Below are 951,549 nucleotides of genomic sequence, written 5' to 3'. Positions count from 1 at the left end.
CCAGCCTTCCTGTTTATTCCAAGTCAGTAGGGAAAGCCAGAACACAACCTTGCTACTGAGAGATCACTGCCAGAGAAGGCCAGCCCTGGTCTCCTAAACCAGGGAAAGCCTTCCCCTGCATAGGGAAGAACAGATGCAACACTTCTTTTTAAATATTTGGGTATGTTACTAGTATCTGGGTATCTGATACACATACATGCACTTACCACTCCCATTCATGCCAAGTAGTCTATATGCACACACCTTCTCTTTGCGTCAAGAAGCATGTATGTAAGCAGGCATACACGCATGTGCACACACCTTCCCCTTCACATTGAATTTTGTTGAAAAAAAATCAAGATAACATGTTTCATTAGGTGGCTAATTCAGTGCAAATCATATTTTTCTCTTTTTAAGTGGCCCAAAACATTTCATTCTGATTTGGTTTAAGGATACAGGCACTCAGCTGTATTTTCCTAGGAGCATACTACCTTAAGGGAGATCATGTTCCAGCCCCATTTTCTTCTATGGGGGTGGGCTTCCTGGAGGACTGCATTCCCTATAATGCAACGTTGGACTGTCTTCTGTTTAAAATGGAAAGAATATCCCTGAAATCAGGTGACTGTGTGCATTACGAGATGTGTGGTTTGGCCAAAGAGCCTGTCCCCTAGGGCAGTGGTTCTCAATCTTTTTTGTACCAGGACCCATTTGTAAATATTGATGGCCAGTCCCGACCCAGTGCCCCTCACTCTCGACCCACTGTCCCTTGCCCCCAGACCTCAATCCCCCAGTGTGTGAGGCAAGGGGTGGGTGTGTGGGGCATGAGGGTCCCCAAGCAGCCTGCAAAGGAAAAGCACTGTTTCCCATGTTTTTCTACTTTAGAGAAGAATCCATTTTTAAAGTTTGTTCATGACCCTTTCATATATTCTTGTGACCCACTTTTAGGTCGCAACCCACGGGTTGAGAAACACTGCCCTAGGGGACAATTGGGGTATATGGCTTCTGAACTGCAGTTCCTACAAGGAAATGTACCACAATGCAAAAATAAAGTTTAACATTGAACCAATTCTCAATTCTCTGTCTAGAGCAGTGGTTCTCAATCTTCATAGCCTCATGGCACCCCTCTATAAGTGCTTGGGATTTAGGGGCATCCCACGGACAAACCCTGAGCTTAAATTTAGCTGGTGCCCTGCATGGCTGACAGGGTCAGGACCTCACCCCACAGTGCCCTGACTCCTCCACACCCCTGGTTTCCTGAAGGGGAAAGCACAGCCCCCATCACTGTGGCTGTTCCTCGGGCAACATGCATGCCAACAATTGGAATTACATGCACCCACAGCCCTTCCCACCAGCCTTGGGAGCATGGAAGCAGTGGGGCATGAGCCAGGCTGTAAGATGCAGCCTCATGTTCAACTGAATGGATAGCCATCCATGCAGGCATTCAGCACACCAGGGGCAGCTGAAGTAATGGCTGCTGTGGTGTAGGAAGCCACTATAGGTACTGCTTGTCCTCAGTACTCTGGGGCACCTGGTGCCATGTAGGAGGGGGAGTGACCACTTATCTCCTGGCACAGGGACCAGGTGCTACATAGCCTTTAGAAAGGTTTCTCAGTACCTCAGTTGAGAATCACTGGTCTAGAGGCAGTTCAATAAACAAAACTGAAATTTTTCATTTTGGGGCAGTTTGAAATATTCTCTCTCAAGAGAAAATGTAGAAACTAAACATTTCAGTATTTCCAAACAGAAGTTTTTGAGAATTGCCATTCAGGGGGAGAGGAGGACGCAATATTTTAATTATCATCCTGATCTGAAGTGAAAACAAATGTGGAAACGCTGGAAATTCCCAATGTCACTTGCTTCTAATAAATAGCAATTTCACAGGGACTGTTTCATAAGCCCTGGATAGAAAGTGCCTCCAGAAGTGAAAGACTCTATTCACTATCTGTCTCCTGAGCTGTCTTGTCTCACACTTGGAGAGAGAATCAGACACATCCACTCCGCCTCTCAGTGCTCACACAGCACACACTGTTCAGCCATGTTATGCTTCCAGGACAGAGCTCACCATCTCTCAGTCAAAGCCACTCTATTTCCCCTTCAAAATCTCCTGGTTCAATAAAAGCCTTTGCAGCTGAAAACAAAATGTCTAGAGCCAACAAGTGTCATGTGCTTGAATTCTACATATGCCGCAGCTGCAGCGGTTCTAGTATACAGTGTCTTGCCCTCCCTTCTGCCCAGCACCAAAGTGAGATTCTTCTCCAGCTGCAACTTGGAAAGGCTTCTCTTCACTTTATTGCTTCCAACCACTATCTCCAAAGAGGGCCAGAATATGTGAACACAGGGACACAGCCTGAGCTTCAGCATTCCCAGCTCACAAATGTACAAATGTACAGTAAGAGATAGAGGGATTGGTTTGGATGTCATCAGCATGCTCATGGCACCTCACTCCAAATCTTCACAGTGGTCTCATATACACATTGAACAGAAGGGGCAACAGTAGCATAACTGAGTAGTGTGGGAGGGGGTTGGTGATAGGCAGCAGCCCTGGGTGCCACCTTTACAGGGATGGGGACAGAAAAATCACTGCCACTGCAGTAGGTGGCCGGTGGTGCCACCTGCCCTGCTACACCCCTGGATGGAACCCAGGGGGAATGGGCAGTTCCAGGAGGAGGACGCAGGGGATGGTGGTCACACACACTTTGGCTTTGTGGTATGTGTGCAGGGATTTCTCTGAGCACATCAGGTTGTCAGCACAGATCCTGCTAGAACCTGTGCGTGTGTACAGATCTAGAATGCAGGGGAGGAATGCCACCCCGCTCCCCCAACCCTTCCCCACTGCTGAATTCAGTGACAGGGGAAAAGGAGGGGAGGGGTGGAAGCATCAGCATTCACCCCCTAGTTTCTGGAGCCAGGCCAACGAGGCACTTCTGTCAGGAGGCCTACTGACAAACTGGTGATTTCAGAGAGCTCACCATACATGCTGAAGGTGCAGACCCCCCCTTACATACCCTGCAGGCCTGCCCTTGACTTAAGACCCCACAGGAAAGGTCCTGATGGGGTGATGAGCACTCACCCACCACCACCCTCTGGGGCATCTCTACTAGGGAATTTTAAGTGATTTAAAATTAATCTAGAGTAGTCCCCATGAATACCCACCAGGCCATGAAAATAAACTGTTGATACCTGAGAGCCAACCTACACCACTGAAAGATCTAGTAAGATGAACAAGGCATGATTTGCCCATCAGCCATAGATCAGGATCTCCACTGGCTATGACCCCTACAGAGACAGAGGCGCAAGACAACTGAAAGGCACCTTTTCTCTCCCAACTGACATATCTCCCCCTGTCTAGCACAACCCCAGTAGGCACGGTGGCTGGCCCACTTGGTCCCTCCCCGTGCTCACACTCTCTAACTCCATATAGTCACCACCAGGTCACTGGGGCTGATGGTCCACATTAGACAACAAATTCCCAGGGGAAATGGATATCTATGGGGGTTGGACCCACTTGGAGGCTGATCAGGCAGACAAGCTGGTAATGGGATGCACCTAGCTTTCTTTGAAGATCCAGGTTCAAAACTCAGCAAAGAAGCAAAATGAGTCTGCAGAAGTCTCAGCCTAATAGCAAATGAACAGTTGTCCATATCACCAGTCCAGCACCCAACCTATGTAGCAGTGCCAGGACTGTAACTGAAAGTATTGCAAGCAAGAACTGAGATGCAGCTTTAGCAGAGGGGCTGGACAGAAGCAGATCCAGGGGTTGCACCAGTGTGGTCACACCCCTTTCCACCACTGCTACTGCTGTCCCCAGCTAACCAGGGTGCAGGGGGAGCCTTAGAACCCTGCTTCAGCCATGGGCTGCAGATGCCTGGGGTACCAGAAGTGGCAGCAAACAACTACTACCTGCTGCCCCACCCACAAGGTATCCCCCAGTGGCCAGAAGCAGACACTGGAAGGTGGACCTTGTCCCCCATTGCCTCTGGCTGACAGGCACAGGGGGAGCCCAAGAGCTGTTCCGCCACTCCAGCCCCTGCTCCCAGCCAGCAGGGAGCACCTGGGGAGATGGGCAGTCAGGGAGCAGGCAGTGGAAGGAGGAACCTGCACACCACTGCTGCTGCCACCAGTGGAGCCCAGCTCCCCAGGCAACTGTTCCCCATAGCCCCAGCTGGAGCAGAACAGGAGTGGCTGAGCTCCCCTGACCCCTGGGTCAGCTGGGGACAGAAGCAGTGGCAGCAGGTGGGACCCCCCCCCCCATATGCACACACTTTGTGTGACTGCTCCCTGCCTAGCTCTTCAGTGTCCCCTGCCAGCCCAGGGGCTCCATCCACACCTCACCCCATTCTGCCATGGTCTGAGGGGCAGTATGCCACACACCTCTTTAGTAAATCATGAATCTGCCCAGAAGCCTGTATAGAGTAAGTTTGCAGAGAGTCTCTAAGCCTGGCAGTGACATTGTACCTCATGTCCTCTCACAAAGAATGAATTTTATCTAAGCTGGTGTCTTCCTGAAATGTTCTGTTAATGTTACACCCCTACAGTATCACCATATCCATCCATATGCAAAACCACCACCTCTCTCTGAGTGTTACACGGAAATACTGCTAATTAGAAACATAACTCAGGACATGAATTCTCACTTCACTTCCTAGAGAAGAGGTGTTAACCATAAAATATACATCATACCTGGTATCTGTTTTGAAACACTCACAAGAGAGACCAAGACTGAAATGGGGAAACTGGTATCTTAATTCTATCCCTACTACAGTTAATCCCTTAAGGTGAAGGTAGAGATACATGGCAAAGGAAAAGTTGTACTGCTAATGTTCCTGCCCATGCTGTGCTTATTCCTTTAAGCAAAGAATTTTAATCCTGGGCCTCAAACAGCAACTTTCCACCAGTGCTTAAGTTCATAAAAAATCAAGTCCAGTGCCACATATGCACAAATGCATGTGTATTAGAAATTCACTTAGCCTCACAGGCTGAATAAACCCATCCTGCATGGCTCAGAGATTTTCAGCCTAACACATTAGTTTTAGTGGCTGTTTTTTTGCTGATCACTTTGTAGCTATTTCTGTAGGCAGCTGTCAGGTGTCAGTGAACTTCAAGCAGCTTCAGAAAAACCACAACAATGAGCTGTTACCAAGAGTAATCAGGGAGAAAAGAAAACTAAGAGAAAAATAAGAGTCTACAAAAAAAGAGGAAATCAGAAGGGAATATGAGCAGTGAGAGGGAAAAAGTGATAAAAATTTGTGGTCACTTATTATGACATTATTATGTGTTTATTGTGGCACAGTCTACACATCTAATCCAGGTCTTCCCTTGCTGGACACTCTACTGCTCTTTAAACAACACTTGGCACTTGATGTTCATACCTGCATATCCCTATAGCCTCACAGTAGCCCTGGAGACATAGAAGAAATATTATTCCCTGCCTTACAGTTGGGGGAACTAAGCCATACAATTAAAATGCTTTGCTTTGGGTCAAGGGATTTCCACAGCAGCTTCACTGCCTCATTTCCAGGTTTGGCCTTTTCAGAGTGGAAATAGGTAAGCAGGAAGCCCCTCTTCACAGTACTTTCAAGAGCACCATGGGGGTGATTTGTGTTGTATTCTCCCCAGGGGTGATGAGAAACAAGATAACTCAAGCCATTAATGCAGGTAAGAGTGTCACCATGCTGGCCGGCACAGAATGCATTGTGGACATAAAGGAAAGCTATAAATCAGTTGCCAAGAACAGATTCAACAACAAAAAATTTAACTGTAAATGCTCATAAGTACAGGTCAAATATCTGACAATTTGAACACAGCCCTAGCTGTAGGGAAGTACTGCCAAGACAGTGAGTTCCAATGGGAAAATACACCTCTGCTTCCTTCAGATCACTGCCTACAGCTCTTACCTAGCTACAGTGTGGGAGCAACTACACATGCATTAATGCACATGAGTTAACGTGCATTTAGTTTAGTACTTGTTTAGTGAAGTACTAACTAAATGAGCAGTAAATACAGTTACTGCACAGTAGCACCAGTACACGGTTTTTTTGTGATGCTTACTGTGCAGTAGCCTAATAACACTGCACAGTAGCATATTAGCAGGTTTTGACCAGCATGCTACTGCACAGTGTTATTAGGCTACTGTGTAGTAAGCATCTCATGTAGATGTGCCTTTTGGGGACTGTACCTAGTGCAGTAGAGTCCCAGGTAATAAATGAGACTCCAAGGTACTTCAGCAGCTGGTGCTTTTTAAGCCATGTATTGGTCTCGCCAATGACAGTGGTAGTTTTCCCAGTGACTTCAACAAGGCCAGGATTTCATCTAGGGAATTTGCAAAGACGTAATGATACCTGCTCAAAAACTTGCCCACAAAACTTTTTCCTTTTTGAAAATGTTGATTCAGCGAAGTCAAAGTGTTTTGCCAGGATGTATTGATTTCATCAGTTTGATGAAAAGCTATTGAATGCATTTATTTTGATAAAGTCATAGGGCTTCATTTTGACTTTCTCATTTCAGCTAAGAAAATATAATACCATCTATAAAAACAAATCAAAGTGACAAAGACAAAATAAAGATCCTGAGTAAGACTCTTTCTGTCACAACATTTTTAAGTTTTGTTCTGTAGAAAATGTCTAAAGTTTGAGTTTTCACTATGACTCAGAAGGACAAGAAATTTCATACTTTTGGGGCATGTCTACACATCCACTTTAAAATGTAGTAGTCTACTTTATTGAACATTAAAGCATGGCATAAAAAACCATGTATATATGCTAATGTGCAGTAAAATTGTCTATTGCTCATTAAGCGTCACTTAAAAAGTGTGAGCTTGAGATACTGCACATTAGGGCAGCCTAATTCTCATTTATTTAGTACCTCACATTGGAGATACTAATTTTAATGCGCACTAGGAAAAGCACATTAATGCATGTGTGGATGCGCCCTCTGAATAGTGACCAAATCTAAATGTAGCGAATAGTGGGAATCAGGGCTGCAGCAAAAGTGTTAGCCAGATATTCCTGCACCCTGGGCAGAGCCAGGGGTGGGATGGGGTAGAGAGAGGGTTGTACTAAATGCAGGAGAAGCAGGGGTGGGGCACTGTCTTACCTGTCATGGCCAGAGGCATACCTGGCAGGGGGTTAAAAGCTCCAGCTACATGGAATGGAGGCAGGAATACCTTCATCAACCTAATTCTGTCCCCCTTGGGAGATGTAGCTGCCACCAAGTTACCCTTATATGCCAAGCAACCCTGTAAAAGCCTTAATTCTACAACAAAAGAAGGTACTCTAAGAGCATTAACCTAGTTGTTGCTTGGCCACACCAACATGTCCCCCCAGATGAGCAGCATCTCCCATGGGGAGAAGGAGGAGGGGGGATGATGTGGGAACTTCTCCTCCCCTGCCTCCATTCCTGTCCTGCTGCCTCCATTCTGGATCCCACCCCAACCTTGGTCAGCACCCAGGGCTTATGTCCCACTCACCCAACCCTAGTTACACTACTGAGCTTTAGAACCTTTGTCAGCAGCAATGATGCAAAAGTAAGGCAAAGGCCAGCTTGGCTGTGAGAGCCCAGGCTGATGTGGAAGTCAGATTAAAATGTCTTTTCACTTGTGAACTGAGCAAAACAGCACACCAAGCCCCTGAGACATTTCACAAGGAAGCCTGTGATGCCTCTTCTACAGAATCACTCTTCACAGCATATGGAAGGAAGCACAAAGCTGTATATAGATGGAAGATCCAAAGACAGCAATAAAAAAGGAAGGTTTGTTGGGAGTCTGGCAGAAGGCACAAGAATGGAAACAGAAGTCACACAATGGGGAACAGAAGATATAAGAATGGAAATGTCAGCAGGTGTGGAGTTGTGCAAATCATTGAAGGTGATGACGTTGGGAGCATGCTGGCAAGTGGTGACCCAGCAGAGCCCAACATGAGAAGTATGAATGGCAGGATTTGCCATCAGCAAGCACTTGCTCCAGAGAGGTCAATGTTCCAGAAGACCCTCACTGGAGTGTGTGGTAGGAAGATACCAATCACATAGTCCTTCTCTACCAACTACATTTTGCGAGGTGAGGGGGGGTCTTTACCTGGACAAGCATCTTCTTGTTTTGCCTGCTGGAAGGATGCACTCTCCTTGGCTGGCATTATGATGTGTTCACCATACCATCATCAACAGCCATATTAGATCAGGTAAACCAAAATTCACATAAGCTAGGGTTGGCCAACTTCATTACAGGTGGTGCTTGGAGGGTTTGGACAGTCTGAAAAGCCCTGTCTACTGTAGAACCTGTAGAACACCTCTTTTCTCCAGATTTCCAAACAGGAAAAAGGATAACTAACAGTTAACCAAGTATGCCTTCAAAGTTGAATTAGTCTGTTTCATTCCATCTCTGTGATTTGCCAAGGGTCACCTTCTATAGCGGATTATGCTGGTTGAAGAGCACTACTTACTCTTTTTTTGTGCCAAAAAACAATACTGGGTCATTCCCCTTTTCCTATGTTTGGGTTTCTCCCTTATTCAACATGTCTGGGACCACCAAGATCAAACGATTTATGACTGCTGTCCTCATGAGCACACAAGAAAAGCTTTGCCTCAAACAGGAGGAATGCTCAGATTCTTTCTGAAACATTAGCCATGTAACTGGCAGTGACCTAGTGACCGCCACGGACATGCTCCATTCTCACATGAACCACAGCCCTCCAGTATCAAGGGTAATGAAGTCAATTGTGCACGGAAGTAACAACTCCACCCTTCATGGGTAACAGCTTTCAGATGGAAGCCAACATTAAAACAAACACCCTTTCACACATGTCAATACAGGGCTATCATGTTATGTTCAGGGCCTTTCCTCTCCTACCCCTACCCTTTTGTATGTTTGTGCATGTGGTAGGGGGAGAGAAGGATATGTACACTGAATAATGAAAATAGAACTTCAGAAAAATTAAAAAGAAATGTGAAGTGAGGGGGCAGATTTTCTCTGCAGAAACATAACCCTTTACAAGGTTAAATGCCACTTCAGTAAATGAGAAGGTAGTTCAGAAAACCACCTTCTAATCTCCACACTATATGTCCAGTTTGTACCCTTCTGTTCTGGTACCAGCATCGTCCTTTAACTTAAATGGCTCTACTCCCTCCGCAGTACTTACCTCCCTGATGTATTTGTACACAGCACTCCTGTCTCCTCTCAGTGTTTGCTAAGCAATCCAAGCTCTTCTAGTCTCTTCTCATATATAGTAGTCTCTCCATTCCCTGATTTTGTTAGCAGCCATTTTCTACACCTGTACCAGTTTGAATTCATCTTTCTTGAAAATGGCTGACCAGAATCCAACATCATATTTCAGCTGAGGTTTCACCACAACCTTGACTAGTACCAGACCAGTACCAGACAATGTCACTAACATTCACTGTTACAATTCACTGATGCACAGCTAGGTGTTTCTGTTCTCTGGGAGCGTGGGGGTGGCAGCTGTAGCCAGCCTGCCAGTGACATTGCTGCACCAGCAATGTGGGAGCTGCTCTTTCTGCACCAAAGTCAATGCTCCCCAGTCACCCCCCACCACAGTTATGACTGAAAATTCATCCCATCACCATTAATCCAGTCTTAGCAAATGTCATCAGGATACTCCTACCTTTTGTGCCAAGGGCTCAAGAAGCTCCACTAGTCACCTCTTGCCTCTCTGATATCTTTCCCTTCAGCACCACTTAGTCTCTCTTCCAAACCATAGCCAATTTTTTGCCACTTTACAATTCTTCCACTACCGCCCAGCTTCTTCATCTTTATTAATAATTTCTTATGTGGCACCATACTTCAGGGGTGTCAAACTCATGTGGCCCTACAAGCTGGATGAGGGGCCTGGGGTTGGTGTGTAGGGCAAATCAGACCCATAGACTGGCCCTGTGTGCTGGAGCCAGCCCACAGGGCCAGTCCAGTGTGGGCACCACACGCAGAATGCACCCTGGCCCAGCCCCACATGCTGTGTGCAATGTGTACACTGGCTTCAGTCCCACACACTGCATGCAGGTTGTGTCAGCCTCAGCCCCGTAAGTGGCACAGGGCTGGTCTGAGGCACGCACTTTACATATCATGCTGGGCCTGTATGCAGGACCCACTGCATGTGGCTTCTGCACTGGACCAGCCCTGCATGCCAAATCCACCACACATGCAGCACTGGACCAGCATGGGTGCTATACACAGACTGGCCCCATGTGCTGCATGCTGCATGAACCAGCTCCAGCCCCTAGACTGTGTGCAGCTCATGCCTGGGGCTGAGGCCAGTGTATGCAGCATGCAACGCACCAGGCCAAGATGCACAGACAGCACTGTGGCCGGACGATAGGGATCCATGAGCTGGATCCAGCCTGTGGGCCATATCTGTGACACTCCTGCCGTACATAAAGCTTTATAGAAGTCCAAATAGATTACATCTAATGCATTTCCTTTGTCTAGGATATCAATTATCTCATCAAAGCAAAATATCAGGTTGCTCAATTCCTACTCAGGAGCTTCCCTACAGTGATTCCTGATCAGGACTGAAACAAAAAATCCTTGCTTCTGGTACATTTTCTGGACTCTTTCTGCTATAACTACAAAGTAAGAACACTCCCTTTCCAAACAGCTCTTCCATACCATTTCATATTGTGACTGCTGCTGGACAAGGCGGGGGTTTAATAACCAGAGACTTCATACTCTGGTGAAATTTACTTGAGCCATGCAAGAACAAAACAGCAGAAACACATGCCTCCATCCACCTATGCAGCAGTGGGGTGTAGGGGAGAAATGATGTGGCATGAGCCTAAATCACAAGTCCCCTTTGCATAGTTGTAAGGTCACTACAGGGCTGCTAAGCTGGATCAGAACTGTGGTCCATTCTAGGCTAGTACCCTGTATCCACTGAAGGCCTGTCCCAATACTTCAAGGAAATCACAGAATCCCTGCAGTGAACAATTTTAGAATAACTTTAGAAGAAGTCTTCCTAACTCAATTAATTGGTGATTAGTTTAGGCCCTAAAGCATAAGGTTTCATGGCCCTATTTTTTCATTTGCATTTTTATTCTACCTAATAACCTCCCTTTTTTAAGTCTACCGAGTTCTTGGCATCCTATACAAGTGAGGTCTATAGATTAATTATGCTTTATGCAAAAAATTATTTCTTTCAATTAGTTTTAAGTGCATCACCTTTAAATTTCTGTAGCATGCCAATTTTTGTATTATGAGAAAGTCTGAATGAATACCACATTTGCTCTCTGCACAATTCATTATTCTGCATAACTCCATCATATTATCTTCATGGGTCCCCTCTAAACTACAGTCTCAAGCCCCATCACTCATTCTCCAAATGGAAGTATTTTCATGCCTCATCATTTTCAGCACACCTCTGGGACATCTTGTCTTTTTTCCATATATTTCTAAAATGGAGTGACTAGAACTGAACACAGTCTTTTAGGTGAGGGCATACCTTTGATTTATACAATGGCTGTCTAATACATGCAGTATCATTTTCTATGCCATTCTCTATATACATATAACATTTTGATCACTGTTTTTGTCCATTCCTGAGCAGAGGTTTTCACTGAGCCATTATCTCATGACACTTGTCTTTTGATCTTCCTTGGTTACACTTAATTGAGTACTCAGCAGTAGACTGTCTTACCTTGCATAAGCCACCATGTTGCTCATTCATCTAGCCTTTTCTTTATTATGTATGTGGTAGTAGTACACATAGAATAGTAGGGTTAGAAGGGACCTCCGGAGGTCATCCATTTCAGCCTCCATAGCAGTTACAGACCAGGTTTCTCCTGTGCTAAGGCTGTACAAATACATCACAGATGGCCCTGCCCCAAAGATTTTGCAAGGTAGACAAAAAACAGTAGGCAGATACAGGCAGGGCCAGATTAACCCTTTAGTGGACACTAGGCAAAGAAACTTGTGGGTCCCTACTTAATACTGTATATTTATATTATTTGTTTCATTCAATAATTATAATATGTAAAATAATATGTAAAATAATTATTCACTTAGGGCCCTAGACATGTGCCTAGTTTGCCTATACATTAATCCAGCCCTGGATACAGGCAGACGGATAAAGGAGCAAAAGAAACACTAAAACAATAGTGGGCAGTATGATAGGTAGCAGCCTCAATCCCTAACCAGGACTGTCAAGATTTAGTAGGTATCACAACAAAGGAGAGAGTTTTGAGGGCAACAAAAATGGGAAGGGGGTTTGGGCACATGACTTACGAGGAGAGCCTGAGGGAACTGGGCTCATTCTGTCTGGAGACGAGAAGACAAAGAGGATTTGATAGCAGCCTTTAACTGCCTGAAGGGCAATTAGACACTAAGACATGTTGGTGAGTGACGGGGAGACTGTTCCCAGAGCAGGCAGGGCAAAAAAGGGACCTTCAGAGGCTTACAGCCATTCCTGGGGATGCCACCCTGCTACACAATGAAATAACTTGCCCTAACACCTGCATTCAGGGCTGACCACTAAGGGGGGGCTTACACTTACCTGCTATGATATGACTTGTCCCATGCATCTGGAGCCTAATTGGCAATACTGTCTTAGATCCCCATTGGTTCACATCACACAAGAAGCAGGAAGCTGCTCGCCCATTTAAGTGGCATGCAGAGAACTGGCAGCAGTTTGCATAATATTGCCTTTCCATGATCAAGGAACTACAACTCCCAATCTTGCCTGTTGTCTAGTCCTTGGTCTTGACATCCTGGCCAGTTAACAGGACTCATAATCTTGTCTTTCATTTGCCATTTGGGCATGACAGTCTGAACCAGTACCAACTCTAAATCTGCCTCTTCCCTTGGCAGTTTAAGCAGCCAGCTACTGCTTCTTTGTTCTGAATTCCTGTGTGGTGTGGACCTGAGGGAATCAAGGACAGGATAGCCCATGACTGTCTTTGTACGTGACATATGGCAGATCAGAGAGGGGCCAAGCAGCGCAGCAGCAGATAGGCAGGAAGCAGAAAACAGAGCAGGAGATGACAGGGAGCAGAAGGCAGAGCAGCAGATTGGGCAGAGAGAGGAGATCAGAGTAGCACTCAGGGAGGGTGCAGGATTAATTTGTGACATTCCTGACAAAAATGTTGGCCCCACCAGTCAGGCCATGGCCATATCAGGCTGTTATCTTGATGCAAGTGTCAATGAATCCTCCTAAGGGATAAGTCACCACCACCAGTGGAGGGATGCAAAGAGAGGAGTGATAAAAGTCAGAATGACAAGGTAGCAAAATGATGTCTACAACAGCATTTGGAATAGCTAGGAGCTGAGCAAGACTGCATTGCTGAAGACCAGGGAAGAGAGTAACAAACAGGATACAAGTTGATGAGAACCTAGAATGTGAGTTTAAGCTGTGTGACTGGACAGCAAAGTTCCCCACAGTCTTCTCAGCTCTTGGCTAATCCAGAGTTGTGTCCTCTGCAGACTTTTACCCTTTGCTTTTCCAGATTACTAAATAATATCAACTCTACAAGGGATGGATCCTTGATGGCACCTACTGTTAACCTTTAGACGTGTTGGAAACAAATTGGTTGTTCCTCTGTTTACTGTCTTTTATTCATCTATGGCCAAACTATTTCTCATCCCATGTCCACTTAACTTCCTTAATACCCTCCTGAAAGAAGCTTTGATCACAGGCTTTCAGAAAGTCCAAATAAACTACACAAACCAGTTCTCGTTGGTGACATGCCAGAGAGAACTTACAAACAAAACAGAGAGCACCTTTTCTGTCATCCACCTATATATGTGTTATTTCTCGGGTTCCTCTACTGACTCAATTTGCATTTTGCTTTCATTTCCACAATGTGTGGGTTCTATTGACAGTTCAAAGAATTTGCAGAAGTGGCAGCTGTGCAACACACCCTGCTGAGCCTCTGAACCACAGCTGCATCCTCCCCAGGGGAGTTCCAAGGGAGCTCATTAACAAATGAGCTCTGTAGGGGGAAAGCCAAGAGCCACATGTCAACCATGAAGTCCATGGTTAAGTGGTATTGAGTTATAATGAAATTGGAGATCTCAACCTAGGTCTTAGAAGACGGTTCCACCAATTCCAAAGATCTGCATCACCAACTCACTATATACTATTTCTATGATTGGTAGTAACTGCTCTGGATGGTGCTAAAATTGTAGGTCCTGCTGCAGGCCAGAGTTGAGATGCACTGGTCCAAACATGGGGACGCTGGATCCCAGAATGGAATAGTAACACTGTTTGCACTGTTGAGCAGGGTGGGAACGACATATAGAATTGCATAGCAGTGAGTGCTTGCAGGTAGGTGCCAGGACTAGAATAGCAGATGGTGCTGAGGGTCAGGTGATGGGCATTAGCAGAACTACAACACACAGAAAAGCTTGGTAGTATTCAGCAAACCTTCCACCTCTCCAGCTTCACAAGCTACATACTTTAAAAATATTATTCTGTATCCCCCATCCCTGAACTAGGCCAAGGGAGCAAAGGCATCTCTGCAGGACACAAAGACAAACAAGAAGGGAGCAGGAAGAAAGGCCATGTGAGTCAAGCTTCCATGGGGGCTTGTTTCAGTGGTGGTGTGGTGAGCAACAGCTGCATTAACAGCTTCAGTTCCCCAAGCCAACAACATCTCAGTCACCCACAGTAGTTAGCATCACCACTGTTCACCGGCTGCTGGTTGTGAGTCCAGATACAGCCTATGAGAAGACCCACAGTCCAGGTCCAGACTAGGGGCCAAACAAGTCTGAATCCCTGACTTAGCTTGAGTTTCAGGGGAATCAAGATGAGGCTAGCCTTTTGGGTCTGAACTGTGGGTCATCTGGCAGGCTGTATCTGCTAATCTATTTATCAAGACAAGCAAATGTTGTTATATCTCCTGACTCTTCTAGCTCTTTCTGCTCCTTTTCTGCCCTTACATTTGTTTTATTTGCCACTGGTGCTGAAAAGAAGGCTATAAAAAGGCTTTGGGCAGCATCTGGGTGAGTCAAAGGAAGAGCTGTGGGGAAGGGAGTCCTGCCAGAAGAGTCTTGGATCCCATACAAGCAGGAACTGTTTTTTACCTAAAAGCAATATCAGGAGCCATCAGTGAGACCCTAATGCAGAAACCAGGTGTTCTGAGCAGCAAGAGAAAGTAAACAAAGCCTAATTCAGAGGTCAGATTCATTAACCCCTGGGGAGCTAGAATGAACTGCATCAGTTGAGGAGGGTGGTTGCACTTCTACTGGAAAGCAAGGAGGGACTGAGCCAAATCAGATAGGACAACCCTGATGGAAAAGTCCCATAGCAGCAATTCCCAAGCTGTCTCAGGGCAAGAACCAGAAACAAGATCACTCTTCTTCCCAAACCATGGCCTAGTTTGCAACCACTTAATACTCCTTTTGCAACTACAAAGCCATTTCTTCCACAGAGGACATGTTAGTGTAGGACGGACTTACTCTCACAGAGGCACAATATTTGATACACTGCACAGAGATCAGTGGTTCCCCTTACCAGGTTTTTTGATCCTGCTGCCTCCAGGGATGCCATCCTCATTACCTTCCTAGAATCACAGAATCATAGAAAATTAAGGTAGGAAGGGACCTCAGAAGATCATCTAGTCCAACCCGGACTTGGGAGCCAGGAGCAGGGAGGAGAGGAGGGATCTAGCCACACGTGTGTCCCACACACACATGTGCCCCCTTACCTGATCTGAGGCAGAGGTGGACACAGCAGCAGCAGAGCCAGCAGCAGGGGCAGCAGCAGCTGATCCCCCTAAGATAAGTGGGCAGAGGGACCAGACACAGCTGAGCCGGATCCGGAGGGGAAGCCCCCCCCGATCTCTTTTAGCTGAGCCAGTAGGGAGCCACACTCCTGAGCCTCATGTGCAAACAGGTGTGCTCTGTAAGAGCATGCCGGCATTTGCTCTGGCGTTTGTGCTGGTGGGTGGGCAAGAAGGGCCAGGAGAGAGACTCCTGCTGAGATAGGGCGAAGGCACCACACAAAACTATAAATAACAGCAACTCCTATGATGGTGTGGACGTGGAGTGCTGCTAGGCCCCTTTCCGGGGGGCACAGCCTACCCGGGGCTTGTCTGAGGCCTCCACCCAGACAGAGCCCATGGGGGAGCTGGCATCTCCCCGCCCCTGGCCTGCAGGGGATACCCAGTAAGGCTGGGGGGGGCAGGGATTGGGGCCCCCCACACCTGTCCTGCAGGCGCCTGCCTTAGGGCCCTGGAGATGCATGTGAGGGAGCTCCAGGAGGAGGTTAGCAGGCTGAGAGGATCAGGGAGGCGGAGGATGAATTTGATGGTTATTTCCTTTCCCTGGAGGACCATGCACCCAAGGAAGAAGCACCCCGGGAGGTGCCCTCCACTGCAGGGTGGCAGACGATCACCTCCAGAATCAGGTCTGCTCGTAACACAGCAGTACCACTTCCTCCAGTCGGGCTGTAGAACAGGTACAAGGCCCTGGCAACACTGGAGGAGAAGGAGGGAGGGGAGACAACCAGAGAGGAGGCAACTCCACACTCTCCATGCTCCAAACAGGCTGAAGGAGCTAAGCAGTCCTGGAGGAGAAAGTGTTGAGTGATCGTCATAGGTGACTCCATCCTGAGAGGTACAGAGGGCCCCATCTGTCGTCAGGACCCCTCAACACGCGAAGTCTACTGCCTGTCCAGAGCAAAGATTCATGACGTGACAGGGATGATCCAAGCCATGATCCAGCCCACCAATTACTACCCCATGGTCCTAATCCATGTGGGCACTAATGATGCGGCCAGGAGAAGCCCTGATCACCTGATGGCGGACTACCACGCTCTGGAGGGCGTGCTGAAGGAAATAGGTGCATAGGTGGTTTTCTCTTCTGTCCTACCAGTGAGCGGACGTGGAAGACAGCATGCGACGTGCATCGCAGAGACCAACTGGTGGCTTCAGGAATAGTGTCTTGAGGCGGACTTTGGCTTCCTAGACAACGACCTGCACGCCACGATGAGAAGCATGCTCGGGTGGGATGGGCTCCACCTTTCCCCCAAAGGTAAGCGTGTGTTCTCTTCTAGGTTGATGGATGTCCTCTGGTGGGCTTTAAACTAGGCTCGTCAGAGCAAGGGGAAGCTGAGGGTGGAGGAAGCCTTGGACCGCTAAACAAAGCGGCACCCGCAAGTACAGCCCAGCCTAGACCGATGAGCAGAACAAATACCCAGGTAAGCAACAGGAGCCAGGGCAATGCTGAGATTAGGGGGCCAGTGCACACATCTTCAGGAGGCCTCAAATGCCTCTACACAAACGCTCGTAGTATGGGAAACAAGCAGGAGGAACTTACATAGCCCCAGACATAGTGGGGCTCACAGAAATGTGGTGGGACCCAACGCACGACTGGGCGGTGAATATCAAGGGCTGTACAGGAGGGACAGGACAGGGAGGAAAGGTGGGAGTGTGGTGCTCTACATTAAGGAGGAATACACATCCTCATCAAGTAGCACAGGGTCAGAGGAGGGGAGGGGAGCCACGTGTCCAAGGAGAGTGGTCGCTCCTTAAGGAGACGATCCTCCAAGCCCAAAGGGAGGTAATCCCAACACGGATCAAAGGGAGCAGAGGGGCACAAAAGCCCCCATGACTCACCAAAAGCATCCGGGAATGTCTCCTAGCTAAAAGGGCGCACACCCAATGGAAGGGAGGGGCCGTCACCAGGGAGGATTATACTGCGGTTGCTCGGGGATGCAGGGAGGCGGTCAGGAAGGCCAAGGTGGAGATGGAACTGGGACTAGCTTCCCAGATCAAGAACAACAAGAAGTCCTTTTTAAAATACATAGGGGGTAAAAAGAAGGTACCGGGTACCGGGTAACGTGGGGCCCCTGCAAGACAGGCTAGGAAACAACAAAGCCAACATGTTTAACAACTTCTTTGCCTCCATTTTCCTGAGCAGGGATCGGGTCAGCCCCCCCACAGGGCCCTCCTTAGGCCCCAGGGGAGGTGCACCTAGGCCAAGGGTCAGGGAGGATCTAGCCAGGGAACTTCTGGAGGGAATGGACTTATTTAAATCAGCTGGTCCAGATGATCTCCACCCCAGAGTGGTGAGGGAATTAGCTGAGGTCATTGCGGGACCCCTGGCATGGCTTTACGAGCACTTGTGGTGCTCTGGTGTGGTGCCAGAGGACTGGAAGAGGGCCAACGTGGTTACCATCTTCAAAAAAGGGAGGAAGGAGGAACCGGGAAACTGTAAGCCAGTTAGTCTTTCCTTGATCCTGGGTAAGCTTTTTGAGAAAATTATCCTGGCACATGTCCACGAGGGGCCAGTGGGGGAGATTATGCTTAGGGGCAACCAACACGGGTTCATTAGAGGCAGGTCCTGTCAGACCAACCTAGTGGCCTTCTACGACCAGATCACCAAATCCTTAGATGCAGGGGTAGCAGTGGACATAGTCTTCCTGGACTTTAGGAAGGCCTTCGACACTCTCTCACCCTGTTTTCATTAAGAAACTAGGGGACTGTGGTGTTAACACCTACACAGTCAAATGGGTTGCCAACTGGCTGGAGGGCCGCACCCAGAGAGTGGTAGTGGATGGGCTATTTTCAACCTGGCGGGATGTGGGCAGTGGGGTTCCCCAGGGCTCAGTCCTCGGGCCCGCACTGTTCAACATCTTCATCAGTGACTTGGACAAGAGGGTAAAAAGCACCCTGTTCAAATTTGCTGACGACACTAAGGTGTGGGGGGATGTGGGTACGCTAGAAGGGAGGAATAGGCTGCAATTGGACTTAGACAGGTTACAGGGGTGGGCAGATGAGAACGGGATGGGTTTCAACATTGACACTCCTAGTGAGAAAATTCTTCCTAATATCCAACCTAAACTGCCTGTGCTGCAACTTGAGAGCATTGCTCCTTGTTCTGTCATTTGTCACCACTGAGAACAGTCTAGCTCCATCCTCTTTCGAGCCCCCCTTCAGGTAGTTGAAGGTTGCTGTTAAATCCCATTCAGTCTCTTCTTCTGTAGACTAAATAAGCCCAGTTCCCTCAGTCTTTCCTCATAAGTCATGTCCCTCAGCCCCCTCACCATTTTTGTTGCCCTCCACTGGACCCTCTCCAATTTGTCCACAACCTTTCTGTAGTGGTGGACCCAAAACTGAACACAGTACTCCAGATGTGGCCTCACCCATGAACACCACGTGCCCCCAGAGGCTGGGGGGGGCATGGCAAGCTCTGGGAGGCAGCAGCACTGTCGGCAGTGGGAGCGGATGGCAGTAAGCAGGGAGGTCCTGCAGGCAGCCATGGTGCTGGCAGTGGCAAGGGTGGTGGTAGCGAGCACTGACCAAAGGGCAGTGACCACCCACAGATGCCACTGGCAGCGTCGGCAGTGGCTCGTGGCAATCATGGACTGCCCACAGCTGCCGTGGTGATGTTGGTTGCGGGGGGAACGGGATGGTGAGCAGTGATTGCTCGCAGGAGCCACTGGCAGTGTTGGCAGCACCTTTTCATAGGGGGTGCACCGCCACACTCAGGGAGTGCACGTGAACCTGCGTGCACCCCCTATGTGTCGCCAATGGCCTCACCAGTGCTGAACAGAGGGGAATAATCACTTCCCTTGACTTCCTACCAATGCAGCACAGTATACTGTTAGCCTTCTTTAAAACAAGGGCACACTCTGTGCTCATTCACCTTATTGTCCACTGTAACCCCCACATCCTTTTCTGCAGAGCTCGTCAGTCCCCAGTCTGTACAGATGCACAGGGTTGTTCCATCCTAAGTGCAGGACTTTGCATTTGTCCTTGTTGAACCTCATGAGATTCTTTTTGGCCCAAGCCTCCAATTTGTCTAGGCAACTCTGAATCCTAGCCCTACCCGTCAATGTATCTACTAGTCCCCGCAGCTTGGTGTCATCTGCAAACTTGCTGAGGGCACACTCTATGCCATCTTCCAGGTCACATCAAACAAAACTGGCTCAAGGACCAACTTCTGGGGCACTCCATTTGATATCAGCTGCCAATTAGATATTGAGCCATTGATTACTACCCTCTGAGCCCAATGCTCCAGCCAGTTTTCTATCCAACTTACAGTCCATTCATCCAGCCCATACTTCCTTAGTTTGCCTGGGAGAATGTTGTGGGAGACCATCTCAAAAGCCTTGATAAAATCAAGGTACAGTAAAAGATCTGTTATCTGGCATCCCCTGGGAATGGGGGGGTGCTAGATAACAAAATATGCCACTTAATTGAGCGGCCCGAGCAGGTGTCCTTGCCTGTTTGGGCCGACAATTCTCCCAGTGTGTCTGGGCATCGCCGCCCCTCCCATGGGCCCCACAGGACAGGGAGGCAAGCCCCGTGCAGCCTGTTATGCCCCCAGGCCGTGGAGGCTCAGCAGTGCAGGCTGCTTTGCCCCGGGCCATGGGGGTTTGGAGAAACCAGAAGTGTCACAGTGGGCACTTCTGGTTTCACTTTACCTTACAAGCCGGCATGCTGGTTAATAGAGTATGCCGGCTCATAAGGTGCCAGTTAATGGAACTTTTACTGTATATCACATCCACTGGTCTCCCCGTATCCATGGAGCCAGTCACCTTGTCACAGAAGACAATCAGGTTGGTCAGGCACGACTTGCTCTAGGTCAATCCATGGTGACTGTTCCTAATCACCTTTTTGTCCTCCAAATGCTTAGAAATGGATTCCTTCAGGATCTGCTCCATGATTTTTCCAGGGACTAGGTGAGGCTGACTGGTCTGTAGTTCCCTGAATCCTCCGATTTCCCTTTCATAAATGTAACAGACTGCCAATGTGGGCTCACCAGATGGGCTTGAGATACTTACCCTGAGCTAGAAACAGTGCCAGTGAACTCTGAGCAACCCCAGAGCCCTGCCCTGTGGAAAAGGAGAAGCCAGTCGAAAGAAGGGGTTTTCAATCCCCTCATTTGCATGGAAGGGGGATGGCGGGAGTTGGGGGCCTACCACCCGGAGCCCTGGTTGGCCAGTTTGCAAGTCGGGGGGGACTGCCAGTGGGGATAAAAGCAGCAGCCGAACTGGCATGGGGGTAGCTGCTGACAGTGACTCTGGGGAATGATGCAGGAGGCCTAAGAAAAGCTGGGTGAGCTGACCCAACAGAAGGAGCAGAGAGACCCCTCTGAAGAGCCTCGAGGGCCCTGAAAGAAGAAGGCAGCAACAGTCAGCCATGCCTCCAGCTCTGCAGCAGAAAGGGAGCCATGGCCAGGACTTGGGGCAGAGAGCTAGTGGCCAAAGGCCCCATCGCAGCGTGCTGGATGTGTTGGGCATCCTGGAGGCTAGGGGTGGCAGTCAGACCCCCACTCCACTGCAGAGAAGAAGCAGTGGCCAGGAGCACAGGCAGCATCCTTATCCAGAGCAGGGAGCTGGTCCAGTGAGTTGAGGAAGCCCCTTACCTTCCCCAGGGAAGCGGGACAGCAGCAGGCAAGGCACTGGGATCCTGAGGAGCAACAGAGCACCAGGAGGAGGGTCCCCAGGAGCTCGGGGCGCAGGCCGGCGCTCAGAGTGGGATTGGCAACCTGCGAGGCATGTGCAGTGCCCGGCCAGTCATCTGGAGCAGGGGTTTAGAGCAGTGACCCCTGGGAGCTGCCTGTGCTGCTGACCCTCTGCCACTGACTGCCCCAGAGGGGACTCAGTCCTATCCCTTATTCTTCAGCTGATTGTCATTGCATGGAGTCCCTGAGCTTTGTGCTTCGGTCATGCCGATTGCTGCAAGAGCCTACTCTGTTGCTTGTTGCTTGCCTTTGTGGTTGCCAGCGAGGGTCACCCTTCAACCTCTCCTGATTGCCATGAATTTTCAGAGATGATGGCCAATGTCTCTGCAATCTCATCAGACAACTCCCTCAGCACCCTCAGGCACATCCCATCTGGCCCCATGAACTTGTATACATCCAGCTTTTTTAAATAGTCCCTAACCTCTTCTTTTGCCACTGTTGGCTGCTCACCTCCTTCCCAAACTGCTGCCTGGTGCAGTAGTTTGGGATCTGCCCTTTCCTGTGAGGACTGAGACAAAGAAGGCATTGAGCACTTCAGCCTTTTCTGTATCCGCTGTCACAGGGTTGCCTCCCCGATTCAGTAAGGGACCCACATTTTCCCTGATCCTCTTCTTCCTACCAACATACTTGTAGAAACCCTTCTTGTTACCCTTCACGTCCCTTGCTAGGTGCAACTCCAATTGTGCTTTGGCCTTCCTGACTTCATACCTGCAAAACCAAACAATGCTCTTATACTCCTCCCTATTTATTTGTCCAGGTTTCCAGTTCTTATAAGCTTCCTTTTTGTCACTTAGTTTACTGAAGAGTTTCCCACTAAGCCAACCTGGTCTTTGCTATACTTGCTAGTCTTTCTGTGCATCGGGGTGGCTTGTTCCTGCACTCTCAGTAAGGCTTCTTTAAAGAAGCCTCCTCCTTCTCATCATCACCTGAACACCTGTCTAACCTGTCTGAGCCACTGGAGACATCCTACACTTCCTGCTATACAACATTCTTTCTTCTGGGCCATTGTGGAAGTGCCTTTGACACAGGCCTATTTCCTCCAGAAGGTTTGTATGGCATCACCGAGGCTAATGTGACAAAATGACACTCAGCAGAGTGACTCCACCTGGCCTGCTGCTCTTTTTTAAATGTATGGGCAACTATGTTTGCAAAATCATCTGATGATCCCAAGATCATTAGTGCTTTATACATGCAAAGCCTTAGTATTATTTGTCCCATAAATATACTTTCCTCCCCCTCTATATGAGGCTGGGAAGTTAACAGGGAGGGAGATAAAGAGAGAGAGAGATTGTTAATGAACACTTCGTTGATGCTGGTACTAGATGTACAAACACCCATTCAAATAAAGGAAGCATCAGGACACACTGGACAGCATTGAAGAAGCGGGTGCCAGCCATTAACAGAACTGGTTTTGTCCTTCAGCCTTAATGAGGCTAATCATTAGATGATTCCTAAATTAAACACACAATGTCATCCTGCCTGGACTTGCTCACCCTCAAATCACCACCACACTTTGCCCCACCTCTCTTGGCTTCATGTCTTTTTCCAGCCTACCCCTCCTCTTTGGCCACAGAACCCAATGCGCTTTGCTTTTAGGATTTCCTCAGGAAGGAATTTCTGTTCCTAAGCCAAAAAAAAATCATCAAAATAACCAGGACTAGCAGAAAAACAACCACCCATGACTTTCTTTCTGAGTGCTGTAGTCTATATACAAATACATGTGTGCACATACATGCACTAACACATGCACATACAGAGGAAAGAGAGACTTGGAGACATTACTAGGGATGTTGCTGTGTGTTCCCTATCCTAGAAATCATAATGCTTTGTTTCCCTGAGCCCTTGAATCACTATATTTCCCTATCTAGAACTCAGCTCTCACCAGAACTTTGTTCTTCTGATGCTGTCTGGCAATGCTATAGTCTAATGCCATGGGTCTCCATATAGTTTGTGTATTTATATGGCCCCTATAACCACTGTAATGGAGCACTTTTACAGCCTTTGGTGCATTTCATCCCTGTAAGGTATGGAAATGCCATTATCCCCACCCTACAGATGGGGACCTGAGGCACCCATAGATTAAATCAACTTGCCCACAGTATGATTGAAAGTCTGTGGAAGAGGTGAATTCAGGCAGAAGGCAGGGTAGAGTTTCACTTTATATACTAAATCAAAGATGTATACCACAAACTTTCATAAGCAGAGGGCTTGCTTCATCAGATGCTGTAAAGGTAACGCAGGAAGCAGAGCTGCTAAAGGAGAATTAAACCTGAGTCCCCATCTCTTGGTTGGCACTCCAGCCACTTAACCATCCTTCTTCTCTGGTGATATAAGGTTATTCTCCCTCCTATTCTGCTGACCTGCTGTCTATCAGTACCCTTCTAAAATGGTGAGAACATGTACCTTGCTGGGTAGTGTTGCAAGTAAGTATTGGCAAAGCCCTGTGAAAGGTCTTACTTGATAAGAGGTGATGAGAGCTAGTTGAAAAATGGAGGAATCCTTAAGAAAAGTGCTCCCTGGTTCATCAACAAATGTCAGATTATTTTATGCATCTCCATAGATGTTCTGTACAGTGGCCTTAAGCCCCTACCTCCTTATACCTTGTGTCATCAGTTACACAGGGGCAAAAGGAAAACAGTATGCTGATGTTCTGACTAGAGAGTACTTCACACTTATTTAGCATTGCACAAATATCTGCCCAAAGGCAATGTGAAGGAGACCATGCCTACAGAGTGCAAAATATTATTATTAACTTTGGCAGACTTCATGAAGCTGCTGGAAGCATAAATGGGGCCTTAAAGTGCATGTAAATGCACTCTCAGATCCCTTTTCAGGTATCTTGCCAGTAGCACGTAAAAGAGGCTTGAGTATATCTGGGAATCAAACCCAATATGCTCCACTCTATATTAGCATAGGAGTAAATAGTGCAAAAGGGTCAGAAGCAGTAGAACAGCTACTGTTCTACAGCACAAGGAGGTTTAACACTATCAGCAAGCTGCAGAGCTCTGTTGGACAAGGGCTCCCTCCTCCTCAGTGCACAATGGGCTTTGGAGGGCTTAAGGAGGAGATTATGCTGTTATGCACATCCAACAGCCAAAATCCCATCCTAAAGATACTGCAGTCACAAAACTTGCAGAGGGGAAGCTAGGTGCCTCTCTGCATCTAGCTCTGCATCCTGCATACTCTGGCTGAATGCATGTTACAAGAAGCAGGCCCTATCATGTGTCATTGTAACCTGTCACGGCTGTATGTTGTTACTCCTTGCTCACAACCAGCAGCACAGCTGGGAGATCCCCAGAGACAGAGGATCTGATCTGCCCAATGAATTTCAGGACAGGTAGAAAACAAACAGGAACAGAGAGGAGGCAGTAAGATGGATGACTCGGAGCCTGCCGGTCCCCATCAACATTGACTTCAGCCAGGATGGAGCTTGTGTTTATCCATCTGAGGCTGAGCTGCTCTCTGAAGGGTCACACATCCCTTCCTAGCGCCTGGTTTTGGAGTTTTGCTCTGGAGCAGCAGCAGTAGGAAAGGCCTTTGCTGATTAAAAGTAAATAACTAAAGAGTCTATTTTTAGCTGGCCTACAGCTGAGTGAGTTTTATTTTTAGTTTTTAGTGTTTGGGATAGAGGGAGAAGAGAAGGAAACATCTTAGAAAAATGAGAGGAATGTGTCTCTGGGAGCAGAGTTTTCCATTGCCTACTTTAACAGCAGTCACTATATGCAAATAAAACTTATAGCCATCTAGAAAGTCTGCCACACCACCAGCCTTGGAAAAATGGTGTGTTCTGCCCAGAACTGGACTGTCTCCTTCGGTCTGGCTCAGATTCAGACATTTACATAGAAAGTAGGTTATATTACCCATGTATTTTTAATATGATACAGAGATACAGGGCAAAATTCTCAGCTGGTGTAAATGGATGACACTGCTTTGAATTGAACAAAGCTTGATCTGTGTGTACCAGCAGTGAGGTCAGTCCCTGGATGTCATGAGTCTCATCCTGCTTTCACTTTCATAGGTGTAAATCAGGAACAATTTTAATATAAATTGGGTAAGTGAGATGTGAATCAACCCTCATATGAGACTGCATGCATTTGACAGTTGACAGTAGTGAGACAGAAGCAATGAATCATAGAGATGAGTCCAAAGCAAGCCACGAAGTTTAAACCTTTCCTACAGGATGGAAAGGACGAGTTAGACCTGGACTGGCCCGTGACAGAGATGGAGATTACAGTTATGTATGAAACCAAATGCAAGTCAGAGAGGTTTCAGGTCTTTGGGTTTGTGTTTAGATCTAGGGGACAATCCAAAGTATAGGTTCAAAGCCAAGGCTCATCTCTTAAAATGTGATACTACCCTGTGTATCACAATCTGACCTCTTGCAAATGTTTTGTTCCAAAATCTTCAAACCACGTCAGACTGAGACCCAAAACCAAGGCTTATCCACATCCTGAGCAAACCTGGGCAGAGGGTAAAAAATGAGAACAGCAGAAAGCTCCTCAGAGTCAACTGTAAAGACTTGATTTATCTGGGAAGCAGCTTGATATTATAATAATGCATGCTACAGAAAAAAAAGAAGGTAATATTTTGGTTCCATGTAACATTTTCCCTGTTTGCGTGCATGCAGTCTGTAAAAATCAGCTGTAGGTAAGGGAATAAGCTCACTCTGAGAGGAAAAAAGAATGAGCAGGTGTTAGTTATGACATACTCAGTACCTGCAAGAAGCTACACTACAGATAACAATAAGCCTGTCTCATATCCATTCAGGATCCTGCTTCCTGACTGCCCTTTGCTGCTATAGGAAGGTCTCACAGGGTGTGAGTGTAAGAGATTCACTTCCCACATATCAGAGAAAACAGAGAACTAGGACTGGAAGAACTGGAAGAGATCTCTTGAGTCAAGCCAAACAGCAGTATGCAGACAGGTGAGGTGTGTTTGTGTGAGGCAAGAGGAACCAGCTTTCACTTCTTCCTACATACACAGGTACTCTTTCCTCAGGGCTATAAGCCACATAACTCTCTCATGTAGCTGGACTACCTTTGAAATTCAACTTCGAGATTTTTTTTCTGGGGATTGTTTTGTTTGTTTCATTGATCATCAACCTAAATCCTGTTTCAGTTTGAGCCAAATCAATTTCCCACCTATTTTTTTTGTCTGACAACTGAACAAAAAAAGAATGTCATCTGACTAGTTCTAGGTATGGGGCTTTACCTCCTCACCCACTCAACTTATCTAAGGAACCTTTATGGCTCCCACTATTATAGTATCTGAGTAGCTAACCACCTTTTGGTGTATTTATCCACACAGCAGGGCAGTGCTATTATTCCCATTTAATAGATTGGGAACTGAGACCAACAGAAGTTATGCAACACACCCAACATCATGCAAGGAGTCTGTGGCACAGCAGGGAATTGAACCCAGCTCCCAAGGAAGCACCTACTCTATTCATTATCTCTCCTCCCACTCTATCCCCTCCTGGCTTTCTGACATAATCACCCAAACCTACATGTTGGCACCTGCTACCACATTTATCTGCATTCTGTACCGGTGTCAACACTCATACTCTGCAGCCAGAGACTTTCCTTTGTCTTCAAGGAAGTTCTTTGTTAATGATAGTTTCCAGCCAACTGGCAAGTCAGGAAGAACAACTTCAGAGTAGTCACTGTCTGAAGCAGTTTCAGCAATCAATAAAAAGGAGGCAGGAGTATGCACTTGTACATGTGGATTTCAACTACATATGGTAAGTGCCAGACAGCATTTCAAAAGAACAAAAAGCTGAGGCCCATAGTGGTGCTCAGCATTAGCTGCCACCTCATAGCTACACACTAGAGGGGAAAACACTTAAGTTTCATTCTCCTCTTGCCAGGTAGTCTATTTCATAGATTCATAGACATTAGGGCTGGAAGGGACCTCAGAAGATCATCAAATCCAGCCCCCTGCCCAAGGGGCAGGAAGTCAGCTGGAGTCATAGGATCCCAGCAAGATAAAAATCCAAATTTCTCTTGAAGGTGTTCAATGTCAGTGCATGAACCACCTCCGGTGGTCAGGCTATTCCAGACCTTGGGGGCTCGGACAGTGAAGAAATTCTTCCTTATGTCCAGCCTGAAACAGTTTTGCTGGAGTTTATAACCGTTCAACCTTGTCATCCCCTGGGGCGCTCTGGTGAACAATCGTTCCCCCAGATCCTGGTGGCCACCCCTGATAAACTTATAGGTGGCCATCAGATCACCCCTGAGCCTGCACTTTTCCAGGCTAAAGAGCCCCATGGCTCTCAGCCTGTCATCGTAAGGTCTGTTTTCCTGACCTCTGATCATGTGTGTGGCTCTTCCCTGGACTCTCTTAAGCTTCTCCACATCCTTTTTGAACTGTGGAGCCCAAAACTGGATGCAGTACTCCAGCTGTGGCCTCACTAAGGCCAAGTACAACAGGAGAATAACGTCCTGGGATTTGCTTGAGAAGCATCTATGGATACAAGCCAGCATTTTGCTTGCTTTACTGGCCACAGCATTACATTGAAGGCTCATGTTCATCTTGTGCTCAATCATGACCTCCAAGTCCCTTTCATCCATAGTGCTAGCCAGCGTAGCACTGCCGAGCCTATAAGGATGCTTCAGGTTTTTCCTTCCAAGGTGGAGAATCTTGCATTTTTCCATGTTGAACATCCTCAGGTTCTCGTCTGCCCAATTCTTCAGCCTGTCAAGGTCAGCCTGGATCGCCCTCCTGCCCTCAGGTGTGGATGCTTTACTCCAGAGTTTGGTATCATCAGCAAACTTGGCCAGTCCACTTCTCACTCCAATGTCCACATCATTAATGAAGATGTTGAACAATATAGGTCCAAGGACAGAGCCTTGAGGGACCCCACTGGTCACAGGGCACCACAATGATTGACTTCCATCAACCACCACCCTCTGGGTCCGACCACAGAGACAATTTCCCAGCCAGCAGATCATGATGGACCCGAGGCCACAGTTGGCCAGTTTTGCCAAGAGGTGGTCATGGGATACCAGATCGAAGGCTTTTTTGAAGTCAAGATATATGATGTCAATCACTTCTCCCTTGTCCAGGTGATAGGTCACTTGGTCATAAAAGGAGATAAGATTGGTCAGGCAAGACCTACCCACAACAAACCCATGCTGGCTATCCCTCAGGATGTTGCCGTCCACCAGTCTGTTGAGAATGGCCTCTTTAATAATCTTTTCTAAGACCTTCCCCAGGATAGAGGTCAGGTTGATGGGCCTGTAGTTTGCTGGATCGACTTTCCTCCCTTTCTTGAAGATAGGCACCACATTGGCCTTCTTCCAATCTTCGGGCACTTCACCAGAGCGCCAGGAGTTCTATTGGTTTATCATGTAGATGTGGTCCAGCAGATCTGAACACAGCATCCTCCAGGGCTGAGCCAACAGCATCCAGGACCTGAGAGCAATGTTACCACTGGTCACTCACAATTAGGCTTGAGTGCACTTCTTTCTCCATTGCTCCCAGGTGGAGCAGCCACCTGTACTGAAATGCAAGACAACTGTTTCATTTGCCCCAAAGACAAGTACATACGGACAGGAACGCAATTCTCAACCATAGGATCCAAAGCACCAAAATACTGGGATGTGGATTCTGATTACTGTGCTGCTAGTAGGTTGGATCCAGATCTAAACTAGTCCAACGAAGGGACTAAGAGCAAGATGCTGTATCTAGGACCCTTGTTTGTGAAAGCAGTTTTCTCCTAGAGTAGCAATAGGGAAATATGGTGATTTCCAGTTTATAAATCCTTTGTTGTTTTTCAGATACACCAGTTGTAATTATAACAGTCTGGAAGCCTTATGGCTGAAGGATATATATTCACAAAGGAGTCCTGGGGACTCTTCAAATTGAGGCCCCAGTTCAGCTAAGCACTTAAGCATGTGCTATTGAAGTCAATGGGCTTAACTGCTTTGTTAAGTAGAGATGAACTCACACATGCGCTGTGCTGAGTTGGGGCCCAAGAAAGGAACTATACACAATGGGAATTTTACAGGCCAGTTTCTCCTCCCTCTGAGAGACCTGTGCCAAAAACCTGAGATCCTGAAACACTGTTTATACTAAGAACAAAGCAAATATGTCAATCACTCCAAAAGACCGAACAGCAACGCTGGCTTGCTGACATCCTCTGCCACTGCACAAATAGGAAAAACTCTGAGCCGGATGTTACCTCATCATACCATAAGAAAGACAGAAAAGGAAACAAAGAGTAGTTAGGGGTTGAAATCTCATTAAAGCACCTAAATGAACCAGACAGATTTTCAGAAGTGACCCACACACAGCAGCTCACACTGAGAGCAATGGGGAGTTTCCCACCCCCACGCCAGCAAGAACACTGGGGCATGCTGGTCAATGAGATGGTGCACAGGTGACCTAAGTGGTAGCTGAGCTGTCTTGAAAAGTCTGTTTCTAGTGGTGAATGAGCCTCCATCTTACCATGGTCACTAGGCAACCATTGGCCATTTCCCCTTTTCTTTATGCATAGGAGAAATGCTTTTTGTATAAGATCTCTAAACCTAAGTAGTTCTATTACAGTAATTAAAAACTGGGTAGCAGGGACCTAGAGGCAAGCCGAGGTTTTGCTGTTAGCTGCCCAACCCACATATGCACAGATACTTGGAGAGGTAAATCAACACCTTTTTTCCCAGTTACTCTAGATGCCCTTTTAGAAATTAAGCATTGGCTTAAATGAAGTGACTCATTTTACAGTACTCCCAAGACCAGCAAGTAACCAGGGGAGAAGGATTCCATCCTCAGAAATGAGAGACAGACCAATTACCATAATGCTATAAAACCGTATGTCTTTATGAACCTCTAAGGCAGCGTTTCCCAAACTTTTCCTCAACATGACCCCTTTTCTGACTCCATTTACTCAGCATGGCCCCTCACTCCCAATCCACAGCCTCCCACCCCCGAGACTCCATCCACTGATGTTGCAACCACATTTGGGGTTGTGACCCACAGTTTGGGAACTGCTCTAAGGTGCCATCCTGTCCTACCTTCTGCCTGACTTCAGACTAACATGGCTAACCACCTCTCCTAGCTCGGAAAGGAAACAAGCTACAAGCAAGGGTAAGAGTTGCCAATCTAAGGTATATCCCAGCTGGAGATTTCTTTCCAGCCTGCCTCATAACACAAAGCCAAGGGGAGACAGAAAAACTAACAGGCAGAAAAATGTAAAGCAGACAAAAAGAAGTATTCTTTTCTGCAGAATAGAAACTCCCTACCATGTGATGTTACTGATGCAAGTAAAAATGGCTTACTTATTTTTATGTTTATTGGGTCCTGTGAAGCACAATTCACATCACCAGTGCTTAGCAAATTATACTGTAAATAAGTTAGGAAGGTTCAAAAGAGTCTGGTATGAAAGAGACCAGTATCTATTATTCTAACTAGTGGTATACAATGTTCAGGACTAATAGTTCAGCTGCTTTAGGGCACAAATGGATCCCCAGCTGTTGGGTGGGGGAAGAGAAAGGAATAGGAAAGAACAGCATCCTGGGTTGTATTAACAGAAGCCCCACACTTCAAGAAGGAAGTGGACTGTTTGGAAAATTTCCCACACAGGGCAACAGAAATGACCAGGGGCCTGGGAGACAAGATTTATGAGGTCAGACTGAAAGAACTAGGGTTATTTAGCCTGGAGAAGAGAAGACTAAAGAGGGAGTTGATAACAGCCGTCAAATACCTGAAGGGTGATTATAGAGAGGATGAAAATGTGCTTTTCTCTACAGCTGTAGGGGACAGGACTAGCAGCAAAGGCCTCAAGCTGTAGCAAGGGAAATTTAGGTTGGAGATTAGGAGGAAATTTTTGACTCTGAGGGTGATCAGCAGGGATCCTGGTTTTCTCTGATTTAAAAAAATCCCCAATTTTCAGTTTTTAAAAAGTAACCAAAAATCCACATTTTTCTGGTTTAAAATGAAACACCACTAATTTACAGATATATAGATATATATATATATATATATACACACACACACAGTGGTGTTTCATTTTAATCATGGAAAAATGTGGATTGTGGATTACTTTTTTAAATCCAAAAATTGGGGATTTTTTTTTATCAGATAAAGCCAGGATCCCTGGTGATCAGGCGGTGGAACCCGCTACCTAGAGAAGTTGCGGAACCTCCATCCCTGTGGGGAATTTTCTAAAGCAGGTTACACAGGTCTGCCTAGTGATAGACACTAGGCTGGGATGTTTTAGCCAGGGATGATCCTGTCTTGAGCAGGGAGCTGGACTAGATGACTTTATAAGGTCCCTTCCAACCCCACTTTCCTATGATTCTGTGATCTCCACCACTATGGTATGATATTGCACACATATGCCCACCTACTCCATCTATGAAAGTGTATACCCCCGGCCTCTGTTGCAAGACAAATACTGATCTGGATGGTCTGGGCTTTACTAGTGTAACTGTGCCAATGTTCCCATATTTCCTTCCATGCATCTCTCTATTTTCATGCTCTTTCCTTTTTCTTCATATCCCTTCTCCCATGTTATTCCCAGCACCTCCATCCTCTTCTTAGTTTGTATTTATTTTCTCTTTCTTGACGTGGCACATTGCTGCCAATGACTGAACCAGGGTGCAGGAAGAGGAAATGGGTAACGGTCACAGGCGCTTAGTTGAAACAGCAGGAGTTCTGTTCCAAAACAGAGAAAAAGTGTGTATTATAGATTCATAGACTGTAAGGGGCTGGAAGAGACTTCGCAAGATCATTGGGTCCAGCACCCCTGCACTAGGCAGGAAAGACAGCTGGGGTCAGCTGACCCCAGCGAGGTGACCGTCCAGTCTCCTCTTGAAGATTTCCAGGGTAGGTGATTGCACCAGCTCTGAAGGGAGTTTATTCCACAGTCTGGACACCCTGACTGTGAAGAAGCTTTTCTTAGTGTTATTCCTGAAATGGTCTTCCAGGAGTTTGTGGCCATTACCCCTAGTTTTCCCTAAGTATGCCCTGGTGAACACCGAGCCCTTGATGTACTCCCCTGATGTAGCGGTAAGCTGCTACCAAGTCCCCGATCAGCCTTCACATTTTTAGGTTGAAGAGACCCAAGTCCCTCAGCCTTTCCTCACCTTGCAAGTCTCTGATCATATGGGTGGCTCTTCTCTAGACTCCTTCAAACTTTTCCATGTCCTTGTTGAAGTGCAGCACCCAGAACTGGACACAGTACTCCAGCTGCGGTCTCACCAATGCTGAATAAAACGGCAGAATCACTTCCTTGGTTTTGCTTGAGAGGCATCAGTTGATGCATGCCAGAGTATTGTTTGCCCTGCTGGCTACAGCATCACACTTATGATTCATTTTCATACTATGGTCTATTATTTACCCCTAGGTCCCTTTCAGTCATGGTGCTAGTCAGTTTGGTGCCATCAACCCTGTAAGTGTGTTGGGGATTGTTCATCCCCAGATGGAGCACTTTACACTTCTCAGTGTTGAACTTCATCTGGTTCTGATCCACCCAACTTGCCAGCCTGTGTAGGCCTGCCTGTATCTACAGTCTACATTCAAGCGTGACCACACTCCCCCATAACTGGGTGTTGTCCGCAAAATTGGCCAGTGAGCTCTTCACCCCCACATCCAAATCATTGATAAAGATGTTGAAAAGCACTGGACCAAGCACAGATCTCTGAGGGACATGACTGGCCACTTCTGTTCACAAGAACTCTCTGGGTCCTACCTCATACCCAGCTTCTTACCCACCTGACTGTCTCTGAGTTAAGCCTGCAATCATCCAATTTTCCCATGAGAACATCGTGGGATACCAGATCAAAGGCCTTTTGGAAGTCTACATATGCACAGAAGGAGATGAGGTTGATAAAATAAGACCTGCCTGCAATGAAGCCATATTGGCTTCATTCAATTCTCATAAATGTAAAAAATGGGCTCCTTTGCTCAGAATGAAAAGCAAAAGGAGACTTCTTAGATTTGAAAACCAGAAAAGCCAGTTAGAAAAATCCCAAATAAGCTCTTTGTATATATACACAAATTGCTGATATAGAAACCTAGAACTTCATCAGAGTTTAAATGTTTTGCTCAGACCATTAATTCTGACAGATTGTTCCAATGGGCCCAGTAGGAACCAGGGACCAGGCCCCTTGTGACATTCAGCCTCTGTGCCTCCTGAGCAGCCAGACAGAGAGATGATCATTTTTGTCAAGTGTCACTATATTTAGTTTTCACTCCAAATAGAAAGAAATCGAAAGTTCTGAAATATTGAAATCATCCATGAAACACTATGACCTTTTTCTGCCCAGTTCTTATCATTATTGAACACTTGTACTGTGGTATCAACAGAAAAACCCCAGTGTGGACCAGGAACCCATTGTCCTAGGTGCTATACAAACACTAAACAATAATGCTCATCTGGTCTGAATTTTTGCATCACAAAGCTCATAGCAATTCATGCAGATTCCTGCACTATGACCAGTATTTTCCAGTTCAGCAAATACATTTCTTTTAGAGGGTCAGTCAGTTTTCAGATTTCACTTTCTTATTTCTGGCATACATGATAAGGGCTGGGCATGAGCAAGCAAACTGTAACAGAGGTTACTTGGTATCTGCTAAATCATGGGATGGCTATTACCATACCATGCTGTAGTGCTGTTCAGGACAGCCCTGGGGCTTAAAACATTTTGCAATGTGGCTGAAAAGCACAGTCTGTACATGTGAGCAGAGGGGAAGGCCCAGCATCAGAGGATATTATTGAAACAAATAGCTTAGGCAGTTTAAAAAACCACTCTGCCAGGAGCAATTCCTGGGCTAGAGCACTCTGAGTAGAGAGAACAGGCATTGTCTGTGCCTTGGAATACCCCCACCATGATCCTGCATTTCAGATAACCCAAACCTGAGTATTGGACCATCCTGCAGAGCCCACATTTGGGAGAGGGAGGAAGAATCAGGGCTGACCTATGGGTATGACTGATGGGGTTGTAGTGGGGGATGGGGTTTTGGTCAGAAGATTCTGGTTTGGAAATGTTGCTTTTTGCTTGTTGTTATAAATCTAAAAGCCATCTGACAATCTGCAGTGGAACTCACTGGGATAAAAGTCACAGCCGCTATCAATCACTCATGAGCAGAAGCCAGGTCAGCAGCCCAGTAGCCCAGTAGGGATCAGGAAGAAACATTTGCCTTGGTGCAGGACTGCAGTGGGAGGGGGAGGAGGAGTGCGTTATTTAGGTGTGGGGAACATCTACAAACAGCAGCTGTTAGAGATCAAACTCTGGGCTAAATGGCACTACAAGACATTTCTATTACAGCACCCCTGATGTTCTCAGTACAAAGGCAGAACCCTGTGGCAGCTATTAACCTGCACTTACAGAGTTCCTGATAACTGCATAGCTTTCCAATCAGTAGAGACACCAGTAATATCCACTCTGCTTATAATATGAGTACCTGCTAACTACTTTGACAGACATGTTTATATGGATTCTTAACTAAAATAAAAAGTCTGCATTCCCAGTGGCAATAAGAGACAAGTCCTTGGTGTCTCCGCCTCTGCTACAGGTTACATATATTATGAAATTAACTGATTAATCATGCAATAATTTTAGACCAGCCACATGTGAAAAGTAATTATCACAGGATAAAAATGACTGTTCGGCTATAAAAAGAGCCAACCAGCTATAATGTTAGTGATTTAATTTGAACATGTAGCAGGGCCTGTAAGTTTACTGGATTAGGTACGTGGTGACCGTGATGAAGATGAAAATGGAGTGCTCCATAACCCACCAAGTAGGCAAGTATCCTCTGTAGGGTACATGATGCTCCTTGTGTAGCTGAATTCTCAGAAGCATACAGACTAAACACAGCCCAAGGTTATTCAGAGGCTGCTCTGTGTTTTTGAGTGGTAGAACTCTAGCCACAAGACCAGAAGTTATGGATTCTTATGCAGTGCTGGGCTGATACTGCAAGTCAGCATTAGGGGTGCTGCACAGCCAGTGGAGGCAAAGTGAGGGCCCTTCCCAAGCGTGTGGGGGAATGTAGAAGTTAAGGATCCCACACTGGGTTCCCAAATACCATTTGCACCTATAAGTTCTAGTTGTCAGGAACATCAGGCACAGTGTTGCATCAGTAATGACTTGCAGCAATAATTAATGCCATTTGCACATCTAAGCATTGATTGTACCCACAAACCTGGATAGCATGGAATATAAATCTTAACTAATAAATAAATAAATAAACCAAGAGGAGTAAATCTATGGGACAAAATCGCATTTCTGATTCTTTGCATCCACAATACTGCAGCTGCAAAAACAAAGTCCTGACTAAGGTCAGACGGAAAGATGAGACCTTTTCCTACTTTCCCAGTCACCTCAGTCTTCCAACCAGCATTCCTCCTCTCTCTCTCTCTCTCTCTTTCTCTCTCTCTCAAATGAGCAGCAGTTCCCAAAGCTGGAGGTGGGTAAGAACTGTTTGCAGCTGCTGTTACATTTCCCTTTGCACAGCCACAGTCATTGCTTGGTAGTTCAAACTCAGATCCATTTTCAGATTCTCTACATTTAATGCAAAAGAGGACTGAACTGCACAGCCACACAGTCTGAAATACTTGCATTAAGTCCCCATGCCAGCTGGTAAGACCGACCACATACACGTCATGCTCTTTCATCCCCATGAGCTACTAGAATCCTTCACCCCTAGGTTGTTTTTTTCCCAAGTTGTTCTGTTAATACAGTGTCCTAGCCAGGGCAGCTGCTTCCAGGTTTTAGGGTCTGCGTACCTCTGCCCAAGTGGCGCATCTCTTCCTATAGCATGTGCATACATCTGTGCCCATAGGCATGTGTGTGAGACACTGGGTGCATCTATACAAGATGCTATGTAACCGTAGTGATAAAATATGGCAACATAGCATCAGTGGGGATGAATTGTGATGCCAACACAACTGCACAGTAGCTCAGTAGGGTCAGAAACAACTCATGCACCACCAGGACTGCACAGTAATGGCAGCTACTGCACAGTCATTTAGTATTTGCTAAAGCGAAGTACTAAATGTACTGTGCAGTAACAACTGCGCAGTCAGGTGCACATGTAGACATGCCCGCTGTGTATTTGTACCAAGGTACACAGCATGTGGGTCAGTATGTGATAGTACATTCTTGTATGTACACTTTTTTGTGAGTCTGTTGTACAACCCCATGGAACCAAGTGAGTGTAAGCACTTTGGCTGCAGTTTCTTTGGCTGCAGTTTCAGTGGACAGTATATTTGGGTACGTATGTGATAGTGGTGTCTTTTTCTGTGGTACACATGGGAAGTATGCATATCAGCGCTGTGCTGTGTGAGTGGCAATGCCTCCTTATCTGTACTGCATATAGATAATAGGTTTGTGTGCAGTAATATGCAAGTATGCTGTGTATCTGCTTTCCTGTAGCGTGTGCAGGTAGATAGTTTGTGTACCTGTGTGCAGGGGTGGAGGGGGGGGAATTAGTGGTGCATTTCCCACCCCACCCCCCTTTGATTCCTGCTCCACTCAAGATTAAAACCAACCAGTGGCAGGAGCATTTCTAGTCAGGCAGTGCCGAGGGACTCACTTGACTTAAAGTCTGCCTGACCCCTTCTGAACTCTTCATTCTGTGGGTGTTAATGACCCTCTCTTCTTTTTAACGGTCTTGATGTCCCACCAGTCAAACTAGCCTTTCTTCTGCAATTCTGCTGTCTGTTACCTGCTCCTGGTCATGAAGTTCCAATTTCACAGCCCTGCAGACTTTTTAACTCATTCAATTAGGTTATATTTATTTTTGCTTCAATCTTAAACTGAATAACCCAGCTCTAGGCTCCTAGCTATGAGCAAGGCTTCTAGTTTTTTTTGAACTGGAGAAAAACACATGTTGGGTTATATGTGATGATGATGATGCACCTTCCCATCTCCACCGCCCTTCCAAGAGTCTAGATGCACCCATGCCTGTGTTGCATCACAGTACACATGCATTGCAGTGTGGGGTCCTTGCAGCGTGCGTGGCGGTAGACTTGTGTGTGTGTGCGCTTGTGTTTATCTAAGCAGGTGGCGTAAGTGTGTCTACCTGTGTGGTGGCGTGTGCCTGTCTGGGTGTTTCAAAAGCACTGAGAAGGATTCAAGACTGAGGAAGTTGTGTGTCTGTGAGAGAGATTGGGAGAGAGAGCGCGCACTGAGAAGGGTTCAAGACAGGAAATTTGTGTGTGCGTGCATGTGTGTGAACACTGAGAATAGTTCAAGAGTGAGGAAATTGTGTGTGTGTATAAGAGAGAGCACGTGAGCACTGAGAAAGGTTCAAGACAGGAAATGTGTGTGTATGTGTGTGGGCACTGAGAAGGGTTAAAGAGTGAGGAAGTTGAGTGTGCGGGGGAAAGAAAGCACTGAAAAGCGTTCAAGACAGGAAATTGTGTGCGCGCGCAAAGAGAAGCGTTCAAGACCGAGGAACTGTGTGTGAGAGAGAGAGAGAACTGAAGAGTTCAAGCGTGTGTGTGTGTGTGTGTGTAACCAGCAGAGGAAGTTGTGTGTCTGACATCAGCGGAGCTCAGCCTCAAAAATGCAGGGCGTGAGCCAGCTGGAGGGGAGCGCACAGACCGCTTTTCTTGTGTGACAGCCGCCGCGAGCCGCGAGCCGCCCAGGTAGGAGCGAGGCGGGGCGGGGGCCCCGAGCCCGGCCCGCGCCGCGCGCACCATTTCCTCCCCGCTCGGAAAACTTGTGCGCCTGCAGCGGGCGGCGCCGCGGGTCGGGCGTGCGGCGGGAGCCGGCGAGCTGGAGGCCCCCGCGGGAGCTGGAGGGAGGTAGGATTTCTTGGACTGTCCCCTCGCAAGTTTCCCAAGGGCAGAGATTCCCGCCGCGTCCGCTTGTGCCACTGCGGGGCTCGGGAGCGAGATGAGGGGTGCCCCGCTCTCGTGCTCCCATCCCTGTCCCCCTCCCCCAGCGTTGGCAAGCGCCGCCTGCCCGGTGCAGCGCGGCCGGGCTCTGTCCCAGTGCCTCAGCTCCCCGTCCCCAGCTGCCCCCGGCATCCTGTGCATCCAGCTCCTGTGCTGCGCCCGGTGCCCCCTGCCGAAGGAGAAGGGGCACCGCCATGGGGGTGCCACTGGCTGAGCCACCGGGGACAGACCGACCCTGCTTCCGGGTCACCTGCCGCCCGGGAACCTCGGAGGGCTGTGACATTCCCTTGTGACATTCCCTGGCCAAGTAGCACCCCCCTTTCCCAAATGGGGAAACTGAGGCAGAGCGCAGGGACCTTCCTGCTGTCTGTTGCAGTGGTACAGGGCTGATGATGACTTTCCTGCCTTCTACTTGACTTCAGATTAACACGGCTAACCATGCCGCAGTGCTAGAACTGGGAGCTCAGCCTCTGGGTGCTTCGTCCCATGGGCTGACCGCCCTGAATTGGTCAGCCACACTGAATGTTTTCAGCCGAAGCTCAGCAGCAGGGTGGCAGGAGAGACAGGCTCTGTTCCAACCTCTGCTACAGTCTTGCTGCACAACTTTGGGCAACTCACTTTAGCTCTGGGCCTCTGTTTCCCTCTTACTCTTACCCTATATACACAAATTGCAAGATTTTGGGGGCAGAGAGTCTCTCACTGCATGCAGTGTACACGTGTGTGCTGCGTGAAGGGTCCCCTCCCCCGGGGCTGCAGTTTCTAGCTGCTCCATAATACAAGCACAGCACAGTAAACTTGCAGCACCCCGGGTTCTGCAATATTGTTCATCTCTAGGTTTAGAAGTGATAACATGCAACATATACGGAAAAAGCAAGCAGCTAATTTCTCAGACTGGTACTGAGAGAAAGCCAGCTTTATTTTTACCGTGCTGCACCACATGTTGAATGTTTGAGTGCATGAACCTACGTTCATAAAGGACAGCTCAGGTGTTCTTGATTTATATGGACATAGTGCTGCTTCCGTTGTGAACAGTTCAGATGGCAAGATAGACTCCATCTCCAATGGGTAAGAGATCCACTGCTAATTCCCACAGGAAGGGACCCCCATGCCTCTGACTTCTCCAGCCTATAAAGCCTGTCTGGGATCCTCTGCAGTTTCAGCTCCGGAAATCGAGAGAGGTTTAGAAACAGACATAGCCTTTGAAGTCTAAGCTTTGGGCTTTTTAAAATAAAATCACCTGTTTTTTAATGAGCAACAGCATCTCCCCTTTACATCCATTCCCCAGCCCTGAGAAACAACCCAATTCAGCTGCCGTCAGAGACAGTGGGGTTCTTACCTCTAACTCTCTCAGTGAAATGGCTTGTAGTTACAGGTAACTTTTTTTTTAACCACATTAACTGCACCACTCAGAGGATATTGTTGGTCCAGCCCAGAGGCTCAAAAGGCCTAAGAACTCCAGGCTGCCGTCATTCAGGGATCCTGATACTGTGCCTAGGTCCTTGGAACAGAGAGCTACTGACACTCTGAAAACAAATGCTTATGGTTCAGCTGAAGAGAAAAGATAAGGCGAGTGCCTTGCACCTACCTCTAGGGCCCTGCTTCACCATAAAGTGTCACACATATGCAGCAGGGTCTGGTCACAAAGTGTTGGACCTTCCTGGACCCATGCTGCACAGGGGCCTATCCCCTGGCTAATAGTAGTAACTGTTAAGAGAGATGCAAAGTGATGATGTGTGGAAAAAATCTCTGATGCTGGAGAGGGCTATATATCTAGCTCTAAGCTGAAGCAATCATCCAACAGAGGCAGGGCACCTCAAGAAAAGCCCTGAGAGACCCTGGCCAGGTGGGAAAAGGACAAGAAAGTCTGCCCAGCCTTCAAGCATTCTGTGTTGCTGATCATTCTTTGACATTATGGAACCGTGTCGTTGAAAATCAATCATTTCCCTCAGGGAACCATGGGTCACAACGAGACCTTTGCAGAGCATGAGAGTGTCAGTTCAAGGAGAGTCACATGACCTAGATGGGGCTGAGCTACACATTTTAATAAACTTCTCCAGTCTTGGAGGAGGTGCAAATCTCAAGGCTGCTGGTTCAGGCTGACCTCGAAACAGAGTCCTCATTCCACTTTGTCCGCTGCCTGGCCACCACATATCCTCTCCAATTCTCTGGATGAATGATATCCCAAATGGCAAAGCAGAGTTTATCTAAAGCTTCCAGGATTTGCATGGAATGCATCCCAACCGCAAAGAAGCCCAGGCCCTCTGCACAGTTTGCCCAGACCTGCACAAAGGCTTTATGAGCTTCAGTGAAAACCCTCAGCTAGAGCAGCAGCAGAGGTTTCAGACTGTTAAGAGAAAACGAAACTCGGAGTGTCACGCCGGGCTTATGACAAAAGCTTTACACAGGTCTACTTAGGCCCACATGAGCTTAGATAAATATGTATCATACATAAATATCCTTGTGGATACAAACAGCTTATTCAGATAACCAAAATGGCTCTCTCAGACCATAGGAAGGGATGGATCATCCCTATTTAAAGATCATCTTGAATTAAAGAGGTTCATAGATGCTTAGTAAGAGCCCAGTGTGCAGACTGGGACCTAAATATATGTATCATGTACAACATATATCAGAAGAATTATTGAGGGGTAGCATCTATACCATTTAATGGATAACAAATTGTTTACCAAGCCTGATTTTATAAACTGTCAAAAAAGCTCATTAGTAACATGGTGAACATAAAAATTGAATAGCAATGGTACCACTCTCTTTTAGGTTCAAGTTCTGTCATTGAACTTTACTGCCATATCAGAATGTATCTACGCATAGACTATATTTCTGTGTAGTTACTGATATTATCGCAGATTCTAGGTATCATTTCTATGGTTAAATTTGCAAAACAGTTTTGTTTTTAATGTCCTGGGTTCAAACATTCATAACTTTTCAAACCCTTCACTTCTGAGCACAGCCAACCCAAGCAGAGTGTGGGGCCCAGGGCAAATTGGCCCCCGTGGGGCCCCGTCCTGATCCCGTGCACCCCAGACCTGAAGAAGTTGCTATCGGCAGCGTCAGCGGTGTGGGGGGTAGCAAGCAGCTGGATGCAAAGCTGGTGGCGGCGGTGCAGAGTCACTGCAGCTGGTCTGCCCAGCTCTGTGTGGGCCCCCAAAGCGCAAAGCCTGTGGCGGTCGCCCCAATTCGCGCCCCACTAGGGACGGTCGTGCTTCTGAGGATAGAATTGGCCACACTTAACGTCTATATAATGGTAGCATTTTTGATGGAGAGCAGGAGGAATCTGAGTAAAGTTACTTGTGACATTTGTGAGTTATAGGAGTGACAGGAATGTACTGTTCACCACTTGAATCAACTCTAACTAGGCTTTCCTAGTTAAAAGGAAAACTAAGTGAGCATGAACATATGCTTTTAGTCTACAGGTTTAAACCAAAGACACATTAGAAATGCTTGTACAGCTAGGTAAGTCTATGTTGCTTTAATCAAAGAGCTTTTAAGCCTTTCTGAAGAAGTCAGTGGAATCCTACACCAGTCAAAGGTAGTTCATCCTAGTGCACACAGATCAAAATACTGTTTCTTATGTGCTTTCTCTAAATTATCCATTACTTGTAAGAGGCAGAACAGTGAACTAGATGGACCCTTAGTCTGAGCCAATGTGGTGATTCAGTGTTCCCATTCTAATGGTTTGTACCAGTGTAGTAGATAACACACGGTGCAGGGTGCTGAAGGCTGGCCTATCAGTTAGGCCTTGTCCACATGAAGAAAAACATACATCCATGCAAATTTATTGATTTGGCATGAACTTTGAATGTTGGCAGGCTGCTCTGGTGCTAAGTGGGCCACATATCAGAGTGGCTTATTAGTAACTTAATCACATTGAAGGTACCTAGGATAAGCCCTGCATTGTGTCAGTTATGCAGCCCCAATGGGGATGGGCTCAACTACATCCATGCAGTTCTACCAGGACAATGTTTTTTAATGTTGGCAGGATGAACAGTTTCATGATTTGCAGTATCAAGCCAACACCTTCCAGGTGTTCTGTTTTCTTGGTTTTCCCTCTTTAAGTATTCCCCCCAGCACATTAAATATACAAAGGTGTCTTTATTGCAGTATAAGAGTTGCAAGAACAAAAACAAGTCAGGACAGTTTACATGGTACAGCGTCTGTCCTGCAAAGGCATCCAGATTAGCCAGCAAGGAATTTTGCTGAAATCAGTGAGATTGTGCAGACATAGAAGTCTGTCTCCATTGATTGACTTTCAGGATCAGGTACTGAGACCCCCAGCCCTGTCACTTCTGTCACATGGAGCTTAAATCCTTTTTCTATTCATTTTTTGCTTTGTTCTAGGTCAGGGATACCCAACAGGCAGCACATGCACCACAAGTGGTATGGGCAGCCTTTGTGTGGCACATGGCAGATCAGGGAGGGGGCAAGCAGCACAGTGGCAGATAGGGTGGGAAGCAGAAAGCAACAGATTTATCCCCCTCCCCTGCCCAGAGTGGCACTTGATAAGGGTACAGGGCTAGGTTGTGGCACTCTTGCCAAAATGGTTGGCCCCCACTCTTCTAGGTAAATCTAAACTACTACTGCAAAATATATGGTTGCTACAAAACATATAGGATGTGGAACATTAATTCCTCCTGAGCAGCCTTTATATTTTAATTTCTCAACTCTTTGATGCTTGATCTTATAGCCTGAGCATTGTATTCTGTAGGTTCAAACTGGAAAACACAAGCGAGCCACAGAAAAGTGACCAATACATGAGCTCATTTTTAAAGGTAAAAACTGGCAGTTCCCAGCACCTTTAACAGGAGCTGTGGGCACCTAGCACCTCCTAGAATAAGCTCACTTGTTGAGATGTCTGAACAGAGGTCAAGAAATGTAACTTTTGGACATTTCTTTGACCATATGATCTAGAATGGAAGCACAAAATGCAAACACTAGGGGCCCTGCTGATGTAGTACCTTACATCAGGCCAAGACCCAATCCATAGCTGCGGCAAATTCTTTAGAACAAATGACTGTGTCAACTCTCTTCTGATATCCATTCTTTATGCCTAGCAACCTGAAGGGTTTGTCCTAATCTACTCATTTTTCCCTATCAAATTTTAAATGACTATTTTACAAATGGATTTAGCAGCTCTCCCGAAAATGTGCTTCTGATCCCACAGTGCCTGCCTCTACCATGCCCAGCTCTAAACAGGTCTAACTCTCCTGCTGCAAGTGAATTTGGACCTGGGGCTCCTCTTCTGTTCCTAGCTTGAGAACTTATGCACACAGCTGTGCTACCCATTCCCTGGCTGGGGACAGAAGTTACACATAAACCAGTTTAAGTGATTAGAAACTGGTTCAAACCTATAACAGAACATAAGTTCTGCACACATAAACCAGTTTCAAAATGGCTGAAACTGGTTTAAAATAAACCTGGCTGAATATAGTAACAGACTTAACTGATTTGGGTCAAACCAGTTTATGCAACTTCTGTCCCAGAACCCTTCCTGATTTAAGTTAAATCAGAGTCCCCCAGGATCCCAGATGCTTTGCAGTCATGGATGGGGCTGTGCTCTCTGCTCCAGCGAAGAAGGGCTGACCCTGCCCCTCTGCTCTCTAGCCCAAGCAAGGGTGGGGGCATGGCCCGACACAGGGCCCCCGTAGAAAAAGGGAGCAAGAAGGGGGTTTATTCCCCTCCCCCACCCCACTGGATGACTGAGGCCCCTGTCAGCCATTCCCCACCTCAGCAGGGGAGGGAGCATGGCCAGAGCCGGCTGGCATGGCCCCTGCCATTCACCTGCCTTGCCAGCAGCTGGGGCTGCAGGGCTGAGCCCAACCAACCTACTAGTCCTGCTAAGGGTGGAGGCAGAGGGGCCAGCCTGGACTTCCCAACCTGCTATGGCTGCATGTCTGTGCTTCCCATCCTGCTGCATGACAGCCTGGTCTGGCAGCACAGGAGTGGGCTTCCCAGGCCAACTCAGAGGTGCCTGTGGGCCCCCTATCCTGTGCAGCACCCAGGGCTGCAGCTGCACAACTAGCAGTGGGCTGGCTGGGGAGCTATTCTGCAGCCCCTCGCCTCCAGCTCCCATGGCCATGCCACGCCATGCCACTCTGGGTGGAGGTGCAGGAAGCTTCAGCCCCGCAGCTTCTGCCTAGCGCATGGAGCGTGCCTCTGGATGCCATGGAAGGCAAAGGCATCCAGAGCCTGCAGCCAGAGCTCCATGTGCGGGGCAGAAGCCACCAGGCTGAAGTACCAGCCTCCCATCCCCCCTCCCAGAGTGGAGCAGCAGCAGCAGGAATGGCAAGGGAGTAACTGAGGGAGGTGAAAGGAAGCTGGCTTGGCCTGACAGAAATGTTTTTCTCCCCCTCACCTCCAGGTATGGTTCCTGCTCCTGCCGCATCGGACAGCACCTCTCAGGGCCCGTGGCTTTAGCCCAACAGATGAAGCTCTGGAAGGGTCCAGAAGCTAGAGGCAGAGCTCCATGAGCTGGGCTGAAGCAAGCTCCCCCACCCCCACCCCAGCAGTGCTGCACAGTGCAGCAGGAGCTGCAGCCTTCATTTCCAGAATTAAATGTGAATGCCTGTGCACTTGCAAATCAGTTCAGTCTTTGCAGGTTAGACAAACCTACAAAGATTGAATCAATTCAGGCTCCAGTTTTTTGAATGTCTGTCTCTAGCCCCTGTGTCTAGGCCTCCTCCCCACTCTTGTGAACCCTGGGTTTCCTACAAGAAGGCATTGTTTATCATACCAAGCAGAATGTTCCTATACAGGGACCTTGCAAAATAAACACCTTCTTACTGCACAATTTAACTTAGGGTTTAGACTAGTGATGTACAACCTTGGATAATCTTAAATGACATCTTGGTATCCAAGCTGCCAGTCCAAAGGCAAAAAGCCTCACAGCCAATGTTTTTTTTGTTTTTTTTTTTAATGAACAAGCCTTTTATGTCACTGACAAGCAACTCTAAGTCTACAAAATTACAGGCTTTAATGGGTGTGCTAAAAATAAATTATTTTAAGTCAGTTGTGTATTAAAGCTAACAGAGGGTCAGATTATGATTCAGGCATAAAGTTGCCCTTACTTCCCTGTACCAGTTTCCTTTTCTTCTAGAAGTGTGAGGAGAGAACTTCTGAACTATGGTTACTGTTTCTTCCTGAATTGTGGTTACAGGCGGATGGGAATGGGGTATGGCTTCAAGTCTGCTCTCACACAGTGCACTCCCAGCACTGAGCCAGGCTAGGGAACAGGGAAGTAGCTTACAGGGCTGGTGCATGATACTTCTCCCTGGAGCAAAAGAAAGAATCACAGTCTAGTTTGTGATCTGCTTCTTGGGCAGAACAGTTACATGCTATCCGTGACTGAGGCTCAGAGCCAGCAGCCGAGGGCTTCTCTGGGTTAGGCATTTTATGTAAACATAGTGAGAGGCATTTCAGTTTACCAAGCTATATTTTAAAGGGAAAGAGTAGCCATGGAAATGTTTTAAATGGCTCTGTTTTTCTGTAACCAATTTATTACAATTGAAAAAGGAAGTTCCAACCCACTTAAAACTTTAAAGGGAGTAAATAAAAAGAGTCTCAGGACAGGTATAAAATTATACATCCTGTTTGGTCTGAAAATTCTTTTTATATGTAGAAAATTATTTTTATATATGGAGAACAGCACATCAAGAGTCAGTGTTGCCTCATATTATGAGCTGTCAGGAAGTTTATGGATAAGTGACAAGCCTGCTTTACACAGAATATCCAGACAAAAACTTCCCATGCTGTGATATTTGTATTGGAATACCAGGCAACCCAGACTGAAAAAAAGAAGATAATTTGCTTGTTTTGCAGATAAAAGCAATATGGTCAAGCTTACAATTGTAAGTATTAGTGAAACACAACCCTTTCCAAACTTTACTGCATTTGCACAAAATAGGTCCCAGGAGAAGACAAGTGTTGTGATAACAATATTTAAAAAATAGAAGACTCAATATTTTCTTGCTGCCACTGGCATGTGATACCCCTCCACTGCAGTTGTGGGGGCCTACAGAATCTATTTAATTTATCTTCTCCTTTAAACAGGGACAGGCTTTTTAATAACCACAAGCCAGGAGAGAACCACCAAATTTGAGAGAGGCTACATTTGCTGAGACTTGAGGAAAAGTGTCTTGCATTCAAAAGCTCATCTAACTGTATCTCAGCTATATAGTTGGTCCAATGAAAGATCTTGCCTAAGAAATCACTGCCTCTCACACACATTTGCTATATGCATTTATGCTTTATTATACCTAATTCTGCATTATATTAATAGATTCATAGATGCTAGGGTCAGAAGGGACTCCAGTAGTTGCTTGTCCAGTCTCAAGATCCCCAACATAGGGGAGAGCATCACCCCCCTGGGAAGCCCATTCCAGATTCTGGCAACCCTTACTGTGAAGAAGTTCTTTCTAATGTCCAACCTAAATCTGCTCTCTGTCAATTTGTGGCCATTGTTCCTAGTTACTCCAGGGGTGCCCTAGTAAACAGAGCATCTTCTATTTCCTGCTGCCCTCCCCTGATGAATTTATAGACAGCCACAAGATCACCTCTAGCCTTCTCTTGTGAAGGCTGAAGAGATCTAGGTCTCTCAATCTCTCCTTGTAGGGCCTTGCCTCCAGGCCTCTGACCATACGAGTGGCCTCCTCTGAACCCTCTCAAGATTCTCTGCATCACTTTAAGTGCAGTGCCCAAAACTGGATGCAGTACTTGAACGGTGGCCTGACCAGTGCCACATAGAGGTGAAGCATCACCTCCCTGGACCTGTTCGTCATGCATCTGCTACTGCATGATAAAGTACAGTTAGCCTTGTCGATCATTTCGTCACATTGATGACTCATGTTCATTTTGGAGTCAACTATGACTCCAAGATCCCTTTCTGCTGCTGTGCTTCTGAGAAGGTCATCCCCCAGCTTGTAAGTGTGTTGGTGGTTCTTTTTGCCCAGGCACAGCATTTTGCACTTGTCTTCATTGAACTGCTATCTACTAGAACAGCAGGTAAAGGTCCCAGCCAAAACCTGGACCCCTTATGCTCCATGCCACACATTCACCCAGAGAGAGAGAGAGAGAGAGATTTCTCTCCTCTAGAATGTGGGCCACTGCGTTAAATCCAGGCCTTCACCCTCAAGTGCTGGTTCACAAGGTACAGCTGCTATCCTAGAGCTGGCTCTGAAAATGGTGTGTACCTCAAGCCTGTTCCCAACAGGCACACAAATCCAAATCTTGTTCTTCCGTTGCCAGGATCCACTCCCACAGCCTTGATATAAAAATCACGGTTCGTTTCTTTGGAGGCTCACGAATAATAATCCTTCAGGCACACATTGTTAGTAACACAAAGGATATATTTGCAAATAGGGTCAGAGTGAAGACAAAAGACCACACTCTGCCCGTGAGGAAAACTCTCAGCTGGGTTTTATCCCTTCCCTCCTGGGCACGTGTGCAGAAGCAGGAACTCTTACAACTCATTTCCGGTTCATACAAACATATATGAAATGACGTCACGTCATCCGTCACATGTGCATTATAATTAACTACTTAAGTATGCGGGGTGGATAGGCATATATGCATTAGCTAATTACGCATGCTTAGAAAGCTCTCCAGGTTACCAAAAGTTCAAACCCCCCTCTTTCCCAAGGACACAGTCAATTAAATCACAGCCTTTGTAGTTTACAAGAGTAGAGGCAGAGGAGTTTGAAGGTATGTGTGATTTAGTGTTACAAAGAGATAGTAAATTAGCGAGATGTCCTTGGTGGTGTTTCTGCTTATCAGGTACGAGATACAAACTGTGCAGTTTTAACAACACTCTATTCACTATACATTTTTAATAATATTTCTATTTTAATAATATTTCTAACAGCCTGTCCAGGTAGCACAGGAATCTACCACAGGATTTTCACTTGTTCCAGGTGCGTGTGCAATCTCCCCTGTGTCACAGCCAGAGGGAAATTCTAGGCAAGATAGTTTTCTATATAGAGTTCTGCTCTTTCCTCGGTGCCCCGTATATAGCAGTCTCTTTTCTTCTTCTAGTCTCTTTCTTACCTTGTGGTTTGGACTGGATGTCATCTTCAGGGGGGCACAGAGTGTGTGTATGCCCCATACATTGACAAGGTGAACACCAGCTCTGTGTGTGTGCAGGTGCTTGTATCCAGAGGAAGGGACAGTGCACATGGACAGACCTGGGCTGCACTTGCCTTCAGACAGGTGTGAATGGACTGGCTCCTTCTACAGAACCCAGTAACTGGGTAACTCTATTGAAACCTAAATGATTTTTTCTGGTAACCAAATAGGCTTCAAGAGGCAAATGGAGATACATCTTGCCCTGCAGAGACACATGAATGGATACAGGTACCTCACTGCTTCCACTAATGTCACCTGACATCCCAGTTGCTTTAGCAAGGCCGGTTTGCCTTGCCACTAGGAGAAGAGTCAAATCATCTGTTGCAGCATGGTACATTTAGCTCTGGATGGGACAGTCTGGCATTAAGATGCAAACATCACAACATGAGGAGTTTGCTTCTGAGAACAAACATTTAAGAGCAGCAAGGCTACAGCCCTTGGCAGGATCACATCACAATAAAAGCCCCTCCTGATCAGTTAACAGAGTACCAGCAGCCAGGAAATGGAGAGCAGGCCAGGGCTCTGTGATCTGTTTGAGTGTTGCTAAGGCGGCTACAGTCACTCTATCTGGCAGCACACAAGGCTGGAAACCCAAGGATTTGGATGCAGGCCTGATTCACCTTCTTTTTAAAAAATCTTACTTTACTCATCAAATAATATTTAACCCCTTGTAGCTGTGCTCTGATGGCAACAGAGCAATGTGCAGCTCCTGCCTTGCCTGCAGTGTAACAGATCCTTTCCCTCTGTGACAGAGGGGCTTGGGGCTAAAGTCATTTTATGGAGACAGAAAGCATTTTTGGCTTGGTCAGCTACTAAGTCACCCTGATCATCCCTCAGACTGGCCACGGATACCCACAAACCTCAGCCTGCTTTTGGATGCTTAAGTATATAGGGCTACCACTTAGAATGATGCTGACATAGGAAACACCACCCAGAAGTGTTACTGCTCAGTCAGGCGCTCAGCATCATACTGTACTATACAGGGCTATATTCACTTTTGGAGGCAGCATAGGCTGAGGTATGGCCCCAGGTCAGGCAGTCATATGTTTCATCACTAGAGCAAATGAAAACTTTCATTATAGCCAGTCTTAAAATGTTGATGAAGGAAACTTCACAGTCCCCCTGGGGAGGTAGAAAACTAAGGTCAATGTCACTTTACAGATGGGGGAAATGGAGTTACTAAACAGGATCAAACTAGTCAATGGCAGAGAAGGGTATAGAACCTGAACTACTCCTGTCTCCCAGACCTGGGCCACAGCCACTACACCATTTTCCCCAAGAGCCTCCCCTCCTGGTTTTCTGTTGTTGATCCTAGCCTCATCTGGACAGACACATACAAATAAAGCAGTAAGAAATGAACATGCATATAGCAGACACAAAGTATTTAGTACAAGCAGATCAGATTGGGTTGACATCATCCATTGCACCAACTTTTAACAGACAACTCTGGATGTGAGCAAGCAGGCCACTCACAGGTCAGGGAGGTGCCAGGGACAGATGTTCCTGCCTCCTACCCATGCCAGCTGTGCCTCCTATTTTTGTCCTTCTGTCCTACTGCTTGTAGAATGCACTGCCAGAGCATCAATTGCCATCTTAGAGCTGAGTCTACACCAGACTTGTGACATGAGGCTTTGGGCCAGGATTCAGTGGCAGTGATATTCATTAATAGCTGACAAAGCAGCACAGGGCATGTTGCATTGCCCTGTATGCTGTTAAAGGGATAGAGGGAGACTAATCACCTAGGAAGCAAGGGACACTAACCAAAAAAAGTTAAAGTTCATCACAGGAGAAGTCTACAAGATAAGGTTTGGCTGACACAACTACATCAGCTGGGATGTGGAAAAAAGTCTCAATATATACCAGCCAATTAGCACATCCCAGTAAAGCCCATGGTGTAGACTAGGGGTGCCCAACCTATGGTATGCATATAACAAACAGCACAGGCAGCAGATTGGCCCAGACAGTCCAATTCACATATATGCCCCACCTGGCAGGCAGTCTTGCTTTAGATGTAAGCATGATGTGTGACCAGTTAACACCTCCTTCAAGAAGCCCACATCCTCTCAGCAGTTGAACAGATGACTAAAATCCTGGGACAGGCAAACATACAAAGTCAATCTAATTAAAAGAACAGACCTGTTTTGTTGATTGTTAAAACATGAGATACAACTGCAAGTCAAGACTAGGGAATGTGTACCAGGTGGCTGGGCAAGACATAGTACCCACCCACTGGGGGCCGTCACAGATATCACCAAGCATCCAAGAGACGTTAACATTTTTGCACAAGAGGTCTTTGTTTATGCAGAACAGTAAGAGGATAAGAGGACAATAAGTATGATGCACATCAGGGAAAAGTAGCAATTAATCTGGGTCCTTTAAAAAAAAAAAGCCTGCAGCTCCTGGTAATCCCTTTTAGTGAAAACTGACACAGAAGAAGGAAAGTTAGCAGTCACTGTCACATGAGGGAAGTTCTGCTATCTGGGTTCTATTCCTGTGTCAGCTACAGACCTCTGGTGTGTGCAAGGTCTGGTCATACTTATTAGTGATAACTAAGGATCTGCTACCATCCATCAAAGGCTCTGGATTTGAGCTAAAAGTTTACACGCCTCTGAAAAAGTGGGCCTACCTTCCTCTGTAAAATGAGAATCCTAATATTTGACCAAGAATCTGTGGGGCTTGAATCATTCTTTCAGAAAAAGCAGTGAGGGCATCAGAAAAAAACTGTGCAATAACTGTGTTGCAAACCGTACATCACCTACTGGTGGCTCCCAGCAGACACTCTGCCTAATCCGTAACCTAGTCACCTCAGTGGGAGTGGCTCAACATTTTCAGATCATTTAAATGAGAGTGTGCAGCATCTCAAAGGGTTTTGTGGGGTTCCTGGCAAAACCTGCCCTTTTATCCTAGTGAAAGACATCTGCAGGAGGGTTTCCCTCAGGTAATTTGAAACTCAGCAGCAGCACTCCCTCCCTGTGCAGGGAAGAAAGGCTTATATCACAGAGCAAAAATGCTCCTCAGCCCTACCCACCTCTTAGAGCAATCACTAAATGAGTCAGGGAGGCAGCTTCATCAGTCATCAGACTGACCCCATCCAAAGATACTCATCACAGTGCATGTACTTCTGACTCTTGGTGGTGTGACTCATGCTCCGGGTGAAACGTTTCTCACCAATACCTCTGGAGACCAGCAAAATACCAGCAAAGCTCCCATCCAAAGCTCTTTAAAGGCTATAGAAAGATTTCCTCAGTTTCAGTGAGCTTTTGGCCAGGACATACATACCTCATCCAGGACTTGCTATGCCCAGCATTAAAGTAGAATTCAGTCCACATAGCCCATCCCTTGCCCCCTAAGCCTGCCAACCAGAGCCAGGTATAGTTGCTGTGGCACAGGCATCTGTCACTACCCTCATCTCCTACAATCAAACAGGCATCAGAGGACAGCAGTGTTCAGTCACAGCCAACCTCAGTGTGAACCAGAAAAACTGTCTTGCACCATCCTGCCCCTGTCATCTCTAGTCAGAGCAGCCTTCCATAAAGCAAAGCAACCTACAAGGTTAAGCCAAGGTAAGGCAGACTAGCAGTAGGAAAAGTGGGGAGATAAACATAAACCACAATTCCTTAGGGCCTGGGATTGTGCTGACCCACAAAACCTGCTTGTACATCCTGGTGGGATCTCGGGGACCAATTAGGATGAAGCTATAGCACCTGTAGAATCACTTTGAAGCCAGCCTCATGGATTAGACAGGAGCTTGGCCATAGCCCAGAGCAAACACTATGCTAATGACCAAAAGTAACGCAGCTGTACCAGGAAGAGCCAGGAGCATGTAAATTACTGAGAAGGAGGAAGTGGTCTGTGACACTACCATGAATACAATGTTATGTAGCTTATACCCACAGCTAGAGGAATGTCATGGAGCTGACTTTCATTTTGAAAAATGTTTGATCCATGAGTCATTGTCTACAACATAGGGGACATGAACTGTGAGAAATATTCAAATAAAATCTGTACTTATGTGAGGAGGGGACTAGTACTAGTGAATGGAGCCTTTCAAGTTTTATGTGCAAACCTGAGGGTCATAAATTCCAACCTAAGTCCAGGTAGCAAAAGCTGACCAGTGTTACTATCTGAAAGCTGTCGGGTAATCTATATGCTGGAGGTGTCAGCTCTTTTTCTAATGGAAAGATGTCCTTGTTACAGAAGATACTGTCACAGCTTCAGTGGAGAACCAGCTATTGGTAGGAGTTTGTAGACTGCAGTCAGGTTTCACAAAAAGCTGTCTTGCTTATCATGCCTCCATGAGCAGTGGGGGATGCTGTCTGGATTCTTCTACATATAAGGCAGGGGTCAAAACCATAGGACGTACAGATATAGGTGGACTTCGGTGGTGTTCCAGCAACAGGCAGCTTCACCCATGGCCACACCGGGCTGGGCAGCAAGGAGCTGCACCCATGCCACAGCCAGGGGTGAGGAGAAGCATTGGCAGGAAAAAGTGGCAACTGGGTCAGAACACTGCCCTGCCTTGGATCCAAGCCAGGCTGTTCCAAGCCCACATCTAGAAAATGTTGATGGCTGATTGTATAGAGCAAAAAAAACCAAAAAACCTCAGCAAACAAACAACCCCCCCCCACCACCACCACACACGCACACACAAGTCTAGGCATTCCTCACAAATGTCACCACCTTCCATGCCAAGGGCATTTCTCTAACACACACAGAGCAATGTAATCAGGGCATTGGGGGAGGGAAAGGTGGGGAAGAAGGAGGGAAAATAGTAAAACACTGCACTGAATGCACAGTTTTCCTCTGGGAAGAAGATAAGAGTATGAACCAGATGTGACAGATGTTAGTCACACCATTTAATGAGTAACTGAAAGGTGCTAACACAGTGTGGTGGTGAAGGTAGTAGAAGAATCTGAACAAAACTGGCACCTTCCCCTGTTCCTAAAATTGTCTGAAAGGGATCCTGTCATTATAAAAGCAAGGAACAAATAGCTTTGTCTACCATTTCATTGTCTGCCATTGTTCTAGTCTGCATCATCTACCATTAAACCAGCTACTGCCATGTCCAACACCTTTTCCTGGCAACCAGTGTCCTGTATAATATACAGCCTTGTACTCAATATAGTATGAGAAAACTTCAAGTCTTATGAAAAGCCAGTCTGAAAAAAAACACCCAAACATTGGGAAAACTATCTTTTCATCTTAGGGATGAAAATCTGAGATCATCTTTTTTTGTGTTTTGCTGCAAACCAGAAATACAGAGATGTGTGAAATGGGAGACTAACAAGAGAAGAAAGGCTATTCAAGCTAGTTAAAAGTCCTTCTTAGAGCTGAGCCCATAACAAATCCCACATGCATACGTGCCCCAAACTGGAAAAAACCACATGCAAACATCAAGTTTCTAGTTATTTTATTTAAACCTACACTTAGGATTCACTACTGCCATACCAGAGGCATGAGTTGCATTCCTGGTCCTAGCCCTACACACAACTTAGGCTCAGCAGACTGGACTGCAGCTGGTGTGGCCAAGCGATGTGGAGGACATGCTGATTGGCCTAGGCCTGCCTTCTGATTTCTGGTTATTTTCTATGTCCTCACAGGTGCTGGTCCAAAGAGCTTCTGAATCCTGTTGACTACCAACCAGGGCTTGAACATATCCCCAGGGGACTCTGAGGGCAGGCAGAACAGGAGCCAAGCCAGCAAGCCACCATGGAGCAGATCCGCTCTTTCTTCCAGTCAATCTGGGATCTCATTCTCAGCAAGCACCAGGAGGGCATCTTCAACACAGTCTGCCTGGCAGTGCTGACTGGGCTGCCCTTAATCGTCCTGTTGGTCTTCCTCTTCATCTGTTGTCACTGCTGCTTCTGTAGCCAAAGGGGCAAAAGCAGCAGCAATGGAGGTTGCAGCAGCAGCAATGGGCAAGTCCAAGCAGAAAAGAACAAGAAAAGGAAGAAGAAGAAGGATGAAGATGACCTGTGGATCTCAGCTCAGCCCAAGCTGCTCCTGTTGGACAAGAGGCCATCACTGCCAGTCTAAATAATGGGAAAGAGAGAGGACACTCCTCCTCAAGACCCAGTGAGTCCTTCAGGCCATGCACTGTGAGGGGAAGGAGCTACAGCAATGGCTCTTTTACCCTTTAATAATGACTCTAGACTAAATAGGATTTCCAGGGCAAGCCAGACTCTGGCAAGATCACTAAGATGATAAACAGAAAACATAAAGTTGGGCATATGTTTATATGCCAGCAGTGTGTACAAGGACATATGCGCACACACACACACATGCAGTGACATACATGCACTTCCATGTATAACTACTCACATATTCATGAGGACATGGCTATGCAGCTTCACGTGCGTAAAGATGTACATATGCTCACACATAAACATGCCTGCTGTCACGTGCATGCAGATACCCATGCACAAGGTCATGTGCCTTCATGAGTATGACGCACATAAATATAGTCATGTGTACTAACATGTATAAAAGGTGGTATATAAATTCATGCATTCACACATGCACCTGAAATCTAGTACATCTTGAACTCCCCTCTACAAACTGAGGCATGTGTAAAGTACACAGGACAAGCCTGCATGCTTGTATGGGTAATACATAAGTATCAAAGCAGACTAAACGGAGATACCACCCTGGCTTAGAGGTACAAGAGGAGATGAGCATACAATCATATCAGAATGAGAAGTATTCTTCCCCCAAATCCATGGCAGGTAACAGTTTTGCTGCTCCAAAAGAGAAATTTTCTATCCATCACAGGACTTTCCTAGCAAATGCAGTAACCTGATCCAACCTTATAGACTCCAAGACAGCAAAGCAGAAAATGACATTGCTGCACAGGACCAAGGCAGGCCAGAACAGAACAGATGTGGCATCATACAGGACTGAAAACTCTACATGGACATTGAGAATCCTGCTTAAAACTGGTCTTTTAAGAGCTCATCATGCTGGGGTTGAGGTGGCTTCATTTCCACGGTACAGTGAGAGAAGAGACTCCATGTGGAAGCACGTCTACAGCATTAATTTATCTAGTGACTACTAGAAATGGTTAACCCTTGGACCAAAGGCCCGCACTTTTCACTGAGATCTACAGAAAACTGGCTCCAGGCAATAACTCAGGGCATGCCCCACTCTTGCATACAGAGACATGCATGTGCATGTCCATGTGTGCACATGTGCACGCGCGCACACACACACACACAGACCCCCTAACACTCAGCTGAGCTGCTGGTTTTGAGTGCATTTCATTCTGTCACTGTAAGGGCAGCTGAGTCTAGGATAAACGGGGGATGACGTTAAATGACATGTAATCCACATATACTTCACTTCTTTGCCCACTAAAGCTTTGGTCCCACACTGCTCACCCCAATGAGAGACTGTCATCACCAGAACTTCAAGATCTGATAGACTCCCCTTCCTCATGAGTTAAGGCAGCTCACTCCATCCCAGCTAACCTTGCCCCGTTCCACATAAGCATACTCAGACTGCCAAACCTATTTCCTAAGGAACCAGCCTGACCTCTCCCTAGTCCGCTATTGTAGTTATCAGCAAGGTCTGTTGAAGCCTCACTGACATGTTTTGCAAATAGTTGGAGTGTCAGGAAGCCTCACTGTATCTGTTCTTTGCACTAAGGTAATGCAAGAGCCAAACATTTTCACTCTAAAGGCTCCATTGGAAACTTTTTGTTCTCTTATTTTTAATCTCCAAAGCAAACTGACCAGGAAGTTCAGAGAGGAAGAAATAATACACACCAACCCAGACAAGTGCTGGTAGAGCCTGCCACACTGCAACCACCAGCATGGCAAGCTCAAAGGTACTAGCCTCATCTGTAGCAAAACAGGTCTTCCATGCTCCCTCTAGGAAACCATTCCTAGTGGATGGGTGCATGGGAAAGGAGGAGGCAGGGAGCTGCTTATGGACTGAGTCTTTTGTTCTGTACCCTCACAGCATGGCCCATTTTGTCCAACTTTGAGATAATGGTGATATAATATAATCCCATCACTGGGATTGCTGTTCACCTGTGTTGTTGGGATCTCAACCCCAGAGTTCTCACCACTTAGGCCCTTTCAAAGATCTCACTTGGGCTCGGGACAGACATTACATATAAACCGGTTTAAGTGATCAGAAACTAGTTTAAACCTGTAACAGAACTGATGTTCACTGCACATAAACCAGTTTGAAATGGCTTAAACCAGTTTGAGATAAACCTTGTTGAATGTGGTATCAAACTTAACTGATTTGGCTCAACCCATTTTATGCAATGTCTGTCCTTGCTGATTTAAGATAAACCAGACTCCCCCAGCATCTCAGCATGCTCCCTGGGATAGGTGGGGCTCTCTGCTACACAGCACGGCTGGTCCCTCCCCTCTGCTCCCTGGCTGGAGCTCCAGCAGAGACTTGCAGGCACAGCAGGGTCTGCCTGGCTTCCCCCTCCCCTCCCCCTTCCTTCCCCTTCCCCCTCCCTGCTGAAGCAGAAAATCCCTCCCTCCCATCTCCCACAGCAGGGACCTCAGCCCCACGGACCCTAGCTATGTGGTATGCTAGCTAATGAAGACGTGTGTATGTGTCTCCAATTTCACTGGGACTGGCAGACAGAACAGCAACTGCTTAGAGCTGTTTGGAGCTAATCAACAGGTCAGCTGGTAAGCTGTTTAAGAAGGGTTTTAAGTAATGGAGAGAGGCTATTGTTTTGCTGATGGGGTGATAAACACTGTTATCATCCCCCTGCAGACCATATAAAGAATCAGGGAGGGAGATTGAAAAGCTCGGTATCATCAATAAATGCATGTACTGCACCTTCCCCCCTTGCTTCAGAGTGCTAGCAGAAGGCTGGGGTCTGGCAACACTCGCACCCCTTGAGCAGCAAGAAGGAAAAAGCCTGGGATGGTGCAGGCAGACCCCCCTAATCAGAGGTCCTGTCCAGGCACCGGCCACACCCCCATCAGCTCAGCATTATATAAGGGAAGTGGGGGCTGCTCTGCACCCCTGGCTTCTAGCCTGAGCCACTGTAGGCATGTGCCAGCATTTCCTCAGTCCAGAGAGAATGTCTGTCCAGTTACAGACTGGTTCAGCCTAGCCAGGTTAGACTAACCTGCAAAGATTGAATGAATTCAGGTTCAGGCTTTTTGAATGTCTGTCCCTAGCCTTGGTGACATTTCACTTCCATTTTAAAAAAATGGTGACACTGCCTCACCCAAAATCAAGCCTAGGGTGAGCTTGAAATTTGCATTTAAAATGCTTTAAGGGGAGCTCAGTCCTAGAGAGAAACGCTCCATGAATAGTTCTAGTGCTCAGGTCCGTATCCTAGCTCCTGACTGGAGCTAAGCCTATTTAGCAAAAGAGTGGGATTTTGCAGTCTTCTTCATTCCCACAATCCCCAGGGTAAAACAGGTTTTTCTTCTGAGTGTCCCACTTCCACAGGTAGAAAAATTGCCTACTTATTGGTTGCTACTGCTCAGACACAACAATTCTGAAACTTTCTAGAATGTGCCGTTATTCTCAGGAATAAGACAGGCAAAATTAAGGGAAAATGTAATCAGAGGTAAAAGTACTTACCAACCAGCAAAGAGGGAGATGCAGGCAGCAGCACCAGATTATAACAAAGCTACTTTAAGGCCGCAGCTGTTTTTCTCAGCCAAATTGAAAGGCTTCATCTCAGAAAGGCATTCTGGGAAATGTTTTCAGTAAGGTTACTCAAGCCTGCACTCACAAGGGGTAGCAGGGAAATAAATGGTTTTGCCTGCATATCGAACCACAACCTCCAGTCCAAACCTTCCCAATTTAGGGGAAGTTTGAATGAAAACTTCATGGCTGAACCCTATTTCTATAATGGGCAGCATGCAAAAAAAGCCACAACCCCTCACCCCGACATACAATCTTGCTCTAAGACGCTCAGAAGTAGGTTCATGCTTCCTGACTTGGACTCATGTCTAGCCACTGGCAGCAAAGATCAGGGAGCTGCTAGCAAAACAGGGGACTGAACTGAGGACATCCATAAAGCAAAAGCAACTATAGCTTAAGCTTCAGCAGGCTCATACCTACTGTGGACTGGGCCCAGAGATCATGTTACACATTGTAACCAGCAGGCTGCACTTGCAGACAGTTGATAAGGCAATGTCTGATACATTGTTACTCACTTGACTGGGACTCCCTGGGCCTTTGGCTCCTTTAGATAACTCTGCTCAAGCACTTACGGCAAGAGCCTTGTCTGCATTCCACCCTTAGCCTTTTTTCTGCACCGTTCATGCAAGAGGAAAACAAATGTTTTCAAAATAAATGTATTTTTGGAAAACCAAAAATGCCTGTGAAAACGTCAGTGTCTCTGCCATGCATTTCTTTGGGAAAATCTTTTTATATCATCTCCCTAGCCCTAGAGCAGACAGATATTTGTAGACATCAGTAAATAGGAATGTTAAATTCTTACTGGTTGGAAACAGTTGCAGGTCACAGAGGAGTTAGTCTTTGGCAGTTTACTCTAATGATGTTTCTTTGTTAATAAATGCAAACAAATGATGTTTCTTTGTTAATAAATGCAGACAGATGCCGCTCACAGGAAAAATAAAAGCCGTTGGGAAGGAGAAAGGTTAGGCTTCTGCCCTATGTTATTTAAGGTGCACAGAATGTTTTTCTATGTGGGGTTCCTTGGTACAGTGAGGATCTTAATTGTAGCCTGGATTAGATCATGTGCTCAGGGACACTGTGTGCATCTACACGAGATTTTTACTGCGCAGTAGCCTAATAACTCTGCACAGTAGTGTGCTGGTCACAGTAGCATATTTGCACAGTTTTTGCAGTGTCATTAGGCTACTGTGCAGTAAGCATCACAAAAAAAACATGCGCTGGCACTACTGCACAGTAACTGTCGTTATTGTATATTTAGTTAATTCAGGCAGTCCTTGATTTACAACATTTCCAGTTACAACGTTTCGCACTTACAAGTTTATAAATTGACACCCTGTTTCAACTTTCTAATGTCAGTTTTGACTTTACAACACTTGATCTGATGCCAAGCCACGCCAGCGAACAAGTTCGCTGCATCACCCATCTCCCTGGAGAACATCTGTCCAAACTTCCTTGGACATTTTCGTTAAGGAAGCAGACAAGACTCCAGAAAAACCTGCAGCCAAGACTCCTGAGAAGACTCCAGCCAAGAACCCTTCAAAAAGTCCAACCAAGAGCCCTTCAAAACATCCAGCAAAGTCTCCTAAAAAAAGTCCTTCCAAATCAATATGATTGCTATTTACAATATAAATACATTAATGTAGCTATATTACTCATCTATAACTGATCAAGTACAACATTCTGGGTTATTTTTGTTGAAAACACGGTATCAGGCCTTGGTTCAGGAACCAATCCCCCATTTATAACATTGTTTCCTATGGGAAAATCAGTTCCAAGTTACATTTCAACTTAAGATGTAGTTTTCAGGAACCAATCGTGTTGCAAGTCTGAGGACTGCCTGTATTTTATTAAGCAAATACTAAACTAAATGCACAGTAACTACTACACATTAATGAATATGTAGATGCACCCACTGAGGATCTAAATTTTGGACTTGGCCACCTACATGGCAGTCACGTGTCTAAATCCCATCTCTGCCTCTCTGGGGACCAGACCTAGGTGCAAATCTGTGGCAATAAGCAGAAAAGGAAGCTTTCACAGCACTAGCCTGTCCTAACCTCACTCTAAACTAGTACAACCAGACCCTCCCTTTCACGCTTCCTTTTGATGATGAGGTATTTAGCAGAATTTGCAGATTCATTGCAATCTGAACCAGTTGCACCATGAGTGCTTCTGCTATGGCCTCAAACTTGTGACCTCTGGGCTGCCACCATGTGTCATAGTGGCCACATCGTAGCTCCCTTCCATGAAAAGAATTCACTAACTCCCTGAAAACAGCAAAACAGCTGCACTGTTGGAGCTGCACAGAACACTGCATCAAAGGTACCTTTGTAAAAAGTGCTTAGCTCCAAAAGATCTTCTAGTGGGCTATAAACAGATGTCTTATTTGATTGATCCCAGCCAAAAACCTGGGACAAAAGAGAAGCAGCATAGCCCTTCCAAGCTGTGTTGCTGACAGGCTTGTCCCTGGAAAAAATGGCAATTAACTTGAATGAGCCACAATTTGTTTAGTATGCAGCACTGTCCCAGGGGAAAAAAAGCAGCAGCACATTTTATCTTGTTACTACACAGGTACTTAAAATGGGACACTGGGTCTGTACTCTGTAGGATCCCAGGACAAAAGGCTCTCTCAGGGGAGAAATGGGACATCTGTTTACACCCACAGAAGTCAAATATTTAATGTCTGGATTCCCTGAGCCCGATATGGGCCCAGGTTGCCATCTTCTGGCTATTTTGAAACACTGCACTGTTCTAGTTCGTACATTTTCCAGGTGATTAAGGCAAAACCCAAGTTGACTGCCCTTTCTGATGCAAGACTGGGGCCCAAAAGAATCAGCAAAATTAGACTTCTCACTCTTGAACTGCAGACACAATACCTGGTTCTCTTTTTTTCCTCCCAAATGCGGGAACACCAAATAAGCATAAGCTCTTGGATGTCAACACAGAGCCCACATCTCTCATTAAAAAGCTCACTGAACTAACAGCCCTTCTTAAGATTCAGCTTTCAGAGCTGAGGGTTTTCATCCCTGAACTTTGTACGGTGGAGAGCTCCTGGGAATAAATGAACTCCTGGTTTACACAAGACATATGTGGGCTTTTACAGCTGATAGTGTGTGGCTCTATAGCCCTAATTGCAAATCAGAGTCCCACCCCACCCCAGGCCCAATCACATTGACCCATCCACTCTAGGACCTTTAGCTGAATGAAGTATTGGAATTGCTCAGTATCTGGAGGTCATTGTGGGGGTTGTCGCATCCTAATAGCAAAAAATCAGTCACTTTCCTATGACCTTCTCAGGCACCCATGCACTCGAGCATTCACGGTGTTTTGGCATCTCTCATGCTGTAGTCAATAAAGCTAGCTGGGGCAGTATGCCATGGGCTTGCACTTGTCACTCGATAATTGGCCTCGCATGGAGTAGCACCCTACTGAGTTTGTAGCTGCTGGCAATTACTGAAGCAGCAGTAGAGTTGGCAACATGATAAAGTATCAATAATTGGAGAATGTGTGAACTGAGTGCCAAAATTAGCTTTAATATGCAGCAAAAAAAGTTTTAGAATAAATATTAGGGAAAACTTCCTAGGCGCCAGAGAATGCTTCATGAACTTACCAGGGAAGTTATAAAGTCCCCTTCTATGGAAGGCTTTTAGGAACAGACTAGACAAATGTGCTGGAGATGGCCTAGGTAGACCTGGTGCTGCATCTGAACATGGGGTATGAGCTAAATGACTCCAAACAGGGGAGGCTGCAGTTGCTCCCCCTTTCAGCTGAGCAGTACATGCACTGTGAGGTCTCTCAGCTCAGCAGATTGCTGGCATAGGCTCCTGCCAGAGCCACTGCTTTTGCACAACTGCCACTTGTCTCTTTTTCCCTGCTGATAAATTCAGGGGACAGGTGGGGGGAGTGAACTGCACACCCCAAAATGGGTGTGGCCATGCATCTCTTGTCCCTCCTGGTTCTGCCCACAACTTTTGAGGTCTCTCCCAACCCTACTTTCTACAATCTTCAGCTGACGTGAGTTAGCACTGATATCAAGGGAGCTACACTGATTGGCAGCAGCTGAGGAACTGAGCCAACTTCTTTAGGGCCATGTCACACATTACAGTTGGTATGTGTTAAATGTACTTAAAGCACAAGCAACAAAACACATGCTAAGCGTGCTCATATCATAGCAAACATGTTTTGTATGAGAAGTATTTGCAGATCATATTAAATAACATGTTGAGGTATCATTGGTCTGCTTCATGGAGATAGTACAAGTGATTTGCAGTCCTCGCCCAGCCAAGACAACAGCCAGGGACCCCTCTGCTGTACCAAGCTGCCAGGTGGGATAAGGAAAGCCACACAGGAGGAAGCAACCTGAAACTTTTGCTTGTCAGATTCCTCCAGGATCAAGTAGAAAGCCGGGTGCCCACAGCCCTGGAGGGTCACCAGGGCTGGGACAGATGATCAGTGACCTGTGCATGCTGGAGATTGTAGTAAACATTACCAGGCAACTGCTCAGAACATATTCCAACTGTAATACTGCACAGATTTAATTCATATTAAGTGTCCCATGCAACAAGGCCCCTGGACTCTTCAAAGTGTCCTTCTTGGCTTTCCTTCCATGAATGAGAGAGTGTGTCTGGAAAGACTCTGGCCTTCTGAGCATAGGTGACATAAATTTTTGGGACAAATGCTTATCAACAGGAGGAACTCTCTCTATTCTGATGGGTACCAGTATTCTCCCTCACCAAGAGAAACACCAAAATGCTCAGAGCCAAACAACAGGGTGAGGGAGGTGTGACTGCCTGCTCAGAAGCCCTGAAGTAGCCAGCAGGAGGCACTACCATAAAACTAGGTCTTGCCTGAAGCCCTGCCATTGGGTGATATTTTGGCTGGGATGGTTTACAGTGTTAGCAGAAGCTCAGGTCTCTTAGGGTGATCCTTGGAAGATCTTAGGCAAGGAATGGGGGGGCACCCAGACAGACTGGCACCAGTAGTGACCAGGAGGTGCTGCAGTGTAAACCTTGGTCTGGGGTTGAATACAGAACTTTAAATTATACAAACGGGCTGCTGGCAATCACAGGAGGTGCTGGGATGGTAGCAGAAATAAACCCTAGTGGGCCCTCTGCTTTTACTCTAAGTTTACTTGACTCTTCTCACCTTAAGTGCTTGGAATATTCTCCCAATACACAAAAGAGACAGGAAGTCATCATCTGTGGTGGACACTCAGCTGAAAGGGGATCAGTGGCAACACTTTAAGGTCCAGTTTGGACTATGCAATGCTCTCATGCTGCCAGTGACAAGTACACCCAGAAACTACAACAACTCTCCTGAGAGACCCCAGGGTAGGTATTCTCCACCCAACCTCCTCCTACTCCAGACAAAGACACTTCCTGTAGCTCACTTGAATGGGAGGAAGGGTTTAAGATCTCTCCACTTGGTGCTTTGTTTTCAAGTTCCAGCCTAGTTCACCCTGACAGCAAGGCCTGGGAAAACTCACTTCACTGACACCCATAATAAGTACACCACCCCCCCCAACAGATTCACCTTAAACTCCTAGTCTGGATTGAGTAGCATATAGTTATTCCTGGCTCTCCCAGACCTGCTGATGAAAGCTACTGGCCATCACTCCAACCATCCTGAAAGAAACTCACTATTTCCAAACAAATATTATCTATCTTGTAGAAGACTTAGGCTGAAACAGAGAATGGCTTTGAAAGCACTTAATAAAGGTCTTAGTCACACCTGTCAGCAAAACAAAGCAGCAGATCTAGATATGTCCGCAAATAAAGTGATTGCTGAGAAACAGGTATGGTACTATTCTCATTTCCAGGAGTCCTCTCTCCAAGACTCAGCTGTTCCACCAAATCCAACGCATACCAGTGTACCCAGGTCTGTGGAGAGTTATTTAAAATAACAGGCCATATAAATTTGCCCAATGAGACCCAGCTTAGGCTCATCACCTTTGGCCAAACTGAAACACCTGCTTCAGAAAGAAAACTAATCCTGACCTAAATAGGCCAAGCTCTGGAGTATTTACTACCTGTTGTGGGAAGCTAGTTCCTGTCATTCCAGCAGAGCCCTTCTAGGAATCAATCTGCAGACTATTTGTCTCCTCTCCTTTTCTTGGCTCTAAATAGAGATCGAAAGTACAGCACACAAGGGCTGGTGTTGTGCAATTGCTATTTGTGTATTTCTGGTGCTTGTGCCCTGAAAAAGCACAGCTGAGTTTTGAATGCATTGCGGACAGAGGTTCATGTTCAGGTCCTGACCCTTATCCGAGTTCCTGTGTAAATGATCAGTGAGTTTTCAGTGACTTTAATTAGCACCATATAGAAATACAGTAAGTACTCCCAAATGTCCTCAACCCCATTGTAAAAGCAGGCTAGATCTAGATCAGTGATTCTCAGCCAGCGTATTGTGAGATCCTTTAAGGTTATGTGCCATGTTAGCAATGGTCAGTGTGCAAACACCTACACATGAGTCACAAGACTAGTCCAAATATTTCAGATAGGAGTCAGAAAGTGTCAATAAGATTCTGACTTATTTTGGTCTTTCTAAGTGCTTTTCAACAAAATAATTGCTCACTTATTTTTTTGTAGTCAAAAAAGTCTGAACTAAGAGCTGGCATTTTCTGAAGGTCTCTTAAATCTAATGAAGGGTATCTTGAGTCTAAAGAGATTGGGAACCACTCCTCTGGATTCTCAGTTTTCCATTGCCCAAGACCTTTGTGCTTGATCCTCATTTACACTAGGATCCCTTTATATTGTTCTGCCAATGCAAAGGGACCTTAACATGTTTTGACATTTCTTATACTGCTTAACCAGTGTAAATGAAATCAGCTTCCTTATTTCATCAATAATACCAGTGGTGAGTAAGTAAGAAATGCTCCCATTCTGATAAGAGATTTTGTTCTCAAAGGGCTCTATGTATAATGTTAAGGCTCCCTGGGCTCTATGTATAATGTTAAGGCTCCCTGTAAATATCTATGAGTGAATGATTATCCTAGGCATTTTATATGTATTTTTTAAATTCCATACAACATTCAGGTTAGAATAAAGCAACAAGATGCAGGAGGACTATGTTCCAACTTGCAGAACCATCAAATATGACTGGTTTTCATCAGTGTGGTGAACTCTTTACTTTCCCAAGTTTTCCACATCTTGTGCTTCAGAATCTAAGTTTTTCTTCATAGAAAATAATTTAATTTTTCCCTTATGATTGTGAAGAAAAAAGTTTTGTAGTGGGAACTGGTTGTAAACCCAGGCAGCAGTACCTACAGAAAAAAAGTCTGAGAACAGCAAAGATTACTTTTATTGATCCTGATGCGTTAAATTCAGCATTGTTAATTATTTCAATGCTAGAGAAAAGCATACAAGAAAGAAGGACAGCCACCATTCTTCGTAGTCATGGCTGGGACAGCAGAAAAGGAGCTTGGACAGCAGGCAGAGTTTAGGAGAGTACTGACATTACACCCCCTTCCCTATTTGGACCCCTGCCTGATAATTTGAACCCTACCATACTCTACACTCCCTAGGCATTTATTTTGGTTGAAAGATATTGGCATTCCAAAAAGTTTAAATTCAGTTACATAGAAGAATTTTAAACAGATAGGGACAGGACAGTGGAGTCGGAGGACCCAAATACAGGAGTTTAACCTGAGTTAATGAACCAGACCAGCAGCGTAACAGTTCATGTAGCCCAGTTCTTAGGCATCCAAGCCCCTTCAGTTAAGAGGTTAGGCTATGCGAAATGTGAAGCTCCTGGTAAGGTTTATTACCCAGGTTGAAGTCTCTTGTCCTGGGTTTTCCAGTTCCAACATCCTGTTTCTACCTGCCTGGATTGAGGACAGAGAGAGGATGAATTAAGAGACTTTTCCACCCTCTTCCTTTCTCTGTGATCAGTGGCACTATTTTAAGAATTAGTTCTTGTTATTAAAATAATATTTAGTATTTAATGCTTATAGAGTGGTTGGAAGAGCATTGACCATTTAACACAAAACACAATGTAGGAGGTAGGCTGGTAAATTATTACCCCCATTTTAAATATAGGAAAACCAAGGTAGAAGGGTTATGATATTTTTAAAAGCCACATAATGAATCCTTTTCAGAGAATACAAGGGCACTCCTCAGTGGATTCCAGCTGGAAGAATATGACAAATCTCCTATTTGCATATATTCCTGAATCAATTCCTTATTTTCCTTTTTGCCAACCAGAGCTGGAGATATTCCCCCATCAAAGCAGAGCATGTCAGCAATGAAGCATTACTCAGGAAAGCTGGCTTTGTACTACACCAAGAACTTGGCTCTAAAAGAGCCAAACTATGTTACAGAGCAATTCAAGGGCCAGCTAAAGTAAACTCAAATTTAGGCCTCCCTTCCATAACAGAGGATTGAAAGAGACACTGATAACTGATAGGAAAATGTAGGTCTTTATAAAAAAGAAGACTATACAAAAACCTAAACTAAGGGAAATGTTCCCAAGTGGTTTTTAAAATCCCAGTGGAAGTAGCAAACCTTCCTTTGCAGTGTCTGCAACCCAGACACTGCAGCATTTTGCTAGTGCTCAAGGACATGAAAGAGAAAGTGATTAAAGACTAATTATGAATAGAAATGAAACTCACTATTCTCTTCCCATCATCCAAGACAGAAAACAGGGAAAGAAAAACAAGCAGGAAAAGTTGATGCAAGTACATAACAGCCTTGATAATATTGTGTTTAACAATCCAACCAAGACCAGAATAGTTGTTTTTCAAGATGGTATTTTTACCCTGACAGGACCCTCTTGAGGCCTGAAGCTTCAGAACAGCAGATGGTGGCAGTATCAAGCAGAGGAGAGCCTTTGTTAAGATGGGAGTTTAAGAAGCAGCATCATGAATTAAAGCTTGCTTGTAAAGTTCACAAAGATCAGTAAGGAGAGATCAACTGTGTACACTGGGCTAGTAAGGTCATTGTTGAGTTCAATGAACCAAGAGAGTTGTAAGTCCTTAACATTCCCCATCTGTCCCTTCCCACCTTCTTACTGATCACCTGTCAAGAATCTCCAGCAGCTTAAAAGCAGGCCAGGTTGCAAACCCAGAGAGCTCCAAGTGGGGACTGAAGCAGGTTGGTCAGTGATTATAAATGAGCTGGAACAAGCTGCCTGAGGCCTGACACTGTTACAAAATAAAGAAATGTCATCATTGGGCATTGCTGTGAATTGCCAGGAGGCTATTTTAAACCCTGATCTTCTTCCTCTTCCCTGCCAGAGACCTCTTTTTCCTCCCCAGGATGGGCTCATTGCTGGATGATTGAGGACGGATCTTCATCTCAGTGAAAGGAATGGAGAACTCGTGACCTTTCCATGGCTCCCAGTTCACCCCCTGAAAAGAGAACAAGAAATTGCCCTTGTTAAAGCATGCATATATTAGGGGGCTAAGGAGAGTACTAGGATAATACCAGTAACCCTTATCCCTTATATTTACTGGAAGAATTACTATTGGCTTTCTATCAGAATAAAAAGGAAGGGGAAATCTTATCAAGTCTCTAGACATTTCTAATATAACTTAAATACATACAGGTAGGCAGTAAATCAAACATCTTCCTGTGAGCAAAGACTATGGAGCAGCTCACAAAAAAAAGATGTACTTTGTAGCATGACCTGAACACTAGCAGACCTGGGCTGTTTTGCTATTGGGTGAGGAAATCATGTTCCCCAGCTTAGGCTCCCATTCATGAAGAATGTTCAACCAGCAGCTCTGTCTCTCTAAAACAGGGTGTGGGGAATCCTGCTCCAGCTTCTCTGCCCATCATAATAGTGTGGCACAAGGGGAGAAGCAGGGGAGAAGTAAATGACAAGGTCCCAAGCATTTACAGCTTTGTAAGTCAATAGCCACTTCTAAAATTCAGCCCAGCAGCCAAGAATCAGTCAGTGTAGAATATGGGGCAGCAGTGCCATGTGCTGCCACCTCTGTACAAGTAAGCCTTTGTACTATGCATCATATAATCAACACAAATAGGGCTGGAAGTGGCCTTGAAAGGTCACACAATCCATATTTCTGGGTATTGATAGACATGCAAGTCCCTGCTCTAATTCCTGGCACTTCACATAAAGTGCCATGAGTTAAAGTAACACCCCCCTCCCCTCTAACAAATGTTTGTCTGTTGGGTCCAAATGGAGGAGACGGGGGACAGGGGTGGAGAGCAAAATCGAGCTCCACTTTGGAGCTGATCCAGCAGTGGACCCTACCTGCAGTCTCTCTTCCCTTGCCCTGACCCCCACTCCCAGCTCTGGTGCTGTCTGGGAAAGGGAGGGGGAAATAGGAGGGAGAGGGAGCTGTGGGCTGGGGTTTACCAGACCTGAGCTGGAGTGGGAAAATGCTGGGGTGGAGGGAGGCCACCAGGCGGGGGGGAGGGGGAGGTTCCAATCCATCTGCCCCCTCCAGTTTAGGTCAGGCAAACCCCAGGATGAAGCTCCCTCCCAATCCCTTCTCCCCACTCCCCTCCCTTCCTGCAGATAACACTAAGGGCAGGGCTGGGCTGCATCAGCCCTGCCCTGATCATGCTGACAGACTGACCCTAGGGAATACAAGTTCCCTAAGGCGCTCCACAGTGAAGTACCTTCGACTGATCCCTCATTAAAAGATGGTTAATTTGTCATATGATCAGTCACTTTTGAAGTGCTCTGCAGCCATGCACATGTGTCACGGTATGGCTGTAGAGCACTTTAAGGAGGCCAATAACAACAAATGTCACTTCTATCTAAGACAGGATCATCTATCCCACTTTTCACCTGTGAATTCAAATTGTTTTGCAAAAGCTGGCAGGCATCAGGTGGCAAAACATAGGAATCGAGAGATTAAGGGTGACTATACATGAGCAGGGCAGTTGTTCCAACATACTATAATTCCAGCATGTCGGGGCAGACTCAATTAATCGAGTCTATGGGAGCGTGGTCAAACAACCTTCAGATAAAGTGCCCCGCCACCACTTGAAGTGCAGGGATACTGATACACGGAATGCTCCAGGTGCTTTAATTAGAGCGGCTCTCAGGGCCGTTCTAATTAAAGCACACACCCCCTCCCCACCCCCCAGCACGTGTATAAAACACTGTAAGAGACTTCCCCAGCAACGTGCACTAGCCTTTATTTCTAATGACAAGGGTTCAACTCCTGACTTAGATCATGAAAGAGAGAGTCTACTTTCTGTCATCCTTCCTCTGTGAATAAATACAAAACTCCAGCCTCTCTGGCTGTCAATCTGGTACCTTTCAGCAGCACTAAACTGACTATTCAATTCTCTGATCAGCAGACCAATGCCAGGGCACAAACAACTGTTTGCCATTGGATGAAATCAGAACACCTCAGTTGTACATCACAGACCCGACACTGATTACAGCGCCTTTATTTCAACCAAGAGGAGGCTGGGTGTGCAGAACAGGAGATTGTAAATAGGATCCTATAGCCATTCTCAGGTTTCAGTTGGCTGGAGCGGGTACCATAATAAACAATTATGAAATTACTTGGTTGCTATGGCTTGTACATGACATTAGAGTTGGCCATGCCCACTTGAGTCCCTGAGGCTGGTACGAAGACACACACATACATCAGAGCCTTGGCACTCACCTCACTGTGCTTGGTTTCCCCATATTTGCCATTGAGATTAGCCAAGTGGCAATTCTTGTACCACCAGGCACCACGATGCGCAAGAGCACAGTTGCTCAGAGCCACATCATTGTCTCTGTCCCACGTTGTGAATTTCCAGCCATTGTGGTAAGTCAGCGCATCCCCTCAAAAACAAGAGGAAACAGTAAGCACAGCAACTTGGGGGTAGTATTATTGCACTTTTGGAGGGATGGGATGCTTAGAGTAAGCATTTCCCAAAGTATAGTTCCAGGATGCTGAAAAGGAAGAGTGGTACAAGGAAAATGGCAGACAACATGGCTTAAGAATCAAGGGCATTTAAATCACTATAGGAGGGAATTGCCTGGAGTGCAGATGGCAAAGTCCATTATGTTATCATGCTGGGTATTAAGCCTGAGTGTACTGTCAAGGAATCTAAATTTCAATTCAGTTTAGGTCAGCTTTTCACAGACTCTTCCTTCCTCCACTTTCGAATGTTGTTTGCTTTGGCTGGGAATGCCCAGTTGCCATTACAGTATCTTCATAGGATAATCAGCTGGACCTGCCCTCCAGGAAAGTCTGAGGACAGTCTTACGGGTTTCTCCCTCACCCCTGCCTACTTTACCTCCTGATCCAGTGGAAGGCAAACTCATTTTTACATTCTTCTTTTTCAACAGAGACCCTCTGAACTCACTGTCCTCAGTCCCAGAAATACCAGTAAATACACTAATACCTCTGAAGAAACCTGGCTTTAATGCATCCCAGTCTAATCAACCCCTCATGCCACTAATGACACAAGCATCCCCAGTAATAAAGTTTATTTGTACTAAGTGAGAGAGGATCAGCATTTCTTACCAGCAGTGCCTCTGTAATTCCCTACAGACAGCTTGTATCTATCCCTGCTTGAGGCAACTTGGAAGAAATCATAGACAGCATAGGCAGACTCATTGGAAGTCCGCAAATCCACCCGGATCTCATATCGGATGGGTGTGGCACTGGTGAGACTGTGCAGCTTGTCAAGACCTAAAAGAAGCAGCCAAGGTTATTACTCCAAAGAAGGAAAACAAAGGTTAAAAATGCATTCACTTTGTGTTCCAGTATTTCTTTTTGGCCCATTTGATGTTAAATCAGTGGCTTGATCCTTCACAGCCATCTTCTCCCCCTCCTTGATCCTGAAATGGCATCATACTGAATCAAACAAGTCAGACTAAGGGAACATTTTCTGTCTCTGAAAAAAGATCTAGAATCCCTACCACTGTACTACCAAGGTTCTGGATTCTCCCATCCAAGCATAGCCAGGTGGTATGCCAGGAAAAAGACACAAAAATGATGGGCTGAGTGCATTATGTTTTTCATAAATATCCTATTCTTCACATTTGTCTAAATGCCAGTTCCTCCAAATCAAGGTGCTACAGCCTTATAACTCCTCTCTTGGCTCAAGCTCATGCAAACCCTAAACTGAGTTTTTGCCAGAGATTTGGAAAAGTTTGGCTCAACCAGAACTTGCTTCAAAACCCAGCAAATTCAATAAAAAATCTCCCATCAGTAATTTCAATGAGGCCTTTGCACTTCCATTCCAAAGCAAAGGCACTGACAGCTCCAGTGGCATTCCCAACCTAATTCTTCAGACCTCTAAGGTCTGGACACATCTAAATGCTGGACCACTTCTACAATGCCAGTCTCTGGCTGTTCATCCTTCAACAGTCAGTCACAGATACTGTACCAAGCCAAAATTCCCCCATAGGATCTCCAAAGCCTTCTACGTAATTCCTCCAACGCTTGTAGAAATCCAGGTCCCCTGTATTCCGCCTCTGAAAAACCTACAAAAAAAGTATTGCTGAGTAAGCAATGTGGGATAGCTAGGGGGTAGAAGGACCTGATTTGTTCTGCCTGTGGGATACCCCCAGCAGGTTGTTTTTATCTTCCTATTATCCATGTTTCAGATGTATTCTACAAAGCCCAGGTGTCAATGAATAATCAGAATTCAAGCTCACAGTAAGTTGTGATTTGATTGCTGATGCATGTGGGTTTGTTTCTGTTCCCTGACTGGATAAGCACACAAGCGTATCTACTGTGAATACCCGTGCATATAAATTTAAAATTAGCTTTCCACAAATGCTTTGCCTGGTACACCATGAATCACATTAACATGAGTATATTATGAGCACAAACTTGATAGATGGGTAAAAATAACTAAATTTAATAGGGAGTACATACACAATGGGACCAGAATTTGTTTTAATATAGGAATGAATCTGCATGAAAAACTGTTTTCATCTATGGCTAAAAACAAAAACAAAAAGGGCAACTTCCTTTGGTAGAGAAGGGAGACACATCTCAAAAAAAAATCTTCTGGAGTGTTACAATTCCCACCTCTGTGTACAACATCCCCTGGCCATAGCTTCTTTGCTGTGAGCACAGTCCATTATGAAATGGATTTAAGAGTCTTTGTTCACTTCACACAAGCCTCTCTGACATTGCCAGGTGGTAATTATATTAATTAGTTGCCAATATAGGCCTGAACAGAGTGAGAGCCCAAGCACTGAATGACTTTGTACCTGTCATACCTTTGAGATGTCTTGTCCCCAACACCACCAGAATTGGGAATAATATTGGGTACAGAGAAAAGTGACAATTTTCACCTGATCTAGCCACAGAAACTAGCCTACAGCCATTAGAGGTGCACCAATACATCAGTCCGATATCAGATTGGCACCAATATAAAGAAAATTGATTGTATTGGAAAACGGCTTAATATGGCCAATAATTTGGCTAATAAATGCCCATGTATGTGTGCAGCCTCCTTAAAAAATGGCTATCAGTATTGACCCCCAAAATCTCTATCAGTGCACCCATACGCAATGCATAGGGAGAGCATGGGGGGCATGTGCCTCCCTGAGAATGCCCGCCACCAAAGCCACTGCCATCTTCTGCGGGAGATAGCCACGTGCCACCCGCCCTCCCCACTACAAATATGGCCAGTGGCATCTGTAGGCAGTCCCAGCTCACCGCTTGCCAACCTGCCCCCCTGCCACCAACACGGTCACCAGCGTTTGTGGGTGGTACCCACTCGCCACCTGCCACCCCACTGCCAACACCGCCACCAGCATCTGCGGGTGTTCACCGCTGCCACCTACAAATGGTGACCCCCCCAGTCTTGGGAGGCACCAGTTGTTCATGGGTGCACCCCTAATAGCCATGACCAAACACAGCTGCAGACCACTTCAAAAAAATGACCAATTGCACAAAAATCTGAACCCTCAGTGAATGAGGGGTCAAATGCACATGTTTCAAAACATAGTATCTTCTATAACTTCCATCTGCACTGCCTTCCAGCCTTGAGCTATTTTCAGGATGGAAGTGGGAAAAGGGAGCAGAGGAAGTTTGATCTGGAGTTTTTTCAACCCGTTGGAGGGTGGGGCAGGTGTATGGGAGCCCCTCCCCCACCCCCTCCAATTCACCCACTCCACTCTCCAGTGCTAGGTGGGAAAATGGAAGAAGGAGCTCCCTCTCCTCCCTTCCCCCCTCCCATTCTGAAACAAGGACAGGCTGAGAGAGAGGAGGGGCCATTGCTAGGGGAAACTGGCTGCAGGCTCCCAGCCAGCAGCTAGATTCCCCTCCCCACCTGGAACCAACAGTGAACTTCTTGGTTTGGGGGTGGTTATAACTCAGAATACTTCTTGCAAAGTATTCTCAGTTACACTAGGAACCTGCACTTCTGTCTGCACCCACTAGACATTCTCATTGGCAATCTAAGCAGGGAAGCCATGGTGTGAGACAGCTTATAAATCAGCTTTCCTCCTTGCTTCTGATAGGTGGTACTCCCAAGGCACGGATAGAGGTATAAAGGAAAAGCAGGGCAAGAGGGGTTATTTTCAGTGACACTTCCCAGGCCACATTTGTGCTTCAGATAAACAGATGGACTTCAGATCCCCCAGGATGCAAGTCCAAGAGTATCAACCAGCACTGGACTTATGAAAGTAAACAGATCCACAGCATCACTCACAATCCATCCGCCTCCATCCGTGGTCATGTCGCAGTACACCTCCATGGGCCTGCTAGCATCACCATTCAGGTAGATGGTATACATGCCACTGGTAGCATTCCCATTTTGTTGCATCTGGCTGCAGTCTGCAGGGTAGGGGTAGAGGAAGCCAACTGTGGGAACAAGGTAGGGAAAAACTGACATCAGCATATCTGATACAGATGGGAAGGAAGCATTCCCAAGCAAGCCCCCTGGAAAGTGTGTGGTCTGAACAGAGGCACAGGACCAATGACAGTCATTAGGCTCACAGGACCATATACAACCCCCATGTCACATGTGTGTCTACAGACATCTGTCTGCTCTTGGACTATTGCTTGATGCCATGGATGCTGCCATATTGTAGCAAGGACTGTCTTCTTCCACTGAGGACTTGTCTACATTACAGAAGAGTCACCACAATAACTACCCCAACATAGGCATAGCAGCAGAGCCCCCTAGTGAAGAGAGTGTATGCCAACAATACAGGGTTTTCTTCCACCATAAGTTCACCCCTTCCAAATTATCTTAGCCCTCTTCTGTTCACAAAGCTGCATGACAAAGGGGGGCATTAGTGGTATAGCTATGTCAGTTAAAAGTATAATCTTTTCACCCTCCAGCTGACAAAGGTAAGCCAGCAAAAATTTCAAGCATAGACGAGCCCTTATAAAGCTGTATAACAGCTTTATCTGATGCCTACCCACTCATGAATGGTGCCATGAAAGGCTGGAGGAGGCAACCTTGTCCTTGAGGAGTTCTCGAGCTATGTGGGAGACATCTCTGGACACTGGAACTTTGGGTGCATGTAAAGGTAGGAGTAATAGCCATAGATGGAAAGGGCACTTGCAGTCCCCATCTCCACTTTTTACCACCTGTCTATGATGGACAACATTTTTGTGGGTTTGTCTGACCAGATACCACACTGTCATCAGCTGTACATCTCCTGGAATGTATAAGTAATTAGGCATCTGAGTTTATCCTAACACTAATGACAAGGCAAATTCATGGGATTTCCTTCCTCAGGCAGGGGTTGGACAAGATGGCCTCTCAAAGTCCCTTCCAGCCCTCCAACATACAGCTGGTTCCAGGAATGCAAGATCAGGCCGGCATATGGCCACAGCTGGTACACAGCTGGCACTGGCCAGATCAGGTGTGCAGGATCACACCCATGGACCAACCCCATACATGATCTTGGGGGCCAGAAGGTTGGGCATCACTGCTCTAGGCCTATGTAGAATGAAAACAGCAGCACTTACCCTTGCCTGTAAAATGTCACAAATGAAAAAAGTGCCACACAGCAATATTACTGAAATACCCAGTGCCAAGCCTTACCTGTCGAGAAAGAATTGCTTGCTTTCCTGCTCTGGCGGTCTCCCTTGAAAGCCAGCACATAAACTGTGTATCTCACCCCTTTTCCCAGTCCTTCCAACATGAACCTTTGGTCGTAAGGACCCAACTGTACTTCCTGACAAACAAAGAACAGACAGGACAGCTCCACATGCTGCTTGAGCTCTCTCAGGCCATGTTGCTTCCCTGCTTTCCAGGCACTTATAACTTCTCTTTTAGAAGTAAGCCTGATACAGGCAAAAAAATACTGGTCAGAAGTAGGACATTATCACAGGACTGTCCACATATCTGCAGGCAGACCAGCAGTTCCCTCTCTCTCTGGAAGAAGAATTTGAAGAAATGCTGAGCTTGCCCAGTATAAACCTTAGTACTACTCTAGGGACAGCAGGGAATAGGCTTCATGTACTTACCTGAATGAGATACCCCATGATCAAACTGCACTTGGCCACACAGAATGATATAAGAAATGAAAGCCTGGAAGCACACCACTGTCCCCAATTTGAATGGGAATGTTCCAGCTGTATAAAAGAAGCATCTCCCCACACTTTACCCCCCCAGGGCAATTGCAATGGTATATGCCATTCAGTGAGACACCAGCAGGAGTAGTTAAGATGGAATATCCAATTCCTAATGACCCCTCTTCCCCTAGTTAAATTCTGTGCACATGCACGTGCACATGATTTCACTAATGGGAACTGACTGACTAAGCTCACTTGCCAATTTGTGCTTTGAACTGGGGAAGTTTGTAACATGCAGGATTAAAAAGTTCCCACAACCTTGCTGGTGCCATCTACACTCTGATAGGTCAGAGTGTAGCCATCGATTTGTGCAGTTGGTGGTGTCCAGTTCACTATGCTAGTAGATTGTGTAACATTCGACACACGGAGGTTCTTTGGAGGGTCAATTTCTATATGCAAACAAAAAAAGAATAAAAAACATGCCTTTATTATGCAAGTACCTTCAAGGAGAAGCAGTGCATAGAGTGAACTTTCAGCACAGACCCTAGGGGTAAGGAAACTCTTAAATCTGGGTATTGTTTACATGGTGCAAGCAACCTATGGAATGTATATCCATGGTTAACAGAGAAGAATGTGTGAAGTACAGTAAAAGAGTGAAGGGGGTTCAGAACTGGGATATTAAAGTTTGATACAGATCAGGTTTTAGATGTACTGGCAGCAGAGTTGCAACTGGAAAAGCACAAAGTATTGCCCATCAAAGAAATGATAGATTAGCTTAGCAATAAACAGTGCCTTAGAGTGAGCACAGAGCACTAAGTTACACCGGCAGAGCTGCCAGGGCTAGAATGTTACAGTGTCCTGGTGGCCTGAATCTGGATGTCACAACAAAACTGTGTTTGAGAGGTGTACAATGCATTTGCCTTCCCCCTGTGCCCACGTCAAGCTGATCTTCCGGTAGGGCTGCCAGTCCACACTTGCAGAACCACTGAAGATCTTCAGTATAAACCCTTCCCTCCTCCCTTTTGAAGAACAAGCCACACTGAAAACAAGTGTGCACTTCTGCCTGCTAAAGATAGAAGTGTCAAGGGAACTAGATGGAAGGATACAAATTAAGCTGGTTCTTCTCTTTCTTCAGAAGTAAACACCACAAAGTACTTGGGGTTCTGTTCTCCTGCCATGAAACATAGCAGGTTTTACATTTACCCACAGAACTCTCTACCAACAAATCTCTAGGTATGAGAGCATGCATGGGCAGATCTAGGATTTTGAAAAGGAGCATGCACATTGTAAGGTGCATCACCACACATTTTTCTCCAGGTAAAAAGAAACTAGAGGCTTTACTAATATGCTAGGGCCTAGAGCTGTATTATTCATCTTAAGATTGATGCAAATAAAAATGTAACTTTCTTGGAAAGAGTTAAAAACAGTCTGTTGGACTATGACATAGGAGCTACATTACCAGAAGCAGCAAAATTGTAGAATAAAAACTAACTTAGTGGAACACCTCAAGACCATTAAAAAGGAGAAAGGATCATTAACACCTGTGGGATGAAGAATTTAGAAGAAATCAGGTAGATTTTAATAAGCCATGAAGTCAATTGACTCCCTCACTGTTGCCTGAATGAAAGTCCTGCTGCCACTGCCAGGAAGTTGGTTTTAAACTTGGGTGGAGCAGAAATCAAAGGGGAGTGCAAGTGCACCTGTCCTCCTAGATCTGCCCCTGGGAGCATGGGTCCCTTCAAACGTATTAAAATTAAACATTTTTCTATACACTTGTTCACCTTAGCAATATACAAGTGCAAAGTAATCCACATCTCTGTTGTTCTGGTCTTTTTTGTAGGGTGGATGTGACTGAAACCAAGTGAGGAGATTGCCTCTTGCAGGGACAACACAGGCCCACCTACACATACAAGATTTGCTGTATCTTTGTTTTCTAAACATGATATATGAAATTAAACATGAAGACAAGGGCAGCTTTATTTTTAACCCATAGCACTTCATGGCAATCATGAATCATAGAAAGTTAGGGCTGGAAGGGACCTTAGGAGGTCATCTAGTCAAAGCAGGTACATCCCCAACTGGATCGTCCCAACCAGAGCTTTGTCTAGCCAGGTTCTGAAAACCTCCAAGGATGGAGTTTCCACAACCTCTCTGGGTAATGTGTTCCAGTGTTTTATTACCCCCCTAATGAGAAAATTCTTCCTAATATCTAACCTAAACTTCCCTTGCTGCAACTTGAGACTTGTTTCTTGTTCTGTCATCTGCCATCACTGAGAACAGTCTAGCTCCATCCTCTTCTGAACCCCACTTAGGGTAGTTGAAGGCTGCTATTAAATCACCTCTCAGTCTCCTCTTCTCTAGACTAAATATGACCAGTTCCCTCAGTCTTTCCTCATAAGTCATGTTCCTCAGGCATCAGAATTGCCTGGCATTATTCTCTACTGGGCATACAGATGTGGTATCATTAGAGCACAACAATTTATGAGGTTTGCTCCCTGGAAAGATGCTTTCCTAGTTTCTGACCAGAAATTTTGAAAGAACAGAAGTGAAAGCAGCCTTTGCAGACTCTATTTGCAGGTGCTTTGGAAACATGTAGTTAATCTCACAAAGATCTCCACCCAAGTTGTCTCACTTCCTCTATTTCTTCTTATTTCAACCTGAGCTATTTCATAGGAAGGGCTGGTATTTATGGAAGAGTGCTATCTAGCAACACAGGCAACTATGCACTTAGGACACAGCACCTCCTAATTTCAGTTCCGTGTTCTTCCAGAGCAGTTTCAATTCCCTGCTCTGACAGAGTTCCTGTGTGAGGTTTGCTATATCACCTAGCTTCTCTGTGCCTTGGTTCCCCCCAAAATCAGACAGGTGTTCTGAGTACAAGCACAATAGAGACTGAGGTCCTCAGAGACTATTGTCATAGGGTGCCATGTAAGGAGGTAGGTAGAATTAGTACAGCAGTAGTAGCCTGCACCCAGAGTTAAGAGCCAGTAGCACCTGAATTCTGTGTGTGTAAGGTTTTTCTTTTATAAAGTAGATAAGTAAACCTACATAGGTTAAGACACCTTTAAAAGGAGAAACAGACAGGAGCAGGGACATTAGATTATACCTAGAAAGCCATTATTAATTATAAGACACCAGATATTCATTTTAAGTAAAATATCTAACCTTGGGAATTCAGTGAATAAGGAGAGGCCCAACATCCTATTACATATAAATGCAGAAATCCTGCCAGATTAGAACAGTGGAAGTTTATTCCCCCTCCCCATCTTGGGCAGCAGAGGGAGATCAAAATATTGGATTCACAGGATGGAGAGCGAAACTAGCAGTGTTGTACCCCCATGATGCTACAGCTAGCATCTGTAGCTTGGAATGCACAGCAAAATGTCCATTATCTTAGGAGACTCTTACAACTTGGATGCCAACAGAATTGCCTCTGGTCTAAACACTTCCATTATTGGATCTCCACTACATGTCTCCTATTTTAATGATAGGAAAGGATAAGGAAAATCACAGGGTATAAGTTGACTTGAATAAGATTTTCACAGTATTAATAGAGCCAGTTGAAAAATGTCTTGCTATTTCCTTAACATTGAAATGTTTCTCAGGAAGTGTGAATTTTAATATAAAGTTTTATCTAGAAAAAAAATTAAATATTTTAATTTTCACCTTGAAATGACTGCACTTGGGAAAGCTTGTGGTTTTTAAATCTAACTTGGAACAAAATATTCAGATCATCCCAGAACAGACATGAATTTCCTTTCAAAGGATATTTCAGGGATTCTCGTTATAATTTGCAGGGGAAAATCAAAATTTGAAATGCTGGAATTCCCTGCATAAAAATTCTATATGCTTATTATAGCTAAGTGTCACCTGAGACCCTCTGTCTCAGAGCTTAGCCCATCTAACTTTGCTCTTGATAGTTCTCCAAATGCTGGAGAGCATTTTGACTCTAAGGCATATGTCTAGGCTCAGGGCTGCTTTGCTTTCCAACTACTCTTATTTGTATTAGGACTCAGGGATCATACAAGATGGGATCACTGAAGTGCAGAATGTTCTCCAGCATCCCAATGTGTCTTTAGGTTGGATGCCTGAGTAAGGCAGCTGAAGTTTGGTTTCCACTTCTCTAGAAGCATGAAGTCCCCTTATGTTGGATGATTACTTCCTCTGATGAAATAAAAGGGGCCTAAGTTCCTGGTTGTGCTGTACCTTGTACATTCATTAACACCACTGCAAAGGTGTTAAATTCTACTGGGTCAAAAAAGCAACAGAGCAATCTACAGGCCATTAGAGAGCTAATGCATTATCACTTAGATCTGTTCCATCTTCCATGCTTAGCAGTCCATAATTACTCAGTAATTATGGCCGCTAGACTTCCATTTGCCATATATTAATTGGCAAAGTTACTGCCACACAGGAATACAAAAATAAATAAATAATATTGAAATATGAAATAATGAAAGAATAAAAGTATTTTCATATTGCTTCCCTCCTGCCCCAGGATACCTGTCAATGCTTTAGTGTTTGCCTTCTTGCTTTGCTGAGCTCCCTTCTCAGCCCAGATGTAGATGACGTACTCCATGCCTGGCCTCAGTCCAGTCAGAGTGGTGACACTCTTGTCCTTCCCCACTGCCATCTCTTTTGCATCCCCAACAGGTAAGGTGTACCTCACCATGTACCTGTCTATGGGAGCCTGGACTCCCTGCCAAGAGATGGTGGCTGTGTCCTCTGTCACTCGGTCAGTCACCAGATTAATTGGGCTGTCGATTTCTATGAAGAAAAGTGCAGATTACTGGAATATTATGAACATACTCAGAAGCATCTTGTTGAAGCTTTGGTTACTACTACTTATTTTCATACTCTCAAGAGATGAGGAACCATATATGGATTAACCTACTTTTATGTTCTAGTATCCATGTCTCAGTGTCTAAATACTCATCTAGCTACTGACATTTCAAGATGTGAATAACTGGCTGGATGAAGGTCATGGCTGAGGAGCACTGGCAGACTTGGCCATAGTAGGGTAAGAAATGTTGCAGGTAGAATGGAAAAGCTGAATTCTCTAGAAGGGCCAGGACTGTTTTTGTTTTTTTGGGGTAAGGCTCAACTCAAATCTGAGCTGTGTAAGGACTAAGGACTGCAATAGCAGAGGAGCTGCAAGTCAGAAGTAAGATTCATTAGTAGATCTGTCAGGGAAAGGGGTAGGACTGCTGTAACAGGAGGTGCTACTAGCAGGGGCTAAGACATGATACGTTGACAGATGTGGGGAGACAGCAAGCACAGCATTTACGCAGGGAAGCTCTTATTCATGGCAACTCATTTACCCGCCACAAAAGCATCTGTTTCTGAGAGACATAAGTTACTTAAAGGATGGATGTTTCTCCCAAACAAAACTATGCTGCAACAACTCTTATGTAATATACTCTGACTTTCAAGTGAAGGGAAAGACACATTCACAGCTAATGCACCATATTGCAATAGCAGTATTACATCTGCTACTATAGTATCAGGTCTGAAAAATTCCCCTGGGTTACCTGTCACAGCTCTAGTGTCTGCCTTCTTGCTCTGCTGGGTTCCCTTCTCAGCCCAGATGTAGATGATGTACTCCACACCTGGCTTCAGGCCTGTAAGGGTGGTGATGCTCCTGTCCTTCTCCACTGCCATCTCTCTGGTGTCTCCATCAGGAGAGGTATAGCTCACCATGTATCTGTCTGTGGGAGCCTGGACCTGCTTCCATGAGATGGTAGCTGTGTCCTCTGTCACTTGATCAGTCACCAGATTAGTTGGGCCATCAATTTCTGTGAAGGGAAGTACAGATTATGAAGATTCCCAAGCACCCCCTTGAAGGTTTTGGTTTCTATGCCTTATTTCCATACTCTTAGTCAATTAGCCTTCTTATAGATGATGAAACTTCTCAGTGATGAAACAGCAGTAGCCAGAATGCTGTTTAAGGGCTGTAATAGTGGTCTGGATGAAGGAGAAATCTGAGGAGCCCTCACAAAGTGTTCTTGGAGCAGAGGCCTTAGCCATGGAAAAAAGAGATGCTGCAAATGAAGGGGAAAGTTTGAATTTCTTGAAAGGCCAAGACTATTTTTTTTCTGTGTGAGATAGGGGTTTCAACTCAAATCTTAGCTGTGTAAGGACTATGGAGCAGAAGAGCAGAGGTGTTGCAGTTCAGAGATGAGATCCATTAGTAGATCTGTGAGCGAAAGGGACAGGATTGCAATAACAGGAGGTGTCAGTAGCAACAGTAAAACACATTGACAGATGTGTGAGGGAAGGCATGCACAGAATTTATTGATGCTACATTTTACTTGTGGTAATTCATTTACCTCATAAAAAGCAACTGTTTCTGAGGGTCTCGAAACACCTACATGTTCTTCAAAACATGGCTCTATGGCAACAGGTCCTATGTGATATTCTCGACATTGCAAGCTAGAAGGAGGTTGGTCACATTCTCAGCCAAAGCACCATGCGGCCTCCCTACAGTTGTAGCACTATGTCCCCAAATTCCCCGCAAGTTACCTGTCAGTGCTTCAGTGCTTGCCCTCTTGCTCTGTTGAGTTCCCTTCTCAGCCCAGATATAGATGATATACTCCATGCCTGGCCTCAGTCCCATCAGGGTGATGCTCCTATCCTTCCCCACTGCCATCTCTCTGGTGTCCCCATCAAGAGAAGTGTAGTTCACCATATATCTGTCTATGGGCGCCTGTACACCTGTCCAGGAGATGGTGGCTGTGTCCTCTGTCACTTGATCAGTCACCAGATTAGTTGGGCTGTCAATTTCTGTGAAACAAAAAAATGCAAACATTAAAACGTTATGAAGATTCCCAAGTGTCACAGGGCACTAAGGTGCCTGCTTCTATAAGAGCAGAAACTGTTGGGGAAGAGGGTCCTAAGAGCCAGACAGAATCCCACAGGTACAGGTTACTGTGGCAACGGGCCAATGAGTAAATTAGCCTGCACCTGCACTCAGTCAGCTCACTGGGAGAGGCAGGGCCCTGGGCAAATATAAAACCCAGGGCTGGGAGTAGGAAGGGGGTTCTCTGTCAGCAGCTGAGGGGGAAGGAGCTCTCGGAGAAGAAGCTCACAAGAGAGGCTTGGCTGCTTCTTCTACCTCGGGTAGGATTAAGGCGCTCCAGGAGCTCACCCGAGACTCTGGCTTACAAGGCACTTAGTGCTGGGAGAAGCTGGATGTTTTAAAGGAACAGAGCACACCCAGAACTGCTTATATTAGGTTATAGCCCATGGGCTCAGATTTTAGTTGCCATTTGACGGGTGGATTGGGCTGAGGTTGTTAGGGAAGGAGGAAGCCTCATTGGGGTCCCACAACAGTGTGGGGACCCCAGCGCCAGAGAAGGGTGCAGTGATCAGAAGGTGAGACGACTCCAGCACCAGTATGGGGCACAGAGGCAGGGCCGCGGAGAGCCCAGCGCTAGTGTGGGGTGCGGAGACAGGGCTGTGGAGAGCCCAGCACCAGTGTGGAGCACGAAGACGGGGTCATGGAGAGCCCAGCGAGGACAAGGGGGTGAGTTACAGCAAGGCCCAGGAGAAACAACATCAATACCATCTACAAGGCTTGGGGCATGCTATAGGGGCAGTTTGGAGCCACACATCTAGTCCATAAAGCTGAGGGTGTCCCGTAAATCATCCATTTTGAAGCGGGATGCCAGGGGGTCTAAGAACCCACAGGGTTCAGAGGGGTCCACCAAGACCGAGTCCAGGCAATAAGATCAAGGGCAGCCTCCCTATATTAAAAGTACCACCAAGACGTAGTGGGCAAGAAAGACGGTGCCTGTTGGGCAAGATTGGCATGGTCAAGGAGCCCTAGGGGTATCATGACCATCCCTGGGGACCCCATTCTGTGACACCAAGCATCTCCATAAAGCTTCTAGTCTCAACACTTTATTTTTCCTATTCCTAGGAGGTGAAAGACCATATATTTGTTGACCTACTTGTACATTTCTGTCTCAGTGCCTAAACATGAATTTTACTACTGGTATTTCAGGACAGGAATAATAGGACAGATGAAAGACAGGGCTGAGGAGCACTGGCAGAACTGCCCTGGCTAGAAGCATCAGTGGTGGAACAGCAAGGGATGCTCCTGGTAAAATAGTAAGACCAGCAATGGATTTTTTTTCTGGATTAGTGGTTTCAACTCAAAATCTAAGCTGTGTAAGAACTAAGGGCCAGAATAGTAGAAATGCTGTAGTTCATGAAAGGAATCCATTAGTAGATCTGTCAGAGAAAGTGGCTGTACTGATATAACAGGTGGTGCAACCAGCTACAATTAAAATATGTTAATAGATTTGTAAGTAACAGCACTTACAGCATTTATTCATACTGTATCTTATGCATGCCAGTTCATTCACCCTCTCACAACAGCAGCTGTTTCTCGGAGCCTTAAGGTGCCTAAGGGGCATACATTTCTTCAAAACAAGACTGTATTGCAATAAGTCGTATATGACACTCTATGCAACAACTTGGTCATGGGAAGGGAAGACAAATACATAGCTAATGCACCACATGGAATCAATAATGCTCCACATGGAACTACCAATGCTCCATTTACTACTGTGGTATCATGTCCCAGAGATTCCCCCAAGTTACCTGTCACAGCTCTAGTGTCTGCCCTCTTGCTCTGCTGGGTTCCTTTCTCAGCCCAGATGTAAATAATATACTCCACACCTGGCCTCAGTCCAGTCAGAGTGGTGATGCTCTTGTCCTTCCCCACTGCCATCTCCCTTTTGTCTCCATCAGGAGAGGTGTAGCTCACCATGTATCTGTCTATGGGAGCCTGTACCTGCTTCCAAGAGATGGTGGCTGTGTCCTCTGTCACTTGATCAGTCACCAGGTTAGTTGGGCTGTCAATTTCTGTGACCGAAAGCAGATTATTAGAATATTACGAAGATTCCCAAGTAATTCCTTGAAGCTTTTAGTCTGTACACCTTATTTTCATGCTCCTTGGCTATGAAGCATCATATATGGGTTGATCTACTTTTATGTTCATGTCTCAGTGGCTAAACACCACTTCTCCTGCTGATTTCTATAAGCAAAAGCTTTGATTATGACAAATATGATTGACTGATGCTGAAGTTACTGCCATTCAGCAACTCTTTTTCCATGTTCAAAACTTTTCTATGAGGCAGGGTGAGGTGGAGACGAAAATAGTCCTGCTTCTTTGCAAGTCCCATCATCCTAGCCTTGCTGAGTAAGCATCTTTTTCACTACAAGTGGTTCAGGACTTGGGTACATTGGAAGAATTTATAGAGGTTCTGGTGTGGAGTAGTAAAGTGTATCATGGGTCAGGATCAAGATGAATTACAGAGCTGTGCCAACCAAGGAATACTAGGGAAATAGTACATCAGCAGTTCCCAGATTTTCTGGGTACATGACTCAACTTCCAGTCAGCTTGCATCCCAACTTCCAGAACAGACTCTTTCGAGAGAATTATATGAGGCTCACAACTCTGTTTGTAAATGCTGTGGCCCTATTAGGAATGATGTTACTTAATTTGGGAACCACTAACATAAGCAAAATCTGCAACAGGTTGTCAGAGCTCCATGGGGGAAACTTGCACAAAACTGAGGTGCATCTTGGAACTGACAGCACAACCTATTACAGAAAATCAGAATTGACTAAATACAACTGGAGCTAGGCTCTAAATATCACACCTGAAGTTTACTGAAGCATGTAATGTGTCCATGTCATATATGGGGGAATGACAACTCAGTGTATGTTGCAGATTGCACAACAGACTGGTAGATGATGGACCAAAAAAAAAGCAAGTCTTCAGAAAAGGTTTATGATATGTCTTCTGTTAATATTACATCACAAAGATCCTCCCCCAGGTTACCTGTCAGTGCCTTAGTGTCTGCCCTTTTGCTCTGCTGGATTCCTTTCTCAGCCCAGATGTAGATGATGTACTCCAGGCCTGGCCTCAGTCCCGTCAGGGTGGTAATGCTCCTGTCATTCCCCACAGCCATCTCCCTGCTGTCCCCATCAGGAGAAGTGTAGGTCACCATGTATCTGTCTATGGGAGCCTGAACTGCCTTCCAGGAGATGGTGGCTGTGTCCTCTGTCACTTGATCAGTCACCAGGTTAGTTGGACTGTCAATTTCTTTAAGAGAAAGTTTAAACATGAAAAATCAAACTGTGTTAGAGCAAGGTTCCTTTGCCTCAGGGAATCCATCAGTTTATTTTATCTTTTTTTACTCTGATTTCTGAACAAAGGTGGGTCTGTACCACAAAGTTTGACAATGCCTGAATCTGATGTTTTAACTTAGGTACACCTTCACTCTTGATAGTCCTGGTGGTAGGCTACTAGGCTTTGCTTTTTAAAGCTAACAGTACAGCCACTCTCTGAACCAACACACAGGAAAAGCCACATGAAGCAAGGTACTATTGCCTTTTGGTCCCCTTCAGATCACATCCTCTGTGGAATATCTAAGCACCTTCTAATTTAGAAGCAGAAGTGAGAGAACCAAAATTTCAGATACTGGCTGGGGTCCTGCCACTGGGAGACTGCATGGATACCTTATGCTGTTATCTCATTATGTCCTTTCCTCCTTCAACAAAGGTAATGAAATAGTTAGTATTACTGGTATTATCACAGGGATGACCTGAAGGTTAAAGGTTCAAGATTGCTTGCAACAGATTAAAGAATCAGCATCATAAGATTATGATGGCAACCATAACTGTGGTGAGCAGTAGTGTAACTGGCAGGGGACGGGTGGTAACCAGGGCATAAGCCTTAGGTGCTTCCTTTGAAAGAGGTGGGATGGGGCACAGCTAGTGGCTGCCCATGTTGCTGCCACTGCCAACACAGCAGCCAGCACTGCCCCATCTGCTGCCACTGCACAGGGCAGAGTGCTGCCCAGTTATGCATCTGGTGGTGAGAAAAATGCCTATCCATAACTAAGGCTTCCCAAGGAAAGAAAAGGAAGTCAAAAAGTTAGAGCACCAACCGGGCACTTGGGAAACCAGGTTTCAATATCCTACTCCAGCACAGACTTCCCATGTGACCTTGAACAGATCACTTAGAGCCTTTTCTACCTATCTGATGCCTAAGTAGACCAAGTCATAAAAATGTGGTGAGAAGGAGATGGACCCACCCACTTTTTTATTAGCAGATGTACTTACCTAAGTGCAATCCTATTCCACCCTCTCTGAGTGTCTGAAAAACTTAATACAAAAGGTGGGTAGATCTTCCTCCTCTTCCACACTGTTCTTTTGTGACTTCATTTTAAAGATAAGATAACAATGTGTTACAAAAGTATTAACAGATTTTCAGGGACCTGAGCAGCACAGGGACTCACACTTTGGCATCTAATTAATGGAATAGGAACTGAGTATCTCTGTCTCAGTGTCCCATTTAACAATGGGGATATCTGCCCTACCTCACAGGAGTGTTATCAGAAAAAATACTTTAAAAGATTCTGGAGGTGTCCAATCGCTATAAAATAATGGGTGTCCTAGAAGTACTTAAGACAAACAGTTGGAAAGGCATTGTTTTCACAAATGGAGACTGCTCATTCTACCAGTAATTACAGTAGATCCTGTCAACAGTGAATTAGAATTCTGTCATTTTTTTGTGATGATACTGAATAGACTTCACTGCAAGAGGCATTAGGCAGCAAACAATTTGTTATACTGAGCCTCTCCTCAAAATGAACCTGTGCTTTAACAAGAGACACTTCACTCAGAAAAAAACTTGATTGTAATCTTGTAACTGGATTGGGCCCCAGGGACAGCCATGACCTCCCCCACCCCGGTGGCAACTCAGCTCCTGCCCTGCTCGGGCTCCTTTGGTACCCTTCCTTTTCCTCTTTCCTGCCATGACTGATAAATTAATTAGGTTACAAAAAGGGAGGTTGCCCCAGGGTCCCAGAATGAGACCTCTTCTATTCTTGGTCCAGTAAGTACCTCCCAGACCCAGCTGATCTCAGTCTTACCCTCAATATTAAGTGAGGCCCTCCTGGCCCTATCCGTGTTCCCAGGGAACCAGTTGCCTTAAGGCCTATTCATGTCCTCCTTCAACCCTTACAGCCATAGCCATGCCTCATAGATGTTACTTTAGATTGTCCACTGGGCCTGGTAGCCCCGCCTGTTAACCATCTAGTCCTTCTAGCCCAGGGGTCAGCAACCCCTGGCACGAGTGCCAAGCATGGCACGCAAGGCCATTTTGCTTGGCACACCACCACCAGCCCAGTCTCTAAGCAGCTGTTGCCAGCCATGGAGCCCAGGCTGCTCCCAGCAGGCAGCTGGGAGGCTGCAAGCCCTGCTGCAAGCAGACTGGGCTCCATGGGCTGGCTGCAGCCGGGAGGCTGCAAACAGCTGCTCTGGCATATCAGCACTTCAGCACCTTCCAGGGTAGACATTGTGGTTTTTTCGGCACTGCAGCCAAAAAATGTTGCCTACCCCTGTTCTAGCCTGTCATATCCCTGGCCCTGACAAGACTCTCTTCTCCCCAGGCCCCAGTCGACTTCCATCTCTCCTAGACTTCAGCCTCCTAGTCCTTTTAGCCTGCCATGGACTTAGCCTTCTGCTCTCTGGGCCCCTGGCCCTTGCCATGCTGCTGTAGTCTATCCAAGCCCTCAGCCTTCTGAGTCCCTAACTCCAGCCTCTGCTTCTGCTCACATTCCAGTCAGCCCACTGGGCCCCTGTCTCTGGCAAAGCTCTCTCTTTTCTCTAGGTACCTGGCCCTAATCCCTTTCTAGGTTTGACCCTCTTGGTTCAAGTCTGCTCTGACCTTAGCCCTGCATTCCCTGGGCCCCTAGCCCTTGCACAGTGGCTGTAGCCCTCTCTCAACCCCTGACCCCAGGCTGGACTATTTCCACCACCCCAGGCTTCTGCCCTTTTAGGTCCCTGACCCAAGCTGAGTTTCTTCCACTACCCCAGACTTCTGCTCTCAGGGTTTCTGACCCCAGGCTGGGCTGTTCCCACCGGCCTTGACCCTGCTAGCCTCAGCTTGTGCCAGACCACAGCCCTTTGGGCCTCCAACCCCAGGCTTAGCTGCCTGACCCTGGCCTTAGCTCTCCTAGACTTGGCCTAATGCAGCACACCTGTCTCGGCACCCTGAGTCCCTGACTGCGGGCTAGACTGCCTGCTACTGAGTACTTGCGAGGCATCCCTCCATGGCCTCCAGCCCTCCCCTGATAGCCACATCCGGTCCTCCAGTATTAATATAAATATACACACAAGAAACTGGGTATCTAACAAAAATCTCCCCTCACTGGGGCTTAACTATCCTGCAAGCTGTAAGTCCCCCTTTCACTTGAAGCTCACGGGGACTGGTCAGTTCCTCTCCTGACCAGCCGGCTCAGGACCTCCTTTCTCCTGCTGTCTGTAGGGCCAGATTGACCCTCCTTGCTTCTAGTGCTGGGTTTATATACCCTGGAGCACTGCCTGTTCTGGTCACGTGACCCTAATTAAGCACAGAGGATGCCCTTTGGGCTTAATGGGATGCCTGCTTGTTGTAGTACAGCTAGCTCCTGCTCAGCTGCCTGCTGCAAATTTTCCTTAAAGTAACAGGAGCCCCTGGCTCCCTATTACAAACCTGAACTCTCCACTTCATTCTTTTACCCCATTACCTGTCACAGCTGTAGTGTTCGTGCTCTTGCTCTGCTGGGTTCCTTTCTCAGCCCAGATGTAGATGGTGTACTCCACACCTGGCCTCAGTCCTGTCAGGGTGTGGACACTTCTGTCCTGCCCCACTGGCAGCTCCCTGGCATCACCATCAGGAGAGGTGTAGCTCACCATGTACCTATCTATGGGAGCCCGGACCCCCTTCCAGGAGATGGTGGCTGTGTCCTCTGTTACTTGGTCGGTCACCAAGTTAGTTGGGCCATCCATTTCTGTTAAGAGAAGGTTTTAAAGTGATAAGTTAAAAGATGCCCTAAAGGAGAACTCTGATAGAGGCTCTGACATTCAGAATCAAACCCCACATATCTTCTCCCTTGCTAACAGTTACCTGTCACAGCTTTAGTGCTTGTCCGCTTGCTTTGATGGGCTCCCTTCTCAGCCCAAATATAGATGATGTATTCCATGCCTGGCCTCAGTCCAGTCAGAGTGGTCATGCTCTTGTCTTTCCTGACTGCCACCTCCTTGCTGTCCCCATCAGCTGAGGTGTACCTCACCACGTACCTGTCTATGGGAGCCTGGACCCCCTTCCAGGAGATGGTGGCAGTGTCCTCTGTTGCTCGGTCAGTCACCAGGTTAGTTGGGCCATCTAATCCTGTAAAAAGAAATTTGAAAGTACAGAGTTCAAATTCTCAAGAGAGATATCCCAGACTAACCAGTTAGACAATTTGTTTATTTATTTCTTTTCCTTCAAATTGTCCGTAGGCACTTGCAGCAGGTCAAAATATTTTCCACTGCTTTATGTCACTGTTTTCTATCTGACAAACATTAGCTCATACAGGCATACCTTGGAGATATTGCGCGTTCAGTTCCAGACGACCGCAATAAAGCAAATATCGCAATAAAGCAAGTCACATGAATTTTTTGGTTTCCCAGTGCATATAAAAGTTATGTTTACACTATACTGTAGTCTATTAAGTGTGCAATAGCATTATGTCTAAAAAAACAATGTACATACCTTAATTAAAAAATACTTTATTGCTAAAAAATGCGAAGTGAGCAAATGCTGTTGGAAAAATGGCGCCGATAGACTTGCTCAACGCAGGGTTGCCACAAACCTTCAATTTGTAAAAAACACAGTATCTGCAAAGCACAATAAAGCAAAGTGCAATAAAACGAGGTATGCCTGTACTTATCTGTTTTGAAGCAACTCAAGTTTCACTTGGCTACATCCTGGTCTGTGCACCCAAGCCACCACTGAGACCATTCAGAATGCAGAAAGATTTAAGGATGCCAATAGTGAGTCAGTTAACTTCTGAGGCTGGACCAGATAGCTCAAAGTCCTTCTCTGATGAATCAGGCACATACAGTGGCTCTTTAAAACTTTAACTTTTTTGTGGAAAAAATGGCACCTTTTGCATTAGTAGCTATTTAGGATCCAGGGGACCAGTCCATATTAGATTGACACCATTTAGAGAGAGGTGGAACTTGAGGATAATAATGATACTTAATTCAGTTCATCTTCAAATTACTGGTTAACAGCAATAAATAATTTGTCCTCAAAATAGCATCCCTTGTGAGGCAAGTACTGTCATCCTCATTTGGTAAAGGACAACACTGAGCCAAAATGGCTAACTGGCTTCCCCAGGGACATGCAGAGTCATGAGTTCCCAGTGCCCACCTTTGTACTCATCTTAAATAAACTATTCCATTTACACTGTTACCTGACACAGGTCATCCTAAAAAAACCCAATATTCTTCAGTAGAGACTTCTAGGCTAAGGACAGAAATGACACACAGACCACTATAAGTAATTGGAAACTGGTTAAAATCTGTAACACAACAGAAGCTCAATACACATAAACCGCTTTCAAAATGGCTGAAACTGGTTTAGGATAAACCTGGATGGATGAATTATTAGACCCCTACTATGCCAATAACAAAAATATGAGAGGGACTGGATGGTGATTCCATGTGGAGATCTCTGTGGTTCCACTAGCAATGGACTCCTGGCCAGCTCAAGGATGGAAAACAGATGTACTCTGAGCATGTACAAAATGAAACTGCCTTGCTCAGTTCCATGCCCTGCCAGCTGTGCAGCCCCAGCCCCAGCCATTTAGATGTAGTATTTTTACTCCTAGAATTAGAGAAGTCTTCCAGCTATCTGCCTCTCTGTATAGTAGAATGACATAAAGCAATAGCCTCATTATCTCCCTTCTTCAAAGTCCTAGAAGTGGGAAGATCATTCATACACCCCAGCTCCCATATTTACTTGAAAACAAAATAAGACTTTCTCCCCTGAACAGCATAAGGGTTTTTTTTGTTTGTTTTGTTTTTTTATTATTAAAAACATTTTATTAGAAAAACTGACACTATGAAACTCATTAAGAAAAACAACAAATAAACGAAACCCACCTGAGGTTTCACAAAGTTAATACAAACTCATTTTCACAAAATTTCCTAACATTCACAGGAGAAATAATATCACTTGTGACTTGCTGAAAACCCATTTAGAAATCATTTAACTTGTTTCTTATATAATTCCAAGTTTCCTCACCCACTCTTGGAGTCCCTTATCCATTTTATCAGAGGGGAAAAACAAAAACAGGCACTATTAAACACATTGTGGAACCAGAATCCCACCTTATTACATAATATTCACATATTCAATGTCGCATTCGACCTGCTGAAAGCCCCCCCCCCACCCTTGCTGGCAAATATGCTGTCCCTTAAACTATCCTATGCCTATGCGGGGCTGAAACAACCCTCTGAAGTCCAGCCCTTCCCAGGGCGTTGTATCCCCTCCTTGCGTTCTCTGCTTTCCTCTTCCGCTATAGAAATACAGCTCGTGCATAGCTAATTGCAGACATTCTACCGTTGAAAAGCACAAGCCCTTTAGTGCTAGCAGGGAACGCACTTTCCAAATTGCTACTTTAATACATGTGACAAGCACCCTCACACCCCATGACCCATCCGTCCCCTCTGTCAAACCATAGAGCACGTTTTCACTCGTGATCCCCGTTGCCCTCCCTGTCTCCTTCAAAAAAACCCCTGCCCTCCCCCACACCTTCTGTGCATAAAAACAACCCCACAAAACGTGCACCACGGACTCGGGTTCGTCACAAAGTTCTCTGGGGCACTTGGGGGACCGTGAGAGTCCCCATCGATATAGTACTTGTCGCACTGGCAGTGCGTTTCTCACGGCCCTCCATGCCAGCTCCTCGTGCTCCCCTTTCCATTCCTTCCCCACCAACCCTCTCCACACCCTGCTGACTTTGTCCGTGCTCAACTCCCCGACATCAGCCATTCTCTGCTTCCCCCTGAGGAACTTAAGGACTTTCCTGGCATCCGCCAGTCCTTCCATCCCTAACCCTGCCAAGCCTTCCCTGGCAACAAAGGATCCAAGGCGTGCATAAGGGAGTGACATCCGCCAAGCCCACGCCCCCCGCCACCCGCTCCCAAACAGTCCCAGCCTCTGTAGGAGCCTTCCCCCCCAGAAAACGCAAAGGTTAGAAACCGGTCCCGCTGCGCCCCTCGCTTCCCTCACGACCATCTTCAGAAAGTGCACATAAACAAAAACCTCTATATTCGGGAGAGCCCATCCCCCCAAGCCCTCTTCCTTATATAACTCTGTCCTGGCCACCTTCTCTGTCTTCCCCCCCTAAAAGAAGAGGCATAACGCCCGCTGGACCCGCCGGGCCTGTAGCCAGGACGGGGGGTACGCCATCGCCGTGTACAAGATCTTTGGCAACAGGCACTGTTTGATCACTTGCACCTTTCCCCTTGAGGATAAATGCCGGGTGCTCCACAACCCCACCGTCTGGTTGACTCTCCCTTCTAACACTTCCCAAGCCCGCTTCCTTTCCCATGGGTATCCATCCACACACCCAGGATTTTCAGTTCCTCCCTTTCCACCCTCAATCCAAATTTCCCCAAATCCCCCCAGTTCCCAACCGCCAGGACTACGCTCTTGTCTGTGTTCACTCTTGCTCCAGATACCTCCCCAAACTCCTTGGCGTGCTTCACCACTCTTTCTAAGGACACCTCGTCCCACACCACGCATGTCACATCGTCCATGTACAGGAGGACTTTTAATTCTCCACCCCTCGGCACTCGAACACCGCTAATCTCCCTATCACTTCTAATTCGTTGTGCCAGCGGCTCAATGGCGCAAACAAAGAGCCCTGGTGACAGCGGGCACCCTTGCCTCACCCCCGAATCCACCGCAAAGGCTTCTCCCAGGAAGCCCCTCACCAGCACCCTGCTCGTTGCCCTCCCGTAGAGCGCCCACAGCCACCCCACAAATTCCCCTGGCATCCCCATCCCTGCCAGAACCCCAAACAGAAACTCGTGCCCGATGCTGTCGTACGCCTTTTGCAGGTCCAGACTCGCCACTATCGTATTCCACTTCCGGTCAGTAATGTACGACAGCGTATCCCGTAGCAGCCAGTGTGTGTGTGTCGTCCGCCGCCCCCCCACCACGCATATTTGTTCCCCGCCCAGCACCTGCGGTAACACCTCCCCCATCCTTGTCGCTAGGATCTTGGAAAATAATTTATAATCCGAATTCAGCAGGGTGATCGGCCTCCAGCTCTTAATGTCTTCCCGTCCCCCTTTCTTATAGATCAAGACCACGACTCCATGGGCAAAGCCCTCCCCTACCCGACCCCGATCCATAATTTCCTTAAACAGGGCCAGCAGATCCCCCTTCACTAAATCCCAAAACTTCCCATAAAATTCCACCGGGATCCCGTCGCCTCCCGGGGTCTTCTTTAAAGGCATTGTCCTCAAGACCCCCAGCATCTCGGTTTCCGTCAATTCCTTTATCAGCCCCTGTCTCCCTTCTTCCCCCACTTTGGCTTCCAAACTCCCCACCAGCCCCTCCAGGTCTTCTCGCCTCCCCGCTTTTCTACGAAACAAATCCCCGTAGAACCTAGTCACCTCCCGCAATACCCCATCCACATCCTCCACCCTCCCTCCGTCGGCCGTGCGGACCGCCCCCATCACCCGCTTCTTCCTTCTCACCCGCAAGGCGAAAAATCTGCCCCATTCCTCTCCCTCCTCCACCCACTCCGCCTTGGCCAGGAACATCCGTTCCTGCATCCTGGTCTGGAACCAATTTTTCACTCCCTCCCTCGCCCTTTCCCATTCTCCCTGTACCGCTGCCCCCTTCTTCCGCTCTTCCCACAACCTTTGAACTTCCCCTTGTAAACTCACTAACTCCTTCTTCCTCTGCCACGCCTGCTTCCTCCCCACCGCAGTAAACCACTCCCACACACGTTGCTTGATTTCTGCCCACCAGTCCCACCGTGTTGGAAAAAGGGGCTGTAAGGATTGCCACTGGCGATACGCCCTTTGAAAGGCCATGCATTCCTGTGGGTCATCCAGTAAGGACACATTTCATTTCCAGACCCCTCTGCCCTGTTTCAGCCCCTGCCTGATGCCCACTTCCACCCACAGCACGCGGTGGTCCGAGAAGCTGACATCTATCAGTCGCTTGCCACAGATTGCCAGTCCCTCCGACACCAGCACAAAATCGATTCTCGATTGGCCCCGCCCACCGGGATCCACGCTTGTAAAGACTCCTGTCCCTGCCCAAATATCCTGGAGCCCCTCATCTTGAATCCACCCCTGCAACCACTTCCCTGTACTATCCATCCCGACTCCCTCCCCAACCCCTACCCGCCCACCCTCTTCAAGTATACAATTGAAATCCCCCATCACGATCCGCAACCCTCCACCCCCCATACACATCCCCATTTTGCGGAAGAAACGCACCCTCTCCGTTCTCTCGGCCGGGGCGTAGACGTTGTACAACATTACCTCCACGCCCTCCACCTCAACCACTGCCTTTTGCAGTCGCCCTTCTTCCAGGACCTGCTGCCCTTTGATTTTCAAACCCCGCTCCCTCATCAAGAACCCTACTCCTGCCGCTCGATTCTCGTTTGAGCCCCCCCACCACGACGGTCCCACCTCCCAGCACTTCTCCAGATAGCCATAATTTCTCCCCCAGGGGATCCCGCACTCCTGTAGGCCCAACACCTGCGCGTCCAGAACTTGTAAGGTGGTATACGTTGACTCCCATCTCTGCCTCCCATATACACTTCTTACATTTAAGGATGCTATAGTCAATGCCATCATGGCTATTTTTCAGACAAAAGCCTACCTCGTTAAACATCCGATCCGCTACTGGGATCTGAGCTGTCTTCCCCCACTTTCCGCATCCCCGTGGCCCTAGCCAGATGTTCAACAGCAGTCGGGCTGAGGTAGCCACAAACGTCCGCCCTCCCAGACTCCTCAACCTCTTGTCCCTTCCCCAGCAGTTTCCCGCTCTTCCCCTTGTCTCCTTCCTGTGCAGTCCCTTCTGTCCCCTGGACCGTTCCCCTTTCCTCCTCTATTCTCTTTTTCATAGGTTTAACCCTCTGCTTCTTCTTTCTTTTTACAGGGGAGGGTTCTTTCCCCTTCTCCCCAGACAGGTCCAAGTCCATGGTTGCCAAATCCAATTCGTGTGCCCCTTCTCCCGCTGCCTCGCTCTGCTCCTCGTCCATGTGTTCCTCTCCTCCCGACTCCAAAAGCTGTCAGCCGCCTCGATCACGTCGTGTCTCTGCTCCGCTTCCGGTGTTTCCTCCACTAGGAAGGTGTCTACATCCAGGTTGGTGGACTCCGCCTCCTCTGGCATTTCTTTATCCCTCTCCTCTGCTGCGTGTGACTCTCGGGCTTTGTTCGCGTAGGACAGGGGGCACTGGCACTGCAAGTGCCCCTCACCTCCACAAACAGTACTTTTCAGTTCCTCTTTACAGGCTTGTGCCCGGTGCCCCCTGCCGCCACACCTGTAGCAAACTGTCAGGCTACAGAAGGCAGCCAGGTGCCCCACCAAGCCGCACCTGCTACACAGTTTCGGCTGGCCATGATAAGTCACGTATCCGCGGTAGGGCCCTATGGACACGACAGAGGGCAGGTGTCTCACCCTGCCGGGGTGTCTGGGGTCTTCGTCCAGGATGACTCTGGCTCTCCATGCCCCGGTCCAGATTTGCCACTGATCCAGGACCCGCTGAATATCGAGGATCTTTTCGACCCGCCCCTCCAGCCACCTTCTGACATCTGCATACTCTAGAGGTCATCTGTATACATTTTAAAATATAAAACTCTCTCCCGTGCCTTCTGGCCTGCTTCAAAATGCAGACCCCGTAAGTCCTCCTTGTCTGCTACGTCCACATACCGGGCCCAGAAGGCCGCGTACGCCTCTCGCCTCCAAAAGGTGATATTCCAGTGGCGGAAATTATCAAAAGCCACCACGCAACTTAAATTTTTAGGGTTCACATGCAACTCTTCAAAAAGCACCCTGGTCATAAAGTCTGCTCTCAGCATAGTTGTTTCTCCTTTGACCCCTTCTGGGGTCAGAGTGGCCTTCACCCACAGCTTCAGCGTTCTTCAGGGGTCTCCTTCTTCCCACAAACAATAGGAAGGTTCCGGGCCCTTCCGGGCAGATTTACTGCTCTCTGCAGAGCTCCGCCTCCCTTCTGGCAGCGGGACCGCCCCCTCTCTAGAACCTTCGTGCCCAGCAACATTACCACTCTTCCTCTCCGAAGACACCACCTTGCCTCTTCAGCCCACCGTGGACCAGTCCCCAACCACCTCCGATGCCATGCCGCCAGGACACTCACCAGAAATGCTCTTCATTGTCGAAGCCAACACTACCTCGCTCACCTTGTTGCATATGATTAGTGGGACCCTGTGCCCTCCATAAGTTAAAGCCAGACCACATTGCTTTGTGCTTTATCTGTACATAAGTTTTTGAAAGATGCCAGGACTAATGACAAGAACACCCAGTTCTAGTCATGATTGGGGCACTAATTAGTACATGGATCCTTTGTTGGGGGTATCTGGAGTACACACATACTGAGCAGTGCTGAGCTGTGGGGTTACCATAGCTTAAAATGCTGTTAACTGCTGGGGCCAAACCCAGTGACCTATAGGATACTCATGAATCTTTTGGCTTTGGACTAATTTTATACATAGTTTGTATTATATATAAGTAGGTGCCAAAGTGCTGCTTAAAAGTGTGTTTATGGAGTGCCTGTATTAAAACTTGCAGCAGTTTAAAAAATGCAATATGCATAAATTCTGGATGAACTAAATCTATAGGAATTATATGCAAATTGCTACATGTGTGTTTTTCCTAAGGTCAGTGTTTCCAAATTTGCCCCTGAGTTTGGGGAGAGCAGGGTCTGACAGTAAGGAGGGAGTGGGGAAGGGGCTGAAGGGGGAAAAAGTTGGAGGGGATGACAAAGGGGCTACCTGACCTCCCAGATTTATTTTCTCTTCTGTAGCAGTGGGAAGGGAACAAATTCAAGGCCAACTTCCAATAATTAGATTATATACCTAACAATTTATAACAAATTTATAAAATTTTCCATATGTAGAATCTAATTATTGCATGGTAATCTTATATTCAGGGTTATCTTATATTCAAATACATGCAGTACTTTTTGCTGCTGCTCCCCACTCCTACCTCCCACACTCTTCTGGGCTAGTGATGTTGCATATGGTAAGCCCCCATACAGTATAGTAAACTCTCATAACTGCATCAGGAGTTTTGTGATACTGGTATTTGCTGTCTGATTCAAAGCTCCAGATCTCCAGTATTATGTAAGAATGAGAGGGATATTTTTTTTGTCTTGCATATAACCCTATGTCTGTGGTGGTGGACAAAAGCTTGGAGAAATAAATCAAATGTATTCTAAATGCTCATCGTCCTGTAAGGAAATAATAACCACCCAAAATTGGGGGTATTTTTAAATTTCCTGTTTTCAGCCAATTTGTAAGCCAGAGTTATATTTTTTTCTATACTTTCTATACTTTTTTCTAACCCTACCCCTATTGTAATACAGATCAGATTCATAGCCCCCTAAATCTTATATAGAAAAAGAATTCAGTTTCTTCAAGCCTCCCTACTACTGTACAGTAGATCCAATATATTCTGTCACCATTCAAGGAACTTTCTGCATCACTGAATTCCAGAGAAACAGCTTTTCATGTCAGTTTTAGCATTCATATCTGAGATACCCAGGAATAGCTTTACTGCCCTGGAAAAAAAACTTATCAAATAATAAACCTAATCCTTAGGGCTGACTGATCAGTGTTCAGTGTAGGATATGAGTGAAGGTCAAAAGGGACTTAGAGTCATTTCCCAATCTGGCAACTGGTTCTGCCCCAGCACACTTCAGAGAAGATTGAAGCCATTATAGCTTACACTAGCTAGTAACCACCCCGCAAAGGGTCAACCTTCCTTCCTCTTAATAAGAAAGATTCAAAACAAGCTTCTCTTTCTCATGCTTGTTTTGATGTCTGTGTTATGCATTGAGCAATAGAGCTTTGATCTCAGTGGAAGGTCCTCTGGACGTAGTAGTAATATATAGTAACAGAAACCTTCGCACATACCAGTCCTGCCAGTCACTGATGATGGTTTCCCCTCTATATTGTCCTTCATGTATATGACAGTAATATTATACACTGTGCCAGGTTTCAAGCCTAGAGAGAACAAAAGAAGCAATGCCAGCAATTAGAGAAAAAATTAAATTAAGCTTTTCTTAAGGAAATTGCATTTTTGGTATACCCTCCCTGGACATACTTGAGAAATGAGTCTGAATTGTAGTATTTGGATCAAAACTTCCCTTTGTCTGGGAAATCTGAGTTTGTGGTTCAAGTCCATCTTTGTCTTCTATGTGTGTCATAATTTGTGAGAATTTATATTTTACCTATTATTATTAGTATTCGTAGCTCTGAAATTAAAAACAAACTATTCTTGACATGGGTTGAGCTTCAGCTGTGTGAGTGTGCACTGAAATTTACTATCCAGACATCTACAAGATACCCTTATGTTGCCAAATTCCTGAAGATCTTAAGAGCGCTACACTTGGTGTAAACATGTAGTACCAGATCCACAGCTGAGACCCATTGAAATCACCGGATTTCACCACCATTCCAGTTTCCACCATGTGGATCTGCCTCATGAATGCAAGATACTCCAGGTGTACTCTTTTGCTAGAAGAACAAACCAAATTTAAGTGGCCTGGTCATTTAAAAAAGGTCTTACTATTTCTCATGATTATAAGCCAGACTGAAGGACTTAATTAGAATGGCTGGAAAGAGTTAACTGCTAAAATGCTCTGAAAACTTAGAAGCAGCTGAAGTTGCTCAATCTGGCAGTGTCCAATACTCTTACAAAAAATCCGGGATGTTTCACTTAATGAAATCAAAGGCCATGGTACAGTGCCTAGAAAAGGCAGTGAACAACAAGTCTTCCTTGAAGAATGCAATAAACAAGATAAGAGAGAATCAGGAGTTACCCAACAAAACTAAGAGAAGAGAACCAAAGGTTTTGTACAGAATGGTACAGAACAAGATAACACTGGAATGTGCTTATTCGTAATTAGGCATAATCAGTATTTGATTGGGGTTTCGGCATGCCACAACAAGCCCTGCATCTTTACCAATGTGCAGATTTATGTATTGGATTGTATTCTAAAGCAGTGGTCTTCAAAGTGGGGTCCGTGCACCCCAGGGGGTGCACAAAACGATCCATTGGGGTGGGGGAAGAAAATATTAGACCTTCTATTTAGATGTATATTTATATAAATATACATATATTGGGGGTGCATGTTCAAAAATTTTTTACTGATGGGGTGTGTGAATATAAATATACATATATTGGGGTGCTTGCTGAAAAATTTTTTACTGATAAGGGTTCATGATCAAAAAAGTTTGGAGACCACTGTTCTAAAGGACAAGAAAAGTAAAACGTATACAGTGCTTGCCTTGACAGCAGTCTGATTAACTGTCTGGCTCTGATTATAAACTGTTACAGTAACAAACTCATGGCTCATGCTTTGTGTATTCAAACTTAGGAAGAAGAGATTGTGCTGGCCACAGCAGAGGGAAGTACATCCAGCTCTGTGGTTCTGCCAGTTGGATTCCAATTCAAACCCTCATCAGTGAAGAGATGTTTTGAAGGAAACCCAAATTTGTTTCCAGCTGAAGTGAGAGTGAGATATATTATAAAGGACACTCTTGGCCCTGTTCTCTCTCTTAGCTTGGTGATCAGGTGCTAAAGTGTGGCTCACCTGCCAGACTTCATCCATGTTCCACAAGGTTTATGGCTCATATTATCTGTGCATGTTTGGAGTTTGCTGCAAGTCTCACAGGGCACCAGATTGGACACAAAGTTAAAGAGTTCTACTAGCCTAGTGGTTCTCAACAGGGGTGCTGGAGGCCCCTTCCAGGGATGCCATGTTACAGGTACAGAGGAAGATGGAGGAGCAGCTGTGGCTGGAGCCCATTCTCTTCCTGCAGATTTTTACAGTCAGACCCCCACATGGTCCTCCAGAAACAGAGGCATGTCAAGCAGGTGGGACTATCCTGTTGCCCCACTGTTTGTGGGAGGAGCATACAGGGTCAGACCTGGAAGGGCTGTGGCAAAAGCATGTGCTCTATCTTCAGCCCTTTGCACTGCTCAGCCACAGGGGTTAGACTGGGCTGAAGCAGCCCATGATACTGCTTGGTTGAGAGTCAAGTACAGGGACAAGCATAGAAGGCAAAACCACCCTCCTTCCTCCCTGCCCTCCAGGAGCACAGGGGAGTTTTTCCCAGGGCACAGAACTCATTAGTTACACCTCTGCTTCTGCCTGCTTCAGGTTCTAGATAACCCTAATACAGGCAGAAGCATCCAGCAGTACTCTGGGTGAGAACCACTGAAGCAAGCAGAGGCAACTTAACAGCGGTCCTCAACCAGAGGTGCTGTCAAATTCAAAACAGTTTTGGGGGGGGGGTGCCTGACTGAAAAGGTTGAGAGACACTGTACTAACCATTTGTCTCAACTCTAAAGATCAGTCACACACACATACAATGGGAAATTTTTGCTAGATTATGGCTCATGAATCAGCTGCCCCTGCCCTTGTGCAAGCTGAGCTGTACACAACCACTTACCAGTGATGATGTATCTGCTCTTTGGTTCACTGCTTTTAGGCACCATCACCTCCTCTTCACCTTGCCCAGGCAGTGAGCGGAACCTTAGCTTGTAATAATCCACCTCTGCTGGAGGATTCTCCCACTCCACTTCCAGTGAGTCCTCTGTCTCGTCTGTCACCCAGATGGCACCAACCACAGACAAGGCTAAGGATAACGGAATAGGGAGGGCCAAGAGGACATAGCACATTAGCATTTCAGAAATATTAAAATCTTTCCTTGTCCTGTAAACACAAGACAAGAAGTGGCCAAACTGCTCCCCACCAGTACACCTGCTTGTAAGCGCTAAGATGGTTTTCTGGATGAATTGAGGGGTTAATTAGAAAGAGCACAATTATTTCATCAACAAGTCTGACTTTGACTCGTTGTAACACCCCACTCCAGACACAAAGGACTCAGGCCACCAGCTCCCATATAATCTGTTAAAAATTAATTAATACCTCACAATAACCAAATCTTTCACTGGGTTTACCAAGGACATGGAGATGGTACAGTGACACCTGTTAATAAACTGACCTTTTAGTTTTAGGTGGTTGCTTCAAATCATTAGCCTTTCAACTCAGGTAGGGAACTCATCAGAACTTATCAAAGAAGTAGTCAGGCTTGCTCAGTTCCAGCTGAGAGATGTTGGAGGAAACTTTAGACACTATATAGAGTAGTGCTGGCAGCTCACTGCTAATCTTCTGCCCTCTGAGTACTTAGAATGCTCCAGCATGATGTGACAAAGTGCTGTACTGTGCCATGCATGCAACTGAAGTCCTTACCACTTGTGGTCTTTGAAGGTCATTATGGCATAACTTACAATAAATAGCTTCAGTATTAGCTCTCATCTAGACAAATCCCACCTGGGTTTTGCCAGTTGTAAAAGCCCTCCCACTTAAATTGAAATAGTTACACTATTCTCAGTAATATTCTGCATTTACAGCACACATTTCGCCCCAAATAATTTTTCAAATTATGAGCAAAATCTTACCCTTTTTAAAGTCTGAGCCTTCATGCCCAAAGTCTCCAAAGGGTTATGCTGTGGCTGACAGACAGAAGGCAACTACATTGTGTTGAAGAGTGGAAGGCCCAAAAAGTGAGATCAAACTTCTCCACTCCCAAAGGCAAAAAGAGCATGGAGAAGGCCAGAATCAGAAGAGTGGAATGAAGAGGTGCACACTGAGGCAAGAGACCTCAGCTAGGGTTTGATGAGGAGGAATGAGCAAGCAGGGACAGTAAGGCAGTGACACTTCAGAGGCATCAGGTGGAAAAAGTCCATGGAGAATGCTGAAAAGGAGCAGAGCAATTGAGAATGACAGGAGGCCAGTGAAGGTGATAGAGGAGGGAAAATGAGGTCATACATTTCTGCATCATGTAGTAAGACAATGGACAGTGTTCTGTTGTGCTCTCCTTGGAATACAGAACCATAAGCCAATGGCTGGCACTTTGGGAGAAAAAGAAATTTGCCCCTCTCCCCTCACTCCCCCCTTCCCCCCCCAAAAAAATCTATTTGGAAAATAAAATCCTTAAATGGGAGAAGAAAGGCAAATACCCAGAACTTGGATAGGAAATTAAATGGATTCTTCCAGTATTCAAACAGAGACTGATATAAAGCGCACCCACCTCTAAAACCTAATGGTTTGCTCCACTGATATAGTTTAAATCCAACTTTGCAGAGCAGCAAATCCTTAGCCTGTAATTTGCTAATGGTCTCACCTGTGCTTGCTTGTAGATTTTCTGGGTCACTGGAAATCCCCTTCTTCACATGGCGAAGCGTGATGTTATATGTTGTGCTGGGGCGAAGGCCCACAATCTCATAGCTGAGTTGTCCTTTGGGCACCCTGACTTGTTTTACAGAGGTCTGGTATCCCATTGGATAATAGCTGATGAGATAATAATCCACATCAGTCACCTCATCCCAGCTAAGGGTCAGGGAACCCTCTGTGGTCTTTAGCAGCTGCAGATTCTGAGGGGCAAGCACTGTGGAAAAAAAGGAAGACAATATTAGAACTGATATCTCCTCTTGGAACCTGGCCCAAGTCAATAAGAGCCTTTCCATTGTTGTCAATGGCATTTGGAAAAGAACCGTACTTTTTAATTGTTAAGTGAATGAACTTCTGAACAGGACTTGACTGGCAGCCTTGGAGACTGAAGTCCTCTGTTTATTCTCTAACAAGTTACTATCAACAGCCAAATGACAAATGGGTATACTCAGCACTGTACAGAACTGGGCACACTCAGAGCTACACTGCTGCACCTGACAAATCGATTATATCAAAAAAATGCCAGAAAAACCTCCTTAACATTGTCAATATCCCTCAAAGTACTGTGCAAGTTTGTATAGGCAATATATGTACCTTCTTGCCTGAGTGGCTGACTACAATTGCTATTTTATTATTCTAGTTCTGGAATACAAAAGAATTCAGTACTGGTGCTACAATGCCCAGAATATAGGTAGATGCAGGACTTTTTAATTATCTGTTCAAGAAGGTTTGAAAAACCTTGTATTGACACAAAAAGATCAAGGCTGTTTTCAAATCTGGAGGCAAGAGTATGAACAGGACTTAGACACTGTGAAGCAATGCCAGCTTCACAGCCCTTCTTATACCTTAAGCAGGCCATTTAAAGCCATTGTTCTGGCATTGCAGCCCCGTGTATATAGTTTAACTGGCATCCATAGCAACAGTAAAGCAAATGTCCTCTCCATCCAGCTGCAGCTGAGGAAAGACTCCATCGCTGAATTTGATAGATGAATTTGCAGGAAAAGCAGACCTTAATGCTTCTCATCACATTCAATACAGAAGCTCAGAAAGAATTCTTAGGTACCTTGACAGATGAAAACTGATATTCTTCTCACACGATAATTGCTCAGTCGCTTACAAGCAGCTGAAATGCAGTTCTGAATGTAAACCAAGTTCTTTCTCATGCACTGCCTGCCACTATTACTGGTGGAAGGAGGCCAAACACTGGGACTAGTTAGAGCTGTCAGTAACATTGTACTGCCATTGAACGAACTGCAGATTGGGGAAGTAACTTCAAGGATGTAGAGAGAAGTGTTCAGATATAAGGGAAGAGGGAGGGATAGCATGTGAGAATGCATGTGAATGTGTAAAAACAAGTATGATGGGGTAAGCATGTGTGGGAATGAGAGATTTACATGGACAGATTCAGGACCTCTAGCTGGATGGTTATAACATGTCAGTAATTTTTATAGCCCTGCTTCTGTTGCAGCTGGGTTGAGCTGAGTGGCCAGGGTAGGATTTACTCTGTGCTCAATAAGAAGACCTAGGATTTTTCTTATATTTGGCTGAAAGCTTCTGAATTAGACTAAGGCCAGGAATGTCAAAGAAGCCTAAAGGAATGGGGTGCCCAACTCCCATTCAAAGCCAATTGGATCTGGGCACCTTGTACTCTTCAGCTCTTAGAAAAACCCTTAGAAAACATGTGGTTTTCTAGTCACATTTGTATATAAACTGCACTGTAAAGCATTCTCCTTATGGACACCCTCACTGGCCTGCATATGATAGGTGATAAGGTTAATTGTTTTCAACCTTTTTATTTGCTGTAAAACCAGAAAATGTAGTTTAAGAGTAACGACTCAAAGAATAAGGCTACGAATACAGCAATAGAGACATTTTAAAAGGGGCTCCAAGTATGGCATTTCTAACCTGAGAAAGTTCTGCTCTCTGTCTAGTTTAGGTGGAGCCTCTGACAAGGGTTAGGCTTAACTCATACAACCACAGCTGCTTTATAAAGAAACAGCACAAGAAAGAGCTTCTCAAATGTTTCAGTCCCAATGTAGGTTGTATGGTTCAAGTTATTATGATGGATACTGAATCCATTGGCTTATTGATAACTAGTGCAGACTGCAGCAGGCAAGAAGGAATAAACCCTCCCTAGCTCTATTGTGATAAGCTGGTTATGGTTGGTTAGCCTCCCTCTTTGTTCATAGTTCTCCGTACCCAGATTTTGGATATGGAGTAGAATTAACTCCTATCCCTATTCTGCCACTGTCTATGGTTTTGATTTAGCTGCAGAAGGAGCCAAGCAAGTGCTTCACTGGGTGGAGAAGAGGGAGATACAGGGGAAACTTCTGCAAGAAAGGAAGAGGATATAAATAAAATAAGGGTGCTTCTCACCTTGGGAGCAATCAAGGCCAACAAAGCCATCATGGCAGTAGCACTCGCCTGTGTCACAGAACCCATTGTCATTACAGTCATTGGGACATCTCTTCTCACTGCAGTCATCTCCAATGAACTCCTCATAGCACTGGCAAACACCATTGTTGCAGATGCCATTGCCACTGCAGTTCTCAGGGCACAGACGCTGACTGCAGTCCTCACCAACGTAGGGCTCATGGCAGATGCATTTGCCATTGGCACAGCGTCCATTGCCACTACAGCTGTTGGGGCAGCTGGGACGAGAGCAGTCGCTTCCTTCCCAGCCTTCGTCACAGTTGCAGCTGCAGATCTCTTGGATGAAAGTTCCATGGCTACTGCAATCTGAAACGCCTGCTAAGCGGGGGACCCAGGACCCACATCAGCAGGTAGCAGGCAGAAAAGAAACAAGCAGACAAACAGAATTAGGAACAAAGCCATAGACAAATATGGAGAATGTCCATTCTAGACTACTGGAGGAAGAAGAGCGACTAAATGGACTGGTATTAGCCACCCATTCCTTCTATCACAAAGGTGGTCATTACAGCCTTCCTTTCTTCTAGACAATGCACTTGTCTATCAAAGAAAAAAAATGTGAATTCTCAACAATTTCCTTTTAAACGTAAAATTCCAGCACTGAAAACAATGCAAAACAAAAGAAAATTGACTGGGAATTCCACAAGCTAGCCTCCTGCTATAGGGAATTCCAGAACTCTAAACTGAAGAATCTCCCCACAACCAGAGCTTCTCAGTTAAGAAACCAAATCATCGACATTCTGCGAGATTCTAGCCCAAGCTTCAGCCTTTACCAGAAACTCCAGAACTTCACATCCCAGTGAAGAGTATGAGGAGCTCCTTGACAGTATCAAGAATCTTGAAATTATTTCCCTCACCCATCATCACCTGTGCGTACAGGAAACCAAGCTCACCATCACCTCAGATATACCAGACTTCTATCACGGGCCCTGAACCTGAGCTTCCTTCATACAGTCTTGAGCCAAAGTGCATTGAGGTCAACGGTAGCCTTTCCATTGGCTTCAATAGGACTTGGATCAAGCCCCATGTCAGGAACTTCAAGATGCCCCATGTCCACCCCATAAACTACTTGTTCCCATTGATCCCTCCACCCAGGGGCCTCAGACTTTCCAACTCATGTCAGAAACCCAGGATCCAGTCTGCTCAAGCTTTTCCCAGTGCAGAGCAGTACAGCACAGCTCAGCACAGCACAGCACAGCGCAACGGATGTGCTATTGAAGTTATGTAGGAGCTAGAAAAAATATACCCCAAAATAATGCACACCTTGGCCTCCCCCACAACACTTCTGTGGATTGCAGGCCTCTCTCAGCTCCATCACTTCTTTCTCCAGCTTCTCCATCCTTTCCAGAAGGGCTCTGAGGTGGTCCAAGGCTTCACAGTCACCTTTCGGTGTGAGGACTCGGATGTTATGCCTGAATATGATATTCTGCTCCTCACCCTCTGTTTCTCCCATATCAGGCAGAGTATGACTTTCATCTTTGAGGGGCAATGGATCTTCTTCTACCTGGATCTGGGATGACTTGGGCAGGTCAATCTTGTATGAGTGGCTGAGGGAGATTTTCTGACCTTTGCTGGTGCAATTCTGAGATCCAGGCAGTTGAAGAGCTGCTGTTTGGAGAGCATTATACAGTAACACCCCCAGAATGAAGGACATATTATACCAGTAACCCATCTTGTAGTTCTTCAGAGAGATGGTTGGTCTCATAAAAATAGCAAGGCTGGTTTCAGAGGAGGAAAAAAAAAGAAATTCTACCATAAAACCATTTTTAAAGCAGTTTCAAAGACTAAAGATAGCTACCATGACCTCTTGTGGTGCAATCTTCAAAGTTCAGTGTCTGTGGAACAATATTTGGATGAGAAATATATAGACAGTGTCTAGGGCAGTGGTTGCTAACCCAGGGCTTGCAGGTAGCCCAGAAGATTCTCCACTATTGCCTGTGACCACCAGAAATTAAAAGTTTAAAATTGAGATTGACTGAAAAAGCAAACTATGATGTTGATTCAAACACATTACTTGCTCAGTACTGCTGCTCAAGCCAACACAGACTGCTGGCGTAGGGTGCAGGAAGAGATAATAATAATATTCATCAGTAGGTGGCTCTCTTGATTAATAGGTGGCTCCATGAATCAGCTCTGAATTAGTGTCCCAGACTGTTTTAGTAGTCACTGTGCTAAGAGTGTGCCCTCTTTAAGACGAAATTTAAAACTGATGATAACCATAACGGCTATTAAATACCACACATCACTTCCATGAAGCTTGTGGTGCTGACCTTGCTTATTATACCCAGCTACTGCAATTTAAGTGGACATGGCATTCTCTCACTTATTACATTAAGTTGATGCACAATGTTGTGGTGTGCTGTTAAACACAGTTCACTTCATAAAGGGTTTCATTTCACAGATGGAAGTACAAAGAAGCCTGTTTTAAGGTAATCTTTCAAGTGTCTAATCAAATCAGCTCCTTAATGTAGGATATTTTGAGACAGTCTCTTAAGAAGAGAGGTTGGCTAATGTAAGTAGGATCTTGTACAGGTGTCACTCTATTAAGTTTATATATCAGCTTGTTAAATGGAAAACAATTCAGAATCTGTAGAATGAACCTCCCTGCATAAATGTAAAATATTTGTTTTGGTTTTAAAGTGAGTGAATGGCTGATGTTAAATAGCTGATTCACAGCTCTGTGGCTAGGTCCAGTAAGGGACTTCCAGGCTTAAAGCATGACTTTAGGTGTCTCAGTTCTGCCTAAATCTAAAATCATGATTAAAAGCATCCTGTCTGACTGTCACCTAACCCTGAAGGAATTTAAATGCAGTATGGATCTTTCAAGTTTTCTGGGCCCTGAGAATCCTGCTTCTGCACAGGCTCAAAATTGCCTCAGTCTGAGCAGCTCAGTGCCTCATTTCTACAAAGAAGTTCAAATGGGATCCACTTAAGTTCCCTCAAGGGTCTCAATCCAGTACGCCTTCTCTGAGTACCCCTACCAGTAATGTACACTGACAAGATCAGGCAGGGATTTACCACGTGTTAGCTGATGTATGGTAAATGCATACACCCTCTGTGGTAAATCAAAGCTAAACTGGGGTAGTTTAGCTGTCTTTTACTGAGATCTACGCTACCAGAGTAGCAGTTAATAATTTGAGTGCTTGCTCTGAAGCGGATATCTGATTTACTATGTAGCCACTTGAAAAGTCAGACCATAGATTACTACATGTAACCTCACTGTTAGTTGTTCAAGTGAGAATGGAACTGGCAAACAAACAATTTCTGGGTGATGGTAAAAGCAAAAATAGTTCCTGGCATGGGACTTGTAGGTAAAAGTAAAGCTGTTTTTTAGAGACATGGCCACCCCTGCACCACCTCCCAACCACATACACACAACCTGAGAACATCTCTGCTTTTCTCTTCCCTAACCATGCCCAGGAAAATGGATGGGCTTTCTGCATGACATTACAGATAATCACATTGATTACCCAAAATCTGACATCATGGCACATGGCATTATCATGTAGTTTCCTTGGCTTTACCTAAGCAGAATATAAGAAAGTTTCCTACATGTTCAGAAGCATGATGCTCTTGCTCCTAGATAAAAATAATTCTGTACATGTTCCAAATTTGGTGTAACTTAGCATAGCAGAACATGCGCAGAGTCCAGTTCTGAACACCCTACTCTCCTTTGTTTACTAAAACTGTTACAGAAGTCAGTGGGAATTTTGCCAGGGAAAGAATGAATGAAACAGGGGGAAACCTTCAGGCTTCAGCCGTTATTATATAATAAAAAAATGGAAAAAAATAGCAATCTGCAGCATTTTTCTCACATGGCATCTGTCTCATGCATTTCTCATCTCTCAGCATATTATTCTGCTGAAGCAGAGCTTCTTCCCCTTCATCCTTATTCTGAGGTTTTGCACCCAACCTGTCAAGCCCTCAACCATCCTCAATATGCTATTCCATTTTACCATCTTTCTCTAGGACAGTCATAAAAATTGACCCCCTTCAGTTGTCTTTCTCTCTGTCGCATTCTGAGACAAATCAAGTAATGAGTATTTGCTCTGAGACGTTGTACTTGAAATATAGTACTTAAGATGCACAGATTCTTGTCATAAACCACTTTAGAAATATTGAAAGCCTCTTTTAACAAGGTTTAATTTCATATTTCTAAGGATTTACATTTCCCCACTTCCCCAAAACAAATGCACATATCCATTCTCTCAGCTCGGGGAATTACATGCCATTCTGAATCGTAACATGATGTCCCTACTAATTAGGGCCTTTTGAGTGCCACAAATTGATCTCAGATTTTCCTGGGCAGGCAGATCATTCAAAAGAAAAACCTCTGAACATAAGCACTTCTGTCAAATCTAATGAGAGAGGAGAGCAGCTCTTCTGGCTTCTACATCATGTAATAAAGAGATTTTCCCTGCTGTTTAAGAAGAAAAAGGGGGGTTTAACTGAACCTACATTGAGCATATGATATCATGTGTGTAAGAAAACATAAATGGAAATAACAGGATGAAATTGAGCAAAGGAAAAGTTTAGACTGAAAACCAGGAAAAATTTCCTACCAATAAGAGTTATTATACTATGGCATAATCTCCAAAGAAATGTAGTGGAAGATACACTGCTTGCAACATTTAAACCTAGAGTGGAGAAAGCACAAGATAACTGGTCCAGTAAAGCAACAATAGTATTCTGAGAAGGATAACATAATCTAAGTCCATAAGTCTTTTCCCTTCCTAACGTTGATGCCCAAGTATTTTGGTGTATTAAATTGTATAACATGCTCTTTTCCTTGGGCAAAATGCAGGGAGGCTAATATAACATAAATGGGGAACAAGGAATTTGAGAGACAAAGGTCCAGACTCTTTGACTGGTTTAAATCATCATAGTTGCATTGAGTGCCTTGGAATGGTAGTGGTATGCACGAGCTGAAAATATGGCCTAAAGATCTATTAAATAAGCTGAAGGAGGCAACAAAGGGCTTTAAAAAGAGATTTTGAAAGAGGTTCATTTTCAGCTATGTCCTAAAATAGAAGGAAACAGAAAAGCTGCTTGTGGAGGCAGGTGATGTGGTCACATATCTTCTTACATGTGCAAAAGCAGCTAGCATCTTTTATTACATGCTAGACCAAGATAAAACATGGAGAGGCTTCAGGGACGGAAGCTGCTATAGTCAAGGTAAGAGATGACAACAACATGGACATGGTATTCAGCTGGGGTGGGACTGACACAGGCAATGCTGCCAAGGTTGAAAAAATGGAGATTTGCAGATGAAGAACTATGATCAAATGACAGAGGCTCAGCAAGCCAGTTTTGTTAAGGCACACCAGTTTCTGTTATCAAGAGCACACAAAGAAATGAACTGTTAGCACCACATCCAGCCACCTTAGAGCTGGGGCAGCTAGGGGCAGTCTTTGACAAAAGTCCAAAAGCAAGGCTCAAATATACCTATGGAGCCATACTGAAGCCATAATAAGACACTTCAATTTCAGTGAACTTCAGTGCCACCCACATGTTCAGCCCCCAGTTGCAACACCCCACTGGAGCCCTTCAAAATGGCTATGAGGGCATTCCTGGAAAATATCAGCACTGCAAGGGGTACAGTGGATCAGGGGCTTACTTGGCCCTGCAGCTCTGCTCCCATCTGCTCTCTACTTGTTTTTCATAGATTTTCATAGACATTAGGGCTGGAAGGGACCTCAGGAGATCATCAAGTCCAGCCCCCTGCCCAAAGGGCAGGAAGTCAGCTGGGGTCATAGGATCCCAGCAAGATAAGCATCCAATTTACTCTTGAAGGTGTTCAATGTAGGTGCTTGAACCACCTCCGCTGGCAGACTATTCCAGACCTGGGGGGCTCAGACAGTAAAGAAATTCTTCCTTATGTCCAGCCTGAAACGGTCTTGCAGGAGTTTGTGACCATTCGACCTCGTCATCCCTTGGGGCGCTCTAGTGAACAAACGTTCCCCCAGATCCTGGTGGTCACCCCTGATAAACTTATAGGTGGCCATCAGATCACCCCTGAGCCTACGCTTTTCCAGGCTAGAGAGTCCCATGGCTCTCAGCCTGTCATCGTAAGATCTGTTTTCCTGACCTCTGATCATGCGCGTGGCTCTCTTCTGGACTCTCTCAAGCTTCTCCACATCCTTTTTGAATTGTGGAGCCCAAAACTGGATGCAGTACTCCAGATGCAGCCTCACCAAGGCCAAGTACAAGGGGAGAATGACGTCCCAGGATTTGCTCGAGAAGCATCTATGGATGCAAGCCAGCGTTTTGGTCGCTTTACTAGCTGCAGCATCACATTGCAGGCTCATGTTCATCTTGTGGTCAATGATGACCCCCAAGTCTCTTTCTTCTGTAGTGCTATCCAACGTAGCACTGCCGAGCCTATAAGGATGCTGCAGGTTTTTCCTCCCAAAGTGGAGAACCTTGCATTTTTCGGTGTTAAACACCATCAGGTTCTTGTCCGCCCATTTGCTGAGCTTGTCCAGGTCAGCCTGGATCACCCGCCTATCTTCTGGCGTGGATGCTTTGCCCCAAAGTTTGGTGTCATCGGCGAACTTGGCCAGTCCACTCCTGACTCCAATGTCCACATCATTAATGAAGATGTTGAACAGGATGGGTCCCAGGACAGAGCCTTGAGGGACCCCACTGGTCACAGGGCACCACGATGAGTGACTGCCATCAATTACAACCCTCTGGGTCCGACCACGGAGCCAGTTCCCCAGCCAGCGGATCGTGGTGGAGCCAAGGCCACAACTGGCCAGTTTGGCCAAGAGGTGATCATGGGATACCAGATCAAAAGCTTTTCTGAAGTCAAGATATATGACATCAATCTCTTCTCCCTTGTCCAGGTGATAGGTCACCTGGTCGTAGAAGGAAATGAGATTGGTCAAACAAGACCTACCCGCAACAAACCCGTGCTGGCTGTCCCTTAGAATGTTAGCCTGGGCCTCCTTAATAAACTTTTCTAAGATCTTCCCCAGGATAGAAGTCAGGCTAATGGGCCTGTAGTTAGCCAGATTGTTGGGAAGGGGGTGGGATAGAGGGGAAAATGCAGGATGGACAATGAATGATCTCCTGTGCATTCAGCCTACAGTCTCTTGCTTTGGTTCCAGAAGCCAGGAGACATGCAAGGAATCCTTTATTCCAGCTCTACATATAAAAAGCAGGATTTTCTGCCTGCCTTTCAGCCTCTGGAGATTGGTGACAATGGCCAAGCACAAAGGAGAGCACACTCTGGTTGGCTGTTCTGCTTTCCTATCCTTCCTCTGTCAAGCACTGTGGGATGCTGGAAGACTACGCAACTCCCTGGTAGAGTGTACAGATGTTTCAGAAAGCATATCAAAAGGAAGTGCTTAAAAATATTCCTCATTTTTAAGGATAATTTTTCAAGCACTTTGGCCATTTTTAGGCACTTCTTTAGCTGTGAATGTGTGCACACTTTATGTTTGGAGTGCTTCAAAGGCATATCAAATATTATGTCAGTCCATGGCCTAAGACATGTTATTTACTCTAACACAAAAACTCTCAATAAGAGGTAAGGGAGGAGCAGGAAAGTCCAGAGTCAGAGACTTCTCCAAGATTGCAGAGAATGGAAGTAAATAGAAGCTCTGACTCCAGGACAGAAATGGAGGACCTAGATTAATGTCTGTGGTTGGCTCTCCTCTACCCAGGGAGCACATCTCTGTCTTTGAAGGCACACAGAGAAGTGACAATTTTCACTTGATCTGGCCCCTGAAAGTGCTCTAGAGCCATGACTAAACAGACGTGCATGGCTGCAGAGTGCTTTTCTAAATCCTCATTGCATGAGGGTTAGATGAAGATGCTTCAAAACAGAGCATCTTCAGAAACTTCTGTTTGCACCATCTCCCAGCCCCAGCAGTGTTTTCAGAAGGGGAGAGGATAGGGAGGGAGCAGAGGGAGTTCAGTCCCAGGCTTTTTCAGCCAGCACTGGAGGGTGGGTAGGGTTTATTGAACCAAGGTGGGGGGGGGGCTCCAAACCATCCACCCCACCCTTAGGTCCCAGCTGAGGAACCCCTAAAATGAGCTTGCTCCACTCTGTTTCCCCCTTCCCATTCTGAAAACACTGCCAGAGCTAGAAAGGGGGGAGGGGTGTTGCTAGGGTAAAGCATATCTGGGCTCACAGCTGCTCTAAACAGCAGCTGGGATTCCCCAACCCCTGGGACCCAACAGCAAACTTCTTCCAGTCCAGGGAATCATTGTAACTGATGGTGGTTCCTACAAAGCACCATGAGTTACAACAGGGAGCTCTACGTCTGTCTGTACCTTGAGACATTTAGCTAAAGGAAGCTGAGACAAAGTGATTAAGACTAGCTGTAAAAAGAATGATGTTCTTACAGGGGGTGAATGTGTACATACAGTATCATACTAGAGCCAAAGAGCTGGTTCTAATAAATGGCTGAGGGAAAATGGCCATGAGGCAGATAGAAAAGAGGTGAAGGCTAAGAATGTGACTCCATAAAAATCAGGGTATTTGTGCTAATGCCAAGGAAAACAGTTCCCATGCTAAGTCCAGAATGAAACTGGCCTGGGATATTGAGGCTGCTTCTCAAGCAGTCTCAAGGGAGATTGTAGACAGGTCTGGAAGGTTTCTTGACAAAGAAGGGAATGGCAGATATGAGAAAGAGCACCTAAAAGGTCTCTTTTCTGGGCTAGTTTGGCTGTAGTGTCTGAAAAGCTATCACTATGTGCAAGCAACATTATGAAAATAAATTAACACCGTAGCTGCCAAGGCCCCCAGGAAGGTTGGCATAGTGTGCTAGACACTCAAGTGTTAATGAATACAAAATGTTCCATTAGTTTCCACTAGTGTCCATAATAGATAATTATAGATATCAGCTATAGAAACATTTGCAGTATTAAGACCACAGAGATTAATAACTCTGAAGCAGGGTGGTGTGCAATAATAGCAACTTTCAGGTAGGAAATAAACATGTCTTCAGAACTACCTGGCAAAACCTGCTCTCAGTTATGCAAGAGTAGATTTGAAGTATCTGCATGGAGATTGATTAAGTTACTCCTGACTTATCCCAGTGTAAATAAGAGCAGAATCTAGTCTGTTACGTCTCTCAATACTCTAACAAACTTTTTACCAATTAAAAAGTTTTTTAACAGAAGCCAATAACAGTGAAAAGCAGAGGTCATTTCTGAAGGCTTTCTACATTCACTACCAGCTCACAAGTTTCCCTGGGTGCACAAAAGGTGAGAAAATTTCACAGAATCTGGATATGGAAAATACCTAGTCACTTTTTCAGCATCCTAGTCCATCTCCCTGCCAGTTGCTTCCTACTATAGTTACTTGTGTCTTGCCCAGTCTAGCAGGGCGCTCAGCCAGGTTGACTTCAGAGACAAAGTACTAATTTTACAAAAGTTCCATAAATGTAATTTAATTCAAATGGTTGAATTCCTGTCTTTACTTTTTGTACTGGGGCTTTGCAACTATTTCCAAGCCATTTCCTTTACAAAGCTGCTCCTAACAATTATATTTTCCTCTGTGAGCTACATGTGTGTGAATAACTCTTACTTTAGTGAAACACAGATCATATATTGGGTCCCAAAGAAATGGGTCATTGTGGCTACAGCATAAGCCAACCATGTTCCACTTTGGCTGTTAGTACAAACCAGCAAGATTTCTTCTTATGCAGAAGTGCCATTGCCTTTTCTCAAGAATATCACTCACAGCTTCCCCACACTCTGCTTAAATCTATAGACATTTAAGAAGATTCCAAACAGTTATTAGAATATGAAATGAAAACTAGCCAGGTAAGTATTTGTGCTTTTGGCCTTTCCTTTCTATTTATCTTTCATGTATTATTTCTTCACATGTGTTCTCTCTCCTACAAAGACTACATTATTATGTGCTTGCTTTACTGTGTGTCTAAATCTCCTTTCTTTCTCTGAAAATCTGTCAGTATCTTTGCTTTCTCTTCTTTATTTCTTGACTGAGTTAATTAACATATTAATAATTCTGTAGAAAGTGTATAAGGTCAGGTTCTTTCTCTTATACCGATAGTAACAAACCAGATACTTGAATTATTTGCTCAGCATGTGGTCTGTATTTTAACTTGTGGAAAACTGGCTTATAACAGAATTAGGCCTCGCTTTAAGACAGGTCACTTTTTGAATTCATAATTTGTGTAATTCTTGGACTCGTTCAATTGTTTTCTTTCATTTTATCTCCTGAATTTTATCTTTCTGAGATAACTATTAAAATCAAAACAGTACTTTTCATACAAAAATGTGTTTAATTTTACATAAAGATCAAGAGCTCAAAAATTTTTGTTTTATGGAATGTGTGAACTGATGCCCATGGGGTGTGATGCACATGCTGTAAGTGAAAGGTCATTTTAATGATCCTCCTAGTACTTAGCTTGCACTACAATTCTAATGTGTAAATATGAATAAACATAACATATGAATCCATGACAATTGGAAAAGCCTTTACAACAATAAAAATGACATACAAATTAGTATCTGAAATAAAATCTGGAAATAGCAGAACTCATTGTGAAACAGACTAGTTTAGTAACAAAATCCTGGTTTCATTAACTTCAATGCCAAAAATCCAATGGACATCAATGGAGACAAGTTGTCAGACTAAAGATATGATTCTTTGAAGAGATACACTCTGTGCAGTTTAAACCTTTTCATTTAGAACACCACTATTCTCTCAACTATGTATTATAAAGTAGTACTTACCAACCACCACCTATAACTATGTATTATAATACTAATACTTACCAACAGGTATGTTGAAAGGCTTATTTCATTAGGGCATAGGAAGTGTTCTAACGTTCTTAAGTGAAAGACACTATAGAAAAAACAAAGAATAAAATTCATGTTTCATTCATCTATGTTGCTTGTCCTAAATTAAACTGGAAAAAATAAATGCCTCCCTTACCTCTGGGATAGTCTTTAGTGTTCTGCTTTAGGGCCCTTCTAATTCAGGTGTCACTTGCAAGAGCAAGCTGAAAGCTACCACTGCTCTTCTCTTTCCAGTTCAGCTGCTGATGCCACCAGTCCCCACTGGGTTTAAATCTCTTTTGGACCAAATGAAAGGAGCCAATAGAGACACTTGGGTGTTTCCCTTCTAATATTTTCCTAAGGGATGAACAACAGTGGAGAGAGAGAGAGTGAAAAATTCTTCACCGCCTACCACTGTAGGAAGGAAGGTCCAGCAGCAAGACTTGTGACTAAAACCTGACAGACATCTAGAATTTTGCAAATGCAAAAGCAGAGATCACAGAATATATTATGAAGAGCCATAAGCACTTTTAAAACCTATTTTCTGGAGGCGTGAGTTTTTCAACATACAAAACAAGATTATGGTACACATAAAAGAAACCCCAGTTAATGTTAAATCACAATACTGTAATAACCTATCACATCACTAACAAATCTCAGGCACTTGAAGAAAAGCAAAATATAAGTAAAGGAACCATTAATCTTAAACACATGCAAAGAACCATGTATTAACTGGTGGAGTTCCATAGAATCTGCCCTATTCTGCTTATGAAGTGCTAGAGCTTGCTGAAAAATAAAATAAAAAGAAGTTTCATTAACATTTTCAGAACTTTGAGGTTTAAGATTCAGAGGTTTAAATTTATTCCTTACTTTTTTTATTTGCTGCCTGTTTTTTATTCATATTGGAAACTGCTTTGAAGTTATTTTAATGTCAAAGGATTTGAAATGGCCCCTTTTAATGATTTTATATTTTAAAATATATACATATTTATACTGAAAATTGTATTACAATATTTTGTTTACAACCTGATTTTGCTAAACTGCATATTTCTATAACAATTCTTATAACATAGATGACATTTTCAATAATATTTTTCATCACTTTCATGCATTGAAAAGTGGCACATTTTTCACACACAAAGTAAAAAACTTTGAGAATCCTTTGCAAAATAAGAAATATAATTTATTTAAAAATTCCATTTTTTAATCATCATTAGTAGATTTCCTAAAATGGTTCTGAAATGAAGCCTGCATCCCACACAGCCCTTGCCAGCTTTATTAGCCACCCTCCAGGACTTTGCCCTTTTCTTGGGTGGAGTGTGGCAACTGTTATTCACAAAGGGCAAACCCACAAACTAATGACAAGCTTGATACTGGCCAAAGGCCTTTTGGATACACACCACAGAAGGAGCGGGGGCACAGAAAGGAGGGCAAAAGAGGCAAAGAGCTTATGCAACATATAAAGGCACCCTCTGAGGGAGTGAATTACACCACTTTCCTCCCATACAAAATGTAGCCCTGATTGTAACCAGAGGCTGCCTTGGATAGTTATTGCTGAGGTTTCATTTTCTTGCCCTTTATGTATTGCCTGTTTTGCATTCCTATCAGGAACTGCTTAGTAGGAAGCAATATGATCCAGCGTTCTAAGCAGAGAACTGAGAGAGCCAGGAGCATCTATTTTCTTGCCCAACTTTTGACACAGAACCAGCATTGCCTTGGGTGAGTCAGTTAATCACTCAGTAAATCAGTGTCCCACCCAGTGCATGATACGGTGACAATGGCCCAGACCCTCTGGTGCTATGCACCACTTTATGCTTCCACACTTCATCAGTGTGGCCCTAACAGCAGGACAGCAGGCTAAAGCAGATTTGCCATAATATAGTTTGCCACCGCCTTTGTCCTTTGCTGGTTTGAAAAGACAGAGTCTAGAGAACAGCATGCAGATTGTCTCCATGCCCTTGTGATTTTCTTCCGCCATGAAAGCCTCTTGAAATCCCAGGAAGCTGGAACAATGTACAGTGCAAGCTATCCCTAACTTATACTGAAGGACCAACTTAGCTCAGAGTGGGCTCCAGACTTGAACTAATCATTCTCACCTTAACTATGGGGATATTGAACAGTCCTGTGCTCTGGGTCAGACATTATTATGTGCATGCTAAGTGTTATAGATCTGTCAGCCAGCCATTCAGTCACCTGTAAGGTTCTGATAGTTAACTCAGAGATCTGCCCTGCACACAGCAAGTCTTCCAAGTGCTGGATATGACTTCAAGGTAATCATGAGCATACCAAATAACTCGGTTATTATGCAGATGATAATGCTCCCTAAAAGGATTCCAGACCCAGGGTTTCATTCACTAGCAGATTCAAAACTGCTTCTGCACTACTTATGTACTGGAAGATTCCTTCCACACAGGAAATCTTCAGCTGGTGCAAGAGCAGCTGTATGGGCTCCAAGCCTCAGCTGCTTTATGATGTCAGTCTCCTGAGCCCTTTGCATTGTAAAGTCTTTGCACTACGACTGAGCCCTGAACCTTTTACCTCTGTGGTCAGAACCATCTCTGGTGAGCCTGACTGAAAATTGGCAGCGCTGTTGTCTGTAAGGTGTAAGTTAGTGATCTCAATTCAGTTTATAGTGACATATGTCCATATGGCAGGAACCATGACCACAGTTAGTATCCTGGTCAGTAGGGAAACCAAGGACTGAATTGTCTGTGGAGACTGAACTGATGTCTTAAATCTAATGAACAGTTGTTCCAAGACATGGACAGAGTTGGTGTTCATGGCCTTGAGTCATTCTTGAAAGTTTGTGTCACTTATTGTGGTATGGATAAACAAGACTTCAGTCTCTGTTGCTGTTATCTAGCACTTTTCTCCAGGATTGAATTGTGTGCTGAAAAAAACTGCAAATCTCAAGTAATATGCAGGAACCCTTTTCCCGTTGTTCAGGCATTATACCAGACATCTCAGTAGAAAACCTTTCACACAGACAAAGGGCAACGTGACAGACCTATGAAAGGAGCTGAATTCACAAGTGAGACTTTTTAGATGCTCCATCTGATCCATATGAAGTTCTAGTTTCATTCAGATGATTTGTTTAACCTTAAAAGTGTGATGAATGTTCCGTCTGAAACTCATTTTACTTCAGGAACTCACAACTCAGTTTACTTCTGAACAGTTATTTTAACTCTGCTCAGTCGAGATCCTACTTAGTACAACAGAGCAGTTACTTTTATGAGGCACTAATAACACAGAAAGAAAACACATCAAATAAGAACTTCTCAATCATTTTTTTACCAGTGAGGGTCACTCATATATGTAAAATTCATGCAGTTAATCAAAACTGTTGAGCTGAACAGCTGCAAGGTGTTGCCACTATAAGTTAGCTACTGAAAAAAGAGGGTAAGATCTAGGAATAGGTAAGACAGATGGAAAAGTAGTTCAGGAGAGACAGAAGAAGAAAGCTGAGGAAGAGATGGATAGATAAGCCTGTTACATAGTAATTATGGACATGCAGTAAGGACAGACTCAAATGGAAAGTGTCCATGTTTTGTGGTGTATACTTCACTTTGGTTGCATCAGATTTTCCTGCTGGAACTTTACCCCTGTCATTTGTACCAGTTCTTCCCTCCCAACATCAATTCCTTGTGGTCTGCACAAAGATTTATCCTGAGGTTTTTCAGAGGCTGCCAGTTTAATCTAATGAGGGATGTACTTACTCAAACTGACATCAGCACTGGGATAAAGTTCTTATACAATGTAACTAACCCTCTAGAATGGTTTATGTTTAATTCTTCCAGGAAAGCACTTTAAATGGCGTTTCACTGTAAAAGGAAAGACTTAAGGGCAAAAGATCCACCAGCTTTATTCCTAGTGATAGCAGGAGCTGTCTCCATTCAGCTGTGGCATAGGACACCAGTTGCTCTGGTAGTGATAAGCTCTAAGACCAGTCTCTTCACTCACAATGGATCAAGCCTAGCCCATAACTCTTTTCTCCCTGCTTGTGGAAGCAGCTACAAGAATATAAGGAATCACAGATTTCTCTCCCTCTCCCTGCAGAGTTACAACTACCAGCCTCTTTGTCCTTGTCTGCACTAGCAATCTGCTCCAGTTCCAACTGATGGTCAACCACAAATGTACCTTCTTTGGTAGAAAGCCTAGGTATAGCCAAATGACGCCAGGAGTAGTAGTGGTGAAACTTACCCAGAATTGGCACTGCCACAGGGAAAGCCCTGGAAGGTCATAAGATAGCTTGGGGGAAAGAGTATTTTGCAGCCCTGCTAGGGACAGAAGGCAGAGTCACTGCTACCTTCTTCCCATTCCCTATCTGGTAAATTCCTCTGAGGGAAAACAACTCTGTAGAAGCCCATGCACTCTGCAGACCTAGCCAGCCATTACTCAAGTCTTCCTCCACAATCTAATCCTCTCTGGACCTGTCCAGATGAACCTGCACTTGTATTTCCCCAGGAACAAATAACAGTGGCACATAGTTGTGTCATTGCTACCTGTTCCTGGGGAATGCTTGTGCATGCACGTTCTGGCATGTAGCAAGTTGGGGTAGGGGAGGGTGACCCCAGCAGCCTTACAAGGGGTCCTGGGGGCTTTCCAGGGTTCCAGCAGCAGCAGTTTGACATGCACAGCCTGGCTGGCAGCTGGAGTGTGGCTCCAGCCAGCCAGGTTCCAGTTTCAGGCTGTGCATGCTGCTGCCACGTGCACTGACCCACTTTTTTCAGGCATGGGGTTTTTTTGACACTGGGATCTCCTGCCTTGTGCAGGGCACTAAACTAAATGAGGTTACCTCCAGTCCTAGTTTTCTATCCTTCTAAGTTAAAGTCCCTGCAGTCTTTGAGAACTTTGACCCTAAAGAAAACAATGCTTGTTACACCTTTACGCTGTTAGTCCCAGCAGCCTCAGGCACTGCCTTTGTGGGTGGGGGGGGATGGAAAAATACCTATTATTATTGGCATGGCAGCACCCTTTACTGTCCCATGTGCCAGCCATGGCTGCCCAGGTGCAGAGCTGCCCTGCTACACCTCTGCTGCTTGAATCCCCATGTTTTAACTGACTTAAACCTGAAGCAAAAGAGTGGCAGAAGGTCCTCAAGGTCCATCCAGGCTGGTAGTTTGGCTCCAACAGCAACCAGTGCAGCATTCTTCAGTGGAAGGCATAATACCCTTCAATACACTAAACTGAGCAACATTACAGCCTGAGGGAATTATCCATCTCCCTGCAAACAACATATGTTACCCATAAACATTTTCCTCTGTAGCTTCTGCTTTGGTGTGGTTTTTATGTGACTGTCAGGGACAGTTTATATCTCTTGAGCACAGTTAAAGCTTCTCTCTTGCAGCAAGAGAGAGCAAGAGAGGGAATAACGTTTAAACCATTTCAGTCTCTTCCTACAAAGTGCTTTGCATGTTACAAATGTAAATCAAAGTCAAACTGGTTTCAGCAGGGGTTACATCTGCTGCCTGGGTGCATGAGGAGGCCTGAGAGAGAGCAACAGGCAAGTTTAGAAACAGTGAGAGAGCAATCCAGGCTGACATGGTGCAACCCTCCAAGCTCTCATAGGTCACACAGGAGCAGTGAACTCAGCTCTGGCATGTTCATATTCTCCACAGAGAACCAAGGTGGACATGAACTCAGGTCGTTTCATAGTTTCTAGGGTCGGAAGGGACCTGAGCAGATCATCTAGTCCGACCCCCTGCCATGGCAGGAATGAATGCTGGGGTCAAACGACCCCAGCAAGATGTTCATCTAACCTCCTCTTAAGCACCCCCAGGGTAGGAGCCTGCACCACTTCTCTTGGAAGTTGGTTCCAGGCCCCAGCCGCCCTGACCATGAAGTAGCGCCTCCTGATATCTAACCTAAACCTACCTTCTGCCAGCTTGTGACCGTTATTCCTGGTCACTCCTGGTGGTGCTCGGGGGAACAGTGACTCCCCCAATGCCTGCTGGTCCCCCCTGACTAGTTTATAACAGGCCACAAGACCCCCCCCTCAGCTCCAAGCAGCAGACGCAAGGGCAGCCCTGAGGACATATGACAGGTCAGCAGACGGTAAGGCAGCAGCACTGCCACGGCTACAGAGCAGGGCCGGGAGAGCCGGGCACGCGGACCAGGGGGCTCCAGCCCCACAGGCAGGTCCCGGCCTTCATGGCTAGCACGTGGGCCTCGTCACGGAGGCAACACCGGATCTCAGCTGCTGCCCACCACAGCCTCTCTGTTCCGCAGCACCTAGCTGTGGACAGCCCCGTAGTGAACACGGGAAAACAGCTAACGACGCTTGCTCCTGCTTGTCCCACCACCACCACTACGGGCTTCAAGGGGGGGGAGGGGGAGAAAAGTAATCCCTCACTCCAGGCCCCACCCCTTCCGGTGGCGGTGCGCTGGCGCATGCGCTTTGCTCGGCTACAAGATGGCGGCGGTGGCGCTGGGCTGGGCGCTGCGGGCGGCGCGGCAGGTCAGAGCGCGGGACCCGCGGCACTGCTGCCGGGGCGGCCCGGGCTGGACCCCGCTCCCCCGGGTCGCGGAGAGAAATAACAAACTGGAGGCTGTTTGAGGCCGGGGAAGCAGCCCCTGCGCGGGCGGGCAGGCTTGGCTTCCCGGCAGCACCAGGGGAGCGGCTCAGGCGCAGGAAGTCCCCAGCGGGGACGAGGAGAAGGACACTTAGAAGCGAGGCCGACAGGGTTATTTAGCGGGGCTGCGTCCCGCTTCTGCCGGGGATTAAACCTCTGTGGGAGCCGGGGGAGCCCTGACTTTGTGCTCAGGGTCTGAGGAGGTGCTGGCAGATGCTTCGTTTTTTCTGTCCGCGAGCGGGATTAGCACTTGAGTAGTAGCGGTGTTACAGTGAAGCCTCACCTGAAATCACAGCAGATATGAAGGCTTTGACACAGGTGCTTGTAAGTGGTAAAATGTGTAAGGGAGGGAAGGCGTGCAGGAGTCAGACTAATCCTGGAGCTCAGAGTGGTCCCTGGAGGTGAGTGGGTTTGTTACTACTATTGAGGACTGGAGGAATTGGGGAAAGAAGTGACTGACAGGTAGAAAGAACAGTCCCTTGGAATAAATACTTGAAGGGAGGAGGAAGAACACAAACAGATGCTGTAAATGTTTTAATTTTTGTATTTCTTCTTTGTTAGATATTCCCCTTATCATGCACAGGGCAGGTGCGTGGTTACTTTGTGAACTGGAGGATGCTACGTGATGCAAAAAGGAGGAAGATGGCTTACGAGTATGCAGATGAGAGGCTGCGGATCAACGCCCTCCGGAAGAACACCATCTTGCCCAAAGAACTTCAGGTTAGAGTGACCCCACCTGCCTGGTCCTGCTGAACTACGACCTAGGAGGTAGAGGACAAGATATCTGCACAGCTACAGCACCTGAACCTCCTTAGCCACTCAAGTAGGGATCTGACCATGTGGCCAGTCCCACATTTGTCATTCACAGTTTTAAGATCATGTCACTTCTTGTAGCTAGTATTGAAACTTGCCTTCAGAGCCTTGTCCTTTCAGAGTCATTATCAACCAGAGGAGGGAAGAAAAATAAAAAACCCCTCTCGACTGAAACTTCTTTGCCAGTGCTGTGCTCCTGAAAGAGTGATCAGCAGGAATCCTGGTTTTCCACGATAGAAAATTGCAAATTCTCTGACAAACTCCAAAATCTATTATTAAAATTAAAGTACCCCCCCCACACGCACATTCACTCACTCTGCCAGCCCTGCTGATGCCCCTCACTTCCACCCCACAGCCTCCCCAGCCCTGTTCATGCCCCTTGCCCTGCCTGAGGGGGCCCCCCAGCTGCCAGGGCTATGGGACCAGGGACTCTGGTCCACTGTTCCCTGCCCCCCAACAGAAGCTAGCTGCAGCAGGAGCACTGAGCCAGCTCCCCCACTGCTGCTTGTCTGCTACTGATTTTGCGTGGGGCTGGCTCCCAGTGACTGCACACACTCCGTGGGGCAAGGGGGACCCATGCCTCTCAGGCAAGACCTGGCACAGCTGGGAACAGTGCAGCTGCGCCGGGAGCACCTTGCCTTCCCTTGTGGCTGGAGTGCCTGGCCAGAAGCATGTGAAACCAAACTGGTTCTGGCAGTCCTTAAGGGAAGCTGCACATGGAGGTGCTGGCTAGGCACTCCATGTATTTCCCCAACACCTCCCCAGTCCCTCAGCCTCCAGCCACCTTCCACCCCAGTGCTGCCCCACAACTTCCCAGTCCCCTGCAAGCCCCACTTACCACTTCACAGGCTCCAGGAAGAAAGTGAGCCTGACCTAAGCCTTGCCACTGACTAAGAGCTGCAGGTTCTGCCCCCACCTATTCCCCTCTGGAACTCTCCCAGCCTGCAGACCTCTTTGCAAAGGGGGAAATCCGTAGGTTTCTTTGCTAAAAGAGAAAATCCGTGTTTTCTGTGATAAAACCAGGAAATCTGTGGTTTTCTCCATTTTTTCTGTGGGAAATGGGAAACCTGGATTCTCTTGATCAGAAAATGGCTGCTTTCTGCTGGGTTACATTGAACTAAGATACTAGGTTGTTTTGGAAGACTCTAGTTTTTCTTCCCATAACTACCACTAACAGATGTGTTTAATGGCCACCTCCCCATGAGAAGTCAGTTCACAGTCGTCTTCTCCCCCCCACCCCAGTTATAAGTTCCTAAACAAACCTGGTACTGACCTTTTCTTACATATTAGGAGTATGAGCCTACAAAAACTTACCTGCTTAATTTTAAATATATGAAATGCCATTATCTTCAACAGACCTGTCTGCATGATTCAGTTCATATAAAGGAGTTTTTGCAGGACTTGGTCCTTCAGGGAAATTTCACAATTTGAGGCTGTTTAGTACTGCTTTGTGCAGCTTGTCTGAAAACTATCACAGCCAGCAGGTGTCACCATTGTTGCAGAAATTGCTACAGGGTGAAAGTGCCAGGAGAAGAGAAAAAAGCACTTTTCTGAATCTTTGGGGAAAACTTCCTGCTTGGAAGTTGCTGTCTCCACCAGCTGAGCTGTCAGTTCCTTGGTTTCTGAGAGTTAGCATTTATGGCAGGAGATGCTGGTTCAAACTAGCCAGGAACTGGCAAAACAGCAAGGAAGCCCAGCTTTCAGTACCTTGTTTTTGGCAGCTGTCTATATTTAGGATTAGCCTGATGTTTTATTTATATTTTAAAACAAAGCTTAAAAGCTAGCAGGTTTGTAAGGCTCATTGTTTTCTTACTGAGGGAGTATGGTACAATAAATGCAGCTGTGATAGATGAACAAGGAAGCATCACTTATGTGACTAGGAGTCCTCAGACCTGACAGTCATGTCCTTTTTCAGTACCACCTAATGTCCCTTAAAAATAACCTTGGCAAAATATGGTTTAACTCCTTGCTGTGTTCTTTTATTCCAGGAAATGGCTGACAAAGAGATTGCTACCCTGCCCCGGGACAGCTGCCCTGTGAGAATCCGGAATAGGTGTGTCCTGACATCCCGTCCTCGAGGTGTGAAACAGCGCTGGCGGCTTAGTCGAATTGTCTTCCGCCACCTGGCTGACCATGGTCAGTTGTCTGGGATACAGAGAGCTATGTGGTAAATCACCACCAGGACTTCTTTGTTAGAAAGAGTAACAGACTGGGGCCAGTTCATGCTTTCCAGGAATTACAGCAAAATTGTTTTTGCTTCTATGTCCAGCATAGGTGTTATAGCAAGGAATAGAAGCAGTGGTCCCACTACAGTTCAGTCTTAAGGGCCCCGACAATTGCCAGTTGGCAGAGAAAGGGGCAGGAGAAAGCATGAATACATTGAGCCAGTCTGTATGAGACAGCTTTATTTTGATGCAGAATTGCTACCTTCTTATTAAAGACAGCTGAAATTTGTAATGAGAAACATTAAAAACAGATATAGCACAAGGATGGTTTACTCCTTGCATTATGATTGTTGTGCACTTTTCTCCATAAGTTTGATCAGAAGCAACAAAAACAATCATACAATGTAGCATGGAAGTACTCTTGCTAAATGCAGTCATAAGCCAACTGCTGATTCCAATTTGGTGTGAGGTTTGTGTGCACCTCCTGATGTGGATAGTCAGAAGCTGTGCAAGTGTGCCGTACAGATTAACTAGTGGACAAATAGCCCACCAAGCTAGAGCGAAGCTGAGACTTCTCGCAGCATGCTTGCAGTTACAGAGCTGGGTATGGTGGCTCAACGTGGTAACTAACAATTGGTCCTAGGCCTCACTAATCAAGTCATTTAATTTTTCTGTGGCTTAATTCTCTTCCACATTAGACAAAGGCTTCAGTCAGGGAACATTACATAGGTCTCCTCAAGTGCAGCATTGTTTTTGTACAGACATGGAATAGAGTCAAGTGTGCTGCCTATCTTCTAATCTTTCCCATTCCTTCCTGTAATCAAGTATAATGGAGAAGCATACTCAGTTCTCCTCTTTCAGTGGCCTGGTATAAAAGAATATGCCATTTTGAAGGGAACTACATTAGTGAAATGAGTCAGAGCCTAATTTTCCTTATAACACTGGGAAAGCAACGTAGGCAGTTAATTTGGCAGTGACCCCTCCATTCAGGCAGATTGAGGGGGGTAATGAAGGGTGGAGGGGGTTTGTGATTGTCTCTTCTGCAATTGATATGCCTACTGTCACTTGACTAAATGATGGCACATTATATCCTTTTCCCCATGTACAAATTTAAGATTTTCTCTAGGACTCCTAGCAATGCACACTTACCACAGACCCCCCCAAACCTTGCTTCTCATATATTTCCTGGACCATTGTGGCTACAACACCCCATCCCTTAGACCAAAAGCAGCTGAGCAGCCCCTTATTGATGCCAGCCTGAGGTCAATCAACATAGGGCTCCACAGCCTGAATGGAGAAGTCAGCAATGCAGTAGGCTACAATAGCCTCACATTTACAGTCGTAGCAATCTAAATATTTAGTGTTTGGTACTGTACGTTCCCTACAAGACCCAAAAGGTAGAGGGTAGTTACATTTTATTTTGCTAGGCCTGGAATTGGTTTGGCATCTTGCTTTTCATGTGGTGGCTAATTGTGCCTCAGCCTGCTGGATTTGGGAGGCATGAGAAGGGAACAACAGCTACATTGCTGGATACTGATAAAATCAAAGACTGCTGGCCAGAAGCAGCCACTGGTTAAGTCTCTTGTACACAAATTCTGCTAGGCACACATAATCAGTCTCTGGACTAGCAACGGGTACATGCCATATGGTGCTGACAGACATGTGGCTTCCTGGTCTAATTCATGGCACTTTACAGAAGGTGCCATGAGTTAGACCAACCCTCTTGACCCAACAGACATTTGTGTGCTGCACCGGAGGTGGGGTGGGGAGCTCTGATCCATCTACCCCCACTACAATGCAGGCTGGGTAAACTCCAGCCCAAGTTCCCTCCCCTCCCATTGTGGAAACAGCACGGGAGGCAGAACTGGCTATCAGCCCAGCCACCCAATCAGACAGAAGTTAATGAAGGGGCTCCACCTTAGAATTCCTACATCTGAACACTTACATAATGAGGGTTCATTTGTCCTGTGATCAGGGACTCTTAAAGCACTCTGCAGCTGTGTGCTTCTGGAAGGGCATGACTGTAGAGCACTTGCAAGGGGCTGATCGCATGACAAATGTAACTTCTGTCTCTGCCCATAAAGAAGTGTGTGCTAATCAGGCTTTCTACAGAACTCTTACCATTGCACTTCAGCCTGAAACAGTGTCAATACCAACAGATCAGAGCTGTTTTTCAGTTCACCTAGCAGACTTTTTGTTGCAAGACAGAGGTTCCTCTTCTACCATTACATTTTCATCATAAATGCAGACATGCCTGTCCTTTTGGAGCATGTGAAAACATTTTCTTCAGCACGTAGAAAAATTACTTAGGCTGCAGCTGTTACAAGAGGGCTAGGAACTAGACTAGAGAACAGCAGACACTTTGAGTTTGACCAACAACTTACTTTTATTTTCCTTTGTAATGGTTGCATGTTGTCAGTTTCTCAGATGAACAAAAAATTGTGAAATGCTATTGGAGGCCATGGAAAGACAAATACCCTGTACTCTTCAGGAAAGAAGGTCCCACTTGATTGAGGGAAATGGGTTTTAAGCATACTTTATTTAAATTTCTCCAGCCTGAAATCAAAAACAGCTAAGTGTCTTTGCTTGGAAGTAGGTTATGTAAACAATACACTTATAAGACATGCCCTCTGCAGCACACCAAGTCCTTGGAAGATCCATATTAAGGCCCTCTTTAGAGTAGTATCAAATATCCATTGGTATGTCCCCTTTAGATTGTTTTTCTCTACTCTCAACCCAGGCCTTATTAATGGTTCTTTTCATGTCGTCATCCCCCTCTGAATACATCTTTTTCAGAAGGTTCATCAGCCCTTCACCAGGGTCTGAAGTGTCATATGCAGCCTTCCTGCAAGACAAAACGGATGGGTATGAAATAGACTTGTCATTTCTCTGCTAAATTTGAAATGCTTTTAACAATTCTTTTGCAAAAGGATCAGCAATATATAGGATTTTGCCTCTGGTTTTACAAACTAACAGGATGTAGTCCCTCACTATCATACAGACTTGGAACCTCTAAAAAAAGAATAGCAAGGTGAAAGCTCTAGTAGGTTTAGTGGAATAAACTAAAATCTTGGAGCTGTTCCTCATTAAAGAGAACAGCTTCGTAGTAAGAGTTAGGGTTGGAAGTGTTTAAACTTCATAGAGATGTAACAAATTATTACTGGACCTAGGGAGTGCCACAACCCATGTTTGCTTTTGCTACAAAAGCTGTGCGAGTGATTGTTTCCAGCCTCCTAAGTGAAAATTGCATGGTGTCCCCCTCCCTAAAACAGAGACACAGGTCTGTACCACCTTAATAGATCGTGTTTGTGACACCATTGGATTGGCTCCTTAAGATAAGTTTCACTGAGTACTTTTCACAGCTGAAGTAGTCAAGTGACAAGAACCTAAATTAATTTTTTTGGTGCCACAGATGTTACTAAAATCATACACATCTGAAATACATAGGATGGAGAAAACCCACCCAATAGCTACATAGCTACTCCCCTTAACCTGCCTTCAGAACTCTTTGGCCATACCACCAGCTAGCTAGTTTAAAGTAATGGATTGAACCATGCTCTAAGACAGAAAGGAGTAACTTCTCCATATGGGGAGCCCATCTCTGAAAGCTAAGCACTAGTCTCACAGTAAAATCATCCTAGGTGATTTCTAAAGTGACTTGGTCCTGCACATATTAGAGATTTATAGATTGACACTTTGCATGGGAGCCAGCGCAAATCTTTGCAGGACTGCCTAAATGGTGCACTGCTGCACTGCAGAGACGGTTTCAATACCTATTTCTAATCCTCTATAATAGTTTGCTTTGCTTATGTCTTTGTCATTCCATCTCTCACACTGAAAAAAATCATATTTGCGCTCACTTTAATGATTTATTTCAATTAGTTATGGTATACTTTCGGTATCCGAGAAAAAATAGTCTTTTAACACCCTTACTTTAACCCATAACACCCTTACCAAGGTGAAGCTGTGAAAAGACGGCAATGGAATGCAGAAAGAATGGCAAGAGTAGGACAAAATGAAACAAGTGAGCAAAGAGGATGTCATAGAAGAGATGCAATAGAAAGGCAAAGGGTTCACAGAGACAATAGAAGACAGGCTGAAAGAGTAGACAATAACAGATTCACTGAAAACGAGACTGAGGAACATAGTTTTGGATTGATGAATGTGGTGTTCCACTTTTGTAACTCTTTAAACTTCCAAGCTGAAAGACTATCAGATGGCCAATTCCAGAGTTGTTGCCATAAGAGTAAAGTGATTCTGCCTCCAGTAAGACCATTTTCAGAGTATTTGCAGGATTTGATGATGAATTGGAACAACGAGCATTACTAGAAGTGTAAAACATGCATTCGATCGTACAACAGTGCATTGTCTGTTGAGCAAAGATCATTGTGATGAGCTGTATGATTCACGGACCGTGTGGAGGACTGGATCCAAATGCACTGTGCATAGAAAATCATCGATGTCTGAAGACATACCAAAGGAGTTTAGAGAGAAGACACTTGGAAATGGTGATGGCTACCCATTGTGTAGAAGAACAGGCAGAACAGCTCAAGTTGGTAATGGCACAGTAACAGAAATGTGGTACCATGTAACAAGTAGCCTATTTTTGATGGGCTTTTTTGCTAGTAATCTGTTTCTTCGTAGGCTGCATTAATATAAGCTCTGCCAACAGATCAAGCAAGGTAAATGATTCTTCCCCTCTAATCAACACCGGTGAGGCCACAACCGGGAGTACTGGTGTCCAGTTTTGAGCATCCCACTACAGAAAGGATGTGGACAAATTGGCAAGGGCAGCAAAAAATGGTGAGGGGGCTGGGCCACATGACTTCTAAGGAGAGGCTGAGGGAACTGGACTTATTTAGTCTGGAGAAGAAAAGACTGAGGGGGGGATTTAATAACAGCCTTCAACCACCTGAAGGGTGGTTCCAAAGAGAATGAAGCTAGACTGTTCTCAGTGGTGGCAGATGACAGAACAAAAAACAATGGGCTCAAGCTGCAGCAAGGGAAGTTTAGGTTGGATATTAGGAAAAAATGTTCTCACTAGGAGGGTAGTAAAGCACTGGATAAGGTTATCCAAAGAGGTAGAAACCTCCAAGGATGGAGATTTCACTAAGACCTGGCTAAACAAAGCCTTGGGAGGAAGGATCCATCTGGGTAGGGAATGGTCCTGCTTTGAGCAGGGAGTTAGACTAGGTCATAGTTTCTCAACCTGTGGTATGTGTACCCCTGGGGGTACATGAGACACGCAGGGGGTACACTGGTACCCCAACACACTCTCTCTCTCACCCTCTTTTCCTCTCAAAACAATGGCAAAAAAATTGGTGCTAAATTCTCCAGTAACAGTTTGGTGTGTTGCGCTTTGTGCGGCACTAGGTTCAGCCCTCCTAGCTTTGGCCAACATCACCTCTAGCCCAGGTCCATACTTGAGTTATGCACCTCTGGTGTAAAAGATGGCAACCCACCCTACCCACACCAGATGAGACATCTGTCCTATCATGGCCTTACATACAAAGCCCTTCTTCTAACATATGGCACACATTAGTCTAAGTATAAAATCCCCTGGAAAATAGTGTTGGGGTATTTATTAAAATTTTCAGAAGTTATGGGGTACTTGCTACTTAAAAGGTTGAGAAGCACTGGACTAGATGACCTAGTCCCAGGATGTCCTTCTCCCCCTGTACTCGGCCTTGGTGAGGCTACAGCTGGAGTATTGTGTCGTTTCAGGCTCCACAATTCAAAAAGAATGTAGAGAAGCTTGAGAGAGTCGGGAGAAGAGCCATGCACATGATCAAAGGTCAGGAAAGCAGACCTTATGATGACAGACTGAGCGCCATGGGGCTCTTTAGCCTGGAAAAGTGCAGGCTCAGGGGTGATCTGATGGCCATCAATAAGTTTATCAGGGGTCACCACCAGGATCTGGGGGAATGTTTGTTCACCAGAACGCCCCAAGGGATGACGAGGTTGAACAGTCATAAACTACTACAAGACCGTTTCAGGCTGGACATAAGGAAGAATTTCTTTACTGTCCAAGCCCCCAAGGTCTGGAACAGCCTGCCATTGGAGGTGGTTCAAACACCTACACTGAACTTTTAAGAGCAAATTGGATGCTTATCTTGCTGGGATCCTATGACCCCATTTGACTTCCTGCCCTTTGGGCTGGGGGCTGGACTCTATGATCTTCTGAGGTCCCTTCCAGCCCTAATGTCTATGAAATCTATGAACCTCCTGAGGTCCCTTCCAATGCCCACTTTCTATGATTCTATGAACCCAACCCCTTAAGCATATATTAAGTCATTTCCCTCTACAGATGGGTCCAGAGGGGAAGGTAGTTTTGTTCTAAATCCCAGTGTTGTAGTTAAGACCAATCCCTACACGAAGTTTCAGATGACCTTACTGGTGTTGATAGGTTCTGAGGGACTGCCGTCAGGTAATGTTTTTTAGTTCTTTGCTATAAGGCTTCAAGGTAGAGCCAGAAGGGAAGGACAAATAAGAAGAGCTATATACATATATGAATATCCTGGTGAAATCCATGATTCTAATGCAGATTCCCACCTAAATTCTTCAACAACAGTAAAGCAATCAAGGGTGGCAGAACTTAGCAATGTAAAGCAAATTAATTCAAATGGTACTAGTCGTGAGTGGGTAAGAAATCTCCATCTCAACTCTAACAACAAACCTACATGCTAGTTCCCTAGATCAACACTTCTCATGTTGTATTTTGGAGATGACATAGTACATAATACTGATGATAGTACATAATCAGCTTGTTTGGTGATATTAATGCAATTTCCGTAGAAGCTACTGGAATAGATATACACTCACTCTTTATCTTTGCTTTCTTTTTCCACTCGGGTAAGGCATTCCCATTTGTCTTCCTGTTTCTTCTTACATAACACAAGGATCATGTCTGTCTTGATCTGGAAAAAGAAAGTAAATTTAAGTTAAAGGGCAAGAAATGAATTAAAGGTATTTATAGCAGATGTAGATTGCATCCACAACAATTCGGGTAACAGAACAATTTGTTATAAGCTCCTGGTTCTGGATGCTCCTAACTTCGTGAAATGTTCCGTGTTTAAGCTAGCTTTTTCTAGCTAGTACATATTTTTAAATCTGTATTAAGCATTGACCTTGGGGGTACAAAGGATAATTTGTTTCGAATCATTTAAAGAGAGGCATAATTATGTGGAACAGCACTCAGTTAAAAAACTGGAGACAAAAATACTCTTTACAAATTCTACAACCCTCATTATTGTAGGAACAGACTGGTCCAAGGTATTTGGCATGCTGAAAGCATCCAGTCCTGTCTAATAAATAACCTCTATTTTTACCTTTTCAAAGGAGCCAGACCAGTCAATTTTAACTTTTTCTCCCTGGTGGTCTGCAAACAACATACACCAATCATAATCTGGAAAAAGCAGTTAGTGATCCTGAAGTGGGGTGGCACGAGATCTTTTAAAGGGTGCTACTGCATCTGGCTCCCATGCAAGAGGATAAGTGCTCACTCCTTCCCCAACACAGCACCCACAACTGCTCATCTGGGCACTCACTGCTGCCTCTCTGGAAGCCCACTTAACAGTTGCCCCCGCACTCCAGGCTGCTGATGGGTGGGGAGGCTGTGCTTTTTAGCTTGGTTCATTCCCTGGCTCCTCTCTGGTCTGTGGAGTTTTGAGGACACAGCCAGGAAGGGTTTTGTATGGAAGTGTCTCTTCTTTCCCAATGAGTAAAGTGTGTATGTGTGTTAAAGTTAATATGCAAAGTTTCTGGGTTCTTTAATGTATTAGTTATTTATCTCTGACTAGTTAAACTTGAAACCTGAGTGTGGGTAGAGCTCTATGAAACAACGTGCTGGAAATCCTGGGGAGATTTAGAGGACGAGTCAGAGTTTGAACTGTTCAAGGCATATGGCAGCTACACTGCAGTGTCCCACTTCTGCAACGGAGAATAAGTCAGCACATACATTCCAGTGGGGCTCTGGGGCTAGGGACAGAAATTCCACACAAACTGGTATAAGTGATTGGAAACCAGTTCAAATCTGTAACACAACAGAAGTTCAGCGCACATAAACTACTTTCAAAACTGCTGAAACCAGTTTAAGATAAACCTGGATGGATGTCGTATCAGACTTATCTGATTTAGGTTAAATCAGTTTATTGAACGTCTGTTCCAGACCCTCTCCAGATTCAAATTAACCCACAGTCCTCCAGCATCGCATGATGCTTTGCACCTCCCTGCAACCCCTACCTTACCCCCAATTCCCTCGTAGGGTGGATGGACTAGCCTTCACCCAAGTTGTATGCTCCAGCTGAGCAGGGAGGTGTTCTCTAGTGCCCCCTGGCTTCTGGCCTGGGCCACTGCAGGCATGTGGCTGCATTTCCAGAATCAAAAGCCAGTGTCTGTTCACTTGCTTATCAGTTCAATCTATGCAGCTTACACTAACCTGCAAAGACTGAACTGATTCAGGTTAGGGCTTTTTGACTGTCTGTCCTTAGCCCTAAAAGCAAGGACACTGCCTGGACACTATTCAGATTCAATGGGTTTACGAGCCTATGAGATCCAAACCTTGAATCCAAACTCAGCAGGCACACCAAAAGGAGACTGACCAAGCTTAAGCCATCACCCAGCTGTGGTGAAGCAATATAGGTGGGTTACTTTTGCACAGTTTATGTACATTTATGACAAATACAGAGGAGATACAATTCTGAACTGCTCTGGGGAAAGGGAGAAAGCAGGGAAATCACATAATACCATTACATCACAACCTTCTAGCTCAAAGGAATTTGAGAACTCATGAATTCTGAGGTCTTTTTCCCCAGCTATTTTCAGTTCTGGACAGTAGATCAAGATCAGTGATTCCCAAATTGGGTACTGCAAGATCCTTTTAAGGACCCGTGCAAGGAGGTAAGAGCTTGCTTCCTCCCCACTCCCCACTAGATTAGGGTGCTGTTAAATTCAGAAGTTACAGAAACCAGGAGGGGAGTCTCAAATATTTTTTTACATTTGAGAACCCCTGGGTTAGCGTGAACTTTTGTAAGTGCCATCTCAGACAAATCAGCAATGCAAGAGAAACATCCCTCTAACCCTTTCATTCAAAACCATCAGCACCAGTTACTTGTGGGTATCTACCTGCACAACTTATGCTCACATCATATCATGTTGCAACCCAGCCTGTGGATTCAGCCATCACTGCACTTTTTTTCCTCAGTGCAAAAAGACAAAAAATGCCATTTTCAAGAATATGCAAATTCTGGTTTTAAATTACAGAAAAATGAAGTTACCCAATGCTATCAATGCACCTGTCTAGACCTCTGCACTTCTAGTTCATGCCCCAAACCCACTTTTAACCTAATCTGTATCTCATTTACCATTCCACTGTTTTGTGATAAGCATGAGTGATCTAAGAGTTCAATACAGCTACTAGTGAATTCAGGAGAGACCTTATTTGAACTGATTTTTTTCCAGGGATGCCAAGTTAGTTTCTGCCTTCTTTCTGTGGCACTACAAGCAAGGCCCATAAATTCAGCTGCAACCTTGATCTACGTTCTGCAGCCAGACCCAGGCATTCTGCAGCAAACAGAACACTCTGCTGTAGCTCCAAATTAATTCAATTAAAACCTCATGTTTTAAAAATGTAAAATTAAAAGGAGCATTATCACTTTGGTATATACTTAATGTTAAATTCAATTTACTTTACATTGCCTATACTTTTAACACATTAATTGTGGATCACTACCATATGTTATATATGTCATATAGGCAGGTGTGCAGGGGGCGTGCAAGGCATTTGGCACTTATGGTATTGATCTGAGTTTGTAGATAGACACATCAGCTATATATTAAAATAATCAGTACTGAAATAGGTAATGAAGCTGTCATCCTTAACTTTCAAATGAAGCAGACCATCCAGATGAATTGGGCACGTATGGCTCTAGCTATTGTTTCAGGCTGTATACAAACTTAAGCCACATACAGGCATTCAGCTTCTATTAAGAGAATCACCATTCTCCTGGCAGAAACCAAAAGTGTGCAGATGTTTAAACTTTTTCTTTCAGAGCATAAAAAGGCCACTTGGGGAAAAATAACAGAACTATAATAGATAGAAATCACCCCCAAGGCAAGTTTCTCCTGGGAGAAAGAATGCCTGCATACTTTCCCCCAGTTAACTCTTCTTGGAGATCAGGAAGAGCAGAGGTACGATAAAGGCTCCTGTGCCTTCCAGAGACCAGTCACCCCAGCCTGGAAAACACGCAGGGTACAGCTGCTACCACCTCTCCCATAAACCAGGAGGGGAGCCAGCTGTTTCCCCAAATGAGAAGTTTGCAAGGACTTTGTTCCACAGCTCCCTCTACTTGGCTGCCAGGCACTGGAGCAACGCAACCCCTAGCCTATCTGCCACACCAGAGTTCCTGGTGTGAGAAGCAGGCAGGAGGCTTTGCTCTAATTCTGCAGTCTTCTGGGAACAGGACAACTGGAGCAGCCCATGCTTTCCCCAGACTGGGATCACCTTGGTCACAAGGAACAGGGAAGAAGGGGCAGTTGAAGACTGAACATTTGTACTGCTCTCTCTTTCTTCTGTAACTTTTCCTTTGCTAAAACTGAATGTTTCTATGTAATGTTCCCAAGTAAGCCAAGATTTTTTTTTTCCGAAATGTGAAGACTAGATACTTGGGGTGAAAATTTTAAAGGGATTCAGAAGCCTAAAGATGAAAGCAGGTTTCTAACAGAATATTCAAAAGCACTAATGCAGGTTAGACACTTAATTCCCATTGATTTTCCTTGAAAATTATACTAGACAACATCTTTAATGTTCTGTATTCTGCAGCCATAGAAAATGTGAAGTCATGATGAGAGCAAGCAAGATGGTTTATGGTTAGAGTGATTCTGTAAGGCTGAACTAGAGAATTCTGCTGAGCCATGAAACAAAGTCTCAGATGAGGAAGGGGTCTAATTCAGTAATGCCAAGCCTTTTCACCCTGTGGGCTGGATGGGCAGTGCTAGGTCCCTCTGTGGACTGGATATGGTTGATAGGCCGGATCTGGCTGCAGGGGGTTGCGCAGCCCAACATTGATCCATCTGCCTGGGGCAATGATGGTGGCAGGGTTGCTCCAATTTGGAAGCACGGGGAAGAAAAGGTGGACAAAGTGACCCCAATCCATTTGTGCATGGGGGAGGGAGAAACAGAACATCTCTGATCCAGATACATGGTGTGGGGGCAGCCCAGTCCCAATTCCAATCTGGATGTGTGCTGGGGAAAGGAGGGAAGAATGGCTCTGATCCAGATGTGTGCCTAGGGGAGGGGAGGGTAGTAGTCCAGCCCTGATCCAGATGCGTGGGAGGGACAGGGTGGAGCAGCCCCAATCCAAACAATTGGGAGGAGGGGCAGCAGCCTGGTCAAATCTGGGCATGCAACTTGTGGGGGGAGGGGGATCCTGGTGCCCCTTCACTGCAATGGCCCAAGTGAGACTGGAGCTAACTGCATGAAGCTTCCACCTCTCCCTACTGCCAAATTTCCCTGACCCATGGGCAAGCCCTACATGCTGGATGTCATGGTTCCATGGGCTGGATTTAGCCGTGGGCTGAGGTAGAGCTCCCTGATCTAAACAAATACCTTTCTTGAACTGCCATCCACAGAAATGGGTTTCAGCAGGTTGTTGAATGTCATGGAGTAATTCCGTCCATTCAGATGTTTCACCAACAAATCAAATGACCTAGAATGGAGAAAGAGTACATCTGTATGCCCCCATCATCATACACAACATGTAAAATGACATTTAAATAATACAGAGAGGAGAATATTTGTTTTTCCTGGGATTTTCTCATCTCCAGCTTGCTACAAGATTGTACAAATCCTTGGAAAAATAATTATCTAGAAGGTATAAAAAAAATAAGAGTAGTCCTGTTCAGGGTTTTCTTACAGCTCTGTCACACCAACTTTTTGCAGAACCTGGACAAATGATAGCTCTGTTTCAGAACCCCAACCAAGTGTTATGAGTCTTAGTTAGAATTTGTAAAATGTTTTGAGATTCTCTGAGAAGAACTACACACATACATACCAGTACGTACTAAAGACAATAGACCATTTTATATTTTGACCCAGAGGAGCGTTCAACAAAACAAGCCCCTTCATCTGAGATGTAGCTTTTCCAAATGTGTTTTCTGGCTGGCACAGCAGATGTCTGGACTCACCTCTCTGAGAACTGCACTTGCACATTCTCAGCTGGGAGCTTGTGGACACCATTTAAAGTGATGTAAATCTTCACAAACTTATCTGACTGGTCCCAACCTGCAAGAGAGAAGGACAGGTAGGTTTCTTTCAGCCTTCCTCCACCAGTTCAGGACCTGCTTTCCCTGAAGCAAGTACAGTATACCACAATAGATAATGTTCTGCTGCAACTATCTTCAGATAGCTGGGGAAAGACACCATGAGAAGCATAAATGGAACAGAAGCAACAAGGTTAGAAACACAATTATCAGCTAAGTTCTTTCGTTCCTCTGGTTCTTCACAGAGAACCAGGGCAGCTCAGCCTGACTGAGCAGGAAAGGATGGAGAGGATCAGAGCTGGGTGGCTGGTTTGACTAGTCTACCTGGCTGCTTCAAAGACCCACTCCTGGAATGGGGGATGCTGGATAACAAAATATGCCGGTTAATTGAGCGGCCCCAGCCACTGCTTCTCCTGCCCACACCAGGGGCGTCCCATCACCGCCACTCCTGCAGGCCCCGAGGGCCCATGGGACAGGGGGGCGGGCCCCACACAGTCTGTTATGCCCCTGGGCTGTGGGGGCTCAGCAGTGCAAGCTGCTTTGCCCTGAGCCATGGGGGCTTGGAGAAACCAGAAATGCCACAGTGGGCACTTCCAGTTTCACTTTATCTTATAAGCTGGCATGCCAGTTAGTAGAGCATGCTGCCTTGTAAGATACCTGTTAACAGATTTTTATTGTAATTCGGGAAAGCATCTCAATGCTTCACAGGAGCAACCGCTGCGTAACATATCCTGCCCCCCTCCTACAGGCTCGGCTTCTTTTGCTTGGGGCTAGGAAGAGAGATGAGGAATTCCAGAAACTCTGTCCTCCCCTCTTCTAAACATCCCACATTTCAAACCTCACGTTCCATACTGGGCAGTTATTGCCCCTATATTTTAAAAGATGCAAACACACAAACTGAGCATGACCTCCCTCTGTCACCTTCATGATTACACAATTATAATGCATTAACCACTGGTTGGCACTAACAGTGTCCTCAGTTCTGTTAAAACGTGTATTTTCTCAGCAGGAATTTGGAAGAACAATCTTACCATAATTGTTGATTTTCACAGTATATCCTCCAGCTGGTGGTTTCTCTTCCTCTACTGCATCACCTTTGGGCTTGGGTCCTGGCTGGTTCTTGATTTCTGTCTCTATCTTATGCTCTTCTGCCATCAGGATATCCTGAATTCTTTTTCTTGTGGCTTTGTTCAACAGCTCTTTAACCTCTTCCAAGTCTTTCTGCAGCTGGGTTTAAGAATAAAAGACCATATATGTGCATTGGATAACATGCTATTTCACCTGAGGCAAACTGTTGAGCCCCTTCACTCATCAAGTGTCCAAAAGAAATAAAGCGCCTGCATATGTATCCTCCAGCAGCCTCTAAAGCAGCTCTAAATAAAAATTTAGGTTACCATGTAGACCCAAGTTTTGCTGAACTCACAAAAGCAGCTGGAGAATACAGACCTGCTACAAATACTTGGACTAGTTTCACTCCCTTATCCCCAGGTTAGCAGAACTGAGAAGTGGACGAATTTTAGAGGTGATATTTTTCTGTCCTTTAACATAAAAAAATGAAAGTTATCTTGTTGAGTTTGCATTTTTTCTAGCAAGACCTCATACAGCCATATTTTAGATTTTAGCTGAGCAATGCTTTATGTATGTTTTGCCTTTGCAAGTCCAATTACTCTGGCCTAAGAGAATCACATGTAATAACTTCAAGAAACTTGCCGTGGCACGGTTGATCTATTTCACCGGGTGAAACAAATGTTGCCCCTTTTCCTGCCCTTGGTGGCAGGCACAAGAGGCCATGTGATCTCCCCACTTTCCCCACCCAAGCAGACCCGCACCCCAGACCTGGCTGAGCAGGGAAAGCAGGGAATAACTTTTCCTCACCCAGCCAGATCCACGTCCTGGATCTTACTAAGCAGAGAAAGCAAAACAGAGGTAATCGATAGAGGTGGACCAATATATCAGTCTGGCACTGATAAAAGGAAAATTAACATTATTGGCTATCAGCTTTTTTTGGCTGATGTAGCTGACAACATGTACTGATAAATAAAATATGCCTTCTGGCCCAGGCCCCAATGCCACATGCATCCGCAGTGTAGCCAGGCAGTGTGGAGAGCAGCTCCCTGCAAGTAAGTCTGTGGAGAGAAAAGGGTGTGGGGAGGGGGAAGGAACAAGAGATCAAGGTCCCCACAGTGAGGGAGGAAATGGGGTGGGGGCACTGCCCTGCCAGGGCAGTCAGTGGGACCCTGAGCCCAGGGCAAGGAGCAGGACAGAACTGCAGGCAGCTCATCCAGCGACTGCAGCGGGGAGGGGAGGGAAGGAAGCTTCCCGCCACTGCACATACCCCAGGGGGGCTGTCTGCTGTGGGCTCAGGACTTTCTGCCCTGCTGCCTTTTGCCTCAGGAGACGCATGCTAGCCTGGCGTCCCCTGCCTGTCTGGCAGCAGTAGGGGCGGTGAGTTGTGTTTCCTGCCACCAGGCAGGCAGGGTACACAGAGAGGACAGCACGTGGCTCCCAGTGCAAAGACAGCAGGATGGAGAGCCTAGAGCCAGCAGCCTGCCTCTGCCCTGCACACAAATCTGGGGGGCATATGCATCCCTGCACTTAAAAATGGTGGTGTTGGTCCTTAAACTACAGCTAATTTGATGTCTTCATGCCCCTTCCCCTCCAGACTTACCTGCAGGGAGCTGCTCTCCACGACATCCAGCTATGCCCCTGTAAATCGGCTACTGGATCAGTAACAGCCAATATGGCTAATGAATAATCAGCTGTTGGTATTGGCCAAGAAAATCTCTATCGGTGCAGTCCTAGTAATCAACATTAATTGCATTAGAGCAGCACAGTCTATTACCACCTTTTGTTGTGCCACCAATTTTCTTTTCATGTGGAACAACAACGGGTATCAACACTTAATTGCTCAGCATTTATGCTGCCATAAAAAAATTTATGACAGTGCAAATGAGACATCAGGTGACATCTGTTGCCACCCACACTTGGTCATAGTGTTGCTTTATGTTAACTGTTTGCATGTTGGTAGAGGCCTAAAACATCTGGTAATCAAACTTCATACTGTTGTAGTTTATTTACCTATGTAATTCTAAATTAGCAATCTTGTTAATAAATTAATAACAACTCTCTCTCAGGCCTTGACAAACATTTGTCTCCTAGGTTTGGAGATCCAATTTCCAAAGTCAGGGAGCCCAAGCTCTCCTGCCTTCTAGAATTTTGTGTTTTTTCCCCCAAAGGTGTTGCACAAGAAAGACGGATATATAAACAATTGTTAAGCCAGATGCTCTGGAAAGTTTTCTCCCCCTTCTTGTTCACTGTATTGGTCCCAGGCAGGTTCCTGAGGTATACTGTAACTTTGTTATGCTAGTGAGCATTGCCCACCTTTGAATTTCACTTCTCTGAAAAAAACTATTGCAGAATTTTCCTTTTCCCACCAATTGGAGGAGAAATCTGCCTTCTGACAGTGTCCACCTTTATTATTCTCCTCCTGAGAATGCAATTTTTTGATGACTTTGTGATTATTTGGGGCGGGGGGGTTCTACACAAGGATAACTTACACAGGGATCTATATTAGTATAATTATGCTGGTAAACATGCTCCAAGACAGGATGTGAATGTTTTCTAAGTGTAAAAGTTAAGGCGTATGGTAGCACCAGATCATGAAGGTTAATAAAGCTAAGTAACATAGTACATTACATTAAGATTGTTTGGTGATGCATTTCACAGCTACACATTCAAACTTAACCTCACACATTAAAATGACCGTGAAGAATTTTTCAGTATAACTCAGTTTCACATTTTTTTCTAGAACCTGACAGATAAGAGGCAGGTAACTTGTTGGTTGTTTTTTTTAATTTCCTACATATGTCAGTTCCATAGTCAAGCCACTCTGAACACACTCTGACTTTGGTTTTACCTCTGGGCTATTTGTTCCAAGGATGCTGGCCCTGATCTTGCAAGCAGAAGTACCTGCCCAGAGCTCTCAGTAGTGGGATCACCAACAGTGCCATCAGTACCACACTCAGCACCACAGCCCTGCAGTCTTTTTGAAACCAGCAAAGTAGCCCCCCCAGCATGAAATTCAGTGAGCAGTCGCCTCAGCCAGCCCTGTTTCCCACGTGGCCCAGGCAGTGAACAGAGGAACATACAAGAACTGCCCTGTACTGGGTCAGCCCATGAGTCCATCCTGCCCAGTTTCCTGCATAACACACGACAGCATTTCACTGGGAAGCGCCCACCGGCTCCTCGGACTCATCTCCCCTCTTGGTGCACTAGTCTGACTGGCACCCCCATCCCTATTTTTGTTATTTGTCCCCAGTAATCAACTCTCACCTTTTTTGCAGCCTCCCGGGGCGGGAGAGACCAGTAGGTTACTCGGGGAATCAGCCCCAGGTAACAGACGGCCGGTCCCGCAGGGGCAGTCTCCCTGGCGGGGCCCAGGACTGTCCGGGCGCGCTCCGCTCCCCGCCCCGCACTCGTGACTGACTGACCTCGGACCCCCGCGCCCGTCCCGGGCTGCTATCACTAGACCCGAGGGGCCAGCTGCCGCTTCCCCTGTGGCCGCCCTTTCGGGGGGCGGCTTATAGTTTCCCGCGGTGTCGGAAGCCTTGGCCCACGGAGCCCCAAGGGGCAAACAGCGCCACCCGGCACCGGTTCACTGGGCAGCGCCCGCTGGCTTCCGCACTCACCGAGGGCCATGGGGCACCGTGTCCCCCGCTGCCTCCCCGCCCCGCCAGCCGGACCCCCAGGTGCTACTGCCACCGGCTCCTCACCTCCTCCCGCGCCGACGCCATGTCTCGAAGCGGCCCGACCCGGCGCGCCGCGCGCTGGCTCCGCCGGGGGAGGGGAGACAGGGTGCGCGCCCGCCGCACTGACTCAGCCGCGCGGCTGCTCCGCCCTCGCTCCTCCCCTCCCCCCGCTCTGGAACTTTCCCGATAGCCCCGCCCCTTAGTTACACGCCACTCGAGGAGCCGGCGGGGACTTGCCCCCTAGCGACGAGATCTGCATAAGCCCCGCCCCTCCTCCGGCGCTCTACCGGAACAACCATAGAGGTGGTAGCCGAGCTAGAAGGTCCTGGCGCAGAAGTCCACCAGCCCGTCTCACTCTAGGCGGGTTGTAGGAGTAGGCGGGGCAACCGTGTTTCCGTGGAAACGGAGGAGCCGGTGCGGCCCTGCGAGCGGGCTTGGAGTCCTTGGGCGCGGCGCTTGCGGGGCCAGCGGTGGTGCTGGGCGCGGTACTTACCATATTTATGCAATAATGGCAACCCTTGCACGATGTACAATCAATAATAGTGAACGTGTCCGAAATGTACACTGACGTTTGAGGTAGCTCCTGGATGCAGCATGGCCAAAACTCTCTTTGCTGACTTTTGGGCTTGCTGTCAACACGGCCTTATGACTGCATGCCTCCAAATAAAGGCGGCCCCTTCGAGGCCCGGGTTCTCGCTCACTGGCACTGGCAGCAACACTGAACAACAGAAAGTAAATAAGACTTGTTTGCATATTTTTCAGTGTACAGTAGTTTTTCAGCAAATATGGTAATTTTGAGGTTTGAATAGTATAACTTCATGTTTAAGACCCGGCAATACTGGGGTGCTCAGGCACATTACTTCACCTGGTCGCAGGGTCAGACGGGCCCCGCGGGGCTACTGGAGCATGAACTGCAGCTGACCTGGGGTCCAGGGCCTGCTGGGTGTGGCCATCGGCCTCAGTGTGCCAGCAAGGGCTGTGCTGCTACTGCCAGGCCCAGTCCAGACCTGCTCAGGGTCCAGGGGAGTTAGGTGCCCTGGCCATTAGACTATATTTACTGGAATACAAGTTGGCCCTCCAATACTTATATGCTGTATATGAAAAGTGTATAGAGTTGTATAGTTTTCTAGGTAAAGAATCTAAGTACTGGAGGGTTTCTTGAATCCCCTCCACCCCACTACTACATCAGCCTGAAGCAGTGGCTGGGAGCATCAGGAAGTGGTTGTCAGTCTGACTCTGGCCCTGATCCGGGCTCAAGGCCAGAGTTAGACCCACAGCAGGCTCCTGCTCCCCCTCTGCTTCCTATGTGAATATAAGGTTCAAGGCTTTTTTTCCCCCCATGCTGATGGTGGGAGGACACCTCATCTTATATTTGATGAAATACAGTAAGTGTTTGGGGACTGAGCTTTAGCTGGTCAATGCATTCCCAATCTGTACCCCACCAGAAGCCGTTGCAGTACAATGGGAGCACAAGTATAAACTCTTTCAAATGTCTGCACTGTACTGCAAGGGGACACTTCCATTAGCCCTGAAAACTCTCAGAAGCCAATGGGATTCAATTGTCCCTGAGGATAGAAAGGAAACAAAGCACTGTCCATATAGGAAGGAAGGCACTTCTCTGTGTCACATGTTTATCCCGTGGGAGGGACCTAACCTGTTCCATATAACTATCAGTCTTCAATTTATACTGCCTTGGCCCATGGTCAAGGGAAATTATTTAAGTTGTCTGACAACTAACCCTTAGGCACACCTCGTAGGAAAAAAAGAAAAATCTTTTAATCAACTCCAGGGCCAGAGGACCTTGGACAGTAAAACCATTTCATCTGTGAAAAGAAAAACTGCCACTCATGTAAACTAAGAGCTTTCTCCATAAAGAAGTTAAAAAGGAGTGGGGCCTGGACTGACATTGTTTGTGACAAGTGAACTGAACGTCCTTATTTCTTTCTGCCTTTTCCTGATCTCGGCCACTGTTTGACTATAGAGGGTAAAAAAAAAAAAAGTTGTCTAAAATCTATACTAGTCCTTTCAAGTTGGTCCCGTAGACTATCTAATAAAGTAAAAAAAGCATTGCAGATCAAAGGCCATATAATATTTTCCCCTCTTGAGCAGCCATTGCCTACAAATCAAATGAAAGGACAAAACAGCAGTAGCAGTACAGCCATTCCTGAAACTGGCTTTTTTGTTTGTGAATATATTTAACAATTCCTGTTATCTCCCTAGGAAATATTTAGTATAGTTTTTAAAAGTCACATCTAAGATGCTAATTGGGCAATAAATCTCAGGATCACATCATCATTTCTCTGGACTTTTTATTAGTAAATCATTTTGCTAACACAATTAATTTTATCCTTACTTCCTGAAAGATGAAATAACATTATAAATGTCAGGAAAAGGTCTCTCTCCCCAGCATGCCTAGAGATAAGGACTTTGGTATTTACCTTAATCTCACCATAGTGTATTGCTACCAACTTCCAAATAAGAGACTATTTTTTTCTCTGGTTCCAAAAGTTAAAATGCCTTCTGAAAGGTCTTATCGCAGTATAGCATTTCTTATTCACTGTTTTTAAATATTCCTTTTTAGAATATCTACTGTCTTAATAGAATCGGGAGCCATTATGTCAAAGAGTTTTTGGCATAATATGAAGCCATTTCTTACAACCAAAGCAACTAAAATGGTATATATTTTTTATTCTTTAAAAGATAATAAATACCCCTTTTTAGTCTGTATTTTTTAATTATCTTAATAAATAGCATGTAGATTTACTCTGGATCATCAAGGTACAAAACTGGGATGCTCTGTTATTTTTTAGACTTAGCTAAAGGATTCCACTTAATTCACTTTGAGTTTTAAAAAATCCTGAATAAGACACAATCTCCCCAAATCCCTCCAGAATAAAGCTTCTGAAGAGTAGAAATGTACTTGCAGGGATTGGTGATTGCTGTCAGAGTAAAGACCGCCAGTAAGAAATTAGAGAAACAATATTGCAATGGCCATATAATCAAGCACATTTCCCCCACTACAAAAAGAGATTGTAAGATGACCCTCGCAATCATTGCATCCTCTGTACTTCAAGACCTCCAACAACAAGAATCCTTATAAAACTACACCTGATGCATTTCTCACATTTGTACTTAGAATATATGGGAAAAAGTGGAAGTATCCCACTAACCAAGTTGAAGGAAGAATTAAACCACATCAGATGGAAAATTTTCTATACATAGATAAAGGAGGAAGCTCTGCCCATGAAAATCATTATAGATACTGGAGTTCCAAGGGAGAAATAAACAAGGGTAATACAAAGGCTGGATGCTGAAAAATAATACTGTACTGCTGTAAGGAGAGGTTTGCTGGGTATTAACTTGCTTAAATTTAGTAGATTCAAGAAGAGCCAGAACATGCGACAGTCTGACTGGTTTTACGAATGCTACATTGAAAAGGGACTTAAAGCCTGACAAATAAAACACTTAAGTCATTAGAAAGCTAAGTTTCTTGGGGGAATACCAGATCAAGTTGAAATAACTAAATCCTAATGTCCAGATTCTGGAACTGACTTGTAAGGATAGCAGCGTTCCATAGAGCAGTTTTAACAGATTCTCAATCACACCTGGCCCATCAATCCATATTCTTTTTTTAAGTCTTCAGCTAAACTGTCATAACAAAAACTACACTGGTAATTTTGTGATTCATTTTACCACTATCACTGACAATGCCTCCAAAAAATCCTTTGCATCAAATGTTCGCTGCACAAACACCAGCATCATTGAAGCTAATGTTACCAGCATAGTCTGTGAGCCACAAGGACTGACTTCTCTGGAGTGGACATCATATGCAGATGCACAACTCGCAGCTTCCAAAACAAGTGCCCTATTCCTAGCTTAGTTGCAGCCTGAAATCTCACAGTTGCCAGAGAAAATGCTATAAGGACACAGCAGGAAAACAGACGCCTACAATTTAACTAGGGACAGACTCTTCCTTTCACTCCTTCCCCCTCCAGGGCAGGGGGAGGCTCTGTTCCATGTGGGGGGGGACTCTTCCCCCTCCTCTCCCCCCAGAGGGGCAGCAGGAGCCCGGAGCTCAACTGGGCAGGGTGTGTACCTGGCAGAGCCTGCAGCTCCGGCCTCGGCAGCGGGGGGCAGCCTGCGGTCTCCGCCGCTCGCGGCTGCGCAGTCCTTACACTGAGAGGAGTGGAGGGAGCCCCGCTCCTGCTTCCCCAAGTCCAGCGCGGGGCTTCCCTGCTGCGAGTGTGCAGGTGCCGGCGCCCAACGCGGAGCCCCAGGGGTGGGGGCAGCCAGCGCTGCGCGGGGGCAAGGAGCACAGCCCCGCGCAGCCTGCCCCGCTGCCCCTACAGCTCCACACTCGCAGCAGGGGGTCCCCGCGCTGGCCAGCAGGCCCCAGTACAAGGTTTCCCCCGCTGCCAGGGCTGCAGTTACAGGCGCAGGGAGCAGAGGCTCGGGGATAAGGTAGGCTCCACTCCCTGCTCTGCGCCTACATCAGGCACGCACCTGCCAGGCAGCGGGGGCTGCACGCCCCGGGGAGAGTGTGTGGGGTCCCTACGCTGCGCACCCCAATCCCCTGCCCGGCTGAGCTCTGCGCGCCCGCTGCCTCTGTGGAGGGAGGCAGAGGAGGAGGAAGAGTGCCCCAGCACGGAACAGCCCCTCCCCCGCCAGCTCCAGGGGCCACCGCTGCAGCCCCTCCCCCCTGCGCCCCGCAGACCCCGGCTGCGTGAGGGAACGGAAGGAAGAATTCACTCCCTCCCCCCCTCCGCTTCGCACTGCCGGGCCGTACGGGCCGGTCCCTGCTCTGGCCAGGGCGCAGAGGGGAGGGGCCAGCCGTGCTGTGGAGCAGAGTCCCACCCAGCTCAGAGCATGCCGGGAGGCTGGGGGTACCCGGTTTATCTTAAACGAGCAAGGGGGCTGGGAACAGGTTTGAGCCAAGTCAGTTAAGTCTGATACTGCAGTCGACCAGATTTCTCCCAAACTGGTTTTGGCTATTTGCGACTTGTTTATGTGCACTGAATGTCTGTTCTGTTACAGGTTTAAACTGGTTTCTGATCACTTAAATCGGTTTGTGTGTAATGTCTGTCCTTATCTCAAGAGTTTGGGAGGGGCTAGCTGCTAACTGACTCCAATGGTGCCATAACCTCAACCAAGCAGCAGTCTGCTTCTGAGGATGGATCTGAGACTCAAGGATTAGACTCTCAAATCACCTCGAGATCAGTCAACCATGGTAGAGACCATAGATCATACTCAAATCAAGGACTTGCTGCTGCCACCAGCCATAATTGTGATCGTCAGATCTTGGATGCTTAGAGCAATGAGGTCACCAGTTTTATTTAATTAATTTTTAAAGGAAAAAGGGGATCTTTCCCATTGTCTGTCCCCAGCCTGATTCCTATGAGTGCCTAGTTGTAACTGCCCCTCTCTTCTCCAGTATTCATGTATTAGGAAGCTATATAACTTTAGAATTTGAGTTTTGGACACAAATGAAAACATCATTCATTCCAGTAATCCACATGTATGGTGCTGTAAACTTGTGCTTTTCACTACAGACATTCTTTAGAAACAAGAACCACTGAACTGAAGTGCTGAGAATGTGTCACATTTAAATGAGGAGTCGTTTCAATTAGACAGTTAAGAGAGTGATCCTCCGTCTGACATCTGCAGGACCCCTTTAGGAAGGTTTGTCTACCTGTTCTCATACCTAGGGAAAGAAATCAAGGAGCTGCTTCAGGGATTGGATACTATGTGCAGTTTGCTAGGGAGGAAAAATAACTCTTACTGGATTTAGGTATCTTCTGTGGAACTCTATTAGAAAGAGCCAAGCGACAGGCACTGAGCCAGAAACAAAGCATGAAAATACTCAGGAAAAATAAACCAGAGTCCAATTGGAATGGCTGAGAGCACAAAGTCTGTACTGAATGACCACCATCCTTTTTTCTTTATTTGATTGATTAAATGCTGCACATCAGGGAGCTGTGCAACCCCTACCTCAACTGGTGAAGCAAAGTAGCAAGTGTCAGGCTCCTTGAAGGGCCTGGCTCCTCCTCCAATGGCAGGCACGCCCTATTCTGCACACTTGAGATTGGTAAAGGCTGAAGGGCAAGCGTCCATGGACCTTGTTAGGAAAGAGAATGAATGAGAAACATGTTGCGAGTAATTGGTTGGTTAAAATTACTTGACCAACTGCCTACCCTAATGTCATCATGTCTGCTTTCCAAGTGCCACCCACTGCCTCTGTGGCAGCGACTACACTTCCCCTTGCCTCAGTTCCAGGATTCTTAAGCTGCACAGAAGAATTGTCTTCTTCTACTTATGGCACCTATGACTATTTTTTTACATGAAAAAAATAGCTTTAAGAAAAGTATTGGTGTACTTTTAACCAATGTAATGTCCACTTATGTTTTTAATATTGTCTTCTTTTTTTTTTTTTAACTGTTGCTTTCTTTCTCTCTCATCTAGGGCTTTGAACTGCCTCATCCTCTTTGTTGTGCTTACACAGCTTTTCTGGCTGGTGCCTTCATATCCTCTTCCTATGCATGTGTTTCACTTTATTTTCTACTCTGCTTCCCTGGCCATTCTTTTCTCCTAGGTATACTACTCAGCTGCCTCATTGCCTACTCACTTTGCATATACTTCCACTAGCCGTTCTGGTCTACTTCAATTGCAACATCCTCAAGTATTATGTGTACTATTGACTAGAAACTTCTCATTGTTTCTAGCAGTTTTTTAAGTATGGGATCTTCTCAGTAATGAAGATGATATCCACCTCTAGCAGCTTTCAGAGAGGAAAAACCACATGACCTACCAGATCTTTCCATTTGCATGCCAGAATGTTATCAGTGGATCCTTGCATTATCAAAGGGCCTTGCAACAAGTCAGCTGGTATGAAACATTGAATTTATTGATGGAATTTAGTAGCTAACACTGCAACTGGAAATAACCAAAGTGAGTTACTGTAAGTACATCAGCAAAGCAGGTGTATCTGTTTATAGTAACATTTATTATTTTATGTGGAGTCAAACCACTTAAGCAGACCACATGAAGGTATCAGTTACACGAGTGGCCTATGAAAGCAAGCACCTCATTCCCATTTTGTTTGCATTTCCGTTTATTTTACAAGGCATCATTCACACAATGATAACAAGATACTGATCAAACAAGTCTGTAACATTTAAAAAAGTAAACATTTCTTGTGACCATGTACATTAAATTGCACTTTTAATAACAAGCATTACATTTATATTTCTATATTATACTTTATATAATACATGGATTTCTTACACAGCAAATAATTGGTAGTTCTGAAATATTCCCAGTCACGGGTCTAATGCCACACATCTGTTTCTACCAAACCCATTCTCAGTGCTTCTCTTAGGGATGGACCAAAATTAATACTGAATGGTTTTAACCCCAGCTTTTGGGTAGTTTCAGTCTTGAGCAAACTTTTGCAGGTGGCCCCTATTTAACTAAGTTAAATAATACCTCTGGAACTAACCACCCCCCTGGTCTTTGGAGAAGTAGGGATAGGAGTCCAGATTTCTTGGCTTAGGCTCTCATCTGCTTTCAGCTGTCATCTTTTCTCTTTCTGATTAAATAAATCTCAAAAGGTGATTCTTGCCAGAGTCATTTTATTTCATGAGAAAACAATGGGTATAAGTGAAATGGCTCCCAGTATAATTCTTGAAAACAATATTTACAATGGTTTCATTCTGTGGTTTATTAGATAGAAGGAATCAGGACAAGAGGGAACTGGAAATAAACTGAAAATTTTTGCTCTTTACAATTAGCAAGTGGATCCATGTACTATACAAAATACAAAAATAAGAGAAACTGAAAGGAAATCAGTACAGCCCAGGATTCCAGTTGTATTAAATCACGAGTGAAACATTACACTAGACCCTTTTGATGCATTTATCCCCTTGTAATTCAGTTTCTTATATATTATTCTATATAATATATATAGTTTCCCAAAGATACATATATACTCCTTTACAGGTTAAATAAGAGCAAGTCTCAATGAGAAAATAAAGAGAAGAAAGAAAAGTTCTAATTGCCTGCTCATAGTTTTCTTGGTAAAAATAAGTATGAAATACATTCAAGAGCAAAACAGCAGGAGTCTGGAAGAAATTACAAACAGCTCTGTAGTCCTGTGGGATAAAAATGTGCATGGTAGATAACAGTTCTGAAATAAATTCGTTTTGCTGTCCTCTGAACTGGGAAAGGTATTAATTAATTCTGTATGATTCTCTGTTGATGCGGTCTACATTTAAGTCCAGTTTGGAGACAATATTGTTGTATGTCTGCATGTTCAGAAGTCAGTTCACTACCTTTTTCTAATTAAAGGGTCCAGTAAGAGAGGGGATAATATTTATATATGCACTATTAGCACTGAAGTATTTGGATGGAGATGCTTTTTGTGATGGTACAGCTCCCCATGGGATGTTAGTATAACAACTAGAAAGGAAATGCAGAATAAAAAAGTATGTATTTATTAAGAGAAAAATCTATGGTGCTATGCTGTGTTCACATCCCTGGGCATACGCAATGCCATGCGTCTGCCAAAGCCCATTATTGTACAATAGATTGCTTTACAGTGCATCAACTTGTTGATCGAAACACGGATTCATCCTTTAGACAAAGCCATTACCTGGATCTTCAACATACTGAAAGAACATATGCTGAAGGATTCTCTCTACTGATTGAGAAATAAAGACAGCTTTATATAATGAACAGTTCACATTTTCAGTGCTGAAAACTATTTAGGCTTATTAGATTATATGATCATACACTGATTAGCCCAGGATCCCTCTCATTGCTTCATCACCAAAGAAAATACAAGTTCCTACCATCCTTGCTTATATAAGTTTTGCCATGAATTTCAAGGGTTTATTTCTCTCTGCATCAAAATTTATTCCTGCCTGTTTCCTAAAAAGCAACTGTGACACATTAGCAAAGACATTTTTATTCATATTTAATTACATATTTAATTGCAGCAGTTAGTACAGCAATGTTTTCTATATCATAAATGAGCATGTCCATTTTCACTAGTCTGCATGTTTATGATATGTACTGAACTCTGTGGATGAAATCCTAGTCCTGCTGAAGTTAGCAGGAGCTTATCCATTGATTTCAGGTCAACGTTTTGCAGCAGAAACATGATGTGGTAGTCAATTTTTCTCTATGTAGACTACAAAAATTCACTTGACTGGCATGACTACTAAGACCCTCATTTCAAGAGGAGAGCTTTTGATCTGCCTGATGCTCCATTCTTTAATGGGAGAAGAAACCTCATCTCTGCTCTTTGTTCCAAATGGTTAGGATTTTTAAGGAAACAGCAAAAGGACAAAACGGGAAAAAATCTGGTGAAACAGAAAATGTAACAGCTAAATAACAAACTCTTCCACATGGTTTCCCATAAAAAAAAAATATTCCTTTGTCTGTTGATCAAAATGTAACTTAGCTGTAGCAAGGACAAGAACATATTATTTAATGACAACTACAGAGAAAGGGATATGTTTATCAAGCTAGGCAACTGATTACAGGGTTGATTACTTTTCCTATTATTGGTTCCAATCAGTATTAATGCTTCAAACCCTGAGCAACCGACCATTTCTCTGAATTAAGCCATATAGTTAGATTTCCAAAGGTTCATTTAATTCTCCACAGCCAATTTGGGATGTGTTAAATCATGTAAAATATGCATTATAAATAAAGGCTGATCCACAAAGATATTTAAGATTAGTTAAGAGATCTCCAGTGCAACTAACCTAACTTGCTTATTTATCTTGTAAAGTGCTGTCCCCTAATTAAAAACAATTTCTGTAAAGTGAAAACAAGTTCCTTTTCCTTCTGTCTTGTGCATCCCAATAAGAGATTAGTACCCAACAACTGCACCAAAATATATTCTTCACAGAACTGTTTTCCTATGTAAAATGAAGGCCATATTTTAGAATGATTTATTCTTAATGGGAAAAAAATCTATAATGCTTAATCCTTACATATGAATCTGAAGTCAATCTTATACAACTGTTGGGTGCAGACATGCAGTACTGAGTTTAAAAAAAAATCTCTTAACTGTCTTGAAGGCTTTGAGCTATGTTCAGCTGGAACTGAAGTAGTCAACATATTCACTTGTGTGTGATTTTGACTTTGTTCAGGTTTTCAGTGGGAAACTTTATAAATATCAAGCTACCAGACAGGTCAGCCAGCATATGGCGTTCCTCTTGCCGTTATGTACCTAGTTCTGTCATTCAGCACTGAAAGGGCTAAATAAAACCCAAATTTTAAATCACTATTACAATATTAAATTACTTGTATTTAAGCTAGAAGTAGGATTTTTTGCTCACCTGTTATTACTTTGCAATCTTATCAACTCTTCATGTTATTCAATATAACAAGGTCACCATCATAAAAAGTGGCACAGAAATAACATCAAGTTATTTTGATTATTCTCTTTCAGTAATTTCAAGCAAGATTTGCAATTTCTGGGTCAAAATATTACTCTTTTAATTGCCAGTGCTACAAAACTCAACCTTCAGAGAGACAGAAAAGACTTAAACTATATTCTACCTTTTTTATCATTACCAGGAATGAAGATTCTGCCATCAGCCCTTTTATTGCTAATATAATGCACATGAGTTTCCAGCTGCCACTCCTAAAGCTGTTAAGAGTTCATCATGGCTAATGAGGAGCAAACATGTTTTTGACAAGAGAGATCAGAGTTGGAAGACCCACAGAGAGCTGCTACATTGGGTAAAATGAGTGCCACCTTTAGTCAGTTTTCTGATTGGAATTGCATTTACAAGCTTCATCAGAAAAATATTACAAATCAAACTGCAGGCATAACTTAAAAAATTAGAATATAAAATGGGAAATATTGGACAATGGTGGTGGTTTGATACCAATAATGCTGGCTACCAGCATGGCACTTTTAAGTAGTTCAGTACAGAAATTATCATGGAGGCTAGTAAGGTATATTTAATAATAATCCAGTTTTCTAGAGAATTTAATTATGCATGAGATGGCACTGGCAAGCGAATTAACAGTTTTGGTATTAGAGATTCTACAGGATGGGAATATGATCTTTGAGCATTCTGATAGGTAGTAGTAGTAGTAATAAATTGATGGGAGAAACACAGTTTTATTTGCAGAACTCTCTCGGTTTGATTTCACTATGTAACAACATTCAGACAATCACTGTTCTTGTGGGTAAATTTATAAATTACTAATCGCTACAGGAACTTTTAAACTTTCTATCCATCTCTGTTCTTAGAAGGAAGAATCTACATCACCAAGTTGTTGGACACTTGCTGCCTGAAAACAGTGACTGTCTTGATCTCTACTTAAAACAGCTGACTGCTTCTCAGAATGACTCATTTGGCACAGGTAAATGTTAAAACGTGTACTACATGAGATGAGTATCATTAAACTTTATTGTACAAATCTGACATTGCATTACGTAGTTTAATAAAACAAAACAAGACTAATGTCCCAAAAACAATTTTATAACATGGGAAACTTAACACACAACTAACCTCTTGTCCAGGAATTATATTTACCTGCAAGACTTTCTTAAAGACATGTTAAATATAATTCAAAAAATATTTCCATCAGTTTAAGCAATAGGTTAATTTTCCACGAAATATTTTTATAAACATGTTTATGTTCAATCAAAAACATAACAAATGCTTTTGCACTTTTTTGTTTTAAAGATATAAAACAATTGCATTTTCAGACAGACTTGGAATCATCAGAAAAGTTTACCCCATGGAAAAAGTCTAGGTTTTGTTTCCTATTTAAATATTTTTCCTCTTAAAAAAACAAAACAAAACAAACAAACAAAAAACCACACAGCGACTTAAGTGTTCTGTAATCTATCATAAAAAACAAATAGATGTTTTTTTCCATGGCGTTTTATTTTCCTATGCAAAAGAACTTTCTGATTCAGTGCCTTCAGTTTTGTGTCAAATTCAATGCTTAAGCCTTGAGTTTCTTAGGAAGATGCTTCTATCAACTCCTCTCACAAAAAACACCTGCTGTTGTACAGGGCAAGCCGAGTATCAAACCTACTTGGAAGAAAAAGAATAGTTTTACCATTGTTCTAATGCAAGGAATCATTTCTGGAGTAGTAAGAGCAGCAGAAAGTAAGAAGGGAACAAAAACTTTTTATTTTTTTTTTTTATTTTTTTTTTAAATTCCAGTCAGCTGTTAAACTAGTAGTAAAAACAATGCTGCTGTTTAGTACCAGGAAGACCTGCACTCCTTGCATTTGTGCAGAAAAAAAAAAGAGTAATCAAACACAGACTATTCCCAGGGAAGATTATATAACCACTTGTGCTATAACAGAAAGAGCAGATCTTCCTGGCTGTAGCCTATGACTTATGCTTGATAATAAAGGGAAAGTGCTTCTCTGGGGATGCAATCACAGCTAGAAAACTTTTGAGATGATTCCATGGCATGAGTAATCCTAGACACCAGAGTACAGCCTGGCATTACACTGTGCTTTCTTTGATATTTATGTTTCAATACTCTAATGCTGCCCTCTGTCTCTTCCCCCAGAAGGAAAAAAAATCTGGTTTATGCAAGACAAAAATAATTTTGAATAATTATAATTAGGCATATACTAAAGACTTAGTTTTGAATTATTTATTATTCATCTTAACATTCAGGCATATAAAATAAAGTGTAAAAGTATGAAGGTATCAGAATGTGGCTTTCAACAAGGCAGCTGGGAAACAGGTATTCAACATAAAACAGGATTCTTTAACTTCCCCTTGAAAAGGGTTACACCAGAATAAACGGAAAACACTGAAGGATTTCACTTCAAGGCCTGCCTTCCATCCTTTCCCCAAGAGGACAGACTAGTGAAAAAAATCCTCCAGGGTTCAGTTGCGTTGTTTTTTGTGCTCTTGTGCCTAGGATCTGGCTGGAACTATGTACTGCTCTCTTTGGGTGGCTGCGATGGCTGAGGCTGCTGAGGTGGCTGTGTGCCTGTGGCTGTTTTGATAGAGTTCAGGGTTTTGCTAAACCAAGAGTTTCTGGCAGCTTGGATTTCATTCATAAGGGCTCCTCTCTGGTGCTCCAGCTCCTAAGGAAGTAGAATAGTCAAGATACAATCAGAAAACCATTTGTTACAGAAAGGCATCTTCAAAGTCAGTCATTTTAACCCAGCTGTCCGTCACCACATCCATGCAGGGGAAGAGAGAGTTTGCTGAATGGCAGAAGATATTACAACAAATTATAATCCTTTTTCTTTGACAGCATGGAAAGGAGACTGAAAATTAACACCTCATGGTTCTTGGAGCTCACAAAAATATTGGTTAAATTCAACTATAGGTCAGCATAAGATAAACTCTCACTGGTGATATGGGCTGGTGTAGCACAGGTACAGGTGAGAGAGAGCGAGAGAGCGTAATACACACACAGTAAGCTCATGAGGTTTGAAACTGGATAAAGGATGATGTTAGCACCAAATTATCACGGCACACAAGTCAAAATGCACAGCAGAATAACATTATAAAAAGGAAGGAGCTGTCATATGCTACATCTGAACCAGTGAAGGATGAACACTGTCTAAGGGTGCCTTACTCAGACAAAACTTCTTACTAATCAGTGTTGAAGATACCCCACAAGATAGCACAACCTGAGGCAGAGGTTACCGCTACAAGTAGTAGTCCCCACAAGCTAAGTAGAAAAGAGAGTGTTCCAGATAGAGATGGGGCAAAATGGGGCCATAAAGTAAGTTATATTTCTAAAACAGAATACTATGTTTGTTTCAATTACTAAAGGCTGGAATGTCACTGAATGGGAATGGTGTACAGCTGTATTACCCCAACAGAATTTCAAAGAAGTTCTGGGTCTCAACCCTCCCAAAATTCCTTGTCACTTATTGACCTTCAAGATGATGCAGTATGCACTCTTCTATACTATGTTCATGTCTCCAAGTCTTATGCAAGGATGGCTACATTCAATGCCAGTACAAGAGTGAAAAGACATAAGATGTCTCCCCTTATGTCCTAGGATAAGAGCGCACTATGACTCGAGCCCAGAGTTTCAAAGCACTAGCTATGGTCAGATTTCCTTTTCACATGGAGTCACTGTAGAGATGTAATGTGCTATATTTCATATAACCCATTAATCAGTGTCAAGTTCTTAACCACTTTACATGCACATGCAAGACAAGCAGGTTTAGTCTTTAAAAAAAAAAAGAGAGAGACACCATGTATTTACAGAAATTTTAGGCCTATATAACGTCAAACTCAAGTGTAGCTCTTGTACCTCTTTAGATTACCCTTGAGAGTAACTGTTTCTATGAATCATTAACACTATTAAAATATCATCTATACTACAGAATGTGACCAGCTCAGAGACAGTTTTTTGCAACTGGATTCCCCATGCAGTTGTAGGATAGCCAGGTTTTAATATAATCACTGCATCTTTGTGGATGACAAAAAAACCCAAAACAAAAACAAACCCCACACATACCAGTTTTCTGCAGTAGGAAACTAGAAGTTATGCATACCTGAATTTTGCACTTGGCTTCCACAAGCTGCAGTTTAGTCTGCGCCAGTTCCAGCTCCATCTCCCTCAGCTGTTTCTTAAGAGCATCCTTCTCATCATCCACTTCTGTTCCCTGGTTCTCTCTGCTTACAGCAGGCAGCTTTAGTGCCCCCTCCTTACTGAAAATCTCACTACAGTGTTTGCAGGCCATCACTTTACTCTGGAAGAGGCACAGAACCATTTTTAGTTGTGTTACAAGCGAGTATTCCATTTCTCAAGCTGCACTTATATCAGATTTCCTTTCTGGTGGTAATTAGGGAGCCATCAAGCATGTGACATTTCACACTTAGACATACCTTAATGGAACCACAGACATGGACTCCTACAACAGGATAATAACCCCTAATAATCCATTCAGGATGCTGTTTAATTATGTATTTTTTCAGCACTGTGAACTTTGAAACTCATGCAGACTTTCTTGTTGCCAAGACTTGCAATATTTCTGCAGCATTCATATTAGCATGTTTCAATAGAGTAGGTTTAATTTAAGAATTTTTCTCATTTTCTTTTTTTAAATAGAAGTGAAGCCCTTGACCAAAAAATAAGGTTAATGCAGCTCCTGGAAAAGAATTATTGCTATGTGACACTGCTCAGAAACCCATTCTCACTTGGATTCTTCTTAGCCCCTAGAAGCAAGAAACCGCTTCTGGATACAGTGGTTGCTACTGCACTATTAAGTTTTAGGGTCTTATATGGTGTACCAAGTATTTTTGTCATACAACAGTAAATTGTGTATGATGTTGATCTGAAGAGTTAGGCAACTACCAGTGGCTGCTAATAGTCATTTTTCCATGGCTTTCACAACACTTATCAATGGTAAGCAAGCAAAATTATTTATTGAACTATTTAAAGATAATAGTAGAACATTAAGCCTAGTCTTTATTCTTGTGAAACTACTTTTAGTACCATAGAAGTAACCATAAGAGTGGATGACATTCCCATTTCAGAAATATTACCACTTTTTTAATAGTATATGATAGTGCCACTTGCTTGTAAGCATGTGTAAAATATCTGGTTTAATATGCTATACTAAGCAGTAAAATATTTATAACCATACCACAAGACAGAGACTTGCCACTAGAGAGCAATGTGTGTATTTTTCAGAAAGCTGGAAAACTACAGAAGCAGAAGGAGGAAGTCTTCTCTCTGTTATAATGCTGCACACATTGCTGTGATGGTAGAAACAGGCTGTAGAAGTCCCTTGACCAGCTGCAAGTCCAAAAGTGTGAGTACTGCATAGGATAGTTATAGGTTGCTCTCTGCAAGTCCCCTTGGAGTCCTGAGGGCACATTGAGGATGGGAGAAGTATTGATACAGATACTCTAAGGAGCCCAGGTGGGACCACTGCAAATAAAAGCAGTTCTCTGGTCTGCCTAAATTACACCATGGGCCAGCCCAGAATTTACACGATACAGAGGTAACTTCAAAGCTCTTTTTGTTTCTCCATCCCCAACCTTCAGCTGTGCAAAATGAAGATAAAGGTCAGTCTCCTACAAAGGGAAACCTTTCCCTCATGTTTTATTAGAAAATGTAATGTCATTCCTTCACAATTTTTGCCAATTCTACAAAGGAAAGGAAATATTTGAGTTAACGACATCTCACATGCAGAGACTTCATTCTCACCTTCACAACCTCTAGTTCATCTTTACTTGCTGCCTGTTGTTTCTCCAGCCTAGTACTCAGCTGGGAACAAATCTGAAGGAGAGAAAGCATATATTTTAATAAAGTTTAATTTGCTAAGAAAAAAATTATTGCAGTACATTTCAGCAATATTTATTATTAGAACCTCCTTATGGCTTCACTTAACTCCTGCGGCAGAAAATCAGCACATTTGTTTTCTTATAGGGAATCCATCATTAGTGATAGCAAGATATGGCTGTATTCAAGATACAACCTTAATGTGCAGATTGATTTAGTCAATTTATTGGTGCAACTGGACTACACAGTTCAGCCTCACATGCAGGAGAAGGACAGAAAAAACATTACAACTTCAATGTGCTGAGAACAGAATAATGGATGTAATGAAAGCCATCCTGAACCTTTATTGGGAATGGTGGCATATAAATCCAATAAATAAATGATTAGCCACAGAAACTAGGGGATTCCTGTTGGACAACTGCAAGAAGAATTACAACCATCTCCAGAGTATGCGTCCAGAAAGCCTGAACCAAGATGTGCAAGAATAGTGGGACTAGAACTCCAGAGGTACAGTATGCCTGGGGTAGAGTGGGGGGAACCTTAAAATGGCTTACAAGAAAGATGTATGAAAAACAATTTCTATATAAACATTACTTGTTTATATTCTGCAATAATGGCAGTAGTTTTCTTTATTTCAGACTCTGCCTTCTCCAGCTGCTTCCGGAAGACTTCCTTCAGCTGGAAGTTCAAGGAGAGAAATCAGATTAGTGGGTTGCTTTGGGGAGTAATCACAGTGCTCTCTCTTGAAGGTATGCTGCATCTACAATACTACTACAGTTCTTCACAACCAGTTCCCATCACCTGAGAAAGTCTGGCATTTGAAAGCCTCTAAAAGTCTGTTTTTCTCAATATACAGATACTTACTATCAACTTCAGTATGGGGGCCTGGCACACATTCCATCTGTGGCTTGATTAAAGTTAAAAATCACCAAGGAGTTAAAGCCAATTTATGGCATGACAACATGGCAAATGAGCCACAAAGACTTCCACATGTAACGTGAACATCATGTAATGTGCAACATTTTTGTGGCTCATTTGTATCATGCCTCAAATTGAACATGTTGCATGTTGGAGCTGACCCATGACAAATCCCAATGCTCAGATCTGACATGGGATAACCCAAGGGTCCTGGGCACGGCCACTCCCTGCCCAACCCCCAGAGGCAGACAGGAGGGACAGCATTAGTCTGACGTCAGGGAGTCTTGGGGTCAGTGTGTCCTGGACCCTTAAAATGTGGGTATGCAGTTGGCAGCCCCAGCAGTGTGCCCTGTTTTTTAAGTTTCTGTGGCACTTGTGGAAGTGGCAGCTGGGAGCCCCCTGCTTCCCAGCTGCAGGTGCAAGTTCATAGTGCAGGGCATTGGCAGCTGGGAGCTCCCGGTGTTCTGCACTATGATTCCTGGTACAGGAGGACTTTTAAAAATGCAGCTTTGTTTGTTAAACCTCCTGGTTGATGGACCTAGATACTGGGAAAAGGTTCCCCAGGGTCTGGGTCCTAGTGCCCAGAGAGATTTAAAAAGCATGGCTGCAGCCCAGCTGCAGGTGCTTTCTTTAAAGTTACCTGGGTGCCAGGACCCAGAAACCTCTCTCTGTCTTGTATAAGCACCTGCTGGGGAGCTGGGAGCTCCTCACTCCCCAGTTGTCACTTTTGGGGGCATCTGGCTACCAGCTTCACTCCTGCTTTAAGGTGCAGAGCATTAAGAGATGCTGCAAAGTTGAGCTTACGGTAACCTGCAACTTTAAAGAAGTGAACATGCAGTTAACACCCAGGGCCTGTGGAAATGCCCATGGACTGGGATCTAAGGAATTTTATGGCCCACCCCCAAAACTGCATGACTTGCCATGACAATCTGGCATGCACATTTGGCATGGCAAGTTATGCAGCTCTGGAGGTGGGGCATAAAAATTCCTCAGATCACAATTGCACATTTACCTTAAAGTCTACCAGCAGTTTAGGTCTCCCCCATTTGTCACATGATTAGCACATATCCTTTACTGGAAAGTTGTGCTATAGAGTAAGTGTGCCTCCATGCATATTGAATGCCTGATCCTGTTCTGGTAAATATAAACTAGCCTGTTAAACACAGCTAAACATAGTTTAACACTTGGATAATCCTACCTCCACTTATTCAAATAGCTTGTCCTGAGTAAAAAGAAAAAAAACGTCCCAGCATTATCACAGTGACTGCCCACAGTTCTGACTCTCCAAGTGCCAGTACATTACAGAACCACTAATCCCGCACTTCCCCACTCTACTGTGCAGTATTATAAAAACTAAAAAGACTTTTCAATGGAAACAAAGGCCTCCTTTGCCAGGCATAGCACAGCTCAAGCATAGATGAAACTGATCATGGGACTCAGTTTTAGAGTACCTAAAGTGATGCATGAAACCTTTATTATGTGTGAACTGAGTGTGTCCTGTTAAGCAATGATGCAAATAAGCCTAATTGCAAGCTGTAAAAACCACTCTGAGATAAAAGGGACTTTTGCTATCAAAGCACACAGAAGTCATTGTTCAGGATGTAAAATACCATGTCTGTAACCTCACACATGCACATAAAACATTCTGCAAACTAACATCAGGTGATGCCCAGGTAGGGAAAACCTATTCTAAATTCTGGGAGTACTGAGAAGGCAACCAGCAGCTGGATTCTGTATGGCCAATTTATGCATAAGCAATCATTCCAGCTCCTTTCTAGGTACTAAAGAGGGTCTAATTAGGTGGCTGTTGTGTCATGAAAGTGAAAAGGATGGTCACTATGTTAGGTAAGGAAATGGACCCCTCAGAGCTTCAACCTGAAAGGGAACACACTAGGCAATAGAGAATATTTCTACTTGGGCATTTTTTTTCCCCCTCACTTCAATTTAAAGGAATCCTTTGTAGGGCTTTAAGAAATGTTTTGTGCGTTTCTGCTGTGTTATGGATCCTCAAATTCCTAGTGTTCACATGTGTATTGAGAAGGTGAGAAAGCTCAAACATGTTTTACCTGAGCGGTTTCCTCTTCCTGCTTCCGCTTCTCTTCTTCAGTTTCCACTAACTTCTGTTTGGTAAGGAGAAGCTCCTTGTTCAGAACATCTGCTTTGTCTTCAGCCTAAGTAGAAGAGGTGAGCTAAAGAAAACTGCCTTCCTCATGTACCAACAGCACATGTGTGTCAAGATACAGGCCACAGTTGTTATAGAATGAGAATCTGGATGCAACTGCTGCCTCATGCACTCAGATACTTTATCTATTATGTTCTCAGCATAATTTATTTTTAAAGGACAAATATATTTTAAATAGCTGCTCACTAGGTTCTTGCATTGCGTTTCAGCTGCTGTGCAAAAGACTAGGTATGGCTGTTCCTATTAGAGTACCAAAGAATATGCCAGGGTATGTTAAGGGTGATTAAGGATCCTGAATCATGTTTATGGCTCTTCCTATATATATGGGCATGCTGTACATTTCTGATGTTTGGCAAGTGAATACAGAGAGCAATTTCAATTACAAACAGCATGGTTTAATGGGCTATGGTCATAGGCAGCCTTAGGTAACCAGTCCCATTTCTCCAGGCTTCAATTTTCACATGTTAAATGGGAGAAGATGCTTACACTTCAGGAGAGATTTTGAGTTTGAAAGAGTAAAGTCTTGTTTCTATAGCAAAACTCAGTGTTCAGACCACAGTGCATGGCAGAAAAGAGTTATTTAAAACTGTTCAGTTAAATACTGCAAGAGAAATACTACTTATTAGAGAAGCTAGATATTCCATGTCTATTAGGAGTATGAATTTACTTCCCCATTTGAAGCGCCAAGCATGATGGGTTAGTGAAGTGCAAATGTCTTGGTTTTGCAAGCGCTTCTTGTTGGCCTAACTGTGTTTCCAGTGAAGCAGATGTTTTATCAGGGTTTAAGATCAATCAGCTGGCTAGTTCCCTGCTTGGTAACTAAATATTCATGCAGCCCATTCACTTCGATATATGTTGATGGAGCAGGCAGTGGGCAGAGTCAAAAAATAACTCATTAGCTGAAAAAGGGTAGGAAAAGTGTTAGAAAATGATTACTTGAATCTGCACATTGCTTTTCCATGATTGCTGGCATAGTGGCTCGCTGCTTTGCCATTCTGCTTTTGGTTATTAACCAGAGGGATTACTATGTGTGTGTGGAAGATCTCTACCAAGCATATGAATGCATGGAAGGCAGAAGGCATGGTAAGTTGTTTCATGCACAGAAGGTAGCACAGAAGAACGTTCAAGGGAGGGAGTACTGAAAGGAAAGGCTGGGGGTAGTAAGACTGGTATAGTGGATCTTAAAGGTGACCTGGCTTGTTTAATAAAAAATCACAGTATAAGGTCTTAGATCTGCATGATTCAATATGTTCTTTGAGAAAACTATGTGAATATCAATCCCAGGGACTAGTCCTCCTAGTACCATTACTGGTATTTGATACCAGTTCTTACAGGGAAGTAATGGAGCATTTATCTAAAAAAGGGTAAGTGCCCCTATGTGGGTGAATTGCTGGTAAGAGAAGATAAGGAGTTACTACAATCCTTAGACCTCCCACAGAGGAGACTATATATAATGGGAGATCACTGAGGGGCAAGGCAGAAAAATATTTGCTTTGGAGACAGAAGGGAAAAAAAGTTGTGTGTGAACTGTAACTGCTGCTGGGGGCAAGCACCACTCAGTGTCCCACAAGGCATCATCACAACCCTCCACAGCATAATGCCTGCAGCCACAGCTAAGTAGATAACTCTGTAGAGATATCCCGTTTGATATTCTCCCTGTATAACATCAACTTCTGCTACTGGGCTAGATGGGTTCCTTATCTGACCCAGTACGGCATTTCTTATATTCTTATTCCCCGCCTATTTTCCCTCCACTAGCATGGCTCAGGCTCTTAGAGCCACATGAGCACCAAACAGCAGATTCTGATTTTTTAAAAAGTATCTGCAAATTGAAACATGATAGCAGCAGTGTGGCATGGACAGTATTATTATATGAGAGAGGTATATATAGTATACCTATGTGTGTAGTATATAGGTATAGTTTCCATATTAGATATAGACAGACAGACTCATAACCAGTGAAAGCCAAATTCAGATACCTTGCTTAAGTCGAGATGCAGTTTACCCCACAAAATCCCATTGATTTGGTGGGTATAAAGGGCTGATCGCTGTAAGTAAGGTTAAAATTGTCCCCTATGAATTATTTTTAACAGTACATCTGTAAAAGGAATTTCAGAATATTACATGAAGTATTGCTGCGCAAATGGACAACACCCTTAGTTTTGTGGGTAATCCTATGAAACCTGCCCAGTAGTGCCAATATCTCCTAAGAACCCTTTATCCTCTCAAACAAACACCTTAGGCTTCATCATGGCATCTAATAAGATAGGTTACCTAGCTCATGCCTTTCCAATCCAGTTTGTCTCTAAGGTGCCACTCTGTCTTACATAGGTTTCTACTTTTATGTAGAAAGTAACTGACTGCAATTATGAATCAGGTATCCAAGCAGATAAATTTAGTCAAGATTTAAGGGCACAAATAATGTTGCTTTTAATTTGCATCCATATTTAATTGTGCTCATAAAGTAGTGTTCCCAAAGTAGAGTCTGTGCTGAGGCCTAGCTATAAATCAGTGTCTGCGTTACCTGGTCCAAGTCATTTCGTAAGGCAATTTTGCTTGTTACAAGTTCATGGGCAAGGTCATCGTTTTCCTGTTCCAGCCGCATACTGGCTTCTTGCAGCCTGCGGTTCTCCCTCTGCAGAAAGACAGAAACCAGAAGTTAATTCTTACCCATTTTAAAGGAAAGAATAAAGACAAGTGAATATAGGGTGCGTGTAAAAAACTGAGAAGGCAGCAGTGCACAGTAAGACAATTTGCTGCTTTAGAAAACAACAGTGAATTAAGCCAGCGGTGCAGATGCAGTATCCTATATGACAGGGCGCTTTTAGAAAAATGGAGCCAAAACACTACTAGGAAAGTGTATCCTGAAAGGCAGCAATTCCATTTATATCCTTACAGTGTTTCTTATAAAGCAAAGGCTATTTGTATTTGAGAGACAGGAATGACACACTGATTATAGGTTTTTCCTGCTGAAAGCAAGAAGCACCTCTCTTTCTGTGGTAATCAAGGGAAATTGGGTAGATAATAAAATCCTAGACAGCACACAATGATAACAAGAGATGCTCTTAATAGTGTTTTCAGGTCCAGAGTAGAATCTATCTTGCTCCATTTTCTTCAGTCTTGACCTCTAGTGTTCCATAAGAATAATATGTTCTGTAAATGATGTAATATCAACTGTCCATCAGTAAAGAATAGCACTCAGCAGCAAAACCTTCTGCAGCTCAAGTGACCTGAACTCTCCCTCTGCTCACTTTCTTCAAGATATGTGCAAGTGATACTGTGTGTGCATGGCAAGCAACACCTGCAAAGAGGAGTGCCAATATAGATGTTTCTAGATAATACATATTTCTAGATATCTGCTGTTTCAGTGATGCAGATCAACTTAGAAATGCAAAAATATTTAGCTTATAGAAGACTGCGGGCTTGATTCTCCCCCTGCTTCATGCCTTATATAATTGCTTAGCCTTGTGCAAAGTAGCAAAAAAATGCTATCAAAACAAAATAAGAATACTGGGAAAGAAGGGAGAGAGGAATAATTACTGGTTTTTAAAAATTCACATTCAGAATGTTGTTCCTTCTCAAAGAGCTGAAAAGCCAAGACATTTGTTAAAAGATGTGTCAGGGTGAACAGAGACAACTTGTCACCCTTCCAGCTAGAAGGGGCTCCCACAGTCCTCTTAAGCCAGACTAAGACAGATACAGGGACTGAAACTCAAATAGATTTGCAGGGAGCAAAGGAGTTGCTTGCTTTCATCCTGTTTAAAGTCCTACACTCCTTTACACTGTGGAAAGGGACTGGGAAATCTATGAATAATACAACATCAAGAGAAAATGTCGTTTTTTTATATGAAGGATTTGCTCATGGTTGAGAAAGGAACAATCACCACATACTGAAATTTCAGAAAGACTCTTTCATTACTTGAGGACAAGTAATAGATTGCCAATTTTCCATACTGAACAGAAATAAAAATAAATGTATTACAGCATCTGGGTCGGAAATAAACCAGCTTGTTAATAAAATTCCATGGGTTATTCAACCAATACATTGCTACAAAATATGAATTCACAGCAATCCCAATAAAAGTATTTTTTTTTGTTCTAAACCCCAACAGAGCAAGCCAGTTCTGCTTCTGCTCTTCTTGTAAGAGCATTTCACATACTTGACCAATAGAGAAAAGGAGAACTATAGTAAAAAAGTAAATAAAACAGCTTGCTTGCTCTATGCCAAGAAGTGAAGTATTTGTAAATACTTAATTTTCTGTGTGATCTTAATTAAGCAACTGCAGGCCCAAAATGCTTTGCTGTGCAGTACAGTAGTCTAGTAAATTTGTTTCTTTTTAAAAGAGCTCGTACATTAAAAAAGCCTTACTTTGTCACACAAACTTTGACCTAAAGAGCCTGTTTCTTGGGATCTGATGCAATCAAAAAACACTTCTAGAAACCACATCGCTCGTCTGCTTTTTGTACTTAAATTACACTATATTCTGCTATAAGTTCTTAAAACTATAATTCTTCAGGTAGAGGCAACATACACTTCACTACAAAGCTAAATTCATTTTCAGTAAAGCTATCAATTGTCCTTAGTTCAGACTTTTGTTCACAGTATCTAAGAAATGCTAATTAAATTGGCAAGGATAGATACCTAACTGCATAGATGAAAGACACTCAACTTTACTTAAATCTTCAGACTAGATAGAAATGGTAATGCCACAATTTTATAGCAATTGTAACACTGATGCCTTTTTAAAAAGGAATTTTTCCCCAAAAAAGAAGATGACATCAGCCAGATTCCTCAGACTTACATGAAATAACCCTGAAAGATGATTTGCTATGCTTTTGCCAAAAGCTTGAGTGTTCGCAAAGCAAGCAGCATAATGTGAGGTTTCAAACTCCTGCTCCGCACTTGCACAAAAGTGGAGAAGCAAGCTATGTGGTTGGAAATGCACTATCCTCCTCCCATTAGGAATCTGCATGACAAGTTTTAAAAACACTGATGTGTCCTACCTCTCATTTCAGCTGCTGGCAATCATCTGCTTAGTCTCTGCTTCTATATGATTTTGTTTTCTATTTTAGAATTATTTCTCAAGTTGATTTTAATCTTCCTTTTCTTCAGAACAATGAATGCAAAGTCTAAGTGTGATTATTTGCGATATGTCTTCTCCAGTCTTTCCCTACAGCCTATCAATAAATAACTGCCTGCTTCCTCAGGAGGAAATTCTTGATTCTATTTAAGTTCCACAAAGCAATTATATTAACAGTGAAGAGGAAGATACTAAACTGTGGCTTGCACAAAAGAAGTAAGCTAACTTTGATGCTTCTGAAGTATTTTACAGGGTTCAGCCCAGCCTTTGTGCACAGGGAGCAATTTATAAGCTCAGTTTATGTATTATCTGCAGCAGGACTCAGAGCAGATCAAGTATTTTGTAACCTCCCATGAGCCAACCTGTCAGACCTGCTACATGTAAACAGAGACTCCCAAATAACTTCCTGCCTCTTATCTTTAACTAGCAATACTTATAAAAGTTTGTAAACTGCACTGTTTTTATTATCACTCAGTTTACACACTCCGTAAAGTAAAAGATGTAGTTTTCCCCAATAGCCTGCTCCTTCTCGCCACAGAGGGCAGCTGATGAAGTTTAGTTATAATGCTGTTAAAAGGAGGATACTGCATTTCCAAAAAAAAAAAAGACAAACACCAGTATCACATACATAAACAAATAAACTTACCTCCTGAAAAGTCATAGACCAACTACTGCTTTCAACCATTCGTGTAAAGACAGTGAAAACAGGATATACAATGAATTTTAAATACCAACAAAAATAATCAGGAAACTCAAAAAAACTGAAAATCTTAACTTGCTGATTCTTTTTGTTTGTTGTTTTGGTTTGGTTTATAAAAGTAGGGTCTATTCCAGCTGCTGTCTATTAAAGCAGATGTTTGATTGAAAGAGGAAAGCTGAACTGAAACCAATAGGCAAGTCGCAACTCAGGAAGACTAAAAGGCTAAACTCCACCCTCTGTTATCCTCAAGTTAGCATGGAGGAGGAATATAAGACATGATTAGCGATGATGATGCAAACGATTCTCACTGGTGTTATTTGAACTGGGTGTGGCTCAGGTTCACAAACCTTGCTAAAATCTTAACTTTCCAAATTAGTAGGACAAAAAGAAGATCACTGAACATGGACATTTCTTACTGATGGGGAAAAAAAGATGGATTAAAATTCATATTTCTGGATGTCAGTAAGACTCAAGTCTTGATGAGTCAGTGCAAAAGAACAGTTGATTCTGAAATGGATTCCAACAAGGAAAAATAAAGGAATATAAACTCTCTAAAAAGCCACAATGATTTAACAAAAAAAAAAATCCAATAAGAATAGACTTTGTGGAAAGTGGCACAAAGTTTTTCACTGTGCTGTCTGCTACTATGATGATTATTTGGCTCTGTTTTTAAGAAAACATTTCAGCAAGTGTCATGTTGTAGTTTGTTTCAACTACACATATTAATAGTGATCCATTTATATTTCTCTTGCATGCAGGCTTTCCACTACACCAAAATGTTAATTACGTGGTTAATTTTTATTTAGTGACACTTTAGATCTACAAAAAGGTCAATTTTTGGGTTACATTTAAAGTCTGATTATAACTTCTCCTTTATACAATAAAGTACATACAGCTGTCGATATTTCTAAGGTCCAAAGGGCTCTGTGAAGATGCAGAGTCTGCCTGGAGGATCCTGTCCTTTATTTGTGCAATTACACAAGTTACTTTTGCCAGGATTCACTAGTTTTCCTCACCAGAGATCAGGCCATAACCCTGTGCCAGATATGGAAATGTCTCAACAGTTTGGAACAATCACCTGAAGTATGGGGAAAATATCAGAACTATTTTGCTGCTTTTCGTGGAAATGGAACTGTTTTTACTGGCTTTTACTGACTAACTGGAATGCGTTTTAACTGTCATTAAATTCCAGCAACCAAATTCCAGGGAGCAAAATCCAGGACACTCCCAGATGCACCACAATCCTCTGCAACCTGGGAGTAGTTTACACAATTTCTGGTTCTGGTTAGAGCAGCCACTTTAGCGTGGGGCTGAAGGAGGGCTAATTAATCCTGCTGAAAGGCGCAGCTAATTGGCTGGGCTGTGAGGGGTGGGAGGGTGCTGGATGTATGTGGCTATATTGCCAGGGTCAACTAATGCGCTGGATTCAGCCCAACAAACAATTTTATCAGGCCCATGAATCTGGAGTTTTTGCAGTTGGGGGGCAATCAGGAATCCATGGTGGCATTCGGTGGTGGTGGGGAATCAGCAGCAGGAGCTGGGGCAGCTAGCTTGCAAGCTGTGGCTCACCTTTCGACTGAGCTGCATTAATGCAACCCACTGTTACTAGAAGCTTACTGACCCCAGTACTAAAGGACAGCCATTTAGCCTATACTTCTTTTTGAATCTCTGTAAAAACCAGCTGTGAAAAATGTCAGGTGTTATATTTTTTTAACATAAAAACTGAACAATAAAATTATCCCTCACCAGAAATATGTCTATAAGAATTTAGTAATTCTAAATAAAAGTTATGAATTGAGCAGGAAACAAATTAAATCCCTAAGTGAATTTCTAAGCCCTCTTTTCCAAGTATTGTCCCTCTGGCAGTGAATATCATAATTCACATGCAGAGGATAAGCATGCTCAGTACACAGACTTATTCCTTAAACTGCTCACATTCAACCTGTTCACATTATGTGGGTAGTTCATGGTTAAACAGATACTGTAAAAAAAGTCCCTTTTAAAAGATATCAGAATTAATCGATAGTTTGGGGTTCGACAGTCCTTAGAACACACTCACCATGAACAGAAATACTACCCATTCCTTAGAAGACCCTTACCAGTCTTTGTTTAGACATACAACTTGATCATCTCTGGTGAATGATTTAAAAAACCCAATTAAATAGTATACATAACATTTTACTGCCGATTTATCTTGCTTTTCAAGCATAAGCTGTCCTGAGCCTTTCTGGGGGAGGAAAGCATATAAATCTAATAAATAAATAAGAAATTAATCTCTACATCCAAAATTTTCCTCTGGGGAGCTGTGTGTGCTCAGAGGGAGAAAGGAGCCCTTCCTCAGCAGCTCTGTTCCCTGCAGTAACTGGACTGCCTGGAAGAAATTCTATTAAGTACTGAGTGGGAGGAAGGTGAAGCAGACCAGCCGCTCTTTCTATCATCGCTTGATGTCCAGTGGATTTCTGTATACAAATCTGACTAAGAATTAAAACACCTCAGAGCTGTATAACTCTCCTGGTTTCCTCCTGGACTCTCACTGAATAGTCCCAATATGACCGTGCCAAGGGCTGCATAGTTTCTACTACAGCCACACTGCTAGGAGGAGAAGAAGGAGGTCGACTCAGCAGACAGCTCTCAGCTATCACTTCAGAAGTTCTTCCCTGTGGCTCCTCACAATCTGCAGAGTTGGGAAGCTTTTATTTTTCCTTGCTGTACATTTCAATTCCCTTCAACTGAGGGGCCAATTAAAAAGGAGGTGTTACTACTCTTGAGCAACCGTAATGGGTCTTAATTACTGATGGGAGTGATGGCACTCCCTCAAAGACAAGTAGGTTGCCCCACATGTTTTCTTCTCTGGTGGCTACTTAGTCCAATTCTTGAGACTAAGGGCACTTCTACATGTGCTCGGGGGGGGGGGTAGTGCTTTAATTAGAGGGGCTCCAAGAACCACTCTAATTAAAGCACTGCTACGTCTCCTATAGCAGCGTCCCCACACTTGAAAATGGCAGCAGAGGCAGCTGAACTAAAGCTCATTCGACAAACTTTAGTTCAAGTGCCCCGCCACCATTTTTAAACATGGAGATGCTGATACACACGACAAAGGAGGCTGCTGGAGTGTGACAATTAATCAAGTCTGCTCCGATGCACTGGATTTCCAGCGCATTGGAGCAGCGTTGCTGCTCGTGTACAGGCACCCTGAGATTCTTGAGGCCAACCACAGACTAAGCAGAGAAAGGAGGAGGTTGTTTCTGATTTTTCAAATGTGGCCACACCCAACTCTATTGTAGCCTGCCAGTATTGTTTGATAGAAGAAACAACTTGCTAAATATCCATAGGAAATTTCGCACTTTTTTCAGGTGACTTTCACATTACCTTTGCATTGTTGGTATTGGCCACCTTAAGAAAGGCGGCCATTCCATAACTCACCATGTAGTAAGAACTTGGGTAGTCTTGTGTCAGGCATGCTCTGAACGTGTCCTACCCAGCAAAGCTATGGTTTAGCTAGCATGATCGCTAAGTGATTTGTTTTGGCTTTCTGAAGCACTGTTGTGTTGGTGAGCCAGTCTCTCCAGTAAGCAGAGAGCAGTGTTTCCCAACCTTTTCCAGCCGAAGGCACATTTACATTAATAAAAATTTTCCACAGCACACCTGTTAAGACATTCTTCATCCTCATACCTATTGTAGCTCATTGCCATGGCAAAATTCTGCGGCACACCTGTTCATTTCTGACGGCACACTTTTGTGCTGTGGCACACTGGTTGGGAAACACTGGCATAGAGGACAGTATATGATGTGGGCTGATGGAAATACTCTGTTTGATATGATTCTGGTAAGCAGGGTGAGCTTCACATCCATGTAACAGTGCTAAGAATATCATTCATCCCTTGTTTGAGCTCGTGAAATTCAAAAACACAGATGTGAAAGCATCCATAAACTGCACCTCTAATGTCTAGAACAACATCTTCACAACAGGTGATTCTGAAAGAACACTTTGAAGAGGGAGCCTGAAATGATGGCCCTTCTTTTATCTCGTTTCTTCTACCATGATGTTAAATCATGGGGGCTTTGTCTTTGGAGCTGGTTAGAGAAGCACTTGAGTTTCCTTTACATTTACCATGGGCATGATGATGCTGTATGCTTCTGTTATGGGAGCGAGTGGCTCAAAGTCACTATGGTGCAATATTTGGTGCACTGAAGTTTACAAGTGTTTGTATAAGATAACCTGGTTTTGGCTGCAAGCCTGCGTAAGTTGAACAGGCTTCCATCCAGGTCATATTCGAGAAATGCCACTTTTGAACTTTGTGTCTGTGTGGTGTACAGCAGCAAGAAAGAACACGAAGAGGGGAGCAGCTAGCATATACCCTGCTTCATCCTGGTCTGCATGACAACAGGATCTGTTTTGATGTTGTGTAACTGCTTGTCAATGCTGACAAATTTGGGGAAGCATCTATATCATTTGAGAACTAACCACAATGTCAGTCTGCTCACCTGATAACAGACCTTCGTCAGATCTATAAAGCCTATGTAAAGATCATAGTCTTGATCCCTCCATTTTTCAGGATCTGTCACACGACAAGGATTATGTCTGTGGTATTGTACCCCATATATGCAAAGGCAACAAAACAATGCTTAATGTGTACTGTGAAAAGAAAGAGGAACCAAACATTCTACATTTAAACTAATTTGTTGCACAGATCTCCATTCTGCAGAAACTAGGAGAAAATCACCAACAAAAAAACCTCCTGCTCCTGGATGGGGACCTGAAAAGATGAGTTATTTTTCTTGTTGGAAGAAAAATCTGTAAAATTATAGAACAACATGGGCTAAATAGGGCACTTAAGCAATAGCCTAAATGAACAACATCACCCCAAAAGGCGCTCCCAGAAGTAGGGAGACATTCTGTGCAGAGCCATCCTGGCTCCTTTGACAAAGTACAGAGAGTGTCGGAGCAGTTCAGGGGTATCTAGCTCTGGCCATGATGGAAATGTAGTCCTTAAAGGTTACAACAGATTACAATGGTACCACTGAAGCTGAGTTTTATTTTGTTTCATTTTGTTTAAGATAACTCCTTCCCATATGCATGTATACAAACTTCATTCATAATTGAACCCTGCATGCACAGATCTCTATCGTTCTTAGGCTAACACAGTGGGTGTGTGGAGATGAGCACGGGCATGTGGTACTGCTCATCGCACATGCTGCCCCTGCACTACTAATTTGCAGTGCGGACGGTTTATTTGACATCAGAAGTTGCCTGTCCAGCTGGAGCCACACTGTCTGCTAGCCAAGCTCCCTGCTGCTGGACTGCTGCAGCTAGAGCCCTGGGAGGCCCACAGAACCCAAGTTAAGGCTGCTAGAGCCAGCCCAAGTGCCGGTCCCAGCCTCTCCTACCCAACCTGGGGCAACTTGTCACACACCAGAGCATGTGTGCACAGGCATTCCTCAGGGACATTTTGTGCTGCTGCTATTTGTCCCCAGGGAAATGTACATGCGTGCTCGTCTGGACGTGGCCAGTGACAACATTAAACATACAAAACTGGGATCAATCAAGCATAAACAATATCTCCTGCTGAAGAACCTCTTTTCTTGTACTGAAAGCTATCGACTAAAGACTATGGCTTTAGACTGAATTGAATGTGACTTAACTGGTTGTGAGGAATCTCCCTACTTATCAAATCAGTGTGTCAACAAAAAGTTGACCAAACCCAATCCAGATAACAGAAGTCACAAGAGTTGTCCTACTGCAAACCAGAACCCTTTGCTTATTACTGGCTCTGACAGGGACTCACTGTGGGCATTTTTACACCTGCAAGCGCTGTAGTGCCAGGCGCTTTGAAAAGTGCCTGGTGCTGCAATGCTTGCAGTTGTATAAGCAGTGAAATGTACATCAGAGCTGAGAAAATAGTGGTGGCACACTTTTGAACTAAAACATATAGAAGGTGCTTTAGTTCAAAAGTGCACCGCCGCCATTTTCTGCATGCTGATATGCATCTCATCACCTATACAACTGCACACAACATAGCACAGTGCACGTCAGCTTGCATGCGCATTGGCTCGCTCCAAAGCAGCAGATATTTAGTGCACTGTGGGACCAAAAAGTATGTGTATAAATGCCCTGTAGTTGTGGCCAAATAAGTCTTTTTTTTCCTGTTTCCTCATCTGCAAAATAAGGGCAATAATCCTTGCTCATCCATTCCCCAAGTTTTGCTGGGTTAATTAGTTACAAAGCTTGCATGGTGCTTTGGAGATGAAAAGTGTTCTTAAGCATGATTTTAGTTCTGTATTAATATAAATAAGCTAGAGAAGGACAATATGGTCAGAGTTAATGAGCTGGAAACGGATTATTTCTAAACAGAAAAAATAGCTAATACTTTCTTGGCCACAATTGCAGTACTATTTCTTACAATAAAAATTCATATCTATGCTATATTCCATAAAAAGAACTAAATTTACAGAACATTATTTTGCATAGTTAAATATTCCAAAATCAAGAAATGTATACTTTCAACACAATCTTAATTCTGCCCCACTTTGTGAATGCATTACAGTACAGCCTTTCACTAAAGGACTGTATTCAAGTCTTCAGTATCATACACTTTTTTTGTACAATCTTAGATACAAGGGCTGCTGACAGACATGACCAAAAAAAAAAAATCCCCCCAAAAACAGTGCTTTACCAAAAGAGGCAGCATGTTAGTTCAGCCTGGCTCTGCAGAGTCTGTATAGCTCAGGCACATCAGCGGGGTTTTTGGCACTTTTATCTAAAGCTGATTCAACCAGCTATTAAATAAAGGCACTAAAAAGCCCTGCTGTACCACAGTTCTATACAGATGTTGGGTGAGGTGGGTCCAACTAAAGCAATGCCATCTCTGGGGACGTGCTGCATTCAGTGCAGGGGCACACCAAGTTTAAATTAAAGCTTCATTTTTGGGGGTTTTTTCATATCTGTAAGCAGCCAAGATGTAGCATCTTGTAATGTACTAATCAGTGTATGCCCAATGGAATCCATTAATGTCATTTACATAGGGATAATACTTAACATACTAAGCATAATATTAAAAAATAGTTAAAAAAATGCTGGCATGTATTAGCCTTATTATAAGAGTTCACAGCTAAGTAACCCATTAGGCAGTTAAATGGCCATATATCTGAAGGCTCCACCTAAGGAAACCTAAGCTTCTGGTTGAAAAGAAAATATACAGTAAATAGGTCCTGAATAGTAAATAAAATAAATACAGAACTTATCAAAAAAATTAAGTCAATATGAGGACAAAAAATGCAAGTATATAACAATAATTAAAAATTACACAGTTCCATCTATGTTTATCAGGACTTATAAATATAAATCTTCTTACTATATAAGAACAACATGTAGTCATGACATTAAAGAAAAGGGCATAGGGCCTCTGCTCCAGCTGAACTCTTCTAGGAGCATGACCAGAAGTGGGAAATGGTGATTTTATGCTTACTGAGTGCTTCCTCTGTAGTTTTACAGATGCTATCATTCTAGTTAAACTAAGGATCATCTGCAATATTCCTTAATAAATCTTAATCAGTGTTTCGCAGTGCATTTGCACTTACCATGGCAATTGCTGTTATGTAGCAAAAGATACGCTCTGCACTGAAATGTTAATCAATCAACCAGAATGTGGTTTCTTGGACTTGTGTTTCAGTTAAGATGTTATTACCTATGGCAATGGAGTTAAACAGACCTAGATCCTATAATGAGACATGAGTAGGTGGGCTCCAACATCTGCATGGAGCCCTTCTGAAGTCCACAGGCTCCTGTAGGTATAAGCATCTGTGCACCCAAGTTTGAGTGCAGATTCAGGCTTTTAATTTGCAATGAGTAACTTATTCACCACATTTCTGCCTTTTCCATCTGTTTGCAACTGTTCATGAGTAGATCATGGAACAGTCAAATTTATTCATTACTGGAAATTATTCACGCGTTGTTTCTTTGAATAACTTTGGATTTACCTATGAATGTGGCATTTGAAGATAAACATAAGAAAGGGTAGCGATAAGAATACTCTGCCTGCTTCTTGGTAATATGGTACTGGAAAAACTTCAAATGAACACAAATATCAGGACGAAAGTCCACTCTGTGTGAAAATAATTGCATGTCCTCGGAATCTAACATGAGTGCAGGCCTCTACCCACAGAGAACAACTTGAAGGAGGAAGACCCAGTTTTAACTTGGAATTCAGAAATTCAAATATGTTACTTCATAAGCACTGGTGAACCACAGCAAATAAGCTATTCCTTTTTTGTCAACCATCTCTCTAATCCTGGACCATACAACAGTAATTAAGATATCAAAAAGAAATAATTTGACTTTGAACCAGTGGCCAACTATTGCTGATTCAATGAATATGTAATTGATATCAATTATGATGCATGCAACAAAACCAGACATTATTCCATTTCATACACAACTGAGGCTTTATTTTGCTTCTCCTGTAAAGGAGGATATTTTTCATGGTTATTTCTATTGTGATAGTACCTAGAGACCCCAAACATTGATTTGGGTTCCACTGTACCAGGCACTGTGTTGACAAATAAAATGTTAACGTTTGCTACAAACAGATACGAATGAATGAACTTTATGTCAGTCTTGGAAGAGTTCACCTTCCAAAAGTCTTTGTGGATGTGACCATGCACATTTTGACTAAAATAAAATGCATTTCCTCCTTTTTGTGTCAGTAGTTGAGAATGACCCTTTCTTTCTCAGCATCTCACGCAGATTCCCGTAAAAGTGCAACAGCAGGAGCGTTACCTAAAAACATATAAACTGAAAGAAAAAAAATATTATATGTGGCTACTTGAGGGCTGTTTAGAAGTTGTTGGGTTTTTTTACTGAAATATTCCTGGAAAAAAAAAAAAGAATAACTCCATGTGTCCAAAGTGATCACTATGGAAATGGGATGAATCTGAATCATAATCTTAGTTCCATGTTTCTGGAGTGTGTTGGTGTATGCTAGTATGGATGAGATACTGGCATAAACACCTCTTTTTAACTAGTGAAATCAGATCACTTTTCCATGTCATTTAGCCAATGGGGTAGAGTTTCATAGTTTCCCCTGTACCTTGTATCTGTCCATAGGATCTTCTTGCTGTAACTGACTCTCCCGCATTGTCTGATACTCTCTCTCATACTTCTTCAGCTTCTTTGTGGGCACCTGTGGAATACATTCAGAAAAAACATCCTCTTAGAGATGGGAGGAGCACAGGAAAAAGCTGCTAGAAGTTTATACTTGCAAACAGGAAGCAGAGGAAACGTGGGACATTCCCTGCTAAATAATCCTGCGCACTATCATCAACTAGTGAGACCAGTGTGAAAGATGGGAGAAGGCGTGGGAAGTTAAAACAACAAGCACTCTTTCCCTTGTTCTGCATTTTTGTTGAAAGCAAAACAGTCACTTCAAACAGTTATCAGTAAATTGACAAAATCATTACTAAGTTTAGGGTAATTTTTTTAAATACTTTTAGGTAAAACAATAAAGTAAAAACATTTTTTAATAAGAATAAGGAGGAACAGCATGGCAAAAACATGGGCATTAAAAGAAAAGCAGAGGGGAGAACATGACTCTGGCCTCTGGATCCACTGAAAAACAGTTCCTCAGCAGTGGCACCAAAGTGAAAAGTCAAACAGCCCCACCCAAAAGAGTGCATGCCCACATGGGTCAGTGGTAGGGATGATGGAGGCAATAAGTTGGAGGAGACCTGTGATTTTTTTTTTGTGTTGATCATGGGTGCTCAACCCCTTGCCATGTCATCTGGCCTGCAGGACTCCCTACAGGCCTGGACATTTTTAGGGGAGCAGTGACACTGCTCAATTGGGAACCAAATCCCAGTGCACAGGGCCAGGCTGTGGTGGCATAGGGCCCCTACTCCTGGCACGGGGGCCAGGGCAGGGATGGCACCAGGCTTCTAGAGCCCAAATGCAGCGTGCAGGACTGGGAGTGGGTGGTGCTAGACTCCTGGGGCACAATCCTAGTGCCCAGGAGTGGGAAGGGGTGATTACAGGCTCCAGGACCCAATCCTGGGCTCAGGCCAAGGGGGAGGCAGTGCCCGGCTCCAGAGTCCGATGCTGAGGCATGGGGCCCAATCTGGCTTGTAGACCAGTCCTGTGCCACTCATCTAGCCCAAAGCTTGAGCACCACTGGTGATGATCAATGTGAGCAGTTACAGCCAGAGCCACTTACTTGACTCATTGCTGTTTAGACTGAGCTAGGATCCATCCAACTCTGTATGAAGTGTCCCTGGGGAAAGGGCTGGTGCTTTTGTGATGAAACATTATTGGTAATTGAGGTGGCTCTGCAATCCTGCACTTTGCCCAGCTCGGCAGGATTGGACACTCTCCAAGGAAATCACTGATAAAGTTACAATGCTCACTTCTAGCCACAGCAGGGAAATAGTGAGGCAGCTACACAGACTATCATCATAGGCAGATTTTGTAAACAGCTCAATAGTCAAGTCTCAGACAGCTGTTATATGAAGACAGCCTTTTAGAAACAGTCATGATTTAGAAAGAGTATTTGTATTTTATTAAGATGCCAAATGGAGGTGCAGCTTTACTTGTAGTTGTTAATTGGCTGTAATGTACTATATAAATGGCACTATTACTCTCTTACCTTGGCTGTCCCTGGACAACCAAGAACAGACACAACAAACAGTACGCATTAGGGCACAAGTTCGAAAACATCAGTAAATGAATGTCATAATGATTTATAAACAGGTATATGATTTTCCTTGATCTGTTCTTATGATATATACACCATTTTTCTATAAATTCCCCCTAATTTTGTTTTAAAAATGACTGAAATAGTGAGACTTTCATGCTAGCACAGAACTCCAACAGAACAGGACCATCCCACAACCACCCCAGCTGCAGAGTCCCCTCTGGGGTGAGTGCTGGGCAGAGGTTACAGTTGGGGCATACACATCTATATGCTCTTGTGCATTAGGATTAGTACAGCTTCACTTTTCATTTTCCTTAAGGAGACTTTTCACCTGCTGCCAGAAAGACACAAAAAGGGGACAAGGATGTTCCCAGCAGCACACCAGAGAGGTCACAGGAGATGTGGACACCAACCCTGCTTGGAAGTGCAGTACACTGGCCCCTGCTTGGAAGTGCAATACATTGGCATGGAGAGTTTCATGGCAAAGCTAATAAAACACAGAGGATTACCCAGGATTACAGCTGCAGCTTTATATTAATTAAATATTGGTCCAAAGGCAAAGACACTGAAGAGAGTAAGGAGAAAGAAAAGCACATGAATGTTGCAATAATTTTGGAGAAAAGTAAATGAAAAATGTATTGTGGTACCTCTTAGATGAAGGGGTGAAAAAGAACTGAATATAAATGATTTAGCAAGAGATGCTTGTTTATATGCCAACAAACCAATACTAAATATCTGAAAAAACAGCTTCCTGGGTACAGTCAAAGCAAATCATTTCCTCTTTCCTATGCATGCTTTGGCTGTTAAGATGACTTTAATATTCCAAATGTCCCTTCCCAGACACAATTTTAAAGAGAAGAACTAGTCATAAACCAAACCCAATCTATTCCCACCCAGCTGCATTTCCATGATGTTTACTTTGATTTTTGCTCAGAGAAATAGAGCAGGTTCCTAGAATGATGTGTCGCTAGGATACCTTCCAAGCTTATGTCTCTTGTGCTGTTCTGTGCTGCTGTGCACCAACCTGCTACTGAAACAAAACAGAGAAAAAGATGGGAATGCAGGGAATGGAGCACAAATTGACAGACATGTACTGGTATTTGTGGGGCAAAAAGAGAAGTAAACAATAGGTTGCTGGCAAAAGTGCTGTATTCCAAGTCAGACATAATTCTTTTGGGCAGTACTGGGAATTTTGGATAGAAGAGAATATAGGTGCTGGACTCTGATAAGTTAAGGGAGCCGGTCTATTTCTTCAATCTGCTTCTTCCTATTTTTAGATTAGGGGATCAAATCTTTAAAGTTGCACATGCAAAACTGTGCGCTGAACTTTGATACATACAGGGAGGTCTGGGTTTGTAAGCACATGCACACACACAGGCACAATTATTCTCCTGTCATGGATGTGAACTCTAGATGGTACCTTCAAGCATTTCTTGAGTCAAATCTTGACAACACATGAATGCCAGCTTGTTATTTGGGCTTTTAGACTTCTCAACAGAGCCGACCCATTATCAGTACTCTGAATATTAAGCACATTTCTTTTCCATTCACCGCTGCAAGGGGTAAAAGGGATTTGCTGTGGCATGATAGTTGAAAGCACAGCCTCATTTATATCCACCAGCACCCCAGAGGGCCAAACACATAAAAGAGCTAAGAGTATTGCTGTACTGTTACACTACAAGTGCAAGGCCTCGACCCTGAAAATTTGCATTTTCACAGAGCTCAGAGGCATCTCAACACAAGAGAAATTCCTTGCCCAGGAGAGCATTTCATCTTCCTACTTTCTTGTGAAATATAAAATATCATAACCAGAAGAAAACATAATTCTACATCCTGCTTGCCACCAGTCAACTTAAGAGGTAAAAAGACTGTTCTGACTTTTATCTGAGCCTAATTTGCACAAAATGAACTACTCCAACGAAGAGATCTTACACCATCTTCAGCTCTCCTGTGAAATACAAATTTTCATTTCCACCTAGGATAAATTTCACAATCTTTTGCATTCTCCTATGCCTAACAAAGGGTGTTTGCACCGAAAAGCTTGCAAATAAAGATTTTTTTTTTTTGTGCAAATTATCTAGTTGGTCTATCACCTCTGCCACAAATTCTGATTCCTTAAGCCTTGACCCTCTGCTCTGTATCTAGGCAGGTACTTTATCTGTAGCATTCAAATGCCTTGCAAACATTAACGACCTCAACCTCAGCAGTGTAGAGTTTAGAGCCCCTGTTTTACAAATGTGGCACTCAGGCACAAAAAGCCTAAGGTAATGCAGAGGTTGTGGCAGAGTGGGAAACTGAACCTCAGCACCGCGTCCCAGACCAGTGATATAACAGCAACATCAGTCCTTCTGGCTTCTTAGACTCCAGAACAGTTGACCAAAAGAAAAACAGCATGAAAATGATTAGCTGGATAAGAAACCATCTGCACTGGGATGCTTAAGGGGAAAAGATGGGAGATACTGCCATGAAAAAATAAATACAGAATAAATAATACTGCACTGTGGCTTTATGTTACCAAAACAACACTTTCTTCAAAATGACATTTTCTAAGTGGAATAGGTGACGAATGGTTTCCTTTAGTAGACAGTGGCCCACCAGGAGCCTGAACACAGTAACCAGCAGAGGGCAGCTCTCCTTTTTTCTTCTTTAAATAAACTTGCCCACCAAGCATCATTGTGTTTGGAGACAGAAAGTACAATTCTGCTTGTATGGATTCTGGGTGATACATCAACCATCTCTCCCGAGGGCAGCAGAAATCAATCTGAACCTGCATGTTAAAACTATCAGCCTTTATCAAAGGCAGGTCAAATACAAGGAATGCTAGAAACAGGATAGTCTACTACTTCTTAGGCCTACTCTCTTTGTTTTCTTCATAGTTCTCATTCCATTCACTGCTTTGTATTTTATAACCCACCATTAAAATGTTTGTATCTACAATCTCTCTCTTTCCTCTGCTTTCCCATGATGTAATCACTAGCTGCAGACAGGACTGTGCCCTGAAAGTATGGCTGCACAAGGGAATAAGGCTCCCCCCTTGTCTGTGTAGGATTTTCCTTGATTGCAGCTGGAGTGTTAGAGGGAGAGCAGGGTCTGTGCACCTGGTGCTCTCCCCTGTGAGCAAATGTTGTAGTGCTATTCCCTTACTGACATCAAAGGTGAGTAATACAATCTCACTATCACTGTCACTAGAATAGGAATAGCACTATGCTGGAAAGTACAAGGGGATATGTTATAATGCAAATAGAAAAGACTTCAATGCCAAAGAAAGAAATCCAGACTCAAGAGAAATTAATCTCCATTTATGCTACATTCTAATCCAAACAGAACAAAATGCTACCCTAAAGATTTGAGATGGGACTATTAGGGAAACATTTCACACCCAGGCATTAATCCCAACTATTATAAACATTATATATAGTTGGTAACTGCTATGTGGCCTCTACTACAATCCACCTATAGCGCCTCAAAAGAGTCTGCCTAATTGTATAACACTTTATTTTCCTGGACACACTCTGAATAGCTTTAACAAGTACTTATTTCCATATATTGTCCAACTTAATTCCTCAATAGTTTACCCAATTCATGATCCCAAATTGACATGTATTAGTTTCCAATTTCATTTACATACCATTGACATACTTCTAGGCCCCTTCATAAATAATTGCATTATGTTAGCCATGTTTCAATCTTCCTGGATCACTGTTGAACCGAATGTGCTCATAAAAGTGTTCAGGAAAGCTTCTGCAATATTGATTTCTGCTTTCTTTAGCACCCTGGGATGTATACTTGCTGGAGCTGCTGCTGTATCAAATTTAGGAGCCTCTTATGTTTTATAAACCTTGCGTATCTGTAGATCTCAATATCTCATAATTTATCCTGTACATCTCATTCTTATTTTATTGTCTTCTGGCATAAGATACTGATACAGCCAGTCACAATGACAATGACAGAGTAAGTTGCGCAGCAGATCTCAATAAAGTGCACAAAAGGAATGGAACAAACTTCTCTCTCAAAATATATCAAACTCTCACTGAACTAGGGTTACCATATGTCTGGGTTTTCCCAGACATGTCCTCTTTTTGGATCCCCCACTCTCCATCTGGGCGGTTTTTTGAAATCTGAACCAATGTTTGGGATTTTGCTCCACTCCTCTGGTGGGAGGGCATTAAAGGCAGGGGGCACCACACGTGGCCAGCATGCAGCCAGGCAGGGAGGTGGATGCAGCCTCAGCAGCTGGATGCAGGTAAGTCAATAGGAAGCAGGGGTTGGAGAACCAGGGCTTGGGGACTGTCTGGGGGCCTGTGGGGGTAGGGATGGGTGTGTGAGGGGGCCAGTGCCTGCCGGCACTGTGGGAAGGTGTCCAGCACTGAGGCTGCAGCAGGGAAGAAGGGGTGGGGGCAGGCACCTGCCCCTCCAGTGGGACAGGGGTGTGGGGGGGCCCTTTGAGGGCAGTGGGGAGCTTCACGGCCGGGATGGTGGGGCCAGGCCGGCTGGGAGACGCTACCCAGAGGGGGTGTGGCCACAGTGCTGGAGTCCCAGTCCAGGGTGAGAGTGCCACAGGCATCCCCCTCTTCCCTCCCACTCATGCTGGGGCCAGACTTGTTCTGCTGCTCCCCTCACAAATTGGAGCTGCCATGCTCTGGCCCGGTTGGAATGGGGGAAGTTGGGGGGCCCCTCCAGCACACCTGGGAGGAGCAGGGGGCTGTGGGTCAGGAGTGAGGGGTACTGGCAGGGCCGGGGTGATGGGGGACTGTAGGTCAGGAGTGATGGGCACCAGCATGGTAGGGGGAGAGGGGGAGGGACTGTGGGTTGGGAGTGAGGGGCACCAGAAAGGCCAAGGGTCTGCAAGTCAGGAGTGAGAGTCAACAGCAGGGATGGGGGGCTGCGGGTTGGGACTGAGGGGCATCAGAATAGCCTGGGGGGTGAGGGTCTGTGGGTTGAGAGTGAGAGGCACTGGCAGGGCCAGGGGGTTGTGGGTTGGGAGCAAGGATCCCCCTGACCACGAACACTGCATGCTTCCCAAGCCTGAGGGGGCATGGCAACCAGCCACAGGCAGCATCGCCGGTCGGGGCATGACAGCAGCAAGTGCGGAGTTTCTGCAGGTGGTGTCAGCAGCAAGTGGGGGGTGACAAACACCAACCAGCGATCACCTGCAGTGTTGGCAGTGGCCAGTGGTGATCAGCGACTGCCTGCAGACACTGCTGGTGGTGTCAGTGCCAAGGGGGGGTGAGCAGTGATTACCCGCATGCACTGCCAGCAGTAGCCAATCTCAGGGGGTGCACCTGTGTGCGCCTCCAATGCATCGCCAATGCCCCCGACAGGTGTACTCTTTTTTGCAACTGGAAATATGGTAAATCATACCATTACCTAAAACACTAAACATTCAAAAAATCATTGCAATGAGCTGTCACATGGCATGTGGCAAAAAATAATACTTTGCATCTTCACCAGAAGTTGATCAACTTTTCAAACAGAGAAATTAATCTGGCTCTTTCAGCAAACAGATCCATATTTAGTAAACTGTCTTGCAATTTTTGCTTATAAGGCTGAAGTGATCAGAGTTAAACATCCTTTATTGTTGATATGACTGATAAATTTTATCACTATATTTGATTTTACTGTGTCAATTGTGGACCTATATGCAATATTTTTATACATTCAGGATCTATCACTATATTTATACTTTAACCATTTATACTACATTTGTCCTTGATTATGTTAATTCTAGGAGTAGGAATAATGTTTTTATAATGGTTGGCTCTATTATATTATTATATTTGTATTTCTGTTATTTTTACTTAAATTTATTTATATTATGGTTGTATGTTTCATAGATTTCATAGACATTAGGGCTGGAAGGGACCTCAGAAGACCATCGAGTCCAGCTCCCTGCCCCAGGGGCAGGAAGTCAGCTAGCTTCAAAGGATCCCAGCAAGATAAATGTCTCCTAAAGGAGTCCAGAGTAAGCGCTTGCACAATCTCTGGTGGCAATCTGTTCTTCCTTATGTCCAGCCTGAAACAGCCTTGGAGGAGTTTGTAACTGTTTGACTTTGTCATCCCTTGGGTGCTCTGGTGAACAGGCGTTCCCCCAGGTCCTGATGGACAACTCTTATATACTTGTAGGCAGCTACCAGGTCCCCCCTAAGCCTGCTCTTTTCCAGGCTGAAGATCCTCATGGCTCTTATCATAAGGCCTGTTCTCCTGACCTCTGATCATGCACATGGATTTCCTCTGAACTCTCTCAAGCTTCTTCACATCCTTTTAAAATTGTGGAGCCCAGAATTGGATGCAGTACCATCCTTTTTTAAATTGTGGAGCCCAGAATGTTTGTTATGTTGTTTTCGGGAGCATGGCTTTTAGCCAGAATCCTTAATAAACTGAATTGAACTTTGTATCTTTAGATATTTCTCCTGATCCAGACCAGAATAGAAAAGTCTGCAGTAGCTGTGAGATGACCCTCTTTGAAGAGTTTGAGGAAAGGTAGCTCATTGCTCCTTACCAGCCACATGCAGCCAGTACAAGACGGCTTTGGTATCTCCTGTACGTCTGGAGAAATTTCTTAAGCCCAACCATTTTTCAGTCATTTACATGCAATCCAAACTGACCCTGCTATATTAACAATTTGCAAATCTACTACCACTTTCCTCCAAAGATCTCCGAGTGCTTTACAAATGCTACCTAAGCCTTAGTTCCTCTATGTGAAATGAGCATAGGGAATGCCTCACACCTACGGAAACTGAAGCAGAAATGTTGTGACCTAGTAACAGTGACTTCAATGAAAATACTAATAGCTGAGCCAGAATGAGGACTCTTAGTTCCTGACCCCAAATCTCCAGCCCTAGTCAACAGACCACATTAAGCCAAACACTTCTACTTCCTATTCCTTGTTCATTACCGGTCTTCCCTTCCTACAGTTACTAGCCTTTCTACAGACTCTCTCATGTACACTCTGAAAACTGAGTAGTTCAATCAATTTTTGACAGCTAATATTCAGTTAGATTTATTTCTTTACTCTTACACAACTTTTTTCTGTTTTTTTACCTCAATTTGGAAAAAAAACATTTGCCATTTTCCTTTCATTTTCTTCAAAATACTTCAAATATTCTGTTCCATTCGTTAATCTTTTCCTTGGTATCTTGAGTGGGGGCAGGGGGTAGAAATCAAAGTCATGGTGCCATTGTATCCCAATGATTTAGACGAAAGAATGTTCAATTTTCTCTACCCTTTACAGCTTAAAAGTACCTGATATTCAAAGCAGTCCTTTTTAAAATGCTGTTTGGTTTACTGCAGTACAGCATGTCATTTGAGGATTAGGAAATTTAAGGAAAACTCAGAATACAGCGTACTGCAAACAAATTAATATCATACATAGTATATATTTTGGTTCATTCTGGAAGTTATTGTACCAGTTTCTTCCAGTATTATCCTGTATTAAAAGAATGGATTCAACCAAATTAGGGTCAAGAAAGGATAATACAGCTCCATTCAAACAGTTAATTTAATGTATTTAAGCCTTGAATGCAACAGAAAGACTTGCAATGAAACTGTCTTAAAGCTTCATTGCTTTGTGTAATCATTGCTGTAGATAAGTATATTTTCCTTTCCATACGAATAAGATTACTAAGAGGGCTGAAGTAGTACCTTAAGAGATCTATCTATCACACTGGATTAAATTTAAAATGTGATAAGTAACAACTCTGTCCAAAAAGAAAAAAAATTAGCCATAGTGGGGCTTGGACAGAACACAATGGAACCCATTCATCTTTCTCTTAAGCAACAAGAAATTGCATCCAGGGAAAACCAATTTAGTTTGAGTTTTGGTTTTTATTTTATCTCAACACATGATCATCAATGCATTATCCAAAAACCTAGGTTGCAGTTACACAAGAAAGAGAAGCCTCCAGGTTTAACAAGATATTTCGTAAATATTACACAATAATTTACTGTAATTTAAAATGGCTGTGTCAACAGCCAATGAAATTGTATGTTGGATTTAACCATTAAAAAGGATTTCCACATACCTAAACCTGAAGTGCCTTGCATACTAACTGTACTTCCAAGGGCCTTTCATCTAAATTTGTCATTAATCAGGTTACATAGTGTCCATGAGAGAGAGTTAAATCATAACATTAAACTCAGGCCCACAGATGTCCAAGATTGCAGAGCAATCAGCTGGCAAAGCTGTGCACAGACCCTAGGAATCCAGATGCCAAAACCTGTAGCTTTAAAGACTGAGTTGCACTCCATTTATATTCAGTTAAAGTACTTGCTTTTCTAGAGACACGTCCACTGATTACAGATGGTCCCACAAGGGATTTGTAGAAAGAGAGAGAAGCCCTGAAAAAAGGCATTTTCTCTTTGTAGCTGAGATTCTTTAGAGGACTCAAACTCATAAACCTGAACTAGCTATGATCATTCACAATCCCTTTTTATTTTCATATATATAAGAATTTTTTTCCACTTGAACTGATTTGTTTTAACAAAGAAGATGCTCTGGATGTTTTAGATACATGCTTAGAAATGGGTGGATTATTTTTATATACATGCAGCTGAAGTGTAGCAGCTCATACAGCTAAGGAGTTTAGAAGGTGAAGCATACAATTAAGGAAAGCAGTTATACCCCGTTTGTCACATAATTCCTTTTGCACTTAACTGATATAATACAATAAAGGATAACACAGTCTAAACATCCCAGGTGAAAAGAATAATTTGTCTACACGATTTTTCATTGTAGCTGTGTTGGTTTAAGGATATCGGCAGGCCAGGTTCTTTGGGTAGATGTGATATCTTTTGTTAGTCCAGCTGAGTAGTTGGAAAAAAGTTCTTGGCAAGCTTTTGGGCACAAACATCCTTCTTCACAGCAGATACTCCCTATTGCCTGAAGAAGGGTAATTGTGCCCCAAACCTTGCCAAGAACTTTTTTCCAACTTACGTACTCAGTTGGTCTAATAAAAGATGCTACATCTAGCCAAACAACCTGGCCTGCCTATTTGTATACCGTTCATTTTTATCTCCATTCATAGGTAAAGAAGGCCAGAACCAACAGCCCGGACTATACTCTGAATAAGATTATCTACATATCCTGACAGACATGGAATGAAATCAGGTAACTGAGGGAACTGTTACTGTGGCTAGATGCAGAAGACACTCCTATTTGGTCACAAGTAACGGCAGTTCTTTCATCATTGGATTTGCTCACTGGTTTCTATCTTGTTCCAATCTACTTCCACATGCTTTTAATTATTTTAAGTGTTAGATTTACACATTTGTAAATATAAGAGTCCGTACATGTAAATAGATGCTATTGTTTCTGTTTATCCTGGTTGCATCTCACCCTTAACTCTCACCCCCTTTCTAAGGGAAGTCACTCCTTTAGGCTCAATTTCATCCCGCAGCTAAGTCAGTGAAAAGTCTATAGCAATGTTACCATAATTTATGAGATGCAGCTGCAGAGATTTATAGGGAAATTCTGAACTGTCCCTTGGGCAAGTACATAAGGATGTCAAACAGGTGGGGTTGCTATGGTTCTGTTATACTTTGGAAGGAAAAAGAAGCCACAAGAAAGTCACAGAGGAAAGCTACAATGATATATGCCACAGAGCACTGCTCTATGATGGCACTAGAGTACATTCCAGCAGCCATATGAGTCCACTGGCCAAATACCCCGAACAAAAGGTATGTTATATTGCAGGCTGCAGTTACACCTCCAACCTGTGGAATTGAGTACTGCACTGGTGCTCTTTACTTGGTTCCAAACTGCTTTACTAAGGCTCTGCAGGGATTGGGACATGGAAGACTACATGACAATAGAAGGATTGCTCTGGGACAACTGGAAGACGTCACTTTTCATTTTGTTCAGAGACCCATCAATTCTTCAGCAAGAAAATAAAGGCAATAAACAGTGTCCAAAGAGGCCTTTCTCACAGCTCCCCCAATTCTGCTCATCCTTCTGCTTGACAGTGTAGTGAGGAGAGGAGCTGCAGGGAATGAAGAGGAACGCAGAACAGAACAGTCTGTGTACACATGGATGGGGAGGAGGAAGAATAAGAAGTAACACCTGGTGTAAATACAAGGCTGATCCCATGGATTGGAGTCATTCCCAAAGGCCATTCATTTTCAGCAGCTTCCCAAAAAACATCCACACCATGAAATACACTGCAGAGGTGAAGCCAACTCTATTGTACACAAGGAACCACTGTGGATCAGTGTGTTTCTGGGTAACCAGTCAAGCTGGCTATCAGGGAATCGGTACCTGGGCCACTGCAGCTAATAAAAGCAATGAGAAAATCTGGTGAACTGAGCAATTTGTGAATCCTGTTTAATTTCCAAATATAGAACCGGTTGTGTCTCTTGACTGTCAAAGCAACAAGGTAGGACCAGTCAGAAGGGAAAAACTGTAAAGCTGGTTTGCCAGCACTATCCAGGGCAAACACAGAAAATAAGAGCCCCAGAAATGTATTTTTATTTTATATCCATCAATCCATCCATCAACACACACACACACACACCTGCACAACTTTCTGATATTATTCTTGGAAGAAAAAACATCTCTGGATACTCAAAGAACATGCCTGCTCCATGGCAGGTTTCATTTCCCAAGCTCCTATTTACAGTGCATTGAAACTACTGCAAATACATTTTATCTTCACACAACACATGGGTCAGCAGTCCATAAGTGACCACCACCCTGACAGCTATAGAGCCCTAACCAGATTCAACACCTCTAAATTATCAAGGCTGCAACACTTGACAGTAAATATATTTAGCACAGCCAACAGCTTTCAGCTAATAAGCAATCAGCTGAGTGCCTCTAGTGAAGTCTGCTATTAAGCTAGGGAAGCCACCTGCCCAACAGGCCGAATTCAGAAGCCTTTGAATTATCCAAGTCATCATGCATTGACTGTTGTCTGCAGACGATACAGGAAATGTTACAGAAAAACTGCAGTTCTTGACATGAGGGTTGATTTAACGGTCAGAGCACTAGTCTAGGATTCAGAAGACCAATGTTCAATTCCTTGCTCTACAACAGACTGCTCTGAGCAATCACTAAGGCTCAGATCCTGAAAAGTATTTTAGGTGCACACTGATGTTAATGGGAATTAGACACCTAAATACCTTTGAGTATCTGGGCCTGAGTCTCTGTGGGTCTCAGTTCCATATCTATAAAACTTCATTAATAGTACTTCCCAATTTCCAAGGGCTACTGTGAAAATAAAAACAAATAATAAAAAATTAGGTGCTCAGATGTTAGCAGGGGCTACAAAATATCACAAGAGACCACCTGTCTACTGAATATATAAGGCAGCATATGAATTTTTCCTATCTACCAGGTAAAGTACATTCAGTAGTTCTCAGAGGAATACAGTGGTCTTTATATTAATAAGAGAGTGTCATGGCTTGAGTTCAGAGATGGACATTAGGAGTGGCTAATTTCTAATCCTGACTCTGATATCTTATATTCTTGGTCAAGTTTCCTAATCTTTGTGCCCAGGGTTTTTCATTTAATAAAAGGCAGTAATAATACACAATGTGCAGAGGCATGATGGAATTAAATACATTTTGTAAAGCGCACTGAAGAAGAAAATTCCTGCACTAAGTATGCTGGGCATAAGTACTCCAATGACAAATGCAAACCTCACTTATATCTTCATGTTGATAAATGCTACCTTACTGGAAGCATTACCATAAGAAAGGAGTGAGTTAACTAAGAGGACAAAAGCAAGCTTATCTAAAACCATTTTCCAGTGGAAAGGCAATAAATCTCTATATAGAAACCTAACTTCTCACTAGCAAGTGGGTGGAGTTTAATGTAAAACTTAGGTAAAGCTCTAAGTTAAAAATAAGTCAGCCCTCAGTTTTAGTACTTATGAACCCATTTTTCACAAAGAGTTTATCAAGTTCCTCATCAGTACAGAGCAGGCAGTATCTTTTGATCTTCACTGTTCAGTTTGTGCTCCCTGCTGTATTCACTGAACACCATTCAATAAATACCTGTTTGTTCTACTCCTCCCATCTGACTGTGTCAACACTAGTTTCTTTTTTTTTTTTAATTCCACTATTGTGTTATATGGATTACAGTACTGGTTAGACCAGATGCCAGGGTCAGTATTGTAGGCTTGTCTTCATTGCTAAGAAAAGGTAAATTTTTTGCCTTAAATTGACTAACACATCAACTGTCCTAAGATAAAATACAGTGAAGACAAGCACTAGGTAAATTCCCTGAAGTTCAGCAGTTGGAAGTTCTGTGTTTTTTGCTTGTTCTTTGCCCAAGGTGGTATCTTAGGGTAAGAAACAAAAATTAGCAGCTTAGAACAAATGTGTGGGAAGTGTCAACATTAGATTTTAATACAAACACAATTATCTTAAGCTGACTGGCAATCAATTAACCCATGGTATAGTAGACATAACTCCAATTTGAGTTGATCTGGATGATCAAATCAACAACATGACTGAATCCTGTCTACAAATGTAACCACTGTTGCCATTGCCATTGCATCTGCAGCAGTACAATAGTGAAGGTTTTCAAGAAAAATGCTCATACAGAAAAGCCTTTAGGCTCACATGCCTGCTTTGCTTCAGACTGGGCCTGACCACTGCTGTGGCCTCTCTTCCTTCAGTAAGGCTACGAAGCCATTATTTTACACTTTCCTAGAGGATGATTTGCACACTCCCCTCCTTTTTTTTGGCCCAAACTTCCATCCATTTACTTTCCAGCTCTATGCAGCATTACCTTGTCAAACAGTTTTCAGGGATGATAAAAGGAGCAGTGTTGCATATCTTGAAGGCTCCTTTTAGAGGTGTCAGGTTGTTTTAGTTTCCTTCTACAGGGCTCATTTCTATCTCATGGTTCAGCTTACTGTCTGTTTCTCAGCATTCAATATTACTAATATGGCATTCACATATGCACGGTACTTTCAGAGACGGAAGAAAAGGACTGGACTTTCCCTGTTGTATCCTGAGACCATACTATACTGCTTTTGCTTTGAGACAGGGAATATAATGTGGTTAAACTATTGCAACTGAGAGTCACAGTTTTTGGTTCTAATCTCTACTGCCTTCGCTCACTTTTGACTGTCTTGGTTTAACAAGAACCTTAGGCCAACATTTTCAAAATGTGGTTGCTTAAAGCTGCCTTAGTGGGGAACTTCTGGATGCTCCTCATTTTGGAGAACCAGGCCATACGTGATTAAATATGATTTGGAGGCAAAATGTTAAACCTTGGCCACAATCTGATTTAAGTGTTTAAATAAAAAATGGCTAGGATTTCAGGAGTACTGAACACCTACAAATTTTGTAAGCTCAGTAGGAGCTCTGGGTACTCAGCACCCTTAACTATTAGGCCAGTTATTCATGTAGGTGGTCATGACTGAAAGCACTGATATATCAGCAAGTTTGAACCATTAAATCAGTAGGTAAAAAAAAAAAGTACAGCTGCATGCACATCTCATGCATACACTTTAAAAGGGACATTTACAAGTTGAACAGGGTGTAATGAGGAGCCACAAAAATTATTTGAACACTGGATCAAATACAGCAAGAGTTTTAAGAATATAATCTGTTTATTTATCAAAAGGAAGGCTGAAGTTGGTAGTAACATATAAAGCAACTTCTTTGAGAAGGGTACTACAGGGTTCTTTAGCAGCAAAAAGCACATGAAGAACCAATGGAAGCTGAAGCAGGACAGATTCAAATCAGAAACGAGTAAAAAATTGTTATTAGTAAAAATGATCCACATACTACTAAAAAAAAAAATGTCAGACTGTCTACCTCTCTCCCCCAGTATCTTCAAATCAAGGCTGGAGGCCATGCTAGAAAATAAATTTATTCAAACACAAGCTATGCTTGTTATTAGGTTTAATATGGAATTAGCTGGACAAAAATGTAATGGCTCGTGATATATACGTGGTCAGATAAACTGGTCTAATAGCCTGTTCTGGTCTTAACAACTATTAAATTATGAGAAGCATAAACTTGATACATTCACTTACAAGGATGTTAACTCTGAAACCTAGTGAAATATTTAACTGTCAGTGTTATTGTCAATTTTGCTGCAGAGCATTTAACAGAACCACAAAAATTATCAAGTTAATGTGTTCAACAACATGCAGTGGATACAGCAGTACAGCCTGAAGCAGGGCGCAGTAGACAGATGACTGCTGTCAAGTGCTGATGTGACAAGGAATAAGGAGCAAAAATTTCTCTAAATGTCACACTAACTCTCAAAAAGATGGAAGAATGGAGGGAAGCATTTTCACACCTCCCACAACCTAGCAGATGGGTTCCCAAAAACCAAATAAACTCCATTGTCTTTCTACATACCAAAGGGCTCAACTGTCTCCACTCCACATGCCAAAGGTGATAGCTTCAAATTAATGGCTCTGTAAGAGCAAAACTTGTTGTGCATTAAACACTGAAAACTTAGGACAGTGTAAAATGAATTAAATTCAACATAAAAAAGTAAATAGCCCAAATAAGTTTGAACTCATATTCATTTCAATGTTTAATTTATGCAATGAAAATGGTTCAGAATTTCTACTCTTCTGGTGAATTTAGCCATAAAAAGATGGGAGAAACTAGATCTGCTTTACCACAGAGTTTACAGGCCTCATGAGTCAGTGGTGAAACCAAATAAGCAGGAAAAAGGGGAAAGTTATATACCACCCACACAAGACCATTATGGAAAACATACCTCAGCATCATTTGTAAATCCATGACTGGGGCTCAATTTACATATATATGCAAACAATTCTGAAAATTTTACTAGACATGTGTCTGCATCTTCATTATGTCCTTTCCATCAATCTCAGGAGAGAGACCATGAACTGAACGATTACTGGAAAGTAAATTCTTCCATGGCCCCTATATAACTTTACACCCTGGGATACTACAAGTGGCAGACCTGTGTTGCCAATGTGTGGACAGGACTTATTTCTCAAGGTAAATGGAAATAATGTAAATATACAGTGTGACCAGTCTTAGAAGAGAGAGGAATTTTATTAGGACCATTAAACCTCCCAAACCTGTCAACACAACACCTCTGACAAATAAGGAGTCACTTAAGTATATTAAAAGCAATGTATTTCTAATGAAATATTTATAGAAAATATTTACCAAGACTCTGAAATTAAAAAGTTAAGAACTACCGCAGGCAGTTTACAGCCTGCTCCATCCACAGGCTGTCTACAGCTTCTAATGTCTGGGCACCAATCATCTTATTAGCTCCATTTGGGCAGACTCCTTTGCCAAGGATGCTAAGTGGGTTTTCTGAGTAGCAGAGTTCCCTGCAGGACAGAGGCCTTTGTACCTAACACATTCCCCACAGGTCCTCTGTGCAAAACTACAGCTCTGTGATGCTGGTCTTTGTGGGTAAAATGATGTGCTACATGGCTAAAAACTTGACACAGTGAGATGGTCAATTTCACATGCAAAAAAATATCAGTGCCTTATATCAGGGGTGCTCGACTTGCAGCCCACAGGCCAAATGCAGCCCATGGAGCCATCACATCTGGCCTGCACGGCTCCCCATGGGTCAGGAAATTTGGTAGCAGGGGAGCAGTAGTTATTAATACAGCCAAGCTCCCATTGCCAAATTCCCAAACCCCAAGCCTCATGTACCTGGCTGGAGCCAAGCTGTACCCTCTTCCCCTAGTAGGACTGGGCTGGGACCAAGCCACAGTCCGTCCCCCACCCATCTGGGTCACACCCCAATTTGCATATACATTTGCATATACAACCTTGCAGGGCAAGGTTGAGGCCAGATCACACCATGTTCCCACCCCACAGTGGGTCTAGGTCATAGCCCTTTCTTCCCCCACCACCCATGGGGCCAGGCTAGGATCGAGGCATGCCCCCTCATCCCCCCGCCAGCTGGGTCACAACCCCCTGCCCCACACCAGGCCTGTGTGAAGCTCCCTTCTCTGCTGTAGGGCTGGGCTCAGGCCAGACTGCCGCCCACCCCACTCCATGTGGCCAGACGCTACCCCTGTACCAGCCCCAGGCACTAGATCAGAACCATCACCCCATCCTGTAATCCCAGCTTTGCCTGCCCCTCCTGCTCTGAATACCACTGCCCTGGGCCCCATCCCACATTGGGAGTTTTGGCAAGTTACAGGGTAGGGGGTGGGATGCTGACCCAATCCATGCCAGCTTACCAAAACAGCACATGTGGCCCTCGAACCCAAATATTTGCCTATCCCTGCACAAGATGCTGACAGAAAAAAGTACCACCTGATAATGCCACAGCAATACTACTCATATTCTGTTAACTACTCTGGTAGAAAAAGAAGTCTCAAGATAAAAAGAAGCACTTGCAGCATATATTTTTTAAATGCCCTGGCAAATTAAATTGCCTGATTAGAGTTAGTGCCCATGGAAAACACCAAGGTGATATGGGCTAATGTCTAACAATGAAAAAGCTCTGTGAAATGGCTGTAAATCTTGCAGAGGTGCAAATACAGGCAGCCAGATGAAATTACAAGTAAACTTTCCAATGGAATATCCCTCAATTCTGGCTTATGCTAGATTATACCAACTAACCCCCTTTGATCCAAGTTTTGTACAGATAAATTGAGAATTAAAATGCCCTACAGTAAAGCTACTCAGTTCTTGTAACAAACTGCACCATGGCCAACTTTCATGCACTTCCCTGAAGCTCAGAATAATAAGTGCACACTAGCTTCAAACAGCGATATAAATCAAGCAAGATTTCAGCCTAAATGACAGAATTAATTAAAAGAAAAAGACACAACCCAGCCTCATGCTTGTGTCTGCTGAAACTGTTTTGCTCTTTCAGCACATTTTCCTATTTAAAAACCTACATGCTTGATTCTCCTCACTGCCCTGTACTTTCTACAGTCATTCACACCTGTGCAAAAAAGAGCAAAAAGTGGCAAAGATTAATGACATCTTAAGATCACATTACACAAGGTGCAAGACAGTGAAGAATCATGTCCAGAAATCTCTTTTTAATTAGCTACACCAGTAATACAGTTAGTTCTTCATTATCATATCATAAATGAGGTCATATGCAATACAAGAAACTTTCAAAGTAAAAGAAACACACACATATTGGTCTCACCCAGTGATGTTTTTGGAGCATAATTTAACAAGATCTTTTGGATCTTCTCCAAAGGTGACACCTGGTGTTTTATTATTATTTTCTGTATTTATTGTAATACTCAAAGTCACCAAGTACAATTATGATGCCACAGTGTGCTAGGTGCTCTATAAGTATATAGCAATAAATGGTACCTTGAAAAGTATATTTATATAGAATAAACATTCCCAGTTAACTCTAGCATTTATATGGGACAAAGAAATGCTTTACAAATGCTGCTCAATTTCCAGTGAAAAATGCAGCTCGGATGTGCACTGCGGAATAGCAAAGAGATGGAACCATGGGAAGTAGGCTGTGAGCTCATGTAAGTTCATTACTGCCTGTAGTAATTACAACTCAATAGCATTAGATGGTTAAGCAAGGTTGGCTTTAGGCCTAGTCTACACTATAATGCTTTGGCAGAGGAACTCTACTTCGCTGGAAAACTTCGAGTGTAATCACCCTCAAAACTTCTCTGCATTGATAAAACCTGCCTTTCTGCCATAAGAGTTAAAAACCACTTTGGTGCAACAGAGTAAGGTTTCTGTTGACATTCTGCAACAGGCAGAAGAAACGTGTAAATACCTCAAGCTTTCTGCTGGCTACTACTGCCTAGGTCTGTTTGTTCCCATTCCTCCTACAGTTACAAGTACTTGAAAACTGACAGATTTTTAGGAAAAGTATTTTCAGCGAACCCTGATTCACCTTATGGTACCAGAAGAGTTGAGCACCTGCATTTCTCGATCTCTTTACCAGCAGTTGCAGGTTTTCAGCACTACTAAGTATTTGGTATAATGTGCTGACAGAAGGTAGGGCACAGTGGCACCATTAGAGACTAACTGGTTCATAAAGACCAGAGCTTTTGCAGGCAACAACCTATTCTGTCAACGAAGCAGCTGATGAACCACCTGGTGAAGTAGGCTGTTGCTGCCTACACAAGCTTGTGCCTCTCTGAACCAGTTTGTCTACCTTCTGCCTGACTTCAGTCTAACGCAGCTAACCACCTCAATACAATGGGCTGAAATGCATGTAGTATGCTTCAGAATAAGATCAGACATATTTGATAAGCCGATATGTAATAAATAATACAGTGATAATGATATTTTATCTTTCTGTAATGTAAGTTATGGAGACTGGACATACAACTTGCTGGGATCATTTGATCTCAGTACCATTCCTGCCCAGAGCAGAGGGGGTTGGACTTGATGATCTTTTGAGGTCCCTTCCAGCCCTTAACTACTGATTCTATGACTCTATGAAGAGCTTTACCATACCATGATGTAATATTCATTCCATTTCACAGATGAGTTAAAAAAGCATACCCTGTTGTCACTTCCTCATACAATCAGCAGCAGAAATCAGTCAGGGCTGTAATTCAGAATTTGACACCAACTTTCCCTCTGACTACTTGCATGAATGACTCACTCCAAAGGAAAAAATGTGCAGAGCATTGAAGACTGAACTGCATACAATGTGTGCTTTGCTCTTCTTTGGAATTACACAAAGCTTAGATGTTCTTAACAGGTCCATGTAAGCAACATTTTTCAAATTCACCTATAAATTAAGTCCTATATACAGTATATTTTTTCACCATAAAGATTTTGTCTACATTTATCAGAAATGGCCCAAAAGCTTGGACGCAATCCAACACAGGAGACGCTCAGGCAAACAATGCCTATCACCTATAAAAGCTTGTGCCTCTCTGAACCAGTTAGTCTTTAAGGTGCCACCCTGCACCCTCCCCTGCCTTCTGTCTGAGTTTCAGAGTCCAGGTATAGATACGTGCATTGTATCCAACCATTCTCTCACTATTGAGATTACAGCAGGGATAACTGAATTTTTGTGAGGACAACAGGTGTTCTCATGGCAGCTGTCTAAGACAAAGAAGAGACGAGATGCTAAGCAAGGATTCAAAAGGTATGTGATAAGAACATGCCAGCAGTGACTTTCAAAAGTCCAGTGAGAGTAATGCACACAGACTTTAGCTCAGGCTAAACTAATCTGAGTTAAATCCTAGGAAGATGAAAAATTGTAACCCAACCAATTTAGTATTTGAAAAATGCACACTGTCTTGTCTAAACTGGACTTTCATACATGTCAGCTAACATATTCTAACCCACTTAAAATCTGTGTCTAGGCAAGGGCTAAGGCCAGAGACAACGAAATGCTGTTTTAGCTGTGGAGTCCTAACTGGTGTAATGTGAGAGAGGTGAAGCTGAGGATTTTCTTGAAGAAGTTGGGGGGGGGGGAAAGGAGAAAAGACAAGAGACGGCTCAACCTAGTCATGTGTTTAATCTTATTGTAAAATCCAGAGATAAGACATCTTCCCCTTGTGAAGATTCTCAATCTTACATTTATGGAGGAATCCAAGCAGTGTTACCTATGCTAATATTTACTTAACAGAGAGTAAGTATCTGTGTAAACTCATAGAAACCAAAATTTGCAATCTTGGGCACCTTCAGTTAAGCTTCTAAATACCAGCCTGGTTTCCAGTGGAGCTGAGCATCTTTATTTGCCACCGATGTTAAGCTCAGCACCTATGAAAAATTTTTGTCTTTTTTTTTTCACGAGGCCTTGGCCTAGTGATTCATTCAAGGTAAGCAGACCCTTACATAAAGTCATTTGCAGAAGCTGAGCCCACATGTGGATTTAGAAGCACACGTTTAAGGAGCTTTTAAGGGACACCTTTTAAGTGAAGGCAAAAACTATTAACTTCAACCAGACTGTACTGGTGTAGAAGTTCATTTTAGAAATTTTTAATGCAGGATCATACTGTGCATGCAGTGAACCTAAATAGTGTGAACACATAACTATGAAGTTTCAAAAACAATGATTTGGAGATTTATGTTAACTAAGACGCTTATATAGATGCTTCTGCTAACTTCAAAATACAATACCATATATGAGAGCAATTTTAAAACTGCATGCAAAGTTTATGCTTTGCTACAAGGGCCAGATTCTCAGCTTAAAAAAAAAAAAAAAAAAAAAAATCAATGGAACAATGTTGATCTACACCAAAAAAATCGAGGCATGCATTGAAAATGTGGCTCTGAGTCTCCTAAGAGGTAAGCAGATCTAGAAGTGTTGGGATCATTTACTACAACTGGGATTATTTTACAGAATTAATTCAATTCCCCTTTTCTACTGGGGAGCTCAGAATACTTCAAAACCATACATGGCACAGAGAAGCAGATACCATATACAACCATAAAACTAACTTTTTCTATTGAGCAATTCCTTCTCTCCTAACCTCAGTATCTCAGAAATATATCAACACAGTATGAACAGCTGAAATTGTTATTGTAAATTATTACTATTGATATTACTATGTATATTTCTCAATACCTATGGGCAATACTCAGATTGGCATTTATACAACTCTTTAAAATAACTGCATTGTCAGGAACAAAATAATTTCTCTGCTACTGTAAGTTAGCATGTGACAAAGCAGGTTATAGTAGAAGTATCACCATCACATGTTACAGTAAAAGAATCAACAGTAGTTTACAAACATAACAGCAGCACCTACCACAGATTTGGGTTTACTGATTGCCACCAGATTGGCCAAAAAATCTTCGTCATACAGCTGGCTAAAAACGTGGGCATCATAAGCCACCATTATGGAGACTTCTTCCATCATTTTGTCAGCAAGCTCCCGTTACCAGCAGCAGGTTCACTATCCAACCATGAACCTTAACTCAGCTCTTTGGCTGCCCACACCCACCTAAAGAAGCTACAGTGGGTGGAGTGTCATTAAAAAAAAGATCAGCAAATCAAAGCAGCTCCTGTATGTAGCTGGCCTCTGGAGATCCCTCTTATCTTTGCAGGAAATGTATACATCAAAAACACCTATTCATTCCCTTAAACAGAGAACTTGGAAAAGTCATTTATTGAAATCCTGGGAAAAGATGCAATTTTCCCAATATGCTGAATGTGAAAGGCAGCAGCCAGATTACTATTGAAAACAAAACACCAAACCCTCAGTTCTTGAAGGTAGTACTGAAATTGCTCCTTTTTTGTCCCAAAAATATTTGTAACAATTCATTCTTCAAAACCAGTATTTATCCTCAGGAAGACAATTCTTCTTTATTGAGAGAGTATGGCTTTCTAGTGAACTTCTTGTTATGCTTACTCAGCAGATTCATAGAAAAGGAGTGTATGATGAGCTCTTTTATGCTTTCCTTGGAATTTTTCAAAAGTATACGAGTCTATCCTCAGAAATGTTTTTAAAAAAGCCACTTCTTCTTTTGTACAGTTTTGGGTAGGGCTTTTTGTGCCATCTAAGGTTTTTTTTTAAACAGCTATACTAAAATTAAAGAACCTGATAGGTAACTCTAGTTATATCAAATTACATGTAAATCCAGTTATATATACTTTGAAAAGCTAACAGAAGTTAGTTTCTTGTAATTCAGTGCAAAACTGCCACCAAAGATGCAAAATATAATGAAAAATCCAGTTTTATCTAAGCAAATTATATTCTAAAAATGCAAGCAAGCATTTTTGTTAAAACAAAAAAATGAGAGAAATTCAAATAGATTTTTTTCTAGAGTTTAGAATGAAATACCCCAGACTGGTCTTGCTTTCAGTTACAAACGTAATATGTTGCTATGGTCCAGTAGTCTCAAATAGATTTCATACAGTAGCCCAGTGAGTTGCTTCCTGAGGATCTTACTTGCCAAATCATTTATCGTAAGTTTCCATCTGACAATAAAAACCAACATACCAAAGCTAAAAAAATGCGTTTAGAAAACAATACAAAAACCTGAAGGTTATCAAAATTTAAATGTAGCTCTACAAAAAAGCAAGAAGAAGGATTTTAAAATCCATTTTACAAGGAAGACTAATCCAAGGCAGATTAACACAATTAATTGTATAGCTCGGTGCCTTTAGTCTCTTCCATTACACTTTGATCCTTTCCAGCAGTATTTTGTTTCAGTGATGAAAACTCTGATCAGCCTGAGAAATGTAACACCATTTCAACTGTGCATTTGTCCCAAATCAGAGGAAATGCTGGTTGCCATAAACCTTGTGACGCTTTCCAGTCCAAATTGCCAGTAGCATATGGTCACAAGCTTGCTTTCCAGAACAAACAGGATAAGACCAACCTTGCTCTTCTTTTTTCCTGTTTCTCTTGAATATCTTCATCAAAGATTTCATGGATATTTAAACATCACCAGGTTCTAGTTGCATTTGAATAAGAAACTTGAGCAACAGCTGTAGTGTTCAGGATTAAAAACCAACATTGCTTTCACTAAAATAGGGGGAAAATGATACGTTATTGCTAGGAAACAGAAGAGAATTCTAATAGGCTTAGGGCAAACAAAAATGCAGCACTTTAGGTGAAATCCTTGAGATTAGGACAGCTTCTGTTCATGTTTAACCCTTACAGGAGCAAGAAAAATATTTTCCCTTGAAGTATATCTGCAGTGCAGTTTTGTGGCATATATTTCTGCTTTGCTAGGATGGTGATCCCTTGTAATATTCCTTGTAATTAATCCCTTCAGCAGAGATGATACAGATGAAAAGATAAAGTGAAATCCAGGAAATAATTTCTTCCTCCAAAAGTCCATCAGTTAGAACTGACTTGATATACAAAAATCACTTCGGATTTTCAAAAGTACTTTAAACAGGTATTGTCCTCCTCTGCTTTGTGGCTTCAGCTTTCTCAGGCAGCAATACGTGATGTTGGTGGAAGCCGGTTCTTCTTGCTCGACATAGTGACTCAGTGAGTGCATGTATAATGTCTGCATATGAGGTGTGCCGACAAAGGCACCTGTTGTAGGAGGTAAAGAAAGTAATTTCCCATAATTCCACACTCCTTGCTGGCAGCTGCTCAGAGGCTGTGTGCAGGGAGTGGAATTGCATTTGAACAGCCATGTATGCACAGAGGGAATAAGCGTACAGTGCAACAACAAACATTCCTGTGTTAATGAGAGTGCAATTTCAATCTGAGGTTAAGGAAGGATGTGAGATTGCAAAAATGCAAAATAATACCCAGCAGCTAACAGAATTCAAATAAGTAAATCTTTTCAGTTAACCAGAAATGTATGCCACTAAGAAATTATTGGTCATGTTCTACTCCATTTTACTCTCACGTTACAAAATATTTCCACTGACTTAATGTGCTACTTCGCGTTTGCTCTGACATACCTGACAGGAGAATGTGCCCCTTATATTTTTAACCAGGGGCTTGCACCTTTGACACGTTCTACTTGGATATTACATATTACTTACCCCATTTTGATTCCTAATGGAGCTTTTATCATGTTAAACTAACCCAAACAAGTTAATTTGATTGATGAACATATATCTCTTTTGTCCATAGGACATGACCCTTGTGTACCCAGACTATTATTCCACTGAAATTGGAAAAGCAGGGTGTATGTGTGTGTGTATATATATATATATATATATATATATATTCTATGGAAGCAGCCTGTAATCTCTTTAGGCCTGACCACACTGGTATTCTAAGCTTGAGTATCGAGTGCCTCATCAGCAAGGATTCTTAAGCACTTCTGATGAATAATATATCAGGCACACGATGTAAAACCCACGTGCAGTGCTAGCTCACGTTCCTTCTCCTTTGAATCAAATACAGCTGCTCTACACAATGCCAGTTGGGTATTGCAACAGTCATCAAGGGAGTGGTAAAGCAGTTTTTGTTACAGCTGGTTTTAAAGTACATCCCCAAAGTGGTATATTTGGTAAGAAATTTCACCTCTGTGGTGAGGGGGAAACAGGAAGGCAGTATTAGCCAAAAGATGAGTGGAAGAGAACCGGAAACTACTTTGCTAATGTAAAAAACCTAACTGCATTTATCAGGATTTTACACACGCTGGAAGAAGACAAGCTATGAATGGAAAATTACCGATTTCTCTATATCTAGTTAGTGCAGCAAAATTCTGCTTACTCACTAGATAAAATTCTCTCCTTCTGTCCTGCAAGCAGCGACATATGACAAGGCATCTTTCTTCAGTATACTAGCTAGGGGTTTTCTACACTGTTGCTGAGCATTTACTGTTGCCTTTTCATATATTAAGCAGAATTTGGAGTTTCTTCAGTCACCATTACTGGCATTTCATGCATTAATGAAACTGGAAAGTTTGTAACAGGCTTCAGACAAGGAAATTCACACCTATTTGTAGAACACCTGATGTGTTATTTGATGGCATTTAAAAGAAGTTTAACACAGTTTTTCAACAGATACAGCATAAACAATGGCATCCTTTTCCTAACCTTCCTACCAAGTAATAATATGCAAAAATTTGTTTCAAACACAACCATTAAAATGGATATGAGCTGATAACAATAGAAAGTTTGTTTACCCTCCCTGCACTTCCATCCTCCTTGTTACCCAAAAGGGATTGCTGGTAATCAGTGACTCAGTGAGAACAACATTAAGCATAACAACAACAAAGTTGGCCCTTTGTTTGGACGGAGAATAAAATTACTTCAGGCTCACAGGAAAGCCCTCACCACTGAAAATCTGTGATCAAATGAGGACAATATTGCTGCCATCCAGAAAGGCTAGAGCCAGAAGTGACAAGTAAACCGGTTTAAGTGAGCAGAAACTGGTTTAAACCTGTAACAGAACATAAGTTCAGTGCATATAAACCAGTTTCAAAATGGCTGAAACCAGTTTGAGATAAACTTGGTGGAATGTAGTATCAGACTTAAGTGATTTGGGTCAAACTGGTGCATGTAATGTCTGTCCCAGACCCCTTCCTGGTTTAAGTTAAACCAGAGTCCCCCAGCATCCCAGCATGCTTTTCAGCCCTGGGCTGGGCTGCGTTCTCTGCTCCAGTGGAGCAGGGCTGGCCACGCCCCTCTGCTCCCTAGCCAGAGTAGGGGTGAGCTGTGGCCAGACACCAGCCAGCATGGCCCTGAGGCACAGGGGGCAAGGAAGAGGTTTATTCCCCACTCCCTCCCCTATTCCACCAGCATGAACTTCAGTCAGGGTCAGACAGGTAGGGACACAGCAACCCCTGCCAAGCTTTTCTCTGCTTGCTGCTCCAGTGGTGGGGGTGTGGCCAGCCCCCACAGCAGTGTGAAACAAATGGAGACAGGGGTTTAATTCCCCCCTCCATCCTCTGTCCCAGTTGGATGGACCCCAGCCGGGGTCTGCCTGGCCAGAGTGCAGCAGCCTGTGTCAAAGTCCCCCCACCTTGCTGCTGCAGGGGCGGGGGCATGGCCAGGTGACAACTGGCATGGCCCCCTGAGGTGAAGGGGGCAGGGAGGGGATTTATTCTCCCCCTGGAACCTGTTGGGGTCTGCCTGGCTGGGGCAGAGCAGCCCCTGTCAGACGTTCAACCCCCCCACATTGCTGCTTAGCTCAAGTGGGGCTGCCCTAGCCCTAGCCAGGGAGGGGGTTTAATTCCACCCTCACTGTCCCACTGGCATGGACCTGAGCTGGGGCTTGCCTGGTGCTCTCCCTTCACTTCTGCAGGGGTAGGGGCATGGCCAGAGGCCAGCTGGCATGGCCCCCCTTAAGTGAAGGGGGCAGGAAGGGGAGTTATTTACCCCTCTGGCCTTGGGGACCGCAGCCAAGGTCTGCTAGCCCTGACTGCTGCCTCCGCCAATCACTCCCTGTGTAGGGTGAGAGGAGGAATAAGTCCCCATCCTGCCCCCTTCACCAAAGGGAGCCGTGCTGCCAGTCCTCTGGCCATGCTCCTACACCCACCCCTGCCGCTGGAGCAGCAGGCACTGTGATGGTGTCCCAAGAGCACAAGACTCTTTTTGGCAGGAGGGCTGCACTGTGGGTGGGAGCGGAGTGGGGAGAGCTGCTGCTGACTGCACTGAGTGAGCAGCGGTGGTGCACTACAGAAGGCTTGGGGACTATAGCCACCCCTCTGAGCCCCAGTGCCACCGCTTGCCTCGCACAGTCTGCGGCATCTGTGCCCACCCCACTCCCGCCTACAGTGCAGCCCCCCCTTCCAGGAAGAGGCTTGTGCTCATGGGACACCATCACAGGGGCTGTTACTCCATCAGGGCTGCTCCCCCCTCACTGCTCCAGCGGCTGGCTGGGGGCATGGCCAGAGGCCGGCCAGCTTGGCTCCCTTAGGCGAAGGGGGCAGGGAGGGAGCTTATTCCGCTGCCTGCCCCATGCAGGGAGCAATCAGTGGAGGTGGCAGTCAGAGCTAGCAGACCCCGGCTGCAGTCCCCTGAGCCCCCACGTACTCGGTGCCTCTGGGGCACAGACATTCCCAATGTTTGCCAAACACACTGCATTAATAAGACTTGACTGTAGGCAAAGTTCTGTGCTCACTTTTACAGATTTAAGCCAGCTAAGCCTATCTACATGACAGACTAAATAGTATTCTTATGGTGGTAGCAGAGGTCAGCAGGATTGGAATTGCTGAGGCAGGACCTTTGCCAGCAAGCCAGAAACCCTGGAATGCTCATCTCCACCCCACACCCTCCACCCCCTGTAAATCTGTAGCATGCTTTAGGGAAAAGGTCAAAACTTCTGTTTTTTTTATTTTATTTTATGCCTGTGCTCTGACTGTGCTGTTTGAATTATTTATTATATGCGTGGGTGGGGAGGAGGAGAATTTTTCCCTGCATTGCTCCATTCTTATTTTAAAGTAGGAAGAAAAAAAGCCAGCATGAAGGGGGAGAAAGCCTTTCGAATTTGTTCAGGCCTTTACTGTAGACTAAAAGGAAGCATTTAAAAAAAAACCAACCAATTCCCACTCTTTCTATCACCTCTTTCAAATCAGTTCCACACAGAAAACTGGCACTGACCTAGCTTCCCAGTGTAGTTAGTGCTGTCTAAGGATTTATCTCCACCCAGCCCCCCAGAAGAATTTTCCAGGTCTGTAGAAGGCAGAGCTTCTCACCTGCCTCAGCACCTGGGACACAGGAGAGACAGCAGGCCAGCTGATGGCAATCCAGGGGTATTGAAAATAAAAAGGTCTTGAAGGTCCATCCCACACCACATGTCTTTTGCCTTAAAAAATAATCCTCAATTAATTCTGGTGTTTTTTCTGGGCAAGGAGTAGGAGCAGAAGAAGAGGGTAAAGTTACAGGGACTGGTTATTACTGCTCAGGCTTTAACTTAACCTGAAATCCCCTGTATTGCTTTTAGCTGAAACTTCCAGGGAATCTGATGGGTGTGAACCTGACCAAAACTAATCCAGCCAAGTTCAGCTTCTGAAAAGTGGTGTGAACTGAAGTGGTGTGAACTTTCAGCTCTGTCCATTTTGGAAGATTTTATTGCCTTTTCAATGAAATCATGTGTTTTTCTTGATTTCAACTGAATTAAATCTTTATTGAGTTTAAATATTTGGCATTTCTGGTCTCTACTCCCTATTTTATTTTTGTTTTAAGGCATTAGCAGTTAGTTTTTGACTTTCCATCTCCCCTACATAGATCGCTCAGGAAAACAATGGTTTGAAATGAATTCTTACTTTGCATTTTCATTCTGTCCCTTGAAAGCACACATTTTTTTAAAAATCATTATCTGCTCAAGTCTATACCTGGAGCACTCTCATGTCTGAAATAATTTTTTGCCCCCAAAATCCACCTACTTGTTGGATGGGATTTAAGGAGGTCATGGAATTTGAGAGCACAAATCCTACTGAAAGTCGATGGAACCTATACTCCTAAAAGAGACCCCTGAAATCATGATATAAACTATAACAGGGCATACTTCTGCCACCTTCCCTCATTCTTCTTTAGGCAAAACTAAACAGTGAATGTTTCTACTTGCAACAGCCAGAGATAACCCAGTTATGCTATTCTAATAAGCAAAGGGCTGTTCTAGCTGATAGATGTTACAGGATAGCTGATATATGTTAAATTGGATCACAGTAATTTACACCACAGAATTCCCCTCAGATACTGGTCAGATAAAAAACCTGACATACTCCAAACAAAACCTGCTTTGACTGAGTCAATCCTGGAAACAAGCAAGACACTAAAAATCCATGTGTCATCAGTAAAAAAAAAATAGCAGTATGTATACTAATTGAAGGGCTAGATAATGTGCACACAGCACTTTAAACACTTAAAGCTACGTAAGCGCTCATAATAAATACGCTGAAACAATCATCTTTAAATTGAAAACTATTTTAAAATGGCAATATTGTCCAGCTGATAGTTGTTTTTTTTTAAATTGAGGCTCAAATCTATTTTTTTCCTAGAAAACTGTAGCACCATGATGCTTTGTAATAGAAATGTTTTAATGGACTCCAGCCTGGCCTAGACTGACTGCAGCACAGTTCGACTCCTAGGCACTAAACTGTGCTATTTTGGAGGGAGCTTCTCAGAAGCTGGAATAAGTAGAATCTAATTATATAAGATTTATCTGAGCGAAGCAACAGACTTAAAGGTGGGTTGGGCTCCTTTCAAGCAGTACCATAAGCATATAACTATGTTGCTGCTACTGTCCATACATTAAGATTACTCAAATGCACACTGAGTTTATGAACAATTGAGGATGAATATTATTAGTATTAACAGCAGCTTACAGAGTGGAATTCATCAAGAAGAAAAGACTTGGGATACATCTAGACTGCACACAAGTGCCACACAGAGGTACCTGACCTACTTCTAAACCAGTGGAAGCCAGGTTTTTCTGCAGGTGTGCTACTAAGTAAGCCACACCTCCTCCCTGACTACCTCTCTGATCTCCTTCCCCTGCCTGATCTGTTGCTCTGCTCTCTCTTCCCTGCCCTATCTGCCAATGCTCCCTGCTGAATCATTTCTCAGCATTTTGGCTAAGCTCAGGTGATGACTTGTTCATATACATTCACGATACCTTTATCAATAAAAATCTGCCGTATGCCATGCAAAGTGGTTCCACATGCCACTTGTGGCATGTGTTCTGTGGGCTAGCCGCCCCTGCTCTAAATCAGTGTTTCTCAACCCGTGGGTCACAAGAATGTATGAAAGGGTCCTGAACAAAATTTATAAGTGGATTTCTTTAAAGGAGAAAAACACAGGAAAATGTGGCTTTCCCTTGCAGACTGGCAGAGTACCAGTCTGCAAGGTGCTGCTTGGGGCCCCCCATACCTCCCACCCCCCTGCCCCACACACTGGTGGGGCAGGGAGCAGGGAGTAGCGGGTCAGGAGCAAGGGGAACTGGGTTGGGACTGGCCATCAATGTTTACAAATGGGTCCTGCTACAAAAGAGGTTGAGAACCACTGCTTTAAATAAACCAGCTCAGATACTGAGAACAGTACAGCCAGAGAAGGGGGTTGCTCTACCCAGGTTATTTTACCTGCTTCTCTGCAACGTAGCCTGGGTGAAGTTCTGTGCTACTGTGGCTATGCTAGTACCCAACTACTCTAAACAAGCTGGTGCTCTGAGCAAGCCGGTACAGGTATCTCTACCTGGCACTGCTTTGTAGCAGAGTGTAAATCTACCCTAGGGACTGGGTATGGGACTGGGATTCAGGAATCCAGGGTTAATCCTAATTCTGCACCTGACTTCCTGTGCGGCCTCAAACTATTTGGACCACTCAAATTCACAAAAAAGAGTTAATGATACCTGCCTAGCACACAGGGAGACTAATGTTTGCACAGTGCATTGAAAATGTAAACTGCTATGTATTATTATTCTGAGGTTATCTGTCATGTTCTCCCCAGACTGTTTATAAACTGGCAGACTGCCACACTGCACAAGGAAACAGGACGCTGTAAAGAAATCTGATTAAATATTTATTTGGTTGACCTGTTTGAGGTGCCTCATACCACAACAAGTTTTATATAAAATTTGAATCTTGGGGTTGGATTGCTACTGACTCTTGCACTGGAGCACGAGGGGAGGGGTAGGGAAGGCTGGAGGGCCAAGCATGAGGGAGAATCCTGGCACTCACACAGAGCATATGGGTTCTGCTGGGCTAGCAGAACCGCTTTAATTCGTGACTCCAAAAAGAGGCATGATGGTACGCTTCCTATGCAGGGGTGGCAGCCAACCCCCACCTGAGCCTGAAGACTGCAGCAGCAGGAGCAGGAGCAGAAGTGGTGGCCGGGCAGAAGCCTGCAGGCTGGGTATTAACCTGTGAGCCACCAGATGAACAGCTCTGTTATGGTTTATTCTAGTTTAAAAATAAATCCTTTAAAACATGTTTATCTTTTTTAAAGAGTCATGCTGCACAAGATGATGCCAGACAGCTGATGTTGGTCCTGGTGATATGTATACACATCTAGGCATAAACCTAGGCAACTTAGGAAAATTTAGGTGGGAACCAATGATGAGGAAGAACAAGAATGACTAAACATGTACAACAGTCAAGTGAAGAAGTGGACAGAATAATCTGAATCTGCTAACTGTAGCAAACCCATTCAAAGCAGAGTTGCCAACATGTAAACCTAACGTGGCACCTGAACCTGATATAATAGAGGAAGAAGTGAGAGATATATGTAGTCTAAAAATTAAGAATGTAAAGGTAGTTTGACTTGATCAAATAATAGCAGAGCTGGTGAGAGTTCTGGGCAACAGAGGCATAAAATGAAAGACCAGAAGGGTTAAAATTATATGACAAGATAAGAGATTTCCTGAACACAAGTGCAAATCTATCACGGTCCTAGTATATGAAAAGAGAAACACCCATGATTGTAGACACCATTGTGTGGTAAAGCTAATGTCACATGAAGAAGAAAGATACTGGAATGTGTTGGATACTATCATTATCTGAGTGCTTGAACTCTTACTTGAAAAAGAACAGTTAGGCTTTCATAAGGAAACACAGATGTCATGTCTGTGATTCAGCAGATGACGCAGAAACCCTTAGATCACCTATCTGAGAGCTTCTTGGCTTTTATCGATCTAGAAAAATCATATGACTTTGCACATGAAGCATATCAAGGATGATGCTTACAGCAGTGGCTAGGAACCGCAAAGTGGGATATGATGTCTACCATCTGAAACAACTCTCAGTCTAGTACTGTCTATCACACTGAGGGACCATCAGCAGGAAGAGTCACACGGAAAGGTACAAAGTTTCTCTAAATAGTCAAGGAGCAATAAAGTGGGTATCTTCTAAAGGCAACCTACAGAAAATGGTAAACCTGTAGTTTGACCAAGTAAACATACACGAGACAAAGATGAGTGGAACAATGACTGAAATGCAAGGCAGTTGTAGCAGATTAATGAAATCTGATTAAACCAGACTGACTGGGTAACAAAAAAGGGGTAACTTGCCACTGAGATGCTGTCCTGGCTGGGAAGTACTAGAAAAGTCTGGAAAAACAACTCAGACGTTGTTGATGACCACTGCATGCCACTGAGACAGAAACCTCAACTATACAAAATAACACTGCCATGCTGCATGGTGCAGAAGCATGAGAGTAAAGAAACATCAAATTCAGCCTCTACAGGTGTATAAAATGCAATGCTTGCACAATGGAAAGAGTTTGAGGCCCCTGATCTGAGGTTCAAATTATCCTGTGCTATTAAGTCTCAGTTCATCACTGAACATCAGTACAGCACAAGGAAAGTAGCCCATACTTTGATGAAAGAAAGATTTCAGAACCAGGTCTATTTTCTCCTCAAAGGCTTGTATTCCCTCAGAGGGTCTCGGTAGACAAGTTACTTCAATCCTTAATTATACTGAGACAGTTTCCTACACAATGTAGAAACCACATATTCTACCCAGTGCTTTAATAAAATGTATGCAATTAAAAACACTACAGATTTTTATATGATTTAAATATACTTTTTTAATTTAACTCTTACCAGTGTTATCTTTGGACTTGGGTGGTATGTACAGAAGAATGGGAAGAAAGGGAAGGGAAGGTCTTACACAATTTACTGAAGCAATTATTTGCATGCAAATGAAATAATTCTCTACTCAGACTAAAACATCAAAGAGAATTAAGACATTTCTAAACACTTACATACACTGTTCTCATTTTTCTTATACCAGTTTGTCTTTTATCCATGTAAAATACTATCTGGATAATAGCATCTGTATTATGACTTCTGTTATATTATCTTTAGCCAATTTTCATGGAAAAGGGAAGTGTCCAGCCTAGCACAGATACCAGCAAGGAAAGAGATGAGGGTGTAATATAGCAACTTCCTCTTGCATCCAGGTGGAAGGACTCAGCAAGAGGTACCAGTTGGACTATTTAAAGTGAATACTATGTCCATGTCTGCTGGCTGGCTGGCTGGCTGGCAACAAAAAGAGTACATGCATAGCAGAAAGCATGATTGTGGGATTGTGAATCAGATCCCATCACACCTTATTGCTGGTGCAGGGGGACATGCACTGGCAAGAACCAAGCTCCTGCAGCTGGAAGCCCCCTCAGCTGACAGAACTCCCAAGCTCCTACTCCTGGGACACTGTGTCAGCTGCAGTTTTGCAGCTGCAGAGGTCTACGAGGTGCCCCTGCAGCTGGGAGCCCAGTCAGCTGAGGGGATCCCAGATACAGCAGCATGTGCTCCCTAAGCTGGGCACCAGTGTCAGCTGGGAGCTCCCAGGCTTGGGGGTGCACATGGTCCCTCCCAAGCTGGGAGCTTTGATCAGCTGACAGGGCTTGTAGCCACAGAGCCCCGGCCACATTCAATTAATGGCATGTTAAGAAGCAGATACAATGTTATTATACATTTATTCCACAAAATCTTTGTAGCGTATTTCTCTTTTTATTGCATTATTAATTAATTGTGTGGCCAGGTAATCACTTAAGACATGATTAACTGGTTAATCACACCCTAAGTGTAACATGTACAAGCTCAGCAAATGGGCAGACGAGAACCTGATGGTGTTTAACACCAAAAAATGCAAGGTTCTCCACCTTGGGAGGAAAAACCTGCAGCACCCTTATAGGCTCGGCAGTGCTACGCTGGTTAGCACTACAGAAGAAAGAGACTTGGGGGTCATCATTGACCACAAGATGAACATGAGCCTGCAATGAGATGCTGCAGCTAATAAAGTGACCAAAACGCTGGCTTGCATCCATAGATGCTTCTCGAGCAAATCCCGGGACGTCATTCTCCCCTTGTACTCGGCCTTGGTGAGGCTGCAGCTGGAGTACTGCGTCCAGTTTTGGGCTCCACAATTCAAAAAGCATGTGGAGAAGCTTGAGAGAGTCCAGAGGAGAGCCACGCGCATGATCAGAGGTCAGGAAAACAGATCTTATGATGACAGGCTGAGAGACATGGGACTCTTTAGCCTGGAAAAGCGTAGGCTCAGGGGTGATCTGATGGCCACCTATAAGTTTATCAAGGGTGACCACCAGTTTCTGGGGGAACGTTTGTTCACTAGAGCGCCCCAAGGGATGACGAGGTCGAATGGTCACAAACTCCTGCAAGACCGTTTTAGGCTGGACATAAGGAAGAATTTCTTTACTGTCCGAGCCCCCCAGGTCTGGAATAGTCTGCCAGCGGAGGTGGTTCAAGCACCTACATTGAACACCTTCAAGAATAAATTGGATGCTTATCTTGCTGGGATCCTATGACCCCAGCTGACTTCCTGCCCTTTGGGCAGGGGGCTGGACTCGATGATCTCCTGAGGTCCCTTCCAGCCCTAATGTCTATGAAATCTACGTAGATGAGGCTCGTGCCTCATTAAAGTTGACACAGTGGATATACTACATACATGCTCTCCAGAGGCTCAGCAAACCCTAGAGTTCTGGCTAGTGTGATGTCTTCTCCACAGCAACCCAAGTCAGGGCTGTGCCTTAGGGTAAGGACAGAAATTACATATTAAGTGGTGTTGCAGGGCACTAAGGTGTGCCTGCTGCTTTAAGGGAAGAAACTGCTGAGAGAGAGGGCCCTAGCCGCCAAGCAGAAACCCCACAGGTGCAGGTTACTCTGGCAGCAGGCTAATGAGGAAATTAGCCCGCACCTGCACCCAGTCAGCTGGCCAGAAGAAGGCAGGGCCCTGGACACATATAAGCCCCAGGGCCGAGGCTGGAGATAGTCAGCTCTCTGACAGCAGCCAGAGGGGAAGGAGTTCATGCATGAAAGCTCCATGGAAATGCTTAGCTGCCTGTCCAGCTGCAGGTAAGACTGACAGGCACTAGGAGCTCCTAAAGTGCCTGGGGATAGGAGGCACACAGTGCTGAGGGAAAAACTGGCCCTCTTAAAGGTACAGAGTGTGGCCTCCAGTGTCATTGGTATTATTATTGTTTGGCTGTAGCCATGGGGCCTTTATTTCTGTTGCTGTTTAATCTGGTGGACCAGAATGAGGCTGTTGGGGAAGAGGAGGCCACATTTGGTGCACACTACCATACAGACCCCCACCACCAGGGGGTGCAGTTCCTGATGCTAAGGGTCCAGGGACAACAAGAGGCTGAACTAAATTCATGCCTCATTGCTGGAGACAATGTTTAAATACCATCTGTGAGGCATAGGGTGTGGTAAAGGGGTTGTTTTAGAGCCATGCATCTAGTCCATAAGGCTTGGATTCCTTGCCAGGACTTATTCAAAGTCTGTGCTTTGAGACACCCCAAGGACAGCAAGATCTAGTGGGATTTAGCAGAGCTATGACCACCCAAACTTGCAGCCAGCCTCCCAACATATTTCAACCAACAAGATGTGGCAGCTGAGACTAGAGGGTGCCCAAGGGGTGAAGGTGGCATGGTTACAAGACCCTAAAGACATCACAGCCTCTCTAGTGACCTCGCCCCATGACAACTGGTATATGTGTTAGACTGGAACCAGTTTCCAATTGCAACAGAACTTCAGTGCTCATAAGCTGTTTTCAAAATGGCTGAAACAGGTTTAAAATCTACCTGAATAGATGTAGTATCAGGCTTAACTGACTTTGGTTAAACTAGTTTATTGAACTTCTGTCCTGGATCCCCTCCAGATTCAAATCTAATGCATAGTCCTCCACCATCCCAGGATGCTTTGCACCTCCCCTGCAAAACACCCCCTTCCCTTGCAGCATGGGTTGGCTAGTCTCATCCCAAGCTGTCTGCTACAGTTGAGCAGGGAGGTGTGCTCTAGCACTCTCTGGCTTCTGGCCTGGACCACTTAAGTCATGTGGGTACATTTCCAGAATCAAAAATGAATGCCTGTTCACTTGCTTGTCAGTTCAATCTATGCAGCTTAAACTAACCTGCTAAGATTGAGCTGATTCAGCCTCATGCTTTTTGACTGCCTGTACTTGCTCTAAAAGTACAACACAGACATAACCTTTAATCCTATTCTGAATTTCGATATATCTTCTACAAGATGGAGAACTTTGTGTCAAACTCTTCCCATGTTGTATCCAGTAGAAGTCCCTGGTTTAATTCAGAGGTGACTTTGGATCTTATAATACACTCCTTTGATTTGTAAAGTGACATTATCAACAACCTAAAAACCAAACTTTTTCTAAAATGATTTTACTTTCTACTGTTAAGAGTAATGCATAGGACTAAACAATGAGGAAAAACTAAAGATTATGTTTAGTTTCTGTGTGGCTAGTCTCATCGTTTACACTGTCTGTGCAGGTCTGTCCCAAAGCAAGAGAGAGACTGAAACAAAGTGGAAAATTCTGGGGCAGTTGTGCACCTGAAGTGACATTTATTTCAAAACTGGTTATATTTCGTAGTGATGAAATTCCCTTAACCATGAGTTACTCTTCTGCTTCTACAAGTCAGTTTGAAGGATGAGTAAGAATCATAAGAATGTGGCACTGCCTGCCTAACATTAATTTGGAATCTAATAGAAAGCAAACCTTCTGCAAACAAGTCTCTGTTCCCCATTTAAATTTAAGGGGGAGGGAATCAGTCTCAGTCCTCAATTGTTCACTTTTTGGCTCTATTTGGGACCTTAAGGAGAAAATCCCCGTGGTCAAACAGGACCTCTAACAGCACTACTGTAAACTAAAGGATACTGCTGGTCAGAAAATGAAGGAAAATGAGGTGCTTTCAAGTGAATATTAAGCTTAATGTAAAGGAGAAATTGTATTGCTGCCCCCCATGTGGCTGACTCCATGTAATGTAAATCTGGCTCTGTGTGTATGTGGCATAGTGAATGGCAACAATGTTTGCCATCTTAAGAACTGTTCATGTTTTGTTCTTGGGAGAATGACTCAGTTTCTAATTATGTTATGAAACTGGTGAGGGAGTTGAATCTACCCAGCCTAGTTGTTTTACTGGAACCCTACATCAGCATATATTCTTTTGGAGCAGATGACCTGAAGTGGAATGTCTTGCTTATGGTCATCATAATAGCATGGAGGACTACAAATAGCCTTAACAACCCTACAGGGATTTGAGGGAGCCCTCCAAGACAATGGTATCTAACTCATCAACCCTGGGCCTCACTTGGCCCACAGGGCTAGATCTGTGGGTCAGGAGGGTCCACAGACCAGCTCCACACACCACAGCCAGCATGTGACCTAGACTGTCCTCACACACTGCATGCAGCAAGTGCCAGCCACAGCCCCTTTCATATGGCTGAATTCTCAACTGATGGTGTCACAAAAGAGAAAATAATTGATGTTTTGCTAATAGTACTTACAGTGATGAAACTGATATTCTGGGTTCTCTCTAAGTAAGGGGCTTGGCTTCCTGCATAACACTATACTATAACAGCAATATCAGTTTAAAAAAAAGAAAAAAAATTCTACGGTAAGGTAAAGGCTGGAAGTCCTATTCAGCATCTCAGCGCTTTTTGTCAATGTGTATTTATTTATATTGCAATGATGTGAAGATCACTTTGATGGGCAATGTTATATATTAACTTTCATTTATTTTATACAGGTTTCAACTAGGAGCATGTGGTATGTCCTCTTTCTGTCAATACTGCTTAGTCTTGGAACTGTCTTCTATTGCAGCTGGACTCTTAAGCCATGTCAATACAGAGAAATGAAAGTTTTTTGTTGTAACATAGAAGAGAAGGAAAGAGACATGGCAGCATGTCCATTGGCCAGTAACCCAAGTATGATCCTAGGATCCTGACAGGGCTTGTACATTGAAGCTCAGACTGCTCTGGCCTCACTGCTATTGTTACCCAGGGTAGCTAGACTAACAGTAGCATATACACACTTACCCATGCTACAATCACACCTTCCTCTTGCTATACTGACATACACTTGGATTAAACGGCAATAATGACCAATAGGGCCTTTTATCACTTAAGCCACAAGATTGTGACTCTTCCTCAGTGACACAGACCATGCTAATGTTTAGCTGGAGCCCTGAAACTTCAGTGCTGAAATACAAGATGGTACTGTGTGAATGTGCAAGTCTTGAAGAGGGTGACCCACTGTGAGTACAGAAAACCAGTAATCTTCTTGCTGCTCTGGTCACCTGTTTCTAAAAGCAATTCAGAGTGTTGCTCCTGACCATTTTTAAAGCAAGACAAGCTTTATAAATAAAGTCTCTTGATTCACATTTGTTCATATTAAATTGAATGTAAGCCACCCAAAACTCATCGCAATGGTGGCAATGTACATTGTTAAATAAATTCCCAGCCAGCTGAGAATTCACCATGTACATTATTTATCCTTTAGTGTGCTATAATCTATCACATAGTCCAGGACTGTCCAAATTCTGAGCAGATGTGGGGGGGGGGCACATACAATGGGGGTGGGCCCCCCAAGACATCCTCACTGTGTGGGCAATGCAGGTTACACCCCTCCATTATGTAGGCTACAAGCTCCCCAGGCCTCCTCCTGCCACACTGCTCCTCCATCCCTAGGGGTGAGGGCACAAAGCTGAGGCCGGAGGTGGTGTGGGAGCCCAAAGACCCCAGCTGCTAGGGGCAGAAGTCTATAAGCCATGTGTTTCAATGCCTTTCAAACAGGATGTGGTCCATGGGCCTCCAGCTGGAAAACCCTAATGTAGTCCATGTAAAAAATATATAATGCTCTAAACATAATGGAGTTAAATTCATGTAACTCTGCTGACTTCAATGGAATTATCACTGTGGATTGGTTTTGGTCCTCAAAGGTGAAAAGTTCAGCAAACTAACAATACTACCAATTTCTCAGCAATCAAAAGCTTTCTGCCTTACTTGCAACTTACCTAAGGCCTATTAGGCAAGGAACCCTTTCCACTTTACTAATTACAGCATTATAAACATACTTGCACACACCTATAAAACAGGTCTGATGCAGCTTTAAAAATTATAATGACTTCATAAGATGCACAGCAGGACACCCCATCAGTAGCATGTTCTAGAGGCATTAGCTCTCTGGATCTAGGCAGTCAAATGTCCCTAGGGATACTATGGAGAGCTCTGTCTCCCTGGAGCCAAAACTGTGGGCAAAGATTTAATTCTAGGGATTGCAGAATATAAATGTTTAGTGTATATACAGTTTCTTGATTAGCTGAGTATTTCAGTTCTTCAGATGAATGGTTAAATAAACAGGGAAAGAGAGATGTGGAAAATTCTTTGCAACTTAATACCCTGCCCGCCCCTCTACTTAATGTCAAACTTTTATGTGATCTTCTATACAAATCCTGTGCCACAGAATTTGAGTCAACAAAAAAAAAGCATTTATCTGCTTCTCTTTGTTCTCCTCGGGAGAAGGCCAACTGAAGGATGCATCATCAAAGCTGAAAAATGTTTTCTTACCCAAAAGAGAGTGTGATGAAAATTACAAGAGATAAAGAAACAGTTAGTGTGCAGCCAAGGGCATTAAGATGCATGGGACAAGAAAGCAAGGACCCTGGGGAAAGTGGAGTTCAGAGACTCCACTCATGAACTGTTTGTGTTAAATACACTTGTATGGGATTTGCTCTTCCCTTTCAAAACACTATGGAATTACACACTACAGCAATGGTATAAAATTCCACAGCTTATAATATGGTTCATGTAGTATTTTGAGCCTTTATTGTAAAATCTGGTAGTTCTTTTGTTGATATTATTGCAACCAGAGGTGCAGCAAACTCCTTCAGTGCCCAAGAGGAGGAAGAGGGAGAGGAAGGGGGGCAGTATGGTGGCGGGGGAAGGAAGGTCTTGTTTGTCTGGGCTTTCTGCACAGTGAGGGCAGCTGTTATTGCTGCAACTGCTGTAGTAGCATCAGCCCGGTGGTGTAACCTCCATAGAAGCTGCCCCTGGAGCACTGTTTGCTTCCCCATGCTTGGGCACAGGGCTGCACCTGCCATGACAGACTCCCTGGGGGTGGGGGTGCACCATTTAGTTCACCTCTCACTCACAGGTACATTGCTAGGGTTGGGGGCTCCACTGCCTGGCAAAGACTCCTTTGTATCTATGTTGTATCATAGGACCTTTGCTCTGTTTTAACCTGGTGCAAAATGACCATAAAGTCATGGGCCTGACCCCTGGGGAAACATCCTCAACATAGGCAGATTATTTGTGTGGTACAGAGCCAAAATAATAGCTTAACCCCTCTCCCCTCACTTTGTGGCTGCCCACAGTTCAGCGGTGAGTAGGGGGAAAGACGGTGGGAATGATCACCACTGCACTCCAGGTATCCCTGTTCTCTGGAACAGCACCATGTGCAACTGAGGGTAAGACATATGCTATTAGCATCTTGCTTATATCAATATGCCAGTACAACATACCAGCAAAGTGATCCTAGCGAAGACACAGTTCATACAGACAAATCTGTGTTTGTGCTTGTATCACTTATTGCAACCACACCCTGCAAAAATGCAGTTTTACCAGTATAACTGGATCTAGCCCAAGGCTTCTATTGGCATAGCTGTGTTGGTCAGGGGTCACACTCTGGCTTGATCCACATTAATACATTTTCCTGGCATAACTATGTCAGTCGTAGGGCATAAAAATATGAAAGCTCCTAGGCAACATGGCTGCCAGCACAACTGCCAGCCTGGACACAACTTAGCCAACAAAAGATGACTTATGCCAGCAAAGCTTCTGTTGTTTGGAAGCCAGCAGAAAACCCCCTTCTGCCACTATATTTTGCAACTTGACTAGAGAGCGCTGTAAAGCTGTCTGTCACAGGGCTCCTGATAAGCCCTAATTTACACCACCAGCCTAATGATAGGCAGACCAATAGGGTGTTGCCTAAGAAGGTGGCACCAAAATGGACTTGGTGGGACACCTCACCCCTCTGGCTCTGGCAGTAGAAACAGCAGAATAGCAATGATGGCACATGGTGTAGGAGCAATAGCTAAAGGTTCATTGCTGTGGGAGGGAGATAATATCTCCTTCTTTTGTCTCTGAAAATTGGTGTTCTAATGGCTGCTTAACACATGTCAGATGAAAAAAGGAGGTGAAAAAAGGAGGTGACATCTCCCCCAGCAGCAGCAATGTACCTCTAGCTGCTACTCCTACACTGTGTGCTGTCACCATGCAGGGTGCAGTATTGGCCAGTTATGCCTCTGAATTACATCCCTAGCAGACACTGCTATGCTGGCAGAAGTCTGAATTGTACATACTTAAAGCACAATCTTTGCTCCCCTCTGCTTGTTTCTCTTACTTCAAGAGTTATCAAGGCAAAGCAGAGTCATGGTGGCAGGTGCCACCCTGCCCTAGCTTCTCCAAGACTGAGCAAATAGATGGAACCACTGTCTCTCACCCAGAGACCTTCAAAAGGAGACTGGACACAAACCTTGCTGGGGTTATTTGACCCCAGCAGTCTTTCCTGCCCAGAGCAGGGGGGCTGGATGTGATGATCTCACAAGGTCCTTTCCAGCCCTAAGTTTCTGTGAATCTGTGAAAGAGACACTCCCTGGCTGGGGCAGGCCATGCTTCTAAAATTCACATTCAGCCTTTTCACTCACTTTCCTGTTCTGCAACTATAACAAGAAGTTACTAAGAGGATGAACAAAAATAAAGGGTAGGAATGTGGTAAATAATGCTGCTAGATGACAAACGGGTGTTCAGATAATGCTATCATGCTCCAACATGGAGGCTTAGAGCCTTAAGTTAGGAAGAAATCTGTTCAGCTCTGGTAGCTGAGAATGAGAGAGAGGAAAATAGAAATAAATAAATAAATAAATAAAAGCAACCTCCAGGCAAGTAGCTAGATATTGTCCCATTCATTATTTTGGATGTTGCTAAGCAACAAACTCTCTGCTGCAGGTCTAAAGCAGCATGAAATTAGCAGGTTTTCAGAAAAAAAGACAAATTGAATGTAAAATTGGGGAGATGTCATTTGAATGGGAGAAGGGAAAAGAGCATTAACTTGTTAATCAGATAAGGTGGGCATCTTAAAAGGGCCTTAACTGAGTATACTTTAATTGATGTGGAAAAAGGGCTTTGTTCTGGATGTGCAGTGATAGAATCCAAGAATGACTGGCAATTGAATCTTTATTAAAACGATGTCCATTAAAGTTACCTCTTGAGCTAATTATTTATTAACTTCCTTAAGAGGCTCGAACCCAATCATACCAACCTACCTACTAAGTAAAGTTTGCTATGTATTGTGTTCATAGTTACAGAGCAAATCTGTTAATTATTCTTTCTCCAGCATTTTGGCTCTAGGTTGTCCTGTCCTCATCCTTGCATTCATCTGAGAACATCGTTTTCTTTGTGCCACTGAAGTCATACAACCTCACTCTCATAGGCTTGCCCTTTCTGTACAAGAAAGTCCTTTAAACCTCATTCTCTCCATGTTTGGCCCTCTCCCTAGTCTTTTCAAGCATCAGAAGAATGTATCTACATGCACACTGCACAACTGTTACAAAGAGTAGCTATTATAATAACCAATAAGAACTTGTGTAATTGATACATAAAGAAATTAAATAAATAATTATAAAGAAGAATTGGTCTGTGGGGGTTCAACTATTAATTTATGGCCAGGTTGTGGCACTTAATTGCTATTCAGTCCCTCAACAAGACACTAGGAAGTGCTGTATAGCAGTATTTGACCCCATGGGCCATTAGTACCACTGACAGGCACAGAGGGGTTCAGGCCAATACAGTGCAGGAACTACAGCATAATGTACTCGAGAGCAGAAAAACTCCTTGATCCCTTCCCTCTCACACACCTACAAGGGATTTATTAATTTAGGCCAGAGGTTGGCAACCTATGATCTGTTGGTTGGATCTCACCCATGGAGTCATTTTCTCTGACTCATGCAGCTGGGGGGCTTCCGTGGCATTTCAGTAACAGGGGGCTTTGTCTACAATGATGACAGTGCTGCTACATAAAGCCTTGACTGCATCTCTGCCTCCAGAAGTGGTGGCATGGGCCAGGCTGAAAGCCTGTGCTAGGAGCTAAGTTCTGTTAAAGTGCCCCCTTCTCTCCTCCTAGTATGAAAGACTGCTGACCCCCGCTGTAGGACAGCAATTCTCAAACTGTGATCCACCATGGTAAGTGGCCTGCAGTTGGTCTTATGTTGATAACACTGAGCCCCAAGCACCTTTATAGTATTTTCAGTCAAAGACTTGATGATATTGGTGTGTGATGGGCTGCAAGAAATTCTGAGAGTTGATAGTGGCAAATTATTTTTCTTAAGCTTCATTTGCAGAGTACCTCAAATTAACATGACTCTTCAAAAACAGGGTAAGACACATTCATTGCCCACAAGAGTTTACCACTTGTTGGTCAAAACCTGTTTTCAGTCGTAAGAGCATTCCCACTGACTTGAACTATCTGCCTGAGTAAAGCTACTACATTTCAGCCTTAACTGAGTATAAGAGATGCACGAGAAGTTCAGGATTCAATCAAGTGAGAGACACCTGACAGCACTGAAAAAATAAAATCTCCTTCATCTGGGTGAATGGATCTGAAATATATATAAACCACCTGCAAATACCCAGGCAGTCAATTACTGCTTTCAGAAAACTAGGATATTGACACATTTCAATGCATGTAATGACAATAGGGCTTGCATGTCCTTGGGAGCTGAAGTCCTGAGGCATCAGTGGGAATATTTCACTTTCCAGTTTGGCTGGAGCTAAATGGAAAGCAGCTGAAGCACACTGATGAGGCAGATAGTTAGGACAGATGGCTTCCATTTCTGTAATAAGCCAATTAAGGCAACATATCAAAGAGGTCTATCTAGTCTTAAAGGAGAAAAAACAGAAATGGCTGCCCTGAGAGATTCCTAGTCCATACAAACTAGAGGAGTGAGTTATGAAATATAATATTTTATTGGGGGAAGCTTGGTCTAGCAGCTAGAGCAGCAGATTACATCAATACACCTGGATTCTATTTCCAGCTGGGCCACAAATTTATATACTCTTGTGCAGTATATAAAGGTCACTTCTCTACTTCGGTTTCCCTCCCTCTGAGATGGGGATGATAAGAGTTTATCTCATTGGGGGTGTACTAAGCCATAATTGATTAATACCTGTGGATTATTCAGTGAGACTCAAATGTCTAGCAAAATTGGTCGCTCAAGGTATTCGAACAAAATAAGTGATAGTATAACTAAAATATTTACTTTGAGTCACAAGGGTCAACAACTACATCAAGGCACAGGAGGAAGATTCTTTTTTAATCCACTTCATTTAGTGAATTTCTGAAGCTGTAGTCTTCTGACCTTCCTCCATCACATTTCTTGGACTATACAAACAGTAAGTTAGGTGTACACCCCAAATTCATAAGATTACACTCAGCACACTGCCCCACACCACCTTCTACTACACAGGCTTTTATTTTTTTAAACTGAAGATAATTCAGTATAATGCATTTTCTAATGATTTGCTCTAATTTGTGTTACTATTAATTAGACCAGTGATTCTCAACCAGGGTACCACAGCACCCTGGAGTGCCACCAGATTCTTTGAAAAGTGTCCACAAGTGTGAGGAAATAAGCAGGTAAGCAAAGCTTAGGCTTGTTCCTGCCTAGCCAGTCACCCACCCCCATTGGCCAGCCCTTCTGCAAGGAGATAAACACTGTAATATATAAAATCATTTTTGAAACTGGTGGTCACTCAAGTCGCAATTTATGGAGTGGTGCCTCAAGTCCAAAAAGGTTGAGAATCCCTGAACTAGCTGCTGAGGCAGCATGCTGAACTTTGTAAAATGATACTTCAACTGCATAACATACCAGGTGCAAAGAGGCCAACTTCTCTTTCAGAAATCCCATTCCAAATGGACATGTCCTTGGGTTAGGTTACAGGGTAGAAGAAGGCACTCTCTTATATTCGTAATTTTTTTTAATTTTATCAAATACACAAAAAGTTTACCAACTGGTTTAACAAGAGCCCTCAAAATAAAATCCTACAAATTGGTATTTTCAAAGGGTCTAACACAGGGGTGACCAAAATGCAGCCCACCAAGCCATTATATCTGGCCCTCAGGGCCCCTAAAAAAAAAAAAAAAAAAAATTAATATTAATCTGCTCTGGGCTGCCTATCATGCGGCCCTCGATGTCTTGCCAAAGCTCAGTAAGTGGCCCTCTGCCCAAAATAACTGCCCACTCCTGGACTCTAACAGCTTAGATGTCCATCTCCCACTGACTTTCAGTGGGATGTGGGCATCTAATTCCCTACAGCACCTTTGACATTCCAAATCACAAATATATCAATGTTTAAAAAAAGATTAAACAACATTATTTTCACTTACAGGATTTGATAGGCTTTTTCCCTATTCAGCTAAATGAGACCACACCAAGTTAAAACTCAAATTCAAGTCATATAGACATAAAAATAAACATGTCACCTTCTTCCTGGAAAATTCAACTGATTCCCTGCATATCTATTAATATTTATACTGTGGTACCAAGAAGAGGCTCAAACTCAGATTTTTCTGGACACTGAACAAATGTGTCCCCTGCCATGAGATAAGACAATAAGCAACATGGTAAAAGGGAAGAAAGAAGGAAAACATCAAATATATTATTTTTTATAAAACCTATATGGCTGTCAATAGGAAGGAGAGGAGGGGAGTTGCTTTGAAACATTAAGTTCCAGACATATGATGAGGCATAGAAGAAAGATCAAAGACACTGCTGCAGGAATGGATAAACAGAAGACTGAGGAAGGTATAATAGCAGGAGCAGAAGAGGCAACATGACAAAGAGGAAAGAGAGATTTTTATATTTGTTATGAAAGTATGTATTGCCAAGACACCTTATTTAGGGCCTTTCCATTACTGATTAAATTCTTCTGTCATTCCATCTCTCACTAACCCTCCACTCACTCTGTTCTGCCAGATATAGTCTCTCAAACATTCCCTAATTCCCTCCTTCACTAAAGAATCCTGAATTGCTTGTACTGAAAACAAACGTAATAGCTGCCTGTAGTGCCTGTGTGCCCCTCTTCACTGAGAAAGCTAAAGACCTGCAGCAGGTTCAGTGTAGCACAGATGGCTCCAATGCCTAAGACTGCTGGCAGCTGCTGTGCCACCACTACCAGCACAGTGCTGGAAAGGGAAGACAATGGAGGTAGGAGCACAGGGGAAGCCCTCCTACTTTACAGGCTGGGGAGAGGGGTCTGTTAAAAGTCTGCCAGCACCTGGAATGATGCAGGAGCCTTGAGTATGGAGGCAGCCAGGATTTTGGGCAATGGAAGGAAGAAATGCAGGGAGCAGGGTCCCTAATTTCTGTGGGTACACATTTTGTTTGCAGTGGAAACTGTGTTTCCAGCCTGTGATTCTCTACATATTTTGGGAGTGGTTGGGGGGATTTAAAAATCAGAAGAGACACCACAAAACATGACACCTTCCCCAATATTAGTAGTATTGTTATGGGAATTTTATTATTTGTGGATTTTAAAGGTTGGCTAACACTGAAAATTACATCCATTACATGATTTATATGCATTATTTAATTCAAAGCAATCAACTACAAACTGGACAAGGTCACAAAAAGAGAAAATCCAAAGCCTTTCCTATTCTATAAATAAAGTGCACTTAACTTTTCTGTAGGACTAGCCAAATTCTCCTTTTCCAATGTTGTCAAACTGGCATTTACAATCTGAAGCGTTTCTGATTTCTAAGACTGTTTTTAAGCCTCTTGGTGGATCACAAGGAATATTAAATTGTTTAGTGCCATTATTACTGGCATTTCTGAGCAGCTAGAAGAATAATTCCCCTAAGCACAATTATTTACACTCTCACTAATCCTTTACAGTTATTTTTTTTTTTAATCAGTAGTGGCAGTTGATGTAAACTGGACATTAATATCCGGATATACATGGTCTAGCAAGTGCTCTTTCTAAACATCACCTCACCATTCTACAAAGCTCTTTTGGGATCCCTTCTTTATCTTAAAGGATTATAACCAATACCGTTTGCTACACTTCATTACACTCTTTTTAGGTAATGTTGTTATAAAAAAATGTGGTGCTTGGAAACCATCGTTTTGGAGGAGAAGAAACAACAAAAATGGGATGTGGAGGGGCTTTTAAGAAAGAAAAGAAAAGAGATCCTTCATTCGCTCCAATGGAGCCAGGATTCCTAACAGACAGATGCACAGGCTTTCAACTCAGCAGTGAATCTATAAATATGTTGCTTGTTTCCTGCTCACTTAGGCCATTAGGGCTTTAATCTACTTCCTGAGAAGAAACTGGCTAATGGAGAGATATTTATAATAGTAATCAGAACACAAGATGGACTTCTGGCAGCTCCCAGGCCTCATCCATTCTCATACTTCACCTCTGCAGTTAGTCCGGTTCCTGTAAGGAATCCTTCCACACAATACAGTGCAAGTCCTTTGTTACCAAAGAGGAAGGAGAGAAGGAGGATTGTCAATGGTTTCTGAGCAAGTATCTGAGACATAGCACTTGTTTTCCTTTTTGGCTTTCATCAAGTCACTTCCCTGGACCACTGGATGTATTTTATTTCTGAAACCACAAAGTGCTTAGATTTATACCACTGGTCTGGGTGGACGGTTCTGGCTAATCGCATATGAACAACTGAATTTTAATTAAAAATATTTTCCATGGACAGGCAACAAGCCCTCCAAATCCACTGCTCTGACAACAGAGAAATGAAAAGCCAGAAGTGGGGAATGTAGGCAGCCTGAGCATGTCAGGCACCTGTGTCACCACTGCAGGCACTGCACTAACAGAAAGCCTCATTTTCCTTTACTTGTCCCTTCTCTGTAAAGGGTGTATATTCTGCTTTCTCCAAATTGCAGCATATGTGGGACAAAACCAAATGTTGGCATTGGGGTAGGATGTTATAACTAAATCAACCCAAATCCCACTTTATTACAAGAGGCAAGGAAGGGTCACATTCTGTCCCTGCATGTGAACAACTGTTGAAGACAGTTGTGATTGCCACAGGTGCAGTAGCCTAACTTCTTTTAAGACAACACCTCACCAACAGTAAAAAATTAAGATTTTTCCTTCATAAGGGGTATTCATGTATAGTGGATTTAATGGGATTTATTCTCTGTGGACATCAAACTTTAGTAACTTTCAGGATAAAGGTAAGAGTTTGTTTCCATTTCAAAAAATGAGAAAGCATATGCATTAAGTTAAGGAGTTATTTGGTATGTTAAGATAATTCAGACAGTGGTGAAGAGAGGCTTTTCCCCCTCTCTGCCAGCCAAGCCAGACTGCAAAAAAGTCATCAGAACAAGCAGCCTGGTGAATCTTCCCTTCTGCCATTGCAGACTTAAGAAGATAGTGGGAGAAAGCTAAGAAAATACTGTATTAGATGCTTTATGCAGTGTTTACTGCTAGTTAGCAACAGGCTGCTTGGGGGGGAGAAAGTGAAGTATGTCTAAGAATGTCATTGTGTGCCTGGGAATCAAAGCTCTAATTAGCTTCAGTTTTATGAAATTACAGCTGACTTCCTGAAACTATAGTTATCCTTTGCTTACTATTTAAAGGCCAATTATTCCAAAAGCTAAAATCCATATGGATACTTGGTTTACCTTGAAATGTGTTGGTCCCATGGGAATGAATACTAGGGTTAGTAGTTTGCATGTGAGATTGGGAAAGATATTCCCCAAGATAAAAAAATCAGCCATTTACAGAACTACCTGGGGTTTTTTGGGTTTTTTTAACTTTATCCTGTGCTACAGGCGCTAATCTTCCCCAAGTTGATGTCAAGCACTTTTAGGATCTATGTTACTGCAGTCACCTGCCATATTGAAAAAGTTATTGAAAGTAAAATTGGGTATTCTAGGTGACGTGAGCTAAATTTATGCCCCTTAAAGACTGAAATGTCCCATGCTGCAAGTCTAGGCTTCTGCTGAAGCTAGAGACTTTGAGGGTGGTCCATTACTGCAGTTACTGTGAGCCTCAATAGGACTGTTATGGTCACTGAACCTGAGCTATATACATACTCTAAAACAGGGCTCTCCAGCTTTTAAGCCCTACATGTATGGGGTCTGCACCAGGCAAGGCATAGGCTGCCAGGCTGCATGCCATCCAGATGCTCCCTCCCCGCCTGCACTGCACTGTGTGCCCACGCAGGAACCCTTTTCTCTGACCACTGCACCAGATATCCCAACCATCAGTTCTGCACTGCAAGGTGAAATTCCCCGCTACATAATGGGTGCTGGCCCTGGACTTGCAATCAGCTCCCTGTGCAGTGTGCTGCACTGCCCCATCCCCTGGAGTATAAGCAGAAAGCAGCAGATGGAAGGAGAGGGACTTGGTGATTCCAGCTGTGTTGTAGCTGAAGCAATGGGAGGAGCAGCAGTTGGGCATGAACTGGGGGGGGGGGAACAACCTAACCCCTTGCATGATGCATGAGGCCCACAAACTGCCATTTGGACAGTCCATTCTAAGAATTTGAGACCCTGCTTTAACACGGTATTTAAATTTTTTCACAACTCACAGGCAAGTTCTGATTTGACATTAAAACTACTGCTGAGGACACTGCATTCATTTAAGAAAGGAAGGTTAAAAGGCTCTAGGAAGAAGTTAGGCTATAATCAAGATATATTTCCTGAACAAGGGAACTGAGTGTGATTGAAGGAAAGCCAAATACAAAGTCATTTGGTCAAAAGTTTGCTGCCATACAACCCCTAGCATGAACTGCTTGTTACATTTTCATATTCTTATAACTTTTTTTGTTGTTGATGCAGATTGAAATAATATGGAGGGTGGGTCAGAGCAGTGAGGGGCTGCTGGAATAGCTACAGAACTAGGAATTACAAGGTGCAGCATGGAGTCTCTGTTTCTTTGCCAACCTCAATCCCTTAGGGCTCAGGTCCGACACAATAGCTACCACACCCCACAGTAATGTCCTTTATTTAGTGTAAAGGATCAAACATGTTTTTGAACTCCAGTTTGATGTCTAGAGCTTTGACAGGATTTCCAAAAACTGGTCATTGTTCTTTCAGAAGCTGCAGCAGCAGATGTGAAATGTCTTAGTTTGTAGTCTGTATACTGTGGACCAGAGTTGACCCAATGTTGAATCTACTTCCCAAGGTGCTTAAGATGTTGTAGAAAAAAATCAACATAGAACACTAAAGACTTAGAACAAAAAAAAATAAAGATTTCAAGTTTAAATAAAACTAAAACTCCTTAAAACATACCACTATACAAAAGGCAGGAAAGGAGTGAAGTCTTACATTACACTTATTAATTAAAAGAAAACACCTCTGTAAAAGGTGATAAACATACTGTGACTTCTCTGTGTTGCTGGTTATTTAAGGCACTTTACTGAATACTTCAGCACCTCATCCATTAGACACTTTCTATCTCAGTCCAACAGCCCCAGCCCCCTACTCTTCTTTGCACTTGTATTGCAGCCTGATATAATGTCTTTATACACAGGGTACAATTTAACCCTGTCATCACTGTACCATTTACTCCCCTGCAAGAAGCCAGTATTAACATAAAAACAAAGAAGTTGTACAACTGGAGAAAGCCAAAGCAGAAATATGATGGCATTGCTTTCAGCAGGGGGTTGGACTAGATCAGGGCTTTTCAACCTTTTCAAAGGAGTGTACCCCTTCTGGATTTTACCCTCTTCCACATGGGCTGGCAGGCAAGTGGGGGGGGGGCTTGATAGCCATCTGGATGTGAAGCCAGTAGTTTGCAGCAGCACAGAGTGCTGAATGGTGGGGCTGGGGGGCGGGGAAGTGGTGTGTGGCAGCAATGCAGAGTAGTGAATAGCGGCAGCAGGGGGCAGGGAGTTTGCACATCGTGGCCGCCACCACCATTCACCACTCCATGCCGTCGCCGTGTGCTGCTTCCCCGTGCCACTGTGCCACCCCAAGGGGTACGCATACTCCCAGCTGACAACCCCTGGACTAGATGACTTCCTGGGGTCCCTTCCAACCCTAATTTTCTATGATTCTATGATTTCTAAAGACATTAACACTAGTCTTCAATATCCTCCCCCTTCCCCTACCTTCTCCTTTTCTAGCGCAGTGTTATTTGTCCACACCAGTGAATGCACCTGATGATTTAATTATTCTGTGCTAGAACATGAAACTGTTGGTGGTTCCTTTTTTAAGCTCCCACGTGATACCAGTAATTAGTTTTGGATTATCTGACCTGGTGTATTGTAGAACTGTGACTGAAGCTGGCAAGAACATGGGCTTCAGGTATTACCAGGGCTACAGAAATAAAATATGTGCAACCAATAATGATGTAGAGTGTTTATGATGTACTGGTGAAGAATGTGTGCTGAAAGGCTGTTCAGGCTTTACAGTACAGAAGGCCTTACCATTTTGTTCAGATTTAGGCATTTCCAAATTACTGGGACTAGAAGACAAGAACTGACCAGATTCTATATTTGTGAAGGTCTGAAGATTTCTAAGAATGTGGGTAAAAATAACCCCATCTCACACCAAGACTCTACAAGATCTCAGTACTGTGGAATCATCCCACAATGCTCAGAGAAGAGTGAGGTCAAATAACTAAAGTTTCTAAAAATGAAGAAGAAATGGGAGCAACCTTCATGTAGGTCTTAGCATGTTAACATCAGCTTTTTTGTACCTGCAGGAGTTACTTTCTTCTGAAGTTCCCTTTTGCTAGTGCCTGCCTTCATTCTGTCAGCTTCCCCAGATCTGACTTCTCTGAGAGATCCAAAGAAAAAAGTGGGTGTAACAAGGAGGATTTTTCACCTGTTAGAAGCTTTCTCCATCTTTAAGTCAGTAAGAGCACATTTATTCCAGAACAACTTCTGTGATGAAGAGATTTGGTCAGGGACAGGTGTTAATTTCTACCAGCAAGAATTTCTCTAAGATTCATACCAGCAGAAAAACAGCCTGGGAGCTGGAGCATATGTGAGTTCCAGTCCCGTGGCTGCACAGCTTCATAGGCCTGCTTTCCAGCCGAGGGGCACCCCTGTCCTTAGGGGAGCCATTAATTGACAGCCTGTCCTCTCCCCTGCCTGGGAACAGGGCAGGCTGTCAACTAGAGAGCCTGGGGAGGGTTCCGCCCCAGGAAAAGGACAGCTCCCACCCCCACCTTGTCAATCAGCTGACTGCCAGGAGGAGGGGGCCATTCTTCCATGGTGAGATGGGAACCCTCCCGGTTTCTGCCGCAAGAGGACAGCCCGCATTCCTTGCTTTTCTCCAAGCAGACCCGAAAGAGTGGAGGGGGAGGGCAAGGCACACTGCCACAGTGGCAAAGCTCTCTCAGCTGAGCCACAGCAATGCAGTGTGAAGAGGGGGCATTCTGCCATGGTGGGAACCCCTTCCAGGAGGGGTCCCACCTCAGGAAAATGCTCCCTCTTCTGCCAATTAGCTAATTTTTCAGGGCAGGGTCCCTACGGGGCTCCCTGGCAGCTCACCCCAGGAAGGCCATCAGAGTCAGTGCGCTCTCTCTTTCTCTCTCCCCTCCAGAGGAAGGGAGGGAGAACAGAGTACTGTGGGATATTGGTTGTCCTCCACACCCAAGAGATGCATATAACCATTCAAATTAGATTGGGAGGAAGAAAATCATCCTTATAAGTATCCAATCTAAGTTATTGTGGAAAAGCCAATTCTCTCTTTCAAAAACTCTCTTGAATGTCTGTGCATTCTCTTTTTGTGCCAGGAGGAAGGGTTTTCTCTCAGTACAAATGTAATTCCTGTTTGTGGCTGTTGTCCAGAAGTACCTAGGACTGCAAAGGAGTAGAGAGGTGTGCTCGATGTATCTTTGGAGTCAGGAGTCTCCCCAGTTGACTTTCCCAACAAGATATTTAAAGTCCACTTGTTGCATGACAAGAGATACTAACCCTGGGAAAATATTTAAGTTTACCTAGAGCTTCCTAAAACTTGGAAGTGTTTTTATATGGCATCCATGTTACCATTATGAATCACATGTTCTATGGACCTAAAGGTCAACCTTACTTCAGTTGTCTTATATACTGCAAACTAAAGGTAGCCCTGAAAATATCAACATCAGAATTGTATGTTCTTTTCTTTTTACTAAACAGGGGAGAAGATTTCCTCCTTAAAAGAGAAGACCATTAACCTGTCAAAGAAAGTCCTACCAGACTCACACCAGTACCAGTATTCTTTGCAATACTGTAATTGTCCCTTTTAATATTATAAAAGTCAGATGGGCTGCAAGAAAACCTGCATCAGACCCAAATTTGGGATTCATACCTCTTCCATTCTCATTCTGGAAAATGCCTTCCTTCTGTTCACACAGAATGGGATAAATTTACACCTGACAAACAAGCCGTGCAAGTGGCAGAAACCAAACATACCAGGTAATCCCAGCTCTATGACACCTTCCACTTCTGTTCCCTGCAACTTTTCAAGGATCTCTCTCACAAAGAGGTCACAAAGATTTCATTCTTAACTGGTGTATGATCAAACAATTTTTAAGTTGTATGTTTTGTTATGTGTGGAACCAAATACTGACAATGAAATCCCTGCTGAAAACATAATAACAAGCCAAGTTTAGATTACCTTCAACAAAGGCTGACAGTGCCTTCAGGGCTGAAAAATCTCCCCCAAGTAGTAAAAAGCATCACATAAGCTCCACTTTCACACCTACTACACAAGTGATTAGACTAGACCAGTGGTTCTCAACCTGTTTAGGCTCAAGCCACCCTTCAGAAAATGCCAGGTCTTAGTTTTCACTTGTTTTTGGACTATAGAAAATACTAGAGTAATTCTTACGCTGCAAAGAATTCAGAAGATCATAACAGGTTAGAATGTTTTTTACACCACAGATTCCTATTTAAATATCTGGGTTTATCTTGTGACTGATGTTTGCACATTTAACAGAGCTAACATTGTGTAGTACCCGAAACCACTCTTGAAAGGATCTCATGGCACCTTGGTTGAGAATCACTGGACTAGAACTTTCTGAATATGGGTCATTTATTTTTTTTAGTTTGCTAGCCAAACCAACAAGCAAACAAATCACACAAAAACAAAAGCCTAAAACAAAACAAAAACTGTTTTGAGTCAACCCCAACCAAGAAGCTTTTATTTTTCAGATGAAAAGTCAAAAACACTGCATTCTGGATGTCGTGATATATTTTGTCTCCCTTTCAGAGATTTTTGCTTGTTTTTTTACTAAATTGAAATACAATTAATTTAAAAAGGGCAGTTTGAAAATATAAAGATCGTTTCAACTTTCACAAAATATTTTCATGTTGTGACAATATTTTGTGAAAGTTCATGTTTTTCTAGCCAAAGTAAATTGATGCATTTAACAATTTTTCAAGTAGTTTCTACTGAACTAAATCTGCACTTTTGTAGTGAATAAAATATTTAAACAAAATGATTTGCCTAGTTCCAGTGGTGGGCCCAGATGCTTGAATCAGGGTTAGAGCACTAAGGGTTCTGGAAAGGTGAAAATCTAAGGCATTCAGAAGGAAAATATTATATAATTTTGTGCTATTTGCTTAGCCCTGAAGAAGTTTCCTTATCAGGTAAGAAATCTATAGAAAAAGCATCATGGGGATGTATCATGTCAGTTGTCAAGAAAAATCATGTAGCTTTCCTAACATGACTATGTTATTATTCTTCTATCAAGAAAGTGCATTGTTCTAAAAGATAAAACCTTTTGCCATTTCCTCTGATTTATTTTCCCTCATCTAAATAAGCAAAAAGGAACAGAGGAAAGTAGGTGCCACAGTGATGCATAGATGTTTGCACCAAATGTTTGCTTCTTCAAAGGAGTCTATGTATAACCCAGAATCACAATTTTCCAGATACTTTTGATCTCAGGGTGCCAAAGAAGCTCAAATCCCAAGAGCAGGAATTTGAACAGAGACAATTCTCAATGGGAAATTAAAATTCTCAGCATGAAGCTATGCTGAATCAAATGAAGCTATACAGAATCCAATTTTGGATGAGTTCTGGCAAAATGGCCAACCCGACTGGTGCAGTATCCCAGGATCATCACTTTTGTCAACTAGAACTGTATTTTGCTCACACAAAACTGTTGAGAATATGCATTATGGATTGCAAAACACTTAGCTCGCTTGGTGTGATGGAAAATGAATTCTTCTATCCACTTTTTAAAGTTGTTTTGAAAAGCCATGCCTCCAAAAGTAATCCCACCCCTCCATTTTTACTACTCATATGTGTACAACTGCTTAAACAAAAACATCCCCCTCTGCTTAGAGAACACCAAGGGTGTGTCTACAGTACATCAGGTAGTGCTCAAGAGCACTGCCACAAAAACACACCCCACCCTGTCACAATGGTGCCATGCATACCACATACCAAAAAAGCATCCCTTTTGGGTACATACCTAGAACATGCTATATAACATTTTTCAGCAAATGGCATTTGTTGAGGAACACGTGCGAATTAAAAAGGCGTGTTTTCATGTGTGATGCTGTAAAGACATGCCCACATTTTTTATATTAGCTTTAAGAATTTCCTTACCATTTTTAAAATTGGAATGTTCTCATTATTATATTCCTATTCTTAAGAGTTTAATAAATATTTTATTTGATGTAGCATGTCAATAGCAGTTATAAGCAAATAAAAAACAGAAGCTGTCTTACTGTTGTTTAAGCGCTCGGAAAATGCAGGCAAGCTATTCAACTGGGCACATGCTCGTCATTGCACAGTGGAGCACTAACATGTAGAATTTAAATAAAGGAGACTGTAAAACTATGCAAAAAACTCAAGTTAAAATTATTTTGTTAATGGGAGATTTTCAGTAACTATTTTCAACAGCTTTGAAGCCCATGCTACTACAGAGTCAAACATTAGCTTTCATAGAGACCATCTTTAGAAAAAAAGATGGGGTTTAGAGCAAAGAAATATCAAACAGGTATGACAAATTCTGTTTCTACACACACACACACACACACACACACACAACAAAGAAATAAATATACGACATCTTCACACAATGAGCCCATTTTAGCTACAGTAAGGGATACTCAAAATCTGGAGGTTCCTGCAGGAGTACTACTTTTGTAAAGGTTCCATCTGATTTTCAGAGATGTCAATTCATTGCACTATGTTGTACCATGAATCAGCAGTCAACAAAATGTGCAGTAAAAAACATGACACTCCTTATGACAACAGGATAGCAGCTCTGCAAATTGGAGATAACAGCAGAGGGATAATAAGTGGAATTGAACACTGGCTTTTAATAAGAAAATCCTAAACAGGCTCAGCAGCATTTTCTATAAATCTGAACACAATTCTCTCCCATTTGATTTGGCTTCTCTTGAGAAGTTGATAAATGAGTATTTTTTCCTGTTCCTTATATTAGAAGATTAATTTGATGCATTATTGGCAGAGCCAAGGGAATAAACAACACTTGCAATTTGTAAGCCTTTCTACAATCACCATCTTCACTTTTCTGCTGGGTTTGGGTGTCTCTCCCTCCCCCCACATTATGGCAAAGTTGGAATTTTTAGCTTTTTCTGTTACAAAGATAATCACACATATCAATACATGGCTGCTTGTTAAGACAGCCCTGCAGAAAACTGCAGACAAAACAGCAAAAGAAGTGTGAACAATAACACTCATTCACCTCAGTAAGGTGTTAGCTTCAAAGCCTGATTGGAAATATTTAAATAGCAGCATTATTAAGCAATTCAGTTTTTAAGTTATGTGAAGAACAATTTTCAGTTCAGGCAAGTTTAGCACAGTTTCTACCAGCTCAGCTTTTTTTATTTTTGGCTTAACTAGCAAATCTAATATGTGTGTGTCATACAAAGGCCCTGGTTCAAGAGACAGCTGTGGTTCTGGCCAAGAGGCACAGATAACCGTGTCAATAAGCACATCAGTCTGCATATCTGTTTCATGTTGAAAAAGCCTCAATTTAGTCAAGACCATTTGCTGCTTTCCAGGTTAGCTGTTGTGAACAACTCAGTGGGGGGATATATGAATAAGATTTGCAGGCAGAATAGGCAGTGAAAAGATTAGAAAGGCTAATTCCTCATGCAGCAGGTCATAATTAGATAGACAGTTGAGGACAGGAAGGAAAATTCCTCCCCTTAACCATTTTATTGACCTCCAGTATTGACCAGGTACATTATGCTTGACTTTCCACAAAACACACAAGATAATCTTCTTTTGGTTAGGTGCCTGCTATACGACTGGAAAACAAAAATGAAATATCCTAAATTTCCTATGCTTTGTGCTGATTATAATAATGAGTAACTGTCATTTATTTGCTGTTGTGCCTAGCAAAGAAAGTACTGAAAGGTTCTGTGTTTTGCATACTCTTACTGAAGCAGTAGAGAACTTCACAATGCCCAGCCTCTCATACCTTACAACAAAGTAAATCAATTCTTGGATTCCACAAATGTGGGGCAACTACCTTTGCCAAATTTTCAATGAATTTTGAAGATTTATGCTGACTTAATAGTTGTGTAACACATATGTGCCAAAAGCAAACTATGAGAGAATTCTGTAGCAAATCTAATTACATTGTATGAGTTACTCTGAAGCATTCCACCAAAAAATATAAAATACAATCCCACCATAGCATGCAAGAAAACAGTAATATTTCTTGCAAATTTCTGCTGACCTTAATCACTAGTGAGCACCTAGTAAGAAAGCTATCCATATCCAGAACCACCATACTTGGCATTGGTGAACATGTTCCAGAACTTGTGTAAATCAGTCTCATGGACATTTCCTAAATGAATCAGTCACAACCACATTTTTATTAAATCTTCAATTAGTAAGCAGCTTCTCTCCATTTTGTCAAATGTCTCATGGCACACACTAATGCCAATTTTCCTCAATTTATTTTAAAGTTATAATTGTGTTTGCTTTAATGTATAGCAGGGACTCTAATTTGAATCCTAGTGTAAAGATGGATCTTAATTTGTTAAATTATACTTGTGTTTAGATAAATAGCCTGACATCTTCTAAAGAACTTTATAAACATAAGCTAGTGTACTAGCACCCAAAGTATTTAAAAAATATGAGGTAGGTTCCAAAATAACACTTAAAAAGTTGGGTCTTGTTTTATTTGCCTTCTGGTTACTTAACCTTTAGGGTTCAAGTTCTTAAGCTTTTCTCTGCTGGAAGCTTATTTTTTTAAAAGCCAAGATTTGCTCAAAAGTTATATGAAAACCACCAACTACTGCAAATTTCATAGTAAGAACAGGAGACTTGGTTGTACTGTGACCATGCTTTCAGTCTCAAAATGATTTAGCATGGAACGGAGCTGAGGCCCTACATCCCATGCACACATCACATACACAGCAGGGAGAACACGGGGTGCTCAGTCCTGAGAAGGACATAGAATCTGTTCCTTTCCAGATAAGACTTTGTCATTGTATCTCCAGTCCAACCTTTCTGTATGGTCTGCTCCCAATACTCTCCACAGGACACTGCTTCTGGTGTTGCCAAATGTTGTGGGGTATATTGTGGTGCTACAGGGTCTCTCAGGAAATGATCCATGGTTTACTTCTCCTGACAAACACATTGTCCAGATATGACTGTCTACATATTTTAGTCATCTTTCTAGTGTCTAAATATAAATTCCCATTCTTCTCCTCAAAACAGTTAGCGATGAGCCAATGGCAGCCCGATGATATCTGTATGGTGTTTATAAGTTTCTGCAATCAGCTGATCCCCGATGCTGAAACTTAAGCAACACGAGCTCAACGCTTATAGAAAGTTCTCTAAATACCCCTGCATCTCAGAAAGGCTCCTATTATCCACTCAAGAGGATCTGTACTATTGTGCCAGCTTCTAGGGCAGGGGCAGGCAATTATTTCAGGCAGAGGGCCGCTTACTCTGTTTTGGCAAGCTGTGAAGGGCCGCATGGGTAGCCCTGCCCCTTGACAGGTGCCCCGCCCCCTGGTTGCCATCTTGTGACCAGAAGTCCCACCCGCTAACCCCAACCTCTATCACCAGAAGTCCCTCCCCTTACCCCTGGAAGTACTCCTTTCAGCAAGGGGTTTTGCCATCTCAGAACCAGAAAATACCAAATTATATTCTAAAAAGTGAACATCTAAAACAGTCATTAATTTGATTTCAAAAAAATATTTTTGTCCTGATTTACATGCGTTTGTGTAGTGGACTCACCCTATGAACACACGCACACACACACACTCTGCCCCTATGCCTGCAGACAGACACACCCACTGCCCCTGTGCCTGCAGACACACACACACACTCTGTCCCTGTGCCTGCAGACACACACACACGCTCTCTGCCCGTGCCTGCAGACACACACACTCTGCCCCTGTGCCTGCACGCACACCCCCCCCGCCCCTATGTCTGCACGCACATATGCACACACACCCTGCCCCTGTGCCTGCACACACATGCACGCACACACACATACACCCCCACCAGCCAGTCCCATGCTCTGCTGATTCGGTTCGGAGGAGATTCGGCCAAATTCAGTGGCTAAATTTCTGAATCTGAATTGAAACAGGGGACTCATTAAAAGGTCTGAATCAATTCAAAGCTCTCCAAATCGATTCAGAAAAGATTCAGAGAGCTTCGGTGATTCAGGCAGTCCCTGCTTGCTGCAGCAGGGAGCTGGACCTGGACTCCAAGCATGGGGGTTCCCTGCCAGGCCCCATTCCCTGTGTGATCCCCCAGCTCCCCCGAGTGCCCCACAATGCCTGCCCACTCCCCCAGCCCCTGCCATGGCTGCCCCACATGACCCCAGCTCCCAGTGCTTTAAAAAAAAGCCCCCGCTCACCAGCTGCTGCCTGGTAAAGGGGTGATTCCCCGCTGCTTTCCACTGCATGGGGGCTCTGCCACGAGCCCCCCAATCCCCTCCCCTGCTCTCCCAGCTCCCCCATGGCTGCCCCGCAAAAAAACCCCTAAAACCCCCAGGCTCACCAGCTCCTGCAGCAGCCTTGGGGCTTCTGGGGCTCATGCAGAGCCCGCCATGCAGCTCTGGGCAGTGGGGGGCAGCAGGGATAGCCCTCCCAGCCAGGCACGAGCCGGTGAGGTCGGGGTTTTTTTGTTTAAAGGGCCAGGAGCTGGGGCAAGCAGGGCAGCCATGGGGCAGGGAGGCTGGGACAGCAGGAGGTGGGATTTGGGGGGTTTGTGGAAGAGCCCTTCCATATGGCATGGGGCATTGGGGAGCTGTGGGGATTGCCCCCTGACCTGGCAGCAACCAGTGAATCAGGCCTTTACTTTTCAAACTGCCGGGAGCTAGGGCTGGGCAGGACAGCCATTGCCAGGGCTGGGAGAGCAGTGGGGGATGGGCCTGTGTGATTCAGATTTGGCTGAATTGATTTGGGACAGAGATTCGAATCACTGTCCCCCAAATCATCCAAATCTGAAGCGAATACTAGCCGCTTTGCACAGGCTTAATGTCCACCACACCCTGTCTATGTTTAGAAGGCTCACTTTAAGCTGTCAAAACACAGACCAGGAATGGGGCACATAGCTATTTGCCGCTTCTGGGAGCTGTGTGACAGCCCAATGTAAGAAAGTCAGGGGCCCAGCAGAAGGAGAGACTGATGGATCCTAGGGGTTGTTTGGCATGTCGGGGAGTGGGTGGTAGCTCTGCAAGAAGGGTTGGTAGGTCTGTGGGAGTGGGGGGAAGGAAGGGTTGACTGAGTAAGGAAGAAGGGAGGGGAGAAGTGGAGTGCTAAAAATAGCCAAGTCAGGTTTGGGGGTGGGAATAGCATAGCCTAGGGCTGGGGCAAGTGGAGTTGTGCTGGCGAAGGCTTGCAGCCATTTGGGAGATCTGGTTACCCTTTTTCTAGCTCAGGTTAACCCTTTCTCAATTTAAGTTAGTGTACCTCCAGAGTTGCACTTGAATCAAGTGCACCATTTTTTGGCCAAATTAAACCCTATGAATGCCTTCATGATTGGTTATTTAGACTGACCTACTGATGGTGAGGTTGATATAAATTTAAAGCTGGTATGTATCCTTGGAGTGCTACCTCAATGATGTAAACTTTGAAACTCACCATGCTATTTTTCCTAGTCACAATGTAGTAGTTGCAGGTAAAAGACACAACTAGGTTAGAGATAACATAATGTAGAAGCTACTACATCCATAAAAGGATGAACAATTAATTAACTAAAATATTATGTTATTTTTTAGCAGTTATGTACATATATTTCTGCTACTGTGGTGAAAAGGCAGTTGGCAGAGCACTGACTAAAAACTGGAATATACAAAAGCAACAACACTTTAAAAAGTGATTCAGTTATTAGCAGCAATGTCACCTTTCACACCATTTGGGCTAGGGACAGACATTCAAAAAGCCTGAGCCTGAATTGATTCAATCTTTGCAGGTTAGTCTAACCTGACTAGGCTAAATCAGTTTGTAACTGCCAAGACCTCCCAGAAATGCAGGCATATGCCTACAGTGGCTCAGGCTAGAAACCAGGGTGTGCTAGAGCAGCCCTCCCTTCTCTTCCATAGTACTGAGCTGATGGGGATATCGCCAGGCCCAGCAGGACACTGCGATTAGGGCTTCCCCCCCACCCCACTTCTGACCAGCCCAGCAGGGAATTGATAACTCAGGGTTTACCACCCATAACCCAGTGTTTATCACCCCATTAAGAAAATAACAGGGACATTACCAGCTACCTATTGATTCTGCCTTTGTCCTGTATGCCACAGCATGACTGTAGGCAGCATGTGGTCTGCTAGCTAATGCTTAGAGGTGTCTGTGTAAGGCAGAAGGGATGGGACAGGGAGTGGGGTGGGGAGCAAGGGGAAGCCAGGCAGATGCCTGCAGTCTTTGCTGGAGTTCCAGGTAGGGAGCAGAGAGGAGGGGCCAGCTTTGCTGTGGAGCAGAGAGTCCTGCCCAGCCCAGAGAGCATGCTGAGATGCTGGGGGAGTCTGGTTTAACTTAAACAAGCAAGGGGTCTGGGACAGACACTGCATAAATGGTTTGACCCAAATCAGTTAAGTCTGATACTATATTCAACCAGGTTTATCTCAAACCAGTTCCAGCCATTTTCAGACTGGTTTATGTGCACTGAACATCTGTTCTGCTACAGGTTTAAACCCATTTCTGATCACTTAAACTGGTACATTTATAATGTCTGTCCCTAGCCTTGGAGCCTTAAAATATACAAGCAAGACAATGACAGAATGACAACTTTAGATATATGTAAGGTATTAGTCATATAGTCTGATTCCAAGTGATTTTCAGCATGACTTTGTACAACAATTGTTTAAAATGAGGAAATAAAACAGTTTTCCTCATGTTAGCATCTCAGGTCAGCATATTTGCCAATTATCCTTTTGGGTATACCTAGAGGACACTGAGTACATTTAGAAACACTTGCTTAGCAATCTACAGAAAATGCTCCCTGGTACTTACTAAGATTTATAAGAGAATCATAAAACTTTGATCCACTGGAATAGCTGCTTTTAATTTTAATGTTAGTATTACTAAACATATATGTTCTCTCTCAAATAAAGGACATAATTTTTAAAAATTGTTTGCTGCTTACACAGTAGACCCTGAAAGGGATTTAATCAGTATATTCTGGGGAAAACTAATTTCCACTATTTTCAGTCAACATGCCAAGAAAGATATCTTCCACTGACTTGCTTGGACAGAGGTGGTTTTAAATGCTACCATATCTGAATAGCAGCAGTTTTCTCCACACATGTAAAGGATCAGATAAGGGGCAAGAGACCAAAGAATCAGGTCTTTCATGTATACTTGCAAGCACTCAGAAAATGAATCTTCTGGAATTAAAGAAAATATGCAATAAATAAATGATTATAAGGTTTTATTTTACAAGTTCTGAGGAATACTTATTAATATTTTAGTATCCCCCTAATTTTGAATATGAACGGTCCCTTGAGGCTAAATTGTGCCACTGGATACACATACACACAACTCTCTTTGAAGAAAATGAGTTGTATGAAGTCTTCCATTTACTTCTGTTTTGCAAGAGAGTTCTAGTGCAATACTGTGCAATTGGATACATGACCAAGCAGAGACCTTTCTATGTTCTTGTACAGTAAATGCTATTACTTTGGAAAACAACTTTGTTTGCTACATCAGTATGTAACCACCTTAGAGACACAAAACAGAGAAGACTTTCAGATAACTTCTGCATTCCCTATGTCTTCACATTATCAACAAGCCATCAAATTACAGCTTCTTAATTGAAAAGCATTTTTATATCCCACATAAAACATAGAATACTTTAATGATCTGCTCGTTTGTAAATAGGTGTAGTGGCATAACTAGGGGAGAGGAGTGTAATTGGGACATCAGCCCTAAGTGCACACTTATGGAGGGGGCACAAAAATTGCAGCTGCTGTTATTGTGTCATAGTTTTATAGTTTGTAGGGTCGGAAGGGACCTGAGCAGATCATCAAGCCTGACCCTCTGCCATGGCAGGAAAGAGTACTGGGGTCAAACAACCCCAGCAAGGCGTTCATATAGCCTCCTCTTAAAGACCCCCAAGGTAGGAGCCAGCACCACTTCTCTTGGAAGTTGGTTCCAGACCCTAGCCGCCCTGACCGTGAAGTAGCGCCTCCTGATATCTAGCCTAAATCTACCCACTGCCAGCTTGTGACCGTTATTCCTAGTCACACCTGGTAGTGTTTGGGGGAACAGGGACTCCCCCAATGCCTGCTGGTCCCCTCTGACTAGTTTGTAACAGGCCACTAGATCCCCCCTCAGCCTTCTCTTGTGGAGGCTGAACAGGTTCAGGTCCCGTAGCCTCTCCTCATAGGGCCTGCCCTGCTGCCCCCCGATCATGCGGGTGGCCGTCCTCTGGACCCTCTCCATGTTGTCCACATCCCTCGAAGTATGGCGCCCAGAACTGGACACAGTACTCCAGCTGTGGCCTGACCAGTGCCACATAGAGGGGGAGGATCACCTCCTTGGACCTGCTTGAGATGCATCTGTGGATGTATGACGAGGTGCAGTTGGCCTTCCTGACTGCATCCCCACACTGCCGACCCATGTTCATCTTGGCATCAACAATGACTCCAAGATCCTTTTCTGCCTCTGTACTGATGAGAAGGGAGTTCCCCAGCCTGTAGGTATGGTGCTGGTTCTTCCTCCCCAGGTGCATCACTTTGCACTTGTCGGTGTTGAATCCCATCCTATTCTCATCCACCCACCCCTGTAACCTGTCTAGGTCTGATTGCAGCCTATTCCTCCCTTCTAGCATGCCCACATCCCCCCACATCTTAGTGTCATCAGCAAATTTAAACAGGGTGCTTTTTACCCCCTCGTCCAAGTCACTCATGAAGATGTTGAACAGTGCGGGCCTGAGGACCGAGCCCTGTGGAACCCCACTGCCCACATCCCTCCAGGTCGAAAATGACCCGTCCACCACCACTCTCTGGGTGCGGCCCTCCAGCCATTTGGTGACCCATTTCACTGTGTAGGTGTCGACACCACAGTCCCCCAGTTTCTTAATGACAGACAGTGTCTAAGGCCTTCCAAAAGTCCAGGAAGACTATGTCCACTGCTACCCCTGCATCTAAGGATTTGGTGACCTGGTCACAGAACGCCACCAGGGTGGTCTGACAGGACCTGCCTCTAATGAACCCGTGTTGGTTGCCCCTAAGCATACTCTCCCCCGCTGGCCCCTCGTGGACATGTGCCAGGATAATTTTCTCAAAAAGCTTACCCAGAATCAAGGTAAGACTAACTGGCCTATAGCTTCCCAGGTCCTCCTTCCTCCCTTTTTTGAAGATAGGAACCATCTTGGCCCTCTTCCAGGCCTCCAGCACCACACCAGAGCACCACGAGTGCTCATAAAGCTGTGCCAGGGGTCCCGCAATGACCTGAACTAATTTCCTCAGTACTCTAGGGTGGAGATCGTCCGGACCAGTTGATTTGAATACATCCAGTCCCTCAGAAGTTCCCTGACTAGTTCCTTACTAACCTTGGCCTAGGTGCACCTCCCCTGGGGTTTAAGGGGGGTCCGGGGTGGGGGGGTGGCTGTTCCAGTCCCTGCTTAGGAAAATGGAGGCAAAGAAATCATTAAATAGGTTAGCTTTGTCGTCTGGTGTGACGACCAGATTTCCTAGCGTGTCTTGCAGGGGCCCCACGTTACCTGGTACCTTCTTTTTGCCCCCTATGTATTTAAAAAAGGACTTCTTGTTGTCCTTGATCTGGGAAGCTAGTCCCAGTTCCATCTCCACCTTGGCCTTCCTGACCGCCTCCCTGCATCTCCGAGCAACTGCAGTATAGTCATCCCTGGTGACGGCCCCTCCCTTCCATTGGGTGTGCGCCTCCCTTTTAGCTAGGAGACATTCCCGGATAGTTTTGGTGAGCCATGGGGGCTTTTGCACCCTCCTTCCCCCTTTGATCCGTGTTGGGATTACCTCCCTTTGGGCTTGGAGGATCGTCTCCTTAAGGAGCGACCACTCTTCTTGGACACCTGGCTCCCGTCCCCTCCGGGATCTCAGTGCTTCCCTGACTATTCTTCTTAGCTCATTGAAGTCCGCCCTCCTGTAATCTAGGGCTGCTGCCTTGCTGTAGGCCTTTGCCACCTTGCGCTGGATGGTGAATTCCAGCAGGCGATGATCGCTGTCACCCAGGTGGTCGAGCACCTGCAGCCCCCTCACCAGGTCGTCGCCGGTGGCCAGCACCAGGTCCAACAAGGCGTCTCTCCAGAGATCCTGGTTTTCTCTGTTTAAAAATCACATTACTATATATATAGATGTAAGTTCAACACAATGTTTTATTGATATATTTACAATTTTAAAACAATGTGGAAGCCTACCAGTGCCTCAATCACTATAATAAAATACATTCTAAGTACCTAAAATGTTTGTATTTGATTTTGCGTTTTTTTCTCATGGAAAATCAGAGCTCCCCCTAACCCCTTTGTTCACCAGGACACAGGTCCAGGCCCCTCACTCCCAAGCCACAGCCCCCTGGCCCTGCTGGTGCCCCTCACTCCCCACCCACAACCCTCCTGACCCCAGCCCTGCTGAAAGGGGCCCCCAGCTGCCAAGACTATGGGGCCAGGGACCCAGGTCTGCAGCCCCCTGCCGCAGCACCCGAGTCCTTCGTGTCTCCTGTGGGAGGTGGAGGGTGCTGTGGTAGAGCAGAGTGCCGAGCCCAAAGCCTAGCTCTCCCTCCCCCTTGGGCAGCACAGCTGGAGTGGAGCCTGTGGTGGAGGTGGGTGCAGGCTACCCACTGAGGGCTCCCTGCCCTGCTGTCCTCCCCATGGGGCCTCCATAGCCCAGAGGATGGGACCCGGTGCAGCAGAGCAAAGAGGGGTGGGGGAACTTGATGTTGCTGCCACAAGCCCCTCACTGCCATGGCAAAGCGCCCCCTGCCCACCTGGCAGCAGCAAGGGGCACAACACAGTGCCACCAGCCCCACTGCTGCCAAGCAGGCAGGGGGCACTTTGCTAGGGCAGCACAGGGCTTGCAGAAGCAAGGAGCTTCACCACCTGGCCCCACTCTGCCCTGCCATGCCAGGTCCCACCTGTTGGGCTGCAGAGGCTCTGGGGGGAAGGCAGCAGGGCAGGGAGCTTGAGCCTGCAGTGGACAGTCTGCCCCAGCCCCATGTACAAATCTGAAGGGCAAGTGCACACCATGCCCTCCACCCCAGAAGCGTGACAACAGTGGGAAACCAACTTCTGGGACCCCAACCCCATGGACAAGTCTTCTGCAGCTCTGTCCCACTTCCCACTGGGGCCCTGCAGCTGTGCATTCTGGCCCCAGGTCCCACACACCACCTCAGCTGGACAGCAGCCCCAGCCCCACCCAACTCCCTCCCTATGGGAGGGATCAATCCCCTCGCTGCCCTGCCCCCCACAGCTTACCTGTGGGAGCTGCTCTCCAGGCTGCCTGGCAACCATGTGCATGTGTGAGTCCGCAAATGCACATGGTGCCCCCTGCCTGACTGCCCTTCTCCCACTCCCCCCAGTCCCTTGCAGGCTCAAACTCTACTAGCCTGCATAGAGCTCTTTGCAAAAGTGCAAAATCCATGGGTATTTCCATTAAAATGGAAAATCCACAATTTTTTTCTGTTTTTCTACAGGAGGCCCAGATCCCTGGTCACCACCAGCAGCCTGGCTGTTGCCCCATGCACCCAAGGTGCAGAGCTGCCTAGTTTTGCCTCTGAATAGATGCGATGAATAGAAATACTTATGAACAGACATTTTTCCCTTGTCCTGCTGGACACACTCAGTGTGGTACCTGGAAGCCAAACTCACTTTCCCCTCTCCTTAGATTTGATTGAGGGCTTTACACAGTAATACTTGGGGAAGTTAATCAAGAGTAAGCAAAGCTTTGAATTTGAAGTAAATTAATTAAACAGAATTAAATCCACACAGTGTCCAGACGGGGGCTTAAATAATCCACTTTAAACTTACCAGGTAGGTTAATTTAGATTGAATTTCTAAAGTGTTCCCATATACAAGGAGTGAAATTCAGCTCAAACCCTTTCACCAGACTTGGCCATCTCGGGCTTCCCATTGCAAGGCTGGTCAGTTCACACAGATCCCTTCCGATGTCTTTTATACCTGAGTGCAATTAAGGGCCACCTCCCTTAGTGAGTTAGCAGAATGCACTTAACACACTTTAGAAGGACTTAGATACTCTACAGAGGGGGGCATATTCAGACTAGAACAGCTGGCTTAAAAAATATTACGATTTTAACTCATATCTTCTTCTTCCCTGCATTACTGATAACTTTTCAGTATCATTCTTGACACTGAATTCTCCATTCCTTACAACCCTACCTATGTGGGTGCGTAGACTTTTAACAGTACTTCAGTTCCACGTCTCAAACTCCTCTGTCCCTTACTTTCACTCCACCCACTCCAGTGTGTACAGAATTCTACTTTTTGCTTGTTACCCATACAAGAAATTGTGCCCGCAGAAGATTCATTCTTAAGTAACTCTGCTGCTTGCCCATCCATTCTGGGATTTCGTTTAGAATTCCATGTTATGTTTTATAAAGGCCTAATATGCATTTCGCTAAAGCTGACCTCTTGTGCGTCTCTTCATCATTTACTCTCCTTTCTTTTTCATAGGTCATAGCTGTTCCCTCTGGCCCATGCCTCTTAATTTTTCTCTCTCCCTGTTAGTGGGTCTTTTGACAAGATTTACTTATTTACCATTCACCATTCTTGGTAGCAATATACCACCAGAATATCTTGTATTAGTTAATGCTGTGAATCATTTACAAGTACAGTTTGATATCCCAATAGGATAACAGACAAAGCACATGCAGACACACACATACACACACAAAATAAATTTGTACACTATTGAAATTTACTACTAAAAACTAGAATTAAATGCTCTTTTAAGAATAATAAGTTGGAAGAAATGCTGCACTGTTCTGTAGCCATTTATTAAGTTTGGGGTTTCCTTTTGCATGGGATGCAAAACTATGTAGCTATTTTAACTGCAAAATAGTACACTCTTTGGCTACACACCAATTAATATGTACTCAAACAGCAACCCTGCAAGAAGACAAAATGCAAAGGATAATGTATTTTACCACAAAATCTTTCAAAAGACTAATGAACAGACTGGAAGAAGACTGAAACAGAATATTACCATAATCATTGTTTTAAGCAGTCTATATCTTACATAGATTTAACGTATAAACTATAGCAAAAGTCACTCTAAGTTTAAAAAAAGTGACAACTCTTATTAAGTATAACTAGTCAAAATCACAGTTGCCATTAAATTGTGTAGTGATAACACTGTACTATATGCAGCAGTAAGTTAATGTTAAGTTAATGTTACTGTACTTTCTTTTTTCTGGCATGATCTAGTGGTATGATCCAGAAAGAAGAAAATATATTAATATTAACTTGGCATGCTACCTTTTATTGGATCAACCGTATGGTTGTGACAGAGACAGACAAGCTTTCAAATGTAAGACATTGTTCACTGAAAGCTTGTTTAACTCTATGCCAACTATACAGTTGGTACAATAAAAAAATATCACCCTAAAAAATCTTTGCCTCTTATATAACTTCTGGACCATCACAGTTATAACACTGCTCTTACACTGAAAGGCACAATACAGGGCATGAAAATAAGTTGAGGTATTTTGGAAAGTATCTTCCATAACAAAGCACCATGAGATGCCTGCCAAGAGCTGAAGGACTTTAGTTTTTAAATCTCCTCAGGAAGATGCGCACTAAGTAAACAACATAGAAATAATTTTATTTAGCTCAATAGAAACTGGTCCTGCATTTACACATGCCAGAATCTGAACCAGCTGCATTAAGAAATATATGCATGTTGAACCTGAATATTTGCTTTGTAAGCCCTTTCCCTCAGCCCCACATTAATTTCTGAAGGAAGTGTTCAAGTCTTGTTTCAAGTAACCTCACAAACCCCACAACGAAATCTCCGGCCAATAGGAAAAATCTTTAAAATTTGTCCAATATAATGCTAAAATGCCATATCCAGACCGAAGTGAAGTTTTATGGGAAAATATGCATAGCATTTGCCTTCTCTAGAACAGATCAGACCTAGTGCTGAGAGGCTCTCACCTTCATGAGATTTGTATGACTTATAAAATGCCTTACCTAGAAAAAGGAATTATCAAAATAAATCATTAAACTAGACAAAAAGGGAAATAAATGTGTTTTAAAACTGTAGTAAGAGTAAAATTGAGTTCTGTTTTCTCAGCTTTTTCCAAATGTAAGCATCATAGCCTCTGCAGATACATCCTTGGCCAATTTTGCTGGGCTTTAGCTGTCATTCCAGTTAATACTAAACCCTCAATATTTGCACATATTTCTTTTTGGATTTTTTCAATTTCTAACCAAGATATCAAGCTTTATTTTTATTATCACTTTGACTAGGGACAGAAGTTACACATAAACAGGTTTAAGTGAGGAGAAACTGGTATAAGTCTGTAACAGAACATAAATTCAGTGCACTTAAACTAGTTTCAAAATGGCTGAAACCAGTTTGAGACAAACCTGGTTGAATGCAGTATAAGACTAAACTGATTGAGGTCCAACCAGTTTAGGAAGCTTTGCTTCCCAGACCCCTTCCTGCCCGGTCCTGGCCATGACCCCCACCCCCACCCCCACCTGTGCACAGCTTCCCTGTAGCCATGGTCTCTCTCTAGCGCCCCCCAGCTTCTAGCCTTAGCCACTGCAGGCATGTGCCTGCATTTCCGGAATCAAAAGCAACTGTCTATCCACTTGCAAATTGATTCAAACTATGCAGGTTAGACTAAACTGCAAAGATTAGATTGAATCAATTTAGGCCCAGGCTTTTTGAATGTCTGCACTTAGCCCTAACAGAAAAATTCCAGAATGAAAAGATGTTTAAAATCCCAGCACTATGCCCTCTTGTATTTTCCCTAGCAGATTTAGTGAAGTAGTATAAGAAAGTCCCCTGGTAGGCAATTTGAATAAACGCCCATTGTCTTGGTTAGAGTAAACTGCAAGAGAAATTGTCTTCTAGTCCAAAAAATTTACATTATAAAGCAGTATCTTACAGATGAATCGCAAAGGCAGCACACCTGGTAGCCCAAACTAACAGCTGAATATAAGATTATTTGAGATGATCTTTTTAGTCTTTTGACTATTTACTAATCAGCTAATTAACTAATTAATGAGAAGACACTGATGGTCTTGCTTTTCTCAATAAAAAATCAGTTTTCCCATGTTAATTAGTTATTTGATTTAAGTAGGTTCTGAGGGAGGAAAAAGTTTATGTAAACGCAAGCAAAATAGGGATTTCACTTCGAATGCCATGTTCTGCTGCCACTCTTCAGCCTCTCTTTCCCTGTACTCACTCTAGGTAAATTAGAGATAATGAGGATCACTCCTACCTTAATATTGCAGGCCTGTTCCATCAGTCGTCTGGCGTTTTCTTCTGCCCTGTATCTCTTGGGCAATTGAACTCTGAAGAATTTTAAAGCCCCTTCAAAATCAGCTTGTAAAAGGTCTTCCTTTGAGGTCTACAATAAAACACAGAGAACTACTTTAAACACAGAGAACATTTCCACTTGCGCTATTAGTGGATTTATCATCTGCTGAATTTATTCCAAACAGCCAGTATTCACATTAACTCAAAACCATTCTCTAGGAAAACAGCTCTCTAACCTGTATCTCAAAAGATGAAATAAAAGTCGGAGCACGTCCAAAGAAATCCCAAGCAAAGCACTGTGATAAGAGGACTTTAACAAGCTGATGTACTTATCCTTCTATACCTGGAGGCTGAGAAAGGAAATCTGGCAAAGCCTGTCAAAATGGAATTCAGTGAAAGTGAAAAAAAACCTAGAAGAACTGTGGTATTTTTTAGATGGTTTGTGTTTCTTGACTGTTGCTGATTTTTGCTCTACTAGGAAGACATTATATATGACTGCAGACATGATTACCAGAAGTGAAAGGGTTTCCAAGTTATAATAAGAACCAGCTAGTCACAGTTCATATACTGTACTGTGACAGGAAAATAAACTTGTACCCTTTTTTCTACATGTTAATATAGTGCCTACCTTTGTGGTATCAAACCATAACTATAGCTAACACTTTAAGAGAGGAAGAGATAAAGATTCAGTGGAAATCTACTATGGCTGCTGATAACAAACTGGAAAAAACACATTCTCAGATTTACTAAAGTCTACATTTCATGCCTTTCTAAAATACAATACCAACCCTTTAGATATTTTGCTTAAGATATTCTGGATGTGAGTGTTCAGAAAAAGTTTTTCAGCTGCAATCCCTGAACTTGAGTTTCAATAATATTTGACAAATAACGGTTAATACAAAAAACTACAGAAATATTATGAGAACTAATAACTGCTTCCATTATTTATACTTCAGTAAGAACATAAGTAAAGTTTGGTAAGGTTAAGTGCTGCACTTGAAGGAATGCTAGGGTCTATAGTCAAAACTGAGGATGTCAGTTAGTGTACAAACCGTGCCACATGAATGCTAGCAATATTGCTTATTACTGACCTGTATTTAATTTCCCATGTTGGAAAAGGTCATTATTAAAGTCATTAATCAGGAATAAAGGGGACACTTAATTTCTTGGGTCTCACGATTTCCTTAGTCAGGATTTAAGCCAAATGAAGGGACAAAACGATACTGAATATGCTGATTAATTATCCCTCTCCGCAAGGCAGCAGATGATTAAATGATACACTCATTCTTCTGGATCTGTTTGTAGACTTTGTGTCACCACTGATCACAAGGTGTGACTAAAGTAGATAGAGTTATTTGAGTGGCTTGGCTCCTTTTTGTGTGCAACTCCAGAGGTTAGTTCTGCACAGGCATTAGTCTGCCTCCAAAACACTCACAATTCTGAAGAGATCTACTTGGTTGCCTTTCTGTTTACCGCAGAAGAGACATGAGAAAAGCTGTTTTCAGGATGTTGATGACACTCTGCTCTATAAACTATTACATCTGATTCTGTCCACAAAAAAATTGGCAGGAGAGCTATCTGGCTGAGACTCAGTCAGACAAGACTGAAGTAATGTTGATAGAATGATGCTGCATTAAGGTGTCTTGTGGATCTAGGGCTGCTCACAGATGCTACTTCGGCCAACATTTTTGTTTTCTTTTCTCTTCAGCTGCACTTGCAACTGTTTAATTTAGATGTAGGCTCTACTACAGCTAATCTGCATTTCTGTCACTTAAGACCAGTTGACTGGAGTGTATGCCACACTGGGCAAGATTATGGGACTATCTGAACATTACAGAATGTGATGGTCAGTGTATTAAGCAGCCAATTATGCAGACAGCACGGGGCATCAATATGCCAAAATCTGCCCTGGCTACCTGTCAGCTTCTGGATAGAGTTCAAAGTGTCAATGTTCATCAAAAAGCCGTAGATGGTTTGGAAACTGGCTATTTTCTCCCTGTGTGCAATATTCACACAGCTGGGATCAGTGGAGGCATTTGAACTGGAGATCACTGTTGCACTGCAAAGCCACCTTTTCTGAGAAAAATCCCACTGTAAATGATGCTCACAGTTCAAATGCTCCTTTTGCTCTCAACATCCCCACCAGATAACCTACCCCAAGCAGAAGTCTGTTCTCAGGAAAGAGAGAGCCTCTGGTTTATGCTACTGATTTTATATGGAATGTGCTCATCAGGGGCAGATGCAAAAGCAGGGTGCATGGGTGAGGTTGCCTCCCCCCCCCCCCACACCCACAATGCTGTGGAAGCAGCAGCTGGGGACTTTTTAAAGTCCCAAATCAGTTAAGAATCCCCCCATCCCTTCCCCTCCCTGCTCAGCAGCACATCCTCTTCCCATCCCTCACCGCCACTGTCCCTGCTGTCTCTGGCTGCCCTTGCGGCATGAGAGTTCCAAAGCCTCTCCTTCCCAACTCTAGACAGGCTGCATGGGGAGCAGGCTCAGCCTGGAACAGTGGCAGCAGGCAGGTTCCCCCTCCCTGCCTGGTCCCTGGGTGCTCCCTGCCAGTCCAGGAGCAGGTTCAGGGAAGAGGAACTCACCCTGCCCCTGTTGCTGCTGCCATTGTCCCCAGATTAGCTTAGTTCCCTTGGCAGCCCAGTAGAAGCAGAACAGAAGCAGCCCCAATGCTCCCTGTCACCCCTAGGGCAGCTGGAGACAGTAGTAGTGGCAGGTGGAGGAGGACACAGGATGGGGCAAATGTGACGAGAGGAGGACAAATGCACTATAGGTGTGTGTCTACATGAGATGCTAAATGAGCAGTAGACTAATTCTACCGCACATTAGCACAGCAGGCAGAAACCGTGTTAATGTGCAGTAGAATTAGTCTACTGTGCATTAGCATTACCTTAAAAATGTGTGCTGGCATTACTGAGCTGTAGTGCCAATTACGGTTCATTAAGTTAGTACCTGTTCTTACATGTACTAAACTTTATGTGCCATAATTACAGCACGTTAATGCACATGTAGACATGCCCACTGCATATGGAGAAGGGAGAGAGAACTAATAGTAGCGGGTAACTTCTTACCTGAATCAGGGACTTAAAAAAAGACCCTGGTTTTTGTTCCTACAGCATAGTCTGCCCATCCTGTGGAGGGGACAGGGGGAGAGGAGGAGAGTTGAGTGGAATAGCTGCAGCTACCCCTGCAGCACCAGTTCCTGCACCCCACTTTATAAAATCCTGGATCTGCCCATGATGCTTAGCTATTATAGTGATGGGTACTATAATAAAACTCTAAGGGCCGGTTGACATAGCAAACTTATTGTACCTGGCATCATCCCCTTTGAGCATGCCATGCAGCTATGCTCAGGCTACCTCCTAACTGAAAGTAGTATTAACTCAGAGGTTCCCAATCTTTTTCTTATTGCATACTCCCTTCCAGATTTACCAGCTGCCCATGTACACCTACCAACACACATTTTATATTTTAGCCCCTTAAATGCCAATTATTATTATAATGCAAAATTAAGTCTGCCATTGCATAATTTCTCCTGCGTACCTCCCAGAGATGCCTTGCGTACCCCAGGGATATATGTACCACATTTTGGGAACCTCTGGTATAGTTGCATCTATGCAGCAATTCAGGGTGAATGACTACCCCATGCTAACCCACCCATGGCATTACACAGAAGCTGGTACAGTACTTTCTGTCCAGAAGAGGGCAGTGTGGTGGAGGTTACCATTGTCAGGCATTGTTTGTTTACAGTGTAGGCATAGCCTAACACAGGTAGGTAGGAGGTTTACATGGAACGGGTTTACTGGGTGGGTGTTTTCAAATACTATTTCTGGAAGGAAAAATATATCTACCCTGCACAATGCAGTGCCATGCAGCAGTAAAGCTGAGTTAGTGTGGAAGTCCATCATATGAAGTAGGAAATATTAGATCACACAGAGTGTCAAACTAATGTAACTACACTACCTTTGGTGTCCAAGTTAGCTCATATACAGTTCTACACAGCACTGCATTGTGTAGTGAAGATATACCCAAAGTTACTCCCAGAGTCTGGATCTCTTAGCCTTCTGGATAACCAACATCCTCCATTTTTTGCCATGTTTTTAATACGGAGGCAAACCAAGTAGAGGTGCACCAATGTATTGGTCCATATCATATTGGCACTGATAAAAGGAAATTGACATTACTGGCAATTGGCTTTTTTTGGCCAGTGTAGCTGATAATGTCACCAATAAATGCTGCATGCATGTGCACAGCCATAGCATGTAGGCAGGCAGGAATGCAGCCCGACAGCTTAGAGAGCAGCCTCCTGCCAGTAAGTCGAGGGGGGGAAGGAATGTGGGGGGAGAAGGGGTTTAGGGGGCAGACTGAGGCCCCCACAGTGAGGAAGGGAGTGGGGCTGGGGCAGGGGAAAGTGCTGCCCAGCTGAAGCAGGGCATGGGACAGAGGTGCAGGTGGCTTGTCCAGAGGGTTTTGGGGTCACTGCGGCATGCACCCTTGGGAGGCATGGGGGGCATGTGCCTACCACATTTGTGCACGGGGCAAGGGGAGGCTACCCACTGTGGGCTCAGGGACAGGAGCTACACCGGCCTCTTTCTGGCAGAGGGCTTGGCCGGGGCTGTGCTCAGGGTGGGGTAGGCAGTGGCACTGGGGGGAGGCAGGCTACAGGAGAGCTATGTTGAATTTTGGGGTGGCTGTAGCCCACCCCATAGCCCCCCCCCCAGCACCACCACTGCCCACCCACCCTGGGCGCAGCCCCAGCCCTCTGCCAGGAAGAGACTGGCACTGCCCCAAGCCTGCAGTGGAAAGCCTGCTCTCACCCTGCATACAAATCTGGGGGTTGCATGCCCCCCATGCATCCTCTGGAAATGTGTGCAGCAGCAGCAGTGAACTGACCTGTGCTGATGACCTGACCCCCCCCCAGATGAGCCACCCGCAGCTCTATCCCACACCCCACCCCAGCCTTGCTGGGCAGAGCCTACCCTTGCCTCTGTCCCAGCCCCACTCCCTCCCTCACCTTGCGGGCCTCAATCTGCCCCCCATGCCCCTTCCCCCTAACAGACTTACTGGGCGGATGCTGCTCTCACAGTTGCGGGGCTGCATATTGGCAACTGGATCAGTATCAGCCAATATGGCTGGTTAATAATCAACCATCCGTATCAGCCAAATTATCAGTGCTGGAATCAATTTTTTATTATTCTATTTTTGAGCTGAATATTTTCAGGTCGAATGGTCTTGGTTAATAAGTTAATTATTGTTGTCTGTATTTTGTAGCTTATTTGTATTCTTAACTAATATACTGCACTTTAAACTACTGCTTTATAAATCAGTTAAATCAAATCAAAAAACATATTTAAAACTGCCCTGGAACATCTATGGGACACACTGAAAGATAGTGATTTTTTAATACACAAATATATGAAGACATATTTGAATCAAACTAACAATCTTCAAATATGCTTTTTGACACTTTTGCATTGCCAGCAATAGGAATTTTAAAATTTATTTAATTCTTGAGGCTTATTGAACTGCTGGGACTATTCTGAATAGGTTTTTCACAGGCAGCTATAAACATTGGATGTGCAGGTGCTCCAAGCTTTTACCAACATAGCCCCTTATTAAAAATAAATAAAAAATTGAAGTGATAGAACCAAATTTGGATACCAGAAATATACATGCAAATCATTCAAAACAGAATTTACGACTTCAAAGCTACTGATCAAAACCCTGATCGCAACAAAGCTTTTCTTTTCAAATCAAACTAGACTTTTTAACAGCCTTTGTAAGTCTGCTTTCAGGTTCTCTTGCTATTGTGAAATCGGTGAGAATTTTTAGAAACCACAAGGCCTAATCCTGAAAATGCTTAGTCACTTGAGTAGCCAATCACAATAACAACTACTTGCATGAATAAGAATTATGTGCACCAGACAGAGTTTGCTGAACTGAAACTACAGCTGGTGAAAATGATCAAGTTTTAGAGTAGACATCAAGTGTTTAGCTGAAGCCATAATATTTGGACCTTCCAACCTCACTGTGTGCAGTTAACATGAAGAACCTATTCACTGAAATATTAAAGTTTTACAGTAAAAATGATCAAAAGTCAAGAAATACAAAAGCTATGCCTTCAAAAATAACATTAACTGTACTGCATCTGCAAATGTTTTGTGGCATATATTCTGCAACAGGCGGAAATCTATTCATTGGAAAGAAAAGGAAAGCAACAGAGAGCAATATATGGATACGGCACAAATTAGTTTGGTAGTAGAATCTTAAGTTTTGAATTGCCGCTTTGTTGTGTTTTTAACCATGCAACCCTCACACTTCAGATTGTAAAGTCTTGTACATTCCTTGGCCTGCAGTCATTCATCTTGTGAAACAGATCTCCATTTCATTTTGTAGGCCTCTCAAAATACCAAGTCCAGTATAACTACTGGAGCCGCTATACTGTGTTGTACACTGGTAGATTTAAGAATATTTTTGAATGCTCAACAAGCAGTTTTCATATAGTCCTCTCTTGGTTAAACCATTTTTTTCCAACCAAAACCAAAGCAGATTTTTAAGATGAATATGGTCATAACTAGGTTCATGTATTCAAATGAATGGCTGTGTTTTAAAAAGGAGTGGATATTATTTCAGGGCGTCTCCCACAAGTTTCTCCCAATGGGTTAAGTATTTTCACAGATGTCCGAAACATTCAAAAGGTATTTTGCTAAAACTCAGAAAAAGCACTTTTTGCTAGGGATAATGGAAACTCAGCTTCAAAGGTACAATTTTGGAAAATCATACGTATTGGAAAACCAAATAAACTATAAAAACCGTTTTGAAACTGTGACCATTATACTGAATGAGCTGTAATTACTTGTTGTTCTGAGTACACACGTTACAATTAAGCTCCCCAAAATAGCTAAGAATGTAAAGAGGTAAAAAATAATCATGATTTGGCTTGTTTCTTTAATTCTTCTATCCTGATGTGCAGAAATCTCCAACCTACTTCATTAAAATTAACATCAACTAAGTCTCTTCTTCTCACCTGGAAACTGATAAACCATGTGAGATTTGAATCAACTATACTGTATCTCTCTGGGTTTGATTCTTCATGGCCTTGCATCTTCTGCAGGCATTTCTATCTACAAAGGCAGAGTCTAAAATGCCACCAAATCAAAGAGGTGGCGTTTAGGACCTTCCTCGAGCAGGTGTCAATAACAGCACAAAGTACAAAAGAAAATTTGCCTGTTCCCTGTAATTCATTACTAAATTCCCTGCTACCAGATCTGTGCTTCCTTTGATGAACAGATCTTACCTTGATCTCTCAAACTACAAAATGTACTCTCTATAGTAAATACATCAGACTGTGTGTCCCTTCTTTTAACCTCTTATTCTGAATCTGGCAATCTAAAAATCAAGGATTATCTGCTAATTCTTAATCTGTTTTCTATTCCTTTTCTACTAGTAGTAGGAAAACTGCAAGGATGTATATTACGTGGTTCCCCAATCTATTACCCTATAAGCCAGCGGTTCCTGAACTGTGGGTCACAACATCAGCAGATGGGGTCATGGTGGTGGGGGGCTGTGGGTTGGAAGTGAGGGGCTATGCTGAGAAAGTGGGATCATGCTGAGGAAATGGGCCCACAAATGGGGTCATGCTGAGGAAACGTTTGGGGAGCACTGCTATTTATGGTGTTGGATACATAGCATTAGCTATGTATCCAACACCATAAATAACCCCAGTAAGATAAACCTGGACTACTGTATTTCCTAGTGGTGTAAGAGGATAAATTGTAAGAACTAAGGCCTAGCTTAGACGGGGAAAGATCTGCTGATGTAGCTCTACAGGTAGAGTGATTTTTGTCAGCATCGCTTATACCACTTGTCCTCAAAAAATAAATTGTACTGGTGAAAGCATTATTTCCAGGTATAATTTTGTCTATGCCAGGGTCTCAGTTGGTATAAAAATCACACCTCTAACCCACATTTCTATACGGGGAAAAGTTTGTACACTCTTGGCTTAAATGTTATGCATGGTAAATTAACAAATATAACTGAACTGCTAATTTGTAATTCTAAACATGTACAGTAGTGTCTCCCTACTCAAATGTCTCTAAGTTGATACATGCTATATGCAGATACTGACTCCCAGAAGGCAATGTTAATTTAGCCTTGTATAATTTTTGTGACAATGCACAAACCCAAACACAAAATCTACTCATTTTTTATGCTGGTAATAAAGGAAAAAACCCACATAAAATAATTCTGTGTCATCTGCCTATCATCAGATGTACTTGATTCAGATGAGTGGAACTGCAGAATTCCACAAGGCTAGTTACAGAATTGTTACAGATTATATTTTTCATGTAACTCCACTATGATAGGTATTCCGTATATTTGGGGTATCTATTTGCAAAATGACTCCAAGGGAACATAGTTCTACATCTACAGAAGAAATCAAGCCTTAATTTTGCAGAAAAGCAAATACAGTTAGGATTATATACCATTTTTAGCTACAACATTGGTTTCTAGAGCCACCACCTTCTTTTTTTTTCAGTCGTAAGTTCCATGCCTTTATTTATAAGGGGATGTGTAACACGAGGAATTTATTTCATTAATAAAACCTGGACTGGATGAGTATATATTCTCACTGCATAAATCAAGACCCTTTACTGGCAAGAGTAATCTTTTTTAATACACACAATAATGTCAAATAGCAAAGCTAAGGTGACTTGGTGATGCACTATTATTTCACTGATCTTTCATGTCTAGAAACCTGAGTACAAATCCTGATCAAGTTGCAAGTAAAAAAAAAAGGAGCTTGGTGGTTTTGCCTAAGCTTCCTTCAGCCCCATCACAAAATGATTGGGTTTGACTTGGCAGTCCATACTTAAGTGAGGCTTAAGATTGGAAAAGAAGGGGTGACAGATCAGGATTTAGGTGCATTAGTAGTGTTACTGAGGTAAGCTTGGATAATGCTTACAAGTATGACTGATTTAAATCTATATAATTAGCCTCTGATGGGTCCTAAACCCACCCCCACAGCAAGTGATGTTATTTAAAATTGTCCTCTCTCCAAGTAATTGAAAGTAATTGTATTTTGACTTAGTATTTTACAAATGCAGGGAATATCCTGGTGTAATCGCCACACATCATCTTATCCATTAAGCATCTCACAATGAATAGATTGCATTTCATACTTAGGTATGCTGCAGAAGAGGGAGATAGATTTCTGTAACACAAGATAAAAACAAGCCAGGTCACTCTAGGAAGCTACAGTGCAGGACTAGTTAAGAGTATGGCAATGAAGAAAAAACTCCATGCCAACTCCCTAGTGTAAAACTGTGCAAGTCCAGTTACATAACTGTAGTACACACAAAAAACAGACTAGTCAAAATATGTATGTTCAACTAAGAAATACTGGTATAGAACTACCTGGGACCAATTACAGTACAGCATTGTAGCTAAGTCTAGTTACCATACCACAGAAAATAACTGGACAGGACTGGGTACTGATTTTCAGCATCTTTGATCTTAACTATTTTAGTTGTTCTAGCTTTGTACAGCAGCACAAGTGATAAAGCAGGTCAGACTTGTCTGTATCATAACAAGCCACACCAGCTTCAGGCCATTTCACAGACACACAGTTCAGTCATTCCAATGGATAAGAGTACTGTTAACCATTTTCTTTCTCTGAAACATTTTTAAGGCATGTTCAGATTTCCAACTCTGTTAATCATAGTCAACCAGAGAAACAGTTGAAGGAAGCACATATCCAGCACTACTCCTAAAAATATGGAGGAAATTCTCTGTCTTGTAGAAATGAATATCTGGCATCAGAAATTAAGCATTCCAAACGCTACGTACCAGTGCATCTTACATTTAGGATCTGACAGGGCATACCACTGTACTTGCAATCATCATGGAATTGAGAACACTAGCATTTGTGGCTCTAAGGGGGGGAAAAACCCTTTATAATACAGCCCCAACTGTGACCCTTCAGGCCAGTTAAGGAGTGGCACTAGTGGGCTCAGATGGGAGCATCATCCAGTCATTGCACAGAATGGCAGAAGGCAGGAATCCGTGTTTTGTAGGTGGGCTGTGTAAAGCAAGGGAAAAATGGGGAAATCCTCACGTCTCTAGTAGATGCAGAGGATCCCTAGAGACAGAGGTAGTGGAAAGGAGGGTGGCAGGTTCACTATGTATTAATTTCAAGAAAAAGTGATCTCACCGCAAGTAGCCGAGGCACAAACAGGCGATGCCCCATCCCCAGAAGTTCCAGCACTCGACATGCATACTCATTCACCAGCTTGCTCCTCTCGTCATGCATGTCCTGTGACTTTTTGACAGGTGGTGTGAGCTTGGCAGCTGGGGTTGTGCAAGGTACCCCTTCTTCCATGAGCAGTAAGCAGTAAGTATCCAGAGTGAGAAGCACAGGCTTTTAACCAATTTCAAGAACTGCAATATTATGGGAGCCAGCCTCACTTCTCCCAAATAGGATCGCACTCCGGTCTATAGCAGGGAATCACAGAGAACGTCTCAGACAGAGAAGAGCATCTTTGCTAGGAATCAAGGAAGAGTATGATCCAATGTTCTGACTTAGCCTGAGTCCAAAGTAGATTTAAAAAACAAACCAAAGAAAACGTGGAATAAATATATCTGGAAAGCAGGAAAATGGCAGAGAACGAGTGCAGGAAAGCTCTGATGAGAGAAAAGCAAAGGACAGCTAGCAGGGCCCACAGTATCTGTGGATGCGTGTGTGAGCAGACAGCAGCAGCAATAAGAGCAATAAAGCCAGGGCAGTTACGAAGCTGCAAAGAGAAAAGGATGAGCTCATTGCAATCCCTGATTCGTGACAAGCGTGGCTGCTGCCGCTGCTGCCTCTCGCTGTGAATCAGTAATGAAGGGGTAGGAAAAGAGGGGGAGGGGAGAGAAGGAGGTGGGTGAATGAGCATGCAGAGTGTGTCTCGGGGGAGAATGCTGTAATAAGAAGCCAATAGTGAACTGCTGGACAGATGAGGTCCCCCTCCCATTTTACCTTAAATCAATGCAACTCTGACAGTTTTTGCTGTTGAATCCTGAGCTCACAGATATATGAATTACATCTTCTTAACATTTGATGCTTACGGGAAATCAGACAGACTGTCAACCAATATATTGAGTTTTATTCATATCTGATTTCAAATAACAGAAACAGATTCAATATTGTCCATATATGAGTGGGTAAGGCAAGACACTCTGGTCTCTCCTGGATTCTTGCATGGAACCAGTAGATTTACAAGGACATAATGAGAGACTAGAGACTAGCACCCAGCTTCTTAGCTACTGAAGTGACATGGCTTGCATGTCTACTGTTTGTGCAGAGCTAATTATAATTTCAAGTGCTGTGTTTGCAGAGGGAGTTTCTGAACATGGGGATGATCTGCAGTGATGGAATGGAATTTCAGCAACGTAAAAAATTATTATGCTAGAAAATAATTTCAATGTGTGCGCGGGGGGAGGAAGGGAGAAGGAGTGTTAAAATGTCAATCCCTTAAATTGTTGCATCTCTCATAAGCATGGAACAGGCCAGGTGCCTCTGCCATCTGGCTAGAGATATTGTACCAGGTTCTGCTTCATTTCATTGGGACTGTGTTTGAGAAAACATGCCTTTTATGATCCTCTGCTTCCAAACTGCTTAATTAGAAAATGGACTGTACACAGAGAAACAATTGGGTGAAAAACTGAAAATGTTTCTGCTTATGCAAACAGACAATGGAATTCCACACATTTGTAATTTATATAAGGGTGGTCTTTTTTTTTTTTTTTTGTAAGTAGATATGATTCTTGGATACACTAATTATACATTTCCACAAATACAGATGATCTTAGGAAAAGCATTTGTCCCCAGGCGTATAATATCCATCACATTCAGAGGGGCTAGTACTTAAAATCATATTTGAAAGAAAGTGAAAATCCACAGCACAAATTGAAATAGTAATCAGAACACACCAAGACATGTAATCAAAATAAGAAAATGATTTGACTTAACATGACAGGACAAGGGATGGATGGTGGAAACTGTGAAAAATGCTAAAATGAAGTGAATGCAGTTCAAGATCAAGCATCATCTATACCAGACACTTTTCAACACATTTTTGAGGACTGACAAAGAACTTCAGAGGAAAAGTTTACTGTGGCAGATGAAGTGTGGGAAGATGGCTGGGACACGAGTGGCAGAAATCATGGGCTGATTATGACGACTGATTATGATAAAGAAACCTTGAAAATGTATGCCATGGCTGTGCAATAGGTAAAGTCTGTTCTTCATATCAGTCACTGCAACCACAGATTTGTTTGTGGTAGGAAATAGTAGGGCGATGCAAAGCTTCAGTCTCCAATTCAATTCAGCTGAGATTCAGCCCGATTCAGTGGCCAAATCTCTGAATCTGAATAGAACCAGAGTACCTTTAATCTCTCCAAAGCGAATTGGAACCCTCTGAATCGATTCGGAGAGATTCTGAAAGATTCGGACATAGACACAGCTTTAAATATTTTTTCTACATACCTCTGGGTAGCAGGTGGCTTGTGAATGCTGTGATGCTGGGGTGGATAGAGCATGCCACAGGAGTGCAGGGGACCTCCTAGCGCATTCAGCAGCAGACCCAGAAGTGGACCAGAAGCACTTCCAGTCCAATTCTGGGTCTGCCAGAGAGCACGCCGGGGGGGCCCCCACATCCCCTGGCTTGGCGACTGGTGCCTCCTTGGGTCCCCCTGCAGCCAATCGCTGAGCCTGGGGGGCATGGGCAGCCCCCCTGCATGCTCCCTGGTAGACCTGGAAGTGGACCAGAAGTACTTCTGGTCCACTTCCGGGTTCACCGCCAAGCACATGGAGGGCCCCCCCACGATCCTGTGGGATGTTCCATCCACCTCAGCATCGCAGTGTTCACAAGCCACACTGATACCATGAGGTATTTAGAAAAAACTTTTAAAACTGTGTCTATGTCTAAATCGCTGATTCTCTGAATCAGAATCAAATCTCAGATTCAGATTCGGCCGAATCGAATCAGGGACAGTGATCCAAATCAACTAATCAAATCACTGTCCCTACTTTGGGCAGAATCCGAAACAAACAGGGCCCGCTGTGCACACTCCTAGCAAATTGTCTGCTTAATCCAAGCAGTCTCCTGGTAGCTGACCTGATTATCTCCTCTTATGAGATACTCCAAGGCCATTCTGCAATTTTGTAGAGAAAAGCATTCATATATAAACTAAACTTTTTACAAAACAAAAATTTTAAAGGAGTGGGGACTAGGTTGTCTCTGAGTTATCTAAAGTTAGGAGTGCTCATTTAAGTCCCAGAGGCATATGGACAAATTCATTCCATAATCTGTGCTTGGGTGGTAAAGTCTGGTGGGGAACTAGTAAATCAAGCCTGTAGTTGTTAGAAACTGTCCTAGCTCTCTTAAAATACATTGTTTATAACTTTTGTTCAAGAAACCATCATTCATATCTACAGGCATGATGATAACCTTCCATTTTGAGTTAGGATTATATAGAAAGTAGTGGTAAGAACTCTGAATAAAACTTCCTAATCTCTTTATTGCTTGTCAATTTGGCCTCAGACCAGTTACAACAATGAAATGGCAAAGAAGTTACTGAGGCAGATCTGCCGATCAGGTGGTCCATATTAGTAGATGTGGCAGCTGACTTCATTACTGCTATCAGGTGGTATCGACTTGCTTGAAGCCTGAGCAGGAATATATGGCTTGCAATAGGATTGCAATTGGAATATAAAGGGCTGGCTTGTGATAGTTCATGGCTTGTGGTTCCACATTAACCCTTCTCTTATACAATGTGTAGATAAGGCCATTGTGGTATTTAGTGAGGAGAGATGGATTATCCAAGACTGTAAAAAATATGTGGAAGAGGTCTACTCAGAAAAACAATCCCATATGGGTTCTTCTGAAATATTTATATTTATTTACCTTATGTTGGAAAGTTTACACATATTGTTAATATAAAGCTCCAGTTCCAGTCTAAGAATTAAAACTTTTATTCTAAGAAGAACATCAAAAAAGAAATGATGCGACTGTTAAGGTTCCTATTGTGCCTATTAAGAAAAAAACCCAGAAAGTTTATTAAACTATCTAGAAACCAGAAGAGGATGGAGTCACTGGCAAGGGAGTCAAGGCAAGGGGGGACTCAGATAGGGAACCTGGTTATTGGAGCTTTGTTTATTTTGGAAAAGGTTTGTAGTTATTATGTATAAAGAACGGATATATTTCCAAAGTGAACATGCACTCTGCTCTTTAATCTGGGAGGCAAAGACATAATGAGATCCAATGGCTGGAAACTGAGGCTAGACAAATTCAGTCTAGAAGGGGTAAATAAAGAGTGGAACAGTTTCACAACAGATGTGGTGTATTCTCATCCTTTAAAATCTTTTGTTCAAAAATGGATGTCTTCCTAAAACAAGGTGTTGTACCTCAAGCATTAAGTTATAGGCTCCATGCACGAATCACTGACTGAAATCTATGGGTGGTTTTACTCGGAAACTTGAACCAGAGGGTCATAATGATACCTTTGGGCCTAATGACATATGAGTCAAACAGTACGTTGTCTGATTTTCATTTTACAAAACCTTTTAGGGACTTTTTTTTTTAAATTCATTTCACTCAGGCTAGGGACAGACACTCAAAAAACCTAAGCCTGGATTAGGTTAGGTTAGTCTAATCTAGGGGTGGGTGAAATATGGCCTGTCAGGCCATCCTATCCGGCTCACAGGGACCCCAAAAATTTAGAAAATTAATATTTATCTGTCCTTGGTTCCAGTCAAAGATGACAGGAGCCAGGGGCAGCAGTACCCAGGGGAAGACCCAGCAGGCTCCTACAACAGCAGGGCCCAACCCCCAGTCTGGTACCATGGGGTTGTTCATGGCTGTGCCAGCGCAGAAAATTCAGGGAAGAAGGGGGGCAGGGGGAGGCAGGGGAGGACCATGAGGATCGCCCCAGTCCTTGGGGTTGGGCCAGCTCCTGCTGAGCTCCACAGTCCAGCCATGCAGCGGGGAGCTGGCAGGTGGGAAAGCCATCCTGCCTCTGGTCTAATATGCCTAGGCTGACCTGGTTTGCAACTGAACAGACATTCCCTCTGGACTGAAGAAATTCAGGCACATGTTTGCAGTGACTCAGGCTAGCTAGAAGCTGGGGGGGAGATGGAGGGGGAGGGGGGAGCACTAGAGCAGCCCTCCCTTCCCTCTCACAGGGCTGAGCTGGGGTGGTGGGGGTCATGGCCAGGCCCAGCAGGAGCTCTGATTAGGGAGGGGTTTAAACCCGCACCCTGGCCTGCACGGTCCCAGGCTTTTCCCCACTCGCTGCTCAAGGAGTATGTTGCCAGGCCCCAGCACCCTGGCTAGCACTCTGAGGCATCTTACAAGCTCTAATTAAAGTGCTCCTCATCTCAGTTTAAACCAGTTTCTGATCACTTAAACCAGTTTGTGGGTTTACATTTTTTCAATAAGTCAGTGATGACCCAGTCCTCCTTTCCACTTTGTTCAAACCATACAGTGCAATCAAATGTTACTGTGTATGGCAGTAATCGGGGCTTGAATAAGAGTGAGCTGGTTGAGGCTTAATCTGGACTGAGAAATCATTGGTAGAGAGAAACAGTGGGAGGACACAGTAAAGATTGTATCAACTCTTCACACAGAGAGTGTCTGCTGTTTTTCATTCAGATTTGTAATCTGAGGTTTCTGTTATGCTCTGGGTCGCTGCTAGGTAATTGTACACCTATTTCCATTTGTGTCTGGTCAGTAAATTGCAATCCTCTCTTTCTCTCTCTCTCTCCTTCTCTGATGCAGACTTCACTACTGCCATCCTTGCCTTTGTCACAACTAGAATATTACAATGCACTTTTCAAAGGACCTCACCTTAAATCTACTTAGATTTAAACTGGTGCCATATGCAAGAATGCAAGTTAAGCAGTCTTCGAGTAAGCACACAGCATTAGTGTTTCAAAATCTGTGTTGACTGCCTATTAGTTTTTGAGTGGAGTTTAATGTATTGGTTCTGACCTAGAAACACTAAATGGCCTACGGCTATCTTATCCAAACAACTGCTTCTCTGCCCATGTGACACTGCCACAGTTGAGATGAGCAGAGAGAGAGGAGGCAGAGGTCCCTGGGTCTTTAAAAGAATAGCTGCTAGCAAGATAGACTTTGTGAGGACTCCTCAACTTCAGAGTTCACTCCCCAGCTTGGTTCAAAATAGCCCGTAATTATTTGACCTTTGGGGTATGATACAAAACCTTCTTTTTGATGCACTTTGATAAACAACAAATAAAGACAAAGAATAGGTAGCTCCATTCTGGGAAGCAAATGTATAAATCAGTGTTTCCTAAACTTTTGATACCCGAGGCACAATTTTTTTCTGGCCACACATTCCACTAACCAGTTCATAGGCCAGATCTGGTCTGTGGGCCTGACCCCACAACATACAGCTGGCATGGCCAGAGCCCAATTCTGCCATGTAAGGCCAGGGCTGCCAGAGCCTCATCCAGCCCATTTTTCACAGCACACTTCCACTGCTCTTGTGGGACACTCTTTGGGAATCACTGGTATAAACCAACATACATATAGAGGGGGAAAGTGTTTATGGGAAGTGGTGGTGGGTTCAGGGGATTTCAAACAAGGTGGTGGATATTTAGCAGGGAGATAAGTGTTGTGTGATAGCTGAAATAGAAAATTTTAGTTCTCTGGAAAAAAGGTTGCTGGCTTCTACTGCTGTTTGTCTCTTTCTGTCAAGAGTGCTCAGAGCCTGGTGATACATATCTTATGCTTTTTCAGATTGGACTAACATTCAAACTCTGGTAAAAGGGCTGAATACAATATGGGCATGGAACTCAACTAAACAAAATATTGCCATTATAGTTGACACTTCATAATTGTTTTTACGTGATGGTTTCCCTACTACAGGAGCTATCCAAAGAAAGGGGTGGTGGTGGGCAAGGCCCCTGTAGCCCCACTCAGCTTTTGTCACTTTTACTTTCTTTAGGCAATCTCCCCTTCTACTCTCCTGCCAACCTTAGTGTAATTCTGCTTTTAAAAAGAGGGAGGATACCCCAGGGCTTCCCCCCAAGTGAGATCTCATACTCATGAACCCAGGTGTCACTGCTCATTGCTAATTATGTGGCTTCATTTCCCCTTTTAGCTATGCCCAAGCCTCCCAGATGCCACCAATCATTATCAAGCATTAAGCCCCATCGTCCAACCCAGTCCATCTCTCATCCATGGGCCTTCAACCCCAGTGTCAACCCCAGTTAATGTAGGCCTCTAAACCCAGAACAGTCTCCGATACTGTTGGGGCCTCTGGTCCCTATGATTTAACTGTCCCAGCCCCTGCTGGGCTCAGGCCTCTGTACCTCAAATGATCTCAAGCTCTCTTGGGCTCAGGCCTGCATTCTCTCCCCACCTGGGCTCAGGTCTCATCATTTCCAACAGATTCTGCCCCTCCCAGGCTATGGTTCCCCTAGCCCTGCTTGTTTTCACCCCTCTTGGGCTATGGGTCCCTGGCCATGGCTCTTGCCCCTCACTGACCCTGGCTGCCCATCACTGACCCTCTTACCTCCCTGACAATGGTTCTCACCCCTCCTAGGCTACAGGCCCATTGGCCTTGCTTGTTCTTGTTCCTCCTGGGCTATGGGTTCCTGACCCTGCCTGCTCTCATCACTCTGTGGCTGTGCTCCTCATTTTTGGTCTCTATCCCGTGGGCCTCAGCCCTACTCCTGGACTAATTGAGATCTCCATCCCTCCATGGCTCCTTGACCCTGCCTGCTCTCACCCCTTCAGCTCTGGCTCTGCTTCTTGGCCTTGGCCCCTATCCCATAGGCCCTGGCCCTACTCCCAAGTAAACTGAGATCTCCACCTCCCCTACAGTCTCCATCCCTAAGCCACCAGTGTCATGTAGCCCAGCTCAGGTGTTAGTCCGGAGCCTTCCTGCTGCCCTTCTGCTCAGCAGCTCTTCTCTCCACGGCTCCCAGGTCAGACTGCCAGCCCAGCTCAGGCCTTGAGCTTATAGCCTGCAAACCTAGCCCCTTTTGGGTCATGTGGTTTCCTTGCTTGCTCTTCTGCCTCATGTGCAGCCTGTTTCTCCTGCAGCCTGCCTTCCCTTGAAGTAGCAGGAGCACCAAGCTCCCTGCTACAGCTTATCATTAGCATTTCAAATGGCAAAAGTACACTAAAAGGCTAATGAGAAACCAATATTGAAAAACTGAATGCTCTCCAACATGAAAATTCTTTCCTCTGAAAAGATAACATGCAGGCTGCAACCCAGAATAAATCTGAGAGTGCCTAAGAACTATATCATTCGCACACTGGGAGACAGAAGGAAGAATAAGCCAGCCTTCTCTTTCTCATCCTCCTAGTCCCTTTATACACTTTACTGTACAGTTCTGATGATAGTTGAATGTTACAGTATTTGAAATTAGTGAGGTCTGAATCATTTTATAATTCAATGAGGCATGAATCAGTAGGACTTTTACATTTACTTTACCACCACTTATATTTCCCCACAAATAATTTCCACCATTCCACCATTTTACTAGAACATCTAGATCTGAAAATCCAGGACACTGAAATCAAATGCTTTGGGGCTAGGCAATCTCCAATATGTACAAGCTGTGAACAAATAACAGAATGAGAGAGAGGGAGAGTAGAAGGACAGGTGATATTTTTTACTCTCATGCAAGATACTCTCATGCAAAAGCCAGGGATCTGGGCTACTGGACGACTGCATTCTGATGAGTTTTGAGTTACTTTTTTTGCTTTTCTCCCATCATTTTACAGAAAAAAACCTATTTGAATGTCTGCACAAGACACAAGCACGCTGTCCTTATATCCCTAGCTCATTAGACAAACTGTCCAAGGCAAATATTTTTTAATTTATAAAAAAACCAGCACTGTTACTAGGCATTGAACTAGGAATCAAATAAACTAATGAAGAAGTCAGCGCGAGACAGATTTAAGCATGCATATAAAATTGGATGTATAAAAATAGAAAACCTGCTCAAATTAGAAAAATGGCAGGTTCAGGACACATTGGGCGCCGATACACATGCAGTGAGGCTGCTCCAATGCACTGTAATTATAGTGCGTCAAAGCAGACTTGATTAATCTGCTCAGCAGGTAATTATCGCACTCCAGTAAACTCAAGAGTCATGTGTATCAGCATCCCCATACTGAAAAATGGCAGTGGGGAGCTATAACTAAAGCTTGTTTGATGAGCTTTAGTTAAAGTGCCCGCACCACCATTTTTCAGCACGGGGACACTGATACACATGACGCTCCAGGCACTTTAATAAGAGCGGCTCACAGAGCTGCTCTAATTAAAGTGCTCCTCACCCCCAAGCACATGTATAAATGCCTACTGATCTTCAGATTTCTGCACCTAGCAATGCAGTTTGTAATAAACACATTGAGAAGAGCTGAACTATGAGTCAAGCAAGCCCAGTAATGTGGAACTCCTTGATTTGACAGAATTTGGAATTGGAAAAGAGAATCCCAGCCTTTTTGTTTTTTGAAACTAAATGTTAAGCCCTTCCCTTGAGAAGGCAACCTGGAAAACACAGAGCGCTGATCAAATAGCTAGCTGGGATCCACTTCTGCAGCAGAAGCTTTGAGAATGAACCCAAGTCTTTTCTAAATGGGGAAACTGTTGCAAAAGAAGCTAAGTATGAGCACAACAGCTACTTCACACTAGCTTTCTATGTAAGCACATTCATTTTGCACTAAAGAGTATCTTTGTGGTTCAGCTTAACCACTTCCAATGTGAACAAAAAAGACCTATTCTGGGTCATTCATAATGTACACAAGCCCTAACACACCTCTCTACCTGGACACCTTACACACAGATGATGTATAAATCAATCACTTCATGATATGTGTAGGACCATGGTATTAGTCAGGGGCAGGTCCAGGATTTGGCTAAGGGGGTGTAGGAGCAGCCACCTGTGCTGCAGGGGTGGCTACACCCTCAACTCCCAGTCTCCTCCTTTGTAACCCTCAAATGTGGACAGACCTCACCACAGAAGCCTTTGGGGAATTTTTGAAGTCTCCAAAGCAGGTAAGAATCCCACTTCACTTCCATTCTCAAAGGCATGTCCTCTCTCCTCTCTTTCCTCTATCCCCCTGCCTTCCCCTGCTGTTCTAGGGATGGGGCAAGTTTCAACACCTCTCCTGACCACTCTAGCCAGGCTGCTTGGGGGCTGGGCTCAGCAAGAGGCAGCATTGGTGATGAGCTAAGGGATGGGCTCTCCACCCTGCCCAGTCCCCCAGGAACAGGGATGAGAAGTGGGAGCTCACCCCCTTTCCCCATTGCTGCTGCTGTTGTCACTGTTCCCAGCTGAGACAAGCCCCTGCACAGCCCCGCTGGAGCACGTGAGCAGCTTTGAAGCTTCCCCTGCCCTGGGATACTAGGGAAAAGAGTAGCCAAAAAGCAGGAGCAGGGGGAGGCGAAGGGACTCCCCTTAAAGCATAGAGGGGAAGGGGGGGATTCTTCCCAGATTGGGGAATTTAAAAAGTCTACAGAGGCTCCCCCACCATGGTCCAATCCAAAAGGGGGGCATGCAGTCACAACAATGCACACCCCCTGGATTCACCCCTGGTAATAAACAGTGGGAATCAATTATGTTTTTCATATTTGTGGGGAATAACTAACTTCTTATTGTTTTACAGGGTACCCAAATAGTATACCTGGCTCTATCCTTCAGCAGTTACTATAATTTGCTGAGAATTAAGCTGTGTCTCTTGGATGCATCCAGAGATGCAACCAGCAACCTAAAAATGATGGCAGCTCTGAAAAATAATCAGATTCCTCGTGTGCATGTTTTTCCTCAGGAAACTGTAGTGGCTTACAGTTCCTGTCAAGCAAGTTTCTGAGCGTCTGTAGCTCATCAGGAAGAATATCCAACATGGCACCAATGCTGCCAAAAAACAATCAAGGGAAATGACTGTCAAATCCCACCAGCAGTGCTCAGAAAGTGCCTCATGTAAAATAAAGGTCAGGCAAGAAAAAGTGATCCCAGTCTCCCAGAGCAGCCTGACTTACAGAGGAAGTGGTCTTTGCCAGCCTAAAACCCCGGCATGAGAAAATACCTTGGCCAGTCACAAAGGACAAAACTGCCCCTATTATCCATACTCAATCCTAACGGTTGGTAAGAAGTCTATATAAAGAACTACAGCAAGACTTATGTAAAGGCCTATAACCCTGGCACCTATGGGCAAGTTCAGTGCTGGCAGTTCATATACGTTTTTTGGGAGTCTCATCATATTTTCTCCTTAAATCTTCAGTACAAGAGTTATGTTTTATATGAGAATATCAGCTTTCATTATAAATATATTTTAGCCCTTGTACTTGTGAAAAAAATTGAAAATGTGGGCTAAGTCTACTCTAAAGGCTCAAAAAAACCCGGAAGTCAAATAAAAAGAACACAATATCTGTATACAGATATGTGATCTCATAATTGTTTGAGGCCTGACTCATGATTTTTGAATACTGGGCATTGGCAACACAGCAAATTCTCCACATAAATGTACAAACATACAACTGTCTTTAAATAAATCATAGGAGAAATTCAGCTAGAAAATTCATCTGTCCTCTCCTAACTCTTTTTTCCATATTACTAAAGCAGCTTAGCTGGTTACTCTTTGTCGACCCCTGTCCTTTTTGTAGTCTCCTTTGACAAACATATTCAAAACAGGGATAATGCAGCCCTCTGAATATGACAGAGATAGACTTTGTTGCATAGTAAGTATCTCTAACCACTAATGCTCCTAACCCAGACAAATCAACTGAGAAAACCCTGCATGGGAAATGTGGCAAGGGAAGGTAAGAGTCAAGATCTTAGCAGATGCCACTAAAGTGATTCTGGCTTATGCTAAGCCACAGGGTAAACTGAGGAAACTGTTATAAATTAGATGATTAATTAGGTTACATCAAGGGCTGCCTCATCATAGTAGTGATCCAGAAGCTTAGAAGTACAAAAATAATGGAATGGCACATCCACCTTTGGGCTTGTCCACGTTCCATTAAGCCTGATGTTTTGTGCTATGCTCTCAGTCACAGAACAAAATTTTACCTTGGGGTTTTAAACTGCTGAGCTGAGAAAGAAGGTAGGTCAACTGACAGGAGACACACAAGATATAGAACAGAGTGGTGGAAATGTCCTCCCAAAAAACTGACATGCCAACAAAATAAAATGAAACCTATCTCAATACCAATAGCAAGATTCCCAATAGGAGTGAAATTTACCCCCATGCAGAAGACAGGCCTCACACTGATGCAGCACTTGCAGTCCACCTTAATGACCATTAAGTTGAGCATTTATCTTGTGCTGACCCTTGGCAGAGGTACATAGTTCATTCTACAAGAACACACTGCCACAAAAGATTGGTCTGATCATGCAAGAGCAGAGGGAGAAGGGAAAAAGTGACAAAAATACAATCCTTGGATGTAAGTTGCAAGGTATATCCATTAGCAATAAAACAGTATTTAATCACAGCGTAATGAGACCTCATCTAGGATACTGTGTACAGTTATGGTCACTCACATTCAAGGAAGAACTCAAATTCAGTTGGAGCAGATGCAGAAAGCTCTTAAGATGATCAGGAGACTGGAGCACCTACTCTACAATACAGGACCTAAAAACAGCTGACTTGTTTACTCTAGCAAAACAAAGGCTAAGAGAAGCTGTGACTGCTATATATAAATATATAAAAGGAGTACATACCAAGAAGATAAAAGAACGGTTTAAGCTGAAGAATAATACCAGTACAAAAACAGATGAGTATAAACTGACCGTGAGTAAATTTAGACTGGAAATTAGAAGACATTTGCTAGAACATCCTCCTAACTGAAGTAGTGTAGACAAATAACCAACAAGCTAGTTGTAAGATGGAGCTTGATCAGTTTATGGAAGGGATATTTCTTTAGGTGGCTGCCTGCAGTAGTAGGATACTGGACTTAATGGCTGGAAACAGACGTCCTCTTTACAGCAGGATCAGCTGTGCTGCAGTATGTCAGGTCACAGCTCACCTGCCTCAAGGATGTCTAACAGATGTCAAGGCTGTTGTTCCCCAGAGTTGGTCCCCTGCCCTTCCCAGAGCTTCAAGGGCCTGATCCTGGGTGGCCCTGGATGCCCCACCCCGACTTGGGGGGGTGCACCTGCAAGCAGGGAAACACCCACCTGCAGATGTGCCCCCATGCTGGGCTGTGGGGGTTCCCCCAACATGGGATTCAAGAGCTCTCCCAGGAGTTTCCCCCTCTGCTTGCAGGTGGTGCCCTCACCCTGGTGCAGCAAGAAGAAAAGGGAGCTGGTCACCAGCACATCTACCATGCTTCTGCCCCATGGTCAGGGCCCATGTGTAAGCAGAGGGAAACACCTAGGGGAGCTCCCCCTTCTGCACATGCAGACCTGTGCCTGAGGAATCATTTTCCTAGTGTGTGTCTGCATGTGCAGAGGGCTTCTCCCCTCCAGTTGCAAACCACAGTGGGGGAATCGTTCCCCCAGTGTGGCTCTGTAAGCACAGAGGGCAAAGCTCCCCTAGGGAGTGGGGGTTTCCCCACTTGTAGGCACATGCCTCAAAGCAGAACAGGGCACCCAGAGTCCTTGCCTCCCCAGGATTGGGCCCCTGAGGCCAGGGGAGTTTCTGGCAGCCCACAGTCTCCCACCACAAGCAAACAGGCATCAGTGGCAAAAAGGTGGCACAAATTATTACTACCTTTGTTGGTGCCACAAAATTTACTATGACATCATTTCATTTAGTTTTTGTGTCATCATAAAATTTTTTATGGTGGCACAAAGTTGACCTCTGTTGCAGTCAGTGACTCAGAAGACCCCTTCCAGTCCTATGTTCCTAAGCAGAGGGAAGTATAAAGATATTAAACAATCTACCCATTCTATCCTAGTTTTTATTTATTTTCTGAAAATGGGGAGCCTCTGTATCCAGTCTTTTTCACCAATTTACTACGGTTCTCACTAACTTTCTGCTTGTTCCAGACTACTAACCTCTGTTAAGATTCCTTACCCGCATAAGGAATTTGAACTTACTGGTAATATCTTTTGCAGACCAAAGCAAAAGTCCTGATTTCATATCAGCCAACATTTTCCTAGCACTTGCCTAGATAAATGTTTTTGTTCAAGACTACAATGAACTTTGGAAAAGGCACCTGATTTGTCAACAGCTTAACAGTAACTTATCCCTATAAAGAAATCAAGTATGCTATTTGAACAACATTAAATAATTTTTCCCTAGAGTTTGAGTTATACCTATTTCCCTTGCCTTCCAATTTTTTAAATTTCAATTTTTTTTTTTACATCCGTACTTTATTACGTGCTTCATTTTGCTATCCTTATAGTTTCATAGTTTCTAGGGTCGGAAGGGACCTGAGTAGATCATCTAGTACGACCCCCTGCCATGGCAGGAAAGAATACTAGGGTCAAACGACCCCAGCAAGATGTTCATCTAACCTCCTCTTAAAAACCCCCAGGGTAGGAGCCTGCACCACCTGTCTTGAAAGTTGGTTCCAGACCCTAGCCACCCTGACCGTAAAGTAGCGCCTCCTGATATCTAGCCTAAACCTACCCTCTGCCAGCTTGTGACCGTTATTCCTGATCGCTCCTGGTGGTGCTTGAGGGAACAGTGACTCCCCCAATGCCTGCTGATCCCCCCTGACTAGTTTATAACAGGCCACAAGATCCCCCCTCAGCCTTCTCTTGTGGACACTGAACAGGTTCAGGTCCCGCAGCCTGTCCTCATAGGGCCTGCCCTGTTGTCCCCTGATCATACGAGTGGCCCTCCTCTGGACCCTCTCCATGCTGTCGACATCCCTCTTTGAAGTGTGGCGCCCAGAACTGGATGCAGTACTCCAGCTGCGGCCTGACCAGTGCCGCATAGAGGGGGAGGATCAGCTCTTTGGACCTGCTCAAGATCCATCTGTGGATCATGGCAAGGTGCGGTTGGCCTTCCTGACTGCCTCCCCACACTGCCAGCCCATGTTCATCTTGGAGTCAATGATGACCCCCAGATCCTTTTCCGCCTCCGTGCTGACAAGAGAGGAGATCCCTAACCTGTAGGTATGGTGCCGGTTGTTCCTCCCGAGGTGCATCACCTTGCACTTGTCTGTGTTGAAACCCATCCTATTCTCGTCCGCCCACCCTTGTAACCTGTCTAGGTCTGATTGTAGCCTGTTGCATCCTTCCAGTGTGCCCACATCCCCCCACATCTTAGTGTCATCAGCAAATTTGAACAGCGTGCTTTTTACCCCCTCGTCCAAATCACTGATGAAGTTGTTGAACAGTGCAGGCCTGAGGACCGAGCCCTGCAGAACCCCACTGCCCACGTCCTTCCAGGTTGAGAAGGACCCATCCACTACCACCCTCTGGGTGCGGCCCTCCAGCCAGTTGGCGAACCATTTAACTGTGTGGGTGTCTGCACCACAGCCCCTCAGTTTCTTAATAAGAACGGAGTGAGAGACAGTGTCAAAAGCCTTCCGGAAGTCCAGGAAGACTATATCCACTGCTACCCCTGCATCTAATGATCTGGTGATCTGTTCGTAAAAGGCCACCAGGTTGGCCTGACAGGACCTGCCACTAATGAACCCGTGTTCATTGCCTCTAAGCATGCAGTCCCCTGCTGGCCCCTCCTGGATGTGTGCCAGCATAATTTTCTCAAACAGCTTGCCTAGGATCGAGGTAAGACTAACCGGCCAATAGTTTCCCAGGTCCTCCTTCCTGCCTTTTTTGAAGATGGGAACCACATTGGCCCTCTTCCAGTCCTCCGGTACCTCACCAGAGCACCACGAGTGCTCGTAAAGCCATGCCAGGGGACTTGCAATGACCTCAGCCAGTTCCTTTAGAACTCTAGGGTGGAGATTATCCAGACCGGCTGACTTGAATACATCCAACCCCTCCAGAAGCTCCCTAACTAAATCCTCGCTAACCCGTGGCCCAGATGTGCCTCCCCCGGGGCCCGAGGGGGGCCCAGCAGGGAGGTGACTGTTCTGGTCCCTACTTAGGAAGATGGAGGCAAAGAAATCATTAAACATGTTAGCTTTGCCATCCGGTGTGATGACCAAATTTCCCAACGCGTCCTGCAAGGGCCCCACATTACCTGGGACCTTCTTTTTACCCCCTATGTATTTAAAAAAAGGACTTCTTATTGTCCTTAATCTGGGAAGCTAGTCCCAGTCCCATCTCTGCCTTGGCCTTCCTAACTACCCCCTACATCCCCGAGCAACTACAGAATAGTCCTCCCTGGTGATGACCCCTTCTTTCCATTGGGTGTAAGCCTCCTTTTTAGCAAGGAGACATTCCCGGATGCTTTTGGTGAGCCATGGAGGCTTGTGTGCTCTCCTGCTCCCTTCGATTCTCGTTGGGATTACCTTCCTTTGGGCTTGGAGGATCATCTCCTTAAGGAACGACCACTCTCCTTGGACACCTGGCTCCCCTCCCCTCTGGGACCTCAGTGCTTCTCCAACTATCCTCCTTAGCTCATTGAAGTTTGCCCTCCTAAAATCTAGGGCCGCTGCCTTAGTGCAGGCCTTTGCCACCTTGCGTTGGATGGTGAATTCCAGCAGGCGATGATCGCTGTCGCCCAGGTCGTCGAGCACCTGCAGCTCCCTCACCAGGTCATCACCCGTGGCCAGCACTAGGTCCAGATTATGAATGATCTGAAAAGTATGTATTTAATGGAGGTGTACCAATATAATCGGTCTGATATCAAATTGACACCGATATAAAGAAAATTGTCTGTATTGGAAATTGGCCCAATGTGGCTGATAATTTGGCCAATAAATGCCCATGCATGGGTGCAGCCGCAGCACAGCACATAAGTGGCGAGGAGCAGAGCCCACCAGCTTGGAGAGCTGCATGCAGTTGGTAGGTCTATTGTGGTGGAAGGGGAGAGGGAAAGGAAGGGGTGTGGGGGGGAAGATCAATGCCCCTCATGGTGAGGGAGGTAGGGAGTGGGACAGAGCCAGATGCTGCCCAGCCGGGAAAGGACACGGCAGGGTGTGGGATGGAGCCACAGCTCATCCGAAGGCTGGTTTTTGCTACTGCGCACACTCTGGGAGGGGCATGTGCCCCCAAACCTGTGTGGGGCAGGGCGGGGCAAGCAGACTACAGCTGTAGGCTAGAGCTGGGGCTGCACTGGGCTCTTCTTGGTGTGGGCTGGGCTCAAGGTAGCAGCACTGGGGGCGGATGCCCCAAATTTTGCCACAGCCCCCTCCCAGCACTGCCACATGCCCCAAGCCCAGCCCTCACCAAGAAGAGCCTGGAGCAGCCCTAGCTCCAAGCCCACAGCTGCAGCCCACCCATTCTGTGCAGATCCGGGGGCACATGCCCTTTCCCCCCATGCTCTCCTGTGGTGTAAGCAGCAGTGGGAGCCATCCCCCACATCCCTCAGAAGAGCTGCGGCTCTGGCTCTGGCCTGCGCCCCACCCCAGCTGGGCAGTCTGCCCCAGGCCCACTCCCTCTCTCACCGTGGGGGGCATTGATCTGCCCCCATGTCCCTTCCTTGCCCCCTCCCCTTCCACCACAACAGACTTACCAGCAACACGCAGCTGTATTGGAAATTGGGTCAGTATTGACCAATATGCCTCCTTAAAAATCGGCTGTTGGCCCCAAAAATCTCTGTCCATGCACCCCTAGTATTTAATTCTCCAACAAATTTTGTAACAGATAATTCGAGAGCAATGCATAGAGTGAAACCTCAAGTTCTGCAATAAATGCTGACTCTCCTGAGTCTTCCTATATTATTTTCATGTTCACATCATGAATAAGCAAAGATCTACTCCTATGTCAGTTCCACTTTTCCTAACAAATACAATTACCTTAATGTTTAGTTTGCAATCTGCAACAAAGAAACTGGCTTTACAGACAACAAAACATTTGAATGTGTGCTGGATATTGGAATCAGAATTTATTTTTTCACCACTCTGAATCAACATCCTTAATAAGTGTCCTTTTAATGAAAATGTCAAGATAGTCAGCAGTTTCTTGAAGGTACTCCATCCTTATATCTACCTTTTAAAAGTGATCATTCATTTTACACTGCTATGTACTATTGTCTCATGTTTGGAAAATGAGATGAGAAGAAAAACTATTTGGGTCAAGAATTAGTTTACTAAATGATGTTTCAGTTATTGTTTCTATATGAAATAACTAAACAATTAGTTAGGAATTGTATAATACTGCCACCAACTGGATAAAAGTATAACTAACAGTCATATGGATGCTTCGATTCTATATCAATATCTAAAAGAGAGTACCTGTTGGAGTAATAAAAAGGTGAACACAAATGAAACAATACTTCGACACTGGGAGAATCTTCTTCTTCAATAAATGCTATTCCAGATCGAATTAGACAAATGCTTCATTAAGTATGATTGTCTCAAAAAATGAGGTAACCAATCACCAGTTCACTGCTGTGAGAGTGGCTAAAAAGCAAGGAAGTGGAGATAGAAGAGGATTTTTCTCTGACTCCAGGGGCTTTCATTTTATTCTCTGAAGCCTGTTAGGATAGCATACCAAGATTGCTGAGCAGAAAGGTATCACTGCCATTTTAAAATCCTCTCACAGTTTAGTTTGAATCAAGGGAGCTCATAGAGTACCAAAAGTCTATTAGGCTAAACTGGAATTGAGGATCAAGTTATAATTTTGATGGTACTAAGAGAAGGAAAGTGATTGATATTGTTCAAATAGTCAAGGAGAAATGACATTTAGTAGGTAAAGGTTCTGAAATAGATTACCAATCAATAATTCCTAAAATTACAAATAAGATGAACAATCATGTGGGAGGAAACATCCGAAAGTTCCACATTCAAGTCTCTACTATTAATAATCTAAAGTTAAAGTCCAGAGTAATTAAGGCCAGAGGCAATACTTACCTAGAACAAGGACCTGGAAGTTATTGAAACTAAACACAGCTTCCAGTTCCAGCTCTAGCTCTAAAAGAAGCAAGATCTTCAGCAGCTGAGTTTTTACTAAGTTATTGTTCTGCTGCACTCGTGTGCAGTTACTATTATTTATAAGATGAAACCAAACAATCATTTTGTTCCTACACTAGTAACATGGGGACAAACACATTTAAGTGACAATTATTTATTCCAGACTTTAAACAGAGCATAAAATTCCTCTCCTCTCTGAGAGGAGACCAGTTCCCACTTACGGCAAAGCAAACTCTAATTAAGAATACAAATAAGCATGTTGCCACTGCCATGGAAATGGAATCTTTTGAACACACTAAACAGTACATTCTTATTAACTAATGAGCTTTCGAATTTAGAGCCTTATTGGGCTTGATTACATTCTCTTCATGGTTATTTTCTGCTTTCCAGTAAAGAAATATTTTGTCAAGGTAACTTTATTATTGTCTATTGGCTGCAACTTCCATAACATGAATATGAGTGCAACATATTATATCATCATAATAACAGCTGCTATGAGCAGAGTAAACAACAGATGAATTCCAAGCTTATAAACTACTTAAAATAAAGTAATTCCAAAATCTATTTTTAAGTTACTCATCTTATCTTCTAGAGCAGTCAGCCTGGTCATTTGTCCAGCATACTGGGCTGCACTGATAGGAGTGTTGCCAGCAAATCAAGGGAAGTGATTATTCCCCTTTATTCAAAGGTGAGGCTGCATCTAGAGTACTGTGTTCAGTTCTGGACGCCCCACTACAGAAAGGATGTGGACAAATTGGAGAAAGACCAACGGAGGGCAACAGTTAGGGGGCTGGGGCACATGACTTATGATGAGAGGCTGAGGGAACTGGGTTTATTTAGTCTAGAGATGAGATGACTGAGAGGAGATTTAATAGCAGCCTTCAACTACCTGAAGGGTGCTTCCAAAGTGGATGGAGCTAGACTGTTCTCAGTGGTGGCAGATGACAGGAGCAAGAGTCTCAAGTTGCAGCAAGGGAAGTTTAAGCTAGATATTGAGAAAAACTCTCTCACTAGGTTCACAGGTTCAGTGCTAGATGCATGAGGTCTGACAACCATAGCTACTCAGCTGAGTTTTCAGCAGGGGTATCAAATTAATCAGGCCCTGTAGATCAGACAAGTACCACAGAGCTGATCCACAGAAGGGATGGGTAGTGGGAGGCTGGTCTGCAGGCTGGATCCTTCTGGATCCCTACACACTGGATGCTGCATGCAAGGCTGATGCAGTACGGATGACACACACAGCATGTACAGACGGGCCCTGCATGCCTTGTACAGTACACCACACGCTGCTTCAGGCCCCATACACAGCTTGCAGCACTTGCCAGATCCATCCCCATGTGCCGTGTAATGCACACATGCCAGCCCTAGCTCCATGCACTGGGTGAAAGCACATGGGGCTGGTCTGGTGTGTACATGTGTGTGGTCCCAAGTCCAAGATCCACAGGCAACACTGCAGACCAGATATCAGGGCTCTATGGACTGGATTCAGCCTACGGACCAGATCTTTGGCACCTCTGATTTAACTGCAAAAGAAATTTGATTCTCCCCTGGCATTATAAATGCATTTGAGATGCAACAATACCTTTCCTGGATGTAAGTACAAGTGAACAATTCTATGAAATACCCCATGTATGAAGTAAAGACCTGTAAAGTGAATCAGACTTGTTTACTTCCTAGTAGATATATTTGTGAAACAATAATCATTATATACATTTTTACCTCCAGGAACTCAAATGTATGATGGAATAGTTTAACAAAAATAGAACAAAACAAGGTAAATGGTTTTAAGGGCCACGCTGACCATGCCTACAAAAGCAAAAATTTAATTACCCCTTTTCTTTCCTGAAAACTTTGGGGCTTCAAGAATTATAGCCCAAAGCCTTTTGATATCATTTTAATATAACGTGTGCTCTCCCTGGACTGTCACCTTGATGGGGTGGAGAGGCGTGTACATACCGAAGGCCCCAAGAGCAATATCATTGGGAGTCTTGTATTCCTGATAGGGTGACCCACGGTGGTAAGGTCAATGGTGAGGTATCAGACAAAAAGCAGTCCAACACAACATAAAGACCTCAACTCAACAGTGGATCAGGCAGATACAGAAGGCATATTTATCAACAGCTGTGAAGGCAGATGAAGGCTGCAGAAGAAGAGTAACTCCAGTCATCTTGGATCTCCTTGCCACTGGACACAGATTTCTCCTCTGCCAAGATCCATGTGGTTTTCAATGCACAATGGCCTCCTCACATAAAACAAGTCATGACCAGTCTTCTCCCAGTAATCCAACATCTACTACAATAGCCAATCAATACATCTACAAAGTCCTGAAGCAATGGACAAGTGGTGACAGGGACAGATAAAGTGATCGCTGGGAGTCCCTAGCCACGGATTCACATGCAGGCGGCAGTCGCATCATGGTCACTTCACCCTTGGAATGGGACAAGAGGGTAATTTAGCACCTGTGATTGTGACTAAGCTGTCCTTTTTAGGATCCCTTCTGCTCACCCCACATGGGGAGGGGACTAGAAAAGGTGCCTTAAACATAGGCTGTCCTACTTTATCTCAACTGACTGGATAGCCACTGCCAGGGGGATCATTCAAATTGCAGTCGAAACACAAAAATGTCCCTTGCATCCTGGAATGTACGAACCCGACTAGTTGACGAGGATAGTGACAGACCTAAATGTAGAACAGTGACTGTAGAACAGCTATTGTTACCTCAGAACCCTTACAATATAACAATGATATTGCTGTTCTCAGCAAGACCAGATATGCAGACGAAGGCCATGGTAGAGAGGATGGGGTGGCTAAACTTTGTTTTGGAAAAAGGAACCTGCAAACCACAGGTGAATACATGGCATTGGTTTTGCCATTAAGAATCAGATTGTCAGCTGAATGACTGAATTCCTTATTGGCATTAATGAGCATTTCATGACTCTCCACCTCTAACTGACCAATAATTCATTTGCTACCATCATCCATGCATATGCTCCAACACTTGATGCCAAGGAAGAACAGAAAGAACAGTTTTATGCTAACCTTCATGAAATTCTGATTATAATCCTGAAAGAGGACAGGATCATCCTCCTTGGAGACTTCAACGTGAGAGTTTGCCAGGATTTTAATATATGGAGGAGCTCTACTGAAAAGGAAGAAGTGGGCAAGGCCAATTTCAACAGCATCCTTTGACACAGTAAATATGTAGAGCATGACCGTGTCACTGTTAACATTATCTTCAGACAATGTGACAGGTACAAAACAAACAATGGCGCCTCTTTGACTACATCATCATAAGAGCGCATGATCTAACAGATGCATGTAATGAGAGAAGCTAACTACTGCTGAACTGATCATTGCTTAGTGAGATCAATCCTGTCCGTCAGGGTTGGGCAATCCAAATCACTCTGATGACAGTGCAACATCAAATCCCTTCAGACCCCTAGACATGGTGAGGACTTCCAAACACATTCCAGCAAGAACCTCTACAATTTTAGGATTGAAAACTTGTGTTGAGGAAGACTGGCAACTCTAAAAGAGACCATCCATGAGGCTTGAACAGGATCAGTTGGCTTTATCACCCAACAACATCAGGGTTTGATGAAAATAACGCTGAGATCAAAGCCCTTCTCGACTGGAAGAGAACAGCTTTCTGTCACTGGCAAAACCATCCTATGTTCAGTCAGAAGCAGGGAACCTTTCAATGGTTTAAAGCTGATGCCCAGAGGAAGATATGAGAAATCAAAACCACATGGTAGGAAGAGAAGGCAAAAGAAACTCAACAATTCATTGACAATCATAACATACGGAGCTTCTTCAATGCAATCAAAGCTGTGTATGGACCAAGTTTTTGTGGGCTCACCCTGCTTAGATCTGAAGACAGCAGTACACTTCTCAAACATGAGTCCATTAAAAACTGCTGGAAGCACTACCAAAAACTCCTGACCTGAGACTCGACAATGTCCGATGAAAGCACTGATTCTAGCCTGTAGCATCCAATAAGGGAAGCACTTGCCAGTCCACCAACCTCTGAAGAAGTCCACCAGGCAATAAGAAAGATGAAGAACAACAAAGCATCTGGCTCTGATGGCATATCAGCTGAGGTCTTCAAAGTTGGTGGGGAAACTGTAACCAAGTTCCACACACTGGGTGCATCTACATAGGATGCCAACTGTGCAGTAGCCTAATAACACTGTGCAGTAGCATGCTGGGCAAAAACTCTACTAATGCACTACTGTGCAGTAGTATTATTGATGCTTACTGGTCAGTAGCCTAAAAGCCCATGTGCTGGTGCTACTGCGCAACAGTGCAAGTTACTGTGCATTGATTTAGTACTTGGTTAACTGAGTACTAAACTTAATGCACAGTAACTACGATACATTAATGAATGTGTACATGTGCCCACTGTTTCTTAAAATTTGGAACACTGAGGAAATTCCCACTGACCTAAGGAATACCAATATTGTCATTATTTTTAAGAAGGGAGATAAGTCTGACGGTGAAAACTATTGGTGTATTGCCCTCCTCTCCATCGCCAAGAAGATTCTTGCTCAAATTCTGCCAAACCAACTGTTCCCTTTTGCTAAAGAAATCCTTCCTGAATCTCAATGTGGCTTCAGACCATCGAGAAGCACCGTGGACATGATATCTGTGGCCCAGCAAATCCAGGAAAAGTGCTGAGAGCAACACTAGGAATTGCATATGGCTTTTATTGTATGACCAAAGCCATTGATACTGTTAATCATGAGGCTCTATGGAAGATCTTATCAAAGGTTGGCTGCCCAGGGAAATTTAATCACCATCCTAAAACTCTTTCATGACCAGATGACTGCCTCCATCTTAATGCAGTGGCTCCACTACACAGCCCTTTGCTATTCAAATGGGTGTCAAAGAGGGTTATGTAATCACATCTTCCTTGCAGTCATCAAAATGCTCATCCATGACGTCTGCTACATGGCATTGGCATCAGGTTCAGGATGGATGGAAACCTTTTCAATCTCTCCTGCCTCCATGCCAAAACCAAAGTTACATTGGCCTCGATTGTGGAACTTCAGTATACCGATTGTGCTGTTGTAACACATACTGAGGAGGACCTACAGACAGCTCTTAACTGCTGCCGTCAAGCATACCAGTGCCTGGGACTGACACTCAACAACAGAAAAGCAAAGGTGCTTCACCAGCCTGCTCCAGGCCAATCAACTCTCCCAGCAAAGCTCTTTACTGACAGACAGGAGCTAGACAGTGTTAAACAGTTTGCATACCTTGGCAGCCATCTTCCAAAGAAAACCAACATCGATGAGGAGATCTAGTATAGGATCCAATGTGCTAGTGCTCTGTCTTCAGAAGACTGTTCAATAATCACGACAAAAGCTCCTCCTATTTAAGGCTTTGGTAATCCCAACTCTTCTCTTTGGCTGTGAAGCTTGGCTGACCTACAGGGACTGCCCAAAAACCCTGAAACGCCTTCATCACCACTACCTCTGGAGGGTCTTTGGCATGAAGTGGGAGGATTGTCACATAAATGCTAGCGTCCTCACCAATGCTAACACCACCAGTATGGAAGTGTTGATTATTCAACGCCAGCTGCGATGGACAGGGCATTGTGTCCATATGCCTGATGTGCATTTACCAAAACAAGTACTTTACTCCCAACTCATCCAAGGACAAAGGGCATGTGGGGGCCAGAGGAAATGCTTCAAGGACACCCTCAAGACAAACATTAAGAAGTGTGGCACTGACATCATAAACTGAGAAAAACTAGCCCAGGACAAAGATGCATGGTGACACCTTGTGAGAAAAGGCCCATCTCACCCTGGAGGCAGAAAAATGACAGATCTGGAAGGAAAGAAAAAAAGATCAAAAAATCTGCAGTCCAACCTTCCCTTTAACCACCACCTGTGGTGTCTGCCAGAGAGCCTGACTCTACGATCAGCCTTCTTAGCCATCAATGGACTCATCTATAACCCTTAACTTGCCCCATGGGAGTGATCATCCTTGACCGTGAGGGATTGCTGATGATGAATGCAAGGTATAGTATATTCAGCTAAGTGACAACAATAATTGCATAAATACCCACATGGTTTTATTATAAATTAAAAGAGTACAAGGCTTACCTTTAAGAGAGCCAAAGCAACATGAAAGATTATGTTCAGACCCTGAAAATGGGGAAAAAAAAAAGTCAAGGTAAGTCCCATTGTGCCAGATATAATTTCTTTGTTAGATGCTGGCATTTGATGCCATGAGCTTTTAACATTTTTGTCATTCCTGAGAAACTCTTAGCTCCCCTCTGCTTCAGACCTCGGGCTTAAGGGCCCAAGATGGAGCTTCTAGACCCTTAGCAGAGAACTGAGACTCTCTGGACAATAAAGAACTTGCTCTTCCACCAGTGAGACAAGTGCCATTGTCTGTAACAAGTCATCCCTTTGTCCCTTGGTTGTCATGGTCTGTCACAGAGGATTAGAAAATAATATAATCAGAGACTATTATGTCAGAGTTTGTTACAAAACAAACTAAATGCACAGACTATGCAGCAGGCAAAAAAAAGCTGCTAAATAGTAAGTAAGACTGTTTTTAGATCTTGAGAAAGGGGGCAGTGCATCAACTGCAATGTACAGTGGAGCTTAATTAACACTACAAATGCTCCTACTGATCTTTTATACATGACATTAAACACTAACAGCTTTCCTCTGCCTGCATCCAGTGCATTCCTGAGCTGAGGATAACAAACCAGAGGCACTTTCTGAAGACCTTGTTTACATCCGAATATTGTATTGAGGTAAAAAGTTATAATACTATAGCTACCCTAGTGCAGGCATCATTATTTCAGAATACAGGGTTATGAGCATACAAACGATCTACCACAAGGTTAAACCAGAGTGGGAACTTAAGAGTGCTTCTGCTTCTCCCTAGTAACTACCAGTATGCTTGCTCTTGCTCCACAGTAAGGAGTGGGCAGACAACAATGCAGCAATATCAGCTGGGGTCTTTGAGTGCCCAAGGTACTCAAGACCCCACTGCCACCACTCTCTGGTGCTTGGTGAAAGGGGGTTTTGTCCAGGGCACAAAACTTGCTCCCTGTACCTCTACATAGGAGACCAGGCTAAGCTGCAATACTGCTGGGGGGGAGGTTGTTATATAGCTTATTTTACTACTATTTTGGCTTTTATAAGTTACTTACTTTCTCCTGGCTTCTTCACTGGTTTTATAAGCTACTTTGCTCTCTTCTTTAAGTCACCCTGAGTTTTTGTTGGGAAGGGCAGCATATAATTCTAATAAATAAGCTTTCAAACAGAGACCAAGCTGAAAAGCAGGGGAGAGCCTTATTGTGCAGCACAAACTCTCTCAGTCAGTTAGAAAAAGATCTCCTGTTTGTCCCTACATTGCCTATAAAACTTTATACTGAATTTTATAAAATGGCTCTGAGATGCTGTGAAAGTATTGACACACAAAATTCATAAATTGGTATAAATGCAATTTAATCCTGAAACAGACACACAGACACACACACAGAAGTCCATTAAACTAGTTTCAAATGTACTGGAACAGTTCAAAAGTGTACCTGGAAAATCAAGTACTCTTTTATACTAGTGCACTGTGAACAAGGTAACGTGTTATCTGTGGACACCAAACGTTCTATGACCCAATCTGGCTGCTTCTCCAGGCATCCTACACTGCACCACTCCTAACCCACTGCAACTGTCCACTCTGGTATTTGGCCAGACCCCTACTGCCCCCCTTTTTTTGCCTTCTGTTGACACTTACCACCCTTTCACTTCTTGTTCAGTAAAGGCTATCTTTCCAATGAAGAGCTGTGTCCTCATTTCCTACTTGACTGTGGCCCCTTATTATATCCTCCAAGTCTCTGTGAATCCCAAAACTCAGAGAGATCCCAGTAAGCCCTCTGACTCCCCTTCCCAGGGCACACCAAGTCAGGCAAACATACTGCAGAGTTCAGTTGAATGCCAGCTACTGAACTTTACTGTATTAATGTTTAGGAGAGAAGGGAACTAAACAGTGGAAACGTCCCTCACCCACCTGGGACCCCCAAAGCATGGCTGCAAGCAGTCCCTTCCCACTCACCTACTACCAGGCACGATGAGATGGATGCTCACTTGTCTCAGAGCCACAGTACTTCAGTGCCCCAAAACTGACCACTCTACCTGGAGTGCTAGGGCACTGTACATGTGGACACCTCTGACCCACAATTGTAAAATGAATCCCAATCAGTGACAATTAGGAATGGTTCAATTGTTACATGTGTCCATCCCCTCAATGTGAAAGACATCACACAAAACTCACACTTGTTGTATTATTTTTCCCTGTGTTTCAAATCTGTAATGCTGAATGTTTAGGGGTTTTTTTAGCAAACACTGTAGCTTGTTTGTTTAATAGCAAGGTAAACTTCTATTATATTACTTTACTTAGAATTAAGCACCTAAAAGTATCTCAATAGCTTTACACACAAATAATGTCATCATAATACACACACTGTATTAAAGGATTATAACAGGATTTCCTTAGTAAATCTCCCATTGTACCATAATAAAGATTTCAATGAGTTCCTTGCTAATCTGTCAGTAAACTTATTTCAATGATACTTTAAGAGTTCCAGCTGTAATTTCACAAGCCTTTATTAGCTAGGGATAGGTAAACTGATTTTGCAAGAATAATGGCCCTTAAAACAGTAGTTCTCAATCTTTTTTTGTATCAGGACCCATTTGTAAACACTAATGACCAATCCTGACACAGTGCCCCTCACTCCTGACCCACTGCCCGTCACTCCTAGGCCCACCACTCAGTATGCGGGGTAAGAGGGTGGGTATGAGGCACAGGGGGGCCCTAAGCAGCCCTTTGCAGGCTAGAACTCTGCCAGCATGCAAGGGAAAAGCCATGGGTTCCCACATTTTTCTCCTTTAAAAGAGAATCCATTTTAAAACTTGTTTTTATCCATTTTTAAAGTTGTTCCTGACCCTTTCATATATTCTTGTGATCCACTTTTGAGTCGTGACCCACAGGTTGAGAAACACTGCATGAATCCATTGCCCATTCCTTAAAGCAAGCCTTCTTAAAAGTTAGGATTATTACATAAATTCCCTGAGAATCAAAAATATTTTTGTGATGTCTCTTATTGGACCAACTATATAGCTGGGAGATGCATTAGAGAAGTTTCCAAGCACAAAGTGCCCTTCCTTACATCCTCAAGATCTCTTCAGAATATTTCACTTCTAATATCAGGGTAAATCCTGCTGTCAAGAACTCCCTGTTAATGACACATCAGAGTGTATAACTTATCCAGGAAAATCAACTGCATTCTTTACAGAAATGTGAACTTTATGAAGCATTTGCTAGAAAAGCCCGGAGGTGCAAAATTCAAGTGAAGCAGCATTAAGGTGACCCTAACTGCTGCTGGAGTGAGAAGAAGGTGGAGGCATTTGCTCTGTCCCTTAGAAAAAGATTGAGGGAGAGAGAACTAGATTCTTCCTTGAGAATTCTGCTGCCTCTGTCATTGGATACCCTCACAGAAAAGTAGGAATGGAAGGGACCTATAGAGGTCATCTAGTCCAGCCTCCTGTATGTGATGGGATTTTCCCTATCCAAACCATCCTATACAAATCCATTGTCTAACCTATTAGCAAAACTACACAATCAACCAGGGCACAACCACAAGACATAATACCCTAAGCTACCACAGGTAAAGCAGGGGGACCACAGTGGCCAACGTCCTGCTACTACAAAAGCTGTTAAAATGTATTCAAGAGATCCAAGGAACAAGGCCATGTCCGTCCGTCCCTCCTACCATAGGTTAAAATTCCTTCCTGACCCTAAATATAGCAACTGGTGTGATGCTGAGTGGAGGGAGAAGACCCTCTAGCCAGAAAACTCATGGCTGAAGTTCCAAAAGGGCACTGACACCCCAGACTTGCTGCAGCCAACATTCAATGCTTCTAAGGAAGACTTAAAAAAACTGTGGTACATGTAGCAGCAGGAGGGGGAAAATAATTCTTTCCTGGCCCCATGTAGCAACAAGCAAAGCTCAGTAGCATGGGAAATACCCACAGCAGAACACAGGCATAGCTACTCCTAGATCATCCCTGACCAATGCTAACCCAGTCTCTTCCTGAACACCGCCGATGGTGGAGGTTCCACAACTCCCCGAGGCAGTCCATTCCACTGCTTCACTGTTCTACCAGTGAAGTTTTTCTTGATATCCAATCTAAACTCACTTAGCTGCAACTTCAAGCCATTTGCCTGCGTTTCATTCTCTGCAGCAAGAGAGAAAAGGTGTTTTCCTTCTTGTTTATGGCAGCCCTTCAAATGTTTGAAGACTGCTATCTTACCTTGTAAGCACCTTTTCCACAAACTGAACATGCCTATTTCCTTCCATCTCGCCTCACGTTATTTGCCTTCCAAGCCCTTTGTAATTGTTGCTGCTCAGCTCTGGATCCTCTCTAACTTCTCCATGCCCTTTTTAAAATGCAGAGCCCAAAATTACACACAATACTCTAGATGAGGCCTAACCAGAGCCACGTACTTAGCACTTCTGTGAAACAGCCCAAAACCATATTCACTTTTTGTGCAGCTGCCTCACACTGCAGACTCATACTGAGTCTGTGATCTATGAGGACTCGCAGATCCCTCTCTGTAGTGCTGCCATCCAGACAGGTGTCACCATTTTGCATTTGTCTTTTGACTATTCTTCTCAAGGTATAGCACCTTGCATTTGTCAGCACTGAAATTCATCCTGTTAGGTCCAACCCCGCTTTCCAATATGTCAAGATCCTTCTGAATTCCACTCCTGTCTTCAAACATATTAACAATCCTTCCCAGTTTGGTGTCATCTGCAAATTTGCTTAAGCATCTCTCAATTCCAGCATCCAAATCATTAACAAACACATTGAACAGCACTGGCCCAAGTCAGACCCTTGTGGGGCTCCTCAAAACTCTTAAAACCTTCTGACATTAATCAATTTAAAATTACCCTTTCCTTATGGCTATTGAGCCAGCTATCCACCAAATAGTAATTTTGTCTAACCAACATTTCTCCAATTTATGAGAAGGTCACATGGGACTTTGTCAGAAGCCTTGCTGGAGTGTAGATAGACTATATTCATGGAATTCCCTTCATCCATCCAAGCAGTTACTTTGTCAAAGAATGAGATCAAGTTTGTTTTGGCACCCTCTAAACCTGCCAATAAAAACAACATTTTGTTTATTAACTAAATGCAAAGTTGCTGAGGTTTTAATTTCTGATGCAATTCAGACTTCTTCAACAAGTGCAGAATCTTTTAGAAAGATAAAAAGTTTTCTTAGGAGGTAAGTTTTTTAGGCAAGTACTGTCTTTTTGCTGCATTTACATACTTCCCAGGTACAGTGAGGTCCTGGTCCAGACCTGGGGCTCCTACATGTTACCGCAACATAACAACACATGCAAATAAATTAATACCACCACAGTTAGCTAGCATATTATTGGTCATTCTGTATTTAAACACTAAACTATTAAATGGTGCTTCCTCCACTAGAGGTCAGAATTGTAGCAACATTCAAAATCAAGTGAGCATTTATAGCATTTCCATTGCTTTGAGTGATGCCACCAGTTTCAAAATACACCAAAAGTGATTGCTTATTTTTAGTAGCAAAACACTTGATTTGTCAGCCCTGGTAGCTTACACAACAGAAAAAGCATTGGTAGCAACAGTGAAAACTCTCAAAACTATCATAACAATCTCTCAACTCTCTGTCAACCAATGTAATTCAGAACAGCCCTGACACTGCTCCAATTTAATTTGGGCAACCAATCAAGTTCAGGGGCTCTGGATTAAAATTAGTTTTAGAAGGAAAAACACTCTGAAATAATGCACACAGCTGGAAATAAACAGGATAGAAGAGAGGAAGCTGCTGAACAGGTGCATAGACTTGTTAGGAAGCAATGTTGCTAAAATGAATGCTACTAAACAGCTTTCTTGAAACAAATGTATCATGAAGTATAAATAATGTAGCTGATGAAAATGGGAATACTTTTCCAACTTTTGGTGCATTTAGAAAAGATTGAGATTTCTTAAAGAAAAAAAAAGTATCACTCCTCTTGATCAAAATTGGAGCCAAGCATATATACACATTATTTGAAATGAGGGGAGCCAGCTGCAATGGCCAGCAGTCTCAAAACCACACTATAAGCCAAACAGTTGTCACAGACCTTTTACTCGTGCTCTCAGTTTACGGTGTTATTTTAAACATTTTCTTCTTACAGATCAAACCAATTAATCCTCAGTGAAGTGCTGGATGGAATTAGGTTTAGTTTATCCCAGCATGGGAAAGCTTACACATAGCACAAGAAGTTTAGCCACATTCCCATCATGGACCTTCTTTTGTATCATTCTTTCAAAAGGCCAGAAGATCAATCCCCTATGGAACGGGCAGGGAGTTCAGTCTCCAAACACCTGGGATTCATACATGTATAACTGCCTTTAAGATGGCCCCATGTTTAACATCTTTCACAAGGGGCCCAGGGCTCCAGCAGAGTCCTATATTAGTTCCTATACTTTGAACCTTCCCTGGTCTATAGTGGGTGTCATGGACACACAATATTTTGAGGTGTTCATGGAATGTCATACTTGTTTTCCTGAAATCATTTTACTGATATGACATGTGTGGTCTCCATGGCCACACATCCAGACAGGCATGGCCATGCAATATGTGGCACTACAGACCCATCTGTGGTGCTATACACCGCACTTTCAGGTATCTTCCACACCGCTACCTTGCAGCATGGTGGGGAGGGGTTGGGGGGGTAGAGGGAGGGTTTGACCTCAGGAGATCCTAGGTTCAGAAAAACCCATGCAGAAAAAAAATGAGGCAATGCACGTAGCTCCAGCATGTGCTGCCCAAAACTGGAGCCTGGGCTGCCGGAGCCACGCTTCAGTTGCCGGCCAGGCTCCAAGCTGCAGAAGCACCGCACCTGCAGCTTCTCTGGCCCCCAGGACAGGCTTCTGGGGCTGGCACAGTTGCTGGCTCCAGTCTCCCCTAGCCCACCCAGAGTAACCTGCTGTGTGCAAGAGGGCACATGACATAGGTGTTCCCTGGAGACAAGTAGCAGTGGCATAAGGTGTGCTGCTGCTTCTTGTCCCTGGGAAATAAAACGTCCGTGGTCATCTGGATGTGGCCATGAATAAGTGATATTTAGCTATATTTACCCTTATTATTCTTATGTTTGTATAAATTATGGTATTTGTTATGAATGTAGTTTTAATTTTAACCAGGACTGGTTAACAGAGCAATGATTAGCTTATGTGTTCGTTCTCCATTCACACTTCAGAAATAATCACTGGGAATTAACATCCGACATAAGCGTGTTTAGTAGTCAGTCAAGTAGGCACTCTGCAGACATGGTTGGGGCATATGAGCCAGCCCCTTCCAGACAATAATGAATTTATATTTTAAAAGGAGTGGCTTGTATTAAAAATGACACCTGGAAACGGGCTATTCAGAGAAGATATTTCTCACAGTGAGGAGAATAAATGACAGACTATATCCCTAGGCTAGTAATCTTGATGTCTGTAAGGATACAAATATTCTCTTGGTGGAACAAGCAAGACATAGTCTAAGATACTGATGCACATCTAGGGGCAGAAAGTTATGTGCATAGTATAGGCTCCTCAAGAATTTGATTGAAGAAGTATGCAGTTGGCCAGCTAAGAGCAAGTACCTAAACCGTACCATGAGAGTAGGTGCCTATCTAAAATCTCCTGGGCTTAGGTGCTTTAGTCGCCCAACAGCTTAGCTGGGCAGGGGGAAAGGACTTTGGCTAGTATAGAAGTAAAAGGTGCACTCTTAGAGCTTAGGCTAAGACACAAAGATAAGGTAAAATCATTGTTCTGATATTTTCGTTTGTCTATTTTTATATCTCTGTCTGTATCTTAACATACAGATACTGGTTTCTTTTGACTTCTTTTGTAATTAATATTTTTGTTATTTCTTATAGCTTATTTACTGTTAGTGGCAAGTATGATTTCAGAACATTTGACTGAAAAGGAAGGCAATTTCCAGAAAAGAGGAGGAAGGGGGAAGCAGGGAGAAGGGAAACTATAATTTCTGAGCATATGACCAGACAAGAGTGTGATTCTTCTAAAAAAATCTCCTCTGCTAAGATCTGTCAAGACACCGATGAGACAAGCAAGATAGTCTGGTGAGCAACTTGAATATAGAGGGTAACCTGGGCATCAGAGATCACAAAACCATCATATTCACTGTCCATTGCAAGGCAGGAAATTAGCTAGCAGGGTTGAAAGTTTTGGACTTCAAAAAAAAAAAAAAAGTGAATTTCAACAGTGTCAGGGCAATAGTAGGGGAAGCACTGCAGGACCAGAGACTGAAGGTAAGGAGTACCTGAAGAATGCTTGTTCTTCAAGGGCACGATCCTTGAAGCACAAAAGAAGTCCATTCCCATGCCAAAGAAAGGTAGCAGAAGGGCTGGGAAGCACACCTGGCTTAATAGGGATATTATGGTCCTCTTGAACAAGAAGAAAGAGGCATACAAACAATGGAAGCTTGAGACAGCTCCCAAGGGAACTATACAACAATGGCCTGCACTTGTAGGGAGTAGACTAGAAAAGCTAAGGCAGCAACTGAATTTAAATTAGCAATGGAAATCAAGAAGTCCTTCATTAGGTATGTAGGGAATAGAAGGAAAACAAATGGAAGCATGGGGCCATTGCTTAACAACTCAAGACAGCTGGTTACCGACACTCAGGAGAAAACTGAATGACTAGACTACTTTGCTTCAGTATTTCACCGGGCTAAAGGGACTGGATCAACTTCATCCAAGACTGCTGAAGGAGCGGGCCGAAGTCATCATGGGAACTCTGATGAAACTCTTCCAAAACTTGTGACTCTCAGAGGAGGTCCCTAAAGACTGGAAGAGGGCCAATTTTGTGCCCATATTCAAGAAGGGGAGGAGAGAGGACCTGAGCAACTATAGGCCAATTAACATAACTTCTATCCCAGGGAAAATCCCAGAAAAATTCGTCAAGGAGTCTATGTGCGATAGGCTTGCAGAAGATAGGATTCTGAATGACAGCCAGCATGGCTTCATTGTGGGCAGGTCTTGTCTTACCAATCTCATCTCCTTCATGACCAGGTACCAGGAAAGCCAAGGCTGCAACTGAACTCCAACTAGCTTCAAGCATCAAGGAAAACAAAAAGTCCTTTTTCAGATATGTGGGGAGCCGGAGGAAAAGCAAGGGCAACGTTGGACCCCTGCTAAACCAGATGGGGCAACTGACAACTGACGCCCAGGAAAAAGCCAACCTATTAAATAGGTACTTTGCGTCAGTCTTTCATCAGTCACACGGGATGCCCATGCCTGCTGTGGGACAGGGAGATCTGGGTGATGGGGATCCGCTACCCTCCATAAATGCTGACCTCGTGAAGGAACACCTTGAGAAGCTGGATACCTTCAAGTCGGCTGGCCCTGACAATCTGCACCCCAGGGTACTCAAGGAGCTGGTGAGTGTCATAGCTCAGCCCCTGGCACGGATCTTTGAAAACTCCTGGCGCTCTGGTGTAGTGCCCGAAGACTGGAAGAAGGCCAATGTGGTGCCGATCTTCAAGAAAGGGAGGAGAGTGGATCCAGCTAACTACAGGCCCATTAGCCTGACTTCTATCCTGGGGAAGATCTTAGAAAAGTTTATTAAGGAGGCCATCCTTGAGGGACTGGCCCAGGCTAACATCCTAAGGGATAGCCAGCACGGGTTTGTTGCGGGTAGGTCTCGTTTGACCAATCTCATTTCCTTCTATGACCAGGTGACCTATCACCTGGACGAGGGAGAAGAGATTGATGTCATATATCTTGACTTCAAAGAAGCTTTTGATCTGGTATCCCATGATCACCTCTTGGCCAAACTGCCCAGTTGTGGCCTTGATTCCACCATGATCTGCTGGCTGGGAAACTGGCTCCCTGGTCAGACCCAGAGGGTTGTAATTGATGGCAGTCACTCATTGTGGTGCCCTATGACCAGTAGGGTCCCTCAAGGCTCTGTCCTGGGACCCATACTGTTCAACATCTTCATTAATGATGTGGACATTGGAGTCAGAAGTGGACTGGCCAAGTTTGCCGACGACACCAAACTTTGGGGCAAAGCATCCACGCCAGAAGATAGGCGAGTGATCCAGGCTGACCTGGACAAGCTCGGCAAATGGGCAGACAAGAACCTGATGGTGTTTAACACTGAAAAATGCAAGGTTCTCCACCTTGGGAGGAAAAACCTGCAGCATCCTTATAGGCTCGGCAGTGCTACGTTGGATAGCACTACAGAAGAAAGAGACTTGGGGGTCATCATTGACCACAAGATGAACATGAGCCTCCAGTGCGATGCTGCAGGTAGTAAAGTGACCAAAACGCTGGCTTGCATCCACAGATGCTTCTCGAGCAAATCCTGGGACGTCATTCTCCCCTTGTACTAGGCCTTGGTGAGGCCGCAGCTGGAGTACTGCGTCCAGTTTTGGGCTCCAAAATTCAAAAAACATGTGGAGAAGCTTGAGAGAGTCCAGAGGAGAGCCACGCTCATGATCAGAGGTCAGGAAAACAGATCTTACGATGATAAGCTGAGAGACATGGGACTCTTTAGCCTGGAAAAGCGCAGGCTCAGGGGTGATCTGATGGCCACCTGTAAGTTTATCAGGGGTGACCACCAGGATCTGGAGGAACGTTTGTTCACTAGAGCGCCCCAAGGGATGACTAGGTTGAACGGTCATAAACTTCTGCAAGACCGTTTCAGGCTGGACATAAGAAAGAATTTCTTTACTGTCCGAGCCCCCAAGGTCTAGAACAGTCTGCCAGCGGAGGTGGTTCAAGCACCTACATTGAACACCTTCAAGAGTAAATTGGATGCTTATCTTGCTGGGATACTATAACCCCAGCTGACTTCCTGCCCTTTGGGCAGGGGGCTGGACTCGATGATCTCCCGAGGTCCCTTCCAGCCCTGATGTCTATGAAATCTATGAAACTCGCCACCTGGATAAGAGAAAGGAGGTCAACATTGTATACCTAGATTTCCAAAAGGCCTTTGATCTGGTACCCCATGATGTTCGCATGGGAAATTGGAGGATTGCGAGCTTAACTGTTTGACAGGTGGGTAAGAAGTATGGTGGCAGGGTAGGACCCAGTCCTGGAGAGAAGGGGCCAGTGGTGTCCATCAGGGGTCCATGTTTGCTCCAGTGCTTTTCAACATCTTCATCAATGATTTGGATGTAGGGGTGAAGAGCTCACTGGCCAAGTCCACAGGCGACACCAAGTTATGGGGGAGTATGGTCACACTTGAAGATAGGCTGCAGATACAGGCAGACCTAGACAGGCCGGCAAGTTGGGTGGATCAGAACCAAATGAAGTTCAACACTGAGAAGTGTAAAGTGCTCCATCTGGGGATGAACAATCCCAACGTACTTACAGGCTCGGTGGCACCAAACTGACTAGCACCATGAGTGAAAGGGACCTAGGGCTAATAACAGACCATAGTATGAATATGAATCATCCGTGCAATGGTGTAACTACCAGGGCAAACTATATTCTGGCATGCATCAACCGATGCATCTCAAACAAAACCAAGGAAGTGATTCTTCTGCTTTACTCAGCACTGGTGAGACCACAGCTGGAGTATTGTGTCCAGTTCTGGGCACCACAGTTCAACGAAGATGTGGAAAAGCCTGAGAGAGTCCAGAGAAGAGCCACCTGTACGATCGGAGACTTGCAAAGCAAGCCATAAGAGAAAAGGCTGAGGGACTTGGATCTCTTCAGCATAAAAAAGGGAAGGCTGTGAGGGACCAGGAGTTATGGTCACAGACTCCTAGAAGACCATTTCAGGCTTAACACTAGGAAAAACTTCTTCAGTTAGGGTGCCCAGACTGTAGAATAAACTACCTCCAGAGGTATTTTACCCTGAAAATCTTCAAGAGGAAACTGGACAGTCACCTTGCTGGGGTCACCTGACCCCTGTTGTCTTTCCTGCCTAGTGCAGGGGGACTGGACCCAATGATCTTGCAAGGTCCCTTCTAGCCCCCCATAGTCTATGAATCTATGAAGAAAGGCTGAGGCACTGCAGGTCAAAGAGGTGGGTCTTGGTGTTTTTCCGTCTGTCGTCAGTGGTCAAGCCACAGATGGCAGACAGGGATTTAGGGCTGAAGGACATGCCAGTAGGTGTAAGAACACTCCAGGAGCATCCCTCAAAGGCATATCTGTCTGAATGTAGGGTCAGGATGTGTCACACTGGTTCCACAGTGTTACAAACAGAAGTTAGACACAGATAACATTTGTAAAGTAATAACTTTGGAAAGAATAACGATCACGGTTTGTGGTGTAATGAAGCATGAAGGACACACACAGCCCTTTTCCCTCCCATTCCCTTTGCTCAGATTCCAACACCACAAAAGGGCCACTGCAGCATACAGCTAGTAGTCCACAGTAGGTAGTCACATTTGTATGCAAAAATAGCCTCTGACCTTAATGTAACATTTTAAAGTCAATTCAAACCATTCCTGACTTAGACTAAACATAGAAATCACAGAATCACAAAAAATTATTATCGGACGGGACCTCAGGAGGTCATCTAGGCCAACCACCTGCTCAAGCAGGATCATCTCCAACTAGGCCATTCCCACCAGGGCCCTGTCTAGCTGGGTCTCAAAAACCACCAAGAACTGAGAGTTCACAATCCCCCAGAGTAACCCTGGTTCCAGGGTTTTACTACCCTCGAGTGAGAAAATTCTGCCTAATATTTAACCTAAACTTCCCTGGCTGCAACTTGCTCCTTGTTCTGTCATCTGCCACCACTGAGAACAGTCTAGCTCCATCCTCTTTTTAACACCTCTTCAGGTACTCCTCTTCAGGTACTTGCAGGCTGCTATTAAATCCCTCCTTAGTCTTCTGCAGACTAAATAAGCCCAGTTCCTTCAGTCTTTCCTCAGAAGTAATGTGCCTCAGCCCCCTAAACCGTCTTTGTTGCCCTCTGCTAAACCCTCTCCAATTTACCCACATCCTTTCTGTAGTGGGGGGCCCAAAACTGAACACAGTACTCCTGATGTGGCCTCACCAGTGTCAAATAGAGGGGAATAATCACTTCCCTTAATCTGCTGGCCACACTCCTACTAATGCAGCCCATTATGCCATTAGCCTTCTTGGTAACGAGGGCACACTGCTGGCTCATATTCAGCTTACTGTCCACTGTAACCCCCAGGTCCTTTTCTGCAGAGCTGCTGCCCAGCCAGTCAGCCCCCAGGCTGTAGCAGTACATGGGATTCTTCTCTGCTAAGTGCAGGACTTTGCACTTGTCTTTGTTGAACCTCAGGAGATTTCTTTTGGTCCAATCCTCCAATTTGTCTCGGTCACTCTGAATCCTAGCCCTACCCTCCAGTGTATCTACTACTCCCCCCAGCTTGGTGTCATCTGCAAACTTGCTGTGGGTGCACTCTATGCCATCTTCCAGGTCATTGATAAAGATGAACATATGGCAAGACTATGATACCTGGAGGAGCCTGCATTCTAATTAGCAAACAAACCAAACCAAATTCCATAAAATTGCAAAGCATGGAAAATTTCAGGCAAAAATTATATGCATGTACTTTTGAGTTATAGCAGGCTAAAAACAACAGGGTTTAAATGGAGATTTGCCTTAGTGCCCTCCAGAAAAGGTTTGTGTTTTTGTTTTGCCACAGAATTAAAATAAAATTCCTCTGTAGCCAAGATTCCCTCTGCAAAATAGTACATATTTAGATGATCATAAGCAGAAAATTAAATGATTCCTCAATAGGAGTCAAGCAAGCCTCAGTTTTTAAACTAGAACAATATAAGAATCACTTGGCTCAATATAAGCCAATGCTTATAATTTATCTTCTTAGGAAGATAAATTACTCATGTATGTAAATTCCATGAAGTTTCTCTAACTAATCTATAAACATCAAAATGTACTCAAATACACTACATTAGTAAATTATAATGATGTGATTTAAAACACCGTTAAATTCTCAAGAAACAAGGGTTTTTGGATGATACCTTTTATTGAACCAACTGTATCCAAAAATCTAATTTTTGCATATTTCTTAAACCATTATGGCTACACCACCACCCCAATCATACTTTAAACTCTCTGATGGTCAGGAATAATTAACAGTTTCACAACAAAAACAATAATATCTTTTGAACTGGTAAAAATAAATTTCCAATTGGAAAATTAACTATATATTTTTTTCTTTCTTGAACATACAAGTGACTTAATGGTCACAGTTCATGGGATATCATATATTTTGCTTTTATATAGCATGAAAAAATCAAAATGAAGTGAGATATTTTATGACCTTTTGTTTTAGAGAAGACAAAATTGTTTTCCTTTTCAAAGGTTTAAGTAAAGAGAAAAATTAAATTGGTTATTATGATTTATGAGCCATGCTATTCTGTGAATTCAGGAGCAGCTGCTGCCACGGCAAAAGCAGATAAAGGAGTTAAAAAAATGTTTGGGTTGGAATATTGATGTGCCTTCTTGTAAAGCACCACTGAGTTGAGCTATACTATTCATTCTACTTTTCTCCTTTATGTATTATTTCATTGCTCAATTTGAGTTGCTATTTAAGAAAATCTCCTCGAAAACAAATTAGTTCAAATGATTTTTTTAAAGACCAACAACCTTCAAAAATTGAATACAAAGGTAAATAGGTTCTTTTGAGTAAGGCTATTTTATCCAATGCATACTCCTATGAAGAATCAAAAATAAATAAAAACAACAGAAGCAACCACACTCAACAGCTCAGTGTAGAGTTGGCTGGTGCATCAGGAAAAGGGATGAGGCTAGATAATCCAGTGATGCAGCACATCTCCTAGTAGGGTTTTGGGCACTTAGAAAACCCACTCAGAATTGGAAGCTGTTCTTATATAGCAGACGTCCCACAGGATATTGGTGAAGCTACTGGCTCTTACCTTTCCTGGGGCAGATCCCCTTTCTGACAGTTGCCTCTGTACTCACAAAAAAATATGTTTTTTTGCACCATCTCAACCCCCACAGAGTGTGAATCTGGCCCAAAAGGGTTTTATTTAATTAATTCAGTATATTAGTTTTTCATTTGGGACTGTGTGGAAATGAGTCCCTGTGGCTTTACTCCTATAAAAGAATGTTTTCTTGGAAGAAATAAAGAGGAGATACTGACATAATATTCTTTGTAGCTCAGTATGAGACATAGCAGGTACATGTTTGAGTCAGCAGAGCAGCTCTTAAATATGATTTGGAAAGTTTCCGGCTGGTATGATGGATGCTATCTGGAAAACCAGCCACTGTAATGCCATTTTGAAGCTCTGCTATTTAAATCTTTCCAATTTTTTTTAAAGAGATTTGGCTATTCAAGTGAAGTTAATATGAAACTGTTTTGTAATTATGTGTTCGGTTACACATTCTTCAAAGGAGCCATAAAGGGTAATTGGGGTTACAGATTCTAAGGGAATTAAAATTCTATTTGCATTTTGGATTGGCTCCAGATGAATGTCTGATGGTTGTGAGGAACGTGGAAAAATGGCCTTAGTGATATAGTTTGTTGATGGTTGCTGTACAGAGTAAAAGATCATCCGTTCTGTATCTTTACTTTGTAACAGATAAAGACCTGCAGCCCATCTTTTTGAATTATCTTATTAAGTAATGATAATATATAAGTATCACTTTTCACAGCTGGATAAGTATGTTTCTCCTCATTTTACTGATGAGACCATGGGTAGAGAGGTTAAATCCCATTCTGAAAAATTACCATATAAAAATACTGTCTTATTCAAAATACATGTTCTTTGTGTGCATTTAAAATCACAGTTGCTTGTTTCACTAACCAAGTAAATCATTAGACTATAAGAACTGTCATTCATTGAGTCAGACTAAGTCCATCTTGCCCAGTATCCTGTGTCACACAGGGGCAGAGAGTGGATGCTGAAAGGAAGAGTGAACTGGGTATGACATGGGTTTTTTCCATTGTTCCTCTCTCCCTTGCAGCCTCCAGCATTTAAGGTCTAGGAAGCTCCGATTCAGAGGCCGTATCCGTAACTCCCACGCTCAATAGATACTGATGCCTCTTTCCTCTAAGAATTTGTCAAATCTCTTGTTGAATTTGGGTAAACCAGAGGTGGACAATTATCTTAGCTGGAGGGCCACCTAATAAGTTCTGGAGGGCTGTTGAAGGCCACAAGGGTAGCACCGCCCCTTGACAAGTGCCCTGCCCCCTGGTCACCATTTTGGGACTGGAAGTCCCACCCCTGACCCTTGCCACCGGAAGTCCCTCCTCCATGCCCCTGGAAGTACTCCTTTTGGGAAGGGGGTTTGCCATCTTGGAACCCAAAAAAACCTAAATTATATACTAACAATCAAACACCGCATATGGGGAGCAGTGTGGGGTTTGTGGGGGGTGAAGGTATGGGTGGGTGTGGTGTCTGTGGGTTGTGTGATTGTGTGTGGAGGGTGTGGTTGTAGGGTTTGGTAGGTAGCCTGGGTACAGGCTCTGAGCAGCTGCAGCAGGAAGGGCCCAGCAGCAGCGAAGGGGAGGGGCTGCTTTTCCCCTGCTCTGAACAGTTTCTGCCCAGCCGCCACTGGTACTGCTGAGCCTGGGTGGGGAAATCCAGAGCAGGAGCATGGTAGGCTGGGTTAGGGCTGTACCTGTGGACCCCCACCAGCATCATGGGGTTCAGACAAGCAGTGGCAGCAGCCGCCACCACCTGAGCTGTCTAGGAAGGCAGTCCCGCCACGGAGCCCCCCTAGCCCTGCTGCATGGTCAAGAAGTGGCAAGACGCACCACGGCTGGACAGTGCCTGGGCCAGGCTGGCCCAAGGTACCTGCCACAGGCTGGACAAAGACCCTCCAGAGGCTGGATCTGGTTCACAGGCCCTATTTTGCCCACCCCTAGGCTAAACTGCCAGCTTCCACAGCAGCTTGTGGCAGAGTTCCATACTTTAATTACACACACTATGAAAAAGTACTTCCATCTATTAGTTTAAAACTTACTACCTGCTAGTTTCATTTTGTGACCCCGATTCTTGTATTGTGACACAATAAATAATAAATCTCTATGTACTTTTTCTTCTCCATTTATTATTTTGTAAACCCTTCTTATGTGCCCCCTCAAGCATCTCTTTTCTAAACTAACTAGGACTCGCTAGTATCTTTACTCTCTCATCATATGGAAGCCCCTCCATATGCCCTTCTCTATACCTTCTCTAGTTCTTCTATATCCTATTTTGAGGTGTGGGGGTCAGACCTGGACACAGTATTCAAGGTGTGGATGTACCATAGATTAATAAAGGGGCATAATGACACTTTCTGTTTTGTTTACAATTCCCTTTTTAATAATTCCTAAAATTTTGTTTGCCTTTTTGACAGCTGCCGAGCACTGAGCTGATATTTTTTAGCAAACTGTCCATAATGACTCCCAGATCTCTTTCTTGTGTGATAGTAGCTAATGTAGAGCCCATCATAGTGAACATATAGTTATTTTTGCCCATGTGCATCACTTTACACTTAACTATATTGAACAGTCCACTCATCTTAGCATAGCAGAACCAATGCAGCTCAGATCATTCTATTCTGGCAATACATTATGTAATTACTGATTTTAATTGAGTAATCTTTGTTTTACTTTGTTAACCAGAAAGAATCCTACTTCAGTCTCAGATTCCAGGTCAAGATTTCAGGATTGACAGCTAGAAATAATGTGACTTTTTTTGTTAACTTGTAAAAGTGAGACTTGCACAAGCAAACAGACAGTACTTTCTGGGTAACCAGCTCTGAATGCTGGAATAAGTTTCCAAAAGAAAGCAAAATAACCTCTAACTTCATGTCTTCAGAGAGCAAAGTACAGCCCATTTCTTGAATACAGTCTCTCCTTAATAAACCTCAAATCACCTATTAATAAAATTTAGTAGTGGTAGCAGTAGTAATAGTAACAGGAAGTCCTTCAGTATGGAGAAAAGGAAAGGGAGATACAGAAATCTACATTCACATACTATGGTGATAGGAACGATGTATAATCTCTGTTAGAATAAAGTGACTGGATTAAAGAATAGACATGTTAGAATGAAAAAGCTAAAAATGGCATCATGGGATTCTGTTTATTAAGTCACTCTTCACAGCAGAATTACTAATGAATATTTTCAAGTGTCCAACATCTATACTGGGGCTGGATTCTAAATGTGTTCTGGATGCAGGATGACTCTATTGTAGATTTCTGTGTCAGATTTTTTTTTAAAATCATTTTCTAAAGAGCTAGAAATCAGGGAATATGGCCCCTAATTTTGAAGTCTAACTTAAAGCTGTACTCCTTGAAATTTTTTTAATAGCAAATTGCCTATATTTATGCAAGTCAGTTCCAGAGTAGGGAATATAAACCAGAATTCCTAACTCCCATTTTTACATCTAATCCACTAAAACACAGGTGCCCAATACAGCTTTTAATTTTTTTCTTGTAAGCGCAGCGTAACCCAGAACAACAAATTGGGATGTTTTGTTTATCAGGTCATACAAAGGGATATAGGTTTGTGTGCACTGAGTACAACAGGTCTAGATAACATAAATCAATGAACTGGTTTAATGTGCATTTATTTACCTTACATCACTGTATGCAAAGGATCTCAGTACATGGGTATAACAGAACCCTTAAAATCCCTCCTTTTCTCTTTCTTAAACCATGGCATTTCCAGCTGTAAACTATAGGAAGAAATCAATATGACTATGCATGTGGAGCATGCATATGACTATGCATATGGAGTAGGACAGATTCAGAGGGGATGTGGCAGCAGGGTCACATCCCCCTGTAGTTTGCTCACCGGCTGGTTTGCCTGGAGTCCCTGTCTTCAAGCAGCTCCAGATCCTGCTGCTGTTTACTCTTCTGCTTCCTCTCCCCCGGCCCTGCCAAATTCAGTGGCAGAGGAAAGGAGGGGATTACTGGCAGCTGTGCTTTCATGGGGCCCAAGTGCTTTGCACCACCACCACTCATGCCCTCTAGTAATGAATTAGGAGAAGGGGTCAGGGAGGGCAAAATTAAACAGCAGCAGGCTCCAGAGCTGAAAGCAGGGACTCCAAGCAGATCTTGTGCCAGTGAGCTCTGGGCTTCAGAGCTTCAGTAACAGGCTGGTGAGCTCTGCAATCACAGCAAGGGGCTACAGTCTCTCCCCCTTTAGCAGAATGGCATATGTTCAATGAGCTCCTTTCACTGCACATAAGCCACACTGTCAAAGGGGTGTAGCCACTAGGGCTGTGTGAAGCTTCGGTTGCTGATCTGATTTGGCAGAGAGTCGGTGGCCAAATCTCCAAATCCGAATTGAATCAGAAGACCCTTTAATCTCTCTGAACTGAATCAGAATCCTCCGAATCAATTCAGAGAGATTCGGAGACTCCAGCATAGACACAGCTTTAAATGTTTTTTCTACATACCTCAAGGTACCAGGTGGCTCATGATTGCTGCAATGCTGGGGTGCCTGAAGTGTCACATAGAGGCATGGGGGGCTCTCTAGTGCACTCAGCTGTGGACCTAGAAGTGGACCAGAAATACTTCCGGTCCACTTCTGGGTCCACCAGGGAGCACATGGGGGGGGTCCCCTTGTGCCTCCCCCAGCTTGGTGACTGGTGCCTCCTGGGTCTGGGGGGGGCACCCAGGGTCCCCCTGTGGCCGATCACTGAGCCGGGGGGGAAGGGGGGGAAGGGAGGGAGAGAACGGGTGTCCCCCCTGCGTGCTCCCTGGCAGACCTGGAAGCAGACCAGAAGTACTTCCGGTCCACTTTCAAGTTCACCACCGAGCATGCAGGGGCCCCCCACTGTGCTCCTGTGGGACACACCATCCACTCCAACACTGCAGCATTCATGAGCCGTGCTTGCTACCTCAAGGTATGTAGAAAAAACATGTAAAGTTGTGTCTATGGCTGAATCCCTGATTCTCTGAATCAACATTGCATCTTCAGTTTCAGCTGAATCGAATTGGGGACAGTGATCTGAATCAAGAAATTGAATCACTGTCCCTGATTACGGCCGAATCCAAATCAAATAGGGCCCATTTCGCACACCCATCACTGTGAGCCTGGATCTGCCCATGCATATGGGGCAATGCATGTTGAGTTTTTAATATTATCAGCTGTACCGGGCATATTCATAGGATCTGTTCTTAACTCTTTATTCCTCTATGTATCAGAGAGTATCAGTCTCCAGATTCACTGAACAACCGCATTAACAATACAATCATCAAATGGACTGTAGGCTTGGGAGACCCTTACTCAAAATGTTTTTCAGTCACCTGCTTGCTTTTTAATTATTCAGTGACAAAGAAAAAAATTATTTGTGAATGCCATCAATTCCCACTGGTTACCACCAAATCTCCATCACATGCAGTGGGCAGGAACTGCTGCTCGCACGTGCCCTTCCTCCAGACCCTGACAGCGCCCTTGCATCTCAGTTCATGTGGGGAATAAGGAGATTAATGTTTAAATTTACCCAAAGAGATCACCAGAGGGGAGTGGGGCTGGGAAAGAGAAAGTGTGAGAGAAAGTGAGAGTTTTAATCATGCTCCAAAGAAAAGAGGGCTGCCAAATCTTAGCACACCCATGGGAAAGGAAAACGTAAAGATGATAGATGCCCCTCAGATTTTCACCTGATCTGGCCACAGAAAGCAGCCTATAGCCATGACCAAACACAAGTGCATGATGGCAGACAGCTTAAAAAATGGCCAATTGGGTGAAAATGTGAATCCTCATTGCATGAGAAGTCAAATGAAAATGTGTCAAAACAGAGAGTCTTCTGTAACTTCCACTTGTGCTGCCTGCCAGCCTATCACTGGTTTCAGAATGGGGGTGGGGTGGGCAGAGGGAGCACACGGAGTTCAGTCTTGCAGTTTTTCAGCCCTTGCTGGAGGGTGAGGAGGGTGTATTGGAGCTCCCCACCCCCAAAGTGGAGAGGCTCCAGTTCACACACCCCAGCCTCCAGAGCCAGCTGGGGAATCCCTAGAATGCGTCCCTTCCCCCCTCCCATTCTGGGACAGGGACAGGCTGGGTGAGGGGACGGACCATTGCTAAGGGAAACTAGCTGGAGGCTCCCAGCCAGCAGTTAGATTCCCCTCCCCCCTGGAGCCAACGGTGAACTTCTGTTTGGTCGGGGAGGTCACTGTAACTCAGAATGCTTCCTGCAAAGCGTTTCCAGTTATAGCAGGAAGTTGCACTTCTGTCTACACCCCTAATCCCTTCAATATGTGTTCTTTCCTCAATGTCATCCTTCCCAGTGTTGTACCTCTCCAACCATCCATCCCAACAATTCCCTTTTACCTCACCAAAGCTCCAACCCCTCCTATATTCCCATACTCCTCCATCCCTTGAATCTCCCTCTCCCCCCTGAAACAAACTGAAGTTGTAATTTATTTTTAAAAATAAGGTGAGCCCCATCTGAATTTCCAGTTATACTCATCACATTTCTTTACCCTAAGAAAATCTTTTACACAAAAGCAGACTCTGTCAAAATGCACCCCTTTCTACTACCCACCCCTGCAGTTTTATGCAGAGGTCAGATCTGAATCTACACTAGTTGGCTGTAGTTCATGTTTTATGGTTTCTGCAATTCCCCTGGAGCATGAGTTCATAGGAAAACTAGCTGGCTTGAAAGCTTTCTGGCTAATCTACTTGTGTATACACAGAGCAATATTGGTAGGATTATAAATTAGGATCGATTCTAACTAGAGAGCTGAACTCACTTGTACAATACCATCTGCAATGTCACTGTCTCAAATGGTAGTGGGTACCATGAACTAACTGAATAAATCTCATGTGAAGGAGAGTATCTGGGGTACGATCAGTGGTACCTTAGAGACTAACTGGTTCAGAGAGGCATGAGCTTTCATAGGCAACAACCTGCTTCAACAGATACTATAAATGATATGGTAGTGAGAAAGGGTTTTATCTAGAAGGGAAAGAGAAGTTTGGGGGTAGGGGAGACACTGCTGAGAGAAAAGTAAAGAAGTGGGTTGACTGGATCAGTTGAGAGATACTGGGGTAAACAGCTAGTTCTGGTAATGGGATAAGAAACCAGAGGCGCTGCTGTGACCACAGTTAACACAATCCAGTCTGTAGTTGATTTCTTGTTCTGCAATTTCATATTTAAATTGTGGGGAAGGGGGTTAATTAAAAAGATAACCTGCTCTGGTACACCCATGAGGCATACCAAATTTCAAGGTAATCTGAATAAGTATATGGATTTGAAGGCATTTAAAGTCAACCTTTAAATAGCAAGGAGCTCTTCATCTTAATTTTAGCAGAGCTGGCACTCCACTATAATGAGGGCTGTGAATTCAAGCAAATCAGTAGATTTCAACTGACAAGGCAAAGGATTTCATAATCTGGGTAACAAAAGTCATATCTCAGAGACTGGCAGCTTTCCCTCATATATGCAAGGAAGAAATATAATATATACTCAAACATCATCATCCTTGAAGAAATAAAGCAGCTGCTCTTGTGGGACTGGTTGTCACTTCCCTATTTGTAATACTTTTTCCAAAGTTATTTCTTGAAGCTTTTTTTTTCCTGTGTGGGGGGCCTGGAATGCTTGCTTCAATCTACAAGCAGCAGATGGCACTGTATGCTAGGTAAGACTTATGGAAATTTACTGTATTCCTGGAAAAATTGTCTAATTGGCCTCCAGCTAGAAACAGGCTAAAAATATTTCAGTGGCATTATAGAGACAAAGATAATGCACTATATGATGTCAAAAGAAGAAAGGCAAAAGTAGAAAAAATCCACAGTACTCAAGAAAAATGAAAACTATACATATGTATGTATGCATGCATAAAATAAATGAAAGTATTCCATTTAACTGAAAAATACATTAGCAAAAACTGGGGTCCCAGAGATGACCCTTACTTTACCCTTCTGATACTTCACCATTACCAGGAAGTATTGTGCTACACTAATGAGCAGATCCTTGAGAACTTATAAATCTCACTTTGATCTTTAACATATATCCTTTAATTAATAATTAAAGAGAATAAATAGAAAAAGATATTACAGAACAAAAGAAGGCAAAATCTCCCAGGAAACTCCTCTATGTTACAGCAAAGATTTCCAGTACTGTAGATGTGAAGGCACACAATCACCCAGCTGATTTGGACTCATACAGAATTACCTAAAGTTTCTCTATTATTATATGCTGAATATTACTATATGCTGATAGGGCTCCCAGCCACAGTGCATTCCGTGGCCACCAGGCACAAACTTATTACACCTTCTTTGTAGAGTCACTTTGTGGCATATTCCTCATTTTATCACACTATTAATTGATTGAACACGTGACCAGGTCACAACTTAAGATGTGATTAACTGGTTAATCATGTCTTAAGTGTACTCTGTGGCATAGGCCAAAGATACACACATTATAAACCAATGAATCTCAACCAGAGATGCTACGGTGCCTTGAGATCCTTTTAAGTGTGCCACTATCAGTTGTGCAAAAATATGATTCATAAGATAAACCCAAAGCTTTCAAATACAAATCCATAATTCTGGACTTTGAGTTCTTTGCAACAGAAAAGCTGCTTTATTATTTTCCTGTAGGCAAAAAAAAAGTGAAAATCAAGAGCTGGCATTTTCCCAGGGGTGCCTCAAGTCTATCCAGGGGTGAATCAAGTCTAAAAAGGTTGAGAATCACTGTTAGACACACACAGAGGAACAACTGGGTGGCAAAATTAGAAGCCATTTCAAATGCTGGTTTCATTGTGTGGGACAGGGACATTCAGGGGGGCATTAGGTAAATAGTCCTTTCTCAGACCCCAATTTTATTACTATTATTGTTGTTGTGCTATTAATATTGCTGCTACTATCATCATTGTTATTTGTATTATTATCCTCACTACTATCACCATTATTTTTTAGTTTGGCTTTAGAGATGGATAATCCTAGTCTGTTGTTTCCTGATTTAGCAGGAACACAAGGCAATACAATTCTATTGCTCCTATATGCTGCTGCAATTTTATATTCAGTACAACGATCTAGTTTTCCTCAGCCTCTATGAGCATCATCTTGAAGTTCGTTTAAGCCTTTTATGATTCTAATATGAATGATATTAGAATGGCAAAGGTGGCAAAGGCCTGCAGCAAGACAGCAGCCCTAGATTTCAGGAGGGCAGACTTCAATGAGCTAAGGAGAATAGTCAGGGAAGCACTGAAGTCCCAGAGAGGAGGGAAGCCAGGTGTCCAAGAAGAGTGGTCGCTCCTTAAGGAGACGATCCTCCAAGTCCAAAGGGAGGTAATCCCAACACGGATCAAAGGGAGCAGGAGGGCACACAAGCCCCCATGGCTCACCAAAAGCATCCAGGAATGTCTCCTAGCTAAAAGGGAGGCGCACACCCAATGGAAAGGAGGGGCCATCACCAGGGATGACTATACTGCAGTTGCTCGGGGATGTAGGGGGGCAGTCAGGAAGGCCAAGACAGAGATGGAACTGGGACTAGCTTCCCAGATTAAGGACAAGAAGAAGTCCTTTTTAAATACACAGGGGGCAAAAAGAAGGTTCCGTGTAATGTGGGGCCCCTACAGGAGACGTTAGGAAATTTGGTCATCACACCAGACGACAAAGCCAACATATTTAATGATTTCTTTGCCTCCATTTTCCTAAGCAGGGACCAGAAAAGTCACCCCCCCCCCCCGCTGGGCCCCCCTCAGGCCCCAGGGGAGGCACACCTAGGCCAAGAGTTAGTGAGGAACTAGTTAGGGAACTTCTGGAGGGACTGAATGCATTTAAGTCAGCTGGTCTGGACAATCTCCACTCTAGAGTACTGAGGGAATTGGCTGAGGTCATTGCAGGACCGCTGGAACGGCTTTACGAGCACTTGTGGTGCTCTGGTGTGGTGCCAGAGGCCTGGAAGAGGGCCAAGATGGTTCCCATCTTCAAAAAGGGGAAGAAGGAGGACCTGGGAAACTATAGGCCAGTTAGTCTTACCTCAGTCCTGGGCAAGCTTTTTGAGAAAATTATTCTGGTGCATATCCATGAGGGGCCAGCAGGGGAGATCATGCTTAGAGGCAACCAACATGGGTTCATTAGTGGCAGGTCCTGTCAGACCAACCTGGTGGCCTTCTATGATCAGATCACCAAATCATTAGATGGAGGAGTAGCAGTGGACATAGTCTTCCTGGACTTTCGGAAGGCCTTCGACACTGTCTCTCACCCCATTCTCATTAAGAAACTGGGGGACTGTGGTGTCAGCACCCACACAGTCAACTGGGTTGCCAGCTGGCTGGAGGGCCGCACCCAGAGAGTGGTGGTGGATGGGTCGGCAGTGTGAGGATGCAGTCAGGAAGGCCAACCACACCTTATCATGCAGCCACAGATGCATCTCAAGCAGGTCCAAGGAGGTGATCCTCCCCATCTATGCGGCACTGGTCAGGTCGCAGCTGGAGTACTGCGTCCAGTTCTGGGCACCGCATTTCAAGAGGGATGTGGACAGCATGGAGAGGGTCCAGAGGAGGGCCACTCGCATGATCAGGGGACAGCAGGGCAGGCCCTATGAGGAGAAGCTACGGGACCTGAACCTGTTCAGCCTCCACAAGAGAAGGCTGAGGGGGGATCTAGTGGTCTGTTACAAACTAGTCAGGGGGGATCAGCAGGCATTGGGGAAGTCCCTGTTCCCCCGAGCACTGCCAGGAGTGACTAAGAATAACGGTGACAAGCTGGCAGAGGGCAGGTTTAGGCTAGATATCAGGAGGCGCTACTTCACGATCAGGGCGGCTAGGATCTGGAACCAACTTACAAGAGAAGTGGTGCAGGCTCCTACCCTAGGGGTGTTTAAGAGGAGGTTAGATGTACACCTTGCTGGGGTCGTTTGACCCCAGTACTCTTTCCTGCCATGGCAGGGGGTCAGACTAGATTATCTACTCAGGTTCCTTCCGACCCTAGAAACTATGAACCTATGATTTCAAATTACATTTTAAGGATTCACTCAGCCATGCAACATGTACAAATAAAAGACCAAACTGATTGTTTTTTTGTTTTCATTTCTGTTCTGTCCTCAGCAAAATATGGATGTAATCTCAAAATAAATTCAACAGAATGACATTTAAGCTACACTTAAATGTCTTACCTAAACCCATAAAACAAGACAATCAAGCCAGAAAACTTTAGTTAACTTTGCTGTCTTAACTCAGCTTTCAGTTGCAGAAAGAAGGACACAGCAATGTGAAGGATGTCAATCATGCTAGCAAATATTTTTCACCTATAACGTTTTACTTTCAAAATGTACTACATTAAAATGCAATTATATGGCATGCATCACCACCGTGTCTGGTACCCTCTTATTAACTGATATTCCAATATATCTACTTATTTGTTGCTGCCTCATATTTATTTAACCATATATGAACACATAGATACATACCTTTCTATACACCAGATATATTCAGGATAACTTCGTTTTTTCCAAAATATTACTACACATCAGTAGTAACTTTAATGGAACCTGTAATCATCAATGAATTTTTAACACTGAAGATGCTTTGGCATGGACAAAGCTTTCAGATAGAAGCCATCTATTCATCTGCATTATATGTATGATGCCTATTCAATATTTTTCCTGATTTGTGAGTCTGTTATTATAAGAGGTTGTGATATGAAACCCTGTCTACCAGCAAATGAAACAAGACCTGAAACTCATTTCACTGCTTTTGAAAATAAAGTAACTAATTTATTTACACTTTTTCTTCAAATCAACAAATAGTCGATCTAGTGAATCTGGATGCGAAAGTTCAAGTCCTAACCTTTGCACCTAAGCCTGAGTGCTACAGAAATAATCTATCTACCTGGCCTAAAATGGTTTCTTAGATCAATTAAGGACTAGTCATAATGGACTCAGAAGAAAATCGCATTCAGACATCACTGGATGAAATGACAGTTGCTAATACACAACTTAAAGGAAAACTGGATCTTGAGAAATGTAGAAAGTTGGGCTATGGAGAGAAGGTGGCAAGAGTATTTAGCCTAAAGCCTGAATTTCTATAACCCCTTCTACAGCTGTTTTCAGCTTGCAAGAGTGAATAAAACAGGGACTCTAACTCATACCATTTAGTCTTGTAAGCAAAACAGACTCTCTGGTTTTTGGTTTTATAAATACTGGTGAAATAGTGCAGAGTTTCAGCATGGAATGAAACCAAGTTAGGATCTAAATTGAATTTATAAGTCTTCACAATTACACTTCTAAAAATAGGTTTTATTTTTAGAGAATCCTGTCTATCATTTAATAAGCTTTATTAAAACACGCACAATTGAAATGCTGATAGAGGCATATACAAATTTGATGGACAAGAAAGCTAACGATGAAATGTTCCAGCTTTTTTTGTCTTAGTAATGTTGGTAAGATAAAATATACTGCATACTATTTTTTTAAATTCACATCTCAGCTCACTGTAGATTTATAGAGGAAATGGTGTTGTTCCAGACCCAATTCCTGAGGAAGTAAAACAAGTTAAAATATTAATCTGTTCTTTTTCAACTTGGCTTTGTTGATGGAATCATATCAGAGTCTGACAATAATAAGTAAAAAATAACAGACTTACATGATTTCTAGTACTATTCAGAACTAATAAGCAGAGACAACTGATCTTACTTCTGAGTTATGCCATACTGCTTAGTGTTTTCCAGCACACTGATTCTCAGCAACATGAACAGTGAGAAAATCAAATCTTGTGTTACAATCCCTATGAAATTTTAACTATTTCATTATACAACATAGTACCCTTCGTAGCACCACATATATACAATAGAGCCCTACACTTTAACCCTCTGAATACATTGCCCACCCCTAATCTTCAAATATCATTTTCTAAAAATTTGTTTACAACCAAATTTCATCAGCCTCTGCTACTGTATATAACCTTTCAAGGTTACTTACAAGAGTTACTTTACACAAGTTCTGAACTGACCATTTAATAAAAGAGAATGATATAATACAATAGAAAGAGACATGAGAACTAGGTTCTATTTCCAGTTCTGCCACTACATTACCAGATTATCTTGGGAAAGTTATCTTTACCTCTCTCTTATTTGAATTTCTCTATCTCTAAATACTATAGCTAATTATAACAATTAAAACACATAATTTACACGTAGCAGGCTAAATTTCCAAAACCTTTTAGTCATGCAGGCCTGGTAATCAGAAATGTTGATCTCAAAGTGGCAGTGCAATTTCCAGACTGTTCATTTCTGTCACACCTATCTTTGTGTTGCTTCCGACACTAACAAATATGTACCAACCCTCAGCAGATAGTGAAGGAAAAAAATCTTAACCCACATGCACTTTAACATCCTGTTTTTCAAAAAACTAAATGCAACTAACAATTAAACATAGTATTAACTTTGAATTTCTTGGCTTTTAACAGCTCTTGACAATACTGCATGTAGCAAGACTCTTTGCCTTGAACATTTTCTTGTAGCTGAAAATTTTGTGAAAGATTATAACATGCTTATAATTTAGCTGTCAGCTGTTTTGCTCTCTGATAAATACTAATTAGAATTGTGTAAACATTTGCAGCTTTTTAAAATGAGTATTTATGTAAAATAAAGTAAAATGCCAACTAGCTGAGATCTGATAATTATCTAAAAATGTATTACGCATACCATACTTGACCAAGACTTTTTTATCATGTAAATGGAAAGTACTCTAGGGGCGCATCTACAAATGCAGTTAATGCAGAGCAGTACAATCCGGAGCATATCACACCAGAGTGTATTGCTCCTGAGCGCCATGTTTACACATGCACCTGGAACCGCAGCAGACTGAGCCAGGTTGGAGCAGTCCTTGCTGGCAAGAGTCAGGGGGGGGAGAGGGGAGCCTGCCAGCTCAGGGCTGCTCTGATCTGGCTCAATGTGCTGTGGAAAGGCTGGCCAACAAACAGGCAGCTCCTGCACTGAAGCACCCTTGTGCGCCAGCCAGCTGTGTCAGCATCTACACATGCGGTGCTACAGAGTAAAAAAACACCTCCGCAGCAGTATAGTCCTTGTAAATACCCCTGATGCAGAGTTTATTAGTTCACTCCAGCCTAATATCCCTGCATGTGTAGATGCCAAGACATTTACTGCAGTTAGTCAATTCCGCAGTATACGTCTCATGTAGATTGCAACAGAAAGAAATACCTAGAAAGATCACTCATACAATGTCAAATTAAACCAGAAAGAATAAGTTGAGAAATCCATGATCTAGTAAATATTTTGAAGATTTCTGTAACAATTTATGTATGTCACAATAAGTAAGTTATTACTTACACAGCATATACAGTATTATTTCAAAATGAAAAAGTACCAGGCCTACCTAAAGAGAACATAATGTGCAGAAATGAACTGATCTTCCTGGGCAAGGATTTTAAATGGTTTACAGTTTGGCAAAATAAGGCCAGGAGACGATGGCAGAAAAGAGCAGTCTCTCATAAACCAAGCAATGGAGTGCCATTAAAATGACACACAAAATATGCAAACTCAAAGATAGTTCTGATCCTGCTGACAGACTTCTCTTCCAAATGTAGATATTAAAATGTATGCTAAAATTCTAGCATCAAGATAGGAAACCAAAGTGAAGTAACTGATACCTATACATCAGAAATGCTTCATAACTGGAAAGCTATCTTTAGATAAATCTATGATATGGAATGAAATGCGCCCACATGCAACCACTTTGAACATGTATGATTCTTTCATGGATACCACTGAATGGTTTTTAACAACTGAATAGCTTTAAATAGGCTTTCCAATTAGTAGCCATTTGGCTGTCTTCAAGATTCAAATTGGGAACCTTGTGGTCGTATTTCTCCCATATTTCAATTGCCCGTATAAATTGCATAGATTTCATAGACATTAGGGCTGGAAGGGATCTCGGAATAGCATTGAGTCCAGCCCCCCTCCCCAGAGCCAGGAAGTCAGCTGGGTTCAAAGGATCCCAGCAAAATAAGCATACAAACATTTCTTAAGAGTCCAGAGTAGGTGCTTGCAGCACCTCTGGAGGGAGTCTATTCTAGGCCTTGGGGGCTTGGACAGTAAAGAAGTTTTTCCTTATGTCCAGCCTGAAACGGTCTTGGAGGAGTTTGTGACCATTGGTCCTTGTCATCCCTTGGGATGCTCTGGTGAACACACATTCCCCCAGATCCTGATGTACACCCCTTATATACTTATAGGCTGCCACCAAGTCACCACAGGTCACCCCTAAAAGAAGGTAATGCCTGATTATGGGATGGGAAGCACCCAAACGTACTTTCTTAGGACCTTAAGGGAGAACAAGGATGACAGACCAGTGTAAAATAGCCAGTTTGTTTTGCTGAAAACCTTGTGGAGAGATTTTCAAAATATTCATAATCTGTTGTGAGATGATTTGACCAAGCATCACCAACAGCTTAAGACCTGTTAGAGAAAGTGTACATTAGGTTTTCTATCTTAAAATAAATAATCAAGTGTGTTTCCAAAAGAGCCCTCCTACTGCCACGTCTCTGGGGTTTTGTAAGAAGAACATGAATAACTGGGCTATCTCCACTGACCAAGAAAAAACAGCAATTTGGATATTGTATAGAAACTGCACTACCCCAAAACTCATCTCACCTAAGGATAGAGGGAGAACTACCCAGAAAACAAGCCACTTAAGAAGGTTGTTATGTTAAAAAAAATTAGATAGGAGGAACCTGTTTAATTATGGGACACACCACTCTCCTGTCCCTGGTTTCACCTAACTGTTTTAATTTCCAGATCTTCACCTTACATATACATATACCAGATGCACTTTGGTCCAAAACAACCCAAATTTTAACTTTCTGGGCATATGACAAAAATCATTTATTTGACAGGATTTGTGGAGAAGATTAAGGGTGTTTATTGTTCTTATATGTGATATAACCTGTTCTTGGTTGGAATTAGTTTGTTGTAATATCTAATTGCTTAAAGTTACTAATTGGCTAAGTTTTTTAAATGTTGCTACACTGTCATTATTATGTGGCTGTACAATTAGCAGAGAACCTAGCATATAAAATTCTCTTTCTCTGTCTGTCTTTATCATTAAAATCTAAATTTATAAAGCAACACTTATGACACAGAAACTCCTGACCGAGGCCCAAACTCTTTCTAATCATCAGCCTCTCTGCTTAAGAAGCTCTTTGATGTAAAAGCTTTACCTTTTCCAGAAAGGGGCATGTGATGGACCCTGTACTACTATTATTGAAGAATTCTTATAAGGCATTAGTCCAGAGAAATATGGAACACTTTGATGCATCATCACATCTCAACAGCCTGGAGAAAGGTGAAGAGTATATATACAGACAGAGATAATGATAAAGCTTTATAGGCGCAGCTATATAGATACAACTATATTTATACATCTGCGCCTCTGCATTTTTATGCCTTCCCACCCAGTTGTCTTCTTTGTGACCATATTATTTAAACAAATACATACACACACACATACACACATACATAGATGAGCTTCTGAATACATAACTATGAGATTCTCCCATCATTCACTGTAACCTTGCACAGTAAAATCCAGACCAACATGAATTTTAACAATGAAACTGTCATCCCCATTAAGCAGGCTTATAAGAAATTATTTAAAGACCTCTGCTAGAAAAGAAAGCACACCACGATAATGCTATAAAAACCTCCTGAATAGCCATTCACTCTTATATCACTACTGTATCAATTTAGTTTTCTTTTTCCTGCTGTTTTTCCCTAAATGTTGATACTCTCCACATATTTAGTTGGTTGGATTCCTTTCCTATGACATATTTAGGGGAAACAAACATATTTGCTAGTTACAAGATGCTGAAGTCTCTAGGGGATAATCTCTCTTCCTGGAGTGAGAATTTAAAATAAACTTATTCAGTGATCAATATTTTTTTCTCTCCAAGCACGGATAAGAACTGGAATAACATACCCCAGGCTAAAGAGTCCCCATCTAGCAGAAAGTGTTAATTCATTAGTACTACAATCTGAATCATTTTCAAGGGGAAGACGGAATATCATTGAGAACGACTACCTTGGACCATCTATTCAGCAATGTTTCCCGTTCTTGCTTTTCAAACATTTTTCTTACATAAATGAGTTGCTTAGGATGTAAACATTTTGTCAGCTACAGGCAGGATAGGGAAATGGGGACAGCACAGTCAGGAAGGAAGTTAAGGGCTATTCAAAATTCATCTGTATTTATGACAAAGACAAGTTAATGAGAAGGCTGGAAACCCATAAAAAACCACAATGCGGCTCACTTCAAATGGGTTTTTTTTAGAATGATATTTTCCACCTCTAACTACAACACCTTTTTTTCTTCTTCTAGTTGCTGGAATTACAGACGTGCTGTATTCTGAGAGATAAAACAAAGTGCTATTTAATGCAGACAAAAAATACGTATTTAATTGTTGCACTGTTCTTTTTTGGAGGATAGTTAGAGAGAGAATTCTATAGCATGACTGCAGTCCCCATTAGACATCTGTTTGTCTCCTCTCCTATCAAGCCTCACATGTTCTTTCCTGTTGAGGGCTAACTAGATTTTTAATTTAACTACAGGTCAACCCTAGTTTTGATCCTTAACTTCTCTTAGACACTCAAAATCTCAGGTATTTTCAGACCAAATTATTCCTGGAAACTGGAGTGACATTCCGGCTGGTCTGTATTATTATTTGGTTTGTGTTTATTTATCAACATAAGACCCCTTTAGTTCCTGAGATACCTACATATAGCTTTTTACTTGCATTCTGTTTCTTTGCCATTTTAATTAAGTTTTAAGCTACCATTAATTAGGCTCTTTCAGCTGGATTTTTCCTTCTCAAATGCTGAGAAAAAAATTCTCATGTAGATTCTAATTTTTTTTCTACAACCTTATTTGTGTTCCTAAAAAGAAAGATATATATTTAATCTTTTCATCAAATGATACTACGCAGAGATTACCAGAAATGACATACACGTTTAAATGATTCTTAGAGATTTTTCATATTTTTACATGTTTTAATTGGCATAAAAAAATTCCTTCAGCATTTATATTTTATTATGAGGGTTAATATAATAAAAAGGTTGACTACTTGTAAAGTGTAGCTACACTTTCAGCCTTGCAATCACTGCAGTGAAAAGCTGTAGATTCTTGTTTGTACACCATTTCCTGAATGTTTAGTATTGAACAGGCTGGAGTGAATAGACATGAATTTTCTCATCAAGAACAGAACAGGCATATCCTGGTGTGACAGGGACTGATCAAATTCTCACTCATAATTTTGTTCTGAAAATAAACTTACTAACTTAATTCCAAAATGGTAAAACAAGTGAACTAAGCTACTGTTTCATTTACTCTGCAAAGAACAGGACAAGAAAGAGCAACTAAAATGTGTGGAATTAATTTTGTCTTCTTGGTTTTATTAAACCAATTAAGAAATATTTAAAAAAAAATGACTGAGTGTTTTAGATCCAAACTAAAATGTATTTTTTTTTTGCAATGCTAAAAAAATAAATAAGATCACCCTTCTCAACAATTTCTGTGTGTGCAGATATCGACCTGACGCTTTTTGAGAAACAAACAACATACATGAGAAGTTATATTTTTAAGAAAGTCAGTTTCCTACAGTATAAAACTATATCAATGACTTATAGCTCAACTATCTGAAAATTCAAAAGAAAAATGCTTCACACTAAAAATAAATGACAATGAAATTGAAGCCACCACTTCACACCCATAAAATATATTTCATTTGTGAACTGCAAAGTTGTTTTGTTAAACCAAATACTATGCAACCATCCCTGTGCTGGATGTAGGCAAACAGAAATACAGAAGTGTTATGATTTACCTAAAGTCTAACAGCAACTCAATGGCAGACTGAAATAGAATAAAATCATCTAGTCCCAGCAGTCTGATATCCTGCTTCAACTGCACTGTGATATAGTAACATGTTAATTAAAATAGACATTCCTGAGAAGACTGCAAGTTACAGCCATCTAGTTAAAAAGCATGTTCCTTGTCATACACATAGTACCAGAATGCAAAATAAGATGACTTGAATTCTGCACTTCAATACTTGTATAACTAACAAAAATACATAAAAACAAAAAGTGTTTGGTAAAGGTATAATTATTAGGGCTGTGTGAAGCTTTGGGTGCTGATTTGATTCACAGGAGATTCAGCCCGATTTGGCAGCCGAATCGCCAAATCTGAATTGAATCAAAAGACCAATAAAAAGGTGTGAATCGATGCAAAGCTCTCTGAATCAATTCAGAAAAGATTTGGAAAGCTTTGGAGATTTGGGCTGGACCTGGACTCCATGCTGTTGAACAGAGGGAGGGATGGGGCACAAAGGACAGGGGAGGGGACCATGGGGAGACTGCCACCAGGCCCCATCCCCTGCCTGCTCCCCTAGCGTCCCTGAGTGTCCCCTAAACCCCACGCACTCTCCCAGCTCTTCCCAGGGCTGCCCCACCCGGCCCCAGCTACTGGCTCTCTAAAAAAAAAAAAAAAAAAAAAAAAAAAAAATCCCACACTTACTAGCTGCTACCAGGTAGAGCAGTGGCAGGCAGCTGGGATCACACCCCACACCTGGCAGTACCTGGTGAGTGGGGCTTTTTTTTAAAAACTGGGAGCTGCAGCAGGCAGGGCAGCCATGGCGGTGGCTGGGAGAGCAGTCGGGGAGTTTGTGGCAGAGTCTTCCATGCAGCATGGAGCAGCAGGGATCATCCCCACACACCCACCCTGTGAGTGCTGTGCTTTTTTCTTTTTTTTAAGAGCCAGGAGGCTGGGGCCAGGCAGGCAGTCACTGATGGGGCTGGGAAAGCAGGTGGGGGATGGGGCCTGTCTAATTCAGAGATTTGGCCTATTTGGTGGTAGTCGAATCTCTGAATCAGATTCAGCTGAATCTATTTGGGACAGTGAATTGAATCAGTGTCCCCCGAATCAGCCAAATCCAAAGTGAGTACTAGCCACTTCTCAAAGGTCTAATAATTATTGTTACAACAGATTGAAAAATTATTTCTAATCTCCTTCATACAACTTCCTACTACCCAAGCAAAACTGCTGCAGTTTTCATAGTGAGGAACCCATAAACATGCCCAGAGGCACACCTAGGATTTTGAAAAAGTGGGGTGTGAATGGTTTGATGCATCATCACATATAATACAACATCCATTTTTCTCCAGATAAAAATAAACAAGAAGATTTACTAATAAACTAGGGGCTTAGGGCTATGTTATTCAGTTTAAAACTGAACCAAAAACAAATAAAACTTTATTAGGATATGCATTAATTTGCTAAATCATATATTAAGTATAAAACACAACCAACAAGGCAAAAATTATCAAAAGATGTTTTTTTCATTATTCCTGCAGTTGCTAGAATGATATGTACATCTTTTCAGATTCATAAAACAAAATCTAGCCTTCTAGAGTGTCTTGACAGTGCATCTAATAGTTCACTGAAATTACTTCCACACCTGAGTTAATGTTTCTAGCTACAGTTAAAAGCAAACTGGAGGGCTGTGAAATAAGTCCTACATTACCAGGAGCAGCCTAACATACAGTAGAACTGCAGAACAAAGACGATCTTAAATAGTGGAAACATTAAAGACCATTAAAAGGAGAGAGGGTCATTAAGACCTGTGGAATGAAAAGTTTAGAAGGAATCAGGTAGATTATAATGAGCCATGAAGTCAATTGACTCCCCACTGCTGCCTGAATAGAAATACTGCTGCTACTATCAGCTGTTTTTAAACTTTGGACCGACCAGAAATCAAAGGGGGTGAGACTGCAACACTGCACCTTCCTTGGATCCAGCCCTGAACATGCCTAAAAATACTAATTTCTATTTTCTGTTTGCCAGATACAATGCATCTTCTTTTCCCACAAAACGTGAGAAAAGTTTCATATTGTTCAAGGCTAGGGACAGACATTCAAAAACCCTGAGCTTGAATTGATTCAATCTTGGCAAGTTAGTCTAACATGGCTAGGCTAAACCATTTTGTAATCCCACAGGCATCCCAGAAAGCCAGGGGGGCACTAAAGCAGCCCTCCCCTCCCTTCAATAGTGCTGAGCTGAGGGGGTAGGGGGTGGCCAGGCCCTGGCAGGACACTCTGATTAGGAAGGGGTTCCCCCCCACTGCTTGATAACAGAATATTTATCAGCTTTGTTATCAGCATTTAACACCCCATCAGAAAACAATTAGTTCAAGCTCTTCTTAAAAACCTTTTTCCAAGGAATGGAACAGCCAAGGAGAGACATAACCAGCTACCTGTTGATCAGCTCTAAAAAGGACACAGCATGAACCGTAGGCAGCATGTGGTCTGCTAGCTAATGCTGAGAGGAGTCTCTGTAAGGCAGAGGGGAGGGGGAAATCCGTGCTTAGCAGGGAGTGGTGAGGGGAGGAGAGGAATAGGAGGATGCCAGGTAGACACCTGCAGTCTCTGCTGGAGCTCCAGCCAGGAAGCAGAGGAGAGCAGCCAACCCTGCTGTGGAGCAGAGAGCCCCACCAAGAGAGCATGCCAGGGTGCTGGTAGAGTCTGGCTTAACTTGAACCAGGATGATTGTCTGGGACAGACATTGCATAAACTGGTTTGACCCAAATCAGTTAAGTCTGATAGTACATTCAACCAGGTTTATCTCAAACTGGTTTCAGCCATTTTCAAACTGGTTTATATGCACTGAACATTGTTCTGTTACAGGTTTAAACCAGTTTCTGATCACTTAAACCAGTTTGTGTGTAATGTCTGTCCCAAGCCAATATATAAAAAAAGATGAAGCTGTTTTTAATAAGCAAAAAACTAGATCCCAGACTATAAAAATCAATAGGGAAATAGGTGGTTTTATGTAAGTAGAAGCCTTTCCTATCTTTCCTAATGATGTGCTGATCTGATTATACTTTCTATCCTTGCTGTGGACGTTTTTTGGGGTTTTTTTAAAGGCAAAGAAAACTGTATTTCTCTGTAAATGAATGGTGCCCCAGGAAATCTGCATCCTTTGCCATGTAACCTTGCAAGCACCTTTAAAACTATATAATACTTTCAATCAGCAGTACATGAAGTAACCAGCTCCCTTGCTGTCTCAAAGTATCTCACCAGAAGCAGCCCTGTAGTTAGGTAGTATAATGTTCTGGTTATCCAAAAACCATAGCTATACTGCAGTCACTCCTGTGAACATGGTGTAGTCATACCAGAACTAGTTTTAAACTAGCTAGCTTAGGCAGTGGCAGGGGCTCAAGGCTAAAGAACAGCCATGGGGGCTCAGTGGGGTCTGTAAGAGCTACCTGAAAAGCTGAGTTAATATTCCTATCATGTTGCCACAGATTCACTACCACCAGTATCCAAGCCAGCTTAAGTGTAGACATACTTTTTGTTGCCTGGAATTTAGCAAAAGCAGTCCCTGATTATTTCCACCTGTCATACTATATAACTCCATATATCAACACTGTTTTGTAATTTGTTACTACTACCCATTTAATGAGGTGACAGACTCAATATGTAATATATCCAATTCCTTTGGATGTCCCCATGTGGAGAAATATAGGGCTCTACAGCATCATCATAACTGAGCAAATGGCAAGAAGCCGGAGTTCTTAAATCTGTATGATCTAACTGTTTTTAAAAATACATGTCTAAAAGAACTGTGCAAGAAAAACATTTATTTATTTACTGGAAGAAAATCAACAAAACTTTCCAGCAGTCCAGAACACCCATTTAAAAAATAAAATGTCTCATTTAGTATCCTGTGTTGAAGCTATCCAGCATCCATGTGTTTTACAGATTTGAAAATAAAGCTTCCAACAAAACAAAACAAGAACATATAGCATATTTTGCCCAAACAGTTACTTCTGATTCAGGCAGATGTCATTACCTCACAAAGTAGTAAGTCAATGATGTGGAAGACCATGCAGAGTGGGAATTTGGCAGTGAAGAGGGTAAGAAACCACTGGGATGCATACATATGAGCTTCCAGGTTCAGGTCTGTGAAACGGCTATACAAATCAGGTAGTTGTTCCTAGGGTGAGGAAAAAAATAAACCCTTAAATATCATATGATCTTCTGACTTCAGAAATGTATTGCTGACAAGTAGTAGGTTACAGAAGGTTTGACAAAAGAGAGAAATCCTGGTTCCACTAAAGTCAATGGGACTTTTGACATGGACTTCAGAGTGACCACTGATTCACCCATGTTAATTTGAGAATTTCTCTACTGTGATATCCATAATGGATTCTATCATGGAATCAAATCAGTTATTTTCAGAGGATGACAGGAAAAAATTTTATGAACTTCAATGTGAAAAAGCAGAATAGTGGTGCAACGTATACCATGTATGGGGATCTCATATTTTAAAGAAATCCATTAATCACTTAAACTATAAAGTTTTTTGGGAGGAAACGATGAAAAACAGATTCTGGGGCAGGAAATGAATGAGAAATGCTTCAGCTGTAGGACCTGTGTAAGACAAGACACACAATTCCAATACATATTTACAACTCGATAAGGCAAGTTTCACAGCTAGGAGCTTATAAACACCACCACATAGGAAGAAATACCAATTCAACTAGCTGATTATATAAATTTGTCATTAAACCACACTTACTACATAAAGGTCACCATAGCTGTCAGGTATTAATATTAAAAGAACAAATTAAAAATTAAAGAGGATTTATGTAACACCACATAAATGCTTTAACTATTATGTGTTGGTATATTGTAAACACAAACAAACTGACACTTGGAAAGTGAGCATTAGATCGCAAAGTGTTTGCTGACACAAGACGATTTTTTAAATCTCAGAAAAGTATGAGGAACAGTTGTATTTGTACTCTGGGTAACCAATTCAACAAGCAAGTTCTACTACTGTAACAAAAGCAACAGTCAAAACTTAATGGACTGCTAATACAATTTTTTATAGATTTCATATTTCATAGACATTAGGGCTGGAAGGGACCTCGGGAGATCATCGAGTCCAGCCCCCTGCCCAAAGGGCAGGAAGTCAGCTGGGGTCATAGGATCCCAGCAAGATAAGCATCCAATTTACTCTTGAAGGTGTTCAATGTAGGCGCTTGAACCACCTCTGCTGGCAGACTGTTCCAGACCTTGGGGGCTCGGACAGTAAAGAAATTCTAGTTAGGGTGATTATATTTAGAACTATGAGTTAAATAGCTTTTAATATGAAAACATTAAATCTGAGAGAGAAACAAGATATACATCAAATAACTACATCTATAAAATGTTTCATAATTACAGGAAAGTCAGAATTTGTATAGCGTCTTATCTCTTAATGCAATAGGTGTTGGAGTCTTCTTGTAACACGACTGTCCACAAAATGTATGAAAGACAAGGATCTTTTGTGGAATTTTTTATTGGCCCAACTGTACAGTTGGCAGAGCTGTTGGACAAGCTTTCAAGAACCAAGTATCTGAGGAAGGGCATCTGATGCTTGAAAGCTCTCCTTACTATACAGTTGATTTAATAAAAAATATCACAAAAAAGCCTTGCCACTCTTAATACAAGCTATGTAAATTAGGAATAAATGTATGGTACCACGTTCTGGTGAAACTTCTGTGTTAAGGATGACTTCATCATCTTTATTAGACATGCACACTGAGTAATCATAAATATTCTCCTTTGGGATCTAAAAGGCTAGCAAGAGCAAGTATATGAAAGCCAAAATAAATCAGAAAAGGACCTGAGCCACAATGCCTGAATTAAAATCCTAAGTTCCCCCCCAGTTTTGGACCTGTTGGGTCCAAAAATTTAGTTCAAGCACACTTTTGAAGGGAGACTTGAACTTTTCTACAGTCTGCAGAAGGGAAAGATTTCCTTTTCTTCAACTTACCACCTATGCTTATGGTAGGACTAGAGACCTGTACTTACCTGAATTAGTTTCTCCAGCTGGTAAAATTTGCAATGAAGATCTTCAAAATTATTTTTGTAAAGCTCCCGCAAGCCATAGTTATACATGATATTCACCAGTACACAGAATGCCTGTTCTTCTGGCATCTGCAGAGCAAAATAAGATCATACAAAAATAGAGTTGGAAGGTCCTTAAAGGGTTATCTAGTCCATTCAATATGCAAAGTTCGTTTAAATAATGTAACTGGGAACCCAGCTGAAAGCTGAAATACTTTAGCCATATAAAACTGATTTTTTTTTCTGCAAAATTGGTTCTAAATTAGGGATGTGTAAAACTTAATGCATCTTTTATCTCTGAATGAAGATACATGTTAGACCAGGGACAGGCTATTATTTTGGGTGGAGGGCTGCTTACCGAGTTTTGACAAGTTGTCAAGGGCTGCAAGAGTAGCCCTGCTCCTTGACAGGCGCCCCCGCCTCCCCTGGTTGCCATGTTGGGACCAGAAGTCACACCCACTAACCCCTGACCTTTGCCACCAGAAGTCCCTCCTCTTGCCCCCCCCCCGAAGCACTCCTTTCAGCAAAGTTTTTCTGTCTAGGAACCAGAAAAATACCAAATTATATTCTAAAAATCAAACGTACTATATTATTCATTAACTGCATTTCAAGAAATGTATTTGTCCTGATCTACATGCATTTATGTAGTGTACAAAGAAGTGGTTGCATCATAGCTTAAAATGAAGTCTTACTTTTACATATTGTGGAGGGAGTATAGGTTTATGGGTATATGGGGTGTGAGGGAGGGTGTGTGTGAATATGGGGTATGTGTGAGTATGGGGTTTGTGGGGGGCTGTGAGTGTGTGGAGCGAGGGTGGCTGGGAAGGGTTCTGGCATGTGTGGAGGAGGAGGGTTTGCCCACAGCACCCTCATGACATGCAGAGCCCCCGCCAGCGCTCCTCCAAGCCCAGGCTCTGCACTCCTGGAGCTCCTGGCCCCAGGGCACCAGCGCAGCCCCATGTCCCACTTGCAAACACTTCCCCCTCTATCTGCCACCACTGCCCTTCTGCCACTTCTCTGTCCCTCCCCCCAGCTCACCACTCTGGCACACCATGTCCCAGCTGCATGGCCTAGACTGCAGGATCCAGCAGGAGCTGGACCGGCCTGGCTAGCACTGCACGGAGCCAGCCAAGAATTGCAGGGGTCAGGCCAACTCCTGCTGAGTCCTGTGGTCTGGCTGGTGTCCTGGGGCCAGCACTGGGTGGGCCCAGCTCAGGGCAGCAAGAGCACAGGGCAAGGGCTGGGCTGTGCCAGCAGAGAGAGGGGGGAGCTGGCCTTGCTCCAGAGCACCTCCCAACCCAGGCCCTGCACTCTTGCTGCCCCACCCTGGGCCCCCAACTGACCCTGGCCCCAGTGCACCAGCATAGGCCCTGTGCTCTCGCCCAGCTGTCACTGAGCTTCCTGCACCCACTCGCTGCCACTTCTCCCTGCCTGCTGCCACTTTCAGCACTTCCCTTCTTGTAGTTGCTGCCACAGCTCTCCACCCCCCAACTCCACCCCAAGTGGTTCCCAGCTGCAGTGCTGGTTCTGCAGCAGCTGTCTTGACCCGGCCCTGAGGACTGGGGCGAGCACTCATGGTCTTCTCCCCTGCCTCCACCTTCCCCTCCCCCCCCAACCCTATCTGAATTTCCCTCTGGGTTAAATACTTTGGGCCTAGTGCTATAGCTCATTGCCACAGTGGCTGTGTCCAGGCATGCATGGGCGTTTGGTTCCCAAGGACAACTAGCGGCAGCGCACCTTGTGTCAGCACTAGTTGTCCCCAGGGAATATCTGTCATGTGCACTCTGGCATGCAGCAAACTACCCCAGGTGGTACAGAGGAGTCTGGGGCCAGCACTGGACTGGCCCCAGCAGCCTTACATGCCTGGGGGTCTTCCAGGGCTGTACCAGAGATGATCCTGCTGCACAGAGCCAGGCCAGCGGGGGATTGTGGCTCCAGCCGGCCAGGCTCTGGCTTTGGGCGGCACATGCTGCTGTCACGTGTGCCACTCTGCTTTTTTTTCTGCAGGTTTTTTTGATCCCTGGATCTCTACAGGTCAAAAAACCCTCTGCACTGCTCCCTTGTAGCCTGGAAAACAACTGAACATGCAGTATGCGGTACCACACACATCTGCATCACCACATACCACACAGCCACGCTCATCTAGATACAGCCAGTGTGGTATTGACCCAGGGTTGGGGGAACTTTTTTGTTTGGGAGCAGATGCTCACATTTCTCTTTTATGTTGAAGTTGGACTGGAGGACTGGATTGTGGCTGGAGGGGAGGAGAAGCCCACTGAGAAGGGTGCCAGGGCATCCCAGGTACTAAACTCTTCAAAGGGTAGAAGCACTGTCAGCAAAAGGACTGTAGTATTGGACAAAAAAGACCAGAGCTGAGGAGCCTGCAGCCCACGAAAAGCAATGCTGGAGCTGGGTCTTGGGAACCTAGGGTCCTGGACTGTGGACCTCAGGTAAAGGGGCCCAGTCAGAGTAACATGGGCCAAGGCCAGAGGGGTCTCAACCCAAACAAGGACCTAGGACCTGAAACGAAAACCCTCTGCCCTCTAGGGGCAGCCTCCCTGTCCAATTATAGCATCAAAGCATGGCAGGTGAGATAACAGGGAGAGACCCTGAGAGGCAAGCCAGGCAGAAATCCAAATGGCTACTAGGGGGTGACTTTGCCACCCCAATGGCAGATCCACTACAACCCCCCAAGACCACATAGAGAAAAAAACTTAAAAGGGGAAAAGGACATCCAAGTTCCAGATGCACTGACTGGTCACATGGTAAGGGAGAAAACAATGAATGTGTCCCTGTAAAGATGTGACTCCTTCTGAGATCTCATAAGGAATGAGTATCTTTTAGCGTTAGGACTTCCATTTCCTCACTGCAACATCTTGGCTGAACCTCCAAATGTTAACAAAAGCTTTAAGCTTTGCTGTGACTCTACCAAAGTCCCACCAGGGAGATGCAGTAAAGCAAGCTGCCCTCATTTCTGGAGCTGTGCTGGCTGGTTATCAGCCCTCTGGGAAAAGGGAGTATCATAACAAGATACACATGAGCAGATGCCACTGCAAATCTAAATCAGGCCTCAAATCATAAAATTATGTTATTTTTGTAGACACCAAATAGGTACCAATGAAAACAAACTACTTTTGAATATCAGAGTGGCAAGTCTTAACCTTTTATTATTTCTAGACTCTCTCTCAGCAAATGTCAACTGTGGATAAAAGCTGGATATTTTTCTTCAAAGAGAATTTCAGTCTTTTCTTTTTGACTTCCAGAGTTTCACATTTTAACACAAAGACTAAGATTGTGCCCTGTCTTCAGGCCTATAACTGGTGTTGAATCTTTTCTTTTCAGTGAGTTTACATTAGAGTAGCTGGTTAACCATAAGAAATGCCAGCTCAGCTACTACCTGCCTGAATAGACTATGGTTAGCTATAAAAAGCTGCTACATATCTCAGATGGCTCACCAGAATTTTTTTTGGAAAGATTAATCCCTATCAAAACTAGATAATAGCTGCAGACAAACTGAACAAGAGAAATGAATAGCTTTATCTCACATGAAGAATTTGGGGATTTGGGAGCTATTTTCAATAAAGCAATGCATTTTACTTGTACACAGACTAATAAGGAAAGTATTTACAATGAATATGACAACTGATGCTTACACACACATACTCCTGGCATGCTCATGTACATGCACACTTTTAATCCCTTCCCACACCTATGGAGAAGGGAGAGAAAGAGGGAGTTTACTGTTAGGGTGTCTACGGGTAGATGCCATTAACACCACATTTACAGTGGATATAGTTGCCCAGTATTAGCAACATCAAGAGTCTAAAATCTTAAGTCAGTCTCCAAAAATCATGCAATTTTTTTTTTTTTTTGTATATTTGCTTTCTGGTTTTTAAACCTTTCAAATTTACCTCTTTAGGTGGTTTTGTTTTTGAAACCACATGATAGCAAGAAATTTTCTATTTTTTTAAAGAAAATTTAGATTCTTTCATATTCATGACTCCAGGACTTGGATTTAAAGGAAAGCATCAAATATTGTTAATGTCTTAATGTAAAGCTTGAGAAATAAAAGGGCACATTATTGACGGCTTTGGTGAAAACTACAAAGTTCAATGCAAGGAGGAAAAACTAGCTCTCCTGTTTAATCCAAACTATGTCAAAGAGAGGTGCTTCCTTCCCTGCCAACCATTTCAATTTAATTTCCTATCATGAATCCAGAATATGACAGATATATTATAATAGGTATAAACTTCAATTTTGTATTCCACAGGTACATGGGAATATCTTCCTAATTTTACCCCAAACTCTCAACACTGGAAGGCAATTCTTAGCTACAATGGGACCAATAACACTAAACAATTACAATTTAAAAATTACGGGAAACAAAAAAATTATTACATATTTGGACTCTGAGAAACTTTATTCACTTTTAAATACCTGGGTTACTGTAAAGTGGGTTGCTTTATTGGGGGCAAACTTATAAACGTTTACCTTTGGATAAGGACTGTCTTGTAAAACATCTAATCGACTGGTTTGATTTTGAATTATTTGGAATGGTTTTAATGTGACCAACTTTCTACTTTAACCTTCTCTGTCATACATAACCAGCCAATTCTCCTACTGGGCGTGATGCTTTTTAGGTCTTCAAAAAGTCACAAATGCCTTTACGAACTAAAACTTATGCCTGAAATAGGCTGAATTTTGCTTTTAGATGCCTTATTTCATTTCTCACAGACTGTATATACACGATGGATAAATCTTCAGAGGTCACATAAAGCAGCATGCTCTAAAGGGAAATAAATTCTGATAGTTATTAATATGAAGTCCAGAACAAAAACCTGGTAATAAAAATATGCAAGCTGGCAACTGTTTTTTAAAACATGTTTTTCACAATATCCCTGTCACTTAACTACTGATTTATCAGTGTATTTGCCAAGAAGCCTGTAAACGTATCTTATGTTTCAACTGTTTTAGGGTCTTGGAAGAGAAATATGATGATATAAATTGCCCAACTTGCATATTAAGTACGTTTTTCAATGAGAGGATCAACTTCTAAGGTCCCTCTTCAATTTTCATTCAAGAGAAGATTTTCGAATGTGTCCACTAGGAAGGAGCAAAATATATCACTAATGTCAATGAGACTTATAATTCTCTTGGGTGCCTCTGAAAAAAACAAACTCTCAGCAACTTAAATAGGAGTCTCTCTAGGTGAGAATCAAGTTAAGAAATAAATAAATATCAAAGAAATCCATGATTTGCCACAAAAAATCATTCAAAACAGGAACCTTTAATCATCAAATAAATAAAACTAAACTACAAACTATATTTGCTTCAGTTATTACAAAATGTAGCTAACTCCTGACTTAATGGAGTCCTACTTGATAGATGAACTACACATTCATAAAGGAATAAACCATATGCACGCTCTCTCTTTGTCACTGAGTAAAAAGGATTCAACAGGGAAGCAAAAATGAACACAGAAAAATGAGCACTGGGAAATATTTGACAGACAGCAAGCTACAGACCCAGAATTTTTAAAGCTAGTTTGACTTCATTATGTCAGAGCTTTCATTTTTATAATTTACTCACATGCAGCAGCAGCACAGCAGCAAGGAAGGACTGTCCCTGACAATAGCCAATCTCTTCATCATAGACAGAATATGCCTAGAAAAAATAAATGCAAGTACTTTATTGAATATTTAAAATCCAAGGATGCTGTCATAATGCAGTACAACTAATGCAATGACATCTTATATCATAGACCTTGGTACTGAAGAGAGTGGAATTATAACCACTGTTATATAGGTTTAATGTGCACATAAACTACATATATATCACTATTCACATTCTGTATTTACAAAGGTTTGTTTTATTTTAACTCCATAAAAATATTGGGCCTGATTCTCCTTTTACTTGATTAAGTATTGATTCCTCTGAAGCAAATGGTACTACACCAGCACAAAACTGATATTCTTAAAAAAAAAGAAAGAAAGAAAAAGAAAAACCAAAACCTTTACATGATTTTATTTTTAAAATGACCTGGGGGCATTTATAAGAAAACCACTAAGGATAGTTTTATAACAAAATTTTCACAAGAAACAGCTTTCCCTTCCCCTAGCATGCTTAAATATAAATAATACAGTACAAAACAGGATGATAATTCCACTGAGATTTTCTAGGAGCACTACAGAAGTGAGACTTAAGATAACATTTTCTCAAGCATGGAAAAGCTGAGTCCCGATACAGCAAATGAAACTAATTGTGCCTCGTTTAAAAATCATGCTTGTATTTTTAAGCAGTTATCAATATTTCAGCATTGCAAGTGAATCATACTGAATTGTATTTTAAAATATATATTTTTATACAACGGAAGTGTCTTTGCTTCTGTTTAACCCTTTCTCCACCCATGTAAGGGTCCTGAAACTGTTAACGCTGCCCTGCTACACAGCTTTAACTGGGACATCTCTGAATCAGACAACTGAAGCCAGATTCCTATCGAGCCCTCTTATTCCACGGAGAAGCAAGCTCTCTGTCAATACACCTTACAGACATGTTTTGAGCAACTGGATCCCACATGCAACCTGGTGATACAATTTGCATGAAGTTCCATCTTGTCTCTATTCCTGAGGGCACACTTGAAGCAAGCAATAATGGTTTTATTATAGCACTATCTATTTCTGCATCAGTCAGCCGAGTGTCTGACCAGTGTTCCAAACATTGCTGTGACTATGCGACTGCATCTTCGAAACAATTGGAACACATTATTTCAACATGATTCCGTATACACATTTTCATCATGTCTTTATGTTAAGCGAGACATTGCTTTCTGCACTGGAACGATCTCTACTACAGAGATAAATGCACAGGCTAAACACAAGAATAATATAACAGGCTTCTGAGAAATTCTCTCCATCTGTTTCCAATTGCCTGTTAAATTTTTACACTTTGCTTCAGCAGAATGTTTTTTTTAAAACATATTTTCCCCATAGGAGATATTATCTTTTGAACATCCAGAAATTCTCCATAAAATAATTTAGCAGTCTAAACCCCAATGAACACAAAAAACTGGTGCCTCCTGAGACTAGGGGGGGCACCATTTGTAGGCGGCAGCGAGTGGGGAGTGCCCGCAAACACTGGCGATGGGGGAGCGGGGTGGCAAGCAGGGACCACCCGCAGATGCCACTGCCAGCCACGAGCAGCAACCACCTACAGATGCTGGCAGACGGGGAGGGGGAGGCGGGTGGCGACTGTCTGCAGGCACATGTCCCTCTGTGCCCCCTCTATGAGTCGTCTATGCCAATAAATAAGTCTAAATGTAACACAACACAAATAGCAAAGATCATAGGCAAAGAAGTAGCATTAGCGGGTTAGAAGGAAAGAGGAAGAACATCAGTGATATCATAGAATCAATGAGTGGGAAGGGACCTAGACAGATCATCGCGTCCGACGCCCCGCCATGGGCAGGAATGAGCACTGGGGGTGGGAGGAGTCATAAGACCCTAGCCAGGTGCCTTATGGCATCATCCCATAACTCTTTAGTACGGGAAGACCACCTGCTAATGATTACTCCCATTTTTAAATAAATGTTGATTCTTCTTTCAGATGATAGATCTGATTCTATTTTTTTGAAGAGGCAGGAAATGTTAAAATCTGGTAAATAAGTTTAAGGAGAGCTTTCAAAGTTTAAGCAGCATCTTGAAGCTGACTGAAGAAGGGAAACACCTAAGAAAGAAGAATAACCAAGCTAGGATGTGGCAAAATACCCAGAAACCAGGTCAGAGGTACAGACAAGGGCTGTCAAACCAAGGGCTTTGAAACCAAGGACAAGTAACATGAATGAAAATCTGCTCTTAATTTTATCAAAGGACTGTTCCACTAAGAGAGTAGCTGGAATGAGGAAACCTATCTGGAATTTTCCATTTCTGAAATCACTGACACATGTTATACTTCATTGGTTAATACCATCTTACCCACACATTCATTCAACTGATGATGTGATAAAATGAAGAATATGCTGCAGGAATTATACAAAATACATGTAATAACCAGGGATATGGGTTTTCCATTTCCCACAGGAAAAAAAGAGAGAAAAATGTGGATTTCCCCTTTTAACTGAGAAAAATGCAGATGTTTTATTTTAATGGAGAAACACATGGATTTTGCACTTCTGCAAAGAGCTCTCTGCAGACTGGCAGAGTTCCAGTCTGCAAGGGCCTGGGGGGAGCAGAAAAAGGGCAGTCAGGCAGGGGCTGTATATGCATGTGCTCACACAGGCACAGGGTTGCCAGGGAGCCTGGAGAGCAGCTCCTGCTGGTAAGTCTGTTAGGGGGGAGGAATTCAGGCCCCTGTAGTGAAAGATGAAAGGAGTGAGCTGGGCAGGGCTGGGGCTGCTGCTCAGCTGAGCCAGTGCATGGGGTTTGGGGCCCAATGTTAAAATGCATAGCCTCTGCAGCCCAGCAGGTGGGACCTAGTGTAACAGGGCAGAACAGGGCCAGGTGGGGAAACTCCTTGCTGCTGCATGCCCTGCACTACCTTGCAGCATGTAGCTCTCAGCAGCAGCAATGAGATTTCCCACCTGGGTCCTGATCTGCCCTGCTGTGCCAGGTCCCACCCACTGGGAGAAGGCAGTAGGGCAGGGAGCCCAGAACCTGCAGCCCACACCCACCCCACACACAAATCTGGGGGGCATGTGCCCCCTCCACCCTAGCCCACAGCAGGCAGTCCCTGCCTGCTCCTGCCATAGTCTCTGCTCCAGCAATGGTGCCTGTTGGGGGAGGAGGAGCAGAGCTCTGTGCTCCACCACAGCAGCAGCCACCACCTCCCACGGGCAGCAGCCAGGGTGTAGGGGCTGTTGTGGGAGGCAGAGGGCTGTGGACCCAAATCCCTGGTCCCATAGCCCTGGGAGTCTGGGGCTCCCTCCGGCAGGCCTATTGCAGGCAGGGACTGTGGGTGGGGAGTAAGGGACACCACCAGAGTCAGGGGGGCTGTGGGTGGGGACTGAGGCGCACCAGAGGCTCAGGGGCTATGGCAGGGGAGTGAGGGGCCTGGACCTGCATCCTGGTGAGCTAAGGGGCCAAGAGAAGCTCTGATTTTCCATGACAAAAAACCCAAAATGAAATACCAAAATGTATAGCTACTTAGAATTTATTTTATCATTGTGACTGAGGCACTGGTAGGCTTCTAAACTGCTTTAAAGTTGTAAATATATCAATAACACATTGAGTTCAATTGATATCTGTATATCTATAGCGGTGTTTCATTTTAATCCCAGACTTTGGGCTTTTTAATCAGAGAATTTGCAATTTTCGAACAGAGAAAACCAGGAGCCCTGGTAATAACTTTGTTTCATAGATTTCATAGACATTAGGGCTGGAAGGGACCTCGGGAGATCATCGAGTCCAGCCCCCTGCCCAAAGGGCAGGAAGTCAGCTGGGGTCATAGGATCCCAGCAAGATAAGCATCCAGTTTACTCTTGAAGGTGTTCAATGTAGGTGCTTGAACCATCTCCGCTGGCAGACTGTTCCAGACCTTGGGGGCTTGGACAGTAAAGAAATTCTTCCTTATGTCCAGCCTGAAACGGTCTTGCAGGAGTTTGTGACCGTTCGACCTCATCATCCCTCGGGGCGCTCTGGTGAACAAACGTTCCCCCAGATCCTGGTGGTCACCCTTGATAAATTTATAGGTGGCCATCAGATCACCCCTGAGCCTACGCTTTTCCAGGCTAAAGAGTCCCATGGCTCTCAGCCTGTCATCGTAAGATCTGTTTTCCTGACCTCTGATCATGCGCGTGGCTCTCCTCTGGACTCTCTCAAGCTTCTCCACATGCTTTTTGAATTGTGGAGCCCAAAACTGGACGCAGTACTCCAGCTGCAGCCTCACCAAGGCCGAGTACAAGGGGAGAATGACGTCCCAGGATTTGCTCGAGAAGCATCTATGGATGCAAGCCAGCGTTTTGGTCGCTTTACTAGCCGCAGCATTGCATTGCAGACTCATGTTCATCTTGTGGTCAGTGATGACCCCCAAGTCTCTTTCTTCTGTAGTGCTAACCAATGTAGCACTGCCGAGCCTATAAGGATGCTGCAGATTTTTCCTCCCAAGGTGAAGAACCTTGCATTTTTCGGTGTTAAACACCATCAGGTTCTCGTCTGCCCATTTGCTGAGCTTGTCCAGGTCAGCCTGGATCACCCGCCTGTCCTCTGGCGTGGATGCTTTGCCCCAAAGTTTGGTGTCATCGGCGAACTTGGCCAGTCCACTCCTGACTCCAGTGTCCACATTGTTAATGAAGATGTTGAACAGTATGGGTCCAAGGTCTTGATGGACCCCACTGGTCACAGGGCACCACGATGAGTGACTGCCATCAATAACAACCCTTTGGGTCTGACCACGAAGCCAATTTCCCAGCCAGCGGATCGTGGTGGAGTCAAGGCCACAACTGGGCAGTTTGGCCAAGAGGTGATCATGGGATACCAGATCAAAAGCTTTTTTGAAGTCAAGATATATGACATCAATCTCTTCTCCCTTGTCCAGGTGATAGGTCACCTGGTCATAGAAGGAAATGAGATTGGTCAAACAAGACCTACCCGCAACAAACCCATGCTGGCCGTCCCTTATAATGTTAGCCTGGGCCAGTCCCTCAAGGATGGCCTCCTTAATAAACTTTTCTAAGATCTTCCCCAGGATAGAAGTCAGGCTAATGGGCCTGTAGTTAGCCGGATCCACTCTCCTCCCTTTCTTGAAGATCGGCACCACACTGGCCTTCTTCCAGTCTTCGGGCACTACACCAGAGCGCCAGGAGTCTTCAAAGATCCGTGCCAGGGGCTGGGCTATGACGCTCGCCAGCTCCTTGAGTACCCTGGGGTGCAGATTGTCAGGGCCGGCTGACTTGAAGGTATCCAGCTTCTCAAGGTGTTCCTTCACGAGGTCAGCATTGATGGAGGGCAGGGGATCCCCCCACCCAGATTTCCCTGTCCCATAGCAGGCATGGGCATCCCGTGTGACTGATGAAAGACTGACGCAAAGTACCTATTTAATAGGTTGGCTTTTTCCTGGGCGTCAGTTGCCCCATCTGGTTTAGCAGGGGTCCAACGTTGCCCTTGCTTTTCCTCCGGCTCCCCACATATCTGAAAAAGGACTTTTTGTTGTCCTCGATGCCTGAAGCTAGTTGGAGTTCAGTTGCAGCCTTGGCTTTCCTGTTTTGGTCCCTGCAGGACTGGACCAGCGCGGAGTAATCCTCCTTGGAGGTGAATCCCGTCCTCCATCCTTTGCAGGCTTTCCTTTTTAGCCACAGGAGGTCCACTAAGTCCCTGGAGAGCCAGGGGGGCTGCTGTGCCTTCTTGCTGCCTTTCCTCCTTGTTGGGATAGATTTAGCTTGTGCATTGAGGATCGCTTCCTTGAGAAGCAACCACTCTTCTTGAACTCCCATCTCCCTGGGGTCATGGTCCCTGAGGGCCTGACTGACTAGCCTCTTGAGCTTGTCAAAGTCAGCTTTTCTGAAGTCAAGGACTTCTGTGTTGCTGACTGACTTGCCAGCTTTACGGTGGATGGTGAAGGTGATCAGCTCGTGGTTGCTGTCACCCAGCTTCCCATCGATCACTAGGTCACCGATTAGGTCGTCCCCCGTAGCTAGTACCAGGTCAAGCAGCGCTTTGCCTCTCGTTGGCCCATAGACTTCTTGAGTCAGGTAGAGGTCATCCATGCACGAGAGAAAGCTTTGCGCCCGCTCAGATTTAGCTGAGTGATCTTCCCACAAGATGTCCGGGTAATTGAAGTCACCCATGACAACCAAGGTCCTGGAGCAAGCGGCCTCAGTCAGTTCCCGGGCGAACTCCTGGTCAAGCTCAGGACTTTGAGTGGGAGGGCTGTAGTAGACTCCCACCGTTGTGTCCCCTGTGCCGTATTCCCCACGAATTTTTACCCAGAGGGTCTCTAGCTGTCCATGCCGGTGGTCAACATCAGCTTGCAGGGACATGTAGCTTTCCTTGACATAGAGAGCTACACCCCTGCCCCTTTTGTCAACACGATCCCTCCTGTACAGGGTATAGCCCTCTATCCCCGTGGTCCAGTCATGGGTGGAGTCCCACCAGGTCTCCGTTAGCCCAATGACATCGTATTTCTTTGCACTGAGCAGGAGGACGAGCTCGTCCTGCTTGTTGCCCAGGCTCCTGGCATTAGTGTACAGGCAGGCAAGTGTGCCCTTGGGGGCTCTTGCCTTGCCCACAGATTGTGCCAGGGCTGGGGCAGGGGTGGGCTCCCTTAAGTGCCTTGGTCCGCTGGCTTTGCAAGGGCCGCTCTGCAGGCCAGCAGTGGCAATAGTCTCCCCATCCCCCAGCGGGCTTAGTTTAAAGCCCAGTGGAGCAGGTCAGCCAGCCTGGCTGAGAAGAGCCTCCGCCCCAGGGGAGAGAGGTGGAGGCCATCTCTTCCCAGCAGCTCGCTGCCTCTCTTGCCAAAGAGCGGGCTGTGGTCATGGAAGCCAAACCTTCCTGATGACACCAGCGCCACAGTCTTTGGTTGACTGCGTGAATCCTCCTCTCCCTCCTTGTTGTGGGTTCCTACCATGCCTTTAATATACTGTGTGGTCCCTCAAGACTCCTGTGTGCTCCAGAAGCTGGGAGCTCCAGTCAGGTGACCAGGGCTCCCAGCTGCAAGAGTGCATGGTACTCTCCTGAAGCTGGGAGCTCCAATCAGCTAATTGGGCTCCCCATCAGAGAAGCACAGAGATCCAACTTTGCACAGGCTCCCCCTGCATCTGCAATATGGCATGATGGGATCTGATGCTTGATCCCACAATTGTACTTTATGTCATGAATGGGTGGCATGGCAGAAAGCATCATTGTTGGGATCGTGCATCAACTCCCATTGTGCCTTTACATTAATGTCTGTGGGGCCTAAATCTCAAATAAGACAAGGCTGCAAGTCCTACTTTGCTGATAGTATGGATAGATTGGGAATGGGTAAGAGAGTTTACTTGAACAGCTTTTTGAAAAGCATCCTTATACATAAAGGTATTTATTATTGCAGCTGCATCTAAGATTGGAAGCTTTTAGGCAAACCTTTTCATATCTGTGTACCAAAAATGGCACTCTTAGCCTCAGGAGAATTATTACAAGTCTTTTTCTCACAAAAAAATCTGTATGACCTATTCCTTTTCCAGAGCCTCCTTACCCCCATCTACAAAGTACAAAGCAAGGCATGTATGTGAAACTGCCATGCCTAATTAAGACAGGAAGTTAGTCTGAAGTCAGGCAGATGGCAGAGTAAATTTGCACCTTTAGGCCACATCCCCATGAGCAGGGGCATGCGGTTGCCGTGGGGGAAAAAACAGCAGCACAAATATGTGCTTATGATTTCTGCCTCAACACATGCCCCTGCACGTGAGGTTAGTACATGGAAAAATACTCCTGGTAGGATAGAGGAGGCTGGGGCCAGCACCCGGGTGAGGTCCTGGTGGCCTCCCAGGGCTCCAGCAGCAGTGATCTGGGTGCATAGAGCCTGCCCAGCAGCTGGAGTATGGCTCTGGCCAGTCAGGCTCCAGTTTTGGGTGGCACACACTGCTGTCACATGTGCTGCTCCACTTTTTCTGTACTTTTTTTTTTTTTTAAATACCGGGATTTCCTGGTATCTATCTTTGGCACTGTGTTGCAAATATGCAGCACAAAGAACCACATCACGTGTACAGAGTGTGTTTTGCAGTGCCTGAAAAGCCTTTGAGGCACCACAAAACATACCCATGTGGATGCAGCTTTAGAAACTGACTAAATCAGAGGTGCATAGCTTTTGTAAACAGAGAGCATACTTCAGATACTATCTAATGAAGTCCTCAGCTTACTACAGTTATACATCAATGATTTACTTAGTTTTACCTGCTTTTATCTGCAAATCTAACCTCCCTTCAACTTTTGGTCAGTGAGCCCTTTTCAGTGAAAATGTAATACTGAAATAACTGTCAATGGTAAATCCCACACTGCCGCTAAAACATCCTCTTCTATACCACTGACTGGCACAAGGAGGAAGTAGCTGTGGAGTCTTCTTTATAGTACCAATTCATAAAGAAAAAGAGTTTCTATAAATACTATTCATTTAATTTTTTCTTAAAAGGAGCCCAGTATATCTTTCTTAAAAGATATACTATCCAGGAAAACTCATGAATCCATATTTCCTAATGCATTCACAGGTACCCTTCACAAAATACTAGGCTGTGGCTTATAATTACTATGCTAACCTACTATAGCACAGGAGTAGCCAGACTAGAGCAAACAGGCCAAATCTATTCTTCAATATAATCAGGGTAAATTTAAGGAAATTAACCACAACAGTTAGATAAAGAAACATTCACGTAGGCAAACTTATGACCAAAACTGCAACCTGGATTCAAGTTTAGTTAGTTCTAGCTACAAAGATTAGTAAACAGGAAAAATTTGTAAGTGCACAGCCCAAGTCACCATTTTCTTAAAGGGAGGCTAGGTTTGCTAACAGTTTACTTAAAAAAAAAAAAAAAAAATCTCCTAATTAGCTTCAAGCTCTGATCAATAAATAACATGTTTTAATTAATGTTAATATGGGATCTGACCAGGTCTTACTACTGCCAGAACTGTTTTAAAAAACTGAAGCATCAACTAAGACAAGGTAAAAAAGGGACCCTTTTTTTTCCCCATGAGTTCACACTGGTCTGTGAGTTTGTGTATGCTTAATCTTTGTTATTTAGTACTTCATCTTTGTTTCACATCTGTCATTTAAAAGGCTGTTACTTTCAGCAGTGAATACCCAAAGAAAAACTGTAATTTATTTTCAGTTTTTTAACTTAATTCATTTTTAGTACTTCAAAGAAAAAATACTGTTACTATTTTACTTCAAACTTTATTTCCAGGCATAACATACAACTAACAACAGGTGACTTACACTGTATAGGCTTCTGTTGGTTGTGAAACCTATTAACATAACAGTTGATAATTTGTTTAAAATAAAAGCTAAATAGTTCAAAGATGTTTTAAAACAACTGTGTATTATTTTCAATTAATTAGTAAGTTTCCAGTACAAGAACAAGAAAGCATTGTTTTGGTAAATATTCCCACTTGACAATCAGGTTCTTTAATGAAAAAAATATATTGTAGATAGGGACACAATTTTTCATAACAAATCTGACTAATATTTCATCTACTTCAGAACCTTGTCTTCAGCAGTAGCCAGTAACAGATGCTTCCAAAGAAAGTGCAAGAAATCACAAAATGAACAATTATGAAATGACATGCCCATATGAGTTTACATCCTTTTAATATTCTTATGCTAGCTAATGTTAACTGTGGGCGTTCTTATTGTTCAGAGAAATTACTAATCCTTTTTAAAATTCTGGTGCTCTTGGAACATGCTGCTAGAGGCCCATGGCACACATAAACAATATGGAAGAAATGAAAAAAACCTGTAATGTTTAGAGATTAATTAAAGAAACAGCAGACACATTTAGCAAGAACTTGTACAACCTACTGACAACTTGCTAGCCTGAGTACTAATGCACAGTGAACAAGGACCTTGGCTGCCATCCTCCAGAGCCACAGTTACGGCATCTAGAGATTTATGTTTTAAATGAACTCTTAGTTGCTACAGAAACTGATGGCTTTTTCCCCAAACAATTGTAATTTTGAAGGATATTTCAAACCATATTTAACTTGTAAAATTTTGCTTTGCTGAACATAACTACCTGGTTTAATCAATCAATTTACCATCTACTAAGGCAGTAGTTTTCAACTCATGGTCCACAGACCTCTGAGGTCCACAGCCTGTCTAAGGGATCAATGAAAGGTGACTACGATCAATCAAAAGAATGTGAATGTCCACGCTTACAATTCAAAGGGGTCCACACATCCATCTGAAACTTCCAAAGGGGTCTGTGCTTCCATTCAAAAATCTTTAGAGGTCCACAAATGAAAAAATGTTAAAAACCACAGAACTACAAAATCTCTCATACCACTACACAACTAACAAGGGAATCTGGGACGTATGTTTCAAGACAGTACTCCTTTTAGGAGCACCCATGTTCCCCATCCCCCACAAGTCCTCTTAAGACAAAATCATGGTCCTATGATTAGTTGAAACACAATTTGTCTCATACCAACCAGAGACAATTTAGCAAACCTTTATACCAGTATTCTTTCTTCACTGCTATCAGAAGTATTTGCTTGCATTCCTCAGTGAAGAGTAAGATTCCTCTACCCACATAATAAGATAGGATATTTAAATTTAAACACTGACTTTTAAATAGCCTACTGAGTGAAGACTTACAATCCACTTTGTTCAACTCAATACCTAAACACAGAAGCTAAGCCTCACCTACAGGATCAGTATCCTCTTTATAACAGCTATCAGTCTTCTAGAACTGGTGAGGGATTTTCCAGTTATTACTACCATCAACAGAAAATGAATCCTTTGGAAGCAACACAGCTTCCTAAAATAATGCCACTGATGTGAGCAGTCTGCTTACCCAAGCTGATGAATGCTGACTCTGCAGTTGAATAGAAGTGTTTTTAGAAAAGTCACTAAAGGAATTCAGCTGAGACCCAAATCCTTAACCAAATATGTAGGCATAAAAATTACAAATGAATACATTTCAAAGTTGAACTGAACCAAAGGCTTCTAACCTAAATTTAAACCCTTATATGTTTGTGTTTCTGCTACTGTGGGGGATATCACTAACACTAAAAAGCAGGGTAAGAAATACATCTCCAACTTCAAAATGACTTGGGCTTTGGTCATTTTTCCTTCACAATCAAGAAAATCAATTTAGACATGACAGCTCAGCTGTCTCTCCAGGTTTCAGTGTACTTGGAACCCACAAAACTGCAATATGCTAACTATGAAATGTCAAATTACAGTCACGTTGCCAACTTGCACAGTGACTCAGTCACACTAAAGTATAACCAAGCAGATTCTAATATCTTTCTATAGTTTCTTCTCAGGAAAGTCACTTGCATTTTTTGCCAGAGCTCCCACATTCCTCCTCTTTTTACCAGTTCAGCTGCATAACAAAGCTATTCTTCTTCTGGTAAAAGTCATAGATGGAGTTTCATCAAAGCTGGGTACAGGTATCTTTCTTGCCTGAAAAGGTCTTCAGTAGCAGAGCAAATTCACTGGCTACATAGTGTATCCAAGTTCTATTTGACCCAAAGAGAAAGAAGACAGACCAGAAGTCAAATGTAGGCTTTAAGGACTATTATAACTTTTCTTGACTTTTTATTATTTTTGTGCCGGTACCAAACTGATAAGGGTCAAAGGAATATGCTCACAAGATGTGATAAAAGAAACAAGCCCAACAGAGGTAGATTGAGTTAATGACACTGTGATGATTCACCCTTCCATATGATGAGTTTGAACCAACTTTCTATTTTTTGTTACAAAACTAACATATCTGAGACTGTGCTCTTTGCCATTTACTTACAGGCAGGTTCCTATCTAAAGCCATGTTAAAGTAGGAATTGTATGGTTTTCATCTGGCTCTCCCTTTTATGAACAGTCTTCTTCTGGACCTTGAATAATTCATCTCTCTCCTTTTCTCCAATTGTTCTTCTCTATCCCACAGCAATAATCTGGTTATTGCTCTCCTGATCTGGTTGCAAGAAACAGCTTTAGTCCACTAGCTCAAACATTTCAGTTCCCAGGCAATGACTCTTCCAATGTTATACCTGAGCTTGGCTATGGACCGCTCTTCTGACAGTTATTTATCTCATGTGGGGTTTGTTATATTAACAAACTATATTTTGTCCCCCTGCTATTCTCTTCCTGATTTACTTGTGGCAGGTTAGGATACTATGCCTGGGGTTATTTGATTGGGTTGACTGCACAGCTTTAGCAATAGATTCGACAAGGATTTGTTTGAGATGGTTCGGATAAGGATGATCCTACTTTAGGCAGGGGGTTGGACTAGATGACCTCCAGATATTCCTTTCAACCCTACATTTCTATGATTCTATATAATTATATATAGCTTTGCATCCAAGTCAATGGTGCAACTAATTGTTTGTCCAGGATATTTTCTGAGTAACAGTATTCCTACTACCATATGAAGACCTCCTGGCTGCACTATATTATACACACTTATACAGAAACTAAGTTTGTTGAATCCTTTTATCCATTTTTTAAAGTATTCATTATGAAGCACTGAAGTTTCATACAGTACTCCTCCAGAAAGGCTGTAATTACAGTCCACGGCCAAGAGAGAGAAGAAATCGTTACAGTCTCTTCAGACAGGCCTCCTAACATAATAAATCACTTAATCTCTTTCAACCAGTTTCACAAACCTGACCTTTTCACTGAAGTCTCAGAAGAAATTCCATATGTGAGAACAGCATTACTGCTTCCTGGCTGAGCACAGATGTACAAAGAGGGAACCTTATTAATATGTAAATTTAAGAGGACAAGATAACATTAGAAAAAATCCTTGTCTTGAAACAAGAAAGCAATATTTACAAAGCTGCTTTACAGCCCTGCAGTAAAAAAACTATAAATAGATAAAAAACATTCTCTAAACTGATACTTTTTCATGTTTCCAAGCTTCTCCTGAGGCTGGCAAAAAATTGCTGTAGGAGTGAGACAGACTTGCTCATTGACTAACTAGTAATAGAAATGAGGTAGACATTTCCCAAGCTGTAAAATTTGTAGGGATTATGTAGGGAAAGGAGGGTTAAGTATATGTAAAGATAAGGTGAGCATCTAAATATGAAGATGCTGCGATGGAACAAATCAGGGAAGAAACTGAAGGACAAAGAAGTGACTGAACAGAATAAAGGAGTAGTTTTGCCACACTGAAGGGTGAGCCAAGAGTAATCAATCAAGCTTGGCATACAAAAGTTATAAACCACGACAGCAAAAAAGCAACAACGACATTGTTCAGCATTTCAACACTGCTATCTCCTAAAGTAAGAAAGTCCAGAAGAATGCATGGTGGGCACCACTGGTATTAGTTTCTTCTAGAAAAATAGCTTGTATTTCTTCTCCCATGCTGGGCACAACCAGACAGACAGACACATGAACAATTGCTGCAGTGAGAGGCTTCGTCACAGTAAACCACCTGTCACACTGATTTTTCTCATGAATATTTTATCCCTATTTTGAAAAGTGCAATAGGTTCAGACAAAAGCTACCAACTAAATAAGCAGAAAGGAACAGAGTATCCAGTACTGAACTATCCCATGATACAAGTTCTGGTGACCCTCCTGCAGTGTCTCTTATTAAAGGAAACACTGACACAAGTGTTTGAAATAAACAAAATCCTATTTGCAAAAACAGACAGGTACTGCATTTACTTGTGTTCGTTGTGCAATAAGATTATTAACCTAGATAAACTGGGATATTGATTTCCCTGCAACTTATTCAGTTCCTCCTATTAAAGTCACAGCAGTTGTTTCTCCATCAAATAGGAGCTACTGTAACAAGAAAATGAGAAAAAACAATGTCTCAAATTAAACTGTGTACTGTAGGCACTCCAATCCAAACACTACAGAGGTCTATTTCTGCCAAGTGCTTCGATTCCCTGTAGCATGGTGCTGTTAACTACACATGTAAGCATGGAAGGAGGTCACCAGTACTATTCCATTATGCATTGTGGCACAGAGAATGAACTCTTCAAAAACAGCTTGAATTTTCATATTCTTTACAAAAGACAGAATACAAGAAAAAAATCTTGTCAGAATCCATTTGATCTATGTGAGATCAAACAATCTGAAGCACCCAACAGTCTCAAATTCAGAGTTTGTACCTGCTAGTTCTTTTCTTTTCACTCATCGTCACCAGTCAGCCTCACAAGTTCATTTTTAGATACTCAACTTCATCACAAAAATGTTCTACAACAGAAAAAGCTTTGAGCATTCTTGATTTTCTCCTGGTCTAAAGAAAAGATGAAGAGAAGAAACTAAAACTGACAGACCCATTAAAACATGGCAGTGAGCTTTTAACAGCCTTCTTTCTTATCTGACAGCTCTGATCATTTCTCATTTCACTGGGTCACAGAGAAACTCTCTCTCCTCCAGCTTTCTATCCTCCCACTGCAGAAAACAGACCTTTCCTGGCCCTATTAAATAGCAGCATTCTTCAAATGTCTCACATATTCACGCTAGGAGAGCAGCGGGAGTACACAGTATCTCTGTTAAAAGATCAGAATATAAGACTGCCATGCCACTGCGTTCAGTATTATTTCTTTTAATGAAATCGCATCTATCATAAGCAAGTTTGTTAGCCTATACAAATCTTTTTTTTTTAACGTATAAGCCTTTTTTCTAACGTATAGTTTCTTGTACCATTTGACAAAACTTGGTCAGGTTAGACACAGGCTCAGAAGACTCATCCTTAAGGTCCCAACTCTCAAAGATGCGATATTATGTTAGTTTTGAGCTTTTTGGTTTCTTTTAACTTATGTCTATAGTACTTACAAGTGGGGAGAACAACATGAAAACATAAATGAATGCAACTAATGCACTGGGCTAGGGACTGATATTACGCATAAACTGGTTTAAGTGATCAGAAACTGGCTTAAACCTGTAACAGAACATAAGCTCAGTGCACAGAAACAAGTTTCAAAATTGCTAAAACTGGTTTAAGTTAAACTGGGTGGAATGTAGTATCAGAATGTTCTGCCAGAAGACTGGAAGAAGGCTAATGTGGTGCCGATCTTCAAGAAAGGGAGGAGAGTGGATCCGGCTAACTACAGGCCCATTAGCCTGACTTCTATCCTGGGGAAGATCTTAGAAAAGTTTATTAAGGAGGCCATCCTTGAGGGACTGGCCCAGGCTAACATTCTAAGGGATAGCCAGCACGGGTTTGTTGCGGGTAGGTCTTGTTTGACCAATCTCATTTCCTTCTATGACCAGGTGACCTATCACCTGGACAAGGGAGAAGAGATTGATGTCATATATCTTGACTTCAAAAAAGCTTTTGATCTGGTATCCCATGATCACCTCTTGGCCAAACTGCCCAGTTGTGGCCTTGGCTCCACCACGATCCGCTGGCTGGGAAATTGGCTTCGTGGTCGGACCAAGAGGGTTGTGATTGATGGCAGTCACTCATCGTGGTGCCCTGTGACCAGTGGGGTCCATCAAGGCTCTGTCCTGGGACCCATACTGTTCAACATCTTCATTAACAATGTGGACATTGGAGTCAGGAGTGGACTGGCCAAGTTCGCCGATGACACCAAACTTTGGGGCAAAGCATCCACGCCAGAAGATAGGCGGGTGATCCAGGCTGACCTGGACAAGCTCAGCAAATGGGCGGACAAGAACCTGATGGTGTTTAACACCGAAAAATGCAAGGTTCTCCACTTTGGGAGGAAAAACCTGCAGCATCCTTATAGGCTCGGCAGTGCTACGTTGGATAGCACTACAGAAGAAAGAGACTTGGGGGTCACCATTGACCACAAGATGAACATGAGCCTGCAATGTGATGCTGCGGCTAGTAAAGCGACCAAAACGCTGGCTTGCATCCATAGATGCTTCTCGAGCAAATCCTGGGACGTCATTCTCCCCTTGTACTCGGCCTTGGTGAGGCTGCAGCTGGAGTACTGCGTCCAGTTTTGGGCTCCACAATTCAAAAAGCATGTGGAGAAGCTTGAGAGAGTCCAGAGAAGAGCCACGCGCATGATCAGAGGTCAGGAAAACAGATCTTACGATGACAGGCTGAGAGCCATGGGACTCTTTAGCCTGGAAAAGCACAGGCTCAGGGGTGATCTGATGGCCACCTATAAGTTTATTAGGGGTGACCACCAGGATCTGGGGGAACATCTGTTCACCAGAGCGCCCCAAGGGATGACGAGGTCGAATGGTCACAAACTCCTGCAAGACCGTTTCAGGCTGGACATAAGGAAGAATTTCTTTACTGTCCGAGCCCCCAAGGTCTGGAACAGTCTGCCAGCGGAGGTGGTTCAAGCACCTACATTGAACACCTTCAAGAGTAAACTGGATGCTTATCTTGCTGGGATCCTATGACCCCAGCTGACTTCCTGCCCTTTGGGCAGGGGGCTGGACTCGATGATCTCCCGAGGTCCCTTCCAGCCCTAATGTCTATGAAATCTATGAAGAATTAAGTGGTTTGGGTCAAACTGGTTTATGCAATGTCTGTCCCAGACCCCTTCCTGGTTTAAGTTAAACCAGAGTCCCCCAACATCCCAAATGCTTTGCAGCCCTCAGCTGGGCTGTCTGGCTCCAGAGAACAGGGCTGGCCCCACCCCTCTGCTTCCTAGCAAGAGCTTCAGTGGAGACTGCAGGCACCTCCCTCTCGCTGCTCAAGCAGGAATTCCCCCTTCCCTCCCTCCCATCTCCCATAGCACGGACCCCACCCCCACAGACCCTAGGCATGTGGTATGCTAGCTAATGCTGAGAGATGTCTGTGTGTCTCCAACTTCACTGGAACAGGCAGACAGAACTGTGTCAGCTTAGGGCTTTTTGGAGCTAATCAACAGGTCACCTGGTAATGTCTCTCTGTTCCTTCCTTGGAAAAAGCTGTTTAAGAAGAGCTTGAACTAATGAGGGAGGCTTTTGTTTTGTTGATGGGCTGATAAATGCTGTGCTATCAGCTCCCTCCCCTGTAAGGTTTGCAGACAGTATGATGAAACAGGGAGAGGGAGATTGAAAAGCTCAGGATCATCAACAGATGCATGCACTGCACATGGCCCCTTTGCCTCAGAGAGCTACCTGAGGGTTAGGGTCTGGCAACACTCCTGCCCCTTGAGAAGCAAGTGGGGAAAAGCCTGGGATGGTGCAGGTAGGGTGGGAGTTTATACCCCTCCCTAATCAGAGTGTTGTACCGGGGTCTGGCCATGCCCCCCCCCCCCAGCTCAGCAATGTGGAAAGAAAGGGAGGGCTGCTCTAGCACCACCATCCCTGGCATCTAGCTTGAGTCACTGCAGGCATGGGCCTGCATTTCTTAGTACAGAGGGCACGTTTGGACAGTTGCAAACTGGTCAGGCTTTTTGAATATCTGTCCCTAGCCCTGATGTCCACATCATTTTGCATACTACCTCCAGCACAAGAAGCACAAAGTCAGTAGGGCATGATAGAAACTCACTACTGGAACAGACAAACCTTCTCTAGGATGGCCAAGACTTGGAAAGCATCTATCAACTACTCACAGGGCCTCACCAACACTCTTGTTCCTGACAGAAAAACAGGGCAAAGGATTCAAAATCAGATTTCTTCTAGCAGGTCCAAAACCTTCCTCTAGACCAATAGAGAAAGGATCCCTATGAGCAATGCCCCATTTAATGGAAGAGAGGGTAATGTTCTAGATGTCTCTGGCATTCTTCAAAAGTGGGGAAAAAGGTCATTGCCACTGGATGCATACAGACATTCATTTCTACTAGCAAGAATATCTCCAAAAATTCTTACTAGAAGAAAAAATAACCCAGGAGCAAGACAGCATCTGGCTGAGAACCCCCTGCTGTTCACTCACCAACTTACTATCAGGAACCCAGCCACTGAATCCCCAGGTGTTTTAGGCCTGTGGAATCCAAACAGTCTCTAGACACAGCTTTTGAATCTTGGGGCAATGTTACTAGCTACTGTTTAACAACTATGTAGGTAGTTGTTGGAATGAAGGATATTTTCGCATCATTAATGATATGAATAATATCCCTACATTTTTCTCCAATACAGAACAATATTTACACACGCTTCTGTCTTTTCTGCGATATTACAGACAATTCTCTCACTTTCACCTAGTAATGGAATGAAAGAAGACAGAGCACCAGTAAGAGAGAAGCAGAATAGCAGAGACTGTGCTTAAGGTACTTATACATTATTTATTCTGTGTAGAAAGAATAATGTGTAAGTTTACAACTACTCCCACCCTCTTGCAGTCAAGGTCCTCGTTTTCCTCTCTTACATGGCTTCTGACTCCATCACAATAAAGGACTCCATGAGAGATGTTATATTTAGAGAGATGGAATTCTCCTGCTGAACCCACGGAAGAACTGCACATCCTCTATACTCCCCCTATATAGGCCTTCCAGTAAATGAATCCATTATTTATGCAGGTACCCATCCAATCCAGGCCTGTTTTTCTCTACTGTCAAAGAATGAAGAGCTGCCTAAAGGATCTCTCTTTGGCAGTGGAAACACAGTTGTGTTACTAAGCTTAGGGACTTGAAAACATGGAAATGGGTCAGGGAAGTAACCCTGTTTAGGGAATGCAAGAAAAACAAGGACAGAGGGAAGGAAAGTAAAGTCCCTTTTACAAGGTATTTTGGATTACAGAAAGTTTTAATTGCATATCAGCTCAAATTACATGTTGAAAGTCACAGAACAGCTAGTAACCAATTCTACCTGAGGGGAAGTATTTCAGTTCACAGTAGGATGTATACATTGAGAAGCTATTTGATGTGATATAACTCAGTGTAACTAATAATTCAACAGACTTGTTAAAATAATCCATACTGCCAAAAGGTAATTATAGAAAATTATGGCACTATAACAACACACCTAGTTGTGGTGTCATACTTTCTGCATGTCTCCATATGGCAGAACTACTTGTATACTAGGGCTGTGTGAAGCTTCAGGTGCTGATTTGATTCAGAGGAGATTCAGCTCAATTTGGTGGCCAAATCTCCAAATCTGAATCGAATCAGGGGACCAATTAAAAGGTCGAATTGATTTGAAGCTCTCTGAATCAATTCGGAAAAGATTCGGAGAGCTTGGGCAATTTGGGCAGTCCCGGCTTGCTGTAGCAGGGAGCTGGACCTAGACTAAGTAGGGGGCAGGGGAGCTGGAGGAGGCAGGAGGGGACCATGGGGGGACCCCTGTCAGGCCACATCCCCTGCCTGCTCCCTCAGCCCCCCTGAGCAACCTCTGCCCACTCTCCCAGCCCCCCCATAGCTGCCCTGCCCCCCAGCTGCTGGGACTTTAAAAAAAAAACACGAAGCCCTGACTTATCAGCTGCAGCCTCAGGACTTCTGGGGCCTTGTGGCAGAGACCCCCATGCAGCATGGGGCAGTGGGGGGCAGCAGGGATTGTCCCCCCACCTGGCAACAGCTGGTGAATGGGTTTTTTGTTTTTGTTGTTTTTTTAAAGAGCTGGGAGCTAGTAGAGCAGGCAGGACAGCCAGAGAGCGGGCGGGGCATGGGGCCGATTCAGAGATATGGCCAATTCGACGGTGGGTGAATCTCTGAATCAGATTTGGCCGAATTGATCCAGGACAGTGATTTGAATCACTGAATCGAATCACTGTCCCCCATATCAGCCAAATCTGAATCCGAATCGAATACTAGTTGCTTTGCACAGGCCTACTGTATACCCAAAATCAAGTCCCTTCACATAGTGCAATAGTCTCCCCTTCTGTAAAATGGAGGTAATGATATTTTCCCTCCTTCACTGGGTGCTTTGAAAGCTATAAGCGAAAAGCACTAAATAATGGTATCTGTGGAAGTCAGATATCCTATACCTTAGTGCCACTGCTGCAGGGAGGCTTTTTACTATATGGTTACTGCAGAACTAGCTCTGGAGTTCTACTGCCCTGGAAACTTTCCACAAGAGAGCCAGCAGCAGTCCTGGGCCACTGCTGTAACAGACTTGTGAAACCTTATGGCCCATCAACAAAACTGACCTGAGGTCATTCAATTCCCAGTCACACGTTGGACAATACAGAATATCCCATTACAATGTCTACTTGATAGGCCTTATCCTGAGAGAACACTAAAATTACATGTGTAATTCAACTAAAGTTTTTAAGATCCTACTGACTGGTGAACTGAATCAGGTCAAAATTACCAGAGAGAAACAAAATAACAGGAAACCATGCAATCCCCTCTGCTGTCTCCCTCCCCAGACACCCCCCCCCCATCCCACATACAAAAACACTTTTTTTTGTAGCTTGAGATTTCTCTGTACCTTACAGATCTTGTATAATGATTCCTGCCCGTCTCCCTCGGTATCTTTGAAATAATCATGTGCTGGAAATGTGCGATGAATGTCTCGTGTAATCACACTCTCTTGCACAGAATCCTGTGAAAGAAAAAGAAATCAAGAGTATTAGCAAAGTTACAGTGTAATTAAATATGCAGAATGTAAAATCCAAACTGCAGTCAACATGGATCTATTTGCTTACTCTCTCTGACTCAACTGTCAAAAATGCACTTAAAAAAAAACCCAGACTCAGCTTTGATAACCAGATGACAACTGCATTAGCAAAAGCAACGTGGCAAGTTTTGTCCTTCAGCCTTAGAGTCCAAAAGCTTAAATTTTCGTTACTACTTTAAGACTTGTAGGAAACAATCAGTCATTTCACTGTAGCTGATTTTTTTCTGGCAAAATTTGTTATTATATTTCTCTGAATGCCAAGAAAACAGAATTAGAATACCTCTAGCAACCTCAGAGATGCAGATCTTCCACATGCATCAAACAAGCACAAAAACAGTGCTGTGTAATTACAAATTAAAAATGCTAGTTTGATAATGACTGCTACTTGATAATTTTTAAAACTTAAGATTTAATCATCTCAGCTAAAAGTAAAAAATAATTATACTACTAGAATCCACAGCAAACACTCACTAATATTCTTTCTCTTTCAAAAAAGCAAAAGGAGAGTCTGGGCGACTATTTGTCAGGTAAGTCCATGCTTTCTCTTGCTACCAGAATATCTTTCATTTAGCTGCATTTTCACGCTGGCTAGTAATTAGACCAAAAGAACAGAGACTGTTTGAAAAGCTGTTTATCAGGCAAAACCAACCTTTAAAATGCTGCATGTCGGTCTTAAGAAAAGTTTAGAGAATGTATCAGGCAGTTCTAAGCAGGCATTGATGCTATAATTACAACAGTAGGATAAACATTCGTCTCTTGGTCATGTTACATTTTTAATTAAATCTTTGAGGATGAGGGAAGAGAACAGTGTCCTGACCTGGATTATAAATTAAATTTTATTTTTTGTGACTTTTTAGGTAAAATTTCACAGAACCAAAGTATGTTACATAATGTGAAATGGAAAATAATTCCTTTAAAATACATTTATTATAAAACTGAACAAAAACCTGTATTCACTGTACAGGAGGTTCTAAACTCTGGGGCTAGAAAAAGAAATTGTGATCCTGAGCCATCTACACAGCTGCCCCCAAATCTCCCTACTTTAGGACAATCCTTAGGTCTCAGAGACTCTGTAATAAACCCATGCCACCCACAACTATGGCTGCTAGTGTAAGGGTAAATCAGATCTCCACATGCAACCCTAGCTACAGTAACAGCCTCCTGGAGGCATTCTCAGCTGATACACATGAAAACATCCTGCAGACTATTTAAATCTGCATCTAAGTTTTGGAATGGTGCCCAATCCTCTGCATGATTAGGAGAGCACAAGACACATTTGTATGCCTCCACTCAGCTGGCTTGAGCATTCATATACAGCTGAGAAGGCTTCAATTTTACGGAGGAATAATACAGCCAAACATAAAATGTCAAGCAAGTTCGTAACTTGTGTGGAGGACAACTTTCTGGTCCAGAAGGATGAGGATACAAAAAGGAGATCATCTGTCTTGGATCTTGTCCTGACCAGTAGGGAAGAATTGGTGGAGGATGTGAAGGTGATGGGGAACTTCAGAGGAAGCAATCACAATGACAGAATTCACGATCCTCAGATAGTTCTGCTGACCTCATGCTTTTTCTAAGATACTAGATTTCAAAAGGGCAGATTTCAACTGACTCAAGGAGATAACAGGCCTGGACCAACTGAAGGATACAGGTGCCCAGGAGGGCTGGAAGCTTCTGAAGGCACAGTATTGGAAGCCCAACAAGAGGCTATTCTGACATGATGGACACACAAGACGAGTGGTAAGAGACCAATGTGGCTGCACAAGGAGATTCTAGGATGCCTCCAGTGCAGAATTGGGCAAAATGCAGCCCACAGGTCAGATGCGACCTGCCAGGCCATTCTATCCGGCCCGTGGGGTCCCTAAAACATTTAGAGAATTAATATTAATCTGCCCTGGGCTGCCTGTAATGTGGCCCTCGATGGCTTGCCAAAACTCAGTAAGTGGCCCTCCACCCAAAATAATTTCCTGCCCCTGCTCTAGCGCAAAAGAAAAGCATTCAGGCAATAGAAAGATGGGCAGGTCACCAAATAAGTATACCAGGAAACAGCAAGAACTTGTAGGGATAAAATCTAGAAGAAAAAGGTAAAAAATGAGCTGCCCCTGGCAAGAGAAGTTAAAGACAACAAGAGGTTCTATAAATATCTTGGCCAAAAAAGAAAGACCACAGAAGATACAAGTCTACTATTTAATAACCAAGGTGAACTTTAATCAGAAGATGCAAATAAGGTGGAGCTATTAAACAGCTTCTTTCCCTCAGTCTACACAAAAAAAGTTGTACTCAGAGAGCGAATAACACTTATTTGGATAAGGAAGGGGCAAGTTGAAAGATGAGATTAAAAAAAAAATAGGCAGAGAGCTTTTGATGTTTCTGAATAAATTCAAGTCAGCAAGGTCTGATGAACTTCAGCCCAGGGTACTAAAGGAACTGGCAAAAGATCTGGATTTCAGAGCCATTAGCAATAATATTTCATGAAATTGTGGGAGATAGGCAAGGTACCAGAGGACTGGAAAAGCGCCAACATAGTACCACTCTAAAAAGGCAAAAAGTGGGGCCCCAGGAATTATAGACTGGGTTGCCTCACCTTCATACCTGGGAAGTTACTGGGAGCATATCATAAGGGAGTCATTGGCAAGCATCTGGAAAAGGAAAGGCTGATAATGACCAACCAGCACGGATGTACTATGAACAAACTGTACGAAACAAATTTGATTTTCTTCTTTGACACAATAACTAGGTGGGAGAATGAAGGGAATGCAGCAGACTTTAGCAAAGCTTTTGACAAAGTGCCACATGTTCTTCTCATAAACAAATTGGAGAAATGTGGGCTGGACAAAAACTTGCACAAGATGGATCGACAGCTGGCTCAATAGCCACAAGCAAAAGATAATCATAAATGAATCCATGTCAGAATGGCAGGAGGTTTTGTGTGGAGTCCCACAGGGGTTTGTCCCTGTGCTATTCAGTGGGTTTATTAATGACCTCGATACTAGAACAGGAGAGCTTCTTGAGCAAATCTGCAGACATAAAACTAGGAAGCACTGCAAATATACTAGAGGCCTGGTGTGCAATTCAGAAGGATCTTGACAGATTGGAAAGCCAGCCTGGTGCTAACAGGATAAAGTTCAGTGCTGACAGATGCAAGGTGCTGCACCTTGAGAAGAATGATCAAAGACACAAATACAAAAATACAAAATAGATGACATCTGGCTGCAAGGCAGTGCTAGAAGAGGATCTAGGAATCTTTATAGATCAGACTCAACATGAGTTTGCAATGTGAAGCAGCTACACAAAAGGTAAACAGGATTTTGACTTGCATCAATAGGAGGTGCAAGATACAGCAAGTGGTAGTGCTCCTTTACTCAACACTTGCTAGTCCTCATTTGGAGTACTGTGTACAGTTTGGGACTCCACATTTTAAAAAGGATATGAGGAAGCTAGAAAGTGGCCAGAGGTGGGCAACAAAAATGATAAAAGGCTTGGAAAGCCAGGCATACAAAGAGATGGAAGGAAATAGGCATATTCAGCTTGCAGTACAGACGTAAGAGGGGACATGATATAGCTGTCTTCAAATACCTGAACGCCTGTGTAACAGGAGCCTCAACCCCTATTATTGGGAGAGAGTTCATGCAATAGAGTTAAAGGGAGGTAAAGCCTCAATTTGCAAAAGCTGCAAGCAACTAACCTAGAGCAAGCTGCAAAAGAAATATGCTACAGTAGGGGTTGGCAACGCTTTCGGGCAGTATCAAAAGCACCCCAACCTCAACTTGTAAAATATTAGCATGCCGGGGTGGGAGGCGGGGGAGTGACGAGGGGCCTGATCTCTGTTGTGGCAGCACAGCCCAGGCCCCTTCTCCACCATCCGCCCCAAGGAGTGCAGGCCAAGTAAAATGCCTTTGCGTGCCATGATCTGGCACATGTGCTGGGGTTGCCTATGCCTGTGCTACAGAGGTAGAGCTTCAGACAAGCTAGGTGATGGTTGCAGCACAGCTGGGCAGACTGCTGATGACAGTAATATATAACCTCTGCATCCAGTTAACAGGTTAAGAGATCAAGTGACTGGAAGGGGGCAAAGCCTAAGATAGGGATGAGCAAAGTCTGGCCCACAGGCCAAATCTGGTCAGCAGTGAACTCAATTTCCCAGCCACCCTTGCGCATGACTGGGGCTGGGCTCCATGGAGACCCTAGCTGCAGCTGCGCTGTGACAGTTCAAGGCTGAGGTTGCCAGGGAGATCAGCCCCAGGCATGCTGGCAGGGCACACAGCAGAGCCAGGGCCTTGAACTGCAATCTGTAGCTTGCATGCTCTGGGCATGGGTGCGCAGGCAGGGGATTGTGGCTCTGCACTGGCTCCTTGCAGTCGTAACAACCTAGTCTGGAGCAGATGCAGAGCTGCTGTCCCCTGCCTGCATGCCCTTGCCCAGAGTGTGCAGGCTACAGATCGTGGCTCTGCCCTGGGTCCAAAGCAAGCTGCCCCCATCACAAGATCCCAGAGGCTCCAGAGCAGCCCCTGCCCTGCTCTGCCATGTGCCCTGCAGTGTGGCTGGGGCTGGTCTCCATGGCAACCCCAGCCTTGAGCTTTGAGGCAGCTGTGGCTGGAATCTCCATGGAGACCAGCCCCAGCCATGAGGGGAGGAGCTGCTATTAAATGGAGTCTGGCTGCTGGCTGGATCAGGCATTTTGCCCACCCCTAGCCTAGGACTGTATAAGCCTGGCTCCTGGCCTGAGAGGAACATTTTGGCTCAGAGTATAGAAAAAAAGGCAAGCTTCCCGAGAAAAACTGCAAACTGAAGAATTCACACACAGTAAGGTACCTTGAGCAAGTGGGAGCCAGCTAAGAGTGGAGAGGGTTTTGTCTGTGGTAAAGGTATCTAGAGAAGTTTTGTAATTTCAGTATTAGGTTTATGATTTATTTATGTTGGCTCCATTTATTTATGGAGTGGCCAGTAGGGGAGCATGGAGACCACTAAGGGTGCCCAGTAGAGGGGTGCTGTGCTGATTACAGTAACTGTAGAGCAGCACCCCTGCAAAGGCACTAAGGGTGGCTAGAGAAAGCACTGGGTATGCTCTGTTTGAGACAAAACGGATATCAGATTATTACAACTAAGGGGAGCTAGAACTGCTCCATAGGCCACCCTGGGGAGTGCTAGGGTACCCTGACTAAAATGGGCAGTGTATAAGCAGGTATGTCCAGGGGGCATTCACCCTATGAGGATACCAGGGTACCTAGAGAGGGCACTGTGTGCATTCCATTTGGGACAGAGTAGGCACAGGGCAATTATTTCCAAGAGAAGGTTTGACCGCTCCAGAGGATACTTCAGGAGTACCAGGGTAGCTTGTCCATGACAGGCAGAGTGTAGGTGTCATGCCTTCCAGGGGGTGCTTACTCTGGACTGCTATGGCCTCTGAGAGTACCCCTTGAAGCCAGTCTGGGATTAACTTCTAAAGCAGGAGGGGAGCCTGAGAAACCTCCCACACTGAGACCACAGACTTTTTGGTCTCACCTTTCCTGGTTCTCTGTGGCTCTGACTCAAGGAATCAGCCTCCAGTTCTGCTCCTGAGAGAGAGATTTCACCTCTTCCTGGGGCAATCCAGTGCAACCCCCAGTTCCAAGCAGCACAGCAGACTGTCTTCAATAAAGGCATTTATTGGGACAAAGGCTACCCAGTCAGAGGTTCTCCATTCTCTCCAAAGGAGTTAAGTAGTCCCTTTGTCCCTAGTTTAGTCCACATAGCCCTGAGCACCCCCCAAAAATACTCAGCTATCCCTTTCCAGCTCTCCCAAGCTCCTTTACTTTTCTCAGTTCCCAGATTCTTCTGGCCATGAGCTGCCAAACTGCTGTCTTCCAACCTGCTCTCCCATTGTAACGGTTATCTCCTGGACACCTCCTGGATGTTGGGCATCTCACTTTTGATGATATGTCAAAGCCATTTAAAACTCTGCTGATGCTAAAGGTCTATCTGGCCTCTCTTGGTCCTGCATGTAGCTGGACCTGGCTCTTAATCCTTCATTTTTTGTACGAAGGCTAATAAGTTGAACTGAGTCACACAAGTTTATAACAATGTGAATAAATTTAACACAGGAATATCACAAGAGAAACTGTAGTCCATCATAGCAGGCAAGCACATCCAATGCACTGAGTAGAGTAGAGTGAGGGCAAGCATGCCTAGGGAGAAGGCTGAGTCTGAGACATGCACACTATGGAGAGGGCTAGAAGGTTGAACCTGAGTCAAGAGCATTGTAAATGGAGCAGCCATGAGAGGAGGTTGAGAGTTCAGGGAGCAAACTGTCCAGAGTGAATGGAAGGTAGGCAAGTTGGCTTGGAAGGATAGCGTTAAGATGAGAAGCCCAGAGGACCTGGTTAGGGGTAGAAGCCCTAAGGTGGATGCCAATTATAGGCATGAAACCCTGACACAACTAGTTGTAAACTCACCAAAACCTGAAATTGAGGGCAGGGCCTGATAGGTAAATCAGAACTCAGTTACAATCTGAGAGGGCCAAAATCTGGTTGGGTCCAGATAGGCTATAGAATAGTGAGAGAGAACTGAACCTGGGATGCCAGCAGGCAGCTACTTGCAGGGTTCTCCTACAATGATTGCTGATTGGGCCAGATAAACTGCCTATGATAAGCGGAGTGGAAGAAAGCACCTATACGCAAGCAGGGAACTGCTCTGATGCACTGGAATTCCAGCATGTCAGAGCAGACTTAAATTTATCAAGTCAGCTGGAGCGTGGCAACTGCTGTGCTCCAGCAGCCTCCTGTGGCTCAGGTACCAGCGTCCCCACTCAAGCGCCCCTGACACCATTTTTAAGCACAAGGATGCTGATACATGAGATATGGCAGTGCTTTAATTAGAGCAGCTATCAGAGTGCCAAGAGCCAGTCTAATTAAAGTGATGCCCCCACCCCCCCATCCCCAAAGCGTGTGTAAAAGTGCCCTCAGGTGCCACTCAGGAAACTGAGGCCAGCCTCCCAAATTATAATAACTAACAGCAAGGGTGTGGCAGGAAGGATAAAGGGAAGGTAGCTAAAAGGCCAGAAGGCATAGTAGGCTGGGCTAATAGCCAGCCTGCTACAGACTTAGTTGTAGTTCTGAACCTGCTACAGACTGCCACAAAGGAGAACACCTTTTCTCTTTTGTTGCAGAGAGCAGGACCCCAGGCTACAGGCTTGAAGCTGCAGCAAAGTAGATTTACATTAAACAACAGGAGAAACCTCTTCACGGTTAGAACAGGGATGCAGTGGAATGGACATCATAGGGAAGTTGTGGAATTTCCATCACTGGAGTTTTTCAGGAAGAGATTGGATAAACAGTGATTAGGGATGATCTAGGACTAGCTATGCCTAGGAGTGCTCTGTAAAGAGCAACAATGAGAAGCCCAAGAGCCAACCCTTACCCTCAAGCTCCGCAATACTGATTGCTTGGAGATAAAAAGAAGAGCTCTGCAGCCTGAAGCAGGTGAATATTGAAGAGTATTACACTTAGCAACAGGAGAATGAAACAGAGCTCCACAATCTGATTTAGTTATGAAATAATATTAAAGGATCTGGGGTAAGATTTATAGTGGGGATTCAAAAAAAGGAGTTCAGGCTGTCCAATAAGAGAGTCTGATGTGGTGGCTTGCTGTCCCCAGGTTGCAGAGCAGAATGGAAGGCGTTTAGTATTTCTCATGCTTTCAGGCTTTGTTGGTTGCCACATGAGACCAGAAAGGAATTTTTTTCCCCTCTTGTTGCTATATGTATTAGGGTGTTTATATTTTCCCCCAACCCAGCTCAGAAGCATTGGGTTTTGACTGCAGACAAGGCAGGAGATTTTGACTGGGGTATGTCAATGCTCCTGTTCAGCCTAAACCCAAAGGTTCCTGCCTAGAGGGTCTTGCCCTTCTGCTCAGGTCAGACCAATCACCACATCTGGGGTCAGGAAGGAATTTTACCCTGTGGTCAGAATGATATGGACTGTCGGGGTTTTGCTTTCCTCTGTGGAAGAAGGTATGGTCCTTTTCCCTGAATCTCTTGAGGACAATTTAAAAACCCTTGAAGCACCAAGACGCTGACCACCACTGTCCCCCTGCTTTACCTAGGTCAGTTTAGGGTGCCATACCATGGAGCTGTGTAACACAGTTGATTACACAGTTGTAGTAATAGGTTAGAAAGCAATTTGTATGGGATGGTTTGGATAGAAATGATCCTGCCACAGGGTTGGACTAAATAACCTCTAGAGGTCCCTTCCAGCCCTAGTTTTCTATGATTCTATGCAACTCTGCACAAATGCAGTCTAAGCGTAACTTCTTTCCTAACAGAGTTCAGCGGGCAGCACAGACAAGGCCAAAGTGCGTTTTAAACCTATATTTTAGCTCACTTCTTGGTTCTCTGCTCTTATTCCCTTGCTGTCATCTTTTGTATCCTCTCACTATTTTATATCTTCCTCCCCACTCCACCCAGCACTTGGAACAGTCTTCTAAGTCTTGAGTGGCAAAGGTATTTGTGTTATTATTTATTGGACCAACTGTACAGATCTTTTCCAACTATACAGTTGGTTTGATAGAAGATATCACAGAAAAAAACCAATTGCCTCTCTCATTTCCTCGACCATTGTGGCTACTTCACCACTCCAACCCTACTTTCAATTATTGTCCAAACAAGTCTCTCCCTAACCTTTTTTTCAAATCCCTTCTTAAAACCCATTTCTTCTTTGAATACTTCCTATACCAAACTCCCCACCAATCTCCAAACCCAGAGTTTCCCAACTCCCATGCTGCAGCCCGGTACACGCTAGCTGCCAGACCAGAAGTCCAGAAGTGACCGGCATACTGCGGACTAGCAGCCAACCCTTTACTCAGTATAAAAAAGGGTTGGCTGCCAGTCCGCAGTATGCTGGTCACTTCAGGTCTGCTGGTCTGTGGTTTGCCAGCCTGTGGTCACTTCCAGTCCAACATTTGCCAGTCTGCAGTCTAAAAAGGTTGGGAACAACTGTCCTAATCCTCAGGGGTCTAAAGAACTGTTTTGCCTTTAACTAAGTTCTTCAGAAGAGGGACTATAACCTCTGTATCTTGAAATGCACAAAGCATGTTGATTTATACTAAGCATTTCTAGGGCAGCCATCAGTGTGGTATCTGACAACTGCACAATAATTGTAGAAGTAACTGACCAGGATTCATAAACATATAAAGAATAAAGAAAAAAAATTAAAATAGTAATAAAAATGTGTAAACACTGTTTCTTAATAAGACCGTCCATCTAGCCTGGATATCCAGCTGCATATCTTCTCCTTCTCCCTCCAACTCTGCCCCCACATTTTAATGGGTATTTTCATATATTTAGCTCTCCAAAAAAGTGAGGGAATAGGCTTTCAAGTACAAATAAGTTAGGGCAAATTATATAAACTGCAATCCTTTTCTTGTTCTCTTATTCAGAATCTATTAATTTGATTCCATTTGTTATGTAACCCCTTTCATGCAAGTTCAGTTCAAGAAGTTAAAAAAAGATCACTGAAATAGCTCACTACAGCTTTCTGCTAGTGATCAAAGCAAGTCAAGTGGCAATTCTGTCCAACCATTAGTGTTAACAATCAAACTCCTGTTCCTTGACATTGAGAATGAAATTCTGAAGTATAGTCATCATATTTCTAACTCATATTGAAAACAACTTCTTTTATAATAAGAACACCTGGTTTTGTACACATTCTTTATAAAATGCTGAATCCTTGACCTAAGATCATGATGAATCACAGGAAAATGGTAAAGAAAAATTCCAGGACCTCAGAAAAGATATTCTAATCACTACATCTTATTCAGAAGAAGGCAGTAAATCAGGATTTGGTAACAGTTAAAAGGTGTCCAATATTAGGGCATATTTCAACGTTGTTCACATGGTGGCACACGGGGATAAGGAAGCAAAAAGTGTCTCCTTCGTGCCCTTGCACTGATAACTTGCATCACAGTGGCAGGCTCCATAGAGTTGCTACTGCCCTTCTCTAAGCAGGTTGGAGAGAGTAGAGCCAAAGCTCTACTGGCCCACTACATCCAGCGACATAGCTACACACACACACTGGGGAATTTTTGCTGCAACAGGTATCTCTATATATCTGATGCAATTTACTCCCTCTCTTGTGTAGCAGAGACATCATGAGGGAAGTTACAACTTCCCAAATCACAATCTAAGCAGTGCCATCCTCAGAGTAGACTGTCATCTCATGATCTAGCCTGGGGTGATCAATCCCTGGCCTGTGGACAAGATCCAGCCCCCAAACCAATGTCATCTGGCTTGCAGGGCTTCGCATGGGCTCAATTTGGTGGTGGGGATATGGTTGCCACTCCCCTACTGCCAAACTTACAGGTCTGTGGGATGGATAGTATGGCCCTAGATCAAGCATGCAGGACCCAGTTTAGGCATGGGCAACATGGGGCCAATCCTGGTTCATGGCAGCAGCATGGAGTGCCATATTCCCTACCCCACCACCCCCCGGATACAGCCAAACTTCCCGTGATCCTACAGACTACTCTGGGGCTGGTTTTACTGGCATTCACTGGTCACAGGAGCCCAACTGAAATAATTTGGGGTGGCGGAAGGAGTGTACAGACTGGCGGGGGTGCAGTAAGACATGGGGGGCTCTCCCATCCCCACATTCCTGCCCTCCCCTCCCCCTAGCCTAACTGACTTCCATCAACTCTTGGCACCAGTGAATAACAGTAAAACTGGCATCAAGAGTGGCTTGAAGGACTGGGGGGGTTAGGGAAGGGGAGAATAGGACTGACTGGCTCATAGCTGAGGGTTGTCCATCCACTGGTGGGAGGAGTGGCCAGCGGGGCTAAAAATAACCCAGTGCTGGAAGTGTGGGGATGATATGAAGAATGAAGCCCAAGGGCTCGGGCCAGTGGCCAGGCTTTCCCATTCCCAGGACTGTGCTCTGAATGTGTACAGAAGTTCAGTTAGATTGATCTACCCATACCCGATCAAACTTAGTGCACCTCCGAGGTACAGTTAAATTAGATCAGGTCAGCCAATTTTTGACTGAATTAATTTTCCTACAACTTCTGTACAATCTTCACCTAGACTGACCTAACTAGAGATCAAGTGTAATATTTGCACATGGACAAACTAAATTAGATTGGGTGGCCGTTTTTAATGTGATCTAACCTCCACCCAGACTCCCCAAATGTGTGCATGTACCCTAAGAGTTAGGGACAGAAAGCAAGAGCAACAAGTACTTGTACACTGGTCTCTTTTGGCCCTACAGAACACACCAGGAAAAGTCAGGACAGCACTGGCCCATATAAACTCTTCCGTAGTCTCTTTTCCATGGCTGGCACCCTGTTTTAAGGAGCAGCCACCAGGACCTTTCTTCCCCTGGAGATATCCTTCATAGTGTAGCTTTCCAAGACATCCCTCTGTTAAAAATCGTAGTGGGTGTCAAGTGCTGAGTTAAGTATTGCACTGAGATGTGGGGTGCTAAACTGACAGCTTTAACCTCCCACAGTAAATTTCTAAGCAGTTTCCACATCCAATCCCATGGGACAAGCAGAGCCACATCCCCAAAGGACAATGTAAGACAAGCTCTAGAAAACGATTTTTGTTTAAGCCTATTTCCCAAGCCACTATCATAGGAAGTTAATCCAAAACACAAAAAATTAAGAGAAATAAACCCTGGTAGGGCACAGTCTTCCCAACCAGTGTTAGATCAATCTCTGCAGTATATTTCTAGTATACTGTCCAATCTATCTACTATATTTTGGAATGCTTTTTCTGGGGTAGATACAATTCCAACTTATCTAAAAAATCTACTTCTCTTTTGTTTATTGGTTCAGATATAGTGGTGACTGTTCAAGCTATTCTGCAAAACATTTACGTATCAGGAAAGCAGCAAAAACACTTAGTAGAAAATCTAGTATCTGGAATATGCCATATTTTGTTCGAGTTTCTTCATCTACTTTTTCTATGAACCAAAATAAATGAACTCACACATGGAAAAAACTTCCATGTCCATAGATACACTGTCTCAGTATCTCTCTTCTTATATTAGTACATTTCTAATGACCAATCTGCTTCTCCATATTAGTGTTCCCAGTTTCTCCCCTCTATCTATTCTTGAGTGTGTATACATGCAAGAACAGCACCAATGGATTTTTTTCTAAGGTACATTACTGGAAAAGTACCCATCTTTTTCATTGTTACTGTTCTATCCAGAAAGACATTCAAGTTTTCTGTTCATATTTCTCTCCTCCTTTTTATTAAGAACATAGCATTTAATTAGGTATGTAAGATTTAACAATGTAGCTCTCCAAAGAGACAGGCAAAGACATTTTCTGAGGATAAAGACACAAATTCAAATCTTTTTTTAGTGAGGGAGACCTGACAGGAGTCAAGGTAGAATCAGTAAGCAGTATTAAGGGTAGGTGTTTTCAAAATAACCACAAGGAAGCAATTAGATGGTACAAAAGTAACCTGGGCCAAGTGACACAGAAATGAACTTCTTATGAAAAAAATCTTAGTTGTCTGAAGGTTGGGAAGCGCAAAGTCATGCATGTAGGAAAACTAACCCGAGATGCAAATATACACTGATGAGGTCTATACTAACTGTTACTACTCAAGAATAAGATCTTGGAATTATTGTGGATACTTCTCTGAAAACTTCGGCCCAATATTCAGCAGCAGTCATGAAGGAGATTGAAAATAAAATGGTAAATCATTATACCACTCTATAAGAGCACGGTATGCCCATATCTTGAACACTGTGTGCAGTTCTCATCCCCCACATCCAAAAGGATGTAATGGAACTAGAAAGGAACAGAGATGGGCAGTAAGATGCTATTCAAAGGCTTCCATACAAGGACACAGTAAATAGGCTAGGACTTTTCAACTCAGAGAAACTATAAATGGGGGAGTGTGGAGGGATATGATAGAGGTCTACATAATAACCAATGGCATGGAGAAAGTAAATAAGGATTTACTATTTACTGTCTCTCTCAGTACTAGAACTAGGGGACATCTTTCACACAGTGTGCAATTAACCTATAGCACTCATTGCCACAGGATGTTGTAGAGGCTGACTATTTAAACAGGACTGGTTAAATAAATTGCTGAAAAAGGATTGCGCAAATTCATACAGGATGGGTAAGTCAGTAGGTATTAAACAATATGATTTAGGGTGTAACCCACAAATTAGGACTTCCTAGGCCTCTGAATGCTGAAAATTATAAGGGAAGAAGGGAGGGGGACAGATCAGACCGGAAACCCACTGCATATACACTGTTTACTTTACCATCCATTCTCTGTCATCGTGAGATACAGGATACTGGGCTAGATTCACATGTGGTCTGATCCATAGTCCAACAGAAGCCATATGTGAGTGTGCAATGAATGCCACTGTAGAAATACATGGTAAGATGCATAACACGCAATTTGATTAACTTTCTAATCCATTCAGTTTACCACTTCCCTCTAAGGAACATTACCTTAAAGTAGTTTATGTTTATCACAATACATGTTTTTAGAGGTGTTTATCATTTTAAAAGCCATCATCATTGTCTTGAGAGAAAAAAGCTTAGGAATTCAGGTTGGAAAGCATCAAGAACAATAACTTGAATGATCTCAGATACTAAAACATAGCTCCTTGCCACCAATTCAGAGGAATTATAGTCTGTTAAGGGAAACCGTTATCTCCATGTGTCATTGTAGCAGGGCACTAGGGTGCCTGCTACTGAAGATAGGGAATGGCTTAGCTGCGGCCAAGCGAGGAACGAGCAGCACAGGTAGGCACCCAAGGAGCACAGATAGAGAGCCTCCAGGACCTGGAGAGATGGAGGATGAGGTGCTTGGGGGCCGAACACATAGTGGATCAGCTGCAGAAAGAACTGAGTGAAAGTCGTATCCAAACGCAACAGAATAGTGAGATTATAAAGAGAGAAATGGAAAAGATACAGACTTTCATGGATAACACAGAAAGGGAGAAACAGGCCCTGGAGGACAAGGTACTGGGACTACAGGAGACGAATACCCAGCTGGCCCTGGAAGTGCAAAAGGTCAGGGAAGCTGAGGTGCAGACTGTAGAGATTATGAACTCAATAAGGCAGCAACTGGAAGGTCTTGAAGGACGATTAGCCAACGAAAGGAAAGCTGCTGCGAGGGAGTTGAGCGAGAGGGAGGTACTCAAACACGTTAAAGCAAGTGGAAACACACGTTGAGGGTACCTGGCCTAAATTAATACAAGACCCAGTGAGAAAGGGGCTGCCTGTGGCTGGGAACCCCGAAGGCCCTGAGGAGGGAGCTCGCCCAGAGGAAGTTAGGGCAGAGCTGAAGTCAGGAGTGCAAGAGAGTGAGACAGGGGAAAAGAGTCCTGTGGAGAAGGAACTAGGGACCCCACATAAGGAGGCTCTGTTAACGTTCCTGAAGGAATGGGGCCTGAGATGGGAACGGTGGCAAAGGCAGAGCGTTATGGAAAGAGAACAGCTGAGATGCCAACTGGAAGAATTACTCCGACCTCGAGAGGAGGGGGAGAGTGTCCAAGTTCCCCCAGGAGGTGAAGTGTCTCTCGCATCTGGCGGACAGGCAACACAATCGGCCAGGGGCCTAAAACGGCAAAGGCCGAAGGAATGCCAAACGAAAAAGGAACAAGTGGAGCCCCGTGAAAAAGGAGGTACCAAGAGGCAGGAGACCAGAAGTAGAAAGCCATTGCCGAGAGGGGACGCAAGGCAGGAGAAAAGGCCTGAGATTTATGTTAACGGCACCCCCAGGCTCGTTGGGTGGCGCATGTTGAGGGCTATCCTTGAAGAGAAAGTAGGAAGGGTAGCCTACATTAAGATCTATAAGGGGCCCCGGGGAGAGTTTACGGGGCAAGGAAAAATAGAATTCTGGAGGAAGGAGGATGCCCAGAAAGCCTTAGATCAGCAGTGGGAGATCTGGGGAAGAATCCAGGATCTCCAAGGGTCTATGGAGGGGTGGCGGCCCCCACGATGACTTCGGAGAGGAAGGCCAGGAGAGGTGGGGGCAGACCAAAGAAGGGAAAAGAACCCCCAGGGGGAGGCCGGGTCTGTGACGGTCAAGGCAGGTAGTGTACTAGGGTCTGCTAATGTGGGGGGACTGCCTGTGGCAGGGCAAATCCCGAGAAATCCCACAGATGGTGCCCTGGGTAAAAGGCAAGCAGGAGGCGCCTTAAAACCTCCGCCAATGTAGGTTGCAGACGACCGAGGAAGAAAGACCCGAGCCGCAGAAGATTAGATGCGTAGGCGTGAACGGAGAACAAGGAGAACGGCTCGGTGAGTTGTGAGCTGAAGAGGGGGAGGTGCGTAGCAGGGCACTAGGGTGCCTGCTACTGAAGATAGGGAATGGCTAAGCTTCCAGTTAGGAAGGCAGCAGGTGTTAGGTGTTGGGAGCTGATTAGATCAGCTGACCACCAGGGGGTGAGGCTTGGCCTTCATAAAGAAGGGAAGGTGGAGGCCAGAAACAGTTCCCCTCTGGCAGCCGCAGGAGCAGGAGCTCTGCGGGAGAGCTGAGCAGCCCGAGTCAGTGGTTGCAGCCTGACCGGCTGCGATGATGCAGGGGTGGAGAGAACCCTGACAGAGGTTTGTGAGTGAGCCAGCATAGTTGTGGAGTTGTGATTATTACACCGGAGGACCGGGCGAGGCTGTAGGGGTGGAGGAGGCCTCAGCAGGAGCTCCCCAGTAAGGTGGGGGAGTTCCTGGCACCAAGGAGGGTGCCGCGTGTGGGGTTGTCCTGACCCCAGCCCATTGGGGCGACTTCAGGAAGAGTCTAGCCAAGGTGTGGGCCCAGGAAGGCGGGCCTAAGCAGTGGTGGGTCCCGACCCCAGCCCAGTGTGGGCATTACCAGGACAGGCCCCAATTGGAAGCCCCAATTGGGAAGAGCCCCAGTCAGGTGCAGGCCCAAGTTGGGCATAGAAGGCCCGACTGCGGGCAGCGAGCGAGGGCCCCAGTGGGGGCATAGAAGGCCTGAGTGCGGGCAGCGAGCACAAGAGGCGCGAGCGAGGGCCCCAGTGGGGGCATAGAAGGCCCGAGTGCGGGCGCTGCCTGAGAGATACGAAACACCGAGAGGGGAGTAAGCCTGTCGGGGTTCCGGACTGGGCGAGAAGGGGCACAATCAGAGAGAGAGCCACCCCGGGGGGGGCGTGTGTATTGAGTTGGCCCCGGGAGAAGACCAGCACCAGGACTCGGAGGAAATCCTGGCCGAGTAAGACTGGCCCCGTGCCAAGAACGGTAGGAAGGCAGCCTCCTTCACTGAACGAACAAGATCAAAGACGTGGTGGGCGAGACGGAGGATGTGTTAGACCCAGACTTGGCACGGTAGACAAGGACACTAGGGGAGGTCACGGCACCCCTAGGGGCCGTCCTGCCACAATCATGTATACTACAAATACGATCTGAAACTAACAACCTGATGAATGAAATCTCTGGCTGTACCTTGATTCCTAGTGTTCCCAAAATAGCTCAGTAAATTCCAACATTTGTGAATTAATTGCATTCAGATACTTCCTAACATTGCACTTCAAAGTACTGAAATGCTACTTCATATTAAGTGTTGCTATCATCAATGACAGAACTGTTTTAAAGTGGAAAGGTTGGTGTATAAAGTAAGTTGGTTATTTAGTGTCACCCTTAAAATTCGTTCCCTTTTGGAGAGACACGGACTCCTCTCCTTCAATTTTAAAATGGAAGCAGGTCTGTTCCCACATTACTGGTAGGTCCGCTCTACAATGACACTTAAAATAGCAGATCTGATTTGTACAACCCTGCTATCTACTGATAATCAGAACATGTCAGAAAATAAAGAATATGTCCAAGAAGTTCTTTGTTTGAAATATCTCAGAGTTAAAGTAGAAGCATTATCTAGTTAAAAAGTGGTGAAACAAGAATATTAGCATTCTTTGTTACTTGCATCTTCTTGAGAATGGAGGGAGTTTTTTTCTCTATACAAGTTTAAACATAATCATAATTTTTTTAATTATGTGAATACTAAAGCAGTAAAGTAACACCTGAATAAGTTCATAAGGAATAAATAGCTAAAAATGCACTGCCAACCACAGGTTACTAATGATGCACTACCAACCATAGCCTAAGCGTAGATAATCTGAGACACAGACAGATGACAAGCAGAGGATGCACGTGTAATAATTAGTACCTAAATTTAATAGCTATCTATCAAAGACTGCATCAAGTTTGACACCAAAAGATAAAAAAAAATATGGAGTCCAACTTCTCAGCCCACATTAGTACTTCATAAAGCTAGGAGAGGAATCATACTACCTGCCAAAAATTTACATATTGATGACAATGGTCAAGAAACAATTTGGAAGCAGTGACTCGATGATTTCTGATTTGGTTTTTTGTTCCCATATAATAAGACTGAATTAAGCCCCAATTAACATATAAAAACCATTAAACACAAGCTGTGATACTACCAATACTTATACATGAAAGATTATACCTTGGTTCAGCATTTCAGATCAACCAACAGTCATCTCGGATATGATCAGCTGTACACCTATGAAACTCATATTTTATATCTCAATATTACTACACAATGAGCTTGGAACAGTTGGGGAAGGAGGGTGGACCAGAAGCGGTGGTGACAGGTTGGAACAGAAGGGGCAGAAGAGTTTCATTAGAGCACATTCCTCCAGAACTTGGAAAGAAAGTCTGGAAACTTCACCATTCCTTGCTGTCAGCAAATGTTCATGAAACCCACTGGCAAAGTATCCCATTTACTTTGAATGCTAGAAGATGATAACCTACTAGTTTTCCCTTTAGTTCAGAAGTCTAACTAGGAGATCTAAAGATTGCAACCCCAATTTTTAACCAGGCTGGCATCAATAAGATATTACATGAAGTACTTTTTTTTAATCCCAGGAAATCTCTCTCTCACGCACGTGCGCACACACACATACACACACACTGGAGCTGAAGTCAAGCACTATAAAAGCCAGAATTAAAATTGCCTGTACAACCTTATTTTGGGCCCCTTGGGCAAATGCATTATGAAACAGGTTTAAATACTATGTTCAACTGTTTTCCATAGGACTTCAGCGTCATGTGGTACGCAGACTATACCAGATCTGGGGATGAAACAGGGCTCTGTAGTGAAGGGAGCTGCTTTGTGTAGGACCTCCTTTTCAACTGCAACAAGAAAAAGGATGGTTTCATGGGTAAAAACTGTCTTGGGGTATAGACAAATGTACCTTTTAACCACCTGGAAAGGAAAGGCGATGGGGGAAACTGAGGCTTTGGAGCAAGCATTGGTTGTTACAATATAACTATTTTATCTGCCTGATCCCCAGCTGAATCAAGTTAGGAAAACTGCTCTTTGACTCTGGATGAAACAGGGTTCAAATTGGAAGGTTCTGCTACACATGTATGGATACAGAATCATGGTAAAGTAATACTTACATCATAATAGCTTACTTCAGTATCTGTCCTTTGATATACAACTATTACATCTTTTTCAGGGTTTAGGAACATATATCCCACAGGTTGGATCCAGCTCAGCTCAGGGGACCCACAACATGAACCAGTTGGGCACCAAAGGGGGCATCTCCAGGTCCCATAGTCTTTGGGTCTTGTTTGCACATGCACTGTTCACTGACAGCTACAACTGAAGTCACTGGGATATATACTCTGAACATATTAAGTGTTAAGTATCCTGAAAAATCAGGTCCTAGGAGTCTTAAACTGGACTCCCAAAATGAGAGGATACCTCCGATCTTAAATGTCTCTGAGGCTCAGTTCTCCAAATAATATGGCCTCATTTCAACAGTGTATTGTGAAAATCAATTAATATCTGTGAAGCATTCAGATGATGAGTACCACAAAAAAGCCCAAGAGGAAATTCTTAATTAAGTCCTTAGAGCAGAGTTTAAATAGTAAATAAGGCCTGGGATCAAGTGAAAAAAAATACTTAAAAGCTGCTCACTGAGTGAACACTATTAATTATGTGCACTGAATGAGGCAGGGGTCCTACTGGAAAATAAAATATGATCTTGAAATGAAAGCCCACATTTTAGTACAAATGCACAGGGTACCAGATTAAGGTTGCACAGGTCATTCTAATTCTCATACTTTCTAATTTTTGAACATTTGATTTGGCAACCTTAATAAGTTTTGGGGGTTTTAGCTTTGAATATTTAAAGCAGTGTCCAGTGCTAAACAGCAAACGCCTATGCTTTAGCACATACCTAAGCCAAATGTAATACATCTGCCTGAGACCTACTCTAAGCCCCCCTCTATACATTACAGGTATTTCACAAGTGACCGGTTAATTGTGCAATTACCTAGAGACCAGCTGCATGTACAAAGTAGCTATCACACCACAAAAAAGCTCCAACCAGCTACAAAGTTAGACCTTGAAAATGTGTACTAATTTTATAGCTGGTTGCTATTGAGCTTTAATTTGAAAGTGTAGCAGGGCCCCCTATCTCCCCCCCAGCTAAGAGATCTGTCAGCTGATGGGGCTCCCAGCATCAGGGGTGCACCATGCCCAGCATAAAACCTCCAAGTGCAAGGGATTACAGGAGTTACAATCCCCAGGGCCCGGTGGTTTCCCACACCCCTGAGCCCTAGGGATCACAGCAGCCATGATCCCCAGGGTCCAGGGTTTTCCTGCTTGGGAGTGCAGGAAACCCCCAGACCCTGGGGATCACAGCTCCCACAATCCCTAGAGTTGTGGGGTGCAGGAAATCCCTGGGGTCAGAGGATCATGGTGATCTTCCAGTCCTAGGTGTTTCCTGCATCCCCAGAGTGGGGAGATCTCTCTTGCCCCAGGGGGATTCCCTCACCTCTGGGGCAGGGAGATAGACATAGTTGCAATCTTCCAGTCCCATGTGTACATAGGGTGCCCCCATTGATAGGAACCCCTCACCTGGGAGACATGTGGCATGGCAGGAAATGCACTTGTGTGAATTGCGCATTAGATCCTATCACACTTTCAGCTTCACAGGTAGAGGGGGCCTAACTCTCCAAACCACTAAGTAGTTTCAAACAATTGAAATATTTTGTCAAAATGGCCTAATCCATATTTCCTTTTCCCAACCAATATCACAATTTCCAGACGTCCAGCAAAAGCAAGATTCAGTCCAGGACCTGTAATGAGCTTTCTGTACATAAAATTGTGATGCGTTTCAGATCTCAAGTTCCTGCAGGACTACACATGGAAATTCCATAGGATGAAAAACAGGATTCCCAGGCTGTCACAGGTGTTAATCTTATGTGTTTATTCTAGAAGGATCAAACATTAGACATCAGGAGGCACTACTTCACAGTCAGGGCAGCTAGGATCTGGAACCAACTTCCAAGAGACGTGGTGCTGGCTCCTACCCTGGGGGTCTTTAAGAGGAGGCTAGATGAACACCTTGCTGGGGTCGTTTGACCCCACTACTCTTTCCTGCCATAGCAGAGGGTCGGACTTGATCTGCTCAGGTCCCTTCCAACCCTACAAACTATGAAACTATGTTTTGACCTTTGAAATGGACTCTTTTTATATACTAAGACATTATTTTAAGACACTTTCAGAGGTGATTTTTTTTTTTTTGGTTGGTTGGTTGTTTTTCTTCTTCTGTTTTGTTGTTTCTCTCTCTGAGTTCTGTGCACTTGAACAAATGTAATTAAAAGCTCCTGGCTTTACAGGAAGTAAAAAGTCAAATTTCATAGATTTCATAGACATTAGGGCTGGAAGGGACCTGAGAAGATCATCGAGTCCAGCCCCCTGCCCAAAGGGCAGGAAATCAGCTGGGGTCATAGGATCCCAGCAAGATAAGCATCCAATTTACTCCTGAAGGTGTTCAATGTAGATGCTTGAACCACCTCCGATGGCAGGCTGTTCCAGACTTTGGGGGCTCGGACAGTAAAGAAGTTCTTCCTTATGTCCAGCCTGAAATGGTCTTGCAGGAGTTTATGACAGTTCCACCTTGTCATCCCTTGGGTGCTCTGGCGAACAAACGCTCCCCCAAATACTGGTGGTCACCCCTAATAAACTTATAGGTGGCCATCAGATCACCCCTGAGCCTACGCTTTTCTAGGCTAAAGAGCCCCATGGCTCTCAGCCTGTCGTCGTAAGGTCTGTTTTCCTGACCTCTGATCATGCGCGTGGCTCTCCTCTGGACTCTTTCAAGCTTCTCCACATGCTTTTTGAATTGTGGAGCCCAAAACTGGACGCAGTACTCCAGCTGCGGCCTCACCAAGGCCGAGTACAAGGGGAGAATGACGTCCCGGGATTTGCTCGAGAAGCATCTATGAATGCAAGCCAGCATTTTTGTCGCTTTACTAGCCACAGCATCACATTGCAGGCTCATGTTCATCTTGTGGTCAACGATGACTCCCAAGTCCCTTTCACCCGTAGTGCTAGCCAGCATAGCACTGCCCAGCCTATAAGGATGCTGCAGGTTTTTCCTCCCAAGGTGGAAAACCTTGCATTTTTCAGTGTTAAACACCATCAGGTTCTCGTCCGCCCATTTGCTGAGCCTGTCCTGATTTTTCATATTGTGTAAAACATACACAGTGTATGTGAAAGACACAAAATAAGTAAAAATATGGCACATTAATAAGTTTCATCAGCACTGGTTTGGAATGGGCTGAATAGTTCACACGTGACTTTGCCACTTGTGTTTAATACGACCTTCTCAAACTTGTATCTCCAGTTAGACCTTCACAGTATGTCATGCCATTACTCCTGCACACAGACTCATGCTTTTTCTTCTCACTATTATCCACATATATTTAAATTCACACATGTATGCAGACCCATACAAATCTCAAAATTACTATCAGTTAGCTTTTAAAAAAACAAGTTCTATATTAGAACTTGCTTAGAGAACTTTTTGCCACATACTGATGTGTTCTGTACTAAGTAAAAAAAAATTAATAATAAACCTTTTATAGTTCAGCTCCTTTCCATAAACAGAAAATCTCTCAATTATCATCTGTTTTTATTCATCAGGGAGTATAAAATGCACTGATCGAATGGTGCTAATTAAAAGAGAAACAGGAATTGAGAAAAAGCAGAAGGACCTATTCCTAAGAGCCTTTTTAATATAGCTAGACATCAAGACACTAGGATAAAGTGAATGTTGTGCTTAGCACAATATATATTTTGGTCAATTTAATGCTGTAGAATGGTAGTTTAACCTCCACTGTGGATACTGCTGTCATGGCAAATGTCTTGCTAGAAAGGGGCCCAAACCAAAACCTTGAATTAGAGCGGCCCAGAACTACTAGGGCCAAACTTGAACCTGGGTTTTGTGCCCTTTGAACTATTAATTCACCTTTGTTCTAGAGGCCAGAAATATTCTATCATTCTACTTTCTCCCATTCTATGTAGCCAGTATCTAGCAAAAATTTAAAAATAACAGCAATTTTTCATGCCTTAGCTTGTGGGTGGCCAATTAGAGACACCCAAAAAGACCCCAATTTTCAGGAAGTGTTGAGCCTCTATGCCAAGGGCGGGCAATTATTCTGAGTGGAGGGCCACTTACTGAGTTTTGGCAAGTCATTGAGGGCCGCATGACGGGCAGCCATGGGCAGAAAAAGAATAATTTTCTAAATTTTTTAGGGGCCCCGCGAGCTAGATAAAATGGCTTGGCAAGCTGCATTTTGCCCACCCTGTTCTATGCTCTCTAAATCCTTTAAAGACCTTCAGTTCAGAAATCTAAAATTACCAGTTGGCCTTTACCAGCTCTCAGCAACCAAGAAGAATTATTTTTAGACAGACCAGGATTGGAACTGAACTCATCCCAAGTAAAATAAAATAAAATAAAATAAAATAAATAAAAAATTTAGCTCAAATGTTTAATAAAGTTGATTAACCACTGAAACAAAATGTTAGTGGAAGTGGTGCATAGTCCATCTTTAGGAACCTTCAGATCCAATCCAGAAGGTCCCTGAGATGCATCTTTCCACATTTCAAAAGAAATGGGACAGTACATTTAATTGAAAAAGATGACAGGAAATACTTCTTTTACCCAGCTAATTTGTATACGATGCATTTACACAACACACAAATTGTTGAACTCACTGCCATAAGTCAACTTTGGTCAAGTCTAAAAGGGCATTATATATTTATATGACAAGCAAAATATAAAGAATTATGATGACACATTTATCACCAGCAAAACTTGGAAGGTATATTACACCTCATGCTACAAAGGCTTAAACAGACAACTAAATATTAGAGATCAGGATAAACCCTCATGTGGGGGGAATATCCCCCTGGCGCTGGCCCCTGTTAGAGACAGGCTAGAGGATTAGGCAAGATATTGGTTCTGCTCCAGTATAGCTATTCACGTTCTTAAGAACTTTACAAAACGTACTACTTTTACCCAATTCCAAGACAACTTTGAATTTAAGACAACCCCCCAATAATTAGATTCTATACATGGAAAAGTAGCAGCAGGGAGGGGGAGGGCAGGCCACCTGACCTCCAACCCTTGCCTCCCATGGTCCCTGTGCTCCACTGCCTCTACTCCCATAGCCTCTACCCCCCCATTTACACCCAACAGCCTATGGCCTCATCTGCAGCTCCACCCTGCCTGAGGTTGCAGAAGCAGCAGTTCTAGGATGATAGAGCTGCTGCCACTATCCTGCTGCATGGCTGGGCCAGGCTGGAGCTACCCTGTGCTCTGTGACCTCAGCCAGAATGGGACCAGTTGTGCTTGATGCTAAGTAGTAGTGGAGGGGGAGGCAGGAAGCATAGCGGAGGCAATAGATGCCAGGTGTGGAGGGTAAGTGGTTGCTGTGGCTCTGACCCCAAGACTGGGTCAGTGCTGAAGTTGGAGCCACAGCAACAACCTGTCCCCTCCTCCCCACCTCTCAAACCCAAGACAAGGGCCTTTTTCTCCCTATGGATTTGAGCAAATATAATAAAACAGTGAAAGAGAGAGAATCCCATATTTCATACCTCTTCAGTTTTCAAAAGGAAAAAAGGAGAGACTAGTCAGGCCCAGGAAAAGATTATCATTCACCAAAAGACTGAGCAAATTTCCAATTTTTGTCATAAAAATTCCTAGTTGTAGTAGGTCAGATACACTACAATGACTTCTGCAAGCCCTCCCCCCGAATCTCAAAAAATTAGTACTGTCCTTAAGGTTTTCTGCCTTTTTTCCCCCCAGTTATGCATCCTCTTTTTCTGCTTTGTACTGTAGGTACTTTCTTTACACTCTTTTCAATTTGCTACAATGAGTTCATCCCTTAAAAAAATCTTAAACCCAATACGCATCTTGTGTTTCAAGTCAATAAGGACAATCCTTGAGTGCACTGTGGTCAGGCTGTGCAATTGGGAGGGTGTGTTTGGAATTTAAGTGGTCCTAAAGCCTACCACAGAACATCCTGAAGAGAACTACAGCAGACAAGAACTCTGCACAGCCTCTGATGTTTCAGCCTCTGGCACACAAGAACTGAAGCTATGGCCTGCATGAAAAACTCTGTGCGTCTGTTTGGCCTGACATAACCGTGGTATACATACTCAGTGTCATCAAGCATTTCTTACATATGTAAGAGGAAGCACTTTCTCACTTTTACTTTCTAACGTGCTCTTTCTTATATTTCTACTTTTTTACTTTTACAGTGCATGTCCCTTTGTGGTGAAATTTCTGGCCAACAGCTACCACAAGCCATAAGAAATTCTGTAAGACCGCAAACAGAGACAAACGAGTCCCCGTCTTCTTTAGCGCGCTGCATATTGCTTTCATGCCTGCTTCCATGAGCCGTGATGGTCAGTTTGAAGTTTTATTTCATTAAAAAGTATTGATTTGATTTATCAAATTATTCTGATTTTACTTAGTAAGGACTCAGTAAACACTACTAGAAAGTTTAAGTGACTGCACTGGACAAAATCAGAAAAAAAGCTTTGGTTCAACATTCAAGGAGAAAACTGAGGGCATAGAGATAAAATGATTGAGAGTACCAGTCGCATTCTTAATGAAACTACCTTGGCTGCAAGCCACTGAGAAACTGAATGAATGCTCTGAATCTTAAACCAGACTGTTATGTCAGAACTTGATCCTGAGGTTCCTGAAGCTATAAAGGCATGGCACGCAATCCTGTAATCAACCCTCCCAGTTCCAACACACAATGATTCTATTGCAGGTAGGGAATTTAACTTTGCCTCAAATTTCAAGAAAAGCCATATAGACATCACCTGAAAAATAACTATAGATGCAGAGATACAGTTCTGAAATTAATACCAAGCTCCCCTGACTTTATTGGGTGGACTAATGAGATAAATTATGAAATCACGTTAAGAACCACATTTTCAAAGCTATGAACAGCCCAAGTAGAGAGGGATTCTGTATAGGAAACAACTAAAAGTGAAGACTAATAAGCTATAAAATGCACCTAGGGAAAAAAAAAAGTTTTTGAGATGTGTGAAAATAGAGACGAGGAAGCTTGAAGGTATTAAAAGGGTAGTAGCTATTATACCACAACAAAGGAATGTCAAGCAAGTACCAATCTCATCAAGACCAACAAAGACTATTTCCAATCCAGATGATCAGGTTTATAGTTCCCTGCAATGTGTTGAATCTTCTCCCCTTTCACAAAGAGATCATCTGTGCCACCCTCTAGGACAAAGCTCAAATCCATTTTGATTCCCCTTATAAATGCATATGGTTTGAGTGGGGTTATTTTAATACAGAAGAGAGATGATAGAAGTTTATATCCAATTTTGTTCTGCACTGTGGTTCATTTGGGTCATGCCACCCAGCATGCAGTATACCCGTCCCCACCCACAAAGTGTAACGAGGCTTTGGAGCAGCACTGGACCCTGAAAAAGATTAACTTAGAATCACAGAAAATTAGGGTTGCAAGGGACCTTAGAAGGTCATCTAGTCAAACCCCTGTTCAAAGCAGGACCATTTCCAACTATATTATCCCATCCAAGGCTTTTGTTTATCTGGGCATTAAAAGCATCCAAGGATGGAGATTCCACCACCTGTTCCAGTGCACCTGTTCCAGTGCTTTACTACCCTCCTAATGAGAAAGTTCTTCCTAATATCCAACCAAACCTTCCCTTGCTGCAACTTGATACCATTGCTCCTTGTTCTGTCATCTGTCACCACTAAGAACAGTCAAGTTCCATCCTCTTTGGAATCACCCATCAGGTAGTTGAAGGCTGCTATTAAATCCTTCCTCAGTCTTCTCTTCTCCAAACCAATTAGGCCCAGTTCTCTCAGCCTTTCCTCATAAGTTATGTGCCCCAGCCCCCAAACCATTTTCACTGCCCTACACTGGACTCTCTCCAATTTGTCCACATCCCTTCTGCAGTGGGAGGGGGGGGTACAAAACTGAACACATTACTCCAGATGTGGCCTTGCCTGTGTCAAATAGAAGGGAAGAGTTAGTAGCTGGCAACACTCCTACTAATGCAGCCCAGTATGCCATTAGCCTTCTTTACAACAAGGGCACAAGTGCTGGCTCATAGTCAGCTTAGTGTCCACTGTAAACATCCCCAGGTACTTTTCTGCAGAGTTTCTGCTTAGCCAGTCAGTCCCCAGTCTGTACTGGTGCATGGGATTGTCCCATCTTAAGTACAGAACTTTGCACTTGTCCTTACTGAACCTCATGAGATTTCTTTTGGTCCAATCCTGCAATATGTCAAGGCGTCTCTGAATCCTAGCCCCACCTTCCAGCATATCTACTATTCCCCCTAGCTTGGTGTCATCCACAAATTTGCTGAAGGGGCACTCCATCCCATCTTCTAGGTTGTTGATGAAAATATTGAACAAAACCAGTCCCAGGACCGACCCCTGGAGCACTCCACTTGATACCAGCTGCCAACTAAACATCAAGTCATTGATTACTACCCTCTGAGCCCAACATCCCAGCCAGTTTTCGTATAGTCCATTCATCTAGTCCAGACTTCCTTAGCTTGCTGTCTTTACCAAGCTATAAGACTTCCTTATCATTAGCTGAATGGGCTGTTTCAGTACATGCAAAACTCAAATAATGGTTGACTCTATACATACCCACACTTTCTATTTTAATTTTAATGCCGTCTATCTATTATATTTGGTTCTCAGTCCCTTCTCCATGAATAAATTTGTGTGTACTCTTCTGAACAGGCAATTGAAAACTTACTGCACAGCTGTAATGTCCTTTGTATGAAATACAGTTAGCCAACTTATGGTCAATATCCAAATTCAAGAAATGTAATATGAGGGGAATGTTCTTGTGATTAAAGCACAGTAGCCCGAATCAGAATATGTCAGACTGCCACTGAATCATTATGTGGCTTGGACAAGTGACTTGATTCTACCATCATTGTGCACTAGAAGCAGAATCAAGCCTTAAGCCACTTGTTCAAGTTGCATTTGGGCCCTTAGTACCTCTGTACCTCAGTTTTATTTCATCTCCAAAATGTTGGTGTTGCTATGCTTATCTCACCTTTTATAAAGGAAATTTCATTAGAAAATGCTTTGCAAGAGAGAGAAATTTTTACTGTTTCATAAGACATCTTTAGTCAAACAAGGGGTTATGGCAAAAATGTTAATAAAACTAGGTCTCTGAAGCATTTGACAATTGCTGTGTTACTAGTTGAGAGGCTGAACAGCTGGGCAGCATTTCTTTCAGCATGTTTTTACATGTTCTGAAATTAAACCAAGTGCTGGCAACTGAAAGATGAGATGATCAGCACAATTGGTTAATTAAGATTTCAGGGAACTGTTGCTCTCCAGAGAGTTGGTTGCTTTTTCATTTACAAGCTCAGTAACTCCAGCTCTGAGAAATGGCCCTTATAAAATTCACAGTTAAACAGGCCTTCAAATGCATTTCAGCTGTTAACATCTGTACTCCCTGCTGCTAGCAAAATATTAATATTTGATATTATAATTATTTAGCTCCTGTCATCAGTGTTTCTGGGTTTGTCACTGAGCACCTCATTTATAAAGACTTGAAATCTGCAAGGTGTACAGACTGATGATTTTGAAATAACTTCTTAAGCTTGCAGTTGTTCAAGTGCACATATTGATTCTTGTAAAAAGAGAACATAAGCCTTTTGTATCTTTTCCTACCTTTCATGGACAGTCAAGTTCTCAATAATACAAGCAGAAACCCTACGGCAGTAATTCCAATCAAGTACAACAATTTCAATCAGTACAGGTACCCAGCTGATCGTCTGTCAGCTCTTCTACTGTTAAGCTTACAATCTAAACAATCATTGTAATACCCTAGATACATTTATGTCACTGTTTTCTATTCAAGATTTCTTTCTTTGGGTGGGCACCCCCTATGCATTGCCAATGACCCAAGCTATTAAAGGCCAGAACTCTCATTATGGGTTAGTTAGACTAAGCTCAATAAACTGCCAAGAAGATGCACTGACACAAGATCAGCTGGAAATCTTTTGTACAAGGATAACTATTTGGCATAACTCCTCTCTCTATTTTATATAAGAAAACCCAGTGTCAGTAGTGTCCTGATATTTCTGCTTTGAGTTGGCATCTATTTGACAATACATGGCAGCGCCACTACCTTTGGCAGAGACACTAGCTGCTTGGGCTGCTGGAGTTTAGCTACATTCGTCTTTCTACATTACATTCCAGTCCATTACTAAAGTACTTTTTAGTCTTCTCTCAAGAAGACTGTCTCAAAAGACAGAAGATAGTTCTTTGGTTAAAGAACAAGACTGGGAGTCAGGGAATGTGGAGGTTTTTTTGCTTTTTGTCTGCCACACTCTGTTTGACTTCTGGACAGTATGACAGCTTGATATCTACTTCCAGGCATCAGTTCCCTCGTTTGTAAAATGAGGTGATCAGATTCATGGGGTAATTTGTGTTTGTAAACATTTTATGTTAAATGAAAGACACAATATTGGCATTATTTTTAAAAAGTAGCAATATTCAGCTTTTAAATCATGCTGAAATTCACATTAGAAGGCACTGCTAAAACATTTACTTGGTTTAATTGCTTTTCCACACTCTTCCTAAAAACCTAAAAAGAAGGAGATTTCACAGCTAACATAGGCAGCTTCTTCAATTTTTCCAGCGAGCTCACAGCTAGGAGGTTTTTCCAGAGATTTGAACTAAGTTTGCTTGGTGTAATTTAATGACCAGAAAGTAACAAGAGAGCACAGGGGAAATGGGGAGAAGGGAAGAGGTGGGATGAAAACATATGTTCATCTTTACCTTCTATTCAAAACTATGCCAATTTATCATTAACTGATATCTTGGTATCTAAACACAAACTCAGAGATCCTTTTGCTCTTCTCTCTCTCAGTTAGAGGTGCTTCTTCCTTTCTCCACCTCTATTTCATTTATTTATTAGTTTAATTCATTCCAATTATTTTATGATGGAGTAGGCCTCTTTATATGGACAATATTGTCAGTTCACAGTTGCTTCTCACTGAATAATGAGATTTTCAAATAAATAATACATAACACAAAATACATTCCTCTAATATATTAATGGTCTGCCTTGACTAAAATAAAATTGTCCTAATTTAAATGTGCAAATGTATAAGTGAACTGATAATGCTCTTTTCCTCCTTTGTGTACTTGACATTCATGTCAGTCAGCAGTACAGACAGAAAAATTGCTGATCTCCTACAGCATCAGAAACAAAGAATAACCATAAGACACATGAAAGCTACTACTTTCATTACATGCAGTGAACCAAGTGCAGTATGTGCCCTCAGGCATGGAGGAATGAAAAATTATACTGATAAAACCAAACCATAAAAAGATGCTAATCCCTTCATTGAAAATACATTGCTGGGAAAACAACACACAAGGACTCCTCTGAAAACAAAAAATAAAACACCTTTTATTCATTTGATATCCTAGTAACACCCAGTCACATATTTTCTTACATCAAAAGTCAGTGTATATACAATGTGCTTCAGTAAACTTACAATGAGAAACTCAAATTAAACATAAAAGACCTCTGAACTGAAGAACCCATTATCTTATAAGAAAACACACTTGTTGTGTTCTTGTTTTGGGTGGTTGTTTTGTAGTTTTGGTTTTTTATTTAAAACATTACCAAATTATTTTAAAGATAGGGGAAATGATTTTCTCATTTTTTCTTTATAAATGTGTTTACTTTATACAGCTACTACTGTTTTCTACAAACAGTATCATTATTTCCTCTATACAGGGTTAGCCTATCTTCACCTGCTATTTTTGTGGGTCTTTCACACAGTATCTGGGAACAGAAAAAAACAACTTATTAAATAGGAAAATGTGACTGCAGAGACATATGTAAGTACCTGAGAGTACTTTAACTCAATTTGTGTAAGTGATTAGATTTCAGAGGGAAAAATTTGCTGTAAGGATTTCAATCTTGATCATCTAGAAATAGCGCACTGTCACATACAGCTCACTATCAAAAACAGGTTCCTTAAGACCTGGGTCAATGTGAACAATCATACAAGAGTAAAAGGAATGAGGGTTTCCACCAAGATTCTGATTTTGTTCCATTTTGTTTTCAAGGGAGATTCTACAATAAGAAACCGCTCTCCTAAAAGGGTAACATCAGGGCTAGGGACAGAAGTTACCCATAAACTGATTTAAGTGGTCAGAAACTGGTTTAAACCTGTAATAGAACAGAAGCTCAGTGCACATAACCCAGTTTCAAAATGGCTGACGCTGGTTTAAGATAAACCTGGGTGAATGTAATATCAATCTTAACTGATTTGAGTCAAACCAGTTTATGAAACTTCTGTCCCAGACCCCTTCCTGGTTCAAGTTAAATTACAGTCCCCCAGCACCCCACCATGCTTTCCAGCCCTGGACTGACTGTCTGCTCCAGGAAGCAGGGCTGGTCCCACCCCTCTCCTCCCTAGCTGGAGCAGTGAGGGCTGGCTTACAAGGGGGTGGGGGTGGGCAAGCCCAGCTGGGGATCCAGCCCGGTCTGCAGGGAGAAGAGGGGGGACTGCCCCCCCCCCAGCAAACCCCAGCTAGAGTCTGGGGCCAGGGAAGGGGGTAAACACCCCTTCCCCCACTCAAACTTACTGCTGGCTGTGACTGCACTACAAATCTCAAAGACACCTGGAAGCAGGAAGAGGACGTGATGAGCAACCCTTCAGAGTCCTGCTGCTATGATTTTGGACTGCAAATCCTAGAGACCTTGGAGGCAGCAGGAAGAGGAAGCAAAAACAGCCCATATTGCCTACATGCCAGAGAGCAGTGACCTAGAGCTCCCCAGCTTCTGGTCTGAACCACTGCAGGAATATGGCTGCATTTCCTAAAACAAAGGTAAATGTCTGTTCACTTCTGGTTCAATTTAATCTCTGCAGTTTAGACTAACCTGCAAAAACTGAATCAATTCAGTCTTGGGCTTTTTGACTGTCTGTACTTAACCCTAGGGACAAGGTTGCAGTGCTACCACACAGCTTTGATTTAGCTTCTTTTCCCCTTCTTCTATTCTGTTATAACTTTGTAGGTAAAAATTACTTTGCTGTAAGTTCCATTTCTTTATAATAAATATATCTTCTTTTGGTTAACAAGATTCAAACCTGTGACATTTACTACTTTGTAAATGTAATAGTATGAGGTCAGTGTTAAAACAGGAACAGAATTCTATGAGATACTCAATGTGGAGAAGACAAACTGAAGGACAATAGAAGGGAAAAGGGAAAAGATAGAAGAGAAATCTGAAGAGAGAGAAGAGAAAAGGCTGAAGGAGTTGGAATAAGACTGAAGTGCAATACAGACAAGAAATAGTGGGAAAAATAGGGGAAGGAAGAAATAGAAGGAAACAGAACACAATAAATGATGGAAATGGAAAAGACCAAGAGGAGAACTGCCAAGTTCTAGTTCACTTACACATGGAAGCAATACCACATTTACAAGAATACAAGATGAGGTTCCCCCACTCCCGATCAGCCTAGGGGAAAAGGCTCCTCACCTTACCCCCTTCATCTTATGTATACAAGGAAGACTCGTTAAATACACTATCTATCATTAAATTGCTGCCCAAAACAGCATGTGCTCAGTAATGGAACCCAACTGTGAAGCAGATGAAATGCAATCATCACTGAGTGTGACTATAAAACATAAGGCCCATAATGGGCAACCATACTGATGGGAACCCACCACAAAGCTCGATTAGTACATCCTATCTGAATAAGATATATGGCAGTGCCCACTGAATGCAGTACCCATCAGCACCAATTCTTTTTCAAGTCATAGTGAGCCACTACACTGCATACATTTTGACTTCCTCTGTACTCCCACAGCTGAGCTGCACCTTCCATCATTTCCAATGAGTCCTGTTTTTTTAACCAGCATTAAATTTCTGATAAACATCACCAAATGGGCCCACAAACAGTTCACCCAGAATTTCTCAGTGACCACCTCTCTCAGCCTGTCATATATAATTATTGGTCTGGCTCCATGAAGTGGAGCCAGACCAGGATGCCCTGTGCCTCATCTGCATAAGGTTTTGGAGGATCCCAGGATTTATGACAAGAACACCCAGTTCCAGTGATGAGTATGGGTTTAATTAATACTTGGCTCCTTTGCAGGGAGGGCAGTGGTACCTGGAGTATACACGCATACTGGGCAGTGCTGAGCTGTGTGGTTACCATGGCTTGAAATACTGTTGACTACTGGGGCCCAACCCAATTAACTATATAGTAAACCATAAGCCTTTCGGTTTTGGACTAATATTGTGCATAGTTTGTACTATATATAAGTAGGTGCCAAAGTGCTGCCTAAAAGTGTGTTTATGGAGTACCTGTACTAAAATTTGCAGCAGTTTAAAAAATGCCTCAATTCTGGATGAGCTAAGTCTATGGGCACTATATGCAAATTACTACAGCTATATTTATTTACTTAATTTAAAGGTCAGCATTTTCAAATCCGCTCATTTCCATGTGCTCAGAGAGACCATGGTCTGACGATATGGAGGTGGGGAAGGGGCTGCAGGGGGAATAAGTTGGGGGGGAGGCAGAGGGCAAGGGGGCTGATTTATTTTCCCTGCTGTAGCAGTGGGAGAGGGACAAATTCAAGGCAAACCTCCAATAATTAGATTCTATACTTGGAAAGTTATAATGATTTCATAAAATTTCCATATATAGAATCTAATTATTGGGTGGTTGTCTTATATTCAAGAAAATACAGTGAACCAGGTATCCCACTTTCAGTTTGTATCAATGCAAATCAAACTGAAACACAATCAGATTTCAGAACAGTTTTACTGTTACTCTGACAAGTCTAAAAAACCTGCAAGATTTCTTACTAGATGTAATAAAGGAACAGACTTCTTTTACAAGATGCTGCTTACTTTCCAAAATTCCCAAGACATTGAAATCTAAATCATCAGATGCTGATGTGGTTACATTTAAGCTTTTCTTCCCTGAGTTGTTTGTCTGCCTGGGGCTAACATTGGTAGATGCTCCTGCCTTGCATACTACTGCTCACTTCTATACTGAATTGTTAGGAGTTAGTGGAAAACTAGATTGTAGGACATATGGCTCACCCTTCTGACATTTTCCTTTTTGAATCTTGTGCATTTACGCGGAAGGATAGTGCAGATTACAAACACTCTAGCTTGCTTTCAGTTTATTTGTCTTTCCAGCAATTATTATTTGTGTCCTGCATTTGAACACTGCATTTCTGAATAGCTTGTTATGGCTTTGGTCTGGTTATCAGGTGTGCCTGTTTATCTGGTTGCCCACAGTTCATTTTGTATTTATCCTATAGTATCTTAATAACATGTTTGACACTTCTGTCTGTAGGTTTTAGGGCTTAATTTGTAAATGCAGAGAAATATAATTCCTTTAACAAGATATCTATTTTAGACTTATAAAGGCATCAGAAAAATATTACAAAATGAAAGATAAATCATCTTGGTTTTTGCTACTGTGGCATTCTTTTTTCATTCATCTAGCATTTATATTTATACACGGAGGTTATTTGTCGGCCACATAACACCATTTGTAATTATTTGTTTTCAGAGGATTTTTTAGGATATTTAAGGTATTTCCTAGGTAGGTTTGCCTAGACTTTACAGTCTAGGTTAGTTCAGATGGTGTTGCATATGCAATGAATCTGTCCAAGCTTTAAATTTTAAGTTGATAAGTTTAGATTGGAAAGGTCAAACTTTATAGATATTTAGTTCTGTTCTGAAAAGGTAGCTTGTTAAAAGTAGGATGCTGTATATCAAACATTCCTTTTTCCATATGGCATAAAATGTGGCCTCAGGACTAAAGAAGACCCACAATGATCATAAAATGCTTGCCCCAATGCATTCTTTTTGACAAACTCAAACAAGTAAAGTATCTGTCAAGAAAGGCTGAAGTACCAGCAAACACTCAGGTTGTGTGCATCTTTTTTAATTCTGGAGGGCAGTTACATTCATAACTCATTCCATCCCAGCATCCCATAGCGATGCAACTCACTGCCACAAAATGTCTGGTTTAGAGTAACAAGGAACATTTTATGAAATATGTTTCCTCCCTTCAGGTCAGTCAAACTTTCCAATCTGATAAAGGAGCACATCAGCTTTTCCTAGATCTTAGCTGGCTTGTTTAAGAATGTGTGGAATAACACAGTTTATCTTCTGCATTATTAGACAGATGCATAAAAGGAAGAAGCAACAGAAGAACAACATGCAGTTGAATAAGTATTCCGTCATATTTTTACTTCATAAGAAAGTGCTTAAAACAAATGCTCCATTACTTCATGGTAATAAAATTATTTGTTCCTGTGTAAGTTGTATGCAGCGAGGAAAACAGGGCTCTGATTTGGTAAAGCATTTATGTATAGGCTTCACTTAAAAGTTACAGGCTTTGTAGAACTGGAAACAAGGTAGAGGGATGAGATATACTGTCACCGGTTCGAAGCCAATTGGTATCTTGAGCCTGAAGAGCAAAGTTTTGCTTATACCAAGTACACTACTAATACACAGAAAGCATTGAAATATATCATTCCAAAAAGCGCAGAAACAGTTTTACAATGACATTTATTTTCTAGTGCCAGCAAAACCTACCGTAACAACTTCTTTTGTCTACCCAGGCTGATCTCCAGCTGGAATTAATGAGGCAACCTGAAGGCCAAATAGATGGATTCCTATAGGTTTCTATATTGTTAATACCCATCTAAACTGAAAATGAGTTATACTCTGTGACTGTGGCTTTGTTACACATAACATATTAGTAAATTCTAATACTTATTATAGTTTCAAACATAGATCAAAGGGCAGTGGCACCAGAAAGCAAAATTACTTCAATATTGTTATTCTCAAGAAGTATTATTTTCCAGAGGCCCACCTTCATATTTCATGTCTTTGTGCACAAGTAGTACAGAAGTCACATGTCCAGTTTCTAGAATATACCACACAGAAAACTCCCAAAGAACTGGTCTTTTTGGACCCAAAAGTGGTACTAACAAAAGACAGGCTAGGAAACATCTCTGAATTCTACATGGTACAACATGCTTACAGAAGATAGAGATATTATACTCAGAATAGTAAAAAGGACAATCATGGGTTCGTAATTGTGTGTAGTTCAGATACAGGCATTCTTTCTTTATCCTTGAAGACTGCACAACTGGATTGATGAGCACTTCAGGTAAAGAGGATGTCAGTAAAAACATGTTACCCAAACAAAAAAAACCTTCTTCTCTATACTATTAGGGGTAAAAACAGCTTCTTTCATAGATGTGGTAGATGACTGAACAGCAGAACTGATGTACATCAGAGCAGATATGGAGACTGAATGGGAGGTAAACAGATCCTAGCAGCAAGAAACCCTGTGCTTTGCATAGCTCTGTACACAGCACTAACGAAAAGGCAGAGATAATTTGAGATTAGGTAAGCACCACTGTAATAATCCTCTGGTGTTCACTGCTATCAGGAAGATGGTATGTGGTGGGGACTACCAATCACTACTGATCTGATCGTAGCCTCTGCAACCTATGAGGAGGAGTTCTTATTCTTACATACGTGTCCTTTGACCTGGTGAACTATTAGGGTTGAGTATTCTGAGGATTTGACTTTGTGACATACTTAAGGGCACACAATAGATACAAACAGGGCAAAATCAACTTGATATTAAAGATAAAAAGCATGTTTTGATGGGGTTTTTTCAATAATTATTAAATGCCAAAAAGTTTCTTCTTTCAGCAGCCTGATTTTCCATAATGCACATTATAAAAAAAGAATTATAGGCTGATCTTTCCAACAACAGGTGTTTGTGTCAGACTAAAAATTTATTTAGAAAAATTAATGGCAAAAATATGTTGTTATATCATCTTTAAAAAATTCTTGCCACCATTTCTTTGAGAAGTTAGTTGCCAGAGATGTGTTTTTAATGCCTAGGAAAACTATCTGAATTTGGCCAAGCTATGCACCTTTAAAAATATCTCAATACTGAGTAGAGACTTACTAGAGTTTGTCAGCTAAAATCTCTAAAGATTGCATCTGTTCTGAGCATGCTTTAAATTAAGGATGCAGAGACTGAGTAGGAGGCAGCAGCAACCCTCAAATTTGGAGATGATGTCCATCAGGCTTGATGAGTCCTCAGGTGACTGAGGAGCTCAATTCTGGATGCACATGTTCTTTGGCAATGGGGGCATGTTGTTGCATGGGGGAGTGGGATTCAAAGCCCCAGGTTGGTCTCCTTCCTCCACCACCCCCATCCCGCCTCGCTATTGAGTCATTGGGCCTCAAAGTGGCACACATCTTGGTGAACCAGGTGGCACCACACCAAATGGTCAGCAGCTTACTCCTCCCAGCCGTTGGTGTCGATGCCTCTCTGCTTGAGGGCAATTTTGAGTGTATCTTTGTACCATTTCTTTTGGCTGTCTTTTGAGCATTGGCCAACGGAGAGCTGGGGGAAGAAAATCTGGCAAGGGAGGTGGTTCTTGGACATCTGGACACAGTGGCCCGTCCATCGGAGTTGATTTCTCAAGAACAAGGCTTCAGTGCTGGTGGACGTAGCTTCATGGAGGATGCTTGCACTGGTCCGGCGGTTCTCCTATTTGACCCCCAGGATTCGATGCAAGCACTGCTGGTGAAAGCTCTTAAGGCTCTTACATGGCATTAGTAGATGGTCCAGGCTTCACTGCAATAGAGGAGGGTGGTCAGCATGACAGCCTTGTAAACCAGGACCTTCGTCGGCTTCCGAAGATCTCTATTTTCCAAGACACGTCGCAGCTTGAAGAAGTGGCACTGGCACAGTGGTGCTGAAATTCTTCATTGATGGTAGCCTGTTGAGAGAGGTGGCTGCCAAGATGCATGTAGTATGAATTTTTGCATATTACTTATTATGTTTAAATGATAATAGTATTGAATTGATCAACCTCTATGATTGTATTAACAACTAAAACTCCATTTTGAGCTTTTCCCTGCTTGACATGAGTAGATGAACTTTGTATGCTCTGTGTACGTGAAAGTCTGTGAGAGAGAGTGAATGGTGAAAGAATGGTAACTATTTGCATGAACACAGAACAAGATTTAACTGACTGTGTAAGCAACAAGGCACCAATGTATAAGTTAGTAGACAGTAAACTAATTAAGCTAATTAATGGATGGCTGAAGAACTCATCTGTGATTAGGTGCAAAGAAGATAGTAAGAAAAAGGAATTTTGCATATCCTGCCATTTGAACTACACAATAATTCAAGGCAGAGATACCAACTACAATGCTTCAAAGACACAATGCTTCAAGGCAAAGATCAAGACTGCAATACCAACTTTACTGGAATGACTTCAAGTTGAGATAACCAGAAGAAACAACTTCTAATTAAAGACTGAGCATGGAAAAACCCCAATAACTGAATAAGGACTTGACATCCTTATAAAAAGTGAGATGCAAACAAGCCAAGATGGGGAATCCACTTTCTACAACCTCATGGAGGACAGGCATGCATGTCTGTTCTTCCCTCGCTCCTATCACCCTCAATAAGCCTGGACCCAGCCATCCAGTGCTACTATTGAGTAACATCTGGTAACTATAACATCTTACTGGAGTGGTTTTGTCTGTATGTCTGTGTATATCTGTTTGTATGTATGCTTGTGTGTGTCTGTTTGTATGACTGGTGTGGCCACCAAGCTTATTCTGCTTCATGTAACCAATAAACATGGCATTTTGCCTTATCCCCCTTTTTAAGGTCTCGCTCTTAATTTGAGCTATTGGTAATTTTAAGTAACATATGGAAAGTGCTCCACATACTCCAGAGCCTCCCCATCTATGTAGATAGCACAAGGGTTGTTCAACTGGCCTCGGGGGGTTGGGGGTTGGTGGAGAGCCTTCATCTTGGTGACATTCAAAGAGAGACCAAGTCTCTTATACGAAGCACTGACAAGATCTAGGGTCGCTTGCATATCCTGTGCAGAGTGAGCCATCACACAGCAATTGTCTACAAACTGAAGGTTGTGGATGTCCTTGGCAGTGAGTTTTGTTTTGGACCAGAAGCACCCCAAGATTGAAAAGCTTCTCATCCAATAAATACCAAATACCGACGCCAGATGGTGGATCATCTCGGATGAGGTGGATGAGGACTGTTAGTTAGGTAGATGGTAAACAGGGTGGAGGCAATCATACAACCTTGTTTGACCCCGGTCCAAATGCAGAAAGCGTTGGTTTCAGATCTCCCACTCAGGACAGTGGCAGTAATATCATCATGCAGGAGTCTAAGCATGGTGACAAACTTCATCAGGCGGCCAAGGCACTGGAAGATGGTGTACAGAGCTTCACAATTTAAAAAATAAAAAAACTGAACTCCTTGGTCAGGTCAATGAAGGCGAGGAACAGTTCTTGATTTTGTTCCCGACATTTTTCTTGGATCTGCCTGGCAAAGAAAAGCATGTCTGCGGTACCCCAGGATGGTCGGAAGCTGCACTGGGTTTCCAGAAGGATCTCCCTGGCAATGGGACAAAGGCAGTTCAGGAGGATGCGGGCCAGGATCTTACCCGCAACGGACAGGAGGAAAATCCCTGTGTAGTTTCCACAGTCACATTTGTCCCCCTTCTTGTAGATGGCCCTGATGGTCATGTTCTTGAGATCCCTGGGGATGTCATCTTCATCCCAAAGGCAGAGGATAAGTTGGTGGAGTCGTGATGTGAGCTGGAAGCCGCTTCCTCTGTAGGTATACCAACTGACCCACAGGCTTTCTTAGTTTGGATGGCCCACTTCAACTCGTCGATGGCTGGTGGATCGCCAAGGGAATCCACCACAGGGGATGACTTGGGTAGTCTCCTCCAATATGGTGGACTTCTAGTTAAGGAGGAGTTTGAAATGCTCCTTCTAACACAGGCAGATAGCATAATTGTCCTTGAGGAGCCAGGAGCCATCCTGTAATGGGAGGGGGTTTTGTCCAATGGAGTGGGGTCCATAGGTTGTCTTGGTAGCCTGGAAGAAGTTACACATAGGAGTAGGAGGACCTCCCTGGCAATTACCATGCCCAGCTAACATGGCATCAGAACTGAGAGTAGATACCATCCTTCCTCCAAGCTCAGTGCTTTCTCTGCTGGAATCCAGGCAAAAGCAACAAGACCAGACAAGGAAAGGGGAAGCAGATTAACGGGAGTAAACAGGAAACAAGGACAGGAAGAGGAATGGAGGAGGAGCGAAAGAAAAGCTTTTACTCAGTGCAGCAAATTCTGTGTTTGTGTGTCTACAAATCTGCATGGGCTAAGTATCTTTAGTTGGGAATTGCCAATGTTCATTATCATTTTAAAACACCCATCTTAATAGAAAATCTAATAGCAGCAGCTTTTTCAAGGTAATTCAGTTCAAATTCTGTTGCTTCCTCCACTTTTCCTTTATGTGACTTTTTCTGAAGTTCTATAGTTTTATCATAAAACTGAGATTTTACTCAATAATAAGACTCCAAATTGCCTTATCCACAGTATTATCTGCCTCCCATTAATAAGGTGGTTGTCAAGCATTGTTCAAATTGACAAAACTGTTTGGAGAACAGGTCTCTTTTGTCATCGCTTTTATGTAGTTTTGCTTTAATCATGAAATAAATATGCTTGGAGCATATATCTGCTTGAGTCAGGTATGTGGAATAACCCCCAGGAACTGAAACACAACAGGGAGCATCTTTCTTACATTTAGTAATTTGTATGTGTTGCAACTGCTACTTGAGAAAAATCTCATTAAACTGTTAAAATAAATGATGTTATAGATCACTATATGATTTTTAAAGGAGCACTTCTTAAGTTAGAAATGAGAAAAATCACTCCCAGAATTAACACTTCTCACACTGAAAATGTAACCTTAACCTCAAAGCTCAATTATGAAACATCTCAGTATTAAAGCATCAGATAAGTCATTCCATTGGAATAAATATTATAATGAAAAGGTTATGTTCTAAATCTAACTTAGAATTCTAATAACTTTTGAACAAATAATGTGATAATCAATAGACTAGTAGGTTTGTAAGAGCTCCATCAACTTGATTATGTCCCTACTCCTCCTCACTAAAAAGCATTAAGGCACTTATCGATGACATACTTATACCTTCACCTTGCTATACTGAAGTTGTACCTAGAGGTGCACCAATACACCTGTCCATGTCATATCAGCACCAATACAAGGAATTTAACATAATCGGCAAATCGGCTTTTTTGGCTGGTGTAGCTAAATGCCATGTGCATGAGCACAGCTGCAGCATGTATTTGGCCAGAAATACAGACCAACAGCTTGGAGAGCACTGTCTGGCTGGTAAGTGTGTGGTGGGGGAAGGGGCATGGGAGAGGGTAGATGGAGGCTCCCACAGTGAGGGAGGGAGTGGGGCAGAAGTAGGTGCTGCAGTGGTGGATCTGACCCCAGGGTCAGAAGTGAGGTGGAGCCATGGGCAGCTCATCTGGGCAGTGTGGGGAAGTGGGGGCAGCTCCCCACCACTGTGCGCACCCCCAGGGGAGGCCTGGAGGGGCATATGCCCCCCAGATTTGTGTGGAGGCAAGGGTGGGCTTGGGGCCAGGGGCTTGTGATGGCCTCTTCCCAAGGCCTGGCCACAGCTGCGCTCAGGGTGGGCAGAGGCAGGGCAGGGGGCAGCAGCACTGGGAGGGGTAGCCATGGGATGGGGGCTACAAGAAATTCTGGGGTGGCTGTAGCCCACCCTGTAGCCACTCCTCCCAGTGCTACCACCGCCTGCCCCACTGCTACCTGCCAGTCCCCCTTCTGGGAAGAGGCCAGCACAGGCCCTGGTCTCACCTCCAAGGCAGGTCAGAACCCCAGGCCCTCAGCTCTGGACGTCCCTCGCAGTGGGCCCCTGGACCTTTTGACCGTTCGGGTCCTGGCCACAGCATTGACCAGTCAAGGGTGCCTCAAGTCAGGCTTCTGAGCAATCTAGCCCACTCTCTCACATGGGTCCACCTTCTCAGTCCTACTATGGGTTACCCACCCAGTTGTGGGAGCTGGGGTTAAGGCACCATGACCTGTCTTTCACTGAGGTAGTAACTGGCCTGGCATTTCTTGGGGGCTCCCATGCCACTAGGAGCCCCACCAGGCCACTCGTTCTCAGCAGGGTGCAGTTTTAGGTCATGCCCAGGACCAAGAGCCTTCTAATCATCCCCATAAGCTCTTGCCCTTACCTCCTGGATGTTCCTGCTGCAGCTCAGCCATGCCACATTTCTACCTGGGCTTGCAGCAGCAAACTGCAGCCTTTATATACTAAGTTCTCAAAATGGCTGCTGCCATGAGGCAACTGCTGGATGCCTGACCCACCCGTTAAAGTGGCAGGCACCAACGGTGCCCTGCCATACAGTCTCTTTCCTTCAGTTTCATTCCAACAGTACTTCAAATTCCCACTTCTTAACTCCTCTGTTCTGTTATTCACATCCTCTCTTTTCTTGTCCTTCCATTTACTGACCTCCTCTCAATTAAACTTACCCCCCAAAACAAAAATATCCACAAAAATAAAACCAACGTGATGTGTGCTGCCATGACAATGTCTACTCTACTTGTTCATTATATCCCTTTCCTCTCTTTTTTTTCCCCTTCATCTGTCCTGTCCAATTCAATTGTGGATATTATGAAAAAGGAACTGCTACTGTTCAATTATAAAGAGTTGGTTGGACATGTGGGTCTGGAGTCCTGCAGAAAGGCATGGGGGCACCTTAGATACAAACTGATTCATGAGCTCTTTGTTAGCAATGACCTATTTCATCAGCTGTTATGATAGTGCTATGAATCACAGCAGCTGAACCAGGTTGTTACCTATGAACATTCATGCCTCCCTGAATCAGTTAGTCTGTATTAGTACCTTTTACTATTGTACATGGTACAGTGCCATCCTGATCTTGATTGGCAACCAAGTGATTCCATAATAATGACTGCTATTGTTAATAATTTAAATTAGGGGTACAAAAATGCAGTCATTAATTATTAAATACATTATAAAATCATTTATAAATTCTAGAAGATAAAGGTCAGAGACCATATAAATTATCAACTTCTTACAACAGGTAATTGACCTGTAGAAGACATTTAATTCAGTAGGCCAAAAGGGTCAAACATACCACCTGCAGAGCTGTATGATCCAGTCCATGGATCTCTGGATCAACCCCATGCACCACCTGAAGCATGTGCCAGCCCTGGCTCTATGTGCTGCAATGAGGCATTAGGGCTGCACACAGCATAGGGGGGTAGTCCAGGGCACATGCTGAATTTGGTGCCTGAGCCAGACTGGCTCCATAAAATAGCTTTGGTCTGGATTAGGCCACGCCAGAGGCAATGCACAGGGCTAGTCTGACAAGGCACCACATATAGCACACAACAGCCCTGAAGCCAGCATGCACGGCCAGTTTGGCAAGGTGCTATATGCAGCATATGCCCAGGCCCTCCTGTGCACTGCATGCGCCACAAGCCCCAGAGCAGGGCTGGCACATGCTGCGTGCAGCACATGGGCTGGACCTGGCACCACAGGCACTGCATGCAGCACAGGGGCTTGGTCCTAATCCAGCCCACAGACTAGTCTAGTGACCCTCATCCAGCCCTGTAGAGCCAAGTGAGTTCAACACCCCTGGAGCTAGCCGTACACAATAACCTGCACTTCCAGCCCAACTAAGATAACTTTGCTAAGTTAGAATCAGCCCCTGCGATGGGTTTTGAAGCCAAGTTTCTGCACTATATTCTTGCCAACAACCAAACTGACCTAGAGTAAAGGTTTGAAAACCAATTTTAAAGTCCTTTTTAATACAGTTTGTTCTAAAACAGAGAGTTTATAGATTCCAAGTAAATCTGTTTAAGAAACTACAGTATGGATGGTACTGAATGAAGTGCAGAGGTTTTTATTAGAAGGCATGTTGCCATAGAGATCTTCTTTGAGCTGCTAGCTGTAGTACAATTGTGCTATGACTAGATAAATAGTTCCAAAGCCAGATTAAATTTAATCTTGGTCACTAAAAAAAAAAGTAAAAGAAATAGATTGCTTCCCTAGGACAATACGAAATAAACTATATTGGAAATTCTGTGCCAGGTTAACTACTAAATGCTGTAAAACTGTATCTATAAAGAATTATTTCATGCCCCAGCTAGAGCTCAGCAGTAATTTTACTTGCAGAATTTATTCAGAGTCAGGTCACACAGCCTAAGAAATAAAAAGTTCCTCACCAGCTATTACAGTTTTTCAGTAATATAGTCAACAGTCTCTCCAGAGCTCTGAGCAATGTTGAGTCTTCAGAGGTTCATCCAAAAATTGTACCACCAATTTGAGAGAAAGTAAGGATGACTACTGCGCTCTGATGGACTCACTGTCTCTCTGGACATTGCCCAATTATCCCTACCAAAGATAACTTACCCTGGGACCCATAAAAATAGACAATACTCCTGAAAATCAACTAAAGTATGTACATTGCTTATTGTTGCATTCGGAAAAAAATATTCTTAGACTAAGATGCCCAGGGCTCCTCTGTGAGGTCTTTGATACCCATTTCAAGCAGAAAAGGTTAATGCTGTGCTATCAATAGACTCAATGCAGTCTCTCAAGAACACAACAAATACTGTCAGTAAGTGACACTTCACATGTTTGTTAAATGAACTTGCTTATTGTTATAGTTTTATATTTAACCTGAAGATTCCTTTGTCCTTCAACCCCTTTTCTTTGTACACACTAGAAACACTGGTATAATAACTGAGAGCTAGGTGCAGAAGCAAGAACATGAATCTACAAAGCTCAACACCCGCTACCTGCACTTACTAGGCACAAATGCTTTTTCAGGCACAATTGTTCCAATAACATGCACAGATGTACCTTACTTGCAATTAGATTTATGGAAATATACCCACGGTAAGCATTCAAATATTTTTATTTTTAACCCCCAATTCCTGTACACAGTGCAAATGAGAGTAAATGTGTAAACTAGTCCAGAAAGCTTGAATGTGACAGACTTTCAACATTCAGGAAAAGTTTAAAAAAAGGAAAAGGATCTTTTTAAAATATAAAAGCAGCTTCTTGGTATCTAGTGTTAAAATCCCAATTTCAGATGAGACTGAACAAAAGTAAAATATGTTACTAGCTTTATCTTCATATCATATATAGTCCTTACATTTTATTTTAAGCATTTTTAAGAAATTTGTATTAAACAAAGATTGACCATACTAGCCTTATTTTTTAGATTTAACACTTTTTGTATTCTGATAGTAACAATATGGGTTTTTATACCTATTTTATCCAAAAACATATACAATGGCAGCCTTATGCCTAGACAGCCAAACCAGCTCCATAAGATCATACTTCCATGAACCACATATGCAGTTCTTTGACTGGCAGAGAAGACATATCTCCAGTTCTCCAGTTATGATGGTATCATGCACTGATACCCACAGTCACCAGAGATTTAATTCCCTCCTTGACTTACTCTTCTCATCCAGTCAGTAAATCACTCTTCTCCTTCCCTTCCTGAATTCCTAAGTAGCTGACTTCCACACATCAGCAGCATTTCTAAAATATCTGGCTGGCACAGAGCAAGCTAGACCTTTGCATCTGGAGTCTGTATCAGCCAGATGGAGAAGGGAACGTCAGTCTCATCCTACAGTGAATTGCAACTGAATGTCGTCTGGTGGTGTACATTTCCCAGACCACTTGCATTAATTATTCAGTTTAAATTAGCTTAGGGGAGAGAGGGAGAAGTTAGTTGGACTCAGAATCCTAATTTCTCACCTGTCTGGCAGGTTCTCTCTTTCCTATTAGCAAGCACTACCTGAGGAACTGAAAGTCTGTATTTTTTTTTTATTTTGTATATTATTGTATTCACTTGGTCCTAATTACCAAGAATGGGCCTTTTTCCTCCCTTGTTCTATTGCATAAAGGTAAGGCTTGGAAACCTGCAGTATGCACCAATGCATCAAAGCAGCAACCCTCTCAGCATACGATTTTTTTTCAAATCACAGCCTTTATTTTGGGGATAAACATTTTCTAGATGTTACGGTTGTGCAAAATGCACTAAAATATGTGAACTAACTGGAAGACAGATAGAGTCGTCTATATGAGCTTTCAGAAAGATGGGAATAACAACTCTGGAAGGTACAAACTCCCCCAGTAATCTCAATTAGTTGTTTACTCATAGGTCCAGTAAATTCAGCTAACAATGTTGACTTTTAATTTACTTCATTCCTCTTATAAAAAAAGGAAATGGCAGAACATCTATCTGTACAATCTATTCTTAATGTCATCTCATTTTGGTGATTCACGTGGGTGTTTATTTTACTGGCAGAATTTGGAAGAAGACCATTACTCCTGTTCAAGTCTCATTCAAGCTCTGTGTAAAGGCTCCTGCTTTTATGTCACTAGAACTGGTTAGCCCTATGATACACACCTTACCTGGGAAGAAAGATTTTTTTATTTTACCCCTCTTATGCAACCTGTTATGTTCCTCAGTCTAACAGAAAAAGGAAAGAAAGATCACATTCACAACAGAATACAAGGAATAAGCAAGAGGTATCCAGCAACAGTGGGCAACCTATGAATGTTAAATACTAGTCTCTAACAGAGGAAACGGAGTGGATCACTTGCACAAAATGCCTGATACCAAACTCAAAGAAGAGTATTATATATCTATATAGTAGAGTTCCCTGACAGAAACAGAAACAGAAGCATGTAATTAAGGGGATGTAAAAGTGCCACACTTCTTTTAATAAAGACCAATTAACATGCAGAGAAAGGCTGTTAGCTGTGTTACACTACAGCAGGGGCAGGCAAAGTTCGGCCCACAGGCCAGAGTGGGCCCATGGCAAACTCCATTTCCCAGCAGCCCCTGCCCACATCACTGTAGCTGGTTTCCATGGAGACCTCAGCAGTGACAGAGCTGTGACATCATGGGGCCAAGGTTTCCATGGAGACCTGCCCCAGCAGTACTGGTAGATTGAGCAGCTGGGCGAGGAACTGCTCCGGGGCTGGGATCTTGTGGCAGCGACAGCGTGGTCCAGAGCCAGGGCCAAGTTGTGATCTGCTGCCCGCACGCCCTCGGCATGGAACCCCTGGCCCCGAGCTGTCATAGCACCACTGCTACTGGGGTCTCCATGGAAACTGCCCACAGCGATGTGGGCAGAGACTCCTGGGGAATGAAGCCTGGCCACCAGCTGGACATGCCATTTTACCCACCCCTGCTCTAAATGCAGACAGAAGTCAAGTTCTGTTTACTGCATTTCTTTTATAGCATCTGATGAAGTAAGCTCTTGCTTACAAAAGCCTACGAATCTCTGATTTAGCTAGCTTATAAAGGTGCAACTCTATCCTGCCTCCTACTAATATAAAACATGGCCTTTGGAAGGTGATAACTCCTTCCTTACAACACATTTTCAGAGTCAGCATTTGATATGGATTTCCTGCCAAAGAAAATAATATATTATACCTGCTGTAAGGGTTTAATAATATAGGGGCCCATAGGGCAGGTTTTCAAACAAAAAGATTGCTAACCGGCCTGAGTCATACTCCTATCAACAAGTAGACTAATTAATTGGCAGCAAAAATGCTAAACAATTTATGAAGTGGTGCTGGGAAATCTGTTTGAGCCTTATCAGCCTCTTCAGCTGAAGAGATGCAACTAAGTGTGGTGTCACACAAAAGTAATTTTTGGCTTCGGACGGGGAGGATAAGCAGCCACTGAACACTTTTGCATATAAATGTCCATCAAGATGCAAAAATAAAGGATGGAAAAGATTCAAAATATTATATATAACCAAATCTTATTCTAAATAAAATGTGATGCAAAAGTTTCCTATGAAGTATCTGCAGCTCTTCCCAGGATAAATCAGTCAAAGTAAACACGGATTGCTATTCATAGGCAACAACAACAACAACAACAAAAAGTGTCAGGAAAACTCCTGGAGTCTCTCATTCTCAGGTCCTGTGCAATTCACTTGAATATGACACACATCAGAAGAATTAACAATGCTTTCAAATTTAATATCCTCACAGTTCCTCTCACAATTTGAAAACATGGAAATTAATTTCTTTGTATCCAAAAGTATCATCTTTAACACTATTTTGCTATAAACAGTACTGCTATTAATAGTAGTTAAATACTTAGCATTTTAGGTTCTCTTACACCAGAGAATATTCAGAAATGTCTTAGAAATAAACTGATTTAGCCTAACAATAGACCTGCAAGATAGACATTCTAAGTCAGGGGTGCACAATTATTTCAGCTGGGGGGCCACTTAAAAAGTTTTGCTGAGCTATTGAGGGCCGCACACATAAAATCCTTCAGAATAAATCATTTTAATACATTATAAATAAAAAATAAGTCATCTACTAAAATCAAGCATCTACTATAACATTTTAATTTTATTTGAAAATAATTTTTGTCTTGATTTGTTTTGAGTAGCGTATGCATAGGCAAGTGCATAATAGTGTAAAATAAAGCCTTACTCTTGTATATTATGTGTGTGGGGAGGGGGTACATGTGGGAGGGGGTGATGTGGGGGGGAGGGTGTGTGCGTATGTGTAAGAGAAAACGGCAATACAATCATAAAAAGCAGATGACCCTTGAAAAAGCAAATGATCTTTTTCCCCCAAGATTAAAGATCGCCTCTTGCTGACAGCAAGCAACGTGTACTTCTCGCTGATAGTAATGTGTAACCGCAAAACCAGTCTAAACTAGCCCAAGCTTGCTCTGTACTGTGTTTTGTAATTTTGTAACGGCAAGAGGAAAAACCTAGATGCCGCGCAACAATGTAGCAATTCAGTGCTTAATGTATAAGTACCAAGCTGAAAACTCAGTTCAGAGGAGAGCACTTTGTCTTTGTGACACTGAGTACCCCTCTGCAGAGCAGTAAACTTAAAACAGACACTCTCTCGTTCTTTGCAAATTGATCGCAGCTAGGAACGAGCCCAGAGACGGGACATGGCCAGTGCTCCTCGGTGTATGAGCACACCCTTCGGTGTATGGGTGCTATGCAGTAGCTGACCAATTTCCCCGACAATGTGTGTGGGGAGACTGTGCAGTGCCTGTGTCTTGGAGGATGGGTGGCTGCCCATGCACTAGATGCCAGGAGTTAGCTGGGTGTGGGAGGAGGGAAAGAGAGGCAGGGATGCCTGCATCAGCGCTCACCCAGGCAGTGTGGTGCAGTTGCAGTCTACCTTCCCCTATCTGGCCTGCAGCTACCCCATGGTACTCTGCATGAGACTAAACCCCACCCACTCTCATCTCGGGTAGCTTGCAGCACACTCCCACTCACCAACCCCAAGCTCTGGCTCACGCACAGGTTCCTGGAAGGGCTGCAGCTCCCTGGGTACTGCTCAGCTCTCCCTGCTTTCAGCAGCTCCTCCACCCCTTCTCCTGCTCCTATGCCGCTCCAGGTGAGGGGGAAGCTGTCGCTGGGTGGCTCTTGCTCCAGCTCCCACCACTTTCCACCTACTCTGCCTGCCCAGCATAATGAACAGCCAAGTGAGTGGAAGGCAGCAGAGAACTGGAGCCGTAACCCTGTGCGCTGGGCAGGAGCAACCCAGCTGCAGCTTCCCCTCCTCATCTGGAGTGGCACGGCAGGGGCAGGAGCAGGAGAAGAAAGAGTTGCTGGAGGCAGGGGGAGCAGAGCTGTACCCAGGAGGTTGCATCAGCAGCAAGAGCAGTGCTGGAAAGCTGTGTGTGCTGGTTGGGGCCACCCAGCGGACGTAGGCAGGAGTGTGGTATGGGCTGTCCCAGGCAGGAGCAGGAAGGGGCTCGGCCCTATGCAGAGCACTGCAGGGATAGCCACGGGTTGGATCCAATTGATTGGTGAGCACCCCCCTGCTGCCGGATCATATCAATTGGTGGGCACACCCACCCACGGGCCTGATGTAATCAGTTGGTGGGCTGGATCTGGCCCATGAGCCATATTTTGCCCACTCCTGTTATAAGTATTATTTTCATTTTACAGGTAGGGAAATGCAATCTACCTTCGCACCCTTGTAAAAAAGGAGCAGACAGATAATTTGAATCTCTATAGTTACATATCTTTGCCCATTCCTACATAGAACTATCCCCAAAAGACTCTAAGGTAAAACTACGTTGGTGTAAATTAACCTGGTGAAAGTGTCATCTGTTCACCTGTAACCTGGTGTAGGCATTTGCTACTAGGCAAACAGACAATTCCCTGCACCTAGTAGCAAGGCACCATAATAGCATTTACCACATGCAGCTACCCAGGAATTGCTGCTTGTCCATCTGCTCCAGATACCGGTATAATTTAAATCAGTGTACAAAAACTGACATAAGTTACACTGTTATAAAAATCCTAACTTAAAGATCATGTTTGCTTTCTTAAGGTTAAGGCTGCCTTTTTTCCCCTGTAACTTCCCTCTACCATAACCTGCTAATACTCTCTTTATCCTCCCTGCATTATTGTTACATATCAAATGCTATCCTGTCATACAGCCCATCCAAAACTAATATGTAGTCAACTCCAATGATGTCTGAAAAGTGAACCAGTCAGCACCCTCTTTTCTAAAAGGTCAAGAGTTCTACAAACTCCACAAAGTGAAAGGATATTTGCTCCTGATCCTGACCTTGAATTTCCCGCATTACACCACAAATTGCTAAGAAAATTCCAAGCCTTTCAGAATTAGCCCTTCATTTATTATACTTTTATTGAAAAGTTAATGACTTAAGAAACAATAAATGCATCATATATCAAGCCAAGCTGCTGGTTACCTAACAAATTATTTTAGCTTTAATTGCTAGGGAAGCTTTACCTAATTTTCAACTCCTTTTAAATGTCTCTGCTCTTTAGTTATCCTAAAGATATGCACTGCCACAGCAGCTTGTTCAGCAATCACCTACATTTGACTTAATACTGTATTTTAAGTTCAATATTGCTTTTCATCATAGAAAGCAAACACACCATAAATTCAGTTTGAATGATAGGTTTGAAATTACCTTTATGGTTTTCTTGGAGAAAAATTCAGGACTTTAAAGAAAGCAGCAACATAAAGTGACAAAAGTATTGGCCAATTTAAGAAGCAATACCAATTATGAAAAAACTAAAATAGAAAATTTAACAGTATTTGTTGTGAGAAAAAAGTGTTCTCTTTGAAACTCCAAGCAACATGTAAAATACCTGATATGATACAAAGCTCATTTTAAATTGCTAAAAAATACTCCATATACCCTGCCTCAAGGGTGATTCACCTGCAGATGGTGTTTCTACCAGGTACTTTGCCTCTAAAGTGCAACCAAGGAGGACAGCTTTAAATTGTGGCTGGCATCTCACACACATACACATATGCATGCATGCACACACGTAATATCCAGAAGACACGTGAATTCAGTTCACCCCCTACCTGCACAAGTCACATCCCTTCAGCAAACAAGCACTGTTCATATTCTGGGCTGGCTACCAGGTGCAGAAACAGAAACCATCACCATTCAATCATAAATGAAGCTCTTTTTCTTTAAAGAAAACATGGGTAATTGGACAGTCTTGGTTGACCCTAATCCCCAGGCTTGACATATAATTAGTCAGTGTTCCAGATTTTAATTAAACTCCTAAGGGAGAGAGATTACCCATTGCACTGAAAATAAATAAGCAAGTCTTCATGTAAAAGGCAGAAAACCCATATCATCATAAAAAATGTTTCTGATTATTTGTTTTCACAGAAGGTTCTTTGGAAGATTATTTTTCCTTGTGCATAATTTGCTTATAATTCTTGCTGATTTACCCTCTGCTATTAAACATACAGCATTCCTTGTATGTATGGAAAGCAATAAAACTGAAATAAAATGCCTGGCTAACAAAGGGAAAGCATTTTCCTTTCTATTTTGAGACTAAACAATAATGTATCATTCTTAGTCATCCTAGATATGTCATGCATTACACTTTCATGGAAGAAATACACAGTGTACATTAAATTTCAATCAAAACAAATTGCTTTTACTTTGGAATTTTTCATTCCCAAACTCAGCATTCTAAGAAAAAGCAATATAAAACACTACAAAAGGGCAATGCATTAAATTTGCAGAGTTTTTTCTGCCTTTGAAATTATTCATTACAAACAAATGCTCCAAGTGCAGACCTCATCAATAATTGATATATGATGGAAGGAAAACTGCAGCAGGGAAAAAAACAAAACCCATATAGCAATGGAAGGGTCTGGAGTAAATCACAACACAAAATGCTTATAAAAACTACAGTATTACAGGTCAATTTAATATTCTCAGATGTCATTAACACTTCAATAGTTACATGATAAAGTTGTAAATAAGATATATCCTTTGTGGTTCATAAAGCAGTCTATGTCCATGAAACAAAGCAAAGTCTGACAGCAGATGCAAAAAGCAAATGCTCCATCCAGGGTTCACTGGGAAAAAAAATTCACTCTTTAAACAAGCATATTGAAAGGATCACAAGGACAAATAAAGTGACTTAAAATAATGTCACAAAATTTTAATTTTTAGAGATTTTTTTTCACAATGCTACATTACCATGGAGTGGTAGCAGATTTTTTTAATAGTCTCCCCCATTTTTATTGGTAAAGAAACACAAAGGATTACTTGGTCTTTGCAGTCATAAAAACCTGGCTGAAGACATTAAAAAACCCCCGAAACAAATAAACCGCATTTTACTGGAAGCAGCAGCAGCACAAAGTGCTTCAGCAGGGATTTTTGGCGGTTTTACCTGAAGCTGATTCAATCAGCTATTAAAAGCACCAAAGACGCCCCACTGAAGCACCTAATCTTTACAGATGCCAAGCAAGCCAGGCTGAAGTAACCTGCTGCCTCTTCTGGGCATGCACAGGGCTTGGCATGGGAATGTGCCAAGTTTAAAGTAATGCACGGTTTTGTGGGGTGGGAGGGTTACATTTGTAGACACCCAAAATGTCTGAAATATTTAACACTGTCAGTCCTCCTTCAGTTAGCCCTTTGGCTAGGGAGAAAAGTTGCACATAAACTGGTGTACATGATAGGAAATCTGTTCAAATCTGTAACACAACAGGGCTAAGTACAGTCAAAAAGCCCAGAGCTGAATGGATTCACTCTTTGCAGGTTAGTTTAAGCTGCACAGATTGAACCAATAAGCAAGTGAACACACATTCGCTTTTGAGTCTGGAAATGCAGCCACATGCCTTGGCCCAGGTCAGAGACTGGAGGGGCGCTACAGCACACCTCCATGCTCTGCTGGAGCAAACAGCTTGGACCAAAGCTATCCAGCCTACCCTGTAAGGGGGTGGGGGGTACAAAGCATCCTGGGATGCTTTGGGGACTGTAAGTTTAACCAATTTAACTTAAACCAGTTAAGTCTGATACTACATCCACCCAGGTTTATCTTAAACCAGTTTCAACCATTTTGAATGCAGTTTATATACAAATTCACAGATTGTTAGGGGGTGGAAGGGACCTTGCAGATCATCAGGTACAACTCCCCCCCCCCCACACACACACACACTAGGCAGGAGGACAACTGGGGTCAAGTGACCCCAGCGAAGTGACTGTCCAGTCTCCTCTTGAAAAGCGCCAGGGTAGGTGACTAACTGCACCACATCTGTAGGGAGTTTATTCCACACTCTGGACACCCTAACTGTGAAGGCATTTTTCCTGGTATTAAGCCTGAAGCAGCCTTCCAAGAGTTTATATCCATTGGTCCTGGTCTTCCCCAGGGGTGTCCTAGTGAACAGATGTTCACCAAACTCCTGATGCACTCCTCTGATATAGCGGTAAGCTGCTATCAAGTCCCCTCTCAACCTTCTCTTCTTTAGGTTAAGGAGGCCCAGGTCCCTCAGCCTTTCCTCATATGGCTTGCCTTGAAAGTCTCTGATCATACGCGTGACTCTTCTCTGTACCCTCTCAAGTTTTTTCACATCCTTATTGAAATGTGGCACCCAGAACTGGACACAGTACTCCAACAGCTGTCTCACCAGTGCTGAGTATAGCGGGAGTGCCACTTCCTTAGTTTTACATGAGGTGCATTGGTTGATGCATTTCTGTGTTTTGTCTGCCCTGTTGGCCACCAAATAGCACTGACGGCTCATGTTCATGCGGTGTCAATCATTACCCCAGGTCCCTTTCAGCCATGGTGCAGGCTTTTGTGTTACTGATCGGAACTAGTTTCTGATCACTTATACTGGTTTGTATGTAACTTCTGTCCCTAGCCCAGAAGTTCAGTGCACATAAACTGCTTTCAAAATGTCTGAAATCTGCTTAAGATACACCTGGATGGATGTAGTAACCAATGATTTAGCTTAAATCCGTTTATTGAACTTCTGTCCCAGATCCCCTCCAGATTCAAGTTAACTCACAGACAGTCCTCCAGCATCCCAGGATGCTTGACACCTCTCCCAGCAACACCCCTCCCTGCAGGGCGGGCAGGCTAATCTTAGCCTAAGCCTTCCTTTCCAGTGAAGCAGGGAGGCATACCCTAGCACCTATTGGCTTCTGGCCTGGGCCACAGTAGGCATGTGGCTGCATTTCCAGAATCAAAACTGAATGCCTGTTTACTTGCTTATTGGTTTAGTCTTTGACTAACCTGCAAAGATTGAACTGATTCAGCCTTGGGTTTTATGATTTTCTGTACTTAGTCTTTATGACCCAGAGGGAGTGGGGCAGAAGAGGGGAAGAAGGTAGGTAAGGGAGGGGGACTACTGCTCAGACAGGAACAGAGTCCAAATGAAAATATCACACTCTAAACAGGAGAGACTACATGAAACTAATAACCTCAGCCATACCAAAAGGGACAGGAAGGCACTGAGTAACAATCGGTCAACCTATCTAGCCCCAAAAAATTATACATACTGTAGAATTTTAAGGGGCACAGCAGCAGGCAAATGCTCTGAGACTAGGATGGTGCTGATAGGGCTGAATTGTGTCCTTTATGATATCAAACACATACAACACTGGAGCACAAATGGGTTATTTAAGTAACTCACATCAGTCAGGAGACGCAGCCTGGATACTGATTTTTTTCGTTTGTCAGCAAAACAATAACACTCGCTTTCAGAATTTTGTATATGAAAAAAAAAATTAGCACATATTGTTGAGCAGCGTTTAAGTAAAGAAAAATATTAGTTTACAAAGGTATATGCAGCCTTTATAGAAAAGCATGCATCTGCTATCTTCTGGCTTATTAGCTCATAACTATATTTCATCTTTTATTTCCAAAGATTGCAAGGACTGCAAAAGCTTGGGCCAACAGTTCCATGAGTGTGATTTGGGGCAATCAAGCCGAGGCAGTTTTATTTGATGTCCAGACAAGCTGAAAAGTCACAATTCCAACCAAAGTTAACGTGAATTATAGGTGCTCAGCACCTCTCGAAGTCAGGGCTAAAGCATGTCATTTAACAGCAAACATACAGGAACCCCAAACCAGGACTCATTTTCAAAAGTTTGGCTGGTTGCACAACTATATGGTAATCTCCTTGTACATGCTCAAATGTATCCATCTTAAAAGTGAAAAAGACTACTCTCTCTTACACTACACACCATTTTAAGGCAGAAAATGGAACACCTATTCCAAAACAAAGAAAATGAAGGTGCCAATATATACGAGTTGGAAACTGTAAAAAATGCTAATACATCTTTAAAAATCATATTACCACAAATAAAATCTCATGTAAAAAATCTCAGCCTTCATTGAGAGGGGTGGGGTAGAGAATAGGATAGGAGTCTTGGTACTAATTTTGACCGAAATTGACATTGTCCAAATAATAAATGATAACATACAACTATTTTCTACAGCACCTAGGTTCTCTTCCAATATTGCTGTTTACTATTATCCTGTTTATGGTCTTTCAGATGCATTCAGTCTATGTCAGAATGCTCATATACAACTAATATATACACAGAAGACAAAGATTCTACATTCAGTCTTTTACTACAATCCAGTTATGTTTCATTCCATTAATTTTAGAATTCTATCATTCAGACTGTATTGTAAATTCCAAGAAATTTCTGTTTACAAAACACTATGACATTTTGTTGTACATATATGAAAAAGATGAGGTTTCTATGGCAAGATACAACTTAATCTCTGTGGTGCCACTAGCTGTTAGGAGTTCTGCATATATTTTTTGAAAAAAATCACTATTACTCTTTTTGTTTCCTGGTCTTCTTGAAGCTTTCATGTTGTCTAAAAATAAATAATTTGTCATTGTTTTTCTAAGCTGGTATTTTATTTAGCAAATATGGGGCCGGTCATATAAACCACCAGTTTGTATTGCAATTATTCTCAGTAAGAGATTCTCAAATACTAGCTGTTTTCTAAAAATAAGTAAATATTGTTAAGCTTGCAACTTCTTCTAACAAGCCATACTTTGTAGTTTGGCTAACAAAAAGATTTTAAAAAAGAATTCTGTATATCAGCCATGTTAGAATTATTTTAATCTTCCCACAAATGTAGCCTCAACATGTTGCTGTATTGCTCAATTCTGTACTACATTAAATACAAGTCAAAGTTTTATAAAAGGAAAAAAAGTCAGCAGTAACCACCTCTGCATGTAAGACCAGAATTTGATACCACAAAGTATCACAACTTACCCAAAGCCAAATATAAGAGAGCTCAGACGCAAGAAAATTAAGCCTGCCTAAGTCAAGTTTGTGTAAAACCACACATCAAAAATTGCAACTCGATTTCAAACCTCACATCTTTTATATAAAAGATACACAGTACCAACAGCATATGGTACAAACTCAGTCATAATCAAAACTAATGAAGCTGATCTTGACACACAACTCTTTAATGAGTAGAATGATTTTTTGCTTCCTTACCAATTTTAAAGTTATCATACTATATCTGGAACCATTATTCTAGCAAACTAAATATACAACCATATGATAATAAATTAACTCTTCTAAGAGCACTGAGGGATACACAGTCATGGCAGAATAATTAATTACGTTTTTTTAAATTACATTATAGATGGTTTTTCCTACTTAAAATTACAATCATAGAGAGGTATTATAAAGCAATAATAGTTATTGGGCACAGATTTAAAAGAAAGGAAGCTTTACAAGTCAACGTACTTTGAAACTAGTCCATTCAATGCCATGGTCACCATGTAATTACTCTATTGTATATACATTGCCTTCAGATATGAAGCATTACCAAGAATCATGGTAATGACTTCTGTAACATTTCTACTTTTACAAGTAGGACAATGTTTGAACCCTGAACATGCAAGGATCGGCCATGATGGATATTTTGGAGGCAATTAATTGGGCTAACGATCATTGGACTAACATTATAAAGACGTGAGATCAGGGTTTCACACAATATTCATAAAACGTAACTCTCTAATAACCTTTTTTATTATTATTCCTTTAAAATGAAGCTACAAACACAACATAGCAAAATAAAATTGGCTACTAACAGGAGGGTATAGTTAAGATATGGGTTATAGCTGAAGGAAAGGGAAATTGTCTTCTTCTGTCAAATTTGATTAAAATGAGCCTTTAAGTGAACACTGGTGTTAGCCTACAGCATATAGATCATATGCAGTACAATGTTACACTATTTTAAGTAGCTGACAGTAAACAGCAAGTCTGATTTGGTTTAAACGTATGAAAACATGTCTGTCTTGTACAAAGCAATGATAGTGAGAAGGAGGGAATGCAGCAAGCACAAGACACAGAAGCACAGGAGACAGACTAACCACTAAGCCTAGGGACAGAAGTTACACATAAACTGGTTTAAGTGATCAGAAACTGGTTTAAACCTGCAACAGAACAGAAGCTCAGTACACATAAACCAGTTTCAAAATAGCTGGAACTGCTTTAAGATAAACCTGGTTCGTTGTAGTATCAGACTTAATTGATACGGGTCACACTGGTTTATGAAACATCTTTTCCATACCCCTTCCTGGTTCAAGTTAAATCACAGTCCCCCAGCAGGCTTTCTAGCCCTGGACTGGTTGCTATCTGAAAGCAGGGCCAGCCCCACCACTCTGCTCCCTAGCTGGAGCAGTGAGGGCTGGCTGATAAGGGGCCAGGAGAGGGGAGCAAGCCCAACTGGGGATGCAGCCCAGTCTAGAAGAGGGAACTGCCCCCTCTCCAGGCAAACCCCAGCTGGGGTCAGGGAGGGGGGTTAACCACCCCTTCTCCCACTCAAACTTACTGCTAGCTACAACTGTAGACTAAAAATCCCAGAGGCACCTGGAAGCAGGAAGAGGAAGTGATGGGCAACCTTGCAGAGTCTTGCTGCTATAATTCTGCACTGCAAATTCCAGAGACCTCAGGGGCAGCAGGAACAGGAAGTGAATACACAGCCGGAGAGTTGTGCTCTAGCACCCCCTAGCTTCTGGCCTCAGCCACTGTAGGCATGTGGTTGAATTTCCTGAATCAAAGGTAAATGCCTATTCTTTTCTGTTTAATTGAATCTGTGCAGCTTCGACTAACCTGCAAAGACTGAATCGATTCAGTCTCAGGCTTTTTGACTGTCTGTACCTAGCCTAAGTGGAAAACCTGGAAAATGGCCCTAGTATGTTCCAAATAATCTCAATGAGGAATGGCTAGATGGCCCAGGGAAGTGAAGAGATGGTTTTTCCCATCATATAATGATGTTGACAGAAGATACAAAGAGAGAAACATATTGATCCTTTCTGCAGCAGGAAGAGCAGGCATGAAATGAGGTGCACTTCCTGTGTCATTTTCCTGCTTCTCAAAATATTCAGCCAGGCACACACACAATGGCTTGTAGACCTTACTTTTTGTCACTACTACTTCACTTTCTTTCCCGTACATTTCATACTTATAAAAGCAGAATTTTGTCCATGGTCCTTTAGGAATGTGTATTATTCATGAAACATAACTTTAGAAAAAACAAAAAAATGAAAAAGAAAAACAGAACCTGATGCATGTTTGCTAGTATAAATTATTTTTCAGACGCATCAAGTAGACCAGATTTTCAAAATTCACATACGCAATCATCTCCAAATGTACTCATGCAAGCAGCGGCTTACAGTAGCTTAGAACTAACATTTGCAAACCTCAGCTTGTACATCCTAAACCAGGGCTGCACACTGAGAAAAGTGTATTTTAAATGTACATAACTTCAACAATGTAGGCCTATATTTTACAAAATAAAATAAAAATCCTCAGGTTGGCAGGTGTGCTGATGATTACTCACAACAAAAGCATTAATGAAAAAAGTGCCCCTCTATCTTCCCCCCATGCAAATAATAACAGGTGTGAAATAACGAGTAGGAAAGAAGAAATACATAATAACAGTGTCATTAAAAACATCCCCAACACTAATTCCTGATAGTTATTCTCATAAGTCTATATGGTACCTTGCAATTATCAACATGCCTAAGTTACTATGGCAGCAGAACTTCTAAAGAACAATAAATCCTTCAGGCTCAATCATGAATTCTGCTGCAAAACTAAAATGAAGTCTGCATTTGGAAGATTTGTGGAGGATTGGTATGTGTATGTGGAGGTTGGGGGGTAGGGAGAAGCAGTGAGAGAAAAGATGTAATATTTCCAGTTATAAACTGAATAATCAATATTTGGACCTACTTTCCCCATCACAAGCAAGGCTCCTGGAGTCTGGAAATGCTGACTTTCTATCTAATTTTCTTTTTCCTTATCTCTTTAAGTAGCTGGGAACATTCCTGATAACTATTTCAGCAGTACTCACCTCAGGCAGATTGGCTCAAGCTATAAATAGTACATTCTGCCATCTGCCTTTCTATTCTTGTGCTGAATGCGGAGCTGGCACTTACACTTCAGTGGTGCCAGGCCTGATGCTGTACAGCCAGCAGCAACAGAAAATAATACTGAAAGACAGAGGTGAAGAACTGAAATGGTACTACTATAATTAACCACTGTTTTGATACTCTCCACTACAAAGAATTTACACTAAGGGTATCTTTAAGAACATAGTTTTTAAAAGCACTATAGGCACTGATTTATTTTTGACAGGGGGGAAGGGGGGGGGAGAGGAGGATGCGCAGGGGAGAGGGAGGGGAACCTAATATGATGGGCATGTGCCCCCTGCCCCCGCATGTGGGGAATGGGGTGGGTATGTGGAGAATGGGTCCTGTGGGCACAGGCAATGCATGGGGGGGCAGGAGGCGGCAGAAGTGACACGGCAGGGGTGCACATACCCCCCCAAGATTTCTGCATCCAAAGCGGAGTACAGGGCTGCAGCCAGGTTGGACCATCTCCAGGCAGGAGCCGCCTCTGCGGCACAGCGGGCAGGACCCAGCACGGGAGAGAGTTCCACACTGCCATGGCTGCCAAGGTTAGGTGGCCCCAACCTGCCTGGCAGCAGTCAGGGTACAACTCCATGCTGCCACTGCCTGTGTACCTCACCTTAGCAGCTGTGGTGGCACAGCACTCCCTCCTTCACTGGGTCCCACCCACGGAGGCAGCTCCTGCCCAGAGTTGATCCGGCTTGACTGCAGCCCTAAACCCCACTCCCCGCTGTAGGCACACTCATGCTTTCAGTACCACAAATCAGCAACACAATAATGCATCTCAAACTCTACTTGCAGCAGCTGCCTCTGTTACTCCAGTAAGGGACTAAAATTAACTTTTAAAAAGAGCAGGTTTCAACATTTTGTGGTATATTATGAAAGGTCTTCTCTCCCATTCCATGTACTCAATTCTTGTCCATTATTTTTTCACCATTATGCATAAATCCTGGCTCAAGATTTTGCAGGGGTTAGGTAATTTTCAAACACTCAAACTTATATTTTACATACAGAGCTAGATCCTCATGCTTAACTGCCTAAACCAGCACCTAGTGTAATGTAAAGCAACTAGGGATGCACCAATATTTTTTAGGCCAATACTGATGGCTGATTTTTAACAAGCTATATCAGCCAATACTGATCCAATTGTTGATATGCAGCCAGGCAGCTTGGAAAGGAGCATCCAGCCAGTAAGCGTCCAGCCAGTAAGTCTGCTGTGGAGGAAGGGGCAAGTGGGGGCACAGATCAAGGACCTTGTGGTGTGGGGAGTGGGGCTGGGGCAGGGGCAGGGGCAGGCACTATACAGCTGGGGTGGAGCACGGGACAGAGCCGTGGCTCATCTAAGGGGCCCACTGGGGGGTGAGTACCCTTGGATCTTCATGTGGGGTGAGAGTGGGCTGCTGCTGTGGGCTGGGGCCAAAGCAGCACTGGGCTCTTCCTGGCAGGGGGGCTGTGCCAGGCTGCACATATGGCAGGGTGTGGCAGCACTGGAGTGGGGAGCAGGGTGCAGAAGGGGCTGCAACCACCGCAAAATTTACTGTAGCCCCCCCCCCCCCCCCCCCAGTGCCAACCCCCTACCACAAGCACAGCCCCTAGCCCAAGCCCCATCCTACAGCAGCAGCCTGCCCTTGCCCTGTGTACAGATCCAGCGGCACATGCTCCTCCCACCCTCCTCGGGTGCATTCAGCGGCAAGAGCAACCACACTCTCCCCACGCCTCCTGGAAAAGCCAGTCGCTGCTCCATCCCATGCCCCGCCTTGGGGTGCACACCCCCCCAAATGCCCTCCTGGGGTGCACTCAGCAGTGGAAGCCAACCTCCCCCCTGCATCTCCTAGACTAGCTGCTTATGGCTCCATCCAGCACCCTGCCCCGACTTTGCAGCTCCTGCACCAGCCCCAGCCCCACTTCCTCCCTCACCACTGGGGCCTTGATCTGCGCCCCCTGCCATGCATCTTCCCTCACAACAAACTTACCAGCCAGACCCAGCTGCACTCCTGGCCACCTGCATGCTGCACTACAACTGTGCGCATGCACAGGACATTTTTCAGGGAGATTATCAGCCACATCAGCCACAAAAAAGCCGCTTGCCAATACTGCCAATTTTCCTAATATCGGTACTGATCTGATATGGAGCTGATTTGTCAGTGCACCTCTAAAAGTAACAGATGGTTAGAATCATTGCTGTGGACAGTTTGGCTTTCCAGGGTTTACAGAAATTAGTACTCCTAACATACAACATTCCACCTCACATGTCTCTGGGTTGGCATTTTCTCTGCAATTTTTAGGAACAGTAGAGTGAAATTCAAGAGACAAAGACAAAAGTTTTGCTGGCCTTATGACATCCAACAGTCCTATATCAAGAGAATCCCCTGATGCCCTGTTCTCCATTGTTTTCACACCATTTCTGCCAATGGCCAAACACTGAATCCAACAGCACAAAGAAAAAAGGATATGTGTCCCCCTTCAAGCTCCTTCTGAAGAGTGGAACCCAGCTGCTTGTTCCTACAATGTATGAGTTAAGTTTACAATTTATATTTGTGTGTTCAAAGCTGCATTTACAACAGACAAGTGTTAAAAATTTAGACTGTGACTCAGCAAGGTACTAAAACATATGCCTGACTTCAGTGGGACTAAAGTCATATGCAAAAAAATTAGACATGTGCATTCATACTTGCTGAATAAGGATCTTAATTTTAACAAAAGCTGAAATTCTCATTTACTTTCTAAAAGCAGCAGGTTTTAAACAGCCCAAAAGCTAGCTCTGTCCATTTACCTCAAGATTTGACCTCTTAGCAGAGACTGAGGAGCAATTTGTACTTTGGTTTTAAGATGCAGAGATATCAGCTGTGAAATGTCAATCACAAGCTAAATTAAAATGATCAACTTCATTATCACTACTGATATAATCCACATGGTAATACAAGGTATGCAAAGAAAAAAAAGGTCAATTTCACTTAAAGTCTAGCCCCAGAACTCTATTAAGCACTGAAGTAAATAATTCCATGTAAAATGTGTTGCTTAACATCTTCAGCTGTAAAATAACACTGCTACAAAAATACAGTCACAGGCTAATACACAAATGACCCAATTATACAATTAATTGCAATGATATTCAGAGAACTATAGAAAATAGAGCTGAAAGAGACCTCAAGAGGTCAGGAAGTCCAACACACTACTCAGAGCAGGATCAACCCTGTATAAACCTTCTTAGCCAAGTGTTAATCTAATCTGCATTTTAAAACCTCTGTGTTAGAAATTCCACAATCTCTCTAGTTAATATATTTCAATACTTAACCACCTAATAACACATCTAAATTCCCCTTGCTGCAACTTAAAGCTGTTATTTCTTGTCCTGTCTCCTGCAGACACAAAAATAGCTTGTCACCATCCTCTTTAGAACAGCCTTTCTTGTACCTGGAAAATGTTATCTTCCAACCCCTCTCCACCTTCTCTTCTCCAAACCAAATGCTCCAACCTTTCTTCATATGTCATGTTTCCCAGATGTCTAATCATTTTTGCTGCTCTCCTCCAGATTCTTGCCAAATATGTATTACAGGTAAGATCTCACTAGGAGGGGGAAGAGTCCAGTGGTGCAGTTGTACACCTCTTTTGGACCACACCATGGGAGTAGCAGCTGGGCACTTTAAATCCCTGAAGAATGTGAGAATCCAACCCCTGGCACCCTCTCCCTTCCCCCCATGCTCAGCAACACATCCCCTCCCCTTCCCACCACTGCCCTCAGCTGACCTGAGAATGGAGAGAACTCCAAAACTACTTCAGCCACACTCCAGCTGGGCTACATGAGGAGCTGAGTTCCCCCAGGGGACACTGGCAGCAGTAGCAGCAGGAAGGCTCCTCCTCCCAGCCTGATCCCACTGAGTTTTCCCTGCCAGCCTGCAACCAGGTGAGGAGAGAGAACCCTGCCATCACTGCTGTTCCTGGTCAAACATGGTTACCCCACTCCCTGCAGCCTCAGCTAAAGCTGAGTGGCCAGGACAGCAATGGCGACATGTAGGTCTCCCTGTGTCCAGAGGAAGAAGTAGAAAGGACAAAGGAGAACATGGGAGTCGCTCCCCTATGACTTATAACTAGCAGTCCGATTAATACATCCTAGTATGCTATTGCATTTTTTGCAATAATACTATATTTTGGCTCATATTCAGCTTGCTATCCGCTATTAACTCTAGGTCCTTTAATGCTGACAATGGGGCTGACAGTCAGTTGATTGTTGGCCCTGGCCCTGCATAACCACAGATCTCAAACCGGCCCTGAGACTGGCAATCTATTGATTGTCAGTTTGAGCCTTGGACAGCCCCATCTTCAAAGCAACCCCTAACCTGATCCGTGGGAATCGGGCTGGGGGCAGCTGCACTGCATGACTGAGATGCAAGGAATTTCATGCTGCATCCCAAACACTGAGTATCCTGCCATGCATGATCCATATCATGCCATTATGTTAATGTTTGCTATGGGGCTCTATTTCCTGAGGATACTTATGAAAATATCATGGAAGTCTATATCAAAAACCTTCCTAATGTCCATGTGCATCATATCCACTACTCTCCTACCATCCTGTCAGAAAAGAAAATGAGGCTGGTAAGAATTGCTACAGAAAAAATGACAAATGAATTTGATATAAGAATTAGTGTAATTTAGTACCAGCACATTCTGTATCTGGTTTGAGTTTTAAATCACTATCATACAGACTGACTTAAGGGGGGTAAAATAGAAAGGAATTGTTTTTTGATTGAGTGTTTTAGCAAGTCATAAGACCTGACCCTGCTCTCATTGTGGTCAATGGCAAAATTCCCTGAAATATCAACAAAGTGGGATCAAGCTGCTAAGAAACTGATATCCCTACAGCGTGCTTCTGAATTATTTCTTATATGTTCATAAATGCACACTTGACAGGGCTGTTACCAATAGACTTGACTGGATTTATGTTACCTTGTTTCTTTTCTCTTTTTTTTTCCCCCCCACACATAGACGCACTTTTCTTCAAGTTTTTCATATTTCACACATCACTTGCCATCCCATTTCTAATACCTTCAAAGCACAATTGCCATTTATCTACATTACACTCAATTTTCACTTTATCCGAATGTTCTGACTCTTTTGAAATAAGTAACTTCTTTTTCTTCATTGATATCAGTTAAATGATCTCAAAATTATTACAGTATAAGAAGTTCCCAAAATTATCACCTATTTTGTTAGAGTGGCACTTTCTGTTTTGATCCAGAGAGAGTACTTTACTGTTTTATAGCCTTTAACCTAAAAATTGCTTTACTCCCAAACCATAATTGGCTTAAGCCAATGCATTTTACATGGAAACCATGACATTAATTGAGTTTTCTTTATTTACCATGGAAGCAAGATCTTTGAAGAATGATAAGCTGCTTTATAGCCCATGACAAGCAGTTTTATAGCCTTTCCTTATATAAATCTATGAAAAATATATCTTCACTTAAATAAAAAATTGTTATTGCCAAATCAAGCAGAACTGTTTCTAATATTTTTCCACCAAGGGATGACCATAGTTTAATATTGTTGCCATATCTCTTCAAGCAAAGTCATTAGCCTGAAGTTTTTCAGTCTTCTGGAATCTGACTATAAGAATTAAAATCTCAGATTTTATTATCAGAAACTGAATCCGCAAGATTGTCCACATGTGCACAGAACATGTAATAAGCTACAGGATAAATTTACAGGGCATTATCTACTTTGCACTGGTTCCCCAGGCAGACACTCTTCAGCCATATCCACACCAACAGAATGAGCAGAGGCCCTCCATAATAAAAGCCTGAATGTAACTACCTCGGGACAACTCCACCATGAATGAAAAGTGTCCTAAAGAACTACTTAACTGTAGGAAGGAATTATCTTGGCTTGGAACTATAGAAAATATCTTGTATTACTGAAAGTGTTGTGGTCATATGGTGAAGCTTGTAACCCCCTGCCCTCCCCCCACTTCTTGCCAGGGCAGATGACATTTTCCAAGAATGTAGCCACTTCATGCATCCATGGCCTTAAGTATGGATTAAGGGCCTGTTTACACCATGAGTTTATTGCACTGGGAGAAGCACCCTCAAAATACATTGTAGACTCCACACATGCTCTTCACTGAACTGAAAGCAACATAGCCACATTTGTGTGATGCTGTGAACAAGCCAATTAGTAGTATGTACCAGAAGTTCTAATTAGTTTGTATATTGTGGCCATGAGTTTGGATGGATACATTGCTTTTGAACCAGGAGGTGGCCCACACAGAGTAGCAAAAGTATGTCTGAAGGCATCGTTGCCCGGGCAAAGTTTTCTGTTTAGAAAGGACCTGATATCAACTTTGTGCTGTGTAGCTAATGTTGTTTTGCAACTAGTGCACACAAAACATCTACACAGAGAGATGGTGTGGAGTATGGAATCAATTCTAGAAGCCCCCAATCAGAAACCGGTTGTGCTATGCACCAAAAAAAAAATACAGAAAAGACTGCCTAAGACCATCCAGAACTTACAATTCTGGTTACTGACAAGGTATAATAAGCAGACAAATCAAACAGTAGAGGGCTAAACAGGGCAGGTGAAAAAAGAAAGAGAGTGCAATGGCTTACTTTTACATGGTAAGCAGTAATCACAATTCACCACCTACCTAGCCATCATCATCTGGTAGGATTTTCTATTCTGCAGTAAATGTGTCAGTGCTGGCAACAATTATGTTAGTGCACATATTAATATAAAATTTAAACAGCAATGACTGTCGGTTAAAAGAGATCCAAATGTCATAATAACATTATTTTTGTCATATACCAATATTAGGGCTTACTTCTAAAAGGTGATTACATATAAGGACAAAAGCAAGCCCAATTCTGAAATCTTTCTATATGCTTCATTCTTAGTAAATAAAAAGCAAACTGTGAGTGTAAGTGGGATGTTCACATTAGGAAGAATAAGGAGTTTGAGTTTTTCTTCATATCAGGAGTAATTCCAAATGAAAGCAATAGCTACACTGCCATAAAACTGCTTGAGAAAAAAAAGAACTCTTTCCTTGTGCATATTACGGAAAAATAAGTGAGCAATTAACATTCATTAACACTAACTGTAAACACTTAGGGCACTTTTACACATGCTGGGGGGGGGGGAGGGGGGCGGGAGAGACGGCATTGTAATTGGAGCAATTCTGAGAGCTGCTCTAATTAAAGCGCTGCAGCTTCTCATGTACCAGCATCCCCATGCTTTAAAATGGCAGCGGGGGCGCTTAAATGAGCTTTAGTTCAAGCACTCCCACTGCCATTTTGAAGCATGGGGGTGCTGACACACAAGACAGGGGAAGCTGCTGGAGTGTGGTAATTGCCATGCTCCAGCAGACTCAATTAGTCAAGTCTGCTCTGACATGTAATTACAGCATGCTGGAGCCGCCTCCATGCTCGTGTACAGGCACCCTGAGGCCCCAATTCTGCCAGTGTCTCTGTGCAGGTAATTTGCCACACATTAAATCATATGTAGGAGTGCACCTTTAATTCTGTGTGCTTGCTATTGAAAATCTGTTATGATGCACTTATTGCATCTCCATCCTTCCTCTTGAAGCTGGCCCACCTAGCATCTAGGAGAGGAAGACACATGGGCCCAGCAAAAGAGCAAGCCATAAGGACCAAGCTAATGCTACCCAATGTGTGAGGGGCCCTAGAGCCCAGGTCTCCTGCTCTATTGGAAACGCCCTAACCACCAGGGCTAGCCAGAGTGCTCTCCAATCTTCATCTAGAAGCTGGCCTATGCACTTTGAACTTAAAATTCATTAGATAAAATGAATAATCAACACTGGGATAGTTTCTGGCCCATTATGAGCAGAGATCCAAGATAGAATCCCAAACCCACTCCTTTCCAGGGCAGCATCCAGTATAGGCTAAAAGGTGAGAAGGCCCTTGTTTCAACCACCCACCCCCTTCCCGTTGGTATGCCTCATGCAAGTTGCTTTTTGCCACAGGTGGAAAAAGAATTCCAAACTGTGCATAAGTATTAAAAATTGCAGTGATGTGGCCACATATACCCCACTTAGGCTTGAGGAGGAAATAGTCCTACATGAATTGAGAAGTTAATCTTTCAACCAAAAGAAAAATGAACATCTTTTTCTGTTCCCCAAAGTGAATAGAATAATAGCGTATGATTTGAGCTTGTGTTTTCCCTGATTAAATTACCTGCCTCTCTATCAAGTCCTCTGGGTAATCTCTCTCCCAAGTGAGCTAATGAACAGCACTATACTTTTTCTCACTTCTGATAATGTTGTGAGGAGAATACTTTTACATTCTGCTAGTGAACAATACTTTATACAGAACAAGTAGAGGAAAGCACAAACCCCCTGCCCCCCTTTTCTTTTTAAACTCAGTCATGAAATTTTCCTATTTCATGTGCACTGACAGGAAAACAATTTATCGTATTAGATAATTTATCCAGCTCCCCTTCTCCAGCAGTGAGCTATACCTGATTATTCAGAAGCCAGTGGCATCATACAATCCCAGCACTCAAAATTTGTAACTGTGAGATGTTGAACTCATTGTAGGAATAACAATTACTCAAAATACCCTCAAGCATGATGTCTGATTATTCTTCTAATTATTTATATCTGCATAGCTACAAATGTTAAGTCATTAATATTACTCAATCTTCTTTAAAATCCACATTGTCTGTCTTGATGACAGCCTGAAGTATTGAGTTCTGCAGCATAAGTATATGCTATAAAAAGACTTATTTTCACCCTGATTTTATTTTACCCAATATTACAGGATAAAACATGGGCTCCAATCCTTTAAACACTTACACATTTGATTAACTTTATTCAGATGAACAAGCCTATTGAAGTCAGACTATCTACTCATGTGGATAAAATTAAGCCAGTGAATAATTACCTCTAAGGTGGGGCACTGCTGATTACTGGTACTTTCACTGTACTCTTTAGCACTTTGAAAAGTCTCAGACAAGCCTCTTAGTTGCTTTATTTCCAAGCTTAATCATCTAAGCCTTTTGTAATCTCTCTCTGCATGCCATGATTTAAAGTGTTTTTATCACCTTTCCTTGGGACTTCTCAATCTCCACTGCCTCTTTTTTTTTTTTTGAAGAAAGCTACTTTTCCCCTATTTATATTTACACTGAAATTGCTAGAAGTTACATATAGAAGACTGCCTGAAAGTACAGCTACTGCTAAGACAGAAAGCACTAGGTTGTCCAGACTTTGTATAGTATGTTATTTGCTTCATCATACAACAATAACCATTTTTCTTGTAATACTATCACAATAATAAAATAAAAAAGGATGGCAGGTACAGGGATGTGGGATGCTGCTGAGTCATTCTAATTGCCAGGCATCTTAACTATGAAAGTACAGTATAATTCCTGCCAATTCACAAAACCAATAGAATCTCTCCAACCAAGATGTAAATCCACATGTATGGAAACATTTAGGAACAACAACGTTTGAGGAGAAAAATTAGGCATATGTTTGGTTGTTATATGAATTACTAATAAAACCAAAAGCCGGGAATGTGCATGTGCGCATGTGTTCTATTCCCAGCAGAGTATGAACTCTATCTGTTGGCCATAAGTTCTAAAGACCTTTATAACAATAACTACTGGTAACTGTTACTATTACAAGAAAACATTCATTCATCAATATTTATATAACCTGTGACACACTCCTTTGTAGTATGTTCCAGCACATAAGGGAAGCTCTGGAGATGAAACATCAACAAAGGTCAATACACATCATTTCCTTTATACAGCACTTTTCCTAAAATTAATATAATATTCGTATCAAACTCTAGCATAAGAAACTTTTGTATAATAACCTTTTGCTGGGGTCTGCTTCCACGCGGATATGCTAGATAGATTTTATTAAATAAGTCCATACATATACTGCCCCTTTCTGCAAGTTAGTTTCCATTATGCTGAAGCTTCCAAGCTTGAAGCTAGTGTTTTGATTGTAAAACGCTGTGCCTGAAACAGTAAAGGAGAAGAGCCAAGCAAAAGGTATTTACTCTTCATGCATTAATTACCTTTCTTCAACACGATTTGAGACTGGCTATTTTTAAAGATCTCTTCTCTCCAGTGATACTGTAATTACCGTCCCTTAAAATAGATTTTGCCCTTCTCTACTCGTAGCTCTTTCTATATTTAAAATTACTGTTATATTTCTGTAGCAAACTCCCAACAAACTGAATTCAAAACATCAATATATATTTTTCTAAATTTCCGAAACCATGTAGGAAGAAGTCTAGGCTATAAGAATTGGAGACAAAGAGAAAAGCAGAAAAATATTTTAATAAAATAATTTAGCACTAACACATTTATAGTAGGGATTTTTATTTATATAGTTTACTTGGCATCCTAAAAGAGCTACCATTAAGTTATGCCACTTGCATCATTTTTGGATCATCATGGCTACTACTCTTATACTTCTGTAACATGGAAAAATATCAAAATCCACTGCTTACAATGGAAAATTCGCAACCTAAAGGACCTGAGGAAGAATGTCTTGCATTCAAAGCTTGTCTAACTTTACCCTAACTACACAGTTGTCCAGTAAAAGATATCACCCTAAGAAATCCTTGCCTTTTGCGTGATGTTAAAAAACATTTTCAAAAAATCCTTACATATACTATAAAATACCTTCTGAGCATTTAAAGTGCAAAAATTGAGTGTATACTCTGATTTCTGCATCTGTAAGCCTGGACAACAAAAACAAAAAGTGTAGAGGTGTACCGATTAAGTTTTTTGGGCCGATACTGATGGCCAATTATTAATCAGCCATATTGGCCGATACCAATTCGAATTCCGATATGAAGCCTGGCAGCTTGGAGAGCAGCATCCGGCTGGTAAGTCTGTTGCAGGGACAGGGGGGCAGGGAGGGCAGAAGAGAAAGGTCATGGGGGGGGCAGACTGAGACCTCCATAGTGAGGGAGGGAGTGGGGCAGGGGCAGGCACTGCACAGCCAGGGCAGGGCAGGGTAAGGGACAGAGCCATGGTTCATCTGGGAGGTGTGGGGGGGGGCCAGACGGTGTACCCTGTCCCTGCCCTTGCCCCAGCCCCACTTCCTCCTTCACCATGTGGGTCTCAATCTGCCCCGCCTTTCACCCACACAAACTTATGGGCCAGGCACTACTCTCTAAGCTGCCAGGCTACACTCCTTGCCATGTGCATGCTGCAGGTGTGCACATGCACATAGTATTAATCAGCAACATCATCAGCCACATCAGGCAAAAAAAAGCTGTATGCCAATACTGTCAATTTTCCTTTTATCAGTGCCAACACAATATGGAGCTGGAGCTGGAGCAGGAGCTGCCACAGGAGGAGCAGAACAGCACCCAAGTGGGCCAGGTTGTGGGCACTAGCAGGAGCGCAACCTGGGCTGCCCCAGCATTAACAGACAGACTCAACCCTATGTGGAACTCTGTGGGGGTAGCATGGACCACACCGCCCAGGCAAACACTGCTGTATGTACCCCCCCCGCACGGCAGGTTCCTGAGACCTAGCACCCAGGCAACCCCCTCCCACACACACCCTCCACCCCAAGCTGTCACCACCCCATGATCTTGCCCCATGATCCCAGCCTCACCTGCCTTTCCTCTCCTGAACACTGGTACCCACCTGCCTGCAGCCCATAGTGAGTTTTGACGAGTTGTTGTGGAGAGGAGGGGGAGGAGACCTGCACTGACCTGGCCTGCGACAGCTCACTGAAACTCCCTATGTGGCACTCACGCCCAAATAATTGGCACCCCTGGTCTATATTTTCTTTTAAACTGCAGTAATTAAATGAATAGATAAACATGACTACTAATTTACAACATGAAAAACTAGAACAAAGTAACTGCCTATTTGAGAGACAACCATGAAAAAAATACCACAAAAATACAGACCAGAAGGGCAATTTTTATGAAGAAAACAAATGCAACAATAAGCACAGACATAAATGAAGACACTATTAATTTACAGTAAACGTACTTGCATTAAAGCATGACTTGCTGGATGACTATATTTGAAGGATTTTGTCTAATTGTACCTACAAATACAATCACACCATTAAAAACTTTGACATGTTACATATAGAGAGGAAGAAACACGGGAGCCTGACATCAGCTATGTGCTATAAAGTGCTGCTGACAGACAGAAAAGAAAAGAGGAGAAAGCAAGAATCTTCTGTGGAGTTTAGAGAATAGGGCCCATATTTACAATGTAAAATTTGTCATTTGAAAAACTGGATTCATACAGCTTTTAAAAACCTTTAAATTGAAACACTAGATAAAGATGCATAAAATATAAAGAAAGGAAGAGGAAGAGAGACACAGAGAAAGAGCTAGGAAGGAAGAAAGGAAAGGAAAAAGAAAGGAAAAAAGAAAAAATTGGAAGATATATATAATATATACATTATAACCTCATAAATCCAGCATGCTTGGGACCGAGCACCTGCCAGAAATTTAAAAATTCCAGATTTTTGAAACAGGAGCGGCAGCCAGTCCTGGAGCAGCAGCTGCACATGGAGCAGTGGCATGGGGTGGTAGACAGCAGCGGCAGCTGCCGCATGCAATCTTCCCCCTCCACTGCTCTGGCACCCGCCACGGCTTCCCCCTCCACTGCTCCAGAACTGGCCACTGCTACTCCCTGATGTGCCGGATTTTCAAGAATTCTGGATTTTTTGATATACGAGTTTACGAGGTTATACTGTAATATTTATACTGAATAAAGACACAATGCAACAAACGACATACAATATTGGAACTGAATACATAATCCCAATGATTAATTACAGTGGATCTAGGTTAATACTACTTGATTTATAGAGCTTCTATTTTTTATTTGTTTTTTATATTACTGAACTTTCACATATTTTAAACTAAATCAGTTTTTAAACTTGGAAAGACTTTTCTGGTATCGCATGTTCACTAAAATATAATGTAAAATGTAGAACTCACTGTTTTGGGGTGCTACACAGATACTGAGTACAGCTAAGAGACTAGCAACATTTTAAAAACATACCTAACTAGTTACTAATTTGTCCTTCTCCTTTTTTAATTTTCATAGTACATTAGTAATTCCTTATTGCTCTTTATTTTGTTGGTCTTGCTTTTCAAAATTGCATCTAAACTTTATCAGCTATCACAATATAAAACCACATGCTACTAAGTAGTTTTAGTAGCTCACAGCAATCCAGTGCAAAGAAATTCTCAAGGTTTTTCTTCCTTTTTTATATTTCTTCAGTTTCTAAAATTAACAATAATTTGCTGAACAGCAATGATAATAGCTAGAGAAAAGTTGAATGAAAGATAGTAACCAGAGGTTCATGCTGGCACATAAAACAGCCTTTGACTTCAGGCAGTCTGAGGTTTTTAGTTATGGAGGAATACTGAGACTTTTTTTTTAATTACAAAGAAAAATAATGAATGCGTACCAAAGTATTCTCAGGCTGGCATACAATGATGAAGCAAGTCCATCAAAACAGCCCCACTTCTTGCAAACAGACCCGCTTACTTTACCCTACTGAAAGGCTGTCCAAGATTCTTGCTCTGGAAAAGAGGTTTCCTTAAATTTGCAGTGCCATGCAGGAGTCATACTGTAATAACATATTTAGTGTGTTAGTATGCACCTTACAGGAGAGGCACAGTGGTTAAAGTGTCTCGTTAGAGTTCTAGAGACATGAGTTCAAGGCTCACTCATTATTAACTTCTAGTTTTCAGAAGCAAACAATGTATTACTCAATATAAACGGCCTTTTAAAATGCTGTTAATCTGTGGTATTTACTCTGAATAAAATGCTACAATAAATGCTACTGTGGCAGGGCACTGTGTGTGCCTGCCACTTTAAGAGCCTGGAGCTGGCAGTCACCAGGTGCCTAATGAGGGCAGCCATGTTAGATTCAGAGCTGCCCATATAAGCAGCACAGTTCAGCTGTTGGGCCAAGGAACAATATTGCCTGGCTGGAGGGGTGCTGATATCATCTGGAGGTAAGGGAGGATCTGTAGGGGATGGTAAGGAGGCTCCTGGTCCTAGGTAAGACCTAACACTGCACCCTGTCAGGAGTGGGTGGCCTGGTGGGGCTCCCAGTGGCACAAGAGCCCCCAGGAAATGCCAGGTCAGTGATCACCCTGGTGAAAGGCGGGTTAGGGCACCTTAACCCCTAGCCCCCACAACCAGATGGGTAACCCCGTTGTTTGTAGGGCCTGGAGAGCAGACCCCAAGAGAGATGGGCTAGAGACTCAGACCTGATTGAGAGAGTGTCCCGGGAGTCAAAGTAATGACTTACCAGCAGCTCAGGATGGGACATGCACCAGGCAGAGGGAGGAACCCGCGCGGCTCATTAGCCACCTTTTTGTTCAGTTATGGCCACCTGATGATGTCAGTGTCGGACGCTGGCCAGCAGCTATAAGAACGGTGGCCGCTGCCGCGGAGGGGGCAGATAGTATGAGCGAGAAGCTGCAGCTGCCATCGGCGATGTTAGGAGCCTCCGCTGCTAGACCCACAGAGCCAGGAAAGCTGGCAGGGACATGGGCGGAGCAGGGCCGAACCTCCTGACAGGAGCCCGTGCTGGACAATGTGGGAACTGTAGGCATGGCACCTTAAGACGCGGCTGAAAGAGTACCTGGGAGTGACGCAACCCACAGGTGGGGTGCCGGGATGATGGGGCATGGAGAAAGCCGTGCCAGGGAGGGAAGACCACTGGAGAGCCCTGAGGAGGTACAACTGGGCGGGCATTGCCGCCAGGCCCAGATAGAGTGACGGGCAGAAGGGAGGAACGCTGGAGGTGATTGGTCTGGGTTGGGCCAGAAGGAAACCCAGGGAGTGTTCAGGGTAGACCAATAAGAGGGTAGGGAGAGACCAGGCATTTCGTTTGTTTAGTTAACCTTGGCTAAGAGGCAGAGAGCTAGGGGAGTGTGCCCCAGGGACCAAGGCTGAAGGGAAGCATCTGTAAGTCTACCTTTTTCCTTTGAATACCTTCCCCTGAAGGGAGAGGTGCAGGGGAGGAGGGCCGTAGGGCAGGTCTTTACGGTGATCACAGTGTCTAGGGGCCGCAGGCACTTCGAGGCAGACCAAGGGGCGTTGCCCCACAGTGGGGAACAAGAACAATGGACGAGTGACGCCCTGAAGGTGGTGTGAGGCTGGGGTGTAGGGGTGGCGGAGCCCCATGAGTGACCGCCGGGGGAATCCTGGGCCACAGGGTACCCCGTCAACCAACCCCTCCTACTGAGGAACATCAAGTTGTGGCAGACGAGAGCGGGGTTGGGGACATGGGAAGAAGAGAGCTACTCCAGCACAGACGTGATCCCGACAGGTGTTTGACATTGACCTGCAGGGCAAAGGCCGCTCAAGAGTGGTTGTTCAAAGCCCGGTGGTCACAGAGAGTACCCTCAACTGGCTCATGCTGCGGCCAGGACCAGGATGGTCAAAAGGACCAGGGGTCCACCACGAGGGACGCCCAAGAGCCAAGGGCCTGGGGTTCCGACTGGCCTGGAGGTGGGCGAGGGCTGGTAGCCAAAGGTCCCAAGGGGACCACACCTGAGAGGGGAAGATAGTTTCAGGGAGCTATATTGCCAAATGAAGGCGTGGTAGGCCACCTGAATGGAGGGATCTTGGAGGGGTCCTGATAAAAGGATTCTGGGGCCCAGTGTGGGGCCAGTGATGACGAACACCTAGATGTCACCTGCGAGGCTTGGGCTGTGGTGTAGGGGAGGAATGGAGCCGCAGATAGCACCCCCTGGCATCAGGGCAGTAAATGGGCAGCCTCCTGCTAATTAATATCAATTAATTAATTATTGACATCAAGGCATGGCAGGTGAGAACGTGGGTGGTTAGCCCAGGAACAGGTGGGCGGGCCACTCTGAGAATGGTCCTGAGCTGGCCCCGTGTTAGATACAAAATGGAAAAAATGAATATTCATGACCATCTACTAAGATGTGCTAATATAGTACAGAAATTAAACTTATCTTTTGGCAGCTAAAATTCTATCCATGTATATTTGCTTCTCCTTTCTCTACATCCATTTTTATATCCAATTTTAACACAAAGTCTGCATTCGAAAATTTGAACAATGTCCTTCCAAAAAAAGATTGTGTGTCATAACTTGTTTTCCCTTGCCCTAGCCTGACCTCCACACCTACTGAGAATAGGAACATGGTCATGTTTCAGAAGTAAAAGTCTAATCCAGCAAAGGCTCAAGGCCCTGAACTCACTTCAATATTAAAGAAGAATTAGGGACACTTAGCACTTTGTAGCTCAGGTCCTAAATTAGGAGGGGAAAAAAATCAATAGCTTCAAATCCAATAAATAAAACCTAATAAACACTAAATGATATTATCTCTAACCTGCCAACACAATTTGTATTTTAAAGAAGAGAAATTAAATAAATGTAGCTTTGTTTCTCTAAATGAGGTTGAAGTCAATGAAAATAACAAGATCTAGAAACAAGACTGTAAGGTAATGAGTTGCAGGCATTTTGTGTTCCCTTCTGGGAGAGACTGCTGTAATTACAGTACTGTTAAGGCCAGGGAGATGGGAATCAGAAAGACTGGAATGAATTTGAAAGTAATCAATGTCAGAGTTGTTAATACCACAGCATACATCTCTCTGACATTAAGAGAGATTCACAGCCACAAATTAAGTGGAGATGGTAGATAGGCTATTTATATTTTTAGCCAGCTTCTTTAGTTAAAAAGGCAGACTATAAAAAAAAAAGAAAAGGTACTGTGGCAATCTTTATCCTGCTTATACATCTTCGGTTGTAGATGCCACTCTCACAGAGCTGCTCTAATTAAAGCGCCCCTCCTCCTCCCTCCTCCACTCCCAGAGCACATGTATAAATGCCCCAAATGTACAGAAATCCTCTTTAGAGAAAAAAACCACCTGGAGCTGCTGTCCACGGTGCTGCTGTTCACAGTGCTGGCATTGACCTTAATTTAAGTAATTACCGTTAACAAATCCCAGCAGGTAGCGTAGGTTCTTTTTAGAAATGTGGCATCTATGCTCAGAGCTCCACAAGCAGTTTAAATGAATAGGGGCTGGAATATTTAAAAATAAAGGAAAGGAAAACAGGACCATGTCTGCTCTTTCCCTACAAACTTCATTATTCTAAGTGTGAGCCACAGCCCAAAATCACGAAGTTTTACAGTATTCATAAACTGTATGAATAACCCTTCATAATCTTGTCTAATCTGTATAAAGTTACGATGATACATCTTGCATTATTTCAAAGTCCCTGAAGGTTCTGATCAATTTAAAGTAGCCCCTATTACTTTTACAGCTGCTATCCTCCAATAATTAACATAACACCAGACTAGTTTCAATATTTTTTGTTAACATCATAGAAATATGAATTATGGGGGGAAAAGGCAAAATCATAAAGATTTGTAGTAGCAGATCTTTTTCAGACTCTCCTAGAGCTGAGACCTCTTTCTGGATACAGTAGTACTTGGGTGCAACTTCCCCATGTCCTTATGCACTGACAGTTCCCCTGATTTTGCTTCTGAGCCTGATGATGGGCATCAGGCAGAAAATGATTTTTAATTATTTTATTTTGCAGTTTCTCGGTTGGTCTAGAAAAGGTATAATCTCTGAACCAAGTGTTATAGATGTTTGCATTTATTTTTGTCTCAGACCAACACAGCTACCAAATACATCCCTGAAACATGGAAGATACTGAATTTTAGCCAATTCTGGATTATAAACTTCATTGCTGAACAATAAGAAAGATTCCTACACCACCCTGCCTGCCATCTGACACCACCAGGGAAGAAATCCTGTTTGATCTGCAGAGCAAAGAGCACATCATAAAAGCACTCTCATGGACCCAGAGGGACAGAATTCCAGCTTCTGCTTCCTCTGTGCAAAAATGAAGTTTATTTTCTACATATGGGGACTTTTTACCATCTTTAACTTTCCCTGAGCTGATGAAGGGTGTGTGAACCTGAAAGCTTGCAGGAAAAGATTTTTTAGGGTTTTTTTGCAATTTCTCAGTTGGTCTAATAAAAGGTATCTCTGACCCAGGAGTTCTAGATTTTTGCATTCCTAATTTTGCTTGTAATTTTCATTTTAATTAAGAATCCTATGGGCATTTTTGGAGCATACGAACTGTTTTGATCTCCCAAATATTTATTTGAATGAATAGTCCATATATTTTCATTTACTTTTGAATAAGTACAAACACAATAAAGTAACAGGGAGGGGAAAAAACACCAGTCTTTTATAATCCAATTTTCCTATCAACTTGGCTGGCAGTATAATAGCTGTAGAATTCTGAAGTGTAAGGAATTCCTTTCTACAGCTTCAACTTCAGGAAATGATAAACAGTAGATAGAAGGGATGGGAGCCAGCAAAAAAAGTTCACAACTCTTGTGTCACCACAATACAGCTTTAAAAAGGCTATGCAGTGAATGGATATGCACCCTCAACTTCTAAAATCTACTTATGCAAAGACTTTTGAAAACATAACTCAATTTTACTTTTATTGGAAAATATCATAAATGCTTCGGACTGCAGCACAAACATCAGGACTTAAAATGCAATGCTATGGCTCAAGATATAGATTCTAACTGAGCAAATTAAGAAACAATGAAATGTTGGTTTGAAAATTGACAATTCTCCACAAGGGATTCTTCTAGAGGAGAAAATAATACTTAACATAATTACTCTGATCTCCACTTAAATAATCAATACAGTGCACGATGCATGTGTGAAAACTCAAGGCATTCCCTATCTCAAATAGGAACAAAATAATACCACCTTAAAATCTACCATATGTTATGTAATAGCCAGTATGGCCATGTCCAGATGAGCACAGCTATTTTGTTTCCCTGGGGACAAGTACCAGGAGCACACTTTGTACCACTGCTACTTATCCCTGGGGAACCCCTGTGCAATGAACACTCTGGCACATGGTAGGTCACCCTGGGTGGGGTAGCGGAAGTTGGGGCCAGCAACTGTGCTGGTCCCAGAAGCATGACCTGAGGGTCTCAGGGAGCTGCAGCCATGGCACTCCTGAAGCTGGGAGCCTGGTTGGCAGCCGGAGCATGGCTCTGGCCAGCCAGGCTCTGGTTTTCAGAGGCATACACTTCTGCCATGTGCACTGCCCTGCTTTTTGTTTTTTCATGTGGGTTTTTTTTGGACCCCAGAATCACCTGGAGTGAAAAAAAAATAACTCATGCTGCAAGGTAGCAACGTGAGGAATACCTGCATGTGTCGTGTGTGGTGCCACACACGGGTCTGCGGTCCCACATTTTTTTATACAATGTAAAATACAATGTAAGAAAATCTAACTGCATAGATCAGACTAACATTAAAAAAAACCTGTTCTAAGAATACAGGGGCATGTATGAAATGAGTATTTTCAAGCTTTTTCCTTTGGTTGTGAAAAATGATGCCAATAACAAAAAAGAAAACAACTTTCAGTACCTGCTTTCCACACTGCTTTAAATAAAATATATGTAATACACACAAAACAACATGTATGTTTAGAAAATTAAAGTAGTAGGGTCAAGCACTTAGAAGTCTGTATAATCTTAATTCAGTCCCCTTGTACATAAGCATTATGATACAGGCTTTAATTAATCACATAAGACCTGCTCCCCACAACAAGCTAGAATATGTCCAGTAGAATAGAGTCATAATGCAATTTTGCCATTAAAAGCATAAGAATTCTCTACTGAACATATGCAAACTAAATTTTTTAAGTCAAAATTTGGCCAAAATCTGGACAGATTTTTATGGGGGTACCAGAATGCCACCTCCATGCCAAGTGTCAAGCCCCTATTCTAAAACATGGGAACACAAAGTTTCCCAGAATGTTTTCTGCAGGCAAAACAATGCATTTCTTGGTCTCTTTCTCAGAAAAAATAAATCATTTTCAAAAGTTCAGTTTAAAGGAAATGGGCAAGCACATACAAGCTTGCAGACTTTCAGCCCAGACTGTTAACATTTGGCAAAGTTAAAAGCAACTAAAAACAGGGTTTAAGACAGATAAGGCTTGTATCACTGCCCACAATATGGTAATATGTTAAAAAGGCAAACTTTGTAAAGAGATTCCAACCCACACTGTATAAACTGGTTCTTGCAAATTTTACGTGAATGGGTTTTACATGTGTAATCCACATATTTGTCTGTGGAAATATACTAAGTGTATGCAGTTGTAAGAATAATGATTCAGCATTTGGAAAATTTGACCCTTTTCCCAATTACATTTGATAGTGAAACGATATTTGTTCATTCTAAGAAGTTCACCTAATCAGCTATTGTGTTTAAATATTTATTAAATACTTGATCAAATCAAGTAAAGTTGGAAAACAATAGAATTTTTGTACTTTTACATTCTCCTGAGAGAGATTCTACTGAAATTCACTGAGACTAGGGTGTCAAACCCCTTCTGCGCTTGGAAACCCACTGTTTTTTCTTATTGCCAAAGGCAACTTAACATGGCAAAACTAGGAGTCAAATGCTGAACCAAAACCTTTGTCCCAAATGGTGCAGTTTGATTCTACCACTAAACTAGGGCAACAATAAAAGGCCAAGGACTGACAGGAATAATGGTCACCAGATTCCAACTACATATTTTTTCTTTTTATAGAAAATAAAGTAAAATACATTGTAAAGAAGGTATATGCAAGATGTGTGATAGCAAAAAAATGCAAATGATAATAATACAAATGGTAATAATAATAATGAGAAGGTTCAGAGAGAATAAAAAAGATATGAAAAAGCAACTGCAAATATCAAAGTTTGATTATGGCACCAATAAATAAACAAATAAAAAAGAGACCTGCGCTGCATAAAAATAATAAAGCAATAACAGGATTAACAACTTTTCATTGTTTTCATTTCCTTGTAATTATAGCAATCTACTTTAATTTATATTATGCATTACCTTAGTATTAAGAATATTATAAAGCACTACAGGTTTTTTAATGTTTTAAATTAATAATTCTTAATAGCATATCAATGTCATTTCTAGATGACTGCTACAAATGATCACTTGCAATAATCTGAAAGCATTAATGATAACAGACATTGCTGTACTTCTTCTAGAGCTTAAGGAAGTGACTTCCTCTATTCCAGTCTTACTTGCTTGAGTCTGCACTACTGAATGTTACAGAGTTAGAAAAATGTCACTATGCCCTGGTACCATGCTAGGGTAGATGCGCTTATTTTTGTAAGATATCAAAGTACATTACTAAAAAAGCAATGAACATAAAAGGAATTTGTGAACCTGCTGGTGATCTTGATAAGTAAGCCTGTCCCACTGTAACCTGAAGGTATTTTAAACAATGTGAATGTAGAATCTTGAAATTAGGTCACAGATATTCTATTCACTTCTCTCCCCCGCAAAAAAGACACATATATACATGCCAAACCTACATCAAAAATATAAAAGCTCATAACAAAAACTACCCAACATAAAAAGAAACTGAATTTCAAAGAGCCTTCCCCTTCTGATTCACCAAACAACCATTCCCTCCACTTCAACACCCCTTTTCTTCAGCATCTTTGTTTTAATCTGCCACTGGGACGAAGCAACCCTATTTCTTTTCATTTGTAGTATTTGTTCTAAATCAACTACAAACACCTCAAAAAATGAACCCTACAAATTGCTGAATACACCCACAATGGTAATCATTAGGTCTTCTTCCAGAGTAAGATAAAATATAATTATATCCTGAGCTGCTTCAGAACAACAAGATTGGGAACCACAGTGGAAGGTCTTCCATACCTAAAGAAACTATGGAGTCCCTTAGATGAGCTGAGGAGATCTTTGACCATCCTTTCTCGCTGACAGCTCAACTAATGAGTGAAAATCAACCAACTCCTCAAGCTACTTAATTTCTTTCACTCTTTTCCTGCTACTCATTCTGGTTTCAGCCTGGGCTGCCAGCGGGCCGAGCAGTCCCTGAGCTGCATGAGGGCCCACAGGCAGCACCCAACCTGGGTGGTCCCAGGGGCCACCACAGCTGCAAAGGGAAGCACCGGGCCCCCACAGCTCAGGCAGGCAGCCAGGCTCCAGAAAGAAACAAAAACATTGAAAAAAGATCAGGCTCACCAATTTTTTTTTCCTTCAGTGGAACCTGCCTGCACAGGCTGCCACCGTTTAAATATTCATTAAAATATTGCATTTAAATATCCCACAGCCCCTGAACTGCACTGGGCCCACCAAGCCCAGAGCACATCGGCTTTCAATGCCCCATGTGCCATTGTGTTTTGTTAGGTAGCCAACTAAAACACCTTGGAGGTGCTTTATCTTGCTATGTACCAAAGTCATTTAAAGCAGAATACACCATCAAACAGCAACACCATTAAGCGGTACAAAAGGGCATTTAAGTCACTTTAAATGCCAATATTGCGGTGTGTACAAAGGTCCACCACAGCACATCCTTTTGACAACATATTAATACTAGTAAAGGTTTTAGTGTTTTTGAAGCACTCTTTTAGCAATTAGAAATATGGAAGTGAGCCAGTACTGTGGCCAGCCACCTCAATTCAGACCACCATTAAACACCCAATACAGCAGTTTGAGAAGTACTATTCTGTAACATTCAGAAATGAGCTATTAATAAAAATTATATTTCCTTTCTCAGAGAAAATCTAATAAGAAAACTCCTGTCACCTCTCCAGTCCAAATGAGAGACCATGGAGTACAAAACAAACAAAAGCATTCAGAGAGGTCCATGCTTAGGCTTAAAGCTACATCTACAATCACACTGTTCACTGACAAAAAAACCAGCAGGTACGGAATATCAGCAAAATGAGTTTTCAGGTTGCACATACCCCTCCCATAACTGACACTACAGCATTTCTAAACCACCGCTTCAAGGTCTGATACCAAATACCAGCTGGATCCATAATGGATTATCCTACTATTTCCTTCAAAAGTCAGACACTAAATAGAGTAGGAATCAATTTATTTGTTAAGCACCTGATACCATGGGAATTTGATCCTGATTAGGAGCTGCACAAGCTGTTTTAATATCTCAAAGATGTTCATTTATTATGTCTATCTTATAAGAAAGCCTTAAAGTAGATGTAATCTTAGCAATACCTAGAAGCACATCAGTGTGTGAAAATGTGCATCTTTGAAAAAGGTAGATATGATTTAAAATGAAAAATTAATCATTTGCCAAGCAATCAACAGAATGAATCCAAACACAGATAGCTAACATACTGAATAATACCGGGTTAAATTCTGCCCTAATATACAAATGCAACCTGCTGAATCTAATGCTTCAAACTACATGCAGAATTACGTACTAATGAGGATGAGGACTGCCAAAACAGTTATACTGTTTTTTGTCTGTCCACTCCCCCATGAATGGAGGCTGAACCACAGTAAATTTACCACTTGTTTTCATCAGAGAACTATTACATCAGTTTCACTTTGCTTACTACCGGAAAGGAACACACAGATGAAACAGTTATAATTAATTAACTGACAAGTCCTTGTGAGTGATTATACCCCTCCTCATATATATAATTGTTCCATTTGGCCATAACAAGAATGTACAAAATCCATCGTATTTCAAGGTATCAAAAATGAAAACAATAGGACTGAGGAGGACATGACAGTTTGAAGGCATCAAAGAGCTCCACCTACTCTGACCCACTACATCACATTTCCTCCTGTATGCCAACAAAATGCCCTATCCAGCCAAGCCAACTCAGTCAGGCTGCACCTAGAACAGTAGGACCAGGAGTCAAGCAGGTGAAAGAGACACCAATTATCAGAATTTATATACAGGCAGTCCTCAACTTATGTTTCGCGTTATAATGTTTTATACTAACAACATTTATAAATTGATATCGTTTCAATTTTGAGACATTAGTTTCAACTTTACAACATTTGATCCAACACCACACGATGCCAGCGAAAAAATTCACTGCATCATCTATCTCACTGGAGAACATCCATCCAAATTTCCTTGGACACTTTCTTTAAGAAAGCAGACAAGACTCCAGAAAAACCTACAGCCAGGACTCCTGAGAAGACTTTAACCAAAAAATTTCAGCCAAGGGCCCTTCAAAAAGTCCAGCAAAGTCACCTCAAAGAAGTCCTTCCAAATCAATATGATTGCTATTTACAATATAAGTACATTAATGTAGCTATATTACTCATCTATAATTGATTCTGGGTTATTTTTGGTGAAAATAGGGTATTGGGCCTTGGTTCAGGAACCAATCCCCCATTTATAACATTGTTTCCTGTGGGAAAATAGGTTCGGAGTTAAAACATTTTGACTTAAGATACAGTTTTCAGGAACCAATTGTGTCGTAAGTCTGAGGACTGCCTGTAATCTATACAAAGGTATGGACAATACTATGCTGGGAATTGAGAAAGGGAAGGAGAACAGAAACTCTGATCACTTTCTGACTGAGGAGAAACCGCCTGGATTTCAATTCATAGTGCTGATTCCTCCCAGCAAGCTCCCAAAAGTAATAACTGAGCCAGCTCCACTTCTGAGTGCAGAAGTAGCCTTTTGGGTTAAAGGAAAAGATCATTTGAGAATCTGGTTCAGCTGTAGGTAGAGGTTACTGAAGGCAGAGAAGATCACAGCTTTTCCCTTACCCTCAACGGAAAATATAAGTTCCACTGACATATGCAACATGCTGTCAAAAAGCACAAAAACCTGAAGCCTGACCTCAAATTCCATGAAAGAGCAGTTACCTGTCAGTTAGAGAAAGATATAAAGAAAGCATGAATCTAACAGGCTAGAGGAAAAGAGAGAAAAGGGTAGAAAAAGCAAAAGCTAATGAGACAAGATTGATTAGAAGCAATCTATTTGGTTATTATTGATATATGAACAATAATAGTTCACAGAGCACACAGCACACTACGTCTTCCTGACAAACAACATATAATTAATGCTAATAAATATTGAAATAAGTGTCCTTGCTGAGATAGCAGAGACCAAATAAAATAGGAAAAAAGTGAAACAAAGATACCAAAGCTAAAAACGTATCTAACGTACAAACCAAACAGATGAAGTGTGGGCCTATATGGATTTCTTTGAAAAAGAAAACAAAATGTGCAATTATATCTACCATCATTCAAAACCATTCAAGATACTGCTAAGAAAATGAGGCTAGGTAATAGTTTAGTTCATAGACCCAAGAGAATGATTTTCCTAGAAATTAAAGTGTCCAAAAGTTAGAAGATAAGGACAGGAAATGCAGAGATGGATATTGTGTAAGTCACTCTCCTGTTTCATATTCAGGCCTGCTAAGAGAAATCAATTAATCAGCCACAAACACAAAAAGAGCACTGCTGCAAGAGACAACATTTCGACAACTACTTCAGAAGACAGGCTCTTAAAAACAAGACAGAAGCTTAAAGCCAAAATATTACTTAGATACAGAACTGAAGGCATGTTCCTCATACAATGCACAAATATGACTCCCTCACATACCAGTCACATAGCAGGGCTGTCTGAAGCCTAGCCCATGGGCCACTGTTTTGTGGACCCCAAACTAAAAATAATTTTTATACTATATACAGTTTACTGGATACATTTTATGTTGTATGCTCCTTTCCCCAAGCTACTGGAAGTCTCCCCAAAAGCAGTGCCACCCTAGCATGGTGCCAGTATCGGCACCCATACAGCACTGCACTGCGGTGGCTACACTACTTTCATTTTGGGAGCCTACTCCATGTATGCTTCTTCCCAAACTAGGAGCTGCCATAGTGCAGCACTAAGCATGCACCAATAGAGTCTGCCCTCCATGCATCACCTTAAACTTAGCTTGGCCCTCTAGCTCTATAAAAGTTTTTACAGAGCCCTGCTCTATAGCATCATATACATAAAATATGGGAAGGACTAATAATCACCTCTGTCAAAGATTTTTTTATGATACATCTTCTTGTATTTTACCCACTCTTTCAAGAATCTGTGAAGTTTATCAGAAGATATCCCAAATACCCTAAAATTATCTCCCTGTAAGAGAGAGTAAAAAGTACCCTTCCTCCCCCACTCCTAATTACACAGCTGCTGTAGTGATTATAGGAGCCAAAACACATCCATCTCACGGGGGGGGAAAGAGTGGACAGGTGGAAGGATCCATGCTGGAACAAGGCTGGAGGATCCACTCTTAATTGTGCCACATGTTGGTGCACAGGCAATAATGGACTGCGCATTTACACACTACACAAAACTGGTATGCACCTGGTATAATTTGCCCACACATAATCCAACCCTGTGTGATAAAAACAGAGGTAAACAAATAAATGCTATGTGTTAAAACATGCCATATTATATATATATAACTCATAAGATTTCATTTACTGTCATGAAAAGTATTACAGCAGAAATAACTATTTAAGAGCTTTCTGTCAAGAGATGCAGAAGAGATGCTGATGACAGATGTTTAGACCAGATGTAATGCCAGGTACAACAATATTACTTTCCCATACAGAAAACATACATCATTGTCTAACTTTAGATCTACAAGGTCAAATGATTAGCTTCCAACAAAAAGAAGGAAATATAGTTGTATAGTTTCCTCCTCATGCTTTTGGAAAAAAAAATTTATAGCCCAATGTTTTCAAACTTGGGTGAGCATATAGGAATTAATGTTTGCAAGAGGTTAAAATTCTTTACTAGTAGTAATAAACACATCAATCACCTGCCAGAAAAAAAAAATTGAACCTATAAGAGAGAGACTAGAGTTAACCCTCTGTGACAGATGCATACAAATACAGGATTAATTTTAAGATATACTATATCAAACACAGATATTTACCTGAATTAGACATTACCCTGTGGTGTTTATTTGCAGCTAATGTTGAGAGATGTTCAGTTGTTATCATTTTTATGTTATTTTAAACCATGGTTTTTGGTAGGAAAGTACCTTGTATTTTTGTAACATGACTTGTTTCAAAAGACTGCAAGCACAATCATGTGCCAGGGAGATAGTAGCTACCAGCGTACCAGAGAAGATGCATTCTGATCAGTCAGGCAAAACTCTGAGCCTTTACCTGAAGGAAGACATTAGACTCAAACAATAACTTAGTTTCATTTCAAAAGCTGAAATCTCACTTTACCCAGACAATGATTAAATTACATTTCAAAAGGAAGCCTCATGCTGACAGTTTCTATCTTCCTCTTGCATACAGAATAGCAGAGGAAATATGATTAGAAGTTTACCTGTCTGGAACAGGGGTATCATATACATGTTTCATGGACTGAAGGTGGTCTGCAGAGCTGGTCATCCCAACTCCTAAAGCTGCTTGTCCCCCTATGCACCACAGAATTTCAACTTTTCATGGCTGCTCGGCATACAAACTGGCAGTCAACCAGGAATGCTGACCCTCACATTCTGGTTGCACTTGACACAACAGCTCCAGCAGCCAAAGCAACAGGACTTGAGCATTAACAGCATTAACTCCTTGGCTGCCACTACTGGCACAGTAGTTCTAGTACCTGTGGCAAGAAGCCCCACATGCTGGATCCAGAGGTGGGGTGTCCAGTCTGCAAGAAGTCCTGTGGCCTGGATCTAGCCACAAGTCCCCCTCTCAGTCTGGATCAGGCCAGACAACTCAAATGAGATTGATGCTTCTGATCCGGAGGAGGAAAATCATTTGCAAGGATATGTATATTTCCATCCTCCTTAAATACAATACTGAATTAGAAAGGATACCTGTTTTGACAGATAGATGCCTGTCTTGGGGAAGGAAGTAATCTGCATAGAATCATATAGAAACAAGACTGGAAGGGACCTCAGGTCAGCTAGTCCAACCTCTTGGCCTGATCTTTCCTATCCAAACCATCCCAGCAGGAGCAATGGCATACCTCTTTCAAAATCCTCAACTTTGGCTGCAGCTGACACCCAGTGCCTCAAAGGAAGACTTTAAAAAACCCCTGATATTATGTAGGGGGAGGAGGGAGAGGGCAGGAGGGAATTCCCTTTTGGCCCAATGCAGCAACCAGCAAAGCATAATATATATATGTACCCCAAGAATTGAATAAAGATGAGTAGATAATGCGACCATTTTAAAAAAATGCTTTTTGAGGGAAAGCTTGGTCCAGAAACCCACTGGATGTTTAGCACATCCCCAGCTAAGAAAAGCTGGAATGATGTGATGACAGCTAGCAGGATCTTTGGTTTGCAAAACCATTTGAAGAAATCTCTGAATTGCTGAGTCTAAACTAGAAAAACAGGGTGAATTTGTTCCCCCTGTTTACATCTATGGCATTTTCTTCCAAACCTAACAGTTACTTTTGCTTTTGTGATCCATCTTCCTTGTGTAATACATCTTCTTTCCTCTTTATATAGCTATTGAGCATCTGTAGTAAGGGTAATTCCTCTGAGTCACTGAGGATTACAGGCATTTTGTTTCCAGAGAAAAAAGGATCTGTATTTTGGAAGCCAATGATCTATTCAATCCATAGGCTGATGAAGTTTCCTCTACTGGAGCTGCAAGGCCTGGTCAGAGGCCGGAGAGAGTGAGATTTGCTGGAGTGAGGAGTTACCCCAATGGCAAGATCTAATTGGCTCCTTACAGAGACATGCAGCAGAACAGCAGGGAGAGACTTGGAGCTCTGGAATCACCTCATCACAGATTTCACACCCTTAATATAGTATTATACTTGTAAGCCCAATAAAAATGTCCCCCAGATATAACTTCTAAATATAGCAGGATTAAAAGGTCCATAAATTAGTCTATGAGACAAAAAAGAAAAAAAAAAACAGTAATATTTTTCATGCCAATAAGAATATCAGCTACTTACTGGAACTACAAGACTAATATATATGTCCATGTTTTGAAAACAGCACAGTATATTTAGCTGCTGACTAACAAATATTCAGGATGAACTTAAATATGCATGTACTAAAATTCAGCAAATAACAACAAGAAACAACACAAAAAAAATCAAGGAGAAAAACCATAAATATGGATTAGTCTTAGTAAGCGAGCAAAATCAAACAAGCAATTATTCTGAAAGATCTCCCTTCTCTGTGATGAATCTGAAAGACTTTAAATCTGGAAACCACAGGTAAATAAATCTCATTATAGCTGCCTGATGATTCAGACATGTTAGAAGTAGCTGGGAATACAGCTCTCCCTTACTTGTCAGCAGAAAAGGACAACTTCCCTCAGTTCTCTGCATTGGGTACACTGAAACCACCAACAATTGTGCACTTTTGTCTTGCTCTCTCTAATCACTGTAGAGCTGTAAGACTGTTGCTTTACAAACTTTCAGCACAGAAACCCATCTAGTAATGCTGGTGAACAGGAATTCCAGAAAATACCTGTTCAGTTCAATTAAAAATAAGTTTTGCTGATGACAAAAATGTAGGATTACTAGAGATATTACTGAGCACATCTCTCTGTTCATCACCATATCATACCCAAATTTATTTAGAGGGAAAATATTTTGTAAGCTTTCATCACTATTTTTTAAGAATACAGTCTTAAAACCGATACACATTGTGTAAATAAAGGCATAAGGCTGGGTCAAATGCTGAAGATAACCCCTTACAGACAGGTTTCACAGCTCAGCTATAACAATAAGATAAAGACTATACGTTACAGTCACTTCTGTTCAATGGACCACAGAGACTGATAAACATCTAGTATTGTTCTCTTGGTTCAAGATTGAAGCAATACTGCAGAATATCATGGAGAAACTAGGCTAAATCTATTTTGTGGATAGTGGGCTTCTGCAGTTATTTTGGCATCCTGTCACCTTGCAAGGAAAAGGATCTCCAGTAAACCAACTTTACCCCTCTCATTTTGTAGCCTGTGAGGAGTATCAGCTAATGGCTGCTGCACAGAGCTGTGACTACAGACTGGAGAACACAGCCACATGTCAGGACTGCAGCTTCTCTTCTGGATCTTCAACAACTCTCTTCTGAGGATCTGGTTGCACTTTGCTGCACATATTTTCCAGTGTAAACTCCACAACAGTGGTCCCATAAAGCCGTAAGATGATCTTGACAACTGCCTCCTGATGCTGGCCATAACGGCTATCAGTGCAGGAGGGAAAAGCTGGACAAAGAGGTTGTCTGTATAGCTGATATCTTTTTCCTTCCCCCACTTCACCACCCCAGGTTGTCTCACATATCGGAGCCAAAGTCTTCTGAAAAGTATCCACTGATTCCTTGGACTACTTCATGCAGCAATGCCCACTGTCCAGTACTCTCTGCTAATTGTTCTTATCAGTTATTTAACCCACACTCCCTTGTTTTAATTTTATCATTTCTGAAGTTAATTGATTCCTATTCAGATGGCCCCTCCCTCACCCAAGCAGAAGGACCTTCCATTTCTGATGGATGCTACTCATTCTCAAGGCCCATTTTATGGTCCTATGGCCTAAACTGGCACATTTTTATTGTACTTTTATAAGCTTAGTCTGTGCATCCCTTTTTCATTTGGTAAATGTAGTTCACTGGCTTGTTTCTTTGAGGTTTTCCCATTTTCAACTCTTTTCTAAGAGGAAAGAGAAGATCATTCAGGGCCCCCTCTATTTCCACAAAAACGAAATGGGCCCATTTCTTTATTTGCTGTGCCAAAAGGCTTTCAAGGACCTTGCCTCCCCCGCCGTGTGTGAAGAAGCTTTACTGGACCCTTTTCATTTGCATCTGTGCACTTTGCAATTCAGATACGTCAGTTATAGAAGAGTATGCTGGAAACAGGAGCTATGCTGTGCTCTTTTCTTTTCAATAACTTATCCATTTCCTATGTACAAAGAAAACCTGTACTAAGGGCTTTGGTAATCTTGTACAATGAAGCAGTGAAATTCCTACAAGTTTCATCTCTATTAGATGAGTACAGGTTAATAAAAAATTAATATCATTTCAATCTTTGAGCAATTAAGTTGTCATGAAAATGCAATGAAAATACAAAGTACGAAGTAGAAAACTGTAGCTACTACATACTCTTTTTAATTTCCTGTATTGTGAATTTCAAGAATTTTATTGAGAATGAAGTAGATTTTTAATGTGTTATATATTCTCTTCAGTGCAACCATGAAAACATTCAAGCAGATGCATCATTTTACTCATGTGATAACTCTGTACAAATAGTCTAATTAATAATGCTTCTGTGCACTCCCCTCCATTATAAAAATGGAAAAAAGACTCATAAATAATGTTATATATCTACCTAAAAATCTGAAGGATTACAACTTAATTTCATACATTACCATAGATTTCATAGACATTAGGGCTGGAAGGGACCTCGTGAGATCATCGAGTCCAGCCCCCTGCCCAAAGGGCAGGAAGTCAGCTGGGGTCATAGGATCCCAGCAAGATAAGCATCCAATTTACTCTTGAAGGTGTTCAATGTAGGCGCTTGAACCACCTCCGCTGGCAGACTGTTCCCGACCTTGGGGGCTCGGACAGTAAAGAAATTCTTCCTTATGTCCAGCCTGAAACGGTCTTGCAGGAGTTTGTGACCGTTCGACCTCGTCATCCCATGGGGCGCTCTGGTGAACAGATGTTCCCCCAGATCCTGGTGGTCACCCCTGATAAACTTGTAGGTGGCCATCAGATCACCCCTGAGCCTGCGCTTTTCCAGGCTAAAGAATCCCATGGCTCTCAGCCTGTCATCATAAGATCTGTTTTCCTGACCTCTGATCATGCGCATGGCTCTCCTCTGGACTCTCTCAAGCTTCTCCACATGTTTTTTGAATTGTGGAGCCCAAAACTGGACACAGTACTCCAGCTGCGGCCTCACCAAGGCCGAGTACAAGGGGAGAATGACGTCCCGGGATTTGCTCGAGAAGCATCTATGGATGCACGCCAGCATTTTGGTTGCTTTACTAGCCGCAGCATCGCATTGGAGGCTCATGTTCCTCTTGTGGTCAATGACGACCCCCAAGTCTTTTTCTTCTGTAGTGCTAACCAATGTAGCACTGCCGAGCCTATAAGGGTGCTGCAGGTTTTTCCTCCCAAGGTGGAGAACCTTGCATTTTTCGGTGTTAAACACCATGAGGTTCTCGTCTGCCCATTTGCTGAGCTTGTCCAGGTCAGCCTGGATCACCCGCCTATCTTCTGGCGTGGATGCTTTGCCCCAAAGTTTGGTGTCATCGGCGGACTTGGCCAGTCCACTCCTGACTCCAATGTCCACATCGTTAATGAAGATGTTGAACAGTATGGGTCCCAGGACAGAGCCTTGAGGGACCCCACTGGTCACAGGGCACCACGATGAGTGACTGCCATCAATCACAACCCTCTGGGTCCGACCACGAAGCCAATTTCCCAGCCAGTGGATCGTGGTGGAGCCAAGGCCACAACTGGGCAGTTTGGCCAAGAGGTGATCATGGGATACCAGATCAAAAGCTTTTTTGAAGTCAAGATATATGACATCAATCTCTTCTCCCTTGTCCAGGTGATAGGTCACCTGGTCATAGAAGGAAATGAGATTGGTCAAACAAGACCTACCCGCAACAAACCCATGCCGGCTGTCCCTTAGAATGTTAGCCTGGGCCAGTCCCTCAAGGATGGCCTCCTTAATAAACTTTTCTAAGATCTTCCCCAGGATAGAAGTCAGGGTAATGGGCCTGTAGTTAGCTGGATCCACTCTCCTCCCTTTCTTGAAGATCGGCACCACACTGGCCGTCTTCCAGTCTTCGGGCATTACACCAGAGCGCCAGGAGTCTTCAAAGATCCGTGCCAGGGGCTGGGCTATGACGCTCGCCAGCTCCTTGAGTACCCTGGGGTGCAGATTGTCAGGGCCAGCTGACTTGAAGGTATCCAGCTTCTCAAGGTGTTCCTTCACGAGGTCAGCATTGATGGAGGGCAGGGGATCCCCCCACCCAGATTTCCCTGTCCCATAGCAGGCATGGGCATCCCGTGTGACTGATGAAAGACTGACGCAAAGTACCTATTTAATAGGTTGGCTTTTTCCTGGGCGTCAGTTGTCAGCTGCCCCATCTGGTTTAGCAGGGATCCAACATTGCCCTTGCTTTTCCTCCGGCTCCCCACATATCTGAAAAAGGACTTTTTGTTGTCCTTGATGCTTGAAGCTAGTTGGAGTTCAGTTGCAGCCTTGGCTTTCCTGGTTTGCTCCCTGCAGGACCGGACCAGCGTGGAGTAATCCTCCTTGGAGGTGAATCCCGTCCTCCATCCTTTGTAGGCTTTCCTTTTTAGCCACAGTAGGTCCGCTAGGTCTCTGGAGAGCCAGGGGGGCTGCTGTGCCTTCTTGCTGCCTTTCCTCTGTGTTGGAATAGATTTAGCTTGTGCACTGAGGATCGCTTCCTTGAGAAGCAACCACTCTTCTTGAACTCCCAACTCCCTGTGGTCATGGTCCCTGAGGGCCTGACTGACTGACTAGCCTCTTGAGCTTGTCAAAGTCGGCTTTTCTGAAGTCAAGGACTTCTGTGTTGCTGACTGACTTGCCAGCTTTACAGCGGATGGTGAAGGTGATCAGCTCGTGGTCGCTGTCACCCAACTTCCCATCAATCACTAGGTCGCCGATTAGGTCATCCCCCGTAGCTAGTACCAGGTCAAGCAGCGCTTTGCCTCTCGTTGGCCCATAGACTTCTTGAGTCAGGTAGAGGTCATCCACGCACGAGAGAAAGCTTTGCGCCCGCTCAGATTTAGCTGAGTGATCTTCCCACAAGATGTCCGGGTAATTGAAGTCACCCATGACAACCAAGGTCCTGGAGCAAGCGGCCTCAGTCAGTTCCCGGGCGAACTCCTGGTCAAGCTCAGGACTTTGAGTGGGAGGGCTGTAGTAGACTCCCACCGTTGTGTCCCCTGTGCCGAATTCCCCACGAATTTTTACCCAGAGGGTCTCTAGCTGTCCATGCCGGTCGTCAACATCAGCTTGCAGGGACATGTAGCTTTCCTTGACATAGAGAGCTACACCCCCGCCCCTTTTGTCAACACGATCCCTCCTGACAGGGTATAGCCCTCTATACCCGTGGTCCAGTCATGGGTGGAGTCCCACCAGGTCTCCGTTATCCCAATGACATCGTATTTCTTTGCACTGAGCAGGAGGACGAGCTCGTCCTGCTTGTTGCCCAGGCTCCTGGCATTAGTGTACAGGCAGGCAAGTGTGCCCTTGGGGGCTCTTGCCTTGCCCACAGATTGTGCCAGGGCTGGGGCAGGGGTGGGCTCCCTTAAGTGCCCCTTTAAGTGCCTTGGTCCACTGGCTTTGCAAGGGCCGTTCAGCGGGCCAGCAGGGGCAGTAGTCCCCCCATCCCCCAGCGGGCTTAGTTTAAATGTTACTATGATTAAAGGTTGAATATGCAAAACTACTGAACTGAATTTCCTTGTACATTCAAGATTCCCATTAAAGTTAATGGGAGTTTTGGATGTGTAAAAAATGCAGGATTGGGCCTTTGTTGCATGCAGTATGTGAAAGGTAATAAATATGTTAAAAAGACAAATCTCACTTGATGAGAAGGTGGCAGAACTGTATGAACTATTTTTAAATGAAATTATTGCATGTAAACATTGTAAACACACACACACTTGCTGGTATACATACAGTCAACACTTGAAAGTGTGAAAAAAGAAAACATCTTGCCAAAAGGGGGGGACAAAGGCAACATACAGTATACTCTAAGAAAAGGGTGCAGAAAATAGCCTTGAGAGATCAAATTCTTTTACTTCCAAGCGTATATTTATTCCCCTAATTTGTTTGATACCTAGAACTGTAATTCACATGAGCACATAGCCACACCTCTTGAAATTCCCCCGTAAAGGAAATCTTTAGAGCAGGATAATAGGTGATCAGCCAGAGGCATAATGGGCCAGTACTCCTGTCCCCCACTTCCAGCCTCCGGCAGCCGCTGGCGGGGGCGGGGGATAGGGAGGGCAGTGTGGGAGCAGCAGCTGAAGGTATGCTACTGATGGGGGAAATACTACCTCCTTTTTAACCAATGACATGTGTCAAGCAAACAAAAATGCTGGTTTTTGGCAGCAAAAACAACTGGCTTTTTGGTAGCATCTTTCCATGCAGCAGCATACATCCAGCAGCTGCTCTTCTACCATGTTGCTGCTGCTTCTCTGATTTCCTCAATGATGGTACTATTGGGGGTAGGAAGGAGACAGAGACAGAGGACAGGAATGGAGGATGAGGGAGGTGCTCCTCTAACCTCTGCCCCTCTCCCCAGGCAGTGTGTCTAGAGCTTGTGTCCTGCTTCCTCACCCATCATTACAGTACTATGACCAATTTTTAAGTTAAATCTTTTACTTGCTGGTGCTAAGACCATATGACAGTAGATTCATACTGATACCTACAACACGCCTAAGTGCCCTACATAAATTAATAGCTTAGAAGGGTAGTTGTGCCCAAAAGCATGCAAAGAACTTTATTCCAGCTTCTCCGTTGGTCTAACAAAAGATATCACATCTACCCAAAGAACCTTACCTGGCTGAGCACAAAAATTTGAAATGCTTTAAGGCATTGCACGCTTATATTTACCATACCAAAATGTGTGTGTAGTTTCTGCATCTCTACAGCCTACAGTAAGTATTAAATCCATAACACATACTTTCATATTTCACTTAGACCATGAACAAGCATGCATCGTGAAACATATCAGGAGGAAGAATGACCGTAAGAGGTTGAGGGCTATAACATAAGCAGCAGGTTGATGTAGCAATGAAAATACTGGACTGGGAGCTGACAGCTGATTTTATTGTTCCCAAGCTTGGTCACTGACCTGCAATCACCCTATATAACTTGCTTCAATTCTGTGCCTGTTTCACCTTTGTTGTCTTTTTCTTTTGGAATGTATACTCTTTGGGGTAAAGAATGTATCGCACTGCATTTGAGCAATGGCGCTCTGGTAAGAACAGAGGCCTCTAGCCAACACAGATTAATTCTAGCTTCCTGAGTTCTCTTAACTGCTCATCATCATACTTCTTGTTTTGGCTGTTGGCAGTAACAGAATTTATTGAAAAGTTAGCAATAGGTTTTGTTTGTTTGACTGATTGATTTTCTAATGCACATACAAAAACAATTACATTGGGCTGACAATTTCCAGAGAAGGAAAGATGTGCTTCTGCAGATGTCTCAAATATCACACCAAACCTACATCTAAAACGTGTGAGTTGAATGAAATTCCCAGCACAGACTGTTGCAGCACAAGAGGAATTTTCAGAATCTTAAAAACTTCTGAAAAAAGTTACAGTGGAAGCCATTATGCAAGCTGAAATAAAACTGTTCAAAAAGACATACCCAGTGGTCAAAAAGACATACCTATTTAATAATTTCAGTGGGTAGAGCTGCTTCTTCAAACCAGCTGGAATTTCCCCGCCTGTCAGCAGCATACCATCTATACGCACCTCAGTAGGACATTTGGAATGCATTTATTTCAAGCCTGTAGATCTTTCTAGGGCAGTGGTTCCCAACGCAGTGCCCACTGGCACCATGGTGCCCTCCAAAGTTTATTCAGGTGCCCGCGTGCATTTTAACTATCAGTAAAAATCATTATTTCAACAAAAAATGCTGTCATATTGGCACCCGCTGCTTTTGCTTTTAAATTTGAATGTGCCCTTGGGCACATAAACATTGAGAACCCCTGTTCTAGGGTCTTTCAAAGATTCTTGTTCCTTGCAAGATACCAAAGACAAAGAACTGGGGCTAGTAATGGAATAGCAAAGATGAAATATAATAACGTAGAGCTGCAGTTATTTTACCATTAGCATTCTTTAGTATCTTACCTATCCTACCAGGCAACTGAACCCCATGATAACCTGTTTTCTTGATCAAAAACACCTCAGATTGCTTCTAGTTTTTTTAATACATTTACAAAAGGATAGCCAAAAGAAGCTAAATCCACAAAATATGCACCATAAACCTGAAATCTATTGTGCAGGAACAGATTTGCTCAGATAGAAATTATGCTCCTTTTGGTCCCTCAAAAATTATTTTAAGATGAAGAATTTAAAAGTTTTATAAATCTGTAGGGTGGCACTGGTTGCAATGGTGGCAGCTCCAGCACCAGGAGTTGGGGCCAGAGCTGCCATTGCCACCTTGCTATTGGGTGAACAGGCAGAGGCTGGAACCAGCACGAGCTCTATGCCTCATGCCCTGGACCAGAGCAGGGCCCTAGCAGGTGCTGGACCTGCAATAAGGATCAGTGGTGCCAGTGGCAGGGGAGGGGCAGAGGTGGTGGAGGATGGTAGCAGAGAGCAGAGGCAGGGAGGAGCAGGAGCTGCAGAGGGTGGGAGGGGCAAAAGAGTTAAAAGCTGTCCCCACTAGGATTTAAAACTACAGCTGTAGCAACAGACGGTAGCTTCAGCTTCTGCTGAAAACCTCCCCTCAAGATGCTTTTAATTGAAATGAACAACTAAGGATGAGAGTACTAGAATTCTGTTCTTACAGCTATCTCCCCACATATGCAACAATAAAAATACTTTTTTCTTTATTTTTCGATCCACAACTTAATTTATAAGAACAATACAAGATCTTCCCTTCATTATCTTGTTGTAAAAATTATCACATTCCTGTTATTATAACAAGTTCCATGTCATAGCTCTCAACCTGTATAAACCAAACAAAACAGGCAGAGGAAGAAGAGGTGCAAGATATAGAGATAACAAGCGCAGAATTATGATTGAAGGGTGGGTCCTTCAAATGCCTTCAAGTACAGGCCTACCTATTCATTTAAGTTCATTCAATTAAGTTCATGGTAAAACCTAGAGCAGAATTAGACCAATACAGAGTTCTTCTAAAACTCCTAAATGCTAGGATTTGAAAAGGGTATTTGAAACAGTATTTGAAAAAGGAAATATATTCTAATCCTGAACTCATTAAAATGTGAAGATTTTCTTTAAGCAGGATTAGACTTCCAAGCCATAGGAGTGCATGGTGCCACCTCTCCGGGTGACAGGCTGTCAGTTAATGGGCCTCCCAGCTGCAAGAACTTGCTACCTGCCAGTAGAGAGAGTACCCACTGCCCGGGATCATGTTCCTGGGCTCCCCCTAAACCAGTACTAAGGCATGAGGCAATAAGGCCCCACCTGTCAGCAACATACCATCTTGGTAGATAACTACAAGCATCTCAGTAGGACATTTGGAATGTATTTATTTATTTCAACCCTGTACTAACATTAACATTTTGAGCTTAAAATTCATTTGATTCAAACAAGGATATCAACACTAGGCCAAAAGATACCATGTCCTCCTAGTTACTGTAATTTTTTAAAATCATTTTCCTCCTCCCGAGGATTTGCCCATCCAAAGCCACGCTGGTCCAACAATATAACTCCAAAATGAATTCTTTCAAATATCAAGGCTGTTTACAACAGCAACTACATGCAAGAGATTAGGAACAACTTATCTGAATCTATATATGAGTCTTATTGTTTATTCATCTATTATAAAATTGCTAATAGGGAGCTAAGCAATATAATTGGTTAATAAACATTCCAACCTCTGTGGGTATCCCAGATGCCTGTAATGGCTCCAAACAACTTTGCCTAATCACTGAAAATGTGATCAGTCCATTTACAATTCTAAACCTATCATACCAAAGAAGGAGAACAGCCTGGAGCAAAGCTGAAAAAATTAAATAATATAACATACACGTAAGTTAGATAACATTTTAGAGGACACACACATATGAAAAACTTTCCATAATCAGGTGCAAGCATCTAGAGAATCTCATATCAGAGGTGCATGAAAATCCAGAACTGAAATGAAGACTATAATTAATAACATACCTGCCTTTTTCCATGAAACTCCATGCACGTGGAATATTCTACTATACTCCTCCAAGCTACTAGCACATCCTTATTTTACATACCTCCTGAACGTTGTAAGACCTAAATCCACGATGCCCAGAATAATTTATTTTTCATTTAATAAATTCTGATAATATACCATAGCCTCTTTCTCTTTCTTTTTAAATTAAATATACAAAGAAGGGGAAAAACACAAAGATAAAAAAAGAAGAAAAAAGTAACACTACCAGTATGTGCACATACCTTAACTAAGTAACTACAGTTGTTATGCTGCTATCTCTATGCTTATTTAGGTCCTGCTGCCTTACAACCATCATCCCCCATTAGGAATGTAATGTGTAAAACTTAAATTGTAAGAGTTCTGTAGTTGGCAGTAGGAGAGAAGGGAATCACTTCGTCTTTTCTGCAAAGCATCAACACGTTTGGGCACTGTGAAACAGCAAAGAAAAGCAATAATACACGTATGCCTATCACATATAAATTTGTCTACGTTAATGCAACAAAAATGTAGTTTAGCTGATTAGTAATATGATATAACATCCTGTGCAGGGCATGAGCCAGGCTATGGCGATAGCCCGGGTGGGTTCTATCCCCTGATGTTAATTTAGCGAAAGGGAGAGGTGGATTTGTAATGGTTGCAAGGAAAACTTCTCGTGATGGTTCCAAGGAAAACTTTATTTGGGTTCTTACTTACACCCCACTGATGCAGATGTGGCTGCGCAGGCAGTTACACTTAGTTTAGTCCCAGTCCTAATAAGGGACGGATATAACGAAAACAAAACAAATCGGTGATCTGCTTATTTATGCACCACCTGGTGTTGAATGTGGCTGTGCGTCCCGTCCCGGCTTGGGAGAGGGACGAACAAACGCCAGACAATCAAGGGATCCAACACGATTAAAGCAAATCGATCCATCCTGGTTCAGGTGAGGCAGGGAAAAATCGAATCTTGGGTTGGGTAAGGGCGAAAACAATAAATTGGTGGATCGTCCGAGATTAAATCGAACCGGTCTGCAAACCTGTCACTTTGGAAATCGGAGAAGCCATGGAAAGCTGGCCAGGCCTACCCACCAAGCGGTGGAAGCTCCGGCTCCTGTCTAGCTAGTTGAGCAAGCGATGGACGCTCTGGTGTCTGCAAGCTGCTCTGCTCTCTCTGCTCTGCTGGGTGGAAAATTCCGCCCCAGTCTTTATAGGCCAGATGACAAGCCCCATTTTTAAGCCCCCAATTGGTCTAAAATGTTTGCAGGTTTTTTCACAGGGGACGGGGCTTCCCCAGCATATGGCCAGGGGCCATGAAGGGCTTTCCCAGATCGCGAGGAGAGTGCTTGGCAGCAGCTGTTGCTGGGCAAGGCTGGCAGAGCCCAGCCGGAGCGTGACACATCCCCTCTTACATAATAACCACAGGAAAAAGGAAGTGGAGCATTCCTTTTGGTGGATTTTTGTTGGATGCTGGTGTGTTTTCTCTCATCCAAACTTCCCCATGGAACAATTACAAAGATCTTCAGAATTAGCAAATATTGGCGGATCAGTGGGAATGGTCATAACCATGTTCATGGATGTTTTATTTCCTGAGAGTATCTTTGGGCCCATATACTCCTGGCTCCTCTCCTTGCCAGAATAGCTTCATTGCAATTGGCTTTGGACTCCATTAAATGACATCCCCACTGTGAGCAAAACCAGGTCCTTGGAAATGTAACAGCACTGTCAAAACCCCACCACACATACTTATTTGCTTGGATGCATCTTTAATGATATAAAAACATGATATAGCCATATCATGTTGGGGAAAACTATCAGGAGGTATCTGATGTACTGCCAAGTCATCTTGATGTGCTGTTACAGCAGCTATATTTTCTTTATATTTATACTGCATTTGTCATAAATGATAATTGAGTAGAGTAATAACTAATCACATTGCAAAGATATATTTTTATCTGTAACTAATCTGTGATAATGTGTGGTGTGACTTGTAAGTTACTTTAAAGATATTCTAATCAGCTTTGCTGAAGGTGAAATCTAAATGTAATCGTGGATATTCAGTAGGGATATACTAATGAACCTTAAAAAATATTCATAGAAACAAAGTAATACATTATATTAAAGAGTCTTTGCAAGCCAAATCTATGACCACTCAGTTCACGAGAGGGGAAAAAAACACTTTTTGCAGAGTACTGAGACTTTGTACAAAAACAAAGATCTATATGCACAGCACATCATACTTCCTAAGGTATTGCTACGTTTTAGCTTTTTTATTTGTACATCGACAATCTTCCATTAAGACAACCAGTAAGAAAAGATTTAAAGCTGGTATTGTGTCTTTCACTACTATGGTTTTCTCTGTCTTAATGAACAGATAGTTTAGAAAAAGATTAAAATATATCAATTCAGGAAAATAAGGATACACATTTCCCTTAGAAGAAAAGTTGCCGTATTTTTTTTTATCATCAGAATATGGGTAGGCTACCATACCAATTCCTCCTTTACACCAACATTCAGTCCTTCCTGCTTTAGAATGCAGGTAGTTTCACCTCAGTAGAGGTCAATCCTCAGGAAATGCAGATCAGAATTAATCAAGTGAATGGACTCAGGAGAAATATAATAGCAAAAACCAAAGCATGGCATAAGCAATTTATACACTAGGGAGTTTTGTACACAAATTTAAGCAACATTTGCTTTGACTAACCTACACATGTCCTCATTTCAACCTTTTTGTTCTAATTTTTATGTCACAGGCAGCTAATTTTTTCATGACTGGACATCTCCTAAAATGCCCTGAGGTTTCATATGACTCCCTAATTCTGCTGGCACTGGGAGGAACTGTTATGATAATTTTAATATTCACATCAACTCAGTTGGGCATATTGATTTTCTGGGTTTGTATTTGTCTAGTATTTTGCTTTAATTCTTAAAAAGTTTAGGCATTGGAGGTAAGAAATGTTCCATTAACAGTTTTATATGACCTACGATAAATAATGCTGTGAGTTTAAGGACAAAATCCCCAATCTTTAACAGACTTTCATGCAAGAACATGATAAAACTTAATACTAGAGAATTTGTGGAAATTCAGGATGCAAGGCAAAATGGGCAGGTGTCTGACATAGGGGTTAGGCAGACATAGACATTCAAAAAACCCAAGCCTAAATTGATTCAATCTTTTCAGGTTACTCTAACCTGCAGAGATTAAAGCGATTTGCAAGTGGATAGACACTGACTTTTGATTTATGAAATGTCGGTACATGCCTGCAGTGGCTCAGGCTAGAAGCTGGGGGGCTGGTGGGGAGGAGAACCCTCCCTTCCCTTCCACAATGCTAAGCTGAGCAGGGGGTGTGGCCAGGCCCTGACAGAACAATATGATTAGGGAGAGGTTTAAACCCTTGCCTCTAGGCACAGTGTGCCTAGAGGGACAGGGGGAAGCAGCCCTCCATACCAGGCTTCCCCCACCCCTCACTGCTCAAGGGGTTGGAGTGTTGCCAGCCCTCAGCCCTCAGATAACACTCTGAGGCAAAGGAATGGGGAGTGGAGGGAGGACTGCTTGTGTGTAGTGCATGCATCTGTTGATGATATTGAGCTTTTCAAACCCTAACCCTCTCCCTGCTTTGTCACACTGTCTGCAGCAAAATGATGGCACTTACAGGTCCCATGCACTGCAAACCAGGTCATTTCTCATACATCTCTCTGTCTCCTCTTGAATGCTGTCAAATTGCAGCCTCTGCAGCAAGCCAGCAGGGAGCTTATCAGAACATAAAGCTTATTAGCCCATCAAGAAAACAAAAACATGCTTTTTCCAAGGTATTTGTAAAGAAGAATGGAGGGATATTACCAGCTGACTTGCTGATTAATTCCAAAAAGCCCTAAGTAGACACTGTTCTGTCTGCCTTTGTTCCAGTGAAACTGGAGACACACACACACACACACACACACACACACACGGATACCGCTCAGCATTAGCTAGCATGGTGGTGGCATGACTGTGACTAGATACCAGTTGGAGTTCATGCCACTGGGGTCCATGCTGTGGGAAAGGGGAGGAAGGGAAAGAGGGGACCCCTGCTTGAGCAGTGAGAGGTGAGGTGGGGGGCAGGGCAGGGGGAAGCCAGGCAGACCTCACTGTGCCTTCAGTCTCCACCTCCTATGCAGCCAGCTGGAGCTCCGGCTAGGGAGGAGAGGGGCAGCGCCAGCCCTGCTCTCTGAAGCAGACAGCCCAGTCCAGGGCTGAAAAGCATTCTGGGATGCTGGGGGACTCTGGTTTAATTTAAATCAGGCCTGGGTCTGGGACAGAAGTTACATAAACCAGTTTGACACAAATCAGTTAAGTCTGATACCACCTTCAGCCAGGTTTATCTTAAACCAGTTTTGGCCATTTTGAAACTGGTCCTATTTGCATGGCTCAAACGACAAAACAAATGCCTTATTCAGATCCAGTTTTCCACAGATCTGCCTCATTTCTCAAACCAACAAACAGTTCTTGCAGCATGCCACAATGGAAGTGAAGGAAAAGCAGGGACCAAACATAAGGGAACTACGTGATCTCCTCCGAAACAGTGTCTTGATTATGATCAGAAGAACTTCTGACATATCCTACCCCCTCCACTCTTGATGGCCCAAGGAAAATAATTTTCTCTCTCAAATAATATCTCCAACAGCTGAGAAAACCAGTGCAGATATTAGTCTCAGATTCTTCTGACTGGAGAGGGAGCGCAGTATGCTGCCAACTGTAATGTTCTGCTGCAGTGTCTTTCAGATCCTTCTTCGGAATTCCATTTGCCAGACAACAGAGTTCCAGGCTGCTCTATATTAAGGAATCCATTGTGGTCAACCTGTACCTCTAACAGAAGAAGGGCTACTTTCTCTCTGTTGCTACCCATTTGTGCTACTAGAACTTGCAGCTAAAGGGTTACAAGTTTAAGTAGGTAAAATCAAAGGTCTGTAAATTATCATATGAACCAATGATGTCAAGTAAAAATCTCCTAAACTACTTTAGTTTTTAAAAAGTGAGTTCATCTTAAAGGAATTTTTGTAACTTGCTGGATAGACAAGTTATTTTAATAACATTAAAAAGCTATAATGATTTTTAAATGCCCACTGTTATGCAAATATAATGACTCTTCCTAAAACACATTACCTTTGTTTTACAGCATTTCTTTCTGCTTATAGCCAAGCTAGATTTCCAGTAGAATTAAGACAATATCCACTTCTTTTAAAAGCCTTTATTTTATTTTCTCTTTTTAAAACTTTTCATTCTAACTCCAACCAAGCAAACAGACATATAGTAGTACATCTGGTCTTTTTCATTAAAAAAAGCAGCTTTCTGGGTTCCATAAACATCAGTAGGATGCATGCAACGCTTGTTGACCAAGTTGACCATGGAAGAAAGACAAGAACATGAAGGAGAAACATATCCAATTGTTAGGGACCTACTGAATTCAAGGTGGAAGTGGGCTGTGTGGCAGCTCCTTGAATCTTGCAGGTTCCCCTGTGACCCCCCCCCCAACCCCCAATGCCAAATGGCAGTGGCGTCTTGGCACTCACTCCTGATCAGCAGGGAGGCAAAAACCATAATTTTAAATATGTTGCCTTTTTTGCCTCCCAGCTGGTCAGCAGCAACCAGCACAGCTACCAATCAGCACTGGTGGGGGGGATGCAGAGGGGAACCTGCAAGGTTAAAGAAGCTGCCGCACAGCCCACTTCTGCCATGAATTCAATACCAACTGCACAGCTTGAAGTTACATAGCTGCTTCAGACATGACATGGGACAGGCCAGGAAGCATAGCTAAGTGAGATTTTTCATTTGCTCCTTGACTAACTGGTTAACTAACCATTTCTTGCACATCAGGGACATGCAGAACAGGGCAGTGCCTAACTTCGTTTTCATATAAATCTACTTCTGAAAAGGATAGAATTAGGCAGCCATACAAAGGTAAAGGGAATTTTTTGAAATAAACTTCAGCTTTTGCAACTGGGAAGCCCAAGAGACTCACAAAATATATGCAAGCTACTCAGCCCTGAAATAAATTGCAAAGGCTGAATAGGTATCATACTCAAATGTCCACAATACCAGCAGACGTTTGTGCATATTAAGATGACTGTAAGAAGTAGGCAAACTGGTTTTAAAAAATGATCAGCAGTACCGAACAAAAAACTTACATTCATCTCAGTCTTGCAAGCCCTTAGTTAGCTGGTTCTATGGATTATATGCTTTGACAATTAAGGCCTCAAAAAATAGATTTAGAGAGATTCAAAAGATGTTAAAATCTAAGAGGGCATTTCAAGCCAAAGTAGACTTAAAGGGTTTGTTAACTGGCTTAATATTATCACACACTATTAAGGATGTATTATATAGAGAACTGGCTTTTTTGCCAGTTTACAAAGGCATCTCTCCTTCCATTCTTAATTACACTCTTCCTGGCTGTAGTTTAGATTATACATTTATGCCTTGTCTTTCATGTTTATTTTAAGTTGTATAACATGTTTATATTATGTTACAATGCCATAGAAATATGGTCACCCAAGGGACTGAAGGAGAATGACTGCTACTCAAAATGTTTTCTTTGTTGTTTTACCATCAGTTTAACACAAAATATCCAAAAGAGTTGACAGATAAGCATTTTTGGTTAATTGTTTAACCTGTTCTTTCAATTAGGTGTTACAAAAGCTCTTGATCCATTTCACGATCCTCCAAAGGATGTGGACAACAAAACTGGGAAGATGAGACCTGATGTTCTTCATACTTCAACAAATCCATGGAAGCTGGATGCTTAACCTGCTTAAATGCTTTTGAGAATACCAGTAGGCACCTACCTGCATGTTTAATCACATGAAAACCTCTGAAAATGTGACCCCATGTTCTTCAACTTTCTAGGATTAATAGATCTCAGCTTTTCTCATTTGGTTTTCATCCTTGAATTGTAATGACAAAACAAACTTGCCTGTTTTTTTTTAACGCTCAATACAATTTCTCAGCTTTGAGGGAACTAGTTCAAATGGAGAAAATATCCTCACTACAGTTGCTAAATAAACTGAAGCCAAAAGTCATTAAAGCAAAATGCTTTACTACATATCAGAAACTGAAAGTGCTTATATTTGGAAATATGTATATACTTATCATCCTTTCCATTTTAAAAGGCTGGTGTTTATATATATACTTAATATAGCATGTGACAAAGACAATTTTCAAGCCTAAACTAATTTCAGAAGTTCAAGATGTTCTCTTCCTGATTCTATATATAATAAAAGGAGCATTCTTTATTCCATGATAATTTAAATAGGGCTGTTTGACAGATTCATACAGGTCATAAAAAAGTTAGAACTAATATTTAATTTTTAACAGATTTGGAACATAAAAATATATATTTAAATCTTTTTTTTAAAAAGAAAAAACTTTTTTAAAATCTACTTTGTGTACTTAAGAATTGAAATCCCATTGACTTAATGAGTTTGACTTCTATGTCCCTACATTTTGATCTGCTTGGTAAAAAAAATACCACACACACCCTTAACCAGCACAGCTAAGCTGGCAACCACCTAATGTACATACAGGCTATGGACAGACATGCTGCTCGAAGCACTCTAAGCTGATGGGCTCCAACCAGCAAGGGTGTAGACATTCACCTCTGAAGAAGTACTTAAAAATGACCAACAAAAAAAGAATTACAAGTATGAAGTACTTTCTGAAACAGCTTCAGTGCTTTTCTGGCATCCCACAGTGCCCCCTCCACTGGGGGAGAGTAGGGGGCCAAGGAAGAGGGTAGACCACAAAAGACTCCTTTCCTGTCCTTGCAAACTTCTGGAGACTCAAGCCTGAGAGGGCATTCAGGGATTCCTCCTCTACAGCCCACATGTCTTCACAATGCTGAAGCGCACTAGGGCTGTGCAAAGCTTTGGATGCTGATTTGATTTGGAGGCAATTCAGCCTGATTCAGTGGCCATATCTCCAAATCTGAATCAAATCAGGGGACCAATTAAAAGGTCCAAATCAATTCGAAGCTCTCTGAATCAATTCAGAAAAAATTCGGAGAGCTTCGGCAATTCAGGCAGTGCCCACTGGCTACAGCAGGGAGCTGGACCTGGACTCCATGCTGGTAAGTAGGAGGCAGGGTACGGGGGCTGGAGGAGGGGGAAGAGGACCATGGGGGGGATCCCTGCCAGGCCCCACCCTCCCAGCCCCTCCCCCATCCCAGCTCCCAGTGGGGGTTGTTTAAAAAAAAAGCTCCCACTTTCCGGCTCCTGCCTGGCAGGGTGCTATCCTGCTGCCCCCTACTGCCCCATGCTGCATGGGGGGGCTCTGGCACAAGCCCCTGACTCCCACCCATTCTCCCAGCCACCCCCCCATGGCTGCCCTGCCTGCCCCACCTCCCGGCCCTTTAAAAAAAAAAAAAAACAACAACCAGACTCATCAGCTGCTGCAGCTGCCTCAGGCTTCTGGGGACTTGTGACAGAGTCCCCCATGCAGCATGGGGCAGTGGGGATCGCCCCCTCCCCACAACCTGGCAGCAGCTGGTGAGTCAGGGCTTTTTTTCAGCCCCGAATCGGCTGAATCCAAATACAAAACGAATACTAGCCACTTCATACAGGCCTATGAAGCACACCAAATTTGAAACACTTGAGGATTTGGAACACTTCAAATCCATGGCTGTCTATACCCATAGTTATACTATCAGAATTATTTTTATGGCAGATCTTATTCCATTTGGGATCCTGATTTAAGCGCTGGCAACCAAAAGCACTCTTGCTTGTATAAACTGCATTTTCATTAGACAGCTTGGCCAGGATAACGTTATTGATACATCTATACCACCAAACCATTTTTCTATTAAGCAATCCTAAGTGAGTTTTGAAAATTATACTAAGGCTCTTAAGCTACTTCAGCCCTTCTCTTCTGAAAACAGTGGATGGAATTTTCGGAAGTACAAGACCTAGTGTTTTACAAAAAACTATGAGCTGTGTGAGGTAAAGACAAGATATTCCTTTTCCTACTTTATGTGGATTATCTATCATAAATAACCATCAACATCTTAGCTAGTCATGTGTTCTAAGTGGCATTTAATTCTGTTAACTATTATATGATACCACAGACAATGAGACAGAGGTACATAAGCAAAACAAAGCAAGTACTAAAGACTTTTTTTTTTAATTGTTAAGTCCTTAGTTCTAACCCAGTAGAATTTCCAATAAGAACACAACAAAACATCAGGGAACTAAAGGCAAGCCTGGTTTTGATATACATAATACTAGTTTATTCTGTTTATTTTTCTCAACTTTCTTACAGTTTTAAAAATGTACAGGGGTTCAGTACCACCTCATCAAAACAATTCATACACGTTTTTAAAAGGGACCACTGGAATCAAGCCAGCAGTGTTGGCTTCCATTAGTCATAGGCACAATTTCATTATATGCATTTTGGTAAAAGAAGGAATCATAGTGCAGCTGTTAAAAAGGACCAACATTCTATAATTGGGCCTTTAAAAAAATCTAAACAAACAACCATCAGAGAAAATGACACTTGGGTCAAAAACAACATTAAGTATTTCACTGCCTGCCATGCTGTATCTGAACCCCTAGCAATTTATTACACAAACTCACGTAGCGCCCTTGCAAAATATATTTTATTTAATTGGTGAACCTGAAAGGAAGGGAAATACTGAGGTTCTTACCTGTATTTGATACTAAATGGTTTCCCCATCTCCTCTAAGAACACTTGTCTAATAAATACCTATAACAACTGCACAAAAGTGTTTCTCTTAAAGCAAGTAACATTTTTTTAATCCTGTAGACTTAAAATAGCATTGACCTATTCCATGTGCTAGGAAAACATTAGGCACAGACCACATCATTTACATTTTCTTTTTTTAAAAAATACAATATGTGCAAGCTAGGTTCACACAAAAGATTGGCAGCTACAACGGTAAGCTATTTAGACCCCACAGAAAAAGTATCTTCTTTTCATTTTTGTTTTTAATTCACTAAGTAAGCAGTGATGTCACGCTGCTATGTTCCCTTATACTATTTGCATTAGGATTATTTGTGGAGCTGATCAAGAAAAAGCTTTAGCATATCCTAAAGGACATCACATCAATACTGTGTGCTAATTTTTTTGGATCCAAAGAATTAAAGTTTACAGAAGTCAATAGAACATGGTGAATGCAATCTTCCAAGTAGCCAAAGGGACATTTCTTTTTCAAGGAAGAAATAATTTTAAATGAAGTTTATTCTATAGTTTCCTTCATACCTAAGTCATTTCTACATGATGGGACCCAGGGAAGGATGGCATGAAAAATGGAAAGGGGGCGAGGGGGAAGTAGGCTATGTGGTGGTTACACCAAAAATATAGAAGACAAAAAAACTGTAATTTTATCCACAAAGCGTGCCCAACAGCTTAATTTGTATGTAACTTTAGCCAATTATTTGTATAACAGAAAATAGTACAATACATGAGCAAAGACAAAGTGCAGCTGATTGTTAAACTGCAACATTAAGAATCCTCTAAGGAGATAATTTATGGACAGCCACTTACTGTGCTTTAAAAAGTATATTTTAATGCAAGAGGCTACTGTATATTTGGCCACATATCTGACAATTTCTCTACAAGGGAGAATATAAACAGTAAATCACCTATTTTTCCTAAGAGGGACCTACTCTGATGTGCCAGTTATTTCATGCCCTATGGAAGATTTGAGATACTGACTTTTCTTAATCTTCTCTGTTGAATTTCTCTCATCCCATTTTCCTAGTTTCACAATTAATGTGTGTATCCCTTTGATGCCCTTTATATAGCAGCCTTTCCTTTTTACAAATGGGTTTTAAACCTCTCCTACTTCATAGCAAACAATTCAAGTAAATATTTCTGTTGTGGCAAATTTCCAGATATATCAAATACTATCCAAACCGAATGTCAAACTGCATTTGATTAGTTGTCCCAGTTTTTTTTTTTTTTAAATAGAGCAGGAGTTAGCTCGTTTTCTAGGTTTTGGGTCCCGTAGATCCTTGTCTTTTAAACACATACAAGATGAACATATTGTCTCTGACAGTCTCCGGAGTCCCAGCCTGAAAACGCTATTGGAGAGGCTATATATCACACAGTTACAGAAACTATTGCTTATAGCAAGCCATGTTGTTAAGAAAGAAAGTGCTGGATTTTCCAGCACCCTAAAACTCTCCAGCAGAAAGTATATGATGTAAGGAAGCCACAGCATGTAAAACACGCTGGTTATCCGAAATAAAACCATGGCATAGCGACGGTCAGGGCTATGCCCAGTCTCTCCAGCAGCATCCACTTCATGGCTAGGAAAACGAGCTCTCCGGTCATTTATCTCTTTGGTGTGTTGTCGACAAATTTTAAAGATGTGGAAATATGTGAAGCAGATGACGAAGGCAGCAGGAGCATATAGTAAGCATACAATAAACCCAGTAAAATAGGCATTGGTGAGCCAGGAGGTAGCACACCATTCAAAAATATCGCCATGGTAACCAGGTTTTCCCCATCCAAAAAAGGAAGGCAAGAAGATCAGACAAGAGTATATCCAAATCAAAATGATGCAGATTCGCAATCGACAAGGTGTAACCAGTTGATTATAGGAGAGAGGTTTTGTAATAGCTAGGTAACGATCCACACTGATGCAAGCAAGACATGCCATAGAGACACTCTTCAGCACAGAGATGATATATCCAAAAACTTGACAAGTCAAGGACTCATGAACACCTGTAGAATAATGAAGCAATGACAAGGTAGGAACCAAACAGCTAACTCCAACAAAAAGATCAGCATAGGCCATAGTCTGAATAAAATAGCTGGTGGTATAATGATGTAAAAGTGGAGCACAGTGAAAGACAAATATAACAGTTAAGTTACCAGCAATAATTAAAAATGTTAGCAAAACAATAATGACCGTCTCAAGGATGCAGATATCAACTGCATTGTAGTGGCCAAAACCAAGAGGGCAGGAGAGATGCTCAGACACATTCACAATGCTACTGCTCATATTCAGAGTCTTCCATTCAATCCATCTGGACTGGTTCATTGTTTGCAATCTGGGAACACTGCAATCAGAGTTCTAGCAAGCAGGTGACTTGTTCAACACCAGCTAAACTCTGCATCAGTGTCTCAAGATCTCTTTTTGCGGATGCTGCCATTTGAGACATTACAGTCTCACAGCCGTTGGTGCCGCTTCAGCATTAGTGCATCACTCTGACACACCTTAGCTTCAAGGAAAGAAAAAAGCCAGAAAGGAGGAGAAGAAAGGCCACTGATCAGCTTCCTCCAGTGATCGTGATCCATCTTGAGCAAACACAAGGCACTTCTACAGAAAGCAGGTACTTTATGCTGAACTTGTGGAGGACAGAAATAAAAACTAAACAAAACAGAGGAAATAAAAAGTCAACTGCCTGGGAAAAAAAATTCCGGGGATGTTTATTTTCCTGAGAAGTCAGTTCCTTTGGAATTAAATAGAAAAATATAAAAGGAAAAAAACTCAAAGTTTCCTGAATCAGCAATTATTAAAAAATAATTTATGTTTTATGCTCATTTAAAATCACAGACTGGCTGGGAACCCCAGGAAAAACTTCACTGTATTATGCTGTCTCTTTTGGCTCCATTCAGGAGATGATACTCTCTCTCTCATCTATGGTATTTACTAGATAGGTAAGGAAAACATTATTGTCAAGGTTAATTCCAACAGACTCACCAGTATTTGGGTACAGATAATGAATTTTATTTGGAGGGTGATGAATGTGGGGTGAGCCAGCTTTGTCTCAACACCCAGAAAGGAAAATATGTATCTAAAGTACAGTGAAAAAAACCACATATAATCAGTTAAAAATTAAAGAAAAAGAAGTAAGAATTAATGTTGGAGCTTTAAGTCAATATTCACAACTCTTTGAACAGTTACGGTCCATTTCAATGTCAGTGTCAGCAGCATAATCCACGATCCCAACAGACAAAATAAAATCTTGCATTTAATTTCAGCAAAGATCATTGAAAATAATTTTCTTTAGAAATTATGCCACACCTGCTACAGTGAAACAGTACAGTGAAGTTTACAGGTATAGCCATGTTATTCCTTAGCTTTGTAGCAACACCTGAATTGTTTCACAAAAGCCCCATACGAGAACAGAAACTTCCATCTGCATTCAGCTGCGAAGCTAATGAAATGCTGATTTGACTAGAAAATCTGCCATTGTTTACTACTCCATTATTCTGTCACTCAGCTTCATCTTCTAGGTTCATCCTTCTATTTTCATCAGACAATTAGCATAATAAATCACTGCTTGAAAAACCAAATCTTCTAATATAGCAGGACATTACCTTGTTCATTATATTTGCAGCTATGGAGCAGACGTATGTTAAAAGAAAGCCTCTTCTATGCTCAGATTTAAATAAATGCTTGATTAATGCAGGGACCATTAGGTAGGTTACTAAGTGTATATAGTCTTGTTTTTAAAGCCCCCTATAATAGTAAAACAATCTTTAATCCGAGAGTTCCTGAGGTTAGGAAACAGGCGGGTGAGAATGAATCAATCCAAATAAAAACAGTTTCCAAGGTCATTCAGATATTACACTACCATTTGCTTAAAGTCCCTTTAAGAAGTACAGGCATCTTTCTGATGCTTTTAATAGCCAGTGCTGTGTCTTCCGAAGGAATTTCACACTCTAGAAAAAAAGCTTTTTCTCCAGTTCTGATGCAGCAGTTTGATAGAAAGCATTCTTTTGGAAGTTAATTTTCTGGTGTGTACTACATTCTGAAGAGAAGAGATTTTATAACATCCCAGAACACTGCCGGTTGTTCATTCCCTCTGTTTATAAGCAATATAGTAGGTTACAAAAATTACTACTTCGCTGAATTTTCTTCTTACAGCAATAATGCAACGTTTCTCACCTATGTTCATTCTTATCAGCTTCTATGGTGAATTGCTTGATATAGAAGTCCTGTTTATTGTGGTGCAGTTAGAAAGATGCTGTCGCTATTTCTCACATTCTCTCTCGAAATTACTGCTTGCACCTGAGTCTGCTCCTCCTCTTTATCCATAGCTGATGCAGAAGAACTCACCATTAGAAAGGTGACTCGGTCCTTCTACCCCAATCAACAGCACAGCCAATGGCTATTGCAGCTGAAATTGTCACTAGGTAACAGTTGCCAGGCACAATGCAGGCTTATAGCCTTACACGGCAAGCTGCGAATAAGAATGACAAATGGAGACAATGGAACTGACCAATCCCTATAATATATTAAGGCATTTAGGAACTTCCAAAAGGGGCTCCCCTTCTAGTACTTCCATAGGTTTATATCCTGCAGATCAGCCAGCTATCAAATTGTTCATAGGTACACCTTTGAATCCTACAAAAAAACCCTCTATAATATTACTACAACATTCTCCAGCTAAAGCAAGTCAGCAGTAATCTAATCCTTATCGGCAGGAAAGACCTATTAATTATTAAACAAATAAGTGCTAAACCTTCATAAATTCAAACTGATTTTTAAATCAAAAACCTGTCATGCTATTTTGATTAGTAAGTTTGAAATATTTTTGAAATCTCTTACCAGTTAAATTACTGAACACTTTAAACAAGATAGGTAGCCCAATGCTAATTATAAAATCCTAAAAAATATATATTTACTATGAATCTTAAACATTATTTCATTTAATGCATCTTAAAGTGCATGTGTGTTTAGAGTTGAAATTGGCTACTATCTAAAGATGCAGAGAACTCAGAACAGTATATTTGTGTAGTACAGTGAATTACCTATTGTAATACTGAGAAAGTTACTCTCACAGTATAAGCCTGGAGTGAATTTGAAATCTATCATTTTTAAATGTTAGACTTATTGAACACAAAACAATTCTTTGATATGTTTTATGAAAATGAGGGATTTTTAAATAGTAGATTTTAATGGAATAAATTAAAACAGGTTGCTAAAATGCTTTTAAAATTTTAACACTATTTTAGGCAGTTTTAAAATGCAGATTTTTTTCATCAAAATAATTTTTAGTAGGTTTGTGACAATATAATAGAACACAGCAGTGCTAAAGTCTCTGAACATATCAATTACTTTTCAGACAGTTGATTCATTAAAACCCAATTCACTACTAATATATATTCACTCTTTTATCCTGATTATGAACACATTAACTATAACTGAGATCTACAATTCCTTAACATGAAATAAGTAAACAGTATGGTGATTAAAAGACAGCATTTCACATGTGCACTACCTATATTAATGCAAACATTCAGTATATTTAGGTCTGAAAGTACCAAACACCCTAAATCGAGGTGAAGGGCCAACTAAATATCAATATCAAGTTCAGTATTAGAGGGTGCATACAGTACATTTTAGAAACTACAGTCATTCTAATTCGTGTAGTTCTGTGACAAACCACAGACCAAATTTGGCAACAGTTGCTCCCAGGTCAAACACCTTGTATTCCAAGTTTTGCTTGGAACAAGTTTTCAAGGAGAAATGTCTGACCTGCAAAGATTAGAACTCTATTCTGAACGGAAGTAGCACAAATGCAACACTATAAACGTGCTGGCATTATTTTGGCAGTGATAGGTCCAAATTACTCCACTACAGTATTGAAAAAAAATTAAATTTGGTATTTTAGTGTAATTTAAAAGACATACCAATCATTCATTCACTGCTGTAAATTTCTGCAACACATTGTTTTAGGACCAGATACAGCCTTTAGCCTTGGCTCTGAATAATGTCCAACTACGTCAAAAGAGAAGTTACTGGAAGAAATTTGGGTCTCCTCTCCTGGACCACTTCCCTGCAGGGGAAAGGGGATTGAACAAACAGGTGTGCCTACATAAGAGTGGAGGTTGGGAAAGGAAAACCGGATAAGCAGAATCTACTCCTCTCTCTTTACCCCACAGCCAGAATCCAAACTACCAAACCAGAAGTGAAGTATAGTGGCATCAAACTAAAAGTGAAGCACACATTATCAATATTTAAAAATAATTAAAATAAGAAAATTAATTAGGCAATTTTTACTGAACTATTTAACCACGATTAAACCTAACAGATGAAGCATAAAAAAGTGCATTTTCAAAATTACCCCATAACTGTTTTGAAATATGTGGTTTCTAACCTTCCAAATGCTGGCACTTATTAGAGATAAACCCACCTCACTCCTTGCATCTGATCTAAAAATATTCAAGACTTAGGACTTTCTACTGTGCACAGTAGGCGTCCTGTTCATGTCATAAGCACCATTATTGTCCCTTAATTTTGTACACTATGAAAGGAGTCTAGGAGAATACTAACTAATAGCCTCACTGGCCGGCATGCAACACAAAGCGCAAACGATGTCAACACACTGGCCCATATTCAATGCATGTAGAATTATTCTGTCGCATAAATTATAGTAAAAGTGATTAAGCAGCCAGACTGAACTGATTACAAACACATCTTCTCCCCCAGGCAAGAGTCAGCATACAAATATAGAAAAGTTTGAATTTTCAGGGGAGGCAGGAGGGAAGATGGGGAAGAGATGGAGCAGATTTTACTTCCCATATAAGCCAAGATGAAAGCTACCAGTAACTTCTTGACCTCAGATGCTCAAAGGGCCCAACTTGCTTTATGGTTTTCTAAACTGCACAAGGGGAACCACTTCAAGTTATAACAGACCATCTGTAGTAACTTATGCTCTGTTCTTATACATGTTTGGAGGCAAGCTTGTCTCTTTTTTTGTTCCCTTCCCCCCACACGTCCCTTTAAATAGTGTTATACTGCAAGAAGTATAGTGCCGTCAATGAGCCTTTATTATAGTGACAGATCTTCTTAAACCCAATGAGTAAATCAAACATTCCTCTTTCAAGCAGAATTTAAATAATCAATATGTAGCGAAACAGCTCAAAACAATACAAATAAATGCTTAGACCAATAAGTCTGGAACTGTTCTGAAAAGTACTGGGACTAGTTGAATCTGCATGTTTATTGGAGACAAAATTCCACAAGAGAAGTAGAAGCAAGTATGACTCAAAGTGAAACCAGAAACAGCTTCATGGCACAAAATTGTCGGAGTGGCAGACTTGGAAATTGCAAGCAAGGAAACTATCTGCTGTGTCTCTACTTTGTTCAACAAGGTCTTCATACATAGTGTATAAACAAACAGGAGTGTACCTAAGAAACATCCGACTTCCACTGTTAATCTCTCCACCTAAAACAAACGGTCCCGCAAGGACTAACCAGGTGGGCCAAATAGGCAGCAATATTCATTTTTTTCCTATAACAATTAATTTTAATAGTTTACTTGCTTTCTATTAAATTTTAGCTTTGACTTTTCTAAATATTTTCTTCCTTAATTCAGGTTTCCCTTCAATTGGCTTCTGTATAGGCCTGTGCGAGTCAGCAGCAATCCGATCTGGTTTCAAATCCAGCCGCTTCGGATGGCAGTGATCCAATCTGGACCTCTGGACTCGGTTTCCACCTCAATCTGGCCGAAGCAGCTCTGAAGCTTCAGCCAGATTGTTTTTCGTCCGATTTGGATGAAATGTGCAGGGATGGTAGCCTCTGCTGAGAGCATGAAACCTGCCAAGTTTTAAGAAGATCAGTGCAGGGGTTTGGGGGGGAACTGTACCCCAAATTCTTAAAAGCCAAACTCATGTCACGGCTGTGTGTCACACCACAGGGGAGTAAAAACTGCAGGGGTGGTAGTCCCTGGTGAGGCCACGAAGCCTGCCAGGTTTCAAGAAGATGGGTGCAGGGGTTTAGGGGGAAATGCACCTCAAGCTGCGGACAAGCAGAACTCATGACATGGGTGACGCTGTGTGTGTTAAGGCGCAGCGGGGTGACAGCTGCAGGGAGGTGGCCCCTGTTGAGGTCATGACACCTGCCAGCTGTGGAGGAGATCGGTGCAGGGGGGTTCTGGGGCCCTGCACTGCTAGCTGCTGACAGGCAAAACTCGTGCCATGGGTGCTTGTGGGACTGACTGTGTCTGTCTTGGGGCAGTTAACTGTCTTCTCTCCTCTCCTTGGCCTGGTTTTGTAAGTGCTAATTGATGGCAGTTAACTGGCTACATTAGCTAGGTCCTGTGTATTGAGCTGGTCCCTGAGTGAATCACGATTGATTGGTAACTGGTAACACAGTAGCTTAACAGCCAGGCCTACAGTAGCGTCTCCCACACCCCAACACAGACACAGTCCCACAAGCATCCATGGCACGAGTTTTGTCCGTCAGCAGCTAGGGGTGCAGGGCCTCAGAACCTCCCTGCACCGATCTCCTCGACAGCTGGCAGGCATCACAGTAGGGGCCACCATCCCTGCAGCTGTCACCCCGCTGTGCCTTAACACACGCAGCGTCACCCATGGCACGAGTGTTGCTTGTCCACAGCTTGAGGGACAGTTCCCCACAAACCCCTGCACCAATCTCCTTGAAACTTGTCAGGCTTTGTGGCCTCAGTAAGAGCTACCAGCCCTGCAGTTTTGACCCCCCTGTGTTGTAACACATAGATGTGACAGGAGTTTTGCTTTCAAGAATTTAGGGTGCAGTTCCCCCCAAACTCCTGCACTGATCTTCATGAAACTTGGCAGGCTTCACGCTCTCTGCAGAGTCTACCACCCCTAAAATGTTCATCCAAATCAGACAGAGAACAACAAAGTTATAGCTATTTTATTGTTTCCCCATTATACCCTATGGCTGGATCTCCGAGGTGGCTCCAAAGCACTTCAGAAGCTCCGAACCGCTTCAGGAAGCCAAACGAGGCAGCGCTTCGACCCCAAAGAGTCCGAAGCTTCTCTGGATCTGAAGCTCTGTCCGAACCCTTGCACAGCCCTGCTTCCTTAGTGCCCCATTATCCCAGATGTCTATTTCTTCTCTAGCTTTAAACATACTGATCTTAACAGAATTCAAAGCCAGAAGGACCACCAGACCATTCAGGTGAACTTCCCATATATCAGTGGCCAAGACTGTGCAACTTTGGAGTGTCCAGCAAGCATGACGTGCAGGCAGAATACCCGCTGGTTTCCCCCAGTGCCCTGGGGGGAGGCATGCAGGCATGATGTGCAGGCAGGTTCCCCCCACTACACTATGCTATTGCCCCACATACTGTGCCACAACACGCCTCCCAACACTGTGCCAGTGGCTTGAATGATGAACCTTATGGTCCCCCCACTACCATGCCATACCTCTGTGCCACACCGCGTGGAGTCTCCAGGTCACCCCAAACAATGGGTTCCCACAGACCAGGCTGCCTTGTCTGCCCCCCCTGCATAGCGGCAGGCAGCAGAAGCAAGAAAACAAGCCTGTTGATTCTGGTGACAGCAGCAGCTGGAGTAGTGTAGGGAACAGTGCCCAGATCAGGAGGCCTGAGGGCCACAAGTTAACCCTTCAGGGGCCAGATGTGGCCTGTGGGATACCACTTGGACAGCCCTGTCATAAGGCCATTCCATTTAATCTAGAAGCCATTTATCAAGTCCAATGGCTTTTTAATCTTACCCTTCTTTTCTTTACCCTAACCTCAGACTTCTCCCTCCCTTCCATCACTTCTTTCCCCCAATCCCTTAACATCCTTTTTCCTTCCGCTCTTCTCAACTCTGTTCCTTCTCTTGATATTTACTCTGCCATTTTTCCTGTTCTTGGTTCCAAAAGTAACCTTGCAGCTGTCCTTAGATCTTTAGATTTTTTTTATGTATACCTTCCCTTTTACAGTGTCAGACTTAACTCCCTGTTCTTTCCTGTCTTCAGGGTATATCCAAGTCACCTCAACTATCACCTCATTCTCTTCTCTATGCCAAGCATCTCTCACCCACCTCACTGTCCCATATTCTCTCCACCTGCTGACTCTGCAAAGACTTTTTTTTTTTAAACTGCTTGTTACTATCAGGCACAGGTGACACGCAAGTGCTGACAGTGGGGGGTGGGGGGGACACACAACTCCATACTGCCACTGCCCTCACTGCTGCCGGGTGTTGGGTCCAGCTAGGCTGCAGCCCCATGCCCCACTGTTGGCACAGAAATTGCACTGCCACCACCACCCCCACTGCTGCCAGGCCCTGGTTCCAGCCAGGCTGCAGCCCCATGTCCTGCACCCTGTTATCAATGCAGAAATTGTAGCGGGGGGAACATGCCCTCCCAACACAACACCTATGCTGTCAGGGAGTCTTCGGATTTGCAGAAAGTTATGTAACACTGCCTACCCCAGAGAAGGGATCTTTTAACAAATCACCTGGATAAACAGAACTTGTCAAACAGCAATCCTCAAACTCCTGAGTGACTCCTGAAAATTTGAGAACTGATAAAAAACCAAATGAAAAAATGTGATCAGCTAAGAAGCCTGATTCGAAGTCTTCTCAGGCAGGACATGATTTCTACTTCATGTTTTATACACACACACACACATATATATATATACACACATACATACACTCTATATTTAGTTCCAGTCACTCACCCAGATATGGTGTTGGCAATAAGTGGGATATGCCCATAAGTATCAAAGGTATTTACTACTCCACCACACCACATGGAAAACCTGCCAAAAATGATACCTAACATCACAAAAAATTACCAAGGGAAAACCCTCTGCTACACAACTGGCTGTAACCTCAGGTCAAACGCATACAGAGACAGAGAAAAAAAGTTGGGAAAAAAAAGAGTTTCCAATATATTTGGGACATGCACACAATTGGCTTCAAACCTGTATCTGACAGCTCTCTGATTTCAGAGTGCATCCTGAAACTGATAGTAATGGCCTTGGGGTCCCCTGTAGTTCCATATATTTTATTTATATAGATATGGAACTACAGGGGACCCCAAGGCCATTGCTATCAGTTTCAGGATGCACTCTGAAATCAGAGAGCTGTCAGATACAGGTTTGAAGCCAATTAGATTCACTACTTGGGATGGAATATTTCCTCCTACATCCACCCACAGAGAATCCCCTGCAGCTACATATTTAGCAGTCTACCTCAGTAATTCAAATGAGGTACTTAGATTATACAGTGGATCTACACCTGAGTGTGCAGTTCCCTAATGTGAAATCTAACATACACATAAATATACAGGCAAATGTATTTTAACTCACTCAAATCACGTAGTCAGGAATAAATAAGGGCAAATGGAACACAAACTGTGGATTCTTAAACAGTGACATTACTTTTTAGGGAGTCCAGCAGGTGAAATATTTCCCTTTGATGTGTGATACGTTCATACACCCTTTTCCTGTTCTTTAAACCAGTGGTTCTCTAGCTTTTAAAAACAAATCACTTCACAATATAACACACCCTACTATCCTTTGTGACTAAAAAAGAAAAAGAAAAATGGCAGAATGTTTGTTACTTGGTGACATGGTCACAGGAAGCTTCCTCATGCTGTTGAGGATGTGTCAGTAGAATGTGAATATTAATGCAAATGAATGAAGGGTTTGAGCTTATACCACAGTAAGCATAGGAGGAGAGCAGGTAAGTAGCCTCTGTGCAGCCCACTGCAGAATATGCTTAGACACCTTGATCTGGCATTGGAAATACAGTAAAGTTAGGCTCCTGTGGAGGTTGTATAAGGCATAATTGTAGGGGCTGAATAATTCTCTATATCCTCATAAAGGTCTCAACTGAAAAGCTGATTTTTTTTAAAAATGTCTTCAATATACTTTTAAGTTTATTTTGATGTGAAAGGACAAAAAACAAATCTGTCTAACTTTTGCGTATTAACTCAACTCTCTACTAGCTCATCTCAGCAGGCAACATCTTGCTTAATGCGTTTCCAGCCACCTGCAGACCTGCCCAGCTGTGCACTATAGTCAACCAAAGGCAGTTGAAAAGGAAGCTGCTTCAGTATCAGTATTATTTCTAATCTGATGTTATGGAGAATTAAACTTTCGAATAGTTTTGCATTATAACATGCTAACAAAGTCCACCAAGTCCCAGAATACTAGAACTAGGGGGCACAAACTGAACTTAGTAGGAGACAGGTTTAAAACTGTCTTATTTACTCAGTGTGCAGTTAACTTTCAGAACTCACTGCTATAGGAAGTTGTAGGGCAGAGGAGGGCAAAATACAGCCCACAGGCCGGATCCAGTCCACCAATTGATTGTATTTGGCCCACACCCCTGCACATGAGGCTGAACCCTTCCTACTCCCGCCCAGGGCAGCCCACACAGCACCCACTGATGGCCCTAGCCCTGGATAGTATGCACAGACTCCCAGCAAGGCTACTCCCACTGAGACTGCAACCACCTGGGTACAGTTCACCTCCAGAGGTGACAGCTCCTTCTCTCACCTCTGCTACACCACTCTGGGCAGCACAATATGCTGGGAAGCAGCAGCAGTGGCAGCCATGGGGACATGCACTAGGCACCACATGCCCAGCCAGGCAGGAGGGAAGTTGCAGCCAGGCAGCTCCTGTCCCCAGCACACAGGACTCCAGCTCCTGAGTGGCCAGGAGCTGGAGCCATGCACACTGGGCCAGGAGCCACCCAGCTGCAGCCTCCCTTCCTCACCTGGCTCAGCATGTTGTACCTAGCAAACACCCACACAGCTGGCACTTCCCAGTGCTACCTGCTGCCCAGAGCAGCGCAGCAGAGGCAGTAAAAGGAGAAGCCATTGGAGATGGGGAGAGCTGAGTAGTACTCAGGTGACTGCAAATACACCAGGAGCAGCTCCATTGGGAACCTGTGTGTGCTGGCTGGGAATGGGGCTTAATATTATACACAGCTTTAGTGTATGGAAATCAATTAGCGTCAACTGAAATTAATTAAATAATCTATATACCACTTTCACATGGCAAATAAGTCTGAACTGCTAAGTATACTACTGGACAAACAGCAACTAAAAATTAAGAGAACCCAGAATATTTAGCAGAATTATGAAACCTTAAAACTGTTGCTAGTTGTAGTTCCTTAAGCCTTTCTTGCACCAGCCATTCCCCAGCTTTTTTAAACAGTTCATCAGTAATTACTATGTCAAAATCCTGGAACTTATTGGCTAAGTACAGACATTAAGGGGCACTAGGGGGAAGTGAAATCAGTTCACAATGGCTGCCCAATATCAGGTAAGTCAGGATCGGGGGAGGGGGCTAGCAGAGGGTTGGCGGTCCAGCAGGCTGGAGGGGATGGGGGGTCTACCAGGGGATGGAGGGACAGGCACAACTGGCAGATGGGGTAGGTGCAATTCATGAGGGGTGGGGTAGGGGAGGAAGTGTGATCTGCAGGTGGGGGGGAGGGGCAAGCATGATCCATGGGTGGGGTGGGGGGCAGGTGCAACCCACATGGGGTTGCAGGGAAGGCATGATCTGCAGGTGGGGAAGGGGGGCAGGCACAACCCACAGGGTTTTGCTAGGGTCCAGGAGTGTCTGGTGGGGTCCATAGGGGGTAGGGGTTCGTGGGTATCAGAAGCTACTTTTCGCCCCCTGAGAAACCTCCACCCCATCCCTCTTGACCCTCCCCACACCAGGACTTACTTTCTCAGCTCTGACAGCGGCAAATGCTGATAAAAGTGGCTGTACCTGGAGTGGCTTGTGGGCTGAGGGTTGAGAGGGCTATCTAGGCTGGCAGGGGCCAGGGAAGGGGGTGAAAGCAGTGGCCCCAAGGATGGGGCCAGTGGCTGAGTTTTCCCAGCTCTGTGGTTGTGCAGGGAAATTGTACAGAAGTTCCACGCACCAATTTGACCTAAATCAAGTAAGTTTAGATCCAGGTTTATCTTAAACTGGGTTCTGCAATTTTTAGACCAGTTTGTGTGCATGGAACTTCTGTTCAGTTACAGGTTTAGGTTGTTGGTCACTGAGACCAGCTCTGTAACCGTAAGGTCAGCACCAGGACAAGCCAAGTTTAAACTGGACGGCCATTTTGAACCTGATTTAACCTCCCTAATATCTGTACTTAGCCATTAAGGCCACATTTTGCTGTATCTGTGAATGTATTCATGTGCTTGCCTGTGCTACTTCAGCAAGCAAATTAAGACCCCGTCCTCCCTGAGTGCTACTCTGATCCCCTTCCCCTGCCCAACCTGCCACTCTGCTTTCAGCTCCCCGCTCTCCTTGTTGCTTTGATTTCTGCCCAGTATGCTTTCTGCCACATGCACAAGCTACCCAAGCCACACATACCATGGGTTGGCCACCCTAACTTGAAGATTTCAAGACAGCGAACCAAACTGCATCCCTAAGTGAAAAGGCAGAACAAGTCCAGCTAGAAAATATCTAGTGAGTCAGTCTGCAGATCAGATGTACAACCTTGATATTATTTGCACAATGTCCTACACAACAGAGCTTACAGGATAATATCAACAAACTTACATGTTCTAAAAAAGTAAGATGAGATTAGAATTGATGACTTTAAAAAAATACATACATGTATTTATTTGCTTTATTTTTCTTGAGATTTTGAGGTTCATAATTTGGATCTATTCTTTTTGTAACTATGACTGATGAAAATTTTTATTAAAAGAAGCACCTGAGAGTTTCAGAAACTCACTTGACTCCATAAACTGTGGCTTAAAACAAAAAAAAGTAATAAATATCATAAGCCTCATAATAACAACATGATTTGGCAAGACTGGACAGCAGCCTTCTTAGGCATAAGCAAGTCATTATGGAAAACAAGAACTAGCTAAATGCTAATTATAGGATGACTATCCTGGTAGCCATGATTTAAAGCAGACTGCGTGCAAGCTTCTCCCCAACAATAATTATAATTCTTATAAATACACAGCAACAGTACAAGTGTCACAAACAAAAATCTCTACTGACACTGAATTAAATGTGTCCTGTGGTATTTCATACCCTTTTACAACACTGAGTTTAGCAAAATTAAAGCTGCTGGAAACCAAGAAATACAGAGTTAAACACATGCCATAAAGTACATACCTAAATTCTGCCTACCCCTGGAGATTATAGTATCTACTGGGAAATATCTGTGTGCACTCCAGTTGTTCTCATTTTGTTAGGTATATGTGTATTAAGTTGTGAAGGGATTAATTGGAGAAGCTCAGAAAAGTTGATTGTAACTTAATATGACATAGGGGGCCCAGGCCCTCAAGGGGGTAGACGACTAAGTACTTTTGCTTACATCTCACCCCATGTGAGCAATGAAAGGAAACAAGTGCCTGTGCACCCTGAGTAATGCACAATGCCCTATTTCTCCACTGAGCTGTGTATCTGTGCGAGTCATGATACACAAGGATCTTCATCCCATAAGGACTGCCTGCAAAAATGTGAGTATAAGACATGTGTGCAGGTATTACATGGTCAAAATATATGGGTGAAAGTAGAGGTGTACCAATAAAGATTTTTTTGGCCAATGCCAATGGCCGATTATTAATCAGCTTTATTACCCAATGACGATCCAATAGCCGATATGCAGCCTGGCATCTTGGAGAGCGGAGTCTGGACGGTAAGTCTGTGTAAAGGGAAGGAGCATGGGGGAGGCACACCAAGACCCCCCGCAGTGCTCCTGCATGCACCACCTGGGTAGGCATGGGGGGCATGTTCCCCCTGGATGTGTGTATGGGACAAGGAAGGGCTACCTGCTGTGCACTGGGGTCAGGGGCTGCACTGGCCTCTTCCCAGTGGTGGGGTTGGGCTGTGCTCATCAGGGTGGGTGGCAGCAGTGCTCGGAAGGGGGTATTGGGGGGGGGGGGGCTGCAGTAAATTTTTAGGTGCCTACCCCATTGCCCCCCCTCCCAGCACCACTGCCACCCAGCCTGCCCCAAGTGCAGCACCAGCTTAGGTCCCCCACTGGGAAGAGGCCAGCACACCCTCTGGCCCCAAGCCCGCATCAGGCGGCCTGCCCTTGTCCTATGTACAAATCTGTGGGCACATGCCCCCCATGCCTGCCCCAGGGGTGCATGCAGCATTGGGGAACTGCCCCTGCTCCCTGCTCCTCCTGGACAAGCTGCCTACATCCCGCCCTGCACAGGCAGTGCCTACCTCTGCTCCAGCCCCACTCCCTCCCTCACCATGGGAGCCTTGATCTGCCCCACCACACTCCTTCCCCTCACAGACTTACCAGCTAGATGCTGCTCTCCAAGCTGCGGGGAAGCATTCATGGCTGCATGCTGGCTGCGATTGCATGAATGCACATGGCTTTTATTGGTGACATTAATCAGCCACACCCACCAAAAAAAGCCACTTGCCAAAAACATCAATTTTCCTTTTATTGGTGCCAATCCGATATGGGCCGATATAAAGGTGTACCTCCAGGTGAAAGGACTGTTAAAGCAGATGAAGTCAACTGGGGAATAAGCTCAATGTTTAAGTGAGAGACAGATATAGAAAGCTCCAATTCAGTGCATCTTACCTAAATATAAGTTTTCTCTTTGCAAAAAGAAGGCACTGAAGTCTTCCTTATTATTCATCATACGCATTCTGCCTTACTGCTTGATATTGTCTATGAAGGCTGAGTGCAAGTGAACAATAAGCTGAATATGAGTCAACAATGCTTCCTTGTTGCAAAGAAGGCTATCGGCATACTGGGCTGCATTAGTAGGAGTGCTGCCAGAAGATCAAGGAAAATGATTATTCTTCTCTATCCAACACTGGTGAAGGCACATCTGGAGTACTATGTTCAGTTTTGGGCCCCCAACTACAGAAAGGGTGTAGACAAATTGGAGACAGTTCAGCAGAACACAACAAATATGGTTAGAGAGCTGGGGCACATGACTTCAGAGGAGCAGCTGACGGAACGGGGCTTATTTGGTTTGGAGAAGATAAGACAGAGGGAATTTAATAGCAGCTTTCAACTATCTGAAAGGTAGCTCTAAAGAAGATGATGCTCGACTGTTCTCAGTGATGTCAGAGGACAGAACAAGGAGCAACGGTCTCAAGTTGCAGCAAAGGAAGTTTAGGTTAGATATTAGGAAAAACTCATAAGGACAGGAGTAAAGCATTGGAACAGGTTACCCAGAGAGGTTGTGGAATATCCATCCTTGGAGGTTTTTAAGACCCGGGTAGAAAAAGCCTTGGCTGGGATGATTTAGTTGGGTATGGTCCTGCTTTGAGCAGGGGGTTGGATTAGATGGCCTCCTCAGGTCCCTTCCAACCCCAATTTTCTGTGATTTTATGATTCTAAGTAACAACACATTGGGGATCACTGTTGAATAATTTCTTGTGTTATGGTTTTCAGAGATTAGAGTTCTATTGAATTCTGTGTTTCTAAAACTTAAAATATCATCCAGCAATCATAATTTTGTGTTGAAGGGCTGTGTCATAAGTTTTCTAGAATTTTTTTTTAAACAGAAAGAATATTTTTAGTAGCAGTTAGTGTTCATTTGGGCAATTGTAATTATGTTGGTTTGCAAGTTAAGCTACTGTAGCTTAAAGGAAAGAGCTTCCATACAATTCTTAAATAATCCACAACCTTCCTGTATTTTTTTTCTTTAGTAGAACAGTGAGAATGACTGGTCACTTTGACCAAACAGGCAGAAAAATCAAAGACATCAGTTTATGTTCCAAAATGTTGATAGCTTTACACATGTTGGTAACAGTAACTTTAAGAATGAGAGAGGAAACAGGTGTCATTCCTGATAATCTCCACGTGTGTGCACTTTCACACATTATACCTTGCATAAACCACATGCAAAGTATATTCTGCCTGGGAATAAATTTAATGCTTATGATCAATATTTCTACCTTAAGTCTTGGCAACAGAAGGACTCAAGCATGTTGTTGTCAGTCAGTGAATATAACTAGAGTTCAAATCTAAAACACAGAGCTCGGAGCTACTATGTCTCAAATCAGATGTTTCCACAGATTCTTTCCCATCTTAACACAACACACGTCTATTTCAGTTGGACAAAAATCATAAGATAGAAGCAGTTCCTCACAAGCGGCTTTTGCCCACTCAGTGTGAAAGGGCACCACACAGACATGCAATATACAAAACAGTAGTATAGTTCAAAATGTTTTCAAAATATGCTGTGCTACTTGTGGCTCCATTGTTAAATTGCTCTGAAAAGAGCAACGTACACAGCAAACGGCTGCATATATAATTTATTTTCTTTATAATATAGTTTAGGATCCTTCTGAATTATTTTGAGATACTCAGATTCCATTTCCTAAAAGTTAAAAACCCATACTATAGAGAATGGTCTTGACAACATACTGACTGAGCCCTTACAAAGTCTGCCAAGGGAATGGCTCTAATACACTGCATGGATGTTGTTCAGGTTTACAAGTTGTTCTACAAGTCCTTGATTTAATACAAAAGATGGGCCAACTGAAAATGGCTGGTCTTTTACATATGAACACTTCATACTCTTTGGAAGGTAAGTGGTTTGTGCGTACCATACTAGAGAGGTAAGTGCTTTATTAACAGTGCTTTTTCTTGAGGCAGCACAGGGTGGCATCTTACTACCAGTTAGTCCCTAAGCTGCTAGCCCCTGGCCTTCTGCCTAACTTCAAATTAGCACAGCTAATCACCTCTCTCTACTCATGGAGTGCTTTTCCAAAGAGGCAACTGGGAGTAGTTCACTGATTGTTAAGAACCATAGTTTGAACCCCAGATAAACATGAAAAAAAAAACAAAACCTGACATGAGTAAAATGCTAAAATAAGTATACAATTTATTTCTGTGTAAGCATGAATCAGGAATCATTTGCTTAAATGATCATAAACCTGGATCAGTAACCCACAAACCTAACCCCCTGAGACACAGAAAGTTACAAGGCAATCTAAGTAAATGTGAAAGTCAGAACCCTTGGAAAAGTTATCTTTACACAGAAGTTGCTGCTCAGCCTTAACTTCAGCAAAGCTTGTGCTGCACTTTTTTCCTTTGTGAATAAATGGGAAAGAAGAGATTGTAGAGAATATGAGGTACAACAAATTTCACTATCATAACAAGAGAGGGGGCAATCAAGGCAGCAGCCACTTTTTCCACAGAAATCCTTTCACTTCTTGAAGAAATTAAAATAAATCTTCATGCATTTGGCACTAAAAGCAGGTTAAATATTTATTAGTTCAAAGGTAGATCCCAAATCAGGACCTTGGGAGCTGATTTCAGGCCAGATGTGTAAAGCCAGCAGCAGCTGTGGTAAATCCAAGTCCAGGCCCAGTAGCGCAAGTCCACATTCAGGTGGCAACATGGGTCAGGAGGCAGAAAGTAGCATAGTTGAGGACTGGGAAACAGTGCAGCTCCAGGGTTGGGCACCAATGCATGTGAGAGATCAGGCAGCTGTGCAAGTCAGGGATCAGGTGGCAGTGTGGGTCAAGGGGCAGGCAGCAACATGGGTCAAGGATCAGGTAGCAGCAGGACAAGCAAAGGTTTTATCTGCACAGCCCTTGCTTGCTTGCCACCTGGCTGCTGACGGCCAAATCCATCAGGATGAAAGGACCCCAAATTCTGTGGCACGCCATGGCTCTCCCAACATCTGGTAGCCTAGAAGACTACCAGCTGGAATAGTTCCATAGGCTGGATTCAGCCTGAGGACCATAAGTTTGACACCCCTGTATCAACTAAAACAAGTTTCTTTTGCTCTCTCATTGAAACAACCTTGGATAATTAAAGTTGAGAACTGAAGAATGTACTTGTCACTGCTCTCTGCTTCTAGCCTTCATCGGTTCCTCCTTGAGCAATAAAAACTAAGCAAAGTGTTTCCATTTTTGGACATATAATTTTACTTCCAAGTATTTCTATTAGCACAGTAGCTTGTAAATTCTGCAAGGGAATATTTACATTTCAAAGCTATTTTCCTCCTTATTTCATGTAAATTTTTCTATTCCAGATCTTGTAACACTTAAAGTTTTGCAGTCAGGGTTAATCTGCTAGCACCTTTTTAAAGTGACATATGAGCATGCACAAGACTTGCTGCTGCAAATCTCGAGGAATTTGCTGTGACTAATTTCTGTAAACAAATACTGGTTGATAAATAATTTTAAACCAGCATAAATTCTAACATATACACCAAGAAAAAATATGCCCCAAGTATTCTCCTCCTCATAACAAAGACAACTTATATAACCGCAAGTGAAGACTGAATTGGAATACCTCTTTCTCAAGCACTACAAGTTTAAACAATTTTAAGTTGCTTGAAAGGGTGACACCTCACCCCCAAACCCATTCCAAGTAACCTCCCAAGAACACACACTGACAACCTGAAACACAATTAATTTACTGGTTTTGATATATGTCAATATGGTGTCAGGTACTATTTTGTATGCCTTATTATTTCTAGCTTACCTTCCAGTTTAAAAAACTATACAAATATTAAATGCCAAGCCTAGTCAGTTAGCAATGAAAACACAAAAGACCAAAAAGAAGTCTCTAAGGCAACCTTTATAGTATGAAAAATTAAAATGGAAAACATCACATTGAAATAAGACTGGCTTTCAGCAGAGAGAGAGAGAGAGTGCAAGTGAGACAGTAAGCAAGCAAGCAAGCGAGTGAGACGAGAAAGAAAGCAAGCGACTGAAAGCAAGCAACAAAGTGAGAGAGCGCAAGAGAGCAAAAGCAAGGGAGCGAAAGCGAGAGAAAGAGAAAGGGAGAGAGGAAAAAGCTGGGAAGGGGGGGGAAGAGTGAGAGAGAGACAAACAGCAAGAGAGAGAGAGATTCAGACAGCTGTTAGTTATCCCTTCAAAATTACTATTAATTAGAAATAAATAATATTAGAGAAGGTTGGATTTCTTTTTTTTCAGTCAAGAGGAGAAAATATTTTCAAAAACATGTAGTGCACATGAAAAAAGACAAAAACAGCAGTAATTAATAATCTGGGGGGAAAAAAAAAGCTTTAATGCAGGTACCCTAATCAATTCCCTAAGACACCTGTGCCCAACTCTGTTCAAGTTCATGAAAATAAAAGATAAGTCTTCAAATATTGTTTAAGAGTATGAAATCTCACAACTTTAATATTCTAGGTATTCATATTGCAGGATGAACTTTGCTATACATTTAAAACTTCCCCCCCACCCAAAAAAGATTTGCTATAAAACAAAGAGGGTAAAAAAAGGAGAAAAGTGGTTACATTCAAAAAGCTATATTTTATTGTTATGGCAACTGACATGCTAAAAATAAAGAAATATCAAAGTTGTTATGGCAACTGGAATTTTAAAGGCAGTCAAAAGTAGAATAATCAAACCTTTAGCTGGCTTAAAATGTAACATCTATGACTCAATTTTCATATACAAGTTCTCTTGCTTTTATGAAATCTCCTTTGGAGATCACAGTTGCCATGTAAGCCTCAGAAAACTCTTCAAGGTAGTAGAATAAAGGAAAATAAAGGGAAACAGAAAATAATAAATTGGTCATACTTTTCATGTTCAGCTAGTAAAATGCCTCAAAAGTGTTTTGCTGAAGTCTTTCATCTAGGCCAGAGAATAATTTCATTTTATTACTGTAAAACAAAAATTAAAAATATTTATGGTAGTATTAGACTGATGTTGCAGCCCTGATAGTCTGGGAATTATGCAAGAGGCAAGGATTTCTTAGGGTGATATATTTCACTGGACCAACTGCATAGTTGGTGTAAAGTTAGACAAGCTTTTGAATGTAAGATATTTGTCATCAGGTCTGGACTATGCTGTGTTGGCTGGTACTACTCAGACCTGATGTCGAATGTCTTGCGTTCGAAAACTTGCCTGACTCTATCCCAACTATGCAGTTTGTCCAATAAAAAGATACATCATGCTAAGAAATCCTTGCCTCTTACATAACAATATTTATGGCATTCATCATGCTGATGGGAGGGGGGTACTTTTCTCATGTCATTAACAATTATGTTATGCTATCAATATTCAAGAAAAAGCTAAATTAAGTCTGCTTTCCCCAAAAAATAATTCTGTCCCTTTATACATACACATAAGATAAACTAATCACCATATCTCAATTTGTTATACACTTTGTTTCATAATTTTAGGACTCTTGTATTATTAAGCAGTAAATCTTAGGGCAGTGGCTCTCAATGGTTTCAGATTTGAAGCACCCCTCAATAGATGCAAGGCACCCCCCAGAAAATGTCAGCTCTTAGTTTTTACATGTTTTTGACTACAAAAAAATAGTATAGCAATTCTTGAGTTGCAAGGAACTCAGAAAGGTCACAAGTCACACTGCTTTCAATACAACGGAATCCTATTTGAAATCTCTGGGTTTATCTTGTGAACCGCATTTGCACACCTAAAAATGCTAATATTGTGTGGTGCCTTGCAGCATTCTTAAAAGAATCTCAAAGCACCCCATGGTGCCAACGCAACCTGGTTGAGAATTAATACACAATCCTCCAGAGAGATGGATCATATTTTTGAAAGAGCTATCCAGTTACCACAGGAAAAATTGATGCAGTTCCAAAAAAAAATCCCCACAAATTGCACACCATTGTCATGCAATCCTTCCATGGAACCTATATGGAAAATCCTCAAACAACTGCAACCCAGACTAGAAGAAGATCCAATTCTCAAAGAGATTTTTCCAGAACTACCCACCATAGCCTTTAAACAAGCACCAAAACTCACCAACCTCATCACCAGAAGCAAATTTCCTATGGCCCAAAGCACACCAAAAGGATCCAGAGCATGTCGGGACAAAAAATGTAACACCTGCGAACACATCTTCACCACTCCCACAATAATGACACCCCACAACAGAACCATCACCATTCGTGGCTCTTACACCTGCACTTCCAGAAATGCAATCTCTCATCCAGTGCACTAAATACTCTGATGGAAAATATGTAGGAGAAGCTAAACAACAACTGCGTACCGGAATGAACACACACCGAAAATCTATCAAAGGCAAAAATACCCAATTACTTATGGCTGCACACTTCTCAGAAGATAACCACTCTTTCTCCAGTGTCTCAGTTCTAATCCTCAAAGGGAATTTACAAAACCTCTTTCATAGACGAGCTAACGAACTTCAGTTATAAATCTACTGGACAAAAAATCATGGACTGAATATAGATATTGGATTTATGGCACATTGTAACCTGCCTGATATCCAATAACCCCAGATAACCTGCCTGCGTTTTACTAGCTACATTCTATCACTAGTTCTACATTCCTCCTCCACCCCACAACCTGTCTCTCATCTATTGTCTCCCATTCCCTCTGATCCTCACTGCCACATATTTGCATTTTCACAGACCTACATTTTACATATTGGCTTCTATTCTACCTAGTAGAGCATGCAAACACCAAAAGACTCTCCCTACTGCCAGAAGAAGGGCCTTTGTACCCAAAAGCTTATAAAGAACATTTTTTTCAACTATTTAGTTCGTCTAATAAAAGAGATATCACATCTACCCCAAGAACTTTGTCTGTCTTAAGGTATGAACAGGCCTCTCATCAAACCTTTCAGTCTGGGCAAGTCTGTACAGACTGAGGATATGAGTTAAGCCCAGGTACCACCTCTATTTGCTCTAGTACTTGCTCTTCTGCAAAAAAGATTCAGGCTAAACCATCCAACTACAAATAATACTCCAGTGTATTCCCATAATTCTTCTTGTTTACCCCGGAAAAAATAGACATACTCCTTCACGATTCACCAGGAAAGAATTGGAGCACCTTAACATACTACAGCACAGAGCCTTGGGATATCCCTTCCCAAGGAACAAGCTCAATATTTCTAGCTAGATGTGTCAGCTAAGGAACAAGCCCTACCAACAACCCCAATATTGCTGTCTTTCAGAAACTCTTCTGTTTAACAAATCCCCTAGATAAATCATCTTGAGTTATCAGGATTAAATCTGAGACACCTGAATATAAAAAAAGCATGACTTTACCGCCTGTGCTAAAAAGCCGGATGACATAGCTGCTGACCCAACCTCTCTATAAAAGGACTAGTCACTAGAGATGACAAAACACTGTTTAACACGGGTTCAATAATGTTCCATAATGTTATTTGTATATTATACTATGTTTGGGTCCAATTTATTAAGTGTTTGGTTTCCATATGGTGCTTCAGAACACAAGAGACTATGGTACAGTCCAAATATTAATCTTGCATAATCAATATTTATATCAGCTTTTAGCATCTATCAGCTGTACTTATTTTTACTAGAAGAGTGGCCAAATGATTGCACATAGGATGCAGATTAAACAAGCATCCTAAGAGAATAATTTTTGTACTGCTTGCAACATGCACTTTACTTCCAAATACATATATTATCCACAAAGAAAAATTAGTTATCTGAGAGGATACAGATACTGTAGAAAAGATTAATTAAATAGTTAAAAAATGTCAAATGAGGACAAAATCAAGATGTGGACTATGAGTTACCAAGATTTTGTAAGTGCAGTGAGGGAATAAAGCACTCATACCAGTGTATTGCTCACTCTTTTAGAATATAACTGCCAGAAGGCTTGCTCAATTTTAAGAGGCAATCATTTCGTTTCATATGCTATTGATTACACTACCAGGGCAACAAACGGGGCTGCCTCTGAAAAAAACCGGTTGCTCCAACATCTATTATCCTACAGTATAGAATTTATTTAAATATATATATATATATACACACATTACAGTTCCATGCCAATAACTTTCAACCATTAACTTCAACATTACGTGACTAAACTTTCTCTCTTTGTGATGGGAAAATATTAGCAGGAGCAGTCAAAATGTTGAAATTCTCTGTGGAAACTTGCATAAGAGATGATTAGAAAGTATAAAAACACTGTCTCGATATATAGATATGATCATGCTTCCTTTGGGTAGGTTAGAATCAGCAACTATTAAATCTGTTACTTAATCATAGATAAGAGAATTACTCCTTTACCTTTAGAGTCTGGATGAATAAACTAATATTATATCAAGGGGAAAAGAAACACATTAAGGAATATGGGTACAAAATGAGGGCTACAGACCCCCCCGCCCCCCAATGCTCTTCTGCAGTAACTACTATAATATTCTAAGCTCCCTTGCCTCTTTTTTTTAAATAAAATTTTAAAGCTATCCCAAAGGATGTACATTGGCATTTCTGGTTTATTATCAATCATAAGAAATCATGTTTTTCATTTTTTCACCACTTCAACAATGTGGTGAAAAATGTGGGGAGCATTCTGAAATATCTGAAAGTCTATGCTTGAATGACAGTAAAATAAACTTAAATTTTCACCAAGGTTTTTAAAATGTTTATGACTTTTAACTATTGAAAGAACATGTGTACTAGCTGTGTTTTCAGTTTACAAATCATTCTGTTACAGTGCAGATCACCTATCCCACTTGGCCACACAGATATCCTAAGATTTATTTTGTATACAACAACAACATCTTAGCACAGGAAGCTAAAGATGAACTATAAATGCTTATGTATTTATTTCATGTAGCATCTGGTGAGTTGTTTTGTTCGTTCTTCAGCGTATGTTTGATTAACTGCCACAGGAGAAGGTATTAGTGTATAGAAGCTAGAAATAAACAACAGTACAAATCTTGAATGTTTTCTTCTCCTCCCCACAAAGAAATGGCTTTAGCCATTAACCTATGGAAAACATTCACCGAAAATTCACAAAAATTAACTTACATAAAACATTCACAGTATATTTTAAGCTCTGGCTTTCATCTTTGGAAATAGCTGTGAGACTCCAAGTTGAGCATTTCTAGAAAGCTAAGACTTCATGTCTCAGCTAGTTCTAAGCAGCTTTAAAATTCTCTCAATAGAAGCTGCGGGCAGGTTCCTGTACAGTTTTTATTCACACGCGAGACGGTTCTAAAATACGATAAAGATCAGCCAATGAGCAGTAGCACAGGAAATTATCAGGTACGTTCTCAAAAAAGTAGCAGGATATTACTAAACAAACATTGTTTCACAGAAAATATAAGATGAACTTTCAACAGGCACCATCTAATTTTGCATAGAGTCACTGCATTTGCACATACAAATTTGATCTCGTATGAGCAAAGATTGTAGCTCGTCATTCAGCTATCTAATGGACAAGCACATATGAGATTACATATTTAAAAGCCAAGTTGAAAATGACAGAAATTTGCCTTCATTGGTAAAACCAGCATTTATTTTACAAGCTATATTTTAAGAATGGAAGTGAATTACCCCTATAAATAGAACCTTAAATCTAGATGTACTCTGATTTTCAATAATACCAGGCATTACGTTTCCAAAATGGAAAACTACCAGAATATATAATATGGGATATAGTCTCCAATTCCCCTGAAGGCACAAGTTTCATAGTAACAGTTCAACACACTGTAACACAGAAAGATTCGTGCTGTTTTTCTTTCACCTTCAAACAACTCTAACCTGTTGGTAATTCAGTCCTCCATGCACCAATTACACAACCTTTGTTTGAAGATGGGGAATGGTTAGGAAGGAATCAGCACACGAACAATCTTAAATAAGACCATACTACTAAAGGGTAGGAAAGGGGGGTTAAATTTTGTGTCCTCAGAAATTATAGTACTTTGTTAATGTTCTACATAGGGGTGGGAAAAATCCAGCCACAGGCCAAATCTGACCTGCCAATTCATTGTATCTGGCCCATGGCTGCCCCTGCAGCACTCTGCATGGGGCTGAGCTGCACCCACTGATGTGCCCAGCCACCTGCCACCCACTCGGAAGCAGAAGCCAGAGACAGAGCCCTGTGCCCTGGGGCAGATGCCACCCAGCTGCAGCTTCCCCCCTTCCTGGCTGAGCAAGTGGTACCTGGTGCATGTCCCCACAGCCAACACTACTGTTTCCCAGTGCTACCTGCTGACCCAAGCAGCACAGCAGGGAAAGGAAGAGGAAGAGGAGCCACCTCTGGAGGTGGGGGCAACCGCATGGAGATCAGCCAAGATCCATGCGAGTAGGGCCCAAGCCCCAGGCTCAGCGCACAGCCCCAGTCCACCCCATGCAGGGGTCAAGGTCCCTTCAGCACCTGCTCCAAACCCACCCACCCTGGCCATGATGAGCTGCAGCCAAGCAGATGCTGCTTCTGGGCATGAGGAAAAAGCAGGACCTAGCAGCAGGCATGGCTGACCCCCCCTTGCCACTTCCAGACCCTTCTCACAGCAGCTGTCTGGACCCCGCACAGGGCTGCCCTGCAGCTCCTCCCCACCGCCGCTGCTACCACCACCACCAATGGCACCTCCAGACTACCTGAGGCCCCCAGGCCTGGCAGAATAGCAGCGGTAGGGAGGAGCCACAGGGCAGTCCCAGCACAGGCTCAGGGCAGCCACAGTTGGTAGGTCCTAGCAGTGGTAAGAGGGAGGCGGCTATGCCTGCCACCAGGTCCTGCCACTTCTTCCACACACACAGCGGCAGCTTCTGCCTGGCTGTCAATACCTCCGTGCCCAGGCCACCAACACCGAAGCCAAGCAGGAGCTCCAGCCCCTCCTCAGGATAGAAGAGCAGTCCAGAGGCAGCGCTGATGGTGGTGGGGGCCCCAACTGAGCCACCACCCATGCTAGGTTCCCATCCACCCGTTGCCCCCTCCCACACTGGGAGTTTTGTTGAACTGCGCAGGTGGGGGCACTGACCCAGGCTACAACAGCTCCCCAAACCTCCCTGTGGCCCATGTGCCCATATCATTGCCCACCCCTGACCTACAGAAATGTTTTCTAGACTGCAAAAAAGGCTATCTGTGTCCACTGTAGCCCTTTTTAGTCTGTTGCTTCACCCTATTTTACAGAAAAGCATCACATGTATCAGCATCCCTGCACTGAAAAATGGCGGGGGGTGGGCTTTAACTAAAGCTCATCCAATGAACTTTAGTTAAAGCACCCCTGCCACCAATTTTCAGGGTGGGGATGCTGATGCACATGATGCTAGAGTCTGCTGAAGCCCAGTAATTACCACGCTCCAGCAGACTTGATTAATCGAGTCTGCTTCAATGTGCTATAATTGTAGCGCATTAAAGCAGCCTCCCTGCATGTGTATAGGCACCCCAAATGTCCCAAGACACTTTCACAAAAGCAGGGCTGTTAATCCATATATCCCTTTGTCTCACATCAGTTGGTAAGAGTTTTGTGGTAAATGTGCATCATATTGGAAGAAACTAGTCTCTTTAGAAATAATGACAATACATCACTATATAGACAGACTGTTGAAAAGAGAAGGACTTGAAAATTAACAAAATCTTTCCTACTTATTACACTCTCATGAACTTTTAATGCTAGAGAAGAAACTACTTAATTGTTAGAATTTTAGTGGCAAGGCATATTTCTTAGAGCACTGGATTCATCCACTCTCAGTTAGGACAAGGTGTATCCTGTACAGGAAAAACTGCCGAAAATGTTACTAAACAATTGTCCTATCATTTCTTTCCTTAAAACAGCCTGCAATGGCAGCTGGTGAGCAGACTCCTTTTAAGAGTCCTTTGTTGGTTAATTAGACCCAAAACATTTAATATAAGACTGTACTATAACACTGTGATACAGACATTTCTCTTCCTCATACTATTTACTATCCCCCACTGCTGCTAATGGTAACAAGTTTGATTCATTTTCTAACCATATCAAAAAGGGTCTGTCCATAAGATATGTATTGTGTTTTTTTGCACACCACATACCCCCAACTAAGACATGCACCTTGTTTTTTAGGAAGGCAGAATGAAGGAAAAAGGTTTTTTTCCAGAGTTGACTTCATAGAGCAGGAACAGAGATTAATCTTCAACTCATTTACCCTCCCTTTCCTGCTTAGCTAAAAGCTGAAACCCTAGCTGCTTCTGAAGACTAGTCTTCATCTATGATTTTGACAAGAGCTAAAGAGTATCCAGAACTGTGAAATAGGAGGAGAGAGACCAGGAGCAGTTAGCAGACAGAAAAATTACATTTAAAAAGGTTAGTCTGATTAAAGGAATATCAAAACCATTAAAAAGAGAGATTATCATTAATGCCTGTGGAGTGAAGAACAGTGAACCTTTAAGTCAACTGATTCTCTCAGATGCCTGAATAATAATGTCACTGCTGCTGCCCAGTAGAGTAGGAATCAAAGCAGGGTGCTTCTATTCTGGGCAGAAAATCTGCTTCCTTCCATAAGGGATGCACCCCAATCCTGGAGGGCTGATTTATTGGGGAAAAGGTACATGTTATTATGTAAGTAAATACAGTAATTCTCAAATCCACAGCTGAATGTCTCAAAGCTACTTTTCCAGACAGAGATTAAGACAGGTGCTTTCTAATAGGAACAAAAATTACAACATCTGAAAGGACGATAAAGTAGATTGCCTTTATTCACATTTGTATAAGCTTTCGTTTATTTCCAATTTCTGTCATGTTCTACCTTCCAGTTACACTAGCTAACTTAGAGATACTAAGCCTTGCAAACATGTGAAGTAAGCAGCAAAGATTTTCCCATAAAATGGACATTGGAAATTGAAAAGACAAATATTTAATACAATCTGAACTTTTCAGGGGATATTGGCAGATTGATCTTTACCTTCAAATATTTGAATGCAGGTTATGAACATAAGCAACAGGAAAATGCCAAGAACTAGTTTATGTAAAAATTGTATTACAAAATTAATTCAACTCCATAGAAGAGGATGCTGATGTAGAGGATGGAAACCAAGCACAAAGATTATTTTTAAAAACCTAGTACTGGTCAAAATGTAAGGAGAAAATAATCTTAGCTTTACTTATATCTACACCCTTCGATGTTTAGAATGTAATGTTTCACTTTAAGCCCTACGTGTTCTCTTATTTTGAATCAGATATTATTATTCTATCCAACATAGAAAAATACAAGCTTTCACCCATCACTCCCAGGATGTTCTGCTTTGAAAATATTATTTAACATAGCTTGAGTAAACTAACAATGGTAAAGAATTTTCATATATTTGTATCCAATCTCTGTGGCATTTCCTTGTTCACATTTTTTACTCTGACCTTCTCATACATTCTGTATGTTATTTAATAACCCTTTTGTCACAGGGAAAAGACAAGGTACGGATCCCGAGGGATCAAGGGGGACCCCTGGGGGCCGGAACACCCCAGGGGAGACATAAAGAAAGGAAGAGTGAGGGAAAATCCCTTACCTGCAGCTGGAACTGCGGCGAGACCAGAAGCGGCCGCGAGACCCGCATGGCTCATTAGCCGCGTCTTTTTAAAACTGCGGCCAGCTGGAGAGAGGGGGAAGAAGAGCCGGCACAGGGAAATAAGAGGTGTGGCAAGCGAGGCAGAGGGGGAGAGCGTAGTGAGAAGGTCGACAGGGGAGGTACTCCCAGGACCCCTCCCTGAAGGTAGAGGGAGTAGGAACGCCTCTCACAGGGCAGAAGGCTGCTTCCGAGTTCTCCAGGAGGAAGACGCCAGCAGCAGGTTAAGAAGAAAAGAAGCGGCCACGATACATCCTGACGCAGGACCCCTGGGAGACAATCCGGGCACCAGACAGGAGAGTGGGGTAACCAGGGTGGGCCCCAAAGAAGAAGGAAGAACAATGGGACTTGAGGCGCCGAGTCAAGAGGGACCAGTACAAGTTTAACCTGGCTCCAGGGACAACCCTAAGTGGGAGGCGGAAGGCTTCAGCAGCAACAGGGGCTGCTAGAAATAAAACCCAGGACGTAAAATGGCCCTTCAAGGAACAGAAAATAGCCTGAGCCGGAAAGGACGTTGAGGGTCTGCTTAATTTGTAGAGCACTTTCTGATAAAAGGGGAAGAGAGTGGCACTAGGGGTGCGGCCAGGCGTGGGTCAGGGCTAATTAGGGCACGTTCGGACCAAGCTGACCGACTGTGGTAGTTAGGTCACAGGTGTTGTAAATAGTCTTTTCTTTTAGGTTTTTGGTTTCCCACCTTTGGGAGGGCTGGGGGGTGAGCAACATAAAGCCCTAGGGCCAACCGGGTAGGAAGAAGGGCTCTGCCAGGTGGAGAACCAAGAGTCAGGTGGGCCCATAATGGGTAGCTTGGATTTGGGTGAGACCTGACGCACAGTCCCGGGGGAAACTAAGATACCTGCAGGTGAGGGTAAGGCCAAGAAAGACATCAGCACCCCATCATGGCTGGGTTCAGGGTGAGGTACAGGGGAGGTTGAAGCCTCACAGAAGACTTCTACCCGAAGGCCTTGGGTATAGGCAAGCCCCAGTAGTCGGACCCCACCACTGAAAGAGTCGACGAAGCCGTAGCAGGCGGGATTGGGGAAAAGACTACCCCAGGGAGAAACATCTATTTTCTAAGACCAGAGGGACGGCCCAAAGAACAGCCATATATATCCAAAGCCCGGCAGCAAGGGACCGAATGATCGAGGCCCGATGGGTGCACCTTTAATATTGACCTGTTTGGATGCCATGGTCTCTAAATACGATAGATCTGTTAGGGGGTTTTTTTTGTAGCTTAAATGGCTTGCATGGTATTTGCATGGAAATACACCAATAAACTGGGAGGTATTCGTGAAACATGAAGATTTCAGTCCCAAATAGCTAACTTAGGGCATGTCTACAAGTTGCCCTACAGAGACATTGTTACTGTGCTGTGCTTTAATACTTCCTTTTGCAAGTACTGTGCCATATGAGCAGCGCACAGTTATTTTTAGCCACTACGTTTAGCGCACTGTAGTGGTGCGCTATAATGGGGAAGTGTGCCACTACAGCGAAGTAGCTCACAGTCACCTGTAGACACACATGGTTGCTACATCGCCAAAGCATGTCACTACGGTGACATAGCATAATGTAGACATGCTCTTAGTTATCTAATTTATACCACCTCTCAAAGTTCACCAATTCCAAAATACTGTTTAGTTCACAATCAAGGACATCTGTAATAGTTAACAAGTTAATCAAGAAAATTTGTTCAAAACCTTATCCCAGAAATCAGTCAATCTTCTAAATATTCCATATGATTGAAGGATTTACACTTTTATGGTATCCATGGGATTGTATTCAGCTCTACATGAGTGCATTCTGATTACTTTTACTGCCATTAATGCTGTTTTCAATTTTGGTGGAACCAATATTTTTTCAGAGGACAGGACTGAATGTTTAATAGTATATGCAAAATTAAGAGCCCACCTAACTTAAATGATCTACAACAATGGTGCTCATGCTTATTCCTCAGTAAGCCATATGGGCAGTGCCCAGTCTATCCATACAGGCCAGATCTGGCTGGTGGTCCTGATCAGGTGCGTGGGGCAGATGCAGCAGGCACCATCCAGCCATACAGAGGACAGTGGGAGACAGCCTGGCCCTAATGCAGCCGTTCAGGGGAAAGGAGCTTGACTGGGCCCCATGGGGAGAGGGGAGAAAGGAGGGAGAGGGGGCAGGGCAGGGCCTGACCCTGATCCAGACGCGGCTGGGAGAGGGTGTAGCCCAGATCCAACAGCTTGGATTTGGGAATTTGGTAGGGAGAAAGATGGCCATATTAATGTCCACCACTCTCCAGCTATTAAATTTCTGGGCCCATAGGGATCACACTGGGCCAGATTTGATCGCTCCATGGGCCCTGTTGGGCCCACAGGTCAGAGGTTGAGCACCTCTAGTCTATAAGGAACTGAAGTTTTAATTCTCAGTTTTTTCCTTTTCCACTGAAACTGAACACTTGTGTTTCATACCATTAAAACTTCAAATGCCACATACAAATATCGGTATTTCTTGTAACAGAAAAGATAAATCAGGTATTCCACTCGATTTAATCAATAAGATTCTAACCAGGACAAGGAACAGTATAATTAATTATTCTATCCTTCCACAACTCTCCTGCTCCATTTCAGCAATGGTATATATATTTACCTTCATGTAATTGGCCCCACGTGGATGGATATTGCTCCCCAAGGTGCTTCATGCCCATTTAAACATGTTAATTAAAAAGATGCTTTTTTTTTTTTACACTGATTTAGAAATCTTTAATACCAGACTATTAACAACGCATTTTAAACCTTGGATGAATCTGCAGAATTGTTACTCTTGTTGAATTGTCTGCAATGATGTCCTTGGCCTAGATTCAAGAAACATTGCACAATCAGCATACAGAGCTCATATTTGGCTAACTCTACCCAGTCCTACCTCCTTTAATTAGTTGATTATCTCTAATTTTCTAGGCAAATACTTCTATTGCCACAGCAAATAATGGCAATAATGGATAATCTCTTCTGATTCCCATACACAAAAGTCAAATCTTTTGATGTACTGACACTAAAAATAATTCTTACCTGATACCTATCATACAAAGCTTTAAACCATTTCACAAAATTTAAATTACATTTGCATAAAATTTATCTCCTCTTGCAGGTATGCCTAAGACCTCCATACAAGAGAACAATGTTGCTTTTTTCTGAATATACTATATGAAAATAAGCCTGACTGGCTTTTTCTCATTTTTAATGGTCTTTCCTTGACAAACTTTTAAGTCCCCTACATAAGCAGTTTAAAATATTTAATCTTATCTAGCAACTTAGCAAACAGAGAAGTGTGATTTTTAAATTGTGTGTCCCACCAAGGACTCACAGCTTTGAAGAACAATTAATTCTCTAGATAATTCAACATGAGCAACACTATTAACAGAACAAGCCAAATTAGTATAATAGCCTTTTCCTTACATATCAAACAGCCTAAAATAAAACAGAATGTAAAATGTTAATTAGAAGCATCTGGAGCAGGAAAGATTTTATTCAATTTCAAGTCCAGCAACTCCTCTACAGTAGAATATTTTTTTTTTTTTCTAAGCAATAGGGCCAATTTTTTTTCTTCTAAGAACATAAGAACTACCATTTACTAGGTCAGACTGTAGGTTTATCTTGCCCAGTATCCTATGTCACACAAACTCCCTCTATACATTATATCTATTGTGCAATTAGCTTGTTAATTACGCAATAAATTTAGATAGTTAATTTGCACGTGTAGCCTATAGTGCCTATGACAGAAGTGTCTCTTCGGGGTCTATCCACTAGTGGCGCCGCCCACCGGTTATGGGCCAACCGCCCGCCTTCTCTCCTGCCATGCCTTGTTGTTACTTGCTTAATTAGAGCATGTTAGTTAAGCAGGAGGCTGCCCATTTTCTGCCCCAATGCAGCTCCTTTCCTCCCCTTACACCGCAGCCCAAGCCTTGCTGATGTACCGGACATTGTTTGGTCAGTCTTGCTCTCTGCGCCCTCTGGTGCTCAGGCTTTCTGTAGCCTTGTCTCACAACTCCGCCCCCTCTGGGGCTCGTCAATCATCCCTCCCTCTGCTCTGGGGCTTCTCTCAGCCTCAGAGCTCAGGGGGCTGTAGCTGTGCCTGGCCTCTTCCTTGGCACCAGGGTCAGTGCACCCCAAATGCTGCATTCTCTCTGGCGCCGGGGTCAGCGCACCCAAAATGCTGCTCCCTCTCTGGCGCTGGGGTCAGTGCACCCAAAATGCTGCTCCCTCTCTGGCGCTGGGGTCAGTGCACCCAAAACTCTGTGCCCTCTCTGGCGCTGGGATTCCCACACTACTGTGGAGCCCCTATGAGGCCTCCTCCAACCCCTAATAGCCTCACCTGGTCCTCTGGTCTAAACAGCAAACACAAAAACACAAGCCCCTGGGCTATAACATAAAATCAATGCCGTCCAGCTAAACAACATTCAATCCCTACCAGGGAATTCTCCCCCCATAACAATCAGGAGCTGCTCATGCAGTCAGGCTTCTCCTCACTGTTTGCTCTGACAGAGCTCCTTCTCCGTTGACTGCCAGCAGGGAACTCTCTGCCTGGCCTCGGCCTGGGGTTATATGGGAGCCAGACCCTGCCCCTTCCGGTCAGCTGACTCCCACTAGTTACCCTGGCAACCTGCAGCTGGATTCCCTACGGATCGTTCCACAAGTAGCAGGCACCTCAGTGCCATTATAGTGCCTGACAAAAGTTCCAAGCAGTTATAAAGTTATTGCTAAAAAATGTGTAGTAACTTTATAGCTGGTTTCTATCCAGCTTTCATTTACATATGTAGGCAGTCCTGTAGTCAGAAGTAGTCCCACGCCTGACAGGGCTCAGTCCCAGCTGTACATAGTCCCTACCATCAGAGCCTGCTTCTTGCTGATGCAGGGGGAGCCCAGGATTGGGCTCCCTCTACACAGACAATAAGGCACAATTGGAATGAATGCCTCCTGCCATGCACGTGTGGCATGACAGAAGGCGCAATTGCATGGGTAATGCATTGGATCCAACTGTACCTTTACCATCATATGTAGAGGGGGGCCAGAAGGGCAGAGAGTAGATGCTGAGAGGGAGAGTGGACTAGGTATAACCAGGGTTTCTTATACTGTTCATTTCTTGATGGCTACAAACTGGTATTTAGAGGTTTGCTTTTGGGCACTGGCTTGTAGGTAAAGTAGATACGTATTAGAACAATGGTCCAGGGCAATGGCAAGGGTAATTGATTTCTAAAAAGCCTGTTTGTGAAAGTTTCCTCAAGGCCCACTGTGTCCAACAGGCAAGCAGCAAGCAGACACACAGGCTGGGAAATTAAAGACATGATATACCACACTGTTCCATAACATAAGAAGGTGGCACCAGGTCACAGTGCCCAAGTGCAGAGCCCTTGGGATTTCTGGTTTTGGGGGAACAGAACAAATTAGAAGGACACTGGTAAAGCCCAAATTAGGATATGTGCCTGTGATGGGCTTGTGAAACAAAGGAATATGCTGATGGCAGGGCAGAACGTGGACAGTATGAATGATAACAGAGACCAATCAGCAATAGCCAGAGATGAAGAGTCATCACAAGAGGAGAAAAGAATACAAAAGGAAGGATTTTAGAGCAGCAAAGGGTCCCCAAGAGGGGAACCTGAGCCCACCATGAACAGAGGGCACACCACCAACCCATCTCATCTACCCCACTGTGGCAGGGAGATAGTCTTGGCCTCCGATCTCCCAGTTGCTGACATCTGACATACAAACTTCATGGTGAAGCTCGCGTACTGGCCAGGTGAACCTTCTCTCTGATGACAGCTCTAGGACAGGTAGATATAGAATTGTTTACATTATTCTTGTCTACTATTACTGTGTATAAATAAAATTCGCCTACTATCAAATGGAAAGGTCGTTATCAGTCTGAGGGTTTGGGGTCTGCCAGGAACAAAGTATCTGGGTCATAAATCCAGTGCCAACACTGTCACTTGTAGCCTCCAGCATTTAGGTTCAAGGAAGTTCTGATTCAGAAGCTGTACCCCTAACTCTTATAATCAAGATCTATTGATGTACCTTTCCTCCAAAAATATGCCCAATGCCTTTTTGAATCTGGCTAAACTATCAGCTTCCACAATATCTGGTTGCAATGAGTTCCACGCTTTAATTACACACTGCGTGCACATACATGTTCATTAATGGGTCATAATTAAAGCACATTAAGTTTAGTACCTGTAATGATAGGTACTTAGTGCAACATAATAAGCGCTACTGCACATTAGTGCAGATGAATGCTTTTTTAGTGATGTTAATGTGCACTAGACAAAATCTACAGCGCATTAGAATGAGTCTTCTGTGAATTAAGCATCTTGTACAGACACACTCACTGTATGAGAAAGAGCTTCCTTTTGTTGGTTTTAAATTTACTACCTACTAGTTTCATTTTGTGACTCCCTAATTTCTGTGTTGTGAAACACTGTAAATAATAAACCCCTATTTACTTTTCTTTGCCATTTAGTATTTTGGAAACCCTTATCATGTTCCCCCTCAAGCATCTCTTTTTTTAAACTGAATAGGCCTAGCCTCTTTAGTCCCTCCTCATGCTGAAGCCTCTTCATATCTTGTATCTTTGTTACCCCTCTTTGTACATTCTCGAGTTCTTCTACATCCTTTTTGAGGTGTGGGGACAGTATTCAAGGTGTGGACACACTGTGGATTTATAAACTGGTATAATGATGTTTTCCAATTTGTTTACAAATTACAATTTGTTCCCTTAATAAACTCTTGGGCATTTATAGACATGCTCCAGGAGGCCGGGGGATGGGAGGGGCACTTTAATTGGTGCAAACTTAAAAAAAATTGTGGTAGGTTCCCATCAGCATCTCAACCCTTTGGATAAGATCAAGTGATCAGCTGAGAGTCTAATTAATGCCTTAAGGGCAGAGAAAGAGATCAATGGAGCAACGGGATGACACAAGTGGAAGAGAGAAACCTGAAGCTCAAAACAATAGGAGTGGGAACTAATAACTAGGAGGTGGAAAAAGAAATGAAGAGTGGAAATAAAGATTGAGACAGAGGGAGAACAGATAAAGGTGGAAAAGCAGAGAGAAAAGATGACAGTGAAAATGAAGGCAGGAGCAACAGCAGAGACAGTAACAGGGGCAGCAGCAAAGAAGGTGGCAGTGAGAGATGAGGCCAGAAGGATGACAGGAGCAGAGGAGAGAGGGAGACAGAGTGAGAGCAGCTAGAGAAGGATAGTCAGGAGCATGATGAAAGGTCAGCCTACTGGGAGTGGCATGGCAGGAAGATACGGAAGAGAACATGGGATGCTGGTCTGGAGCAGAGATTACAGATAAGGGCAACATTAACTGGGGATAGGGTGCAGAAGGAATCAACAATGAACAGATATGATTTTGGGGACAAGGTACTGTTCGAGATATTGGGGTTGCAAACAGAGCATGTCACCTTGAAAGCATGATCTCTTTCTCCAACCAAAAGACATGACAACTGACTTATTTAAACAAAGAAAAATATGATAAATTATGTGAGAAATATGCAGAGAAAGTCGGGGGGAAGGAATTAAAGGGGTTAAACTTTGTAACACCAGAACAGTCAAGGGAAAGAGTAATTGTCTGAATGTATACGGATATATTAGAGGCAGAAGACATAGGAATGTGTCAGGAAAAATATATGCAAAGAATTCTGTGAGTAGAAAATGTAAAGAACATATATGGTGTATTTGGATGGGGTCTTGGAGGACTCGAGCAGTGTTAAAACCAAATCAGTGGATCCCAGGTGGGGTGCAGCACCTCCCATCGGTGGTCCAGATAAGGACAGTTCGGGGTTTTATAATATACCACAGAGAAATGAAGCAATGTAGCAGATGGGGGAAGGAAGACACATGGTGGCACAATGTCCCCTCATAGTCCAATGCTTAATTGCAATGCAGCATGGCAAAAGCCCCCCTCTACCAGAGCTCATGACGCCCAACAGTGGCCCAACATAAGCAATGCTCCCCCCTTCATTAGAGCCCCAGGCAGCTGACTGTGACAGTGCAGGAAGAGTCCCTTGTTTCCGAATACCACTAAAGCCATGGCTCTGTGGGCTTGATCCAAAAATCCTGCGGGCTGAATCCAATCTGTTGACTTTAGGTTGCTGACCCCTGCTTTAAAAAGTTATTTGAGCACTCAGTAGTGTAAGGTGGGTAACCAGGGCAGCAGCTCCAGGTGCTGACTTAGGGAAGTGCTCCAAAAATAACTACCACTGCACACCAGCTGGCTGGCCCTAGCACCACTTCCCTGCTATGGGCTCTGTAAGCCCTATGTACAAGAAGCAGTACCACAATCCTTTTCTTCTCTCCCTAGAGAAATTTTCCTACTCTGATTTCCCTTAATTACCTTTTGCTTATAGAAATCATAGACAACAGCAATGAAAGTCACCTTGAGAGGTCATCTAGGCTAACATCCTGCTCCAAAGCAGGAAAGAACTTAATTAATTTGCTCATGAAAATCTCCAGTGGTGGAGATTCCACATACTGCCAAGGCCACTGCCACAGCAGGCAGCTACCTGGCCTATGGCTGCTTACTGTACTGCCAATACTGTATCAGATCTGCCCACAAGGAGTCCTATGGTACAGATGTAATCCAGAGCTAGTTGGCACCCCTGACAGAGGGCCATACAATGCATCTGTCCAAGAACAAAGAATAGCATTTATTTTTCTGTGAAAAGGGAAAGCTCTCCCTTTCCTGTGCTAAAGTTTAAAAATCCCCAAAAGCTATTCTCTCTCATGAAAATTAAAAAAATAATCTTAAAAAAGGCAAAACACAGTGGTAGAATTCCAATTTCTTTGTATTTAAAATACTGGTTTTGATATAGATTCACAGTTAAAAATTAAAGTCATGCAGAAGGCAGGATAGATTTCCACCTTAAAGATTAACTAAATCAGAGATGTACAGCATAAGCTTTTGGGAGCCTGAGGAGCTTGCTTTCCATTCTATTTTGTCTCTGATCTGCATGAAGAAATGTAGATACAATATTTATGAATTTATCTAAACAGTGGTTATCCAAAGTATTATTCTTGCAGTACTGTTTACCAAAAATATTATAATTACTAGAATCTCAAATTAAATTAACAGTTTGTTTGAAATCTGCTATAAGATTATGTTAGCATCCATATGCATTTCCTGCCTGTCTATAAATCTATCTTATATAATGTTAAGTAATTACATTTTTTCTATGGGTTAAGTGCTGAAGTAGTTTCAACATCTCCAGACAGTAAAATATCTGAGATCATTTCTGAATGTATTCAAGGTAGTAGACAAACAGTAATGGCTAAAAACCATATTTAGCACATTAAAGTCTTCAGAGCACTAAAGGTAAAGTTTTTTTTAACTTTCTGCCTCAATATAGCCCCCTAAGAAACCATGTTTGTGAATATAATTAATTTTAATTTACTCTTTTGTATCAACTGCCTCTTACAGTACTGGAAGCATCTTTACTTTGCCAGACTATGACTGTGGAGCTCAACCTTTTAGAGTGATGGGTCAGATTCTTGTAACCTACCCAGCTGCACTGTGAGCCAACACTCCCTTCTAGGAAGGGAAGAGGAAGAGAGGTAGCTGCCAATATCAAAGGAAAGGGCGGGAAAGAAGAAGAGAGCTTCATGGTGCAGGGCAGGGAAGGGAATGCACAGGGCTGAGCTGCTGATCCCACATGCCACATGCTAAATCTAGGCTGGAAGCCATGGGTTGAGCACCATTGGAGTATGACAATGAGAAGTCAAAAAACTCAAGAACCTAAACATGTAAACCAAGGAGCCCCAAGACACACATGAGATTACTCAAAAAGCATGCAAATAGAACAGGATAAGAAAAATAAAAATCAGAGGAATGCAGAGACTTCCCTCTGATGAAAAATTAAAAGATGACAAATAGTGTGATGATGATGGTAGATATATTGTGTAGGAAAAACATTAGGTAGGTGTTCTTAATTACCATCTGGATACAACAGCAACAATGACAAATTCAGTGAAATTAGATGGTAAATTTAAAATCTGAAACTGACACACGACAAAAACCTATTAGTTCCTTGCCACAAGATATTATAGCACAGCATTTAATATTTTAATTCAGAAAAAGATTAGATATTTATATAAATGAAATTTCTTAAGATACATTATCCAAGATTAGATTTTTTTTAAAGGAAAAGATCTTCAAGACATACATCATGTCCAACTGTATGGGGTTAGGGAGAAACTTTACCTAATGGACTAATATATAATAATCTGTCCACATAAAGTTTTATTGCAACTTTTTCTGAAGCATTTGTTATTGACCATCATTAGGGAGAAGCTACCAGAACAGGTGGACTTCTGAAGTGGTTCTGTACATAGTTTCTATGCTCATCTCTTTCCATGTTCACAAATCACTTTATCCATCCTATGACAAACAAAATCACCAGCAGCAGTAACATAACTATGAGAGGGAAGCCGGGCACTAGCAGGAGGGGACAGAGAGCCACCACTGCCCCATGCATTGTCACTGCACAGGGTCCAAAACTGCCCAGCTACATCTCTGATCATCAGCACTGCACAGTCATAATCTACAGGCCACAGTTTATGCCTTCAGAGAAAATGATTTCCATATGTGAAAGCTGAGCTTACAAAAATTGTATGGATTTTCTACTCCATATTGCTAACCCAAGTGACAATGAAGTATTTCATCTGAATTGTATCCCTAAAGAACCCTGAAAAATAAGCCATGTCAAAATATATATCTTCTACTAGGATCATGAACAAACATAGCTAAATATTTGTAAGGCATTAGCTTAGAAGGCCAGACTCAGAACATAATCGACTTTGTTTATACCAAAACAACTTCACCACTGTTGGAATCAAAGGGACTGATCTGTGGTTTGATACAGTACACAACAAAACATTTGTCCCCGACTGATTCCCAGAGGAAACTGAATATATCTTTTCAACGCAAGACAATGCCATGCAGAAATATCTCAAGCTAGTTCTGCATATGCTATCTCTAGGAGTATATCCATGCTACTGGACACTGCCTAGGCTAATTAACTCAGTTAAGAAACAAAACTTATTAGTCCAGAGCAGCACTCAGCTAAGAAACAAAACTTATTAGTCCAGAGCAGAGTCAGATCATAGTATCTCTGCATGCCTTTTGCTCTAGACATACCCACTGGCCACATTCAGACAAGTGAGGGCATGCATTTTGTGGCGCCACAATCCTCTTTATGGTGCTACAAACTCCTTGTATGCAACGTTAAAAGCTTGCCCTGTGCTGTAAATTTGCAGTGTGGGGGCAAAATTTGCTACCTGGATTTCCCAGTAGCAAAAACAAGTGCCAGGGAAAAAAGGCGGCACAGAGCATGCTACAGCAGCACACACTAGAACAAATGGAGACTTGGTCTTTCAGTGAGATGATCTGGCTGCCAGTGAACACATCTCTACTGTTCCATTTGTGCCTGGCTGCTCCAGCACGCCAGGAGGAGCTGTGCACGGGCAGTTTGCCCAAAGTGGAACAATTTGTCCTGCAACAAAGTGCATAGGCAGGGATGTGCACTGAGGCACAAGACACAAAGTAGTGGCACAAATGCGTGCTGCTACTATTTGTGCTACTACTGTTGCATGCCCTGGCTCATCTGGATGTAGCAACTGTGTTCAAATCGCAAAAATACATCCTCAAACATGGCACTATGGATGGCAAAAGCTAAAGAGACTATAAAGTTAAAAAAACTCTCTCCAGGGGGACTTCTCCATCTTAAATTCCTGGTCAGATTGAAAGAAGGAAGCAGAAGTAAAGTTTCATAACATTCTGATTTTCAAATATTTTCATTAAAGCCTTTAAAAGACCCCCGCATTCTAAAGCAAACAGGCATTCTAAGCATGATAATAATTACTACTACCCATAATAAATCAGTGAACCTTTCAGGTCAGTATTCAAGGCCATACAGAGAAGACACTGAGGAAGCTTGTACTTCTGTTGACTATCCCATATCATTTTTTTAAAGATATTTTTAGTTTCCAAGGCTGAGAAACTAGCACATTTTACAAGTAGCACATAAAACTGCAGTCATTACTTCTTCCCATTACGCTCATTTGTGTGGCTGATGCCTCAAAGGAAATAATGTGCTACTATATGATATGGTGCAATGAGTTTTAAAAACGCAGAAGAAAAATAAATCTCATTAAGTAGGATGACTGAACACTGCAAATCTGGATGTTCACACAGACTTTGTAACTGTACACCAATGGCTTCCAACCTACTATCCATGATCACTGGTAGGATACAGGCAGGCATTATATCTGTGCCAGGAAATGCCCTTTTCCTGGCACAAAAAGTAAACATACAAGCATTCAACCAGTCTGTGGCAGAAAAAAGCACAGTATTTCCATCACAAACTGTTAGGTGTTTCAACTAGCAACTATTCTGGAGAGCAGTGCGACATAACAGTGATATGGCTTCATATAGCAGGATGGGGGTCCCTAACATCCCAAGTATCCCACAGTCCTCTGCTCTCCCTCCCCCTGCTTATTGGGGTGTGGGGAGGAGAGGGAAAAGAAGCAAGTGTGGTTGTTTCCCTGATAACTTGCCCTGTGGCAAGTTGTCAAGCCCTGCAGGGACCCCTACTACTCCAGCTACTTGAATAGGTCTAAGCTGTCTCTGGGAGTCCAAGTTGAAGGGCAGGCTGCCAATCATCATATTCCTTTGGGGTCAGCCTTCTATTGCCATCTGGCTGGAGAACTCACCAACAACATGCCTGTGCAGCTCTCCCACAAGGAAGCTGAAATGTCTGTACAGTCCCATTCTTACCACATTTTTTTGCAGCACTGGAAATTACTGGATCTCAAACTGAAAATGTATCCATACCCTAAGTCACCTTTCTCAAAACACAATTATTAAGACACTGTGACAATAAAGGTATTAGGGCATGGTGAAGGGAGATAATCTAGAGGGTCTTCCTCTAGATGAAAAGATTGTAGGGCTCAGCAGTATTGCACTGTTGAAGTTTTTAAAGACAGTAAAGCTAAGTCTCCTTGTTCTTAAATATGATCTTTTTATACCCTTTGCCAAAACAACACTTTTCAACAAGTCAAAAAAAGTGTTAGGAATGGGGGCTGCTGCAAAAGCAGTACTATAAATAAGGACCTACCCAAATTGTGATTGCACAGATTTCATGGAAATCCTTGAAAATGGCAGCCAGCCCCATGATCTGCCTGAACAATCAGCTGACTGCCTACTCAAGTTGGGTAGATCCCTAACCATAAATATAAGCAAGCCAATAAATCTTCATTAAGAACCAAAACTAACAACAGGCTATGAGGTTCCTACAGAAAGTTGTGTCAAACCCTATTGCAGGCAGGTGGGCTATTTATATTAATGCTATCCAGCAACTATTTGTAGCAGGGGATAAACATTTGTTAACTATCATTTCAATTCCTTTTCAGTATTTCTGTTCTCTAAAGCTACTTTGCAGCCGTAGAAAACTGCTACTCTCCATATAATTTGTCTTAGAAAGCAAAAGAATAAATAATTCTTACCTTTGTGATGAGAATTCTGTATTTCTCCAACATTGCCTGGTTGTCATGGCATCCTGCAAGCAACTGCCAAACCTCTGCCCTTAGTGCCTCTGGAACACCACTCTTAACCAATGTAGACAGTCCTTTTGGTCGCACACCAAGGTTACTGTGCCTGAGAAAAACAGACCACTGTTATTTACCTCTGCTATAAGAATTTAGACACAGGCATATGGAATAAGAAAAACATGGAAACTTTGAGTTCATGTTTTGTGCTGAAAAAACAATCACACTACAAACAGATGTTTCAACACTCATATCTGCAACTGCTTCTCATGTTAATAGCGAGGGTTCCAAAAAAGTCATAGATCAATGGTAAAAATATACCATTTAACCATAATTATTTAGATTATTCAAGATGAGAAAGCATACTTGAGGCTGGTAAAGTGAAGAACTGCAATAAGAACTAAAAATAGGACAGAATGCAACAAGCAAAATTAATGTTCTATAAGGCACAGAATAATTTGAGCTATCCATATATGCAGATGAGCTCAAAATTAGAAGTTTTCCACTAGCAACAATCATACCTGGGTTGACCTTCACGGGCTACAAAATGTAACCACTAAGGAAAAGGAATCGCCATTTTGTTGGCAACTTAATTAATATTTGCTCAATGTACAGCAGCAATAAAAAAACACAAGCAAAGATGCTGAACTGTATAAAGAAAAGGATTGAGAATAATTTTGAAAAATACTTCAGTGCCATTATTATGAAGGTACTACTTCCAGCTACATAGTTAAGGCTGAGTTGAGTTGTACATGTAAAACTGGGATTCAGTTTCTGTTATGCATGAATTCCACAATTTACTGGACCACTGAATTTTCTTCTATGTATTTAGAAGTAAATCTGTTTATTATGATCTTAAATGAATAAGCACTTTAAAGAAATATAGCATTCTTCATCCCAATATCTTTTTCAACTGCTTTTGTACTAGGTCAGTGGAAAGGGCACATGAGCAACTGGGAAATGTATTTAAAAAAATAACAAATAATTAAGATTGTGGATCTTATAAACAAATTATTATTGAGGCTTTTAGAAGGATAACATGAATAAGGATATGCATTATACAGAAATACATCAAATTGGTTAGAGGCAGAAAACATATCTAAAAAGCTAGAATGAAATTACTCCTATAAGCCTAATATTATATAATTTTCAATTATGGAGGTTTTAGAACCTCTGAACAATCCTGTGTTATCCACTTTCAGAGACAGAATCATTTTGATTTAGCAGGGCAATGTCTTTGAGCAATGCTGTGAGAAGGCAATGTTTGAATCAATTCTTTGGCCTGTCTTCATTAGAAAGTGTTAGCAGAAATTTTGCTTCGTTACTACCACCATTTTTCAGCTCCACTGGTAGTAGCACCAGTTTAGAAATAAATGCTAGCAGCCTGCTGAGAGTCAATTACCACGTCATTTTAACACAGGCTTATGTTAAGGTTAAAAGCAATGACTATTGCTTTAAGCTAACCAGCAAATATATATAGGAACTGCTGCTACTATCCCAAGCTTAACTTTTTCGAGCATGACTCCAAATAAGCCAGTCATTCCTACACTCAGCTAAACTAGTTTTTCCTACAATGACTGATCATAAAAATTATATTTAAAAATCCCTATAAGCAGCTCAGTGGATAATTATTATGGAATTTGAAAAAACGTGGTTTGGGACAGACCACTTCAGCTCCATTGTCCAGTTAGCCAAATGAAAAGCATGTCTCCTTTCCTCTCTGTTAGTATGTTTCATGGGAATGGGGGGGGTTGTTTTTAACAAATTTTTGATGGTAAAAGTGCTATGAAGAGAAACCACTAGTAAACAGAAATATTTTAAAGGCTAAATACCCTAAGTGTCTTCAGAATTTTAAGAAAAGGTTCTTCAGGAGGAAATGAAAAATCAAACTGAACTGTCAACTCAAAGAAATTATGAGAGCATGAACCATCATTCATCATGCATTTCAAGATAGCCAAGATATATCCATATGCATAAGAAAACAGTGTTAGATGGGTATGGTAATTAGTTAGTGTCATTCCTATTGACAAGTAGGAAGACAAGATCCCTTCCCCAAGGACATTATAAATCTAATTTGAACTGATAAAGAGAAACAATAGACCAGATGAGGGGGCTGGGGGTGAGAAATCACAAGAAAAAATAATTGAGTACTCCTGTCATAAATAACTGTGCCTCAAAAATAAAAAATTTGAAAGAGATTGAAATGGGATGTGGAAGCTCATCAATTCTGAAGCAAATTTCCATAAGACACATGCAGTACTTAATAATATACCTTCCACACCTGCATATTTAATTAAATTACTTGTTCGTATTTTTAGGTACATTACAGACACCACAACAGACTCTCGCTTTGTAACCAAACACAAAGACCTACATAATTTGGAGCCTTTTAACATGTGAATAAATCAAATGAGAGCTGGCATAGTAAGTTTTCACATGCACATGAAGAATGGTAAGCAATTCTTTACTGCTATCAAGAAAATATAGGTAACCTAGAGTAACAGCTAATGGAGATATACACCCTATGTAGTAATATCATTCTTTATTTCCTAGCATGATCACACCAGAGTACTGCCACACTATAAAGCAGAAGATCATATTGTATTTGTTACATGAATATTCAAGTGTATTAGCTTTACATTAGAGATAAGACTTCATCTGATAATATTAGACAGTTCAGTTCACATTATAAAACCAACATGCAAGTCAAACAAAACTGTACCTTTAATTAGTGACTCTGCAGGTATCTGAAAATCTGCCTGGGAAATAATTTAATTATTAATAACCCTTGCTATTTTATATTAGTAAACAAATACGTCTGCTTTTTTCCTTGCTATAATCATCCCCATCCGAGGCTAGAAACAGACATCATCAAATGAAGTAGATGGGCTGTGCCAGGATATGCCCCAGCCCAACTGACACACTTCACTGGGAAAAATATACATTTTCCATTGTCCCCTCCATTAATCTCGTGGAACAACAGGAAACATGTTCCCTGCTTCCAGAGACCTATCCCCAACAATCTCCAGGGCCATATCTCTGGAAGTAGGGAAAGCATTTCCCTGCATCTGAAGACATGCCCCAGAAACTGTTATGGGCATACCGAGAAGGGAACCCAGACTTTCCCAGCTTCCAGAGACATGCCCCAAGTGGTAGGGGCCCAAGATCCCAAATGATGCATCTCTGGAAGCAGGAAAAGCCAGGTAGACACTCCTGAGGCTTGAGGAGCCAATCTGGCACAGAAATTCCAGGAGCACGCAGTACCAAGCCCCGTAAGCCCCAACAGCACCTGCCTGAGGTGGCTGGAGAATGTGGGCTGCTCCAGGCTGCTTACACTCTCCTTCCATAAAGCAAATAGATGTCTGCTGCAATAAAGTGATACAAATTATTACTACTTTTTGTCGCAACCAGTTTGTGGCACAACAAAAAGTGTGGACATCTATTTGCTATCTCTTTGTTCTACCATACATATTTTTATGGTGGCATGCAAACAATGTCTGTTTTCACCCCGAAAGACCAGTCTATTGTGGAAACACTGCCCTGTTTCCACCAACAAGCTTTACTTATCTGCTTCACATATAAATTGGCATCTAAAGAGAACTGGGTCACTCCTGGCAGCTGCTGGATTCAAATCCTTAATTTCTTACGGATTGAATTCATTATCCTGGCTACAATTCAGCAACTATTATTGCTTATTAGGTCAAAGTGCAGAAATATATTATCATTGATGCCAAAAGTGTGTGAGTATGGTCTGACATGGCAAGCAAAAAGAGCAATACAGAATTATAGCTACTATAAATATTCCTGGTTAAAGACTACTGTGTGTGGCTATTATCTTGATGCACAAAATCAGAAGCTGTTTTCTGCATCCTTTTGAGCATTCAACTGGTATTGACACAAGCTCAATTTGCAAAAATATGCCTCATCCTGAGGATGCCCTACATACTGCAACTTATTTAATAAAGGAGAAATCATTCTTCTACTTTCAATTTATTTGTTACATCTTATTTTAGAGTAAGGTTTTTCTTATCTTGTTTTGACTTCCAGTTGTATAAATTATCCTTTGAAGAAAATTCTTCTTACAGGCTACATCTGTGCATTTTTACTGCTGAGTCAGTTCATTAGTTTCCAATGACATTTTAATTAAATGACAGGAAGCAATTAAAATGGAAGAAGTTTTTCATCTCAGACACAATCAGCGCACCCTCCCTCAAAATGGAAATGTTAAGTTCTTGCAAGTGCACGTGCCTTCTTTTGGCATATGCTGTAGTATTTGACACATTAAAGGAGATTATTTTACTCTATTTTAGTTTTCTATTTCTTATCAACTGTTATATTTTCCACAGTTTTTTTTCAAAAGAACAATATCAAACTATTCTTCAAAAAGCCAAATATATAAACAAGCCAAAGTAGTCTCTAGTGGCATTGTACTACAGCTGAATTTGGCATGGGACATTTTAGGCTCAGAACATTTCCTTCTACTTCCCTCCCTGGATCAAGGCAATCTGGGGTCTTAGGCACATTTCCACTTAGGATTCCAATCCTCATGACACTGCTTCTTATTTGAGATAGTGGTAGCAGTGCCCATCCACAAATTATTTGCTGGAGCAGTAGAAACCATACTCTTTCTATCTTCGTTGGATAATTTAAATCTCCCTTATACCTACCCCATCTCTTTATACATTTAAGCAGGCTGGCATCTTTCAAAGAGGAGGAAGGCCTGAGCCCAATCTACACAGACAGCTCAAAGGAGAGGTTTCTTCTCCACTCCCAACCTAATGGCCTGGCAGAGAACAACACCTGCTACTATTTCCTTATCGCCTAAAAAGTTGCCTCTATTGTGTTAATTGTGGTAGTAGGTTCTCACAGGCAGCCCTACAGGAGACCATCAAGGCAGGTCCTGGCACTAGTTCTTAAGTTGGGTGAGCTCTTCCACTCCTTATCTACTACTCCAATATCTTCAAAGTAGGAGGGAAGCAGAGGCAGGGTCCCATCCATGCCTAGAGTTACTCAAGCAAAGCAGCTTTGTATGTTCTTGAGGTTATATACAAGACTACCACATCAACTCTAAGGCTTGTGAATCTAACCACTGATGTACAGATCACATCAATCTCCTCCTGCACTAAAAATACTAGAAGAAATGAAATTCAGTGTGTAAGAGCCCCTCCAGATGTTCAAGTAAAGATATGATGGGATCTGATGTGTAATCCACACAACTGGGCCTCCTGCCATGCCACACACGCATGGCAGAAGGCATGACTGTGGGATCGTACATCAGATCCCATCATGCCTCATAGCCATTACAGAGGAAGCCCAGGCTCCTCCTGCATCAGCAACTAGCAAGCTCTTGAGACTGGGGAGTCCCCTCAGCTGATGGGGCTCCCAGCCACAGGGATGAAACAGGAACCCACTCAGCTGGGAGTCCAACAGCTGAGCTGGGCTCCCAGCTGTGGGGGCCCAATATGCAGCCCCATCGCTTGTGTGGATGCATGGTACACCCCCATGGCTGGGAGTCTGGTTCAGTTGCAGGCTCCCAGCCACAGGGGTACATGATGCATCCCCATGACTGGGAGCCCCCAGGGCTCCCAGCCCCATGGACATGTACTCCCATGGCTCGGAGCCACATTAGCTGCAGACTCCCAAACTCAGGAGTGCGCAAGGTGCATCCCTGCAACTGATGGGGCTCCCAGCCACACGGGCATCCCTGACCACATGTTTAATTAATGGCATGATAGGAACCAGCCACAAAGTTATGCCACAAAAAATGTGTGTAACATTCTTCCTTTTATCATGCCATTGATTGATTGAACACATGTCCAGGTTACAACTGAGGATGCGATTAACTGGATGTAATGAGCTATATCCTGAAATCTTTAAGGGTATAAATTTACTGTTCAATTGTGATAGCAAGTAATGTTAATAGTAGGACATATTGGTTCATGTGTACTAACTCCTAAACCAGAAAGCAGCAGTCACCTCAGCTTTGCACAGCATGCACACCAATAAGGTCTGCCTCTCTGTAAAATTTACTGGCACATACATAGCACTCGTCCAAGGCAGATAAACTCTTTTCCATTCAGGAGACAGCATGTGTGACTTGTCTCAATATAGTACTGCCTTGTGCTGGTACTGAGTAGCACAGACATACCTATAACTTCTCTGAGGGTGAAGCAGAGGTGTGAAGTCTGTGGGGCTGAAAGAGTCTGTAATCAGAGAGCCTGGAGGGACCAAAGGACTCTAAATACCATCCATCTGGTACGGTGCAGAGGGAGCTGTCCATGGGGGTGGGGGACAGATGGCAGAAGGGGGCCGTGTGGTATGGCACATCTGTGTACATAGGACATCAACATTTTTAAGCGTGGGGATGTTTGTAATCGGAGGGGAGTAGAGCCAAGTAGAGCAAGGCTGGATGTGGGCTGCCTGCTGTGGGCTCGGAGTTCTCCACTCTGCTACCTTTGCCCTGGGGGCCGTGTGCCGGCCATGCACCCCTGCCCACCTAGCAGCAGGAGGCACAGCTCACCACCCCCATTGCTGCTGGGTGGGCAGGGGACATGCGGCTAGCGCAGGTATCCCAAGGGAAAGGCAGCAGAGCAGAAAGCCTTGAGCTTACTGCCCTGTGCACATATCTGGAGGGGGTGGGCACTCCACAGGGGGTGGGCACAGCAGCAGGGAGCTTCCCTCCTCCCCTCATGCTCCCTTTCTCCACCTCTCTATGCCCCCTCCTCACCTCATCCTGCACCCCCAGACAAGCTGCCCATGTGTCCATCCCATTCCCCACTCTGGGTCCCACTCACTGCCATGGCTGGGCAATGCCTCCAGCCCCTGCCCCTATCCCACTCCCTCCCTCACTGTGTGGGCCTTGATCTGCCCCCCACCCCACCCCCCATACCCCTTCTCCTCCACAGACTTACCTGCAAGGCACTGCTCTCCATGCTACCCGGCTGCATTCCTGGTCACGTGCATGTGTGCTGCTGCATGCATGCAAGTGGTGTCCAGGGGCCCTGGCCAGAAGGCATATTATATCCATCAGTGACATTATCATCTACACTGGCCAAAGAAAGCTGATAGCCGATAATGTTAATTTCTCTTTTATCAGTGCTGATTCATTATGGTACCAATATATCAGTGCAGCTCTACAAATCATATCCTTCACTTGTACCACAGTTCTATATCCTCTTACTGAAGGCTTTCCATACACTTTCCCTATAGACATAACAAGCCAAGGTTTCTTCTTTTTCTGTAGTTCTCCTCTTCTTTCATTGTCCACCCTGCCATTTTAGTCTATATTTTATGATTCATCCATACTTAGAACTTTAGCTCCCCATGAAAAAGGGCTGTTTTTTATATAGCTCTGGTGCATTTCAAGAGCTGTATAAACAATACATAGAATATATTATGGGATATTTTTTAAACACATTTTTTAAGTTAAAAATTACCAAAAAATAAGTTACCTATCCAGTCATACCATGAAGTTCAATAAATAGCCAAGGACTATGAAAATTCTATTAAGTGTTCATCATGTTTCTCCCACAGCAGGAGCAGAGCTGTAGCAGAAGGTAAGGCGGGAGGGAGGGGAGGAGAAGCAAGGAGTGAGGGGAACAGTCATAGCTAAGGTGGGCGGGGAAGAGGGGGCAGGGCTGGGTTGGGCATGTGCCACATTGCTGCTGATTGCCCTAGAGGAGCAGAGCTGCACCAGAAGGTAAGAAGGCGGGGGCAGGCAGAAGATGCAAAGAGGAGCGGCAGGCTGCAAAGAGGGGAGCATGGGGTGCAGGAGGCAGGGAGTGGGGGGCACAAGGGGCGGGGGTTCTGGCCCTTACCCACCACTGCTGCTCTCCCCAATACAGACTACCTTAAGACTACCTTCTACTAATCAGAACTATACATAAAATATATAAACAAATGTATAATTTTCCATGCACAGAATCTAGTTACTGGATAGGGGAGATCATCTTAAATTTAAAGTCATCTTGGATTCTGGCAAATACAGTACATGGACAAAAAATATTCAAATATTTTATTATATATTGCAAGCCATCTTTTATTTTACAATTTGAACTATTTTAAGATTACTTCTTGAATTTTAACATTGCACCTGTCTTGATATTTATATAGCTATCTAATATCCATGTTTATTCTCACAAGTAGGGGTTGTACCTGTTGACACACAATCTGCCTATGGAAAGTTGCTCAGGTTCTTCTTAACCTCACCACAAGGAGGAAGGAGAGCATATCCTAAGAATGATTTGAACAAAGGTACCTTAAAGAACTCCAATTACTATAAAGTAAGTAATCCCCATGTTTTCTCAGAGCATTTGTCTACATGGATTTTACTGTAGGAAAGTTATACCTCTTACCTAGGCAGGTGAGAGATTTGAGCCCCTACCTAAATAATTACTATAGTGTGGGGGGGGGGCAATTATTTGGGCTGGAGGGCCACTTAGGGAGTTTTGGTGAACTGCTGCAGGCTGGAGGGGTGCCCACACACCTACATGGTCCAACATTCCCAGTGGTGGATGCAGGGCAGATGGACTGAAGTATCTGGTCAGGTAGGCTGGGTCCAGTGATAATGGCTGGAAGGAGCGAGCCACTTCGGCTAGGAAGATGAGTCCAGCTCCCATGCTGCCTCAGTCTCACTGCATGCCTGGGGGTGGCGGGACTGTTTGCATGCACCGCGGCCTGGGCTACCCGCTACATATGGGCCATGCAGGGCCAAAAGACTTGCTGCAGGCTGTCTAAAATGCCTTGGAAGGCCGCATTCGGCCCACGGGCCATATTTTGCCCACCCCTGCTACAGAGCAAATTGTGCATCTGATCTAGAAGCTCAGACAATGGGGTAATGACTGGTAAACATATGATTTAATCCTTAAATACATGCTCTACAGATTTCAGGAACAAGATCTTCACTTAAGAAAAACAACAACTTTGAGCCCTACTGGGTAGGACTAGATGATCTGCTCAGGTCCCTTCCGACCCTAACAACTACGAAACTATGAAAAGGAGTCTAACTCAAGAAGAATGGTCGATCTTAATGCAACCCATAATTCATTTTAAGAGTCTGAGATCTGAAGATCAGAATGATTTCTATTTGCTCCCAAAGGATCTCAGAGTTATCAGAATGTTCTGTCTTATAGATATAGAAAGATAGCAGTCCAGCAAAGGTACAACATGTAGAATTTAGTCTCTGAATAATAACTGGTTTTAATGCAAATCCCGCACTATTTCTGGTAAAAGTTTAGGGTCTAGTTGGAATGTTACAGTAGCTTTTAGAAGAGCAATATTTGGTAAACCTGACCTAGCAAAAGGCAAGAATTCTTTTGGGTGATATCTTTAGGGGACCAACTGTATGGTTGGTCTAGATTAGTGGTTCTCAACTTGTTTAGACTCAAGGCATCCCTCCAACACTTTTTAAAATTTAATGGCACCCCATATTATTACAGTGTGTAAAAAATAATCTGACTGGAAATGCATTATTTAAACAAACTGGAAAAAGTATACACAAGACAGTATTTCTTTACTTGTCTGGTACTAGATTCCTTAGATTCAAAAGTGGCAGATGAGAAAAAGAAACTGGCCGGTTTATGTAGTTCATCCTCACAGAGATAAAGAACCTACCAAGACAAATCTTCTACCTCTTCACAGCTTTGTGCTTCTGACACTGCAGTCAGATCGGTGACTGTTATGAAAAGAGTTTGTTGGTTACAGACCACTGAGGGTCATCATCTTGTCAACTGTAAAACTAATACAGCACTGATCTTTCTTAAGAAGTGCAAGGTGGCACAATGTGGTTCCTACATCTATGCAAATCACCTGAGAAAAAGCCAGATCCTGCTTCTCCTCTTGCCAGAGGACTCTATCTGTGTCTTAGCCAAGCATGGGGCTTCCAGGTCTATAAGAGAAATCTCCCAATTCTTAAAGTTCTTCTCCTTTAACTATATAATCACACCTAGCATTGGACCCTAGTGTTGGAGCCCAAGCAGCAGCATAGCTTGTTTCCATGGTGGTAGCCAAGTGCCTGAGTGACAGCTGTGGTGCTGGAGCACCCATAGCACCATGGGAAGAAGCCTGGCACCAAAGCTTGTTTCCACACTAGCAGCCAAGCACCCAGGATGCCAGGTCTCTCCCCGCTGGGTTCCGGACCAGCCAGAGCAGTTGCCCTGTGTACTGGTTCCACCATGGTGATGGGGGATCCTTGGGCCCAAATCAGTCCCACCATACATCTGGTTAATAGACCAGTCCCAAACCATTTATTCAGCCCTTAGGGAGTGAGTTTAACACCCCTGGCTCAAAACATTTGCTAATAGCGTAAAGTCACTCACAACTAGAGATTTTTGATCTTCCAAAGTGGCTTCTCTTCTTGTTAGAGCACTTGATAAAACCAACTTTTGATAAAACCAGGAGGAACAATTTCACATTAACACTGCAACCCTCTTGCATTTTTTAAAAAAAGAATTACAAACAGAAAATGTAGAGGGAATATGGAATATTTCCCTGAACATAAAAAGCACTTAAAAAAGAAGCATATGTGGTGCTGCAGGCAGGGTAAATCATAAAAGCCTGAAGATTTAAACTCTACCAGAGACTCAGATCTCAGTATTGTCACAAAAACACAGGCTCTTTTTCTTCTCTTTCCATCAGGCTTTAAAAATATATATATTAAAATCTAAGAAAACTCATGCTAAACCAGAAAGAGTGCTAAACCAATTAACTACACTATAAAAGAAATCACAGAAGGTACAACACTAACACAGGTAATGGAAAGGAACTAAGTGGCATTTAGGACTTCTGTGCCCTTTGTCTTTTCAGAAAGGAACATCAGAGCATACAAGGATACACGTGGCCTCAACAGACACTGCTAACCAAAAAATTCTGAGTTTCACTGAACACGCCTCAGGTACACTCCTATGTGGAGAAATGCTTGAAGAACAACAAAAGGACCAACACTGGTGGAAGCCACGTCAGAGATCCCCAAAATAACTTCCAGTTAAAAATACAATGTTTAAATCCATCATGTTCCAAGTTACAGTGCAACATACAACTTCACATGCAGTACATCTACTGTATATCACAGGTAAAATGTTGGGTATTTTAAAGGAAAATAAATTAAAACTTAAGCCTATGTAACTTTAGGCCTTGTGTTGTATTGAGATGCAGTTGGTTTTTCTGAAAGGTGAATATATCAATATTTAAAAACCTAAATGAGAAAATGAATGTTTACCATTTCCCCAGTAATTCTCCCCAGGAATACAAAATCTTCTCAGGGCAATCCTTAGACACATCCCCAGTGCCACTTGAGAGTTCGTTATCGCTCTCTGCAAAAAAAATAAACAAAAGAAAAGAAAAATAGACACATGCACAGATATACCAGAGATAACAGATTTTTTAAAGTGCCAGACAATTTCTTCTAACAAAAAAATGACTGTGAAACTACAAAAGAATATGTAAAATACAGATGGATTTGGAAAGCTTAGGGATTTGACCAAAGGAGTGGTGCATAAGATTTAGCATGACAAAGTTTAAAATATCACTTAGGAGAACATGCAGCATGGATGTAAATAGGGAGCTAATATTTAGAAAATCAGATAGGGGCAATCAGCTATATACTAAAAATAAGTTCCCAGTGTTACACAACTGTGAAAAAGTCAGTTCAATTCCAGGTTGTGTAAGACAGCGCGCTCCCCTCAAAATAAAGAAGATTAAATTACTCTTTTACATTGCATGGGATATCATGCACAGTTCTCGTCTGAAGAACTCTGCCCACACTTCACGATAAAATCATCTCATTGAAGACAGTTCACAGAAGAGTCTCAAATGATAGTATAAGTTCAAAGTACAAATTATATGGGGAGACAAAAATGCTTCAAAGTGGCAACCATCTCAGGAACTATACAAGTAAATGGCTTTAAAGGAGAACTATATAAAGAAAGAAAACGGGTGGTGTGCATCTGGTAAACTAAACTTCCGTTGAAACGAAGACTTCCATTACGGTAATATTTTAAGACGTGTTCAAGTGAGTTAAACACCTCAATTCCATTCTTAAAAGTAACTTAGGAGTCCATAGAACTGAAAAGCAAGGAAAAGACCAGTTTAGGTATTTTAGGATAGTTTCCATGTAGGTATGGTACTCTTAAGTGATTTTATTTCAGTACAGTTAGCCCCATTTTTAAAATCAGGTGATTATGCTGGAATAAAATCAATTTTATTCCAAAAGAGCCACATAAGGAGCTATTCTTGTTCCCCTGCATAGAGAAGCCATAAGTGATATTGATTTCAGATACCAAAATGACCATTAACTATGAGATTTTCTCCACCCCTTCTTGAACATGAGCTATTTCACAGAGGGAAGTCTGGTGAAGCAGAGACCTTTGAGGGGAAAAAAAGCATACAATAAGACTAGATCAGAACTATTCAACTGGTATCCTGTTGACCAAAGGGGGTTAACATGTGATCTCCTGAGTCCCATCTGGCTACCACTGCCCAATTGCTCCAGCTGGTATTAACTGCAAAGGGGTCCAGGCTCCTCCTCTCCCCTTTGACTTCTGCTGCTTGACCCAACCCCAGGGGGTGGGGTGAGGTAGGGTGGAGTAGGGCAGCGTGGTGTAGCCCATAGTACTGGGAAGCCAGTGACCTGGAACGCTTACACGGCATGACACAGCAGGGAAGCCAACAGCCAGGCAGCTAAAATGTTAGCCAGGGCACTACATGCAGTGAAGTGGGGAGTGCCCACCAGTAGTGGTGGGAGAGATGAGGGCTGTTGCAGGGCCAGTATGTGTTGGTGCTGTGTGGTGGTGGAGGAGCTCATGGTAGAGGTGCTGGGTGCAGCTCTGTGGCAGTGGGGCATGGCAGTGGTGCCAAGCAGCACTGGGCACTGCAGGATAGCAGTGCCGTGGTGCTGCTGCTGTCACTGGTTGCCACAAAATTAGTTTGTGGGGGGGGGGGGGGGGGGCGGGCGCTGAGCCCCGTTAGCTCTGGCCTTCCACCGCCTAGGTGCCCAACCAGCTGTGCAATGCAAGGAGAGCACCTTTGCCCACAATGCAATGCAGTGTGGGGAAGGGAGGGAGCACTCATGCATGTGCAGCATGTAGCCTAGAAGATCTATGGCCTCTATTTCACATGGTACCAACTGGTGTGGGCCATGGGGCATGTGACCCTCAGCCACTTGGTAGATGGATAATCTTGGACTAGATTCTTCTTATAGCAGGCTGCCTGGGAACGCCAAAAAAATGAATGAACTATGTTGCCAGACAGTGAGTCAAGATCCTTCTCAACTACAAGATACAGGCTACATGTGCTTCATGTACTGGGAAATCGTGCAACTATGCCCTTTATGTGCACTTGAAAGTTGGTCAGGCCCAATCCTTCACACAACCAAGACCATGTGAGAATATCATGAGTGACTTTCAAGGCCATGAGTTAGATAAAAAGAGTTCAAGTTTTGCAAGAACTGAACTAAGAGCTTTTGAGGAAGAAGTCTACTTTAAAACATTTATAGTTTAAATAGACAAGACAGAGGACTATCCTCAATTTTACACAGGTAGAACTAATGCCCAAGATCATACAACATTTGTATGAGAGCTAGAAAATGAACTGAAATCACCACAGTGCTACTCTAGGTCTTTAACCATTTGACCATCCTCTCTGGGCTCTCTGACACAGTTCTCAGCTGACTACAGAGTAACATTTGTGGATTTATGGGTATGATGTGGCCAAATTTTATAGCTTTTTCCAGCTTAAGATACCAAACCTTGATTGTTATCATGAAGAAAGACACTATATTCTTTCAAAAGATATATGTCCCCCAAACAACACACTCCTTGTTTTCAGGATGCAGAAAGTAAGGAAAAAGAGGATTTTCAGAGTCATGGCCAACTGTGTGACAAAGTAAGTCCTATTGGAAACAGAGTGTCCAGGAAGTATGGCATTCCAGGATACGGTCTGGGTGAACCAGCAAGTAGCAGGAAATTCCCAGTGTGGCAAATTGTCTTCTGAAATGCCAACATTTCCTGGATATCCCATGTTTCCAGATGGACTTACTCAAATTTCACACAAGGTTAGGCTCCAGGGCACTGACGACTTATTTCTTTGCTGTAAGTAGTTCTTTAAGTTCTTGTAAATTAAGTGTTGTTTACACCACACAAGCCTCATCAGGATACTACCAGCAGCTCACTTGCTGCTTTAGGCACAAGTTATAGTGCTCAGCCAATAGCTATAGCTATGAGAGGGTTAACACACAACTACACCATCTTGGCAGCAGCATGACATACACAGTGGGCACCTATAGACACGCCCGATACCTGCTCCAATATGCTAATTAGCATACGTCAGGGTAGACTTGATCAACTGAGTCTGATAGAGAATGCTAATTAGCACGCCCCAGCAGCCCCCGAGTCACTTGTATTCAGCATTCCTGTGCTTCAAAATGGCAACGGGAATGCTTAAACTAAAGCTTGTTGAATGACCTTAAGTTGTAATCTCCCCAAGATACTGCAGGCACTTTAATTAGAGTGGCTTATGCTTCCCCCTTTCCCCACCCATAAAGATACCCAGTGTTTTCAGGCTTGTTGCTTTTCCCACCAAGAAAGCAGCTTCCCTGCTATTCCTTTCTCCCCCTCTCCCCGATATGAGGGAGCTGGTTTTGGGGAGCAAGGTGCATGCTGCATGTAAGAAAATACGCTAATAAATTACACAACACCAGATATCAACAGGCACAAAGGAACGCATGCCACCATTTGCACAATTATTTCCTGCTTCCAGCCTCTAAAAATACTGCACATTTCTGCTGTTTTTGCTACTATTTCAAATAATAAAACATGCTTAAAAAATAGCCAAATATTAAAAACCAGTAGTTCAGAAGATACTGGGTTTGAGATCATAGGACCAATTTGTAGTTCTTCTGTACCAGTCTGACAAGAAAGAAAACTATACACATGGAGGGCAATGAAATGAAGCTGAATTTAAAGCAACCTGAAATATCCTTTAAACTTTCCCATGGAAGAAACTGTCCCTAAGAAACCAAGAAACACAAACATGAAAAATTAAAAATACATCTGCTTCAACTCAGCTCAGCCAGATTTTGGATCTGGTCTAACATCTTTAATGACCTGAGAATTTTAAACATTTGACATTAGAACCAAGATGATTTATTGTAGACATCAGCAGTTTATGGAAAGGAGGATCAGTCCAACACACCTGCATGATTTCTGTCCTAACCAAATCTTCATCACTGTCACTCTAATTCCCATTACAAGTTTCTAATTAATTACAGTATCTTAACAGCTGCCAAGTCCAACTCATTAATAAAAAATGTATCAGTCTTAAATTTAACAACCAAACATGAGGATGAAGATGGTACGTGTACTGCACCTCAAGGACAATCAAAGCAACATTAGCCAAAACCTTAATTTGGAAGACTTGAGCTCTGCACTCCCTTCTCATACCAAACTAAATATGGTTCATGCAATTTGTTGGGTCAGAAACAGTTTGTTTAGTTTTTGTCCTTAAAACAAGTCTCCTTGTATCATCATTTCATAACTTTAAGAGCACAATTTTGACTTTAATAGGGTCAGACACTTTTGCATAAAATAACTGGAACCAGAAATAGAAACAACACTAGGCTTAGGAAAACAAGTCAGCCCTAAAAAAGCTAACAATATGGCCTGTCCTAAATTATGGGTTAATAATAAATCTCATGGAATTATACTGCCTTTTAAGGACAACCTGATTAGTAATTAAACTTAAATTTTTTAAAAATATTTAAAAGCTTTAATTTTCCTTAAAAATTTATTCCCGCCTGGACCAAATAATTCTGTTACAACACTGTCCTATGTCTGAGAAAGAATAAATGGTTTCTTCTGAGCAGACCCACTCTTGACCACATGGGAGTACTTCAGCTATTCAGGGACAAACAAGAAGTAATTTCATATAAGACAGATTATGAATCTGAAAAATGTAACTAGTCCAAACTTGAAGCCCATCACAAACAGAAACTTCAAAAAGTATGCAGAGCGCAGCCAATTAAAATCAGCAAACTTTTTTGGAGAGAGATTTTTAAATTATGTGAGAGTCTGATTAAGACAGGATAAAAAAGTTTTATGAGTAAAAAAATTCTAATGGACCACTAATAACAACAAATCACAAATTAATATTTTGTTCTGAGCCAAACAATGATTATGCTCCACAAGACAAACTTCAGTCAGAACAGAAAAGAAACCCTAAAACTGCAGATATATTACAAACTTTTAGAAACCTAAGAATGGTCATCTCACCTGGCCAATTTTCAATTGTTTGTTGTAGGGTTAGAAACACCTCGGTTAAAAAAAACTGTATAAATATTTTTCTCTTCTGGTGTCACAGGAATTTTCAAAAGACTTCTGCATCAATTGTTCAATCTGATTGATTGTGTGTGGTATACACACAGTAAGGTACATCAGAAGTCAGTAGCCTAAAACTTTCAGCTGTGGAAACCTCTGCCCACTCTAAATTATAATAGCATTTGAAACACGTGGACATGTCAAAAGATTATAGCCATGGACAAGAAATGTTAAGTGATTTTTGTTTTAACCTTAATAAAAGGTCACGTTCCAAACTAAAAGTGGGGCCAAGAATATAGCAATCAAAGGAAAATCTTTAGAATGCAAACGATAAAGTAGATTTTAAACCCATTTAGATTTTTTTTTTTAAGAATTAGCAACACCTTTCTAGCAAAAAACATGTAGGAAGTTACTAAACCGTCTGAACACAGAATGCGTAGAGAGTAGAATGTAGTGAAAAAGTTGGACAGCTTGTTAGATATTTACAGTTGTGGGTCTGTTCCTTTGAGATAAATCCTTCATTTGGATGCTTCATACACACAAAGTTTGTAAGGAATCACACATAGAAAACAGCAGTATTTCAAAGGGCCCAGCAACAAAAGTTGTATTCTACAAAAGTTCTGTTCTTGTATTCGAGATTCAATTATGACACACTTAGTTTCTATGAGGGTGGTTAAGCACTGGAACAGATTACCAAGAGAACTTGTAAAATCTACATCGCTGGAAGTTTTTAAAATGAAGGTTAGACAAACATGTGTTTGGGATTATCTAAACAGGGTGTTGGACCAAATTATTTCCTGCAGTCTCTTCCAGCCCTTTTTCTAGACGCCTTGTTTTTTAATGCATTAAACTTTATGGAATTGTGACCACTGGCATGAAATATTCCAAGGCTTTTATTTAACCACTTCTGTTTTTCATAATGTTGGATCATGTTACTCTTGAGTATGTATGGGCATGGACTATCCATCTCATACCAGAAACAGCTGGGCTGAAGGTAAATTTTTTTTAATCTAAAAACATTAAAAGCTGCCTGTATCTGGACAAAAACAGATGTTTGAGACACGCCAGGCATATCTTTGACATAACCATGTACTGAAATGTTTATAATTAGGGGTCTACCAAACTGGAAGCAGCTGCTGACCAATTTCAAATGCAGATCACAAGGCCAGGAGCCATTTTTGCAAACTGAGCACAGCGTCCCCCACTCCATCTCTGATTGGGCAAGACCATGCAGTGGCCTTACCCCTCACCACTAATTGGTTGCAAGGGCTGCCCATCATGCAGCCCTGCTCTTTACCACCAATTAATGGTAAGGGGTGGGACTGTATGAGACAGCCCTTACACCCAATCAGCAGCAAGGGGAGGAGGTATCAGCCATCTTGCTGTGCCAGCAGCACCCTTCCCCCCGCCGGAGCCTGCACTTTCACAGAGCCCACCCAAAATTGTAGTTTCTGCAAAAATTGTGAAATTGCAATATCAGTGGGTCCCTATTTATAATAAAGCATTTACAAATCTCACAAATTACTATACCTGCATACTAGCTAATCATTTAAATATTAAGCATCTGCATAGGACGAGTTTTGTTGCAGTTTCACAAATGTACTTTAAAAATAATATATGCATAGACTACACTGAGAACTATTCATCCTTATGACTTTCCCCAATGTTGAGTCTGAAGTATCTGCGGCATTCAAAGCATTTTTATTATTATTATTAAATAAAGTAGTATTCCTCTAGAGCAGATCAATGCACTAAGCACAGCTAAAAACATTGCAGCAAGGCAATTTTGACAACACGTGTCCTTCAGAAAAGGCCTTTTATAAACCTAAAGGCTGGCTTCACCTCTGGGTCATCCCTAATCCCATACTCAAGGGGACCCATGCTCTCAAGAGCCTTAGCTCAACACCTTTCAGGGGTGTTGGTTGTACCTGTGTTGGTCCAAGGACACAAGCAGACAAGGTTCTTGAGGTAAAAGTGATATCTTTTATTAGACCAACTAAATAGTTTGAAAAATTGTTCTTTACAAGCTTTCAGGCACAAACCCTTCTTCAGGCATAGGGAGAATCTGCTGTTGTTTTGTGTTCTCCTGGATGGAATAGAAGCCAATATGCAAAATGCAGGTCTGTCAAAATGCAAATGCATGGCAGTGAAGATTAGAAGGCATGAGAGGACCTGGTCCTGGTTACTGGGGATGACCTGGTGAGGGGACTGCAGATCCTTTACCACCCGGGTAATAGCAATCATTACATCCTGGAATTCACTATCCAGTCCAGGGTATCAAGGGCTTATAGCAAGACTAAAGCCCTTGACTTCAGAAGGGCCAACTTCAATGAGCTTCAGAGATTAGTGGGGGAGGCACTGAGGGCCCAGAAGGTAGAGAAGTTGGGAGTATATGAAGGATGGTTGTACCTTAAGAGGGTGATCCTCCAGGCCCAAAGGGTAACAGTCCCTGAGAGAAGCAAGGGGGGTAAGAGTGCTCAGAAACCCCCATGGATCAGCAACGGCATTCAGGAATGTGTGAGGACTAAAAAGGTGGTGTACAATCAGTGGAAGGGAGGGGCTATCATCAAGGAGGAGTACTCCGCCTTGGCCCATGAGTGTAGGAGGGCTATTAAGGCCAAGGCAGAAATGGAACAGGATTAAGGACAACAAAAAGTCCTTTTTCAAGTACACTGGGAGCAAGAAGAGAGCACCAGGCAATGTAGGGCCCCTGCAAGACTCAAATGGTAACCTTGTGGCTATGCCAGACGAGAAAGCCAATAATTTTAACAGTTTCTTTGCCTCTGTTTTCTTGAACAGGGACCTGGACATCCCTCCTACCAGAGGTAGGGACAATCTTGGGGATAGCTCTGTCAGGCCTTGGGTCAGTGCAGATGTAGTTAGGGATGTTCTGGAAGGGCTGGACATTTTTAAATCTGCAGGTCCAGATGCCCTCCACCCAAGGGTGTTGAGGAAGCTGGCAGGGGTCAGTGCAAAGCCCTTGGCCCAGCTATATGAGCATTTGTGGTCATCTGGCCAGGTGCCGGGGGATCGGAAACTAGCTAATGTGGGCCCCATTTTTAAGAAAGGGAGGAAGGAGGACCCAAGTAACTATAGGCCCATAAGCCTCACCTCGGTCCTCAGGAAGATCTTGGAGAAAATCATCAAGGAGCACATCTGTAGGAGGCCAGCAGGGGAGATCATGCTCAGGGGCAACCAGCATGGGTTCATCAAGGGCAGGTCCTGCCTGACCAGCCCGATTGCCTTTTATGACCAGGTAACTAAATCTTTGGATGATGGTGTCACCGTGGACATAGTCTTTCTAGACTTTAAGAAGGCCTTTGACACCGTCTCTCACCCCATTCTCATTAATAAATTGAGCGACTATGGCACTGATGCCTACACAGTTGGCTGGGTAAAAAAACTGGCTGATGGGGCGCACCCAGAGAGTAGCGATGGACGGGTCATACTCAACCTGGCGAGATGCGAGCAGTGGGGTCCCCCAGGGCTCAGTCCTTGGGCCCACACTGTTTAACATCTTCATCAGCGACTTAGACAAGGGGGTTGAAAGTACATTGTCCAAGTCTGCTGATGACACTAGGATGTGGGGTGAAGTGGGCACACTTGAAGGGATAGAGAGGCTGCAACTAGATTTAGACAGACTATAAAAGTGGGCAGATGACACTAGGATAGGGTTCAACGTGTAGATAAATGCAGGGTGCTGCACCTTGGGAGAAGGAATCCACAGCATACATACAGGCACAGAGGCAGAAAGGGATCTTGGAATCATTATTGACTCCAAGATGAACATGAGCCGCCAATGCCAGACCACAGCCAGCAAGGCCAGCCATACCTTGTCATGCATCCAAAGATGCATCTCAAGCTGGTCCAGGGAGGTGATACTGCCCCTCTATGTGACATTGGTCAGGCTGCAATTGGAGTACTGTGTCCAGTACTGGGCACCGCACTTTAAAAAGGATGTGGCCAGCCTGGAGAGAGTTCAGAGGAGGGCTACCCATTTGGTGAGAGGGCAGCAGGACAGGTCCGATGAGGAGAGACTGAGGGACCTGAACCTGTTCAGCCTCGGCAAGAGGCTGCTGGGGGGGGGACCCGATAGCTGCTTACAAACTCATCAGGCGAGATCATCAAAAGGTAGGAAGAACCCTATTCTCCCCAGCACCACCTGTATTACCATTACAATGGTAATAAGCTGATGAAGAATAGGTTTAAGTTAGAGATAAGGAGGCAGTATTTTACAGTTAGGGTGGCCAGAATCTGGAACCAACTTCCTAGGGAAGTGGTCCTCACCCCTACCTTGGGTAAATTCAAAAAGAGGTTAGATGATCACCTGTCTGGGGTCTTGTGAACCCAGCATTCATTCCTGCCTGTGGCAGGGGGTCAGGCTAGATGATCTGTTCAGGTCCCTCCTGACCCTAGCTACTACAAAACTATGAGACAACAGGCATGAGACAGGTAGATTGGGGAAGGAAGTGGGGAATGTTGACCTGGTGATAGAATACAGCTGGTAAAACATAGAGAGGTTCCTTGGGGTTATCAGATGGCAGGCAGGTTATAATATGTCATAAATCCAATGTTTATATTTAGTCCGGGGGTATTGGTTGTAGCTGAGTTGATTTAAGGACACAGGCAGCCAAGGTTCTTTGGGTAAATTTGGTATCTTCTATTAAACCAACTAAAATAGTTGGAAAAATTCTTTGCAGGCTTTTGGGTGCAAACACCCTTCTCCAGCATAAGGAATTTTTCCAACTATTTTAGTTGGCCTAATAAAAGATACCAGATTTACCTAAAGAACCTCATCTGCCTATATTTAGTCCACGGTTTTTGTATCCAGTACATTTATGAAGTGAAGTCTGTAGGCTCGTCTACAAAAGGTGTTTTGTACATTCCCTTTAAGGATAAGAACCAAGAGATTGGAGAGAGGGTGGCTATCTTGTGAGAAGTGTGCACCCACAGGTAATTGGGTATTTTTGTCTTTATTAACAGAGTTTCCGTGTATGTTCATTCTGGTATGCAGTTGTTCTGTTTCTCCTACATATTTTCCACCAGGTCATTTAGTACACTGGATGAGGTATATTACATTTCTGGAATTGCAGGTGTAAGATCCAGGATTGGTGACAGTTCTGTTGTAGGGTGTCCTTATTATGGGAATTGATGCACTGACAAGTTTTACATTTTTTGTCCCGGTATGGTCTGGATCCATTCAGTGTGCTTTGGGCCATAAGAAGTTTCCTTCTGGTGATGAGATTGGCAAGGTTTGGTACTTGTTTAAAGGCTAGGATGGATGGTTCTGGGAAGACCTCTTTAAGAATTGGGTCTTCTTCTAGTATGGGTTGCAATTGTTTGAGGATTTTCTGTATAGATTCCAGGGAAGGACATTATGTCATAACTAATGGTGTGCGATTCATGGGGATATTCTTTTTGTGCTGCAGCAATTCTTCATGTGGTATCCAGGTGGCTCTTTCAAAAGTGCAATCTCTCTCTCTGAAGGAGTGTCCTTCTGGAATGAAAGCCCTTTTGAGATTGGCAAGATGACAATCACAAGTGTTCTTCTCAATGCAAAGCTGGTGGCATCAGACAGCTTGGCTGTATATTACAGCTTTCTTGGTGTGTTTAGGGCGATTGCTGGTTCTGTGTAGATATATATGTTATTCTGTGGGTTTCTTGTTTATGGTGGTTTGTATTTTACCATTCTGGATATTGATCATAGTGTCTAAAAAGAAAAATGTTGGTACCGGAGTATTCGAGAGAGCATCTGATAGAGGGGTGATAATTATTGAATTTGTGATGGAAATCAATCAGAGATTGTAGGTTTTTGGTCCAAATGATAAAGATGTTATCTATATATCTTAAGTATAGCATGGGTTTGATGGTTCATATCCTGGTGCCATTTTGGTGCCCATGGTCTGGAAGAAGTGTTATTGGTTATCGAAAGTGAAGCTGTGTGTGAGGATAAAGTGTATAAGTTCACTAATATCTTTATGTCTGTACTTTGAGTTGTAATCTTGCTCCTGTAAATATGGAAGGCAGGCTTGGATGCTATGTGTGGGAAGTTGGCATATATGCTGGTAACATCCATGGTGGCTAGGAGGGTGTTCCTGGGAAGGTGGCCTACATTTTTAATTTTTCATAGGAAATCTGTTGCATCTTGGACAAAACTAGCTCTTTGGGTGACAAGAGATTTTAGGATGGATTCAATGAAACCTGGTATCTCCTCAGTTATGGTTCCATGGTTGGATATTATAGGTTTGCCTGGGTTCCCTTGTATGTGGATTTTAGGAAGCATGTAAAAAGTCCCTGGGTTGAGTAGCGGAGGAATCAAGTTTCATAGGGTTTTGTTGTTTTTTTTTTATAGTTCAGATGGAAATGGTCTGATGGTAGTTTTGAGCTTTAAGGTGAAAAGAGTTGGATCTCTGTCTAGTTTTACACAGTAGGTAGTGTCAGAGTTGCCTGTTGGCTTTTTATGTAGTTATGGATAACTATAGCTCCTCCTTTACCTGCTGGTTGAAACTTAAGAGATTCTATGGACTCTCTCTCTGAGAGGGCGAGGCTGTTATAGTGGTGTTTGTTGTTGATTATTTCATCGTTCATTCTTTCCCTAAAGCAGTTAATATAGTGGTCAAGGTTTGAATTTTGTCTACCATGGATTTAAAGGGTTGATTGGTTCTTTCAATAGAGTATGGGGTTGGAATGTTGTAAGTTATTGGTGTTGTTTCACTGATGACTGTTTTGTGGATGGGAAAGATGTTCCTGTAGTAATTGGTTCCATTTCTTCTTTTTATGTTGGATGGATAACATAAAACGTTTTTGGCAATCTCTTTGTTTACACTGTATAATGCTCTCTTTTAAGTTGTTGTAGCGTGTGTCAATTTCCTTCTTGAGATAACTTACTCCAAAAGAGATCAATCATGTGAAAGAGATGATTTCTAAGTTTTTCTGACTAAATATAGACATTGGATTTATGGCACATTATAACCTGCCTGCCATCCCATAACCCCAGGTAACCTCTCTACATTTTACCAGCTGCATTCTATCACCAGGTTAACATTCCCCACTTCCTCCCCCTCACACCTGTCATCTCCCATGGCCTCTGATCCTTACTGCCACACACTTACATTCTGACAGACCTGCATTTTGCATATTGGCTTCTATTCCATCCAGGGGAACACAAAACAGCAGACACTCCCTATGCCTGAAGAAGGGTATGTGCCCAAAAGCTTGCAAAGAACAATTTTTCCAAGTATTTATTTGGTCTAATAAAAGATATCATATTTACCCAAAGAACCGTGTCTGCCTTATTTCAACATGTGCATTAATTTGGAGTGCAACATTACCACAACAAAGCGATTCTCCTGCATCTTTCTAAGGTAATTGTGGAAGGGAGTGAAAAAAGACTAAAAAGACCTTTGAGGAAAGACTTCAGTAGTTTACCTAAAACTCCTTTCTACTTAAATTGGTAGATTTCTTGTCAACCAGTCTGACATGAGATATATTGCAAAATTTTCATGCTGTTTTTGACTTGTGGTACTATGTGCTATATTCCTTGCAGCAGAGATTAATCACTTGCGGTACTTCAGTAAGTGGAGAGGAAGAAAAAGGAAACAATTTTGAAGTTAAAAGCTGTAAGAATACTAAATCAGTAAACAATATCTAAAACCCAATAGCTAAACACACTTTTTAACCGATAAAAAACATGCTCAAGCTGAAACTCTTAGAGAATTCTAGATTTTATCCAAGAAGAGATTTTCAACTAGGAATCACCACCATTTATATAGAGTTCAATAGCAAAAGTTACATAAACATTTAACAGAAACAAATCTGAAAAACCCTAAGGAACCCAGAATAAAGGAGTAGTTTAGGAACAGAATTTTAAGACTCTACTACTACAGAGCATTAGTGAACTTGGATGCCATGTCCCTAGCACTCAAGAGTAGCACTGGCAAGATACGCAAGGAGGATCTAAGAGGGTAATTCAGAAAAGATTCTAGAAAATCACTCTCCCCCACATACTCTCTTGGGCATGCTACTCATTAATTGACCTTATTTGAATTTTCCACTTTAGACTGAGGAAACAGACTGAGCCAGACTTGTGATCCAAATTTATATAAATGGATGATGCATTTAAAATGCTTGAGAGTATTTATAATGAAAAACAGCTCTATTTTATATAAGCCTTTTGTTGAATAAATGAACATTTGTCAAGCTGAAAAGTTATTACTCTGAGTACTTAGGACTACATTTTCAGTTACTTCAGCTTTCTTTAAAACAGCAAGCATAGTAGATCTAATTCAGTAAGTATGACATGCTCGTAAGAGAATAATTATAATCCTAAAATACTAAGTGCCAGCCACTGACAAATGGAAATAAAAACAAAAAAACCCTACATCCTTGCCCCAAAGAGCTTACAATCTGAAGGCACATACACATGCAGTGCACAAGTGAGTAGCACTGCATCACTACCACCAACTGCATAGGTAGAATCTTGCTGGTGATCTGAAAGTGGAGATAGGGTTCCCAAGAAGGTCTAAACTAGGATACTATTAGAAGTGAAAGAAACTTTGAAGTGTTGAAAGGAAAAGAGAAGCCTGAGCAAAACATAGGAAGTGGGAAGAAATGCACATTAGGTCAGAGATATAAGAGGGAATAGAACTGGAGTGATATGAAAGCAGGATGAACTAAATGCAGAAGAACAGAAACAAATGGAGAGAATGAAGGGGCCAGGATATGATCAGAGAAATGAGAAAAAAATATTCCTGGAAGCAGCATTCAAAATATACTAGATCAGTGGCTTTCACTCTTGTTCTACAGAACCCTGGGGTTCCCCAATGGTCATCAGGGGTTCCCCAAAGAACGGGGGGTAATGGTAGAGCAGGTCATTACCACTACCGTACACCACCATTGCTGGGCCAAACCAGGTTACCTGGCTCTACATCAGCTTACAGGATAGGGGTGCAGGTTCCATGACAGAAAAAGTGACATGAAAAGTTTTTTGACTTTAGTCAAGTTCAAAGACTACTGCACTAGATTAAAGAGAAGATAGTGACAAACAAATTAGTTACCAGAGCACAAACTAAAGTTTTGGTAGCAAGGACAGAAAAGGACAGGTTCTCAGAACAAATCAAGAAAATACGTTTTATTCAATGTTGTTAAAAGTTCTTCCATTCATGTAAAAAAGCTGGAATTCTCAAAGACTCCAATCTGACTTTGTAAACATAAAAGCAAAATGTTTTGATAAAAGCTTCTTACAAAACTCTCCATTTCTCTGAAAAAGCACTGTATATGATAAACTGATTAGTGCAGTCCAGCAAAAATTATGATGGTAAATTAAAACAAATATACTGTAAATACATTAACTTGCAGTGTTATGGTTAAACTTACAGGGACGAGCATGGCTTTATAGATGCAGATACCAACTATATTATGAATGTGTACAAAAGGAAATCCATGCTGGCTTCTTCTACAAAACTAGGCATCTAAAAAGTCACATCTTAAATGGATATGAAAATTTTAAGCATCTATTATACCTAAACAGAGAACAAAAAGGGGAAAGCTACTTGACAATACACCTAAATTAACTGAACTAATGAACTAAGTGAACTAATTGTAGCAAAACCAAAGTATTTTATATGAACAGGAACGAGTAAAGAATAAATAGTTTGATCAAATTTGTTATTCAAAATGAATCAAGGAATCTTTCATGGTGAGAAATTCTAATATTTTGATTACATGTAACATGTTAAATATAGGTTAATTTTATTACTACCATATGATTTCTCATTCAAGTCAAACAGCATTAGTACCCCTTTCAGAGTAATTTTAAAAAGAGTGTGGGGGAGGGTTCAAAATTACTATAAACTGCGATACAGATTTAAAATAAACCCTCTCATCACATTTACACAAATTAGACTTGTATATCCTGTGAGATGCCCATCCATGAATGGTTGGGTTATATTCTCTTAGTCAATATTAACAAAACCACATTTGTTGAGAATCAAAGCTGCAGTAGGATCCATCTCACCCTCATAAAATCTTAAAGCTTTGAAAAAATTTAAGGGAAATCTTCCTCCACTCTAGGTTACTTCCACACTGCCTACAGTGCTCTCAAAAACTCGTTCCCTTTGTGATTTTATTTCGACTTCCAGGTACCATCAGGTATTCCAAGAAAAATGTAATTCTGTACTTGACTGCAAACTGTCATATAAAGCTTTAACAGTGACATCACATGCACATAGTTACATCAGACTCGTGCCTATCACAGCACATTTATATGGAAAGTCATAACACTGCTAGGGTCGCTATTAGGGGTTGTGTGCAAATGCTCTTTGGAGAAAAAAAATTATTTTGGTAGGACATACAACTGCAGAAAACTGACCAAAGGACCATTAAATTAGGTATGTGTATGTGGTATCCAAGTTTAAAATCCCACAGATGTATTTTATACCAATTTCTTCCTGATCTTTCCTTCCCCAGGGATGACAAATAAATAACTGGAAGTAAAAAAAAAAGCAATGGACTGGCTAAATGCAATCCAGTCATCAGGCACGATCTTGCTGTTGAGAGGTGTGCAAAAGCAGCATGACAGGTACAGTTCGGAAGTGAAGAGGTCCCTTGGGAGCTGGAGAACTTCAGACTCGATGACATTTTCCCAGCACTGCTGGCAGATTCAGTTGATGCCAGGACTGTGCAGGTGGCCCCAGAATATACTGGTACTTATAATCATCTTCATAACCATGTCTTTGTCCCTCATTCTTTCAATGCAGAAAGGATAATCTGGAAGGTCCCGTTGTTGAACTGGCCAATATAGACCCTCGGTTGTATTCACATAGTAAGATCCGTGTCTGGACTGTTCCACATGCACAGCTAAAGTTCTCTCCTCAAGCATTTGTTCTGAGTGTCTTTTAGAATAGAGGTGCTACACACAAGCAATGTAAAGAGAAATACTTTCAGCAAAAAAAAAAACATTATTTTCCATGCATTTACTAAAAATAGAATGCATCTAATAGCAGCAGGTTAAAACAAAACATGGAAGTGGGTATGAATCCGTACATTAAGTGACTGAGTACATGCTCATTAGTGCTCAATTACATACGCTTAGGTGAAAATCTGCAAAACATTGTATTAGCCTTAAAAGAACCTATGCTGCTCTTTTGTGTAGGCCATTTGACTTCAGTTATGCAAATGTATGGGAGAGGATGAGAACATGTAAGACAAAGGCAAAGCAAATACGGAAGTACTATCTTCAGGACACAAGGGCTGGCATTTGGCAGGAAAACAAGAAGAACAGCTCCAGAACTGTTTCAGTTTGATGAAACTTTTGCTGTTGCCTCCAATCGCACAATGTGGCTTACATCTGCATGTTTGTACCCACATGGTCAAACAATTAGTAGAAGGAAGGGAATGAACACATCTTATTTTTGTATATTATTAGTTTAGTTTTATTGTATGTTTTCAGAACACGCAATTTGTGGAGGGAAACTACTGTGTACTTTCATAAATGTCTATGATATGTTGTAAAAAAAAAAAGCAGCACATTTGCCTATTTTAATAGACAAGGTCACATTAGTGTTAATGCTAAAAAAATCTGCTCTAGAAACCTGGGAAATTACACTTGAAGATCCACAGGATGCTAGGAACAGTTCTCTAAGTTAATGGTTAAAACCGCTCTTGTAATATTTTCCATTTTCTAGTCACACCAAAACATTATAGGATCATAGTCTGGAAGGGATCTTACAAGTTCATCTAGCCCCCTGCTCAAGGCAGAACCATCCCTGACAAACTATCCTAGCCAAGTGTCTTTTCAACTTTCTAGTGGAAAATTTCCAGGGATGGAAAATCCATAACTGCTCTAAGTAGCCTGTTCCAAGGCTTCACCACCCTCAGAGTCAGAAAGTTCCATCTAATCACCAACCTAAATTTCCTGTACTGCAGCTTGAGGCTATTACTCCCAGTCCTGTCCCCTACAGCCACAGAAAAAAACCCATCTCCATCCTCTCTATAACTGCCTTTCAAGTATCTGAAGATGTATCAAATGCCCACTCAGTCTTCTCCAGACTAACAAACCAGCCTGTCCTTATAAGATCTTTCCAGACCCCTAATCATTTTTGTCACTGCACGGGACTCATTCCAATCTGTCCTTGTCCTTCTTGAAGTATGGGGCCCAAAACTAGATTCAGTATTCCAAATAAGGCCTCATCAATCCCAAACAGAGTAGAAGAATCTATTCACATGTGCTGGATTGAAAAAAATCTTGAAAAATAAGATCAAGTAATTGCTAAAGCAAGTCATGCATGGGCTTTAAAGGGCAACTAGCATGGTGTTATGTTCTTGTTTAGACCACACATTTTAAAGCAGACTGCACTCTTACTAAACAACCTGGGGTACATAACAAAGAAGCTTTTCAGCAGGAAGGGGTGTTAAATTAGATCCTTGAATTTTCACCCACTCCTTTAAGACAACTGTTTTCCCACCCCAACATACATTCCTTTTCCCTTTCTTGATGCTGAGAATGTGGCTGAAACAAACCTTCCATCTAAGAAAGTGGTCCCCAACCCTGGGGTCACAGTGATAAAAAATGGGGTCAAAGACAATGGCAGATCTTCTCCTTTAAAGGAGAAAAAAAGTAGGAAACAGCAGGTTCCCCTCGCAGGCTTCCATAGTTCCAGCCTGCAAGGAGCTGCTTGGTACTGGGGGGAGCAGGAGGAGGGCAACCAGGCAGGGTGCCACATGCATGTGCATGAGCACACATGCATGTGGCAGCCAGGCAGTGTGGACAGCAGCTCCCCCAGCTCCCTACAGGTAGGTAGGGTCTATGTGGGGAGGAAGGCAGATTGAGGCCCCCCGTGAGGGAGTGGGGCAGAGCTGGGACGGGAATGTAGGGCCTGGCTGGGGGAGCAGGATGGAGCCACAGATGACTCCTCCAAGGGAGAGTGGGAGGGGGGCTGGCTCCCCCCCACTGTGAGTAGTCCCAGGGTGGGAGGCATGGGAGGGGCACATGCCCCCCAGATTTGTGCGTGGGGTGGGAATAGATGTGGGCTGCCCACTAAGGGCTTGGGGTTCCCCACCCTGCTGCCCTCTCCCCAGATCCTCTGTAGCAGAGTGGGACAGGGAGGCTCTGTGTCAGTTGTGCTGCCACGGTGAGGTGCCTCTTGCCTGCCCAGGAACAGCAAGAGGCACAACTCCTCGCTGTCACTCCCGCAGCAGCATTGAGCCTCCCCAGCTACCACACTGGGTCACACCTGCAGGACTGTGGAGGCCCTGGGGGGTAGGGAGGGGGAAGGCAGCAGAAAGCCCACACTGTCACCCCTCCCCACCCATGCCTCCATTCCAGGTAGGGAGTGAGGGGCACTGGAAGGGCCAGGGAGTTGTAGGCAGGGAGTGAGAGGCTGCAGGTTGAGAGAGAGAGACCATGCTGAGGAAATGGGGTCATGCTAAGGAAATGGTTAGGAAGCACTGATCTAAGGGCACCATTTGTAATATCAATACTAAATGCAAGGCCAAGGATAACTATGCTTAGAAGTTGGGTCACCAGCCTTAACTAAAGATAAAAGCATGCTACACAAGCGAACTTTAAAACAAAAAGACAAGGCAAATTAAAACCAGGGAGGAAAGTTTCATCTAGTTCAGACCCTGCAAACACTTTCCAGGTTTTAGGATTAGGTATACTGTGGGATGCTACAGGTGTGATACATTTCCTATTTACAAAAATGGCTCCTGTAGCTGTAACGCTTCGTTTGTATAGGAAGATTTAGGTATCACATAATAGTGGTGATCAACGATGGGATGAATCTGTACAGCAAGCATGAGCAGAGGAAGTGAGGAGGGACTGGGTCCTTCCCTCTTAAAGCTAAAAAGGGCATTTTGAAAAATGAATATTTTTCCTCCCACAACGGTGGAACTCCTTTAAAACCCAGCAAGGTCTGTCACTAAATCAACTGAAGAAGTATAAGCCTTAATACTATCAAAACTACTTCCTCTTCAATAAAATGTTTGAATACTCCACATACTCAAAAATTAACAAGGCTCATCTCTTCTGTCTCAAATTCCAGATGTCTGTAACAGTAAGGAAGTTACCTCACCCTAAAACATATCTGCTTCAAAATTATTTGGAATAATGCTAGCAAAATTTAACCACGACTATTCAAGTGCAAATGTAAAATATGAGGAACGTAAATTAAACACACAAACATATACTACTCCTCCAGGAGCAGATCTCCTGCTCAAGTTGAATTTGTGAGCAAGAAGTACCTACCACAAGACGGATGCAAAGAGAAACTGCCAGCAGTGGGTTTGAGGAAAGGTATACTGATGGAACGCAAATAACTGAATGGGGGATGCACTAGTTCTAACTCAAGTGAAAATATACTCACCCACTAGTTAGAGCATGGCTTTGAAGAGGCCAGAATCTGGGGCAACATGGAATCATAGAATAATAAAAAAATACGGATAAATGGGACCTCAGAAGGTCATCTAGTCCTACCCCCTGCTCAAGCCAGAATTGTTTCTAACTATGTCAACTCCCAGCCAAGGCTGTGTCTGCCCCGGTCTTAAAAAATTCCGAAGATGGAGACTCCACAATCTCTGTGGGTAGCCTGTTCCAATCCTATATTACCCTCCTAGTAAGAAAGTTCTTCCTAATACTTAAATTTCCCTTGCTGCAACTTGAGACCATTGCTCCTTGTTCTGTCATCTGCCACCATTGAGAACAATCTAGCTCCATCCTCTTGGGAACCACCCTTCACAGAGTTGAAGGCTATTAAATCCCCTCTCAGTCTTCTCTTTTCCAGACTAAGTAAGTCCAGTTTCCTCAGCCTCTCTTCAGAAATCATGTGCCTCAGCTCCCTACCCATTTTTGTTGCACTCTGCTGGACTCTCTCCAATTTGTCTATATCTTTTCTTTAGGTGGGGGGGCACAAAATTGGACAGTACTCCCGAGGTGGCCTCATCAGTGCCAAACAGAAGGGAAGAATCACTTCCCTCGATCTGCTGGGAACACTCCTACTAATGCAGCCCAGTATGCCATTATCTTTCTTCACAATAAGGGCACACTGTTGGCTCATATTCAGCTTATTGTGCACTGTAACCACCCCCACATCCTTTTCTGCAGAGCTACTGCTTAGCTACTCAGTCCCCAGCTTGTACTAGTGCATGGGATTGTTCCATCGCAAGTGCAGGACTTTGCACTTGTCCGTATTGAACCTCATGAGATTTCTTTGGGTCCAGTCCTCCAATATGTCAAGGTCTCTCTGAATCCTAGCCTCTCTCCCCAGCATATCTACTACTCCACATAGATTGGTGTCACCTGCAAACTTGTTGAGGGTGTATTCCATTTCCCCTTCCAGGTCACTGAAGATATTGAACAAAACCAGCCCCAGGACTGATCCCTGGGCCACTCCACTTGATACCAGCTACCACCTAGACACTGGGTCACTGTTTACCCTTTAAGCCCGACAGTCCAGCCAGTTTTCTATCCACCTTATATTTTATTCATCCAACCCTTCCTTACTTAGCTTGCTTCCAAGAACGTATCAAAAGCATTGCTAAAATTAAGGTATATCACATCCACTGCTTTCTCCACATCCATAGAGCCAGTCATCTCATCATAGAAGGCAATCAGGTTGATCAGACATCCTCTGGCACAGGAAGCAGTGTTCAGTTTATCTTTGATAATGTTTTCCACTCAAATTCAATTTGTAGGGAATGTTACTTCTATTTCCCTCTTCTCCACACTTCTGCAGTAATTTCCTGCATTTGGTCACTAGCTAAGGCCTATTCCATCCTGAATGCCACCAATAGGCAGCAACAGTGCTATTGGGGCTAGATGACTGTCTGTAATTCAGCGCATGTTAAGTGCGGATGTTGGTTGCTGCCTGGGCAAGACAAACCATTGTGGGGGTTCCCATTGCAATCTATCACTCCCCCCTAGGTTAATAGCTGCTGGATCACCACTGCCAGTGAGAACTGGACTGACTGCAAGTTCTGGCATCTGAAAAGGTTTTCCCATGAAAGTAAAACTGGCAAAATACTGTGTGCGGTTTCTCTTCCTTCCTCCCTTTCTCCTGCGCCCCCTCTTCTTCCATTCCACTGAGCCTATAGGTGACCTAAGGGTAAAAAAAGATGTCATAGAATAGAATCATAGAAGCAGGGTCAGAAGGGACCATGTAGATCTTCAAGTCTGATCCCCTGCCTGGGCAGGAGAAAAACTGGGCTCAAATGACTCCAGGCAGGTAGGCATCAAGCCTCTTTTTAAAAGACCCCCAAGGTAGGAGCCAGCACCACTTCCCTAGGAAGTTGGTTTCAGATCCTAGCTGCCCTGTGAAGTAGTTCTTACAGATGTCTAATCTAAACCTACTCTCCAACAACTTGTGGCTGTTATTCCTTGTTATGCCAGGGGGCACAAGGGGAAACAAAGTCTCTCCCAAACTCTTCTGGTCCCCACCAGTGTGTTTATAGATGGTGGCCAGGTCCTCCCTCAGCCTTCCCCTGTGAAGGCTGAACAGGTTCAGGTCCCGCAGTCTTTCATTGTAGGGTCTGCCCTGTTGTCCCTGGATCATGTGGGTGGCCCTCCTCTGGACCCTCTCAATGTTGTCCACATCCCTCCTGAAGTGGGGCGCACAGAACTGGATGCAGTACTCCAGCTGTCGCCTGACCAGTGTCTCATAGTGGGGGAAGATCACCTCCTTGGCCCTACTTGAGATGCACCTGTGCATGCTCGACAAGGTCCAGTTAGCCCTGCCAACCGTGACCTCGCATTGACAGCCCATGTTCACCTTGGAGTCAATCAAGATTCCAAGATCCCTTTCTGCCCCTGTATTCTCAAGAAGCGAGCTTCCCATCTTATAAGTGTGCTGCTGGTTACTACTGCCCAAGTGCAGCACCCTGCACGTGTCAGTATTGAATCGCATCCTGTTTTTGTTAGCCCGCACCTATCCAGGTCTTGCTGCAGTCTTTCCCTCCCTACTAGTGTGCTCACCACACCCCAAATTTTGGTATTATCAGCAAATTTAAACAGGTTGCTTTTCACCCCATCATCCATATCGCTGATAAAGAAATTGAACAGCACGGGCCCAAGGACCGAGCCCTGGGGGAACTCTGCTGCCCACTTCTCCCCAGGTTGAATATGACCCATCCACCACCATCCTCTGAGTACAACCTTTCAGCCAATCTGCAACCCATCTGACTGTGTAGGCATCAATGCCAGTCGCCTAGTTTTTTTTAATGAGGATGGGGTGGGAGACAGTGTCAAAGGCCTTGTTGAAGTCCAGGAAGACTACGTCCACGGTGACACGTGCATCCAATGATTTTGTGACCTGATCATAAAAAAGGCAATCAGGTTGGCCTGACATGACCTGCCCCTAATGAAACCGTGCTGGTTGCCCTTGAGCATCATCCCTGAAGCTGGCCCTTTACAGATGTGCTCCATGATTATCTTCTCAAAGAGTTTCCCCAGGATTGAGGTAAGACTGACAGACCAATAGTTGCCCAGGTCCTCCCTCCTCCCTTTTTTAAAGATGGGGACCACGTTGGCTATCTTCCAATCATCCAGCACCTGGCCCGAGCACCATAAGCGCTCATAAAGCCATACGAAGGGCCCTGCAATAACCCCTGGTAGCTCCCTCAACACCCTGGGGTGGAAAATATCTCGACCCACTGATTTGAACACATCCAGCCCCTCCAGAAGCTCTCCAACCCAGTCCTCCCCAACCCAAGGTCTGGAGGTGTTCCCCTCAAGTCCATCTTGCATCACAGTGGGGAAGTCCCGGTCCCTGCAAAAAAAAACGGAGGTGAAGAATTGGTTAAGTTGCTTTCTCCTCTGGCACAACCACCGGATTGCCCAGAGAATCTTGCAGGGGCCCCACATTTCCCAGGGCTTTCTTCATCCTCCCTAAAAATTTGAACAAGGACTTTTTATTATCTTTGATCTTGGACGCTAGTCCTAGCTCTATGTCCACCTTAGCTTTCCTGACAGCTCCCCTACAGGCCCAAGCAGAGGAGGTATACTCCTCTTTGGAAATAGCACCCCCCTTCTACTGGTTATACACTGCCTTTTTGGCAATCAGGCATTCAACAAGGAAAGCAGATTAGCTATGGCAGGATGTATCCCAACACATTCCCCTTGCCTTGGGATTCCCCGTGTCCCTCACTGCCCTCCCATTCCTCCTTGTTGGAACCTGTGCCAACACATGCTGGCATGAGCTCAGCAAAGAAACAGAGTGGGACAGGACCCGAGGAATTCCTGGCATTCCAAGCCTCCACACAGGGTCCCATGCTGACCCATGACTCCGCATGAAGCATGGGTCAGTGTGGGTCTCAGCAAGGAGGTGCGGGGCAGCATCTGACGCAGGGAATTCCCAGTGCCCTGTGCTTTTGTGATTCACATGAAGACACAGGTCAGTGCAGATCATAGCACAGAGACAAAATGCGCTGGGAATTCCCCAGGTCAGACAGCAACCTGTGCCTCTTTATGAAGCACAGAGTCAAGCAGCAGAGGCATGAAACACTGGGGATTCATGCTTCCATGCCAAGACCCACTCAGGCTTTGCTTGCTTATAGAGAAGCACCCTGGGGATCCCAGTGGATCTCCATAGGCAGGGAATCTTGACTTTCCCTGCTTAGAGAAGTGCTCTGATACTCCCTGTGGTGGATCTCTAAGTGGGGAAAGCTGGGTAGGTGCTTCTGGGGCTTGACAGGCCCCATCCTGTGCAGGATTTCCAGGGTATCCAGGATGGGGACCCCTAAGCCCCTGGAGAACCTGACTGGGTCAACTGAAGTGTGAGCCATCCACACTTTCCCTGCAGCTGCCAGCTTCGGCACTTTTCATTCTCTGAATGAAAGCCAGTCTCCCAGCCCCAGTAGCTCTGCTACTGCTGACAAAGCAAGCACACACCCACTGCAATAAAGTCGCACTATTTTATACTACCTTTTGTCATGGCCACCGGTGTAGTGAGACAAAAAGTAGGGACTTTTTTGCTTATAATTTGTGCTGTCATAAAAACAAATTATTGAGGCACAAACGCACTGCCAAGCGACAACGTTCATTTCTACCCTGAGTTTAGGATTTGTTACAAGTGTGCCTCTTTGGCAAGCCCCAGCATTGGTTTTGAGACTTCTTGCTTCCACTATGGCAGTGATAACTTAAGATTCCTCTTGGGGTCCTTGGGCAAGATATGAAAAGGCCGTGGACCTTCACACCAATTCTCAGGTTTATAAAGAAGATGAGGCACTGGAGATATCAATTCAGACTAGCACTGACATGACCTACTGCATACTTTGGAGTTGTTAGCTCAAATGGCTGATAGATTCATGTAAAAACTTTGTTCTTTTAATACAAATCATAATATGACTCCAAGTCCGTATCAAATGCTTTCCAAACAAGCAGTTCTCTTCTTCCCTCCTCCTAGGCTCCTTTCTCCTCATACCCTCTTCTCCATCTGAAGCTGAAAAGAGAATCAATTCCACTTTACAAATAGTTACTGAACCACTGCTGGTAAGCACTCCTTCCTTCTCTTCCTAAAGTACTGGGATGGTAGATCAGATCAGATCCTCTCACTGCAACTTCCCACTTGCCTATGGTGCAACCCACCAAAACCTGCTGATAACCCTTACTCTACTTCCACTTCAAACACATTTTGTTTTACGATTAAACAAATTTCAGCAAGACAGAAAAGACCTGCTTGTAGAAATGGGCACAAAATGCTCATAAATGGTAAACAAAAGGGATGCTAACATGGTAAATCAAAATTTGGTGTACATTTCATCTAAATGTTCATAATTTCCCCAGCTCTTCAATTCAGCTTTCATCTCTTCAGTTCTGTAGTTTTACTCCCACACTTATGACAAAGTCAATTAAGTACTGCACAACAGATAAGTGTTCTGTAAATATAAATATCTTCAAACATACAGTGCTGTACTAGGAGTTCAATATCTCTTTGAAAATGCAAAAAAAAAAAAAAATCCAAACTTAAGTCAATGAGATATACTGTGCCACAATTCAAAGGCAATGCCCTTTTAAAGAAATTCTTCTTTCCAGATATATAATTTGTAAATCTGTTGAGTTCTACATATATGTAACTAACAAATTGCCCATCGGGGGTGGGGGGAACAGAGGCTGTGTCCCTTCCCCTGCCCACCTCAGGCTGGATCTGGGGCCGCTCCCTGCCTCCCCCACACCTTTTTGGGCCATGGTTGGGGCCTGGGCCATTCCCTGCCCCCCCCCCCCCCATTTTGGTGGGAGGTGGGGCCTGGGCCACGCCCCACCTCCCATCCACCGCTCTGGGCCAGGGCCGTTCTCCCCCTTCCCCCTGCCACTTCAGGCCGGGGCAGGGGCCTGGGCTGCTCCCCTTCTTCCCACCCTGCCACTTCAGGCTGGGACTTGGGCCATTGCTCCCCTGTTGTTTTGGACTTGAGCCAGGGCCATTTCCTCCTTCCCCGCCCCACCCACTGCTTCAGGCTGGGGCCAGGGCTGCTCCCTGCCTTTCCCTCCCTGCCACTTCAGGACAGGGCTGGGGCCATTCCCCCACCACCGCCGCTTCGGGCTGGGGCCAGAGCCACTCCCCACCTCCCCCTACCGTTGGGCCAGGGCTGGGGCCGGGGCCAGGGCCACTCCCTGCCTCCCGGCTGCTTCAGGCTGGGGCCGGGGCCCATGACTGCAGCAGCAGTTGTGGTTGCAGTGGGGCACAGTCATCAGTAACCCCTGCTCCCCGTACCTCCCCTCCCTGCCGGGTGCTGTTGGGGGTGGGGGGGGAACAACCAGCTCCTGACTCCAAGAAGCTGACCCCCCACTCCATCCCCTCTGTCATGGCAGCGCTCTGGTACCTGTCTTCCCCTTCTGCCTCCAAGGAGTAGGGAGAGGCAGCGAGGCCAACAGAGCTGCCCTCGCACCCCTCCTCTCTGACCTCTCAGTCCACATTGTCATGGTGGCACTCCGCTCTCTGTCCCTGTCTGCATAGGGCACTCTGACTGAATGCCGAGACAGCCAATCAGAGTGCAGATAAAGTGTTACAGACAGACAGACAAACAGACTTAGGCTTTTATAATGTTAGAATGCTTATTCATCACTACAACTAAATATTAAAGCAGTGTACTAAACATTTCTTCATCTAATAACCTGTACTATATGACAGATATATTTAAAAGGGGGAACCATGTCTCAGAACACATTCAAACCACTTCAGTCAGAAGCAGTTATACCATTTTTATAGGCAGCCAAAGTAAAGAATACAGCACAGCCATAATATTGCAGCTGTTCAATCTCACAGGAGGGCTTCTTTCTGCATTCTGCACAAGTTGCAACTAGCAATTTACTGTCATCTATTATTTAAAAGATAAAAATGTCAAATAATTTTACACTGCATAAACTGAAGTGGCTGTATGGTAGCCTTTGATTAAATTAGCAGATAAATAAAACTTTCTAAACCACCTTTTTAAGCACTCCAGAAAGCTGAACTAAGCTGAAACCAAAGCAGCAGATATTCAAATTATTTTTTTTAAATATAGGTGGCAATACCTGTATATATTTGAATATTCCATTTCTTCTCAACTTGCATTACTAGTGGATAAGTTTGGCAATTTAAACTTAAACCTCTGCACACATGCAATGTGCAAGTGTATGCCACTTAACAGTACACACAGATGCACATGCAGGCACTAGATTAAAAAAATTACATCTCAAAACAGAATAGAAATTCATAAAGAGAATTCTCTCAAGCCCTTAGTATCCAATTGTTGCCTATTCAAACAAAAGGACTACAGTAACAAATTCAACAGTTAGAGAATTACTTCTCACCGTTCATTAGAAGTAAGACTTTCCCTAAGGTGAGTAACTACAGAATTAGTGCTCACAGACTATATATTCCCACAAGATGCTCATGAAGCTCAGGAGATGCACCAATGGGCAGGTTCATTTAAGGAAGGGGTGGACAAAATACAGTCCTCAAGCTGGATCCTACCTACCAACTGATTTTATCCAGCCCATGGGGAGGCAGCACACCATGACGCAAGCCCTGGGCAAGCCACATGGGCCCCTACCTCTGCAGGCAGGTAGCAGCTCTGGCCTCTCTACTTGTGCCACAGGAGATGCTGAGCAGAAGCAGCCCCACCCACCTGGCACCACGTGGCAGCCTGGGAGATGGAGTTTGGCCTACCCAGGGCCTGCAGAGCCAGACTCCATCACCCAGGCACTGCAGTAGAGAAGCAGTCCTACCTTTCCATCCAGCACTGCACCATACAACATGTATCTGTTTCAGATTTGGATTCGGTCAATTCAGAGAGACAGTGATTCGATTCGGCAATTCAAATCACTGTACCAATTTCATATGGCTGACTCTGCTTCAGAGATTCAGCCATAGACTATACGGGCAACAGTCCTCAATGATGCTGGACACGGCTGCTTCCAGCTGTAAGTCTGTTGTGATGGGCAGAAGGGGGGGGGGGAAGGGGCACAGCAGGAAAGAGATTGGGGCTGGGACAAGATGCCCAGCTAGGGCAGTGTGTAGGACTTGGGGAGGGGGACTCCCGCCACTGCGCATCGCTGCACACCGCCAGTACAGGAGCTGCTCTTCTGGTGGCTCCTTGGGAGAGCATTGAAGCGGGCTTGTGCCCCCAGATTTGTGCGGGGCAGGCTGGGCGGTGCTCCAGATGTGCAGCGGAAGGCGCTGGGAGTAGGGATTATGCCCGCCTGCCATTTGCCCATCTGGCACGGGATGGTGCCACTGCACTGCCTTGGACAAGAGACAAGCAGCAGCGGAAGCTACTTCAGCCTCCCCATGGAAGCTGGAGAAGCCACGGCTTTGCTTTGCCCAGCCCCGCCCCAGCTGGGCAAGCAGCAGCAGGGCATGTGGGCGGGCCCATGCATCCAGATCAGGGCAGGGCCAGCAGCAGGGTATATGGGGAATTACAGGGTGGCTGCAGCCCCCTCTATAGCTCCCACTCCACTGTGCTCAGGGCAGACTGAGCCAGGGCCATGCTCCGGGTGGCAAGCCCTCACTGCCAGGCTGCACTTTGTGGGATGGGCAGAGCCAGGGCTGCGGCTGGGGCTAGCCGCCTGCAGCACAACCCTGGCTCTGCCCACCCCACAGCGCAGCCTGGTGGCAGGTGGCCGGGACTAGCCTCCCAGAGCACATCCTGGCCCAGCGCACCCCGCGCAGATCCGGAGGCACATGCCTGCTCCCATGCCCTCCCAGACCAGCAGAAAGAGCTGCCAGAGGAGCCATCAGAAGAGCAGCTCCTGGACCAGTGGCATGCAGTGGCACGCAGTGGAGAAAGACCCCTCCCAAAGTCCCACGCCTCCCCACCCCAGCTGGGCAGTTTGTCCCAGCCCCAATCCCTCCCTCGCTGTGGGGGTGTTGATCTGCCCCCCTATGCCCCTTCCCTCCCCTCTCTGCCCACCGCAACAGACTTACCAGTTGGAGACAGCTGTGTCCAGCATCGTTAAGGATTGCTGCCTATATAGTTTATGGCCAAATCTCTCCAAATTGGCACCAAATCTCTCTGCATCTGTTCAGACCTTTTAATGGGTCTCCTGATTCGATTTGGACTCAGAGATTCGGCCACCAAATCAGGCCAGATCTCCCCCAAATTTAATCAACTTGACTACCAAAGCTTTGCACAGCCCTACTAAGCATAGCTCACCAGTAGCCTGCTATGCAGTGCTTGGCGGGCAGGGCTGCTTCCGCCCAGCGTCCCCCGTGGCACCTAGAAGATGCAATCTGGTCCTGCAGGCCCTGGGTGAGCTGTGCTCAGTCCCCAGCCTCTGTTGGTAAGTGATGTCTACGACCTACAGGGCAGGACTGCATCTCCCAGGCACTACAGGGGATGTGGGTGGAAGTAGCTACACCCGCCCAGCACCACATAGCAGACCCTGGCTGAGCTGCACTTGGGCCTTGGCAGCTCCAGCTCCAGCTGCTGTGCCATTCTGAGCAGGCAGCTGGGCCTGCTTCCAGCCAGCAGCCACTGGAGCCTGAACAAAGCTTGTCCACTTGCTGCCCAAAGGGGATAGAGCCTGGCCATAGGCCTCCATGCTGACCCATTCCACCCCACTATCAGGGCTTCTGGGAGCCATAGAGTGAGGGCAGGAAGCACGCATGTGCATGTGTGCATGAGGCCCCCAACAGCTCACCAAAACTTAAGTAGCCCTCCTGCCCAAATAACTGTCCACGCCTGATTTACAGAGACACACTGTGCCCACAAAAATTTCATATAGAACCATCTGGTGATGGAGGCTATCAAAGGGAGAATCCCTATAGGGTAAACCTAGTTGGCCACATCTTGCACTCTCTTTTTCTGTGGAGATGGAATGAAGGAATGTAATGCTACGTCTTTCCCATCCTACAGATCACAAAGTCCTACAGAAGAGCCCGACTGGGCCAAGGAGGTTGAGTGAAAAAAATAAAAAGATGCCATGCTGCTAGAACCTGAGCTGCTATTTTTCACTGCCTAGCAATTTTCCTTACAAAGAAACTCAGAAGACAGCCATAGTACTTTCCAATTTCCTATTTGATACTAAAATCATGTAATTTTATTATGATTCTAGATAGGTTAATAGCCCATGGATATATTTTACACAGAAAAAAGCCAAAGTAAAAATATTTAATTTTTTTAGCTGAGAGTCCACACTTGAATTGTTAATAATTTAAAAAATGACAAATTAAACTACAGAATGAATGTTATATCATTCTGGGCAAGAAAAATGTAATATATTGTACTCAATTTTTCACCAGTTAAAGGATTAAGAAACTATTGAACAGCACAATAATGTTGCTGCAGGAGTTGATTAAATGTATTTTTAATGACTGAAAGGTTAACTTGCAATGTTACAAAAAGGTTTAATGCTGGGGAACAGAATGTACAACCTCCACAAATGAGATAGGGGAGTCCATTTTATTTATTTATTTTAACAGACATGCTATCTATTTGCATTCTTTAGAAATGATAGCATTAAAAAAAAAATCAAATCCTGTGGGGCTGCAACAAAGATCGATCAAAAACAAAGGCTAATGTTGTCCTAAAAAATTGTCCTTATGAACTTATCTGGGTATATACTGGTATAAAGGTTATATAAAACAGGTAAATTCACAAGGACAATAAATCAACCATCAATCAAAATCCTCTTCTAACTGTACCTTCGTTTTACTTTTAGTTCTTGAGAAAAGCCTCCAACACCATACCTTTTTGGGTCCACTTTTTCAATACATATGATCTGATCATAAGTATTATAGATCTTTAAACAATGTGTTCACCCCTCCACTACTCCAGCCACCTTTTCTTCATGGGCCAACCACCACACTAGCTTCTTCCATCTCTTTAGGGCTCTGAAGCCCCTCATCCACTCTGAAATCCTCACCTTCAGTTTCCAGTCTCCACAGTTAACTCCAACCTCTACTCCACTCACTCATTCTCCTCATACACAATTCCTCTATTCTTGATCCCAAAGAGAAAATTAATCTTGCCAGACACCAGGGACAAAGGAGAATTCCTCTGCTTCACATTCCTCTTTTCCTTAAATTCTGGACCTTTGGGCTGCTGCCCCCACAATTTGTTAGAATAAATCTACTTCACTGTCTTAGAAGAATCAAATACATTCCAACATGGTTCTGCATATCTCTTGTTCCTCACTTCTCTGCCACACTTGAAAGAGACTCATGCCATTGACACTGCAAGACTCCAGTTGATCTCTAGTGTCTTAACAAAGGTGCAGGTTTAACTGTCATTAAGAAATCTGGTACCAGATAGTGGAAGGCTACATCTGTGCTTCCTTTTTCCCCATCAGTAGTGCATACTACGAAATCATGCAAAAAAGTGTTCCATAAGAAACTGACCTGTCCTCTTCTGGAGACAGAAGCTTGGTAAACAGTATAATCTGACTAAAACTATGAGCAATTCATTAAAAGAAGAAACAACTTTTTGAAGAACATTCTTTTAAGATCTTATTTACAAAACTAAGGAATTACTCTCCATTAAAATTCCTTAGGAATTATTCCTAAGGAATTATTCTCCATTAAAATTGCCTTATAATTGCAATACACTAATTAAATTTGACTTTGCATTTTGGCAGCTGTCTGTCAAAAAAAAGGCACGATAACTTACAATCAATTTCCTACTTTTTGAATATTTTCTGAATATAATGACTTTACTTTGCATGATAAGCATGATATATATGGGTCAGGCCGGCATCTGAGAACTACAAGTGTGGAGTCATATAGATCTGTATCTTGAGAGCATCAGTCCAAATTGCAATTATTCTAATGACTATAGGAGGTAGAAATAACAAGTTATTTTTTCTTTTAACTTTACACCTAGCTGCTGTGATGATCCTCAATTTCATGACAAAAAGCACCAAGTTGATGGATTAATTTGAACAAAAGGACCAAGTTTTCCAAGATCATCTTCAAATGGTAATTTGAAATCAAAACAAGGTAACAGGTAAAACAAACTTCTCATGGCCCCAATCTCAAAATCTCATGCGTATCTCCTCACAAGCGGTCTTCCAATTTGTTAATTTTAGTCTTTTCCCTTCCCACAACCCTTGCACAGGTAGCTTGGATGTTTAGGCAGAAACTTTTACGCCAAGGAATAAACAATGCCCCAATCTATGACCAACATTCTTAAAAGCTATAGAACCTTCAGTAGAAGGAAAGCAGTATAGCCACTATCACTGTAACAGTCAACATTAGGCCAAGAAATAATATATAAAATCCTTTCTACTTATTCTTCATTTTTCTGTAACATCTAACATAAGAAGTGAACATTAAGCAGAACAAAGCCCCTGCTGTATCTCCTGGATCTGAAGACAGCTTGCTCCACTGCAAGCTTTCCAAAGAGTAGATTTGCTTTGTTCTAAAACCTGCACAAGTTCAAGAGGAAGCAGCAAGGGAGGTATTTAAGGTTTAAGTTTGGATTCATAAGGGAATTGCCTTTTCATCACTAGCTATCAATTGCCTCTGTTCATTTCACACTGCCCCGGACTGGGGTCAGCTTCTATGACCCTTACCACTTCATGTTCCCCCTTCTGGATTGACTCCAAGTCCTCATATTTCACATGCTTCATACAACTCCCTACTACATGTTTAGTATAGGATCCTATTCCCATCATGACCACTTCTGCTGATCCTATTAAGGAGATTCCTCTAGCTCCTGTATATACAAAGGAACTAACAGTTACCTCCTGCTGCTCCTTACTTAACACTACAATGGCTTTTCCCAGCTACTGCCATTACACAACCACATGCTTGTCATATCATACATCCCATATCCCAACCACCTGTACATTCCTCCTCATCCAGTCCCCTTTACCCAGATGTACATACTTTCATCAAAATACTAATATAACAAAGGGCTTAGTCTGTCTGTGTCTTTCTGTCCTTAACGCTTTTGGTCAACTGAGCGTGCACCTCTGAGAGGACAGGCGGCAATTGGCTGCATGGGCCTGGGCGAGGAGGAAGCAGAGGCAGACAGGGATAGGGGTATAGGCAGGTGCGCATGCACCCAGCAGGGAAAGAGAGGGGAGAAGAGGCAGGGAGGTGTGGGGGGGGGAAAGCCCTGCTGCTCAGGGGAGGAGGTGGGCTGGGGGGGGTGGCGACGCTGACACAGGGACTGTTTATATGGCCGGCCCTGAAGGTTGAGCCAGGGGCAGGGGGGCGTGGCCATGTAAACTCTCCCTTGTTATTTTAAATCCGTCATTCATGACAGGCAATTGGCTACTAAAAAAATAATTATACAATGGAATGTCCTTGAACCAATCATGTCATGTCCCTTGTCAGAAATTTCTATATTCAAAAGTTACACATTAATAATTCACCCCCAACTACTCATGGAAAATGAGCACATCTCTTAATTCATTCTACTCAAGACCTCTTTTGAGCACAGAACAGTTTAATTGTCATGTATCTGGATCTCTTTTGGTTAAATTATAGTCTGAATTAAAGCAAGTATTGAACCTCACACTTTCTGCTTTGACATTTGCTTAATATTAATTAAATAAGAGACTATCATGATCCCATAAGCAGGAGAATATTTCTTTGCCAGCTCTAGCTGCAAGTTTTGATGACTGAGTTGACAGAAATATCAACTGCAGTGCTAATAATAAAATGCAATGAAAATGTGATGATCAAAAAAATCCCTAAAATGGGCACTTCACAATTTTGCAGAGCTTTCTCTCTTTCAATTAAGGTACTCAACTTAAAAATGAAAAATAAAATGAGTGTGATCAACAGTGATCCAGGTTTTCAGTTTGCTGTGGAAAAATGCAGATTTTCTCCTTTAAAGGAGAAAAATGTAGGAAAGCACGAGTATCCCCTTACAGGCTGGCAGAGTTCCAGCCTGCAGGGGGCTGAGGAGAGTGAGACTCAAGGGATGCGACATGCATGTGCGTACGCACACACAAGCACATGTCTGGGAATACAACCCCAGGCAGCGGTGGACAGTAGCTCCTGTGGGTAAGTCAAGGAGTGGGGTTTGGGGGAGAGCATAAGTGACACAGGTTGGGGGCAAGGGGTGCAAATTGAAATTGTGGCAGCCATGGTGAAGGAAAGCAGGTGGCAGTTGGTGCTGAATCACAGAAAATTAGGGTTGGAAATGACCCCAGGAGGTCATCTAGCCCAACTCCCCCCTCAAGGTAGGACTATCCCCAACAAGCTGAGGGCATTGCCCAGCTCAGGCAGTGCCTGGAGCCAGAACAAGAATATATGACCATGGCACGAATGGGCGGCCATGAGGCCAGTAAGGAGGCTGGCTCCCCAAAACATGTCAGGGGAGCATTGCTGGGCACAATGCCACCACCAGTGCCACCACCGCTGGAAGCCCCATGCCAGCCAAGCCATTATGGCAAGGCACACCTTGCCCATCCAGCAACAGCAGCACAGAATTGTGCCCTGTCACTGCTTCCAAGTGGACAGGGAACGCCTTGCCGTGGTGGTGCAGGGCTTCCAGAAGTGGCTGCACCGAGCCTCCTGGCCCCACTCTGCCCTCCCATGCTGGATCCCACCCACTGGGCTATAGAGGCCCCTGGTGGGAGGACAGTAAGATTGGAAGCCCAGATCCCCACAGCAATCAGCCTGCATCCTCCCCCTCCCCTGACTGCCCCCCTCCCCCAACTGGCTGCATTCCGCTTGGCTCTGCTCCAGGTTGGGAGTGAGGGGTACCAGCAGGCCTGGGGGGGGAGAGGAATAGGGGGCTGTGGGTCAAGAGTGAGAGGCAACAGCATGGGCCCAGCACCAGCATATCACATTTGCTGGGCACCACAAAGTAGCAGGAGAACAGCCGCAGCTGGGCCCACACATCCTCAAAAAGCCAAAATACATAGATAGGTATTGTAATGACTGAGGTACTGGTAGGCTTCTAAATTGCTTTAAAATTGTAAATATATCAACAAAACTATGTTCAACTACCCTCTGTGTATATTATATAGAGAATTTGGGGGGTGGGGGAGGTTAACAGAGAAAACCAGGATCCATGGTGGTCAAGCAGAAACTACTAAAAAGCAGGATTTAGTAAAAAAAAACCCCAAAAACCGCATCATCTCAATTTTTTCTACATATTTTTACTTTTACTACAGCTGTAAAATGCTCCTCACATTAAAATGCAAATGATTTTAAATTCATGACAGAAGGAAATTCATGCATGGTCTACCAGTAAAACACCACAAAAGTCCTACTGGGAAAAACTGTCATGTGGACTGAAAGAATTCAATAAATTTATTTCTTACTGGTGTCATTTTCCCCCCCTCAATCATGAGATGAGACACCTGGATTATAATGAACAAAGGAAAGCTTGCTCTTTCAGTTAGCTGAAGTTTAGATTGTTGCAAAAAAGACATGGAAAATAGGCAAAAGGTGCAAGTTAAAGTACTGTACCCACAGCATATTTTATGGCATTATACAAATACTTCAAAGACTTCTGGCATCACAAGATGCTTGATGAGAAAAATGAGCTATTCTATAAGGCTGTATAGGGAATACAACACAATGCATTACAAAAGAATAGACAAAAACACCAAATACCTAATGCTGATGGATCAACTAATTTTTTGGCCTACAAGATAATCCATCCTGAAAGGACTGTCCTATATGCCCTAGTCAGGAACAGGTGGGAAAAAAAGAAAAAAAAAAAATCTGAGAGACCAGGTAGCTATGTTTGACACAGAGCTCAATAGTTTAAAAAAATCTGTAGTCCAAGGTCTTTCATATAAAGATAAAACGGAACTAAGATTGTGTTTCCTTGTCTCTTCCATTCTAATAATTAGTACTCTGCAAAAGAAACATAAGAATGGAAGAAATGTAATTAGAACAACTGGCAGTGACTCATTTAACCTGCACATCAACCAGGATGGATAACTTCTAGAAAACCACTCTAAATACTGTTTCCATGAGAACAGTAACACATCATAGTGACATTTTAAAGACATCTTTTCCCTAGCAAGTATTCTGCGTTTAAAATATGGAAATTAGCATTAAATTAAACTCACTTTATTTCTTCCTATATGCCCATTTCTCTTGTTTTATTTATCCTATTTCTAAATAAAGGTGTTTTACAATATTATCAGGAGGACAATATCAATTTATTTTTTAATAAAAATCCATTATTAAATTCTGTAATAATCCCTTGTCATTTTCAATAGCAAATAGGGTAACAGTAATATCCAAGCCTGTTTTATCAAACAAGCTACTGAAACGCCTCTCACTATATTTGTTTAAATACATTCAGGATACATTGCCAGAATGAAGAAAAATATTTTTTAAACTTATACAGAAATGAACCAAGGGGCTTTAGTTAATATCATTACTGCTATTGGAAGAGCTTCCCAGTATCACTTTACTGCAAAAGTAGTGTTGGGGGGGGGGGGAAGGGGGAAAAGTCTCTAATTGGAAAAAAACCCTCTAGCAGAGGTTTGCTATTTGTTAGTCTAGCAGGTAAGTAGGTATTGATTCGTTTTTGATGTACAGGGCTGTGTGGACTCATCTTTTTTGCTGGTGCATGTGGGGAAAAACCTTGCTTAGAGAGGACAATGGTAAAAGTGACATTACCACACTACAGCTGGTAGTGCAGAATGATGGGTGTATTTTACGGTTTGGTGTTGTAGGAACATCCCTTGGAGGCACAAGTATGAAGAGTCCTATGTGGGAATAAAAAAGGCAGAAATACTATGAGAATAGTGGTAGACATGAGAAGTTTACATGCTTATTTGACTCTTACCTTCTTCTACTTCATCCTCCTGTGGTGATAATGGACCCCCTCCACCCACTGAACTGACTGATTCTTCATCTCTGTCAGACTCCCGCTGTAGACTTACAACTTCATAAATTGCATCTCCAGAACTTGTATGGCTTTTTCCTTCAGACTAAAAACATAAAATAAGAGTTTAATGTAAGGCCCTTGCATTCATCAACTACAGTTTCAGTGGTAGTCACCTAGTATGGGAACAGATTATAACACTGCTGAATACAAGGTGAAGAAATATTAAAATACAAAGAACAATACTTTCCAAAGCTTTCTTTTCAACCACCACCTTCAACGCAACTTTAAAATACTTCATTATTCTAAATTATCTATACTGAGATGAGGTGAAAAGGTGAAGAAAAAAATAGACTTGGGAAATTGTAGCAATAGTAAAAATCGAAACAAAATATTTAAGATAAAAATGTAAGTTTGTAAAAGTGATTACAGTTGTTATCAGGTAGGAAGTCTGACACCACAGGAACTACAATATCCCCAGTAAAAGCTATGTTCCCAGGATCCTTCCATAAAGTTGATTGCATGCAAGTACAAATAAACCTGCAGACCTTGAAGCACAGCTGAAATGTCTGCCATTTTATTTCCCAAGGCAAATGAAGGTGACTGCATTTATCTGTAAAGCCCTTCAAGGTTTGTGTCCTGTGCACTTATGCTTTAGCCGGTACTTGAAATTAGCAGGACGCACTCAAAACTGAAAATCTGTTTTCTCCGTGATCTGACTTAGTAACTTCCCAGACAAACTGCAAGGAATCCCTAAGTACCTGCACCTTGACCACTGTATATATTAAGTCTAAACTTAAAACCCATTGTTTTTTTAGTATGTCTACATTAACTGCTAGGAGAAAAGAATTGGAAACACCTGGAGTGTTCCTGAATCTTTTCCATTACATGGCCCAGTTCACTATACACTTCTTTACCCCCCTCCATGCAGACCAGTAATGTTTTGTACTAAAATTATTCCAACTGCTGTGAATTCCTGTATTTTTATAAGGCTGTGTAATAACACAACCAAATGGTGGCATTAAGTAAACTGGAACTAAAGGGAAGCCAAAATGAACATTTAATGCCCAAATTTAGATCAGTTTTCAGACTGCTTTATCCTCCGCAAAGTTTACATAATCAGTTAAAATAAGGTCAGTTTTCATACAGGCTAAAAATGTCCCATCAACATCAAATAGCAAAATGAATCAGTTTTGCATAAGCAGTGCTAGCATGTTTTGCTTTTGAACCAACTTTAAGTATATGAAAGAAAAAGGTGAACGGGTTTAGATAATGTATTAACTTGATTTATCTTGTCAGCCAAAAAAATAAGTTAACATAAATTATAATGCAAACCGAGGGCCTGACCACTTATCAATGAAGAACCCATGGCACCTTTTCAGCTTTCTGGCTGCATCAAATAGCTTCTGCTGTTTCATTTCCAGTTTCTGGAACTCTTGCACTAGATAGACGGAATCTGGAGGGTCTATGCTTACAGCTGAGTGTTTTGCACCCTTGGCAAGTAGTATTTAGTAGGGCTGTGTGAAACGGCACCATTCCATTTCGACTGAACGGCATTTCGTTTTGAAACTACTGTTCTGTTTCATTTTGTCGAAACAGTTTCGCCCATAGGCTATAATGGGGAAGCTCGAAACAGCCTATAACTTTGTCATTTCTGGCCTGATTTGGATGAAACTTGCAGGAATGGTAGCCCCTTCTGAGGGCACAAAGCCTGCCAAGTTTCAAAGAGACAGGTGCAGGGGCTTCAGGGACACTGCACCTCAAAGTGTTGAAAACAAAACTCATGTCAAGTGTATGTGGTAAGCCATAGTGGGATCAAAACTGCAGGTGTGCTAGGCCCTGCCAAGGCAATGAAGCCTGCCAAGTTTCAAGGAGATAGGTGCAGGAGTTTGGGGGAAACTGCACCTCAAGCTGAGGACAAGCAAAACTCGTGACACAGGTGACACCGTGTGTGTTAAGGCGCAGCAGGGTGAAAGCTGCAGGCTTGCTAGTCTCTGCTGAGGCCACAAAGCCTGCCAGCTTTCAAGGAGATGGGTGTAGGGGCTTCTGGGTTATGGGGCCCTGCACCTGGCTGCTGACAAACTCATGACATGGATGCTTGTGGGACTGTGTCTTGGGGCACAGGGCCGTGAAAACTAGAAGCCTGCTAGGCCCTGCTAGGGCCACAAAGTCTGCCAGCTGTCAAGGAGATCAGTGCAGGGGGAGTCTGGGGCCCTGCACCTCTAGCTGCTGACAAGTAAAACTCATGACGTGGGTGGGTAACACTGTGTGTGTGTTAAGGTGCGCCCTCACTCATCTGACACCAAGGCAGAAAGCAGGGCAGTTCAAACAATGCTGCCTTCTTTGCAGCTTTTCCATCCTTCCCCCAGAGTACTGGGATTGGAAGGGCCCTCAGGAAAGGATGACAGTCACTGGCCAGCTACAGAGTCAATAATGAGAGCACTCCTTGCTTTAGTTTCTGTTTCCCTGCAAGCAAGCTCAACTTGAGCTTTGAAACTTGAAACATTTTGAAAATTTCAAAACATTTTGACTTGCCTCGTTTCATTTCAAGGCTGTTTTGAAGCTCTCTGTTTTGTTTCGATTTTGCTGTTTCGAGCTCAAAACGAGTTGAAACAGCTGGCAAAATTTTGCACAGCCCTAGTATTTAGCAAGAAAATACTGTTTCCATTATTAGTTTATATGATGTTAATCTCCCCAGATACCCATGTCAAGTACTTGCAAAGCACTTGTGCAAGAAGGCATCTCTTGCTCTTGATTATCTTATTTAGCATGGTCTGTAAGCTTCCTTTTACAGGAATGGAAAGAAAAGGTAAAGATAGTGCAGCACCATGGCTTTTGCATTACGTGGAATCCCCCCAATAATATTCAGAAATCTGTTAATGTTGGAATTTCTAATTCCACTTTCAAATGTGTTCCAAAGTTCTAGACAGGCACAATACACATTTTTAAAAAATCATTAAGAAGCCAACACTTGAGAATCATTATGACCAAACCATTGCAATATGCCTAGAAATCAACCTGCCCAACCATAAAGTGGTCAGTTCGATCCAAATGTCCTTTGAGGGCATACATCCTACTTCAGAAGCAGGCAATTATTTCAGCAGGAGGGCCACTTAACAAGTTTTGATGAGCCTTGGAAGGTCACATGGGTAGCCCTGCCCCTGAGAGCTGCCCCACCCCCCTGGTCACCATATTGGGACCACAAGTCCCACCCTCTAGCCCCTGACCTTTGCCACCAGAAGTCCCTCCCCCTTACTCCCCAGAAATACTCCTTTTGGGAGGGGGGTTGCCATCTTAGAACCAGAAGAAAACTAAATCATACACCAATGAAAATATATTTTAATAAAGAAGTCAAACACCTACTAAAATACATTTTAATTTTATTACAAAAATATTTGTCATGATGTGTTTGTGTACTGTATATAGAAGGGATTGCATAATAACTCAAAATAAAGTTGCACTCTTACATTGTGGGGGGGTGTATGGTGAGATGTAGGGGGTGTGGCTGTGCAGGGGGGGAATAAGGTATGTTGGGCTGTGTGTCTACATGTGGGAGGTTGTGGGGGCAGGGTGTTGGTGTGAGGTTTGTAGGGTGTGAGGGAGGGTGGGGACCACCCACCCACCTGGCTTGCTGCTGCTGCTGCTGGCAGTGGGGGCTGCAAGGAGGGGGGCTCAGGGAGCTCACGTCCAGTGCAGGCACTGGTGCCCGGTGGGGCGCAGCTCTGGCTGGGAAGAAACACAGGCTGTCCAGCTGCCTCTATTACAGAGGCTCCACACTGTATGCCTGTAGCTCTCACACTTGCACTGGGGAAAGCCCTGCGCTGGACTCCTCAGGGAAGCAGGGGACAGGACTCCCTCCACTCATGCTGGAATCTGCAAACCTGTGCAGCAGGGGGTGGGAAAGACAGCTGATGCCTGCCCTTGCATGCAGCCTCCCCAACAGAGGTAGCAGCAGAAGCCAGCTGGGAACCACAGAGGTTGGGCTGGCTCCTGCTGCATTCTGCAGACCCAGCATTGCTGGGAACTGGGCACTGCTGTTAGGTGCCCAGCCAGCTCTGTGCCACACCATGCAGTTCCTGGCTGCAACGCTGGGACCACAGAACACAGCAGGAGCCAGCCCAGTCCCAGCAGTTCCCAGCTGGCTCCTGCTGCTGCCAGCCCTGACCCTCAGGGCCCTACACTCACACCTGCTTCCACTTTTCCCCCCCACACTTGGCACTGCTGCTTTTCCCCCGTTTTCCCTTCCTTCCCCCACAACTGACACCCCCCTCCCCACCCCCCCAGCAGCATGTAGTTCCTAGCCACAAGACCAGAACTGCATGGCTCAGCAGAAGCCAGCTGAGAACCACATGATGCCAGCTGGGCCAGGATGGCTCCTGCTGCACCAGCGATCCTCCGCCCCCATCCATTCTTATCTGATTCTCCACTCCTGGACAGAGGAAGGTGGGGAAACAGCCCCAAGTTCTCCAGGCCAGAAGCCTCTGCTAGGCAGAAGCTTCTGGCTGGAGGCTGGAGCTGGGGCAAAGCCAGGTGAGCCTTGCTCTTACTGCCACTGGGTCTGGCCACTGGCTCTTCCTGGATCCTGCTGCCACTGGTGTCTTGTCATTTTTGACAGGCAGCCATGGGAAGATAATAACTAGTTTTCTAATTTTTTTAGGGGCCCCATGGGCCAGATAGAATGGCCTGGCAGGCCAGATCCAGCCCATGGGCTATATTTTGCCCACCCCTGCTCTACTTCCTATCTAACTGGGGGGGGGTCAAGTAGCCCAGCTCATATTAACTCTCAGGATAAATCCATACACTGCTTCTCAGATAAAATGTCCAAACCTTGATATTGATATATCAAATTGTTTGAGTGCTTTAATTTCAGTTGAAAATCAATCTGAAGTCAATGGAGTCTCAAGACTACAACTCTAACATGTTCCTTGCAAGACACACCATTTAGCAAGCAGACAGGTGTTCTGTCCAAGCTGAAGTTTCCAAGGGTTCTTGATGTGCAGCCACAAGAAGAATGCTTTATAAAAACACCAGCCTCAAGTTAACTAGCCATGATTTAATGTGATATAATATGCATCCAGCAGACGGACACAGTGATCTAGTAAAGCACATGTGGAAAAAAACCCCTTTGTTTTGGCTACTGGCATTATTTCAACTGGGAAGTTGCTACATTATACAATCAGGTAAAAATACAGTTAATTGGCATAAAACAAACCACTGTGTTGAGCTGCAGGGAACAAATGGCATGGAAATTGACAGATACTAATTAGGTCTCCCTGACAATTTGTTTACCACGAAAAAGTGCATTTTTTGCAACACAAATGAAACCACTTCATTTTGAAGACAAAACTGGCATTCAGATAACCCAAAACAGACATGTATGTAAATCATAATCACAGTAATGTCAAAACTAGATATTTAAATACATCTAAACACCATCATGATAAATGCTCCTGAAAAAAATTAGTAAAGTCAGACCCATATATTATCACTCCTCTTTATATCACACACAGCCTATTATCAAAGTGTGCATCATCAATGACTGATTTCCACATACAGTAATGCAAAAAGCCTATTTGTTTCCACTCTGAACTTGTCACAAACTGCTTAATGTCAGCAAATTATCTCCACTAGGTAAATTGACCATTTCTTGCAATGGTTTTAAACCAAGGTGTTGCAGCACTGTTAGGTGTGCAAACATAATTGCCAAGATAAATCAAGAGATTAACAGGAAGTCTGACCTAGTGTAGTCTTTCTAAGTTCTCTGCAATGGAAGAATTACTCTATAATTTTTCTGCAGTTAAAAAATGAGTGAAAACTCAAGAGCTGGCACTTTCTTAGGAGTACCTCAAATCTAATAAGGGGTGCCTTCAGTCTAAAAGAGATTAGACTAACTGATTTAAAGACTCAATTATCAAATGATGTTCCCAGATCAAATGAGTTAGCAGACAATTACTGACAAAGTAATTTGCCTCATTGAAGAAATATATAAAGTTAGGCAACATCAAAAATATTTTTATATATGTTAATAAGCTAACTAGGCCCCTGCTCAGTGCCTGATATTTAAGTTATTGCTAGAGTCTAAGTGTGGCTTGTCTTGGCTTTCATGCCATGCATGAAAATTATCTGGTAGTTAAGCTGTAAACGGGTGCAGGATGTTATGCCGGATATTATAACTTTTTGGCTGTGCTTACAATATTTGGGGGAGGGGGGAGGTTGCAAGTTTTAAACAAAGGCTCTGAGTCAGCGAAGCACAGCTGGGGTTGCTAAAGAAAAGGGGCAGATGAGGGGCTTTTTAGTTCAGTGATACAGCTTCTCCACTCCCTTCAATTAGTACATAATTTTTAACATAGAATAAATGTTATGCTTGTTACTTCATTCCTCATCTTAGATATTAAATAAATGCCATACTTAGACATTACATAAGTTCACAAAGTGCACAAAATGAGTAGGGTATAAATTCTGATCCCTGCAAATATGTATCCATGCAATTGTCTTTCTAGAAGCAATTAGGACACAAGTAAGTTCCACCTGGTATTCAACCCCAGTTATTGTCAGCTTCACTTGATACCACAGGCTTCATTCAGTCCCATAATGTAACATTATCACAGTCTGACTGTACTATAACAAGAATGTAAATCCATAAGAACACAGGAAAATTTAAGAGGTGAATATTTCAAATAATAGCATGGACTGATAATTACACCTATATTTCTGAGAAGTTGTGGTTTTCCATTTAATAAATTTAAACTGATACACTTAAACACTGTTGAAACTGTAACCACAAACCAATAAACACATATCACTAAGCAGATATTTAAGACCAGATGTTTTCTACCTATTAGGTACCCGAGTGTAATCCTGTTCCACGCTGCTCAAATCCCAGAAAAACCATAAACATAAATAAGGGTGGGTCCTTCCTGCCAGTCACTGCAACTCAAGAGGAACACTAAGAGGAAGGTACATTCCAAAATAATTTTTCAACAAAGTACATTTAACTCATACCAATTCCAATTTGCAGCAATACTGGTGGAGCCCAATTTCACAATATCCTAAATTAAGCTAATTAGTTCATCAGAAGATGAGTGTAGACTTGGTCTGTACATCAGATCAAGTCTATATTGATCTACATAGTATAGAGCAAAACGGAAGAAGCCTGTTGTCAAGCCAGGAAATGAATCAATTTCAATTGGCTTCCAATGCAGGCTACCTTAACCACAAGACCATCGTTCCTCTCTATGGTGCAATACACTTCAAGTCCTATGCTCTTGTCCAGGGGCAAGTAAAGTGAGTTTTATTTATAACCAGAAAAAGAGCAGCCATCTCCAGTATCTGCATGATACTAGTAATTTGTAGTTCTTCATAAATTCCAGTTTATTACACTAATCTCTGGTGGTAAAACTGAAGATTGCAAGAATGAAAGAAGCTTGCATAAAATTTAAATCAGCAAGATAGACATTAAGTAAATTCTATGTCATTATGATATAGTAAAACCACCACTTTTTCACACTATTTCAAAATAAGATGATAACTATGATACCCTTGCTTAAACTCAGAAAATTAAGTCACTCTTACTCATTATAGTCAGCCAAAGATTGTGGTTCTAACATATTCCAGTGTAAATTACAAGGTCTACTATTCAGATCCTGAGTCAATATCAGTGTACAAATCTCAACAGAAAGTAGGTCAACGCTTACTTGCAAAAGAATAAAACTATCAATCCAGAATGAATAAAACAACAGTGGTAAGCTGACAGCACTGAGGAACAGGCAAGATCACAGAACTAAATTTGGGGACTTTCGGATTCCACTCTACTGAAAAACATTCAATAGAGGTTATGGAGCAAGGAACACATAATCCCTTCCAATGTTTGAGGAAATAAGCAAAAATCACATCAATCACATAGGTTTATAAACAGGGAAGCCCTACAGAGGAAATATTAATCTACTCAGTGTACTACAACTTGACCCTCACCTCTCCTGTGTAGAAGCCACATGAAACGGAATATTTGTGGGGTGAGGGGTAAAGGGGGAGGAAGAGAGGAGGGGCACGACTTACAACAAGGAACATCTAAACCTATATTAAGGAATCAGAACTCAGGGTAGAGGAGATATCTTTTATTAGACCGACTAGATTTTTGTGGGGAAAAAATTCTTTATATGCAAGTTTTTGGGCACAAGCACCCTTCTTCAGTTCAACTTTTACAATCTTTTCTCCTATGCCTGAAGAAGGGTGCTTATGCCCAAAAGCTTGCAAATATTTTTTTCCCCCCTTGCAAATATCTAGTTTGTCTAATAAAAGATATCAACTGTACCATGGGTTCTGATTCCCTTTGCCTCTAGACCAATACCGTTACAACTTGGATACCTAACTTATAATAAAGCACATTGCGACAATTTACACAAAATCTTGTCAAATAATCATTAACATAAATGGTCACATTACCTCCCTAACCCCACCACCTGCTTCCTTGCAGCAGTGGAGCAATAATGGCAAACGTTCAAGTTGATGCACAGGAACATACTGTTACAGCTGTAGTTTGAAAGAACAGTAGTAGCAGCCTCTTATTTTTATATAAACAACAGACAAACAACACCACACACTCACCAGGGTTCTCTGTCTCTGCCTAATCACACTCCTCATGTTAATTATTCTTACTTTAATATACTTCTGGGATTCTAAACAACAGGAGACAGAGCTTTCACCTATTAAGCACCATAATGCAGCAGGGAGAAATGCATTTCTGGACTTAAACAGTTAGATGGTCTTAATTTTAGACACCTCCATGCAAGTAGGAGTGCACAAGTTGCGTGCAAAAATTCTCCAAAAGATATACATTAGATTAGGGTTGTTCAAGCTTAATCACGTGACATGTTAAGATTTGCAATTGGATGCTTTGTACCTGGCTAATGCACAAGCATTTTTAAACTGTTATGCCAGTACAATTGAGGACCCACCACCATAAAATAGTCTGTAAAATTTATGGAACCAAACAAGAAAAGATAGACCTGATACTTCAAGTCTGTTTTTTATTAAAATACAGTACCTGTTTTATCTTCATGTAGAAAGTTTCTGTGAATGTTTTCCTGCTGAAATACCAGAAACGCTCATTAGCAGGATAAACACGCACAACCGTCTCCAACAAAAAGCGGACTGGCTCTATTACTTCTGTGACTACCATGTCCACAGCCACAGTCATGTAAACACGTTTGTCTGGAACACAAAAATAAAGTGAAATGTACAACAACAAATAAAGTTAGCTTCAAGAGGAAAATTTCTCAAAGTACCCAAAGACAAATTAGAAAAACAGACTTCTGTTTAAATTCAGTCCCTTCCAGCTATTCATTCTGCAGCATACCTCTCACATTTGTTATCTGTATTTTAGATTTTGCATATCCATGTTAGCCAATGAGCTTTTTTCCATTAGTGCCAAAATGGTCCAGCAATATTCCAACAAATTAACACTTGTAAAGATGAAGGAAAAATGGATCATACAGGAAAAAGCAGCAACAGTCACATCTGACATCATAAACAGGAAACTGAACTGGACCAAGATCCCAAATCTGATGGGACACTCTACTGCTAAAGAAAGGAAGTTAAACATCTAACTTAAAGGATCATCGACATGTCCTCCATTTGTCCCAAGCTCTCTCATAGCACTGATGTACAATCCAGATCCATGATGCCTATGTCTTATCAGGTAGATGCTTTATCATAAGGGATCCAATCCCAAGCCTCAAGCAATAACCCCACACACAAACACCACACACAAAACTCCGGAGACAGTTATCTGATTGGACCATAAATGGACACAGAAAACACAGTGCAGCCAAATCATGAATTGAAAACTGGGTCAGGCTGTTCAGCAAGATCTAACCTACACTATACTAGGACACAAATCACTTTAAAACATTATGAAAAACGCTAGTAAAAAAGCTAGTAAACAAAACAAAACGCCCAAAACAGCAGAAACAATTACAAACTTGGAGGTCAGCACTATGTTAAAAGTCTCAATGAAAATACAAAAGAATGGTGACAACTTAGTCCACATTTAATCAAAGCAGTAAGAGAGGTAAAGACATCAATAAGCATGCCTGGAATTGAAAATTCAAATTCCCAAGGGCAAGTGAACATAATCCCAGACAATGTTTTATCAGGTTCTGAATGGCAACAATTCTCACACCAATACAAGCAATTTTAATCTCTTCATATTATATGTGTTCATATAGTACTTAACACAGTTCTGATGCTAAATTAAAGCTTCTGTTGGTTACCCTGATGCATACCTATTAAGTACTATTCAGAATGGTCCCCAAGAGCATCTATAACCTTTGTCAGTCATAACTATACAACAACATTTTAATAAAAAATACTCAATTTAATTTATATGACGTAATTAAGTAAGCAGTACTGTTTTTAAAAAGTTACCTTTAGGAGTTTCCTCATTAAGTACTAGAAATGTAGGTGTATTAGGATTCCACATTCCAGTAATAACATAAGCTTTCCCATCAGAGCTCTTTCCCATGGACTCCTAAGAATAACACATATATTATTTGTATTACAGTGGCCCCTAGAGACCAAATAAAATTAGGGGCCTAGCTGTGCTAGGCACTTCACAGTGAAACAAATGCCCCCTGTCCCAAAGCAAACTATCTAAATAAGAAAGTTAAAAAAAAAAAAGCATGAAGGGAGGGAGAGAAAAAGAGCTAAAACATATAAGCAGAACAAACAAGTTAGTTCGCAACCCTAAAGATAAACAGGTCAATGACTTTTCATACTGGTATTTTGGGAGCTATTTGCAGTCATCATTGCTCACCCACCCCACATTCCCCCCTCCCTGTTTTTTTTGGAGGTAGATGACCCCTACAACAAGGAGGAAACAGGAAAACAAAGAAAGGAATTAAAAGATGATGATGGGAGGTGGTGGAGGGAAGCAGACATGGAAGATGGTGCCAAGAAAACTGCCTGTCCAGAAGTAAACAAGCCACTAATCATGGGAAAAAGGGGAAAAGGAAGATTACCAATGAGGTAGTTAGCAGTGATAGTATGAAGTCAAGGAGAAGGCAGGCCAGGGTTGTACCTTGGGTTTTAACTCATTCAAATAGAGGCAACAGCTACATAGCTGACAAAGTAGGCAGTTGCCTATGAAAGTAAAGTCTATGCCTTCCTGAACAAGTTGACCCTTAGGGCAGGGCAGGGCAGGGCAGGGCAATGGGGTCAAGTGACCTGACCCATGCCCCTTGCTCCGTATCCCCCCTTCCACCACTTAGCCCTCTCATGCCTGTACACCCCGGCATTTGCCCCCATAACTTCCCCTTCTCTTTCCCATCCTCACAATGCCTTCCCCCTCCACATGACTACTTGCCCACTCTGCCTGTCCTGCCACTGCCTCAGCCCTCTCCCTATTACCCCCCAGCCACTTACCCTGCAACTCCAGCTCCAGCCCAGGACAGGGAAGACATGGTCACTCAGAACCCAACCTGGCCATGCAGCAGAGTTGGGCTGAACTTGCTGTAACTGTCATTGCTGCTGCATGGCCAGGCAAGAGCTGTAACAACCAAGTGCTCTGTGCCCTGTGCTGGAGCCCGGGGGAAACAGCAGCTGCAGCTCTGACTCCCAACTCTGAGCCCAGGTCATAGATATAGTCAGAACCACAGCAGCCACCTGTCCCCGCCACTGCCACCACTGGCTTGTACTCAAATCCCCAGACAAGGGCTTTTTAAAATGTTGAAGGGGGGAAAAAAGGCAGTGGGGAGGAAGGGCACAGGATCTCATCCTGGACTCAAATACAGCAAGTTGGAGATAAGGAGGCACTATCCAACTATGAGGGTGACCAAGCCTTGAAACAGGCTACCTAGAAAAGTTGTGAAATCTCCATCCAGGGAAATTTTCAAAAGCAGGTTGACAGACACTAGGCTGAGATGGTTTAGTCAGGAACAATCCTGCCTTGAGCATGGAGCTGAATTAGATGAATTTGTGAGGTCCCTTCCAATCTGCCTTTCCTATGATTCCTATTTTAAAGAATCTACAGACGATTTTTAGTATCTTTCACTTCATTGTTTTATATCAAGGGGCAAAATTTAGCTGTAATGTAAATGAGTACAATTCCACTGAGGAAACATCTTAATAAGGTAACAAAATCCTGTATTTCATGTGTCAAGTGAAATTATCAAAACCAAGAATTTTACCATTAAAATTATATGGGCACCTTGAAATTGCCCTTTGAGAAAAAAAAAAAGCGCAAAAAGCTATCATCATATAGCTTCTATTTTGCCAGACAAATTGATTATTACCATATCCAGTAAATGCATGTCACTATTCTTCACATTTCGTCCTGGACTTAGCAGCATCCCAAAGCATCTGCAAAAGTTTTTCAAAATTAAAAATATTAGAAAGCTCTAGAAAAGTATAAGCACCTTCTCATACATACTTAATGCCACAGATTACACAGTTTTCCATTTAAACAGGAACACAGCATTTGCAATAAGTTTCTGTTCACACACATGCAGTAAGTGACACAACATGTACAAAGAAAAGCCACAAAGAACAGAACAGATTAGGTATCAAATTGTTTTCCCCTACCATTTTTTTTATTATGAATAAGCTTTAAAGCATATATAGTCAAGGATCCCTAAACAATGCTGATACAAAAGGAGGTAGACTGAAACTACAGAATTCGACATTTCACTAAAACTGAAGGTAAGAAGTATTAAATCTTATTTCTAATATTCCTTTACATTTACAAAACACAGTGTCAGGGCTGTTTACAGATTAAAATGCTGTTCTTTACCGTGGAGTTATATTCTTTGCTAACTGTGGAGTTGATTAGGAATAGGACAAAAATTAGGTTATTCCCTCCCCTTTCCATACTGCTTTAGAGATGCATAAAACCACCAGAAGAGTCAAGTTCAAGCACCTAAACGGGGAAATTAAACTTTTTAAAACTATTTCATTTCTATTTCCCAACCATCTGGCAGAAATTACAATCTTCTTTAACATTCATTGCCCTCTGCTTCCTCTAGTAAAGGACACAAATTCACAAAACACCATGAATTAGCATTCAGATATCCCTACAGAAATTAGGATCCCACTGTGCTAACTGTTTACATCTTCCCTAATAATGTCTGCAGTCTAAATAGAAATGGTAGAAAGAAGTACTATCATCCCCCTTTACGTAAAAGTAAGGGAACAAGAAAGGTACAAACACAATATTTTAAAAAATCCTATAAGTGTAGCCCTTCCCCTTTGAACATGTACCCTCACAAAACAGAAAAGTTCAGCTCGGCATAGGTTTACAACAGAGACACTTAATATATTATATGGAACATTTTTGACATACAATCTCACAATAAGGAAAGTATCCGAGAACTATTGATTATAAAGAGTACAGGAAATATTTTACTCTTTTGACAGAAATTTCTCTCTGCACAATTGGCCAATTTTCTTTAATGGGAAAAAATGCTCAACGGCTTTTACTATGAAAATTTAGGCTTTATAACAAATGAAGATTCAAAGGAACACAGTTTAGATGCTTAGTATTCTCATGATAGCACTGAAGACAAAAGCAGTTTCACAGTTTTCAAATGACTGACAGCTAGCTAATTAATATTGCAGTGAGCATGGTATGTTATGAGCAGAAATGTAACAAACAACAATGCAATTACACTCCTAAAACCTGTTACAAAACCAGGTTTTTTACATTAGCAATTAGCAGGCTATTAAATAGGTTTGTTCCCATTTAATGCATGCAATTTTCTTTTTCTGCTTCATTATAAAAATAAGGCAGGGCAGTTATTTATATCCAAAACTCATTTTCTCTCTCTCCCAATAATGACAGAGAAAATAAACAGCTACTTTTTAGTCTTCAAAAAGCAAGGAAGTAAATAAATGTGCAAGTAGGATTACCAGGGAGGAAACAACTAAAATATACCAACATGCCACAATGCAGTACCATACAGAGATACCATACCCAAGTCAGTTTAGTTACTCAAAGCAGCTCATCCCCAGTAACATGATACTTCACCCAGCCTAATTAGGCCTGGTACACACACAGCTATACTTCCTTGCAAAGACAGCAATACTCAAGTAAACGGGTTTATCTTTACACAGAGGTACTAAATTCAGTCTTAGGCCCTTCTTGGGCAACTTGTTCCATAAGGGCAACCAACCCGCGTGAGCACAGAGACCAGCAGAAAACAGTGGGGTTACATGTAGACACACAAGCTTGCCTGGATACAGAAGGATGAAGTAGCATGCTCAACTTTAAAATAAACTGGGATCATACTCAAATTAACACAGACTTCTGTTTATAGAAGCAAAAAGGATATTCACATATCAACCCAATGGTTTTAAGGCAAAATGAACTTTAACCACATTCTCCTGCAATTTGGAAAACCCACAGTTTTTACTTGTCAAATGTAAAGATACTGGTCGAGGCTTCAACCCAGTGGTTCTCAACCTTTTTTTGGATTTCAAGGCACCTCTCCATAACTGTTCTGAATTGTAGCAGCACACTGTCACTGCAGGAGTTAGAAGGGGGTCACAACAGTTGCTGGAGGTGTACAGGTTGGTGCTAGGTGAGGAAAGCAGAAGCAGAACCTGCCATGCCTGGATCTTTCTGCTATCTGCCCCTTCCTTACCTTCACTTTGAATCTGAAAGCTTGTGCATGGCCCTTGCTGTTGTGGCTGCTCTTCCAAGAATTCAGAAGACTAGCTACCAGAGCCATATGCCCCTGCAGCTGCTCCCACCAACTCCAGGAGCATGGGAGGAGTTGGGGGGGAAATGAACTGGGTTGAAAAGTGCAGCCCCATGTCTGCCTGTCCAACTGTGACAGTGCACATGGCTTGAAGCACAAAGGCAGCCACTACAGGGGTAGGACTGGAATCAGTGACCCAAATATGAAAAACTAATTACAGAGCATCAAATTTCTCCTCACCTCAAAGTTCTACTACTTGAGGTATACCCTTCACCAGTTCTTTTTACAGCACAGCAACCAAAACAAAATACAGCTTTCCAGCAATGTTTTCATTAGTCATCATCCCATCCCACTTCTACATCCAAGGATCATATATGGACAATCATAACCACTGCACCATGTTAAAAGCTTATGTTCAGTTGATTATCCACTATGACCATTATGCCCTTTTCCAAGTCACTGTTTTCCAAAAATGATCTGCACCATACAAACATCACCTAAATGCTTGTTTCCTAGGCGCAGGAAGTTGCATTAACCTTAACAAAATGCATCTTACCTTTGTATGGGCCAGAGTGGCACACAATCAGATGGACAGTACACAAATGATCTGTCACTGCACACCACTCAAACCTATGTGCGCCATCTGTAAGTTTTACTAGGAACATATTACTTCCAGATCATTAATGAAAGACATTAGCTACGGCTCAAGCAAGGGCCTCCTGCAAAATTGCATTAGAAATACCCTATTTACAATTACTTTGAGATCCATCAGTTATCCACAGTTTTTATTCCATTTAATGTACGTTATGTGATTTTGCAGAGTCAATTTTTAAATCTGGTTGTTAGGCAGTACTAAGTCAAAGGATGCACAGAAGTTTATTGAATGCCAATGCAATTATTTATCAACCACACTTATAAAGCACCCCAAAAGTTCCAACAACTGTTATAAAACCTAGTTTTTAAAACTCTAAGTAAGTTTTGGGAACAATCTCCAATTTAAGCTCTCCAGACTAAAATTCCCCCATCATCCTACTCCCAGTCATGAGTTTGTTCTACATATAGAATCAGAAAAAAATTGGAATGAAATCTCAAAAAACCCACCTAGACCCCTACCTGCTCAAGACAAATCATCTAATACAAGTTTAAAGGAACTGTTTATCCTGCACAAATGCAGCCTAATTTGGCAGTCTATAGCAAACTCTCACCAGTACCTACCTTGTGCTTTCTCATGTAGAACAACGAGGCACAAGAATGTCAGGTACTGAAATCCTGATAAGCAGCAGTCTACAAATTTCTTATAACAAGTTCCTTGAAGCACTTGTGGAAAATAAGGTATAAAATACATTTATAAAAATAATGCTATGATGTCCCAGAATCTTCATGCAAAGTTTGAAATCTACCATATTTACTCAAATATAACATGACCCTGAATACTAGAATCTAACTGTTGGGAAGTTGTCTATATATGGAAAATGTATAAGTGTGTTATAAATTTCCAGGTACAGAATATAATTTATGAAAGTTTAATTTAAATTTGTTCCCATCAAACTGCTACAGAAGGGGAAAAAACATCTGGGGAGGAGAGTATTAGTGGCTCTCTTGCCCTCTGCCACCACAACTTTCCCCTGCAACCCTTTCTCCTCCCCCATACTGTCATACCCTGCTCTCCTTGAACCCATGGAAGTGAAGGGCAAATCTGAAAAACACTGAACTTGAAATAAACATGCCTGTAGTAATTTGCATATAGCCAAATCATTATGAGTACCCATCAGCTTAGTTCATCCAGAATTGATGTATTTTCCCTTTTTGCAACTGCTGCAAGTTTTAGCACAGATACTCCATAAACACACTTTTAAGCAACACTTTTTTACCTACTTGTATATATTACAAACGATGCATGATATCAGACCAAGGCCAAAAGGCTCATGATTTACCAGTTTGTTAGGCTGTGCCCCAGCAGCATCAACAATGTTTCAAGCCATGGTGCTCCCACAGCTCAGTACGCATGTACACTCCAAATACCACCTACAAAGAACCCATGTGCTAAGTACCCCCCTACTCATGACTCGAATGGGATGTTCTCATCACAGGGCTTGGGATCCTCCAAAACTTTATATGCAGGTGAGCTGCAGGGCAACCTGCTCCAGCTCCACCTCATGAAAGGCAGCGTGGAGCTGTATGTGACAGGCTGAGAAAGGAGACAACAGAGGAATTCTGGATGAACTATTTGGGGCCCTGTTTTGCGATGTTTGCCAGATTTTAAGGTTGGTTAAGAAACAGGAATCATTGGAAATGAGAAAGAAAGGCACAGCTCAGCTGTGGAAGTGAAGAGGAAGTCAAAATGTATTCAAAGTAGCACCTCATCAGGACGTGGAAGAGTTGGCACTGAGAGGGACAGAGGATAATGGGCATATATACCTTACTCAAATGGACTGCACTAACCTATCCCTGTGATGGGTTCCCATGACTATGTTTGCCCAATATGGGTCACGTGTCTTAAGTCATGATCAATGTTGACTGTACTGAATCAGCTTCATAGCTGGTTTCCATTACTAAGCACATGCAGCTTTAGAAGCAGTTTAATGAGCTTTCCTTGTATGCAAATAAAAGGCAAGGAGCTTTTCCCATGCTAACTGTTGGGGCACCTCATCTTATATTTGAGTAAATATGGTAATTTGCTAGCCTTCAACTATAGGAACTTGAAAGTGTCTGAATGACAGCAAGTGTGAACCCTTAGATGCTAATGTTTTTGTAGTATAGAATAAGTTGGGGTAATTACTGGTGTTTCTTTAAAAACATACAAACAGCTAAAAGTATTTCATTTTTGTAAAAATGAAACAATAACGCAACAAATACTCCTGGATTATCCCTGATTGCTAGGAACTATAGTACCAAGACTCTGGGGACACCAAACAACTCAATCAATTAATCTAAAAGGATTTTCCTTTCTTCTTCCCCACCAGCAACCCAGAGTTATATAACCAAAACAAATCTCCAACAAATTGGAGTACAGGAAGGCAACAATTAGAGGTGCAATAATATACTGGTCACATATCGATCAGCACTGATAAAAGGAAAATTAACATTACCAGCTGTTGACTTTTTTTGGCCAGTGTAGCCAATAATGTTACCGATAAATGCTGCATGCATCTGCACAGTGGCAGCATGCATATGGCCAGGAATGCAGACTGGTAGCTTAGGGAGCAGCATCCTTCCAGTAAGTCTGTGGAAGGGAAAGGGTGTGGGGGAGGGAAGGGAAAAGGTGGGGGAGGGGAGAAGATTGAGTCCCCCACAGTGAGGGGGTGGGGCAGGGGGTGCCCAGTCAGGGCAGTAAATCAGACCCTGGGGCTGAGAGTGGGACGGAGCTATGGGTGACTCATCCGTCGGGTGCAGGGGACTGGGGAGGGGAACATTTCCCTGCCGCTGTGCGCACCCCTGGAGGAGGCAGTGAGGAGCATGGCCCCCAGCTTTGTGGATGGGACAGAGGTGGGCTGCCCACTGTGGGCTCAGGGCTGTGCCAGCCCCCTCCTGGCAGACAGTCTGAGCTGGTGAGACCAAACCAGGCTCAGTGGCACAGAGTGAGCAGGTAGGCAGCAGTGGCAGCACTGGGAGGGGTACCTAAGGAGGGACTAAAGTGAATTTTGGGGTGGCTATAGCCCTCCCCACACCCTGCCAGTGCCAGCCCCACTCAGAGGACTCTACTCTGCTACCTTTCCATTGGGAGCCCCCCACTGTGGGGCCAGCAGGGGATGGGAGCCCTGTGCTGGCTACGCAAGGGAAAGCAGCAGAGTGGAGTGACCGAAGAGGGGCTGCGCTAGGGGGAAGGTTTTGGGGGGGCTATAGCTACTCCAAAACTCACCCTAGCCCCCTCATAGTCTCCCACAGTGCCACCACCTGCCCGCTCTGCACAGCTGAGCTTGCCTTGCTCCATCCCATTCCAAACCCAGCCCCAGCACAGTCCCCCTACCAGGAAAAGGCTGGTACAGCCCCTGGCCCTGAGCCTATAGCCCACCTCCACCCCATACACAAATCTGGGGAGACATGCCCCCCATCCCTCCCCTGGAGGTGCATGCAGCAGTGGGGAGCCACCCTCCTTCCCAGCACCCCCAAGCCTCCTGGACAAACTGCCCATGCCTCTGTCCCACTCTCAACCCCAGGGTCCCATTCACTGCCCTGGCTGGGCAGCGCCTGCCCTTGCCCCACTCCTTCCCTTACTGCGGATGCCTTGATCTGCCCCCCGCCATGCCCCTTCCCACCCCAACAGACTTACCAACAGGATACTGCTCTCCAAGATGCCTGGCTGCATTCCTGTAAATCGGCTATTGGATCAGTATCGGCTGATATTGTCTGGTTAACAAATCAAGCTATTGGTATCAGCCAAGAAAATCTCTATTGATGCACCCCTAGCAACAATATATATGATCATCTTTGTTATAAATAGATTTTGCTCTTTGCTGACTGTAGTCATCAACGGTAACATAAACGGTTAGATGAATTTCTAACAGAAGCATCAGCCTGTACCCTTCACCAGCTCTGCAAAAAGTTAAGTGCCCATCTGAGAATCAAAAATGGAACACTAATTAACACATTTCAAAACACACCCTGATGCTGAAATCCAAGAACAAAGGATTTACCAACTAGGATCAGTGAAAAACATGAAAGGCCTCAAACAATTCTATTACGCCTGAGCAACACCCTTGCATTGTACTCCAGACCCAACTAAATACCTTCAAAACTAAAGTTTTCCCATAGTCTGCTTCCTCTCAAAGGGTATTTTTTGAAACTTTAAATCTTTTTATAAAAAGAAATCCTGTTTAATATGAAAAATTAGAAGTCAAATATTTTAAACAGAATACAGCTTTGCTTTTCTCTTGTATTGATATTTTTTTCTAGTCTATATTTCACATGAAAACTACAAAAGTTCTTTAGATTGCAAGTTCAAGCACACAAAAAAGTTAGTAAATGTGGCATTTCTAATTGCCTATGCAATCTTAATTCTGCTGTCCATTGTAGCCCCAACCTATAAATTAAAATTATTCAGGGGTCATGTGGAAGTTATCAAGTAGGAAAAACTGAATAAGTAAGTACATTTAATAAGACTGTATCATAATGGTTCCCAAGCCAAATAATAATTATGTTTAATCTTCATTTGTGCTTTCAGGCTGCTTGATACTCCATTGCTAAATCAATCAGCAAATAAAGAAAGTTTTTTATGACTATGAATTCACAAGCTATAACTAAAAACCCCACAGATTTAAAACAGCATATTAAAACAAAAAAAGCTCCTGAAGAACAAGAATGGAATTTCAGGCTATGGAAGCACAGGCTACAGTAGGTATTTATTGTATTTTAGCTAACCAAAAAAATCTTTAAATTTTCGTCTTAGAAATATATGACTTCTAACAAAATTAGGAAGAGACAGTAATGAGTTTTTGCTTTTTTCTATGAGGAGAAATTCGTGGTTATTTTATGACTCTTTTAGAGTGACATTATAACTCTTTTCTGGATTCTTCACACTATTGGCAAGACTGAAAGTAAACTCAAAACTCTTTTGTAAGACTGCCACCTGGTGGAATATTTTTAAATACTATTAATAAAGACAAAGCTATACACAGCATTGCACAAACTACAGGCCAGTTAGTATGCTTTATGATGAAACGACAGCTACTTACTTTGCCATAACTATGATTCTTCAAAATGCATTGTCCACCAAGGGTGGGATCCATGTGGACATGTACCTTATATGTGAACTCAAATTCTTTTGGCTCACAGGGCTCATTCAGGGACACGCTGCCCACTACATATCTGTTCTAACTCCCCACCAGCCAAAAGGCATAAAGGAACAGTGCGGATAACTCGCTTGTACTGTTGAAGAACTAAGTGTCAAAACTAAGTGACAGTCACAGCCGAGAAGGACAGGCTGTGGAATCCATCAACATGACACAGGTCAGAGAGTTAATGCAGGCTAGACATTCTTTCCCTGAGCAACTGTCCACATAGATTCCACTCCTAGGGACTGCCTACGCTTTGGACACCATAACATTATGGTTATGCTGATAAAGCTATGTTGGTGGCACCTTCTGGCAGATGTATATGAACTTGCAGTACAGGTCCATTTCTTCACCCCACTGCACCCAAGTACCACATATGAGTGCTTTGTTCTCAGCATAAATGTGTCCACATGAGGGCTTTGGCCAGTACAACTGGTGGGGAGATACAAATCTTGTCAAACACCCAGCAACCATAGCTAGGCCAGCAAAATCTCTGTAATGCAGAATGGACCCAGATGTCCATTTACCTGGAGAGAGATGCTAGGAGTCTCACTTACACAGCCCTATCAGTAAGGACATCTCATCTGGAAGCCTCTACTAAACAATACCATCTTACAACCGCCCTACAAATTTCAACTATATGGACATTCTTTTAACAGGGTTATCAAACACACTCCACTCTTCAGGCCAGATCTAGAACATGGAGCTTCTCACAGGCCGGATCTGCAAGGTCATGCAGTGGCTACAATAGAGGCAGTGGCAGAAGCAGCCTCAAATCGTCACAAGGCAAGCAGAGCTGTGATGGCATAGCCCTTACCTACCTGACGGCCTCTGAAGGCCATATCCAATGGGGCTATAGATTCTGTGACAGGTCACACCCACTGCTAGCCATATTTCCAAATTTTCTGGCCTGCCAGTAGCCTGGCAAGCCAAATGGAGCAACTTCATAGGTCAGATCCAGCCTGCAAGGCCATACGTTTGACACCCCTGCTCTAGCAAACAGCAGAGGCTTACTGAGATCACTCACAGCTAGATGCATTATACTACACAAGTGGAGTTCCATTTTGATGACTTCTATAAGAATACTTCCTGATCTTTGACTTCATTATAGCTTTCTCAAGATGATCATGATATGACAAGTATATCTGACACCATGATTTTATGCTTAAATTAGCATTATTTCATTATTAGTATGCTTACCTTTCAATGGCCAATTCTTTATTTGAGAGTTGCTGGATTGTGATTACCACCTTCTTCTCAACTCCCTGTTTCAGTTTGAAATAAAACTTCTCTCTGTCCTTTGGCACAGGGCTGAAAAACAAAAGAAGAGAGTTCTATTAGCACAAATAGTTATATAGTTGAATAACTTACCAAAATCTAGGCCTTTAACATACTTCTAAAACATGATTAACACTGCTTTGAAAATAAGTGGTTTAAAACAATGAGGCTTTTCTTTAAAAGTATATTTGAGAACTACAAAAATGAAGGAAAACTTCTTAAAAACTTAGTATAAAGCAAGAGAATAAAACTATATTACATTTATTCACTACATGCTAAATAATCATGCACCCCTCAAAAAAAACACTACATACATTTATAACATAAGTGTGTGCATCTTTCTCCATTTTTCCAGCTTACCTAAAATTTCCTTTTCCATCATCTTCTTTAACCTCTAAGGAGACAGTGAAAGTATACACATCACTATCTGGGGTAGGAAGAACAGAGTCTTTTACTTGATCCGATGCTTGTTTGGAAGAACGTTTGAATGCCGTTGAGAAACTATATAAGATTCTGCTGACCTGGAGAGAAAGAGAAAAATAAGTTAAGAACATTTATAATATCCATTTATTTTACTATGATGAATATAGACCATTGTAACATAATCTCTCAAGGGACAGTTTCTCATTGTATGGATAGGTTTAGAAATATATCCTCCAGGCTCTTTAGTAACAAGTTTACACTCGTGATTTATTCATAGATGAAACTTTTCTTGACACGATGAATTCTCAGTATGCACTATAAGTAGTGAACACAGTATACTTTGACACAATGCTGTCCAACATCTAAGCCCCTGGAGGCCACATGTTCCAGGGACTGCACCTGATATAGGCTGTACCAGGTGTGTCACATGGAAGCGTTCCTGCCCCCACTGCACTGTGGAAATGAACAAGTGCAATTCTCTCCTTCTGCACTGCAGTAAGCATGCCCCCAACCATTGCTGCATCATGTGGGCACAATCCCCACCCCCCACCCTCACATACAACTCCAGTTACCACATGCACCCAGTGCAGCTGCAGGCTCACACATCTTATTTCCCTGTGCTGACACACTACCCCATCCCCAGGGCAAAAGCAAAAAGCAGTCAAAGGAGAGAGGGAGAGCCTGGAGACACCAATTGCTATTGCAGCCAGAGGAATGGGGGAACCGTGGTGGGGTGAGAGCCAAGGGGCTGGACATTAAGCCCTTTTCAGACAACATGCAGTCCATGGGTCACCTGGTGGACAGCCCTGCTTTGACTAAAATGTATGCTACTTCAACACTCATTTTTCTGATTAAACTTCTGAACTCAAGTATAGAGGACAGAAAAAAGTGGAATTGCTTCCTTCAATAGATTTCACATTTGCACACAGCCTGCCCAGCTTACTGTCTGTCAATAGCAGTTCTAGCTTTATTAGTGTATGTGAAGGGTCATCAAAAAAAAGAAAAATGACAAAGCCATAAGGAAAATACAAAGCACCTGACCAAGGGACTAACATAGGAGGGATGGGGGTGAGCAAGGGAATGCCACTAGGTTACTTAAATACAATGTTAGTCAACTAAGACCAGGGGGTGGGGGAGTCACGACGCTGAAGAAAGAAAGAGGATAGGTACACACATACTAATTGCCATAGGTGTCCACTTTTTCCTCATTGTATAAGGAGGCAGAGTGAGTGAGCATGAATGGAGACCAATGGTGGACTGAATTTGCCATGGTCTCAGACTGGGGAGCAATTATAACCTAGATGCTACCCATGGGGCATGGGCCACGCTGTAGGGAAGATTCAGAGCCATGGATAGCATCCCCTGGCATCAGTGTTGTGTAAGGGCACCCTCCCACATATTATATTTTAAAACATTCAAGTTGTAGCAGGCGTATTAGGGCAGACTACCCTAGGCAGGAGGGCAAGCCAACTTGAGATCCAGTCTCGAGTTTGCCTTCTGTCACACTATGCATCTCCAGCCTCAAAATCTTGGTCCCTCAAATGTCCCAGTGCTCTAACACCTCAGAAAAATCTGTGTTACTTGAGAGAATACATTAAAGCTCTAAAATGTAAACATGTTTCCACCTCAATAATCTCAACCCTACTTTACAACAGGACTAAAGCACTAATAATTAACCTTCAACTCATTCCTCACAACAGTGCAGCATAACATGACTATGCAGGTCCTACTGAAGGACTATCTTTGATAAGTATTAAAGTAACTTCTGAACTCTTTTAATATTCAGGAATCAATAGCTATACATACATCTTGTGAAATCTTCTGGATACAAAAATAAAAAGTGTTTAATATAATTTTACATCATGTGACTGACACACTAAAAGATTGGAAATGATACTAAAAAAAAAAGTTTGTTATGTTAAGTTATTTTGGTAAAGTTTATACTTACTGCCTCTTTAATCTCACAGGAGAAAACATGAACCTGAAACTCCTCTGTTCCACAACAGCTCTCAGTAAATGAAAAGCAGTCACACTCTGGAGTCCCATTTTGCCCCCGTGCGCAGAACACCACTTTGTAGATTGGGAAGGAAGCTATCTCCATATTGCTGGACTGGTCAATTATTCTTTTGGGGAAGAAGGGGGAGTAGAGGAGGAGGAAACATAAAATCATTTAAATCAATCAATATTATATCAAACTATCTACTGGCCTCTCTGTAACTGAATAAGCTATTGCCCCAAAAAAATACAACAGCTAGTACTGAATAAAAGGACCCAAGATTTTTAAAAGTTCAGAAAGATATAAAACATTTTTTAATACAGTACAAGCCAGGGGTCAGCAACCTTCAGAGCTATGGGTCAGGCAAGTGCTACCCAGCCACTGTCAGGGGCTGCCAATTCCCAGCACTCCACCTCTGCTTACTGCGTGTCACCTAAATGCCAACAGGGCACACCAATTCAGCAGCAAGGGCACAGAACAGGCAGCTCTTTAAGTCACCGTTTCAATACGGGCCCTTTAAATCAGCTCCTTTCTAAATACAGATCATGGACATGTATCTTGCAGGAATCTGAAACAAAGTTACTTGAAAGTTTAACTTCAGTTGGCACACCTAAAAGCTCCTCTTTCTAGAATGTGTACAAGGTTACCAATATAGCAAGCATGCTTTCCAGCTATCCAAATATTTTCTATGCATACTATAAATTTAATTTTCCCAACTACATTGATTTCCTATTTTTATTTTTCCAGAGTGTGTTTAAACTTTTACTTCATTTTATAAATCAAAAGCTCTTTCTTACATTCTGCTGTGTACTGCCTTAATATTTTATCCATAAATATACAGGAAATAGATCTAAGTTTTTTTGTCAAGTGGGTCAAAAAGTCCAAAGATCAGCCATAAATTCAAGTATAAATGATCTGCATACTCTGTTTGAAGTCAGCTCAATACAGGTTTCCCTTGCTTTATGCGGGTTCTGTATATACAAATTCACCCTTATGCGATGACCCTTTTTATATACAAAATTTGTTATATGCAAGATAAATTAACTCTCATGCAATCACCAGCAGGTACATCTGTGGGGGGAGGGGAAAGGGCCATGGGCAGGGGGCAGATCAAGGCCCCAGGCGTGAGGGAGGGACTAGGACACAGGCAGGAGCAGAGACTGGGGTGAGTAGGACCTCAATCTGCCCCTCTGCTGGTGGTGAGGGAGGGCATGGGGCTGGAGCTGGGGCAAAAGGCAGGACAGGAGACACAGCTCCTCCTGCTATGGGCTGCCACTGTGAACTGGGGCTGTGCCCCAGCCCCAGCTCCACTCCCTCCCTCACCACTGGTGGGGAGGCAGATCGAGGCCCCACCCACCCCAGCCCCTGGGGCCAGGCTCTTCTCAGCAGGGTGGGGTCAGGCCATGCTGTGCTTGGAGCAGGCGGTAGGGATGCTGGGAAGAGGGTCTGGGGGCTACAGCAAATTTTTGGCTGCAGTCCCTCCGTAGCCCCTCCCAGAGCTGCCACCACCCAACCTGGCTGTTGGGTGCAGGGTGGGAGTGGAGGGGCAGCTCCTGCTGCTATGGGCTGCCACTGTGGGCTGGGGCTCTTCCTGGCAAGGCCTGAGCCAGGCCATGCTTGGGGCAGGTGGTGCTGGGAGCGGGGCTGCAGAGGCAGGGGGAGACTGCAGCCACCCCAAAATTCACCATAGTCTCCCCTATCCTCCCTCCCAGTACCACTGCCACCTGCCCCAAGCTCAGCATGGCTCAACCCTCCCACCAGGAAGAGCCCAGCCTGGCCCCCAACTCACAGCAGCAGCCCATAGCAGCAGGAACTGCACCCACTGTCCCCATGCCCTGCCCCAGCTACGTAGCACCTGCCTCAGCCGCATTCCTTCCCTCACCACTGGTGGAGAGAGGATCAAGGCCCCACTCTCCCCAGCCCATGGGGCTGGGTTCTTCCCATCAGGGGGATTGGGCCACACTGCACTCAGAGTAGGCAGCAGGAGCTCTGGGAGAGCAGGTTGAGGGGTGGGCTATGGAAAATTTTAAGGTGGCTGCAGCCCACCCCCCACCATAGCACCACCACTGCCCACCCCAAGCAGAGTCCGGCCCAGCACCCCCACTGGGAACAGCCTAGCACCACCCCGGCCCCATCACACTTCCTTGCTGCTGATGCAATCAAGGTCTTGATTACATAGGCCAGGCAGCTATTTATTAGCTTGTAAAGTGCATTCCCTTTATGCATATTCGAGTTATGTGCAGTTTTTCAGGAATGCATCTACCACATAAAGCAAGGGAAACCTATAACTCTTTCCCCTTTGCATGACCTCAGCACTCCTACAAAGGTCAGATAATTCCCAAAAATATATGATCACCCTGGAAACACTGCCAAGGCACCACACCTTGTGGTTTCCATTTAGAATACTAATATTTTACCATGCTGGAAATATTAATTCACTGACAGATTTTGCCCACTCAACTTACTGAAATAAAAACAATGTTCCTTATGTTTGTTTCAAAACAAATGATGTACCAGGGATATTATAATAACCACAAAAAGAAGCTAGTAAAAAGGAAATTGACAAAATAGTGTTCATATTTAAAGGAAGATAACTTCTTAATAAATAATTTCATTATGGAAAAATACCTCAGATACTAGCATTATATAACTGGGCCTATGCCTAACATGAATTTATATCTCAAGAAAAAAGTTAAAGGACAGTATAGTTATAAAACCAACCAGACTAAGTAAAGCATATGCTGCTTCCATTTAAATCATTTGGAATTTTAAGCAAAATTCAGAACTTAAGTACCATGATTTCATCATAAATAAGACTACACTTTTAAAGGTTATTGACCTAAGTTAGATGCATTTCTTCACCTATGATTTGAATTGCAGGTCTACCCAACTCATCAACAATATCATCTTTACAACTGTCCTTTTATGAATACATAATATTTTTGCAGTCTAGACAAACCAGAAATAAAATAAGGCTCTGGATAGATGTGTTGTACTTGAACACAGACTTCAATTGTAACAAGGCGACTTTCACTATGACCTGGCAGTCCTTGCAGAGCAGCAAAACTAGGTGCCAATTCCTCACATCTGGGGTTTCCCTTTTAGGGCAGCAGAGTCAGCATGGCTCTCTTGCATGATGGAGGAAGCTGCCCATCCTCTTTAGATCTGGAACACACTGCAGCAAATTGCAGCCCAACCACATCCCAGAACATAAAGTAAAACTCCACTGATGCTGACCCAGTAAATGGCATTACTTATGTTCTTTTAGAAGTTTGAGCATGATTTTAAGTATCCCATACATGATGTTCTGGAATTTATCAAAAGGTGACACTCATTGGTATCAACTTGAGATATTTTGCATTGACAGGCTGAATACTTATCTCATTATGTAGTGCAGTCTACTGTTAAACACAACTCGGAATATACAGAAAAATAGTCAGATCTCACAAAAGCATCAAAGAGTTCTGCTAATTCAATCTCTGTCTCACAAACACTCTGAAATAAAGAGCTTTAATATTAAAAATGTTGAAGATTTAAAATAAAACTTGTATATTCTCTAGGGCTGTGTGACGTTTTGGTTGCTGATTCAATTCGAAGGAGATTCGGCCCGATTTGGCAGCCCCCAGAAACACTTCTGGTTTACTTCCAGGTCTACCACGGAGCATGTGGGGGACCTCCACCCCGCCCCTTGACTCAGCGACTGCTGCCTCCAGGGTCCAGGGAGCAGGGGAGGGCCGCACTCAGCAGCAGACCTGGAAGTGGATCGGAAGTCCACCTGTGGTCCTGTGGGACACTCCATCCACCCCACCATCTCAGTGTTCACGAGCCACACCTGGTACCTCAAGGCACGTAGAAAAAACATATAAACCTGTGTCTATGGTCAAACCGCAGATTCTCCGAATCAGAATCGAATCTTCCGATTCAGATTTGACCAAATCGAATTGGGACAGTGATCCAAATTAACAAATCGAATCACTGTCCCCTGAATTGGGCCAAATCTGAGTCCAAATCGAATACGGCCTGCTTCACACACCCCCTAATATTTCCCCCCATTCGGAAATCTTACCGACTTGGTTAAAATTCCTGGATTTTCAGTTATTTTGTCAGATTATTTAGCAGGCTGAAAACTGATTTTTTGATAAATTAGCTTTTTGGGCCCATGTTGCTCTTATCTATTTCACTGAAAACACCGTGCTGGAACAAGGTTGCAACCCAAGTTTTTTTTGTTCGTTTAAGTAGTAACTCCTATAGTTTACCTTACAGAGCCTTCTGGGACATTCGGAACATAGAGAGTCACAAGAAGAGGCGAATGGCTTGAGGATTTCATAGCTGCCATTGCACACTGAGCTTCTGATTCATTGCGAGGGGCAGAAACCTTTCTACAGCCTAGGTATGTCAGTTTATTAAATAATACACTGTCCTCTTCTGGTGGTTCGCTGGGAGAAGAGGGTCTGGGAGCAGAGATTTCTGAAAAGGAAGAAAAGAACAATTAAACTCCTACCTTTAGTATAAATAAAGTATGACTTGCCTTCCAAATCTAAGGATGTAAACCTGAAAGAATTTTTCAGTATACTAAAGCAAACTCCAGGAAGTGCTACCCTAGACAAAAGTCAGGAGGACATTGAATGGCATTTATGAAAGGGCTGTAATGCAGTACATTTGTGAAATGTTAACAGTGAAAAAGATCCACACTGATTTGTTTAGTTATATAAACCATTCTAGAAATACCTTTACATTTACATCAGCATCTTTATCTACTGTCTGTGGGTCCATCCTGTTCAACAGTCAGGTTAAATACTTTGAATAAAATACATGTAAGCTACCCTACCACTGCTGCTAAACCTGAAGCTGGTGGACATACCAAACCATTTACCTCTCATCATCTTCACAGAACCTCATCCACTGGATCCACTTCATAGTGGAACAGGTTTATCCTTTAACCAAGCCTGCAACAAAACACATCTGAACCCATTTTAATCCTCTTATATTCTCATAATACTTCATGGTTTACATCCAATTATGAGAAGTTTGTTATTTAATGGCCCAGTGTTCCAATGGGATTGGTAGGGTAATCTCATAGCCATGATGGTCCAGGAATTATGCAAGGCAAGGATTTCTTTGGGTGGTGTCTTTTACTAGACCAGTAAAAAAACAAAACAAAACAAAACTCTATCTTTGACTTGGTAGAGTTTGACAAGCTTGAATGTGAAATACTCTTCTTTTCCTAACACCGAGGCATTGCAGCAACCTCTCACAAAATGCTGAATTTCACCTTTAACATGTAATACCTTTATACTCATAAAACCTATATCTATATGCATCTAATACAGGGAAATGTAAGTTCACACAAAGTTAAGATTGGTAACTCCTTACTGTCTGACAGCTGTTTTTCCAGCACACTCTAAAATTCACTTATTTATGTTGCCTTGAACTCTGTACCTCAGTGGCACAGGTTAGAGTTGATCAAAATTTAGGGGCATTTATCCAATTGTCTCCCACAACAAAAAGAATATTCTCCTAAAGCTGACAAATTTTATCATCTTTCTTGCAGGCATAAGGATCAAACTATAGCTTAAATCACACCCTAAACTGTCTGTTTTTCAACACTGAGCCTACTTAATTCTTGACACTCAGACCCCTTTGGAAAAGCAGTACAGAGCACAGTACTGCTGGGGTGGACCATGCAAAGAATTGAATGTCTATTCTGCGCTGGTAACAGCATCTAGTTCCTTTCAATTTTAAATTATAATAGATAACATTTTTAGATTAAAAGTTTTGGATGCTAGATTTCTAAGTATTACATGGGATATCTGCCTTTCCCTACAGCAGATTCAGAATCCTAAGGGCCTAACCACAATCTTTTTGCCCCACAGGCCAGATGGGCATTGCCCAGTCCCTCCACAGGCCAGATGCAACAGTGAAGGGGAAAGGAGGTATGGTCCAGTCCCAGACTGTCATACAGGGCTGGGTATTTTGGCAGCAGCAAAGGCATGGCAGTATTAATTACCACCACTCCTCCACTACCAAATTTCCCAACTTGAGAAGCCAGATTTGGCCTATGGGCTAGGCCTACTATAGTTCTTCCTCCTAATCCTGAACACCTTCCTCAGAGATGGTAATGTTAGGTTCTGCATCTGTAAGAGCCATGTAAAGGGACTAGGAATAATTACTACTAACTGTGGCCAACACGTTATTTAATTTTTCTTCAGTTTTACTAAAACAGATTTCCACCACCAGAGCTGACTGAATCTGTGCCACAGTTCAACCAGACATCTCTATGACTTGCCAATTCTTCATCTGACTCAGATTTTTTGTTTTCTACACTGCTCGCACACTTACTCTTAATCCTCTTCTCCCACCCCTTTATGTTTGTAGGTATCTGTAGCAGGGCACTGAGGTGCCTGCTACTTATGGAGCAATAAGTAAGGAATCCAGCTATGGGCTGCCAGGGTAACTGGTGGGAGTCAGCTGACCAGAAGGAAGGGGCAGGGCCTGGCTCCCATATAACCCTAGGCTGAGGCCAGGCAGGCAGTTCCCCGCCAGCAGCCAAGGGAGAAGCAGCTCTGCCAGAGCGGAGGGGAGAAGCCTGACTGCACGAGCAGCTCCTGATTGCTGTTATGGGGTGGAGAATTCCCTGGTAGAGCTTGAATGTTGTTTAGCTGGACAGCTTAGATTTTATGCTATAGCCCAGGGGCTTGTGTTTTGTGTTCACTGTTTAGACCGGTGGTTTGGGTGAGGCTATTAGGGGTTGGAAGAGGCTTCATAGGGGACCCCCAGTAGTGTGGGGACCCCGGCGCGAGCAGGGCCATGGAAAACCCAGGGGGGACAAGGGGGCCAGAATATTGTAAGGCCCAGACTAACCTATGTGAGTACCATCTGCGAGGCTTGGGCTGTGGTGTAAGGGAAGGAAAAGAGCTGCAGATAGTGCCCCCTGGCATCGGGGCAGAAAATGGGCAGCCTCCCACTGAATTAACATCCTCTAATTAAGCAATTAACAAGGCATGGCAGGCTAGAACACAAGCAGCTGGCCCATAACAGGTGGGCAGGGTCACTAATGGACAGACCCCGAAGAGGCACACCTGTCACAGTATCAAATAATCTACTCCACATTGCTAGAATAGGTACCTTAATTCAGGGATGGCCAACCTGCAGCATGCATACTACAAGGGACAAAGAAGGCCTCTGTGCAGGGCATATGCCAGATAAGGGAAGGGGAAAGCAGTACAGCAGCAGATAGGGCAAGGAAAGGGGTCTTGTGTGGTATCTAGGGAAGACACAGGCTTAATTTGTGGGACATCTGCCAAAAAGTTGGTCCTCACCATCTTAACTGCAGAAGAAGAAATTTTTCCTTTACTACATTCCCCCTTGAACTCACTGATAAACTGGAGGCACTCATCTGAGACCAGTTTTGCTGTTTCTTGAAGCCCTCCATGCACTAAGACACGGGTTTTCAATCAGGGGTATATGTACCTCTGGGTATACTTTGGAAAGCTCCAGGGGATAAGTTGAAATGGCGCAGAGAAGCTGGCAGCACTTCTGGTTTTGCTACAGCTCAGGGGACCTCCCCCTCCCCCCTGCCGACTGGTCCCTGGGGGACACCACCCCCCCCCAGCTTCTCGACAGGCTGCTAGGGAACTCCCTGTTTCTTGACCAGCCGCCAGAGCACCCCAACCAAAAAAGGTTGAAAACCCCTGCACTAGGAGAACGAGTCACAACTTCACTCAACCTCATCTTTCCAGAAAGCCAGAGAGCTGGTGCTAGTACCACATTAAAAGTGTGTTTAAAGTGGGTGGGTGGATTTTCTGCAAACATTGTTAATGTTAGGGAGCTAGGATAGAGTATTCTCACTGCATCTGTTTTCTTCACACCAAGACCCATTTCGCTTCCCCTTACAATACCAACCATAGAAGTTCTCTTACATTTCTACTTTCCCTGACTGTAGTTCATTATTGTTTGTATTTAATCCATTAAACTTGTAAAAGGGACTTAAAGAGAAAAAGCCATTTGAAGTAAGGTCTGAAAACACTTCAGTTTGTGACATATCACATTTACAGATACAGCTGGCAACAAACTATACAAGATACTCTATTGCTTCCTTCACCCTGCTTGATATTTCTCTTACGCAGACCAAGGCTCAGGCAGTTCTTCCACTGACACAGTAACAAAATGAGAACCTTGATTGAGATGGTAATACAGAACTGGGTAACAAGACATAAATGAACTATTTTTGTAGTTCGTCTTGGCCCATATTGGACAAGATGAGTCTTCATTGCTTTGTCCGGTCTAATTTTGAATACTAGGAATTTTTAGGTTTATTTCAATTTTTCAGAACCCTGGTTCATGACCTAGATGCAACTTAACCAGTACCTGTAATAGAAGGGTCCAGAATTAAATGTAAAGATGGTGATGGGTGATTTGCTTGACAGGATGACACATCTCCAGCTGCCTGCTTACAAGGAACACTGGAGCTTTCATAGTCAGTAGCATAATTGTTTTGGCCTTTTTCAGAATCCCTCAGTATCTCTTCCATGGCTTTCTCCAATTGTTCATCTCCATTTGAAAATATCTGGACCCAGGAAAAGAGCAAACATAAGGCAAAAGTAATAGATAGTTTTTCAGTATTAGTAAACAAGTACTTTAAAAAGTATTTTAGAACACATTGTTTTTTTCCAAAAGTTTTTAAAATTTGGGCAAAAAAAACCCACTGCATGTAAAGTAGTTAAAACACATACCCACACAACTCAGGTAGATGAAGACAAGGCACCTGAAACTCACCCATCTTCATTAAGTTCATCTGTCAAATAAGCTAACAACATCCTATACACCTACATAGGTAGGGACCACTAGAATTCATGCCAAAAGAGTGCTATGTGGCGGCTCCTATAATTTTGCAGTTTCTCACGTGTGCCCCCTCCCACCACCACTGATTGGCAGAGGGACTCCATCAGCTATGCCACTTGTGACCAATAGCCAGAAAGTGAAAACTAAAATTTTAAATATAACTAAAATTTTAAATATATCATGGTTTTTGCCTCCCATCCAGTCAGCAGCAAGCAATGGGGCCACTGGGGCCCCTCTGCAATTCAGCCTTAGGAGGCAAAAACTGAGGCATATTTAAAATTGCAGTTCTGACCTCTCCACCAATCAGAGACGAGCTCTTCTACCAAATCAATCAGTGGTGGGGAAACATGCAAAGGAAGCTGCAAAATTAAAGGATTCGCTGCACAGTGCACTTCTGACATAAGTTCCAGTGGACCCTATACATAGGTCATGACAATTTATATTTCCCAAATCTCTGTGATTATGTAGCAGTAATGTGACTGTATAAGAGTAATAAAGAGTAGTAACTTCTAACCCCAAGCTCTGCGCCTGCAGCTCCACACACACAGAGGGGAAGCCCCATGCTGGATTCCACTGGGAAGCAGGGGGTGGGTTTTCCTTCACTACCGGCAGAGCATGGGGCCTGCACAGCAGGGAGAAGGCGGAAGCAGCTGGCTCCAGTGCAGGGCTTCCCACGTTGCAGCTCAGGCTCAGGGGGCAGAGCTGCAGGGATAAGGCAGGCTCCACTCCCTGCCCCTGTGCAGCGCTGGCCAGAGCCGGGCACGAGCACCTTGACCTCCCCTCCTGCTCCTGCTGCTGCCAGGCGGTAGGGGCTGTATCCCATGGTGGGGAGTGTGGTGGGGTCCCTACACCCCCAACCCTTTCCAGCTGAGCTCTGTGCTTCTGCTGCCCCTATGGGAGGAGAAAGAGGAGAGGAAAGAATTCCCTTCAGCATGGAACAGAGCCTCCCCCTGCCCTGTGAAGGGAGTACTGGGGGGGGGGGGGGGGAGAAGAGTACCCCTTTGGGACTGACCAGCATCCCATAGTCCCCCTACCCCACAACAATGGGGGGAAAGCAGGGGGAAGAGTCCCTCTCTGGGGCCAGGCAGCCTCACAGAGCCCCCCCCTCCCCACCCCATGGTGACAGCGGGGGGGGGGGAGGGGGAGAGGGAGAAGAGCCCCTCTAGTATCGAACAGGGCCCACCTCCTGGCCCTGCAGTGATGCAGGAGAGGGAGGAGGAGGAATAGTCCCCCTATGGGGCCAGGCAGCCTCACAGAGCCCCTTTCCCCCCACTGCAAGGTGGGGAGAAGAGAGAAGAGCCCACCCACCCCCAGCACTGACCAGGGCCCCCCTCCTGGTGATGGTGGTGGCTGTGTGCCGCCCGGCCAGTCAGCAGGGGCAGGGGAGTTTCGCACACAGCAGCCTGCCACCACCTCACACCACTGCTGCAATTTGTCTGAAGAGCCAGACCTGTGGACAGGGTGGGGCTCATGTGCAGCTGCCACCTCCAAGCGCGCATGGCACCACAGGCAAGCAACAGCAGTGGTGGCTGCCATATGTGAGACTCCCCCGAGAAAAATGAAAACATTGAAAGATCAGACTCTCTCCTGAGTTCTGTTTTAAGTGAAACTTTATTACCTTGACCACACCCAAACATTTCAGGGCTTCTTGTGGTTCTGAGAGTAAGCCTGGTATAAGAGGAGGGCAAAAAATGGATAAATTCCATTTTTGTACAGCAAATTCTTAAGCTGATCCAAAACTATCACAGTCCAAAAACAGTTCAATGGATAATAGATTCTACCTCTGGTACACTAATGCTCCTTTCTGGCATAATTAAAGAGTGAATTTTCCTTTTTATAATGAAAAGGAAAATTATTTCCCTTGCTCAGATTTCTGGTATTCACAAAGCCAGACCAAGACTTCCTTGTTCAAATAGTTTTTTTTAGCAGGGGGCTCTAGCTAGATATTATTTCTAAGAAAACATGTTTTAGGAGAGACTCAAGTGTACCCAGTTACTGTGACTAAAACTAAGAAGTTCCTTCGTAGCGAACTATAAAACAGGATTCTGGACAGTCCTGTTGGTACAATCTTCTGCAAGATGCCAACTGGATACAAAGTCACAATTTTGTCAACTATGTCATTGTCTTCCCAGTACTAGAAAAGGAAGGACAAAATTTACAGGAGGATTAAGTTGGGTGGCAACATCCAAAATATTTGAAGTGGAACAAATCAGATTCAAAAGCTTCACCCTAAACAAACAGGAGGCTTTAAGCAACAGAGGCAGATTTATCTGATGCTGAGAATCAGAAACCTGAAATCTTAGATTCTGATGCCATAAACTTTCCACAGAAGGCATTCTCAGCACTTTTTCTACCCAGGATGGGATTTGTATATCCAAACCCTGCACTAACACATGGAACTACAAAGGCAACTCATTTGATCTTCATATGGGGCTCTACTTTGAATACTTCTAGCACTGAGAAAGACTGCTGGGGGAGGAAGTCTCTAGCTTCCCTTCACCCTTGAGTAGAGTCCCCTGCTGTACAACACTGCTGCTAAATTGAAAAGAGGAAGTAAGTTTGAAAAGAAATGCCAGCCTGGGAAGACTGCTTATGAATAAGCTAGCCTGAAACACAGTGTTTCAAGCATATCTAAGCATGACAGCATGGGAAGTTGGGATATTCTAGATGTTTCTATCAATAGTATCACCACTCCAGCTATACCAATGGTAGTCCTGTTAGAAATGTTAGCACAGACCAGGCTCGCAGCCAGAGCCAATATTTACCCAACTACTCAGAGAAACTGATTTGGGATTCAAGCATCTCCAGCTACAGTAGCCTTGTCTATAATAATTCTACCAATACTCGCATCAGCTGGATGTTTTTAGACATTTTTTTTTTTTTTTTTTTACTAACTGCATAATACCATTCTAATATACCAATGGCACTAAGCATTTGAATCCTAAATCCAGAGCGTTTCCCCAGCTGGAAGCATCTTGATTTTAAAAAGTTGTTTTTTTGTTTATTTTAAACATCTAAAGAATGCTAACAAGTCCTGATCATAGACGCTTTTGCAAATAAACAGACTACTCATTTCACCAACATATACACAGGAAAAACAAAAAGGTGAAGGATTTCAACAATCTGGCCATAATTAAAATACAACAAATTGCAAGTTAATACAACAGATCCTTAACTTCCGTTTAAAACAAAAACAAAGAAGAAAAGTACCTTTAGCTGAGGTTTCTCATCTTTTGCAGAAGAATCCTCAGATTGCTGATGAACCACAACGAAGTCTTCGTTACTTAATGTAGATGCAGACTCAGATGATCTATTAATTTTGTCAAATGAAGATTTAGCTTCCATTTCAGATCTATAAACTCCTCCTGCTGCATCAACCTAAAATCTGCAAAAATGCCAACAAATCAGCAAGCAGCCATTTTTAGCTGTTAGAAAATGCGTCAAAAAACGCTTTCCATTAGAGAGAAAATGTAATAACCACTCCCACAATTCGACTGGTCTGGCTTCCAAAGACATTTGTGTGGCAAGTGTAATGATCCGGAGAATCCACATACAACTTTTATCAATTCTGGTTGATTCTTTAATACCTCCATATGAATGGGTATTTAACTGTGCTGACCAGGTCCTTTGCAGCTACAGTGGAAAGTTATTAAAACACTTTATTCTAACCAGACAAAAGGTCTGCAAAGGTGGTTAGCTGAAGCCTAGGAGAACAACTTCACTCTTCCCTGGGGAGCTGGAGGTTAGAATGTAAGTTATCAAGTAAAGAAAGAACTGAAGCTTTGGTAAAGTGATAACCACAGATCCTGGTTTTCTGCAATTAAAAGTCCAAAATGCTGATTAAAAAAAATCCAGAATCCACCCTTTTCCATGATTAAAACGCAATGCCACTATATATGTAGGTATCAGCTGAATAGAATGTTTTTTGATTTATTTACAATTTTTCACTAATTCAGAAGCCTACCAGTGTCTCAATGAAATACATTTTAAATACCCACTTACACTGCGTAGATGGAAAGGAGAAGTCATACTCAGATGTTACGCAGAAAAATTCCACAAGATCTAGACCAGGGGTAGGCAAAATGGTGGATCTGGTTGGCAGCCGGACTCCATTTCCCAGCAGCTCCTGAACCATGGAGACCAGCCAGGAGCTGTGTGGGCAGGGCACACATCTGGGTGGGGACTTGCTCCAGGGCCACGGGCAGGACCTTGTAGCAGTGACAGTGCCGATGGCAGAGCTGTGATCCACTCCCTTTACGTTCCTGCCCACAGAACCCATGTTCGTCACAGGGGCATGGAGGCAGCAGACAGGCTCTGCCCTGGCTCCAGCCCTATGCTGTCACTGCTGCGAGATCCCAGCCCCAAGCAGCTCCCAGCCCAGCTGTGCACCCTGCCCACACAGCTCCTGACTGGTCTCCATGGGGACTGGCTGGGAACAGCGCAGACAAGGGCTGCTGGGAAATGAAGTTCACCCATTCTGGTCTGGGGGCAGACCTTGCTCACCCCCTAATCTAGACACGCCCTGACTGCAAGAACATTTTCCAAGTCATCCTCTTCAGGCTTTACTGGAAAGCCTCATGTCTTTTCAAGATGACCTTGAAAAGAGCCTTGATATATTGCTATATGGCAAAAATTCACAGCAGGATTCTGTAACTGTATCCATATCCTGGCATTATACAAAATTTCTCCCACATTCTTTCACATAGAGGATCAAAATTCAAAAGCAAACTTGGCAGATTCATCTGACAAAACTGAACAGTTTATCAAGTACCTTTTAACAACCAGTACATACAGTAAAGATAAAAGACAATACTTCTACCCAGTGCTAGGAAAAAGAAAGATGGAATTCAGGTATGGAGTATTGACAACACAATATATATGCTATTCAATTACTGCTTATTTAATCGCAAAAAACCCTCCATATGTAATTCGGTTTCCCTCACTACTTTGGTTCTAAATTTAAGTTGTTCCCTGACTAAAAAGGTCAAAAAGTGATTTGACCTATCTCATTTCCTTAACCCACTCCAAGTCAGACGCTAATCTGACAGCAACAGCTTCACATAATTACTGGACTGATTCACCAGTCATCCAAATTGGTTTGACCCAGCCTCCAGAATGTATATGGATTATAGTCCTAGAATTCACAGAATCACCAAAATTTACACCACCTTGAAAAATTAAAACTTATTTATTCCATGCTATAAATATTTGGATTTTGATACCAGCACTTATCAAACAGGATGTTAAAAATATAATAAAACCTCTAAGTGATCTACAGAGTTTAAAGATACCTTTTGGAGTCAGTTGACTATTTTTGGAGGGGGGGGGATTACATTCTAGTCATGTATTGTACTTTTATTACAAGAAAGAAAGAAAGACAGACCTTTTCTTTCTAGCCTTTCTACTTAGCTCTAAACAACAGAAGATTGTGATTGTTCTCTCTTCTGTGGCTATAGTTTCAATCTTAGTAGGTAGCTCAGTTTCCCTCACTACCTGGGAACAGACTTTAAGTTCTTCCCTGCCTAAAAAGGTCAAAGACCTATGCTTGGTTACTTACAACTAAGCCAGACTGGTTATTAATATGCCACAATATAAGAACCTGAATAAAACAGCAAGTGGAGTTTAACTCTTGAAACACAAAGTGGAGATAACCATGCAACAAGGAAAATTTCAATGGAGCAGAAACTAGTGTAAATCTTGTAAACAAAATGTCACATGTACAAGTTCAGCACATTATAATGTACAAGGGATGTTGGTTGTAGCCGTGTTGGTCTACAACATGGCTACAACCAACAACCCTGCAACATGGAAGATAGGGAATTTTGCCATTTGAAACAGAAACTTCACAACATGAAGAAAAAAGAACAACTGTTCAGTTGGACTAATAAAAGATATAGCATCTACCCAAAGAGCCTTGCTTGCCATATAATGTACAATACATTCACTATACTACTATTAATGTGCTCTAGTGAAGACCTTGTTTAACAGTAACAATTATGGGGAAGCATCTGTCCAGTAAAGTTCAGGAGGAAAGAGGTTTTCTGCTTCTGGGTAAAGAAAGATGACCATAGCCAGCAATTAAACTCAAAGTCTAAGTAAGTCTAGTCATCCTGTAGCCTCATTTTTAGGTCTTCCTTTCCTAGGAAGAACTCTAAATTGTAATTATAATCATATAAACTGATTATTGAAAAATTGGCAGACAAAAGTAAAACAAAAGCAGTTATGCTCAGCAGAGTCATATTCAATTTAATCTGCTGCTACTATCAAAATTACTGATGGAAGAAGCACTGGAACTCTGACTGCAGACTCCAACAAGTCATTTCTTATATTTTGGAAAACTCTGTTCAGTCATAAGGACTGATGATGATGTAGTTGAGTTTAAAATCGTTACAAGATAATGGCTTGGACATTCTCTCTTCCTTCCACACAAGTGCTTACTTTTTCATGACTATTATAATCAGTGATGCTTCTTCACATAGGACAATGGCAAAACCTAACCAAAAAAAGAAAGTCCTATTTAGTAAAAAACTCCATTGTATTCAAAGAACACATACAGTCCCCTCTTTGAAAAACCAAAAGGTAACAATTTCCTGATGGAACTCTACCAAATAAGTCATCTTCTGTTTATTTATTCATTCATTTTACTTTTAAATGTATATGGCAGCCTACTGAAAAGCAGCCCAAGGCAGCTTTGGAGTCCTTCCGAGTAGAAAACAGGGTAGATTTGCATTTTATAGATTAACCAAAGAAGAGAAGGACCACAAAAAACTTGTGTTGTAATTTATAAATTGCAAAAGGATTAAGTATTTTGAACCTCAAAAATTAAACTACACATTCCATCAATTTTTAAAATAAAAGGCTATGCAAAAAAGTCTGTCGAAAGAATGGCTTAAGAATTACGCTGACACTACAAGGGGCTAGAATGATCTTGCGAAGAATGGATACAGGAGATATAAATTCAATTAGTGGCTTTTTCTCCACACACATGCATACAAACATGCCTTTTTTGGAGTACAGACTCCCTTAGCTAATTTTGTGCAAATCTCTTTGTGCCAATTTCTTGTTGAATCTGGTTTCCAATCATCTAATCCTCTATGTTTTCTACTTGGAGTGCAAGGCTCTTTTAGGTGCAGAGACTGTTGCAGCCCGCATAGAAATGTACAACAAGACAACAGGGCCCTAATTTTGATTGGAGCCCTCAGACACTATAGCTATGGAAACTAAAAATTGTTCATGTTTACTGCTATTAGGCAGAAAGCTTTATTAAAATGAAATTAACTTTGTTGATGCTTACTAGAAATAGAAATTATTGGGTATAAAAATAATGCTCTGACATTTCTAGCAGGAAGTCAATTTCCTGTGTTCTTTCAGAGCAGCCAAAAAACAAACTCCAAATGTGCAAACCTCCCCCATCACACCTAACAAGAGGTGGTCAACAAAGGTGATCTGCTGTAGCCTCATCTATAGTTTAACTATTTAGTTTAGCCAGCTAACCAAAAATCCAACTATAACCAGAACATAAAAGTATAACCCAAAGAAATTTTTGCCTCTTGCATAATTTCTGGAGCATCACGGTTATATCACCCTTACACTACCAAAAACAGAAAAAGCTTCTTTTTTTTCCAGCAGCAACTGGGACACTTTAAAAGTTGTCCAAACACATGCAACTATTATTTGGGCAGATATGCCATGGCACCAGAATTTCAGAAACTTTCTGAAGTGTATCTGATGTGGGAGTGACGGAGGTCATACAAAGACCTAATCAACAACAAATCAGGTATCAGTAAGCAACCTCTTAATTCAAGGGCACCTGCATGCTCTCACTCAAAGGATCAGTGAATAGTACTGATTGCTGCTGCTGAAACACAGATTAAGATGTTTATTACAAAACCAACCTCAGAACAAATTATTTAAGACTGGAGAGTTGACCTTAGTATACATGCTGTGTCTACCACAACTGCTCTGCTTATTTCCTCTGCAGAGATGCTTAACTCACACCATAAAAGCCACCACAGCTCTAAACAAGTGAACTCTAAACTCTGTATATATGGGAACTTGGTTATATTTTATCAAGGTTTCTGAGCAGTATCACATAGTTCCATGAAGGATCAACAGTTTCTAACAGCAGAAAAAAGAGAAAAATCATACTAAGTGGTGGTAAACACCTTCCTCCATTGAAGTCATTTCATTAAAATATTGTCCTTCCATGCTCCAACACTATCCACTTACTTATCTGAAAAGACTAAATAGCCTGAACAAGATTTGATCATACTGAAGATTTTGGCTACAATTTTTCTTGAAAGATGGTTAATAAAGGTAATCCAAGAACTTCTGGCAAAGCACTGTATGTTTATGGAGAGATTAAAAGTGACCAGGTTTCTCTTCTTCCCCTGTACCCACAATAGATTAATATTTTCATTAATGAAAACCAACAGAAATCAATTTATATCATTAATGTTTCTATACAGCATAAAAATTCATGAAACAGTGCCTTAACCTGTACTACAGTATATATGTCTAAAGTTTGTGATTATGTTAGAAATGGAATATTGTTAGAAATGCGCAGCTTGCATCTTGCACCTGATAAGAAAGAAATACTGCCCAAGGCTCCTTTCTCCCCCTCACCCGCTTAGCCTTTCTCATGCTGATTACAGAAGCTGGAATTCAATTGACTGGGGCCTTGGGGTATGAACTTTTGGCAAACTGTTGTAGTTTCTGGGCATGCTTAATGAACTGTTGCATATTCATCTCTCTGCCCCGCATACTTAAGTAGCTAATTATACTATACATGCGATGTATGTAATGATGTAACTACATGTATGCTTGTATGAAATGGAAGTAGCTGTAAGAGTTCCGGTGTCTGCACACGTGCTCAGGAGAGAGAAGATAAATTCCGCTTGCAAACACAATTAGGGGGTCAGAAGCTGATTTGGGCATCAATGCCCCACTCTGACCTTGTTTGCAAACAAATACATCCTTTTGTGCCGGCTGATGTTTGTGTGTCTGTGATCTTTGCGGGCCTCCAGAGAAATGAACCGCTTTTGTGCAACAAATTGGTGAGTTAGCCAGGAGTTCTTTGGATCACCCCAGAATCCAGTGACAAGATTGTCCCTGCCACCACGGGGAGTGTGCACCGAGCCACCTTTTTGGGCTCGCTCAGGGGGCTTGAGACGTGAGTCGGGGTATCCGGGAGATTAAAGGCTACCTGTGCAAAATTTTTGGTTTCTGAGGACGCCAGACACACATTCCGGCATTCTGATCAAGATCTCTAGGATACCTGAGTAGAGTATACGAATTCCCTTGCCCAATTTGGTTTCTGGATCCGGGGGCAAAGATTTGTTCGATTTGCTTTTGTACCGGGGGATTTTTGGCCTGGTATTTGGTGTGCGTAAGACATACTTTTGCGAACGGTCTGTGACTAGGATCTTTTGGTATTTGGTGTGCGTTGGGTGCACTCTTGTGGGCATTAATACGGGTGCGGGAAGCTCCCGTGTAGAAAACTCAGGTACTCCTTTGGGTTGTGTTTTACGGAACTTTAGCAAATTTGCAAAGCAGGCAGATTATGGGGTGAAGATGAAAAAGGATGATTTAATTAAGTTTTGTCAACTCGAGTGGCCAACATTTGGGGTCCACTGGACCCCAAAAGGATCCTCTGTAGTAAAAGAAGTGATAGCTATCCATGAAATAGTTATGCAGGATGGACATTGGGATCAATTTCCTTATATAGATTGTTGGTTGGGAGTGGTTCAAAATTAGCCACCTTGGATTAAGAAATGCTTAGTAAAGTCTCATGTGATGGTTGTTAAAGGAAAGACTCGAGGAGGACCGCCTGTACTCCCCGAGTCTGATGGGGGGGGAGAGATCCTGAATTAGCCAAGTACCAGGCTCATTCTCCTGTCACCCTAACAAGTAGCGAGGATGAATCAGACACCTCCTCAGGATCCAGTCCCTCTGCACCACCACTCCCTCCCTCAGGGAAACCACCACTGGCATACCAAAGCATACCTAATGATTCAGAGCGTGTGCCTCAGCCAAGCGCCCCATCTGAATCAGGGAATAAGGGCTATTATTTGCGCAAGACTGTAGAATCACGGCCGGTGCTGAACTGCCCGATGCGAGAGGTTATTGGAGAGGGGGGCAATGCAACTTTTGTCTACACCCATTTAGTACTTCAGATTTATTTAACTGGAAGAATCAGAGCCCCTCTTTTCGTGAAGACCCTGAAAAGATGAGGGACTTGTTTCGATCCATTGGGCAAACCCATCGACCCACTTGGGCTGATGTCCAGATGATGCTCCAAACCCTCCTGACCCCGGAGGAGAGGAGATTAGTTTTGGGGACGGCAGAGTGCATTGCAGGAGCCAGGGTAGAAGCAGAGGGAGCTGCTGGTCGTACCTTGCGTGATACCTGCCCTGTTGAGGAACCGAGATGGGATAATCATACCGCAGAAGGAAGAGAGCTGAGTGCACGGTATCTGGGGATTATAGTGGAAGCAATGGGGAAGGCAGTGCCTCGAGTTACTAATCTGTCTAAATTGTATGAAGTGAGACAGGGAAAAGAAGAGGATCCCTCAGCTTTCCTCGGGAGGCTTTACGAGGCGTTCCGCAGGTTTTCGGACCTAGATCCAGAAGCCCCAGATAATCAACGCATGGTAAATCTTATGTTTATTGGTCAATCCGCTGCTGATATTTGTAAGAAGCTACAGAAAACTGAGGGAGGTCCTGGGAAACCGATTTCAGAGCTGGTGGAAATTGCATATAAGGTATATGGGAATCGTGAGCAGGCACAGGAGTGCAAGGAGGATAAAAAGGCTCAGCAACAGATGGCAGCGCTGGCAGCTGCTATAACTGAAGGTAACCCTGGAAAGGCTGGGATACAGAAAGGGAAAGGAGAAAGAGTGGGAGCAGACGTTTGTGCTTACTGCAGAGAGAAAGGACACTGGAAGAGGGAATGCCCAAAGCTGAAGGAGAAGAGAGAGGGTGAACCAAGAGGTCACCTCATGTGGGCAGAGGAAAAGAGTGAGGACACAGAATGAAGGGGACAGGGATCTAAGACCACTACCCTTTGGGTTGGAGCCCGAGAAGATCCCATGGTAACCATTAGGGTTGGTGGCAAAAACTTTGAAGCCTTGGTGGATACTGGGGCTACATTTTCAATGATTCCAGAAAAAAAACCCTGTGCAAGAGCTAGTGAGCAGCATGTTCTTGTGGAAGGGATTGAGGGAACGCAATCCCGACTCCCCGTTTGTAAGCCACTCCTCACCAAAGTGGGGGACAATTTGCTTGAGCACTCCTTTGTATATTCTCCAAGTTGCCTGGTTGCACTACTTGGGCGGGACCTACTCACAAAACTGCAAGCTGAAATATTTTTCAGAGACGATCAGATGGTGGTCCAGTTACCTGTCAAGCAGAGCTCGAACTATCAGATGGCTCTCCTGGAGGACCGACGCCCTGTAGTAAGTTCTGAAGATCACATGACTGGAGTAGACCCTTCGGTATGGGCTGATGGAACCCCTGCGCGAGCTAAGTCGGTCTCCCCAGTAAGGATCATACTCAAGGATGGGGAGGGGCCCGTTCGGGTATAGCAGCATCCACTCAGCCAAGCGGCCAGAGTTGGACTCAAGCCATTAATAGAAAAATACAAGGAGTACAGATGGCTAGTGGAAGGGTCCTCACCATATAATACCCCCATTCTTGGAGTGCCGAAGGCAGATGGGGTCTCATACAGACTGGTCCAAGACCTGCGAGCAGTAAATAAGAAGGTCCTTTCAGACCACCCTGTAGTCCCAAACCCACACACGATTTTGACACAAGTACCGGAGGAAGCTGAAATATTTTCAGTGCTAGATTTGAAAGATGCTTTCTTCTCCATTCCCCTTCACCGAGAGAGTCAAAAATGGCTTGCTTTTGAATGGGAGGTAGACCCTGGGCAGCGTACCCTGGACAAGCATGGCAAATTGATTTTGCCGAGCTCCCACGGTCCGGACATCATAAGTTTTTACTTGTCATGGTAGACCAGCTCTCTGGTTGGGTCAAGGCATGGCCCACCAGGACTGCCACTGCGGCTACAGTAGTAAAGTATCTGTTGCAGGAAATCATTCCCCGGTAATCTCTGCCCAAATCCATCAAGTCGGATCAAGGACAACACTTTGTGGGAAAAGTAGTTCAAGAGGTCGCACAAGCCCTCAAGATCACTTGGAAACTACACACACCATGGAGAACACAGAGTTCAGGACAAGTGGAACGCATGAATAGGACCTTAAAAACTCTACTCACCAAGATCTGTATTGAAGCACACCTTAAGTGGCCTCAAGCATTGCCGCTAGCTCTTACTTGCATTCGAAACACTCCCCGACGGGGCATTAAATTAGGTTTGGCAAGCCTCCTTGAGTCTTACCCCCTGGGATGCGAGAAAATGTAACTTTTGAATTAGGTAACAGCGAGCTTCACATGTACGTTATTGCTTTGCAGTCTGTCTTGTCTTCTCTTCACAGATATGCAGCCTTCTTTCAACGTCTGCCTTTAGACGTCCCGGTACATGACTTCCGCCCGGGAGACTGGGTCTTGGTGCAGCGGTGGAAAAAGGAACATTTGACTGAGAGGTGGAGTGGCCCTTTCCAGGTACTTCTAGCAACCCACACCGCTGTAAAGATTGCTGGCCATGACCGCTGGATACACCATACCCGTGTGAAACGACATCCACGAGCGTCAGAGGACATCAGCTCCCAGGACGAGCTCACTCCGGAAGCTGAGCCGTCCTCGGAACAAGAAGCCAGCAGGTGGAGCTGTGAACCTACTGGTGATCTCCAAGTTCGCCTGAGACGGCTTAATCAGAGTCCAGAAAATCAAATAAGGAAGTAACAAAGAAAAAGTTTAGGCTGTATTTGATCTCAAGAGAGGGAGGATATGGTGGGAGTCTTAATATGCCTTGTTGTTATCTATGTAGTAAAAGAGGCAGGATTGAGCAGCCCTAGCCACCACCCTATATCCCTGTTTCCCCCAATTGCTCCCCCAGAAGCAAATTTGTATGTTGACATGATGGAAAGAATTGCAGGTACCTTCAATCTCACCAACTGCTGGGCCTGTGGGGGACTCCAAGAGGCCGGAGGCCAGTGGCCTTGGAGGGCTTTTCCTTTGGCCCCAAAGTGGCTAGTGAGTAGTAAGGCAGATGTTAAGAGTACTAGTCAAGAATGGGATGAGAACCGCAGCTGGGATCTTTCCCAAGTGGCAGTAATAATGGCACAGGGAGGAGTTTGGGACATAGCCATTGCACATGGACATTGAAATGGGTCCGAACATGCACTACCTGTTATGCCCTTAATTGCAGCAGGTATGTGGGTCAATGGAATTCTACTGCTATCAAACTTCCAAACTCCATGTGGATGAAATGTAAACCACCCACTCCATAATCATCCCTGCATGATGAGGACACCTGCTTCCAAAAGGCCAAAAGGGCAAGAGTATCACATTTCGATCCTAACATTACAAAATGTCAGGCATATAATGAGACCCGAAGTGAGCGATTCATACCTTGCTTCTATAATTGGCAATGGGTGCACCGGAATGGCACAATAGCATGGTTTAATAAATTTTGGAGTACCTCAAATGACACAAATGAGGTAACCGAGTGCAAGTATAGGGATAAAGATGGCGCATGGAGAAGTCGGTTTAAACCGAGTGACCTTTACACCGGCCCTTTAGGGCACAGGGACAACAAATACTATCCCCCTCTTTACTGGTGGAACCGTGACCCCCTGGCCTTGGGAAGGGAGAACAGGGCCTTAAAAGGACATTATTGGATTTGCGGATGACGGGCCTATACAATACTACCACAAGGGTGGGTAGGAACCTGCTACATTGGGGTGATTGTACCAGCTTTCTTTTTTCTACCGTCCGAGGTTGGAAATAAGTTGGGAATCTCTTTGTATGATGATTGGAAAAGGACGAAGAGAAGTATTGATGTAAGTTTGACACAGGGTGGCTCACAAACGTGGAAGGAGGATGAATGGCCCCCTCAAAGGATTACTGAGTATTATGGACCGGCTACATGGGCTGATGATGGGAGTTGGGGATACCGGACACCAATATACATGTTAAATAGAATTATCAGGTTGCAGGCAGTCTTAGAAATAATTATTAACCAAACTGCCACTGCTCTCGAGTTACTGGCCAGACAGAGTTCTCAAATGAGAGAAGCCATATACCAAAATCGAATGGCCTTAGACTATTTACTCACAGAGGATGGCAGAGTCTGTGGAAAGTTCAACCTTTCTAATTGTTGCCTCCAAATAGATGATAACAGGAAAGCAGTCTTAGAGATTGCCAAAGAGATTAGGAAAATAGCTCGTGTACCAATACAAACGTGGAAAAACACATGGGATGAAGACTGGTAGTCTAATCTGTTTGGAGGAGCTTGGTGGAAAAAAGTAGGGCTTGTATTTCTGTGTGCTTTGACTGGATTGATTTTTATTCCTTGCCTTACTACCTGTTTCATAAGACTGATAACCACCACAGTTGAAGGAATGCAAGTTGCAACAGTTCCCCTCAAAGGGCAGACTGTAGCAAAAGTCATGGTACTCAGAAAAATTCCTCGTAATTATCTTAATCTGTCTAAATAAAAATGGGGAGCAGAAAGCATCTTGAGGGGGGAATATTGTTAGAAATGCGCAGCTTGCATCTTGCACCTGATAAGAAAGAAATACTGCCCAAGGCTCCTTTCTCCCCCTCACCCGCCTTAGCCTCTCTCATGCTGATTACAGAAGCTGGAATTCAATTGACTTGGGGTATGAACTTTTGGCCAACTGTTGTAGTTTCTGGGCATGCTTAATGAACTGTTGCATATTCATCTCTCTGCCCTGCATACTTAAGTAGCTAATTATACTATACATGCGATGCATGTAATGATGTAACTACATGTATGCTTGTATGAAACGGAAGTAGCTGTAAGAGTTCCGGTGTCCACACACGTGCTCAGGAGAGAGAAGAAATTCCGCTTGCAAACACAATTAGTTTGTCAGAAGCTGATTTGGGCATCAATGCCCCAACTCTGACCTTGTTTGCAAACAAATACATCCTTTTGTGCCGGCTGATGTTTGTGTGTCTGATCTTTGCGGGCCTCCAGAGAAACGAACCGCTTTTGTGCAACAATTATGTAGTTCAGAATACCACTCAAAAAGAACACAAAATATCTTCTACTCTCCTTCATCAACCCACCTATACCCATTTGCAATTTACATAACTACATAAATTCCATTTGTGAAAGGATCTATTTGTAGGAGAATTAAATACAAACTGTTAGCAAAAAGTTTAAATCAAAATATAGATTTTGATAAGTACCATCCAGAAAAGTAAATTAATTCATATGCTGGGTAATGAAACAGAAGAAGTCAATTTAAAAACATTCCAAAACACACAAATAAAAGCAACAACTAACTTTTTTTCTATGTGTATGGACTGAGACCACCTGCACTTACATGCAATGTTTCTAGTTTTCTAAAGGTGCATCGTATACTAACTTAATACCTGGGAAACCAGAGACTGAACAAAAAGTGACACTGTTCTATAAAGTTGGCATAACTGAAAACCAAGGCCCTGAAGTCAACAAGCAAATACATTCATTTACTTTTAGATTTAAAGTATCAACATTATTAGACCCAATCTCTAAACATTGTTTCCCACCCACTGTGATCATGTCAAACAAGTTAAAATGGATGGGGAAGTGATATAGTGCACGTTCTCCACTGATTTAACAACTGGCTTGAACAAATACCTGAAGTTATTATTTTTAAATGCTTTTTTACTCAGAGACAAAACCACTTCGGCAAGTTTTTTGTTGTGTTGTATGCTCACACAGCATATCAAACTACCTTCTCTATAGGCTGCATGTCTTCTTTAAACACTGGATGTACAGTCATGATAGCTGAAATCAGTTGGCTATTTCCCATTGACTTCAATAGGTCAATTATTTGTTCCAAATCCTGGTTCGTTAAGTCATACATTATTCCTTCATGTGCATCTTAAATTCAATACTACGCAGTCTGATGAAAACCAACCAACTTAAAATTTTCTCTATTTCTCAATACTGTTCTAAGGGGTAAAGTAAATTTTCCTGTACCTAGAAGAAACCAATTTATACCAGTGATGCTCTTATACGGCATAAAAAGTGTTTAGTTCTTGGTAGTTTTCGACCAGGAAATATTGAGGACAGAGCTTTTTAAAAAAAACCTTCACCACACAACTGGAAGAAGAAAAATCATATGCCTAATTTTGGCACCAACGACAACATAAGTCATTGGTCTGTTCACAGACAGCAAACGGTGTTTTATAACTGTTATGCTGAGTTCCTAGAAACAAAAGACCAACTGTTTTTACATGCTGTATCTTACACCTAAGAATCAACCACAGAGGAAAACAAAATCAGTATAAATGCCAAGTATGCAAACTGTTTTATTAACCCTAAAAAAAAAATGCTTCACCCATAATACACACAAGATGTTACAATCAGAACTTTGTACCAGACCATGTCATGAATATCAACACATTTATAAATAAGGCAAAAAAAAAAAAAGTTTTGTTTGGTTGACTGGAGGTTCTAAACTACAATGCTGAGTCACTGGACTATTTAGACAATACAGAGATTGATAGTCTGCGGTCATTCGTGGATAATCACTGTTCTTACTAAATTTAACAATTGGATGGGGAGTCCACAGCAGTGCCAGATGTGTGGCTGGCACTGATTCAACCTGCCAGTTCAGTGCAATAGGCCCCATGCAGACAAGAAAACATCTGCAACCACAGAGAAAGCAGCAGAACAAGCCTGCCCTTTCCTAAGTGTGAATTATCTACTGAAGTGAAAAAGGAGAGAGACGGAAGAAAAATGTTAAAACTCTAAGCCCCAAAAAACAGTAAGAGTGCTAATCACACAATGTGAAATACAGTACTAGTCCAGGGCCACTGACAGATGCATGTTGAGTGGTGGGAGGAAGGCGCAAAGAAACAGTGCTTTACCAGAAGAGGAACCACATCAGTTTGACCCAGCTCCCCAGCATCTGTATAAATCAGATGCTTCAGCAGAGCTTTTTGGAGCTTTATCTAATAGTGGTTTGTCTTCTGGGCATGTGCTGCACTCAGGTGCAGGGGTGCACCAAGCTGAAAGTAAAATGCATTTCTACCCCCGACTCCCCCCACATCTATCAGCTGCCTAGGTGTTTAAAATGAAATCAGTTAAAGTAGTAAAAAGCTGGGTTAACTGCCAAGATTAGTAACTCAGCACTCACTCAAAGCCAAACTGGATCATTTCCATCAAAAAAGTGTGTCATGCAGGACAAACCACACCCTTAGTGACACCTGTACATCTTCTCCATTTCCGCTTATTACAGAAGCTGATTGGTTCTGTAACATAAATGTATTATAAATTACTTTATGCATTTAAAAAGAGTTAAGCTAATGGGAAAAAAAACCACTGATTTTCAACCGTGTGTGCTGTAGTAAAAAAAAGTTGTTTTGTATTTTTATTGTTCTTAAAGAAAAGGTAACAAGAGGCATAGCTTCGGCCTAAAATTTTCTACATACAGAAACTGCACTCAAGAGCTGATACAGTTAATAGTGGAGACTTTCATATAGATCCAGGAAGGCAAAATGCAGCCTGTGGGCCAGATGTGACCCACCAGGCTATTCTATCTGGCCCACAGGGCTCCTAAAAAATTTTGAAGATATTTATCTGACCCTGGCTGCCTGTCATGCGCCCCTCAATGGCTTGCCAAAACTCAGTAAATGGCCCTCCGCCCAAAATAACTGCCTGCCCCGATATAGATTCACACCACTTTAAAACTGGTTGTACTCCTTTAGCCAATACCTATAAATTTATCAGCACAACTAAACTAGTAAGGCAGGTTTAAACTGATTTAAGGGATGGCCAGAGGAGTTTATTTTGTTTTTGTTTTGCTAGCTTCACACACCTTTTTCCACCCCCAAAACCAACACATGCTGAAGACTAGCAGCAAAATTTCCCCCAACCTCCAAAAAACAGATCTATATAATTAGTAGGGTTGTGCAAAGCTTTGGACCCCAATTCAATTTGACAGAGATTCGGCCCGATCTGGTGGCTGAATCTCCAAATCCAAACCAAATCAGAGGACCCTTCAATCTCTCTGAATCGCATCGGAACCCTCCGAATCCATTCAGAGAGATTCAGAAAGATTTAGTGATTCAGACATGGACATAGCTTTAAATGTTTTTTCCACATACCTCAAGGTAGCAAGCGGCTCGTGAGCGCTGCAATGCTGCAGCGCGTGGAGTGTCCCACAGAAGTACAGGGGCTCCCCAGCACTATCAGCAACAGACCCAGAAGTGGACCAGAAGCACCTCTGGTCCACTTCCGGGTCTGCCAGGGAACACGCAGGGAGGGCCCCCATGCCCCCCCCCAGCTCAGCAACTGGTGCCTCCTGGGTCTGGGGGGCACCCAGAGTCCCCCACAGCTGATTGCCAAGCCGGGGGGATACAGGGAGGCCCAGCACACTCCCCAGTGGACCCGAGTGGATCAGAAGTACCATCGGTCCACTTCCGGATTCACCACCAAATACGTGGAGGCCCACCCCCACCAGCACTCTTGTTGATCGCTCCATCCACCCCAGCATCGCGGCATTCATGAGCCGCACTGGTACCTCAAGGTACGTAGAAAAAGCATTTAAAGTTGTGTCTGTGTCCAAATAGCTGATTATCTTCAGATTTGGATGCAGCCAAATCGAATCACTGTCCCTGATTCCGGCCAAATCTGAGTCAAATAGGGCCTGCTTCACACACCCCTAATAATTAGTGATAACCAGCGATCTGGGTTTTCCCATTTCCCATGGAAAAAACGGAGAAAACCACGGATTCCCCGTTTTTAAATCGGCAAAAACGCAGATTTCTCTTTTTAGCAGAGAATTCCATGGATTCTCTGCTTTTGCAAAAGAGCTCTTGCAGGCTAGCACAGCTTCAGCCTGCAGGAGCCAATTGAAAAAAGGGTGGGAAACCCCCAGCCCTAGTAGGAGGGAGAGGGAGAGGACAGAGCCTGAGCCTCTGAGGCAGCCAAGGCCAGGCTCAGGCTCAGACTTGCCCTTCGCCTCTGGAGCATGGAGGTAAATGGGGTTGTAGGGCAGGGCTGGGGAAGATGGTATGGGGGCTGAGGGAGCACAGGTGCTGCCGGCCCCAGGCCGCTGCATACAAAACCTCCTGCTGCCGTGGAGCTGTGCTCAGAGCTGTGCAGCCAGTGGCAGCGGCACAGCGCGGAATGGTGGGGCTGGGAATGGCTGCGTGCCACCTGGCCACCACCACCCCATGCTGCACCGCTGCCGTCAGCCGCACAGCTCCAAGCTTGGCTCTGTGGCAGCAGTAGGAGGTTTTGTATGCAGCAGCAGTCACCGCTGGCACAGGCAGCCCCACCAGTAGGTGGCAGTGGCCACCCATGTCAGCGGTGACTGCCTCTGACTACAAAACCTCCCACTGCCGCTGCAGAGCCATGCTCAGAGCTGTGCAGCCGGCAGCAGCTGCATGGTGCGGGGTGGTAGGGATGGCTGCATGCTGCCCAGCCACCACCACGCTGCCGCCTGGTGGCCGGCCACACAGTTCTGGGCAGAGCTCCGCGGCAGCAGCAGGTTTTGGAGGCAGTGGCTATCACCACCATAATGGGCCTCCAGGTAAGCGGCAGCGCCGCACGCAAGCCCAAGCTCCCCCCCGGCACTCCCATGCCTTGCGCCATGGCTGCAGAGCCAGCCACAGAGCTGTGCTCCAGCCGCATGCCAGCCTCCCTCTCCCCGGGGCAGCCGGGAAGGTGGCACTTGTGTGGCCTGCACGTGGCAGGCACCACCACACTGTGCCCCACATCACTTGCCTGCAAAGCCCCCTGCAGAGGGGCACCCCTGCCCTTACCCCCTGCCCTGATCCCAGCTGCGTTGTGCCGCCTAGGGCTGGCAGCACCCCCCGCTCCCTCAGCTCCCAACCATCTTCCCCAGCCCTGCCCCACAGCCCCCAAGCCCCATTTACCTCTAGGATCCAGGGGTGAAAGGCATGGCTCCACAGTGGCAGTGCTTGCCTGCAAAGCCCCCACCCCCCGCATACAGCCGCCACCGCAGAGCCGTGCGGCCAGTTGCAGGGCACGCCACTGAATGCAAGCCCTCGTTTCACCCCCCCCGGCCAGGCAGCACATATGTGGCCCGCACACAGTGGTTGCCACCCTGCTGCCACACCCTGAGCCACTTGCCCAAAGTCATTCAGGTGGTTGTGGGATGGTAGCGCAGGGCACAGTGGCAGAGTTGCGGTAGCAGCCACTGTGTGCAAACCTCCTGTTAGTCCAGCCAGCATGTGTGGCCCATAGAGTGGCACCTCTGCCCTCACCACCCCAGCCCTGCTCCTGGGAGTGGGCACAGGGGCACACTTCACCCTTTCTTGATCTACCCCCCCATCACCTTCCCCTTCCCCCATCCTGCCCCGCCTCTTCCCTCCACACACAGTTACCTGCTGGGGTGGGTATCAGTGTCTGTCTGCATGCCTGTGGGTCTGGGGGACTGTTGTAAGGGGCATCAGGAGAACTGTTGAGACTGTGGAGGGAAATGCAGGGCACCAGCAGCACTGGGAAGGACTGTGGGGGGCCTTTAATTTTTATCATGGATTCTGAGTTTTTAAATCAGAGAATTTTCAGTTTTTAATCAGAGAAAACCAGAATCCCTGGTGATAACTAGCACACCATACTCATAGTCTACTCCAAGGCTGTCCAGATTCAAAGCAGCTGGGTGCCGCAACCCAGACAGGTCATGAGCCCCAGACTACATGACAGAGGCCTCACAGGCTCCCTGGGAGCCCTACCACATTCAGTCCCCCTGCCACACAGGCAGCATAAGCCTCCACTGCCACTACCATGTGGACAATTCCCCACCACTGCACCCACACATAGTCTGCAAGTGCTGCAAATTAAAATATCCGTAGCATTTCTTCAAACTGTTGAATTGTCATCAATCACTGGCATTCAGTTTGGTCCATTAAAAAATATATATGGTTAGCCAGCAGTTCATTTCTACTCTGGAAAGTAAGAGGTGGCAGGGAGGATAGAGTATCCGATTCTTTTTGGCTGAAGTTCTTCTAGGCAAAACCAGGAAAAATAATAAACCAGTGCTGCTCCTTGGTAGATGATGTGTTCAGGGAATCAGTCAAACTCAGTCTAAGCATCATAGTTAGTTCACTGAATTTTAAGGCCACAGTTTAAAGTCTGATGGACTATATTCCAAAGTGGAAGGCAACGAGCCAGGAGGTTCATTCCTTTTTCAAGGAGCATATATTTCATGTTTTGCAACTTCAGAAAATAAGAAAGTACTGTAAACATGGTGAAACAGTAATTTAAAGTGCCAAAAGCAGCTCTGACAGTTAAATACATTGAGTGTCCTGCCAGCTTTCTCCCTGCAGGCTGTTATTTCCAACAGAAGTTGTGTCCAGTAATGCAATGGTAATGAAGGTAATGAAATAGCAATATTTTACGTCACTATAGCTCTTTTCTTCTTTATGTGCTTTATAAAAGAAAAGCCACTTCACCCACCATTGAAATATATTTCTCTCTGATGTGGAGGAACAGTTGCTGGGCAAACAACAGTTACTATCATCAGCTGATAAAATGTTTTGGCCAAACAATGTGAGAAGTATCTTTCATTACAAAGGTATTTTAGCTCTACAAACAAAACATACTTGACCTCACTGTTAATGTGTCCTCCAAAAAAAAAAAGCCCCATAAATAGGGGTACAAAAAGCAAGCTGCAAACATTCATAGGATATGCACATATGTATATTAGGATAAACCACTTGACTAGAGTGATGTACAGGCAAATGAGAGAACTCTATACTAAGGGTATCACTCCAATAGTATCATTATTGTAACACTTGAATTAAACCATACAGACTCGAACTAGAAGTTCTTGTAAGTTAAATTTGAAAATACATTTGATTTAATACAGATACAAGATGGAGTACTAAAGCCATGTTTTATTCCTCCATAAAGCAAAAAGAAAGTTTTGTTTCTGTAAACAATGAACATCGTATATGCAGAATATGTGATGTCCCATGAAGGTATCATTCATAATTAGAAAAAAATGGATTTTTTTTTCTTTTTTTTTTTCTTTTCTTTTTTTTTTACTTAAGTGGAATATTTCTCTTTTAAAAAAATAAAACGTTAATTCGAATTTAGTTTAAATGAAGTATGTTAAAACTGAATTTGTTATACTGATTTTGAGCAGCAAAAAAAATTAAATTTAATTAAGGAAAAATAAGCTTTACATTTTGATGCATGTTTACTTCCATTTACCATCTTAATACAATTTATTTGCAAAGAGGAAAAGGTAGCTATCAAGTAAATAAGCCATATCTAAATTCAGTATTTTCTAATGTACTACAGCATAAAAGAAGAATGTGACAATATAAAGCTAAAGAACTTCTTTGAAAATTAATAGGTTGAGTGTATACTCAGAGGCAGCAAAAAGCCTACTTATAGATTTCATAGACCTTAGGGCTGGAAGGGACCTCGGGAGATCATCGAGTCCAGCCCCCTGCCCAAAGGGCAGGAAGTCAGCTGGGGTCATAGGATCCCAGCAAGATAAGCATCCAATTTACTCTTGAAGATGTTCAATGTAGGTGCTTGAACCATCTCCGCTGGCAGACTGTTCCAGACCTTGGGGACTCGGACAGTGAAGAAATTCTTCCTTATGTCCAGCCTGAAACGGTCTTGCAGGAGTTTGTGACCGTTCGACCTCGTCATCCCATGGGGCGCTCTGGTGAACAGATGTTCCCCCAGATCCTGGTAGTCACCCCTGATAAACTTGTAGGTGGCCATCAGATCACCCCTGAGCCTGCGCTTTTCCAGGCTAAAGAGTCCCATGGCTCTCAGCCTGTCATCGTAAGGTCTGCTTTCCTGACCTCTGATCATGCGCGTGGCTCTCATCTGCACTCTCTCAAGCTTCTCCACATGCTTTTTGAATTGTGGAGCCCAAAACTGGACGCAGTACTCCAGCTGCGGCCTCACTAAGCCCGAGTACAAGGGGAGAATGACATCCCAGGATTTGCTCGAGAAGCATCTATGGATGCACGCCAGCATTTTGGTCGCTTTACTAACTGCAGCATGCAGGCTCATGTTCCTCTTGTGGTCAATGATGACCCCCAAGTCTCTTTCTTCTGTAGTGCTAACCAACGTAGCACTGCCGAGCCTATAAGGATGCTGCAGGTTTTTCCTCCCCAGGTAGAGAACCTTGCATTTTTCAGTGTTAAACACCATCAGGTTCTCGTCTGCCCATTTGCTGAGCTTGTCCAGGTCAGCCTGGATCACCCGTCTATCTTCTGGCGTGGATGCTTTGCCCCAAAGTTTGGTGTCATCGGCGGACTTGGCCAGTCCGCTCCTGACTCCAATGTCCACATCGTTAATGAAGATGTTGAACAGTATGGGTCCCAGGACAGAGCCTTGAGGGACCCCACTTGTCACAGGGCACCACGATGAGTGACTGCCATCAATCACAACCCTCTGGGTCCGACCACGAAGCCAATTTCCCAGCCAGCGGATTGTGGTGGAGCCAAAGCCACAACCGGCCAGTTTGGCCAAGAGGTGATCATGGGATACTAGATCAAAAGCTTTTTTGAAGTCAAGATATATGACATCAATCTCTTCTCCCTTGTCCAGGTGATAGGTCACCTGGTCATAGAAGGAAATGAGATTGGTCAAACAAGACCTATCCGCAACAAACCCGTGCTGGCTGTCCCTTAGGATGTTAGCCTGGGCCAGTCCCTCAAGGATGGCCTCCTTAATAAACTTTTCTAAGATCTTCCCCAGGATAGAAGTCAGGCTAATGGGCCTGTAGTTAGCCGGATCCACTCTCCTCCCTTTCTTGAAGATCGGCACCACATTGGCCTTCTTCCAGTCTTCGGGCATTACACCAGAGCGCCAGGAGTTTTCAAAGATCTGTGCCAGGGGCTGGGCTATGACGCTCGCCAGCTCCTTACTTAGGTGTAAATCTGCATTTTAAACATTGTATCGGTCAATAAGAATGCATCTTTCTTTAAATAATAAACAACTGAAGTGCAAATGGGAAGACTGAGAACTTGAGAAGACCAGACTGTGTGCGACACTGGATTGAATTTTCTCCTAGAATGTTCTTGTGAAGTATCCCCCACAGTAGATTTCCCTGGCATAGCAGGTAGTAATTAAAGAAAAGCTAAAATGCATATGGGAGGAAAGTACTATTGAGCAGTAATGTTGCCAACCCTCCAGGATCTCCCTGGAGTCCCTAGGAATTGGCTATAAATCTCCAGGAAACTGCTGAGAGTCACCCAGGAGACAAATGATCAGGCATTCATTAAAAATAAATATTAAATGTTGAATCCATTTTATACAGTAGTCCAGTGGGTTTTTTAAGGCAACAGTAATATGCATTTGCCTTCCTGATGTAAAGTGTACCTGCTGTAATCCGTAACTGATACATGCAGGCACACAGGCACATGTGTGTTGTGCACTGAAGTCATGCTGGCGTTCTGGAAACCTCCCAGACTAGATTCAAACCAAGATGGCAACATCACCTTGCGCACATCCTGAATTATACAGGCAGTCCTTGACTTACGACTTTGAGTTATGATGATGGTACTTAAGACATTTATAAACTGACACCCTGTTTTGACCTTCAGACACCGGTTTTGACTTTACGATGCTGGATACAGTTGCATCCAGCTGGTAAGTCTGGTGTGGTGGAAAGCGAAGGGGAAGGGAAGGGGTGTGGGGGGCAGATCAAGGCCCCTGTGGTAAGGAAGGGGCTAGGGTGGGAGCAAGTTGCTTATCTGGCGACTCGTCTGGCATCTCCTGCCAGTCGTCTGGGAGGTGGGCCCCCAGATCTGCAAAGGGTGGGGTGGGCAGAGCCAGGGATGCAGCAGGCTGCACTGGAAGTGGGGAGCTATGTCCTGCAGCCATTTTCCCAGCTGGGGCACGAAACATGGCCACTGTGCTGCCTCTGCACAAGCAGCGCACAGCGGCGAGTACCCCCCACCCAGACAACCCATGGCTCTGTCCTGTGGGTGCCCTGCCCTGGCTGGGCTAGCTGCAGCAGGGCATGGGAGGGCACGTGCCCCTGGATCAGGGCAGGCGGGGCCAGGGCTGTACCAAGCTATGCTCCAGGCAGGCAGTGGAGTCTATGGGGGTGGACTACAGCCCTCCATAGTCTCCACTCTGGCACCCACCCCACCACGGGGGCACATGCGCCCCCTCCCCCATGCCCGCTTGCCCAGCCAGGGCAGGGTGGGCATGGGGGGGGGGAGGAGGTGGCTCTTGCCGCTGTGTGCCACTTGCCCGGAGGCAGTGCAACAGCCCCATCCCATGCCCACCCCAGGTGGGCAGGGGCAGCAGGGCATAGCCCCTGCTCCCAGCACAGCCATGTGCAGCCCTGGCTCTGCCCCATGCAGATCCAGGGGCACATTCCTCCCCCACCCCATGGCCTCCCAGACAAGCGGCAGGAACCGCTAGACAAGCAACTTGCCCAAGCCCTAGCCCCTCCCTCACCGTGGGGGGCCTTGATCTGCCCCCCCCACACACCCTTCCCCCTCCCCTTCCATCACAACAGACTTATGAGCTGGATGCAGCTGCATCCAGTGTCGTAAAGGGACCAATCTCCCATTTATAACATTGTTCCTATGGAAAAACTGTTTCCAAGTTATGAAGTTTTGACTTAAGACAGGTTTCAGGAACCAACTGCGTCATAAGTCTGAGGACTGCCCATATCAGCAAAAAGCTCAACTGATACAATTCACAGACAATTCCAGGTAATTTCTCATTTTCTCCCATAGTAGACATCAAGACAGAAAAGCAAAAAGTCAAAATGTTTTTGGTTTTTATTTCATATCCAGATACCATCACATTAAACTGACAACCAAAGATGAAAGAAACCTGGCCTTGTAACACCCTATAGGCTGTTTTTAATTGTTCAGAAACGCCTTGCAGATTCATGGATATACCATGGACAGTTGTGAAGGTAATAAATGTTTTAACCTATGTTTTCATAACCAAAGACTTCTTCACATATTTAGACAGGGGAACAACCATGAGTGACTGGTGCCTCCTGAATCTGGGGGGGTACCCACAGAAGCTGCCAATGGCACCTGTGCATCGGGGGGCACCAGCCCTACCGACAGTATCAGTGTCAGCAGACAGGGGGGCACCAGCCCCATTGGGGGGGGGCATGCACACCCCTGTGCACCCCCTGACAGTCACCTATGGGAACAACACACACAGCTTTTGAGCTAATCAAGGAAGGACTTGTACACTGTTGTTTCATCAAATACTCACATCCATTTGTGGTGAGCTACAACACCTCAAAAGTTGCTGTTATTTGCACTTACACTAACTCAAGAGCTCAACAGATGCAAGCAGAGGGCTGCTAGAGATTTTAAATTAAATTGAGAAAGAATACAAGTATTAAGCTAGAGAACTAAACAATACGGCTATTGCAAATACCTTCAAGTCTTATCCTATATACTAGGTAACAAATTCAAACTCCACAGACCATAATAGATTTCAGTAGTTCCTAACAAAGCATGACCCAGAAAGATGCCAGTGGAGATGGATTCAAATGCTGTTCAGAGATGTATATATTTGCAGTGCACCATAAACCAGAAAGCCAAGTATTTCAGATGTTCATAAGGTCAGGACTGAGGCAGTTGTGAATGCATTGATGAAACACATAATAATGTAGTTCAGCCTGCAATGATCCGAGACATTGCAGAGAGGATCCCAAAGCTCCTCCAGCCCACAGACCACTATCCCATGCTCCTTATTCACGTGGGCACCAATGACACGGCTTCGGAGCACCCCCAGCCAGGTCATGAGGCGCTACAGGGATTTGGGAGCGGGGCTTAGGGGTCTGGGAGCTCAGGTGGTGTTTTCGTTGATCCTCCCAGTCTCGGGCTATGTATGGGCTGAGGAGGGAGAGGAGGATCCACGTAGTGAACCAAAGACTGCGGAGCTGGTGTCATCGGGAAGGCTTTGGCTTCCATGACCACAGCCCGCTCTTTGGCGAGAGAGGCAGCGAGCTGCTGGGAAGAGAAGGCCTCCACCTCTCCCCCCTGGGGAGGAGGCTCTTCTCAGCCAGGCTGGCTGACCTGCTCCACCAGGCTTTAAACTAAGCCCGCTGGGGGATGGGGGGACTACTGCCCCTGCTGGCCCACTGAGCAACCCTTGCAAAGCCAGCAGACCAAGGCACTTAAGGGAGACCACCCCTGCCCTAGGCCTAGCACAATCTGTGGGCAAGGCAAGAGCCCCCAAGGGCACACTTGCCTGCCTGTACACTAATGCCAGGAGCCTGGGCAACAAGCAGGATGAGCTCGTCCTCCTGCTCAGTGCAAAGAATTATGACGTCATTGGGATAACGGAGACCTGGTGGGACTCCACCCATGACTGGACCACGGGTATAGAGGGCTATACCCTGTACAGGAGGGATCATGTTGACAAAAGGGGCAGGGGTGTAGCTCTCTATGTCAAGGAAAGCTACATGTCCCTGCAAGCTGATGTTGGCGACCGGTATGGACAGCTAGAGACCCTCTGGGTAAAAATTTGTGGGGAATATGGCACAGGGGACACAACGGTGGGAGTCTACTACAGACCTCCCACTCAAAGTCCTGAGCTTGACCAGGAGTTTGCCCGGGAACTGACTGAGGCCGCTTGTTCCAGGACCTTGGTTATCATGGGTGACTTCAATTACCCGGACATCTCCTGGGAAGATCACTCAGCAAAATCCGAGCAGTCGCAAAGCTTTCTCTCGTGCGTGGATGACCTCTACCTGACTCAAGAAGTCTATGGGCCAACGAGAGGCAAAGCGCTGCTCGACCTGGTACTGGCTATGGGGGACAACCTAATCGGTGACCTAGTGATCAATGGGAAGCTGGGTGACAGCGACCACGAGCTGATCACCTTCACCATCCGCCGTAAAGCTGGCAAGTCAGTCAGCAACACAGAAGTCCTTGACCTCAGAAAAGCCGACTTTGACAAGCTCAAGAGGCCTGTCGGTCAGGCCCTTAGGGACCATGACCCCAGAGAGATGGGAGTTCAAGAAGAGTGCTTGCTTCTCAAGGAAGCGATCCTCAGTGCACAAGCTCAATCTATTCCAACACAGAGGAAAGGCAGCAAGAAGGCACAGCAGCCCTCCTGGCTCTCCGGGGACCTAGCGGACCTCCTGTGGGTAAAAAGGAAAGCCTACAAAGGATGGAGGACGGGATTCACCTCCAAGGAGAATTATTCTGCACTGGTCCGGTCCTGCAGGGAGCAAACCAGGAAAGCCAAGGCTGCAACTGAACTCCAACTAGCTTCAAGCATCAAGGAAAACAAAAAGTCCTTTTTCAGATATGTGGGGAGCCGGAGGAAAAGCAAGGGCAACGTTGGACCCCTGCTAAACCAGATGGGGCAACTGACGCCCAGGAAAAAGCCAACCTATTAAATAGGTACTTTGCGTCAGTCTTTCATCAGTCCCATGGGACGCCCATGCCTGCTATGGGACAGGAAGATCTGGGTGATGGGGATCCCCTGCCCTCCATAAATGCTGACCTCGTGAAGGAACATCTTGAGAAGCTGGATACATTCAAGTCAGCCGGCCCTGACAATCTGCACCCCAGGGTACTCAAGGAGCTGGCGAGCGTCATAGCCCAGCCCCTGGCACGGGTCTTTGAAAACTCCTGGCGCTCTGCTGTAGTGCCCGAAGACTGGAAGAAGGCCAATGTGGTGCCGATCTTCAAGAAAGGGAGGAGAGTGGATCCGGCTAACTACAGGCCCATTAGCCTGACTTCTATCCTGGAAAAGTTCATTAAGGAGGCCACCCTTGATGGACTGGCCCAGGCTAACATCTAAGTGATAGCCAGCACGGGTTCGCTGCGGGTAGGTCTTGTTTGACCAATCTCATTTCCTTCTACGACCAGGTGACCTATCACCTGGACGAGGGAGGTGAGATTGACGTCATATATCTTGACTTCAAAGAAGCTTTTGATCTAGTATCCCATGATCACCTCTTGGCCAAACTGCCCAGTTGTGGCCTTGGCTCCACCACGATCCGCTGGCTGGGAAACTGGCTCCGTGGTCAGACCCAGAAGGTTGTAATTGATGGCAGTCACTCATCGGGGTGCCCTGTGACAAGTGGGGTCCCTCAAGGCTCTGTCCTTGGGCCCATACTGTTCAACATCTTCATTAATGATGTGGACATTGGAGTCAGGAGCGGACTGGCCAAGTCTGCCGACAACACCAAACTTTGGGGCAAAGCATCCACGCCAGAAGATAGGCGGGTGATCCAGGCTGACCTGGACAAGCTCAGCAAATGGGCAGACGAGAACCTGATGGTGTTTAACACCGAAAAATGCAAGGTTCTCCACCTGGGGAGGAAAAACCTGCAGCATCCTTATAGGCTCGGCAGTGCTACGTTGGATAGCACTACAGAAGAAAGAGACTTGGGGGTCATCATTGACCACAAGAGGAACATGAGCCTGCAATGCGATGCTGCAGCTAGTGAAGTGACCAAAACGCTGGCTTGCATCCATAGATGCTTCTCGAGTAAATCCCGGGACGTCGTTCTCCCCTTGTACTCGGCCTTGGTGAGGCCGCAGCTGGAGTACTGCGTCCAGTTTTGGGCTCTACAATTCAGAAAGGATGTGGAGAAGCTTGAGAGAGTGCAGAGGAGAGCCACGCGCATGATCAGAGGTCAGGAAAACAGATCTTACGATGACAGGCTGAAAGACATGGGACTCTTTAGCCTGGAAAAGCGTAGGCTCAGGGGTGATCTGATGGCCACCTACAAGTTTATCAGGGGTGACTACCAGGATCTGGGGGAAACGTTTGTTTACCAGAGCACCCCAAGGGATGACTAGGTCAAATGGTCATAAACTCCTGCAAGACCGTTTCAGGCTGGACATAAGGAAGAATTTCTTTACTGTCCAAGCTCCCAAGGTCTGGAACAGTCTGCCAGCGGAGGTGGTTCAAGCACCTACATTGAACAACTTCAAGAGTAAATTGGATGCTTATCTTGCTGGGATCCTAAGACCCAGCTGACTTCCTGCCGTTTGGGCAGGGGGCTGGACTCGATCTCCCAAGGTCCCTTCCAGCCCTGATGTCTATGAAATCTATGAAATCCACAGGAAGGAATATGTAATGGGAAAAATGCACAGTTTTTAGTGAGAATTCCAGAAAACTAACAAAAGCTCCAATGTTGTTAAATTATTTCAAATAACAGGGAATTGAAAGAGAGTATGGCATACCACTGGTTCCATGCTGACAGCCTAGTCCCAGAGTGAGCAAAGTCTGACCCGTGAGCCACCCTGGGACCATGGTAGACTCCATGGAAACCAGCAGGGGCTGCTGGGAAATGTGACCCCAGAAGCAGTGGGACCATGACAGTGCAGGGCCAGGGACTCCATGGAGACCAGCCTAAGTGGCACTGGCAGGGTACATGACCAGGTGGGGAGCTGTTCTGGGACTGGGGCCAGGAGCTTGCAGTGGTGACAACACAGGCTGGAGCCTGGGCAGAGCCACAATCCTGCCCAAGGCCAACTTGAGAGTTAGGGGATAGAAATGGGCTCACATCACAGGAAAAAATCCTAGGGGCATCTGAAGGAGCACTGAACTTAATTCTTAAGGAATTACAATAGGTCTCAGCTACTGTGATGGATAAAGCAGAAACTGAAGAACAGAGTAAGAATCAGCGCAACCAGATAGCTATAGGTACATAAAGAAAGGAAATGAATGTCATAATTAGCTAAGGAGATATAACAACACTTGCTCTGACCTTCAAGAGGCCAAGAAGCAATTTTCTCCAATCTCTACACCTTGATTTTCTCTGCCAGAAAATGATTCTGCTACTATGGAAAACCCTTAATTTCTTCTTTTAAAATCCATTCCCCTTTCAGGCATTTCTGATCAAGTCTTATTTTAATATTTTAAAATGGCATTAGAGCTTCATAACTTGTTCTGGGGTATAAGTTAAATATACTGCTTGCAGCAAGCAGGAAATGGCAATTGAGCAGTCAAGGAGATCAGTAAATAAGAACTTACTGTTTACAGAGCAGAATATAACTGCCATTTATATAGCCAAACTGGACTGCACAGATCTGCCACCAGCTTAGGATATAATAGCTAAAAAGAGGACAATATTCTATTTCATTTAATTGCCTCATTTATAGACAACTAAATATCATGATCTGGCCTACCAATTTGAAGCAAGCATGCAGGCTTTAAAGAGATATCCCTTTCAGTATGAAGATTTAACGTTTTGACAGACTCTCCCTCTTACCTTTTCAGAGAACATTTAAAAGTTTAAAACTGTAGTTCAGAAGTTTCAGGTCAAATCTTCAAATTTAGACAGCTAACTCCCATCGAAAAAAGAAACACCCAGTTAAGTTTGGGGGTTTTCATTTAAGTGAAGGTATGGGTTTTATTGATAGAAAAGAAGAATTCTTCCTGCAGTGTACCCCTGCATAAGTGTTTTCCCTGTTTCAGGGCTTATGCCTTGTCTACACTGGAAAATTTTGCTGACAAAAATTCTGTTGGCTCCGAGCAACCATTTACATTTATGTTATTCTAGCAGTGCTGTAATCTTCACTTGAGCCAACAGAGCATGAAAAGTACCCTAAAAAGGCATCCTGTTGGCCTTGACAGCACACTCCAAATCAGTGCAACGTGCAGTGCAAGTGAGGCCTGGCATTGTCCAGAGAAGGGAGGTCATATTATAGAATCCCACAAATGGGGGCTGAGAGTAGGTAGCATCTTACATTAATGATGGATGCGAGTGTGAGTAGACTTCACCCAACATTTTCCAAATGCTTGCATCACACCCTGGTTTCCTCCCCCATTCTAACATGGATTCTGAAGGGCTTTTAAGTGGAACTGTGGCCCTCCTAACTACGCATCCTGCCATACTTATGTGAGCCTGTACACGAGGCTTGCTTATCACATAGACAAACTAGGTATATGCCTAAGGCCTTAAGTAAAGAAGGGGCCCAGTTGTGTTTCTTTTACATATTATAATTATTGAGTGAAAAAAGTAATATAAATATAATCCATGCCAGCAAACTAAGGCTGGGTGATGCATCAGATTTTGGATCCTCAGGGTGCCAGCAGACCTGGGAGCCCCTCAGGCAGACTGCTAACTGAAGGGTCCCATAGAGAGATATGTCCCTCACCATCCAGGAATCAGCTCTGAACCCAATGAACACATTATTCTTCATTATACACAACTAATTTGTAAGCAAGAAAAATTAACAAAGAAATATAATAACAATAGTTAATTAAAAAAACTAACAAATTACAATAAAAATTCACAAATACAACCTTAGGTGGATAATTTCAGCACACTAGGCAGTCCCACTTCTGTCAAACTACTTAAATAACTAAATTCACCTTGTTATAACTCTTTTAAACATTCCTCCCCCCCCCCCCCCATAACCCAATGGGTTTCCTTCTGGTCACAATCCATTTCCCATAACAATAAATGGCAACAGAGCTATAACTATGTTCCACCACTAGATGGCAGAGGGAAGGCTTCTGCTGCTCTGGGGAAAATGGACTCCTTTATTCTTTGGTAACACAACCAAACAGACTCTGAACAGCTGCTGTAGGCAATAGGCTCCCTGTGGTTTCCTTTATTGGCAGATAGAAACTGCTTAAGAGATCATTCTAGAAATACAAATACACATACTGCAAACACTACTGATTAGGGGTCTCCTCACACACCCAGGTTGGTTTGTTTTCTCTCAGCCCACTCCCTCTAGGGGCCGTCTCCCCCCTTCCCCCCAGCAATCCACCCACAGACAGGGGTTTCCCTCTGCAGGTCTCTAACTCTGCAGCTGGAGCCTTTCCAACTCCCAGCAAGCTTACCAGCCTTGCTTACCAGCCCCTCCCCACTCTTTCCCTGGCACCTGTGGCTCTGGTTGCACAGCTCAGAACCTGGTGGAGAATCAACTTCTCATGGGATGAGGCAGGCTGTCTCTCATCCTGATGCCTGCTCCCTCAGCAAGTTTCAGCTCACTCTGCCTCAGCTGAGGGCTGAGTCTGCACCCCCCACCCTCTCCAGGCCTGGAGCTGGCTCCTCCTCAGCTTCTCTTCTTTTCCCTCCCTCAGCTTTTTATGGTTCAGTAGCAGCCAACCAGAGCCCTCGATTCGTAATGTGTGCTCTGGTCACAGTTCAAATGCTCCAATAAAAATCATGCACTGTGCACTGCTTACTCTGTCTGGTAAAGCTTATACACCCTCTGTAAAGTTGCCACCCTTTTCTTGCAGAGCTCTTAAACACAGCTCACCCACTCAGCCTGTAGCAAGGCAAGCTTCGCAGCTGTTACTAAATATGCAGTATTAAGTAGGGGTCCATGAGTTTGTTTGCCTAGGGCCCATAAAAGGGTTAATCCGGCCCTGCCTGCACCACTCAAAAGACTTTAATGAGCAGTTGTGTGCATGGGATATTAGTATGACTCCAAGTATAGGAGAATAAGTTCCTATTACAGTTACTTTTCAAGCATAAGGCCACTTTTCTTGTTTTGTGTACCAAGCATGTCAAGTGTGACCCAAGGATGAGAAAAGTTCTGCCTGTTAAGAAGTGAGTGGTGATTGTGCTTTAGAACCTGAACACTAGACCTAGGGTTGGAAACCAGATTTGGCTTACAAAGACACTGGATCCGATTTGTGGCAGCTTGGGGAACAGGGGGGAGGCCAAGGCAGAAATCAACAGCATGCTGCAGCCCAGGCAACAAAGGAGATGTCCTCAGCATCCTACTTACTGCCTTACTTCATCTATTTCAGTTATTCTCAACCAGACTGCCTGGAGAACCAGGGTATGAAGAGATATACCAGGTGTTGAGGTGATAGCCAAACACAGGCTCAAGCTTCTCCTTGCCTGGATGCTCCCCTACCTCCACTGCCTTGCCCCTCTGCAAGAAAGCTACTATTACTACGTAATTCTTTGAAATGGCATGCTGTTAGAGGCTGCTTTGAGTCTAATGAGGGGTGCCCTGAGTCTAAAAAGGTTGAGAACCACTGATCTGTGGCCTAGGCAGCAGGGGGAGCATCCCCATGATTTTACCACCTGCCCCATTCCATCTATTCCCTCCCACAGTGCCTCCTGGCTGCTCAACCCTGCCTGCTCCCACTATGGCACTGTCAGATTTACCCCATTCCATTATCCTTGGCAACTTAAATCAGTGACAGAGGTCAGCAGAGGCATGTTAGTCATTCTGGAGGCAGATTTTTGGCTGGCAAGCAGTGGCCCATGGCAGCAAAAGGCTTCCAACCCCTAGACTTATTACCAATCAGTTGGGAACCACTTTGGTAGTGGGAATTCAACAGTCAAAGCTGTAATGCCTGAGGTCTGTGTCTGCACATCCTACTGCAAAGAGTGACTTTGGACAATGCCTTAAATTTCAAATAGCACACTCTGTTTGCAAGTGTGACAGGATCAATTATAGTAATTGTTCCTAATCCAGACAACCCAAATATGCAGGAATGTTGCTAGGCAGAAGGTGGAAACCAGATGCCCAAATTTAGTTTGCAAGGAGGAGTAAGAGAGAGGAAAGGTTACATCTTCTCCAACCCAGGTATAACAAGTAAAAAATCTTTCAGCCTCTATTCAGAGCGCATAAATATTGTATAACTTGTTTTTATCTCTTGCTTCCTGGTCTAACCACAGAGGGGGAAAGAAAACCAAAATAACTAAAACACTACATGCACTTAAATCTGAGTTTTCTCCTGTGGGGTTTAGCTTATCAACTGACATAAAGCTGAAGCTCTAACATAGGATGCAACTTCTTCAGATGTGCCACAAGGGAATTTGCTTCCGAAGTCAACAAAATGAAAACCTGCATTGTCCAAAATACACTTACCTAATGCTAGCATAGTTTTCCCCTTCAGACTGCTGCTATTTGAAAATAATAAGCTTTTGCTGGTAGTATCAATCACTGGAAAAAACAAATAGCACCAGCTAAAATCTTTACTTCAATACTTCATTTTGGGTACTGTATGATATCCAATCAAAGCTACAAGCTTTTTCAATTTAATACTTTTATCTTCCATTAACCTTAATTAGATCTCAATAATTTACCAAGGAGAAAACACCTTTCCTGAAACAATGACTAGACCATCCATCAAGATGACAAACAGGAGCTCCCCCACAAAATTCTGAAATCTGAGTTAACACTACTCAAAGTACAAAAGCTCCATTAGGAGCTAGTATGCAATGTGCATATTAAGTATTTGAAGGGCAGACACTAAAAAACAGCCCAAAAGTCTTTGGGGGGGGTGGGGATGGAAAGGTCAAATTTTTTCCTTAATTTGAACTAGGCCAGTTCCAAAATCTTTCAGCTAATTTATTTTTAGAAGGATTTTTATCATGTTGCAGCTTTCCCACATAAGAGATCAAACCACTTTGTGATATAAGGCAGAATTACTATTAACAAAATAGCATGAAAATTTACTAGCACTAGCAAAAAATTATTTGACCAACTTTAGATACTAATAAAAGTATAAAAGAAATTTTAATGCATCAGGAAGTTGCTTGCCTTGAAAGAACATAGTTCTTCAAAGCTATAATGATACCATATATTAAAGTTTCATGCAGAAAAAATATCTTTCCTTTTACATCCTAAAGCCTGGACTTCTGATTGCCAAATCATTACTGCAAAATAAATTTAGGGTGTTAAATATCTTACGGAGACAAAATGGTTCTACAGAGGCATGTTTCTGTTCTTCCAAAAAGCCATTTTCATATATTCACAACTATCTATTAGTTTCAATATTCTCTCCGAGAACTAATTTGACTTGTATCTAATCCCAGGTCCCCAAAAGATATAAATGTTGTACAATTCTCACTTTAAATATTCCACAAGATGCATATGAGCATCTTCATTTCCTTCCTACCAACTATCAGGTCTCATCACTTTTTTTCCTGCTAGAGGACAAGAAAAATAGTACTATGATGTTGTACGATATAGAAACACAAACCAAAAGATAAAGGAACTTAGGTCATTAAGTTAAATTACTTAGGTTAATTTTTTTGATGGCTACCAAGAAGATTTGGAGATATTAAAAATATGAATGAAAAGCCAGTGTTGGACTAAAAGCTAGGAGAAAAGTTTTCTAATTGTATAGCTACCTTACACCGTATTTCTAATATCAGTATCTGATACAATTGACAATGACTCAATAAACCAGTCTCATCTTATAACAGACTCATGACAAAAATGTATATGGTTTTTAAGGGGGGAGAGGGGGGGAGTAGTAATAATTGTCCCTGAGAAAAAAACTTCTCAGAACTTCATTGATCATTATTTAAAAAAAACAAGAAAATGTTACTGTGTTTTAGCTGTTAAAACATATCCTCTAAATAGATAGCAAATACATTCATTAGCCTTTAATCCAATTTTATGACTCAGTTCTCATGCCTGAGGCAAATTCCGACCCTCTAGGTTAGAAGCTAACACAGTAGCAATAAAATATTTCTGGAGAAAAAGATATTCAATGCACTCAACTTACATACCCATAACATCAGAACTAGCACTTGAATGCATCCATCAGTGTTGTGTAATACATTAAAGTAATAAGATTAGATGTTTCTTACAATTTCAAATGACAAAACAAGTTGCATGTGAACATTAGTCAAGACCACCCCCTCCCCCCCTGCAAAACAAAAATTAACGTTTTGTCATTGGGATGGGCTGCTCAATAGTTTAACTGGAATTCAAGAGTTGCATTATATGAGGGATTTCTTTAGATAGTTTCCCTACACAAGGTCTTGTTTTTCTACTTTTAAAATTGGTGCTTAAATAAAATCCATGTGGCCACAGGAAACGAAAAGTATCAAAAGCCACCAACTTGTGAATCTAATTAGCTTCTACTTCTTATATTTGTATATATAAATGTTTACATGGAGTTTTTTTGTTTTGTTTTGTTTTTTACACATCTAAACATGAACCTGATGTAATGGTGTCTTCAACACACATTAAGTTTCTTCATATTACATAAGGACTCTTTTTAAAGATTTTTACTTCAACACTGAATCTATTAAATATTTTGGACAGAAGTCTTCCTCCTCTACCCCACCCCAACATGAAACACTTCCAGCTTGTATCTAGGACAGTAAGTTACAGATGCTCTTAATCCTATGACTACTTATACTTTAGGGATAATAGGAAGAATCTTGCTCTACTCCACAACATAAATACACCTACTCAAAATTCTGTTAAATGTCCCAACTTCTGGTGTCTACCTTTTTTTTTTTTTTTTTTGCTTTAAGTTATGAGCAGGGATCCAGGTTTTCCATTTGCTGCAGGTAAAACATGGATTTTCCTCTTTAAAGGAAAAGAGCATGGGGCAATGGAGACCTGCATGGCCAGGCTGGCAGTACCAGGACAAGTGCCTCGGGTCCTGTGAGGCTCCTCTCCTATACCTCACTCCTTTCCACTCAGGCAGTCTGGCTCAGTTTTGATGGTATCACAGGCACCATCTGTTCCCACGGACAGCCTGCCTTTAGTTCTGGGCAGGTACGCGGTTGTGGCTTGCCTGATCACCAGATTGATTACTTAACTAGACTCAAACTGAAGTCATGTACATGGCGCAGGGGAGCAGGGCAAAAATGCTTACTGCACCAGGAGATTTTTTTCAGCATTCTGCACTCCACATAGCACAGCCTGTGTAGCACGTGGTCCCACATTGTGGGTTGGCCCCGTGGGGCTGATGCCTTGGATTGGCTGGCACCTGGCCACACACTATAATGCCCTGAGGGCCCTTTTCTTACACTCCCACGAGCCTTGAGGTCCTGATGCTTGCCTGCTCAGGAACCGCTCAGGCAGCCTGAATCAATGGGCTCTCAGGTGGATTCTCCCCTTGGATGGGTCCTATTGAAGCCCTTTAAGCTACCCTGGGTATACCTGCTGGCAAGGTTTCATGCAGATGGGGGCATGGTTAGGTCCATTCCCTGCAGTCCCTACAGCTGCTCCCTTGTACATACCCGAGTCCTCTCTCCCTGGTGTCTGGACATTTGTGGTGTCCTCTGGCTGTCCAGAGATCCCTGCCCTGGGACATGTCTCCAGCTTCAATGATGAAAGTGAGTAAGAGTTCAGATGCCGCAAGGTTTTCCCCTCTGCGCTCTGAACACATGTGCTGCTGTGCTGCCATCATATCCAGTCCGTCTCCAGCATGCGGAAGGGTTTCAGAGGTGCGCCTGATGCCTCCTTTCCTCTCCCCACAGACATCAGCAGCGATCTCCTCTTATCATGGGAACTCTGAGGGTCCAAGCAATCTGCTGTCCCTCTTCCAACCATGTGATGCCAACTGAGATACCGGCTAGCATCCAGCTGGTTAGTCTGCAGCACAGGGGCCTGCCACAATTATATATTCTACCACTGAACTGACAGAATCAGCTGAGATTTGCACAGAATTTGGGAAAGCATGGTTCAATTCCCTGCTCTGCCATAGGCTTCGTGCACAATCTTGGATAAGTTACCTAATCTTTCCATATCCTCATTTTAAAGGCTGTAAACTGAGGTAAAAGCATTTCCCCTACTTCCATACTTCAGCTTGCTACCCAATGAATAGGGATTCTTGCACTATCACTACAGGAGCAATGTAGAGATAACTACTAGAAGCTGGAGGTGCATCATAGGTATGTTTTTGACTCACATAAACATAAAAAAAAAATCTCAAAGACAAGGATTTTTGTGGACAATACATTTTATTGAACCAACTGCCTCATTTGCAGAGATTTAGTCAAATTCTTTAGATACAAGAAAACGTCTTACTCCAGAATTGGCCCAAGAAAGGTCAACGCTTTTTTTTTTTTTTAAACGTATACAAAAGTACATCAATTCCAGGTCAACAGCTAGTATATCATTCTCTGACTCCTTTGCATACAAAGAACATGACAGCAAAGAAGGGAACAAACCACATACAACTTAAACTACACAAGCTAAGTACAGATGCTTGGGGGTATTCAGGGCCCAGGAGCTGAGGAGGGAGCTAGGCACACCTGAGCCCCCACACACACGTATGCCCCCTTAGAATCAATGAGTCAGAAGGGACCTAGACAGATCATCTAGTCCGACCCCCTGCCATGGGCAGGAATGAGCACTGGGGATGGCAGGAATCGGAGGCACCAGCAGCTGATCCCCCTAAGATAAGTGGGGGCACAGGGAACCAGCACAGCGGATCCACAGATCTGGTGGAAAAGCCCCCCAGGTCCCTTTCTGCTGAGCCAACGGAGATCCGCGAACAGAGTGCACCAGCATTCGCACAGGTGGGTGAGCAGGAAGGGCCAGGAGGGAGACTTCAGAAAGGGTAGGGCAAAGGCACCACACAGAAATATACATAGCAATTTATAAAATGGTGTCGACGCAGAGTGCTGCTAGGACCCCTGGCCAGGGGGTGCCACCTACCCAGGACTTGTCTGAGGCCTCCACCCAGACAGAGCCCATGGGGGAGCTGGCACCCCCTGCCCGCAGAGGATGCCCAGCAGGGCCAGGGAAACAGGGCCCCCACACCTGTCCTGCAGGCACCCGTCTTAAGGCCCTGGAGGCGCAGGTGAGGGAGCTCCAGGAGGAGGTTAGCAGGCTGAGGGGAATCAGGGAGGCAGAGGATGAAATTGATGGGTATTCTCTCTCCCTCCAGAGCCATGTATCCAAGGGAGAATCACACCAGGAGGTGCCCTCCACAGCAGACTGGCAGATGGTCCCCTCTAGAACCAGGGCTGCTTGCAGCAGAGCAGCAGCAGTTCCTCCAGTCCGGCTGAAGAACAGGTACGAGGCCCTGGTGACACTGCAGGAGAAGGAAGGAGAGGAGGAAACCTCTGGAGAGGAGGCCACTCCACACTCTGAACAGGCTGAAGGAGCTAAGCAGACCCAAAGGAAGAAACGTCAAGTACTCGTCACAGGCGACTCCATCCTCAAAGGTACAGAGAGTCCCATCTGTCACCAGGACCCCTCGACATGTGAAGTCTACTGTCTGCCCAGAGCAAAGATCCAAGATGTGACAGAGATAATCCCAGCCATTATCCAGCCCACTGATTATTACCCCATGGTCCTAATCCATGTGGGCAATAATGATGCAGCCAGGAGAAGCCCTGATCACCTGATGACAGACTACCATGCTCTGGGGGGTATGCTGAAGGAGACAGGGGCACAGGTGGCACTCTCTTCTGTCCTACCAGTGAGCGAACGTGGAAGATGACATGAGACCTGCATCAGAAAGGTCAACTTGCAGCTTGGGAAATGGCGTTTCAAGGCAGACTTCGGCTTCTTAGACAGTGACCCACGCATCGGGACAAGAGATATGCTTGAGTGGGATGGGCTTCACCTTTCTCCCAAAGGTAAAGCATGTGTTCTCTTCTAGGTTGGCTGATCTCCTCCAGCAGGCTTTAAATTAGGCTCGTCAGGGGAAGGGGAAGACGAGGGCAGAGAAAGCCATGGACCACTAAACCAAGCATCACCCACAAGAACAGCCCAGCCTAGACCAATAACAAGCAGAACAAATACCCAGGTAAGCAACAGGGGCCCGGGTAGTACTGGGATTAGGGGGGCAGCGCATGCATCTTCAGGAGGCCTCAAATGCCTCTACCATACTACGAGCATTAGTGGGAACAAGCAGGAGGAACTTACACTCCTGCTAGCTAACACCAACCCAGATACAGTGGGACTCACCAAAACATGGTGGGACCCAACGCATGACTGGGTGGTGAATATCAAGGGCTATAGGCTGTACAGGAGGGACAGGGCAGGGAGGAAAGGTGGGGGTGTGACGCTCTACATCAAGGAGAAATACACATCCTCAATGAGTAGCACTGGGTCAGGAGGGACAGACTGAAGTGCTCTGGGTTAGAAGACAAGGAGGTCAAGGGGAAAAGGACTTAATGGTGGGGGTCTACTACAGACCACCCAACCAAGGGGAAGAGCTAGACCAGGAATTCTTAAGTCAGCTCACAGAGGCAGTTAGGTCAAAGGATGTGGTCATCATGGGTGACCTGAACTTTCCAGACATCTACTGGGAGGAGCAGTCAGCCAGGTCTGACCGCTCACGTAGGTTCCTAACCAAGATACAGGACCTCCATCTAACCCAGGAGGTGCACAGCCCCACCATGGGAAATGCCTTGTTGGATTTGGTCCTGGCCATGGGCGATGACCTGGTGAGGGGTCTGCAGGTGCCCAACCACCTGGGCAACAGTGATCATCACCTCCTGGAATTCACCATCCTGCGCAAGGTGGTAAAGGGCTATAGCAAGGCAGCAGCCCTGGACTTCAGGAGGGTGGATTTCAATGAGGTAAGGAGAATAGTCAGGGAGACACTAAGGTGCCACGGGGGAAGGGAATTGGGTGTCCAAGAAGAGTGGTTGCTCCTTAAGGAGATGATCCTCCAAGCCCAAAGGAAGATAATCCCAACACAGATCAAAGGGGGCAAGAAGGTGCAAACGCCCCCATGGCTCACCAAAAGCATCTGGAAACATCTCCTAGCTAAAAAGGAAGTCCACACCCAATGGAAGGGAGGGGCCATCACCAGGGAGGACTATACCTACGTTGCTCAGGACTGTAGGGGGGCGGTCAGGAAGGCCAAGGCAGAGATGGAACTGGGACAAGCTACCTGGATCAAGGACAACAAGAAGTCCTTTTTTAAATAGGTAGGGGGTAAAAACAAGGTACCCATTAACATGGGGCCTCTGCAGGACATGCTAGGAAATCTGGTCCTTGCACCAGACAACAAAGCTAACCTATTTAACAATTTCTTTGCCTCCATTTTTCTGAGCAGGGACTGGGTCATCCCCCTCAGTGAAACCCCCATAAGCCCCAGGGGAGCTGCACTCAGGCCTAGGGTCAGAGAGGACCTAGTCAGGGAACTTCTGGAGGGACTGGACATATTCAAATCAGCTGGTCCTGACGATCTCCACCCCAGAGTGCTGAGGGAATTAGCAGAGGTCATTGTAGGACCCCTGCCATGGCTTTATGAGCACTCATGGTGCCCTGGCAATGTGCCAGAGGACTGGAAAAGGGCCAGTGTGGTTCCCATTTTCAAAAAGGGGGGAAGGAGGACCCAGGGAACTATAGGCCTGTTAGTCTTACCTTGGTCCTGGGTAAGCTTTTTGAGAGAATTATCCTGGCACATGTCCATGAGAAGCCAGCAGGGGAGATTATGCAACCAGCATGGGTTCGTTAGAGGCAGGTCCTGTCAGACCAACCTGGTGGCCTTCTATAACCAGGTCATAAAATCCTTGGATGCAGGTGTTGCAGTAGACATAGTCTTTCTGGACTTTAGGAAGGCTTTCACCACTGTTGCTGACCCCATTCTCATTAAAAAACTAGGAGACTGTGGCATCGATATCTAGTCAGATGAGTCAGTAATTGGCTGGAGGGTCACACCCAGACAGTGGTGCTGGATGGGTCTTATTCGACCTGGAGGGATGTGAGCAGTGGGGTTCCGCAGGGCTCAGTCCTCGGGCCCGCGCTGTTCAACATCTTCATCCCTGTTCCCCCGAGCACTACCAAGAGTGACAACAAATAACGGTCACAAGCTGGCAGAGGGTAGATTCAGGCTAGACATCAGGAGGCGCTACTTCACAGTCAGGGCGGCTAGGATCTGGAACCAACTTCCAAGAGAAGTGGTGCAGGCTCCTACCCTGGGGGTCTTTAAGAAGAGGCTGGATGAACACCTTGCCAGGGTCATTGACCCCAGTACTCTTTGCTGCCGTGGCAGGGGGTTGGACTTGATGATCTGCTCAGATCCCTTCCGACCCTACCAACTATGAAACATTGATTCAAAAAGGCTGCCTAATATCAGGTAAGTTAGGATGGTGGGGAGCTAGCTGGGGGTCCATCAGACTGGAGGGAAACTGGGAACCCACCAGGGGATCAAGGTCAGGTGCAACCCATGGGTGGGTGTGGGGAAGAAGGCACAACCTGCGGGGGGGAGGGGCCAGGAGGCATGACCCATGGGGGGGGTTGTTCCCACCACAAACCTACAACCCCATTCCTCCTGTCCCTCCCCACACCGAGACTTACTTGCTCAGCTCCACCAATGGCAAATGCTGGTAAAAGCAGCTGCATTCCAACCAATTTGTAGGATGGGGGTTGAGAGGGCTGGGGGGAAAGAGGGAGGGAAGGAAAAAAATAAACCAGTGCAGGGGAAGGGAGGTTGTGAAAAGAGCCCCAAGGGCTGGGTTTTCTTAGCCCCCAAGGTAGTGCAGGGGAATTGGACAGAAGTTCCATGCACCAGTTAGACGTAAATCAAATAAGTCTGATACTACTTTAGATCCAGGTTTATCTTAAACTGGGTTCTAGAATTTCTAAACTGGTCTGTGTGCATGAACTTCTGTACAGCTACAAATTTGGATTTGTATGGCTGAGAGTCAGAAAACAATACCACAGTTTTTAATCATCAATCTTAACACGTTTGTCAAAGATCAAAGTCTTTGATTTCAGATGCCGATGGCAAAAGGTCAAATGGCAAAAGGTCAGAAGCTAACACAACAAACTCTATAATTCTAATGTATCCCTCTGTATTAACAGTGTTGCATATACACACCACTATCTGTGCCTCATTTCAAATCACTTGAGCTTTTCATACAAAAGAGAGAAACTGACCTTGACACCCCAGCACAAAAGATAAAGTACCTGTAGTAACGAGATTAGCTGACTTTAGTAAAGTTGTAAAATTAAATATACTATGCATGCCATCCTGTGACCAAACAGAACCAGTACCACCCAAGTAAAAATAACCCCCCTTTTTTATGAAACCTGAGCAAACAAAGAAAGCACAAGTGCCAACTCATTAATTATTTATGATTGGCGTATAGCAATTGGTCACCTGTGTCAAATAAAACTTTGAAAGAACTTCCACCCAAAGCAGAGAACGGAGAACCGTGTATGCACTCAAGAAAAACAGATTGTGCACAATGAATGTTATCTCTTCCGCCTACTTTTTTTTTTTTTTTGGCGTACCCCCATCTCCTCTTACCAGTCCATTTATCTCTTTATCTTGACTAAGAGCTCTCGATAAGAAAGATAATGTCAATCTGCAGACTGCAATGGCTTATATGAATCACTCAGAAGCAACTGTCCTACCCACCCTGTAAATGCTGGGTAACATGATATCTGTATGCTGTAACTAAATCAATCAGCTCCTCTGCCTACACTGCAGCACATCAGAAGCATAAGTAAAATAAATCTTTTGTGAAACCATCACACTGTGTTTAAATCATACTGACTCCTGCTCACCGTTATCACCCACCTGCCTGGTCATAAATCCCCTCTTCGTGCCAAGCCGGTCGTGCCGACCCAGGCTCGCAGGTCAAAGGTGCACGGGCATTATGGGGCGCGACAACGTTTAATATGGAAATGTAACAACGATGTTGTAGTCACAGTATAGTTTTACTCTAAATATCATCTTTAGCTACGTTGTAAGGATAAAATTAAAACCTGCCTTCTTAATTACTATGCCAATACTGCAGATATCTAAATTTACTCCTAATCCCCTTGAAATAAAGCTGAAATCTCATTTGAAGAGCTTCAGGGAGATTATAACTTTTTCTAGAGCCACTGTTAATATCTTTTACATACACTAGGCAAAAATAAACTGTATTGTATATTAAATCTACTCTGTAAAAGTAAAAATTTGAATACGCTTTTGTAAAAGTAATATTTATTCAGCCAGTAATATATTAAAATGTAACTTTAAATCAATTATGGTACTCTTTTTAAAGATTTCTAATTTACCAAATAAAAAGCAAACTCACTCAAGTGACAAGTCATCTACTATAAATGTAGGTGTCATCTAAATAGTAGGAGAGTTTTACAAACACACCCAGGCACATAACTCCCACTGAAAGCTATTCCTTAAATAAGGTCTTCTTTTCCTTTAAGAGTTTTCCTTCTCCTCCCCCACCCAGAAGAAAAGTAAGAATTTTAGCTATTAAATACTGAATTATCCATGTGTATGCGTACTTAAGATTGGTGAAATTTAATTCAAGTATAGTAAGATTTGTGTTAATGTGTGTCAATTCTCTGTGCTTTAGGAGGACATAAAGCCTAACTTTTTGCATGAAGAAACCATTCAGCTCAGTTCACATCATGAAGCTCTAGAAATTTAAGGCTCACTCAACACTGCTAGAAGTAGGCAGAAATATGGAAAAAAATTGGAACAAACTTACTCTTTAATTCCTGAAGTTGTAGAGTTAACAAGGGACAAATAACTCTAGTTTTGACATGTTTAGAAAACCCAGCAATACTTGAGATCCTTTGAATAAAAGCTACAACTCCAACAATAGATTTCACCAGTCTAATGGAACAAAGATTTCACTACTGGTATTTTTTTTATAAAGCTTCCTAGTACTCTCCATGGAAATTAAAGACCTGTTCAAAAACTGCTTCTGAAATGTTAAGTATTTTATTTATACAGAACATACTTGCACACTTCTTTGGCTTTCTTGTATTTTCTTTGTATTTCTAATATTTACAAAGGTAATATATTAATTCCAGGTCAACAGCTAGTATATCATCATTCTCCAACTCCTTTGCATACAAAGAACATGACAACATGCACAGAAGGGAATAAACCACATACAACTTAAACTACACAGATTAAGTACAGACATTTGGGGACATTAGGGGGAGGTTACAGTGATTTAAAGTGGCTGCCCGATATCAGGCAAGTCAGGATTGGGGGGGGGGGGGATGGCCCCATATCAGTTAAGTCAGGATGGAGAGCCAGCAGTGGCTCCATACATTTCAATTATTCCTTGTTTGATTGTACATTTAATTAAGAGTCCAATAAAGGCTCTTAAATGGAGTAGGGTAATGCATCACAAACACACCTTCTACCACATCTAAAGAGCCAGGAAAGCAGGAAGCAGGGTGTTCCTGATACAGAACTTCAGACATGGTAAAAACTCTCTGAGAAAATGACAAAATACATTGAGCCTCAAACCTAATGGTGTCCAGGGAAAACCTCAAAATCCACGCAAGAAAAAAGACAAAGAGGAAATGCCTTTCTTCTGGAAATCAGAAGTCTCAGAAGGCTCTCAGGTGTCAACAGAGCTATCCCCAGCTGCCAACAACTCAAGTTTGCATCCTGAAAATTTCTACATAATGCTGACATACCAGAAATTCAGAAATGTGCTACAGAGTTTGCGAAAAACAAAGAGTAAAGTAAGTTATTTATAATATAAAGGATATTATACCAATTATATTACCCTGGTAGAAAGGATTGAGTATAGAGGTTTTCAATTAATATAACTACAAGTTTCAGGTGGAATTCAAGGATCACAACTGCAGAAGATAAAAGCAACTTGTATACAAAACTATATCCTGTCAAGTCTAGTAGCAAGTATCAAGAAAAATAGTTCTTGGATTAATGAGTCACTCTTTTTTTTTTTTTTTTTTTGAATAACCAAGTTAACAAAGTTGCAGCCTTATCATCAAATGCATGCAGCTCTAACCCACTCCTCAAAGGCAATGATTTATAGGGGTGTGCGAAACGGGCCATATTTGATTTGGATTCAGACCAAATTGGGGACAGTGATTTGATTAGTTGATTCAGATCACTGTCTGCAATTCAACTCAGCCAAATCTGAATCTGAAGATTTGATGCTGATTTAAAAAAAAAAAAAAAAAAAAAAAAAAAGAGGCCATAGACGCAGCTTTAAGTGTTTTGTCTACATACCTTGAGGTACCAGGGGTGGGTGGCTTCTGAACACTGTGATGGTGGGGTGGATGGAGCGTCCCAGAGAAGCGTTGGCGGCATGCTCGGCAGCAAACCCAGAAGTGGACTGTACAGTACCACTGCACCCCCCGGTGCAGCAATCAGCTGTGGGGGGACCCCAGGTGCCCCCCCAGACCCAGGAGGCACCAGCTGGCAAGCAGGAAGGGTAAAGGTGGGGCCCAGTACAATCCCCAGCAAAACTAGAAGTGCTTCTGGTCCACTTCTGGGTCTGGTGCCAAGTGCGTTGGGGAGCCTCCCACAATCTTGTGGAACACTCCATGTGCCCCAGCATCACAGCATTCATGAGCCACCTGGTACCTCAAGGTATGTAGAAAAAACATTTAAAGTTGTATCTATGTCCACATCGATTCAGAGGGTTCCAAAGAGAGATTAAAGGGTCTCTGGATTCAATTCAGATTCGGAGATTGAGCCATCAAATCGAACCAGGGACCAAAGCTTCGTGCAGCCCTACAGATCTACAATGTGGCACTAGAGCATAGAAGATACAATTTGCAGAACCATACTAACTGTAAAACAGGGATAATGTTAGGCCACTTTCTTAATGTGCTGAGATCTATTTTTAGGTTGTCTCCAACTTATCTGCGATTGTAACCAACTACAACCAACTAGAACTAGGCTTAAAACAAAACAAAAACACTCCATTTCTATTTTCTTTCCTTCGTATTTTCTGCCCTTATATTTTAGGAGTGCACCAATAATGATTTTACTGGTCGATACCAATGATTAACCAAACATATAGGCTGATGCCAACCAGATAACCAATACTTAGTAATAGTGCAAGGCACTTTTAAACTACTAACATAAATAACTCCCCCTCACACACACATACTGCTCATTGGGACCTCTATTCTGCTGCGGGCTCAAGCTGATAGTGGGGCATGGGGACCAGACTACGCTCACTAAGGTACTCTGGGCACACAGCCATAATTGATTGGCTACAATGACCCAAAAAAGCCAATAACATCATTTCTCCTTTTATCAGTGCCAATTCAATATCCAGCAGATATATATAGTCAACCCCTATTATTTTACCCCGTTCAGTTCCTTTTATTATCTCCCCTATGATGATTTCTAAAGAGATTTAAACATGTAGTTGGCTGCCACAATTATAAGCTTGCTTTTTTGCACTAGCAAATGCCAAAATACCGAACTAGAATGAAGGAAGTATTTTTAAAAACATAATAACATGCAGACTGCAATTTTGCAGTGAACCACACAGCCTATATTAAGGTCTTTCATTGGAAAAGTAGCTTCACAGTTAATACTTCTGGGCTATTTGCTTGCATTAAAAGTTAAAATAAAACAGACCTTCAAACCATTCTATGTCTCCCCACAAAAACTCCATTAACAATATAACTTCAACTGCAATAATTTTACAATGAGAGACTCTCCAAGCTAAATCAGATCAACTTAGATGCTTTGCCTACTACTCTACCATCACATTAAGCACTAATCCTTTTTAAGCATTTTGATCAAATTGACTTCTTAGCAGCTTTCTGCAATACCGCACAGAAGGCCCTGATTGAATTTCCAGTCCCCAATACTGACTTCTGGCTGAAAAGAGCTAGTAATAGTTCTTTTTGTCCCCTTGGAGCTGGCTATGCACACTGAAAATAACTGCTCTGGTTAATTTAGTAACAATGACAGAATCCGAGGTCAATCTGTGCATTCTGTGACAAGGACTCTGTTTCAATGGGAGGCAAGTTGGTTACATTTTTGAGCTTGACATAACATGTAGCCAAGTGGAACACCAACCCTGCATGCTCCTTCCAGAAACAGAGTTATAGAAAACAGTTACATCTAGTGGTGGCAGCACAGCATCCTGGAGATGTCTTTTTCCTGCATTTCCCCAAGCTGCTGCAACTACCAGGTGCAGCTTTCCATCATACCGCTGTTTCCAGGAGGAATAGAAAAACCTGGACTGGGAAGGGCTGTAACAAGAAGTTCCATGGGTTGGGTTGGCACTCCTTCCTGCATTAGGTTTATAAAAAATAAACCTAATGTGGGCAGAACTATCTGCATCTGCTACAGCTACTTCCTGAACTGGCTCCAAATGAGGTGCATAGAACAGCTTCATCTGGCTGTGGCCACAGTACCCACACCATGGCACCCCCGCTGAAAACTAGTGAACTAGGAACTATCAATTTCAAGACTATTAGAGGTATGAAGTACTGTGAAAAATAAGGCAACAGGCCTTAAAGAAGTGCAAAAACTTTAGCACAGGCTGTTCCCACAGTTAATGAACACTGATTATATGGAGTTTGGGTAAGTGCATAGCCTTTTTTGAGACACAAAACTATACATTTAAACAGGGCAGTCTGTAATTTTAACTGCATTTGAACTTTGAAGACTGATATTCAAAAATAGAATAGGTTAGTAAAATTCAGTTTGATCCATTTATATATTTTCATGGGTCCTTTTATAACAACTAATAGCAGATTTCATTCCTGTATACATTATTTCCTACCACACTCTAGTCCTCTCCTCCTCAAATCTGGTTCTAATGAATAAGAAAAGGAACACCAAAACATTAACAATTAAACATTGTAATTTGTGAAAGCAACCATGAGACTTACTAATAAAACTAGAATTAAATGTTTTGTGCAAAAAAAAAAGTTTAATATGGGAATTAAAAATTAGCCATGTCATCTTACATTACTACAAGAATTAATATCTCCAGTATGGAATAAAATGTAATGAACAACAGAAGATCTACATATCTTAAAAGCAATTTTGTGAGTTATATGGTCACCCTGGTATCTAAATAGCAATGCAGTTGAAGTCGCATGAAGCTCACAGAAGGACTCCGGTAACTTCCCTAACTTGAACTGTACCATCAAAGGAATACCATTCAAATAAAGATCAAGCTAATAGCAACTAAATCAAGCAATTCAACCCAACTCAAATACCTTACTGCTGAGTATCTAAGATCTAACTGATATGCAAAATTATATGCAAAAACCTGGTAGTCACAATTCAAACTCTATTAAGTGCCCACAATGCTGAAATTACCAACCCTCATCCCCCCCCCTTGTTGGCAGAGAAACCCAAGGCCCAAACTGACAAAAAACATGTTAAGTTTGAAGCCTGTCCCCCATCTCTTCTGTAAAACACAGCACCAAAGTTATTTTCAAAAAACTATAAGCATGACTATCCTTATCCCAACAGGAAGTCTGACAACTAGATATACAAGGATGCGTTTTGCCCTTTTACAATATTTATCATAAATAAAGAACTCATGTTTCTCCCCCATCTATTCAGGACTTCCCTACATACCAAAGGCGCACTGCTTTAACTGTTACAGCAATATCCTGCAGCAGACATCTGGTTCTCTCTCTATAAAGGTGGTTATGCTGATCAAACTTACTCCTATAAAGGGAAAAATAAGCTTTGCCAATGGTTATTATATAGGCATAACTGTGTAAGAGTAGCTACAGTACCGATATAACTGAATCCATACTGGTAGCATTTTAACTGGTACAATGATTTCACCAACAGAATCCCTCCCCCTAGCCAGAATACCAATGCCAATTAAAAAAAAATACCATGCAAAGCAAGCCAACAAGCTTGAACATGTAAACAGAGATTAAATCAATGAAGTACTGTCTTTTGGTGTATGCATGAGTTTGAAGTAACAGTTTATGCTTCTGAGAACTAGCCCATTCCTCTTGATAATTTGACAAATGTAGGACTTAAAGATGACTTAAATGCTGAATTAATTTTTCCAGAATACAAATCTCTCCCACTTCAAAAGGTACCATACAGTCCAATCACAAAAATTTCAACTCACTGCTGATCATATCTAAAGTGCAGTTTTGCATCAATACTAAAAACTGTGGCAGGATGAAAACTAAAAATACAGGAGGCAGAGGGGAAAAAAAAGCCATTTTAGGATAAAGAGCCATTGAACTGATTAGATTAAATTTGTTATTTAATTCAAAAACCTTCTTGCTGAGTCCTTACAATCTCATAGCATGGCAAAGAGAAGGGTGTGCACAGAAACCATTAGTTTCTACTTTAAAATATTTCTTTCAATTGTAATAAAAATAGTTCAGGTCTGGTTTATATTTCCTGCAAGCATCTCTCTTTCATCTGTACCTCACTATAAGTTGTCACACATTTTAAACACATATTATTGCCAAATCACCGAAGCCTGCTTTGTTCTCTGTTTACTCCTCCAAGTATGTGACAATTAATTCAATTTTTTACTTCAGTTTGAAAAAGTGTTCAGTGTCAAGAGTAACTCCCTTTTGAGTTTCTACATCAGAATAATAGATTTTAAGGCCATAAAAGACCATTAAGATCACCTGATCTAACCTCCTATACAACACAGACTGCTTACACCAGAAAAAAGGCCAACAGTATTTTTAAAAGACTATCCACTTAAAAAAGGCAACAGAAATAAAAGTTGCCACCTCTATTCTCCATTACCACTTAGTCAAAAAACTAGCTCTCTCACCAAAATGAGCCAAAATTGTTCAAAACGCAAAACTGCCCAACTGGTACAAAGGAAAAGGGGAGAAGGTAACACGAATAGGGATTAATTAAAATTTAAGTCCATTTTGGAAGAAATAGTGCTGAGAAATACAGAAACCAAGAGAACTGCTCAGTCTTAAGCACTGATAACTGTATTACAAAAATAAATTTGGCTAACACTGAAAGTCTTAGGAAAATGGAGGAAGAGTAGTATTTGGCTTTTCCATATTGACGCCCGAGTGTATAACATCAAGAAGCACATATATATGTCAGAATGGGTGAAGATTTTATATGTGTGCATCTTTCAAAAGCATAGACCAACACAAGAGCAATAAAGAAGAATCAGCAGAAAGGGAGGCAATGAGAAACCCCTCAGATTACCAAGTGCTATGCAGAGGTGGAATTCTGCCACTATTTAATAAAATAAATTAACGCTACCTGGATAGTCAGTGTATTAACATGTGCCAAATATCTCAACTGAAGGATGCTATATTTAAGTCGTTTAACATGTTAGAACACACCCTAAACAACTAGCCTCAAGGCTGCTTCTGACCCACTTTGGAAAGTCAGATATTTGTATGCATGTGCACAATGAAAAAAAAGATTTTAGCCCCTCTAGATGAAAAGTTAGCCTTGCAATCATGAGCCAGGGAGAAATGATGCTGTATTACCTGCTCAAATCTGCATACTTCTTGAAATGATGGCCAAATATATTCTTACCTTATTAACTGCACTGGAGCATTAACTATTTAAAAATCTCATGACAAGTGAAACATATCTGAGGGATAAATGATAGGAAGAAGGGCAAAAATAAAGCTCAGAGAGGAACTATTGCTGGGAAAACAAGTGAAAAAAACTAACCATGAGTGAGTTTAAGACAGAAATCAGAAGCTTCCCAACCATTCAAACACCGAGGGCTTAGAACAGCTTTCCATTAGATGCAGTTTGATAAATGTACAAAGGGATTATACAAACAACATGGTACTTGGAAGGCTCCTTCCAGTCCTATGTTCCTACAAAAAAAAAATGCAGAGAAGGCGATACATGTAAAACAGACAGAAGGATGAGGAAGAGCAAGAGGGGTAAAACTAGGAGTGGCCATAAGACAAGTAAATTTCCCTGTTCGTTGTAGGCCGCAAGTGAAAACAAGGAACTAAGAATTAATGATGTTTCCTAAAAGCTTTGTTATAACACTAGGGCCACACATACCTCTGCAGAACCCTCTACTGACATTGTTGAACAAAAGTAACACATGGCCCCCAAATTAATGCCTCAGTCCTTGAACAATCACAAATGGAGTTCAATGCCCTAAACCAGGGGGGTTCCCAACTCCAAGGCCACGACTCAGTACTGGGCCACAAAGGGTTGGCTGCCGCAGACTGGAAGTGACTGCAAACCAGCAAATTGTGAACTGGAAGTAACTGGCATACTGCAGACCAGCAGCCAACCCTTTTTTATACTGAGTAGAAAAGGGTCACTTCCAGTCAATGGTTTGCCAGTCCTCAGCATAAAAAGGTTGGGAACCCCTGCCCTAAACCAGTGGTGCTCAACCTTTTTACTTGACAGACCACATGGGCAGCGTCTGCTCCAACCACAGGCCAGATGGCAGTGCCAATCCAGTGCCCAGGACCAGCATGGTAGGCACCATCCAGCTACATGGAGGGAGATACAGGGCAGCGTAGCCTGAGCTCAGTCCTGCAGTGGGGTAGGGAACTTCATCCTGCCTCTCCCTCACTGGGTGTAGACGGCATGGCTCAGTCTTGCAGGGAGGCAGGAGATGTGGCTCAGACACAATCCAGCCACGTGGGCAAGGCAAGATACAAGTGGAGCTTGACCCAGCCCCGTGGGGGGGTGGGGGAGAAGAATATGACCTCGCTCCACCAGGCATGCAGGGCTTCAGGTTTGGGAATTTGGTAGGGGGGAGGGTGGACATATTAATGGCCACCACTCCCCTGCCACAGACTTCCCAACATGTGGGGAGCCCCACAAGCCAGATCCAATGACTCCATGGGCCTCATCCAGCCCATGGGCCAGAGGCTGAGCAACCCTACCCTAAACAAAACAAGATTCAGTATTCCACCATCTCTCTTAACTGGAAGTCTACAGAAGTACTTACACACATTTTTAAGTTTTGCTTCAGTTATAGGGACAATTTTTATTAGCAGTCCATTTCTAGACCACTCAGGTTCAAAATGCAACTTACCCCACACAAGCACTATTTGATGGCTAATGTGTGCCATACAATCCAGATGGCCAAACTTTTGTAGCCTCAATTGTACACAGACTTCAGTAAATTTAACTTCCAAAAACTACTCACACAGCATAGGCATGTACACAGAATAACTCCTTCCTTCAGTACAACAGAAAAGTCCAGTATATTAATAAACCTTTAAAAAGGCTCAACACAGCACTGGGGAAATCCAAGTGCCCACAGTCGCTGTGCGACAACTATTTGCAGCTGGTTTCAGTCCTCAAGTTCTGCACGCGCATAGACAGGCAAAACTTGGCTTCAGTCAAGGGGACACTTAGCTCACATCATATCAGCTCCCACCAGTCACATGAGTTTTCAGAGAAAAGAATTCATTGCTCTCAACCTTCACAGGCAGTAACTTTGTCAAGGATGTAGGAGGTAAAGCTGCCATTACCAAAGCCTGAGCTGGCATCACATGCTACCAATATCATCATGAGACTGAAAACCAAAAGTTTTTCTACATAGTCAATTTCTGAACAGAAAGGGTTTTATTTTGCTGGCTCTCACTATGTTATCTGACGAAGAGTAGGTATTTCACAGCTTTCCTGGAGCTCAGAACAGAGGATGTCCTAGGAGGAGAAACGCACAAGCCGCAAGGAATCGGAACTCATGGTAGAGGTGAGTGATACTTTTTATTAGACCAACTAGACAGCTGCAGAAGATGTTCTTGATTTGCAAGCTTTTGGGCACAGGCACCCTTCCTCAGGCATAGGACAGTGCAACTATCTAGTTGGCCTGATAAAGATACCACCTACACGAAGAGCTCTAACTGCTTCTGCCTGTAGACCCACGCAGCTACAACCTGCATCCCTGAAACTGCAAGAAGGAGACACAAGGATCTGACTCAATTTGCCAGAAGGGTGCAGCCCAGTCCTGAAAGAGTGGCAGCAAGAGCAAAGTACGGGCCACCCTCTGGAAGCCCAGAGACACGCGTCCCTCTTCTCAGAGCAGAGGTGCAGCCGGGGCCAAGCGCAGCAAAGTTTAGCTGAGGTGTTTCACACAGGGCTGGGGGGCACGGATGGGGCCGGGGGGGGAGGGGGAGAGGCAGTCGTGCAAGGCGTGGAGATGCAGAAGCCTCCTGCGGCAGTTTGGGTCTTGGGAAGTGACTTCACCCTTCCAACCCCTTCCACCTCCCCCAGCCCGGAGCACAGCCGCTAGAGCTCTGCTCCCGCCCCGGCAACCTCGTGCCGCTCCCGCGGGAGGTAAATACCGAGGGCACCGGCCGGCCCCGCAACTGTGAAGCCGCCCGAGAGACGGGGCCCCACTCCTCCCTCCCAGCCCCGCGCAGCAGCCCGAGCCCCGTAGCGGGCAACGCAGCTCCCCCACCCCGCTCCGCCTGTCCGTCCGAGCCCCGCGGGCAGCCCGGCCACAGCGCCCCCCAATAGCGCTCACCGGCGGCGGCAGCTCTGCACTCTCGGCTGGCGGCCCCGTCCCGGCTGCGCTCCGCCCCGCCACCCAGCACCCGCGGAGGGGGAGGGGAATAGCACGAAGGAAGGAGGGGGAACGAGGACGGGGGAAAACACCCGGCGCAGGCGCACTACCGTGTTCTGGCCGCCGGCAGGTGCGCACGCGCGCAAGGAGGAGGGAGGAGTCAACGGTGCTGCTGGCGCGTGCGGAAGAGACAGTGCGAGTTCCGGTAGGGGCGGGGCTAAGGATCTCGTCTAACCTTTTTTGTGCCAAGACTCATTTGTAAACATCAGTGGCCAGTTCCCATCGAGTGTCCCCCATTCCCAGCCTGCTGCCCCAGCCCTGGGGGGGGACAGCCAGTGCCTTGCAGACTGGAACTATGCCATCCTGCAAGGGAAAAGCCAGTCTCCCACTTTTTTTCTTCTTTAAAGGAGACCCTTTCATATGTTCCTATGACCCACTTTAAGGTCCTGACCCACAGGTTAAGAAATGCTTGTCTAATGTAAGGTGCCTGAGTTTGAAAAATCCTGAGAAGTGAGATTTCATAGGTTGAAACCTTTTTATTGGACCAGCTACATAACAGAGGTGCAGTAGTCACACATCAGATCCACACCGATAAAAGGAAAATTTACATGATCAGCAATTGACCTTTTTTGGCTGATGTAGCAGATAATGTTACTGATAAATGCCGTACAGGGCCAGGAGTGCAGCCCAGCAGCTTGGAGAGCAGCAGTAAGGGGGGGGGGGGAAACTGAGGCCCCCACAGTGAGGGAGTGGGGCTGAGGCAGGAGGAGCATGGACAGGCAGTACCTAGCCAGGGCAGAGCAGGGTGTGGGACAGAGCTGCAGCTCATCCAGGGGGCAGCTCTTGTTGCTGCACACACTCTTGGGGGAGGCATGGGGGCCATGTGCCCCCCAGATCTGTACACAGGGTGAGGGAGGGCTGCTGCTACACACTCAGGGCCAGAGGCTTTGCCAGCATGGGCTGGAGGGAAGAGGGGATGGCACCCCCTGCCCTGGGCTGGGGCTTCTGCACCGTGACAGGTGGCGTGGCCACACTTCCCCCTCCGCTCCCCTTCCAGACAGCATCTCCTGGATACCCCACCCCCATGAGCACAGGCACTGGCCCCTGTGCTGCCCACCCAGACACAGAGTTCCCCACTGCCCTCAAAGGGCCCCCCTGCCCTTTCCCCTGCTAGAGGGGCAGGCACTTCCCCCACCACCAGCCTACTGCAGTCCCAGGCCCAGGCCTCCAACCTCCTCCCCCCTCACAGACTTACCTGCATTCAGCTCCCAAGGCATGCACAGATGCAATTAGGCCTCCCTACCTCCAATTACCCTTCCCCTGCTTCCACCAGTGGAGCAGGGTAAAATTCCAGACATTTGTTCAGATTTAAAAAAAATGACCAGATGGAAATAGAACAACCCAAAAATAGGACCGTCCAGGAAAACCCGGATGTATGGTAGGCCTATCTATGCAACAAGTAAAGCTTTCTTTAACATCAACAACAGATCAGCAGTGGTTACCTAAAGCTGCAATATATCAACGAAGGTCAAATCGGCATTTTTAAGTAGTGACTGTTGTGTTAATGACAATGGGTGGGGTGAAACAAGTCTTTTCAATTAGTGTAGGATAGCAACATTCCTAGTGACAGCACCATGACTTGAACAGCTCACTATCATGCTCTGGGGCTTATAAGTGGCTGTGCAGGAAGCACTACATTCTCCACAGCAACATGTAGAAAAGACTTGCATTCAGGTAGCTCAGCAGGTTCAGATGACACTGTTTAAAGACCATGTGACTGCCAGCATCATCTCTAGATCACCACTCCTAAATGCTACTAGCAGTGGAGTGGCTCTGGTGTGAAATTTTAGGGGTAAGAAATTACTTGTATTAGTAGATAAAACATTTACAAATGGGAATGAAATTTTGAAGGTCATGGGATTCTATTAAATTGTTTCCATAGTGTTATTAGAGTTAATATACTCAGGGTGTGTCTACAAATGCGTTTTAATGCACATTAGCCCATTTTAACATGCATTAAAGCATCACAAAAAAAACTGTGCTCTTTTGCTAATGCACATTAAAATAATCTAATGCACATTTTTCTAGTACCTCACAATGGAAGCATTAGATTTCATGCACACTACCAAAGTGTATTAGTGAACATGTAGATGTGCCCCCAGACATTCTATTCAGATAAATAATCATTCAAACACTATGAGAAAAGAACATGAGGCAAGGATTTTTGTCTATATATCACTTCAGCACTACTAAGAAAAGGATGAAAAGTCATAAATTGCCCTTAAAGCTAGTCAGTGTGGCAAAAAAAAGAGAACATTGCCAATGGAAAGGGAGTAGTAGTAGGCAACCATTGATTCAGCTTTACGGCACAAGTGTAAGAGGTCTCCAGGACCGGCAACACCAAGGCAGGAGTATGGAGGAAAAGAGGCTGCTCAGACCTCTCATCCCTGCTTTAGATAGTATTCAGCGGACAGATCAAGTACAAATGTTCAGTGTCTTAATAGCTGTAGTTATATACATATTCAGGAATCAAACCCATCTTTTGTGTGGTAGATAAAGATTGTAGTACTGAACCACAATAGCTGATGGGAAGAACATATGATTGTACTAAAAGTACCCAGAGTTCTGCCAGCAAAAGTTTGTAGTGTAGACTAGGCCTGAACTGCTTACTACAGCCTCTTGCATTATGTTCATGCTTTGCAGGATCAAGATCTTATTTCTTAAATAATTTAATTTAATCTTTACATTTCAATGTAATTAATGTCCATCGTTCATACTGGCATTACTAACAAGTAGGGAACTGAAGAATGAAGTTGTAGTTGCAAAGGCTGCAAAATGATTGCAAAAGCATTTCATTAGTTCTGTACAACCAGTGGTGCTCAACCTTCTGCCTAATAGGCAGATAAGTGTCACAGAGCTGATCCCCAGGCCAGAGCCCACAGGTGAGGTTGATCTGCAGTCCAGATTGAGTGTGGGATCTGTTTGTGGGTGCAATTCAGTGCACCAGATCTGGCTGCAGTGACCCTGCAGGCCAGCACAATTCAGCACATGGGATTGGCTTTGGGGCCCCCCACAAATCCAGGAACTTTGCAGCAGTGGAACTCTGACTGCCCTAGAAGCCACAGCAATGTGCTATCACTCCCCCAACACCAAATTTCCAGACCCATGGGGAGCCCCACAGCCTGGATTTCATGGATCCATAGACCAGATTTAGCCCACAGGCCAGAGGTTGAACACCATTGATCTAGGAAACTTTTTAAGAATTTTATTTTCATTGCTGTGATGCATGTATTTAGTTGTTAATGGAAACAGTTGTTTACTGATATCCAGCACCAAGCATTAATAAAGTCAGTTATTGTTTGATTAATTTACAATTCTTATAATGCATTGATACAATGAAGACACCATCTATTAATTTGTACATATTAATATACATCTATTAATTTGTATACCATCTATTAATTTGTATAATAAAATATACTGTATTAATATAATTATTGCAAAATCTACTAATTTGAAAGGCATATTGCCAATTAATTTCATTGTTTATTTTTGTCATTCATAAGTAATACAATGTGGAATGCATATCAAACTACTTGATTCCTAGACAGTATTTTGTCATATGTAGCAACAGTGAAAGCTATGACTATATCACAATTATTAAACCAGAAAAAATCAGTGATTTGTGCATTTAGTTCCTTACAATTATTTTGTGGTTTATTTTTCTAATACAGCATTCATATTTATCTTATGCGCCTTGTTTTTCTTTGTGCTTTGTTTTTTGAGTTTTTAAATGCTATTAGCTGTTGCTATAGATCAGGGGTGGGCAAAACATGGCCCACAGGACAGATTTGATCCACCAGCTAATTAGATCCAGCCTCCAGGCAGGTACCCATCAATTCACCGCATCTGGCCCATGGCTGCCCTGCCGCACTCCACATGAGTCCAAGCCCCACCTGCTTTTGCCTGAGGCAGCATGTGCTGCACTCTCACCCTCACCCTCACCAGGTGGGAACGTGGGGCAGTCGCAGGTGGATGTATGGTGTGGGCTGCCCTGGGTGGGACCAGGCAGGGTTTGGCTCCATGCAGAGTGCCAGGGAGCAGCCACAGGCTGGAGGGGAGAGAGGGCCCAACACTGTGCCCCAACCTCCCACACATCCCAGCCAGCTCCCAGGATCTAGCTTCTCCCCCCACACACAACCCACCCCACCCCACCCACTCCTACACCCTCCCACATACCCTACCATACCCATACACATACTCCCCACATCCCACCATACCCACACACACACACATACCACCACACAACCTTCACCCTACCCCCCAACCAGCTAGGGTGGCCATTACAGAGGACAGTCCAGTTGTCCTCTGTCTTCTATTGATATGAAAACCAATGCTTTATGACAAAAAGGCACCAGGTTTTCTATCATTAGAGGACAGAGTAGGAGAAAACTGAAATGTCCTCTATGGTGGCCACTCTACCAACCACACACCACACACTCCCCACACACACTTCTGCTGGCCCAATGCACAATATACAAAAACAAGACTTTATTTTGAGCTGTTATACAATTGCCTCTATATATATACACTATTCAAATACACACATCAAGACAAAAATCTTTTTTGAAATAAATTAAAATATGTTATAATAGATGTTTGTTTTTTAGTATGTGATTTGTTTTTTATCTATACTTTGGTAAAATTATTTCTTTTGAAAGATTGTATGTGTGCGGTCCTTGACTCAGTTGGTTTGGCACTGTTCTTGGGGAGGTCCAATACCCCTGAAACCCCCATGGTTTGGTTAAGGGCAATAAGGCAAGTTATTAGAGAGGTAACAACCCCTTGCTACCTGATAAATTGTGCCTGTGCCTCAGGGCCTAGAGGGCAGAACATCTGGAGCCTAGGGGCAGGCCATGCACCATGAGGATGGGCCCTGTAAAGGGGTACTGTTTCCCAGTCAAGGGGTGTGTCACAGGGTACTAAGCCATGCCTGCTTTTTTAAGGGCAGAAGCAGCCTAGGCAGAGAGCCTTGCAGGCTACCCAGAGCTCCATGGCTGCAGGTTGCCTGAGCAGCAGGCTAATGAGGGAATTAGCTGGCATCTACACATGGTGACCGGAAGGAGGCAGGGCCCCAGGCATATATAAACCCCAAGGCTGGTGCTAGTAGGGGCTAGTTCTCTGGCAACTACCAGGGGAAGGAGCTCCTGCATGAAAGAGCTGCCCTGAGAGCTTTAATTGTCTGGTCTGTTGCCTGGAGGAATCCTAAGGTTCCCAGAGCTCATATCATAAGGTACCCTGGGTTAAATAACATGCTAGACTAAGGGAGAAATTTGCCTTCTTAAAAGGGCAGTGTGACCCCATTGTTATTGTTATGTTATAGCCCTGGGGCTGATGTTTATGTTGTTGTTTGTGCTACTGGTCTGGGATGTGGCTGTGAGTAGAGGTACAGAGGTACTCATTAGTTCCCAGAACTGGTGTGCAGTCACCTTGGGCCATGTCAGCAGTCAGCTTAGGGCTCAAATTGTTACACAGCCTGTAAAAGGAAGGTGTGTACAAGCACAGAGCACACAAGAGGCTGGAGGGCCTGGTGCCAAAGGAGCACAGCAGTCAAGGGCCTGAAGACAAGAGCTTGATCAGAACTAATGCCTCAAAGCCAGGTCCAACACAGAGGGCCTAAGCTAGAAGGTCTAGCTAGATGATAGCGGCAGGGGCTGAGTAGGTCAACAGCGGTAACAACAATCACATAGCCCTTGCAAGGCATAGGGCATAGTATAAAGTAGGCTTGGAGCCACACAAGTCCCTTGCGACCACAGAAGATTATACAGATGAATTATATACCTAAGCCTCCTATAAAATGCATCAAGGGAATTAGGTGCCTGAGAAGAGGATCCACAACAGGTTAACACATTAAGTGGGAAGCCACCTAACCTAGCCAATAAAAAATATTAAAGGAGAAGAGTGTTTTAAATCCTGACTTGGGAGTTTAGGTGCCTGATTCCAGGCTTCAAAGCAGAAACATGCCTAGCAATTTGTGTGCCCTGGGGAGGGATGCTAAGCACCGGAGTTTTACCTGACCCTGACTGCTGCTGCTGTAGTGTGTGATCCCCGCATGTGGGCTGCTGCTGCCACAACACAATCTCCCTGGCAGCTACCCTTCTACACCCCCTCTAAATCAGTGCTAGGGGCTAGTACTGCACTCACCCACCCCTAGTTACAATACTGCTTCAGAAATGTACTTATCTTCTGAATTTAGAGTTCAAAGCCTATTCCTGGATCAAGGATTACTGTTCTCTTTTAAAATACACCAGTGGAAGGTGGTTAGAGAACTCATCCTTGATATGGAGGACCTGATTCAATAGTCCCTTTATCCTAAAGGGGTACAAATCCTTGGATTCTGACCACAATTTCCAGAAATACATTTTTCAATAGTTCTAGGAGCAGGGATAAGAACCCAGGCCTCTGCTTTCCCAGGTCAAAGTCGAGGTGTTTATAACTTGCTGTGTCTGTCTGCACACTTTCAACAGAAGGGAATACGATTGCTCCCACACTATCTGAATAGTTTACAGTCTTGTGGTTAAGGCGTTCCCTCAGGAGATGAGGTGTGGGCTAGAAATCTGCCAGGCAGGCTGTGGGGATCACTGAATTTATGACAGATTTCACACATTTTGCAAGACTACTGTAGACACTGAGCTGTTATCTAAACAGATAGCAGTAGTACCAGAAGTGCTAGGTGTGGCTTGAACTTGTCTACAGGCCTGGGCCTTTTGGGAGATTTAAGACGAGGAATGCTTAGTTGGAGAATCCTGCTTAAGCTGAGGTCTGAGGTAAGTGTCAAGATAGTAGGATTTTTAGTCAGGAAGAGAGAGAGAATATTAAATTCTAAGAAATTTTACAGGTGAAAACTGGGACAAGAATTTTTAGGATGATACTTTTGGATTTAGGCACATACATTCTAACGGTCATACTCTAGGAGCCTATATCTTTTTGTAGGTCTGGGCGTGTATGATTAAAGCATTGAATTGAGACCTATTAAAGTCAACAGGTGAGCTTTTATCAATGCATATTGATGTTGGTCAGGCCCTTTTATAGGATAGAAGAGGCCTTAGTTCTAACAACAAAGGGTTTTGGGTTAATTTCAACACTTGAAATATGCTCAGTACCTTCTAGGATTAGCCTTCTATAATTTGATAAATGGATACAGTTGTTCCAAGTAAGCTGGAGGGGGATATGCTCCCATCTCCAGAAAAAGAAAAAGGATTTAATTGCTATCCTCTGCCATTAATACATTCACTTTAAAACACACACACTTTCTTGTTTTTCCTTTTGTGGGTAGGGAAACCAACTGTTCTGAAATTTTCTCTGAAGGCATCATACATGCTATTCTGGAAATCAGGCAACAGGTGTCAGTCTCTTATCTTTCATGTGTGCAAGAGAAAAAGCACAGAATTTGATCATGGTTTCCAACATAACAGAATACAGATTTCTGATTGACGCAGCAGACCACGTTGCTCCCTTGAACATAGCTGTTTGGTAGATTTGAGTTGAATTTTATTTCCTACTTTCTGGCATTAAACAATTTGAATATCATTTGTGATCTTTATCTTATCTGTGAGCACAACAATTTGGAGAATATGACAGGAGCCCATATATGTCCTTTGTTAGCATTAAACATCACCCAAATAATTAAGCATTGACAATGTCAGTATTTAGCAGTGGAAATATATATTTTTCCTGGTTATGCATGTAAGTTTAAAATGTAAACTATTACCCTTCATGCAGTTAGGAGACAGGCGTTCTTTTAATATACCCAGATCTTGAAGTAGAAAACATCCTGTGTTCTAAAAACAATCTGATAATACCATGTAACTGTGAAATGCATTTCCAGAGATATAATATCAAACACTTTAAATATGGAAATGTCATCTTAATTCAATATATTCTTTTACCATCATTATTTATTCTGGTTATCATTTTATACACAAGCACCAGCAATATGAGATTATTCAAAGGCTTATTAAAAGATTTCACATTAAGGCTATACTTTTAAATTTTAATCTAAGTATTTCCTAATGATTACAAAACCAACTACAAGTACAAAATCCTTATATAATATGCACTATGGGGAGTTACAGTGTAACATATTGCCAGGTAGGTGGTGGGGGGCCAAGCCATACAATTAAAGGGAGTGGTGCAATCCAAATCTGTAAGTTTATTAATTATCCCATCTTGACCTTGTGGCATTCAGAACTGGAACTTTCTTTGTACAGCTGTAGTAAGAAAGCAGTGTGGTTATGGGAGTTAACTCCCAGAATGGTTTCAGAATGGGACAAGGAAACACTCCTAGTTAGGAATGAATTAGGGAAGGTAGTCAGAACCAGTACTTTGCAGGAGAGCTGTGTTAAGGAGAAAGGTTTTGTTGACTAATAGTTGAGTGAGGGGCTCTGTAAAATAATATCCTGGTGCACCTCTTTGGAGTATACCAACTGTTAATCTCTATGGAAAAAATGCATCTAGATACTTTTAGCAAGTTTGTATAATTTTAATTAAACCTGAGTTCAGGTTTAAATCTGATCCTTCTGTGAGCTTTATCACCAGCTGCTGTGAACCTGGCTTTATTGTAAAGACTTTGCTGTCAGTCCTCACTGTGTATACATGCAGCAGTTTAATGTATTGATCTAGCATGACTGGAGACAGCAGAACAAGGGCCTCTTGCAGCTCCTTATTGAGGCAAGACTTGGAACTTGATGATCAAAAGCCTGATTTGCTTTTGCCCTACTCTTTGTGTAATTATTTATAATAGGGAAAAGTGGGTATTCTTTTAATAGCATTTTAGGCTAATTTGCAGTGGTATAAAAACTATGAACGGTACAAAATGATAGAAAGCATGGCTTTCTATCTTCCTAAAATGCAAACTGAGTATTGTTTTACACTCGCACAGTATCATATAACACTCATTTTGCACTTAGTATATCTATATAAAGTACAGGGCATCGGAGCATTGGGTTTATATGTTTCTAAAAGCAGAAAGAAGCATTTTCAGGCCTTGTCTAATAGTATTGGCAGTGGCAGCGTGGGTGAAGCTCATAGTATGATTATCTTTCCAGAGGCTTAAAACACTGCAAATCATGGCCATTGTGTTGGTCATGGACTACATCAGGTACTGTAAACTAGTGTTTTTGAGACACGGGAGTGGGGAGGTAGAGTGGTGCCGGAATTGTATCTAAAAACTTTGTTATTTTCCAAAATACAAAAAAATACTATGCTAGGGAGAGGGAGGGGTTCAGTTGCACATGATAATGTCCCCATACATTTAAAGCACATATTGGTTTTGCTTTTGTGGTCAGCTCAAAACCTGCACCATCATATAGTGCAGCAGTCCTGGTTTTACGAGGTTGTAGTAGAGCTGAAACTCTACTTAGTTTTATCTACCTTGTCAAGAGCAGATCATAAGATCATAGTGTTTCACAAAAGCGGTTCATTTCTCTGGAGGCCCGCAAAGATCACAGACACACAAACATCAGCCGGCACAAAAGGATGTATTTGTTTGCAAACAAGGTCAGAGTGGGGCATTGATGCCCAAATCAGCTTCTGACCCCCTAATTGTGTTTGCAAGCGGAATTTATCTTCTCTCTCCTGAGCACGTGTGCAGACACCGGAACTCTTACAGCTACTTCCGTTTCATACAAGCATACATGTAGTTACATCATTACGTACATCGCATGTATAGTATAATTAGCTACTTAAGTATGCAGGGCAGAGAGATGAATATGCAACAGTTCATTAAGCATGCCCAGAAACTACAACAGTTTGCCAAAAGTTCATACCCCAAGGCCCCAGTCAATTGAATTCCAGCTTCTGTAATCAGCATGAGAAAGACTAAGGCAGGTGAGGGGGAGAGAGAAAGGAGCTTTGGGCAGTATTTCTTTCTTATCAGGTGCAAGATGCAAGCTGCACATTTCTAACACTATTCCATTTCTAACAATAGGAAAATGTACAAAAAATACTGTTGTTCCTATCATAATTGCAGCGGCACTATAGAGCTGGCATTTGGTTTGTGTGGCAGTTACAAGTTTCCCCAGATTTATGAGGTAGATACGTTCGAGAGAATGGCACATCAATCACACTTGCATAAAGCGAACCCAGTTTCCAATGAAACAGATAGGGATGCGTTCCCAGGGCAGGCAGGGAGGGAGGGAGGGAGTGAGGCCAGGGCCGGGGCCGGGCGCGGCACAGCCCAGTGGCTGCAAGCAGGCGGTGTCTGCCGTTCGCGGGGCCGCAGCAGGGGCGGGCAGCCTCCTGCAGCTGGACGGGAGCAGGCTGGGGCCGGCTGCACTAGGCTCTTCCCAGCACTCGCGGTGAGGTGAGTGGGGCTGCCGAGTCTGCAGTGGCTGCCGGCCCTAGCCTGCTCTCGCCCAGCTGAAGGCGGCTGCCCGCCTCTGCTGCAGCCCTGGGAGCAGCAGACGTCGCCTGCTTGCGCCGTGCCAGGGGGAACGGGGCACAGTGCCTCGGGGGAAGCAGAGCCCTGGGGCGTTTGGGGCACAGTGCAGCCCAGCGACTGCAAGCCACTTGCACCAGCCGCTCCCAGAGCAGCGGCGGCAGGGGCGGGCACCCGCCTGCAGCTCAACGAGAGCAAGCGCGGGGCGGCAGCCGCCACAGACTCAGATCGGCAGCAGCGCCATGCTCTTCAGGGGCGGGTGAGTGGCACCCGGCCCCAAAGCCCTTTCCCTCTCCTCACAAACGCACTTACTTACCTGCTTGGGGCAGGGCGGAGCGCGCCTATGCCGATCGCATATGTGCAGATTTACGTGGCATATGATCAGTTTCAGGTCCAAAAGTGTCATCGCATAAGAGTGAATTCGCATAACTCGAACCTGCATAAATCAAGGGAAACCTGTATGTCTGTAGACTGGGAAGCAGGACTCCTGAAAATAAAAATCAAGACATGCCAGTAATTATGTGATTTTGAGTAAATCAATACAAGTTCTGCACATCAATTTACTACTTCATAAAATTAGAATACTACTGATGATATCTAATTAACTATTGTACAATGTTCTGAGACCTTAAATTAAGGTCTCCAAGTACAAATCATTATAAATTAATTGGAGGCTAGATGAACACCTTGCTGGGGTTGTTTGACCCCAATACTTTTCCTGCTATGGCAGGGGGTCAGACTAGATGATCTACTCAGGTCTCTTCCGACCCTAGAAACTATGAAACTATGAATTTTAATTTAAAATGCAAAACTGTCTCTGCTGAGATTCTGAGTAGGAAAGGAGTGAAATCTTGTCTGTAGAGGTTAAATAATTCTTTACAATTCTTCTGAATTGATACGGGATTCTACTTTTGGGGGGGTTTCTTTAATTTTTTTGGCATGTTGTAGGTATGTACATTTTAGGGCTTCACAAGTTTCTAATGGTGAGTGTTACTTTTGTGTGATTCCTTAGCAATTTGATTATTCTTTTCATTATTCACTAGTGCTTTGTAGTTCAGGTATTATATTAAAACTGCCTATCATTGGTATTATGACTAAAGGAACAGACTGGTAGACATTTAATTAAGTAGTTCAAATACAGAAAAAATGGAAGGTAAGCAGAGCCTACGAAAAGTAGTCCAACTGATAAGCGAGTTGTTCTGCCTCTAAAAAACATACACTTTTATGTCTAGGAAAATACTTGAACATTCATTCCAAAAGGACTTTTGTGACAATGTATCTAGTTGTTTAATCCACATTTGGCTAGTCATATTACATGCTTGCCAAAACTGAAGTTTGTAGGTTCCAAATGGTAGTTGAAGGCAGCCATGAAATATCATGAATGTACTAGATGCTATTGCCAGCAGACAACACAGGTTTTGTCAGTCCAGGAAGGACAAACAAATCGTTCTGGTCTTGCTCTTTTGGCTGAGCAGGCATTTTCCTTAGGTACCAATGTTGAATCTCAATGTGATTTCTTTCTATTTTTAAACCTCTAATTGCAAAATTAAATCCAGTTTATGTCATCCGTTTGCCATCATTTTGGATGCTGTTAATTTAATTTCCCTATATCATACCAATACTAGTATGTGATGCACTATAAAAACCTTACAGAAGCTGGGGAGGAATTAATGCTAGGGGACTAATCAGCTATACCCTTCAGCATCTGAAGCAGACTTGAAGAAAATTGTTAGTGAGCAGGCTTATCTTGGCTGCTGGATGGCTGAGAGAAAGAAATAGCTCTTGGTTCTTGTGCTGATAGAATAAGCTTGGATAGGGAATCAAGAAAACTTTCCCAGTTACAGTTCTATGGAAAGGTAGGCCTTGCAACTTGCTGAGTACTGAGCCCAGAAGAACAGAAAAGATTGGGGGAGGAAGGTTTGTTTTTATTTTTTTTAAGACTAAGAGCTGTTATTTTCTGAAGGTCCCTTGAATCTAATGAGGATACCTGGACTTTAACAATGTTGAGAATCACTGCTCTACAACTAAAAAAAGTTGCTGACTTGGATAACTTTGGGGATGCTCTCACATGAAGCAACAGATGCCAGACTTTTTAATATAAGCTCACTAGAAAAGCCAGGGGAGGAGGTGGGGTGCGAGGAGAGACTTCTGCCACAAAGAGATGAATACAAAAAAAGAAGTCCTGTATATTTTTAGCCTGTATGTCCATCACTGTTGGAGTGGCTGCATATCTACTTCTCAGCTAGAGAATTCCCTGGCCTCCAAAGTGATCTGCATTGAGGCTTTCACCCTAACGAATGAAGAGTGAGTGAGTGGAAAAATGTGACCAAAAAGTAGAGGAAAGCAGACCCTGGTGAACTGCTGAGGACAGTAACATAACTGAGGAGAGGTGAACGGGGAAGAATGCAAAAATAACCATGGGTGCTGTCCAGGTGAGGAGCTGCTTCTCTGGCTAAGGAAATCCTGGCCTACTGAATATAGAAGCAGAAACAGAGACAGCAGTATTGGTGTAGTTTACCATGTGCCATGAATGCTGACAATGTCTAAAATGAAATCCGAAAAGAAAACTACTCACCAGCCTTTGGGACTTGAAAAAAAATAGAATGACTCAGTAATTTCATTATGAAAGAGCAAGGGGTCCCTGAAAGAGTGAGAATTTGCAAAAACTGTCTCTGAGAAACAATGAAAAGAATCAGTATAAATAGTTGCTTGATGCAAAAATTTTAATTTTCAGTTCCATTATAATAAAGTTGACGCCATTATGTTATTGATCTGAAAGACAAATGAAGAAACTGGTGAAGAATGGATAACTTACTTGTTGACTCTGATAGGCTCTCACATGCTACCTGCAAATGATCAGAGTACTGAAAGTATTGCAGACAAATAAACTGGAGACCCTGAACTGTTGTGTATATGCAAGAAGGCTTTTGTAGGTATGGATTTGTACCACTGTAATAATATAATTCTACCTGATAAAACTTTCCTATATAAATGAATCCTTAGGCTGAACTGGGCTGGATGAGAGAATAGAATGGCTTTGTTTTTGCACTTCTTGCCCTCTCATTGGCCAAAAGTCTCTGGAAGTGACAGCCAAGCAATTTTTCAGAATAGGAGGATGAAGGAAGAGAAATGTGACATCCATTCTGTAGGAAGTTGATGCGAGAACCACCAAAGACAACCATGGAAGAAGTAAGCTTTCGGCAAGTGACTAATCTAAAATAATTCAAGTCTCTTACCTCACTAAGGCCGGCCTGCCTGCAGTGGACTGGTGACTGCTTTAGTTTGATTGTGCTTGTCCTTGAAATGTTTTAGTAGTACATGTATATAGTCATCCTTTCTTGTGTGAACAAGCTCAAATAAGTTGCACAGCAGTGTTGCAGGACACTATGGTGTGCCTGCTCCTTCAAGAGCAGAGGCAGCCTAGCTAGGGAGCCCTGGGAGCTAGACAGGGCTCCACAGCTACAGGTCGCCTTGGCAGCAGGCTAATCGCAGCATTAGCTGGCACCTGCACCCAGTCAGCTGACCGGAAGGAAACAGGGCCCTGGGCACATATAAGCCCCAGGGCTGGGTTTGCAGGGGGTTAGTTCTCTCTCTGTCAGCAGCCAGGGGGAAGGAGCTCTTCCAGAAATGCTACTCAGAGATGCTTGGTTATCTATTTTGCTGCTGGTAAGACTAATGGGCTCAAGGAGCTCCTAAAATATCTGAGGCTAGGAGGCATACATTGTTGAGAGAGAAGCTTGCCTCCATAAAGGGGCAGAGAGTAAGGCTGTGTGAAGCTTTGGCCACTGATTCGATTCGGCCTGATTTCAGTGGCTGAATCTCTGAATCTGAATATAATCAGGAGACCCATTAATCTCTCTAAGTCGAATTGGAAGCCTCTGATTTGATTTGGAGAGATTTGATGATTTGGGTATAGACACAGCTTTATATGGGTTTTTTTTCTACATACCTCAGGGTATCAGGTGGCTCGTGAATGCTGAGATGGTGGGGTGGATGGAGCATCGCACAGGAGCATGGGGGTGGTCACCAGCATGCTTGGCGGCAGACCCAGAAGTGGACCAGAAGCATTTCTGGTCCACTTCCAGGTCCACCATGGAGTTTGCAGGGGACCACCCCCTGGATAAGCAACTGGTGCCTCTTGGGTCTGGGGGGCCACCTGGGGTCCCCCCCCCCCATGGAGGAACACTGAGCTGCAGGGGAAGCCCATGTGCTTGGTGACAGACCTGGAAGTGGACTGGAAGTACTTCCGGTCCATTTCCGGGTCTGCTGCCAAGCATGTGGAGGTCCCCCCCATGCTCCTGTAGGATGGTCCATCCGCCCCACCTTCTCAGCATTCATGAGCCGCCTGGTACCTCGTGGTATGTAGAAAAAACATTTAAAGCTGTGTCTATGGCTGAATTGCTGATTCTCTGAATCGGAATCAAATCTTCAGATTCCGATTCAGCCAAATCAAATTGGGACAGTGATCTGAGTCGACAAAGTGAATCACTGTCCCCTGAATCTGGCCAAATCTGAATAGAGTACAGCCCACTTTGCACACCCCTAGCAGAGAATGACCTCTGATGTTATTACTGTTGTGTTATAACCCAGGGACTTCTGTTTATATTGTTATTAGAGTCCGGTGGACCAGAATGAGGCTAACTGGGGAGAAGGAGGCCTTACTGGGGCAGACTACCATGTAAACCCCCAGTGCCAGAGGGTATGCTACAGGGGGTGAAGAGTCCCCAGTGTCAGAGCGCCAGTGAGAACGCAGCAGGTACAGGGGGTGAAGGGACCCCAGCGTTAGAGGGTGCAGCTACAGAGGGTGAAGGGCCAGTGACAATAGGAGGCTGAGTTAGACTATGGCCTCATCAAAAGGAACAACATTTACGTACAATCTGAGAGGCATGAGGCATGGTAAAAGGTTTATCTTGGAGCCACACATCTAGCCCATAAGGCTTAGGGTGTCTCAGGAGGCACTGACTTTGAGTGAGACTCAGCAAGGGATCTAAAATCAGCAGGGTCTAGTAGGGGTCAGCAGGACCATGACTATACAAACTCATGGGCAGCCTCCCAGCTTAGTAGTTCAACCAACAAGACGTGGCAGACAAGACTAGAAGGTGCCTGCAGGGCAGAGCAGGGTTGGTCACAGAGCCCTAGGGTCATCTTGGTCATCCCTGGGGACCCCATGCTGTGACAAACAGACAAGTATATGTTTAATGTAGGTTTATACTACTATATTCTAAGACCTCTGAAAACTTCACTATTTTAACAGGGGAGGAGCATTTTGGAAGTGGTGGGCAGTTCTTAACCTAGAATACTGTAAGCCCATCAGAATCTCTACCATAGTAAGTATTAACTTTAAACAAGCAGGATCACATTAAAGTATTTTTTCATTGCTTCTCTGTGTCTCATTAAATAAAGTGCTGATTTTAAATCACATCCTAGTATAATATACAAAAAAAGTATTAGAAATAAAGAAAGATGTTTGCAAAGCTTAGGCTAGCCCTACAATTTGTATGTAACTATATACAGTTAAAATTGTAACGGGTAATACAACTATAGGTTGTCATCAATAATCTGATTTTATTTATTTATTTAAATCTGCCTTATTTGTTTTGTACCAGTGAGTATATGATAATCCCAGATGTCTCTGTGAGGTCATATATCACTCTTTGACTCTAGCCATTTGACTCCCTTGAACTGAGAAAGGTAGGTAGCCATGTTAGTTAAGCAGAAGGTAGGTTAGAGTTGCCATGAATGGTCTTTATGGTGTAACTGACACTTTTTTAATTCTCATACACAATATCCATTCACCATTGTTCAATATCTTCTAGCAACTCTTGGTTGTATGTAAAAATAAAATATTTTAGTAACTGACTGTGATGACTGTAGGTGTTGTAGCGCTTGCTACCACTGCCCTGAGTTTGTTTTCCTACAGGCAGCAACAGAGTGGACCTCAGCTTTACATCAGCTGGTTTGCCAGGAAGTTGGTCTTGTGTTTCTCTCTTGTCATGACTTGGATGAAATTATATTTCCCAGGAGGCACTGCCTGTGGTGATTCTGCCCTGGTCTTGATCCCCGTTTTCTTCTGTGGGGCTCCAAACCTCTCCTTTACCCCAGCCTAACTTCTCCAGATGATACTCAAAGTCTCTCTGCAGCCAGGTCGCAGTGCTGCCTGTTGTTCAGCCCTCTACCACCAGGGTGACCTTTGACTTTGGTTAGATGCACCCCTTCCAGGGCTAGTTTTGTCCTGTGCTCAAATATCAATGAAAAGGGGAAAAAAAATGAAGAAAAACCCTGACTGCTCTCTTACTCCTTGCCAGGCTCAGTCTATGTCCCCTTTCACCTGGGGTCAGGCTCTCAAAATCCCAATTGTAATAATAAGCAAAATCATTTAGTCCAGCTGCCTGTTCTGCACAGGCCTGCCTGGCTCCCTTGTGAACATTCACAGCCCTAGTGGGATCGCTCTCATGTGCAGCAAGGCTCTAACCTGGAAACACAGTTTCCTCAGGCCTCTCCTCCAGGTCCTCAGCTGACACTCCGCTCCAGAGATTATTAACAGCCATGTGCATGCAGGCCTTCACCTGCCTCCTGCTCAGGGTCACTCCTGAAGGGTTCCTCTGGCAAGTTTTGCAACCCTTGCCTGCCAGGACGCTCAGGTGCTCCTTTCTCCCTGCGGCTTGCAGGGAACTGACGCCACTCTGCCCCTCTCTGGGCAGGAAATACCTCTCAGCAGCCTCCTTCCTCCAATCTGGAGTGAGATACGGCTCTGTAAGTGTGGTGACTTTCTCTCCCCTTCCAATCTCCAGCTGCAGCCCTGCCGGCAGCCCTCCATGCTGTGAGTGTTGTTTTTACTCTCTCCCTGTTGCTGCAAGCTGCTTTTCTTCTCCTGACCTCCCCTGCCCAGCATGTAAGGCACCCCCAGGCTTGTTTGTTTTCTCTCACTCCTTTACACTGACCAACATTATCAATTATAATTAATTAATTTACAACTTTATCATGCAATGTTAGCAACCTAATGATCAGTGCAAGTTAGCTTGGACCATAACTTTAGACAGAAAGGGAATAATAATGCCCTATTAAAATATACAACAGGTATCTTAAACCAGCTGATTGCTTTTTGGGTGATGCATTCTGGCTGGGATGCTGGAGTTGAGATGCAAAAAATCTCATAAAATAATTAAGAAATTATACAACTACAACAACACAGTTATTGAAATCATAGTCTAAAATGTGTTTTGTCACATTTTTATAAGTGGGTCATCTTATCAGCAGTTCATAGTGGCAGTGGACATCTGATAAACATACTTAGAATTGTTTCTTTTGTAATTTTGTTCTCCCAAGATGCTAGTAGTTGGTATGGGAGGAAAGCAGAGCAAGATTACCCTGGAAAGTATTTATTTCCAGTGTGCAAAACAATGTACTTCCTATATGTAACAGCTCAGATGTATGAAAAATCAAGTGATTAGCACCTGTAGTTTTAATAACAATGCTTTTTATATAGTCAATTGTACTTTAGGGTAGTCTATTTTGTAACTTTTTAGTATGTTTCTTTACATTAAGAAGGGGGGGGGGCAGGGTTCTACTTGTAGCAGTGTGGGGATAAAGTCCCAGCTACATTACAGATTAACTTTGCCCTTTGTTTTAATTTTTTGAAGGGAATTGAAGAATACATTTGCTGGAAGATATTTTTGACTAACCTGGTGATAGGATCAAATATGAAAAATCCTAGCCATATGAGCTACTTTTCGTAGTTATTTTGTTTGCCCCCTGGGCAAATCTAGGGTTTCCTAAAGGGGGTTGCAGCAGACTGTCATGTTATAGGGGGGTGGGAGTGAGGCAGGGGTGATGTGTAAGGGGCGCACGTGGGTGCACATGCACCCCCTATGCATGGCAGTGCACCACCTGCAAAAAGGCATTGCTGACACTGCTGGCGGCGTCTGCAGGCAGTCCCTGATCACCTGTGGCCACTGCCACCAGTGCCTGCAGGTGGTCATCAACCCATGGTCAGCGCTTGCCACCCCTACCTCTCCCACTGCCAACAGTGCCAGTGGTGTCTGTGGGAGCTCCCTGCCACCAGGCTCATGCTGCCGTTGGTACAGCCGTGCCCCCACAGCCATCGGGGGCATGCGGTACTCATGGAGCAAAGCATGGCTGGAGCCCTGGGCCAGTAAAGGACCAGGAAAGGAGCTGAGCAGAAAGAAGGCACAGAGAGGAAAACATCCTCCTAGCACCACTACCACCTCTGCTGCCACTGTCTCTAGCTAACTTATGGGGTGGGAGGAGCCCCAGAGCCACTCTGGCTTCAGGGATCAGCTGTGCAGGGTGCCAGCCTCAGCCAGGGACAGCAGCAGTAGTGGCAGAATAGGGGTGCATCTGCACTACTGATACTCAGAATCTCTGTAGAAGGCGAGGACAAGTTCAGCTGCAAGGAAACATTTTCAGGAAGTAGTTCAGCAATTCCATTATTGTTATCACTTGTTTAGTGGTTAGAACATGAGACTAGTGTGATCTAGTCTTAACTGCTCTACTTGCCTCTGCTCACTGGGTAAACTGGAGCAAGTCAGTTAATCTGTCCCAGCTTCTCCATCTGTAAAGCAAGGATAATACTTCCCTCATGTAGTGGGACTGAGGGGCATATGAGAAATATATAATGTTCTGGAACTCCGAGTGCTCACCAGAGACTATTTCAGGAAAGTACGTTTAAAAAGCATCTGTTTAATCAGCTTTATAACCTTACTTTCTAATTGCCAATTTAAACTTTTTAAATCTTTCAGCTAAATGTATGTTGGTCCCAAATCACCTATTACATGAAATCTGTTTCTTCTTTGGAGAACCCTGTAATGTGCTGATTTGAGAGAGCCAAGGATCTAAATTGGAATTGTTTTAATTATGGCCCTAAGATTAAAAACCAACTATGCTAGACAGAGTGAAAATATAAATTGAAGATAAGCTGTGCTCAAAAGAACTTGGGGTTTAGATAGATGATAACAATACAGATAAATGAAGAGGTGCACTGATGAATCGGATCAGCACCGATTAAAAGGAAAATTAACATTATTGGCTTTTTCTGGCCAGTGTAGCCAGTAATGTTCACCAATAAGTATAATATACCTCCTGGCCCCATGCATGTGCACAGCTACATGCATATGCATGGCCAGGAATGCAGCTGAGCAGCATGGAGAGCAGCACCCTGAGGTACATCTGTGGAGGGGAAGGGGTGTGAGGGAAGGAAGGGGCAGTGGGGGGCAGGTTGAGAGCCCCATGATGAGGTAGGAAGTGGGGCAGGGTGGTGATTGGGACCTAGGGCTGGGGCAGGGAATAGGACTGAGGCATGGGTGGCTCATTCAGAGGGTGCAGGGGGGAGGTGGCTCTCTACTACTGCATGCACCCCCCCAGGGGAGGCATGGGGAGGGCATATGCCCCCCAGATTTGTATGCAGGGCAGATGTGGGCTTCTCACTGTGGGCTTAGGGCTCTCTGCTCTGCTGTCTTTCCCTTGGGAGCCCCACACAGGCCACATGTCCCCTGCCCACCCAGCAGCAGTGGGGTTGGTAAGCTGTGCCTTTCACTGTCAGGTGGGCAGGGGACGCACGGCCAGTGTGGGGCCCCCAGGGCAAAGGCAGCAGAGTGGAGAGCCTCAAGCCCACAGTGAGCACCGGATCTCCCCTCTCCACATTTCGCTCATCTTAAGTTACAAGTGTTCACACGCTTAAAAACGGGGGTGGTGGCACTTGAGCTATAGCTCATTAGAGCTTTAGTTCAAGTGCCCCTGCCATAATTTTTAAGCACTGAGACACTGATCCCTGGACAAGCTGCCTGCAGCTTTGTCCTGCTCCCTGCCCAGGCCCCAGATCCCATTCGCTGCCCCTGTCCCACTCACTCCCTCACCATGGGGGACTCAAACTGTCACCCCCCCCATGCCCCTTCCTTCCCCCATTCCCCTTCCCCTCCACAGACTTACCTGCAGGGAGCTACTCTCCATTCTGCCCAGCTGTATTCCTGTAAATTGGTTATCAAATCAGGATCAGCTGATATGGCTGGCTAATAATCAGCTATCGATATCAGCCAAGAAAAAGTCTTTATCGGTGCACCCCTAGATAAATAGTAGGCAAGGAAGTGAAACAGAAGAAGGAACTTGCCCAAAGTCACACAGTGGATCTGTAGTAGAGCGTGGGACAGAACCTGTGTTTTTGTTTTGTGGGGTTTTGTTGTTGTTGCTTCCATGGTGACCTCTCCATTAGAGAGCCACACTATCCCCTTTCAGAGAATGTGGGGACTGTGGATGGAGGGTTTTCCTCACAAAATAAACTGGTTAATTCAGAGAAAATGTTTATAGCCAATAGGCATATGTTCTGTCTTGAGCTAAAAGAAGTGCTGTTACAGAATATTAGCAAATGTTTTCTACAAAGGAAGGAAAGAGAAACAGTTCACAGCATTGTACTACATGAGGAAGAGTAAGAGAAATGCAGGACGGTTGCCTCAGGTTAAGAAATGGTAGAAAAAGGAAATCAATCGGGGAACTAAATTGCCCCATATTAACAATTGCTACATGAAGAGGCAGTAGCATATAGCCCTTGACATAGGCAGTTGTTCTTTGGGATAGCAGAAGCCAAATGGACAGTATGCTGTGGCTACTTCAGCAGAGAGCACCAGGAAAACAATCATGCAAAATGTGACTTTCTTGCCATATCTGTTTTGAATATTTAACCAGATATTTCTCACAATGGGACCTACAAATAGCCCTGCCTGCTCTTCTGTGCTATGACTTTCATGGCAGGCACTGGCATACGTGTGGTGGTGGTAGTGTTGCCATAGAATAGTGGTTTTCAAACAAGTGGTTGCAAGATCCTGTTAAGAATGCCATGCAAAGTTAACACAAGTTTCACCTAAAAATTCACAAGATAAACTTTGATTTCAAATGAGAATCCATAGTGTCAAGAACATTCTGCTCTTTTGTGGGCTTTCTGAGTGATAAATGGAAAAATTGCTCTGTTTTTTTCATAGAGAAACCCAGGTGGTGGCTCAATAGTTGCCACCCCTGCCCAATATCAGGGATGGTGTGGTGAGTGGGGCAGAGCTGCTGGCCAGCACCAATTTACTTTCCAGCCGGCCCCTGCTCCCCACAGAGCAGACCATGGTCCCAAGAAGGTCTAACACTTAACTGATTTAACTATTTACACTTTATTTACAAAACAAGAAAAATAGGAAAGTTTATTTATAAGTGAATTTAAATGGCATAACCAGAATCACAAAACAAACCAGAATACATTAGTCAACCCTTGACTCAAGAGCCACAGGTAGGGTAACTGGCAGCTTTCAGCCACGGCTAAGGTGCTACCACAAGGAAGCAAGGTGGTCACTCCCTGCAGCTCCAACAGGCTTTCCAATAAGTGACAGACTGCAACAGGTTAAGCTCTTTTGGTCTGCAGCAATCAAATTGTATGAAACCCCAACCTGCAAAGAGGCTGAAGGGTGACCCTCTGGGGCAAAGAAAAAGGCGAGCAACAAGCAACAGAGTAGGCTTCTGCAGCAATTGGCATGACCCAAGCACAAAGCTCAGGAACTCCATCCAGTGACAATCTGCTGCAGAATAAGGGGCAGGACTGGGTCCCCTCTGGGACAGTTAGTGGCAGTGGGTCAGCAGCACAGGCAGCTCCCAGGGGTCGTTGCTCTAAACCCCTGCTCCAGATGACTGGCTGGGCACCCCACACACCTCACCAGTCCTGCTCCGAACGCCAGCCTGCACCCTGAGCTCGCAGAAACCCTCCTCCTGGTGCTCTGATGCCCCTCAGGATCCCAGTGCCTTGCCTGCTGCTGTCCCACTTCCCCACGGGAGATAAGGGGTTTCCTCAACTCACTGGGCCAGCTCCCTGCTCCAGATAAGGATCCTGCCTGCACTCCTGGCTGCTGCCTTTACTCCACAATCCAGTTGGGGGTCGACTGCCACCCCTAGCCTCCAGGACACCTGCCATATCCAGCATGCTGCGATGGGACCTTGGGGCACCAACTCTCTGCCCCAAGCCCTGGCCGTGGCTCCCTCTCTGCTGCAGGGCTGGAGGCATGGTGAACTGCCACTGCCTTCTTCTCCCAGGACCTTTGAGGCTCTTCAGAGGGGTCTCTCTGCTGCTTCTGTTGGGTCAGTTCACCCAGCTCTTCTTAGGCCTCCTGCATCATTCCCCAGAGTCACTGTCAGCAGCCGCAGCCCCCCCCCCCCCAACACACACAAATTCAGCTGCTGCTTTTATCTCCTCCAGTAGTCCCTCCCTGGCTTGCAAACTGGCCAACCAGGGCTCAGGGTGGTGGGCCCCCAACCCTGACCATCCCTCTTCCATGCGAATGAGGGGATTGAAAACCCCTTTTTTCAATTGGATTCTCCTTTTCCACAGGGCAGGGCTCCCTGGCTCCATCCCTGGGGTTGCTCAGAGTTCACTGGCACTGTTTCTAGCCCAGGGTAAGTATCTCAAGCCACTCTGGTGAGCCCACATTGGGAGTCTGTTACATCAGTCAAAAACAAAAAAAAAAAAACAAGTGAAAGCTAAGAGATGGTATTTTCCAAGGGGTGCCTTAAGTCTAACAAAGGTTGAGAATCACTGCCAAACAGTGTCCACAGATTAGGATCAAGAATTAAACCTATGTCAAACAACTAATTTATAGGCAGCCAGTTTTATATTGTATAGGTTTTAGTGACCTGTAAGCTTGGCGGGGAGGAAGGAGCAGATGTCGGTGTATAATTGGGCGATCAGGTCAGGCAGGTGTGGGTGAGTTGGGAATATGTCTCATTTAAAGTACTACAGATGAGTTTTGTCAACCATTGATTTTGACACATAGTTCACATTTAAGGGTAGTATTGTAACCAAGTAATACTTTGCAAATCTGTAATACCTATCTGAGAATTGTGGAAAGCCTTACAAATATGTGAAAAGGCCTCACCATATCGCTGTAGTTAGGTTTTATTACTTGGCATGGGTAGTAAACCGAAGTACTGAGAGAATTAATAATAGATAAATATATACTCTGGGACTGATACTGATTGACACTAACGCTGTTTACATTGCCTGATTTTATATTAAGGTGATTTCATGTAAATCGGGCTCTCTAACTTTTAAGGCACCAGGGGCCACAGGCCCTGGGGCTGCATCAGACACACTGCATGGATGCTCCCCACCTCCCACCCACCACTACAGTGTGTGGCTGAGGGAGCACCCCCTTACCACTGAAGGGGCACCCCCCTTAGCATGAGCACATGGTTCAGATCCAGTCACCGCCTTGGACTTACCCTCAGCTCTGTCCAGTTCTAGCACGTTGTTCGGTTCTAAACCTGTCACCAACATTATGGGCCGTTTGGAACATGTAAATACCGAGCTAAATAAAATCTCTTAAGATTTCAAAATCTTTGATTTTTAAGGTCTCCTGATTTATTAATAAAGCTGAACTCTTGCGTTATGGTTGAAACTTCTGTTGCTAAAATATTCAAGTTAGACTGCTGCAGCAAGACTTCATACACTTCAACAACCTTTCCATATGTCAGATATCTACAGATTTATATCTGTCAGATATAATTTTGTAAAAAGTAGGACTGTGGGCCTACAAGCGATCTTCAGAATTAGAACAGAAATGTGACTACAGCAGACCTTCTGCAAAAAAAAAATAAAGAATAGAATGGTGGGTTGAAGGCTCAAATTCTTGTGGGTTCTGAAAGACCCTGTACTTCAATGTAGCAGCATATGAGGCTGGGAGATAAAAAACTGACAGCAAACATTTATAACTAGCTTGCAACTAGATGCTAAAAGTAAATGCATTTGTGTCCTGCATATGCAAAAACATTGCATCCGAGGCAGAAGTAGTAGTTCCCTTTTGTATAGGGCTCTGGATCTGAAACTAATTGCCTTCTGTCCTGGATATATCAGTTCTAGAAAGATAATCAAACCTGAAGACTAGAGGATAAAAAAATGTGTGTATGCTTTAAAAACATGATCTGGAACCTATTGGGATCAAATTGTGATGGTGAAGGGGACAGGAAAATCTGCAAAGACTGAACAGTGAAACTACAGGGGAGAAAGGAATTGCAGAGTAAGAGTTTATAGTCTTGGGAGAGGGGGTTCAAACCAGTGTCAGGATCACAGCTAATTTGTCATCCCTGCATTACTAGTAGGGATCATCTTGCCTCTCTGGAAGTAGGGTGTAAGCATGGTCCCAAAATAGAAAAAGGGTTGCAATATGGAAGCATTTTGAGAATGACTGATTACTGAAGCCTTATGAAAATGTAGTGCATTTCAATTCAGGAGAAAAGTGTAGCCTCCATGAAAGTGAAACCTTACTAATAAAATGATGGAGGCCTGCTGCTGAGTATTTGAAAATCAGATTGTCAAGTCTCTGTTCCCTGCAATGTACCGCAGGAAAACAGCTTGCATTGGCAAGAATATAAAGTCAAGTTCTTAGCTGTTTCTACAACTCTAAGCTACGATTGTAGAGAAATAAACTGGAATACTTGTTGGACTGGGGTGCAAAAGTCATGGCACTTATTTAAAGGAATTGGTGTGGATGTTGTATGTGGGTTGTAAATTAAACTATTGTGATAGTCTCCTTTGCTGACTATTAGGAAAGATCTATTACTTTATGTAGTAATCTTTCTGGAGAAGGGACAGGTTGGAAGCTTAATGGCTTACACATGTGGTGATAAAGGAACAAAAGCAAAAGACTCTCTGATTGTGATCCACAACAGAGCTGTCCAACTGGTGGCTCATGGGCCAAGGGATTAAATTGCAGGACACAGGTTCTCACTCAGCCACCAGCAGAAAGTATGGCGGGGCATGCAGTACAGCAGTGTTGGGGTGCGTCCACATGAAACAATGGGGTGGGGGGGGGAGCATCTGAGTGGCCCAGTGGCTTGTGGCTCACTTGGTGCACACCATTTAGCCCTCATTAATGTAGCCTCTGGGGCTTAGAAATTGGACAGTCCTGACCTACAAGATTGCACTTTGGGTAGAGGACTGTCTTTGTTATGTGATTTTTTTTTTTATTATTATTTTTTTTAATGGCACTTACCACAGTAAGACCCTAATTTCTGAGGTGGGGGCTTGTTCAAAAGTAATGCAAAGTATAGTAATTAAATTATTATTTGAGTATTGATCAAATAATCATTTTATAAATTGATAACATGTCATTTAAAATTAGCCCATAAAAGATAATCTTGGACTTCCAAGTCTATAAATGGCATGTGTGTGAGTGAGAAGTGCCATTTACTGGGTTAGACTGGAGGTCCATTTTCCCAGTTTCCTGTGGACATGTTGGGGGTGGCAGCTGGAGCTTCTGGGCAAGGAGCCACATGCCAAGCTCCCTTCTCTGCTGCTTTGCTTTCCTAGAGAGGGCTCCAGCCAGCTCCCTGTGGGTCCAGGCCCCCTGCCTGCTCCACCAGGGTTGGCCCCTGGACCACTGCTGCCACCACTGCTGGTGGTGCTGCCACCCCCTGTCCCTGTTATAGAGCATCCTCCCACACATGTCCACTACTACACCCAGCTTCCCACTCACCCCCAAGCATAGTGCAACCACAGGAGGCACCTGCCAGAGCCCTCCTGACCCCTCAGTTCCCCACCAAATGGAGGGGAAGATTAGTAGCTCCCACTCCCATCCTACATCCGCCTCATCCCATAGCAGGGCAAGAGCTCGCTGAGGGGACTACTGCCCCAGCAGCCCCCAACATGGGGGCTAGCAATGAACCAGGGGGGCATCAGCCAGGCCAGGGGACCCTCCATAGCCAGGCTCCCCCCAGAGGGGCCACAGACCTCCCCAAAGGGGGCAAGGGCTCCTGAGGAGCCTCTTCCACAACTGGTTGTGGGAAGGGCAAAGGGCCTATCGCCAAGCCCAAACCACCAATATTTGAAGGGATCAGGTAGTCTTCATCAGAGAGCACTGTATTCACTCAGCCTGTTTCTGGCCTGACCAATGTGAATGTGGCTTCCCAGGTGGGAAGCTGCAGCTATCTAGGCCCAAGTCACTGTGGGTAAGTCCTCAGCTCCTGAGTCGGAGGTCCCCACTGTTGCTGTCTCTTCCACCTTGGGCAGCTGGGCCCCCTTCCCAGTCCTCACCTGCAAGTATGAGGTGAGGTGCTGGCTGTCTGAGACCTATGTGCAGGCCCTGGCTTGGGTTGTGTGCCCCTTCCACCCCTGCTAGATTGTGGGGACCTTCAAATTCCATGGCAAGGAAGTCTTCTGCCCTGCCATGGAGGCTGCCATGCAGCATTCCCTCTAAGCTGTGTGGCATGGGCAGCCACGCAGGCACACCTGGCAGCATGGCTGTGTACACTGCGCAGCTTAGAGGGAATGCTGCTGCCATGCACAAGACAGTGGAGAAGGGGGATGCTGTGGGAACATGTTCCCCTCAAGCCCCTGGAAGAGTTGAGACTCTAAGTGGTCTTAAGCTCTGGTCCCCTATATCTCTCCAGTTTGGCCCTCCTGCCCCAGCTCCACACGCTGGGGACAGTCATTTCCCCGGTCACTCTTCTCCCGCTGGGATGCTGAGATCCCAGCCTCTGCCATCTGTGGTCCTTCTGCCAGCAAGTAACCATCCACCTGGTAGGGGGCTAAAGTAGAGGCCAAGGGAGCCCTCAGGGTCCCCTTCCAGGGGTCCCTCATCTGAGTCTACTATATGGTGGGGGATCTGAGGTGCTTCCAGTGCCACACACTGGGGTACCTGCGTGAGGAGGCACCACAGGCCCCCACCAGCATCCCTGGCACTAGCCACAGCACCCAGCCCACCCTAGAAGATCAGGAGACCTCATGCCTCAACCACCAATGGGGCTCCTGGGCAAAGGAGGAAGCAGGCAGAAGAGGGGGAGTGAGCAGAGCACCACCACCCCTGCTACTAACTCCACCTCTCCCCAATCCCATGCTATCCCCTCCACCTGGAGCTGATCCATCCATGGACCACCCCATGGTTTGTGTCAAGGAAAGCAGTGGACTGGTTGTTTCAGTTGGGGCTCCTCCAGTCCTCTCCCCCCACCGGGATGGAGGAGGGGAAAACAGCCCCACATCCCCCCTGCCTCCCAGTAATCAGGATGAGCTTGCTGAACCACAGGGCCAGGAGGATAACTGGGAGTCCATTGGCTCTGTGTATTCAGTGATCCTCTTGGCCCCAGTGGTCCCCAGGGAGGAGCTGCTCCAGTTCCTGGAGAGTATGTGGTACTCCAAGAACAAGGTGTGGCTTGCCCTGACCTACTGGGGAGATTTCTATGGGGTCCTTATTGCTATGAGGGCATTGGTGGGGGAAGGCAAAGGACCAAAGCAATGCAACACCAGGACCTACATGGGGACGCACAACTTTCATGATACCCTCTACATATACGGGTGGAGGATGGAAGGGTTGCTCCCATGCCCCAGGCATGGCATTGCTGCCTGTGAGGCCCCTGCTGAACCTGTTGTTATTCCCCAGCAATGAGGTTGCTTACCATCACAACCTTCAACATCTGCAGCTGCAGGACAGGTCTCTGCAGGTGCAAGGTAACTCTCCTTCCTTTGTGGGGGAGGGGTACTCTGTGCTTTTCCACATGACTCTGGCCACCTCCAGCCAGAGCTTCCAGCTCCCAAAGTCAGCCTGCAGCTGGAGTGGGGAGATATGGTGTACTTCAGCCATTTCATGGAGATGTGGGGTGGCTACCTTGTTTTCCCCAAGCCTGCAGCCAGAAATCCCTCAGACATTGAGTTGGTGCCAGGTTGCATGCTCCATCTCTGGGTGCAAGCACAAGGGCTGCTTCTGAACCTGCTAAACATCTATGCCCCTGTGCATGACTCTGAGGTGGCCTGGTTCTACCAGTGGGCAACTACTTACCTTGGCACCCTCAACCCTTACAAGGGCCTGGTTCTTAGCAGGGACTTCATTGCCACCCTCAAGGTACAGGATCATATGGATGGGGAGTAAAGCCAGACTGCTGCCAACATCCTTGTAGTCTCAGACCACGCCCTGGTGGACATCTGGCATTCCTGCCACCCTGATGACACCACCACCTTCACCTTTGTCAGGGTGGAGAAGGAGTAGGTGTGCCACCCTGGTTTGGACAGAATTTAAATCTCAGTGCTGAACACTAACCAAGTCTATGCTTCCAGCCCTAAGTGGTGATCTCTTTCAGCAACGGCCACCCCATCTATGCTCGGGTCACACTGTGGCCCAAGCATCCAGGGCTGGTCTACTTTAACAATAGCCTGCTGGAGGATGTGGACTTCATGGCAGCTTCCAGGAGTTCTGGGTAGCCTGGCACGAGCAGTGGTCAGCATTCCTCTCAGCTCAGAGATGCTGGGATGTGGGGTACATATTTGGCTCTTTTGCCACTGCTACATCTGGGGGCACACCCAGCAGACATGGCCAGGGAACAGCTCGAGCTCCAGCTTGACCTCCATTCCCATCCCTGTTATGTTCTTAGTTGTCCCAAGCAATTAGTTATTGCTTTCCCAGTGGCCTCCCTTTGTAAGTGAGGCTTATAGCGTTTCTTACTAGGCAGTCGCCCACAATCCCTCTAAAGCAACAAATAGGCCTGTGTCATGCAGGGGGAGAGAGTGAATGCTGAAAGGGAGAGTGAACTGGGTATGACCAGGGTTTTTTCCACTGTTCCTCTCTCACTTTCAGCCTCCAGCATTTAGAGGAGTTAGGGAAGTTTGAATTCAGGGGCTGTATTCCCTACTGATGTCTCTTTCAACAGATACTGATGCCCCTTTCCTCCAAGAATTGCCCCATTCCTTGTTGAATTTGGTTAAACTGTCATATTCCACAGCATCTGGTGGCAGTGAGTTCCATGCTTGAATAACATGCCAAACGAAAAATAACTTCCTTTTGTTAGTTTTAAACTTACTACCTACTAGTTTCATTTTATGGTTCTAGTATAGAGAGAGTTAGTAAATAATAAATCTTTATTTACTTTCTCTTCACCATTTAATATTTTAAACCCTTATAATGTCCCCTTATGTCTGTTTTCTAATCTGAATAGGCCTAGACTCTTTAGTCTTTTTCCTTATATGAATGCCTTTCCATACCACTAATCAATCTTGTTGCTCTTCTCTGTACTTTCTCTAGTTCTTCTAAATCCTTTTCTGAGGTGTGGGGACCAAAACTGGGCACAGTACTGAAGATGTGGATGCACCTCTGATTTATAGAGGGGTATAATGATACATACTATTTTGTTTACAGTTCCATTCTTAATTCCTAACATTTTGTTTGCCTTTGTAATGGTTGTTGAGCACTGAGATGGTGTTTTTAGTGAACTGGCCACAACTACTCCAGAACTTTTTCCTTTGAAGTAGCAGCTAATGTAGAGCCCATTATAGTATAGGTATAGTTTGGGTTATTTTTGCCCATGTGCATCACTTAACAGTTATCTACACTGAATTGCATCGGCCGTACACACACATATACTGTAACTGTATAAATATTGTATTTGATAATGGTATCTAAGATTCTGAAGCAAAGAATAGCAGATATCGCTGGAAGATCCCACTTGAGGTAGGTTCCAAAGATGATGCTAAAGCTAGTTGTTCTTTGTTTTTGGTAAGCTGTTTTGGTTGCATATCACTTAAGTGTTAAACTTTTCAATTCATGACTACCGTGAGCAATGAAGCCGGCTCTCACTGTAAGTGCTATGATTCACCAAACCCTGGATTTCTCTCAGCATGATGAGTATACCACAAGCTTGGAGGTAAGTGCTGTAGATGTTCCAAATTCCAGGCTGTTCAGGCTCTAGTCTTTGATAGGTACCTAAAAAACAATTGCATACTTTGAATGAGGGATGGGATTCCTTTACTAAGATTCCTAGAACTAAAAAGTGGTAGTTAACTGTGTTAGTCTGAAGTCAGTCAGAAGGTAGAGCAAGGTGGCACCTCAGAGACTAACTTGTTCTCTTAGTCTCGAGGTGCTACCCTGCTCTGCCTTCAGTCAAAAAATGGCAGCTATTATAGCTGCCTTTGTTCAAAATTGAAACGAGTCAAAACAGTCCAACCGCCCAATACAAGGGTATGGAAGTAAGAGTCCAATGTAACCCCTCCTCACTAGCCTTCTGCCTACAAACTATAGCTCTGTGTACTTTTTGCTGATATCCTACCTACTCTGCAACCATAGTATCATAAACCAGCTTTCAGGCCACCATTTGCAGACAGCTCCCAGACTGCTGTGCCAACTCTTCATCACCTGCAGTTTATACTGCTCTTTCCTAGACATTGAAGGGTGTGGCGCCCACTGTATCTCAAACTGGGATTTAAAACAGTGCCAGGTAATGATTTGGTAGGTTCATTGCAGGGTTATAACTGACCATGAATCAATACACAACATGAATGTCTGCATTACTTCTTCACTAAAGGGGGTAAAACCTTAGGGCCTTTCAATCAGGGAACTTAAAAATATAGTTTATTGGCAGATAGCTACACAAGATTTACCTATAGAAGAGGGAGGATGCAAATGTGTTTTTATTTTTAAACCCATTCTGAAAAAACAGTGCGAGTCAATGGACTTTCTGAAGGGACATAGTTGTTAAAATGGTTCTAGTCCTGCAACTGTCTCTGCATGGAGCCCCACTGTGAAATCAGTATGTCTGTGTGGGCATTGGACACTGGTTGTATAGACAATTACAGTCGACTGTTTACAAATGATTTTATTTAAAGATCAAGTCTTGGTAAGAGGGGCTGCTGTTTTCTGTTGCCACGGATCTGTGTATGACCTTGGACAAGCTGCTTAATGTTGCCGTGTCTCCCTTCACTGCATTTGTAAAATGGGGATACTATTTACCTCCCTCACAGAGGTGTTAATATTTAGCTCTCCAACCACTTTGAAGCTTCAGAGCACCCCACACATGGTTAATTAAGGGAGGCTTCATTAATGCTTGAAGTGTCTTTGAATAGAAGTGGTCTGTGGGGCCAGCTATTCTCTGACAAAGGACCCCTTTGTAGGAGAGGGAGAGACCTTTCAACTCTCCTGCCTTTATGCAGGAAGGTGTGTCGCAGCTTAGCTCATCTGCTGAGGAAATGAAGGACTGGGCTTCCCTCGGGTAGGGACACCTGGCATGTGCTGCAGCCCTAACAGCTGAAGCCTTCTGTCGCGCCGAGGTTCCCCTGGAGTGCAAAGGAGGGGGAGGGGGAGGCATCTCATCTTCCCATCCTCTTTGCACACAAGCACGGGCGACCCTTTGAGGGGAGGGGGAGCCGCTTCCCCTGCCTATGAAAGCCTGAGGTTTGGTGGTGAGGGTCAGTCAGCAAAGGAGCGGGGGGCGGGGGTGTTACATTAACTTCTCCCCTTGTGAGAGGGGGCTCCGGCACCGGGGGGGGCAGAGGGCACCGGTTGCAGGGTGTACGGCTGGGATGACTCGTTCTTCTCGAAGAGGGGCAGGACAGGGACGAGTGGGTGCTGGAGGAAGGCCCCGGAGCGAGGGGCAAGTCCCCTTCCCCCTGGGGCAGGGCTTCGAGCCGAGCCAGTGACTCGGCTTTTTTCCTCCCTCGCCCTGCCCCCTCCTGCCTCGGCAGAAGGAGGCCGACGAGGCGGGGGAGGAAGACGTGAAGGGAAGGGAGAGGGCAAGAGGAGGAGGAGCAGCGGGGAGAGGAGGAGGAGGCGGCGGCGGCGGCAGAGAGAGGCGGCAGGCGCACAAGATGGCCCCTGCTGCAGAGGCAGCGGCGGCGGGGCGGAGGCAGGAGGCGGTGGCCCAGCGGCCCCTGCTGCTGCTGTTGTTGCTGCTGCTGGAGGCGGTGGGCGCTGCAGCCGCCTCCGTGCCCCGGGGCTGAACGGAGCGGCCGCTGCTGCTGCTGCTGCTGCGGGGAGCCCGGCTCGGCCCGGCCCGGCCTGGCCTGTGCGGTGAGTGCGGCCGCGGGGTCTGCGGGCTGGGCGGGGAACAAAGGGGAGGCGGGCTGTCCTCGGCCGGCTTGTGCGCGGGGCGACGGGCCCCTCCGCGAGCGCCGGCCCCGGGGGATGCGGCGGACGTGAGGGCCGTGCTGTCGCTCGCCTGGCTAGGCCGCAGGCTTCGGCCGGCTTCGATTTCGCGGTTCCCTTGGCGGGGAGGGGGAGGGCGCGGCCCGGTGCCCTTGGCCGAGCGGGTGGGGCACGCTTGCGTCTTCCCGCGTCGGGGGGCAGACAGGGGGCGCGTCCTGCCGCCACCAGCCGGACTGGGAACAGCTTTGTTCGCCGCCGTGCTCCCCGGGCGGGCTGGGCCCTGCAGATGGCGCACAAAGAGTGGTGCGCAGCGCCGCGCTGTCTTTCTCGGCCCGGTCTCTCAACCCCGGGGCCGCCCACCCGTGGCCCTGGGGGAGCCGCAGGAGCGATAGATCCCAGAACTGTAGGGCCAGGGGCAGTGCGATGTGGAGCCGGCACCCTGCGGTGCGTTGTGGGCAGGGCCCATAACCCCGCCGGCCGAGTGATGCGGCCTGTGAAAGCATCGAAGCAGAAGTGGGACAGCTTCCTCCAAACTGGCGGTGTATTCCGTTTTCTCCTTGCCCTTCCTTCTCCCCAGCTGCGGTTTGAAAGAGAAAATGTGCAGATACACCCACGGTTGTTTTTATCAGTAACTGATAGGGGGCCCTGGTGCTGTCGAGCACGCTTGCTTCCTGCAGGTAAAAGGCAGCTTCCGTGATTTCCCTGGAACGGAGAAGGGCTGGGCAATCCCCGTGCGCAAAGGGGTCCGTGTTGAAATTTCTACTTGAACCAAACTCTAGCAACAGTACCTTAACCGCTGTAAAACATGGAGTCTTGGGGCCCCCCCCTTTGTTTTACATGGGGATGCAGTGAGGAAGGAGGCTGCCCTGTTATTTTATTTTATTTATTTTTTTCAGGCAGTAACACCTTTTCATGTTAGGCTGTCTTCCTGGTGATGACTCTGAAGCCTGTGTGGCTACTTTTTTATTAATAGGTAATTGAAATACATAAAGTCTGCCATGCTGAAGGGTTGGCAGGATCTCTCATCCATCAGTGAAACCAGCTTAGTAATTAGCAATAGGTAATTTGAACATTAATGCAAACTATACACACAATTGCCATTTTTGGAGCTGGGTGCATTGAAGTTAGACTCTCCTCTCTTTCCTTGAAGTTGCCCTTGCTTATTTTTGCTGTCCTAGAAAAGGTCTCTTCAGAGTAGACACGTTGGCATGTTATTTTGAGGGAAGTTGTACTGCTGCTACCAGAGCACTCACTGCACATACAACTGTAGTTTCTGGCTGTCAGACTTTTTGAACAGCATTGTAATTCATGGAGAAGCAAGTTGTCTGTCTTTTCCTTTTTACCAGCCTCATACCAAATCCAGGTTAATTTAAAACAGCATGCAGTAGATATTAGGCTTGAAGCTGGTTGGCTTGGTAGTAACTGTAAGGTCTGATGCTTATTTGAATTTCATGAAATGAGATGATGGCCTCAGTACAGTTCTAAATAGTGAAGTGTCTGCATTACTGAAAAATTTAACCACAAACTGAAACATTTAACAGAGTTAAGGACTCATTATAGATAGACATTTATTAACTAAATGTGGTCACTTGAGCACAGAAGTGAATTAACTCTGACAAGACTGTTTGAGGAAGCTGCAGTTGCCTGTGTTTTCCATTTAGATAAAAGGTAAACCATTCCACTTGATGATTTTTCTCATATCTCTCACAGTGTATATTTAATGTGTGTGTACATACAAGATTTTTAATGAATTGCTTTATTGTCAGTGTTTGGAAGAAACAGGGAGACCAATGGCAGAAATCGAAAACTTTGCTGGCCTGGGCTTTTGGACTATGTCCAATACCATATATACCAGAGAAGTACAGCTAGATTAACAGGCCAGTAGCATTATGATTCAATATCTTATGCTTCACCATATTTAAAAGGAGTGCTATGTGCCATTTAAAAAAACAGGAATTGTTTTGTTTTTTTTCTTTCCCATAAAACTGCTCCTAGTAGGAGCCAGTGCTACACCCTGAAAAGCTTGAACGTCCAGCTTTTGAATATAAGGGATGAAGCTGAATTTTTTTTTTTAAAGGATGTTTGAGGTTGGGCTTTCAAATAAGTGGCCCAGCTTCTCAAAAGTGCTAATCACAGCAGATTCCCCTGGACAGTTTCAGCACTTTTTTTTTTTTAACAACCCTTTTCTTGAGTAATGAATGAAATATTGTAATTAAAATAGGAGAGGAACAAACAACAAAGTAATCAGAATAGCATGATTTTTTAAAAAATGTCTTGTATTTGTGGTGTTCTATATTTTAGTGGATAGATGTCTTAACCTGTAAAAGTTTAAATTTGCTGCTCTTGGACCCCTGATTAAGAAGAAAGACTTTTAAAATCCAAACTGAAGGTTTTTCACTTTACAAAAAAATAACTCTATTGTGGTTTTAAATACACATATAAAAATAGCTAAATTATGTACAGAAATTCAGCAAGCAACCCAGTGCCAGCCAATGATAACTCTTCTACCAAAATAATTCTTACTTTCCACCCCCTCTAACCATTCTTTAGGAAAACCTTGAGTTGGCATATAGGGCTTACAACCGTGCATTGGAAGTCAGTACAGTTCGGTTCTGTCAGACTGATGGAGGAAACAGATTTTTCTTTCTGGCTAGAACGCTACTAAAAATTGTTTGTATAAATCAAGTGTTGTGGTTATTCCAACTTTGAGAACAAAAAGAGAGATATACAAGATATATACAATAAAGGAGTTTACCTGTCAAAACCAACACCTTGAGTTGCCCCCAGTTATGAATGGGTAGCTATGAGAAGCAAAGATGCTTTCTGTATGAACTGCTACTAAGTAAGCATTCTGCACTTGCTGAACTTTCAGTTTGGTCTTTAAAGTTGACCCTGTGTAGGGCACATTGCAGCAACACAGTTTGAAGATTAGGAAAGGTTGGGGGTAACTGAAGGGATCCACAAATAACTGCTGATTGTGCGCAAGTCTCTTGTGCAACATAATGAGCTGTAGAGTAAGTTCTCTTTTTATTTGGTCAGATAAAGCTTCTATTAATGCTGATGTAGTCATAAACATTTATTGAAAGATGATTGAGCAGGTTCTCCCTAGCATACTGTCTCATTATTCCTCTCAGTGGCCTGTCTTGAAATTAGTTTAAAAGGAGTTAATGTTCTGTAATGATGTCTCATTCACTTGTAAAAAGACATAACTGTGAGAAGCCTTAATGTTTGTAAAATTGAACAGACACCAACAGTATCAATTTGGATAGACTTTGTGCTTTGGAAAAAATCCAGTTAGTCCTCCAGGGAATAATTTCCCTGTTACTGCAGAGCAGTTAATCACAATCTAATACCAGCTATGACAGGAACTTGTTTTCATGCTTGATAAGTGAAGATTTCTAGGTGGTCATTCATTTGCTGTTCTGTGCTGTCAAATATGGTGCTAGTTATGCAACCCGCTACAGTGAAAATTGTAGGTAGGCATGATTTATATGACTGTTTATTTCTAGAAAGAAACAGAGCCTGCTCTGAGAAAGAGAGAGAATGAGACGGGGGTGGGGGTTGGGGGGTGCCTAGGGTTTTAATTAATCTTTTAGGATTTACTGGTAGGGATGGCTTATTGTTCTAAACAGGTTAAGGCCCTCTTCTGGTGCCCAAATGTGGGCTATGCTGTTATGTGCTATATGTTTTTTCTTTCTTTCAAACATGCTACAAAACTGTATTTAGGTAAGGATGGTTGTGGATGGTTATTTTTGTTTATAGTGATCAGTGAAATAAATAACAATGTTGGCTTTGGATGAGCACACATTATTATTCTGATGTTTATTTCTGATCGTTTGAACCAGCATTAACAACACTGAAGCTTGCTCAGTTATTTGGGTGTACAAAAGGCCTGGGAAATCCAAAGCTGCTTTTGGATCTGGGTATCTAGTACTGTACAAGAATTTAGGACTATTGTAGGCCCACCAGGTGGGAGAGGATACCATCTTTAATGCAACTTATTTGGGCCTTGTATATTGCAAGGGGTGAAATCTAAGCCTTGGCATAAATAAAGTTAAAAAGTATCGCTAATAAATGAACATTCAGACAAAATAAAACTGAGGTTCTGTAAGAGATTGTAGTGTCAAAAGAGGGCCAAGTCCAGGTAGGGTACATCCAAAAATTTCAGAGTAGCTGAAGTATGAAACTGACTGAATGGCTTGCTAAAATATGCAATCTCTTTAAAAGCAGCTACTGTATATGAGTTATGGAGGGTTGTATCTGTATTTAATTTCCTGAATCATTCCTAGGGCCTCTTTTAAGGACCTGTAAGATTTGCCTGTTTTGGACGATCATTTCTTTGCATTATAATGAAAAATGGAACAATAAAACTCCTCCTTGAAAATGTGGTATTATGTTTTCTAACTAACACAGTATCTTCAATGGAAAGTATTTAACTAATCTCTCAGATTTCTTTACATAATAGGTAAATCCGTAATGGTTCTTTCTATTTTCTTTAAGAATTTCAGCAAGCCTTTGGTGACATCCCTTATTAGATGCTAATAAATACTTTGCAAGTCATAATAGGTTGAGAGGTAAGGATCAAGAAATTGGCTAAGAGAATGGAGAAAAAAATGGCTGATTTCCATAGAATCCTTGGCTTGAAAAGGATCTTTTGGATCTGTTTGTCTAACCCTTTGTGTAGATACAGGCAGGAAATTCACTTTAAGCGTCCCAGAGTTTTAGCAGGTTGTAGCCATACTCATCTAGAGGAAAAAGCAATTGGGGCTTGTAGTAGAGACGATATCTTTTATTAGACCAACAAGATTTTTGCAAATAAAATGTCTTTAATTGCAAGCTTTGGGGCACAAACACCCAAAATATCTTGTTTGTCTATTAAAAGATGGCATCTCTACTATGAACCCTGATTGCTTTTAAAGTTTTAAGGATATATAATATCATCTGCAGGGATCCTGGTTTTCCCTGATTAAAAAAAAAAATAAAAAATTGCAAATTCTCTGATTTCAACCCCCCCAAACCTGTGATTAAAATGAAATGCTTCTCTCTCTCTCTCGATTATATAGATATATCTATATATATCAATTGAACACAATGTTTTATTGATATATTTACAATTTTAAAGCAATTTGGAGCCTACCAGTGCCTCAATCACTATAGTAAAATACATTCTAAGTACCTATACATTTTGGTATATCATTGTGGGTTTTTTATCATGGAAAATCAGAGCTCCCTCTGCCCCCTTAGCTTACCAGGATGCAGATCCAGGCCGGGGCGACTCTTTTTTCCCCCAGGCTTGTGCACGGGACAAGGGCGAACTTTAGGCTTAGGCTCCCAGCTCTGCTGCTATCCCTGGTCATCTGGAATAGAGGGAGGGTAGTGAGGTAGTAGACATTACCAGACAACACAGGGTTGTTTCTATTAGTCAAATCCAGAGATCGCTGTTGACAGCTTCGGAGGGATTTAATCAAGCAAAGTGAATAGACAGCACAATGGCAGATTGAAGTTCAGTGTCGATAAATGCAAAGCTGTGCAGATTGGAAGGCAAAATTTGAATTGCTCATATTTCCTAACAAGTTCTCAGTTAACTATCAACTTAGGAAATGATTTGGGTGGTCTTGCTGACAGCTCAGTGAAAATTTGTACTTATTGTTCAGTTGTAAAAAAGCAAACAAAATGCTAGGAACCATAAGAAAATGTACAGAGTAATACAGAAAAGAGACCCCTACCTAAATGTAATGGTATACATTTATATAGAATGTTGTATGTAGTACTGATCATCACATCTGAAAAAACAGATGGGGAATTAAAAGTGGAGAAGGGTGACACAAATTATTAGGGGATAAAAAGGCAGTTCATGTGGGAAGTCAGGAGAGAGAGAAGGAGACTCCATAAAATTGTATGCAATAATCTAGTCCCTTTCTGGCTAGATTATAGACTAATAAATTGAGTGGTGTATCTTGAGTTTATTTTGCTTATGGCATCAGAATGCAGAGTTAATTCCAGAAACCGTTCAATGTGTATAAGTGTTTCACTAGTAACCAGAACTATTTTTTTCCCTTTTGATAAGATGATTGTGCTGTCATTATCCCTTCTGTCTCTTTCTAGTATGTGACCTAACAGTTCCTTAGGCAGTGCTTCTTTTTTGTTAGGCAAAAGGCAGTACTTCTGTGAATTCTTTTTTCTTCCCTGTCTCACAGTGCAAGAATTGGGGACACTCAGTTAAACCATAAGGTGGAAAACTCATAACCACTGAAAGGAAATGCTTTTCACTTAATTGTGAATAGGTTTGTGAAACTGCCACATGAAGTAGGGGTGCACTGATAGAGATTTTTTGGGACTGATACAGAGAGCTGATTTTTTTTTTTTTTTTTTTTTAAGGAGACATATTGGCTGATACCGATCTGATTTCTGATACAACTGCATGCAGCTGGTAAGTCTGTTATGGTGGACAGATCCGCACTCCCTGCATTGGGAGGGAGTGGGGATGGGGTAGGTGCTGCCCAGTTGGGGTGGACATTGGACAGAACTGTGGCTTGTACGGTGGGGGGGGCTCAGCTCCTGCCACTGCTCCCACTGCTCATTGGGGTGGGGGGAGGGGGCATGTGTCCATGGATCTGTGCTGGGTGGGCCAGGCAGGCTGCAGCTCTGTGCTTGGGGTAGATGGTGGCGGTGCTGGGAGGGGGGTTTGGGGGTGGGGCTGCAGCCACCCCAGATTTTGCTGTATCCTGCCCCCCATAGGCCTGTCCCAGCACCACCGCTGCCTGCCCTGAGGATAGCACAGTGCGACCCGCAGCTGCAGCCTGCCCTGCACAGATCTAGGGGCACACATCCCTTCCCATCCGGACGAGTGGCAGGAGCTGCCAGATGATGCGTACACAGCAGCAGGTGTTGTCCCACCCCTTCCCTATGCCTCCTGGACAAGCGTCAGCTTTCTCCCCTGCCCTGGCTGGGCAGCACCTACCCTAGCCCCACTCCCTCTCTCACCGCAGGGGCCATTGATTTGTGCCCCCCCCATGTCCCTTCCCTCCCCCTCCCCTTTCATCACAACAGACTTGCCAGCTGCACAAAGCTCTGCACACTTCTGGCCTGTGCTCCTTGCTGAGTGTGTGCTGTGCTGCGGCTACACGCACGCACAGGCATTTATCGGCCAAATAATCAGCCAAATCAGGCTGATTTCCGATGTAGTCAATTTTCTTTATATCGGTGCCGGTCCGATATCGGACTGATGTATCAGTACACCTCTAACCTGAAGCAGTTGAGGCTAAGATTTTGGCCTTCTGAGAGAGGGGAGACGCTGACAAGATCTTGTATGATGGACTAGAAATTATAAGGTTGCATCCTTTAAATTAGAGATTTTAATGAATGCAAGATGAAATGACTAATGGTGAAGATGTTTAGTCTTTTATATGGTACATCTGGTCTGTATAAATCTCTCAGGTAATTAAGAAACTTTTATTTTCTTCGATGGCGTTCACAAGGGATTGAGCCTCAATTACTGAAAGATTTGGGAATTGGGAAGACTATGATGGTGCTAGCTTTCATGTGTACTTTCTATGTTGGCTGTGTTATACAGCTGTCCCTGCTCCACAAAAATCTAAACCATGAAACAGATGATATTTCCAACCATTGCTGTTCTTGTGTATTGTATTAATTCACCCCATTCCTTTGTCTTTGGTTTTGATTTTGTGTTTTTGTCTGTTTATATATGTCAGATTAGGTACTGTTTAATATTTTGTACAGGCCCTTATAAATGAAAGCTTTCAAAGACCTTTTATTCAGCTAATATCTAAAATGGCTTGATTTTAAAGTATTCTCAGTTGAAAAAGACATGGTAAAATGTTGCCTTAAGGCAAGACCTAAAAATGACTAAATGAATTATCAGTATACCAAGAAAGAATAAAAAGCACCTTTTCATACAGTGCTTAATCAGGCTGTGGAATCCACTCCCACAGAAGGTTACAAAGTCGAATACTGTGGCTTAATTTAAAACATATGTGTTTGATCAGTTTACATGGGGCTCTGAACTTGTGGACTGCAGTATAAACACAAAGCATTTTATGATTATTAGTAACAGTGGCAGTGATGAAGCTTATCAAATCTCATGTTTCAAGGTGTAAACTGTTCAACTGTTCTTTTGCATGAGGTCTTGAGAAATCCTTTTCTGCCTTGGTAAATGCAACTTTGCACAATTGTTTAATCTTACACTTTCTATACAGCCATTATGTACTGACTAGTGCCAGAACTGATGGACTACTTATCTGACAGAATATAGTAAATCCTACAATCGATACAAAGAAAGCATGGCAGTTTCTAAGAATGGGGGAGCTATTTGCTACCCCATCACCAGCACTTACCCATGTGACAGCTCTGACTTCACCTCTGGTTCCTTGGTTCCAGCCAGGCAGTAGCAGCAGCTCTAGTTCTAGCCCCAGGTCAGGAACCACAGCCACAGCAGCTCTTCTGCTGCTCTGTGGTCTCCCCCATGCTCCCCCTGGGCCATATACTGCACAGTTTCCTTTTCCCCTGTGTGGTCTCCCCTGTCATGTATGGTCTCCTCTGGGTTAAGGCTGTGTTCAGAGTTAGAACCACAGCAGCTACCTGCTCAAGTTATACTTGAATCCAAGACAGGCTTTCTCTTTCTCCATGTTGAATGGGGGAAAACACTCATCTTGGATTTGAGTAAATATAATAAATTAGGTGAACATTAGAGTTCCTTTACACTTTGACTTTTCTCATTCTTTCAGTACTGGTACCACCAAACATGGAAAAATTTTCCCTTCATTTCTGTAAATTGAGCTTTTCACAGTAGTAAATCCTTAAGCAACCACTAGCAAAATATTTCCTAGGTAACCGTGTATATATGTATAAAGTCTTGGAGATGTTCTAATACAATTGATATAAAGTATATAAAATATAAAAAGGTCTACTTCAGACCATGCACCCAGTAAGCAATTGGTCCTGAGTAATGGTGATGTATGTATTTAAAATTCATAAAACATTCTGCCCATTGGCAACTCTGCACTGTTTGTATGGCATAGTTAAATATTCTGAGTGCTTTTGGTCAAGTGGTGTTCAGGCAGCATGGGTTTTTTTAGTATTAACAGCGTACTTGCTTATCTAGTGCCAGGTTGAAGACAACTTTTCCAGTATTTCAGAAATCGAGAACAGTATTAACTTGTTCACTAATTCTTCACTTTCAATGGTAATGACCAAATCATTTTGAACTATAGCAGCATAGTTCTGTTCATCTCTTCCCTGTAACCATGAAATAGAGTATGTGTGAAGGAAGAAGGATTTAAGAATTTTCCTATTTAATAAAGGCCAAATAAAGCATAAGTAGAAGGGCTTGCAAGAGAGGAATATGTGCATGTTAGGAAATAGCATGTTTTTGTTGCTTTTTTGGATGAAGGTCTTGAAGATAATTGGGGAAGGAATCTTTTATCTGATTCTTTTTTTTTGTTTTTGTTTTGAAGAATATTTTTCTCACTTGAATATGTGTTGTGTTAAACGATGGTGGTAGTTATGCACTTGTTCTTTGTTCTTTAAATAGCTCTGGAAACTCATTTAAGAAAAAATCTCAGGATAATTTCAGGACTCATGGGCATACAAGAGTAACAACCATTGTTTGAAAAATCAGGTGGAGAGTTTAGTCTTTGTTCTATAAAAAGGCATAGGATAGGGGTGCTCACCCCCTGGCCTCTGGGCCAGATCTGATCATGCTTTTTGGGCCTCGGTTCCCCACATGTCGAGAAATTTGGTGGCAGGAGAACAGTGGCTACCACACTTTCCAGCCTGTGGGGAGCCTCAGGCTCTGTGCATTAGATCGCAGGGCCAATCCCTCTGGGTAGGGCCTTCTGGGGGCAGTGCTGGGCCCCAGGGCCTACTTCAGGTTCCTGGGTCTTGCTCCATGCCACAAATTAGCCTGAGGGGCCAAAAGCTTGAGCACAATTGGTATAGGATAAATATTTCCACAGCCTGAAGGACTGTAGTAGCGTTAGAAGAGTAATCCCGCTGCATCAATTCTTGCAGAAAAATTCCAAGTGATATGCCTTATGAGTGAAATTTTGCATTTGATTGACTGAACTGTACTTTTTTTTTAATCAGAGTTTTAAAAAAATTGGTTTGGAAGCAATGGCTTGAATAGTTTTTAGATTTTTGTTTGAAAACTCAGATATTTACAGACAATATGTAGACAGGTATTTCAGTTTGGGAACACATTTTTATAAAGGATAATTTATCAAAACAATTGTGTTGATGGTTTGCTTTTTTAGTATTGTACATACTGGATATGAAGGTATCTTTACAAACAGTAGAGTCTTCAGATAGCTCATAGAAACCATCATACTGTAAAAGCTGCATCTTGTGTTGGTCATTGTAAAGGAAGACATAACATTCCCACTGTTTCTATCATTGTACCACTGAGCAACTTCGTAAATGCCGGAAGCAGTCTAGCTGATGCATTACTGCATGAAGAGCAGGGGTGGACAATCATTTCTCCTGGAGGGCCACTTAATGAGTTTTGGTGAACTGTGGAGGGCTGCAGCAGTAGCCCCACCCCTTGCTAGGTGACTCACTCCCCTGGTCACCATCTTGGGACCCAGAGTACCAGCCCCTAACCCCTGACCTTTGCCACCGGAAGTCCATCCCCTTGACCCTGGAAGTATTCCTGGGGGGTGTGCCATCTTGGAACCAGGAAAAAACCTAATCATGCACTAAAAGCTAAACATCTACTGTAACGTATTTTAATTTTTATTTCAAAAAATATTTTTTTCTTAATTTGTGTGCATTTGCATAGTGTATATAGAGGTGATTGCATAAAAGGTCAGAAATAAAGCCTTACTCTTGTATATTTTGGGGAGGCTGTGGTGTAGGGGTGGTGGGGGTGTGTTTGTGGTGTAGTTTATGGGGAGCTACGGCTGTGTGTGAGGGGGGTGTAAGGTATGTGGGGGTTGTGTGTGTATGTGGGCGTGTGTGGTTTGTGGAGTGTGACGCAGGGTGCGAGGAAACCCCCAAGTTCTCCCCCAACCATGGAGTACAGCCCCCACTGCTAGCAGCAGCAGCAGGTGTTGGGCCCTCTCGGTGCTTACAGCCCATGGAGGCATGGCTCCAGCCAGTTTGAGGAGCTGCATGTGGTGGCAAGGAGTGGAGCCAGGCTGGCCTGCCTTCATTGCACACGGCTCATGTGCAGCTGCTAGGGTTCGTGCATCAGTGTGGGGAAGCCCCACATAATGGAGCTGGCAGCTTTCCTACTCCCTGCCACCATGTGCAGCTCATGGGATTCCACCAGAAAGCAGGGCTCTCCATCACTTCCAGCAGAGTCCCAAGAGTTGCATGTGGTGGTAGGGAGTGGAGCCAGCTACCTAGCTCATTACATGGGGCTTCCCACCTGATGGCACACAAGTACCAGGAGCTGCATGTGAGCCTTGCACAGTTGAGGTGGACTGGCCTAGCTCCACTCTTTTCTACCACGTGCAGCTCCTGGAACTGGGTAGAACCATGTGCCACTGGGCGGCTGCGCCTGCACAGTCCATGAGCATCCCAAAGGCTTGCTGCCTACTGGTGCTGACAGTTGGGTGGGGAGTGTGTGTGTGTGTGCTGGGGGGGGGGGGGTCCTCACCCCACCCCACCCCACAAACCCCGAAATGCCCACAACCTTATCAGCCTAGGTCCATGCTTTTGCCGCCCTGCTGTGTGCTGGCCCTGGGCTCCATGTTCCTGCCAGCCTCAGCCCCATGCTCCACACTCCTGCCCAGCTGCAGTTTCCCTACCTGTTGGCCGGAGCAAGTGCTGCAGCCAGGGGCATGAGGAGGAGCCACCAGAGGCCGGGGAAATGGAGAAGGTCCCCGGGCAGCTGCAGCAGTGAAACCAGCAGCCCTGGCCAGAAGTTGTGCATGCTGGCTGGGGCCAGGGCTGAGGCCCTCCAGCGCATGTGGGTGGAAGTGAAACAAATGGTATGGGTGGGGTACAATTAATTATCAGGTGCCTGTGGGCTGGATGAAATTGCCTGGTGGGCTGAGTCCAGTCCACAGGCAGCATTTTGCCCACCCCGATGAAGAGTGATGATTCTTGGCTTTACTTTAAGTCTTGTTAACTCACCAGCAATGGTATTTTCAAGGTTACTTAGTAGAGCTTGTCAGTGTATTGCAAGTGATGAAAATATTTGTTTCTATTGTATGAAATGATTAAATTGTCACAATTTCTTATGTCTTTCTAATGTCTGAATTTTTGTAGGCAGTGTTTTTTGTTTAACAAGGCAGTATTTCTAATGCAATACTTCTTTTTTTTTTTTTTTTGTTTGCATTACATTGACAGTTCAGTGATATTTTCAACTTGGCCTGTTCAGTTGATAGAATTGCAATATGGTGTGGGGGATCTTGGTCTTACAAGCAACTGTGGGACTTGGTTCTCAGGCTGCTGTTACTATCAAGGGTTATGGCTTCCTCTCTGGAAAGGTGAGAAAGTACTGACTATTGTTCATGGTGCGTTCCCTTGTGGCTGCTTTGGCCATAACTGTAAATTTGAAAGGTGAAAGATAAAATTAGCTTTGGTTGAACTGGTTTTAAGTAATATGTTCGTGGGTTAAAACAGAGGCCACAACTCAGGCTGTCCTTCCTGTGTATGAGTCATTCATCTATTTAATTTCATGAAGTTGCCTGCTGTAGAATTAATTAAAAAGAGGACCTAATGTAGCAGAAAGCTCAGAGATTGGGTTTTTCTTATTGCTATGCAGAATTTTAACTTCAGTTATACTTAGTAAAATTCTAAGGCTTTGCAAACAAGAGCACCATATCTGAATAAGCTGTAAATTGTAGAATAAGTAAAAAGAGAGCGCTTTGTTCATTCAGAGAAGCACATTATTTGAGCCATCCAATTCAGTTTAGAAAACTTATAATTTTTTTTATTGCCATCAAACTTTATTGGCAGCTGTCTTTGGCTCTTGCCATTTGCACTAGAGAGCAGGATTCATCAGGAAGGTGGCTTCTAAATTTGACTAGTTCTATAAACACAAACAAACAAAAAACACATTTATTACCAGCCTGCATTAAGTTTGATTGTATATATTACCTGTTTCAGTATTTATGCAATTTGTTTTGTGGATAAGCTTGAAGTGTACATTATTTATTTTGCATTGCTAACCTTTTTTCTCATCTTTGGGAGAACTAAGACATGGTCCTCGATCTTTTAAGAAAAAAAAAAAAGACTTTCTTGGCAGGAAACATGCCATATATTCTGCAAGCAGTTGTCAATATAGCATCAGTACTAATTTTCCTATGCTGTTCGAACAGTATTTTCAAGTTTTTGTCCAAGAAATATCTTCCAGGCATGACAAGCTAGTTTAGTCTCCATTCCCAGTTCAATTGTTTTCTGGAACTGTCATTGCAGGTGCGTGTTTTGACTGAGTATTTGTACAGATAAGTGTGAATATGAAACCTATTTGTTTCACAAAGGTCATGGAACATCATGTACTTGCTACTGGGCTAGGATGGAACTGCTGAACAACTACTGATCTTTTTTGAATCAACCAGCCCTCTTTTTTTCTCTTCCTCTCTTTCTCCCCTTTTTTTTTCTTTCTGATTTAATAAATGGTATTGGGAGTTGGGATGCTTTAGGTGTTCTTTCTTTGACTGACTGTGGTTCTGGGTCAGAAGTCTGTCCACTTTAGTTGACATCCCCCGCTGCCGCCACTCAAAATGGTAATATGTGGCCACATTCTGTAAATGACTTTGATTCAGGGATGAAATAGAAAGTGTTAATATCTATTATAAAAATAATAAGATTAGGTCAGAAACAACAACAACAAAAGCCTGTACTGCTGTTGGGAGCAGAACTTGGAAACCAAAGGCATAGTCATTTCAATTGTACATAACCAGGTTCTTCATATACAAAATCTAGATCTGATACTAATGAAGGGAAAAGGAGACTAACAGACTTTCACTTTTTTTTCCTCAGTTCTGCTGTTGTCTGAAAAGTAAGAAGGGAATTTTTTATAAAAACAAAATTTTATCTGCCTGACGAATTTTCATGTGCCATTGACATATGACACTTTTTTTCCCCTTGTGTGTAACCCAAATAGTCATATTTTTAATTGTTTCTGTTTTTAAGGGTTACCTTGCAAGCTATTTTCAATAAAATGTTAGCTTTTTTCTTATTTTGGATACATCTGATACAAAATACCATGCATGTTTCATGTTAGGAATGGGAAGGCTTTTCCATATAGCTTACAGTGGTAGTTTTATTTCTTACATTTTTTGTTCCAAGTTCTAACATGTTTTTATGTAATAAAGGCATGTACTGATCTGCAGCTGTGCTCTCCTGGTCATTCCCCTGTCAGTGGAATTTTTCAGTACATCATTTGTAGCAAAATCAAATGCAAATGCAGGGTGGGGTTGTCTGTGGGTGTGTTTCTGAAGAGGAATTACTTGATTGCATCCATTTTTGTACATGGGTTGTTGAATAGTTTCATTGAACCAGTTTAGACTGGAATTATTTACTCCATTTTGAGCTGGAGTTCAGTCATGGTGTGAAGTGTTTTAGGACACATTGAACAGAAAATATGTCATAGGAATGGAAACTGTTGGTAAGAGAAAAGTAAATGTCTTTGGAGGTAATGGTGTTGTTTGCATTATCTCGGTCATTAGGCAGTTTGTGATGGGGACAGGGTGTGGTATCAGTCTTGCTCATTTAACATGAGAATGATCATGTGCTTGGTTTCTCATGCAAAATCTGAATAGTTTTGTTTCCATTGCTTCTTCCTTTGAGCAATAAGTATATTCACTGACTACATAAATATTTTGCACTTTGGGAAGGGATGAGGAAATAGAGGGGTACACTGTTGGACTGGTTCATCTTGCCAGTTAGGTCTTAGTGGTAGTGAGTCTGATTCATAGAAAGGAAATGCATGACGGCCAACTCGTGAAGCCCACAATCGATCCTGAAACTGTATTACATGAATCAGTGTAATTTTTAAAGTGGGGATCATAATCATAGTCATGCTGGTGTGACATGCTAACGTGAGTTTTTGGTACGCAGTGAAAGTTGGGACCTAGCTTTTAAGGGGCAAGTGTCTGGAACATGTTACCTTTTTCAGAATGTTTCCAACATGGCTTTTTTTTTTTGTACTGTAAAGAAGGTATTACTTGTCTAACTTTACCAAGTTCATAGTTATATGAGGAATGATCTTGGTTCACATATTTTTCTTGTCCTCTTTCAAAAGGATTGTATCATTTATTTTCTCTTTCTGTCCTTAGTAACATGTAGCTAAATATAGGGACACTGAAGGGATGCTGAAGTGTGGGTGGACTCACTGCCTAGATTTCCTTTCTTATGCTTTAGTCTGTCTAGATGCTGCTGTCTTAATGTGGTTCAAAAAAAGAAAGACATAATGAATTCAGCTGGTGTAATCATGCAGATAGGGATATCTCAAGACATTTTTCAGTATTCGGTGTAGTTCATGTGGATACTGTTATGCTGCTGACATGTGTAACAGTTGTGATCAATTAATTATGGACCACACTAGCATAATATTTTAAATTTTAGTTGCCTGGTACCACATACTTGTTGAAAAGCTCTGGGCGCCATACCATCACTGTAAGGAGATTTCAAAGGCATAATAAAATTTGGGTGTTTAACTCCTATGAAAATTCAGCAGCCTTTGGAATCTGACCTTCCTTGGTTGCCTTTTAAATATTTGTACTAAATCATATAAAGGAGTATTCTAGAATAAACTATTCTGTTGTTCATATTCCTGTCATACTTTACATTTGTAGTTTTGTAAATAAACCCATTTACTATTCAGTTTCTAGCCCTCCCATTCTTCTCAAAAAACAGATGAGATTTGTACCTTATCTTCTAAGATTCATTAAATTGGAGTTGGTTTAGAGTGAGCTAGAGGGAATTTCAAAGCTGAGAGGTCTTTTTTGAGAAGGCATGTTGATTCAAACAGAGATGGACACTGGACAGTGAATTTCACAGCTGAGGCAAATTTAAGTTGGAATTTTTGCCAGCCCGTTTTAAGACCTATGTTTACTATACTAAAATCAATTAAAGAATATTTAAGCAGTCACCTGCTGGAGTTTTAAAGGAAGTCAAACCAGTAAAGTGATGGAAGTTGCTGGTTATGCACCTGAAACCAGAATTAGCAGAATTGCTAAACCAGCTGATTCTTTGGATGTAATATGAATGCTTTCCTCTTTCTGCTTTATACACCTAGTTCGGTTCAGTGATCAGTTTATTGAAAGTTCAAAATGGGGAACTAAAAGTAGGAAAGTTTGTTTTCTACTCCTCATCCATGAGTACGAAGAAGGTAGGAGGGGATGAGATTTGATTCTAAAATCTTGAAGAAATAGCTTGAAACGATTAGTTCAATTCACTATATATAGATAATACTTCACTTTTTATTGTATCAGATTGTTTTAAATATAAAAAATTGATAACTTGTTTCTTTTTCTTTAACTCAGTACATTTATGGTAGTTTTCATTAACTAATGCAAAAACATTTTACACTGGTTTTGTGCATTTTTTTTTAAAACTGAGTTGCAGCTTCCCTCTAAGTGCAGTGTGACACAAATGAGTCAGAAAATATATTAGGCATATTATGTATGATTTCATAGAATCAGAAATGTAGAGTTGGAAGGGGCCTCAGGAGGTCATCTACTTCAATCCCTGCTGGACCATCCCCAACTATATAATTCCAGCCAGGGCTGTGTCAGTCTGGGTCTTAAAAACCTCCAGGGATGGAGATTCCACCACCTCTCTAGGTAACCTGCTCCAATGCTTTACCACTCTCCCAGTGAGTTTTTCTTAATATCCAACCTAAACTCCCCTTGCTGCAACTTGAGCCCATTGTTCCTTGTTCTGTTATCTGTCAGCACTGAGAACAGTCTAGCTCCATCTTCTTGGCAACCAGTCTTCAGGTAGTTAAAGGCTGCTTTTTTCCTAAAGTCAACTTAAGTCTGAATAAATGTTTACATATGTAAAAATTATACTTTAAGCTTTAATGTATATTCCTAGTTAGTTAAAAATCCAAGTTTATTGTAAAGGCTATATTTAGTTGCAAATTAGCATATTTTAATACTTGTATCCTACAAGAATTAACTTTATTTTAGGAAAATAAATGCAAATTCAAAAAAAGATCAAAGTAGTGTCATAGAGTCAATGAGTCGGAAGGGACCTAGATAGATCATTGAGTCCGACCCCCTGTCATGGGCAAGAATGAGCACTGGGGGTGGGAGGGGTCATAAGACCCCAGCCAGGTGCCTATCCAGTCTCCTCTTGAAGATTTCCAGGGAATGTGAGAGCACCACCTCTCTGGGAAGCCTATTCCAGGCTCTGGCCACCCTTACAGTGAACTAGTTCTTCCTAATATCTAACCTAAACCTGTCCTCCCTCAGCTTGTGGCCATTGTTCCTGGTGACGCCAAGGGGTGGCCCTGGTGAACAGACTTTCCCTGAGTCCCTGCTGGTGGCCCCTGATAAGGTTGTAGGCAGCCACAAGATCCACCCCCCGAGTCTCTTCTTGCGGAGACTGAAGAGATTCAGGTCCCTCAGCCTCTTCTCATAGGGCTGGCCACGGAGACCTTCAGCCATACGAGTGGCCTCCTCTGGACCCTCTCCAGGTTCTCCACGTCCTTTTTGAAGTGCGGTGCCCAGGACTGGACACAGTACTCCAGCTGCGGCCTGACCAGCGCCGCACAGAGGGGGAGCAAGACCTCTCTGGACCTGTTAGTGATGCCCCTGTTGATGCAGGACAGGGTGCAGTTGGCTCTGCCTATTTCTTTGTCACATTGGCGACTCCTATTCATCCTGGAGTCGATCACAACTCCAAGATCTCTCTCTGCCTCTGTGCTGCTGAGAGGGTCAGCCCCTAACCTATAACTATAATGCTGGTTCCCTCTCCCCAGGTGCAGCATTCTGCACTTGTCCTTGTTGAACCGCATCCTGTTCAGATCCACCCACTTCTCTAACCTATCCAGGTCTGCCTGGATGCGGTCCCTGCCTGCCTGTGTATTCACTTTACCCCACAGCTTGGTGTCATCAGTGAACTTGAACAGGGTGCTCTCCACACCCTTGTCCAGGTTGCTAATGAAGATGTTGAACAGCATCGGCCCAAGGACTGAGCTCTGGGGGACTGCTGCCCACACCCTCCCAGGTCAACATCGACCCATCCACCACCACCCTCTGTGTGCTCCTCTGGAGCCAGTTTGCCACTCATGTGACTGCATTCGTCAATGCTGCAGTCCCTCAGCTTGCCCACCAGAATTGGGTGGGACACTGTGTCGAAGCCTTCTGGAAGTCCAAGAAGATGACATTGACTTCCTCCTTCCCATCTAAGCTCTTTGTTACCTGGTCATAGAAAGAGACCAGGTTAGTCAAGCAGGATCAGCCTTGCATGAACCCATGTTGGTTACCCCTCAACATCACTTCCCCTGCAGGGCTCTCACAAATGTGGCCCTTGATAATTTTTTCAAAGACCTTCCCCAGCATAGAAGTGAGGCTGACTGGCCTGTAGTTGCCAGGCTCTTCCTTCCTCCCCTTCTTGAAAATAGGGACCACATTGGCCCTTTTCCAGTCCTCAGGGACTTGGCCCAAGCACCAGGAGTCCTCAAACAGCCATGCCAATGGCTCTGCAATGACGTCAGCCAGTTCCCTCAGCACCTGCGGATGAAGGTCATCTGGGCCTGCTGACTTCATCTGAGCCCTCCAGGTAATCCTTAACTAGGTCTGAACTAACAGTCGGGGGACTCTCATCCTTCCCGGGCCTCTCTGCGCTATAACCCGAGAGCACCCTGTTGTCAGCAGACAGGAACACGGAGGCAAAGAACTTGTTGAAGAGTTCTGCCTTCTCTTGCGTGTCCGTTACCAACTGCCCTGCCCTGCCTTGTAGGGGTCCATTGTTACCCTGAGACTTCTTCTTGCTACCTATATACTTGAAGAAGGACTTTTTGTTATCCGTAATCCCAGAAGCTAATCTAAGCTGCAATGCTGCTTTAGCCTCCCTTACCAAATCCCTACAAGCTTGGGTCAGGGAGATGTACTCCTCCTTTGTCCCTGCCCCCTGCTTCTACTGCCAGTACGCTTTTTTCTTTGCCCTCAGGCCAGCCTGGATATCCGTGCTCAGCCATGAAGGTTTCTTGGACCCTTTTCCCGCCTTCCTGCGCAGAGGAATTGTGTCCTCTTGTGCCCCAAGGATAGTCTCCTTGAGGAAGGCCCACTTTCCTGGACCCCCATAGTAGCTACCCCCTGGGCTCCAAGTGTCTCCCTGACTACTGCCTTGAGCACATTGAAGTTGGCTTTCCTAAAGTCAAGCATTTACGCTGTGCTAGTTACCCTCCCGACCTTTCTCTGAATAGCAAACTGGATCATTTCATGATCATTGTCCCTTGGCCTCCCTTGTACTAGCACATCCCCTACCAGGTTGTCCCCAGAGTCTAACACCAGACCCAGTATGGCATTTTCCCTAGGGACGAGTACACGTAGAAAGTTAGGGTTGGAAGGGACCTCTGGAAGTCATCTAGTCTAACCCCCTGGTCAAACCAGGGCCACCCCCAACTATATCATCCAGCCTTTGTATAGCTGGGTTTTAAAAACCTCCAAGGATGGAGATTGTACAACCTCTCTGGATAACCTGGGTTTCACTACCTTCCTTGTGAAAGAGTCCCCCCCCTCCAGTATATAACCTAAACTTCTCTTGCTGCAACTTGAAACTGTTACTCTTTTTTCTGTTATCTGCCAACACTGTGAACAGTCCAACTTCATCATCTTTGGGGCCACCCTTCAGGTAGTTGCAGGCTGCTATTAAATCCCTTCTCAGTCTTCTGCAGACTAAATAACCCCAGTTCCCTCAGCATCTCCTGATAAGTCATGTGCCCCAGCCCCCTAACCATTTTCATTGCCTTCTGCTGATCTGTCTCCAGTTTCTCCACATCCTTTCTGTAGTGGCGGGCCCAAAACACTCCAGAAGTGGCCTCACCAGTGCCGATTAGAGAGGAAGAATCACTTTATTCCATCCACTGGCAGCACTCCTAATGCAGCCCAGTATGCTGTTGGCCTTTGCAACAGGGGAACACTGTTGGCTTGTATTCAATTTACTGTTCACTGTAACTCCCGGGTCCTTTTCTACTGAGTTGCTGCTATAGCATGTCCATCTCTAGCCTGTAGTGGTGCATGAGATTTGTTCCATCCTAAGTCCTATATGCAGGACTTTGCATTTGTCTTTATTCTTCTTCTCATGTCTCTATGCTACGTTTGACAGTTTTGTTACACATTATTGCTCATTTATTGCTTGCTGCTCATAGGCACAAGTACAATGAAAGATCTTGCAACACACATTGCAGTCGGTGTGTTGCATAGTTTGAAGCTCTGTGCCACAGTCACAGGTGCTTGAACCAGTGGTGTAGTCCGTCTTCATTAGTTTCTTGGAATGTCTGACTTCGGTACATAGACGGTTGAGACATCACCACCTTTGCCATTGTTAGTCAGCCCCTGGTGGTAAGGACTCGACTGCTGGAATATACATTTTTTTTGCTGTCAGGTATCTTTTTTAGCTTCATTCCACATCTGTAATGTTTCTCTGGGTGTGGCGTTGAGAGGTTGGGTGCAGGTGGGAAAGCTCCTGCATGGTTTCAGACACTTGTGCTGTAGGATGGTCATATGGCAGGTGTCTTGCATCTTCAGTTTGTCTTGATCATTCTATCCTGCTGGCTGCTGCTCTTCAGATGTCAGGTGGAGTAGTGCCAGCCAGCAAGTACATGCTGTTTATGCTGGTAGGCTTCAGATGTCTGTGATCCATCAGCAGCTGTTATTCAGAATGGGGTCAAGGGTGTACATGATCTCTCCTATACAGGGCATGCATCCTCAGCAGAGGAGAATTTGAGAGCCAGAGCAGTGGTTCAGATGGCTGAGGGGCTAACTTCCCAATTCAAGTTTGTGAGCTTATATAGAACGTTGTTATGAGTACTCACCTTTGCTTTTGTCTCCATGATTTGTTCTTTGTATCAGAGGGTTTGATGCAGAGTCACTCCAAGCTAAACTTGATTTGGACAGTGGGATAGTGAGGTCCCAGACCATGTCATGTTGAGGTGGTGGTTGGTCTCGTAGTTTTTCGGATGGAAGGCACATACTTGTGTTTTTGCTGGGTTGGCATGTAACTGGTTTTTGGTGTAGTATGAGGTTAAGCCAGTTAGTGCCTGGGGATTTTTCAGTATGGTCAAAGCCAGTGTTTTGGGCTGTTATGTACGTAGATGAAACATTTTGTTTCCAAATCAATTGGTCAGTCATTCATATAGATGTTGTATAAGAGTTGTGCAAGCATGCTTCCTTGGGGGAGACCATTAAACTATCACCTCCATCTGTTTCGCTTCCCATCCAGTTTGACAAAAAATGTCTGTTTTCAAGCAGGGTTTGTATCAACTATATAAGGTGTAGATCTTTTGTAATTTCCAGGGTCTTGTGGAAGAGTCACTGGTGGTTAACTGTATTGTAGGTGTCTGTTAGGTTGATGAACACAGCTCCAGTGATTTGGCCTCTTTCAAAACCATCTTCAATATGTTAAGTTAAATGGAACAGCTGGCTCGCTGTTGATTTGCCAGGGTGAAAGCTGCCTTGTTTATGGGTTAGGTGTTTATCCATGTATAGGCCAAGCTGGTTCAGTATCAGTTGTTCATACAATTTATATGTGTGTCATAGCAGAGAGAAGGGTCTGAAGCTTTTTGCGTTAATGGATCTTTCTCTGGCTTTAGAATTGCCTTGTTCTTATTAAACTTCATGAGATTTCTTTCGGTCCAATCCTCCAACATGTCAAGGTCTCTCTGAATCCTAACCCCTACCCTTCAGCATATCTTCTACTCCCCCCTGCTTGATGTCATGTGCAAACTTGCTGAGAGTGTACTCCATCCCATCTTCCAGCTCATTAATAAAGAAATTGAACAAAACCAGCCCAAGGACTGACCCTCGGGGCACTCCACTTGATACCTGCTGCCAACTAGACATCAAACCATTGATTACTAACCTTTGAGGCTGATGATCCAGCCAGTTTTCTGTCTACTTCATAGTCCGTTTATCCTAACCCATGCTTCCTTAGCTTGCTTGCATGAATGTTGTGAGAGACTGCATCAAAAGCCTTGCTAAAGTTAAGATGCATCTGTTTTAATCAAGATCGTGCTTGCTGACTTAAATCACCCATGGTAATAATGACTTAAATAAGTTTTTGATTTTTAAATCCATCTCCCCTGGGGTGAAGAGTGAGAGAACCACTTGTTGTTTTTTTTGTTTGTTTTTTTTTCTGTATGGCCATACAATAAACATTTATAGAAAGAAAAAAGAATTTAAACCTCAATGCAGATTTGATTCCTAATTTAATATGAATCTCCAGGCTCAAATGTACTCTGTTTAATTGAATATGAGGGGGCTTTTTCTTCCAATCAGTGTAGTGAAAAACTCCTCATCTTACATTTGCATTCAAGGCAACCTCATGAAATGCGTTGTCTATCATTAAACAGCTGCCAAAGGCAGTACCTGCTCATTAATGGAACCCACCTTTGTATCTGATTAAATGCAGCCAACGCTGAGCATGACTATAAGGCGTGACGCATACTGGGCAAACATATATTTATGGGACACCTCCCCCTTTTTTTTTGGCCCTTAAGAAAATAGGGCAGAGATGTTCTCTCCAGGGAATTGGCACTGGGTCTGGTGTACTATAATACCAAGGCAGCACTGGGAGGGCCAGCCCCAACACCCTCCTTTTGGTGCCAGAAATGTTACATTTGATCTTAACCAAAAGGCCAAAATGCCAATGAGAGCCTGCCACAAGATAGGTTAGTACAGGCCATCTGAATAAAATATATGGTAGTAACCATTGTGATCAGTCTGCCTCAGCACTGACTTTTTCAAGCCACTACACTGAATACATTTCAACCTCTTCCTCACTCCTACAGCTGAACTTTGCCTTTCTTTCCCATTTCCAGTGGTTCCTGTTTCTTCATGAACCTTTGGTGTCTGGCAAACATCACCAAACAGGGCCTTGAACAGTTCACCCATCCTTATGTTGCCCTTTCAGCCCTTACATATGATTAGTGTGAACCTACCTTCATGAGGTGGAGCTGGACCACGTTACCCTGCACCTCATCTGCTTATAAATTTTTGGAGGATCCCAAGCCTTGTGACAAGAACACCCGGTTCCAGTCATGAGTGGGAGGTTAATTAGCACATGGATCCTTTTTGGGGGGAGGCATATCGGGAGTACACACACGTGCTGTGCTGTGGGGGCACCATGGCTTGTGCTATGCTGTTGACTGCTGGGGCCCAGCCCAATTAACTGTATGGTATATCGTGTGCCTTTTAGCTTTGGGCTGATATCATGCATAGTTTGTATGATATATAAACAGGTACAAAAGTGTTGCTTAAAAGTCTGTGTGTGGAGTGTCTGTGCTAAAACTTGCAGCAGTTGCAAAAAAGGTAAAATGCATCAATTCTAGATAAGCTAAGTCTATGGGCACCCATGGTAATTTGTCTAAATGCGGTTTATTGCAGGCCTATTCATTGTTTTCAGCTTTGTCCCTCACTTCCGTGTGTTCAAGGAGAGTAGGGTCTGACAGTAAGGAGGTGGGGAAGAAGTTGCAGGGGTAAAAGACAGCAGGGCTACCTGAACACCCCCCTGCCCCCGATTTATTTTCCCTTCTGTAATGGGAAGGGGACAAATTCAAGGCAAGTCTCCAATAATTAGATTCTATACCTGGAAAATTGTAAACAGATTATACATTTGTTACATATGGAATCTAGTTATTGGGAGGGTTGTCTTATATTTGAGTAAATATGGCGTATTAAAAACACAGCCCCAGCTGTACAACTTAACACCTAGGGATACCTTAATTGTATGTGCTTGATAGGTTCTAGTTAAGAAGATAAATGTTTAATAAAACAGAGAGTGTTAACTTGTCTTTCACAGTGTTTTAACAGACCTCATTTTCAAAAGCAAGATCTAGCCTGTTTGAAGAAGTTGACCTAAATATATCTATCTCCTAACCATCTGGTTAAAAATGTTGGGATTGCCTCAATATAGTGTGTAAAAATCTTGTGCTTTTTATTAATAGCACTTATGATTTCCCACAGGGTGAAATCCCATCATTCTTGTGAGTTCAGGCTTTTTTTTTTTTAGATTTTAGCAATGGCACTGGAATTAGTGATGGCAACTGTATTTTAGCAAAGTTTGTATTGGCTGCCTAACTCTGCAGTGTTTTGATATATTAAGGGGAGATTATTGTTGTGCTGAGAATCAGAAAAATGGAGCTTTTAAAAAATTAATCCCCTTCTGTAGTCTTGTGTTGTAAGAATTGTATATCAGAGAGACTCCTTTTTTTTTTTTTTTTTTTTAACATGGCTTTATTATTTACAGTTGATTTTACTGTTTGAAAAAAGACTGATTGATCTAAGTATCAAAACACTTAAATAATCCACTAAGACAACAATGTTGATTGGAGATAACTTCCTTTCATTATAGTCCACTGATTTGCGTGAATTGTTTTTCAAGTTTTATAATTTTACTTTCATAGAATTGTGTGCATAGCTTATAATTTATATCAAGGAGTTGAGGGACGCTTTCTCTTCATCTTTCTAATCAAATTGATAATGTTGCATTTAGAAATGTATTGATGCTGTCTCTTACATTAAATAAGAGATTCAATGTAATGTTTTCATTTGATGGATCATCATGTACTTCTGCTGCTAGCTAGTGCTTTTCTTAATAGACTGGACTTTTTTATTATTTCATTTTATTGTGTCTAAAAAAAATGAAGCAGCATTCTTTTCGTGGTTAAGTTCTAAAATTTCTGTTCATCAGATATGAGTAGGTTGATTGGTAGAAACCCTGAGACTTGAGAACCTTTTGTTTCCATTTATCAAAACCACAAGAGCACTATTTTTAATCATGTTTATACCCATATAGAGAAGGGTCTGTTTGTGAAGCTGGATGGTAAATGGGCCAAAGTAGCACTCCTTCTTTATTTTCGTTAAAATTATATATATATAAAATTGATAAAAGGTTAGATGAAAAGTCTTGCTCTGAATTAGTGCCTTGCCCAAGCTATTTTCAATTTCTGTAATAGCTCTAACTAACCTTTTTACAAATTGAATCACCAAGTGCCAGTAGCATCCAAAGCAAACAGGGCTCAATTACACTCTTTTTGTCAGAAGTGTCTGAAGAAACCTGTTTTTCAACAACCTCTCCCAGTGAATGATTACTGATGTAGACTCCACCTACAGTTTAACACTTGAAAGCATCTAGCAAGTTTGTCTATGCTATTCACTGTTTAACATGTGCTTCAAAGTGCTGCCTAGGGCCACAGGGATATTCATGACAGTGGTGTCAGCAACCTCTTTGTTTTCTTCATGCTATACTTGCAGCAGAGTCTGGATTTCCAGCCCTTTCATGTTGATTCTACTATAAATGTTTATTCTAACCAAGCGAAGGTCCTGGACATGTACAAACCTCTAGTCATAGTCCCTGGATGGTGTAGTACATAGCTGCAGCTTGTAGTACAAGACCAGGCATGTTTTGGGGACAGTTTTTATAATTAGATCACCAAATAAGGTTGTTCTGGTAAGGTAGCTAGAAGTGTTGGTCCAGCATATGCCACAAAAGTAACTTCAGGAAACATTTTTGAAATATTACTGGTGCAGCTAGGGAGGAAGTAGGCATGATGGCAACTCTAGCTTCAGCTGCCCAGTCATTCAGCCCATCATGTTGTCTAAAATTTTCAGAGCTGGTCCAGGCAGCATTATGGTTAAAAGGCTCTTAACTGCATATTCTGTATATTAGCACTCCCATCACTGCATCTGCTTTGGAAGCATCAGTGATTGCTCCCATGAGAACATTTTAAAAGCAAGACTAGTAAACTAGTTAGACAGTACTTCTTTTCTTGGTACTGTTTACAGAAGATATAGTGATAGGGTTACTATATGTCCAGGTTTTCCCAGACATGTCCTCTTTTTTAGACCCCTGTCCTCGTGTCCAGGTGGGTTTTTAAAATGAGAGGAAATGTCCAGGTTATTGCTCTTCCTCTGCTTTCCCAATTCCCAGGCAGGAGAAGCTTTGGGCTGGAGGCAGCAGGCAAGGTAATTAGCTGTCAGGGGTCATGTGCTCTGTGTGTGGGCCCTGGCAAGTAAGTGTGTGTACATGTGCATTTGGGGGGGGGGGGGAGGGTGCCAGGGGCTGCAGGTCAGGAGTGAGGGGCACCGGCAGTGCTGGAGGAGTGGGGGGGGCAGGTGCTGCAGGTTGGGAGTGAGGGGCACCAGCAGAGCTGGGGAGGCAAGGGCCTGTTGGTAGTGAGGGGCACCTCCAGTGTTTAGGGGGCTGTGCGATGGGAACGAGGGGCACCAGCAGGGTGTAGGAGGGAGGGGCAGGGGACAAGCATAACACTGCCCCGCACAATCATATACGCCTCCCTTTCCCCCTTTTCCCAACAGGGTCCTTTTTTGATTCTGGAAATATGGTAATCCTGAAAAATAACTTTTCAGAATGCAGTTACATTTTTCACTGTACTAGCAAAAATGTAACATACTTCATAGCTGAGTTTATGTATTTTGTAATATGGATGAGTCTTTAGGCTTAACACAGTGGTAAAGATGTACATCTAGGAGAATCTTTTCTTTACTAACATTTTCTCCCATCTGAGCTATTACAGTTTAGTGGTTCGTTGAGGCCTTTGCCTACACTTGTAAGGCATGTCATGTTGGTTGAGATTTGAAGCTCTTGTCTGGACTCCAGTTTTAGCAGATGTAAGAAGTTAGCATGTTCTAACAGATTTCCTTTAACACGTATATAAGACGAGGCCAGTGCACTTTATATACTTTTCCAGCTGTAGCTGTAGAAAATTAGGCATCCTAAAAAATAGTACAAGGAGGAGGCATTAGAGAAGTCCTATATTAAATCATGATCTAGTTCAAATTGCAAAATCCAATCAAAAGATGCAAGGCAGAGTTTTTTAAGCTGGCCCTAGGAAGTTTATATTTTGTAATAACAATGCAAGAGGTATATTTATTAGTGGCATTTAGTGCTTTTCATCCACAGGTCTCAAAATGGTGTAAAAGATTCATTATCAGGGATCCTGTTTTTCTCCAATTTAAAAAAACCCCAAATCCATATTTTTCTGTTATTAAAATGAAATGCCACTAATATATAGGTATCAGTTGAACACAATGTTTTATTGCTATATTTACAATTATAAAGCAGTTTGGAAGCCTACCAGTGACTCAGTAATCATTATTAAAAAAACCCAAATCAAATGCTAAAATATATAGGTATTTAGAATTTATTTTATTATGGAAAATCGGAGCTCCCCTGTCCCCTTTGCTCACCAGTATGCGGATCCAGCTGTGGCTGTCCCCCTGCTGCTTTGTGGTGCTGAGCAGTCCTGATATGCCAGTGCCCTGGCCCTGCCCATACCAGTGTCCCTCACTCCAGTCATGTAGTCCCCTGGCCCTGCTAGAACGCCTCACTCTCAACCCATAGACTCCCCAGCCCTGCTAGCGCTCCTCACTTGCAAACCATTGCCCCTGCTCCCAGTCCCCCAGTATGAGGAATGAGGTAGGTGAGTGGGGGGTGTTGGGAACATGTGATGTATGGGAGCAAGTTGGGGGAGGTGTGTGCTGTGCCCCCCCTGGTTTTTTCTGCAAAATCTGGGTTGGTGCAGGAGGGAGTGCTGCGTTGCCATGGTGGCCATTGAGGTGAGGCATGGGAATGGTGGTGACGGTGCAGAGTTGTGCCCTTCCTGCTGCTGGGTGGCCAGGGGGCACCTCACCTTGGTTGCCATGGTGATGTGGTGCTCCCTTCTGCCCAGAGGTGGTCTGGCCTGGCTGGAGCCCCATTCCTCTGCTGTGGTCACAGAAATCTGGGGGGAAACATGCCCCCTGCCCTACACACACACTGGCAGTATCCCTCCCATCCCCTCCCTGACCCCCATAGACTCCTCCACTGCCTGGCTGCCATGTGCATATGTGTGTACGCATGCATGTGGCACCCTCTGATCCCACTTGCCCACAGCCCCTTGCAGGCTGGAATTCTTGCTAGACTGCAAGGGGAAACCCGTGGTTTCCTGGGTTTTTCTCCTTAAAAGGAGAAAATCCACACTTTTCTGTGGCAAATGGAAAACCCAAATCTCTGTTCATTACTGTCCTGCAGCGTCCTTTGTTAACATCTGAAATAGGTTCCTAAACTGTTGCAGGGGAGTTACAAGTTTGAAGACTTGCAAAAATAATTGTTTTGCCTTTGCTTTGTTGTTTGCTCAGAAAGCAACACTGACTGAACTGTAAAACCAAAAGGGAACAGAAACCCCCCCAAATGTTTCCTTGTTGTGAATTAAAAGTAAGGGATCCCTCTTGTCCTCTGTAAAGGATAATGTCAAAGAATGTGCTTAGAAACAGTTATTCCTATCTATTGGGATGTGGGGGGGGAAGGGGAGTAGTCTTTTTCAGTGTTTCAGAGGTGCTAACATACTGTAATGATGGACATCTTATAAATATGTAGTAGAATAGATGGATACCAAATATGTGTAAAACTTTGAACCATGAGTATCTAGATTTTAGACCTGTACTTTGCTCAGAGCCATTCCTTTGGTTGTTGAGAGAGAGATGTTCAAACTCTTGTATGACTTGGAAAACAAAAAAGGTTACTTGATGTTATTTCTACCATTCTTTTGTTCTTCAGGTATTTAGTTCTCCTCTGTATCTCTTTCTGCATCTAACAGCCAGTTAGAGCCCTGTAGACCTATTTGTGTTGCTGCTAGACAGACTACTGAAGGGGTCAGAAACTCCTGGCATGTGTGCCAGAGGTATGCAAAGGCGTTTTGCTTGGCACGTGTGTCTTGGGGCAGATGTTGGGGAAAGGGCCAGGGCTGTGCTGTTGTAACAAGGATCAGGCCTCTCGCGGCTCCCTGGCCATCCACCCCGAAGCATGTGTGCACCAGCCATCAGGAATGAGCCAGGCCAGGGCTTCACGGACTCTGGTGGAGCTGCTTGTAGCATCACTGCCTCCTGCCACAGTCAGCCTGGCTCCGTGGCAGGAGCCTGCACAGAGGTGGACTGCTCTCAGCAGGTGGTGGGGACTCTGGAAGCAGCTGCATCAAGGTCTGTGAATCTCCAGCCGCTTGCTGGTGGCAGGTGCACACATGCCTCTGGCCAGGTGGTAGGGAAGGGGCTTAGGCTGCACTGCCACAACAAGGATTGGCCTCCTTACAGCTCCCCTTCCATCCACCCCTGGCATGCCAGCATCTTCCAAGAGAGGTTGTGGGTGTTCTTGGCTCTCTTCCCTGAAACATTGCCACCCCCTGTATTTCTACCCCCCCCCCGAAAGTGTCCTACTTCACAGGTATGTATGGAGTCTTTTACAGTAAAAGGGAGAAGTTCTGGACATTCCCTCCCCTGTCAACCTGTTTCTCCTTAAACTTTCCCAAAACTTGTTTTGATGACTCACAGAAAAGTTTTGCTAACTAATGACCTGATGACTTGCAGAATTTTTTTTGCTGACTAATGACCTGTGAGGTCTCCTTATTTGTAAAGGCTTGGCCATTTCCCCTTTCTTTTAACTGTAAACTTTTCAGGGCATATAAGAACTGCCATTTACTGGGTCAGATCATAGGTCCATCTTGTCCACTATTGTCACATGGGCAGAGAGTAGATGCTGAAAAGGAGAGTGAACTGAGTATGAGCAGCGTGTTTGGTTTGTTTGGGGTTTGTTTGTTTTTTGGCCCACTGTCCCTCTCTCACTTGCAGCCTCCAGCATATATGGGAGTTAGGGAAGTTCTAATTCAGAGGCTGTATTCCCTAGCTCCCATGCTCAGTAGCTACCGATGCCCCTTTCCTCCAAGAAAGATTTTATCCAATCCTTTTTTGAATCTGGCTAAACTGTCAACTTCCACAGCATCTGGTGGCAGTGAGCTCCATGCCTGAATTTCACGCTGTGTGAAAAATAACTTCCTCATGTTAGTTTTAAATTTACTACTTGCTAGTTTCATTTTATGACCCCCTAGTTCTGATGTTGAGGGAGACAGTAAATAATAAAGCCTTATTTACTTTCTCTTTGCCATTTAGTATTTCGTAAACCCTTATCATGTCCCCTCTCAAGTGTCCCTTTTCTAAACTGATTGGCTTAGCTTCCTTAGTCTCTCCTCATACGGAAGCCCCTCCATACTTCACCATCTTTGTTGCTCTTCTCTGTACCTTCTCTAGTTCTTCTGTCTCCTTTCTGAGGTGTGGGAACCAGAAGTAGGCGTGGTATTCGAGGTGTGAATGCACCATGGATTTATAAAGGAGCATGGTGATAAATAGAATCATAAAAAATGAGGGTTGGAAGGGACCTCCCTCAGGAGGTCATCTAGTTCCAGCCCTCTGCTTAAAGCAGGACCATCCCCAGCTATATCATCCTAGCTAAGGTTTTGTCTAGCTGGGCCTTAAACTCTAAGGACAGATTCCACAACCGCTCTGGGTACCGGTAATCTGTTCCAGTGTTTTATTACCCTCCCAGTGAAAAAGTTCTTTCTAATACTGAACATAAACTTCACTTGCTGTAACTTGAGACCATTGCTCCTTGCTCTGTCATCTGCCACCACTGAGAACAGTTTGGCTCCATCCTCTTTGGAACCCCCCTTCAAATAGTTGAAGGCTGCTATGAAATCCCCCCCTCAGTCTTCCTTCTCCAGACTAAATAAGCCCAGTTCCCTCAGCCTTTCTTTGTAAGTCATGTGCCCCAGCCCCCTCACCATTTTTGTTGCTCTTCATTGGACTCTCTCCAATTTGTCTTCATCCTTTCTGTAGTGGGGGCCCTAAAACTGAACACAGTACTCCAGATGTGGCCTCTCTAGTGCTGAATAAAAGGGAAGAATCACTTCCCTTGACTTGGTGGGCAACACTTCTACCAGTGCAGCCCAGTATGCTGTTAGCCTTCTTTGGCAACAGGGATACACTGTTGGCTCATATTTGGCTTATTGTCCATTGTAACCCCCATGTCCCCTTCTGAAGAGCTGCTGCTTGGCCTGTTTCGTCCCCAGCCTGTACGGTTGCATGGGATTGTTCCATCCTAAGTGCAGGACTTTGCACTTGTCCTTACTGAACCTCAGGAGATTTCTGTTGGTCCAATCCTCCAACATGTCAAGGTCTCTGAATCCTAACCTCACCCTCCAACACATATACTGCCAGCTCCTGGGGCACTCTGCTTGATACTGGCAGATAACTTGACATTGAGTCATTGACTATTACCCTCTGAGCTTGATGCTCTAGCCAGTTTTCTATCCACCCTGCAGTCCATTCATCCAACCTGTTCTTCCTTAGCTTGCCTGCAGGAATGTTGTGAGAGACTGCCCTCTATGATGAGATGACTGACTCTGTGAATGTGGGAAAACCAGTGGATATAGTATACCTTGACTTTTAGCAAGGCTTTTGATACAGTCAGGTTGGTCAGGCCTGACTTGCCCCTGGTGGATCCATGCTGACTTGTTCATAATCACCTGTCCTTCAAGTACTTAGAAATTGGTTCCTTGAGGATCTCCTCCCTGATTTTTCCAGGGACTGAGGTGAGGCTGAATGGTCTGTAGTTCCCTGGATTCTCCTTTTTTCCCTTTCTTAAATATGGGCAATACGTTTGCCCTCTTCCAATCACCATGAGCTTTCAAAGATGGTGGCCAGTGCAGTCGCATCAGCCAACTTCCTCAGCACCATCAGGTGGATCCCTTCTGGCCCCATGGACTTGTGTATGTTCAGCTTTTCTAAATAGTCCCTAACCTGTTCTTTTGCCACAATTGGCTGGTTACCTTCTCCCCAGACTGTGCTGCCCAGTCTAGGAGCTGTCCTTGCCTGGGAAGACTGAGGTGGAAAAGGCATTAAGCACTTCAACCTTTTTTCCTCATCCTCTGTCACTAAGTTGCCTCCCCCATTCAGTAAGGGACCCACACTTTCCCTAATCCTCCTCTTGCTACCAGCATACTTGTAGAAACCCTTATTACCTTTTGTGTCCTTGCTAGCTGCAACTCTAATTGCACTTTGGCTGTCTGACTTCATTCTTGCTTGCCTGAGCAATACTCTTGTGCTCCTGACTAGTAGTTTGTTCAAGTGTCCACTTATTAAAAACTCCCTTTTTGTGATTTTTAGCTTACTGTTGAGTTCTTTCCTAAGTCAAGCTGGTGCTCTGTCATACTTGCTAGTCTTCCTTTGTGTCAAGATGGTTTGTTCCTGCACCCCCAGTAAGACTTCTTTGAAGTATAGCCAGGTCTCCTGGACTCCTCTCCCCCTCCGACTGGCTTCCCAGGGGATCCTGCCCCTGAGTTCCCTGAGCAAACTGAAGTCTGCTTTTCTGAAGTTCACTTTGTTACTCTCCTTCCTTCCTTTCCTCAGGATCCTGCACTCAGCCATCTTGTGGTTGCTGCTGCCCAAGTTGCCATCTGCTATTACACTCCCCACCAATTCTTCCCTGTCTGAACAGCATGGCTCCTATTTGGCCTCTCCAATACCTGCACCAGGAAGTTGTCTCCAACACTCCCCAAAATCTTCCTGGATTGCCTGTGCACTGTTGTATTCTCCTTCCAGGAGATGTTAGGTTGACTGAAGTCCCCTATGAGAACTAGGGCTTGTGTTTGGGAAACTTCCCCTAGCTGTCTGAAGAAAGCCTCATCTACCACTTCCTCTTGATCAAGTGGTTTATAGCAGACCCCCACCACGACATCCCCCACTTTGACCCTAACTCTGAGGCTTTCAACAGGCCAATCGCCAGTTTCATACTGGAGCTCTGAGCAATCGTATAGCTCTTACATGAAGTGCAACTCCTCCTCTTCTCCCCTGCCTGTGCTTTCTGAACAGTTTATAACTGTCTATGATAGTGTTCCAGTCATGCAGGCTTCCACCAAGTCTGTTATTCCAATCCCGTCATAGTTGTGTGATTTGTACATGGACTTCCAATTCCTCCCGCTTCTTTCTTTCCGTTTTATTTGCAATTCCCTTCGTAATGATCCCTAACATTTACCAGAAATTGTGAAGCTGTTATGTTCAGTCATGTGAACTCTTCTTTACTATTTTAAGAATTTACTGGCCATTAGCTTTAAAAAAAAATGTGTAAGGTTCTTCGAAAAAGAAGTTAAACCACAACTTCTGTGTATTGGATGTTAACGTACTTGATTTCAAAGGTCTGTATCTGAAGCACAGTATTTCTTTTTTTTTCAGATGTCTGTAGGAAGCCAAATCTATTAGGATTTTTTTCTTGTTTGTTTGTTTGTTTAGTGTTGTTTCCAGCTCTTCTAGTGTAAAAAAAAAAAATGTGTAAAGTAGTAAAGTGTTTCTGTGCCTTGGTTTTCCAACCTGTTAAAAATTAATGCTTGACTTGCAGGATGTTGTGAATCTTAATTATTGTCTGTAAATTATTGTGAGATTTTTCTAATGAGAACTGCTATACTAGGGAGGGTTTTGTTTTGTTTTTTTGTGGACTTTTAGAATCTAGGAAGCCTTAAGGCAAGGGCGACATCTTGTCCTTAAGTGGCCCTCCCTGCCCTAAAATATTTTAGTGGCTACTGAACAAGTGCCTTTCACATGACAAGAGAAAGCCCTACCTTTTTATATGCTGCTCTCTCAACACAACTAAAGGGAAAGAAAATTCAGTTCTAACTCATATTTAACTGAGTTTCCTAAGTTGCAGTCAAAATTTTGTTTGTGTACTCCTTGATGTTTTCTATTTTAGCTTAATATAAATGAATCATGAAGTGGCCCCAGAACAATTCATTATTTTAGTAGGAATGTGTTTTCTACCTTTATTCATGTTATTTTATGTCATTTATTATCTGATATTTTTCAAGGCACGAATAGCACATTTTGGATAAAACCCTCTGGGTCTGCTTCTTTTTTCAAGACTGACTTCTGTTACAGGGCTCCTGCGTCTTTGAACATTTGTAAGATGTGTGTATAAAAAGAATGAGGAAGTAAAGCACTTGGAACTTTTAGTCAGTTGATGAACACTATGTATAACTAGTCCATAAATTTTTTTTCCCTCCCCCTCATTGTTCTTAAAACACACTGGAGATATTTCTGATTGCTGTTTTATTTTCATGAAACTCCAAAAGCAAAGGTAAGAAATTCTCTCCCCTCTCTTTCTCTTTTTTGTGCTCTTCTATATCAGAAGATTGTTTGTGATTAGAAATAAGCTTTCATTTTCAGAGGCTGTTCTGCAGAACTGGGTGTGGAAACATTGTGTAATGTAATTTTCCCTTTTTGTAACTGCTGCAGTTGGCTGCTGTTTCTACGTGTGTGTGGTTTTTTGTTTTTGTCTCTCTTTTAAGACAACACAGTACTGTCTGCCTCTTATCAAATGATCAGTTTCTTCTACCTAGTCAAAAGACTAGTCATGTTATTTTAAGTGAAATTTAAGTGTTACAAAACCTCTATATGAGCCTAAGGGGAAGTGAGAGAATATTGCAGTGTTCTTTTTCAAAGTGGAAGTTCTGTTTGCTTAAAGAATTTAACAGTTGGTAAAGAGTGATTGAAAAAAAAGTAACCTGTAGCTCCATGACAGCCATGTACTGTCATCTCAGTGTGCTTAAACCTTGTGCAGGAGGGACCACCCTATGTCATATTGGAAAGGTAGTATATTTTATAGGTTTATTTAACCCTGGATTTGTATCCTGGCAAAGGATTTGGTTGTCATGCTGGTGTTTCACGATTTGGCCATTTGGGAACTGAAAAACTAGCAGTTAATTTAGTTGGAACAGCATTTTATATTTATTTTTCAGTAATCCTGAGTACAGGAAATACCTTAAATTAAATTAATGCATCATAGCATCAGTTCTATCATGTAAGGGGAAGGTGTAGTAAAGGACATAAACTTCTGATAAAACCACCTGACTGAAGATCTATAAGGTAGACTGAATGATAAGGAAAACAGGGAGTATATCCAACTACTTGAACTTCTCTTGGATACAAGTTACAATTGGCTGACTAATTTGTCCCTTTCCTGTATTACTGAGGCAGTAACAATTCTTTAAAGTTAATACCATTTTATCCCTTCTTTTAAAAAAATGTAATTATAAAGTAGCCAAAAAGTGTATTCATGTGAGTAGTTGAATTGGTAATGGATGAAAATGCCAGTGATTTGGTGGTGAATAAGAACTTCAGCATTACACTTTGTACTATGTAAATCTGATTGATATCTTACTTTGTCTCACTGTGAACAGTTTAACAAGTTTTGATTGCTTTACTGCAAGGCAAGAATTGGCAAAAAAGGATGAGATTCAGGAAAGAGCAACCAAAATTATTATAAATAGTGGGAAGAATGCTGTATTAAAAAGTCAAAATTGAGCATGAGAGAGGTTATTTAACTTGAAAAGAAGATTAACAAGATGTTGGACATTGTAACATATAAAGATAATGGGCCAGCTTTAGCAAAAGGTAACTGCAGATCCTGATTAAAGGATCACTAGGAGCACTGCATGGGAGTGCATGAGATGTGCTGGGTCATCCATCACAAATTCCACTTAAAAGTGATCTCTCTGAACAGAACTTTTAATGGAACTCCATTCGCACAGAGTGGGGAATGAGAGGCATATAATTTGTCCCCTTGCAACAACATATGTGAATAAAACCCCCAAATTGTGTTTGTAATGAAAGTTAATTGGTATTCTTTACAAACACACAAGGACCAGGGGAGATCCAGTTCAATTAAAAAAGGTAATGAATTTTAACTGAAGATGGGAGGGAGGCTTCCTGTGTTAGAACAGGGGTGGACTATTATTTCGGCTGGAGAGCCAGTTAATGAGCTTTGATGAGCTGTCAAGGGCTGCAGTGGTAGCCCTGCTCCTTGACAGGTGAGCCATCCCCTGGTTGCTGTCTTGGGACCAGAAGTCATCATTGACTCCAAAATGAACATGGGCCGGCAGTGTGGGGATGCAGTCAGGAAGGCCAACCATACCTTATCATGCATCCACAGATGCATCTCAGGCAGGTCCAAGGAGGTGATACTCCCCCTCTATGCGGCACTGGTCAGGCCACAGCTGGAGTACTGCATCCAGTTCTGGGCACCGCACTTCAATAGCGATGTGGACAACATGGAGAGGGTCCGGAGGAGGGCCACTCGCATGATCAGGGGGTAGCAGGGCAGGCCCTACGAGGAGAGGCTACGGAACCTGAACCTGTTCAGCCTCCAAAAGAGAAGGCTGAGGGGGAATCTAGTGGCCTGTTACAAACTAGTCAGGGAGGATCAGCAGACACGGAGGAAGTCTCTGTTCCCCTGAGCACTACCAGGAGTGACCAGGAATAAGAGTCACAAGCTGGCAGAGGGTAGATTTAGGCTAGATATTAGGAAGCACTACTTCACAGTCAGGGCGGCTAGGATCTGGAACCAACTTCCAAGAGAAGTGGTGCTGGCTCCTACCCTGGGGGTCTTTAAGAGGAGGCTAGATGTACACCTTGCTGGGGTCGTTTGACCCCAGTACTGTTTCCTGCCATGGTGGGGGGTTGGACTAGATGATCTACTCGGGTCCCTTCCAACGCTAGAAACTATGAAGTCCTATTCCTTGCCCTGGAAGTACCCCTTTGGGGGGTTGCCATCTTGGAACTGAAAAAGAAACAAATCCTATGCTAAAAGTCAAACATCTATTATAACTTATTTTAAGTTTACTTCAAAAAATATTTTTGGCCCCTGATTTTTGTTTGTTTGCATAGTGTATATACAGGCAATTTGCATAATAGCTCAAAAATAAAGTCTTACTCTGGTATATTATGTGGGGTTTATGAGGGGGTATGATTGAGTGGGGGGTGTGTAGGGTATGTTGAGAGGTGTGGGTGTGTGTATATGGGGGTAGTGGGGGATTTGTGGGGTGAGGCAGGGTAGGGGTAGTTGAACCCCCTCACATACCCCCCCATGACGCACAGCCCCTGCTGCCCATGACAGTAGCTACAGGTGTAGTCCCGTTGGGGTGCTTGTGGCCTGCACAGGCACAGCTGCCCAGTGACCTGCAACTGCAGCCAGTTCTGGAAGCTGCACAAGGAGCAGAGCCAAGCCAGTCTGCCTCTATCGTACAGGACTCGCATGCAGCTTCTGGCACTCAGAAGCCCCACGCAATGAAGCTGGCTACTGTTCCCGCTCCCTGCTTCTGCATGCAGGTCCTGGGACTCTTCTAGGAAGCAAGGAGCAGGGCTTCCTGCCACTTCCAGCAGGGAGCGGGGAAGGCAGCCAGTTCCATCACATGGGGCTTCCCTCCTCGTGACTTGTGAGTCCCAGGAGCTGCATGTGATTTGCTAGGAGCCCTGCGTGATAGAGGTGGGCCAGCCTAGCTCTGTTCCTTGCCACCGACAGTAGGGGCTGTGCACCATGGAGGGGAAGGGGTGTGTGAAGGTGCCCCCCGCAGCCCTTCCTTACACCTCACAGACCCCACACCCTGCCCACCCAGGCTGTGTTCCTGATGCCCTGCTGGGTTCAGTGTCCATGCTCCGGCCCAGCTGCAGCTTCCTTGCCTGCTGCCTGGACCAAGCAGAGACATTAGGAGGAGCTGCTGGAGGTCAGGGAAACTGAGCAGGTCCCCCAGTGGCTGCAGCAGTAGCAGCAGCGGCCCCGCTTGGAAGCTGGGCATGCTGGCCAAGGCTATCCTGCTTATGGGGGTGGGAGCAAAGCATGTGGGCTGGGCAAGGTACAATTTATTAATGGTCTCCTGTGGGCTGGATGAAATTGCCTGGCAGGCTGGATCTGGCCCATAGGCTCTATTTTGCCTACCCCTGTATTAGAGATTGCTCCCTAAAACAGGCAAAATGACAGACTTGATTGGTCACAAATATGATTATTACAGTATGACACTTACTAGGGTATTTTGAGGAATGGAACCTTGAGTGAAAAATGATAGTTCCCAAAGAGGAGCAAAATATTTTTAGGAAGCTGTTCAGAATCATTTAGTAATGGTTAAGCAGCATGGATGAATTCTCTTGCACACTTACATACACACCTATATACATGCATGTATGTGTATATAAAATAAAATCTAGAAGTATCCGTCTGGTTCCAGTGATAACATCAAAGGTGTATGGCTTGTGGGCTGTTTTTGCTCTGCAAGTCAGGAATAAGAGTATAAAATTACCTATTTTGATTGGAGAAAATGAAGCATTCTACAGGCATTGTGCTCCAGACTGCTATTCCTCTTGCCTTTCTTGAGTCTCGTCTAGCATTCATAAGTAGTTCTTACGTTGCATCTGCAGACTTTTACAAATATTGGTAGATAGCACTTGTACTACTTCTGCATGTAAAATTGTATTGCTTTAAACTATTGCACAAAAGCTAAGCCAAAAACATGTTCTGACTTCAGTTTTGTGTCTTCTGGTGCTATGGTAAAATGGCATTGCATCTGAGTTCAAAAATAAATTTGTGGTGGAAAGCTGTTGGTCATTCACTATGAATTCTGTTGCCCCAACAATAGTTAGCCACCTCCTGTTTGTTCTGGTAAGAAGCACATGGAGATTATCAAAATGAAACCATTCAGGCCTTGCTCATTGTTGCCAGCTCTCATATATGGTAGAATAGGCCTGTCCAACTTCTGAGTGGCTGAGGCTGCAGAAGATTCTTGAAAGAAGAATCCTGCTTGTGCTAATTCCTAAATATTATTTAACCTACGTAAAGTAAACAGACAGGAAAAAATCATTGTACTTTATGCTTCATTCTTTTCTTCGGTATCATCTGGCTCTTTTCACCTCTTTTTGGCATTAAGCGTTTTGTAGGCCATTACAAATGTGATCACTTGCTCCATTCTTAATCCAGCCTTAGTTTATTTTGGATGAAATCACAATTCGAGAAATTGTTTCTACTGAAGCAGATTATGGTTACAGATACTTTCAGATGAGTCACAAAGTAATGCCAACATTTGTTATACCTGTTTAGCAATGTGACACTCAAAAGAGCAGATTTGGGCATTGGTCGGGGCTTTGAAGTAGATAGAAATTATGAGGTAAATTTATAGAATATTAAAAATTACAAATGAAAGTTAACATGGTATAAATATTATTAATCATATTCATTTTACCTTAACTTTTCCTTGGAAAAAAAAATACAAGCAATCACCAAACATGTGCTTAAGTATCACTCTTCCCCTTCAGAAGCTTCAGCTAAACTAATTCAGTTCTTCTGGTTGGTTTATTATATGCAATATAAGACAACTTTCTGGAATATTCAAGAATGTTTGCTTGATGAAAGCCAGTTTCAGTGTATTTAAAAAGTGCTGTTTTGTCATCCTTCATATAGATGACTCCAGCCTGGGCTTTTCAGGACCTCTGGGTTCATATCTGTTGGAATTGTCATGAAATGTGGGCTTCTGAAACTCAGGGTGGTATGGTGTGTCTTAAGCACTATGTTGTCCAGGCCCCCACAGCTGTCGTGTACAGATATTCGTTCACAGACCATCCTTTGACTATTTATTACATCACCAGACAAAGGGAGGATGTATTTCTGGGGGCTGGTATGGAGAAAACTTTGGGCTTTTATGAAATCAGCATTCTACTCACCCTCTAGCTGTATACCTATAACAGGGCAGGAGAATATATAGGCTGATTCTTGGGAGAAAACCATGCAAACATCTCTAAAGATCCCTAAACCATCAATGATATCCTTACTTTTTCTCAAGTGAGAGTAACCTCTAATTAGTATTTTGTGTCCAGACAGAATGCCAGATATTGCATGTAATGCATGAAGGCTCAGAGTTAGTGGATGTGTTTTTGCTAGATTGGAGCAGTCCTCTCTTGTACCTTCCTTTCTAATCCCTTCTAACTCTGTAGGTTCAGAAGGAAGATCAGATTTGAAAAGGCCCAAATCATACCAATAGCACTGTTGTGGATATTGAGTGTTTATATTGATATGGAAATATTTTGAAGCTGTTTAGAGACCATCATATTCATCTCCATCCTGTTTTCAGACCTTTTTCTTCCTAGTAATAGATAATCCTCCATCCGATCCAGATATTTCATGTAGAGCTAAGGCAGTGGTTCTCAACCTTTTTTAGACTCAAGGTATCCCTTCATAACTCTTGTTAAAATGGGGTACCACTTGATTAAAAATGAAGTCTTTTTATTACAGTACTTACCTTCTTACAGAGGGACCAGGCAGTAGGGGCAGGGCAGCGAGCAGTTAGGCATGGAGAGCTGACATTATCAGCTATACTGGTCAAAAAAAGCCAATTGCTGATAATGTCAATCTTTCTTTTATTGGGCCGATCCGAAATGGACCAGTTATATCAGTGCACCTCTAGGAAACAAAAACCTTTCTTTGCTCATCGTTTACTATGGAACCAGCCATGAATTGCAAGTATTTGTTTTACTGTGTCTTTTGAACCAACAGTGATAGTTGGGATAGATATTAGACATGTTTTTGGACGTGAATTGCCTTTTTTACTTTGTCTGGAAGCTTGTTAAACATCTCTTCCAACTATACAGATTATTTGAACCCATAAAGGCAAATAAATGTGCTTCTTTCTGACTGTGGGGAAAATCAGTGTAGCAAGGAAATGGATTTTAGAATCTCAAGAAATTAATTATGAAGTGCAAGACAGAGGGAATAGAAAATGTTATGTAGCTTGCCAGCAGTAATTAATCTCTGTGATATTTGACTAGAGCTTCTTAATTTTTATTAGAAGCCTTTTGATCATAGTACTGAATGGATACAGCCTCCACTGACACTTGCCAGCTTGGTAGAAGACAGATTCCAGTCTGAAAGTATTATAGTGTCTGATCGCAGTGCTTTCCCCTGATAAAAAGAACTTACTTTAATCATTCCATTTTTAGTTTGCTCGTGTTTAGTCTATTATCATATTTCTCATAGCATGCATGATGTAGTGTTGTTTATGTTTTGGACTTTGTTAGTATTTTCATAGGAAGGGGATGTTTTATCTTATTCCCCCTCACACTTAGAAACAAATCACTTCCTCCCAGGTTATTTTTCCTTGGGGAAAAAAGTGTTCCCTGAAATCTGTCAGTGCAGTAGGGATTATATTACATCTTTAAAAATGTATAATATAAATAAAGGTGGTTGGATGATGATTTCCTGGGAACAAATTACTGCCACTTCTTTGTAGCCTAGAGTGGCTTCTGAAAGAATCCCTCTCCCCCTCCTTCCAGTTCACTGGGTTATAGCATTCATTGCAGATGCAAGCTGAGGCGCCCTTATTTGCTAAGGCTCTTCAAAACCAAGGCACCTTTTCTTAAATGCTTGCAGTGATATATTCTGTATGTGTTTAAATGAGCAACCTTCTCCTTTTCTAATCCTCAGTCCTTTAATCAGAGTATTGTTGAATTGGAGCTATTTCAGCATCTAAAGTTTAAAGTCAAAGGTCTGTCCAGTGCTAGAAGCCCTTTGGGCTAGCATAATTGCAGCACATTAGATTGCATAGCCAGTGGTATGCAAGGGAGTGATATGGGTAGTCCATAAAAGCATGAATTTGAAAGGTAAATAAAAATGATTTTAAAAATGTTAATTTTTGTCCTGTCACCCTCACCAGGTTATGAGTGGTGAATAGGGTGTGAGCATAGACCACAGGTAAAAATTTTGACTTGCCTTTTTAAATTCTTGTTGTCTTGGTACTTCCTCGTTCACTGAGGGCATCTCAGAAGTGATATCATGTCTACCAGAAACCTCATTTGCAATCAGTCCAGAGTATTTGTAATGTCACTGAACTGCACATTCTGGGATGTCTTCATTTACCAGGAAGCATAAAAGTAACTTCATGGAAGGAAGGGAAATTTTTTAACTTTGTGCTTATTACTACTAGAAATTTGTGACATAACCCGTTTTGCTTTGCAGTTGGCCTTTGTAGGAGAATTTTTTTGAGAGGTGTATCTGTGTACATGTGATAACTTCTGGATCACTAGTAGGACAGACAGTGTTCTTGTTCCTTAGGTTATTTGTTTGAATTCATTTGTGACTGGTCTTGTTTCAGATGGCTGTGTTGGACAATACATGCGTGTGTGTCTACACTTTGCCTAATCCAAACCTGTTCCACCCAGTGGCAGCCTTTCTGTTGACTTGGTTAGACTGTGAATCAAACCTGGTCTAAACAAAGTTGAAAGTTTAATTAAGCTGTGTCTTTTTTTTTTTTTTTTTTTTTTTTTTTTAAATGGATTTAGTTAAGAAAGTTCATGTGTTTGCACTGGTATATTCAATTCATGTTTTGATCATAGTGATTTTCTCAGTTTCATTTTCATTACCTTCTATTTCTTGGTAAACATAATCCATTTTTGCAACATTTCTGAAAGGTAAATAATCATTCTGTGTTTTGTTTGCAATGCAGAGGTTAATTGACTTGGCCAAATCTAGTCAAAGCTGGGAGTATAATATAGTTGATGATTCAGTCTCCTGTTCTAATCATAGAACTACACTCCCACTTCCAGCAGACCTTTTCAGGGATTAATTGGCGTAAAGGATTTTAAAATGTTGTATCCAGTTGAGTGAGAGAACTTTTTTTCTTTTTTCTTTCAGGTTATGTTTCACACTATGTGCTGACTGTCTGTACTTACAGAAGATATTTAAAAGCAAGCAAAAACATTTTTTCAAAGATTTTGATTCCAGTGGAATCTGTTCTTTTTAGATTTTGTCTAGTGAATTAATTCCTGAAGCAATGCCTGTACAAGCTCCACAATGGACGGATTTTCTCTCCTGCCCAATTTGCACACAGACTTTCGACGAAACAATCCGGAAACCTATCAGTTTGGGCTGCGGTCACACTGTCTGCAAGATGTGCCTCAACAAGCTCCACCGTAAGGCATGCCCCTTTGACCAGACCACTATCAATACGGATATTGAGCTCCTTCCTGTGAACTCAGCATTGCTGCAGCTAGTGGGCGCTCAGGTAATCATATTTCTCTGTTCTTTCAGCTTTTAAATGGGCAATTAGTGAATGAAAAATGTTGGACTACAGACAGCAGGTAGATAGCTGTAGAGCCAATGTCCATCTGTGTGATATGGTCAGTTCCAGGGTCCTGGCTCTCCGCATGATGAAAAAGTTGCCTAGGAAAATGATTTTTAACCAAATTCCTTGGAACATGTTGCCTGTGTTATCTTTCTGTGATTGAGACAATCTCTGGTATTTTGTAGCCATAAAAGATTATGGAATTTTGGAAACCTGTGGGGGGGGGGGGGGGAAGCTTGTTTTGTTTTGGGCATGAACCAGCATAGGGGAAGGAGACTATTTTATAGGGCTACTACACTGAGGCATATTGAAGGAAGTGTTTACTGGTGATCAAGCTTTTTCCATTGTTTTACCTTCCATGTCTACCTGGTGCTCCATCTAGTTCAGGGGCAAAATATGGCCCACAGGCTGGATCTGGCCCACGAGGCCATTCTGTCTGGCCCATGGGGCCCCTAAATAAATAAATAAATAATAAAAGCTGAAAATTTAAAATGCATCTGTTTTTGGTTCCTGTCAAAAATGACAGGAATCAGGGGCAGTAAGATCCAGGGGAATCCTCAGTGGGCTCCTGCAGCAGCAGGGCCTGTCTGACCCCACCCCCTCAGCGAAAAGCCCTAGCAGAGACTTCTGGCCTGGGACCATGTGGCTGCCCTGTGCCAGACCCAAAGATAAGGTGGGGGAGGATCCTGGGCAGGGAAGGAGCTGTTCCTTTCAGCCTCCCCCTCACCTGTTCCTCCTATCCAAAAACAAAATGGGTCATCAGTACAGTGTCACATAACAACTTTGATGCCTCCCTCCTCTTTGCTCCCGAAGAATGCTTTTCACCTCTCAATTCCCTGCTGTAACATTTCAACTAGATCAGGAACGGGCAGTTATTTCGGGCGGAGGGCTGCTTACCCAGTTTTGGTGAGCTGTCAAGGGCTGCATGGGTAGCCCCACCTCTTGACAGGTTCCCTGCCCCCGGTCACCATCATGGAACCAGCATATATGTCCCAGGCCAGCACTAGTGGAGCCCAGAGCGGAGAGCAGGTTGGCAGGGGTCTGTGGAGCCAGGCTGGACTGCATCAGCAGGGAGAGGGAGGAGCTGGCCCAGTTCCACAGAGCCCCCGCCGGCCGGGATCCTGTACTCCTGCTGCCCTGCTCTGGGCCCTGCTGATGCTGGTCCCAGGACACAGGTGTGGACCCTGTGCTCCCGCACCCGCTCACTCCTAGTGCCCACCCAGCCCCGCGGTACACATGGAGGGGCAGTGCACAGCCCCAACCCCCTGCTTGCTGGCAGGGAAGGAGCTAGTGCGGAGCACGGGGAAAAATAGCCCCTCCACTGCTCCGGTGCTTCCGGCTCACCTGTTGGGGCTGCACTGCGATGGGAGCAGCTGCAGCCCCCCTGCTTGCCACGGTGGACAGCACTTGCTGCTGCTGCCCACCCAGAACGCACGCACTGGGCACACCAGGGGCGGTGGTGGCAGCCTGACTGCAGCCTACAGTGGCACAAGCTGCGGGTGGGCGGCAGCAGCAGCAGCAAATGCTGTCCAGCGTGGTAAGCGCAGGGGCCACAGTTGCTGCCGCTGCAGCACAGTCCCAACAGGCGAACCAGGAGCCAGCGCAGCACCCAGGCTGGCAGTGGGGGTGGATTACAAGCTGGTGCTGAGCGCAGAGGCAGAAAAGCAGGCCACCCCCGCCCTGTGCCCCGCACTGCAGCCTTTCGTAACCCGCCTGGGGCTGCCAGTGCCTGCTCAGGACCGCCCCACGTGGGCTGTGACTGGTAGCAAGAAGGAGCGTCGGCCACGGGGGGGTAGAGGGGCTGATTTTCCCTGCACTCTGCACCAGCTCCTTCCCTGCCAGCAAGCAGGGGGTTGGGGCCGTGCACTGCCTCCAGCCTGTACCACGGAACTGGGTGGGGGGGACATTGGAGCACAGGGCCTGCACCAGTGTCCCAGGGCTAGTACCATTTTTTCCTTTTTTTTAATACAGTACAGTTATGTAGATCAAGACTATGGGTCAAAGGGCATTAAAGGATAATGAATGCTACTGTTAAGTTACTTCATTTTTCATTTTTTTCCACTGGTTTAGCAAGCAAAGCTTGATGAAGCTAGTTTCAGATTGGCAGTGAATGTATTAGATTCTTTGGGAACTGCCAAGAGTAGTAGGAGCTTTTTAGGTGAGTTGATCAGGCAGTGAATGATTTTATTTCTTTTTTCTTTTAAGAAAAATTTACAGCACCTTTTAGCTTGGCAATTTCATTGATTTTTAGTTTTAAATCCCTATCACAAAAAATCTTTCTGAATAAGATGGAAACTCACTTTGTTGAGTGACTGTGTAGGCTGTCACTTTCCACTATCTTCTATTAATCTTTCTCAGCATGGCCTTGAAATCTGCTATGGAGAATTACATTTCAGTGTTTAGAAAAAAGATTTTTTGAGAGAGACCGTAAGAACTTTGTGCTTTCACCTGCTAAGGTGTACTGTCTTTGGTGCATGCCCACAAAATGAGTTGTGAACAAGTTGCTTTATGAAGTGCATGTTCCTCTGAACAAGGGGCACTCGGTTTGAAGGCCAGATCCTATCTGCAGAGCCATGTAGTTTGGCCCATAGGCCTCCCTCTGGGTCCAAAAACTTAGAGGGGAGGAGGGTAGCAGCAGCAGCATTAATTGCTACTTTCCTGTTATCAAATTTCCAGACCCATATGGAGCCTCATTGCCTGAACAGCATGGCCTGGTGAGATAAATGGGGTGCATAGGTACCGTGCAGGGCCAGGCTGAGGTGAGCCTGAGTCCACACCTCTCATTCATCCCATAGAACCAAAACACTGAGCACTACTGCTCTGGACTGTCATTGCTAAACATCACAATTACATGTTGACCTCACCTTGACTTCTATTCCCTGATATGACTAGGAGTACTTTGGCCTCTTTATAAATTGTTGAAGTTTCAGCCCTTATAGCAACTTAGCTCTAATTCCTTAAAAAAAGTAGTTTATATTCCAGAAAACTGAAGTTTTGTCAGAGTAGGAAATAATGTGAGGTACATTTGAAACTTTTATCTGAAGAAAATAAGTCACTTGTTTTTGAGTTCAAGATTTTCCAAAAGTAGTAAAGATCTATAAATGTCTGGTCTTCTTGCTGCTTCATCTCTCCTTCCTCTCCCCTCCCTTTTATTTTTGTTTTGAGAAAACAGGGTTTTAAGAAACAAAACTTTGTAGGAATAGCAGTGATGATTAGATTTTTCTTAACTAAATGTCATTGGTTTGTTTGTTGTCTCACATAATAGGTGAAATAAGTAGAATTGTAAGTGTTTCTAGGAATATTGCTTGCTTATTCCCAGTAAAAGAAAATATTTTGATAGTTTTTACTACTGTTTCACTAAAATGGAGGATATAAAATTTATTTCAGGAGTCCCTTAACTAAACCTTGGCTACTTAAGTATCCCTTTTTCATGTTTGCTGGGCATGTCTACATGTCACCCTATGGCAACATAGCAACGCACCGCATAGTACACTATAGCAACATAGCAGTCACGTGGATCTACATGTGATCACCAGCTACATCGCTATAGCGACATGCTCCCTCAGTATAGTGTGCCACTACGGCCGCAAGGTGGTGAAATCTAAGTGTACACCACACGCACAGTACAGCAACTGCCCATACAGCAATGTGTAGACACACTCACTGTGAACAGCCATCTTAAAAACAGCCATAAGAGATGGTTTTTGAAGGTGCATAGTCACTGATTTGATGTCTAGTCTCTCTGCCCCCCTGATTTTTCTTTGACACATGAAACTACCCGGTCCGATTCCAGATGGACTAAATATAGTTGTGCCTTACACAGGAATCATGAATGTGACGACAAAATAAGTGTGGTATGCTTAATGGATAACAAACTACCCTGTAGTATTATTATTATTTCTTCCAAAGTACCCTTTTCTTTCCCTTACAGAAATGAAATTTAACAGTTATTTCCTTTTTTGACATCTGCTACAAGTCCTCCTATACTGTCTATTTCAGAAAATATCACACAGCATTTAATTTTTTAACTTGCAATCTCAAGACTTTTGCCATTCAAGTGTCATTAGTATTTTTATTAACAGGATACAAAGGTAAAATAACATGGAATAGGTTGTTTCTTTGTTGTTTTTTTAATTAAAACCTTGTGTAGAGAGGATGATGATCTGTGGGAGAATTTACACTACCACACTGCATGCATTGTGGTGTGAAATTAAATCATAAACTTGAATGCCTTTTTAAGGAGGAGTTTAGTCCTAAGAAACAACCCCTTGCATAAATGTTTCTGAAATTTAAAGCATTGCATATGGGTTTTTTTCCTATGTATCTGTTTGCAGGAAAAGTTTAAGGACAAATATGATTTACAAAACTGGCGTAGCTCTGTCTGCACTTAATGAATCTTTATTTTATTCAGTTAAAACGTGTTTTTGCGACGGTTACTGCAGTGAATCAGACTGATCAAAAACATGAAATGATCAATTCGGAATCTCTGCCTGACATGAAGCTTTAACGTTTTTTCCTGGACGCACCCCATGCGTTTTGATATAGACCAGTATCTCCCCTGGAATAGGCAACATTCCAGTGTCAGTCTCGATATTAATTATTGTAGAGGAAGAAGCATACAAATCAAGAGTGCATTAAAGCACCAAATATCCTTTTTTTCCCCCTTTTTCTTGCGCTAGCCCTATCTTTGGAGCAGTTGAGTATATTAAACAAGCAGGGTGGATTTGATTTAAATTATATTGATTTTTAAATCATGATTTAATCCTTTATTCATTTTAACTTCTTAAAACTTTTCACTTTTAGAGAGAGGCAAGGGCTTGACTCTGTACACAAACTTGCAAAGAGGTGATAGGACTGATGAGTAGGTAATCAGGTCTGTTATCTTTCATTTCCATATACTGCTGTTAACAAGGATGTTGTCTCTGGAGACACAGATCTACAGTTTGAAAATGGAAGTGATGCTTCATAGGGTCTTCTAGACTGAGAATTGAGTCCCATTGGGTAGAGTGCTTTTCTTTAGTCTTTACTAATCTATAGAGGAGCCTCTGGGAACCCTGTAAGATTGGGCCTGTAATATAAGTTCATGGCCTGTTGTGATCTATTTATAAAACATTTCTAAAAAAGTTATATGAATATCTTATCACAAATGGTATATAATTAGAAATTATAATATCTATGCCATGATGATATCTTTTGAGTTTTAACATATTTTAAATTAAAACTATATATGGGGGGGTGTTAAAAAAACATCTTTAAAATGCGATTAAATTAAAAAATGTATTTATTTTTTAAATTGTTGACTTTTATCAACCCTCTACACAAGGCTAGTTAGTTATGTGAATCTTGAAAGGGTTGGAGAAAGATTGGAAAGGAGGAAGCAGTATATTGGTGCTAAAGTAAAAGTAATAAAATAAATCTTCAGTACCATCTATTTTGAGACTCTCAAAGTATTTTATTATACACTAATTAATTAATTTAATGCTTTTTCTACTTTGTCATGAAACTTTATATTAGGACAACATAAAGTTTAAATAACACATGCGAAGTGAAGTAGCAGTTCTGTGCCAGGCACAGCCAGGAGTAAAATCCACATCTTCTGTGCCTGGTGAACAATAAATAACTGTCCTTTTGTAAATGCAGGTTTGCTTCTTTGTTTACTTTAGAATGAAAAAATACTGAGATTTACACTGTTGCTACCATACTAACCTGATTCTAAGGTGAGCCCCCCGCCCCCATGGGGAAAAACGCTCCTTATCTTAGAACTATGTACTGGGGGGAGGGGGAAGCAGGCAGCTGCTGTGGGTTGAGCTCTAGTACTTAGCTGGGGTTGGATTTGTAGCCATAGCTGCTGCCTATTTTCTCTCCTCCCCCCTGCCCATCTCTGCACCCTGCCATCTTCTCCCTGCAGCCTCTGTCTGTTCCTTGTGTGAAAGAAATGCATATATATGTTTATCTTGTGGCATTAGGATGAGAAACTAACAGTAATACTTCACCTATGCTGTAGTTTTTTAAGCTTAAGTTGAGATAAGGTCAAAGCTCTCTCCGTAATGCCCATCTTAATGGGCTGATGCATGGTTCTTCTACTTGCAAAACAAATACTAAGTAAGGGTAACATTAAGATTTCCCCTGGATAGCAGAGAAATAAAGGGAGACTGAATCCTGTCTAGGTAACATTTAAAGTATCTTTAGATTTGGAACTGTTTGACTAGTCTGATTAACTCCTTGACTTTTTTTTTTTTCTTTCTGTGTTGCCTTTTTGTGGAAGAGGAAGGCCACTTCATGGTGGTTTGTCTAGGCAGAGCTGGTCTTTCCTTAGACCAGTTTTGCTGCATGTGGCATTCCTGACCAATGCTGTGAATGTATACTAAACCTACCCAAATTCAAGATAGAAGTCCACTGCTAACCACTGTTCATGTTTCACCCCTATTCCCAGCTATTTCTATCTGCTAAACATAATGCATAATGGATGGATGGATGTCAAGTTGTCTCATAGTCCCTAGACTGAACAAAGTGAAGTTAAATGGAAACTTGCACTCAGTATTGTACATAGGTCAGGGATTGTATAGGCTGTCAGTCTTAGCACAAATAGAGATGTACATGGCTGGACTGAGACGTGTTCTGCTTATTTAATTTCCCAAACAGAAGGCAACTATTCATGGCAGAGCTTTCTAAGTGAGGCTTGTTACACTATTACAGTGATGGGTAACATTGAGGTTGTTGGTTTGACTGATTTGCAGGTGATGAGCAGGGATCTGGGTTTTCCATTCACCACGGAAAAATACATTAAAACCTGGATTTTGTGATTTTAAGAAGAAAAACATGAGAAGTACTGGGTTTCCCCTTGCAGGCTGGCTCAGTTTCAGTCTGCAAGGGGCTGGGGAGAAGGGCCATCAAGTAGGGGACACCAGGTACACACATGCACATGGCTGCCCGGTAGCCTGGAGAGCAGCTCCTGCAGGTAAATCTGGGGAGGGGGTGGGATTGAGGCCCCCATAATGAGAGAGTTAAGCAGGGCTGGAGCTGCTGCTGCTGACCAGCTTGTGTTGTGCATGGTGTTTGGGGCTGGAATGCACGGTTACAGGGCCTAGGTGGAGAGCAGGATGGAGCTGTGGGCAGCTTGTCCAGGGGTAAGTTTGGGGACTGGCTCTCTGTTGCTCTGTACACACTTAAAGGGGAGCACGTGGGGGCATGTGCTCCCCAGATTTGTCTGTGGGGTAGGCTGCCTACTGTGGGCTTGAGGCACTCCACACTGCTGCCCTCCCCACAGGGCCTCCATGGCCCAGCGGGCAAGACCCAGCAAGGCAGACAGAGCAGGGCTGGGTGGGGAAGCTCAGTGCTACCACCATGAGTTCCACACCGCCATGGCAAAGTGCCCCTTACCCACCTAGCAGCAGTGGGAAGCATAGCCCCTCACTGACACTCCCACTGCTGCCAAGTGGGCATGTGGTGTCTTACCGTGGTGGCACCTGGATTGTGACGGCAACATTGAGCTTTCCGCCATACTCTGCCCTGCCACACTGGGTCTTGGCTTCTGGGCTGCAGAGGCCCTGGGGGGAGGGAAGCGGGGCAGGGAGCCTGAGCCTGCATCCTGTTCCTGCCCCTACCCCATGAGCTGTGCTCTCAGCCATTGCTGGCCATGGGGGAGGAGAAGCTGGGCTCCATGCTCTACTCTGCCACAGCAGCCACCACCTCCCATGGGCAGCAGCTGGGGCTTGGGCGCTGCTGCAGGTGGCAGGGTGCTGTGGACCTGGGTCCCTGACCCCATAGACCTGGCAGCTGGGGGCCCCTTCCAACAGGACTTGGGAGCGCAGGGGGTTGTGGGTGGCGAGTGAGGGGCACTGGCTGGGTGGGGGGGGAGGCTGTGGGTGGTAAGTGAGGGATATGGGGGGTTTTAATCAGCATTTGCGATTTTTCAGATGGAGAAAACCAAGAACCCTAGTGATGGGGGAGAGGCAGGTGGAGGGAACTGCTTCTGTAGTAGTGGTAATAAACATAAATACTCTTAGTTGTACAGTCTTCTTCACCCAAAATTGTTTTATTGAGATATCCACTGGAAAGTGCATGAGGAAATTATGATTGTTTTTTGAAAAAAAAATATAGCACTTATAGTATAGAAACAATACTCTGAAGAAGCACATAGGCTTCCTTACTAGGATTAAACTTGTTTCCTTTTCTGAAAGGAGATGGGTAGGGGACAGGGGAACATAAGATGCTTACCTTTCCTTATATGAAGGAAATTCTGCTGTTCTGACTACACTGGATTCAGATAAAACAAGTTCAGGTTTATTAGAGTACATGCATGGCAGAATGTGCAATTTTGGGATCAAAGTTTGGATCCCAATTGAATTCCTTTTGCCAGTACATGAGGAGCCTGGGATCATGATTTCAGGCTCCACCTGCAGTGAAAGTCAGGTCCCTGTTTTAATCAGGTGATTGTCAGCTGGCTCCAGCACTGTACTAGGGCATGAACTGCCCCCAGTACAGTTCCAGGAGCTGGCCCAGGACCGGATCCTGGGCTTGCCCTGCACCAGCAAGTTGAAAGCCAGTTTCCCAACAGTCGGCTGATTTATCATCTGGCTCTGGGAGTTCATACTAGGGCTTGAACTGGCCTTACTATAGTCTCTGGAGCTAGCCTACAATCATCTGGTGCAGTCCAAGAACAAGCTGATTGGCAGGGACCACAGCAGGCTGACTGGAGACCCCCAGTGTAGTCCTAACCTTGGCACATGTTGAATTTAAGGCATGATGGAAACCAGTCACAAAAATATCACACATCTTTTTGTATAATATTATTGTGGCTGGTTTCCCTTTCTGTGGTGCCATTAGTTGCCTGAATGTGTGGTTGGGTTACTATTTAAGATGCAATTAACAGACTAATTGCATCTTAAGTGTAACATCTGCCAAGCGCCTAATGCATAATAGCTGAGGGTATGAATTTAATGCTCACTTGCATTTTCTGACTCTGGGGGCCCCTCTACACGTGCAGGTAAAGGTGTGGTGGGATCTAATGTGCGATCCACACAATCATGCCTCCTGCCTTGCCGCACGTACATGGTAGGAGTGCAACTGTGTGCATTGTATATTGTATCCCATTGGTACGAGGGGAAGTCCAATCCTGGGCTCCTCTTGCATTGGCAAGAAGCAAGGTCCCCCAGCTGGGAGCCTGGGTCAGCTGATGGGGCTCCCAGCCATGGGGGTGCCCCACATCCTCCCATGGCTGGGAGCCCCATCAGCCGACTCGGGCTCCCAGTTTGAGGGGCACCCAAGGGACAGAGGCAGTTGCAGTCTGCAGGGGGTGGTCTTTTGTACCCTGTGGCTGGGAAAACATAGCTGCTTCAGCCTTCCAGCTGCCTGGGAGGCTTCAAGCAACTTCATTCTCCCAGGCATGGGGGGCCTGTGTGTCCCATGGTGCCTGGGAGCTCCCAGCCTTGGGGGGGTGTACATGGTTCCCCCAGCTGGGTACTCTGATGGAGCTTCCAGCCACAGCGGCCCCTAGCCACATGTTCAATTAATGGTGTGATAGGAAGCAGCTACAAAGCTGTTTTTATTTTTAAAATCAAGTTTTTCCATGCTTTGACTGTTCCCTTTTAAAAGGCATTCTCTGTCTTAAATTGAAATTTGACTTGAAACTTCAAACTAATAGAAATGTAAATGCCACAGCAATGAATCGGAAGTAAAACCACCTCTGAAAATGAAACTGCTTCAGTGAGTTTCAGGGGTTTTAGTTATCCAAGCTGCAAAAATAAAGGTTCTGCAATCTAAAATTTATTTACTTTAGATAAACATGATTGAACATAATTGAAGATACTTTAATAACAGGCTAGGGAAAATTTGCTTTACATTTTTTTACATCTTGCTTAAAGCATTCTAAAACCAGGACTGGCAACCTCAGTAATGCCAACTCTCATGAAAAAAATCACAAGACTTCTGATTTCCAAGTCAAATTAACTCTGACTTATGATCTGAGACAGCTCAAATCTCAGGACTTTTTTCTTCTGGCATATGTACAAAGCGCCAAGCTGGGAAGTCTGTGGAGGGGGGGCAGGGTGCAGCTCAAGGCCCCCACATTGAGGGAGGGAGTGTGGTAGGGGCTGGGGTGAATGAGGTGCTGTGGCATGTCATGCAGCAGAGCTGTGTGAGTGTCTGCTGCTGCCCCTCACTCCTGACTCTCAGTACCCTACATCCTGCCTTTCCCTAGACTCCAAACCCCTGCACACACATTCACTGCCCCCTACACCATCAAGAATAACACCCCTCCTCCCCTCACACACACACTTCAAAAGTAGCATCTCATGATTTCCGTTCCAAATGTCTTGATTTTTTTTTTTAAGAGTTTGTCTCATGATTTTTGACATGATGGGGTTGGCAATACTGTAACTTACGGCCTACAAATGGGATCTGGCTCAGTGAGCCATTGGGTTCAGTTTATGGTACCGGGGTACTTTGGGAGCGTTCTGGGCATGGGTTTTTTTGTGGCAGTGAGCCTTGCCTGCACTGCAGCTGGGTGTCAGGCAGAGATGGTAGCAGCAGCTGGGGTGGAAACATCTGCTTTGGGTTTGAGGTGGGTTTCAGCCTCTTGCTTGGAAGTGCTGCCAGCCATTGCCCTGACAAGTCGAGATGAGTACAAGAGGCTGCAGCCTTGAAAATAAGTGTTCGCCGAGTGAAAAATGATTTATAAACTTCCCAGAGTTTCTCTGCTCTTTCTCTAGTGTTTAGGCCCCATGTAAAGGCTGAACAGCCTAGAATTTTCTCTTAACTAACGAACCCAGATCTCTAATTCTTGCAGCAGAAGCTCATCCTTTTTAGATCTACCAATCATGGGTCTGATCCCAGATTATCTGTGCATGGGCAACTGGTGCCTCCCAAGTCTGGGGGGGGCACCAGATTGCCGACCTGTGGTGGGGGTCCCTGCAATGGCCAATTTCCGAGCCAGCAGCAGAACCGGAAGTGTACTTTCATGGGGTGCGCATGCACCCGCGTGCACCCCCTACACATCACCAGTGTCTGCAGTGGTGGCATTATGTTGTCATTGGAATACTTATGCTTGTTGGCAAGATGTTAGACTAAACTCTCACGCCTGTTAATGTTCTAAAGCAATGGTCTCCAAAGTGGGGTGCGCAAGATGATCCATTGGGGTGCAGGAAGAAAATATTAGAACTTCTATTTATATTTATATAAATATATTGGGGGTGCATGCTCAGAAATTTTTTACTGATAGGGGTGCGCAGTCAAAAAAGTTTGGAGACCACTGTTCTAAAGATTGCCCCCTTCCCTTCCCCAAACAAACAAGAAAAGTTAATTTGACCTAAAGTTCCATTCTTCCCTTGGAAAGTCTTGCTTTCTTATGACTTAGTTGGAAAGTGCTGAAATTAATATAAATGAATGGTGCAGTTTAAAACAGCCCCAGAAGAGGTAAAAGTCTAGCTTACGTGTCATGTCAGACGCAGATAATGTACACATATATGCATGCACAGTGCAGCATGTAAAATTCATTCTGTTTATAGTCAGACCCTGTATTTTAAGAGGGGGGCCCAGTACATGTGCCAGTGTTTTTTATACCCTTCACAACTAAGAAAAAAGATAAGCCTTTAGTCCAAACAATTTGTGTGCTGCTTGTTTGGCATATATCTGAGATGCAGCTGTTTCAGACTGTTTTATCTACTAGTAAGCACTTTTGGAGTTGCCAAGTCCTTGGTGTAGTTTTGTGTGTTCCTGTAAAACAAAATCCAGCTGGTCTGATTTTAGGCTTGCTAGCTTTGAGAGCGCCTTTCTGAATACTTTTATTTTAGACAGCTTGAACAGTGTGGACCTTTCTAAGGAAAAGGAGATTTTTTTTATATAAAAGAAGCTCCTTGTTTGTTTCCTTTATTATCTGATATCATAGATGCTTTGGCAAATGAGTGATTTAAAACATTCTGATTTTTTAATTTCAGCCATTAATTAGAAAAGCCTTTGCAAATGTGTTCTTAAGTAAGCCTGAAATCGATGTAAGGTTTATTATTTCCTTTAAACATTTTTCTAAGGTAGGGGTTTTCAACCTTTTTGGATCAGTGTTCCCCCGGCAACCGGTCTTGCACAGCAGTATATCCCTGGCCTCCAGATGCCAGGGGGAGGACGGTGGCGCATGGCCGAACATGGGGTGTAGGGGGGGTGGGCAGGGCACAGCTGAACACAGAGTGGTGGCAACCACTGCATGCAAGCTGCCTCTGCATCCAGTGGGACAGTGCATGGTGGCACTCCATTCCTGCCTGCGCATACCCCCTAGGACTTTCTCAAGCACCCCTGGGGGTATGTGTACTCCCAGTTGACAACTCCTGTTCTAAGGTATAAATGGCTTAACCAATATGGTATATAGTATCATTGTGAAGCAGTATGATAAAACAGACTATCTAGCTAAATGTTGCATTACACGTGAAAACATACTATATATTCTTTGGCATTTTTGTTTAATCCAAACAAAAAAAAGTAATGGTTAAGAATAAAATAGATAAAGTGAAATGTCAAGAATTCTAGAGGTTGGAGTAGATTCATACGTTTGTGCTGTAGAAAGTTGTGAGGAGGGGAATAAAAAAGAAAACACATGACAATCATTTTGATATGACTGTATGCATATACATGCATACACGCATACATCTACAGTGTCATACATACCTGTCATCTCTTTACAGGTTCCTGAACAGCAGCCAATTACTTTGTGCAGTGGAGCTGAAGACACCAAACATTATGAGGAAGGCAAGAAGTGTGTAGAAGAGCTAGCATTGTACCTCAAACCACTCAGCAGTGCAAGAGGCAAGTCCTTTACTCCCATTTCCTTTTGAAACTGAGAAATGGGACCATATAAAGATTCATCTCAATGTTTTTATATCAAAACAAAACTAAAACTATTACAGTAGAGCCTTCCTGAAAAATAGATTTAGATCTAATAAAGAAATATGTGTTCCGAGCTTTTGGGCTATGTCTTCACTGCAGTAGAAGTAGTGAGTGTGTGTGTGTTTAATTTTATATAGAGAGAACTATTCTAGTGTAAAATCATATTGAGGGAAGGCAAAGATATAGTTTTGACCTTTGCCATAGTTAGTTGAAGTAAATTCAGAGCAGAAAATTTATGGTCAACATTATTACTAGCTGCATCAAGACGGAAGTAACTTTATGCTTTTTTTTCTTCTCTGAAGAGTTGATGTTAAGATGACTGCCTTAGTGTAAAATGTAACCTTTTTTTTGCATAAAGCATGAAAGTGAAATTCTTTGAAAGTGAAAATCTTATGCGTCTTGTGGTCAGAATTATCCTTCTTTCCTGCATTTAGGAACAGGAAGTCAAAACTTGTTCATTCCTTTTTGTAAGTGTTGGATCCATCTGAATCAGGGGTGGGCAAAATGTGGCCCAGGGGCCAGATGTGGCCTGCCAGGCCATTCTACCTGGCCCACCAGGCCCCTAAAAAAATTTAGAAAATTAGTATTTATCTGCCCCTGGCTGCCTATCATGCGGCCCTTGATGGCTTGCCAAAACTCAGTAAGTGGCCCTCTGCCCAAAATAAATGCCCGCCCCTGATCTGAATAGTTCTGTTTGAGAATGTAGTAATAACTATTATTACACAAAGTAACTTTATTACTTATGTAAAGATCTATCTGATAGGTTAGGAGAGGTGAAGTCCAGGGGAACAGCGTTTGGGAAGCAGGGAGTGGATAAGAGGATTTCCACTAGTGTGCTTTTAGACCTGCGTGTGGTTTCTAACTTTCATCTTGGCCAATAGTTAACTGGTTCCCAGTTACATTTTCAGCTTTGCCCCATGCATCTCCCAAGTGTTCTGTCTGCTTGGAATAAGGGAGGCTTCATCCCTCTGCTTTTCCTCTTCCCTTGCCTGAGTGTCCTAATTGCTGGAGGACATAGATAGCTAGCCAACATTTCTATACTGCCACCCCAGTTTCCTGGCTCTTATGAAAGAAGTCTGGATGACACTTTCTACTTTTCCCCTACTCCCAGCAAACAATATTTTTATATTCTGCTGGTCTGTGAATATATCTGGAGATCAGAAAAGCTGAACAGAGAGAGAATGCAGTCAGTTGAAGTTTGATATTGCAGTGGCTTCAATTGGAGCAGTGAAGTTGACTAGAATCTTGTTCATTTCAAGGAGCTGGTACACTTTGAAGCTTTGAGCAGCAGAAATACTAGACTTGTCTGTCTAGTGCAGGGGCTGTCAACCTTTACAAGCTGCAGGCTGGAACAACCGGGCTCCAGGCCAGCATGTGTTGAGTGGCTTCGGTGGTGTGTCAGCAGTGAGGGGGGATTTGCTGGGGCCAAGCAGCTGGGAGCTGTGCTTGCACTGCCTCCATTTCTCCTGGCTCCTCGCTTCCTGGCTGGGGTGCAGGTACAGCTTCCAGCTGTTGGGGAACTGAGCTAGGGCTGGGCACCTGGAAGCTGTGTCTGCACTGCTGCCGGTTCTCTCCCATTTCCTGGCTGTAGCGCAGGTTCAGCTAGAAGCTGCCCAGCCTGGACTCAGTTCTCCTCTGGCTGGGAGCTTTGTCCGCACTGCAGCTGGGGAGGAGGGGGTAGGGAGAAGGAGCAGCAATGTGGAAGCAGCTTCCAGCTGCCTGTCCCAGTGCAGCTTCTTGCTGCCCACCCCCAGCAGGGGTGTTGGCAGAGGCAAAGCCTTCCAGCCTCTATAGGCTGGATTCAGCCCAGTGGCCATGTGTTGTTGACTCCTGGTCTAGTGGGTAGACCTGAAGGGGGTGGTTGTTTATTTGTGGTTTTTACTTTTTTCCCTAAGCAGTGCCTAAAGTGAACCCACTGGAGTTTTAGAATGATTTTTTTTATATATAAACTTTGGATGGAAAATTTAGCATAATTAAATTCTGTGCTTCATTTTGAATTGGGAATTGAGGCACTTTTTAGAGTCGTGTAGAAGTAGAAATATAACTCTTTCCTCACTTCTCCCCTTTTGTTGTGAAGGTGTAGGTCTGAACAGTACCACTCAAAGTGTGTTGAGTCGTCCCATGCAAAGGAAACTTGTGACATTAGTCCACTGCCAACTAGTAGAAGAAGAAGGGCGAATCAGAGCCATGCGTGCAGCAAGGTCACTGGGTGAAAGAACAGTAACGGAGCTTATCCTTCAACATCAGAATCCTCAGCAACTCTCTTCCAATCTGTGGGCTGCAGTGAGGGCTAGGGGCTGCCAGTTTCTTGGGCCAGGTACGTACAAACCAATTCACTAATCCCACTGTTATAACAATACAGGGATTGGGGGGAAAAAAAAAAGAGGATGTACATCACTTATCTAGATGGTGCAGGCAACTGAACTCCTTAGGCCAATTTACTGAGCAGCAACATCATTCTTATGAGGTGTTACCAATAGGTTTTCTGACTTCAATGATAGGTCTTTTGAGTTGTTTTTATTGTCTGTGGAATACTGTCTGTTCAGTAGGGGTGTGCAAGTCGGGCCTTATTTGATTCAGATTCAGCCCAAATCAGGGACAGTGATTCAGTTTGTTGATTCAGATCACTGTCCTTGATTCGATTCGACCAAATTGAAATGTGAAAATTCAGCGCTGATTCAGAGAATCAGCGATTTGGACATAGACACCATTTTACATGTTTTTTCTACATACCTTGAGGTACCAGCACAGCTTGTGACCGCTGCAATGCTGAGGCAGATGGAGCGTCTCACAGGAGTGCAGAGGGGCCCACCCATGTGCTTGGTGGTGAACCTGGAAGTGGGCCGGAAGTGCTTCCAGTCCACTTCCAGGTCGGAAGGGGAGGGGGTCGTCATGTCACCTTGGCTTGGCAGTTGGCCATGGGGGGACCCTGGGTAGCCTCCCCTAGACCCAGGAGGCACTAGTTGCTGAGCCACGGGAGGGTGAGGGGGCCCCCAGCGCACTCTCCAGTGGACCCAGAAATGGACCAGAAGTGCTTCTGGTCCACTTCCGGGTCTGCTGCCAAGCATACTAAGCAGCCCCTTTTGCTTCTGTGGGATGATGCATCTGCCCCAGCATCGCAGCATTCACAAGCCACCTGGTACCTAGGGGTATGTAGAAAAACCATTTAAAGCTGTGTCTGTGTCCAAATCGCCAAATCTTTCCACATCTTTCAGAATTGATTCAGAGGGTTCTGATTCGATTTGGAGTTGGAGATTCAGCCAACGATTTTTAAGTCTAAAAATATCCTCAAACCCCTGTGTTTTAATGTCATGAAGAGATGAAGTTGAGTGTAGTTTGTGCAGTGAAAAGACAGAATGCTACGCTATGATTAGCCACTCATACGAGTGGCTATGATTTTTCCAGTTCTGACATTGACTATGGATGTGCTCAGTCAGGTTTCATAAAACTGATTTCTCGTGTGTGTGTGAGATGTATGTAAATGTTTCTATTTAAATATTTTTTCTCTAATAAAACATGTCTGTTTTAACTTTTGAAACGTGATGTGGTTATGTTAAGGCATACCCTAATTACAGTTATTAAATGCATTTTTATTGAATATTACAAGCAATACAAGTGTTCTGACAAAATTTTAAACAAAGTCAATCCACTGAACTGGTAGAAGCAGGCTAAGCATCTGGAAACAGTTTCTTGAAATGCTAAACCAGCTTTTGGTAGCAAAACCTCTTTCCACCAGTATCCTTATACAACTTCTTGTTCCACTGCATGGAACAGAGATGCTCAGTGATTTAGAGTGCATCTGGTGTGCTCTAGCTGCTTTTTTATGCCTACTACAAATATAAAAGCTTTTCTTATAGTACTTGTTTTCTTTGAGGGTATATGCTCTAGTCCCTCTTTGTGTTAGGGTGTCTTAGTAGAGGAGAAGGGGTTACTGGTTCTTGCCCCTACTTTAACCTGTTCTCCCTCTCTCCGTTAATACCAGAGTGTTTTGGAATAGTTTTTTTACATTCCCTGACATCTTTTGAGAGAACTGTAATGATTTTCTCTATTCCACAGGACACAGCATTAGACTGGCTTCTGCATCTGTTTCTGGGGAAACCACAGTAGAAGCACAAGATTGTCCTTGGTCTTGCTCACTTGTTTGTTTTTTTTTTGTGCTGTATTTTCTAGCAATGCAAGAAGAAGCCCTGAAGTTGGTCCTTCTAGCTCTGGAAGATGGATCTGCTTTGTCGCGAAAGGTCTTGGTTCTTTTTGTGGTACAGAGACTGGAGCCACGATTTCCTCAAGCTTCTAAAACCAGTATTGGGCATGTTGTCCAGCTCCTTTATAGAGCCTCCTGCTTCAAGGTATAAAGTAGACCCTGCTTGGTGCAGGAAGCTCTTACCTGTTATATTACAGAAAATATTACACTGGAGCTACAAACCAAAGTCTTATAAAAAAAGAACTTCTATTTCTTTGCACTTTTTTATTCAGTTGTCTAGTTCATAATAAGTATTATAGGCACTTGTATTTATAGGAAGCATTTCTACTTTTGTCAGATCCCAAAAGTTCAGTCTTTTGGTTTCACTGAGGAAGCGGGGGACTTAGGCTGAAGTTTGGTTTCAGGTGATGCGTGAAATGTGAATTCGGTCTCCATCTGGATTCTAAAGCAGGGGGTCAGGAACATTTTCAGTCAGAGTGCCAAAAACACCTGCAACCTTGACTTGAAGAATGTTGGCGTGCCAGGGGCAGATGGTGGGGGAGCTACGAGGGGGCCAGTCCTTGTTGTGGCAGTGCAGCCCCAGTCCCTTCCCCATCATCTGCCCCAAGGCGCATGTGCCAACCAAATGCCTTCACATGCCACGCCTTAGCCCTGGTGCTGGCGGTTGCCCATATCAATAACACAATACAAGTTTAGCGTAATTTTTTGCCTAGCAAGAATTAGTAGTAGAAGAATCCCAGTATATATTGACTGAACAGTACAATTTAAGATTTGAAATAGCTTGGGGTGCTATAAGTTGAGAATAAGGTGCAAGAAGCCTATGGTATTGTTGACTCCAACCAGTATTTATAGTGTTGATTCCCTTCTCACAGTAGCATAATTAGGGGTGGGAGACTGTGGCATCAACCCTGGCACCAATTTTGAGGGGACACAAGAATGGTGGCTGCTGTCTCTGCTGGCCCAGCCACTGTCAGTCTAGCCAATGAGGCCAATTCAGCATGTGAGCAATTCAGTACATGAGTATATAGGTAAGCAGTTCAGGATTTGAGTATAGGTAAGTTTGTATAAGGACATAATGCATACACATAGTATTATGATAGCAGTTAATACCTTTTCAGAAGGAAGACATATAATTTGGTAATTAACCTGAAAATTCACTAGCCATTGGCTTGGCTCTGCTATTCAGTTTAACTGTATTCGTTATGGTGGGCTGATTTCTTTCCATCAGGTTACCAAACGTGATGAGGACTCCTCCCTGATGCAGTTGAAGGAGGAGTTCCGAACCTATGAGGCTTTGCGGAGGGAACACGATTCTCAGATTGTGCAGATTGCCATGGAGGCAGGTTTACGGATTGCACCAGATCAGTGGTCCTCACTGCTGTATGGAGACCAGTCCCACAAATCCCACATGCAGTCCATCATTGACAAGGTAAAGCAAATTCAGATCAGCCCTGCTCTTGTCTACGGGTCTCGGTAACTTAACATCAGCAATGTACTGATATATTTGATGGACAGATAATCAAACTTAATCAATGTGCTATATCCTGTCTTAAGTTGACTTAAAAGTTTTTAAAATTGGCATATGTGCATCATAACCAGTTTAACATTGGTCTGTATGTCTGTGACTTGTACACTTTCCTGTCCTTCTGTTCTTCCCTACTGCTTTCACCAAATGGAGAAACCATCTCACAGTGCAGAAGAGCATTGATATCTAGCTGGTTTGATGGAAGTTTGCTGTCCTTTGTGAACAGCAAGCTTAAAAAAAAGGGAACCAATTTTAATGATTTTGACACTGAAATTGCAGGGTTATCGCTGTTACCTTTGTCCATGTTCCATCTTCGTTTCTTTTGTCTGTGTTGTATTACTTTTGTTTAAACTATGTTGCCAGTCTCTTGGTCCAGGAGCTGTGATACCATTTGATGTTTCTGCATGCTAGTTGAATACAGATGCTTATAAATATTCATACCCTATTATTAAGGAGAAGCACAAGCAGAGGGTTAATGTTATGGAGTAATCTTACATCTTAAAGATCTTTAAGTACACTCTCTTTTCTAGGAATAGTGAATGATGAAACTGTCATAGGTGAAAATGGAATGAAAGCTTAGGGAAGATGAAATGGTGGAACACTTTAAAACAGCAAGGGCTGCTTTACCTGTAGAAAGTTAATTATTATAATTTTTTTAAGTTGCAGACCCCGGCCTCATTTGCACAGAGTGTTCAGGAACTAACCATTGCTCTCCAGCGTACTGGAGACCCAGCCAATCTGAACCGGCTTCGACCTCATTTAGAGCTCCTGGCTAACATCGATCCTAGTCCAGGTAAATTGGGGGGCATATAGTGTCTACTTTAATAAAAGGAACTTGCCCTTTCAGGGTGGGTAAAAGGAGGATTCTGTTTTGAAACTAGCTTGGCAGAGGCAATAAGTACTGAGAAGCTAGGTTCTTATTTTGGAACCTAAATTAGTTCCAGGTAGAATATCTTCTCAGTACAAATGGTGAAAGTTCTTTTATTTGAAACTAGGCTTCATGTACTTATGGAGGTATTAGTAGCGATTTCAGCGATTAGTAGCAGAATCTTGGTTCCTTTCTTAGATATTGTACGTAGTCAAATCCAAGATGACTCCGAATTTAAGATAATTAAATTATCTTAATTATAATTAAATTACCCCAATAATTAAATGTGGTATATAGAAAATGTATACATTTTGTTAGAATTTTCTATGTATACAATCTAATTATTGTAGGAAGGTCATCTTAAATTTGTCCCCCCCACCGCTGCTGCAGTGAGCCAGCAGTGGGAGGGAGAGAGGATGTGCCAGAGGAAGGGGAGGCAGGTGGCTGTCTTGCCTCCCCCCACAGTTTGTACCCCTGCAGCCTGTGTCCCCTTCTCTGCCTGGCCCCTTGCAGCCTCTTGCCTCCCCAAAACATTAGGTGATTTAAGGTTTCAAAGAGGACCTTCCTGAGGAGGACCAGTTTGTTCTTGATATCATGACAGTGCCTTCTATCTGAATCTGCCAAAAAACTCTACACGCAGTTGATGTGCATGTCTGATATTTTATAGCTTTGGAAAGGAAGAATGAACTGAGATTAGCAGCATGATTGCTATTCTATCCCTATGGCAGCAATGACACTATCAGATATGATAGTTTGCTTGTTGGGGGCTGACTTTCTCATGGGAGAACAGATAAGGAGAGGTAGAATGTTGGTCAGGTTCTTTTTTTCTAGTGGCCAGAATAGTCTTGGAGGAGGATAGGCTATCAAATATTTCCTCCACCTCTTTCTCACTAGGCAGGAAATTTTGTGGGGAACTGAGATATGAAAGAAAGTTTCTTTTCCCTTTCTAGAACTAGAGAAGAATGGGACTTCAAATGTATCTGATGCTTATTATCGAGGAGTTGGTACATGAAACTACCACCACCCTACCTCCCCTTTTACCACCAATTAAGATCCCAGTCGGGCAAGATTTCTTACCTTGATTTTGCAGTGGGCCACACTTGGTTCAGTTTATATAAATATTCCTCCTACCTGTAGAAGACATCTGATAAATTAAAGACCTAATGAGGATAATGAAATTCAACTACATTACGAAATTTCTGGAGGCACTTAAATGTAAATAAAGCCCTCCTAAGGTCCTTTTGAGTCATTTTCAACCTTGTTATACTCAAGGCACCCCTTGGAAAATCACTGAGAATCACTGATTCAAAGTATATATGCATGGTGGTATATTGTCAGCTGAATTTATGTTAAGTAGCTGGAAAAGAAGCTAACCAACTAAAAGCATAAACGCATACCTTTTTCATAGTGACTATTTAATTTATCACCATGCTTTTGATTATAGTTGTGTTTATCAGATAGCTCTGTTTTACATTGAATGGCCCAATTTGTGTTGCCATGTAGTGTCTTCAGTTCTAGACTATCTAGGTTAATGTTGATACGGAATGCTGTTACCTAAAGGGATGTCTGTGTGACATGAGGTTTTGCAGAGAGAGCAGACTGTTGGATAAGAAGACCTGGACCCAATCTTCATAAAAAAAATTCACTAAATATTAGCACATCAGGGAGCTCTCTCGTCACAGGATTAGCAAAATTAAACCATGTCCCGAATTCCTGAAATGGTGTTAAATAGTGGCTTATTGATGTGATGCTTGGTTGATACGAAGCTGTTTGATATGAAGCTTGGTTCTCTGACCACGTAAATAATTTAATTCTTTAAGCAATTGGTGCCCTTATGTGATACCTTTTTAAGTTCTTTGTTGATATTCCTTTTAAGTTCTCTGTTGATTATTTGTTAAATTTTATTTAACATTTATTGATTTTTAAATGTGTTGATTTTTGTGACTGTATTTCTTGCAATTTACTACTTTTTTAGTTTCTGGGAGTGGGTGGGTTGGTTGGTTGGTTTGTTTTCTAAACTGAAACCTTCAAAAAACAGTTGTGGTAAATTCTTATTAAGAATAAAGTATTGTCTTGTGGATATTTTAGATGCCCCATCCCCAACTTGGGAACAACTGGAAAATGGATTAGTTGCAGTAAGGACTGTGGTACATGGACTAGTTGATTACATCCAGAATCACAGCAAGAAAGGAACAGATCAGCAACAGGTAAAGACTGTTTCTATTCGTATGTCAGATCTGGGAACATGGGTTCAAATGCATGTTGTTAAAACACCTTTGGAAGTCCCTAGTGAACCTTAATCATACTAGGAAATTTGTCACACCACTTTACACAGCATATCAGTTTGAAAAGAGAAGAAAACAATCTACCTGAAGGTAGAGGGAAATTAGCAGGGATCCTGGTTTTCTCTGTTTTAAAAATTACAAATCCTCTGATTAAAATGGAACACCACCAGTGCCTTAATCACTATAATAAAATAAATTCTGAGTACCTGTAACTTCTGGTATCTCATTTTTAGATTTATCATGAAAAATCAGAGCTCCCTCTGACCCCTGTGCTCACCAGGATGCAGGTCCAGGCCCCTCACTCCCCACCCACAGCCCTGTGCCATGCTGCCACTGTGAGCTCCACAGTGCTGTAGTGAAGCATCCCCTGCCTGCACAGCAGCAATGAGGGGTTCAACTCTGCACCATTGCTTTCACTGCTGCTGGGTGGGCAAGGAGTACTTCACCAGGGTCTTGTGGAGCTTGCAGCAGTGAAAAGCATCCCCTCCTGGCCACTCTGCCCTGCTGCACTGGGTCCAACCCACTAAGAGGCACTGGGGGGAGGGCAGCAGGGCAGTGAGCCAGAGCTTGCAGCAGACAGCCCACTCCCACCCTACACACAGATCTGGTGGCGCATCTGCCTGCCCGGGAGTGTGCACAGCAGTGGAGAGCCAGCTCTGCTCCTTTTTCCCCTTTCTGGACCAGCTGCCTGTGGCTCCCCACCGGGGCCCTGCAGCCACTCATTCTGGCCCCAAGCCCTATGCACCGTCCCAGCTGGGCATCTGTCCCAGCCCTGCCCATCCCCCAGCCCCTCCACCAGAGTTACCTGCAGGAGCTGCTTTCCCGACTGCCTGGTGGCCATGTGCATGTGTGAGCATGCACATGCACATGGGGCCCCTGCCTCACCTCCTTCTGTTCCCCCCACCAGTCCTTTGCAGGCTGGAACTCTGCTGCCCTGCAGAGAGCTCTTTGCAAAAGTGGAAAGTCCGTGTGTTTCTTCGTTAAAATGAAAAATCCATGTTTTTCTCAGTTTAAAAGGAAATCTCCATTCTTACTCCCCCCACCCCCCGTTTTCTCACAGGAAACGGAAAACCTGGATCCCTGGAAATTAGTATGCTAGTCCCCAAAAAGAGCCTATGTGGTTTTGTCTAGTGGTACTCTGTTTTTAGGTTGGTTTGGTTTTAAAGCATGTTTCAGCTCAGTGATGGCTTTATTTAGTGAAAAAGTATTCCCTGCATTTGTTTGTAATGATTCTCTGAGTTTAAGCATTTGCAGAATTTTAGATGAAAAGAGGTGTTATAAATTCCTAGGGTGAATATCTTTCAAAAACCAGGTAAGATAACTAAACTGTAACTGTAGCTAATAATCACATAATTTACCCAACCTAGTCTCTTGAAAACAAAGAGGATCAAAATTTGCTTTGGAAATGGGGTTTTCCATAGTATAGTCCACAAATGGGGTACTTCTGCCTCCAAAGTAAAACAGATAAAAACAGAAAAGAAGAGCCCTGTTTATCCATCTTTTATAAAAAAAAAAACAAAAAACAAAACAAAAAAAACCTTCTGATTCTTTGCTGCAGTTGGCCAGTAGAGGGCAGTCCATTCTCATAGCCTAGTCTTGTTCTTTCTGATTTAACTATAAAAATAAATAAAAAATCTCAGAAAACAAGCTGACACCTCCCCTACACCACTTTGACCTAAACGTGAGCAGGATTGGGTCCTGAGCTGTCCATGGATAATAACTAATGTTGTCTAACTACAAATCTATTATGCAGATACAAACAACACTGGAAAGTTCAGTGAGATCTAACTACGTAGGAAGCTCAGAAGGGTAATAAGTCATTGTCAACTAACAGGAGAATGAAGAAAAATGTAATAATTGGCAGAATTATAATCCGTAACTCAAACAGTTTGATGAACTTCTGCAGATTTTGCACAACGCTTATTCTTTTTTTGCTTTCTCAGTAAATAGGCAATTTTTAGGCAAAACCAGATTACCAAGCATTATGCTAACTTAAGCGGATAGTTATTTAGTGGGGCATAATGTAGACTTACTTTTACTTGTCACTGAACCACAGTTTGTTCCCTTTAGGGGTGTGCGAAGCTTCGGTCACTGACTTAATTCGGCCTAATTCAGCGGCCGAATCTATAAATCCAAATTAAATCAGGAGACCCTTGTAATCCTCTCTGAATCTAATCGAATTGGAACCCTCCAAATTGATTTGGAGAGATCTGATGGTTTGGACATAGAAAAAAACATTTAAAATAGTGTCTACATACCTCAAGGTACCAGGCAGCTTGTGAATGCTGAGATACTGGGGCGCATGGAGTGTCCCACAGAGCATGGGGGGAGGGTTCCCCAGTGCGCTCACTGGCAGACCTGGAAGTGGACCAGAAGCACTTCCAGTCCACTTCTGGGTCCACCGCAGAGCTCCAGACTTCCAGTCCACTTCCCAGTCCCCCCAGCTTGGCAACTATTGCCTCCTGGGTTGGAAGTACCCGATCAAAGTACTTGTGGTCCACTTCTTGGTCCGGTGCTGAGCATGTGGGGGGACTCCCCCACTCCAGTGGGACACTTCATCTGTCCCACCATCTCAGCATTCCTGAGCTGTGCCTGTTACCTCAAGGTATGTAGATAAAACATTTACAGCTGTATCTATAGCCAGATTGCTGATTCTCTGAATCAGCATTGAATTTTTGGATTTGGATTTGGCCAAATCGAATCGAGACAGCAATCTGAATCAACAAATTGAATTGCTGTCCCCCAGTTCGGGCCAAATCCAAATCGAATATGGCCCATTTCACACACCTCTAGTTCCCATCCAAGTTTAGTAAGAAGTTATATTATATGTAGCAGCAGCTGGCAAAATACAGCTGGCAGGCTGCATCCAGGCCTCCAAGTCCGCACTGCACACTCCCCCACACCCCCCATACAATATACAAGAGTGAGACTTAATTTTTGACATATTATGCAATCACCTCTATATAAACTACATAAATACATGAATTGCTACAAAAATATTTGTTAGGTCAAGAAAACTCTTAAGTGGCCCTTCAGCTGAAATTATTGCCCACCCCTGGTATATTGAAATTGCTATAAATGTATTCTACTGTCAAAATATCTACTCCAAAGTGCAAGATAATCTTTTATCAGACTCAACTTTTAAAACTTCTCCAGTCACGCATTTCAGTTGAGGCCATTTCTGATTAAGTTAGTAATATGTTCATTTTTGAATATTCTAGTGGAAGAGCATTGTAATCACATTCTCTGTTAATTTTTTATGGTAATTGATATTAAATATTCTTTTTGTTTAACCTGGTCAGCCTCCTCAGCACAGCAAGTATAAAACATACATGTGCCGAGACATGAAGCAAAGAGGGGGGTGTCCCCGTGGGGCCAGCTGCACCTTTGCACACTCGCAAGAGGAGCTAGAAAAGTAAGTCTCTCCTGTGCTAGAAAATGTTTACTCCTTTGTTCTGCCATTACATATAGGAATAATTTATCAGAACTTTAGAAGTTTGTGGGAGGGCTTCTCTACATGTTACCCTAAAAGCATTTAAACTGTTAACTTCTTGAGAGTATAACTGGGGGGGAGGTGTTTAATGTAAAGTTTAGCATGTATATAACCCTCAAGGTAGAATGCAAATTTTGCCTCATCTGGCAATAATAGATTTATAAATATTTTAAAACCTGAAACAAGCATGCACTATACAATGTGCTGAAATAAAAAAAATAAGTCTTTGTTGCCTTTGACTGCATTCAAGGGGGCAGATCCAGGATGGGTGCAGTGGTATAGTTGCACCCCACCTTCCACAGTGTAGATCAAGTGCCAGTGGCTCCAGTTCTTCATGACCCTAGATGCTTTGGTCCTCTCTGGAGTCCCAGGTGTGGCTGGAGCCCTGGGCTAGTGTGGAATGTCCAGGGGGACCAGTCGGGGAGCAGGTGAAGGAGGGACCTGTCCACTGCCATCACTGTCCCTAGGTGACCCAGAGGTGGGGTGGAAGCCCCAGGACCACTGCTGCTCTGCTCCAGCTGGGGGCTGAAGGAAGCAGCTGTGCAGAGTGCTTTCCCAGGCTAAGCCTAGCACCCTGTGGTGCCACTCAGAAGCCCTGGCTGGAGTGGAGCAAGAATGGTTCTGGGGCTCAACCCCTACTCCCTGAGTTGGCTGGAACAATGGCAGCAGTGGGCGGGTCCCCCCTTCCTATGTCCAGAGGCAAATCCTGGGTAATTGCTGCTGAAAAACGGAAGGAGGGATGGAAGAGATACCTTTGATTATTGCAGGGGAGGGTGTTCTGTGAGTAGGCTAAGGGAGATGGATGGAAAAATTAGCCTGCTTCAGGGACAAAAGTCCCTAGCAACTGCTGCTGTGACATGGTCGGTCTGCTAGAGGGAGTGGGCTGCACTCTCCTTGAATTCTTAGATCTGCCCATAACTGCATCCAGGTATGTATACTTACATTTTCCAATTTTTTTTGCTGATCACTTCAACTTTTTAGTCAGGTGAGAGAGTGTTTGGATCTTGTCATCATTCAGATGTATGCATCTTGCTTAGTCATCTTTATAAGGCTTTTATATGATTTAAGAGTTGGAAGCTTGGAGCAGGGCCTGCTGAAAGCTGTCTTCCTTTACCAGAAACTCATCTGAACTTGTCAGCTTGTCTATTCTTCAGTGACTTATAAACAGTTAAGTCTAAGGTTATAGCATACTGAAAATAGCAGCTGGACAAGTGAATTCTGTCATATAGTCTTAGTACAGCAATTGGACATTTGAAAGATTGTAGCTATGTTGGGATGAATTGCCTGACTTAAGATGGCATTTTTAATGGAAAATATGAAACTTGTGTTGCTTGGTTTAGAATTTCTCAGAAGTCCTCCATTTTGGGGCTGGAATTACTTATGATTGTTTTCAGTCCAAAAGTTAATATTTATAAGTTAGTTAAAATGCCAGTCAGATATTGAGAAATGTCACATGGATGTTTTAGGAGAGTTTTATATATTTTCTTTCATGTAAGAAAGAAACAAAAACCCAGTGAAATAATACAGGTGTGTTTTGTTTATACAGAAATAATGAAATCCTTGTTCTTGCCTCTTTTCATTAGACTAGACTAGGGTTTTTTGGGGAGAATGAATGCTTTACATCTAATTGCATGCTCTAGTCATCATTTGGAACAGGGATAGGCAACCTGAGCCATGCATGCCACAAGTGGCATAAGTAGCTTCTGTGTGGTACGCAGCAGATCAAGGAACACATCAATAGATAGGGCAGGGAGCAGAAAGCAGAGGAAGAGATCAAGCAAGAGTGTACAGGAAAGGGAGCAGAAAGCAGAGCTGCTGCAGAGCAGAAGGGGGAAGAGGACTGGAATGGTATTCAGGGGATTATCTGGTGGTGTGCCTGCCACAAAGCTTGTTTTCCACTGGTTTGGAAAATAATTCTCTCTTGTCTTCCACCCTCTTCCCACCCATCTATTTATATTGGCATGCACGTAATAAATGTAACTGGAGCAAGGATAAGCTAAAGCACTGGGGCTAGAAATCTTCATGTTACTAGTTTTGATCAGTGATGATACAGATATTCAAAGTTTTGCGCCCACCATGAAGGAGACTTACTTTCTTTCCTTCCATTTCAGTGTTCATAGAATTCTAATTGACCAAGCTTTTTGGGATGGTTAGTACTTTGGGGAGTCTGGTACTTTAACTCTGAAACAGTTATATGTGAGGGGTCTCCCATCTATTTTGCAGATGAAATCTTGTGTGTCAGGACTGGATTTGGCTGCATCGGTTACAATTCTGCTTAGAAGATGTAAAGTTGGTGTAAAGTTGTGGTTTCTAAAGATGGCTTAAGAATGTTGAGCTATAATTCTGACCTGGGCTTTTGTCTAGTTAACTCCAATGAAGAGAGGTTGCATTCATGATTTAGAAAGTAGTAAATTTCTGAAGAAGAGCAAAGTGCTGGCATATCTTAAAATAACATTTTCTTAGAGAGCTGCTGAAGGAACTACTACTTGCCACTTATTTCCTATGTCTTTTTTTCAAGGAAGCCATTGAGACTGTCATGATAGAGCGGCTCTGGGACTGCCTAGAGCACTGAGATTTCTGTGGTACCATTACAAACTTGGTTTTAGATCTATTATTGAGATGGTTAGAACTGTAGTTTCACTGGCAGATGGATTCCCCTCTTGGCAACCAACAAAGGCAAAGTGTCCATATTTAAATATATTAGCTGGCTCTTAAAGTTTTTGATGCATTTGTTCACACAACAGGATTTCATGGTGTTGCTTGAGTGCTTTTTTCTTCTGCCTTGAGGGAACCCAAAGGGTGGTATGGTGTGATTGCTAGTCTGGCTGAGGACTTCCTCATGTATCATGCCAAAAGGATGTATTCTGTCACCTTTTGTTGAATGTGTCTGTTGGGAATACTGTGTTGTGTTCAGATCTGTAGTGCTTTCAGTGTGGTAATGATACTGCTGTGTTAATCCTCTTCATTATATCCAAATGCCATACCTACTCCACATTTTCTGTCCAACTGAAATCAGGACCAGGAGGAGGAGTTCAGTTTCTGGATGAGGGTTGAAATTAGTACCTGGATGAGAGTTTAATCCAGTTATAACATGATGTAATGCTGATTGTTGGAACTGGATTACAACCAGAGCGGGTGATAGAGTTGATAAGTATCCCCTTGATGGAAAGAATTTTGCCTTTTATGAATAGGGAGCACGGTTTTGGGATCCTAATCGATTCCTCCCCCCCTTCCCCTTAATTACTCTGACATTACAGCTGCTTCTCTTGATGCAGATTTTGCCTTATGCGTGTTTTTGTTGCCTCTAGATTAAGTTATTGTTTATGCTGTATTTTTCAACAATACCTGAAGACCACTCAGAAACTTCATCTAGTAAAGAATCCAACTATACAACCTTTTTAGTGGTATTTTCCACAATCTGCTGGAATGCCATCAGCTGTATTAACTTCTTTCTTCACTTTTGAAGGCACTTTAAAGTGCTGGTTTTGACCTAAAAAGCCTTTTATATTTTAGAGTATGCCAACCTCAAAAACTTACTGTTAGTGTTCAGAACAGGAGGGAACAGCTCTGGCACCCAAGGTAGCACACACGTCATCCCACTCAGATTGTAACAAGTGAGCTGATGCCAGGACACTTAAAGCAAAATTCCATCAACTCTGGCATTTGATCTCCTTGTTCCAACAACAGAGCCCCAGCCTTCTGATTTTCATGGCACAAGCTTCATGTTTGCCCAGGCTTTTGTCAGAGGTGGCTGGAACAGGGGAGAAATAGGATTCTGAATTTGATCAAGTTTATTGTGCAGCAACAATGATGTATGTTGAATAATATGCATGCACTTAAATCTTGGCAAGGCATGTTTTACAAACCTCCAAAAGTATAATAAAAATGAGATCATGCAACACTGAATAATGGCTATTATTAGGCAAGTATTAAAATAAAAAGGAGTCCGCTTCCCTTCTATTTTTTCCCTTTGTAAAGCTGTACAAATAAACTAGATGTCCACTGTATGTTACCCTCTTTCTAAAACTAATCGCATACAAGTAGTGTCTTTATACACAGATTTTGTTTCTCTTGTAATTGAATGCCCAGTTCTTACACAAGTTATATGCTAGGGGAGCCAATTTTTAAGTTTATTGTGGGTTATTATTAACTTTGATTTCTCTTGAATGCTTTTTATCATTAGATATTTCATTAACACCTTTTTGCATCTTAATCTGTACAAAATTTGTCCTAAATATTTACCATTCTTCTGAAGGAAAGCATTACTAAATGTTCAGATAACACCACAAAACTCCTGTCAATCAGATGCTAGCAATAAATGGCTCGCAAATCTTCAGGAAACTTGAATTATACATTGAACCTCTTTCTGTAGCACCCCTATGAAAAATCTTGAAACCCAACTCCTTTTAGTTTCTTGTTTCATTTTTTGGTGTGTGATTTCTTTTTCTGAAGATTTCGTAAAATGAACAAACGTCTGGTTCCCAGAAGACCCCTGAGTGCCTCCTTGGGTCAGCTCAATGAGGTGGGCCTGCCTTCAGCAGCTATCCTCTCAGATGAAGGGGCAGTGGACTTGCCCAGTAGAAAATCCTCTGCCCTGCCGAATGGAATTGTGTCAACAGGCAGCACAGTGGCGCAGCTTATCTCACGAGGGACCGACTCCAGCTATGATTCAGCTCTGAAACCAGGGAAGATCGATCACCTGAGCAGCAGTGCCCCTGGATCCCCTCCTGACTTGTACGGGTCTTCCTAAATATTGTTCGAAGTGTTGTGTGTGTAAATGTGGTGGAAAAAATAAGGAACCCTAAATCCACCATAGAAATGAAACACTAATTTTCTGCGGTTTGCTTAAAAATGGTATAGAAAAATTCTGCTTGCTTCCTGATTTTTTTATAAGGGAAAAGTGGTTTGAGCCATCAAAATACAGAGTTTTGAAATGAAACAATATTTACTTTACATTTTCTGTTTCAAGTGCTTTCAGGTGCATGATGCAGCCTAATTAGTAATGATGTCTTTCTACCTTAGGCTGGAGTCTGTCCCTAAGAGCTCACTTCCACCCTTACCAGTGAACCCACACCCTGTGCCCACTAGAGGTCCAGCAGACCTGCCTCCGATGTCTGTCTCCAAGCAGATGCAAATGGTTCCACGAGGGTCCCAGTTATATCCTGCTCAACAACCAGATATGTTTTATCAGGATCCTAGAGGAGCTGCCCCACCCTTTGATCCAGGACCTTATCAACAAGGTGAGTGTGCCAGGAACAGCCCTTTAGTCTTTTGCCCTCTTTTCAGTTCTGCTGTTCCCTCCCATCTTGGTTTTTCCTGATCTTTTTTACTTGGCTCTTCAACTTTATGTTTTCTTATGGTGGCATGAGGGTTAAAGGCTTTCTGTGCTAGCATGGAGTGAAGATTGTGGGTAAGCTTTAGTGTTGCACTGTTCAGTCAGCCAAAAAAAAATATTTTTTTTGTTGTAGAAGTTCAGCCAGCCACATACAAAGAGGTTTTTTTTCCTTGCATTAAGTGAGACTTACTCTTTGTTTTATTTTTGTTTTTTAGCGGTGTGTGTTCACTTAGTATAACAAATCATTCTTGAGTGATCTTTTTAAGTGCGCTATGTAAGATAGAGATCACAGGTTGTTGTACCTCAGTTTACTTATGGTAAATGAGGTGGGGGGGGAAATTGTGACAGGTACATATAAGGTTTCACATGAAAATTACTTTGAGGTCCTTAAATGGAAGGTCCATAGGTACTTCAGTAATGTTTGCATCAGAGAGTAATAGGTGTGGAAGCAAAGAAAGGAAAAGATAGGAAGCAAAAGAGGGATAAAATAGGGAAGCAAACAAGGAAGCAGTTATGGATGAATGACAGATTGGAGGAAGAAGAGGTTGCTAGAAATGAGAGAGACAAATGAAGAAAGTAAAGCTTTAAAGAAACGGAAGGGTTCTCGGGATGTGTGGTAAATTAGGAGAGAAGAGAAAACCAACATAGAGCCAGAAAAGAATTAAAAGTGAAGCAGAGAATAAGTTTTCTAGAAAAGAGCAGGAAGAAGTGAGAGACCTAGAGTAATAAAATGTTTGTTTGGCTTCATCTCTAAGTGAGAACCCTATCTATCTACAAAATTTGACCCAAAACATTTAATTTTATGCATGTGTGGATTATCCAACAGATTGGGAAAAAAAATCTGAAACTTTCACAAAACTGGGAACTTGAGCCCTGTTTAGCTTTTCCTCTACAGGGCTTGAAGTCTATTCTTACATCTAGGGAGTAGAGTAGAACCAACTTTTTTTTCAGTTCATCTGGAGTCTTGGAAATCAGTTTGTGTGACAGCAGTAGCAAATAGAGAGAGGCAAACTATGTTATAATTTTGTTGATTTCTTGAAGGATATTGCTCAGATTGTCAGCACCCATTCATACACTCCTAGCCATCAGCACTCATAAAATGTTGAAGAGACCTGTACTGAGTTCATCCTTGTTGGAGAGAGAATATTACTCCTTTTGATCCATGCAGAAGAGAATACATAGACTGCAGCAACTAATCTGTGCTGGGCTCAGCATTTGCTGCTGAGGCTCCTCTCCTGCTGTCTGCTAGCTTTTCACTTTCCTGATGCCTTGTATGGTTCACCCTCACTTCCTGGATTGTGGTTTATTGCTTTCCATTTATGTGGAAACTTACTATTTACAGCACTTGGAACATGCAGATATGTTCAAAAATTATTTGCTGCTCCTCCTGTTTTTCAAGATGGCTGTAGATTGGTATATTTTGAGGAGTTAATGACAGCAAGCAATTGATGATCAGTGATGCTTTTGTTTTGTTTTTTCCATTCTTGTTTCATATATTCAGGAGTGTACTATCCTACTCAGTCCTCGCAGTGCATGCCTCGTTTTGTCCGACCTCCATCAGCTCCTGAACCTGGTCCTCCTTATTTAGAGCATTACCCGGCTTATCTCCCGGACCGCGTGGTGAACTCCCAGTACACGCCACCACAACAGTATCCTCCAATGGGGCAACCCATTTACCCACCACACTATGACAGTCGTCGTGTGTATCCCCCTGCTCAACCATACCAGCGAGAAGATATTGTCAGAGGAAGCCCTGTGCCCATTGAAATTCCCCAGACAGCTGTGCCTCCGTATGTACAGGAATCCAGGGACAGATACCAGCAAATGGAGGGTTATTGTCCAGTGGCTCCACATCTTGGTCAGATCAGACCTTCATGCCACAGAGTATGACTTAATAAATATATTATATTTACTTCTGTCATCTGCTCAGAAAAAAACAAAGTTATATTTAGCACATTTTCCTCCAGAGCTGAAATGCATTTCAGGGGGGAGTTAAACTAAAAACTCAGCTTTACTTAGGGCTGCATATAGAGGAGATGAACTTATTTCTTCCATCATATTTCTCCCTAAAAGGCAGTTTCAAACATACTGAAACTATTTGTGTATTGAGATACAATTCAACAAAGGTTTTTTTGAGAAGGGGGGAAAAATCAGGAACTTGAGTTGGTATTTTAATTGGAAATTGACTTAAATTGTTAAAAAAGGAGTTAAATAATCTGAAAACACTTCTGTTTTGGAGTTTGCCAAAAATCGTTATTAATGTAGTCCTAGTAAGGCAGGTCATGTTCCTCCTTGTAGCCAAATCTCTAAATTCATCAGCACCTCTTATGAATCAGCAGTGAAGTTGAATCTTGATAAAATGTAGGACCGTGAACTGGTGACTTTAAGTATAGAAACGTTGTATCATCATCTTGGGAGCCCTTGAGGTCCCTGGCTTTTTTTGAGCTTTTATTTAGCTAAACTTAGTTTTATAGAGATTTTATTGCTGGAGATGGACTCTCTCTCATATGCAGAACAGGTACAGCATGGGCAAATAGTGCTGTGTCCCTCCTGGCACAGACCATCTTTGACCTGAAGGATATTTCAAGAAGAGGACGTTTGTTAGGGAAGTGGGAAAGTAATTCATGACCTATTCTGTATTTGGCCCCTTGAGTTGAGTGAGATTTGTCAAGTGGAATGGCAGTACAATATACCATTTGGTGCTGAGGATATCCATCTGATCAAAACTGGAAAAAGGTCAAATTTTGCTTTCCATAAAACATGAAACCGAATGAAAGCAATCATTCCACAACACAGCTGAATCCAAGGGGCAATGTGGAAATGAAAAGTTTTCTATCCTATTACCCAGTCTGTGAATTATTTTAAAATAATTCATGGATTAAAATTTGCTATTCTGTAAATTTATTAGGCATCCAAACTGATGAATCTGTTTGAGGTACAATCCTGTTCATGAAGCATGACTACTTAGGAGAACAAGATATAACTTATACTGCTGCTGTTCTGTGTCTCAGGAATGACAGTTTGCCATTCTCTGTCTTGGAGCATTATGGTCATAAATGCACAAAGTAGTGTAGATTAAATATTAATTTTTGGTCCTGGTGTGAATTTTAGAGTTAAAAAAAATGTTAGAACCACTGGGCTAGATGTGGGGTTTTCAACCTTTTTTAAGGAGGGTGCCTCTTCTAGAGTGTACCCCTCTCCAGATGGGTGGGGAGTGGAAAAATGAAGCTGGCAGTGGCAGAGTGGTGAATGGTGGCAGTGGAGGGCAGGGAGCTCACATGGCAGCCATCACCACCATTTGCCATTCTGTGCTGCCGCCATGCACTGCTTCCCCCCACCACAGTCCCAAGTACCCCCTGGGACCGTCCGAAGTACCCCCAGGGGTATATGTACTTCCAGTTGACAACCCCTGGGCTAGATAGAGCTTCAAGTATTTTCGGTAATTTGATACCCAGTATTTTCGGGGAAGCTTGCATTATTGTCCACTTGAACTTTCTGTGGAGTAAATAACATTTCAGCCCACAAGACGTGCAAAATCTGGTATGAAGAAAAGTCTTAATTGGTGCTTTTGGTGTTAGCTTATCAATATTTTTCCCCATATTTCTCCTTTCTTTGTAGAGTGGAATTGTGTAGTTGTGTGTAAAACAGCTTTTTACAAATGAATGTACTTTTTATGTTTAAAATTTTTAGGAGCCTTGTAACAGATTTCCATCTTCACCTCAGCCCCATCCTAGTCTGGATGAGCTTCACCGCCGACGGAAAGAAATCATGGCCCAGCTAGAAGAGAGGAAGGTGATCTCCCCACCTCCCTTTGCACCCTCACCAACTCTGCCTCACACTTTCCACCCAGAGGAGGTAAGCACATTTTTAAGTAAGTTTTTGGGTTGCTGATGTCATCAGAAATGGTTGTAGGGAGCTAGGGGGTGGTCAGAGGAAAGCACGCATTAACGGCAGACGTTTTTCACACAACTTGATCTTCTGAAAAGCTGAATTGATGGGCCTATTAAATAGGAAAGGAATTTTTTTTAATGCTATGAGGGACACCTCTCCAGGTGTGAAGGGTCCTTATGGTGCCATCTTGAGGAAATTATTCTTGGCTGGCCATTAGTCCATTGGTCTGTCAGTAGTCCTTAGTTATGTACAGGGATCTGGGTTTTCCATTTCCCACTGGAAAATGGAGAAAAACACAGATTTCTCATTTTAGCAGAGAAATGCGTGGATTTTGCACTTTTGCAAAGAGCTGTCTGCTGGCTGGTAGAGTTCTAGCCTGCAGGGGGCTGGGGGAGTGGGAGGAGGGCAGTCAGGCAGGGGGTGCCATGCGAATGCCAGGCAGCCTGGAGTGCAGCTTCTGCAGGTAAGTCTGGCTGGGGGTGGGGGATTGAGGCCCCCATAGGGAGGGCGTAGGGAAGGGCTGAGGCTGGGGCTGCTGCCCAGCCAGGCAGCATGTGCAGTTTGGGGCTCAGGACTGGAATGTCACGGAGTTGCGGGTGGCTTGTCTAGGGGATGAGGGTGGGGCCAGCTCCCAGCCACAGTGCACACTTCCAGGGTGGGGGAGGCAAGTGGCAGGGGGACCTGTGCCCCCCAGATCTGTGCACAGGGCAGGGGTGGGCTCAGGCTCCCCACCCTGCTGCCTTTCCTTGGGGCCTCCACAGCCCAGCGGGCAGGACCCAGTGTGGCAAGGCAGAGTGGAGCAGGGAAGCTACTTGCCACTGTGAGCTCTGCACTGCCTTAGTGACACAACCCTTCCCACACTGGCAGCAGCAGGGGTGGTGGTGCAGGGTTGTGCCCCTCACTGATGCAGGATGGGCAGGAGGTGTCACCATGGTGGCAGAGCTCACAATGGCAGCAACAAGCTTCCCTGCTCTGCCCTGATGCACCAGGTCTCCCCTGCTGAGCTGTGGAGGCCCCAGGGGAGGGCAACAGGGTGGGGAGCCTAAGCCCACAGCAGGCAGCCAGCCCCCACCCAACACAGATCTGGGCAGGCATGGGTCCCCCTGGCTGCTCCAGGAGTGCGTGCAGCAGTGGGGAGCCAGGTCCCCTGAACCCACAGGAGGCAGCCTGCACCTGCCCCCTTCATGGGCTCTCCTCTGGCTGTGCTGTCCATGGAGGAGGGAAAGCTGGCATAGGCAGAGGAAGGCCAGGGCTAATGGAGCTTAACCCCACCAAATGCAGGCAACCCGGGCACAGGCTCTGGGTGGCTGCAGTGGCATGGCAGGGGCACACGCAGGCAGAGATGAGTAGCTGGAGCCTGCAGATGGCTGGGAACTCAGCCCAGCCCAGCAAGTGCAAGTGTGGAGCAGCACCCAGTAAGTGCATGTGTGGATGGGAAGGGGTGCAGGGGAGGGAAAGGGCATAGTGGGGTAGAACAAGGCCCCTGCTGGGGGGGAGAGGTAAATGGGGCCCCGGGGCAGGTTGTGGAATGCTTGGTGTCTGGGTGGCTCATCCAGGGATGCAGGGGGGTTCCCGACACTGCGTGCATTCCTGGGGCAGCCACAGAGGATACATGCCCCCCCAGTCTGTGCTGTTTGCAGGGCAGAGGCAGGCTGCTGCTGCAGGCTGCGCTCCACACCCCCCGCCACATGCCTCCCACAGCTGGGCAAGCAGCGCAGCCAGCGTGCAGGAGGCACATGACATTTGCACCACTCTCGGGGCACTGGCAGCAGGGTGCAGAGGTCAGCCCACCTCCACCCTGCATACAAATTGTTGGAGGCGCATGCCCCCATATCTGTCCCAGGGGTGCGCATAGCGGCAGGAGAAGAACTGTCTGGGCTCCAAGCTTCTCACAACCACTCCAGGGCCCTATTCACCCCTGCCCCTGTCTCTGTCTTGCTCCTTCCCTCACCACAGGGGCCTTGATCTGCCTCCCTTATACCTCTTCCCCACAACAGACTTACTTGCTGGGAGGGAACGGTGCATGTGCATGCAATATATATAAACTAAGCTTCCTAGTGTGGCTCTGGTCAAAATTCTGCCAGCTTCAAGTTAACTGTCACAGAAATCAGCAATTCCTGTGATACACCTCCTTCAACTTACTTACAAAACTAGGTTTTTTCTCTACAGTACTTGGAGGAAGACCTGAAGGTAGCTGGGAAATACAAAGGAAATGACTATAGTCAGTACTCTCCCTGGTCATGTGACACCATTGGCTCCTACATTGGAACCAAAGATGCAAAACCCAAAGATGTTGTGGCAGCAGGGAGTGTGGACATGGCGGTAAGTTGAGATGTAAGAATGTCAATAATAATTTAAATTGTAGAGACACTCCTTTTCTTGCTTTGCAGAGTGACTGTAGCATGTTTATTTGAGCCCTAATGTATCATGCAGTCAAAGGGATAGTGTGAATGTTTGCAGCAAAGTGCCAGTACCCAGAATTACTTTCAGGGCAGTTGCAGATGCAATGTAATACTGAAGTTTGATACTGACTCTATGCATTTCAGCACTTTTCTGACTCTTTATCGTGTGGTCAGTTTGCCATCAAAACCATGACTGTCTGCCAATCATCTCCTTTATGGGATGAAAATACTTAACACTTTTCATTAAAATGCAATAGCAACACAGGCGATATTCATACAGCCTACTGAATAGGAAGGTCCTGGTGCTGCTGTATTTTTTTGTAAAGATTGTTTTGCCTGAAGGCTTGTCAGGGTATTGCATTTACCAGCTATCCCTGGTCTGAACTGTACATTTTTGGGGGTTTTTTGTGGTCAGCTTCTGTTCCTCCTCTACATGTAGTCAGTCTTTCTTAGTTCCCTCCTGTCTTGTTGGAAGCAGATGCTTGGAGCTCCCCTCTGCTTAGTTTACCGTCTTTCTGGACCTCAGCTGAGCGATATGAGGAAGGTAATATGAAATACATACCCGTATTTTCTTGCATACTAGATGCGCCTATCCCTCAAAATCAGCCCCCAGAATTGGGGTGCATGTCTTTGATCAACTGAAACAGGGAAGCTGATTTTTCTGCCTGGAGTAGAAGCGGAATTCCACCCTGCTGACTGTCACCCACTTACATTTCTGCTTTAAAACCAACTACTCAGTAGCAGCAGTGGCATTTCTAGTCAAGTAGCTGAGGGAGGACATTGACCTGGTGGCTTTTGTTCTTAATTCCACAGGTGTGTCTTTCCTTTTTAATGGTCTTGATATTCCACTAATCAAGCTAACCTTTATTCTGGCAAAGATGCTGTCTGGTAGCTACTCCTGGTCTCTCCTTTTCTATTTCCCAGCCATATAGACTTTTTAATGCTTTTCAGAATTATAGGTCCGCCTATGGAGACCAGTCTTCAGAAGCAACTAGGGTTTCAGTATTTCACTAAGCAAGAGAGAGAAACTTAGTAGAATAAAGATTAAGCCCTGTCCCTGTTCTGTGAAGCCATAACATTTGAAAAATCTTTTTTTCTTCATTCTCCCTTCTCAAAAGCAAGGTGCATGTCTTAAAGCATGCACTGCACAAGAAAATGCAGTATATAGCAATATGAGCTGTATGAAATAGTGGAGATAAAAGGGGGCTTCCTCCCAGAAAAAGCAGAAAGAGTAAGGAGGGCTGAAAATTCCTTTCCTCAGCAGCTTTGGATAGTGGATTCATTTGGTTTAATTTGCAGTTTTCTGCTATCTGTTATGCTTGTATTTGGCAGAACTGTTAAATTCTAAACTTGAAAAATGGTATGAGATATACCCAAAATGGAGCAAGTGGTATTTGAGAGGGAGAGAGAGAAAAGCCTCTTTTTCTTATCACCAAGAAGGAAGTTCCTCTCAGACCTACACATTGGCTAGATTAGTATGGTTGTTGCCTCACAGCTCTCAGCTTCCCACTGAAAATGCTTCCCAGTAGACTTCTCCAGCCATAGCAAGTAAACTCCTAGGCCTTTTCTGCACGCTCCGTTCAAGGTACTTGCATTTTGTATTGCCAATGTCCTCCCCCTTTTACAAAAAAAGATACCCTGGTCCTTCCATGTATTGATGATGCCTCCCAAATATTTGTCACCAGCAGATTTTATTAACATATACTTAACCTACGTTTGTCAGTCACTAGTGAAAATTATTTAGTAATATTGATATCAAACCTGATGTTGTAGAACTCCACTAGTAATCACCTTCAAGTCTTGTAGGCTCTCTGCTTATTCCTAATATCCTTTTTGAATTGGTTATTCATTCAGTTGGTTCCTTTTCCACACAAGTTTTTTTTCCTTTACTTTGGATGCAGGTAGTATCCTATGCAAGGTGCACCAGCACCTTTTTAAAGAAATTCACAGGCTCTCCTACATAGCTCCTCAGTCCAGCTAACATCTTTAATTGCTTCCTTAAGTTTATCAGTCATCTGAAAATAAAAAAAAAAACCCTTGGAAGAACAAAAAAAGTAGGTTTGTAACCTTTTAATAGAAATGGACTTATGCTGGACTGTGAGTTCAGATCTTCTATAATGTCTTTACTATTTAAAAACAAGTCTAAAATAACAAATCTAAAATCAAATCATGGCTCTTGATCTTGAGAATTTAAGGGTAAGCATTCGACTTCTCCTTTCCTGGGTCATTTGTATTTGTGCTGGAAAAGAAACAAGTATGAACCATCTCCTTGATTAGAGAACACTTGTCCATGCACAGATGAACTGGATTCTGACAGAAGTACTCTATGAAACAATGACTGACATTTAAATGTATGATGAGGCCATTGGCTGTATAGGCGGCGATCTTTGGAAGAAGGTCCCTTTTACCTGTGCTCCTCCTCCCCTGGTATAATGCATCTGATCATCTTCTGGTCTTCCTTTCTTTTGTCATGGTTGGCCTTGCTCCTTCTTAGTTTCTTCATAGTTATTACTTTCTTCTCTGTCTAATCGCTGCTCTTCAGACTCCTTTAGTTAATAGTGGTGGTAGATAACATTGCAAGTTTGATCAACTGAAGTGCGTATGTCCAACTGTGGAAGTTCTGAACTGTGGAACAGAGAGCCTGGCTAGAGACAAGGACTAAGAGGAGGAACAGAAAACAAAAATTCCATATATAGTAAACTTCTTTCCCCTGCTGCTTGTTGGTAAATCATGGAAAACACCAGTATGGACCATATTTTTCAAGTCTGTCAGGTGAACAAAAATTGCATATACTAATATTTTCCATGATTTGCCAGCAAACAGCACAGAAAGTTCTTATTCTCCTTAACTTAAGTTGTTGGCTTTAATTTTTTTTAATTTCTTGTTCAGAATGTAGATAATAAAACCATTCGTGATCAGCGGTTGGACATGCAGAGAAGAGCAGCAGAGACAGGGGATGATGACCTCATCCCATTTGGAGACCGGCCAACTGTATCAAGGTTTGGGGCCATCTCGCGTACTTCCAAAGCGATGTACCAGAGTTCTGGCCCTATGCAGGCCATGGCAGTTCAGGGAGCTTCCACCAAATCTATGAACATATCAGGTATAATATGTGTACAGAAATATTTCTTTTACCATAGCTTCTTTTAATTTTTCAATGTAGTTTAAGTAAAAACAGATACCCCTGAAAACTTATGCGAAAATTTAAATGGTAGTTGATACCACCAAGCTCTAACTATGGAACATAGAAATGGAAAAATATGTTATCTCTGTAAATACAAGATATATTTGGAGGCTTCATGTTCTATATGGAATTGAGCCTTAACCAGTGGGGCAGCTCCCAGCTTCCCTTGAGAGACTGTAGCAGAACCAAAGGGATCTCAGTATTTAAAAACATTTTTTTAACAGGTTTCTCAGTTTCCTCCCATTGCATTCTCATTCTGATACTAAAGAACCTTTTCTCTCTGTTCTCAACCATCTGGATGTATATCTGATATAAGACAGAGAGGTGATTAGCTATGTTAGTCTAAAGTCAAGCAGGAGGTAGGGCAGGGTGGTAGTTTAGAACAGGGATCAACCTTTTTAGACTCAAGGCACCTCTTGGAAAATGCATGGACTTAAGATTTTTTATTTTTTACTATACAGGGTCTTCATCCCTGCCTGCGTGTACCCCCTAGGGCCTTCTAAAGTACCCCCAGGGGTCTGTGTACCCCCAGCTGGAGATGACCTGTGCAGGGTCTGGGGTAAATCAGCCTATGCGGGACCCCACCCCAGACGCAAGAGAGCTGGCGGCAGATTTGGCAGCAGGGAGGGGGGTGTCACCATGGCCACTCTGCCTAGCTCCGTGTGGCCACCCAAAGTGCAGGGGCTGGGGTGGTTGCCCCAGTTGCTGCCCCCTCCCCCCCAAGCCAGATGGCCCTACCCCCAGTTAACAACCCCTGTTCTAAGGTGTCATTGTGCCGTACTTCCTTTCTACCTATACTAAATTGTTACAGCATAGCATTCCTACACCAAGAATTTTGGCAACAGTTAAATTTCCAGGATATATTATTAGGGTGGTCTGTGACTGGTCTCATTTATGTATTCATCTCTGGATTATTTATCAGATGCTTTTTTTTAGCCTGAATCACTGTAACATGGAATTGATTTTTCTGGATAAATACTCCTGTTTTGCAGATTACAGTCCATATGGAACTCATGGCAGTTGGGGAAGTTCTCCATATTTACCCCATCAAAATATACCTTCTCAGGGACGGTTCAGTGACAGGTGGAAATATTTTTATATATATTTACTTATTCTGTGTACACTAGTCCTTTTTCACCAAATTTAGCAAAGCTATTAACTGCACATCTTCTCTTTTCTTCCCGATCCCTTTCCTGCAATGAAAGAGAGAGGTTATCCATGTCAGACATTACTGGTCATGGGAAAACTTTGCCCTCAGCTGAGAGAGAGCAGCAGCTCAGATTGGAACTGCAGCAGCTAAACCATCAGATCAGCCAGCAGACACAACTTAGAGGACTAGAGGTTTGTACCTGTGTCTTTGAAGAGACGAGAGATGAAGTGGGGGGAGAGAGAAAGAGAGAACGCTGAATTTAAATATGCCTATGAAAAGCCATTTATTCTTCCTTTAATATTTTGAACTCCATAATATCTTGCACCAGGATTTTCCAGCACTTGAACAGAAAGGAAAACTGCCTTACTGTACATCAACAGGAACTGTAGATTTTTTTTGCACTTAAAATCTTTAAAAACATTATTTGCAACTTAGTATGATAGCATATGATGTTTGGACAACATTCATGCTTGTCCTCTTTCTCTGTCTTCTCTGGGCTTAAGGTCTGCAGGAATGTTGGGGGAATACATGTAGATTATTTTATTGCTCTTGGCTTTTCAGCCTTTGTCAAAGTCAGTTTCTGTATTCAGAAAGCTGAATGTTTTGTCTGTGTCCTTTGGCTTTGTTGTGGAAACCTTTTCTTCCTAAACAGCACAAGCCACAATCCTGAACAAAATGGATATTGAAGACATTAATCTTTTGGGCCCCAAAGATTAAGTTTGTTTTGAAGTCAGCTCTCCCTAGAATAAGAGTAATCTTTCTGGGGAGGATGGAATGGAAGTGTATTTATAAAACAGATGATGAGCAGTATCTATAGCGTTTTCATTTTGTAGGATTTTGCAGCAGGAGAAGTTTTTAAAACACAGTGAAGGTGAAGGTGTTTTTGCTGCAGCAAAGTTGCCATCTCAATTTAGTAATGATTTTCCTAGAAAGGGAAAGAATTAAAAGGTACCTTACAGCTAAACAAATTGAGGTTTTTCCCAGCAAGAACATTAGAATAGTTTAATTAGCTGAGACTCTGCTTTCTAAAGCAGGGGCTCTTATTGTGGCTTTATTATGGAGTTCACAATATTTGAACATCAATGAACAACTGCAAGAAGCACACATTTCTCAGTTACTTGAAAAGTGACTTGTGTTCTTGTTCAGGACCAAGAGGAGAAATTGCTTCTTTTAAAAAGATGTCCCTGTTTGCCTTTGATGCCATAATGGAAGAGTATTGAAAAGTTCCAAAACCCCTACTTTGTTTGGTTCCCTAAGTAATGCCGTAACTGATTTTGTTTGCCTTCATAGTCAAAGCATAATCATTTAGGATGTAATTATAATGGTTTTTGACCCTTTGGCATAAACCTGTCATTTGGGTCTTTGAGATTGGCTGTTATCCTGGGTTCAGATGCAACCAGATATTTAGAATTCAGGGGGCTTCTTCCATTGAACTGCTACAAGATTAAGTGAAAGCTGGGAATAAAACAATTGTGATTGCATGCATTTTGCTCATATGACCAGAAGAATCTATGCTAGATTCTCAGTAGTTCATACTGGAAGGAAGGGTGATCTTATATTAAATACTCCTTTTTTTCCCCCACTCTTTAAAAAAACAACAACAACCCTTCCAGTTATATGTAAGATAGATTTCCTTTAAAACTGTGTTTGGAATTGTTTTCAGTTGAGACCCTTAACTCGTAAGGGAAGAGAAGGCTTCAGTTTTGCAACTAGGCAATACTCCTGAATTATGGCCTTGTCCCTCTTTGTGCATGGAGTGTTTTGTGTGCTCAGTTGTATGTGCTTGGCTTTATGCATTTAGGCTGCTAGTAACAGGCTGCTGTTGCAGAGGGAGGCGACTACCCTGGCAGGCCAGCCACAGCCCCCACCGCCACCTTCTAAGTGGCCTGGAATGATCTCAAGTGAACAGCTGAGTTTGGAACTTCATCAGGTGGAGAGGGAAATTGGGAAGAGAACTCGTGAGCTGAGCATGGTGAGTGCTATGGGTATGGGAGGCAGTGAGAATGGATGCAAAGCTGCTTGGTTTGCCGCAGCACTATAACCCTTGTGATAAGGCTCTCTGCTGGATGACTGTTATCACTCTCATCCACTTCCTGTTTCCTGTTTTTTGTCCAGAATTTCTTGATAAGCATATTTATTTAGAATTCGAATTATGTACTCATAATTTATCTGCTTAAAATACTCATTTTTTCTAGCCCCTTGAAAGCAAAAGTAGAGCTGAAATTATAATTGGGCCACTAGGCACAATGTCTTACGCTCAAATTTACTGCCCAGTTATTTTATTTCTCTGAGACCATGGATGGGCTAGTTGTGACATGTGCTGTATAACTTGTATAATACTTTTGATATTCCATCCAGGAGAGGGCCAGTGTCTAGTACTCTGTCTTTCAATATTACACATCCTTATTTTTGCTTCTTGTAAGGATCAGTCCTTTCTTTGGGAAATTCTGTATCCTGAGAGAATGGACAGATTCTACTGAGTCGACTTCTGTGTCTTATGGCTTTTGTCAGTTGCTTTGTGCAAGATTGTTAATTTACAGGCATTCTTTTCTGGCCTCATGGAAGGAAGTAACAGTCTCTTTGTACAGCGCCACAACATCATTTTCTTTCATCTTTTTTTTCAAAGGAGAGCCAGTCTTCACTGGATATGAAAAGCAAATTGGGCACCAGTAAACAGACAGAAAATGGACAGCTCGAGCCACAAAACAAGGTTCCGGCTGAAGATCTGGCACTGACATTCAGGTAATGGATGGTCATTTCCAGTGATCCATAGAATACGTTTTCTGTAGATAACTAATAGGTTAGTTAGGACTGTCCCTTTGTATACAAGGAGCAGCTGCTGCATTTTCAACATGCTTTATAAAACTATATGGTAGTGAAGAATGGAGTGATTCTATTTGTAGTGTTAACATGAATTTAGGATGATTCTATCTGGCAAGGATGATTCCATCTGGCAGGAGTGCAGTGAAGTTGCACATAAATTGTTAACTGTTTCCAAATAGAAAAAAAAAAAATTGTCATCTTATTAGTAGGATTGTTTTGGGGATTTGCTCCAAAATTGGTGTAGTCTATGAAGATATTCATAGACGGGATAGAATCCCCTGACTTTGCATTGCATAATGACCACTTTTGTGTATTTTAACAAGTGGGCCACATCTGCACTAGACTGTCATTACAACACACTGTTGGCTAGAATGTTACAGGAACCATCTTAGAAGCCTCTTAAAGCACTGGTTATAGCACTAAGGCTGAGGTCATTGGTTCAGATCTGATTAAAGTGTTTTGAAGAGAAAGGCACACATTTTTTAGTTATTTTAGGTGAAACAAGTCTAGGTAAATTTAGTTTGAGTATGGGACCAGTCTGGATAAGCCCTGCATACTCTTCTTCAGCATCTCTTCTCTGCCACTGAGATATGGGATGCTAAGCTAGATGGACCTGTGGCCTGACTCAGTATGGCACCTCTTATATTCTTATGAGCAGTTTGAATCTAGGTAGTGTAACTCAGTGAATGAAAATCAGTTTTTGGTTGTCTGGGGTTTAACTTTACAACCCAATTGGTACAAATCTGATTTTTTTTATTTATTTATTTTAAACATATCAGGTAAGTTGTAGGATAATGCTGAACCTGGGATGTGATGTTGCTGTATGCACACTAACTCTACTTTTAAAGAGAAAATTCAATGCAATATAGAAGTCATTCTGGTCTCTAAAACTAACTATAAAGAAAAATAAATCACTAAAATATTAACATTTTAGTTTTTTAAAGACAATTCAGACTTCAAGATGGTAGTTTCTTTAAAGTTTAATACTATCACTGTTTTATGAGCCTCTTAGAGGCAGTGTAGAAAGCATTTAATTACCCAGAGAAATGAGACTGTTTCAGTGTGGTTTAAGAACCATAAATTCAGTTGCATATAACTTACATATGGTTTGCTTAGAAGTATTTAACACTGTAGTAGTAATACAATTAGAGTTTCCATCTGAGCTATGGAAACAGTGACAAGTATTTTTAAATACTATTCTGAAACTTGGCTATTTTTAATACTTTAGGTTTAGAATGGAGTTTGTGACGTATATAATTTGTGCACTAATGTACATTTTATGATATATAAATTCTAAAATTATTCCTTTACAGTAGTTTTGTTTCCACTTCTTACCATCAACACTTCCTCTTTCTGTTGAGTATCCAGGAATCATAGAAAATTCATCTTCTAGGCACGCATATGCCAGTTTATGCAAATTCACAAATGTTTGTTGCAGCACTTTGGCAACAAATATTCAGGGCTTGTTCTTTCACTCTTTAAAATCTTTTAAAATCCTCAACACCTTTTTCATTCCACATCATTCCTTCAGCAGTGATGTTCCAAATGGATCAGCCTTGACACAAGAGAATATCAGCCTCCTTTCAAACAAGACCACATCTCTGAGCCTGACAGAGGACCCAGAGGGTGGAGGAGACAACCATGACTCCCAGCGAACAGGAGTTACGCCCACCTCTGCTCCATGAAGTGAAGAAAGCATCTCCCAGAAGTTCTGCTGGGGGGTGTTGGTAGCTTCTGTCATGTTCACTTCCAGGGGTGATCAGAGAAACCCAAGAATAACAGCAGCAGCAAGTCCGGAGGCAATGTGCATAAACACCACTCCTAGAAACAAACCCTGCACATAGTTCACATTAATGCGTTTTTTAATTAAAAAAAATGAAAATTAGCAGTATCTGCAAGCAATTCAAATTAAATTTGTTTTTGTTCTGTGAATGAACTTTATTTTAATAACATTGGACGCCTTGGATCCCAGGGCTTAAAAAAAAAGATATTATATATATACTCTGTTTGATTAATTGTATGATCTTAATGAAGTAGGTTTTTTCTTTTACTTTGTATTATTACATATCCAGTGTATTATTTCTTACACCTTCACTTCTGAACAACCAAAACAACTTGGCCACTTCCTTGTATGCATCTAAAGGTGAATGAGGGTCATGAAATGGAGGGAGGCCAGGAATTGCAGTGTCAGAAAATATGCAGCAATCTTCATTTCTGAAATAATTTCTCTTTAAGTAGGAACTTTCTCTTAACTTCCGCAGTACATCTTTCTGACTATACCTGTTGGCTTTAAACAGCAATCAATACAATCTTTTCAGTTCAGTGTAAGCATTCCATAACACCTACCCCACTACAAAATGTATATCCTAGTTTATAAGTTAACCAACAGTAAAGAGAATTCAGCATTTGCACATCATTTTACTTGGACTAGGAGCCAGTATTATGTGTCATTTTGTTGTTGGGACTAAAAAATTCCTTGCAAGACAGGTAGGCCTAAACTATTCAAAACTTACATGTTTTGGATTTCCAAGAGAAATTGAAGTTGCATTTCTTGCCCTGAGCTTTAAGCACTTGGCTAACAAGTGATTGTAATGGTGTAACGTGACAGGCTACAAAATGTGTCTTCCTAGAAAAAGGAAGAAAGATAACGCATGTCATGAAAGGAAATAATTAAAAATCAATTTGCAAAGACTTGCTGCCATCCATTATTTAGGAAGATGGAAGTTTCCTCTTTTTTTCTTTTTTTAAACGAATGGGGTGGTATCAAGGTTTGTCTCAAAGAAACGCTCCATTAATTATGGAGCTGATCCACAACCCATTGAGCTAAACTAGTGAAAAAACTTCCATTCCTTTCTATAAGCTTTGGGGAACAGGGTTTTCATTTGTATATTTTTTTCAAATTTAAAAAAAAAAACCCCACCCCTGCCTGCCTTCCATGTTTTTGTCACTGCTGCTCGTGTATGTATATATACACCACTGATGCATACGTATATATGTCTTATGCTTTTATAATTTGCTTTTCCCAATCTGATATTTTTTTAAAGTCCCTAGTATGTCAGTCATTTTTGGCCTTGAAGTTCTCTCACAGAAGGAGACGGAGAATAAAATTGATGTGTAATAGATTTGGCAATTGGTGAAAATAAAGGAGGCTGATCAATAGGACTTGGTTAGCTCATATATACTATAATTAGGCAGCAATGGCTGAAAGTTCAGTTACTGTACCAGGGCTTTGCCTGTTGTTGTCATGGAACCTTCCAGGAGCAAGCTGTCTTTTTTTCCCGTCTGAGAAGTTTCATCCAGAAATTGTTCTTCAGGTGTAACTGTAATACTGTCAGAAACATTTACAGGTACTTGAAAGTTGAGAATTTTTATGACAAATGGAATCTTCTCAATCTTCCGTAGAAGGTGGATAGTAAGGAGATGCTTCCTTAAGTGGAATATGTTAACAGCATTTTTAAAGAAGTTATAAACCTTCCCAGCTGTGTGCTGGTAGCATTCCATTGAGGAGTTCTCCTAAAAGGTCACAGAAATGAATGAGGTTTTGCTGCACATATTTTGACCTTTTCTGCCTGTACTGGGCTGAGATCCTTTGAATGAAAAGCTCAGTGGAGACAGATTAGAGCAATACTGGTTCCTCCTATTTCCTTGTTTTCCTTTTGGGACTAGACTACTAAAAAGAAAGCACTGGTTATGTAATAAATTACTGCATTGCTTTGGTTGGGTAAAGCAAGAGTTAATAATTTTCTTGGTTTTTCTTTTTTTCTGTCTTGATTTGGTTTAGCTTTTTTTTTTTTCCTTCCCCCTTAACCCTTAACTCCTGCTGAGGTCATAGCAACCTTGGGCTAAGCTTTGCATCCATCATAATGTTAATTAAAATAAATTTGGGGGGGAATACAATCCCACTATTGCCTACCAGTAGGAGAGTCCAAACAGAAGACTCTTTTGAGTAGCGAATATTTAATTTGCCCAGTCAAGGCACCGCATTTATATACTATTTCACATTGAATTTGATTATGCCCTACAGACCTGGCTGGTCAAGGATTTGATACACATATTGGCTTGGGATTCGAGCTTTTTTATTTAAATGAAATTTATATATAAACATATATATACATATATACATAGTTATATCTGTATATATATTGGGTATGTTTTAAGAATTTTTTCGCATGAGCGCAGCTGTTGTGATCAAATGTCTGGGAGGAAGAAGCACTGAACAAAGATAAGGCATTTTCAGCTCCCCTCCAAACTCTGCATTCATGCGCAAGTTTTTCATTCTTGATTGACTTTTAACATCTTTATTGCCAGAGAAGGTAGTTTTGAGGTTTTATTAATTTTTTTCCCCTTAATTTATGGTGAAAAATCTTTTCTGCCCTGAATTCTTTCCATCCCTGCTACTTTCCCCCAGTCATGCATGTTTGCGCTTCACATCCTGCTTTGAAGCCTTTTGGTATGGTCCTTATCTTTCCATCTCTGTGGAAAACTTGTCTGCTCTGTTCCTTCGGTCTCCCTGGTACCATAAGCTTTGTGCACTCCTGGCATTGCGCTGGTAAATGAACTGAAGTGGGGGTCCATGGTATTATCTGCAGTCTTTAAATGCAGAAACCTACCAGCAGGTCTGCCATCACTTCATTAATTTTTATGAAGCTGATCTTTTGCTACATCCTTATTAATGCTGGAGCACATTTTAGTTGCAACAGTTAGTGCACTATTTTAATCTAGGAGGACAAGCTCCAAGTGCAGATACTCTGTCTCTCTAACTACAGAAATCAACTTTACATAAAAGGTTTTAGTGTCTTGTTACAGCAAATTCACCTTAAATCTTAAAGACTACTAATAATAATCTGGTCCATCATCACTTGTGCCAACTGGTTTCCTATTCAGAACTGACCTGATTGTTTTTGGCTTAGGGGAAATAAAACCCTACAGTAAGAAAAGGTCAGATCATCAAGGTTAAACATTTCTCCATTTATGGATTTGAAAGGGGACCTTAATGTTGATTTTTTTTTTTTTTTTTTTTTAATTTTTTTTCCCTCCCTCACCACATTTTTACTGTACTTTGTGCATAGTGTCCTTGTGATGATCAATCAGTCCAGGTGAATGCCCTGTTTGCGCAGCATTGTGGTTTGGCTTATTAACTGTTTTTGTTTAATATCTACAAACTGTATTGATTCTGGCTTTGTTTCCTGTTGTCCTTTCCCAGTGTTTCTTTACAGAACTTTAGTTGCTGAAACCAGTCAAATAGGGAATCAGAAAAAAGCTTTAAATCTTTACAGAGATTGTATAAAACTTTCTGTCCATGAAAAATGCCAGAAGAGCCGGGAGAACTGATAATTGTTCACGTTGTATAAGAGGTGATTGTGAAGCAGACTGAATTTCAGAGTTCTGTCTGTATTTGCTGCTTTTTTGTTGACTCCTTCACTTGTGCCCCACGTCCTTTACCCATGCCCAGTCTCTGTTCCAGATATACTGGAATTCTACCTACTTTGGTCAAATGAAACCCTGCTATACCCTGATTTTAGATCCTCCTGCTCAGACAAGAGCAAATCGTGTAACAGTGGTGCTTGAATACTATTACTGTGTGGTAGGTAAACCAGATTTCTTCATGCAAATAGCACCTTCAAGAGAGAGGGCTTTGGTAGCCTGGTTTCAGTTACAGTGGAGACAGGCTGTGGGGGCAAACTGGGAAGCTTCAAATGGCAGGCTAGGGTACACAGTGCCAGATATAAATTATTGGTCCACTCTAGTTTAGAAACATTTAATTTGTCTTTTAGTAGCATAGGTGAATTTATTACCCCCAGCACATACTTCTTTCTTATTCATTTCATGTGACCTAATTCATTAATAGTATAAATCTGTAAGTTCAGTTTTCTAAGCTTCCATACCCTGTTTCAGAATAGAAATCCTATATATCTGAGGACCTTTCATTCTTGCAGCACTGTTACCCGCTTTAACCTCAGATTCTTTTTAAGCTGTCAGCTTCTTCTGAACCTAATTCTCTCTCTCTCTTTTTCCTTCTATGGCTTGCCCATTATCCTCCCTGATCGTGCAACAGTGACAGCTTGCTGCCTCAAAACAGAGCATTCAAATGAATTCGCTTAGCCAATAACTTCTGTGAAGTTGCCTTTTCTAATGGTGTTATTACTCAGTGATGCACAAATGTGATATTGCCCCTACTGGTAGGCAAACGGGATCTGTATAAACATGGTAAACTATTGTTTTTCTTTAATGGAGAGCCAAAGACTTGTGCTTTACACTTTATTTTTTTCTTTTACTGGAATAGTCATTTTGGTTGTGAAATATTTTGAGTTTTGAGAGTTGACTGTATTATCCTAATAGAAATTTGCAAAGTTGTTGATTGTCAAGCCGTATACATATTTAAAATAGTGGGAAGTCATCACTTCATCTGGTTGCACGATGTGTGAAGGGTGTGTTTAAGCACCTAATGTGTTTGGAGATTTTTAACTTGTTCCTGTATCCACTCCCATGCACTCTCCCAGCCGAGGATAATTTACAGGTAGGAGGTAGGCTTAGAAGTGTCAGTAGTCTTAAGCCATGTCTATAAAAGTTAAGCCTAGACTAATGTGTTGATAGCTAGTTTAAAGATAAAAATTAAAAACAAAAAAACCCCCCAAGAAATGCTGGTGAAAGGCAAATCCATATTGCAAATGTGACTTTTTGCTGACTTCCAAAGAAGTCCATTTAGACTGAGAAGATTTTATAGCATTATGTTAAATCTGATATGGTAGAAGCAGACTTATGCAAGGATATTGCCTGTTGACAACAAGAATTTAATATTATCTGTGACGCATTCATTGAACCATAAAAAATGGGAATGAGCAGTTTAAGATGATATACAGTAAACCCATTTGTTTCTACTTTCCTTGAGCTCATTTATTCTCTTGCAGATTGTTCTTAGGGTTCAGAGAGGAATCCTTAAGCAATAAAAGTAACAAAGCCATCACCTTCTTGCTGTTTCCATTCATGAGTGCAGAACTTCTTTAAAAAAAAATATATAAATAATAACATAGTAGCAGTTTCAGGTCTGTAATAAGTATGTAACTACAGGGGTAGCTTTCATAAGAAAAAGAATTCTGTCAAAAAGATGTATTCAGTTAAATAAAGACAAACTCAATTCTTAGGGTTCATGATACTAAGTGCAAAATGTCAGAGGGTTCAGCAGCAGAACTGTTAGCTATCCTCTGTTTAATAAAGGAAAAATTGAAAACTGTATGAGACTAGAGAAATATATAGACCAGATGCAATGAGCAGGCAGAATCACTGTCATATGACTGCATCTCCATATCCATCCTACTAGTCATATTGATTCCACATCTCCTACTAGTAGTCTCTCCTCATCTCCAAGCATGAACACCCAATATTAGCAGTATTGATAGTGAACTTAACATTACTGTCTCCTAAGTTTTACACACTTGTATTATACTGTAAGATGCTTCCCCTTTAAACAACTACCTGTCTCATTTAGAGCAATGATCCAAACAGTAAACTGAAGAAAATCCCATCTTGCTAAATGTGAATTCTGAATTTTGTGTTGAAAATGAATCAACATTTCTAAGACACCTTCTGAATATAGCTGTGGTACTGAAAAGAAATTGTCATTAATAGTGAGTGTATAACATGGCCAAGATTATTCATTTCACTTTGAAACCGATGTACTCTGAGTACATTTTAATATGAAAGGTAGGAAATCAAATGCTGATCCTAGTTTTCCATATTGCTGCTGTCCTTAATTGCTTGCTTTCTCCCTGAATGATAATGCTGGAAAAAGGTTTCAAAGTATGAGTTAATTCCAGTCACCCTACAAAGGTTTTGGGTGGACCTTATTACAACACAATGTTTCCTGATGTTGCCCTGTCATAGCAACAGTTGCAGCGTAGACAAAAACATCTCTGTATCCCTGAATCATGCCACAGTTTCAGAAGCAGCTGGTTCTTGTGATACAGGTGGACCCTAGATTGGAGTAGAAAGAAGAACATAGTTTATAAATATTTTTATAAAAACTTATGAATGGTGAGAGTTGTTTTATGCTGGGGAGCTCTCTGAACACTAAAAAAAAGAGGATGGAACATCATTTGATCCCTCCCAGAGAAGTGCATGGAGAACCTGGCTCCCCATCTGCCTATGCTGGACTTCCTTCCCAAGAGTCTCCCAGTAGGTTGAACTTTTAAAGCACTGTGCCCAAAATGTTTGGACATGGACATATAAAGTCTAGCCATATAAATAATTGCCATTCTCCAAAGCTTACTGAGTGCTTGCAGGTTCCCAGGAGACTACTTGAGAAGTTCTGTGGGAGCTGCAAATGCCTGGGAGCTCTGAGAAGTGTGCATCTTTTATTTAGCCATCTAGCTTCAGGCACTGAAGTCTGAACACTTTGGGCCCACAGGGGTCTGGCATTGTACAGGTTTTCTGACATCTCAGAGACAACCAGTTCTTTCTGGATCTGGAATTTTTTGGCCAAAAGGAAAATATTTTTAAAAAGTCTTGGGAAAAATACAGGAAAAAAAAAGGATGCGATACAGTTTCCCTGAAGAGGAAAAAGTACTAGATATACTGAAATATATATATATATATATATATATATATATGTTTAAAAACAATCCTGTGGAGTTATCTGATGTTTATGGTATAAACTAAAAATTGTTTTCTTTGTAACGTTGAAGTAATTTTATTAATAATTTGTAGCAGACAGTACTCACAAGTCTTTGGCATCCGAACTGGATTGTGTACTGGATGGATCCCACAACTGGACCTGGGCACCAAGCTCCTTTCTAGATTTTTATTAGATGTGATGGAAACTTTCTGTGCATGCAAAAAGCAACTTGAGTAGGGAGAGGAGAGAGAACCCCATTCACAACACAGTTGATGCATTGTTTACAATTTGTGCCATTGCTTTGCAGCCTCTCGAGTGCAAGCTGCTGCAATGTGGACAAAATAGCCCATTAAATGACTCTTAGCTTTTCTAGTTTAAGGAGTTTCCATTTCCCTTTGGCCTGTGCTTGCCATGTAAGCAGCTTCTATGCTAAGAGGGGCTTTCCTTGAAGGTCAGCTTATCAGCTGCAGTACAGCTTGATTTTTCCTGTTTGTGGTAACTGGTAATAGTAATGTTATGAGCTAGTCCCTAGTTGTATTCAGCTCTGGGGAAGAAGAGGGAGGTAGGGGCATGCAGGAGAACAGAGTTACAAGAGAAAACATGCATGCCAGCATCCATCCCCTTGCTTTAAAAGTCACCTGTTTCCAGTTGTGGGATTTCTCTACAAAAGCTTGTTTTCTCTATGTAAACTTAGTTTTCTTTGATCTTTTTTGGGCTTATACCAGTCTCCCGGAGACATTCTGCAGTCATTATCACCTTTTTGGGTGGAGTTTATTTTATTTTGTTGGTTTGTTTGTTTTTTTTAAATAACTTTTTAACATTGGTGCATATATGCTTGGGATAGAGCTCATGTAATTTTCCAATCGTATTGATTGTATGTGATTGTGCCCTGCAGAGGTATATTTAACAAAAACAATAAAAAATAAAATGAAAAAAGGATAGTCTAGGATAATAAAGGAGACCATGCAATTTGAGTCAGATTATGAATGACTTCTTGAGTTTACTTAGGAATTTGTATAAGTAAGGATCCCCATCTGCTGTTCTTATAAAACAGTACTGAACAAACTTTTTTTTTATTTCCCTCCTCTGTCTTTTGAAGTGATCCCTTTTGACTTTTTTCTCCTTTACTTCCATTTTCTTCCTATCATAAAAAGGGACAGCTAACTCTATTTGCTGAATATTATGAATATTTATTGTTCTTATCTCCCCAAACACAAGAAGAGTAGAGATTTAAATAAAAGGTGTGAGCAGAATTCCATAAATTGTGAATTCTTTGTGAGCACAGTTGAACATTGAAATCTCATGCGTGAAGGCTGGCAGTGGAAGAGATCTTCAAAGGCATATATGGCAGTTTTTGTATCTTTTTGGAAGGTCCTTTTGAGATGACAGAAGAGGGAAACAACAGAGCCTGCTCTATCCTACTCCAATGGTGTTTTGATCCTCCAGTATTTGTGTTTAAACCTTAAGTAAAAACCTTTTTTCACACAGTATGCTGAGGAGGGAGGGGATTGGCAGATGGAAAGGCAAGAAAGATCACTGGTCTTGAAAGTGATTGTTCCCTGTGATTTCTTTTTTTAAGTACAAGCCCAACACTCATTTTGTGTTTAAAAAAAAAAATGTGCATGATTATATAGAAAATGCCACGTGGAAAAACACCGTATGTTGAAATGCTGTTTCCTCCCTCCCCTCTAACTTGCCTTCCTCCCTTTGGAAACTGACTCGGCCTCATGTTACTCCTGCATAGTGTTTAAGGCTCCTATGAGTTGCAGATAAAAAAAAGGATTTATTTTAATTAGTAGAAAGGAGGTGATTCACCTTTCAGTCTGTAAATAGATGGAAGTGTCTACAAGGTCTTATCTGCTTTTCTGTCAGCATTTATATTAAATGATAAATTAATGGCTTACACATTTGAAATATCTCTCATTTTCTCTCTGCATTGTGAGCCTCTTGACTACAGATCTTTCTCCAGAGCAATATGTAATCCTTCCTGACCACAGTGGAAAATTAAGCACTGGACAAAAGCACAGCACCCTATGTCCCCTTTTTTAAGTCCCCTTTTCTCCCCTATACCCCCTTTCCTTCTCTGGTCGCTAAGACCAGAAAGCTTGCTCAGTGCTAATACTTGGTATGAATCCTTTATTTTTCAATGAAGTGGTTTCCTTGGGCAAGAGGCATGTATATCCACCAGACCTAAACAATAGAGTGGTCTTTAAGTGACTCCTTTTATTACTTGTTCCAGAAGCCTGCGCTTTTAAAGGCCTGGGACAAACATGCCACTTAAGGAAGCACTGGAACATTTTACCTGTTACATTACGCCTTTTTAGAATGAGGAGAGTTCTGGCCCCAAGCCTGTTGTGCGTGTTTTGATCTCTCCTCGCCCTTGTCCATTGTCAACATTAGATGGCCTCAGTTGAGTGCAAACTTCAGCCCTTTTGAAGTATGAGGAACGTCAGTTGTGGAACAGGTAGCAGCTTCTTCACCGAAAGTTCTGCTTTGCCCACCCCTTCCCATTCAGGAAAAGGCAAATGTGGCTCCCTCAGTGTATGTTTGCCCCAAGATGACCATCTTCCTGTCTAATGTGCAAGTTTCTTAACTATGGAGCCAGTTGGTATGGCTGCATCACCATCCTGTTTCTTCATAGCCTTAATAACACTTGAGCTGTGTAAGCTCTTGTAGGGTGAATAATGTTTACAGTGCGGCACACCGTGTTGTCCTGCTTTCCCAAATAGTCTGTGGGCCCCAGAGTACGCCAAACACTGCAGTGGTCTGAAGAATGTGGGTGTTTGCACGTGCACTGCTTTCACATACTCCAAATGGTGAGTTTGGTCACTTAGGAAGGCAGTGATGGCTGTTCTGAAAGATTGGCAGCTTTCATGTTTAAAATGCTTTTGACATGACTTGGCAGTGAACATTTATTTTCCCCATTTTATGGGTGTAGAGATTAAGGCAGAAAATTTGATAGGGGCAAGAGTCTTATCAAGATGGGACCTATGTCGCAGCAAACTAAACTTGGGAATCCAAGTCCTCTGCTGTAGGAACTGGGTCTGCCTACAACTCTCTGCAGATGTCCAGCAAAATGCACCTAAAGCATGAAATACCATTGAGCATGTATATGGGGAACAGAAGGGTGGCCCTGTGCAAAGCCTTGTGACACTAGACTAGGCAATCCTAAGTGAATGGTACATGGACTTTGCAACAAATAAGAATGGTACTGGGAGAGACTTGCAACATCCCTCCCTTGGACTGAGCATAGACGAGACCTTACTTAATGGCAAATAATATGGCTGATACCTCTTGCTCTAAGCTACTAAAGTACTAAGGACTGCAAAGATGGGTCACTTGCTTGAAAATTTTAAGATGACTAGTGCAACAAAGCACCATTACCAACTTGAGGCTACATATTCCATCATGACAAAGTTACTTGCTCCACTGACCCACACAGAGCAACTAGCAACGTTGTTATTGATGCATTTTTCATATTGGATGCTAAATCAGTGCGCCATCCAGGGATGTGAGTTTTGTGGATGCTCTGCCTCCATTTGCTATTTAAAAAAAAAAAAAAGTGCTAGGCACCTGCCACTCAAAAAAAAAATCAGTTTTGGGGTAGAGCAGGGCTTGAGTTGCCCATATATGTGTTACATGGGGTAGACTAAATGACTCCAAGTCTGTCTGGCCTGTGCACTGGAATTTTGGAGTCCTACAAGAATTCAGCAGCTTTGCTACAGTACTAGCACTGGATTTTGTATCTACCACCAATGATCCAACACCCACTGGAAGAAATCTGGACATTTTTTGTGTATTTCAATATGCATTAAGTCCATCTTTTTTTCCCTTTGCTATAGGATCGGTTGGAAATTCCTCAGTCATACCAACCTCATTTCTTTGTCCAGTGGGAATCTTCATGTCCAGTGAATACCCACTGGAAATATGTGGAGAGGAGCCAAGATGCATGATATATATATATTTGGCTACACTAGAAATATTTTAATTTGCTGCAGTCTCGATTTAAAAGGTTTGCAATGGTCAATGGAGGCTACTAATGTCAAGGGTTCTCAGTCCAACTGGTCGTCTCTAAATCTTTAAGACCTGATGCTCAGCCTCTTGGAAAACTAATCTGGTAGCCCTTCAGAGTCTGCTTTCTAGGTTACCTCTGCTAAAGTAATCCAGCAAATAGCATGGTGCACCACTTCTCTCGGGGGAGCGTTTTAAATCAGTGCATGTAAAAGGGTGATCTGTGAGTTGCTCGCTTGCCTGACAGCATTATTCTGGTTTGCCTGGGTTTTTTTTGCCAAGATCTCCCTTTTGGCAGGAATGAACACAACTGTGATTCCTGAGACACTGGTTTCTTCCTTGCAAAACTGGGTGTGTTTCTGGTAGTATCTGGGGAAATTGCTTTTGTGGCTTTTTTGCTGGCCTTTGATGTGAAGACACTGCTGATTACAGCACTGATACTTCATGGCAAAAATGGGGCTGTTGTTAAATGATTTACTTTGGGACAGTATTGGGGGTAGTGACTTCTCATCAGTCATTACCTTCAATGCTTACTGTTCTATTCTGTCAGCAACTTTTCCCAATGCGTGTCTACACACCCCTTAACTAATGCACGTTTTAACAGCCACTGTTTTTTAGCTATGTGCACTACAGAACGTGACTGGGCCCAGTACAGAACCCAGTAGCCCTGCATCTCATCAGCAAGAGAGGGATTTTTTTTTCTGGCCCTGAAACTTAAGCACAACCCCAACCAAACAGCTCTTTTTTATTTTTCATAAAGTGGTGATTGTGATGTTAAAATTACAGAGGAATTGAATCTGCAATCATTAAGTTACATTTCTCAACACAGCTTTCATCAGTGCTGTTTGTGTGTAGTGGGGTATCATTATCTTCAGCTTATTAGGTACAAACTTGGGGACAGGAGCCAGTGAAGGCAAAGAATGGTGATCTTGCCTCTAGTTGTTTTGGGAGAAGTAGGGGAGAGAGTTACTATCCTGAGCTACAGAAGACCAAAATGTCTGGAGAAATGTGTTTTCTAAATCTGTATTTGAATTATTGAACATTTCTCCCATTGTTTTATCAGCATGGGGGGGGCAGCAGGCCTGCAGTTTGCCTAGAGCAGTTGATCAAACTTTCTCTCATCAGATTGAACTTCAAAACTTCTCTCAAATTAAACATTGCTCAACCTTCCCTAGCTGGTCATCCACCTTTGACCCCTGACATCCCACTCCACCTCCTGCCCTCCTACATTCCCTTTGAGCTCTGGCTAAGTGTACAAACTCAGTGTGGAAGCTAGTACTGACTGGTTTGGACTCCCTTTTATTTTCGCTGAGCTAAAGAAATCCTATTTACTATCTTGCACTGCTGCTCACATCCTCAAGGGAAAGCATTGGAGACACTAGAGGCAGGTAAGAGGACTTTAAGTTCCAGTGATGTTCTCATGTTTGTTAACCCATCTCCACATAGGTTCCCACGAAGGGAAATGAATCCAGGAACCCCTCACCACTACTTGTGTTGTATGTTTGTGGGAGTCCTAGTTTCTTAGATAGTGTGTTTGATGCTACGGCTCTCTTTTTGTAGGGTTCTGCCTGGATACCATAGATCTAGGTTGTCATGTCTTGCTTGCTAGAACATCTGCAAAATCTTGGTTTTGAGGAACCAATTCATAGTGGGAAGCAGGCCATGTATTAGGGATCCTTAAAACTTTCTACTGCCCAATACTCACTTTTTTTCTGCCTCACTTTAAAGGACTTTCTGGGGGGAGGGGGAGGTCCTCCCTTTCTAAAACACATCCTAGAAAGTGAACTTCATACACCAACTGAAACTCCTCAAATCAAAGCTTACTGGACTCAAGTAGCTCCCCTGGACATGGGCTGGAGAGAACTGTATACTGAGTCCAACAGGTTCATGCTTGCTAGCAAATTAGCCATAGATTTATGTTCAGAGTCGAGGGGGTTTTTTTGGTGATATATAGTTGGGAGAGCTGTTTCAGGGATCAGGCGCCCCTCCAGGCTGTCTAACAGCACTCCCTACTATACAGTTGATCCAATAAACGATGCAACAAAAAAGCCTCATTTCTGTTTCCTGGACTGCCATGGCTACAACCCTCCAACCCCCATAGGTTTATAACCCTAATGCCTGTTGCCCTTTGTTAGGAGAAAAGAATGCTGAGCAAAAGTAACTACTACAGCAGTGGGAAGAGACTAATGCTTGCAGCCTGACTCTGGCACGTACCGCTTGGGGCTGGAAGGAAGAGGTGCTCACTATGCTTCATTCTGGGTCTTGACTTGCCCCTAGGATTCCTTTTACCAGAGACCCCTAAGGATGGACATGGCCCCTCATCCGATTTGGTATCAAGTGAACTTTTAATAGTAACCCCTAGGCTTATTACAAGTATTCTTCCTTGCAATATGACCTGACAAGCCGTTCATTCAGGCTTTACAGCAGTGACCTTTGGTGGTACAGGCCTTGGAGCTTCTGCTGGGCGTGTGGGATGTTAGTTTCTGGATTCCTCGTTGTTCAAACAAGAAGTCCAAGGTTGCTCCTGTCCCCCCAGGGTGGCAACACAGAATACGTGTGTGTTCCTTTGTTTGTCCATCATTTTTGTAACTACTCTCATCTGGAATTGTCCAATCCCTTGGCTGTGTGCTAAGCATTCCTTATATGGTGCACCAATCCCCTGGCACTGTGCTAGCCACATTCCTTATAGGGAAACTGCTGGCCCTTGCTTGCCAGCTCCCCACTCTCAGCCCTCACGTCTCCCATCACCACAGAAGGCACTCTGTTCAGTTGTGTTGCTTACTTCTGGAAAGGCCTGGACTATGGCTAAAAGCCTTAGCATAACTCAGTTTGCCTACTACATTGACTCTACTGAGCTTCCCTATTAATGATGCAGGAGACTGCCTGAAACTGCAATGTTGAGCTGACTCAGTAGTTCACTGCCTTCCTCCAGGACTGGGTTAGAAAGAAAGAAAACTTTTTTAATCTGCCGTACGTACTCCATTCTCTTGCCAGAATCCAGTCAACATAAAAGCATTATATGCCTTTCTAAAACACTTAGTCCTGGAAGAATTTCAAAGCACTCTCTAACTTCTATATGCAGTACAGTCTCTACAGGGATGGACTGTGCTCATCAAACAGCAATTCACACATCAGTGGAAGAAGAAGGGATATACTTTAGCCAAGCTTTCCAAAACAGATCACTGTCTGAAGTGATCAGGGATCTTTCATTGTACATGACAAATCTCACCTCTGGGAAAGATTTTTTCCCCGCAAGGTTTCAATAGGTGAACAGCCACATAGTACACACTTTGTCATTATGATGTATGAAAGACCAAGCTAAGTCAACCCTGCTGACACTTGAAAAGGTTCCTGGAAAGACTCTAGGCATGAAATTATCTGCTTCCCTCCTCCCACACCTCCTGGGTTTGAAATTAGTGGAAGTTTTACCTCTTGGCTTCAGCACTTCATCATCCCAAACGTTTAGCTAGTATATATGACTCCATATATGCAACATAACCATGCAGAACCTTAGGAAGTATTGAGAAACTTTTTCTTCCCTTAATCTACTCTATGCAGTTAATCCAATAAAAGATATTGCCCAAAGAAATGCTGGGTTAGGACAGCACTTTCCCCTATATCTGTTATTGAATTGCTGTTAATCATAAGTGTTCTACATCTTGTGCAACAACTGGACACCAGACACTGGGCCATTATTTTGGCAACCTGTTTTTTTGCTCTGGGGCTCTAGCTTGACAGGTAGAAAACATCAAAGAAAGTCCAGACAGACTATAGACAGACATATATAGAACAATTCTTATTCTGCCTTTTTGGAAGCACTTCTTTGCAGCGTTTCAGTAGCATATCATTATACAGCTGCCTCCCAGTGATACCATCACTGTGAAGCACTTCAGAGTTATCCCTGTTTCACTAAGGGCCATTTTATAGAGTTCTGACTAATTTATAGCACTATGACACAGTCATCTATCTGATCAGTATCTATAGTGCCTTTAAGTTGTTTAAAGTGCTGTAAATATTACAGCTGTCCATGTTTCACATTATACAACAGGCAGCCTTTGTACAAGAGGAGAGGTGTGCAAGCCCTTCCAAAGGGAATTTGAATTTCCACCTTCATAGACAGCTCTTTGAGCTATGTATGTTATTTCACCACTGCAAGATATTTCCAGCTGCCTGTCCATCAGTCCCATTTCCAACATCTGGAAAGCCCAAACCAGGATAGCATCCTTGACATGGATTACCTTACTCCATAACCTAACCTGTAGGGAGGAATTAAATGAGAGGATGTGATACTGAGGAGCCCACTCAGAGTGATGGCTTTCAGAGCAGGGCTTCCACCTGGATTGTAACATTTCTTTCTGGTTTCAGGAGGATGCATCTCTTTGTGGTGTTGATCATCAGTATGTGGGGGGCAGTTGCCCCCCAGCAACATCCAGTGGAAGACATCTGTACTGCAAAGCCAAAGGACATTCCTGTGAATCCTATTTGCATTTACCGTAACCCCGAGAAGAAACCACAGGAGGGCGAGGGGCCAGAGGCAGATCAAGCCAAGGATAAGATCCCTGAATTTACTAACCGTCGGGTCTGGGAGTTGTCAAAGGCCAACTCCCGCTTTGCCATTACCTTCTACAAGTACATGGCAGACTCCAAGAGTGACCTGGCAAACATCTTCATGTCACCCCTCAGTATCTCCACAGCCTTTGCCATGACCAAGCTCGGTGCCTGTGGTGACACTCTAAAGCAGCTTATGGAGGTCAGTGGCATCTCCTCAGTTTCCAAGTCCTTGTGGTTTAAGTTAGAACAAAGGTGCCAAATGCTAGCTGCTTATAATAAAGCTCTCTCTTTTAATGGCTCCTTTGCTCAAATCACCTCCTTTGTAACCCCAGATTTTGAGAGACAGACCCTTCTGCTAAACAGGTCTCTGGCCAGGACCCTTCTGGAAGATGACCCAGACTACTTCCCTCTGGGTTTCTGTAGTCCAAACCCTTCTCCAGTGATCCAAGTAGATTCTTCTGATGCACATGCTGACACGCAGGTTATAGCCTCTATCTGGAGGAGAAGAAACCTGCTTTGGATGTAAGGAAGGAAGGTGAATACTTTTTTTCTTCTGGACCTAGGCAGGTAGATGAGCAGGGACAGGCCTCTACACAGGAAGCTGAGGGAAGCCAAGCAGGCCTTGGAGTGGGGTTTGTGCTAAAGGCCCCCTATTTCCACCATCCTTATGCAGAAGTCCAAGTGTGAGATGTTCCTATTGAAATAAGTGCAAAAATGCAGCTGGAACAATGCAGCAGCCCCTGGTTTGCGTGGGATGAGGAGGAAGAGATGGAACAGGGACCCCAGGCTGAACTTTTTGTTTAGACAAAAGCCCCATCAATAAATTAACAGCACTGGTCATTCTTAGCAGGAGGCTCACCCCCTGACCTCCAGGACTTTGCAACAATGGGGAGACATGTAGCCCAGTTATCACAAGCCTTGTCTACCCTACCAATCCTTGCTGTACTAGCCACCATGTGACTTTTCTGCTTACTTGCCTGTAATAATCCCACTGACTTTAACAGTGTAACTCCCACTGATGCCAGTGCTGCTGTACTAAGCCCTTTATGAGCATGTACACACAAGCCATCACTACATGGAATGGACTGGCAAGACATGCTTACTATCCTGCTTTGTTGGAAACCTGATTAGTAGCAACAACAAAAAGTATGTTGGGCCTCCTCTTAGAGCCAGCTCTACAGGAGGCAGTCATCCCTCTGTGTGAAAAGAGCCTGCTTTTAGCCCAGTGTCCTGGCATCAGCATCCAGTTACCTGCATGATTCCTTCCTTTGTTAGCCATCCTTTCATAGGGGCCAAGGACCAAGTGGAACATGGAGAGTGAGCTGCCCTTTAGCACCTGGATCTGATCCTTCAGGTCAGGGTTGAGGCATGCTGGCAAAGAAGCTTCCCCCCCTGCTTCCTGCTGTGTGGCTAGACAGGTGACTTTTGGTTCAGAAGGCTGCATCTGTGATACCTTCCAGTGGTATATGATTCCCTTTAGAAGAAACTAAACTTCATTTGGTTTATTTTTTAAACCCAGTGTAGCACAAATGATGAGTTTTTTTCTAGACCATAGTATTCTTACCTAAGCGGAATTTTATGCAAAGGACCTAGTGATCCATAGCTTTGGAAGATCCAGTTTCCTAACCTGTGAAGTTAGTTTTCAGTAGGCTCCCATACAGAAGGCATAAAATCTACAGATAAGAGCAAAGTAGGAGGAGGGCAGGCAAGAACAGAAATGGCCAGTGTTATTTTGCATGTTGTGATAAACAGAAATAAAGAGACAGGCTTGAGCCTTATAAGCAGTTGACTACATAGGCTGTAGCAAGAGGACAGCTCCAGAAATCAAAGCCTTCTGTTATGGTGTTGGCAGCTGGTTAGAACATGAACTGAGATTTGGTGTTCATTCCAGGTGCTTTTCTTGTGCTGTTGTGCTTGTCACTGCACGACTTATCCAGTTAGAAGTGAACTCTGAGCATGGCGATGAGCGAGAAATTCCAGAATCCTTATCCTGGTGTGGACACCTGCTTCCTCTCTAGGGGAGTCTGTCTCAAGTACTTGTCTGGCCCCTGTAACTGCAAAACCTGAGTACCTCTTGGTCCTTAATGACTTATTCTCCACAACACTCCTCCAAGGTGAGGCAGTGCTGTCATTTCTGTTTTAGAGATGAAGAAATTAGGCCAATCCTATTTCACTCTGGTCATGCTGCCAGTGGGACAAAAGTGGTCTTGTTGCTCTCTGTCCATTGTATCTACTGGCTATTAATGTAGAAAAGCCATCTGGAGCAGAGACCCAAGCTATAACCTGAGGCTCCCTGTCTTCAAGGGCAGCATCCATCTCCCTGAGCCATCTTCCCTCTATCTTGCTGTCTTTTTGCTGTTCGCTGGGCCAGCTTAAAAAAGAGGACTGGGGAGTGGTCTGGACAATGCCTAACCCTACCCTATGCCTGAAGGTTTTGCTGGGAAATGAGAGAAGTTGAAGGCTCCTCTAGGTCAGAACCAAGGTCTTGTGCTTCTTGGCCAAGTTCCCTAAACACTAGGCTGTTGGGTTAGAAAGTAGGGAGGGCTTTTCTATTCCTCCTCCTCTTGCATCAAAGAATTGCTAATCACAGTTTTTCCTCCAACTGAACCTGAGGACTTACATGGGCATGTGCATCTACCTGGGCAATGCTGTTCCTCAGCAGGGTATTCATGGCCATAGAAGAATTTTCTGAGATCTCTCACAGGGGCAAGTATTGCTACATAGCTGGAAATGAGATCTAAAATCTACGTAAGTGCCCCAAATGCCACTACATTAGGTTCTGTAAATAGCACTTACATACATGGAGGTGGAATAGTTTTTGGCCTTGAAGGCTTGCCTATATGGAAAAACTTATGCCCTGGTATATTTTAAACCAGCCTAGATCCCCAAGCAGACAATCTAGTTCTAGAATTAGGGTACCCACATAGGGTGTTAAACCAGTCAATAATTAGACTGGTATAACTGGAAACATTTCATGTATAGACAAGTCCTTAATATCTCATGTCCTAACCACTGGAGCATCCCCCTCTATAGAAGTCAATTCTGTTCCTATTGAGGTCATCAAGAGGAGTCTTCAGAGAAATGGGATCAGGCCCCTGATCTTTCTACGTTAACTTTTCCTCTTGTAAAAACAGCTCCATAACCTTGGAGATGGGTTGTGCAGATTAACTAGTTTGCGTCTGTAAAGGATTGGTAGAAAAATATGCAGTAATTTTCTGTTCATATTGGCATGTCCAATGATAAATCAGTATATGCCATCCTACCTGGCAGCCACAAATAGATGAGAATCAGTGTGCTACAGAAAATGAATTTCAAAGCAATGACTTAATCTTTTTTTTTCAAAGTGGCTATTGCTTGCAAGTGTCTACAGTATGTACCACATTTATCTGATGGGAGGAGATCTCTTACTTAAGTCTGGGGTTTCCAGACCTATACATGTACAACATTGTTTACAGCTAATATTGTAGGTTCTCTCACTGTAGGGAGTTGCTGAGAGGCCCATGTTTAGCAACTTGTCAGCAACATATTGTGTGACCCTGGTGGGGATGCTAGAAAGTGTGTGATTGGTACCATAAAGCATTAACTCTGTTCAAACAGTGCCATAACATTCACAGCACCATACCATAGACAACACATGATGAACCAGAATTCATGCACGATGTAGAAACGATCTGAAAGTGTGTGTCAAAATACAATAAAACCAGGAAGTATTCTGTTGCCTTCAGGAGTTCTGCACAGAGCTTTTAAGTGTTTATGTGCACTGTAGTAATTCCTAGAGGCTCCAGTCAGGGTTAGGTCTTTCTTTTGCTAGGCACTATACAAATGCAAAGTGAGGTACTGCCTGGCCCAGAGAACTTACATTTCACTCTGGTTGAGTGGGAAGGGAAAGAGAGGGGAAGGGACTTGTTGACGGTTCCCTGTCTGGTCAGTGGCAGAAGCTGGAGTAGAATCCAGATCCAACCACAAACCATGGCAACTTTATGTGCTTTCTGAAAGGAGAGGGATGGGAGCCTGGCAAGCAAAAAACCAGGGCCCCTCTTATTATAATTTATGGCTTGAAAAAAAAGGTAGTAATTGGACCATGGAAAGAAACAATCAAGGTGGGGACAGGCAGGGCATTGAGTATGGAAAAGGAGAGGGGGTCAGAGTATTAAAGAGCTCTGAAGGATAGGAGGTGAAAGAAGAGCAGCAGCTTCTTGGCTATGTCCATTATTGTTTGTCCTGGAATCTTCAAAGCCTGGGCTCAGCCTAGCTGTGCTTCTTCTCCCAGTGAGACAGGCCTTGCTGCAAAGGATGCTCATGCTATTTTTAATCACAGCAAATTTTAAGCATTCTGCCCTGGTGACAGGGTTGCCAACTGTTTGTAAATTTATGGGCGGTCTAAAAAATGCAAGCTAAATGCCTGTCTGTGATGTCCATAACAAAAATTAAGCCATCCATAAAAAACAGAAACACTGATCTCACTTCAAGATATGTCAAAATGGAGCCAAATAAATACAAATGCTGATGCTGGACAGAGAGAGCAGAGCAGTGCTACCTGTTGTTTAAATGGGAGCCCAGCTTGGAGCTCTACAGCGAAGTGAGTGTCAGGATTTTCTGGCCCACTAGAGCCTCCATAGCGCCTTTTCCCTTTTCACTAGCATGTACTGCCACTGATATCTCTGAGCTAGGCAGGACATGGATGGAGCTGTGGGGCAGGGAGCAAGGGAGACATAGGGGGTGAGGGTCTGTGCCAAGGAGCAGGGCCAGTGGGGGTAAGGCAGGGGAGGGCAGTCAGGGTAAGGGGGTGAATAGGAGATCAATGTGGGAGGAGCAGCATGATATAAAACCACTGTTGCAGTCACACAGGGCTGTCAATCCAAAAGTTGTGGGTTTTTTTCACTGACAGTAAAAACGCATGCAAATTAAAGTGTTTTGTTGTCAATAAAAAGTTTGTGGATGTCAGTAAAAAAAATTGTTTGGTTGCCAACCCTGCCTGATGGTCAGGCCTGTTTGGTTCTACAGGGAAAAACAAACCAAGAGTGCCAGCAAAGTGGCCACTTCCATACTGTCCTGAGTGAGCAGCATTATAACCCTTTGTCTATAAAGCTGATGAGCAAAACCCCTCTGCCACTGCTACAGGAAATGGGGAGCCTGGGTTAGGATTCATTCTCTCTGTTTTTGCATCTCTAGGTTTTTCAGTTTGACACCATTACAGAGAAGACATCTGACCAGATCCACTTCTTCTTTGCTAAGCTGAACTGCCGCCTATATAAGAAAGCCAACAAATCCTCCGAGCTGATATCTGCCAACCGCCTCTTCGGGGAAAAATCCTTGGTCTTCAATGAGACCTACCAAAACATCAGCGAGGTGGTTTATGGAGCCAAACTTCAGCCCTTGAATTTCAAAGTGAGTTAGAATTACTTTGACTTCTTTCTTTCTCCATTCTGTTGTGCTATTGGCATTTTTATCTCTCTCTGATTTCTTTGGACTGACCTGAAAATCCCCCACTTATTTTCTTGTCTGTATCTCCAGGAACAACCAGAGCAATCCAGGACTGTCATTAATGACTGGGTCGCCAATAAAACAGAAGAACGCATTAAAGAAGTGATCCCACAAGGAGTCATTGATGAAAACACTGTCCTAGTTCTGGTCAATGCAATTTACTTTAAGGTATGGCAAATGAAACTGGGGAGAGACTGGTTCCTTGGGGACTTGGAGTGCAATGTGTCCAGGGTTTTGAGGGATGACAGGAAGTCAGGAGAGAAATCATTCTCCCAAGCCAAACACCCTGAAGCTCTAAGAAATGGAGCAGCTTCTCAGAGCTGTCAGCCTGCAATAACTGGTATAGAAATCAAAGTCCTCAATCATGGGCAATAGCAAAAACTCAAACACATCAACCCTGGTCCAGAAAAGTTGAAACTGAATCTCTGAATCCTAGAGGTGGATGCATATCAAACCTGGATCTGCCCAGCCCTCACCTCAGTGCCTTGGGAAGGCTCAAAGCCTGGAGTCCAGATGGGAATTCCCTACTTGGACCCTACTTCTACAATGAAGCCAGAATCCCAGATTCAAATACCCCAAATTACGGCAAGGTTCTGAAATGTGAATTTGGCTCCAAATTCCATAGTGCTGGGTCTAGCTCCTTGACAGGTTAGAACTGACTCGTCTGATCACATTGCCAGGATGGGTGGGACAAAGGCAAGGAGGCAAGAAACAGCAAAACTGGTTACAAGCCAAGGTGTTTTAATAAATGATTACAGCTTCATGGGGAAACCAGAGATTTAGGAGCCCCATTCAGGGAAATAGACATTCTGAGAAACAGAAGTAATGGGTTCCCTACCCAGTGCTGAGAAGGAGCTAAGCCTTGGAGCCTGCTTGTGCCTTGGTCTATCAAACTCGCCTTGCAGAGATGTGGCAAAGCTAAATCGATAGTCACTTTGTAGATGGGGGAGAGCAGATGCAGTTTAGAGTGGGGTTAGTACAGCCTGTGTGCTGCCTTCAGGCTGGGGTTCTTGAGTCTGTGTGGAGCTGACTGCTGCATCTGTCTTTGCCTTGGTCCCACAGGGACACTGGAAATCAAAGTTTCCTGTTCACAACACAAAACTGGAAACGTTCTATAAAGTGGACGGTGAGACTTGCCAGGTCCCCATGATGTACCAAGAAACCAAATTCCGTTATGCTCTAGTCCAAAACGATCAAGTGCACATCTTGGAGATGCCTTACAAAGGCGACGACATCACCATGGTGCTCATCCTGCCTGCCAGGGACACGCTGCTGTTGGATGTGGTGAAGGGACTGACTTCAGAGAAACTGCAGGAATGGCTGGGTTCAATGAAAGAGATCTCGCTTTCTGTCTACCTCCCCCGCTTCCGCATTGAAGACAGCTTCAGCCTGAAGGAGAACCTGCAGAAGATGGGGCTGCTTGATCTTTTCAGACAAAAAGCAGCCAAGTTGCCAGGTCAGCCCAGGTGGGGTGGGTGGTTGGGGTTCTCTCCAAGAACAGGGGCAGAGATATTAAACAAAGCAGATGTTGCCTCAGATTTGGGGGTAAAGGAGTGCACAAAAATACTTTTAAGGGTTGCTAGAAGTGTGAGTGGTCTCTCTGCTGCTCAGGGCTTAACTGGTAGACTCTGTACAGAGGCCTAAATTGGCTGAAGGGTCACGGGGATCAAAGTCCCCTCTTGCCCAAAGGGTAGGGCTTAGGAGGGGGTCTCCAGGTCAGGGTTGAATGCGTAGCAAAAGATCAGTCTCCAAGGTAGGTCAGCAGGTTGGTACCTTCTACCAGCACTGAACTTATCTGCAACTTGCTGAGTGTTAAGGGCCAAAACCCACACTCGGGTACAGATATTCATGGATTCCACTGAAGTCAGCTGGAGTCCTGTGGAGACCACTGCAGGGCAGAACTTCTTTCTAAACTCAGTTTGAGCTTCGTCCTTGTCTCATTTGCCCTTCCCGCATTGTTCTTGCCTTCTGCCTTGATCACCTTAAGCTGGACAAGTGAAATGCTTTGGTTCTTGGGATGCTGTCTTCTCAAGGTAGCTCTTAAACTGTCTCTCTGTTCCCGGCTTGTTGGTTTCTAGGTATAGTTGCGGACAGCCGTACAGACCTGCATGTGTCGGATGCTTTCCACAAGGCCTTTCTAGAGGTGAGCCTGGCTTTCCAGCACCGCTTTGAATCTTTTCTTTTAATTTACCTCATTTGTTTAGTCTTTAAAAAACAAACAAAAATATGGACTTAAAACTGTGGTACCCATCTCCTACCTAGTCCTGCAGCAGTCCTAGCTTCTAGCCTATGGTAGAAGGTGGAGAGTGTAAAAAGCCACCAAAATTTCCGCTTCCCTCTCTTATCAAGTCTAAAAACCAAGAGTATAAAGGTGTAAAACATATTGTTTGGATTCTGTCTGCAAAGAACCTTTTGCAGTAAAGTCATCAAGTAGCTGTTACATGCTGGCTAACTCTAGGCTGTTGCTTGCCATGTGCTCTGGCTTTAGGCTGTCGCCTGCTGGATCCCCATTCTGAGTCATCGGACTCTTCCCAGTACAGTGAGGCATTGCCCGGTCTCACAGCCCAGCTACAGTCTCCGGTAGTGGGGGCTACAAACCTGAAACATCCGTCTGGTTCCTCTCTGGGGCTGGGTGCTTAGGTGTTAGATGTTGCAATGCCTAAGTCCTTTACTGGATCTGGCCCCTAGTCCCTCTCGCTGTTGATGGAAGATTGTTAGCATATTGGCAACAACAACAAATTGCTGACAGGGGAGTGGGGGGAGGTGAGTTTCAGGCCCCTGACAGATGTTACACTTAACACATAATTAACTGGTCAATCATGTCTTTAGTGGGCTGGCTACACATTCAATCAATTAGTTAATGGCATAATAAAATGAAGAATAAGCTGCAGTTATTACACAAAATATGCATTTTGTTGTGGCTGGTTCTTATCCTATCTTTAATTGAATGTGTGACCTGTGCCCAACCTCTAGAGCACATGGGAGCTTTTCAAGACTCCCATGTGCACCAAAGGCTGGGAGGCCCCTCAGATGATTGGGGTTCCCAACCAGGGGTGCACCATGTGTTCCCTGGATGACAACAACCCTGGTCAGCTGATCAGGACCCCCCCAGTTGGGAACTCCAATCAGCTGATAGGGCCCTCAGAGGCAGGAGCTCATAGTCCACTCCCATGACTGGGAGCCAAGGTTGCTTCTTGTCAGTACAGGGGGAACCTGGGATCAGGCTCCCCCTGCACCAGCAAAATGTCACAATGGGATCAATGCAGGATTCCATGATTGTGCCTCCTCCCATGCATGTGTGGCATGGGAAGTGAGATCCTTGGGACCCCACACCAGATCCCATTGCATTTGTACTTTAATGCCTGTCAGGGGCCTTAGGCACGCACACGCTATTCTGAGTCACGCAAATGCGTGAATGTATGACCTTGCAAATCAAACTCTACAGATGCGTCAGAGCTTGGATGAGGATATGTTTAACTTTGTAGGTATGGAGCCATCAGCCCCTCAGTGTAAAGAGCTGTGTAACAGCATGTTCAGAAAGTGACATGATGCTTTTATGTCCTTGAGCTTCAGGTCCGTAAGACAATGGAAAAAAAAGCTTTTAAACCAACTTAATGAATCCTTCTTTAAATGCACTGGCTGGGTTGTGGCTTAGCAGTGCCCAGGCAGCAGGGCTTGGAGTTCTTCAGCGAAAGCCGCCCTTGCTCCATGGGGGAATGTAGGTTTCATGGATGTGTGAATGCTCCCAGCCAGCTGAAGGAATGGGATTGCCAGGCTCCCAGGGGTACTGAGTTCCCACTTGGAAACAGGGTGCCTGTATGGTGGAGGTCTGCCTGGTATGACAGAAGACCGTTTTTAATCCAGTCTCCCCTCTGATTGGCAGGTGAATGAGGAAGGCAGCGAGGCAGCAGCAGTTACTGCAGTCATCATCTCAGGCCGTTCATTTCCCTTGAACAAAGTCGTCTTCAATGCTAACAGGCCCTTCCTGCTCTTCATCCGGGAAGCTGCCCTTAACACCATCATCTTCATGGGCAGAATAGCCAACCCTTGCCCTTAAAAGAGCCACTGTTGGGTCCCTGTTTCTCCAGCCCTAACTCCCTGGTGTGTGGCTATCCAGCCAACAAAACACCCCCAACCCCACATCTTTGTTTCTCCCAATACTGGCTAGCAGTTTAGAAGGCCTCTGGGGAAGTAGCAGAAAGGAAGTAGCTGCCCTGTCACACAGACCAGCTTCAATCTCTGGTAGGAGTTATAACTAGTTATACTGCTGTGCCTGTGGCATCAGTTCGATGCAACACCTGAGGGACATCTTTTGGTGTCCCGTGGAACCTCCCATCTTGGATTTCCTTCATCTAAAAGAGGCTCCCCCCCACTTTTTCCCCAGTGGTTTGTTCCAAGATTAGGCTGACTATAGTCATCTCGCTTCCCACCCAGCATTTTGTGGCCTCAAGCTGTAACTCTCATCGCATCTTGCATTAAAGCAATCGGCAAGGTGAACTCTAACGCATTAGAACGTTTCCTCCTCTTTCAAAGTTCTTCAGCCTGTTTAGCCTTTCTACCGAGAGCTCTTGGGCTGAGGAAAATTCAAAGACTGCATGAGTTCTCGTACGTAGAAAAGAAACTTCATTTTGCAAAGGGTGGAAGTTTATTCCCCTGGGAACCTCGGAGTCCTTTTGTGAGAGGGCTGCTCTGCCATGTGCACATCAGGCAGGCTTCTTCCTCCACCTCCCCGTGCGAAAGGGAGTTTCATTTCCACCTGGGAGGATTCTTACAATCTTTGGCTTCTCTGCTGCCTGAAGAGGGTGCATTCAGAGGCACGTGAAGGGGGCCAGTGCACCGCACCCTGCAGGCGCGCAGGACGAGCACTGCCCCGCTCTGCCACCCCACGGCCCTCCTGCAGCAGCCGGCGCTGCGCAACAGGCCCAGCGCCATGCTGCCCCCGCCGTCCGCAGCGGGAACAGCAGTGGGCCGCGCAGACGCGAGCGGAGTGGGCGGGGCCGCATGCAGATGAGCCCGGCGGCGCCGCGGGGCAGTGTGGGAGCGGGGCGCCGAGTGTGGCCGTTGGCGGCAGCGCGGGGGTGGCGCCGGTGCGGCGGGGTGTAGGCGTGCTCCGGGGCTGCGCTCGCGTTGCTCGTCCTGGCCAGTGGGCGGGGGCGGGGAGAAGGGGAGTGTAATTACCTGGCAGGCGAAACACCATGACCAGCCAGGTGGTTTTCCCAGGGCGAGGGTCGCCCCCAGCGTTCCGGGCCTGATGACCCCTGCGATTTCCCCAAATGCGGGAAACTCGGCTGCACAATTTGTGGTAGTGGGGGGCTGTGTCCGCGCTCTTCTCCCGGATTGGCTGGTGCAAAGACAGACGGGGGGTGGGCGGGGGTGGTCTGCGAGCTTTCTTTCCCCTGGCTTTTCCTCGGCAGCGTGTGGTGCAGGGAGCTCTGGGTTCACCATCAGCTGCAGGCCCCTGGGCAATGAGCTGTTTTGCTATGGGGGTTTCCCGGCTTCTGGCCTTTCCCAGATACGTGTCAGTGTGTTTTTAAGGCAGGCAGACTTCTTCGAATAGAAATTACATCTTTTGTTTAGACCGAGTACCAGTTGGTCTAAAAAAAGACGCTACATCTACTCAAAGAACCTGGCCTGCTGATGTCCTTAGACCAGGGGTTCTCAAATTGTGGGTTGGGCCCCCCGGGGTTGTGAGGAACTTAAAAGGGGGCCGCAAACTTCCCAGGGGGTACGTGCGGTAGCGCAGGGAAGCAGCATGTGGCGCGAAGCGGTGCATGGCCGTGGCAGCTGCCGTGTGCAAGCTCCCCGTCCATCCAGCACTTAAGGTCCTGGTATCACAAAGTTTGTGAACCCATGCCTTAGACCAACCAGGCTACAACGAAAAACCCAGCAACAGGTTTTGAAGGTTCTTTTGGTAAATCCAATATCTTTTATTAGACCAACTCATAATAGTGGGAATAAATCTTACAAAGCTCTTGGGCACAAACACCCTTTGTCAGGCTGAGGGAGCATCTGCAGATGACCTGTGCTCTTCCTGGATGGAGTGGTAAAGGAATGAAAGTGGCTGTAGTCAAAGGATGGGAGACTGGAGGGTGGGGAAGGGAATGAGAATAGCTGGTAAAAAGTGAAGGGTTTACCTGGGGATGGTGTTTTTAAGGGATTTAGGCTGTAGCCATGTTGAACTAAGCACAGAGGGAAACCAACTTTTTGGGTAGAGGAGATATATTTTATTAGACCAACTAAATAGGAGACAAAGGCAGGTTTACCTGTAGGTATCAGATGTCAGGCAACAGGGGGAGGGGAGGCATAAATTGATGTTAATTTTAGTCCAGGGTGTTAAAATTTGCTTTGTTTTCTTCTTCATGTTGTGAAGTTTCCATTTCAAACAGCCAAATGCGATATCTTCCATATTTCGGGGATCTAGGCTGTAGTCATGTTGATCTAAGCACAGAGGCAGACTAATTCTGGGTAGAGGTAACACCTTTTGTTGGATTTGGTTGGTTTAATAAAAGATATCACCTCTACCCAAAGAGTTCGTCTGTTTTTTAAACCTCCCTCAGAGGCACTGAGTATTAGCTACAGCAAAGGCTGGGGATTGACTGGGCTGTGCCAATGCTCCTGCCGGGACCAAAGCTTGCTCCTCCACCCAGGGTCAAGCTGATTGCATGGGGTTATTTGGGGTCAGGAAGGAATTTTACCTCATGGTCAGATTGCTATTGATGGTGGTGAGGGGGACATGACCCTCTATCCAGGACCTCTTGAGCATATATTGACAATATTTCATAGATGCCAGATGTTGGCTGCTGATGTTCCCCTGCTTTATCCCTGGCACATTAGGTTTGTGTTGTGTCACGGTTGACTGTAGGCTTATGTAGAGTTTAGATTATGGTTGTCTGGGATAGGGAAAATAGGAATGATCCTGCTGTAGGCAGCGGATTGGGCTGGAGCAGTGTTTCTCAACCTGTGGGTTGTGACACAAAAGTGGGTGGCAAGAATGTGTGAAAGGATTGCAAACAAACTTTAAAAATGGATTTTCCTTTGGGAAACCAGAGCTTTTCCCTTGCAAGGTGGCAAAGTTCCAGACTATAAGGGGCTGCTCAGGGCTGTCTGGGGTCCCCACTGCCCCATACACTGGGGGGTTGGGGCTGTGGGGGGGGGGCAAGTTGGGAGTGAGGGGCACTAGGTTGGGACTGGGCATCGATGTTTACAAGTGAGTCCTGGCACAAAAACCCCACACTGGACTAGACCTCTGCAGGTCCCTCCCAGCCCTGCTTCTCTGTGATCTGGCAGACAGAAGAGTTGTCAGATGTCCCTTGTCTGCTTTGAAATGGAATTGACGTGTTAGATGCACTTCAATCCTGTTAAGGCTGTGAATCGTTGTCAGTTACTAAAGGACTTTTTCTCCTTCAGCTCTGCAAATGCACCACATTAATGTCAGATCTGTAGGACAGGGCCAGAAGGAAGGGGGTCCCCAGACATTCAACACTATGGAACTGCACAGCTAAAGTCGAGGTCAGTAGAGGTCTGACTAGCATGGTTTGTCCCCTGGGCAAAACCCTGCTGGAGAATGGGGGCATGGAGGAGATGATGAGTACAGAGGGGTTAGGGTGAGGAGCAGGGTTCAGGCAGGCAGGAGTCTTACCTTCTCTGGGGATTCAGAGTCCCTGCCTGGTGCTTCAGGGCAAACATCCTTACCCCTACCTGGGGCTTCAGATGCTTCCCAATCATTAGGCAGGTATCCTATGTGCAGGAGGCTTGGGCCTGCACATAGGATACCCATCAAATGATTGGGAAGCATCTGAAGCCCCAGGTGGGGATGGAGGATGTTTGCCAGTAGAAGGGCCAGATATGGTTCTTGAATGACTCACAGATTTGGAATTGATTTGGCTGATTTGGGTTGGAACACGAAAAATATTCCTTTAAAAAAAAAATTTAAAGTCTGGTTTCGTGCCCCCGTTAATTTAGCACCTAGGGCTGCTGCCCCACTTGCCCGCTGCCCCACTTGCCCACCACCCCAAGCTACATCACTAAATCCTAGCAGCCGTTAATTTGTCCTGCCTGCAGACACCTGTTACATTGTGGGTGAATAGAGACATTTAGTTATGGGCTTAAAGAATTGCTGCATCTACTTAAACTTAATTTGCATGGTTTGCTGTAGCCCTGAAAATCTCTGACCTGCCTGGCTTTGTTTTAATGCCTCTCTCCATCTATCAGAGCAGGCTCTGCTCCTTATACATAAGCTAACTTTAGCTTCAACAGTGAACAGGTCTGTAAACACTAAAACGAAGTTTCCCACTGTGACAATGCGCTTCTGGCTGCTTTTGATTCCTGAAGAATGGTCTTGCATATGGCTCTTGTTGACTAAAATGGGAAAAGCCTGGCTCCTACCAGTCATAGGAGTATCATCCTAAAGCAGAAGCATTCTACTTTGTGTCACAGAAGCAAGGGTGCTTTAGCTGAAATTCTACTTTGGCCCTTGTTATGGAAGTGCTATATAACTTTGCATATGTGTAACTGGCTGATAAAATGCCAGCTAGTGACCTGCCATACAGCAGATTTTCTGTCTTTTGCTGAACCATAGCAAATGGCTTCCTTCATTCAACTTTTACAACCACAAGCCTGTCAGTAGCTGTAAGGATTTAAATCAGATTTCCCTATTTCTGGAGTTGCTAACACAGAAAGGAGTGTTCTGTTACAGGTGAGATATCTCTGTGGTTCTGGGTGTAGAGTTAGTTGCAGCTGTGGCTTCAGTAGTCTGAGGTGGTGCTTATTAGGTGTGTGTGAAGCGGGCCTTATTCGATTCGGATTCGGCCCAAGTCAGGGACAGTGATTTTATTTGTTGATTCAGATCGCTGTCCCTGATTTGATTCAACCGAATCCAAATCTGAAGATTCAATGCTGATTCGGAGAATCAGTGATTCAGACATAGACACAGCTTGAAACGTTTTTTCTACATACCTTGAGGTACCAGGCATGGCTTATGAATGCTCCAATGCTGGAGCGCATGGAGTGTCCCACAGGAGCGCGCAGGGGCCCTCCACGTGTTCAGTGGTGAACCCAGAAGTGGACTGGAAGTACTTCCTGTCCATTTTTGGGGTCTGCTGGGGAGCCCAGTGGGGGGGTTCCCGCAGACCCAGGAGGCACCAGTCACTGAACCAGGGGGTGCTGGGGGGCCCCCGCATGCTCCCCGGCGGACCTGGAAGTGGACTGGAACTGCTTCTGGTCAACTTCCAAGTCTGCTGCCAAGCACATTAGGGAGCCCCTTGCACTCCTGTGGGACACGCTATGCGTCCCAGCATTGCAGCATTCATGAGCCCCTGCTACCTAGAGATATGTAGAAAAAACATTTAAAGCTGTCTCTATGTCCGAATCTTTCTGAATCTATTCAGGGGGTTCCAATCGATTCGAAGAGATTAAAGGGTCCTCTGATTCGATTCAGATTTGGAGATTCGGCCACTGAATCAGGCTGAATTTCCATTGAATCAGGGACTTTGCACAGCCCTAATGCTTATCCCTGTGCAGAGTCCAAGTTACAGTCCACAGTTTGATTTTTAGATTATAACCTGTTTGGAATTCCAAGTTCCTTCCACTTCAGACAGTTAAAATGGTGCATATCAAAACTCTGGGATTGACTGCTTTTATACTATGTCTATACCAGTAGGTAGGCTTTATGATCATCCTCTAGTCCATGTCTGCTGACTGATTACATTGTAAATCCCTCTGTGTGAACCCCAACAGTCATCCATCCTAATGTTGGAAGACTTGCTGAGGCAATGAGGGGTATGAGGTCACCCAGGTCTCTCTCATCTCCTTGCCGACTCTTCTCTGCAGTATGTTGAGAATTTACTTTGGCAATCAGACCTAAAAAAAAAAATAAAAGAGTCCACTAGTGGCAATCCCACTGTTCCCTCTTCCTTTCTCTATTTCCTTTCTCTACTGTCTGTTGGACTAGGCAAGCCTGGAAGGAAAGGGAGTCTACAGACTGATACCTTTACAAAGCCCTTCTAGGAAATCTGGGATACAACTATAGAAAGAAACAATATAAACAGCTATGGTGCCAGCTGAAAGGTATGATCTAGGTGGGAAAAGATGTCGGTGTCAATGTCTGGCCATGTCTTGACACTCATATGAATGCTTACATTCCCTTAAATTGCTAGGTTCTGCCTGTTTGAACCTAGCCTGAAATATAATCTGTTTATAGTTTAAGGGAGGAAAGGCTAGTGGAGAACTTTTTATGTCTTCTGCTGCTACTCCTCTGTGGGCCTGAGGGACCATCCCTAGGGAAGAAGAGGAATGGGCTTGTCTGGAGCTGTGTGGAGCTTGAAAAGATCCGGTCTCTGGTGTTTTCAGGGCAGACTCAATCAGTGGTCAATCCTTCACTTGCATCCATTGCTTTTCTTCAAGGCAGCATCTTCCCCATGTCCATTGTACTTCAGTTTGCATTTCCCAGGATGCATCTTTTTAGCAAAGCCAGAGGCTGCTGATCTCAGTCAGACCCTGGTGTGAGTGGGGGATGGCCCTTCTGTCCACTTCAATGAGAAATAAGTGGGGCAAGCAGGATCTTCCTTCTAATTCTGTTGCTTGCTCTGTGACCTCAGAGGCTAGGAAAGAGTCTGAGAGGAAAAAGTAGTATTTGCAAACAGTCCAGCAATCCGTAAAGGAATCTCAGTAGGTGCATACTGCACAAGTTAAAATAATTAAGTCTGCAACTGGCAGGTGGGAAAACCTGTTGCCCAGCAAGGCCCCTAGGACTTTTGCAGATGAGCTGAGAGTGTCTTGCCCCCAAGGACAAGCCTGGAGCTGCTACCTATTTGAGGGAAGGCAGCAAAGCACAAGGCATCTAAATGCGCTTGGTGGACACCCTTGCCCGATGCTCTAGCCAGAATGTGTTGTGTCCCTGGTCCGGTTAGCATTTCAATTTTTGCAAGAGGGTGTTGGGGGAAAGCGAGGGTCTTGTATGGGCTTGAGTGCTTTTTTGGGCAGAATAGGATTGTAAGTGACTGGAGAGAAGCCAGAAGGATAAAGTAAGTTGTGCTGGGGGATTTTGTTACTAACTGACTATAAATATTCCTAACTGGCATTTTCATGGCTGATGTTAGCTGCATAAGTACCACTTGCTTGTCTAAAGGGGTAGCTGGATTTGGTGGCTGAGAAGCAATTGTATCCCATTGGCAAGCCCTTGTTTCATTTGAATGAATGATCTTTTGCTTGGCCTATAGCCAGTTTGTCAGTGATTCACATTTGCACACTGGCTTGTAAGATAACTGCAATGGAAATGCACATCTTTGCCAGTCATGGATATGGGGTGAAGATGTAATAAGAACAAGGACTGGATTTTAGTAACTATTAATCTCCAAATAATCCTCCACCTTGTGTGCTCTTTGACTGTGGCAAACCCAAAGCTGGTTGCTAACTGCAGGTTGTGACAGGGGCTGTTTAGCAAATGCATCTCTTGTCAAAACAAGTAACAGCAGTCTCACTGGCAGTGCTCAGTGTCATCAAACTGCTGTCAAGCCTCAATCAAGGGCACTGATCTGAACTTGCCTTTGGCTGCAGTTACTGTCATATTAGCTCATCTGTGAAGAATTGTTAAGGTTGTGGCTGTTGACCAGGACTGGTGAATTTATTCTGCCTGTTGGCCCATCAGTTTTCCTAGTAGGTGCCCGGTACTAGGAAGGAGGATAGGGAACAGCACAAATGCTGACCTCTAACTCTCCCACTGAAGATGGTGAACTCCAGCAATTAAGAGCCTTATTACCTGTTACACTTATGACATGTTAACTGCACTTAAAATGTGAACCGTGACCTTGCATTCAAGCAGTAAAACATGCGCTGTGTGCAATAAGTTATTCGCTGTTAGGTTTTGTTCAGGGGGGAGCATCTCCACATCATATTAAGTAGTATGTGTTCAGTTACTGTTCAGCTGTTCCAGGGAGATGCTACCAGCATGGCATATTGGTCCCAGCCCAGGCACCACACCAGCCTTGAATGGGCTCTGGTGTGCGGCCACACCATACAGCATTTCACGCTAAGAGATTGTAGTAAGTGTGACTGTGCAAGTGCACAGAATGCATTCTGATTGCAGTAAGAATGACCACGCCGTTTTAAAATCTAAATAAGGTATGCAAAGTGTCCTGGGCAACAAGACCCTCGCTTTCACTGCTGTTATACTACCATGCCTCTGGGGTGCGGATCACAAAGTACTTTTATAAGCTGAGTGTCAAGGCTCTGTTGAGACAAACATATGTCTATTACAGTGTGGGTGACATTAAAGGTACAGTTGTCAACCCTTTCAGAATGGCCACTGATTTGGGGTGCCCAAAGGGAGTGAAGTGTACAGCCCTTCCGACCTGTCAAGTCAGGCATCCAACAAACTGGCCACTGCTAAAAGCCTCCAGCTATAAATTACCGGAGTCAGTGTCTGAGCAAGGGGACCCCAGCTTGCCTGAGTGCCATTCTGGGCCTTAGTCACAAGACTTACTTGACCTTTTCCTTCCATTTACTGGGTAAGGAGCATGAAAACCAGGCCCAACATGTACTTGTTCTCAGACTGTCATTTCCTTTCAGCACATGTACTTCTGGGTATTCAACAGGAAGAACAGATGGAGGCCCAGATTTGGGAGGGGGAAGCACCAGTCCCATTTGTTGGCAATAAAAAATTCTGTATCAACTTGCAAACAGACCTTGGCTGCTGCTCCCAGCAGTGGTCCAGTGACGGGGTAACTGAGCAAGAGCGCTGTGCTCGCTGCAGAAGCACAGAAAGGAATTTCAGTCTCTTGGCCATCCAAAAAAACCCAAGACTTCAGGAGAAAGATCAGAGCTCCAAAGAGCCAGAATCAAAGATGGGAAATAACCTCTTGCAGACTGAAAATGTTGCAGTTCAAGCTGGTCACTAAATGTTGCAGTTCGAGCAGGTTCCATACCCAAGGCAGCAGGAAAAACAAGGTGGGTTCCACCAAGCGCGATTATTTCCTTACCATGTGGCAGGTAACAATGAAATCCTAGGGAATGGGGAAAGTCAAAAGTGGAAGGCTGTGCCCAAGGTGGCTTTGCTTTGAGGACTTTTTGCTCAAATGGCCCAGATCAAACGTAACAGCATTAAACTGAACTAGTCACCTACAAGAGACAGACCAGACAGAACTTGAGTATTAAACCATTTAATTCTCAAACCACTCACATGCATAATGTTCTTTTACACAGTGTTAAAAGAAAGAAGAAAATGCAATTTTTAATACAAACAGAATTTCAAGTAATACATTTATAGAATTTTCAAAGATTCCTAACCAAGTTGCTAAGTTTTCATTCACATTGTTCTTAAAGCTGTTCAACGAGAGAGCTTTTTGCTAAACTGCTTTAAATGCATTTGTACACTTCTTTATCTTCATCCTCATGTTTTACTTCCCCCTGCCCCAAACTCCAGTCCTTCTGCCTCTCTTGTCCCATCTCCTCCAAACACGACCAAAAATTACTGTGGGCTACTTACCATCTTGGCAACAAGTAGCCCCCAGCAAGTGCTGGTGGGTGCCTGGGTCACTGGGAGAGGAAAAGGGAAGGAATGTTAGTGGACTGGCCTGGGATAAGCTTGTAAAATCATTTAAGAACAGTTCTGATATCCACGAGTTACACACAGCAGGGTTGCTTCAACCTGCTGCAAACTAAGTGTGAACACTGACTTCACAAAATCAGGACTGCAACAAACAACCAAAAAGGGGTGGGGGGAGAGGAGGGAGGGGAAGAAGAAAGAAAGAGAGAAGAAGAAATTAGTACAGCAGGAAACTTCAAACCTGTGAAAAATAAATCCCAAGTGTTAGGTCATGTGTTCTAAAAAAGGTTGATACGTTGGTGAGCATTTGAAGGTGACATCCCAATTCTATAATATATATATTTTTGGTTACTCTAAAAACCAAGCTGGAGTACAATCCGTATGGGAGAAAAAAAAATTGTATTCTTAAAAACCATAGAAGTGACAAGGGCCCCATGTACACTAGTGAAAAAAAGAAGAGTTGCAGCTCCATTGTGGCTCAGCTGTGTTATAACATAGCTCAGCCAGGCACCCACAGACAGTGCCATCTGCTGTGTTATAACTATGTGTATAACTCTGACCTATTATAAATGGATTTCAAATATGCTTTACAGGCAAGGGCACTTCAAACCAATTATAAAAGGGTTTGGACGGGTCAACACATGCCAGTCCAGATAGTGCTACACTACGACTGAGCTGCAACTGGGGTTTGCTTAGGTAGTTTGACTCCTGTTTTTAGTGTAGACGGGGCCTTGATCTCACAGTAGGAGGGTGTGCTGAGGTAGGAGGTAGAGCTGCATTTGCTTGCTATGCTGCAGGAGACAATGGCAGCAGCCGAAGGTCTAGCAACATCACTCCCTCCTCAATGCTCCTGCTAAACCAATCCATCTGCACATGCAGCTGGCTCCAGCGCAGCAGCTGTACACACCTTCCGCTTTAAAGTGCATTTCTTCAGTAATGGGGATTTTTTAAGCAACCGAGTTAAAGTGCTGTTCTAGTTTGAAAAGGGACGCTGGAAAAATGGCACCATCTAACCAAGCAGCTCTGCTGACTAGTGACTGAAAGAAAGGGTTTTATTGCTTTTCACTCCTGTCAGCTCTCCAGAACCAGCTGCACTTCATCAGGGGGCAACTGCTTCTACTCCTGCTCCTCCCTCTGGCAGGGCTCTCTGCTACACTGCAGCTGGAAGAAGCAAAGGCCTCCAAGCTGCAGGTCTCACCTGGGATTTATCCAGCAGAGCCTTCAGGATTAGACAGGTTGTACAAGCAGGAAGGAACCCAGCTTGTCTTTCAGAGCCCAAAGCAAGTTTGCAGGGCTGGATGTTAGAAACAGGCAGAGAGCTCTGATGAATGCAGAACCCCAGGGAAAGGGGGGAGGAGGCACCATTTTCACAATGTCGCTTTACAGAGCAGACTTGCATTTTTAAAATGCAGGGGAGGGGAGAGGGAGTAAAAGGGTGTTTTACATGAAAGCTTTGACAAGAGCAAAGTGTATAGCATGACAACCTCAGCACTCAGAGAGGGAGGTAGTTACCGGTCTGTGAATCTTCAGCTGCTTGATGCAACTCAGCTATGGAGTGATTGCTCCCAGGAAGAAAACAATTCCTATGGGTTTTTTTTTTTTCTTAAGCGGGGTGAATGCCTGGCTCCGGCTGCTGGATGCAGGTTCACTCCGCCCCTTTGAGGGGCTTTCACTGTTAGAAATTGATTGTCAGTTTAGTTTTCTTCTTACTCAGATCGATTAGCAAATTGCAATACAAAGCCACTTAACAAGTTACCCTTTGTTACAATGCTACTGTCTGCAAGTTCCTCATGTGAAAGCGCCCATTCAGCACTGTCCACATTTGTTGGTTATAGTCTTCACCTGAACTGTTTCCTCAGTCACAGCAATTCTTTTACAGTGCTTCCATCTGACTGCGTTTAACAGCATCTTATGCTACAGGCAGCTTTAGTGGATGCACTGTAAAGAGCCATTGGCCTTGTAGCCAGAGGTTAAAAGTCACATTCACAGCTTCACACAGAAAGGTTGGGGTTGAGGTTAGGAAGTAGGGGCTTCTTTGAAATGAGGTGAGGGCACCTTCAAAAGCCAATGTGGACCCTGACTGGGGACAGAGGCAGAGAAGTACCAAAGAGATGGGAGAAAACTAGGTGCACGCACATTCACACACCTGTGCGCACCCCGCTCTCTCCCCACCCCCAAATAGCCCAAGACCTCTGCTACTTTGTCTCCTCTTGCTCCTTATCCACCTTCTATTGAAAACCAAGCACAAGGGAAAGAATACAGCACATGAATATTTGGTGGCAGAGTCAGCTTACCATGCTCTTTCCATCTCACATTAAAAAGAGCCTGTGTCACTTGGAGACTTCCCTGGTTCAGGTGCCCTGCTGACAATGGGGTTGTAGAATCCTTTCCAAGTCAATGGTTGCCAAGGGAGGAGTCTCAAAGCTAAACCAAGTTCCTAGGGACTAGGAAGAGCATGACAGGTGTCATGTGGGCAGGTACCTTGCCCTGGGACAGTCCCCTGTTGAAGTCAAGAGTGTATGTGGCAAGTCTGAGCTTCAGATTTTGCCCTAAGCCTGCGTTCTGACAAGGTGTTACCAGCCTGCAAGCTCTACTAACCGAACACAACTGATGTTTAACAAAGTAAAGCTGCCATGCAAATCACTGTAAAGTGAGGTCAAATTATGATGCTGCAGCAGGCGTGAAAGATTTACTGTGGGAGCAAGATGGGAAGGTGGGGGGAACAAGTAGCAGAGTGCATTCATCTGCAGAAACAGATCAGAACAGAGTATAAGCCTATGACAACATGAGGAGCTGTCATTTAAAGGAAGACTTCTCTGTTTTGGTAGTGTGAAGCTCCTAGAGTTTCCAACTTCCAACATAAAAATGAAACCTCCTTTTTCCCAGTACTCCCAGACTCACTTGATATCTTCACATCGCAGTAAATAAAAGCTTTACAGTTATTTCTAGAGCTCCCTTATGCGTGAAAGCCATACAGGGTGTAGTGTCACCAGAGGCACAAAACTGCCATTGCTGCCAAGTGTCCTCAACATCTGGATAAAAATGTACCAGCAGCCCTTTTCTAAATCTGTGAACCTCAAAATGTAACCTTTCACCAAGGAGGGCACATGAGCAACCACTAAATTCACCGTAACAGATTAAAAATTACTATAAAAGGATTTGTCTATTTTCAACATTATTTTCCAGATTTAACGCTTTCAGATTTTGCTTCTCTCCATTTATGCCATTACTTCTACGATCACCAGTGAAACTAGACTGGTCAGTTTTACTTTCCATTTCCAGTACATTTCACAGTTTCTTGTGCTCTTGCCAATGGTCTGGGGTCTGAATTTCAAATACAAGAGGGGAAGGTTTAAATAAATATTTGTACTGCAATATAAAAATAATTAAAATACTAATGAATAAAGTTTCTGGGCCTTTAAAGTGGATCTTCAAGAATTAAACTAAATTCTAGGATTTAATACATTTGATAATGCCTGGGGAAAAACAATGCAGTGATTTTTAGTAGTGCCTTAGAAAACTTGGAAAAAATGTTACTTAATCATAGTATGTAAAAGTTTAAACAAGCAAGTTACACAGCAGTATTTCAAGATGTCTGAATGTGTTTCAAAAGGTTCACCAATACATACTGGACAACCCTCCTAGAAGCTATCATTTTAAGTGACAATGTTAACAGCAAATACAGCCTGATTTACTTTTAATCAAAATGGGAAGATCAGAGCCATGACCAGAAACTGGAAACAGCAGATTTCTACAGCATCTTTTAAGCAAGATGACCTTAGAATCACTGATTCATCCAAAAAAAAAAAAAAAAAAAGTTTAAATCTGAAGACACTAAAACGAGATTAGATTTTTCACGCTCAGTCCCTTGTTCCACTAAATTACTCCCATTGTACAATGGAACATATGATTAGAAGCTATTTCATTTGCAAAGGTCTGAAGCAAAGGCAAACTCAAGCTATCAGTTACTTGGAAATCCCTATGACAGTGATTCTCAAGCAGGGCGCTACACAATATTAACACTATTAGGTGTGCAAACATCTGCACATGATTCACAAGACAAACCCAGGGATTTCAAATAGTGTCATAAACATTCAGACTTGCTGGGGTCTTTCTGAGTTCAACAGAAGAATTGTTCAATTTCTCCATAGTTAAGAAATGAGTGAAAACTAAGCTGGCACTTTCTGAAGGGTGCCTTGAGTGTAATAAAGTTGCGAATCACTGCCCCATGACTTTCTAAATTTCACAAGTGCCATTTTTAAAGCCAGTTGGGGGATCTGGGTGATTGATTCCCATCAATTCTAATACATTAGCTTAAGAAAATCTCAGCCAGTGACAAACTCCTGAACCAGCCACATAGCCACCACTTGCCACCTAAAAAATTCTGAATGGAGGTCTGGAATCGTGTCTGGGTATTCACATAAGTTTGATTGATCAGTGTCATCTTTTGCAGACCCCTCAGATATAGTCTGTGGACCCCTAGGGGCCAACAGACCACAGGTTGAAAACCACTGTCCTAGCCAGACAAGGTTCTTTCCAGTCAAGCTTTTCTGGTTTACTTCATTCCTCCTCTGTCCAACCCCTCTTGCCAGCGACCAGTTAAATCAGTCAAAATAGCAAAGGATGGCCTGAAACAGAACTATGGCACTGAAGGGGTGAACTCCTTATGTGGACACAAAGACGTACAAAAAACTAGAACTCTTGGTTCCAAAATGATACCTTTTATTAGACCAACTGGAAAATGGTAAGAAAACTCTCCTTTTCTGCAAGCTTTCGGGATCAAAGTCCCTTTGTCAGGCTCTGGGAAAATGTCTTTGTTTGTCTTTGTATGTCTTTTTGTCTCAGACCAACACGGCTACCAAATACAACACTCTTATCTGGACACACACATCTATTCTTCTTGCTCTTTGTCACTAGCCTTCTTCTTTTTTTTTTTTTTTTTACCAAACAAACCAGCCTACTTGCTTCCAGCTGTGTTTCCAGACACCCTCCAATGTCCTAACACACAACTCAGGAAATATGGACTGGGACCAGGTCCAGAATGAAAGGTATTTCAGCTAGCAGAAAGGCATTCCCTTTAACGCCGGGTGCTAGCATCTGCATTCTGCCTGCACAAATGCTACAGTTGTGCGTGCTGCACTATGCTGGCTTCCAGAAGTGCTTTTCCCCCTGCCTCTGGAAAGTCACTGGCTTCAGGAGAAGCAGAAGCAGGCTCTGGTAAGCTGAGCCACAAGGGCAGTGATGATACAGCTCCTGACAATTCTCTTGTCCTCCTTGGGAGTCTATGGCAGAGCACAGGGAATTAAATGTACCTCTTAGACTGAAAGGGGGCCAGTATGTGGAAGAGTCTGTATTAAGGGATTTGATCCCTCCCTGTGTTGGTCACCAGGATCAGAGGGGCAAGGGGTGATTTTCTGTCTGCAGGAGGCAATATTTTCTTGCCCACTGGGAGCCTGTGGCTGCGTACATGGGATGCCAAAGCTTATGTAAGAGCTCTAACAGAAGTGGGGGCGGGGGGGGAGAGGCTTGTACGCAGCAGTGGCAAACTGAATCACATGCTTTACACTGTCAATGTGCTGGTAGGCCATCACACTGGAGCACTGTAGTTTTCACTGACATCTAGAAACAACTATCCTATTGCTTTTGTCAAGCAGTAAGACCTGCCACCTCCCTGTGCCCCAATCTCACAGCCCCTGGACTCTAGGAAGCTGTGGCCTGCAGTGAAGTTGAGCTGTTTCTACCATATTTATCTGATTTGTACCAGCAGGTCTAGGTGCTCTAACTCAGTCTCATTTCACAAGGAAAGTGCAAATACTTGAGCTCCTCTTCCCAGATGGGAATAAGCACCTAAAAAGCACAGCAAATAAGCTCTCATCGCTCCAACCTGAACTAGCATCTGCACTACCTGATAAGAGACACATCTTGTACTCTGGCCTCTGGCATGGGAACAGAAGTGAATCCCAAAGCCTACCAAATCCCAACCAAATAACTGGAGCTCCAGCACCTCCACTGAGCCCTCCTCTTGCCATGCTGCCACAGCAGAGAAGCAGTTTTGCATGGAGGACTTACTGTATGTTGCTACAAAGCTCCACAGTTTAGACTATTTGCCTCACAGAACTGATGGACAGTTGTTCCCTCTCCTCTTATAAGGAGGGTCCACCAATCTCAACAGCTGTGTTAATGACTTTGCTCTTGGTATCCCTACACAGGTGAGCTGAACACCTCTGACTTCAGCTGTCTTCAGAGCGGATGTGCCAGTGCTGTGAAGTATGAGCTTAAGGACAGTTCCTGGATTTCCAGTGGCTGTTGCTGCTCTAATGTGAACACTCCTGTACAGTCCCCTGAAATGCAATGGTGTCGTTTCTTATTGATGTGACCCTCTGTAGGTTCCACCACCAATATCCCTATACATCTCATGGCAAGAGGGCCAGAGAGAAATTACACTTCCTCTCTCCTTTGTGGCACAAATGTACAAATTGCTGCACAACCTCAGCCCCTGCTATAGAGACCAATATCTACTACCCTGAATGCGTACATAGAGGGTTTGCATTTTCACAGATGAAAAGCCCCCATGTTAGACCAACAGATGCATGTGGATATGCAGACAGGCAAAGACTCAGGCAAACACACAGGGGCACATTAAATGGGTAACTACAGAAGCCTGTTTGAACAAACACGTATTTACTTGTACAGCTTAAGGGCCTTTAAACTGGCTTAGATTCTCTAACTGGCAGCCCCAGCCCCCAGCCAGAGGGCTAATAAAGATTGTCAAACTTCAGCTATACCCCTATCCAACTGCCTTGTGAGACTTCTAAAATAGCAGTGGGTCAGTTACCTATGTATAAAATAGAAACTGAAACATTGGAAAAAAAAACACCTACAGAACACAAGCTGGTATTTCTGGATCTATCCTGAATGATCGCTGACTTGCCAGAAATGGATTTTGCTCCTCATTTGCAACAAACACAACAAAAGAACTGAAATGTCTTTTTTTCTTTTAGGTTGCAGATGTGAACTAGGGACCTGGGGTGGTGGTGGGGGAGTAGGGAATGACTAGGGCACCAGCCCTGGGTGCCAACTTGGGGAGGGGAGTGTGCAAAAATAGCAGCCGTTGTGCTTCCAGTCTGGCCTGGCTATTGCCCCATGTGCAGCCACTGCCCAGTTTACAGAACTGCACTGGTGTGCCTCTGTTGCGCTGGCCCTTCTAGGTCCCTTATCAAAGCCTTAGTGTTCCCTGCTACAAGGCACCTGCCACCCAGCTCAGTTGTAGTTCTAAGACAGCTGGAACCATTAACCCACTTGACCACTCTGGCAACAGTGGACACACTTGCAAAGCACATACCAAATGGGGATAAAAGAAGGATTTAGTTTCTTCCTGGGGAAAAAAGTGCGTCTGTTTTCCAAAGCTTTCAAATAGCAGGGGGAGGAACTGTTTCAGGACTCCATCCAACCCATGGGAATGGCCTGACAATTCATCCATATACTTGGCTGCAGAAGCAACCAAACACATGCTTGCTCCTGAATTCACACTAGCAAAATCTGTAGACAGCCATCAATATTGCACATCAGCAAAAGCGCTTTCTTAACAGGGGACTGCTTAATGTGAGAGGACAATCTTATGATTATCATTAAAGCATTACGCCAAAGCCAGCAAGTTGCAGAACTAAGGGATGCCACCCCCCTGCATCCACTTCAGTTACATGCTGGCCCATGCTGCTGCAATCCCTTAAACTCCTTCCTCCATTTCACATGCCTCTGACTGTGACCCTGAAGTCCCTCCGCGCTAAAGAACTACCTAACGGAGAGAGCAGACGCTAGACAACAGGAGCTAAAGGTAAGTGCAAAAAATACTGCATCAAGAATAAAGAAGTCTAAGATTATTCTTCAGCCACAATTTCCACATTGAGTCTTAATGTTTTAAAATAATGTGGAGCATTGACGTTAATGCCTCTGTGTCATCAAGTCACAGCGAACAAGGAAATCTGGCTATAAACATGCATTTACAAAAATAAACCACCCACCCACAACCATTTACTTTAAAAAGTATTACAAATGACAGCTATGGGAGATGGGTGGCTATAGCTAATTGAGATAGTGTCATTTAAAGTCAATTTTGCCCATTTTCAAGGAAAAGGAGCTGCTCTTTGCTAACTTACATAGTTTAAAGTTACCGTAGCAAAAATATAGAATACCCCATACTCCCCAAACATGCGAGTCCCCATCTGACCCATTGGTCAGTAGCGGATGTTTGCTCTGAAGCGAATATCCCTCTGCACCTCTGTTCTCTAACTGACTTATTACAGCAACTCCTGCTGGAGACAGCAAAAGCTCAGAAGCCACTAATATTTCTATTATGGCCTCGGAGAGGGAGTTTCTAAACTGCCTTCAACTACTTCCCTCTATGTTTGTACAGTGCCCAGCACAATAGACTCCAGTCTTTATGAGGCAGAGCCAAGACACCACAATTAGAAACAGGCTGACCTAAATCCCTTTTTGTATTTACAAAAAATAAGCTGGAGAGCCTTCATCTGCTCTTTACTCCATAGGGATCAGTAGATTAAAATTGGACTGTATGTAGCTCATAGGGTTTGTCTGAAACACCTCGCCCCACCAAGAGGCACCGACTCTAGATGAATGTTAGGTGAGTTCTGACTCACAGAGGTAAGTGGATCATTAATCCCACTAGAGAAAGGGGAAATGGGAGAGGATCTAGAGTGTGGGCTGAGCAATGCAGCGAGAGGATCCTCAAGAGAAGCGAAGTTAAGCCTGCGGAGAAGGTTTGAACAGAGCTCTGTCATGTTTTTAGTTTCTAGGGCGATAAAGAAACTCTGAATTGGGTCATTTTGGACTCTTGGACTTGTGTCTACAAGCTGTTTGTGAAAATCACCTTGTGACACAGACTGAGCACTATTCATTCCACAGTGAAGTGGTACAGGACCATTCCATCATTCCTGTGAACTGGTTGGTACAGGACAAGATAAATGGGATGTTAAGGCCCTCCCTCCAGTCTGAGCATCTAAATAACTATCTTCTGTGAGCCAGAATCTCCAGCCTAAATCACAAGGGATGCACAGGCTGTTATTCCAAAAGGAAAGCACAGTGTTCAGAATACACTGCTGGTTATCTGTATGCAACAAAACCTTGGTGCTAACACAAAGCAAATGGAACTGGCGTGGCCTCTACTAGGGGAGAAGACTAACAACAATTAACTCTGTACAGGTAGACTTCTGTACAAATGAGGCACTTTCAGTACCTTCCTTAGGACCCAATTACACTACAGACAGTCACTATAGACAACACAGCTCCAAACTACAGGGCAAGCAGTACTGTTCCAGAACCAGGCTGCAACCCTGACTCAGATGTACTGTTGAGGTAGATGGTCAATTCAGGAGTGCTGCAGGCTCAGAATATATACTATGGTCATCCTGTATTTAAGGTAGGTTAATAACCGGTTGCCCACTACCATACCTAATCACTTCATTAATGACTAGTCTTAGTGGCTAATAACTGATGATGTGCTAAGCCACAAGAAAGCCAAAACATCTCTAGCTTTCTTCACCAGTGTCATCTCTCACTTTTTCATAGTGCCAGAAGGATCTGTCAATAGCCAGTGGATCTCAAGAGGCCAGATGTCAGGTGCAAAAGAAAAGCAACTTATTCTAATTCACAAAAAGAAACAGCAAAGAACTTAAGTCATGATATTAAAGCCAATATACCAGACACCAACCCTTCCTAATCTCATCTTCTGAGCACATTTCCTCTTTTCAATCAGGCCAGTAAGCTGTGTGAATGCAAAGCCATCTTTCAAGGTTGGTACATGTATGTTCTAGAGAGGCCATCTGTTCCAGCTAGCTAGACAGCAGCAGCAGAACCAGGACAAATCATCCTCTACCATTTCTTGTTGGCAGAAGGTAGGGTAGGGTGGCACCAAGATTTGTTGGCTCTTTCACTTTGGTTCTCTCATGTGCCATTCATTACAGAATTGTTTTAAGGTGGGTAAAAAATGCAGCCTACATGCCTTGACTTTGACAGCTTCACTGTCATACTTCTAAGCAAAGATGACCGGGGGATTTAAAAACCTGGAGAAAACACCTTGTAGTCATTCAGGGATTGCTCTACTCATTGCAGCAGGTAAAGTTAGCCGCATCCTTTTGTCCAAGCCCACTGGTTCCCTACTGAAGTTGCAGTTTTACTCTGCTAGACATACTGCTCAGACCCAAAGACTCAAATGAACACTTCCACTGCACAGCACAGCCAGTGATGCAGCAACAGTGTAAGGATGGTTTCTGCAGACTAAACTCAAAACTCAGACAATCCTTCCCACCTTCTCAAAAGGAAGGTGTGTCAATGCCTCTTAACCTTGCATTCCCAAGAAGTTGCTCAGATAAGGAGCACTACTGTGACCTGGCCAGATTATTTTAGTTTAGTGCTCCAGAGAAAGGCATTCCTGCTTCATTTTCCCCTTGTAAGGGGTTCCCCCAAAGTCATTTTGGTGAATATAGCCTTTATTACATCCAAGGTCCTCAGATTGAAGAGGTAAGTATCACCAAGAAGCCAGGAATCAGTTGCCTGAAGTATTAGCTGGCCCTTCATAGTCAGACTGCACAGAATCTGGAATAAGTCCTTGGTAAAGGTAAGCTGCTCAAATCTGTAAGAAATGATGCTTGGAAGCACTGGTCTAGGCTACTGATCCCAGGAGTTATATTTAGATCCCATACAATCATCTACATGCCTGTGGAACCTCACTCAAAGCCACTGACAGCAAAGTTCATACAGCTGAGCTATACTATATGCCTCTATGGCACTGTGCAAAAGAAATCCCAAATGTGTTACTTGTTGAAACAGGAACTAACAGTGCTATCCTGAGATCACAGCTGATGCACCTCACTGCTAGTTCCAAGCATTTCAATCTACACCAGTACTGAGCTGCTCATGTTTTAGGCAGTGTCCCCCAAACTATCAGTTGTGACACTTAACCAGTGGGACTGGAAGCCCTATGGAAATTCAGCTATAGCTCTCAGGGTAGGACTTCGAACACTAGCTCCCCAGCCTGCTAAATCACCCATTTCTGTGGACTCGAGATTGACGTTACCTCCTCAAACACTAGTTGCTTTCAGGAGCACTTGTAAACACAAGGGGCTCTGGCATTTCCCTTTGTATTCTTAGCAAACTGCACAGCTTGTGAGTGGCACTAAGAAATATTCTGAGTGCATGTGGAATGCTGCTCAGGCGTGGGCAGCTTTCATTGCCTATAGTAAGCAAGTGTATCATCATCTTGATTAATTCAGGTATATGGCGGGCTGGTGGCTGAAGAAACCAGGAAATGATTCAAAAGAGGAAAACCTGTTTCTCCAAAAATATAAATAGTTGACTATTCTGGAGGAGAAAAACAAAGTGTAACAAAATGCTAATCGATAAAGCATTCTCATCCTTACCCACAGTCTCAAAAGGTTTCCGAGTGACAAGTGCTAAGAGGTTCATTAACAATGATTCTCAAGCCAGAAATATGGATGTAAGTAAAATGTTGAAGACCTCTTATATTCCTCCCTTTGTCACGCAGGAAGCTGTAATACTTTGGTGCATAACTAGATTACAATTAATAATAAAATTAAATAATAATGCTAAATGGATTAATATTGAAAGTGTTTGTATATAGTTAAAGACAGCTGGAATAAGCAAAATTCTGCTACTTTCTTTGAAAGCTTCTATTCTCCCCACCCCAGCATAAAAAACATTTTTATTCATTGCAACCATTCCCTGTGCATAAAAGCTACCCAAGCACTGGAAAGTGGCATTGGACAACACCTCTGAAGCAGACAGAGCCACTTTAGGAATAGACAAAATAAATTAAGGGAAACAGTAGTAACTTGTTCACAGTTGGGACCTGGTTACCATCATTGGAAACCTGACACTTCAGAATCCCCAGGAGTGGGAACTAAAACAGGATAATGAAGGTTACAGGTAGGGATAATTTGAATGTACATGGAAAATTAAGACAGGATTTGCACCTCAGAACTCACACATGACACAAAGAAATTATACAAGCCAAACTGTTTGCTTTCAATGTGCTAAATTCTGGCCCCCCAGAAGTCAGTGGTCAGATTCACAGTGATTTCAGTGTGACCAGATTCAGCCCAGTGGACAGTGGATGCTAACATCCCAGCTCCCAGATGTCTCCATAAAAACCTACTCAAGCCTAGGACCAAAAGATGCATTAAAACTCTTGCACAGATACGGAAAATTTCACTGATTGTTTCTCTATATCTTCTGTCCCCTTCCACCAAGAATCCCAAATACTTTCAATCCTCTCCAAGTACCAGGCTCTATTACTGCCACCGAGCTTTTTCCAAGAGAGCATTTTGGCAATAATGGCCAAGATGGCTGGAAATATTTTGAAGATGGGAAGACTTTTTTGGCAGAGTTTTAAAATCCATCTAATATTGGCAGATTCTAGGTTGAATGATTTGACATCTCAGTTCTGCTAGCTGCAACAAAATGAAAGCTCTGGGTGGCTGAGTTTTCTATCCCAAAACAGTTCTAAAAGGTCCAATAAAAATGCCTTTTGAACAAAAACCTGTAGTGTTTCATAACGTTAGCTTCTACCTGGATAAAGATACATTTTTTAATGTTAAAATACCCCTTGAATGAGAGTATCTTAAATAAAAATTATTTGTTCATCTCTAGAACTTCCCATTAAAGATCTTAAAGCATTTTGCAAACATAACCAAATTACATCTCACAATAAGCACTCACCCCTGTGAGTATTGTTACTATTTTACAAGTACAGAGAGGTGGTAAAAGCACTAGCCACTGAAGTCACCTTGACATAACTGATGGAAATCTCTCTCTCTCTATTACGGAAGTTACGTGAAACCTGGAATTTAAAATTAGAGACTTCAAGAAGTAACACCTCACTGGCCTCTCCCCATACCAAAATATTTATTCAGGAGCAAGAACAGTGTTTTGTGTCACTGGAAATGGGAACAATTTGCAAGCTCAAATTGCACATCAAAATTACCAGGCATCCTCATGTGCAAAACAGCAGACTTTTATAAAGTTTAATTAATAGGTGCTAGTTTTGCTGCTCATTAAGATGTGTGATCCACAGCCTCCCTCCTGCAGGAGAATTTGCGCAAAACAAACAATCTTTCCAATGGTTTTTCACTCATGCAACAGTTTTGGTTGGTAAAACAAGGTCAGGAGTAGAACAAAGCTAAAGCCCCAGTCTTACAAATGGATCTGCTCAGATGGCTCTCCAAAGAAGCTGCAGGGATTCTAGCTTGCCTGAAATCATTTACAGGATTGGGGGCCAAACTCTTAGGTGACTGTTACTGAAGAGAGGTGTGAGATTGGTCCTCACAGAAGTGGTGCAGCACAGACATCGGAAGCAAGACCTGCCTATCAATTTGTTTCAATCCCAATCTGGAAGGACCATACAGAAAGGTGCGGGAAATCCTGGGTTCATGCCCATCTCACCTTCTGTCTCTTTGCTCAGATGTTCAGCAAGCCTGCCAAGTAGCGGCAAATGGAATTCCAACACTGAACATGTTGGTAACACATGCTGGTCACTACCAACCCCAACTGGATTTAAGCCACTGATCTAGAGATTAAACACTTTGTATACCATTACTAGCTTTCCACAACTCCTCAAACAAAATTCAATAGCACCATGGCTTAAAAAGTTTACCCAAGTCCAAAGTAGAGACAGGACTAAACCCATTGCTGGAGGCTGATATGAAAGGCAAGCAGGGAACGCCCACCAGGAAACTCCATGGGCCCATAAAATGATGAGGAGCCAGAGCCTGATACAAAGATGTGTTGGGGCTGCCTGGAGACTTCAGTTTCTTGTATTTGTACCAGGCTGCTATCCCTGGAGCCTGCCAACATGGGGATCTCTTCCATATCAGCCTCTGGTCATGGATACAGATAAATTCTGTAGACTCCCCCACTACCTTCTCTCCAAATGCTGAAATGTTTTTCCCTTCCTGCAATCCTGCATTCATTTACTGCAAGATTGCTGGCAAGGGTCTCTACTTTTCCCCTTCCCCAACCTTATTTTCCCTCAAGAAGCTTTAGTTTTCCCAAAAAGCAGAAGCACAGCATTGACGTGATTCTTGTTATTTTCACAGCTATTTAAAGGGATGCTAAAAGCAATAGGGAAAGTGTCCCTAGTGGCATTAATTTCACTCTGCTGCTACTTGCCACTGGGACTTTCTACAGATATAGGTAGACAAAACGCACCAGCTCACATTTGAAAGGTTGTGTTTTTTTTTCCTACAGTTAAAGGCTAGAAACTTCCCTCCACCAAAAGGAAACATACACTGCAGAAACTGATATACGCTTCCTATCCTGCCAAGGCAAGCTTTGTAAGCCCCAGCCCTGAAGCTCAAAGAAATATTAAATTCAGAGGTATTAAAACAGGATAGAGTTCTCTTCACATCCCCCCTTAGTCACAGTTGAAATCACAGTTCGGCAAAGGTGAAAAGTTCCAATTCCATACTAAAATGCAAAGACAAGTCCATAGCCTATCCAGGAGGTGCCAATACCAGAAAAAAATCATATCTACTTTTCAACAACACTGGTGTGGCTGCACCAGTGTAAACAGTGTGAAGGAATTTAATATCCCATCATGAAAAGCTGCTCAAAGCACATGCCTCACAGCTGAAAAATGAGCATTGATTCTTGGATAATAGGCAAAGTCCAAGCCATTTCTGTTTTCCCATATTGGCCTCATCTTCACTAAAAAGTTGAGCACTGGCAATGGCGGTTCCAGAAACAGTTCCCCCTGAACTGGTTTTTAAGTTTGTAATGTAGACAGAATTAGGCTGGTTTTAGCACTGTTGCTGAAAGCACTACACACCATGATTCGCACACGCATACGCTCAGTAAATGTACACAGAATATTAATGATCCCCACTCCTGTTCCTTATACTGGACTCTAGCTACACATTATAATATTCACCTCTTTGAGGCCTGGGCAAGAATATTGGCTCTTTTGCATGCAATCAGACATGATCATGTATACAGCTGCAACCTCTGCATCAAAAGGGAAAAAAAATTTTCACAAGCTTTTTAAAATTTTTTTAGACTCGCCTAAGCTAGTATTAAAGAACGATTTCATGGCTTTCACCCAGCCAATTAAAAGGAGTGAATCAGCAGCAAGGATGTGCTGATGTGATCCTGGATTATTAGGATGCTCCTCCATTCACAGTATCGACAACAGTCAAAACAAAACAAACCAAAACAAAAAACAAACAAACAAACAAAAAACCTGTTTGAAAAACTCACAGCCATGCCATACGAATGAGGCGTTTGCCATTTTATCTCAACCCTTCATTGCTTAGCCTCAATGGATTTGTGGCCATCTGCTTCAGAGAAATTTTGCTTGTATAGCAGTTACTGCACCTTCACCCTCCTCTTCACAGCAAGCTCAGCAGGGAAACTTTCCCACTATCTTTATATATAATATATGCATATAAATAATTTTATGCTTTATAGTTTGGTAGTATTTTAAAAAGTTCTATTTTTTAAATGCTTAAAATCTTTTAAGTAACTAAATGTATTTTTGATGCTCTCTAGTGTGAACAGGATAGTTTGTCTTTTTGGTAAGTGCGAAAGCTAGAACTAAAGCAGCATCTTCTGCACATCTCCATTTCCCCTCCTGCCTTGATTACAGAGAAACCCACATTATCAACCACCTCACGTCATCTTCTGTGCCCACTTTCAAGTATCCTTAATGTTTCCAGTACGCTTTTGTTCAACCTTTGCCAGGTGCCAGAGTTTTGCTGGTCCTTAGAGTGACTGCTTAGAATAGCATTCACTGTATTATGCTGCAGCCTGACAAATGTCGGTATATTGGAAATAATCAGCTGAATTCTTGTAAGGCAGGCTATTGGCCAAGCACATCTTCAAAGCTTCCCCTTTTGGAGAACATCCTCACTACATTCTGTCATGGCAATTCACATGCCAATTCCTTTCTCTTGCATGAACACACAGAGAAATGCATCCACTAGTTGGGAGAGGTGCAGGGAACAGTGAAACCCACATAATGTACATGGATAATAACACTTTACCCTTCTACTGATACTTCCAAACAAAGGTTATAGAAAAGTATTATTATTCCCATTCGAGGTGGAGAGGTTAGTCTTGCCCAAGGTACACAAATAAGACACAAGAAAGCCAGGAACTGGATTCCAATCTCCTATCAGGCAGTCCTGCATTCTAATCCCAAGACTATCCACCCCCTCCTGCAAAAGCAAAATGAAATTGTAAATTGCTTTTAACCGCTTCCTTGTTCCTCCTGTTAACTTCATGTTTGGAGTTTCATCCTTCCCTATCACACTATACACCCTCTAGAGCGGTGATTCTGAACCAGGGAACCATGGCACCATGGGGTGTTGTGAGTTCGTTTTAAGGATGATGCATTATATTAGCACCGTTAGGTGTACAGACACCTACATGATTCATAAGATAAACCCAGAGATTTCAAATAAGAGTCCACAGTGTTAAAAACATTCTGTTGTGGTCTTTCTGAGTTCTTTGCAATAGATGAATTGCTCTATTTTCTTCCTGTAGTCAAAAAACAAGTAAGAGCTAAGAGCTAGCATTTTCCCAGAGGTGCCTTGAGTCTGTAAAGGCTGAGAACCACTGTACTAGAGAGAGAATTCCTTCAAACACACATCTTCTCCCAATCCCACTCTGCCAACATCAGCATGACCAGCATTTCATTTCTTTTTGCACTTACATATGCAGCACCAGAGCCAAAGAAAAAACATAAACTATTGCATATTTTAAAAAACTTCTAAAAAGGGTGTCAAGATAGTTGCTCATTTGTATTTGCACTTATGTACCTGTACTTTGTACTTTTGTTTATAAACACACTCCTGTGCAAACATACATGAACCATGATGTAGTCATGTCTCTCTGGGGATGGGTAAATTCACTCTTACCCTCTGCGCTACTTGAAATATAAAATACTGTGCCTGCGCAAGGGGACTGACTTATGATCACTTTGAGGACCGTAACTTTGAATTTCCTGAACCATCATGAGGAATTAATGTAGTTTTTTTTTGTTTTTTTTCCCCCATTTCATTATATAAACTTATCAAACGAGTACACAGAGACGTATTTAAAAACAACCACCCATGATCACTTCACTGGGGTTTGACTGCTTCAGTATACAATATTGCTGTTATGTAAGATCAAGTGCAGGGGAGACCAAAGATGACTTTGGTAGCCAGCCTCTAACTTCTCATTTTCTCCAGACCGGAAGCCTCTTTCTAACTCTTGGCAACATTCAAAGCATTGCAGTGTGTAGAAACTGGTCAGGAAGTTGGTGTGCTCTGTGCTACGCAAATTAGCAACAATAAAGCACACCCTCCTCCTATATCCCCACCCCTAAGAACATCGTAGAGTCTAATGCAAACCTCACAGCTGCTAATTTCACTTTCAGTAGCTTAAGCGCTTCAGATTTTGCTGACCTCTACAATACTGCTTAATGGCTGCTGCCCACATTCAGCAAGTGGGCGCAATGCCATGTGCCTGGAAAGGGCAAGCAGAAAGCCCTAAAATAACGGTTCAATTAAAAATGTAAAAAGAGACACACCAAAATAAGATGGGATAAATACACTCTGGCAGGGCAGGCTCCACCAGGACGGTCATTTCTCTTTAACATGATGACTACCTGGGAACAGGGGAGGGGCGACTGATCCTTGGCCCCTGCTAACTCCTTAGGATGGACCAGCAGCTCTGGCGAAGACAGACACCTGTGCACTGCATTCACTGGGTTGGAGCCATTGCAGTCAACACTGCCACAAGGACTGAGGTGCTGAGCCAAAACGCCGTCAAGAAATGAAGTGACTGCTGTCCTGGACTGCTACTGAAGATTAAAAAAATTCGTAAAAAATCCTGTCGATCCCTGAATCAGAAGCTGATTGACTTAAGTTTGGTTTATGTTTTGTTTTCCCAAGGAGATGAGGAAAAGGGGAAAAGCTTTTAGCACTTATTTTTGTTACTCTTCTATTTTGGCAACATATTGACAGCTGCTTCCTGTCCAGTGGTGGCATTGCACTAATTACAGTACCAGCCCGCTGTATGGTGCTGACTGGTTGCAGCTGAATGGGAGGGAAGAGGGCTCTCTCCCTCACGTGCGCCCCGTTTCAATCTGGCCCGGTGGTGGATACGGATCCCTGTGCTGTCTCCCCCACAGCAACAGCTTCCTCCTGCGGGGGAGACTCTTCCTCAGCCTGCCCCCGTGATGTGACAGTGGTCTCAGGGGAGATGCTGTGTGGCCCCTCCAAGGGCACACAGCCAGGGTGGTTCTTGCGAAAGTGCTGGTTGAGGATGGCCTGGAAGGGGAAGCTCTTGCCACAGACATGGCAGTGGAAGGGCTTGTTGCCTGTGTGCTTGCGGATGTGGTACTCCAGCTGATCCTTGCGGGTGTACTTTTTACCACACATGCGGCAAACAAAAGGTGTGATGCCCATATGGAGGCGCATGTGCCGGTCCAGGCTGCCTTTCTGGTTGAAGGATTTAGCACAGTAGATGCAGGTCAGCCGTGGGTTGTAACGGAACCACCGCTCAGATACTTCCTGTTCACGGAGATATTCGACATAACCGCTCACTCCAATCATGGCTGACTCCTCGACCTAGGCCAGAAACAATGGAGACATAAAAAGGAAGACACTTTATTCCTCCTTGAGGTTCTGATTCAGTCAAGCCCTTAAGCACAAGCCAAGCCTTGATATCAGTAGGTCTACCTGTTAGCTCAACCTTCAGCATGTGTTTGAAATGCTTTGCTTGACTAGGGCTTTAGGGCTAAACACAAGCAACTGATCCATTAGAAGGCACTGCTATAGGTCCCTTTTATGCCATTTTATTCATTTTGATCTGGGAAGGTAAACACAGCTATTATCAATAGAATACCTAGCCATCTATTGAGTTTTGAATGAAATATATTATGTTTTGTTACTCATCTCAGACCCTGGACCAGTTTTAATTTAATAAAACTGTATTCTTTTTTCTGTGCTTGTTTTGGGGAAGGAGGAAGAGAAAACAGACAGACATTTAGTAAAACAAAGGCAAAAATAAGCACGTGCAAATGACGTTGGAATCTCAAGGTACTTCATAATGTATTGGGTCTCAAAGGCTAGTGAAATCAGTACCAATCCCATCTTGATGGAAGCTTAAGAAACAAACGAGCAAAAAACATGGCTCTTTAGCCACAAGCTTGGAAGTTAGGACAGCCATTCACGTTGCTATTCCTGGCCAGCTACCACATTCAGACTCAACTGATGCAAATACATGGTCTCCTGGAGGCCTTCATACATGCTTGTGTGTTTGGAGAATACAGTACTTGCATTCAAAGTGTTATGCCAGAGTTAGAAGGGGCCAAACACAGACAGGCAGCCAGTGTAATCCCATAAGGACCACTGCTTCTGCAGAAGTATGCGTCAGCAATAATGTATTTGTGCCAGGCACCTTAGCATTTGTACAAACCTGAAATGAAAGGCTTCTTGAGACTAAATGAGATGAACAAAGCCACAGTATTTCACATCACAGTGCTGTCAATAGGTATTCTATTTGCTTCGGAGCTCCATTTATAGCATACACTGTAACAAGCCCAGAACGGCAGCAATACGCAGCACGTCCCTATGCAGTAAGAGATGTGGAATACCAGCCAGTCTCTTGCAGTTTGAGGCTACCTCACTGGGGAAAATTTTTTTAGCCCTTTCCACAGTTAAAATTGTAACTGCATCTGCTTTCCCTGCTTTCCTCTCCCTGTCAGTTCAGTACAACCCAAACATTTCTGGATTTACTCTGAAAAAACACTCCTTTGTGCCTTCAAAACAAGAAGAAAATTTGAAGCTTGACTTATGACACAATGCAAAGTTACTGGGTGGAAATTCTGACTTTTGTCTAATGTCTCTACGTCCTCTTTCAAATTCCAAAATGGCCTGTCATTACCCTTCCAACTTCCCATAGAATCTAGTCTCCTTGAAAAACTCAAATGCTAGCTCTATGAAGATAAAAAATTGTGACAAAACTATTAATAAACTGTATGGACCCAAGTCCTGCTCCCTACTGGGTTCAATAGGAGTTACAAGTCCACTCCACCACATTTAATGTCAGTGAGTTTCTGTCAATTATTTATTTCAGTGAGATGAGGAGCAACTCCCTTTGTCACTTGTTTCAGAAATGCTGGGCACTCACAGCTCCCATTGACTTCATCTAGAATTTTGAGATCTCAGCACCTCCGAAAATCAGGTTCAACATATGAATGAGAGCGATTTTGCCTGTTATTGCTAACTACAGCTTAGCAAGAACATGATGCCATCCTACAGAAGGCATCTGCAGAGATCTTCCTTTTGTACAAGCAGTAGCTGCAAAAGCTTATTCAGGCTGTACTCCTCCTGGTTCTTCATCTGTGTGTTTTTAATCTAGGAGGGACAGTAGCCTCTCCACAGTTCAGCTGATTTTTGTCCCTCTCATTGTAAGAAAGAAGAAAACACAATGCTTTCCATGTTTTTTGGATCAAGTCCCAATGGCAAGCAAAAGGTGTTCTAAACCCTTAACCCCTGAAGTACACGCTTTCACAAGGTAAGATTCTGGCTGCTCTTGCACACATGAAAAGTGCCCAGTGTCTTTGTGTCATTTTAACCCTGAAATACTTTTAAAGCAGCCTTAGAAAGTCTATTGTGCCCACCAAGGGCCATCACTACCACCACCAACACCAAGAACACCTAGTACTTATGCTGCCATACTTAGGTGTGAGGGTGTAAAAGGCTTTTGTCTTTGGCTCTAGCTAAATCACCTCACCTACATCTACTCACCTGCACCCACATTAACATCAGTAGGATGACTACTGTACACCTAGTTTGGGGATCTTTTACTGGTTTTACTGAAATGTCAGTTATCTATTGCATCACTTTTAGAATCCAAACATGTATAAAGTAAGAAATAAATAGTCATGTTCATCCTAAGTCGTACATTGCCCCAAAACACATACAACCCTCTTTACCAGTTACACACACACACACACACACACACACACACACACACACACACACACACACACACACACATTGAATTGCAACATAATTACCCTGACCTTTCAACACTAATATTTCCTTGTAATTGAAGCAAATTAATCCTAATCCCTGTATCAGGCTGCATACCTGGGAGCTGGGCTGTTTTGGCTCATCCATTCTCCCGGGAGACTCACTTTTCGACCTGTACCGCTCAGTTACAGTGACCAAGCTGCCAGAAGGGCTAAATCTGTGGGTGGAAGAGTGGAAAGATTTTTAAAGGTTCCAGATCTATACAACAGTTGGTGAGCAAGGGAAACATCTGCCTAAAATCTTTTCTTTTCCACCATCTAGTTAACAGGGTTCAGATCAAAGACTGCTATCAAGAAGAAAGGTGTATGGACACATGAACAAGCTGCTCTGCGTTAAAAGGGTGAAGGGACTTTGCTATTCCATAACAATGACCCACAAACAGGTTTTTACTGCAGGGTAAATGAAAACTGAACTGTGGAAGCTTAGCTATCAATGAAGCAGGGATAAATTATCACAGTTTAGCTTCCATTTATGATGGGCATGCAACCTAGTCAATTATCATAGAACAGCAGATGCCTGGTAAAGCCCATACCCCTTTTATCCCACAATAAGTTGTTCATCTATCCATATCCAAAGTAAACCCTATAGCCCAGCAACTCAGACAGAGAGCACTGTAAGAGAAGAAAATTATCTGTCTGAGTAAGGGAAGCTAAAGCATGTCACATAGGTGATGCAGATGGGCCCCAAGAAAGGAAATGTATCAGTGAAAAGACAAATACACAAGTGCCTGAAGCCAACTGAAGCAAGAAATTAGAAAGGAAGCAATCCTGTCAGATAATTGTTTTTTCCTCCTTCCTGGTGGCCAGTAAGGGATTATTTCTTATAGTTTATAGAGATGTTTTTAAGTTTTAAATGAAAATGTCAGGATATCCACTATTTCCAGACAGCTGCAGATCAACAGGAGCAGAAGGGTGTGGGGGAAGGAGAAGAGAGAATGAGGGAAAGGGAAAGCACAACAGACCCTTTTGCTTTAATCAGAGCCAAGGATGGAGGGGATGCAAGGATGGAGAGGCATCAGACATCAGATTTAACTACCTATTATTAATAAACGCTTTCTGCTCTTACCACAGACATTGCTGCATAAGGAGCCACCTGTGAATAACCTGATCCAAAATATTCTCTCCCACTCCCCTTCCTCAAATTTAAACTGCTTCAGGTAGGGACTTAAACCCTGCAAGGCACATCAAATCCTGTAGTCCTGTATCACTGGGAGCCAGACTTTCCGACTCAGAGCTGTTGATTGGTTTGTTTCTGAAACAGCAGGGTTCACAAATTCAAAGGTGTTAAAGCCAGAAGGGGCAACAGGTCACTGAATTTCACTGAGTAATTCCAACACTAAGATCTCTGAGAGACCCAATTTCTGTACAAGTGATGGAGAATCTAGCCATTACCCACCTAGTTTGTAACTGGAGATACAGTTCTGGGTCACCATATAGCAACTACATTCTTGGTCCTGAGGTATATTCTTTGCAAGACTACAAAAATTCCTGAGAACAGCATGAGGTGGTCAGAAAGACAGGCTAACAAATTGTACAAACAAACTGCAGTTTGCCCTTCCAGCCCTTCCCAGTAAATGCGTTAAAGGAAACCCACCTGTCAATCTCACTGCTGGTTGGCCTGACCACTTTGGCCCCTGAAGATCCTAATGTATAGGTCTCTTGGCCCAATGATCCGTGGCCCGTTGTGTCAATCACCATGGCAGTGACCTCTTCAGCACTGCTCCCGTCTTCTCCAGAGGGCTGATTTTCTGTCCCCAACCACTCTTCCAGGTTCTCTGTTTTGATACGTACTCCACTAAGCACCCTAACATCATCATCATTCCGTCCTCCGCGGTCTGCCACTCCAGTCTCCACGTACCACTGCCCTGCTCTGTTAATCCGCAGTATGGGCTCCCTACTCTCCACGTCTGAGCTTTGCTCTATTATCTGAGGGCTGGTGGACTCCTCAGGGGGGCTCAGCTCCCGAATGTCAAGTACTGTGCTGACCTGGCCCAGACGACTCCCTTTGGGAGTGTTGTGGCGTGGACTCAGTGAGCGGGTTAGATTTGGGGTAACCCGGTGAGACTCAGGGGGCCTCTCCTGATGCTTTGTCCTAGTTTGGCTCAGTTCTGCTTCAACTTCTGCCACATTAATTTTGAAGTGAATTCCCTCAAGGATCTGTGTGCATTTGTCTATAATGTGCTGCATCTGCAGAAAGCTGGCTGCTGTCAGGTAACTTATGATGTCAGCCAGCTGCAAGCATATCCGCCCAGTATAACAGAAAGAAAGGAGCTGTTCAAAAACAGAGGGATTTTTGATGACTGAAATGGAGACTGTGCTCATCTCGTTCAAGGACATATGATCGCGGAAGTAAGGTGAACTGGCAGCCAGCACCACTTTGTGAGCACGGAAAGCCTGCCCCTGTACGTTGACTACTATGTCACACAAGCGGCCTTGCATACGCAGTTGGTTCAGGTGGCTCAGGACAGAGTTGCTGAAGTCGGGGATCTCCAGCTGAATGTTTCCATTTTTCTCCATGTTTATCCCAATCGCAGGTGTACAGTCCTACTGGAAAGAAAAACAGGACTCTTAATAGTGTTAAAAATAGCTTCCATTTAGAGCAGCTTTCAGCTCTGGGTTGTCAAAACCTCTCATTTTCATTGAGGTACTGTGCACCTTCATTTAATAGGCTTCATAATGGTTTTCCAGGTTTTTCATGCTGGGAATCTCTCTACAGAAAACTAATGTGGGTCTTTTATGGACCTGCAACCACAGTTCCCTACTACTTAGAACTCAAAATGTTTTACCCAACAGGCCTGTGGGATGGGTCCAGTGAAGAGTGATATTCCATTATAAAAAGAGTATTAAAATGGTTCATATATTAAAATATGTAATTGGTTGCTTGGAACATCATCTACCAGTAGCAAAGTACCTTAAAAAAGAGAGACAGCACAATTCTCCGAGTTTTACAAAGGCGTAAATATGTCCAATAACTTTAGTCACCCAGCTTCCAGGAACTCATTTCAACTCAGTGACCCAAGGTATCAGAAGCAGGTCATTTAAAACTGAGGCACTCAGTCCTAGCAGGCACTTCTAAAACTTGCCCAAAGGTCACATAGCAAGTCAGTAAGAGAGGCAAGAATAGAATCCCATTCTCAGCTCCAAGTCCTGTATGCCATATGCTGGGCGAGACTCCTTTTATACAAACATAAGTTCCAGTAGCTTTCATCATGCACAGAGCAGAATATTATTTGTGAGTGGCAATTAACAAAAAGGGTATAATTAATTTCCTTTCCATCATTTTTTATGATTGTCCTGTACCATTTTGGCAAAGTCTAAAAATGAGCCTTGACCATATATGGGCAAAGTTTTAGGTGCATACCAAGAAAAAATAAATAGTGCTCAAAGACCACTTGTGGCATAAATGTGGACAGCATCTGAAGAACTGATCAGCGGGAACGTTGCAGACATCAGAATATTGTTACAGAATCTAGAAATATCCTGGCTCCAATTTTATGTCTATTCTGAGAAACAAAGTCAAAAGGGACTAAACAGAGGCAACGTGAATCATGTGCATCTTTGCAGGATTGGGACCTTAGACTTCAGTGGTGGTCTGAATTGATGCAGTTCCAGGACAGTGCATGCTTATGGGAAAAACAGGTTTTGTGCATGCAGAGCAAAATATGTTACTAGACTTGCAGCTGCATAGTAGCTCGACACACAAGAGTTGTGCAAAATAAGACAGAATTGTGCAATCCCACAGGTAGGAATTTTGAGCATCTCCAAGGCGGTTAAGATTAAAACTTAAAAGTTGTGCAAAATGATTGCACCAACATCACCATGCCACATCTTAAGGTTCCTCATCTTGCCTCCCAGCTTAAAAAAAATGTTGTGTGAAGGTCTAAGTTAATGCAATGCTCAGGTCAGAATTTAAAACATAAACAAGGAAACACAAAACTTGAGCTCTTACCTGTAATGGTAATAGTGACATACAAAGCAGAGGAAGATAGGTTGGTATTCTTTTTTGTTTCTTCAGATGTAGTAGGAAGGCCAAAAAGTGTGTTTACGATTTTTTTTCCTGGTGGATTTTCCCTTAGCAGCATCAGAAATATCAAGTTGCCTTCCCTAATTTTGCTGGCAGATTCGGAGGACTCATTATGAACATTCTCCCCTTAACTGAAGGGACAAAAACATTGAATTTTTAACAAATGGAACTTTTCAAACTGCTTGCAGAGTATTACAGTGAAACTAGTAGGAAAAAAAGCAATCTGAACATAAGTCACTTGTCCTCTTAAAGTTTTCACTATTTGGTATCACAAACGTGACACAGCAAATAGGTATGCATGTACATGTATTAACTTGTTTTAGTGGTCCCATCATTCCAGTGGCCTCACTGATATTCTTGAAACTTTGCAAGATGGAGGCTTACAATCTCATACTCCTATCAGTTTTCCAACTGGCAAATTTCTAAAGTAAAATCAAAGACCATTTTTTTTTCTTTTAAAGCCTTGCAGACATTTCCTATCAAACATACCCAGGAGGGCACAGGCTGAGGGCATGCTACACACCAATTATCTGGGTCAGGAAGCCCTAGATTTCTAGGGCAGGACTATGCTCAAGAAAGGATAATGTGCAGGGATTGGAAGCAGCTGGAACTCAGCCTCCCAGGAAATTAGCTTTGCACATATATGAAGGGAAGGAAGAGCACCTACTTGTATGTAAATATAGGCTGCTGGCAGTGGGGTTATATAGCCATGGTGAGGAGTCAGCTACTTCCTGAGAAACCTGAAGACAATTTGTGAGTTTGTTTGCTTTACTCGGAGGAGGGGGAAATCAGGACTGGCTTTTAAGTGCAAGACAAGGGGCTACAACGAATCTTTATTCAACTTGGAGCTGAAAAGAGAAGCTTTTGTAGTGGGTCTGGGATAAACCTAAATGAGAACAGTTGGCCTTGTACCTTTTTGCCTAATGGGCTATTTGTCTGACACTCTTAACTTGCCCATGGTGTATGCAGGGCTTACAGGGTAAAATAGAAGCTGTGAGAGATAACGCTGCAGTGGAACCTCAATTTTTGCATTTCCTGCATTTGCATTCCTAACCTTAGCATAGCAGAAAGCCTTTGTTAATGCAACATGTCCATCCTCTCCAACCTTTCATCTGAAGAGCAACTTTAAACTTTAGCTAAGTAGTGCTCTTATTAGGAGGTACAGCATATTATGCTTGTGCCCCAAAGGATCCAACAGCTCTGATCTAGTTCTGTTGCAGTTTTAAAGTGTTAGTGTCTAGCTTTTATAGGTTGAGAATATGCTGCTTGAGACTAGCTGAGACTCCTAATGTGCCAGGCCCTAGACATGCTTAGGGCTGGTAGAATACATATTTCAGTGAATACTCATCTTGACTATATTCCTACTCAGAAAGTGACTAGGCTTGATGGTCCCTCAAGAACACTGTAAAACCTTTGCCTTCCTGGACTTGGAGTGTTGAGTTGAGCTGAAGAAACTTGGTACTTGTGGACTGGGAATATGAACTGTTACTGGTCAAGTGCACTAGCTTTTATATTACAATTGGTACCCAGAACTTGTCCATTCTGAACTGAAGTGGGAGATCTGGCCACTAACTTATCCCTCAAAGTGAATTTGCCAATTCTCATTTAGTCTTTATTTGGTGGTGTCTCAAGGCCACTTTCCCCGGATTTAGGAGATACCTGTAACTTCTCATGGGTGGGAGGGAGCTTCTAGCACTCATAGCTGCAGATAAACACTTGATAACATGAATCCTGAAGACTGACAAGCACAGCAAATAAAGCCTCCAAATTAATTTGCTTTTTAAATTCTCCTGGGGGGACTAGACTGACCCATGGTTTTTAAATGGTTGGGGTTGGCAATACTGTTTAAGCTCCATATGTAAAAAGTCCCGTATTTAGATGCCTGGCTGGAGACGAGCTTTATTTAGAGAGTAAACCACACTTGATTCTTGCTTCTCTTCAGAAACTTCTCCACTTATTTTATTTGATTTATATACAGCCCTTCCCCAAAAAAGGCTCAAGGCAGCTAACATCAAAAAAGACAGACATTATAAGAACAGAATAAAATATTCAAATGCAAAGATGCAACAAAACAAGCCTCCCCCCACCCAAGAAAAATAAATATAAAACAATCCATTTCCCTACCTCTGACCATATCTCTGGGGCTGAAAAGGATGCAATGGGATGGCTGCCCATTATGACGAAGGGGTATCACCAAATCACAGCCACAAACAGCTGTGGCACCAGAGGGATGGGTGAGGTTTGCCAGCTCCCCTCTTCACCTCCCCGCCATCACGCTAACAGCAGGTGACAGTTCCAGCACTGCTGCTTATGCCAAACTTCTTGTAATGGCATGCAAAAGGCTTTCTCCCATTTGGGACTCCGCCAATGCCAGCTACCAGGGCATGTTTCGATCACTAATGCAGTCTCATAACCATTTGATCTTTTGCATCTCAAGTCTTTGCACAGTTCATGCTTCCCATCAGGGACCAGCTCTCTAAAGGCATGAGACCTACAAAAAGCGTCACAGGATGCTACAAAAGTCCTCCTGCCCCTCCCCACAACTAGACCACCAGGGCTCCAAAGAAACCTTTCTTATACCATAGTCTTTTCCTTACAAACTGTCACCACCCACCCTCCATACAGTCCTCAAGTCTGTCACTAACTGGTTAAACGCTGGTGCCACATCTTGCTGGCTCACATTTGTGCTACCTATACTCATCTTCCTGGCCTTTGTCACCATTCTTTGACCCTCCTGATGACATCTGTCTCTCCTCAAAACCACTTTTCTCCTGTGCATCTTCCTCCTGACCTTGTATAATCTTGCATTCGTCTCTTTTGCTCCAGTTTTGTTCAAATAACTCCCAGAAGAAACTTAGACCCTTGCAGAAAATGTGTAAAGCCAGCAAGAAGTTGTTATAGCTAAACAAACCAAAGCAACCCCATGAACTTATCACAAGAACCTTTGTCCTCATTGCTTCCACCCAGCAGCACCCAAACAAAGCTGTGTGAGATGAGTAAGTTCCTCAGCAAAGGGCCTGTATTTCATAACTTCACATGCACCAAGCTGTATACACCTCAATTTAGGAGCATAGCAGCTCAGCGTGACGAAAGCAGAGTCCTCTCCCTGATGTGAGAGGCAGCTTCAGTAAAGTGTGGGAATGGTCTTCCAGCCGGGTGCAGGGGAGGAACAGGTGCTACACAGAAGTCAGCCAAGGCTAACCCCAGCAGTGGCAGAGCCCTGCGGAAGGTGCCCCACGTAGACCCGTGTCACCGACTGGTGGCTGCAGGGAGTCTAGGGCAGTGGATCTTAACCTTTTTTTACATCAGGATGCATTTGTAAACATTGATGGCCAGTCCCAGCCCAGTGCCCCTCACTCCTGACCCACTGCCCCCTGGCCCCAGTGTGAGCAGCCCCTTGCAGGCTAGGACTCTGCCAGCTGGCAAGGGAAAGCCCTGGTTTCCAACGTTTTTCTCCTTCAACGAGAACCCATCTTTAAAGTTTGGCCATGACCCTTTTGTATAGTCTTGCTGCCCATTGTGTGTCATGGCCCCAGGCTGAGAGGGGCTCAGGGGCTAACAGCCGGGAGGCTCGTCTGCTATGGGCACTCCTCCCCCGGCCACCCAGCTCTGCCCTTAACCACTGCGCAGCCAAGGGGTCCCCCCGGTCACACGACACGGGCCACGCAGACGACACACGGAGCAGGGAACAGACATGCAGCCGATACACGACAGCCCCGCGGAGCTGCGGCCGAGAGCGGCCCAGCGCTGTGGGCAGCCGCCGCGTAGCCCCGAGGGGCACAGCTCAGCCTGGCGCCGGGGCTGGCGGTGACACCGCGGGCTGGGGCCGGGAGCCGCGGGGGGAGCAGGCAGCGCTCGGGCTGCAGCCCTCAGCACCTGCCCCGCGGGAGACGGCATGACAGCCCCGCCCCGCTCCGCCCGGCCGCGGGTGCCGAGTCCCGGCCCCGAGCAGGCACCTACCTCCCGGGGTGGGCAGGGCCGGACGCCGTCCCGGAAGCGAACCCCCCGAGCGGGCCGCGCCCCGGAAGAGAATGCCCCCTCCCCCACATCTACCCCCGAGTCTACAGCGGCTAGTGCGTCACACGGCCCCGCCCCCTGGCATGCAGCCGCTATTGCTGCGCGAAGGGCAGGGCTTACCTACGTCACCAGCAGGGCGCTCCTGTGAGAAGCGGCCCTGTGGGCCCCGCGCTCACGTGACCGCGCTCCGCCGGGCTACAAATAACGGTGGCACCGCCCTTGCCCCTTCCTTTTTCGGCGAGCAGTGGAAGGGCTGGCAGGCTGGTAAGTGGTGGTTTCGGGCGCTCCCAGGGCCTGCAGTGCCGGACCGCGCGGGCTCCATCGCGTTCCCTGGACGTTGCAGGGTCTCCGGGGTGGCGGCTTCTTCGCGGATGGCGGCGCGCGGGGCCGGATGGAGGTGGATTACTACCCGCCCCCCTCGGGCAGCGCCGCGTGTGGAACCGGGACCCTGTGGTCGCGTGGCTTTAAGCCGCCCCGAGCTCAGACCAGTGGCCACGCGAGAGTCTCGCTGTGGTGCACTACAGTTCCCAGAGTGCACCGCGCTGCTGGCAACCCCACCTGTGTTCGCCGCGGCGCGGTGCTCGCTGGGGGATGCAGTCCCTGGGAACCCCCCTGCGCGGCTGGACTCTGGGCTCTGCCTGGGGGAAGGCCGCGCTCGGGACGCGGGCGGTATCACACAGCCTCGTGGCGTTGGCAGAGATCCTGAGCCTGTTTGTGCCCCGTGCTGCCTGCTCAGCGCTAGGGCGCCTGGCTCTTACTGTAGTAGGGCTAAGCAGTGACTCGGGCCCGCAGGCCGCGCACGCAGCCGTCAGTACTGCCCCTCGCCGGCCCGGAGCACGCGGCCTGCAGCTGCTGCCACCACCACCGGACCCTTTCTGCTCCACCCACACTGAGCAGTGCTGGCTAGAAGCTGCTGCTGGGCACGGGGGAAGAGTGGCCCCACCCCTCACCACTGCTGGGGCCTACCTGCTGGAGCTACCAGGGGCGTGCCTTGTCTGCCCTGTGGCTCCTCCATCCCTGTGGCCACTACCTCCTGACTGCATGATGGGTTGGCAGTGGGGAGGAGCTGCAGGGTAGTCAGGGTGCTGGCCCTGGGCAGCTGCATGGAGGCAGAAGGGCTGCCTGGCTGCCACCGCTGCGCAGCATAGGCAGGTGGTCCAGAGCAGGCATGGGGTGAGCTGGACTTGAGGCTGTGCATGTGGTTCCTGTACCACGGGTCTGGGCAGAGCAGCATTGGCTGCTTAGGGATGCAGTCTAGCTGTGGAGCTGCCCTACTGTGTGCTGGGGTGGTGAAATGGAACTGAGAGGCCTGCCACAGGCTGGACAAAGCCCCTCTGCAGGCTGGATCTGGCCTGCGAGCCATATTGCAACTGTAGCCCTAGACTAGAGGAAACCTCGGACTGCTGAGTTCCACCAGTGTGTGGGTAGAGACTTGGCTTTGTGGTCATGCCTTGTTGCTCTGATATCCAATGACTAATCCAGCTTCATACATGGAGTTGGCTGAAGCAGCATGTGCCCTTCCAGCAGCTTTTTGCATTCAGGAGTTGTGGGGCTAGAGGTAGGAACTGGTTGTGGAGAAGAAAACTAGTAACCTACATGCATGTAGGTAGAAGGGGGCTGGTGGAAAAAGCATGTTACAGGACATGAGCTGAGGATTACAGTGCTGAGGATCTCCACTTAAAAACCATGTATGAGCATGGGGTTGAGGGGGTTTGCTGAGCATTGAATTGTGACTTGGTCTCCTTCCTTAGGTAGGGTTTTGTTGTAGCAACAGCCAACATGTTAGGCTTATGCTTGCCAACATGTTAGGCTTATGCTTGCCAACATGTTAGGCTTATGCTTGCCAACATGTTAGGCTTATGCTTGCTTTTTAGCATTAGTGATCATCTCTTGGTTGAATTTGCTCCCCATGTACCTGCATGTGATGAAAACTCTGTTGGTAGGGACATCTGAGAGGGTGATGAATACCAACATCTCTGAGCTGGACATGGGGATGTATTGACCATGGGTCAGTGGTGTAGCTTATATGGCTGTAATTCATGTGGTCTAGAGTAAAACTATTTTGTTGCAGCACTCGTATAGAATGCCCCTAGGTGTAGTTTTGTATAAAGGTAACTCCATGATCATCTGAACCATGCCACTAGGCTGGATTTTTCTTGTTACAAAAGGCGTAGTAGCTGGTATTAATGGGCACTTTTTACAGGCTGGGGAGCAGGCTTACAGAAAAGGTTGTGTGTATGTAAAAACATTACGGGGAAACCTGTTCCTGTTTACTAGGAAAGGAGAACCCTGGAGTGGTTTTCTTTCACTTCTTACCAGACAAATTTTAGGATGAGAATCTCCTTTTTGCATATGTTTTGCTCTTGGGAATAAAGCTTTTTTGGAGAGCAAAGAAACGTTGCACTACTAACACTGCTTTCCTATTCTTTCAGAAAACTTGAGATGACTCGGCATTCTTTTTTCACTGGCTGGAAAACAGGTTGGAACTGCATTTTTTTTTAAATATGAGGCTTAATTTAAAAAAAAAAAAATGTTCTTCTGCAGCAGGATGCTTCTAGCTGCCTAGAGTATTTGCTGATTTCCAGATGTAAGGCTGGGATTGCTCTGTAACCTACCTGGTAATTATTTGTATGGTTCTTGGCTCTAAATGTCTATACTGATAATAATTGTGCGAGGAGTGCCATTCTTTCCCTGTGTCATATAACCAGGTTTATCACATGATCTTAGTGGCTGCACATGGATTGCTTCATAGAGCTTTAATCAGCCTTGTAGGATTTGAAGTGATCATTTCCTCCTGCATTTTTAACTGCTTAAACTTTCTGGAAAGTTGGGTTAAATAGTGGCTTGATTTTTGGGGTGTGCTGGCTCATCCTTATAAAAACAGTGACACCAGCAGTGTATCTGAAGGGGCTGAAATAAGACTGCTATGAAAATGGACAGCCTATGATGCATTGAGCATAAGAGTAGTGGACAGAAGTGATTTCTGACAACTCTGCCCTGAGGCTTCATTCAGTCCTTATTGCGCTTGCCAAGGATATGGAACTTAAATGCCTGAAACTTCATTTGGTTTCGTTTGCAGGCTCAGGAAACCTGGAGACCTTATGCTGTTTGTTAAGGTAAAGATGGTTTGTCTTTTTTCTGTATGCTGCATCTAGAGCAGAGTTACTTGGAAACCTACATTTAGATCATTGGCTCCCAACCTTGGGACGCAACCCAAATCAGGGTTGGGGGGGCCCTCAGGGTCGTGAAGGGCCTGCATGTACTCGCATACCCATGTGCGTGGCCTGGGTGGGGCTGGGCTGCTGTGCACAAAGGGGGCAATAATGGCTCCCCTGGGCTGCTGCTGTACTCTGCTCCCTGTAGCACCAGGTTGGGATGTCCCATTGGTGGCCAATTTAGGGTTGCAGCAAAAAGAGTTGGGAACCACTGATTTAGATGATGGATTATATCGGGAGTGCTCAACCTCTTGCCTGCAGAGCCATGACAGTCCAGTCCATGGGACTCCACAGGTCAGAAACTGGCAGCAGAAAAACCCCATGTGGCTTGAGTGTAGCCCTGGCTGTAGGGGCCCTAGCTGTGCTGTGGAATCAGGGTGGGGCTTCTCTTTGCCCCTTTGCCCACCTTCCACCCTGCTGGTCTCCCTGCATGTCTGGATCAGGGCTGGGCTACTTTTTACTGCCCACTTCCCCCCCTGCTCTGCCTGCTGCCTCCTTCCCCTCAGGTCCAGATCTGCACTTGGGGGGGAAGCGGGGGGAGTATTGGGCACCACTGGTCTAGAGTACTTACCTTTGTTCAGGCTAGTGTAGACCAACAGTGTTTCAGCAGCTGAATGCTAATTTCTACTGTGCCACAATGATGACACTTATTTGCTACTCTTGACCAAGAGAATGATGAGAGCTCTTACCACCTTAACTTTGAGCTGAGGCACAGTACTATCAGGGAATGCTAGTCTGTTGATTTTTCTGCATCTGTTTTACAACTTCATTTTATTTCCTTAGGATTTGATTGAGCCAGTTACAAGCCTGTGGAAGAGAGGTTCCATGGTAAGAAGAACCAACTTTTTTCTGAGGGAAAAATGGAATATGTTTTTGCATAGATTTTTTTGAGGGGGGGTGTTCTTCCTATATAGAGCTGAGGCAATGTAATGGAAAAACTAATGGAAAGTGGGAAGGGAATGCTTTTTAATTCTTAACTAATTTAATGTACTAAGACAACTTTGACATGTTGCAGTGACTGATAGGATAGCTGTCTTTGGTCAGTCAAACTTTTAGAGCATTTTAAGTCATTCAGAACTTTTTTTGGGTAGATCACATTTAAAACAGCTCCTTATTTGAGTAGCAACTCAAGCAGTCTTACAAATGCAGATGCAATGATGATAACATAGTTCAGCAGAATGTACAATGACGAGTACTGCTTTGTCTTTCGCTCCTATCTGATGTATCTGACTAATTCTTCTATCCTTCTGGTAGATGTTAATAATGCTAAAATGTAATGGGTCTTAATTTTCTCTTCCTTTCTAGGCTAAGGAAATGAATCCTGAGAATGAAAGGTAAGTCTTGAACAATAATATTCCTTTCTCTTTGTGGAATGCCATTTTTGCTGTCCTTTGCACCACCTGCCATACTGTTCCTTTTTTACTATTGTATTAATTTCTTCCCTTTGGGGATTCCTCCTGTGAAATCCACAAAGGACTGCTTAAAGTGGCATATTAAAAGTGTACAGTAAAACCAACCTTCTCTCAGAACTATAAAAACAGGCACTTTATACTGCCTGAGTCTTAAGGGCTCTTCAAAATTCCAAGCAAATGGCAAATTTGCTACACTTGGCCCTGTCTCTTTCTCCCCTTCCCCCCTCCTCCCCCTTTTGGGGGTGGGGTGTAGAGGAGGAAAGAGTAGCTCCCTTTTACTCTTCCTTCCTTGCCGTACCCTGTGGAGGCTCAATATGATGATAACATAGTTCAGCAGATGGCCTGTGATGAGCATGCTATACTGTCTTTCGCTCCTATCTGATGCAGCCTCCTATAGTTTGTTAATCTGGCAGTTGGTCCTTATGTCCATAAATATTTTGGATACCTGTGCACCTCAATACATAATGGTTGTACATTAATAGTATAGGAAGTATTGGGTGTAAAACGATTTTAAGTATGGTCAAATTAATATATACTACTATAGTAAAACCACAATCTATCCACGTAACTAGAGAAAAGATGCTGAAGCCAACACAGATGTGATATTTGTCTCAAAGTGTCCTTTTGCTTTACAGGAAGTGTTGGAGGGGTTGGCACTGGCTTACAAACTATCTGGTGCTAAAGGAGAAACTCCAACCTTCACCCTGTTGCAGAGGGGGCAGACAATGGCACACTTGAAAGAAGGTAATGTCTCAAAGGAACCCTTTCTAATATAAATGCTACACTCATCTGCTCTGCCTCTGTTGACAGTGCATTTTAATACTGCTTCTGAGTTTTGCATTGGCCATAGGAAGCCCAAGAGGAAACTTTCAGATGGATGTTGTGGGGGTGGAGGGAGGAACCTGAAAAAAAAGCAAACGGGTGCTAGTCAGTGTGATATAACTTGCCCAAAAATGAGGGACTGGAGAGAGTAGAAAATGGAATGCTGGAAACAAATGACGTGCTGGCAATAGAGGTGTATTATTAAAGAAGCAAGATGGAGAAGAGCTCGTAGAGCAGTGTCATTTGATACAGACTTTAGGGAGCCTGTCTACACTGCTGGGTCGAACTTGGATGATTTCTGTTCATTGCCTGGCCCCTTGTCCACAGATGAACACCTCTAGCCCTGACGCTTTCTGCTTCCACTGATGATTGTCAGAGCATTCCCTTTAATTTTGTCTGTCCTGCTGAGCACACCGGTTCAAAGGGAAAAAAACATAAGCTGAGCTGCTGTACTGCATTGTTGAGTCGTGATATGCCCCCGAGTCTCCACACCACTATACCCAGTAAGCCAAGTATGACTTGGGTGTGAACAGCCACACACGGCAAAGATAGACTAATTTGGGCCTTTGGACCTAGGTGCTAATCACTACAGCTAAATCTATATAGCAAAGATACCCTGGGATGAGGTGAGTCACTGGGACTCATGGAAGGTCCTTAAGTGAAGGCTGCCATAACAAATACTAGCTGTTTGACTGGAGAAAGGGTAGAATAAAAAGCTGGCTAGATTGCTGCTGTAGATGATGTTGAATCAGGTCTCTGATCCTAATGAGGATAAATGTGACTAAGTACTGATACAGTTTTTGAGAGACCTGAATATTATAGATGCTTTTTGCTAGTTCTGATGGTGGCTTTCTCTTTGCAGGTGTCCAAAGAACTCTTGAGAATGATGTAAGTACATTTCAGCTATTTTATGGAAATTTCAAACTAACTAGATGGGCCTCCTATGATGAGGCCCTAGCTAGCAACAGAGAGTGCTGGCTGACGGGAAACTGTTGCCAAAGCTCTAGGAAAAATTGGTGCCGATTGCTGCCTTTTGCACAATGAATTCTATAAATTTAGGGGGTGGTGAAGGGGAGGGCAACTAGTAACATGGCCCAGTGTGAACAAGTAATAAACTTTTTAACTTGCTCTCTTCATCTTGAAGTAATGCTGTGCAGGTGGCCTTTTCCCTACCAACATTAGCTTAGACCATGTTAGTTCAAGTAGCCTGTGTGATGAGATGCAAATAGACTGACTTAACAATGAAGGTCTGTAATTAGCTCTACCTGACTTCAGGCATCTGGCTCAATTACCCTGCTTTGTACTTTTCTGTTTCTTCTTGGTTTGTTCTAATATAGCTCATTTCATCCTAGGATTGGGGTGACCTGGATGTACACAGTGCTGCTACCTAAAGTAAGTCTGGTCTTGCTTTGTTCTAGTTCTGCTATTAAATATAATGTAGCTGGGTAATGTACACAAGGAGTTCTGAGGTCATGGTTCCTTCTTGTGGAGTTTAGAAGCTTTCTCTGACAAAATCTAGTCTTTGAAATTCAGAAGGATGCTTTGGGGCTTTCCTACCTTGCAGACATCATTTGAGGTGCTGCCAGGGTCTTAAGAATATTGGGACACAACATATTTAGACACTGAAGTTTGATTTACTTTCTAGGAGATCTTGGAATTTTGTAGGCATTTGTCCTGCAGGGTTATAATGATGTTGTCAAATGTCTGACCTGAAATCAGTATGTGGACTATTCATTACTGAAGGACCCTGTAGCATTTAATAGCTATAAGTGGATTAGCACAGATTTATGGTGTCTATATCTTTTTTTTTCCCCCCCCCCCCCAATGACACTTTTTTTGTTGTTGTTTTACCTTTTAAGGTCCTGAACTTGACTGAACTTGGGTAAGAATGCTTTTTTTTTTTTTTTTCCCTTCAGCTTTGTGGATTAACCTTTGGATGGTAAGAACATGATAACCAATGATGAAATTGGATTCTGACATGAATGTCAGTGATACTGCTCCTTTCCATTCCATTTAACACTGAAATTACATTTTCTTGCACTGGGGCTACTTGAAATGGGAGCAGTTTTATCCTAAATACTGTCTGGTCCATCAAACCAGCTGATGCTTGAAATAGAAGAGATTTGAAATGTAACCTACATGAAGCACATGGTGAATTCTGACTGGTTGGTCAAAACCTTGTTGCTCTGCTTTAACAGCCACCTGCTATATTTACTCCTAATACAAGATGACCCCTCAGTTTGATGCAATTTTCCAGGCACAGAATTGAATTATTGGAGACCTGCCTTGAATTTGTCCCCTTCCCACTGCTACAGAAGGGAAAATAAATCTGGAGGGCAGGGGGGAATAGTTAGGTTAGCCCCCTTACCCTTTGCCCTCACTTGTATAAAATATAAGCTATGCATGATATTGGTGCAAAGTCAAAAGGCTCAGCATTTACCATATAGCTCTCATTGGGTTATGCCTTGGCAGCATCAACAGCATTTCAAGCTGTGGTAACCCCACAGCTCAGCATTGCTAAGTGTGTGTGGGCATGCACTCCAGATGTGCCCTCCCTACCCCAGGATCCATGTGATGTATATAAAGTGTAAAGGAACCTGGCATGGCTCCATCTTATGGAAGGCTGGACCACGTAATCATGTGTGCCAGACAGAAGGTCAACAGGGATTCTGAATTAACTTCTGGGGGACCCTGTTTGGTAATGTTCCCCAACCTTAAATGTCTGTCAGAAATGAGAATTGCTGGAAATGAGGAAAGAAAAGTGCAGGTCAGCTTTGGGAGTGAAGAAATTGGTATGTACTCAATGTAAGGGCTTACCATGACTCTCTAAAGTCAGCACTGACTTTAGGAGGACTGGGCACAGTTGGCACTACCACAATCTTACTCAGATGGGACAGCATCCCTGCAAGAGTGATATAAAGGATCTTGGTTACACATTACAGTGATTTTTGGGGGGGGAGGGGTTGCTTTTGGGCTTTCCCTTTAGCTTGTTCCTTCAGCCTTTTGGCTAGGGGGCATCTGAACTCCCAGAGCCTCTAGGCTTAGGATTTGCACATGGGATGCCTGCCATGGATTTGGGAGTATCTGAAGTGCTACGTTGAAGGGTCTGGGAGATGGGATACTTGCTGGTGGTAGCACTGCAACTGAACTTCGGACAAGAACTTCAGTCTGTAGAATTCAGAACTGCATTGGCTAATTTGGCCACAGATACAAACATAAAAGAAAAAAGTGGCAGGTTCCCATCAGCATCTTGGCCTTTTTGGCAAACTGTGGTCCTGCATCTCTATTTGCAACTTTTGTATGACCCTATAAACCACCTTGCTGTTCAAAATGCAGCACTGTTGTGTGGGGTCTCTTGTATGTGGGGTCTCTTGTAACTTCTTTGCTATGTAGGCATTGTACCATCTTGCCCCCAGGGCCTTAGTTGGCTGCATGCTGCTTGTGTAACTTGAGTATGTAGCTACATGGTAGAAGGTGTGAATGCAATCAAGTCCTCTATTTCCTTATATCTCAATTTTGTCATCCTGAACTTTTTTAACATTTTTGGTGCCAAGGGGAAAGTGTTGGACCTAGTTCTGGCCCTCCTGGTGGTGCTGGCTTGGTGTTGCAGTACCTCCAGGCCTGGTGCCAGTTCCCTGTTTTTCCTTTAAGTAAAAATACCATTGGTTTCAATTAACCAAAGTAAGCAATACAAATCTTCATTGAGGAAAATAAGTTGGGCTTGGGCATTTCAGAACTAGTACCTCTTGAGGCATTTCAGCTTTTTTTTTTTTCTTTTGAAGGAATCTGACTATTGAACTAAACTGGAGCGTAGTTTAAACCTATACAATTGCATACCTAGGATGGCTCGCTTTAAGAAGAGACTCCAGCTTCTCAGCAAAAAGTCTTAGAGTAGATAAATGTCTGAACTTCACAGTGCGACTCTGAAACAAGTAAGAGTCAGCAGTTTGCAAAATTTGATACTTAAATTTGAATGTCTTAGAGGTGGGCACTCTTCCTGAGAAGATCACTAAGGCAGCCTGTTTTTGTTTGTTTTGCTTGGGGTAGTATCGTATGATTCCAGCAGCAGTTAGGGTCCTATTTTCCACTGAAATAGTCTATACTAGAATCTCGCACTGCATCATGTAATGCACCCAGCTCTTATTTTTCAGAATCAACTGTTGGGAGCCAAGTTTAAACCCAAACTTATGTAAGAGTAGCAGACAGAAGAGGTTTCTGAGAATATAGCACTGAGGCAGTGCTTTTTTATGGTATCTAGCTCTAAACCACTTACCCTGTATACTCAACTTATATTTTTGGGTGTTTTTTCCTCTAGCTGAAAATGAAAGAATTACCAGACATTGCCTCATGTGTTATAGTTGGCAACTTAACCTTCCTCTTGCATTGTGAAAGATGTACTAAAGACTTGCCTGCATGTTTTGACTAGTTTATATCCTACTTCTTAAATATTGTATTGGAAGGTTGGAATTGGGATCCAACAGTAGCATTTCATCCAATAAACTTTCTCTAGGCCTGTACTGTTAATGATGATTTTGTTTTGAACAATGGGAATCTCTCTGAAAGAGACTGAGGAAGACTTTGATACTGAAACAGTACAATGTTTCAAACTTGATTTGTAATGAGTGCTGTGGGCTACAATCTGTTTGTAACATCAGCAATTTATTATATTGCAGAATTAAAGCAGTTTCTGAAGCAAAGCAATGCTCCTACCTCAGGTAAGCAAAACCATAATGTGGCAAGCTGCTTCCAGAGATCCAGACATACTTTTTTGACTTAGTGGCCTCAAACCAAGCTTTTCTGATGGAAAGTAACAGAATCCTCGATTTTTATTTATACAGACCAAGGGGATGACTAAAACAGTGCCACAAATAGCAGATTAAAATTTTAGCCAGAACAATGATGATAACATAGTTCATCAGAAGCACAGTGATGAATAAGCTTTGTCTTTCGCTTCTATCTGATGTATCTGGCAACAGTGGGAATCCTGATTTTAATATAAAAATAAAAACGAATATAAAAATTAAAGTTCCTGCATCTGGGGCTCTGTTAACAGCTGAATCTGTACTCTGTCTGTTTTAGGATGGTATTTTGACAGGCTGTGGCCTCTTTGTTCTAAGCAAGGACTCTGATCTGCCTAAAGACAAGCTGGTAAGATCACAATTCTGCTGTATTGTATTATAATGCTGCTGGGGCTGCACTTGTAACCACTGATGAAATCAGATTCTGCCAAATGAATTCCAGTGATATTACTCATTTCCGTTCCACTGTTTCTGAGGTTGCGTTATTGCTTGTGCTATAACTTCTAGATGCCACGCTTTTGACTTACGCTCACTTATTTCCCTTGCATCTCCTAGGCCACAAGACAGCAGTGGAAGGACAGGAATTTGGAAGGTGAGTATTACTTTTGAATTACTACAAACAGATCCTTTTGCTGGAATGGACAAAGATGATTACAACCTTAGCTTGAACTCTCTCTCTGATAAGAGATGAACATTTAAGGTCTGAGCTATTCCTTTTAAGAACTGTTATACTTCAGTTTTGTTACTGCAGTATGTAACTGTCTGTCTGTATTTTGCTTGACAGGATAAGGAGCTGTGAGCTTTTGGCAAACTTCTAGTACAAGACATGCACACAAAAGAATGTCAGACACCTGTGGATTTCTAATCAATAAATATTGTTGTATGAAATTTGCCCTGTATGGTGACTGTTTCAGGCATCTGGTAAAGAATAGTTTTAAACACTATAAAACTAGACTCTTCCAGAGGATTCTCATCGCACCATTCCACTGTAAAGTTCAGGAGCAGTGTTGTTTGTTTTAGATCCTAGTTCTTCATGCTAACACTATTAAAAGTAAGTTTTAAAGTGGTCAATTTGGTCATATTTTAATCTGAAAGGTAATGCTCTCTAGCCTCTGCTAGGGGGCAGGCAGTTGGTACCTTTTCCTAGTGATAAGGGAGATGAATACTAGCATGAAGTGTATCAAATAGCAGTAGCTTCTAACTCTCAAATATATGGGTAGTTTCCTTGCTTTGAAAATTTTTAAGCAAACATGTTGCTATCCACCCATTTGTTACACACAGCTGACCTGCTGCTGGGGACCGGATGAAGTTTTTTTTGGGGTGGGATTTTTTTTCAGGATCCCCTAGACAAATTTACACACTAAATAGTATATTTTGGGTCAGTATTGTTCCCTACAAATGAATGTGAGCAGCCATTTGTCACTTTCCTACATTTACCTCTTGAAATACTATACCTCATTGTGTCTGTTGAAAGAGCTTAAAGGGGCTGTTGTAGCCAGTGATTTAGTGTAGGTGTGGAGACATGAGCTTTCTTTAGAAGCTTAAAAAAAAAAAATGGGGGACTACATTCTGAAATAGTGAGCTGGCCCTTTTCAGTGGGCCAAAGCAAAGTTTTTTTGTTTTTTTTTCCATTCATCCCATGTGTGAATTGGAGTAGTACCAGTTTAAATGTATAGTTAAGATGGTCTGAATTGGGTATCTGTATCCAAGATCTGACTCTGTCCTCCTGGCCAGAGTCCACATACCTAATGACTCATTTGAGCTTCTAGACTGTTCTGGCTGCAATTCCAGCTCCTTAGGAAGAAGTCAAAAAGATGACAAAAAGATAACATCCATTCCTCTTCTCCAGTGCGCACGTTAGGTCAGTGGGCTGTGGCAGGGTGGTGTGATGCTCAGAAGGACAAGGAGTGATATCTTGGAGTGCAGCGTTCTTAAGTTGTGTCCCTAGCAGTAATCTCGATCTCTGGAAGAAACAAAAGAGCTCTAAATTTTAATGTAAGCAGTCTGACTGAACACTACCACAGGCTGCTTTTATTCTGGAGCCAAAGGCTTAAGTGGCAACACTCCTGTCTGCCTTGTGGACTTGAGGTGTTACCCAGTGTTGTGTCAGTATGTCATGGTCTTTCCTGCTCTTGTCCACTAGGCCCAGGGCTGCTACTTACTACCTACTCATGTGGTAGGTGTGTTTTCTTGTATCTTCTCCCCATTCTCCAAAGGCAGGCCAGCGGATCTGCTGTGCATGAGGCAACAGGCCCAAGCCTACCCCTTTGAGCTAAAAACTCAACATATTAATGCAACCTGACCAGAAAAATATTTAAGCAAATGGCTGTGGTTCCCTTTATTATTCTCCCACTGTTGCAGATAACTGTCCTGCTGCTGAGAGTAGGATTGTCAGCAATCCTAGAGAATAGCCCTCTTTGATCTCTACTGTTATGTATCTATCTAGATCTCTTTTTTTTTTTTTGTCCCTTTCCCCATAGATGGGCTGTTTTCTCTCAGTGCTCTCTAGGGATGGAGAAACCAGCAGGAATCTTTGCACAAGGAGTGCAGTTGAGACATGCTAGTTCACAAGAACCTTGTGTTAGGAAAAAGCAAACCACTTACATGTAGGTGTAAGAGCCCTTGTCTTTCTCCTTTTCTGCCATGTAGGTTCACTTGCTCCAGGCCTATTTCTGTGTTCTTACCAGTAAGCTCTACCCTACCACTTTCCTCCTGCTGGAGCCTCTGTTAAAGAAAGCATAGGATTCTGGTCGCACCCTCCACATTTTGCTGTCATTGATTATCTCCCACCTGCCAAACAAAAACCAGCAGGTGCATCATGCTTTCTGATCTGCTGGTCTTGCGACTGGCTTCCCTGCAGCCACCCCACTAGTGCATGACAAAAGATCCCAGCAGAGACCTGTGACAGGCAATAGGAACAGGGTGTGTACCTTGGTCTCCATTTTAAAGGAAGGGCAGGCTAGGCAGCAACATCAAGGCTTCTAGCAGATTTATGGGAGTTCAATGGGCAAAGGTAACTGGATTATCAAAGTAAAATATAAGAGACCTGCTATTCTTAACTTCTGTGGGGTGGCCTATTTTCTGTAGATGGAGATGCAAGAATGCCAGGTGTACAAGCTTGCTAAGGTTTGAGTGCAGTTAGACCTACCCACACCCTCAGAGGCTGTGGAGGGGAGACAAAGCCTCAGTTTTTCTTAAGTCAGCCATTCCATTATGGTTAACTGTAGCAAAAAGAGAGAACATAAAACCTGGGTGACTGTGGCTGTAAGATAAGGGCATCTACAGAAAAATGGCTAATGGGGTTGAGCTGATAACAAACTTTAGCTAGTACCAATCTGAGTACACTGGTTTTACATCAGTTACCAAGCATTAGCTCCGCTGAGAGATTGTGAGGATAAGAGATGTGGCCTAAAATGAGAGCACTGCAGTTCCCCTTTGTGAAAGTCTCTTAAAATCCAGAGGAAGGTCCTGCATACATGCATGCATATATGCAAACATGCACTACCTTTTTTTTTTTTTTTTAAGGAAAAATCTGTCTAATTATGACAGTCCTCTGCCTTCTCAGAGCACCCAAAACAAGCAGCATGAAAAGTGCTATGGCCATGACACGGTGTAGTTTATTGAGTTTGGTTCAGTATTTGTTAGTCATACATGCTGCTCTCTCCCCCAGACATTATATCTATTTTGCAACTACCTGTGCAATACATTTAGACTGGCTGCATGTGGAGCCTTTAAAAGTTTCAACCAGCTATGAAGTTATTGCTCCAAAATGTGTGCAGGTGACCCCTGCTTAGCGCTGTTTTGCTTAGCACTGTTTTGCTATAACACTTGTTTTACATCGATACCTGATTCCACTTAGTGCTCAGTGAGTTTTGTTATAATGCTCACAGGCATTGTACAGCTGCCAGCAGGTTTCTTAATGCTGTTCTACTTAATGCTCAGTTTTTTGGAAACCAATTAAGAGCGCTAAGCAGGGGGTGTCTGTAATAACTTTGGAGCTGGTTTCTATCCAGTTTTAATTTGCAATGTGGGAGACCACAGCTGCTGTGCTTTTCCAGCCGCTCAGGTGCACAATACACCCCTGGGGCAGAGAGTCCCGCAGCTGTGGCACAACTGGCACTGAGAGCTGCAGGGATCTCTGGCTGCTTAGACATGAAAAAAAAAACCCCCAAAAAGCTTGATGACACATGCCCCCCCAGACTGCAGTACAGGCTCAAATTATGCATCTGTATAGATCAGGCACTTCAGTGGGGCTTTTTGGTGCTTTTATGAAATAGCTGATAGAATCAGTGATGCATCTTCCAGTAAAGTGCTGTTTCATTTCATTTTTTCTCTCTACATCTGTTAGTGGGCTCAGTGCCCTGGAGCCCCTCCATGACTAGAAGCCCTATCAGCAAAGGGGTTCCTAGCCATGGAAGCCTGCTTCTTGCTGGTGCTGTGGGCCCTGGGATTGGACTCCCCCTGCACCAGCTTTAAGATGCAATGGGATCTAGTGCATGATCTCACAATCATGCCTCCTGACATGCACGTGGCATGGCAGGAAGCACAGTTGAATGGATCATGCATTATATCTCTTTACCTGCACATGTAGAGGGGGCCTAAGAGAGAGCATCACAGGTGCATCTTCTTTCCCTGTGTTCTCAACTCATTCCAGCCTATGGAGCAGAGAACACTCACTGGTGGGTCCTTGCAGCCAAGCCTGCTCTGACAGCTGGGAGTGTGGGATCTAAGCAGAAAGGCTATAGCAGATGGGCAGTCTACTGCCCAAATCTGCACTTCTAACACAGTACACACGCATTGCACTTGGCTACAATAGTGGCTGTGCTGGTTGGTATTAGAGTTAGAATGTATGGCTGCTACATCCTGTTACTGTTACCAGAGCTGCTACCTGTTGCTTTTCCCAGAGCTGCCATAGCACATTCAGAACTGAAGATGGAATAAATCTGAGTCTGAGAAGCTTTCATCTTTGTTACCATTTTGCAAGCCAACCTAACAGCTGCCTGAACTTGTCTGGGGCTCCTCCACATTGGGAAACACTATCCCATATCTCCCTTCCTTCTTGAGGTTTAAAGAGAAAATCCTACTTGTTGGACAGTCTTTATTTGTAAATAAAGTCAGAAGTAGGAATCTCTCAAACACCAGGATCACAGGCCCCATAACAGGCTCACTTTCCATTACAAGGGTGATTAATCCTCTGCGCCACAAGGGCTGCACATAGTCATATCCAGTTACATTAACTTTTTAAGATAAAAGAATAATTGATGAGCTGTTTGCATACTTATACTGCTCTTCAATAAACCAGTAGGTACTGTTGAATGCCTGGCAGTAGTTTGTGTGGTTGATTAGTTTGATCCTTGGCCTGCAGATAAGGGAAAAGGCTAGTATGAGGCCGTGCTGAAGACCCTCTGTAGACAATATGTGGCTCTCAGCCCAGGACAGTTCTGTTCTTTTCTGAAACAGGAAGGTTGGTAGTGCACAGTTGACCATGATTTGATGAGACTGATTCTTAGCAGTTCAGGTGACTTTAAAAGGAACCAGACATGTGATCTTTTGTGGGTGGGAGTGCACATACTCTCATGAGGGACATTTCAGAGAAATGTACCCCCTAAGGCTAAGCCCAACACTACACTGTATGCAAGGGCTCCCAACCTTCCCCTCTGTGCTATGTCAGAGAGAAAATACACAGTTTGGTCTTTTATCCATTTTTACTCCCTCCACTGCTGTCCCCGAAAGAGCAGTCACTATTACAAGTAGTGCCCTCATATCGTTTCTTTCACTTCTGGAACATCAATGCAAAAACAACTGGTATATATCTTGGATCAGCTGATGTTTCTGCACAAAGTTTTGGCAGTTGGAAGATAAGAGTGGAGATAATCCCAGTAGTTTGAACAGCCTCAAATCACTGGCACTGAATCAGTTTTTCTTTGCTGCTACTTCTGCCACAGGCCACGCAACCCGGATGTGGTATGGCTCTAGTTCTTCTGGACCAATCTGGTCTGGAGCGCTTCCCATAAGATCATATCCCTTGAAGGATTTGGGGAAAGCTATGACATCTCGGATACTTGGAGCTCCAACGATGAGACAGATCAACCTGTCAAGTCCTAAAAGTAGGCAACAGAATAGGTTACTTGCATGTTTTCTTTGGCAAGCTGGTACCGAACAGGCATAGTATAGACACACTGGAGGGACCTGGGGAACAAAAGTAATTAGGCGACTGGAGGAACTGGTTTGTATGGAAAGATCAAGGGTGATACACAAGTTTTAGTTTAAAATCTACCCCCAAACTTGCAAGTTTCTAAAAGGAAAATGCTACATAGTCATTGTATAGTGAACAAATCACACTGAATTCAAAGCATTTTTTATTTAATTCCTACATTTTTGCAAACTTCAGCAATCTCAGGTGCAAACTTCCTGCCTTGTTTTGTTTTTTCCTGGCAGAAGATGTGACATCGTAAGCACCCCAGAGACGAAAGGAAGCTCACAGCTTGGATTTTTCAGCAACTTTACTACTCTCACCTCTCTGGAGTTTTAAGAACACGCTCTTAAATGTTTAGAGCCTCTCCCAATTCATCCCACAGAGCTAAATATACATAAGTTTGATGCAGCAACAGCCATGTAAGAATTAAAAGTCTAAGAGGGCGAGACAATTAACAGACATAAAATGGGTGGAAACAAGAAGGGAGAGGCCTGAGTGGCAAAAAGGAGCAATGGGATGATATTAATATGAGGGATTTAGGATTAAATTCTGTGCTGACATGATCCAGGAAACAGGAACTGAGTCATTGCTCAGAACATTTTAAGACATGCTGCACAAATCTTATAGACATGCAGTTGTAGGGAAATAATTCTGGGACAATGGAAGAGATGACCAGTTTCTATGAACATGCTATTTTGAGGGCCATGGTCAAGAATCACTCTCAGAAACCACTTGCCCAAGCCCAACTCTAAGATAAGGACTGTAAGAAACACATCAGTACATCTGGGGCTGGGTGGTCAGAAAACTGCCCTCCTCCTCATATACCAGCTGTTGACCTGGGAGCACTGTTCATGCCTCTCTGGTGTTACCAGGTTAAGAGCTGCTAAGGATTCAGCTCCTGTCTGTAAGTTGCAGGCTGGATGAAGAGAAAGAAAGTGCCTCAGGTTCACATAAACGTGAAATAACTAGAATGGCAATTTCCATCTCACAGGCAGGGCAGGGTTAGCCTCTCAGCATTTAGTTTTTTCCTCTGATTTGGGAATAGACATGCCAAAGGAAAGTATCACTACTATGGCTGCTTGATGAAATGTATCAGATAGGGATTGGCTCAAATGCACTTACCTAAAGCAATTCCTCCGTGCGGGGGTGCTCCACATGCCAAAGCCTCAAGCAGGTGAGAAAGCAGCTCAGGGTCCTCCTGGAATGTGACATGAAAAGGGTCCTTCTCAGGAACAGGCACTTTTTATTAGCAGGGAGGAGGCAGTTGGTTTGGCAACCATTAATCCTTCCAGTTTGTGGTGTATGTGTGGGAGGTAACTCAGACCTTCAATGCTTCAATGCCTAGGCAGGACTAAGGAGGAGTGGAGGCTGCCCAGACCCTTCCACCCCCACTTTAGGCCATTGAGACAGAATCCAAATGCTAGACTAAGTCAAGACATTTGGTGCCTCCATGGCTGTTGTTGTATAAACATCTAGGAACTGAACCTAGATGTCCTGTGTGGTAGACAAGGATTCTACCACTGTACCACAGGGGACTCCAGTGAGGGTAGAGATGGAGGAGGAAGGCTAAGTCAACTACCTTTCAGTGTGAGCATCCCATGTCATTAGCTGCAGTACTGTGGGGCAATATTCACTTGCTACCTCTATTTCTAACAAAATGGAGCCACCTCATGATGCCTAACAAAGCACCCTGTAATCCCAAGTAGTAACTGTCCCCCTCCAGGACAGCTGTCACATGCATTGTTTACTATATGGCACTATTTTAAAATGCAGCACTAATTTTAATTCTACACTGGAAACAAATCAAACAATTATTCACTCAATGTTCTAGTTACATTTAATAATCACAATCCATACTGACACACTGGGAATTAAAGAAAGATTCTGTAACCCAGTAAAAAGTGGCTCACTTTAACTGAAATGGAGGCTACACTGTACAGGAACGAGAAACCAGGAAAACACTGCTCTCTGTGAGAACGGTCACAAGCTGGCAGAGGGCAGGTTTAGGCTAGATATCAGGAGGCGCTACTTCACTGTCAGGGCGGCTAGGATCGGGAACCAACTTCCAAGAGAGGTGGTGCAGGCTCCTACCCTGGGGGTGTTTAAGAGGAGGTTAAATGAACATCTTGCTGGGGTCGTTTGACCCCAGTATTATTTCCTGCCATGGCAGGGGGTCGGACTAGATGATCTACTCAGGTCCCTTCTGACCGTGGAAACTATGAAACTCCAGGACTTCCACACCTCACCGGGGAAAAGGTGGAATTAACATGCCACCCCCAATCAAGCTGGGATCTGTAGTGTAGCCTACTGGATAAAGCACTTGCTTGGAACTCAGGAAACCCAGGCTCTACCACTGACCTGCTGGGTGACCTTGGGCAAGTCACTTGCCCTTTCTGTGACCCAGCTTTCCCACTGGTGCGTGACAGGCACTTTAAAATCTACAGAAGAAAAGCACTGCATAGGAGCTAAGGACTACTATCATGTTCACAAGTGCTCTCAGGAGCCAAGGATATTCTTGAGTTATGTACACACAGAGATGACATTTACAGGTGTGACTACCAAAAAGCATTAGCACGAGCAAGATCCATAGGCCCCTATCCCTTTATATTTCTACAACTGATATTTTAAATGCGTGGAATTTAAAAATCCCAAGACAGCCGAGAAAGCTTTTGCAGGCTGTTACCTTCAGCACTTTCTCCAGAACAAAACGCTGCTGCTGTGCACTGTGAATTCGGATGGAGCCACCTCCAATCTCACTGCCATTCAGTACCAGGTCATAGTGCTGGCTACGGACCTGAGAAGAAAGGAGAACAAACTGAACAAGTGCATTAGCACAGCAGAGCTGCACTTTTCTGTACTCAGATCCATTGTCAAACAGATTGCAAACAAGCAATTGTTGAAGAATAAGATGCTGAAACTTTGCTTTATCAGTGCATTCTCAGGCATTTTGCAGGAGTCTGACAAAAGGCTTAGAGAACTAAACAGTAAAACTTTCCCCATAGAATTCCCCTGGGTGTATCAGATTTTGTGCTTCGGCAAACGATGGACTGTTGATCTGGTGCAAAGCCATCTATACTCAACAGGAAGACAAATTTATTTCTATGGACTTTGGCATCAGGTCCCAACAGCACTGCACAAAGGCAGCCATAATGTAAGCATCTCCCCAACACATCTCTTCCAGTGCCTCCGCTCCTGATGTGCTATGCCCCTTGTCATTCCACTCCAGGGAACCATCCACAGCTGTCCATGCCTTCACTCCTGATTGGTGACATGCTCAGTAAGCATTCTCCTTCAGATTGTATCATGGGTCAGACAAGCACAAGCTAAAGACTCTTATAACCACTGTTTACAGCTCTTTTCATTGTATCTATTCATATCAAAGATTTTAGGGTAGGGATAAGCACACCAAATTAAAGCCATTTCTGCTGCCATGATCCCAAATAAATATCTGCTTGTTATGCAAGTCTGCCTATGGTATGCAACGCTGAAAATAACTCAGAACCCTCTCTTTTCGCCCTGGGGCATAATAAACCATTGCACTGTCCCTGTAAATCCCCCTTACACCTCAAAAACTCCCACACACCCAGCTTGCAATCTAAGTGTGTCCCCTTAAGCTGAAACAGATTGATTTAGTAAGTGCTCCAATCCTTGGCACACTGCAGATGAAGCTGAACCCATCCTCAGTGACTCCAGGGGAAAAACCAGGCCAGCTGACTTCCAGTAGCCACCAGAAGCAAGTATTTCCCATTTACCCAGTGGAGATAAATTAGCTTTGAGGGTGACACATACTTTGGTGTTTATTAGCTTGGGGTAACCTTAAATACATCTCTTCTGAGCCAGTATGTAGTTTAGACCCCTTGATACAATAGCTATGATTACACCTTGCCCACTGTTTCAGGAAATTTCCACATAGAAAACTAGGCCAATGTGAAGGGTCTAGTTACCTTTGTGGGCTCAGAGTAGAGGAGGCTGGTGTCAGATGGGTGGGGAGCTGTGAAGGGGTGGTGAGCAGATTCCAGTTCTGCAGGCTTCTCTTCCTTGGGAAGGAACAGGGGGAAATCCACCACCCACAAGAAGTGGAAAGCAGTGGGATCCCGGAGCACTAGTCCCGTTGCCTCCAGAAGGGTAGCACTCTCCAGGCGCAGATTTCCTAATACAGAGCACTGCCAACCAGATAGAAAAAAGAATCCAGTTTAATGACATGACCAGAAAGGTTTACTAAGGGCCCCATTGTTCCTGGAGCAGGGAAACTGCTTTCCAGGGACAGCATTATGTGCAGAAACCATCATGTCTGTTTCACTGTATATTTGCAATAGCCATCTTTCAAAGTACTGGTTCACCTCTTGTTAACACAGCCAATGTTAGTACTCAGAATTTCAGCTGCTGTGAAAGAGTGGTCCAGGGGGTGCTAGATACTGTGTACCTAAACACTGTTCTCACAGGGCCAATGACATAGCTGAGCAGTGAGGCACAGTATAAAAACACCACAAAATATTCTGCACCTCACAGCATCTCTCGTGCCCTGGTCTCAAGGCAGTTTATAGACTTTAATGATTTCTCATAACAACCATGCAACATTATCCACATTTTACACAGTTAGAAATAGAGGTGGAGTGAAAGTCACTGTTACAGAAAAAGTCAATGGTAAAGCCAAAAATACAATCCTACATTAATTCACAGCTTCCTGGTTTTAATAATTAGATACCACCATGTCCCTGGTGAGCCACTGCTAGAACTGTAAGCACTGTTTCTAAAGTGCATTTGAATCAAGAATTGCCCATCTTGAAGTGCAAGGGACAGGGTCCCGAGGTGACAGGTCCATCAGTCAACTGACCTCCATTACATTGATTTACATCAGCTGAGTATACGACCCCAGGAACAGACTATGAATTTCTTGGGGTTTCACCACTATGCCAGGTATGCGTTCTGTTGTAAAAACTTTCTTTGGGCTCAGCAAGATAAGCATTGCAGTCCCAGTTGCAACAGTGATCTGATCAATGAAGCATCAAGCTCATTTAAAGCCACATTACCACAAGCCAGCCAGGCTTTAAGGAAAAAGCTAGAACAGGGATCCCATGGGTATGGGATTCTGAATTCACAACGTGATCTAGAGAAAAGAATGGTTCCTCTCTTTGGGTTCATGCCTCATAATTCTGGAAAGTAGAAAGAACCTGAATAGACAAACAACTTGTTAGTTGCTGCTGCTTGCTTGGAAGGCTGCATATCTCTGAGTAGGGTGCAGAAAAGGCAGCTCTGTCAGAAACTAGAGATACAATTTGGGACAGGTCACCTAAACTCATTGTGTTTCCCATCACCATATGTAAAATGGGGTATTGTGAGACTTCATTCATAAACCTCTGCATCCTAAGCTGGAGGGAACTGGAGAGGCCAGGTATTGTGAATATAACCAGTGATGTTCAGTTCCAAGACAAGGAATTTCCCTACCGCTTTCTTGTGTTCTCCAGCTGCCAGCAGCACTACATCATCCACCTGAATGTTCAGGGCTCTGATGAGTTCTGACTGCTGCTCCCTGTTGAGAAATTTACTCATTGGAGACTTCAGGCTCCCATCAGGTCCCAGGACCAAGTGTAAAACTTCCTACAACAAGAGACAGGCACAAATAAGAAGTAGGTTAATTGCCTGTAATACATTCCCATGAGAGATGCAGTACAGAGTCAAAAACCGTCTTAAAGTAGGAAGTGCCTTTTAAAAACCTTCCACATCAGATGTCTTCCTTCTTATAAACCTCCTTCAAATATTTACCATTTCATTTATGAGTGTTCAAGGACAGAGTAGAGACACATAGAACTACTATGCAATAAACACAGTTGTCAGACTTCTTATTGTCAGAGGCCAACACTACCTCTAGTGACATAAATTTTCATACATATGGGTACAGAATTTAATCAACTGTTCTGTCTTGTAGCTGCTTGTAAATTCCCTGTATTACTTTAGATACAGTTGCTACCAGCCCCTTTCAAATGAATTCTTTACATTATACACATGGTTGTGACTTACCTGATTAAACCGGGATTTTGCAGTTTCCTTTAAAGACTCAAGATCTTTATTTTGAAGACATCTCTGGGGAAAAAGAATGACCAAGATCTTAAAAAGGAGTTATATCTACTCCTGCATACAACTCTTGATTTTAAAGCTACTCTGGTTTTAAAATGTTCAACATTCCAGTTTTGCATGTGTTTTAATATATAAAGCAGTGCCACTTACTGGTGTGCCATCAATTTGTACCTTTCACTGTTACACTTGCAACAGCTAGTGAGAAACAGGCCAAAGCATCCTATTCCACAATTCAAAATTGGGTCTTTAGGATTTCTTCAGGTACACTGCATCTGTTACAACAGTGTCAAGAGACAAACCAGTATCCACCAGCTTTCGCGCCACCCAGCATGTATTTTATTGGACAAGTTTACTTTATTCCTGTATGAAAAACAACCCTCATAGCACTGTAATCACATCACAACCTTTCATTTCTTACATAATTGTGATATAAGCATTTTTGTTGTAAAATAATGTCCTGAATCATTTAGGGTATGTAATGTGTTGAGTTCTCACCAGCCCTGGAAGGAACAATACTGAACACGAACCTGTTTCAGAATCCAGTTCATTATCCAGATGCAAAACACAGCAGTTCTCACCTAACCAAAGCTAGCTATAAACTTCACAGACCTTTCCCTGCTCTTCTCCAACCTTAACGCTCTGGCCACCCTTTGGCTGCCTTCCTAAAGTGAATGTGTCACCTACTGTCCAACCCTACAGTCTCAGATGGGAGGCAGTTGATCAGTCACAGGTAGCAGTGGGCCACACAACTTTCAAAAGGGGCCAGTTACGCTGTGGCAGGAGCAAGGTTATTATTGAATGATGATAAATTCAAATCAGTAGAACTCATTCATTTCTAAACATTTATCATCTTTGCACTGAGCTTTGCTAGCAATCACATACAAACACATCACTTACCATCCCCTGAGGAACACAAATGGCTTTGACGGTGCCTTGGGGCTTCCTGAGAACATTCTGAATTAATCCAATGTCCACACTCCTGAACAGATCACTGACATCAATTATCTGAGAGAGGCAAAGAGCACACACAAAAATAAGGCAATACTAACAGGGCCCCATGTTGTGGAAATGGTTTTGGTATCCTCCACCTGCTTCCATACCAGCCCCTCTGGATGGCTGAGTTTGCTCTGAGAAACCACAGGGTGTTTATAAAACTGAGGGAGCACAGCACTAACAAACTTGTCTATGAGCAGTTACAGAAAGGGAATCCAAGAAAAAAAAAAAAAAGCTCTTTGGAAATCTAGTCACCCTGGAAAGAACAGTGTATAGTAATCAAAATGGTGAAGATACATTTTTAGAGAAGCAGGATACTATCCTGGGTACAGCCACATACATTCATTAAACATTTAGGCTGCTTCTTGCCTGGCTCCCATCAGACCACCTTGCATCAGTGAAGAGTGCAGAAAAGCTTGTACAGTTTCTGAGAATGACTCAGGGACTTCAGTTCCTCAGATTGTTGAGTACTCCTTTCATAAGTGCTAAATCGGCTTTAAAGTAAAAAAATAATGTTCTATGAAAAACCACCAAGACACTGAGCCTCAGTTCTTTTCATTGGCAATATGAAAAATACCTGCACATATCACAGATGATGGAAAAGTCACCTTCAGTCATCTGATCCAAGCATAACAAGGATTGTCATCTGTGTTAATATATCATTAGGGCTGAAGTGAGAAAAAGAGCACCTCCCAAAAAGGGACAGGGGAAAACACGATAGGAGACCCCAAAGCCATACTGCTTCACTGCTTTACCACACTACTGGCCAAGCTTCCCACATTTTAAGGGACCTGCTACAGTAATTTCTTGAGCCTTCCAAAACAGTAGAGGTTTTGGCATCAAGAACCCCAACCTTCCACCTGTGTGCAGAATTAAGATTTGAACACTAACTGTTCAAAACTGTTAAGAGGAAGGAGAAAGGATAGATGCTTCTGAGAAAAGAGAGCTCACCTTCATACCAAAGCGAGTGTCTGGCTTATCAGTCCCATAAGCAGCCAGTGCCTCAGCATAGCTCATGGAAGGAAAAGGGATGGTTATGGGGCTTTTCTCTTCAGGCCAAGAATACTGGAGCAGGCCCTCAATCAGCCTCTGGATCCCAGACTTGTCTACAAATGACATCTCAATATCTATCTTAAAGACAGAAGAAGCAGGACATTATACATCCACGGATACCAGGGAAACTGCATTCTTTTCCACCCACCTACCTCCTCTGAGTACCTAAGGGCTTTGTACAAATAAAGATGATTGATTTCAAAATATTGTATGTACCTGAGCAACTGGTGCCTCCTGAGTCTAGCGGGGCACCAGCAGGGCACAACTGGAGGGGGGGCAGGGGAGCGCCCCCCAGTGGCCAGTGGCTGAGAATGCTGGTGGCACGACAGCAGAGCCAATTTCAGGGGCAGCACTAGCACTCTCCATGCCCCCCTACCAGCCAGAGCACTCGCTGTCAGGGGAGGCACCAGCACTCTTGGGGGGGGCATGTGCCGCCCCCCACCCCGTGCCCCCCACGCCCCTCTTACGCGTCGCCTATGTGTATGTATATACCACAAGCAGAGAGGTAGTTAGCTGTGTTAGTCTATAAGGACACCTCTACATTGCCTTCTGTGTATACCACGCCAGCCTTACATAAAGCATACATCTGTTATCTTGCAGACACAAAATATTGCTCAGTTTATCAGCAATCATCCCCTGCTTAGAAGCTAAATAGCCAGTTAGTGATGCTAAGGACTCTGAGGGAGAGAAGTCACAAGGAAATCCTCAGGAATGAGCAGGACTAACTGGTCTTGTCCAGGTGCCTATGACTGTGAAGACAGCTGTACAGCTCCAGCAGGAGGGAAGCAAGCCAAACTTTGAGAGCAGCTCAAATGTCACTACTGGGCCTGATGAACATGGTGCCAAAATTCCCACCAGCTGAAACTCATCTCTGTGGAATCTGAATCCCTCCTTTATCCCAGAGCTCAGTAACCACTTATTAGGCATGTGAAATGCATAGCAACAAGCACAAGGCTTGAAGGATTTTCAAGCTGAATGACTAGGAGCAAGCCTCACACCAACTGGATGGGCTGGACCAACAATACATGCAGCTAGCAATTCCAATCAAGGCTTCCTAACTTGACTGATACCTTGCTAGTGTCATGACTTCAAGAGAGAAAAGTGATACAAAAGGGAAAAGTTACCTGAGTAAATTCAGGTTGCCTGTCTGGCTTTGAACCTTCATCTCGATAGCAGCGGGCAACCTGAAAGTACCTGCAATTGAAATTAAAAGCACCCTAAGCTAAACCATGTGTGAAAAATGGATTACACATTCCATTCATGACAGTTCCTGTAAGGACTCCAAACAGGATGAGCAACTATCCAGCAGAGAGTTGATAATGTCAGGTGGGGATTCCATCAAAGGCAGCAGCATCTGGGGGATTCCCTGTCAGTACTATATTTGTTGCCATTTAAAACTGCTCAACTAAAACAAAACTTCTTTCCCTTCAGGTCTCTATGTTATATTGATCTGTGTTGACAAATCAGTGTATTCAGGAACTGACTTTGGACACATTCCTCTTTGTGACAGGCCAGTAGGGGGCGCTGTTGTGCTGAGCTATCCAGCTCACTGCACCCAGCTCAAAACCCCGCTTTGAGTGTCTCCCCTGGGGTGCCTACGTCCATCCAGACTCCTTTCCAGAGCCCAACAAGCCTGGGGTAATCGCTGCCACCATCCAGGGTCTGGTCTTTGTTAGGGCTCTGTACCCACCCAGGGTACACAGACCCTGTAGATCTTGGGGGTGCTTTGCTCCCAGCAGGATATATTAGGGGGCTTCTTATAGTCTGAAGCATTAACAGTAGCCTCCTTTAGTCATCTGAGCAAGGGAGCCAAAAGGCTTACTTAATCCCTCTCAAGCAGGTACAGGAAGGCTTGCTGTAATGGATAGCTTTATTGATTGGAGAGGGTAAGCATGGGGAGGGGTACAGGTCAGAGAAGTATCAAAAGAAAAACCCTGAGCAAACAGAAGTGGCTTGGTAGCCTTTTGATATGCTTCTACATCACTTCATCCTAAATTATGAGCTAAAATTTAGGTAAGTTACTCACATTTACATCCAGAGTTTAAGCAAGCTCTTTCTCTATAGGCTGTATGGCTTGTTTGCTGTGTTCTAAAACATGTCTGCTCCTCTTCCTCGATGAGGGACCCTTTAAAAATCTGTTGTGACCTCATCACTAAGTTCCAACCAGAAGCAGACCTACTGGCTGCTGACCGGTGCTTCCAAAAGACATCAGCCCTACCAGGTGAGATGACCAGTAACATGACCTGTGGTTGCAAGAACCTGAGACAGTGGAGAAGCAGGTTCCTCCTCCCATTGGAATTTTTTTACAGCCTAGCCAGTCACAGAGGCAGGTAACATAGGAAGTGGGTTGGGCTGTCTGCTTACAATAGTGAGGCAGACTGGGGGGTGATTTCTCCACACTCTCAACTGGTCTTCAACCAGTCAGACCTTAAGTTCTGGAGCAGTAAGGAGATACCTCAGAAACACCTCCTGATTTTATTGCAGATATGTTCAAAAGTTTTGCATGAATGAACTGTGACCGTGTCTTATCCAGTTCAATCACACACTGTGGTCTTAATTCATCTCAGTAGGAGTTAAGCCATGTAGGTCAGTGCAAGAGAGGAATTCACCATGCTTTCCCTTTTCTGCTCCTCAGCCCTTCCCATCTCCAAGAAGTCTATGTGCATTTATGTTCAGAATCATGATAATATGGAAAATTTTCAGACAGTTTTGAAAATTTCATATGCAAATAGGGGATTTGGTCACACAGCTCCTTAGTCCAGTGGGATTCTTGTGTCTAAATGTCCCTAGATCAATGATGTCTGAACTTCCTGGCCTGTGGGCTGGATGAGCAGTGCCAGGTCTGTCTGTGATCTGGTCCGTGGACCTGATCCAATGTGTGGTACTGGCCCAGCTGGGGCCCACGCAGCCATGTGGGAACAGCTCACACAAGGCCTGATGCACCCAGGTGGGAATGGGCTGCCTGGGACTCAGTCCCATATGGCTGCACTGGACCCTGGCCAAGCCATTTCCAAGTGGCTGCACCGGGCCCTGGCTTAATCCAGCCATATGGGAACAGGGCCTTATCCCTCTGTGGGGGGCTAGCCTGGCCAGGGCCGGTCTAGCTGGGTGGGACTTTGAAATCTGGCAGCATGGGAGCAATAGTAGTGTTAACTGCTACCATTCCCCCACTGCCAAATTTCCAGACCCATGGGTTGGATTATGGGGCTCTGCAGGCTGGATCTTACCTGTGGGCTGGGAGTTGAACACCAGTTAGAAGTCACAGTGAATGATGATAAGACTTTAAGATTCCCCCACTTGAGGTCACTTCAGCTGCAAAACCATTTGCTCTAAGTTCCTGAACAAACACTGAAATCTTTGCCCTCCCCCCCCACAAAAATAAAATTAAAAAAATAAAATAGGGAACAGACCTCTGAGGTCCTTATTTTATAAAAAAGGAGCACTCACCTGTCCAGACCTCCAATCATGAGCAGCTGTTTAAACTGCTGAGGACTCTGAGGCAGAGAGTAGAATTTACCAGGCTCCCTGGAGGGTACCAGGAACTCTTTCGCACCCTAGTATCAAAGATGGAATAAGAGAGGAGAGACTTCTTAATACAGCATACAGCTGACATTTTGTATCTTGCCACATGAGAAGGTTGAGGTAAAAGAACTTCGTAAATTTCAAGAGAGGACTGGACACATAGGGACCCAATTCAGAGCCTACTGAAGTTGATGGCTGATTTTCCAAACTTCAAAAAGCTTTGAATGAGACTCACAGGAACAGGATGAGCACTCTATGAGAATTAGGAACAGTGTATAAAACCTCACATTAACTAAGCATAAGATGGTCATGAGGCAGAGCTTGGAAGTCATCTCTTCCTACGGCACAGAAATTCAGACTTATGCAAATACATGGTGTCAGGGGATTTTACAGGATGTTTTATCTCATTAAAAGATTTAATTATTTTTATTCTTACTTTAGGGCATGGGTACATGAACAACTTATCAGGGTGGGGCCTTTCTGCCCATTGGCTGCTCCGTGGTTACTGTCAGTGCATATGTTATTAAATCACAACTGATGAAAACTAAGTAACAATAACTCAGGCCTCAATAAAATAGGTTTAAGATGCTGCAGCTTAACTTTCATTAGAGATTTGATTCTATTTCATGTACTGTAGTACATTTTTGGAGCATTACAAATGCCAATGACATAAATGAATGGCAAATTCTTTGTTTTCCCTTTCTTTTGGTTAATGGCTGTAGGGTTCTCATCTCTCTGACCTCAACAGAAAACCAGGAAAAAAACTAATGCATATAGTTGCATCGAAGGTACTCTTGGTGATTCCCAAGGTATCAATGCCTGAAGAGCCCAGTTAGCTAAGCCTTGCTGGGAAGATGGATGAGGCAGGTTGGTCAATGCATACTTGAGGCACAGAAACTGGGTTAAATGAATATGAACATCAGAAGACATCTGTCATTAATAACTACTTGGAAAATAATACTGGACCAGATGGACCATTGGCCTGACCTACTCTGCAAATGCAGAGTCACTTCATCTAAGCTCTAAATAGCTTTCCTGTTTATAGTAGAAATGGATTAATTTTAAAACAAGAAATACAATTTTTGGAATGGGATTGCAGGAGTGAGGGTAGGGACAGGGAAGAAAAGGTTCCCCAGTCTCTCCAAAGAGGAGGAAGAAATGTTTTTCCAGAAAACAGGGAAGAAAAATACTACACAACTTCAAGGTGCTGCTCTCTTTGCAAACAACTACTCAAACACACTACACTTTTATGTTTTTGCAGCTTTATTACCTAGAAATCCCTTTTAGCAAAGAGATCCAAGACCCAGATCTCTCCAAACAGTCCTGCCAGGTTATTGTATTTTTTAAGTGATGATGGACCATGTTCAGAGGTCACATCCCTAGAGGTGTAAGTTTCACTTTACATAAGTTACCCACTAAATGGTTGGAGAGGTAGCCTGTGGCAGGGTAGGATAAAAGACAGAAGAGCTTACCAGCCCACTTTACCTTTCAGCATATTGCTACCTCCTATTAGCTTGCAGCTACGGCATAGGCTTTCTATACACGTCCAAGCTTGTGAGTTACATACAACATACCAACATGAACTTGCACCACCCTGCAAATCCCCTCTGACTCTGAGTTAGGTAGCAGACTCTAGGAGAGCAATGTTGGGTGCATCACTCTTCTGCCCTCAGTTCTACAGTGCAGAGGTGACAAGCAAGAAGAATGCTTGTGGCAAGCTGCCTGTCCCCCATGGCAGATCTAAGCAGAAAGTCAGTCCAGGATTTCTTCAACTGACCTGACTTCAGATGCAGGAACTAGGTATAAATAATGGTTGAAAAGGGGTGGGCAGACAGCTTTTGCAACAGCTAGTGAAAAGAAATTAATCATCACTCTTGCAACTGGAGTCAGTCCCGCTGGTCTGGCCGTTAGTACACTGCACTGCCACATATAAAGTGTAGGTGTGAATCTCAGTTACACTATCAGGTTCCACAGGCCATCAGGGTCTCGCAGCAGCAACTTGGTTAGTGCCATGGGGATGAAATACCTGGCATTTTCTCCAGCAAAACTTCTGGAAAGCTACTGAGTAGGCTATGAAATTATTTCTGTCCTCTACTGGAAGAAGGGAGACTGAGGTACCGCCATGAAGGATGACTTAACAATGTTAACAAACTGAGAAGAGTTGGGGAAAACTGTGCACTGAAAACTCTTCAAGGGGCTTCTTTGCAAAAAGGAAAAGGTATACAAGCTCAGTACACAAATGCACTGGTTTCCTAATTTGGGAGCCCATCCCTTCCTTCTTTTTCATGTAGTTCAATAACATGGCATTCCCTGTGCCAGGAACAGAACAGCTAAAATTGTCAAGGCCATTTTAGCACTATTAAAGATGATCAGGCAGGGCAAGGATGCTGGTTAAAGAAAATGGTCATAACTTCAGGTTGTTTTCAGAATTCTCTTGTCACTACGGTCAACTAGCTAAAATCCATAGGACCTGGAGGTCAATGGGGGTCTTTCCATTTGCTTCAGTGAGTTGTGGAACAGAACCTCATAGTGGCTTGATCCCACTTCTGTTTCACCAAAGGAAGGTGCTTTAACTGTTGGATTCTGTGCAACTGCAGAGCCAGATCCAGTATCAACAGTGTAGCTTCTGCCCTGGAGATATTCATGGAAGGCCCACTTATTCCAAAAGAACTCTTGTAGTCAGGCACAGACTTATTATAGTGCAGAATCTGGATGAATGTTTGTAACTATCACCACACATGGTAACCCCAGCATACATTGCTACCTTCAGACAACAACTATTCTAAAGGATTAATTTTAATCCACAGGTTTATAAAAGATAAAAAACCTAAACAGAAATGAGAAGAAAAAAGACGTGCATTCATCCTGTTGAACTCCCTCACATATGACTTTACTGTTCCCAACAGTATATATGAGTTAGTTAGCTGTATCCCATTTAGTTTTAAAAATTACAAAAGTTGGGGTTTTCCGTTATCTGCTTTCAGAGATCCACAAAAAATGCTACCCCACTATACTTATATGGGCCTTCTTAAATCAATAAGATTATTGTATATCAGTTAAGTATATGGCAGAGCCCACTTTCATCAATTCCTGTGCAATTGCTCTCTATTGTATACAGTAATTAGCTTGCAAAATACAAACCCAGAATACAAGACTTGAAAATACACACTTTCAAATGGGCATACCATGGTGATGTACCCGCTCAGAGATGCATGAGGACAGAATGAAATGCTTGAAGGAATGGGTTTTTGTGGAATCTGGTCCTCCAAAGATGGGATTCACACTCAGCAAAACACATTGCTTTGCAAGAAAGCAGCGTTGGGGGGGGTGTTGATACCAGAAGATTCCCAGTCTTTGCCCAAGACACAGCCTCATGCCTCTAAAGGATCCATTTGATGGATAAGAAGTTGACAGGTAAACAGGTAAATAGTAACATAACTACAAATAAAGACACAGTGGCAGACTAGGATAATAAGTAAATAAGTGATCTGTGTAACCACAGCAGGCCAAAATAACTAGCAGTATACATACCCCTGGGGTTCTCTTAAATAGTGTTGGAGTCTCGACATCCACAAACCCTAAGAAACAAAACATGCTTCAAAAATTAAATAATCAGAGTAGGGGGATGGCATGGTTTGGAACAAGTTGGCTAGTCAGTAGCTCGTCATCTTGAGAGGTGGGACACAACCTGAAGCTACTCAGCAACCAGTAGACTCATCTAATTCTTTTTAAGACGATTAAGAACTATTTGTGAAGTTACAGCCTGATCCTGAGAGGTGATAAGCACCCACAAATCTCATCTGGACTTGGAGTCTCCAGTTCCCCCTATAAGCTAAAAAGCCTCTTATTAAGCTAACTAAACACTTTAAAATGATCATCAATTTTAAGATGAATGCAGGCCCTTTGAAAAACTGGCTTTTTAATATGCCTGAAGTTAGGCAGCCAGATAATAAGGCATCCAGGATTCACCAACCTCTTGTTAAAATCTTCCCCTTTACTGTATACAGCTCATTCAAAAGTGATCACCTGTGATCTGATAAGGGATTAACTGCTATTGTGCCCTTGAAATATAGCAGCATCCCACTGTAGTCACCACTGAAAGATAGCAAGTCACCATATGAGGGGCCACATGGGGGCTGCACTTGCCTAATGTTCTAACCCATGGTAAGTTTTACAGCAGTAAAAAATGGAAGCAAAAGGAAAAGGAAAAATCCTGAGAATCTGGTACTATTTTTTAGTATTTCTCTTACCATTGAGGTTACAGAGGTATTCCCGCATTCTCATCACCATCTGGGATCTGAGTCGCAGATTGTACTGCATCTGGGAACTGCGTAAGTCCAAGTAACGATACTGCATACGCAAAGTCTCAGATTTCTAAAGAGAAGAGAAGAAAGACTTCAAAAAGCAAAATTAAAACCATGCCCACAACAGCTTCTCCTGAAACTACACTGGAAGGCAAAATGGTAATGAAGGACAATGCATTACTGGGTGTCACTTTTATATATATGCAGGAATGTGTGTGTGCAGTTTGCCTCAAACTGAAGGTTCTTTAATAAAAGCTATGTGGTCTAAACTCTGTACTCCAAATCCTTGCTTTTCTCTGTGCAGGAACAGATCATAACAATCCTCTTTTGAATTTATGGGGCACTTTTCATTCACATATCTCAAACAACTTAAGCAAGCATGATCATACCTAGTTTACAGAGGAAGAAACCTAAGGTACAAGAAGTTATGCTTATACTGATGCGACTTATGCAGGATCACACATTCATGCACAGCTTAGCTCTCTTCAGTCTTGGTCCTCACCACTATGCCGTGGACCATATTTTATCAGGGCACTGAATCTGTGACCTGTTATAAACTAGTCAGGGGGGATCAGCAGGCATTGGGGGAGTCACTGTTCTCCCGAGCACTGCCAGGAGTGACCAGGAATAACGGTCACAAGCTGGCAGAGGGTAGGTTTAGGTTAGATATCAGGAGGCGCTACTTCACGGTCAGGGCGGCTAGGATCTGGAACCAACTTCCAAGAGAAGTAGTGCAGGCTTCTACCCTGGGGGTGTTTAAGAGGAGGTTAGATGCACATATTGCTGGGGTCGTTTGACCCCAGCATTCTTTCCTGCCATGGCAGGGGGTCGGACTAGATGATCTGCTTAGGTCCCTTCCGAGCCTAGAAACTATGAAACTATGTGATGGAAGACCTCTACCACGAGACCTGAAAGACCTGACCTTCAACGTGACTGATCTGATCGAAACAGCAGGTAAACCCTCCTGCTACCTGACTGTATATATGAGTAATGTTAACTCCCCTATCTTAAATATACTCAGTACTTTTAACATGTTTTGCATTGCAAATTACAAGAAACTGATGTTGGCTCCATATTTCCACCTCCGTTACTATCAATATATATTTGAACCAATGCACCAAGACAAATTATGCCTTGCATTTCACTTTATTATTATCAGACTTTAGGTCTCAGAGCTCACTTTAAGAATGTTCTGCTGTCAATGACCATCTTTCCCCATTCAAAGGGAATTGTATGGGTTAGAAAAAAACACCCTCAGTTGTCTTATGACAAGAGGGTGGCAGACACCTTGGTGAACTCTTTAATTTCAAATGGCAGCTTCTTGGAGGAGTTTAGGATTTCGGCAGTCTTCACCTTTACTTCAATGTCTCCTGTCGGTATTCTCTAAAACAAAGAGAAAAAAATTTAATTCCCCTGAAAAATACTTTGATGGGTTTATTTTTGGGTCATAGATTTTCGGGCCAAATTGGACCCCTGTGTTTATTTAAATGTGGCCTCTTGCACACCAGAGGGCAGAGAATTTCCCTCAGTGACAGTCTTCACTTAGCCTCCCTCAGTGTACAGATCACAGTCAGTTACTCCCAGTACAGGACCTGCTGGGTATTGTTCTCCTTCAGCAGCATATCCATCCCTATATGAAAATAAAACTGTTGCTTGCCTATAACGTGCTCTTTCCCTATGATGTACCCAATGTCAGGCACAATCAAAGCTTTGACCTTTAATATGAAGGAGAGCGACGATTCAAATTATTGTACACATTACAATGCTCAGGAGCTTGAAGGGTTACACCAATTCTGAAGAATAGAGTTCCCACTTGAATTCTAGAATGGACTCTTTCCTGCACCTATCATCTCTATAACAATCATGCCCCTTATACTGTTTCTTCCCATCTTTCAGAATAGACTAGAACACCCTCTATTACCAATGCATTTCTAAGACCATTGCATACTTTAAAAAAGGTGTAAAGTCTAACACTGTCATTCTCTGTGATATGTCCAAGTATCAGGGAGCCTAGTCAGAATCCTGGCTTCTATTCTCAGGTTTCCCAATAATTAAACATATATCATCTTGAAACTGTCACCTACGGCTGCCATTTCCAAGAGCTGTGCATGCACGCTGCTTCTTAAACGAACAGGCTTTCAAAGCTCTGTGCTTCTATAGAACAAGAACAATAGAATTTACTTGGGCAGGCATTATTAATAAAAGATCAATATGTATTGCAGAATGCTCTACACTCATTTTTATTCTTACAGGTGTTAAATGCCAGCTTCTTAACAATGTCCACTGTCTCTCAAATGGGTGGTGGTGGGGACTTAATTTATGAATTTTTGTAAAGTGCATTGAGGTGCCTGTAAGAGCCATCATTTCTCTCATTTCTTTCAAATCATGCAGGATGAACTATTATACCTTAAGAAAACAAGGTGGCCAGGGATAAACCCATGCCACAGCGCATGCAGTGAACTCCACTTGCCAGAAAACACTGGTAAATTCAACACACTTCCCAGAAGTACAACACTCAGAGAAAACCCCCACAAAGTTTCCAAAGTACTCACTGGGTTCTTTTGCTCTGGAGGCCGGAAGCAGACTGTTCCAGTCACTCTTAAAACAGACTCCATAGGGACACTGCATAAGATGCTCTTTACATGGGAATGTGCCTGCAGAAGGGGAAAAATTTACTGAAACGTCATGGAAATTCACGTCACCCTGCAGAGGTGTCGCTGTCATCTGCTTTTTCTGTTTTCCTAATGGCCCGTTCTCACACTAGATAGATTCTTTATGAGACACCTGTAATGGCAATACTCGCATTGCAATAGTATCTAGGAGCCCCAGTAATGGACTTGACTACAATGTGTTAGGCTTAGCAAGAACACCTGGAAGAAGACGGTCCTTGCAAGCCACCTTTTAAGAAGCTTAACATTTAGCAACTCGTCATTCAGAGCACACTTTGGTTCCGCCAAAAGAGTGCCAGCTGGGTCCTGATCTCAGCTGTGAATTTTCGTCATTACAATTCTGTAGGTGTGCTTTAGGGATCCCCAAAGTTTGCCCAATTGAAAGCTGCACTGGCAATCCACCCAGGGATTGACGGCCACAGCTAATGTTGACAAATCTGAACAAACCGCAAGTACCCTTATGCTCTACACAAACTCAGTCTGACAGTGCAGGACAGCTTATTCTGCCCACAACATCATGTGGACAAGCTGTCAAAATGGAAAAGCTACACTCTTTCCTTCATTATCCCTTACCTCATCCTGTGGAATGATGAGCTGGGTCAGCCCCTGGAAGTCTCTCAGAACCAGAAACAGGTTCTGCCTGATCCATAATAAAAATAAAGAAAAGAAAAGAGTTGTTTTTCTGAGAATGTAACCTTTTCCAGATTTCTAAGCTGAAACCCATGTTCCTAGCTTGCACTGTTTTAAGGTTGCAATTTTAATCTCAGAACACTTTAAAAACTACACATGTACAATACAGACAGAGTCGTCCTACGGGGTGGGGAAATCGGGGTGACTGTCCTGCATCCTGTGCTTTGGGGGGTCCTGTGGACAGCCATTGGCATGTGCCACCAGCTTCACGCCTCAGCCGCTCGCCACCCCGACTTTCACCTGCACAGGCCCCGCACACCCCTAGGATTGGTTTTCACTACCAATATTCCTTGACTCGTATTTGGAACAAATATCTTTAATTCATACCAGATTCAGGCATTCAGTGAAATTTTAAAACAAAAGCTGCATCAGAACTTGAATTATTGAACATTAAATCCATGGAGAATAAGAGTTTTTAAACAATTGATGTGACATTTATAAAGTGCTCACTGCTGAACACACACATTAGCTGACAAAGTCTGTCTAAGCAAGAAAACAAAAGATAAGACAAATTTAAAATAAAAAGCACTGACATTAATCTTCTCATCAGAAGCTTTTACCTGGGTCATCCACATGTCAAGCTGATGCTACAAATCTGTAATAAAATCTCAGTTTCCTCTGCTTCAGGAAACAGAACTATCAGTCTACCTGACTGAGCAGTATATCACCGGATGAAATACATTATGGCCCTACAGAATGGCAAAAGCACAATAACTTGTTGCTATAATCATAAAAATGTTTATCGGAGCTCTACCCAGCACTCTTCCAAGACAAAGTGTATGGTTCTGCCAATAAATTCTACCTAGAATATCACTGCAGAATTCTGGGAGATAAAGAGCAAAGAGTCATTATAAATGCAAAGAGTCAAATTCTGAGATTCTGACCTCAGTTCCGCTGGTGTAACCCAACTAAAACAATAGGACAGAAAGGTAGTTAGATGTGTTAGCCTTAAGTAAGTAAGTAAGTAAGTAAGGCAGAAGGCAGGGTGAATTAGAAATGCATAAGCTTTCATGAGTCAGAGCTCATTTCAGAAGTGATATACTATGAAATAACTTGCACAAAGTAGGCTATCAAATACAGAAATCATATGACTTACTTCCAAGTCTGCTTACATGTACCTAATGGGCAGAATTAGAATCTGGCCCAGTATGACCATAATTAAATCAGAGTACTGTCTACTCCATGAAGATTACTGATTACTGTATTTTCTAGCACACAACACAGACCTTTTCCCCCCAAAAAACAGCTGCTTAAAATTTAGGTGCACATTATAAGCAAGGAAATATGGTAGTATTTACTTATATAATATTCCATATTATGGAAATATGGTTTCTGCTAGGTAAAAGCAAAAGCAACTCTGTACTCGATCCACAGGGATGAAAGCAAGGACCAGGTTAGGTTGCTGAGCTGCTGCTACTCAGTTACTTACTATAAGGAAAGATGTTTTTGAACAGCAGAATGAAGACAAAAAAAGAATGTGCACACCTTATTTCAGGGTATATTATATGTAAGAAAATATGGTATTCACAAAACATAATCACAGGAGCTACACTACAAATATTAACACAACATACCATGAACTCATTTCTTAAACTGCCTGAATTAACACTATAATTAACACTTGCTAATTTATTTATTAATTTATCAATAATAATGCATATATATTCTCAACATGCATCATTAAGTACTGTAGTAAAAAAGGCATGCACAAACAACATGATCCTTGCTTCATACGAGTAATTTAAACCTAGAGAATATGTTTGAAAATACAGTTGAATACAAATATTTAACAGCTGCTGCAAACGTACTGATTTAGTATCTTCGTTTGTAAGATGGGAATAGTAATTTAATTACCTTGTAGGGTTGTTGTAAAGATTAATTAATGTTAGTACATACCATCAAAGAAATTAAAGTATTTGCAAGTGTAAACTATTGTCTTAATTTAAAAAAAATAGTCTAAACACAGTGCCACAATGAACTTTACAATATCCACATACTACTATCATTTCTGACTATTCAATACTGGGATGTTGTTGGGATGTTTGTTACAGAATACCTTTAATAGTAGACAAAGTTATATTAAATATTCAAATAAAGCTACTTATTCTATTTAATATTTGGGAGAATCCCCCCAAAAATGCATTCGTCATTTTTCCAGTTGTAATGCAGCTACCTGTCTTGGGATGGTGGACAATAGCATACGGTAATATTATTCAAAAGTTTATAACAGAAAGCAAAGAATAAAATATACATGAGCACAACAGGAAGTGGATATTTAAGCCGGTGGCAAGTTATTACCCAAAAGGGAGCTTGGTCAGGACACCAGGGTTAACAGTGTTTGAAGAATGTCCCAGGGAATCTTTAAAAGAGGTGAAATCAGGACCTTGGCTTTAGATCTTATCTGTATAACAGCACCTCCAGCAACACACTAATTAATCTAACAGCACAGTATCCAACATATAACGCTATTCACTAACAAGAAAGGCACCCTATGCAAGGGATATTCCTAGCAAGGTGCTTTGTCCAATCTTGGTAGCATAGGAAGGAAACTAAGGAGTAGTATAAAACAATATTGGCATAACAAGAACCAAGTTATAGGGGTTGAATTGACTCTGGCATTCTAGCTTCTTTTTTGTCCACTCAGTTTGCATTTACCTTTGGTACTGAACCCATCCACACAAGGTGACATCTTGGCCCACATGAGCAGAACGCAGCTCTCCACAAGTGTTGGTCCGAGCAGCAAAGCTATTGAAATCTTGGGGTAGGGGGAAAAAAGCCACAGGAGGTTTTAGGGGCACGCAAGTGCTAATGTGATGCTAAAGGAGCTTCAATGCACATGACAGACACAGAGAAAGAGGTCACTTCACCCACCATCCTGGAAACCAGCAGGATGTGGGAACACTGCAAACTGTTTCAGAAAAGGAAGCAAAAAAATTCTAGATATCCAACCAAAACCACAAGGAGGCAGAAGGCAGTTACCCAAGTGAAATATAGCTCTTTAGAAGTATCATTATATCTTTAAGCATCTCAAGACTGATATGCCACATTTTGTATCAAGGAACAAACATATACTGACTCTGGAAGTCTGAGTCCATGTTATGCTTATACTGCAAGTAAAAGGGGTGTGATTCTCTCACCCTAACTCCACTTTGGTGCTCTCTGATGACAACAACCATTTCAGTATAACCTGCCACAGTTGTAAATTTCTGCTCAAGAAATGCCCAGAGCAAAAGCAGAGGAGGATGCTTCAAGTCAGCCTTAAAGCACACTGGCAGATCTGTGTTGGCAGCAGTAGTACTAGGTCTAGCTTGAAACGTATTGGCAAATTGTATAATGGAAGTCTGAATAATCCCAATCTTTGATGAAGGTTTAATAAAGAGCTTGACCTAAAAATAGGGGTGGGCAAAATATAGCTCATGGGCCAGATCTGGCCCACAAAGTGATTTTCTCCCATCCACAGAGGGCCCCTTGGCTCTGCCCATCCCAGGCACAGGGGACAGCCTGGGACCATGGCGGGAGTGGCTGGTCCCCTTACCCCCAGGTGCTGTGGTGCCACTTGGTGCAGCCTGCCCTGTCCCCAGGCCTGGCTCTTGGGCACACTGGGAGCTGTAGTCAGCAGGACAGGGGCAGCATGGTGGCTGGACTCAGCTTTCCGGCATCCTCACTGCCCCCATCCACATCACTGCCAGACCCAGCCCTGTTGCCCAGGCACATCTGCCACACACCTACTGCCGGAGGTGCCAAATGGAGCAGGTGGATGGGCAGGGGTGGAGATGGTGCCATGATCCCTACAGGCAGATGGGATGGGGTCATGGGCAGGCAGGGAGCAGCACCTGGGAGCAGGATGGGTGGGCGGGGCCAGGGCCAGGATCGGTGACAGGGCGGGGCAAGGGCCCAGGGTAGAGCCATGATCTGCTTCCTGCATGTCCCTGCCCACAATCCCAGCTCTGTGCTGTCACTGCCCTGTGATCCGGACCCTGACCCCAACCACACCCATCCCACACCTGGACACCAATCTTCACCTGCTCACTGCCCCATCCCATCTGCCAAGGCTGAGTGCACCCTGCCTGCAGGGTTCCTGGGCTGGTCTCCATGGAGACCCCCCTCCCACCTGACACCTCCGCCAAGGGGTGCAGGTTAGACAGGCTCGATAGGACCCCCTGCAGTCAGCAGCACCCCCCCCTGCAATGGCTCACTGAAACTTCTTAAGTGGTCCTCCAGCCCAAATAATTGCCCACCCCTGCCTAAAACCCATTCAGTTAAAGGAACAGGCTTTGGATCAGCGTCTTAGATATTTAAAACTGGACAGTCTCCACTCCTAAAGCATTTATAGAATGATTTTGAGTTTCAGTTCACAGCACTCACTGGTAAGATTAAAGAAAGTCTATCAATTTAATCACACTGCTGCCAGAAAATAGTTTACTTATAAAGCCCTGAAGGTCATATTGCAAAGAAGTCTTGCAGGGGACTTATACCAGGCAGTCAATTTCCCATTTGTCTAGGACAGGGCTTCCTAAACTTTTTACCAATCATCAACATTTCTTGAAAATCACCAGGCAAACTTAGAACTGAAAATGATAGAGGAAGGGGAGTATGCTTTATGGCCTCAGACCATAGTTGGTGAACGCCCGGTCTAGGTCTGCAGGGAAAGGGAGAACTTTCAAAGCCCAATCTGATACATCACAGAAATTTGTTTATTTGGTTTGACTAGGCTTTGTGTCATTATCCACATGAAGAGAAATGTAAATAGTAACCAGGATAAGTCAGTTAAGGTCTCATTTAAAGTTTATGTGTTTAAAATCTAGAGGGAAGGTGTAATATATGTCAAGTATCCCTTTAATTTTCTATCTGGCTTACCATGGCATGAAACTGTGTCACCCAGAATAAAGAAAGGTTTTTGTCAATTTAGCCAATGAAAATACAGTAGAGAGCAAACCTGTGCCCAGCCCTGCTTACCTGGCACACTCTTCTCTGAATGAAGTGCAAAACTGTTGGAAATAGATCTGCACCAGGTCTTGTTTAATCTTCTAGAGAACAAAGAGAGCTCCCTGTGTAGGAGGTGCAGCATGTGGTGAAAGGGCATCATATATACTGAAAGAAATGAACTGGAAATAGAACGGCAGCATTAAGAAAGAAACATGAAAGTGATTTTATTCTCCTCTCTCAGCCTTTATTCTTTAGTCAGTATATATGCCAAGTTTTCTTTTGATTGGCAGGCTGCCCCACCTACTGAAATGAGCCTCATAGTCTTGTGGGAAGGATACTGCTCTGGGACTCAGGGGCCATGACTATATTTTCTGCTCTGCTGTCGTCCTGTTCTGGGACCTTGAACAAGTCACATAATTTCTCTGTAACTCCATTTTTCCTCCCAACCTTTAGATATTTAGCTTGCAAAATCTCCCAGGAAAGGACTGTACCTCACCATTTGTACATAAATTAGTAACCTGAAGACATGATCCTAGGTGGGGCTTCTAAGCATTACTATTGTGTAAATAATAATGATGCAAACCAACTCCACTTTTTTTCCCACTTTATCATATATGTTAGATCCTCTCATGCATAAAATGTTGTTCTAATGTCTTCCATCAGAGCAGAGGTTTTCAAACCTGTCTGTGGAGCACCTGTTGGGGGTCTGTGGAAAACCAGCATAGTTTACGTAGTGCTAGCTCCACCTTCTTTCTTCTAATTACTTCTTGGAGCGACTATACAGCTTTTAAGCCATTATGACTATTATCAGAGCATATAGAAGCCCTACCTGGGATATAATTAAGGCACTATAAAAAAGTGTGTCTACATATGCTCTACAGCAGCTTAGGCCAGGGGCTAAAATACTTAGATCTTGCCTATACACACATTTCCCCTGTGCATTTCTAAACTTATTTAGTTAAATTCAATTTAATTTTTTTCTTGACTATAATTTCAAGTCAAGTGTTCCATTTTGATGTAATTTAAGTCCACTTGTTTCAACTTAAATAGAGTGCTATTTATCTGACACAAGAGTATCGATGCACAGACTTGCACAGAAATAACTGAAGGTGTGATTTTAAACTGTTTTAAGTCCCGTTTGCACTCTAAAAGCTTCACTGGCATAACTGTAGCAATAAGCAATGCATCTTTTAACCAATATAGCAACAGTAATAAAAACCTTTTTAGTTATACCAGCATAACAGGCTTTATGCCAACCTAGTATGCCCTTACAACTACAAGTGCACTTGAGGAGAGGCTGAGAGAACTGGGTTTATTTAGTCTGAAGAAGAAAAGACTGAGAGGGGATTTGATAGCAGCCTTTAACTTCCTGAAAGGTAGTTCCAAGGAGGATGGAGCTGGACTGTTCTCAGTGGTGACAGATGACAGAACAAGGTGCAATGGGCTTAAGTCTATGAAATTTATGAAAGCTGCAGCAAGGGAAGTTTAGGTTTGATATTAGGAAAACACTTGCTCACTGGAACATGTTACTTAGAGAGGTGGTAGGATCTCTGTTCTTGAAGGTTTTTAAGACCCAGCTCAAAAAAGCCCTGGCTGGGATGATCTAGTTGGGGATGGTCCTGCCGTGCAGGGGTTGGCTAGACGACGACCTCTTGGGGTTCCTGCCAGCCCTCATTTTCTATGATTCTATGGAGGATGAGTTTGCCACTTTAATCATTCTGACAGGTTAAATTGGCAATGCTGTTAAGTGCTGACAGGCCTTTTGTTTAGTAGTTATCAACATTTTCTAGACTCAAGGCACCCCTAGATAGATTTGAGGCCCTCTTGGGAAAAGCCAGATTTTGGCTTTCACTCTTTTTTGGAGCACAGAAAATTTAACAGAGCAGTTCCTGTTGTTGAGCACTCAGCAGCCCATGACTCTGGACTCCTATCTGAAACCTCTGGGTGGATCACCTTGAATCACCTTGGCCCGCCTACCACTGCTGACACGGCTTGGCCTCCTGCGGCACCCCAGAGAGGCTCTCCTGGCACCCTGGACTGCTGTGGGTGCTGGTGACAAATTATGGCCTTGGTCTGGGGCCCAGCCGGAGCTGGGCGGTTCTCAACCGGGAGGCGCTAGAGACCCTCCTCCGGGCTGTGCTGTGCTGGCACGGAGTCCCGCTTGCACAGCAGCCGGCGAAGTCAACCTGGAGAGTTCAAATAGGATCCCACGGGGTTAGTAACGTTCTGAGCACGTGCAAGCAGCCGCTGCCTTACTGCAGTGCTTTCAGATAATACTAATACTAATAATGTAGTTATTAAGGCGCCCCGCCCCGCCGTCCTGTGGGGTGAGGGGATGCGTCGCAAACCGCCCCTCCCCCTGCCGGCGCGGGACAACCCCGAGCTACCGTACCGCGCCGCACGAACCCCACGCTCGCTGCACTGCGCCAATTGCTGCTGCTGATTTTTTTTTTTTTTTGTCCCTCGACGGCCCCCGTTAGCTATGGCCACCACGTTATAGCAAAGCGGAAGCCTGTGACTCTAGGGGGAGAAGGGTAGTTTGCCCACAACCATCATGGCGGTGTTGTTAGCGGACGGTTTGCCTGGGGCGCATGCGTGGTGCGCTGCCTGATGGGAGGGCGATTCAAACACTGCGCGGCGGGCGGCGCGGGGGTGAGGCTTGTCCGTGTGATTGTTCTGGTCCAGCCTGCAGACGCCCGGATACGTGGCCGCGCGACATGGACGCGTCCGAGCCGGGGAAGGCGGCAGCGGCGGAGCCTGGCGCCCACCTCGCCAGCACCACCACAACCACCACCACCCTTTCGCGGGGCCCGGCCGCGGGCCGCAGCCGCTTGCTCTTCGGGCACACGCCTCTGCGCAGAGCCGCCCCGCCCAGCCCCGCGCCGCAGGTGGGGCCCAGCCCGACTCCGGCCGCCTCGGGGTCCGGGGTTGTGGGGGGGTCGCCTCGCGCGCGCCAACAGCGTTGCCGGGTGCACGATAATTATCGTATTTGTACCGTCATTTCCACCCTTGTAGGATTTGTGGTCAGTAGTAGTAAAAGGGTTCAAAGTGTTCTGTCATTTTGGAGGCAGCACACTGATGCAACAGATGCAAAACCCAAGTCAGTCTGAGAGAAGCTTACCAGACTTGCAGGTTTGCTGTCAGGCAACACTGCCTTACAAGGGAGTGCTCACCTCCAAGTAAAGCAGTGCTTCAGCTTCGACCTAATTCTCATGCTCTCACTGGCGAGTTATAGCGAGCAGTATGAAGTAAATAAGACTTATCTGCATACTTATTTTCATGCGTGTTTGCATCAATTTTGTGTACAGTAGTTTTTCAGCGAACATGATCATTTTGAGCTTCCAATATGAGAATTTCATATTTAAGATATGGCAACGCTGAGCGCTGGTGTTGGTCCTGCCTCGGGCACAGGCGCAGCTGTGGGGTTTGGACTCTAGCAATGGCTGTGGTTCCACGGGGCCTTACACTGCCTTTGGGGTGCAGCTGTGCTCAGTTTGTAGCGTGCGGCTATGGCTGCGGCTGAGCCGTGGGGCGGTGGTGGTACATAATGAACTGGACGGTAGCCCAGTCTTGTGCCCCAGATGGACCTTTTTTCTAGTCCAGGGCAGTAGACAACCTGCCTCAGAGCAGCCCTGTCACTAGCCCTAGCGCTCCCAACAGGTCTAGACTGGAGGCGCCCCTGGGAGTGCCAGTGTCTCAAGGAACAAGCAAAAACTACAGAAAAAGAACAGTGGTTGTTTTGTGGGGAGGACCTTGGAAAGCCCCCAGCTGATCAGCATGCCTCTATTGCTGTGGATGCCTATTTGCAGTCTCTGAGTATATCTTGTGAATCACGTTTGCACCTATGACTGCACTAGTATTGAGTAGTACCGTGCAGCCCCCATGAAAAGATCTTAAAATTGCTCCTGTAATATTTACAATTATAATTGCTGCATATCTTGAGAGCTGTGCCACTTTCTGGCTGGTCAAGTACACATTGGAAAGGGTTGCTGACCTCTGCTTGGCTGCAAATCTTCAGTTTTCTCCAACCACCCCCAAATCTCAGGACATTCCTGGCCCCTCTACAATGAGGGTAAGCACAGGTGGGGGAGAACAGCATGGAGAGTGCTGTATAGAGAATAGGCAGCTTTGCAGAGTTTTGTGTCATCTGGTTTACCCCCAGATGTTTTCTAGTTGGATTGAATCTCTTTGCAGGCTGGATCTGCCCTAGGGTTGCAGATTGCTGAGCCCTGCACTACTTTCTTTCTTTCCCTTATTTACTAGGTTGTGGTATGTATGTGTCTGCACAACATTAACTTCTTTCTTATTTCTGAACAGTGTGCATGGTACCTCCTTCAACCTCAATTTGTATTCCTTCTCTAATCTTTCCTCTAAATCCTTTCTGTAATACTTCTAACTTCTCTCCAGTATCTCAACCTCTTGCACTTGCCGTTTATCCACTGCATAACACCTCCATAAACATGTGCATACATACTGAATACTATAGTGTTAACTGTACTAGCTAGGGTAGCCAAAGGCTGAAATGAGGCACTATCCAGAGTTGGTGTCCAGGTGACAAGTCAGTTCTTTCTCCCTTGCTTAAGCACCTTGCCCTTTCCTGGTAGCTTATCTTTGCTGTTTCTGATCTAAGTTGCTGTTTCTGAGGTTCCTAATTTTTGTCTTGGCCTTTGGTTAGTAGTTCTGGCATGTGACTAAAGTTAAAGCTCTCTCCTCAAGCCCATTTGACTGCCCAGAGGAATCTGTTCCCCTTTATAACTGCTGCGAGTGAGTGGGAAGCCCCCAATACACCATTCTTCCTTATGTCTACTACTTACAGCACCATGAGCATTGACAGCCATTCCATGGTTTTTGTAGTTTCCTTTGAATGCCACATCAGTGAGAGACATTCTTTGTTTGTATTTCTTGTTAATGGATTACACAAGGGAGATGCTGACCTAATTTCTTAGTTTTGGTGCTATTCAGGAGCTAGCCAATGTTGGCTTAACTGCATACAGAAGTTTTGACAATAGAAACTGCACCCTACTTTCCTGCAGACTGAGAAAACTGAATGCTGTTCTTTTGTTTCCAGGAAAATGCCGATCCTCAGAAGATAGCCTTCCTTCTGCGCAAGCAGTGGGCCTTGTACAGTGTGACACCTCTCTACAAATTTTCCTATGCAAATATGAAGCAGTATTCTAGGCATCTGAGTGCCTTTGTTGCTGCTGAAAAGCAGAAAGGACTTGCTGTGGAAGTGGGAATTGATCTTGGTATCAAAGTGATTTTCTCAACTCTTCTAGGACTAAAAGGTACTGATCGGGACCAGGCTGCAATTCTTGTTCAGGTAAGGACCAAGCTATCACTACTGTTGGCAATGATGCACCTTGATTCTTTTGAATTGTCTTAATATACACATCTGTCACCATACACATTTTTATGTAACCTGGATTAAAATACTTCTTCATCCTTGGGGATTTTCATAGACAATGGACCATTCAACCATTAACATGAGCAGAGACCTTTATTAGGTGCTGTGCAGATCCAGGACTCCATACTTTGGGTTCTGTTATTCCATCTGCCATCAGTTTAGTGTAGTCTTGCACAGATCACTTACTACTACTTGCACAGACCTACTGCTACACTTAAAGCCTGTGTGTTTCTAAACTGCTTTGTCCATCTATGAAAGATGCTATTGAAATACACATTTCCATATAGAAATCACTATAGAAAAACTAATTCCCAATACAAATTCTATGTTCAAGCAGCATTAATGTAGACTTGAAGGTTGCTTCTGTTCCCATAGAAGTAAATGGCAAGATTTCCACTGATATTTGTTTCTTCCAGTTAACCCTTTAGATCTATAATAGCAACAACAGTTTCTGTGCTTTCCAGGTAACACAGCTTGTTTCATTATGTGTACTAACAGCATAGAACTGGTCTTGGAGCAAACTCTTTAAAATGAACACTTGAACCCATAAAGGGTTTTTTTCTTTTGTGAAATTTGGGCCAGTAGTGTGTGTAGGCAGTAGTCCTTTTGAATTTTTTTTTTTTTTGTTGGTGCACTGTTTCTTGTCCTTTAACATATCTTAAAACCTGTTTCACTGTTGCCAAAGTCTTCTCAGATACTAGTTTAGAGCTTGTTGCATGGGTTTAGAATAATATGCAGACATGACAAAAGTCCCTGCACCTGTGTAATGTACTAGACTCTGTTGTAGTTAATCCATAGATTCACAGATGCTAGGTTCAGAAGGGGCCTTAGCGGATAGTCTGACAGCTAGTTGTATAAACCCATGTTAATTACACCTGTGTTAATGTGTCATGACCTGGTTTTTAATTTGAGTGTTCTCCTGTCTAGATTGCATCAAAAACCCAGACAACATCTGGAAAGGAAGAAGAAAAGGTGGTGTGGTCAGGCTGGTTCTGCTGTGTGTTTGGGGATGATCTTTTGGAGAATGTTCCAGAGGATTTTACCTGCTTACCCCTGTTTCTTGCAAATGGGGCAGAGACTTATACAGCCATTATTGGAACCTGGTTTCAGAAGACTTTTGACTGTTGTTTCAGTCGTTTAACCATCAGCCCACTTAATCTTGCTTGGATGGCTGCAATGTGGACTGGATACAAAGTGGACAGTCATGCAGTTGCAACAGAACTTATTTTCTCTGTGCCCTGTATTCCTCAGGGTTTGGACATCTCCTATGCCATACACCCAGAGGATGCACAAGCCCTTTGGGGGACAGTCCAGAACACCCAGGGAGAGGTCACTCAAGAAGAGGTGGACTTATTTATGGACTGTCTTTACTCTCACTTCCACAGACACTTTAAGATCCACTTGTCAGCTACAAGACTAGTGAAAGTCTCTACATCTATAGCCTCAGTGCACAGTGATGGCAACCTAAAGGTATTGTATTGCATTCTGGTTACAGGGTATTGGATGGCACACCATCATGACTGACTGGCATAAGTCAATTAAAATAGTCTCACCTGGCCAGACAGATGGATGTTCTGTCGGGAGGTCAATTGGTTTTCTCATGCATAACTTTTTAGGAGGAAAATATCTGGTTTTAAAGATATTAGCACTTACCAGATTTAAGTGTTCCATGGTGTTGCATAGGATAGTTACCAGTTCTGTTTTAATTCAAGATCCAGTGTAAAGTACTTTCCAAGTACTTTTAGTGGACTGAAGTAGTCTAACAGCCCTAGTCAAGGACCAGGACTCTGTGCCCAGGTGCTTTACAGACACAGAACATAGACAGACCTTGTCTGTGTCTCAGCTTTTAGCCAAAATTTGAATTTAAGAGCCAAACTTATACAAACCTTATGCAAAACCTGAGGCCAGTTAATGTTTCAGCTGCCTTTTCTGAAAATGCTAGATGACTTCTTTACATAAATTAATTTGAATATCAGTCTCACTGCCCTAAATTTAATGGAAACCATTGGAACGGGTAATCTGGGTTCTAAGTTGTAATAAAAAGGTACTGAAACTAATGCATTTACCTGAATCTAGGCCTACCTTGAATTTAAAAATGACCCTCCAATAATTGGTTCTAAACACAGAAAATTTATAAACGTGTTAGTTTTCTATGCATAGAATCTGGTTATTGGAGCAGTGGGGGGAGGTGGTTGGAGGAGTTGTGGCCTGACCCCTGCTGCCTATACAAGCTAGCACTTGCCCTGACCCTGCAGTGCCTGCCCCTTTGCTGCCTGCCCATCCCTCCTGCCACTGCTTACCCTGTGACTCTAGCTTTGGCAAAGCTCTGGCCCAGCTTAAGCCCAAGGCACAGAGCATGTAGTTGCTTTGGCCTCAGCCTGACTATGTAGCAACTGTTGCTGTGGTGGCAGCTCCAGCTGGGTGCCAGAGCTAATGCCACCACCACTGCTGCTACCCAGTTAGGCTGAGGCTGAAGCAACCCTGTGCTCTGTGCCCTGGACACAGAAGCATAGGGTAAGTAGCAGAGCAGAGCTCAGGGGAGAGGGGAAATTGCTGCTTAAATGATTTCAAATAGCTCTTGTAATGAGTTGAAGTTCTGAAGGAAAGTATCCATCTTGGTGTTGCTCTTGAGCACTGCAAACTTTTTTTTGATGCGACAGTTCTGAGCCACTGAAAGTCACCTGTTGTTTGCTTGGTCTATTTTTTTAATAATTGGTTACAAGAGTTCTTTTTTTAGTGGGTAGGAAAATGCCCAGGGGACTTAAAATGTAAGCTTTTTGGGGCAGGCACTAGCACAACCTGGTTATGAAAGGTAGGTACTACAAGTATCAAACCCAAGTCATGGGTGTAGGTTGTAGCTGGGTTGGTCTAAGGACACAGGTAGACAAGGTTCTTTGGGTAAATCTGATATTCTTATTAGACCAACTCAAATAGTTGGAGAAATTCTTCTTAGCAAGCTTTCGGGTTTAAATACACCAACTGCAATGCTTCCTCTGCCTGATGAAGTGTATGTGTGCTCTTTCTGGATGGAATGAATAGTAAAGAAGCCAGAGGGTGGGCTGGTCTGCATGCAAGACAGACAGGCAGTCAGTGAAGATGTAAATTGAGGAGTCAGTGGGTGAGAGACAGGCTGGGGTAGGGGAGGAAAGGGAATGAATGTAGCTGGTAATTGGGGGAGAAGAACCTGGCGACTCGGATGTCAGGCAGGTTATACATGTCATAAATCCAGTGTCTATATTTAGTCCATGATTTTTTGTATCCAGGAGGTTGATAAAGTGAAGTTCATAGGCTTGTCTGTGAAAAGGGTTTTGTAAATTCCCTTAGAGTAAACTGGGTCAGGTATGCACGGTATAAGAAAGGGATTGTAACAGACATTGATAGCGTGGTGAGTTGCCAGAATAGTATCTGGGAACAGAAGTGCCTAGTTTTCAGAGGAAAGGTGGGCCAGAGAGCATCATAAGTTGCTGAGATTGCATTGAGTGTTCAGAAAGATCCACCAGGGGAAGATCTGGAAAACTGGGCCTCCTTGGTAGCCAACAGCAGTGTTTAAGACCTGCTTGTTGTCAATGTGGATCTACTTTCTGCTTAGTCTAATACTAGTTAGATGTGTAGAACAAGTTCTGGCAACTGCATCAGCAATCCCAAATGTTGAAGCATTCCTTGTGATAGCATGGTGACTTGTTTGTTTTTGTTTTCCTACCCAGATTCTACAAAGCAAATACCTAATTGGAGTGTTGATGCTTCTAACAGAATTGGCAATCTTACAAATACAATGAAACCTTGTAATGTAGCTACTTTTTAGCCATCTGCACGGATTCTTCCCTGAGACACCTACTGATGAAAACTGACTCCTCTTGTAGATTTTTTTTTTTTTAACTTTCCTCCCATAATCAATTTATTGCCCAAAGTGGAAATTTTAATGTGGTCATGCATTTTGAACTCTATAACTCCTGGACTGACATCTTTAACTGGCACCATTCAAAGTCTGCAGGAAAACACTTTGCTGTAATAAGATCATTGTAAAAAAGTAGTATTTTAAAGTCATAGTATTTTGTAATGACCTCACTAAGTATCTTCTTGTATCATTCAGAACCTCCAGACCCGTGTCAAAGATGTAGGATGATGCTTTCATACCCTTTTAGAGACATGGACAGACATGCATACCCTGGTGTCACTTACTATAGTTTTGTACGTTCATGTAAGATGCATGGAACTTGCTGTACCTTGTTGCTGGGGGAAGAAATTGCAAACTGCTACCCAAGAATGGATATGAACAGATGTCACCTAAACTAGTCCTCCTATTTTCAGGGTTAAGTTGTTACCAGAATAACTGATACCTACCCTGGTTTTGAGGTTTACAGCATGAGATAGCTGCTGCTTTTTTAAGCTATAAACATGGTGGTAGTCTATGCTAGTTTAAGTTACAATAAAAAGCTGTTACTTTTTTATGACACTGGTAAAAGTAGCAACTGGATTTAGGCTTCTAATCTCTTCTCACATTGATTAATTTTTATCTTCAATTTCTAGGCTGCTGCTTTTTTGGTTAGATTAACCTTAATTACTATTTGTGGAGGGCTGTATAAGTCAATAAAATGTGAATTTCCTCCATAATAGTTATACATAGAAAGAAAAAAAACTTTAGAGAATAACACGTGGCTATTAAGACTTGTACTTGCCTGGTGCTTATTATCAGAAAAGCTGCAAAACCTGGATCCATCCCTTCACTTAAGAACAGATATGTTACAGCACATAGGAAAATATGCCAACTTTCATTGTGGCTTTACTTTACTGTTGAATTTAAGAAAAAATTTAGGCAAAGTCTTGTTTTCTGAATCTGTCAGCCACTCTAGACCGGTACTCACAGGGCTTTGGAGACCCCAATCCTGCACATCCTGGGAATTTCCACGAAGCATAAGGCCCCTCAAATAGTGGGAGGGACTGCCAGGCTTTTCCTACTTAGAGACACACCCAAGATTATCAGGGCTATGTCTCTATGCAGGAAATCTGAGATACACCTCAGGTTCCCTGGGGCACATCTCTGTAAGCAGAAAAACCTGGGGTTCCCTGCTTAGAAGTGAGCCCTGGGAAATCTCAGAGGTGTATCTTTAAGTGGGGAGAGCCAGGGTTTCCCACTTACAGAGATGTGCCTCTCCTGTGGTATACTCTGTAAGCAGGGAAGTCATCCATTATTCCACAGAACTGGGCCCCTGCCTAATGCAGGACAACAGGCAATGCATTTTGCCCAGTGAAGCAGATCAGCTTCATTTGGTGACTGCTGTTTATACCCTAACCCCTCCCTCCTATTTTGTGACAAGAGCACTGGAAGATCAGTACAGTATACTTATGTATATAATAGATTCAATACTTCCAGACCCATTCTGCTTTCAAAAATGGTATTTTGGCCACAAACACTAGACTAATATGCAACTTGGTGTCTGTGTTAAAAGCTAATCATAGGATACTAGACTAGAGTAAATACTTGGTTCTCTTCTCTTTCAAAAGCCTGTCTGCAAATCAGGATCAGGTTCTTCACAGATAACAGTACTTAAATCAACTGAATTGCATTACAGCTGACTTTGGTCTGTTATATTACAAAAACACTCTCTTCCTGCAGAAAAATAGTCTCATTTTGAATGACTCGCTTTTAGTTGAACCAGTGTATGGGTACTTGATGGAAAAGCAGCAGTTATGTCAGTTTTACTCAGCTTTCTTAGTCTACTGTCTTCACTGGACCAGTGTTAAGTGCTTTACAAAGATATCAGCTATCCCATGCACGTAACCGTAAAATACTACACTCCATTTGGAAGAGGTATAGTTCTTCCCAATTCCAGTTCAGATCAGGTTATGACCTCCAGCTTCACTGTAGAAAATGTAACACAAAACTCAGTATTCTGATTTTACCATAGAGAAATAGGATCTGTTCCTGTGTCTCAAATTCAGTGGGAGTGGAATCAAACCATAACAACGAAACAAAAGTTCCTGCTGCTTTAGGCAGGACCAAGCACTGAACCGCATGAAAGAATTTTATTAAGGTAACACTATTTATACAAGTTAATCATGCTAGAAAAAAGCATAAATGATGCATGTAAACAATTGTTTACAGAATACTTGTTTTTCCTTGTAAAGGTGCAAATGGTCTTCATATGTAAACACAAGAATGCCAACCTTTAGAGGAAAAAGGAGCCTTGTTTTTGTCTTTTTCTTTTTTTAAAAAAAGTTTTAAGCCATTTAACTGGAGTGTTATTTTTTTCTATATTCAAGCACGTTAAAATGCTGAGTTGCATGAGTGAAATGTAAGAACTGAGATGTTTGCGCTGCCTTTGGAATCTCAAAGACAATGTCCCTTTTACCCTTTTAGATCTAATTAGTAGGTAATCCTTTAAGGCTCTGTTAGATGGCAGAATGCCTCAGCTGGTTCTCCACTAACTAAAACCATACCCCATTACTCACACCATGACCACCTCCTTAAAAAATTTAGTACATAGGCCTCATATCTTTTCCAGCTCCAACGCCAACTAAGGGAAGTGCATTAAAAACTATTTGATCTCATCTTAGTGTTCCACAGTAAGAAGTATAAAGAACTGGAAGAGAGACAGGTAAACAAATAGCATTTTGAACACAACAGTTTGCAGCAAGAACTACTGCAAGTCTGCAACTGTAGCAAATGTCAGGGGATTCCAACTGTACCTTTCTGGACCCCATTTACCAGCTTTAGACCAGAGCCTGATTCTAATAGTGTGGTAAAATGTTTTGGAAGCTAGCAATAATTAGTGTTCATTAAATTCATATACAGGGGAGATGCCAGACACTTTTAATCTTTATGCCCTTAAGAAAAAAAAGGTGCTTTTTGAATCTAGCTTCTCCCCTCCCCCATTTTTGCTGCTCTTATGGGCTTCAATAATTCAGCAGAGAGATGGGAATTCCAGTCCTGTTTCTTAGCTCCACAAAGACTAAAAAAAAAGACGCTCAAGGGCACCAATCTTCCCAGTTCTTGTGCTTTAGTGGGTGTGACTTGGAATTGCAGTATCTAGAAGTATCAGAGGATGCAGCTTTGACCCAACCATCAGCCTCAAATCACATACATAAAAGAAGAAGGGGAATCTTTTTTTTGTTGCGAGCGAGACAAAATGCATGAATACATACGAACTGAAAAAATAAATACTCTGCACACAGAAAAGCTTCTGTGCAAAGGTGGCACCTTGCAGATCAAGTACTTTTTTGAAGCTCTCCATAAATAAGGCAAAAGCAAGATTTTCAGTCTCACTTTCTTTCTCCACCCACTACACAGAGGCCATTTCCACTGTTCAACAAAGCAGGGTTTCTTCCTTTTTGCCAGACTTCCAGCACAGCTTGTAGTTCCAGATCACTGCTTATGGTAGAATAACTTTGAAAGTTTGTATTATTCAAAAATGTAGAGACTATTTAGAAAAAAATATGAACATAAGCAACACTTGTGTTCGAGTCAGGTGGTTCCCTGGAGTCTGACAATGTGATCTCCCACTGGGTGCACTCTCACAAGAAGTCATTTAATAATTCTACAGAAAAGAGGCACCAGCAAGGAATTCAGTTGAATCTATATTTTCCTAGAGCTCTAGACAGCTGCAGCGTCAGCCAGTCTCTTCAGTTCATTTAGGAATCGGGACCAAAGTATTTCCCTCCTATTAGATGCTTACCATATATGGGATTCGCAATGTGTCATTTTGATAACGCCTACGCCACCTCCCAGCCGACGGTAGTTCATTCCACCATACAGCCTGCAAAGGAAAGACTGCTGGTCATACAGCTTTGCTTAATGCACTTTTTGGTAAAAAGTATAACAACCTCTATGGGCAGCCGTATAAAGTCAGCATAACTGCTGTTCTCTGTTTAATACAATTCTGGAAAAGAAGCCAACTGATGAATAAGGCAGGGGTCCCCTTACTTTCCTCTAAAGTCAGTCTTAACTGCTCATACATTTGCTCCCTTCACACTGAAACAGATTCTTGATTTCAGGTTTTTAACTACAGAAAATTGCACTCAAATCTCACCTGTCCTCCCTGTGTAGTTTTGAGAGGAAGGCTGTGACTGTGTTGTATTTTGTCCCTGGCTGTCCTGGGTAACCTTGGCACAGGGGTGGAATTCTTACTTGGCACACAGCTAATTTCAAACATGTTTGCTTTCTCTTACACTCTGTGGGTCAGACCAAGATATAATGCAACTCAAATGCCTTTGGTTCCTATAAGCTACAATACTGAAATGATGCCCACAGTTCACATGGAAATCAGATCTTTGTGAGCTCTTGTTCCTTATTTCATCTGCATGTTGTTCCTTTTCGTACTGATTCCCATGTAGTCTGCTGGTAGAAATAAGAGAGGAGTTCTCTGACTCCCAAAAATGCCACACATTAATCCCAGACTAAGTATTTAGGATTTTGCAGTACTGCTTTCTAGATAAGAAGCTTCATGGAGCAAGGAGTCCAGTACCCACTGAGAAGGAGACTGGACTTGTCCCTCACATTTAATGACTTCATTGTTGGTAACACACAAGTCAGAATTGACAACAACTCTGCCCATATTCCAAAAAATCACTGGCTTGGTTTTTGGCTTCCATGGGTGCTAAGGTAACCTATCCAGTGTGAGTGGCTGTGACCAGCTAAAAGACGAAGCACAATACTAATAATTTCTGTACAAGGCTGGCTTTCCTTCCTGTATGGAAGGCTTTGTCACACAAGATTATTAAACCAGGAGAAGATACCCCTTTGCACAAGGAAACTCAAGGTGAAAGTGTTAATAGACTGGTGCTGCTAAGCTTGCATGAACAAGGACAAATTTCTTCCATTTCTCTTCACCTCAGAGGTTACTAAAGTAGGTGATATTTTAGAGAATATAAAATGGGACTTCAAACCTCTAGGCTAATTCAGTGTTGAAATAAATATACAAGAAGTTGCTGCAGTGCAATTATGGCCAGAAGAGTATCATAAAATAAGCATTAAGCATAGAGGCTATTTTTCCTATCAGTGATTTCATATCAAGTGTGTTCAGTTTAAGTCAATATGAAATTTGTTTGAACACCTAGTCCTGCAAAATTAAACAGCAGAACATCTTGGATTCAAACAGCTCTGTTTCACACAATACCCCAACCCCTTTGGGCAAGATTCAGGAATCAGATCATAGCACTCTGAAGCCTAGAGAGCCACAAATGAACAGATGGATTCTGTTCTGTATCTTAAAGCTACCACAACTGAGGACAAATTTATTTTTGTTGAGAAATTAAGCAGACATGGCTCAAAATATCCACACGGATCACATATCTTCCAATGTGGCCCATTTTTGTAAGTTAAAGCAGAGTACTTGGAATTAGATCTCGTACTAAACTTGCCACCTGTTCATCATGGAACTTTCAAGGTTACTCACCCCTCCCCCTTCTCCTTCCCCCTCCAGCCAGCCTCTGTTGCTTTAGCTGTATAATGGGAGAGTTATACTTCTCTACTGCTAAGGAGAGTTTAATTCATTAAATGTTTGCAAAGATCTTTGGGATCCTCAGATGGAAGGTACAGTGGTAGGATTCTTTCCCTGACAGTCAAAACTGAGATGACATCAGGGACTTCAAGAGCAGCCACTGCCATTTTAAAAAAGAACAGCTATAGGCCCCCTCAAGGAGCTATTTTTGGCATGGCTGTTATTCCTTTGATCAGAGGTGTTGAGGGATAATAGGCAAGAAGTATTCTAGAACAAAATGGCACTAAAACCCATTCAAATATGGATTATGTTGATGGAAGTAAGACCTACCTGTTCTTTTGCAAATGGCTCTACAGAAAGACATCACCACTACAGTGATACAGTCTTGCTAGGGTGCACAGTGAGCAGTAAGCATTCCAGTTCTACAGGAACTTTTCAGTCCTGAACAATAACCCAAAAGCACGTGGTGCACAAGGATGGAAGAGAAACAGTTTCTCCATCTCTCAGTCCTTGCGAGAGAAAGCAATCCTCTCACAGGAAGGGGAGTGGGCTTGTTATGGTACATACTGGATACAACTAGTTTCTCCACATGCTGGTTCCCCCATCAAACAAGAGTCAGCCAAACAAGTTACAAGGGTTAATACTGGCTACCTCCAACCAGGCTGTCACACCACATCATGTCTCTCCTCTGCTGGGAAGACTCTGGCCATAGGCCTACTTCAAGCAGATGTGCTTAAGTTTGCAGTTTGAATACTTCACAAACTTAAAGGTTACCTCCATGTGTTAGCATCAGGATCAAACACTTCAATGGTCTTCAAGTATGTTGTGCCATCAAAACCTCCCACTGCCATTAGTTGTCCATTCACTACTGCAAGGCCAACCTAAAGAACAACCACCAGAGACGTTACTCATTCAGCTTGAATGTTTCACTGTGGGACTTGAAGGCGCATGTCACAAGTGAAACACTTTATTCAAGGGACATTCAGTCACTCAGCAGGGTTAAGGTTAAGAGGTCAATCCACAGTATATGCTTACTTGGGGTCAACAGCAGTAGAGAACAAATAATTATATCTTAGTATTTCTTTTGAAATACAGATTCATGAGAGCTAATAAAAAGTTGTGCTAAACTGCAACATATTACAGATTCCCACAGAACCATGTGGTTGAGGCCTGGGGGACAGAAAGGAACATAAAAGGAAAAGGAAAAAAAATGAACACAGCTTTCCACTGTGTCAAAGACGACAAAAATCAGCTACTGCTTTGTGGATTGATGGGGTGTTGTGCTCTCATTCTGAGCACACTGGTTTGACAAGTGACTTCATTGTTCCCACTCCCAAGACTGATGTGGCTCAGCAGATAGCACAAATACTACACTCGAAATTCACACTGGAGACTAGGGGCAGGTAAGTGCAAAATAGGCAAGTCCCTCATCAGTGTCCTGCCAACCAAACTGAGCTGTACTGAATAATCCTAGAGAGAACAGAAAGCTTCTCCTACCCCAGACTGAAGAAAGAGTGGCCCTTGACTTGTTCCAACTTTAAACAGTTTTGTTAGACATGCCATCATCAAAACCAGAATTTTTATCAAAGGTTTTGGAAGTCCAGGGTAGAATTTCTGGTAAAAAACAGGTGGGAAAAAATAGAGGGGTATTCCTTCCTGAGCAGCCAATAGTTCAAGGATAAGACATTTGCTTGGAATGTGGAAAAGCCAGATGCAAGTCCCTGATCCAAGTGATTCAGATCAAGGAGGGCAATGCCCCGGACCACCAAGCTCTCTGCTTTCCAGAGAACATTTTTTGTAACCTGGAAAATTTCTGCATGGTAGGAACACCATTTCTTGACTGAAGAGCAAAGAGAAAGCAAGTGTAAAAGGGAAAAAGCAAGAAAAACATCTGAAAAGGTTTTCATTTGGGCCTTGGAGAAGTGAGGGAGAACTCATTCTGTCTTAGACATACCTCTACTTTTCAAATTTTGTGCTAAGCATGCAAAAGGAGCTCATGATTATAAGAACTAAGCCGGCAATTTAGGGGCAAACAATTGAGTAGACAGCATCAAATGCTGTGCTGTGTGCTTGAAAGGAGACAAAGAAATAGATCATCAACCCCTGCCTCAGAGTTTTCAACCTAAATATCAAAGTTATGTTCAGTGCTTTGCCACACATGCTTTAACACAGAATTCATCTGCCTTTTATTATATAGTAGTTATATTTCACAGCTACCAAAACATACTAATGTCCTGGTCATATGTTGGCAGCAAGCAAGAGAATTAAAAATTGTAAGAACACACTGATAACTCCTTGGACTTGCAAGTTACCAGAGACAGACAGCATCTTGTGTGAGAGTTTGAAGAACCCTGGTACCACACATCATCCCACATTCTTAACTAGCAGCTTATACCTTACCAAAAAACTGGCGGCCCAGCTTGCCCAAGTTCTCCCTCTTCCATGAGGAAGTTCCCAATAAGCAGTTATAATTCATTGCTAATGGGTCTAGATGAGACTTACTGTGCAGTAGCTAGTTATTACAGCACAGTAACTCATTACTAGTGCACTGCTGCACAGTAAGCATCACCAGGCAACTGTGCCAGGATACTACTGGTTATGCAAGTACTAAACGACTGCAGTAAACAACTGCACAGTAGGCATCTTGTGTAGATGCGCCCAGGGTCTTCAAAATGCTTGACAAAACTGAACTTGTGTATACAAGGATGTATTGTTTCCTCTAATGACTTCCATTTTGGGGGGCAGAGAAGTTTACGGCTGCTTACTTCAATTGAAAAGTCCAGAACTCTCCCGCTTCAGATTTAAGTAATCATGACTCAGCGGTAGTAGTCAACACTTAGAGGGAAAAAAGGCAATCTAGGAACAGTTGGATTTTCACTGTCTAGCTGTGCTGAAACATTGTTATTCACTCACGACTTGTGGCATAAGAGGATTATGACTTTGTTCTCTCTTCTGGATAACAAGCTTTGCCTTTTAAAAATATTTCCCTCTCAGAAGGTGGGGAACTACGTAGGATTAGGTGCCAGAAAGCAAAAGCAACAAGAGAAGAGCAGAACCCTTATAATCCTCACTGTGCTCCAAGTAGCTAAGTACAACATAGGCAAGTGTATCAACCAGCACTCACTCCACTCCGACGTGAAGTCATAGCCACCACAGGAGACCACTGATTCGTTCTGGGATTGTATCTTTCAGCACTACTGAGCTCTGTGGTGTCATCTCGACCTCCCACAGCATAGATCATGTCCTGGTACACTGCACAGCCCAGGTGCTTCCTCCTGGTTCCCATAGGCGATATTGTGTGCCAGCGATTCTCCTGGGGATTGTAGCGTTCCACTGTGGAGAAAAGTAATTTTACAAATCTTTGGACACTAGTGTCTCATTTCCTTCTGTTACTACCTTTGGGCTTGTATCCATACTATTGGTGAGACTAAATACATAGATAGCTCTTCACTCCCAACATTAGAAGCACATGCTGTGTCAGCTTGTCACCATCCACTCTACTGCCTTCCTTCTACAGAAGACTTGCTATTCTTTCTCCTGTCCCCCAATCCCAATTTAGCAGAGACAGGGAATACAACTGCTCAGTCATTTAATACACCTTACCCAGAGAATGACCTTCAACTACAACTGGCCATGTTGTGACAGATGGATCTCTAGTACCCCATTTTTAAAGCCAATAAAGTCCTACTGCAGAAGCAATGCAGTGACTCTTTGCAGGCAAGTGCTAGAAAATGCACAAAGTAACAGCCTTAGGATAAATTGCCCACTGCCACTTCTTAGTAAGATGTAAGGAAATATACAACCAGTCACAAATACATTCTTACATATAGCAAAACCATATTCAGAGGAAGACACTCAGTGAACAGATCAGAAATATTCACCAGCTGTCTGGGAAAGGCTTAGGGGTAAATAAACAAGATCGCTGCAGAAAGCAGCTACAGTGAAGTGCAGACATACCTGTGTTGAGAGGGGATGTCCCATCAGAGCCTCCCACTGCATAAAGAAAGCCCCCTAACACAGCTACTGCCACTCCCAGGCGCCTGGTACTCATGGAAGCTACGCGAGTCCATTTATTTTCTTTTGGATCATACCTGCCATAGAAACCACACACAAAGATCAGTTCAATTTTCAGCTACCCATGCGTAGCCCTTTTCTTGAACGAGTGGCCTCTGGTGAGTAGAGGATTCTGTGGGACTAGAGTACGATCGTTCAACACGAAGGCAGAGTATTCCTAACATGTCTTTCTTCCGATACTTGAAAGTGCTTTGGTCTATTCATGCCACAGCAGCATGTCAGGTGAACCAAAGAATACCCATGTTATGTAAGAAACCTACTCAGCATTTGTCTTTTCAAACTTGTCTGTATCATCAGCACCCTGATAGAAGGAGACCCACTCCTTCCCCCCCCTCAAACACCCCTCATTTTTAATACCTTTCCACAATGTTGAGACAAGAGACACCATCCTGGCCACCCACAGCATACAGATAGCCCCCAAGAACTGCCACACCAACGCTGGTCCTGCAAGTGCTGGTGGGGGCCACATCACTGCTCCACTGATTTGTCTTCGGATCATATCTAGAAAAATGTATCAAGCAGGGTAGACCTCAATTGGTGAACTATAGAAAATCTCGGCCCCCCCGGGGTATGGGATTAGTGGGGTAACAACCTGCTCCTATTGAAGCAGGAGTAGAACTATTTATAAACATGTCAAATAAGTTCTTAATTGCTATGCACTGTGCTGGGCCCATCTTAAAGTAATTCTTAAAAAGTTACAATTCCACTAAAAGTGAGTTCTACTGTATCTTATTTAAATCACCTATAATTTGAAAAACCCAATGCAAACAACATGGCTCTTATGAGAATTTGAAATGTTCATTAATTCTCTATTCAGCAACCCCAGGACAAAATGTCTAGATGCTTTCTAGTAAACACACGCTAATAACCTCATACTCATGAGCAACACTAACACAACAAGCTGGTAGATAGGTATGCATAAAGAATGTTACAGAAGACAGTTGTGTTCTCTATCAGTTACAGCCAGACCCACCTTTTATATTTCATTTTCTTAAACCCATATATATGAAGGGCTATGACTCCCGCTAGCTCAGAACAGAAGCCAAACTTCAGGATTATCATGAAGGTAGAAACATATATATGAAATATGGTACATCTGAAATCTAAGCAAGAAGTACATGGATGGAAACACTCAAAAGGGTGAGCAACAATTGTCATATTTCCTGCCTTTGTATTGCTTAATAAATAAAGTAGACATACAATTTCATGTTCAACATTTCCGCAACAGAGCCAGATAGTACCATGGATACATTTTTCAGATGTAATGCCAGGTTTTAAGTCTTTTACTGGCTTAACAGGGGCCTACCTTTCTACACTGTTAAGGTAAGAAGAACCATCATGGCCTCCCACAGCATACAGAAGGTCATCCAGAACGCTGACTCCAACTCCACAACGTCTTTTGCTCATGGAAGCCACCATCCGCCACTCATTGGTTTGAGGATCATAGCGCTCCACACTGGAAATTGCATCCCCACTGCACCAACCCCCCACTGTGGGAATCAATGCAACATATACAGTGTCAAGATAATGTAAATACACCCACCATGTATATGTATCCAATAAATAATCCAGCTACATCATCTACCCACAAACACTTCTGATAAGACTTTCTGGTCAGAAAGCTGGAACTCTTTACTCTGAGGCCTGTCACTAGAACATAGGGTGTGATTTTGCAAAAAGGCCCATGTGAATTTAGGAAGGAAGTCCCACCAGAAGTCAAGTGTTTAGGCATTCATAGCAAAGAAAAAGACCAAGTAAGAAAGTATAGGTTAATTTAGACTGTAGAATGGGTAACACACCACATTGCTTCTGAAGGTGTGGAAGATGAGGTGAGCTACATAGGCAGATGACCTTGATATGAAACGTACAGAGATTTCAAGGCCACAGTACATACCTGCAAAGAGCACTTCTCCACAGCGGATGGGTTTGCGTGGCCGAGTTCTTGGTCCCTGCATTAGTGGCCTCTCTTGGGGCAACAGTAGGTAGTTTTTGGCCTCATCCACAAGGTCCCTGCATGAAATGTTTTTTTGAATGCCTGTGCAACAGTGGCATTTCTAAGAAAACATACTATTCACATGCCACCACTCAGAGCTACCAGTTCCAATCACATATTGCGCACTTACGGTCAAAAGAAAATAAGAACATTCATGACTATGTACAGCTTACACGATCTATTACTTCAACAACTAAGGTCCTGATCAAAACCCCATAGTAGGTAATATTAGATTGATGTTTCCCTTCAACTGTTAAAATATTAAAATATTTATGTAAAACCTGACAAAACCTGGAGCTCAAGCATCATTAAAGTTGATACCGATCACATGTTTGCACACACCCACAGAAGCATGACCAACAGATTAATATGGTATCCACCTGATAAATATTTTATTATACAACTCTGGCCAACTTGCATCCACTGCCCACGGTCTGTCACCCTGAAACAACTAACATTCCAAAGCTCTGAGCAATAGTGAAACAGCCTTTTTTTTTTTAAAATTATTTGCTGCAAAAAAGTTTTCTCCTCCCTACATGGAATATTTCCAACACCGAAGTACTATCCAGGAAGGGAACAACTTAATCGTACATCAAAACCAGATTTTCTGTTTTCAAAAACATCACAGTTTTACAGTCTAATGTCACGCAACTAAGAAAGCCTAGAAAATAAGAGCTTTATACCACTGAAGGAAGTCACAGTTCCCCCGCAAAATTAGCACCAACCTCAAATTCCAACAGGGATCATTAAGGTCATGGCATTTTTAAAGAAGGAAAAATTATGTCAAGTAATTTTTACAGTGTGGCTTCCTTTGAGCATCATTCAGTTAGATTCTTGATAACTAAGGCACCTGGCTTGACATGCGAAGTCATATAAAAACACCCTGTCCTGTGAAGGATAATTTCATAGATTCATAGATTGTTAGGGGTTGGAAGGGATCTCACAAGATCATCAGGTCCAGCCCCCCTGCATTAGGCAGGGAAGACAACTGGGGTCAGGTGACCCCAACAAGGTGATTGTCCAGTCTCTTCTTGAAGATTTCCAGGGCGGATGACTGCATCACCTGTGAAGGAAGTTTATTCCACAGTCTGGACACTCTTAACCGTGAAGAAATTCTTCCTAGTGTTAAGCCTGAAATGGTCTTCCAGGAATCTGTGGCCATTACTCCTGGTTTTCCTCAAGGGTGCCTTAGTGAACAGTTGTTCGCCAAACCCTTGATGTATTCCCCTGATGTAAGCTGCTACCAAGGTCCCTCTCAGCCTTCTCTTTTTTAGGCTGAAGAGACCCAAGCCGGTCAGCTTTTCCCCGTATGGCTTGCCTTGCAAGTCTCTGACCATACGGGTGGCTCTTCTCTGGACTCTCTCAAGCTTTTCCACATCCTTTTTTTGTCAGATGCTGACAAAGAACAAGGTTCTCAAAGCGTGTTCTTCCACCACTTGCTTTTTTTCTCATCTCCTCCAAACAATCCCAGAAGAGGAAACAGGTAAAGACTTCCCTAGTTTATCCACTGACAAATCACCATATTCTCGGACAGTGAACACAGAAAGCACTTATGTACAATGAAAGTCATACAACAAGTTCCTCAGTGTTGCTTTCCCCAGGGAGATTTACCTGCATTCTTCATCACTTTTAATGAGTGGATCTGAGCCAACCGTACCCACGAGGAACTTGGGACTGAGCAGGGGCAGACGGACATGTTGCAGCACCTATGACACAAAACAGAATACCTCTGTTGGTGGCCCACTTTTCTTGATAAAGACAAGCAGTCAAAAGGAGAATAGCATTAGCTACATTGTTTCAAAATGCTTTGTGAGCCAACAAAGAGTTAAAAATTCCAAGGGCAAACTGGTAACATGAACTGATTTCTTTATGAACAGCATCTCTGCAACTGTTATAAGCCAATGTAGGCATCCAACAGGACATCCATTTTTTTTTTTTTAAAGTTGATCCATAGGGCTCTTAAATGAATAAAGTCACCATCCTGATTGTAAATCCTTGGAAAATTGCAAACATCAACACAGTTATAAAGCATTAGTCAGGCTGTAAGTTTTATTACCTAATTCTACTCTCCAAGTACATATGCCATTGCAAGTGAATCATATCAAACATAGGGGCCCGGCCACAACCAGCTCACAGTTTAAAGGCACAAATAGACATAATAATACAATCCTGGCAGACATATGGTCTTGCCAAGGGGATGAAGCTGAAAAAAGATAAAACTAGAGCAGACTGGCGGAAAACAATTCATTCTCATGAGAACTTTAGGACATTTTTTCTAAATGGAATTATGACAAAACATCCTTTTCCAGACTGAAAAGGACAGGATAGTCAGTATTTTGCAACTGCTCGTATAGAGGGCACCCCAGAATTATCAGAATTAAAACTTTCAGTTGAAAATTTTGTCAAAATCAAAACATCTGTAAAATGTTTCAGTTCCAACAAAAGGGTATATTTCATCCACAATGTTCCAAATGGCCCTAGTATAAAATTCTCAGATATGAAGTCTACTGCCAGAGATTAATGCAACAGTTCCTATAGGGGCAGGTTACTCCTTCATTCCATTTTGGGGCTTCTTGCACAATCCTTTGAAGCCACTGTTGGAGACACCACTGACTAGATGGACTAATGATATAATTCAGGATAGCAATGCTTATCTGTAAGCATTAAGTGGTCTCTTATTGAAATATCTAGATACGGGTTTTATGGTCCAGCTGGTTGGAAAACAAGTGTTTTACCACACCTGGAAGTTCTGCAGGGAATTATTTCCACTATTACATTGACAAAAATCCATTGTCTCCTACTACATATAAAGAAGCCACACATTCAAGTGTACTCAAAGTTACCTGGGGAAGCTGAGGTCGCCTCTCCTGAATACTGTATTTCACCCAGGCCATCACAGCATTGAACACCTGCTCCTCACTGCGAACATTCAACTCATCACTGGATATGATGTCTATGAGCTGATTGGCTGGTAGCAGCATGAACTCCTCACTCTCCATCACCTGTCCAAAGGGATAGTAATAAGGAAAGAGGTAAGGACAGTGTTTCAGAGCACCAAAACTACAGATGGCCTCTACACTTCACTGCAAAGGTATAAAGAGAAGCGTTTCCCCCTAGTTTAGGATCCGATGATCTGATCCAGCAAGCTGCTGACCCCTTTCATTGACTCCAGTGAGGGTGAAAGATATTCTGCAACCTTCAGAATTGGGCCCCACCAGCACAGCTCAGGCAACCCTCAAATGGTGATGCAAATAAAAGGGAATGTAAAAATTCTGTGGATGCCTTTAAGGAGTTAATCCACAGAATGCGCTGATCAGATTTCAAAATTTCGGGAAAAGCAGAGCCCTTGTTTAAAGCCAGCCTCTTCATTTGCGATGTGTAATATACAAGATAAAAAGAAACATTTTCTGCAGCTGGTAAATATTTTGGAGGAAAGCAGTACCAGAATAAAGATGTTTTATTTGTAATAAATTCAAAATAGGACCCAAAGTAGCAGTCTCAGAAATAATTTACCAATGACATTGTAGAAAATAAGGAAAAGTCTTCCTGACTCTGATTTGTAGCAGAAGGGAAAGTGTCTCAGGACAGGGAGATGGGCTCATTTGATCCTACCTCTGCTTCACTCCCTCTAAATATAAAACGTGGTGTGCCTGAGTGCAAATGTACTCAGGGGGGAATTGGAGCCTCCTAAAACCCCAGGGACTGATTAGTCCTGAAATATAAGCCACTGACAATCTGCAAACATGTTAATTTCTTCTGTACCCAAGATAGCAAGTAAACTTCTCAGAAGGTTTCAGCCACCACTAGAGAATCTATGCTTAGATCAAGTGAAAGCAATGCATGCTGCAGATGGGAGATTTCTGGAGATGGGTATGCACCCTTAGGCATACAGATATCAGGATGGGAAGAGTACAAGATGGTAATAAAAACAAGAACTGTAGCGATGACAAGCCACATACCTTTCCTAGAACCCTACTATGACAGCTGAGAAGCTCAGCCACAGAAAGCAATTGATATTAGGCTCCCCAGTTAGAAATACATCTGCAAGAGCTCTGCATCCTGGCTTCAGGATGGTTAACATAAATAAATTCTTCCTGTGATTTCCATACAGGGATCAGGGACATGGACTTTTTAATTACTTGAAGAACGAATTTTAGAAGACTGCTTGAATATTAGAAGAGATCCAAGATGCTGGTAATAGTAACTATTGCTAAAAGGAAACCAAAAGGCAGCAGATCTGGTTTTTAGGATGTGCAGAGTTTTCAGTGACCAAATGAGGGGCTGAGATTAAGTTACCTGTGAACTGCTGCAGCCTCAGAGTCCATTTAGAGACAACGGGTTAGAAACTCAGATGATCATAAGTCAGCAAGTGTGTACAGTATGCCTCTCACACTAAAGATGGTAGATTGTGCCTAAAACTGGCTCCAATTATTGCAAATACAGCATAAGTCTCCAGAAAGCTTTAAGGAAGCAATATCCTAAAAGTCCTCAATTTATTTCATAATTGGTGGTAGAATCCAGGAATAGTGTTAGTGCTTCTGCAAACCAAGCTGCTACTTAAGTGTAACCTTGTAAGTTAGCAAATTAAACAACTAGTTATTTAAAAGAATGTAAATACCACTTTTATCCCAATTATCCAGGAGGACTGGTAATTGCCTGACTGAAATGAGTATGCCATTTGACTGCTTGCAGCCCTATGCAGGACCTTGTATGGAACACAACAGCTTCTCAGCAGTAATTGGAATCAGGAGAATTTACTTTAGGGTGTTAACTGTGACTTTTATATTTATATACTGGACACTAAATAAGTGTTTGAATACAGAGTATATGGCAACAGCTTTGGCTACTGCTACCACGCATGAGTTGTCTGTCATGGCATCTATTTCCTCATTGCACAGATGTCAAGCTCAGAAAAAAGTATTACAGAAGAAAACCTTCACAGAGTGGAGTAACAGATCTATTTTATGTTGTGTGTGTGTAAGATTCACTAGGGGAATTAGGCAGGCGATTAAACTGAGGAAAATGGAAAATCCCAAGAGATGTTTCACCAAGAAGTTAATGATGTGGTACAGCAACATACATAAAGATTAACAGAACTACAAGTTATTACTGTCGAAGACATGAAGCAATCAGAAGGTGTTCAAAATGCCCGGTGTGGCCTGCAGTTAACGCTTTACACTACCATCCCGGCGATTCCCATCTTCTGTTTCATTCTGCCAGGTTAGTGCAGCCACATACATCTGGTTTCTGATAAGGAAGAGATGCTTCATATCACTTCTCAGCCCCCACTTTGGGTGAGTAAGAAGCCAGGCTACTGGATTTCACAAGGGATTCTAGTTTATTCTTCTGCTACAAATATGATAGCTGAAAGGATGAGGGTTACAATTAAATGGGGCCTTAATGTTCTTTTGTAGGAAAAAAAGTGGTGGAGGGGGAAGAGAGAGACCACTAAGAATAAAGAGAGGGAGAACTTTAAAGGCCACGACAGGGTTATGGAAATAAGGGCATTAAAAATATCGACCTTCTTCCAAGTTTGTTTCTTTAATAAAAATCATTCCTATAAACACCGCTGTGATCTAGGCATCCATTTTCCACAGGCCATGTTTTAGTTTAGTTTAGTAATTTATAAGTATTTGAAAATGGGAGCTGTTTTGAGTCCAAAGCTTCTGCCTGGAATGTGATCAGATGGGAAATGATGACAGAGAGCTGGCTGTTGCAACAGTAAGAGAAAAAAGGTCCCCACTGAAAGGAGCTCAGAACAGCCCCAGATTTCAGCTGCATATACTGCTGCTTTAAATGTTCAATACAAAATTACAGGCATCTAAATAAAACTTTTTTAGAGTGCAGTATGTCCCACTTGTGTAAAAATGAAAACAAAACAGCTCTACCCATTAAAACCACCGAGCATAGAAAATAAATAATCAGCTGTTTACCATTTCACTTCCCACCCTGCTGTCCCTGAAAAAACAGCATAAGAAATGAAATGCAGAATAGGCATAGAGTGAAACCATGTGTAGAATGGCTAGCGAGAAGGCAGGGCTTGACAAATTCACTTGCTTTTGGCAAATCCTCAAGTTCTACACAATTTAGGCTCTCATGTGAAAAAGGAAAGTTGGTTTTCCAGTCCTTGCAGCTGGGAAAAGTCTGCCAGATGTATTTTACTTGTAGATTGATGCAGTCTGTATTCTGTTAAAGCTGTGAAATATTGTTTTCCATGCATCTGGCAGTCAAACCCAAGTGCATCTGCTCCTGTTCACAATTTTACTAATTCAGTGGTTCTCAACATTTCTGGACCCAAGACACCCCTGACTGGACTTGAGGCAGTGCTTTATAACTTTTGCAAACTGAATGGCACCCAATTATAGCACCTCCTAACTCAGGGGCTTGACAGTAAAGGTGAGGGGTCCTCCAGGCAGAGACAAGCCTGAGTCTGGCTTATCTGCTTAGCCCATCCACTTATCTCCTCACACTGATGGCAAGGGAGACAGCACTGTATGGACACAGCAGGGGTCCCCGACAACCCATTTTGACCAGTTTGTCCCTGGCATCAGGTGTGCCCTGTGGCAATGCAGGAACTTTCTGATGTACAGACACATGGAGCTCAAAGAAACAGACTGCATTAAAATGTTTCTGAGCAAACATCAGTCCTACTACCAGAAAGTGGTGGAAGAGGACACAGAAGATGCAGCCAACTCCACCTGGAAAACGGACACTTTGCACAGGCCATTCAAAGACCCCCCCAGGAGGGGAAGAGGACAGGGAGAACAAGAAGGATAACAATGAAATTGGACCCGGAGACGGCAAGGAAGACAGGAACAGGATCAGCGGAAGTGACAGCGACATCAACAGTGACAAGGACAGTGAGTGAACTGAGAATGTAAACCCCAAATTAGGGCTTGGACTAAGACACTGCAGTTGGGTTCGGGAAGGGCAGCAGGTGGGTGTGCAGAGGCCTTTATTGTAACGGGTGCATTGTTTCTTAATGTGGTTTAAAGTGTTTGATGGAAAGTTTTAAGTTAGATGATATATATAGATATCTATCTATATGTCTATATATTCTCAACCAGAGTGCAAGGACATCCTGAGGTATCACCACATCCTTTGAAAGTGCCAGAAGTTGTGGGGAGAGGGAGATCTATCTGCACTAACTGGTAGCAGACTGACATTAAGACGACTCCAGTCAGTTTCCACAAGGGCTACCCTGAAAAACTGTAGTATGTGGGCTACTACGGATCAAGTCGATTACCTGCTGCAACAACTGGAAAACTTATAAGCAACATTAGAGGGACAAACATTAGTTACTCACAGCAGAAAGGGACCCAAGAACTGGTAGCAAGTAAACAGGGAGAGTTAATGTGATTTCTGCAACTTATCTGCAGTCTCCTGACTGCAGAGAAACAGACATGCAAGATTTGGAAGAGAAGATCTGGAAGAAAAAGAAAGACCTTTCTCCCAACATCTGAGGTGAACTGGTCGTAATGTTCAGGGGATACTTCCTAGCCAGAAGCTGAGATATATAGCATGTTCCTGACAAACAGGGCTAAGAAAAAGTACCCTGGTGGAAAACCCAGGTCCCTTTCTAGCAAGCTGGGAGCTGTGGTTGGAAAAATAGCTGACTTCTCATCAGAAATAGGGACCCATTGTTGGGACTCCACATTCTTGTATTGGTCCTTTTTTAAGGTGGCATCTGGCAAGGTTTTCAAGCCTGGTAGGAAGAGGTGTGAAAGCAAAAATAATGACTTGGGTTTAGAAATGCGATATCTGGAAATACATGTTTGAATTGCTTTCAGACAACTGTCACTGAATAACACGTGTGAAATCCTAGTTCTGATGAAGGATGGGACTTAAGGCCTCCACTGAGACTTCTGCATCTCTCTCATCTTTTCCATTTCTCCCTAATCTCTTAATTCCACTTTATATTTAATGACTTTTTGAATAAATGATCCTATGTTTGGGCTTTTAGTTTTTTATACCACAGTTGTGCAGCACACTCCAAAAGGAGCATGGGATATCACAAACTATCAGGCCCACAGGGCCAGAAGCAAGCCATACAAACTGCCACACCTCAGTGTTCACTGTCTAGAACAGGGGTGAGAAAATATGGCCTGCAGACTACATCTAGCGCCCTAAGGGATTTTATCTGGCCTACAGTGGGCCCCTTGGCCCTGCTTTGTCCAGGCCCAGGGGCAGCCCAGGCCATGGTGCATGCAGCTGGTCCCACTGTCCCCAGGGTGTGCAGCGGGGCTGGGTTGGTGGTCAGACTACTTCCTGACAGCCCCAGCAGCCACGGCTCCTTCCAGCTGCTACCACTGCCAGACTCAGTTCTGCTACTTGGGCACCCCAGCCCATCCCCTCTGCACCTACTACTGGGGGCGCCCGATGGAGTGGGTGGGCAGTGTTCTCCATGGAAACCAGCCTAGGACCCACATGGGTAGGGCATGCTCAGCCAGGTGGATGGGAAGGGGTTGCAGGCAGGCAAGCAAGGAGAGGCATCCAAAAGCTGGCTGGATGGGTAGGGCCAGGGCTGGGATTGGAGGGTGGTGACAGTGTGGGGTTGGGACCTGGCCGCACATCCCTGCAACAGGCAGGAGTGTACAAGGAGTGGATCATGGTTCTGCCGTGGACCCTGCCCTTGCCCTATGATCCCACTCCATGATCCCAGCCCTGCCTGCCTGTTCCACTCCCAGATACCATGTTCCACCCGCCCACAGCCCTATCCCATCCACCTGGCCAAGCACACCCTGCCCACACAGGTCCCACACTGGTCTTCACGGAGACCTCAGGCTCTCTGGATAATGACAGTGTGGGCCCAGACCCTAGGGCAAAGTCACTTAGGGAACTTTGGTGAGCTGTTGGGGGCTGGGGAGGGAGGAAGGCACTGACTTGGCTTGTGACAGACCATCAAAACTCCCTAAGTGGCCTTCCAGTCCAAACAACTGCCCACCCCTAGTCTACAGTATGTGTGATGTTCAAATCATTATGATGGGAAATAACTGGTCTGGATCAGTAATCGATGTAAAATAGCTCTACTGCTCCAAGACTCTTTTATTTGGTACTCAACTACAGCTACCATTGACTAGGTGTAAAGACAAATTGCTGATGGAAGGGCAGGATTTGTAAGGAACCATTGAACAAAGAAATGCCAAGAACTCTCCCAAGCCATGTTTGTAACAAGAGTTTCAGCCCAACCAACACAGACAGCAGCTTACCTCCTGAAAGTTATGTTGCGTGAACTTGTCAGCAATCCTCAGCAATTCACGGCAGGAGTGAGTGTCAGCAAATGCTCGGATGCCCAGGCAATTGGAAGGGTCCAACTGTCTTTTTAAGAACTCACAGCAGGCCTCCTGGATCTCAGCCAGCTGGAGGAGGCAAGCGGCTGGCAGCAAAGTCTGGACATTGCCCTCCTCCACTGTGATCTGGGAAGTGTATGCAAAGTCAATCAGCAGCTCCATGGCCCTTTCATCGATGTCTCGAATCACTACTTCTGTCTGCCGACTCTCAGCCAGCTCCCCAGTGAACATGGCTCGGAAGTAAGGGCTGCAGGCTGACAGAATCACCCTGTGGGCATAGATCTTTTTAGCACCAACCACCAATACCACGTCACACAATTCCCGGTGCTTCCGCAGAAGGTTGATGACCTCCAAGGTTTGCCGAGGGTGCTTGTCTGAGATGTAGGGCATCCGAGCAGGTTGTGGCACCCCCTCAGGCAGTTTATTGGGATCTCCGAGTGTGCAGCGGCTCGTCACGTCCATTCCGGTCTCTCCTGGTCGCGTGCTGGTACACCTGCAAGAAGTAAGCCATGAAACAGCACTGTCATCAATTTGTCTCCCACCAAACATCAGCAGTGGCTCTGTTACAATGCTGTCTGTTCTAAGATGGACACAAGTCCCCTTCAACCCAGCTGTCTGTGCAAACAAAACAAAAAACCACACCTAAATTAAGTAAGTTACCAAATCAGCCTAAACCAATGTTTTTCAAAATGAGGGACCTGGTGAACATCTAAACTTTGCATGACAGGAAGGAATGGAAGAGGGGAAATATACATGGAGGAAAGGAAAGAAAAAGAAAAACTGAAGAAGAATCTCTTTCAGGTAGCTGGAGTGGTTACAGTGGCCTGAAATGAGACTGTGCAATTGATGGCCCATGGGCTGCATGCATCCTGTGAATACTTAAATGCAGTGTCCAAGCTCCTGCCCAGCTGCTGTTTCCTACTTTGCTCTCCTATTTCTCCAAATGCAATAGCATCTGGAGTCTTCAAGTTCCCCCTCCTTCCTCTGGCTGCTGCTTCCTGCCTCTGCCTCCATGGGGTGGGGCAGTATGACATGCTACGCAGGGAGCTGAGGGTGAGTCCAGGGCTACATGATGTGGGAGAAAGAGGGGGTGGTCTCAGAACAACCCCTTCTGCACCCCAAGACAGAGATGAACCAACAAGGCAACACCATTCAGACCCTAAGTGTGGTACAACTGCAACACTCCAACCAGCCTAATGAATGACTAGCCTCCCAAAGGCAGTGGCAAAAACTCCACCATCAGGGGCACTTAAAAGCAGACTAGACAGATTATTATGATTTTTATTATAATGATTATTATGTTATTAGATTATTTATGGTAGTGAAGAAACCTGAATTGGCTCTTGGGGATGGACTGGATGACTTAATTCTTATACATCTCCAGTTTCTTGTACAATGGTATTACTGAACTGCTCCAATCACTAGCAGCTGAAAATATTCTCACATCAGCCATACTAGGTTAAAAGAAAAATCTAACCTCGTTTTGCCACTGAACAATACATTTTCTGAATGCTTAAAGGAAAGAAAATTTTAAAAAATGGATCACATCTTTTCCCTTCATTATTGTGTCAAATGCACTAACCACAGGGAAATTGTTCTCTTCCCACCAGTTTGGATAATTCCACTGCATCTTAGACTGCTTTTCCTCTTGTTCCACCCTTCCCCTCCACTCATCATATTCAGATGTTTCAGACCATTACCTTTTCCTCATATCTTGGTTTCACTGATTCAGCAGGGTCCCTCTGGGTTTTGCTGCTTGCTCCTGTTCAGTCTCTGTACACTTCAAATAGCTTGTTTTTCCCCACTCTAGCCTTTTTATATCCTTCACTGTTCTCTCTTCCTGACACCTCTGACAAATCCCTCTGCTGCGAAACTGACTCTCACTCCTTCCCTGCACCCACTCTCCTCTTTTATAGCCCATTCCACGGCTTTATCATCATTTTAAAAAAAATGTTATTTCCCCCACAAAATGTTGGGAAACTGTCCCCCAGTGTGGATTACCTCAGAAATACCCCAAAGAAATGCTAGAAAGCTTGAATAAAGCTTGCAAAGCTTAGATAAAGGTTAATTGACCTGCATTCCTAGTTTAGTTTTATAATGCCTACAGGCTCAGAGCAGAGGGCAGTATTCTCTCTCTGGGGAGATGGACTGCAAACTGGGACAAAATCTCCCAATACAAAATTTAGCTCTAAACAAACAAGTCAGTGGGGCTGGATTGTGCTTCAGGGTTTCTAAAATACCTCCAAGAAGGAGAGAGCATGAGTAAAAGAGCATCATTAACAGCACTTCGGTCAATGTTTACCGTGTAGGCTTGCAGCCTAAGCATTCTTTGAGCAGGAACAGTTGCTGTCTTCGGTGGAAAAGGGACTCTGATGAAATGAAACATGACACAGAAAAGTCTGGACTACGACTTCTTGGGAGAGATGACTGGATTTTATGCCTAAAGGTGAGCTTCAGAAGATGCATCTGGTTTTCTCTAACCACAAAGTCACCTTAAATGTGGCCCTGGAGCAGCTCTCCCAGGTTCTTGCAATTACCTTGAACATTATGGAAATGTAAGGGTAGAAATAGATGTCACCAAATGAAGTGGATCACCTATGCCAGGCAGGTATTCCCAGGGCTTGAGGGGCCTGCTTTTGCCAGGGAATTCAAGGTGCACAGGATCAGGCGCCTCAAACTCTCAGAGCGCATGCCTATGGCAGCTGGAGAGTACAGGCAGCTCTCGCTACCAACATTCGCCTGCCATAAAGCAAATGAATGTCTGCTGCAATAAAGTGGCACAAACTGTTACTACCTTTTACCACAGCCACATTGGGTATGGATATCTATTTGCTTTTGCTTTGTGCTACTGTAAAATTGTTATGGCAGCAAAGGTGAAATTTGTTTCCACCCAAAGGCAGATTTAGTTAAGGCTGCACCTTCTGCTAGCAAGGTGGCTTACTCAGTCACTTCCACAATCAGGAGGCCCTGGCTGTTTGTGGGAGCTGAAGAGGGAACCTAAGGAAGATCTTGCATGTACTCTACAGTTATTGAAGCCTTGGAATACACACATAGGCACACATGCTCATAATTTTTTTTAAAAGATAAAAAAAATAACTAAGCCATGTTACTGGCTGGTTGGATTTGTGCATCAGCAACCCCTGACCTCCAAACGGGGAGAATGGAATTTTCTTCCTCAAAACAGACTCTACTGAAATCACTTTGAAATAAAACCACTGAAGAAGGACCTTGTAAGAACTCTATTCTATTCAGTTTCTTATAGTAGGCCTATCACTATTGTCTCTGGTCTCTTTCCTACTGGAAAGAAATGTTGCTTTATGAGTAAAGCAAATTGAACAGATGCAAGAAACCCCCCCACAAAAGTTAGCACTCCTAGCTCATCTATAACTTCTGTCTGGTTAGCGTAGAGGCTGGCCATCAATGGACCTGGGAATTTCCACAGAGGCTCAAGCCAGATGCTTGATGTTATGTCCTGGGGGTTGCTGCTATACACAGGCACAGAAGTGTGAATTAAAAGGACACCATCTGATGGCATGCATCTCAACCAAAATAATAATTTAGCTGCATTATGCGTGTATTATGCATATATATGCATACAGAATGAAAGATGACTCAGTGGCTTAGAGGTGTGAAAGACAGAAGGCAGCACTTGATTCTCACATGCTAGACTAGCTGTTTCCTCCCCCCTCCCCCACAAAAGGCTGGGAGCTGCTCTAAATACTCAGGTCGATTAAAAGAGAGAAGACTGAAGAAGAAATGCATATGTAAGGATAAAAGATTCACACTCAGCTATGCAGACATTCTGGGATTAGCTTCCATCAAAATGTAAGGCTGGGGAAATCAGCAAATACAGTGGGATTAAGGAAGAGCTGACAAAGGATCAGTTTGTAGCATATAATGCTGAAAAGTACAAATGGAAACACAGGCAGCCTGCAACCCCAAGTCAGATAAATAAATGTTCGGTCTCTTCACTGTATTTGGCTCTGCTGGCTCCCAGTGCTTTTTCTTCATTATCCCAAGGTTTTATGAGGCTTGTATCCTTGCAGGATACAGAGCCCTCTTACAAGATTCCAAAACAACACAAATAGGCATCTGAGGGAAATGCATAACGACTTCTCAGCAGTAAATTATTTTACATAGCATCTTTCAACTCAAAGCATTCACTTGATCACTTTCTCTCTTTCATATACACAGAGGCTAAAACCTATCATCTAACACAAAAAAATGCAGCTAGCTCTAGGGTGGAAAGCAGACGAGTGTAGCAGCTTAAAAAAAGAAATTAAGATTACAGTATACAGCTGAAACAGCTTTAAGAGACAGAATTTAGGTTTGAAAAAAGTAAGTATTAGAGCTGGAATCTACTTGTATTCCAGGCTCACTACCTGTAAACTTCTCATGGGATTGATGGAAGACAAGGATTTAATTTCATCTCAGCCAAAAATATAATACCTCTGGCAAAAGAGTACCCATTAATATGCCAGCTACTAAATCCATAATACCACCTAATGTTCACTGGAGGTCATTAGAGTATTGTCTTTGCTTGTAATCAGCAAGAAAAGAACAATTTCATTGTCCTTCCCAGATGTTGGTGTTTAAAGGAACGTAGTCAACAAGCACGTTACAAATAAACTGTTGGTAACAAGATGTTGGATTATTAAAAATGAGACAATTATAACAACACAGAGTAGGTGTCACTATTCACACTGTTAACTTCAACAATTTTCTCAGCCTAATCAGTGAAAATCTCTAAAAATCAGTTTCACTAACTATAAAGTTATTAAATGCAAGCAGCTGAAGTTAAAGAGGTTCTGCAGCAGAACCTTTCAATAAGGTTCCTAAGCTTTTACTGTGGTGTCCCTCAGGTAATATCTAGTTCATGCAGCTGCCTTCCTACTGAGACAGCCACCTGCCGCTAACTATCATTTAAGTTGTAATGCAGGGACAGGCAACCCTTGGCACAGGTGCCAGAGTGTGGCATGCAACAAAGGCATGGGCAAAATACAGCCTGGGAGACCATTCTATCTGGCCTGCGGGGACCCTAAAAAATTTAGAAAATTAGTATTTATCTGCCCTTGGCTCCTGTCAAAAATGACAGGAACCAAGGGCAGTAGGACCCAGGGTAAGCCCAGCAGACTCCCACAACAGCAGCTGCCAGGCCCCACCCCCCCAGCCAAAAGCCCCAGAAGGGGCTTCTGGCCTGAGACCACATGGCTGCCCCACGCTGGAACTGCAGGTAAGGGGAAAGGGGGCTGGGGGGGAAGGGCAGGGGAGGAGCCTGGGGAAAAGCTGAACGGGGAGAAGGAAAAGCAGCCCCTCACCTGTCCCGTGCCTGATGCCCCACATGGGCGACTGTAGCAGGGAGTGCCGGCCACAGGGCAGGGGAAGGGCCACTTCCCCCCACCCCCACTCAGCTTTTCCCCAGGCTCCTTCCTGGCATGGAGGAAAGCAGCCCCTTCCCTACCCCGTGGTCAGTGCTCCCTGCTGCAGCTGCTCACAGCCCGCGTGGGGCTGTCTGGAGCAGACATAGGCATCCCCAGACGAGCTGCAAGTGGCTGCAGCATGGGGCACTGGGTGGCTAAGGGGCTGCTTTTCCCCCCCACGCTCAGCACCAGCTTCTAACCCAGACCCACAGCCAGCCTGGGCTCCATGCTGGCTCTGGGCTCACCCGTTGGGGCTGCACATGGTGACAGCAGTTGCAGCCCCCACCCTTGCCGCGCTGGGCAGTGTTTGCCACCACTGCCTCTGGGCAGCCCAGCACACAAGCTCTGGGCAGGCAGCAGCAGCCATCACCGCCCAGCGTGGCAAATGGGGGTGTGGGGAAGAGGAAGCTGCTGTCACAGCGCGCAGCCACTCGCAGCCCACATTGGGCTCCTTGTGCCTGCTCCAGACAGACCCATGTGGGCTGTGAGCGGCTGCAGTAGGGAGCACTGGGCACGGGGTGGACAAGGGGCCGCTTTTCCCCACACTCAGCACCAGCTTCTTCCCTGCTGGCGAGCAGGCAGTCGAGCCTGTGCACTGCCCCCAGCCTGTACCACAGGGCTAGAGGGCACTGGGAGTGAGTGGGCAAGGAGCCAGCAGGAGCATGGGGCCCACACCAGTGCCCTGGGGCCAGTGCTGGTGAGGCTCAGAGCAGGGCGGCAGGAGTGCAGGGTCCCGGCCAGCAGGGGCTCTATGGAGCCAGGCCAGATCCCCCCTCTCCATGCTGGTGCAGCCCAACCCAGCTCCACTGACCCCTGCCAGCCTGTGCCCCACCAGTGCTGGCCCTGGGACATTGGTCCTAAGTTGGTGACCAGGGGGCAGGGCACCTGTCAAGGGGTGGCGCTACCCATGCGGCCCTCAACAGCCTGCCAAAACTGGGTAAGCAGCCCTCTGTCCAAAATAATTGCCCACCCCTGCTCTGGGTGGATGGCAGGGAAGGGGCCAGGTCTGCGTTGCCAGAACAAGGATCGGACCCTTGGCATCTCCCACGTCATCTGCCCCTGGCACATCAACATCTTATGAGTTGAGGTTGCAGGTGTTTTTGGCTCTCTGCCTAAAAAAAATTGCCTATCCCTGCTCTAATGTGAAATCAGCATCTGCTGACCAGAATTTCCTTCATGTACTCTTAATTCTCTAGTGAAATCACAAACCTGCAATTTCTTTTTACTCAGGGAAAAGAGTTTTAACTCACTTCTGAATGAGAGACATTTTATACAAAACAATTGTAATCATCCATTCAAGTACTGACCTATCCCCAACCCTGATTTGCTTTGCAATATCTGACAGAACCATTATATATATGTCTGTATAGTTCTACGTAAGGATAAAAAACAGCATTACTCCATTAACATACCTGGATTTTATGGTAAGATTTGAAAGAGATTGAAATCCAATTTGAAAAAATTTATATGAATTATACTAAAATCATCAGAATGATAACAAGTGAACCAGGAACCCAAATGTCTTCACAGAGCTTTCTAAAATATAACAGCATATCCCCAAAGGATTCAAAGGTTTGTATCTGGCACATTCATGCCACTGCCAGCTTCTGGCTGAACTACATCAGTGCAATATAGCAAGATATCAGCCTGTAGGAAACTTCATTTAGCATAGAACACAACAGAGCATCTTTTCATCAAGAAGTGCTATTGGGAGCTCATCAAATCCAGCATCCCCTCTCAACACTAGCCCACTGTAAAACACCATCCTTTTTTTCCCCCCCAAGACACTGAAGAGTTTTGGCTAAGACTTCCAGAAAGAGGAAAATGGGAAGTGAAATGCACAAATCTGTTCTTAAGGCACAGAGGAGCTGTCTACTGCCAAGGAAAACCTTGCCTAGGCCTGGGTCAGAACCTTCTTAGGGGCCAGTCTACGGCTGTAGAATGAAGATCTAAGAACAACTTCAAAGCTAATTTCTTCCATTCCTTACCTTCAATAAAGCATATGAACACCACACAGAAAACCAACACATAAAATAGAGATAATGGAAGATCCTTACATAATTTCTCTCTAGGATAGAACAAGGAGGAAAAAAAAACAAAACATCACATGATACGAAGGCTATTGCATTGCTTACTGCACTTTGGGAAAACATTCTGATACTCCAATGATGAGACCAGTGCAAAAACCTGAACAGATTTGGTTTTTTTGTTTGCTAAAATGTGTTTAAAAAGAGCACTGATCACAACAGAAGAGATCTGGTCAGTTAGTTATTTGGTCAATCCGGAGAAAAACCTCACCATAAAAAAAAAAGGTGTTTGACATTTGACCATAGATTCCAATTACATGCTGAGAGAGTTGTCTTCTAACTGTGGGTGGCAGTTGCATCTAGTACAATAGGCTGGGGATACAGCTGCAGCCTCATCCTGTGTCAAGGGTGTTTTCCATTGGCTAAACATTGTAGTGTTGCAATTCATGCAAGGGTCCCATTTTATCTAGTACTTTTGATTTCAGTATCGAGTGTCACATAATTATGCTTTGTAACGCATTCAGACCTGTACCTTGAAACAGGCTATTTGGAGGCAATGAGGGGTTCCTCATTGTCTAAAATAGTTTTCCTGTGTCAGCAAAATGCTGAATGATTCCAGCAATGCCTATGTCATATTGCAACATGCATGTATTAGTTTCAGCTGAAACAATGGCACTCACAAGCTTTTTGTTATGGTTGATGGGGTTCACATAAAACAATAAACCTTTGCAGAAAGGTACTGAGTTAATACCCCTTCCAATTCCCATTTGGAAGGGTGAGTAATGCAGTTGGTAATGCACCTCTTTCTATTTTAATATTACATGATTACCATTCTGCATGTAACAGTTTCCCTCTGCCACCAGCTGATTTGAGCCAAGGGGTATAACCAGTATGTCAAGCTGAGTGATTTGCATAAATTGTCATTAGTCCCAATGGCTCTCTGATAGCTTTCGAAAGTTGTTCACAACCATGCAAATATAGACAGGATGCCTCCAAATAGCCTGGTTCAAGGTACAGGTCTGAATGCGTTACAAAGCATAATTATGTGACACTCAATACTGAAATCAAAAGTACTAGATAAAATGGGACCCTTGCATGAATTGCAACACTACAATCTTTAGCAATGGAAAACACCCTTGACATAGGTTGGGGATACAGCTGCAGGTTCATCCTACTGTACTAGATGCAAATGCCACCCACAGTTAGAAGAGAACTCTCTCAGCATGTAATTGGAATCTATGGTCAAATGTCAAACTCAATGCACATCAAGGATATGATTAGAGTTTTACATATTGCTAAATAGTTCACAGAACAGTTCATTCAGTATAATCAAAACATGTACATAAGTGGTCAAAAGTACCTTTTAAGCAAGGCAGCGAGCCAGTAAAAATGGGTAATTACAGCAACATTTAGCTTCTGTGCTTTTCCCTAAGAGCATATTCGTATTGGTTTTGTACTCTAAAAAAAAATCAATGTCATTAACTCTTAAACACAACCAGCCTCCTTACTAGCTACAGTATAAAAAACAAACATTTTACTGATTAAATTAACTCAATATCAATGGCATACTCATAAAAGAATTATAGTTTTTTGTTCTGACCTTACCTGCGCATTGGCTTTCCGTCCATGCACCGTGAAGAGAAGCCTTCACCCGACAATTCAATTCCTGACCTAAGGAAACAGAAGTACAACTTTCAAAAGTGAAAGTAAGTCCTACTTTCTCTATTTATAATGACTTTTCAAGAACAATGTAACTGACCACACCCAAATAATATGACTGAGTTTTTCTCCAGCTGGAAAATTTGCAGCATGATAAACAATGTCTTGCTTGCATTTTCTTGTGGCTTATTCTCTGCAACCATCTTGCCAGCTATCAATTACAACATAGTTAGCGTAGTGGTGATGATGTAGGCACGCACACACAAATTCAGTAACCCGCACATCTCCCTGGATATTTGAAAATACTTTCTTTTTTTTTTTTTTTAAACCAAGGGAGGAAAGATTCTTTAGAACAGTGGCATTTTCTCTCTCATTCCTCAAGATGTGCCACACTATATTTATTCTTCATACATATGAAATTACCAGAAATTCACACAAGTTTAGCACCTATTAAGCACCACAGTGCTCACCTAAAACTGCACTGGAGGGTCAGTATTTGTTCAAGATCAAAGTTTGCATCTAGGACCTAAAGACAGCTTTGCACCCCACTCTCTTCTTCCCTGCAAGTAAAAGTCATAATATAGTGAGTGCCTCATAGACTTATATGAATCATGCTGCTTGATGCTGTTTCTCAGTAATTCCACATAAGTGTATTTTTACTTAACAGAAGTAATAGTTGCATATTCCTCAGACATCCAAGCACTGATTTATTATTCTAGTGTGGAGTATGTTTCTTTTTTCAGGGATATAAAACTTGATATTTTAAAGAACTAAATAAAATGAAGAAAAAAACTGACAGATGGTAAAAACAGTGAAACCGGCATTAGAAAAGCACTGCCAAATGAACAAAGGAAAAATAACAAAAACTCTGTTCAAAAACACTACATTTTTTCAGTCCCAAGTGTTACTTGGAATTTCAGGAGGTATGATAACCTCACTTCTCTAAGGAGTTTTTCATGCTTCTTTTCAAATAAAAGCCATCAAGCCAATATCAAAACTAAATTTTATGGAGACACCAGATATGCCCTTCTGTACTGCAGTGTTACATTGCGTCTCTCATCAACATTTGAACTCAAGATGTGACAGCAACCGCACCAACATTTCGTAACTCTCTCACATGTTCTTCCCAAGAAACACAAAGGATTTCACAAACAATCAGAGACACATGACATGGCTACAAGACAGGAAAAAGTAGAATTAAACCTATCTATGAGATTGGGCAAGTTCTGGGTTTGAAACAAAACTTCTAAATTATAATCTGGTGGTCAAGACAAAAGCAGGACTCAGAAGACCTGGGCTCAATTCTTAGTTATGGTTCAGCTTTCTGAGAGCCTTGGGCATAAGCCCTTTGCCTCAGCTCTTTCAGGGGGTAAAACTACCTCACTCCCCCCTGCTAATGTTCAAGGCTTATTTTCCATTACTTTTGGTTCAGTATAAAATAGATTGCAAATGTGGATAAAACCTGCATGTGGCTGGACTGATAAAAGCATAGTGGGGTATTCCACTAACACGTTATATAAATATATCGGCAGGGCTGAATATTTTGCCTAGAAAAGCCACCTTGTTTCCAAGAAGACTTTAATTTTGCTACCTTCAGCATCATAAGCTTCTCAAGCTAGCTGGCAGTAGGTGCACCGACTTGCTAATAAATGCAACCAGATTTGGAACCTATTCCTGAGATGTCAGTGAGAGCCAAGCTCCGAACACTTCAGCACGAGGGGCAACATTTGGTCCCTCCTAGGATTAAGCGTCATGGGAAGCACTAAAGGGCTTCCCAGAGTTACAAGGCTGGTAGCCTCATGCGTCATATCCAACCGTGTACATTTAGATAAACAAGCATCTCCCCACTGCTGCTTTGGCAAGAGCCTGAACAGAAGCTGTTGGCTGCACCTTGCAGGCACTTTGCACAGGAAAGGGATGGAGGAGAGGCTGCCACATTAGCTCATCAGCACCTGGAGCAGATGAATCCCCTCCAGAACATCGATTTAAAAAAAAAAAAAAAAAAGAATCGAGAGGGAACCTCTTCGCACATGCTCCCCCGGCACCCCAGATTTCGGATCTTCAGCCCAATGAGATCAGGTCTCAGGTAGCCCGGTCTGCTGCCCAGCTCCCCTGGCTGTGACCCTGGCTCTGGGTGATGCACACGCACACGGGAATAGGCATGCACACACACGAAGGCACATGTAGGTGTACACACACGGATACACACACTCATGTACACACACGCACAGGGATAGGCATGCACACACCAGTGCACATGTAGGTATGTAGACACACACACATAGAGAGATAGGGATACACACATACACATACACACACACGCAGCCGGGCCGCGCCGGAGCCCCGGCCCGAGGGCAGCGCAGGGGCAGGGAGGCCGCGGCCGCCGCCTGCCCCAGCTGCCCCCGAGCGCTGCTCCATGCGCGGCCGCGGAGTCGGGGGCTGCCACTGGCAGGCGTCACCGGGCGGGCGGCACTCACACGGCGGCTCGGTGACCCCTGCAGCTCCTGGTCCTGCTGCTGCGAGTCCCGGAACCAGCGTCCGCCGCCGCCGCCTGTCTCCCCAACGGCAGGAAGCGTCCGCCCGCCCGGCCTTCCCCCGCGGAACCGCGACCGCCGGCCTGCCTGTTCCGGGTTCAAACCGCGCCCCGCCCCGGGCCCTTCCCAGCGTTCAGGCGCCCGGTGGGGCTCCAGACACCTCAAGGCGGGCCGGCGGAGGGCAGGAGCCGCCCTGGGTGATGCCTGGCAGAGGGGTCGTTCACTCGCCGCCTGAAGCTTCCGGCAGCCGCACATCCCCACCCTCCGGTGCCAGTGGGCGATGGCAGCGTGTCACCACTTCCGGGCACCGTGGCACAGAGAACGTCTTCGCAGCCCAGCCGATGCCTGTCATGTCCCAGAGCCTTGCCCCGTTGCTCACAGGGTCCAAGTTGTGTATCCCAGTTGATCGGCATGGAGGAGCAATGCTACAGGCCAGCACCAGATTAGGCCAAAGCATGGCCACATCAGCCAAGTGTCACGGGTTACATCAGTGTCTTGGCTCATGACCTGGTGGCTCGGGGTCAGTGATTGTCTCTGATATGTCCTCCATCGGAGGTCTATATTGAGCAGATTCTTTTTGGTGTTGGGTGGTGGAACCGGAGCTTGCTCCATCCACTCCATGCATTGACCTGCTATACCAGTGCTTCCAGGACCGGTGCAAAAACAAACAAAAAAAAGTCACCAGCCCACCAGGCAGGGACCCCCCAGAAGCAGCTTAATGACTCAGTATCCCAGGGGCCAAGACTCCCCTGTACTAAAATGCCAGGCAAGGCATCATTTTAAGCATGGCAACATTGTAGGTGTCCTCAGGAGCTGTCAGCTTATGTAGTGACTGGGCCTGGTGCTCCTGCAGCCATTCGGAGTGGAACAATCCTAGAAACATCAGCACAGGTGGCATTTTTCCTTTGCTAGGTTAGAATTATTATTTGCATGTGGCAGGTGAGGAACGAAGGTGAAACTAAGTGATGTGCCCATGAGCACAGGGGTTAGTAACAGAGCTGGGCATAATGCTCAGGAATTATACCAGCTTTGCGCACAATCCAATATATCACATCAACTCTTAGCTCAGTCTTACTAAATACTGTATAAGCTAAGAACATTTTGTATTTCTCTAGCACTGTTCCTCCCAAACAGCACCAAAGTACTCTACAAATGTTATAGAGGTAGGCTCCAGCTACTGTGACAATAATTGCATTGGGTTGGAGGTGTTTTCAGTCTTTGCCTTCTGGACTTGAGACAATTCTCTCCTCCACATCCAATAGTGACACAACTGAGGAAAGCAGAGTTGGGTAACTTTGTGTAAAAAAAATACATAGTTTGTATTTGCAAAGCTTCATTTCAATATACTTCAAATTGGTCCCTGTCCAGCAAAGAACTGTGCCTCACATTTTTTTGAGAAAAGGGCCCAAATTTTATTTTGAAATGGCCCAGCATAAATATTGCTCTGCATGAATCAAGGCCCCTTCCCAAGGCCCAGCAGCTGGAGCTTACAAGAGAAGCTAATTGAAAATGTTTGTGGCCTAACAGCCACCATACAGGATATGAAGTAACCCAAAGGTTCTAATGAGTCCAGAATCAGCACTTCATCCTCAATAAAAATAAATACTTAATTGCTGATGAAAAACTCCCACCCTCCGTGTTTATTGGTGGCTAGAAAAATCTAATTTTTAATTAAGTGGCTTAAATCTTTTTAATGAAACCTGGGGAAAGATCAACTCCTTTGGTCAAGCAATGATCATCTTAATTTTTCTAGGCTCTAGGAATGAAGTATGAACTGATTGGAATAAACATGCATATTTCCTGGATGTTACAGCAGGATACTGGTAATCAGAATTCCTGAATTCTCTTCCTAAGTCACACCCCCATTTGTTTCGACTTTTGTCAGGTGATTGAATTGTTCGGTTTCCCCATTCAATGCAGTGGTCCCGGTGTAACAGATATCTCACAGGAAAGACTGCCACCGTATCATTTTCAGGGTTATTCAGCTTCTCACAAGGCATGCTGCACCTAACGATGTCCACTGGGCCTGAATTCAGTTTGGGAACTGTGAAACATCAGTGTTTCACATCCCAAGGTGCAAAGATAATAGCAAAAGGTTGTATTTGATGGGTACATTCCCTGTCTCACAAGGGTTGTGAAATGTAATCAGTGTTTGTAAAATGCTCTCGGATGCTCTGAGGAGCCAGAGTAAGGTGCAAAAGCATGATCTTGTTAGAGACACAGTGAAATCAACTTCTCCCTGGTTTGTTAAATGGACCAAGTGGGATTATCTTTCTTCCTGTTTCTTTTTCCTGAGTTGCACCCTCTTGGGAAGATGGATTTTGGCATTTATACATCATGCTGCCAGGTGTTTAGGATGTGTGTGTGTGTGAATGTCCTGGACCATCCATAAGGAAATTGTAAGTGCGTTCCTTTACCTGGGACTAGTCAACTCTACCCTCCGCCTCCTCAATTCTTTCAGATGCCCCGCACATTGAGAGGAGGGAGGGGAGAAAGGGAAGGAGAGTGAAGGGGGGAACAACACTGGAGCAGAATACAGGTAGTTGTGGTGACTGAATATGTCCAGGCTCTACATAAAGGAGCAAAAGGAAAGGCTCTTCATGTATTGTACTCAACTAGGTCCTGATTCAAATTCCACTGAAGCCATTTTCAGATAAAGTCAATTCAACGAGAGCATACTGGTACAACTAGTTCTGCAAGTGCTAGCAAATGTAAGACAGTCATATTCCTCCAACACCTGGCTAGGGGGGTTGGCATCATGCTCATACCCAGGATAGGGTCACACAGTGTGATTGGTTTTAGATCCTCCATATCCATTTCTCGCTACTGATCCAGTGGCAGGTTGCAATGTGCATTGCCCTCCCTGCCATGCCTCTCCTTGCTTCTAGGGTGAAAGAGAGGAGAGGCTCCTATTCAGTGCAAAGGGCTTTGGATCAGGCCCCTGCTAAAGAGTTGGACCAAAGTAGTTTAGTCACCAAAAAACTTTAGCAACTCCTAGGGTCCTTGCTGGCCTTAAAGGAATCTCAAACACTGCTCATTGCAATGACCTGCAGAGACTGGAAATCCCCTTTGAATCCCTTGCCCCCAAATAACTGCCTGTTAGGGGAAAAAGCTGGCAGCTGCAAAGCTTTCACGATTCCTTCAGCTGCACTCAAGAGTGACTCCCCAGCCACAGCAGCATTGCACATGCTGGAAGTTTTTGCTGTGGGCTCATTTCCACAGGTGGGGAAGGGGGGAAGGAAGAGGGAGCGGTGCCTTTAAGTGATATCACCTTTCCCTGGAAGTCGGACAAGATTGGCAGTGGCACACAGTTTCTATAGCAACAGCAGAAGCTGTCTGCATCCCTGGGCCAGGCCCAGCGGGGAAGGGCTTCCCCAGGACTCTGCAGCGCCAGGACTCTGTGGTGTCAGCGTTGAGGACCTCAGGAGAAGGCCCCTCCCCAGGTGCGCTTTTACATGAGCTTTGGGACCCTGATTGTGTCTTGTTTAGTGTGGTTTACAGCCTGATCCTGAGCAGTACTGAATATCCGGAGCTAGGGACAGTGCCTGCATGTATTTTATGGGGCACAGCCTGCTTTGGGGCCACTTGTCCCGCTGCAGCCTGGATCCAGTAAAGAGTGGCTGAGATGTATCTTTGCAGAGAGCACCGAGTTGCCACGTGCTAATCCTGTGCAGCAGGCCCATGCTGGGTGGGGGGTGAGCCCCACTGTGCAGGGGGCTGCCTCTTGGCAGTAAGGCGTCTCCTGTGTTTTTCACACAGCCTCCTTTATGTTCTTTGTGGTGTGGCTGACTAGTGCCTGCATCCCACACTGAAATCAGAGAGTCGGGATGCTCAGCACCTCACAGTATCAGGCCTTCTAGAGCAAATCCTCCTTGAATGTAGAATTTCTGGTGAAATGTTTGGGCAAATTGCACTTCTGTCGGGGTCTGCGGAGACATAGTGAGACCATATTTATTTGCTCATGTCGTGAGGAAAGAAACAATGGTGACATTAAGCCCAATCCAACTACCAACTGAATTAGTCTCTGGTCCTGTTAAAACAAATGTCATATGTCCCTCTTTAAGGGAAAATGCCCCTATATATAGCATGCATAAGCATTAAAATTCCCTGGAGTTTGGACCAGATCTTTAATCTTTTAACCTTTAGCCTAGCTCTACGTGTGTATGTATACATTATATATTATGCCATTTTCTTATTGGATTCATTTAATTAGTGGCTTTAAATACTATCTTCCTGTTCTTCCCTCATCATCCCAATGTTTCCAACTTCCAAGTGATGCCAAGTACTGGTATGTAATTAATCAAACCTCACAGCAACCTTGAGGTTGTGTTATTATCACCACTCTATAAATGGGGGAACCAAAGCATGGAAAAATTATATGACTTATCTAAGGTCCCAGGGGGTCACACCCAGCACCTGCTGAGGTCCAGGAGACTTTTTCCATGGACTTCAATGGGCACTGGATCAGACCCATAGCTAGTAAGGGCTCAAGCAAAGACTAAGTACAGTAGCTGCAAGGGAACAGGACCCCCTAATTGCTCAGAACAAACTCATTTTCCTCCCCTACAAGTGTAATTAATAAAAGGGAAATCCATTAATTGGTGTGTGTTAAGTTGGCCATCAAGGGGAGCCAGTCTGAAACAAAATAAATGGATAGAAGGCCACCATGCTTGGCATGATAAAGAAGCTCATGAGAATAAGTCTTAATTTAGCACAATAGCCTGTACTTAACATGATCAATTGTTAATTTGATTAGGTTTGTTAGAATTATATTTCAAATCTTAGTATTTTAAATATATTCTATAAGATCACTTTGCATAGTGACAGTACTGTAAAATCAGTGGTGACAGCCTCACAGGTTCGGAAATCATTAATCCAGGCACCCAAATCAGGACCTGGACTTTAAAATCATGATTAAAAAAATATATATGTTGTTCTGTTTTCCTTTTGGGTTTTGAGCCTTGGGGATTACTTGTTTCTTGTTTTTAAGCCTTCCTTTGCAGTCAAAAAGACTAGAAATTTACTTTGTTTTTGAAATGGAAGCTGAGATGTTTATGCAGTCTTATGGTTTCAGCAGCTGGGACTTCAAGAAAATCAGTAGAGAGCACAAACTTGTTGACAATGTAGTAAAGAAATACATTCAGCTGAATCTGGTTCAGGTGTGAATACTGGATGTATTCTTTTTCCCTAGTTCAGGGGAGGAGGCCAAGAGGATGATCTTGATGAGTATAAAAATATGCATATGCAAGTAACAAAAGCAGTCAGATGTTTTACAGGCTTCTCTATTATTCCTTGTCTCTTGTCAGGCATTGCTCTAGAGAAAAATGGATCCAGCAGAGGCCATGGGGCTGGCAGATACAAGACAGGAGGCTGAGGAGTCAGAGTATTCTAACCCTCTCCTGAGACCTGTCCTCTTGGGAGATGTGGAGGGTGTACAGCAGATTTTTGAGGACCCAGAGGACCCCAACCATGAGAAGGCTTTGCAACTGCTGTTGGAAAAGGATGTTATTGGGAGACACTTGCTGTATGCAGCATGCATGGTTGGACAGAGCGAAGTCATCAGAGCACTAGCCAAATACGGGGTAGACATGAAAGATAAAACACCCAGAGGTATGCATCAGGAGTGGGCCCCATGCCTGCTCACGCCCACCCTGCTCCGTCTCCTATTCAAGCCAAAGCAAAGACTCCTTTTAACTTCTCTGGGACAGGACCTGGACTACTGCTCCTCAAATCCTAAGACCTTTCTCACTGGGAGGGTAATCAGGCATTGAAATGGGCTATTTAGAGAAGCTGTGAAATCTCCATCCCTGAAGATTTTCAAGAGTGAGTTAGACAAACACTTGTCTGGGATGGGTTAGTCAGGGATGATCAGGAGGCTGGACTAAATGACCTCATGAGGCCCCCTCCATCCCTATGATGTTGTGAACCCAACCTCTCTGAATTTATGAACCCCTGCTTCTTCTACTCATTCTGCTGCTTAGGTCCAAACAGCACTGAAGCCATGAAAAGCTTTCCACTGACTTCATTAAGTTTGAAGCTGGCCCTGGATCCCCACCTACCATCATAGCTCCACTTCTCCATACTGCTCATTCCTGTCTTGGCTTCTTCCTGGCTCCCCTCCTGTAACTCTCCGCTGTTAAGTATTACTTACCTATTTCTGTTGCCTCAGCTGCCTACATGTGTCTTACTTTCTGCAACTCAATTTATTTTCTCCTCTTTAAATCTTGCCATAAAATTCCCCTTCCTTCTGTCCCATGAGAGACTTTGGGCTCTTTTTCTCTCTCACTCTATGATGGGCTTCATGCATGGCGCTTTGAGAAATTCTCTTGGCCATAATGTTCTCTCCTACCGCAGCTAGGGGCTGTGTCCTGGTTGAGTGGTTGCTTCTCATCCAAACATCTCTGTATTTCAGGTGTGCTGCATGTCTGTGTATCACTCAGGGATCCTATAGGGAAGGAAGTTGCTGTAGTATTATGAGAGAATACACCCCAAGGAAAAGAAATTGTATGTGTTTTTTGACTTTTTGACTTTTCTTCCACATCTCACCCAGGTTACACACTCCTTCACTGTACTGCTGCATGGGGACAACTAGAAACTTTGAAAATTCTGGTAGAACTGGGAGCTGATATTGTAGCAACCACTTTCCGAGGTGAAAAGGCCCGAGATATTGCCCACCGCTATGGCCAGGCTGAGTGCGTGGACTTCTTGGACTGGTCAGGTGAGAGAGAAACTCCTGAGATGCACAGCTGTACAGATGAGGTTTGGATCACCAAAGGGATATGCATGTTAAGCTGGTGGAAGTAATCCAAGCTGCTCTTGAATCATTGAAGTAAGGAGGATTTACACCAGCTAAGGATCTAGCCCTAGGAATTGCAAATGTTGTGCTGTTCAGGTCATTAGGCCCTTCAACTAGTGAGGCCAGATGTTCATCTGTGACACTGTGGGTGGACAATGGGTAGCTAGTTGACTGGATTGTGTAAACCTTAAGGAAACTCTTCATGTATTGGAAAAATCAGGAAATTTCCTGGTCCTGCCAGTGATCAGAGAGAAGGGGTGAAGTGGATTCTTACTGGTGTGGCTCCTAGACACATGGGCTGGTCATGGATCTGTTTGGTTTCTGAGGCAACTTAGCACAGTATAAGAACTGCTGTGTTACACCTGACAGCTGCTGCCCTGAGGTTCTGTTCTGGGAGCTAAGGTCACTGTAGTCCTTCATTGCCCCCTTTCCTTTGGCCACTTGGAACATGCTCTGGAGCAAAAAAAGGTACTACATCAGCTCTGTGCTACACTGGAACTTGCCTTTTGCCAGGGGAGCCACAGGTAACTGAATACACCAGCCACTGAGCTGCATCACATTAGTAGTGTGGCTTAGTACAGCTGGAGTGTAGGGGAAAATGGAGACCTTTCCTGCCAAAAACAGTATTTTTTGATGCTCCAAATTCAAGCCACCCTTACCAGAGTTTTCAAATATTTGTTTTTAATTAGGCTGTTTAGCTTCCCCTCCTTCTGCTCCACTCTTTCATGATGGAATTCAACTTTACATTTGTCATCCTTAGATGAGCAGTTCAAACACACAGCCTTTGATTTCTACTTGGCACTACCACCGACTTTCTTAACAACATCCTTGTAAAGAATATGGAAAATAAGTATCAGAGCACAAAAATACGATTTTTAGAGAAGGAGGGGCCCTTCTTCCCATTACATTTCCTGCATCACAGTTTCCACATTGGACCAGTGGTCATATGAAGTAGTGATGATTTCTTCATCATCCTTGGTTTCTTTCACCTTTCTCTTTTTACTGAATTGCCGTGGTGGGGCTTCTTTCCTCTCATGGTGGCAGACATGCTTCAGGTATTTCAGCATCATGGATGTATTTACCACCATTCTCCACAGCATTTCGTCTACATTGGAGGTATGTTCACTATGGAATTCTGTTCCAGCTGAAACTGTGGAGGTCTGACTTATTACCTGGAAAGACAGAGCCCATTATATGGGGAATGTAATTCTTTTTTTCCATGAGTCACAAACCACCAGGATAGATTTCATTCTTATTTCAGAATTAAAATGTGAGTGGACCAAACCTTCAACTAGTGTAAATCAGCTCCACTGACAGTTACAATGATTTACCTGATGGAGCTACTTTGGTTTATGCCAGCCTTAGGCCCTGGCCCAGGCTCTTTGCTTCCACAGGTTTGTTCTGTTCAGTTTCTTGTAAAGAAAATCTCCTTTTTGCCCTTCTATTCTAGTGGGAACTCCCACCAGTTTTATGTTTGCCAGTAAAGTATGTGAACATTTCCCCATTGCTCATTCTGGGGTTTAAACCAGACTCTAACATTCAGGAGCTAAACGGAGAACTTCATGGCAGCAGCTCCCTGGACATGCATGGGCTTCTAGTGGGTTTTCCATAGAAAGCTAGGAAGACTCAGTGGGAGAGCTCAAATCTCTTCATTTTTGACAACTGGACTGTTTATTTGAATGTCCAAATATGGCTTTAGGAATGTAGCTCACAGGTCTTAATTCTAAAGAATTTCCAGTGCTATGCTGTTTCCTAGTTTCCTAGTTTCTAGGGTCGGAAGGGACCTGAGCAGATCATCTAGTCTGACCCCCTGCCATGGCAGGAAAGAGTACTGGGGTCAAACGACCCCAGCAAGGTGTTCATCTAACCTCCTCCTATAGGAGCTCTTAAAAACCCCCAGGGTAGAAGCCTGCACCACTTCTCTTGGAAGTTGGTTCCAGACCCTAGCCGCTCTGACCGTGAAGTAGCGCCTCCTGATATCTAACCTAAACCTACCCTCTGCCAGCTTGTGACCATTATTCCTGGTCACTCCTGGCAGTGCTTGAGGGAACAGTGACTCCCCCAATGCCTGCTGATCCCCCCTGACTAGTTTATAACAGGCCACAAGATCCCCCCTCAGCCTTCTCTTTTGGAGGCTGAACAGGTTCAGGTCCCGTAGACCCTCCTCATAGGGCCTGCCCTGTTGTCCCCTGATCATACGAGTGGCCCTCCTCTGGACTCTCTCCATGTTGTCCACATCCCTCTTGAAGTGTGGCGCCCAGAACTGGATGCAGTACTCCAGCTGTGGCCTGACCAGTGCCGCATAGAGGGGGAGGATCACCTCCCTGGACCTGCTCGAGATGCATCTGTGGATGCATGACAAGGTGCGGTTGGCCTTCCTAACTGCCTCCCCACACTGCTGGCCCATGTTCATCTTGAAGTCAATGATGACCCCAAGATCCAAGTGCCCTACAGTGGGTCAGATCCAGGCAATACTCCCTTCCCTTGTGGCCTGAACCATGCCTTCTTCCCTAGCAAGGGCCTGAGCTACATCCCCTTCCTCTGCATAGCTCCACCCTCATCTCTGTGGCTATAATCCAGGGGCAGTCACCCGCTGACTTGTGGGCCAGATCCAGGCTACAGTGCCATGTCATCCAGCTCGTTGGGCTCCCCACAGATCTGGTAATTTGGCAGTGTGAGGGGAAAAGCAGGCAGTGGCACTGATTTCCTGCTGCCAGATTTCCAGAACCATGGGTAGCCCCAGGCCCTGAGTGCTGCATCAGGTGCCTAATCCCAGTGCGCAGGACTGGGCAGGGTTACTGCCAGGTCTCACAGACAAATCCTAGTACGCAAGAAGCGGTGCCGGGCCTTGGGACCCAATCCTGGTATGACGGGACTAGAAGGGACAGCTCCAGGACCCTGAGATTCTATCCCAGGGTGTAGGGATGGGGGAGGTGGTGCCAGGCTCCTCAGATCCCAATCCTGGTGCATGGAGCAGAGGAGGCAACTCCTAGCCTCTGGAGCCCAATCCCAGCCTGCGGGAGTGGAGGGGGTAATGCCAAGCTCCAGGGGCCCAGTCCTAGCATGGGTGGGTTGGGGTGGTGGTGCCAAGCACTTAGGGCCCAATCCCAGCATGCAGGGGTTGAGGGGATGGTGCCAGGCTTTCCATGCCTAGACCCAGTAAATGGGGATGGAAAGAGGCAGTGCCAGGCTCCAGGGTCCAATTCTGGTTTGTAGGGCTCAATCTGGGCTACAGATCAGCCCCACACCACTCATCTACCTGTGGGACCAAAAGATTGAGCACCACTGTTCTAAAAACCAGGAACAGGCATGTTCAACCTTCGGCCCATGGACCAGATGGGGCCCATGGAGCTATGGCATCCAGCTTGTGGGACTTGTCCCAGTTGAGAAATGTGGTAGCAGGGATGCAGTGGCAATAAGGCCACCCTTCCCTGCTTCTGAATTCCCAAGTCCCCTACAGTGGGTCAGATCCAGGCAATACTCCCTTCCCTTGTGGCCTGAACCATGCCTTGTTCCCCAGCAAGGGCCTGGGCTACATTCCCTTCCTCTGCATAGCTCCACCCTCATCTCGGTGGCTAGATGGGGTCCTGCCATACCTGCACTGGGTGCCAGATTAGGAACACTAGATGGATCCAACCCTCATGTTGACTGGGCACTGCCAATCCAGCCTACCAGGCAAAAATGTTGAGGTCCACTAAGCTAAGACCTTTTGAGTTCAGTAATGGACATCACTTACTTTGGGCATTACATCATTCCTTTGATGTCTCCTCCATTTGATCTGAAGATAAAATACAGATAAGGAGAACAGGAGGTAAAGAACCACCTTGCAGCTAATACACAAGATATCCAGCCATCCTTTGGTTATTTCCAGGTTGGTAAAGTAGAGAGATAATTGGTCCAAAGGGTAGGGGAGGCAAGTAGACAGAAACTGTATTCCAAGCTCCATTTGTTTCAGATCCTCTGGAAGAATATCCATGCCAACTCTTCTCCAATTTGGGCAACCACAGATGCAAAGGCTGTTCTGGAACAAGAAGACAGCCCAGAGAGAAACACCCAGGAAGAAACTTCTAATAAGCATTGTCTTGGTTTTTAAGCAGAAAAGACTCCAGAGATTTGGTTTCCACATACCAAGTGCAGCCAGAGATCCAGCAGCAAGTGGCCTTGAAAGTTCATACTGTATTGCTTTGGGTGTATTTCCAGCAAAGGAACACCTCTATCATAGCATTTAGTCAATGAGGCCACACTGTAGTCCTGAGTGCCAGAGTTGTTGTAAACTGGTGATCTTACCAGCTGTGGGCTTTTTTCAAAATAGGTACTATGATGTCATAAGGAACTTAAAGCTTTTCTCAGTGGACAAGGTAAGGAGTTAAAGATACAACAACTTAATGGGGTCTAGTGACTAGAATGGGGCATGGGGAGTTAGGGAAACTGATTTCTAATCCTGACAATGTCACTGGGTTAACTTCTCTGTACCTCAGTTTGCCAATCTCTAAAGTGGGGATAACACCAACTCCCTGTGTACGGTGCTTTGACAGCCTCAGGTGGATGGGGTTATGTAAGTTGAAAGTAGTATTAAATCAATGGCCTGGTTTGTCAATGACACTGGTAATAACCTTATATTGGGAAGTGGGACCAGCAATTCTACTTATGAAATCAGAGAACATGGCAATCTGGTCTAATTAAGAACTTTGCTTTGAACCCTTTGCTCAATTGAGCAAATCTATTGAAGTCAGTTTCCTGTGCGAATACTTTCTGCCTGCTGTGAACAATGGGTTCATCGTGCCCTTCGGTCACTTGCTCATTGCTGTGTTCAGTTCTCTGCTCTTTATGAGTTGCTTTCTTATTCTAGGTCTGCCAATGACTGATGCCATAGTTTTTCAACCTATGAAAGTGAACCACAGTAATCTTGAGAGAAGGTGGATCGCTGGCAACTTCCCATAAAGACAACAGGATTTAGGGGTATTCACCATTGCACAGGATCTGGTGTATACATTTTAAAGATACATTGATGTAGGAGAAAACAGCATGGTCTAATGGGGACAGCATCTGAGCACATCTCCAGCATGGCATACAGGTGTTTAGGAGATCATTAGACTGTGGCTGTCTGGATGACTTTGGACCAGACACTTAATCTTTCAGGGGCTAAACCCTTTTTTGATGTAATCTAGCACTGACATCAACAGAGCTATGATGATTCATGCTAATTTCCCCATCTCCAAAATCGGTTGACATACTTATCTACCTTTTAGGAATGCATCAGAGTTTCATTCATTGATATTTATAAAGACAAATGTTTGCTACTTATGTGGCCTTTCCACCAGCTTTTTCCCCATGGTACCCAAGCCAGATTCTTCTTGTATTGTAGTCTGTCCCTGGCAACCTTTGATTAGTTCTGTAAATACTTTCCCATTATGTGAACCTTATCTTTCGTGTCCTGTTTTGCAGAAGCTAAACAGACCCTGCAGATGTTCATCAGCCACATTCAGGCAACAATCACAGACCCAGAGAAGGTGCAGGGAAGGCTGAACAAGGAAGACAAGGTATGGTGCAGAACTTATATTGTGAGGACTATTCTCAGCACAGCTTAGACCTGCTTGCCTGATTCTGAGTCAGTGTATGGGTCCTAGTGCCATCACATTTTTCAGAAAGGCTCCCCAACCAGAGTAAAGATGCTCAGAGATGGTTTTTATGGGGAGCTGATCACCATGTTATTAATAATGCTTTGATACCTTTGGGGAGAAGGTGCCATATGTGCACAAAGGGATTTAGGAATTGAGCCTCATCGGTCACATCATAAATTTTACACTGCATGATTCCTGCAAAAGAGCTCTGCACCTCACATTCCTCTCCAGTGTCTCTGTGTTTATGGGTCCTGGAGAGACTTGTGCCAAGTTCTCCTAGATCCAAGAGCACAGAAGGAGTTAATGCTGGAGTCTGGGTGAGATCTTGGGAGTTCCTAGTGTCCAGTCCTGTGCTCTGACCACTAATCCATACCTACCTCTGTATTTAACTCATACAAGTTAACTCATAATCAATGTGCCTTGCTATTGATTCCTCACAAAAGAGGCCAGCTTCATTCACTTCCAGAAGGCCAGTGTTGTTCCCTTCTTTGGCTTATGGGGGGTTTAGAAACTCGGATGTCTCAGGAAGCAGACCTGCATATTACTTGTGTTTTGGTTAGATGTGTCATCTGTTTATAGCAACTGGTTTTGGGGGCTCTCTCAGCCTGAAGGAGATTTCCTTATTTTCTACAGAATGCCTCTCTCAGTGCCTGTCGTGCAAAATCTGACTGGCTTAACAGCACCAAAGAGGCCACCAGGCAGGACTTTCTGGATCAGAAGCAGGAGCTGGAAGATAAAATGCTTCCCATCTTCACTAAGATGGCCACACCCCGTGAGTATGGGAACTATTGGGTAGACACACCATGGATTAATAAGGGAGCAAAATGATACTTCCTGCTATGTTTACAGTTCCTTTCTTAATAATTCCTAACATTTTTGTTTGCCTTTTTGATGGCTGCTGAGTACTGAGCTGATGGTTTTAGTGAACTGTTCACAGTGACTTCCAGATCTTTCCTGTGTGGTACCAGCTATAGTAGAGCCCACCTTAGTGTAGGTATAATTTGGATTTCTTTTGCTCAGGTGCATCATCTTACACTTATCTACATTGAATTTCATCTGCCATGTAGCTGCCCATTTGCTCAATTGTGACAGATCCTTCTGTAGCTCCTCACAGTCTCAGTGCATCTTTATTTTACCACTTTAAATAAGTGGTCGGCAAATCTGGCCATCTCACTACCCACCACCCTTTTCCAGCTCATTTACGAATGTTAAACACTTGTCCCAATACAAAGTCCTGGGGGACCTCATTGTTTATAGACTCAATATCCAGTCCATTTAGGGTTGCTTTGTGCTGATCTCCAGCCCCTGCTGATTGGACAGTGGGGAGTGAGGAAGACAGATGTATATAAATAAATAAGGATTTTTGTGGGCATATTTTTTATTGGACAGAATGCCTTGTTGGGGGATAGTTAGACAAACTTTAAAACACAAAATATCCAAGCCTGAGTATCTTGTGCCTGAAAACTTGTCTAAATGTCTCCTAGCCATGCAGTTGGTCCAATAAAAGATATCACTTACAAAGATCTTTGCTTCTCACATATTTCCTGGATTATCTTGGTTACATGACTCCAATATTATCATATAAACAAGTTTATGATAAGGCATCACAGAGGTGCATAATGATTATAAACAACTGTAGAGAGAGACAAATCTCAGGTGGGGAAAAATGAATTCATGGATTATTCACTGCTGAGTTAGGAAGGACATACTAGAGTCCTGGGTGCATCCTAAGAACTTTCAGAGGCTCCTTTCGTCCCATTTCATTCCTAGCCTTCCCTTTCCATCACCCCATAATATTCCTGCATATTTCTCCTCACTAGCTCTTGCTCTTCATTGTTTCCACATTCCCAAGCCTTAGCACCCTGTGCTCACTCTAAAGCCTCTCTTTCTTGGCTCCTGCATTCATGCTTTTCCAGCTCTCCCATGGCCTTGTAGCTATGCAGCACCCAACCCCTAGCTTCCCCAATGCCCTGTCTGCCACCAAGCTGAGTCTTGTTTAATTGCTCCTACTACCACACTTCATCTCTCTCTGCATGCCCTGCTCACCATCTTAGGCTACTTGTTCCTCAGCCTTCATAAAATCCTGATGACCTTAACCTTCCCACTCAGGGAGAAACAGTCAGTTGGCAGTCCAAAGTCAAGCAGAAGGCAGGGTAATGGTACAATTCCCTGCTCAGCCACCATTTTCTGGCTCTTCCTGCCCTTGCCAGAGAGGACTGTACATCACAAGGGCTGAGGAGGCAGATTCTGATGAAATTGCTTATGCACATGTAAGCTATTCTCGGGCTCCCCACTAGAAACCAAAAGAAGTTTCTGAACACCAACTGTTAACAGGAATTAAGCTGCAGAGCATATATCTTCAAGTGCATGGTGAAATGCCTCCCAGGACCTAGCAGTGCTGGGATTCTATAGTTTTGATTAGGAAGGGGCATGAGGCATGGCCATTAAGGATTGTTCTTAAGAGCATGTGGGTCTCTATGGGAGCCTCAGTGTCAGGTAATAATACTGGCCATTTACTCATGTTCCTCTGTTGCAAAATACTGTCCTTTGTGATATACATCAATGCATCAGTGACTAGAGAAGAGGTGATAGTGAAGCAATAAAAATCACTTTGAAATCTGCTTTATTTCAGGTCTTCCAACTGCAAAGAATGTTAAATCTTCAGTGAGTAGCAGCAGAATCTGATGCTTCGTTTTCCCAGATCCCGTTAATCTCAGGTCTCACTTTTTTTTTTAAACATCACACACAAATCCTCATTAATCTGAATTTAAAGAGAGGGGATGGTCACTCAGAACCAAACCCCAAGTGCTAAACTCTGGGTTTACAGGCATACACTGCAGCAAGGTCCAGCTGTGATCAGTATCTCAATGCTGAGCTAGCAACATAGTCTCAAGGTTCATAAAAAGTTAGATTAGGTGCTGGCTATCTATAGAGATTGGGTCAGAGGTAATTTCCATTCCAGTTGGTTTGGTTAAATGACACTGTTATTGTGACAAGCTTTAAAAGTGGAGGAAAAAAGGCAGCCTCTTCAGGACTCTGTCACTCATGATCATTTTAGCATCACAATAATTTAGGGTGCTTCCATCTAGAACTCCCATTGGCTCCAACAGAGGCATCCCTTTGTGGGGCAGGACCTTCCTTCATAATAGCAGGCTTGCAAGACAATAAAACCTAAGTGCAGAGCTGCATAACATCACTGATTCCTACTCATAATGCAATTTCTGCTCTCAAATCAGACTGTTGTTTTTGTCCCTGCTTGATGGTTTGTCAGATGCAGCCCTTGTACTCAGTGGCATAATCTACTAATGGTAACATTTTCTGAATTGGGATGGAGAAAGCACAGCTACACTCTTGGGCTTGATCTCCTACTGAAGTTATTTGGAGAGTGCCCTATTTGTGTGAGATGTGTTGGAGATATAGATTAAAAGTCTCTGTGCTGGAGATTTTGCAATTTTAATTGCAGGATTAATAATAGTAAAGTCACCTATCCCCCATGTTTAAGTGAATAAAACCATCCCTTGATTTCTGCTGGTACCTAAGTATTATGATGACTGAGTCCTTCTCCAGCTGGGAGATTTACAGCTGAGATAAACAATGTCTTGGTTGCAGAGAATAAGCCACAAGACGATGTAAGCATGTTGCTAGCAATCAATTACAATATAGTTAGCCTATTAGTGATGATGTAGGCGCACACTCATAAGTTCAGTAACCTGTGTATCTCCCTGGACATCTGAAAATACTTTTTTTTACCAAGGGAGGAAAGATTCTTTAGTACAGTGGCATTCTCTCTCATGCCTCAAGATGTGTCATGCTATATTTATTCTTCATAAATTTGAAATTACCAGAAATTCACACAAGTTTAGCACCTATTAAGCACTGTAGCACTGACCTAAGACTTCACTGGAGGGTCAATATTTGTGCAAGATCCAAGTTTGTGTCTAGAACTTAAAGACAGCTTTATCTCCTAAAAGTAAGAGCCATAATATAGCAAGTGCCTCATAGACTTATATCAATTAAGCTGCTTGATGCTGTTTCTCACTTATTTCATGTAATTGCACTTTTATTGTTACCAAAACTAACACTTGCATATTTCTCAGACATACAAGCACTGATTTCTAATTCGAGTGGGGAGTATACTACTTATTTTTCAGGGGTATAAAAACTTGATTTTTTAAATATCTACAAAAAATGAAACACTTCTTTCTAACAGAACATCCTTTAAAAACTGCATCTAACTTAGTAAATTTCTTTATTTTCTGATGTATAGTTTTATTTCTAGTCCCCCATTGATATTCTTCTCTCTGACACTCATAATAGATCTTTACAACAAGGAAGAAACTGACAGATGGGAAAAATGGTGAAACTGGCTACAGAAAACCACTGCTAAATGAACAGAAGAAAAATAACAATTCTAATAAAAAAACCCTCCATTTTGAGTCCTACGTGTTACTTGGAACTTCAGGAGGAGTGACATTTTTATGCTTCTTTTGAAATAAAAACAAATCAAGACAATATCAAAACTAAATTTTATCAAAACTCTAGGTAGTCATTCCCTTCTGTATTGTGGTGTTTAATTGCATCGCTCATCAACGTTTGAGCTCAAGATGTGACAGCAACCACGCTAACATGTTGTAATTCTCTCAGATGTTTTTCCCAAGAAACACAAAGGACTTCACAAACAATTAAGAGACATGACATAAAAAGTAGGATTATACCTATCTATGCGACTGGGCAAATTCTGGGTTTGAAATAAAACTTCTAAAGTATAATCTGGTGGTTAAGACAGAACTGGGACTCACAAGATCTGGACTCAGTTGTTAGTTATATGAGCGAGTCCAGAGAGTCCTCAAGAGTCTTGAGCATAGGCCCTTTGCCTCAGCTCTTTCAGGGAATAATATAATCTCCCTTGCCCCTGCTAATGTTCAAAGCTTATCGTGCCACATTACTTTTGGTTCACTGTAAATTAGATTGCAAACCTGGATAAAACCTGCATGTGGCTAGACTGATAAATGTATACTGGTATAGTCCTCTAACACATTATATATAGGAAGAACTGAATATTTTGCCTAGAGAAGCCACCTTGCAGTTTTTCTACCTTCACCATTGCAAGCTTCTCAAGTTATCCGGTAGTAGCATGATGAGGAAGCTAGAGTTACAAGGCTGGTAGCATCAGGTGTCATGTCCCAGCTGTGTACAAACAGTATCTCCCCATTGATCCTTTGGCAAGAGCCTGAACAGAAGGTGTTGGCTGCACCTTGCAGGCACTTTGCACAAGAAAAGGATAGAGGCGAGGCCGCTACATTAGCTCATCAGCACCTGGAGCAGATGAATCCCCTTCAAAATATGTATTGAAAAAAAGGAAAAAAGAATCAAGAGAGGGAACCTCTTGGCACGTGTTGCCCCTGCACCCCACACTTCGTGTCTTCAGCCCAATGAGATCGTCAGGTCTCAGTTAGCCCCGTATCCCCTGGCTGTGACCCTGGCTCTGGGTGATGCACACACACACAGGAATAGATAGGCATGCACACACACAAGGGCACATGTAGTTATATGGGCACACACCACACACACAGAAATGCATACGCACAAAGGCACACGTGCGTACACACATACACACAGACACAGCCAGTTCCCGGGACCAGCAAGAGCTGCCACCGCCTGTCTGCTCAACAGCAGGAAGTGTCCACCCGTCGGGCCGTGCCCGCGGCACCGCAGCCGCCAGCCTTCCGGTTCCAGCGCCAGAGCCTCCCCTGCCCTCGCACCGCTCCCGAGGCTGAGCAGGTGCAAGGATAGTAGCAGAAGCTTGTCGCTGGCGGGTTCATTGCCTGTCTCACAAAGACTGTGAGATGTAACCAGTCATTGTAAACTGCTCTCTGATCCTATGATGAGCAGGGACCCTGGTTTTCTCTGATTTAAAAAAAATCCCCACTTTTCGGATTTAAAAAAGTAACCCCAAATCCACATTTCTCCATGGCTAAATGAAACATCTATCTATCTATCTATCTATCAATATATTTCCATTATTAAAATTAAACACTGCTATATACATACATATATATATATATGTATATATATGTATGTACACAGGATCTTTCAATAGTCGGGCTTACAGCAGATCACGCTCTGCGATGTTATAGGTGGTCAGGCTCAACTTTATTAACGGGGTGCAAAACAAAACAGAATCAATGGTGTTGTGTGCACCAGTGAGCACACACCCACGTCTCCCGCGCCCTAGCGACACGTGAGACTGCTGTCGTATACTGGCGAGGTGTCTCCAGGATAGGTCGCCGGGATCAGGCGGGTCTGGCGTCCTCCCCTCCGGCTGGCCGGGCCGAAGGTCGCGCCGCGCTCGAACCGATCCGTGAGTACGTTCCGTCGGGCGCGCAAAGACCCCAAAGTTCGTAGTGCAATGTCTTTTATACCCTCAGTGATGCAGGGCGGTCTAATCGCGTGTGGCACTTCTTCATTGGCTCGGAGCGGTGACTGTCACATTACTGACAGACCCTGGCTTTCCCTTGAGAAACCCCATGTGGAAAATCCCAACCGCACGTTTCTTCTATACTGCCGCCCTAGGGTCTCTTATTCACTTACACCTGTTACATAAACACTATGCAAGCCTCTAGCTGGCGTACGTGGACATGGCCACCTATTACAAAAGGTTATAACACACAGCAAGTGCAAAATAATTACAACATATGTGTGTGTGTGTGTGTGTGTGTGTATAAATAAATCAATACATTAAGAATGAGTCTTAATTGAGTGCAATAGCCTGTACTTAATGCAGCTGATGGTTAATTTGATTAGGTTTGTCTGAATTATTTTTCTAATGTAGTATTTTCAATATATCCTACAAGATCACTGTGCATAGTGACAGTACTGTAAAATCAGTGTTGACAGCCTCAAAGGTTCAAAAATCATTAAACCAGGCCCCTAAATCAGGAAATGGACTTGAAAATCATGATTAAAAAAATTATATGTTGTTCTAGTTTCTTTATGCATTTTGAGTCTTGCGGCTTACCTGCTGCTTGTATTTAAGCCTTCTTCTGCAGTCACAAAAACTAGAAATTTACTTTGTTCTTTAAATGGAAGCTCAGATTTTAATGCAGTCTTATGGTTCCAGCAGCCGGGGCTTTAAGAAAATCAGCACAAGAGCACAAAGCTCTTGTCAATGTGGTAAAGAAATACATTTAGCTGAATCTGGTTCAGGTGTGAATGCTGGATGTATTCTTTTTCCCCAGTTTGGAGGAGGAGGCCAAGAGGATGATCTTGATGAGTATAAAAATATGCATATGCAAATAACAAAAGCAGTCAGATGCTTTACAGGCATCTCTGTTATTCCTTGTCTCTTGTCAGGCATTGCTCTAGAGCAGGGGTTATCAACCATGGGTACATGTACCCCTGGGGGTACTTGAGAATGCCCTAAAGGGTACGGGGGGCCGCCGTGCATCATCCCGCACAGGCGCCGCCCACCTGGCTGGACATGGGTTGGGGAAGCTCACACACTGCAGCTGCCTCCGTATCTGGCCACGTGCCACCTCCGGTCCGCATCCGGCTGCTGGGGAGACACTGATCAAAAAAGGTTGAAAACCCCTGCTCTTGAGAAAAATGGATCCAGCAGAGGCTATAGAGCTGGCAGATACAGGACAGGAGGCTGAGGAGTCAGAGTATGCTAACCTTCTCCTGAGACCTGTTCTCTTGGGAGAAGTGGAGGGCGTACAGCAGATTTTTGAGGACCTAGAGGACCCCAAGCATGAAAAGGCCATGCAAGTGCTGTTGGAAAAGGATGTTATCAGGAGAGACCTACTGTGTGCAGCATACATGGCTGGAGAGAGTGCACATCAGAGCTGGCCAAATATGGGGTGGACATGAAAGATAAAACAGCCAGGGGAATGCATCAGGAGTGGGCCCCATGCCTGCTCACGCCCACCCTGCTCCGTCTCCTATCCAAGCCAAAGCAAAGACTCATTTTAACTTCCCTGGGACAGGACCTGGACTACTGCTCCTCAAATTCTCAGACTTTTCTCACCTGGAGGGTGATCAAGCATTGAAACGGGCTATTTAGAGGAGCTGTGAAATCTCCATCCCTGGAGATTTTCAAGAGTGAGTTAGACAAACACTTGTCTGGGATGGGTTAGTCAGGGATGATCAGGAGGCTGGACTAAATGACCTCATGAGGCCCCCTCCATCCCCGTGATGTTGTGAACCCAACCTCTCTGAATTTAGGAACCCTTGCTTCTTCCACTCGTTCTGCTGCTTAGGTCCAAACAGCACTGAAGCCATGAAAATCTTTCCATTGACTTCATTAAGTTTGAAGCTGGCCCTGGATCCCCACCTACCATCATAGCTCCACCTCTCCACACTGCTCATTCCTGTCTTGGCTTCTTCCTGGCTCCCCTCCCGTAACTCTCCGCTGTTAAGTAGTCCTTAACCATTTCTGTTGACTTAGCTGCCTACATGTGTTTTATTTCCTGCAATTCAATTTCTTTTCTCCTCCATAAATCTTGCCATAAAGTTCTCACAAGAGACTTTGGACTCCTTTTCTCTCTCACTCTGTGATGGACTCCTTGCACGGCGCGTTGAGAAATTCTCTTGGCCACACTGTTCTCTCCTACCCCAGCTGGGGGCTGTGTCCTGGTTGGTTGGTTGCTTCTCATCCAAACAGCTCTGTATTTTAGGTGTGCTGTCTATGTATCACTCAGGGATCCTGTAAGGAAGGAAGTTGCTGAAGTATTATGAGAATACACCCCGCAGGGAGGCTCTATGCTGTTTATGTTGTAGCCAGGTGGCTCAGGTTTTTGGTTATTGTTACACCAGAGGACCGGGTGAGGCTGTAGGGGTGTGAGGAGGCCTCACAGGGGCTCCCCAGCAGCTTGGGGGTTCCTGGTGCCCAGTAGGGGCACAGTGCCAGTGGGACACAACTGTTTGCGCCGGAGAGGTGTGGTGTTGCGCCGGAGAGGTGCGGTGTGCGGGGTTTTGGACCCCAGTCCGTAAGGGTGGTGTTTTGCCCAGTGGGGCAAAGGACCCAGAGAAGGGTCAAGGGGCCAGGCACAGCTGCGGCCACCTGTGCCCCAAATGCAAGGAGCGCGGTATAGGCCCAGAAGGGGGGGCAACGGCTGCGGAGAGTGCGGCGGGGACCCCGAGAGGGGCTAGAGGCGTGGCAGAGGCCCCGAGAGGGGTGGGGAAGCCCAGACGTGGGCGATAGGCCCCAGAGTGGGGCAACGGGCTGAGGAGTAGCACAAAAGTGTAAAAGGAAAAGAAATTCTGTGTGTTTTTTGATGGCTTGTCTTCCACATCTCACCCAGGTTACTCTCCTTCACTGTACTGCTGCATGGGGACAACTAGAAACTTTGAAAATTCTGGTAGAACTGGGAGCTGATATTGTAGCAACCACTTTCCGAGGTGAAAAGGCCTGAGAGAGTGCCTGCCGCTATGGCCAGGCTGAGTGAGTGGACTTCCTGGACTGGTCAGGTGAGAGAGAAACTCCTGAGATGCACAGCTGTACCAAATGTCAGTTCCATCTGTGAGGTTTGGGGCACAGTAAAGGGGTGGTTGAAGCCACGCATGGCCCATAAGGCTAGGGTGCCCCAAAACACCCACTGCAGAATGGGACCCACAAAGGGTCCAGGAGCCCACGGGGTCAGGGTACAGCAAAACCGTGTCCAAGAAGTCATAAAGGCAGCCTCCCTAATATATGTACCATCCAAGACGTGGAGGGTGAGAATCGAGGGTGCCCTTTGGGCCAACGTAGCATGGGAAGGGGGCCTTGGAGATCACGGCCATCCTGCAGGACCCTGCGTGGTGACACCAAGGGGGCATGCATCTTAAGCTGGTGGAAGTCATCCAAGCTCCACTTGAATCGATGATGTAAGGCAGATTTACACCAGCTGAAGATCTGGCCCCATGAATTCTAAGTGTTGTGCTGTTCAGGTCATCAGCCCCTTCAGCTGCTGAGACCAGGTGTTCATCTGTGACATTGTGGATGGGCCATGGGTAGCTAGTTAACCAGACTGTAAGGAAACTCTTAGGGAAGAGGAAAAATCTGGCTCAGATTTCCTGATCCTGCCAGTGATCAGATAGAAGGGGTGAAGCTGATTCCTCCTGGTGTGGCTCCTAGGCAATTCACCTACACAATTCACCAATGGACCTGTTTGGTCTCTGGGGCAACTTAGCAGAGTCTAAGAACTGCTCTGTTACACCTGACAGTTGCTGCCCTGAGGGCCTGTTCTTGCAGCCAGGGTTCACTGTAGCCCCACCATAGTTCTCCCACCATGCCCCCTTTGCTTGGCCACTTGGAACGTGCTCAGGAGCAAGAGTACTGCTCCAGCTCTGTGCTATACTGGCACTTGCCTTTTTGCCAGGGGAGCTGCAGCTAATTGGATAGACCAGCTCCTGAGCTGCTTCATATTGTTAGCGTGGCTCAGGATAGCTAAAGTGTAGGGGGAAATGGTGGCTTTCTTCTGCCAAGGATAGTGTTATTTCATTTATATTTGAAATTCAAAACACCCTCACCCGAGTGTTGAAACCTTTGTTTTCAATTGGACCATTTTGCTTCCCTCCTCCCACTCTATTCTGTCAATGACAGAATTCAACTTTGCAATTGTCATCATTAGATGAACTGATCAACTAATGATCTAATGTCAAACACACAGCTATTGATTTCTATTCAGTGCCCCCACTGACTTCCTTAACAACATCCATGTAAAGAATTTGGAGAACAAGTATCGGAGCATAAAAATATGCTTTTTATCTTTTTTTAGAGAAGGAGCGGCCCCTTTTTCCATTTACACTTCCTGCATCACAGTGTCCACACTGGAGCAGTGGTTATATGGACAAGCAGGGAAGATGTCTTCATCATCTTCAGTTTCTTCCACCTTTCTCCTTTTATTTAATTGCCATGGTGGGACTTCTTTCCTTTCATGGTGGCAGTTGTGCTTCAGGTATTTCAGCATCCTGGATGTATTTGCCACCAGTCTCAACGGCATTTTTTCCACATTGGAGGTGTGCTGACCATAGAGTTCTGTTGCAAGCGAAACTGTGGAGGTCTGACTTACTACCTGGAAAGACAGAGCCCATAACATGGGGAATGTTATTCTTTTCTTCAAGAGTCACGGACTACCAGGCCAGATCTCTTTTTATTTAAAAACTCAAGTGTCAGTGGACCAAACCTTCAACTAGTGTAAACCAGCTCCATTGACATTTACAATGATTTACACAATGATCTGACTCATTGACTTCAATGGAGCTAATTTGGTTTATGCCAGCCTCAGGCCCTGGCCTAGACTCTCTTATTTCCACTGCCACAGATTTGTTCTGTGCAGTTTCTTGTAAAGAAAATCTCCTTTTCTTACCCCTCTCTTCAACTGGAAACTCTCACCAGTTTTACATTTGCAGGTCAAGTGCTTGAACACATCCCCATTGCCCATTCTAGGGTTTAACCCAGTCTCTAACATTCAGGAGCTAAAAGGAGACCTTCATGGTAGCAGCTTCCAGGATATGTATGGGCTTATAGTGGGTTTTCCATGGAGAGCGAGGAAGAGTCAGTGGGAGAGCTTGAATCTCTTCATTTTTGACAACTAGACTGTTTATTTGAATGTCCAAATATGGATTTAGGAATGTAGGTCATAACTCTTAATCCGAAAGAATCTCCAGTGCTATGCTTTAATCCAGGGGTGGCCACCCTTTGACCTATGGACCAGATCAATGCTGCAGTGCCATGTAATCCAGCCTATGGGGCTTCCTACAGATCTGGAAATTTGGCAGTGGAGGGTGGGCAGTGGCATTGCTATCATGCTGCCAGATGTCCAGACCACTGGGGAGCCCCAGGACCAGAGCTCTGGATCAAGTGACCCATCCCAGTGCTAAGGGCTGGGCGGGGACACAGTTGAGCTCCACAGCCCAGAACTAGCATGCAAGGGGCAGTGCCAGGGCCTTGAGACCCAATCCTGGTACGGAGGGCTGGAAGGGGGTAGTTCCAGGATTCTGGGACCCAACCCCAGGGTGTAGGGACAGGAGGGGGTGGTGCTCGGCCCCTAGGGCCAAATCCTGGCTTATGGGAGCAACTCCAGGCCCTTGAGGCTCAAATCCAGCATGCTGGGGCAGAGTGGGTGGTGCAAGGCTGCCAGGCGCTAATCCCAGCATGTGGCGGTGGAGGGGTTGGTGCCCAGACCCAGTGCATGGAGATGGGAGGGAACAGTGCCAGGTCCCAGTGTCTGATTCTGGTGTGTAGGGCTTAATCTGTCCCATGGATTGGCCCCACACCACTCATTTACTCATTGAACCAAAAGATTGAGCACCGCTACTGTAATCTACCTGGGACTGGCATGCTCAACCTGTGGCCCATGGGCCAGATGTGGTCCACAGAACCATGGCATCTGGCTCATGGGACACCCCATGGTTGGGGAACTTGGCAGCAGGGGAGCAGTGGCAATACTGCCACCCTCTACTGCTTCTGAATTCCCAAATGGGCACTGCCTCTCCAGCCTTCCAGGCAAAACAGTTGGTTTCTGCTGAGCTAGGACCGTTTGAGTTTGGTAACGGACATTACTCACTGCAGGATTCACATCACTTCTTTGATGCAGCTTCCATTTGATCCAAAGATAGTGTACAGATAAAGAGCAGAGGAGAGAAAGAACAACTTTGACGCTAAAACGCAGGATATCCAGCCAGCCTTTGGTTATTTCCAGGTTGGTAAAGTAGAGAGATGATTGGTCCAAAGGGTAGGGCAGGCAAGTAGACATACGCTGTGTTTCAAGCTCCATTTCTTTCAGATCTTCTGGAAGAATATCCATGCCAACTCTCCTCCAGCTTGGGCGACCACCAACGCAAAGTCCATTCTGGAACAAGCAGACAGCCCAGAGAGAAACACCCAGGAAGAAACTTTGAATAAACATTGTCTTGTTTTTTTAGCAGAAAAGACTCCTGTGAATTGGTTGCCACCATGAACCAAATGTTGCCAGAGGTGCAGCAAGTGGCCTTGAGAGCTCACTGTATTGCCTTGAGTGTGTTTCCTTCTATCATTTAGTCACTGAAGCCAAACTACCTGTGAGCTGGTGATCTCACCTGCTGTGGATTTGTTTTCAGATAGGTACTATGATGTCATAAGGAATGCAAATCTCTGTTCAGTGAACAAGGTAAGGAGTTAAAGATGCAACAACCTAATGCGGTCTAGTGATTAGAATGGGGCACGGGGAGTTACAAAGACTGTTTTCTAATGCTGACTCTTGCCATTGGTTTAACTTCTCTGTACCTCAGTTTGCCAGTCTCCAAAGCAGGGATGACACCAGCCCTTTGTGTGTGGTGCTTTGAAAACCTCAGATGAATGGGGCTATAGAGTTGAAAAGAGTCCAGTATTAAAACAATGGCCTGGCTGGTCCATTACACTACTACCTTCGTACTGGGGCGTGAGTGGGACCAGCAATTCCACTTAGGGAATCGGAGAAGCTGGCAACCTGGTCTCGTTGAGAACTTGACTTTGAGCCCTTTGTTCACATGAGCAGACCTACTGAAGTCAGTTTCTTGTGTTAATACCGTTTGTCTGCCATGAGTAATGGGATCTATCCTGTTTTTCAGTCGCTTGCTTATTGCTGTGGTCTGTTCCCTGCTCTTTATGAGTTGCTTTCTTACTCTAGGTCTGCCGATGACTGATGCCTTAGATTTGCACCCTATGAAAGTGAACCACAGTGATGTTGAGAGAAGGTGGAGTTCTGGCAACTTCCCATAAAGCCAACAAGATTTAGGGGCATTCACCATTGCACAGGACCTGGTGTATACATTTTAAAGATACGATGCTTGTAAGAGGAAGCTGTACGGTCTAATGGGGATATCGTCTGCACACATCTGCAGCATGGCATACAGGTGTCTAGGAAATGATTAGATTGTGGTGCTCTGGATGACTTTGGACCAGACACTTAATCTCTCAGGGGCCAGATCCTTAGCTGATGTAATCTAGCATTGACATGAATGGAACTATGATGATCATAATATCCCTAACTCCAGAATGGGCTGACATAGATATCTCCCTTTTAGGAATACAGCAAAGTTGAATTCATTAATATTTATAAAGACAAATAGTTGCTACTTATGTGGCCTTTCCAGCAGCTCTTTTTCCCCATGGTACCCAAGCCAGATTCTTCTTGTATTGTAGTCTGTCTCTGGAGACCTTTGATTAGTTCTGTAAATACTTTGCCATTATGTGAACCTTGTCTTCTGTGTCCTGTTTTGCAGAAGCTAAATAGGCCCTGTAGATATTCCTCAGCCATATTCAGGCAACAATCTCATCCAGAGAAGGTGCAGGGAAGGCTGAACAAGGAAGACAAGTTATGGTGCGGAGCTTGTACAGCGAGGACCATTCTCACTCAGCACAGCTTAGACCTACTTCCTTAACTCTGAGTTGGTGTATGGGTCCTAGTGCCATCATCTTTTCCAAAGGCTCCTGCGCCAGAACAGAAAGAGACTCTGCAATGGTTTTTATGGGGAGTTGATCCCCATATTAACAATAATGCTTGATATCCTTAGGGGGAGAGTGCCATATGTTCAGAAAGGCATTTAGGAATGAAGACTTGCATTGCATAATTCCTGTGAGAGAATGGAGACAATGATCCATGAGCCACATTAGAGCTTTTATATTGCATGCATCCTGCAAAAGAGCTCTTCACCTCACATTTCTCTCCAGTGTCTCTGTGTTTATGTGTCCTGAAGAGACTTGTGCCACGTTCTTATACATCCAAGAGCGCAGAAGGAGTTAATGCTGGGGTCTGGGTGAGCTCTTGGGAGTTCCTAGTGTCCAGTGCTATGTTCTGATCACTAATCCATACCTACCTCTGTAATTAACTCATACAAGTTAACTCCTAATCAATGTGCCTTGTTATTGATTCCTTACAAGAGAGGCCAGCTTCTCTTCTAGAAGGCCAGTGCTGTTCCCCCTCTTTGATATATGGGGGTTTTAGACAGTCAGGTGTCTCCGGGAGCAGACCTGGATGGTTTGGTTGGATGTGCAATCTGCTTAAAGCAGTTGGTTTTGTGGGGCTCTCTCAGTCTGAAGGAGATTTCCTTCTCTTCTACAGAATGCCTCTCAGCCCCTGCCACCGCTACTGCCTGTGGGTGGTCGCTGTGCCCTCCCAGCCATGGGGGGCATGAGGCGTTTATGAATGCAGGTATAGGTTGGGTTACTTTTGCCCAGAAGCATCACCTTATACTTATCTACACTTAATTTCATCTGCCATTTAGCTTCCCACTTGCACAATTGTGTCAGACCATTCTGGAGTTCCTCACAGTGCACCTTGACTTTACCACTTTGAAGAAGTGTTTGGTAAATTTTAGCCATCTCACTACTCTACTCATCCCATTTTTCCAGATCATTTACAAATGTTAAACAACACTGGTCCCAACACAGAGCCCTAAGGAACTGCACTGTATATGGACTCAATGCCCAGTCCATTTGGGGTAGCTTTGTGCTTATCTCCAGCCCTGCTGATTGGAGAATGTGGAGTGAGGAACACGTTGTATATAAATAAATAAGGATGTTTGTGGGCGATATCTTCCAATGGACAAAATGCATAGTTGGGAGATATTTAGACAAACTTTTAGACACAAAATACCCATCCTCAGGTCTAAGTATTTTTGTGCCTGAAAGATTGTCTAAATGTCTCCCAGCCGTGCAATTGGTCCAATAAAAGTTGCCACTCACAAAGATCCTTGTCTCTCGTGTATTTCCTGGACCACCATGTCTACATGACTCCAGTACTACATGTTAATAGGTAAGTCTTTATTTGTTCAGGCACTATGGAGGTAGATACTGACCATAAATACCTGGAGAGAGAGACGAATCTTAGGTGTTGAAAAATGGATTGATGGAGTTATTCACCGCTGGGTTAGGAAGGACGTACCAGAGTCCTGGGAGTGTCCTAAGAACTCTCAGGGGCGCCTTTCCTTCTCTGCTTCGTGCAGTCCTGGATTTCCTAGCCTTCTCTTTCCGTCCCGCCAAGTTATTCCTGGCTATTTCTCCTCACTGGCTCTTGTTGTTCCCTGCTTCCATATACCCAAGCCTTAGCACCCTGTGCTCACTCAAAAACCTCTCTCTTTCTTGGCCCATACATGCATGTTTCTCTATCTCTCCTCACTATTTAAAGTGGATACGTTGAGTTAATTTCTACCCTACAAGGTTGTAGCTGCTGGTACAGCTCCTTCTGAATGATACAGCCCCAGGAAGGGACACTCAGATGAGATGCAGGACAACATTCAGAGGTCAAGCTAAGTTAAAGCATGGTTGTCACAGCGTGGAGCCTAGGAGCGGCTGTGATTTCACTAGCGCCCCCTACCATGAGAATTAGGCAATCCATTACCCCCTATCCTCGTCCGCCACATCTTTGCTGTTAAAAGGCAGCCTCCCTAATTGAACCATTTATCTCCTAACACATGGTATTTGCTGAACTATCCCCTGTTCCATATGGGGTGACTCAGTACACCCCAACCTTAAGGGCTATGCATGCCTCCTACCTCCCCTTTAGCACACCCCAAGCCTCACTGCTCTTCCAGGCATTGTCAGGTCCTTCTCTTCTCTGCACCCTGCCCGGCACCCCTGGGCTTGTCACGCAATCCGCACCCCTTTGTCCGGTGCCCCTGGGCTTGTCACGCAACCTGCACCCCTTTGTCCGTTAGCCCTCTCTGGCTTACTAACTGTACTCCTATCAGTTGGGCTCAGGCAGCCTAAGCCTTACCTGGCTCCTTTGGGTTCCTGAGGATTATTCTGCACTGGTCCAGTCCTGCAGGAAGCAAACCAGGAAAGCCAAGGCTGCAACTGAACTCCAACTAGCTTCAAGCATCAAGGACAACAAAAAGTCCTTTTTCAGATATGTGGGGAGCCAGAGGAAAAGCAAGGGCAACATTGGACCCCTGCTAAACTAGATGGGGCAACTGGCGCCCAGGAAAAAGACAACCTATTAAATAGGTACTTTGCATCAGTCTTTCATCAGTCCCATGGGACGCCCATGCCTGCTGTGGGACAGGGAGATCTGGGTGATGGGGATCCCCTGCCCTCCCTGACCTCGTGAAGGAACATCTTGAGAAGCTGGATACCTTCAAGTCAGCTGGCCCTGACAATCTGCACCCCAGGGTACTCAAGGAGCTGGCGAGCATCATAGCCCAGCCCCTGGCACGGATCTTTGAAAACTCCTGGAGCTCTGGTGTAGTGCCTGAAGACTGGAAGAAGGCCAATGTGGTGCCAATCTTCAAGAAAGGGAGGAGAGTGGATCTAGCTAACTACAGGCCCATTAGCCTGACTTCTATCCTGGGGAAGATCTTAGAAAAGTTTATTAAGGAGGCCATCCTTGAGGGCCTGGCCCAGGCTAACATCCTAAGGGATAGCCAGCACAGGTTTGTTGCAGGTAGGTCTTGTTTGACCAATCACCTGGACAAGGGAGAAGAGATTGATGTCATATATCTTGACTTCAAAAAAGCTTCTGATCTGGTATCCCATGATCACCTCTTGGCCAGTTGTGCCCTTGGCTCCACCACGATCCGCTGGCTGGGAAATTGGCTCCCTGGTCGGACCCAGAGGGTTGTAATTGATGGCAGTCACTCATCAGGGTGCCCTGTGACAAGTGGGGTCCCTCAAGGCTCTTCCTTGGACCCATACTGTTCAACATTTTCATTAATGATGTAGACATTGGAGTCAGGAGTGGACTGGCCAAGTTCGCCGATGACACCAAACTTTGGGGCAAAGCATTCACGCCAGAAGACAGGCGGGTGATCCAGGCTGACCTGGACAAGCTCAGCAAATGGGCAGATGAGAACCTGATGGTGTTTAACACCGAAAAATGCAAGGTTCTCCACCTTGAGAGGAAAAACCTGCAGTATCCTTATAGGCTCGGCAGTGCTACGTTGGATAGCACTACAGAAGGAAGAGACTTGGGGGTCATCATTGACCACAAGATGAACATGAGCCTGCAATGCGATGCTGCAGCTACTAAAGCGACCAAGACGCTGGCTTGCATCCATAGATGCTTCTCGAGCAAATCCTGGGACGTCATTCTCCCCTTGTACTCGGCCTTGGTGAGGCCGCAGCTGGAGTACTGTGTCCAGTTTTGGGCTTCACAATTCAAAGAGGATGTGGAGAAGCTTGAGACAGTCCAGAGGAGAGCCACGCGCATGATCAGAGGTCAGGAAAACAGATCTTACGATGATAGGCTGAGAGACATGGGACTCTCTAGCCTGGAAAAGCGCAGGCTCAGGGGTGATCTGATGGCCACCTATAAGTTTATCAGGGGTGACCACCAGGATCTGGGGGAACGTCTGTTCACCAGAGCGCCCCAAGGGATGACTAGGTCGAACAGTCACAAACTCCTGCAAGACCATTTCAGGCTGGACATAAGGAAGAATTTCTTTACTGTCCGAGCCCCCAAAGTCTGGAACAGTCTGCCAGTGGAGATGGTTCAAGCACCTACATTGAACACCTTCAAGAGTAAATTGGATATTTATCTTGCTGGGATTCTATGACCCCAGCTGACTTCCTGCCCTTTGGCCAGGGGGCTGGACTCAATGTTCTCCTGAGGTCCCTTCCAGCCCTGATGTCTATGAAATAATTATCCAATTAGGCTCAGGCGACCTAAGCCTTACCTGGCCCCTCTGGGTCCTGTCAATAACGTGTCCAGCTAGGCTCAGGCAGCCGGAGCCTTACCTGGCCCCTTTGGTTCGTCGGGGTTGCTATTACTGTGGAAACCCTCCAGAATGCCTTCCAGGCTGCACCCCTCTTGGGGTGACTGTCAGTCATACATGCCCCTCTTGGGGTTGCTTCTTACTACAGGTGCCCTGCCTGGGGCCTCTCTTCAACATGTGCCCGCTCCCGTGGCCTCTCGGCACCTTCTCCGGGCTCTATATAGCCACTGACTTGCCCTTGCTGGGCTAGTTGCTTTTACAGCACCCACCCTAGGCTTTCACTCATGTGGCTCCCACACCTGGAGCCCAACATGAGTCCCTACAGGCTTCACTCTGGTGCTAGGACCCTTGGGCGGAGTCCTCTGCCCCGCTCGGGCCTCTCACTATCGCCCATGCAGGGCTACCCGCTGTGCTGCCTCGGCACTGAACAGCTGTGCTGTCCCAGGCACCACTCGTGTGCCCACACAGGGCAACGAGAACCCCCAAGCAACTGGGGAGTTCCCATGAGGCCTCCTCACACCCCTACAGCCTCACCCGGTCCTCCAGTGCTAGCAATATCAAACAGGGAACACAAAAGCCATGAGCCAACCAGCTGCAACATAACAATAAGCCTTCTGGCTATAACATAAGGTCCAGGTCCCACCTGGCTCTCCAGGAAAGCCTCCTAGTCAGGGTTCTCTCCACCCACGCCATGACACAGCTGGTTACTCTATCAATCTGCTCCTGCTCCTGCTCCTGCTCCTGCTCCTGCTCCTGCTCCTGCTCCTGCTCCTGCTCCTGCTCCTGCTCCTGCTCCTGCTCCTGCTCCTGCTCCTGCTCCTGCTCCTGCTCCTGCTCCTGCTCCTGCTCCTGCTCCTGCTCCTGCTCCTGCTAGAAGGGAACTGCTATCTAGCGTCTGCCCTGGGCTGTTTATAAAGGCCCAGCCCTGCCCCCTTCTGGTCACATGACCAGCTTGGTTGTCCTGGCAACCATCATCTGTGTTCCCCCCCTCTGTGATGGGCAGCTACCCTTCCTCCTATCTAGGAACAGGGCACCTAAGTGCTCCTGTGACAATGGTCTGCTCTGGTATCTGCAGCTAGTGTAGACATACCGTAGCTGGCTCTGACAGCAAGAAAGCTAACTGCAGCAACTCAAGGTTCAGCATAAATTGCAAAATCTATCTGAGGGGCTGTGTACATGCTACTGGGTTCAGTCCATGCTCAGCAACTTGCTTTCACAGCTCCACTGCTACCAATACCTTAGCTGGCTATATAACAGGAAGGCTGGGTACACCTGAGTAGACTGCAGCCTCTGCAGTAACTGGTGTGGATATACTATTAGTGGGCCTTTCATGTTTCTGGGGCTTCATCAACAGGGCTTTTTATCTACTGATGCACCTAATGATCCACCACATGTACTCAGTGCGCAGAATTTGGATGAAAAATGATTTGCTGAGCAGAGCAATACAAGGGCTACACTGTCCTGTCTGCCTTCGAGGCCAGTTTAAATGACAAATGGACTCTTCAGTGGCATCCTGTCCAGGCTGAGCTGTACCTGTAGCAATTAAAAATACACACCTTTGAAGAGAAGCTATTTTACAGATCACTGACAATGCTGGTGTGAACAGAGGGGACAAGCACAGCTGCTTTCTGCCATACCTAACTAGTTGCCTTAGTAACCCAGGAATACTTAGGTTGATGGGTCCTCCTTTCAAGTAATCAAAGGCAACAATTTCTACCCCAGTAGATCTTATTCACTTTGCAGAGCCTGGGAGACCAGTAGGTTTTCTGCCTGCTGCTATGAAAATGCAATAAACAGGTCTCTAATTTTTCATTAATATTTTGCAGGGTAACAGGGTAAACTGAAAAGATCAGCTGAGGAACCTCAAGCCAAAGACACTAGTCCTGTGCACTGATGAAACGTATCTATGCTAATCCCTGCTGAAAGCACCTTGTAAGCACCTTGCTTATGGACTAAAGAAGGTGTAGGCAAGCAACTGAGGTTCAACCAACTAGATGATTCCATCAAAGGAAGAATGTCTTAGTGCAGTGGTGCTCAACCATTTCAGACTCAAGGCACCCTACGTTAGGCTCAAGGTATCCCTTGGAAGATGCTAGCTTTTAACTTGGACTTGTTTTTTGTCTACAAAGCAATTAAAGCAATTCTTCTGTTCCAAAGTACTCAGAAAGACCACAACAAGTTGGAATATCTCGGTTTCCCATGTGAATCATGTGTAGGTATTTGCACAGCTAACAGTGCTAATATTATGTGGCACCCTTTAAAGGCTCTCAACACCCCACGAAGTTACAGCTCTCTGGCAGAGAATCACAGCCCTACTGTAACCCATGGACCTATATGCTCTCAGCCCAATGTATAACCAGGACTTGTACATGGAGTCCTCACTCCTGTCACAGAATAGCATTGACCCAAACAAGAAACAGACTGAAGTTTGAACCAGCTTCAGAAAACAATCAGATATTCAGCTAAGTACGAGCAGAAACTCAAATGATGGTTTAAGTGATTTAAAGGTGGGGAGGAATGACTTTGCTATTGTTAATACTACAATTAAGATTGCAAAATCTCTAGCACAGAGACTTTTAATCAATATCTGCAACACATCTCACACAAATAGGGTGCTCTCCTAATAACTTCAGTGAAAGATCAAGCCCAAGAGTGTAGCTGTGCTTTCTCTATCCCCTTCCAGCAAATATTACCATTAGTAGATTATGCCACCAAGGACAAGGGCTGCATCTGAGAAACCATCAAGCAGAGACACAGAGAACAGTCTGATTTGAGAGCAGAAATTGCATTATGAGTAGGAGCCAGTGATGTTATGCAGCTCTGCACTTAGCAGGCTTGCAAGACAATAAAACCTATTACGAAGGCCCTGCCCTTCAGAGGGATGCCTCTGTTGGCGGCAATGGGAGTTTTCTAGATAGAAGTGCCCTAAATTACTGTGATGCTAAAGTGATCCTGAGTGTTAGAGTCCTGAAGGGGCTGCCTTTTTTCTTCGCTTTTAAAGCTTGTCATATTAACAGTGTCTCATTTAATTGAATTGGCTGGAATGCAAAGTACCTCTGACCCAATCTATAATGGGGAGCCAGCACCTAACCTGACTTTTTATGAACCTCAAGACAATGTTGCTAGCTCAGCATTGAGATACTGATCACAGCTGGACCTTGGTGCAGTGCATGCCTGTAAACCCAGAGCTTAGCACTTGGGGTTTGGTTCTGACCATCCCTTCTCTTTAAGTTCAAATTAATGAGGATGCTTGTGTACAGTTAAAAAAAAGTGAGACCTGAGATTGACGGGATCTGGGGAAATGTGGCATCAGATTGTGCTGCTGCTCACTGCAGATTTGACATTTTTTGCAGTTGGAAGACCTGAACGAAAGCAGATTTCAAAGTTATTTTTTTATTGCTTTGCTATCACCTCTTCTGTAGCCAGCAATGGATTAATGAATATGGCAAAGGACAGCATTTTGCAGCTGAGGGACATGAGTAAACTGTCAATATTACTACTAGCCGCTCCAATCTACCCACCCTACCCTACAGCCCAGGCTGGGCAAACCCCATACCAAGCTCCCTCCACATCCTTCCCCCACTCCCATTCTGCAAACAGCACTGGAGCCACACGCCAGAGCCTCACAGCCACTCCAAACAGGAGTTCAATGCAGCAACCCCCTGGACCCAACAGCAAATGTCCAGAACTACAGTGGAGAGCAGGCATTTGTCCAGCAACCCTTAATGGCCATGCCTCATGTGCCTTCCTAATCAGAGCTATGGAATGCCAGCACTGCTAGTTCCTGGGAGGCATTTCACCATGAACTCACTGCTATACGTTCTCTGGATTAATTCTAGTCAATGGTTTGTGTTCAGAGATTTTCTTTGGTTTCTGGTGGGGAACCCCAGGATAACTTACATGTGCATAAGTGACTTCCTCAGAATCTGCTTTCTCCACTACTTGCTTCCACAGCCCTCCTGATGTCCAGTCCTCTTATGCAAGGGCTGGAAGATTATGATGACTGAGTAGGGAAGTGCACTTTTAGCACAAACAGCATAATTTTCCCTTTTATTAGTAGTTCTCTTCTTTCACTGAGGTTCATTCATCACTTGAGCCCAAGTTGGGTTTTTTCCTCTCTTGACATTGATAAATCTGAACTTCTCTACAGTGAGTTTGTAATATTAATTAGCTTGTGTCTTGCTATGTTCAGATCTACCTTCTGAATATTTGCTGCCTCATGCATATCAATACTCTTCAGTCATGAGTAACTTCAAAGGAGCAAAACACTCAGCAGAGATACAGATGACCAAGGAGTTCCCTTCCAGTCATGTGTACCTACATAGATAGAGCAATGTTTTTGACTGCTGGAGAGGGTTTGGATGTGTTTTTTTTAGCTGAGTGGCTCAAGAGACTGCTTGGAAACTTCTAACATCTCTACATGGCCTCTCTCTAGAGCCTGGGTCCACAACAGAGCTGGCCCTAGAAACTTGCTCAGGCCAAGCACATCAGAGATTAGCCATTAGGCAGAGTAAGTATCTCAGAGTGACACTAAATGTGTGCCTCAGGGTTGTGCACAGACTCACTGTTTCAGGAGAGCCAGCCAGTGGTGCAAAGGGTCATTTCCAAGCTACTCCATGTTGCTCCAAAGCCATCTGCACTGCCTAATTGGTGGTCTCTGATGTACCCATGTTGAAGTGAATGGACAGGTTTCATTTTGTTGGGGTCAAGAGGGAAGGGTTGTGATCCAAGTTCCCACTAGGTGGAATCATGGTTTAGCACAGTACTGGAAATTAAGAGAACTTACCATCTTCTCTTGGCTCTGCCACAGACCTGCTGTGTGACTTTGGATTGGTCACCTCCTTTCTCTGTGCCTTTATTAGTTCTCTCAGCCTTTGTCTTGTGCAGCTAGCTTGCAAACTGTGTAGGGCAAGGGCTATATAATACTATGTGTAAGCTCTACCCCAGATAGTGTTACCCTTATACAAGCAGCAACAACAAGGGGCGCTTGTACACTTGACAAATGGTGCCTGCACATGTGACAAAAATTGCACTTTTGTATGGCTTAATGGCATCAAACTTGACACATACGCGAGTTTTTGGTGAAAATTAGTTGCATCATAATAAACTAATCCCCATCTCGATGTAGTTTAGTTTGCAACAACACAACTTGGAATGGTAGAGCCATTAATCTGTCACATGTACATGGTAATTCACTGAATGATGTGTAGTGAGTCCTTTTGTCCACTGGGTGTTGCTACAGTTTTTGTGTAGTGAGCCCCCTTTGTCCACCAAGTGTTGCTACAATTTGCAGGTATTTGTGTGTAATGAATGTTTTAGGACACCAAGTGTAGCTGCAGAGCCAAACACAAATCAATCTTCTGCTGACTTATTATTTTATTAAATAAAGAATTCAGAGAAACTGATGTGGTTGTCATCTCCTATTTCACTTCATGTGGTGGGTGTCCAAAGGGCCCCAGGGTGTGCTGGGGGTTGCAGGTCAGGGTGATCCTGGGCTCTTTTGGAGACTGGTCTTGCATGCACAGCAAAAATCCCCAGTCTTTGCCTGTCAACAATCATGAGGAACCCTTGTGCCCCCCAACCCTGCACCTCTAAAACATCCATTTTCAGCTGGCTGCAGTGTAATTGTCCCCCTAACACCATTCATTCACTTGCTGGTTTTTCACTAGAAAAGAGGATGGCCATGGTCTTCATGCAACTGGCCACCCCCATCATCGGGAACCAGTTCAACATGGTTCCTTGCATGGTCAAGGTGACAATATGTGAGGTATGCGAGCTGCTACAGGGCACTGAAGCAAACATCTTCATCTGCCTCCATAATCCCAGGAAAGTTATTGAAGGCTTCAGGACCTTGGGGTTCCCTAACTGTGTGGATGCATTGGACAGCACACACATCTTGGTCCTATCCCCAGCCCAGGGGAGCTGGTCATTCACCAATAAGAAGGGATTTGCCTCAGTGATCCTTGTGGCAGGGCACCTTTGGGTGCCTGCCACTTTAAGGACAGAGGCAGGCAGCTACCAGGTGCTGGATGAGGGCAGCCGTTTTGAACTTTAGGCATGTAAAAGCTGCAGTTTGCTGCTCCCAGTGGAGGCAGAAACATTGCCTAGCTGAGCTCTAGCAGGAACAACCCAGGAGGTAAGGGCAAGAGCTTATGGGGATAGACAGGAGGCTCTTGGTCCTGGCTATGACTTAAAACTGCACCCTGCTGGGCGTGGGTGATCTGGTGGGGCTCCCAGTGGTGTGGGAGCCCCCAGGAAATGCCAGATCAGTTACCACCCTGGTGAAAGGCGGGTTGGGGCACCTTAATAACCCCAGATCCCACATCCATGGTGGGTTCAACTGGTTCAGGGGGAGCCCAGGTTCATGGCAGTCCTGAGGCAGGGCCCAGGTTGGTGGAGGGACCTGGAGCAGTGCCCAGGCTCTTTGTGAGTCCTGTGGCTGCAGGGACCCTGAGAGGAGGCCAGGCATGGCTGTGGCCACCTAAGCCTCACAGGGTGTAATACCCCAGGGCAGAGGGCCAGGCACAGTTATGGCCACCTGAGCCGGATGGGGTGGGAGACCCCAGTGAGCCCCAGTTAAGGGGCAGTGTGTGGAGCCCCAGTGAGGGGACGGTGTGGGGGTGTAAGACCCCAGAGCCAGGCAGGGCTGTGGCTGCCTGAGCCCCAGGGAGTGGAAGACCCCAGTGTGGAGTCCCAGTGAGGGCACTGAGGACTTGGAGCCCAGTATGTGTTTGTTTGTTTGTTTGTTTGTGTGTATGTTTTATGAAAGACCCAGTGGAAACCACTGGTGGATGCCATCTGCGAGGCTTGGGCTGTGGTGTAGGGGAGGAACAGATAATGCCCCCTGACATCGGGGTGAGAATGGGCAGCCTCCCACCTAATTAAATCTAATTAAGAAACAACAAGGCATGGCAGACAAGTGAGGTGGGTGGTTAGCCCAGAGACAGGTGGGCAGGCCAGCATGAGGTCCAGCCTCGAGCATGCCCCTGTCACAATCCTCCAGGCTATAGCTGATCACCAAGGATGCTTCACTAACATTTGTACAGGCTGGGTAGGCAGCACTCATGATGCACATGTCCTTCGAAAATCACCGCTGCCTGGTATGATGGAGAAAGGACAATATGCACTCGGGATCCTTGATGCAGTGATCTGGGGTGTTGCTGGGGTATTCCTGTGCCCCCACTTATTATAGCAAACACAGATTATCCTCTCCTGACTGGGCTCATGAAGCCACATGGAGGATAAGGTACTGACTAGTGTGACAGGGCACTGTTGGTGCCTGCCACCTTAAGGTTTGAGAGCAGGCAGCAGGGCAGCTTGCAGGTGTGAGCTAGCCTTAATCAGGTAGTCACATGGCCCCAGGAGGCTCCTGGGATTGGAGGAGGGGGAAAAGCAGCCTCCATTTTAATCCAGAGCGGGGGCAGCAGTCTGCTGCTGGCAGCCGAAAGAGCAACACCAAGCTGAGCTGCTGCTCAGAACATTCTTGGAGTTATATGGGCTGGGGCTACAGAGAAGGAGGCCCCTGGTCCTGGGTGTGACTGAAAACTGCACCCTGCTGGGGAAGGATGGCCTGGTGGGGCTGCCCATGGTGGGGTAGCTCCCCAGAAGTGGCATGTCTGAAGAAGTGCAGCAGGCAGCAGCCAGACAGAGACCTGGGCAGCAGGACATGGTGCCCCCTATGATCAGCATGCAAACACTGGTCAGGGAATCCATTGTGTGGAATTGCCTGGCTGCACAAATTCTGGCTGCTGTAGATGGTGAGGGTGTTCTGTAGGCCACCGACTGATCAGCAGTGAATGCTAAACTGTTCAGCAGTTACCACTGAGTGTTTCTATAAATAAAATAAAAATTTTCATTGCAACATTTCTGTCTGTCTCATAAGTACATTGTTTCTAGTGGGGCGTGTGGGGGCAGGCTGTGGTGACAGTTGTGGGGAGCTGCAGACAGCTGAAGTCTACAGGTTTTCCTTTGCTTTGTGTGTATGGGGTGGGGGGGTGAGGGGGGGCATGAAATGCAGCAAGGACATTAAAATGCACTATCTACCACTGGTCACATTAACTCAATGCCCAATATCAATGTGAAGAAATAAGAAATTCACAGGATGCTGATTCATGTGCGTATTATAAGCACTCAGAATTTCAGCGCCCTGTTTAGAGATGGGAAAGGTGATAATGAAGCAGCTCTCTGCAAATGTCTCCATGGAGAGGGGTGTGGGGAGTGTGGGAGGTATATCTAGTCAGAAGGCCAGAGTCTCTTGTTAGCTTGGTGGGGAAGTTTGGATGATTGGTATGTGGATTTGAATTTGGCAGTCAGAGCATGGGGGACAGCCTGAAGAAATTGAGAGTAGGGGGGCAATGAGAACAGAGACCAAATAGAGACATTGAACAGAATACAATACCTAGGGACAGAAGGTAAACACTGAATGAAATAATGACCCCTAACAGTGCAGGATTGTGACTGCAGGAAAGTGGGTGCAGATGGGGGGAGGTTCCAGGTGAGATCCTGGTAAGATAATGCAGGGAGCATATCATTGGAGTTGCAATTAGCACACAACAACACTCCAATATGTGCACAAAGATATATATATAAGAAATTTGAGGGAAAGGGTGCAGATTTGTATGCATACTATAAGTGATTGGAGAATTTCAGCACTGTGTTCATAGGGATGGTTGAGTGAAATTAAAAAAAAAGCAGATTTCCACATGAAAAAAAGTTTATTTGATGATATAGAAATAGGAAAATAAAAAATAAGAATAAAAATAAAGGCAGGAATGAAAAGAATAAGAATAAAATAGGAATAAAAAGTAAAAAAATTGTTGAAAAAATTAAAAAATGTGTAAATATATGTGTTTAAAAATTAATGATTTAATATAGCTATGAGCTATAGACATGACTGGTCTGTAGCAGGGATTAGTGGTATGCAGTGCCCCTGCTGTAATTTAATACAAAGAGCTCAGCAGGGTGGATTGTTATGCAGCGCCTCCTGCAGTAATGTTCTGTGTATAGCACACTGAAATTTCATGAAATTTAAAACCAATGATTGACGGAAAAATAAAACCCACTGTTTCAATTTAGGGGGCACAGAATGCAACTCTGAAGGACTAAATCCCCATCACATGTACAAGGGCCCCTCTATGCCTCACCTGCAAAGCCCCTGGATTCACCTTCCCTATCAGATGTACTGGGTCTGTCGAGCTCCTGGCCAGGAACTGGAGTGGGTGGCCACTGTCAGCAAACCAAGTGGGTCGAGCCAGTGGTACTTCAAAGCTGTGGAAGGACAATTCACCATCTCTAGAGACATCTGTGATCACACATCCCTCACTTCCCAGCCCCTCAACTAGTAGGGGGAAGTGGAGGAAGAGGGCTCCTCCTAGTGTCCCCATCTGGAGCACATGAGCTGGGGCCCAAGGTGTCAGGGAGGGCAAATGCCTTCTTCTTGCACTGTGGATGCCCAGTGACATCCCCCCTTTAGGACCAGCCCTAGTCCAGTGTCTGGTGCTCAAGAGGGATCTGAGTGCTCAGGGAAGGGCAGGAAGGCCCTGAGCCCTGAATGTGGGGGTGGGGAATGGCAGGGAACATCAGTGACCCATCAGAGACCCTCTCCTGAACCCAGGGACCATCTCTGGGCATCTAAAATCTGCGACATCCTGAGCATCTAAAACCTGCCTGAGCCAAAGGGAGCAGTTCAGCCCTGCCCAGGCATGTGCTCCATTAGTTGCCTCCCAGCTTGGCCCTGTGGTACAAGTCCTGCTCACTTAGAGGGCAAGAGATACTGGACGGTACCATTCACAGCAGAACAGCACAGAGTAGGGCTGAGGTATGTCACTGCAGGCATGCTCACCCCCCCCCCCTTCTAAAAGCCATCACAAATGATGAGGTTGAATGTGCAAACCCCAGCCCAAATGCTGCTCTATGCAGCCCCATCTTGACCCCAGCCAGCCCCTTGCACATTGATCCTGTCTGGATGGAATTTTCCCCAGCGCCAGTTGAGGGGGAATGCCCCCAGCATTGCAGACGGCCTCACCCCTTCTCTGCGCAGTAGGGGCTGGAGCCAGCTGAGCCCTCAGCAGGGGAAGTCAGCCCCACCATGGTGATGAACCTGGCCTGACAGTCTGCCTGGAGCTGCCTCCTGCCAGCAGCTCTCAGGACAGGACAGCTACCCATCCCCACACCTGCACCCTGCCGGTTGCAAGGTAATGACAGAACTATCTCACAGCAAGGTTCCCAGCTTTTTTCTTTCTTTCTTCTTCCTGAGTGGAGGGAGTTTATTTAGTGAAGTTCTTGAGGTCTTCAGGGGACAGACCTGGAACCTGGGTTCTTTAACCAAGGGGCTTGTGTCATGAGCTGAGTACCAGAAAGTTGGAAAGCCAAGGCACAGTGATTGGGCTTGGGGATGCCACCTGGAAATGGCAGCACTTGGGGCTGTTAGAGACATTTTTGCCCCCAACACATGCCAAGCTGAGACGCATTCCAGAGGTCACCTGACTAGAGCCAGGGCTCTGCAAAGGGAAGACTCAGGCTTGGTGTGACAGGCTGAAACCCAAAACCCGAAAGCTGGAAATGGCAGCCCTTGGGGCTGTGAGAGTTTTTTTCTTTTGCCCCTCAACACATGCCAAGCTGAGATGTTAGGACTCAAAGGTTAGGGGTGGGGAGTCAGAGACTGAGGTCAGGGATTTGAGGCCAGGTTTGGGTCAGGGATTAAAAGGTCAGAGGGCAGGGTTCATGGGGTCAAAAGGTCAGGATCAGAGGCCAAAAGGTCAGTGGTCGGGGCCATACATGGACCTCAGTGGGCAGGGGCTGGAGGCAGGGGTCAAAGGTCAGAGTCCAAGGGTTTTTTGATAAGGGCTTGGGGTCAAAGGTGATGGTCAGGGTCAGGGGTCAGAGATCAAAATGTCAGGGGCTTGGGGGGTTCTGGGTCATAGATTTAGGTCAGGGGGCCCCTTTGGCCCTTGATGAGTGCTGGAGCTCCACTTAGCAAATACTCAGGGCTTGCTTGGCATGGCATGTCTAAACCAGCATGCCCCAGATGTTGGCCCATGTTTCATTCGGAGCCCTGGCAGTATCTCTGAGCACTGGTGATGTGACATGCCAAAATCTGTTTTTGTTTTTTGTTTTTAATTTTGCTGCCAAAACTATCAAGGCCCTAGCAGGCAAGAAGCAAGCAGCCCTGAGCCTTTTGTAGTAGGTTTGGGGCTGAGCATGAGGGCAGTAGATAAGAAAGGGGAGTCTGTGGCTGCCTGGGGCCTCTTCTTGCTGGGAACAGGGCCCTTGCACAAGGCACTTCAATTTTTATTTATTTATTTATTTATTGCTATAGGGGTTTGGATAGTGAAGTTCTTTCTGTTTTCAGGGGAGCAGCCTAGCCCCTGGATGCTTTAGCCAAGTGGCTTGTGTTGTGACATGAAAACAAAGAAGTTGGGAGCTCTAGCCCTAGGTGGTAGGTTTGGGTTTCCCAGCTGAAACAAACAATCCTTGGACTTGTGACAATTCTTTCTGCTCCCAACACATGTCAGGCTGAGATGTGCTCCAGGGATAACATGACCAGTGCCAGGCCTCTGTAGAGCTAGTACTCAGGGCTCAGCATGGCATACCCAGACCTGAAGCCCCAAAGCTGCAAATGATAGCCCTTGTAGCTGTGAGAGTGTTTTGTTTTTGCCCCTTGACACATGTCAGGTTAAGATGTTAGGGCTCAAAGGTTAGGGGTGGGGAGTCAAGGATCAAAAGGTCAGGAGTTGGGTGCCATAGGTCAGAGGTTGAGGTCATAGGGTCAGAGGCAAGGGAGTCAGGGGTCAAAAGGTCAGGGATCAGCACCAAGGGTCAACAGGTCAGGGGCCTGTGTCAGTGGTTAGGGCCACAGAACATACATTGACCTCAGAGGGCAGGGGCGGGGGTCAAGGATCAGAGTTTATGGTCAAAAGGTCAGGGTTGGGGCCAGGGGTCAGAGATCAAAGGGTATGGGGTAGGGGCTAGAGGTTGGGGGGCCCTATGGGCCTTCATGAGTGCCAGAGCTCCCTTAGCAAATACACAGGCCTGTGCTTCAATCGGAGAACTTGGAGTGTCTGTGAGGAAGGGGATCTTGGTACGGCCAAAATGATTTTTTATTTATTTTTTAATTTTGGGGCAGCTGAGGCCATTGAGGCCCAAACAGTGATGAAATCAGTAGTCCTAGAGCCTTATGTTGTATCTCTGGTGCTGAACATGATGCTAGTGCCAGGGCAAAGATGCAGGGCAAGGGTTTGGGCAGGCCACAGCAAGCCCCCAGATTCTAGTTGGGATTTCCTGGGAGCCCTTGTGTGAGGATGGGTCAGTAGGTATAGCCAAAATGCATTTTCTTGGTTTCTTTTTCAGTTTTGGGGCAGCTGAGAGGGGTCAGGTAAGAAGCCAGCTGGCCTGGGAACTTGCGAAGCATCTCTGAGCCTCAGCATGAGGCTGGCAGATAAAAGGGGAGAGTTTGGGGTTGCTTGTGGTCCGTTTTTCCTGGGCAGAGGACCCTTTTACATGGTCTTTGAATGTTTTTGTTTTTACTTAATTTTTATTTTGGGGCAGCAGAGAGGAGTCAGGTCCTAGCAAGTAAGAAAGCAGCCAGCCTGTGGGGCTTGCAAAGGATCTCTGAAGCTGGCAGATAAAAGGGGAGAGTGTGTGGGGCTGGTAGTCCCTTTTTGCTGGGCACAGGGCCCTTTTACATGGCCTGTGAATTTTTTTATGTCTTTTGGGGGCTGCCGAAGCTGGTGTGGTGTGTGCGCCTGTTTCCGGCCAGTAACAGGGGGAACCCTGGCCCTGCAGAAGAGGCCCTTCCACACTTCTTTTGCGGGTGAAGGACCTGAGTTGCAAGCTGGGAAAACCAAGGTCGTAGGGTCAAGTCTGCCTCTTGGCGGGTCACCTGAAGTCACTATTTATGGTTGTCACTGTATACATTTTTTTCCACCTCCAGACATGCCAAGGTGAGATGTGCTGCAGAGCCCATCTGACCAGTGCCAGGTTTGGGCAGGCCACAACAAGCCCCCAGATTTTAGCTTGCCTTCTCTGAGAGTCCTGGGAATGTGTGTGAGGCTGGATGAGTTGGTGTGACCAAAATGCATTTTCTTAGGGTGTTTTTCATTTTGAGGCAGCTGAGAGGGTTCAGCCTATAGCTGGTAAGAAGGCAGCAGGGCTGGGGGCTTGCAAAGCATCTCTGAGGCTCAGCCTGAGGCTGGCAGATAAAAGGGAAGAGCTTGGGGCTGCTCATGTCTCCTTTTTGCTGGGCAGACGGCCCTTTTACATGACCCATTAATTTTTTATTGGGGCGGGGAGGGGCGCTCCTGAAGCTGATGGGTTGTGTGTGCCTGTTTATGCCAGTGACAGTGGGAGCCCTGGGTTTGCAGAGAGGCCCCTGACAGGCCTCTTATGTGGCTGAAAGGCTCTCCCGTCACTGGCCAGCAAGGTTGCCAGTTTAAATCTGCCTCTTGCAGGTTATCTTAAGCGTCTATTTATGGCCGTCACTGGATAATTTTCTTTTTCCTACCCCAAGGTATGCCAAGGTGAGATGCACTGTGGAGCCCATCTGATCAGTGCCAGGACTCTGGCCTGCAAAGATGCAGGGCTTGTCATGGCATGCCCAAACCCTATTTTTGGGCTCCTTGTGCAGCTTGAAGCCCCAGAGCCCAGGCACTGGTCCTATGGGTTCTCTGGCTCATCTTATCTTCCCATGTGTCGGAGTGAAAAAAAGTTTTCTTGCACCCTCCAGGGACACAATTCCCAGGTAAGCCTCTGAGGCAGATTTGTGGCTGCCTGTGGCATCTTCTTGGGGGTGCAAATGGCCATCCCTCAGGTCATGGATTTTACTTTTTTTTGTGTGAGGTGGTGGTGTGCATATGCATGTATGTGTGTGGTGCCTGGTCTAGGCAAGGAAGTTGTGAATGAGCAGGAGCTAGTCTTGTTGTCTGGCTGAGAGGGTGTGGTGAGTTACTGATGGGTTGGTTGTGTCTCCAAACCTAGGTGCAGATCCAGAGGCTCCCCTGGGAAATGTGCCCTTGGTGGTTGCAAGGAAATTCCCCCCGCACCCAACCCCCTGACACATGGGAAGCTGAGATGGGCCACAGAACCCATCAGACCAGTGCCAGGGCTGTGGGGCTGAAAGCCCTGAAGAAACATCCAGGAGTTTCCCATGAGTGGGAGCCAAGGGGAAGCCTCTGCTCTTAGCATCACTCCCTCTTATTCCCTGAGAAGCTCTGACAAGGGGGCAACTTCCATGCCCCACAGCCTAATGCTCCCCAACAGCTTCCTCACACACCACAGTATTCCCAAAGCCCCCCCAGAGGCTGCAGCCAGAGCAGGCCGGGGCTGGGCTGGGCCCGGAAGGGGATCTCCAGGGTTGTGCTGGGGCAAGGTAGGGGCAGAAGCTTTGCCCTGGGGGAGAAAAAGGGTCTGCACAGTCCTGCTCTGTCCTGGAGCTTATCTCATGGGGACACGAGGCTCCAGTCCAGACCGTGTGAGTTCAGAGCCAGAGCTGAGACAGGACAGGAGTCTCAGCAGGCAGAACTGGGTGAGGAGCAGAAAGACACACAGACGCCCCCACGGCTTGGGGCTCTTTTGAGACTCAGGCCAATCTTTCACTCTGTTCTGATGCACAAGAGGGCTTGTACCCACATACATGAAGATGGAGGAAAACTCTCCCACCCTCACACGGTGCTCACTGTGTGGAGCTAATCATGGCATAGATCTAGTTATAGGAAACAATGAAACTCCTGCCTCAAAGCAATGCTGAGATGGGGCAGAAGGGACAGGGGTCCTCGGACATCCAAGAGGGTCAGTGTGACCATGACTTTGGGCTGGGCAGGTGGCTCATTCTGTCCTGGTCGTGTCCCTTATCTCCCAGGGGTGATGCTGCTGCAGTCTGGCCCAGGTGCAGTGAGGCCTGGGGAGACCCTTACCCTGCAGTGCACAGTCTCTGGTGTATCCCTGACTGATAACAATTATGGTTGGTTCTGGGTCTGGCTGGGACCTGGGAAGGGGCTAAATGAGATTGAATGGATTGGAGCATATTTGCCAGAGATGGGAAGAACAGCCCTCTTCGTATTATTCCAGAGCTGAGCTGACATCTCTGCAGGCACCTCCCAGAACCAGGTCTCCCTGCAGCTGTGCTCCCTGACAGCTACAGACACTGCCATGTATTATTGTGTCAGAGCCAGCACACAGTGACACAGAGCAGGGCAGGGGCCGTGCAAAAAGAGGAAGCTCTTTCCAAGCAGACCACCCCTGCCCGGCTTTCCAGCTCCTGCTGCCTTGGCCCTCAGGCCAGGTGAGTGGGACATAATTATGTGAGGCCTGCTCACCTGCTGCTCTACACATGTCTCAGACAGGGGCCCCCAGTCGCCCATCACCACACCCTCCTCTGCTGATGTGCAGCGCAAGCTGAGATGCAGGACAGATCCATTAGGGGCAGTGCTGCAAGGGATGGGACACGGACCAGCCCTGTCCAAGCAATTCCCATCCCAGGCATTTTTGGATCCACAGACAGTGGAAATGCCTTGTCAATCACTGGCCCAAGGCATCAGTATCTTGAGGCCTCACCTCCCAGGGCCCCTCAGCTGTACAGACACCAGGCCAGTGCCCAGCACCTGTTCATGCCCAGGGAGAGCCAGGTGTCTGACAACCACCTATGCCATTGAAACCAGTCTCCTGAACCCTCCTGTGAGATGCCCTGTTCTGTCCACTTTGACAGAACAGGGCAACCCCCAACCCCCATGCCCACGCTCAGAGCTCTCCACAGGGATGGTCAGGGTCCCATCACAGCACCTAACCTAGGGTCTCCTGTGCTGGACCAGTATTTATGAAGGGTTGAGCTCCCCCTGTAACTCCAAGGCCTTGGGAAGCACCTCATCAGCAAGGAACCATGGGGCCCTTGGAGAAGACATCGTTCCTGGACACCAAGTCTGGGGGTAGCAGGACACCAAGCCCTGCAAGGGCCACAGGTCCCAGCACTAAGCCAGCACCCAGGTGACTGTGGATAGAGCCAGGCCCGAGTGCAGTGCTCTTGGGAGGCAGTGGCTGACCCAGCCCTCCCATACTGGGAACCCCCTCCCCCAATACTGGGAACCAGCCCAACTGCCTTTGGCCTCAAGAGCCAGTACTGAGGACCAGCCTGTGAACCACCCAGTCTCAGGGAGAGTAGAAAAAAGTCCCCATCCACTCCCATAACCTTTGCCACATCTCTGGGCTCCCTCAGCCATGGGAAAACAAACATCATGAGGAACCTCAGACTTGCCTTCCTACCAGGACAGGAAAGGACTAGATCTGCAATGTTAACTGGAGTCAGCAGAAATGAAGAGGAAAAAGAACCAGACATCTCAGTTGAAGAAACAGACCAGGGGCATCATTCTTCCACATCATCCAGCAAACCTGCAGTCTCCAGCTGCTGGCTCAGGAGCCCCAGCACAGTGAATGTGAGGCATGCACCTTTGGGACCTGCATAGTGAAACCTCAACTCTGGCCTAATAGAGTCTGGAGGAGTTGCAGCAAGGAAGCAGCAGGCTTTGACCAGAAAGCATTCAAAACCAGTCCCTTCTACTTCCCGCTTTGGATTCATCCCTTAAACCCTCACAGGGTCTTGCTAAAGGCAAGAGAGTCTGTTACATCCTGGGACTGCAAAGAGAGAAACATGCACTTATTGGAGACTATTCCCTTGAGGCCGGAGGGGCCTCCACAGACAAGACCCCTCAGTCCTAGATAGAGTTGATGGCAGAAATGACCCAAATGCCTTGGGAAGTCCCATTCCCCATACCCATATTCACTGAGATGCCCCCTCAACCCTCAGCACCACTGGGGCTCACAGCACTGTCTCTGGTGCGGACCCTGGGGAAAAGGAAGCAGTGCAGAGAAAGGGCCTTAACAGGGAGTTGTTTTGTGTCCCTGGTGTAGAGGGTGCTCCCTGTGCAGCAGCTCCCTCTGCCAATCTGCCTGCTTGTGCCCAGGATAAACCTGGAGGGACACGGCACAGTCCCGGGATCTGCACAGGACCAGTCACCCACTGAGCAACTCCCCTATGTCACCAGGGGAGGGAGACATGGGCCCTGTCCTCCCCGCCATGGGGCAGTTGGGGGGCAGTGGGAATGGGCTGCCTGGCACCCGCACTGCCACTGCAGCGTTGTGCAGGTGCAGTCCGGCTCGGCAGGGTGCTGCGTGGTGCCGAGGCCTGTCTGGCAGCTTGGGGCCACGCACCAGGTTCTGAGGGACAGCAGCAGTGGCCCCAAGCTGCACAGCACCCTGCTGAGCCAGGCTGCACCCACGTGATGTGGCAGCAGCAGTGCGGGTGCCAGGCAGCTGTGGCCAATCCCCACTGCTTCGCAGGGGGGCTGTGCCGTGGGGCCCCAGCAGCCCTGATGGCCACTGCTACAGCCAGTGAGTGCAGGATGCAGGGGCCGGGCAGGGCAGTGATCGGGAGCTGGGACCAGGTGGGGGAATGATGCGGGGGCTAGGGAAATGAGTGGAAGGCTGGGGCCAGGTGGGGGGTGATAAAGGGGCAGGGGGAGTGATTGGGGGTGGGACTGGGCAGGGGAATGATCTGTGGGACTGGGGGAGCGAGCCCGGGGTGGGGCTGGGCAGGGCCCCACAATGGTCCACTCCCCCCTCCTCCAGCCCCCCACTCACTACTTAACTGGCACAGAGCCCAGGTCCAGATCCCTGCACCCTGCTTGTATTGCATAGACAAGCAGCATGCTTCAGCACTGGGGCAAGGGCCAGCCATAGAGATGCTCTGGCTAGGTACCAGAGCGTCCCCATGGAGGAC

General features: G+C 43.7%; 16 protein-coding genes, 2 long non-coding RNA genes and 10 other non-coding genes across 46 annotated transcripts; 19 read left to right on the top strand and 9 right to left on the bottom strand.

The window, feature by feature from the left end:
- Positions 1–37,729: 37,729 nt before the first annotated feature.
- KIAA0040 (KIAA0040 ortholog) lies at positions 37,730–59,562 on the top strand. Of its 2 annotated transcripts, none has more exons than XM_090049133.1 (2): positions 37,730–37,979; positions 53,966–59,562. In XM_090049133.1, exon 2 carries the CDS (start codon positions 54,075–54,077, stop codon positions 54,399–54,401), a length of 327 nt encoding a protein of 108 aa, XP_089905259.1. In that variant the 5' UTR covers positions 37,730–37,979; positions 53,966–54,074; the 3' UTR covers positions 54,402–59,562. The 2 variants fall into 2 exon arrangements, with proteins under 2 accessions (XP_089905259.1, XP_089905258.1); XM_090049132.1 differs by having other exon boundaries at positions 37,730–38,138.
- A 5,749-nt stretch (positions 59,563–65,311) lies between these two features.
- On the bottom strand, positions 65,312–115,996 carry TNN (tenascin N). Its single transcript, XM_090047803.1, has 20 exons — positions 115,944–115,996; positions 106,449–106,903; positions 105,132–105,506; positions 102,709–102,972; positions 100,972–101,157; positions 98,428–98,517; positions 89,378–89,641; positions 88,998–89,261; positions 85,262–85,525; positions 84,016–84,279; positions 81,931–82,191; positions 80,940–81,203; positions 79,912–80,175; positions 75,727–75,857; positions 74,936–75,068; positions 73,589–73,740; positions 71,306–71,402; positions 70,438–70,605; positions 69,586–69,749; positions 65,312–67,344 (listed from the first exon to the last, which is right to left on the bottom strand). Exons 2-20 carry the CDS (start codon positions 106,888–106,890, stop codon positions 67,198–67,200), a joined length of 4,194 nt encoding a protein of 1,397 aa, XP_089903929.1. The 5' UTR covers positions 106,891–106,903; positions 115,944–115,996; the 3' UTR covers positions 65,312–67,197.
- A 6,329-nt stretch (positions 115,997–122,325) lies between these two features.
- On the top strand, positions 122,326–125,821 carry MRPS14 (mitochondrial ribosomal protein S14). Its single transcript, XM_090046910.1, has 3 exons — positions 122,326–122,403; positions 123,080–123,238; positions 125,320–125,821. Exons 1-3 carry the CDS (start codon positions 122,359–122,361, stop codon positions 125,500–125,502), a joined length of 387 nt encoding a protein of 128 aa, XP_089903036.1. The 5' UTR covers positions 122,326–122,358; the 3' UTR covers positions 125,503–125,821.
- A 2,042-nt stretch (positions 125,822–127,863) lies between these two features.
- Positions 127,864–142,683, bottom strand: CACYBP (calcyclin binding protein). Of its 3 annotated transcripts, none has more exons than XM_090046909.1 (6): positions 142,527–142,683; positions 138,786–138,981; positions 137,680–137,776; positions 137,102–137,201; positions 132,319–132,413; positions 127,864–128,341 (listed from the first exon to the last, which is right to left on the bottom strand). In XM_090046909.1, exons 1-6 carry the CDS (start codon positions 142,545–142,547, stop codon positions 128,182–128,184), a joined length of 669 nt encoding a protein of 222 aa, XP_089903035.1. In that variant the 5' UTR covers positions 142,548–142,683; the 3' UTR covers positions 127,864–128,181. The 3 variants fall into 3 exon arrangements, with proteins under 3 accessions (XP_089903035.1, XP_089903034.1, XP_089903033.1); XM_090046908.1 differs by having other exon boundaries at positions 142,443–142,555; XM_090046907.1 differs by lacking the exon at positions 142,527–142,683 and adding an exon at positions 140,423–140,552.
- A 2,702-nt stretch (positions 142,684–145,385) lies between these two features.
- LOC149864048 (uncharacterized) lies at positions 145,386–154,799 on the top strand. Its single transcript, XR_016442303.1, has 2 exons — positions 145,386–146,963; positions 153,090–154,799. It is a non-coding gene; the product is annotated as an uncharacterized LOC149864048 (long non-coding RNA).
- Positions 154,800–155,132: 333 nt separating this feature from the next.
- RABGAP1L (RAB GTPase activating protein 1 like) lies at positions 155,133–635,716 on the bottom strand. 2 transcript variants are annotated; one of them, XM_090046904.1, is made up of 26 exons: positions 635,577–635,716; positions 583,916–584,090; positions 580,232–580,430; positions 576,121–576,331; positions 571,817–571,991; positions 569,806–569,966; positions 569,368–569,478; positions 559,994–560,060; positions 558,129–558,231; positions 556,747–556,913; positions 547,665–547,809; positions 511,394–511,487; positions 500,137–500,287; positions 348,920–349,033; positions 328,656–328,730; positions 323,031–323,156; positions 321,022–321,165; positions 283,294–283,335; positions 248,175–248,303; positions 176,727–176,819; positions 164,384–164,494; positions 161,744–161,848; positions 159,354–159,437; positions 158,685–158,756; positions 157,024–157,221; positions 155,133–155,589 (listed from the first exon to the last, which is right to left on the bottom strand). In XM_090046904.1, exons 2-26 carry the CDS (start codon positions 584,048–584,050, stop codon positions 155,434–155,436), a joined length of 3,168 nt encoding a protein of 1,055 aa, XP_089903030.1. In that variant the 5' UTR covers positions 584,051–584,090; positions 635,577–635,716; the 3' UTR covers positions 155,133–155,433. The 2 variants fall into 2 exon arrangements, with proteins under 2 accessions (XP_089903030.1, XP_089903031.1); XM_090046905.1 differs by lacking the exon at positions 283,294–283,335.
- On the bottom strand, positions 455,866–458,856 carry GPR52 (G protein-coupled receptor 52). The gene has a single exon (XM_090048253.1). It carries the CDS (start codon positions 458,745–458,747, stop codon positions 457,662–457,664), a length of 1,086 nt encoding a protein of 361 aa, XP_089904379.1. The 5' UTR covers positions 458,748–458,856; the 3' UTR covers positions 455,866–457,661.
- LOC149864046 (uncharacterized) lies at positions 619,451–623,214 on the top strand. The gene has a single exon (XM_090048454.1). It carries the CDS (start codon positions 620,081–620,083, stop codon positions 620,921–620,923), a length of 843 nt encoding a protein of 280 aa, XP_089904580.1. The 5' UTR covers positions 619,451–620,080; the 3' UTR covers positions 620,924–623,214.
- A 31,813-nt stretch (positions 635,717–667,529) lies between the features above and the next one.
- RC3H1 (ring finger and CCCH-type domains 1) lies at positions 667,530–764,432 on the top strand. Of its 7 annotated transcripts, none has more exons than XM_090047765.1 (21): positions 667,534–667,853; positions 674,307–674,358; positions 710,391–710,760; positions 723,489–723,609; positions 725,768–726,007; positions 727,861–728,036; positions 729,120–729,320; positions 730,077–730,209; positions 732,373–732,491; positions 735,872–735,984; positions 740,515–740,796; positions 741,085–741,302; positions 742,899–743,281; positions 745,088–745,252; positions 747,458–747,610; positions 750,580–750,793; positions 751,867–751,957; positions 752,080–752,215; positions 753,853–753,996; positions 754,651–754,766; positions 756,379–764,432. In XM_090047765.1, exons 3-21 carry the CDS (start codon positions 710,530–710,532, stop codon positions 756,530–756,532), a joined length of 3,390 nt encoding a protein of 1,129 aa, XP_089903891.1. In that variant the 5' UTR covers positions 667,534–667,853; positions 674,307–674,358; positions 710,391–710,529; the 3' UTR covers positions 756,533–764,432. The 7 variants fall into 7 exon arrangements, with proteins under 7 accessions (XP_089903893.1, XP_089903891.1, XP_089903892.1 ...); XM_090047766.1 differs by having other exon boundaries at positions 667,535–667,853; positions 756,382–764,432; XM_090047762.1 differs by having other exon boundaries at positions 667,537–667,853; positions 753,826–753,996.
- A 4,267-nt stretch (positions 764,433–768,699) lies between these two features.
- SERPINC1 (serpin family C member 1) lies at positions 768,700–782,007 on the top strand. Of its 2 annotated transcripts, none has more exons than XM_090048904.1 (7): positions 768,700–768,857; positions 771,835–772,219; positions 777,193–777,408; positions 777,535–777,672; positions 778,567–778,960; positions 779,583–779,647; positions 781,388–782,007. In XM_090048904.1, exons 2-7 carry the CDS (start codon positions 771,839–771,841, stop codon positions 781,559–781,561), a joined length of 1,368 nt encoding a protein of 455 aa, XP_089905030.1. In that variant the 5' UTR covers positions 768,700–768,857; positions 771,835–771,838; the 3' UTR covers positions 781,562–782,007. The 2 variants fall into 2 exon arrangements, with proteins under 2 accessions (XP_089905030.1, XP_089905031.1); XM_090048905.1 differs by having other exon boundaries at positions 768,702–768,853.
- Positions 782,008–782,674: 667 nt separating this feature from the next.
- On the top strand, positions 782,675–782,838 carry LOC149864042 (U1 spliceosomal RNA). Its single transcript, XR_016442781.1, has one exon. It is a non-coding gene; the product is annotated as a U1 spliceosomal RNA (small nuclear RNA).
- A 4,042-nt stretch (positions 782,839–786,880) lies between these two features.
- On the bottom strand, positions 786,881–820,203 carry ZBTB37 (zinc finger and BTB domain containing 37). Of its 2 annotated transcripts, none has more exons than XM_090047817.1 (5): positions 820,147–820,203; positions 816,112–816,317; positions 813,757–814,706; positions 812,221–812,320; positions 786,881–809,691 (listed from the first exon to the last, which is right to left on the bottom strand). In XM_090047817.1, exons 2-5 carry the CDS (start codon positions 816,130–816,132, stop codon positions 809,203–809,205), a joined length of 1,560 nt encoding a protein of 519 aa, XP_089903943.1. In that variant the 5' UTR covers positions 816,133–816,317; positions 820,147–820,203; the 3' UTR covers positions 786,881–809,202. The 2 variants fall into 2 exon arrangements, with proteins under 2 accessions (XP_089903943.1, XP_089903944.1); XM_090047818.1 differs by having other exon boundaries at positions 786,882–809,691; positions 813,757–814,709.
- Positions 820,204–820,362: 159 nt separating this feature from the next.
- On the top strand, positions 820,363–831,339 carry LOC149864031 (uncharacterized). Of its 2 annotated transcripts, none has more exons than XR_016442573.1 (13): positions 820,363–820,467; positions 822,636–822,682; positions 823,283–823,319; positions 824,202–824,246; positions 824,724–824,752; positions 825,466–825,574; positions 826,515–826,540; positions 827,005–827,044; positions 827,512–827,534; positions 829,435–830,367; positions 830,732–830,800; positions 831,007–831,043; positions 831,236–831,339. It is a non-coding gene; the product is annotated as an uncharacterized LOC149864031 (long non-coding RNA). The 2 variants fall into 2 exon arrangements; XR_016442572.1 differs by having other exon boundaries at positions 820,369–820,467; positions 830,326–830,367.
- LOC149864040 (small nucleolar RNA SNORD74) lies at positions 822,114–822,191 on the top strand. The gene has a single exon (XR_016442810.1). It is a non-coding gene; the product is annotated as a small nucleolar RNA SNORD74 (small nucleolar RNA).
- On the top strand, positions 823,142–823,208 carry LOC149864039 (small nucleolar RNA SNORD75). Its single transcript, XR_016442829.1, has one exon. It is a non-coding gene; the product is annotated as a small nucleolar RNA SNORD75 (small nucleolar RNA).
- LOC149864038 (small nucleolar RNA snR60/Z15/Z230/Z193/J17) lies at positions 824,565–824,647 on the top strand. The gene has a single exon (XR_016442812.1). It is a non-coding gene; the product is annotated as a small nucleolar RNA snR60/Z15/Z230/Z193/J17 (small nucleolar RNA).
- LOC149864037 (small nucleolar RNA snR60/Z15/Z230/Z193/J17) lies at positions 825,135–825,221 on the top strand. The gene has a single exon (XR_016442814.1). It is a non-coding gene; the product is annotated as a small nucleolar RNA snR60/Z15/Z230/Z193/J17 (small nucleolar RNA).
- On the top strand, positions 826,859–826,923 carry LOC149864036 (small nucleolar RNA SNORD44). The gene has a single exon (XR_016442811.1). It is a non-coding gene; the product is annotated as a small nucleolar RNA SNORD44 (small nucleolar RNA).
- Positions 827,335–827,397, top strand: LOC149864035 (small nucleolar RNA SNORD78). The gene has a single exon (XR_016442833.1). It is a non-coding gene; the product is annotated as a small nucleolar RNA SNORD78 (small nucleolar RNA).
- LOC149864034 (small nucleolar RNA SNORD79) lies at positions 830,168–830,247 on the top strand. The gene has a single exon (XR_016442778.1). It is a non-coding gene; the product is annotated as a small nucleolar RNA SNORD79 (small nucleolar RNA).
- On the top strand, positions 830,541–830,621 carry LOC149864033 (small nucleolar RNA snR60/Z15/Z230/Z193/J17). Its single transcript, XR_016442813.1, has one exon. It is a non-coding gene; the product is annotated as a small nucleolar RNA snR60/Z15/Z230/Z193/J17 (small nucleolar RNA).
- Positions 830,855–830,930, top strand: LOC149864032 (small nucleolar RNA SNORD47). Its single transcript, XR_016442835.1, has one exon. It is a non-coding gene; the product is annotated as a small nucleolar RNA SNORD47 (small nucleolar RNA).
- A 4,196-nt stretch (positions 831,340–835,535) lies between the features above and the next one.
- On the bottom strand, positions 835,536–863,392 carry DARS2 (aspartyl-tRNA synthetase 2, mitochondrial). 3 transcript variants are annotated; one of them, XM_090046788.1, is made up of 18 exons: positions 863,272–863,392; positions 860,910–861,058; positions 858,609–858,708; positions 855,837–855,903; positions 855,147–855,248; positions 853,882–853,977; positions 852,541–852,664; positions 851,822–851,868; positions 848,216–848,322; positions 845,893–845,962; positions 844,667–844,846; positions 843,620–843,727; positions 842,666–842,728; positions 842,093–842,245; positions 840,592–840,810; positions 839,331–839,441; positions 837,770–837,845; positions 835,536–836,552 (listed from the first exon to the last, which is right to left on the bottom strand). In XM_090046788.1, exons 2-18 carry the CDS (start codon positions 861,037–861,039, stop codon positions 836,365–836,367), a joined length of 1,941 nt encoding a protein of 646 aa, XP_089902914.1. In that variant the 5' UTR covers positions 861,040–861,058; positions 863,272–863,392; the 3' UTR covers positions 835,536–836,364. The 3 variants fall into 3 exon arrangements, with proteins under 3 accessions (XP_089902914.1, XP_089902917.1, XP_089902915.1); XM_090046791.1 differs by having other exon boundaries at positions 860,910–861,044; positions 863,272–863,354; XM_090046789.1 differs by lacking the exon at positions 863,272–863,392 and adding an exon at positions 862,843–862,975.
- On the top strand, positions 863,036–872,136 carry CENPL (centromere protein L). Of its 2 annotated transcripts, XM_090046795.1 has the most exons (5): positions 863,036–863,093; positions 863,565–863,767; positions 865,948–866,199; positions 867,211–867,753; positions 869,988–872,136. In XM_090046795.1, the coding sequence occupies exons 2-5, from the start codon at positions 863,597–863,599 to the stop codon at positions 870,057–870,059; spliced, it is 1,038 nt and encodes a 345-aa protein (XP_089902921.1). In that variant the 5' UTR covers positions 863,036–863,093; positions 863,565–863,596; the 3' UTR covers positions 870,060–872,136. The 2 variants fall into 2 exon arrangements, with proteins under 2 accessions (XP_089902921.1, XP_089902920.1); XM_090046794.1 differs by lacking the exon at positions 863,036–863,093 and having other exon boundaries at positions 863,471–863,767.
- Positions 872,137–872,288: 152 nt separating this feature from the next.
- Positions 872,289–902,941, bottom strand: KLHL20 (kelch like family member 20). 2 transcript variants are annotated; one of them, XM_090046793.1, is made up of 13 exons: positions 902,661–902,941; positions 900,654–900,743; positions 900,130–900,195; positions 890,997–891,570; positions 884,631–884,789; positions 883,399–883,493; positions 881,689–881,804; positions 881,101–881,284; positions 880,152–880,295; positions 879,678–879,811; positions 878,845–879,053; positions 876,495–876,601; positions 872,289–874,037 (listed from the first exon to the last, which is right to left on the bottom strand). In XM_090046793.1, the coding sequence occupies exons 3-13, from the start codon at positions 900,150–900,152 to the stop codon at positions 873,953–873,955; spliced, it is 1,830 nt and encodes a 609-aa protein (XP_089902919.1). In that variant the 5' UTR covers positions 900,153–900,195; positions 900,654–900,743; positions 902,661–902,941; the 3' UTR covers positions 872,289–873,952. The 2 variants fall into 2 exon arrangements, with proteins under 2 accessions (XP_089902919.1, XP_089902918.1); XM_090046792.1 differs by lacking the exon at positions 900,654–900,743 and having other exon boundaries at positions 902,661–902,940.
- A 3,080-nt stretch (positions 902,942–906,021) lies between these two features.
- On the top strand, positions 906,022–919,636 carry ANKRD45 (ankyrin repeat domain 45). Of its 2 annotated transcripts, none has more exons than XM_090048681.1 (7): positions 906,022–906,160; positions 908,024–908,327; positions 909,268–909,435; positions 914,959–915,053; positions 915,768–915,906; positions 917,767–917,798; positions 919,452–919,636. In XM_090048681.1, exons 2-7 carry the CDS (start codon positions 908,042–908,044, stop codon positions 919,623–919,625), a joined length of 894 nt encoding a protein of 297 aa, XP_089904807.1. In that variant the 5' UTR covers positions 906,022–906,160; positions 908,024–908,041; the 3' UTR covers positions 919,626–919,636. The 2 variants fall into 2 exon arrangements, with proteins under 2 accessions (XP_089904807.1, XP_089904808.1); XM_090048682.1 differs by having other exon boundaries at positions 917,767–917,851; positions 919,452–919,589.
- Positions 910,416–913,639, bottom strand: TEX50 (testis expressed 50). The gene is made up of 2 exons (XM_090049288.1): positions 913,250–913,639; positions 910,416–910,685 (listed from the first exon to the last, which is right to left on the bottom strand). Exons 1-2 carry the CDS (start codon positions 913,637–913,639, stop codon positions 910,416–910,418), a joined length of 660 nt encoding a protein of 219 aa, XP_089905414.1.
- A 6,279-nt stretch (positions 919,637–925,915) lies between the features above and the next one.
- Positions 925,916–927,922, bottom strand: LOC149864025 (testis-expressed protein 50-like). Its single transcript, XM_090048721.1, has 2 exons — positions 927,683–927,922; positions 925,916–926,188 (listed from the first exon to the last, which is right to left on the bottom strand). Exons 1-2 carry the CDS (start codon positions 927,920–927,922, stop codon positions 925,916–925,918), a joined length of 513 nt encoding a protein of 170 aa, XP_089904847.1.
- Positions 927,923–951,549: the final 23,627 nt, after the last annotated feature.

This window comes from Crocodylus siamensis, chromosome 5 (assembly GCF_052110815.1).
Source record: "Crocodylus siamensis isolate JL-2025a chromosome 5, ASM5211081v1, whole genome shotgun sequence".
NCBI classification, from domain to species: domain Eukaryota; kingdom Metazoa; phylum Chordata; order Crocodylia; family Crocodylidae; genus Crocodylus; species Crocodylus siamensis.
This window is presented reverse-complemented; position numbering and strand designations above follow the sequence as displayed.

What these genes read in the sequence shown, in the direction of transcription:
- KIAA0040 (XM_090049133.1), top strand. Translation starts at nt 54,075, where the DNA reads ATGGAGCAGATCCGCTCTTTCTTCCAGTCAATCTGGGATCTCATTCTC.
- TNN (XM_090047803.1), bottom strand. Translation starts at nt 106,890, where the DNA reads ATGAGACCAACCATCTCTCTGAAGAACTACAAGATGGGTTACTGGTAT. An exon ending in AAATCTACAAGCAAGCACAG is followed by an intron (nt 101,158 to 102,708) that starts GTGAGACCATTA and finishes CGTTATCCTTAG; the next exon opens with CCTTGTCTGTGGTTGGTGCC. An exon ending in GAATTACAGAGGCACTGCTG is followed by an intron (nt 69,750 to 70,437) that starts GTAAGAAATGCT and finishes CTTGTTTTTGAG; the next exon opens with GGGATGCGCTGACTTACCAC.
- MRPS14 (XM_090046910.1), top strand. Translation starts at nt 122,359, where the DNA reads ATGGCGGCGGTGGCGCTGGGCTGGGCGCTGCGGGCGGCGCGGCAG. An exon ending in CGCTGCGGGCGGCGCGGCAG is followed by an intron (nt 122,404 to 123,079) that starts GTCAGAGCGCGG and finishes CTTCTTTGTTAG; the next exon opens with ATATTCCCCTTATCATGCAC. An exon ending in TCTTGCCCAAAGAACTTCAG is followed by an intron (nt 123,239 to 125,319) that starts GTTAGAGTGACC and finishes CTTTTATTCCAG; the next exon opens with GAAATGGCTGACAAAGAGAT.
- CACYBP (XM_090046909.1), bottom strand. Translation starts at nt 142,547, where the DNA reads ATGGCGTCGGCGCGGGAGGAG. An exon ending in TGGCGTCGGCGCGGGAGGAG is followed by an intron (nt 138,982 to 142,526) that starts GTGAGGAGCCGG and finishes TCTTAAACCCAG; the next exon opens with CTGCAGAAAGACTTGGAAGA. An exon ending in TGTGAAAATCAACAATTATG is followed by an intron (nt 137,777 to 138,785) that starts GTAAGATTGTTC and finishes TCTCTCTTGCAG; the next exon opens with GTTGGGACCAGTCAGATAAG.
- GPR52 (XM_090048253.1), bottom strand. Translation starts at nt 458,747, where the DNA reads ATGAACCAGTCCAGATGGATTGAATGGAAGACTCTGAATATGAGCAGT.
- RABGAP1L (XM_090046904.1), bottom strand. Translation starts at nt 584,050, where the DNA reads ATGGAAGCTAAATCTTCATTTGACAAAATTAATAGATCATCTGAGTCT. An exon ending in TAATGAGGAAACTCCTAAAG is followed by an intron (nt 556,914 to 558,128) that starts GTAACTTTTTAA and finishes TTTGTGTTCCAG; the next exon opens with ACAAACGTGTTTACATGACT. An exon ending in ATGAACTAGAGGTTGTGAAG is followed by an intron (nt 157,222 to 158,684) that starts GTGAGAATGAAG and finishes TGCCTCTTCCAG; the next exon opens with AGTAAAGTGATGGCCTGCAA.
- LOC149864046 (XM_090048454.1), top strand. Translation starts at nt 620,081, where the DNA reads ATGGTGTCGACGCAGAGTGCTGCTAGGACCCCTGGCCAGGGGGTGCCA.
- RC3H1 (XM_090047763.1), top strand. Translation starts at nt 710,530, where the DNA reads ATGCCTGTACAAGCTCCACAATGGACGGATTTTCTCTCCTGCCCAATT. An exon ending in TCAGACCTTCATGCCACAGA is followed by an intron (nt 743,282 to 745,087) that starts GTATGACTTAAT and finishes TAAAATTTTTAG; the next exon opens with GAGCCTTGTAACAGATTTCC. An exon ending in ACACTTTCCACCCAGAGGAG is followed by an intron (nt 745,253 to 747,457) that starts GTAAGCACATTT and finishes TTTTCTCTACAG; the next exon opens with TACTTGGAGGAAGACCTGAA.
- SERPINC1 (XM_090048904.1), top strand. Translation starts at nt 771,839, where the DNA reads ATGCATCTCTTTGTGGTGTTGATCATCAGTATGTGGGGGGCAGTTGCC. An exon ending in CTCTAAAGCAGCTTATGGAG is followed by an intron (nt 772,220 to 777,192) that starts GTCAGTGGCATC and finishes TTGCATCTCTAG; the next exon opens with GTTTTTCAGTTTGACACCAT. An exon ending in TCCACAAGGCCTTTCTAGAG is followed by an intron (nt 779,648 to 781,387) that starts GTGAGCCTGGCT and finishes TCTGATTGGCAG; the next exon opens with GTGAATGAGGAAGGCAGCGA.
- ZBTB37 (XM_090047817.1), bottom strand. Translation starts at nt 816,132, where the DNA reads ATGTCACTATTACCATTACAG. An exon ending in TGTCACTATTACCATTACAG is followed by an intron (nt 814,707 to 816,111) that starts GTAAGAGCTCAA and finishes TCTTTCCAGTAG; the next exon opens with GACTGTACACCTGCGATTGG. An exon ending in CAAAACAGCCCAGCTCCCAG is followed by an intron (nt 809,692 to 812,220) that starts GTATGCAGCCTG and finishes TTTCTGGCCTAG; the next exon opens with GTCGAGGAGTCAGCCATGAT.
- DARS2 (XM_090046788.1), bottom strand. Translation starts at nt 861,039, where the DNA reads ATGATGCCCTTTCACCACATGCTGCACCTCCTACACAGGGAGCTCTCT. An exon ending in ATGATTGGAGGTCTGGACAG is followed by an intron (nt 845,963 to 848,215) that starts GTGAGTGCTCCT and finishes TTTCAATTGCAG; the next exon opens with GTACTTTCAGGTTGCCCGCT. An exon ending in TTCTGGAGAAAGTGCTGAAG is followed by an intron (nt 837,846 to 839,330) that starts GTAACAGCCTGC and finishes GTCACATTCCAG; the next exon opens with GAGGACCCTGAGCTGCTTTC.
- CENPL (XM_090046794.1), top strand. Translation starts at nt 863,471, where the DNA reads ATGCGTGGTGCGCTGCCTGATGGGAGGGCGATTCAAACACTGCGCGGC. An exon ending in AGGCTGCAATTCTTGTTCAG is followed by an intron (nt 866,200 to 867,210) that starts GTAAGGACCAAG and finishes TCTCCTGTCTAG; the next exon opens with ATTGCATCAAAAACCCAGAC. An exon ending in ACAGTGATGGCAACCTAAAG is followed by an intron (nt 867,754 to 869,987) that starts GTATTGTATTGC and finishes TTTCCTACCCAG; the next exon opens with ATTCTACAAAGCAAATACCT.
- KLHL20 (XM_090046793.1), bottom strand. Translation starts at nt 900,152, where the DNA reads ATGGACGGAAAGCCAATGCGCAG. An exon ending in GGCGACCTCAGCTTCCCCAG is followed by an intron (nt 883,494 to 884,630) that starts GTAACTTTGAGT and finishes TTTGTGTCATAG; the next exon opens with GTGCTGCAACATGTCCGTCT. An exon ending in TACCTTAACAGTGTAGAAAG is followed by an intron (nt 880,296 to 881,100) that starts GTAGGCCCCTGT and finishes ACATTTTTCTAG; the next exon opens with ATATGATCCGAAGACAAATC.
- ANKRD45 (XM_090048681.1), top strand. Translation starts at nt 908,042, where the DNA reads ATGGATCCAGCAGAGGCCATGGGGCTGGCAGATACAAGACAGGAGGCT. An exon ending in GGACTTCTTGGACTGGTCAG is followed by an intron (nt 909,436 to 914,958) that starts GTGAGAGAGAAA and finishes CCTGTTTTGCAG; the next exon opens with AAGCTAAACAGACCCTGCAG. An exon ending in CACTAAGATGGCCACACCCC is followed by an intron (nt 915,907 to 917,766) that starts GTGAGTATGGGA and finishes GCTTTATTTCAG; the next exon opens with GTCTTCCAACTGCAAAGAAT.
- TEX50 (XM_090049288.1), bottom strand. Translation starts at nt 913,639, where the DNA reads ATGTGGAAACCAAATCTCTGGAGTCTTTTCTGCTTAAAAACCAAGACA. An exon ending in GGAATGATGTAATGCCCAAA is followed by an intron (nt 910,686 to 913,249) that starts GTAAGTGATGTC and finishes CTGTCTTTCCAG; the next exon opens with GTAATAAGTCAGACCTCCAC.
- LOC149864025 (XM_090048721.1), bottom strand. Translation starts at nt 927,922, where the DNA reads ATGGATATTCTTCCAGAAGATCTGAAAGAAATGGAGCTTGAAACACAG. An exon ending in GAAGTGATGTGAATCCTGCA is followed by an intron (nt 926,189 to 927,682) that starts GTGAGTAATGTC and finishes CTGTCTTTCCAG; the next exon opens with GTAGTAAGTCAGACCTCCAC.